The 1,082,706-nt window shown below is 42.8% G+C and overlaps 13 protein-coding genes across 24 annotated transcripts; 7 read left to right on the forward strand and 6 right to left on the reverse strand.

Annotated features, from left to right (window-relative positions):
• Positions 1-208: 208 nt before the first annotated feature.
• ERC1 (ELKS/RAB6-interacting/CAST family member 1) lies at positions 209-287,568 on the reverse strand (the record flags this gene model as incomplete). The annotated part of the gene is made up of 19 exons (XM_080356661.1): positions 287,483-287,568; positions 275,160-275,993; positions 221,180-221,596; positions 207,267-207,341; positions 206,233-206,388; positions 204,364-204,447; positions 201,537-201,704; positions 193,578-193,745; positions 175,542-175,679; positions 173,612-173,752; positions 172,370-172,510; positions 159,518-159,711; positions 128,333-128,468; positions 113,674-113,805; positions 96,368-96,528; positions 53,143-53,287; positions 29,215-29,316; positions 12,522-12,710; positions 209-346 (listed from the first exon to the last, which is right to left on the reverse strand). Exons 2-19 carry the CDS (start codon positions 275,826-275,828, stop codon positions 209-211), a joined length of 3,354 nt encoding a protein of 1,117 aa, XP_080212787.1. The 5' UTR covers positions 275,829-275,993; positions 287,483-287,568.
• A 30-nt stretch (positions 287,569-287,598) lies between these two features.
• RAD52 (RAD52 homolog, DNA repair protein) lies at positions 287,599-305,842 on the forward strand. Its single transcript, XM_080356672.1, has 12 exons — positions 287,599-287,625; positions 295,877-295,965; positions 297,396-297,497; positions 298,023-298,116; positions 299,762-299,829; positions 300,091-300,209; positions 300,299-300,374; positions 303,311-303,507; positions 303,721-303,857; positions 304,500-304,580; positions 305,093-305,335; positions 305,609-305,842. Exons 2-12 carry the CDS (start codon positions 295,879-295,881, stop codon positions 305,665-305,667), a joined length of 1,263 nt encoding a protein of 420 aa, XP_080212798.1. The 5' UTR covers positions 287,599-287,625; positions 295,877-295,878; the 3' UTR covers positions 305,668-305,842.
• Positions 305,843-307,887: 2,045 nt separating this feature from the next.
• WNK1 (WNK lysine deficient protein kinase 1) lies at positions 307,888-414,428 on the reverse strand. Of its 6 annotated transcripts, XM_080356612.1 has the most exons (32): positions 413,533-414,428; positions 379,429-379,601; positions 374,074-374,294; positions 371,899-372,056; positions 355,025-355,113; positions 353,703-353,922; positions 353,146-353,482; positions 351,857-352,044; positions 348,453-348,710; positions 346,245-346,673; positions 342,888-342,959; positions 342,134-342,283; positions 340,607-341,080; positions 339,196-339,477; positions 338,428-338,519; positions 337,706-337,868; positions 337,074-337,190; positions 335,160-335,333; positions 334,320-334,371; positions 334,008-334,148; positions 332,238-333,661; positions 329,626-329,709; positions 325,021-325,107; positions 324,299-324,368; positions 322,670-322,749; positions 321,447-322,105; positions 320,288-320,490; positions 318,951-319,145; positions 317,485-317,577; positions 315,039-315,080; positions 311,738-311,925; positions 309,902-311,064 (listed from the first exon to the last, which is right to left on the reverse strand). In XM_080356612.1, exons 1-32 carry the CDS (start codon positions 414,316-414,318, stop codon positions 310,750-310,752), a joined length of 8,016 nt encoding a protein of 2,671 aa, XP_080212738.1. In that variant the 5' UTR covers positions 414,319-414,428; the 3' UTR covers positions 309,902-310,749. The 6 variants fall into 6 exon arrangements, 5 of the variants coding, with proteins under 5 accessions (XP_080212738.1, XP_080212735.1, XP_080212734.1 ...); XR_013923068.1 differs by lacking the exons at positions 315,039-315,080; positions 317,485-317,577; positions 339,196-339,477; ... (1 more) ...; positions 346,245-346,673; positions 348,453-348,710 and adding an exon at positions 307,888-309,882 and having other exon boundaries at positions 310,473-311,064; XM_080356609.1 differs by lacking the exons at positions 315,039-315,080; positions 317,485-317,577; positions 339,196-339,477; ... (1 more) ...; positions 346,245-346,673; positions 348,453-348,710 and having other exon boundaries at positions 325,021-325,098.
• A 28,478-nt stretch (positions 414,429-442,906) lies between these two features.
• Positions 442,907-491,035, forward strand: NINJ2 (ninjurin 2; the record flags this gene model as incomplete). The annotated part of the gene is made up of 3 exons (XM_080361224.1): positions 442,907-442,939; positions 488,600-488,831; positions 490,872-491,035. The coding sequence occupies 3 exons, from the start codon at positions 442,907-442,909 to the stop codon at positions 491,033-491,035; spliced, it is 429 nt and encodes a 142-aa protein (XP_080217350.1).
• Positions 491,036-498,957: 7,922 nt separating this feature from the next.
• On the reverse strand, positions 498,958-565,212 carry B4GALNT3 (beta-1,4-N-acetyl-galactosaminyltransferase 3; the record flags this gene model as incomplete). Its single annotated transcript, XM_080353835.1, has 20 exons — positions 498,958-499,066; positions 499,877-500,003; positions 500,707-500,860; positions 501,302-501,374; positions 502,230-502,383; positions 502,766-503,064; positions 504,629-505,613; positions 506,446-506,522; positions 507,795-507,895; positions 508,800-508,909; positions 509,325-509,468; positions 511,219-511,285; positions 511,713-511,791; positions 512,158-512,225; positions 512,576-512,676; positions 513,563-513,653; positions 514,165-514,260; positions 523,009-523,086; positions 523,745-523,836; positions 565,068-565,212. 20 exons carry the CDS (start codon positions 565,210-565,212, stop codon positions 498,958-498,960), a joined length of 3,150 nt encoding a protein of 1,049 aa, XP_080209961.1.
• A 6,422-nt stretch (positions 565,213-571,634) lies between these two features.
• Positions 571,635-586,807, reverse strand: CCDC77 (coiled-coil domain containing 77). Its single transcript, XM_080350325.1, has 11 exons — positions 586,468-586,807; positions 584,846-585,062; positions 583,363-583,505; positions 582,161-582,257; positions 580,783-580,849; positions 579,910-580,004; positions 578,384-578,532; positions 577,799-578,042; positions 576,805-576,930; positions 576,567-576,719; positions 571,635-574,606 (listed from the first exon to the last, which is right to left on the reverse strand). Exons 1-11 carry the CDS (start codon positions 586,512-586,514, stop codon positions 574,460-574,462), a joined length of 1,485 nt encoding a protein of 494 aa, XP_080206451.1. The 5' UTR covers positions 586,515-586,807; the 3' UTR covers positions 571,635-574,459.
• A 3,626-nt stretch (positions 586,808-590,433) lies between these two features.
• On the forward strand, positions 590,434-640,832 carry KDM5A (lysine demethylase 5A). Of its 4 annotated transcripts, none has more exons than XM_080341506.1 (28): positions 590,434-590,888; positions 592,756-592,833; positions 593,855-593,977; positions 596,212-596,382; positions 596,880-597,014; positions 602,049-602,154; positions 602,709-602,797; positions 605,674-605,832; positions 609,500-609,619; positions 610,718-610,876; positions 612,450-612,631; positions 614,444-614,606; positions 615,440-615,559; positions 616,776-616,970; positions 617,079-617,260; positions 617,535-617,659; positions 617,907-618,057; positions 619,243-619,360; positions 622,693-623,048; positions 623,554-623,692; positions 624,713-624,892; positions 626,381-626,542; positions 627,525-628,076; positions 628,850-628,993; positions 631,926-632,085; positions 632,577-632,797; positions 634,928-635,338; positions 637,487-640,832. In XM_080341506.1, exons 1-28 carry the CDS (start codon positions 590,724-590,726, stop codon positions 637,697-637,699), a joined length of 5,079 nt encoding a protein of 1,692 aa, XP_080197632.1. In that variant the 5' UTR covers positions 590,434-590,723; the 3' UTR covers positions 637,700-640,832. The 4 variants fall into 4 exon arrangements, with proteins under 4 accessions (XP_080197632.1, XP_080197633.1, XP_080197635.1 ...); XM_080341507.1 differs by having other exon boundaries at positions 619,246-619,360; XM_080341509.1 differs by lacking the exons at positions 590,434-590,888; positions 592,756-592,833; positions 593,855-593,977; positions 596,212-596,382 and adding an exon at positions 597,760-597,786 and having other exon boundaries at positions 596,944-597,014.
• Positions 640,833-654,874: 14,042 nt separating this feature from the next.
• Positions 654,875-687,214, forward strand: LOC308050633 (sodium- and chloride-dependent GABA transporter 2-like). Its single transcript, XM_080360791.1, has 16 exons — positions 654,875-654,984; positions 655,087-655,152; positions 656,460-656,672; positions 661,110-661,244; positions 662,072-662,212; positions 662,814-662,898; positions 665,788-665,920; positions 669,935-670,069; positions 679,711-679,814; positions 682,596-682,720; positions 683,435-683,547; positions 683,675-683,812; positions 684,553-684,655; positions 685,289-685,389; positions 685,828-685,998; positions 687,049-687,214. Exons 1-16 carry the CDS (start codon positions 654,948-654,950, stop codon positions 687,166-687,168), a joined length of 1,920 nt encoding a protein of 639 aa, XP_080216917.1. The 5' UTR covers positions 654,875-654,947; the 3' UTR covers positions 687,169-687,214.
• Positions 687,215-704,914: 17,700 nt separating this feature from the next.
• On the forward strand, positions 704,915-735,760 carry LOC308050644 (sodium- and chloride-dependent betaine transporter-like; the record flags this gene model as incomplete). Its single annotated transcript, XM_080360801.1, has 14 exons — positions 704,915-705,107; positions 708,751-708,885; positions 709,976-710,116; positions 711,706-711,793; positions 713,371-713,503; positions 716,341-716,475; positions 718,650-718,753; positions 720,309-720,433; positions 720,751-720,863; positions 722,209-722,346; positions 723,767-723,869; positions 729,822-729,922; positions 731,827-731,997; positions 735,617-735,760. The coding sequence occupies 14 exons, from the start codon at positions 704,915-704,917 to the stop codon at positions 735,758-735,760; spliced, it is 1,824 nt and encodes a 607-aa protein (XP_080216927.1).
• A 24,046-nt stretch (positions 735,761-759,806) lies between these two features.
• LOC308046898 (sodium- and chloride-dependent GABA transporter 1-like) lies at positions 759,807-784,925 on the forward strand (the record flags this gene model as incomplete). Its single annotated transcript, XM_080354995.1, has 14 exons — positions 759,807-760,047; positions 765,604-765,735; positions 766,443-766,543; positions 769,130-769,239; positions 769,595-769,727; positions 770,886-771,020; positions 772,302-772,405; positions 772,720-772,844; positions 773,676-773,788; positions 779,733-779,864; positions 780,595-780,697; positions 781,110-781,210; positions 782,013-782,180; positions 784,821-784,925. 14 exons carry the CDS (start codon positions 759,807-759,809, stop codon positions 784,923-784,925), a joined length of 1,803 nt encoding a protein of 600 aa, XP_080211121.1.
• Positions 784,926-802,873: 17,948 nt separating this feature from the next.
• Positions 802,874-903,723, reverse strand: IQSEC3 (IQ motif and Sec7 domain ArfGEF 3; the record flags this gene model as incomplete). The annotated part of the gene is made up of 14 exons (XM_080363398.1): positions 802,874-803,697; positions 805,915-805,958; positions 806,615-806,707; positions 807,497-807,658; positions 809,715-809,814; positions 810,926-811,051; positions 811,910-812,049; positions 814,125-814,291; positions 814,911-815,033; positions 825,921-826,082; positions 832,106-833,199; positions 839,394-839,682; positions 858,126-858,206; positions 903,239-903,723. 14 exons carry the CDS (start codon positions 903,721-903,723, stop codon positions 803,260-803,262), a joined length of 3,504 nt encoding a protein of 1,167 aa, XP_080219524.1. The 3' UTR covers positions 802,874-803,259.
• A 22,164-nt stretch (positions 903,724-925,887) lies between these two features.
• On the forward strand, positions 925,888-973,458 carry WASHC1 (WASH complex subunit 1; the record flags this gene model as incomplete). 4 transcript variants are annotated; one of them, XM_080349219.1, is made up of 12 exons in its annotated part: positions 925,888-925,910; positions 935,969-936,052; positions 938,870-939,023; positions 960,819-960,930; positions 961,607-961,753; positions 966,736-966,872; positions 967,779-967,914; positions 969,186-969,390; positions 969,869-970,033; positions 970,561-970,719; positions 971,329-971,397; positions 971,973-973,458. In XM_080349219.1, the coding sequence occupies 10 exons, from the start codon at positions 938,875-938,877 to the stop codon at positions 972,122-972,124; spliced, it is 1,431 nt and encodes a 476-aa protein (XP_080205345.1). In that variant the 3' UTR covers positions 972,125-973,458. The 4 variants fall into 4 exon arrangements, with proteins under 4 accessions (XP_080205345.1, XP_080205347.1, XP_080205346.1 ...); XM_080349220.1 differs by lacking the exon at positions 925,888-925,910 and adding an exon at positions 931,553-931,621; XM_080349221.1 differs by lacking the exon at positions 935,969-936,052 and having other exon boundaries at positions 925,893-925,910.
• A 444-nt stretch (positions 973,459-973,902) lies between these two features.
• Positions 973,903-994,016, reverse strand: DDX11 (DEAD/H-box helicase 11; the record flags this gene model as incomplete). Its single annotated transcript, XM_080340608.1, has 26 exons — positions 993,936-994,016; positions 992,958-993,194; positions 992,267-992,353; positions 990,504-990,661; positions 989,390-989,438; positions 988,475-988,582; positions 987,854-987,941; positions 987,162-987,364; positions 986,442-986,594; positions 986,292-986,338; positions 985,411-985,490; positions 984,076-984,120; positions 983,887-983,954; positions 983,303-983,341; positions 982,708-982,831; positions 982,061-982,198; positions 981,019-981,131; positions 979,638-979,710; positions 979,228-979,331; positions 977,775-977,924; positions 975,786-975,854; positions 975,516-975,616; positions 975,054-975,138; positions 974,401-974,476; positions 974,065-974,219; positions 973,903-973,956 (listed from the first exon to the last, which is right to left on the reverse strand). Exons 1-26 carry the CDS (start codon positions 993,999-994,001, stop codon positions 973,903-973,905), a joined length of 2,670 nt encoding a protein of 889 aa, XP_080196734.1. The 5' UTR covers positions 994,002-994,016.
• Between the last annotated feature and the right edge of the window lie 88,690 nt (positions 994,017-1,082,706).

Below are 1,082,706 nucleotides of genomic sequence, written 5' to 3' on the forward strand. Positions count from 1 at the left end.
CGCAAACATGACTAATTAATCATAGACTGGAAGAGCCTAGAGAGCATGTAGTTTTTAGAGTTTTTTTGTTTTGTTTTCTTTGTAAAAGGTGCACCAGAAGTTTCTATTCCATTTTCTGTTTTTCACATTCCTCTCCACTCTCATGGCTCCTTGGACCGACTGGGCTTGGCCACTGGTGTGCTGCTCTGGTTGGGGCTAGTGGCCGAGGTCATGATGACTCCTCAAGTGCATTGACGACTTGCTCCAGGATGTCAGGGCAGTGATCCGCTATCTGCTGTAAGATGGCGTTGGCAAACTCCTGCAGCTCTGCGCTTTCCTTCTCGCCTTTTTCTAACTCTTCATGAAGCTGCAAGAAACACACACAGGCACAGTCATTCTCTGCTACTGAACATGTACAATGAGACCTGCTCAGCAGGCTCAGCTCTAAGCTAAACCACCTGTTTTAGAAAGGGAGCTACCAGAGGTATCATGTGCTGGGCATTTCAGGATCGGCATCTTCCCTTGACAAGTTCTTAACAAACCTGGATCATGTGCCCCCTCTGTATTTCATTTTTTCACTCTACCGGACCAGGCTTTTGAACATCCCAGTTAAGGCCATGTCCACATGGGAAAAATGGCTTAACTATTCCTGAATAAATTGTTTGACGAAAAACATTAGAAAAGCTTCCTCTGTAGAATGTTTTTCTAAAAGCAACTGTGTTCCAGAAGCAATACAGCATTTTGCTAACACATTATTTTAAATAGTTTGACTTCTATTTATGGACAACGTGATTTTTCATAGGACATCACTTCAAATTTGCTTCCTATATGAAATAAATAGAAATGTTGCATAATTATACATAATACACTCAGAATTAACCAGAATACTATTTTTTCTGTGGAATTAATAATTTTCAGAGACTGCGTTTCCTAACACAGTGGTAAGATGACTACACACAGTTGTGGTGGAGCGTACGTGGGTTTTGTTTATAAGTCTGCATTTCCTGCTGGATCATTCATTGTTCAGATTACTTTAACTGGCTCAGAGTGAGACACAAAACTTCAAAACTTTATCTTATTATCTCTGTCTACAGTCAATAAACTGGTTTTTTTTTTCCCAACAAGTGATGTTACAAACCACGCCATGCAACATGCTGGAGTATATGTGAACATCATTTTTAGCTCTAAGCCTAATGCCATTGCCAGAATTAGAGGCCCACAGATTCTTAATGAAGAGCAGGAAACATCTGCCTTCAGTAACCTGTTTATCTGTTCAGCAATTGATAAAGTCCATGCTAGCCTGTGAAATATGCAGGATCTCAAGTAAGGCTGTAATTTGTGCAAGCATTTTAGGGATTACTGTACTTATGATGGTCTAAGGATCCTACAGAACAGGGAGAAGTGGCATCTCTTACTACACTGGATGATTGATAGATTGGATAAGCTTTCAAGTAGATAGCTCTTTCATATACTATATATCAAAAAACCTCATATTTTTTCACTGATATAATTTTCTTCTAATAAAGTATATTCCCTACGAATACAAGACAAGCATATTTGTAGCAGGTACATACGCTTATATGGATTCGGAAGCTTATTGCAAGCTTTTGCATCCAAAGTTCCTTGTCATTTTCAGCAGCTGTGGCAAATAGCTTATCTATTTTTGAACCTTCTTTTATTTTTTTTCTAATACTATTTGTCATTCCTGTAACATTTATTATTCCAAAGTGATTAATATTTTTATTGGAACTATATTGCATTAATATGTGACATGGAAAGAATGTCAAACTGTAATTTTTGATCCCTGAAGGGATAACTAGTCATCTGTATACACATTTCTCGATCTATGTTTTGTACTTCTGTAACACTGCTTGTTGTAGGTTTCAAAAAGAGAGAGCTGCCAGACAGCAGAACAACAGAGATCATTTTACCATCCTAAGAGCACAATGCAGTGGGAAGGGTTATAGTTCTACAATTAAAATGCTCATCAGATACAACAGTATGTCTCTGTTTAGTGACGGTATCAAGCAAAGCACAGGAGATTGTTACTGCAAAAAACACTGCATAAAAACAAACAGCCAAAGAATGTCTACAGAACAAATATAAGTGCTTTGTAAGGAAGTTGTGGTATACACTTCTATAGACAAAAGTGAGAGAAAGGAAATTAAAAGGGTAAGCTTGCAGCAATTCCCTTTACTAGGCAGGGTAGCATATAGTAAATTATTTGGGCTTTGCGTGCTGAATGTTAGTTTAATGTGTTCTTATGAGCTTTGTTCCTACTGGCTGCCGTACTCACAGAACAGCTATACGACACTGAGAGGGGCTCATGCCAAGAATCACAACGCAAGAGCAACCTGATCCTGCTCCGCGGAGCGACATGAGCCGGGGAAGTGGGGAAAACGAGAGGGAGGGGAGCACTCCGGGCTCTCTAAGGGCTCTTGGGGGAGAAGGGGAGGACGGGGGGGTTGGAATTCAGCAGTGACCCATAATGGCTCAGAAATGGCACGCTGTGGATAGGCGATTAGCTTGGTTCCAACAGCCTGGCAGAGTTATTAGTTGGAAACTTGCAATGGATGGATAAGCCTAGGAGAGGTCCAGTCAGCAAGCAGGATTGAAAGAGTCAGCACAGCCAGCTAGGAGCAGTGCTGGATGTTATAATAAAAGCCAGGAGCCTGGGTTTCTGGGACTACCTCTGATTCTCAGATTGCTCAGCCTAGTAAAACCCCAGCGATTCAGGTGGCCCTAGTTAGAGCAGTCTGCAAACCTCCAAACCGCTGGTAAATTCACAGGACTGGTTTGAGCATTGAGCTCTGAGACAAGGCTTCCTTGGCTCCTCCAGCCAGCACCAAGATTTCACTGTGCCAGCCATCAGAAGGCTGGGAGGCTTTGTAGGTCAAGAGGGACAATAAGTAACAGGAGAAGAAGCCAACGACGTAATTCTCCTTTATCTGGCTCCTGCAAGGGGCCTCGGCTCTGGGTCCATGGGAGAACCAGGAGAGGGCAGTGTTAGCAGGGAAAGGAAGGACCGGCTCCCTGTGGGTCCTGCACCTCCACCTGCCCAGCCAGCATCCCTCCTCTAGGTCAGGCAGATCCTTCAGGGGGATCCAGGAAAGGTCAGAGCAATTAAATAATACAATATAAAAGCACCTCAAAGAGATTAACCTTCAAAACTGAAAGGAGGTGGGTGGACAAGAGAGAGTCCTGCAGGATGTTGTCTTCAGCAGGGCAGTACTGCAGAGTCAGTGATGTCTCAGTTTCTCGCTGTACTAGTCAGCATTTATGTATTTATACAATTCCTTATAAAATCAAGTTAAGCTCAACAAAATAAGCCCATGCCAAAGCTAAAATAAATCAAACGCAATCAAACAAAGGCAACCAACTTAACCAGATGAAGAAAATGTTTCCAAGAAGTAAGTTTTTGACCATCAAGAGCCCAAAAGGAGATGGCTCTGAATGCTGGAGGCCAGCAACAATACTTCACAAATTAGCGTAGACAGAAAGTCTACACAGCTGGCTGGCAGATGTCTGTGATGAAATGTCTTGTAAAAAGTAGCAATGATAGCCTTGTGTTCAGCTTGCTAGCTTCAGAACATGTAGGTTTAATAATGTGATTTCTACTTAAACAAAGACATCTCAATTGACTATGTGGCTGGTTGCAGCATTTCTATACCATGTATGTCATCTCTGTTTACATCATTCCTTTCAGAGACAGCTGCGAGCAGCACACGTCACTCCTCATTCACACAAGCTCCTTAATGGGGAACATTCAGCTCTCCATGGTTTATATAACTCGATTCACCTTGATGTCTGGCAGTCCAGACTTCAGGGAAGTTTCCCTGCAAGTATTACTACCGATTCTGCTCCTGGTTTAATAGATTTTATTCTTAAGAATGCAAATGGAAAGCGTGTTATCTTGCCCTTGCCATTTTCCTATGAAAATAAAGGGGTGTTAACAACAGGCCCTTTTTGTCGGCCTTTTCAGCCGAAGATACGAGGAGGTTCACTTGCCTCATCGAAATGACCAAAAAAGAGAAGGCAAGGCCAAATACGTTTGCCTAGTTGTTGACAAGTAAAAATAGACAGCTGAGAAAGAAAAGGAGAGCAAGGACCCCAGAAGTGCTTCGTAGTATTTATCTTTGGCTAGAAGAACAGAAAGGACCTTCAGTATCTCAGGGGAATGTAAGATTGCAGATAATCTGCAATAGGTTCAGACACTGCTTCCTCTGGTTAGAAGGAGTCATGACAGGAATACTTTTCCATTTATAGTTAAACTCCATCAGTGAAAAAAATCCCAAACAATACACCATGAATTTAGCTTGCATTGTTCTTCTCTGGTCCGAGATACTCCAGAATTAATTGAGGGAAGATAACTTCAGAGTTAAGAAATAGAATGCTATGGTTTTATATGCGCATTGGGTGAATTGTGGTGCAAACCCGCAGAACGTTTGTGGCCTTTGCTCTCCCACAACATAAACAAGGCAATACTAAGCTAAGATCCTTTAAAATTTATTTATATGGAGGAGGTTTGCTCTGCAAAGTGTTATTTTCCTCTTGTTCATAATTTCCCAAAAACACTCATGAAAAAAGGCAAAAACGATGATGAAAAAACAAGCTACGGACAGTAAAACTGAATACAGAGTATGAGGTGCTTGTACAGCAGCACAAAAAAGAAAGTTAACTGCAGGACTTCTATAGGGCTACAATAGCAGGATCTGGAATTGTGTTTCTCCAAAGTTTAGGTGTTTCTGGATCGGCCTGTAGTTAGTCTGAAAAATACGTTTAGAACCTAAAGTAACACAAATAAGCATCAAAAAGAAATTCAAGTGATTTAACTTTAGTTTTGTCTCAAAACAAGTTAAAATACACTGGGTTGAGAGCTTTTGCATCTCCCCAGACCCAGCAGTGTAAGTATGTATGTTTGAAGCAGTGAGAGCCAATTGCATACAAACTTTTATTTCTCAACTATAGAGCTATAAAAGGGCCAAAAGAAAGGGTTAGAAATATGGAAATCTCAGTCTGCCAAATTAAAACAAACAAACAAACAAATAAATAAATGAAAAAAATTATGTAGACTCTTAAATATTTTTGCTCTATCTGGAAATTTTGTTTTTATGTTAGCTTTTTCAAAATATTTAAAACATATGCATTTAAAAACAAAGTAAGATTTCAAATGAAATATTCTATCTTGTCTTTTTAAAAATCACATAAACTTTTAAAATGCATTTTAAATATATATAAATACACTCAAATAGATTTTACAATGAATTTTGAGAAAAAAACCTTGAAAAGTTTTTCTTGAGTGCTCTTGCATCATATATTTGAAATAACTTTGCACATGAGATTTATCCTGCATTCCTGAGCATCACTAAGCTTTGGGGATAGCAGGAATGCCATTATTTCCTTGATAATGAATGAATTTTAAAAATATATAAACTATATAAATGAGAAGAAGGAATGACATAAATGCCTGCAAGTCATATTTTGCATTTGACTGGAGAAGTTTTCCTGCAAATCCCGCACTTGCAGGTCATCTGTCCATCCTCAGCAACAGTAGCAATCCATTCACAGTCAGAGGACAATTTTCTGTTAATGGAAATCCTACGTTATAGCCTGAAAATTAACACTGCTATATCTGCTAGGGCCAGGCCCCACTGTTCTGGGCATGTGTAATGCAGGCAAAACCCACAGCCCCAATCCCCAACAGCTCGCAATTCTGCATGTTAAAGGGACTGTGACAAAGAGTTAGATGGTTCCCCTAGTTTCAGTTGCAATACCTTACCTTCAGGTTTATGTCAGAATTACCCTGTGCTGCAGCCTTCATGCTGGGCTTGTACCTTGTACTTTTGCTTCTCTGCTGATGATTTAGGCTTGGGTGTTCCCATAGGGACCCTGCCTGCTTAGTCAGGGCAGGACCTGATGATCATATTCCCAGGGAAAATTGCCCGTCTGCAAGGCAGACCTGAAAAACTTCTCTTGTATGTCCTAGGTGACGAGTTTTGGAAAAAACCCCTAATTTTTAGGACAGAGAGTTGGGAAGTCAGTTATGGTTTTGTACTTGCGCAGGGCAAAATAGAGAAGAAAGGACAAAGCGGGATGTGCTCTAATGAAATTATGAAGTTATATGCATCCAGTTATTTCAGGATAAGAACTGCAGCCCTTTCTACTCTTTTCACTTTAATTATTACTCTTTACCAAGTTCATTTTGTTGGTTACAAAGTGATGGAGAATCCTGTTGGCTCTGAAATTTCTGGCAGATATTCCAAGACAGGAACTTCCATGGAATGTTTTGGTTCATACAAGCCAACAAAGGACCCAACTCTCCTGCATGTGGTTCCTTTTATCCAGGTAGGACACCCACAGAGGCTGAGCAAGCACGGAGTAGCAGAACTTGTTACTAATAGCAAAACATACAGGAAGGTGAGATGCCCCAATAAGGTAATAGCTGAGGCTGGTTCACCATCTGCTTGTAGGAACTGCTTGAAATGAGACCACAGTACAGTAGACACATCACATGCACAGACACAAAACACTTGACCATGTCTTGAAAGCAATGTTTTTCCCTTTATATCTCTTTTCAAGTTAAGAATAGTTTATGCTACTGACTGATAGTATATATTTTAATTAAAATTAGCAATTCCATGCACAAATAAAAATGGATAATGTTATGGCATTATGCATATGGCCAACTTACAGGTAATGTTTGTGATTTTAGTTAGTATTTAAGAACTGTGACACTCATCCCAAGTCCTCATCCTCACTCAAAAAGTTTAAAATGCTATAAAAATTAACAATTTTAGAGAGTTCCTATATGCATTACTTTCTCCGCTAAACATTTGCACACAAAGAAGGATATAAATTGTTGCAATTAATACTTCTAATTTCTAACAGAGACCAGAAGTGGGCTGTTTAACTTTAAAATACATCATGCTTTCCCATAAGATTACAAATTAAAAATAAATTACATAAATCGGGTGAGGAAGATAACAAGCTAATGGGAGAGCAGTCAGAAAAGAAAGATGGGTAAACTCTGAAGTAACAGAGTAATTTAGAATGACTAAACACAAAGCATGGCAGAATAATTTCTTTACAGAAACTAATTAAGTTGAGTAGTTTCTCATAGATGGTACAGAAGTAAGAATGCAAGCACAATCTGAACAAAGAAGTACACAGGATGTTTATAAAAATAGCTATTTGTAATTTAGAGCTAAGTTTATCCCACTTACGATATCATTCATATAACAAAACAAAATATGTGTTTGAAGCTTTCAAAATTCAGCAAGCATATATGCAATTTTAAAATGAAATTTGAAAGCTACATACATGCGGTCTGGCGTCCTTTCGTCCGAAAAGCCTAACATTAACTTTGCTGAGAGTGAAATGTGAATTACGTGCAATGTAAATTATGCTCCTTGGAACCAAGCCACGACTATTTAGCTGATACAGCAGGTTGTGACTGATGCAGTGAAGAGACATTATCGTGTTTTTTCTTCCTCTGCTTTGAGCAGCTGAGCAGAAAAGACATTCCTGATTTCTTGGGAGAAGATTAGTAAGTAGGAATCCCTAGATGGTCTGTGCTTTGGCTGAAGCTGGCACACAGGGAGAGGGAAGACAGAATCACAAAATGACACAGAATCACAGAATGTTAGGGATTGGAAGGGACCTCAAAAGATCATCTAGTCCAATCCCCCCACTGGAGCAGGAACACCTACATGAGGTTACACAGCAATGTGTCCAGGCAGGTTTTGAATGTCTCCATAGAAGGAGACTCCACAAACCCCCTGGGCAGCTTGTTCAGTGCTCTGTCAACCTCACTGAGAAAAAGTTTCTTCTCATATGTAAGTGGAACCTCCTGTGTTCCAATTTATACCCACTGTCTCTTGTCTTACCATTGGTTGTCACCAAGAAGAGCCTGGCTCCCTCCTCGTGACACTCACCCTTTGCATATTTATAAGCATTAAGGAGGTTGCTCCTCAGTCTTTTCCAAGCTAGAGACCCAGCTCCCTCAGCCTTTTCCTCATAAGGGAGATGCTCTGCTCCCTTAATCGTCTTCATGGCTCTGCAGTGGACTCTCTCAAGCAGTTCCCTGTCCTTCTACAACCTTCCTTCACTACAAAGGTTCTTCTATGACCATAAAGATTTTTCAGAAGCACCTCTATATCTTCACACCCAAAGGAGTCATAAGGGCAACACCACATTAGTAGTGGGGTGAGAGTAGCTCCCATAGCAGGTGTCCCCTGAGACGGTATCTCAGGGAAATGCATCTGCGCAGGTCCTCGAGGCTGCTCTTGATGCCCAGGTCATAAAGCAAACGCTGCTGTCAACACCTCTGGGGCAAGAGGAGCAGGTTGATTGTGCAGGGAAAAAATGGTGCCTGGGGGCCAGCAGAAAAACACAGGACACCCAGCAGCCTGGAGGAAGCCAGGACATGTCGGACATAGCTGGAAAGAGCCACTGATGGCAGGGAGTAAAGAGCCTCCTGCTCTTAGGGTTAAGAAAATTATTTTGATCAGATAGGTCCTCTTCTGTGGGAAGAAATATTTTTTCAAAATGACTACAGGACTTACTGAAAAAAAAAAAAGCTTTCCATAATAGGAGGTTCTGCACATTCTAGAGCTGGATTTTAAGCGATAAGAGACATTTATAATACGGCTTAAGCCACTAATGCAACAAATACTGTTGCCTACTGCTAATATCTGGTTGCTCTCTTTGGTCATCCCTTTTTCACACCGTAGCCTTCCAACCACAGCACAGCACACCGCTAGCAACATATTTAAATGATGATTTTCAGGAGGTTCGCATTTCTACTCCATTCTTTCCTTTTGTAAAGATAAGCGAAACACAAAAATCCAACTATAAATAAAAATGTGGACCATATCACTATGTTCTTAATGTAATTTCCTTTCATATAGGAATAAAATCCCCCACTTAAAGGCAACCATTTGAAACATGAAATGTCGTAGTAGTTCCGCAAGGCCCAAGAATATTAACATAATGATATGTTTAGGACAAAGTGAAAGAAAACACTGTATTTAACAGAAATTGTTTGGATAATGCAATTATTTATAATGAATGAATGGAAAATTTATTTCTCAGTGTCAAGACTTAGAATATTTTTCCCTCCTTCTGTTAACTTGAATTTTTTAATAAGCAAAGCTGAACAGGACATGAATGGGTTGAAGGAGGGCAGTTCCAGAAAAAGTACTGGTTAACTTCTTTGGGGACGTTGGGTCAGAATTAACTCAAAGGAATGTTTTCCACCATGTAAATAATGTAATGACATGATTCCAAGCATCACAGATTCTTTATTGTCCACAACTTAGTCTAATATACTAGTTTAAGTTAGGTTTTGAGATATCATATACTCATAAAGTATATACTCATATACTTCAGGCCTTCATTACAAATGGACCGAAATTCTACTATAGTAAGTCAGCTTTACAAAGTGTCTTTAAGAAAAGGCCAACAAAGAATCATATAGCATCTTGGTCCCATATTTTGACTAAAATCAATTGAAGTCACAAGGAATATAGCTGAACTTAATGGTAGCATAAAGAAACTATTATACATGAGAGGTACTGATTATCAATCAAACTTTGAGGGTCCACAAAACTATTTATGTGGCACTAAATTCCCTTTAGAATGATGGCGTTGATGCTGGCAGATGCTTTTTTGACAATGGCTTGTACATTAGTTTCTATGGGTCACTGCAGATGTGCTGGAAGAGTGAAAAGCTTACATCTACTTCATGTACTAATTTCATTTACCAGAAGAAGACACAGAAAACTCCTACTATTTGTATCTGAGCCTCCTCAGCAGGTATGAGGTACCTACAGAGTATATGGGCTATGATGAAGGACAGCAGGACCAACCTTCGCCAATAATAGTTGCTGCAGTGGGAAATCACAGTTCCAAAAGCTGCAGTATGAAAATGAATTCTCAACTATTTATGAAAAAAAAAAACCCAAACCAAACTCAATAATCTCATTGGTGAGAAGGGGATTCATTGGCATCATTCTTAAATATTATTGGTGTTCAGTTAAATGTATCCTCCCTAATCATATTAGCACTTCTTAACATTCAGGAGGATTAATTTTTTCCCACTGAGGCTTGTGAAGCATTATCTACAGAAGATCATATTAGAAGGGACAGGAGTGAATTTAATGCACTGGATTTGAAGTAATTTACAAAACTCATTAAAATTCCAAAGATGCAAAATGGGTATTCTGTGATGCGCTTCTGCGAATCTGGAGAAGTGATTCCCATCCCCCCATGGGAATAAATGAAGCACAAATGAAATTCTGCAGTATGAAACAGAAAAGCTCCACAACTTAGATGACAAATGTCCTTTGTAAATTGAAATAAATCATCAGTTTGTATTTTTCAACTGAAGCTTGTAAAATACAGTTTAAGTGAGTATGGGAAAGCAGAAGAGACTGTTACATTTTATTTTAGCAGATGTTAGTTACTCATGGGAATCACAAATGGAGTAGTAACTTTAAACAACTGTGGTGATAGCAATGTAGAATTAAGAAAATAACGGAAGACGATAGAAAAATACATTTTTTCTCTTCTCTGGGGCAACTTAGATAAATATTTTCTCACAATTTATACTTAAATGCTTTCTTTACTGTGCAACTCATAAATGTTGCTAATGGACTAGCAAAGTTTGAATGAGAAATATTATCTTTTATTAAACCAGTATACAGAACTAGAAGAAGCCGATGCTGTTTCAGGATGTCTGTTCAGAAGAACTTGCAAAAGGAAGCCTTTTCTATTTTCTTTACCTACATTCTCTTGACTAAATAGAAGATATCACCTAACTCCACAGATACTGATCCTACTCAACGACCATCACAGCTATAACAGACTAGACCATTTATTTCAGGGATATCCAAAATTTGCCCACATCCAGCCTTTACTTTTGTTTTCAGAGATGCCTCCCATACGTGCTGCAGGTTTTGTCATCCAGTGCTTCATCCCAACCTGACAGACAAGGCACTTCAAAATGGTATGCCTTGTGCTTTGATCTATAACGTGGGAGTCGTGCCTCTTTAATATATGAGGGTGATATATATTATACTGAAAAACTTTGAATCCTGTATCAGGGATTACAAAACCCAATGGGTAAATAAAACTGGGTGTGGGGGGCTAGCAGGGAAAAGGAATGTGTCAGGCCTATAGCAGCAAATGCAGATACTGAGACCACATGCTGAATGAAATAGATGTATGAAGACAGGTACCAAGACAGAGATCAACTGTCCTGCACCATCTAGGTGCTGTTACAGGCAAATTTATCTCCAGAGGTCTGCTCTTCTTTCTGAAATGTTAAGACACACTTCTGTTGGCTTCCTCTAATCTGACTGCGGAGCTGCTCTCTCCAATTTTTGGATCAAAATCTAGCCTGGAGTTGAAAGTGCATGGAAATGAGCTTAAACATCATACAATAAGAAAACCAGGGCTGAATTGTTCAGGATAAGCTCAAGATAGTGTTCACTGACCCACAAATTCACTTTTAACTATATAAACCTCAAACGAGTTTGTGTGCATACTGGATAGAGTTTGGTATAGACAGATGAATGTGAATAATTTAGTGAAACAATTGGCATTATAATCCAAAGTCGGGGTCAAAAAGACAAAATTAGTCACATTTAGTTCCGACACAAGTTCCTTATATTAGTTTACCAAAAAAAAAAAAAAAGAGTCTCTAATATAGGAGTAAAATTAACAAGTTGAAAAGAGAAACAGGAAAGAATGAGAAAAAAGGGTTGTAGGGAATGATAAATTACAGTATGAAAACAAGAGATAAAAACTGCCAGTGAAGAGATTAAGGAAGGCAAGACAACACCAGAGCTGGCAGGAAGGGAGATTATTTCAGAAGTTGAATTATAGCTAGATTGACAGTCTCTGTAGAGACTTCATCAGACAAGCTGTTATTAAACCCTTTCAATTCTGTATTCCAGAGTTCCTGGAAATACACTGGTGGACTTTTGAAATCACTCTGCGCGTGTCTGCATAAGCACGAGTGTATTGCATCTAGCACAATGGGTCCAAATCTCAATTTAGGTATTCAGGTAATGTGGTAAGCAGAAAAAGATTATTGGCTGAACATACTGTAACAGAAGGTAAAGACATTGTGTACATTTACACAAAGTAACTAATAAAAATGTGCCAATTAAAATATAAATGATTAGCGTCATTAAAAAAAGATTTAAGATTCCTGTGACTACATTAAGTTATAAAGGGCAGCTAAAATTTGTTAATGGGTAAAACAAGGGAAAAGTGGTATCTTGCAGTTTGATTTCCCATGAGTGTGTAGATGCATGGCCTCAAATACTTGTAAAAGAACAGATAAAGTTCCATAATAAATATTGAATGGCGATAATTCCAGAAATTATTGAATCCCTCTGTCAGATGAAGAGCAGAACTTTGCTACCTGTTTTCACCACTTACAGAATAGTTTCCCAACATTTTGGTGTGGCACATCAGCAAGACTTACATCAACAGTTCAGGCCCTTGTTCAGAGCTTCAGACCACAAACTCACCTGCTCTAGGGTCATCTTCTGCAGCTCTTTCTCCCAAGCTGCCCGGTCATCATCCAGGTGGTAGGAAGCAGGCGGGGTGAGTCCACGCAGAATCAGGGGGTCACGGTCATGGCAGAGGGCTGTCAGATGTCCAATGTACAACTTCAACTTGCTGCGATTCTGATCAAGTTCTAGGAGGGGTTGAATTATCTGAAATAAGAGAACAGGGACAGTGAGGAACAGCCTGAGATCCAAGCAGTGGTGAAGGCAAAGATCAGCCTCTAAGCTACAATCTTGTTCAGCTTCATATTGGAAGAAATCTGAACACCTTCCCTCCCAGTACTCCTGTCCCATGACCCAGCAACCACCCAGCTGAAGCAGAAAGAAACCAAGTACATTAGGGGAAGGAGAGGTGGTGAATAGCTGTCTGATTAATATAGGAAATAATGATGATATGGGTGAAAAATGAAACTATTAAATTGAATGCATCAACTGTACTTATTATCCAGCAGTGCTTCAGTCAAGTATTTCAACTCCCTGCTTTAAGGAAAATTAATTTTTCTGATAAAAGGTGTCTGTTCACAACTAAGGCAGCGGCAATGTAAATTATAGCTCGTTTTGCCAACAAGCATTTAATTGTAACTGAAGTATGCGATAAACATGTTCTAAAGAGAATAGTTTCAAATGATGCCAAGATGTTTGTCTCTAAGATGAATGTATCTCTACTGTAGAAACTGGATACAGACATGCCTTAGCCAGCAAGTTAAGATACAGTTTTCTGTATTTTTTCTATAGTTAAGGTATAGTCTTCTGTAGTTTTGAAAAGGCAACGACTTCCATTTATTATGCAAGCCAGAGTCTATACAATAGACTAAAACATTAAAATTAAAGGACTTTAACAAGTACTACTTTATTTCATTATACTTCACCTAATCGGAACTTAATCCTTGTTCCTCATTGCCATCCAAACTGGAGTTATCCGGTTCCCATAGAAATTATTTGACATTTTTCTTATGTTTTACAAAAATACAGAGCTTAAATTCATAAATACATACCAGGAACCCCCCACTATGCCCTTCCACAAGAATACTGCTCCATATTGTTCTAGGTGTTTGTGGGCATATGTTCAAAACCACAGTCATAAAAAACCCTAAGGTCTGCAGCTTATAGAAAACTGAGGAAGAACGGAGCTTAGTGCCTTCACTCCATCAAACGAGGCACTGAAGCTACAGGCACTGAAGTGCACCAGCCAGGAAAGCTGGGAAGCCTTGTCATGATACCAGCAACTCATCTTCGTGTTCCCAGGCAGGGGCTGCACCTGCTGTTTGTTAGCAGGCCAGGGAGATCTTGTCAATAGGACACCCCTGGCCCTGCTAATGAATAAGGAGTGAGATAATCTCTGAGTCAACAGGAACAGGGTGCCAGCACTACTTTCAACAAAGACTCCTGGCTTCAACCCCTTTTAATAAGGCTGTCAGGGCTCACCGATTTTGCTTCTAACACTGTTCTACATGGATTAATTTCTGCAGCGTGAGAGGATCTGAGAGCCACGGCTTGTCCTGTAGAGCGTAGCTGCACGCAGCTACAAAAAGCCACAGTGACATGGCAGCTGTGGCAGAGGGGACAGACAAGAAACCTGCAGAGAGAGTGGGCTCATGTGCTTTATTAAAAACCCTACGGTTATGTGCAGCCTTGGGGCAAAGTCTGTTTGCAAGATATAAACACACTTGTAAAAATAATGGTATGATGTATCGAGAGTGCAAACTGCAGCAGGGCAGAATACTCTGCTCTCCTGTATACAGGGCAATAAGAGGGATATTTTAGTAGCATCGACACAGTTACATTTCACTTCCCTCACCAAGCACAACTGTACTTAGCCAATTATATCCATCAGCTTTGGTTGTTTGCTGAATTTGCGCTACTTACTCAAATTTCTTATAATTTGGGTTACCTGGATTATGATCTGAAAGCGTACTGCCTGTGCAGGTGAAAATAGGTGATGCTTTTAATTTAACTAATGTCTTTCCTATCTTTCTGACTATTCGGTTTGCCCACAGAGGGTAGAGTGATGGAATATCACACCTTAAAAAAATACCGTTTTATAAAAATGTGAAAATTGAGAAGTCAATGTCTAACAACTAGCTGTCCAATCAATGCAGTTGTTGCCTTATATTCTCTTTGGATACTGCAGTCTGATGAATATCCATCAGATGTGCAGGTTTCAGTCTGAAAAGAATGCGACTTATCTACCTTCCTGGCTATTCTTTGTGAATAGAAACCCTCCCCAATAAAGCAGAGCTGCCTAGCAAGTAACAATGAAAGATTTTCACAAACCAGTCAAATTCGATTGCTCGGGGACAGGTCCCCTTTCGAAGCACATTCCTCCTGTACCCTTCCCCCTTACCTCAAGCTGGAAACTGGCCAAATGAGGCGTGTGAAAGTTCTTAACTAGCAGCCCTCCCAAAGCTGTTCGCAAAGCAATCATTCCCCTCACTTGGGATCCATTAAATCCTGCCAGTCAAGTGGGAAATGCCCTTATATCTGCGTTCCTGCGGTATCTAATTTGAACTAGTCACTTAGCATGAGACGCTGAGCTTCCCACACAGCAGAGCTGCCACTGCCTTATCTCAAGAGGGTGTAAGAGCATTTGCTAAGTGGAAAGGCAAGGGCAGGGCTGGATTCATAAACCGCATCGTGTTCTCATGATCAGAGCTCTAGAGCTTTCTAGGAAAACAAGGGGTAACCAGATCAAGCCCGGGAATATCTGCTATAGCAGCCCTGATTTATTAATTGTCCCGAAAGGTTTGGGCCATCCTCATCAATGCCTGGAATGAAGTCTGCTTAATGTACCCTCAAGTTCAGAATATTGTTAATGGCCAGCTAAGTCCGACAACGTTTCACTAAAAAAGGCAATCACTACAACTCCGAGGCAGAAACACGAAATGACTGACAAATCCCTGATACAAACCCAAACCATCTCTATCAACTAGGACATTTGGGGACATATTCCAAAACGAATTCAACTCGGAAAGAACAGATGCAGATTTTTTGATATTTTGCAGATTCTTTTAACTTTGAGCACGACAAATGTGAATCTAATTGTAGTTTTGCAAGTTGTTGGGGCAAAAAAATGATTTAGAACAAAATTAATGCTGCTGCTTCAGTTGTAGTCCTGCTGTTGCCGTCAGCTGAGACATGACTAAATGTATTTAAAAGTTTTTTAATGATAATAATCTGCATTTAACTTTGTATATACACGCTGCATAGATAAGAAAAGGTACTTGTAACTGAATGTGGTTGGAGAGACCTATCTAAATGTACGGCCACTTTAACTGTGAAAGATGAATACACCTTCCATACAGAGACTGCGGTGTCTAAAAGTTTGTCTGAGCAGTGTCTAATGTAAATATGCACAAACACGTAGGTGGTTATGTGAAAAAGAAAACCAGTGAATGGGTGCTGTAAGTGCAGCAGTGTCGATCCAAGACAAATGCAATATTGACTATCCATAGACATCTGTGGAATGAAATATGGTTTTAATCAGTGTGTAACAGGACTCATTCACCACAACCACCAGCTTTAAATTACGAGTTCTCCAGGCAGAAGGGCTATTGACCTGGTCACCTTTCTCCCTGCAAATATTCCCTTCTTCTCTGAAGGAAGCAACTACTTTTCTTTTGCAGAACCAAGTAATTAACTTCACTTATTAATAGCTAATTTCACCTTCTAAATTTCTACTTAACAATTAATCTGCAGCTCCCATTTTGAAGAAAGTCTAATATGCACCCCTAAAAGCTTGCCTGTTTTTTTCCAGCTACATCAGTTGCTCTTGTAAAAGTTCTCTCCTTACACAACTTGCCTTCCTCATCAGAATCTTGCATTAACATGCATGTTGATCGTGGGTCAACAGCAGTAATATTTTTCTTACAGATAAATGCCTATGATTTCTCTGAGGAAGCAAATAAAAGGAGAAAACAGCATCTTCTTGACACAGCAATGCCAATACCAAGTGCCATAGATACACTTGGCACTGGCGTGACCACTGCCATACTCCACTATTAGCTTCACTACCTTGCTTGCACATATGCTGCATGTATATACTCACTATAGAACATGAAAAGGCAGAGTAATGCAGATAAGTGGTCTTCATTTTGCAATCAAATAATTCAGTAGATTTTTCTCAACTTACCCATAGCACTTTAAATATTTGAGAAAAATCCTTGGAAGAACAGCTACAAGAAGAATAAAATAAAATAGATTCGACAAGTAATCTTGGGGACAAAGTAAATAGCAGGAGGTCAACATTTCTTTTTTATTTACTTATTTTTAATATCAAAAGTGTTAAAAAGAAGTGCAGACTGAATGAATCTGAAAGTTTCCAAGGAATTAACTTATTTGAGAAATGGGCTAACTTGACAGCCTGCTCTAAGGACCTTGACTGTTCTTTGTAGATCCTGCAAAGGCACAAAAAAATAAGGAATTTTGAAAAAATAAAACCAAAACCCCAAACACCACCAAAGATCCACTCAAACCTTCAGACTTGGCATAGCAAATATGCTTGGAAAACCACTTAAATTGAGGTAGCCCTTTATCTCCTATCAATCACATTTTTCATGTGAGTGTAGGAAATTAGTTTCTAACTTTGTTACATACAGATGCAACCATGCTACCCAACCAAACCCACTTCCCAAACCGCCATTACACAGGAGAAGATGGGCTCAAAGTCTGGGTAAATATATATGTTAAAAAGACATTATTCCAAGGAGGACCTGACAAATCTAACACAAGATGGAATGGATCATATTGAGTCCTGCAATGTCTCCCTGTATCTGGGTTTTATTATAGATATTAACAGACAAGAAAATTTTGCCTACATAGCAAAATATCTTACACTGGAAGATATGGAAATAAACTAAGATACCAAATGATATAGGCTGGAAGTGTTTGCATGGCAAATTGAATTATGCCTTCTTGCTCAGACCATTTGTGTTTGTTTGGCAACAAACGCAAGGGTTCGACTATAATCATCTTGTAACCATTGAATGCAATGGAGTTTTATGAGGCATGAATTTGGCTCAGAAAGTGCAAAGCTTTCCCAGATTCAGAATAATTTATCACTGATGTCTTCCCTTCATTATTTTAAATGGAAACAGAAGAAAGTTCTCAAAAAGACGCAGCCTGACCTCAGTTCAGTTCAGCTCAGTTCACTGCTGCACAGAGATACTTGGTTTCTTCAGAGGACCACAACACAAAAGCTCAGGGACAGGCTTCATTTCTTTAAGATTTGTTTTAAAGAGAAAAAAATGGATTTAAATCTAACCTTCATAATTTTCTCCTCATAAACCAAACCAAACCAAACCAACACGTGTGAGGAGCTGAAAGAGATTCTGGCTATTTTGACAGAGCTGTCTTACTCAGTTCATTTCTGACAGAATCAATTAGGAAATAATTTTTATATGGCAAATTATTTTTGAAATTTTTATACACCACGAGCAAATCCCATGGATTAATGATTTCCAGAGCTCACTCTCTTCACCTTGGGAAAAATCCAGACCAGAAAAAAGCACTGAGAAGACACAAAACAGGGAAAGTAGTTTTGTCATTAGTTCCCTCTGTCTAAATAAAATCTTTTCCCCTTAATGTAGGTGAGGCGAATAATTGCAGTGGGTTGGTAGGATTCCTAAAGCATGGAAAATGAATGAGTAGTTAAAAATTATTTTTAAACATAACAGATCCAGAAGTGCTTTTTCATGAGACTGGCAAATTTTGCTTACATGGGCTGTGGAGCAAGAGCTTGTGGGGAACCATGTGCGGAATAGCGGGACTACTGTAGATCAGAAGTGGAATCCACTGGTGGGATGTGAGAAGGTCACAACTGGACCACAGGGCAACACGAACGTTCAGGAATGAGGCACCTTGGCACAACTGAAGGGGATGTCTACATATAGTTTGAATTTTACCTCTTATGTCAATCCTGGACCTTCAAAAGGAAAAGCATTTGCCCAAACTCTAACCCCTAAGTATAACCAATTGTACTATGAACATCTTGCATCTCTTCGTCTGTAACAGCCCATATGCCTCTTTCTTAGTCAAGGCAAAGGAAAGAAATCTGCAAGATGAGATCAGGACATACAAATTGAAATGCTGCTTTTTTTCTCTATGTTTTCTTTTTGTCCTGAAGTTTTTTTGGGAATTCAGAAACCTAGCAACTTAGTTCTGGAGCAGAACAAGATGGACAAAGTAGGGTGAGATCTACAGAGGACATAAAATCTTCCATTTCAGTATATTAAAATGTCCCTTGTTTGACAATTTTGTTCCTGTAAATGGTGTTAGTTATCAGGTTAAAACTTTGAATAATAAATTAAATTACAGAAAGCTGTGAAACTAGGTAGTCGGACTTTTGATATTGACAACTAGAATATCATGAAGAAAAAAAAGTATTCCCACAGCAAGTGAAAATAGTTTAACAACTGTTTGCAGCTTGTACGTGACACTGTGGATTTAAATAGCATCCTCCTGATCAAACTTTTGTAGGTGTAATTAGGCAAGTTTTGATTTCACAGAATCCATTAGGTTTTATGCTGATTCTTCCTCTACAACAACACAGCAGCTTGAGAATAAGTAACAACAACCTGTCCGCATTTTTAATCCACTCAAGCTTTCTAGCACTTGTTATCTATGTAACAGTGAACAAGAAAACACCCACATTTCTCGCTGTACTGTATTTTGTCTATTGCTTTTTCCTGTTACAAAGGATAAAAGAAAACAGTGGCAAATATGCTTTTGTTTGAAAGCGGAACACTGTAGCACATACACTGGGAGAGCGCATCCCTGGGAACGCTTTTGTATCAGTGGCTGCATTCTTCTGTCTCCCTGCTGTCTGTTCTATTGCTAATGGAAAACAGAAGGTATTCCTTAAGTAGTCTACCAGAGAACATAATCAGTGCTTTTCCTGTTCAGGTGAACTATAACCTCCCTGTCCACAGGTGATATGAATCTTTGTCTCGTCCTCCTCTAACACTGGGTCTTCATTCTGCTGTTCCAGCTCTCTACCTGCTGCACGACACTTTCAAAGTAAAGCCACATGAAGCCACCAAATGTCTGGCTTATGCATCATCAGGAATTCTTTTTAGGGGTGTTTGCTCTACATTCAAATGCAAAATTCCATTAATAAATACACCTATTTATACAAATATACCTACAGTAATTTTTATCTTTATGTTGCATTAAACAATCAGCCATAGTTGGATTGCCTGTGGTGAGCCTACTATGAGTTGGAACCGTAAATCCTGGCACCTCCATCAGTAATTATGAGCTTTACCAGCCAGGAAAATATAGCGTCTAGATTGGCTGCAAGCCCTTATCAGTTTTTATTTTAGTCATATTTCTCTTGAGCTTATTTTCATAGTTAATATGCTGGAAAGCAGGCTTGGGCTTGATTCTTTCTCTGATATTGTTCATCATTCCCCTATTTCAGTTTCTTTCCTCCTAACTGACTCCTACAAGGTGCTGGCAGCAACACCCCCAGCTTGGCTTCAGCTGTTCCTCTTGTGTCTCCATCCTGTCTATGAGCGCCAGGGCTCAGCTCCCCTCTCCTTTATGTCACCAACAGTGTATGCATAGTTTGCAGAAGCTTCTAGGGTGTGGAGGAGCGCTATAAGAAATACATATGGCAGAGTAACTGGGAGATATTACAGACTATAACACGTACTATAAGCAACAACACTCCTGGAAGTCGCCACAAACAAAAATGTTTGAGTACAGAATTCCTACTTGCTACAAAGACCAAGCCACTCATAGAAGATCATATTCAGCTGCAAATCAGAAAAGAAAATAAGACACAGACCTGGAATAATCTCATTTGATAGAAATGAATGATGGCCTTTTTGCAATTGTTTTGCTGAAAAGCACAAATTTCTACAAAAAGAAACCAGCCATCTGGTTTGAATGTTTTAGAATATAAGTATCTACTTGTGTTCTTCTTTGATCTGTAAGAATAATAGGAAGACAGTGATACAATCCAGTTACACCTCTGTTGTGAGTGCTTAATTCATCCCAGAGCTGCAGATTACAAAATTCCATCTGGAAATCTTAGTCTTATCACTCTGGGATCAGAAAGAAGATGAACAGTGTATCAAGATCAGTTCTTTTGTGCTCATAAATACAGCATTCTTGGTGAGAGAATCTATTACTCAAGTATAAAATAGTTATTAAAATAGCAAAATAACAGTTTTGTTTTGTCTTTTCTTAAAAGAAAAACCCAAAACACACAAACAAGCTAGCAAAAGAATTGTTCCCAGGAACAGGGAAAAGACCAGAAGCAGAAGTTGACATATTTCAAGGACAGCATTCTTCTCTAGGCTGGCCCATTCCAGCCTAGCAGTACCGACTGGGTAGGAGATTACATGCCAGTATGGGTATAGAATAAGAGAGAAAGTGGAAAGGCATGGTTTCCAAATGGGAATGGTAGAAGATTAATCATGAAACAAAATATTAAGCATTACTTAAGTTGTTCACTCCACCATAACAAGATAGTTACACTAAAGTGAGGTCACTACAAAATGCTCTCCATTTTTCAGAGTTATAACAGTCAAAGGACATTCTCTGAAAAAAGGCAAACCTTGAAGAAGCTTGGAAATAATAGATAATTGTATGAGAGCTAAACCAGGATTTGGAGCTGTACTTCCTCAGAGCAGCAGTTGTCAGTCCTTCAACTATTTGTGTCTCCTTGCCTGACTTGACAGCACAGGAAACTTCCAGTTTCACAATTAATGATGACGCCCACATAAGCAGGGCTCCAGAAAAGCAGGGATGGAAAGCAGGTCCTGTGATTAATCGGGAAAACTGTATTCAAAGTGCTGCCCTCGTAACAATTAATTAGTTACGTCACCGTATTTGAGTGCATCACGTTAAGGTTCTTACTAAAGGGTTGCCCATCTGGTAAGTGGGAGTGAGGAGCCCTGGCTGTCACCAGTATGACAAAACAAATCTGGCATCTTATCTCTCTGCCAGGCCAAGTGATAAAGTTTCAGTAAAGTGTGATTTTTTCATGTAGCTACCTTCAAATTTTGCACAGGATATGTCTCTAAGGCAAGCACAAGACACATTCTTTCTGAATGAAGAACTGTAATGGACATATTATAACAGATTATTATACACTACACAACTAGTTTGGAGATTTTTAGAGAGGGGAAGAAATGACCCTTCAGAGGACAAAAGATGACAATTAAGAAAAGGCAGTGGTCTACAGACCTTTGCTCAGCATGCTGGAATGGCAGCTCCTTGAAATGTTTAACATATGGGCTATTTTCCCTTTTTTTGGGAAGGAATAGGATCTTGGAAGGAAAAATAAGAAGTATTAATAAATTGAGTCGAATATAAATCTAACATAATTGTGGGAACAAATTCAAAATGTGGTATTAGAATCACCATCATATCACTGTAACAACACTACTTTAGAATATTGTGTAATAATATGATGTAGCATTTATATAGTTCTTTTCCCAAGTAGAAGTTTCCACTTTACAAAAACTTCAGCTCATTTTACAATTACAGAATTTGAGACAGGGAGAAAGAGAACAAGTGAGTGGCCAGAGATGATGCCAGGAAAGAATTTATTTTCTGAATCATGGTCCAGTCTGTGTCCAGTAAATTACACTGTAACACAAGTCAGACACAAAAACTCGGTGTTTTTGACCATTCTGTATGATTGAACAATTAAAAAAGATCACTTTAAAATGAAATTTATTTAAAAGGCTTGCGAGGTCACAGTGTAATAAGTGACAATACTGAAACCTAAAAGAAGAGTGGCAGTAGGATGAGCAGCTCTCTACATGCTGCAAGCATAAAATGTGTCTCGTGGAGAGAAAGATCATATTTATGCAGTGAATGAATGCCTGGGTAATCATTTGAAAATGGAACTTGCCATGAATAGAATATTTAGTTTGCTAAAAGAAATCAGTATATTAATCCAAGCACCAAATAATGTAGAAAAAAAATATTCTCAAACTTATCAAAGTATAGACATTTTAAGTTCTGTAGTGATCTCAATGAAAAGTTCATGGATTTGACAGCTGTGGCAAAGATTAAATAAAGTCCTGAGATGTCCTGCCCTCAATGTCATTGTTTCTATCCCTCTTACTCTACCATCATAGTAGTCACATTTCTTCAGTGTTGCGTCTTGCCCACTTCTGCAGCTTTCCTCTAAATCTGTTTGAACAGCTAAGTCTGCTGGCTGACAGGGTGTCCATTCGTCGTGCATGTCCCTTCAGCTGTAAAATGGAATAATAAATACCCCTTCCAAAACAAAAAAGAAATTGTGAACACTCATTCTGGGCCTTCCTAGGGGTGAGACAAAATTGCTCTGCAGATACAAGTTAGAAACACATGGCTTATAACCTTGAGCATTCAGTTGGCTTTTGCATACATCTACTAGTATCAAGTTCTCTGTGAGATTTAACTGTTACTATCGTTCCTACTGCAATTCTGTTTAATACCTTTGTCCTAATAAATGTAATACAGAAATGTCACTCAAGCTCCATTACACTTTAATAATAAAAAATGGCTAGTTTTGCAAACAATATCACAGAATCACAGAATGTTAGCGATTGGAAGGGACCTCAAAAGATCATCTAGTCCAATCCCCCTGCTGGAGCAGGAACACTTAGATGAGGTTACACAGGAAGGTGTCCAGGCAGGTTCTGAATGTCTCCAGAGAAGGAGACTCCACAACCCCCCTGGGCAGCCTGTTCCAGTGCTCTGGCACCCTCACTGAGAAGAAGTTTCTTCTCAAATTTAAGTGGAACCTCTTTTGTTCCAGTTTGAACCCATTACCCCTTGTCCTATCATTGGTTGTCACCGAGAAGAGCCTGGCTCCATCCTCGTGACACTCACCTTTTATATATCTGTAAACATGAATGAGGTTACCCCTCAGTCTCCTCTTCTCCAAGCTAAAGAGACCCAGCTCCCTCAGCCATTCCTCATAAGGGAGATGCTCCACTCCCTTAATCATCTTCGTTGCCCTGCACTGGACTCTCTCCAGCAGTTCTCTATCCTTCTTGAACTGAGGGGCCCATATATTCATTGAAGATGTCCTTTAGAATATCATGAGCTCTTGATTAAAAACTATAGTTAAAAAATCCAAACTGAATTCATTAAACAGCCTTCACATTGATGACTTCCCCTTTATTTCCGTTCTCAGGTTTAGAAGACCCTTGTCTGTAGAAAAACTATGGGCAAAGTCAAATTACAACATTAGAAGTGTTGCCTTTGGTACACAATGCATACTTGTAATCTGGTGATGTTGCAAATCATTATTTATCCTGGTCCTGATACAGAGTCTATGAAATTTCCTTGAAGTGACTGTTTTTCAGTTTTTAAAAATGATTCAAATATTTTCCTGTTATGACTTATCCACTCTTTCAATTACAGACATCACCTCTGAAATCTTAAGAGAGGTGTTAAATTATGCTAGTGTCTTCAGCATTAAACTCACAATACTTATTGCTTCTGCGTTAAAACATGTCAAGCTCAAGTATTAAAGAAAAATGTCGTGAATAAGAGGCTTTTACTCTTGCCATATTTTTACGGTAACAGGAATTTGCCAATGCTTTCATCATCTTGAAAGATCCCCATTTTTAGGCACTCCAGTTCAATGCTAGCTCTCTGACTGTTCCACTGTTACTCTAATAAGCATAAAATTAATTTTCAGGTTTTGTTCCTGGAACTCAAGCACAGCAAAACCAAATGTTTTGCTCCTTAGCAGGCATATCCTTGACATCAGGATTTGCTGGCAACCATTAACAGAAAATGCTTCCACAGAATGCATTCAAAGAGCTTGTATAGTGACAGCACCTACTAGGCTCCAAGTACTACTGCAAGCCAGAGCCATGGAAGATGGGAAGAAAAATGCTCTACAACAGCACACGTACTTAAAACCACACATATAGTATGCATAAATCATATAGAAGGATAAATCTCTGAGTTCTCAGAGTTTCAATTTGGCCCTTCCTCCATTCTTGCCCTTGGCACTTTTATTCTATTCTCGCTTTTCTGTGTGTCCTTTAATTTGATAGTCTCTAACTCTTCCAGCAGTTTTTTTGTGCTCCTGTGCCCACTACACCCATTCAACAAGAGCAGTCCTCCTCATTTCTGATGGGCAGAGGTGACACAAGCAGATTTCTGAACAATACACACCCTTTCTCACACCACAAGTAGCACTGCTGTTCTTCACAAGAAAACTAGATGAGCTGACCAGCTTGGGAAGTTTACATATGGAAGCTTTGCTTCTTCCTTCCCCCATAGAGCACATACATGGTATATATTTACAAGAATATGCAGACACGTCCACACATATCCTTTCATATGCATTAGATATCATAAAGTGTAAGTTCATACTATTTTTTATAAAAGTGAATTATGACTAATAAAGCCATTGGTCAGACCATTTTAGCATTTTAGAAAGACAAAGGGGCATCCTCTGAGAGAGCACATTGGGATACACTTGGATATAGTGGACGATGATAGAGCTCCATCTGGGGAATAAAGAGAATCACAGGAAATTCAGACTGCAAGGAAACGAGCCTAGAGAAAAAGGCTAGGAAAGGCTATTTCAGGATGAAAGACGGTATTTACATTGAACTGTAAGCTGTAATGTAAACTACTGTTCTCTGAAACTACAGGAAGGGCGCATATGTTTAGAAACGAGGCTCCATTTCAGGGGAGCTATATCTGATAATGCTGTTATGTACAGAACTGGTATAATTAAATATTAAATTCAGTCAGTTCCAGAATGCTGGAGGAGAAAAGCCTTAAATCCCAAAACATAAAAATAAAATAACGTAGTTTGCTGTTGTACATATCTTGATGGTCTCCATTTTATCGTCAGTATTGACCAGAGGTGACTACATCCTCAGACCTAAAGGAACTTTCAAAACCAAAGTTATCGCCAAGTCCTATGCTCTTAGCCACTTAATCATTGTAATACATACACTGAATTTAACCCATGCAGGTAAGGGACTCTGTGACTTACAGCATCTTCACCTTTAGAAAGAGGATAAGGACTTTTTCTTTGGAATGTATATGGAATATCATGGTAAAGACATGTATTTGTTGGGAATAACTGGCTTGGGAGGCATCAATCACCTTTTTATTTTCCCTGTTGATGTATGCAATCTTGAGGCTGTCATGTTTCTCAGATGAGATGCATGTAAGGCAAGGATGCTGGATGCCTCATTACTTTGACTAGGATGTTCTGTAACATGCTTTGCCGAGGTGAATGTGTCCATTACAAAGTGGAGAGATATGCTGTACTTAATGTGAACCACCCATTAATTCAGTAAACTAAGAGAGATCATGCTCTTAGCACGGTTGGGAAAGGGAAAGAGAAGTATCTTTCTGTAAGTGTTTTCTATGCAGCCTCCATGTTTGGTCCCGAACAAAAATCAGAATTATTCCTACCTTCATAGTGAGCATCTTCTTCCTTTTCATCATTTACTTACCTGGTCTTTCCTGTTTAATTGCTGTGCTTCAGCAGATCTTTACAAGCATTATCTCTAAAACTTTTAACATCATATACTAACACACAACCATTGCAAGAGCAGTGATTCAAAAAGAATGTGAAATCAGCAGTGAGTGTAAATGAATAAAGCACTTTAGCATTTTTTTCCACTAAAGAGATTTTCTCAGTTCAAACCCCAAGGCATGAAATTCAAGTTTGACACTGCCACAGTTGGATTAAATTTTTCAGATGGTTGACTTGAAAAGAGCGATCTGATCTATTCAGTCAGATGGACATGTAAGTCTGCAGTTAATTGAGCACATGCAAAGAGATGAGAGAGTAGCTTATTCTTTCATGAATGTTTTACAAATCTGATATAAAATAATAATTTTCAGAAAGGCAAGGGTCTAAAATTTCCATGGAAATTTTCAGAAGAGTTTTCTTTCAAATAACTGATATGGAAAACTGAAATTCTGAGAAAATCTGTGCAGAAACTCACATGAAATATTTTTTCTGAAAAGAGTAAGTGAAGAAAGAAAAAGTTTAATATAAGTTTTTAAAATATTGTCATTGCATCTCAATCCTTTAAAATAGTTTAAGTACTTCAAAGAAAATTATTCTGCTTTGAAACTGATACTAGAAGGCATAAATGAATCCTATGTACTGTATGTAGCCTAATAATTGATATTTGACTTTTGCAGCTCTATATCAAGGCTCCTGGTCAGTAAAGGATGTTTTCTTCTTTGCTAGAGAACAGGCATGAGGAGAAGGGCTCTGTCCTGTGTATTGCCTTCTCTTCTGGAAATGGGGGTTGTCATGGAGACAATTTGATGGCAGAAAATAGAATATTGTGGATTCAGACATAGAGAAACAAAATGTTCTTTAAGTGACAAATAGCTACCAATTTCTCTCCCATTGTTTCGAGAGAACAAGGGAGATGGGAGAGGGGAATGTTCAAGGGTACACTTCTCTTTGTCTTCAAATTGCCAGAAAATTTATATTCCTAGTCCATATCAAGAATCATCTGTTCTGAGCTGATAAATATCTGTGACTAGTTAGGTCAGCATCCATGGCAGCAATCTCAACAGCAGATCTCAACATGCTTAAAGCCTTCAGGAGGAACTTTATCTTCAGGAGGAACATTATCTCTGAGCGAATTCTTTACTAACCAGAATCGAAAAAGCATACATAGAGTTGGCTACAGTGCAAACTACTTTGAAAAAGAATCTGACTGAAAACATTTCCTCCATGAAGTCAATGATAAATGATACGAGAGACATTTCCTGCTCTCTCATACACATTAAGAGTTTGCTTTGCAGAGAAACTCAATTACATGCCCTGGAAAGTTCTCCCCACAACATCGTGAAACAATGACATGATGATTAGGAGAAGAAAATCACAAACTACACACAAAACACATGAGAAACACCCTCATGCAGAGACTACGCAAGCAAGGGGGAAGGAGCACAACCGGGTTTCACAAAGCACAAGGGAGCGAGACGTGAGAGTGACTGTTGGAAACTTTTCTATTGGCAAGAAAAGTTGATTCTCACCGTTCTGAACAAAATGGCTGAACTAAGAGCATCTGACTGGTTATGCCCAAATACCCTCCTCCTCATCCTAGCAGCGCAGAGGTGGCAATGGGAGAAAAGCCCCCGAGCAGCATGGGAATGAAATAAAGAGTTGGTTAGTATTTAAAGCAGGTATGCAAGTACAAATAGTAGTACAAAGTGTTTAATTCCGTATACAATACTCTCAGCCACTTTGATGTACAGCTTGCTTTGCTTTCTTGTAGGTTTTGTCGGTTTTTAAAACACCCCTATGTCAATGGAAAGTGCAATCAGACACCCCTCAGTCCCCAATGGCTCTCCCCTGCAAGGTCTTTGCAAGAATTTCCTTAAATGTTTAAATGCTATCATCTTTTCTTTACATCTTATCGCTTCATTTAATCCATGAATGCTATGCTGCATTCATTTGCAAGCATGTACTACAGTTACACTCTGGAAATGGCTTCATTTCATTATAGACTCACCGTGCAGAAACAACAGATATTCTAAGATTTCCTCAAAATTAAGGTTAGGCAAGACATTTAATTTGCAGTGTTTACACTCTCTGAAAGAAGGTAAGACCAACATTTTCCAAAAACATTGCAGAAAATTCAAGCCAGTCAATCTACAGTTCTTTATTTATCATCTGGAAGAGGTTATTACAACAAGAAGCAATAGGAAGTTGCTCTGATAATAGGAAATACTCTGCTTTGCAAATATGCCTCACTGCCTTCTGTTATAGACATGGAAAGAGATTTTCAAAGATGTATTTTTGCAAGGTGAATATGTAATTGTTTTTTTGCCCTTTTCCTCCTGTACCTTACTCATAATTTCTGCATGGCACTAGGTTGGCACTTAAAGGTCTAGATCAAGATGCCTTCCTTCAAATCTCAACAATTTCTAGATGAGCCAGAGGGCAAAGAGGAGTGCCAAACATTCCTTCACTTTGTCAAGGCTGTGATTAATGATTGCTAATATTTTAATTAAACTGGAATGGATGAGATTACAACATGGGATATGCAATTATGTTGGCATTTTCTGTGCTACCCATGGGATAGGCAATCTCCCTGATAGTTATCAAGCACACGGCTGTGCTTTGTAAATGACACAGGAGGCTCCTCACTGCCTTGGAGATGGTAAATTGATTTTCCTTCAGTTCACGGCCCATTGAGTTTGTGAGGGAGCAGTCTGTGCTCATTTGGCACAGAAGCCGGGGTTTCCTCATGGGAAACAAAGGGAACTGCTCATATGCAATCCATAGATCAGAAAGCTGATCCTGGCGCATGATTTCCTGCTACTGAAGACAAGAAACAGCCCTGGACGCTCCAAACACTCAAGCAGTAAGCCCGAGTTACTGGAGTCTGCATATGCCAGACAGGACTCCAGTCCTGCACTTTAAGAAACATTTCTTTTTTCTCTTTCATTGTCTGGCTCCTCTTCTCCACCCACTTAATAACAGCTTGGTACTGGGAACTGTTTGTTCGCATTTCAGGAGTTTTCAAGGAAGCCGACACAACAGCAACATCCATTTCTGGTTTATAACTGCACTCTGGAATGCTATTTTTGTTCCAAGGTACTGCAAGCATGTCAGGGAAAATTACATACTACTTAAAATAATCAGCCCCCATGGTAAAAATTACTTCAAAAGCAAAACAGAGAGACACATTACCTGGTCAGGGGAGGGCTTGTGGTTGGTTTGGTTGGAATGGGAAGAGGATTTGAGGTGGTCATCCTCATAGTTGTCAGCCATCAGCTTCATACGGTTCTGAGTCTATTAAAAAAAACCCCAAACAACAATCTCAGTCTACTTTCTAATGATTATAGGGACTAAAGGGAATAGGGTGCTTACACTATCCTGTATATCCAAAATTCATACATAGAAAAATTAAGACATGCATTAAACAATAGTAGGTATTACATTAGAAAACTGGTAAAAACTGGGAGACATCTTCCAACTACTTCACTTTGAAGCTAAATTAGTTTTGCAGTTAAGTGTGTCATCTGACTTGTACCTAACTCAACCTTGTGCTGTACACATGTGTACAGAGAAACTAATTTCTTCTTATAGAACCTTGGCATTAAGGTTGAAACACCAATTTGGAGAACAATTAAATGAAAACATCAGTTAGATGTGCTTAAGTCAGTTACAAACAAACAAGACGCCAAACCAACCAACCAAAGAAATCAATTTTTAACAAGAGCAAACAACCTGAAAATATGAATGTTGAACATAGCTTATTACTTAAGTCCACCCAGTTTCAATATGCAAATCAGTTTTCAGTTGAGGAGTAGGAAATTCAGAAGACTGGTTGGAAAAATGTAAATTATAGAAAAGCCTTCCTGTAAGAAAATGAAAAAGTTAATAAATAAGTTTTTGGGAAGAAAAGGTGACATAATAAAGATGTATAAAATTACAAATTGCATACAGTTGAGCAAAGTTGGACACGGCAGCCCTGGCTGTACATACAGACTGGGCAACAAGACGCTGGAAAGCAGCTCCGCTGAGAGGGATCTGGGGGTTCTGGACGACAGCAAGTTGAACGTGAGCCAATAGTGCCCCGGCAGCCAAGAGAGCAACCGTGTCCTGGGTGCATCCAGCACAGCATTGCCAGCCAGGCAATGACTGTGATTGTCCTGCTCTGCTCTGCACTGGTGCGGCCTCACCTGGGGCACGGGGTGCAGGTCTGGGTGCCACAGGACAAAAATGATATTCAGCTACTGGAGAGGTGCTTCACCCAGAGGGTGGTGGAGCACTGGAACAGGCTCGCCAGGGAGGTGCCATGGCCCCAAGCCTGACAGTGTTCAATAAGTGATTGGACAACGTCCTCAGACACATGGTGTGAATTTTGGGGCTGTCCTGTGCAGGTACAGGAGTTGGACTTGATGATTCTTGTGGGTCCCTTCCAACTCAGGACATTCTATGGTTCTATGAAAGAATTAACAAAATACAAAGCAAGTTTCCTAGCTTGTTCTTAGATTTTCTCCAACTTCTTAAGAAATTTCAAGATCCAGAGGATATATAATTTTTTACAACACAAAACATAAAATAAATTTTGTAAGAATAAATGGAATACCTTGCCTTACCATCACCATTGGAGGCAAGCAATTGTAATGAACATTAAAATATACTACATGACTCTTCTGCAAAGGACAGCATCAGTGAGATAAAGTCCTTTTAATATACTATCCTGAAATGAGGTCCCCAAGCACCTACAAACACCCATACCAAGCAAGGAAAGAAATCTGCCTGGGCAAAATGTCCCACCCACTCAGCAGGGCTTACAAGGACCATTCAAGCAGCAATGACACTCCAAGAGTAGCCTAGAGGGGACTATGAAAGAGAGCTGTGTCTAGCTGGTGGTGAAACACTGGCCCAGGTTGCCCAGAGAGGTGGTAGATGCCCCATCCCTGGAGACATTCAAGGCCAGGCTGGACTGGGCTCTGAGCAACCTGATCTAGTTGAAGATGTCCCTGCTCATGGCAGGGGAGTTCCACTAGATGACCTTGGAAAGTCCCTTCCAACCTAAACCATTTTATGGTTCTAGGGTCTTCCAAAGTGAGCAGTCATCCCTGCATTAGCTGCTTCACTTCAGGTCATCTGGGTGTCACTCATTGGGCACTCACGCCTGGAGCAGACCTAAAACGGAGCGACAGCATTTCTCCTCCCAGCATAAAAGGTTGACGAAGTCTCATATTGAGCTTTGTGGAGCCCTTGTATTCCAAAAAAATACAAAGGCTAGCAAGTTCTAAGTTAGATACGATACACAGTAAATTATGTACAGCTAGACATTAAATCATCAGAGATGCACTAAAATTAAATGTCTTAAATGAAAGCTCAAAGCTCACTGTAGAAATGCCAGCTGTTGATTCAATCCCTTCATAACTGCATGCTTTCTCTCTGAAAACTCTAATTTTAATCAGCATCTCGAGGCTAGAGAATGCAGATTCTACTTGACTGTCCTCAGATCATTACAGAGAAGGTCCAGAGTTTGAATTTGGATTTGATTTTATTTTGGATGAATTTAACAAAAGCTAATAGTAAATTGAGCTTAAGCAATAAGCAATTTAATAATGCAAACTCTTTATATTGTTTGCTCTGTTTTGTTAAGCAAGTTTTGCATTCCAAGTGTGACTCATCATTCATAAATCACTACTTGAAACACACTACATTAATTCTTAAGCAACCAGTTTATTGTCAAGGCGCTTTCTCCATATTTATTATGTTATTATATTTAAGGTTGGCTCTTTAACAATTTCTTCTTTGCAATGGGAGCTACTGATTTTAAATGATTTCACATTTCCTTGGCAATTTTTGGTTTTGATAATAAATAATAACTTCTTACATGGCTTTCAGCATGTATGTGGAAAAAAAAAATCTATTAAAAAGCAGAAGTTTAGCAAAGTGTTAGTACAGCACTTGAACTTTTCTGAGAGAAAATGTAGCTCTTCCCAGAGAGAGGGAGCACATTTTATAATATTTCATGGAAAAAAAGCACGTTAGCGATAATGCAGAAAAAGAATATGAAGATTTAAACATTTAAAGCACAGTATTCCTCGCAGAAAATTTGGAAGTGGAATTGAAGAGGTTCTGTACTTTTGTCACTTAGCTTCAAGCAGACTAACCTACTATTAATACTTGGCAGGAGGTATAAGAAGCAGTTGAGAGAATTGGGCTGGTTTAGCCTGAAAAACAGGAGTCTTCCTTAATTACTTGATAGGATGAAACAGAAGATGAAGCCGCACTCTTCCTGGAGGGGACAGGACAAGACACAACAAACTGGAACACAGAAAATTCCAGTTGGAGATCAGGAAAATTCTTTTTAGAAGGAGGCTGATCAACCACCAGAAGAGGCTGCCAAGAGGCTATGGCATCCTCATCCTTGCAGACAGTGAAAATGTGATGGGACAAGACTTGAGCAAGCTGCTCTAGTTAGTGATGCTCTCAGCAGGTGGTTGGACACAGAGGTCCACTCCAATCTAAAATATGTTGCAATTCTTATTATTTGGGCTTTTCTTCTTCGGATAATTTTATAGCTATCAAGCCTTGAGTTTTCAAAAGAAGAGGGAACTAGGTTCCAAAATTCCTTCTAGTTGCTAAATATGATTTAGCTGCTTAGCTCCATTATAACCCTTTGAACATTTTAACCCCGACCAATCTCTGCAGCATCCTGATGATAACAATCATATAGGATCAGTTCACCTAGCAGGACATTTTCTTTGTTCTCCCTTTCATCCATCCTGACCTTCCACTGCTCCTGCTGTTAATCTAAGACCGTGTGTTTGTGATACACAAGTCTTGGCAAGAAAACACCCAAATCAGTAGTCATTTCACTACCAGATCTAATTTACACAAGAAGAGTCTGGACAACACCCTCAGAAGCATGGTGTGAATTTTGGGGTTGTCCTATGCAGGGACAGGAATTGGACTCAATGATCCTTGTGGGTCCCTTCCAGCTCAGGATGAGCTATGATTATCGCTGGATTCAAGCAAAAATCAAGAGAGAGAAGAAAAGCAGTTTATTTCCTGATGGAAAAGCAGTTTATTTCCTGATGGATCCCACCAAAAATTATTTTGCTACATTAAAATTCCAAGCAGTGATGCAAACCAGAACAGAATAGATTTTTCTAATTCTCTCTATGTCAAACATGGAAATAAAAAGCTTCTACGGAGGACTGGATTTGTAACTGATGAACTTCTAATTGGAAATTTTTAAAATAACTGGAAATACATGAATTCAGCTTCTCTCCTATTGCTCCTCTCCAGAAAAGAATTTCAAAAGGATGGAAATTCCGAGAGCATATGGCTGTTGCAATGATTTAAAAACAAACCGTTTACTTTACTGTGGGGAACCACTCAAACATCCTGCAGTCCTGAACTGCTTTGTCATGTCGCTATTATACAATCCTCTCCCACCTTATGAGGTTATGGCTCAGATCCTAGGGCAAACATTTCTACATCACTGTAAAAAGTATGAACAACAAAGTGGTTTAACCACTGCGTCCTGTGAGAAAATAAATGAGCAGCGCAGTCAAATTGGTTGTGTCAGGAGTGCTTTTGTCTAAAACCTCCAGAGCTTGTAAGCAGAACTAGTGACGATAAGAACCGGATGTCAGATCCAAATTTTGCTTAAAAAATACTGTGTGCCATCACAGGTACCTTCTTCACGCATGTGCAGATAAAACGCTAGAATGAAATAAAAACCAGGACAAAACTCCACAACTCAATATGCTTCTTGATTTTTTTTTTTCAGAAGGTTAATTTTTCTGCTGAGAGCACAGATTTTGTAACCTCACTCCTTGCTCTCCTATAACACATTCCCCCCAAAACCCCACACCTTGTCAAAGCACCTAACAACTCTATGTAGTGTCCCAGTTATCACTGTGCAAAAGAATAGTCACAAACCCTTTAGTCTAGTGTCAATCCTCAGAGTTACTAAAGAGCCATCGCACACTCTCAAAGGCTGAAAGGCAGGAAGGACTGTGGAGAACTTGCCACAAGAGGTCTGCAGACCAGAGCCTGAAACACAGGTCAAAAGTATAACATTTGCAGGGGTATTGTATCTAAAAAAAACCCCCAACTTCTTCTGGTTATATATTAGACTATAATCTAGTACTATCAGATCTTGCCCACCCTTCCCTTTTTCACCCAGAACTTCCGCAGTTGTCCTTTTGCCTCTCTGATACACTTATTCTTAACGCCCATCTTGCTTCTCATCATTATTTAACCCTGGCCTCTGTCCTATCCCTTGCTACAGCAGGCAGTTATATTAAAATAAAAAAGCTCCAGGAGAAAATATGAGATAACCTTGTATTAACCATAAATGGGAATGGTCAGCATCAGCACTTTTTTTAAAGGTGCTCTCTTTTATTTTTTTCATGGTTCTGCAGAGATCTCACCCTATTTTCACCATGCTTTTTTCTGGTTATCATACAGTTTACTTCGGCCTGTATTCTATAATCACTAAATGTTTGGGTAAACAAGGACATTACCATGGAGTAGACTATTTCTAATGCAGCCAACACCTGAAAACATTCATTCCAAACAGCACATTTATAATATTTTAGCTGCCAAAACTGTAGCCATGGTGAATTTTGTTTAAGAATCACTAAGTTCCTCCTTCATGGATGTACTGCTTCAAAGTAGATTCTTACTGGTAGGTTCCTAAGAGTAAGTTATTTTATGTTCACTGCAGGCTCCACTGGTGGCTTGTTTGTGCACCTCCACCCTGAAGACCAAATGAATAGATTTTATCACTGTTAAATTATTACACGAGAAAAAACAGAACTGATGCTGATTCACAAAGAGAAAGTCAGAGAGATATTCTGGAAAATAGCTGGTAAAAGCTAGAGGAGTCCTGCCCAGGTCTGACAAACTCCTTATAGTGGAATTCCATGCATAAATTTGAAACCCACTGATTTAACTGCAGACATTGTTTACAATATATTTTAGAGAATGTTTTTATTTGAAAGCTTGCACTAAGCCGTATGTTACAATGAGAATACATACCTTTATTAAGCATTTCTGCATGATAGCTAAGGTTCTGCTAACCATTACCCTGGAAAGTTTTTGAAACCAAATTTCATTCATAGGAATCACACATTTCTGTATTTCTAGGCAAGTCCTCTAATAAACAGCACATACTAGCTATATAAACTGTGCATTCTCTATATTGATCTAGTCTGCTTCTTACTTGCACTGCAGTAACTTATTCAAAGACTTATTCAACACAGCAAAAACCATGACATCAGTGACTACTTTCTCATTTTTTTGTAAAATATTTGAGTTGGGTTATTTCTGGCTTTGCTAACCAGTCTAAACAAGCTTTATTAATCCTCAAATGTAGAGTTTAAAAAGACCCACATTAAGTAAATAATACAATGACTGTACTAGTGACAAATGTGTATGTGGTGCAGACAGCATGTCAGTGAGTTAAGGGAGTCATCCCATTTCAATCTGAGTTGAATGTTTCACTGGAAGCACACACATGCAAATGCAACAGTTCAGAAACCTTTTCACCACCAATGGCATAGAAACACAACAAAGAAAGTCAGGCATTTTTGTGTGTGTGTGCCTAATTATTCAGCACCTCTGCAAACGATGTTCTTGCAAAGACTTCCAGATAGACCTTTTCTGTTTGCTGAGAACATGTGGTGAGCCATACACCCTCTAAATATCTGCCATACTTCCTGTAAATATCTCCATGTCAGAAACATGGAGAGAATAATCTCTCCTCGCCTACTGTTAGGATGTGATGCCTTGTATAGCTACCCTGAGTATATCCATACCTACCTTGAGTGTCTACCTACCTTGAGCACGGGGTCTCTGAAAGATAGTGTCAAATATTTTATTCTCTGTTCACTTCCCATTCATGATATTTAATGATCTGGGGAACATTTTTCAAATTTGTAAAAAAGATGGCACATGCTGAGTTGTCATTTTTGTTTGTAAGATTTAAAAGATGCACCATCAAACTAGGTTTGGTTTTCCCTTTGGCTATGTTTAAGATTAGCAACTGTGACTCCTCTGTTAGCAGCAAACAAACACAATGTTCAGCTGCACACAAAGGAAAACCATTCCCGTTAACTCAGTTCTGTACATCCTGAGCCTGTGTTTTTGTGAGCCAAACAAAGAGCACGTGCAGCGCGCAGCTGCTGGGGTTTGTCAAAGCCTGCAGGATTTAACCCAGATTCTACCTGAGATAGAGCCTTCTGCATCCACTGTTGGCAATGCTACAACCATGTTACACTATAAAGTGAAAGACTTTATCAGTCTGGTTAATTTCTGTGCTTAACAATTGCATTTTTCTATTCATCTCCCCACATGCGATAATTACAGAGAAACTTCATTCTGGAGAATTCGTACTCAAAACCCTAAGAACTAAATTAAAGGAGGCAGATAATTTAGATACGAAGTTCTCTCGGAGGCTTGACACATGTAGATATAAGTACATGGATTTAAAAAATAAACTTGGAACTGAAATTTTGCCTGTACAGGAATGCACCTCTTGGAGCTTTATTCCTTAGGAGATTAACAAGTAACTAAGGGTTTACCGGATGCCAAAGCTTATTGAAATCTATTGCTCTGATTCCTATATAAAGAAAACCAGTGACACAAAAGACAATCCAAGTCAGATCTTGTGTTTGGGATTCCTTATTGTGTTATACCACGGGAACACTACAATATGTGTTCCTTTAGCTCTCTTGTACTCTCTTTAGAGATAACTCAGGCTGTGTTTAAGGTTGACTGATCACTGTTAATGGAACTGCCTTCCTCAATTATTTGTTTTGTTCACAAGAGCTGGAATCTGCCCAGTCCCAGGTTTAAAAGGAAACTAAGAACAAAATATAATAAATTCTCTCCTTCTCTCATGGTTAACTAGTCAGGAGCAAACCAAGTACGTTAATTCTTTGGCATCTTTCCACTGCATGCCAGGGTCTTCAGTGGAAAGCTCACTAAGGTGTATTTTCCTCCATCTCAAAGATGTCTGAGCAAGGGCTGCAGTCTGTGAACATTTACCACCATATTGTAAATTAAGCCTAATATATACCAACTGGGTGGCTTATGCATCAAAAAAACTTCCAGGCAGGATCAAAAGGACAAATGGTATCCTGTGACAACATCCTCAAAGAATCCTGGATCCCTCACGCTACACAAAACCAAAGAAATTATCTACTGAAATTGATCTGAAGATGGCAATAGCAAGCAAAATGAGCTGCTGTTCTAATTCTTAAGATGAAATCAAAGAAATGGTTACATTCACCTTCCAGTCATGAGCACATAAAACTTCTATACTTTAGGTTGAAAGTAAGCAGGTAAATATTTTTTGGATTACAACCCTGCCCTGTAGTGCAATTTGCTAGGGCAAGTCTGATGTTGGTTCCACGCCACAGCAGAGAAGGGCCCTACTGCAGAATTATCTGCCAGAGAATGTAAGATCCGTATCCTTTGCTGCCACATGCCCTGAAAGCAAAAAGCCTCATTTACTTAAATTAGCTTAACAGTAACTGGTTTTTGCTAGATCATGCTGCTACATCCATTCTCCATCTATTGTGCCGTCTTCATTACTTCTTTCATCGGTTAAGAATTGATTTCTTTTGCAGACAGCATGGCTACCCTTGAAGAGCATAAGAGTCCACTTTATTACCCATTTCATGCTGGCTAATGAAATCTGCGTGCTTTGGGTTTGTATCCTACATCTTCTAAGCATGGCCTTCAACCCTATAATAATCTCTCTCTCCAGTCTGCCTCCCCCATACTGTCTCCAGGCAAGAGTCAGCTGGGACCAGTGTGAAAGTATGTTTGTTCTGAATGGCCAGCCATATGCATGTGCTACAGCCAAACAAAATATATCACGGCTCAATTCTTCCTCACTTCCCTGTGTGGGAGCACTACTTGGGGCTTTTTCCTCCTCTACCCAGCTGTGGATGTTAATTAAGCTCCTATAAGTTACATGATCTTTGAGACTTCTTTCCCTCTGTCAAATTTGGTTGAAAATGGTCAATAAATTGAAAAGTTACTCAGTAGGAACTACAGCTCAGCTAAGCAGATGGATAGATCTGTCATTTAAACTCCTCTTTGGAGGACTTTAGGATGAAAGCCGGTCCAAACTAGCATGTTTTGTTCAAGTTGTAAGACTCTGGATGTAGTGTCTCAACATATCCTTTCATTAAACATTTCACAGTTTTCTGATACCACACTCCGTGCCTTTCTAGAAGATTCTGGGAGGCTGAATTGCTACAAATTCTCCAGCGAACAGCAGCAAGCGTCTCATGTTTAGTTCATGTGTCTGCCGAATGTTTAATATATACAGTTTATTCAGTCTCTTTAACCTACTTTGATACATACCACCAAGGACAACTCACTTGAACAAAAAAGTAAAATGCTACCTCTATAAGAGTGTGAAAGGAAATACCATTTTTTTTCATGGTCCTCATTACTCAAACTGTTGAAAAATCCTGACTGTACTTCTCCCCTTGCTCATTCTTCCCCTCTTGTGGTATGTTTGTGGGTCCAAGCTAAAGATTTCATCTTATGTTTCATTGATCAAGAGAAAAACAAAGACAAAAATGCAATCATAAAAACAAGCTGAAATGTATTTTGGAGCATAAACACTCATAAAAACTTCGATAGGTTGGTGATATATGTGTTTTATGAACCAAAATGTAGAAGATGTCTCAGGTTATGCTAAAGCTGGAAATGCATTCCAACAGTTTAAGAATCCTGTGATTACTTTAAACTTGTGCAATTTAAGAGCCAATGTTAAGCACCAGCAATAAGGTTAATCTTACAAAATTTAGAAACATCTGAAAGCAAGCCTTCTAAACTACCTACACAGTATCCCATAGAACAAGCAAGTATTTCTATCAAAAACAGAAAATGCTTTGTTTGACATAGTTGACTGACATAGTTCCCTTTTCACTTCAGTTTCACTCCACACCATGCTCATCTTTCTCTCTTCTACTTCACTTTATCTCTCTTTCCTCTGTTATTCTTTCTGTTTGGTTCTCCTTCTCCAAGTAAACCCACTTTTCCTCAGTTTAACAAAGCTGCTTGTATAATGCAACTGCCTTAGTCACTCTGCTTTTGTTTCACAGTTTTTCTCCTACTCTGAAATCAGAAAACTTCTCAGTCCAGCAATATCTATAAAAACTGATCGGCAAATTCTCATCTAACAGTTTACACACAATATGCATCCTACTGTAAAATCTTAAAACCTCATCATGATCCCCTTCTTTGAAAAAAACATAGTAGGCCATCTGCTCACTTAAATCTACATACTCCTTTCCTAGTTGATATCATTTGGAAGTTTTCAAATCTTTGTCTACTATGATGGTGTCTTTACAATAACTATAGTAGAAGTATTCCTTTATCAAGGTATTTTTATTTTTGTAAGGTATATATCACAGAATCACAGAATCACAGAAGGACCTCAAAAGATAATCTAATATCAGTGTTTTTACCTCTTCGAGGCTTATATATTTTTATTTTTATATGACTCACCGCTTCGACTGCATTTGTTTGCAGCCTCAAAGAATTGTGAATAGCAACCCCCATCTATACATGCCGTTCTTGGCAAAAAAAATAGTTATGTACAGATACAAATTCCTAGATGCTAAAGTGATGTGAGCTGCTCAGTATCATCTCAACACAGACTGTCTGTAACTGCCCAGAACCCAGCTCTGGGTGTATACATGAATGTGTCTGTGTCTACATGATATAAACAGTGTTGATAGCAACTTCTTAAAAAAACCACACCGAAACATCAAGACTATTTATGCTTGTTCTGAAATTAGTTTTAGAAGCTGTTGTGTATAGAAGAAAAAGAAAACCAATATTATTCTTTTTCTGCCTCGCTTTCATCTTTGAATCTACGCAAAATCCTCCATGGTAACTGCTGGAGGGAAGAGTTAAAAGGGCATTTCCTTTGACAACCAACAGAGCTTTGCTACCCCAATCGAAATTAAAGCTAAGAATTTTCTCTGTAAAGCCGATTATTGGGGTTGACACCGACGCAGAAGAGCTCTGCCTCCTAAGGCTCATACAAGCATACAGACATCACATTCCTGTCTGTCCACACCGTCTGTGCGTGTGGTCTGCAGACACAGGATTCCTGTCCATCCACACTGTCCCTGTGTTTGGTCCATGGAGGCCGGATTCCAGCCCAACACATGTGCAGCACAGAGCTGGACAGATGATTCCTGTCCATCTGCCCCGCTCTTACACAAGCAAGGGGAATCACAATAAACCAATACTTTTCTTTTTTTTCTTTCTGCAGAGGTTGATTTTTCTTATTTAGTCTGCATCAAAGCTTAGATAACAGCACTAGCTGGAAAGACTGAAAAATCATTCAGGTTTTCTACTGTATTAATGCCAAAATTGTTCTTACTAAGGAAACAAGTTGTCTTCCTCTCTACAAAATTCATGGCACACAATTCGTAGAGATGTGCCAGGTCTGGCCAGATGAATGACTGTAAGGTGTCTGCATTTCAGACAGTGTTCCCATCATTGCCTGTTCTATTCCTAATTTGTTGTCCTTCTGTGTTTTCCATTATATTATGCCATTACATGGGAGTAGAGGCCCACCCAATGGTCACCATAAAGCACACTGTAAAGCTTAGAAAATTACATCTCCCCAAAATAAAAAGGTTTGTGGAACAAGATGAAAAAACAGTCTGTTATACCGTCAGTGTTTTTTCCTTAATAATCCTAATCCTTTTACTGCGAAATCATTTAACTTAGATAGGGGATGCTGCATGTTAAAGAGCAGACAAAGCAGAGGAAGAAGTAGAGATGAATGAAGAGGAGGACAGGGCAACCTCAGCTGATTTATTTGCAACTAGAAGACCTAGGAGGAAACAAGGAAGCCTTTGTATTTTGTTAAGACCTCTGTGTATCATAAAAAAGGTTGCTTGCTGACAATGGAGAAGTACTAGCTGGTTTTGGTAATCATGAAAGGGGGGAAGAGAAGAGATATATCTAGAAATCTTTTCATCATCTGATAGTGATGCAAAGGATAGAGATGGACAATAAGGAACCAATCTTAGTCTGCACTTCCCAGCCTGTGGATCCTCCCCATCCAATCTGTGGATCCTTCTTTTTCCAGTCCAGAAGAACATATGGATACCTTGCCCATCTCTCTATGGTGCACAAAACAAAGATCCGTGTGTATAAATAAATATATTTCCCCTTAAAAGAAGAAAAAAACCCCTTGAATGAGAAGGTATTTTACTTATTACTTCCACAGAGCAAATAAACCTGTATGGTCTTCCAAGTTTTAAAGAACTTAGGCATGTGTGTGTTCTTAAGGATCACTATATTGCTTTTATTATTTTTCCAACACCATCAATGTCAGCAGTTGGCAGAAGTTTGGGTTGCTAGCTGTAATAAAAGAGGTTAAGCCAAGGATACATCTACCAGTGTTTTGGAGATGGAGTATACACTGGCTTGGTATCAGAAATTGTAGTTAAATTTCAGGTTGATGTGAAAAAAGTGAACAGAGTAATTTCATAAACTTTTAAAAGGATTAAGTCTGGTACAACAGTGAAGTTGAATGTTTAAAAAAAGTCATGTTTCCCCCCCAAATAAAGATCTACTGTAAAAACAAGAGGTACCTAGATTGTTCAGATCCTGAGAAGAACTTGGCTGGAGTCAGCTGTGAGGGTTCAATTTATTTTTTGTTTACTCAACTACAGGAAATATTTGCATTCACACTAAGACAGAGAGGAATTGGTGGTAAACAGAAAGAAGAGGACAAAAGACTAAGTTCTGTGACTGTAAAGTTGTGCTCAAAGGGAACAATACCCCTAATAAAACAGCTACCCCTTAACCAGGGCTGTATTCAAGATATTTTCAAAGACCATTGCTTTCCACAGGCACCTGTACTGCCATCAGTTTTTAATATATATTTGGAGACTAAAGCTGTATGGAATTTAAGACACTAATATTCACCTATACTATTTACTATCTAAAATTGTGCAACATGTTATTGCACAAATAAATTTACTCGTATTTGAAATCGAGGGTGCTTGATGCTGATTGCTTCATTGATCTCATACAGAAATGCTCGATTACGTCAAGTAAAATCAGGCAGCAAACTTTTGATAACTGAGTTTTAAACTTATTTTGTCTTTATGCATGATCTTGGACCAATCTCTATAAGTATTTCTTGGTGTGGAAAAGACTCAATCCTCTGGCACCACATTTAAAGTCAAAGAAGAGACAGAAACTGTTCCTTTATTTTGTGTTCCATACAGGTACACTCAGACAGAGCAGAACACAACAGCCCCAAAGATGATTTGTCAAAATCACTACCTTGTATTTGACAGCATCATCTGCAAACCCCCATTTAAAGGAGGGACTGGCAGCATGATCTCTATCAGTATCAACTTTCTCATCTTTATCTTTCAGAATTGGCAGCTGACGCCAGAATACTCACAGCTTCCCAAGTCAGCAGAAAAATCTCTGTCCTCTCCCTACACATATTCACAAATTTCAAGTGACAAAAACATTACCTCTAGGGAAAGACTACACACCTTTGCTTTGGTCATGAATATTTTTTCATCTTAGATGAGAGGTGTAGAGAACAAAATGTACTTATTAACAACTAAAATGCATCATTTATTCCGCATCAAAACGTGAATTAAGATTTGGATTCTTTAGAATATAATACCATCAATTTAACAGAACTGACGGGTGTGTGCAGCCATCAGCACCATCCATTTATAGAAGCTATCAAATAACTAATACCTAACTTCATAAATCTATGGCTCCTTTTGAGAAACCTGATATATTATTCTATCAATTTCCACAAATTATTATGTAAATTAGTGAAGGATTAGTATCAAGAAACTAGTAGTAATTGACAGCATATATCTTAGATTTTTAACTGCAACATGAAGCTTCTATTGTCCCCTGCACTACGTATTAGTTAGCCTGAGATACGGCATACCAGACCAGGCTCAGTCAGATTGATTCAAAAAGAGAAATTATTTTCAGAATTCTAAGGAGCTTAATACAGTGGATGAGAAAAAAACCTCAGTAGACTGAGAGGTATTTCAGTGCATAAGCTTAAAAATACCCAAGACTACTGTTCATCAACAGCTCACTATTTACCGAAGCTGAAGTTCATTCTGTACAGTTAAGCCTTAATTTTTCATTATAATGTTTTTAAGATGGAGGGGATTAAAATTCTTTATTGCAGACTATGTATTTTTCCCTACTCTGGCAAAAAAACCACTGATTATGTTACTCCCTTGATAACACAGTAAAATCCTAAACATGCAATAAATTGTACCTTGTAGATCATTAATTTTCATTACATATTTCTAGGTGCACAATTCTTTCCACGATTTCTCCTTCAAGTAAAGAACACATTACTGACATATTAAGTCATACAACTCTAATCAGTAACCTACTTGAAACCTTCTGCATATTTAGTTTATGAATCCACTCAGTCACCTGCTATCTCTGACTTTACCTTCTCCTTACATATTTTTGGAACACACCTTGCATCACCTATCACCTCACCACGTATAGATCTTACACAAATTAAAACCAATACTAAAGCTTGTATAATGCTTTTCAGCTGTCTGCCACTACCTTGCTACTAACTATCAGTATGTGAATTGCTTTTTATATAAGACAGTGTTTAAAGTCACAAGTTCATTAGGCTTTTTTATCCAAAGAGAAGTAACCACAAACCACGTCTTGCTTTATATCTTTAGCGTGAAACTGTTCAGTGTGTTGTGTGTTCCCAGTGGAATAATAGTAATAAATGTAGGAACAGATAAGCATAATATACCAAGTTACCTCATCTTCCATTCAAAATGTGCTAAAGAGATATGTGTCTCTTCTAGACAATTGCTAGTATCAGGTAAGACAGCCCAAATGAACAGGAATAATTTAACATAGAAAAAGCTGCATCTAATAAATGAAATATCAGGATGGTTACACACTCATCTTGGAAAATCCAAGTATTTTTACTGAGTTCAAACAAGTCATTCAAAATCTTCCAGTATCTGAAATTTTGTTGTGAAATTCACGTTTCTTCACAACAAATATATTAATGGGTTTATCTCATCAAGATTATTGACATGTTTAAGTGGAATACTCTCTGTCACCAAAACGTCAGAGTTCCCTGAACAATGTATCCAAATGACAAGATTGAAATGTAATCATAAACTCACTGTATTTTCTGGTCAGCCTTCAAACATCATCAATTCAAATACCACAAGAGTGATGCCAAGCCAACTCAGCCACAAGAACCGATTGTCGGAAAGTCTCAAATATTTTACCCCTGAGGCACATCCTGCTGCTGGACAACAAATAGGGAGTAGTTGTGTATGGATACTTTCCAACTACCCCACAAACTGTAGAAGTTCAGCAAAAGAAGATGCACCCATCATTTTGTTCCTTCAATGAACAACTATTGGCAATCTCAAGCTCTTCTAAACTGCTCCTTCTGAGCTTTTGCATCTATGTCACAAACTCATCAGCTGACACAAAGACTGTCAGAAGCTGAGGGAGGGTAACTGTTCTCAACATAAAATTCGGAGCACAGAAATCTCGTAGAAATAAATACATAAATGCTCTGTTGGATGTGTGGATTAAAAAGACCTGTTCTGATACATTCTCTTTGTTTAACTGAAAAATAGTGCCTATCAGATCAGTGGTTTGTGCCGTGATAACTATAGAAAACCATCATATGGTACAACTGTGATGTGAATTAACAGTGACTCTATAGACATTGTACTAATTCACAGACTAAGGAATTACTATTTTTTAGGCACAAGGTTAGGTTTCCTAGTGCAGCCTTTTGAAGAGAACAATCTCACTCAGTGTTCTTAACTCTATAATACCACTGACAAGCCTTGGTCCTCTCACCGTAGGCTTAACAATTTTAACTGATGTCAAACACTGGCAGGTTGGTTGTTGCTTACAGATATGGGATACGGAGTGTCTCAACTCTTGTCCTGCAATCCTGATCTTCTAGTCAGTGACAATGTTTCTTAAATAATTTAGCACAGGAGTTCATAACACTGTAAATGTCACAGTAAATGCTGTCAGCAACTATCCAATTAATTTACATATATTTGTGGAAATTTTTAGTGAATAAGAAAGCTGTAATACTATAATATGAAAATCTTAATAAAATCAATAAATGGAGGAATATATCCAATAGACTAAAACAGATTTTTGAAAACTGAGATTGAACTTGGGAAATATTAGTCCATAGAGTTTTTTTTAAACTGTTACGAATGTCTAGAAAGAAGGGGTAGCATGTACTGTGTTGTCATCTGAGTCCCAAAGTACTTTTATAAACCTTAAAGCTCAGTCTCTCAGTGAGGAAAAAAACCTTTCCCTTCAAGCAAACCTACAAAGCCACCATCGTGATGCCCTAGAAGTGAAGCCACAAACAGAAAGCAGGCATGGCCAACAGAGAGTTCCTTTCTCTGGCACCGTGAGGCCACTGACAGCAAGGAGCTCACTTTATTGTTTAGCAATTCAAGAGGCAGAGGGTAAAAGTAAAAGGAGGAGAGAGAGGGGAACGAGAGTCTAAGTAATACCACGGGAAGATGAAATGTTGCCCCAGAAAAGACTGCTGACGCTGCATGGAGTGCTGTTACTGTGGTAATTGATGATTAAAAGTGATGGGAAAAAAGTCTGGAGCACATGGCAGGGGGAAGGTGCTTTCTTTTAATCCGTGAGGGCTTCTTGCGCTGCGCTTCAGGCAGCGACGTTCAAGGACAAGACAAAGCTTTGCTTTCTGTGCCTGCTTGGCTGCTGTTGGGGCGCCGGGGTCTGCTCCTGGCAGGGATCCCCACTTGACAGAAACAATTACTGAGGACCAAAGCCTGGCAAAACCAGCAGCGGCGTGATTGATAATCTGGACGGATTACAGGTCTCTGACAAAAGCCACGGTGCTTAAATTTGATAGCTGGCAATGCTTGATGAGAGCCAATTAGTGGATATATATTCACTTCAGCCAGAAATTTCTTCTGTTTATAGTCCAATAGCTTCCTGAGCAGGAACAAAGTGATTTCCCCCACTTTTGCCTGCTCACATGTATACCAGCCACATTGTCAGTACAGCCATGAATATACTATAAAATCCACATTTTTTGGTATCTTTGTATATCAAAGCCAGTAGATTCAAATTCTGTAAAGCTGCATTTGACCCTACAGATAGTGATAGTACATGAACCTGAAAAAAGATGACTTTACACTCACTCTATATACCACACAGCGTGTAAACAAGTCTGCGACTGCACTATTTAGGCAACAAGTCTGCTACAAGTGACAATAGTTCTCAACATGTTTCATCATTCCTTGAAAATTTTCTGGCAAAGTACATTATCTGTCTGCTGCTGTTCTGAACAAGTTAGCCTGGCATTTGGAGAATGCCAGAATTCACAGAGTACCTTCTGTTCTGCCCAGTACATGTAGGAACCTCTGACATGCAACTCCTCTTCAAACTCATCTGTCCTTCACTTTCTTATCACATAGGTTTTCTTTCCACACTTTTGCATCTTTTTCCACTCTTGCTAGTGCAACTACGTGGGTACTGTGGTGAAGAGATCAATAAACAAAGATGGATCCAAGTGCCCTGAATCTCATCACTTGTTTCAAACATTAACTTTTACTTTGTTTTCTCTGCTATAAAGATGCCAACATCACCACACTTAGGCAACTTGAATACTTTCTAGACTTCCTAAGTCCCCTTCTGACAGAGGTTTGAGAGGTACCTCCACTCATTAAACTTCAGTGGGCACCATCACACCACTGGGACCTCTCAGATGTTTTCAGAGAACAATGGTAGTTCTGTCACTGAAACAGTACCATATTCAGTAATTATCTGCAGTGCTTGTACCCATGTCACCTGAAGAAGAAATTAATCTGCTAATAGGGTAATCATGCTCATCAGACACAGTTTCAAACCACAACAGCTAAGGCAAAGGAAAGACTAAGTGCATGCCTCACAGAATCTGTATTATTTCATCAGGCAGGGTGGTAATAAAAACTGCCAGAAGTGTGGCCATGCTGGTACAGCTCCACAGCAGTAAGAAGAAAACACTCGCCTGTCAGTCTCCTTTGACCTGTTTTACATTCTCCTGTTACAAAGAGAAATGACTTGAACCAGTGGAACTTCACTTCGGAAAAGTTCACAGCAGAGGAGTGTCAGGTGTCAGTGTGAGAGGTTTCCAGTGAAACAAGTAACAGTGGAAAAATAGCATCTTTGGGGTGAGAAGCTATTCTGGAATCTAAAATTCTTTCCTTTTCCTTGTGATCCCGTGAACCACATTTACTTGAGAAACAAATCTTTGCAGTACCTTGGCCTCATAAGGAAAGCCAGCCAAAATCTTTGCAGGACGAAGCACAAACTAGCACAGAGAAAACAGCTTTGGGACTTGCATGGCTAGATGAAATATACATTGAATATTGCATAAATGCTAACTATTAATACTACTAGTCATCGCCAAAGAGTTCCTCTCAATTTATGGGAATGGTAAAAGCCACTCAAATTCATGCTGGCCCACAGAGGAAAAATGATCACGATGAGGATAGAGAAGTAGAAGGGAACGACAGATATTAAAGATCCCTTTGAATGATAAGCAAGCTGACTACATAACCCATACTTCCAATAGTATGAGGTTTCTTATCTCCCTTCACTAAAACAGAAAGGAGCTTTTTTCACCAAGTATAAGCAAACAGCAAGAGTGTATATGGCAAGAGCAGGAAAGGAGAGGGACTGTATGAAATGGAAGTACTAAGGGAGGGAGAAAACGTAGACATTAGAGATATATATTAGAACGAAAAGGAAGCTGAAGACAAAGGTTGATCTGCTACTCAGTCAAAAGTGAAAGCCATCAAAAAATAAAGCCAAGAAGCTCGAAGTGGTCCTGCCTTTGCTGTGTCAGTCTTCACTAAAATCTGTACTCAGGTGAATAACAAAATTTATTTCAATACTCAGAGAATAACATTTTAGGGCAGGAAAGGAAAAGAACAGATGAGATGGTACTCAAAACCAAATCAGATATCTTTGAATTTTCTAGCTCTGACTATACTATACTAGGAAAGAGTTTATCTACTATAATGAAACCTACTAATGGTTGTTTTTGGGAACCGGTGAGGTTTTGGAAAACTCTATTAGCATTTCTGACACTGTCTCACATGACATGCACATGAACAAATTCAGCTATGGAGAAGCCTCATTTTGAGTTTTGTCCAGTTCGTCCACACTTGGAGAAAGAAAAAGACAAATAAGATCTAAGAAAGAACAACTGGAATGATCAGATACCTAGAAAACAAGAGACCTGAAAACTGGAACTGTCTTGTTTAGAGAGTAACACAAGAGGAGATAGCTCTGTGTAAACCAAACAGGCCGCTAAAAAGTGCAAAGAAATAGTATTTTTTTTTCTATGCCCATAACAGATAGAAAAAGTAGTAATGAGCTTTAATTGCAGTAAGGGTGATTACATATGTGCAATGACATTATAAAGATGGATGAGCCACAGAAAAGACTTCCCAAGACTGCAAGTCTCTTTCACTAATAGTCTTTAAGAAGAGATTACAGGTATAATTGATTCTGCTTTGAAGTGAGAGACATTTTCTGTGATTAAAATACAAAAATGTTGGTACAAAACTATTCAGGAAATTATGTTCTGTAGTAGTTATCAACTGTTCACTAACAAAATGGATGAATAAATCAAGTGGGTTACACAGAACTCTGTGTTGAGATCAGTACTAATCAGTATTTTTCATTAACAATCTGTGTGACAAAAGAAAATCTATGTTTACGAAATATATGGTGGGTGGTTCTGCAAGCATGCTAAAGCATACGATCAAAACTCAACATACTATTAAAAGACCAAGGAACTGATCTGAAAATTACTTTTATTTAGGAAAAGGCAGCATAATCAAATGTACCCAGCATTAACCTAACCTGGGGTCACACCATTTAAAATGAAAATGTTGAGATCCCATCATCAATAACACTGAATCAAGCTAGTTCCTGGTAACTTCTGCTACAGTGTATTTAAAAAGAATTGGGAATTATGAAACATCATATAATAATACGAGTGAATACAGTGATTTACAAACAATTCAACTGAATAATACTCCACGTTCTCAGAAAAAAAAAAATACACTGATACAGTTCAGAGCCTCCTAAAACTTTCATCACTATTACTTAGCATTTGTAGCATAGGAGCGCCTAGGCATGTTGGTCAAGTCGGGCCCCCACTGTGCTGGACACTGTATGAACACAGAAAATGACTGTCTTTGCTGCAAACAGCTCCTAGTAGAAAACACCAAGTGTTAAGACTCAAAGCCCACAGACAAGTAAACCTCAGCCTGTTCCAATATGCCTCCCCTTTACTACTCAAAACTGCAGAGTAGCACTTTGCCCTGTTGCAACAAAGGGAACACCTTATTGTGGCATTTCAGTACTTAAAAGGGGCCTAAAAGAAAGATGGAGACAAACTTTTTAGCAAGGCCTGTTGTGATATGACAAGGGGTAATGGTTTTAAATTAAAGCAGGGGAGATTCAGATTAGACGTGAGGAAGAAATTTTTTACAATGAGGGCGGTGAAACCCTGGCCCAGGTTGTTGAGAGGTGGTAGATGCCCCATCCTGGAGACATTCAAGGCCGGGCTGGACGGGGCTCTGAGCAACCTGATCTAGTTGAAGATGTCCCTGCTCATGGCAGGGGGTTGGACTAGATGGCCTTCAAAGGTCCGTTCCAACCCAAACCATTTTATGATTCTATGATATCCTGATCATTACAACAAATATATCCTGATCCTTATAACCATGCTTGACAAGGAAAGGAATAAATGGTGAACAGGCTACTTTCTAACAGACGAGTGGTGGATGTGATGCCACAAAGCAGGCCAAAGCCCCTTGGGTCTCCATCAGTTCCAGCAGGATGCACATCACGGGTGCTTCTGCATGGGTATGATCAGTGCAGGCTGGCTGGCGCTCATCAGGCTCCATCTGGACTTGGTTAGCCAACCTTCAGCTCTGTTTTCTTGCATCAGCCTCGGCCCCCTTTGGTGAAGCAGCCTCCCAACCACTGCTTCTCCATGAACTACTCACAGAAACAAAGTGCTCTGGGGGGAAGTAAATTGGGACCACATTAGCTGGTGACCCTCGCCCCACAACTGGCCTGCCTTTTCGATGATAGAGGAAATCCCTCATACAAACTGACAACCAATATGAAACAGGCAGCTCCATTTACTGGAAAGCCTGGTCAATGCCGAGTGCCTCATTAGGAAATGGTCTCTATATTGAGGCACATTCCTGCAATTCAGAGCCTAGAAACTCTAAATTAAAACAACATTGATGCCATATCCTCTTTCCGAAATGCCTCTCTTCATCCAAGCTTTAATATGCATACTTAAAGAAATTAAAGAACCAAAATGTCTTTGGCAGGACTCTTTCCCTTTCTCTCACACTAATACTCTCACCGTGCAAACAACCAAGAACGTGACACTGTGTCGGGAAGGGAGAAAGGAGAGTTAAAGCAAGGAATAACCACAGAGTCCTCCCGAATCTGTCCAAACTTTCCTTGATGAATCTATGTGTCTTCACCAATATTTTTTAAATAAATAGAAACCACCTGAAATGCAGGGCTGAATAAATCAGATTTTTTTTTTTTTGTCCAAGTAAATTGAGGCTCATCAGTAGAATGAGTTCTTGTTTTGGGAGAAAATTGTACCTTTCTCTACACTAAGAAAGGTCAATTAACAGTAAGTCAGTCTAATAATAGTGGTAGCTATTGTAGCAACTCAATGATAACCAGCACAAGCAATGAAAAGGCATAATCTGAATCCCATCATACATGGTTGGATCCATTCACACTCACTATTGCAGCGTAGTCGGAAAACTGCTCTTCCTGTCAGAGGCTTTTCCCAGTTTGCAGTGAGATTCAGAAATCAGGCCCAAGGTACCCACCACAGCTTGTGTAACTCTTCACACAAACCACCCCCTTCTGCTATTGCTCAGCATTTCTGTTTGCATCCTACGTACATGGAAACGGGAATCTTTTAGTCAGCCGTGCCTGACAGCCAACTGCAAGAGCTGTTCTCCCACCACAAAGCCTAAGCAATTCCTAGAAATGGGATGGATTGAGACACCAAATGCTTATCAGGGAGTTCAGCAGCTCTGAAACAATGTTAAAGGCAGAAGGAAGGAATTACTGAGGTCAGGATCCTAGCTCTGAATCTGAAGGGTTGAATAAACTTCTGAAACTCCAGAACTGTTTTTCAAAGACTTCCAGAAGATTGTGATTAACTGGCCTCACTTGCATTTCTTGAACAGCTGTGTTCAATACATCTGCAAGTCTGAAAGATTTTTCATTCACAATTTCTACTGTAAATTTAGGAATTACAGCTATACTTTTAGGAAGTTCCTGAAATGCTATATAGTCCTGTGGAGCTGGCAAACACAGATGGACCTTTGTTCTCAAAATGTAGAAAAGGGTCCATGTAGAGAAAGCTTAAATTGATGAAGCAGCACAGTTGTTTTGTTGGAAAATATGAGGCTGGTGACCTGTAATAACTGGAGGGGACCACAAGGGCCAAGTACACAGAATATTTGCAAAGCATGTGGAAAAATAAGATTCCCTTTAACTATATCAGTAATGAGGATCCTGTAAAATCTCCTAGCCTTCTCTTTTGACCCATCTCCTATTTCTGGAGCTGCCAAAGTTGCTATGATTTGAATTGATGCACAAAAAGTACCCAAAGTGCCAAAACTACTGGTAAAGAAAAAACTAAATGTGATTTCAGATCCTCTGCATCTTATAGAGGTGCTGAGTATTACTGTGCCACGATTAGTAACTTTGAGGAGCTTTTCTTTCTATGTGTTGAAAGTTGCACACAAAAAAGGATAAAAGGTGATACATCCTTAAGATGTAGGACAGAGTTTAGGGAGAAAGTGTCGTATCTCTATTAGGTCAAATAAATATTTCTCAGGCATAGTTTAAACATGAAACTAATTACAACTGTTGCTCAAAAGTAAATACTAGAAGACTGTAACCTATACTTCTTGCTCATGTTGAAGCTGGTATAACAAAATTACTGCTCTTAAATTAAACCTTAAATAATTATCTTAGAAATTCATGGCAAATAACCTACACGTGTTTCCTCAGGAAGATGCAAAGAAATCCCTTATCAGAAAGCAGATGTGGTTTTGTCTTACTGTCTTTGAGAACAACAGAAACTATATGGTTGACAGATGAAATGTTGCACATAAAACTTTATGAAGATGGGAACAGTGGCACTGAAGAGATTGATACTGGATTGGCAGTAGCATATGTGCTATTACAGGGACTGTGGCAAGGGAATACCTCAGAAAAACCCACCAGAAGTCCTGAAGTGAAAAATCTACACAGATTTTTTCATATCCTAAATCTCTTATTGCCAGGGACCCATTTTGGTTCCTCTGTGTTTATTTGCAATGTATTTTTCACATTGCATTCAATACAGAAACACAATGTTAAGTGCTTGAATAGAAACATACTTTTTTTTTCTGATTGTTATGCCAACACAAAAAAGGTCTTGGAAATGGGACAGGGACAGACACAGGAAAGGTCCAATCTACTCATTAGTACAAGACCTCCCAAATTCCACTCTGGTAGCTGGCATTCCCATATGGTGTTCCTGTCACAGTAGAGACTGTGTGGTGCAACACATTCACATTTGAGCTTTACAGCAAGGAGAATTCTCTTCCATGTACATTTCTTCTCTGACAAGGCAAATACAGAACACCAGAAGATATATCACTCCATTTCCCTGAACCTGCAGTTATTTGTGCCTGTAGAAGATAAGAATCAACGTCCTTTCCATTCAGTTTCCTACACGTTCTATCACACATTTACTGCTCGGGCAGTGGCACAAAGAAATTTCCCTCAACACTGACCTCTTTCCCCAACATGTTTTACAGGCTTCATGATCAGTAGCTAGTTTGAAATCATTATTTATGCACCTTCTATACCAGCATACTACAGGATTACACATTATTAGTTCCACAAATCAAGATCATAATCTCACACCAAACCACTAACCGGTTTCTTTCCTAGACCTCCTCTACTCACCTGCTGCTTGAGCTGTTGCACGAGACGGTCCTTCTCTCGTTTCAGCGCAGCGACTTCATCTTGGGTCTTCTTCTTAGAGGATGAAAGCTCTAGCAGAGCAATATTGGCATCTTTTTCACTAATGGCAGCAAGAAGGGCTTCTTGTCTGAAAAATACATATATATATATACATACATTATTACTCTGCAAAAGTTAGAGTAAGCCTCTACATAGAGTTGAACATACCATAAATGCTGTAGCAGTGCAACTCCGAAGAACAGTAACAACAGTAAGAACAGTAATGTTTGTCATGGTTATATGTCTGTTGGTGCAGCAGGAAGTCAAGATCTGCTTGCCTCCCCCCAAATGACTGTGTTGATACCAAATTATTGCTTATAGGATAAGAAAAACATATAATAATATGTTATTATTCTGCACTCCAATTCTCAGTTTTTAATAACTACCATTTATGATTACTTTGGCTGAACATTTTCATTTTTTATAAAGTTCTAAACATTTCCAGAAGAGATTTTGAGAATACATATGCAAAGACTGTACTAATCGTAAGACTTCTGTGTTAAATTATATTAGGTTAAACTGCATATGCATGCAGCTGTTTTAGAGGGAAGATGGCATATGACAAGTTTCACTTGTCACTTGTCACCAGAAGGAAACGACAACACAGACAGTTTTGTGCTGTATGACAGATGTTGAAATAGGTGCCTTCAAGGATGCTTGAGCTATTATTTCACTTTTCTTGTGAGGAACCAATATAATGAGCTTGTTGGATGCACATCCTGAGTTATTAAGACAAACGCAGGCCTGCCCTCATCACAAACCTTTTGTAGCCTTGCAGAAATGATGTAAGCAGGAACATTCTGTAGCAAGATCTTGAGGCTTAAGCACTATAACAACTAGATACAGAAACACTACCTTGCCATAGTCTTTCCCAATAGCTAAAAACTGTTATGAATGGAGTTCAGAAACATTTTATAGATACTGGGAAGAGAAGAGACAAAGCCAACAGCCCTGATCATAAATCAGCAGTTCTGTAATGAACTCAAAGGATTGTTCTATGTTAGGGAAAACAACTGTTTTTGTCCTTTGACCTTAATTCTCATCTGTAGCTGGTGCAGCTAAATCAGGATGTGCGACAGGGCATAAAAGAAAAACTTTGGCCTTATTGTCCAATAAGGGTGGCTTGTCCCACCTCTCATCACCTTGCAAAGATGGAATACAGTAAGGTCCTATCCATTTGTGGCTGTGTGAACGATGGCATCATGCAGGAGTGATGATGAAAACCAAACTTCAAATACTACAGATTTCCTATTACTTTTCATCTAAAAATTTAGTTACAAATGCAGTTAAGAATAGTAAAAATTCCAAATTCCCAAATAATCCAAATTTTCAGCTGTTCTACTTTATAAACAAAAGCATATTAATATCGCTAATTTCAGAGAATGATTTTAAAAAAATAATCCAATGTGCTAAAACTATTCTGCTTATCATGCCAATAATAGCATTGCTCTAATGCTTAGTCTTTTATTAAAGATGTAAGAAAAGTTATAGAAGCCTAATGTAAACTATTAAGATTGCTTTTAGTTATACCAATCTATCTTTCTGTTTGTTGTCAAGACCTTTTTTAATAAAGACCCATTACAATCTGGTGACTTGGGATCACACTGGCAAACTGCTGAGGGTAGCAGTGACACTAAATCCGCTTTTTGGAATTACCACTACTTGAGCAGTCTTTATGTGTACTAATGTAGCATCTTCCTAGACAATTTAATCTTAGTTAGGAATATGTAATTGTGGCTAAAACAAAAATACTCAAAAAAAGTATTCATTGAGCTCCATGTGAAAGAACACATGAACGAGAAAATTTGAGAAGAACAGGACAAATGGACAATGCTTTTATGTAATATTGATGTTTTGAACATATGTATTTAGCATAGTGAACTTTTAAACTGAGGGCTTGAAAAGGAAAAGGACTAACAGTACTGGAGTACAGATATTTTTACCTGTTAAAATGCTGAAAACTTACAAATTTCATTACCCTGGTGAACTTGAAAAGATGGATTTAATATTGCAGTGTTTCTGAGGACAGTGAGTGAAATAGTTCCATCAAGTACTTGAGTGTTTAAATCAAGTGTGCAGGGAGATGCACACTTAAACATGCAGGATGTAGTCAGACAGCTTGCACTGGCTGCAGTTCTACTGGATAAAGAACTTACTGTCCTGGATACTTACTTAGTAACCGCTTCTCCAACCTGTAAGAATAACTACATGTATACTTGCTTCTTGACCTTGTTCTCAAAAGTAAGAACAATACTGGTTTGCCTCTTAAAAGAAAACCCTCAACACCTTGTTTTTAATACAATGGGACCAAGAAGCGACTCCATGTGCAGTCCTGCTGCCAGATCTAAGAAGACGGTGGCCTCGGAGAAGCAGCTCAGGGCTCCAACCTTTTAACTCAGCTCAGCACTTTTGCCCGCAGAGTTATGTGAAAGACAGGCTGACTCCACAGCTCTGGAGCAGAAACTGCCAGGTTCTGAGGCTGTTTCTCTTCGAGAGTTGTATGGGTAGACACCACATTTAAAGAGCTCTTGTTATTTTTTACAGGTGGAAAAAATAGCACTGCTCGCACTTGCAAGGCGTGAAGTTTTGCTGAGACAATGGGTGAAAACTGACTTCCCGCTGAGAAAGTCCATGACTGCTTTCAGATGAGCGATAGCTGGGATGGAAGAACACCTTTTCTTATACATCACAGGTTTAGGTGAGAAGAGGGTGATGATGTATGGCCTGGCTTCCTTCTGATCTCAGTGACCAAGCTTTTGGAAATTTTTATGCCAGTGAAATCTTAAGATCTCTATCACTTCACAGGCAGAAGAAACGAGAGCATAAAAAAGAACACTGCTAAGATGTGATCTCTGTTCATCCCCGCAGTCACTGCAATGATTGCTAGAGCTTAGCTGAAGCTACCCATACACAGAAGTTTGCTGTTATCAGGATCTCAACTGAAAGCATATATCCTGTATCAAAAAAATTGAAAGAACCATGTATTTCAAGAGGAAAAGGTGTGTTTCAACAGACAAAATTGTTTGCCATCTGACAGCAGAAGGGACTTACACAATGGACTTTCAGTGGGTGGAATTTCTCTCTGGATTTATACAGGTGTTTCCTGTACACTCGAAGAGTAAGCTTTTTTTAAGTGGACTAACAGCATATCAAAAATCTGACAGATCCAGTCTGAGGAATGCCTGGATCCTGCCTAGATCATATATATTATAGAAAAACTAGGACCTTAAATTATTCCTTGTCTTTCAAGATGTGACACCACAAAGTTTGGCAATTATTTAGGCACTTTAGGATAATCTTAAGATACTCTAAATACATTTCTTCTATGAAGAAATACAAAGATTCTGATGACTAAATGGAGACAAAGCCTGGAAGAAAGGACAAGGTGCACATCAGATTCCCAGTTGTAGTGTCAGGATTGTAGGTGTGGGAACAACCGATAATGGGTGCATTATTATTTCCACTTTGCTTCTGTTGCTTTATGGAAAAGCATCCAATTTTGGATGTCTGCCTGAGACATGAAAAAATATCAATAGAGTGAAGTGACAGAACATGATCCATGACCTCTGCTTTTTTCTTGCTATCGGTATCCTGGGAAAGACGGGCTGGCTTGGAGCTCTGGTAATTTTCACTTTCTTTGAAGTAATCTGTTTTGATTCTAAAGAAACACTTATTCTTTTAATAGTAAACCCACAATCCTCACTGATGATTCAGGACCAGAGCCAAGAATATCTCTGTAACAATATCTATATAGCCATTACTCTGGTATGGAAATTTGAGGTGCCTCAAATAGCACGTAAAACATATCTTCTGCAATCAAATCCTTTGTTGCCCATCTTCTTAAGTGAAAACTCCAGGACTAGGAAAATGAGATATGGATAGCAGCCCATTACTTATTTTTTTGCTGAATAATCTTCACCACCATGCCTTAGAAAAAAAACCTCCCACTGGCCAAAATTTCAGTGCTATATCATGGGTGAGACTGGGGTGCTGGTCAAGAAGTGGGGTGAAAGGCATTGTGGTTTTCTAACTGTTTTCTGGAACTGAAATAAGATGAAGCTTGAATCAAGGTAAAAAAAATATCCTGTGACGTAATATGTGCACTATAGCCACATTTTTTGATTCTTTAAGGTCAACATATACTGTTTCACATGGGAGAAGTGCAGGTGTCGCTGTCAGCTCTGCTGAAAGGACACGTTTGTAACGGCACATAACTATTCTCAACGGAGCTTGTAATTGCTAAAATGGTTCTAAAAGACAACAAAAAGCAAATATCACCAAGCAAAAGACAAGGTTTGTGACTGAAGAGCACTACAACACTGACTTGGTTCCCTTCTTGACAGCTGTTATCCCCTGGGAGACCAGAAGAACCTGCTGTAAGACAGGTGAGGTGGCAAGAAGGAGGAAATGAGCTGATGTGCGAATGGTGCCAGGAGCGTATGAGCAAACCTATCTGTCAGTAGTGCTGCTGTCAGATGTAGATGCTCAACTTCAGTTTAGGTAACAGCCAGTGGTCCAGGCTTAGCTTCTTCAGCAAGTGGTGTGTCTTTGGTTCACAATGTCAAAGGTCCTGACACATTCTAATAAGCAGGCAAACAACATACTTGTCACACAACCCAAGTGATTGATCATTTAAAATACTAGCTAATGCCAATGTCATCACATAAACCTGGCTCACTTAAGTCAGTGCTGGTATTTCAGACAGTGGTAGTAGTGTAGCTGTGGCAACAGCAACTCAGGAGGGGGAAAACTGCTTGTTTACTTCTCCTTTTGGGCAGGTTCTGTAGCCTGAACTGAGCTGTACAGCAGCTCGCAAGAGGTAAGCAGACTTCAAAACAGACTGAATATTACCAAGGGAAAGCTGAGATGGCAATAGTGTAGAAAATATAGCGAAAAGACATTTAGGATTAACTCTGAATTGGACGAAAAGAGGAGGACTTTTTTTTTCTTCTATTTATGCTAGAAGCCTTTCATTGAATGTGGATCTTTATCACCACAGACTGGAGTGATTCCAAGACTAGTAGGTTCAATTCTTAAGAGAAAATGGTGCATATAATCTGAAGATGAATATCATCATTATTTACTCTGTTTGCAGTCTTAAGAAAAATAATGCAAAGAAAGATGAGTGTGCCTTTTTGAAAACAGCTACAGAATAGTTACATGGTGGTAGAACCGCCTCTGGAATACTCCTCACTAATCCAGTCTCCATTATGTTTGCAGTTCAGCTGGGACTGAGAATTCTTAGAGCTGATACCAAGGACACAGAGATAATTAATGACTCCAACTCTGAGACACTGACCGATCCAGAGGACCGAAATGTCTTATGGAAGGCAAGGATGACCACAGAGCCGAGACGCCACTAAAAATTGCCATGACTGAATTCCGATCTCAAATATCGTGAGCCTGGAAAGCATTCCCGACGAGTTGCACTTACTAGCATCTTAATACTTTTGTCAACACACAAAAAAGAATAGTGTGCGAAGGCACATATCTTTTAGACCTTCAACAGAAACGTCTGATTTTTGGGAAGATAACAGGGCAAGACTGTAACAGTTTAAACTGCAGCTCGGTTTTCAGTACAGGCCTTGAATCAAGGCAAAACTTTAAGAATGTCCCTCAACCACAGAAATGGTAAGTTTTTTTAAAGAAAGCTTAAAAATCAGAACACTGTACTACTAGACTACTACATATTACTCATACTACAAACAGCAGAAATAGAAGGCATCCAGCAAAGCAGTATTTTCTAAATCTTTCTGTAGCAGAGAAGAAAGGATTTAAAGAATTGTACAGCATTTAACTTCAGAAGCTGAACAATATTTTTCCTAGAGAATACTTCACCTGAAGTGGCTTCAGTAAAAATGGCAGGTGCTAGCATCTCATACACATGTTTACAGAGGTCCTAGAAAAAGATATACGCAGCACAGATGACACTTCTTTTGTTGGCTTGAGTGAGGATAAATAAGTGATATAGTCCTTTGAGTGACCAAGTGTTTAAATGAACCCAGAAAATAAGGAACTACATATTCATACATACTCATACATATTCAGTTATCAGGCCCCATTAGCACCAAAACACCCTCATGTGCAGTGGAATCAAAACCATAACATATCTCCCTAGAGCACTGCAGACACCAGTCTTGCTTCATTCCTCCTTCTCCTCTAAGGTGAACCACAGCATATTTTTGCAAATGGGGACATGAGACTTTCTAACTACACAGTGACTCTCAGCACTGCAGGACTAATATGCTGTACTCCTGAAAAATATGTTGTAGCAAAGTAAGTCCAATAAGTAATAAAAAAGGTTCATCCACAACAATAAAAATGTTTTAACTACCAGGGTAGCCAAGTTTGTCCTCTGGCTTATACATACTAATAGAATCAAGATGTCTTTAAATGGTTCTCCACAGCACTTGGTTTCAGTATACTATGTTACTCCTTCACAGCTCCTTCCTAGTAAAGGAGAGGAATCCTTTTGGTAAAACATAACGGAAAGTGAATTTTAAAAAGCAGTTTTGTATTTTGCAGCACAGTTGTCAGGGTCATAGGGCTGGAATATTTGTTGGCTGTATTATTAGAAAGAATAACCTCCTGCAAACAGTGCTGAATTAATGATGTTTCAAAACATAAAAACTATACATATTCACTAAAAGAATAGGCTTACATATATCAGAGAGAACACAAATTCCATATAGAAATGTTATAAATACATTTTTCTACACAATTTTATTTCAAATTATGAGATTTCTTCCTATGTGGATTATTTCTGAAAGTGCAGATGAGATAACATAAAAGCAATATTGAGATTAGCAGCAGGTTTGATTTTAATGTCACTGAGGCACTGGGATAATTCCATCAGGTCTAGTTTCATTATAGGGATCAAATCTGTTTTCTTTTTGTCAGGCATTGAACTACAGCATTTAAGGATCTGGCATAAATTTGGAGAGATCAGGTAGCTACAAGCTCATAGCAATCCAGTCAGTTCCTTCTGCGCTCTTCTGTGAGGGATGACTGACCTGCCAGAGTTTTCAACCTGGTGTATTAGGATAAAGTGCAATTATGGCTGTTATGTGTTTAATACAGAAGGCTTCAAACTGGAAAGGTTCTGCTGTTTCATAAACTGTTTAGTCACCCCAGCGGTAAGGGCATCAGTCACCACAGAAGGAAGGAGCTGCTACTTGGGCAGTACTTGCTTTGGTTGTCTGATTTTTGCCTGCTGCATTTACTCAAAGCCCACAGAAAATGCTGATCAAGCTTTTCATGCTTTTCTGTCACAGACTTACTATGGTGAATCTTCATTACAATAAAAACTGTATTATTTGCATATGAATAAAAAACCCCATGAAGTAACAACAGCATAAAGAACTAGTAGGCAGAGATTCGGATGAAGTATTGCAGTATTATGAGAACTAGATAGACTTTTAGGTAACAGCTCAGAATATAAAGGTGTTAGGACACAGTACGTAGCAACTTCATGAGTTTGGCAGAATTACTCTGTTTGGATGGATCACACTTGATAAACTCTTAAAAAGTAAACAGTAAACAACGCACTAAACAGTCGATCCAATGAGGTAGTTCTCCTGGCAATAACATCATGAACTGTGTCAACACATATACAACAGTAGTTCCAAACTTCACATTTTTTTCTACTTTTTTGCTGGTTACAGAGCATCTTCTGACTGCTCTTGAACTGTGTGGAGAGCTAATTCCAGTTTCTAACACCCTGAGACCCCAGCAATTAACAGTCACCATCCTGTCAGCGTGTTAGCTGAACCTGCAATACCTTTCATGGAGGAGGCTGTCCTCGCGGAGCTCTGGGTAGCAGAATCTGGCAGTCATACCAGATAACATCATTTCAAGATGCTAATGGACCAGTACCTTACTTAATACACAAATTGCAAAATTCTGCACCTGCTACAATTTCTGCAGTATTTAAGATACAGCTATATGAAACACACAAAGTATCCCAAATTGAACAAAACATCTGTCCAAAAGAAACTCCAGCAACCTCTTGCTGTAAGAAGGTGGGGAAAAAATGTAACTTGGCAGTGTGTATTACCTGCACTTTTAATTACACCTGGGAATAATCAAACCTCAGGCTGTGAAATTATTTCCCAAACACAGCCTTACACCTTAAATCAAAAGGGATAATACCATTCCTTCCATTCCTGTACTTGTTTCCTGAATCAGCCAGTTACCTTTGCCTTGTCTGGACAGCATATCAGCAGTCTTTCTCACCCCTGATCTGCACTCTCATAGCTACCAAAAAGGAATTGCAAATTTAAGCAAACCAAGTGAGAAGAAAATTAGCATGGCTTAAGCTGACACAAGCTAAGGTTCTTGCTGGAAGAGATGATTCTGCCCTCCCATTTTCAGCACCACTAACTGTGTATCCTTGCAGTCTGGTGAGCCAGTTAAACCTTAGCCCTGAATATAACAGGAGGAACCCAAATCTGACCACGCAAATCTGGTTCCTTATTCCTAGAGGAACTGCAGTTCTTCAAGGTGCTGTGACACTGTCAAATCCTTACCTGCCAAAGCCAGTGCTGCCAAAAGATGAGAACAGAAAGTGAATCATGGAATTCACATTGATCACAACATATCAAACAACCACAATTACCAGAATGAAAACAATTGTTTTTTAATTACGCCTTCGTGAATCAGACCCCAGGTGAAGGATGGTAGAAAGGAAATTTCAGCTGTATCAGTCAAGCGATGACAGCAATACTGCAAGCTTAGTTTGGTTTCCGATCATGTTAAAAAAACAACCCAAGTCATGATCTATAACACAGTTGTTTTAAGAAAACTATCCAACCTTTAGACTCGAATCAAATATACAAACTGATAGAGAATCCATCTCCCTGCTAAATGACTATCATGACTGTTACTTCTGGTTAGTATAATTCATCTCACTTTTTCTGTATCTGCCTTGTTTCCATGCTTGACATACTCATTCTGATAGGTCATCATACCTTCCTTTCTTCATATTTTATTTGTCCGCTCATTGGAAACCAAGGCAAAGGCATTCATTTAATTTTAGGACCATATGCATACTACTGCTAATTCTAACCCTGCCCTCAGTGCACTGTGGTTTCACTTCTCTTCCTGATAGAATGTTTCATTATTTGTTTTCATTTGTTTTAGACGGTCTAATTCAGCATGAGTTTTCACAATCTTCATTTTATTCCTGCAATTTCTGCCTCCCAGAAACATCTCTCTCTTGACCAGTTTTTAAGACTGCTGCTAATTTCCTTCTGGATGCACATACACAGCCAGTTAAGTGTGTAACTCTTCCTTACACCTTTTCTCCCTTTGTTTGGGATGCAAACACTGTGTCGTTTTTGGCTTTCGATTTAAATAAATCCCCTGCTTCCTGTACACTCAAATCTCTTGAGTCCTTCTGTTCAATTTACTTGCTACTCAATGTTCTTAATTTTTCAGTTTACTACTTTGAAATTGAAAGCTTGTTTAGTGTTTTTTACTCAAATATAAGTGTACTCAATTCATGCTCACTACAGCTGAAGTTGGTTTTGGTGATGATTTCTTTTCTAGTATCATCAACACTTATTACAATCCTGAAATCCTGAATCACTTCCTGGCGATCTAGCAAATACTGAGTTAAGAAGTCCAGCAGTTTCTCTGATTTGCATCCAATAAATAGATGTCTCCCATAAAAAGACATTTCTTGTTATTTACATCTACCACAACTCTACACCTAAAATCCACAGCAGGCTACCGTCCATTCTCTTTGTATAACTCCTTTTATGGTTCTTAAATTATTTGGATTCAAAGTAATGCTATTTCATTTATGTATTTATGCTATCTCTTTTTTACTTCCTCAGAATCTCCAGTATTATTAATATATGCCACCTGTACTTTCATTTCTAGCTTTCCTGAACAACTTGTACCCATACTCCAGCTGCGAATATGATTCTATTTCCCATTCATTGCTATTATCCCTGTGACATCTGGTTTCATGTTATATACCAGATGTGTTGAGCTACTCTGTTTTGTTGTTCTTTTATAAACATGTTAATTTTCCCCTGCATTTCAACAAATTTTCTTGCTAGAGTTACAGATTGCTTTCCTTATTTATTGTCTATCTGACTACAACCCGGATGTGTCTCACCTAACTTCCTCCTCCCTCTTCTCCCAGGGTTCTTTTGTACGATTGTGCAAGCCCTTCTTCCCTTCACCTTGTCTTCAACTTGTCTTACTTCTAAAATGATATATTTCCTATAAGGTCAGACACATTATGTGAGACTGTTTACATCAATTCTACAAAGAATGTCCTTCTCTTAGGTTTTGGTGGTAGAAACAGCAGCACTGATGTTGACATCTGTTCCATCCTAATCCTAACGCTTACTACCTGTCTTCCAGTCTTTTCTGGTTGCTGCTGCTGCTGCCCAGGACATGGATTGACAAGAGAGCAGAAGAAACACCAAGTGTCCAGATAAGGCCAGGAGTGGCAGCATCAGGGGAAAAAGAGGGTGGTAGCCGTTTCATTCAACTCTGAGGCATCACTTTACCTTCTGCTCCTTGTAGCTTCAATGACTGCTGCTTAAGTAATGCCAAAAAAGTGTTTCTAAGCAAACAGAAGTTGTTGAAAGGGTTGAGGACAGGAATGGAGCAGGTGTCAGGGGCTATGGATAAAATTTGGATATACTTAGTTCCATAATTGCAGCCGAAGGGGCCTGAGAGGTTTCATTTCATTTCCTTTTTCAGATCCGGGTCTGAAAGTAGGTGTAGCTACTTGCAGCCTCTTACTGCAGAAGATTTGTTTGAATTGGCACTACAGCATATTCTGATGAGCTCTAAAGATAAACAACTTTCCACATGCTTGAGGCAACTGGCATTCTACAGTAAGTAAGGAGCATCCTACTGTCTCTTTTCTGTTTTTATCTCTATCCAGTCCCTGCTCTTCATGGGAAGAATGAGACGAAACTGGAGCCGCACGCTGTAAAAACACTTTAGGGGAATGAGTATGCACACTCTGCTCCAGAACAAGCACTGCTAAGCCTGATCTAAACCATGGAAACAGACCCTTGACAACCCTTTATTAACAGATCCCTGCTAAAGATGATATATTCTGTTATACAAAGCTTTTTTTTTCATGTACAGATTTAAAGGAGTTATATAAAAAAAAATTAATGAAGCTAAACAATCTCTGAGTAAGCTGCTATTGTCTATGTTTTGTAATGAGACACGATTACATGAAACTTAACCAACATATTGAGAGAGCAATTTATTAATATGTGAGCAAATTGGAAAAATGTCATTTTTAGCACATTCCAGCTACCAACAACTTTTCAACTGAACAACTTTGAAGCTGTGTTTATCTAGCAGTTTAAACGAAACTCCCATGAAAACTGTCTTATTGAGGAAAACTTATCACATGCTAAGTTACAGATATAACTCCAGTATCTCAGAAAAAGTAAAAAAATTCCAATTTCAAGTATGTAAAATAGAATAAACAAACTTAAAACAGCTTGTATCAAATGAGAGACTGGCTCCCATGAAAACCTGTCTACACTAGAGACAAAGAGAAGTCCCATACCTTCTTGTAAGTAACCTTTTGCATATTTTGATATAGTTGCCCTTTAATTGGTTGTACCATTTGTAAGGAATATAATTTAGCATCTACATAGGTATTGAGACTTATGACTTGGCTAATTTTTTGAAACAAAATTTATTACTAAATTTCAACATGTTTATCTATCTTATGGAAAAACTGTATTTTCCAAGGCTGACTTCAGGATGAGAAGGTTAAGGCAGAAATTTGAGGACGTTGCAAGGAACAGGACTGCTTTACAGGTTAGAGCTTCTTAATTCTAACAGTATTATTTAAAAATTAATGGAGAAAAAATGGCTCTTTATGTAAGCGCCATATAATGTCCAAACTATTTTAAACAATTACATTAAAACAGACAAATTCCTGGCAAGAATATGTGGTGGAGATTTGCATTTAGATGTATGGAGATCCACAGTGGACAGGGGCAGAAAATAACTGAGAGACAGGGTAAACATGAGTGAATTGTACAACTTTTAATCCTGAAACTGTACTTAAGAAATGAGTATTTTGCACAACATCAGGGAAAAATTCAGAGCATTTTCTGTAGTGTAGGGACCAATGAATTTACAGGAAAATATAAGGATGCTTCACGCAGAGTAAGTCTTTTAAAAATCGAGATGGAAAGACCACCAACAAAGAGAGTGTTAAATTTTTAAAACTAACAACTGCTAACTGCAAAACACGTAAATGAACACAGTCAACTGAAATAGAAACATGTTTTAGTGGAGCTGGGAGTCAGGATCTATTCTTCATGCTTGTCACCTGTGGTTTGACCAAGAGTACATCATTTAACTACCTCTGTAAACGCAAATACTACTATTTACTCAAGAGAAGGATTGTACAAGTACATGTGGTAATGTCTGTAAAACAGTGACATCCTGAGCTGAGAAGAGTCAGGTCTCTCTATTTTTTTTATAATGTATTGTTAGTTTAAAGGAAAAAGGGGATTACCAAAATCTTGCACGCTTCAAGCTGCCTTATTTTTCCTAAGACTACCATGACTGCACTGAGATTTTCACTTCTTCACACAAAGAAACTTGAGGAGCTACAAGGCCACAAAACTATGAAGGAAACACCTGAGAAGCAAGAGGATTCCTCTACCACCAAATGCCAAGCAGACACAGAGCTCTTGGGCAAGACAAGTGAAACTGCCAGCTCTGAGCAAACAAGCATTTATGGATTTATGGCAGCCTCCCAGTTACAGGCCCATCTGGGTTGGAGGGTGGGGAGGCTGGGAAGACCATGCGCTGGGTACATTTTTACCATTCCTGCTGCGGTATGGCGTGAATAAATCACAGGGCTGAGGTCAGAACAGCCAGCCCATAAAGTGATTCATGGGCCCAGCAGCACATTCCCCCAGGACTATGTACTTTATTACAGTAAACCTCAGAACAAGATACAATTTCCTGTCTCAAGGAGCAGCCTTTAAATCAGGACACCTGGACAGCCCTGCAACCATTTACAGAAACAATATGGCGCTCAGCCCCACCGCTGCCTCTCCTCGCCGGCCCGTGCTGCCCGAGGCCTGCCACCTTCCACACAAAATGCCACCTTTAACACGAAATACCACCTTCAGAAATGACCTAAATCTACCACAGATTGCTGTGGTGACAAGACTGTGGAGTCAACGCATATTGACAGAATCCTATTCTTCAGTCATAGCTCCCCACCCAAGAAATAAATGCTCCTCATCTGTTGTTTTTCAGTCCACTTTAGCTTTTAGGTCTCTTCTGCACTGCTCAAATCTGACCCGAAGTGGTAAGGCAAAAATGGAACTGAAATTAATCGGTTTCTCTGTTAGCAAGCAGATCCTTCAACAAGAGGGCTTCTTTTCTTTATTTTTTTTTGCAAGCTGAAGCACCTGTCACACAATTTAAGTCATAACACGGATGTTCTCACTGTGATCAAGGACTCTGATCTGAGTTTTGGGTTTGGCATCTGGAAAGAAATTGAGGGGGTGACAGAGGCGATGGTATTGTTCGACTCCTGAAAACTCTCAGTCTCAGCTAAAAGTAATGTTGCTCTTAGACCAAAGGTTATGTTTTCAGTAGAAAGAACAAAAAAAATCATTTTAAGTCATGAAGCATTCTGCTCTAAATATTCTGGGGAGCCTTATCTCTAAGCACTTAAATCACATAGGCCTTCTGGGCTGCAGAGGAGCAACCTGCCATGACCGCCTCGTATTCTAGTTGTCCCTCAGATAAAGGTGAGGTATGTGCTGACTGCACTTCTGGGGTTCTCCTTGGAAGCAACAGGACACTCTTCAGCTGGAGGCTGTCCATGTTCACACAAGGCGGGACAGAAGAAAAACTTGCTTTGCTACCTTCAGATCCATAATGGATCACCGGAATGAGAGTTTCACGCAGGTATAATTTTTCAGTATGCATCATTTGACAATGAGGAGCATGAATAAGAAAAGTGAAGGAAGCTTCCCTTCAAGCATTTATTGGCAAAAGGCAAGACTTTCCTATGGCTTTGCTGACAGTAAGTCATTCTGTACAATCACTCTGAAAATAGTGGAAGACATTCTGATTATTTTCACTCTTCAAAGTTATTTCAAGACTTAAAGCTATAGACATAACAAGCTAACATGTCCCTGGGAAGCTGCTTCATGGAAACCACAGCTAGGAATAAGAAGCTAACATATACTGAGACAGACCTGAAAGACTGTAAGACTTTCAGAGGAAAAGAACATAAGAGAAGGTGATAGAGGAGGGGTAGTTTTGGGGAAATTTAGGGGAGAATTCATCAAACACTGAAAGTCAAGAATGCTATTGAACCAGTCAAGTAAAAAAAAAAAATCTAGATAAGGAGAGGGGAAAAGAGAAGCATTAATAATACAGATGTAAGTAGCACTAAACCCATCAGATTTGTCCAAGACTGAACCTTCCTGACACTGTTTCATGATTACTTTTCCTACAAGCAAAACAGTTGTGTGGAAAACGAGTACTTCCACCTGCTTATTTTGTTTTATTCTACTTAAAGGATGTCCTTCACTTTTGTGGAATGTTTCAGAGCTTACAGCAGGCAGAATCAAGGCTTATTCATTGATTTTATCCAGTCTGATTTCCTGTACAGAACAAATACTTACATTGTATACAGTTGCTCCCATTAAAGTCAATAATCTGGGGGGGCAGGAAAATGACATCCACTTGTGACTGAAAGTCACAAGGAACTGGCTGCTATCCTTGTGAGTTTGTCCCAGTGGGTAATAATTTTTGCTGTCAGAAATTCATATGCCTTTCTAATCCTAATTTTTCTGTCCTCAGATTCTAGATAATGATCCTTGTGTTGACTGTCTCTACTGGAATAAACAGTGTTTTAATATCACTACTATTTCATTTCCTATATATTAGAACTATACAGAGATTGTGACTATAAACTACTCTGTAAAACAGAAGTCAGATCTTAATTCTATTCATACTCATTAATCCTACTTTTACGTAGCCAAAGTCCTTCTGCTGCCAGTGTCACACTGCTTTTTTACATAACATTGCAACATCTTTTCCAAGTAATTCCTTTCAAAATAGTGTACAATAGTCTCCATATTGTTCTAATTTATATGCCTAATGTTCAGATGCATTTTGTGAAAACGATTTTACATCAAGAAGCAATTTAAATTGCCCTACATGTCTGTTCTCACCATTAGGTAACACTATGCCATTTTCTTTATCACCTGCAGGTTCCATTGACTGTCATTTTATACGCATGTTCCTAACAAATCAAGTTGACTGGTATTAATTAGAAGTCTACTCTTTAATTCTTTATATTATCAGAATCTTTAATTAGCTTATTCATTACTTTGCTCACAAATTCTAACAGTTAATCAATTCATAGCAAGTTAGTCATCCTGCCTGCTATTCTGCAACACTTCCAGAACTTTAGCATTTCCATAACTTCTACAATTTCACCAGAATTCCAATATTTATTAAACTTTTAAGGAGCCAAAATTCCCTTTGGCCAATTTTCTCTTAGTGTTCTCAGATACCAGAGTCTCAGAGTGTCAGCCCCAACACAAGTATAACATTTTCAGCAGTTTCTTATATCGAAAATAAAGAGATATTCAATGCCATGGTGCTTTTCTAGGAAGAGAGACAAAAACATTTCTGTTAAATTCCTGTGTGATCCAAATTAATAATAAAGATGTCACAAACCAGTAAAAAAAAAAAAAAAAATAAAAAATTAGGCATTTGCAAATACCTCAAATGGCTTAATGAACTGAAGAAAAAAAAAGGAATAGATATTCCTTCATTTTCTTTTTCCAGTAATTCTAATTATGCATTATGCTGTTTATTTCATTACCTAAAGAAAACACTAAATTTTTATAACTAAATAGATTTTTAGCAATTTGAATGCTGGCATTAAGAAAAAATAGTGGTCATTTCACCACCACAGCAAATATGAATGGTGTTCTCTCTGAAACCAAAGACAAAATTCCCCTTGACTTCATACAGTAAGAGCTGTATATTAAGGGACTGGATTCCCTGTGCCACACAAATGGTTTTAAATATTAATTAAATATTCCTGAAAAACCTTTGGCATTTCATCTATCTATTGAGAATTATACATAAAATCATACTTACTAAAAAAAATTCTAAGGTTGCAAAGTGTAATTTGCAGATGTTGAGAAATGTAATCATAACACTATCTACTTGTGGGGATGCTTTATGATGTTTTAGTCTTTTATTAAATGAAAATATCCAGGTTTGACCAAAGAACATATATGTCATTTTATCTTGAAAAGCTTATTTATCTATTATGGTAATATATTTTGGGACTATAGCAGGAGAGCACCTCAAGTTGCTTAGCAAAATCATCTTCAGATAAAATAGATATTAGCACCAGCAGATCCATAAGAATTTTCCAGCTAAATATTTGCAGCAAAGTGCGTAACTGTGACATACAGAATGGCTTCAAGGGTGAAGTAAAACAGCAAGTTTTGATTTTTAGGTTTTATTCAGAATGTGTAACCCCCAATCCTGTTTTCAAAAACTACAACAGGTAATGCTTTATTTTTAACATGATTTCAAAAGGAAACAAAGTAGAGAAGCAAAAGGACATAAAAGCTCTATTTTTGTTCCCCTCACACATCTTGCTTTCTTACTTACTGGTGTGACAGGGATGAAGGGAAGACACTGGTAACTAAGCAGAATAAATGGTAGAAATGAGAACGATCTCCTCTGTCCTCTCCACTTGATAGTGGTACTCTATATAATCATCTGTTCAAATGTAACCATATCACATCTGTGTCAATCAAGACATCCATTTGCGGTATTCAGATCTGAGTGCTCACTTGTGCAACAACAGCAAATGTGCCAGAGATGCCATGAAAAGCTCAGTAACGTGTCAAACTCTCTAGCTTTTCCAGGTGAATTTTTTTAGGTTATAGCAAATACCAAGGGAACTTTTTTTCCCCGGCAATAGATGAGCGTGTCCTATGAAAGAGTTACCTGTGGTATAGCATGGTAACCAAAGTCTACCACCAGGCATAGCGAGGGGATTAACACGGCTGGCTTTCATGTGGCTCCAGAGCCATTGCTGCACTCCTCGGAGAGATCAGCGCCTTTACGTCTGGCGGCAAAGGGAACAGTTGTGTTCAGAGAGGTACGAAAGCCCCTCTTCCCCATCACAACGCTGACAGAGGCCAGTGCATGTTCCTAGCAGAGGTCACTGCGAGGGGAGGAAAGCAATAACAACCTGGCTGGAACAGACACCTTCTTCACGGAAAAGTCAAGTCATTTACGTTTTCGGTCTTGTACACCTCACTGCAAAAGATTTTGAAGTAGTTCATTTAAAAATAGAGCAGGGAGTCTGCTCTCGAAGCAGAAGGAAAGTACACATGCTAAATATAACCTATTTCAGCTTACAAAAAATACTGTGGAGAGTAATAGCCCAGAAGACTCTCTGGGAAAAAGAATGTTTTAGAACAAGGAGGTTATCACACTGTAACAGCTTTACAACATTAAAGTTAATGGCAGCTTTTCATTAATATGGCTAGTCAGTATTATTTTGTTTAAATTAGCATTTTACCACCTTTTGATTTCTCCAGTTAGCTACCTAATTGTAGACATTTCCTTTTCCTCTAGTAGAGACTACTGAAGAGAGTGAAAGAACACTAGCTACAGGAGGATTTTTAGTTTCTATTAAACCCTTTCAGAGCAAGGAATGATGTAGGCATAAATGAAAGCATTCAAGAAAAAAATGGCAGCTGAGAAGAGATTCCAGGTTCTCCAAGACAGAATTGAATGTGTAGCAGAGGACTGTGTGACCGCAAACAGTGCACTGCATCCTCTCCAAAAGAAAAAAAAAAAAGAATCCGCAATTTATGACTGAAAGATCAGACAATTTGTCTCCCCAAGGGACACAGACTAAAGCTGCATTTATATTAATTAACATCTTCACCTTAATTTTCTATGCAGTTGAGTCACTCTAAGCCCTCACACATTCTGCAGAGTTCACACCATCTTGAAAAAACTCATTCAAATCCAACAGCGTCAAACAAGTGTGTATGACACCCACCCACACATATATGGGACTGCAAAGAAGCACATCTGAGTAAGACGGTAACTTGTTCCTAATTCTAAACAGCATCTAAATCTAAGAACTTTTTCAGATTCAGAATAGGTAAAGGAGGAATGTCCATGCTACTCAGTAATTTTGGAAGGGGAGGGTGTGGGTAGAGAAGAAGGGGGTTTTTCAGTGCAATTTCGTTACAAAGCTTGTTTGCACAGGGCTATGTTGGCCTCATGGTGACTATTCATAAGAGATCCCCAGAAGGGCTGTAAAGTCTGCCTATAGCCCAGGTGCTATAATTGCTGTCTGTCAAAACAGAGCTGTTTTCTCAGCAAACATTTCAGAATGCCCAATGCTAAGTTGATTAGTTTGGGGTTTTCTGGGGAGAAATATAAGGATGACGGCTGAGAGACAGAGTAAAATCGACGACTCGGAGACAAAACTTTGATTTCATTAAAACACTCCAGAGAGTGTTTAATTTCTAAGTCAAAGAGAATTCCTGTCCTTGGAAGGGAAGTAGGCAGCAGGAAGGAGTTGTTACCAAAAATGTCCAATTCCCACAGTGAGAAACATGAATCAGTTCACGAACCAAACAGTTCTTAGCACTGAAACTGTCTCAGCTGCCCCTTGAGTGTAGCTGTTTATACAGGGAAACGATTCCCACCTTGCAGAGGTGACTCCCTCTCACTACACCCTGCACCCAGCACCGAGAGGTGTCTCAGCGAGTTTCTGAGGCTCCTCCTGTGCACAAGAGCTTTGAGCACCTCCATCCTCACCACAAGGCTATTTCGAGTCCGGCCTGCTCTGTGTCAGTAACTTGGGAAGCCAGAGCCGGTTCCCTCGGGTGCTGGCAGGGGCGCTGACCACACAGAGCTGGTTCAAACCACATGGTGAGATCATCCCCTGGACTGGTACACAGGCTGAGCCTCTGCAGGTCCCGGACACCTGAGTATGTGAACTCTATTAAAAAAACCCCACACTTCTTGTGAGAAGCCTCACGCAGAAATGTCAGGGCTGGGAATGGGGGATGGCAGGCCGAGCTGGCACAAGGGAAAAAAAAAGGCAATTATGAGCATATAACAGAGTGAGGCTTCGGCCATCTTTTGCAATTAATTAACCTCGTCACAGACCCTTGAAGTGGCAGAAGGAATTAGTTGTGTGTTGTAGGCTGTGACTTACAACTTCCTACCTCTGTAGCATGGTTAAGAAAAGCAATGCAGTGTAAGTCATTAAGAGCTACAACAGCCCCTTACAAACCCCTTTAAGAAGGACCTGGTGAAGCAAATTCAAAATGGCTCTTCCCGTACATTATCTGCACTTCTGTATTTCCCATCAGTAAGCATTGCTCCCGAACATCTACATTATTAAAGCAACTTCATTTGTACTGCTCAGGTTACATCAATGTCAACGCTTACTTCAAGTCCCAGGGTTTTAGGGGTTTGGAATTTTGCCATCAAAATTCGGTCCAGGCTGAAACGTGGCAAAGTGGGGCTCTGCCCCTCCTCATTTCCCAGGCAATTTCATATAAGGATTTTTACAAAAAACTGTCTTCAAGTATTTAAAATATTTTTGTTTTTCTCAAACTGGAAATGTCTTCGATTATTACTATTACTATGATATTTGACAAACATTACTTGTGAAGTCTCAAGATGTACATTAAAAGTTGTAATTAAAACCAAACGTCTTGTTAAATCTAGTGCAGCATATGTTCCAACCAGAATGCATCTCCTTATTTTAGCCATAGTTGATACATCTAAAGACTATAAAGGGCATGACAATGGGTAATTACAAGGGTAGCTCAAATACTACAGGCAATCAGCAATAACATTTTATGATTATTTAGAAAAAAATACGAAGAGGAAACATTGCTTGTAGTACTGTAGTAATTTTAATAAAAATTCCAATAATGCTATGGACTGATACAACAATTTCTGAAATTTAACACTGTTAACTAATGTAATGATTTTTAACAACACCCTGAAAAATACTAAGCTAATATTATTACTGGATTTTTTTTTTTCATGCTAATGGTCATTATACAGCACTCTGAGAATACACCTGTGAAGCAGACATTATGACAAAGTCCTTCAGCAAGCTCTGTGGCCCACTTAAAAAAGGCATTAAAAAAGCACCTCTCTCAGCATTGCCTCAAACCAAGTACTTGCTCCCTAAGTAGAATTCACCACCCAGAATTACATCAACAGGTTCCCCTCACAGCTAATGAAGAAGGTCACACACTTCATAGTGGAATTAACATCGGGCAACGAAATGCAGGAACACTTTAATTAACAGGAGAGAGAGAGAGAACTTATTTTGTTCCTAGTTTTAGGAATTAAAACTATTCCCATGGGAGAATCTATTTGTAAAGGTGGGATCCACAGCTCACGAGTGCTCCTGAGGATACGTGTCTAAAACAGGCATTTGCTCACAACTGACTGCATCAACTTCTTTTACAGCATATAAGTGAGAACTGAAGGATGACAGAGGAAGGACACGGTAGTGACCACCTTAGCTACAGCAATCTGGTTTTAGAACACTTGAGGAACTGCGAAATTTTCAGCCTCAGAAAGTTTAAACCCACACTGAAGGACAGCTGCTGGAGGAACCAGGCTAGATAATGTATTCTAGGATGATCGTTCATTTGCTTTGTAGAAGGAATTACAAATCTGGAGATCTTTACCGGCAATACTCAACAAGATTCCTCACTTAGTATTGTTATTTTAATGGTATTTTTTTTTCTTTTGATGGTGCACTTATGATCTGTATGTTGTTAAACAAACTCATACCAGGTAAACAGAATGTCCTCTTTAAGAAAGTTTTGTATTTAAGAATTGTAGAAGCCCAGGTGGACTCTGCAAAATCTCCTTTGCACATTCAACCAAAAGTGAAGTTTGAGAGTCAGTTCTCTGCACTCTGTAAAGAAGTACATCAGATATAAGGAATTGCTACCGAAACTATTCTGTTCCTCGGCGTTATTTTCTAGATGAAACATTATTTTATTGACTGTTTCTTAAGGATTAAGCTTCCAAATTCTCCACTTTGCTCCAAACCATAGTGACCACAACGGCTTCAAGAAAGCTGTTCGACCCGGCTCCAGAGGGATCACAAATGGCCTCTGATATACCACAGAGATGAGTCCAAACTGCTGTGATGTAGCAAACCAAGCACTAACAAAAGCTGGAGCCAATGCCACGTAAAAGATGGAAGGTCTGAAGAGCAGTCAAGTTATCACCCAGTGTAGTGGAATTTCTAAATGCCAAAGAACATTTTTGCAACAGGAGAATCTACACTGCAAATGCAACTCAATAGATAAAATGGATCCAGTTATACATATGGAATTGTATTAGACAGATTCAAGCATTTTTGAAGAGTAATAGTATAACATGCTTATTTCCATTCTAGAATTTGTTTTTCCTCCAGCTAATTTGCACACAAACATTTCTCTTTTTGAATCAGGGAGCAACCACACCAATGAAAATATATTATCCTGTCTCCTTTTATATGAAGTTCCAAAATCAACCAAAGTTACCAGGGCAGCATCAGTTGCATAATCAATACATCTGAAATTGAAAGTCTACAACTGATTCCTGAACGGGCACAGGACCTGAAGACTGTACACAAATCTGTATTCCAGCAGACAAAATGTTAATGAGATCAAGACTTTATATTACATGCGAAGAAGCTACAGTATTAATGATTTTTGTGTGTCTCAAAAGAAACAAATAACAGACACTTCATGTGGCTCTCTATGGATATCCTTTGTCTAAATCACTGTTTAGTGCATAAAATGAAAGACGACATCAATGATTGAATTAATGTCTTATCATCTAAGTGGCTGTCACCCACATTGATTTTTCTGTCTATTTCTGTTTTAGTAAGTTCACCAAGTTCAATCCCTTGCCATCACAGACAACCATACCATATAATCACTTTTAAGTGCAGTACAATTTCCTCTTGTACCCACTATAGCTATCAGAAGACTTCCAGAAATGACACAGGCCTGCTGTCTAAGACAACCGAATTGTAACAAGAACCAGACTGGGGCCCACTGCTTGAATGGGAAAAGATTTTCTGAGGTTTGACGCACAAGATGGAGAGGTTTACCACTCAAAACTACTCCCTCCATTTTTAGGAAGGATATTTCTAGTCAGTCACATTATACTGAAAGTTGTGGTAACATCATACATAACAAGGAGAACAGCAGGTAGGAGAATTTAAGTTTCCTGAATAGTCTAGATTCATATGCTAGCGGGGAGGTAATACTTCCCAAACACTCCAGAACTCTTAACTGGAGTGCTAAAGGCAACTCTTCCATGTGTTTGATGACTTCCAGTGAAAATTACACAGCTCAAAATATTGTACACAAGAATCTGAAATACTGCCTATAGCACCACTAATTTTAAGTACTAAACCAGAATAAATCCAGGATTGGAGTCCAGTCCATTCTGTATCCCCTCTAGTATCACGCATATAAATTCTCACGTTCTTACACTTCAGCAGATGAAAGGACCTCTGTGATAACCTTTCCCACCATAAAGATGTTTCTTTAGATACAGCTCACACGACTTTTTGTATGCATATAAACAGTAGCAAATGGGATACGGTGGGGAAAGTTCACCCTGCAAAATCTGAGATGCCTCATTGCTGCAGCCACAAGACAATAAAAGAGATTGGTTGAGATTTTTACAAGTTCTGACGGCCAATTCCACTACTGCTGGCTGGCTCATAGGATTTAAATATCTGCATCTCAAGTTTTATGACTTGCCTCCCTAAGGATTTACTAAGCTTCTTTCCAGAGTCTGTTTAGAAGGGAAACCATTCACTGTGGAAAAGAAAGGACTAATGCCCTTACTCTGGGGGTTCTGGTTTTGCCTTAGTCCCCTCTGTTCCCTGTCAGACACAACAAGAGTGAACCTGATTGCTGTGAGTCAACAATTCTAATCCATAAAGTTCAAACATCAGGATGCCAAGGACCAGACTTCACTCACAGGCATTACCATGTCAGGCTCTTATTTCCTGAAATTAATGGAAAAAGCTGAGGTAAAGCAAGATAAAGTTACAATAAAGAGGAATGCAAACAGTGATTGCAATTGTAGCAAAAGGGAATCAGATATTTCCATGATAGGGAAACCTAAAGCAAACACCATTTTCAGGTTAAAAAGAATCACTGTGTGATCAAACTGCTTGAAAGCTATTTGTAGGCACTTCTGAAGAAACTCCAGATCTGCTTCCTCCAATCAAGTCTTGTTGTTTTTACTAACGATCAGGGTAATTGAAGTGATCTCAACTCCAACTAAACACTTTGATCTGATCCACTTCAACACTTGCTAATATAGGGAAGCATTGTAGAAAGAGGCATTCATAAGAGAAACAGGATTAAAGCCATGTGAACAAAAAGTTCTTCAGATTTTTAGTGTTATACCACACCCACCTACAGGAGAAACAGAATTCTGCCACTTTTCAGGCAAAACTCCATGATTTCCCCAGAATCTTCCTTGAATGATACCACTGATTCAAAATTCATCTGAGCTCAATGTTGTCTCCTTAATTTCAGTACCTGCGGGGATTTACTCCAGCTTTCCCATAAATTTGGTCTCTTTCTATTCGTTAACTTCATATTACATAACACGAATTTTTCTTTCACAGTCTAAAACTATTCTTCTAATATTCAGTCCCTGCTCCTTAAAACAGACTAATCTTCCCTCACTGCCTGTACCTCTGGTTTTCTTCCCATTTGCTATATCCTTCTTTAAATCTTTTTGGCTTTCTTTATATTTGCATTAGTTACTCTGGGTACCAAAAAGAGAAACACATACGATATCTTCTTTTTACACAACTTTTAAAAATCCCTCGGTGTTCTCCAGAATACTTTTTTGTAATTGTGACCTTTCATGCCTGTCATGTTTTCCTTTTCGTTGCACTTTTTCAGTTCTGATATAACCTATAATGCAGCCTATTGGTCTATTCACCTTATATTCTGCCAACACTGAGAATTATAGTAATAAGGATATTATAGAGCACATGCCTATCTAATCTCATTCTAATATCCACTTACAGACCTATTGTCCATGAATCTGTCTAAGCCACGTTTGATCCTGCTGACGTTGTCTCTGCAGGCCACAAAGCCTCACTATCTGCTGCATAAAGAAATGCTTTTACATGTTTTAAACCAATCTCTAGTTTCACTGAGTAAAACCCAAACCTATTGCAATGAAATGCAGCATCAGCCCATGAGACAGATCAGTTGAGCCTAACACAGAAAATGCTCACCTTCACTTCAGTCCTCTGCCTGGCAGAGCAGAACAGCCTCCCCACAGCAGCCCTGTACTCCAGTACAAGCAGCCTTGTCTACGTCCATGCAAGAGTTAAAGCCCAATGTAATAAATAAATTCTATCTTCCCATGAAGAAAATATTCATTTTCACTCAGCAAGTGGCACAGTACTGCATTAGTAAGCCTGTTACACCGTCATAACTTCCCTTATAAATAAAATTTTTAAAATTATTTGACACTCTACTGGGTGTCCATGGCGAGGTGTTGGCAGCAGGGGGATTGCAGAAGCCTCTGTGAGAAGAGACCGGGGTTGCCCTGTGCTGGCCACAGCCAGTGACTGATGGCTCCAATGGACCCACCGCAGGGCACAGCTGAGCTCCTCAGCTAAGCTGGTGGCACCTCTCGAAAAACATATTTTAGAAAGGGCAAAACCTGCCACGCAAGCAGAGGAAAGGAGTTGTGGGGGTGGGGAAAGAGTGAGAAACAGCAGCGGGAACACCAGGGTCAGAGAAGGAGGAGGGGGAAGAGATGCTCCAGGTGCCAAAGCACGTATCTGTTGCAGCCTGTGGATGGCCCACACTGGAGCAGATTTTGTCCTGATGGACTGTAGCCCCAAAGGGAGAGTCCACACCAGAGCAAGGGAAAGTGTGAGAGGGAAGAAGCAGCAGAGAGAAACCATGTCCTGAGCACAGGCAATGGGAGAGGAAAGGTGTTGTTTTATTGTTTGACTTCGTTTCTCATCACCAAAATCTATTTTAATTGGCAATAAATTAATTTTCCCCAAGTCAAGTTTGTTTTGTCCGTGACGGTAACCTGTAAGCAATCTCCCTGTCTCTATCATGACACATGAGCCCTCTCATCTTATCTTCTCCCCTGTTGTGTTGAAGAGGTAGAGTGAACAAGTGGCTGGGTGGGAGTTTGACCGATATATTTTTACGTTCAGACACTAACTTAGAAATATACTTTTAACACGAGAAGGTAAAGTCTCATTGGAAGTAAGCCTGCACATTCACATTCCAGAGGTGGCTTTTAAAACTGTAGGTAAAGTTCTAGTTTGAATTGGGGCTCAGAAGTGGACTTGCTTAACTTTACAGGTTGGAGGAGAAAAGATTAGCTTTTATAAAGGGAGGTTGATTGCAAGCATGGGTGTCATCGAATGTGAAGAAGTGAAAGAACTATTGCCAGGCACCCCAGCATGGAAAGAAAACTGCATTGGATCAAGTGACACGCAGCTGAGGCAGTAGGAAAGGTTGGGGGCATCTGCCCTCCAAAATGAAACTCCCAAGAAGCAATAAACCACAGCAGGGAACTGTACTCAGTCAGTTTACTTTTTACCCACTCTATGTATTCAGAAAGGAAATGTTATTCCCAGCACTTTTGCCATGAAACACACTAAAAATCATGGTGTTAAAAAATCAGCTTCATTTCTAATATGACACAAAGATACAATAATCAACAAGTACTCCTTACTTTTTTTCTCCAAAAATATTTTTGTGCTGTCTTGTTTCCTACACAGCCAAAAGCAACCGTGATTTTGGCTCTATGCCGTCACTATAAGCAGTGATACCAAGAAACCTAATTACAATGGCAGCAACATCAATAAAGCCATGGAAGAAGCCAAAGAAGTTTCTGTACGGCCTTATTCAAAAGGAAATGCTTCCTAGCCTAAAGTTCTTCTCTTTAGCTCTACACAATGTCATGAAACATGCTCTCACGCTATTCACGTACTTCCTGTGGACAAGCAGCCACCTTGCTTTCTGAGGATGATCTTCCAGAAGGAAACACCCATTAAACAGCAGTAAGAAACTAGAGCAGATTAGAATGGTTGTTGGGCAGAATCAGCAACTCTGACATACCCTGACTTGTGAGTATAGTCAACAAAAAAGAGAAAGGTAAAAAAGAAAAGGAAAAAAAGGAGTGAATGAAAAATGATTTTTGGGCAGATAATTACTTGGTATTTTCTAACCCATAATTGAGTTTAAAAACAGTGCACCCTGCTTTCCTTGAGAAAAAATACATTGGAAGCTAAATATGAGTGACCTGTGAAATTTTGGTGATATTCATCAATATAAGTTGCTACCTAGAGCACTAAGAAATACTTTTAATCAAGATACATCTGGTTTTCTACTTCATTTTTTGTTACAATATATAGCTCGCCTAAATATCGTGATAATTAGAAGACCTTACCTGGAGGGTAAAACCCCACACAATATTGAAAACAGAGAGATACATTAGATAGAAGATAAAGTGATTGCCTTTATGCCCAAGAATGAATGCAGACATTGTTATAGTCATACAGACATAGTTAAGCTGAGGCAGTTTGGGCCTATGGGTTTAGGAAAATAAGCTATATCAATTTAAGTCATATTTATAATGACAAAATTGCATTCGGTCTAAGGGTCGTACTAACGATTGTGCTGAGTTAGCCATTTCTGTTTGGACCAGAAGGGGGGTAGGGGAAGAAACACCTTTTACCAAAATAGTTAAAATGCTATAAAAAAAGTCTGTGTATGCAGCCCAGGTCTTATAAGGAAGTGTTCTTAAACATTTATTTCTTGAAGCACAAGGTTTCAATCAACAGCCACCGGAGACTCTGGGGTCATGATCTTCTCTGTACGCAGCCCTGTCAATGTTCTGCATAAAGGTCAGCTGGTTTACCCTCTACGAATGAAGTTGCCTTCCAAACACTTTGACTAAGGAATAAATAGTTTCTAACTCACTTTGCGAAACCCTGAGCATTGTTTTCTAAGAAAAAGACAAACTCTTACTAAGAGATTTCATACTCACACCCTCTGTAGACTCTTTACATATTAAAAGGCCTGTAAAATCTTGAACCTTTATTAAGTCTGTCAGCAGCAAGTAAGTTGAGAAGAACACCATATGTTAATTTAAGAAGCCCACTGAGTGCCTACATTGTACTCCTCAGCTATCCGACCAGCTTAAAGTGCTTCTTACACCTTAATATGTTAGTATATCCATGCTGTGTTAGCATATACATATAGTGAACACTCATGCTTGACATTAGCTGGACTTGTGTCAAAAGTAAAATATTGTGAGGTTACAGGGAATCTAGAATATGTTCTGATGAAAGACAGAGGTTTAAAGAAGAAGTAAGGAAAATAGTGATTTGTAGCACCTAAAGCAATGAGGGAAAACACAAAACAATACCTTTAGGATGTATCTGCAAATCCCCATTTGAATACTTTAAGGATTAATTGTTAGGGTCAAGAAATATTAATCATATCTCCTGGTGATAAGTTACATTACTGAAATTCATCCAGGAAAATATACCTGTTAATTTTGCTTGAGATGGATTCTATTAAAACGTGAAAATCTTGGCAAGAACAGGGGTGAGACTTGCCCACTGTCTGGGTCCCTTTCCCACCCAGCCAACAGGGCAGACTTTTGAGTTCATTATCACCTCATCAGCGCTCCTGTCAGCTGCCAGCAGTGAGAAAGGACTAAGCCACTCACTAATTCCTGGCCTTCCCGCCTCCACCAAAGCAGCAGTAAATCCGGAACAGATGGATGCTCTTTAACCCTCTCAATCCAGACACCTACTTTAATCAGTCTAATCAACCCACTCCACTCAGAACGAGGAATGACTGACAGACGCAGAATGACGGAGGGACCGAACTGTTGCAGCTCAGATCCTGAATAGAAAACACGGCTCCATCTCCAATTCTCTGCTGCTAAGGGAGGCCAAAGGCAGCAGGCCTGTCAGGTCAAGAGGACAGACCTTCTATCAAAGAGGAGAAAGCACTAGAGGAAGGGATTATGAAGCAGGAGAAGATTCTTAAACACAAACATCTCATCACAAGGATCTCACCACATTACACAAGCTATGAATGAAGACCCGGAGGCGTTTACTCCATGCAAAAGTGGCTTTTGGTTTCGCAACTGAAGGTGCAGTTCAAGCCAATCTAACAGCTTGCTGTCAGCCTTTTCCCTCCCAGGACACAAGACATTAAGTTTCAAACCTTCCCTTGTGTTGGCCGAGACTTATCTAACGATGGATTGCCATTTCAGTGCACTCAGCCAACAGAAAACTAACTTCAGAAAAATGTGAACATTTTATTACTAGGTTAGTGTGCTGAATTAGTTCAGTGGAGTTTTGTGAGTGCCTGGGAAGGGGGAGCAGGACCAGATGGGTCAGTACCTCAGGCTGCTGTGCAGTCGAAACACAACTCCTCATGTTCCCGAGAAGGTATTTCAGTCTTTGCCTGTACACCACAGAGCACAGCTTCATTCATACAATAAGGTAGATTCAGAAATTGCATGTAAGTAAGTTTAAAATGCTTCTTAAAAAGATTTTACTGAATCATAACATCAAGAGGAACTGTTGTTTTTTTTTTTTCATGTTCATATATTTCAACAAGGTTTGAACAACTGTGTGGAGAACTAGGAAAATTATAACACTCAGAGAAATAAATTTTTTTAAGATTCTCTCTGTGATGTTGTTTTCCTCTGCCTGCTGCAGGAGATGCTAATAAAGAAACAGTACTATAATGCTCCGGCATCTCAAACAGTTTTACATACTTAAAGGCTTAAAGAAATTCTTCACCGAGTTCATATGAGACAAAGTTGTAGTATATTCAATTTACAGCTTGGAAACTTTGCTAAGTGATTTGGCTAAAGCCAAATGATACACCTAGAAAAGTCAATAAATGCCATTTAGAAAGACTACATTTCAGTCTTGCCATTATGAAGTATCTTATTTATAGAAACAGAAAAGACAAACAGGAATAAGTTCAAAGAGTAGTAACAAAGTGATGGTGTATTTGAAAAGCCGAAGTCTGAGCCTGGGAAAAATCCCACAGTAAGTAAGTTTGGCCATGGACCAGGCCATACCCTCAAGGCTGACAGGTGCACAGCACAGACAAACACTAGGTCAGCTGCACTTGGCTCATGATCAGCACATGGCATGAAGTATTAGGAGCATCAATGCAGTTTCACCTTCTTTCTTTAGATCAGGTTGCTTTTTAACTTGGGAAGTCTTACCTATGTGATCGCAGCTACTTTCTCTTTCGCACCTTATCTACATGTATATGAAATCTTGATGTAAGGAACAAGATAATAAAGGAGAAGAGTCAGTTTGCATCTTACCCTGGATTACGTAAACCATACCTCCTGTTTACCTAAGGGCCTAACCTGAAACCACTGAAACCACTTTTCTGAACCCAGGAGAGGTTGATAGGCATGACATGGAAAAGGAAGCTTTCAAAACCAAAAAACTTCTAGAAATATTCTTGATTAAAGAATAAAAAGACTGTCCTGCCCCTGCATCTCTGATAAGGAAATTGTGCCCTTCTCTTTGAATTCTAATTTTTCAGTTATAAGCCATGCACATTCATAAATTTTAGGCTAAATCACTGTAAGTTTTTTAATCTACTTATATAATCACAACTTTTATAGCTGTTATATCAGGACTATAAATGCTAACAATCCATTTCTTTACTAACACAATGCATTTAGTGCACATCTTCATTCAAAAAACTGGTTTTCCACACATCATTTGATAAAATTCACAATTTTACTCCTTAGCTTTAAAAGCCTTGTGTCACACTGACCAAAATTTGCAGGGTTAGAAGGTTCTTCTGCAATAATGGAACAGTCAGCCTTGTGCAAGCAGAAGAAAGACTGTTTGGCAACTGGTCAATGAAACCAGAACGCTTGGAGTACATTTAAGGACAATTACAAAGCTCAGTAATGATAGAAAAACTCATTCAAAGCTAGCTTTTTCCTCAGTATGACTACATTAACAGTAAAAAAAAAGACAAAAAGCATACATGAGTTTATTGCAATCATGAAATAGAATAGGAAAATATTTGTGAATGTGCCTGTTATAATTCTGTGAATTTTTACTGAAAAGCCAATCGAAAACAGCAAAATTATCAAGCAAGACCAAAAAAAGGTTGGAATGACATTGAGAATCTACTGTTCTTTGTTAAATAATAATATATGCAGATTACAGAAGAACAATTTTTTTTTTTAAAGTAACATAGTTCAGCCATGGAAGGACCTATCAGATATGTTGTAGTATCCTCAAAGCAGAAAGTGAAAGTTAAGAGTCAGCTACTAGCAATGTTTTAGGAATAAAATATTCTTCCACAATATGAATAAGAAAATACTCCATTAAAAGACCCTGTCAGCCTCAGTGATTATGACTAACTTATGGTGTGGAAGTGGCCTGACTGAAAGTGTTTTGGAACTGACTATTCCAAAGCTTTTAAGGAAAGTATGTGATCTGAAATGTGATGAGAACAATGACTCCTAATCCCAGTGAGCCTTGGAAGCTTGTTTCTGAATAAGAAGTAAAGGACCTTGACCGAGAATGTGCCTCCTTGGAGGTGCCAAAAAGATGATGGAAGTTCAACGAAAACTATGAAGTCTTGCAGCACAGAATATGTTTATGATGTAAAATTTGGGGATATTAATACATTTGGCATCACTTCAATATGACTTTTTTTAGGGCTGAGACACTGTCTAACCAGACTGTAGTCTTGTCCCTGTAATTGATGTTGATGGGAACCATGATGATTCAGTTATTGTTGCATGTCCTGGGAGTCTGTTGCCCAAATAATGTTACCTAATGCCACATTAGCTGTCCTAGGATATGAAAGACTCACAAGAGGCCCCCAAGGGGAAAAAGAAAAAGAGGCACTTGGAGGACCAGGGAGATAGTTTAGTGCACATGACATGGCAATAGACTCCTAGGTTCAGACCACACAGTGCCATTCTCCTTAGAACTAACAACTGATCAATCAACAGGTGTCTCAAGAGCTAGAAATGAGTTCCTTTCTTATCCAATATATATCTTGTGTGTAGAATGGTGGGAGTTTTGAAAAATATATCTTGGAATCAAATGTAAGTCAGAAATTGTCAACAGTCGGTAGAGAACAAGATTGTAAAGTCCAACCAAAGAGGAGAAAGTAAAGACTTGAGTAACAGAGAAGATGGGAAAGAAGCTAGCTATGTATCTCTTGGTATCTGTCTTATTCAAACTATGGAATATAAACTGTATTTATGGCAAGAAAAATAGATCTCATTTCCTAGCAAATGAAATCTTATATTGGAGGGCAAGATACAGCTAAATGACTTGAGCGTGGTCTGGAGGTCACTCTGTTACAAGGAACCCAGATGATTTTTCATGCCATTTAAATTCTTCTGTGCTGAGTTTTCCTTCTCCCTAAGTAAGATAAATACTGATTTTTTTCAGAGGATTATTTTGAGAATTAACATGGCATTTTTAACTGCTTTAACATCCCCAGATGGAAAGTGCTAGATAACATGAAGTATCATAATCAAAACTGAATTCCACAGTACAAATTGAAATTATAGGAGGCTGCATAATTAAAAAAAATAATCTACTCCTAGAAGTATTTTAAGGTCATGTAGAGACAAGTTATTGTATCTCATTTTGGTCAGCAAACTCCTCTTGTTCATTAAAGGTGTAGATGTGTATTTTCAAGTCCCAGCGGACTGTCACCAAGTTCAGCTGGAAGAGCTGAGAAGTTTGGTAATAAAACACTTCCACTAGACTATCCTAACTCTTACCTCAAATCAAAACACATGGTTAAGACATAAACTAGAAAAATGTGCAAACACAGTACATGAATTGCAAAGAGGAATGTGGATTTTTTGGGGGGGGGTGGTTCCTTTAGTTCTGTAAGAAGAGTCGAGGGTTTTACTCCAAGCCTCATACTATAACCTGGCAGTTCTTAAACAAGTATTCGTACCTAGGAAATACATTAAATTATCCTTAAATCACCCATCTGCTAAGAAACTTACAGATCTTATTAAAATTTACAGAAAATTAAGTAGACTTATTTATAAAATAAAAATGATCCATACTCTAGACAAGTCAAACAAACTACAAGTGATGCATGGACATTGCACACAGGTGAGTTTCTGCACCAGGAAAATTGTAACAGCAATTTGGCTAAGGTAGGTGTACACTGAAAAGTGGGTATTTCATTATTAGGAATCACTGGTGTGAATAAAGCGTAACTTACTACACTATTTCCATATTAATTCCACATTGGTTTTTATCTGTTAGTAAAACAGGAAATGAAACCAGAACAGATATCTATGAAAAGATAATGCATCTCCCATATATGGGAATAAAGCTTTTATCTTATTCATATCACTGAGATGAAAACCAGATTTTTGCCCATTGTAATTTCTGTCCCTCTGAAACTATTTTAATTAAAGGTCTACAAGTTCTGTTTCAGAATCAGGTAAAAAAAGAAGAGTTTCTTACATTTAGTTGCATTTAGGTTGTATTGAGAGCATATTTGTCCATAAAACAGAACAAGAAATTTGGTATTTGTATAAATAATATACGTGAGAGGGTGGGGATGTACCCACACATATCACAAAGTCGATTGGAGCACTCTATTTCCCCAAAACGATGGCACAAAATGTATAAAGAAAGGTGTTGTCAGCTGGGGTGTCTCTAGGCACCCCTGACTGTACTTCTCAACTTCCCACAGGGAGGAAATGCTGCCCCCATGTTCCATGTTGTAAAGGAGGCAAAAGCTGCAGCAGCTGAGACCACTGGAGTGAAGCCTTGTGAGAGGTTGCTCAAAAGGCTTGTGCATGACCACAGTGTATGGGTCTGGTCCATAGGCTTCTTGTTTGGGCCAAATGCAAGGTTGACACCCTCTGTAGCTCAGCACCAAACACCCTTTCCATTCTCTAACAGTTCACTTATGTTTCTGCGTAAGTGCTGGTTTCTTTTGGCTCCGAAGACAGCTTCACCTGCAGGGTTTCATTTTGCTGTTTGACACCTTGCTGTTGATTTTCCCTTACTGTACAAAAAAATTTGCTCCAGTGCCTCTTTCACAACTGCTTCTTTGTAGTAAACGAAAGCCTCAATGATTATATTTTTATTGTAGACTTGATTAATTTTGACTTTGTTTAATTTGTGACCTTTGCTGAGATCTTTAGGGTTGGAAATTAGAGAGCACACTGAACTGCTGTACTCTGGACATTGTGGATTTGCGAATTTGTTTAATGCTTCATTTGTCACAAAACCTATGAAACTGTAGTCCAAAGCCAGCTTCATATTTCTCAAGGCCAGGCAAAAATGCCTTTTTTTTTTTTCTTTAAATTAACATCTCCTGGCTAAATTAATCTTATTTTTCAAAGTCGAAACCAAAGCCCTCACTAACAACGGGAAAGTAGCAAGCAAGACAAATCTGAAGAACAGCTTAGCAAAAGAGAACAGACCGCTTCTCTCCAGTTGAAGCACTAAAGTGGTAAGATAAGTATATTCAATTTTAGGTATAGACATATAATAAAGTAAAAATGAAGATGTAGAAACGATCTGTATGACAACATGCCAGAAGGGAGAAATAAATGAAGAAGTACGTATCTTATATGCAAAACGTTTCCTATTAAACATTTGTGTCTCAGACATTATGATATTTAAAAACCTACAAACTGCAGAGTACTAATACTAATAGTTACATTATTAATAGTTTTAAAGAAAATGTGGCTAGCTGAGGTCGTAAAGGCTTTATCCAAATATCAGAAGATATCCTTGGCATTCTTTATAACCTAACCAGACCTAAACCTTACAGATTCCTGCCTACTGAAGGTTTGAAAGGCAGTAAGAATTCTGCAGCTACTTGGAGCCAGCAAATTGAACGATGCTTACTTTCTTTCAATTAAAAAAAATATTTCTTTTGCATAAAGAACACTCAAAATGGATTACCTACAAGAGCAAAATCTCTCTTTAGAAATCGAATCTGCAAATCAAAGTCAGTATTAGCAGACAGATCTGAGTCCATATAATATATAAATGTAATATATCTGCTTTTACAGGATTTATTTTTGGTTCTGACGGACATTAAGGGAAGAAAATCGTGTTTGCTAGAGAACCACAAAATCTGCAAGATAATACCCTCTCTATCCTCAATTTCATCTAGCAAAGCAAGTTCAAGTATATTTAAGCTATTTGTGATATGCTGGTGTAATTTGTCCGTAAAAACTTGCAGGGAACAGTATTCTACAGCCTCCCTGGAACCTCTTTTCACTTTACCAAGACCATTTTGATTTGTCATCTTGTTCTCCGAAAGGCCTGAACATCCACCTTGGCATTTTGGCAATACATACCCTTCGGCTTGTCGGGCACTTCATTAATGGACATTTTGAACAGTAGAAGACTTGGGTGACACCTCTGTAATACAGGCTTCCATTTTGACAATGAACTACTAATTATTCTTTTCCAGCTACCTCCTGCTTCACTTCATAGTAGTTTAATCAGGAATACAATCCCTACTTTGTTATGAGACAGTTACATGAGACATCGACAGAAATCCTCCTGAGATCATAACATATCACATCTACTCTATTACCAAAACTATGACTTGGCGTATGGGGACACCTGGTTGGTTTGTCATGATTTAGTCTCAATAAATTCAGGCTGTTACTTAACACTTCACTATGTCCTAAGCATATACAATTAATATTTTTGATCATTTACTCCAATAACTTCCCCATAACAGAAGGCAGGTTGGTTACATCCTTGGCTGCTCATAGCTACTTGCAGTAGTCATCTTTCCACAACAGTATTGGTGGCCTTAAGTCTTTATTCATGAAATTAAAGCAAATGATCAAACAAGTTGACTCTTAGACTGTGTAGCAAATATCAGTTACATAACTTAGTTTACCCTCATATGCAAGGCTTGATTCTTAAGATTACATTGTGGAAATAAACTAGCATGATCCTTTATTTTTTGATGGGTTTTGACATAATTTTTAAAGCTGTCAAAGGCTAGTAGATTGAAAAAGAATTACAGGTTTACAGAAAGCCATAGCCATATCTACTTAGTGCTTGAGGAAGGCCTGTAAAAGGGGCTTTAGGGTACACCAAATATGACATTGTGTCAAATAATTTTTCAGTCTTCCCTACAAATCTACACTTAGTAGCTTCTACTACCAGGAAAGACACTTCTCTTCATCATGTAATCTGTATAAACTGTAACACTGGTTGGACTGGGGAGAAGTGACTCTATAGCAACAACAGCATTATACCTTAAAGACAGACACTTTTAGGGTGCTTAGTGTCATCTTTTGGAATTTCTAAACGAACAGTTCTGGTCAATTTTCTTGTTTTCTGGTCAATTTTCTTGTAACTCCTGTTACATTAGTCACTTGTGTCGCACACAAGATACCACCAGCAAATCAACAGCTCCCAAATCCTCTCCCTATGGAGTTTTCTCAGAAATTCCATAGATTTGCAGATATTGTTTTTTATTTTGCCTAAAAGAACCTGAAAGTATTATTTGGGGAAGAAGGAAAACAAAAAGATATACTGAATATTCGCATACAGTACAAAGACAAAGACTGTATAGACTGCCAACGACTTGATTCATTTCCCCAATTTTATATACACAACTCCCTCTTGTTATCCTCCAGGATTGCAGGGAAGCAATTACTTGCTTCAGAGGTTATTTCTGTAATTAAAGCAAATTGACCTGACTTTCAAAAAAGGAATTTCTGGTTAACTCCAGAAAATAGTATGAATTTGGACTGTGCCTTGCCTACACCCTGCAAAGCTACACTGTTATTTTAAAAACAATAAAAGAATGACTCGCATATGCACAGTGGCCCTATGAGCGCATGTAACGCTTGAGATTTCCCTCCTTGTGTCTTGAACTATGTTGACGATGTCCGGATGAGATTTACAATGGCTCAAAGCTACTATTGTTCACACTACATTAAATCTACAATATATGCAATGAGATACCATAATATTTTCACTTGGAACTTCTATTAACCCACAACTTGACTATATTTAATGAAATATGTAGTGCTCATAGAGTTGATTTATATGCATCACTATTTACAGTGCACGTTTATAGAAGAGGAAAAAGCACCCTAAGGAACTCACGGTTCTTTTGACTTTAACAGAAAGTAAAAAGTGCCTGATTTGGTTTAGCTCAGTAACACCCCTGGAAGCCCCGGAATCTTATAGCTGGCTTAGGGATGGCGACAGAAATCACTGACGCAGCTGAAACAGCCAGCATAAGAAATGTGCTATTGCTACCAGTCCTGAGCCAAAACACTGCTGTGTATTTTAAAACAAAACTCACAGCCACATTTATGTTTGTTGTGCATAGGAGTATATAGAAACAATAAAAAAGGGGAATGCTGAAGACCTGAAAATCTGCTTTTGCCGGTGGTGTTCTAGAAATAAGCGCAGTGAAAGATTCATAAACCCAAGGGAATATTACACAAATTCTCTTGAATAGATAAACATCTACTTCTCACAAGACTTCTGAATGTATTTAATTACACAAAGTGTATGTTAGAATACAGTACAAGAACAGTGTTTTGTACTGGAAAAGGCATACAGAATTAGCTAGCAGAAGGCTAGCCCTCAGATCTATCTTATGAGGAATATGTTTTATATACTAGTCAAAATAAAACCATCCCTCTCTCCATTCCTCTTCCACTTTAAAACTGGATTAGCTGAGTAATTATTTCTAGAAAGAAAAAAGAATCATTCTTGTTATTCTTTTAGATAAGATGATCTGTACAATATCTAGGTTATGGTAAAGACAGACTTTCTCCAAAACAACACACTTTAGGTAGTAAAGAACATGGGGCACTAATTATTTCCAAGAAATTACCTGATGCTGCACCTGCTCTAAGGTTGTTTGTAATAATGAACTTGCAAACTGAGAAAAGACGGGTATTCATTCACTAGTGCTAGGATTGTGTAAGCCTAAAAGGAATTATATGTTTCAGTACTCTGTATATGTACGCCAAGATCTCTACTGATGACAATTTCATGGCAATCTCTGTAAGAATGCTGTAATCTATTAATAGAAAAGAAAAACATAACAAAACCTGTGTGTTTTTAACACTAAGGCTATACGCTATGTTTTTCACATTTTTGCTTGAAAGAGGTTCTAATTTCCTTTCACCATCTAGAAAATCACATTCAAAGAACCACCCGAGGGATCGCTTACACTAAACACGGTCCCCGGAAAACATATCCAGAAGAAAAAAACCATCTCCTGTGAAAAGGCATGGAAACAAGAGCACAGTATAGCTAAATTCTCAGGAAGTGAATGATGGGACCTCCTTTTCCCAGCTCCTCCCTACAACATTAATACTCTCAGCAATTACTGAGTGGAACAAACCCCTTTAACACCACCTGGTGTATTTTTCAGCAGTTGGTCTTGCTTCCAGGCCTGTCATGGCTCATTAAGATAGTACAGTACTTTCTCTCTGCAAGACTGTTTTTGGGGACCATAGAATTCAAGATAAAATGAGATATGGAGGTTTTATCACAAAAGAGAAGAGGACTGTGACACATTGTGCCAAGATTTTAGTATCTGAAAAAGGCACAGAAGAAAAAGTTTTTCAAGGCAGGTGAAGAGTAAAAAGAAACCAGTGACAAAAGATAATCAAAACTTCACAATATTTAAAGAAACAGAGGAGACCACAACAATCTAATTTGGTCTATGCTCATATGGGGTACCTTATTTCTGTAGGCTTTGCTAAACGTTCACTTCTTTGCTTTGCAGTTTGTCTTTCTGTGAAACTTTGAGATTCCAGTTTAATAGCTGTCTCACCTGCGTGAACCATTTGACTGACCGGTTTCGTAGTGCTGCCCATAAAAGGGTTAAGCTTTTCTGCTTATTTCCGTGATTCATGACAACTAGTACCAGGTGCACTGAAGATGAAGAGGCAGCTGTCTCTGATGCTGCCACCACACTGAAGGTCTCAGAGCGCTAAAAGGCTCATTGACAACAGAGGAGGACAGAAAGGATAACAGGCTTCATTCCTTAGTTGTCAAGAGAGAGAAACTGCAAAAGAGATTGTTTCCTCTCAAGCTTTCACCTGAATTAAAACAGAAAAGCAGAAGACACCAAACTTGAAGGTAACTAAGATCTACAATTACAGTTACGAAAAAACCTAAAGTTTCATCACAGTGAGGAGAACTGTGGAGTTAAAGACAAAATAAATTTTCTGGCCTTTCAATAAACTTTAGTCTTAAAAGACACGCAATCTATCTACATGCTGTGTTTCAGCTTTCCTATCAGATTCTGTGTGATTCACTTGGAGATTAACAGCAGTTCCAAGCTCAGTTTATTTCCAATTTTTTAAATGTAATGTCTCATTGTCCGGTATTTAGAAACAGATAATTTTTTCACATTTCAGACTACTGCAACTGAACTTTTCACAACTTAAAGGTCAAAATCTTACTGGATGACCATATATAATTAAAGTAAACGTATATAATTATATATTTTATGCTTGAAAATTGAAAAGGACAACACAATGGTAATAGGGTATTTTTGCCTTTATTTTCACGGAAAAAGTCATTTTATAGGAAAAAAATTTAAGCTTGCAGAAGAAAAACAAGAGACTGATGCTGATGCACTTGCTCAGCTTTGCCCCAGAGAGTAAATCCCACGGACATGGAGTGCCCCCTGTGGGACTTTAGCTTATTTAGACTCACACAAAGTAATTACAGGGGGTGCTCTGGTACCATTGCTGAAGTCCCATGACGGACTGATTTACCAAGTGCCCCATAGACCTTCTAGACCAGTTCAATGTGATGAAGAGTTTGCTCTGAGCCTAGAAAGCCGTACCTTGCAGATGCAGGGTTAACACATTACTGTTCTGTAGCACTGACAACAACTGCGAAGTGACCTCAAAGTACAGACAGCTGATTATACACGTAGAACATACACATACTTCTGCAACTAGGAATCGCTCCTCCTATGGAGAACTGATGTTAAATCATAGGCATAAAACATAATTTCCCTAATGACCAAAAAAAAAAAATCTTTAATTTCCAAGAGGACAATTTCTGATGAGCAGACAAGTTATCATTGGATGGACAGTGATGATCCTTTTTTTTTGTTGTTACTCTGGTTCTGTTCACCATTGGTGCACATAACATGAAATATATTTGTCTGGTTAAACTGTTTGCTGTGTTTGAAATTACTTCACACCTCATTTAGGATCAACTGAAATTACATTTCTGGCAAATAAACTATGTGCCAATTAATCAGTTTCTTTTGGACTACTTTCAATTTCAACCTCAACCTCATACCTCTAGACAATACTGCCTTATTGCTGAGAGGATGAACTTTTCAGAAGATCAACAACCTCAGCTTCCACTGACTTAAATTTCAGTTGTGAGTGTTCATGTGCATGTGTTTGTATTTTCCTCATCTGACAGCCAGAAAATAAACATGTTGACTTATCAACCATTTAACAAATATTTTCAAGTGACTTGCAAATCATGCAGGAAAACTGTAGCAGAGATATGAACCATCTTCCTGCATAGCACTGTCTATGTTATTTTTAATAGTCACCATCATGTAGCAATCAGGAGGCCTTTCAGCTCTGAGATTAAATCATGAAGGAATACAATAAACAGCTTCATTAATCTACACAGGTCTGGCTCATCTCTGATCAATGGCTACACTCTTTTATCAAACAAAACACTACCTGTGGGCTGTATTCATGTAATTAGAGACTACTGTGATAAATATTCAAAAGACCACTCATGTAAAATCGCATAAGAAATCAAAAGACATTTTTGACAGCTTGATTTTGAAACATAATTTATGGTCTATTATAACAATTCATTCGTCTGTAATAACCTTGATTAGTATTAAAGGAAAAAGAGGATAGTAGATTATTCTTGGACAAGCAATAATCTTTCTGTTGTGTGCCAGCAGAATGAAGGATTCCACTCTGAAGCTCCAACTAACTTATGTAAGTCTGCATCCCTTGAATTATAGGGTTAGCGGCAATTGCAATTAGCAAGCGAAGGCATAATTCAGGAAAGGGCTGTTGGACAGTTTTCCACGTCTGAAAGAACAGACTGAGAAATGCTCCAACTGGGACTTTTCAGCCCTGAAGCAGATGATTAGGAAGAATCTTCTGGTCCTTCTGACCATAACTGCCTAGTCAAAAAAAATAAATAATCTCTTCTCTACATGCAGACGCTGTGTCTGTTCCCCTTCCCTGTAAGTGCAGTGTCCGCTGCTGCAGTTTTGGCAATTGCATGAGCTCGGCCCCAGATTAGACTGTTTGTGCTCAGTTATTTTCACACACTGCCAAAATTTGCTGACAACACCAGGAGAAAAAAAGGGAAAGGAAAACTGGTGATTTTCAACAGTTTATAACTCAGCTCAGCCTAAGCAGGTTTTTATGGGACAAAGAACAGAGATTTCTCTGTAGACAGCACTTTATTCCTGCCTAATTTAAAAGATTTGCTGTGAATGATGGAAACATTAGAACTTCTTAAAGAAAACATAACAAAACAAAAATCCTAGCAGTTCACTAGTATTTTTTTTACAGCAGATCAGGTTTGGTGATATAAATAGAGAGACCATTATCTACCTCTCTCATAATTACTTACAACAAAGTTTTTTTATAAAGAAAATGAAAATATTAAAGGAAGAGGGCTCCAAAATACATAGTATTTCTTTAAGAAGTGGAATTTCTTCCTTGGAATAATTCACACTTGAGCTATTCTAGTGCCACAGTATTCCCTATGGAGTGTGACATGATCTTCTCAGGGTTACAGAGTCAGTAGTAAACACAAGTTCTGCTCTAAGAAACAGTATTTTAAATAGATATTTTCACTAATATAATGTCTAACAACTTTCTATGAAAACCCAGAGGTAACTTTCATGAGTCCTCTTGTTGCTTTAATACTTTTTTTCAGTCCCTATCTGCAGTCTCCTAAAGCAGCATTTCCTCAGCTTCTTGTGTGCTCCCCTACTACAGTAGCTGACTGCATGGCCTTATACCTCGATCAAATCTCATATTTAATCAGTGCTGCTTTTGAGCAGCTCAAACTTTTCCTAATGGTGCATACCCTAAAACGCAGGAAACAATATTGCTTTACTGTATCTTTGCACAGTATAGTGTACAACAGCTATTGTTTTCATTAAGGATACCCAAACAAGCTACCTGCTTCACAAAACCAACCACTTGTTCTATTATTGTTCTTTTTTGAGTTGAAATAGTAGGAAACATGTTAACAACATTAGAAACTTTCTGCAAAACTAGAAAACAGAGATGACAAGAGGACTGTTTATAAAAGGCATAGGCTGGAAAAGTAGGGCAGTGAAGAATACACTGGAGTTTCTGTACATAAACATAAGATATTTAATTGACTGGGAGTCCTCAACGGAGACTTGTTTGCAACAAAGCCTCATGGTGAGGCTGAGTTTTTGAAGTTTGGATCAGCTTTGGCAGCTTTATAGAACTTTAACACAGACCAGCTATGACTAAAACATGCTCAGCTAGTTAGCTATACAAACGTAATGCTTTTTCCATCTTTCTCTCCATGTGCTGACAGCATTACCATTCTCTCCAGTGTTCTTCTTCCTTCTGAGGTACAATGGATCTACCAGTTTATGCAGTTCCTGATACTATATTTCAGTACAACAACTTTCCGACAATAACTTACTCAGCTAAGAAAGTTCACCATTTAGAAGAACTGAGTATTTATATTAAAGGCTCTAGAGCTACACGATTCAAAATACATTTCAGGATATACTGTACACTACGTGTATATTTTAATGAGAAGGTTTGGCAGAGCAGTTTGGCAGAAGAAAGTACTGCCAAGTGATTGGATATGGGATTTATCTCCAGTTGCTTTGGATTCCCACATCACCTTAAGAGCTATTCTTCCCATCCCCCAACACACCAGCTCTCAAGGCAGTCAAATTTATAGCTCAATAAAATTTTTTATTAAAATAAAAAGTGTGGCTTTTAAGTACTGAAATCTTCCAACTTCCTTATGCTAGGTCTAGATCAGACTGTTGTAGTTGAATATGAAGCTGGGGAGGCTTAGCCCTCTTTATACAGCACTCCTAAGTTAGAGTTTCAAGATCTAAGCCACCTCTCTTTCCATTTTATAACAGCTGTTTTTCTATCCTTTCATTAAAAAAAAAAAAAAAGAAAAGGAAAGAGACTAGCGTAGAAAAGTAAAATAAATAAATAATGGCTCACAAAACCACAGTGGAGGAACCACTGCTGGTCCTGCCAATAAAAATGTTCCTTCTCTTCAGGGCTGGCTAAACAACTGAAAGTGTTTCTAATGAACTGCTGGCAGCACTATCCATCACTGCGCTAAATGGATTCATGTCTCCCTAAACTAAGGATAACTATTTATCTATAATGCACAGTCAGAAATTAGGAAGTATTTAAGCCTTAGAAGTCTAATTCCTCGCTTCTCCCCACCTCCTCAAAGCCTGGTGTTATTCAGGCCTCCCCTTGTAAAGATGATGTGAGAAGTCTGACTGATAGAGAACTTCAAACTCAGTGCTAATGAATCATCCCCATGAGTTCGAAAAATACTTTAGCAGACCAGACATCTGCAGTCAGATTTTAGCATCACAGCCACCTGACATTATGTTCATCTCTTCCCTCTTCCTTTTTTGTCACTTGACACACTGACTTGCACCTTACCTTAAAGCAGATTTTATGCTACTCAAAGCAAGATGGCACATTCGTAAGACACACAAAATAATTGAGTCCCAATAGTTGTTTAGGATCATTGAAGATGCTACTGTGCTAATAATAGAAGTCTTCTGCAAACAATCAAAAGAAATGTTTTTAGCTCTAACAAAAGTGTGGAAATCATGTAGGCAATCGATTGTCGGAAGTCACTTCTGAAGGCTCGACTGATTACATAGATAGCTGCTGTCTTCAGAGACGTATTCATGCAGTGGTTGTTTTCAGAACAACAGGGATCAGAGAACAATTCAGAGATATCAATAAAACACACCTACAAATAATGAAAAGAAATACTTACTTCATTTCCAGGACTTCCTCCAAATGTTTCCTTCTCTCAGCTCGCAGGTTGGTCAAATGGGTTTCCTTCTCAGCCAAAGACTGTTGTGTAGAAGACAATTTAGCTTTCATTGACTCCAGTTCCTGCTTAACCTTCTCCATGGCCATCATCAGCTCTTCTACCTAAAGCATTTTTAGGGAAGACAGGAAGAGAGAAAAATAGTGTAATGCAATCAGCTGGAACTTATTAAATGTCACAACTAAATTGGAGCCCAAAGTTTATCAGTGCATGTACACTGCGTAACACTGCAGACTGGAAGAATGATCTAGTGCTGTTGACACTTGATTGAAGCAACATTACAGTCTGTGAATTAACGTAGTCTGGCCACTGGAATGTTACCATTACAATAACAAAGTACAAATCTTCAACTCTTCCATATCACTATTTTAGAAAATGTACCATAAGGATAAAAGGATGACCTGTATATATTAAAGCTGGCCCACAAAAATGCTAGCTATTAAATGGAATACACTGATAATACACCAAAAGGATAAAAAACTTTCTCTGTGAGCGATGCCCGAAAAGGAACTACATATACACTTTAAGAATCATGGTAATGTTTCCAAAACAAGGAGAGGACTGGGTTCCCACAAAGATGTAACACTACTTCCCTCACAATATCTGCTTAACAATTGCTTATAGGCATGTTCTGTGATTTAGCAACATAAAAAACATACAAAGAGTTGCTGATGGCAGGCAAGTACAGCAGAACAATGCTCACATCTTTGGCAAATGGGAAAGGTTCAGAATTAAAATGACTGTAAATTCTAGCATAGATATTACACAGATTAACATTGTAATATTTTATTTGGCATTTGGAGCAGGTTCTCAGTTAATATTTATCATTAATTAGCATGCAAAACCACAATAAATGTTCAACTGTATCTACAAGTAACATACAAAAATCTCTGCACAATCTTTTAATAATTTTATACTAACGCTCGATGGCACGCATTACTTTCATTGACTTCTTCCATATACATTTTCTCTTTCTATCACAACCAAGTGTTCATAAACAATGTTATAATGTGCCTCAAATGTGAGAAACTCAGATGCTACTATTGCACATAATCAAACATTTGTATAAATTTAGTATGACAATACACCAGTGCATTGCATTTATATTCCTGCATAACAATCAATTTGTGCTCCATCCTGGAAGTGAATTACTGGGATTATATTAAGCTCAGTTTCTACTGATGTTTTTACAAAGTGAGTTGGGCACATCACTTGCTACATAGGTGCTGGAGGATGGAATGTATGGAACATACCACCCCTTGCTTTAATAAATCCCATACTCCTAAAGACAGAGTTAATGACTCATGATAAACACAGATAACAAGATTGGTTTTCATCCTGCACCAGTGACAGAGCAAGAAGCATTGCAGTTCAGAATTAGCAGCTTTATAAAAATTTAGCATAGACATTATGTAGTGTTTACTGCAGAAAGCCTAAGTACTTCCACTCAAATGCACCTGACAAGAAGAAGCAACAAATTAAGAAAAATTTAAAATATACATTTATCAAAGACTATTCAAAATGTACAGCCAAGAATTAATCCAGTAATCAGCGAACCAAAGGAGAATTTCAGTGACATGTAGTCCAGACAGGCTAACATGCATATAATAACGAAAGTTTTCCTGTCTTATTAGTGTTTAGTGCGCAAAACAAGATGAGAAACTCTGACAATCCTTAAACAAAGAGAAAAGTCCATAAAATAAAACAGAGAAATATATCAGGAAAGAATGAAAAAAACCAACCCAGAAGAAATAATGAATAGCAAAAAATACTATTAGGATGAAAACTTATGCCTAGAAAGAGAAAAATAGCAACATGCTGGGGAAGTAAAGGTGTACTAGTGTATCGCCTTCAAGTATATTAACTTCTACTTCCCTTGCTTGGATCAGAATTACCCACACAAACATTTTCCTTTAAACTGAGAAGAAAATAGACATGCCAACTACAAAACCCTCTCCTTATAAGAGAAAACAACCACAAACAAAAGAGCCCCAGACCAACTACATCAATCAGCTTGTGTCAATCTGTCAGTTGCCAAGATAAAATGATCTTTGAAGCAACATCTTTTCCATAATCAGGTTTGAAAGATTTCTGACAGCTTTCATTCCATTCCCAGTCATCAAGGTTCGTGATGCTAACACTGAAGGACTGGTTTGGTTGACGCAGATCTGTAGCGTAACAACTCTGTGATGTTAAGATGACATGAGGAGGTTGGAGGCTGAGGCTCCTAGGGCTGAGTGGAAAGACCTAACTCTGCAGGGCTACTTTGTAGTAGTGGTTATTGCAAGTACTTAACCTTTTTCTCATTGCTCTGTTTGCTAATTCTTTTAATTCTAGAGTTATATTCTGTATTTTTGCAGGTTAACAGAAAACTGATCTATCCTGTATTAGGAATGGCTGGAATGCAAGTGGCTTTTAAACTGTGCCAACAACTCAGTTTACGAAACTGTCAGCACCTTCCTCCCTCTCCAGCAAGTACCATTTGTCATGCGATTTACTAAAGACAAAATTCACCAAAATAGTGATGACTGTATTCACAATAAAGACTTCATTGTTCGGATTCATCAAGTTATAGATATTCCATGAGACCATTTCAATTAAACTTCTACAAAACAAAATGTTTTATTTGGCAGCTTATGAATCTTATTGCAGACCTGTCTGTATACGTCCCAGTAAGCAGTCCTGTGAGAAACGATACGGGAATATTCACTGGAAGCAAACTGCTTGCAAAGCACATTTAATTTAGCCTATACAAAAAACTTCAGATCTACCCTTGATTTTTTTTTCCCCCTGAGAGCAGCTAATTATATAATAAAGAAAAAATACTTGCCAAGAACCAGAGTTCTTGGCATGCTGAGACTTTTTTAGAGACATGCTGTTGACATTTTCAATTTAACTGCAGGTAAGCTTGTGCCCTGTCAGAAAGTTTCCATTTCAGAAGGTGTAAAGAATACCTCTTGCTTCTCTTTTCTCTCTGCTCAAATGCTAGTATATAAAGCAGAGTGTATCTTTGACTATCTATGACTTATCCATGATTTGGTTCTCTGCAGACAGGCCTGAAAGACCTTCATGTATTCTGGGCAAGTTGGATCTGCAGAGAACTTAAATGGTGACTATTTTTTCCTTGTTTTTAGGCCTTAAATGACCTGACCAGGTGAGAGCTTATCTCTAAGGAAGAACATGAAGCTGAATAAAGTTTCCATTAGAGGAGAGAGTTCCAGAGATACTGAAAAAACTATGTGAAAGAAGGCAAACGATGTCAATCAGATCAGTAAGGGATTCCCAGCAGCAGAAAAGGGAAACATCAATATAGGACAAACTTTTTATGTAGAATTACATCTCCTTAGAAAGCATAAAAGCAAGGTGGAGAGAAAAGGAAATACCACGAGGGAAGTGTATCTACCATGTCAATGGCAACCTGTAAAGAAATAGAAGAAACAATGTAACACCAAAATAATGAAGCCCTTTTCAGAAGCATATCTACTGTCTTAACCTCCCTGCTCCTACAAACTCTGACTTCAGGCCCCCCTGATGAAACTGTACACCAGAAAACAGGCTGTTGCACAGACATACATTTACCACAGTATCTCCAAGTATGTTGTGTTTGCGTTAAGCTTTTCTGGCCATTGGGTAATGTGAAGCCAGGGACTCCAAAGAGCTTAGTCAAGTTCCCCAAAAGTCAATAAAAAGACAGTAAAATTGAGAAAGGGATTGGATATGCAAAATATTAACAAGGCTGGGGATCCTACCAACCCCTGTACTAGCTCCTGCAATGTTTAATGATGATCAGCATAGGCAAGCTCAAATTCCAACCTCTTACATGAGGAGAACTAATGCAATACTGAAAACTTTTGAGATACAGTTGTATTGCAGGCCAGGAAGAAGGCTACATCGACTGATGTGCTTGTTATTGGTTGCCTCTTAAAATCAGAGCCCAAGGACTTCAATACCTAAGGCAAATCCAGACAGGCAAGCTAACTAAAGCAGCCTCGGGGTTGCCAAATGCTTCAGAGTCTTTAAATTACAATGTAGTGGCAGATACCTTTTTCTTCCCATTGTGAACTTCTTCCTCAGTGATAAAGGTTCACCTGAAGAGAACTTTTCTACTGCACAGAAAATTGAAAAAGGCCTCCATAGCCCTCTCAGCAAGATAGTTTTGGAGCTTAATTTTCCACTTACGTCTTTTCAGAGAAGCAGAGCAATTTTGGATCATCATCCAAGCAACAAATGCATAATGAATGCTGGGAACATGATGTATTACAATTCACCACAGTAGTACTGTGCAAATACAAAGAAGCAACGGGCAAAGTCATCAATATGGAAAAAAAAAGAGCAAAATACCATGCAGTTGAAAAAACACTTGCAGGGGCAGAGGATCTATTCTGAGATGGTGATCTAAGCAATCTATATTTATATACTATGTGTATATAAAGAACGAGGAAAAGGCTAAAGGAGGCCCTCCACAGGCACTGCAAAGGAAAATTTCCTAGTCTTAAGTGACAGGATGTGAGTGCATCAATAGTTCAAATGTATATGCCTGCCTTAAGTAATATTATTAAGGACAGCATATCACTGGTACACTATAAAAAATGTTTTATATTGATGTTAGATAAGGATTTTTCCCATCTATAGATTAACAATCTTTGCAGAAGAGACTGCATTTCTCTCTCTTATTCATTGTTTCATAGAATGGTGTGGGTTGGAAAGGACCTTTAAATATCACCTAGCCCAACCCTCCCGCTATGGGCAGGGATGTCTTCCACTACACCTGGTGGCTCAAAGCTCCATCCAACCTGATCTTGAACATTTCCAATGAAGGGGCATCCACAGCTTCTCAGGGCAACTTGATCCTGTATCTCACCGTGCTCATTATAAAGAATTTCTTCCTTACGTCCAGTCTAAACTTAGACCTCTTTCAGTTTAAAATCATTGCTCCTTGTCCTGTCACTACAGACGTCAGTAAAAAGTCTCTCCGTCTTCCCTGTAAGTCCCTTTTATGTATTGAAAGGTTGCAATAAAGTCTTTTCAGACCCTTCTCTTCTCCAGGCTGAAATACTCAAATTCTCAGCCGTTTGTGGCACTTCTCTGAACCTGCTCTAAGAGGTCCATGTCCTTCTTATTCTGGGGGCTCCACAGTTGGATGCAGTACCTCAGGTGGGTTCCCACCAGAGCAGAGAGGGAGAATCATCTTGCTCTATCTGTGGCCATGTTTCTTTTTATGCAGCCAAAGATACGTCTGGCTTTCCGGGTTGCAAGGGCACATCGCCAGCCCACGTCTGATTTTTCATCCACAAGTATCCCCAAGTTCTTCTCCACAGGACTGTTCTCAATCTACTAATTCCCCAGTCTGTATTGATATTGGGTATTGCCTTGAACCAGGTGCAGGCCATTGCATTTGGGCTTGTTGAACTTTGTGAGGTTTTTTTCACTGATTCAGCTAAAGCTTCAACCATCCAGATGGTCCAAGGTATCTGTTAGTCTTGTTAGTTTTCCTTCCTCATTCTTTTTTTTTTCCTTTTGATAAAGTACAAAAGGCTGCATATTGGTCCACAACTGGAAGTCTCAAAGGGCATTACAAAGCGACTTGACTATTACACTAAGAACTCTGCTCCTAAGCTGAAGATACAGTACTTTAGGTGCAGCAATATGTGGGAAACTTTTAATTTAATGTTTAATTGCATGCCTGAAAACAGACACATTTTTATGTTTCTGATTGAAGGAAAGAAATAGTATTTCTTTCAATATACATCCAGACAGACTGGGCTATGGGATATGTGTTTATGTTCATTATTGTGTCTCAAAACTTCCAAGCAGAATACAAAATGATGACATTTTAGAGAATACAAATATCAACACAAACAAGACATTTTCAATAATCATCGTATAAATCAACTACTAGAGATCTTATTTTCAAAACCACCTCAGCAGGCAAACTTGTATATTTAAAATCAGTGGCTTTCTAAACACAGACCTTTCCTCTATAAACAAGAAAACAGCATTACATGACACAATGTACTAGAAATCTGTACTTTTGCTCAAAATAAATTAGGCCAGCAAAACAAAAGAACTTGCAATTACAAGTCAGTAGTAAAAACACTACAAGGACTGAAAAAAATAATGAACATTTCTCAAAGTGTCACTCACTCTCTCAGAGGACAGTCTCCTACTTTTCTACAGCTCTTGAATTTTTAAAGTACTTTTCATTTCACTGTGTACATTACTGAAATGATAAAGGGACTGCAAATTTCTGCATTATCTTTTACTTCGTTGAACTGATTAGGCTGCAGGACAGAGAGAAGGAAAAGAAATAGACATGAAAAGAAAGACAAAGACAAGCGTTCTGGCTCCATGCAAACGTGTTTGGATCCCAGAAAAATTTCCCAGAACAGATGTTAAGACATGGAAAAAGCACAGGCCAGACTTGGGACTTAAGTATGTAATTTAACTGCCTCAAGTAACATATTACAGGGGAAAAGCATTGAGTCTGACATAACTTGAATTGCCAGCAGGACCAGATGGTTTGCTTAAATCACAAGCTAATAAACCTTTACACAAAATAAGAGGGAAATGAATTATGGTTTCATCATAGCCCCATTTTCGTCAAAGCAGTAGGGTAGCTTTAGGTATGCTTAAATACTATATCCAAGATGCTTAACTAAACTCTTGGCTATTTTGAATTAAGGGAACAACTTTCATATCCTTATAGATATTAGGAAAGCTCCTAGGCATAGCTTTTTGAGAGCTAAAAATATCAGAGGAAAATAAGACAAACAAGTAAGCCTTAACAAGAAAAATCTTCCCCCCACCCCATCCTGATTAAAAATAAAATGTAATTTCTGGTTTGGAAGGACAGCCGTCCACTAAGAAAAGAGCTGAAAGCTCTGCCAAGCTGCCAGCAGAAGGGTATAAAGCAGACTGGCTCTGCCCCACCACACCGAGCGGAGCTCCAGCTCCGATTCAAGCCCCTCTTATTCACCATCAGTGCCTGAGGATCCATGTGCCTGTATGAAGCCAGAGGAATGCACCATGGCTGCTGGCTTCTCTAATGAGAGATCACTAATCCTGCTGAAGTAGATACATAAGGGGTTGAGATCCTTTACCTTCATTTTTATTCTGGCAGGCACTATAAAGATACAGTAGGGTGAACAGATGTTCACCTAAAGCAGGGCTGTCAAAATCATTTTCACCGGGGGCCACGCCAGCCTGGCGGTTACCTTCCAAGGGCCTAATGTAATTTTAGGATTGTATAAATGTAGCAGTAGACAGGTTGGTGTGGTCCCTGGTGAAAATGAGTTTGACACCCCTGACCTAAAGAGGGTGGTTTTCCCTACGCTATCCATATCACCCTATCTAACTGCTACATTTGTTCTGTTCGGTCACTGCTAATGAACATTGCCACAGGATCCTATGCAGACAAGTGAAAAACTCTCTTTTTTTTTTTTTCTTCACATGTTGGAATTCCTTATTTGCAGATCTTACCTAAATACACTCAGAAATAAACACAGCAGAATACTATGCAACAATTAAGATGTTTCTATACATCATGTTTACCTCCATCTCAAAGAAGACGCCAGATTTACAGCACACCTTTTGCCAGAGTTAGCTGTGTGTAACATTAGAGGACTGTGGCAGACTCTGCACAGGGAGGAGTATTTTGTTCACAATACAGAGGAGAGTTAGTGTCAAAGCTGTGAAAATGGCTGGTGGATTACCAGTTCTCCAGAGAAAAGGCAGGGTCTTCTGTTCTTCTTAATATACAGCAGTAATTTTAGGAATGAACGTTGTGTTACTTTACATTAGTGTGTGGCTTTCTTAAGTCTTTGTGCCTTTGGTTTTTAGGTTGTTAGGGTTTTGCACATTCAGCATCCCTGATAAAATCCAGTGTTTCTGTGCCTTAACAGCACTGGTGCCACCCTCCCATTCTTACATTATTAACTGGCAAAAAGGAGAGGAGAATGATAAAGAGAGGGAACAAAAGACCACGGTCTGAAAAGCTGCAGGAGAGCTGCACATTTTCTTATCACAGTGGAAGTGAGATACTTAGCTGATGTCTCTTGTTTCCACGAGTTGGTCTCGCAATGAAGACTTTCATTATAAAAAAAGCATCTGATAATGAAGAGGAGTTAATGTTCCGTGTTGCTCTTTACTGTCTCCACTGATGGTTGTAAGCCACAAAAACCACTAACATTTGACCAGATGATATCTGACATTGCAATGTTACTCCTGCAGAACCCGCAGAAACAGAAATACAGGATTGTTTGTCAAGGAGTATGTTACTTGAGCATCAGTCAAGAGTGCTTTTTGCTCATACTCTGAGAGCACCAAGCTCTTGTATGAAGGAGGGAGAATCCAAGTTCACAGGAAAAGGGAAAACTCCCGAGCCACCAGACTTCAGGACTGAACAAGTCACAGCTGTGTCCCGTTAGGATGTTTGGAGGTAGCTTTGACAGTTGTATCTCCTAAATGAGGGCCATAAGCCATATAAATAAGCAACAGCCTACTGCTGAGACAAGAGCTCTTGAGAAGGAAGCAATAACTGTCTCTGCTTAACACATACAAAATATTTGAGTTGGGCCTGGAAAAACTGAATTCTGATTTCTATTGAGGACAGACAGCTGTTGTAGTCTCTGGTATCTGAAAACTATAACAAGTTACAATTTTATTCCTGCATTTCCATTAACAAATGCAGTATTCTCATTATACTTTTTAACCCCTGCAACCATATAAAAGGAAGCTATCCTGTTTTATTTTACATGGCTGTGCAGTCTTAGGAAACCATCTTGTGTTTATCTTCTGTGGCTAGCAATTAATCTTTTCAGCTCCTTGGGAACACAGCAGCAATCATTACTTCAAGGGATAACAAACAATTCAAGGGACAACAATCTTGGAAAAAAAAACAGGATTTCAATCACCATTTAAAAATCTCTACTGAGGCAGAGAGTCCAGAATTTAGCACATTCTGCACAGTTTTGCACACACTCATTTATCACAATTTACTACATCCAAACAAAATCTCTGGAACTATGGTTAATTAATGATACTCCAGCCACAACTCTAAACACGGACCTCTTCAAAGTAACTTGACCTTTCTTAAGGTCCATTTACGCTGTGATTGCTGCTAAGGCAGCAGTAGCAATTGGGCCAAAGGAAGACTCGGCTCAGACTAATGGCCCAAGGATTTCAGCAGTTTTTCATGAGCTTTCTGTAGATCGTTCTGATTTCTATTTTGCTGCATTTTAGACAGTTTCAGGTTAACTAGGATATGTCACCATGGCAGACAGTTTAGACATAATTGAATAATATTCAAAGGAAATACTTAATGCTGTGCTACATGGCACAGCATAGATTGTCAGTATATATAGCACTGGTTGACTCTCCAAAGACAAAAAATTCTGAGATGATGTATTAACTCACTAGAAGCAGTGAAAAAATGGTAGGCTAATTCCACATACAACTTTAACACTCTTTTCCCAAAAGACATTAAGGGCCATGAACATAAATACATGAAAGTTATGATGTGAAAGCACACGCATTGCCATGAAAAAGTTGAACATGTGGCTAACTGAAGATGAACAGTGTCACTGGCAAACTCAGGAAAGTTTCCACCTCCACTAACTTGTGGAAGAAAATCTCTAGCATTGTAGTTAAAAGAAAGCAAGCAGCAGAACATAGAGACAATAACTAAAAAGTAATCCCGCCATACTGAGCCAGCTGAACTCAAGCTGAAACTCGGTGAAGGCTTTGAAGGAATGTGACGGTAAACAGCAGTACAGCAAAGTCTGGCAGCTTTTGTGTGAATAGGAAAGGTTTGAAAAAGAAGAGGCATACTCAATGTAATGAGCCTCAAGTGTGTCACTTTTCTTTGTTTCTCTGTATAGGATAATGGTCTGGAAAGGAAGACAATGTCTTTTCTTGCACTTCATGGATTTTGGGGAAAAATCGATTATGTCAGAAAAAGGAATTTATATGTTAATTTTATGGATCTAATGTACAAGTCTAATGAACTTTTCTAATGTTTTAACCTACATATTATTGTATCACACATCTAAGATCACACTTAAAGAACACAACTGGAAAAAGGGAAAGCAATTCAAAATGAAAAAAGCACAAGACTAGCTTTAAACAAATATTAACACAAGTATTTGGCTGGATCCGTACATTTCCAAGAAAGCATTCATGTAACCAAATCTGCATGACTTTCTCCTTCAAACCAGACTCAAAGGTAACTCAAGACTTTGATTTTTCTCTTGAGCCACAACAAATAAAATACCACCTAGAGGCAGATACTTGAGAAAATAATGTAACAGGTAGAGAGACTTTGTCTAGAATAATTTACTATAATAAAAGGCATAATGTGAAATCAATATTCATCTATTAAACAATAATCAGGGATAAAAATCCAGACAAAATGACCTTAAAACCAGCATTTCCACAACATTTCTATGTAATGGTTTCCATCAGTATTCCTTATTTCATTAAATCTAAAGGTGACTTATGTGGAGAAATGCTCAACGTATATTTTGAACAGAAGTTAATTATCCTTTCAGTGTCCCCAGTTCTCCTAAAAGTCATCAAATTTTGCCCACTTTGCAACCTTAAACAAGTGCAACAATTAAACAAAATATTTAGAATTTTTTTTCTCCTATAACGTTAGAAAAATATCTATTCTTAACTTTTTTTTCCTATTCATTCTTCTTTACTGGAGACAAAAAACCCTCAAACAACATAAGCCCCCATTCTAGGCACAGCTGAGCACATCTAAGACAGAAAAGAATAAAAATTCCACTCTGTTCTACCTCTTTAAAAATATGTTACTGAATACAGAAGGAACTACATGTTATAACTGACACCGCAATCACCCTTCCCATGTAAAGAGTGTGACTCAATACAAATCTGGGTTTTTCTAAAGGAAGGGGCTATGTAATCCATTTAAATATCTGGAGAGAAGTAGTAACTTTGGGGAGAAGCAGTGCTTCTAAAAATGACTGCAAACATATTCATTGACACACAGGGCACAGTCAACTCTACCTCGCCAAAGTGTTTTCTCTAACCAAAGGGAAAGAATCAGACAAAAGAATGAAAATTAAAAAATGGTAATGGTATCTTGAAAATCAATGGCAAGACTACACTTCACGCTGACAACTGAGTTAAAAAGCTCTAAAAACAATTTATATCAGTGAAAGAAATGAAAATGTAACCTTTTCAAAATTATTAAGACATACAGAAGAAGAAACAAAAAACATTTATTAAAAGCAAACTGTTTAGCATCTGTTACAGAGCAGTCAAGATCCTGACATTTCTACAGTGCTCAGAAAGCACCTATAGGTTAAGTGGTTCATGAGAAATTCCACTTTATATTTTCCATTTTCAGGGACCTGTAGGAAGTAACTGAATCTGTCAGAAATGGTGCTGTGAGATAATTCCAACACTCAACATATTTTAGAAAATATTTTAGATCTATTTCAGTAACAGAATGCTCAGCACAAAGGGTACGTGTTTTAATTTATTTTGCATTTTTAGAAGATACTTGACAAGATAGGGTCCAATATATAATAATTCTGTTTCCAGTGTAGTTTCTATTCTTACAAGAAAAGGCAGTCTAAGCAATAAATGTTAGAAAATTAAAACAGGACCAAAACAGTGGTATGATGGAAGTGCAAATGAGAGGTGCCATTCAAAACCTGGGTAGCATTACTGTATAGTAATCTACAGGTAAGAGAAAGGGCTCTTAGAGGCTGTACTCTATAGACAAACTGCTGTAAACCTTGTACTTACAATAGGTAAATCCTGTTGAACAGGAGATAGAGGAAAAGGAGAGAACTGTGGAACAGGTTCTGTTGAGTTATTAACCAATTTCATATTTATTTTTCCTTAACAAACAGATACAAATTTCCAACTAGGCACATACGATAGAGAATTTCAGGAGTCTTGTTATCAATATATTTTACATGTAATATGCACCTGTAAGAATATTAAATCCTGCTGAAACAACTTATAAAGATAGTGGCAGGAAGGAATTAACATAAGAAAATACATTTAAACAATACATTACTATTAGAATTTTCAATATTTTATTTTTTCTCAAAAGGCAAAGCAGAGGAATCTGTTATGTGTCGGATAAAAAGATACAGTGTATTAATATAGATACAGCTATTTATAGGTCTACATATTTCACCTCATTTAAGATTTCCTAATGAGAACCATAAGTTCAAAAAAAGCTGATGAGAGGTGTCAAGACCAGATGTCTAACTGAGAAATTTCAGTTTAAGTAACTACTTAAGGAAGGAGGAATGAACAGGTAATGGCAAGTGTTTAATGTGCTTATTTGCCATTTTAGGGTAAAGAGTTAGATGTCAGCTGATACTATATAGAGTGAGAGTATGTTTAAGCAGGGGTTGATATTGATGAGAGAACAGAGCTATACTGCTATCAATGGAAATACTATTTAAAATTCTAAACCCTACTGCTTTTCAGATTTGAAGGAAATGAGAATAAGATAAACATATGTGGCAGTTAGGCAGTGCACCATCTCACTCATTGAAATAGCAGGCTGTTGTAAAAGCCACAATAACAGCTTCTCATAAAAATATTTTTAGTAATAATATTATACTAAGCAAATCCTGCCTCCATTTGTCAGTCCTGCCCCCACAGTTGAATGCCACCTCAGATGTGCCTCAAGTTCTGCATGGGGATCCATGAACCATGATCCATGAAGTGAAAAAATTCCTTCAAAATAAGATAATTCTTATCATGAATTAGGTCACTGCTCCACTCCACAACATGGTCCCAGAAAGACCCAGGCTGGGAAAACTGAAGGGACATGCCCTGAAGTATGGGGATGAAAATGAGCGAAGAGAGGGAGGGTGTAAGTATTTCAGGTCAGTACACATTTGTGAACTATGCCCTTCAATAATGAAGGCTCAAAATGCAAGTTATTGTAGTATTGTGGTCCTTGAGCCAAGGACCTGACGCTGCTTATTATTGATTGACACTGAATCACAGAATCTGAACTTCTGTCTCACTTTGTTCCACAAAAAGGGCCTTATTCTTTCATGAAGATCAAAACACGTTTTCAGCATTGCTCTGCGAATAGTGCTGATTATGACTAAGTTGACATATAAGATAACACCCTGTCTCCTGCTACAGGAGAAGGGATGGTAAGATGCACCAGGACAGTGAAAGAAAGTTTGGGAGCAAGACAGGGCTTTTTGTCAAAGACAATCTCCAGCAGTTTCTCCTAGGAAGTAAAACAACCACTCTATTTTTGGGTAGGAAAAAACCTCTTCTTCCTCCTACCCCCAATCCCTGAGGAATGTAACGATAGTTTTACTAAAGTAAACTCAGATTTGGTTCATTCAGAAAAATTGCCTGGATCCACATTTGTTTTTGCCGTCTCTAATAGAAAGAACTTTATAATAGAAGTGTTTATTTGAGAAATCCTACCTTTAGCCTTCTGGAGAGTACTTAAAAAGAAGTCTCCATATACCTTCTGACCTTCAATCTAGAGGGCTGAACTAGTGGGATGAGCCACAGCTGTCCATAACCCCACAGCTGTAAGGCATTTACAGTAATATTTACATACAGGATTCAGCAGGTGCATCAACAAAACCAGGTGAATATGTTAGAAAGAACAAACTTGAAGAACTTTCCAGTCTTTATATGTATGCAAGACTCCCTCATCTGCTTTCTATGTGGCAGGTTTTCTGTTAGACAGAACAATAAGGTTAATAAAACTGTGTCCAAGTCAGTGGGTGCCCTGCTCCCAAGGGGAAATGCTCAACTTTATTTTTGTGACAGATGCCAAAAGAACAGGTCTAAGATCCTGAAATAAAGAGAAAGCTTCAGTCAGCAGGAGGCATCTTGCCATATATAGATTGTGTGTTAACACGGTTAACACACTGGTATCTTCAAACACTGGATTAAAGAGCGCAAGGTTTTAATCTGAAACAGTTATCTGAGAACCATGAAATCCTGAGTAGCTTCAGGGACACTGTAATTCAAATCCGAAGCCTGTAAAATACCTGGAAACCGTACATTGTGAGATGATGGAGGGTAGGATTGCACAACACAGGGCTACAAAACCAACATCAAACATCGGGGCAGAGGTACACACAAATGAGATGTCCTCATACCTTGAACCACTTAAAGCCAAAGTGGTTGACCTCATGCACTGATTCATTAAACAGCTTCAGACAGGCAGTGAAGTGGCAGAATGGTAAAAAACAAGATAAACAGAAGAGAGGAAAGAAAAAGCATGCAATTAAAAGCAAATTGTAACCAGTCTGGACAACATTAACATTTAAAAATCATACATATGATTCATACTTGGTCTAAGAATGATCCTAGCCTATTATTGTTTGTAAAAATAAAATGATATGTCATTAATACCATCTAGAAAACAGAGCCTTGCATTTTAAAACTCTAAAGCTATCTGAAGGTCTCTTTCATAATTCTACAAGGAACCTCCAGAGAACATAATAAAACAAAGGGGGCATTCTTTTAAAGTAATTGAAGGAAAGTCTCTTCCTCACCTTGGAAAAATAGCTGCTTGCCATCACTCGTGTTACTTGACTGTATTTAACTGATAGCAAGCCAAAATCCTATTGGACAAAATGAGGCACAGCAGCTCTCCCAGTGCTGTCTGGAACAAGATGCTGCCGTTATTTTCTTTCATGCCATCTTGCTGGTCATGTTTTAAAAACCATAATTGGTTAGAGCTAGTAGTTTAGTTCTTCTACTGGAATTAGACACTGCTGTCAATCATAGATGGTAGAGGTGCTAACCTTACCCTCTTTCGATCCTGCTGCTTCCAACCCACCCTTCTTTTCCTCCTCACTTCTGTACACATATTACATCCAAATTCATTTCTTTTTCACAATACTGTTGCCCACCATATTTCACCAATCTTTTCCTACAAATCTTAATCCTTGTGGCTCTCTTCCCCTCCTCTCAGTCTCTCTCTCTGAACCTTATGGCTTATTGATCCTCAGGCTGCACATTCCCTTGCTTTGCCTTATCTCTCAGATGGTACACTCAGTTTTGACTCTCTATTCACTAGCTATTCCTCTTTTTCACCAGGCTCTGAATGTCTGATCTCATTATGTGCCTCTCATTTGGCTTTGCTGGTGAATTCTTTTGAAAAGCCTCCTTACAGCAAAACCTGAAATTTGTGCATTTTTCCAAAGCACTACTTTCTTTCCCTATTCTTGTTTCAAGATGCCTTGTGTAAACAAAACTTCCCTATGACAACAGTTCCCTGTTTTACTAACCCAGACTTATTTCTTCTCCTCTCCAGAATAAACCTGCTGCTAAGACCTCACAGGGGACAGACATCTACAAGGAGCTCATGCTCGACAGTCTGAAAAGGTGGCTTCCTTTCCACCTTGTGACTGCAGTCTTCCTCGCTACTTAATTTCTTTTCATCTAGGACAGAACTTTCACATTTTCGTTAATCTTGATGGCATCTTTGACTCAAAATCTCCTTTAAAAGGTTATTTTAAAAAAATCTTGCAGAATGTATTCAATGGAATATCTCTGATATAAGACTTTTCTGATTGCTTCTATGTAACTGCAGTTCTTTGGTAGGATTTCTTAAGTGTCTTGATCTATGCAAAAACATTTCTTGTGTAGGTTGTGCCCATCTGTGTAGTAACCCCCTTGTCTGCAGTTTTGATCATGTTAATGCTACTAGCCTGCCTCTTTGTTAGTGCATCAAATGTAAGCTACACATCCTTTGCAAACTGTACTACAACCACCTTTCACTTCCAATACTGAGATGACCTGTGATCATCCTCTAACACAAGCTTCTTTAGGCATGCATAAAATCTGTAAATGTTCATCTTTGTGCTTACTTCCCACACTTCAGATTCTTTTAACCCCTACAAAATTAACACACTACCTTCTTCAAAACCTTCCCTCAAAAAATTCATCAAGCCTTATGCGTCTTGTTCTGTTTCGAGCACAGACATCACAAAAGGGTAAATTCTACAGGATGCTAGATGCTCAAAGAATATGAAAATGGTCACTTCGTCTTGTAACAAAGAAATATAAAAATTATGACATCCTAGGCATCAAATAATACACTATTTTGTTTACTTTTGCATCTCAGCATAGAACCCGCTCCTTTGTGAGATGTATTTTCCTTTCAAGGAGATCTAATCTTTGATGTGGTATTCACTACCTCATGAACATTGCTACTTCAGGCATTTTTTTGAAGGCTACAAGACGTTTCAAAAGAAGGCACTTTTGAAAGTGAATTTCATAACATTGTCTAGAATCTTAGAGTGCAGAAGCAAGAATTACCTTCAATATGTCTGTCAGCAAACAGCTGAGCTTGACTCTAGCCTAAAGAGAAACAGCTGCTTTCTTCCTGAAAACTTGGATTATTACTAAGGTATCTGTATCTTCCCTTTCGTTAAAGTATGCGACATAAGGACACATGTCAGAAAAAAACCCTTAAAACATTTTAAAGTGGACTTAGTTAGAACTTTTAAAATTTAAGTAACAAAAAGGAGATCACTCCATTACAATGCAACTGACCAGCTGCTCCTGTTTGCTAGTTATGGTCAAATAAGGAACAGTGAAGAACACCGAAGAGGCTCACAAAAAGCACAGTAAGCATGTCAGGTTTAGCTCCTGCTTAACAAAATCTCACGGAATTTTATTCTACTTTCAGTGTGTTTTCTTGGTGATTACTTACGTGAGTTAAAATCAGGTATGTACAGGATTCTTCTGAGCGTCTCATCAGTGGCATAAAATCAATTAATGCATAAATGTTTACACTTGTGGCTTCAGCACACAAGGGTGTATTTTCTGTGTGTATGCTTGGCTCAAGCCAAGGGATTTGGGTCTTTATCCAGTTGTTTTGCAAGTAAACCAGACTGTGGTCCATGAACACAACCATGCCAATAAATACATTCCATGAACAACACAGTGAACCTAAGTATGCTTACACATAGGAAGACAGCTTTGACAGGCAAGACAGATCAGAAGAGTTAGTACTTAAAATAATATTTTAAAGCTCAGGATACCTTATGGTTCTTTTTAATTTCAAGAAGATCTTACCTATGAAATACAACTTATCATGAAGGCTTTGCACACTTTATGAGTTCTGCTACTCAATGTTGGAGCAGATATACAGGATCATCAAACAAAACGAGCTGCGTTTCACAGCAAAGGAGGGAAAACAAGGCTTTACTGTCTGGTTACTTTCCTAAGAAGACTACCAGTGACTTGATAAGATTGCAGACCTGTTTCTCAGCATTCATCCTGGCTGACTCCTCTTGTGCTAGCACCATTTCCCGCTCTGCAGTTATCTGAACACTTTCTCTGAGTGCCTCTTCCAATTCTTCAATCCGATCATCCTTTTTACGTAGATTGTCCTGGAAAATGATGGGAGACCAGGTGAAGATGACTTGATTGGAACTACAGCCTTTTAATCAACCAAGTTTTACGCCAACCAAAACGTGTTTCTCCCTCCCAAGGTGCAACTGCAGGCAAATTATCTTCACACAAAGGAAAGATGAAGCGATGCAAGAGTAGGAGGAAGATTACAAGTAAAGAGAAGGAGAAAGCTAGCAAAGCAAGACCTCATAGCAAGAGTGCTTGCCCTCTGTGTTGGACGTACACGGTCCTGTCAGATTATACAGCACAGATAAGCAAGGGTTGTCGGTAAATAAAGATTAGTAAGCAGTTCCAAAGAAGCAGAGAAGCCAGAACTGGCGGGAAGGCAGCAGGCATTCAGCATTGCCCATTTGCTCACACATTCACCAGCAGATGAGGTAAGAAGGGAAACATAGCGCTGCAGTTTGGAATTTGCCATTTCCAGGTCAAAGGGGAGAAAAGCAAACATCAACCAAATAGAGTTTTCCATTGTTCAGATTAAGTCTTGAAGGAAATTTTTCATCAAAAACTCCTTAGAAATTACAAAGGGTTCATCTAGGCTGTCTGAACCTCAGACATGCAAGTATCAAGAACCCCCTTAAAATGTATTCTTTGATTAAGAGCATCTTCACAGTTGCAAGTTCTGATGTCCCACATATATTCAAAGACCATTGAAGAAAACCATATTACTCCTCAGAAAATATACTGTTTCACTGGTTTATACAAAGAGTGTAACTTAGAAAAATGATATACAAAACTGGTGTTGTTATTTGTAAATGAGACGCTCCTTACTTTAATACTGCTAGGAAAAGAAACATATATCTCTGGTTTCTGCTGTAGCAGCTTGGACAAAAGACTGCAAAGCAGGCTGTCCTGATTATGGCTGCTTAACAAATCCACCAAAAATGAGTAGCTTGATGGAAGATTTCTGCATTTCTTGTCTTGCAGATTGGTTTAGATCATAGGGTTCAGATGAGCTATTAATGCACATTTAAGTTATCATATGGGCTTTTTAGCCACCTCAGCAGCAGGGGAAGAATAAGAAACATTTCTGGTTTTTTATATTTTGCTTTTTGTCAGATTTACTCCTTTGTCTTCCATCCTTTTGTATTTAGGACTGAATTTTTCCACTGTTTCTTCAAGAGTGTTTCACACCATATAAAGAATAAGGAAAAAGATGACTGACTTGGAAAAAATTTGACCTCGCAACCTTCATAATGCAAAAATTAGTCATTGGAGTGTAAAGAATGAACCTGACTGATTCCTTAATTCCTGCTTTCTAGCATTTGAGATACATCACCAAGGATATTTGTTGTATGAACACCATTTCTGGCAGCCTCAAAACTGACACTTTCAATGAGATGTTCCAGCAGAGAGGCAAAGCTTTGTATCAGACCATTGCAAGACTTCTGGCACCACTGGCCTTGCATAGAGAACGGCTGACGTTCAGCCACTAGCACAGGCAATGGTATTTGTTAGGCTTTGCAGGCAGAGGAGCTTTCTGCTGATGGTTGCTTTCCAAAGAGGAATCAAAGGGCAAGGGGCAAGTAATTGCTGATTTCTAAAGAAACAAATAGATCTTCATTTTAAAAATAGGAGTTGCAGAACATGTGTTCATACTTTTTGAATCTCTCTGAAACACTGATAGTATCTTCCAAAACTACTTTATGGTTATGATCAGGCTAATTGAAGACTTGTTGAAAAGAATAGCAAAAAAACCCAAAAAACAACAACAACAAAAAACTCCCAACAGATAATATTAACCATTCCAGACATGAAAACTATTTACTTGCCCATCTGCATCACACAATAAATATTGACTGTAATTCTTGATATATTATTAACGGGTAGCCAAGGAAATGTGGAAGAGTAGCTCTCCATTTCAAACAACAGAAGTGTGAATGGTTCATTTGAACAGCCGCATGTAAAACGGAAACTGCTTCAAAATAATAATGCAGAATAAAACATTCTAACACATAAAGTTTATCCACTCTTCATCCCACGCAAACATTTAAGAGCTGAATTTGACAATGTATTAACCTTGACACCACAGAGTGCTCTATTCAGACAGGTAATCTCTTGAGGGACAGGAGAACAAGCAATTGATGGCACCAAAACCAATCAAGACAGTACCACATTACCTGCACTTGAAAAATCTGCATTAATATATAATTACTTTTCATAAAATAATATAGAAACTTTTACACATATACTAGAGCACTGCAAGTTAAAAACCAAGCAACCAACCAATCAGCCAACCAAATAAACAACCCTCACAAAAACCAAACAAGTGTTGACTTACAACCAACTGCCTAGAAATTACGATCTTTTAACTTTAGTCTAATACTAATAACCCATCCAGGAAGGAGAGATTAGTCTACATTTTTTCGCTTTCTGCCTCAGGCAAACCTAGTTAAAAGATGTCCAAGTTTACACTTGTAAAGGTGTCACAATGTGTGTAACCACCTTATGAAACCACACAAATGCCTGGCAGGAGTAGCAGGTTGTTGCTTCACAACACAGCACCTCCACTAGTGCAGAATAGTCTCAAGACACTTTAAAATAATTATTTTGTTTCTACCTCTTTGATTCATAAATCATTCATAAGCATTTGAATAATTATTTTTTTAAATACAAGCTGCTGTTTCAAACAAAACATACTAACAGAAAAAAGCAAACAAAAGCAAACCAGCATGTTTTTCCAATTGTTTGGTGCTAAACTCTGAAACATGAAAGGCTCATGATGACCTTCAACCTGTGCTGCTGCTGCTTTCCTCTTTTTAGTTACATGAAGTAGTATCTCTTTACTGTGATAAGCATTAAACTCTGGAGAAAAACTTCTGTTAACTACAGTTATAACATTTTTCCTGCAGTGACTGATCTCTGAAGCAGCAGACTAGAGTTGCTTCATATATACATTAGAACATGGCACTGAGGGCAAATTTTTCTTACTGTATTTTGATAAAATTGCAGAATGACAGTGGCAGTCTCCTTTCATGTAGCCTATACAGATGACTATTCAGAAAGGAAAAAAAATATATATTAACTTACTTGTATGGTAACTGGATTCTTCAAGATGTATTACCTACCCAAATATCTCCATAACCCTCCTCCCCTCTCCTCCTGAGTCCCATGTGCATGAAACTCCAGGGCAGAGATGGAATTAAACTGGGATAGAGGAGATAGCTCTGCCTTTATGCTCACTGGTGGCAGCACAAAGAAAATGAAAAACCCATTCCACATCACAGGAGTGCCAAGAGTTCAGGCACAATAAACATTTTTGCTACCCATACTATGATTCTGTGGCTGATTTGTATGCAAGACTCATTCCAATATATGTCTGTGTGAAAGCCTGAAAGGAAAGGGAGGTGTGACTGACACACATTTCTGGGCTTTTTCTTTGACTTCAGGAAGGAAGTGGTAGGATGTTCAAGTGATGCATGTTAAAAGGATCTATCGATTTTATCTATCCTGCATTCATGAGATGTGTAATCTGCCATGAAGTTTTATGAAAGTGCATGAAATAGGATATGTTTTCACTGAAAAATTTAGGTTCAGGGCTGGACAGGGCTCTGAGCAACCTGACCTAGTTACAGATGTCCCTGCTCATGGCAGGGGGTTGCACTGGATGACCTTCGAAGGTCCCCTCCAACCTGAACTATTCTACTTTTCTGTGACACTTATTCCCTGTTACTCTAAGCTTTGTGCTCCCAATACAGCAATTCCATAGGTACGTTGGTTTTGTACAGGCACTTCTCATTAGCAAAAACCTAGACAGACTGAAGTACCTTGCCAATACTAACAACCAGGTTTACTATTTAGAAGCTCATGCAGGGTGCCAACAGCTTTCACATTTTGCTTCAGCTGTTGCAAATCACCACATTTGTATTTTTAAAAACCTATAGGGACTGTGCTTCTATATAACCACAGTGGGTCACTGCATGGACTATAGGAATGAGACCCAAGGCTGACAATAGAGCTGTGAAAGGGTTCTGAATTGAGCAAAAGCAACAGATGTCTGTAATGGGTTTGGGGTTTTGTTTGGTGTTTTTGTGTGCCTGGTTTTGTTTGTTTGGTTGGTTGGTTTGCTTGGGGTTTTTTTTTGTTCTTTCATTTGCTTTCTCTGTTTGTTTTTTTTTGAGAGGCTAACTGGGAAAATGCTACTGTAAAAAGATTTCTTCTTCACACATAAATCAATGCTATGACTCAAGACTCCTAAATTGATATGGGAGTACAGCAAAGAACAGTGGCAGTTCTAACTAACTGCCCTATTAATACAAAGCTTGAACCCATTTGTTATTCCCCTGACACAGCCCTATTTGTCTGAACTCTACTTTCTGATGCCAGTCCTGTCACCATCACTGTACTAATACATCACAGTCGTTTTAAGACCTACCTCTCTTTTCTCATTTTTGATCATTAAGCAAAAAAGAGCCACAGAAGCAGCACGTATGGACAGCCAGCTATGAAAGTTCACTGCTCTTTTCTTCACTCTTTTTCATAGCTGAACATACAACAAAAATTGCCAGTGATATAACACTACTGAGGAAATGTTTACCCAGAAGTTGATTTCATTGAGTCTTGCCCGTTCTCTCATTTTCAAAGGGAATTCCTGCAATCACATCCAGTCTTACACGTTCATTCTAGTCTCTAACATCCCCTTCTAGATTTTCAAACTAGAGATTATCAAAATAATTTTACATGTCAAAATTAAATTATTAATGGGTCTCACATTGTCTAGAAACAGCCCAACACAGCCACAATCCCCGTGGAAGCCAGATGCACCAAACATATACATATAAATTTAGGAAAATGTTTTGCTTAAAACAGTAAAAACTGGTTTCTGTTCTCAATACCTTTACCAGTAAATGCAGAGATCAGTTTTACCACTGTATCTGAAAACATAAGGATACATTTGAAAACAGGAAATAAAGATGACTTGGATACAATAACAGCAACTTAAAAACAAATCAGCAAGAAAAGGGTCAGGAAGAATGGAATGACTCAGGTGTGTGGCAGCATCTCAATTCATGTGCACGTATGGAACACGAAACCAATTAGATACAACTGATAAGAACAGAATACTGAAAAGAAAAAGATAAAAACTGGAATTTTAGATACTAACATAATCAGAAAATCACGAGTTTAAAAATGAAATATCTGAAAAGATTCCTTGTCTGTTTTTACTCTTACACTGATAATATTTCAATAAGCAACATGGCACCACAGCTCTTGGAAAAAATACCATTTAAATGCATTGGCATAAATAACCAAAAGCATGAGAAAGTGGAAACTCTTCACAATCTGAGAAATTCTTGCTTCTTTGCATGAAATTCCAATTGTTTCTATAACAGCCTGAACTAGTCCAGAGGAAAGAGAAAAAGAGTTATTGTTTTTCTTTAGCTGTGACTATTCCAAAATGATCATCTATTGTTCTCAGCCTGCAAAGCTGGAAAAAATACTCCCCAGCTCCTGTCTTCACTCATTTCTGTTCCATGTTCAAGTGTTTAAATTTATGTAATGTCTGTTTAAACAGAAGCTCGTCCTTATGTTTACTACTTTCTTCCTTTTCTACTTTTGCCATATCCTTTCTGTGGTGGACAGCTCGCATCATTGCACATTATTCAAGAGGTGAATGCACTACTGATGTATACAATGGCATAGTGGTATTTTCTGCTTTGTCTTTTAATATTTTTTCAATTTTTTTTTAATAGTTCTGCTAACCAATGATATTTTCATGAAAATATTTATTCTAATTCAAAGATTGTTGTCATATGGTAATACAGCTAGATCAGATCCTGTTGTGTGTACGTACATTTAAGACTTTTTCCTGACATATACTAATATGTACTCATAATGAATTTAATCTGCTATTTTATCTATGAGTTAGTTATGAGATACTTGTGGAGCTATATAGGCTGTCTTTCATTTACATGTCCTGAATGAATCACAAAATATAATTCAGAAATTTAGTCCTATTTACAGAAAACACAAGATTTGCCATTTTTAACCAGACACAGTACCTCAGCAAAAAGCAATAATTGTTCCATAGCACTGGAACATAAATACATATGCACTTACAATATGAAAATCATTTACAGTTTAAGAATACTCAGCATTTCTTCAAAAGAAGGAAGAGAAAAGTACTTGCGTGGTGACTGGCATGGAGAAGAAAGCTGTGCACTACAAGGGCACGGGCAGCTGCTGTTGGGACCATCAATTCCTTTTGCTTTTATTTCCTTGCTTTTCATGCTCTGCTTTGGCAAAACATCTGAAGATACCAAGACTTGGGTAGAATTCAAACACCACCAACAAAACCACCACAATGTCCTAAACTGAATTTGTTGATGAATTTTAACTGACTATAGACATTTTGCAGAACGTTAAGGAGATCCTCCTCCTTTAAACCTCAGTCTGCTTAGTTTTTCCCACCACCTGCATTCAGATCTGACTCTACCTCAAACAAAACTGAACATAAGAAAGGACTGGTGCTGACTTTTAGTATTTTACAACCTTCTGTCATTACTGGATACATGATTTGCAGCCTACGCTTCAATTCCAGCTAATATTTGCATGTCTCAGAGTAGTTGTTCTGATATGCCTTAAAAGTGTGTAAATTTTACCCAAGGAGTAAAATTTAATAGGAAAAGTTTTAATTAAAAGCTGAAGAGCCTTGTTTCCTATAGAGAGGAGAAAAAAAAATAGTTTTAGGGTGATGGCAATTTGGGCAGCTTTGTAAGCAAGATTAAGGAATAACACTGAATGAGAATGAAGTATATTAGGTTTATTACGAAATCAATCAGAGGAAACTTTTTTCAGGAAATGCTGAAACATTTGCTACTACATTCAGAGAACTAATAAAAATCCACATGTATTGATTTTTTTTTTTTAAATAAATTCTTAATTCTGTCCATCTTTAGGTCCCTACCCTCACCCCATCCCCTTTCCTTTTCTATTGGGCGAAACATGAATAAGGCAGAATAGCAATTTTATTAAACAATGAGACTATGAAATGAACTGCAGCAACTGGGCATTTTTATTCTTGGGGAGAGATGAGTTAGAAACTATTTTCAACACAGCAAGTAACAAAAGAAAAAAAGCTTGAGGGAGAAGTAAAAAAAAAAACCCAAAAAAACAGAAGAGGGGAAAAAAGCAAAAATATTGCCATTTCTCAGGCTTATGAAATAAGACACTAAAATGAAAAGAAAGCTGTTCTTCCCCTTGAATGTACTGCTATTGTTTTGTTTAAATCTGGCCCTCAATGTTTTCTGCTCTCAGGAGAGATCTCCTCACAGGAACCACACCATGTTGTCAACAGTTCCATTAATCTCCCTGACAGCTTTTAGGAAAGGAGTTTGAACTCAGATACCAATCTTGGGGGGAGAAAAAGGAACTAAAAATCCTTGCAAAAAACATCTAGTGGTTAAGTTTGTTGGCACACGTTCAGCTGTCCAGTCTTCACTGTACTTAGTTTCTGGCATTCCACGAAGGTACCAAGGCCGCTCTCTGCCAAACAGGCAAGAGAGTACAAATAAGCAGGTTTCATCTTCCACCGACACCTCATGTTTCTGCAGTAAAGACTGGGTGAAAGTGTGTCTGGAGAATAATATTCCTGATGGATCACAGAGAAATGTTAGGATGTAGGGAGTCCTCTTTCCTCTATTAAACACTCTCAAGCCATATAATGGCTTTCTCTCACTACAAATCTCAATTTGCAGTTAAGGAAATACTGGGATAATTGGGAGACTGCCTAATGCTGGTTGTAAATAGCGACTTTCAGGAATTTTTTCCAGCTGTCTGTTCAAAACTGCAGAGCATTTTTACATTATATAAGAAGACACAGTCGAATAGTTCATCTTTTTTAAAGACGTGAAGGTAGTGAATATGTCTAACCTGGACATAATAAATGTATGCTAAACTAAACCGTAAAGTGAAAATAAATAGAACAGATGGCTAAGTGTCTATTAAGGGATATGCTTATCCATCCCAAATGTCCAAGTCTCTTCAAGCTTAGTTCCTGCAAATGTTATGGTAAGAAGTATTCTGTAAGGAGTGCTCTCTTCTGGTCAAACACAGAAATAGTAATTCCTTAACATTGTATCTAATATCATAAACATCCATTACCCAGAAAGCCGGATTCTGTCTCTATGAGAACTGCCATGTAAAATCTTAGAACAAGGTCACATAATTATTCTGGTATTCATAAATGTACATTATATTTTGGATGGAGGAAAAACCTGCATTTTCCTTCTTTAATAACACACCTGAACAATTCATACAGCAACAGAGATATCTGTTTCTGAGACAAATTGTTTTCATGTCAGAAAGTACATTATTTTTATTGTTGCTTCAACATGCCACACCGCACACCTAAGCAAAAATGAAGCTAGTGAGACCTTGTAAACACTTATCTGAAAAAATGGCTTTACTAAAACTAGAGGCAGTGCTGTCTCCAGTTGGCTCGTGGCTCACAGCTTACATTGTAAGAATGCTAAAACTCCAAAATCTCACAAATCCAAGAAAACTAAGAAATGGGAGAGGTAAATTTACACTTTTTAAATGGTCATCCATCTATTCATAATTCATACATTATTTAGGTCCTATAAGTAGATGTACCCAGGAATGCTTAATTATGAATTTTGAATTCCTGAAAAGAACGCTAAAATTCAAACCAAACCCCCTTCCCTGAGAAACTTCCCCTCACTTATAAGTCACAAAACCCTAGCTAAAAGGTCATTTTTGGAACTTCTCCCAGGTATCCAGGGAAGTTAGGAAAAGCTCTCTTGACAGAGAGAGTTATGACATGATAAGAACAAGAGCTGTTCTTTGTTGAAGCATCTGCCAGGGTTAAATATTTTCTTGTGTCTACAGTAACTGCACATACTGTGCTGAAAATCATCACTCCCCAAGTAAGCACAGAATGCAGCTTTTGTGGAACATGGTGTTTTCTGTAGCATACTGTAAAAGCTGATGGAAATTAAAATTGCTACTGGAATATTACATCGCTAACAAATCATGATGTACATTGAAGTATCTATTGTATATGTATATCCTGTTTTCTAATGCATAGCCAGCTGTCATAGAATCTCTCTGAGTAAGGGTTGGAAGGTCAGTTGATCCCAAAACTACCTCCTGGCTAGCATTGTGTCTAGTCCAAATCAAAAGGGAGGAAAAATTTGCATAAATTTATTCCACTGGGGTTTTCATGAAGTATGTTTGTTCTTTAAAGCCTGTATTTGTTCATATCTGCTCTATTTTAATTAACAAAAGTTCTGTGTAATACCGAGAGACAGATAGCAGAAATCTGATTCACATAATCTGTGAGTTTAGAATTACATTTTTGCTTAATTATCAAGAACATGTAACAATGTTAAGTTTTATCCTTTTTGTGTGAGCTAGGAATGATCTGGTGACTGACAAGAAAATATATATACACCCCTTCAAAATATGCCAACAAATTTCTTAAAAACTGAACTGCAAAGTGAATTCATATCCTCTCAGTGCTTTATGTCATGGGGTTCTGCCCTACAGGACAGGAGGAGGATGACCTTAGTCTGAATATACCATTTAGTGAGATTAAAGCCACCTGCACAGGTGCTAATGGCACCCAGTCAGGCCTAAGGAACCTGCAAGGTTGGGCAGCACAGAGACTTACCCAGGGACAGGAAGGCCAAACCTTCCTCCTGATGTAATCACTGTCTTAAAAGTACTGGGAGAGGAAGGGAGGCAGAAAGAACACTTTGATCCAAATAATTCTCAAAGATGGATCTGAGCTCAATGAGACAATACAGGGTGGACACATCAGACTGTTCTCTGGAATAAATTCTGCAGATATCAGATAGCATTAAAGAACAGATTTATACCAGGCTGAAATGGAGGAGCTGACAGTTCCATGGGCCTTAACATGTTGAGCTGCACTATCCAAGGGATAAAGTACCCGCTACTCAGCTGGCAGGCAAGGCTGGAACCTGACATGGCAGCGGCCTGTACGGAAGAGGAATCAGCCAGGAACTCAGCACTTGAAATTCACTTATCCCAGAAAAAACACATTAATACCATTTAACTAGCATAACCAATTTATTTCAAAGCTGACGATGCCTAGAAAGTTATGGAGGAAATCCTGAACTTTTCTTTAAATGTAAATGTTTCTTCAGGAGTTTTGTACACACTGCCCAAAAGCAAGTTCATAGATTAATTAGGGAAGCACAATCTGTATTTACTAACAGCCAAAATATGACAAACCATTATTTTCATTAGGGCATGGTATTACCATCAACAAATCAGATGAAAAAAATGTCAGCCACCCTATCCTCAAGGTCAAATAATAGAATGTCAAGAGGAAATTCTTCTGTAATTTAAGACCAGATGTACTGGCCTTCACTTGGGTTTTCAGATTTTTGAATGTTCATATTGGCTGTATGTGCACAGTATGGTGCCTCATAAAAAATAGATCCTGACCTTTAATGAATTTAGAAGGCTTATTTGATGAGAAAGTATTTGGCTACCTATTCATTTCATCGAGCTTTGTCTGGATCCCAGTAACTGCACTATTGAACAAAAAATTGCACTTCTTTTTAGACTGAAGATTCAATGCTTTCCACTAGAAAGCTATTTTTCCTATTTAATGCTCAATATGATAAAATGATTATAGAATCACAAGAAACAAACAACATATAATTGAGTAAATAATTCATGGATTAGGAACGATGTATTAAATTATCTAGACTTGGGTGTGAAAAAGAAGAAAAAAATTTACTTGGTTTTACAGTTGTTCATTAAAGCATTCAAATATATTTTATGCAGCTTCTGGACATATAGTTTGTCAGCAGCAATTAGAGACTGATAGATAGCTACTGAAATACAGAGCCAGTAGTACACAGCTCCATGTCATAAAATATTCTGAAAACTCCTCCTAAAAACTCTGGAATATGCTGGAGGGATAGGACAAGAAATTATGCATACTAGCTTAAAGATATAAGTTCTAAGTACCCATTCAAATATGTTGAAATTTCAGTAAATGTTACCTTTCTAGGACCAGACAGCATATCAACTCCTTTTCACAATAGCCAAGCTTTAGTTACTTGAAACACAAACTTTCTACTCCAGCCCAACAGCTTGTTTTTTTATTCTGCTTATAGACCAGACACTCGTTAACCTCTCAGATCTCTGGAGAGTTGTGGTTTAAAGGAACCCAGGAGGAAAAGACAAATTTGGAAAGCCATTTATCCATCTCAGTAGAATTGAGACATTATGGTTTTCATTCTTCCCTCACTCCCCGAAATACCAAACTTCCATCATCGGAGCTCTCTGAATAAACGAACATTTTGTTACTGGGCTCAGGAAGAAAGAAACCACATGCCTATTAGAGACACAGCGAGGAGGAGTGGAGTATGTGCTTGGGAGCGTGTTTATTTGACTGGATTGCAGACGGTCAACCGAAGAACATGCAGATCATATATTTTTAAGCATTTTATAATGTCTTATTATTAATTCCAGCCAAAACCACCAATACCAAAATTATCTGAAATTGGTGCTTGTGTGTCCTGACCCCAAAGCCAACAATGGTTGCATAAAAAAAAAGCTACGTTCCTCTCAAGTTTATTTTTATTTTTAATTGATTAGAAAGCAGTGTCCTTCAGAGTCAATGAAGAAGACAGGTCTCCATAACAAACTGAAACTGGTCCTGGGTAAATTTTACTTCCAGGAAACCAAAATGTTGCAGTCCTTGAGAGGGAGGCTATAAGTGGAAGGCTCTTCTAAAGGAAGGAGTTTTTATTGAACCTGTCCCTTGTCATTAAACACTCCATATTTTACCTCAGCCTGATATTTTCATTAGAGCATACAGACCTTTTTCATCTGTGAATGAAAGCATTCCCTTCAGCCCTGTGTCGAATATGGGAAAGACTCTCTAAAATCGAGCCCACCCAAACAGGACAATTAAGTTCACAAAAGCCGTAAAGGCACTAGGGAAAATCAAGTAATATAAATAGCGTGAAAACTTATACATTTCAATGTTGACTATCACATCCCACTTCAATCTGAATTTTTTACACGCATTTATTAGTAATTATATATATTTATAATCTCAGAAATTCTTGCATATAATTATACACTAAGCAACAGATACCAGTGCAGAATAAAACAAAACATAAGCAAAGTGGAAAGAAAGGTATGTACTGCTGTATAAACATCTTTAATTAGAAAACCTGAATGTAAAATGGTAAAGATAATAAAATCATACACTGTGACATCTTTGTTCCCAGTTTTAGCTACCATATTAGACCATCAACCTAGAACAAAGTAACAATGGAGAAGAAGAGAAAAATATCAAACAACTTGGCTTCCTCAAAAGAGAAAACTAGTTATTTGTATCTTGTTCCTAGTTGTAAGTTGGTTAACTTTGAAATTAAAAAAGGGAACTGTTTAGAGTACAATTATATTAACTATGCTATTCATAGTTTTACATCTATGATCTCTCTATTACTAAAATACTTTGTAAGTAAAGAATTGGATAATATATTGCAAGGACTTCCTGTGTTCCTGCTCCAGCGTGGGGATTGGACTAGATGATATTTTGAGGTCCCTTCCAATCTCTAACATTCTGTGATTCTGTGACAGCTACACAGCTACACATTCTTAAAGAACTCTGATACAATGTAGCTGTACAATCTCTTTGAAGTATCAGGAACTGTGGTTAAATAGTTTTAACAGGACTTGAAGTTATCAGTAACCAAAGTATCACAATTTATCCGTTGCTATCTGTAGTTGCACAAACACATTACATAATTTACTGTTTCTTTATTAAAAAAAAAAAGAGCAGTTTCAATATGCAAATAGGAGCTGAGAGAAAACAACTTTCAAACTTTTACCAAAGCATTCCGTTTGTGTAAAAGAAAGGAAAAATAAAAAGGGAAAGAATAATAGTGGGGGGAAAAGCCAGAAAAGAAAGCCATACCTTTTAAAATCTGAAAGCGCTACATAAAAACAAAGATGATCTTGTGGAATGGTGTCATTCAATAAATACACCATGCACACAATTGCAAGGCAAATATCAAGTACCACTTACCTTCTCAAACTTAAAATACAGATGTACTCAAATGCAGACTAGAACCCTAACCAAATATTGTATTAGTTTTAGGAATTTCTAAAGACATTTTATTAATACAAGGAGGATTGTGTTATTTAAACTTAAGCTGCCACAAAACGAGGGCCTTGTGGATTGCCATAGAATTGCCACAAAACCCATTAGCAGATGTAGAAATCCCATATCCCAGCCTTTTATAAAAGTCTGCAGTTATGACATAATTTTCATATAGTTGGAGCTTAACTATTTCAGTGCCCTACATATACAGGACTGGTATTGACGGGGAAAACCTCAGAATGGTTCATATGAGAGAATTCCACATGGACACATGTTTCTTTGGTTTCTTCAAAAGTTCTTAAAGGACTGAAACCATCTTCCTGGAATTCCACAGAACAAAGAAGTATCTGTTCACATTATGGAGGGGATTTATCTTTGCTAGTGAACTATTACAATTTATTCTGTGTCTTCATTGTAGATGTATTAAGATACGTAGCTGGTAACAAGAAATGGGATTTAACCTAAGATAACAAAGGAAAACGCCTATGAGAAGGCTTGCTCTCTAAAGATTTAAAAAATTATTTTAATAGACCTCAAGGCTAGAGTACCGTTTCCATGTTTATTTTCGCTGACCAAAAGGAAAGTCATTTTTGTAAATTAAATAAATCACAGCAAAATATCTATCATCTCCTCACTTATCATCATGGTATCTTTGCTTTATTTCATGGCAATACTTTAGCATTTTTATGACAGCACTTGAAAACTTACCATTTGATAAAACATCTACAGCTAATAACACATGGAGAAATATTTGACTTGCTTTCATACCAGTGACTTTTATATGCCTAGGTGGATTTGAGGTAACCAGATAAATCTGTGGGGCTGCAGCATGTTACAATTTAGAAAATAAAGCAAATGGACTAGTAAGCATACCAAGAATTCATAGGGTAGAGTAGGATTTTGCTGTCAAACAAGGATGAGTGAACACAGAAAACATGGTCCTCCAGTAATTCCACAATAATTTCAATTCACCGTAAGAATACTTACTTGGTTATCTCTCATTTACTGAAGGCACCAATATAAGGTAAAGCCAGCTGGGAAAATACACAAAACAGCTAAAGAAAAAAGCTGTTAGAAGAGCAGCGAAGAAAGAAACACTATACCAATCTCAATACCAAAATGATAAAATTATTCCAATGATGCACTTCATAATGGAGCTAACAGTTAAAACTAGTTTACCCTTTTATGAAAATGGAGTAGACTATGAAGGCAACTGAGAGAGGCTGCTTTCTTTGAAGCGCTCTGAGATAGACGTGTCCTTTTAAACAATCAGTAACAAATTTCTTAGGTAACAGCTATGAAAAGGGATCAGGAATTACAGCGGAGAGCGAGACAGCTGAGCCCGGCTGATGGGCCACACTGCTTTAATTGAATTCCCATGTTACCTGAAGCTGTTGGGAGCTGTCATTAAGGTTATCCTCTCGTCTCCTGGCCTCCTCCAGCATCTGTGCACTCTTCTTCTTCTCCACTTGCTCTTTGTGCTTCAGATTTGCTACTTTCTTATTTTGATCTTTAACTTGCCTGTAAAAGAGAAGAGGACTCAGCACATGGTCCAGAGCAGGCCTGCTGTCAGCCCCAGCGCTGGTGAGCAGGACCGGGGAACAGAGGAGCCCTCAAGTACCACCTTTTCATTTGCAGAAGATCATCAATGCCAAACTCATCCTCAAGCGTTACCCTCAACTGTTAATTCAGCCTCAAACCCCCACTTCATTTTCCGTATTATCATTAACCCAAATGTAGAAATTTCTGAAGGGAAAACCTTAATTTTTATTTGGCATAAGCTATTAATCAAAAGATGCACCTGCCCTCTTGTGACTAGAAATCTTTTCTCTGTTCATACACTCATGTACATATAAAATGCAGACATCTAACATCCTATTTTGCTTTGGGTACCACTATATCTAATGCAAGGAAAACAGGATGATCTGAAGGAAAAACTAATGAAACACGACTTGAATACAGGGGACTACCTACAAGATCTAAGCAATCTGTTTCCAGAAGTAAAACTATTTCTTTTCAACCTCAAGTTCTACTTGTTTACTAGATATTTTGAGGGATTTACTATCCTTTCTTTGTACAGAAACAAGACAGAACAAGGAAGAACAAACTATTTCAAAAAGTGCGTATAGTTTCCTTTTCACTTGCATCTATGAATTATTTTTGACGATCCTGGCAACTGCCGTTGCCTGCAGACAGGGTTTGGCCTTTCTGGGCATTAAGACACATGGAGCATTGAATCTAATTACAGACCCTTTAATCTCAGCCTCCCGACCACAGAGAACTGAAGTCTAAACTTTTAGTCCAATCAAAACAAAACAGGCTAGCTTTGCTTCCTCAGCCCTTTTCTCCGTAATTATATCTGGAGTTTGGATTTTGGAATAAAAGACAGATTCTCAGGTTGCAAGATTTCCCCAAAACATCATGCAAGTAGTAGAGATGGCTCTTTAATTTACTGTTTAGAAAGCAGAATCATATACTAGCTTCCTATATGGTATGTTATCCACATAGAGAGGGAAGCTGTTCCTTCTCTGTTTCAGAAGTAATTTTAGAAGAGATAACAAACAATTGCTTTAATACTTTCTTCAGAACACATGACAGAAGTACAATCAAGAACAAGAACGTATCTCTTTGCAACACGTATCTTCAAATTATGTGGCATATTGCTAATGAGTGCTTTGAGTTCTCCCAAAAAAATGTATGTTCAACGCTGAGCTCTGCTTTTGGCAATGTAAGTCAACTGGAGCTGGGAAAATTGCAAAGACAGCAAATTTTCCTTGGTGCTAAAGAAATTTCTATTAGTGTGAAAAAGTGCTGATGGGCCTCCAGAGACCAAGAAAAAAAAGCAAGTCCTTTTCTGATGATGTTAAAAAATTATTGGCATACTAACTACCTTGTCCAACAGTTGCAATTGTTGTGAGTCAGGATGCTTTTCAAACACAACCAGTATAATTGTTAAGTTATTCTAACCCAGTGCTGCACACTGGCAAAGGGCGCATTGCCCAGTCTGAAAGCAGACTTGTTCAGTGATTAAACAGCTTATTGGAAATATTATGTTGGCACTGACCCAGCTTGCACAATACACAGTTCTATCTGTCCAGTAAAATAAACATAGAAAGTACAGCTAAGTCAATGCAGAAAATGAAAATATGTAAGCCTAACACATTCAACTTCTAAATTAAAATTAGGGAAAATAATTCTTTTTTATTAACTTGCAAACGTATATTCACCTGTTGGGAAACTGATCTGCATTACTGTAATCTACTGGTTAGATAAGAGACAACAATACTAATAAAGCCACAATCCTCATCAAAATATGTCTGAAGTAGATAATCTCCTGCATGGTCCAAAACGTTTACAGACAAAAGATGTATTTCAAAGAAAGGAGTAATTATAAAGGTATATACTATTGACAACCACCTTCTCATGTCTGAACTGAAATTAACGTCTTTCTAATATGCTAGGTGGATATTTTGAGACAAACTCAAGCTTTCCTAAAGCAGTTTAAGAGGTGGACGTCTTGAAATCAGCTAGTGCTTGTAATACTCAGCTCAATCTTCATAACCATCATACTGTTTGGAAACTTGAATTCATCTGCACGATAGAACTAAAACTCCGCAACTCTAATGTCATAAAGCAACGAAAGTTGGGCAATAAACCTTTCAAATGATACAGGTATCTATGGCATTAGCCAAAATTTCCCCAACTGTTTAACTATATAAACTGAGAAGGTTCTGTCAAACTTGAAATCTATAAATCTAAAAGGCTTGCAGATATTCCATGCATGAAAACACATTTCATCTTAGCTCGATGCCCCAGTACCAAATGATGATTCTCACTGTTACAATACTTCATGCAGATAATTGTGCAAAATGTTTAGCATATGCAAGCCCAGAGCCCTTGAACATTTGCACCATGACAGAATCCATGGTGCAGTTCTGTAAAGAATCCTCTTCTCTGTCAGATAACTTTCAGTCTTCGAAGTCAGATAATAATGTTTTCATATATACAAACATTATTTTAAAAATATTTAAATGCACACATACATTTTTAATATCAACAGACCTCAAAAGCTTCATTAATAGGAATCATCAAATTCATGGCTCAATAAGACACTTCTGTTACTGTTTTGAACAATGAAATATAACATGGTTGTTATAGAACATCTTCATACCACCACTGAACAATGTGCAGAATTGGACCACATACTGAACTGGAACAATAAAATACAGAATGTATGTGCGTTAAGTGAGCACGCTGCAACTGGTACATCCTATGAGGAGTCAAGAGGAAAATAAAGATTTGCCATAATATGTGTGTACAAGGAAGCTAATAAGGACAACAGAAAGAAACAAAGCTCTGGAATTCCCTCAGTTTGAGAGCTTCATTTTGTGAACTTACTGTTCTTTTAACTCTTTTGAATGCAATTACATATACATACAGCACATAACCCTGTCAAAGGGACAGTGAAGTTTTAAAGAAATCCTTCATCTGAAAGAGAATTTTTATTAAAACTGAAAAAACTGCACATGATTAGAGATAGCACGAATTAATTGCAATGATGGTGCAGGTTAGCATGTACAGTAACTGAGTAAACACCAGTTCCTCATGTGAATGTGGAATTCTCATCATAAAGAGCACACGAATTTCTGAAACATGGGACTACAGAGACAGAAAAGAATGCTGGCGATTCTAATAAAAATCGGAGAGCCGGGTCACATTCAATGAGATAAAGCTTGAAAGAAGAATATCACTGGAACCAGCAGAAGCAATAACAAAACTAACCAAAGCAAAACTACCTCATCTCAGAAGAGGTTTGTTCTCAGAGCCATCCTCAAATCAAATAATAAAAACTTTTCTAGTCATATATAAAGCAAGAATCATCTAATGAGAACATTTATTATACTGATTTACAGTGAAGAATCCCACTCAGTTTGGAAATAATTTCTTTTACATTTTTTAATAGCAATTTTCAGATAATTACTTTTTTTGAGGTACAGATCCTAAAAAAATTAACACTCAGAAATGAAAAATCTTTTCCATTGCTTAGAATCTTTCTCCATTTCACAATATGTCACGTCAAGTACTGTTACAACGAATATATTAGAGAAAAGGAAGTGGAATCAAAACCAGGCTTCTAATTTAGAAAAATAAAACGTGAAGTCTTTCGACAAAAGACAGGCCAAAATTTTCAGAATCAGTCATTTCACATCCTTTGATTTTGGGTGACTAATTTAAGCACTACACCTGCTAAAAGAAACCCATAAAATTTCTCAATCTGGACACTGAAAAGAACTATTAATTTTCTATGATTTTACCCCTTTTTAATCACAGAGCTCCACCAATTAAAAAAGCCACACCTTTCCACTTCTCTATGAAACTCCTGAATTTCCAGTGATGAGGTATAGCTGAACACTATAGGAAATGAATGAAAACAATCAGAATAAGCAAGAGTTTTTCTCCCTAGTAAGATTAATTGCTTTATAGGCCTTATTATTTATTAAAGCTTTTATGAAATTATTTTTCTGTACTAACATGAATATGTTTTTGCATTTTAATACTAATCTCATTATCTTTTATTGTAATGTACATCAGCATATAAAGCTGTTAATTCTTTCTTCATATGGATTTTCATGCTACATGTTAATGTAACATAAACTATTATCCTCATCTGGTTATCTTTTCTGGCACAATTTCAAACGCTCTTCTTCTAAAATAAAAGGTGACAAAATGTTAACGGAAAATATGCGTAAGTTAATTTGAATTTTAAAATTATATTTTAATATATTTTTTCCTTTGCAGTTATGTTGCTAACACATAGCAGTGTTTTTATAATAATCCAAGTAAACATTTACAGGTCATTCAAACCATCAGAGAAGCTTACCTTCAAGACAAAATGTATATGCATATACTATATTTCACCTAATGAGTACACAGAATAGGAAAAAATATACAGATCTTGTGCACAGCTATAGGAACAGCCTGTTTCATTCATCTGACTTGGGTACTCAGAAAATATTTCTATGTGTCAGTCAGCCATGTCAGAAAGATTGTTTAGCTTGAGCCTTCATTGACGTAGCATTACCACCACCCACAGGACAGTCCACTGTTGCTGCAGCTACTAATCCTGATGGATAGATGAACTTCATTTGCTTTTAAGAACACTTTGTTCCTCAACATAAGTTAAACTGATACAATATTCAACATTACTGAAAAAAACTGCAAAGAAAACTGTATTCAACGAAGCAAGATATTATTTAGTTTAAAACTGCCAATTTGCCTTGTATTAGGACTTACCAGATTCTACAGTCTATAATACAGAATCATAGAATATCTCAGGTTGGAAGCGACTCATAAGGATCATTGGAGTCCAATCGTCTGCTCCCCACAGGACTATTTAAAACTAAACCATAAGACAAAGAGCATCGTCCAGACAGTGCCATGACCACTTCCATGGGGACCCTGTTCCAGAGACCGACCACCCTCTCAGTGAAGAACGTTTTCCTAATGCCCAACTTGAACCTCCCTTGATGCAGCTTCACTCCATTTCCTCGTGTTCTACCGCTGGTCACCAGAAAGAGGAGATCAGCACCTGCCCCTATGCTGCCCCCCTCGAGGAAGTTGATATCCTTGGAGAAGACCTAAAAGCACTTTGTAGTCCTAAGAGACACAGGAGTACCTTTATTCACTCCTGGAATGAAATGGAGCAGCCATCTGAAAGACTGTAATACTACAGCAATTCAGGTCAGAGTGCAAAACGCACTATAATGAGGAAAAATTCCAGAAGGAAATGCTGGAAGGCAGGAAACACTCAGCTAAGTTGCTCAGGACCTTACTAGCAGTTTTGTTGATTAATGATTACATGGGTGAGAAAAAAAATGAAATTATTACTGAAAACAAAAACCAAAACCATCAAAACAATGGGATGCTAGTGATCTGAGCTAGACTGATTTAAAACTCACAGGGAAGTGTCCAACTTAGTACATTACCCTCACCATCTCCTTCATCACTTCTTTGTTTTTAAGGTCTGCCTCACCAAATATTTCAGTTGGCCATATCCTTAACCTTAACTTATGAATTTAAAAGATCATAAACACACAGAGGGTTGTGGGTTTTTGTTTGTTTGGTTTGTTTGTTTGTGCGGTTTTGCTTGTTTGGTTGGTTTTTTAAGATTTGGTACAGAAAGTAAAACATTTACATTCTGGGAAGTATAACAGAAGGAAGCCAAGGAGAAACTCTTCCCAAAAATGCTACTTTGTTTTGAAAATAAGAAAAAACCCTGTACTGAAAGGTTTTGCTTTAGCTCTTAGTCACTCAAATCTCATTTTACCTTACTAGTGGTTGATCACCAGACCACAGAGAATAATGGCAGAGTCTGGAAAGCCTAATTGCTTAACCTCAAGAAAAAAATAAAAGTGATGAAAGGAAGTTACAGAAGTGATGAAGGAAACAGAATCAACCACATCACACAGTCCCATCACCGCAACTGAGTGTCTGATTGACAGTCAAAGGAGAATTGCCAAAGGCTGAACAAAGTTCCCTATCTTACGCATTGAAAAATTAGGCTCAGGGAAGTTACACACTGCTGAAGATCCACATGGAATTTAGCATGGCTGGATTTACTTTTTTTAAAACCAGTAAGTGTTAAGCGGGCCTCTTCCTTTGCTTCATTGGGCTGCACATAGCAATCCCAGCTTCCTAAGTAATTAGTTGCTATTCTTCAATGTTAGACTAGAGTCAAAAAATAGTGCATTAAGTTACTAAGTAAAAGAAACCATAAGTTCATTATGCTTTTCAAAAAGCTTGGTTCAATATTACCGCCTCCATTGTACAGAGCATCCCAGCTAAAATAAACCAAACAACATACTTCCAATGAGTTGCTCTTGTTCGGATGCACAGCTGGCAAACTCCACATTCAAGTTACTTCTGCTTGTGAGCGTCTCCTCCCACAATCTGTGATCATTTTGTTACACTGCTCCTCACTGTTCTGTGCCATTTATATGACAAGGTAACATAAGCCAATGAAAATATTAACAGTCCCTGAAAATTCAACTGGTCTGCTGTATGCGAGCAAGAAGTCCCACAGTGGCTTTAAGAGATGGGGAGGGTGGACTTCATTTCCTGAAGCTGGGAAACTTTGATTTTTAAAAACAAAGTGTGTGTTCAGATCAGCACTGGAGGGGGCAAGGGATGAAGACTAGACAGGCTATGGGAAACCAGCTTGCCCCAAATTTTAGGAACAGGAGCCTGATAGTGTATGAATCAAGAGGTGTGGAAGTCAAAGACTAGAAGCCGATCTCAACTCCACACTTCTTGCCTTCTTTCCTCCGGGTTAAGAATTACCTGTGTGAGCAACTACAGGCCTTCAAACTCAGGCTGAAGTTTCTCCGAGGTAAAATGGGCCAACTATCAAACACAACAACCTCTCACATTTGGCCACATAACATGCAATATAGGGTAATAAATTTTTTTTTCACTTCTGATTTCGTCTAGCAGAAGACAAAGAAATATAATCAAAACCATAAATGCTAAATCTGAATGCTACAGGTGCTTCCACTGTGAAATGTTATTTCTCAGCGACCAGTGGGGAACACTCATTTATGGAAACAATTTTCCTTACGATACAGTGAAATGGCACAGCATCCACAGTTAGTGAATTTAGAGAAAGGTATCTAATAAATGTGTTAATAGAAAGAGAAATCTAACCGAGGATGAGAAACACTTGTCTCAAATGCATGCTCTAAGCAATAATCTATTTCAGGGAAAATAGACTTATTCTTTCCTTCATTTGCTTGATCGAACAAAATCAGAATAAACCAGGCTACACTCCAGTCACGAGGCAGTAGCCCAATTACACACAAACAAAGGTGAAATCAAATGCTGTTGCCTTCACATTCTCAAGATAAATGGAAGAAAATACCAACTTAATGAACTGGCTAAAACTGAGAGATTACAAGCAGATATTAACAGAAGTGTCTTCATTTTAGTGCAACAAGTCCATATCAAATTAAGCAAACTAAAGGTCCACTTTCAGACAGGGCCAGATGCAAGATACTAAAACCAAGACACTGAAAACTTCAGATAAACATCTATAGCACACTCACATTTCCACCAATCCATAATTCTAGTTTTGTAGATACGATCCACTAGACCCATTCACCCCAGTAATGTGCAGATAAAAAAACCCTAATAAAAGTCATGCGCAGCTTCCCAAATATTTAAATTTCCAGTATCTATTTATTCGGAAGCAAGTTGTGTGATGAAAATGATGAATAATTACCCTAATTTCAGAACTGATGTCAAACTTGAAATCGGGCTTCTGAGATTAAATACCAAATGAATTATAGATCAAGTTTCATAATTATTTTTGAAAGTTGACAGCATTTGAACTAGAAAAGAAACTTTTAACCTTAAAGCCTTGCAAACTCTAGTTTTTATAGAAGCTAGGAGCATTAAAAAGAAAACTCAAGGTGAACTCTGAAATAAATCTGTAAGATAATGATACGGGTGTTCCTTTGTTAAGAAAAATACTAATGCTTTAAGGACCTTAATAAAAGCATTCAGTAGTTCAACAAATAAGTATGTTCTGTTGTATTTTTTCTTCTGCTTTTGTTAACTGAGCAAACAGATGCAAAGCCAAAAATGACATTTATAAAATGGTTGGTTAGGCCTCAATGTAGATTCCTTCTCCCTGCAACATGCTGGGTTAGTTGAATTTGGCCCTAGCAGTGTGGGAAGAAGTCCCAAAGGTGCTGTTCTTTTTACCTTTAACTCCAGTGCACGGGCCAACCGCCCAGTGAACAGATCACACACAGCCAGTCACTCTCTGGTCAAGAGACCTGCACCATTTGGCTGAAAAGAGTATTTTCTAAACAGCAATAAAATCTTCCTTATGAATGGCATTTTATTGAGGTTTCAGAGTGTGTTTTTGTGATCTAAGATCACACGTGTCTCTTTTAACTGCAGTCCCACTAGCCAGAAAAGAAAACAAATTACAATACAGCAGTTGTTTTCTTTCATATGGGTATGTGATCTTTCCAGTCCTTCTAGAATAACACCTGATGTAACCAATAATTAAAAGAAAAAAATCGAATGCAAAAATCAGTCATTGAAACAAAACCAAAAACTAAATATAATGTAAGGAGAACAAAATTGTAAAAGCAAAGAATTTAAGAAGTATGCTAGAGTAGCTTATGCTTGCCTTACAGCATATACTACACAAGTTATCAAAACTTCAAAAAAGTTATCAAATCTTTAAAAACTTGCAGAAATTTGGGATGAGAGTGGATATTATCCCATCGTTTTGAAATAGCGTATGTTAAAGAATCAAGATACATCTTACAAGCTGACAGCTCCTGAAAATCCAGTCTTCAGCAAAAGGTATTAAACTGAGCAGTTGCCAAGGACAAAAAAGAACGCACAGTGAATGTACCAACTCAGTGGAAGAGGATTTCTGATATAAAAGAAAAACATGCATGAGAACATTCAGTCTTGCTCTAAGAAAATGATGTGAGGTCAGTGATGCTAGCAGGACCATTCTGAAAAAAACATAAACTGGTCGATTTCAGGGCTAAAAGCCTGATGATTTTATGTTGCTGAGGCATCCAAATAAAAATCTTACACAATTTAGCTTATCTCTTTAAAAACAAAATTGTTTTCAAGCTGTACCCAACCTGATCCTAAGTTGGCCATTGCAATAGACAGTACTGGGAAATACATGCAAAAGGATGGGGTTGATTGAAAAGGAGTGTTATCACATTCATCAAACTGTACCTTGCTACAGCATCTTCATTGTCGTGAGAATCTGAGATGGGAAGTACACAGCTCTATTTTGGTATCCGCTGGGTGAGACCAATCTCTGGTAAGGAATGAAGACTGCAAAGACTCTCAGAATGACATGCTTGGCATATTTCTTTTGGGTGCTTAGCAAATTGATTTATTAAGAGGTATGTCCTCTTATGAAATACATTCTGTAGCCCTGGCTTTGACAACTCACATCAGGTTAATACAAATAGTGCCCACTGAGATGATTTGTTACAGACTTTTGACTGCCTGGAAAATGTGGGACAGCAGCATTATCTGTAATAAATATACCACATACAGGGCTGAATGGCCTATCTAAATAGTGCAGATGGCTTAGTTCCTCCTTCTCTGATATAGCTGTAATACTGTCTTCTCAGTCTGTCAGCTTCAGGACTCCAGAATACAACTAGGAATACTTTGCAAGCGAATGCCACTGGGTTTCTGAAGAACTCGGAGAGTGTTGCAAGCAACACATAAGACAATCATGTCTTCATCAGTTTCTGTAATAGCCTTGGTAATGTGCATGGACAAGGTGACTGGCTTATGCATTTGAGAAGGAATTTCTGCCACTACACAGTAAGTGGATCGGCTACAAAACTAGTAAGTATATCCACGAGCATTTTGAACGAACACATTAATTTTTTTAATACATTCTGAAGGATCACAGAATAAAAAAAACATTCAGTGACAAGATGCTCCATGCTTCAGACATCTGAAATATACTCTCACTGGTATCTCCAGTGATCATGAAGTTCGTTAATTAAATAATCTCTAGTTTGGAGTATCTGACGAGGAAGATAAATTCTTTATCTAGATAACTATACTACTCTAGGGAACTACTTTTTATGTAGTGACCTTGAGACAAAAGAGGCAAAACTAAGATTTTAATTGAGCTGATCCCCTTACCAGGACAACTGCCTTGATGTAGCCTGTCATTGAGATCTTTTCTGCTTCCCTTACATAAATTAATCTTCCAAGTAATTGGGAAACACTCATAATCATTAAAAAAGATCAACAAACAACTGCCTTTACCGTCGAGAAAAATATTCCTAACAGGAATCTCATATATTTACTGTAAATTATCTGTCGTTTTATAGGGAGACACATATCACAGGTTGAGAGACATAACCAGGCTTGAAAAATCTAATAAAGAATTACTGAGGCTGCAGTCAAAACAGGATGCAGTAAGACAAGAGTTCCAGTCCCTTTCTGCTTTGAAAGAAAATTTCTCTACCTATAATTCAAAAGCATCCTCCACTATTCCAATATGCAGAACAAAACACACTCCTTCTTCTTTGCAATTTTCAAGAAATCAGCTGAAATTCCTTTAAAGGTTTTGGTGGGTTTTTTTGTTGTTGATTGCTTTCTGCTTATGCAGACAGGTGTCAGGAAGAATGTAGCTGCATACAGACCCTTTAAACTATTTTAAAAAATTAAAAGCTGTGTTGTTTTAATCAAACTCACTATGTCTTGCTTTAGGATTACATTTTCCTTGAAGGTATTTGCAAATTAATAAGATGTATTTCTGTCAATTAATTAAAAAAAAAAAAGAGATACAAACGTATCTGTGGAAGATCACATCTGTAATGGAAAAGTACTAACAATTCATATGTGCTCCTGAAGCTCCTTCAGTCCCTCTGAAGGAGAGAAGACAATCAAACTGATCTGCCATGCAGGCTCTCCTACAGCAAACTGCACCTCGTAACTGGCCTTCCAGGTCTTCATGCACAACCCACCCTTCCTGAACCTTCAGAGCAACAAGATCTTTAAAATCTTTTAAATTCTTCTTTCACATGGAAGGACATTAACACAGAGCCACACACACTAGCAAAATACCCAGCTTAGGCAGGAATAAAGCCGTAAGCTTTGGAGAACTATGCAGAAGATGCATTACTGACACCAGCAAGAGGCAGGAATTGCTGTAGTTTTATAGGTTAAGCAGCGCTGATACCCACAGCTCCTCCTGCACTTGCCAAAACAAGGGCACAAGAACACCAAGAAACCTTCACTGGTGGTGCTAAGTTTCAGTTTTAGAGGCGCTGAGGAAATCTTTGGTTCTGATCTGGGTGCATGAGGAGCCTGAGGGAGGGCAGCACTCTGGTTTGGATGGGATCTGAACTGCAGCTAATAGAAGATAATTTGAGGACAGTAAAAAACTTGACAGTGAGAATGGTTCTGAGTTTGGGGAGTTGCTTTACAGACAGAGAAAGGGAGTAATTTTTAGGAAAGTGGAATGCATTCAACAAGAATGTGATGTACATTATAAGTAAGGGTGGGAAAACAGACGATGCTATCAGAAGATTCACAATATAATTTAGGAGAAAAAACCAGATTAAGTTGGGAATAGCGTGTACTCATCTGCTCTATATAACATTAACCAATACAGTAATACTTAAAAATTACCTTCCAAATGTTTGGGTTTTGTTCACACTATAAGGTTTTTGCCCATGTTACAATAATGTTCGAAGCTTTAAGAATTCTAAAATACAATGCAGACTCCTTCAGCTACATCTCAGCTATTATTTGTTCATATGATCCACGCATACTCAAAAAGAACATGGAAATAAACAGTCAAAGGAAACAAAGCGTCAAAAACTGTCTGCTGTGCCCCACCTCTTGGAGCATATACATCTGCGCATTCCATATTAAAATGTGAAATCTGTGCTGAAAGCAAGAGATACGAAAAAGGGAAGAAGGCATGTCATAAAATAAGTAAAAAGCAACAGTTATTTGCATCTCACTGCTAACCTTTATACAATGCCACCACACCATCTCTACAAAAACTATGCCTATTACTTATAAAGTAGTGGACAGGTAGACAGTCCCTTTGATTGGGAGACATGATCATGAAACATTTCCTTTAAGAAGAGATTACATTAAATGTTGCAGTTATTATGTAAGTGTTGTACTCTAAATGTGCCAGAAAAATCCTTTTTTTTCCTCACATTCCAAGTCAGTGGTCACTTTTGCAGTAGAATGTGTCATTTTGCAGTAGCCTAATCGAGTCTTTACTCGTTAATTTTACTTACTGATCTCTCTCAGGTTTTTATTCACACAGGATGGCCCAAAAGGAAATGATGAAAAACAGATTTTCTGTGCAAGGTGCCAAAGAAGGAGCAACCAAGCAATGCTAAAAGACACTTTATGTTGATTAATGGGACACCAATCCTTTAAAATATGTTGACACTTGAAATACTGAAAAAGTGTTTGCCCTTATACCCTTTATATATACTGCTAGGAGGAATTAGTAGTAAAAAACTACTAACTACTTCATCAAACACGGCATGAACAACTCAAGATAAAACGCAAAGGGAAGTTTGCAGACAATCTGAGTTTTGCTGGCATTCGGAAGGGAAACAATCTGGTCAGAGCTATTAGTGCCAGTGGGACTGATAAAGCTAAAAGCTGGACTGATGCTGAATGCTAAGGCAGACAACATATGCTTTTCAGAGCTACCATCTGGCGAGCTACAGTAAATCCCAGGCTTTGAGAAGTCACAAGTTTACATGGGAGGAGGGAGCTGAGCAACATGGGGGAGTAGGAACTAGGAGGAAAGCTGCCTCAGTTTTCTGTTGGAATGGCAGCTTTTACATCTTCTGTCAAGGGCGGCACTGAGCACGCCAGCTTGGCAACTGCCAGTTGTTGGCAGCTGTAATTTCTAGGACAAAATGAGGCTCTTCTGGTCTATCTACAGAGACTATTTTGCAACTCGAGTTTCTAATTATTCTCACCTTTGTTTTTTTTTTTTTTTTTAAAGGAGATAGGTTACTCATTCATTCAAGTTCATTTCAGAATGCCTGAAAGAAGGATGCTGGAACTGAATCACTCCAGCCCTACTATCACACCAAAACTACCATCATGCTTGCTCCCAATTTCTAGATAATCTGGTCAGTATTGTAAATAGATCCATAATAATGTTCCATGTAAAAACACTTTATGGCCAACTGAGTATGCTGAGTCACCAAAGGGACAGGTGGCACTTTACCCTTTAGAGCTAGGAGTTAATTAGTCATGAACAGAAAGTGACAACTGGAAATATTTTGTTCTCCAAGGAAGTAAAAAAACCATTTCCCTTAATTAAGAAGAATGGCCTGTATGCTGGATAAGAAGGAAATTAAGTAAGTTTCTGAGAGCATGATTAAATCTATCTGAATTACCTGAAGTACTTAAAGACTGGCTAGTTATGCTGACATATCCCAGCATGAAAGGGGCCTTCTACTGTTTGCAAATGAAGAACATGTTATGCAGAAGGAAGGAATAGTTGACTACACCACCCTGTCAGGACAACAAAAAGGAAGAGAGCCATAGAAGAGAAAGGAGAAGGGGAAAAAAAGAGCTTACCACTTTAATCTTAGCATAAGAATGTTAAGCATGTTTTTATTTTGCAGTATCTGTAATAGCCTACTTGGGATTTTATGGATAAGCAATTTTATTTTCATTTTACAGTAATGTGATTAAGAGCAATTTCAGATTGAGTGATAGCAATAGAAGTGTGCATTGAATCCATAAACTGTATGATGGTAATAAAAATCTATGCTTATCTAGCATATTTTTCATCCAAAAGATGAGAAATTATTTGCAGAGAAGATGCACAGGGCAATTAGGGAAGCTGGTTTCACAGGAATCAGGATGAAAAATATTAGCTAGTGACCAGTGGTAACAAGAAATACTCTCAATTGATGAATAAAGTACTGAAAGACACGTCTGAAACACAAGGGTTCCGATGGCCCCATCTGAAGCAGTGAAGCCACCTTGTGTGCAGGTCAAAAATGGAACTTGATCCTTACAAGTTACAGAAGAACAAAGGTAACGTTTCAGTTTAGTGACAGGCATAGACTAAACACAAGGAGTAACTTCCTAGCCAGCTGAAAACCTCACAGCAGAAAAATGTTGCCTCAACAGGACAGCTGAGAAGAAGATGCAAAGCCAACTGTGCTCTATTTTATTTGTCCACAACCTGTGCGAGAGAAAAGATGTGACAAATGGGGATGTGAATACTGCAAATGGAAACAAGTTCCTCCAACCCGAATGAGGAGGCACAACAGCATACCTGGTAACTACGGACTAGTAAACCCCCACGCTTTCACATCTAAGGTCACTGTCCCAGTCCAAAGCTCTCAGCCAGCAAGGGAAGCTTACAGAGAGCATATAAAAACCATGGGAAACAGAGACAATTTCCAATTTTATCTTCTCTGATACTATTAACAGCAATAAGGTTTGAAAGTATGTTTGTTTAGGGATGGGGAGGAAGGGGACAGAAGTAGGAAGAGCTAAATCAAATCTTGAATGAAAAACATCCGGGTAAACTATTATTTATGAAAGGACAAGCCTATTAATATCACATTGACACACATTTCACAGTGATGCAATAGAGGTGCACTGGTGCCCCTCCCCCCCATATCTTTCTTAATTATTTCTTTTCATACATTTGTAGTGCTATTAAACAAGACAATTATTGTTTATCCTGTTTTTTAAGGTCAATATTATGCAGCAAATTCCTACCAAAAGCACACAAAAATTGTCACGTTTGTCCTAGAACACAGATTAACTTACCATAGCAAGCTAGATTCATGGAGTAATTTTGGTTTGAGGGAACTCTGAAGGTTACCCAGTTCAATCCCCTCCTCAAAACAAGGCTTTGTTCAGATGAGTGTTGAATATTTCCAGTGAAGACTCCTCAGCCTCTCTGGGCACCTGTTTCAGTATCTGACTGCTACCACTATGTTTTTTTTCTGCCAGTTATCTAATTGGAACTTAGATCAGAACATGTTGCAATTTGTGCCTGCTGCCTCTCAAGCTTTTACTAAACACCTCTGAAAAGAGTCTGGCTGTGTCTTCTCTGGACCCTCCCATTAGATAGCTGAGAGACCACAGTATGTTCTCGCATGAGGCCCCTCTTCTTAGGCTTGAACACACTGAGTTGCCTCCACTCCTCCTGGTATATCACATGCTGTTAGCACCCAGTCATCTCACCGGCCTGCCTGCTGGATTCACTCCATTATCCCAACATCTTTCTGGTACCTGGAAGCCCAAGGCTTCACATAGCGTTCCAGATGCAGCCTCACAAGTGCCAAGTAGAGGGAACCAACCACTTTTCTTGACCTGCTAGCTGTGCATCTGCTAATAGAACCCAGTATGCATGTGGCTTTCTTCACAGTAGCGTGACATCGTTGATTCTACTTCACCTTGTCCTCAGCAACCCCTTGGTCCTTCTCTATGAACCAACCTCCTAAACAGTTGGCCCTCAGCTGGTATAGATGTGGGGGTTATTCAATCCCAAGTGCAAAGATTTCCACTCGCCTTTATTCAGCTTCAGGAGGTTTCTGCCAGTTCATTTCTCCACCCTGCCAAGGTCACCCTAAATAGGATCCCTCCCCTCAGTTTGCTACCATCCATGAAATTTTTGAAGGTGTATTGTGTCTCATCAGTGACATTATTAAAAAGACATTAAATCGTGCTGAGTCAGTCAGCTCATCACTGAACACAATCAGGTTGGTCAGGTTCCACCTGTAAATCCACACTGACTGTTCCCTATCACCTTCAGGTGCTTGGAAATGGCTTTCAGGAGGACCCACTCCAAAAACTTGCCAGCACCTGAAGTTAACTTGACTGGCCTGCAATTCCCTGGATCATCCTCCTCATCCTTCTTGAAGATGGAGGTGATATTTGCCAGTCATGAGGAGCTTTTCCTGACAGCCATAAGTTTTTGAAGATGATAGAAAGAGTCCTATGACATCGGCTGGCTCCCTCAGCAACCTTATATGTATCTGATCAGATTCCACCAACCTGCATGTTTCTGATTTGTTTAAATGATCTATAAGTTGGTCTTCCACTTCCACGGGTAATGCTTCACTCCTGCAGGCTCTCCCACTATGCTCAGGGATAGAAATGAGTCCTTATCAGTAGAAAAGGAAGAAAAGAAGCTTACTGAGCTCCTCATCCTTTTCAGCGACCTTTTAAAAAGGTCTCCTGTCCAACTGAGTTCTCCGTAAGTATTGTATTATTGCCAAGCCCAGGGTCTGTTAAGTCTTTTGGTACTGTCAGTTATGAAAATGTTTGCACGAAGACTATTTTACTATAGTCACATAAATTCACTGCCTGTCCCTACACCTGACTTTACCTGGTGTTTAGAGTTTTGATAGAAATAAAAATCTAGCCATTTGAGGGGATAAATTTTTGCACAGAAGTTAGACATTGAAGAAGAAAAATAACCTTTGGATTTTATTCCTTTGACTAAATTTGATATGACATATATGGGTTAGTCAAAATGTTTAATGTTGCATGAAATCTGAATGATAATTTCAGTGAATCTTCTGATGATGACATGTTAGGTAATTTCTTAACTTCAGGATATATAAACATAAAGACATGTTTTAAAATATCTTCTAAAAATAAGGTTGCATTTTGATGCTTCAGATAGTACGGTAAAAAGCCACATATTTGTTATGTCTGAAAAAAAAACAAATTGTGAGGGATTCTACTACTCTCTTAGAGCATTTGACTTGGGGCTCTTCAAAATTTACAGCATACTGTTGAGATACAAACATCCCCCCTAGTGCCACATCTAGTCATGTGTCTTTCTAATGCTACCTCAGTTCGAATCCCCCCAGGAAATCTGCACACATTGTAAATACACGGACGGGAAAAAAAGCAATAACACAAAAAGAAAACCAACTCATTGGTGTTCCATATAATTAAATTAATTTCAGCAGAGAATAGGAAAGAAATCAGATCATGTGAGACTGCAGGAAAGTGAGAATCCTGTGATGACGTACAGCTGTGAATAATTTTGCTTTGTTAAGACGCAGTGAAATGAGGCCAGAAAAGTGGACCTTTGACAGAAAAGCTACAGATGCCACTTCAAAAAGAGGAAGAAAGCTCTGGTAATCACTATACCTAAAGCAAATTCAAAAGACTAAGACAGTGATCTATTCTAAGGAAAATCAGAGTTCTGTTTTGTGCACTACTCCTTACCACCCAGCTTTCAGAGCCAACAAGTCTGATGTCTTCATTTCTTCCTTTCCCCACTATCATCTCTACTTGCTTGACTTACAAGGAACAGACAACTCTTACACACAGAGTACTTTTTAATGTGAAGAACTGCATAAAGACGTTTTTGCTTTAAGTAGCATCAAAGGAAACTTATATTAAATAGAAAACAACTATTAGAGGTTGTTAGTTTTTAGAGACAACCGCGGAAATTTAAATGGAAACTTCTTTTAACACAATGTATTGGCCTCTGCTGAGCTAAAACTAACCATTGCTGACTCAACATGCTTGACATTTTCATCATTTCCTGATGTGGTTAATGACCAGCATGGTGGCAGAATGAGAACCTGAGTCTTCTGAAGGTATGAAGAGCCTGCCACACTTCAGTGAAACTTCTCCTGACTGCCCAGGCACTTTCTCAGCACTCAAATACACACCTTCCTGGATATATGACACAGTTTTTAAAGGTATTTCCATAATGAGAAACCCACAGGTACTATAGGCTACATGTCTGTAACTAAGTACTCTGCCTTTTTTTTCATCTTTTTTTTTTTTTAACAATTATTGAATAGTATACTGAGGTTCCTGTATTTGCTTAGCTTTCTATGCAATAGTATCTTCCATTTTCTTGTAGAAGGATGATATATTTTAAATATTTCTTTGGTGGTTAGACATGTTCTCTTTAACATAAATCTAGCACTCTGGCAAAAAAAAAAGACTAAAATAATCCCCTCAGTTTTAGTACTTTGTTTTTACTTCAGTTTTATAAGGCTATAATGAGTTGTCACACTGACATTTTATTTTACATGGACAGTCACAGCGGACTTTTATCTGGATTCATGCCACCAGCCTATACTCATCTAATCACCAAACCACTTTGCTGTGCAGAAATAAGGTATGGTGGTAAAAATACCATGTATTTTTATTACTTCCTATTGCATCAAATTCTCTTTGGTTGAGCAAAAAATGCAGAAAACGTCTTTCTCTTAAGATCTGGATTACTTGTTTAAAAGATGACAGACAGTACAATTACCCACGTGGTGTCAACTATTAGAAAATCTGACAGCAGAAAGCAGGACACTAACAGACCAGCCTCCTGCGGGAGGCCCCCTGTCCTACTATTCCAGCTATTTTTCTATGCCAGTGCTATGCTACAAAGATAAATTGTTGAAAAATAGCATATTCAACATTATTCAGCAAACGAGATATAAATAACAGTGATAATAAAAGTAAATAAAAGCTAAATGCAAAAAAAAGAAAAAAAAAGGGAAGCAGTTAAACTGTTTGTTACCCAATTTGAAGCTAGAATTCTTGCTTTTGTTTTACCAATATAGCTAATTCTTTCATTGAAAAGTATTCAGTTGCTCACTATAGCACCTGATTTTGTCAGTCTTTTGCCATCTCAACTTTTGTGATGTGTATACCTAAGAACCACGTAAAAGAACTGTAGCATATGCCTTTATGGTATTTGTCTATTTTTTTTCACTGCAGCAAGTAATGACACCAGAAGAGTATTAATGGGTTTGTTACTCTGAAGCTCAGCATTGGAAAGTTCTTTACGTAGAGCTGTCATTAACAGAGATGCTTTGCAAAAACTCCTTATGGAAAACTGCTTTAATCCCCATGCCTTCCAAGACTATTTTATTTACTATGAACCAGTATGACATCCACTGTAGGCCCTTAGACTCCTGACAGTAGGTTCATGTCACAACAGCAACAGTGATGAAGATTACACTATTATGTTTTTATTCACTGGGTTTATCAACAGGAGGGGGATGGTGAAAGCTTAATAGATCAGAAAATTCAGGTTTTGCACTGATTACAGTAAGCAAAGATGTTTTTGATCAGAACAGATATAATTCGGAGTATTTCTTCCTGTTTCTAGAAGAAAGATATACCTAGCACATTTTTTCACATATCCAGTTCTTCTCCAGGAATACATGTTTGCTTTGATGTCTGAAAAAAGATAACTGCTTTACACCACTAAGAGAAAAATAAAGCTATGGCTCCCATAGTAGCTTCCAATGTAGAATGTAACTTCACAGAATGGCTATTCATTTGTATGTTGCAGTTAACAGTAATTAGGCTGCCTAAAACTCCCCCTCACCAGGGGAGGTTTAGCTTGGACTTTAGGAAAAGGTTCTTCCCCCAGAGGGTCCTGTAGTACTGGTACAGGCTCCCCAGGGAGGTGTCACGGCCCCAAGCCTGACAGTGTTCAAGAAGAGACTGGACAAGCCCTCAGACACATGGTGTGAACTGTGGGGTTGTCCTGTGCAGGGACGGGAGTTGGACTCGATGATCCTTGTCCCTTCCAACTCAGGACATTCTATGATTCACTGAAATGCACAAGAGAGAAAACGAGAGGTACTGCAACCCATATAATTTTCCTGCTTATCCTTAGGAGAATATTTTCGTTTTGCTTCTGGCCAGCAGGGATTTTGTAGTTCCAAGAGCAGTCATTCCACCTATTCCCTTACACTCTCGATTTGTTTTAACAAATATATGAAAATCTCAGCAACTAGCCAACATAACAATTAATTTAAGAAAAAATGGGGGGGGGGAGGGAAATCAATAAACCCAGTAAGAAACTATAAGGACAGAATGGACAATCTCTTTAACATCTTATCAGAAAACTCTTCAAAGAACCTAGCACTTGGCCACCTGAAACTGCAGTCATATCTTCTCTAGCCAAATTTTACAATACAGTCTAAATGAGAGAAATAAAAGTTATGGTTACACTGTTTAGAAAAAGAGAAATCATTCCGGGTCTCAGAAAAAACACATCCAAACCACACCCTAAAAATAGATTCTCCTATTGTTCATCATGAATTCCAGCACAGGTGCAGGTATTGATAAAAACCTGTATCCACATGAATTGAAGCAGAAATATCTTTGATGGACCGATTCTATAGCATTTAGGACTTTACCAGCTGGAAAAAGCACATCAAACTCCACCCATGGTGGCAACCAGCAAATACCGAATACCCAAATGAAGCTCTGTTCGTGCAAGAGAAAACACTCTGTGTGTTTCAGAGAAGGCTCATGGGGCAGAAGAGCTTCCTGGCAGTTCTGGTTTTGGGATCTTAAAAAACAGAGGGTCACTCAAGGACAGCCCTACTCTCCCCAGCAATTACAAGTATGCCAGCACGATGCACTGAATACGGAAGGTATTGATGGACAACAACATGATTAACTTCCAATCTTTTTCCAGCTTGTGGGAGGAAGGAAAACACGCAGCCAAGGCCACAAGCGTGATGTCTGTGCCAAACCAAGGTCAGAACGCTGACACATTTTAAAGGCGTCAGCAGCATCGCAGCATCGTGGGATTCCACTCACCGCTGCATTTTTCACAGTGTTAATCAGGAATAGAAAAGCCGGATGTTGGTTGATAACTCAGAACTTCAGTCATTAAGTAGTGGCTTTTTGGGCAAAGACACTGCCTGAAACAATTATGATCATTCCTTTGTCAGGAGTCACGGACGCTTTCTACCAAACAGACTTTATCAGCAAAAACTAGAATTCAAAATTCTTTCAGAGCCTTTTAAAGGGCAACTGGGGGTCATTAGATCAACTACTGTGACTTGTATTAAGTGGGCCATAGCGCTGACTCCTAGCTACCTTACTGAAATCACAAAATCTATGTTTAGCAACTGCTTGTAGAATATAAAAATAAATGAGCCATGGCTGAAAGATTTTGAAATATGTTGTCTCTTTGTAATGTTTTTTTCAGTAGTTTATCACTTTGTGCCTTCGACAAATTTACCCTCTTGCTAATTTAATCCTCAGCCCTTGGTTCCTTCCAGCAGCACAACACACTCAAACCGCACCAAAACTGGTTCTGCAACATCACCGCAACGTTTCAAACACAGATGCAATGATTAAAATCCAACAGCTAGAGTTTGGATGTCTAGTATTTTAAAGGAACTACTTTTGCACTCAACAGTGTGTATCAGAGAATATGGCTAATGTTCAACTTTTTCTTCTTTAAGTAACAGGTAAAAGCAATAATATTTAAACCGTCTTGCTTCAGCCTCCTGTTCCTGTAGTTTTCTTCCTTGAAAAGCATCATTGGCAAGTTTCCCCCTTTCTTTCCAGTGCACCACAACATTGATTTACAGTGGCTTGATATAAATTCTTTCTTTAAATACAAGTTTCTTCTAAATGTGTACCCTATTCAACCCATTCTCCTACACAGACTTAACCAAATCTCTGATCTTTTATTTTGTAGATCATGCAATTTGATGGGCAATCTTCTGTGAGATCTCAGTTTTAGCTGAACAGACAATAGTCTTACAAACACTCTTATTAAAAGTGAATACTGACCTTGAGGTGAGGCTGAAGGAAGCAGCAAATCCAGGAAGGAGATGTGAAAGAAAAAGAGTCAGAGTTTGTGAAAACAGTGTCCAGAGATAAGGCAGTTCAAGAATACAGGACAAAACAAGCAGATCTAAATCAGGTAATGATACACAGACACACAATCCTTCACAAACACAGAGCTGCATGTTTTATAGACATCTAATTAAAAAAAAGATTAAAAAAAAAAGGACCTTTACATTAGATTACACCACTTAATTTAGAGGCAACATTCTGTAGAGAAAATAGTCTCCAACACATAACAGTTCTTGGAAAAGGGAAACAAGCCAAGTGTAGAAAACTCAAGATTTACATCATACCGCTAGTGAGTATCATTCTTCCAGAATTCCAACAAACATTTTGAAAACGTGGAATTTGACTCTCTGAGATGAACCCTAATGTGCTTCTTTATGCCATCTTTTAGGGGCTTATGTTCTCTCCATGAGCAAGGTGCACTTTTTTTTCCACTTTTCCTGCAGATGACCCAAACCTTTCAAAAGGGAATAGAAGCAAGAAAACCCCCAAACATGGAGTAAAGTCTTCAAGTCCTGAAGACGCCTCAGAGCTAAAAGTTTGCCTTTCTTAATTTTGACATTGAAGTTACCCTTCCAAAACAAAAAAAGCATTTGCCTCTTCTTCCTGCACTGTTGCTGTCTCAATTCTCCCATATAAGGTGCAATCTAAAAACAATAATGACCAAACAGGCATTTTTTGACAGTTCTCTCCAACATTGTTCAACAGCAGGATTGACCAAGACAAAATGCTGGAGTTCCCTGTATACCATGAGGTCCCATAGGTTCATTATTGCTGTTTTTTGGGGTTTTTTTGTTCATTTGTTTATATTTCCCCCCAAATATCTCCAATATCTTTTCATAGGCATCTGCTGTCAATTTCACTGATAACAGTAAGGTATGTCAACAAGGAGCCACATATACAGATATTCTTCATCTGACCTTATACGTTATGTTTTTCAGTCAATAGAAGAGAGGAAAAGTAAATGTCCTGCTGTCCAAATAAACAATTTGGCTTCTACAACATACGTTGCACTTCTCCAGTGGCAAAATTTCGCTTTAAAAAGGCAGGATACGGTCTGGAGAAAGATATTTCTAAATAGGATAGGCTAACTGCTACATGTTTTATTAATCTTGGTATATGGAACCATGTAAATGAAATTTGAAGTCCTTATTTCTGGCCCAAATTTTACAAACAATAATGTGGGATACTGAGTTTGTTCAAGCAGTAACTTCAGAGTGAGGTACAGCTGAGAAGTGTATTGTTGGTCTGTAAAAGATAAACCAGCATAAAGACACTTTTCTTCTAAATTAAGGACAGCTATTGTAAAGGGTGTGTTACCTGGGGATTTGGGGAAAGACTTGCAAAATGCCAAATACCACATCTCACTGTTTGATCTTGAAGTTAATTAATATAGAGAAGTGTGTAATTAACAATTCTGACTGAAATCCAAGAGTACACTCTCTAAGTTGAGCTGCAGAGCTATGACTGGTCAAGCAAATTTAACAAAAGAGAACAAAAAAGTGAAAATAAATGCTTGGTTAGATATGGGAATAAGTAATGTGGGGGAAAAAAGCTTGTCTTTTTTAGAACTGTTATTGAACCCTGATTATGAAAGTTTAAGACTTTTAATTTTGTGTTTCAGAGTCCCTTAGTAGTTACTCCTTCTGTTGTAATATTGTTTCTTCAATTTAACAGTCAAAATGTACAGACTAGAAATCAGAATAGTCCTGTAGGATTTGAATGAACCCTACTGTTCTTTTAACTACTATAAAAGGTAGCATCTTTTGCCTGCACAAGATGAAGGCAAAACAGCACCTGAAACACTACGATGAGGTCACTTGCAATTTTTTGTATGCTACAGAAATGTGCTATTTAGCCAGCTGCACAGGATTTGAATGGAGAATAATTATTGCTACATCTTCATTTTGTTAAGGGATCAATTCTTTCCTCCAAAGAAAAATGCATTTTGTGTAACTGTTTATTTTTTTTACAGGGGTTCAAAATATTTTTCAAAAACGTGGATTTTTTAGTATCATCTTAAAATTTATCCAAACAAAAATGAGGAACGTGTCTGAAAGCCCATTAAAATTGGAAAAAATCTGGAACTGTGCTATCACTGAGACTAAAAACGAGGCAGGCACCTGACATTGCTGACTGTTAGGAAGTTGATGGAGATTTGCTACAGACTGGAGGTGAAGCCTCAGTGTGGGGGGCGACATCAGTGAAATTGAGCAGAGGAGCACAGCAAGCATCTGCCCCAGGAAGCAACCGCAAGCAAGCAGGATCAGACCCATACCAAGACATGCTCATGACAGAGCAAAATCATGAGTTTGAGTTTGCACTATTTCCCTTTGAGCAAGAACAGGCACTCGCAGCATTCCTTACAAGATCCAGCAGCCGCGCTTCTGCCCAGCCCCATTAACTGTGTACTCTGGTGCAACAGCCGCACAGGGAGACAAGAGGATTTAACACCAAACAGTCGTCTTGGAGAAATCCATTTTCTTTCAAAATATCATCTCATTAATTTCAAAGATATAGCCAACTTAAACCTAATAATTGGTGAGATGTGAACACTTTAGTATTTTAATGAAGAAATATATATATTTTAAAAGCTGTTGATTATTCTAGCTGCAACATTTTCCACATGTTTGTACACTATAGGGAGTGGAATGAGTCTGCAACATCAGTCCCAGGTGTAATTAGGGAGAAGTTTACATAGTGATTTCTAGTCTACCTTTGAATTCCCCTTGTCTGATAGTGAGTGATTGTATATATTTACCATTTTGTCCTTCCTTCAAAGTACTCTGAATAATAATACACACTCGATCCTCCTTGTGTCAGTCCAAGTAGAAAGGCTATTTATGTTTACCACTTTTGACAATTTCTTTGTAAAATGAATGATGACTGGTCTTTTCCTTTCTTTTTAGTTGGTATTTTGAGGGATGGAGTAGAGATGGAGAGTCAGTGAGAATGCTTGTGTGTGCATCCAGCACAAATGCATGCACCAGTATAGGAGCTCAGACATAAGCCATGATGGCCATGGAGCACTAATGTTATTATTTCATTGGCATACCAGTGATTACTGTATTTTCCTTTTGTTCTTACTGTACTCTAAGACAATGTAAGGATCTATCACTTTCTTTTTACTGTATCAGTTGTATAAAAGGGTGGTTTTGGTGTGTGTTTTTTTTTTTGTTTTGATTTCTCCTTCCATACTAGTTTGTGTGTATGGATACCCTCATATTGCTCAAAGATGTTGAATGAAACAAAGCTACAAAACAGCTTTTGAAGAGATGTTGTCAAGGCAAGTTAACAATGAAACCCTGATATGCAAACTAGACTCATTATTTACCTAATGTTCTTTCTCTACTGGTTTTATAATTATTTTAATTATATCATACACTCTACTGATCTAGCAGTTGGACCAGGAGATATTTGCTAAAGAAAACCCATGATTGCTACAATGCAGGTGGAGTATAAATCATCAGATGATAACTCCTGTATTCACTACAGATAAAAGCCTTAGGTGTGAGAGGGAATGCTTGATAACCATCTTGACTTAATGATAAAACCAAATAGGACTTTGAACACCACAGAAAACTTGGCACGAAAAGAACCCTTCAAAAAAGTTCACCATCGGTGTTTCTCATTAGTCAAGTATTTCTCTAGTGTAAGGTGGAGGATCCAAGATCAGATCCTTAGTCTTGCAACAGCAGATGAACCAACCTTTCAGCCCATTGCTGAATTCAACAAAGGAGATGGTCTCTACTCAGTTCCACAGAGATGAATCATGCTGCTTAATAAGGTCAGTCCTGCCTGCTTGACCATGGAAATGACACTAAGGCAAATACCCAGGCTTGGGTGGTTCAAGGATGGGGTAACACAGCAAGCTCATTCAGCCAAGCGTGTACCAGCCCTGACCTCTCCCCATGTCAAGGGTTGGACTCATTGGGGTTCTCTGACCTTGTTTTTCAGAAAAAAATGTTTCTGTAATACCAGGAAGCTTCATTTTCTCCCCCCCTTACATCCCCCTCAAAAAAAGAAAAGGGAGGGAACGGAAAATAAAGGACAGCTAAATAAAGAACAAATAGAAAAAGGATATCGCATTATATGAAAAAGGTGAGGATCGATTGAGAAGTCACCATAAAATCACTATGATGTTTTTTTTTTATCTGGGGCTCTCTACAGATGGATTTGCAATTACTGGCACTGTCTCTCTTTTCTTTTCTTAGATGTAGGTTTCAAAAGCGATTAGTAAGTTCGAGTTTTGATCTTCAGGCACTTTAACAAAGGTTGACTTTCAGAGGGCAGACAGTTGAAAATCAGCATATTTTCAAACATCTGAAGTTAAATACCTGTAAGTAAAGGTGTCTGCATCTTATATTCTTATCTGTTTAGAGCAGATGTATTATGTCTGTGAAACATGATGGGGGACTTCGGGTGTAATGCTCATTTTGTATGAAGATAAAGCAAGACTGAGAAGAAAGAAATTACTAGCTTGGAAGTGATGAAAATCTTAATATGCAATGGATCTGTGTTCTCAGAGGTGGAGCTGGACTATTTATGGGCCTGAACACTTCTTTCCATTACAAAACCTTGTTCTCAGTTGCTTGCCAAATATTGACAAGTTGTGCTGAAATTTTCCATGACAGGTGTCAGCCTCACCCAGGATTTTTTGAGGACAATTTCAGCTGCATTCTTCACACACTAAAGGCAGCATTCTTGTGAAAAAATGATGTTCATATGGTTAAAGACTGTATCACTTTACTGTGATACACAGGCTCACATAAGAGGTGAATTAAAACTGCATGGCAATCTTCATTTTGGAGTTTCCTAAGTTTTGAGTGATTAACCTTAGAATCCCAATATTCACTTAAGCTAGGAATTTTTGAGGGAAGTGCATGAGAAACACAACAACAACAACTTCTGCCTTGTAGTAATATAATGCAGTCATGAGATAAATGTATTCAATCTGCTTTTATGATTTATGGTACCAAAATGGATCAATGTGTTTTAAAGTCATATTTAATTATTTCAGTTTTTCCTTTATGCCTGAATCAGAATTCATTTTTGGAGGACTTTACTGAAATATGATAATATAGAATTACAGTCATGCCATCTCTCAAGGTTAACTTTAAAGGTGATGACAATGACTTTATAAACATCTTTTGTTCTTGAATTTGACCAGATCCCCTTTACTTTAAGTTAGCTATATGCCCTGATGTGATTCTTGTTTAGGAATTCTCTAAAAAAATTATCTAAAAATTCACAGAAACAACCAACTTGAAAACCAAAGAGAATTATTGCAAGACATGAGTAGTGGTTTGAAAATACATATTTCAACTTGAAATCATTGACTTAAGCTTAGGGCATAATTTACTAGTATAGTTTCCTTTACACTGTTCTAGGAAACCATAAAGTTGATGGAACATGCAGTTAATTTCTCTATCTATCCTTCATAGGCCACTATGCAAACACATCACTGTCTTAAAGACATACAGAGTAAGATACTTCTACTGTCCATATTTTTCAGCATTTCTTTGAGATCACTCTATGTTTTTTAACCTTTTATTTTTATTTACTTTTGAGAAGAAATATTTAAGATGAGGAGTACAGCTTTCAGGTGCTACTTATCAAAAATTTGAAGGTTTCTTCTTGAACATGGCATCCTTAAGTTCTTTTCATAAAAACTACTGAAAATCTCTTTCTTAAAATAGCCATCATTTCCAGCCGTCCTTTATGGGATTTCTGGTATTTCAAAGCTGAGCATTGTCTTCCTTTGTTCCCAAATCAAAGTCAAGTTTCCTTCAGGAAAAAAATGGTAGTGCCCTATATCTTTACAAGGACTACTTATACAAGCACACCAAATTAAAATCAATTTCAAGTTTGTAACTGGAACCAGGACTTCCATATATACTCAGTGCTTCCTTCTGAAGCAACACAGACATATATATTTACTGCTGCCTCTCCAGAACCAAGTCAGTTTTTATTTGCAGAATATGTGTGCACAAATAGCTGTGCGTGTAAACTACCCATCTGAAGGCTGTGATGGCTATGTTGCAGGTGACTAGCATTATTTTTCTTTCTTCTTTTTCTTTTTTTTTCCTTCTTATTACAGGGTAATAATCACGATAAAACTGAAGAATAAGGCAATACTGACCTCTATCAATGACACATTTTAGAACGCTTGAGTTTTAGCCAGTTCGGGAAGAACTGGTAGCAGAGATTAGAAGCAAAGCTAAAACACGGCAAGAGAATTAGAATAAAAAGCAACAGCTTCTGTTGAGTTTACATCAGGGAGAACAGCAGCAAACCTCCTTTGGACTGTGGAGAGAACCACTGTGACACGAGTTGGACGCAGAGCCTGTCAGAGCTTGTACTTGACAGAACTAGTTCCTGTTTGACCTAAGGAAAAGAAAGCGTAATTGCAGCAGATCCAAACAGCAGCGGCAGCAGTAGCCGGGCAGCCAGCGGTGACATTCCAGCCCGTAGGAAACAGAAGCCTTACAGAGCACTCACTTTCCCAGGAAGTCCCACACAAACCCCCCTACGTGTTGTGGTGCAGGGACCGACACCTGGTAGGGAGGGTGCAATTTGCGGGAGGCGTGCTTTCTGAGAAAAGGCACAGTCAAAAAACCAAACCAAAACCAAACCAAACCAAACCAAACCAAACCAAACCACAAACAAAACCCACACGTACAAAAAAAAACAACTCGTGGAACCAGGACGTGACAGTTTAAATGGAAAGAAAAAGCAAGGAAGGTAACAAAACACAAAATGAGAAGTTACAGAGAGACAGGAGATTATGGAATGGCAATACAAAAAGCAAACAGTTAGTTATAAAGAAAGTGAACAACCAGACAGCTACAAAACCCTTTACACCATCACAGTATGGGAACAGAAAGAAAAATTACAGGGCTGTTCACCCACAGAAGAAATGTGAACTTATGGCCCACCTTCCCATAAGAAAAATCAAAAGCCTGCCCACAGAGAAGATAAAATTAATGAGCTTGTGCTTTCAATCACATGTTGACTCTATAGAGTATTCTTCAAACTTTCGTATAGCATGCACCATATTTAATACATTATTTTTTGACATATTTCCTCCCATTCACAGCTGAAAAATCAAGTTCCACACCCAGCAACTGTAACAGTTACTGAAGAGTGGAAGCATTTTCTGCCTTAATTTGAGCTGAAGGCAACTTTGCCATCATTGAAAAGGCTTCTCTGCTTTTCATTTCATCTTCCTCTCCTCCTATCTTTTCTCCTTCTCTGTTCCCCTATACATACCTCCCTAATAAGCGACTCATTTCTTCTCTTCTATAGATGAAACCGTGTTACTATTTCTGTTCTCCTGACGATATACGGTCTAGTTGTCACACATAACTATCATAAGGGAAAGCTCCGGGGAGACCCTCTCTTTTGAAAAATCCCATTTTTGTTAGTACAGTTATTCTCTGAATGTGACTCATTTCTTCTCATCTTGCTCTAAACAGAATAATAACAGTTCCTGATAGGCACAGCAATATTCATGTTTTTGCTTCCTGACAAATGCTTCTGCAGCACTAAGGCTCTTCTTTGCACAGCAGAGTTTGAATAGCTGTAGAAGCATTAGAAGTCAAGATAATTTCCAGATCACTCTGCATGGACCACAGCTTAGGAAGGACTTTTACAAGGCAAAATTATCTATTATTTTCAGGAAACCAAAACTCTAGCTCTAGAACATCCATGTAACATGCTCGGATACATCTGTTTGGCCATGAAAGAATACTTTATAAACTAGCATAGTAAATAAAACCAGGACCGACCTACACATTTACTAGGCACATTAAAATCTCTGCTTTGTGTAAAAACTTGCAAGGAGAAAGAAAGCTTTCAGAGAAAAGGGGTTGTGGGGAGCAGCTGAAAACAACTAAGGCCAAATAAAAGTTTCAGCAATTATTCAGAAAAAGACAAATTACTACTCAAAACCTCACTACAAAGCATTTGAAACCCTGTATCTTTTTCTCCGGTGCCGTGATTATATTACAGTTCCACTTGAAAAATAACTTCAGGTGTTGATAGCTTGCTCCTTCTACTTTATCTCATTACTAGTAGAAAAGATAAGTTAAAAAGAGAAGAGGATCACTATTTTTTTTATGAGTGAAGATCAGGTGGTAAGAAGGAATGGATAGCACTGAATAGTCAAAATATGCACCAAACTGTTATTGAATGATGTCCAGTCATTTGGGGGATTTTGTGTTTTCACTGATACAATAAGACTTTGGTCTGTGACTGAAACAGCAAGAAACTACCACTGTGACATGAAAAAACGCAAGTGCTTTGGAGATCTCCAGAACTGCATCTTTTCAAATAAAAAGTTCCTTTCTAACTCTTTGAAGACTGTGTGTCAATCTAAAAGAGAAGTACTATCATCTTAATTTCTATTTTTTTGTTATTTTTGCTTCATAGTTTATGAACTCTTTTGATTATAGGCCAAAACCTGAAATATCCTCTACTCAGTTGCCCTAATCTTCCTGACACTAAATCCAGAGCAGTAAAATAGTAGATAAGATGCTAATTAGAAAGACTATTCCGGCATGAGGCAAATGGGAATAATCACATTTCCAGTTTGCTGTTTCAAATTAAAGATTCTTCATTGTGAATGGTAACCGAAAAGCCTTGAACAGGTATTACTGCCTAGAAACTCCCTCTTGGTCCCCTGTAAGGTTAGAACATGACAGAAAACAGAATCTGGTTCAAGTTTTTCCCAAGATTTACTATTTATAACTGTGACACAAATGTCATGGAATTATAATAAATTATAATTTTTGTTTGGGACATTAAAGTCTAGAAAAAATATCTGAGCACCCTGGCTCCCAACAGCAAGATGGAAAATGCTGAAAAGTGCTGAATCACACTCCATTTGGACAAAAGCGAATATCTTCATTTGGCCTCACAGGAGCCGAAGTTTACCAGTGTCCCTACCAGTAGCAGAGTTTCAATGCCACTTGTCAAAAGAACCTGAATAACTAGTATCACAAACTCTTACAAGTAATTTTTCTTATTTGTGGTGGTTTTTTTTTTTTTGGAGAACCATGCCTGAGGAATTTATTAAATCAAAAGAACAAATAGTTCTTCAAACACACCACAGTGTCAGCAGCTTTTCCTACCATCTCTATTCCCTTACATCTATATCTACCCTTCTAATTCTACCTATATCAGCCCTGGTTTTGAGCAGACGGGCAATGAAAGCACACAGTAAGATACCTTTTCACTTGCAACCTACCGAAATAAAGGACTGAAGGCAGAAAAACTCTAAAGAGGCTTTCCCAAAGTAGGCACTATAAGGTTTTTAAGACATGAAAAACTGACAGTTATCTCTAACTTTAATCAGCTCTTTTGCTCCTCTAGTAACTTTATACCATTCTCACCTCTCCAGTTCTGCTATTTTCTTATCCTTATCATTCTTCTCGTTTTCCATCTCTTTCAAGATCTCAAGAAGACGATCCACTTCAGCTTGAGCCTTGCTAGATTCTTCCCGATACCGTGTTACCTCCCTTTCCAGCTGCTGCATACGATCACTGAGCTCTGGGCTGGCCCTCGCCTCCAATGTGGCCTCATGAGCCTGTAAGAAAAAGGTTCCAGAAAAAACCAATTCATTCTCACATATATATTTTGCAGATATTGCAACAACTTCAAAAGGCTATCTAGATATCTATTTCAAAATGGCAAGATTAACTAATACACAGAAATGAACATACAGTGCATATGCTACTTTTAAGTACAGGGAAATATCTTCTAGGAAAAGAAAAATTCAGAAGCAAACTTAAATTTTTCAGTTTACTCTAAAAAAATAGAATTTTTCATCTGAAGCAGAATTGACAGAAGGAAAAAAAGTAAATATATGAAAAAAGTTAAACTTATTTGAAATGAAAGAAGAAGATAAGTAAGTGTGAGTGGGTATAAAAATTCCTAAAATACATTTCTAAAACCATGATATGACCACAGAATTAGTTACCTGAAGTATTTTTAACCTAGGTAACGCAGAAAAGCAAATCATAGGCTGTCTTCAATAACTACATCAGTATTCAAAGTGTGAGATAGATTTGCACAAACAGTGCTGATGTAGTGAAGTCCTTGCCAGTGTTCTGAGCTGTATAGACTAGTATTAATATGAGTATGGCTGCCTACTGAAATGACCTTTGCCTAGTTATGTAGGAAATCCAACATTTCAAAATCAGGCTATGAGGACAAAAAGCATCAGAGGAATCAGGATAAAATGATCAAAATGAAGAGGTTTTTTTTTTCTTGTTGGTTTGGTTTTGTTTGTTTTTAAAACTAATTTCTTAGTAAAATTAATTCATCAGTTCCCAAGCATATCAAAGACAAAGAAGAGGCAGTATTTAAGCTGGAGTTTAAACCAGTAGATCAAGGAATCTTTTCACTCTCCCCTTACCCCACTGCTCTTGGATCTTGAACTGCTCTTTGGTATTAATTAAAGCTATTTCAGAATCGCTCAAATTTGCTTCAGTAAATAGCTTTGGAGGAGCTATTCTGCTGACCAACACTGCCTGCAAACTCAAGGCCTTTCTCTTCTCTTCTCTGAAACAAACCTGCAACAGAAAATGAGACTACAGACTTTCCCCCCTCTCTGTGTGTAGCTGTGGAAAGTTGTTTTACAAGATGCCAGTGTTCTGCTCCAAAGCACAATAAGTCTAAATCCTATAGTATAGGACTCTGTTGCTTTTAAAGGTAATTGGACAGAACTGCAGCAGCATAAAACTCAGGGTTAGAAGCTACTGCTTCCAAAGGACCAAACAGCAAAAATACACTTGTCTGTTTAGTTATTCAATAAAATAAGACTGGAGGAAAATATCCATTCATTGACCACAACATTTTCACCTTGAAGTCTCTTGGTTTTAATTTGCTCCAAGATTCGCCAAGGCCATATTCTAGTGAAATCCAGGAGAATGTCAGAGGAGAATATTTTAGGACTGAAGAATGTCGTGATGCTTGTCTTTACTGGGACTATGATCTAGGACCTGGACCTGGGTTTCCCAAACACTCAAACACTTCATGTTCCAGGGCCTTGATTTTTCAGCTGCTTCCTGAGGGTCAGTGCTAAACTGTTTTGGTTTTCATTTTTTATTTTTAAATACTTTTAAGCAGGAATCGCAGAAAGCTGGATAACCTGAACACTATTTTATCCTAGAACAAAATGCCTGGCAATCCTCAGGTGACCTAGAGACATCTCAGCAGGAGTGCTGCATGTCTGCAGATACTGGAGGAGCAGAAACCTTTCCTAAGGTAATGCACTTAGGAAGACTTCAAAGGCTCCCTACTTCTGAGTGACTTTCAAGTCAAACCCCACCGCTCCTGTGTCACTGAGCTTGTAAGTCTGAAAATCCTGCTTCTGCGCTTCTGACTGAGACTCGGCTCCAAGTGCATCCCTGGTGAGCCTGGAAGCTTCAAAAAGCCTTTGGAGTCAGGGCTGACGATGCTTCCAGACTCCTCACTGCCCTACAAGCACTGTGAATTGTACACCCTGGGAAAGGCCTCTCTACAGCAAGAAGAATTCTAATTAATGTGTGGCCAAGATGATGAAGACTCCAGGAGGACACTGCAGCAAGGAGATGGACAAGTATGTTGTTTCCATGAACAGCCAGAAGCATCAGGGAACACACTTGGCTTTGGAAGGAGAATGGTGGTGGGTGTTCCTGAAATGCCTTGCTGGGATTTCCAGCCTGCGGGAAATTGGAAGTATTGGATTTCACTTCCTTTTCAACTATGCTTAAATTTCAAACAAGAACCCCATTCTTCCCTCCCAAATACTGTTGGGGGACATCTATAAACCTACTGGGGGGCATCTATGTTCTCCTAAGAGACACTATGTGTAGAGTTCAGTCTGATTTTCACCAGAGGCAGAGCCTGAATTCTTCTGTACTGGATTTAGGTATGTTTCCAACATCTCAAATTGTTTGTTTTAACAAGTACTCCTCCAGGCTCTTTAAAGTCATCCAAAATACATCGTCAGATAATCAAGAAACGCCTTTAGGAAAAAAAAAGCAAAGCTAGGCTGTTAGCCTGGATTACTAAACTCTCTAATTCAAAATAAGTTATAAGACCTAATGCAATTCTACTGTCAGGACAGTCCTGATTTATATTACTTTGTGCTAATAAAACCATCTCCACAATAACCCAAGAGACTCTACTGAGAAGAGGAAATCAATTTTCTTTTTTAGAAAATTAGGCAACAAGTCAGTGTGTCTGGTTCTTATAGAACGAAAGGGATATTTACACGACATAAATTATAAGTTAAGACATGTAACACATGTTATTTGTATATAATGCACATAAGTATAGATACTTTCACCTAACACAAAGAGAATGTTATGTGATATGGTGTAAAATGGAGACCACTTCCTGAGTTGTGAATTACTGACTGAGTGACTTTGGTCCATTTTGTGGGTTATGTACAAAATACGTGTTACATGACCATATCTAAAATCCTACTGGATTCATTTATTGTATAGGAGAGAAAACCAGTGCATTTAGAGGTTTCCCACAAACTCACATCAAGATCTGGAACAGATGAAATTGGCTACCTTCCCAATGCAACATTGTGTAAAATTATTCAGCGGGATTTTTTTTAACACAAAAAAACCTTAAACACAAATAATGAATTCTGATATTCACAGTAAAAAACCTCTAAATCAAAACAACCCACATACAACTCCCCCCGCCCACCAAAGGTGCACAAAAATTCCAAAATAAGGCAGTAATTTCATTTTTGAAACAGAATGGACATGTAAAGTGACAAATGCACTAAAATAGTTTCTGCTGTATGAAGAAACCATGAGAAGTGCATTTCGATAGGTTAAACTTTCAGCTCTGCCTTAGAGAGTATTCTTAAGTCTGCAACTTCTTAATATAGTTACAAACAAATACAAAAATGTGTAAAAGTATGACAGAAAATTAAATAAACTGAAAAAACCAGTTTGCTTAGGGTGAAGGAACATCGCACTTTCTCTTCTGACAAATGGAAATAAGAAAAGGTATGCCTCTAGAGGCCATTGAATTTACTTGATTACAGGCTATTTTAAACCTCTTAACTGCTACTACTGAGCCTGTCATTAGCTCTCCAGATCTGTTGCAGTGTGGAGTCAAACAGGTGAATTTAAACTGCTTTCAAGACCACAACCAAACTTGCACGTTTGATTCTGCATTGGTCTGCTTAAGAAACACAGCAACATTTTAGCTAGAAAGCAGCACCTTCTTAAGCTATGCTTTTATTAAGCAAAACTCATCTGATCAGCATTAATCTTTGCCCATGTGAATATAATTTCAAATGCTAAGTGTTTCAAGACTGAGAATAGTTTAAGCTTACTACTCTGGATACGATCTCAAAGTTCTTAAGAGGGACTATAAGAGGTGGGTTAACAGCTTTCTGCTTTTCTGCTCTTAGGCATCATTTCCCATCTGGAATGTGGTAAGTGATGGGGTGAGCACTTCAATACCTAAAGAATAAAAGAAAGAGTGCTTGTTCCTCAAATAAATGTACTGCAACTTCTATTGCTTCCACAGAAAATCAGCTGACGAAGCCAACTTCTACAACTAAAACAAAGATGACCACTGTTTCACACAAATAACCACTACTTACGTATGGAAAGGAGAAGATGACAAAACACATTTAAAAGAATTTTGAAGTTGGTATTTCTCATGCCAAAAAAGTCTTAACTAAGAGGAAAGGTGATCATACATAGCTTGAAGTGTGCCAGAGGCAGGAAAGAAAACAATAACACAGATCTAATTTAAAGGTTCTAAAATGTAAGTAAAAATTTCAAACATTATGACTAAGATTCCAAATCAATATTCCTAAGAGATTAACTAAATCAAACAGCAAATAATTCACAGCAAACACTTTCTACTTTTACCTACAAATTGAGACAGCAAATTCAGTTTAACATTTCATGTACAAACGTTGCCAAGAACTTTTGGCCACAAAGCAGAAGTTCCTAAGTATCTGAAATCCCATTTTAATCCACCCTCCTACCTCCAGGTGTGCCTCACATCTCCTAAAAATAGTAAGTGCACACACAAATTGAAAAATATATTATGACTATTTACTGCAAAAGACAAACAAATATAACCATTTTCTTTATTTCTCTTATTGCGAAGGCAGCAATTCAAGTGATGAAACGTGTGCACTGCCTTCTATCATGTCTTCATTGGTTTCAAAACAATTGTAAATTTGAAGAATGAGCAGTCTTGTTCCTCCTTTAGTTCTAATGCTCTGAACACCATGTGCTATAACAGCTTTTCAAAAAGGCTGTACTGGAAGTCAGAGGCTCAGAGAAATCTCTGATAGACTATGTGTCAGAAAAAATTGAGTCTGTCACGAAGACTTGCTTCTTACCTTATTATTGATAATATCTTTGAAATGGTTAGTCTGTGATAATGTGACTTTAAATTTTTGGCACTGAATAAGCAAATATTTGGTTGGAATCATTCAATAAAGAAGGCCAGAAGTCTGAATAAGAGCAAGACGCCTTGAGAAAACTCATTGCTGAAAGAAATGATGTCTTCAGAAAGCTATGAGCTCCCATGGCCGTTATTAAACACTAATGGTTTGCTCTCATTGAAATTTACAGCAACATAAAAAGTGCACAAAGGCGGGCAGCAAATGCCCAGGTGACAGCTGCCTTTGCGGGCCTGCTTCAGTCCCCTCACCCGTGTCTCCTCTGAACCAGGTTCTACTCATCTGACCAGAGGTTACTCTTTTAAAGAAACAGAGCTTCATTTAATGTGCTGAAGGGATTTACTTAAGTAACGATCAGATAGCCAGATAACCACCAGGGAGTGGTTAGTAGATCAAGAGAGGTCCTCCTTCCCCTCTACTCTGCCCTGGTGAGACCACATCTGGAATATTGTGTCCAGTTCTGGGCCCCTCAGTTCAAGAAGGACAGGGAACTGCTGGAGAGAGTCCAGCACAGGGCAACAAAGATGATTAAGGGAGTGGAGCATCTCCCTTAAGAGGAAAGGCTGAGGGAGCTGGGTCTCTTTAGTTTGGAGAAGAGGAGACTAAGGGGGGACCTTATTAATGTTTATAAATATATAAAGGGTGAGTGCCATGAGGATGGAGCCAGGCTCTTCTCGGTGGCAAACAATGATAGGACAAGGGGTAACAAGAGGTTCCACTAAAATTTGAGAAAAAACTTCTTCTCAGTGAGGGTGCCAGAGCACTGGAACAGGCTGCCCAGGGGGTTTGTGGAGTCGTCTTCTCTGCAGACATTCAAGACCCGCCTGGACACCTTCCTGTGTAACCTCACCTGGGCGTTCCTGCTCCAGCAAGGGGATTGGACTAGATGATCTTTTGAGGTCCCTTCCAATCCCAAACATACTGTGATACTGTATTTGGTTTTTGCTACTCAGTTTATGATTCTGTGCCTTACTTACACAAACAGCACTGAAAAAGAAATGGTTTCCCAATTTTCTTTCTGTCACGCTAATTGTGACTGTAGGCCATTTCTTGGCAAATGGTAACTAACCACTTCTAAATGCCACCAGTGGGAAATGAAGATGCGTTATTACACCTGCTGTGAGGTGAAAAATTGAGATGCAAAAGTATCCTGCCTTATTCACTTAATGTTTCCCTACTATTACAAAAAAATACTTCATCATCTAATTTCTCTAGATGATTATCATCTTCCTTATATATCTCTGGCAGTATTTTTCAGGCAGTGTGGAAGACTGCAAGACTCTGGCAGAAAATAATTTAGTTATAAAATGTTACAACAACTCCCTCATAATGAAAAATGAGAAAGGCCACACAATATTGCATTGACCTTTTCCTAACTTTAGGATCTTCAGTTTTTCAAGATTAATGTTAACTTAACTAGTTTTCTGGGAGGATTATAGAGTAGGTAAGCTTAATTTTTTAGGTATAAAAAATCAGGGGGAAAAAACCTTTCAACTTTCCACTGCAAAAGCTGATGCTGACATTGTCATGAGCCATCAACAGGACTGGAATTTCAAAAGCCACACACGGACCCTTGTACATTATCCTCTATGTTGGCTCTATCATATGGGGCAGTAAAACAGAGTTTGTTCCCACATTTCGTATTTTCTGACTTCAGAGTAATGGGGACTCTCAGAAATTTTGAATGCTATTACAGATTTCACAGTCAATATGCTCACTTGGGCACAAATTCTCCTGCCTATTTACACCAAGCACAATCCTTTTGTACTATATAGCTCATTTCCACAACCTTTCATCAACGTTATTTAAAACCAGGTTCAAATTCCACTCTTCTTATCTAGACAGATTCACTAATCTACCAGTTCTCCTCATCCTTTTCCTGTCATCTTTTCCCAGGTTTGGGGGAGTTCTTTTTAGAGTTATTTCTATCCAACAGTGTCTGTATTATATGTTCTATTCAAATAATTTCTAATAGGGGATGTCACAAAAACTGAAGCATTAAAAGCACCAGCAATCATCTGATCTCGTGACAATGACTGTCAGGATAAACAGCTACATTTACCCTGAACATTGTCAGGAATAACGCAGATATCAGCCTCCTGAAATTTTCGTAACACGATTTTTTTATGCACACAGTCACAAAAGAAATCTCTGATGTAAACCACCTTGGATTATGTAATTTATGGTGTCAAGATATTATTATACAAACACTCCTTAAAAGGAGTGCTCTTTGACATCAAACAGAAGGCTGGTAATAAGATCCAAAATTAAACTGACATAGTACCAGTGCGCCTAATGGTTACACAGATTTTTAAGCAATCTTTCACTTGGTGTAACTTCATTATTTCTAATGCACTGCTGGACATGGTGTTACAGAATACTTTCACGCAAGCAGTTTGATTTGCATGGAAATTCTAAATTCTTGCTGTGAAAATGCATGGACAATGGAGATGAAAGAAAAGCTACAGGACACTTCAAGCAACTGCAGCAAAAGAAAACAAAAAAAATGGTACACTATTAAGCTGTACAAACAAAAATGAAGCTAGATCAACACAGCCAAAAACTAAAAGCATCTTAGAAGGCTTTTTTGAGCATGACTGGTCAGACATATCACAGCATTTTGTTTGCATCCACACTGTCCATACCCACTACTAATGTAATCCACCAGCATACTCTGTGTTCGTTCAAATATGAAAGCACAAGTGAACAGACATGCAACACACAAAAATAAATGGGGTTGGCCTCTCAGTTTGCCAGGGAACTTACTGGCTTGGATGGATGACTCAATAAAACTTCAGGATGCTAAAGGGAGAAAGAAGATAGGAAAAGATGGGGAAAATTTGGAATAGGAACAGTGTGAGAAAAAGAAAAGATGTAACATGAAAATAATTTAAAATAATAGCTGCAACATTAATTTTCTAAGAAAGCAGAATCTTAATTTGTGGTTTTAGTATGCATTGGTAACCAGTTTTTGAAACATGAAAAACATGGAGAGTTACCGTCATGCAAGTTCCAAACTTAATATTGATTTCCAGTTTAACAGTTTTGTCCAGTCCTCAAATACTTAACATAGTCCTGTGTTCGGGTTTACAGATGATGGTTTTACAGGTTTACCAGGACTTTAATTTCTAGTGCTTCACTTATATCAATTACAAGACAGATAAATGGTTTAGAAAGCTAATGCAGTAGCTGACACTATGTGAACACTGGACACAATTGCTGCGTTTTTACTTCTATTTTTACAAGACATCCTGATTCCCCTGGTAGCCTTTTCTTTCTAGGTTGCTATGCTGAATACATTATTTATTGTCCTTTCTTTAAAAAAACCCAAACCATTAGCTGAGAACAAAAATCAGTATTTCCATCTCATCTACCAATATTATCAGTAATATTTTCAGTTCTGGCAGGAAACCCTTGTTCACAAAAGTAAAAAGCAACAGTGCCTGTGTTAGACTAGCCAAGCTGAACCTTGGGAAAGAGAATTTGGGTCAACACTTCATTCAGTCAATTTTTCATCTTTTCAAAGATACTGTCCTCCTGAACTCGAAGGAAGAACACCACAGCAGGAAGAAAACATCCTCTGAGTGAGCCTGTGGAATCTAAAGGTATTTTCCTGGCAGAGAACCACTGCTGACACTCTCTGATGAAAAGTTCCTAGAACTGCACCAAGGGGAAGGTGGTTAACATATGGTTTGGACTCTTTTTTCCTAACCTTGATCCATTTCAAATAAGGAAAATATTTTAAAGGAGAAAAATTATGCACTGGAAATGAAGACAGACAGAAATCTGCTTATCTTTGCTGGAACAAATTCCAACATTAGTTGGTCTCTCTGAGATTAGAAAAAGAAAATGAAAAAAGTATATTCACTGGGAAACACAAGGCAGAAAAAGCTAGGAAAAGAGCATTCTGAAGAAAAACAACTAGAAGAAAACCTTTTCACTATAAAACTGCTACATTAAAACAGAAGCTTGAAAAAATAGTTTCTTAAGTGGATAAAACCACTTGACAGAAAAAGAGCGAGAGAACCACTTGTGTGTGATTTCCCTCCAATGATTCCCTCTCAGAAAAAAAGGAGACTATTTAAGGCAGGACACCAGGCCATGTAAACTCAACAGGGATTTATGGCTTGCTTTCAGCAATCAGAATCTCCCTCCCATAGCATCTCCTGCTGGCAGCAGGCTGACAATTGAGCACAGAAGCAATGACAGCAGAATAACTAGAACATTGAGCACATAGATTTGCATGACCATAGCATCATTATTAAAAAAACGCCAACCAACCCCAAATACGAAAAACAATGAAGTTTTATTTGCTCTGTCAGGGATCAATATAAAATTAGTCATTAGTGAGAAAAGGAATAATAACAATGAGAATGGGACACCTAGTCAGACACTGCTGACTGCTTACATGGAAAGAAAAATAATATCGGGAACTTTTCAGCAACCCTGCACTCCACTCGGTTAATATTATTTCATTTTAGTGCAAAGTTAAATATCTTTTACAGAAAAAGTGGAAGCTTGCACTGTTTCTGATTTCTCAAAGGCCCACTGTTTGGAGATCAGCAAGACTTTTTTTCCAAAGACTGCCTAAGTATTTTTTATCTAACGGCTTAACAGTAGTACAATTCAGTCTATTCTGTCAGCTTCTTAACTTCTAAAGCTAATGGATTTAACTGAAAGTATTCAAACAGCTGAATGGAAGTAAGAGGCAAGGGAAACAACATTGATGTGAGACGCATTTCTGTTCCAACTGTAAGGGAAACAATCTAAAAGGAAAAGTTTTTTGCCATTTGGTTTTTAAGAGCTACACAAGAGTCCTTCCTGCATGTGTCTTATGCAAAACAGCGCTAAGATAATGTAATAAAACTCAGCAAGATAAACCTCTAATTCATTTTAAAATGGAATGCTCTTATGTAGCCATTAGTTTTGAGGTTAATTCTGACAGTTATTTGCAATGGTTAACAATGGAGACGTGTAAACTTGAGCTTTTAGATGCTTTAAATGGGAGCTAGAGTATCTATCATAATTATTTCAAGGATGAGAAGGAACCAATCTACCTTGAAAGTGTCAAATTGCCTGAATAAATACCTGCAATGCATTCAAAGAGAGAAAGCCTTTTAAAAATACATTTTTTTTCTACTTCTCCGAAAACTACAAAAACCCACTGGTGAATTAAAACAGCTGGATAAAAAAAGGTTATTAAAGAAATATCTAAACTTAGGCATAAGTATAGAACATGTTCAAGTGGTTGCTAACTATGTTTTCTTGAACAACTAAGAGTAACCATGACTTGGTTCTAGAAAGCTGGGAGGATCAGGGGTAGAAGTGTGCGCTTTTGTACAGCTTGAGGAAAGCAAATGCTCGGGTAATTACATGAAAGCATACCTGGGTCCTAAAGCTTTGATTCCTTTATAAAAAGCCATCGTGGACTGACTTCTTAACATCCCCAAAAAATTAAAAAATCCTTCCATTGAATGTGAATTTTCCTTTGACTAAGAAGAATGCAGTAATCCAACATGACAGTATTTCAAAAAGGAACAAGGGTGTTGATGATTTTGTCTCAGTAGGACTTGAGAGAGTACTTTAGGGTCTCCGCACTGGAAACAATTGTCCAAATGATCCAGTCTACTGGATCAGTAACTCTTCCAGTAACTCTTGAAGCTGAGGAGCAGATATCCAGAGAATGATGGAAGGGCTTTACACTGTACATAGGTAATAACGGCTATCAATTTTCTTTCTTTGTAGAACTGAAACCATCCTGACCAGATGAGGTTAGGCACATTATTTGGATGGGAAGATGCACATTTATTTGTGCTTACAATACAGTGAATTTATATTCATTATTTTTCTCTGAACCGAATTAAGAATACAGTTATTTGTCCCATAGCTATTCTGTACAACAATAGTGCTCTTAACATTTGAGTTATTTTCCCATTGTAACCCTCAGGAAAAGGATCACAGGAAAATAATTCACTCTCTTAATTATTGCCTGAAAAAGCAGATATTAGATTATAAAAAGATATGGTTTTATGAACTGGCTCAGTGTCCTTATGTAATGTTCCTGGATACCAGCTATTAAGTACAATCCTCAAAAATGGAATGAGCAGAGGTAGGCCTAAAGGAATTATAACGAAGAGCTGTCATCACTGTGCAAATTAACTGCATGTTCACCTTTGAGCTAGCACCACTTCACCAGATTTATTCAACCTCCATGTCCGCTTATACTACTGATATACTCACTGCTTGTAATGAGGAAAGCAATCGCAGGGGAAGCAGTGAAAAGCAGTACATTTACAAATGCTAAATATACAGGCACATTCCCTAAATAATTGAATTTCCGTAACTGGTTTTTCATAACCTATTTGTTACATGCTATCCCAGTTAGTACCTTTTTTTTTTTTTTAAGTAATTGTAACAACATTCTCCACTGCAGCTGTCTACCTAAAATTTTTATACTATCATCCAATTGCTATAACAATCTCTGGCAAATCCTAGTACAATATATTCCCCCAGCTCATTACCAGTAACACACCAAAACCTGCAATTCCTGAAAAAGAATTCAAAGGTCCTTCAGGCCTTCTGAAATACTCCCCCACTGTATGGTACACCAAAAACCAGCCTGTGAGACTGATTAAATGTGTACAACTGCATTTTCTTGCTATTGCACTTTGTTGCTGCCGAATAACAGAATTGTTCGTTTTGTGTAATAGAATTAAAAAGAATGGCAAACATGGGTCTAGATCTGCTTATATGGAGTTTCACTTACATAGCATTACCAGGTGCATTAACACCCACCTTGCACCCACACAACAGAAATCCTAAACAGGTCTTCAGTGATGACTCAAAATTTGATCTGGGACTCATCTGAGGAGCCAGGACAGAGTTCTGAACTACAGCACAGACACTCCTCCTTTTCCTGGGTAGATGTAGAGAATCAGCTAGAACTCCACAATCCAAGACTTAAATTTCTTTTAAATGTTGTGTTGCTTTTTGTTTTGTTCTAATTTTGTAAACAGAAGGGTTATCACAATTTCGGTTAGTGTGTTTTGTGCTTCTTCGTCACCTGCTCTTTTAAAATAAAAAAGTTAAAATCAAATCAATGTTCCTCTAGACAGTGCAGTATATACGCTACTCACAAGTAAAATAAAGAAGGCTTGCAATGCAAATGTAACCCAAAGATTCTGTTCAAACAAATTAGCTTTCTTGTAATAGAGTATTATTACTCTGAACAGGAAACTCTTGCCAATGTATCAGCTGTGACTGGCAATGAGATTAAAATAAAAGACCACTTATTTCACAGATGATATATTATTTTCATTTGTTTTTATGCATTCCTATGGGCCAGGCCAATCATGCACTTGAGTTTATTGCATTGACACCTATGTGCATTGATAATTGATACGTGAAATGTTTAGCTGTTAAATTTTTAGCTGTTACACCAGTTTAATGGCACAATTGCTGCTACAAACTGTACTAAAGGCTTTAATTCCTAGTATCTGTTAAAAAAAAACCAAAAAAACCAAAAAACCAAACCAAAAAAACCCACAACAAACCCACCAAAAACCAACAGTCAATAGCACCGTTATTGCATGTAGATGAAGCTCAAAATTAGCAGCAGTGTCTGAAAGTTACTTTCCGATGGTCCTAGTGTGTAATATGGTTTGCACGGACACAACTTCCCAGTACCCACTGAAAAGCAATTCACAGAACTACAAATTAAGATCCAAATTTTTCTCTGCAGACACGGACAATTCATCTAACACTGAATGTTTACACCACATACATAAATATGAAGTAAGATTACCTTCTTCAATTGAGTTTCCATCTTCAAGCATTCTTCCTTTTTCTGTTCCAATGCGATTTCCAGCGTCTTGAGTCTTGAATCTTTCTTCAGTCCTGATGAGGCTAAGGAGGAAGCATGTTCCTTCAGATCCAGTAAGGATGTCTAAGATAAAAGAAGTAAAATAACTATCAAATAAATACTCTTTATGTGCAATAGCTAGTTTCTTTTTGTCTTTATTTTCTTCCTGTGTTCAGGATCCAACTTAGAACAATATATTTTGTCAGGATGTTCATGTCACTGATTGAAGCCAGCTTGATTTAATTCAGGTTTTCAGGATCAAAATAAAACCCTAAATTAATTTTAAAATTATTTTTAAAGATGGAAGATTCTGTAAACTGGAATGAGTGCTTCAGTTTAAGAAAAATGTTTAATAAAAATTAGTTTTAAATAGAATTGTATTTGAAAATCACATATGCTTAGCAGATTTGGCCACAGTATCTAAACCTGAGAGTGTTCAAAGCTTTTCTGTGTACAGCTGCTATGGGGTGAAATTGATTCATACTACCTATCTCCAACAGACATCTCACCTTGTTTTCTGAACCATTTTGGGGTTGATTTTTTTTTTCTTGTCAAATGTTGACCTCCCCATAGACAAAATCTTAATACTTCTCGGGTGCCTATTCTTGGTACTGTTTTATTTTGACGGAGTATTGAAAAAAGACTGTAAGCACACTTGAATGTTACAATTCCAAGAGAGGAACAGAGAACTTTTATATTTCTCTAATATAATGAGGTTAATCTGTCTAGCCAATTCGCTCATTACCTACAACCAACTTAATTATTATAAAAAGACTCTTCAGAGTCAAAAGAACTAGCTGCATTGTTTGCATAAAGGAATAAATATTATTTGTGTTTTGGCACCCACAGCTTTGATCAATCTATGTCCTTTCCTTCCTGTATTTAGACAGGAACAAATTTATTCTCTGCCTTCAGTTGTCTATAAGCCCCAGTAAATGTAGCCATTGACCATCAGTCATTCACTACTAACATGATTAATGGCTGCAAATAAGTGACTGTGTGCCATCCATGCAAAGGTGGTTCTCAAATATTTATGCTTTGAAACATTCTCAAACCATATATTTTACTAGATAAACTTCTGTTGAAGGACCATTACTGTAAAGGAACAGTTTTCTTCATCTCAAATGTAACACACAGATATACAACAAACAATTCTAACAAAACAGATTCATTTGGCGGGTCAACCTCTTTCTCTGTGAGATCTCCTTGTAAAATGCTGACTTTCTCTTTCAGGTCCTTAATGTCTTTTTTGTAGTTGTCAATTTCTTCCTGTTTTTCTCGTTCATCTCTGTCACGTTGCTCCTTCAGGCGTTCAATGGTCCTTTCCTGGCAAAAGAAATCACTCTGTGAAGAAAATCTCTCTTAGTCAGTTCGGCTCCTGAGACTTCTTAACACAATACTTCTTACGCACTGTAGATGAGGAGGACAAGGTGTAGGATATTGTCATCTTCTTTACTGTTGTAAAACAGATCCTCAGGAAGGAGGAATCTTGAGTAATCTATGGATTCATTGCTAGGAAATACCAGGCTTTCTTTATCTCTAAAAGTTCACAGTACTGTTATAATGCAACACAATTTATCTGGTTCTGATAATCAAAATTAACTAAGACCAAGGTACCTTACATATTGCTTCCTCACTTATTTAGATCTCTTTTTTCAAAAATATGCAGTTAAGTCTGTGGGTGTAGTGCATATGTGACACCAGGGTTGATGTGCAGTAAGAAAAGGCAACTAAACAACTTTTTTGTACACTAGATATCAGTGGAGTTTTGGTTATTGTGCAAGCTTAAAAGGATGCAAGTGAATTCTCCAACCCCAGGGAAAGCTTTACCCTAACTTAAGGTTTATAGAATCTGACACACTAAAGGAGCTGTAACCTTGGTTCTCCAGGAATCAAGAAAAAAAATATATAGTAACTCCAAAAAGTTGCCCCACCAAAACAAAATAGACAAGGCTGTTCCCTCAGTCTGTTATCTATGGAGAACTGGGCAAGCATGAAAAAAGTACAATTAGAACAATAAAGCTGCAAATAAAGTGAGACTGAAACACAGCTACATCAGGATAACTATTTGCTTTAATTCAATATTGGGAACTAAACCTCAGTTTCCTGCAGCAAAACTTTAAAAATAAATTTCTTAATAAAATATCTGAGCAGAGAAGATAAAATACTAACCTGACTTAAAAAAAAAAACAAACAAACACAAAAGTAAAAAGCAGAAGAATCCACAGCTGAAATGCAAGGCATCCCATAATAGTACCAAAGATGCACCATGTAATGATACAACAATGTGAGAATATATTCCATGGGAAATGAAGGTAAGCAGCTAATGACAAGAGCAATAGCTTGTGGCTCAGCGCTACCCTCGAGCCTTCCTCATCGTGCAGAAGCCGTACCCCAGGCTGTGCTCACTGGGAACATCCCACAGTGGCCTCTAAGGAGGGACACATTCCACAGCCACCCTGTGTCCTCCTGGTCCGTCCTCAGCCGTCAGAGACAAAGGATGTCACTGTGGTGCTGCATTAGAGTTGTCTTGTACACACAGTCCAGGAAACACATGGAAAAGCCGACTCCAGAGAGGTTATATGAAGGAGGACCTTTTGAAGTGTTGCCATTCACTTAAAAGAATGAATCCTGTCAGCAATTGCTAACCTAAAGATATGTAAATCCTTCCAGTTTTAGGTCAGTCTGACAAAGACAAGAGTGACTAGCAAAACACCTAATCTCAAACTACAAAGAATACTGTCCTTGCAGTGCAGACTTTCTGGAACCTCACAATTAGCGGAATCTTGCTTTGTCACATATCTCGAGACTGTTAGGTAGAGTGTCCTTCAGCTGAGTGTTGCTCATTATATGCTAAAATGAATATGTAACCAATATGCAAATGTGTAATCAATTGGCTCTTTAGGACTGCCCTGAGTAGTGAGAAGATTTTGTACATAATGGCTGTTACTTGTTGGCGTGGTGGCTTTATTCCAGCACCCAGACTTGCACAACTCTGTAATAAACACAATATCTCATCTCTGTGTGCTAAATTTGTTTCATTTGTATGCACACCATGTAAAGAACCGTGGTTTGGGGACAACAGAAGGAAGGGTCTTAGCCTTTTGATACTTACTTTTTCTGCAAGTGCTTCTTCCAATGTGGTCAAGGCAGTGTCAGTATTTGTGGTGTCAGCCTGCAAGGATTTCACTCGATCCTTTAAGCTGCTCATTTGCTTCTCCTTGTCTCTTAACTGTTCTTGAAGATTTTCAATCTTAAAGAAAAGGAGTAAATTTTAAGAAAATAGCAAGTAAAACCATTCAAAATCATATTAGGAGTATATTAAAGTATTTAAAATATTATCAAAGCAACGGAAGTAGGCAAGGGCCAAGTTACTATAATCCTACATTAAAACATCAAGCGATGCAACCAAAACCATCCATTATTATCAAGGAATCAGCAACCTTTCCAATAATCAGGAAATAATTTGGAGGAAGAAAGTCTAAATAACATTTACAAGATCAACGAAAACAAAGAAATGGTATTATTCCTCATTTCTGAGATTGTTGGGCACTGTTGCTGAAGGACGATTAATGTATTAACAATATGAAAGGAAAAAAGCTGAGAAAAACATAATTGCATACACAAACCAAAAAAGGTACTGGATAATTAAGAAGTTGTGAGGAGGTATTATCTTAAGTATTTCCTTTGCACTCTCACATTCTTCACTGTACTGGTATGTTGCTTTTTCATCTTACACGGTGGTTTGCTCTATGGTGGACTAACACAAAGTGCCACTGTCGGGGCAGAAAATATATCAGCCTTGTTTTCTGCAGGTGTAGAATTCAATCAGTTTATGAGTTCTGAATATACATTTTGACAGACTGAGAAGACTCAATGCTAAATCCACTATGCATATACACACATGACAAGAAACAGACACATTATGATAACCTGTTGAAAACAAATTTTTGAGCAAAGGATTAAACTGGGTACAGTTTTCTAGTTGCTTCTTTTTTGTTGTTGCTGACAAGCTTTTCTTGCATCAGAAAACATATGTCATTAACATGTGGCATGGAAGGTACCTATCTCCAAAATACTTGTAGCAAGATACCATTTCAAAGACATTTTCAAGAAATAATGTAACCAGACAACCCCAAAGAATATCTAGTCCATTACTTAGCAAACTAAATGAAAGCATTTAGCTTGCCTTTTTGCTTCACCTGTTGAACAGCAGTTAGCAGCTCTTTGGTTAGTGGAAATGCAGCAACTATTCCCACGTTTTACTTTTCAACCCTGGAAGAACTGAGCTGCTGTGATTACAGGGCAAATGGCTGTTCATACACATTCACGACTACTTTGCTGTCTCTATTAAAATTACACCTGGAACACAGTTTTAGAAAATGGTCTAGAGCTGTAATGATAAAAGATTTCGCAGAAGGCTGAACTTCTAGTCACAAATAATGGTAAATGTGCTACAACTGGAAGCTAAGAGGAACAACAACCTAATTCAGGGAAACACTTGCTGATGTTCCTCCTTAACCCATGGCCAAGGAAGGAGTCTCCTCATATTAGATTCTTCATACCAGTTTGCTTTTTTTTCTCTTATGCAAGTGCACGTAAACTTAGAATCCAGCTTTGTACACAATCTCTATATTACTGATAGCAGAAGTACTATTTAAGTTATTTGTTGTTGGGTTCTTTTAAGGAATGGACCAAAAGTGGTTTTGGTTTATCATTGTCATTAGTTTCTATTAGAAAAAAGTATTAAGCCTCCAAGTTATATTTAAAATTTGGGCACAACAAAATGCTACCGAACAAATCTGAATGAGCCCTCCAAAACCATAACAGGTGACCTATCATGTGAGTCAGAAATAACTGTTAAGAATTGAAAATTCTTTCTTTATTCATTCACATCTATTAACGTCTCCATAGCCCATGGAGCTTCAGAAAGAACCCCACTAATTCTGACTGAAAAGTTCTTCTGGTGCCTACACATCCAGCTACTGAGGAGGTAACGTCCCCAAGAGCAGCCTACGTGGCTGCGTTTGACCTTAGGAGCTTTCAGTGTCCTCAGCTGTCTAGACTGGCTGGCTGTTGAGACAGCCAACCGTGAAAATAAATATACTACAAAGAAGGCTGAGCTATTCTTAGACCCATGTTTACTTCTGGAGGTGAAACACCCTCACAAAGGCTCCAAGTGGCTGAAGAGGGGATAGTGCAGGGTGACTGCTGTGAGCAAACCACACACAGAGACAGCTAAATAATTCAGCTTTGGCATCTATTAAGGTGCTTGCCAAGGCAGCACAAGCACTTGCACAAGCACAGAATGCATTTTTAGGTTTCAATAACATTGTTCAAAGTGATCAGAAATAAGATGACAGCTGTACAACAGTGGCATATATGATTGCTGCACCTTCCCATTGCAACTGCTCCCTCCTGTATCCTCCTGTAACCCGGAGAAAGTGTGAACCTGTGTATTCTTTCAGTATACATGCATACTTTTCAGTCTGGAGTAATGAATGACGTTTTTGTTATCAGTCAGGAAACAGCAGGTACACTGAAACATTCTAGGTCGCGCTAACAGTCAGGCACTACCCAAAAACCCCACCTACAAGTGCCCCTTTGGCAGCATCAGATAACTGATGTCCCCAACAAGGACATGGCCTTAAAACTACAGAAAACTAGAATTGGATCAATTGATATATCCAAAATGAAACACTCCTATAAGAATAGATGCAAAATTTCCTCTGTGAAATCACAATAAACAATAAAATAATTGCCTTCATTCCATTTTTCTCCCAAACCTGCACTACTGTAACACATAATGGCTGAACTATGGGTTCTTCAAAATGATAAATATGTTGAAAAAAGCAAAGAACAGTCTACACTTTGCCCATATAGTTAATGAAGAATTTTGCTATTGTGTCCTTGCAAGTACTTTGAGAATCTTTTTCAAAAAGAATATATATATTTGTTTTACCATCCTTTTTTCCTACCCCTCCTGCCCCCTAAAGAAAGTAATTCTGAACTAATTCTTAAATAACGGATAGAAATAAAACAGATAACCAAAACAAGATCTTTCTTTTCTCCCCTCTATAAAGATGAAATTTATTGCAATGGAATCTCCAAAACCTCTGGAAAACACAGAAGGACAAAGATTGAACCAGTGCTGTTTAGTCTTCAAATATTTGGAAGATGATAAATTTCCTCTGAAGTGTTCTACAAACCTAGGGAATATATATTACTGTACAAAATTTCTTAAATGGAAAAAACATATTATTATTAGATTATTTATCTTTTTTCTTGCTATATTTACTTGCTCTGCAGATTAAATATAGCAATCTATGGGTAATTTAGCAACACTAAGCTTACTGTAAAGGTATACATACATACACTGGAATAATCTTCTCTGCACACCAACTTCCTCATCAATAATGATCTACTGAAATATTTTTTTCCAACATTAGCAGTTGTCAGGCACTACCATGTTTCAATCTGGGTGATTTAATCCTAGTTGCGTGGAACTGATTAGTTTCCCTTCAAGCCCTGAAGCACAAGAGCAACGGCAAGCAAAGTTTCCTCTGCCGTTCTGTTCCAAAGGCAAGGAAGCATTCTCCTTTTCGCAAACACCAATTTCACTGAAAATCCCAAGCAAATGTAAATTAAAAACAGCACAAGGATTTAAATGATACGCATCTAGTTTAGGACCCATCAAGGCTACTATGTTCCCAAATTCCTCTAGTTAGAGGTTACTAGTAGATCCTTTGTATCTTGCTTCAACCAAGAAGTTCTTCTGCAGAACCATCATCAATCTTAGGGTATGTACCAGTGGCTTCCACATTAAAATATATTAAGTAGGTTTGTAAATTGGTCATTCAATTTCTTCACATCTGCCCTACTATTGGAAAAGAATCTTTTTCCTCCTTCAAAATATTTGTTTTTAATCAAAGATTGACGCTTTATGGTGATGACTTTTTCATGACAGAATTAACTGCATTTATGTTTCATTTTCCACTTCCAATTTTCTTCTGTCTATTCTGTTTGACTTCTAAAAGGAAGAAAAGTAGGGCAAGAAAAAGAAATTAAAAGTCGGAAAAACCTTTTAACTTGGTAAATTTTGAGACAGTAAGAAAAAAGTGAAATAATCTGCTTAGAAATATCATGCTTGGAAATATTCAAAAAATGCAAAATGTCTATTTTAAATTAAAAATCTTTTCCAACTTGAGAAAGTTCATTGCATACTCCACTGTTGGGGTATGTCTCCAATATGTCGTAACTGGCTATATTATCCACCTGCAGACAAACCTCCCACTGTACTGTTTTCTATAAGCAGGTGAAAATGACTTTGCTTATACTCTGCACTTGATTTCCCCAGTGCAGCTCCACAAAGACATTGCTTCGATTGCTCACATGACATCTCCATCATAACATACACTCTATATACAGAAGACAATCTATTTAACACTCAATATTCCTTGATCGTATTACGAGAGCAGATGTTCAAAAGAACATCTCAGGGTACTGCTAAGCATCCCCCTTCTTCCATCCTAGCTTTCATTAAGTGGAAGCAATACTGTAAAAAGGATCTAAATAATCAGGTGGACTGAGAGGTTTCCTGTTCTATTTCTGCGGCACAGCCATCCAAATAAAGAAAAACTTCACATAAGCCATGAGGTTTCCAAAGAGTTTATCCTGGGTTTTGTGAAGGCACCATTGGTCATATAAGCTCCGGGGTCAACGACTACAAGGAGGTGATGGATGCTCACCGATCATAGGCATAGGTGATTCTGATCACGTCAGGAATATTAACAGGAGGACAAAATACCTATTGCCAAAGAGAGAGTGGGCGAGTAAGCAGGTATGTAATGACAGACCAGTTACAATTCTGTCTAGTTGGAGACATGCCGCTCCCTTCCATGTAAGAATACTAGTCTCATGATAAAAAGTAGATAGGCTGCAGTCATACTTGATTCTGAGAGAATCCCACAGAATTTGAGAGGCTTAGAAAGGTGGGCTTGCATCAAAACCAGGATGAGAACATACCTGTTACGACAGACACAATCACATAGTTGCATCTGACAGAAAAAAATATGTTGCTTCAGAAGAAGGGGTAAGACATTTACCCTAAAAAATTGAAATGGGTCTGAATTCAAGAAATTTTGTTCCTAAAATGTGTTAATGAGAGGTCATCCTAAGTCCTAAGAGACTGTTCAAGAAAGTTATACTACTGGATTTATAAATATTACTGTGTTTCTGAAAGTCATATTCTGGAGACCATAATGAAAGCCTAGAAACAGCTATTACTGGTCAGTTTGATAAGATTAAGCTCCAGTTTTATAAATGTCACACTGAAAACCTCATCATTATAACAGATCTTGCAAAAGTACTGCTGCAACAGCCCTGCATGAATTGCAAAAATCTACACTTAGTTTAGTGTTAACAACTTCCAGGGAAGGGAGAGGGAGGGGGTGGTCAACAGAGCTCACCACTGTATGGATGCAAACAAAATTTGATCTTTTTGTACGTGTGTTGGCTCCACTTGAACCTCCAATATAAGGCGCTGCTTTTAAAGTCCCCAGTGAAATAAGGTCTGTCACATGAATGAATATAATTCCCATTACTGTATTGAATCAATGATACTGAAAATAATGTTCTTGCTATTGATTTTAAAGGTTATATTCCCAAGACTAGCAACAATGTGCTGAAGCTGCGTGAATGCTGAAGCTTTAAGCATACCATGTCTCATTGCAAGAGTGAGATTTTGAAATTCAGGATAGATCAAAACAATTTCACTTTTTTCAGTAACATTTTGGCAAACCCAAGTCAGAGTTTCTTCCAAAGTTCAGCTGCATTCAGTATGCTCTTTTTACTTTATGACCCAACCAAGTAATATAAATACAGTTAAACTGTTGTCAGGTTATATTCAGAGATTCTATTCTTGTTCTTGAATCATCATACTAAAAATCACCTTCAAGTAGTTTGCACATCAGTTAATTTTGTGAAGTTTGTTAAGCATAAAGTAAATTAAAGACACCGTGAAATGCAAGATACCAGTGGTGACGTCTGTTTCTCTTCTCACAGAACTTAAAATTCTGGAGTCCCAGTTAGTGCTTCAGTGTAGAGATGGTGAACTGTTCAGTTAAGTGGTAAACATTTGTTTAGTTTATGCTAATTTTGCTACCTAGTGAAGACAGGATTAATACTGCTGCTGTATTTCAATGTTTATGTGGAACATTATTGTCTTTGCAACATCACATTGGAATACCATCATGCACTTCGTAAACGCCCTGATGTTGCTGAACCTCACTTAGCGAGATTCTTGAACTGGTGTGGAGAACCTTATATCAGGAGACTCCTTCAGTGGCCATGGGCTATAGAGGAATACACAGCTGGTTTACAGAAGAGAACGAGTCTGGAGGTGGCGAGAGCATGGAGAAGGATGGGACAAAAAGGGAATTTGAGATGAGGAAACTCCAGCACGGTGGTACATCTTACACAGTCACGCTTCTCTACTGCTACTTAGATCCACTTAAAATCAGAATGGGTCCCATTAAATAATAATAATTAAAAAAAGTTGCTTTCTTTTTCAGAAGGTAGAATCTTTTTGTCATTTTTAATCTTATGATCTACAGTCTGCAAAAAGTCCATTGAAATTAGCATGAAGTTCTAGAGTGTTCAGTTTTACAAATAAAGCACTTTGTTGCTATGCAGCTTAGAAAGCTCAAAATTTATTATTGTTATTTCTACTTAGAATAAAACCTTAATTGTTAAATCAAGGTATGGGCCACAAACAGGGACATTGCTACTGCTTCAAAAGGAAGAAACTTGCACACAGCAAAAACAAAGCTTAAAAAAAAATCACAGGACACCTAATGCAATTAATGCTTTATTCTTGACCTAACTTTGCATATACTCTTATGCAATAAGGTTGACTTGAGAAAAGAAGGGTATGCAGGAACAAGTGCTGCTACAATGAAAATTGATTTAACCTGTATAGACAGTTAATTATTTTGTACCTTTGGAGAAGGAGCAACAAACAATCCTGACACTGATCCAAAAAACTATTCTTCTTTCAGTGCTTTTTCAAACAAAGGTGCCTCACAAGTAGATTTCTATCAGTCAGAAAAATAGTTCTGCTATGTTTACACAAATAATCTCTAAGGACATTTTTTCCATCCCTTTGTTTCCTTTTGTCCTCCTTTCCTTTCCATGCCTAATCATCCCCTGGTAGCACCAGTTTGCTGACAGATCAATGCAGTCACAATCACAGAACTATCACCATAAACTGAACTGTAATTATAGTTTCTACAGAATAGTAAAGATTTTTTTCTGTACTGTTATATTCCTTCTAACAAATCGTATTTAAATCAGATGTTTAAAAGAATATTACTGTCATGTTTGAAGTCCTTCTGTCCTGCTAGTTAATACCTTGAATTTCCTTCAATCCTTCTAACACAATGATATTGCTAAAGTTTGCTATTTCTCAAAACTGATACTGAGAGGCATTTTCTTTACAGCAGGGCTGTCAAACTCATATTCAGCCTCGTGGTTGCCTTCAAAAGGCAAAATGCAATTTTAGGACTGTATAAATGTAACTACTCCTACAGTTCTACAGTCTTAAAATCACATTTGGCCCCTTGAAGGCAACCGCGAGGCTGATGTGACCCCCGGTGAAAATGAGTTTGACAGCCCTGCTTTACAGGCTTCTAAGGAGACTTCAGCATAAATTGAAATCAGGGAAGAAAAAAAAAACAACAAAAATCTTAGTGCCTCAAGACTGAAGTCTGATTTTTGAGTTGGTGGATGACCTGAAATTCACATTTCAGGTGATCCAAAAAACTATTCTTCTTTCAGTGCTTTTTCAAACAAAGGTGCTTCACAAGTAGGTTTATATCAGTCAGAAAAATAGTTCTGCTATGTTTACACAAATAATCTCTAAGGACATTTTTTCCATCCTTTGTTTCCTTTTGTCCTCCTTTCCTTTCCATACCTAATCATCCCCTGGTAGCACCAGTTTGCTGACAGATCAATGCAGTCACAATCACAGAACTATCACCATAAACTGAACTGTAATTATAGTTTCTACAGAATATTTCTACAGAAAATTCACATTTCAGGTGAGCCAATGTGGATATTCTTAAATATTGTTTAGGTTCCAAAGCCTTTGCCCAGAAAAAATTACATATTAGTAACAACTCACATCCTTAGACAGCTGTAAAACAGCTAAATTCAGTTAAGAAATTGCTTCATTCTGAGGAGGTTCAATAATATCAATAGGGTAACATAGTCAAAAGAAGTCTTTGAATAGTAAAATCCTACCATGGGCTCTGGAGAAAACAATAGGGGGTTTTGAAGTGAGGGGTGCAGGGGGAGACACTCTTTCCAGCCCACTGATATTGGTTATTTTACTTTATGTAAAATGCAAATTACATAACAAAAGTATAAAAGCAGTTCAAAAGAGATCTGTTTCAGCAATGTGTGAGCCAGTAGGTTAAGTACATATGGTTAACTACATAATCCATTAAAAAATCTCTATCACTCGTTTATCTTAAAGCTTCACTGGGTGAGTACGTGTTTCTGCTGGTATTCATCAGGTAAGATAATGTATCCACCACCGCCAAGATTTCAACCTAAGTTGTTTGTTAAGACAATTTGCTGGTTCCAGCTTGAGTGTAATGCTTTCATTCACCCAAGTAATTCAAAACAGAATACCGCTATCATAAATAGCAAAACAAATTCATTTTGATTCTGCTTCTCCTCTTCAATGAAACACTAAGTTTATAAATTACTCATTTATTTCATATATGTTAAAATGTCACTTATCCTGAGAAGCATAATTGAAATAATCTGGTAATTATTTCACAATCGAATTATGGATAACATCCATTTTATTGAAATCCGGGTCTAATCATGCAGGATAACATCATGTTAATTCTGCTTTCAGCTGTGTCCTGACAAAATGAGGCAATCTCTGTGACTATGTTTTCTCCAGTTTCACTCCTAAGACCTACTGAATACAAATGGATTAAAAAACCCAATTATTTGGGGGACATTTTCTCACTCCTGTTCCAAGTCACAGGAACAACTTTGACAATAAAAGTGCACAGATTTGATTTAGGCAAGTTCATTACAGAAAAAAATGCAAAATACTATAATTTGGAATAATTTCATACTGATGGTTCCCAAATGTTCAAAATAAGGAAAACCAAAACTACTTAATTGTAGAAAGCTGATAAAACAAGGGGAAAAAATGGAACCAACAAATGTTAACTTAGATCTATATTCTGTTTTGCAAGAAGCAGAATAAAACTAGGAAGCTGTGACATTGCTTTCAGAATAGCTCAAGCTTCACGAATTTATATAACATTAAAAAAGTGTCGAGTGAAAAACTTACTATATTATGAATTAAACTTCTTTACTGGGATAAACCAAGCACAGTGTTTCATTGATTATTTTTGTGAAACAAACGCTCTTCATTCTATGACAACTTGATCTCATATACTCAGGAACAGTGATGCTATTTTCCTGACTTGCTTTATATTCTGATTTTTGTTCTCCAGAGTATGGATACTGTAACTACTGACATCCCTGCTTAGATACATAGTACAGTGCTATATATCACACTCTCGATACAGAAAAAAGGGTGGCAAAAACAGACATGAAAAAAGGAAAGGCTTAACTTATCACAGCACTGAGATACCCAAGAATGGAAATCAGGGAGTAGAAAAGACCAACACATAGGATGGGAACATAGGATTTAATTTTGACTATGAACAAAATCCTCACAGCAAATTAAACTCCATTTACATTATCATTTAGGATCACTCAAGCAGAAGGCTGTACAACTTGAACAAAGATTCTAAATGAGATTTGGATTCAGACACTGCACTACTTTGTCCAAAACCAGAGGGGAGAGCTCTGGAAAGGAGGGATGCCTCTAATTCCAGTGCAAAACATGCCCAGTCAATTGTGATTGTCCTGTTTCAATATCCTAGAAAGGATATGGAGAGAGGAATAGGAAGGGATTTGGAAGTCATATGGTAAATACTAAAAAACAAGAGAGAAAGAGAGAGTGTGTGTATTCTTGTGTGTGTATTCAATATTTAGCTACCACTGCTCTTACAGAATAGGTTGAGAACACTGAGAAGTGACAAAATATCAAACTCTCAGAACTCTTTCATGGCCTATAATAAAAAAAAAATATATGAACATAAGAACCCAATATATTGAATTAATACCATCATTTGGTTATATTCTTTCCCATTTTATAGCACAGACTGTTTGGGGCAGATCGACACTCCAGTCTCTACTGAAAATAAAGGTGGGAAGGGACAGGGAGTGGTTCCCTTTATCCAGAAGTTCTGTGTTTAAAACTGTGCTCTACCCATCTTTGCCAGAAGGCACATAAGCCCTTCATCATGCAGAGGAGCATCCTAATTACCAAATGCACAGTATTCTGGGACAAGGTGATCTCGGTTTCTCCTGGTGACCCTACTCCACACGGACGATTTTTCTTATCCTTTGGATAAGTGAAATCACAGAATCACAGAATGTTAGGGATTGGAAGGGACCTCAAAGATCATCTAGTCCAATTCCCCTGCCGGAGAGTTTTCACTGGTTTGAAAACTATTCATATACTTGTGGTTTACGACAGTCCTAATGACTGTAGAATATTGTGCAGAGACCCAGCTTAGAAGACTGTCTAGCCTAGTGGATTCAAAATTCACTCTTGAATCCAGGATATTATTGATTTAAACTGAAAAATTACCCCTTCCTTATTCTAGTGAAGATCCCTAAGTTGGCTAATGCGACTGCTAATGTCTGTTCCAGACACAGCTCAGACAATCCCCCCAGAGGACGCCTGGTGACCAAAGCGTTGGAAATTGTGAAGTCTTGCAACCCAGAGAGCAATGAAAAGCCATGTGAGGAAGACTGACGTAAGCGACCTCAAAAATGGCATACGCCCTTGCTTTTCCTGCCTCTTCAATCATAGGGAACTTTGTATTTCTCTAGTATGACAGTGAATAGACCAACAAAGCTTATTAGCTTTATCTTGCCAGAGGAACTACACGTTTAATTTATAACGAAGCCAAGAGGCCCCACAGTTGGCTGTTTTCCCAGATCCCTTCAAGAAACCAGAACTTGTCAGTCCCACTACCTATGAGTAATGTTCTGTCTTGCCAATTAAGAGGTTATCTCAAGGCACAAGAAGGACATAATATTAAAATGACTGCTCCTCTTTAAGGGATACTAAAAAAGAAAAGATTCCTTCTGTCCGTATATGACTCCGTATATGACAGCTTTGCTGAACTGTGGTTTCATTTTTTTTGGAACGCTGGAGCACAGATATTACCAGAAACTCCAATGGAGTTTTCTTGTAATGTTGCTATTGCTATCAATCTTACGTGACACTATTACAGCAATGTGTATCAGTTGAAAATCCTACATTAGCCAGCTACAATAGCTGAACTACAGAATGAATACTGTTAACCTCACAGTCCTGTTTTCTTTCTACATTTGAATCTACTTTTCTAAAAAGAGGAGTTGATATTCATAACTTCATAAGAAAAAAATAAAGTACTTTAGTTACTAAAGGCAACAGGCAAGATTCTTTAATAACATCAATATAAAGTGAATGTTCCTTGCATTATTAGATCTCAAAATAAGAAATTGGCTTGCTATCTTTTGCACACATCAGAACAATGTTTGATTTTTAAAAAATAATATTATCATACATCTGGGAATATAGGTACATATAATCCAGATGTTTTTGTTTTTATTGTGGTTTCACAAAATACTCCAAGGAAAAGAGGGGGTTATATAAAATAAAGCAGCATATTCTCCATTTATAAGTTCTGATTTATAATACAGACAGGCATAAAAAAAAAAATCTATGTTGAATCCAGTAGGTTCCTCTAACATAGCTGCTGCATTGGTAGCCATAACTATGCACTAAAAATTACTGTAATAGCATAACATTTGTTTGGTGTAAAATCAATTTTTCAAATTAAGCTTATGCCTCCTCCACTAATTTAGATGTACCACACAATTTACTAAACAATCATCAAGTCCATGTTAGGCACCTATAAGTAAATTCACTCATAGATTTCACTGCCCTGAAGTTTAACAGAGGTGGTTCTTCCGCAGCCCTATTCACAAGCTGGCTGGTCAGTGTCCTAGGCAACTGGCTGTAGGTGGCCCAGCTCAAGCAGAGTGCATGGACAAGGTGGTATCTTCCAACCTCAACCCTTGCATGACTCTGTGAAAACAGCTTGCCATAAAACTATAAAAGCATTGACCTTTAGGAATAGAAAGTCTCATGCTTTCTCTATTGATGTTCAGTGCAAAAACATCTTAGTGTTCTTCAGAAGTAGAAGTCTCTGCTTAAGACAACTGTACTAAATCTTGGATTTCTGGTTTTAAAAGCAATTACATTATATTATAAATTATATATATAATACAATATTATATATAATAATATATATTATTATAAAATAATATATCTATAATTATATTATAAAGCAATTCAAACTCTTCACTATAGTGTTACGAATGCCCAGGAGGTGACTTATTTACTTTTAATAACTAAGTATGAAGTATCTAACAGACAAAAGGGAATTTTACCAATTAATGCAAGAGGTCATGTACTGTTTACTATATGCTATGAACTCATTAGTGAAGGCTATAACGTCAGCCAACTTAGAGCTGTGACATGAGTACTCTTTTGGAAGCCGAAAGCCCTTACAAGCAGAATGCTGGAGTGCACTTCAAGCTATCTGCCGTGACTGATCTGGATCAGGCAAGAAGATGAAAAGGATAATCCTTGGGTCAGTCCCTGGAAAACACATCGTAACCTCTACCAGCACCTGTAAACTATGGCCTACCTGTCATTGAAAAGACTGTCCGAAGATAAGCTTGTGGACCTTTTAGGATCCATCTTCCAAATTAGAAAAATGTATGTTTGTGTACGGTTCAGAAAGAATCAAAAAAGACCAAATCCATGAGCTAAAACCTCTCCTGAGGAGGAAGGGAACTTGCTGACACTGAACCCAAAGTTGGTGTAATAAACTCCAAGCTCTGTATAGTGATCAGCACCTTTAAAACTAAACTCGCAAGGAGCTGAAAAGTGGTATGAAGAAACGGAAGTATATTCCCCTGCCCTAATAATGTCTTATTAGCTGTCCATTTATAAAAGAAAAACAAGATACACCATGCCATCTGAGCTGGGCTGCAATTGCTCTAAAAAGTCTCAATGGATTCTCAGTGAAGTGGAAAGTCAAAATGGAAGGGTTTTCAGAGTGGTCAAGGCTAACTGTAATATGAAAATAAATTCTATGTTGTGTTCTCATTTTCCTATGTGGAAATGTAAACAACTATTCTTGAATAGTAGAAATGAAAAAATCTCACAGGATAATTATGCTGAATTTGAACTCACACAACGAAGCCTCTCCAGTCTTCTTTGGCACTTTCATTTCTACCACAAGATTTTATCTAGTGGTATTTTCATAGAGATCAAGGATTAAAAGCTTATCTAATTTTTTCCTATTATTACTCTAACTGAACACAATGCCTGTATCTGACATGGGAAAGCAATTCTGAGAGGATACGCCTGAAAAGAGAAGGGACTCTAGCAACTTGGAGGCACAGGGTATCAAATGGGACAGAACAGCTTCCGGAAATTTCTAAAAGTTATAATCTTCAACTTTGTTGTTATGTTTAGTGGTAGTTATCAAGTCTATAACAGAAAGGCTTGAATTAAAGAAAAGGCAGTAGCACAAGAGGTCTAATAACCCTTCAGGGACACGGAGAGCCAAGCCCCCCATGACCTTCCAGGACACATCTTTGAGGTCACGTCTGTCAGGTTTAATAAAGACGATGGCAAAACCCCGTGGGGACTTTAGGTCTTTTTTTATGGTGTCTGAAATCTATGAACTGGGTTTGAGACCAGTTCAGTGGCATGCCTTGACATCTGGAGTAAAAGGAGCACAAATATGGCTTTTTATGACAGAGAGAGATATTTACAGAAATACTCTGGTATTTACACTGTGTGTTAAGCCATAGAGTTCCTGAAGAAAAGTAGCGACTTCATCTGTCCCAGCTGAGTAGAAAGCCCAGCATATCTTCCTCCTTCCTCCCTGCAGCGAGTTGGGCTGATGAGTAAAGTATATGATCCTGGAGCACTGTACAGTGCTCCTCCTTAAATGTTCATGAAAAAAGCATGTGCATGAAAAAAGCAGAGAACAAGCTCACTCACAGGTATATTACAGAGGCAAAAAATTATTCAGTCTTAAATAAGAAGGCATATGCTCACCCACTTTGTAAATGTACACGAGGACTATCTTTATTGGGACAGTCTTACTTTGCTCTTTTCTGTATAGTTCGCACAACCAGGAACTCGGAGACATGCTGCAGATTTGAATGGGCCATCACCTCCAGTGTTAATACTATAGGATTTTTAAGCACCAAATTTCATTGCAGAGAATCTCAAAGGGATATCTAAAAGTCCATCCTGCCTTGTATTAATTCTTAAGAAAATCATGTATTCATTCATTCAGCAGGAGAGTTCAAGGTCACACCAGGGAAGATGAAACTACTGTAAATTGAATTAAATGTTTGAAAATGTAGTTCCTTCTCTGTGCTCTCTCATCTCTTCAGGTTTGGAGCAGAAGAGCTGCCTGAGGAGGTGAATCTACTTCACAGATGAGGGAATGGAAAGAAAATAATCCTTAAAGTACAAACACTGCAATCTAAAAGTTACAAATACAAAATCAACACTGCTGTTGCAGTAAATACGATCACTACTGACTTTAAACTGAGTTATAAATTCCACTTGCAGTTCCTCTCTCCTGCCACACAGTATTTCTTATCATTAAGCATGAGATATTTGTTTTGATTTCTGAGCTTTCTGAAGTGCAGAGGGCATTTATTTCCTCTGGAGAAAAGCAACACTTCTTATTCAAAAGAGCAGGAAAATTGCATTTGAAGTCTTCCTAAATATGAGCTAAACAAGTAACATCAGCACAACCACAGGGGAAAAAAAAAACCTGTGTTCCTCCTTTACTTTATCATAGGTCAATTATCAGATAGTGCATGGGGAGCTGCCAAAAAACACTGCTATGTTCAGACACTAAAACTTGCATTTTATTTGCCTGCAGCTGCTCTGCACATTGAAGGGAGTGTTAACCTCCTCTCCCCAAGACAAAACACGACCTCCGTCCAAAGCAAGGGGTGATTGATTTACTGCCTTTTTTTGTCCCAACTTCTATTTCTCTAAAATGCTTTGATTGCAAAGTATTGAATTTTTGTCTATTCCTTTTTATCCTGGTATACCAGCACAGACAGACAGATGAGGCAAAGAGAATAATGAAGTAGGTTCAGTTTTCGAGTTTGCCCATCATGGTCCCTATTTAATTCTCTGACATTCACCCCTTGTCTGGAGTTCTAACAACTTAAAATGAGATTTTATGCAAGATTTATTTTCAATAAAATAAAATAAAAAAATCCTGAAGCTCTATAAAAGTAAACTTTTGCATCAAATTTTCAGACATAGAGCTAAAACTCATTTATGTAGGTTCCACGTTTCTAGCATTTGCCCTATTTCTATTGTCTCAAAAAAAGGTGCTACCAAAGCAGCATCACGGTAGGAGCTTAGAACTGGAAAGATTCCAGAATTTAAAATGTTGAACCATGTGGTTTCCTCCGTAACCTAGAATGTGTGTTTTGGTGCCAACTGGGCATCATTAGTGATGTCAATTGTAGTTTTAATTTTTCAGATTTTTGTTGCGCATAATCTTCTTCTGTGTCTTTAATTATTACTGCTTGGCCAGTAAATTTTCAATACTTTCTTCATCTGGATTTTAGAATGATTAGAAGGTATATTTTCTTGTTCACCACCTTTAGTCAATACAATGATCTTAATGGTTCATAAAATGAACTATGCAGTGGTCGGCGTCAGTGACTCCAAACAGAGACCCAATTGTAATGGGTGCATTTTAAATAATGTTTGTTTCAATTACAGAAATATCAGATAAAAATAAGAACTTCTGAATTTTCTCTAGCTCCTAAAACAGATTTTATGCAAGTTCTCCTAACTCCCACAGTATACCGAGAAAAATCAGGCCTGTCCTTCCTTAGGCATTTTCTCAAGGTTTGCTTTTCTGTGGAAAAATGCTACAAAGAACAAGAAAACACAAAGCCCTATCTATAGAAAATCCCAGACCTAGACTTCAATTCCAGAATCAACTAAAAAATTCAGTTGAAGACATGAATCCTAAAACTTTCAAGGACTGAATTTGTGCCCATTTAACCTAGGCCATACAAAAAATAAAAAGGAATTCCATATGACACCACAAACATCAGATAAAAGTATTGTCACCTGGATTCTCCATGAAAATATTCTAGGTTTGCTAGTTATAGAAACAGAAAAAATCATCTTTGAATTTAAAAACCTCACAATTTAACTGTTCATGCTAAAGAAAATGGTTTTAACAACTTAAAGACTGAAGCAAATTCAAATCTCTGCCTATGAGGAGAGAGATTTTTCTATAGATAGGTTATATGTTTCTTTGTTTAAGAAGCTCAGAGACAGGTTTACATAACAAGTCAAATCGCAGTTCATTACGGTACTGTTATCCTCTGTTGAGCTATTTAGGAGAATAAGACTTCAAAACCTTTACATCTAAAAGCCTGGGCCCTTACTTTCCAGTCTGAAAGAAAGAAACAAGCTGAAACTGTTCATTACAGTGTTCTCAAGAAAACACATATAAAAAATTAGTAAAGAGAGAATCTTTAGCACCTGCCCATAAATGAACCAATGAAAGATCGCCCTAAATAGTTAAGTAGAACAAATAAGAAAACGTGTTAAAATGGTGTAAGAATAAATGGAAGGAAAATGACCACAATGACATTGAACATTTACACAAATGTCAGATTCCCCATTTCTTGGTTAAACATTTAGCTGGGATCTCAATCGACACTTGGAGTGAGCATGACCAATTTTGAAAACAAAGAGAAAGCACAGCACAAAATTAGAAATCTGTAAGTGTTTCTAAAAAGATAAACGGACAAAAAATGAGACTATGAAGACTGGAAATTAGGGCTCTGTTGTAGAATTCTTAATGACTTATTTATGGCTAAACTCCGTGGCTGATCTTCCATTCCTGCACAAAGTTTGCTGTAATAGAACTGAACATGACCTAAACCCTCATGATTCCTAGCTGTATACTAGAAGAAAAGGCATTGGCCAGGCATCAGAAATTAATCAATATTCTGAACTATTAAAATTACAGGAATTCCATAGAAGTGCTTAAAGATCTAGAAAAAAAAAACCCACAATACATTCACAGCCTAATACACTGAATACAAGCTCCAAGAGCAGCTTCTCTAAAAATACAGAGAAAAAAAATTCTGTAAATTAAAATGTATTGTGATGCATGCATTTTTCCCTTATTACTGTTTGCAGCAGCCATGTGGGAAACACTGTGTGCTATTTGCAAATGATCATCCAGAATGACATTCACTGGACTCTATGCCCTTTGGGAAATCTCTCTGATTTCTCTGACAGGGTCTACTCTTTCTTATCCAGACCTCCCCGTTTCACTGACAAGGTCTACATTTTCTTATCCAGAAAGAGATGCAGGATAGCCTGAAACCTGGTTATCCCATTCTAGTAGTTCTCAAGAAATATTATGTATGATAAAACAGCATTTCTAATGAAAGTCATACAAAGTTCTTCCCAAACTTTTCTCAGTAAATGACAGAGGAATCATCCTAGTTACTGATACAACCCCTCATTCATGTAGTCACTTACTGAAGTCGTAGTTAACTAGTGCCCTGTGCTTCAGATCAGCGTGGCTTTGTTAAGGTGTGGGTATGAAAGGACTGATTTTTTGAATGTGCATTCCTACAAATGGTTCAGTCATTGTTAATAGTGAAGTGGAAGCAGAAGCAGCACACGCAACCATGGAAAGGGAACAACCTTTGTTTTGAATTCTTTCTGTTTTTTTCTTTAAAACTTCAAACTGAAATTCATCATTCACTACCTTGCTGTTACATGAAGGGACTCAATCATTAATCTCCAAAATGTAAACTGTAGTTCAGACTTTTTGACAGGTTTAGAAATTGAGATGTACCAGAGATATGTATCTGACTTAGACCTCTACAATCTTACCTTCTTCTGAAGAACATTAACTTTGCGTTCCTTCACCTCTAACATGTCCTTGAGGTCATGGATCTCTCCTGCTTGAGTTCCCTTCTCCTCTGCCATCTCCTGAATCTGCTTTGTCTTCTTATTTAGCATGGTCTCCTTCTCTTCCAGGCGTAACCGTAATGCATCCACCTATATTCAGACATGCAGAAACAGGGTTTGTTTAGTACCGGAGAGAAATTTTAGAAAAGTTAAACCACGCTTCCACAAGGGATTAAGTGCTGTCAGATTAAAAACAGACATTAAAAACAAACTAACATCTCTTACTTTAAGACTCGAAGATACCTAAGCTTGTGATAAAACACCTATCACAAGACACCTATCACAAGAGGTAGGAAACTAAGCACTAAAAACAATCAAATGTTTTATTCCCAAATTATACAAGACCAATGCTCCTTCTTGGAAAATCTCAAACCATACTTCTGACTTAACTCAGTCTTGTAAGATACAAGTCTGGAATTTTTTTCATCAAAGTAGAAGCCAATACAGTGTGTTGTTGACAAGTTCTCTCTTATGCAGGAAAACTAACCCCTTTATTTGAAACTTTGCTAAAGTTCAGAGATTCAAACATTGATTCATAGTACCAAACAGTCAACTTATATTCTAGGTTTCAGTGAGAATGTTACCTCAACACGGAGGTAATGAAAGCAGAGGTCTTTGCGGATACTCCAGATCAAAACATGGAAAGAGGGTTACCTTAGGATGGCTAAGAATATTTTGGCTTAAATAGCAACGTAAGAGTTTAAATGTGACATGCGTTTTCAGCAGGATGCAGTTTTATATTAAAATGGAACAACAGACACAATACAGGGTATTGTGGGTACAATTTGGACACATAAACATACTTAGAGCTCCAATGACCTCAGTAAGTTTAGAAACACACTTCGGGAATTCTATGGTATCCTCAGACTTCAAAACTGCATGAGGAAGAGCTTTTGCTTTTCCTTCTGTGTTTCTCTTACACAAATGAAACATGGAGCTCACAAGACAAAAGCAATGGGAGAAGGAACCAGAGCTATCTGAATATAAATTTGATGAGAAGAAAAAGGTCACCACAGAGCATGGGCTAATCTCAAAGATTATTGTGGAATACGAAATCCAACACCGCCAACCTGCTCAAGATACCAAAAGAAACCCACTGACCCCTATCTGCTCGCCATTCAGACAGAGCTCAAATCTGCCAGCTTGGCTGCTAATCTTATTTGGCAGTATCAGATTTGGTTCCTGTTAGCTGAATCCATTACAAGACACCAGTCACACAGAGGAAACAGGGTGATCAATGAATTTCTTGGTCCCTCTGCACAGCATAGGCTAGCAGAGACACAAAGTGAAAAGATGACTTGGACACTCCGGCTAGGGAAAGAATTTAGGTATTCACTATGCTTATGGTATTCTGAGCAGCATTTAATTTTAATTTGTTATTCTAACTCCATTTTATTTCGATTTGCTAACGGAAAAGTTGCCTCTAAGGCTCTACATTTACAGTACGTTACACCCACAATATCCTTTGCTGTTTTGTCTGCCTCCTTTTACACTGAGCAATAAGCACTTGCCAGTGAGGAAAAGAAATGCCTTGCTCTCCCCATCAGCACTGCAATCCCACTGCCACCTCTATGTCTGGAGCCTTCTCACTTACACATACGTTATTAAAATCACATTCCTGACCTCTCACCCAGCAAGTGGGGCACGGAGTATATTCTGAGGTGATATTAGAGTACCAGGTACTACCCAAGTATGATTTATAGGATTGCTAGTGTTTGTAATAAAAAGTTTAGCAGGTGGATCAGGTTTTGTCTTCTTTTTTTTTAAAAACACACAGATTTATAGATTGAGTATGTATGTTCTTCTCTGGATATTTCTAATATTAAAGCTAAGAGTCATTTTCGTTCATTCTTGAAGGGAAACTGAAAATCTCCCTCACCAGCAAACGCACATACTCTCAACAGTTGTGTTGCAAAATATTTGAGATAGTCCAGATGCCTACAGCACAGTATTAAGTGAAAAGAGAACATCTGCAAACAGAAATTTATCCGCAGAATGCTTTCCATTTTCTGATTGATTATTCTCTTTGAACTCTATATTAGCTTACGGTTTGGGGTAAATTGCATTCCTGGTTTTATTTGTGTGAGGTCCCTGCCTAGGAAACCACAGCAAACACATTCAAGAATATTTTCAAAGGCTGGCAGGACACACAATCATCACCTTAGCACTATTCCTGGCAGAACACTGCACTTGTTTATTCATGTCAGCTCAGCTTATGTATGGCATCCTCCCACACTGACAAGAATTGAGGGCTCTGGGAGTCAGGTGATGCCAACTTCAACAAAGTCAGTTCAAGATTTTCTCTGCACATGGAAACGACCAGGCAAACAGCTACTGTGGTGCTGACGCCCCTTCTGACTTCAGTGTCTTGGACAGTGTTGTCTTAACCCTGGGTTAACCTAACTGCTTTCACAGTAACAGACTGCCATGTCTTTAATTATGCATGGCAAGTAAAATCTTACTGTCCAGCTCAGGCAACTGCTGGCCCCTCGTATAACAATGGGCTTGCTAACTTGGCCTGCAGGTACCGTCCAATATCCCACGAAACTTTAGCAAAATAAGCTCGGTACAGGTACAACAGGTACCTCTTTTCAGCTGGGTACCATACATAACACATTTCTCCACTCTAAGAACCATATATGAAAAATTGTGTTGGGAATCACTGACTTGTCTTTGCAGAATTTTGCAGTAGCAGTAAATAATACTCCGTGACTCTGTTCTAATATGTGTAGCCCTACATTAAGCATGTAGAATTTCAAATTTCTAAGAAAAACTAGAACATTGGTAGCTCAAATGACTACTAGAACAAACACAATAAATGACATAATATTTAAATTTCTTCTTAAGCCTTTTTAAAAATGTTGGATTCTGTAATTAGATCAAAGTCTTAGCTTTAAGAATATTCTCAACTTACAGCTTAGAGAAATCACTGAAATTTTCAGAAGTCCACAATGCCAGTCAGAACTGACTCAGGAGCTTGAATCAACGGGACTTGGGTTGCACACACATTTTGTTCTCATTTTTATCATCATCTCCACTGTACAGTAGCAATCAGGGTATTATGACACTGGTGATTTTCACTCAGGTTTAGGAAGTGATGCCTAGAAGAAACAGTGCTCTACTCTCTTCCTGAGACTGAGTGATTCTTCCCACCTACCTGCCACCTGCTAAAACCATGGCTGAACTGTTGATTTAGATCAGTGAACCAAGCCATACTCCATTCAGTTAACACTCCATTCAGTTTGATCAGAAGGTACAATCTCCCCTGTGTTAAATCCAAGCCCTAATTTCTCTGAAATGGTAAAATTACAAACTTTTATTCTGTGTTGGTGTGACAACATTAACGGCAGCAAAAGGAATAGACACAATATCAGTCCTGAAATAGGTGTTTAGAGCTTGCTATGGTTTCTAACAAGAGCCAGCTACTTTTTAAAGATGATGTTGAAGTAATTCTATGTATGTCAGCACTCAAAATTTAAAGTTAATTGAGAAATGCAGACAAACTTATATCAGGAATGCAAAGTGAAATGTTGCTTTTATCATACCGTAGATGTGAAGTCTCCAAGTACCTGAAATGAATACATTTTAAAAAGGATCCGTTCTGTGACATTCTATTATGACCTTGCAAACACATCATGAAAACACAAATAAGAGTTAAGCTGTTTTCCTGATAGCATAGTCTGTAACTAAGACTTAAAAGCCATGTTTACTGACTGACTTTGACCGCAGTGGTTGTTCACAAGACTTAATTATCTATTTTTGACGTTTATCGTTGTTATTAACTATGTTAGAGTTGACTCTTCACCTTTGTATACAAATTGCAGTAATATCCTGTATGGTCTGTAGAAGACCTGAGAGTGAATTCTTTATGAACACAACAGCTCCCAGTAATCTGTACAACTTGGCCATATTACGTGACTACACCATGCAGCAGAGGTACACACACCTGGCTTTGCGCAGAGCCTCTTGGGCTCTCACTGGGGTTATAAACCCACTGCAGGACACGTGTCCTGCTTCCACGGCCTCCTCAGGTCAGGAATCAGTTCAACTGTTCTTCCATGACCTCTCACACTTAGTATTAAATGCATAAACACAGTGAACTCAGTTCTGTGAGCTGAGCTTAATGTTTGCAGGTGTCAGCACAGGTCGCAATGTAGCTGGTGTTAACAAGTCTTGTAGAGACAATCACCTCCCACTCGCACATTCCTCACTAAATCTGAGCCACCTCCTCACTGGCTTTTACCTGAGAGAGTCTAATCTAGTTTCAAAATGCCACTATAAGCCCTAAAAAAGACAGACCTTTAGAGAATTTTATGTTCTACTGAGACATTTGGAGAAAATAAAATATTTCCAGAGGACTGGATTCATTTTTCTACTGAAAATTAATCTGAATTTACCATATGGAACAGACCAATCACAGAACCATGGGCAGTATACAAAAATAAAGGTGAGTGTTCTCACTGAGTAATTTAACCTCTCATTGATGCCACATACCTCCTGGCACTGAGGCTAAAAGGCTCATTTGGCAAAACACAAACTTTATATGGATATAGTCTTAATAAAAAAAAAAAACACAACATTTTATTTTTGTTTTGTTTACAAAGAGATTGTACATTTTTTAGAGCTGTTTTTAAAGGTTCTTTCACAAACTGAAAAGTTAACCACAATATCCTCTCCACCCAACAGCCCTCAAGATAAACACCCCACAAACAGCTCACTGTTCTTCGTAGTTCTAGTGTGGCAGGTGGCTAATCCATTTTGAGATTTTATAAAAACATCTTTTCTCCACCTACCTGCAGTTTTCTGTAACAGAAGACTAAAAGACAGAAGCTTATAAAGGTACGCTCTTTTCTCTCAAAATGTTTATTCGAATATGACTTTAAAACATCAATCCCTTATGAAGATATCTGCCAATATATGACAGAAAATGCACATCTCTCCTTCCCCATAACTCTCTTGAGGTGCATGGAGGGAAGCTACTTACGCTTTAACACTGACTTGTACTGTCGACAGCGAGGCCAGGCTGGATCTCATGTTCCTACCCTATTCCTAGTGAAAACTCTTGTATGGAAACATACCTTTTCCTTAAAAAAAAAACCAAATGCATCATAGGATGCAATGACAAACATCCCAATGCTCTATTTTATCAATGTGTTCCAGTGTTACAGTTGAGAGGATCACTTGTGAAGACAGATGAAAGGTAATGGTGTATGCTGATTTCATTGTTGAGCTGTCTGTCAACATCATCAACAAGGATGAAAAAGATTTGACTATCTTTCAAAAGGTATAAATATCTTATTGGAATTACATAAAAATTCTTAGGGACATAAACAGATCGTTCTACATTTTACTTACTCAGATACAATGGAAGAGCCTGATAATCAACAGTGCTTCCTATATGTTAAATCCAGACACAATTGCTGCATCTTACTGTGGAGAACATGCTAGACTCTACTGAATCCATTAAATCTATCATAAAACCATCATTCTAAAACAGTATCATTAATGTTATAACTCCACAGCAACTCCTCACTGAAAGACAGAAAATAATCTTGCACCGTTACTGCAGTTACATTTTGCTTATAATATCTGGAAGCAAACTAAGTGAATAATCTAAAAGCAGCAATTACAAAATTTCTCTCTTTTACTAGTAAAAGAAGGGTGGGTAGAGAGAGACAGAGAGTTTACATGTGTTGGAGGAAGAATGCAATTTAGTTTTGTATTGTGGTACTACATAACAATCTCATTTGGAAGAACCCAGTGAAGAACAAATATTCTCAATGATTATTTAGTAATATTACAAGTTAGAGAATGGAATAATTTTCTGTATTAAAAAACTACTTTTTCTTCAGGTAAAATAAATCAAAATGTTTTGAATTACAATCAACAATATCTATCCATGCTGTATAAAAAGTCTTTTTCTTTTAAAATATCTTGTCTAAATTACATACATTTTATTTGAATAAGCATGTTTACTTACTGTAGCAGGCGAAATTATGACCATCTACTGAAGTCTCTTAAATTGTTAATTAAGTACATTATTTCAAAAACTTCATCTCATGGGCAGAAAAGAACTAATTTTTATTATTTAAAAGTAAGAATAGAAATGTATTTCTAGCTGTATGGGTTTGTCACAATGTTGCACAGTGATTTAATATTATTGGTTTCAATCACTGTAATGGATCAAACCCTGAAATTTACATTTTAAAATGTTTATTTACCTCGTATCTATTTCCAGTGATATTTTGAAATGTAAATATTTTTTAAATAAATATGTATGAATCTAGGGTATATTTCTGACTAGTAAAAAAGAATGAACACATTTACCCAGAAGTTTATGATTGTAACTAGCACACTTTGACAGTTATACTAATACAAATGAAAATTGTCTCAAGTGAATAATCCAAACAAATCAATGTAAAATAAAACTAAAAATTAAAGTTTCTAGCTTTTAGAATTAAGTCACAACTAAAATTGGTCACTTAAATTATTTTCTTTCTGTCCAATAGGAAACTAGGAAGGCAAGTTTTTAACTGCATTTATTAAAAAACAAAATAAAAACAAACAAACAAAACCCAAACACGACCTTTCTCTTTTTGTTCCAGAGAAACTTAACACCTCTACATCTGCTATCTCTTCCCTCTTCAATCACCTCAAATCATTCACTCATCTGAAATTATCTGTTAATAAAATCAAGTTTAACACAGAGCTATAAATTTCAATTTGTACTTAGAGTTTAAAATTTCCACCTTTATTTTGGACCTACGGATAAACTTGAGAGCCCTGTCTGAATTTCCTTCCATTTCCATGCCAGTTAAATCTAATAACTAAAGATATTTTCTCTTACTGCAAGACTTCTGTCACTCAGAGTTTTTCACTGTCATGTCTACAACTCTGCTCTTCTGATTCTGCAATATCAAGTTCTACACAAATCTGAGAAAAGCCATCTTAGAACATCAAAAATATTTACTATTTAACTTGATTTCTGAATGTGGACAAGGCCACGTGCACCCACAGATTCACTGGACGTGGCTACATGAGCATAAAAAATTCAAATAAATTCTCTTACACACTTGTAATATGGAATCCTTCTACCATTGTTATCCACACATTTTCTGCATTCCTATTTAATAGCTCCTTTGGAGCTATTTTTTGATGCATGACCGCCATCTTTTGGACTTCCACTAACACTACACTTTTCCAAGCCAGGGGACTGAAATGCTGTCTTCACACATTTCATTCTTGTTCTTGAAGAATGTCCAGAAGGAGTAAATTTATGCTATACTTATTATCCATTTGATGCTCAGATATACAGTTGTGTCTTACAGAAAATGGGAATTTATTAAGCATTCGTTATCTACACACAGTTTTGAGAATATTTTTCCTTTATCTTGGAATATGCATAATAAAACATGAAAGCCTGTATTTCAGGTGTAAGCACAGGTTTACATGCAAGAGTTCCCATACATGCTGACATTTGCAGTGAAGCCTCAGCAAGCTGTACACTACTGAATTCTCTGCCATTCTCTGCTCTCTTTTAGCTACAAGGTCACTGAAAATATATCCCCCCAGCTCAAGCATTGCAACTTCTGATTTAGCTGCGCCTCAGAAAAATAATATTAGTGACTGCATGTTAGTGGAACATGTTGTGCAAGTGCATATCCATCCACAGGAACATGTGTGCGCTTATACACAGATATTTGTCTTTACGATCAGTCCCCTGTCCTAGAGAATCAAACACACAATCAAAGATACAATGTGCCCAGAACAGGTAGGATCGAATAGTTATGGGATTGTATAACGTAAGCAGGAAGAAAATAAAGAATGCTTTTTATCTCTTTCTCTACGAAAAGCCAATAAGTACAGAATTGCCCATTTCACCTCTGTCTGCAGGATGGCAGCTCTTTGCTCTTTAGCTGTAAGAGACTCTTTCAGAACTTCAATATGCTGCTTGCTGTCGGAGAACTGATTTGTGAGGGTCTCCAGCTTTGTTTGCAAGGCCAGCAACTCGGTGTCTTTGCGTGACAGCTCCTGTTTCACCTGACCAATCTGAAAAAGAAAGAAAAGACGGGCAAAGGAAAAACATAATTTATACCTTCCTTACAAGAATAACTATAAATTCACATAACTACCAACAAACGGTATGATATTCTAAACTTATCCCATGGAACTGTGAAGCCTTCAGTTATCTTGAACGGAAGGTCAGTAAACACTTGGGTCATGAGCAAAAGATACAAAGAAAAAGAGAGAGGGAGCAATAGCATCAATTTTTCAAGAGATGTTCTTTCTAACAGAGTCAGTCTGTTCGTAGCCATCTTTCAAAGGACAGACCCAAACCAGTTACTTAGCAGGGATAAGTTTTTAATGAAGATGAAGCAGAAATGTAATGAGAAAGTATTCTCATCCTGTAGTATCAGAAAAGATGAGATGATATCTACAGGTGTCTCTCAGAAGCAAGACATTTACTTTGGAATGTCAAACCAAGGAGTTTCTGTCCATCTCTCCACCTGTCAATCCAGACTCATGTTTACAGAGTATGTAAATACACCTTTACTTTTCCCACTATTTACAAAACCAGCATTTCATTCTTCTAAGAAATGCATTTTAATTTATGGAAGCTTCTTAAAGCAGATGTAAATATACATCAAAACAACATGAAAACTTTGTGGAACTGCAGGTTGCTGAGAGCAATTTCCTAGGTTTAATTTAGAGAATTAAATCAGTACGGAAATGCCAATTTATTTTAACAAATGTAGATTGGATTATAATTTTAGAAGATAAAATTAAGAAATGTTAAAAGTAAAGCATTGAAATTAGGTGAAATCACATTCTAAGTGCGATCATCACCCAGGACAATTTTGATGTAAATCTGAAGAAAAATAATAATTATAATTAAAGATGACAGGGAAGTCTAAAAGTAGACTTATGTCCAAGTTTATAATCAACTTTCTAGTTTGTCTCCGATACATCTCACAGAATAAAACAGCAATATTTTACTTTTATATTATATACCAGAGGTGGACATATCTCTAAAAACTAAACAGGTTTTTATAACTTGCACAATTTTGCTTGTGACATTTAAAAAAAAATCTCAATCCTAAAAGTATGTTGCCCAGTGCTTCAAAACAGAAATTCAAGGACATCACAAACTAAAAAAAAAATTGTCCAGACCATCCTCCATTTTTGGGAATGTGTTGAAAAAAAATCAAACTGATTTAAGCTGTAAGGTGGGGGGGTTTAAATTTTTTATTTTTATTTATAATAAATGCATGTACTAGTAGAAATAACTGAGAGGAAAAGCTTGGGTAAACGTAGTTTTATCATGACAACACTGTTTCAGTAATGCGCAATTAAAGAAAGGAAGCTCTTTACTGAAGAGCATTAAAATCGCATCAACAGATGTCATCAAGGACTCCTGTGTTCTACTGTGAAACTGCATATATGAGGAGATAAGGAAGAAGGGGACTGGAGGAAGGAGGACGTGTATTTCAAAAAAACTCATTCATACAAATTTTTTAAAATGCAGTAATGGGAAGGAGGACAAGAAGAACGTAATTTATAGAACTGTTCATTAGTTTATTGTTTACTTAATTCAAACATACGATTTTTTTTTCATCTTTTTACTAAAAGCAAATATGTCCACGTAATGATTTCACCACCTATTTAAATTAGATACAGAAGTACTGATGTTAGCAGTACTATATGTGCTGGGGGCTACTGGCCAATACAACCAGTTGCACAACATTGCTCAGCACAGCAGAATGGCTGGGAAGATATGAACTATTTTCTGCTAGTTATGTTTGCTGGAGTATCCAAAAAAACCAAGCAAGCCTCCTTAAAAATTTCAGATGATAAACTTTTTCAACTAGTAGGTAGGTTGAATGATGGTAAAACTTTCTCAAATCAATTTGTTCTTTCTTTGAAAAGATAAATTCTTTTTGGGGTTATATCAGAAGAGATGTTTACCCTAAATACTTGTGTTCTGGTGAAATGCTGTCATCTAACACAACCACATTTCATTACATTAAAATTCCCCAGTTGCACCCCAAGATTGTTCTCTCTAGAATCCCAGTTTCAGAGCTGTAAGCCCACACTGCCAATGTGCTAAGGCTCTTTAGGAAGAATCCAGTGCAAACCATTCCAAGTAGCAAGAGAATTTTAAACAGCATTACATGCTCATGTCTCTCGTCTCGGTGAGACACTATGATTCCTCAGCAAATGCACTAATTTCACAGCAAAGCAATAACCTAAATCATGCTGCTAAAATTAAACAATCAGTTTTAAAAAGCGTTCAGCATCCAGTTTTTGTTATTTTTTGTGAAACAATGTTAAGAGGGTTCAGCAAGTGTTTTCAAATTATTTTTGTTCTACTTGTTTCAAATCTCTTTCAAAGTCTGGTCCCAAAATGGGTGCTGAATACTTCTGAAAATCTGCTTAAATAGAGAAGAATAAGCTATTGCTAAAACACCTGATACCATTAAAAAAACCCATAACAAAACAAATACAGATGTTTAGTTGAAGAGTGATGTTATGGACACCAAAACCATGAGAACAAAAAGGCAGCTACAAGGCTGAGCAGGCTGTTAGTTCTACTGTTATATTGAGTCGTGAAGAAGGTAAGAGAAGAAAAGCTACCCCGAAAGCCAGAGAGCTCGCAAGCCCCAGTGAATGGCCACTGCACACAAAAAATAAATCTTACTGCAGAGACCTCGGCCTGGAGACCAGCCACTCTTTTTTTCAGGTCCTCCCCTTGAGCCTCTTTGGCACTTAGCTCTTCCTTCAGTTGCTCTACCTGTCACGACATTGTTATGCTTTTAAATATTTATCATTTGTCAGCTTCTAGTTGGGCTGTTTCAATCCAAGTAACTAAAAGTGACAAAAGAACTCAACAGAAGGATCAACACTGGTCACTCATTTTCTCTTCCATTCTTCATTAAGTCTTCTCAAAAGTTTAATGTCTCTGTAATTTCATATAGGCTGCCAGACAAGAGTTTGATTATGAAACAAAGATGTACAGTCATGGTTATGTTTATACATGTCAAATATGGGGCACCTCACCCAACAGTTTTGCAACTGGAATTCATGGAGAAATTAGGACAGGAAAAGGGATGTTTATCAGTTTAAGAGAAATAAAGTTAACTGTCCAGATACAGCCACAGAGGATTATACGATACGATAGTGGAAAAAAAAAAAGTACAGTTACAAAACAAGGTAGGACAGCAAGATATAAAGATTGGAGCTGGCTATAAGTCATGAGTGAAGAATTATCAAAAAAAAAGCAAATTTTCAGCAGGAAAATAAATGAGCAGACACAATAGGTGGGAAATATCCAGAAGGTGAGAATCTGAATAGATCTACACAACCACAGAGGGAGAGGACAAGGGGAAATGGAAGAGTTGCTAACAAAGGAAGAAGGAAAGAAGAAAAGAAGAAGGAAAGGAGAAAAAAAAAAGAAGAAAGGATGGAAGGAAAAGGTGCTAAAACCTTCTATCTATTCCTAATTTGAAGGGGGTATATCCTTCAATTCCTAGAAGCAACTCAGCGGGATACAGGGCAAAAGTGTAAAATAAGAGATGTGGTTATCTTGAGGTAAATCAGTGAGCTGGCATGAGGGAAGTGAAAGAAACACATAGTTCTACATGTTTCTACTTCAGGACAAGTAATACTTCCCCAAGAAACATACTCCAGCATTCTTTTTTCAACAAATAATTTCAAGCAGGACAAATGCAGTAGGTTACAATTATTCTGGACCTAGTAAAGTAATTTTCAACCTCTGTTCCAGTGATTTGTACACTGCTCGCAGGGAGTATGCAAAAGCTAACTAAGAAAAGCAGGACTGCTCACACTACACTTAAATTTACTGTACAAAGTGGCCTGAATTTTCATGAGAAGATGTTAGGGCCCACTGAGGGACTGAGAAACTTTTCCTTGGGAGAAACAAAGAATGAATTGTCTTTCGGCTATAAACAATTCAGTAGTCAGTGTCCATCTTTACACCTGAGGATGAACACGTCTCAGTGTTCTATTTGTCCTGTATTCCCAATGGCATTAATTCATGTTGGTACCGCCACTGCTGTAGAATCTACTCTCATTCTGACTCCACTACTGGAAGGAGAGTGTAATTGAAAGCCATTATAGTGACAGTTCATGATCTTTACATAATCAAAAGGCCTACAAGTTATAGTACAACAGCTGCAAAAAGAAACAATATTTTTTTCAATAGATGACATTTGAAAAGACTCCAGACCAAGTAAAACAGATAACTATAATGGACTAGCAACAGTCTAAAGATAAACACAAAATCCTTCTGAAATAAAAGGAATGTGTGAAAGCAAAAGCAGAATTTGGGCCATTTACCTTACTGAACCTGTGTTATAATCTTGTCAAATTTGAATTTAAAATTCTCTGAAATGTTTTAAAATTATTTTAGTGGCTTCATGGCAGAATACAAATAAATTCTATTTCTGAGCACCTGAACGGGAACCCAAACTGTAACTTTTTACTGAAACACGAAAGCTTCTCTCATCTGTTTGCTAAGCTCAGTTCATCTTATTACTGTCATTTGTTTTCTCAATACCTTATTTTTCATGAATTTGGAATGACTACGGTACACCTCCATTTGCTTCATTTCCTCTTCACGTTCCTCTGTGCTCAGAGCTCCATTTGACTTCAACATCTGAATCTCTTCTTCCAAATCTCGGAGACCACGCTCCATGGAAGAAATTTTTGAATCCTGAAAACCATTAGAAGAAATAGTTAGATATTTAGATGATCTGTTAAAATACCATTGGAGTAAAAAAAAGAAAAAAAAATAAATCAATAAAGCAGACTTTTGCAACAAGAAATTAGAAAGGTGGTACAGTGAAATGCTATGTTGTAATTCACAACAGTATTTTGTTTCAGCACTCACACCATTTCCCAGAAATACTGGTGTTTCTCTTTTGATAGTAAAGATGGCTTATTGTTACCAGATGGTCAATTAGATTTCATTACTATGGACCACAAAGATTACTAATAAAAGGAAGACGGGTAAATGAAAGACTCCAGACTAGAAAGATGCGAAATGACTATAGAAAACATTGAGATGCAGTGGAAATAGTTAGAAGGGAAAAAAGGAAGGAAAATAAAAGGAAAAGGCACAGGTAAAGGAGGAAGGAGAAAGGGAAGATACAAAAATGTAACAGAACATTTGGCAAAGACAGTTTCCAATTTTTAAATTGTATTTGTCCAAACCCTGGCTGATGTACTTTATCGACCATACAATATGAAATACAATTGCATAAAGCTGTGTAAACCACACAGTCCACTTGTGGCTCCTGAGCTCTTGGCAAATTGCCACTGTTCCATTAGCTACTTGAGTTAATGGTTTAAGAATTCAATCACAATTTCATCCAGAAAAGTTAGCTTTATAATCATACACAGACATCTTTCAAGCTATATGACCCATTCTTTAAGAGGGTTTGGAGTCTGCAAATTGCTAATTTTGGTATAAAATAAATATACTTATTTTAAACTAGAAAACTGACAGAACTGTACAGTATTTGGCAGAGCTGCCTTTCATATGAAAACCCATTTTCCAAAGAACAAATGATACTACATGCAATCATTTACCTTCATCTCAATAACAGTTTGCAGAGCCTTTGTCTTGGCTGTGTCAGGAGCATTTTCAAATCGACGATGGATCTCCTGTACCAGCAGAAAAGAAAGAAAGAGTTGACTTAATTGCATTTTGTCTCACTTACCAAATACAAACAAAATTACTAGAAGCTTCTCTTCCTAATACAGAACACAATTCAATGCTACTTTCTGATGTTACCAATTCATATATTTCGTTTTATTATTTCTCATCTCAAAGGAAGGACAGGTGAAAGTTCATTCAACAGAGTCACACCCTCAGTTAAAAAGGCACAACAGAAACTGCATCTTTGGCTACCTACATATTAAAAATAAACTGTTGAAATGACAGCTTAGTCTACTAAAACTCCCCATGATCTGCTTGCTAAACTAATCTAAACTATTGCTAGCTTCTCATGGAAGATATACACATAACTTATTTGACTAGATGCTTACTGAAAACAATAATGCTGTGGTTTCTCTTTCAACAAGCTATAAGGTGCAGCTGGGTAGATAACTCTCTTTTCCCAATTTTTTTGCCCCAGATTAGCGACATTTAATTATGCATGATGAAAGCCTTCCTCCACAAGGCCTCAAACACGGCTGAAAGTACATGAGTGGACAGCACTTTGCTCGAGGAGCTCAGAGTGCAGAGACAGGAGGACACAAAAGTCCAGGTGATATTTCTGTTGATGTGAATTCAAAAAACTAGCATGCTTCAGACTGCTCACTGAGGAATCACAGAATGGTTGGGGTTGGAAGGGACCTATGGGGATCACCCAGTCCAACCCACCTGCTAAAGCAGGTTCATCCAGAGCAGATCACACAGGAATGTGTCCAGGTGGGTTTTGAATGTCTCCAGAGAAGGAGACTTCACAACCTCTCTGGGCAGCCTGTTCAGTGCTCTGGCACCCTCAAAGTAAAGAAGTTTCTCCTCATATTCAGATGGAACCTCCTGTGCTTCAGTCTGCGCCCGTTACCCCTCATCCTATCCTTGGGCACCACTGAGAAGAATTTAGTCCCATCCTCTTTACATCCACTCTTGAGATATTTATAAACATTGATAAGATCGCTTCTCAGCCTTCTCCAGGCTGAACAGACTCAGCTCTTTCAGTCTCTGCTCATAAGAAAGGTGCTCTAGGCCCCTCATCATCTTCGTAGGTCTCCACTGGACCAATAGAAAGCTGAAACAACTTGTTCAACCGTACAAAGTAGTTAGGAGTTTCAAACCAACAAGCGAGAAATACAGGAGAAACAATACAGTATCTATTCCACTTTTTCATTATTTGTCTTAAAACAGTATTGTCCTTACACCACATACTAACGCTAAATGTAGGAATGTGAATACTGTTAGAAAGTTAATATTATAGGACATAAAAATATCTTGGTGCCCATAGAGTATGAATTGTGATATAAGTTAACCTAACAACAAATTATATATGTGCACATACACACAGGCACAGTTTAGCCACCCGCTCCCTTCAAACTCCTAGAAGACAAATCCAAAAAGCTATCTAGAAACTGGTATTTTCAATAGACATGGTGAAAATATAAGATTTTGTATTGTAGTCATACTTGGTCCATATGACTAATTATTTGATGAGAAAAGTAGAGTTATATAGTGCGTTTCAAAATACTGAGAACACTACTTATCTTGTAAGACTGTTAAGTGTTCTTACACAGCTGTGAAGTGAGTAGAAATGTTTAGTGATGACAAGGGCCACAAGCAGGATTTTGCATAAATTTGGCACAAGGCCATTTGCATTATGTTGATGCCTGTGAGTGTTAATGACAAGAAAATTTAGTAGATTGTTTCTCTGTCTGTAAAGGCTATACTTGTGTATTTCCTGAGAAGGTACTTTTACAAGTATGTTTGCCATGTATGGTGTTATTTTTTCTGAAAAAAAACCCAAAACCAAACCAAAACAACAACCAAACAAAAAAAGCCCATCCAACAACAACAAAAAGGCAAACAAACAAACAAAAACAAACAAAACCCCCAAACAAACAAACAAAACACAAGCCAAAAAACCCACCACCAAACAAACACAAAACAAACAATCCCTCTTGAGAAAAAAAAAAAAGGTAATTGTTTCTCCCCTACTCGACAGAGAACTTGAGAGTCTCTGGTCATGTACCACTGACACCAAATAGACCAGAGTGGAGGAATATCATTAATACTCTTCTGCTTATCTGTACCTGCATTCACAAAAGGGATTTACTCAAATCTAAGTAGTCTAGCCAGACTTTTCATGGGGCTCAAGATGTTCTCTATCTGCCTGTAAGGTACATGTCCAAAGGAAGGGTAGTGTGCATTCTTCTCTGCTATTCTTCTCAAATGATGTCCGAAGCACAGCATAATTGGTAATTTCTCATCACCAGCCTTCTGTACTGCTGGTCTCTAGAACTCTTACACTTTTCCATCTGCTTACAGGATTAGGAGTATGTTTCCTCTTTGTTGACAGTTAAACAGATATGGCTTCTACCTATTCAACAGGTTTAAAATCAGGTGAGGCAGCCAGTTTATCTTGAACATACTGATGTTAAATCTAACGAGGGGAACATACTACACTGAGATGGTCTTTCCAGGATGCCGATCATAAGGCCATCTAAAGACTTCAGGCATTATCTCTGGCATCAACTCTGTAGCAGAGCTGTAAGCTTTTTCAAAGCAGACAGCAGGCAGCCCAGCCCACTGAACCTTCTTCCAATGTTTGCTGTGTCCATCCTCAGAAGAAGAAACAAGAAGCTGTTGGCACACAGGATAACCTTGGTACAAGCTGGACCAGCATCCTCATGCCGCTTTTATTACCTACTCCATCCTCAGCATTTTTCCTGAGACACATCAGTGAAACTACTTTTCTGGTCCATCTCTGCTACTTACTACTCAAGTTGCCACCTTCTTCAGAGGTAATCAAAGAATCACAGAATGTTAGGGATTGGGAGGGACCTCAAAAGGTCATCTAGTCCAATCCCCCTGCTGGAGCAGGAACACCTAGATGAGGCTACACAGGAATGTGTTTCAGGCGCGTTTTGAATGTCTCCAGAGAAGGAGACTCCACAAACCAATACTTTAGAGATTTATTCAGTTATGCTGCTATACATGTTAGAAAAGCAGCTCATCATAAGGTTGAATTTGCTTTAATTTTACCACATATTCTGCCCATAAGAAAATCAGAGCTTATCTTACTACCCTCAATCAAGGATCAGAGATAAAAATAATAGTGCTACATACCGCCTTAATAAGAATAAGCTATGATAAGCTTCTAAGACTCAAGACCAGTCTGAGCATTTACAAATATGACAGGGAGCAGATCCAACACCCTCCACCTGTCTCTCGGTGCTCTTACCAGTACCTGTCATAAAAAACAAGACTGTTCTTCAGTGTTCTTGATTTTCCTCCATAGGAAACAATCTCAGCTGCCTTATTTAAGGTAGCTGTGGTATATTTTTCCCTGTTTCCATTTCAGTCACCTTGAATGTGTTGATTCAAGAACTGCATCATAATTACAAGATATTGTGGCTGTCAGTCCTTCTCATGAGCTCTGGACAAAGCAAGTTTCTGTCTTGTCACCAGTGCAACATCGTTGCAGACACCCTTTCAGTATCTTAGAATGTACAACTCTACGGCTAGACTGACGCCTTCAAAAATTTTCAAAGGATGCTTTTGTACAATTTAAGTGATAGGAGCAGCTTCCTCCTGAAAAATCTCCATATCTGAAGTATGCAGAGTGGACACTGGGGACTCTGTTCATGCATTCACCAAACAGTATATGGCTGGAGAGGCATCCAGATACTTCACTACCCTGGAAGAGGAGGTCCGTATCTATTTGGCCAAAGTGAACTGCTTGGATTGAGCCATTGTACAAGTACACAAATATCTGAATAAGAACGAAACATGACTTCTGACTATACCTCTGGAGAGGTTCATAACATGTCCCACATCTTCCAAGCCCTTCTCAGAATTATCTTCTCCTGCAATTCCCAGGCTGAGCAGAACCAAGAGGGTAAGACACACACTGTCCTTCTTGTAAATTCACGTGTGGCACTTTAAGTGAGGTGGTATTTGAGAACACTTATTCTTGCACATATCCTATATTGCTGTAATACTGAATTATTCTGTAATCTCTGCTTGGCTATGAAAGTACCTACTAAGAACATATATAGAAAAAACACAACTCCAAAAGCATAATTTAACTTCTTTGAGAGGAAACTGGTAAAAACAGTCCACAGTTGAAGACACCCAGTCACATCTTGGCAGTGAGCTCAAATACATGTCCACTTGAAAAAAGTTACATGGGAGGGGAAGAAAAGAGGGTCTGAATCCCTCAGATTTCAGAATTAAAAAGTTCCTTTTCCTAACTTCAAAACTCATGTATGGAGAAAAGTGAATAAATCTGAAGATGATTCTTTAAGCTTAAAAAGGTGAAGAAAGATCTAAGAGTGAAAAGTATCCTGTTCTGAATTGCATGAGCTTTCACGACATGCAGAAAGTTATATCTCCAGCTGCTCCTGTCACATCAGTTGTACAACTATCCAAGGACCATTATTGTAGACTAAAAATTAAACAGCTGGATAAGAGAGATAAATTAAAATAAATTCTTGTGAAATTTTAGAAACTGAGACAACAAAAGATCAAAACATCAAAAAATAATATGCCAAACGTCTAAATATATATTACTTTTATTTTAGGAGTGCAATTACCTACTAGATAATTTCCAGTTGTGCGGAGACATGCTCTCTGACCTGAGAACATAAAAGCAACTACCACTATGGAAATGGAATAGATACAACACACAGCATGCGAACAGTGTGTCACTAAAGGGATGCTGACAAACAGCATCTGCTTTTCACATTGCATAGCATTTTCCCAAATAAAAAATTCTTCTAAATTCTTTCTTTAGAAATGCCTGTGCCTCCAGTGTCTGAAGTGATGCTTTCTTTGCACTTCAGCAAAGGAAATGTCCTACTTCTATCATCTTAGGTAATTCCACTGTGATTTGGATGACACACTCTGAAGAAAAACATCTCCCACCTCTGAACTGCATAGTAAGGACTTAATTTTGGCAACATGCCCACAGTTCCAAAGAGCCTGAAAAAAGGGCCACAGTCAGCCTGACCTCCCTAGAACACAGCTTTAAGTGCAGCTGCCGAAGGAAGGTTGTGCACAGATAACCTTCTTAATTGTGAAATACAGGTTGTGTACTTATCTTTCAGTGGCAGAATGGAGAAGTATTAATATATCTCATCTCTGATGTATTCAGATTCTATTGTGGCCACACACCACAGAGATGAATGCAAATTTTATTCTCATCTTCAGAACAGGACTTTGAACAATAATTAAAAGCACAGGACCACACAGAGATAGCAGGACTACAAAAATACAAAACTAATCCTTCATTCCTTGCAAGTGATCCATTCTGATAAAGCAATAGAGCATTTTTCCTTTCTTCTACTTTCACGTGTAACTGATACCGGTCCACAACAGACTAGTCAACTTCAACATCTTCTTACCTTCGAATGCAACTTAAATTATTATAGCAAAAGATGGCTTATATATATTTTATGTTTTAAGTGTTTTTATATGTTTCATGATTCCTCTATTTTAAAAAAAAAAGGAAAATAAAAGGGGAAAAAAGCTACTTGTTCCCAAGTTTTGTGCAACATGCATGCTTTCCACTGTTAATTATTATTACTATTAAAATATGCACCATATTTCTGTTACAGTTTAGCCAGTGGGAACTTCTAGCCACGAGATATCATCACAACATCGCCAAGAATATAGAAAAATGCTCTATCATCCAATTGCTTTTCCAAGTTTTATGTTTAATACTCCATTATTATAAGCTATAAGAGCATCCTCAATTCTTTAACATAAACAAGAAGAAGCTGAGGGACACCTTACCACCTGTTTCACAATAGTGTTATCTCTAAGGGTACACCGTGTCCACTTTGAATGTCTACAATTTAAAACCAATATTGATTTACTGAAGAGAGTTCAAAGTTCAAAGAAAGACTGCAGGAGCATAATTTGTCTTTAGAAAAAAATTATCAAAAGATATATTTTTTTAAAGGAAAATATCTGTTTTAAACAGTGTAGCTGCCTTAACCAGAGGTGGGGTTGGTACTTCATCGCTACCATTTTTTAATTGAGAATAGTTATTTTCCTTTAAAAAAAAAAATCTACTTCAAAATAGAAACTAAAGGTGTGCATCATATTACCTTATATCTGCCAATTAGGTCTGCAAGGTAGCACAGTACCCCTATGAGAAACAATACTGTAATTTTCTGGTCAACCTGATTACATGGAACAGCTCATCAAATATACTAAGAACATTGAATACATAAAAAACAGCTGTGATAAAATGATCTTTATGCATCATAAAGAATAACAAATTCTGTGGTTTCTTCCTTGAGCAAGAAGTGACAAAATAATTGAAAATTAGATAACAGAATTTAGAATTGAAGGAGTCCTCAATACTGAGCAGTACCAGCACTATGTCTTTAAAATATTAATAAATTATACATATGTGCACAATAGTGAAGGAAGGAATTTAATCAGATTATTTTCTTCCTTTACAAGTGGTCCATATCATTCATTGCTAATTCCTCAGTTAGTCCGGCTTCCAATTTTGCATGGGAATTGGAAGAAATGTGAAGGTGGACTTATAAGCAATGATGGTTTTATAGTAGAGTAAGCTGTATGCTTAAAAATACAGCATTTTATCTTTCAGTAGCACCACAAGATAAGGGCTCTCAAAGCAAAAAAGGACATGTTTTCCATTTCCTGCAGAACCTACATAATCAGATAGCATGTATCGCATAGAGAATAAGAAAAATACGCTTATTCATACATGAATTCCTTTTTAACAGAATTGACCAATAAACATGACATGCAGATAAAAATACAGCTGTAATTTTGACCTTTTTTATCTTAACTGGCATACCCATGTCTTTACATGATCAAATACGATATTCTGTGCAGGATCATTGCATCAGTAAGTGGAGTGGATAGTTTTAGTTAACTAAAAAATATTTGTTTTTATTCTCCATTATGTAGTCCAGGCCTTACTGTCATTCTTTTAAAAAGTGATACATAAGACATTCCAAACTACAATGGTATTATAAAAAGCAAAACGTATAAAGAATAAATAATACATTTTCTCAAGTCACAATAGCCCAATTTCTCAGACTTTGTTCTACAAAAATATTATTTGTTTTAACACCACTTCTAGACAAATCAAGTAATTTTAATAAAGACATAACTATCTAAGTTATCTTGATTTAAATCACTTCTCCTGCTACCCTCCTCTGAAGGGTGACAAGAATGAAGCAGCAGTAGAAAAAGCGGAAATTTTATCTTTTTAACTCATCAGAAAGATGTCCCCTAGTATGGCGGTAGTAAGAGTTACAGTTACTGAGTCAATCCAGCTACTCCAACAAACCAAAAAAATCTCTCCAAAACTGTCTTCTTTATGTTGCAAAATCTTGCAACAGGACAGAAATATTCTTGGGGATAACTCTAATTGTTTTAATTAAAACTTGTAAATCCTTCTCCGAGCCTGGAGTAGAAAACGGTAAGAATTTTAACACGTGCATGGGAAAGAATCTGTTCAGATAAGGCAAATAACCTTTCTCTTCATTGGGCATTATTCAGTACTGCTCCAATGGTAGGTCCATCCTTTCTCACTAAGCTCCTTGCTGCTGCTCTTTGACCATCACAGTATCAAGCTGGATAATCAAAATCTAAGGCAAGTATATATATGTTATAGCCCATGAACCTGCTCGCTGCTCTGACAGACACTTGCCCTAAGTGGAGACGTAACAAAGGGTACTCACAGAAACATAGTGTTACCTCCTAGAATAAAGTGAACCCTGTTAGATTCAATAGCTACAAACAGGGACCAGTTCTTGTAATAAGGCCATACCAGATAACTGCAGTACAGTTCACAAATGGGACTTTGTGTGGTTGCCATTTCAACAAACACTGAAGACGAAATGAAATAATAGCTTTTTCTGCCATAGCCTCTTTCCTTAAGTTCATTGTAAATGAGTGCTCTTATGAGTGACCCATTTCAGTGACTGCTTGACATACAAAAGCACCCTTTATTTGGTACGCACTACATCCCTAACTCCTCAATTGAGTTTTACACTTGGTTGTATTAAAAATCCATCTTGTTTGAAAAGGCCCAATTATTTAAAAAAATAAAAAATAAAACCTGTAATTTACTGCCGAACACAGTTTTTGTGACACAAAGTACAAAGCTACTTGGCTTCCTTGTTGCACACCCTTGTAACATGCAAACCTTGAACCTAGAACTGGCTCCTGAAGAAACCTTCTGGATGAAGAGCCTTTTTTTCTGATGAGGCCCCACCTTGAATCCTGTGTCCAGTTTCGGGCCCCTTACCACAGAAAAGACATTGAGGTGCTGGAGAGAGCTCAGAAAAGGGCAACAAGACTGGTGAGGGAGGGTCTAGAGCACAAATCTGATAAGGAGCAGCTGAGGGAACTGGGGCTGTTTAGCCTGGAGAAAAGGAGGCTGAGGGGAGACCCTATCGCTGTCTGCAACTACCTGAAAGGAGGTTGTAGCATGAAGGATGTTGGTTGTTTTTCCAAGATAACAAGTGATAGGACAAGAGGAAATGGCCTCAAGTTGTGCCAGGGAAGGTTTAGATTGGATATTAGGAAAAAATTCTTCACAGAAAGGGTTATCAGGCATTGGAACAGGCTGCCCAGGGAAGTGGTGGAGTCTCCATCCCTGGAGGTGTTTAAAAGGCACATAGACAAAGTTCTTAGGGACATGGTTTAGTGCTAGATTTAGCTTATGGTTGAAATCGGTCCTGAGGGTCTCTTCCAACTGAAATGATTCTATGTTTCTGTTTCCAAACAAAAGGCTGTATTCAGCTACCTGTCCCCGAGACCTGGATCCACAGTTCATGGAATAATTGTCTAATTTTTGTCTATCAAATCAAAAGGCCGTTTCTTTCTTTGTGCTGAAATATGCTGCCAGCCTGTTACACTGATATTTCAATGAATGCTTCACCTCACCTGCAATACCTGCTCAGCCTCACACCTTGAGCCAACAACTCCCTTCTCCCAGGAGAATGCTATAGCTACAAGATGACTGTTTGACTTAAAGGGAGACTCATTTTTGACCTCTTGCTGAAAGTATCAACAACAGCCACATACAGCCTGTCACGAGTCACTTGCAGGATATAACTTTGTTTTAAAAATGTGATATGCCTGTTATGAAGGAACAACTAGCACCATACACGACACCTACATCTTTTCAGGAAAAGGCAATGGTTAGGGCCATGTATATAATCAGGACTCTGAATATATGTTATAGAAGGCATGACAAGATTGGCAGCTTCATAAACACACTGGCCGTTGAAAATAATATAATACATTTAGGAACTTCGCCTCATACATTCTTCTTAGTCCATATGATTTGAGCCACCAAATATTCATCCCTACCTGAGCAGGAGAAATGAAGTGATACGTTATACTGACTAATGGTCAGGTTCCATTTAGTATATACCATAGCTCCACCGTGAACGAAGAGTATTTGGGTTACAGAGTATGTACGTACAGTAGCAACCCAGAGACAAACAATTCATCACATTAACTAGTGTAGTAAAGTCTGTGCTGATATCCCTTGTGAAGCAGTAAGAAAATGAGACAACATTGCCAAAGTTGTTTGGCAAATATCTGACAATAATACAGAGTGAGCAGCTTCTTTTTGTTCCCCCTGGGTAGAACCAACACAGATAGTTTTGTTTTTATCCTTTCTTCCAGACAGATGAGAAATCTGGCCTAAACTGTTTTCTCCAAAATCTCTCAAGACGTTACCTGTTTATCGACTGTGACACGAGAACTGTATGATCTCAGTTCTTCAGACATATATTTATAAAGACAGATAGTAACTGACAAATCAAAAAGAGAAAGATGTAACCAAGTTCCTGTAATAATGTTGCACTGTCCTTAGAAATCATAGTTTGCCCATGGTAGTCCAAGTGTCTGGAACACCAGGTGTGGATATAATGCCATCATATTCTGCCATAAGTTTGGTCTATCTAGTAGCCTGTGTAGCTGAGAAAAGCCTATTTTTACTCTGTGCTTCTAGCACTTTGTGGAGGAGGGGGAACAAGGAGGTTTTCAAAAAGAGCACAGCAAGCTTTGTCATCTTTAGAGCTATGAGCTGTCACTGCCATCACTGATAATTCTGCAACAGGTGAGTCTGGAACAATGAGGTGGCAGTTAATGCAACTTGGGAACTATTCTGGAAGCTGTAGTCCAGCTGCTGGATTTCATCAAGTATTTCTTGTTGGTATGATAGTAATTTTGTTTTTGAAAGTTAAGTCTAGAATACCAACAATAATATGAATAATTTTCAGTAAGACTTAAGAAGGGGTATTCAAAATAGCAGCCCGCTTTTTATAAGCTATGAAGTTTAGGCTTGTTTTCTATGGTAGAAGAATGTGATGCAGCCACACTGTCATCTGCTGAACTCAGGGCATCCAGGTCCATGTCTGTAATTCAGATGGTCAATGAGACATTCAATTTTTCATTATTTTGTGTTAATGACAGACTGTCCTCTGTATAACTGAGGTGCCAAATACAGCCTATGCCGGATACAGGTTTTTTGCTATGGACCTGTATGGAAAGATTGTTCCCTGGAATACAGGACATTTGGGAAAAGCCCCAGAGAGGCAAACTGCTTATGGAGATACCTCTCACTATCTGCAGAAGAATACATTTCATAATCTGGATATGGGAGACTGATAGAGTGCTCTGGGTGATGATCGAAGATATGCAACATCTTTTATATGAGGAACAATTAAGTAGTGTTAGACTTTTCAGCCTGGAAAAAGACAGAACTTGGAAGGGATATGACAACTCTAAAACTGTGAGTGGCAAAGAGTCTTGGGAGCAATCACCCCATCACTGTGTCTTCCAGTGCAAAAGGAAGAGGCTGTCAATGAAGGAGACAGGTTTAAACTCAAAAGAAATGAAGCAGGTTCTTCCTGCAACAGGTAGTAGGCTTGTAGAACTAATTACCAAATGACACTACAGCTGCCAAAGTTTACACGGGCTCAAGACATTGACCATGTACTCGGATGGCAGATCCATGTAGGATACTAAATGGACAAGTCACAAAAAGTTCAAGAAAACCCTCATCTGTAAATAGTTGGGAAGATGGGACAGCATTACAGAGAAGTATCATGTTTGCCTTGTTCCTACCCCTTCCCGGACTAAAAGGATCGTTGGCTGCACCAGCGCAGCCATTCCTTGGTAATGATCTTATCAGAAACACAGGTCTGGGCTGTCTTAAGAATTTCCTTTCCTTAGGAAATTAGTGCAGTCTTTGGTACAATCACAGTAATAGTGACAGGTGAAAAAAAAATGAATGAACTCACATTTAATTTTCAAGGTCAGGCTGCTGGCCAGCACATCTGCACTGTCTGTCTGAGAAACCATCTGATGACCTTGAGTCTCAAGATCACGCATTTGAATTACATGAAGGCTTCAAAGCTGAAAAATGCAGCAATACCTTTTTGCTTCAAGATGCAGATCTTTATTATTACTACCATCAAAGATTTTTAGCAGAAGTCTAATACACTTGTAAAATCAGGAACAGTACTAGTGGATTCTGACAACTCAGAATTTGCTTTAGCTAAGATGGTCAAAACTGCTATTGAAGTTTTTCTCAGCTTTTCTGATGTGTTAGAACATGAAGTATAAACACCGAGCTCCCAAGCACATGCAAATCCCTTCGAGATACTAATGCTTCTTTTAACAGCAGTATTTAAAGAAGAGTTTAGAATGCCTTTCCAGATACTGGGAATGCTAGATATAGAACCATTACAAAAGTAGATTTCTCCAAGGCAGCTCAAAAATTCCATAATTAGTACCTAGAGTAGCAAAGGGCTAAAATAACCTAAAACTATGGAAATACAGGTAAACACATAATGGAAGATTAGCTGAGGGGGGTGATGCAGACATATCTAAGAGATTCTGCACAGAGACAACTTCCAAGTGTGGAACAGTGACAGCAACGCTGTTTCATGCAGACAAGCCTGAGTTCACTTAGCTCAGAGCTCAAGGATAACACACGAGTACTAACAGAACCCTTCCTGATGTGACACAGTTCCACAAAGAGATAATCTGGCATCTCTTCACATGGCACCATGTTTCCAAGGCTACTAAGGGTGCTCAGCTTCAAGACTGGATCCCACACCTATCAATGGCTTGAGCTACAAATTACAGTATACCCAGCTCACCCTTCTCAATGCACTAGAGCTGGGTGAGCAGCAAGGAGTAATTAACTTTAAAATATTAGATAAACAGCATTTGCAGTTCCAAAGTTAGTAAGTCATCTCTACGCTCTCCAGGAAAACTTTTATTATAAAGGCTAGGACCTAAATGATTGATGATTTGCAGATACGTGTGAATGAAACAAGAATTCTTATCTCTCAATGGCTACTCATCAGCAGCAGAAACATATGTAACCACATTCCTAAAAAAATTACACAGCTCCTGCTAGCTTTATGTCACTGGACTTAAAGCAGAAACAAATGAGAGCCATTTGGGGCTCTTCCTGAAATAGATAGAAGAACTGGAACAGAATTATCATTGGTTGCTAAATAAAGGAAAAACTGTAGTGTAGAAACTCTGGAATCATATTATCTTCACTCCAGACACTCAAGAGATTACTGCTCTAAAAAAATAAATCTGGCCTAAATCTGGCTCAGAAATGCAATGGGCTCTAGCTTTCTTACATAAATGCTTGTAAAAGCACAAGTACAATGGGTCAGACCATGGAAAACATATGAATAAGGGGTATTAAGAAGCATTAATTTGCTGCAAGCACTCATCTCAAAAACCTCCGTGCCTTGCTTCCCTGGTTTCTTAGAAAGGGCGCTTAAATCTTGTGTATTCCATCAGGCTTTCAAAAAAAACTCTGAACCACAATACAGACATACAATGCCCAAACCAGTTCATTAGAATCATACACCCATATTACACGTACATGTATAGCTATCAGTTCAGGCATTCGAGCTAGAGATTTTAGTGAAATAATCTTTACAGAAAACCTTACAATTAGTGAATACACGCATATACATACCTATATGTATATGTGCACGACACGTGCTGAATTACTAGCCTTTTGGAAGTTAATATTAAAATAGGAGCTGGTTGATGAGAGGAAAATTCAATTAAAAGTATCAAGAAATTTAAAGACACTGGTTATATGACTACTCATTTATTTTCTTTATTTTTCTAAGATACTTCTATGTAGCCTATATTTTATTGTAACTAGTTTGGGATGATTAATAGTGAAGAATGCCTGCCATTGTACTCCTCTAAGGTGCAATACAGATACAATAATAGTTTGCCTTTCCTATTTTCAGAGGGATAGGGGGAAAGGGGTTACTATATGTGTAGCATGTCCCTTTAAGTAATCTTTTTTTTGGCTGTGCATTCAGGGCAGCTAATAGTTTTATCAAATACCCTTCATAGCAAGATGACTGTTTCCATGGAAACCGTGGAGCAATCATCCATTACTCCTGCAAAGATTTCTCTCTGCTCTCTCCTAAATACAGGTAGCTACTTTCTCTCAAACTAAAATAGAATGGAAGAATGATTTTTACAGTCTGTGTGACAATTCACCTCCAGAGCTTCATATGGAGCCTATGGGGGAAGCAGGGCCTAAAGCACCAAACCCCAGAAAGCACATGCAAGGAAGCCATAAAGAAGTTCTTAAATAGGGACAAATTCTGTCATATCTGCAATGTAAAATACAGCTCACAGAGAAGATGAAAGATTCTTTCCTTACAGTCGCAAAATGGAAAGGAAACAGAGAAGAACTTAAGATTGGAGATGAACTCAGAGCTTGGTCACTTACCTCTCTCAGCATGTTGTTTTCTTTCTCCTTCTGTTCGAGAAGGCTCTCCAAGTGGTGCATGTGCATCTCTGCCTCAGCCAACCGTCTTGTCCGCTCATGATCTTCCTCAGTGGCTTTTGCTGACAGACCTTTACTCTGCAGCATCTCCAGCAGCTTTTTGATGGACTCATCACGTGCATTTAAGGTCTGTTTCTGTGTCTCGATACGCAGTTCCATCTCTTCTAAGGTTTTACGTAGCAGGAAGAGTTCCTTGGCCTGGCGTTCGTGCTCTGCATGAAGCCGTTGGAAGTTTTCCTCTGTCAGCTCCGCCACAAATGGCTCGCTGGTTCTGGTGCTGCTGTCCTGCTGGAACAGCTGGTTCAGGTCTCGCTGGATCCGAAGCTCATCTTGGAGAGCCTGGATAGTCATCTGCATATGCTAAAAGAATAAATAAATAAAATCAGAGGATTCCCTCCACTGGAGATATAAAGAGAACAGTATGATCCACAACAGTCCTCCTGAACCATCAACCAAGAGGAAACTGCAACACTAACAGATCAACACTGTTTTTTGAAAGCAGAATTGCAGTGGAACCGGGTTATACTACAGAAATGTCAAGTCCCTCCTTCTACACCTGGTACAGGTTGTGTAACACTAGAAACCTCTTACTTGGGTGACTCTCCCACCAACTTGAGTCACTCTTTCAAATGGGAAAATGTCAGTAGGCATTTGTCAGTAATCTGAGAGCTTAAAATATTTTTTTTTCTCCAAATGTTTGCCTACCCTACAAAGAATTCTGCATAAGAAGTCCTAGACTAGAATTACTATTCTAACAAAGCAGAGGGACACGTGACTACTAGAATTTACATACCATCTAATAAAATGAAGTCAGCCGTGAAGGCTCCTAAGGTCTTCCATACTAACACTACATGAAGCACAGATTTCCCAGCTGACTTACAGAAGAAACTTCATCATGTCAGGAGTAAACACAACTATAGAAAACTGGATATATGCTGACTGGGGAGAAGGGTAACATCATAAAATTTTATGCAGGAGGATTTTAGTACAGAATGGAAATTACCACCTTATAAAGAGGGATGTGAGGTAAATCAAATGATCAGCAGTAATTTGTGGTTTTGCAAGACAATAAATCCTGTCTCAACAACTGAATACAGTGGGTTAATGTAGTGGGATAATATAGAAGCAGCATAGCTTGCCTAGAAAAAAGTCCTGACTTCATATTTAGATAAACATCCATTTTTTCCTCTGCAAGACAGAAGTATTAAGACAGTAATGCAGAAGTACTAACACATTGAACAAAAATCTGATTACCGGGGTGAGGTATGCACCGAATGATAAGACATGCTTACAATTTAGTCTGAATGTGAACAAGTTACATGAATTGATCCCAGGGGTCTACCTTCATATTACAAAAATCAGTGTCTGCAATACAGCTACTTCTAGTATTCAGTAGGACTAAAGTGCTAGTTAGATAGTATCAGTTCTAATCTATTATCAAGCCTGATGCAGGAGACACACTGTTAAGGTCTATAATGTAAAGATGGTGACAAATTAATGTTTGACAAATCCAAGTACTTCATTTCACTCAGATATTTGTGAAAAGAGGAGATGTAAAAAGATCTGGGTTTAAGTATTACTTCAAGAATATATTTAGATTATATTTATCACAATTGTTATGTAAAATTCCTCAGAGATATTAAAAAGCTGCCTGGAAATAGCCCTGGGCAACCGGCCGTAGGTAGCCCTGCTTCAGCAGGGAGGTTGGACCAGCCGACCTCCAGGGGTCTCTTCTAACCTCAAGCATTCTGTGATTCTATGAAAAGACAACAGAAGATTGTATTTGCAGCACAGTTACCTACCATTAACCTTGTTTAGAAACTTTAACGGTTAGTTTGGTTGTACAGAATGATGCATAACAGCAGTCCAATTCCATTTTCTTTACAAAAGTCAGTACTTTAGACCAAGAAGTTTTCCTTTTGTGTTCTGGCCTAAGAGGAACTTTACAAAACTAAAGGTGTTGTTTCACAATGAGCTCACCCAAGTCTACGTTGCCACTAAACGGAGCAGTCCAGATCTCTGTCCTTCCTCAGGTGGCTGCTGCTGACAACCAGATCAACTGTCTGAAAACCAGCCCCATCAAAACCAAACAAAAAGTCTTTCCCACCAGATCTCCCATCCAGCTACACCAGTGCTGATCCTGGTGCAAAGTAGGGCTGGGAACACATAGTTAAGGAACTGGTGGAGAACAAAATGGAACCATTCTTTATGGTACGAGTATAAACTGAAATCAGCTTAAATGCATAGCTTTGGAGTTGATTTACAATGCTGCAGTTGTCTTTTCTTCTATTTCAATAGCATAATATTTGGCATTTGTAATCTCAAACTACACTTTAGGTCAGGCCCCTGGTGAAAATGAGTTTCACACCCCTGCTTCAGGTTATAGAACCTGTGTGATAACATAGCACAGGTATATTAGGTGAGAGGATAATTAATCACTCTCTTCTAAAAGGTACATTGTATTTATATATTGGTGGACACTCAGATTTATTTTCAAGTCAGCACTTAGGAGTATACAAAAAGAAATATCTCAAGGGAATCAATATGGATTTTGAAAATGTTTTAGAAATCACATTTTTTCCCCTTTTTTTTTCTTCTTAAAGATTTCAATTTTCATGTATTGTAATTTTTCCGAACCATAGTCAAAATGAGAATGTCAGACAACATCCAAGCCTTAAAAATGAAGCACTAACACAAACCTGCCAGCATGCAGGTAGGCAATCAAAACTACTACATCAGTTCAATTAATGCATGTTTATCACGCTGTAAGAGAAAAAAGGCATTCATGAAAAGGTTTGCCTCATCTGTACCTAAACAGCAACAAAGTCAGCAGGACAACAGCAGTAGCAGGAGAATATCCTTAAGTTTCACTCAACTTAAACACCCTCACTAGATATAACTTTACAATTCCACACACACAAGATAATTCTGTCTGTATTTGAGAAGCCTTACTTATCCATAGCCCAGCTGTGTGTTGTTCCTCCAACTAACAAACAAATTCCAAATTTTCCACCTGCCTCTCTACATTCTGCCAGTTCAGCACTTCCTTTCTCTCGGGCGAGAAAAGAGCCGCTTCCGAACAACCTCATCATCTACTATCTGAAATTACTTCCTCTGCTCAGTGGTGCTCAGAATAAAACTTGGGTTATTTATAAACATCAATGGACTAAATCACCACAAGCAAACTCCTGCATTTTTACCATTTGATCTGCTGTGAAATCTTATTTTGGGTTACACATGCAAAAACTATGTCTCAGACCCACAGAAATTATTTCCCCCAAAGTTGGAAAAGCCTCCATGCAACTTTTAGGTCAAAGAATCAAAATCTATTATATGATTCAGAAATGTGACATGAAATAGAATTTTATAGCAGTGCAAACAGTATTTATTTGTATCCATCAGTTTGTTAAATAAAGACAAGAGGGTTTGGAACACCAACAAAAGTGGTCAACAGCTGCCTTGAATTCAGTTTCCCATGAAAAATGAAGAAGTGGGGCAAGAGGAAGGGTTAGCATGAAGGTTATGAATTACTCTCACTGTTCTCTGAACCGCTCAGCTGAGACCAAACTTCATTGTGTGCAAAGTAACTGGAAAATACACCACAGAAAATTATTCTATGCTTTTGACACCCACTCCTTTCCAACATGCAAGATGTATGCAAAATGGGTTCTTTTCTCTGCTTTCCAAAAATTTTTTAAGATTTTCAGAATGGAACAATACCCTTTATTGGCTGGCATCATAAATAAACTACTCTGAAGGAGCTGGCAAGTCTTACTAGCTCTAGCTTCTCATCCACTTCTTAGACGTCACTTCTAAATCAGTGACTACCCCAAAAAGGCAAAATACTTTCCAAGTTCATGCAATACTAGCCACTGATGCTCTCCAATCCTGTTTCTAGAACCTAATAAGAGACCTCAATTGAACTTGAAAAATACTGTTGAATTGTCTTGTCTAGAAATAAGTAAAAATACTTTTAATATCCCTGAGCTTGGCTATGTCATACTCTGCTGAGTAAGTACCAATCATGCTTTTCTTAAATAGTTTAATAAAGGTAACATAATTAAAGTCAAAACAATTACGTTGATCCTGTACTTTGCTTGAAGCTTACTGCTCTTATTTCACACCTTGAGGATTGCCTGTTTTTTTCAAGTAATGAAAATCGGTCTTTAAGCCTCACAACAAATTATAAATACACCTGCAAATTACAAAGCTATTTTTGTGAGCACAGTTCTCTAGTATGTCTCCTGCTGGTTATTCCCGACGTACTTTTCTCTTGACAGAGTTAAGCCCCTTCAGGCTCACCTCAAATGTAAATCCTAGAAGGCCAAGGTGCAAATGCAACCTCCTACCAGATGTTCCTCTGCCTGTACTACTTCCATGAGGCAACTTGAAGTTTGTTAACCGGGCTCTAGCAGGGACAAAGTTCACCTTTCATCTAGCAGCACAAAATGTACATCTGTAAGTAGCAGAACATGATTCAATCTTCGCCTCCACCCAAAAAGATTCAAACTCACATTTCCCACACCTTGGCAGGTTGTTTGGATGAGTTTCCAACTTACAGCATGACTACAAGCAATGATACAAAAGTTCCTTGTAGGTGGTTCACAAAGCAGTCCTGCTGTTGCAGTCTCAGGATAATGAAACGTACCTATCACCACACCAGTGAGTTTGGGAACCTTGCCGTAGGCAGCTTTGCCTGTTGAAGCTTTGCCATTTTGCATGAATTATTAAAAATTCAGCAGGACTGACAGAAAATACTAAAGAGAGCACAGCTTCTTATTCTAATTGGTAGAACACGTAAGAATAGAAAGACCTGAAGAGCAATCCTTCCAATTAACTTAAATGTTTATCATCTTAACATTCCATAGGAAGCAAGGGACGTGCATTTCAACATACTTGGACAGAAAAAGGAATTTAATTGATACTCTACAGCCAAGACCTGCATTCTAGCCCTACATTTTAGATCGGAAGGAGGCAGCCATTGCTACTAGCATGGTTTTGGAAGAAATTATTAAATTGTGACACGCTTTTTAAAGAAAGCATTTCCACACTCATCTTTGCAAGACAGAGCTTGACCTACCAAGCTATGGTGGTGTTTGAGATTCCAATATGCATTTGTCTGTCTGGTTTTGGTTGCCTGATTTAAGCTATTCACACAGCAGATAAAGCCTTCGTAACTACGGCAATCAGACACATAACTCATCCCATACTTTATTCAAGAAGGCTGAATGCCTAAATTAGAAGTGTGAGTTCTAAAAAAGAGGCAAGGCACCTGAGCACTGAACACTTGTGTAGTTCAGTTCTCCTTAATCTCCTGGATTTAAATTCTAAGTAGGTTAACCAGGGAAATTATTTTATTTTCTGGAAAATTTTTTCACCGAGAAAAAATTCAGTACATTCAAGACGTGCCTATCAACAATCAGCAAAAATGACTAGAAGAACCTATTCTTTCCCAGAAACAAAGGAAAACCTAACACACAATTATATGACCCCATGTTGCAGAAATGTGTCACAGTGAGGTGGAAAGCGTTGTTATATTCTGCAAAGCTCACTGACTTAAATTCTCATTTTACACTAGGAGAACATTGAAGACTCTAATATTCATGAACAAGAGAATATGGTTTGATGGAAACGACAGGGTGAAAAAGAGAGGTCCTACTGGAATAGTCAGTGGTGTGTTAGAAGAGCTTCAGTCTGGGAGATAAAGGTTCAAGCACTTACTCACCATCTTCACACATCCCAAATGAGGCTCTAGTCAGTAGACAACGAGCTATTCTTTGATGGATCTGGAAGAAGATAGTCTTACAGAAAGGACTGAGAGACATTCTGCTTTGTATAAACATCTGAATAATGACTGCTTTAGGAATTTAAACCTACCTCTCTCACATCTCAGTGCCATAAAAGGAAGATGAATCTCGGCTCAAGGTCTTTGAATTAGCTGAGAGGCCCTTTAGCATCTCCCAGTAAGCATCCTTGACCAAGTCTATTTTCTGCTCAGGGGTTCATCTCTTCTCACTCTTCGCTAATTTTTAACCAGAAATTCCACTCCAGAGGGAACAAATATTTTTCCTAACAGAAGTTTTACTGAAATGAGTAGATTCAATAACAGTTTATTTAAAAATATTATTTAGAAACTTAGCTGCTACAAATTTCCTGATTACTTCTGCTGTTAACCCACACCACCAGTACATTCTGTATTGAATGTCAGCTTTACGATGTACATGTATTTGGCAGGTTTTTTTGCAAATCTGCTCATTGATCAAGCTGTTTGTCATGTAGAAAACAGTAAATGCTTGGAAAGACATAAGACAGGTTTGTACTTTTTGGAAGCATATCACATATTTCTGTATTAAAAGAATTTTAAAAGACACAGATGTAATGTGTTAATTGACCAAAAACTAGGTTTCTGAAGATGCCAGTTTACAGCTAATTATTAATTATTCAGCTACCTATTTTTAAAGTTGGGAAAAAGAGACAATCTTTCAGCTACAAAAGCCCTCCCAGGTCTGAAATAGATGTATCAATACTTGTAGTAACTACAAACACTGCCTTATTTTTGTCTTCAGATCATCATTACTACGATGCTACCACCCTGGAAAGAAAAGGTACAATAATTACAATATATTTTATGTCAGAAGGACAATTTAGTAAGGTCTACCCTCAAATGTACAGCTTCAGAAAATAACAGAACTTAGAGGTGCTTTTCTTGCCAGCAAATCCACATGCACTGTTACAAACTTTTGCATTATGATGATCGCTCTCGTGTTCTTCACAACGAAAGCATTTCAAACATTTGTTAGAGGATGAGCCACACCAAGCTCAAAAAGGGATCGCATGCCAAATGCTAGAATAGGATTTGGTCGCTGTGGGAAATCATTCTCTCTCATTCTCAAAGAGTTAATGTTTTGGCAGCGTTTCTGGGAAATAGATTCTGCTGAATGCCCTGCAGACGCAAAGGCCTGGCTGGCCCAGGGAGTCCCTGCTGACATTCAGCTGCAGCCCACGCAAAGAAACTGAAAAAAGGGCTAATGTCAGGTGTCCAGCAGGGCTGTGATGAAACAGAACTTGCTGATTCCAGAAATGCTACATATTCCCTGTAAGAGGGATCACAGCCTTCAAAACCCTCATTTAAATTAGAACGAATGAGTGATTTTTTTTGTGCACAGGTATGATTTTAATAGGATTTAATTTGTGAGAGTCAAAGAAAGAGACTTGTATTTTAAAGACAACCATGCATGGCATTATCTCTGAGACAGCAGAAGAGCAAGATGGTAAAAAAGTGTTATAGATAAAGAGCTTAAGTTGCCAGTAATACATCTGTCAGCTGAACGAGACTCACACAAAATGACTCATTTTGTTTAATAGGGCACTGTGCAGCAGCCTGATTCCTTCGCCTCTGTCTGTACAAAAAAAACCCCAACACCCAAAACCCACAACAAAACAGAGGCAACCCAGCAGGAATGAATTTAAACTCCAAAAGTAAGAAGTTCAGAAAGAACGTAATAAACCTTTAGCCACAGAAGAATCAAAACTGCAATGAAATTACCTCATACTAAGTGTACAGGTGCATCCATATAAAAGGGTGCAAGGTAAAACACAATATTCAGTGGTAAATGTCCACATGGAAGATTTTAGCTACGGTAAACATGAAGCAGCTTATATTACAAGGCAAAATGTAAGTTATTTATATTTTCAAGGAACAAAGTATGTATACGGGCAGCTTCTATAGCACACCTTATGCACAGTAAAAATATAACTTATTCTGAAGACATTTGCCCACTTATCCATGTGATAAGAATAAACATTCTGATTGAGCATAGGGAAACCTAGTAAACTTATGAAAAACATCAGTTTATCAGGTTTTGAACTACGAATATAATTCTGACAGTTTTCTGGCTTCCTAAGGGATGAAGCAATTTGAGATCTGTGGCAGTTATCACAAATGGTCTAATAGCTAACAGAAAAATATTTCTGAAGTCATAACAGTTAGTCCCAGCTACCATGTGTCTCAATTTCCAAAAGTACATCTGCATTAGTGGCTTGGTGTGCTTCAAAAGCTTTTTCCTCATGCAAATCTTTGTAGCATCAACATTTCACATGCTTTGAGTATCAGCATGCTATGATCCTGGAGTACAGAAACCAGATTCTTTTAAGTGCCCCTCATCTTTCTTGAGAACAGACATTTGGGGATTAGAGCAAATGTTCAGAATTTCTCATTGGAATCGCTAATTTCCATACTGATTTTAATCCCTGTTTCCCACTAGGCTGTCCAAATTGGGTTAGCATCACACTACTTAAATATCATGTTTTATTTATATACAAATATGAGCTTTGATTATTTGCTCTTATGTTGCTAAAGAAACAAGCATCTTGGCATATATGCAGTTTCACACATAAGATAATTCCTTACAGTTTCTGTCTCCCCTGTCTAGCAAGCACAAACTTATTTTGTCACAAACTGTGTTGATTATAATGGATCCTGTGTTAGAGGTTTCTTTAAAGAAAAGCCAAGACAAACATCAGACTGATCCATATTCAGGCCAGCCATGACAGAACTTGTAGAATTCAATCTTATGCAGCTTTGCACGTGTATACAACCTACTTGGCCAATTTGATCCATGGCATAGATTACTTCTAAATGTTGCATCTGTGGAATAAGTGCTTAAGTGCCAAATTCAGCTTCCACGAACCTCTCGTCCCACAGAAGTAATTAGAAATTATTAGGGCACTTGTAGGAAGGAGAATTTTAATGTTTACATACATATGTCTAATATTTTCAAATTAATAGTATCTATATGAAACATGATTCATTTTATTAATAGATTAGGAGCTTTTCTGCAAAAACATATTCTTATTAGTCACCTCTATTAAGGAAACCTAGTAAGCTTATGAAAAACATCAGTTTATCTATCTGGTTTTGAACAACAAATGTATCTTTTCATTAGCTGATGCAAGAAATCAATCCAAGATAAAAGGTGCTCTGCTACACAGCCTTTAAACTTGTGTTCAGTATTTTCCAAGATATGAGCATACATCACCATTATGCTCTAAAAAGGAAAAATAGCTGGTGATTGATAATGAAAGAGTACTATATGAAAAATCAATGCACAAGAAAGCTGTTGACTACTTTATCTACAACACCCTCCCCTTGTGACACCCCCAAACACAAATATAAACCTTCTTCTATACTAATTGGTTTGGAGAGATTACAATACAAATCTCAAAGCACATGTGCACAGGTCCCACAAGAATACTTTCACCAAAACATTTTGAATTATTGCTCTGTATGCATAAACCCTGTACCCTACAAGGGTATAAAATATGAGTAGGCCTGATCTTTAAAGCTTTTTAGATACTTCAAGCTTATGACTGTTGAAGACAGTCTACTACAAGGTAGGCTATGATGCATCAATTGATAATACTTCAAATAATTTTTAAAATATAAACCAGCAAGCTTTGCAACTTCTGCTTGCCCACAGCAACACAATACTTTGGTTTTCCTGTCAACCTAGAAGGCAGCATAGTGGCATCCTTCGCCTGCAAGAAACAGCAGAAGATCTCATGAGTTACCTGATGCTCAGAGACTATGGATTGATGATGACAGCAGGAAGCGTTCTCTCCAAATCGGTGCCTCCACAAATCGAGTTACTGTCCAGAAAAGACATCAACAGCCCAATATTCAGCTGCTCAGCTGAAGACATCAAATATCGGCTATCTCCCTCAGACTGAACCATAAAACCTGGACAGTGGTTCACCAGCAATCTGAAAACACTGAAATTTATTGGTGTTTTGTTTGTTGGCTTTTAAAAAATATTTTCTTGAGGGAAAAAAAAGAGAGGCATCAGGTGACCAGATATGGCCATAAATGTGAGAAGATTGCACAACGGACTTGACCCTGTCAAATTATAGAACATGTGACATTCAGGATCTCATAAACAACATAAAGCTCTACTGGGACACACTGAAAGTTCTTGCCGGTGGTCTTTGCACAATGTTCAACCATGATAAGGAGATAATCCACAGCAAAATCTAGCTGCTGCCTCTCAGCTGCACAGAGAGGGTGTAGAATGAGACTTTGCCAGGCTGCTTATACTTTTCCTTGTGCTGTTTAGAGAGTAACCTTGCAAGGCAAAAGTCATCTTAGGCAGACGACTACAGACTGCAGAGGCCCTGTAGGCCCAACATCTCCTCCCACTGTTTCACAAGAAGATGGGACCAATTTAGCTATGTCATGGTAATACTTTCATTCTTGCTTTACTTGTTCATAGTCTTTCCAATCCACTTTCCTCACTGCTTTCTATCCCATAAATAATTGTAAGTGTTGCGTCTTCTCATATTGGCCATATCATCAGTTCTTCAGGGAAAGGAAAACAAGTTGCTTGCAAAAGCATTTGCATGTGGCTTTCTTGTATTAAGCCACAATAAGGAACAACTGCAGACTTTTATACTCAATTGGCCCAAAATCCAAAAGGCCTGAAATGATAGGTAAAACAAGAGCAGTACCCAGGTACACCATCAGCTACTGCAGAGGACTCATTTGTGCATAGCTATACACAGAAAAAAAAACCCTCATTCATTGTCTCTTCTTGAAATAAGAAATATGGGCTTTTTTAGAGTTATCCATGCACAGTAGTCAGCCACAACAGCAGCAATCATTTGAAGTCTATCTTACAAGATTAGGACTTGAAGTTCTCACAGGCAAGTTCTTGCCAAATGGAAGATATGCATCCCTTCCATCTCCATAACTTCTCTCATTTTCTTTGAAATGCAAGCAGGAAGAAAATAGCCATCAATTTTTAACAAAATTTACAACAGCAGCAACCATCAGTGAGACTCAACTAAGCCTTTTCAAACCTGTGGCTTTTTGAGATGATACATGTTATCTTCCCAGCTCTCTGCCACTCACAAAGGAACAGCCTTGAAAATGTTGGGTTTTTTTTCTGGATATGTTAAGTCTCTTAAGCTGAGTACAATTTTGGGAACACAGGCAGATCAAATCCGTTACTGGAATTTCAGGATAAATTTAGAATATGGTTGCAGTAATCACTGTCCCCGTGAAAGTACATATAAAAAACCTCTGGTCAAAATGTTCTGGCACTTACCCTTGTGTTGAAATGACAGCAGCGCCTTTGATGGCAAAGCAGAACACAGTACATTACACTACATCCTAAAGGAGCTTTCTGTGACCTTTAAGAGGCAACACAATCCTCCCTTAAGGGAGTTCAAGAGGTAAGTTACAGGAAAGCATGAAGAGGAACTTGGATGGCTCTGGAAATGAGGAAGCCTAGCACAACCTACCGGATTAGGAGGCATTCAAATTTCTTATAGATGTACCACGATAGTAGTGATGGATACTAGGCTCACATGCTACTTTGGAAGTTCAAAGTCAAGGATTTTCATTATAAAAATCTTTACTGGATCCTAGAATGTAACAACAATACCTAAATGGAAAAGTTCTTCCATGTAGAAGAGTGGCTCTTCCCCACAGACATTTTTCTGCTAGGTACGAGAGCTTTCAAAACAAGAGGCAATTCTCTCTGGCAGCAGCACTCAGTCACCCAACACTCAACCCAACAAGGGCAGTAAGTTGGGTTCTTACAGTGCATCTGATTAGAATATGAACCAGACAAGCTAAAATGGGACTGACAGCTAGAACGACTTTGTCAGTGAAAAGCTTTAATACTAATTTAACCTTGTGCATCACTCTAGGAATCAAGGGGAGGGAAGAACGTAAAGGAGATCTGAGTTCGTTGTAATAAATATAAAACCACCTAACACAGAATAGTCTTGCATGGAATAAAACAAGTAGTTGGTATAGACAGTGCTGGTAAAATCATTCAGGTTAAATCTCTCACTAAACGAATACTCTCTCTTAATATATCTTTTCAAGAGCTCTTACTCATGAACCATTACCACACAGTCATTCAAGCAGCATGTCATGCTGTTAGACTTCTGGCAGAGCAATGACTGAACTCCCTTGCTTCTTATATACCACATTGAGAACACGTAACTGTTCAAGATGTGCAAAAACAGAGATAAAACAGACAGAAATGCTGTACAATACAGTCTTATGGTTCTGGTTCAAGTGCATTTATGCAAATCACCTTGTAACGAAGTGCCCTGCATTTAAAAACTATTCAGAGAAGCATTCTAATCTGTTGATACATCTGTATGACCAAGTGTCAAGACAGAAAGGAGAATGGAATTCCCTGTTGTGAGTTTGAGGTCCAATTCACCAACTCTAGCAAGAGCTTAAGCTCGGCAGAAGTGTCTCAACGCAGATATTAATCTCGGAGCTACATATTTTATAAAAGTCTGTTTATTTAGAATCAAAAAAATAATTGAAAGGGCTTGTAGCATTTAAAATCTGGAAAGCTCATTTGTCTAATGTTACGCATTTTACTTCAGGAGAATGGAATAAGGTGGATTCTGAAGCCTTAAATTCTCCTTATCTGTTGGGTGTGTTCCGGAACCTAGAAAGAATTAGGAAAGGGACTGCCTATTTCTAGTCCATCTCAGTGCAAGGCATAAAGGCCAACAGTGAATAGTTATCTAAATGCAAAGTTTAAGGCATGCTTCAGAACAATTTGCTGTGACTTCCCTGAGAAATAAACCCATATGCTCGCCTCTCCTCACACCACTTTCTTCTAGCTTTTACAGACAGTACTAATTGGTCAGGAAATAGGCCAAAAGTTAAATAAAAGTCAAATGCAACAGAGTTCAACTCTTCTTTCACTCAGATAAATGGAAGCTCAGATGAGCTTTACTAGAGAGAAGATTTGTACACCTAATCAACACAGGAACCCTGAAACATATTACTAAGAACTCACCTCACAATCCTGAATTTCACAATCCCTTGCATTCCTCTTATATTTCACCTCATGTTAATGTTTTTTTAACTCATAATTAAAACACTCTGTTGGTAACACTGTCTTGAGATACTTTTGTTATGCAGGTTGTCATCGGACAGTTTACAAACTCAGGAGTAAAAGGAAGTGCCCTGAATTTTTGAAGATTCATACATGTTTCTCCCCACTGATCAGACTCCCAAGTCACCCAACCTAATCTACCAGGACAAACTCACCCTAAACTGGTACAACAAACCTCAGATTTCCTCATAGTCCCATCAGTGCAGCTGGAGTCCACATATAATAACTCATGAGCGCTGACCAGATATGTACCTAAGCTTTCAGAGCTGTTGGTATTGGTGTTGAGGGAAAAATGGTTTTTGCTTCATTCTTTATAGAAACTTCTCATTACAAACACACTCTTCTTAGAGGACAAGATATTAGAGAACCACCTTTGTTTGCTTCATGCGCTTTTCTACTGAAAGCAGACATCTATTTCTCACCTTGCTCTGCCACAGACTAACTGATTGCTGTCTACATGCACATCCCCAAACAAAAAAACTCAGAGTATCTTCTTAAACTGATAACTGCAGACATAACAGCTAGCATCAGTGACCAATGGGAAGGCAAAAAGCAAAATCTGTATCATTCCCTAGTTATTACATAGAGTTAGGCAGTAAAGCTGCATGGAAAATCCTTCCCCAGAAAGCAGTTTCTCTCAGCAGTTTCCAGAGTAGTAGGGGTAACGTTGTACAGGAGGCAGTGCTGAACCTGGAAAATTACACTTTGGTGTCTAGGATGAAATCCCCAGAATCTCATTCTCAGAAAAGCAGGAACTACACACCAGTCCAACATATGCAAAGCAGAAATCCATCATGCCCCAAAATATTTTTCTTTTTCTAGTTATGCACACAAACCATTTCTACAATTTTACCTTTTTCTAACTTTTATTTCAATTTATCTGATTTTCACAAAAAAACCAACTTCTATGTCTATAGTTTAAATTTCACAGATTACGTACCTTAGTCATGCAATTCTTTTTAACTCATCTGTGCCCTTACATCACAAAATAAAAGCCGCTTTTAAAGTGCAACATTCCATTGCAGGCATGGTTTTGGGGCTGGGTTTCTTCTGGTCGGGGTTAGTAATTTGTCCATATATTATTCTGATTTTGTTTTCTGAGAAAAGAACTCATTAAAAATCCTGATATACACTATTCAACAAATGTAAAAGAATAGCTGGTAACACAACACGCTACTTTAAAACTTAAACCTCATTATTTGATCACTTTTACAAGGAAAATATAGAGTACCTCCTCTTGATTAACCTATCACAAACAATTCAATTAAAAATTTAATTTAAGGGATAGCAGCTGAAAAAACAGCCAGTTAATAATGGCATCAAATGGTATGTTATGCAGAACAGGTGAAAAAAAAACTTAAAAAAAAAAAAAATCACTACTTGAACTAGCGAAGAGTGATTTATAAACTCAAACCACAGCTACTGTCAGAAGAATGGAATCTATAATAGGGGACTAACACCGTACAGATGTCACCTTTCCTTAGTCAAGATTAGGGGTAAAATAATAATTAAAAAAAACCTCTGCAGAACACCTAAGCAAACAAGGCAATCACAGCTCCATTAGCCAAAAATCACGATCATATCACTTGCCTACCATTGCTTTCCTCGAACCTACATTATCAATCCTTCAGGCAGCAACTGTCATTTTGATGTATGTGCTGGTATAACAGCCAGAATAATACAATGCAAACCCTTAAACACAACCACAGTATAAATGGTGAATCGAACTGTTAAAGCGGAAAAGGAATGAGAGCAATAAATAATGAATAAAGGCTTTCATGAAAGCATTACCGTTCTTATGGTTTAAAGGTCTAAGCACAAGATTTGCATGGAGAGGTGATAACTACCAGCTGCTAAACAAAAGACAGCTTTCAGTACTCGAGTCCTTCTTTAGGCTTTATTGTTTTTGCATTAAATCTTTGAAACTATACAGAAGTCAATAACAAATACGGTGAATTAGTCTTGATTGCACACTTTAAAAACAAAATTTTGTCTGGTTTATGACATTTAGAATTCAGTATTGGTTTACTGCGTATTTTATTTTTTTCCCATGTCATGGCCATAGCTATCTCCTCATTATCGCACAGACAATTCTGTCCTACAGGAGTTAGTTACTGTAATGAACTCCCTCCATAATATCCCCCTCCTTATATACAGCTACCAGCCAGAATTTCTTCTACTGAAACTGAGTAGGATTACTCAGCATAAAATTTCTCAATTTGCTCTCAACTTGAAAGTTGCTGCTTTTGTCCCGTTTCCTCCCATAAAAAAGAGGGTTTGAGTCCAAAAATTTGTTTGCTCTTTTCTTGGCTACATCCTTTAATCTAGCAACATGTTTTATTTCTCTTCAAGCCTTGCTGTGGTAATCAGCCTCTCCTTGGAGATGCTTTTTCCCCTCCAAAAAGAGAAAGGTATTGTCATACAGATAATCAGAATATCTTACTGTAAGCTGAAAAAGTTGCACTATCGTAACATAGACACGAGTAGCACAACTTTATTACAACTTCTAGCATCTGTTTTAAGTACAATAGTTCAAGGGCATTGTCTTCTGAAAAATGAAAATAAAATATAAAAATAAAAAATTTCACGGAAACAAATCTGTGTATTACTGATATAATAATGAAGTAACATCTAGACACTAAACACACCTTAATTTTTCCAAAACATTTGATAATTTGATAATTTATTGTGAGGAAGAATTTAACCCTCAAAAATCTATTTGCATCGTTCTCCCTGCAGCAGAAGCATCCGTGACTCGCTGTTGACACCAGGCAGTGGCAGGATCCAATAAACCTCTCTGTGCTCCTCTGCTGCTTGGACCAGGGGTGACTCACCAGCAGCTTCGCTCAGGCCGAGATCTCCCATGACGCAGGGTTCTGCGTCTTCAGCGGCCTCGCTCACGCTCTCAGGTTCACAAATCCAACACCCACAGCTAGATAGTGAAGATCATACCCCATATCTAATCTCTATTATGTGACAGCAACTGTATTCAACACAAAAAAAGCGCGCTGGCTACATCCTAACACAACTAAAATAAATGGAAATTGTGATTCAGATCTCCAGAAAGACTAAGACATCTATGGATTCTCTTATTTATTTCCTTCCACACAACAAAATCTATATTAGGGACCATAGGTCAAAAGATAAACACTTGTCTTACTTGTCTTAACCACTGCATTTAAGATCAAGAGGGGATCTTATAAATTCTTATAAATATCTCAAGGGTGAGTGTCAAGAGGATGGGACCAAACTCCTTTCAGTTGTGCCCAACGATAGGATGAGCGGTAACGTGCACAGACTGAAGCACAGGAGGTTTCATCTGAATATGAGGAGAAACTTCTTTACTTTGAGGGTGCCAGAGCACTGAACAGGCTGCTCAGAGAGGCTGTGGAGTCTCCTCTGGAGACATTCAAAACCCACCTGGACACCTTCCTGTGTGATCTACACTAGGTGAACCTGCTTTAGCAGGTGGATTGGACTGGATGATATCCAGATGTCCCTTCCAACCCCAACCATTCTCTGATTCTGTGATTTTTTTGACAAGTTTCAAGGAGTTTCAACTTTTCATTTGTTTGTCTGCTCCAAAGACATTTTCAGTGATGAGAATATATCATGAACAATAAGTCACTAAAAATAAACAACCATACTGCCACAATGTCTTAAATGAAAAGCAAGTATTCTTAGTAAGTGATTTTAGGAGAAAAACTAGTCTGACAGATAAATCCCCTTTATTTCTTACAAAAAAGAAACACAAGAACCTTGATTCCTTCATAACAAACAGATGGTTGATTTAATTATGCAAAATAAGTAGGTAACAGCTGAGTAACCAATGCAAAGCTGAACCAAGGACTCTATTAATCCACTGAACACATTTATCCACTTCCATAGGACAGTTCAGAAGGCAACACTAAAATATATGAAAGAAAGCATTTTCTTTCCCAAGCTACAAATAATAAAACCAGAAATAACTAAAAAATAAAGCTGTTTTCTATAAAGTAGTGTAGGAAAAACACACACTTCTAAATAATGGTTTGATTTTAAAAAAGTTAAAAAAATAAAAAAATTAAAATATGCGTTTGACAAAAATGTGAAAGTTTGGAAGCAGTCATCTTAAATGAGAAAAGGTAGTTCAATAACCTCAGTTCCTGCTTACCTAACAAACCTGAAGAAACAAAGTCCTACATACATACACTTCAGCCTCATCATATTTTTAGAAGCATTTGTAATATAAGCACATTGTCCATGTATAAGAAGTACACCTCAGTGGCAAAACTGGCAACAACTCAAAGGAATTTTAAAAGTACTGAAAAAACCCAAAGTTTTAGAAGCCAATTTCTTGATTTCAGTATCAAAACCAACTCTAGTAACCATAGATAAAGCTCCTTAAAAACCAAAAGGATTCTCTTATGGGAAGTACTGAAAGAAGTTCCTACGTAGGTCTAGAGAGGATGAAAATAGTGTTTCCAAGTTCCCTCATTTTTCAAGGATCTGGAAAATCGACAACAAACATTAGCTTCGCATTGGACTTCCCAATCCTGGCTAGTGTAGAAGCTTCCCCAATGAAATCTCCCCAGCCTTACTGCCTGCAAGTCTTGCAAGGGAGGCTTCAGTAATCCTTCTTTTCCTTACAGTGAGTCTAGTAACTACACAACGTGTTCAGTAAGACCAGAGACAGCCAGATCATGTGTTGCCATCTGTTTACAGGAAAATGATTCAAGAAAACTGCCTATAGGCAGTTTAAGAGAAGAAACATCATAAGTCTCAAAACGGAACCCCCACTTGACTGTCTAATGAGTACAAAGACACAATGAGCTCAAAATTCCTCTTCCTGATTCTGCTTTGCCAAAGAAGAGGTAAAAGCTAAAATACCCTGCTACTTCTTGCCAGGAAAACTGTATCAATACTATAATTTTTATTTAATACCTACGCCTTTTACTAGCGGGAACTTTCTTATGCTCCTTGCCAACACAGCTCTGCATGTAAAGTTTGAAATGACTAATCACTATTAGTAATTTTTTTGCACTGAAGCACTGTCTACAGCCCAAGGCAGAGACTGTTAACCCTAAGAGAACCTCCTAAAGTACATGCCCAACCCCTCCATTCCCACTACTTGTTTTGTGAAGGACCTCCACACTCCTCCCAGCCACCACTTCCTCCTCAAACACATGGATATTCTATTTTAAAGAGATATTGTAAAAATAATATAAGGGCTCTATATGAGTAGGTAAGACATACAGGAGATAAACATCAATACAGACTGAATATTTCAAATAATCTCCATTCATAATGTTCCCTTTTGCTTTAAATGACTGTCCATATGTATCATCACACTACAGGTAACCGCATGCAGTACCTGCATATTTAATGGATTATCAGAGAACTCAAAGACTGTGGATAGTTAAAGCTTTTCTCTTAGACACTTCAGTCAGTGTCATGTTTAACAAACAAATAAATGGAAGTCCACTTGCAGCTCTGTGGGTCTCCCAAAGGATAATTTATCTGAAATGCTACATAGAGAGTTTGTTTCCAAACTAGGAATTTCCCTCTCTACTCTTTCACAACACATCCTGGTGAGCCAGAAGAACATACTGAAGAGAAACTGTCAAACTCAGAATTAGAGAAAGAACCACCAAAAACCCAGCATGTTTTCAAGAAGGCCAAGTTACATACAAATAAGATGATGAAGCTAATTAGAAAGTGGCCTGTGTAATGCTGTCTCTGGTAAAGATGAACAGAATATTTTGAAAACAGTCCAAAGACAATCCACCACAAAAAAATGCAGCTAAAGTCGCATGGGCTACAGGCTTCGGGTATGTACAAAGTTCTACTGTATACTGAAGAGATGAGGCGGTGGGGAAAAGAGGATCAGTTCTCAAGTCCCTGAATTTCTACAGTCCTACCTGCTGAGACAAAAGCTACTAAGATATCCACTCCTGTAGACAGATAAAGATATCCATTGTGGGCTTGTGTCACTGACTTGTGGTATCTACAAATTAACAGAACATGACGACGACTTCTCCACAAGAAAAATACCAAAGGTTATTTATTTATTCCAAGCCTACTGGTATTTCACAGCTCAATTCCATCTGGATGGTAATCAGAGTCAGCAACCATCTACATTTATTTAGCACAATTCATATATTTGTATCAAGTACATATGCTAATGAATAGATGGAATAAAAAGGCATGCAGACATTTCCCAGGTGCTAAATCTAGGGAAGAGTATGTCTCACTGAGTCAACCAGTTTATCAACAGATCCAGAACAAAAGATGATGTCTGGTCTAAAAAGCAACACTTACATCCTCAGGAAAATGAATGGTGCTTATTTTAGTTAGAGCAGTATAACTTCTTGGAAGTTCTAAATAAATTTCTGAATGAAAGAATCAGACAAGGAATAATTTAAATCTGTCTGGACAGCACAGAAGACTTCAACAAGGCAATCAATTATAAAAATTAATGCTACACCAAGATGAATTTCTCCTGCAGAGACAAGCTACCCAATGAAGCACATCTCACCAAGAGGTGGGTCTTCAATGTACCAGCTGGATGTCTTGGCAAGGAGACATGGGGTAGAAGAGCTTTGAGATTTGCTTTTGGCATAAACAGATTAAGAAGGTTTCTCTTCTAATTCTGTGCATTGCTCTTTCATAAGCCATTTAAAATGGTGTTGTTTCATATTTATTCACAACATTTATTGGCTCTTAACAAAGCATTTTTGAAGTGTGTCTTAGAGGTAAGTCAGCTACAGATCATTCCTCACTTCAAGGCTGTAACAAATTGGTCATCAGGACACTTTTATGTAGGAACTGAAACTGTGTTCAGCCCTTAGCACACTGCTCTGAGCATCCAAATGACAACTACTCTCACAGAAAATGCACGGACAGGGTAGAGGGCTGGAAGAAAAATCCTACAATGAGCAGTGACAACAATGAAGGCTCTCCGGCATGCAACACAGTACTGAAGAAATCACCTTAAGAGACACTGAAATTTCCTGACGGCTAGTCAGAAACACTGTGAAAGAACACTGTTACAGAAGAATGAAAGAAAACTGAAGTCCTATAATCACTGTTAAAATAACCTGGATGGGCCTAACAGACTGATGTTGCTGAGATTGACTTTAAAATCATACAGAGAAGGACTTTCTGAATAACAACAGACCTGCCCAGAAACCCAAAGAAAACCTTACCACTTCATGTTACCACTAACATACAAATGCTTTCCTATCATTCACAGAAGAATGAAGGAGCCTCTCTGGAATTCTGGGACAATTCTACTACAATCTTGAGTAAACATACTATGAGATGCAGATATTCCACCTCTGGCCAGATTTCCTGCACTCCAAGTTCCTGAAAAGGAAAGCTGCTCATAAAAGCAACAGTCAAGAGATCTGCATGAAGGGATGAAGCTTCCAAACCCATGACTATCTCAGTCATGCCAATGCAGCTGAAATCTCATCAGACACAGCCTGTGTTACTTTCTGCAACACCCTAGGAGCCTGCAGAAGACACATGCATTAGCTGGTCAGCCCCACAGAGATATTCCAGACAGCCCCGCAAACAGGCTTGCTGTGAAACAGAAGAATCAACATTATTCTCTTGGATCTCAAACAGGCTGATTTCAGGTCCTTTCTAAATGTCAAACGGAAAAATAGAAAAAGCACCTGGTAATGGCATCCTTAATGCCTCAGTCGTGATGTACCACCTAAAATGTCTTATCGTACAGCTAGGATAGCCAGTGTTCCCTGCAAGCAGATTGCCAACCACTAGTTCCAATTATAGATATGTCAGGAACTAGCGAACCTCCAAGTGTTACAAGAGGGCGAATCTGAATTCTCTTTATTTACTGAAACCATTTTCATCATGTTAAGTCACCACCTGCATTTGATGCCTTATGTCAGAGAGAAACCATGGCCTGTTTTCCAAAATCCTTGTGTCTTAAGAACATTTATGCATGACAAGAAGAACATTTATGCAAGACAAGCATCTTCAGCAGACCAAAAGTCCCAAATAATATGACCTGACCTGGTAGGAGGTCAAATTGCCTGTTTCTTTGACACCAGTAAAAAACAGTATCCTTTTACAGAATGTACAATGTGATCCTAACTGTGTGGCATTTCTGTAGACTGATAGGAGTGGTCCCTTAAAAGGGAGGGCGAGAAAGAAGCAGGATGTTCTGTGCATGACTCTCAGTATCCAGCAGACAGGAAACCAAGATAAGGGCATTTCAGCCAGAAACATGACTAACCAAAAGTGACTACTGGAGAAGGACAGAGATTGAGGCAAAATGAGTCATATAGTTCTCAATGAACACTCAAAACATGTCAGAGAGAACACAAAGTGAGCAAGTGACTGAGTTGTAACTGGTAGCCTGCAATATAAAGATCATCAAAAGATGACATTCAGATAAACTGTCATGTCTGCCCAACATTTAAGAGGCTAAAGTAGGAGACAAGAGTGGCCTCTCTATAAGGTAGGCTGCATAGCAATATCTGTCTGCCACACTGCTTCACGAGAGGAAACCTTCAGCTTCGGCTTCTTTATGAGGCACTTTCTCAGCAGGGAAATCATGCAGGAGTGCTTTGAGATGATCCAACTAAAAGTAAGTATAAACAGGTCTGAAGAGCTTCATGTGTTTTACAGTCTTACACAGGAAAATGGTAGAAGAGAGGGTTCCCCCTCCACCCCTAACACATCACATCTGTTATGATCCATATGGTTAAGACTTGTAAACCTAGTGAACTCCCTCTAATTTCACCACCGCAAGAAAATAATACAAGCACAGCTGTGAAAAAGAAATTTGCTTCCATGTCAAGATTTGAAGACACTGATCCACTCAAGGCCATATGGAAGCAAGAATATTCCACAGGGAAAAAGCCAGTTTCAGCATCATCTGGTAAAGCACACAATTGAAAAAATATGTGCAGAATATGTCAGGGCACTATGGAGCGAGCAGAAGGCAGGCTTCCTCACAGATTTTGAGGTAACTAGAGTCCACCGACCACTTGCCACAACAGATCCATCAAGTACTCTAAACAGACATGATAAAGGATACAGGCATTCTCCAAGTCCAGGACACACAAGAAAAATTGTCTTTATCACATATTAAGGTCATCTACTCAGGCAGGAAAAGCTGACAAAGACATAGAGTAATATTCTCTGATCCACCTCTTGAGCTTGCTCATGTACAGGAAGAGACATGAAGGTTTTCAAAGACTGATGGCTGAAGCAACAAGCTCACTGCCCAAAGCATCAAGAACAGAATGGGAGAAGGTTCAGACATTTGTAGAGGCCTACAACTAGGAAGACATTTTCTACCTGCACAACACCTGTATCCCTTCATTCAAGATGACTGGAAGAAAATATGTAATAAAAGAATATGAGAAATGATTATGCCACTGTACTTGAGGCTGGTGAGGTCCCACCTTGAATCCTGTGTCCAGTTTTGGGCCCCTCATCATAAGAAGGACGTTGAAATACTAAAGAGAGTGCAGAGGAGGGTCACAAAGCTGCTGAGGGGTCTGGAGCACAAGTCTGATGAGGAGCGGCTGAGGGAACTGGGGCTGTTTAGCCTGGAGAAAAGGAGGCTGAGAGGAGACCTTATCACTGTCTGCAACTACCTGAAAGGAGGTTGTAGCATGGAGGGGGTTGGTCTCCTCTCCCAAGTAACAAGTGATAGGACAAGAGGAAATGGCCTCAAGTTGCACCAGGGGAGGTTTATATTCGATATTAGGAAAAAATTATTCACAGAAACAGTTGTCAGGATTAGAAAAGGCTGCCCAGGGAAGTGGTGGAGTCACCATCCCTGGAGGTGTTTAAAAGGCATTTAGATGAGGTACTTGGGGACATGGTTTAGCGTCAGAGTTAGGTTATGGTTGGACTCAATGATCCTGATGGTCTCTTCCAACTGAAATGATTCCATAGTTCTATGAGACTCGGGTGAAATATCTATGTCTTTTGTGAAAGGAAACCCCTAGTGCTCCAGAGCAGACTCTAGAAATAGAAGGCAGCTCACGTGCAATGGGAAGCCACTATTTGGCAAAAGCAGCAGCTTTGTACTTTTTATCATCCTTCATGTAGCACCTCTATAGCCACAATCTTTCAAGATGGAAGAGATCTTCTCTTGATGCCCTGGAAGCAAGCAAGTCTTGAGGATAAGACAATATGGAGAGACTATCAAAGCAGCAACTTCATACTAGACTTGTTTACAGGTTGGAGAAGAAGTCAGAGTTGAATGTTTATGTAGATCTCAAACATTCAAGATCATCCTGAATAAAGGCCAAAGTTGATGGATGTGTCCAGCAAATAATTAAGTAGTCACTCTTCCTTTCCTTGAAAGGCATTAGACTTGAAGCCTTTGTAAACCCGTACATTTCTTCAGGGATTTGATTCTCCAAGTATTTGGCACTCCTGCTGGGCAACAGCATAATGGTTGCCATTTAAAATATGTCAGCTTCAGGAAATGAGACAGACACATGGAAGGAAAGCAAATAGAAAGAATTACTTAAAACCAGCTAAAAGGTATAAAACCAAAGCCTATGCAATGTATGCTGTTGCTCAGCCCTGTACCACTTCAGATATCGTGTTGCCTGTGTGCTTGAGATACACACTCCTTCTTTCTTTTAAACTTTACAGATTCATAAAAGATTTGGTCAGAATCTAGTCCAACCTCCCACTTAAAAGCAGGGCTAGTAGCAACCCTAGTTCAGGTCAGCTCCTCTCAAATATTTATCCTTGTGCCATAACCTTAGAACTAGCAACTTCATACAGATTTCAAGCCTTGACATACACCAATAGAATTTTCCTTTTGGTTTGTTTAAAAAGAAAATAACTTGTATGGCATTTGTGAAAACATAGACAAGAATTTCAGTCCTGCTTATATACACATGCATTAATTCAAACTAGAATTCCACATTGTCTATGTACTACATATACGTAATAATATGAACAAAAAAAAAATTAAAACTAAACTAATGCAAGAAAACTAATCAAAGATACATGTAAAAATGTTCACAAAACCCTAGGAACAGCAGTATCCAAGTTAAAAAAAAAAAATAGAAAAAAAATCAGTTAATAAAGATTTATGCTTTCTAGACCACAACAATGCTGCACTTCTCACCAAAGATCAATAGTACCATATCTTTGAATGCACCATCTCCTGCTTTCGCAAAGGCCTCTGGACTCCCTCAGGCAACCTCATTTCCTTTTCTCTTTATCTGTTTGGAACACGGGCCAACTTCTATGCAATGGAAAACAGAAACCAGCCTAGCAAATGACAGGTTTAACCAACCTAACAGGCAAGAACTGAAAAAAACCCAAAAAAATCAGTAGTTTACTGCAATGATGATCAGCAATGTTGGAATTTGTAGGAATGTATGTGCTCATAAATAAAGCAGTGTAAAAGGAAAGTTATACAAGCTACAATACTGAGTCAAATAATTATAAAAGAAATGAGAAAATATCTTTGCTTTCCTTCAACTAACATTTTAGGCTTCTTGTTACAGATTAATGTGCCTGAGACTTTGCTGGTCACTCTCTCTCCTCCAAACTGCTCTTCAATAAATGTTTTCATATGGCAAGTTGAACCAACTGAGTTTGTACTGTGGCACAGCAGACTAACTTAAATGAAATCTAGCAGGCCAGGCTATACACAGCTATCTACAGAAGCCATGTGGACAGAAAACTTTTTAAAAAATCTGGCAGCCCAGACTAAGAATGCAAACAGAATGAAACCGGGCTCAAGGCTTACAAATCAAAGGTGAATATACTCTCTGTGCAAATCCCATCAAGAAGCAGCCAATTAGTAAGCAATAAGCAGTTAAAAATACAAAACAAAAATATTGTTCCATCCTGAGAAGGGTCTGCCTCCCACCATCACTGTGACCTTGAAGAAAAACACAGCTTTTCAAAAGTTCAGAACATTCCATCTGAGACACTTTGTACCCAAGGAAGCTGATCTATCCACTGAATGCACAGTAGTAAGGGCTATGAGCAATGTCGTGTAGATAAGGCATCTGTTACTGCTTCCTTAGTCTCTTTATACCATCTATTGCTTTTCCTATATATATCCTTTCTAGTTCTTTAACTGTTCACCTATTTCTCACATATATATAAGACCAAAATGCACATATATACCTAAATGAAAAATAATAAATATGCAGCTTAAAAATATTGTTTGAGAAATTTCATTCCTATGATGTTCCAATGCGTGTTAAATTTCCAGGGCTTCTATTAGGTAGGTATACCTCAGGCATTTTTCTCTACGCTGAGACAGAAATTGAAAAACCTAAATTTCTCCTAGCCTCATCCATGAGACATAAAGCTTTATTTCTTTCACAGCTCATGCAAAGGAAGTAGCAGTTCAAGAAATATCCCATGTTTTCCACCAACAGAAATAACAAGAGGACTTTGCTGAGACTCATTTGCTTACAAGCACTAACTTAGAATTACTGCCTGAATCAAGCTGATTCTGAGAGATTAAATACTTGGCTGACGGGATTTTTTTTTAGTATTATTTTTTATGTTTAAAAAAAAAGAAACCAACAACCCATAGCTTAAATTCTAACCCCAGCGAGCTACTGCTTGAATTTCAGCAGCTGCATACTCCCCACCTACAAACACAAAAAAGGATATTATAGGTTTCTTCGTATATAGATCTTCTGAAACGCACAGCTACTGAGGCTGCCTGGGATCGCAGGTGCCAGCTGAAAAGCCTACCACTCAGACTACCACTTAGTGGTAGGAAAGCTAGGAAAATGCCTGTACATTAATAAACAGAACAAGATTTAATCTGTTCATGAATTAAAAACGCCATGCACAGCCAAATCGCACAAATTCAGGAGAGACCACAGGCCCTAAAGACCTCATTCAAAAGCCACACAACTCAATATGCATCTCTATCTCTCTTCTGTTGGCTAACTGGGTTAGAAACAAACAAGTGAGGAAGGAAGAAAACCTTTTGATCACTTGCCCATCAGCAGCTAATCTGCAACATGTGGTCAATTAATCTCTAACTGAGCAGAGAAAGAGGGTAACAGCTGAAAAGTTTACACATTTTGTTTAACATTTAGTTCTGCAATAGGAATTGAAGTGTCATATCACTAATGAGATTATATACTTATTTAAAATCACGTGGATTTTCTGAAATCTGCGTAATTCATGAAGCCGTATCTAGCATGTGAAATCTAGACCTCAGTACGAACAGCCATAATTACCTACACATCTACTAACTTTTTGCAGATTTTTGTTAATTACTGCTATTCACAAGCAGGTTTCTTTTCTTTCCCTCATTGTCTTCCGGGTGAAGCAAGGGTGACACGAAAGAAACATTAACTACTTTTAGGTCACTCAGTCATATTTAGCAGTTAGAAGTAATGGTATGAACACTAAGATGTGAAAGTAACACAGGCCCCTGAAACACTAACTAGTAAGACATAATGGTGTGTATCAGGCCATTTTCAGTGGGCACTTGTATTTTTCAAGACCCGAAGAGCCCTCTGATCCATCCGTATCTGCAGAACACACTCTGATTACATGGTCACGAAAACCGCAATACCACCATGAGTTCTTCCCACAGAAAGATATTCATAAAGGTAAAAGGGTGTCTGCTAAAAATTCACAAAGAGCTTCAGGAATGAAATGTAATTACAGAGGTGATTGCTGAAAGAAGCACTCCTTTTCAATTAAATACCAGCATCAGGCTAACAGATCAATCCATTTTCTAGATGGTAGTGAACAAATATCCTTAGAAAAGACTCTGCTTTGACTAAGTAGTTATTGAAATTTTATTGTTGCTTTGTGCCTTAGCGGGTAAACAATGGCATTTGAAGATGACACATTTGTTTTTTCTGCCACTTTGAATATAAATTGCCGCAATATCTTGTCTCTTCAAGTTTGTCGTCCTTATACAATAAATTGAGACACATGGGTCAGGAATTTTTCAGTGCTGATAAACATAACATAGAGGATTTTTCAAAGTTTTGAAGAGCAAAACTCATACCTAGAGCTGAAGAAACAAAGAATAAGCCAGTGGGAGCTAGACAAAGTAAAACGTACATCTACAAAGCCTCCTCCAACTGACTTCCTTAGAGGTATCTGAATAATATTCCAAATATAGCAGAGAATACACTTTTAGCAATAAATTTTTAATCAGTATTTTGAATGCTGTGAAATCTTATGTAAATAAGGTATCACTGGGTTTTTTTAAGAGCTCATATATGCCTCTGAGGAGACCGAACAAGGAGCTAAGTTCTCTGTACATTTGAGACTTTAAATAATACCTGAAAATAATTTGCAATATAATTTTAAAGATCCAAAGCAATGTTCAGTAGTATGCTGTTTATTTTCAGCACAGTCAATTTCTATCAAAGATTCTTCTTTTCTTTTAGAATTTCAGACGTCTTTCTGAATTCAGATCACAAAGTTGCCCAGAAAAGCTAAACGTAACATATAGTAAGGTTTTATTTTTACTGATAAACTGCCAAAAATTAAAGTAACTACAATAAAGTCACTATTACTCTAGAACATAACATCTAGACACAAGATACTGGAGACTAATTTCTCAGAACAGATGTGCCATCCCTGACAAAATGCTTAATTCTTCTCAGTTACAGACTGGTCAATTAACTGCTCACAAAGCAAATGTTTTACTTGTGGTTACCACTAATTCATCAACAAGATTCTGCAAATGCTTCTCAAATATCTTTCTTTTTCTATATGGGCTCAACAAAATCACAAGAGGCATGGAGAAGATGAACAGAGAACAGCTAGTCATTGTTTTTTGTAATACAAGAATCAACAAGCGTCATCTAAAATTATTAGCCTACAAAAAAGTCCAAATCAGGTGAAATAAAAACTGGCACACATTGTCACAAGATAACACGAGAAATATACTCAAATTCTTCCATGGCAATCAGTAACACCAATATGTACCTAAACACAAAATACACAAAATGAAGATAAAATGGGTCAATGTTTTAAGATACATATAAACATTTCTATCTATTGCCAAGGTAACTCACAATGGAATTTTAATAAGCTACATAAGTAATCAGACAGCAAGAATTTCTAAGATAATGTAACTCCAGTAAACAGCCTGACTATCTAAGGCATTTTTTTATTTAAAGTTCAAAATGAATCAGCTAAATGTTTAACAGCATATTATTAAAAAAAGACTAATAATGACAGATAATGATCAGTTGTTGGGATATGTCAAATAAAGATGACATTAGCATAAAAAGAAGAATATTGTTTGTTAAATCAGAAACCAACTAATCAACTTCTTACGAAAGCATCAAAGGTTTCATTAAGCAGGAACACAAAAGGTACAAAGGAATCCAGAACAGGTCTAACATTATTTATTTCCATCTTATTTTAATGTATTTATTTTAAAAATGTTTCCACTGTATTCATTGATAACAATTAAATTAGTTACTAGCTTATTTTCCAGGGCAGGGAAGTACTTGGCTGCATTTCAGACTAACTCATTATTCTTTATGCAGTTCCAAATTCTACCTTTTCACATTTGCTTGATCATATCACTTTATTCCATGATTTCATCACAACATTATTGTTTGCCATGAAACCACTCCTATGTAGCCTGAGTCAGGCAGGCAAAAAGCATCAAAAGATACAGATCCTCTATGAGCTCAACCGCTAAGTGTTTCATCAAAAACACGCTGGATTGAGGAAGGAATCCAGTCTGACATGGAATCACAAGAAAGCAGAAGGCAACATTAGCTTCTAATAATACTCATCACCAGTTAGCAGTAATATTTAGCCCAGTGCTCCCTTTTCACATTTCCAGAATATTATTAACTAATGAGAGATGGATGAAGCTCCGGTTATAAGAGTACAGGGTGCAGGTGTCCAGGTGCTGGCAGTGGGGGGTTCAGGGGGTCTCTGTGGGAGGAAGCCATGGGCTGCCCCATGCTGGACACCCAGCTTCAGCAGCTGCCCAACAGATCCACCACAGGACAAGCTGAATCCCTACGCCACTTGTGGGGTACTTCAGTGAAAACATACTTAAGAAAGTGCAGAAAACACCAGAAGAGAAGGGAACAAGGGAATGAGAGAATAGCAAGGTCAGAGGAAGAAGAAGAGAATATCTAACATCCATATAGGTAAGCTCAGGAAGCGCGGTTTGGATTAGTATACACTGAGATGGATTGAGAACTTGCCACATGGCAGAGCTCAGAGGGTTGAGATTGGCAGCGCAGAGTCTAGTTGGAGGCCTGTAGCTAGTGATGCTTCCCACAGATCGGTACTGGGCCCAGTCCTGTTCAACCTGTTCATCAGTGACCTGGATGAAGGGACACCATGTACCCTCAGGCAAGTCTGCTGATGATCCCAAGCTGGGAGGAAGGGTTGATACACCAGAAGGCTGCACTGCCATTTGGAAAGATTTGGACAGGCTGGAGGACGGGGCAGGGAAGAACCTAATGAAATTCAACAAAGACAAGTGTAGGGTCCTGTACCTGGGGAGGAATAATCCCAGGCACCGGTACAGGTTATGGGCAGACCTGCTGGAAAGCAGCATTGCAGAGAAGGACCTGGAAGTCCTAGTGGACAAGTTAACCACAAGCCAGCAGTGTGCCCTTGTAGCTAAGAATGCCAATGGTATCCTAGGGTGTATTAGGAAGACTGTGGCCAGCAGGTAGGTTGTCCTCCTCCTCTACTCTGCCCTGCTGAGGCCACATCTGGAGTACTGCATCCAGTTCTGGGCTCTCCAGTTCAAGAAAGACAAGCAACTACCGGACAGAGTCCCGTGGCAGACTACAAAGATGATAAGAGAATGGGAGCATTTTTCTTGTGAGGAAAGAGTGAGAGAGCTGGGTCTGTTTAGCCCGGCGAAGAACAAGAAGGGATCTTATCAATGCTTATAAATATCTGAAGCGTGAGTGTCAAGAGGATGGGACCAGACTCTTTCCAGTGGTGCTCAACGGCAGGATAAAGGGCAACTGCCACAAACTGAAACACAGGAAGTGCCACCCAAACATGAGGAGACACTTCTCTACTCTGAGGGTGCCAGAGCACTGGAACAGGCTGCCCTGCGGAGTCTCCTTCTCTGGAGACATTCAAAACCTGCCTGGACACATTCCTGTGCCACCTGCTCTAGGTAAACCTGCTTTAGGAGCTGGGTTGGACTAGGTGATATCCAGAGGTCACTTCCAACCCCAGCCACTCTGTGAAGATGCTCCACATTGGACCAGGTACACCACCAAAGGGATAGAAGCCTGTGGATGATCCACACTGCAGCAAAGGAAAAGCAATAAGCAGCAGAAAAACTGCTATGCCCTGACTCCAATCCCCTGCACCCCACTGAAGGGACTGAGTGTACCCCATTGTGGTAACAAGCGGGGAGGAGAGGTGTCTGGAGTGAAGCTGAGCCTGGGAAAGGAGGAAGGATTATTTTCCCCAAGTGAATGTTTGCCTCTTTTTTGTTTCCCAGTAATTAAATATTTATGTTAATTTGCAATAAATTAAGTTAAGTTCCCCAAGTTGAGCCTGCTTTACCCATGGCAGTAATTGGTTAGTGATTTCCCTGTCTTTATTTCAACCCTGGGGCTTTCTCGCTCCTGCTCTCCCCATTTGTTCCCCATCCCGCTGGGGCAGTGAGCGAGGGAGCAGCTGTGTGGGTGTCTGGCAGCTGGCCAGGGCCAACCCACTACAGGGACTTTATAATGCTAAAATGTAACAGTAACATTGCTATATTTGACCCAATTTTCCCATGGGTGAAACTAACTATCCTTAAAATTGTATTAATTTATTACTGAAAGTACTGCTATTAAATATGAGCTATTCTTCAGTGACGAAACTAAATATCAGATAAGCAGGCATGCTTGTACTCAGTAAGAAATCTTTATTTCCCTGAGCCATTACTCCAAGGCCTTGAATATACAAATTCTAATTTCTTCATAGTACATGCAGAGCATAAGCTGCACAGAAGACAAGCATGTGGAAAATTGCCTATGACAAACATCTCCAAAAATCATTCAAGTCACCTGTCCACTAGTGAACTAAATCTGTTCACTAGTTTAAACTGACTAGTTAGTATAAATAATGAACAGTAATTGGGCAGGTTTACATTTCCACGAGTTTGGCACAGGCTTCTACCAGTGATATAAATATACAAGTATGTTGTTTGTAAATTTTCTTTAACAAGTTTATGGTTTGTGAAACAAAAAGCCTTAACAACATCAAAGCAAAATTCTATTAGGTTGGTGGAAAAGTAATTGCAGTTTCAGATTGTGAACTTCAAATCATCGTAACTAGGCTCAAACACATCTCTATTAATCAAAATAGGAACTGTTACAGTCAATACATTTTTGCCAGCAAGAAATAAGTTTGTTTATTCCTGTAGCGTAAAGATCCCTGCTTCGGGATTTGATGAACTCTTGGAAAGCATTTTCTGCATTCTACCGGTTGTGGAAGTGTTTTCCCAGCAAAAAGTTGTCGAGATGCTTGAAGAAGTAGAAGTCGGTTGGCAAGAGCTCAGGTGAATATGGGAGATGAGGCAAAACTTTGTAGCCCCATATGGTCACCTTTCAAAGCATTGGATGTGCAATGTATGGTCAGGCATTCTGGAGAAGAATGGGGCCCTTTCTGTTGACTCATGCCAGCTGCAGGTGTTGCAAATTTCAGTGCATCTCATCCATTTGCTGAGCAAACTTCTCAGATATAATGGTTGCGCTGTGATTCAGAAAGCTGTAGAGGATCAGACAGGCAGCAGACCACCAAAGAGTGACAGTGACCTATTTTTGGTGCAAGTTTGGCTTTGGGAAGTGCTTTGGAGGTTCTTGGTCCAATCACTGAGCTGGTCATTGCTGGCTGTCGTATAAAATGCACTTTTCATTGTATGTCACAATCTGGCAGAGAAATGGCTTGTTGTTGCTGTGGAGAGTAAGAGAAGACAACACTTCAAAACGACAATTTTTTTAATTTTCAGTCACCTCATGAGGCACAAACTTACCAAGCTTTTTCACCTTTTCAATTTGCTTCAAATGTCGAAAGACTGTAGAATGACTGACATTGAGCTCTTTGGCAACTTATTGTGTAGTTTTAAGAGGATCTGCTTTGATGATTTCTCACAGTTGGTCATTGTCAACTTCTGATGGCCGGTGGTTATGCTCCTCATCTTCAAGGCTCTCGTCTCCTTCGCGAAACTTCTTGAACCACCACAGCACTGCACGTTCATTAGCAGTTCTTAGGCCAAATGGGTTGCTGATGTTGCAAGTTGTCTCCACTGCTTTACACCCCATTTTGAACTCAAATAAGCAAATAGCTCAAATTTGCTTTTTGTCTAATGTCACTTCCATAGTCTGAAAGAACTATAAGGTAAACGGCAAGTAATAAGTCAGCAGGAAAAAAACCAAAATGAGAAAAGCACATTAAAATTATGTATTCCAGTATCAAATGCCAGATTTCAACAATGCAAAAACCACAATTACTTTTGCACCAACCTAATAACAAACTAAAGTGCCACTTATTTAACATCTACATGGAGTACTATGAACGTAAGGACAAATTCAACTTTTACATAAAGTCGAAGAAAAATACTATTTACCACTAGCTTCTTTTGAGAGAAGTAGTCTTTATGTCCAGGCACACTGTGGGTATGCATACATCACTAAAACTGGAAGTCAAGGTTTATCAGACTGTATCTGGAAAGCACATACACATTTTTTGCAAAAGTACAGATATAAAGAATCATAAAACAACATAGGCTTGGAAAGGACACCTGGCATTTATCTAATCCAATGTCCTGCTCAAAGTAGGGGCAACAAAATCAGTTTGCTCAGCAGCTTACACAATCAAGCTCTGAATATCTCCAGAACTGGAGATGCTGATAAACCTTAGAATGTTTAATTACTCTAATAACGAAAATGTTGTTCCTTGTGCTTAATGACAATGAACTTCCCTTACTGCAACTTGTGATCATTGCCCCTTCTCTTCTATTGCACACTTCTAAGAAGTCAGCCTCCACCTTCTTCACACCTTCCCATTAGGCAGCTGAGGACCACAATAAGATGCCCCGAGGCTTATTTTCTCCAGACTAAGCAAAACCAGTTCTTTCAGCTTCTCCTCATACGCCATTTGCTCCAGTCTCATAATCATTTTGGGTACCTACTGGACTCCAGAATATCAGTATCTATCTTATACTGCAAAGCCAAAAACTGGATATGGTACTCCAGATGTGGCCTCAAGTGCTGAACAGAAGGAATGATTGCTCCCCTTCATCAGCCGACTATACTCTTGCTAATACAGAATATTATACAGTTGGCCTTCTTCCCCACAAGGGCACGCTGCTGATCCATGTTCGCTTTTGTGTCCACTGGGACACCCAGGTCCCTTCCTGGAAAGCTGCTTTGTAGTCAGTCAACCCCAGCCTGAGTGGAGAGAGTTTTCCCATTCCACTTGCAGGACTTCATGAGGTTCCTGTCACCCCATTTTTCCAGCATGTGAAGGTCCCTGTCCTTTCCTTTGGCATATCAGCTGCTCCCCATAACGCGTTATCTGCAAACCTACTGGAAGTGCACTCCATCCTATCATCCACGTGATTAATACAGACATTGAACAAATACTGACCCAAGTATGGCCCACAAAGAACAACACTGCTAGTAACCAGACATCAGTCACATTTCATGCTACTGCTGGCTACCCTTTGAGTCTGGCAATCCAGCCATACAAGTGCACTTAGCAGGTGCATATTTTGCCAATTTGACAATAAGGATACCATGGGAGATAATGTCAAAGGCCTCATCACAGTCCAGGTAAACATCCACTGCACTCCTTTCATCCACTAGGCCAGTCATCTCATCACAGAAGGTCATAGGGTTGGCCAGGCATGATTTGCTCAAGGTGCTCCCAATCACCTTCTTGTCCTTCATATGCTCATATGTGGCTTCCACAAGCATCTGCTATATAACCTTTCCAGAGACCGAGATTATGCTGACCTATGGTTCCCTGTATCCTCTTTCTTGCCCACCTTGAAGATGGGCATGGTATTTGCCTTTTTCCATTTACCAGACACTTCCAGTTATCCCCCTCATTCATTTCAAAGTGTAAAAAAGGTGACAGCAAGATAGGACACAGTTGGATAGAATACAGATTTGCAAAGAAGATACACATTATTTAGAAAGTGGTACAGGATACACCATACCATATATCCCTCAATTCCAAATCTCAGCATTTAAAGGTCCCAAACTAAGATCAAAGGGAAGCTAATGCCTACATAAACATCACCTACTTACAGCAGAGTAAATCTCTCTTCTGCTTTGAATGATAGTTCACACATATTCACACTGATTAAATATGTATCAATGTCAAAATATCCACCAGCATCTTCCAAATGGCATTGACCCTTTCTTGTGTAACAATATACATCAGTTAAGACACTCAGAAGTCTTGACAGGTAGATGTTTGACTTTTAAATATAATGTCAGAAGCAATAGTTCCAATATTGATTCTCTCTCCACAGAGGAGATTGGGATTCTGCACTTTATTTGTTGACATAAAACAAGGTGGCAGTGATGTTTTATGTCTAACATCAGATAGGTCTACATACAGTAGTAGTCAAGCATAAATGATATGCAGAAGATTACTGATCCTATGTCACTGACTTCCAATTATGAGGCCCTGGAGATTAAAACAATAGCAAAGTAACACAAAAAGCAGAATAAAATCAGTAGTTTCCCTTTTAGGAATTCATCCCATTAAGGGCATCATCCCTTTCAAAGACAGGTTAGCAATTCAGCGACCTCAGTAAAGATATTTGTTGTGGCTGGAGAAAAATACTTTGAATTGGTAAGTGGTAATCCTTAACAATAAATAATTGCAGATACTGTCTTAGCATAACTTTGGTCATTATGCGGGAATAAACATCCTGCAAGCTGAGAGAGATGAACAAATTCTTAACGTTCAAGGGATTGTAATATCAGTGGCAGTATTATCATTATGAACTTGAAATGCAAGTGAGAGGTACTCAATCCTCTTAAAATGAAAACAAAAATCCATCTTGGATTTTCTTTCCAGTATTTGAAAACACCATAAATATCCCTTCCATTAGAGCAGTTGTGGAGGAAGAAGTTTTAATTTCTCAAGCAATGCCTGAGAAAAAAAAAAAAAATCTTTCAAATCCCATCTCATGTCTTGAGAAAGGTCCCCGGGGGTGGACAACTGAAGGGTCTGAAATGACATGGTAACTTCATATACTTACAAATGCACTCTCTCTGTTGACCAAAGTCTATACAAAAACAGTCTAATTTCTTGAAACAAAAACCTCTTTTCCAAACAGGGAATATAAATGGGGAAAAAAAAAAAGAAGAAAGGGGGAAGAGGAGGGGGAAGAGGAGGGGGAAGAGGAGGGGGAAGAGGAGGGGGAAGAGGAGGGGGAAGAGGAGGGGGAAGAGGAGGGGGAAGAGGAGGGGGAAGAGGAGGGGGAAGAGGAGGGGGAAGAGGAGGGGGAAGAGGAGGGGGAAGAGGAGGGGGAAGAGGAGGGGGAAGAGGAGGGGGAAGAGGAGGGGGAAGAGGAGGGGGGAAAAAAAGAAGGAATTGTATCTTTTGCATACATCAAACCTGCTACTTTAATGCAAAAGGCTTAGAAAGTCCAGCATTTCCACCATTAGAATCTCTGGCACTAAAAACTAAACTCCAGGCAGAAACAAGCACATTTTCTTAGTGTCAAAAGCCAGTATAATTTCAGTACTGAAAAGAAGGGAGAAAGTAGGCTCCTAGAACAGATTCACTATGCTGAACTGTTGAGAGAATTTCAGAGACATAACTATATAAGTAGGTGAATACAGGTATGGGTAATATACAGAACGGGGGGTGCGACTGCAGCACCATGTTTGTACCTAAGTGCCAATGGTACATCAGTATGAAGAAGACAGAAGTGAGCTATCACCTGAGCAAATTAATGACTATGAACACAAAGGGAATTCAGACATGCAAGAAAGAATAACAAAACTTGTATGAAGCAGCTGAGTAAAGGAACTGAAACTGCTTACCTACCTACAAACCAATTTTACCAGCATACAGTACTATGACAAGGAAAATCCAAAATGAGCAAGCCAGACAGTGACGAAAACATACAACTGATTTAATAGAGACAAGTTAAACAGATGTCTTTTCAATAAATGTATGTTTTTATATATATATATACATGTGCATATACACACACACACACATTTAATAGAAAATAAACAGAAAAGGAAGTCATGATGCACCCCAAAGTTTGAGAGTCAGACTCACAAAGAAAGTTAAAGGTAAGAGCAAATGCCTTTAAGCCTGAAAATAAGACAGGAGGAAAAAAAAAATGGTTTGGGAAGATGAAGATAGTCAAATAAATAAATGAAGGTTGAGTAACCTAATAAAGATCTTTCACAGCATAAAATCAGGAAAGGTGTAATACTTGCAAGATACTTGCAACTAACATTTTACAAGATTGTCATAAGGAAACTGAATCAATGGGGGCTCCAAACTAGTGGTGAAAGATGAAAAAACAAACAAACTACCACCACCAACAAAACAACCAGATTGCTTGTTGTATATTTACTTTACAAGCCACAAAGCATAGAACAGAATAAAATAGCTAACTATACTCTGAAAAATTCAGTTGTAACACTAGAGAAAGCCCTCAGGTAACTTGGATGGCAAGACTATTAAAAAAAACCAACATGAAGATGGTCTGACCTGAATTGAAATTGAACAGTGAGCCAAAGGCAGAGCAGCTACAGAAGTGTCATGCAGACTGAACACTCTTCTTGAAGTTAAAAAAAGATCAAGTGACAACATAAGGCTCACCACAAACTCTCATACAGATATGCCTATATGTTGATTAATATTTTAAATGGACCATCTGTAACATAGTAACTTCCTTCAGAGACGCATTTAAAAATAAATGATAGCCACGAACATTAGTTCAGTGCTTTGAAACACAAAAACTTTGTACATGTGTTAACACTAAAATTATAAAGAATTTGAGGAAAATGCATCTAGTAAATAAAACAACCAACATTTAAAAATAAATTTGCAGTAGAATCAAAGCTGGTGAAAAGGTGGAGACAAAACAAATCAAAGGTATCTGTGTCATGAACCTAGGATTTGGAAAGATAACACTTATGCTTTTATAAATAACCTTGGATTTATGGGAACCCTGTCAAACATAGGCCTTGAAGTCAACTTGGATCTAATGCATCTGGACTACGACTCCTTCCTGGAAAGCCTGCATGCTTGATGGAGAAAACTAACATACTGCCAGCAACTGACACACCTGACACTGTCGTTTCAGTTTTACCAGACAAGGTAAGTATTTGATGCCATTGACTGTCAAGTCAGAAGAGAACAGTCCAGTCACTGACATGCAGAGAACATAAGCCCATGCAGCTGATACTCTCTCGGCACTGGTACGTCCAACAAGAACACATCAGCAATACTGGAAACAAAAGCAGACAGGTTCCAGTTTCAGCACTGCCAATGTAGTCAATATAGTTTTGGTGTGCAATGCTTTGGTTGCCTGAAGGTCCACTCAGTACTACTATATTTTATTCAGTGTTTTTGCAGCTAAACATACATGGGAAGCCCAGTCACTATGGCAGAACCTGAGTTACTATCAGGGCTTAAACAACAGGAAACCTCACATCATGATTTAGGATGGAAATCTAAGCATACATAACACTTACGCCAATCAGTGTTTCAAAAAGAATTATGATAGAATAATTCAGGTTGAAAGGGAGAGCAGGAGGTCATCAAGTTTCATCTCCTACTCAAGGTATGGTCATCTATGAGATTAAATCAACTTGCTGAAGACTTTATCCACTTAGATCCTGAAAACCTCCAAAGCTCTTCTTACACTTGATCAGAACCTCTAATTTCTATTGATATCCATTATTTCTCAGCCTCCCACCATGCAGCATAAAAAGACCCTGGTTCCTTTTCTCAATAAGTGCCTCATAGTATGGTAACACTGCTATTAGGTCCCCCCAAAGCCTTTTCTTCTCCAAGCTAAACAAGGGCCATTCCTTCAGCCTGTTCTCACGGGATCTGTGCTTCAGTCCACTAATCACTTTGGTATCCCTCTGAGCAACTTGTCTATCTAATGTCTTTTTTTTGTACTGTGCAGCCAAAAGCTGGATGGAGAATGCTACATGTGATTTAACAAGTGCCAAGCTGAAGGAGATAATCACTTCACAATAAACCTCTACACTGCCAGGGTGCACCTCCAACTCATGTTCAACTTTGCTGTCTACCAGGTCCCCCAAATCCTTATCTGCAGAGCTGCTCCCCAACCAGTCAGAACCTCACCTGTCTTTCCAAGGAGCCCTTTATTCCCCTTTGTCCTTGTTGGATCTCACAAGCCTCCTGCCTGTCTGCCTGCTCACTCCTGCAGACTAGGTTCCACTGCATGGCAGCTCTGCCCTCGAGCATATCAGCTGCTTCACTTAGTTTGGTGTCATCTGCCATCTCAAAGAATGTGGACTGTGTTACCTCCATCAAGGTCATTGATAAAGATGTCAAACAGGACTCAACTCGTTACAGGCAATTAATCACTACTCTCTGAGCCTGATGGTGCAAACAGCTTTTTACCATCTTTTTACCCATTTAGACCACAGCATTCTAACTAAAAAGAGAATAATACTGTGGGAGGCAGCGATGAAAGCCATACTAAAGGCAAGTGATATTCGCCGCTCCTTCCTCATCCACATATCCAGACATTTCATCACAGAAGGCAATGAGGTCAGGTACGATTTATCCTTGATAAATCCATGCTGACTGTGCCCTGTCATCATCTTGCCATTGACATGCAGAGAAATGTGTTCCAAAAGGACTCACTCCACAACATTTCCAGGGACTGAAGCAAGGAGCACTAGCCTGTCATTCCAGGGCTCATCCTTTGGTCTGATTTGAAGATGTGGATCATTTGTCTTTCCACATTTTATCGGGTCCTCTCCCTAACTTCTTTAGTTTTTTAAAGATGGTAGAAGTCTTCGAGTGGCATCAAAGAGCAATCTCAGCACCCTCTGATTTATCTTGTGGTCTTTGATGGATCACGTTCTTTCAAGTAACCCCTTACTCAACTCTCATTGCATTTGTTACTGGTAGTTTTTCTCCTTGAACCCTGCCTCTGATTGCAGGGGCCTGGGAGACCTTGAGCACCTGATCAGATTGGCACAGCACAGAAAGATGCAACATTCTGTTCTGATGTGTTATCTCTCTCTTTGCATACTGTGGGAGAATGTAGGAAGCCAAGTGGGAAGGCTGAAGAAATTGAGTTATGCATTTAGGGGATCAATGCTAGTCTACATTTCACATTAAAAGTTCTTGAAGAACAATTCTATAAGCAGGAGTTGAAAAAAACCTTCTTTATTCCTTTCCTTAATATTTGCCCAAGAATGGGAATGAAGCATATGAAGCATATTTTTAGTGAGTTTATAAAACTGAAAGGAAAATTCAATCTTCGTTCACTACTTCTGTCCAAAATCTGTTCTGGAAATAGACATTTTAAGCAAGACATAAATTATACATGAGTGTCAGCATATGCAAGATGGATTTCATTCTAGAGTTCATTATAAAACATGTTTTACAGTAATAAAAATATATTTACAGTTCTAAGGTTATGTCTTTTAATCTTATTTCCCTCAGCACTGCTGTTTAAGGAACAAAGTCATGTGAAAATCAGCCTTTTTGCCAAGTGACTCTTTAACCAGAACAGTTCCCTGACACTCAGTTCACCCCGGGAATTCATTCAACTCAATAAAACTAGAACCAGTAAAAAGGGGACAACAATGACAAGTTACGTAAGATTAATGGTAGTGGAAACACAGCACTTTTAAAACAAATTCCATCCAAGAACTACATTAAAAATATGTGTAAAGTTCAGGACTTTCTAATATTGGTATGGATTCATACTGAACTGATTCTGCCTTATTTACTGTATGCTGAATATGTGCTCATATGATTACAATACGAATTTTGTCTCATTTGGTGCAGGAACTGACAGGTACTAGAGAAGAAAAAACCCCATAGTAATAGTTATTACTGATACTGCCCAATGGATCTGGAATTTTATTGCAGAAGTTAAAGATGCATCAAGAATGAGCAGAAAACTGAGATTAATGGAAAAAGACAGCTAAGACATGAGGTATTTGTATCTTTTTTCCAAAGAGTTTCTGTCAGGTGTTGATTGTCAGATTGGTTAAACATTTCCCTACAACTTATGATGTCCACACTCTGCCGTTGTTGACCTGACTGTTGGTCGTTCAGAAGATGCAGAACTCATTTGGAGCTATCAAGCCAACATAAACTGTACCTTGAACACGAAGTATTATAATAACTCCATGAAAAACAGAGCCCTTCTTGTTTCCATGTTAGTAATGTAAATGAGTAGCTTGGATACACATGTGTGCGTGCCTTGGGGCATAACCAGTTGCATGAAACTCAACTTGTGCAATTTAAATGATTCCAACATCGAAAGTGACATAAGAACAATTATGCTACTTATCTCCCAACAGCCAGCCCAGCCCTGAAAGGGGAAAATAAAGGAATTGTGCTTAATAAAGAAGAAACCCATCCAAAAGAACACAAATGAGATAAAAGACTGTGAAGAAAAAACATCTATTTTAGCTACCAACTTTAGTATTGTATATGAGGGTACTGTTAATAATTACCAATCACTTCTAATAACAATATATCTCTAATGCTTTATACTTCACACATTACCTAGGTCCCTAATCTCTTGATTTAATGTACTGTTCAACAGCACCTTTTAATGACAAAAAAAACTGGTGTGATAGATAAAAGTTCTGAAAACAGCTGAGATGTTAATTCCCAACGTGTTAAAACAAGTTAAAAGGGAAGGTTTCCTACTGAAAACTGAATCTGTTTATGACAGCAATAGCAGTTTTGTAACATGATGAAGTACTAACACGGTATCACTCTTTACTTGTAATTCAGGTTTATGAAGTACTGTACAAGGGATGCAAAGTATCAGTTATTCCTGGCAGAACCTCAAGCAGTTACTTTAAGATTCATAGAGATCATAAACCGCCGAATTCAAGTAGTCACGCTCTGCCTTTTTAACGACAAAATACCTTACTAGTTACTCTACTGTGTGCAAATCTGTTGCCCGATTCAGTCAAGAAAGTGACTTCCATAAATTAAAAGGTGGGATTTTTACCAGGTCTCCCATCACTCAAAAAATGTGAAGATGTATAAGAAACCATTTACACGGTAAAAAGTTTTGTAAGTTAATCACCACTTCTGTTTGCAACATGCATAAATATGAATAAAAAAGTAGAAAACAGTGATTTTCATAGCTCAATAGAACAACAAAAGAAGCCTAACAGAATGGAAGATTAGGGGCAGAAATATTGTCCAACCAGTGAGAACTTTAAAAATTTATTTTAAGAAAAATATAGTCTATTCTGTTGTAAAACAAAAAAGCAGTGACAATACAGAAATATTGAATTTAAATGACTCATGGAAAAAATATCATTTCGGCATTTTTGTAGTGATGTCTGCTATTCATAAAGTTCTACTTGAGCAGATTAGAAGTCCAGAAAGTTAAGTGCTCAGCAGCAAAAAAACCTCATCTCATTGTTTCAGTTGTATATAAGCCTCTATGACATATTGACCCCTCATGTGATTAACACACTACCAAAATTAGTACCTTCATTCATGAATGGTTAACAAAACTGACAGAGTTGTTTAATCACAGAGAAATAAAAGCCAACTGTGCAGGAGAGCTGAAGCTCAACACCCTTCAAGAAAAGGTGGTAAAACAAAAAATATTCTGCTTCAAGCCTAACCTAAGTATACTATAGAGCTCTTACGAACATGTCTGAAAAGCTCACAGAACTTAACACATCCAAATACTTTTTGAAGTAGGAGGTGATTTTTGTTTTCTAATGGTTAACACAGAGGACAAAAATTCTCCAGTATTTCAAACTACAGCAATAACTAACAGCACAATTTTGAATAATCACTTCATCTCTAACCCAGTTTACCGGTTTGGAAGCATTTTATAATATGCATTCATTGACGGAAATAACACATACCTTCCTGAGTGCTAAAATGTACTAATTCAACAGTATTTAAACTCCTTCAGAGGCTCAAGCATTAGAAGCCATACAAACATGACTAGATACCCAACAGCCTTTTAATTTGGAGCAGCAGCAGAGCTGTTTGGAAGATCCTCAGACAGTTCCTGCTTGTCATGTGTTGCTTGGTTTCACAAAAGAGTTTTGGTGTGTGTGAACTAGATAGAAATAAGGAAACAAAAGCAAAAGCTCTGCTCCAGGCACACACCAAATGCATACCAATCCTTAATGGAGAAATAAAGAAGCGAATCGAGTATCACTCCTTCAGACAGTATAAAACTTCATGTGCATGGGAATGTTTGGTTCAACAGATCAGAATAAATCCAAGTCAAGAGTTAAACAGTGAAATTACATACAGCATATCTGAAAGGGGTCCCAGCATCAACAACTGTCTGTCTATAATCAGATCTTACTGCACCAAATAACCCGCTACAAGTTCGACCTGTAAAGTACAGATCTACTTTTTCCAGATCAGTCTTCAAAGATTCTCTAGCATTCAGCAGTTCACAAAGAAACATTAACAACTGTATTAAGTATAAAAGAAAGTGAATTAATGATTTTTTTTCTGCAAGTTCCCAGTCTTTCAGATTAAAGAAGTCTGACATGAAACACTATGAACAGTTAATTAACAAAAAAAGTGATGCTAAATATGAATAACAATTCTCACACAGTCAAAAAAGAGACAGACCTCAGACCTCTTAAAGGCATACAGATTTGAGCTGATGCAGCCAAACGAAAAGAAGGACAGGAATAATTTCTGAATAAGTAAACACTAAAAAAAAAAACCACTAAAAAAAAACAAAGCAAGCTTTCCCTGGAGAGAAATGATAACTTGGTCCTTTCTTTAAATGGCAAACATTGGATTTTGAATCTTACTTCCAGGAGGATGGCGGGGAGAGAACTTAAGAACAGTATGACCAAATTTGTTATATGTAAAGCCCAATTTTAAAGTCAAATTATACACATACTTAGTGACTTAAACCAAAAAAAAAGCTCAAAAAAGATGGATTTTGTAATAGTAATTAGAAGGTATACTATTTTCAACTAAAATAGCCTATAAAGAATTTATTGTGGAACTACTAGTAGGATCTCGCTACTATGTTATACAACTATAAAATGTATTACAAATAATAAGCCAAAGACACACAGTAGTACTCACCCTTGCTTCCAATGTTTGGTCAAGTATGTGCAAAGAGCTTTTCATGAATTATGGCCAAAGCATACTTACTAAAACTTTCCTTGCTTTCAAAATTGTTAGTTCAAACCAAAATTAATTCAGTGTTGAGAAAAGTTTGGATGAACTTGTTTTATTGCAAGGTGTTTTTTTGGGTTCTCTCCCCAAAATGAACTACTACACATAATGCCATTATTTGGAACCTCCTGTACACAATGAAGTGATCAGAAGGTCCAATCACCCTCTGCAAAGAGGATCACAAAATGGTCCAGTTTTCCATTTTTCTTCACCCATAAAAAATGCTGTTGACTGCACATATATAGCACACTATTTACTTTCTCGTATGAAAGCTGACCTACACTTCCTTAGAAAGGTCCCCCTCTTTGAGTAACTAGGCTCACAGATCTATTAAAATGGTTACATATTAACAAGCTCACAACCATATGGCCAAACCTGACCCATCAGGTATTGGCTGAAGGAGAACGCCTTGAAGAACGTCCCCCAAACCAAAGCTTCCACAGACAGAAGAATTTTACTTTACTCAACTGATATACAGGCTGATGAAGACTGGGAAATTAGTCTGCCCTCAAAAAATAGCACATCTATGGTTGTACGCCTTCTGTACAATCACTCTGGATAAACACTGATCTCCACAAGCAACCATATCTGTTAATTTTAACATATGCACACACAAAAGGAAGATTTCAGAAAAGTACATATATTTGTTATGCTAATGTAAAACAAAGATTGCCATACTTGGTCAGATCGAAGAATTATCTAGATTTTTACCTTTGTCCTCTCCCAAAGCTGTTCTTGCTCATCAGGATTACTGAGCAACATAATCAGAAAAACACTGAAATGTTAGGGTTTAACTATGCTCTACCGAGTAAACACAACACTCTCATTTGTACTCCTAAACCAAATAGAGAAGAATAATGAGTCATTGAACAATTTGATTCTCCACATTTATCCAATCGAGGGAAATAAGGTGCTTACTTCCTAAGTCTCCAGCGCAAGGCACATAATTTCCTAACAACCTCATTAAAGCCTCTACTAATGCTGCTTCTTTCTGATAATTTCATTTTCCTAGGATTATTCTGGGATTCATTGTTTCACCTGTTAACACTAATCCTCAGCATAAAGCTTTTGTCATCCTCTCCATGGACGTCCTCCTCTCATCCAAAGAAATACTGAAACCTCTTGCCATAGAAGCCAAAACCTCTTTCAGGAACTTTGTAAGTACATTTTCAGCTGACACAAAATCCAAACCAATAATAATTAAGTCTTCATGTGAACTGAGGCATCTCTTGTGGATCAGATTAAAAAATTATGTCCCATAAGACTTCCATGAAACAAACTCTTAACTTCAACAGAGATAGAAGCAAATCTTATCCTGTACACCCCTTCACTCTTTTTGAGTCTACACTACAACTAAGATCACCTTTTTCTTATGTTGCCCTCCATCTGTATGCATGAGATGCACTTTCCAGCTCCTGAGAGCCAGAAAAAGTAATTTCATTTTGTAGCATTCAGGCAAGAAAGCATTTGGCATAGACATGATACAGAAACCATCAATCATTGTATCTTCAGCAATCAGATCTAGCCTAGGTTGTAGAAGTACAACCACTCTTTAAAGAAAATGTATTTCTCATCAATTTACAGCTTCTTTAGATGAGATCCAAGGCATAAATTGACTATGAAGGATTAGCATCTTCTGCAGTAAAGCTTTACTTTCCAAGTAGGTTGGTGTTTTTTAGCTGTGTTGCTTTTGATATTACACTATTTCTACTGAGAGTTTAAGAGCTTTAGTATGATGCCCTGAACCCTTTAGCAAATCAAATGTTTAAATGTTTCCATCTCTCAAAAGCAACGTAACCATAAGAATAACTCTAATGGAGGTTCACAGCTGTGAGATCGGGTGCTGGCATAGGCTGTGTGGGTATCTTGCCTCTCTAACAAAAGCTCTAATTAATTATCTCACATTAGTTTCATTGCTTCAGAGTTTGTGTCTGTTCATCTGAGAACCGATATCCACTTATAATGTGGAAACTCTAATCAATTATGCCAATAGTAAAAAACAAACAAACAAACAAACAAAAAACCCCAAACACTTCGTCTTCTCACAGCAAGACAGGTAGTCTACTATAGGACACAGCACTGTCTTCAGTGTCAGGGCTTCTTTCTAGTCCAGAATAACTCAGTCTAGCAAGAGGTTAAGCCTTAGATGAACGTTCTTGTACTTACAGGTCCTCAAAAGCAACATGCTACAACACAAACATATGCTCAGAAAGCTTTTCCTCCCCCAGTCAAAAATAAGTATTTGTCATCTGAGACACGATTCCATTAAAAAACAGACCATTACTCAGACAATTTCATGACTCTTGTAAGGGAAAAAGGTACCAAAGCCTCATCACACTGCATTAAAAAGGTAGGATTTGCATATATATACACATATATGTATTTGCATATATATTTAATGCCATGATCAATCAACAACTATGGAAGAACCAGATCCTGCACAAAGCTCCTGAATAAAAAAATATTTTAATCTCGGAATGGTGGTATTTTATGTGCTGACTTGTTTTAATCTCAGAAACAAGTGACAAAAAGTATCAGAAGAAATGTATGGCACTGTATTCTTTGGAATTCACATCAATATATAATTAGAAGACCATCTGTTCTCAAAATGTAGCAACCCAAGGTAGCTGGTACCTGATCATCTGACAAGAAGGATCAAAAACCCATAAGGTTAATGTCAAATATATTTTCTCATGTAGAAGGCCTGCATCTCTGAAAAGTACAGACAGCAAAAAAAGTATTTAGTGAAGTGCCTACTCCTTGATAGTGCTGCTCATTAGAACATGATGATGATGTAGTATGTACTGTCCAGGTAAAAATGCAACCATACTTCGCTTTGATACAGATAACCAGTGAGGCTTAGTTCATTTTAGACTACCATCTCTTCCTTGCTTGTGCTTCCCAGCCCAGGCTGTGTCCCTGCTTCTACCTACATACCGCCATACATACATAACTACATACCGCCCAGCCCACCAGAGCAGAGATGTAAAGGCGAAGGAAAAGAAGCTAAGAAGCAGGAAGGGCACCTCTGCAGAAACAGAAATGCATAGCAACATGCTACAGAACCCAACAACAACACAGGTATCATACAGCAACAGGCATTTTTTTAAAAAAAAAAGTAGAACCTCTCTGCTATATTTGCAGAGCATTGAAAAAGATATTTTTATTGGACAGCCAGTCTCTATCCTTTTCTCCATCCCTCAATAAAAAGTGTATTTCATTCTGTTATGAGATTAGAACAGCTATCACCCCTGTGACCTGGTCTTATTTTATGTGCTTGCAATGAACTGCCCAAGATCATTAGGGAACTACATACCGCCTTTAAATTCCATTTGATGTTGTGGAGTCAAATTCTGGAAGAATCTAAGTGCCTCCAAACAATTGCTCACCCTTGTTGGCTTAGTGAAAACAATCACTAGATTTAAAAAGCAATCCATATGCAGGCAGCATAGAGCAGCAAGGACTAAATTTTTCTCTGTGTTTAAAGGGGATCCTGGACCAGTGGCCCCTACTGAGGGAAGAGCAAAAGCAGCCCTCTGTGCACACACTTGAGTCATGTAAATAACAATAGGCAAAAGTAGCAGTACGTACATTTTTAAAAAAAAATTAAAAGCTTGTAGATAGATTAATAAACACTTTAAATGCAAGTCATCAAAATCTTAGGTTTACAGATGACAGCACATTACTTAGCATTCCAGTTTACAAATGAAGCTGCTAAAATTAAACTGAAGAAGCCAGTCACATGGTATTTATTCCTGTAACTGTTATACATAAGTTTAACTTCTCTGATTTCTAATGCAATGATCACCAGAAGCACTCTTAGTGCTGTTTTATGCCACTATTTTGGCATCTGGTCATGGCCATTTCAATGAGCACACATGCAATAAGACAACTCTTTTATGCTTTTGGGGTTTGTTTTGGTAGGTTGATTGCTTTTTGTGTGTAGTGTGTTTTTTTTGTGGGGAGGGATCTGCTGCGTTGTTTCGGGTTTTTTTGGGTGGTTTGTTTGGGTTTGTTTTTGTTTTCTTTAAATCCAGTCTCTTCCTAGGGTGAATCCATAAGACTTTCTTAATGGAGGTCAACTGACAACAATTCAAATTATCATGAGACATCCTCAAATACTGAGGACTTCCATGGATTCTTTCTTTTCTTGATGGTTTAAATACTGACTCTGCAATTGCAAAACATCATATTTACTGCTGTGCTCCAATTTCTCCCAATGCATACAGAAGCTTTTGGTGCTTTAGTTCCCTCAGGTTAAATAAAGGAAAACAGATCATTTCATATTCTTTGGAAGCAAAAGTGACTATACAAAACACCATACAACAACAGGGCATGACTGAGTTACAAAGCATTTCAACAGTAAAAAGAATGATCACTAAATCAAGGGGTGTTTTTTTTGTGATTTGCTACAATCTATAAGTTGTTAGAATGGAACTTTACAAAAAAACTCATCATTGCTACCTGCTTCTCAAGGCTGCTAATATAACCAAAAAACCCATTCCTGTTTCACAGTCCAAGGTACTGCTACTTAAAACCCTAAGTAAACCACTCAGATATAACAACTGGTATCAACACAGATGGAAACTAATTACACTTTGGCCTTCTGGTTTTTTTCCACTACAAAAGGTAAGCCCGGTCTTTTCGAGAGGACTCAATATAAATCTGCAAATACTACTGTGTGGATTATATGAAACTAAATTTTGCTGAAAAGACTTCTTTTTTTAAGATCTAGAAATTGTTATCTTCAGATGAAAAAAAAAATTACACAATTATAATCCGCTATCATTTTGCGCATGCAGTCATTTTTCCCTCTGTTCATCACATTATGCCAAAAAATATATAGAAAAACTAAAAAGCATTATATATGCAGGGAAAAAAAAGTGTAATCCCAAATAGCTACACTTACCTGCTGACAAACCATTGTAATCTGATTTCTGTTGAGGAGCTCTCATCATCACAAATCACTATTACAAAAAACACTGGTATTTTATTGTGTTCACTAAACACAAGTGTATATACAAAATGAATTGAACCGAGTTGTACACGATAGTATCTAATTCAGATAGCTGGGATGACTGCTCTTCATAAGTTATCCAACACTGGAATCACTTTCAGAGTACAGAAATGTCTCCTTTAACTCTTTTGGTCTCTAGCTCTTATCTCAGAAGATAGATAGATAGATAGATAGACAGACAGATAGATCCTAAATACAAAAGTTTCTTCATCTTACTGATGTCTTAAGCATTACATGGACTGTTAAAAGGATCATACATACCTACTTTCCTGAAAAAAATATTCTTTCCAACAATCAGTTTAGTCATAGTGGCCTACTCTGCTGTATCATCTTCAAGTTTGAGGCTTCCTCATATCATCAAATTGAAAAGAGTTTAAGAAACTCAGGTTTTGGGCTTGGAGGCATACACAAAGACTGGAATATGTATTACTACCACAACTTCAATCCTTTTTCCACGCTCTCTCCTTTCTACTTAAATCAATACCACAGAGCATAAGAAAGATACATGAAAATACTGGATTTGGGATTAAAAAGCTATAATATTGGCTAAAATGAACTATAATGTAAGGGTACCTCTGTGCTCCTGCTATCATCTATTATTTTTCAACTGCTTGCTGTGTGACTAAAAGACAGTTCCAAACCAGAGCCTCACGCTGTTCCAAGCTATCTCGTTCAAACTTTAGAAGGTAAGAACACTTAAGGGTAAAAGTAACTCAAACAGCAGAATTACAATAATCCTGAAAGAAACAATGGCTTCCAGGGAACTACAGTAACATAGACACGACTTTTCAGGAATATATGTAGTGAAAGGTGGAATAATACACGGCAACCCGAGGCAGGAGTGTCATGTCTGAATAGTCTCAATACATAGCTGGCAAAGAATTATAGCATAGAGTCTGCTATTTAAAGTTGTGCAGAATTTAAAGTAATCCCTCTCCCAGCTTAATAGCAAAAAGCACAGTTAAACTACAAAGTTCAACAGTACCACTGACATCATCCATTTTATTGCAAGCTGCTCTTAAATTGGTAGTATTGCCCTTGTATGTTTAATAGATCAAGTAGAGACCAGCTGTTTGGCCTATGCTATAGTTCAGAGCAACTGAAGGTATCAGATTCTACCTCAATAGGAAGCACGAGAGAAAACAATCATTGGGGAACCTAGATAAGCATAAAAAGTCTAATTTTATTGCCTTATAGAATTGCAAAAAGGCAGAACACAGAAGGCCCAACTCTTGGGCGATTACATGACAATTTCTGAAGTCACCACAAAGCGCTGCAACTAGATAAATGCCTCATATCAAGCACTCTTGAGGAGATGGTTTTGAGTTACTCTAAAAGAGAATTAAGTTATAATTTCATGCTGCAACCGGGTAATGACAGAGAGAACCTTAAAGCTGGCAGCATTCTAGAGAGCCGACAGACACCTACCACTGAAAGCACTATTTAACTGTAATGATGTGGGATACAGATAATGCCTTTAAGCAGTGACTATAGAACGGAATATTGCACAATCATGCATCCATAATGGGAGAAATTTCAGCTTTCCATCAACAAATAACCAATTCAGGTATGGTACTAATATACAAATGGCACAGTACTGAGACAAATCAAAACTTTTTTTTTAAAATATAATTACATACAAAAAAAATTAGAGCAATGGAGAAATGAGAATTGATCTGATATTCAGAGGAAGAATGTACTCATTAGAAGCTCAGCCAGTCTCAGAACAGCAGCACCCAACACATTTAAGAGGCTAACACATGGATGACGACATTTTTAAATGTGAGATGCTCATTCCATGTTACTATGAAACAGAGAGTACTTCTGACTCTGAAGAAAAACACTGATGAAAAGCTGGAGTACACCCATCACACTTCTCCATCACAATAAAGCAGAATTTTCTTCAAGTGCTTAGCCCAAACAAAGCGAAATTCCTTTCAGAAATATTTTCTTGGTTAAACTCTCTCACTCAGACATTCACGGCCTCTAACCACAAAAAGACCACAAAAATACATCAAAGAAAGAAGATGTTTTCAGCAGTACCACAGTATTTCAGGCTGTAACACAAATCAGATCTCAAACACAGATCAGTTAAATGTGGGAAATTTCAGTGTAGGGCGTTAAACATCAAGTTTGCATTGCACTACTTATTTTAAGAGACAATCAGCTTGCTATAAGCAAGCTTCATCTGAGAGGAGTTCCTTTGTTCTTGAGTTTCACATAGTCCACCATAGTCCAATCTTTAGAGAAATTATTTCTATTGAAGTGCAAAAAATACTCAAGTGTCTTTCCTTCCTTTTCCTGGCTTCTAATGAAGGGGTTTCAAGGGAAACTTCAAACCACACACACTAAAAAAAATTGGTTTTCAACTCAGAAAAATACAGGAAAGCATGCTGAGGAGAGTGATACCATGTCAAAAACGAGCTTCTGTTGATTGGCTCCACCAGTTCTTCCTTGAATTTGCATGGGTTTGTTAACCTTTGAGGAAATCATTTGCACTCTCCTTTTGGCTTCCTGCAAAGTGTAATTGGTTAACTAATTCACATTGCACTGAAAAAGTATTTTTCCAAGAACCTATGGTATCTACAGAGATACTTTCCATGTTTGGTTTTCAGCTCTTCAAAATGAGATGACAATTACATTCTCCATTTATGAAAAGAAAGGATTTTCTGGCTCTTCAAGTCAGAAACAAAGGATGAAAATAAAGTTCAGCATATGCTACACTCCACAGCTGTAGTATTTGCTCAGAGTGGCTGATGAGGCCAGCTGTGCTACACCATATATGATGAAAACACCACAACTGAGCAAGACTGAAGCACCCTCAACCGAAGCGAGATCTATATAGGTGTATCTGCATGACATTCTCAGTAGTATATCCAAGATATCCCTGCTACCTGTTGCCCTAAAAAGACAACCAGACAAAAAGAGATGTGACTGCCTCGGGACAGGGAGCATGCTATTTAATCTCCCTATTCATTCGCTGATCTTTATGGAATCCAGAAAATTTCTTGGGAGTCAGTAAGCAATACATCAATAACTTTGATTCACTTGCACATGTTCCCACGAAATGGGAAAGAAAATCCAAAGACACCAGTGCATTTTTCACAGGAGGTGGCAGTCAACCAGAGCTCACAGTTTCACGCATTTTTAACAACTGCCAAAACCAAGGGAAGATTCAATCAAAGTTGAGGTGACAAGAACAGCAATTAAAAAAATACAATCAGGGACAATCAAGTGTGGGTAAAGATGATTATCAGATAATGGCATGAGTCATCTTGGCTCCATGACTTGAGTCAATTTTTAATCAATGCATTCAGCCTCAACTAAATTTAATATAAAGTCAAGTTCTGCCCATGTGAGCAGTCTTTATTAAAAGTGGTGTGCTGAAATACTCATATTGAGTCTAAAACAACAGATCCTGCAATGATACTGGAACTCATTTTATAGGGAGGCTGGTGGGACAATGAAGAGATTTTTCTGGTCCCCCAACAGGTCAGAGAAATCCCTTGTTCACTGTCTAAACAGAGACGGCTGTTTAATTACAGTAAATCCTATTAAACTGATCTTCCTTATAAAGGGCTGAAATGACCAACCCCAGAAGGCTATAGAAGACATAATGAATTTGGAGTTTAATTAGGACACACTGTTAGCTAACTATAATCTATTAATTAGCATTCTTAGTTTTTACAGCTCATTGCAATAATATCCTTTTACTTTTAAATTGCACCCTTCTTTTTTTGGACCTAAGTTATACAATTCTACCAGTGTGGCAGTAATTATAGTGATTGCCTAGAGAACAGTGGCCTGGAAATATCTGTAAATGTTTTATTAGGGGATAAAGGAAAGAAAAACCAAAAAACAAACCACAAACTCAGAGGAATCACTGTTCTCCAGTCTATACACACTTAGTAACTGCTTAATCCATTCTAAACCATACATTCCTTGCATTTTTCTTGCAAGATTTCTACAGCATCCTCAAATGTCAGAACTGATTTCAGAAAGTGTTATTATATTCCAAAACATTATCTTCAGTATGAAAACAGAACCCAAAAATGAAAAGAATTTGAGAATGAAAATACTTACCTGCAGCTGAAATACAAAGATCATCAGAAAGTTGAATGAATGGTATTCCATGTATTCATTATACTGGTATCATACCACTATAACTAAAATTTTCACTGGATTACTCCTTCTAAGGAAATCCTCCTTTTGTAATAAAAATTACTTAACTTAGGTTTTCTTCTCTCCAACAAGACACATTAAAATGAATACGGAACGTCACACACATTAACAAATCTCATGTTGTGATACTTACCATTCAGTAAGAATACAGCTACAAAACAACATAATAAATCCCTTAAATTATTTCATGCAAACTCGGGAAAAACAACTTACTTTCTTCCACTCAGTTCTTTAAAAAGTAAAAAGAAAGTTTCACTGTAGCAGATTATCACAAACCAAAAGGAATCTACTATTTAAGACAGCTCACCTGAAAGTAGAATCTAACATGTCAAGTATTACCAGCACTAGTTTTTTCCTCCAGCAGTTTTCCTCTTCTCTCCACCTTCTAAAGCAAAACTTTAAAAAAGCACTGCCTAAAATAGCAAGTATACCTTAAGAATTCCAAGAACAAGATCATGCTTGAATTATGGAAACCATTTCATTAAACTTTCTTGGATATTTTAAAAATTCCACAGGGAAAGTAATTTTGTCGTGGTGAAAGCTGACTTGCATTTCAGGAAGCTTTTGTGGAGTTGGACACTGGGCCTGTTTTCCATAAGAGTGGTGAGGTTTCTTAACAGGGAGTCAAGAGAGATACCTAACTCACATTTGGCCAGAAGCAACTAAACAGGACACAGACTCAAAACCAAGTAATTACTTTAGGATTAAGCTAGCAAGAAGGTCTAGGTGGGAAAACTAAAGAAATAAGCTTTTAATAAGTAAAGCTGACTACAGAGAGACCTCAATTTTAATCAGCCCCTCAGTTTTATTCTAATCTAGGGACAAGACAAATGAACCAGACACCCAAGATTCTCTGTTCTTCTGTCTATTCTCAGACTAGCCAGACCACAACAAAAAAACTCTAGGGTGCTTTATGACAGTTGCATAACAAGATATGCCCGGCTAATGACAAAAGAACAGATGAGTGGGTATTAAGGTGTTGTTTAAATGTCACCAAGAAAACAATTTGTATCCCTTTGTGAATACTACAGGTCTAGATGTTTTAACTGGAGCTGTAAAATAAGACTAGTGTAACATGAACTTTGTTTTACTGGTAGTCTGTCAATATTCAGCAACAGTTCAGTTGTATTTGCGGTCAGCAGTTAGTACATTCTGCAACTCAGAGAATGCTTCAAGAGGTAAGGGCTATAGAAATACTAATTATGAACAGGGTAAAATACTTCCAAAAGGAAACCGAGTGGGTAAGGAGAAATGAACACTTAAGACGTGGCTTACAGGTCTGACCAGAAACATTTAAAAAGAGGCCTGCAAGTTAAAAACACATCTTATTCATACTACTTACATGGGAAAGCACCAATATAATTTACCTGCTTAAATGTGACATGCAAGTTCATTAGACTAATTTAATCACGCTACTGCACTAACACAACAGTGACATTAGATGACAAACCTGGTTTTCTTCTTGCAAAACTCTATATTGTTCCTTCCAAATGGTGATTTTTGAAGCTTCGTCTTTCCTCAGAGCTCTCTCCTTTTTTAGCTCAGGACTCCAGAAGGTCTTTATACTGTTCATGGAAGAACTCAGCTTGCTTTCTTTCACCTCCACATCCTTGCGAAGCAGATCATTTTCCCTCAACACTTCTTTGAGTTGTGTCTGCAGATCCATTATCGTGTTATCCCTGGCCTGGCGCAGCGAGTGAGGCACAGTGGATGCCATGCTCACCGGAGGGAGATGGTGCTCTCCAAATGCGATAGTATCACTGGCAACACCACTACTGGCGATGTTAGGGCTGCTCCCCATGGCAGTCATCCTAACACCGTAAGGCAGCCGCCCCCCGGATCGGCCCAAAGTCATGGTGCTTTTTGGGGTGTCTGCACCCACGTTCTCATGGTCACTTAGATACATAGGGCCAGACGTAGCATAGGCAGCGTTTAAGGACTGAATATTTTCCATAGAAAGGGTTTTCCCACTGCCACCCGCAGTACTACTCCCAGAACTGCCTCCTGTGCTGTTGGTTCGACGATGGCCCAAGCGTGGCGACCGTGGCAGCCTTGGTGAACGCCCGGGGCTCTGGTTGCTTGGCTCCACCTTACCAACTGACCGAGCACTTCCATACATGATTAAGCTGGTGGTGTGAGGCTATTAGATAGGCATAAATCAGGAATGAGAGAAATCCTGTTAAGTTCTTCAATGGTTTAAAGTCAGCTTAAGGCCAATCACAACTTGTAACAGATCCGGCTGTCCATCTTTGAAGTCAGGTGCTCACGATGTTCAGGACCATATCTGTATCAATAAAAATAACATATTAAAAACTGTATCAATAAAAATGATGTATTATATATCTAGTTTATCACAAAATATTTTGTACCACGTTAGAAAAAAGAGTATTCTACTGCCTTTACACTTCAGCACCTTTTCAATTCCCACTCACAAATAAGCAATCTTTTATTTAAACGCTAGTATTTTAACTCAAATATGGAACTTCTATTCTTGTTCCTCTCTTCTTACCGCAGTAAAGAGAGAGAGGAAAAAAAGAACCCATCCATTTTCAAGTCATAATTTGGTTGGTCGTGACCTGAATTCTACAAAAGTCATCTAACGTTTTTTTCCTGTTTCTGACAGGCTCTAATTCCTTACCTGTTACCCTTCTGAGTAAGAGAGACAATCAAAATTTAAAGCTCCTTCAGTAGTACTTTTTTTTTCCTTCAAGTACTGTTAGCTTTTGTAGGGGACAGTTTCTAAACCTTGTTTTTATGAAAATAATCCTGCAAATGGGAATGGCGGACAGACTGACAAGATTCCTATTACGATCTTGACCAGGAGGCCCCTTTCGCTTTGCTATCAGATCTCCTTTAAACTCAGAACCTAAACAAATAAGAATCCTGAAATCGTTAGTGAAAACAAAGCTTGGGCAAGTGTAGATACAACTCCAAAAGAACAGCAATCACAGAGCAATGTGGCCAGTGAGGTTAAGAGGAACAAGAGAATCACACTGGCACTGAAAACTGGTTCCAGTCTCATATTTTCTCTCGAACTGAGATTCAGTCCTAAACATGACTTAAACCTTTGTTCATGTTAAACAAAGATTTCAATCAAAATATCCTCATCAACCAGCTCAGATTAATTCCATTAAATAATATCATTCCAGCAGCAGGGACCTCTTAAAACACAGACCATGATGACACCATCATGCTGCAGTTCGTCCTCCCCCTCTGCTTTTTTCTTTGAACAAGAACTCTGGCAACATACGCAATAAAATTCCTTATTTTTGCACTATAACAGTATGCAATTGTACAAGGGTTAGAAGGTAACTCTTTAGTACAGGGGCACTGGGCTGAGGCCTCTGTTAGTAGTAACGACCTAGTAAAAGAGCAAGAAACAGGGATTAAATCTACTCTTGTGACTCAACTACTACAGTGTAGAACTACTCCCTCTACACAGCTCTCACTTTTTCTTATTTTTCCAGCGTAAACTATTTCAAGTCATTGTTGGGCTCAGCTGAAATAAACACTAGAACACTGAAACACTCGCGATCTGACCACTCTCCATTAGATGAAAGAATACCATATGGTGTCCAAAGAGCAGCAGCATATTATACATCCCAGCGTCTTTCCTTTCACACCAGCTTTCATCCAGCCTCACCTTCTGCTCAGAAGTTAGGTTTGGCAATATTAGGAATCAATTTTTTCAAACTCTATGCCATGTTTGCATGATAATAACTGGGCAAGCAGATGAAAGGTTAGGCTTAAAAGAGGAATACACTTACAAAAGAAATTGTAAAAGTAGTAAAAGAGGGTAGAAGAGATAAAAAAGATATTTAAAAAAATACTGGAAAAGAGTAGAAAGAAAAAAAACAAAAGCCTAAGGAAGATATATCATTTTTCCTTTCAGCAATAAGTTAGTATATGAAAATATATAACAAGAAATACTTTTTAAATGTTTAATTTAAGTTTTAAATGCTAAACAAGATCGGAGCAAGCCAGCATTTTTTCATTTTCACATTATTTCACAGAAGAAACAACAGCATCAGTAATTGTAAAAGCTCATGGAAGATTATAGTGTTTTGTGAGCAGTCCTCAAGAAGTTTGAGTGCTCACTCTATTTCACCTTCTTTTTCTAAAATGACAATCAAAGCTATCAACAATATTGCTATGGGATATTTTAAAACACATATCTAAAGGAAAATAGGCCAAGGAATGATACTAGCTGCATTAATAACTGAAGTTAGCTACCAAAACACCACCAGATTATTTATTTTAATACAAGTTACAAATAAGACATTTCTTCTCTTTTGCCTACATATCCTTATGCAAAACAGTAAAGAAATATAAACTATGTAACAAAGTCTACACTGTTCCACTGGAGTTGATTCAATAAGCAAGATACTGTGCCCCAGATCTGGAAGAAAAACACTTATTGCAAATAGAAGTTATTTCAGACTAATGTCACTGAGATATGAAAATGCTAAAAATGCTGCTGTGACACCACTTGAGTACTCAAAACAAGTCAGATATGATTTCTTAGACACTACATAAAGTTCATTCAGCTGAGAGCTAGCATTCACAAGGATTCGCTTGAAAATTAATCCAAATAACAGCACTTAATTCATTTACTAGAGATACACAGCAGTAAATCAATGCAAACACTAATGCACTTAACAGTTTTAAATTAGTTTAACTTGAAGCGAAAGATCAGACAAGTTTTACTCTATGCATTTTAGTTGAAGCACTTTCCCCAGAAAACATTAAGTTTAAATTTTGCTACAAGTACATTGCTGTTGCATGCTGAAGCATCACCTGGTAAAGTGCTTAACGACGTCTGAGAAGTATAGAAAAGATTTCTAATGAGTTAATCACCCCCAAAAACGGAAAACTGTAATTTAATCTCACGAAATTGCTTTCTCCTTGCTTTAGCTAACATTTCCTTGAACTATTAATAGCTTTTCGAAGAATGAAAGTGACTGGCGTCCTTGACAGCAAGACAGTTTCGCAGGCAGCTGAGAGGAGCTGGTACTGCAGCAGACGCTGTGCAGTCTCCGCCACCTTAAGTGGAAATACCAGCCCTGTGCCAACTCAGCTCTAAGACTGGGTTCACAGGTACGCACCATCCCCTCTGTTACTCCAGAAAAAAGTCAAATAATTCAAGCTATGAAAGCCACCTGCTAGAACTAACTGTCCATTAGGGTTACAGAAAGGATTCCCAGAGCAGACACAGACGTGAAACTCAGGGGGGAAAAAGACTCTGCCATCACCACCATGTGCTACACTGCACTTGCTTTTCAAAGGGAAAAAAACCCAAACTAAATCAGTAGATTAAAAAAATACAAAGTCTTTGGAAACAAGCAAACATAACATCTAGTGTTCCTCTTGAATTAAGAACTTCCATTACGCCACTGATAGACTTGAAATTTGCAAATATTCCAAAGACACCCTTCCAAACGTACAGCCACTTTCAGTATTTTCACTGACGCAGAGATAAGTCATGGTTCAACAGAAATTAAAAAACAATCAAAAAACTCCAACTAGTTTTTTTTACTAGTAGCATTTTTCACTGGCTATTTCACTTTTTTGCTATTAGGGATCTATAAGCAGAAGTAGACATTAAGACACACGATTCACACTAGGAAAAACGTATTTCATCCTGGAAACAGTGAAGGAAGTGACAGAAACACCTTTTCTTATTCACAATATCAAATAACCATGAAGAAGAAAGAGCTCTAGTTTCCTTTCAGGAGTCAAAGCAAAATTACATTAAAGATTTCTTTCAGATAGCAACATAACCAGAAAAGTTCAAGTTTTTCAATATTCTGACCCACACTAGCATTCTACTAGGATCTCGGAAGTATGGTCTCTCATAGAGTGATTTAGAAAAGACCTTTAAGATCATCACGTCTGACTGTAAACCTGAGACTGCCAAGTTCACCTCTGCTGGCTCATGTTCAGTTGGCTGTCAATCAGCATCCCCAGATCCCTCTCTGCCAGGCAGCTTTCCAGCCACTCTTCCCTGAGCTTCTAGCACTGCCTGGGGTTGTTGTGACCCAAGTGCAGGACCTGGCACTTGGCCTTCTGGAACCTCATACAATCAGTCTCAGCCCAAGGATCCAGCCAGTCCAGACGCCTCTGTATGGCCTTCCTACCCTCCAGCAGGTCAACACTCCCACCCAATTTGGTGACATCTGCAAACTTACTGAGGGTGTGCTTCATCCCATCATCCCAATCATTGATAAAGAAATTAAACAGAACTGGCCCCAGTACTGAGCCCTGGGGAACACCACTTGTGGCTGGCCGCCAACTGGATTTGATTATGTTTCCCACAACTCTTTGGACCTGGCCATCCAGCCAGTTCGTTATCCATCGCAGAGTATACCCATCCAGACCATGAGATGCCAGTTTCTCCAGGAGAATGCTGTGGGATACGGTGTCAAAGGCTTTACTAAAGTCTAGGTAGACAACATTCAGGTAGCCTTCACTTCATCCACTAAGTGTGTCATCTTGTCATAGAAGGAGATCAGGTTGGTCAAGCAGGACCTGCCTTTCGTAAACCCATGTGCTGACTGGGTCTGATGGCCTGGTTGTCCCGTATGTGCCACGTGATGGCATGTACAGGATGATCTGCTCCATAGTCTTCCCTGGCACCAAGGCCAGACTGACAGGTCTGTAGTTCCCCAGATCCTCCTTCTAGAGAACCTATCCTATTTTCCACAAGGGCAAAATGCAGTACTATTTCTTTTTTCCTCCTCTATTAAGACCCTAAATTTAGTCACAAATAAATAATCCCTTAACCTTATAGGATGGTGCCAACCACAAGGAAGGCTGTACTACTATGACATGAATGTATTGAGCATTTTTCCTGTGTGAACTCTGCTGTAGATTTCAAAAACCTTTGGTCCTTTCTACCAATACAGAAAGAGCCTATAAATGGCTATTCAAAGCAGCATGAAAGCTGCTAACTCCTGCATTAGAACCTAGGATGCCGAAAGAACAGTAAAATGCAACCTGCACAACTTCATGCAGATTTATTTATAAGGCAGTTATGTAGTGACAGAGGGCAGGAACAGGTACAATAGTCTTGTCAAATGACCTGGTGGGTTTCAATAGAAGAGTTGTATTGAGGCATAGTAGGAATGTAAGAAATTCTGGAGGGCTCAGATTAAGATCAACTTCAGGATAAAGAATCCAATAAAATGAGCTGTGTTTATCAATGCTGTCACTCTCACCCCCATATCTAGCATTTTATATGAACCAACGGCTCAGAAAGAAGACATTGCTGGCTACAGCTGAGAAAAAATAGAAGATTCATTAACACAAAGTTTTGTTAACATCTGGAAGATCTCTCTGTTGTATAAATATATGACGCCTTTCATATCCCCCTCTAGTCCAGCAAAACTACTGATACTACAGTAACTACTTCTAGGTTAAGTAAGCAAACCAAATGCAGAAAAACATACTGCAGAAATACAAGAAAAATCCTGCTTACATTTATTAAAACAAAAGAATTTGGAAATAACCTCTGCAGCCTTCAGCAAACAACATTTCCTCTGAATTTCTTGTTTGCAGTTTCTGTTCAGGACTGACACCAGTTGACAGACAGTAAGATTTACAGAGTCAAGTCCTTACTAGCGTCACTGCCAGATAGTCAGGAATGGGGCATTTTGATCACAATTTTGATGTGCAGACGAGCACATCTCACAGCACCGTGACCCCTCAGTGCCTCCCATCAGCACAATGGAAGCCACATACCCAGCTTCCAGAAGACTGAACTTTTTTGTAGCACAATTCCTGTCTGCACAGAGAAAGCTCTGAATGTCAGTTTTATAACAGCAACAGAGAAGTAGCCTTTACAAGAGACGTCTTCATCTGATAAAGCAGTGTAGCAGACACATTAGACTTCATTAACAGAGGTAGCAATTGTGCACATTTTCATAATTCACATTCACATAGTTAATCATGAATAAGTACAACTAGATTAAACAGTAGGACCTGGACTCCAGAACAGAGCAGGGAAGGGCGGGGGGGGTGGGTGAAAAAGATGGAATTGCAAACAGTAAGACCCTGCCAGATATCTTTACCCTGAAATTCAAATAGTGGATATGATGAGAGAGTAGACAAGATTCACAATAACTTAGAGATGTGTTTACCAAGAGCAAGAAAAACATTGAATTCCTGTTACTTTCTGGTGGGCATCACAATTACAAAAGTGATAGTTGCTCTGTTACTTTATACCCAAAATGTTAAGCATCTATCTTAGGACTATATTGTAGATTTTAGGTTTGACTAGATTTGGGAGGTAAGAAAGCTCCCCACTTTTCATGTTAAATTAATGACTTACACAAAAAAAGGACAGAAGAAAGTTTACTTTGGAAATTGTTCGCAAGCCAGCCAATGCTGGAAACAAGGCATTGAATGCAGGGAATTCAGAGTTGTTTATCCATATCAAAATATTCTTATCCTCATGGCCTTGACAGCAAGAAAGCAAATGGGAATGATGAAATTAAGATGGAAAGAAGAAAAAGAAAAAAAGTAACTGTTCACATTATGATTGATTCTTATTCCTAGATAGCACATGAACAGATGCCCAAGCACCAACATCTGTTTCTGTCCAATCCTTTTTAAAAGCTGTTTTTTTGTTGGTGGTGTTGGTGTTTGATTTTTTTTAAAGTAAGTTCACCTACTTGCACATCTGCCAAGTTCACTAAAAGTAACAGTGTTCCTACTCTGTCTCACTGAACATGAGAAGGGAACTGATTCATTCTCTGCCATATACACAGAGAAACCTTCGCAGAAAAAAACAACAAAAAACCCACAAAAACCCAAACAAACAAAAACAAAACAAAAAACCCACAAACAAAGAAACTCAAAAATCCCTGATAATCTTTATGTGACTAATATATTGAAAAAACATGTTTTGTAAAAGGTAGGCCATCAACCCTAACATTTTGAGGAAAAATCCAGTCATTTGTCAAAGGAGTGTTTTGTTTCTAAACAAAAATAGACACACTTGTTAGACACTTTTTAAATGGAAAGCTTAACGTAAATGGTACACATACACTTCAAATCACAGAAACAACCTGATTATCTGCCCTTTTTAGACACCATTCTGTTTCCTTTTCTTCTCTCCCATTCCTGCTAGATACGTCATCCAGAGTACACTATTTACAAGTCTCTAAACAAAACCCAGAAACGTTCATCAGCTTCCAAGTTAACTTGTATACTAGTGCAAGTATACATCTCCTTTCATGAGATCCACTTGCTCCACAAGGAGCACATGAATATGATGACAGAACACGCTCTACTCTATAACAGCTTCTTTGCAAAAGCAGTTTTAACTGATGTTTCTTATAATTCCCATAAGTATTGCTATCAGCATAAAGGGTACATTTGCACCACCACAGCTTCACTGGTTTATAACTTCTTTCCCAAAAGAAAACAAGACCACAAAAAGAAAAAGGTTGGCTATTATTATAAAAATGCATGCATTCCAGCTAAATCTTTATTTACTATAATTTACATACACTCTGTGATACACCACTTGCTTATAAGGATTTTTCCTAAAGCTCTGGAGGTTCGCATCAACTCGAGGCAGAACATGAGGTGCTACCGATATTTCTAAAGGCCTTACGCTTCATCTCACTTGTCAGACTAAAATGGTTCTACTCACAATATACTGAGTTAACCCGGTCACTATATTTGGGTGCATGGGCACCCTTTGTCAGGTTGCTGCGTACCCATAGAAATTTTCCTGTCTTCCTCCACATACTGGGGCACATATTTCTTAACACTATCTGGACATCACATTTAAAGGCTTCCCAGGTACAGCAGAAGTCTTGGACACTGTTCAAGCACCTGTTCTCTCTGTCAGCTTTAAGACCAGCAGCATTGAATTTGTTAAGGGATGATTAGCACATGGAGCAGATATGTTGCGGACCATTCTCAACTGCTGGTTTTTGCCTGGATTTACCAGGGATTGGACCCACATGGTCCCTTCCCTGTCCTACGGTCTTAACACTGACACATATAGGCAGGCTGGGTAGATGCTGCAGGATTTGTTTTGTGTAATGACTGGGAGATGATGATAATCTCTAAATTTAAAGCAGATATGAGATAACAAAAATCATCATGTGTCTTTTTTTCTTTATAAAAAAGTCCACAACACAAAAAGCAATGGGGGTCAGAAGATGACCATACACTTCCTAGCGATGAATAGATTAAAGTAACTCTCACTCTTCTAATTACCTGGAAAACTGAAGACATGTGGACATTAATTTTCTATCATTGTATCGCTATAGAGTTTATAGCCTGACTTTTCAGAGCATTCAGTCAGTAAATACTATGTGTTTGCACGCATGGTGGTTTCTCTGTTCACCTTAAGTGGCATGTGACCAACAACCAACTTCCCAATAGTGGAGTTAGTAAGAAACACAATCCCTAAAAGTGATAAGGATACTTCAAAAGCCCAGAAGCACTAATGAATCCATGCAGACAGCTAGCCCATACTCTCCACAGGTAACAAAGCAAAGCATGCTCCATCTACAGAATTTCCATCATAATCCTGCCCTGACAATAGAGTTGCGTTAATGATGTTGACATAACCCACGTACTAGAAAACATCACTTTTCTTAAATCAACACGGGATTTTCTAGGATCTTGTGCTCTGCCACTGCCATATGGCAGCCCACTGCACACAACAGAGTTAACTCTTGGCTTAAACAGGCACTAATTGATAGAATCCTCATCACCCAGAGTGCTCTTATGGCTGAGGAGCCAGCAAGGTTCAGGAACACATATTGTTGTTTCTTGATTCTAGAAATCAGTCTCATTATTTAAAAAGCTGCATGCATGCATCCATACACTTCTGAACATAACATATCTGGATAAAACAAACCAGACCTTCTAAACATACTACAAATTTCAAGAGGTTTAGCCAAGTAATTGTTGTAACAAACCTCTCATACAAGAAAGGCTTTTGGGGGAACAGGCTTGAAAATAAGGAGGGGTGAGGGGAGGAGGGGTAACAATGGGAGAGCATCTTGCTTCACAAAATAAGGAATAATAGCAAGGAACTCACGCACTGGTTACAATAGCATGGTGAAACATTTCTATTTATACAGCAACATAGATAACTGCTACCAGGAACTGAGAAAGTGGCAGATTTAGAAAAAAATTTAAAAAAAGAAAAAACAAACAAACTAGGTCTCTTTCACGATCAAGATTTGCAACTCATTAAAAAAGTACAAGACACATAAATACCAAACCTGCTTTTTTTGCCAGTCAGGCCATTAGCCAGATGTTAGAGATGAAAATTTATGTGAACTGAATCTCATAAAAGCTTGTGACAGGATCAAAGAAATAATGCTAAGACTTATAATGCTAAGACTTATGACATACAAGATGCTTTAATACAGCCCAGGTAACAGAAACCCAGACTGAAGAAAACCTGTAACATCCTTACAGTGATTTGATTACACCTATATTTGTTTCTCCGAAAACATCAAGAAAGTTCAAATTATATCAAACTTTATGATAAACTCATATTTTACCCAACAGATCTCAAACTTTTTTTTTCTAGTTGCAGCCCCTCTTACAGCTTGATAGCATCAGACAAATGCAAATTTCTAGATGACATAGAAAAGTCACATACTTGACTATTCAGGGAACTGCTGTTCTGTGATCAAGTTCTGAACTACGCTTTCAGAACTGAATTATGTTCAGTACAGCTGCCTCAATTATTTAGTAACTAGTGGTTTAGTCAAATACTTGATTACTGAAAAATTATTGTACTACCAACGCTGCTCATACCAGCATGGGCAAGGTAGTGATTTTTCTCTTTAAATCTTACTTCATATGGCTGTGAGGGTGCTGACTCATAAGTGACCCTGAATTGGGGCACACATCTGAGTTGCTGCAGTTTTCAGTACAAAATACAGTAATGTGTCAGGCTGTAGCTTGCAGTAGCTGAGGAGGAGACATATGTTCAACCACATACTGCTACAGATGCAGTAACCTCGAGGAGAAAAGGGGGGCAGGCAGCTGGTGAAGGTTACTGCTGTAGACATCCTAGCCGAATTGGCCATTGTTTAAGAATAACAACCCTGCAGTCAAACTAGACAACTTTTTTGTTGTTGTTGTTACAACCTGTTGGATTTGGCATAACGTATTATCCAGCTACAACCACCTTGCATGCATCAGTGTGTCCCCAAAACGAGTTTGGATAAAGTATTAAACATACACTGTTCTTTGGACCAATCCTATTTCTATCCATTTGCTTTCATTCTTTTGGCTTCTGTACTGCTTTCCCCCACCGCCACCTCCATAGGTGTTTCTTTATGTGTTTTCTTCAGCTCTCCTAATCTCTCCCATTTTCACTGGGGTTTGTTTCACTTTAAACCATTTCACACCATGTCGGCAAGAACCACAAGGTGAAATTCCAACGTGCATGCAACATTCCGTGTAAAATAAACTGTATACTTCATCACTAAGATTTAGAGCTAACAATACAAACGAGACAGATGTGGAAAGACGGTAATTCCTGACACATGCTTCAGGATGGCAGCAGATTCAGAAACAAAGCATCGTGTCAGCTGACGCTTACTTTGTAGCAGATGTAATAGAATAAGTGAAACGTGATCGTTCAGTGTTCACATGGAAAAAATTTTAGAAAAAGAAAAAAAAATCCAACACCACTACAAGGTCTAGGTAGAAAGACACCGGTCACCATTACCTCAGATGATGTGACTGAGACAACAAAAGCGAGCGCTTCCCAAGGACAGACTGAAGAAGTAGGGGCGGAAAAACCACAATACGGAACGCGAACGGCGAGAACACACGGAGCTCCTGGACCGGGCAAACCCGAACCCGCCCCGGCGCCCCGCAGCCCGCCCCGCCACGGCCGCCAACAGCGCCCGGCAGGACGCGGGCCCGCTCGCCTGCTGCCTCCGGGCAGGGTCATGTGGCCGTCCCCGCCGCTGTCCCCGCGGGCCGGCCAGCCGGACGGGGTCGGCCGGGGCCGGGCTGCCACCGCCCAGCCCCCGGGCGGTGACAGCGTGCGCGGGGCCCGGTAGGGGCGAGGCCCCGCACCCCTCCCCGGCCGCGCCCGGGCGCCCCCTCCCTCCGGCCGACAGGACACGCAGCCCCCGAGGGAGCCGCCGCCGGACCCGGACCCACCTGAGCGGCAGCTCCCCAGCGACAGGCCCCGCCGCCGCTCGCCCCCTGCCCCGCCGCCGCAGCCCCTGCCCAGCCCGGCGACTGCCCGCAGCTACCGGCTCCTGGAGGCCCCGCCCCGCCCCTGGCTCCCCCCAGCGGCCGGTAAGAAACCTGACCCCCCCCCAACGTCTCCGAGCCCCCGTACCGAGCGAGGCCCCTCACCTGCCTGTCAGCCCGCGGGGAAAGGGAGCAGGGAGCGGGGAGCGGGGAGCGGGGAGCGGGCGGCGGCGCCTCGGTCGGGTCGGGTCGTTTCGGGTTGGGTCCGGTCGGCTCCGCGCCCGCCGCCGCCTCCTTCGCCTCTCGCGCGCGAGCTCCACCGCTCCCTCCCGCGCCCCCGGCGCGAGACACACAAGCCCCGCCCCTGCCGCCGCCGAAGCGTGACGCCCGGCAGACCCGCCCTGGTACGGGCCGCGCGGCGTCCCGCCCACGGCGCGCGCTCACGAGCCGGGGTTCCCTCTCCCTTCCCCTCCCTTCCCTTCCACCCGGGGGGGGGGCTCCTCCGGGCACCGCTCCGCCTGCCCCTCCCCTCCGCCAAAGTGGGCGTGGCCTTCGGCAGCCAGGGCGCTACGTCACCTCCTAGCGCAACCTCAGGAAGTTTGACTCCTTTCCCGTGCCGTAGCTGCCGTTCCGAGCGCCCCTCCCGTCTTTCCCCTTCTCCTCCCCGGGCGGGAACTCCGAAGTGCCGCTGGAACACGGAGACGGGCCCCTCAGCCCAGGTACTGCGGCCGGCGGCCCACGGCCGCAGGGCCAGCTGGGCGGGAAGCGCCCCCTTCCCCTCTCCCGGTGGCGGCGGGGCTGCAGCCAGGAGCAGACCCGGCCCCTCCCGGTGGGCGCAGCGCGCGCGAGGGGCGGGGCCTTCCTTAGGGACCCGCGCGCCGGGGAAAACGGTCGGCGGCGCCGGGGTGGGGCCGGAGGCGTCGCGACTCTTGTGTGCCCCGGTACGGCGGCGGCTCTCCTGCCGCCTCCCCCGCTCCTCGGGGGGTGCCCCACAGCTGCCCCGGTGGCGAGGCGCCGGGTCCCCTGGCCGCGGAGCTGCGGCGTGTGGAGCCCCGGCCGAATGAGCGGCTGCGGCTGGGCCTGCGGGACGCGGCGCGGCTCGGCTCTCCTCGGGTAACAGAATCACAGAATGTCAGGGATTGGAAGGGACCTCGAAAGATCACCTAGTCCAATCCCCCTGCCGGAGCAGGAACACCTAGATGAGGTTACACAGGAAGGCGTCCAGTCGAGTTTTGAATGTCTCCAGAGAAGGAGTCTCCACAACCTCCCTGGGCAGCCCGTTCCAGTGTGTGTCACCCTCACCATGAAGAAGTTCCTTCTCATATTTAAGTGGAACCTCCTGTGTTCCAGTTTGTATCCATTGCCCCTTTTCCTATCATTAGTTGTCACCGAGAAGAGCCTGGCTCCATCCACGTGACACTCACCCTTTACATATTTATAAACATTAATGAGTAACACACCCCTCTGAGCCCACAGGGTTCCCACAAAGGCAGTGCTGGGGCTGGCACCCACACCAGGCAAACTTGGGTTTCCCTGGTAGATGCTCCTTCCAGCGTGCTGTGCCCGAACCTTCGCCCAGGCAGACAGAGCAAATTCTTATTCAGAAATCTTTCTAGTTTGATTTTTGGTGACTTCAGGGTGTAAGTAACCAAACCCAACACTGACTTCCTTAGCCATGTTCCCAGGCTCACTGAAGTGACAGGTTATACTAACTTGTATAGATCTGTAAGATTACTCAAGGATGATACAGTTACTGACATGTAACTCTTCTGTGAGGACAGAGGCTGAGAGAGCTGGAGTTGTTCTGCCTGGAGAAGAGAAGGCTCCAGGGAGACCTTATTGCGGCCTTTCAGTACTTAAAAGGGGCCGAGAAGAAAGATGGGGGCAGACTTTTTAGCAGGGCCTGTTACGACAGGACAAGGGGTGATGGTTTTAAACTAAAGGAGGGGAGATTCAGACTAGACATGAGGAAGAAATATTTTACTATGAGGGTGGTGAAACACGGGCCCAGGTTGCCCAGAGAGGTGGCAGATGCCCCATCCCTGGAGACATTCAAGGCCGGGCTGGATGGGGCTCTGAGCAACCTGATCTAGTGGAAGATGTCCCTGCTCATGGCAGGGGGTTGGACTAGATGACCTTGGAAGGTCCTTTCCAACCCAAACTATTCTATGATTCTATGTAAATTGTCACTATTTCAATTAATATCTTGTTGCAAAAAATACAATAATTCATACCTCTTACAATAGCTGACATACATAGAGGTCCCAATAGCCTGAACTTCCTTTTCATCCATAGAAGCACAGAATCCATTTTAAATTATTTTTCTGAAGAATAATATAGTGCAGGTAAATCTGTACTATTAAATCTACAAGCACTTCTGTGAAGCCTAAAGCATCCCAAAAAGGGATATTTTATATTACTGTCTAAGAAGGAAGAAGATGAAAATAGATACAGGCTTGCCCATACCTGAAGTTTTCTGTCAATTTCAAATATAAATGGTTTTCCATTTAAAAATAAATAGTGTCAACCTGGGGCAAAACAGAAAAACAGAGAGCTTTAGATTTTTCTGGTAATGTATAATAGTCAGTGTGTCAGGTTAATATGGCCTTGCTGCCAGAAGTGTCATCTGTGCCTGTAATCATAATGTTTTTTATGATATGCAGTTTGACAGATCTCCCACAGCTCCTACAAATTCAGGTGTTTTAGGTTCCAGCCTGGATTAATTTCTTGTCTAGTGACTGCGTTTGGCAAAACTACAGGCTTTCTACAGTTACAATTGGACAGGCGGCTTTTCCCTTTGAGTGCCAAACCATTACTCGAGTTAAAAAGCCTGCTCTTTTTTCCTTGCAATGACTAAAGTGGCTCATACATAAATGATGTGGTTATAAATCAGTCTGATAGGCTTTTAGAAACAAGTACCCACATAAGTATTTTACGATATTTGAGTAATATTTCTGCCAGTTCTGCTCTCCAGAACAAGCTCTTTTCCTTTTATTCTGTCTGCAAATGTGAAACTAGTTGTTCAAGGGTGCATTGTTCATTATTTTTTTTAAATCTGTGAGGTGTTGCTGTTTCACACCTAGGAAAGAGCTCGTTTGCCAGACAAGTTGTTTCTCATTTTTCTTCAGTTCTACCCCTTGGTGCAATAAAACAGAGCACCTCTTACTACAACCCTTGCTCATTTGTTGTTGTGGCGAGTTTTTTTATAACATCATTGAAAGATTATTTGTGAAGCAGTACCTGTTGATACCTTTAATGAAACATTTTCTATAGAAAATTGTGGATTAATGCAAAGAAATGAAGTAATCTGAGAAATTAAGTAGTAATTATATTCTTAAAAGCAAATTATTTCAAATTTAGCGTTGTTTGGAATGATCTGTTTCATGAGGTGTTATTGATGCATTTTTAACTAATGAGATTTTGTAGCCCCTTTGTAAGGCAAAAGTGACAATGGATGCTGAATTTTAAAACAGTGAACAAAATTGTGTACGAGATGTGTAATTTACACATAACTGCTATAAAGGAACATGTTTGGAGGAGTAACCAGCAAAATTGCAGCCTAAAACAGCAACACATGCATTAAACTATCCAATTTGGAATGGAGTTAGATGTGTAATTGCTGGGGAAGCAGGATCCTAAAACAACCTTCAATAGATATATTGATGTTTGGTGAATTTGTGACAACTATATAAAGGCTGTTATGACAGGAAATTCAGCATAATGAGTAAGGAGATGAGTTTCTCATCCTGTGTTCCAAAAATGCAGGAATTGACCAGGTAGGTTTGGTTTCAGGTGTTGGAGGTGTTCAAACATTCTTAAATAGAAACACTCCCCCACAAGTGCACTATGTTATTCTGCTACCCTTGTTTAAAGATAAGGAAAAATAGCTTTATACTGTGTTCAATTAAGTGTTAATTAGTAAAAAGTGTAACCATAATTAGTGGGGTTTGTTTTGTGCAGGAAGGGTATCATCATCCTAGACCAGGGGCATCAAACTCATTTTCACCAGAGGCCACGCCAGCCTTCAAAGGCCCGAATGTCATTTTAGGGCTGTGTAAATATAGAAGTATTTACATTTATACAATCCTAAAATGACATTTGGCCCTTTGAAGGCTGATGTGGCCCCCGGTGAAAATGAGTTGGACACCCCTGTCCTAGACATACCAAAAGCAAACATAGTACTGCCTGATAAATCTGAGGGGTAAGTTTTGCTGAAATAAGTGGCACTGTTTGAACATATGTCAAATCTGACACGTGCCATAACTGAGGAGAAATTGTAGTGCTGTTTGTATGCCTTGAAAGCAAATATATTTGAACTACTGCAGATAACACCAACTTTCTATATTACACCTTTTTATTCTCTTGCTACAGGAAGTGGCCTGGATCAATACCAGTAAGATGCATCAGTGTGGTATTGGCAAGCATCAGTGGCCACCTTTAGTCCATGGTAGTTACCCAGTTTCCTGACCTCCCCATGTATTTCATTGTTTAACCTATAAAACACTGAATATCTTTTTGTTTTGTTGAAGTTAACAGAACATTACCTCACTTTTCTCAAGTCATCAAGGTTGTTTGCCTAGAGATATTATCAGATGTCAAAACTGAAGGGTTATATTGTATGCCTTTTTCTCACATTGATTTCATAATTTTGTTTCCACTCTTTGAAAACTGTGGTACAGGACAGACCTGCCTTGATTAAGAATATCTGCCCCATTATGCTTAAAAAACGTACACCTCTGCTCAGTGTTAGGTAAAATAGCCTTTGCATAACAGGTTAATCAACTTATAAAATAGTTCAGAGTTCCCAGATGAGAGAATACGCCGCAGAAATATAAAACTTTTAAAGTTTTTTGTATGTTTTGTTAGAGCAATATGAACCTTAGGTTAAATATGTGGTATTATCTTTAGTGCTTACTAAATCACTTGTTGCTACATGCATAGCTGTTTGCTCTGGATGGGCTCAGTGGAATTGCATTTATTGAAAGAATGTTGAAGATTTTTACTCAGCAAACAAAAGCTTCACTATGAAAGAAACTTAAAATACAGAGAAGGATGAGGCTGAATGAAAAGCCCTCCAAAAGTTCACAGTCTATGTTAAATACATCTCTTATAGATGATGGTGTGATGCCACAATAATTTATTGAAACATCCATCTTCTAGCTGAGGGTTTCCCACATTGTGGTACTTACACAATTCATGGTATGCAAACTATTTTGAAGTGATGCAAAACCGCCTGCTTCTACCTTATATGTGAAAAGTACCAGGAATTGACACTCCTAGCACAGGATTAAGGCACAGTGCAGGGTTCAAAAACCTAGTTTGTCAAGACAGAGGGGAACTGATAGGAAAAGAGGTGATTTAGCACCAAAATCTCTTTTCTTGAGTAATGGACAATAGGGTAGAAAGGTGTGTGAGGTGGTGTTCATTTAGAAAATTACATGACAGTATGTGTATCTTCTAAGGTGAAGGTGTTGCTGCAGTAATTTGCAGTAGTAGTTGTACTTGAGCAGATGAAATTCAGGCTTATCTGTTCTAGAAGATTAGTTTATTTCCTACATGGGAACTTGTGTAAACACCCAGGTTTTTCTGTGTGTTTCTGCTCCCTTCACTACTGCCATACAAATAAATACCTATTTCTAGAGTGCTGTTGAAAATCAGTACTTCATATCCAGTTTCCGAAAAAAGCCATTTTTCTGATTGTGTACCTAATTTGTTTAAATTTTAAGCTTTCGCGTTAACAGCATTTGAAAGAAAACAAAACCCCAAACCAACAACAACAAAAAACACAAGATCAAAATATGGCAACAGTAAAAGCTGTTAAGATTCTTTTCCTGTTCTAGTCTATCAAGGTAATGTTTTAGAGCAAGTGCAACACCTGTACCCTTGTGTGCGTTTTTTTTTCCTCAATGATAAGAAAACTGTCTGAGAACATTACCAGCTAAACTGAAAAGAATTCCCTGGTGACAGGCACAGAGGTAATAACTTGTAACTCTTAGGTGTCTTTAAACTGATGATAAATTACTTTTATCATCCTGCATACAGAGCAAGCGCATTTGAACTTTAATTTTTTAGTATTTCAAGGTAGATTGAAAATGCAGCTTTTTTAACACCATTTTACGAGCCAGGCAGTCTCCTCGCACTGTCTTGGCCCTGGAGGGTGTTTGAGGCTCTTTTGTACTCTCATCAATAGCTTATTATCTACTTCAGTATTAATGTTTCATGCGAGTTAAAATGTTGTGGGGATGGGGGCAGTGAGGAACAATATTCTCCTGAGCAATGGAAGCTCTTTGCCTTCCCTAGCTCCTGGCTCTGGTGTTGAGATGGATTTATAACTCCATTTGCAGAATTAACTTTTCTCTCTTCCAAACTCCTCCTCTAATCATCTTGAAATTGAAGTTCAGACAACTGCTTTGAGACACAAGGGTTTTGCTGTGCTGCACTTCACGGGATTGAAGAAGAACCCACAAAAAACGCCATGTTGCTCTACTAGAAATTTTGGTTTAAACCAGGCTCATTACCAAAGCAAATTGTTCCTACAGGCAAAGCCTGAAACTAAACTGGCATCATCTGTCTCCTTCACATAAGCTGTAGAGTAACACATAATTTGAATACAAAGCACTGACATGTTTTAAAACTGTTTATTGCAAAGAAGCACAGTGCTAGTACTCTCTAGTGGCACCTGATCTGTTGGGTTAAAACCATATGATGTGAAGCTGTTTTCCTCATTCTCATTTAGAATAAAATACTTTATTTTCTTCAAAGCTTCATTAGCGGTGTATCTCTTTAGAGAATTTAGACTGACATGGTGCACGCCCTGTAAGAAAGGATTTAATACTGGTTTCAGTTGAAGCATTTTGTTTCCAAATGCCATCCACCTATGGTGCATAAAGATTTGTGGCAAACTGGCAATAGGGCTATGTAAGCAAAGACACACATTTCATGCATTGTTTTTCCCCAGGGGCTTTATAATAATTAAGATCTGATTGAGGCTGCTTAGAGTGGGGTGAAAAAGTCTAGTATTGTTCAGACTTTGATTCCTTCTGCCACTCATTGCAGATGCTATTTTTTCCTCTATAATTGTCTCCCTCAGGATGCTATGGACTCTGGTTAGCATGGGCAGCAGCTTGCTTAAATCACAAGTGTATGTCCTGGCAATATTAATTTCTACATGTGCTCTTCCAAAATGAAATGTATTTATCACAAGTTGCAGGAACCTTTTGGTACATTCAAATGGATAAACACTGTACAAGCATACAGCTTTTGGACTGGAGATGAATAATTATAGCCAACGAAAATTAAGGAGAATTTTAGCTATATTTTTATACAGCTAAAGAATAATAATACATAAATAAAAGTACATATATCGATATTTAATATTATATAATTTAGCATAATTACCAGTGCTCATATTTGTCCAGGAAACAGCTATTATCCTTTTTCTGAAAATTTTTTGCCAAGTTCTCAGGAAACTTTGGCTTCCTTGTTTAGGGACTAGAAAAACAACTTGTTTTAAAAAGTACTGAACCTGGAGTACAGTAGAAAAACATAATACTAGCCAAGTTCTAACCGACTGTCAAATAACACTATCTACTGCGAATTTTAGACTTTCTCAAGTTGTTTTGACATCTCCAGCTGGCTTGTATGCGTATTGACTTGAATTTATATTGCACACAAAAGTCTTAGTGATAGACGCCCAGTTGAACTCAGCATTTCTGCAAATACAATATCGCAGAGGTGTCCACCTCTAATATAGAAGATCGTCTCTGTGGGCTTAGATAGAAGTGCTGCTGCAACTCTTCGCACACAGGTCATAGAAGCTCTGGGGCAAGACCACTTCTGAGGTATTGGAGAGGTAACACAATATGGGGAGCTGTTGGATGCTGGCTTGGAATAGGGTGCCATCTACTGAATTATCAGTGCAACTTCTTAAAATTATTACAGGTTCTGTGTGCTTTTCAACTTTGCATAGTTTATATGATACCATCATAACACAAGACAGTATGATTACAGTCAAAACAGTAATCTAAAATAAAGTCTGACAAGTCAGGGTATAGACAAATGCAATTTTAGAAAGTTGCCTCTGCTTTTTATCAGTCAAAGTATTAATGCATCTTGAAAGTGATCTAGGAAGGCATCACTGAAGAATCTGAAAGAGAGAAGTATTTTGGTTTTCCTTACCTAGAATGGTATAACGCATTCACATTTAGAATAAAACAGAATCATAGAATCATTTTGCTTGGAAGAGACTCTTAAAATCATTGAGTCCAACCGTAACCTAACTCTAGCACTAAACCATGTCCCTAAATGCCACATCTATACATTCTTTTAAACACCTCCAGGGATGGTGAGTCCACCACTTACCTGGGTAACCTGTTCCAATGCTTGATAATCCTTTCTGTGAGGAGATTTTTCCTATTATCCAATCTGAACCTTCCCTGGCACAACTTGAGACCTATCCTTGTCCTATATGAAAAAAACCAAAACAAAACATATAATTTGTAACCAGTTTAGATTAAAGACTCAAAACATTAGTTTTTTGTTCTTTTCTCTGATCTTATGCTGGATCCAGAGGCTGTTGAATTATATTGGTTTACTTGCAAGGATAGTTTGCTTGTTCTTTAAATAAAAGAATTGTTTCACTAGTTTAATTTAATTTAGGCTCACTCTCCTTGGTTTTATGGATGGAAGACCAGAACAATGCCTCTGCTTCTAGGATGAAACCAGCCATTTCTGCCTAAATAGTGCAATGTATTTACGAAGAAAAGTTTTGAACATCAGAAAACAAATTTCCAGTTGGGGCTGCAGCAATTCCATGGAGTGGGAAGTATAATATTAATGTGATGTCCAACACATTTATTGCAGAATATTGGTGTTCTCACTGCAGAGTGGACTTCAGCAGATTTTTGGCTTGTCTTCATACAGACTGTTGATTCTTTTGTCTTCAGTGTTTGTATTTTCTCTTATCTTCAGGGATGCCTGAAAGTCAAGGGAAAGACAGCGAAAGCCACATCAGCAGCACCAGTTCCAGCACTAGCGGTTCTGCTGCTTGCTTCGGACAGGTCAGTTGCTTTTGCCCAAGAGGGAAATAGAAGTTTTATGCTTGTACTTCTGGAAATCTGCTCTGCATATTTACTCTTGTTAAAGTTGGATACAGTAAGGCTGGAGACACATCCATTACTCCAGCAATGCTATACCTAATTGTACATTACATTTTCCTCCATGAGATAGCCTGGGCATGCCTTGAGTTATAATAAATTGCTCTAGATTCTTCATAAAAGGTTTTATATTTTGTTCCTTAAACATGGGGTTCATTTAATTCTCTCATTCCCAGGTGGCCTGGATCACGCTTACACACATTCTCAGTACTGGTTCAGAAAAGTCAGCTACTCTCAGCTATTAAGGAATAATTAAAAAAATAAAATAAAATAATTGGGGAAAAAGAAAAAGTATTTGGCCTGGACAGACCTTTTGGTGGTGAATTTTCTCCTTAATAGACATTTATACATAGCTCCTGAATATGGCATAAGCACGTGCACTCTCCCTTTTTCCTTATGCCTTTTGGTTACAGGCTTGCATTTTTGTGTCAGAAAAAGACAAACTTATTCCTTGGTGTTTAAATAGAACCAAATACAAATTAGAGAGGTTTCACAGGCATTGGAACTTCCATGGTGCACACTCTGAATTCTGTGTTCTGCTGAATGATAGAAAAGCCAATGCATGCATACACCACACTTACGATTTAGGTGATAAAATCTTTGTTTGGTTCTTCATCAGAGCATAGCGACACAAGCTTTTTAGTGCTTGAACCCTTAGATAGGCATTTAGGCTTCTCTAACCTCTACAGATTTTGAATTCTATTTCTACTAAAACAAGGAGCAAAAGTTACAACAATTAGGTTTTCAGTGATGGTGGAGTTACCCAAAGGACCTTCCCTGCATTAGTGGAATTTGCTGAGCACTCCTCAAGAAATTCCTATTTTGACTGCTTCCCTGAGCTGCTGTCTTCTCTGTCCTGATGCCATATGGTAGTAGAGTAAGGTTGGGGTTTTTAAATACACTTCTCTTGTTGATCACAGAGATACTATATTTTATTTTTGAGGGGTAAAGTATGAGCTTGTTCCTGGCAGCTTTGACTAGGGTTATGACTGCATTAAGATTTCAGTAGGATACTAATAGTCCTGGCTCATCTTGGTTTTTCTAATGTAAGTGATGGTTAGGGGAAATGAAAAATAATTGCTACAGCTCAATAATTAATGCTTGTATACATATACCTCAAGAGTAAGAGAAAAAACGATTTAGTGCACAAATGTAATGTACACACACACCCCTGAGGTCTTTTCCTTGTCCGTTACATCCTGATTCTGAAAATGGATCATACGCCTCTTGGAAGGACTGTATGTGGAAAATGGGATAAAGAAGCAATATTAAGAGAATATGGGGAGCTAAAATAGGGAGTGTGAGAAGATTTATCTTACCTTGTTTTTGTCAAGTATCAATACACAGCAAGCGAATACCAAGCTATCCAGCATGCTCTTCGTCAGAGACTGGGTCCAGAATATATCAGCAGTCGGCAAGCTGGAGGAGGACAAAAGGTATGAGAAAACATGCACAGATGTTGCAACTCAGAGTTTTTTCTGAGATAAAAAAAGTTACAATAACACTCAGACACACGGTGTGAACTGTGGGGTTGTCATATGTAGGGACAAGAGCTGGACTCAATGATCCTTGTGGTTCCCTTCCAACTCAGGACATATTCTATGATTCAGTGCTTGGTCCTTTACAAGGGAACACTTATCTACTTGTGGAACATTGAGCTGTTTTTCTCATTTTTTCCCAGAACTGGAATATACGAAACATTATATAACATAGGCTGCATTTTACCCTCTTCAGGGCCCACTAGCTCTGCCTTCCCTCAATTAAATATTTTTTGTTGTTGGTCATATTAACACCCCATCACAGTTGCTGGAAGAGGGTCAACCTAAAGCTGCATCATCATCCTTTTAGTCACATTATCCGAACCTTGAACTTAGCTGGGCTTCCTCAGTGTAGGAAAAAGCATGTATAGATGTGTACACATGTATATATATATATTTATGTATCTATGCTTTTCTTTTCAGGTTTGTTACATTGAGGGTCACAAAGTGATCAGTCTGGCCAATGAGATGTTTGGCTTCAATGGCTGGGCTCATTCAGTCACTCAGCAGAATGTTGGTAAGTATCTCTTGAGGGTAAAGTCTTTCCTATTGTTTCACTGTGAGACCCTGAAGGAAAAGTCTCTCCGGTAAGGACTAGGGTATCAATCCTAGAGTTTGATCAAAGAACATGGGGAGAAGCATGTGGAATTTCCAGGTGTCTTAGCTTTTGATAAAAATCAGAGAAATTGAATTATGGAGGACTTTCTGTTTTCTGTTTAGATCTTGCACTGGAATATGTCATAGTCATTTTTCTAAGTGTGTTTGAGATTATTCTTGAGCTATTGTAATAAAAGTTTTCTGCTCTCTATGGGAACACTCAGTGACTACAGTCAAGAGTAATTACAATTAAACTATTTAGCACTTGGCAGCCCTGACACAACTTTCATACTCACCTCTAATTTTTATATTCTAATAAGTGAATATTCTCTATTAATATTCCCCTAATCTTTAGGGACCCATCTTTTCCTGCAGATTCTCCTTCTGGCCAATACTTAGTTCTGAGATTTTTTTTTTACGGTAGAAAGCTTTGGAAAAATTCTTCTTCAAGAAAATAGTATTCGAGTGATCTTAAAGCTTCCATATTGATAGCCGCAGATCTGCTATGCTTAGACTGAACATCAACAAAGCGGTGTAAAGGTACATCCTTCCTTCCCCCCTGCCTTCAGAAATCTTTTCTTGCCTCAGGCTAGTAGCATCTAGACATAAAGCAAGTTACTTCATCGATTTCCATTTATTCTGTACCACTTCTTTTTTTCCCCCATTTTCAGTTAAGAGAGGACTGACATCCTTCAAACATCTGTCTTTTTTCAAATCATGCCATAACAAGTCATTCCTCAGCAACTGGGAGACAAAGGATTCTGTTATGTTTGGTTTAAAATTCCTGGGTAGAAAAGGGGCTTGCACCTCCGGCAGGTTAACAAAACAATCAAACAAATAAACCAGATGAGAACAGAAGAACTTTTGGACCCCAGAGTACAGTTACTTGACCTTCAAAGCGTTTCATTTCAGATGTATGTCACGTCAGACTTGCAAGACTGGCAACTAGAGTGCCCTGTGTATATTACATAGCATTGCTTTTGCTGTAAAATAAGGTAGATTAGAGCTTCTGGATTGGGAGTTGTGTTGCAACTTGTTAAGCTTTAGGCAGTCTGTCCTCTATAAAACATTGTGCAAAATTTCACAAACCAGAGACTTCTAGTATATAATAGGAAAGAAATTACTTTAATAGAAAACAGCTTGCTTTTCCATTACTGGTTTTGTAAATTGATACTTCAAATCTTTCCTTCCCTCTGAAAAAAAATATTATGCTTTTAAAATTTAGCATATGTAGCTGAATGAGAAGTAACATTTACAACTCTTCCTTCTTTCATATGTTTACATTTATACATGTAGTAGCAGGGTGGGATTGTTTGGCAAGTCTAGCCACTAATAATCAGAAAGTATCACGTAACATGCCCAGAGCATATATGCAAGTCAGCATTCTCAAACTAGAGTTCATATTTTTTAAGTCATGCTCCATTTTATAGAAGATGATATGGCATCTTGGGCATATTCAGCAAGTATGGTCCACGTTTCTGAATATCCTCAAAGGACAAAACAAGATCTAAATGTGGCTCAGAAGTCTCTTGTATTATTTAGTATGTTACTTTTCCCTCCACCAGACTTTGTTGACCTCAACAACGGCAGGTTCTACGTGGGAGTCTGTGCATTTGTGAAAGTTCAGCTTAAGGTAAGTGGATTTTTGTGTTCTCTCTGTCTATAGCTGAGCAATTGCCCGAAGCTGTGAATAAAAGTTCATGCATAAGGTCAGACTGTGTTTCTCGAGCACTGTATTACACCAGAGAACCTAGTGATGTCCAGAACATTGACCTTGCTATAGAACAACCAGCTAAGAGCAAGTAATCAGGCTTAAGGGAGTACAGCATCTAGCAAGAAGTGCTGTATGTGCAGAAATTCCCTTAGGCTTACTATATTTAAAACTTTCCTGCAGGACGGCTCATACCATGAAGACGTGGGGTATGGAGTCAGTGAAGGCCTAAAGTCTAAGGCCTTGTCCCTAGAAAAGGCACGAAAGGAAGCAGTGACAGATGGTCTGAAGAGGGCACTCAAGTAAGTGAAGACCAGTACTTGTTTGTTTTCAGAAGTGAAGTGAGAATTAAGTGTTATTTTCAGTCACAGCCATCTCTCTTGTTTCTCAGGTGCTTTGGGAACGCTCTTGGGAACTGCATCTTGGACAAAGACTACCTACGAGCTGTGAATAAGCTTCCACGTCAGGTACAGCACATGGGCTGTTAGAGCGGGGCCTCCTAGATATGTCTGCTGCTCCTGGCCCTTCAGATTAAAAGGATTATAAATAATGATATCAGTGCATCTCACCCCTGAATGTTGCCAGCCATGAGACCAATAGCCTTTGCCAGCTAGTTTGTGTTAACTGTTTGTTACAGAGTTCTTCCCTGACATTTTACCACAACTACTCTAAATTTTGACTGTTTGCAGCAGGGTTACTATGGTGAAGAAATAGCACCCTGCTCAAGATCTCGCATGACATTTATGGCCATGTTGTCCATGTCTCTCTGTTCAGTGCCAGTAACATGTACACCTGTGTTCATAGCAAATTAAATGTTAGCACAGAAAGCACTAAACTGTTCAAAATGGCTTAGTCTAGGCACCATTTTCTCCATGTGCTGCAGTCTTAAGACTGTTTAGGCTTCGTCAGTCGTAGCAACTCAGTTCATCGCTCTCATCTGGCCATGTCTGCTTTAAATGTGCAGCAGCAATGGCACCAGTGTCAAGTCATATATTCATCACAGAGGTGAAATGGAAGTCCTTGGGAGAATAATCTGTCAAGGCTGCGTGCACATTCTTTCCCGTGTACTTTTGCCCTCTATAAGGCAAAAGCCAGAACAGAACTCTCAGTTTCTTCTCATTGTCAGTGGTAGCAAAATCCCATTTGCTACTACTAATTTTTTAAATCATACTTGACATATTCCTCTCATTACTGAACTTTTTCAGGAATTAAAAAAAGGATGAGAGAAAGCTGTATACAGTGAGACAATTGCCAATTGCTGTAACAGGTCATAAAACCAGAAGCTGTGGGGAGGGCCGAGGAAGAGGCGGACAGTACATCTATTATCTGTGTAACCTACCCTAAAGCAGGTACAGCTCCTCTGGGTGTTCCTGCAAAATCAGGACTATTTCATTTAGTCCTGAAGTCTCTCAAGCTGACAGCCTATATGTCAACCAGTGGGCAGCAGGAAGAAGGAGCTTTCTTTAGAGAGCTCTGGTAGAAAATAGGAAGTTCTTCCATGAGAAAGGCTGCCTCCTTCAAATGATTTTTTTAATATGCCTGGGCCAGGATATCATGGAAACAATACCAAGTCGGCGACACACCAAAGCTACTTGTTGTGATTGGACCTTTCACTTAATTTTAAGCCAAATCCATACAGTAGCGATGTCAGTGTATGCAGTGATAGTTACTTTGTCCTTCTACTAACCCGTATTCAAACTCTACCAGGCCCTAATACACATCACAGCTAGATGGAAAATTAACTCAGCATGGTCCCTGTAACAAAATTTACAGTCCTCCTGTATTTCACCCTGTCACCGTTTACTGCAGGTTGACAATAAACCATGGCAGATGCTCTCTGTTAACCCACTCCCCCCTGTCCCCAGCCCTCCCCACCAAGGAAAGGCAATAGGAAGAAAAGAGAGAGACAGACTTGCAAGTTGGAAAAAGTTAAAAATGCTTTACTAATGCTACTAATAAAATAGAGAAAATAATACAAAACCAATCTTGAATTTCCCAGCGCAGTGCAGCAAAGGAGCCAGCACCAGTGGCTGCAGGGCAGGCACCCGCAAGTCCTGGGCTAAACGCGTTGGTACCTGAATATTGCAACTGAATTATGACAGCAGGATGTACCTGACTTGGCTACTGGAGGATAAGGAATAACATTAGGATGATCTACACTCCAATTAATTTGTTCTAAATAGCTGACACAATACTACTGGCTCTTGAGTGTATGAAGTACAGCTGATCTGTACTTGAACACTTTCCTTCCCATAATATGGTTCTTATCCTTACTGAACAGCAAGAAACCACATTACGTCTTGCTTTGCTTTTCAGACTCCTTACCTCCTTAGCTTTCAGTGTACAAGGGAAGAGCTGCGGTTACTTTTACTCTGTGAAGCACTAGGTCAAACAGTGAACCTTCTGAGGTAACCAACACCATGGAGAAACGCCTCTTGAGGAGGTCTTTGGTCTAGACAGAGACAAGAAATTGTGATGTACATCTTCATCAGTGACAACGACACTTTAACCCCGTTCTTTTATAATTTATAAGTATGCTGTGATGTACCACAGCAGTTTTCATAGTATTGGAGTTGTCCTGGTTATTACTGAGGTTGCACCTCAGGAGCCAATATTAATCTTGTTAGCTCCTGAGGTGTACCAGCTGGGAGCAGGGGGCTCCTAGGCAGTCTCCTACCTTGCTCTTTGGGGAAAAAGTAAGCTTTGTACAACTGCTGAGCCATGGAGTTTCATAGTAAAGTTGCCTTCGTTATAACTAGGATTTACCAAACTCTGCTAGTCAGGCTAGAGCCGTGAGGCAGTTTTACCCGGCCAACTTAGCCTGTAGGAGCAGACCCAAGGTGACACCTTGCCAGGCAAAGGTGGCACGGATCTCTGCTTTGCAAGGGTGGTTGTCTATTAGTGGCATTGCCACTAAGTGGTAAAATCACAGAGCCAAACCATCCCATCTTTAATAAAAAGAGAATGGTGCACCTTCCTCGGTGACCTCATGATTGCAGAGCTGTGTGAAGGTCTGCCAGGCCTTTTTACACAAGCATGAAAATGGAACGGGCAAAACAGACTCAGCAACAGACTTGTGAGACTGTCTGAGCAGCTGCAGAATTCTGCATCGATCCTCTGCATCTGTGCTGGTCTGCGGGGAGCGCAGTACGGGGAGACACGGGCTGTCTGCCCTGCAGCACTGAACTATTGCACTAACACAAAGCTGCATGAATTCAGAGATTAACTAACTGAATGACTTTGTACTGAAAATGCATTTCCGTTTTCTAACTTACTATTCCACTTAGAGCAAACAAACTAGATTTTTTTCAACAATGCCATCTAGAAAAGGCCTGTGCATGTTTCATTAACTCAATGAAGGAAATTTCTGAATACATTTCCTTTTTTATTTCTCCTTTACTAGACACCCTCTGAGTTAGATTTGGTCAAAGCTAAAAGAGAGGACTATGAGCCTGAAATCGAGAAAGCAAGATACAATAGCTGCTTGGAAAGGCAGAATGCAGGAGGGAGACAACGCTGTGAGACGGCACCTACTTGTGAGCCTGGTCAGACAGAGGCTGCTGTAGTGACTGTGGATCAGAAGCAGCCAAATAGTTCCAGGTGAGACTGCTATTAGAAATTTATTTTATAACCCTTATTAGAAGTTACTGTACTTTTTAAAACACATGGACAGCCCAATTTGGAAGATTCCATAAAATGCAAGTCTAGTGGATTTTTCTTGATATAATTAATTATGCTGCTTTTTTTTTTTCTTCATAAAATGTCGTTGCTGAAATCCTATTTAACCTTGTTCTTACTTGGGGTGAGGGGCAGAAGTACAGACTCCTTAGCCATTGAGTGTGATGCCACTTACCAGCGGAAACTGCGACAGAAGCAGCTACAGCAACAGTTCCGGGAACAGATGGAGAAAAAGCATCAGGCTCCAGTAGTTACTCCTGGCAACAAACAGGGTAAGACTTCTTGGCATTAAAAATTACCAGTTTCAAGGACAGCTACTGGCAGGCGTGTGTTACCCTCCACACAAGAGCCCGGCCAGTTGTGTTTGTGTTTGTACTGTTCTCTCGGCACACATGTGAGACCAGAGCAAGGAGGATCACTGTACTTTTTCCTCCCAGTGTTCTTGAAGTGTCATGAACATCAGCTTTAAAACTGCATCATTAAAATCACCACATCCCAACGACCCCAAAGCTCCGTGCAGCACAGGGGCTGTTGTCAGTACCATTAACACGCTGCACCCGAGCTGAGGCCGCAGCACTTCCCTGAGGTGGCTGCAGGCACGTTGCATTAGCTACCGATACGTTGCTCTTTACTCATGGGGACGCTGGGACAGCTATATGGTAGGCAGGAACTTGGGGATGGGGTAAACACGCTAAAAACCAGTTTAAAGCAGTGTAGTTGCTCTTATTGGCCATCATCAGGTACAGAATCTCACCGTTCTACATGCTGCTACCAAAATATAACCAGCTCTTGGTAAAAAAGAAGGTACCTGGTGGCAGCTGCTGCTTATTTCAGACTCATGCTCTGTTAAAAAGGAGCAGAAGTGTTCTTCTGTATTTCCAATATTAATCTCGTCTTCTGTTACCTCCATCCAGCCACATCCAATCCTCCTGTAAAGCACAGCACTCCGACAGCAGAACAACAGCAGCTGGCAATAGAAGAGGAGTTCTTTGCAGGTCAGCCAAAAAGTGATAGTAGCCTGTTAAATCAGTAGCATTTAAATCAGCTCCTCAGAGCACAGCGTAAAGGTTCAAGTTTCGAAGAGCATGGAATAATGGAAGTGTGGGTATGAGTCTGATGTTCGCAATATGAACCTTGCTCAAGTGGCAGTGATGTTATGTCCATCACTAGGAAGGGTTGGACGCTGTGCTTTTTGGTAGAGTTGTCACATCTCTTCAGTAAACCCTTTTCCTCAAGTGATATTGCACAGAAACAGAACATGTGTAGGGGTCAGGGGTGTCTTAACATAACCGTGGCTGTTTGGGTCACACACCACAGTAGCTGGACATGGTTTAAGTCCAGAGGACAAGGGACAGTGCTGTTTCCCTGCTGTGCACTAACAGAAAAGATGCTTTACAGTTTCAGTTTTGTGATGGCCACCACTTGTAGGAAAAGAGCTGGCTCATCCTGGAGTTACCGTAGTACAATAGCGCCATCTTTGTTTTGCTCACCTTTGCGTTCATTCTAGATGATCCCGAACTTTGGGACATTTCCTTGGAGACCGTTGATCTTAAGATAATGGGTCACAAAGTGGCAGACCCAGCAGCTGGACACCGGACACCTGAAACACCCCGTGGATGTCATCAAATGACGACTCGTAACAGGACACCTCACAGAATGAATTACCACAAAGCTTCTGCTCGACTTGCACAACTGCAGCCGTCTCCTGCAATTGGCAGCAACAGCAGCTGTGCCAACCAGCATGGCCCAGGTATGTCCTACCAAAGAAAATGACCAAGTCCTGTCTTAACAGCTTTTGCCTTTGAAAGAAGTGCTGTTGGATTAGTAAATCAGAGTGGGAGAAACATTCCTCTTTCCTTGGACCTGGCTGCAGATGTTGTGATAGTGAGCTAGGAGAACTACCTGTTTTTTCCATCCAACTGTCCTATCAAGGAAGAGCTAGAAAAATAATTGAGGAGCACTTTTAGAAGCAGGAAAAAAGGTTTAAGAAACTTCCCTTTCTCCCTGTCTCCCTGTTTGGCAGAGTGCAGCCCCCACAGGAGAAGTCAAAGCTTGAAGAAAAGGAGGCTGGAACCTACGTAGGACACCTGGTGGTGTCATTACCTCCGGACTGGATTACATCAGCAGACTGGAGTTGGCTGTTCGAATTATGTGAGGAAGTCTAACACAATAATGGGTTTTCCTCAATGTTGAGGTGAAGCAACACAGAAGAGTGTAATACAGCCAACAAGAGCTTCATGTACTTCGAGGTTAGTAGATGTTTCAGATGAAAGAGCAATCATTTGTGCTTCTGCAGCACTAGACTTGTGGCTGTATTACAAACTGATGTTACACAAATGTTGCCTGAAGTGGCAATAGAATTAATATTTAAAATGAGATGCAATTTGTAGCATCTTTCTCCCTCAGTGTTGCATTTCAGCACACAGAGATTTTTCAGTAAAATGAGGAGGGGGGTGGGTAATGGTCAGATGACAGAGCCAAGGAGCTGTGGTCTTGTTCAGCGCGGCTGAGGGTGCAAAGCAGCGGCAGCCCCTGCTGCGCAACACGCCTGTTTGCTCTGTGGCTGCGCAAACGGGGTCAGAGCCCGTTGTTCCTCCTCAGCTTGTTCCACAGCTGTGGGGGATTCCCTGCAGCAGCAGCAGCAGCAGCAGCGACACACTCAGCGGTGCTTGTGCTGCAGGGTCAGGAGCGCGCTGCGGCTGCTGCCAGGGAGCTGCACCTCGGGCAGGGTTCGCTCAGACCCTTTGTAAAATGAGCGGGAGCCGCACGTTTGTTTTTAAACAAACTTTCAAGATAAAAATAAACATGAAATTTTGAAAAACTATCCACACTTGTAGCTGTTTGTGCCTCTGTACCCTTGAAACCTTTACAACTCGTTTCCTGTCTAACAAACTCAGAGAAGCAAACACATTCTGACCAGTTACGAAGAGGAAGCTCAAGAGGTTCCCACCACATCTGTACAGCTTTGCATTCACTTGAAGGTGGGCAACAGAAAACTTCAAGTGTGTTTTAAACATCAGAGCAAAGCAACAGCTGTTCTTTCCAGTAAGAACGTCAAATAAAGAGTTTTTAAGCAGTATTTTAACTGGACACAGTAGTATTTTTCAGAAGTGCAGTGCTTGAGACAAGAGGATGACACTGCAGGCCTAGAAGTTAGAGCTAGACCTGGAAAAATCACACAAACTCCTTGATTAATCCAACTCCAAAATCAGTGTCAGACTTGAAACAGGACCTTGTTCCCATGCTTTGCCATCACTGCTCGATCTGTTCAAGTCTCTTAAAGCAACCCCTGTGTAAATACATTTGAAGTATTCAGCATTTATTCCTGTTTCTCCTACTTTACCTTCACCACTTAATTGGTCCTTTTTGCTTAGAAGCTCCTCTGCTATCCAGTTCCTCAACAGGACAAAGAACAGGGACTGACTTCAGCATGAAAAGAAAGGACAGGTTTTAATTAACTGTAATAGATTACGTCTAGAAAATGGTTTCATATTTCACCGTACCTGCTGCCTTCAGGACAGCTCAGGGAAGGAACACATACCACATGTTTGAGTCATTGCACTCGCTGCTGCAATCAGATACCTGTTAGGAAGGGAATGTGCAGACATTCAGAATTACTGTATTCAAGGCTGCTCCAGACATCTCATACAAACACAACTGCATCAGCTTTTTTACAGAAACGGTGCAAAAGGGGCTGTGCCTCCTTTCCGAGGAGTCACCGCAATAAGTCTCCCAGGATTGGTCCCTTTTAAGGAGGCAGCAAAACTTATACTTGGAGCTTTTTTTTTTCCCTTTAAGGCCTTGCGCAGCATGACTCATAACAGAAGCTGTTCTTAAAATGGAAAGAAATGCAGCAGCAATTAGTGTTTAGAAATACCAAATAATTCCTGCAAGTCTACCGCTGTTTCGAGAATGACCCCGTAAAGTACTTCCACTCTTTACCAGGCACTGTCGGTAATTTGGGGATGGAATTGCTATTATAGAGTTTCTTAGCACTGCAGGCACAGCCCCCCCCATTAACACCCCAGAGAGGGGGGTACAGACCCAAGAGAAAAGGAGCAGGACTCTCCTGTGCCCAGGATGGGGCCTTCCCAACACCCCCCTCCCTTTCCCTCGGGCCCCTCCTCTCACAAAGATCCACTCTCTGAATCATTTGTACCTTGTTTCGGCGTGTTCTATTAAAAGGCCAAAGGCTGATTGCTGATAAACTGCTTTTGAGAAGAGTCTCATTAAATGGGTTTCTTGTACTTCCCCTGTGATAAACAAGTAACAGTTAAATCACTCTGGGAAGAGGATGGAGAAGTTGGAACCTGCTGTTCAACAAGAAAACCCAGAGCTCAACAAGAGCAGGTTTGGTTTATTGGAATGACTTCATTAAGTGTTTCTACAAAGGTAACAAATGGCAGCGCAAAGCGCAATCGTGCGGGAAGCGCGGTGCCTGGGTTTAGTGCAAAACATACAACTAACTACGGCCAGGGAAGCCCAAAGTTTCAATTCGGTTTATTTTTTTTTATTTTTATTTTTTACAGTGTACATTTGTTAAATAATGTAAAGAAAACGCTTGTAATTCAGAAACAGATTGTATGTGGAAAAAGATACTCAAAGTGTAATATTAAACAAAATAATTTAACAGTTCAGTAGCATTAGTTTATTCCTCTAGACTTCAGTTATTCATCCACAGGAGGAGAAGGGGGGGAAACAAAACAAACAAAAAAAAAATCAATGGTAAATAAAACCAGTTCTTGCATAACATTAAGTGAAAAAAACAACCTCAAACTCACTAGATCAAAATTAAATAACCATGTGCTGCGTCCAGCTGATCGGTTCCCCTGCCATGAATATTCCCCGTGTTCCATTACTGCCCCGGGTTTGTCGCTGCTCCCGTTTCCCAGCGCACGCCTCTCCCCTCGCACCGCTTCGGGAAACATCCCCGCGTCCCTGGGGAGGGACAGCGGGGGTTTGTCCGTCTCGCTCAGCCGCGGGCACCCCCACTTTCTACCCCGTAAGCCTCCTCTCTCACCCCACGGCTCTAATCTGCACCTCAGTTACAAAGAACAAACCTCCACATCTCAGGGACTTGCAGCCCAGCCACCTCGCCACTGGCCTTCGCCCTCAGCCCTTTGCTCCTCGCCAGCCTGTACCTGCCCCCGCTGCCAAAACTGCTGTTAAAAAGACAAAAGTGACAGGAAAGGAACAGATCTGATGCGTTTCTTTGTAAAAATAAGAGTGAGAACATCCGCAGACAGAAAAACTCCCTATTAAGGCTCCACGGGGGAGTAGCGCTCCCACAAAAAACCAAATTCAGGCAAGTAACATCTCTGTGATGCACCAGCTTCCAGGGCACCGCTGAGCTGCTCCCCAGCACCAGCACGCAGGACTCTCGTCCTTCGCAGCTTTCTGCAGCACTGCATAAATACTGGCTTGGTATTATTTTTACTTTGAAGAGGAAACCAGTATTTTTTTAAATATGAAAAGGGAGAATGACTAAAGCAGAAGGTACAGTACAGTTACTAAAGAGGTGACAAGATAGTTACAGTCCTGGTACCAGCTTGAAATTTGTTAGAGTGAACAAAATTGTAAATCCTCCAAATAAGACAGAGGAAACTTCTTGATGCCGGCTGTTTCAAGTACATCCATTGCCGGCAATGGACGTCACACCAGGACAGTCTATTCCTGGCTTAAATGGATTTTCACCAAAAAAAACCCAAAAACCAAAACAAAAATAAAATTAAAAAAAAAAAAAAAAGAAAAAAGAAAAAAAAGAAAGTAAGAAAAGCAATCCCAGCAGACAAGCCCATGCCAACAAGCAATGGCACCTCTCCCTCAAGTCACATCCTGACCAAACATCTTCACCACTTTGCAGGTGGAGTCACACTGCATCTTAAGTTGGGCCTTTCCCAAAGATACACATTCTCCCCATCTTCTCTCTGTTTCCAGTCCACACCTCCTGCCTCTGTAGACGATATTGGTTAGTCCCGGTTTAGCTTCACCCACAACCCTCCGTCCCGCCTCCACCTGGCCCCTGTCACACCAGCTACTTCAGATCTGCCCACCTGGACAAGTTTCCCCAACACACAGAACGCTGCTCCAACTCGCTGCCTCCGTGACTTCCCCCTCCACGCACCTACTCCAAGCGGTAACGGCGTCACTAAATCAACACGAGTGTCTCAGTCACGAGGCACAAACAATCCAGCCTCCTCTGAACTTGCCCTCTGTCCACCTGGGGGTCTGCTGGGAAGACGACATTAACTGCAGAAGCAAGAGAAGTCCAAGGCACTAAAATATCCAGCAAGCATACTGGGAGAACAGACAAGTATTCAAGTACATTAATTTATACAATTTTACATTCACATTTATTTATCTAATACAATGAAAATACAAAGGAAAAAGTTAAAGTGTCTCCAATAAGTATAAGGATATAGCTAGCTTTTTTTCCCATTTTTTTCTTTTTAACTTTTTTAACCCTCTATATTCCACTCATTTTTAAACTACTGTTGTCCAACAACATTTATATATCACAGTGTTTCCACATCAAAACTGATGGTAAGTACATGTCCGCAGGGAACTTTTTAAAATTTTTTAAACAATTTAAATTGCTCTAATGCTGCAGTCAAAGCTGTTAATATCTTACTTAAAGCAGTAATGACCTATCAAGCACGGGCTGCACTGCAAGTCCATTTGTGTGCCCCACCATTTCAGAGCCAGATACGACTGGGGAGAGGGAGAGGAGGGGGATTTGGACAGCTTTTCTCCCGGGCTTGGATCTTCAGGGAGGGACAAGAAGCGTGCTAAAGCCTCATGCTAGGAGCCCGCTCTCCCACCTCAACACATGTGGATTCAGCCTCAAACCACAGAAAAAATTTACAGCAAGACTGCATTTAACTGACCCAGTGACTCCTCTTCACAGCTCTTGTTCCAAACAAGAGCAGAACCCCTTGGTCAAAAGCACTGTCCCATCGTAAGGATGCTGATCATCCTCCTCCCCCTTCAGAGTGTGTGGGGAAACTCCCTTTACAGAGAGTTGACAGCAATGGTTGGAAAAGAGAAATTCATTCCCCGTCTGGCAAGCTACCAGTTCATTGCAGCACTAGTTGTTGATACAGGGCCCCATCTCCCTCCCCACGTCCTGTCCCGAGGTCTAGCCAGTGTGGTCTCCAAGCGTGGCTAAGTGGTCCGCAGGTTGGAGCCTGGAGGGTTGCTGATCGATTTTTGCAAATTGCTGATGTTGAAGCTTTGCAAAGACGCGGCACCTACGGGCTGGAACTGGCCGAGCGACGGCTGTGCCGGACCACCTGTCCCACTCCACGGAGCGGCGAACGACGCTGCCGGGTAACCGTACTGCTGCGGAGGGCACATGGCCTTTGTGAAGGGACCTAAAGAGGTAGCTGATGCTGCAGAGATGGGCGTAGCACCCAGGGAAGATGTCATAGAGATACAGAGCTGACTCGGTGCCGAGAATTTTCTTGCCATTCCAGGGCCCTGAAAGAAAACCCAACCCCCGGGAACAGTTACACAACTGTGCTTCAAAACCTCAGGTTCACCCCTCGGTCCACAAGCCGTTCCAAAGATACACGTCATGGCCCCCCCTCTTTAGTTATCGTTTTCCGTCCACAGCAGGTGATACAGTCCTGCACACTGAAGATACAGCCAACAGTTTTCTAGAGCAGTTGTCCAAGCTACAAGGAACTGCTGGGGTTGTTTAGCCTGAAGAAGGCTCCAGGGAGACCTTATTGCAGCCTTTCAGTGCACAAAAGGGTCTGAGAAGAAAGATGGGGACAGACTTTTTAGCAGGGCCTGTTAAGACAGGACAAGGGGTAATGGTTTTAAACTAAAGGAGGGGAGATTCAGGATAGACATGAGGAAGAAATATTTTACAATGAGGGTAGTGAAACCCTGGCCCAGGTTGCCCAGAGAGGTGGTAGATGCCCCATCCCTGGAGACATTCAAGGACGGGCTGGACGGGGCTCTGAGCAACCTGATCTAGTGGAAGATGTCCCTGCTCATGGCAGGGGGTTGGACTGGATGACCTTTGAAGGTCCCTTCCAACCCAAACTATTCTGTGATTCTATGAACTGTACTGTGCTGGACACCCTAATGAGATAGCAAGAGACAGACAGTTTCTTACCAGAAATGTTCACAGAATACATCTTACCTCATAGTTGCTATGCCCTTTGCCAACTTTCTTGCCAGAAAGGTTCATGGCATCTCGGGCCCAGTTATCTACCAGCTTGTGCAGGTCGTCTGTGAAAGTCCCTTTCCGGCTGGAGGCAATAGCAGTGGGCTGGGGCTGGGGTGCTTGGCTGTTCACTGCAGCCCCAACTGTGTTAGTGCTGCTGGTCCCTACAAATACAAAAAATGGGCATCACAACTTGGGTTAAAGATCATCTTTCTCTCATAAATGTAATAGTTGTGGTAATGGTACATCAACAGAGAGCCAGTTAAAATGCCATGCAGATTAATTTTAAGTTTCAATTCCAGGATGTACTGAAGTGGGAACTGCAAGGACTCCCGCAGGCATTTTCTCAGGTCAAAAGTATTTCATAGATATGTTTTACTTGTGAAGAAGTGCTGCTAGTAGTCATCTTAACAGGGGAATGGTAGCAGCCTGCAAGTCTTTGTAGAGGAAAAAGCAGTTTAGATGTCAGCACTGAATGATAGTACAGTCACGCCACTCTCTCATCCTACACCTTTTTATTAGCAGCAACCACTATTGGCACAGGTCAGTTCCACCTTGGAGGACAATGCTGGATGCTGAATAAGGAGCAGTACAATCAGCATCACCAGCTGCTCTGTAGCAAATTATCTCCACTTTGTAAAATGAAGAGAAAAGAATTCACTCAGATTACACAAAAAAGCCACAGTGAGAAACAGCAACTCTTGTTTCCAATAGCTGCCATACTTATGTTCTTGAAGATAACCAGATGGGACTGTCTTCATCCACTAAACAGCCAGGATCAGCAGGGGAAGGTCTGCACTGCATTAAATTTTGCTTTTTGCCTCTGAAAGCATTTTTTTGCCATTATGTTCAGTTTTCCTATGTCAGAAGAACAAGCATTTCAGATGCAAACAACTAATACAGCTTAAAGAAGGCAGAAATGAAATGAGAGTAGTTCCTCAGACATGCTTTGACGTGTTTTTCTATTCATTGGGCTGATTGCAAGAAGACAAAAAACCCTTCATGCATCAGTACCAGCCTTTGGTCTGCTAGAAAGTTTGCTGAACATTACCCTGTTAAAAAAAATCTAGAAGCTTTGTTTTAGGTAGCCTCACTGTGCCCTTGACAATATAAACACACAATTGCACTCAAATTTAAGCTTTTCAAAAGCAGACCTCCTAACAGGAATCAAAGAAATTGTATATTAAGTAATTCCCAGCTTCCTAAATTCCCAGCACTATTGCAAAGTCTCCTCAGGAAATGATCGTTAACCACAAGGGCAAGAGACTTTTTCTGAAGGATGTGGTAAAGGTGGAATAAATCTAGATTTGACAAACTCATTTATCAGAAAACCAATCAAATCCAACAAAATAAGTATCTAGCCACTGCAGTGCTAAACCCAGCACTCCTTGCAAGCACACATCAAAATTCCTCAAGTATTTCTACTTGCTCACTCTGAAGACTGCAACTGGGCAATCCAAGAAAACCTGAGTTTACGGCAGACATTTCTGAAGAAGACTGATTAAATACAGAGCAGCAAAAATGCCAGCTTAGTTAAAATCACCTCTCTGTTGCAAAGGCCAAATGACAGAGTCACTGTCTCTTGCCTGACAGCCACTTCCCTTGCCTATCAGCCACACTCCTTGCAAACTGCTGTGTCAAAGAAAGAACTGGCTCCAAACCCCTGCAGGAATGTTTCGTATTGAGGAGTGAATTAGGAAGGTGACATACTTACTATGCAGGACAAGTAAGCCAAGTGTTACTGCCTCTAGTAGTGCTGAGGAGGGAAGGACACGTATCCCTCCCACTAGTTCCAGCTCAAGCATGGAAGTGTGTCCCGGTCTGGGCGCCCACAGGTGGGGCTGTGGTTGTTACATGCAACAGTGACCAGGGAAAGGGAAGGACAAGGTTCCCTGACCAGGGTGTGCAGCTGCAGCTCAGATGAAGCGTGTTAATAACATGTTGTGTGGTGGCAAGGAAAATATACAGTGAAACAACAAGAACCTGAAGCATGCACCATGTGGAAAGGGCTCAGAACACGGTCATTTAATGAGAGCAATGATATGAAAGGTGAAATTAGGAATAAATGAGGCAGAAGCAAGGAGGAGGTACTTGGGGGGAGCTGTCAGAAATCAGTAATAAACACATTCCACGGTGAGGGTCCATGCAGGGATTGACACACTCGCTCTCATCCTCTTCATGATGGCCAGTATCTGATTCTGGTATTTCACATTTCCACTTTAGTCAGTAGGCACACTGGATCCTGGGCCTACACTGGAGAGCTTCCTCAGGCCATGGAAGGGAAAGGATTAATAAAGGTATATACCACAGTGCATTCAGCTGAAGATGTGAAAGATCATTTAATTAAAGCTGAAATGTTTTGAAAAGGACTGGATTCATTCAGGGTGGGAAAGGTGGGAGACAGAGCTTTATCTCCAAAAGTGATTTTGTCAGGGAGCTCCTACCTCAGGTCACAGACAGACCAGCCTACCTCATGATAGGTGACCTACAAAATTACTAAAGCTCCCATGCAATGTCTATTTTAAAAACAATTTCTCAGGAATTTCATATTGTAGCTCTGCTGTAGTCACCACCTTCAGAAACTGCCATCCAGAAGAGTCTGAAAACAAAGTGCTTCAACTTGCAGCGTTCAATGGAAACAACCCCCCACATTCCTGCTCGGTCACAGCAGCCGTCCCCAGTTCTGCTCTGACATGAAGGACCTGAAGTGAAACAGGCTTCTCTCTCTCCAGCCTGCTACCTATAATGCCTTAATTCTGCCCTTCTTTATTTCCCCTCTATAAGCCAGCAGTCAAAAGACACCTTTAAAACAGTTTTAGATGACATGAGCACACACAGGCTTTTCTAAACACCTCTTGCTTGGGGAGGCGTGGCTTACTCTTAATTCTTTTAAAATGCTGAAGGAGCGTCTGCAATGGGATCCATCACTGAGGTGGCGAACCCCATCAGATCTGAAAACAAACCAGCTGCTCAGAGGTGTGACCCCAGCACATTACAGCGAGCAACTGACCTCGACGACGCTCAATTTGCTCACTTGTTAGTGAGGAGCAAAGAGTTCCCCAGTGAAGGTGAGGTTCTGCCTGCCTCCACTTGTCTGCAAGAGTAACAGCCAGACTGTTCAACATACTAATGACGGAGTTCACAATAGAGGGCATAACACAGATAGACAGATGCTGTGCTGGAGACAGAGTCAGGGAGGTAAGGCTTCGGTGACCAGAAAAAGCTGATGAATAGCTTTACAATCAGGAATCGGAGATAACAGAAATAAGATAATTACTACAGAGCTGGTTGCAAGGACAGACTTTTTTCACCATCTTCCCTGAAGCACAAAGAGAGAGTAATTTGTTAAAGATAAGAGAAACAGTGAGAAACGTTTAGTATCAGCAAACAGTACAAAAAGCTGGGTGAGAAACAGAGGACACGGCACAGCAGGGCTCTTGTTGTCACTTTGTTGTCACTACTGGGACATTCTAGGAAAAAACCCCAAAGACTGGTGTGACAGTTGAATCAGCTGTACTTTCAGAAAGAGGCCCAGCCTCCTGCATTTATTCTTCAGAATTCCCAAACTGCAGTGAAGAATGCCAGGAGACATTACTGTCACAACTGGCTGTTATCATAAAACAAAAAGCAAGTATACCTTCCATGTTTGTCAGGAGGTAGGAAGCATTTTACAAAGTTCAACTGGTTTACAACATGAGAAATATTCATCTGATAGGTCAAAGTGCTTTTAGTTTGTCACCTTGTTTTCTCAGATCTGGGTAATAGAATCCAGACATTCCCTGCCAAGCTGTACCACTCTGTTTCTCCAGCTGCACAGTTAAAAGCATCAATCACTGCACTGTTTCCACAACACTGCTGATTCTAACCCAGCATCTTCTCCAGTCGTCACTCTCCACAACAGTCTGCGACAGCATTTCAAGGACAAGACTCCGGGAAGCAAGCAACCTGCAATAAGCCAAGTGCCAGGCCAAGCTGCGCCATGCCAAGTGTGACCGGCTTTTACAGGACAGCTACAACATGCTCTTCGAAAGAAATCCTTAGCACCAGTCCCATAAGCAAGAGATATACATGCCAAAGTATGCTTATAGGCAGCTGACGGTCAATCTGCAACCAGCCAAGGCCTTATAAGTAAATGATACTCGTGCATTCACTTCATTGTCAATTTGAGAAGGTGAATGGCTGTTCTTTGTATTCCCTATCCCAAAAAAGGACAGGCCAGCCTAAAGGTTATTTTAACGAGTTAGCTCCGGTAAGAATTTAACTTCTCCCAAGAAAGGAGCCATAAATCTTGAGACTGCAGATGTCAGTTACTGCACACCTGCACATTAATATACCTAGCAAAGCCATTTAAAGCTGTTCAGCTTGACAAATTAAATACCGCTAGTACTTACACCCCCACAAATCCAATTAAGTGGGCTAGAGTTACCATTGCAAAACTGAACAACCTGGTGAGGGGAAAAAAAGTTCCCTCCCTCTGACTCCTCCCCTTTTCCCAGGATGGAGCTGGTTGTGCTGCAGCTGTCTCTGCAGGTCAGGCCGAGCTCGTGCACACACCTCTGCTGCCTCTGCTGCTCGGCCGAGCTGCTGCCAGCTGTAGCGAGACAGACACTACGGACACGCGGTGCTGTCATGCAGAGCGGCGGCTGACGGGCTCTTGGCAGCACTTTAAGCTTTCCCACATCAAGTCATTCCAGAGGGTGGGAAACAAATGTCAGATGCTTAAGGGGTCCACCCTGCAGAAGGAGCGCGGGAGATGTTGCAGCACTCCCAATCAAAAGCGTCACATCAGCAGCCTCAGCTCAAGCGTATCATTACTTCCATCACATCAGAAGTTTGAGGCTCTCTTCTAAATCTGGCATAATGTAAGTACAAATGAAAGGATTTTGAAAAGGGCCACAAAGTAACTCATGAGGGTTGACAGGATGTCTGAAGATGTCTATTTACCCACCTTTACTGCTATCTGTTGAACATTTAGTGTACCACCAATTCACAGTAAAACCTTCTAAACCTGGGCCCATTAGTCGGTAAAGGATCTTTTGAGTTTGCCTGAAAACATTCCCTAAGTGTTTGTAAAACACTCAACACTTCAATCTTTAGCTATCCATCTGCTGATGAACATAAGATGTTGATATTAACTGCCTACAGGTGGCATCAATGCTCTGCACTGTAATTAGCACTAATGTTGAGAACATGGAAAAACACATCTGAGTTGCACAGTAAGCATTCTGCTCGAGGAAGTCAACATATTCCCCCCAGTTCCAGTAGTGTCCAACAAAGGAATAATTTGGAAAACAAATCTTTCTCGCTGTTCCACTAGAATGATACCTCCCCTCCAAGTGTCAGGTCAACTAACATATGCTGAAATGTAATTACTAAGGCAGGCCAGAAGGAAATGCCCGTGCACCCACAACCTGCTAACTCTCCCCAGTTTCTGTCATTACACTGAACTGTCCTGAAAAAGTTTCCACCAAAAGCTTAGAGAAAATGAGTGTCCATCATTATGAGTTTAACAACAGCAAATATCTAACACGAGAACCCAAACTTCTACAGGTGTGCGAAGAGAAGCTCAGCTGAGCCATGGGATGGGAGGGAATACGAGGTGGGAGACAAGAATGGGCTGCATGAAACAGATCCAAGCAGCAGAAAAAAAATAAAATAAAATAAAAATTAAAAAAAGAGACAAAACAAAAAACAGACAAGGAAGGAGTAAAGGTGTTACACACAAAGAGCCAAGCAGGGCGTACTCAGAAATCGGGTCCTCCTGCCACCAGGCTTGAACGTCACTCTGTCAGATGCACAGTTAAACTTCGCACAGCCTGTGAGAAAACAAAAACGGGAAGAACAGAGAAAGGAGAGGAGAAGAGACAGAACACCACTACAAGATGTTAGCAACTTGAGGTTGGAAGGGTGAAATGCATTAACATGACACACAAGAATAAGCCTCAAGGTGTGGACCAAAGAGCATGTAGACAATATACGGAGTGAAGACACTCCCTCCAATACCTCCAGACATTAGGCCAAGTTTCCAGTGTTACTCTCCAGTACACGACCCAACAATAGCATTGCAATCTATAGTAAAGCTAAATCCTGGCAAAAGTACCCAATTATAAAATGGTACTGCACAACTCTAGATACAGGGAAATAATTCAAGTAGCTACAAAATACTTGAAACAGCTCATTAAAAAAAACATTTATAGAAACAGATCTTTTGAAAGAATGTTCTATTTTCTGTTTGTACTTCTCCAGTTTCAGCAAAAACATGCATTAGAATTGATGTATTCAGCCTATGGCAAAGCTTTCCAAAAAGATGTTGAAGGGAAAAAAGTAACTGGAACAGCTAAGCTCAGAGAAGTAATCAAGCTATCACCTCCTTAATGACTGGCAAGCAAAAAGCCCTCCCTACCAAATAAATCAGAGCTGTGTCTGAGAAATTATTTGATAACATACTAACTAACAACAAGTAACCCACAACTTGAGTAAATGAAGAATTTATTATCCCTACCATTCCACCCTCCTACGCTAACTCTTCCTTGCAGGACAATTCTTTAACTCACAGATGCAGAACATGAGCATTTTTTACCCTTTATTGTTTAAAAATTCTGTTGAAGGAACAGCCAAAGTAGTTCATAAGTCTAGACACAGAGTGACAAACTCATTTTCAGCGAGAGCCACATCAGCCTCACGGATGCCTTCAAAGGGCCGAATGTGATTTTAGGACTGGATAAATGTAACTACTCCTATATTTATAAGTCCTAAAATCACATTCTGCCCTTTGAAGGCAACCGTGAGGCCGATGTGGCCCCTGGTGAAAATGAGTTTGACACCCCTGGTCTAGGAAGACTCTGAGTCTCATTCTCATCTGTCGTCTCATCCTTCCAGCAAATACCTCTCCCCAGGTCAGCAGAGCATTGCTTGCCACCACCATACTGCACTCTCTTGCATTCTCCTTGATGCCTCCCTTGCAGCAGACAGGGCCATGTGCTAACTATTCACTACTTCAACAACCTCACACTTCACCTATGTGAGAATGTAGAAATCTAGCTGCAAAAAAACACCCTTCTCAGCCTCCACACATTGGTTAGAGACTATCAATCTACTGCACGCTGTGTATTAAGTGTCATCAAGTCGGCTGCTTGCTCACCAGAAACAAAGGTGCAAGACTCGACACTAATTCCACTTAAAGTCTTACCTTGGCCCGGTGCCGAAAGGCTTGGTACCGACAGGGCACCATCACTGGTAAAGGCAGAGTAGAGATTTTCGCTAGAAGGTGAAGGTTTGAGGGGCTGTAACAAATGGTTCTGCCCAGTCTCTGGCACACTACCAGGAGGATGAAGAGTTTGCTGAGGGGGCAAGACTGATGGCGCACTCTGAGCTGACAGATTGCCTAGAGGAAGGAGGAAGATGAAAAGACTTTCAATGTTTCAGTTCCCCCACATCATTTTCAAAACTTCTGCCGTTGTTCCCAAGGGACAGGAGAAAAAACGGAGGAAATTTTGACTGGAATGTTTACTAGGGAGTGAAATCACTGCACCATGTAACTCAGATGATCAGCTGGGCTATTACACTAGTGATACAGGAAAAAAAATGATGTGGAGGAGGAAAAAAGGGATATTATCCTCTGGTCAGGCATGACAATCCAAGCAAGAGAGGGGAAGGCAGGAGGAGGGAACTACTCCAGATTCCAAGAAAGCAGTAAGACTAGAAAAATGCTTATTTACTTAAGTTTTAAGGCAACTCTATGCTAGCTCACTGTCACATGCTCAAACAGAGCTCCCTTATAACAAAACAGAAGTGAGCAGCCAGCGTGAATGGATACAGAAATTGCAGCGTAATGTGGAAATTACCAAAGTGAATGTGCAGGAAGCAGTTACAAATATTTCTGCTCACAGTGCTGGCCCTCCAATGTTGATTATTCAATGCTACAGGATTTGAAAGATATCTAAAATTACCCAGCAAGCATGTGACATCCATGTCATTCAACCAGTAAATAGAACTATTTTCTAAGTTCTGTTTATTATATAAAAGGCTCTAATAAGAAAAGGAAGCCTTGACAATTGAAACTGTTTCTTAACTTGCTAGTATAAAAAAATTGCAACTCCATTAAAAAAAAAATAAAATCACAATTTTAACATCCATCAACTGTGACTAAGTTACTGAAGTGTAAGGACACTGGTAATGCCATGCTTAAATACTGCTAAAGTAGAAAAAAACCTAAACAACTCTGAATATGACTGAATAGACCAGCCCTATTACGCAAAATCAGGAGGCAACAAGAGCAGTTTATCTTAAAAAAAAAAAAAAAAAAAATCAAAGTTTTCCCCCATACTGTATTTTTACACTTTCCTTCCTAGTCAGAGCTCTATGACTAATCTCTAAAAAATACAAATCACGACTTTAATTCAGGCAGTGGAGGAACTGGAACACACACAACCCCCTCTGAAAGACAGGACAGAGAGAGACAGATCTAAGAATAAGAGATGGGACCTTGTCTGTTTTATCTACTCAAAAAACTGAAGAAAGTCTTACCTGATAGCTGAGGGCTCTTATTTCCCTGGGAGCTGCTACGACTGGACTTGTTGCTTTTTCCTTTAGTAGGTCGTCTCCTCCTTCCTGAAAGAGGTGCAGCTGGGGGGATAATTACTGCAGGTGGGGCCTTTCCCAATTTCATGTACAGTGACTCAATCTCCTGCTTCTGTCGACTCTGCAGCTCCTGGATCTCTTTAAGGTGCCTGACAAGTTACAGAAGGGTATGACTTACAGAAATTATATGTATATACATGCATGCACACAAACCCTCCCCTCCAGTCAAGCTTGAGCAGCTTCTTTGGTCAAACTCCCATTAACATTTAAGAAAGGAGGAAATAAATCTATTCCACAAACAGCCACTGAACACACATGGCAGAACACTTGCCATTTTCCATTGTGCCCTAAGCCTGGCTAGAACTCCAGCACAAAGTTGCCAACATTGTAATCATAATACCAGGATAAATGGAAGTACAAACAAGAACATACACCTACTGTAGAAGACCAAATCATTCCGCATGAAAATACTACATTAATAGCTAGATTACTCATTTGCTGAGATACGTGGCCTTGGAGACTTACATTTGTATTTCCTCAGGGTTATTTTTCAGAGCAGTTGCATACACAAGGATTTAAAATTGCTAGCTGCCCTAAAAATGTCCAACTTGCAGTATAAATAAATTGGTAAGTCACATTGCTTGGCTTTATCTTTTTTTCTAAGCCAACAGGGATTCTTCAGGAACAGAAGAACCATTAGAAATTGCAGAAATGCATATCAAGAATGCAGAGAGCTGTATGTCATTTTCAAATGAGACACCATCTTCCTACTAACTACTAAACTTCAGTGAAAAGCAAAACTTCTATGCTTCTGCAGTCTTACCCACAATACAGCAATCAATCTACATATAAATACATACAACAAGGTCACAGGTTAGAGGATTAAGCACAAACATTTATATACCTTTTTTGTTATAATTATGTAGTACTTTCCCACTAAAGAATCTTACTTCCCACACATACAGTGACAATGGATCCTGACACTTAGCAAATGTTGAGTTTTTTAAAAAGTTTACTTTTGTTCTTTGTTCAAAGCACAGATGTATTTCATATTAATTCTGTTACATGTATTTCCTACGTGACCACAGAAGGAAAAAAGCCTTACTTCTCCCGTAACCGACGGAGTTCCAATTTCAAGTCTTCATCTTCAATATCCGACTCATTGTCGCTGCTCATGTAGGAAGAGTTGAACGAGTTGCTAAGGCTCTGAACGGGGAGGCTGATCTTTGACCCCAGGGGCTGGAGGGAGTCTGGGCTCCCCGAGCCATCATCCAAATCCTTGGCCATCCCACTTAAGAACGCGGCCTCTGGTTCAGAGGATGGACCGTTCATGTGCGGGGACTGCCTTGACTCCAACTCTTTCTTCGGAGCTGCAGCTGAAGAAGCAACTTGTTCCAAGTCCACAGAGAGAGGAAGAGTCAGTGGCTCTTTCTCTGCACAGCTGACCTCATCCTGAGTCTTGGACACTGAAAAGCGCCCTACTTGATCCGTTGTTGTTGTTACCTGAAAGCGCCCGACCTTAGTAGGCTGCCCAACATCTACTGGTAATTGCAGCACAGGAACTGTCTGAGGAATGCCATTTACCACATCCAAGGAAGAGTCGGTGACGGGCTCACTTTTCCGACTGCTAGTCTGCTTTACCAGCGTACTCTCTGGGCTACTGCCAGAAAGAGACGAAGAATCAGCAGAGGTGGTTTCAAATTGCACCGGCTTAATTTGAGGTTTGTCACCCTCTTTTAGCACATCATCCACTGCCACAGATACCTAGAATAGAAATGCAATCATGCAGACTTAGTTAGTTCTTCCTTAACATGATGCATTTAGTTATCTTAATAGTAAGATGCATCTGAGACGGGAAAATAACTCGTTTCCTTGGAATGCCACAAAGGAAGCTGCTGCTTCCCTCCAAGTACCACATTGCCACACAAAACACTCACGTACAAAAGTACTTCTGGCAATCTGGAGGTTTAGGTCCAAGAAACAGAGCAGACTCAGAGGGGACTTTCTTTACCACCAGGACATAATACAGTGAATATCTGATCACTGTTAGCCAAAAAGCAGCAAACGTTAAAGACCAGGGCAAACAGTTATGCAGCTAAGGCCTGACCTCATGAACTGCTGTATTCACAATTCTACACCTGCATAATCTAGTGCAATCTCTGCCCTGAACGAAAACAGCATCCGTGCAAATTCCTGCACTCAGAGGCTTAACATGGACATTTTCTCCTGACACAAAAGCCCAGCACGAGGCACACTGATCTGGCGCTATGCAAGAATAGCTCAGCAAAGATCCTGTATCAAAAACCAAAGCAGTTCAACATCTCCTACCTGAAACCGTCCCATCTGGAGAACACTGGCTCCTGCTGTGGAAGGCAAAGCACCGCTCTCTCCACCACATGATGCTGAAGCTAAGCAAAAGGAGAATGGGATTAAGAAGACAACGAGCTACAAATTATTTAAATTCTAATTATTTATTTTTATCTACTGCAAACTCAAATACCAGTTAACTCCTAACAGGCCTTTGGATTCACGAAACCTGATATATTTTTTCAGCTTTACCATACAGAATATCATACGGCAATGTCAACATTAAGTATTTTTCTATAAAGTTTCCCTTCACATATATATACACGTATGCTTGCTAAAGTGTATATATATGTATACTTGCTAAAAGTACACTTTTAGGTAGCAGTTAAAAATGCACACTGATTTCAAACAGGGATGTGAAATAGCCAAAGAACAAAAAAAATTGTACTGAAATTCATGTAAGAAAAAAGCTTATTTTAACTCTATACCCACACCGACTACCTAAATTTCATAAACACTGGGACAATTTATTAATAGAAAAGTAGTAAGCTGAAGATATGCTATAAACCACATTTACTTGAAGCAGTCAATCCGAAGCTTTCAGAGCTGGATTCTTAGGTGTGAGCTCCTAATTTTGTTGCTGGATGCACTGGCAGCATAAGGTTACAAAGCTGAGAAATAACATTCTATTTTTAAATCAGTTCTGTTGGACACCTTGCTGTGTTTATTAAGCAACTTTCTGGTTTGTTTACTTTTGCCTTCTAAACTTTAGCAGGCAAAAATCGACTCATTTTCTAGTGGACAAATGAGTTCTACAGTACAGTTCACTACTGACATACCAAAATGGGAATATTTTATTTTCCTACTGCTTTTATTAGCTTCTGAAGGTTTGCCATTGAACTTCAGAGGCACACACAAGTTAAATAATATTTACTGGATAGTTCAGAAATAATGTTAGTACCACATTAAAAATTTCTTTTAAAAAAGAAATTAAAACAATTAGGGGAATACTGACAGAAAAGTTCTCAGACTGTTTTCCAACTTGTTGGGTTACATCCCCCATTCCCCTGCAACGGTTGAATTGATTTAGATTTGAAAGTCATTGATCATTCAGATTTCAATTGCTGCTCATCTAGTCAGCCTTCAGTTGTTCCAAAGCATTCAGAAGGGAATCTGGTTTTCCTACTATATTTCTTATTTTTTCAGTAGTTTAAACATAATTTGTCTATTTAAATAGAAAGCAAACACTCTTAAGTTAGGAAGATGTATCCTACATACAGAATACAGCATGATGATGCAAAATGAGAAGGCTTACTGTTGCTGCCAAGAACACAAGACAGAAAACAGTTCCTCCAAATCCTGAAGCTGTACTTTAGCAGCATACTGGAGAGTCTTTGCAAGTCTTAATTTAGCATTTTGGACAGCTTTAAATCCTAAGTGAGTTATTATAATATGCACATATCATTCCCCTCTCCTGACCTAAAGTGGAAATTTTCAGTAGAGTTACTAAAAACTAATATGAACCCCTAAAAAAACTGCCATTGTACGACTTACTAAAAAAGACTATATCCTTTCAAATTGCTAGTCTGTTCAATTTTTTATTATATCTCTATGCTGAGAAGCCATCTACAATAATCAAGGCTGTCTTACCATCCTTCAGAGATTGTGTTGCTGTGGACACCAGCCCGGTAACCGTTGTAGATGCTGCTGAGGGCAGAGACTACAGGTTCAAGGGGATAAACAAAACAAAATAAAAACAATTATCAGTTTGATTGAATGCCAACAAATCCACCCTACTGCACATTACATAATCTTTTATTTCCACCAGAGTCAAAGTATGACCCACAACAAGACCAGTGCAACAGTTTTTAACCCCCAAAGCAACCAACATCAGCAAGAGATTCTGCCATGGGCAGAACAGCCCCTTTTGCTTTGCAGAACTAACGTATAAGTCAATGTCAATCATTACCTTCATTTTGCATCCAAGGTTGCTATTATAGTCTTCTGAAATTTCAGATCCACACTTTAAACATCCCTCCCAAATTAAGACTGACATACATTGTTTAGTGCTCGTTCTCCTTGTTATATAGTCACTCCCCTTCTAGTTTGGTGACATTAATGACATCACCAGAAAAGCTGGATTAAGAACCAATAGCAAAACCAGCCTCAGGAAACACGTAATCTATTGCAACATAGAGATTTTTCCTATTTTGGTTGACTCAGTCCCACAAACTGGAAGATGACTCTTCTTTTTTATTTTTAAAAGCCTAAATACTGGTGTAGTCACATTAAAAGCAGTGACCTCAGAGCATGACCTTGAGAAAACACTGAAGCTTTTCAAGACTACTAAACTGCCAACAATGCAAACGTACACAGGCAGGAGCAGATGTCACTGGAACAGTCTCTGGACTAAGGGTTCTTCTCAGCTTAGCATCCAGATCTTCCAGTGGCTGTTGGGACTGAGAAAGGAAAGAGTAAACAGCAGTCCCAGTCTGGGAAGAATACATCACATTTGAGAAACAGCCATATTTAATACTAAAATTTAAAGCGGTCTGTACTGCTTCCATATTTCCATCAGGTTCCTACATGTTTATATTTAACATGTATACCACAGTAAGACTGGAAGCAATTTAAGCAACACATGGGGGGGGGGGGGGGGGGGGGGGGGAGGGAACACGTGGGACAAAAAAACAAAACAAACAAAAAAACCCCACCAAACAACAAACAACAACAAAAAGGCATCAACTGAAACTCCTGTTTTTCCTGAAGTTAGCATGAGGCTTGCATTCCTGCTCTTAAGAACTGAGCAAAGATGGTGCGAGCCTCTGATTCTACATTTTTCGGTTGAAGGATAACCAAGGTAATTTGTATCAGGGATTATCTAAAATCTTGATGAAAGTAAGTCAATTAGAAAAAAGAAATCTCATAGAAAAATTTTAAAATATGCCCATAATTTCAAAAGTAAGCATGGATAAAGCAAGACTGAGGATAACACAAAATAAAATTAAAAAAACCTCACACATCACACTTACAAGTTCCCTCCAAGAAACTATCTGGATCTGGACTTGAAGAGAAGGACAGAAAGAGGCAGAATCTCTCTCAAGTATGCTTATTACTTAGATTTTAGCTGTTCAAGTTGGTATCCCAGGTCTTTTTCAAACTTGGCCATTGAATTGGGGAGGGGAAGAGAAGAAGAATCACCTAAAAGTTTGGATTCACTCAAAACTATTAATTAGGGCCATACCCATAAGACACCTATGGAGGAAGAAAATGTTGGCAAATATGACGAAGTTGCAACCACCCTATGGAGTAGAAACTTCCATTGAAACTTTAGCACCATTAATCTTTCCAAGTCTTTTATATTAAAAAAGCTAGATCTGTTTTTAGAACTGAAGCTGAAGTCACAGCAACATAAAAACATTACCTTCCACTTTCAAGAAACTTAAAGTTAGAGTTACACAAAAGCATAAAGATGCTTTCAGCAGGTTGCCAGGATGACATCCTTTCCAAATTGTGGATTTCAAAACACAACCAAAAAACTTAAGAACAATGAACCCTGTATGAAATCCACCCAAATAAAAAAAGGAGCACAAGAAGATGCAGACTTCTCCATTCAGAAATGCAATTGCTTAGCAGACAAGTGAGCTAATTTAATTCAATAGAACTGTAAAATAAAGAGGACGTTTCACCTGAAATACTGTGTAATTCTCATCACTTATGCTCACAAGAAGATATGTGCTTCAAGTAAACAAAGAGCTGAGTTACCAGAAAGATCAGGAAATAAAGATTTCCCTATGGAACAAGGGTACCAAAATGAAGCTTGAAATATTAATCTAAATACACTTCAAAAAGCAATCAAGGAATAAACAGAACAGGTATTTAAGATTAAGGAACAAGATGTCCAAAACCAGCCTTGAGATGATGAGTACTTTGTCTGCAAATTAGGAGTCTGGTACTAAGACAAAAAAAAACCAACCCAAAGTTGTGTAATGAGGTACTAACAGAAACAGTAAGGAAGGCAAGCCTATCTACTCTAAGAGAAGCCAGTAATTTTCCAGATAGTATTATGTGTTAGCAACAAAGGTTTTTAACAGTCAGTTAGATTTGATCCAGTTGGTCTCCTCCAATTTTGTCTCACTCCCAGACAGGCTTTAGAGTTAAAATGAGAAGTGAAATTAGGTAAGCTGTTTGCAGAGGATAAGAAGAAAGGGATCTATATTTGTGCCTCCTCCATACCACAAATCCTGCCAGGAACACCTACGACAAACAGGAAGAGCCTTTTGCACTGGTACAGTGGCTTGAGTCACATAAGTGGCTACAAGTGCTTCGAGTTTGGGGGAAAATATTACTAACATACCCAGTTTCAAGCAATGACAATAAAAAGGACTATTAACTTAGTATGACTGATTTTAACCAGCTGCCTCCAGATGCATTTGTTACCCTTGCTCATGGTAAGAACGCAGATAAGAATTATCACCAAATTCTTGTCATCTCCTCTTGAGCTAAACCATGCTTCAGAAAGAACTGGCTGAAAGACATAAACCAGCTTCTGCCTCCAGAAGAAGAAAAAAAAGCTGGAAGAAAAACTACAAAAGTCATTCAGCATCTTGCTCAGTTTGGATGCAGAAGATACCCACTTCCTGATTACTCAAAGCAGGAACATGCCCCATTCAGCCTGCCAGAGAGAACCTGCGTAAAACCAAATACAGCAGCACTCCTTTCCATTACAGGTTTCAAGAGCCATACATTCACCTTCTTAGTTTTCTTACATAAAGAGCACAAAATTCTGCCTTTTCACACCAAATAATACTTTCCAAATAGTGGACTGATTCTCATTAAAAAGAAGAGACAACCAAGAAGTAGTTCTGGACACAGAGGCCATCTATGAGGATCCTTTGATTAAGGTCACCGATTGTAATTCGCTCCATCTGATGAAGACCAAGAAGGTGGTAGAGCACGAGTAGACAGGATGAGATGTCAACTTCAAGCACATTGTAACTTCAGTCCACTAGACTGTTTCCTTTCTAACCTCCAGGAAAAACTCTATGCAAACTTCATCTAAGAGAGATTCTTGAGTGATCACAAAATAACATTTACTAGGAGAATCAGAGAAACTGCTGAATAAAGACAGAGATTCTGCACAGAGAGCACTGGAAGAAAAAGTCAAAGTTAAAAAGGGACTATTAACGTCATAACCTACATAAAACTAGACGAAAGCAGCTAACAGGCCCTGCTGCCCAATGCTACTCACGTCTTTAGAACCAGCTAATACCATGGTTCTTACATCTGAGAGACAGAAATGGAAATACCATTCCAATGGTATCTTTGAAGATCAGCACCCTAGTACATGTAATTCAGTTTCTACAGTTGTAGCTGTAGAACGTGAGCCATGACAACTCATTAACCAAAGTTGCCTTAACACAGTTTAAATTTTCTAACACTATTCCTTTGGCATGACAGTCAGCTTCAGTCCTTTTGGGTAGATGTTTTCTCATCAAGCTACCGTAAATCCCACAAAAGGAGGAGCTTGCAAAGAACTAAAATAGCCTTTGAAGTTGTTGGGGTTTTTTTAAATTCCCTTCCACAGGTGAAACTTGAATTCAAGAGCTCCATTGCAAGAGATGAGTGTAGGTTACCAGAGTGTTACGGAGAAGACTTTATCAAGGTTAGCTCAGTCTGCATTCAACTTCTCAGTGGTGAAGCAAACAAAAAAGAAACAGAGTCATAATGCCAATAAGTATGGTACAAATGTTCATACTATTTTATTGGAGTTACTTTATAGTTAAGACTTAAGTGAATAATTCCTTTCTATAAAAAAAGAACAGACTTCAATTCAAGTGTAGCTTTTGGACATGTTCTAAGACTATTCACTGTGGACTTAAGCCACAGGTGGATGAGGTTTATACTATAAGCAGCACATGTACCCTAGAAACAACTACATCTAACACAAAATTACTCTGAGCCTTAAGCAGGCACCACTAGGTACCCACTTGAATCACATCTTTACAGGTTTGAATATAAAATTGGGATGATAATGCTGTGCCACATATACTTCAATACAATTCTGTAGAAAGCCATCTTTGTGTTTATTCAACAAACTTGTTTCAAAAGTAGCACAGTTCTGTCTTATGGGTTTTGTTTGGTTATTTTTTCAGCTTTTCTTTGCATACTGAAGCCTTCCTGTGTTACATCTCATTGCACAATATTTAGTAGATGCAAAAAACAGTTTTGTCTTAATACAGTTCTTCCAATTAGAGGTTGGTTTTGGGTTGGGAGGGGGCATTTGTTTTGGTTTGGTTTGTTTTTATTCCTTTCTTTTTTTTTTTAATAGAAGTGAAGACAGATTTAATTTTGTGGTCTTGAGCTGATCACCTGTCCACCCTACCTACAAAATATCCATGCTAACTATTGCATACAAGGACAGAATATGAGCAAGGGAAGCCACTGTTCCATTTCGACTCAGGTTTATGATCATGAGATTCAAATACCTTTTTCAAATTTGAAAGCCTAGTGAAACCAAAGTGTAGTAATAACCACAAAACCAAACAAACCCAGGAATTCACAAAGCCAGCCATATTACATTTTCATTAACATTTAATTGCAGTATATACTGCTTCCCTAAAGAGCTATTATTTTGCTACTCTACCCTTTTCAAGAAGAAAACCAGTTCCAGTTTTATGTAGACCTGTGTTATGATTAAAAAAAACCACAACCCCTAAAGTTCAGGTTAACACACTAGAAAACCCCAAGCCTGATTAATTGTTCCTGCACATCAGACACCGGGTACAGCATCCCAAAGGGGAGGCTACATATCCAGTGCTGAAGTGACTCTGGCTACAGCTACAGTTACATAAAAGGGGTTACTCAGTCAAAAGAAAAGAAAACCAAAGACATTAATAACATGCAATGGAGAGTTTAAAACATGCTCTTTGAAAGGAAAAGCATCAGATAAAATCTGCCAAGCCATCGTGTAGCACCTGAGTTAGTGAAGGTCCTGGAAAAGGTGGCAGCGGCTCACTGGATGGAGTGCCAGCCGGAAGTTCAGAACCTACTGGTAGCACCTATGGATAATGAAGAGGAAACGCGAGTCCATCAGACACGGAACAACAGAAGGATCAGACACCAAGCTACAGGCAATCATGTCATACAAAAGAAGCCTCAACATTTTTTTTCTGTAGAGGCTTCCTTCCTGGGGAGTTAGCATAGAGTCTTAAGGGAATTTTGCAACAAAGTTGGGGTTTAATCTCTTTAATACAAATCATCTTTAGGCAACAAAATTTCCAGTTTAAACAAGCTGCTGTGTCCGGGAGCAAAGCATCTTGGGGATATTATTTTCAAGTCTGCAAGAAATGCTACAATAATTCTTCCAAAACACAATTAAGTTTCCAATAAGCCTAATTTATAAAAGGGTGCAAGAATGCACTCAGTCTCCTCACAACAGGTCTATGTTAACTGCCCATGAGCAACAGCTACCTCCCTGCTTCTGGCAAACTGTTCCAAGCAATGTGACTTGAGAACAGGAACTGTCATGCCTCAAGGATGTCTCCATTTGTTGGGAAGCAGACTGATAGACCTCTCACACCAGTCTCTTGACCCATCACCTTTTTTTGAACCTGAAGGGTATTGTTATTGATGACCCACAGAAGATGACTAGGCCATGCAACTGGGTAGGGGGAAGTCACCCAGGTTATGTGGAAGAGGTTAGAGAGACTGGAAAGGTTAGAAGGAGACATCAAAGCCTCCCCACCAGGTCAGATAGCACATTCCAGTTAGTTATTTCCATTGTTAGGGAAGTGGGAAGTTCTAGGAATTAAGTGATCCATTACACAATTTGGAATTCTTATTCTCAGCTGTAATCTTGAGGTTTGACCATGACTTTGAAGTTTGAAAAGCACATGACAGCCTTATGAGTTATAGCGTTGGGCAGCTGCCTTCCCTTGTACGACAGTGAGCACCGCGGAATCTTGGCCCAAAGTCTACCCTGGTCCTCAACAAGCAGAACCAGTTCTAGCTTGCAGTCATGTTACCACAGCTTAATTAATGGTTCAAATTGCAGTAATAACTCTGTGGTGAAGATGCACTCCATAGTCATCGATCCTCCCAAAAATGTTTCAGCAGGAACTACGCCAAGTTGCATTACCTCAGGTTTTTTGTGCACTAGGAACATACACCTGGACATTACCTGTTCTGAGGCATGATGAATTTTTAAGCTGGGGTAAGTTAATAATTTAGTTTATAAATAAGAGGCAAAACATACTTTAAATACATTCGTAAGAAAAGTCAAAACACATTGAACTGCCTTGGTTAACAGAATGGCCATAAAATAGAACACACACAAAGTTTAGTAAACCTGAGAAAACCAAAGCAATAAGCTTCTTAAAGCGAAAAAATACAGAAAGCGAATCTAAAATTAAGCTTTGAAAAAAAACCTAAGTGAAAACTTCGGAGAGCAGGTAGTTTTTCCACAACTGACAAAAGCCCCAAACATTGATTATATTTAAATCCAAACCTTTGTAATTGCAGGTTTGTAATTAGCAGGTTTCTAACTGTTCCAACAGTTGCTGAACTTACACCAGTTTCTATTATTTTCTAACCCTTCTTTTCTAATTCTCAACTTCATGCCAATTTAGAAGAATGCCTCTGTGTCTGGATTTCCCTCACGACTTCCTTGGCACGTATTCCTGCTCCTCCATGGCAGAAATTTTCTACTTTGGATACAAAGAGTGCAAGGGAAAATCTACTAATGAGTGGAGATGCCAGGAGCATTAGCTCACTTCACATGCCCTGAAACTGGTTAATAGCAAGGCTGGCTAAAGAAGACCAACACAAAGCATTGGTGAGTGGTAAAGTATATTACAGAAACAAAAAGGAATATTAAGGTTTTTTTGTTTCTTAAACACCTGAAAGTTTCTTCAATCTATTTCCATTTAACTTTGAAAAAGAAAAGGCTACCTACAGTTTAAAGCATTGAAATGCACTGTCTCCCAACACAGAGAATCATTTAAAAGAAAATATACCTGGATATCTGAAAACATATATGTATCTTTTAAACTTCCCAAAATCCTGGTTTCACAAATCTAACATGTGGAAAGAAGAGAATATCCAGGTACCACATAAGCAGGAAAGGACTTTTTAAAATAAACAACTTTAGTTGGGTTCACCCTTGCCTTCAAGGAACAGGCTAATGAGAAGCAGCAAAGCTAATCTTATCCTGAGTACTTTACAAAACATAAAACCACATCTCATTCTAGTGATCATGTACAAGATAAAAAGCTCCTTAAAGCAAGCCTTCAAAATTCTATTTGAAAAAAACAACAACAAAACAATCCACCAAAAGAACTCCACAGTTGTTTCACTCCTTGTAGTTTAGGAGTAGGAAAAATCAGTAGTGATGCTAGAGAGCTCTCTCAGAGGCACAATATACAATCTTTTTTTTTTCCCCAATATAGACAAAACATCTCTTGGGACACATAAAAACAACCTAAGGCAACCCTGCCTAAATAAATATTTTGCTTTAGAAAAGAGATTTTGCTCAAGAAGCCTGCTTCCTACAATACTTGAATATTCACCCAAACGTTGCATTTCTTACCGGTACCCTGCTAAGAGGGGGCTTTGAAGGAGAGGTCCCTGGTTTCACTACTGCTGTTGCAACGCTGTTCGATGCCGAAATATAGCTGACCGGGGTGATCACTTGCCCAGGAGTGGCAATCGGTGTCAGCACTGGCACGCCAGTTGGTCCAAGAGGCAAACTGCTGGGAGGTATACAAGTGCTAATGGATGTCAGGGGTTTCGTTGGTGCGACAGCAGTGGTTGGTATCCCAGGAATTACTGTAGTTTCCATCACCAAGGATGTCTCCAGAGATACTGATGGATGCACTGTTCCCACGTTACCATGTTCACTGAAGAGAGACCGTAGTTTTTCTTCCAGGGTCTTTATATCATCAATACCAGGAGCTTTAGACTGAGCATCAGCATCAGCCTCCAGACAGTGAATATGTGGCTGATTGGGTAATGGAGCAGGTTGAGGGTGGCTGTGTATCAAAGTTTGCTGTACTGCAGGCAAGTTAGTAACTGGCTGTGGTAATACACCAGGTAAGGGAACCTGGGGCAATATGGGTGTTCCACCTGGAATCTGGGGTAGGACAGGTGTCGATGTAATTCCTGATGGGACAAGTAAGGGATGTATCACTGGCTGAGTGGCTGAACCACATGCACTTGTTGCTACTGAAGATGATAAAGGTGCAGAGATCGGAAGAGATAAGCCAGCTGTGCTGCAGAGCTGTGACTGATCCATAGACTTCCCACTCTCAGGTACTGACTGTGGAGCACTTACAACTATTGTTTCTGCCAGATTGGAGACAGAGCTGCTGCTACTCAGCTGAGGAAGCTGCAAAGCCACATTCTGATCCAGAGACACAGCAACCGATGTCTGTGGTCCTGCCATACTACTTACAATCTGAGGAGTAGACTGAGATGTCACAGCTGGTGCAACGACACCAAGACCAGTGACACCAGAAACCTGGGTAGATGGCAGTGCCAAAGAAGAGGGTGTGCTGATACTGGGGGCAATGTCTCCAGTTACTGGTTGAGCAGGCTGGGACGTGGCAGATAAGGAGAAAGAAGGGGCGCTCGCACTGGAAGTGACACCAGTCGACTGCTGTCCAGATTGTGAGGCTGGAGGTGGAGAAATAGAGCTTGGCACACTTGCACTTGGTGCAACTCCAACAGCTGTGCTTTCTGAAGGCAAAGTAACAGATCCTGGAAGAGAAACACCTGTGCTGGAGGGAACAGATATTGAAGAAGCAGCCACAGATGCAGAAGGCGCACCACTGCCCGCCATGGTAGAAAGTGCCGGTGGAAATGGTGGTACTGTTTGATTGAACACTGGAGGAGCTGTATTAGGTCCTTCTGTCATCTGAGCATGCCCCATCTCAGAGAAAGCTTGCTGCAAGCTCAGTGATGATGCTGAGTGGGAGAGATTCATTCCAGGACCATGCAGTGGAGATGCAGAAACTGGAAGAACAGAATAATATCAGTCCACTTGGAAAGGTTCATTACAATATTATTGTCTATTGCTAGACTGAGATCACATTTACCTCTCAGCATAATAAAAGAAAATTATAAATCCAGGCTTACAGTAAAATACAGAGTTAAGTTTTCAGAGTCTTGCAGACAGACCATGAATATTTTTTCCTTGAGAATCCTGTGTGATATTACCCAACTTATCATCACTTCTTTACCAGCACAGATAGTTCCTTACTTCCCCAAGTACTTAAAAGAGGTGTTTAGGAACTGTTTGGTTAAATAACTTCATAGTTTTGATGAACATGGCTTGAATTTAGGAGTTCAGATTACTTACCCATATCTGAAGTTTCTTTACCTCCAGGAAGGGTGGATGTGAAAAGGCCCTGTTCTTTTAACCGACTCTCAGGGACAGGGCTGACAATAAACCGCCTTCCAGCAGAATGGACAACCTGGGTGAAGGAGCTAGGAGGAACCCCTAAACAGAAAGAAGTTACATATTTAGTGATACATGGTTGTAGCTAAACACATAACCTGCAACATGGAATGTGCACTCCATCATACAAAATAAAAACTTGGCTGCACCCATCTGCTGAAATAGAAAAAGGTAACTGTTGGGAAAAAAAAAAAAAAATCACAAAAGACTTACCTATTCTTTGTGGCATGGAAGATGTAGGATCTGGCTGTTTGAACTCTAATTTCTGTAAAGTAAGATAAAATTTAAAGTTCTATTCTGAAACAGAAACCCACAAGACAGTTCTTAAAATGCTAGCTTACTGAAATGTGGGCATTTAAGGTAAGTGGTACCTTGGGCCCAACCACCATTGCCAAACTAGTGGAATTCTGCCCAGGTAAATGTCAACTACTGTGCTTCTAGAGCACTTGGTGACTGTCAATATAAAAAAATTGATCTAAACACCTTTTTGTTAACAGGCAGTCCAACTGATTTCCTTAAATATTCTGCAGATAAATGGATGTTTCAAACTAGTTCTGGGTGGAAATAAGGCAGAGATTCAGGAGATGCCATGCCTTCTTATTCCCAGCAAGAAGTTTAAAAACCTGTGTTTTCTAACCAAGCCATCTGATCTGTTAGTAAGCAGACTGATGAGTAGAGGGCCCAAGTCCAGGCTCTCAGTGTTTAGTGAGCAGCACAAAGTTGTGGGTTTTAGTGTCCTGCCTCACAATAACCTCAAATCCAAGAAGCCTCAGCATTTAAGACTGTCTATTTATTGGACTCTTAAGAAATTCAGAAGCTTCAGAAGTGTTGGAACACATGAAAACCCAATTTATTTAGCATTATTTAGCTTTTTAAATTCCTTTAAGGCTCTCACCCTGATATGAAGCTTTCTATGTTTGTCTTTTCATTTAATTATTAAGCTTTGATACTTCTCATGAAAAAAAGTTCTAGTTTCTAACTAGCTCTAGTCACAAAACCATACCACCCAAAATGGAAAATAAAAATAGCTATGGCAATCTTTCCTTTACATACCTGTGACCCTGGAAAGAATCCATCCTCTTTCGTCTGCATACTCTCCAAACCCTGATCACCTTCTGCCTCCACACTGACATCCTCGCTTAGCATTTCATCTGCTTTCTCAATAATCTCTCGTACCTGTTCTACAAACGAGTCTCTCTCAGTTGCTAAAATAAACTCATTCTGCACCTGTAAAGAGAACAAAGCAACAATAATTTTCCACAAATTGTTTCAAAATTATATATCAAATAACCCTAATTTACTTGTGGTGTTACTGTTTGTCTTCCCTATTCTTAGGTACAAGATAGAGATACTGACACCTTAGAGAAAAACAATTGTTTCTAAAATTATTTCCAGCACAGAAGTATTTGCCCTGGTTTACTCTTTGCTCTGGAACTAAATTCAGTCTCACTTCTTCATCAAATTTGCACCTCACTCTTTGCTTAGCATAGTGACATCTAAAATTAACAGCCTTATCTTACTGCAGTTCCTCATATCCAATGTAATATACATTAAGAGCCACATTTAAAAGAAACTATAATATAAAAAAATTGTAAATTCTGTATTCCAAGATGTGGTCTGTGCTTCTTTCTTTCCATGCCATATAGAACTTCTTCTCTATCCAGGTTGTACATCACTAACTCACCGATACCTGGCTGCAGTACAAAAATGCAAGTATTAATTATGTTCCCTATATAGGGAGAGTAAGATCGTGCAGCTTATCTAGTTTCAATACACTGTATTGCTTTATAAAACTACATTCTGCTGCTTATGTTGGCAGAAACAAGCTTAAACAAGTATACTTGGCACTTAAGAAGACATTCCTAGTTTGGGCTGACCCATGAGAAAATTCTGTCTCCTGAAATAATGCACGGTAAAACTGTCAGAGACAGTCTATGAAAGAGAAGTAAAACTGTCAGTCACAGCACTTCTGCCTGGAAAGACAAGACAAAGTGCTTCAGAGGTAAAGCCTGAGACACTGTTTTTGCATCAAGTTTCCAGGATGCTGGTTTAGAAAAAGGAAAGACAAGCCTCTGCATTGCAGAATACTGACTAGCTCTAGAAACCATCAGAGCTTTAAGTGGAGCAATGAAAGATACCCATATGGGGTCTGCCTAATAATATTCTGATTAAAAGGAAACCAGAGAGTCTTATAATCAAAAGTTTCTTCAACATCCAGTAACAAGCAATGAGCGCAAAGTTCCAGATTCAATTGGTTAAGTGCACACTTTCAACTATGTGACTGCATTCTGGATGCACAGTTCACTTATTTTGCTTCTACTAATCTTTAAATATCTGCAGGTTTTGTTATTTAGGGCTTTTTTTGTTTTGAATTATTATTTTTTTTTTAATTAACTGTACTGATTCTCTATAGGATCACTTCAGGTATGAGGGAAAAACGTCTGTGTATTCTCTTCATAGGTCTTAGCATTTACCTTCATGCTATTGACTTGTTTACACTGCCAATACACATACACAGCCAAGCACCAATTTCTTCCTCTTTCTTGGAAAGCCATTAATGGTAAATAATTTTACCCATGTTACTGATTTGCTTCCTTTTAACAGGTATGAATCCAGCACACACCACTTATTATTCTCCCACCTCTCTAAGCTAAAAGATGAATACTGCACAGGTGCCTAAGCATCTGGCCAAAGATGCTGCTTTTTGTCACTCCCTCTCACTTCAGTGACACTAAAACAATCTCAGTTGCATTCAGATTGTACTAGTCCAGGAATAAAAGTTTAAATTAAAAAAAAAGGGAGGGAGTTCTATTCCATGCCACACAGTAATCTCATTTAAATGTATCTCTACAGAGCAAGTTCCACACAGAAGAGTAATTCTGAAACACAAATAAGAAAGTAAGACTGCTTATGTTACTACTGTGATTAAGACAGCATTCAAGTCTTCATCTCTAAAATATTTTTTACCATAATTGAAGCTATTTCCTCAGGGTTGTCGCCATCCAGGTCAAATTTGAAAGTAACCATTTTCCGATTGTGTGTCTCCAGCTGGCATTCCACTACCCGATCACCTTTATTTGAAACCTAAAGCAAAGAAAACGACAGTTTACACTAAAAGCATGAGAATATGTATGACCACAGAGACAAACCAGTAGTACCCTGATGCAAACACACTTTTTTCCAGTCTAATAAACGGTGCCATGTACAGCACCATTTTATCTGAGGATCTGCCAATTACTCAAACCCCCAAACTCACCTCACCCACACTTCTCCAAAACTCCTGATGTTCCTTTGTTGCTTTCTAGTTTACAGGTCAGGCCACTGGACTACCCTTACTAGTAAGATTAAATCAATTATTCCAGAATAGTCTATGGAATCACTCGTGGCTAAGCAAGCCAATTTTGCCATATCTAATGCTCCAAAAAGCTCTAAACAGATTATATTTGGAAGGCTGACTCCAGAAGCAGTGTAACTTGTGTGCTCAGAGCGGGGACAAGATCACACAAGACACACATTCCTCAAAAGCAAATGGAATTTTTACACTCAAAAAAAAAGACATAATCACTACCAAACTGTCACTAAAATATAAAAATACTTACATTCAGAATTCTCAGTTTTGGCCTAGCAGTCTTCTCGTGGCGAGAGCGACTGCGGACAGACCTCCGCATATGACGTTTAGTAGTCCTCCCTTCATGCCTTCCGCTAGAAGCTGGAACATTCTCGTTGCCGTCACTCAATCCTGAAGCAACATCAGAATGTGCACTAAAAAACGAACAAACTTTACATGAGTATCCATGCACTCCATAACTGCAACAATACACTTTACCATACCAGATGGTATTCTCTCCTGGATAGCAGTAGATACCTGTTAATCATGGAGTAGGGAAGAGACCTGTCAGCACTTAGGGTTTGCCTGAATAGTATTTATTTAGCTATGTATCTCTTACAAACTGAGTCATACAAATAAATCTTCTGAATGTGTTTCCAAGCTATTTGGAGTTTGAATTCTGTTTAAGTGCCAAAAGGACAGAAAAATATCCCATATGATCCATTTGACATGACAAATAAAAAAGCATTAGAAGTTAAATCACTATATACAATTCTGTTTACTCCGTCCATACCCTGCTGTAAACCAAAACTTACTCCAACTCTCATTAACCCATTTTTCCTCTAGGAAGCTTATTTTCTCACATCCTCAAGAACACTCTCAGTGAAAAAAAAATAGCCCTGGTGATGGAAAGATACCTAGATAGCACCCAAGAAAGAATAATCTAACACATGAAATTGAAATTCAGCTTGGTGAAAAGAAAACAATGCTTACCTATCCATAGAGGAAGCCAAAGGGGTAGACTGAGCAGGCTGCATTGCTGGAAGAGTCTCTGAAGGAGCAGTCTGTGAGACTCCCGGAGAACCCTATGGATAGAAACCTACATCAAGAACCACACCAAAGAATACCATTCCTATACAAGTAACCCAGTGGTCTTCAGTGTTTCCACCCAAATCAGTTGTAAAGCTGAAAGCACTACCTCTTTAGAACTTCAAACAGCTGGCATCTAGAGAGCTCTAATTTACAAAAAAATTCTTGAGCAAACTGCAGTGAAGCAAATCATCATCTGCAAAGGGGTGGGAAGAGGAAATCAGCCATCCTTTCTACTGCTACATGTCACTACAGTTTGCCATGCAACCAGTCTTACTAACAGAATGTGCAAACGACAAGCCAATGCAGAATACAAAGACAATTCGAATTCTCCCTAGCAAGAACAATGCTGCAGGGAATAGGCATGACAGATTCTCAGAGGCTATCAGTTGCAGTTTGTCTTTGATATGGCAAAAATGTTTTACAGTACTAGCAAGAAGTGAAGTGTTAACAGATTTTTGCCTGCAGGATGCACACTCACTTCCCAACAGAACAGCCAGTGGCAACAAGGTCCCCACATTGGCATGACATTCTGCTGTAAGAAAAAGGTCATTTAAAATATTAATTCCCAACTGAAGACAAGCACGGAAGGGACTAGTTCCACACACATACACATCACTGCATAATTCAAATGCCCTGAATGTATCACGGCATTATATTCAATATATTTACCTCCAAAACTGCCTGCTGCGAGGAGGCAGATGAGGCCTGTTGTGCTAAACTCACTGTAGGCTGGGGCCCTTGAACCTGTCCTCCTAGGCTGCCCATGGGAACTAAAACATTCTGCTCCACATACGGCTGCACAACAGGAGCAAGAAAGCCCGGCTGAGCCATTGCATCTGCAGGTAAGGGAGGGGACAGTATGGCAGAAGGAATACTAGCAGAGGCCACAGCAGAGGAAGGTGCAATATTCGAGTCACCCGGGTACTGAGGAGGCAGCCGAGATGGGAAGCCCTATAATAGAAACGAGGGAGTCAAGTTAGCAAGCATCAAAGCTAATTAGGAAACAAGATAAAAAAAGAAAAAGTATCGGTTTCAGGGGCATTTTCCAACCTTCCATACTTCAGGCACTCCCAAAGGCTATCTTCCCAGAGAAGCAGGGCAAACTGTTCACATAGCCAAAGCTCAGCTTGTGAGTCACCATGCTCGAACAAGCAACCTGCTACTCAAAGTCCCAAATCTTCGGCAAAACAATCCTCAGCTCCCAGCTCTTACAGTTGCCTATTTGGCTTAATATTTTAAGGCCTGAGACTTGAAATGAGTTCGAAGAATTTTCAGGCTGAACAACTACTGCTCAGAAGGTGTTATGCAACTGCTGCTGACTCTTGAGGCTAACAGCAAAAACTCTCTTGTGTTCTTCCTGTCCTCTCATGATGAGCTGACCCAGGAACCGTCCTACACACAGCTTCTGTACTACAGCACCCCTTAAAATCCCAGTGCAGATATTTCTATATCTATACAATTTTTGTTCCAGAAGAACAATCATGTGCTGAATCACTCATTTTGTCACTATTCAGACAGTCATTTTTACAGTGATCCCACAAAGTAGCTGATGCAGCCTGTGCCAAAAAGTCTAGCATTTCATGACTAGCATCAGGTACTTAGTTCACGTTCAAGATCCATGCTGTCTATTTATGTCTAGAACATCCATGTCCCCCTCCTCAGCCCCCTCCCCAGATTTGGAATAAAATGTTGACATTGCTGAATACATTGCCATTGAATTTCTTTCCAACACACATCCACCATTTTAAAAATAACTTTTTTTTCCAAGTTGACAAATCTCCTGGATGTGTAGCTGTCCTCTTTCACACAGTGGTTAACCAAGGTCTTGTACTATGATCTTGTCATTTTAAGCAAATTCAAGTGCCAAATATGAAAAACCCAAAGCACTGGGGTGTCCAGGGAGTTTTTCTTCCCCCCCCCCCGCCCCTTACTTAAATGGTCCTTTACCACATAACAGAATTCATCTTTGTGGCTTAATGGCTCTCTTATGAGAAGTGGGTTGGTCAGGGCACACAGTTCAGATCCAGTACTTCAGAGGAATAGGTAAAAAACGTGGAGCTCTGCTGGCTTGCAACAATACCTGGTAAAGAGCATCTCCAGCAGGAACTGAAGCTTCAGCAGCTTGTCCAATGCTGACTGGCAATCCCACGGACTGGACAGCCGGCTGCAGGAGCTGCGGGAGAACCTGGCTGGGCAACTGAGCCACAGGCTGCAGCAGCGTGGGAAGCTGGCTAGGGACAACGGTTGGTCCTACAGGGACAGTGGTTGCCGCAGCAGACGTTGCCAGTGTCAGCAATGGCTGATTCATGGCAGTCGCCATTGAAATGGGCAGTGACTGGAAACCTGGCTGAGCCACTGACACATGAGGAGCTGCTACGGGCAACTGTGAGACTGAGAACTGGGGAACCATGGAAGTTGTCAAGGGCTGTCCCATGGGTAGAAAATGAGAGCCAATGGGGACTGATGGGGCAACTGAAGGCTGAGGGACAGAAGGTGCTGCAACAGGTAATTGAGGCTCGCCTTGGATGATCGACACTGGTTGGGAAACAGGAAGCTGGGGAGGTAAAGAAAATACAGATAGATTTTTTTTGTTTAAAGCAAGGTTGCAGAAAGCAGAATTTTTACGCATTAGGCAAAGAAAGAATTATTCAAGTTATAGCACTCTGTTAAAATTGGTGGGGAGCTCAGTTGGCAGAGTGGCCGGGAAGTCGGCTGGCATTCCAAAAGGTCCTCACTTTGCAACACTTCCCCTGGAGAACTCAACAGGCTCTTGAAACAGACACCCACAGAAGGTGAAAGAGCAGCGTTCAAATACCCTGAAGCACTGACTTGTGCATAAACAGAACTGAGTTCCCTGCAACTCTGTCCCCAGAGCCAAGCTTGCCTTCTTACAGAAGAGAAGCGCAAATCTTTCAACAAATCTGTCAGCTTTGGGTACGGGGAGCAACAGAGAATGAGAAGCCACTGTGCCAGCACTCAGAGAATGGCAGGGGATATATGTCAATTAAAGCCAGCAAATGATGCAACTTGAAAGGCAGTTTAGATAAACAAGCAACAAAACAACAACTTTTAAAAACAAAATCAAGGCTCGCATGTTCAAGCTAGAGATATAAGCCAAAATGAAGTAACAGTCAGTAACAGAAGCTTCTTGACCAGGGAGCAAAGGAGAAGAGCTGAGTAAGAAAGATGAGAGTGGAGAAGGCAGTCCTAAACACTACTACTACCTAAATAAGTGAACATGTTTTACAGACAGAGTGGTGCCGAAGGTAGACATTGATGGGAAGCAGAGAAATGACCAGTTTCTGAAAATCTATTCATAAAATACCATTCATCAATACACCTCATGATATTTTTGACAATTTAAAGATCTTTGTGCATGGAAGTGCTATCCTTCCCTCAAATTACTCATGACTGCCATGTGTGAAAGAAAGGGTGTCCAACACATTTTCCAGCAAAACTGACAGTTGTAGCACACTAAGAACACCATTATTTGGATGAACGTTTTGGAACATTAGAAAAGATGACAAAAGTGAAAGTAGCAGCACGTTGAATTTACCAGCAGTGAAGAAGACAAAAATCTTCTGCTAGAAAGAAGAATTTTGTTTACCTGTGTCCCAGCTGCTGCCTGAGGCATTGGCATAATCTGTGAAGTTTGAGTTTGAGAGACAGTTTGTGTGGGAGTGGCACCAGCAGAAACTGATGGCTGCTGCAGCTGGTATTGTCCAGGCTGTTGGGAAGAGGCTGGCTGCTGTGCATTCTGTAGCAGGGAAATGAAGCAGAAGCTATTTTTTCCCCCCAAAGAAATTTTTAAAGCGTATCTTATTTAAATTCTACTTTTTACTCCCTCCTAAATGACATCAGTGGTTCTTCTGAATATGCTGAGTCTATTAAGCTTTAGCATTACTTATTAGCAATACTAATACAACCCCATTATTAGCACCAAAACTTGCAACAGAATTATTTCACCTGTGAAAAGGAAAGTGAAGATTCTATAGAGGACAAAAAGGCAGCTAAGAGAAGAGGATTTTGCAGAAGATACTATTTCCAGTTAGAAGAAATCATGAGAATGAAATCTAGATTGTTTAACTTGCAATTCCTGTTATGGCTTCCCTTGAATGGACCTCCACTGCAAGCTCAGGTGGAAGTTGGGAAAGACAGACACATGAAAACAAGCAATAACATGATTCGAAAAATAAATTTCAGAAGAACCAATGCAGATAATCTCATAGCATAGATTCCTTTGCTTTTGTCCAAAACTATAGGATGAAGAGGGGACCATAAGTAGACAATTGCCCTTAAAGAGTCATCAAGAACCTATACTAAAATTATTTTAGCCTTGGGTTTAGGTACTGTGATCCTACCTGCTGAGGATGCTGGGTAGGCTGGGATGGCACCGATGCACTGCTTGAGGCTGACTGGCCTTGTACCTGTGTCTAGAAGAGGAAAGAAAAAAGACAGCAAATCAGCTTAAAATCCCCTTTAGTTTCTGCAGCAGGCAATTAAAATCATTTCTGCTTGGAATGATCTGGTTGGAACAGGTTTCTAGCTGTCTTTTAGGACAACCAGTCCTTTTGGCCAAATACAACAACCAGAACAAAGCAGAACAATCTGGAAAATTACTGAACTCCTTTTTAAGTCTTCCAAAACAACCAATACAGGAAGTCTTTGCAACCCACATGCCCCTCAACATGAGACAGATCAGCCTACCAGCTGCTTCTTCCATTGATGATGCTTTAAGAGCGGGATGCCTGGGTATGATAACTGGAAATAGAGGCATTGAGTTTTACCTTTACATGTGTTCTAAACACAGTTAGGTGGGGGGTAGGAGGCAGCTAGAAGGCAATAAAGCTATCTGTTAAACAAACAAACAAAAAAAAGAAGATATACAGCATTCTAGACCAGTAACAAAGTACCCAGTACATGTACATGTCATGAGTTCCCTTTGAAAGGCATATCAAAATACAAGACAGAAATAATTTTCAGACTCACTACCATTGAATAATTGGACACTGAAGAATCTGAGGGTCAACATTCTAGCTATGACAGAATTTCTGAATGAATAAGCAACGAAAAAAATGGATGAGTGGCATACAAATGAATGTGGAAGATGTAGAAGAAAATGGAATGGATTTTCATTATTATTTTTGTGGCTGACTTTTTTTTAATCAGATCCCAGGATTTTCACTATCATTTTTGTGACAATTATATTTCTTTATCAGATCCTGGGAGACAAGTAGACAAAGAGCTCTAGATGAGTTCTCTGAACATGCACCACTTTGGTGAACTGCCTTTGTAAGAAAAATATCTGGTGCATATGTATCATATCAGAAATGTCTACTAGAATTCCTGAATGCTGTGATCATTTAGCTTGTAGAAGCTTATTAGGAACAAGCTTATTAAAATTACATACTACTGTAAATTATAGAAACTTTGGAGAAAGCAGACTGCCAATAAAAAGAACCATTTTTTTCTTTGCTGTTTTAGAAGCTCAAGGCCCTCATGGGCTAGGATCTAAACATGTGCTATATCCCACTGCTGTAACATCTGTTCACATTGACTCAGTTTGTGCTTCAAATTCTAATCTTTTAATGAATTAGATAAAAGATCCCAAAACTTATATTCTGTAAAATAATCATGATCCCTTATTGTGTTTTCCAGATGTAATTTACATCCATCAGAAGTCACCTCCTGAAGCTTAACACAGGTGGTTTATGGAGAAACAATCCCCAAGTAGTTTTCATACTTCTTGAGTAACAGCTTCACTCCACAAGTTCTCCTACAGCATAGAAATTACTGTCTATTAGACTAGTGATTAAAGCTGTTTCAGGTTCAATAAAACACCTTTGTATCCTATACAGAAATACTTAAATACTGAGTTCTTGATCTTACCACAAAAAGCAAAAAAATATTCTCCTTCAGTTCCTTCACACAAATCCAAAAGTTGCTAATACTCCAATAACTAAAATGTCAGAGAACCCCTAATTCCAAGAACAGAAAGAGTAAGGAGAAAAGTCTACTTAAAGTAAATCCTCTCTTTTCACAAACAAAATTCTTATGAAAAGTTTCAAACTAAAAGTGCAGACACAATCTATACACACATACACCTCACAGTCGCAGTGTACAAACGCGTTACTGACTATTGCAAGTTCGAATACCACATATGCTGATAAAACATGTACCTCCAAAGTAAGCTTTAGGCCTCAAATTTTGTTTTTTCAAAGGACACCATGTTCTAGGCTTATGAGGAACAATACCTATTATTAATAGTAACAGTTGTTTGTGCCACTAATTTACTACTCAGCTTTAGTTCTCTAACGATCCTGCAAATAGATTTCCAAAACTAAGTACAAGGACATAATACAGCTCCTTCAATTCCTCTCTTCCCACTTTCTTGCACCAAGGCCAGAAAAAACTCTTGTGTTTTGGACAGTCATCAAATTAACTTTGTTGTTATCTGATGAAACATTATTCATACAGAAGTTCAACTTCAAATAACACATTCTCATTAAATGGCTAAGGAGCAGGAACAAAAATACAAAGCAAGTTTTACTATCGCTGCTGGTTCAAACTGGAGAAGATATATGTCATTAAACCCACTGCTTAAAAGCTAGTTGGGTACTCCAGCTATTTCTTGCCAAAAAACAAACTGCTCCCAGGAGGAATACTGACCATTTGTTACCCTTAACACAAAAGCCTGGCCGGGATTTCAGCTGAAGCTGAACACAGACCAAGTGGTTGCTGATGTCTCATTATTTCATTGCAACCTGTTAAGTTAAAGAGATCCTAATGTACTACTGACTCGGTGGAAAGACATCCCCACGAATGCTAATACTTAGAACCACATGTAGCAAGTGTAAGAACAAGGGTCCCCTTTGCAAGGTATGACTCATAAAAAGCAGAGAAATTCTGGAAGGGTTTGCTCCTGTAACCTGAGGATAGAGTGCAGGTGGTCCTGATGGAAGCGAGGTGGACAAGGCCTGCTGAGTCGAGGCTCCCTGGGGGAAGCAGATGAAGAGCTGCGACTCTTGCAACACCTTCTGAGGCAGCTGAACAATGGGCAATGAGAAGTCTGAACCAAAAGCAGAAGATGACCCCCCTGTAGGGGGAGGAGACTGGAAATCGCCAGTGTCAGAGGAAGTCAGCTGTGAGGAATCACTGGAGTATTCTGGGCTTCCTTCCGGCCAGCTCCGCCTGGCAGAGCCCCTTCTGGGACCTGCTAACTCGGGACCAAGATAGTGACACTGCTCCTCTGTCACAGGCTGAAGCCGACCGTGCGACCCTACGCCTTGAGTGGATTCCTCTTGACTGGTCTCCATAGAGCCCCGGCGACTTCTGTAGACCCGCTGGGGTAAAACTGCCCCTTCTGCTGGAGCAGAAGTCGGTGTGTGGACATGGAACTCAAAGACACAGCTTGCTCTGCCATCACCACTGTGAGAGAGCACAGCTGGGGCAGAGTGCGGAACAAATACCTGGTGGAACGTCATCTGAGCAGGATCTGCACTCAAAGGAGCTGAAACACTGGCTAATGGAGAAAGGGGACCCATGCCAGAATCCAGCCTCAGGTTCTGAATATGTCTTGCCAGATATGTTTGCCCCGATTGAAAGTCGAACACAGAGCTTTGTGGAGGACCACCTTGCCCATGGTTTGACTCAGAGACCTGCTTCAAATGTTCAGTTGCATGAGAGTTATAAGCTACTTGATCATACTGCTCCGATACCTGTGATGGATAGTGCATGCCCACCAAATATACAGCTTCTGGATGCATTCTGTAGTGAGCATCCTCTGGAGGTGTTGGTCCAGATCTATAGTCACTGTGGACAGGAGCTGGCTCAAACACAGGATTAACTTGCACATGCAGAGGCTCTCCAGCGACTCTCTGAGCTGCTGTGCCCAGCATAACGAAGGCCTCTGGTGTCCAATTGGTGGGACTACCACCAGGTGGAACTAAATTCTGGCCAGTCTTCAGCAATGGCTGGAAGTGGCAAGTTTGGGCTTCCAAAAATGAAGTGCTCTTGCGCCGCTGAGCGACTGCCACCTTCGGCGGGCAGGCAGGTGGTGGTGAGAAAGACACCGGCCGTTCATGAACAGTTGGGAAAAATATCTGTGAATCTGGGAACGTTGGTGTTCCCCCACGCGGATGCTGAGGCTGTATCGACATGAACAAGACAAGTAATTCATACATTAAAAGTGAAAGCACATCAACATGCACAGTTCACTAGGCAGTTCTGTGAAGTAACTTTATAGAATGACTACTCAATTCATGGTAAAAAACACACAATAGTTAGGAAATTTAGGTGAGTTGTAAATATCCATTAAATACATCCATGGCGGGCAGAGCTACAAATGGAAACATTTGCTCGTGTTAGAGCTGCTTTTCCAGTCCAGTTCCAGTAGTTCACAAATATAAACCAGTTTTGCTCCTGACAGTGTAATGAGATTTATAGTCACAGGTTATCCATTGTGATCAGCCAATCAAACCCCTGCAGTTACTGCCATACGAGGAATATGAAAATTCAGAACTTGATAGCAGCAACAATGTAAAGCTTCTAGTTCGCATTTAAAAGCTAAAATGGCATTAAATCTTAATATTATTCAATACAAAAAACCCAGGGCTAGTGTCCTGTCAGGAGTGTGGTCTGTATGCAATCCAGGGAGCTACAGAGATATGTTGTACAAGACAAAACTGAACCATTCCAGCCCATGGATGGAAAAAATATATTACATTAACTGCAAAGTCTTTTGATTCTGCCCAATTTGATCATCTGTTTGGATCCCTTTGATCAGTTTTAATCATAACTCATCACTTAAGATATTACCACTCACTGAAACAAATCTAATTCTTGCCTGGACAATAAAACATTCACAGGTTTATTAACAGTGGAGTCCACAGGTAATTACACTCCATCTGATGTACTACTGCATATGAGGCTCATCTTATTTAAGATTTGTAGGGAGCTTTTCACTAAAGAGACTTCTATGTAAGCATACCAAGCAACTTTGTAACTCTGCATTTTTTAATCTCTTGCCTACAGTATGTTGAGAAACAACATATTACCAAACCCAGAGGGAAAAGAAAAAACCTGCCAGAGTCAGTAACAAATATACTGTCTTTAAGACAGATGGCAGATGACAGTTATGACTTTGAAAAGTTGTCAATTCCACATTGTTCTGTTTCTCCACGGACTCTTTTTTTCTGGAAAAGCAGCAGCAAATTTCCATATTGACCAACACTAACAAGAAGGTCATACAGGATGAAGAACTCTTCCTATTCTGAAAACTAGTTCCACGTACTTCACTTACAGGGAAGTATTTCTCAAAATTTATTTAATGCAAATCAAAGCTCAAAACTGAGAACAGACTACCTCCTGTCCAGAAAGCTACCTTGCATCTAATCTTCTGAAAAACATGAAACAATAGCTTTTTCCCCATCAAACAGCAGTTGAAGTGGCATTTCTGATAACAACTTAGAGAAAAATTCTCAAAAGTATTCATATTAATGCTATGAATTTCTATTATTACTGCCACAGCTAGCCAAAGCTTTTAGAATAATAAGCCACAGCAACCAAGCTTTAAGAGCTGGTTGTTTTATGCATGGTTTAATGAACATTCAATGTTTGCTTAGAATTTGGAAAGTAAGAAGCTGGTCTTCTGATTTAAGGGCATAAGAACTAGTCTTCCTTTTATGTTCTGTGGTACAACTGGCTAATTCACTTTTCTACTATTCTCAGATACAAGAAACAAACAGTTCGCAACTGTTTGATAGTGTTTAATGTACTGCTTCCCAAAAAAGATCAACGTTCCGGCAGCATAGTATAAGGAATGAGGAATCAGCTCTTCATTTTCTCATTTTAAAAATGCCCAAAGCCCAGGATGTATTTAATGATAACTTATCTTACTGTGCCAGGAGGCAAATGGTAACACATACAGGACTGACACAGAGGGAGGGCAGGCTGGAGCGTCGATGCTTGCGTGGAGAGGCTGAGTGCATGGGCAGGACACTTTCCAGGGCTTTAGAAAGCTTTTCTGCAAAGGTTTCTTCAGGGACAGTCCGAAGGTAGAAAGGAGAAAGAGGTGCAGACAGCGCTGGTGGTGGGGTGCAAGGAGCACTGAGAGGGATGCAGGACATAGAGGGAAGAGCAGGAAGGTGGGGGACACAAACTGACATGCTACGATCACGTTGAGGCTAAAGGAGGAAAACAAAAGTTAAGAATTGAACACTTCAAAACAAAATGAAAAACAAAACCAGCAAAAACTATAATGAGGTAGAGAAGAAATGCAGACACACAATGAGAGGCCCAATACTGACTACTATGTGTGCAAGAAGATACGAGAAATGCTGAATGAATGCCAACACACACTGGGAACAGGCTATGTGCACCTCTGAGGACCCAAGTTTGCTTAGGTCACTGAGTAGTGTGGGACATTCCCTAGCAGCCTTACAAGAAGCATGTGGAATGCAGAACAGAAAGGAGAAAATATTTTCTCTGGGACCACGGATGTGGCCTGTAGGGTATGTACTGACAGCACCTGGTAGTCTGATAAGAAAACCCAAACAGAAACTGATGAGCTTTCAAATATTCACCCTTGGTTTAGTGAGTGGATGTGTGTTTTCAGAGAACACCTCACAAATCCCTCTGCTTGGGCACCTCATTGCCTGAAGTGGACTAACTGTATGCAACCGGCTCTTTATTAACTAAAACATTACCATAAATATTTAACCATTACACATTCTACAACAGGAGTTGTGGAAAAGAATTTGGTTTAATGTGTGGCAAATTCAGAAAAATTAGTCTTCGATGAGCATTTTGCAAACACCGGGACAACAAAAGCATTTGGATTTTGTAATCTTGCCACAACCCAGAAGGCCATGGGTCAAAATCCAACAATCCAACCAAATATGAAGAATCAGAATTAGGTTTGGGGGTTTTTGTTGTGTTTCACTGGTTTACTTTTGGTTTGTGTTTTGTTTGTTTGGTTTGGTTGGGTTTTGGTTGTTTGTTTTTTTTGTGTGTGTTGTTTGGTTTGGTTTGTTTGTTTGTTTTTAGCTGAATGGAAAGATAATGTTTTAAAGAGGCAGTCTCCAACTGCAAGTTTTCCTTCTCTAATGGTATATGCCTCTTATGGATATAATCCACAATTTCTTAACGTAACTGAAATCAAATACAGACCTTCAGGGAAAAAATCCTCAAGATATCGACTAGAGATCCAATTTCTGATGTGAGCAATCTTGCTAGACTGCTCAAATATTAGGGAGAAAGGCATAATGGAACTCAAAGGGTTAAAGAGATACTTTACGCATAATTTTCACCTGTTCCAAGGCAGGACTAGTTATACATGTCACTCCTGACTCTAATTTATCCAAACTGTTCAGAAACATCTCCACTGATGGAGACTGCAATACTTAACTGTCCTTGTTGGTTAGAAAAAAACCCTTCCCAAATAATAATTCCATGCTGCAATTTAGGCTTATTATTTCTTACTCTACCTGACAACAATGTTGTGACCTGATTGGCCTCCTATTTTACAGCAGCCTTTACAGCTTTCTCTCTCCTGAAGCTCATCTTTCATAAGCTCAGCTTAACTATTTCCATCTTCCCACATAAACCACGTTTTCTGTATTTCCAGTGGGATTTTTTTGTCACTCTTCTCTGAATTCTCTCCCAATTCACCCTCAAATTCACTCAAGCAGGGTATCCAGAACAGACTTACAAATGGCCAAGAGCAGAACTACTTCATGTAACATGTTTGCCTTTTTCACAACAGCATGATGTTTTTGACCACATCCAGCTCACGGTCTGACTTTTTTGGGTCAGAATTGCTGCCTAATCAGTTGTTGCTCATCCTGTACTTGTGTAGCTGATTATTCCTGTTTAAGCATGAACCTTGTTCTTGTCCTGATTGAACTGCACTCTTTCTCTTTTTAAGGTCATTTTGCCAGTTGCCAGTATCATTTTGACTTGTCATCCTGTCTTCTCAACAAACTGTCAGTAGTTCCTGTAGTGTTCTACTCTGTTCTGCCAACATCCTGGTACCATTGTCATCATCACAGCGCATGAGCACATTTTAGCAGTGAACTGAGCAGCTTGACTGTACCTCTGCCATCTGCTTGTTCTCCCATGCACTCTCAAAAGACTGTGGTCTTTCAACTTGGGAGCTAGCCATCGCAAGACTGTCAAGTGGTTTCTGTGCTCCAATATATGCCCACACGTCAAAATATGGCTTACCCAGAGCCGGAGCTTATTTAACAGGGATTAAAAACTCATTTGATCAAGGACTAGCAGTATCACACACTTCAGGTTAAATGCCTTTGAAAAAAAAGATGGAGATGCTTTGCTTGTGAGTGAAACCAGCATGTTTTCCAAAAAGCTACTAACACCGATGATTCTGTAATGAAGCCTACAACCCCAAGTGGAAAAAAGTTAGCACCCTCAGTCTTAAGTGTCACATCTTCTCCCTGATGGTATTACTACATTATAACATAATGTCTCTGCTTCAGGCTTAGATTTTTATTTGTGTAAAGAACAAGTGACAATGGAACCACTGAAGACAATACAGCACTAGCAGAAGTTCCACTCCATAGTTAGAATAGATTTCTGCATACTCTTATACTCAGATCTAGAAACATACTAAGGAAAAAAAAAAAAAACAACAAACAAAATAAAAGGGCAACACAAATGAACATAGTAGGAAAAGTATTTGTGCCCAGTGCAGACTTTCCAGGGAAAAAGGAACACACATGGCAACTGATGAACAAATCAATAAAAGCTACAAACAAAATTGGGAACAAGGGTGTGGGTTTTTTTCAGTCTGGAGTTCTCACATGCAGCATTCTATAACAGTTAAAAAAATCTTACCTGAAGAATCTGTAATCAAAGCCTCACAGAACATATATAGCAATTTCATACTTATACAGTAGCTCAAACTATTCCAATCCCTTCTTCAAATCAAACCAACAGCCTGATTTCTGGTAACTTCATATACGCATGCACAGATCACCTTCCCATGTGAGATTAAATGCTTACTTTTATGAGATAGTCTTGTTCTGATGATGTTACTTTCATCCATAAAAAAACCTAGCCCATCATTCTGCTCAACTGCACCCAAATAAAAGCTTTAAAGGCAAATGTGCCCTTGCATTTCCCCCACCTCCCTAGACTCAGTCACCCTGCAAAAATAGCCCCTTAACTATTCCCATGCAGAATTTGTACCACATGCAAAACAACACATACATGGAAAAGTGCCTGCCAGACTTTCCTCTCATCCCTTCAAGAGAAATACAAAATAAAATTTTAATTCCATGCGTTTGCAATACTGTAAGTTCTGGCTTACCGCTGCAGGTGGCTGATATCCTCCATGCTGCTGTGACTGCACTTGGCCAACCGAAGCTGGATATCCCTGGACGGCAGCTGTTGAGATTGACTGGTCGTGCTGGGAACCATATGACACAGTCTGTTGACTGCTCACGCATGATTCCGTATAAACAGATGACCCTTGGCCACTGTCAACGGTCCCATCAGCTGCAGAAGTTAAAGATAAAAATCTGCATTTCAAGAACTGCAGTCAGGATTCACAACTTTAAAGATCTAGTTATAATCAATATTAGACTGATGTTTGTGCCATGTCACATGGACCTTGTCAGCATTTTACCTCTCGTAATATTTAAGCTCATTAAAAATGTCTTTTTCTTCCTCAATACAGTAATTCCTTATCAATATGCCTTCCCCCAAACTCTGAAAAAAATCAGCAATTCCAGGAGTTCTTTGGCAAGAAACTTAACTGTGCTTCTTATGAAAGGCTAGACTAGAAACAGAAACTTAAATTCCACATTGTTATGAGTGATCTTCCAGGATTTTTAAATACTTATTTTTATTTATTTAATTTTACACAGACATATAATACCGGTCTATTGTGCTGGCTGGGAGATGAACCTGATGTAGGCATAGTAGAGAATTTTAAAATCCTGTTACTAAAAAAGCAGATAGTAATTTGCTTTCTAACTTCACCATTCTAATACACAAGTTCTCATCTACCATCATTATTCAAATACTGATACATATGTTGGAATGGCAAAAGAGGAAAAGGTAAGAGTTTTAATTCATTTTTTCATGCACAGTATGTAAAACAGAAAATGAAACCTTTTTTCAGAAAGCAAATTATGAGCTGAAAGGCTTGCACATTAATCTCATTCCCACCTTACATGTAAATTTACAAGGATTTATGTCAGTGTTTCCAATAGCTCTAACTGCACTGGTGCAAGAGTATACAGCCTTCCACAGGGCTGGAACATACTGTCCCTATGGGAGGGCAGCAAAAACTAAAACTTGTGTTCACGCTTCAGGCACCCCAGTTAACTTAGTGAATTAATTTGTAACAAAGGAAAATGATTTTGTGCTAAGACACTGGACTGTGAATTGTGCCAAGATTTGGCTCAACTAAGGCACAAGAAAGCATCTTATTTTGCTGTGCTTTCTAGTGGTCTCATGTTCTTCGGCAGACAGCAATGGCAGACAGCAACATCTTAAAGAAATTTACTGCTATACCCACCAGAAGTTTAAGATTCTAAAGGGAGGAACTGTGTAAGTGCAAAAGTTCCTAAATAAACCAACTGACACACTTACAAAGAACAGATATACTGGGTTGCTGGAACTGGAGTTGTTGGTGTTGATCAGCCTCTGGTTCTTCAGGCTCCACTTGTGTAGAAACCGATGCTGAAGTAGTGGGGACAGGAGTAGTACCAGTGACAGATAGGGCATGCTTTGACCCTGCATGGGAAGCACTTGATGGTTGCTGTTGCTCCAGCTGCTGCTTCTGACTACCTTCTTCCTGAAGCTTCTTCTCCTGTTCTTCTCGCACCAACTGACGCTGCTCTCGCTTTCGCTTAATCAAAGATACCCTGTCCTTGATAGCTTTTGCCATCGTCTTGTGATCCCCTTCACAGACATAGCCAGATTCCACCTGAAGGAGGATACATTCACAGAATTCAGACTGTCACAGACAGCCACTGTTGCAGAGCTACAATATAAGCTACCGTTCTCTGGCACTAACTTCTCATTCACAGACTTCTGAAGCGGGTTTATTTCCAGATGGTAACAGCAAATGCAGAGACTCACAGACTACATTTTGCTGCCAGAGAATGCCAGTAATTCCGATGCTTTGTAAGACCACCAACACTTACCATTTCCTGTGCTACATCCTCTGGGACATCTCTCTCCAGGTCAAAGGAAAATTCTATTGCCTCATTATCTTTGTATTTGCCCTTGAGTTTTTTTATGTCTTCAATTCGCAGCCAGAGTTTAATGGCAATTTTTTCTCCATCATCTTCCTCTGCCAGTTCTACACGTACTCCGGTCTCTTCTTGGAAGAAGGCATGATTCAAAAGGTCCTTAATAGCATATCTAGCATATTGGGAAAGTATGTAGAAAGCACACACAGTTATTATGTTTTCATAAATTACTAAGAAACATTTTTGCCTGGTTATCCCCCCTTCTACATTTCACACTTCCCTCATGTATTTGACAGCCCATCATTCAAATTTCTCTTTAAAAGCACAATGAAAAACCAAAATGCAACAACAGTAAAGATATATTAAAAAAAATTAAAATAAAATAAATCACGTAATGGTTAGAAGATATGCCAACAGATTTAAGCCAGCTGAACAGGATATATTATTGACTAAAATAATAAGAAACCTTGAAGAATGGTTTTACCAAACACAACACAAAACCCTTAGTCTCCAAATCAGTACGATAATCCAAATATGTATTTCATTCTATTTCAAGATCTTATCAAAAGCTTCATCTAGTAAATTCAGCACTAGATAAGCACCACAATTCCATTCATCTTTTATACTCTTTTGAACCACTTCAACTTGCATTCTGTTTGGCACAATCAGAAGCTTTGTCCTGAAGGTACAAAAAAAGATCTATGTTCATATATGCACAGCATTAACAGTAGTAATCTAAAAGTTAACCACTTAAACTAAATGGCAAGAAATAAGTGATGTACAGCCACAAAATTAACATAAAATGGGAAAAAAATCAGAATTGTTTAAAACTAAGAAAAAGAACAAAAACTAAAAATACACAGCAATGCCATCAGACACTAAACTTCAAGAGTTAATCAAAAAGGACTGACAGAACTAACTCTGAACAGAATAGTGGGAAGCTAAAACCAACCAAACAGTCCAAATACCTGGGAAGCCAGAATTGTTCTTCACTATTTTGCCGACTCAGTCAAAGTTTTAATAAAAGTGGTACATTTTCTGAATAAACTGACATGGATGGTTACTACTGCATGTGTACTTTTGCTGAAACTGTTAACTCCCTAAAACAATCGTTGAATAAGAATCTATCAAGGAATAGAGGCTGCAGAAGTAACACTGACTTCCCAACTTTCAGCAGAAGACAGAACATCCCAGGAAGTAACTGGATCTGGTATCATCACAGGCAAAAGACTCAGACAGCAAGTAATATCTCTACCTGAAAAGAAAGCACTTACCTTTCGCCTTTGTTTTGCCGAATGCATCCCTCTATAATCTCCTTCACTTCAGGGATTGCTACTTTATCAAAGCTGGCTGGCTTGACACCCTGGAACATACAAGTAACAGAGAAACTGGAAGGCTCATTTGATTTAAGTTTTGATTGTGTTTACAGACAAACTATTTTTATTCAACAGATAACTGGCCTCAATTCCTTACTAGTGCAAATTATAGAAAAATCTGACCCAAATCTTACTGTTCATCTGTTCGTTAGTGAATTTTGCAAAAATGTTTCTTCCTTCCTGTTTCTCAGCTGCACTTCCACAACAGAAGGCTTTGGCAGGCAGGTTCTCAGTAATTATAGGAGAACCATTTAATTTCCATGGAAGTTACATTGGTTAGAGGTGAATGCACAGACAGGACTGAGAATTAAATGTTTCCTATGTAATACTAATGCATGAACCCACATGATTAACTTCACAGTCTTCAAAGGAATCTGCTGCTTCCCAGAATGCTTCCGACATGCCATTATACAAAGTAATTTTGGCATAGATTGATTTTATAGGAAAAACTTTAGCCCAGAACATCTGACTGGATCATTAAATAACTTGTATAGTGTTTAATTTATTTTTTTTTTTTTAAAAAAGCTTTCCTGTATCTTAGCTCTCCCGAGAAGACCTACTATGCTCAAACCACACTCCTGCATTACTGCTGTTGAGTTCAGGAAAATTAGCTTAGTGATATAGGTCTTTACAGTCCTCCAATGACACACAGCAATCCTTTCTCCAATACATGAGAAAGCCATTGGGGGAAAGCAAAATAAAATCTAAGTATGATCAGCTACTCATATCAGTAAAGCAAACAGGCCACGAGATATATCCATCTGGGAATTCTGCAAAACACTGCACGCAGAGAGCCAAATTTCATCACTTAATCATAGCCAGCAGCTCCAATTCAGGGGCAATTGTCCACAACAGCAAAATTCGGCACTTGATTTTATTTGATTCAGCCTTTAGCTTCAAACTCTGTATTTAAGACAGCAGAATGAGAGAGGATGAAGACATCCTGTTTAAATTCTGTCATCTGAAGAGCCCACATTTTCAAGTCAAACAATCCTTAAATCATATACTTGTCTCAAGCCTCTGAACCAGAACCTTTACAACTACGGACCTTCATCTAACTGAACATGGCGACTTAATACAATAATAAATTCCATCTACATTTAAATAGTTTTTTTCCCCTACTTGGCCAGGCATCACAGCATACTGACTTCATCTGTTCACTACCTAAAATATTCTCTACCACGCTCTTCCAGAAGAGGGCACTGCCAACATCAACTTTAAAAGATGCAAACGTAAGACTGGGAGAGGTACAAGAGTCCTGTCTTCCAGTGGACAACAATGTTATTTATCATTACATTTTACTAAGGTGTTGTAACTGGAATTTTTAAAAGGATAAGAAAAACCTCAAAGCTATAGAAAGACACAGTTTTTCACTTGATAACCAAAATGCTGTTTTAACAGGAAGGTTTTATCTACTTCTTTGCTCTAAAATTTGCTCTTATGAAATTCTGGCAATTGAAATTCACAGAAGAGTCTGTTATGACTACAGTAAGCTCTGAAACACAGCCTGTCAGTGAACGTTAACCTAATCCTTTTAAAAGCTTCACTGAACATTTAGACTTTTGGAGATCAATGCCTCAGCTGGTAAGACACCAGAACAACTTTTGGATGAGTAAGCTTAATACTGTAACCAGGTCATACTATAGATCTCCCGCTTCCTTGCAGGACACTGCAGAGCCCTGCACTATATAAGGATTTATAAAACTAGTTTTAGTGTTTACTACTGGCATCAAGTACCTGTTTGCATGCGTCTCTGCTCATATAGCAGACTAGTCAGACACCCCCACCTTTAATTATGACCAAGCTTAAAATAGTCCCAGGAGTTTAGGTTCATATATGTAGAGAGAGATGTTTCTATACATAATTAAACGCCCTCCTGTGTACACATACATAACCTATGCAATAATTGTGTAACTGCTTATCGTACATATTTTTACCTAAATGTGCCAAAGTTGGTTTATTTAACACGTCTAAGTTTCCTAAAATAGCTCAAGCCCCATAGAACAGCAGCCTGTGTGTATGTTCACTTACACTGTAACAGCAGAATGAAGATGTCAGATCTGTAACAATAATTTCAGAAAAACTAAAGCCCAAGATGAGTAAGACAACCGGTACAGCAAATATTAACGTAACAAAGCCAGAACATGAGTTTTCTTGTTAATTATTTTACCACGTGCTCTGCTCTTGCAAGAAGCCTGAAAAAGTAAAGCTAAGAACAAATCTTAAAAATCAGTGATTCAGTCTGCTACTCTGACTTTCTCTGTCCTAAAAGAAATTAAATACCCGTCCAAAATCTTCAGGCCCTTCCATGAGGACCACCTTACAATATCCCATTCTGTGAATTCCAAACCAAGAGCTCAGTTAGAAGGAGAATCTCCTCCCAGTTCCCTCCAGCATAGCTTCCCTGCTCCTAACTGCTCCTCAGAAAATCTAAGAGAATCTCACACTGAGGCCTGAAAACAACGGAGGATTGTCTGTTCAAGCAGCCACCTATTTCTCAGTTTGTTGCACTTCTTTGAGAAGGGTTACCTAAGCCTAATCTACAGCGCATCTAAATTACCTAATCTACAAGCACCCCTTATGCTCAAGTTTGGGACACTTAAGTACCATCAGCTTTTAAAAACTTTTTTTTCCTCCTCCAAACACTATATAACAAGACAGAGGATACTATGAATGATGAAAAAATTGATAAATCAGTAAACCTTTTTCTACCTAGAGCTGTATATACACCTTAATCTGCCATCACACAGAAACCAAAGGTGGTCAGGCCCTGCAATTCACATAACCTTGAGGAGTGTCCTTAAAAGCACAGAAGCTATGCGGCCAAGCATATGTTCATTACTTTCTGAATCCAAAGGCACTCAAGTACACACTAAGCCATTCAGTATTTCCTGGTTTTCACTACACTTACTGCAAGATGGTCACATTCCTATATGCCTCTCCTGGTTCCCAAACTCCTTAGAAGAATCCCAGGATAACTCAAATTTAGTCCTATTCCCCAGTGGCAGTCAAGGAGAACTAAACATCCAAGTCCCACCAGCATTTTTTCCAAGTTTGCTAAAGAAATAGGAAGAAGAGCTCTTGCGAGGTGGGGGGAAGAGGAGGAGAGGGAAGTATAGATAGGTATAACAGATACATATGAAAATCATCATTTTCTCAAGCTATCAAAAATAGCATGAACTGGCAGCACTGTCAAAAGCGACAATCTCCTGTTCTCCATCTCCCATTCCCACACCTCTGCCATTTCCTTCCTTTTACCGGCACATGCATTTATGCAGCTGCATAATGAACCAGATGATGGTGGAAACAAATCCAGACAAAAAAAGCCTGCAGCAGTTTCCAGTGAGATGAAGCTCCCCAGCCTGGTTCCCTACACTGTTGCACCAGCTTTCAGGCTTGCAAAAATGAAATGGCAAAGAAGGGCAGAACTGCTTCTTTTGAAATAAATGCCTACTTAAAATAAAACCCACTGAACACTTACATTTTGAGAGCACCTCTAAAATCTGGGCACGTATCTAGGTAGCACAAAGCCCAAGTGATACAGAACTAAATACTTATCTCACAATCTTCACGTTAAGCATAAGAAGAAATTCCATATTTCATTTCTTTTAGATGTGGTAAAGTTGTGATTTTATCAGATTTTAATCCAGTGAAAAAAGTGTGTTCCAAAATTCAACATCCACATTTATATGGTTATTTGATCCATTAAAGGCAAGTTAGGTACTGTTAGGCAAGTTAGTATTTTTAAAACACTAGATTTTCAAAATACTTTAAACACTGAAGTATATGCTACCCAGAACTTCTCTCCACAATTTTTGCCTAGAAACATGTTTCTGCATTAGTTAGATCACCAGATTACCAGGCCAGCTGTTTAGCATCTTGTGCTAATGCAAGAGATACTGAAAATATCATCTACTTCCTAAGAGAAGATACAATCAGCGCCATATAGCTTTGATACCAAACCAAAATGAAGACAAAGTGTTATATACCCTCACCAACCCCATATTTTAAAAAATAGTTAGATTTAGAATAACACCACAGACAGAAAACAGCAAAAGCAAGAAGTGTTCCAACATTGCTGTTCAGGATTTTAATCTACATTTAAATCATAGAGAATAAAGTCCAGTCAAGCTTAAAAGTCAAAGACAATCTATGCAAACATAAAACAGCTCAGCAAATTTATCAAGAATTCCGATTTATCCTCAAAATCCCTTCCTGTGCGTACACACACTTATTCTATAGAGCTGCAATTCTTACCTACCTCTTTACCGCAATTCTTGTGAGAGCAGCAGCAGCAGTGGGAATTAACAATTACAAATATGGGACAGATCTCTCTTTTTGTAAAATCCATCAGGAAAAAAAAAAAGAGATGCACACACTAAAGAGTTAGTTGGGTGCTAGTTTCCGATGAGAATCCACTAGGCTGTGGACTTAACGCACAGCGGAAGGAAAGCAGACATCAAAGTTAAAAGGGAGCATTGTTTTCTGTTTGACACCTCTTGTACTTTTCCAAGTCCAGTACATGAGGCTGCAGAGATTTGAGCTCAATATCTGCTTTTGCCACTCAACCACTGAATAGGAAGAATCAATACAAGCAAGAGGTAAGGGTATCCTTTTCTGCCTGCCCAGCTAAGCTGTAAGGAGGAGGAAGAAGAGGCAGCACAGGGATCCTTTACCTCCTGCATGTCTCCGCCCCCTGCCTGGACGCTCTGATTATTCTCCACCCAGGTTTTCTGCCATAGTTTAATGTTGCACATAGGGTCATCACCCTGTTCGCTCCCACCACTGCAGAAGTATGCTTTTAAACAGACAGAAACAGGTCAGCCAGCGTGTTGTTCCGACCCAAGGTTGCTGGCACTAGTTTTGTAAAGAGGGATAAAGGCAGCTGCTGTTTCTCTTCTTTCCACAGAGCTACAGTAGCATACATACAAATGACTACAATTTAACCCTAATAAAACACTAGTCAGCACTAGGATAACATAATTCACTCCACCACCCTCCTTCCTGACTATTGCATTCTACTACCATTGGCAACATCACCTGCTTTCCTTTTCCTGGGTACCTAATCTAAGGGAACAGAGATTTGAAGATGATTTTCAAACTGTTGGAAAAAGTTAGAAAGCCACATTGTTGTTTATTTTACATCACATGTGCATAAATAATCCACAGAGTTATATTGTCTAATGCCTCTTGCTAAATTCCAAACCTAAACCTAAAGTCTGACATCTTTTTTTTTTCCCCCTGGTATTTAGTTTCAAACAGCCACTGTAAAACTTGTTTACTAATAAAATGAGTTGTCCACAGCTTCAGGGCTTTTGGGGGTTTTTTCAGAAGGACATAAGGAGCAATGCTAAGAAAGGTAATGCACACCATTTTAAAGTGTGAATTAAGCAAATTAATTTTGACCAACTAGTGATGATAAACTGTGATAAAATTCAATCTTTTCATTATCAAGATCACTTTTCACCCCAAACCAGCTTACTTAATTCCTCAAGTATACCACAACCTATACCAGTGTTCTTGTTATACCACAGGACAGTGTTGCAAAAGCAACACTTTTTGACCCATTACTGGGCATTTTAGAAATTCTCTCCACTAGCTCCTGTGAAACTTCAGAGATGGCAAGGGAAAAGGGGTCATTAAAGATCCTGCTATGTTGAGTGTCCTTCCAACTGCTTAGCTAGACATTTTATTAAAAAAAAAAATCAACTGTTGATTACTATATCCATTTTAACAGTGCTTACTGGTATCACAAATAAAGCATATTAGATGTTTGACATTGCTTGTAAATTTTTTTGTTACAGTTGCACTCAAACGAAACAGACACTCTGCAGTTAAAGCAAATCTACTTCACTGGAATAAAAAGCTAACATTTTGCACACCTAATTAAGGCTAAACTTTTCTGGGGTACACTACATGACCTGCAAAGAACATTAAATGTTTCAGCATTTAACAAGCACAGAGTCTACCTGTCCCAGTCTAACCACAATTCTTGTGTGGCTCTTTTCAAAGGTGCTATAACTGCAGAGCTTGAAAGGAATTCTACCGTAACTGATTAATCTTCTCAAACAAAATGTTCTACGGTTGCAGTCCAGAGGCTAATAGAATCAGTTGCAAAGTCAAATCACACAAACAAAGTAATTAAAGTCTCTACATTTTCTTTTCGGTAAGTTGTTACCATTCTAGTTTGAGCCAGCCCCAGGCTGCCACAAACCATTAATTCCTGGAATTTAGACAGAGTGTACGATTCCAGTGGAAAACAAGCCAATGATCCAAACTCCTTCTCCATAGTCCCAAAGAAGCCCCCAGGCAATGATATACGTGGCAGTTAAACTGCTTTGCCCCATGATCTTCTAAATTCACCACCTGCTATTAGTTACTCACCCAGCCCTCAAAGCCTACAAGTTTAACCATTTCATCACCTTTTCCATCTCTAATCCTTCATGTTAATTCTGCTGTCTGTTCTACAGACAATCTTTGAGATTTAGTTCTTTCCTTTTTCACACAGGATACACCTATAACTATTGCATAATTCTCATCCCTGTCCAAATTGCAAAAAGGAAGACTTCATCTTAAGATTTACTCAGTTCAAAACAGATAAGGGTTGCCTCCAGAGGATGGATTTTATTCTTATTAAAAAGGAAGCTGGAGAAGTTGAAACTGCGGGGAAGGGGGTGGAGGAGAAGCAACACATTTAACAGAAGTGAAAATTTAGCTTCTCTGTTTTCAGTATTTTCATAGCAATTAATTCTGGACAATTGATAATCCTGCCAAGAATTAAATCAGTAAATCTTGCAGAATAAGCTCTGCACCAGATCAGTATGCTAACAGAGTAAAGAGTATTACTGCAATATAAGCAATAGTAGCAGATGAAAGCTTCCAATGAGCTAGAGTTAGCTCATGGGGCACTATTTAGACTAGGTCAGGCTTAGTTCTTTCCTGATCAAAAATCACAATTACACATTTTCAACCCAATACCTTTTGAACACAATCTACCATCATCTGGATCAAAATTCATACCTCAGCTATTTGAGAGTTCTTTGTCACTGAAATAGCTTAACAAGTCTGTCTCCACCCTCTCCAATGCAGGTATGTAAGTAATCTAAGTCCCATAACTCTAAAATTTCTCCAAATCAGCTGTCTTCATGACTTGCAATAGATAACCATGTATGCCCAGATTTCACAAGCACATCGTAAAGACAATAAAGGCAGTGTAGTATTGATACAGGCTTACCTGCTGCAACCTGACTGATCACAATTTAGAAACTCTCTTCCTCCTTGATTTACTACCTACTCTCAAACAATTTTTGAGGCATTAATAAAAAACGAGAGATCAGTCACAGCAGTAAGAAAAAAATATCCCAAACATACATGACTATTACACATACAAGGTATATTTCTATTTTGATTGCCACGCTCATACTAGCTGCTCATTCCTAAAGCTTGTGAGGTTGCTTCAAAGAAGCACCTAATCATTTGTATGAGATAATCTTTAGCAAAAAAAAGAAAACAAATTACTTGTTTGACTAGCCATCACTGCTCACTATCATCTCCACATCTGTATTCTACAACTGATCTCCAAGCCCAGGAGCTGCAGGACACTGACACTGCCTGCTTGACCAGCTTCTTTGCCAGTGTCTCAATATTGTATTTTCACTTAAGTACCAGAGAATTTACAGCGTTAAAAGCCTTACAAGACCAGTATAGTAGGCTACAGTTCTGTTGCTGTTTCCACACAGTTAAGTTTGAACAAGAACTAGTTATAACTCTTCCTAGAAATCGCTGGCTGTGATCCTTTCCAGCACTCTCATGCAAAAGGTGTAAAAGTAAAAATCCACTGTATTAGTGATACTACTGAAACTCAACTTATGCTACATACTGTTGCTGAATATACACCATGCGTTACAACTACCAATTGTCTAATTATCTAGCCCAGCACACAGGCCACTGTACTTCAGCACCTCCAGGTAAATAAAAATATCAACCTATTTCAAAAGTCCTCAGAATCTGTAGCCCTTATGACTAGCTAAGCAGATGGTTTTAGTTAAAAGTAGATTAATTAATCACAGCATCTATTGTAACTGCAGCAATTCTAATGAATAGAAGAAATGACTCAAGCTCTAGAACAGGAAGTTTTGTAACTACAAGGCAGGACACAGTTCCTCAGTGTACAGTGGCAAACAATTAGGATATTAGTACATGTAACAGTGAAAACAGCCTTGTTTAGAAACACACAGTAAAGTCAGATTGGATAAGTGGACTGGGCACTAACTCTTCCATTTTTATTCTTGCACGAGAATGTAAAGGTAAGATTAGTTTAACTACTGCACACAGTTCTTTAACCTCACACTTAGGAGCAAGGATGTTGCCTTTATCATCTGAACAATAATATGCAGTGGTGAACATCTTGATCTAGCTGAATGACCCTTTGCTTTGTTGGGACTTCAGCTTAAAAATGGCTTTCAAAAAAAAAAACCACAGACATGCCTAGACACACATTTCAGTTCTATAAATTCAGAAGTGCCACAGTCACACAATACTAAAAGTGTCTTTCTTCTATTTTCAGTATGGAAAATGCATTTTTGAAAAAACATATTAGTTGCCTTCTCTGCTTTAATCAGCTACCATTCTGATAGAAAAACATCATCTAGTACTCATTTTGAAATTCAATTACAGCAACCATAACACAAAAACCACAGATTAGGTTCAGTGGGCTTAGAACTGAATTAGAAAGAATGATCCAACATTAAGTCTTTCCATGGGACACAAAACACACACTAGACCTACTAAAAGGCCTAGGATAACGTTGCAAACACCAAAAATAGTGCACAATTCAGACAATGCCCCAAGAAGTCATAGTCCCTTTTATTTTATGACTTATTCTAATAGGAGTGAAGGACTTCTATTTGTGCACCAAAAAATTCAAGCATTTCAGATAGTGGTCCTAAGAAGTGTCCCTGCTACGCAGACATTTTTATGATGGTGGTAAAGAGTGGCAAGGTAGAAACGTCTCTGAAAGAAGTTTACCTTAAAGTCACAGGCTCATAGTGTAAGGAAACTTTTAAATACCCTTGCTGGACAGCGAAGCAAAGAGCTTTTTTTCTCCCCTTTAGTGTAAAAACATTATGCACAGTAAGTAATGCAGTTTCTTACATATACTTTTTAGCCCAGTTTTTCTCTCTAGTTTGGGGAACAAACTACCTGCAAAATCATATTCAACTTCCATAAATTTTGTTCTTCTCATACAGGAACAAACAAAAGCATTGAACTAGGCATAATACACACCCAGGTCACCGCCTGGTCTGGAAACAGCTCTGAGTAACCTGGAGGTAGCTATAATGGGCTTATGTAAAATTTTTGGTAGAGTTCTCGCCTATGAATCACACAGTAATCTCAAAATAACTTATTTTTACTCAACATCCCTGTGAGCTTCCTTAAGACTAAAACTTCCCTGGACTTATCCCATTCCTGCCCCTGTGCAAGTATAGCTCTACAGCTGGCAGGACAAGAAATAAGAGCCCATGCATTCTTAATGTCAGTATTTTTGACTAGTGGCACTATACTGACAACATCGAACTATCAGACTCCCCCACAGTAATGCCTTAGTGATTCAATAATGGTTCTCCTCATGCTAGAAAGCCAGGCATTTAAAAAACACTTATCACCTCCCTGTTCCTGAGAAAAGCCACCTGCCTATCTCTTGTTAAATTAAATTAACTCCAGTTAATGTAAGAGCTAACTAGATGTCAGCACAGGATAGAATATTAAATATTAGCATTACCATTTTAAGAGGCCTGATCCTTAACAGGTAATGAACTTTTAAAATTGTTAAACATACATTGTTCACTCAGTATTCTGTGAACTGATTTAGGTTTATAAAAACACATTTGGAAACTATGCATTAGAAGCAGATTTTAAAATTCCGAATTGAAAAAGTACAATAGATCTTGATTTTATGGAATTCAACTAAAGCTCATGCCCCAGCCCCACCCCATTTTAATTTCTGATCATTTTAAAATCATGTCCAATTAAAAATTGCTAAGAGACACATTCCAGACTCTGTAGTGAACAGTATAAATGTATCCTTTTGCCTCAAACCAAGTTTGTCTTGGAACATCAATACTGATAAAACAGTTTTAGTTGTAATCTAGAAGCTTTTCATGCTGAATAGTACAAATGCCTCTAAGATCAACTCATGAGTGAGCTACTTTTAGAAAGGAATTCAGTTGAATGAGCCTTTTTCCTTCCAATTTCAGATATCATCTGTTCTTGCTGTGCAACCCATATAGCATATTCTATCCAAGTGTTCAAGCTGGTCTCTGCTTTCCCTTCTTTAAGAAATTACAATGATTTAAATAGGACTTCTAATCTAACATGCAAACCTTCTTAAGATACCAATGCTTCAAAACCTTGAATTCCCATATCTCATTTTTAAGGCTATATATTCCTGAACTGATGAGTCAGTGACTGAACCTCCACTCAGGAAGATTCTTCACTCTCACAGATGTTCCAGCAAAATGCTTGCAACTGAGTTGACTAGCTACAAGAGGAAGGTGGTAGAAGCTTAAATATTCTTTCGTCCCTTCAGTGTGATGCAGATGAATTGCATCTGACATGCTTTTTTTTTTTTTTCCATCTGATACTTCAGTGCCTGAAGTATCCTCTTTTAATGAATACAATCACAAGAGTTTTCCCCTTCTCACAACTAATCTGCTTCCTGTGCTTGGTTGAAGTTTCATGGTCTTTTAGCATCTGCTTTTACAACAGACTACTTGCTGTTTAAAGGGTCCCTCCCTGTAATTTTCCATTGATTCTGCTGCAATGCTTCTTGCACTTGAAAGCTTGATAGGAAGGGTGTGTCTCTATCTTTCTGAACCAGGCCAAGAAATCAAGTTATTCAAGGTTTAAAAAAGAAAAAAAAAAAAAAAATCACATATTGCTTCCAGAAAGCAAAATAGGCCTTAATCAACTTTGGTTAAGCACTACAAGTAAAATCAATCATAAGCCTAAAGGTTAAGCACTTGTTGCCTAGGTCACCTCAGGAAGAAAAAGAGAAAGAAAGGTGGGATGCCTTGGTGTTGCACCTCTAGTGAAAATTAAGTAGTTGACTAGGCTAGACAATTGTGATGCTTAACTTTTAGGACACTAAAAAACAGACTAATTTCATCTACAACTGACCAAACTGCAGCATCTAGTAACAGCCTTGTTTCCAGCCAAGAGAATGACCTTCACTCTAACCAGTGAGCCTCAGTTCCCACCAGTTTGGGAAAACGGGTTTTTAAACTAGATAGATACTGCCTGGTCAGGTTACTCATTATGTACCTTGTTCCCTCAGGCCTTTTTTTAAGCTCTGTAGAACAGAGAAGAAAAATGTTGTGCCTGTTCTGTGGAACATTTTAGTACAGAACTTTTTTTTTCTTAAGTCAAAATGCCTTTTTTTTTCCTTCTCATCTGAAAGTCGGCTCAGAAGGCAGGCATTTATTTACAGAGAAGAGACTGGACTTTTGGGGAAAGCGCAAAACTTCACTTTGTCAAAGTAAGCGTGAAGAAAATTAAGTACAGAGCACAACTCCATCGGGGGAACTTAAAAGGTAAGTTTATATAAAGGGAGGGCATGAGAAAGAAAAGGGAGTTTTCTGCTTATACTCAAGATAGATCAGCCCATTTGAAACTGAGGATAGTCTTATTAACCTTTCTTGCAATGAACTGTTTAGGTTTTTATATTAGTGGTAGATATGCAAGAATGATACAAATCTGTATAAACCCTTTGTCTTTTTACTAGTCCTGGGACTAGTCAATTACATAGAAGATTTAAGATGCCGGACATCCGAGTATTAAAGGTTGAATAATCAGTACCTCTACATCCTTATAAAAATAACCTCTGTGCTACAAAAAGAAAGCTCAAAGGAAATACAGTGTAAAAAGTAATATATTACAAAAGGTCTGCACTACATCTGTAAATGGTGACTGCAATGTGAGCTAGGAAAAAACCTCACTAGCTTGTGAAGCAACTGTGCAGGTTACATCAGTCTCACTAGAGGGTGAGACAAAGCAGCTGAAGCTACTGCAGTTATGCCTTCATGGCACTGCTTCTCAAACAGACTAAATTAAGAAATCATACTTAAGATATCTGTTCTATAAATATCTCTGTTTTCATTTAGATGCACACGCAGCCCATTTCAAATATCTCGTGACAAACTGTTTAATTGAAATATGCATGGAACAGGTCAAAGAAAGAATACTAGTCTCCAGAAAAGAACCAAGTCAGACAGGGAAACCTTCCTGAATTATACCAAGATATTAAAATTCCCTTTTTTTTGTGCAAGTGAGTATGTAACAGAAGTAAGTATCTTGATTACATTCTGTACTGAAACTGCTTGTATTGTTTGATTTGGTGCAGAATTAACAAGGGAAAGAAAAAAAAAACACAAACACAAAAGAGGGAGGATAACCCATTACCTAATCTAGTAGTACATCATGAAGACAGTTGTGTCTGCACAAGAGGGCAGAGGAAGGAGATAGAAGAAACAAACAAACAAACAAATTCATCACAGTAGCAGGCAAGACTACCTTAGTAGTGCAGCTTATTTTCAATTCATTACAGGCTTAGATGGCTTTTTTTCTGATGCCAAATAGGCAGTAAAGTGCTCACTGTATGCATTCAGTCCAAGATGATGAAACATACTGCTTAAACCTCAAAAGATGTTTTGTTTCCTCCCTTGCCCAATAAGGTAAAAACCCCAGGAGTTGTTTTCTTTATTTATTTCTTTAAGTACTAACTACTACTTTATTTGGAATAATTTCCAAAGGACAGCAAAGGATAGCTTCACTGAAGAAAACAGTTTTTTGAGACAAAATTTCAACATTATGATTTAATTAAAACAAAGAAGGCGGCTCAGCTCCTTTATGCTTGAGTGACAAGACATGCAGATCTCATTTTTCATTCTAAAGAAACTGCTAGCAAAAGGGTCAGGACTGAGTATGCTACAGGGTACAAGCACAGTGGCCACAATTCCATGTCAAACTCCTGCTAACTTCCCTACCAGAACTGTAAAAGAAAGTACAGCATAACACCTTGAGCCCTACAAATTGTAGACAGTTGGGTTTTTTTAAGCTAGGCATTTACCCAGAATCTTCTACTGAAAGATGAATTCTTCTAGTTAAAGTGAGCCAGAAAACCAATTTAATTGCACTTCTGTTTCTTGGGCCAGGGAAGATAGGGGAACTTCACCCCAGCACTGCTTTAAGGAAAAACAGGAGCTTCCCAGTGAGACAATGTAGACCATGGGTGTCCAACTCATTTTTACTGAGGGGCCCACGTCAGCCTCGTTGTTGCCTTCAAAGGGTCAAATGTCATTTTATGTCTTAAAATGTCATTTTATGTCCTAAAATTACATTTTATGTCCTAAAAATGATATTCATCCCTTTGAAGGCAACTGTGAGGCTGACATGGGCCCCCCAGTGAAAATGAGTTGGACACCCCAATGTAGACCATACAGGCAAGCATCTTTTGAACAGCAGGCTCACACAGCAGTGCTGTTATCCAAGATACAAAGCAACAATAACTGCCAGAAAATGTCTCAAGTCTAGGAGGAACTTCAGCCTTTACATCTGATATCTAGATCTTTGCTTACACAACTGTATTTAATCAGAAAACTGCTTCCAGCCATGAGGGGAGACTGAACAGAAGAGGTAGAACTCATAACCAAGCACTCCAGGCAATCTCGGCAAACACCCCCACCCAACACGGCAGCATCTGGGCATCAGCTCCAGCGAATCTTATCACAAAAGGTGTAAGGTCAAAACGCAGTGCACCTGAAGACCATCCTCGAAAAGATACCAATGTACAGCTAAAATGAGATAAAAGAATGCATGCTGGTAGTAGCAAGTCCAGAACTGAGAGGACAACCTGGGCATTAAGGCACTTTTTACAAGTTTGTCCTAAGCGACAGCAAGGATTTAAGCTAACAGAGCAACTCTGCCTTTTAGTAAGCCTAATAGTTACTGCAAAGGTGGTAAGGGAAATCAATTAATTTAAATACATATCACCTGCACACTTTGATCTTATTGCCTTTGGGGTTTCAACAGTTTTAAAGTTCGCTCATGGCATGATCTTTCCTGACTGTCAATAGCAGACTATTATTATTGTCTTTCATTCTGATCTCTGTGTATGCATTTAGTTAAAATAATCCTTTCATTTAAGGCACAGCAGGACTACAGCTGCTGTTTCAAAATATTCCTAAACATGCCTAGGAAAGCAGCAAACTAAGAGGTTGAAATGAAAATGTTAAACATCTTCCACAGACTACACTCATCCTCCAACATACATTAGAAGTGTTGTTAAGTACTGTTGCATGCATCTGCACATGAAGTTTTCCAACTCCAATCTGTTTTTGATGGTTCACACACTGTTCTTTTAAGCACTAAATTTCTCAACTGGTTCACCCCTCACCCACCACTGCAGATATTGTCTAAACTTCTCAAGTCTCCTTTGAAATTAAAGAAAATCTTTTCTTTAAAAGGGATCAAAGGACAAATGCAGAAAAATAATATAGCTCTTTTTCATATTGGTTCACAGAGTGCTAAAAACAATACAAAAGGTAATTTATTTCACTTTCATAACAAGGTTCTGCTTTCCATAGGATAGAAGAAACACAGAATTCTCCATTATCAATAAAGACAGGTTTCGTGTTTTATTTCCAGATAATCTTCTTTTCATTGAAAGCCTTCTTCAAAAACTATTCAAGTTTTTGCTTGTGGTTGGTTTTGTTTTGTTTTTTGAATAAACTGCTTTGCAACTGCAATGAAATAAACCCAAATATACGAAAGCCTTTCATTCTCTGCCTAGAGGCAGATAGATGTACGTTTAATTTACCTTTCTGTCCTTTGCTCCTTCTGAAAGAAAAGTTTCCCTTGACTCCATATTGAAGTATATTTTGGAGCTCTTAAGCAGCAGAAAAAAAAATAAATCAACAATTAAATTCAATCTGTGAACCATTAGCAGCAGAGTAGAAGGAGGTATTGGACAGACTGGAAAATTAACAGTGTTTCTCATCCACTTAGAAACTGAACAGTTGAACAATGAGGAGAAAGAAGCATCAAGCACAAAAAAGAAGCGGTAAGCTGAACCCTGGTAAGCCTCTAGATAAGTTTGTCTGCTACAAGCCCCTACAAGGCTTTCCAATTGCTAAGTACTTCACAGACCAGGAAAAAGACATCTCTTTAAAACCTGGGGACTTCCAAGTCTGAGACTGACTCAAAAGACGATTCTCACCATGGCCCAGTTCCTAGCACTTTTTAAGGAATAAGCAAGGCAGCTACATCAGGTATCTGTTCTGAGAAAAAGTGCCCACCCAAATTATGCTGCTTTGGCTCTGGCCAAGACACACACCTAAGCACTGCAAAACACACCAAGACTGTTTTAGTAAGATACTTAGTTTTCTTTCGCTGATCCAAATAGCTTGCAGATCAGATTATGCTTTAAGCAGAATAAAGGCTACACTTTACCCTTGTTTCGCCTCTCTATTTAGAAAATTACAGATAAGTCCACCAACACACACAAAAAAAAGATGCTGTGTGTATATACATGTATATAAACTTACTCTAACACCTGCTCAAAAAACAAAATGGCAGTTGATCCCTTCTTCCTCCCTCCTTCTGCGCCTCTCCAATATACCCCTTCAAAAAAGGAATAGTAAGCATTTTATTTCACCAAGCCTTCCTTCAGAATTAAAGAATGTTCCTTTCACATCTTTAAGTCAGTAATTTTACCTGCCTTTTATAGTGTGTGAAGCATCAGGAATAACAGAGCATTTTTTTTTTCCAAAGCCAAGCAAGTTGTTTATTAAATCCTCAACATCTCCAAGATAATATACACAAAAAGATTAACAGGAATTCATTTGTCTACACTCACAGAAAGAGGTAAGATTTTTTTCCTCCCTTTGTACATCCGCACAGGCATTCTGAGAAATCCAATGCAAGTTTTTACTTCCCCAAGCAGCCACCTCACTATTCCTTCTGAATACTTAGATCAGAAGTCTGAATGCCTGCAGTCTGGTTAACTGCAGTCTTCATGACACTGTTTTAGAGATCACAAAGTAAATCTGGCTACAGCCATTCTGAACATTTGTAGCACTACAGTTCTGCTGTGTTCAAGGTCTGTATGTTTCACTTCCTGTAGTCAAATGGGTAAACTCTTCTCAGCCTTACTTGATTTCACTCGCAATGCTTCCACCACCACCATCACATTTACAAGCACTTTCCAGGTGGAATAGCTTCTTGCTATTTATCAATTATTTCCACTGCATCATTATAAGAAGAGCACCTGATGCACAGCAGCTAAGGCCCATTTGGAATTCAGGAAACTATTAACTGAGGTAACAATTTATGATCTGCCTTGGCAGACAGCTAAGCCAAAGTGCTCTGAGCTTGTGATCCACCTCTATTTCACAGAACAAAGTTACCAGCTCATCTTCCAAGACTGAAATACTTCCACCATCTCTCCAGTGGCTTAGAAAATAATCCGTTATTATTCTAATGTGTTTTGTTGTATGGGTTCAGTTTGTTTGTTTTTAAACTATGCAATACTTTCTACGTATGAACACATGCAAAATTTTATTTTCTTTCGCATGTACCTTTCCACCCACCGCCCCAAAACCTCTTGTCAGCTTCTCTTTTTCCCCACACACACTTGCACCATACCATGCTACCCAGCTGGATTCCTTTGCTGCTAGTAGTAGTAGCTTTAGACTCAGTAGCGGGGAAGGACTTACACTGGTCACTCGACGGTAGATCTGCGCAGCATTTTGGCACTCGGAATAAGGATACTCAGACGTGGCCATCTCTAGCATACACATCCCAAAAGCATACACATCAACGGATTCATCATATTTCTCCTCATACATCTCAGGGGCCATGAACTCTGGGGTACCTTAAATTAAAAGAACGATTCAGACTCTAAATGTCTCAAAGCGAGCAGAGGCTGCTGGCGTTACTCACCGCAGGAGGAAGCGGATGGGCAGACCTGTGAGACAAGAGAAAGTGGAGGCAAAAAGAAGAGGGAGGAAACCCTTAGTCACTCTGTTGCATCAACATACTTGTGAGTCTTCCATTGCAAGGCCTTTATGAAATAAGAACGGCATGAAAGGGCGGATGCAATTCCTGTTTTATGCGTGTTAGATAATATAAGTATCCAAACAGGCTGGATTGGGCTGGAGTCAAATGGAGGAGAGAGGATAAGACGATGGGAAAACTGTAGACTAGCCATAGGCTGCAAACCAAATACTAGGAGGAGTTAAGACACTTACCTTTTCTCCTGTAAGAAAGGAGGTACATTAAACCTTTTTTTCAAAAATTACCCGACTGCCCTCTGCTGCAAAAGAAGTAGTATTGGTAAGAGCCCACAGCTAGTCTCTGACCTGGTGCTCTCCATCGTTTTGAAGAGAATAGTTCAGGAAAGGCCTTGCAGTGAAAAACTCTCTTGTTACAAATGGCAATCTTTGTGAAAAAAAGGATAAAAAGTAATTTTCTGCAAAGGCCACTCACCAGAGCCCTTTTCTTCATATACTTACCTTCCCACCTGCAGTATATTTATAGGCCTACTGCAGATACAGGCATTAGTGAGGGACATCCTACAGTCAAAAATACTCAGAAATACAGAGAGATTGAGTTACAGGCATAGAGCGTGAGATTCAACAAGTCCCATTTAAATAGTGTGCAGAAAAATTGCCCAGTGAAGCATCACAGCATTCCCTCTGTAAGCAAAGGGATTGTCATTGTATGATCAGATTTACTTTAAGCCAGAGATGCAAGTTTGCTTTTGTAAATTTAAGCATAGAATTATTTCCTGCAGACACCAGATTCAAGTCAGTTTACAAATCATTCTATAGCCACATTGCTTGTTTTCACCATGCTTAACCAAAAAAGAGGATGTAATTGCAGCCATTTATCCAAAGGCTAACTGATAACAGATAGCTAGATATGAAGTAGTAATTTTCCAATTATAAATGTGAGGATAAGGCAAGTATGCTTAAGAAAATATATTTTTTGATACTGTAACTTTTTCTTTCCTATCAATACTTTGACCTGGTGAAGAAGCAGGAAATATTTCAGTGACAGCTTGCAAGACAATTTACAGGTATGAATTGATCTCATCTAGGAATCTAGTATAGGACTGTTGAGTAATACTGCATTTTAGCAAGCTCTAAATGCTGAGAGTGAGAGCAACTTCATTCCCCGCCTATTCACCCAACTATAAAAACAAAGCTGATAAAACCAATTCTTTAAAGAATTCACAAGAAAGACTACAGTACTTCTATCAAACCAATTTCTCAAAAGGGTTATTACTGGATACATAAGAATAGAGCAAGTATAAAGGCAATACTTCCCCAATGCATCCTCCTAACTTACATAAATCCACCTTCTACGGACTCCCTAAGTAAGGCATTATACCACAGTCTCACTGTGACATAAAATACACCTATCAACTTTGATATACCTTAGTTTCTGATTACTCAAAGAGATTTAATATTAAACCCTGGTGACAATTAAAAAAATTGGATGTATAAATTAATGTTAGACTGAATATCAAAATGTTGTTTGGTCACCAAAATGTATTTGTAGATTCCTTAAGGCATCATATTAAAGCTGAGATTTATATGTAGTCAAGAGTGGTTTTATCAACCATGTTGCACTAGATCATTGGGCAGGGCAATGAATCTATATTCCAGAATACTTGATATTAACATACAAATATAAAAAGCACAACCAAAATTTCAATATGTAATCTCATCAGGAACACAGAATGACCTCAAGAGCCAAGAAACAAAGCCCACGCATTTTTCAGGCTTTGAACCATGTACATCATATTTTTAAGGAAAGTTCTTACAAGACTCAAGTTTCCAAATAAGTAGACTGGTTCACCAGCCTCCAAAACAGGAGAGGCTTACCTATCACACTTTTGGCAAAAGAAGCTCGTTTCAGGGTTGCCAGCCCGAGGTCTCCAATCTTGACTGATCCAGTGGGGCCAGTAATAAAGATGTTGTCGCATTTTAAGTCTCTATGAATAATGGGAGGAGTGCGCGTGTGTAGAAATTGTAAGCCTTTCAGTATCTGACGGCACCAGCTTCGCAGTACTTTAATTTTCATCACTTTAAATCTTTTCAAATACCTAATGAAAAAAGTTACAGTAGGTTAAACAGATTCTGCTAACAAGTAGTAGATTATACTGTATCAGTTACTGCTCTGAAGTGTCGCGATTGGGACGGACAAACGACATAGACAAAGTTCTTCTTACATACAAGCAGCAGTCTCCATTTATTGCCGCAAACACTTTTTTATATAGTCTTTATCAGTTTGTGTGTCTTTTTGCTATTGGTTACAGGTTGGAATAGCAACATATCATTGACTAATTCTGCTAACGTCAATGTTACTCTTTTACTCCCTTCTTTCTCATGGGTACACCTTAATATATCCAGATACTCCTTTACTCCCGTCTTCCTCGCAGATAGGCCTTAATATCTTCAAGGCTAATTTCTCTTCCCATACCCTCTGTCAGGGAATTCATGGACCTGCCATAGTTTCCCACACTGAAGTAAGAAAGCAATAAAGAGATGCACAAATTTCAACTTCACTTTCTATTGAAAAATCTACACGGGCATTTCAAGACTTCAGAGGAGCTGAAGATGATTTCCCTTCCCAAAACTTAAGCTGCCCTACTCAGAATTTCTACCCCTTTTCTTCTAGCCAAGACACCATAGTGCTGGAAGATAAAAGTGAAATGCTTGACCTATAGCTAATTCATTTGTATACAAAGTCACTCTATGGTAATTAGGCGGTTGGCTTTCTTTCAAGGCACCACTTCCCTGAAAAAAAGAATTAAAAACTGATGTAATACAACTATTCTTTATCTATTCATTTAAGAGGGTTTTTTTCTTACCTAACTTTTATTCTGAAACTGCTTAAATAGTTATAACCTTTCCGCTGATTAAATATGACTGTGTAGGAAAGTGGGGCACCAATGCCCAAATGCTAATAACAATCAAATAGAGTTGTTGCAAACCATGCAAGAGCTCTGAAGTTGTTACACCATAGTTTATCAATATCCGTCCAAGCACTCTGGTCAAGGATTCCAGGTTACACTTTAAACCTGCTTCAAATTCACTTGTTGAGTTGCCAAGCAAATTAGAAATTCCTAGAGATCCCTTCCCTGGTGCCAGATGGGGTTCCATGACCTCAGTATGACTGGTTACTACTCACTACTTTGAAAGTATGGATAGATATGGATTGGACGTGGTAATCTTTAAAAAGGCTCTGTCAAATAATTGACATGGGAGAGTTGATACGTAAGGTCAGTATCCCTCTGCAGGTAGAATATGACCCAACCGCAATTGTTCTAACATTGCCTCTTTTTAAAAATCCCACGTCAGAAGAGTCAAATTTCATACCAAAAATATTTTCCAATGCTTATGACCTAAGACTACAATACTACAATCTTATTCTACTCCTTAACTTCAACAGATTAGAGATACCACAAGATGAATAACCTATGACAGTATTCTAGGGCTTTCTGGCAGTGTATTCTCACAATCCCTCTTTGGGTAAAACAATTTTAAGTGAAGAGCTGTTTTCTTCTTCCTTTTGAAAAAGTATAGGCTGGAATACATTTGGAGAAAAGAACTAGCATGTGTGTAGGGCAGGGACTTTATCCAATGTTACTCAAAGACCAGTTTCACGCTACTGCAAGACTGGTAGTAAATTCTGTGACCAGCATGGAGTCTAGCAACCACAGTCTTAAAATAAAACCAAGTCACGTTCAATTATTCTGTGGTAGTCTTCAGTCTCTTCTGCATATCCATTTAATCAGGACAAAAAGTCTTGACAAAATCACTTGAATGAACACCAAAATAAAAATGCAGTATATTAATCCCTTTTACTTTAATTTCTCTGGTTCGAAAGAAGATCTGGAAAAATCAAGCTGCTGACAATAATCCTGCTGTGAAAACAGATCTGTAAAGGCAATCAGGACCCAGCTCCAGAAGGAAATCCAGTCTCAAAACAGAATGTAAAGACAGGCATGGAAAAAGCCGAGGAAGGAGACAAACTGAAGGAGGTTCTGGATCACATCAGCTACCACTTGAATTCTTGCTATTGACACAACCCTCATTCATCTCTCTTGAGCCTGTTCCAAAGATCACATGGTAGGGGCACTTCAGTTCAGCATCTGGAATCCCTAATTACATTCTTGGTTTCAAATATGCTAGTCTACTGCCAGCTTCTCACTGTTAAAGGACCTGTGTCCAACTCTCATCCAGCATCCTGCAGTGTTGCTGTCATTTTTCCATAACACTGTCATGAACTAAGTCACATGTCACTTAAGGCAGAAAACACTTTAAAATGGAAACATATATAAATATATAAAAATATAAAAATACAGACAAGCCTACTAGCCAGTATGTTTTCAATATTCCTATTATTATATGATAACTCAGGCTTGAAGAGATGTCAGGATGGTTTCTAGTCTAAGCTTCTGCTCAAGGTAGGGTCAGCCATGGTTACTCTGGGATGTAGCCAACCAAGTTTCTAATATCTCCAAGGATGGAGCCTGCACGATGTCCTGAGAGAGCCCATTCCACTGCATGACTGTCACCACTGAAACAGCTTCTCTTTGTATCAGTCTGAATCTCCTATTTCAATTTATGCCTGTTGTTTCCAATCCTCCTACTATGCACCACTGTGAAGAGCCTGACTGAATCCCCCCTATGCTCTGCAAGGCTGCTATTCGGTCTGCCCCAAAGGATCCTCTTCTTCAGGATGACCAAGCCAAGCTCCCTCAGTTTTGCCTCACAGAACAGGTATGCCAGCCCCTCCCTGAACTTGCTCCTGCTCAATCACTGTCTTTCTTGCATATTTTATGGGGTAGTATTCAATTTAAAAAAAAAAAAAAAAAGCTATTTGACATTGCACAGAATAAAAGCAAAGATGAGAAGACAAAAGCTTTCTTAATAATCAGCTTCAATTAATAGAGAGAAACAGGAACTAGAGTTTGACTTTCTGTCTCAATGTTTGCTGGGTTTTTTTCAAGCAGAAGGCTGCTGACCTATAGCATCTCAGCTCAAGGAGCTACAGGAAACCCTCCTAAGTTGGTAGAGGTTGTTATGAAGCTACGTGCCCTACCAGACAGCTGACACATTAATTTAATGTGGATCAGAAACACACACTACAACAGCCTCAGACAAAAGTAGTGGCCAAGACCCAGATCAGATTAAAAATTGCTGTCTTCATAAACACTATAATTAAGACTTAAAATAGACAACTTTTTTTTTTCCTGAATATTTTAATTCCATAATAGCATAAAATATCACAAAGCAGTTTAAATATTTACAACAATTGAGTAGTAAAACCTTTCCACTGGTATGCAAAAGTTCAGGAACTTTTCTTCGTGCAAAATTAGAAATTTGCCCTGACAGCATTTGAAAAGAATGAGCCCACAATATTTTAATATTATTTGTATGTGTATCTAAATGTATAGAAATACTTTAAAAAAAAAAGGAACATTTTCTTTAAGATATCACCATGCTTTTCTTCTGTTCTTCTGTTCACTTTTTTACATCAAGTGACAACAATATCTGTGTCCCAAATCTCAAAATTAGGAATGTATCACTTATATTAAATGCAGGTAATGTAAGCATACTGAAAAAAGATATGGAAGCAACAGCCAAATATTATAAGCAAACTAGTGTGCAGTGTAAATCTAGGAATATGACACAGGTATGTTAAGTATTTAATTATATTAAATTTGGCACATCAGAAATTTCCCATGTAGTTTACCTAACAAACCTCAAGTGAAGTGCACAAGAATAAACTAAATCACAACACAAGCTATACAATGGTGGGGGGAAAAAACCACCCAGGAGTTCACTGCTAGAAAAAAAAAAAAAATCTTCTGTTAGTTCTCTCTAAACAAAAATACCTTCATACTTCACAGTACAAAATAATCCCACAGCCAGCAAACCTGAGGTATTTCTTCCTACCAACACCCTACTTCATGATTGCCTGTTATTTCTATATCATCTTGCTTATGCCTCCACCTAACAAGCAATCCAAATAGGGGAGAAAGGAGTAAGAAAGGCAGAAAAAAGTTAAACCTAACACTACATATTCTAGCATAAAATTAGGTAACTTTCTTTAAAGGCTTATATACAGAGCTATAAAACCTTTACTTTGCTACTGCTCTGAAAAAAGCACATGAAGCAACAGATCTATTATTTTCACTGAACTATCGACCTCAGAAAAGTCTTCCCTGAACACATGGCTAAAAAGAAAGTTGCAGCATCTTTAGTCCTCCAGCACTATTTCAAGAGACAAACACTTCCCTGTATATGCAGTCCAGACTCCCAAAGAGACATTTTTTCCTTCTTTAAGTATGTCCATTTGTGGCTATCAATAAGCATCATAAAAACGTAAGACATTCACAGGCTATTTTAACCAACTAGATTGCAAATTGTTTCCAGCTCCTACAGCCTGCTGACACATTTAAGATTTGAATGCCTCTCCAAGACTTAAATAGGCACTGAATTAAGACAACAACCCACAATCCCTGAATTTCAAATGCTGGCAGTTTTATTTTTGTAGATTAATGGTGACTGGATGCTCAAAAACCAGCTCACAGTTCTGCAAGTTTCTCCAGTGGAAGGCAAAGGCGTGATTTCACTGCAACTCCCCACAGCCTCCACATGCCACCAGGGGTCCCCCACAGCAGTTCAATTTCTTGGTGTCTACTTTTTAACTCTGGCTTAAAAACAGATCTAGTTTCACTCATCTACTTCACAGGTTGAAATAGCAGGCATCTGCATACTTTCAGATTTTTGTTAGATACTACTTCACAAAGGTTCAGTTAAATAGATAGGTGGTGGGCTTGGTTTTTTTTTTTAATTTTTACATACTATTTGTACTGTAGTAACACTCAAAACCTTCCCAGTAAGGTGAACTAATACATGCTTTGAACTTTACAAACAAACTCTTGGTAACTGGAAGGCAGCTGGAGAGGATAATGAAAGATTCTGAGAAGTTGAATTAAGCTTTGTCTTCCTGAGCTCTCAAAATCTGAAAGTTTTCTGCATATTCCTACTAGGACATCACAAGGAAAAATCTGACAAGCTTGCAAACTTAAAGGATGTTCCACCATACTCTGTAGTGCTAGTAAGACTCTTCTTAAACAGGAAGACTGAAATATCATCTATTTCGAGCGCTCTGATTTTGTGCTAATGATTCTTACACAATTTGACATGCCTAAATTTACTTACGTTTTCAATGTTCCAGATGTCATGAGTTCCGTCACAAGAACAATACATTTTTTTCCTTTGACTGTAGACTCCCAGGAATCATAGAACCTGACAATATTGGGATGCTGAAGCCCTTTCAGCATCCCAGCTTCCTCTTTAAATCTTTGTCGCTCTGACTTGGACAGCTTCCGATCCTAATGAAAAAGAAAAGGTACGTTAGAAAGCTTTGCTTAATTTCTTATTCAGAGAAGCAGCAACTTGAAAAACAGTTGGGTACAGTCAGTGAACAAGTAAATTAGCAGTTTTAAATGCCACTTTGTTTACAATTACCTTTAAATACTCTATTTAGAAGACATATTATCGTCTTTTTAATCCTGTTTTTTCCTTACAATCTGACTGCTCTAAGGGGTAAGAACTGAGAGTCTGTAGATTATCTCCTCTTCCTGTTTTCTCTTTCCCTACTCTAAAGTCACTGCCTGACTTGAGGTGCAAGGGGCACAATGTCCTCAAATATTGAAGTGTTCAAGAGCAGACAAAATTGGATCATTTAAAGCTTCTCAGGCTGTACAAAACAATAATCTTTAGTTATTCCTCGGTGTATAATATCCAGACTCCTGGTAATAGATTGGATTAGCCCTCCATATAGGGACCAGACCATCAAACCTCTCTAACATATAATATGTATGTACAACTACAGAAGAACAAGGGAACAAGTCAGATTTTTCTTTGATTAAAAGCATGACCTCATGATTGAGCAAGTTTCCTGTAATCTAGCATCAAGGAAAACAAAAACATAACTCACACTAGAGACAGAAAGCAATCTTTTGGCCAGGGACAGATCATGAAGAAGCATTCCTGGAAAATACTGCTGTATTACCTACCAAAAACTGGCTATCGAATATCATCAGGACTCTGAACAGCTATTACCAGAATAAGCTGCACATCTCAAGAGAAAACAGTCTCCTTGTGTCATTCAGTGCTGTAAACTTACCAATGCAGAAGCCATGTTAGACAGACTGATCAACTGAGATAAATACACATATACAGCTTGTATTAAAAATCACAATTCAGGATACACTTAAAGCCCAGAATTTTAAAATCATTGTTTCAGCCATTATTTAGGAATAACCAGTGCCCTCTTTGTCAAATCTGAGTAATAATTTTAAGTCACTCCATTCCATATTTCCTTTTCAATTAAAAGGAGGTAGTAAAAACATGTAGAGTTTACTTATACTGCTCACAATCTCCTATTAACCTCCAGGCAGTAATTCTTCCTCCTTTGTTTACAGGTAATGTGTTTTCTCAACACCCAACAGCATGCTAATATCTAAACCATCCTATATTCACTTAGACCATTAACTTTTTGTAAGACGGTCACACAGTATCTCTGGGCATGGAAAAACTTCATTTCCAGATGAAGCTCGAGTTTTCAGAAGTTTAAAAGTCTTCAAGGTGAAAGTTTGAAAACAGGTTTGAAATTACCTCAGAGCTCAGTAGCTCATCAGTGTCTATGAATGTCAACCACATACATACATTTACAGTTGCTTAGGAAGATGCTAAATTCTTAAGTCTCACAAATTTAGTCTATAGACATCAAAAGCATTCAATCCTGCAACTATTTCCCTCTGCAGAAATTAGTGCTACCACCTCTTCTCCTGCATAAGCAAACTTGCACAAATTTCAATATAACATGTTTGCAGAAATACTCTGCAAACATTTCAGTATTCACATCTGCTTAGGTGTTGGATTTTTTTTTTTAATATGGAATCAACACTTTATTTGACCTATCTCACACATCTAATAGCTTTCTTTTCATTACAATGAACAGGGCAGCACAAGTTTGTTCAAAACCAGTTAATCTTAACTGCTACTAACAGTTGATAGAGAAGAGCAGTGAGCTGCAATAGGTACATCAGTCAATAAGACCATCCACATATGCTTCCTAGAAACAGTGCTTCAAGCAATACAAAATTGCAATAAAAATAATTCTTACAGTAAAATAAAGCAGAGTCTTTTCAGCCTCCGCACTTGATGCATATAATTCACATTTTAAAGTTACTGTATAGCTGTAAATACAATTATTATATATGGTAATTATAAAAACAAGGCTGCAACAATTACTTGTATGTCACTTAAATTTAGCTATGTAATATGAACATCTGCATTTGGTTTTGTCCAAAACCTGGATTTCAGATATATATTTGGACTAAATTACCTTTATTTTGGGCATTCTAACAAGTTGTCTACCATGAACACTACTAACCAGTTTTAGACTGCACTTGACATTAAATTCTCATCTTAGTCTATGTAAACCTAATCTCCCTTAAGGGTCTTACTCAGTGGTAAGTCTTCCCTACTACTGTACTACTAGCCCCAAATAGAAACTTAGAAGTGGTAATCACTCTTATCAATGAACAGGCATGCATATTTTGACTCATTTCTCTTTCTGGTCACATCAATGGTAGCATCATGTTCCTGCAAACATATCTGTGACATTTAAAACAGACACTCAGCACTTCAGTGCTGGCATTAAAAAAATGCCACCAAGACAGTGACAATATACTAACTAAGTAATTCAACACTGCTTTGAAAGTCACAGTGCCCTAATGATCTGCAACAAGTCTGGGCACAAACACTAGCCAACAAATTTCAGCCAGGGAAGACAGCTATGTTTTTGCAACCAAGGAAACATCGCACCCTCCAGCAGCATACTGCAGCAGCAAAAGTGAACATTAAACAGAGCCATAAGAAAAAGACAGAGAGGCCACTTGTTTCATAAGACTAGCAATGCATACTACCTTTAACCGCCCTCATTTCCTTGGATACACAACCCATACACTCATCCATAACAGTTATTTATATTTCTTTCCTTAAAGGAACACTAACACTAGGAAACAGAAAAGGGTGAATATACTTCAAACAACCTTCATGTTCAAGAGAATACTGAGATCTCATGTACAATTACACCAACAAAATTAATCCGTATACCTAATGACTGGCTATACTCATACAAACTACAATCTAATGCAACCCACAAATAGCGTACAGGTCAACATGCAATTTAAAAATGATAAGTATACTTTCAAAACTCAAGTACTCCATACAACAGAACCTTAAAACATTGAGACAGTAAGATAACCCAGACAGAGATGTACTAGAATAAAGCTCATCCCAACTACCACATTTTGGCATCCTTTGAACTGTTAGTATGGACAAATGTGACTTCATGTTCTTTCTTGTACAAAGATGCAATTTAAGCAGCTGCAGATACTGAAACATTAAGATAAGAAGAAAAGAGAGCGCCATATGTAATTTGAGAGACTGAGAAATAGTGCTACCAGCCACATTATGTATGAATACTTGGGGAAGGGCAAGGGAATGAGAACATCTTGGTATCACATGAAATCCACACACAGCAGAGCTGTATCAGAGAGAAAGAAGCCATCATCACTTACTGAGAATTTAAAAGAGCATTTTCCAAGAATTTGGGAAGGGAACAGCTTTCACAATCCTCTGTTATAAGTATATACTCCAAGAGACTCAAAGATGTGTCTTTTCAACAAGGCAGCTACTTGGGGCAATACTTGGAACCCACTGTGGTCATTGAGCTGGACTCTGCAGGAATACAAGACCCTCAGCTCTACCTCCACCTCTAAAGAGGTTGCAAAAACATTTGTGGCATATCAACCAAAATAAGCACTTCATTTAATAAAGTTATCTTGAGGGTGAACCAAATAAGACTATCTTCTGAAGACTTTTTCCTGTAGCTCATAGTCTAAATAAGTATATAGTAGGATCATAGTATAGGTGGATCATTTCAGCATGTATTTGCTGGTTTCATCTGGAAGCAAAACAGAGGTTTCACAACTTAATGTTCCAGTATCACAAAGTATAAAATTAGTTAAACAAATGCAATATTTTATTTGATTTTTATTTTATTTTTACATCAAACAGCCAGAAACTAAACAAAATACAAAGACACGTAAGTTGCCTTTGCATAAGTCACGGAAACTTGAACAACTTTATAAAGAAACCACTACTTTAAGAACCATTAATAATACATGGGTTGATATCCTATCCTTCAAAGACCAATGTGTTTTGGAATTCCTACCAGCAAAATTTAAAAAACAGTCACCCTCCCTCCTTCCCTAGTCTCTTTTTCTTACCACAATGAAACAACCTTAGACAAAGTTCTAAGTCTAGAAGTTAGGAAATCACATTCTTGTATCTTGGGTTAGCACGTGCTGAGCAGATATAGCCCAAATATTTAAAAATACACAGAGCTGTCAAAGTGTAGGAGAGCTTGCATCCTAAAATGGATTTAACTATCCCATAAAATGGCCAGCATTGTTCTTCCTGAACTGATAGCTTCCCTGGAGGACTTGAGTGTCACATCCCAGTCACTGGGCTGCCCTTCCAACAAACTGAAACAGATGCATCAAGCCCACTCCGTTCATTTCATTCATGCCTTTCCACCTACATTAAATTGTTTTGACAAGCCAGGACAAACAGCAAGGCTTCGCAGCACGTGACCCACGGTTCTACAGTGCCAGGGGCCTGAACGGAGACAGGCAGCAAGTGAAGCAATTGTTTAGCTCAGAATGATTCAATAAGCTTTTCTTAGCTGTTTCCATTTATCCATTTACTTCTCTGATTTCTTTTGGTCATGAACGAGTGATCAGTGGTGTTTACATTATTCAATGTAAAACAGGGATCTTGGTCATCATGATAAACCAGGTATATAGGTTTACTCTTTCACTAATGTACTTAAATTTACAGGAGCATGAATTACACACAGACCTTTTACTCCCTTTTTCTATCCCTGTACCCAGGTGCCTTATACAAATGCGAAAAACCCAACCCAAAACAACCCCCCACTGCCAAGATTAAATATTGTATCAAGCCACAAAAACCAAAGCTCATCAGCAAAAATGCCTATGTTCCTTCGGTGATTTTTTTTTTTCAGCCAAGGTTTAATATCCACTCAACATCCTTAAAGGAGAAAAAAAAATACATTTCTAGTACCTAAATTAATCTTAAATTTCAACTGGGTTGCCGACATAGCCGTTGGGTCTGAGTAATTCCTCATACATTTTCCTTTCTAACTTTCCACATTCCTCCTGAGTTCTGTCCTATTAGTATCATGACAAGAAATCACACATCTGCAAAGCACATCACACTACTGCACAGGGCTGCACAGCCCAGCTCAGACACCTGAGGCAGCAGGAAAGCCACCTAAGCAAGGCATTGTTCTCTACTCAGGCCATGCAAGTCTACCCGTCATCCAGACGGAGCCTAACTAAGGGCCTTCTCAGCCCCACTGTCCATTTTTACTGACACCAAGTGGCCTGAGCTACATCCTAGGACAATTCAGCAGGCATAAGTGGACACGGTTGTGCAGAAGAGACACACTGTACTTCACTCTCAAACACATGCTACAGGATACCAAGCAAGTGGATAACAAGAGAAATTCTCTATGTGGAAGGAACTAGGTCTGCTAAATCACGCTCTACATCCTCAAAGGTGATTTTCTGTTTCTTAATATCAAGTACAATTAATATAGCAAAAGTTCCATGGAACCTTTTTGCACAACAGAGCAAACCTGACCCTGAAATCTTCCCATGGTCTCAATCTTCTACAAAGTAGTACACTCACAGGTGACACAGATCAACTTCAAAAAGTTTTAAAAATATAAAGAAAAAAAAAAAAGCACAGCTTGGAGAGCTGGTCCTTCTTCCACATTATTAGCAAGATAATAAAGAGGAAACAGAAAGACTGTACATTTTACATATTATGGACACGTTTTACTAGGTTTCTGCATATCCCACTGCTAGACCCAGAAATGCTACATAGCTGTAGTGCAGGGATAGTTAGTGGGTTGTCGGGTTTTTTTAATTAAATACACTAGAGCAACAATGTGTAGCTTTTATCCAAAGAGATGTGCTACAAAGCACAGTAGAAAAAATTAGTAGTAATGAACTGTCTTCAAGTGGTGTGATCTGACATCGTACAGCCATAAGAGACTTCAAAGCGCTGTTAAATTATACATTGTCTATAGGTAAATTATCTATCTCTGCTGAGATTACACCAAGCAGCATTTTATCAGGCTTTCCAAATCTCTGAAAATTTGAGGGGAAGATACTGCTGTTCGCAGCCTATTATTCAGAGGAAGAAGTAGCATACAGAAGAGACAAATGTTCTTCTGTGTGCATTTCTGCAGCATATGAGAAAGGCTTTGCAAGCCTTTTAGGCAAGGTTAATGAGGGGTCACCAGAGGAGAAGCTAGCAAGACTGTGTTCTGATATTCAGCACTGTTAATGGAATGAGGGCTTTGTGGGCTGCAGTGTTCTCATCCTGAAAACATCTAGCAGTTAAGAGGAGAAATGAGCACAGTGACCATTGAGCTAGATTAACAAAATATCAACAAAGAATCCACTGAGCTTAAAAATCATCCAGCACTGCACAATTAGTACCTAGAAACTGAAGTCTCAGGACATAAGAACTGCATCTACTTTTCTGTGTCAACACATACTACTTCAGACTTACCAGCATTAAAGACTAGGTAGACTGAAAAAATTAAGGTAGGGGAAGAGATTGTCCAAAATGCATCCCTGTAGAGCAAACTTGAAAACTGATCAAGGATCTGCACTGATCCTTCTACCAGTATACCTTTCTACAAACCACTGAACACAAGAAACTGATTAAATGGAGCTGAACAGCTGTTTTTCCAAAGCTTTCTTTCAATAAAGCTGCAGTGCCCAAAATCACACAGCTTGGGAGAAGAACACAACACACACTCTCTTCTATGCATTAGACTGCACACTACCAAATTAATGACTTGCAATGGAAGAAAAGCAAGTAATCATATCGATATCAAAGAAATAATACATGGATCTGAGGATCTCAGTATTCCTGCATTCCAGATGCTAATAACTGGTACTTCCAATCACAGAAGTGATTAGGCTGGAAACAAACTTTTAAGACCATCAAGTCCAACCATTAGCATAACACTGACAAGTCCACCTCTAAACCATTCCCCTAGGAACCTTGTCTAAACGCCTTTTAAACACCTCCAGGGATGGTGACTCCACCACTTCCCTGAGCAGCCTGTTCCAATGCTTGACAATCCTTTTGGTGAAGACATTTTTCCTAACATCCAACCTAACCCCCACCCCGCAGCGCAACTTGAGGCCATTTCCTCTTGTCCTATCACTTGCTGCTTGGGAGAAGAGACCAACACCCTCCATGCTACAACCTCCTTTCAGGTAGCTGTAGAGAGCAATAGGGTCTCCCCTTAGCCTCCTTTTCTCCAGGTTAAACAGCCCCAGTCCCCTCAGCTGCCCCTCATCAGACCCTTCATCAGCCTTGTCACCCTCCTCTGAACTCTCTCCAGCACCTCAAAGTCTTTCTTGTACTGAGGGGCCCAAAACCTTTCAGTCCCTTTCCTCCTCATCTTAGGTAGAAGAAGGAAGACAAAGTTCCTGAGGATGGGTAGTGGAACGAAATGCAATGCTAAGTTAACACTTACTGAAAGTGCAATTTCACATTGCTCTTTGGCAAGTCTCCACAAGAAGAATCAGTTTTATACAAGCTACAGACAGCCTTCATGAAGTCAGCAAATAACCTTGAGAAAGATAACACTGAAATATAATAGCTATATCTAACACAATGGAAAAGAATAGGCTTAAAACACTTACTATTATACCTTTTAAAGTTCCTGATTAAGGATAAATATTTTTTGTAGGCTTCCTCTTACCCAAGGTATTTAAAATGCTTTAAGTTTCAGTAAAGTACACAAGTAGTCAACCTAAGTGAAAGGTTGAGGGATTATTCACATTAGTTGTACAGTTTCCTGGTAAAAAGCATCTACCTGTACATGCTCTTCTCTATTTTCATTTCTAGCATTTCAATGCACAACAGCAGTACCACAGCAGAAAATTAATTAGAAGATGCAGTTCGTTTGTTAAAAACACAAAGAATAAAATTGCTTCTTGTCCTTTCTCTTACCATTTTAAGTGATACAGCAAACATATGCAAGTTTATTGCTGCTGCTGGAAGGTTAGAATTAAAGAAACAAATTACACATATCTTGACGGAGATGTTACTTGGGTAAACTAATGGCAGGGAGGAAGAAGAGGAGGGAAATGAAACTGTCCGTGATCAAACAGAAGGAGGACAAACAGAAACCTTCATCAGTTAGGACTTAGTCTTAAGAAGTCAATTGTACATATCTTGAAATAATCAATACTTGAATAAACTGCAGGAAAAAATAAACAGAACTTTGTCTTAAGGTTGAAGGAAGAGCATCTTCAACTATAGCCTACATACATGACTGAAAGATACCGGCACTGCTCCTGATTTTATCCTGTGACTATCTGTCAGTTTTCATGATTCTATGATTCATCACCACAGGGGAAGTGCAGAGAATACCAGCAATAATTTATATTCCTCTGACATGGTCACTTCCCACTTTTACATGTGCAGTAGCACCTGTGCCAGCAGCAGTAGTAGCAGCATCTAAGACACCTGGTGGCAGCAATGTCATAGGCTTAACATATGCAGTGAGAGTCTCCAGATAACAGAAAAAGAAAGCATCAGAACTGAAGTTTGTGCTTGCTGGCACCAAGCTCTAGTATCACTAAACACAACTGACTGGTAACTAGTCACAATTATACAGTAATTCCAGGTCTTAAACTAGAAAAAAAGATGTTGGCTACATCCTCAAGCCTCAAGGATCCCATAATTCATCAGAACATTCAGAACAAGTCTACTGATGGCATTGTGACTGCTCTACAGGAAGCAAGCAGCAAGGAGTAACTAGACCATGTGAAAACAAAGATACTTTAAAAAAAAAAAAAAGCTAGGAACACTGCAGATATGAGCCCACTAACTTGGTCAGACACAAAGCCATTCCACCTTTCTCACATAAAATAAATGGCAGAAGTGGGATTGGAAGTGTAAGGAGTATGCAAATAAAATGTGCATCAGGAACATAGCAGCAGAAAAACACTGTTTCTCTGCAGGACAACAGTGGATCACAATGTTTCCTCTTTATGTAAGGTCACAAGAAATCTTGAAGTACGACTCCCAACAACAAAGTTTATCTTTTGTTACAGTAGCATTGCGGGAATTTTTGTTTTCAGAAATGCCAAGATAACTACACTTGTGCACTTCAATACCACGCACAATACTAAATGGAAGGTTCATGCCTAACACTGACCACAGACAGATGCCAGTATGCTGCCTAGAGCCCGAGGCAGCCAGCTATACCTCAAGTCTCTCTTGAAAAAATAATACAGAAGAGAACCTGTACAACCCCAAAAGGGCTAGAATAGTCTGGGCTGGCTCACAGGCCAGAATTCGGACAGCGAAGTTTTTTCAGTTTTAACTTAAATCTTAAGAAGCATATGACACACCTGGCAATAAAGCACCTCACTTTTCCCAGGAAAATCAAACATCAGCAAAACAGTACCATGTGTGAATCTCTACTGGATTACTAGCTTGCTTTCCAGAGCTGTGTTAAGTGTGAATATATACATGAAAAGAAGTCTATGCTACTCCTCTCCCTACTCTCTCACATCAACACCAACAAAGGCAAAGCAAGGAAGGTCAAACTGAAGAACTGAACCAAATTCTACTTCCACGGGAAACAGTGACTAAGACTAATCAGTACATTACCTAATCCCATAATTTCCTTTTGGAAACTTGCACTCTCAGAATACAGCCATGAAAACTACATAGCAGCTTCAAGAGTACATTAAAAACTACACTAATATTTTATCAAATCAATTATTTATTTTCTTTTGCTTTCCACACAACCAGGAAGAGAAAAATTTTAAACGGCAGATATTAAACCTGTGGCTCAGGCATGACCTCTTCTGGAATCTCTCAGGTCCTCAGGAATCTGGTCTAAGAATGGCAGGCAACTGTTTAGGCTTCAGTCATTTCTATTCTAGGGTTGCTCTAGGCAACATTTGTGTTTCTTTACACAGAAGTCTGGAAAAAAAAAAAAAGATGGCTAAATGTTTTATTCAATTTATTCATCCTGAGAGTCTGAACATAAGAGACAGTAATCAAAACGCTGGGCTATAGAAAAATAACCAGTATTAGAACAGAGAGCTTATCTACTTATTTTCACTTTAAAATTGTTATTTGATCCATGGAAGATAAATAGATACGTTTGCTATCTGATACCAGTTCACAATAAGGCTTATGTTTATTACATATGGCTTATTAGAGAATTGAAGTGTTAGCTGAACTGAATTCTTGATAGCTATTAACCAGCTGGACCATCTTGTCACTTGGCTCAGATGCCTCATTAAAAGTTTTGAAGCTCACATCAATTATCATTTTGCACTGAATTGATTGCTTTGTCAGTGAAGGGGAAGGCACATCCTATCATCTCAGTTAAATTTTACTGTTAAAATCCAATTCTCCATTCAGGGGTGATGACAGCGCAGGAAAAAAACCCTCCACAATCCACTCTGGTTACCTTACAGATTTATTAATTTATTGTATCTAAAGAGCAACTGCATCTTTACTTGTTTCACGTATTTCTGTATGACCCTATGAGTCCTTTTATGAGTAGATACACATCTAGAACATTAGGGTGAACCCTTAACCAATTCTGATAAAGGCAAATCAATTTAGAGTATCAAAACCACACTATGATTCTTCATCCTTCATACTTTACAAAGCTACTGGTGAAGGGGAAGAGTCAGCAACATCCACTTTTCAGGACACTGAAAAGTTGCATCAATATGCTGGTTGAAAACCACACAGAAGTGTCAAGATGACTCCAAAGATTTACTAATAACAATCAAAGTAGGAGGTACACAAGAACAAGTAATGTTCCTGCACCTCCAACTTGTTCCCTTGCAAAAATTCCAGCAAAAAGCCTAGAGGCAATAAACTTCAATTACCTACACAAGTACACAAGTATTTAAGTAGTCACTGCAAGGCTGCCCCTGCACTCCTCCAGTTGTAAAATGAACTCGTATCAGCCTACAGCACACATTAGCTTCAAGTTTACATGGAACATCTGTACGTATATCACATATGCAGCCTGAGTATACTAGAGTTGTTATTCTTCTCAGCTTTGCCACTGCTTCTGCAAACACATCCAAAAAAAGTACTTCATTTAATGCACAAAAGTGGATTACTACCAGTTTTGACAGGACGACTTAAGAAGTGTAGGCCAAGTGCTGGCAGCCAACAGAAAATCCTTACAATAATCACTAGAGAACTTCACACCAGACATCTCTCGTTCAGAGACAGATCTCTCATTCAGTGATCCTTCAGGGATTCATCTTAAAGTCTCAAATAATTGCCAGGTGTTCTGCATGTTCTTGCAAGGTAGGCAAAATAAAAAAGTGATCTCATGTAGGGAAAGACTAAAGAGTTCCAGAAACACTGAGTTCTATGGGGTGACCAAAATTTGCATTCTAGATGAGGTCTCAGGAATACCGTGCATAAATATTGGTATTGGTATTAGCATTTCACAAATGTTAAAGTCCTAAAACACGTTGGAGGAGCACTTTTTGCATCTTTTTTAAGCCTCACTATATACATGATGCAGTCTTCCTGTGATCTACCAGTATGCTCATCTTCAGCTCAGGCTTCTCATAAAAGGAAGCAGTAATACCTGACAGGTTGACTTATGAAATCAGGTTCTTCCATCCCCTGCATGCTTACTGTAGTCCTTCACAATGATACCATATACATTAGAGACATCTATGTTTGCAATGCACTGTGTATGTCTTCCTTAGCAAACACCCTAAAAGATGTAGAACTAAAAAGTTACTCACGTAGTCAGAAATATTTCAGACAATATCAAATCTACCTCTAATATGCAAACTTAAAAATATGCACAGAGCAAGGAAACTGAGCATAGTTGAGTCAGAAGCCAGAAAACACTCAAACATTTAACAGTAGGCAAGTGGTAGGATGAACAACTATGAATACTGGCATGATGAAGTATACTCTGCATCCAGAGGCATAACTGGTTTTACAGTTTAACACTGAATAATTTTAAAAATAGTTAAAATATTAGAGAAAACAGTGTAATTGAAATGCAGATGGAGGGACCAATCAGGTCCTATTATATAAAGCAACACAAGATACAATACATAAAAACAGTGATTTTTTCGCCATACAGTAAATCAGGGTAATAATATGCACACCTTGGATATAAAACAACTATCATTACAAAAGTTGAACAACAAAATTTAAGTGTTGGATTGACCTGCAAGAAAGGGTTTTGACAGCTAAAATTTAGTGTTGTAAAACAGCTGAGATGAAAGAACATCAACAGAGTAATCTCCAAGGTGATCCAAAGCAGAGAGCTAAGGAAAAGTACTAGAGGAACTTTTTGATGAATATTCAGGATTTTTTCTTTGGAATTTGGAGGCTACATATGTTAATACTGCCATTGGCAAGGCTATTTGGTATTATACTAAGGGTTTTTTTCTGAATAATACTACTGGGAATATCCCGCACTGCCAGAAGACCAAACATGACCTAGAAGACCTTGGATACTCACTACAACCTATCTATGAATCAGCTATTCAAACTCTTACAGCTTATCCAAAAAGTGTGTTTCTCATTACATTGTGCTTTAGTCACATACTGTCTGTCCTTGGTCTGGTGCCACTTTATTTCAATTGTTTGAACAGGAACACTGCAGGAATTTCTTGAAGACATAATGTCTGAGGATGTCAATGGTCCAACAAACCTACCTTAAATGGGTCATCACAACCTATAACACATTTCCCTGTTTTCAGTTTACCTCCTGCTTTGTCACACTGAAGAACTCTACCTGCAGTTCAAATTTATTTTTAGTTGTGTAGAGTAACATACAAAAATAAAGTTTAAAAAAAAGTCAAATACTTTCTCCCTACAGTGAAACATCTGATGCTCTGTGCATCGTATACCAAAACTATTAATGACTAATCATGTTTAACACTGAAAAAGCTTCCTTAGCCAAAAAGTCATCCACTATTGCTCCATCTAAAAGATGCTCTTATGTGTTCAGCAAGTCTGCAAACACAAGAAGCCACAGAAGATGGAATTAAAAGCGGCTTGTCAGAAAGCCACACAAGTGTCCTGCTACTGCATCCCTTGCTTCAGCAGCAATAACTACATTTCTGTGAGGATAAGAGTGGGTGGGTTGATTTGAGACATTGCATATTAAGCTAAAGACAGTACCATAAAGATAACAGACACTCAGATCCAGTTTTAGTTTCAAATCCACTACTTACTACTTTAACAAGAACACAGACTAACTCTTGCTAGAAAGGTCAGTCAAGAAATTATCTTTCCCCACTCTTGAGACAACCAAGGCTACAAAAGACCCTTTTTTCACAGGCAGAGACAGGATCCAGACAGATCTCTGGACAGATACCTAATGGAGAAGACACGTTCATTTTGAAAATAAGAGCCTTCTGTCCAGCTACCAGGCAACAGGATGTGAGTGGAAGCAGGATGAAGTTTATATAAGCAGCAGTCTGGAAGCACCTGGGAACCGGTTCCTTTCCCCATCCTCTGTTGCCACTCCCACAGTTTCTTCAATTGACTCCAACCCAAGTGCCAAGACAAACTTTCCAATTAAAATTCTGATATTTGAGTGCTTAGTATCTAGAGATATTGATGAGAACCTCACCAATTCATTCTGAATAATTTCAGGTAGCTTTGCATTTTTTTCTCTTTAAAATCCTACCACTACAACATAAAATAATTTTTCCACAGGATGGCTACAGTCCAAATAGAGACTTCAGTACTTTCAATGGACAGCTGTGTGAAACAGTCTCTTGGGAGTCCAATTCTAAGAGAGCTTTTGCTAGGGCATCAAAAGGTGGAAGTGTCATTAAGACAAGAAAACTCTTAAGATTGTTTTCTTGTTACCACCACATGGGTTTGTGTTTACAGCTTCAAGTTTCTTATTTTGGGCCACAAAATTATTTTTTTATAAAAGAGGCAGAGAGGGAAGATAAGTACTTTATCTATTCCTAGTTTTCTATTTGTTTACCAAAAATGACAGCCAAGTGTTATCACCTGCTGCTACAGCACCTGGAGAATATTGGAAATAAGCTTCAGTAGCCAGCAATAATATTAAGACTACAGAGTAACAAGCTTTAAAACTCAAAATTTACGATCAACTGCACCAGTATCAATACTTAACAGCCTGGAATTGTGAAAGAGGAACAAGACTAACAGGCTGTCCAATAAGAAGGATCTAGACAGATGAATCACAGGCTCAGAGTTACAGTCCTATCTTCAAAGCTGTTAGCAGGCTGAAAAATTTACACACAGACTTCTTCAAAATGAGTTGCAACATATCTGCCCATCAAAAACAGACATTCCCCCTTGTGATTTCACTTTGCAAGTAATAAAATCCAGACTGCACTGCAAACAAAGAACTGCAGTTCCCCCCCCCCGACCAGCTTGCTCTTGCCCTGAGCACTTTGGCTACAGAGGCTGCTAGCTTTTTGATGCTATTTTAATCTCTCCTGTGCTTCCAACACATGTTGAATCTTACAGAAACTTTGTCATTTGCTATTTCAAAGTCTGCTTTCTCAGATAAACCTGATCCATACTTGGCCACCTTCTGTTGAGGGTTCACATAACCAATCGGTTTGACTTTCCACCTGCAGAGCAAATTAATGCTTAATACAACCCAAACCAAGATAGCCTGAGCACTTTCAACATACTGAACTGCTGACTCAGTTCAAATGGCTCCATTTCAGAATTAGTCACACATATAAGGTTTTAAGGGTGGAAACTGAAATCTGTGCCACTATGAACTCTTCTTATCTCAACTGACTTCAGTATGCTTGCATCTAAATAAGGACTTCACAAGAGATCTATTAGCAGTGATCAGCTTTGTAGAAATGGGATGCTTTTCTCCAAAATTCATGCTCTCCAAAGACAGACAGTGGAATGGGATGATATCATAAAAACATGGTAAAATCTTAGGAACACAGAAGAGACTACAGCTACTAGTACCCATAATTTCTTTTTAAAAAAATTGAGGGAACAATTTCTAGGTAATCCAAGGGACAACTGCCTTTTCCTATTAGAAACTCCTGTCAGCCCTTCCTTCCAAAGTACTTTCAAGTTTCCACTTTCCAGGAGGGGCAAACAACATTAGACATAGCACAGACCTGGCTCTGAGCTAATTAAAAAGGAATTCCCATACAATATACTAGATACTAACCACTAGAACTAAAAGCAGTCAAGTACTACTCTGATCACAGCTATGTTTATACTGTTTAGATTTTTGCACTTGTTTCATTTACATACATTTCTTTGGACTTTTATTTTTCCCCTCCCCCTGCACAATCATGACTACTATCCTAAAAACAACAACAAACACCACACACCCCACCACCACAGACATTTCTCTAACTTTGCAGTCTGTATAACAGCAGTGTTTGCTGGCAGCTCTGTGTCACTTAAACCCTGAACATCAGGAGTTCAGCTTTATGTGAAAAATCCAAAAGGTATTTAAGAGGCCAAATTGTAAAGTTACAAACTTCTGTATTTTAAAATACATTAGGCGGAAAATAAAGATAATTTCCAAATCCAGTAAATATATATATTCCATTCTATCCATATAATTTTTCCTTCAAGGCTTGTGGGAAAGGTGACAGGTTTTTGACAAAGGCAGTTGCTTTTAAAATTCTCTTTACAAGATCCAAATTTACTATAACTAAAGTCACTTAAGCAGTATATTTTTACAGAAGTTTGCATCAGACTAACTACAACATACCAGTACCAAAACTAATTCTCCATCATTTGAACACTGAGGTTAATAGCTGCAGTTTGCTGCTTCTGCAAAAATAGAGGCTGTTGTTCCACAAGAGATTTTCTACTTAAAAGCTTCAATTCCTAGTCCTCCAGAGTACCTTATGTTCTGATCAAGCAAGCCATTTCCGAGGATATTAAACTTGACTAGCTTGAATAGTTGCAACACAAACAAGGGAACAGAATTGCATTATACAGCTTTCTATCTTGCACTTCCCATCCTGAGAGTTTGACTTGCACATGCTATACAAAAAGTAATTGTACGTTTGTAAAACATAAAGCCAACATGCATTGCAAGTCCAACAAATTGCCTCCTATGGCATCATACGAATGCTAACACAGGCTACTGGCAAGGTAGAACTGATCAAGTCTTTAGAGTTTAAAAAAGATACAGTTTCCAAGTAAAAAATGTCACTTATTTAAAAGCTTTATTATCTGAACACTATTTACTTGACAAACCTCCTGTCTCAACACTGCTTTTAGGTCTTTGCTTCACAGCTCTGAGGTACAAAAGCTTAAGGCACCAACGGATGCAACAAAGCGAATTCTTTTCTGAGGCACCTCTACCACCTTTGCTGAAGTTTCTTAAACAATCAAGCACAAGACAGATACCTGACTTGACAAATTGCAGCCCAGGTGATTAAGGTGCACACCAGTCAGGCAATTGAAAGCAGGATCTTAAGACAGGAATGAAATTTAAGTGGTGGTACCTAATTTATTAGTTCCATGTGTCCTGCTGAAGAATTTAGAAGCAGATGACCACTATGTAAATATAGAGCATTACCAACACATCTTCCAAAGAGAGCTTGCAAAATTACAGACCATTGCAAACCCAGACTCCAGGAAAGTTATATACATATGCTATAGAGCTGACTTCTCAATCTGCTTGATTGACTGTGCAGTCCAAACACTGCAGTAACTGGGTTCAGTAAGCAGCTTCCTAACACTGACTGAGTGAACCACATTCACACTGTCAAGATGAAAAAACCACCTGATTGACATTCGAATTAAACACATGCATCATCTGCAATGGACTAATTCAGAGTACTACAACAATATACACAACTGATTTCTCAGTTCTGGGCTCTCAGACGGACTCTTTTCATTTCACTACAGTCCACGTTAGACAAAGTTTATTGCAAGAATACTTCCAGTGACTGACAAGGCTAGAGCTCATCTAGAAAGAGATACATGTTCGTTAGATTAAGGTCAGCAGTTCTACTGAAGGAATTCAGCCCATCATGAACATGAAAGACAAGTATGTGAATGTTCATGTTTTCAGAAGAAGCAAAATAGGAATCAACTTGCATATTATACCAACTGATTGGTGGTAACACAAAGAAATTCAGGCATATACAGGTTAATAATCCTTTTAACCATCGTTTTAGGAATTTTCACCAAGTCTTGCACTGAATATTCAAATACTAAATTGTTGTGGTAGGATTTTTGCCAGCAATGCCCCAAGGGCTGCAAAAGCAAGTAAGATGTCTCTTCATGCCACTTCACTCAAAGAACACCCCAAAATTAGTGCTCTTTTGCAACTTCATCTCACTGCTACTATACTTGGATTTAGTTAGTCAGTACAAGAGCATACTGAAAAGAGCTAACAGCAGCTATTGCTCCACTTGCAGATTCTTTTCTGAATAAAATCAGAAAACAATGCCCTATAGGTTGTATTTTCTAAAGCACAAAACTCCAAACATAAGACATGAAGCTCATAATTTGAACTACTGTTTACTAACTGCAGAATATGTTTTCTATCCAAAGGTTCACAGCTGCAATATCCAAATTAGAGCTGCAAGAAATCCAGTGGGTAAATTCACTTCCTAGGAGAAGAGGAAACAGCAAGATAGCCCAACTGCACTTGAAATCCACAACCTGTAAGGCACAATAAACTAATGTTGCTCCACATCAGTAACAAGGATGGAAAGTAATGCAGTGTCACTCAAATCTACCGGTAAGTCATCTCTCAAGTTTCCTCTGCACCACTTCTTTCAGGGAAAGTGGCATACTTGTCATGGAATAACCAGTTGGGTCCCCACAGTGAGCTTACACAATATCATAATGATGTGCTAGTCAGACACTGAGTTAGAAGCCAGGATAACAAGACAGATGAAACCAAGAATCCTCACCCAATCAAATTTTTTGTCCATAGATGCTACAGCAGGAATCACGTAGGAACACCAGAGAAAACAAAAATCACAGCAAGTACTTCAACAGGAAAAAGGGGGAGGGAGGAAAAAAAAAAAAATAATAATAAAAACACCACACACACAAAACCCTATTATATTATTTGCAGTCTCCAAGTTATACCATCACCAGTCACTAGTCCTATTAGATACTCTGGGGTTATGTGGGCACGTGGCTAGATGCAAATACCCTCTGCACTTCCACCACTTAGGAAGAACTAAAAACCAAACAACGCAATAGCCACAAATACTGACAAAAAAAGTGAAACTAAACTGATAAAAATGTAAATTAATTCAGCTCAGTTTCCCGAATAAGACAGTTGACCCCTCTTATCTTTGATGAACGTGTCCCAAGATGTGATAAAGTGCACAGCACCGCAACCCTTGATCTCTACTTGACAGAAGTCATCATTCAAGGCTCAAGATATTTTGTCACCCGACTATGTCTAAGACTGTTAAAAACCAAAAAAAGACAGTCAGGCAAACAGCTATACTTGCTGTTTCCAAGGGCACACATTGATGACTCCCAGACTCTCAAACTGTAAAACCTGACACTAAACTATAAAGAGGCCATTCAGATGAGGCTCCAGATGGAAGATTTCCTAGTGCTTTGACACCAAAACAAGATATCACATGCCAACATATGGCTCAAAAAAAAAAAAAAAAAAAAAAAATCAACATTTTTCAGAATGACCTATTCCAGACAACCTATTTTATAGAAAGTCAAAACAGGAAGAATTGAAGTCCACCATGATTCTGAAGCGAGGAAGATGCAGACTTTTTAACATTAACATATCTATTCATAAGCACTATTAATATGTCAATAAAAAGCACACTCTCAGTTCTCATCATCTAGACCAACCACATGGATTCAAACACAGTATTTTTCACTGAAGGCCATGTGTGATTCAAAGGACACAAAATCCATATTAAAGGACTCCACAACAGCTTCAGCCTCCCTAACTCCCACAAACTCCAGACCTCTGAAGCTGCAAATCACCTCTTTCATACCAGCTACAAGGGCTTCTATTGCACATGTACTGCGTTAGTGAATTCTACAATTCGAAGAAAACCATTTCTGAAACACAACATACCTGGAAGCAAAAGTGAGATCTATTCAGACAAAGCAACTCAACAGACAATGGTTTAAGGTTTTGGAGGGTACTTTTGGTTTGGCTTTTTTGAGTTTGCTGAGGCCCAAAGAGACTAGGACCTAACAGTGTGATCAATTGTATTTATTGTTCCATTGTATAAAAGTGTTAACTATAGACATGAAACATATCTTCAAGTACCTCTTTGAAATAGAAAGCTTTTTAAAGCAGTAAGAACAACTCCTCTCAAGGTTCAAGAAACAGGCAGTTCAACTAAAACATGGCCCATTTCCCTGGATTTTTTTTTTGTTTGGGTCTTTTAATTTTTACTCCTTTTTTTGATTGATTGGGTTTTTTTGTTAGCACAAGTCTAGTTATTGAAACTTTCTGTTTTATCTGTAATTCAGTTTCAGGCCTATACACTGCAGTGTTCACTACTAAAGAACTACAACCTTGCTTTACATTAGTTTTCTGCAGAGCAGCTATTTTAAGTTAATGACCATACCAATTCTCCCATTAAAGTGGGTTGTTTTTTTTTCTTCAGTCATGTACTTAGCACTCAGGTTTTTTTATGGCACTTTGTTTCACATTATGCTCAGTAGCCCATGCAACACATTGCCTTTTGCAACCATATAGCCAACGGTCACAGGCAGACTTCCACTCCCCCTTTCTCAATATTATTGGAATAAATCAAGGCTCATTTGCACATAGATGGCAGCAAAAACCCTCTGCAACCTGCTAAGTCAAGTTAACTCCCTTAATTATCAGTGTTAAGTAGATTTATTATGGATCTTATTACACTTGATTCATTGTTAGCTAGGATGACATCAGGTATCTCAGCTTTTTTGCTAGAAATCCATATTCAAACACAGACTGAGGATTATCAAATGGCCAAAAGACCACTGAGTAATAGTCTGGAGAAATGTTCTTACTTAATAAAACTACAAAAGGAAAGGATGTAATGAGAAGATTTCAGAGCAATGCTTTTAGTTACTTTAGGAATAGTAAAAATCCAGCATCAGTGGCTGAAACATTATATTAAGAGGACTTCTGTAATACTCCAGAAGAAGAATTATAACTCCAGCTTTAAAAGGAATTTGCATTTCAGTGGTTCAACTTCATTTTTTCTTCTTCTTTCAATGAGTCTAAAACTGCTTCTAATGGTTTCACATTACAGCTATATTTCAAGTCAGAGTAATGCTTACAGCCCTCTAAACTAACAATTTGGTCACCAACTTGTGATCCCAGTGACTCCTGATAAGACTCACAGCTGTTGGACTGAGTATTTATATATGAAACAACTGACGTCTTTCCATCTGGTCTTCACGACAAGAGGGTGACTGCATATAACGGCAAATCACTACTCCTTCCAAACAAAACTCAGGGAAGAGGAAAGGGAAACTGCTGAGTTGGACTGCCCTTGACCCATGACACAAACAGACAACTCAGCTGTCACTTATGTTTTGGTCATTTGAGAAGCAGCAGAAGGTATATCTGAAATGAGACACTCTATTCAGCTGAAGCTCCATCTAGTTCATGGATTTTTTTTTTTTCCACTTCCTGGAAAGAGATTTGGCTTGAGAAGGGGGGAGGGGGAAGGCAAATTCCCAAGAGAACTGTAAGCACATTTCCATGGATAAGATTGATTTACCAGCTGGAAAATCTAAGTTTGGAAGAAGGCAGCTCCAGGAGTCAAAATTTAGATTCAGGTTTTAATCATACTCTTTATTATTTTACACAGAGTAGCCAAAGACAGAGGTACAAAATCTGCTTCATTCCAGAGGGCAGGGGATGAGAAAAAAAATTTCCTCATTTTGCCTGATGGCTTATACAGGGAACACAGGAGGATTCAGGAAGGCCAAAGTTAAAAAATAAAGCAAAAAAGGAACATTGGCAATGACTGATACAGTATTTTGTCGGAGAGGGAGGAATGAGAATACTTCCTGAACAGGTAAGAAGCAAGAACAATTACCATTCCCATACAGGAACAAGAAAAACAAAAGATACCATTTCCCTGCATATTATTGCCAGAGAAGATAAGGACAGAAGTCAAAGGGAAAGTGGAAAATATTTTTCTACATCATCAACCAAGTCATTCTTTCCATTCTAATTCCAATGCCAACTTCCTCAGATTTCATACTCCTCTTAAAACATCATCATGCTTCCAGCCTGCTGCCTTTTATCTGCACTCATCCACACCAACCCAGTTAACATGCATATCAGTTGAGTCATTATCTGGTATTTATCAGTGATTTTAGATAGAGTAGGTGCATTCCATCAAATTTTATAAGTCTACCCAAACCATGTGGTTTGTCGCAAAAAGTTATCAAGATCAGAAGTTGAGAAACATATACTCTTGTATGTGATACAACAGTAAAAAAAAAAAAGAAAATCACACAAGCAGCATGCTTTAGAAATTCAGTATTATCTTATAAGCTGCTGCATTAGAAGCCACAACTGTTTTCTGACAGAGGTCAAACCACTAAAGAACTGTAGTGAAGCAAACCCTCAGTTAAGCAATTTGGAACACCAACCAGTAATTTGCAATAATAGTAAGTAACAGAGGCTACCACAAAAAGAATTTTGGGAATTATTTTACTGATGTTGAAAGTACAGCTAGCTGCTTTAGCACAGCTCATCCTGGCATACTTCCTTTGGTTAGTATGACCTAATGCAAAGCTACTTAAGCCTTCTTCACAAAAATGAACCACTTCTTCGCTTCACCATTTGAGAAAATCACTGTTTGCTGTTTGCACTAGTGTTTTCTTATGTGAAAAAGGACTACCTGCGTTCCTGCAGATTGTTCTGAATCAGTTTATCAGCAAGCTCAAATTCAAACCCTATCACTTGGATGGTTTAGAATCTAGGGATGCTTTCTCCCAGATGCCAAAGAATATTCAGATTTTAAAGTATATCTTAGAAAACAGATTCAGAAAGCTTTCTAGAATAGGTAACCATGTCCCACTAACTAGGCCACAGGTGCTGGTTTGGGATAGAACATAGAATCACAGACACATCTAGGCTGGAAGAGATCTTTAAAATCATTGAGTCCAATCTGTAAACCAAACATTGTCTCTCCAGTTCCAAAAAAAATCTCAAACACCTAAATTATGGTCAAATGTTTTACCTTTGATACTAAATGTGTAGGTTTATCATCTATCACAAAATACTAAAAACCCCACAACAAGTAGCAACAAAATGCTCATCATGACTGGCTGCTGCCCTTATAAATCTCAAAGTCTGAATACATGCATAAAATGACTTTTTCATGTTCATGTAAATTACACATACATTTAATCTGCATCTGTAAAAAACTGAGAAACTGAAGTATGCCAACAGGAGGTTAGTTATTTAATAAGATATTACTAAACTAAGAATACAGAGAGGTATTATGATACTTAATGAACTAGCCACTCATAGTAATGGAAATTTTCAGAATCAATTCATTGTTTAAATTTGCCTTGTCCCAAAACCTTAAAATTCATGTCATGTACATCCTAAGAAACAAGTCTTTTTTTGCTATTCCTCACCTTTATCTCGTAAATGCCTTTTCAACTTTTAAAGTTCCTTAGAATAAACCACTTAATTCCACAGATTACTGACAGATTTAAGAGTCTCCACCACCACCAAATTGAACTTCAATTCTGCTTAGTTTTCTGGGATTCACCCAATTTGAGATGCAAGATTTCATACTGGATGGGAGGAAGAAAATGAATTTTGAACCCTAGTTCCAAGACACAGACAACATAATTAAAATAGGAAAAACAGCCAGTTAAGTGCTCTTATATACATTTAGTCATGTTCAGTTGCATTGATGTGCCATAATTTGTGCTGTATTACTACCCTCTCCATACACACACAGTTCCACAACAAGCCCACTTGATGCACCTATGCAAACACCTTGGAAACTCTAGGGACAACAACTATAAGACCAGTCTGTCAAAAAGAAAAAAAAAGTGAACAATATATTAAGCTATATTAGTCTAACCTGACTGTTCCAAGTTTTGCTTTATATGCATGCTACCTGAATAAATCAAGAAACTTACTTGGACAAAATTGTTTCCATCACTAACACCCAGATAGAAGGGACAAGTTACAGACTATAGGACCATTCTCAAAAGGTTGCATTACAATCTAAAGCAACTGGAAATATTTGTTCTCCTACACAGACAGAAAAAAAAAAATGCAGTCCCTAAACAACAGGATGTTAGCTACTTACTTGTTCTGTATATAAAACTTACTTCAAGCAAAAATGGAACTCAAACCAGAATTTCCTGGGATCTTGTCACTTTCTGCAAATGCAAGATGACTACAACTTGAGGAGCCAAAATTCCTCGTTCTTCCTCCTCAGAATTCTCTTTTGTGGTTGGTTTTTTTGTTGTTGTTGTTTTTTGGGGTTTTTTGTTGTTTTGTTTGTTTGTTTGGGTTGTTTGTTTTTTTGTTTTTTGCCGCAACCACCAAAAAGCTCTGAACATTCAAGCAGGTAGTCTACAAAGTCAAATGGAACTCATAGGAAACACATGCATGTTTTCCTAGAGGAAACCTGAGGATTTTAAAAAGAGTTTTTAAATGGCAGATCTTCAGGTATAGATCATACACAATCTAGTAATGTACTACAGCATTTAAGTCTTCAGCAGCAACCCAGAGTCTCTTCACTATTGGGTTGTTGTTTGGGTTTGTGTTTTGGTTTGGGTTTGGTTTTTTTTGTTTATTTGGGGGGTTTTGTGTGTGATTTTTTGGGCTTTTTTGTTTGTTTGGGTTTTTTGAGATGTTCTGGGTTTTGTTTGTTGTTTTTTTTTTTCTGTTCCTGAGGGTAAATACTGAATGTCTCAGATATGTTCAGCCTTGTGTAACAAGATCAGCAAAAGGTATCATACCGTCACCTGAACTGGCTCACAGTTGCCATCAAGAGGCAAAAAAATTCAAATTTAAGTGTGTAATTTCCGCCACCCTCCCCCTCCCAGGTACAGACAACCTGAAATGCATTTAGCTTTTGAGCAGTTGCCTGCAGAAAAAAGCTCAAGCTGCATACAAAGGAAGCAGAGAAAAACCACAGAAAAAACATCCTAAAACTAAACTTAAAATCTTATTTTTGTATCAGACATTTCTGCAGTTTCACCATTTTTAGTACGCTGTTCCTGGAAAACCTAACAACTCACTAAGTCCCAAATCATGATAAATGCAAATAAAAAACATGCCCCCAAATGCCAGTCTACATACTGATAATATCTACTTGTCTACATCCAGAAAGGGCAACATTAAAAAAAAAAGAAAAAAAAAAATCACTTTTCAGACAGTATTTCTAACTGTATGATACTTGTCTGAATGGACTGCTTCTCAACAACTCTCCAAGCATAGTCTCACTTACTGTATTTTTTCTTTAGGGAAGACTCAAAGACTGAGTCCAAGCCAGCTATAGCAAAACAGTGCACATTAAGTTAGCATCTTGCACTTTTATATAGATACACAACTTACATTTCCTAAATGAAACGTATACTGTAAGCAGCTGAAGAAAGAGACAAACCAAAAATAGTTTTATGTTGGATAACATCAGTAGGAATAAAAGCCTTACTAAAAAGCAGCAGATTTGAAAACAGGCATGGCAACATTTTGTGACACTTCAGCAAAACCTGCTAATGCTTCAGAAATTGCCATTAACAGATGTATATTACATAAGCATAGACAGATTTGCAGATCCTTAAGATAATAAGCCTGGATTGCTGAAGCTTTTAATAGCAATACTTGTGGGTTATTGTTTGTATGTCATTAGTCTGTGCCAGGATAGAAGCAGTCAAAATACATTCAGATTGGGGTCATAAACTTGCCAGCAAGTCAGCCAAGCAGAAACAAGTCACAAAGTTACTCTAAAAGAAGAAAATGTCCAACGAAAACTAGGTAACACCATCACTTGGATACTCTTAAACTATGATGAGACTGTATTAACTGGCCAAAACAAGATAAAATGCACTTTATTGCTGGTATCAACTTAGTACTATCTTGTGTTTAGCTCATCATTCCTATATAGCTGACTCAGAGTTACTCCAATTACAAAGAGATCAGTATTCTTATTCTTCCCAAATTCCTCTACGAGGTGGTAATAAACTCTTAATCAGTTAATGATTTTTTTTTTTCCACTTGTAGCTTTTTGCTTTGTTGCCAGCCCCAAATCCGTTAACAGAACCCACTATCTTCAGCTACCGATATAATGAAATTCGGAATGTCTGAAAGATGATCCAAAATAGCTAAACAGGAACAAAGCTTCTCCCTCATATAAAGGGTCTAATAAAGCTTATTTTACACACCATCTGCTGTCCTAAAGCATAAAAATGTTCATTGTATAGTTATAGTTTCTATCAATAACTGTTTATTAGCACTCCTGAAATTTGCAAAATCTCCCTCTTTGATTTAATCTCACTGGTAACATGCTAAAAGGAGTCCTCATGAAATTAAAATACTTGAAAACCACCATAGTGATCTTGTCCTGAGAACACGTATTCCAGAGAATTGCTGCCCAGACTCACGCCAATAGATGAACCAGATGATTGCAGAATCAAATTCTTGGGCATACTGAGTGCAAAAACAAATGGCATCCCCTACTTTAAAACACACAGCCCTGGCTAAAGCATTAGTTCCAGTGTCATTGACAGATCATTTAAAAGCTCATATATATTTCAGTTACGAGACAGATGGTCATCATAAACATACTTCCTGCAGGATTTCTAAACGAAGAATGCAGGTAGCAGTCTCCAAAAAATCTGTTTATACCTAAAATGATAAATCCAAGCTTGGAAAGTTTGCCCCCTCAAGTGATTTAGAATGAGTTATCCTTGTAAAAACTGCTTACTGCTTTATGCAGTTATTACTATTTAGAACAACTTCTGGAAGACCAAAAAAAAAAAAACACTGACACAAGCCTATTTTCTAGCACATTGCAGTTTCCTTTGCTGAAAAATAAACTAAGAGCATGCCAATTTGCTTGTGAGCCACACAAAGTAACATACTGCTAGGAATTACCCAGGCAAATCCGGAAGTGCTTCAGAATAATCTGGGTATGTGCAATGCACCTGTCATCACCCGGTGAAAAGTTCAGAATATGTTTGAGAACCAAATCCTAATTCTTCTGGTCAATGTATTGCATCCCAGGGGGTTGTTGTTGTTCTTCTTGTTGTTTTTGGTTGGTTGGTTTTTTTTGGTGGTTGTTTTTTTTTCACTCTGGCTTACTAGAAAAAAAGATGACTTGGCAACACCTGTGATGATCTTGTTCCAAGTATCTCCTCTTGGGTTAAGAGGATAGCATCACATGGCACAGATCATTAACACAAAGTTTATCCTTTGCTGCATAGAGTTAAGGAATATTCTGCAGGTTGTGGCCATTAAACAAGGAGAAAGCTTCCTTTCTCAAGGATTACCTCAAGTGAGCCACAGACTCAATCCTAGTCACCTTTTCACTTCCTCTGGCTCTTCCAAGAGGAATAATGAAGGCAACAAAAACCACACATCGAGAAGTGCTGGTATGACAATTTCTAAATCTGTCAAGGAAGTTGGAAGTAAGGCAGAAAGAAGGATATCTGTAGTATCTTGACCAGAGACACTCAAACACTGTTTGACTTCCAGTACATAGCCTGAATCATTCTCAGAGTCAGCTAAAAGAAAGTCCTGGGGACCATAAGCACCTTCCTCAAAAATACTTATTAAGTCAGTATAAAAAGTTGAGTCTCATTTGTTAGGACAAGAATTTTAACATCATATTTCAAAAAATTCTCAGATGTCTCATGTTTGACAAAAGCCTCAGCTACTCTGAGAAACCAATTTTCAAGCAGCACTACAAATGCAGCTATTTAGAATAGGAAACATTGCAAGTATACTAGAAGAGCATTTTTCCAGACATAGAGGGAACACATTATGATCAAGTTAAAACCATGGAATCATTATCTCAAGTTTTAAGAGTTGAAAACAGTAACTTTCTACCATTTGCTATTAAAATAAACACACATGCTCTGCCAAGAGAAAGTGTTATGCCTAGCTGCAGAAGCACTGCAAACTTCCATGACATTTGTTCTTTTCCTTATAGCTCATATGTTACAGCCACTATGTCTGCATTTCCATTTTTCGTAAGTAATAACTCTCAAGACTAATACAAGCTTGCAGATGTGAACTTAAAGATTGAAACAGAAAAATACTCAACTTTTATTTCAACTCAACCATGATTTGGAAAAACCAATTAGTGACCTCAAAAAAAAAAAAAAAAAGGCTGCTAATCTTTACAGGAAACGAGAGTTTCTGAAGAGATGCATGACAGGAAGCATCAAGGCTGCCACTGCTTAGCACAAACTTTGCCACATGCAGTATGGAGAATGTGGGTGACAGAGCTGTGCTGAGCTGCTGGTATGAAACAAAGAAAAAAAAAAAAAAGAGAGAGAAAGAAAAACAATGACAACACGGCCCAGAGGGATGTTGCTAACCAAAAGGTACTGAATCTACACTGCACTGTGCACTGCATCCATGGAGACTACCACAGATCTATTACTGCTTGTTTAATTTATCACTCTGCTCAACAGTTCTCAAAGGACTCTATTCAGGATATCTCCAGGGAGTTTTATCAGGTGGGGGTTTTTTTTCCTCCCCTTTCAAAGAAAGATTATAGTCCTAGTACTATTTCTTAGACCTCAAAAGTTTACTTATGAAGTTAAGCCTTTTTATTTTAAACTACAACAGCTCAAAACAAATCTTACTTAAAAGATTTAATTCAGCAGCTCTCAAACCTACCTGAACCTGCAAAGAAGAAGCTGTTTATTTCCATAAGAAATGCTGCATTTTCTGAATGTACTTATTCGATTATTTTTTTTTTTGCCTCACAACCAGCCAGTTACAAATTGAACCCCAGCCACCTCCAAAACTGATATCCCTTTGAGGTAAGATTATTTTCCTAAGTAGAGGTCTCCTAACAGCTGCAACTCCAGAATGTACTTTAAAGCTCCCTTCTCTCTTTCAGGGTCACCTTTGTAAAGTCTGAGGGAGCCCTACCACTGTTTAAACTTCTGCAGGTAATTAGTCTGGCTCCTTTCCCATGTCATTTATCAAGCTGTCAATTGTATCAATTACAGCAGAAACACTCAAGAATACGGCTGGTTTTTGTTCTTTAGCCAAAGGAGAAGTTATCTCATCAGATATCTGAAGCCAGTAACTACCAGTAACTTGGTTCTGCTCTATGACATCAAAAAACCCACAAAAAATTTAGACTTTACTGTACAAAATTTCAAGCTCCCTATGCATCCACACTTGAAGACACTTGGAAATACAGCATAACCTGAAAGGGTTATAAAAAGATTATACACTTACAGTTTTACACATTTTTGTTTTCAATACTTTGGAATTTGTAGAGCTAATAAGGAAAGAATGATGTTCATAGAGATTGTCACATACCTGTATTAACCTATATTTGTGACAATTATGCATCTGACCCAGATGCAGTAATCGAGCGGATGAACATTGCTACTGTGACAGTAGTTGTAGCCACATACAGTTATTCTCAGACTAGCGGGATATCTTAAACACTGATGTGAAGTACAAGATAGGCAAGGGAGTCACCACACTGGATCAGACTTGAGCTTGATCCCTTTCAGCAGAAGTTTTATAAAATATTTTAAAATATTCAGAATAAAACCACAGTTAGAGCTTTCAAAGAACATATATTTGTTTCAGCATGCTCACTATTCTTCCAAAACTAGCAGAATGTAATAATTTTCCAGTAGCACTTAACAGAGATACAGTTCTAGATACACACTCTCCAGCTTTCCCTCACTGCACATATGTTTTGATCTGCTTTTCCACTTTGCTTTAATGCAGCCATATGATCATGCATCAGAGCTAGCATCTTTGCAGCCCGGCCTCCTAGTGAGCAATATGTAACCAGCTTTAAAAAAAAAAAACAACAACACTACAGGATGCCACAGTTATGTGATACAAGACCTTTTTTGGTTGTCAGACTTGAATGTGCAACTTCTCTAACATTCCTAGCTCAGTCTAAAAAGCAAAGAAGTTTTTAAGAATTATACTTCGACTTCAGTAAGTTGATATTTATCATGGTGAGCCTGCAGCAGAGTCTATACTCCAGAGCAGATAAACTACATTCCACTGTTGTCTGCTGACCTAAAAAAAAAAAAATCAGTATTAAATATAGCTTTAAGTCTAAGAGATAAAGATTGGTATAGTCAAACCTGAAATGTCACTAAAAGTGAAGATACACATAATATCCAAGCAACTTCCTGTACTGTCAGTTTCAAGTTAACTTTTACACATTGTTACACTCAGAAAAATTCTGACATATGGAAATATGATTTAGCACCTCACTACTTCCTGTAATAAAGTGATGACCACAGCTGCATTTTTACCAGAGCGCAATACAGAATCTCATGATTCACATTTGGTTATGGCATTATGTTTATTCTCAACTGTTTTTTCATTTCTACTGCCTATGTAAAGAAAAATCCATTTTTAAGTTGCAGTACCCGTACACTACACTTTGTCCATAGGTAACAGTCTGCAAAAGAATTGCATGTGTGTAACCTACACAAGTTTATTACTCGGAAGATTTATAACTAAAGGTAACCAAACTCACATTCAGTTTCCCCTCAAAGCAGTAACGAGTACAACATACTCTTCTTGCACCACTTCCAGCTCTCAAACTCATTTCTTACCCCCAGAAACTCTATCTCACTTAGGGACAGCCCTCAACCTCCTTCTCCCCTTCAGCAGCTCACATGAAGCCAGAGTAAGAATGGCAAAGTGACATACCAGCAAGAAGATGCATTTGTGAACTGTAACTGCTGACTGATCAACCTGCCCTTTCTGTCAAAGAAATGCAAAGGACAGGAGTGACATAGCACATCCCAGACAAACAGTGCTGTTCTCCAGTGCACACTGGAATGCATTTTCAACTAATGTAAATATCTTCTAATAAGTTTCTAAATCATGCCTCCTCTAAAAGAAGACAATGTCCAAATGAAAGAAGATACATCTTCAAATGCCTGACAAATACACAGTTCAAAAGATAATCCAATTTACCTTCCATATCATCAAGCACACTTGAATATTTGAAAAGTTACTAATTTGCATAACAGAATCCAGAGCAACAATTGTAGATGTAAGATTCTGCAGTCCAGCAAGTGACTGCACCACCCTGCATTGTTATGTAAACCAAAAATTAAATGACTGCCTTGCATTAAAACCAACTCAAACAGGGCCTCAGAGGATGACACATTACCCCTAAGATTTGGCTTTTATGGTCAACTATGTGACTCTTGCTACCTTTGACATAGTATTATTTTGCATAGATAAACTTTATGCAACAGGAAAAGGCATCATATTTTAGCCACAGTCTTACCTAAACTGTACAGAGGTGACAAGAGACTCACTGCTCAGAAATGTAATTTAAAAGACTAACCAGTAACAACTGTACAGGAAGAGTTATTTTAAATTACAGTAGAGAACAGTGGTAATAACCAGTTTTGTCAACTTCTACCTACTTAAAGACCATTAAAGCAGCAACCTTAACTACTGCTTCACACAATTTAGGAGATGTGCTAATGACAACAGTAGGAGGCACACTTGACTCAGAAGAACCAGAGTTGAGATGAATATAGACAATGGGAACAAAAGTGTTTGAAAGCTAACACTACACTAACAATTTCCTTGCAGTAACTGAAGCTGAGTACTGGCCCTATGCAGTTGCTGTTGAGCTCACAGGTCTACTAAGCTCACAGCACGGCAGGTATTTCACATTTAAATACCTGCACCCAATATTCAAGCTAGCTTCAGTTACAATTTGCTTCATACGGACAGGCCACAAAGTAAACTAGGATAGTCCATCCGTCTCATCTTTGTTAGTATTCTGTTACACATCTATAAGTAACCTTGAAACACTTAATTCCTTAAAATCTCCCTATCTTCCACAAATCAAGAAAAACTAGAGTCTTGGCCAGGACCTTCCTTGCAGAAGATACTAAGAACATCATCAGGTCACCCACAGAACTTCAGATCTTTCTCCTTCTACTTCCTCCACAGTTCAGTCCATAAGTGTAAGGGGCATCACAATATTCTCCAGAGTATCAGCAGCACCTTGGAAACCCAAGCTGCATTTGGTAAACAGCACCCAGACTCCCTTTGAAAGAAAGCATATTGATCTTCTCAGATTCTACACTTTATCACTACAGAGCACATACATAAAAATTAGGTATAGTTGCATTATTCAGCATTAAAAAGTCATTCTGCCAGGGACTATCACAAAGCCTTCTGTGCTGTCCTCAACCCACAAGATTTCTACTACAGAACTTAGTCCAATAGTGCAGTTTTACTGAGCTGAAAGCAGCTGGCACCTTACCTTGCTTCCTTCCAAACAGCAGAGATTTTAAAGAAACCAAAGCATTTGAAGTATGCTAGAAAAGGCTTAAAAGAACATACACCCAAAACCTCTGCAAAAGCATGAACTGTTCTCACCCCATTCTGCTATATATCTTGCAATCAAGAACTGTGATACACCTTTATCAACTTTGGACAAGCCATGAGAGGAACATGTTACTCTGCATAATCATGCTAAGCAGCCTCATTCCAGCAGCATTACAGTAGCACTGTTTAGGAGACTCTAGAGAAGTGGGACACCCAGGACGCCTATGTTTGCTATCATGAATACAGAGAAGAAAAGCTCTGCTATTGCTAAAGAACACTATTCCAAGACAAATAAAAGTAACCATCAGTTAGTTACGGTTAGCGCAATAGAGCATGAAGAAAATAATTCATATTTCCGTGATAAAATAATTATGCTTTGAAGGTTCACCAATCCTCAAACCATGGCATTCCGGAAAATCAAAAACTCTGTTTCAGTCCATCTTTGGGAATCCAGATTGTATTTTGATACAAATCACACATAACAAATATCACTAGCCTGACAACAACTATATTTTCCTAGATAAAGAAGAGGAAGTACCCATCATGCCAATAAATACCAAGTTTCTCCTTGTATTTCTAGATACAAACAGGACTTAAGCTTAAAATACTGTACTGGCTGTAGAGTCTAGCTCCCTTAGCAAATACTATTAACAACTATAAAATTTCTATTGTCATTTCAAACTTGTCATTTTGTATGCAGTCTCCTTAGGAGAGGAAAAGTACAGCCTTCAAAATAATTTAACCCACAAGGCACTCTTGTAGTGTAGTTAAACTCCAAGCAAAACATCAAATATTTCCCTCTTAAAAATATTTTCATTCATGCTTTTTATAATGTCATTTTAAATACTACTCATTAAATTCTTCAATCAACTGAAAGCTTAGCAACATGTCCTTTATAAATAAGCTTCTTTATTAAATTACTTAAAAGAAGGTGCCCTTTTAACCAGTTTGTCCACATGGTACTGATGATGTTTAAGACACTTCAACAGAGTAAATGTTAGCAGAAAATAACAGATGCCAAACTGACATTAGTTTCTGATCAGTAAGTAAAGTGTGCAGATTAAAACAGATCTCAGGGGTTAAAGTCAAGGTACTCCAAAATTGTAAACATGAAAATTTCAAATAGAAGTCATATCATTTTGGAGGATTACTAATCTCTCAGTTCAAACTGCACATAAAAAGCTTAAGTGTAGCCCAACACCGGACCATTTCACTTTAATTTTAAAATCAATCCTCAAAAGACCACAACAGCAAGTACATAGCTAGCACAAAAGAGCAGAGAATGCTTAAGGGTCACAAAGAAAACTGGAAGCTTACTCCCACAGTCAGTAAGCATAGAATAATGGCAATAACATAATGAACCAAGACACTGGTAGAATGTTTGAGCAATGACTCAAAAGCAAATATGAATACAAATTGAGAAATTCCTAAATAAATTATCTCAGTTTGACTGGAATAGATACAAAATTGCTTTTGAGAAGAAAAAAGTTTTGGTGTAGTTACTACCATCAGTCACCTGTGACTAACTTAACTGCTTAAAAACCCCACAAAGACTTCTGGGATTTTGACCCCATGTTCTTTTGTCTGCCCTAAATTGGATGGGAATACACACAATAATAAAGCTATCCTACATAAACCCCTCTATGGATTGCACTGAAACACAACACTTTAAAACAAGCACTATCCTTTTAATTTAATGCTGAAGCTTTTTAAACAAACAAGTACACCAGGTTCCTGGTACTCCAGGCTCTTCCCACTTCTTTTAAGGTTGTTGCACAGCAACCTGCATCCCGGTTATACAAGCTCTGACTCTATGGTACAGAGGGTGTTCCTGTCATTGTTAGACAGGGCTTCTACAGAACTCTGGCTTTGCTCAGGCTAGGAACTTCATAGAAGAGTAGTGTCTTATGCCCGTTTAATCCACCAGTCATTTGGAAAGACTAAATTTCAGGGCTTGTTTCTACTTTTTTTTTTTTTTTAAAGCTTGGAAAAGGAAACAATTACTTTCTTCCTTTCCTTGTGCCTGTATCTAATGTAGATCTCTAGAACTTAAAATGAAAAAAAACAGCTTTGCAAAACTAAACGATGTTATGAGCTACGTGACTCTGGCTATATTCTAGGGTTACCTCCTACAAGAATCCACTGCTACAAACACGTGAAATGTCTATGAAATTAACACTTTAGTGTTTTGTTTTTTTTTTAAGAAAAACATCTAAGCAAACTTTGGAAAAATTAAGGCTAGCTCAAAGCTGACAATCACACATTTTCCCTCAGCATCCCTGAAGCTGCGTACAAGTGTTTTAACAATCCTCCAAGCAACCTTTTGGAGGCACAAAATGCAAGACATTGTAAGAAACAGAACTTTATTACATTTTCTGATTATAAAACTAAAAAACTCTTAAGAGCACAGTATATTCAAAAGAATTAAAAGGCAAACTGACTCCAAGGAAAGGCTGCATTTTTCTTCCAAAGGAGTGCCTCAGGTAAGGTCTGCAGTTCCCTGTCTGAATAAAGCAGGCCTCCAGTTGATGGAGCACACAGCCTAGCACCTGGGAGAGTGACTGTGCTTTGGTAATTCAAATTTTCATTTATTTTACCTGCAGCTCGCACCAGGCAACTTCCACAGTGGTTTCCGTATCCAGTCCTTTATACACAGTTTTGAAAGAGCCTCTTCCAATCTCGATGTCAAACTTCAGGAAGCGGCCATCTGGGGAGAAGCCCACCGCCTTGGTCTCAAGCTCTTCGATGTCTTCCTGCTGTGTTCTCCGCTCCTCAAATTCCCGGCTGGCAGCTGACGCGCTTCCAGCAGCACTGGTGGGAGGTAGCGCGGTTGTCTCATCCTCCTCCTCCTTGGGTAGCAGTGGGGCAGCATCCTTCGCGGCAGCAGGCTCCTGAGCAGACTGTCCTTCGAGGGGAAGCGGGGCAGGCGGCGGCGGCTGCTGCAGCAGCGAGGGGGCCTGGGCGGCACTGACAGTGATGCAAGAGATCCGGCTGGCACACTCGGGAGGAGAGACCAACGGAGCGGCACTGCCTCCCGAGACAGGTGCCGAGGGCGCTGCGGGCTGCAAGCTGGGTAGCTCCAAGGCCGTAGCGTTGGAGTCGCAGATCACGCTACGGCGGAAGAAGCGGTGCTCGGTGGCTGCCGCCCCTCGGCTGTCCTTGTCCATGGTGTGGCGGCGGCGCCGGTACTCCTCACTACGGCCCCCGTTCCCTACTCCGCCGCCTGCTCCACCGGCCCCGGAGGCTCCGTGGTCGGAAGCGGCGGTTCCCAGCTTTTCCCCGATGGAGCTGTCCGAGCTGGAACCGTTCTTAGGCAGCGGCGGCGGTGGAGCCAAGAAGCGAGGGGCCGGGGTGCCGCTGTCTGCGGCGCCCCCCGACATCATGCCCCGGGGGAGCGCTGCTAGGGCGAGGCGGCGGCGGCGGGGAGGCGAGGGAAGGGGCCGGTCACTGAGCGGGGAGCGCGCCTGTCCGCGGCTGCCGTTGCAGCTGCAACAGAGGAGGGTCCCAAGGGCTCCTTACGGCGGAGCTGGGAGGCGGCTGCTGGGGAGGCTGGGCCGGCGGGGTGGGTCCCCGGTCAGTGTCTGCATCCATCCTGCAGCGGGGAGCCGGGCAGCGGGGCCGACATGGAGCACCGGGAGCGGAGACGGGGCGAGGGGATGTGAGCAGCGAGGGGAGAAAAAGCCCAAGCGCCGGGCCCGGGCGGGGCGGGAGGCGCCCTGAGGCGGGCCCCCGACCGGCAAGAAGCCGGTGCCTCACCCGGCTGCTTGAAGGCGAGGCGCTACAATTATTCCCGGGCGATGAGGAGAAAGCGGAGTGGGTCCAGGCGCCCCCGGAGCCCTGTGAGGAGAGGAGGGGAAGGTGCCGGGAGGCGAGGCAGGGAGAGGGGGGCAGGCCCCGCACGCCGGCCGCGAAGGAAGCTGCCGCGCTCAGTCACTCGCACCGGGCGGGGGGAGGCCTGGGCAGGCCCAGCGCCCTCACCCCGGCGAGGGGGCAGGGAAAGAGGACCCCGGGGCTCAGCCCCGCCTCACAGGGGCGCCCATGGCGGCCGCGGCCTTCACCTCCCGGCAGGCAGCCACCGCCCGCGCGCGACCGGGCCGCGCTCCCTCCAACAGCAGCGGACGCCGCCGCCGCTGCCGCCGCCTCGCACGGAGCCGGAAACCCTCCTCCTGCCCCCCGCCCGCGGCTCGCAGCCTCGCCTCACCGGGGGCCGCCCGCCGCCACCGCCGCTGCCACAGGTAAGACAAGTCCGGGTGGCGCCCCAGCGCCGCGGCGGGGAGGAGGGAGCCGGAGCCGCCGCGGCCGCCCCAGGGACGTCTCGGCGCTAAATGGCGACGAGAGCCCGAAACCGACACACAGGAGAGGGGGGGATGGGCCAGCGCCGCCGGCCACGCCCCCTTCCGCGCCCGCCCTGCGCACGCGCGCCCGCCCGCTCTGGGCGAGCGGCTCGCCCCCCTCACCCCGCAGCCTCGGGGAGGCGGTGGCTCCCGTCGTGCACCGCGCTGCGCGCGCAGGCTCACGGGAGTTGTATTTTCCGATGGCGGACGGCTCTGTGGGCCGGGCTGGGGGAGGCCCCCCGGTTTCCCCTCGGGGAAGGGAAGGAAGATGCGCCTCGCCCTCCGCGGCTAGGGGATCAATATGGGGCCGCGGAGCGCGGCTGCCCCCCAACTCCTGCTTTTCCCGAAGCAGGGCGGCGGCGGGGAGCGCAGCCGCCCCCTCCTGCCCCCGCCCGGCCCTCAGGAGGTTGCAAAGGCGCTGGGGCTGCTCCCATTGCTTGTTTCTTCAAGTCCTGTGTTACACCTACTTAATATATTAAATGTTTAGCTTTGTTTTTTCAAACAGCCGTTAAAATTCTTTACCATTGTGGGCAACGATAACTCCACGAACATGAGAAGCATATGAACGAATGAGGGTTTGGTTTTTCCCTTGATTTAGGTCATCCGAAGAGGCACTAATTGGTCAGGCAACCCAAAAAATGCAAATAACTGCCATGTAAATGCAATCTCCTTCGTTTAAAATAAACCGAAATTGCAACCTTTGCCCTGAAAACGATGGTTATTCTCCAGTGATTTCAGTCATGGCTGCTGCCCCTGAGCCAAGACTGTTCAGCAAGAACCCACATGGATGCTGACACAAATCGGGAACTTTCAGGTTAACAAAGCGCTGGCACACACAAGTCATCTACTTTATTTATACCATGTTCCTCTTTTATATTAATAAACCTAAACCAAGCACTTTCCTTCTTACACGAGCAGTCTTTAGAAGTCAACAGGAATGTACTGAAGGTGGAGCAAATGATTTGGTACCAAGTCTTTCGGGCAACTACAAATCAAAAAATATCTTAAAGAAAAAAAAAATTAGGCTATTTCCTTATGTAAATAATATGTTTTCAACAAACACACTGGCATTTCAAATGCTTTTTAAAAACATACTTTTAAACCAGTAAATCAGAGGAAGTTGTGTGTTGCTGATGTAAGGCCTCAACTCCTTCTGCGCAATGTAACACAAATGGCCTTTCAGAGCCCCACAGCTCCCGGTCACAAAATACCAATGCAAGCAATTCTCACACACTTGTATTCCTCACATAAAAAATTTAATACCACACAGTAGTCAGAACACCACTGTTTTCTGTACACCTTTCTGTACTACTTACCTTCATAACAACAAAGAAAATAACTATACATCTTCACAAAAGGTAAAAAATATGCCTTGTTGTACAACTCATCAATGAAGTCTTCTGCATGGCTTAAGCCTTCTAGAGATTGCCTTCACTGCAAGAGTTTAGTTAGTATATTCATTAGTGTGCCACTCAAACTGCATTGGCACAAGAGTAGACACTCTCCAAAACAATGCTGAGCTAAACAGAGGGATTTCATCAGCAGCAAAGAGCAACTGAGTCAAAATCAGTTAATTCATAATTCAATCTGCCATGTCCCTGCTGCACTTCCAGGACCAATGGCACCAGCAATTGACCACCAACCTCTCCTCAAGATCCTCATCTCCCAAGCAGAGTTCAGCTTCACTCAACACTTGGCTACAGGTATTCGTGCATCTCTAGACACCAGAATGAAAATTCATTTGTAGTATCCACAGGTATATCCGTACTAGGTGTATCCATACTTTATACTGTTAGTAGGACGCTGTAGCAGAGCTCCAGCAAGGGCTGGCAACCAAGGCCCCATTACCTACCCTGGTCTGTGCCACTCCATCGTCACCACTGTTGTTGCCTTCTGGAGCTACCTTAAAGCAGAAGTCTGCTTTCCTCCACTGCCAGCTGCATTTTTAGTAACTCTTTCGATGGGATAAGTAGTAGTAGATAGCAAACCTTTCACCAGCTTGGTGCCTGATGTAGCTCCATGAGCCTATACCTGAAATAATACAGTGATAAATCATTCCTTGTAGTGTAAGCCTACAAAGCTGTTAGGTGAATTCCACTTGCATCATCAGGAGTTTTTGGCAGGCAGCTCCCAGGTCTGTGCTCAGCCACGTACCATATGATCTACTACAAAAGGTAGATGGGCTGCAGCTGGGAAACCACCACCCTGTGGTCTACACATGTGGTTTAAATGAGACCTTGTGTGTAGCCCTTCTCTTACTCAAGTGCCTTTCACCCATTGTTCTTAAATATATTTTCCCTTAATTAAGGAAAAGCTTTGCAAAAGAGACTTGCAGCCTGGCGGTGCATAGCCACAGAGGGCCTGAGGCAGTCTTCTACTAAAAAATTGTGGTAATTATGTAAAAAGGCACCTCCCCGGTATCTGATCCAGCACATTCCTTAGTATAATACTCCTGAAATTCAAGAAGGTTATACCTCTGAGCCCAGGGTGTTCAGTGCAAGGTCCTTAACATCAAGCTTTTCTCACTGGCTCCTCTTCTGGGCAGAGACAGGTATAGCAGTCATCTCGGTGGAAAAAAAAAAAAAAATTATAAAAAAAAAAATTAAAAAAATATATATATTAAAAAAAAAAAAATATATATATATATATATAATCTGAGCAGCTGACCTGGAGGTGGGAATGATGGATTTTGTCTTCTTTGGCTCTGAAAAATGAAGTGGAATTATATTGGCAATTATATTTCATGTGGGTGTTGTTTTAATTTTGTCATTCTAAAAAAAGACAAGTGTAATAAAGGCTGTGGGCTTGCTTTCCCTTCAATTTTATTTCTTTTAATCTGTAAAACTGTATTTAAGCTAAATGGAAAATTTCAGTATTGCAGCAAGATTTAATAAAGCATTAAAGTAAATTCTATATGTATTCTGTGTTTAGAAACAAGTAATCAAAAATAGTTTCGGTGCCAGAGTTCCTCAGCCCATTTTCTTTTGCCCATTGCTGTAAGAAACAGAAATAAGGAGCCTGACTGTACTTGAGAAATTACAGGCAAAGAGACTTAAACGATCTTTTGATTAAATCCAAAGGGCTGACACTTAACATACTAAAAATATCCTCCTTCTCTCAAGCCTCTTTTAGTTGCAGTCATCTTGTTTGGAAAAATAATAGTTTTTAAAGAATTACACTGAATGAAGTGTGATTTTGAAGTTGACTGAATCAGAAACTTTTTTCCTGTTTTGCTTTCTCCAGTGAAATTTCATTCACTGTTGGCATTCATGACCTGCCCATGTGACAAAGTATTAATGTGAAACAGCTATCCTCTATTTTCTCTTATGCAATACCTTATGCAATACAGAAGGCTATGCCATAATTTTGATGCATGTGATTTTATTCCATAACCTAAGTGCTTTTCAAAGCAAACTGTTCATCTCAGTTTTATTGCACATTACCAGGTTGCAGCTACAGTGCCATGTAATAACAGCAACAATCCACATTTTTTTACAACAAATTCTTTTTCCGTGACATTTCTCGAATCTAGGCTTCTGCCACAGTCTTCATTTTTGTTTCTTAACATTGTAAGTTAGTGAAACAAATTGTTTCAAGACCACATGCTTGAGAAATGAGAGTATTTAACTTTCCAGATATCCTGTTTTGCTTTGTTTTTCCACCCAGAAAATAAAGTTTAATTGGAAACTTCTTCTTAAAGTCTTACATTTATTTTATTCTTTTCTCTTTAGTGAGGCTTTGTACTTGCAAGTAGCTCTGGAAGACCCATCATTTATGAAATCATTGTAGCCATCTCTAGGATCTATGGGCAGGTTGAGTCTTCTGACTCTGTAGTAGGTGATCCATCACATGGTGTTGGGTGGTGAGTCCTGCCAAAACCTCTGAACATGAGTAGTCTCTCCACAAGCAGGGACCATGGGCATTGAGAAAGAGCAAGAACTACAGGTCTTACAGGGCTCAAAACTAAACATCCCTCTTTGTGCTCTCTGGGCTTAAAGAGTCTGCTAGTTCTGCAGGAAGACAGGTCCACACTGTGGTCAAGACACCTGAGCAAAGTATGAGTTCTAACTAAGGGACAAGTGAAAGAGTCAGCCAGATTGTACAAGAAAAACTAAATCCCAGAGATGATTAATTTATGTGACATTTTTAATTTATTGCTTGAGAAAATGTCAACAACCCTGCACCATAAAACCAGAATGTAGCATGTGCTTCTTCATCAGATTGGAACCTACATTTCCCTTTCACCAACCCGTCCACCCCCATCCTAGCTACTAGAATAGAAAGCATAACTCTTTTTCTTCCCCTTCTTTCACCATTCTCTTGAGCTACATTAACAAATATATTCTAGCCATGGCAAAGTAAAGCAGTGAGAGAACCGGGAAAAGGATATATTGCTGGTTTGTTACTTGTGGGGTTTTTTGTGACCAAAGTACAATTTTCAGTTATATTAATAATGATCTTTAGTCTAGAGCTCAGTGTAGGCTGCACTGCTGGCTCCCTGTTTTTTGTATCTAATCAACTGTTGTATTTATTAGTAGCATATCTATTTACCTATGTACATATTCTCCAATCATAATCCATTCAAATAAAGTCAAACAACAGGAACATCATGAAAGGACATTCAAAATGACTCAAAAAACACTGAATTTTATCAGAGATGAGACTCAGTTATTGTTCATGCACTATTTCAAACTGTAGCAATGACAGCATGACAGGTGCTGTGGCCAAATTTAATGTCATACCTATTGGGGGCAGAGGAAAATAATTGCTTACTTCATTCTTTATGTTATCTTCGTGGCTGTTCTTGCAATGTTTCTTTACACAACAAGTTTTTGAAGTATTCTAACAGTGAGTAAGTGTTGTGGGAGCACAGTTATTTGCTGAAATCAGCATTGTGTTCTTCCTTTTTCTGTGTCTTTATTCATTGCTCAGGATGCCTCATTTATCTTTTTTCTCTCTAAGGCTTTAGGGAATTCTGCGCTTCACAGCAGTGTCATAACACTTCTAAAGCAGGCACAGAAGCAGGGGCACTGCTTTAATAAAGAGGAGCTGTTTGATGAAGGTGGGTGGAGGGAAGTGTGAAAAAGATGGTGATGCTGCATTTGCAACTGAATCTGTTAGTGATGCTGTGCAGCAGTCAGCCTGCCCTGCTTGCTGTTCACCACTCATAAGCTGATGAAAATCAATCACTCTCACAGCAGGTCTAGTCCTGCTCCACTCTACATCAAAGTACAAAAATAAAATACTACTCACTTCAGTCAAACCAGAAGCAGGCTTATAGCCCAGCATAAAGAACTTCCTTATGTCCTTCAAAAGAACAGTCTGGTCCAAATGCAAAGCATTAGTCTGTTCCTATGTTGTTTCTCCCAGCTGTGGTACTGGAAGGTGCTCATCATTTCTGAAATGTGTTGAGCATTCCAGAAGGGTAATGGGTGCTCTTCACAGCCACTGACAGCCAGGAAGACGAGAGCACTCAGGGCTCAACACCTTGCAGAACCAAGCCCTTGATAAGGCAGGAGCCCTAAAGAAAAAGGGAACATGTGATCATTGGGCTGAAAGGAGCAGTATAAATCTCGAGTAACTTCCTCAGATCACTTCTCTCCTTGCAAAATACTTCAGGCAAGGGGTGATCAGCATGTTGTGCATGTTACAGAGCTGTATGCTTGTGGACTCAGTCAGCTGGCCCCTCTTGCAGTCTGTGGGGATCAGGAGCAAAAGCACAAAGTTGAAACGTAACATAATCTGGCAATCTGTGGCTCGTGCATGGCTACCATAGTGGTTTGTCAGTAGCAAAAGTGTTTATTGATGATATAAGCACGCTGGTATTAAAAGTGACTTACATCAACGCTTGTTACCTGAATGACCTCTGCTGCACATGTGCAAAATTTTCACACTCATGTAGTTTCAGTGGTGTAATTACAGTCTAATGAAAAAATATCCAGTGTAAACAAGCTCTTGGGGACCACTGCCAGATGACACAGGTCAGAGAAGCTCTCATGTTGCTCAAATCAGTGTCCAAGGCTGGGCAGCGAATCAGGAAGCTGTGGCGGCCTCAAAGACAGCAGTAGTTCTTGTGCTGCACATGATCTAAAGTGAAGCACTCCAGGGGATCTACTTCATGTTTATCAGAGATCTCATGAGGCTGATGAGTGTCTTAAAGCTCCAGGTGAGAAGGGAGAGAAGATCTGGGTGGATTTAAAAACTAAGAAAAACTAGAAAAGGTTTCAGTTTCCTTTTCATCCGTGTGATACTGCCTAAATTCAGACAACAGTGATAGGACTGTCATAAATTGTTGATGACTAAGTCCATCACAAAACATCAGCCTCTCCAAACTAATGAGGTATGCAAGAACTCACTGAGTAGCCTCAAATAAAGCAGAATGGAAGTTCATAGCTCAACTGTCTTTGAGATGTGACACAAATGGTTTTAGAAGCATCTCATGTATATATATGACACTTCGATTTTAATATCTTTCTGTGAGAAACAGCTTGTCCAGTTCATCCACCTTTGATACCAACCCAGTGGTTCTGCAGTTTCAGTCCCAAAACATCAGTCTTTTAAAATATTTCTGTTTCATATTCTTGTTCTCTGAAAACAACTTCCACTTCTTACATATCCCTTCACAAACTATTATCTGCCACCAATAGCTAGAAAGCAAAGATGTTGCCTGGTGGGAACACAAACATCACATAAAAGTCCAGACTATGAAGTGATGTCTTTCTGCTCAGACAACTGCTCAGCTGCCTTAGGTAGATAGGACAAAGCCTCAGTAAACAGATATGTTTAATACAGCCATGGTTTCAAAACTTTCAGCTACCCACAGATGAACTAGAGAGACTCTCTACAGCAACACCAGTACAAAGGGCAAATTATTAAAACTTTCTGATGAGTCACTCATTTCCTGTAGTTCGCTCCACCCTCTTTGGGATGCAGTGCTGAACTTCTCCTGGTGCCTGCAACCCGAGCCATCAGCTCTTTGCTGGCAGCACCTTGTATCCTCATCAGTAGCCTCTCCACTGTGGCTGGAGGTGGGCACACAAATGTGCATTGTCAGCACCCAAATCTGCAAGCGCTTCAGCCAGGAAACAGTACTTAGTCCTATGAACAGTCCCATTGACATTTTACATTGCACACAGCAGTAAGTGTGTAAAAGATCAGGTTCTTAGTGATTGTGTGATTACAGGTGCAGCAGTTAAGATTCAAAACAATGCAGACCCTGGAAATGCAAATCATTCTGGTCTCTCCTAAAGCACTAAAAATCTCCAAATCAAACATCAGTACCTAAAATTAGATCCACAGTCAAGTGACAGAGATTACACAACATTCATTACAGGGTTTGCCAGGATTTTCAAGCAGAAAAGACCCAGAAGGAAATATAGATCCAATCATTAGGACTTCTAATATCACAGTGAGTAAATTACTTTTTAAAAACATCTTGCATTACAGGGAATATATAATCTCAGGGGAACCAGACAGTCTCTGAGCAGCTTACACATTTGGCAGCAGCCCAAGATACCATGAGGCACAAATCACGCAAATGTCTGAGTTTGTGTAAATTCTGTGCTCAACATCTGCATGAGCTTTCTTCCTAACTGTAAAAAAACCCTAGCTGATTCTTTGTTTCTTTTCCCAAAATGCAAACATCATATATGTTATCAGACAAAGTGTGGTTGTTCCTTGAATCTGAGTCTTTCATATCCCCTCGTTCTACCAGATATGTAACATCACATGTTAGATGCTGGATTGACAGCCAGTTACAACATAAAACCAACAAAAAGGAGGACAATTAAAATGCTGAGATGATTTCTTCTTTATGAAGCCATTATTTACCTCCTTAAAGGGCCTGAAGTTCTGTTGAAATGCAGCTGTTATTACCATGCCGTTATCAAGGACTAGTAATGTGATTATTTGGGCATTACAACAGTCTATGAATATTTAAAACATTAAACCCCAGAGATGGTTAATGTAATAGAGGAAAGTAAAATTAGAACTACTAGGCTGACTTGTAGAATGAAAAAATGGACAAGTTTTAATACGCTTGAATGTGGAACAATCTCTCAGTAAGACACAGCTGATACTGTATTACTTGACATGGTTTCATTGATGATCTGAAAACAGCATTCAAAAAGCAGAGTTAAAACATGTAAGATGAGAGCCAAATTAGAACATGAAACTGATTCCTAGCGCAAACTGCTGTAAAGAGAGTCCATCAACCTGATACTAAGAGTAATGAGTTAGTCGTTGCCAATAAATGGTATAGTTGGAAATATTTGGTTGAGGAAAGAAAAAACAAACCAAACCAAACACATTGGTTTACATCTCTTAATTTTCACACTCTGACTCTGGACACTTTCTTGGTCATCCACCCCTCCTGTTTCAAAACAAAGACATACACCCTGTTTAGTGCTTGTTAAACTGGTAATGCCTGTACACCATGCCAGCATATTAAGCTGTTCGTATCATTTTATCAATGCTGTTGAGATCTTTTTACAGGAGAGAGAAGTAGCCACCACTGTGGTGTGGTTTCTGACCTGCTTGTTAGCAACTCAGCTAACTCAGCTGGCTGGTTCAGAGTTTTTAAAAATGCAAGCTGACAACAACATGCTCTAAATGTTGGACTAAGCAACTTCAGAGTGCATATTTAGCTTACTGTCTTGATTCCCTTTTAAGTTTGCTTGGTAAGAATGAATAATTTTGCTTTTAAAAAGCTGATCATAGACAATATCTATCAAAATCTGTAGTATGCAATGCAGTCTCTACTTGTGCAGAGGACACTTTTAGTCTGGACGCATGGTATTGGAATGCTAGAATCTGAAAATAATCTTAACTACTTTTTGTTTGAGGCTCATTAAGCCCTCCCAAAGTAAGTCCAAACATATATATGGTAACTTTCCGTGTTACATTTTCTGTTACCACTCAGAAATTTACTCTATGGATTTTGAGAACGTTATATTTAAGATCCGTAGATATCCCATCTCCCCACTTGCTTCCCTCCAAAGGGACTTCTGTACAGTTGGGATTTTGAGAGGACCAACAAAAAGCCCTTCAGAGAGAGGTATGGTGTTCCAGCTGCTATAGCAAGAGGTGAGTAGGAAGTTCACATGTGTCTGCCCAGGAGAAAAGTAGGAGAAAGGCAGCCCTCAAATTTCTGGGGCATTGAGAATTCAGAAGGAGGATGAAACAATGAGGCAGCAGGTGAAAAAAACAAACAGACAAAAAAAACAAACAAACACCCCGCCCAAAAAAACCCAACCAACCAAACAAACAAAACCAACAACAACAACAAAAAAAACCCAACAACTTATTGAAACCCTTACAAAAGGTTTTGTATTTTTTCTATTTAGAGAATGTGGTTTTCATAGTATGGATAAACATCACCACTAACACTACATGGTGGATGAGATCTCTGTCAGAAGGACAGAAGATTGCTGAAGGCAGACCACTGCACGTTTTCACGATATCATGAGAAGAGTTTAACTGAGTTCAAGTAACCCACATTTCCTTCAGTGATGTCAGTTTTTATCTTCCAAGCTAAAAAACTGTGTCTTGTTGTTCTTCACACTTACCATTGCAAACTTGTCCACCTAACCCAATCAGCCCTGTCCCTTCTCTGTGGTCCTCAAGCAGTTCACACCCGCTACCTCTCTCTTAGCCATCTATGGATTGTTTTCCTGCTTGAATCCCAGATTGCACAATGGGTATGATTTCCCCTTACCTAATGTTTATTATAAAACCTGTGACAGCATTTTTCCTCAGCTGCTCTACAAGAGGAAATAACATTTTATTTGAAATGCTGTGCTGATTGTCAACATGAGAGGTGTTTTAAAAGAGCTGAGAAGTGTGCTGTCAGGAAAATGTTTCCAGGCCTACCTTCCCTCCCACATCCAACTGTGTTGAAATAATCAAATGCTATACCACTGGCACTTGGCAAGAGGGTGACTAACAGCAGCTAATTACTGCTCAATCTGTTGCCCTCAGCAGCTATTGGCCTGAATCACACCTGCTGGCATGGAGGGTCACAAGTTTGCAGGGCGGTCCTCTGGAGGCAACTTAATTTTCAGAGTCTTTCTTGGGAGGCGGCAACTGGGACAAGGACTCCGTATATTAAGGTCCTATCACAGAAGCTGCTGTCACCATATCTGGCTCAGCAGATGGCCAGAACACGCTGGCTCTGAGCCTCTTTGGGTCAGCCCTGTCCTACTGAGGGCCCTGGACCAGCCCATGTCATACTGCATGGTAAGGAGAAGGCAGCTCCTAATTCCTTCCTGCCCCATCCCTCTGCGGCAGACTGAAGCTAGCTCAGTGGTACTGGATATTAGTTTCAGCTTTCCTCCCAGCTCACTGCTGCAGTAGCAAAGAGTTGGCAGAGGGCCTTCTGTATCATATTTGATCTGTTGACACTTGCAGCAGTGCTGGACTCTGACACCGTAGGAGTTTCCGTCTGGAGAAATATGGTAGCCCTTCCTGCCTCCTTGTTCCACTCCCTACGGAAAACCTCCCTCTTGTTTTCCCAAATTCTGGGCCAAATAAAATATACCAAAATAACATTGGAGACAGAGAAGGAATCTCTTGCCTCAAACTTGGCCTCAGAGCAATACATGCAACCATTACTCGTCTCACAAGCGAAGTCAAGTGGGTGGACTCTAGGCAGGGTTTCATCAGCAGGGACTGGAGGTTCACTGTGGCTGCTATGCAAACAGATATCTCCCCTGCTTGTGGTGGCCAGAATGACCACTTTTATCTGTTTTCATGCTAGGTTGAGTTCACAAGAGTCCAGGCATTATACTCTTCAGCTGGCTAACTTAAAACTTTCCAGGAAACCAGAAGTCTTGAAGCGTGTTGGTGTAGCTGCCTGCTGGCCAACGTGCTGTGACATTTCACCATTGCATGGAGAAAAGGCAGGAAAGCAATACTTTGTTATCATAGTTGTTAGACATCCTGCCTCACTCTTAAAGCTTTTTATTACTTCAGAGATGTTCTCCTGCGTAATCGCATCATTCTGCTGCACTCGTATAACGTATTCAACACCTAACATGTGAGCCAGAGGGTGGTTTTCTACAGTATAACCCACCTCCTGTAAAGCAACCATTACTATCCCATATATGCAGATTATAGCTCTTTTATAAGAAGACTCTTGCATGTGGGGCAGCAAGAACCTGCACAGAGATACTGCAGAGCATCCTTTCTCACTTCTAGTTCCTTAGAGTCATTCCAGAATTGAGCCATTGCATCTTCTCATCATCAAAGAAACTCGGATTTGGCCCAGAGCTGATGATGTAGTATGGTACTGTTCTTTACTTAGAAGTAAGACAAGTGTTATTATCAAGATTCTGTCATCATTGTCTCACCTGGGGCACCTTTAGTGCCTCATAGTCCTGCGCAGTTAGTGATACAGTCCCTTTAAGACAGACAGAGGAAATGTCTCTGAAATGCAGCTTCTCTGTTTCTGCTAAGATGTGTTTTTGAAAAGCATATTACTAAGTAAAACTCCATTTGATTTACCCTATCTTATATGTCTAGTGCTAATGAGTAGCCATGTGTTGTGTGCTGTAACTTCAGGGGTTTTTTTTGATTTTTAATCTCTTCCTGATTTCCACCTGCCCCCTGTTCTAAAAAAGGCCATACGGCTCTTCAGAGCCACCCATGCACTGCTTAGCTGGGATGTGAGTGTTTGAAGCAGCGCTGTTCTTCTGAGGAAATTTCCATTTCAAGTACAGGGTGAGAATGGGGTTACTGGCTGGTTGTGGGCACTTCTAGGATACATGAGCTTAAAGGCCGAAACAGATCATCACCACAGTCTGACTGGATGCTCTATTTAACCAGAGTTGTAGAATGACACCTCTTTTTTCACTCCCATATGATAAACCTAGCTGATTGAACCATATTAGAATTGTAGAGGTGATCAGTATCTAAACAAGTGCTAGTCTACCTTTTCTTCTACACAAGCCCTCCTTCTCTTAACTAACTTTCTTCTGTGTGACCTCCAGGTTTCCTCAGCTAGATTCTGACAAAGAGGCTTGCTCTGGCTTTTGTACCCTATGCTCCACATTCTTGTGATTTTTCCTGTAGATGTTACGGCTGAGATTTTTCACTTTTTTTGTTCTTTTTATCACATTCCCTTGCTCTTGCACCCAGCTCCTTGCGGTTAACTGGTTCTCCACCTCGGTCTGCCTTTCCAACCTGCCATCCCACCTTGGGTGTCATCACCACCTGCCCTCTCCTCTGAGCCTGCAAAGCCTTCATCAGTGGAGACCTTTAAGAATAGGTTAGACACACACACCAGAAATAGCATAAGTACAGTTCATTCTGCCTTCGGGCACGAAACCAATTAAAGGATTTACTGAGGCCCCTTCCAGACCAGCATCTTTCTGATTCTATTATCCTTTGCATTAGTGGGAGAGCAGTAATGGAGCCACACTTCTTGGCACAAATGTTTCCAAGAGATTGTTATCTTGGACTTTTGGGCTTACAGCTGGAGCTCCCCTTTTGGCTGTCTGCAGGGCAGCACAGGCTGCAGCTGGTGGAGGGCTCAGCCTTGCCATTTCAGCTTCAGTGGTGACTTAAACATCTCAGCTTCTTCTCTCCATAAAGTTATCAAATTACTTTTGGTTTTTTGGTTCTATGTTTTCCAAGTACAACAACCTTAGATATTTCTTATTATAATAGGGGTCTTTGCCTTGAACTTCTCTGTTAGTCATCAGCTATTCCCTCCCACTTTTATTTTAGATCTTTTGAGGCAAACATCACTCGTGTGCACTAAAACTGTGAAGCCCACACACAGGTCAATTGGACTGCAGATGTTTAGTTGATAATAGTTTCATTCTTTTTGTTGTGTTGTGTCATTTTTTGTTTGTTTTTCTCATTGTCATGCCATTCATTATATCTGTATTTGTCTTTTCTGGTAATTTTGACGGTAACATAGGCAGCGTACAAAACTCTACAGTACATCCTGCAACAGTTTTACGTATAACTGCTCTTCCAATCAGCAGACGAATTTGCTGTCAGGTGTGCAGATAGGATATCCCAGTTAAGGAATCCAGCCTTTCCAAAATTATACATTTTCTCTTGTATTAAATTCCTTGGTAAACAGATTTACAAACAGTAAAAAGAATTGCTTTACAGCATGCAGAAACATTCTAGAATGAATACCCCGTGATACCCATCCAGCTGCAAATGGCTGCTATCTGGTCAGCCTATTATACATCCTCTTTAAACCTGATACCAGCCCATCATCTTGGAACCTGAAGTATAAAGCCATCCATTAACTTCCTTATACTTAGGATCAGCCCACAAAACTAGCTTAGTGTCCCAACATCCTTTGCAAGAGCGTTGCTCATTATCAGCTCTAAGCTTTTGTGCTAACAGTTCCACACTGAGCACAAAAAGAGAAGCCAAAGGGTTTGCCTGCAGTTTTCTATTATTTTAAGCACTCTGGACTGGACTTACATCAATATTGTTATTGGTGTACTGAAAATAATAGTCAAAAGAATAGATGACTGGAAAAAGGTGAAGTGGTTTGGGGAGGAGGAGGAAATGCCGATGCTGCTGGAAGAACAATCGGAAAAAAAAACCCAAACAGTGTTTCAGAGAGGCAGGTTTTATATCAAGCACCACCGACTTCTGTGGAGTTGGTCCCAAATTGTACTAAAAGAACTGAGAAGAGAGTAGAAATTTTATAGAGGTAGAAAACAGTTAAGAGATATTTAAAAAATCAAACAAAATGGATCTTTGAAACAATCAGGGGAAGTTTTCAGGACTCTGGTACAGACAGTGTAAAGCTGAAGAAGCTTTCAGGCTCGTGTCATCCTCTGGAGTAAACCCACAGAGCTCACTGGGCAGAGAGCTCACAAAAGGCATTTTCAAAACAAAAAATCTGACTGCTGTACAATTTACCTAGAAAATTAGGTTGTCCCTGTGCTGTTGGCCAGTCTTTATTTGCTTTTAAAACATAATATGTGTACTTGTGGGTCATAGCAATTAATGTCTTTTTGTTTTGCCCATTCCTTGAAAGTACTTCTTGTTAGCCTTTAGTCTGAGAGGGAATTTGTAAGTGTAAAGTATGAGGGTTGTTTATTTATTTTTTCAGTTGTCCTCTATTTTGTTTCCTTCCATTCCTTTTCTGTGGTCCAGTTTTCTAATTGTTTTTATTGTATTATCCATTGGATCTCTGTGATGCTAGAATACAGGAGCACCTCAGATAGACAGACACAGGCAGAGACAAAAAAAACCTGAGAATAAAATCTTATGGTGTGAATGGAATTCCTCTTTTTCTCCCCATCTCTTTCAAAGAAAAGCTAATTGCTGTCACACTCTGCTCCACACATGAGACGACAGCACACAGCAGGCTGCTGGTACCATTGAAGACGATCCTCTGTCTCCCAGTGCTGCTGGTAGCATGATGCCTCTCTGGGTACAAAGTGTCCCTTTGTGTCTACTTTAGGGCTATCGAAAAGTAAATTGTAAGTTTATTTTTTAGGTAGGGGCTGGCAGAAGGGCACAGTGTCCTTCTTCTCCTGCTACTGCTCATAGCAGGGCATGCTGGCCCCTCTAAGAAGCCGGCAGAAGCAGCTGGTCCAGCTCTGTCATAAAAAATGCAGAGGTGCTGGGAATTTGCCCGAGGGCTTGGGTCCCAGATGAGAGATGCAAATAGGGAGGAGCAGATGCAATGCTTCCGTAGGGGATGGACAGACAGACCCGTCCAACAGTCCGACACAAAGGCAGCCCTTCCCCTAGGGTATCCATCAGGCGCTTCTGCCTGGGCAGAAGCACACAGAGATTTTTCCTATTTGATGGGTTGAATTGTTCCTTTCCTCTGATTCATTATGGGGAAAAAAGCTTAAACTGAGATGCTTTCGGGCAAGTGCCAGTGGTGTTCATTATCATAAGCTGGCAGGAGGCAAGGCTGTCCTGTGATGCTTAAGAGAAGGAACTTTCCTCTATCAGTATCACTTCATCCAAGCTCCTTGTAAAGCTGTTCTTCTTTCTTTGCTCCCCTTTCTCCTTTGTGACTGAGGGATGCACATTGCCAGCAGCCCTCAGCGATGAGGGCAAACATCTGTTTGTGATGCTTCAAATCAGGGAACAGGTAGTGAAGGCCTGGAGCCTCTGTCTGCAGGTGCCCAGGATAAAAGAACAGTTCCAAGGATGATGTTTACATTCAGCTGGCTGATGTTGCCTGACAGGGCAAATTTCTAAACTAGTTTTCAAGGAAGGAGAATTAGAAAAAAAAAATTCAGGATTAAGTTTGGTAGTTGCAAATAGTGGATACTGGAAGTCCTGTTTCAGGCATCTATAAGCAAGAGGGTTACCTTATCACACTAACTCATAATTGCCCATGAAAAGACTGTGATTCTCCTTTGCCTGTTTAAGTCACCATGACCTTGTAACTCCTACACAATGGGCAGTCACAGATGCCTGATATAATCAGGTATCATGGTCAGCGTTTCCACGAGACTGGTGATGTTTGTGAGAAATGCTTTTGTTATCATATTTCTTGGCATCTACAGTCCAGACTTTTTTTTCTTGCACAAAACCAAAACAAACTACCCTTCATATTACTTAATGGGCATATGTTAAAAACAAAAACAAAACAAAAAACAACACTATTTTCCTTTGGGAGCTATTTATTTTATTTTTCTTTTCTGGCATAATGATACATTTCACTAGGAATAATTCTGTTTATTCCAAATAGACTTTTAGCATTCTAAGCCATTTCTGTGGGTTTCTATCTATTATAATCTAATCATAACTATTTTTAGAACACCAGTGAATAATAATATTAGGCAGCACTGATCTCCGAGACAATTTGAAACTCCCAGTTGAGTTTCTGCTAGAGAAGCGTATCATAAAAAGCACCATCACAAATTTGCCCCTTTGTTGCAGAGGCTGCCAGACAGATCAAGGACTTAGAGGGCCTGCCATTTGAAGTCTCTTCAGTATGAAGATGTACTGTCAGGGATCAGTCTGGAGAGGGCTTTTGTTCTGCTGCTGGAGTAAGTGTTTGTAGATGAAAGGAGAACGCCTGCACCCTGACACTTTTCGAAACATGAAATTCACTTTGAACTAGGTATGGTATGGTGGACTGAAAAATAACATATATTTGTTTTCCCTTTGCTTACTAACCTTGATGAGCACCACAATCACTTTGTAAAGGAATATTGATACGTAATTATCCTGTTGGAATAGATTCACAGCACAAAGAGCAAATATTTGAAATTGCTCAAGCATGGTAGCAGAATTTAAAGTTCTGGAGCTACATTATAGTCACTTGGGATGTTTCCATTACCTCCAGTGCATTTTGATCAAGTCCTTAAAACTTCTGGGGCACAGGTATTTGATCACCTGTCACTAAGATCCATGTCACAGAATCATCACCCTAGTAGGCACTTTTAAACATGAACATAGGTATGATGTTGTCTCTTATTCCTTGAGCAACCCCTTCAGATCCCAGATGAAATACACTGGATAAGACAGCAGAAGGGGGAAGTTTTTTTAAAGCTACAGAGATTTATTTTTTCAATATCTTTGACACCCTTTACTTATATAATAGTAAGTCCTTTTCAGATGTACTTTTTGTAACAGTGAAAAATAAAAAGGGTACGAAAAGAGGAAAATGGATGGCTCAATGTAAGCCTTCAGCTTACATTGTTAGAGTCTCAACACTCCTGGGCATTTTGACTTTACCCATCATCCAGAGCCCACTTATACTCCTTACAAGGAGTGACTGACATTTATGCTATATCTTCTGTCCAAGGAGCTCCAAGCATCTAATTTAGTTCACCACTTGATTATTTACTGTATACAGAAAGAGCATCTTGCTCACCATTGCAATTCAGCCACCTCTGGGATGAAAGACAGTGTTTTGGGCAGAGAGCATGTATTACTTGAGAGATCTAAGCATAAACTACTGAATATCATGTTCTTAATAAAACTAAGAGGGAATTTTAGACAGAAATCAATTAATTACCCATCGAGGAAGTTATCTGCGTAGGAGACATTTACAAAGAAAGTGATACAGGATTTTAATTGGCAAAATTAGTTAAGTCCCTGATTTTACTTCTGAGCTGAAAGCCACCACCATATAAAACACCCTGCCTGCTAAATAACATGCCTGAGATTGGCTCAGAGGAAAGTATAGCAATATCATTTTCTAATATTTTTTAGGAGAAGAGGGACTAACCTTGTCTGCGTTTTGAGTACCTTATAAGAAGAATTTGTGCCTGGAGAACCAGACATAATAAATGACCATACTGATGTAATCCCTCTGGTAGGTGTCTGCCACAAGGTCTCTGCTTTCTGCCAGAGAATCTGAGTCAGTTACAAATCCTGGGGAAGCAAAGTTGGTATCAAGGGTAGCACTTTTTTATCCTCTCTTCTATCTTTGCTTCATGGCTAAACCAGGATGGACAGTGTCACTTGGAACAACCAAAACTTTTATTCATGCACATGCAAAGGAGGGTTGAATCTCACTCCCATTGCATCATTTGAATGCAATTTAGTGGGTGCAGTAGAAAGTGGATAGTCACTGGACTAGATTCTCACATCATCTGTACTGGTGTTATTTTGGGTTAAATTTCTGACATCAAGTGACTGACTCCAAATATACTGTGGTATAAATGAGAGCAAAACATGACTCTAAAGTACTAAATTTACTGTTACTGCCTGCATGAATGTTAATGCTTTAAGAAATGTTTCAAAACATTTGTCATCCCAAAAGACTAATTAAAGATACACAATACTTCAGCAACAGCTCACCCTAGCAAACTAAAAGCTACTTTCTGATGGGATACACAGTAGAATGCTGTTGATGCTCTCTGTTTGGCTTTTGTTTGGCTGGTTTGGTTTCTTTGTTTTCCCCCCTTCATTCATTTCCCTTACCTGCAGCCTGGTCTTCACTGGCAATAGTGAACAAACAACTACAAGATGGGAGAAGACAATTGACCAGGACCTGTCCTGTATCAAAAATAGCGTGGTCAGCAGGACATGGGAAATGATCCTTCCCCTGTACTCTGCATTGGTGAGGCCACACCTGGAGTACTGTGTTCAGTTCTGGGCCCCTCAGTTCAGGAAAGACATTGAAGTGCTGGAGCGGGTCCAGAGAAGAGCAACACGACTGATGAAGGGACTTGAGCACAAGACCTATGGGGAGAGGTTGAGGGCGCTGGGCTTGTTTAGTCTAGAGAAGAGGAGGCTTAGAGGTGACCTCATCACTCTCTATAACTACCTGAAGGGAAGTTATAGCCAGGTGGGGATTGGTCTCTTCTCCCAGGCAGTCAGCAATAGGACAAGGGGGCATGGGCTTAAACTCTGCCAGGGGAAATTTAGGCTGGATATTAGGAAGAAATTCTTTACAGAGAGAGTGGTCAGGCATTGGAATGGCCTGCCCATGGAGGTGGTGGACTCGCCATCCCTGGAGGTTTTTAAAGTGAGGTTGGACATGGCACTTAGTGCCATGATCTAGTAAATAGACTAGAGTTGGACCAAGGGTTGGACTCGATGATCTCTGAGGTCTTTTCCAACCCAGTCGATTCTGTGATTCTGTGATTCTGTGAATTCCCTGTAACTTCCATAATCAGTGAAGATGCCTCAGACATTTAAACCGATGCCTTTGTGAATATCTCACTATAGCTTGGCTATAGTAGCCAGGTCTCAGGTTCAAGCACAAAATAATGTAGGTGATCACGTGCAGCCTTGGCTTCCCTGTTGGCACAGGGCTGGGCTGTGCAGGTTGAAGAGCAGACAGGTCATTTGGTCGCATTACTCATTGAACTAAAGCTCAGCACTTATTATAGCTTAGTGCTTTGCTTTTTAAGATTGGAGTGGCCAGCACCCTGCAGATTTGAACCTGTTCTTCTTACCACATCAAAGGACTCTGGATACTGGGGCAGATTTGAATCTCCCGTCAGTTTTAACTGGTATAAACGATGTGATAACTGGTATGAACTGTGTGTAATAACTGTGTTACTTAAGATCTCCAAGCACCCAATGTGAGCACTGAGTGAGATCCCTGTAGTGAAAGAGCAACAAAACCGATAATACTTTGAAAGCAGTAAGCGACATATTATAAAACATTATAAAAGTGATTGGAAACCCAGCATTTGTACAGAATTTGTGGCTAATGTTGTATATTAAACATCAGTCATTATACAAGCTAATACTGTGCATAGCACAATGATCCTGTTAAGGAGCTACTGTAACAAAAGTACTTCTGCTAGGAAGGATTTATAACTTCATTTCCCAACGGTAATCAGAAACAGACCTGTAGAAATAAATGCAGTTATACTGGTGTAAAAGCCCGGAATTTAGACTACAGGGCAAAAGAAGATCATGTGTTGTTCAGTGAATCCCTGCAATCTATTTTTTTTTTGCCATATTCCCTCATCTCCCAAGCACATCTGGTGTTTTAGGAACATTGTATTCAACAGTGGTAAAAGGACACTAAGGCCAAGAATAACAAATGAAAAAAGAAAACACTGGGGCCTAATGCTGATCTCATATGGGTGTAAATCAGAGGGATTCCAGCAAAGCCTTTGGAACCACACCAGTGAAATCCTTGTGTCTGATTCAGAATCAAAACTGTAGAGACCAGTGATTTTCATCAACTGTCAGGCCTGAAATTCTCCCATTCCACTGGGAAATTTTACTACAAAAGTTCTCTAAAAGTGCTTCTCACAAATATCGCAAATGCTGAAGAAGTGACAGAGTTAAAGCAAAAATGCTTTAGTACCTCTTGTGTCTGCACCAGACAATGTTAAATACAAATCAAACCAGATTAAGGGCACGTTTTTGATTTGCAATTTTCAGTACAAAAAGAAACTTTGACAGCAAATAAATATATATATTGCACATAGTTACTGGATTAGTACACGGTCGCTCTTAAGCCCTTTAAAGACAGAGAAAATCTTTCCACTGACTACAGGGTGGGTTGTCCTCAGTAGCATGACCTTCTGAATAATATACATTATTGCACTTTGTATTTCTGGTCTTGACCTGAGGCATTGCTGTAGCCACAGCACTTATAATGCTTGGCAATTTAACTAAATAGACTGTCTTTAAAATATAAACAGAAAGCAGCTGCTTGTTGACAAAATTGTTTCAAGACACCAGACACTAAAACCTCTTAGTCCCCATTTGTTGTAGGGAGATCCTAGCAGGGAGGAACAATGTATCCATAAACGTCTGTACAGAAACCACGTTTGAGCCTGATAATTCTGTTTTCTCCTGTAATCCTGCAGCAAGAAAGCAAAAGTACATTCAAGACACAGATCCAATAACTGCATTATGTTTCCTAATCCCACCTTCCATCATAAAAATCAATTATTTTGTCTTGTACACTTCTCAGGGATAAATCACATCAAATTAGAACCACCATAAAAACATGGGGTTTACTCTTCCTGAAGACATGGTGCCAAAATCTTGTATAATTGTCAGGTGCTGCTGTTTTAATTTCATTCCATTGTACTTGTATTTTTACCTCCTTAAATAACTTCCCTCCTCCCTTTTGTTTCAAATACTGGTGGAATCTCCCCCTCCCCTGCTGTCTCCCTTCAGGGCTGCTGTAAAGCTAGCTGTAGATAAGAGGACTTTCTGTGGATTTAAAGGGGCTTTTTAGGATGTACAGACTTCAGCTATCCTCCACTTCCTTTGCTTTTAAAACAGTTCCTTACAAATTACGTCTTTTACTGTCCTGCACTCTTTGCTTCTTGAGTTGTTTGCAGTTCATCAATACTTGGGGGCAAAGCAGCCCACTGAGAATGATACTCCAGGTCCTGCCATACCAAATTTCTCCACGTTTTTCCCCACTGTCCTCCAGGTGAGGATGCCCTTTAATGTCCACTTTGCCAGAAGTCAATATGCTGCTTGCTTTGTAAACAGAAGAATAACCTGCTCAGACTTGCCCCTTGTTTGACTTTGTATTCAATGAGCATCAAGTCAAACAGGGGCTAGAATGCCTGACCTTAAAGGCTGAAGTTCAGTAAGAAACACTAAGATCTTGAGGTGAAGGGTTTCATATTACTGGCTCCTGTGTCTTTCATTGATTAGAGGCTTTACAACTGATAGTGGGTTTCAAGGTTTATTTGGAAACTTTGTCAGGAGGGCAGAGGTGGGGGAAGGGAGAGAGTAAGCAAAGCTGAGGGTTTCTTTTCTATTCAGTGTGTGGCATTAAGATGGGAATAAACAAAAGTGGCAGAAGGAAATGCCATTAACATACCATTTCCAGATCCATTCCTCGGCTTATCGTTGGGTCAGTTCTCTGCAGCAGTAGGTGGGGAGATAGGGGTGCACACTGGAAGGAGGGAGGGTACGAGAGAGGGAATCTGGGAGGTGTTCATTTCAGATGATTTGTTTGCTTTCTGCAAAATGTATTCAGCTCCAGCTGAAGCAAATGGGGGTGATCCAAATATTCTGAATTAGATGGTGTGAATAACTCAAGGCTGTGTTCGAGCTTCAAGTTCTAGGTCCTTGCAAAAATGTCATACAGGTGAAATGCCACATAGGGAGCTTTGCAGCATTTGCTCACAGCATGCAAAATGTGCTCATGGCAAAATCTGATGCCAGGATCAGATTCGGGAAAGACTCAGTCCAAGTGGGGAGGAACACCAGGAAAAGTACCAATCCAGAAAGTGGCGAGAAGGGGAGATCCTAATTTCGCCCAGTTCCCAAGGGCCAGATTGAGAGGAGACTTCCAGAAGAAACGCAAAGGAGTCTTAATTAGATGAGCTTTCCAAGCTTTACCCTGGAAAATGGCTTTCAGAGCTTCCAGGCACAGCAACACTGGGAAACAGTGCTGGGGCCAAAGTCAGATATGGACCAAGGCCATAAGCACCGAAGTCAGTAGAAATATCCACAAGGAAATTCAGATAGTGGCAAATTTTAGTTTCAGAAGTATCATGCAAGATGTTTCGGTAATCACTGGAGGACTCAGAATAAAAGAATGTATTATGATTCTCTAAAAGACCGTGCAATGTTAACAAGCATGTAATGGGGGTGTGCCTGTGCGTGTGTGCATGTGTGTGTGCACACGTGCGTGCCTCCTGACCCACTGGTGTTGAAAAAGCTTCAAGTATCCATCTATCTTGAAGTAATAGATGAAAAGAGAGCATGAAGCAACCTGTAATTTCCATAGGCTGTGGCTGGGGTGTTAAAGAGAGGGGGTGTATACTGGAATGCACATAACTCTTTTCTAACCTCTCACGCCTTGCCCTGTGGAAGATAAGGATTGACATTGGAGTTATTTGTCCACTTGAGCTCTCAGAGAGCTCAAGGAAGTGACAGTCAGGCTGTAGTCCAGCTGAGCTCCCTGTTTCTTGAGCCATAGCTTCTCCTGCCAGGCCTGTGGCTAATTAATGTTCTTAATCTACCTTTCCAGTGCAGATGTTTGACTAAGAAAGAAAAAAAAAAATCCAACAGTCTAGCACCCAGAAAAGAGCATTCAGGCTTCAGAAACCATTCTCCAAATGGGACGTGGTTTCATCGCTCCAAGTCCTTCCTTCGAGAACCAAAACAAACTGGGGCTGCTAGGATTTCTGGGAGTTATTGGTAGCTGGTTACATGAGCTTTGGCTGTTGCTGAGGAGCTCACCCAGAACCCCCTACAGCCTGATCCACCTTTACTCTGTCTCACTCTGACTGTGGCTTCCCACAACATTTTTAAAAGTTGAAGAATGATAAAAGAATCTTTCTTGTCTAGCATCTGTCCTGGCCTTCCAGTGGGAAGCAGTGATTTTCTCTCAAGGACAGACAGAGGGCTCACACTTAGTCAGACTCCAAAAAAATTACAGTCTATGCTCCAGACTCCCATTATCAGTCCAAATACACAGAAGATTATTTCTCTCTTATTTCTTTCACTTGCACCCCCGTGTCCATTTTTCACCTGTGCTAAGGCAGACTGCCAACAGTTCAAAACTCTCCAACAATTCGACAGGAAAGAGTTCAGAGAGCAACAAGAGCACTCAGAGATCTATGAAATATAACCTATGAGGAAACTGCAAAGGAATTTTTGTTTTCTTAAATATGGAGAAGACTGAACAGAGACATGATAACAGTCCTCAAAAATGTAAACGACTGCAACAAAAAGGAAGGAAATAATCTCTTCTCTCCCACGTGGAAAGGATAAGAATAACAGGCTAAAATCACAGCAGGCATGTTTCTTTATTAGATATTAGCAAAAAACCCCATTTCTCGCTGTTAGGATAGTGTTACTGAAGCACTGGAATAGGCTGCCATTTAAATCTCTGCATTTGGAACCCTTTTCAAGCAGGCTGGAGCAATATCTGTGCTGACCGGACAGGTACCAATGACCCACTGTGCTCTTGGAGCTGGAGAAAGAGTTGGTGACTCCTTAAAAACCCTTCTGGCCTGATTTTGAATAATTTAATGATGCATTGGATAAGTACATGTTCATTTATCACCATCTTGGAGAATTTTAGAAGTATTACTTGCATTTTTGTGTTCTTTGTCTCCAGGGCTTTCTTAAGATTATTGCCCTTCCAAACACTGGGCTATGCTCAGTGGTTCTCTGCTATAAAAGATGAAGCTAGTCCTACCAACCAGGAGCTATAACCCTACCATTAATTGAAATACGGTGGGATTAAAGCTCCTAAAGAAAGTTTTAAAAATGAGCCCTTGGCTACCTAGTCACTTGCCTTCACTTTTGCAGCAGCATGCACTACAGCATTCCTGAGTTTTGCTCTTCAAAGGCAACCACCAGTGAAACAGAGAAAATAGGACCCAGGACAAGAATGATTAGCAGGGTCAGTCTTTGGCTGTCCCAGGCAGCTGTATCAGGTAATCCTTTTGGTAAACTCAGCAAACTGCATCTCCAGTCCGGTTTGGTTTCTTGTCCTTGCTACTCTCACTGGCTGGCTTCTCCAGAACATCAGCACTTAGGCAGCCAAGAACCTTCCTCTGATGTCTAACCTAGCATTTTTTTCTTGGCCAGTTTATTAACTAGTTCCTATGCTAATGCTGCATTTCCACCTCCCTAGAGTTTTCCAGTTTAGTGGATTTGTTGTTGGCATCAGTATCTCTCTTGGTTTTCATTGTGTAAAGCTAGACAAGTCAAACTCTTTTCATATCCTCTCAGGCAACCAGGTGAATGCACCCATAATAGATCAACAGCACACTTCTTTCCTGATCTAATGAAGAGGTGACCCAAAATTACAGAATGGAGAAAGTGTGTCCCAAAACCCAAACCAAACCACTTCTGTAACACAAAATGGAGGCCTGGGAAGGGTTAAGAAGTGAAGTTGCCCTGTTATTTGCTCTGTTAGAAGCGTAGTTGTCCTACAGAAACTCTTGCAGTCTTGGTTATGGTTCTTTCGGGTATCACAAGTAATCTGAGAGTGGTGAGGAGAAGCAGTTCTTGCATCAGTCTTCACACAGCATGGCCTCCTTTGTGCTGCCAGTGGTCCCTACTGGCTAGTTCTGAAGCCCAAGAACTGCAGCTCTTCTTCTCATGTCACTTTTGCAGAGGCCAGCCCCAGTGGTGGCACCAGCACTGCAAGGTTGTGGTTACACATTCAGCAGCAATGCTGCTTGAACTGGCTTGTCCCCACCCTTCTCCACTCCCAGCTGCTTTTTCCATTTCCCGCCAGGCGCCCTCCCTGTTGCCAGCATGAGTGTTTGTGCAGATATGTGCAGAACCAGGTCAGGGATCTCATCCCAGCCAAAAAAATAGCCTGCGAATTTATTTTTTATTTTCCAGCTGGAAGAAGCTCTTCTGTCTGCTTTATTGGGTGGCTGCACAAGCACTTTGGCTGGCACAAGTGGATGGGGGTGGAAATAAGCAACTTTGCTGTGCATGCTCCTCCCAGGTGAATGTGGCCGATCCACAAAGCCTCCACTTTCAGCTAGCGTGGGTTGATCCCACAATGGCAATCACATACTTGTTCTTCGTCATGCCCCAGATGCTCCCCACCCTCCTTTCAAGGAATGTTGCTCTTGCCCCATCCGTCTCTTGTATGCATATACCAGAAGGACTCTCTAATCAATCAACATCCATTGGAACAGCCAAGTCTTGGATGTCTCCCATTTGTCTTTATCAAAATAGACTGGAACAGAGTTTGGGGGCTGCTGAGTGCTGCCACTCCTGCTACACAATCCCTTTTACAAGTTCGGCTACATTTTCTATGCCTTAATCTTTGGACAGTTACAGTGGTGCATTCTTATATCATAATAAACAGCTACTAGAAAGATTGTTTGAAAAATGTAGTTCTTCTTAATTGCATTCAGTAACAAGTAAATCTTAGTTATAACTGTGTTCATAGGGGCATTTGTTTTTTCTCAGGCAGCTTTTTACATTCAAGTTAGAATAAACCCACTGCTCCATTTTCTCAGGTTTTTTGGCTCTGAGCATTGCTATTAAGGATATAGACAAATAATTTCCAAGAGAAATTTTACTGTTTCAAGTTTTCTCACTGTAATGTGTTTTGCTCAAGACACTTCAAGGGAGGCTGATACAACCATTATTACCAATAGGCTCTGCGGGAAGACTCACATTATCTTGGGAGAGGGGATTGGAAACCTGGTTTGGCTGAAGTATCCACAAGAACACAAGGCTTACTGTACTTTCTGACTGATTTCTGTAGATATTCTGAGGACATAGCGCAAGATTATTACTCTCTGGAGAGTGGAAAAATTAAAAAAACCCCACACAACACCACCAAAAAAGCCCTTAGCATAGCATTTAGATAGATTACTAAGAAAAAAAATAGTTTTAAAAAGGCACACTGTTATATATGATGCAGTCTTGTCTGAAATTTGTACACTGGTGATATTTATCTATGAAATAAAATTACAGATAGTTCATTCCTGTCTGACCACTAGAAGATATTTTAGACTTGTTTTTATGCTTATGGCACATATAGGTACCCAAAAAACTTCAGCCAGGCTTCATGGGTTGTTTGCTGGAAGCCTGTCCACAAAGGACCTGCACAACACGAAGTCGTTTTAACTCCTCAATAGACACAGCAGACACCCACCCAGCATGAATTATCCATTAATAAAGAATATTTATTTATAAACTGATCAACCATAGCATCTTTTTATAGCCTACACTAAAACCAGTAAATTAAAAGAGGTAGTTACCTATATTAACATCTATGCAATAGTATACTTACAGAGAGATTTTAGTTAATTTACAGATTCCCATCAGGAGAGCAAGTCAGCAGCAGATGGCTGCATTTGGGGTTAAAAAGAAGCCAACAGGTGCTGAAGAGTAGCAATGAGTGGCCTCTTTCCCCTCACCTCCATTTCCCTGCAGGATTCAATCACTTCAGTGGTAACAAGATACAGGGATCTTAGTTTTCGTTCAAAAGTAGGAGCCATGAGGGTGGATTTTGATTATAGAATCAGCCTCATGGTTCCTGATGGGCTTTTAGCCTTAGGCCAGCCCTTACGAATGAAATGAGCTGTATCCTAGCCCTGCTTTCCTGTGACACGTTAGCCTGGTGCCTAAACACATCTCACTGCTTCATCACACGTCTGTAAGCTAAAAGAAAAAGAAAAAGCAAGAAAAGCAAACAAACAAAAAAGCTGTTTGAGAGGAATGCAGGGAGGCTAAATTCATCAGCACTTTGAAATGAACTTGCAGAACTAAGCACTGGTATTTTCATTGCAAAACAAGGCCTTTTGCTGGGGAGCATCAATGCAACAGGGTCTACTGACAGACTTGTCAGCACTTTTAGTCAGGCTGGAGCACTAGAACAGGCATTTGGCTAAACTGTTTGACCAGAATATATTACTTACCATAAATTTTCTATGCTACTGTAAATATAGAAATTATCCTTCAAAAGCCAAACACGCCTACTTGATCTGCAGGTACTATGGAACAGCTCTGCTCTCTGTTTCTCTAAAATCTAGAGAAGTACACTCATTTTTCTGCCTGAGGATTCCATCTAATAATAACAACATATTTTTCTACACTGTGACTTGATTCTGGCTGCATATGTTTCCATTTCAGTGTTATTCATAGTTGCTTTTAACTTAAGCAAAAAGCAAGATTTGATTTCAGCTGAGACCAGACATATCAAATTCAATGAAAAAAAAAGTGTTGGGGAGGGGAAGGACATTGTAGCTGGAGAGAAAAACAAGAAGAAGTGACTATAAACAGAGCAAAGTGGAAATTTTATTTGAGCCGTAACAATATCTTCGCAGCAGCAGCACAGCAGGCACAAATTTTGGGACCGAATCTCTCTAACTGTTGGTTCTTCACCCATAGGCTCTGCTGTGCGCTGGCGAGAGAGGGAGTGATGGAGATCGCTGCTGCGGCTGCACAGCCCATGCCAGGAACCTCTTGGTACACTGGCTGCATCACCGCATCCCAGCCCCAGTGAGCTCATGGGGCTCAGCTGGACTCGGAGAGGTAGCACAGGCACGTCATGAACGCTACTGTCACGGAAAGTCTGTGAGAGGGACGCTTGTTCCACGGACTGCCCGGACAATGAAGAATTGGCGTGCCGCCCCCTCCGTCGCCCCCCCAAGCTGATGCCAAGGCAGGCGGCCGGCCGCCGGCACATGAATAGCAGGTCTGTTCCAGCAGCTGCGTGTCCTGGGCCAGAGAAGAGAGAGTCTCCAGCAGCGTGGAGTGCCCCACTCCGTGCGCTGTCTGCAAAGGAAGAAGCCTTGGGGGTGAAAGGATGGCCTCAGAAGGGGAGAACATCAATCTCCAAGTGAGTTCATCATGGGGAAATACCCATGGGAGGGAGAAGTGGGAGGGAAGATCACCGGTTTAGGGGGGAAATATCTGTTTGCTCCTCAGCTTTGGCAGCCAATTTCTCTTGAAAACTCAGTGCTGCTTTTTTCCTCTGTCCTCCTTTCAAGAAAAGCTAGCGGCGAGATCTCTGCCCTGTTTTGCCAGGAGCTGCTATGAGCCTTTTTCCAAAAGAGCGAGGGTAAGAAGAGGGGTATTACTGAATGGAGCTGTTTTTTGGGGGAAAGGGAAACAGCAGGGACAGAAGTTAAGCTTCAGCTCTCAGAAGGAGGCAACGCATACTATATAAGCTGCAAAAACCTGAGCTGTTCCTCATCTCACAAAGCATTTCTCTGTTTGGCAGAAAATGCTCCCAATCTGCAGAGGAGGAAAAGAAATAAATACAGCAAATGCTGAGGCAGTGCAGAGGCCAGGGTTTCCTATGTGGAGTTTATAGAGAAACAAAACCTCTTGGTGAAGCTCTTTCAGTTCTCTGTGTTCCTCTTCTGAGTGTTTGTGTTTTTTAAGAAGGGTGTTTCTTGTGCTCAGCGTGTGTTCTAGGATAGGGCAACTACTCAAGGGTTTGGAAAAAGGAACTATAAGAGATTAAACACCCGTCAAATGTCAGAAGTTCAAGTCCACATCCACACTTCAGACAACTCTGGAGAAGGAGAGAATATGAAGCATTGTCCCAGGGTGCAGCTTCCAGCCCTGGGTAGGCTGGCAGCAGGGTCCAAATTTCGCAGCTGTTTTTTCTGTCTATAATGGTCTTAACCATCCTGAGACCTGAAAGTGGGGAAGTCTATCTGTAGTCTCGATTTTTATTTCTTTGGCCCAAATGAAAGAAACTACAAAGGCAAGATTTGTGCTCTTGGAAATAACTAGAACAATTACTCTTAACTAGAAAGACCGAGACTCCCTGATCCTGCAGAACGTATCTCCACTGAGATACAAGGTGCAGAACAGTTTTTTTAAGATCTGGAAACAGTTATGCTCAGATAAGAGACACAATAACTGAGGAAGATACACATGTAGCTATGAAAGTGTGTGAAAATATACTTTGTTTAGGACTGAGGAAGAGCAAGGTTATGCTTTCCTAGAACTAGATAATAAGGGGGAAAATGCAGAAATCAGTAAGCCAGGAACTGGGGGCAAAGGGCAGAGAGGAGAAGGAAATTATGCTAAATAAAAATTTAAATTAACTCTCTGTATGTTAAATCATTCCACCCAATAGAAAGTTTCAGGTCTATCATGGAATTGAAGCCCAAGTTTCATAGATGAAAAAATCAGCTTCACCAATTAAAATGCTTATAAACTTCTGAAAAATCTGAGGTTTAGATTTTTCTCTCTCAACCCATCTTGAGGTTAAGCAAAGAGCCAAAAGGGATCCTCAGCGTCTTCAGCCTTCACAATAGTTAAATAAATAAGCCCAGAAGGTCAAAGGTTCATTGAATTACAAAACTAAAAAGAGCATACCTATCTGTTCTAGAGCAGGAAGGTGTGGAGCATTTCTATCCACCTCCACACAGGTTGCCACAAGAAGAATCATGCTACTGAGATTTACTTTGCAACACCTTACAGGCCTTTCATGAAGCCACCAGATGGTACAATATATAGGTGAATGCAAACAGGTTCCTGCATGCTTATGACCAGGAGATATACAGTGCAAGGAGGGGAGTGAAAGAGCGTTACATACGTCCACATAGCTGAGACAGGCAGTAGGTCCTGGCAATGACATGACTTGACAAGTGTGAGGTGAGAGAAGGAGTATAGTCTTTCAGTTGAAAGTACATTTTAAAGCCTCTTTTGAGTCCCTGCTGTGAGCACTGAGTGCAGAGCAGGTGTCTTCTTGGAAGTTTCCAGCTGTGGGTTTCCAAAGAGCTTGTGGGAATGCGCACTGCCCGCTCTGGGGTGGCAAGGCATGACTCACTCCTCCTCAAAGAGCTCCTGGACGGAGTAGAAGGAACAGTCATTAAAGTTAACTGTGATACAATAGAGAAACAGGATTTTTTTATTATTATTTGTAGGGAGAGGGTCCTGTGCACAAAGCAGTTGCACAGTACCTACTAGCATTTCTTATACAACATTTGCATGGCCAGCCTAGACAGGGAACAAGAGATTGAAAACAATATGAGCCTCTGGCCTAGCATAGGAGGGAGCTAGAAGAGGCCATTAAGATTTAAGAAGGCTCTAAGGAGAACTGATTGGTCCCCAACCTTTTTGCTCATCCCGAAGCATGAGAAAAGGAGCTCACTCAGCAAAATTAAAAGTGTCCATAACAGGAGACTCTCCTTCACCCAGCATGTCATCAGCCTGTGGAATTTGCCATCTCCTGGAGCAAGTCAGAAGGTCAAATATTGGAGCAAGCATTGAGATGAGGTCGAGAGGTCCAATAACAATATTTACAGTTATGCAAGCTAAAAAAGGTACTTTCAAATCCCATAAGCCAATAGCAGGATAAAAATAAATACCCGTTTCAGTTCCCTACAGGCAATGGCACAACTGCTGACCAGATTGCAAGTTGTATCTTGCATTAGAGAAGTTACCCCAACTGTCCATAAACGAGACCTCAGACTGCTTTTTAACAGCAAGAAGTATCTCCCATTAACCCACTTTCTCCCTTACAAAAATTCCCATGTTCTGTGTGTTTCAAAGGAGTCTCTTTTCCAGTTCAGATTTCTAGGAAGACCAACAAAACCTCAAACTGTGCACAGAGAGATGCTAAAAGGAAATGGTGCTAAAGTGGAAAAAAAAAGCCACAAGGCCGCAGAACAGCCTCACCAGATCTGTGCCAGCCAGCCAAGTGCTAAGACATAGGATAAAACTTGAATTAAAATATTTTAATTAAAAATATTAATTTACCTGTTAAAAGATAAAACTTTAACATGAATTAATTTGAATGATGCACTTTTCTTCCCAGACATCACTGCTTGTGGCTTCCAAGTGAAACTTTCACTTTTCCCTATTAAGTATCTACCAGGCAGGCAGAACAGTAACCTGATGAGACAGAACATAGTACATCCTGAGATAGCTGGGATCAGAAAAACACATTTGGGATAGAAACAAATAAAACAACCCAAGAAGATCCCATTGCCAATTTATTTTTACTTCAGGAAACAAAGGTTTATAAATTAGAAGTATAGCTTTGATAGTCACACTCTGGCTGATTTATCTGCACTTCTTTATGCTATTATTCCCCCTGACTCTCGCCTTCAACCCTCCCATAGAAATTTTTGGGGGGAGAAAGAAGGAGGGAGCCATAGAGGACTGTTCTTTTCAGCAGCGAAAGACCCATTAAATCTGTTTAGCTGTGTGCCTCAGCTGCTGCAGTTCACGATCTGGCATCTTAACACAACCCTGTTTCATCGGTGATTTAAGCTAATGTACCAGATTTTGAATGGGAGCGACTGAGACAACATCCGTTCCACCACTCCCACCACAGCAGCAGTAACCAAGGGAAAGTCTGTGGACAGCTGAGATCAGTAACACTCATACATTATCGCCATGGCTCAGTCTGTCAGAGCCACAGATGAATATTGCAGAACAGAGCAAAGAATGGGGCTGATACTAAATGGCTCCGGAGTTCTATTAGGTTTGTATTTTTATATTTTCTTATTCATGAATGGATGTTGTGTTCTATATAAATGGGTGTTTAAGGTATGTGTGCCAGATGAGTGTTATCCATATTTGTATTGCTAAAGAGACTATATATTGTGTTGCATCTTTCTTTTTATAGTTTCTTACTCTTTGGATAAAAAAAAGTTTACAGTCCTCTGGGATGAGAAGCAGAAATAATACCTCACCATTTAGGGAATCATTCATACATCAAAGTAAAAAAAAGTAAACAGATAAAATAATCACTCTGGAAAACAGACCCTACACTGAAATTTTTTGGCAGAAGCTGCTTGGCAAGTACTTTGAATGCAAAATACATCTGTGGAAATAAAGACAGGTTTACAAGCAACTTGTAAGGAAAAAATATTTTAAATAATTGGATAATTTACTTCCACTGCTCATTTTTTTTTGACCAGACCTACAGCAGGAAGATTTTATACAGGCAAATAAATAGAGTTAGCTAGAGACATCACAGAGCGAACTTTTCCAAAATGCCCATGAAACAAGTGGAAAGTCCCACTTACTGCTGTAAATCCCATCTCCCACATTCCACTTTCAGTCTAGGCCTGATGAGGGGATGCAGGCAGTGTGTTCGTAACTAGGTTAGACTGTTGGTTTTGTGGGGGTTTTTGTGGCTTTAACATGTGCCTCAAGGTTGTGATGTGCTTACAAGTTCTTGGCTTGGACGTGTAATTTCCTGCTTCTGCAGCAACAGCCAGCTTGGGCTTTCTGGTGCTATAGGACCTTTACTCTTCCTCTGTGAGTTCCTAGAACAGTGGCAGTCTAACATTGCCAATAGAGCAGTGTCCCGGCCCCCGTGGGCTTCAGAAAATTATTTGGGTTCTGTTATTTGGGCCTGGATAATGACAGTCTGCATTAAGAGAGTGAAAGAGCCTTTCAGAAAGAACATCTCAGGTGCTTCAGAGCCATTCCTGTGACATCCCTGTATGGTGTGTATAACTCAGCCATCAACAGTTCAAGGAACTTATGTCACTGTGTTTTTAACTAAACCAACCCAATTACTACAGCCCTTCAAACAGGATCCCACTCCTGGGGGTTCACTTCACTGCCTGTGCTATTCGTTTGGCCCTGGTAAAGCTGGCTCAGAAACCTAAACTTGCAGAAAAACAACCACTTTCTGGCAGGGTAGTGTTCTAGTTTGTTGTCCTGCAGTGGTTTCTGGGAGGATCAGACAATCACCAATGACTAGGACTGCGTGGCCATGGGACCATGTAGAGGCAGCAGGTTCTCTCCTTTCAGTGGCAGTGACCCCTCACATAAGATCAGTTAGCTGAAGGTCTGAGTCTGGGTGTAGTCAGTGGAAGAAGCAGGGAAGGCCCATACAGTAGCAATGATTGCTCTCACTGGTGGATGTCACTCAGACTGCAAGACTTCAGACCACTAATGAGAGTAAAGCCTTTACAGCACTAGCTAGAGGCTTAGACAGAGATTCACCATGCCCTAGTTGGTCAAAAGGCAGGTGTGATGTAGCATATCAAACTTAGGACCAAGAATGATCCTATGCTTTTCTCCCCCAGCTGCAGGGACCTGCAAGTCTCTGTAGAATTACCCATGCTGGTTCCAGAAACCAGTAACACTAGAAGACGGCGCCATCACAACACACTGAGAATCAGGGGAATTTTTCTTACAGCCAGTACTAATTGGTCATTTGTTCTACAGTCAGATGTGGCATTTCTCCTCTTCTCTATACATTCCTCCTGCCTCCTCTATCTCTATACGGCCAGCCTTTGCACTTAAGGTAAAGGTTCACCTATGCCCTTCCGACACATGGGGATGGTATTTTGTCATCTTGGTAAACTGGACTCTAGGTTTTAGGGTATCTGGGTAAATGAGGCACATATGGGGTCAAATATACCCTTTGGAGTTATCCCATGGGAATCAGTGGTCTTACACCAGAGGCTGATCTAGTCCTTCACACTCCACCTTGTTGAGAGGTGGTGAAAGAAAAGTATCAACTTCCTTCTGAAATAGGGAGCCTGGTCCCATGCTGCACACGGGGTAGACTGTGTCCATCGTGAAGCCCTGCATGTGAAGGCAGAGAAGGGAAATGGGGCAGAAAGGCTGTAGACAGAGAGCATATCAAACAGTGAATTAGCCTGACTGACCCACTGGTCAGTAAATCTTCTCTCACTGAAACAATAGGCATGCAGAGGCCATGCACAGAAGAGTACAAGGGACTGTTGTTAAATAGGATTCTTCCACTGCGATTAGGGTTAGGGTAGGATTAAGATAACCCTGCTACAGGAATAAAAAGGCAATGACATGCCATTAGAACAGTCATTTTCTGTGATGTATCTAAAAAGTTGCCTGCTAGTGCTGTAAACTATAGAAAGGAGTCTGTGCTGCCAGAGGACACTGACAGCAGAGCGCTCAGTCCCTGGGCTTGTTGTGGCAGAGGGCAAAGACGCTGTATGAGTGGTGCTGCTTCCTTATCCTCGCAGGGATGAGGGACACCCAGACCTCCCCAGGCTCCATCAGAGGCTCTGCCTGCAGTTGCACACAGGTCCACAGCAACAAGGCATGCTGTTGTACAACATGTGGCCCTAGGCATACCAGTTTCACTCAGAGCTAGGGCTGCCGTAACAGTAAACTATGGGACAGTTTCCCCCATTGACTTGTAGGGCTGGTTCACGGCAGACTGGAGCACATCACACCTCACCTACACGTCTGATAACCACAGCAGAGGTCACAGCTAGAAATGGTCAAAGTTGCGAGGGAGTGGAAATGGTCTCTATAAAAGTAACCTGAGGAAGCCCAGACATTTCTTAGGAGGAGGATGAGAGGGAAGGAGGGAGGGGTGACTTGGGTCAAGGGGTGCTGCCACCTCCCCTGAGGTAAGGGCAAAGGACCACAGATGCTGGTAGCTACAAAAGCTTCTTCATAATGGCAGATTTCTGTGCCTACTTCATAAAGTTCCTAAAACTGCAGCAGGGGCAGCAGAAAGGGAACAAAACTCAGGAAGCATGGGCTCTTCCTGCAGGAATGGGAAGGGGATGAAGTGGCACAGGACTTGGGGTGACAAGGTGCCTGCACAGCACCAGGGGCTGAGGGGACACTCAGGACTTTACGTTCTGGGGGCCCCACACCTAATCGAGAGTGTGTCAGCATGACCGCACCCTGTCCAGAGGACGAGGTCAGCCAGCAGCTACACCAAAACAGCCAAGGAGAACCCTCCTACTGCCCCTGTGCCACATCACCACCCCAGCTGGGCCTGCTCGCAGCATCCATGCACCAGCTGCCAGCAGGACCCCTTTGCCCTTTTGCCACTATCTCCTCTTCAGCCACAACCTTTAGGGGATCTATCTCTTGCCATGTATCTGTTCACAGGTTGAGATACAGATACATTTCACCCACACTTGCACCTTGCAGATTTGAGTACACAAGGAGTGGGCTTTATTTAGTGAATAGTCATAAACCTGGTTATGGTGGTGGTAACACACGGTTCTCCTGGCTGCCCAATGGCAAAACCTCCCACTGAGACATCTTTGTGAGTAGGAGTCCTCTGCAATGTGAAGTACCTGCTAAACCATGGCTCAATCCATTTTTATGTCTTTTGTCAAAAAGTTGCCTCCCTCAGCTTCATTCTAGCCCATGTCTGAGAGCTGAAATATGTGCTTGATTCTCTGTTTGCCCCCAGCTGACAAACAGGTACAGCACCTCCGCTCACTTAGCCGCTAAAAACGGAAACCTTCAGCCCAAGTTATAATTTCTCAGCCTTTCCTGAAAAATATGTATTCATTTGTTATGTTTCTCTTCTGAGAACCAAGAACGGGCAATGCTGCCTGTGTAAAATAACCACACAGAGAAATGTGAGCTTCTCCAAATACAACAGGGCTCACAGGCATTTTCACTGCTGTTGCCCCATCCCTGGCTTGTGAGTCTAATGTTTCTAAAATTCTCTCTGAGAAAGGGCAATACAAGAATATTGTAACCTAGACTGCCCCAGATATGTAAACGTGTAACAGAAATATTTGAATTGGACACCAGAATGATGGAAAAGCCCATGTGCAGATGCTGCAGGATTCACATCACCGGTTACCATACACCTTGACACACTTCTTTGAACCTGGCAAGTTATAATTCCTTGTCAAATTACATGAATCAGATGTGTGACTCTATAATTACAGCTGTGAAAACCATTATACTCAGGATCTTAGAACTTTCTATCCAAAATAACCCTTGGGGAAGAAATTTCACATGAAGCTGCTTAGGTCAAGGTTCAGTGAGTGCTGGAAATTCTGGGGGAATCCTGTCAGCAGGTTTAGAGAAATGAGAACAAGAAAATGAGATGATGCACTGGTTTGTGGATTGTTTGGGCTATTTTCTTTTCTCTACGTTTTTAAATTTTGCAAATATTTATGCAAATTTGCAGGAGTTTTCTCTCTGCACTCACACAACTCCAAATGATATTTTGGGGAATTTAAAAAAAAAGCCCCAAATCCACCACAGACCTTAGTCATGTGAGAAAAATAGCTGCTCCTACCAATCTAACAAGAGCCAAAGGGCAACAAACCATTCTTCTGTAGCCTATGTTTTACTGAAGCAACATTTCTGCAGAAAATAACAACACAGCAGTAGTTTGTACTCTCACAGGACTTGTGTGAGAACTAGTTCTGCTGCCCCTAGTCCTCCAAGCGTTTTGTAAATATCAATGAATTCAATTTCACAACCCCCACATGGAGTAAGAGGTTTTCCTGCTGGTTTTACAGACATTAGGTCAAGGCAGAGAGGGTTAAATGACCACTACTGTACCCAAGGACCCATAGGTAGAAAGTGACAGAAGCAGGAAGGCAAGACTGAGCATCTCTGGGTGGGTGGGTGGATGGCCATGCAGAAGTAGTGTGTTCTGTGGTTTCACCTCTACTTCTAGCTGACTAAGTTCTTAACTTCAATTTTTAAAAAGAAATTGTTCAAGACTGTTTCATTTAGTCGTCAGAGACCACTCAGTTACTTCACACAATGTAAAGAAGAACATTAACTGAAGCTGTCAATAAGAGAACAAACACAATTCCTTCCTTGCTGAATGGAACTTCAACATCAAATGGAAACAAATTTCAAGATACTTTCAAAAGTTCAGGCACACAGCTGTGTTTGCACCTCTTTCTTAGTGGAGCTACAGTCATGCTGAACCATGTTGGTGTAGGAAGCAAACCCCAAAGCCAAAGTGAAACAAGCTAAATGATATTAAACATAAATGCTGACTCAGAATGACCATACAGGTTCTTGATGCAACTATTCTACTTCAAATTTGCACCTTTTTTTTAGCTGATTGAGGAAGAAATATTCCTGCATGTCCCTGTGTGATTTCAGGCTGTGGCCACACATTTTTTGCTGACTGAAGCTGAAGCACGGAAAGGGGGAGGTTCATCCTCATCACCACCATCAATTATTCTTGCTGCCTCAATGCAACTGCTCAAAGTAATCACTGTATTAAGACTGTCTGGGCTAGGAAACATCCAATACTGAGTGTTCAAGCTAACCCAGGTCATTGTGAAATAACTTGTTTAGGGAATATGCAATTATGGCTTCTAAGGAAGAAATAAGTCCCCTGTTTTCACAAGTCTGGACAGAGATAGAAATAGCAGCTCCTTTAGATAGGTTTCACTCATGTTATTGAAATAAGATGATTGTTTGCATTCGTGGATATTTCTTGGCTGAAGATCTAGTTCTTCTGGGATGACCATGAGATGTACAATCCAATCTGTGTTCTTCTTAACTTAAAGAATAAGGAAAACAGATACAAACACAAATACAATCAAAATATTCCTGCATAACATAAGCACCTGGAGGTTTTTTTGTCTTTTGCAATTGATGATACCTTGACGGGCAATCCACACTGATCAGAGAGACATCCAGCAAAGGATTAATATGCTACAAGAAAATATAATATGCTGCTGTTTTCTTTTAAAATAAATAGATTTGAACTCCATCTTCATCTTCATGTGCTAGATTTTTGGGAGCTGATTCTGGACCAACTCCTTAGCCAGGCCCCATTTTTGGCATGTGGGTGTTAAAAAGTTGCCGAAAGGAGCTGGGTCAAAGGGCTTTTACTTTGCTCTTAATGGCTCCACGTACAGTCTGAAGGAATCTGAAGTGCTCACAAAATGTGGTTTCGCCTCTGGTGTTTGCTGTTCAGCTGGCTCAGCTGCTCAACCATTTAAAACCATTGTGAGGGGATTTAGCACTTGTGAAATAGTGCTGGCCTATTCAGATCTGTAGAGGGATGGACAAAGTCCACCAGCACAAGAAGAGCCCAACTCCCCTCTTTCTCAGATGAGGAGCCACTGTGCAATCGAGTTTGAGGGAGAAAACTACTCTTTTCCAGGTGCAGCTACACAAATATTGGGGGAAAGAGATACAGGCCTACCAAAATAAAGAAGCTAACACATGGTCAGAGGGGGCACGAACTTCAGTATCCCAGAAAAACAAAACCAAACCACCCTGAAACAAACACACCAAAACCCAACTACTTAAGTACAGGAAGCAAATTGTGAAGGTGGGGAAAAGAAAGAAGGAGTGCAGCCCCAGAAGAGAGCTCCAGTGGGGTGTAGTCCACAAAATGACAGATTATGACTGCTGGTAAGTCAGATGGGGGGAACGGATACAGAGAACTGAGAGTCCTGGAGATCTCTGTCCCCAGAAACTAGAGAAAATGGAGCTCCCCACTTCGTCCTAGCCTGAGCTACTAAGTATAGCAAGAGGTGTGTTTCATCTCTGAGCTGATCTAATGCTCAATTATTCTGCTGAGACCATGAAAAAAAAGAGATAACTAAAGGCATCTCTGATGTGGACAGAGTTGCAGGCATGCTGTAGATCTGTATCTTTGTGCAGAGATTTGAACTCAGGACCAGGCTCAGACAGGCAACTCAAGTGCAGATGGCAACAGGTCTTGGTGGCTACTAATTAGATTAGCTTTTGGTTAGTGATGTGGAGCTGAGTAGCCCTCTGATTTATCTCCAGCCCCCTCTCTGTGCTACCTTTAGCCACAAACCTCCAGGCATCACCTTGAATTACTCAACTAGGTCAGCTTTAAAATGTACACTTTTCCCAGCTATAGCAAAATGGCAGTTCTCTTAGGGATCCCCAGGTGGGGGAACAGGCTCAGGGTTCCGATGGGGGCCATGTGGTGAACTCAGATGTTTACATCCAGGGTGGGGCAGGGTTGTTTTAAAGTGCTTCCTCTTGCCTCACTCACACGACATACAAACAGGGACATTATCTCTCCGGTGGGAGCAACTGACTCAGATGCTTGGCCAGCTGCAGGGAAAGGTGTCCCCATAGCTGCCAGCAGCAAAAAAACCAGCTAAGAGATAAAGAGATGCATTGCTCTGTGGCTGAAAATGATAACAATACATTCCTCTTTGTTCTGATCCAAAAGCAATTTTTTTCTTCCTTTGTTCCCCTCCCTGTTTTTTCCTATCTGATGAGAACTTGTTTCTCAGCTAGGAGCCTGATCTGTCTGTTATTGATGTGCCTAACATAACTTTCAAAATTCCTCCTTTTTTTAAAAAGATATATTTTACATATTATCAAATGACTTATGGAAAGTAAAGTTCAGCCAACTAAACCTCAAAAGAGTTACGCAAGAGCAAGTTGCACTGAGCTTTACCATGAGCCCTGTACGATTAACCATGTATGTCCAAGGACTTGATAAATCTGTTGATGGAGTACATTGTGGGTATATACTGTTGCAGATCTGTCTGGAGCAATCTGAAAGGATACTGTTCCCAGTGGTGATCCTTTAATCGGAAGGCACTGTCTCTACACTATCCTTGACCTCCCTGAGAAATAAGGGACGGTATCTAGCTGAGTATCTCCTCTAGCTATATCAGCCATTTCCATATACATGATTTATGTGTACCCTGCACACCATGAAGTACTTCTTCATTTCTTATCATCGGCTCAGTGGGTGTAATTGCAAGGCTGATTTGGCAGAAATGAGAGCAACACTTGTGGGAAATTTGTCTTAGGACCAGCAAACTACACGGGCTAAGCGAAGGCTGTGATTTACTGATCACAATCTTTGCATGGAAAGATCTATGTCCTTTGCAGGCCCTCTCCTCCTCCTGGTCCATTGTGAAGGGCAGGTATGACTCTGTGACTCCTCGTGGTTGTGCTTTAGATAATACTCTGTGGGTCTAAAACTGTGGGAATATTGTGTCTCTTACCACGCAGCGTTCAGTCTGCTTTTCGCCCAAGGCACCTTTATTACGTACACGATCAAGGCTAACATGTTGATACCTGTGAGCAGAGGGAAATTCATGTTCTGTACTGAAATGCTGCAGGAGCTGAGGTGTTAGGAGGATGTATGAAACTAAGGTAGGGAGGGCAGGGAAGCAGAGGAAAGTCTTCGCAGCTACATTCAAATATAAGAGGTGTAGCTAAGCAAAAGCTTTCCAGGTGAAAGATCGAAGAGGTATCCTTTGAGGCAGTATTTCTTCAGAAGATGGATTACAAGGTAAAACATCATCAAAAGGCCCAACAAAACCAACACAACTTGGTGCCAGGGTCAAGAACTGAGGAGAACAATTTTGAGGATTTCACTAAATATTTATGTTCCTGTCACGTAGGGGTAAATATAGATTAAGAGTCACCAGTCATGCTAATCACATTAATAGGTGGAAAGAAGTTTCTTTTGACTACCTTCTCTGGTCATGTCAGCAGCAGCATCAAGAGTATCTGAGCACCCAAACAGGATATAAGAAAATGTGAATAAAAAAAAAAAGGGTCAGATTGGCTTTTTGTTTTGTTTTTCCAGGAAAAAAAAGATTGTAGTGAGTGCACAGAAAGGCACCACAAAACCCCTTCACAAGGCTGCTGCACAACATAATGACAACAAACCTGAGCTGCTCCAACAACAGTGAGTTCTGTTAGAGGAGGCAGAAACCAGAAAAGGGAGAGCGTGATCAAAAGTGAATAAAGTATAGGGATAAACTCCTCCATCACTTTGTGCTAGGTATGTGTAAATGTTTCAATGCACAACTGAAACTGGGAACTAATATGAGCTACTTCTCTGAGCCCCTGCCAATTAATGACCATCAAAACCACCATGGTGCTCCAAACACAGACATGCAGTGCCTAGTCTGCCCCACATGGTCCAGGTTTTTGTTTGTTTGTTTGTTTTTCCTTCTCCCTATCTCTTCCAACCCTCCTCAAACATTCTGGAACTCATTTGGACACAGCTTGTTGCCTACCCCCTTATAAGAATCCAGCTCTGGTACAAAGTGCTCACTGAGCAAACCCTACTTGAAATCCAGGGCATTTGTTCTGCATCAGTGGTTCCCGTTTCTTTTGCCTCTTGGACATCTTGAAGTGAGAAGCTACAGGATAAATACCAGGTACAGTGACAAAGGAATCATAAGAAACGTCAGTTCCTGCAAAATTTTGTTTCCCACTCCAGAACTTACATGTTTGCTGGCTGAATGTGAATGCATTTCAGAAGACTGTATTTGCAGAATTTGGGCATTCAGTTGTCAGAGAATTGGTTTTCTGCTTTAATCTCCTCCCATTCCTATTCTAACCCAGAGGCATTTGCTTCCCCAATACAGTCTCCTAGCAAGGCCTCATTTGCTACAGCCCTTCCCAAAGGTCTCTCAAAGCAACATCTACCCAGGAGATCTCTGAAAAACACAATTGTCACTAAAGGGATTTGGGCCTCCCTTTAATTTCTGCCATGCTGCACTATAGCTCCTCATTATAAAGCTAGCTCTTAAAGGTTCTTTGTCTCTGCAGGGTTGAAAGTTGCTGACTGAATGTCTGGGTCCAATTTTCCACCAGTCTTCCTTTAACTGGCCATTCTCAGCTATGCAAAGTGTTTGCATAATGCTACAAGATCATTCGCATCAATCTTATTTAACATTTTGAACCTGTTTTGCAAAGGAGTTAATGAGAAAACAAAACACAACCTGAATATAAGTCACCAGAAAAAAAGTACTAGCCTAATCTTTTAAAATAGAGCCTGAACAGCAGTTCTTTTCACCAAGGGAAGAGGACTGACATTTTTTCTGATCAGAGAATGTAATTCCCAGGGACAGTGTATGAGAAAACAGCAGTGATCTACAGAACACCCAGGAACAGTTGTTGAAAGATTCCCAGGGTGTTACTTTTGGCAGGACATCAGGTTCCAATAAAACCCACTGAAAACACTAGCCTAACAATAAAAATAATATATTACACAGATGAAGTGTCTTTCATCTAAGGGTCGCAAAATGCTTCTGCAAATGATGAATGAGCTTCTTGAGGAGGGGTAAATGAAATTGATGCTCCGTAGATGTTACCACTGATTCACTGATTCGGAAGATAGGTTATTGTGTGCATAGTATTAGAGGGTACAGAAAGAAAAGAGTTAACATGTATAGGCAAGCTTGGGAGCATTCTTTGTAGTGAACTTGCATAAACACAGTAACCTATTTTTTAATGTTTTCCATAAATCAACTACTGACATTCCACATACACAATTTGAGCACCTGTACACAAATCAGGTAACCAAAGATTACATTGTGCAAATATAAAAAGTACTAGGTGAGTTCATGTGCAGCTACTGGACTCTAGTGTGAAATTCTGTATGCTATGCTTGCGATTCCTGCTTGGCACGCTTTTGTGTATTTTCTGAGACCAGTCTGGGACTTTAAAAATATACATAATCATACATAAGTATGTGAAAAGTTAGGGACTAGAAATAAGAGACTGTTGTACGCCAGCTGTGAACTGCTAAAAGTTTTGGATCCAGACCCACACTTTGCACTGCTATCTCACCTCTGCAGGGCAACCATTCCACAGCATGGCTGTCTTTCACAAAACCCAAGCTGCTGCATCACTCTGGGCCATGTACTATACTTCATATAACATACTGTGAAGATGTTGCTGGCAGTGTTATAGCGGCAAAACTCCCAGTGGAAATACAGCTTATACTGCATCATTAATAGTTTTTAAAGCTTAATTGGATTGCTTACAACTTTTTGGTACAAGTATATCATCAGATGTTGCTGCACTGACCTTACCTAAGTGACCTTAAGAAGACAACACATATTGAGCTAATTGGTTCCTTTCCTTGGGGTCTCTCCGTGTGTGTCTCAAATGGGGATTACATCTTGCTCTTTGTAGCCATTTCCAGAGTCAACATCACCCTTATTTTCCAGCCCAGCACTCTCATCAGACAGCAGAAACTGTTGAGAAGTCATTGTCTGTGCCTGAACACACAGACACACGACATGACTACTCACTGTTTACATGAAAGAAATTATGGAAAACAAGTCATGTTTCCTCTGTGTCATAAGGGTAAAAACAATAGCAACGGAGGTTTTGTCATGGCACCTCCAGTCTAAGGCAATGACTAACAACCAGAAAGATTAGATATCAGGATGATCTAATAGCCTTCTGCTCCCCAAAAGGGGAGGCCCTGCTCCTCTTCAGCCAATGACCCTTTGCTCCTTTCCTTATCTCCTGCTCCCAGAGACACATCCCACCTTGCCCTTGTGCTGGTGTTTGCCAAACCCTTCTCACAAACAATTCAGCTCGTTAAAGCTGAAGAAAATAGTGCATTTTTTTTCTTAATTTAGCCTGGCTTAATGAGCTGAATTGGCTCAGAACAGGGTCTTACGAAAGTGAGAGTGCAAGAGAGCACAAATCTCATAGCAGGAGCATTTGCTCTGGACTCTTAGATCACAATAGCTATAAGGTGTAACCCTTAGAGTTATGCAGAAGGTACTCTCTTACTGGTAGTTTAACTTTTTTGATATAGATGACCACAGCTACTTCTGAGATCATTTGATCAAGACAGGAAAGGGATTAGCAGAATAACTGGTGCAATTGAGAAGTTGTATTCACTACAAATGCAAAAGAGAGAATAATTCTGGCCTCTTAAAGCTGTACTATACAATACCACAAAGAAAGAAGAGGGGCAATTGGAACTGATGACACACAACTGGAATAGCTTTCCTGGGTTGAACGTACTGTGATGGCAAGGCATCACAGCCTCTAAGAGCTGTGTAACTCTTTACTCACTATCAAATATACTTGCATGTCTTCCCTGTGGCTTGAAACAGCATCTGTCACTAGGATAAAACATACAGAAGCACAATAAGTGTCACAAGTCACTGCAGAATTCAAGTCCATTTTCTCTGTTCAGTTTTGCTTGCCCTGGACTGAAAGTGTCCCTTGCCAGAATCCTTAAAGAAGCTTCAGTGTCACCCCCACTTAAGTGTTTTTGTGCATGCACATTTGTTCCTTTCAGCACTCAGTTTCTGCACAGAGATGGCAGATGTATATGTGTAGCTGCTATGATGGGACATAGGTTAAAAGTTTACAAGTTGGTCTTCGCAGCTGTATTTGGAAGCTAAGTTCTGAGAAACAGAATTGTTCTCATCCTTCCAGATCTTGGTTTTGAACAACCCCATAGTTATGGTCAGAGATTAGAGAGATTTTTGTGGTGTTGAAAGAATGGTTTGGAATTTCTTGTCCAGTCATCTGCCCTCAAAACTTAGCAGATGACTCACTAACACTCACCTCCATTTGTTACTGAGCTGAAGCTTTTCTCTCCTCAGTTTCTTGAGAAGTTTCACTCTATCTTTTCAGAAGCAGAGCCTGTTCTAATACAAAAGAACAAACATGGGAAGTGCAATTCAGTTTTCAAAAGTGCTCATGTTAAATTCCGGCTGAGCTAATATGCACATATGCACAGAGGCATTTGCACGCATAAATCACGGCTTGCTTACATCTGGCACCCGCAAAGAGCACACTGCTTGGCACACTGTTTAAATGTGCTTCAATTACTAGACTGCATTCAGGTCTGCAGACAATTTTGAAAAATGTTCTTTGTAGTCAGGAGATGCAAAACCTTACTGAGTATTTTGCAGATATTCTTATGTGTCAAAGACACTCACTGTAGCCTGCCATTTCCTAATGAAGTTTCTGCAGCCCTGCATCTGCGGGATTATCCAGATAGGTGCTTTTCACTCTTGGGAAGTACAAAAAGTTATCTCCATGTCCCAGATGTTATTTGTTTACCTTGCACAAGTTCAAAGAAGTACTAATAAGCAATCACAGTTCCTAAGCTAGCTACATAGCTTGACCGAGCCTCAATTTCAAGTAAAGCAGCTATCTAAAGCAGTAAGTAGTTACACTTACCCAAACTGAATGGATTATTGCAGTCTCCCAGACATTGCTCACCATTTTTCTTGCATATTCAGCCCCAAATATAGAAGGTAAGGCCAGAGAAGTCCAAGCTGAAAAAATGTCAAACTGGTGCCACACCTAGATTGCTCTTACCACCTTGTACCTGATTAAGTGCACATCAAGTGCATTTTCTAGAGTGGTTTATAGAAACCCATTAATCAGTACAACATTGATCACAGCTCTTTAAAGTGTGCTTGTTTTCCCCTGCAACTGGGTCAGATTTCTTCTGGGTCCAAAATTATAGCTTTTGAGAAAGGAATATTTCTTTTATTCTTAACCTGGAAATTTACAATCTGCTCTGAACTGCTTTCGAGTTATGCAAGTCCAGATCTGTACTTCTTTCGTAACTGGTAACAGATAGAGCAGCACCATGTCTGGTCCCTCAAGCTCTGTACTTGTGCCAAAGATAACGAGTTATACTGGCATAATTAATTTTGATTAATAACACAACAGCTTTTTGTCTTTACCAGCCAGCATATTTGCCAATAAGATCTGGCAAACATAATTTATCAAAGTCCTTTCTTCTGCTAAGAGGAAGAACAATCTCTCAGTTTAAAGGAGAGCAGAGGAATCCTCATTTAGGGATTAATCATCACTTTACAATTGTAGAATTCACACTCCAGGCTGTGATTTAGCTATGAACAATAACTATGGCTTGCTACTTAAGAACAGCATGGGTATTAGCCGTTCTTTCTTTCTTTTAGTTTCTTAAACTGTTGATTTAAAACTTCTGTCAGTGTGAGAAGCATTTCTAAATATCTGAAGTGTGAAATAGCAAGGGCATTTGCATCTCCAGCCAAACCCACATAGGTTGGAAAGAAAGGTGTGATTTACGTTCAATACCTCAACCCATAACACACAGGACATCTGGAACTCTTCAACACCAGCCTCTGCTCTATGAAAGGGGGACTCCTCTCCCATGGCTACAAAGAAGATTCACCTTTCGACTCGATTTGTTGTCACTGAGGGGGCTTTAGCTTGAAATTATCCATTCCCTCCTATGACTTGTATATGAGACAAAGCCAGAAGTACTCCAGAGACACATGGCACTGACACTTATAAAAGTTTTCTGAACTAATTTGAAATCTTGTCTCGGTCTTTCACTGGAGTATCCAACAGGTACTCTGCTTTTCAGCTCATGCAGGTTTTTCCAAAGATCCTGATATACTCTTTATTTATTGCAAACTTAAGAAAAAAAAAATATTACTTCACTTTTTAATTCTAAAGTAGATTTTGATGAGTCCTACTTCTTCATCAGTCTTAATGAAGCTGCTCTTATAGTAGAAAGATTATTTACAAGGTTCAGTCCAACATATCTGCTGGATGTTAGTCTAGACCCTTACAAGTAGAGTTTGATGGATTTTAATAGTGCTTCTGAATAGCTGGGGTCATGGGATGATAGCTCAGCTTGATTAAGACAACATTTCTTCTGATCACACATTATTAAGAAAGATGTGATTAACCTTGACTTCAATATTCTGTAGAATTTTTTTATTTTCCCGATTCCTTTGAGCCTGAACTGAGTTTGATAGCAGTTCTGAATTATGAAGCTTGATGCCAGCTTTGATTTGGTTGCATCAATAGCCTTAACTTTTTTTTTTTTTCCCAAAAAACTTTCACTGTGTTTACTCCTTTATGGTACCAAGACTTGGCCATCCCTTTGTAGTTGCAGAATTTCTTTCTAAAAAAAGGGGAGGGGGGGAGCTTAAAAGCACACAAGCTCACTTGCTGTAGCAAATGCAATAGCATGTTGACTGAAAACTCATTCTAAAGATGATTGTGATATGTAGGGACGATGAGGGAAAAAATGGTGGTGAGGCAGCATCTACTTTATTACTCAGGGACTTTCAAACACAAGACGTGCACATTGCATAGCCCCATGCTGCAGACAGGGCAGCAGAAACAGTTTTGGGGAGGGGCTCTGAAATGGAGAGAAGTTAATACAACGAAAACCATTTGTACTGGACACTACTATTACTTTTCATAATAGTCTTTCTTTCTATGGAATCCTGGATTCCCAAAGGAAAAGAATGGCCGGGAAGGTCCTTTCTGTGCATTTTCCAGGTAGTTGCAATAAATTCTTTCATATGTAGATGCCATTTCCACAATGCAGTGATTTCTCAGTCTGGTCAAGGATATATTCCAGAGAGTACAGACTTGCAAGCTGTCCAGAAACACCAGGTAGTCCAAATGGGGTTGCTTGTTCATTTAACTGTCAAATATATAGCTGATGTAAGAAGTGCTTTCTCTGTTTTCCTCTCCATTTCTAGATGTTCTCCAAGGGATTAAATGCTGTTTTAAAAGCACTTATGATCTGCTTGCAGCAGTAGCCATCTCTTACCCTTGCTGTAACTGGAAAAGCTCAGACCCACTGCAGTGATTTTGCTAACATTCCAGTGATCTGACTATTCACAGGGACAGGGTATTTTTGATAACAAGCCCTTAATTCTTCATCCTGTAGACCCAGCTGGTCCACAGAGGCTGACATCATTTGACCACAAAATATAAGATACTAACCACTTGAGCTTTTGCCAGAGTAGAATTTGATAGCTGAGCACAGATTAAAATGTCTTTTGGAATCAGTGTCCACTATATATGCTGTTATTCACCAGTGACACACATTCAATATCTCTATGCAACTGGCCAGTGTTTTTTTTTCTATGGATATATTTGCCAAGATGAAAAACCAGAAAAAATTTAAACCATTTGCAATGCGTTTCCAACTGCTGAACTATTTTTTTCTGAACCACGTTGTGAGTCGTGATCTAAACTTACTGAATATTCTCCCAGGCAGCTGCTATTCAAACAGCGATTCTCCGTTTTCTTTTTCAATTATGATCTATAAATCACTGAACATTATCAAGTGGGGCTACACATATGCACAATCTGGGTTCATTACAAAGCAAGTCATAATGGGCAGTTATATTTTCCTCTCTCTAGGTTTAAAAATCTAGTCCGCAATGGTTTTATAATCTTCTTTGGAATGAAGAATACTCTCTGAACAAAAAAATGTCCATCTTTCCAAATATATGCTGGTGTTGCTATTGCCAGTTTGACAACTGTGACATACGCATATTTCACAGGGAAGTTTTGGTTATGGTACCATGAGGGTTTTTTGTTTGGTTCTTCTCCCTGCTCCCATCCAGGCAGCTCAGTGTTCTGAAAGAGCTGATGATGAAATACTGAACAAGCATTGATAACATTTACTTGGAGCAATATAAGAGCTTAGCCATAAGTTTTAGTTTGAAAAAAATCTTGATATGGAATTATTTTTCATTGGAAAAAAGGCAGTCCTAATAAATCTTTTCAAAACTGTGCTGATTAAATTAAAATTTGTGAAAGTCTTCTACCTGAATGTTTCAGAATGAATCATTTTATCTTCTCACTTTGAAAGTGCTCTTTATTTTGGATTTTATTTTCCTGAAATTTTTTGTTACAAAACATTTAAAATATCATTGGCTTAGTTAAAATATTTTATCTCAATATTATATATATATATATATATGTAATTTTTTTTCCCCTTTGACTTTTCTTTCCCAGGCAATTTTGAAACACTTAGCACCATCCTTCCAGATCAAAACAAAATAAACTGAATGTAACCAAGTAATCAGTGCATATTACGCACTCTCCTCTGGATCCGAGCCACGCAAGATCTGGATCAGCTACAGCTTTCTGCTGAAAAGCTTGGCTCCTCACCTCAGGCTGCAGGGACTCGCCTGCTCAGCCTCGGACATTCTCTGCTTAAGACCTCAGTGTCAAAGCACTGGCTATCACAGCAGTATCTATACTCACTGGGTTCTGTGATCCCAGTGCTGCGAAACCCACTGAATGGGTGGTCTTAGTAAACACAGAGCAAATTCCCAACTCTATCCGGAAGGAACACATTGCACTTATAATACACCAAATAATAAAACGGCAGAGTTCAGGGTTTATCACAGAATCACAGAATGTTAGGGATTGGAAGGGACCTCGAAAGATCATCTAGTCCAATCCCCCTGCCGGAGCAGGAACATCTAGATGAGGTTACACAGGAATGTGTCCCGGCGGGATTTGAATGTCTCCAGAGTAGGAGACTCCACAACCTCCCTGGGCAGCCTGTTCTAGTGCTCTGTTACCCCCACTGTGAATAAGTTTCCTCTCATATTTAAGTGGAACCTCTTGTGTTCCAGTTTGAACCCATTACCCCTTGTCTTACCATTGGTTGTCACCGAGAAGAGCCTGGCTCCATCCTCATGACACTCACCCTTTATATATTTGTAAACATTAATAAGGTCACCCCTCAGTCTCCTCTTCTCCACACTAAAGAGACACAGCTCCCTCAGCCTTTCCTCATAAGGGAGATGCTCCTCTTCCTTAGAAATTTATGAGATTGTTGTGTGGAGAACTGAGAAGTTCTGCATAAAATTTTTCCCTCTCTTGATCTTGGAAACAGGAAGAGCAGAAAGCAATCAGTTATCTGCTATGTATTTATTGATGATATATAACTATTGGTTGACATGCAAGTTTTCTGCAGCTGAATACAACAATCTTTGCTACACTGCAAGAAATTCAGTGATGGTTGCTAGTCCGTGTTACTGAGGTTGTTACTTGGCAATGGTTTCAAATTTACCAGCCAAAACCAGCCACTGCTCACGTTGTTCCAGCACACACCAAGAATCAACCCCTTCCTAATCTGTTCTCAAAAGGTTAACCTTGTCATGCATTGCTTCAGATGGCTTTAGTGTAGAAGAGTGAAGCAGAAGATTGTTTTGGTTCAGGATTTGACTCAGATGGTGGCCTTGTCTCCAGCTTCTGTCTTTTCACATTACTTTCAGATACGCAGATATCTCTGGAGATGTTTGTCATCTACAGTTTGTCAGAGCAGGCTTAGCTGCAGAACAGCAGCCAGATGGTTTTGTATGCTAAAGCCCGCCCTCCAAAGGAAGATGTCACGTGCATTGGTACGCCATGGGCTCTTCAGTATTTACAGAGATCTCAAAAATTCATCAGTATCTTCAATTTATGAATAAATTGTTGCTCCTGCTCCTCTTGGTTATTTGTGTACTTTAAAGATCCTTCAGAAGGTCAGGCAATACTGAGGCCAAGAGCTGGATGCAACAACTTTAGGTGCTGTTCCATAGTTGTGTTCTGTCCAAGTAACCATCACAGGGAAAGACAAAACAGGAAGATCCTTCAGGTGGTTGGATCCCAGCCAGCTTGTCATGCAACTGCAATAGTGTTAGTACAGCTCCACAGCCTTTTCAAGGGACATAAATCTATTTAAGCCTTGCATAATCCGATTGACAAGCCATGTACTTCTTTTGGATTTCATTAAAGCTAGGTGAATCAATTCAATAAAATAAACCTTTGATGTCAGGACAGGACCAGAACTGCATGATACACTGCCTTCACTGTCTATTTAACTTTGCAATATTGTCTACTTAAGTCATGCTAGATTATTTATAGAGACAAAAATAATAAGAGATACAGATAGATGAGAGAGATTTCAGAAGGTGCGTGCCACTCTCCAGCAGGAAGCCAGGCAAAACCAGAGGATAAGTCATGTTAACCAAAAACAAACAAACAAACAAGCAAGCAAACAAACAAACCAACACCAAACCACAAACAAAAAACCCCACCACACCAAACTTTACCATCTCTTAAACTCAAATTTTCTTGCATCAACATCCAGATCCCACAGATCTGTTTGAACAAAGGTGTTACAGAGATTACTAGATTAAACTAAAGAATTGACTAAGTCTAACTTTACCCCCAATGTTAATAGATTGACAGAAAAACTCTATATCAGCACCAAAGCTGGCGCAAGCTCACCAGTGTACAGCAATACATTTCAAAAGTTTAGGAAAAGTAACAGATACTCAGAGCCCTTAGGGATCACTGAATTATTCAGAGTCACCTTCTGTGTAATGCTGATGCTGTATCACTTTGCTTTTTCTGTACCGAGTCCAGTAAGTGGTATTTGACAAGAGCATATAAGGTGTCACATCTTGATTTGAAGGGCTGGAGAGCTGGAGAATTTCCCCCCTCTTTTTGGCAAGAGATCTTGCTGTCTTCATTTCTAATTTAAACTTACCTCAGATTCAGCTTCCCGTCATAGGGTTTTTCATATGCTTTCTCCAGCAGTAAAACAAAGTTAGTTTAGTACCAGCTGGACTCTGTGCTCCTTATTAAGCCTGGATCAAGTCTTCTTTTAAGCAGGACAGCTGGATCTCTTCCAGTTTCCCATTGGAAGGCATTTTTTAGTACTTTCATAGTTTGTACAGCTCTTTTCCTACGCACTCTTCAGATTTCATGGGCTCTCAGCTGCGAGAGAGTTTCTCATGTTATTCTGATATTAAACTAATGAATCTTATGAACACAGCCCTGCTCCTGTCATCACTGCAGAACTGCCATGTCCCACAGCAAGCTCATGTTCAGCTCTATTTCCATTGGGACCCTTAAATTAATTTCCAAACCACTGCCTTTGAGTTGTATGGTTCTTAATGCTCATAAGCTGTACTTCACTTCTATTGTACCTAGCGAATAAAAAAAATAGATATGAAGCTGATTACAGTTACCTTTATCTATTATTTCATGCCAAATCAATGCAAAGTGGTCTGACAAAACTACGTGGCATATGACCATGTTGATTACAATCAAGTCACCCATATTGGTTCAACCAAGACAAGTTTCACTTTGTGACACATGAAGTTAAATGATCTTCTCTTGCCTTCCCTCTCTCCAAAAATAAAAATTAATATATTTTTCTTAAAAAATATTCATCTTATATGCTCCCTTAGCCATATTTGTAGCCTCATTGCCCACATGCTTTCCATCACAGGCTATCTTTCACAAGTTCTATTCTACAGGCTTGCAAAGATCTTTTATAACATTTATTTTAAGCCAGCTTCGGGCTCAAGAAATTACACAGATAAAAACACTGAACTGTCTTCAGCAACTCAACACGTTGATCCTAGTTTGGATGGTTCCAGCTCTAGCACTCGACATCTGTGCCAAATCCAGCTATAGCACCAACTAATTCTGGACACCAAAGCATGTCACTGGGGCTGATAAAGGGCTGTAAAGGGACAATATATCTGGCAGGGTATCATATAACACAATGGATATTTTCAAATAATATTTTCTGAAATAAAAAATAGTGCCAAAAATTCCAAACCTCACTTGATACTGGGCATAATATGGTATATTCCCTTTTCTCCTCAACTAGCTGAATTCGATATCAAGCTTTCTCATTATTTGCCCTCTAATATCAAACAAGCTGGGCTAGGATTATTCAGATCTTGATTTACTTTTTGAGTTAATTCTTCTCTAGACTCCAAAGTTTCCTTATTGCTCAAAGATGTATTACAAGTTAGCAAGAGAAGGCTATGCATTTCACACAAGTCTTTTGCTTATCTGGTGCTACCTAGGCATGCTGGGGTTTATTTTTTAATTTTTTTATGGTTGCTGTTTATCATCTTAGTTACTTTGGAGGGTTGGAAGGTAATGCTGCATTCCCATGATGCATGGTTACATCATCTTGTTTCTTTCTAAACACAAAAGAGAACTATTGAGTGGTTTTGCCTTTCCCGAATCATTAAGACTTTCACCATCTTCTGGTAGCAAGCAAGCTATACTACTGGTTTAGGAACTATTTTATCGCTGTTATCATTTAAAATGCCTTACTGTACTTAGGGCCACGAGGCAGAGGTTTCTTTTGCTCCCTATCAAGTCTTTCCCCTCTTTATATTTCCACAGTCTCTACACAACTGCTGCCTGCTTCCTCTCTTCTCATCTTCCCTGTTTATCTGATATATTTTCAGTAGCTACCTTCACTTCCTCACTTATCAAGGAGGTGCCACTAACCAAAGATGTCCCTATTCACAATTATTAAATAGTGGTTTTTAGTCATCTAGTAAACTTTCCTAGAATAATTTCCAGTTTTCATTCACATTTTCCTGTCCAAATCTTACTACTTCTGTCCAGGTTTCTCTTCCCAACCACTTTCATTCATCGTTTTCCTGGTTGCTTTGAGAAACAAGCTATTTGAGAGCAGCAAATACATGACAAAACAGATATATAGTAAACAGAATAGAAAGTCAATCTTGCATCTTTGTTTGGACAGGTTAGAAGCATGACTGAAAACTCTTGGTTTAACATCCTAGCAGGAAAAAAGGAGATTATTTTCAGTGTCACTTCAGAATATGCTGGGATTACAGTTCAGGTCCTATTCTCATTTAGTCAAATTACTTAGTCATTAGTGGGAGTTACTGGGCTCACCCTAGCAGTCTCTTTTCTAGGAATTAACCAGCTCTACTCAGCTTGAAAATTATTGGAAATCTGTTAGGCACTATTACCAAAGAAATGAGATGCTATTGGGAAAATTAAATTAAAAAGACTAGATGTTCAAAGAAGCATTAAAATACTCAGTATTTACTCTACTCCTATTAAACCTTTCACAAGCTTGTGCTTTATTAACAGAAATGGTGATTAGATGTGGTGTTGGTGAGTTGTGTTGGACTGGCGAGTCCTGGGAGAAAACAGCAAGCCATAGCATCAACTTGTCAGAGTTTTTGGTATGCTTTAGTGAAGGATGCAAAACGTGTGAGGTATAGCCAAAAAACTAAGAATAGATGAATGAAGTTGTCTAGACGATGCTTTTCCTTCCTGTTAAATGCTGATGTTTGAGAAGTATGGGGAAGCAAAAATTCTCGATGATACAGTTTACCAGAACTGAAAGGGCTAATTATTATTAGACTTTTGATTACAAGATGTGCCATGAATATAAAGCTATTTCTTGGTAGACGTTTTTTTTGTTTGAGGGTGGGATAAAACACAACAAGAGGAGCATCTAACTATGAATAAACACAACTCCTAAATAGCATTTCTGCTTTTGTTCGTGGTTTTTTTTTTTTGTTGCCTCCCCCCCTCCACTTCTTCAATCAGATCTAGTGCAATAGCTAGAGGGAAGGAGAAACAGTCTTCCTAATAAGCATTATGCAACCTTTGCTACAATATTATGGCTACTTACTTGATTTTAGTACTTTTATTTGTGAGGCAAATAAAATTGTTATAGCAGACAACAGGTGAAAATGATTGGTAGCAGTGAAAAATAAAAAATAGCAGGGGGAAATCAGGGCTTTGGGGTGTGCAGAAGTCAGGGGTCTGTCAGAAAGTAAATGAGTACTGTTAACCTTAAGAAAAGACTGATTGATCTGAGGCATGTCTGCAGTTATACTGTTACTTTAGGCAATAACTAACGCAAGGGCTGAGTTTTAAGTTTTATGTATAGTATTACAGGGCAAGTAATTCCAGTAAAGGAATTTAAAAAGTGGATTTTTTTTTTTCCCCCACTTAATCAGCCTCCTCATATTAGCTCCTTTTTAAGTTTAAAATCTTGCATAAGAAGAGGTTCAGAAATTTCTGACTTTAGTGGCTTCCTTAGCTGGCAAAAATTAACAGATTAAAATGGAACCCACAGTGTCCTATCTCCACTGGAGTTCAGTTTAGTTATCTTGAAAACATGATGATGAAATAATACTGCAACTATTTCTCAGTTATGCTGAGACCAAGAAAGTTGTATTTTTTTAAAAAAAAATCATTTAACTGGGGCAGAGGACTAGTTATTAAATATTTTACTACAGAAAAAGATCTGGAACATGAACAATTTGGTGCAGCAGGTTTGCTTTTCTGTGCTATTGGCAGTTTTTAAAAATGAGGTCATTTATTTTCCTTTTTCTTCTTTTTTTTAAGAAACATTAGTAAGCATATGTGGAAATCACACACTGCAGCTTGAAAGCAATGTGCTTTCTAAGGGTGCTTTTCACATCCTACATACATTGTTTTTCAACATACAACAGAAGATTTGTCAAATTGGAGTGGCCATATTTAGTCTTCGGTTTACATTTCTCCATAGTTGCATGCTAAATTAGACCCATCAAATTGTCATCATTCTCTAAGACACTGTTGCTTGGCTTTCTTTTCCTCCATTGTTGCTTTACACACTCCTTCAAATCATGGGGAAATTTACACTGAACATAATAATTTTATTTATTCCTTTTACTGAGAAAGTCTCTTTTCTACTTCAGAAACAGGTCTTACATGCCAAAATACCCAAAACAGGTACTGTAGATGAAAAAAACCCAAAACAGGTACTGTAGATGACTACACAACACTTGTGTTCTCTACCTAGACTAATATAGATTTGCTTAGCCTTTGATATCCATCTTTAAAACACACCGTTGAGATGTCCAATTAAAAAAAAAAATCTCTGTGATGATGGTCAAACATGGCAACAGGCTGCTCAGAGCGGTTTTGGACACTCCATCCATTTAACACTTTAGTGATATGATCCTGTCTGAGCAACCTCAGGTATCTTCACAATTGACCCGGCTTAGGGAAGAGGTTGGACCAGATCACCTCCAAAGGTTCTTTCCAACTTAAGTTACTATCTCTTACACACAAAAATAAGAAAATACATGTTAAAGTATTATCTTCATCCCTCTTCATTAGGAAAAAAAAGACATTTACAGTCTCCTATTTAACATACATATCTACACATCTGTACTCTCTGGAATACATCCTTGAACAGACTGAGAAATCACTGCATTGTGGAAATGGCATCTACATATGAAAGAATTTATTGCAACTACCTGGAAAATGCACAGAAAGGAATTTCCTGGCAATTCTTTTCCTTTGGGTATCCAGGATCCAACAGAAAGAAAAACCATTATGAAAACTAATAGTAGTGTCCAGTATAACTGGACCATTGTATTTGCTTCTCCAATAGTGCCAGTGGCTTTACCACCAGGAGCAACAGCAGATCACATCTTGATTTGAGTCCCAAAGGCAAATGTGAAGCAGCACTCTCTCATGTCAGGATCCAGCCCTCCGGATCCACTGGTGGTGACATCTGGAGTGTCTGTGAGGCTTGGCAAGGCCAGGACTCGGAGCAGAAGTTCAATGAGAGCTCATGTGGAAGGCAATGCTGCTGGGCGCTTATGCTGAAAGTGTCAAATATGCATGCTGCTGCTTTGAGTGGAGGATTGTTCTTCCATAAGACTGGCCACAGAGGCGTCTTCCCCTTGACAGAAATGCTGTTCTTCAGTACGTGAAATAATTATGAGATGAATATGAATTGAAAGTGCACTTCCTCTTGACCTACTTCCCAGGCAGGGAAGCACAGCTTGATGCCCTCCTGTTTGGAAAGGTAAAATTATCTCTCCACATTCCCTCGGCTCCACATAAACCTCTATTGTTTGGTACCAACCACATGGCTAATTATCATACCTGCCATGCAGTCTCTTCTAATGATTTCCTTCCATCTCTTGTCAACACCCAGGCTGACTAACCAAACTGGTTTCTTTGGAGAGAAGTGTACCTGTTTACCCCGTCAATAAATACACCTCTTTTTTGTTTGTACTGTGAAGGTAAACATTCAGAATGATAGCATAAACTGGACTGCGTGCAATTGAAAAGACCTTTCTTTATGCACAAGGTTGCAGGATGCATCTTTTTTACTTCACCACAAAATCAATTACATGTTCCATTAATGCTGGGAGAGCCTGGCTGTGGCCCTGAGCCTTCATGTACAAGTCCCACAGCAGCTCAAGTCTTGGAACAGGACAGTAATGCCACCTCCATGGCAATCTCCTTGCAAAAAGAACACAAGCTTCAGTGCTTTCATACTTGGACCTTCCCATCCCCTTCAGAGACGTCTGTGGCTCTCATTCTGGCATCTATCAGAAAATACAGAGGATGCCCCAGCATAGCTCTTGCTGGCGTTTCAAATCCACCAACTGTGGTGGCACTGAGAGAACTGCTCAGAGGATTTGTTAGATTTGGTCTTGGCAGTCCTTGCATTGACAGGCCAGTTCCTCCTCCTGTGGAATCACTCCACAGTTCTGGCCACCAAAAGTAACTGTTTGAAAAGAGAGGAGCTGCTGGGATTTTCTGACCTGGATAGGATTATCACAGGAGAGGGGGAAAAAAAGAAAAAGGAGATATATATATATATATATTAAAAAAAAAAATATATATATATATATTTATTTATTTATATATGTAAATATATAAGAAAAAAAAAATATATATAAAATCTGTTTGCTGATGTGTTCAGTTCATGATTTTCTAGGTAACTATTATAACTGATGTTTTGCTGTGGTAGGATATTACTGTGTCCAGGCTGCAAAAGCAAGCACCAAAAGTATAAAGGAGAAAAGAAAGCTCAGCAATACGACAGACAGCAGGCTGTGGAGATCCCTAAATTAGCATTGAGCCAAGTCAGTAAATCTGTGCAGCCCCACATTGTATGGCTGCACGATGCTGAGTTGGACTGGAAGCAGCAGAGAGCGGGGTGTTGCTAAATGATTGCTCAGTTAATCCATAACCTGAATAAACCACCCAGAGATAAGTGGGAGATGATAGTGTATAAATCACCAGAACAAAATCTTGATTCCAACTTCATAGGCAGAATTCTCTAGGTCACAGTGAAGAAAATTTATGCTAGGGAAGAATCTGATCATGAGTTGTATTTTTTGCCCATGTCTATGACACCAAAGATAATACCTTTAGCTGTAAACTTCACTCAGGATGAATTGTGAATCAGTGTACATGAATCACCTGCCAAACCCTTAAGTGCGTCAGTGATAAGAGAAAACAAATCCAAAAGTGCAGGTGCCGTATCAGCAGCTGGAGTGGAGCTGACAGTACAGCTAGAGACAATGACCATTCCTGAATTTCTTCCTGGCCATGGTTTGCATTTTTCATCTCACTTTCCACAAAGAAGATACAGCGCATCTGAGCAATGCAACCTCTATGACAGATCTGGATGTCCATCTGAGTCCTCTTGGCTTGTCAGCAATGCTAATTTCATTCAGTTTGAGCATCCATAGTTGCTGCTGTAATCTTAGACACCACCAACTAAACTTCCTGTAACCACTAGGTGTGTCTAGTGATCAAGCTACAGTTCTAGGTTTGTCTAATCTAATTTTTTTTCCCCTCTCTCTTCCTCCCCTCATGTACTGATGTAACAGTCTTCCCCCAGATGACAGTTTTGCCATCTGCAAGGACACTTAACAGAGAAACTCCTTGGTGAGATTAATTCAGAGGAAACTGTTTCAAAGGCAGTATTTTGGTTGTCAAAGCAAGCACAGCATCCATTGAACTGGGCTCCGATTTTCTTTATTTCTGCAGCTGAATTAAATACATCTTAATTAATTAATTACACTAGAGATTATTGCCTCCAATGCACATAAACCCAATCTGACTTGCAGAAACGCTGAGAGCCAGCAAAGTCCACCAAAGCCAATAGGAGTTATGAATCAGTGCCCTTGGGCAGAAACCCACACCCTGGCACTACCCACCGAATGCCTGCTTCCATTTCCCCCAGGAGGTCAGTGGAAGTTTTCTTCCCCACAGCTTTCAATAGAAACACATCTGGCCATTGAGTCAGGTGTACGTCAAACAGGTCCCTGGCTGAAGGTGGTTGCAGCTGAAAGGCCATTCGACAGCCATTTGCTTAAATGTTACTTTGGTTTCTCCAATGCAGAGCGTTTCCTGCAGCACTGCAGATATATCAACATAATGAGGTTCAGAGTTGATTTCTATCCGCTGCCTTTCAGGTGACTAAAAAGACCTCAGACAGTATAATTTTCAGAGGGCAGTATTTTGCTGCACTGTTGCCTGCAATGGCTGCCTAGGCAAAAAAAAATTGTGGCTGAGAAGTTCCTACTGGTTGTACTAGAAGTTCCAGCCCTGTTAGGCTCATTAAAAGGAACAGCACTTAGCTGAATGGTTAGGAGGGACCACTGTTAACTTTGAAGCAAAGGATTTATAAATCAGTTATTGCTTCCAGGAGGCTGAGACAGAATGCTGAGCTTGATGGGTAAGAACAACAAGGTCCAGTGTGCTCTATTGCTGTGTGATCAGTGACAAACCCATACAGGACACCTTATCTCCACCAGCCAAGCAGGAATCACCAATCTGATCTTCCTCCCCACACACGTCTGCTGTTTGCAGAGCCCTCTCACAAGCACAACTTCAGCCACATGAACTTTCTTGGTAGCTCATGAATGCTTACTGACTTCACTCTATCATCTAGAAAGCCTTCAATGCTTTCAGAAGATGAAACCAAATTATCCAGGATGCCTAAATAGTCTGTTTTTGAGATAGAGAATCACAGAATGGTTGGGGTTGGAAGGGACCTCTGGAGATCATCCAGTCCAACCCACCTGCTAAAGCAGGTTCACCTAGAGTAGATTACACAGGAATGTGTCCAGGCAGGTTTTGAATGTCTCCAGAGGAGACTCCACAACCTCTCTGGGCAGCCTGTTCCAGTGCTCCGGCACCCTCAAAATAAAGAAGTTTCTTCTCATATTCAGATGGAACCTCCTGTGCTTCAGTCTGTGCCTGTTGCCCCTCATCCTGTCATTGGGGACCACTGAAAAGAGTCAAGTCCCATTCTTTTGACATCCACAATACTGTTCCCTAAGCTTTGTTGTCTGTACCTTGGGGTAGAAAGTAATGGTGTATGTTACTTTCGCTGCCAGATTTGAGACAGGTAGACCTTCACCATTTAAGGATCTACAGGAATACTCCATTCCAAGCATGGTTGCTCTACATCATTGTTTTAAAAACTGAAAAAGGAGAATGAACTCTATGCTTGTTTGCATTCTGTGCACTATCAGTAAGCGGGGTTACATGGGATGGAGGTCAAGGCCAGTTTTATTTCTAAAACCACTATCTAATCAGACCTTTAGTATTGCTTTTACATAAAACTGAAGAACCGCAGCAACAACTATATGAGGAATCGAGCTCAAAACATAGTACTTCTCCAAGCCTCACTGCAGGGTCCTTCCTACAGTGCAAAGAATAGAAATTTAAGACTTCAGGAGGCCACTGTTGACATTCAGGGTAGGTAGTGTTCAAGCATAAGAGACAGTTTTAACTGAAGATAAATTTTATTGGAAGAATGTGTGTCAGGTGGTTGGTATTTACCATTCAAAAGAATACAAGCTAGGGCTATAACAACCATGTGAATATATATATATTAAATGTAATAAGATCCAGTTTTACATGCATGACCAACTCCTAAAGTAGCTCTTTTTACAGAGGTCTCCTCCTGAGCTTTGTTGTAAACATTACTCACTACAGTCTTCCAGTCACAACTCAGTCCAGAGTCTTATATATTATTTTAACACAACATAAAAGCACAAAATTAACTCTATAATAGATGATTAATGGAGGGAAGAGGAGGGAGACAGTGCTCTCCACTTGATGCATATTTCTTTTACTGTGCGGATTCCTACAACACTGTGTCTTAAATAAGTTATATCAGACATCTTTAAAGCCCAAACTATTATGCTTTCTGAATTCTGCCCTTAGGCTTCAATCTCTATTTGCAGCTGGTCAGAGAAGTTTCCAAATTATACAACACACTTTTGCAACACTTCATACCATAGGTCTCTATCTAGGTACCATATAACTCCTTTTAGTCATTATTAAATCTAAATTCACGATCCACCGGAAAAAAATGCTAGCGTAATACCAGAGGCAAAAATTCTTGCTACCATCTTAACGATGGAGCAACTTTTTGCATTTACGACTGAGCACCACCTGCTGGTTACCTCATCTAATTTGGCTATTTCTCCTGCCACCCTCCTCCCAGTAAATCCTGAGAGCAGATCCTAGATTTTAGGAAGACATAGCAATGTAAATGTTACAGCTGGGTGCTGTAACATAGGACCTGAGATTTCAAAGCTGAACTTCTGAACTCCCCAAGAAACAAAGATAGGTGCAGCTGTGATGCCACAGCTGGAACATCCACCAGAGGGGAACAAAACTTTGCAGCCCCCAAACATGGAAAGCAGTGGGGCAGAAGTCCTCCCCACTGCATCCACTCCCTATTTGGTCTCAGAGGCCGTCAAAAAGCCAGCAACTCACAAATTAGAAGCAACAGACGTCCCTTAGTTTTCTGCTGAGTTCCTGTGTGCCTCATTCTCCTCATTTTAATTCCTTTCTCCTGAAACACAGGATTTTCCTTTAATCTTTCCAGTATCCCTTAGTTGAAAGGCAGGTTGCTGATTTTCTCACATGGTTCTGCTGTTGTGTCAGATCTCAGTTAATATTAAGTGCTTAAGCCAGTTTGCCAAGAGGAACAGGCATGTTACATACTAACATGAACAAATTTTGATCCTGGCACTTCAGTGCTGCCACTTCAATCTTATATGGAGATCTTAATGGAGATGCTTTCAGAGGCACACTGTTGGAGAATAATCTAATTTAACATTGTTAACTTAAGCTGAGAAGGCCAAAGATAAGTGTTTTAATTGTTTAACTTCCATTGAACTCAGTGGAACTTGGACACTGAGGTCCAGGTACCGTTTTTCAGAAATGGGAGAGCTTACTGCTTCATTTCTGATCTCTGCCCAATGGTAGTTCACAATTTATGTGTAATATTACTGATATACCAATGGCCATTTTTATAGCACACTATATCACTGGCCTCAATTTGGTATAGCTTGCTGTTGCAGCACCATCATGCTGCACTGAAAAAATGGAAAGAAAAAGGAAAAACAACATCATCCTACGAATCCCGTGTCAACACAGCAAGCTATAAACTCAAACAACAGGATGACCCCACCCTTGAAATTCCTCCAGGAAGACAAGAGAAAGCCAAACTTAATATTTCTAATTATCAAGGAAAACCTTCCACTCTATAAGCACCTTAAACCTCCTCCCTGAGCTTTACGGTACATCCTAAGGCAGGGCTTTGGCCCAGCTTTCAACTGAATTATTAATAGGAACAATAGAATCAAAGTTTCCCAACTCAGATACCTCAGGTTGTTAAAACCCACATAAAGCAACATGACACCAGATATGCTGATTTCAGATTTTCCTCCTCTACCCAGGGTTTCGTAAAGATGTTGTGCTGGATCTTCCCTTTGTTCCTAATGTATGAAGAGCTCCCTTGGTGACCCAGTTAGCTGTGTCCCTTGGCCACAGTGCTCCCTAGTGAAAACACCTTGCCTGGGAATGCTGGGTCCCCTACAAGACCTGAGCCTCTGCAGGGGCTTAATTACAAAGCTTGGACTCTGTGTGACATTGTTTGAGCTCTCATTGGGTCGGTGCCATTTGGAAAAATCTGCACCAGGGAAAGAAAAAAAAAAAAGAAAAAAAACCATGAAGAATTGCTTTCTTGCAATCTTTTTCCTGTCCTAAACTTCTTCACTCTCTCCAGGGACTTGCGTGGGATGTGAGAATATCCCACAGAGCCAGTGCTGCTGCCTTTCTGCAAGCAGACTCTGCATCTGGCCTGGTACGCGAGCTTGGGTGGGGAAGCTGGGTCTTGCACAGGGCTAGTTTCTTCCAGAATACACTTCCACAAACACTAATTGCAGCACAGGGCACAAACGCTTATCTTGGTGGCTTCCAATTTACTGTATAGGGAGTGTAAGTTGCAGACTCCAGTGAAAAGGCTGTGGCTGGAACACACTTCCCCACTTGGGGATGGTGTGGGAGGATGGCTGTCCCACTTTCCCTGTACCAGCTGTCGTTCCCTTGGCTGTCAGAAGGTTCTAGAAGCTGGGGAAAAGCACCCAGAGCACATGCCATAGGGCTATGCATTGGAAAGAGGGCAAGTAACTTGGCAAGCAGCAGGGAGAAAGCTCTCCCGGGGTCTTTAAAGAGACAAGCAGGTTTCTGCACACTGAGTAGTTCGTGGAAGCTGCTGGGAGGGAAAATGACACTGAAGGAACACAATCACCATGCAAGGATACTTTGTTTGAAAAGTTAACGTCTCACCCAACAATTTCTCTCTGATTCTTTAGAATGAGCCTTTTTTAAGCTTAATAGAATGTTCTCCTAACTCCAGTTTTACAGACTAGAGGTGTATTTGGTTTTTTGGGTTTTTTTTGCCTTTTGATGTGAGGTGATTCTACCTCAAGATTCTGGCAGCTTCAGGTTTTTGTCACATATGGCCAGAAAAAAAAAAAGCGTTTCTTGCACATGCACACAAAAATAAATGATAATTTTAAAAAAAATTACCCTGGCCCCATCTGGGTTTTCCTTTTAGTTCAGGTTCATGTAACTCCAGCTAACAGCAGCAAGACTGCAAAGAAGCCTGAGCATTTCCTTTGCAATATCGTCCTCAGAACAACATTTACATCTCCAAACAAAAGACACTATATGTGCCAATGAAAGAGCTGGATTGTTTGGTTCCAACAGTGGGCAAGGACTCAGCAAACTGCAATCTGAAGGGAGGTAACACTGCTTCTGTCAGAAAACTAGACCAAATTCTGTGTTACTTCTGTCACAGGCTGCTTGTGAGCTCCTAAGAAAGTTTATTTGTGCCTGTCATATCAGGACACCCACATGTGATGTGGTGTCTCTGTGCCACTTGATTCAGAAAATAATAGCATCTCCTCCTTGTGGGACACAGCTTCTGCAGACGAGGTATCTCCTTCCTGACTTGAACTACAGTGACAATTTTTTCCAGAAGATGACCAGAGCAAAGAGCTATTGTATTCAACATCTTACCTGCTCACAGGCTTTAGAGCAGCAAAAGACTAACCTTAACTCCTCAGAAGGAAACACCTTTAAGAATCTCTAAAGCATTTCATTGAGTGTTTTCCACTGCTTTAAAACACTGAACTTGTAAATGTTTCCCAGCAGAATGGCAGACTGTTTCAGAGATAGTGCTTATATATGTAAGACATCACTTGAACATAGGAGCTCACTTTTCTCAGCTGCCTTTTGAGGATGCCTAAGAAGTAGACATCTCTAATGGTCCATAGGATACAGGTGAAAAAAAAGCTGCCTTCCATAGTGGGAATTTTTTCCAAGTATTTTCTTGAGCCAGTCTTGTTGCATATGGACCCTTTTTGGTGCAACACTTGCCTAATAAATTGCTTAATGTTTTGCCCTTCAAAGGAGAAATGAAATTTGATCCATTGAATCCATACTCAATTAAGAAGCTTGAACATACACCTTGAAGGGCTAATGTAGCAAGGGTAGGAGAAAGAAATGCCCCATATTGGGTACTTCAGAAATCAGCTATGTTCATATCTTGTCATGAAAAAATAGTGCTGCTAGTTGCTGGCAGCCAGGCATAACTGCTGTCAGGTAGGTGAACTTTTGTAGTGAACACAAGAGACTCAAAGGCAGGACACTGGTCTTGTTCTGCACTCTGCCATCCTTCACTGATTTGTGATCATGCCCCTAGGCTCCTCAGCTGGTTCACTTGTCAAAACATGGGTAATAGTTACACGTGTAAATGCTCTGCACAAGCTAACAATCAATCATATCAAAATTCAGTTAAACTTTGAGGCACTTCCGCTCTTCTTTCTCTAACAGAGTTCGGAGAAGAGGCCCTGACTGAATCCCAAACTCCATTGTGCCAGTTACTGTACACACAAAAAAGAGTGAGGCATTTTCTTGTGCTGGAAAGCTTTTAACATATGAGAATTCAAACAGTTTTATCCCTATTTTTACCAAGAATCCGAGACAGAAGTTACATAACAACTCAGAGCCAAGTTCAGACCTCTCCAACTCCTAGAACTGCCTTTACTCACACAGTCCCATTCTTGTCCATTTTAGCCACAGCAGTAGTGAAACCCTCTAAAGTGTAGCTAAATAACTTGCCAAAAAAAAATAATCAATCTAATAACGGGAGCAAAAGCCTTAGTCAAACAATAACCAAACCACAAGCAGAAATGCTAATGCATTCACCCCACATAAAGCAATGCTAAACCTACAGCAAACAAACGAGACAGCTCTTTAGCCAGGCTTGGAAAGATGCCAGGGATGTGCTCAGTAGTACTCAGAGGTGCTTCCACGCATGCTGCCGAGAACACAGCCATGCTACTTTCGAGCATGGCAACTCGTGTCCTCTCCAGGCTCCCCATCTCCCCAGCCCTGGTGGGGCAGTAGCCACCTTCCTCGGCACAGCAGGCACCCAAGCAAGACACGGCCCTGCAAGCCAGAGCTTAATGGAAGGGTGTTAACACTAATTGAATCTGAACAGCCATAGCCATGCATCACTTTGCATTTTCTCATGTTAAAATGCAACAGCCATTTGTTAGAGCACTCCTAATGTGTTTCCAGAAACAGCTGATGTTGTTCCTGAGCATGACATTCCCAAGCAGCCTAGTACAGACCTGAGATGCTGCCCCACAGACTTCCCAACCCTGAAGTCCCTTGCTAAGTGCAAATATCTGCCCCTGTAACTCCAGTTACTATGTGGCTAGATTCTGTATTTAATACCTAGTTTGGCTAGCCTTGGGAAAAAGAAAAAATATACAAACAATTGGAATTAAGGACTTATGAAAGTCCTTAACAGCACCTTTTTTTCTTTTACCTCTCCTGATGGCATGTGGCCAGATGCTCAGCTGCAAACTGACAGAACTCAGAGTGTGCCAGTTCTCAACAAAAATGAGCAGATCCAGCCTTTTTAGATCCAGAGATTGTCTCAATTTCCTGGCACAGAAGGAAGCTAAACCTGGAAGGTTTTGAAGAAAGAATACCATGCACTCAGGTGAGACTAAGACCCTGCTTATTTAGCAGGGTCTGTTTGAAGATGCTGGTGAGCACTGCAATAGGAGACAGACACTGACCCACAGGACAAAGATGTTGTGTTGGCACACACGTAACTAGAAAAAATGCTTTGTGGATGAAAGACCTTATAAATAATAGAGGGACCAAAACCCATGAGTTTCAGTGTTTATGGATGTGATTTCATTCAGCTCTGCCTCTGTTGAAACCCTCGGTCATGTTGTCCCCCCTTTCCACCCAAATTCTCACAGCTTCTTTTCTCTGGGGAGCCCTGAGCACTCAGAGGGTGACCAGGGGCAGACACATGTCAAAATCATCAAGTGAAGCTGAGCTCCAGTGCTTTTGAGTGTGGTTTACCTGGCAAACACTGCAAGATGGAAGGCCCACAGGGAATAGGAAAAATCACCTACCTAATTTCATCATTTTCAGTGACTTACCTGCACGATGAATTCAGTCCATGTTTATTCTGTACACAACACAGGCACATATCACAGCTCTGCAGTAGATCTTAGCCATCTCTCTGCCTAGATATCACCTACATGAGCATTCTCATTATTTTACAGAAGCAGAAACTAAGAAGAAGAGCAAGTAGGATCCTCCAAGCCACCCAGCAAATGACAAATTAACCTTGGAATTCCTCTCATTAATATCAGCAGATGAGGGCTGGGATGGTTCTGTATACAGAGTTACAGGTCACTGAGTGAAAAGAGCACAAGGGACCATTGCTAGGTACTTGTCCCATACTATTTTATTTTTTTTTAACCCTAAACATCTGCTACAAACTACAATCGGGGCGAGTGGATCTTTGGTTTGATCCAGTACAGCTGTTACTATGTTCCTTCAGTTTTAGAAATCAACCTGACACCTCAGCATTGGATGCAAACACCCTTAGACTGGAAGAAGTTCAAATTTAGGACCTTGGTTTATGAATGTTTTGTATTAAAATGATTTATATGGACACATTTGCTCCTTGGATCTGGCAGCAGCCTGCGATCAGGCCCAGCTTTTCTTAATATTTTGGGCCACAAGCCATCCAGCTTGGGGATTTATTCATCTTAACGTGTTTAGCTTTGTAAGCACAATGCAGTAGTCACTGTTGTGCCTCCCGGCTGCTCTTCTATTTTTTATAAACTCATTTTTTCTCTGCTAACCTACTTTTAATTTTTTCATATAAAGCTGTTTTTATTCTTCCCTTACTTCCCCCCCCCCCCCCACAAACAAAGCAAACAAAAAAAACCCAACCAACCAACAACAATGACCACAAAAAACAAACAAACAACCCAACAAAACAAAACACAAAACCCAACCACCACCGGGTTAAAACTACTCTGGGTATTAAACACTAGTGACTTGAATAGGCTCCAGCTTCTATATCCTGGCTTTGGAAATAATTGTTCCCACTAATCCTTTTGAGTGCATTCCCAATTCCATACATTCAAAGAGCTGTCCCCCCACCACACATACACATCAAATTGCTTCTGTTCAACAATCAGAGATCATGCATCAGCACATTGTAACTGCTGGTGCCAAGCAGTTCTTAAGCCCCCAAACCCACTAGCAGCTTCTGACCTATGGATAGAGGCTCCTCTGCCAGTATCACTGCCCTTCCCACCTTGTTCTCATGCCAGCTACCTGGAAAAGAAAAAATATCTTCTATTCCAGCTCAGCTCTGCAGCCTGCCAGTCGATTCCTGGATCCCTTCAATTCAGTATCATAAATAAACTTAACGATGGAGTTTAATATAGATTTGGCAAGACAGTTATTTGAGTGATAAATAATTTATGTTGCCCTGTAGCATAGGAAGCCGTGAGTGGTGTCTGAGAGTGAACGGATACAAGAAATTCACCATACAGCAGAATGACAAAGGGAGAAAAGAGTTGGGGAGACAGTAACCCAAGGAAGGGGGTGCATGGAGGAAGAGAAGAGCTTAATAGCAGGAAAAAGTGTGAAAGAAAGACAAGGTAAAAGGCACAGGGTAAGAATGGAGGAGATAACAGAATAAGAGGATGAAAGGAGAGAGAGGGAGCTGAACAGACAGGGCCTGCAGAAGGAATGAGAGACCAGCAGCAGTGTGGAAAGGGAGGAATGGAGAGCGGAGCACACACACTCAATGCGACAAGCAGTTCTCTGCAGGCTGCAAGTGCTGCAGCCAGCCGGAAAGGAGAAGCCGACGGCCGTGTCAGCTGGAGGGCAAGGAGAAGCACCCCAGCTCCCATGGGGCTCTGCCACCTCCTGACTCGCCCCGCTCCTCTCTTCTGCTCCCCCCATCAAACACAGCGAGAGCGCTGCCTGGCCTCCCTACCCATTTTCACCCCTCAACTGTACATAGCGTTCAGATTTGCTGTTCGCCTCCCGCTCCTGCATGGCCTCATTTCAGGGAGCTGCAGTGAGAATACGAGGCTGGCCTTCCAGCTGGGTAAATCAGAGAGGCGGTGCTGGCAGTCTCACCCAACTACACTTTCATCCCTTTGTCAAGAGGGGTGTCCTACTTAGGCACCCCTCAGCTGAAGGATGAGAGTCCTGAGTGCTGCACCACAGTGACATCTCTAGCCGAGAGAGCTCACCAAGTTTGCCTGTGGGTGTGAGATGAGACACAGGAGGCGGATAAAGCAAATGGAGAGTGGGAGTTTGGTGACACCGGGGAACGCGAGCAGTGCTTAGCAAGCACATGGGATCAGTGCCTGCCATTTGCCTAGGCTTCTAGTTCTGAATAGGTGCTGGCCCTCAGCTCCTGGAAGTTACTTTTTGGTTGGAGAGTTCTCATTCAAACAGTTGGCATCAGCGAGCCCTCTGTTACACTGAGCAGTGACCTGTCACAGAAGTGGAGGAACACCTCAGAGAAAGATCTCCATCAGGGCTAGGCCCATACATGGGAAGAGCCTGGGATAACCAGGAAAGCATCCTTGATTTATTTTCTGGGAATTATCCAATATGAATTGAATGCAACACAATCATTTGGCTCTGAGCAGGACCCCTAGTGAGCAGAACAGATGGCTATATTAAAAGGGAAATACCCTAAGCACAACCGGAGTAGCTGACAGCCTCCAGAGGCCAAAGAAGGGGACTGGCCCTGAACACTCTGTTTTCCTTTTTCCTACAGCATCCATGACAAGGTTTACTATTACTTTTGTTCGTGGAATGCAGCCAAGATGCTTGCTGTTGTGCCAAACTGGAGAAAAACAGCCTTTGCCTTCCAGAGTCCACAATATAGCTGGTATTGCCCAGAGCGTTCCCTGCATGTCCCTTCCCTTGCACACACGTGGCTGTGCACAAACCTGTGTCCTGTCCCTGTGTCCCAGACACAGGGAAGTCTAACCTGCTTCTAATTGCTGCTGCCACCAGCTCTGTCTGCGCATAAGCATGGCATATAGATCAAAACTATTAAAACTAGCTCCTTTCATCCCAAGCTACGCAGTCAGGAGGTGCAGGGAGTGCGTTTCTGTGGAAAAGCACAGTAGCTAATAACTGTGCACTTAAAAGTAGAACTATCGATTGAGAGCAAGGCCTCCTGCCCAAAGGGAACCATGCTCCTCTCTTACCTTACAACATGGTGACTCTGCGTGTGCTTTAACCTTCATCAACTAATGTTTACAAAGTACTTCTGTAGCTGCCAACTGGCAAATACTGTGGAAAAACACCTCAGATTTTCCCTGATGCTGTGTGTGTGTGTGTGCCTGTGTGCAGCTGGCTGTTTATCAGCCGGGATCCCCATGGCGGGCGTCTCTGCACCTACCCCTCCGAGTGCACGGCCTGCATTCATGTCTCTGTTTTCTTTGGCATCCCCCAGCATTTTCCTTGGAACTAATGGCCAATAATATAGTTTCTCCTCAGACATCCCCCTCTTCCAGAGTGCTCCCATGAAGAGGATTACCATTCTCATACTTGCGAGCCTCATGCCGTCCCTCTGTCTCTTTCAGGCTGTTCTCCCCTGGGGATAGGGTCACAAAACCCACAGAGCACACAGATTTGCAATTAGATCTGCTCCTTTTTTTTTCCCCTGCCCTGAAAATACAACAAGAGAAACTGCAGTTTTTGTAGAAATTGTCCAAGTAGCTTTAAGAAAGCTCTGTGCTCTCCTCAGCCCAAAATCTACAAGCTTTGGAAAGAAATACTTAGATGAACCTCCTCCAAAAGTTTTCAGAAGAAAGTAGCTATTTCTTGTAAAAATAAGTGCGTAATAAAAAGCAAAGAATTTCCCTTGAAATCTAACTTCAGTGGAAATTTTTCAGGTAGCTTCAGTGAACTTTGGATCTCAGCATGCCCTCTGGTGCCAGAGTCAAGTTTCACAGGCCTTGGGACCTGCCAGGTCCCTACAGCAAAACCAGAGAGAGAGTTTAAAAAAAGATAAATCCCATGCTTGTGGTGATATTAATCCTTCTAATTGTAAGAACTCCTAAAAAACCAAACAAACAAACACAAAAAATCACACATTCTCCGCCCCCCCCCCCAAACAAAACAAAAACCAAACCCCAACACACCCAGAAAGACCCAATCAAACAAACAAAAACACAAAAAAACCCCCTCATTATAGATGTGGAAGTTACATATTTTTCGTGTGTGCTTTGAGTAAGAATAAAGCCTCTGAGTTATAAAACATTGATGGGTGCCTCACTCAGCCCCTGTAGTGATCTGTATTGCTGCACCACATTTACGCAAAAGGAAGCAGAAAGGGGATTTGCCTGAGGTCAGACTGAAGCCAGCAGACTCTTTGCAGGGAAAGAGGCTGTCTCGCATGGAAAGCCAAAACATCTAGAAATCGAACCTGGCAGCCAAGCTCCAGCACCAGTTCAGCCAGCACTATTATGTGACTGGGCTGGAGTTCTCCAAATCTGAATTTCCCTGCCCTTAAAAAGTGAGAAATAATGATACATGCCCCCTAAGAAACTGCTGCATACGGTTAGGTGCTGTTTTCCAGCAGACATGCTGGCTCTGCAACAATGCTTGTGAGATGAACTTGGTGTCTGATGGCCAGATCCAAGTCTCGTCTCTTTGACACAATACAGAGAAGAACAGGCACTGGTCCCCACTTTTCAGAAGGGTAACACTTTCAAAGTTACCAGAAAGACACCAGCTCTAGTCTAATGACATAAATCACTTTGATGAGCCTTAAGCTATGTCCTGTGACTTGACTTAGGAATCAGTTTGCCAAAAGAGAATCATTTAATCTTCCCAGTGATCCCATGTAACCCCCCACAGCTGTCTGGGCAACCCTGCTGCAGAGAAACTCGAGTTGCTTGTGACTCAGCTCCTGAGCAGCAGCAGTTTACAGGACTGAACTTTAAGACAAAGCAAAAGCAGCAATGGTCCCAACTTTGAAGACCTGTGCATGCATTGTGGCAGCTCAAAGAGTCACAGCCACGTGTGCACACCCACAGAGGAAGGGGGTAGCTAGTGACAGCTATGGCACCGGGCATCCAAAGCAAAGCCAACCTCCTGCATTAATCAAAATGCCAGGTCTCTGAAGACTTCTGGTTTCTTTAAGCCTCTTGTTCTTTGAGGCCCAAGACTTGCATTCACAGCTGCTGGACTGAAAGTGAATAAATACCCTGTAAAGGCAAATCCATAGAGGAGACAGATTTCTTTAACTTTCGCCTACATCGTAAGGACTCCTGCATTGTAAGGATGCCTACATCAAACTGGTTGATTGGTTAGTTGCCTAAATGAAAGCTTTGTATCCAGCTTTCATCACTCAGTAACCTCTTGGCCACCTTTCTGAATCTACTAAGCCTGGGCTGACAGAACTTTGAAACATGAATCACAGTTCTGCACTGTTCAGTGCAAGGGTTTCCCAGATCCAGTGACTCCACATCAGAGAGTGGTGCCCATCCCTGCCTGTGGTATCGTGTCCAAACAGGGGAGCATGCCATTGTGCTCATTCACATAAGAAAAGCCCTTGTGAAAGCTGTCCATTTTTATTGCCTTATCATCTGAGACACGGAGCTCAGTGCATTGCAACTCTGCCCCATTTCACAACCCAGGTATAGGAGTGTGGGGGCAGCTGAAAAGGAGGATGTGTTTTCATTCAACAAGGGCTCCTGACTTGCTTTATTTATCTCCACATAAGCAAGTGGGAACAGATGTCTCAGCCTCCTTGTACCAGTCACTCTGCTAACAAAAGCGCTGTCTTTTTTGTACAGTGCTCTTGTTCTCGCACCCTTAACTCATCATTACACAGAGATAAACTATCAATGCCCAGCCTTATGACGCTGCAGGGAGGAGGGCTGACTCTGCAGAAAGAAGGAAGAAAACACACGGAAGGGGCCAAATCTCAAACCTTGCACCACTTGGTACAGGCACCACTCTGCTGTGACAGGATCACATGCTTTTAACTCAGCTAAGAGGGGGAAGCAACTAAATTCAGGTTTTAAGACACATTTCAAGGATTGGAGCTTTCACTGGCCTCCTTTCTCCGAGATGAGAGATACCTCTCTTCCAGCCCAGACACCAGACAGCAACGTTTAAGAAGTCTGGAACACCTATGCACCACCTTAGAGTCCTTACCAGCTCTCTAAACTTCTACTTTTAACTCCTTCCAGTATCTTTAAACTTCTCCCTTTGACAGCAAGAAACACAAGCTTTGCAGAGGAGCCTCTTAACCACAGTAACTTCACTGTTAGAAACCACAAGAATTGCATGCTTTAAGCGAGGGGTGTCAAACTCATTTTCACTGGGGGCCACATCAGCCTCACGGTTGCCTTCAAAGGGCCAAATGTAATTTTAGGACTGTATAAATGTAGGAGTAATGCTTTAAGCTATCCTCCTCCTCCCCCAAAAAAAATTCCCCAAAAGCACTTTTCTACCCCAATCCAGCCCCTTCTTAGGGATCATAAGTCACCAGTAGTTCAAACTGGACACAGTCCTTCCCACCTGCTTTTTACTACACACCTTTCCCACATGAGGGTGATCGCCAGCACAGGCCACAACCCGCTCCTGAAATCAAGCCCCAGTTTCAGGATCAGGCACAGAACCACACACAGCTGCCTCCCAGGGTCACTGGCCTTGCTCACACTCCCACCCTTGCCCCAGGATGCACAAGGAAGCCAGAGACAGCAGCATGAAGCACAAGCCATAACCTTTTCCAAGTGTCATGCCCAGAACATAACAAGATTACATTTTCTACTGCACCTGGTACAAAATGACTAAAATAGGACTTACCATTTGATGTAGGCATAGTTCTACTTCCAGTGTGTACCTGGAGACTCTTCTACCACTCTCAACAAAAGAGGTCACCTTGGGCCCATACCTGGCCCTTATCTCCAGATTTAAAGGATCATCTATCAGACAGCACTAAGAGCAAGGCTGCTGGTATTTACTACAGCTGTCAGGAGGCTGATTACCCAGAGCTGAAGCCTGTCTGCTACATGGAAATGTTCTTTTGGTTTTTTTAAGAAAGAAGTTCATAGCTTGCTGCAGATATCTTCAAATCTTTTGTAATTGTTGCCTTTGCGGGTGGTTTATTACCAGCTAATGGCACTCTGGGTGAATCGAAAACTATAATCCCCTTTCCCATCTTTTGTTTGTTCGTTTGTTTTCAGCATACGAGTCAAGACAGGTAACAGAGGAACTGAGAAACTCAGCAAGAAAAATAGAGAAAAAGTGGATGGCTAAAAGCAGCCAAATGACCCACAGCTTGTAATTGGGTTAAGGGCAACCAGGTGATTTACCCCTTGTAAATACCTGTTTCTTTCCACTGACAAAAAAATGTGCCTGAGTGATTAAAGTTAGGTGTGATGGATCCCACCCCTTGTCTCAGTGCATTTCAGTGCTTGATGTTTTGATAAAATTGTGTCCCTGGTTTCAGAAACAAAAATGTGGATTGTCCCATCTGCTCTAGCATCTTGTTTAAGACAGTAGCCAGCAAAAAGCGCTCAGAGGAGACACAAAGCTCAGCCACTGATGGTTCCTTGAACACTTGACCCAAAGAGAAGATCTCTCTCTAATCCCCTGCAAGTTTAAGGCTTGTCTGTGCCCTGAAGAAAGAGAATTTAATATTCCTTGCAAAATCCCTGGCTCTGGGTAATCTACATTATTGTAACCCTAGACAATCTTGTTTTCCACAAAAATACCCAGTATTTTTCTAACCTTACAGAGCTCTTGATCACCACAAGTATCTTGTGGCTATTAACATCATGAGGTGACCGTGAGGGGCAACCGAGTGCCCTCAACATGTTTAAAACACACAATTTGACTCCTTCCCAGGCTTTCCAAACAAACCCTGGGAGGAGGCAGCATCCTGTCCAAGATGGCAGGCCTGTTAGCTTAGCAATTGCACTGGTTCATGCGGTTTCTCCCATCTCCCCAGGGTGTGAATCCTCGGCTCCGGCTTAACGGGCCGATGAACATCAACCACTACGCGACGAAGAAGAGCGTGGCAGAGAGCATGCTGGATGTGGCGCTCTTCATGGCCAATGTCACGCAGCTCAAGGCGGTGCTGGAGCAGGGGTCTTCCTTCCAGTACTACGTCACCCTCATCGTGCTTATCAGCATCTCCCTCTTCTTCCAGGTGGTGATTGGGATTCTCCTCATCATCACTGGTAAGGCGGCTGCAGAGGCATGTGCACCCTTGTAGGGTGCTGCTGTGGTGGGGAGCCCCATGGCTTGGACAGCACAGGGGTGGGAGGGAGAAGCCTCTTCCCCAAAACTGTTTCCTTTGGCTGCAACAAGGGCTGCAGGATGGTTGAAGACAGCTTGATGCGGCTGGTGGGGAGGTCTGTGTAACTGCTTTTTAAAGCGGGGAGTGGGTTGGTATTTTCTCCTGCACAGCAGCTCTGAGCACTACTCTTCGTTCACTTCCCCACTGCCGAATCCCTGTTGCAGGGAGAGATGGGTTTTGGGCCTTTTGTTGCCCATCCTGTAGTCTGTCCCATCATGCAGCTCCTGCAGACACATTTTAGCTGCATCTTTTGCCTCACTCAAGCCAGGGTCTAACAGAATAACTTAGACAGAGGTATTTGAGCCAGCACTGTGCCCTTGTGGCCAGGAAGGCCAATGGCATCCTGGGATGTATTAGAAGGGGAGTCGTCAGTAGGTCCAGAGAGGTTCTCCTCCCCCTCTACTCTGCCCTGGTGAGACCACACCTGGAATATTGTGTCCAGTTCTGGGCCCCTCAGTTCCAGAAGGACAGGGAACTGCTGGAGAGAGTCCAGCGCAGGGCAACAAAGATGATGAAGGGAGTGGAGCATCTCCCTTATGAGGAAAGGCTGAGGGAGCTGGGTCTCTTTAGTTTGGAGAAGACTGAGGGGTGACCTCATTAATGTTTACAAAAATATAAAGGGTGAGTGTGACGAGGATGGAGCCAGGCTCTTCTCGGTGACAACCAATGGTAAGACAAGGAGCAATGGGTTCAAACTGGAACACAAGAGGTTCCCCTTAAATATGAGAAGAAACTTCACAGTGAGGGTAAGAAAGCACTAGAACAGGCTGCCCAGGGAGGTTGTGGAGTCTCCTTCTCTGGAGACATTTAAAACCCGCCTGGACACCTTCCTCTGTAACCTCATCTAGATGTTCCTGCTACAGCAGGCGGATTGGACTAGATGATCTTTTGAGGTCCCTTCCAATTCCTAACATTCTGTGACTCTGTGATTCCCTACATTACCCTCACATTTAACCAAACCCACAGTTCTTCTTGTGCCATACAGACAATATGTTAACAGCAGCATTTCAGACAGGATTGCCCCGTGCTCCATCTGATACAAGAGTTGCTACGTTTCAGTCTCCAACACGTTTGGTATTAAAAGTCTGCAGAACTCTGCCTTTTCCTGTATATCCTCTGTAGGTTTTTGGGTTTTGTTTTGTTTTGTTTTTTTTTTGTGTGTGTGGGACACAGGATTGGAGGCTACAGGAAATCCTGTGACCAGTTCCTTCCCCTGCCCCACATGGCACAGCCTATTTTGGTGGCAGCCATGGTGGCTGGAGCCAGCTGTGAAGAGAAGGGGCACAGGGGACCACAGCTGAGGGCAGGGAGCCACAAGGCTGATGTTCACATGGCTTGTCAGCCAGACAGCCCCGGTGACCAGGGCATTCCCGTGGCTGAACTGATCAATGCCCATCAACTAGGGCTGATCTCCTTCATGTACCCAGGTGTCTCTTGGTTTGAGGGTGAGGAGGGGATTGATAGCAGTGTCAGTACATATGTGAGATCGTGGTGTCAAGGAAGAACTGGTGTCCCAACCCAAGTACAATGTCGCTGACCTTGTTCTCCAAGTCACCCAGCCCTCCCTTGCCATGTCCCATAGCCATGCAGTGGCGGGGAGGGGGGGGCACATAGCACATGCCTGGCTGGCATGCAGCAGTAATTTGGCTATTTAGGGTTGGCCCATTGGAGGGCAATGGCATCTCTGTGGTAAAACAAAGATATGACCAAAAAAAAGGATGTTTTTCCTCTGCTCTGTCCTCTTATGTCATCCTAGAGCAAGCTGTGTCCTCTGTAAAGTTCCTGGGACTATTCCCTTATCTCTGTGGTCACAGTACCCAGGGGCACCATGGACATTTGCCAGGTAGGGAAGGCTTGCAAGGACTGGAGGACTTGGAGTCAAGCTACAAATCTCCCTTTCTTTTTGCTTTGTATTGCACAGCTCGATTGAACCTGAATGATGTTGCAAAGCAACCCCGTCTGAATATACTCAACAACACTGCCACAGCTCTCATCTTCATCACGGTCATCCTCAACATCTTCATCACAGCCTTTGGGGTGCAGAAGACTGGCCTCTACCCTACCAGGAATTTTCGACCTTATTAAGTCATGAGGCAATGGAGTCAGGTAAGAAAGGGGTGAGTTCCCATTATTGCCAGCCCCTGGAAGGGCTCTCAGTCTCAGAAAACATCATTGCAAGGTGGAGAAGAAGGCAAAGCTGCACAAGTTAACAAAGCCTTTCCAGAGGCATGTGGTTATCCCACAAGCATCTGGGGCCATTGAACAAATCCCCTCAGAAGATGAGGATTTCTCATTGCTTGGTCTTTAAAGCAAGAACACCAAACATCCCAACTGCTGGGATTTATCAGCAGCAAGTGGTTTTCAGAAGGCTGCAGACCTCAGGCTAGATATGGATACCAGGTGGGGATGTGAGCTAAATTTGGGAAAGAAAACTAGGTGCCTTCTGGGAGGTATCCCAAGATGGCAGCGTTATGTGAGAAGAAGAAAAAGAAGGTGCTGGCAAGGTGGGGGTGAAAGAGCTCTTCACAAGAGTCAGTGTGGTTTGGCAGGGGCTGTTTTAAGAATCTACCTCTCATTTTCAAGAGACTTGAGAATAAGAGTCCAACCAAATGCTTGAGTTCCCATGTCAGGTCAATGAGGAAGTGACATGTTCTTAGGTCAAAAGTGCTTTAGGTCAAGAAGCAAAGTTCACATCTCTTGTTTCTATGTAAACACATCTCTATGTAAACATAGTTTAAATGCAATATACTGAGGCACCAGCCAGCAAGAAAACTCTATAGTCGCATGATAACGATGATGGAGGATGCAAAGGCCAAAAACCTCTACAAAAACACTGCTGCCATGGGATCCAGAAGGGTGGGAGCACTGAAGAGCAGCAGCCCACACCCGTAGGGGTGGCTCTGGTGCCGAGCGAGCCGATGTGTTGTGACTGCTCCTCTCTGCCCATGCAGCACCAAGGAGCCTGCTGAGACCTTACTGGTGTTTCTTGTCTTCCCTGCAGGACCTGGGCAGTGTGGCTGGTGGGAAAGCTCTCCTCTGTTTTCACTGACCTCAGCAGGAGCCCATCGATGAATCCAGAGAACTGGGTTAAATTTTCAAAACTGTGTACATGTCATGGTATACCAGCCCCTTATTGTAATGCTTTTGTAGTTCTGAAGGGGTGAAAGCATTGCCTTTCAAAGCTAGAGCAAACTTTGCTAGATAAACCTACAGGAACAGCAGCAGGTACACAATTTCAAAGCAGAGTTCTGTAAATCTCATCTCTTCTTTTAGTTGCCTGCTTCACATAATCAATATTGGCTCATTTGGTAGAGAAGACTGAACGGTTTACTTTGTAGGCTAAATAAATTATAAAAGTCCAGCTTTTTTTGTCTCAAGCGTAATTTGCTATACTTAAAGCAATTCTATCTAATAGTTTACTTCCCAAATGTTGGACTGGTTTTCTCAAATTAAAAAAAAAAAAAAAAAGAAGTTCTCATGGGAGGATAAAGTGTTTGTATATCAGCGTAGCTAAAACCAGTTAAAATGTTTTCCTATTTGTTTAAAAATAAACACGACACAGTTAGGAAAACAATCAGATGTTTCCAGCATTGGAAAATTAACCATGACAGAAGATAAATATTATAGCCTGACGTCTTTGCCAGGGACCTATCAGGAATTATGTTAGAAGAACCTGACAATACTTAGTAGAAAATGAAGAAACATTATACATAAGGAGGTACTCTAGGCTTATTGCCACAATGAGAAATGAAAGATGCATATTGTATTACTTTATTAAAAAATTACCATTATAATTTAAGGTCTTATCACTAACATAAATATTTTAAAACATATCACTGTTATATTGACAATGCCGGGAATTCTCTTGTATTAGAACAATTTGTTTCCTTAAAAGAGGTCTTCGAATTAATGATTTTTCAGATTTTATTTGAAAGAGTAAAAATATTTGATCTTAAATTTTGTAGCTCTGTAGTCATGCTAAAAAATGGTATTTTAATGGCGTGGTATAAGCCTATTTAAATAATGACATGCTTTTATGATTATTAAATGATTTTTTCATTGTACGGCAGAATCAGAGATCAGTGTGGATTTTTCATTTTGCGTACTCTTGCCATCACTGAGAAAGAAATCTCATGCAAATGTCCACATATTGGTCTTCAGGAGTCATTGGGAATGTCTGACGCTAAAAATAACTGATACGGGCAAATTTCATTTGTGCTTTACATCTGACTTTGCAGAACTAAATTTTTGCTTAAGTCACAGGTGGTGCTTTTTTTTCTGGAGAGGATATGAAAGGTCTTGCCTAGGAAAGCTAGGTAAGGCTATGGGCCAGCACCAGCTCGTACCTACAAAAGGACAGTGGTTTTTTTGCAGCTGAAGGCAAGTTGCATATAAAGAGTAGGGTGGAAAACACCAACTACGTATTTACCGGAATTTAAATTATCAGAGCTGAGCAGAGTCTGGGATCTGTTCGCTGAAACAGGTAAAGACTTGTCCTCCACTTTCTGTGGGGGATGGCAGATCTGGGGCGACACTGAGTTTGCTGCTTATCCTGATCCTCAGTCTCTGCTGAGGCTGACGGCAAATGGGGGTGAAGCCTCTGTTATCCTGCTCTCCTCTGGAAAAGGCTTCACTGTAGAGGCAGCAAAACTAGTTCTAGTCAATGCAAAACCACCAGCAAAGGGTTTTCAGCTGGCTGCGTTCATGAAAAAGTAAAAAATTATGCATACCCTGTGCAGATCTCAAATCCTGTGACTCACCGCTTCACAGAGCGGGAGGCAAAGCAATTAACATTGATGACTGAAGGTAAAGAGAGGTAAAAAAAAAAAAAAAAAAGGTTCAGCTGAGAGAGAAGCAGTGAGAGGAATTTCATTGCCAAATTTTAACTTCAGCATCATCACCTCAGAGACCTGCCAGGTCGGGTATGGTGGTGCATGAGGCCTGCCCAAGCAGAGAGGGCTTCCCGTCACCCAGCCCAGGCAAGCAGAAGACCAGCAGTGCACTGGAATGCTTTTCCCCTGTCACCTTTAATAATCATTTCTCATTATAATGGAACCAGACTCATTAGCAACCTTGGCTGCCTTTTTCCCTCTCCATGTCTGACTCCCGTTCTTGCCAAGCTTTTTATACTCAGAGGAGGCAGAGTTGAAGGGAAAAAGGGCCAAGTTTGAATTTAATTAAGCAGTTGCTGTGAAAGAGCTGACCTCCCATTTGTGTAGGCTGTACCAAGCACTGAGTTCAGGTCTAGGCTCTCACCTGCAGTCTTCTCCAGAAATTGTTCCATGCTTGTGAGAGGGACCACTTCATTCTCCACATTCTCTCTCCATGACCACATAGCACTTCTGCTTTGCTGAGACATACATTTATCCAATGGTTCTACCTTGTTTCACATGATAAACCCAGGAAGACAGGAGAAAAACTGTTTTGTTGCCATCCCCCTTACTCCAGCCCTAGAGGGGACCGAAAGAGATCTCACTCTTGGTTAACCCTGCTCGTTGCATCTCCCACCCACCTCTCATGGGCCTGGGCAGAGTGTGACCTGTCTCTCTGGTATTGTCTAAGCTCTTCATTATATGAGGCCATAGGGGCAACATATGGTTTCTAATCCCTGCTGTGTGGCGATGTAGGTATAAGTAACACAAGGACAGAACTGAGCTCTTGTAGGAAGATGATGTATTTATAAAACATGGGAGAGAATCAGTATATCCCCCAAGCTCTAACAGAGAGGTGGCCCAGGAGTCGTCTTGAAGGCACAGAGCCACATTAAGGCAGATAATTCAAAGGTACAATTCAGATTTTTAACACAAGGCATCAGTATCTAAAAAACAATCAACTTTAGACATTTGTAGGCAATGAAAAGAGGTGCGATGTTCATACTGGGCGAACATTAAAGACAATGACAAAACAAGTCACATTGTAATTTTCACACAATACATTTCTCTCAGAATAAAAGCCAGCCTTTCTTTGTTCCCTTCACTGGCCGGCAAAACATGCCTCAGCCCTACAATTCACAGTCCTCAAGATGGAGCTGGCATTTGTGGGCAGAGCCCCCTTGCCATGTACCCCACGCTTGGGGGCCCAGGTTCCCCAGCCTGGCCACATCCTGCCCCAGAGAAGGTCTCTTCTGCAGCATGGCCCATCATCTCCCCAGCTGTCCCCAGCCAGAGAGCTGCCAGAGCAGTTCCCTCCTGCTCACCTGCCTGACGCACGGGAAATCCGGTGCAACCAATTTCCTTCTGCTGTCGAGGCAGGACACAGCCAGGATGCAAGTGAAGGCCAGAAACGTAGGGTGAACTTCACCGCAAACCCAGACACAGCTTCCTAAAAAATTTCCTGTGATAGAAATGAGATTGACTGTCAGGGGTGTCAGATTCCAAGCTGTGGTGAAGCCAGGTTCTCTCTTGGTCTCCAGCAGCTGTGCCAGATCCAGAGATGAACCATCCTTACAGCTGTAGTGCACATTGTGTAACACTATGCTGATCAGGGACCATGGTGACCTGGGCACCACCCTGGATGGCCACGTCCTTTCACTGCATGGCTGCCATACTACCTAATCCTGATGTGCTGCCTGCTCTCCCTTCTTCATAGAGTCATCACAGAATCATAGAATGTCCTGAGTTGGAAGGGACCCACAAGGATCATTGAGTCCAACTTCTGTCCCTTCACAGGACAACCCAACAGTTCAAACCGTGTGTCTGAGGGCTTGTCCAGTCTCTTCTTGAACACTCAGGCTTGGGGCCGTGACACCTCCCTGGGGAGCCTGCTCCAGTGCTCCACCACCCTCTGGGGGAAGAACCTTTTCCTAATGTCCAACCTAAACCTCCCCTGGCACATCTCCCTGCCATTCCTTTGGATTCTGTCACTAGTTGTCATGACTCCGGGGAGAAAGACTGCACGTTGTTTTGGAAGAGGGGCAGCATCCTCAGAGCAAAGCCTGGTACCACTCCTGCAAGATTTGCTGCTGGCCAGTGATCCAGGAAGCATGTAGCCCCTTCTCTCCCTACAACCTGCAGTGGTCTCTGAGCATGCAGGCTGGAAGACAGCTTTTGTCCTCATGGACTCTCTTCAAGCTCCTCCACAGAGGCTGCCAACTAGTGCCAATTAGTACTAATCATGTTTACTAACACAATGCTTAAATACCAACTAAAAATACACACTGTGCTAGAAAGCGGAGAACATTTGTGATGGTAATTTTGACAGTGGGGATACTGGCCATCAGTAAACTGGACTGATACCCACTAACTCCTTACATCTCAACCAAGGAGTCCTCATGAGGTAAACAGTTCTGCTTGCCACTGGCTTGGGTTACAAGGTGTGAAGGAAGGAGCACAGTCATAGCTAATGTACAGGGGAGAAATCCTAAAATTCTGCTGGCAGTGCTGGAGAGAGGGCTGCACCGTACTTCCCAGGCCACTCTTTGCTGGATTATTTAGAATCATTTAAGCCAAGTGAGTTATCTTCTGCATGCCCCTAATTCTTGACAGTGTTTGCAGATGAATGTTCACTGCTAACTTCAGGTGCTGCAGACCACATGTAAGCCAGACATGAAAGCACACAGTACAAATAACCTTTCCTCCCTGTGCATGGTATAGGGGTTGCCACCAAATCCACCAGCTTTCCATCTACAAAATGGGCGTTGTGCCATTCTCCGCTCAATGGGGCCAAACGGCTGGGTCCTCCTAATGCCTCGTCGCGTCCCAGCACTCACCCTCCCCACCAGCCTCTCCCCATTCCACAGGGATTGCGTGACAGAGCCAGCCTGGACAGGCTGCAGAGGCACAGTCCTGGAGCCTCGGGAGCAGCTCACCTGCACACTCGTGGGGCTATGCCTGCGTTTGAGTGAAGCACAGGCTGCGACACGCACCGAGAGCGTGACTGACACTGCACATTCCAGGCAGAAACAGAGCTTATTGCAAGATTGCACCACATGGCTCTGGCCTCCTAAACTCCCATAAAACATTAAAAAAAATAATAATAATAAGTGTTGACTGTTGTCAGCCTCTTCCCTCTTGTTCCAATTACAGTGTTTCATTTCTTAAGTCTCTACATGGGGAAAATACTTTCCCTCAATAAAAGAACTACTCTGGCTTGAGCAGAAGGCTATCTGAATATCTTCTGAGATATTCAGTGTATCTGTTCTGGCAAAGGTTCTGTGAACTCAGAGACACAGCCGTTTCTCATCTGCTTCTCACCAGAACTGCACACTGCACAGCAAAACTTTCTCAAATCTGCTTGACTTTTTCTGACTCCATCACCCGCAAGACACGGATAGAGGCAAGCAGATGATTTGACAAGATTTCTATCTCACATGCCGGAACTTGCATGTTCTGTTTTCTACTGTAACAGTGGAACTTGATGGACTTGTCAAGCACCAGGGAATTAATAATAAATGAATGCCTATTCTGAATTGGCATCCACTCCACCAGTGTAAAAAGCAAACAACTCTAGCACCATGTCAGCATTGCTTGTCTCCTGCATACCTGCATTACTCACTTCTCAACAGCTCCCCACAGAGCTGGGTGCTGTGTGTAGCATCCTACATCAAGCTCTCCTCTGAAGCTTGAGAGCAGTAGCAGCCCTTTCAGCAGGGTACAGGGACAACAATTCTCCAGCGCAGAGCGCCAAGTGTGCTGGGATTTCTGGGTTTCTATAGTCCTGTAAAACGGTTACAGGAGTAAAAATATGTTGCCTTGCATTAATGGGAGTTTTCAGGGCTAAGAATTCCCTGTAGTGTCACGCTGGCTGCGGACAGGGACTCTTTCCACAGTTACTCCATCAACACCAGCATGAGTCTGCCCATCCTTTTATTCACTTAACTCTCTTCTGTCCTCACTGTTCTTTGCACCCAGTGCAAGTGCCATGACCAGAGGCCACCTCTTCTGTACCGGGCCAGAGCATCCAGGGATGTTTCAGAGATGAAGTACCAACAACTGTGCTGGTTCTTCAGCCAAGAAACGTGGTCTCTACATAAAAGTTAAACTATGACAAGACATAACCATGAGGCCATAACTTATTAAACGATGCTGCATAACTGTACAGGATTTAGAGAGCAGAATACTCTGTCTCCTCTTTTTCAGACAAAATCACAATATTTCAACTAATAAAATATTGCCACTTCTTCCCTGTTAGGGTTTCCCTGATATTGTTAGGACAAACACACGTCTGTCAGATAAGGCTGCAAAGTTCCTCCTGAGATGCCCTGCTAGTTTCTCTGTGTAACCCCTCCACTACCCTCAGGCAGTGGATCAATAATTTAGGTGGAGTTTGAACATCAACCCCTGCCACCTTGCCCAGCTGCAGGCAAACGTGGCTTTCATATGGGAGGTGTACTTGCATCTCCATCCATGGCCCATAATTTGCTGAATATGAGCACAAGTTTTCATAATTACTAAAATGAAAAGCACAGAGAAACGTCTAAGCACCAGCAGCCTAAAGTGCTTATCAGCTCCTCCACCTCCAGATTGCCTTGGGTCAGCACATGGGCACGTGGACACAAAACAGTTCAGAGAACTTACTTTGGTTCTCTGTCCAAAGGCATGGATGCTGAAGACATGGGGAAGGAGGGGAGATGAGGAGGGTTGTTGTTTTTTTTTCCTCTTTTTTTTTCCTTCAAGTATTGAAAGAGAAGCTGTGTCACTATAAATAAACAATTATAGGCTTAGCTGGGATTGGTGTTTGTTTTGCATCACGCCAAGACTCAACAGGAAATATGGCACCTCTCCCACTGCACCATCCGCCTGACTGCACAGCAGGACATACAAGTCTTTCCCTCAGTGACATCTCCCCCGCACGCCTTCTTAAGACACAGATCCCACATCTTGGATGCAATGGCTCACAGGAGAAGCTCCCGCTTCCCCAACCTGACCATCCCTTCCTCAGCTGTGCCATCCCATCAGAGGGCTCTGGAGGCAGAGGAAGAGTTTGTGCGCTCGGCTGTGTGGCCTCGATGAAGTGCATGTCGAGACAAGAAGGTGGATGGCGCTTCCAGGCGGCTTTGGGGTTGAAGGCTACAGTGTCTTCAGCTGGCGCCGGTTCCACATGCCTCGCTTTGAATGAAACCAGTGGAAAAAGTTTCTCAGAGAGAGACGCTCCACTTCCAGCCCGGCCTGCAAGATCCTGGCAGAAAGGAGAAGGGCAGGTTTAGGTAAAACTTGATCACAAAGATTCCGAGGGGCCCAGCCCCAGGAAATCTCTTTTCAGTTGTTCTATTGTCAAGAGACTGCAATCAGATTGAAGAGCCCAGAACAGCTCAGAGGCATCTCATATCCATAAGCAGACATCTAATGACACCTGCTGAGTGTTCATAGACCCTTGAGAGAAGGACTGGTCAGGAGCAGGCTGCACAAGCCAGGCTAGGAGGAAAGACAGCTGGCAACATGGGATTGCTGGTGATGTTATTCTTTTCTGCTGATATCTGACAGAAAAGACAGGACAGGTCCCAAAACCTAGAACTACAAACCAAGAGGCCTAGGATTCGTCCAGCAGATATCCCTCATCATAAACTTCTCAGAAGTTGTAAATGTACCTCATGATCTTTACATGTCTCTCTGACAGACTCTCTTCTGGGCAATTGCTATATGTAGTATGGGAAGCCTGAGGGAGCCAAACTAGACCCCAGTGTGCTACACTGCTTGAAGAAGACAATATCTTCAAGATCACCAGTGCCTGATCTGCGCATAGCCAACCAGCAATGTAGCTGGAAGGCACCAGGAAACTCCTCTCAGTGGCTGTAGTAGTGTATTTTGGGTCCACTTGCCTACTAGACTTGAGGTCAGGACATGCTCAAAGACACTCCTTCACTGACTAAGCTTATGGTGGCATTAGTCACCTCAGTCTCCTCAGATCACCCCTCCCCTGGTCCTTGGTCCTCCAGGATCTAATGCGTCTCCCCCCGCAAACGCATGAATGTTGACAATGGATGCCTACCTGTCCAGGAGTTCCCAGTCCTCTCCTCCCCAGCGGTCCCGAAACTCTTTTGTGTTCATGCCTCCAATCTTGTCCAGGTCAGACTTGTATATGCCCAGGAGACCAAACCCATTCACCTCCCAGTAGCCTGAAGACAACACAAAAGAGGCATAGGTACGTTGGTGCTTCGAACCACTGATGACTCCAGCATGGCTACTGGAGTGAGACTCAAGCTTCTTTTAGCCTCAACGCAGAGCCAACTATATTAAAGCTTTGGCAAGTGAGAAAGGCTTGCAGACAGACAGCAAGGGCTGCCCTATGGACTTGATAGCAGAGCCTCTCACATCTCCTGTCTGGCAGCATAGTTCCTAATATACTCAGACTGTCCCAGCTTCAAAGGGTTGTCCTTATGATGGGATGGCTCAAGATGGTCACTACTATCTAAAGGAAATCCTACACCCAGATGATGTATGCTACTTTCTTCCCCCTGACTTGGGTTGGTTTCCCCTACTCCCAGGCTACCAGTTCTCCTCAGGACAGGCTGCGCCCACTAAGAAAAGAGAGAAATGGAGGAGGGGTTTTCCAGGGTCCTCAAATCCACAGAAAGCCCTAGGAGGTGACCAGGAGGAACATCTCATAAAGGGCTCTACAGGCTCTTCAACCTCAAATTCCAGGTACTTGACACTGTTAAACCCCATCCTTTATCTAATACACTCTCATCTAGTGGCCCTGGAACTACCTTAAGCTCCAGATCATGACAGCACCAGAGGAAAAAACCCAGAGGTTACATGCACCGTCCTTCTCCCGCTATTCCCCAAGGTTTGAGCTGAAGCGGCTCGACTCTCTCTCACCGTCAGGCCACTGTGGGGACATGCCGCAGTGCAGCCTCATGACCATGGGCGCGAAGGCCATCTTGCCTTCCACACAGTGCTTCCGTATCGAATCAATGACTCCAGCTGGGAAGTGGATGTGGAGGTCGCAAAGGAAGATGATGCTATGTGGGTCCTAGAACCAACCACACCAGTTGGGAAAAAAAAGAGGTTGACTTTGAGTAAATTTTTCTTGAAGGGCGGGAAGACAGAGATATGGGAGTGAATTAAATAGCCATTTGTTTCTTGATCAGAAATTGAGATCCTAGGGGCTGGCGAAATGGCCATGGAGTGGATATTCAATGACAGGTATGGAATATTATGACCATCATCTGGCAGAGGCAGTATCACAAAACTGCTGTTACTGATAGTCCCAGCAGGTGGGCCAAGAACTGAACGGACCACAAGTTTCTTGGAGTAAGGGGTAAGGCTCTTACTCTAGAGGGACAGGAAACACATCTACTGATCTGACAGGCTATTCCCTTCCCTAAGAAAGTGTGTTCAGTAAGAAAGGCAAGAGGTAGCGCCAGAGACATACTAGAAACCCTCCTGTCCACCTCAAGTTCCCCAGGCTTACCGTCACAAGGTCTATCCCTGCCTGTAGCCCAGCAGAACGCTCAAAATTCCCCGTCAGCTTCAAGTACTGATAGCTGTGGGTCAGACAGGAAAGAAAAGTTCAGTGCATGCAGGCTGGCAAGTGGTACAGGGCAGGCATCACACTGCGCAGCTGCCCCTCACCACCACGCGCCCTCGCAAGGAGGAAGAAAAGCCTTTGCTGTGCAAGTATGCAAGTTCAAGGCTGCTGAACTTCCCAGTGTATTCCAAGGGTCTTCCCACTCTTGCATTAAGGAGATGGTTAGTTCCTAGCAAAAGTCTTTTCAGCTCTAGTCCGACTCTATCCTAGATCTGTTACAGGGAACCCTTGGCACATAAATGGAAGGACCAGCCAAGGCTGCTTCAGGTCAGAGTAGAGTGAGACAGACAGCTATTCCAGCAAGTGGAGTCCCCAGAGGTCTCTCTGCTCTCTGTCCCATTTCTCACAGCTTTCCTGTCTTTTCTGTCCTCCCTCTGCCCCATCACTGCAAGACTTGCTTCCTGTCCTCTCTTGCAAACTTGAACCAAAGCCAAGAGAAAAGGGATGCATCTGGATGGATGACTGCAATAGGTATTGCCTTGCATTTTTATAACACTATTATATGCGGTATACATGTATGTACATTAGAACACTGACCAGATAACACTCTCAGATGCATGGTGTGAACTGTGGGGTTGTCCTGTGCAGGGACAGGAATAGGACTTGGTGATTCTTGTGGGTGTCTTCCAACTCAGGACATTCCATGATTATCTATGATTATCTATGATTCTATGATATGCACATATAAGTGCAAGGTGTGGTTTCCAGCTGCACGAGGCTGTGGCTGGTCAGTACACAGAGGCTGGCAGACGTGCTGTGTGTGCAGGCATATGCCCATGAGTGGCTTTGTGTGACCAGGCAGTCCTCTCACCTGTGCAAGGTAGACCTTTTCAGAGCCTTCCCTACATCCATGTCGTCGCTGCTGTAGTCCGTCATGATGATGTTGAAGTACGGATCCTTAGTGACTCGGAACAGCTCTTCCATGTCAGAGATGAACTGCAGCACCCAGCGTGCCTGGTTTTTCACTGGTTATATTGCAAGAGGGAGAGAACCAAAGCAAAACTGATTTCAAAGATAGAATGGCTTCTCAACAGGCAAGGCTCCCTGCCTCCCCTAAGCCCTGCTAACCTTGCAGGGATGCTGAAATAGGGCCAGACTGAAAACCTGGACCAAAGAGCCCACGAGTCGGCGTGGGTTCTTTCCCAGAGTGTGACGGGAGTTTTCTTTGAACTTACATTCTATAAGAGTCATATTTCTGAGGGGATTTAACTTGGAGAGAACAGAAATGGGAAGTGACCCAAACGAGACAGTTGAGGCTGGCCCAGACCCACTGTTCAGCACTACCCCCATGGGAAGCGCCCATCGTGCCACACCCCTGGATGTCCCAGGAAGGCAGGTCCCCCTTACCTGGCACCACGAAGTGAACCACAGCACGATGGTTCCAGGAAAAGCCCTGGGGCCAGCACAGCTCTGGCTCATTCACCACAGACATCAGGTGCCGCTGGCGACCCCACGCCAGGTTCCTCATCTTCCTCTCCTCCTCCTCATCCCTGCCAACGCCCTGCCAGCCCTGTGCAAAGATGTATTCGGAGAAGCGGACGAGCCGCTCTCCCTGCTCCAGCAGCTCCAGCTCCAGCAGGTAGCGGCTGCCTCGCATGCGGTCCTGGCGTTTCTCCACATTCACGATACGCTGCAGCTGGAACCGCCTGCAGGAGATACAGTTGGGGTGGGCACGTCCCCCATACACCAGCCATATCTCTCCCACCTCCAGCCTGTTCAGTTCTGCCAGGCTCTTTCCTCTTGGCTAACACAAACCTTTTTGTCCCCAGCTTCCCCGTTGCTTTGCTGCACCACTTCCAAAATCCCCCGGGAAGGTTTAGCACCTGTTTCCTAAATCCACAAGCATGTGGGATTAGATCTGGGATTCCAGCCAAGAGAAAATAGTTGGCAAGGGAAATGAAATAAAGGTGACACAGAAAATAACAAATGTGTCTGAATGATTGTAGGGTTGGTAATAGTGAGTGTATTCAACACCTCCTACAACAATCTTGGCACAAGGAGCATGTTTGGGCTAGTGAAGTTGGTTGATGACAGCTCACCAGCCAATACTATGGAGTAGGACTGAGCAATCATACAGTAAAAACTGGAGTGACCTGTAGGTTCAGAATGGCCAAAACAGGATGAAATCCCAGGTCATGCCCTTCTGGATCATAACATGAGTTTCTGCTATAAAATGGATACTCATCAGTTAAAAATGCAGAGAAAAGGTTGTGTGCACTGATCAGTTACCCCATGACTGTGATGGATTTGACCCTGAAAAAATAAATGCAATCTTAAGATGTGGCTTTAGAGCTACTTCCAGTAGGGACTGGGAACTACTAACACCCATTCTGCCAAACATCCAGGATACCGGTCACTTATGTACAGGAAATTAACCCAAACTGAAACCTGCACAGAGAAGGACAGATAAAATCATGGAAATAGAGGCTCACTCAACAGAAGGGTCAGGAGTTGGATTGTTTGGCTTATAGAGGCTCAGAGAAGGTACGTCTGTTTGCCAGAAAGGCAATCAAGATGGTAAGTCTTAAGAAGAAAAAGAACCGCATCAAGACCATACAAAAACAGAGTACCAGATCTCCAGTAGGTCACCAGAGAAATGAGGAGCTCAGACATCTTGCCAAATCAGTACTAGGATCTAGAAATCCAGCTAGTTTTAAGACAGAGGTGCACACATTCAGGTAACAGTGTAGGGTACTTGGTTGTCTCTGAGATCAGTGTACCGATCCACATTATGTGATAGGTCCCTTCTGGTCCTCTGTCCTAAATGATTCTCAAATTGAGATGTGGCAGCTATCAAACCACAAGCACAAGGAGCTCCAGTCCTACTTCATATCAGCAGGGTTTCTTAGCCTTCAGCTGGTAAAATGCTCCTTTGTGCTCTCAATACCTACACTGCGCAAGGAGGAAGCCAGCAAAAGGTCAGTGAAGCCAGCTGGATGGAAACTTCCAGTCTTTCATGTTTACTGCCACTAGCTATTTGAGGGCAATATTCAGCCTCCAGACATGCTTTGGTGGCCAACAATTCCCATTCCTCAACCAAAAGAGGTATTTAAACCTGGGTTTTTACACAGATTCCTTACCTGAAGTCTTATTTCCTACACCCAGTTTAGCCTCTGATTCCCACTAGCTCCTAACATGACAGGTATTCCCTGTGCAGCATGGTACACCACCTCCAGGACACCGTCCCTTCATTTTTACACCATGTCTTACCCTTTACTTCTCTGGTTGAGTTTCTTCAGGAAGACCCGTGTGACTTCTAGGGCCTCACTTTCTCTTAGCAGCAAGTTCCCTGACGTGTTGCATTTCAGGTCAATCCAGTCTGTGCGCAGCATATGGAAGTCCAGGTTGCTCATGCTGAAGGTCTGCTCCCAGTTCACTGCCTGGTCAAACACTGGTACATAATCAAAATCTTCCTCATCTTCCTCCTCTAGCTCCCCATCTACCTCTTCCTCTTCCTCTTCTGCTGCCATAGGTCCAGACTTGCCCTTCACAGGAGATGCCACCTGTGCCTCTTCCTCGCCCATGACCCCATCATTGGCCACGTTTTGCTCAGCAATGTTGGACTCCGCTTGGTTCAGCCACTGAGGCAGCCCAGCGCTCACAGCATGTCTGCCAGCTCTGCCAGAGACTGGTCCTCCTCTCCTGGCTGCCACGGTGACTGCTGGCTTCAGCCCACCCTTAGCAGTGCTGAGGTCTCCTCGAGGTCTCACCCCTTTGGGAATTGTCACCCCTGAGTCCCTGAGGTGACCAAGAGGCTGCTTCTGCTTTTGAGACATGGTCCTGAAAGGAGGGTTTGCCGTTTTGACTGGTGCTCTTCCTTGGACAGCCCTGGTGTGCTGCGGAGGACTCCTGGAGTTGTCTTTGACACCAGCTTTTAAACGGGGTCTCTTCATTATTGGGTTCCCCTCTAGGCCAGCCTGGCTTTGGTTGGCAGGGGCCGCTGTGGCTGATTTAACACCAGACCTCTTGGTCCTCCTCCTCTGTGGCCCCATTCCTACGTCATCACCCATCACCGAGAGGAGCCGACGATGCTCCCGGAGGGAATAGTCCTCAGGGACATTATCGCTGCCGACCATGCTGCTGGGAGTGTTGCCTGCCAGCTCTGCCCTCCCCATGCTGGGGTGTTCAGGGGGGCTAGTACTCTCCAGATCCTGCTCCACGTACTGCAGGTCATCCAGATTCCCCTCCTGGGAGCCTGCAGGAATAATCACAATTATATCTCTGGCACCCTCCTGCTGCCTTCCCTGTCCTATCCCAGGCACCCGCCTTGCCAGTGGCAGCTATTTCTCACCTCAGGTTGTACCAGGGGGAGGTTTAGATTGGACACTGAGAAAAAATTCTTCACATAAAGGATTGTCGGGCATTGGAACAGGCTGCCCAGGGAAGTGGTTCAGTCACCATCCCTGGAGATATATAAAATACATTTAGATGAGGTTCTTAGGCATATTGTTTAGTGCCAGATTTAGGTTATGGTTGGACTCGATGATCTTAAGGGTCTCTTCCAATCAAAATGATTTTATTATTCTGTAGTTCATCTCAGTGTTGTGCCTCCTGCTCAGACGGACAGGGATGCTCTCACATACAGGAGCTGTGCTCTTGTTGGTACCAGCCTCCTCTGTACCTCTTAGCCAGCTTTCCCAAAGGCTGTTGAAGGGTCTGGCGTTGCCTTTGGCTGTTGGTCTGGCCATAGCTTTGCAGGGCAGGTGTGAGCATAGGGTGCCACACTGCAGACCTTTGGCTCTGTCACTTCTGCGCACATTTTTGCTGGAATTGCACCTCAGCTAAGCTGTGGGCCTGAGAGGTGCTTGACATGTTGTCCACTACAGCCCATTGTTTGGTGACCTCTCAACCTGCCCTTAACAGAAGGGAAAGTGGCAGCAAAACTCTCCTCCCAGCCACAGCAATATGGCAGGGAAGGGCTGTGACTTGCTTGGTTCAGAAAGTCAACAGCTTCTTTCAGCTGATCCTGGAAGATCACACACAAAAGTGATAAAGGATCCTCTGGGCTCTGACATTAGGGACCCTACCTGGTTGCTCTGTCTTTTCTCCAGAGTCCAAGCTCTTCTCTGGCCGATCCATTTTCATGTACTTGTAGAATCCAAATCTGCAGAGGGAAGGGTAAAATTCAAGTTTGATGAAAATCACTTTACCCTCTCAAATTAATTATGGCCACTGCCATAGAAGTAACGGACCATTACTCTGATTACATCTGCCCAGTATCTCTAGATCCCCCTTTCTCAGCAAGTCATAGACCACCATCATCCCTATCTTTCAAATCTTTGGGCAATCAAATCTTACTCTGCACTGTCAAAGACATCAGCTTTCCTTGCTTATCATCCTAGTCTCTCAGACATTTTCTCATAAGCACAAGAGGAAATCCCAATATAATACCCTGAAACATTCCTTTAGCCTCCCTTAAACTGCCCCTAAAAGCTCACTTGTGATGTAGTGCTCACAAACGCAAGTCATCATGCTGCAAAAGCAGCTCAGGCAGGTAATTGCAATGATCTTCCTCTCTCCTCTCTCGCACCACGCTATGTGCTGTGTGCTGTCCTCATATGTCTGTGCTTCAAGCTTTCAGAAGGGATTTCCAGGACTGTTTCCCTCCATGTGTGCTTGATGCCAAGCAAAAATGGGCTCCCAGTTCCCAAATGTTGTCACAATACAAATGAATTGTCAAAGCAATAAACCTGGGTGGCACCTTCACTATGAACCCCAGTCCCAGGAGTCCTCTCCCAAACCTACAGTACGATCTGTTGTTCCAGCCCTCACAATAGTCTTGTAGGGAGGAAGAAGATCTTGAGCACAGGGAGGCCACCATCAGTTATCTCACCAGAAAACTGACTCTCCTTATCCTGCAAAAAAAGCCCTCCCGAATGGAGGAAGGTCCTCACACAAGGTGTCTGCCTGTGACAGGGGAACCTTGGAAGTGGCGGCTCCCTCACAGGGCCACGGCTGGGAGCCAGACCCCGGTGAAGACAAATGACATGCATTTATTCCCCTGGAGAGATGCCTGGTGGTGAGCATGGTTTGGCTTTCACAGCGACAGCCATCAGGAGGCTCCAGCTGCTGGCAGGCTAAGTTTGCTGGAAATGCATTCCCTGATGTAGTGGAACAAACATGCTCTGACCCAGCTTCTGGGTTAATAGAGCAAGAAAAGCAGCAGCAGTTTTCCCTTGAGACCTAAACGTATTTTCACTTAAAGGCAGCATAGGTTATTGAAAGGAACTACAAATGCTTTCATATTTTATAAGACTTAGGGGATCTTTAAGAATTAAGAGAGTCCTACAGAAATGAATATGAAATTCCACCCCAATTCCAACCTTCAAACCATCTCCTTCCTCCCTGCTAGTAATCTGCATCTGCAGCATCCTACCTTTCCAAGTAATGAGGGTTCTCCTGATAGAAACATTTGTTGTCTTTCTCCATGTGGCTCAGGCGGCTGTAATCATTTGGGTAAACAAAGGATAAATGAACCTGGAAAAAAAGGATCAAAATAAAGTAAAACCCTCATAAATGCCAGATATCAGTCATCAGGTGACCCAGATATGGATGTAGGGTGGCCAGCCCTTTAGAGAGGGAGCAGGGGTTGCTCACTAACTATTTGCATCTCCAAGGCACCCGGTATCAGGTTGTGTGCACAAAAACCAGAAGGAAACGTGCTGGGATGTGTGTAGGGGTATGCTTTTTTCTCTCTCTTAGCATCTGTCCCTCCATCTCTGTGCATTTAAGTCCTATAACAGAGTGGGAACTAGCTGTGAGAGAGGTGGGCAAGTCCTCCTGAAGAGATGCAGGGGATCAGAAACTGTGTGGGGAGACCTCCAGGCAAGGCTGAAGGAGCTGGGACTGCCCAGGATTCAAGTGCCCCAGAGAGTGTAGGCTTGTCCTGGCATCCAGGGAGGGCAAACTGTGCTGGTGACCTGTCCCCAGCAGATCTCAGAGTCTACTCTGCTATGCAGGGGATTAATCCCTGCTATACTGCATGCCCCACAAACGTGAGATCCCCTTGAAGACCAGTTTTAAACTTGTCAGGGGATTTAGTAGTCCACACGGAATACAGTTCACCCCATGGAGAAAAAAATCTTCAGCCATTGTGAGGGTCTGTGTGAGGGCAAGCTCAGCTCTTTGGTTTGAGGTCCGAGGGGCTCTGTAAGACACACACACTTGTGCCACAATGAGACCTGTGAGCAGTGCGTAGTGCCCATCTCCCTTTTCTTGTTGTAGCCCTTTCGCATGTATTAGGATGCACAGACCTGATCAGCAGATGGTCAAATCTGCCAAGGAGCTTCATATCAATGAAGAGGCCCCACTGTTAATGGGGTCTCCCTCATTCCTCCTTGCATTCCCCTGGGCAAGTATTTGCTCAAGGAGTAAAACTTACAAACTGGAGTCCCTGGTAGCGCTGCAGAGGGAATCCATTCACCAGGTAGCTGGGCTTGTACTGGCAATCTGGTAAGGCTCGGCGCACACGAGACTTGCTGAGCAGAGGCACTGAGAAGAAGAAACACATAGGCAAGTGTTGCCGGAGAAGCTCTGCTGTAATCCATGCACCAGCTTACCTACTTCTGTGCCTGGTTTCTATTTATCCATGTAAAATACTAACAGACACACAAAGCAAACTACCTTGTGCAGCTCATCTCTTTACATTGCTCTACAGAACTTACACTAAAATATTATGCCCGTGGATGTCATCTGAGTTGGATGACAAGAAGGACAAGCTGGGTTTAGTCCGTGCTTTGTGTCCTGCAGTGACCGATATTGTTTGCTGCCCTTCTCCTCTGCACTGAGGACAAAAAAGCATGGCTCTTGCTAACAGTGGCATAGGAGGACAATCTTTCTCAGCTGTGCTATCTCACGTGCTGTGACAGGCTGCAGCAACATCCTTCAATGGCTTTGCAAGTCTTACCTTTGTAAAGAGTGTCCCGGGGATCAGGCTTGAGCATGTCAGCGGGGTGTGCCCTGCTGCCTGCATTGTCAGCAGGCCGGCTCGGGTGGCTGGCCAACGTCTGTGGGATGTGCCCAACCTCATCCATCTTTAACAGCGTCTCATCTAGAAACCAGAGAGAGAACAGAAGCAGGAGGAAGGGCTAGTTCATTCCTTGTCCCAAAAAAATGCCCTTTCTCAGTGTCAGTCATTTCTAAATAGCATTGAATCCATGACAGCTATGCTGTCTCTCTCGTAGCAATGCCTAAATGGTGCTGATCAGGAGCTTCACTGCAAAGACACCGTGGGAAGGAAAGGCTTTGACTCAGAAAGCTGGAAATAGAGACACTGTGGGGTAGGAACGTGGCTATCAGTGAAAGCAAACAAACACAGTGATGAGTAATGGATAAAAATGACCTCCTGCCTTGCACACACTAGCAGTGGTGTGCTGAAGAAGCCCCATGCTGGCAGGAATTACTGGACATATCTGAATTATTAGCATTAAATTTATTTTAAAAGGAGATAAAAAAGATGAAAGGGAGGAGAAACTTGAGGAGCAGAACTTTCTCCTATGCTGGAAAAGGAGCAGGACCCTGGGGTCAGGCCTTCAGTGGCTGAGGAGGATGATGCTCCAGCAAGGGAATGGAGACCTACAGTAAGCCAGGAGCAAAGGGAAGCTTAAATTTAAGACTGGATATTGGTTCTGTTTTGTCTTGGGTGCTGAATGTCCCTATATATCTTACTCTGGGATGAGGGGAATTGAATAAATACCCAGGAGGGAAAGGCAACATGCTGACAAGGGCACTGGAGTTGCTGTTAGCTACTTCTGCATCCTGAACATGGGAACCCTGAAGGAATGGGATTACGTGATACAGTCAAAGGCTGATATGGAATAAGGAAACACTGTATGGGCAGAAGGTGCCAGATAAATATGAGACTGCAGAACTGTGCACAACCATGAAGGGATCTTCTGGGATGTGAGTCTTCCCTTCTACGGGGAATTAATACGAAGAAAACAGAAGGAAAAAAGATGGGGATAGAAGACTTAATGGAAAGCCTAGTCCTGGACAAATGGCAGGTTCCAGAAAATACAGCAGCAGGTTACGATCCAAGACACAGCCAACAGATAACTCAATTATACCAGGGAGTCCTCCGTGGGCAAAAGTGTTTACATGGAAAAAAGCCCAGAGATGTTGGAAGGTAACGGTGGAAGATATGGAAAGGGAGAACGCTGGCAGAGGGAAGTGATGCTGACAAAGCCTGGTAAGGGTAAACAGGACTAAGGAGCTCCTTAATTGATAAAGGTATCACTCAATGGGCTAAGAAGGGTTTACAAAATAGGAGGGACTGGGCTGATGAGCTTGCTGCAACCCAGCAGCAACTTGAAGAGACTTGAGGCTGATATAGAAGGAAGCAGCATCCTCCAATGTCATTGGTGTTTCCCATTGTGTCCAGCAGCCAGAGTGAAATCCCCTGGAAGTGCTGCAGTGGCCCCTTCTCCCTGGTCACGTCCAGCTGCCAGCGAACCCTCATGTCCCCACTAGATCTCTGCAGGCAACCTCGGTCCTGTGTTACTCTCACCTCTGGAATAGTTCTCACCCTTGTAGACTCTCCTTTCCGCCTTTCCTCACTGCCCCTATATTTCCCTGAAATAATGTTCCAGTCCTACTTCCAATTCACTTATATTTAATAATGACCTGTTATTTAATAATGGACCTCTTGTCCTAAGGTCCCTCTCCCGCCCTGCCTCCACTTCTTTCGTGTAATAATCTGTATGCATGGAATTTGCCTAGACTATGATTCATGATGAAACACCCCTGATACATTTTGGAAGAATGAGGAGGTGCTTGGGGAAACCTGTGGTGAAGATACTTACTAGCAAAAAGGGAGAGGTGTTGGGAATCAATGACTTTGAACTTCGTTTCTGGGTCATTCAGTCTCCACTGGAACAGAGAAACACATGAAAATGAAGTGCTTATGGAGTTAACCAAGCCTGAACAGAAAGAACAGGCACAAGATGTTTTTTTCACCAGATGGGCTCACAGCTTCCTCTTTCTCCTTGCTATGATGGAGTTTACCTAGCAGCAGAAGACTGGGAATAAGCTGAGATCCCAGGGAACACATCCAAAGCAGGAAAAGACAAAGAGCTGCACAAGAGATCAGAGAGGGCAGAACAATCCCAAGCAAGCAAAGACTCCTGACATGTAGCCAGGACTATCCCACATAGAAGTAGGTAAGGGCTCTGGGAGGGATTAGATATTTCTCATGCAAAGAGGAGCTGGAGCCTGGGAAAGGAGGTCAATTATTACAAATGCCATTCCTGAGCTCTGTGGGGACACATACACAGCATGGCCGTTTGCACGGACTCACCGCTACTTCCACGTGGTCTGTCCCTCTGTCATCCTGCTTGTGCAGCACCTCAAAATAGTACCTGCCTGCAGCTGACAACCTGTGAAGAAAAATGTACCTGTCACCAAGAGCATTAAGGAATATGTCTTAGTTTGTCAGCAGACGACGAATGGAAGGCAACCACACCCATGAAACAACCTGATTCTCAGGGTAAGCAGGGTTAGGACTGCCAAGAAAATCCAGATGCTGACAGTGAGATAGGTAGCTTCACTTGTGCACCTGGAGCACACCATACCCTTCTCAGTGAATTTTGAATAAATCCCTTTCTGTATTGCCTGCTGGGTTTTGGCATCTGGGAAACCTGGCCAGTTCCAGGGCAGTAAGGTAGGGAGGAGTAGTTCCTTGTCCTTGTAATTTCCTGGCCATGTGCAGAGGTGACTGGGAGCGAGGGGCTCTGCTCACTCACCTCACCATCTTTGACTGCTGGCTGTAAAATTTCCCAAACTCCCCTGGCGCGGTCCACTCCTTCCCTGTCTGTGAAGAGACAGAAAACACTCTAGTTAATATGAGTTTCTTCCCTGGTTACTGCACTTGAAGTGATAAAGAGGGAAAATTGAGCTACTCCTCCTGGTAAGTTGTTTGTGAGATCCACAACCTGTGGACAGATTTAAGTCCCTCAGTCATGAACATGGGGCTCCCAACAGCACTGCAAATATGTAACTGGCTTAAGGTATGTCATGTCATACCCGTCTCTGTTAGTGGTGTCTGTAGCTGGGCATGAAAAGAGACTTGGGAGTCCAAGGAAGTGTGTAAGACAGGAAGGTCTCCATCCCCACAGAAACATCAAAGCCTTGATGGAAGAAGCCATGCAGCAAGCACTGTACCTTGCCTACACTGGCCAGCAGCTGGAGACCAGAGGTCTTTTCATCTGGACTCAGCCAGAACTCAGCATTGTCATCCGCAGAAATGGCAAACTGAAACTCCCCTGTCGAGAGATGGAGGGAGTAAGTAGGGCTCTGGGGTAAGGGCTTGTGCACAGAATGGACTCTGCTACTCTAAAATGCTGTCTTTATGCTTTCTCCTGGTGACACTATGTCTTTCTTTTTGATATTACCACCCCCATCCCTTTGAACCTCTGTGAATTCTAACTGCTGTAATTGAAACCAAAATTTTACAGATGCAACTGGTTCACTATCCATCCTGCACTGCCTTCACCTGACACCTAACCTGGAAAGCTAAGAAGTCCATGCAAAGCCTCCCTGCCTCCCATTTTGTTTCCAGAGCAAATTTTTGTGTGAGAAGCTGCATTTGGATGGAGGAACGTCCACATGGAGCCACAAAGGGAGACAGAGGTGTCTGAGTCTCACTGTTCTATCTGGGGTTACAGGGATGGTGGCTGAGGGCCAGGGGACCAGGAGACATGGGTGAGTGCCAGCAGGCTGCTCTGGGCAGAAGCATGCAGCTGGGTGATACAGATGTCAGCTGCTGTCAGATGGTACTCATGCACCCAGGGAGCAGCGGGAACACAAATGATGTCACGTACAGTCTTGTGTATGCCAGGGAGGGAGGAAAAGCTCAGGGATTGTTCGTGCCCACGTACATGCCACGAGGCTGTGCATTCATAACAGCATTGTTTTTAATCTAGCATCTGCCTTCTTCTGTGCTTTTCCTTTCCACCCTACAGGGGAAGCAGATGTGTTTCACCCATGCCAAGGCCACGGCCGGTCACACACAGATAGCTGGGCTGCCCATGTGAGTGACCTGGTGCTGGGCTTCATGGGGTGAGGGCACCAGTGGTTCAGCAGAAGGGGTGAGGGAGGGGCAGGTGAGAAGCGACAGGAGCAGCAGCACAGCAGCATCAGAGCCCTCACCATCAGTGAAAGGATGGAGGTAGCCAAATATCCGGAGACCATAGTTGGTCCATTTTGGGGACACAGCCAGCTTCTTCAGTGTAGTTCGCGTCTGAAGTGGAAGAAGAAAATAATAATAAAAATAATTAGATGTGACGGGATGCAGGAAGGATGCAGAAATCCTGGGACAGGTGGGCAGAGGGAAACACGAGGCTTGTTCTGGAAGGAGGATGGAGCACAGTGTGTGATGGAAGCAACAGGAAAGAGCAGCCCAGATGAGAGATGAACTGGAGCAAGTGCTGCTGTGGGGAGGAGAGCCACATGGGTGAGATGGTGGGAACGGAATGTGACATTCACCAGCCACTTGGATGGAGAGCACCAAATACAGGGTTCCTTCAGCCTGTGTCTGAGGCCTCACAGGGCAGAGCAGGTAAAATGAGCCTCCCTCATGCAGCAGAAGAGCTGCCACCATTGAACCTTTGTGAAAGCTTCCTGCTCCCTCAGCAGGGAGACAGAGGAGGTGATGGAGAGGGACAAGGACAGGAGGTGAAGGGAGCAGGGGTGATCCAGCTGGGAAGCAGAACTGGGAAGTGTGGGACAGAGGGTGTCCCAGTTTTACTCACGTGGGGGAAGAGGGGGAAGTGGAGGTTTTTCCGGAGCTGATCAGTGGAGCTGCCGCACCAGTCCTCAAACACATGCAGATTGGCCTGGCCCTGGAACTGGGGGGCAGAAGTGGGGCACAATGAATTGTTGCATCCCTCTCCTGTTGCATCCCTCAACCTCAGCCTGCCCCCCCAGTACTGGAGTGCTTGTGAGAGAAGAGGAAGATGCTGCTGCTGCAACAGGCTGCTTTACAGGAGATATGGGTCCAGACCCCCATTTCTCATCCGCTGAGGGTTTGGGGTTGGCACAGGTGACAGTCTGAATGGCACCAGGGAACTGCAATAATTCCCAGGACATCTTAGTTAAGTGGCTGGGGTTCACTCTATGTTGCTCCATCAAGGAGGTGTTTAACCAGAGGGCTGTGCTCTGCGCTCTAGGGTGGCAATAGCCCCCTATCATCCAGGAAAGAGAATGTAGGGTCTTCTGTCCTCCAAGAAGGTGGTTTTGGCTCCCTCACCATTTTAGGGCTATTTTCCTGACCCAAGGAAAAGGGGACACCCTAGGGACAGGAGATGGCAGATCCCCTTCTCAAAGCATGTTTGTGAGGTAAGTCTCACAGAGGACAGGGAGACGGAGGCTCAGAAGGATGGGGAGCACCAGCACAGAGCGGTCAGTGGGCAGCATGGCCTCTGTGTGCCCCCAGAGACACAGAATCATAGAATCATAGAATGTCCTGAGCTGGAAGGGACCCAAAAGGATCATGGAGTCCAACTCCTGTCCCTGCACAGGACAACCCCACAGTTCACACCATGTGTCTGAGGGCTTGTTCAGTCTCTTCTTGAACACTGTCAGGCTTGGGGCTGTGACACCTCCCTGGGGAGCCTGTTCCAGTGCTCCAGCATCCTCTGGGGGAAGAACCTTTTCCTAATGTCCAACCTAAACCTTCCCTGGCACATCTTCCTGACATTCCCTCAGGTTCTGTCACCAGAGAGAGAAGATCAGTGCTTGCCCCTCCTCCTCCCCTTGTGAGGAAGCTGTAGCCCCATGAGATCTCCCCTCAGTCTCCTCCAGGCTGAACAAACTCAGTGATTTTAGCCACTCCTCATATGGCTTCCTCTCCAAAACCTTCACCAACTTCACAGCCCTCCTCTGGACACTCTCCAGTAGCTTACTATCCTTTTTATCCTGTGGCACCCAGACCTGCACCCCATGCTCCAGGTGAGGCCACACCAGTGCAGAGCAGAGCAGGACAGTCACCTCCCTGCCCGGCTGGCAATGCTGTGCTGGGTGCACCCAGGACACGGGTGGCCCTCTTGGCTGCTGGGGCACACTGAAGGGAGCCAGGGTCTCCTCTTGGGTGTGCAGTGTGGGTCTGGGTTGCTGTCCCTGCTACCCAGCCAGCCCCGCCAGGACAGGCTGTTGGTGCCCAACAGGGACCTTCACCACAGCTTTGCTGGGAAAAGCTTGCTGGGTGCTGTGGGATTTCAACGATATGTTCCTTGAGGGACAGACTCTTTCTGCCAGAGCCGTTCAGAAAGGAGGAGCTGGCTGTCCCCCACAAAGTCCAAGCTCTCTGCCTGCAACCGGTGGAGCTGGATGCTGAAACCCTCCTCGCAGCACCAGCATCCAACAGCTGAGAATAAATAAGCTGGAGACTGCAGAAGTTACCTTAGATAGGGAAATGCTGGACAAAGGAATAGGTTGCCTTGGGACTGGGAAGGCTTTGCCGCAGCTGTCTTGCCTATATAAGGACTGAGGAAATTGCCTGAGCAGCACCCCCATGTCTACAGATGGCAGCAAATTCCTAGTTTTCACCAGGGAGTCTCCAGCAGAGCTGAAGCAGCACGGTGGAGGAGTGCCTAACCCCTCCATGCACTCCTGGCAGAGAAACCGCTTCTCCACGTTATTTTTCCCAGGACAGCAGGTTGGGGGTTTTGTTTTGTAATGAACCGTGGCTTGAAGGAAAGACTTGGAAAAGACTTGGCCTAGCACCAGCTTATGCAGCAATGCTCCTTGCAAGCTGTGGGCTTTAGTCATACACGTGAAAACCATCTCTGTGTGCCAGGCAAAACACATTCACAACCACTGCTGTTCTTGAGCAGTCTCTTACCAGCCCGCTCTCACTGGTCTCTGCACTGCCAGGGCTTGACTGATGTCTGCAAGCCCATATCGTCTCCCACCACTATCTCCTCTCCTTTCCTCCTCTGCTGACACCCCCCCAGCCTGGAATCTGCCCATCAGGCAAGAGGAAAATCAGTGAGAAAAAGTGGATGCAATTTCCCAGAGTAATGCTGCACAAAATCAGAGAGGAGCTACACAGAGGGCTTGGGACGATGGATGCAGAAAAGAGAAATGTGTGACTCTGCAAGGACTTGTGATACAAATAAATCACTGCAAGCATGACAAAAACTGCATTGGAATTTCTGGGCAATTCCATGCCCCTTGGCCAAATCCAGGTTCACACCCAAGGGTCTTACACTACTTTTCTCAGCCAAATCAAGTAATGTCAGTTGCTGTTGCTTGTGGAACATGAAATGAGGTGAACAGGCTGGGCTCTCACAGCGAGTCACTGCCAGAAACTGAGTCTTAGGGCAGTTCGCTGCTGTCCAGAAGTGATGCTGATTTTTCTTCTTAGAGAATTGTTTGCACACTGCAGACAGTAGGCTAAGATCTCTGTCAAATATAGCACAACACTCCCACACTGTGGACAGGCTGGTGTTGCAGTCCCCTCCTGACAAAGACCCAGGAGATGCTCCTGAGACTCAGGACTGCAATAGAGCTGGGCAGGCTTTGGCATGGGGTAGCCCAAATGCCAAAACAGCTCTTCGGAGGGACATTCCAAAAGAGTGGCTAGACTTGCTTAAATGTTTGCAGAGGAAACTCAGACCTGTCCCGTTCTAATCAAATACTTTACTGCAGAGTTTGGCAGTATTAGAGAGAAGGCAGCCCGCTAAAAAAATAAGGCAGACACCACCCCACTAGGTGTTCCATCAGTGCTGTAAGAGATGGTGCCTGAGATTTCTAGCCTGACACCTCTGTCTCCAAAGTCTTTACAAAGCCACCTGAGAGCAGCTTCTGGCAGGAGCTAATGAGATTGCTTCTCTTTCACACACTCACAGCTATTAGAAATAATTAATTGGTAAATAATAAGCATTTCTTGCATGTGGCTTCAAGAGCCTTTTCTAAAGCAACACACTTTCTCCTCAGATACAGCAGCTTAACTTACTCTCTGCTTCCTCTGAAAGGGAAAAGAAGAACATTATTGACAGATAAGTGCTGGCTGCCCAAAGTGCTGGTCTGGGACTGAAAACTGAGCTAGGCTTTAATTTTAGGCCCCCATGAGCCATCAGCACAGCAGCTGTTTTGAAACCCTATCACCTCTGTCGCTCCAGCTCAACTCATGGCTGCCCATTGCAGGCAGCTGAGAAATTCCTCCATTTACTATTTGGGTCTCCTCTGGAAAATGTAGTAAAAATCTCCTCCTTGGGGCTTTTGGAGATTGCAGCAATAGATAAACAGCACCATCATTCCCAACTCACGCACACAGCTCCTGAGGAATGTCCGTAGACTTTATAAAACATGGCTACTGAGTTTGCCTTCCCAGCTTGGAACTATCTGGTCCCGGTTGTCAAAGGACTGGAAACATAAGAGTTGGTAAGCAACGAGGTGAATTCCTCTTCTCTCCTTAAAAACATCTGCTTTGAAAATTTTGGATAGACTGATTTGGCCAGAACCAGGAATAGAAACCAAGAGCCTAGGCTTTCAATGGGAGCTGGTATTAAGCAGTCTTGTGCCTTCCCATTTAGAGGGCACCTCCAGCCCCTCAGCTTCCTCCTCGTGTCCCAGCCTCACCTCCCAGTTGCTTATCTCCACCCTGCTGAAAGAGTAGCATTGCAAGAACCCAGCTCAGAGCCAAAATGGGCATGCGTCGTGAACCAAGGGCACCGTCAGCATGGCACGAGGATGCACAGGAGCACTAGGAGCTGGTCTGGGCAGGCTGATACCCTCCTGAGCACAAGGTCACTGCCCAAGGGAAGGGAGAACTGAACCTCAACAACCCAAGTAGCAAGTGATAGGACAAAAGGAAATGGCCGCAAGCTGCACCAGGGGAGGCTTAGCTTGGACATTAGGAAAAATTTCTTCACATAAAGGGTTGTCAGGCATTGGAACAGGCTGCCAAGGGAAGTGGTGGAGTCACCATCCCTGGAGGAGTTTAAAAGACATATAGATGAGGTTCCTAGGGACATGGTTTAGTGCCAGAGTTAGGCACTAAATGGTTGGACTCTATGATCTTGAGGGTCTCTTCCAACCAAAATGATTCTATGATTCTAACTGCAGGAAGGCCAGGGCTGGGACAGGCCCCTGCTTCGGTGCTGACACAGCAGCCTCCAAGGTTTCGGGAGTGCGCCTGGGCTCAGAGCCCCAGCGCCGACCTTTTCCTCTGAGCGTGCTGAATTAACACCCACCCGCAGCCCTGGCTGCATATTAAGAGACTCTGGTATTTCCGCTTCATTCTAGTGAGGAATTTTAGATTACCAGCCCCTCCAATGAAAACAGACCATAAAGGAGGATCAGGCACACAGAGAGCATGGACCTGTCTTCCTAACCCAAGCTCTATCATGCCAAAATTGCCCAGGGGGCTGGCACTACACACCCAGCAGCTCCTGATGAGCAAGGAGCCCTAGAGAAGAAAGGCGAAGCAGCAGCAGAGGCTGGGGCAAGCGGGAAAGCTGGGAGGATTGCAGCACTGGAGACATGACCTACTGCATAACCGGAGCAGGATGGAGAAAAGAGGTCTTTCCTAATTTAATCCCAGGCGGTTTTGGCAGCACGGAGGCAAATCAGCTGCGTGCAGCCCAGGGAATGCACAGTGTCGGGGATGATAAACAGGGCACAGAGAGGGCCTGAGTCAGGGAAGAAAAGCGACATTGTGCTGCCAACTGGAAACTCCTGAGTTTATAAGACGCTTCTGTCTCCGCGGAGTGGCTGCAGCCCCTCCTCCTGCCTGGCCCGGCTCCCCTGACTGGGTGACATTCAGCAGTCAGCAGCTGGGCTTCGCTGCAGGCTCTGCTGCGCCGTGCACTTGCTGGTATCCCATCAGGACAAGTCAGCAACAAAGACCACCTGTCCCACGGAGCCTTGAGACCTGACGGCATGAGCAGGCATGGAGGCGACGTGGGCAGGGACAAAGTGAGCAGCAATAGCTTTGTCTTTTGGTCCTCTAAGGATGCTTCCTCTTAGGGCAGGTTTGGTAGCAGAAGGATGCCCTAGCACAATGCTCTGGCTTCGTGCAGCACCTATACAGGTGCTGCCTGCAAGGGGCTGTGCTCCTGGATGACCCTCACACCTCCTTCCAAGGAGAAGTCCTCAGGCTGCACATACATGAAGTGTGGGGGAGCATTTTAAATGCTGCCCCCGTCCAGTGCTGCCCTAACCTCTCTCCTCTCAGAGCTGAACAGAGGCTTTTGTAGAGGTAAATGAGAATGATCAGGCTAACCAAGCACATTTCTGAAAATCCTCCCCCTATGCTTAGAGGAGTGCTAAACTGGTGACACTCACGGTCCCACAGCGCAGGTTCGCCCTGACGACAGCCAGGCACCTTTCTGAATTAGTGAAACAAAACGCCCCACATGTCTCCAGCCTGAGGAGGCAGTGGGTGATGCTGGGGTCTGGAAGACTTTGTTCCAGTGTCTGGAAAGGACAGTGAAGGTAGGGATCATGTGCATGGGCACCCTGAAGAACTCAAGAGTGAGGCTGAACTCTGCTTTCCCCCAAATGCAGGGAATAACTTTATTAGGGATTTCCAACGTGCACACTTTACCATCACATTATCTGAGGCTGAAGACTTAAGCTGCTGGTTTCATCTCCTGAAACTGAAAGAGGAAAACTGAAACCTCTCCTTTTTTGGCCAGTCTTGGCTGCCAGCTCACTCTGCAACCCTGTTAATAATTTATGTTTGTCAGGAATATACCTCTCCATTCAAACAAAGTGCAGCTCCCTGACCTGTAAGAGGCAACCTGCCACCTCTCGCCCCAGCAGTCAGGCTGCAATTAAGTTCTTAGAGATGCTGTGGGAAGGGAACAATGGGATCATAGACCCTGGGTAATTAATTTGGGTAAAGTTACAGAAAATCTTAATCCCCAGGCCAGGGGAAATTTCAGTCAGTGGTTAAGAGGACAGCAAGCAGCTCTATACAGAGCTGTGCCTGCAGATCCTTATCCATCTCCTGCAGCTGGTACAGGTGAACTGCTGGCCTCTGCAGTCAGAGCGGCTCTGCTGACCCTCTGGGTACAGACACTGATGCAGCAAGGGGCAGGAAATTTTGCCTTATAGAGACAAAGAGAAAACTGGTGAAGGAGGCGAGTGCTTCGCAGGAGCAGCGTTAGAGAGCAGGGCTGGCAGGGGAGAACAGCAGGGCACGTGAGTGGGCCAAGGCCACCCAAACCAGCTCCCTAGACTGGTATCTGTATGCCCTGGGAGTCACAGTCTTCTTGTGGTTCATCTGCTCCACACCACCTGGCAGAGGGCATGGCTGGAGACTCAGACACCCACAAATTCCCAAAAGCAGCAGGTCTGAGGCAACAGCCCTGCTACCTGGCAGAGCTCTCCTCCCCAACAGGGAGCAGTGCAAGACAAGGCAGGAGGCAGAAGGCACCTTTCCAGGCATGGGGCCATCCTGCATAGGACACCTCAAGCTCTACCCCTTCCCCTTGGCCAGAACAACTTTCCCCTCACTCTCTTCTTGGCAGGATCACACAAGGGCAGCAGGTTTGCAGGCTGGTGCCCTGACCAAAGCAATGGCATGCAAGGATGTGAAATGAACCCACCAGCAAAGCAGCGGGCTTTGTAGATCAGCCCTGTGCTAAACACAAACTGTGTGGCAGTTGCACTCACCTAGTTGAGGTCTGGAGCTTTCAATAGGGTAGTCGATGGCTCTTTGGTACCTTTTGTGCCCCAGTGTGCCTGTCTTCACTTACACAACTTTGTGGCACCTTGGTCCGTGCCAAAGTTCCAGCAAGTCACATCCCCCCACCCCAGGAATGGTGACTCCTCACATTCACCTCTCCCGCTCCATCAATAGACAGGGACCCTCCGTCAACAGACAGGGTCCTCATCCAAGAAGGTGACCAGGCCCAGAGAGTCTGAGCAGCTCTGGGACCATGCTTGTAATGACCACAGCTCAGATTCAACTAGGGTATAAATGGAGACTGCTGGAGACCCTCATTGAGTTGTTCTTCCTTGGAGAAGAGGGTCTGCAGTTGAAGACTTTCCTCCTTAGACTGGCCATCTAAGGAACATTGAGACACTTTGCTGATCTGGTAAGCAATCTTCTGGGCACCCTTGAGAGTCCTCATTTTGTAAGAGGTGGGAAGATGCACATTTTGAATCATCACTCTAGAGTTTTGGGATCTGATCCCCTTGGGTTTGAATTTGCCATGTAGTAACCGAACTCCTAACCGGTATCTGAAACTGTGTTTTATAATGTTGTAATTTTGGATAAACCCCATTTCTACTTAGTTTTCTGCTAAACAGTTCTGGTTAGAATAAAGTCTGCTTGGAGCTTATTGCCTCTCTCAATCGACTTTTGAGGTACCTCTGTGACACATACCTTCACCCAAGCCACAGCGCATACCCCACGAGCTGCATTTCTGATGCAGTAAAGGCTCATTGCATGCTACAGCAGGGGAGTTTCAAGACCAACATGCTTTTGAGAAAACATCAAGAAGGGGACCAGAGACATTGGGCAAAGCCTCAGAGAAACTGGGGGATGTCACGCAGAGCCTGTGCCACCTGGTGCCATGGAGAGGGGAGCAGTAAATGCTCCGTGTCATTCCTGTGCTCGGCAGCAGTCCTGGCCCTGACATCCCACTGGGTCTTGGCCAGCAGCTGCCCATCTGGGAGGCAGCCCTGCCTGCATGCTGCCTGCAAGGCCCTATGGCCAGAGGAGCCCCCAGGCTCCAGCTGGGACCAGCACTTTGAAAGCCCATGCGGCAGACCAGATCAATGATCTCAGTCTGATTCTGGGCACTGGAGGGTGACTGGTGCTGCTTCCAGAAAAGCTTTTAGTTCATATTGCAGGGACCTGAACTGCTCAGTGCAATGGCTGGAGGGAGGTTGGTGATCATCTCCTGCCCCAAGCACAGGGATGGCAGCCTGCTCCCTCCCCAGGGGAGTCCCAGAGGCCCTTCTAATTTGTGCAGGTCTCTAATCACCTCGAGGAATTTAGGGAGCAGATTCCATTAGTTAAATGCCCCCTAGCTGGTGTCCCTCTCATTATCAGCAGGCTGCACTGCTCCCTTATCTTGAAGAGGAATGCTGAGATAAGGGAATAGGGGAGGAAAGAATAAACGAGGCATGAAGGAAACAAAGGGAATGTTTACCCCAGTCTTCAAGTGTTACCAGAGAATGTATCTGTTCATCAGAAGTGTCACTGAAGTGGAAAAGTCTCTATGTATAACACACAGGGGTTGGATAGCAAGCAAACGCCAGGGCAAGAGCAGAGTGTGACACTGCGCACCAGGTCATGTATTCACTTGTTGAATGGTTGGCCCTACTCGCTCCCCACCCTGAATAAACTTCACCTTTCAGGAAGGGAGGAGGCTGCCTGCTCTCAGGGAATCGCAGGTGGGTGCTTGGTGCCTTGATGGCTGGTGAGGATGCCAAATTATCAGGTATCTGGACACTCCTGTCCTTCCAGGTGATTACTCAGGTCTGTAAGTGCCATTAAGCCAGGAGGGGGTGATAGGGAAGGGACTTCTAGTGAAGCAAATGAATTTCCAGGCAGAGGTCCATGCCTTTCATTCCTGTTGCACAGGTCTCTAGCTACAGTTCCCTCACACAAAATGATGGAGAAGGGCACCCACCTCTGGCATCCACGGAACAGGGTTGTCCACAGCTGCATAATTCAATTTATTCCTCCCACCTCTTCGCAGCTCTTGGTTCTGAAATACAAGTAGAGGAAAGTCAAAGCCACCTGATAAATGACCCAGTACTGACACCTACACAAGAGGGCTCAAACCTGGTCACAAGAATATGTGAGAAAAAGCAAGTTCCCAAGCTGCCTCTCCAAAGGACAGGTCAATTATCAAGGCCATAGTGTGGTGAAAATGCTCCCTGGCTTTTTTGACAGCAAATTTCCATGGTGAGCTACTGAGGGTAAGGATACCAGCACTTTATAATTATTTGCTGGCACAGTTAAAACTTAGGTAGTTTCCCTTCTTTCTTTTTCCCCATCCTTGTTTCACAAAAGGTCCAAGCAACAGTTCTTCCAGCACTTCCTTCTGGCAAGAGTACTAAGATGTCCTTCACTAGGGAGCTACGAACTCTCTCCTGACCTTTCATTTCTGCTTTCATCTTGCTTAATGCTACCTTGCTGTGCCACACACCCAGCCAGCTTCAGCCCACCACTGCAGCTTAGTACATCTAAAATAACTCAACTGACTACAGTGGAGTCATTGTACATCCACATTGCCGTGAGTCAGCTCGGATGTTGCCCTGTGGCATGCTCTCTTTCCTGTGTGAAGAGAGAGCTGTCTCTTGGGGACAGCATCAGAAAGGAAGGTCTGCCTTAACTTTCAGAAGACATCCAAGCCTCCTCACCTGGTGTCCCACCTTCTGCAGGTGGCTTGGGTCCCCACCTGGGACATTAATGTCTGCCAGAGCCTTTGCCAGCTCCCTCCAGCTTTCGTACCCTGTGCAGAGGAAACAGAAAGAGATCGTCAGAGTACAGGCTAAAAAAAGAAGCCACAGCAGTTACCAGAATAAACTGGTACTTTACAAGGCTGAAAGACCTTTAACACTCTGGAATGGTCCAGCAGAGACCAGGAGTTGTTTACATTACTCAGAGCTGGCAGACTGACAGAGAGAGAGAAATTGCCTTTGTCTTCCTTAAAAGCTCTTCCCTCCTTCTTATTAACTTGTTATATTACAGATTCATCATAGTTCTAAAATGCCATAGATCTCATTAATCACCACAGGACTGGGAACCTCTTTGTAGATCCCTCAGATCTACATTGGTCAAACTAAACAACATCACTTTCTTTTAACTACCAATCCCAAAGCAAAATAAGTGAGACAATAACCAGGTTACTAATCAGCTTAACCATCAAAAGAATGTTATTCTGAATATGCACCTATTTCCATAACAAAAGCTTTCCATCTTATTTTCTTGAAGGAAATGCCAGCAAAGATTGCACCTGATGGAACATTCAGATGTAATGCTTAAAGTATTAGCAGTGATGTGGTTAAGGATGTCATTATTTAAGTGAAGTCAGCTTCTAGGTTCAAAGCAACTTCAACACCCCTCTTCTCCCAGTCTGCTTGATACAGGAGCCAGGATCAATTCTGGTTTCCTTCTACAACTCGGCTGGCCTTCTGGGTTTAGGAGGTACAAAGACGAGCAGATACAACATAACCCTGTAGCTCTCCATAATGTCAGTCCGTATTGCTAATGAGACAAGCGATGGTCAGCAGAGCTCATGCCTCCCACCAGTGTTACAAGGGCTCACACCATGTGTTTTTCAGATCTACTAAACATTTTGGCGTAGAGACAGCAACTATTCAACCTGCCAGCAGCTAAGCATGGTGCCCACCCTGCATGATAGCTTAATTGTGAAGAGCGCAAGTGCCAAAACCTCCATAAGTGCTTGCTTCTCCCAGGCTGGTGGCGGACCCGCTCAATATCCATGTACCAGGGAGAAGAGCCAGGCTCTCTGCCCATTATCTTTAAAAATGGAAGTCATTCCCAAAGCTCTAGGAGTTCCAGAAAAGTCTGAGCCTTGAGACGAATTGTCTGAGACCTCTGCACTGCTCCTGCAGCCAGAAGTGGCGTGGACCTGCTCTGAGGGGGCAGCACAGCCCACTGCTGGGGAAACCACTACTCTTTTGGGGCCACCATACCCATCTTTGCCCTGCCCACCCAACCCAGCAGCACGGGAAACCCCACTGTGACTCAAGTAGGAGCATGCTCCATCAGTTTGCTTCAGAGGGGGCATTTACAAGCCACACAACTTAGATCAACTCCAAAACATCTCTGAGCTATGTAGAAGCCAAGACAAACCCAAAGCAACCCCAAGAACTAGAATTCACCAATGACCCTTCGACAGATCTCCCTCCCTGGATGTTGTAAGCTCTCGGCCTGTTATTGCACCTACAAACAGAGTTGCAAATTCTGTCTCTGCTTGCTCCTGAACCAGGATGCTGTAGGATCTGGCAGAGGTGAGCAGAAAGTGAAGACGTTGAAGTTGCCTCCTATGATGTGGTGGAAAAAAGGAGACAATTAATGAAAAGAAAGTGCAAGAAATGTGGAAAATGTGAAAGTAAGTAGTCAGAGATGCAACTGAGAGACAAGACTTGGAGGCAACTAGGGTGTCCTGCTTCCCTGACATGAGTGTTAGCTTAGACATGTGGGCTTCATTCAGGCGCTGTGAGATCCTGAACAGCCACAAATTTCTGATCTAGGTCTTCCCACCCCCAGATTCTGATCTGAAGCTACGGGTTTAAGTCTATGACTAAAAATATCAGCATCGATATTTTTCTTCTGCAGAAGATTTTTCAGACACTCTGGGTAAGTAATTACTGATTAATGCAGCTAAGCGCACCTTGTGCTTCAGGGACCGACTGTAATGGGAAAGAAGGAGAAATTCTGGTGTCTTCACATAAAATAACGTATAACCAGTGAGCTTCCACCTCCTTCAGAGTAACAAGACAGGAACCACTGTTTCTGAGAGCCCTGCAGCTGGACACATGGCCCCACTTGCAATGGGGCTGAAACCGACTTTGTAGTTTGCATGAAATTCAGCATCCACTGCTTCGAGGGCTCATTGTACCAGTGGGAGAGAGGACCACGTTGTTTTTTTTTTTTCAGAGGAGAGACCCAGAAGAGTGGGACTGGCTAAATTATAAAGGAACCAAAGAAACCAGGAATAAAATAGAAAAATGGCAACAAAAGTCAGTTCAGTCCTGGAGGTTCACTGAGAGAGGACATCAAGAGAAGCAGGGTTTTTTTAATTCTGTGCAGAGGGGAGGAGATTATTTGGTTTAATTGTTAAACTGAGGACTTCACGGCTCTCTGGAATAAGCTCAGGACAAAGTGTCAGGAGCCCTCCTCTCCTGGGAAGAGGATGCTGGCCATCACAGCCAGCCATGCCATTCGTCCCACCACAGTGACTCCTGGTCTCATCTGCACTTTGGCTCCTGCTCATGGCTGGCATGGAACCCGCCCCATGGCAAACACAGGAGCCCGGCTACACACAGGTGGCAACAGCTGACATTCTTCTTGACCCTTGGAAAAAGGAAAGGGAGGCAATTTTCATTGTTGTACAAATATTTACCTAACACTTACATCAGTCAAACATAGAAAAGACAAAACATCTAGGAATTCACCTGGAGGTAGTGATTTCCTTGCTGGGTAATTTGTACTTTGGCAGGCTAATTCCCTGGCATGGTAGGAAATGATTTTCAGAAAATAAGGGGATAAACACCCCCCTCAGAGAAAGTTCTTGGTGCTCCAATTCCTTCTCAAAAGACAGGCTTCCACCTGAGGATCTCCATAAGGGGACCCCTGTAGAAGGACCCAACTTTGTCCATGCTTTCCTCACTAGGAGGAGGGAGTGAGCTATAGAAAAGAGACATAGTTCCTCCAGTTTCCTGCAGTCAAAGACCTGTTGAGGCCAACTGTTGACCAAGGTTTTCTCCCCAGCACAGGCCACAGGAACCCAGGACATCGCCTTGCAGGTATCCCCTCCCGGATGACAGCTGGAGAGCAGAGCCCTGTTGCTAGGTCCACTGCTCTGTCTCAAGAGCACCAGAGTGAGGGGGTCTACCATAGGTTCAGCCCGTCCTTGAGCACTGCTCGGCAGCCCAGCTGGCAGGAGCACTATCTTGATAGCTACTTAAAGTCAACAAGAATACACCTGGAAAAAAAGCAGTAGGGCAGGAACTAAAGTACCTCAGCAAACACTTCAGTATTACTAAGAGGGAATGTCAGAACTGTTAGCTTTGATGGTTTTGTTCTAGCCCCTCTACAAAACCGGTTCTGGTTAGGATGGGAAAAGGCAAAAAGCTGTAAAGGCAGAAATCAAAGGCTTGGGAAGAACCTGTCCCAGAGCCAGGTAAATAGCTGAAGATGTTGGGCCAGGCTTTGTTGCCATTAGCCTGTTAGACAGACACACCAGCTAGCTCCTGGCTTTTCTCTCTTCTGAGCATCACTTCCCACCATTTCCTGAAGCACACTGGTTGTTTTCCAAGGCTGCCTTTTCACCTCAAACACCTCCAACCCTGATGCAGGCCCAGCTTGCCAGAAGCAACCACCAGCCTTGCTGCTGCATACTCCACCTCCTTGGCATCAGTCCCCACAGCCACAAGGGATGGTTCAGGGCAGTGATGCATCCAAAACCCAGCCCAAAGAAAGGCACAGGGCTTTCTGCTGAGCTAGCTTGCTCGACCAAGCTGGCTGGTGGTTACACTAGGACCACAGCAGACTCCATGGAGGGGATGCTGCTGTAGCCAGGGCAGAGCAGCATCCACACTTCCAGTGGCCTGCAGTTACACCACATGTAGTGTCAAATCAGATCTGCCCCTTCACCACCTCTGCCCGCAATGGCACACCTGGCACCAGAGGATGGTGGACAGGGAGATTTGTATGATTTTGTGCCGAGAGGGACTTGATGAGAAAGGATATGTTCTTAAAGGCACTGTAGATGGGCAGAAGGGCAGACAGATTCACAGCAACAACAGGGGTTTTGCCCAGAGTGCATCCAAACTGTATTTTTTATCCTCACTCCAACCTCCAGGACATTTTCCCTATGTGTATAAGCAGATACTTGGTTGACCTCTTTTCTACAAGAAGAGATCCACCTTTTTTTCTACTTTTGTACAGCAGTGGTCCAAGGTTCAAGCCTTACAGGGATCAGCAACTGCCCAGAAATGTGAAGGTGATTCTTCTCTGGAGACAAGGGTTCCTTTTTCTCCCTGTTCCCATCAGACAGGCTGGCAGCTGCCTGTTGATGACCAAAATGCCAACTGGGGCTGTGCCTCAGCTGCCCCTCTGGATTTGGGATAGGAAGCCCTCAGGGACTTGAGCTTGCTTCTAGAAATAGAGACAGGTGGACACAAAGAAAAGAGGCTGAAGAGGAAGCTGAGACAGATGCTGCATCCTATAGTAGAAACTGGCACAAGAGGCAGCCGGTCTGGAGCCAGTTGCCTGTAGAGCCAGTGGACCAACAGTTAAGGGACAGAAAAGATGTAATAAGAGGAAATAAGATGAAGATATTTCTTGCCTTGCGTCCAGTCAGGGCACTATCTGCCTTATCTCAGCTATGCTTTTTACTGCTCTCAGGTTAAAAGTCGGGGAAGGGAACTGCAGGAACAGCACGTGGAGATGGGGAGATCTCATCCAGCAGTCATAACTCTGCCAGAGCAATGCACTTGAAGCCTGGCTCAAGAGAAAAAAACCAATAATAATAAAAATGTAAAAAGCAGAAAGGTGCAGGCAGAGATAATAGCAATACCCAGGGAGCTATTAAGGCCTTGGGGCAGGTGTGTGACCAGAGCTGCTCTGTTTGCAGATTAGATCCATTAAGCTACTGTCGTGCCCCTGGCCCCAGCCAGCACTCCATGTTTCAATTAGCCTGTGAAGGTACCTGGCAATTGTGCAAAGGGGAAATCCCAGACCCACTCAGGTGATCAGCTTCCTCTCTGAAGGAGGAGATTTGATTACTCTGCTGTTGTTACTGCTGCTTACATAGCTGCAAATGCTATTAACGCCCACATGCTGCCCAGCCTTTTTGTAACCCTGCTAAATAATTTCACTCGGCAGCCTCAGGAAACAGCAGGTCCACAGGCTGGTTTGCATAAAAAGCATTTTCCTTCTGATCCACGACCATTTCCCTCCTCTTTTGTTGCAGGGACAGGGCAATAAAAAACTGGCAGGTATGAAGCAGGGTTTTGTTCTTCACTACCCACAGACCCTCAGTATGGTATGATGTTTTTTAATCCTTTCTTGGATTATTCTATTTTTCCTCTTATCCTGGTTTAATTTTTTCAACTTGCTGTTATCCCACAGGACTTCAATGTGATTTGAAATCTCTCCCAGTATAATTCCTGGCTGAACAGGTATGCAATACCCCCAAGTATTACCATCAGGTACCTTGCAAACGTACTAGTCCAAAAGATGCTGCGGAAGGTTGCTTGAAACTCAACATGACCACGTGAGCTCAACTCAGGGAGCTATTTGCAGTCTCTCACAAACATGCATCAAGCCTCCTGTGCTGAGCATGAGCTTCAACTCTACCTCCTGCCCCGGTTATCATTTAGATTATATCCCACTCACATGGCAGTGCACTGGGAGTTCCTTCACCCTGCCACATGAGCTGGACAAACTCAAGAAGTGGGCCCATGCAAATCTCATGAGGTCCAATATGGCCAAGTGCAAGGTCCTGCACCTGGGTTGGGGCAACCCCTGGTGTTGATACAGGCTGGGGGATGAAGGGATTGAGAGCAGTCCTGCAGAGAAGGACTGAGGGGTACTGGTGGATCAAAGACTGGACATGAGCCGGCAACATTCACTTGCAGCACAGAAAGCAAATCGTATCTTGGGCTGCATTAAAGGAGCATTGCTAGCAGGTCGAGGGAGGTGATTGTGCTCCTCTGCTCTGGTGAGACCCCACCTGGAGTTCTGCATCCAGCTCTGGAGCCCTCAGTACAGGGAAGACATGGAGCTGTTGGAGAGGGGCCAGAGGAAGCCACCCAGATGATGAGAGAGCTGGAACAGCTCTGCTGTGAGGACAGTCTGAGAGAGTTGGAGTTGTTCAGCCTGGAGAAGAGAAGGCTCCAGGGAGACCTTACTGTGGCCTTTCAGTACTTAAAAGGGGCCTATAAGAAAGATGGGGACAGACTTTTCAGCAGGGCCTGTTACAATAGAACAAGGGATAATGGTTTTAAACTAAAGGAGGGAAGATTCAGGCTAGACACGAGGAAGAAATTTTTTACAATGATGTTGGTGAAACATTGGCCCAGGTTGCCCAGAGAGGTGGTAGATGCCCCATCCCTGGAGACATTCAAGGCCGGGCTGGATGGGGCTCTGAGCAACCTGATCTAGTTGAAGTTGTCTCTGCCATTGGCAGGGGGTTGGACTAGATGACCTTTGAAGATCCCTTCCAACCCAAACTATTCTATGATGCTGGGTGTCACGGGCAATGAGCTTGTGAACCAGCAACCAAATACTTCTGGACAGTGAGAGCATGGGGACAAGCTGCCATGCTGTGCTGTGCACCCTGGGCAGCTTGTTTTCCTGGCTGCAGCCTGATCGTGGCCATCTCCTTGTCACTTGGCCAAGGCAGTGCTGCATCACACTCTGAGGAATAGGGTATTTAGAGAGTTTGACATGCCTTTCGTACACCCTGACCAGGGCAAACCCCTACTGATAGTGCCCCACGGCAGGGGAAGCAACACCCACCTCTTGGTCCACCACGCACACCTGTGCACAGCCATACAACACTAAGTGTACAAAGCATAAAGATGAGGTGTAAACTGACCTCCTAAAAACAGAGATGGGAGGGAAGGATAAAGTGAAAAGGAACAAACAGCCAATGGTTTCTGGCCATAGGGGTAAGTGAAGGTTAGGTCAAATCATGAATCACAGACAGGGGTTCAGAGAAACTATCAAAAAAATCATTCAAGGGTAGAGCCAGGCCAAGAGAATCTCTCTGGTTACTTATTTATGTCATTAAAAGGCATAGGCAGAAAAGACTGAATGCCCTGCCCTCAGATCAAGATCAGAACTATACTTTCAGAGCTAAAAGGATTCAAGAAGTTATGAAACTTGGTGTTACAGAGGGAGGCCTGCAAACATTTCCATTTCTGGTTAGGGTAGGACTCTACAAATAAGATTTCTGACCTCCTCCAGGGATAAATCACAAGTTAGAGACTGTGTGTGCAAACATAAATTCCTCTATTCCTCCTCCAGTTACAACTCTGCTTTGTGAAAACTGCATGGCTTTGCTGACTGTGAGTTTGCAAACTCTGACAATAAGCCGCAGAACATTAAAACTACATGAAGTATGACAGAGGAAAAGGCAGAGCACTGCATTTGGGAACAAGAGGAAAACGAGCAGAAGTAAGTACCCTGAGCACTCATGCAGTACAACTTCTAGGCTTCAGCCACCAAATAATAACTTGCTGCTGTTGCCCTCTAGGTATAGGAAACGTATTTCATACAGGAAGGGAGGAACTGATAAGCAATGGCTGTGGCACTAACCTGTTTTGTGGAAGATAAAATTCAAATCTTGCTGCTGCTGCTAAAATTTTCCATTGCTCTAGCTGAATCATGAAATCCATCTATGCCACAAGATTATCTGGCAAATACTGCCTGTGTCCTGAAAGCTCAGTGAGGATATGTGCTGCTGGATTTGAGTAAGAAAGCCCATGATGCTGCTATCCGCCAAAATTACAGGGCTGAGCTCATAAAATCAGTTCCAGAAATGTCTCTGTTTCAACCTAGAGTAAAACAATTGCAAACTCTTGCCTATCTGCACTTAACCAGCTGAAGGCAGAAGAGGTTCAGGAGCCAATGCCAGTGTGGAAGGGCAACTATGACCTGCTAAGGTGCCCAGCCACAGAGGCCCAGCTTTGGTTGCCTAATCCACAGGCCCCAAGCAATGGAGACATGTCCTCTCCCCTCCAACCATTTAACTTAACTCCTCCTCACCTTCCTCTCTTCTGCCTCTGCAAAGTTGCTCTAAGGAGCCCTGAGGGATTAGACTGGGGAAGGGGAAAGAGCTGGATGCTTTGTTTTCCAGGCAAAAGTTGACTTAAATGAAGCCTGAGAAGAAAAGCACTTACTGTAGCTTCTAGGAATGTAAGACAAAGACCATGATTTTGACACTGCTAATTTCCACAGCAAAGCAGGGGGAAATACCTTCTATTTTGCTATTCTTCCGCAGTAATCCACAGGTCATCTTAACCACACAAAACATACGTAGAAGTTTTTAAACAATAAAATATGTTTTTAACATTATAGCCATAAGAGCTGTGCCATTAAAATCATTAACGGCTGGCAAGCTCAACTCTTCAATTTACGGAACGTGTGGCAGTTGTCCTGCAATTGCTGTGTGCTTGTCCCCAAGATGTTGTGCTGACTCGATCTGCCTCCTTGCAAGTTACTGCCATCAAAGGCAAACCGTCTCTCACTTCTTACATTCTTCATGCACAGCAACAGATTTCTCAAAACTGCCACAGCCAGTGTTACAAAGAGCTGCTTCCAGTCATACCAAGATTAAGGGTATCTGAGTAGCTCACTTCACAGTAATGCATTTCCCGAGACAGGCTTTTGCCAATCATTGTCTTTAAAACATGGGATTTGCCTCAAATCACTTACTGATGAGAGATCAAGATGTTTGGCTTGCTTGAACTACAATACCTGCAGTGCTTGGAAAAACTGGCAGGTTGACAGAAGAGCACAGAATCAGATGTTTTGATACAAGTCTAAGATTTTATTCTTGCTTTTAAGATCAAAATAACTAGCTACTTTGTGGACCCCGGTTTCGTACTTTTCTTCCCCTCACCTTTTGTTTATTTTTCGGTAAATGGTAATATCTGACATAATTTTTTAACAAAAATACCATTAATCCTGGAACATCTACATGGGTTTCCACCAACTCACTCCCAGTGACCACATCCTCAACTGCTGACTCACACTCTGCAGCTCTGCACAGAGTCTGCCGCCCTTTTTTTTTGTTAAATAAAAGTAATAATAATTTAAAAAATTCCTCTCTGGCCCTCAAGGTGACTAGCATGAAAAGCAGATGTTCCACCTGGTTATGATCACTGAAAGTGGTATTCCTGGCACTCTCCCCTTTGTCTGGAGGCACCAGTGATGCCGTGCCCTTAGGGACACGACAAGCAATAAAGGCCTGTTCTACTGCGGTAACAAGTTAATTAAAGCTAACGTTTGCCTCCATATATCACCAGCTCAGTGCAGCAAATCGGGTGCACTGTACTTGGAGAAAGACCTGGGAGGCTTCTTGCCCACTTTTAATCATATGTACAGCATCGTCATTAACAGCAGTAAGGACTTCTGGCAAAAAAAAGCATGTTTCTAAATGCTTTCAACCATGAATTGTTGCTTTGATGTCCAAGGTACCTGAATAAATGCAGTGAACAAAAAGCAACATATGTATGCAGCTTCCTTCCCCTGAGCACAGGGAGGTACCTGCACAAAGAAAGAAAGAAAATGGAAATTCCACACTCCGCGGTCTTTGCCATCTGTTTTTCTTTTTGTAACAAGACTGCACCCAAGAAAGTTCAACAAGGTCATCCATGCAGCTTTCAGAAAGCTTTGGTAAGTGCATTTTTCTCAACCGTTCCAAACACTGCAGCACACAGACTGCTCAGAGAGCTTTCCAAGAGATTTTTGGTTTTAAACAGGAGCTGTCTAGGATGTGAAGCTGAACATCAACTGTGCACTAGAACTTCGAGTCAGCATTTGTTATTGCTTTACCAAACACAGCTAATGCATTATTTCTTTTATCTTGGATAGGCATTTTCCTAAAGACTCAACAGCTTGCCACTTCCATGTAGATGCAGCATTCCCAAAATATCTATCTGCAGCCTGACTTTCAGTCAAGTTCGGCCGAACTTTGGGCTATAGAATCTTATCTTATTTACCTTATTTATTTTTGTACTCGGTATTTCTATTTGTAATTTTGCTCAAAGCTGCTGTAGCCATTTCCTTCCCCTGAAATCACCTTGAAGGCAGTAATATGCTCCTGCTGAAATGTATTGTTTCCATGGTCTCCGTGAGCATTGTGACAAAATTACCCTGTGCTATCAGTTTTGGTGGTGACTGGAGGCAGTCTAGAGACAAGACTGAAGGAAGAATTAAGATGAAGAACAGGCTGGACAAACATCCACCAGAAATAGCGCAGGTAGGGTTGACCTCAGGTTCCTACTGACCTCTAGGCAAGGAAGCAAGTTAAACTGACACTCTTGAAGGTAATTCCAGAAATACCTTATGATTTGTTTAAATCATTTTTGTTTGCCTGTGTTCTTCAGGGTAGCAGAACAGCTGGTCTTCCCAGGGCTCTGCATGGGATGCCCTGCTCTGACACTGAATAAAGCCCTGAAGACACAGACACCCCTAGATGTGAGACAACACAAGAGTTATCTGACAGCTATGCTGAGGAGGAAACAAAAGCAGGCATACCGATGAATATCAAAACCAGGAAAATAAAACGAGTCTTCTAAATAATAACGAGGAACTGACAGTGCAGTGGTGAGGCATTGCTTTGGTATTGCTTTCTAGGTACGCCATGTTAGAAACAATCTGATGATTGAATTTTGAGTCATATGAAGTCCTTCTATTAATCGGTTTTGGATGAGGCTCTAAAACTACACCAAGAATTTCAGGAACTTGGACACAATCCCTGTGTACAAGTTTACTTCCATGATTCTGATTCAAAATTCAAAACTACAGATTCTGGTTTACACATGATGAAATGTTGATTAAAATGGCAGCAAAAAGCAACCAGAATTTCAGGATATTCTTCAAGAATGTTTGAAATTTCTCATCAGATGCTGACAACACCAAATCTAAGCCCAAAGCTTCATTTGGCCTCTGACCCCAAATGCCAGCCTTCATCTCTCTTTGTGGAGGAACTGTGCATGTGCCTTTCAACGCCACACCACCACCTCTGTTTAGCAAATCTGTGATTTGTAACACTGTTTTCCCCTGAATCACCATCAAATATGGACTGCTAGTCATGGCAGACAAGCATGCAAGATGGCTTAATGGTTTTATACGTTACAGAAAATCCTATGTACCTATGTTTATAGGTATCAAGCCTCAGAGTACTAAGGGGGCAAGGGCATGCTCGAGCTTCTCCACAACACAGGCTCCAAATTAATGTGCACAAAACAAGCCACCAGCCCTCCCTTTGGGCATCCTGCCTCCAAGCAAATGTACACCATGCAATGTGAATGGCTGCAAAGCACAGACACTTGCTTCTGGGCTGGCTTTATTTACACAACACGGGTTGCTATGGGGAAGAATCACAGTTGTGTAAACTCTCTTTATAGAGCTCTTACCCAATGACATAATGCCAGAACGCCAGCTCCTGAAATATTGTTTCTCCTCTTTCTTGACTAAATCCCATGTCAGTGTCCTGCTTTGGGTCCCAAACTGCCTGTGCAATACACTTGGCAAAAATTACTAAGGGTGTGGGAGCCGGGAGGCGCTCACAGAACCCCCTCTTTGTCCCTGACAGAACAAACCTGGAGCCGCTCACAAGCCGAGAGGTAGCTGAACTTTTCAGAGCCGAGACCGCAGGGGCCAGCCAAATGCTGCTGAGGGGCCCCCGTCTTCTGCAAGCAATCCTTGCCACCCGCAGGCATTCCTGAGGGCTTCCAGGAGGTGATCCTTCACCCAGAAGGAGACGGACGGGTTAGTCGCCTTGGAGCTGGGCCAGCCTGCCTTACAGGGCTATCTTGTTTCAGTGGAATATTTACCCATGCTACAGCTTTCTTACCAGAGCATTAAAACCACTCTGCCAACTGCTTACCCTGGGGCTTGCAAGGACTGATGGCAAAATTATTGTTTTCTTTCCAATGCATTGGAAATTTCCGTAAGTCAAGAAGAGGGATTCCTACTGCCCGGCACTCATAGAGCACCAAATGAACTTAGGGACAAATGAAACCATAACAACTGTCCAATCTGCCTCTTCTGTAATTCAGTACAGGAAACTCACACAGTAATTCCTTCACCAGCTCCAGAATAAATATCCAACAAAAATGCCATCTGACATTGGTTATTTACATGCTGATTAGAGATTTCACCCAAACTCTGTTCTCAGCCTCTTTGCTAAGTTTTACTGACCTTTTCCACATGCTCCTGGTATGATTCTTACTGAGCTTCACTGACCGTTCAATTTCTTTCCCTTTCCATGACAGCATGAGTGTACCGCATTCTACAACTTAACCACATATGTCAAAATACCCATTTCTAGCATATTCTGCCAAAACTGAAGGCGAGTGAAAGCAGCTGGCCTCTTTACTGAATTTTGCCAAAGGATTAGTTGTTCATCATCTGTCCTTTGTGTGCCTCTGACCCCAATACCTCACAAAGCTCCAGGTTTTACATAGCTAGGAGAACATCAGACCTCAGCTCTGGTGCCTTGAAATACTACAATACAGTTTATATGCTACACACTGTTTTATGGGAAAAGTTCCTAACATGGTGTCTCCTGGGATGGAGATGAAGACTATGTGTGCCTGTGACTTCCCAGGCTCCACATATAGCCCAGGGCAGTCCGTTCTTAGTTACTCTCTTAAGCTACTGTTTCTGCATGCTAATACAAAGCCACAGAATTGCTGAGGTTGGAAAGCAACTCTGGAAATCATCTAGTCCTAACCCCTGCTCAGAGCAGGGTCACCATCACCTAGAGTAGGTTGGACAGGGCCACGTCCAGTCAGGTGTTGAATACTTCCAAGGACAGCGACTCCATAACTTCTTTGGGCAACCTGTTCCAATGTCTTACCATTTTAACAGTAAAAAAGTTTTTCTTACCTTTAAACAGAATTTCCTATGGTTTCGTTTGTGCCCATTGCCTCCTGTCCTTTCCCTAGATGTCACTGAGAAGAGTCTGTCTCCTTATGCCTTACGCCCTCCCTCAGGTATTTATACATATGGATAAGATCTCCCTGAGCCTTGTCTCCAGCCTGCACAGCCCCAGCTCTCTCAGCCTCTCCTTGTACATCGGATGTTCCAGTCCTGTATTCATCTCCATGGCCTTTGGCAGGACTCAATCCAGCGTATCTGTGTCTCTCATGTGAGGAGCCCAGAACTGGACAGGGCACTACAGATGTCTCACATGGGCTGAGCAGAGTGGAAGGACCATCTCCCTCAATGTGACCTAATGCAGCCCAGGAGGTCTTTGCTGCAAGGGCACATTGCTGGCTCATGTTCAACTTGTCTATCAGGATCCCAAAGTCCTTTCCTGCAAAGCTGCTTGCGCCAGGGCATGGGGTTATTCTTCCGCTCCTTAAAACGGTCTCCCATGGGATTTTTTGAAGCGAGTCCCTGAGCAAGGCAAAGTCTGCTCTCCTGAAGTCCAGGGCTGCTATTTGCCTTGTTCCAAGTTAACACCAGTCTGTTCAGCACATGAGGCAAAAATCATTTTTGAAAGCAGTTTTAAACCAGCTAGTCACCTAAATACATTGATAACTCTGAACCCCAAAAGTTTACAGCTTCACTGCTTTTGAAAATCTGCCTGTAAGTGCCTTGAAAGCAGAAGTCCCAAGGGAAAGTGCTGGGATTTGAGCCAAGCCACACATGTGCCTTTTTAGAGCCCAACCTAAAATAGCAATACAGTTAACTACTTCAGAGTTCACAAAATCGCCGTGAGCCTTCCTCCGTCTTTCTGTGCTCTCCACCTCCCCATTAGAAACCCACCTTCTCCACAGAGAGTTTCAAGACTGTGATCAAAAATGGTGATCCTGAAAAATGAGAATGGAGGGACAAAAGAGAAGGGATTGAATGCTAGAAGGAATAATGAGAAGTCTTGTAAGCTAAGTTTATTATTCATGTCCCTACTATATTAAAGAGATACCAATTTTTTTTCATTCAAATAAAGTAACCACAGAATATTCAGGCTGCCACATCAGCATTTCACAGGATTTAGAAAAGTTGGAGCAGAACGGAAATCCTGTTTGCTACCGAATGTTAAGCCTTTGTCTCTTCTATTTTGGCATACACATAACTGCTACTGCTTGACACACTCTTCTACTTGAAGAATTGATGCCGAAATGATGCAATGGGATTGTCAGCAGCCCACTGTCTTGGAGCTTATCCATCACAAAAAGTCCTGCTGTTATGTAAGATGTCAACAGGTAAACAAACAAAACTGCTCACCTCTGCCAGGTTCATTTATTTGTTGTTCTGCCCTAGATCTCAGTGACAGTTAAGCCAGGAGGAAGACTTGGGGTAGTGCACAAAACGGAGACAGAATCATTTTATTTTAGCTGACACCAAGAATGACACTTAACACACATCACACACTTGATTTTTACCTGCTTTTAAGGATCTGGGCCGCTTGACTGAATCTTATCATGCCTTTTTTTTTTTTTTCCCAATACTGACCGAAATACTAGGTGTTTTTTCAGCACTGGTTTTGACACCTCAGCACTGCAAAGACGAGGCTTTCACCCTGTCTGAAAAGCAGCTGTGTTGATGTTTGAGAGTTCAGTAATCCTAATGGCAGCATCCATGAAGTGACAGGATAAACATCGTGTAAAGTAAACATGGAATAAGTACAAGCCATTATGGCAACAGTGTCAATGGGGATGAGTTAGCACATGAATGTGACTGCGTTCACATAGCTTGTGACATTTGGGCACATCCTGGATGCCGGCGTGCTCTCCTTGACTGTTTTTCAGTCACCATTTGATGGTGAGAATAACACAAATCTGTTTGCTTCCCTGAAGTATCGAGGGGCTTGATTACCTCGCTTTCTAAAAGACCAAAAATGACAAGGATAGAGAGTCTGATTCACAGGGTCTGTGCACTCAGGCTCACGCAGACTTGTTACAGAACTGATGCCAGTCCTATCAGAAAAATCAGGCCCCTGGGCACTCTGAACCTCATTAGAAATAAGAAAAAATGCTTTCTAGTGAATAAAAAAAAAATCTCATATAGGAATCTCTACATCTCTCCAGCTCTGAAGTTGGCAAAGTAAGCCTCAGTGGATTTAACTTCAAATGCTTATAACTTTGCATAATTGGGAAATGTCAGAATAACATTTTTTATGCATCTTTGCATATGATCAAAAGCATGATTGTCACAAAACCAGATGAGGCACACAGCATGTCCCAGACCCTTGGTGAAATCTGGTTGCTAAAGCATCCAGCTGCTTTAAGTGAGCCTTACAGAGGGTTGTCCTTGTTGAACATCTCTAACTGTTATACGTTGGGGCATCTCATATGAAAGAAGAGCTTCATTAGCAACTTTATCCTTGGTACAGACTGTTAAAGAAAATTACCAAAAAAAAAAAAACCCAACATATAATTTTCCATTAAACTCTACAGAATTTTTAGGATGTTTCTAAATTTATAGTCCCATATCTACCCCTAGAAACTCCTGCAGGTCTTCTTCATAAAACCTGAGTCCACTTATGCTACCAACGTGGTAGGGTCTCTGTACAGATAAGCTCAAATGACGAGAAAGACACCACAGGCATAACACTATCTTAAAATTATCAGGAAACAGGAAACATCACACAACAAAACAAAACAAATATTTTTCTACCAACTCTGCAATAACAAGATGACTGTCCAGTTTCTCCCACCCCTTCTCAGATGGTCTCCCCATGCTTTTTATTTAATTTGTTTTCCCTTGTCATGCCCTTGCGCTTTTAGACTCTTCCAGCCTTTGACAGTTTTTGGGGACCACCCAGACCTTGCCAGCTCCCAGTGACCCCCCTGAGACCCCTCCTTCAAGTCTTCCTGCATTTCCTAGTGAACTCTGCCTTCTCTTTCATCAGCTGCCTCTAAGTCCTGCCCCAGTCCTACAGTGCTGGAAAGAAACGCAACCCGATAGCTCTAATAAATGATAGCTAGTTCCTTCTTTCTCTTTCATCTCCTCTTCTCCGGCTGTAAGTGATCTGCCTGCTGCCGAGGCAATGGGCAAGCAACCACCTGGGGCAGGCTGCTATGTCAGGCCCTGAGCCTTACTCCAGGCCAGGTCACCACCTGAGCAGGTTGGCAAGCAAGATGTACTCTCCTAGGTTGCCCAAGCCTCCTGCTGGCACCACCAGTGGAGAAGACCTGATGGAACCTTGGATTACGGGACAACAAGGGTTTTCACCCAATAGAGCACCCACATCTCCCCGCCCTGCACACCCGGAGAGGACACATCCACCAAGAGGGTTTCCCTGGCAGCCTCTCATGCTATCAGAGCTCAAGGCATCGCCACATTTGCTCTGGAGGCCGTGGACAGCCCATGGCTCCCTGACAGCCCAGGAGAAATCAGCCACCACGCCCTGGTCCTTCCCTGCTGGGTGCCCAAGGCTCTTTGCCTGAAAACCCATCAGATTTTGTGACTCATACCTCATCTCATGGTAAAGCTAAGAAAACAGGTACTGACTAGACAGAGAAAAGAATAATTAGCTGTCATACAAGAAGAATTTGCAATCTATCCTTCTTTCACAGGACTTCCCCATCCCTGACGTGAAAAAAAGCACCAATTAAACCATTCCAGCAGACTTCTCATGCCCCAGCAAGGGCTGGGTGTGACAGACACTGAAGGGCTCCATTGAGTCCTGACCTGCTACAGGGACCGGGTGAGCCCTCAGTGGTAACGTCCTTATGGTATAGGGTCACACTTCTTACAGCAAAGGAAGTCCTTCCCCCTTCCAGGTGTGACAAAACATAGCACTGAACTCAAATGGATTGGTGGGAGAAGGATTTGGGGAGACAAAGGTACTTGTGAACCTAGGATGGAGGGCTAAACCCTTAGCGAAATCCAACTGTTTCAACACCATGAGCAAGGCAGGAACCACCGTGGAACACACTTGCTCAGCAACTCAATGTGCAGGCTTTAATCAGGCCTCATGAGACATCAAAATGCAATTACAGTCAAAGAAGCAATATAGGACAGTATCCTGTATTTTCTCTCTTTTAGTAGCTTGCTCCAGTTCGCTCACTTTTTAAATCAAAAGGATGTATTCTAACTGATGGTGTTGCAAACCACAAGCTTAAAAAACAAACCAGGTTATTTTTGTGCTCTTTAAAAAAAATGCAACCACCCACCAGGGATCTTGCCCAATGGTCAAAACTGCCCAGCTGCTCATTTGTGTGCACAGCTGAATACAATCTGCACAGAGCTGCACAGCTATAGGAATGGAAGGAACAGAAAAAAATAAAACAAGTTGCCACAACCAGCAACATTAAAAAGATTATTTTTACCACTCAGTTTCCCAGTAATTAAGGTAGCTTTCTCCCAGTTTTCTGGGCAGTTGAACCACCCTGGAAGCATCAACCCCAACATATTTTAAACCCATGTTTTTGTTTACTCAGAGAGGGCCAATTTTTCATTCACTTCTTACAAGCACTTGCAACACGCCTGGATTATCAAAGAGCTAAGCCTTAGTCAAATTAGGAGAGGGAAAAAAAAAAAGCAATGCTCATGTAATTAACTGTTGCTAAACAACATCAAATACATGTGAGGAGATTTTGATCTGCTCCTGGAAGTTCCACGAGCAAACACATAAAGTGAAATTAATATGGTAAGTTATTTATTGCAATTTCTTCACTCAACTCTGAGAGCTTCTGCCAGAAATACAGTTCCTGTGCATGGAGCAGAAACCACAGAGGCCCGCCTAGGGCTACTCAGTACGCAGATATGGTCCAAACTTATTGAATGCTGCTGGTTTCAATTAGGGACCAGAGCTGGTGCTTCAACTCAGTCTTACAAAAAACCAAAAAAAGGTACAGCACATGCACTGTACCTCCCTGTGCAGGAAATAAAAGCCTTACATAGGAATTTAGTAATGAGCAGATTAGACCATTGGTTCATCCCATCAGATAGTCTACTTTTGACCAGTGGCCAACTTCTGATGTTTAAAAGGCAGAAAAAAACAACCTTCAAAAGTACTTTTAGACATATCACTTTACAAAGGAGGAAAAAAAATGTCCTCGTGACCTATGCAAACAGGCAGCTTATGCCCTGCAGCACAAATTGTGATTACTCGTCTCTTACCATACCACACATAGTTGCAAGTGTTATTATTAGTCATGAAATTATCCAGCCCTTGGAAAAAAAAAAATCCAGCCACACTACTTGCATCATTGGTTCCTGCAGCACTGAATTAACTAGGCTGAAATTACCCTGCACACACATGATACCTATTTTACAAATAATGCTTTTTAATTTAATGGTGTAACTCCTTTATGCTATGGGGCAGAAGGAAACCAAGAAACTTAATTCATTTCTAGAGCCACTTTGAATTCTGCTGTAGGATCAGCTTTAACCCTTCTCTTTTCATGGCAAAAATCCTCCCCAGAAATATATGTATATATAGATACCTTACACAAGTAAATCCTGCCACAAGTAAATCTCCTCTGCCTCAGCCACCTTTGCCGTTCCTTCCCTTGGTTCTTCTCGGATCTCATGTCATCCCTGAGCACTGAAGTACACTGAGCTTCTGCTCCAGACAAAAGTGTCTGGGTTCAAAGGAACGTTGGAGCTCAGTTGTGCCTGTTTATGTTCTCTTCAATTTTTAAAACAAAGTTGCTCTGGACCACGTTGGCTTCGACCCAACAGGAGCCCTTCCACTGACTTCTGTGGGCTCAGATCCAGCCCTTGGTCCTCACTCACGTTTTGATTAGCTGCAGCAAGCAAGGCAGACAGCTTTGTTGCTTAGCCAATTTTTACTATGCAGCCCAGCGAGTAACTCCTGGGTTGCTCACCCTCCTGAGTAGCCCCCTGCGTGACAAGTTTTGAAAGCAGCTCGCTTGGATTTTTCAGTTTCAGGTAGACGGTGTTTGGTTTCACTGTGCCCTTTCCAGACAACTCTGGTAACTCAGAGGGATCCAGTTATGCAGATGAAGAATGTATTGGTTTGACCATATCAGATCTCATACTAGCCTGAATTTAATTAGCTCCTTATGGCCTGGTTTTGATCTCAGAAACACTGTGGTAAATCTGGAGTAACTCCTCTGAGGAGCAGAGTTTTGAGAACAGTGTTTGGCCCCTTAAGTAAAGTTCTGACCTTCTTTATGCTCCTGTGAGGGCTGATCAGTAAGTAGCCATGAGAGCAGCTCCAGGCAAAACCAGACTTCCAGAGCCCAGCTTTCAAACCCAGGTCTGAAAAATCCAGGTGTCCCAAAACCAGCAAGTTTGTCCATGTCAAGTGGGGCACTCCTTGCAGTCAGGACCTTGCCACACCATCATACGCTCCCCTCCCATAGGAACTCTTGGGGGAAATCCAGGCATTTCAGTCTGGCTTGACAACAGCACAAAGGACAGGGGGATAAAGGGTGTCCTGCTGTGGAGTAGCTGAAGTTAGGTGCAGCCAAGGGGTGTCACTCCTCATAGGTTCAACTCATTGCTAGCACATATGTGAGGACCTCAGCAGAGGTTCAGCTGCTTAAATCAGAGCTGTGCTTGCCTCACAGCATCCATGAACAGCTCCCTGCACCTTCTCATCCTTACAGCTCACGAGACTGCCAAATGCTGCTGCAATGTAGACATCTTCCTGCCACTCCAGTGCTGTCTTCACACAGACACCCAAAAAGAGTGGGCTGCTTGACTGTTACCAACATCCTTGTGCACCACAAATAGCCTGGCTGAGGTCTGGGCCTGCTGAAGATCTGGAAACTACATTAGGTTCTTGGAAGCAACTGATGGCATTTGGCTGCTCATATAGGAAATACACTTGTACAAACACGCTTGCAGACAGTTCCTCACCAGCTCCCCATCCCAAAAGGGGTGCCAGGGGTTAGTTCATCCACCTTGGGGACAGCGCTGACCTGCTGCCTCTATCCCCAGTCCTAGCCTTTTCCATTACCCACTAATCCTGACTGCTCTGCTGTTGTTTCCTTGGATGTTTATCCGTAATCCTAATCCTCATGCTCCAGCTATTTCCAGATCTCTGGTCCTCCTGTGTCTTGCTCCTTTTGCAGCTCTTCCAGGAGACACAGTTCCAGCATGGCAGCCTTCTCCTCAGTGACTTTCCTCTCAACACTGTGAGCAATTTCACTTAAGACTTGTATCACCTATAGCTATTTCCCCCAAACCATGAAACCCAGAACCCGAGGGAATGGCAGGGAGATGTGCCAAGGGAGGTTCAGGTTGGACATTAGGAAAAGGTTCTTCACCCAGAGGGTGGTGGAGCACTGGAACAGGCTCCCCAGGGAGGTGTCACAGCCCCAAGCCTGACAGTGTTTAAGAAGAGGCTTAGACACATGGTGTGAACTGTGGGGTTGTCATATGCAGGGGCAGGAGTTGCACTTGATGATCCTTTTGGGTCCTTTCCAGCTCAGGACATTCTATGATTCTATGCAACTCCAACAGCACCAGACTGAAACATCTGAATACAGGTCTCATTCAAATTAACCAGCACTGAAATACTCTTACTAGGCCTGCATAGTGTACAGGCATGATTTAGCAGGTCTCGTGGTCTGTGCTAGCAGCAGTCAAATGTACCCCAGGGGAAGGAAAGAGCTCCATTCTGCTTTACCAGCCACCTTCCCTTCACACAAGACTCTGAAGAATCAGCTGCAGTAAGCTGCATCTTGCACCACATGAGGTCAATAGATTTTTGCCATTGATCTCCAGGAGAAAAGCATTTGGTTCACATCTTTTTGCTGAAGAATAAGCATAGGTGCCTGGAAATTCATAAATATGATGGTTTATGCTGGCACCCTGTCCAGTTGCAACCCTTTCTCACATCAGTCCTTCTTGATTACCCAGTTTCTTCCTCCACCATTGCCAGATCCCCAATTAAAGCACTCAGGATTGTTACCGAGTCCCTGTAGACCTTTGCCCAGCTGCATTGTGGCACACGTAATGAGTTGCTCAGGTGAGGTATATGGCAATGTACCTCTGAGATCCTGCTGCTTACTGCCACCAGCAGCCCATAGCTGCTCAGAGAGGTTTCTAGGAGCTGCTCCCACAACAAAGAAGCCCAGATGACCTGACAGAGCCAGCACTTGCCCTCCGACTGAAGAGATGGATAAAAGCAACCACACACATATGGCCAGGACTAAATGTCCTAAATTGTGGCACTGCCCATGTGATTGTTATGTGTGACAGGAGCAGCTCAATTCCATGTGCAACTGACCTGGGAGCCAGTTCCATCCAAGACAAGTTGAGCAGTGGCAAACCAAACTGGGGACTGGATAAGAGCAGATGACAGTGGTCTTGTGGAATCAAAGTTTACTATTGACTGCAGTTCTCTCTGGGTCTTTAGGAGACCTAGGTAAGTCCCCAGAGACCAGCAGCAACCCACTCTGAGGCAGGGGGGTGTCTGGGGTCTGGATTCATCCTCCTTATTTCCCTATATCTACCCAACCTCAGCCAGCATCACTCTTTTCACATCCAGTTCCCTTGGCCATGATCTCTCAGCAGCACCTCCGGTCAATGGCAGAGGGGTTTTGACATCGTCCATTTTGATAGATTCACAAGCATCCTTGTTTCTTTTTGTCCTCAATTCCTAAAGCTAAATTTCTGAGGCAAGGCAGAAAAAGTCCATGAGCTGGAGCTAGGAGAAGGCAGAAAGGCTCCCTGTGACACCGTGCTCTTGGGAGCCAGCACAGTCTTCCCTGGCAAGCAGAGAGGCACTACACAGTAATTGGTGCCAATTCCCCACACTGACCTTCTCATCAAAGCCTTCCTGCAGGAGAGCCACTGAGCCAGGCACCGATGGGCTGTGCTGGGATGCGAAACCTGGCAAATGCCACCAAGCACGTGGGTTGTCACGGAGACCCCTTGCACAAGCTGCCTTCAGATGCTGACAAGGCAGACCTGGCCCTCTCACGTGCATCGGTGAGGCAGAAGGACACAATTCGATTATGAAGTTTGATGTAGAAGAACAGGGAAAATTTGTTACAGGGTTGAAATTTCAAAATCCGTACCAGCTGCCTTGGTGCTGCTTGTGTGCTGCTGTGTTAACCGCTACGAAGGTCCTGCAGTGATAGGACAACTAGTAATAACATCTGTTATCTTGGCTAATGGGAGCATAAACAAGACTCTCAGAATTTAAGAATGATTTCTCAGAATTTTAAGCTTTTATTTTTTTCCCCAGAAAAAAATATTATTTTCATCTTAGTGAGTTACAAGTGACAACTCTTTGCTCTAGGATCTCTGCCTGATGAGATGTAATAGTTTCTTTGCGTTTTCTTTATGAAGGTGCCCAACACCTTCAGGTACTTGCATACCTGCCAGCATTTGAACGCTAAAGAAACATCCGGGGAGAGAAACAGAAAGATCTTGCAGCTCTGATTAAACAAAGCGAAATTAAGAAAGCCTCTGTAAAACAACTGAAGAATGAACAGGACACTGAAAAAGAATATGGGTACACTCCCATGGGTACAAGCTCTAAATATACACGTCTCCAGGTACTTTTCTGGTCTGCAGAGGCACATATGTGGGGCAGAAAGACCCAAGGTGGGAAGACCAAGGAATGCTGCAGGCCAAGGAGAGTAAAAGCCATGAGTGAGCTGCACCGAGTAGCTGAGGGGGCCACACAAAAAAAAAAAACAATAAGCAAATGACACTATATTGCAAATACTTTGCTTGCATTGTGCTGTGCTCTCCTAGGGGCACACAGCTCGCTCTCTCTTCTAGCTCTGCTACTTTAGCCAAGTTAGTTCACTGCAGCTGAAACACGTCATGGTGCAAACAAGCACATGCCTTGGTAGCCACGTGTAGATGAGGTTCTTAGGAACGTGGTTTAGAGGTGGACTTGGCAGCACTAGGTTAATGCTTGGACTCGTCGATCTTAAAGGTCTTTTCCAACCAAAACAATTGTATTATTCTGTGACTAGAGAGAGGCACCTGTGAAGAGAAGGAGGTGTGCGACAGCAGAGGGGACCGCTGGTCTGTGTTCAGATGTGCTGGCAGAGCAGTGCTGGAGGAGGCTGCGATTCCCCTCAACAGCATAAGGACCAAGTCGGTGAGGAGTCAGCACGGGATACTGTCAGAATTTGAAATGGAAATGCACGGTTGCAACCCTAGAAAGGAAACTTGCAAGGGCCATGGCCATTTCATGTCTTATTTATCCCAGGATCTAACCTACCACATTAGTGAACATTGCTCTGCACCTTAAAGGACAGAAGGAAAAAACATGGTAATATAGAGCAAGTTGTGGAGTCCCAGGAGCTTGGCAGAAGAGAGCAATGCTTTCAAATTTATGAAAACACGCAGGGTAACACTATGAAAGAACACTAAGTAGGCGAGGTGAGCAACATGCAGGTACTTGCATGCTGGGGTGGACAGGTATGTAGGAAGACGAGTGAATACATGGGGAGCACATCTACATGCCCAGAGAGGAGCGTGAAGCTGTGAGATGAGGTGGGTGGACAGTCTCAGAGATGCAGCCAGAGATGGAGCCTTTTGGCAGGAGGAGAGATGTTTTGCGGGGAGCGGCAGAGCGATGCGGGGATCTGGGTGTGCCTCCATGACAGTGTGGGTGGGGAAGCCAAGGAGTGAGGAAAACTAGTGCCGCAGCATATAGGAGTATGTGCTGCAGACATCGATGTACACACTGGGGTCATCCAGGTGCAGCTGGCTTCCCCAGGCAGGGAGCAGGTACAGAAATGGCAGCACACATCTGTGATGTGCCTGCATATGGACGATGATTCCTTAGGGCACTTTTACGTGGGAGATGGCAGCATCTGTTTTATTAGACAAATACTATTTATTGAAGTCTCTTGCTTCTGGCACTTTCACTGCAAGAGTATCTACAAAGAGAGGATCCTGGGCATAAGGAAAGACAACAAGAGAGACGCTGTGTCAACAAGTGACCAACACTGGCAAGAGCTCATTTAACAGTGCCCGAAACCACTTGCTCCTCTGGTTGACAGCAAGTGCAGAATGCAGCCTGTGTCACTACAGCATCCAAGCCTGTGATCCCAAGAATCCCAACCTGGGTCTTAACATTAACCCTCATGTTAAATCATTACAGTAGAGTGTAATTAAGTGTCCCGCACCCTGGTTCTTTACAAAGGAAACCACTGCAGCCTGCAAGGCTTTTATGTAGAATAATAAAGCTGGCATAGAAGACATGCCGCCAGTCTACAAAACACTGCACTGGGCTTTGTCAGCAGGTTGTTTAAGAGCAGCAGCATGCTGCATAGCTGCTGAAACCCTCACCTCCACCTCACACCACAGTTCTCTCAAGCCTGGAGGGAGGAAAGAGCAGCTGCAACCAGGTATTCACTACAGACCAGCTCCATGAAGGCGACCTTGGGTCAATGAAGTGCATGTAAAATTGCCCCAGCACTAGTCCAGCTGTCTGACATGCAAAGGAACTCAGCATCAAATTCCTTGGCCACCTGAAGCAACACAAAGTGCAGGTGCTGCAATTCTTCTGCTGGGAAATAATCGTTCTTACTCCACAGCAAACAGGTTTGGTTAGATGTGCTCAACAAACATGAAGAGCAAAGGTGCCTTCAGAGTATAGGACACTTAAAAGGCACTATCGTGAGACTATCTTAGTATACGATGCAGAATTAGGTTAGACCTTTGTTTTCTTGGGAGATTCAATTGCCAGCTTCTGAACTCTGGGTTGATTTGGTAGTACTTGGAGCACACACAGACTCTCTATCTGTGGAAAATGCTGCACGTGAAAATGCCTTTAAACCTGAGATACACACACCTGCAGAGAGTAAAGTTACAGCATTTCTTTACAAAGCTACAGATCCAGACAGTACTATCACACATATTTCAAATAATAATTTTTAAAATTGGGATTATTTAGAGAAGAAGGGAAAGATATGCACACAGGGATTTGTACGTTTCATTTAAGCCATATAGCGAGATCACAAATCTCAACAGACATAACTGGTAAAATCCAAAAGCATGGAAGAAAACCCCTAACCTACATGCCTGTAACTGTACAGATGTACCTACTACAATGGTAAGAAAAAGCACCAATGCCATGACTCATCCTTGGAGTAGAGCAGCTCTGCTGGAACTGCCAAAGTGGCCAGGCCTGAGCCTCTGCTGCCAGCACAAGAGGTGGCTCAAATACTTTTATATCACCATCACCACTTCCTTTTTCTTTTACCTGAACATGCCTGCTCTGGGAGACCCCCCATGCCCTGCCCAGTTTGAGGACCAGCCCAGTATCACTCGCCAAAGCTGTTCTCCCTCCGGGGGCCTCTGCCCTCAGCCAAGCAATGTAGGAAGTCCCACCCTCCTGAAAAAAGCTTTCCAGTAACTTAAACCTTAATCTGTCTTTGCACCATATTACTCAGCAACAGAGAAATACACCTAGATCTATCACCATGGGATATGGGTCACAGCTGCAGAAGGCATGTTTCCCCATATAACTTATATTTTTGCCTTTGTTTACCCATGTGAAAAATACCTTGATGTCCTTCACATAAGTACACTCTTCATTCTACCTCTGGCATGGAAAAGGAAATGGAAGCCGGGGACAAAGTTGAAAGTTTGTTTTTTCCTTTATTCCAGTGGAATGAAACCACAGAGCGGTGCTGGCAGGAGGGAGGCACCTGTGTCTGGAGCTGGGATGGGAGCCAGGACAGACCCTACCAGTACCTCACCTGCTCCAGTTCCTGGGGCTCTCTCCTTTCTGTATGCCTAATGTGATGGAGACCTGGCAGACGGTGAGGACATATCTGCTGTACGCACCTCCAGACACAAACAGAGAGGCCACTTGCCAAGTATAGTTGATCGAATCTATAAGACACAGCTGATGCAGCCATGCTAGCTGCCCTTGTTTCTCTGCTGTTCGTAGGAAAAGGGGAATTCCACCTCCTTTTCAGCAGGAACAGTTGTCAGGCTGATCATGAACACCTTCTCTGCTTTTTTGTTCTTCTTCCTGCAGCTGGCCCAGCTTTCCCCACAAGCAGTGCCCACCAACTCTTGCTGAAAAAAGCCCAGAAATGTCAATGCAAACCAAGTTTGCGTTTACTCTGACCTTTATTAGGCCATCAAGGGGTATGCATTTTGCTCCACCACCCCACGGTGCCCCTCAGGCTGCCTCCTCCTGAGCTATCAGGACCAATAGCGTGCAAAACCCCCGGCAGTTCTCTCGGCAATGGTTGCAGTTTGCCCTTGTGCTGCTCTTGCACGTACTGCAGATAGGTCTTTCCAAAGGCCATAGATAAAAGGAACAGGGTTTAGGGACCGTGTCCCCACATCAGCTGCATCCTACCATCCATCTCTTGCCTTGGGCTGTGCAATTCAGACAAGTGCAATGAATAGGAAAGGTCAGAGGTGAGACTTGTATTCTGGGGGCCCAGATGAGTTCCTGCCACTGCATTACACGCACTAGCAAAGTTGTTTCTCAGAAGACAGGGTAGCAGCACGCCTGGGGCAGCCAAACCAGCAGGACTGTACCAGCAGGACAGGCTGAGTCCATCAGAATAGTCAATAATGAAATAACATGCCTTCCTGTTGCACTGAAGTCATTTCGAGCCAAATTAATGCTTTTCCATTCACAGCCATCAAGTATTTCAAAAGGATAAATAACAAATATTATATCATCAATATCTTTGCTACAGAGGCTAATTAATTGTGGCACAGGCTGCTGAAGCAGCTTGTTCTGAAGCCTCGGTTGCTCCAAGGCAGAGAAAGGGATGGCATGCATCCCCATTTGTACAAATTTGTGCTGTAACCACAGCCTCTTCAGGAGCCCGCCCTATAATAGAGAGTGAACAAGTGCTCATTTAGGGTGGGCAGCTACTGGGGGCAGCGAAATCTTCAGCAGCTTGTTCTGGCGGGGTGGGAGTGGTGAATACACACGAGTTTTCTTACAGCAGCCAAACCGCACATCTGCCCAGAAAACCTCTCCCTAAGCAGGGAGATGCCTGCAGCTTTGAAGACATTCACGGAGAATCAGGATTTCCTACCATGTCCCAAGACGATCCTGGCAATGCTTTACTCTCCCCACTGCTTCAGCATCCCCCAAGCACCCTCCATCAGGGCAACCCCACCCCTTGCAATGAGACCCTCAAGAACGCAGCAGGCACACTGGGTGCTCTGCAGAGGGAGATTTAAGACCATTTTCCTCTCCCCTTCCCCAGGCTCAGCTTGGGTCAGATGCAGCATTTGGCAAGAGAAGAGCTCCCTGTAAATTTTAGTCTCCAGCTCTCCACCCAGGCAGTGGCAGCAGCTCAACTGCTATGGAAAGCTGGGCAGCAGGGAGGTGAGGGCTGGGAGACGCTGCCTTCAAACGGCCCATGTGCTGACAGCTAAATATAAACCAGTGGCAGGCAGGGGCCAGATGTGCTGGCTTGGGCTGAAGCAAATCCTTCACCCATTGCCCAGAGACAGAGCAAAGAAATTGCAGGTCCCCAGGGGATCTGCTCCAAGACCCAGGCAGCGCTTGCAGGACTCGCTTTGTGCCCAGAGGGATAATTAAGGCTGCAAACTTGCAATAGGATCCTACTTGTTTTACATATTTTTGGACAGATCTGGAGTTGGTGAGAGCTTAGGTCAAGAGAGGTTCTCCTTCCCTTCTACTCTGCCCTGGTGAGACCACACCTGGAATATTGTGTCCAGTTTTCGGCCTCTCAGTTCAAGAAGGACAGGGAACTGCTGGAGAGAGTCCAGTGCAGAGCAACAAAGGTGATGGAGTGGAGCATCTCTCTTATGAGGAAAGGCTGAGGGAGCTGAGGCTCTTTAGCCTGGAGAAGAGGAGACTGAGGGGTGATCTCATTAATGTTTATAAATATATCAAGGATGAGTGTCATGAGGATGGAGCCAGCCTCTTTTCAGTGACAACCAATGATAGGACAAGGGGCAATGAGTATAAACTGGAACATGGGAGGTTCCAGTTAAATACGAGAAGAAACTTCTCAGTGAGGGTAACAGAGCACTGGAACAGGCTGCCCATGGGGGTTGTGGAGTCTCCTTCTCTGGAGACATTCAAAACCCACCTGGACACCTTCCTGTGTAACCTCATCTAGGTGTTCCTGCTCCGGCAGGGGGACTGGACTAGGTGATCTTTTGAGGTCCCTTCCAATCCCTGACATTCTGTGATTCTGTGGTGCACCTTGGAGACCAGTGTGCCATCCCGAGCAAGCACCACCACTTGTACAAGAGCCTGGTCTGGCTCCTTCCCATAATGGCCCCTTCTCCACCATACTGCCTACTACAAAATGGTTACTTGGGATGAGATGCCCTCGCTGCTGGGCTGATAGCTGCAAAATCGCAGTCTCTGCTGTGACAGTCGGTGCTTGGAGTGGGAGTCAAGTGGGGTGAGTTTTCCCTGCACCTCCACGCAAACTTGCCCTGGTTCCATCAAGCAAAGCCTGTTCCACCATCCAAGACAAATACCCCAAAAGGGTATGGAAAAGAAGAGAGAAAGGGAGCCCCGGGGGTTATGAAAAGAGCAGAGGTAGCATGAACCTCAGCAAATACAGAGAGTTTCCAGATTAAATGCTACCCAACTGTGGACCATAGGACTATGCACAAACCAAGCATCTTTTCTTTGATTTTCACTGTACCTAAAGGGACTTTACACACTTCGTAAATAAAAAGGGACATGTGAAAAATTCCTGACTGCATAAGCAAAACCTTCTTCTACAGAAACAACTGGCAAAGTACTGAGCGTTTGCTAGACACCCAGGACAAAACAGGTAACCACACTCTGCAAATCAAGCAGAGCAGCTGCAGGACTGAGCACAATGCTCTACACAGGCAAACCAGATGTCTTGGCAGACACCAACTACAGTAAAAAGCTACCGTGGTACTAATTTTCAAGGCAACAAACACCCTTATGACACCAAATACGTTCTTAACCATTTCAGTAGAGCTGCTTATGGTCCCCACCAGCTTCTATAATTATCCCTGCATTTTCCTTCACCCCTTTTAGGAGTCTGAGTGGTTTATTCTGTGCTCTGACATCTTTCTACATCTCCTCTCTTTTTGATCTCTACACCTGAGACTGTCGGTTCCAGTCTCTCTGCTCCATTGAAATTTCAATTATTTGCTTCTAATTTAGCTTTCAGTGCCTTCCCCCTTACGACTTTTTAATGGTCATTGGCATTTTCCAATCACTCTGCTTCAACACTCCTCTTCCTATGCCCCATTTTTGGCTGCTTCTTACTTTTGTAAAATAATCCATGTGGTCTGTATGCACAAATGCTGCCTTTTCTGCTTGTCTTGTCTTTAATTTTTATTTATTTCTCTGTTTCTCCATGAGCTGGAAGACTTACTGAAATATTTCTTTCCATCCCTTGATGTGCCTATGTCAAATATCTAATTCAAACACAGAGTTACAAGAAAAATGTGAAAACAGAATTTACAAAGGATCTAAGTTTAGGAAAAGACCCAACTAAACATGCCATTTGAGAAACACAGGGCTTTTGGACAAAGCCCTCAAGAGAGAGTACTGGAAGACCCAGAGTTAACTGGCAAAGCAATTACAGTTTGCGAAGCAAAGGAAGTCAGCCGCATGGCTGGAGCTGATGGAATGCAGACAGCGATCAGACAGTGCAGACACACTGAAATAATACCGGCCAGACTGAGGCAGGGGGACAGTGGGAGTTCAAAGAGGCAGTGAATCCTCCCTTACCCCACCAGCACACACAAGAGACCCTCTTCCCCACTGCAGCAAGCGGTGCAAGTCAGTTGGACACACCTGGAAACACCCTGCAAGGAACGGTGGCACGTTCAGAGGAATCAGAAGTGCAGAGCATGACCACAGGGCAGCAGTGGCGTTAGCATCGTCAGGAGTTCTTCAGAGGAACAGCAGGAGCATAGAGGAGAGCTCAGCGAGGCGGAGGCATTTATTAGCCGCAGACTAGATGCAGGTGAGACCACCATGCCAGCAACAGAGAAACTGCCAATGGTTGAAAAAGCACTGGCAGGAAAATCAAACTAAATTCAGGCTGAATGCTGGTGATCTTAGCTCTGCTACTGGAGCAGGTGAACTACATGGATAAGAAAATACACATGATCGGCTACAGCCAGTAACTATGGAGGAAGGAAAACACCCATTAGCAAGGTTAAAGTCTGTCAAACCCTGGTCTCACAAAGCGTGTCAAATTCCCTGAAGAGGCAGGAGACCAAAACAGCAGAGACAGAATTAGAATGCAACTATCCAAGGATAAATAAACTCCCAAGATAGCACAAGCCGGAGCAGTACAACTGTCCTTCAACTCACACACCTGAAAAAGCTCTTCCTGCCCTGAGGAAGCGGCTGCATAAGAGCTACACTGAGAATGGCCCTGGGAACTGGTGACAGAGCTGGAGCAGTCCAGGCACCTGGGCAGAAAGAGGTGATGAAGCTGCCCCTGCCATGCTCCTCCTCCCACAAAACCTGATTGCTTAGGCCCTGAAGAATTAATCACCTTTATAAAGAGGGTTATGCCTCTGCCGGGAGAGAAGAATGATGGCCAATACCAAACCACTTCTGGTGCTTTAAGTGCTCACAGCTGGTGATCTGGCCAACACATGGAGACAAACCAAGTGTCAATTTGGCAAAACTCTTTTTCCACAGACCACCATTTGGGCCGTGGTTAGCATTGATGCTCTTTCTAGGACCCACGTGAACTTTGATCCATGCAGACATTTTACTCGGGGCAGGGGAACAACCCTAGAGGATCATCACCTGAGGCTTGGGAAAAGCTAGACCTGCTGGGTTTAAGTAAAAGGATCTACATAACCTACATAGCAAAAAGAAAAAAAAGAATTGAAAGGTGAAATGGTTGGCAACAGTAATGCTGACACTGCTGTGAAGGTGCCTATCTCAAATTCAGTGAGAAGGGACACAACAATTCTTGGAATAGAGAATTATATCAGGCAAATTAAAAATGCTTGAGAAAATGTCCTTTAGAGCTAAAGCATCCTACAGGCACAGGGCTTGAGTTTCAACTGAGAAACTGGAAAAGAAATTACACAGACCACCACAAAAATGCAAGGGAACCAAGTGCAGCAGCACATTACACCATTACCCGTCTCACAGACTCAGAGTGGTTTTGTGGGAAGGAACATTTAAAGATCACCTACTCCAACCCCCCCACTAGATCAGGTTGCTCAGAGCCCCATCCAGCCTGGCCTTGAATGTCTCCAGGGATGGGACATCTACTGCCTCTCTGAACAACCTGTGCCAGGGTTTCACCACCCAGGTGACCAGAGACAGTTCCCTCAGCCTGCCCTCATGTGTCCTGGCCCCTCACCATCTGGACATCCCTGGGCTGGGCCCACACACCAGTGTCCTGCCTGAACTGGAGAGACCAGGAGGGGACACAGGAATCCAGATGCAGTCACCAAAGTACCAAATAACAGAGGAAAGCATTTTTACTGTTCTTTTTCTTGTTTTATCGTTGGCAATTAAAAACAATTGAAAAAACAATATTGAAAAGAACTCCTAATGAAGCAGCTAGAAGGGACATTAACACCGAAGACCAGCACTTCTTCCAGGCAGAACTGCAGGCTCCTTCTGCTCCACAGGAACAGCTGTCCCTCTGACTTCTTTGCTTCATCTGTTGCTATTCTTTGGGCATTGCCACAGAGGGTCTGCCTTCATCTTCAACCACCCATCAGGCAGCCTTCTCATCCTCAGACTGGAGAAAGCCCACCTCCAGGCCCCAGGGATCTTGGAGGTCCTCTGAGGGACAACAACTCTCACACAGATGCCAGGTTGTTGGGATGGCCAGGCATGGAGGCTGGGCCTTCCTGTGATACCACTGCTATGGTGTAATGGAGGGGAGCCCTGGCACCATGTAGTGGTACCAGGTGAGATGTGCTGGAGGTGAATCCACTTCCAGCAGTTCTTCTTGGTCTTTGGGTGGATTGATTTCCACACCATCAACCACATCAGCAATGGCCATCACCACAATGCAGCTAATGGTGTCCCCACTCTGATGTTGTCTCCTCTTCCTCCACATCTCCTGCAACCACTTATCTGCTTTCCCATGCAAATGCAGGCAGCCACTAGCCTTGCAGCTGTGTGATCTCTTTCTTCCTGTCATCCTAGGAATCTGAGGACCTCTAAGCTCAGTGAATTGTGGGCCAGCTGCCAGGGTGCCTGTGTTTATAGTGCCCAGAACAGAAGGCAGTGAGGTGGCTCATGACACCAGGAGGCTACTGTGCTGGCAATGCATGTGGCCAAAGATGGCTGTTCTGGGAGCTGGTGGTCATGTAGCCTGAAAGATGCCCTACCGTGTGAAAAGAAAGAGGGTCGGGGGCCTAAGGGCCCCTTCCCTGGGGATTGGTCTCCTGCACCATTCTGCTGCCCCTTGGGCACAGTGACTGCCATCCACTTCTCCTCACATGCCCAAGACTACAGCTTCCTCCTCATCCCACACCCAGGGTCCTCTGGATGAGATGGTAGCCACAGCATTCCAGAAGAGTTGAGGGTCCTCAGTGATCACCTGCTGACCTGGCTCCCTGCAAGTGACTCAGCCCCCCACGCTCAATAGTGGCTGCGAGGGGGTGAAGCATCCAGACATCCCACCAGCAGGACAGGGAGGCTCAGCCAGCCTGGACAAAGTGTCCCACCACTCCATGAAGTTGTTGATGGCCAAGTGCAGCGTGGGTCCTTCATTCCTGCCCCCTGGCCCTGCCCCTGGAACATGGAGAGGTGCCATCTCCTTGGCATGGAGCCCCAAAGGGAGGACAGAGCCCAGTGCCCCTCAGACTGCTGTGCTGGCACAACACAAGTTGTCTGTTAGAGACCACCGGGGGAGGTCCACGGGGCCTTGAGGTGGCAGGGTTTCTTTCCACACCAAGGTTCACCTTTGCTCTATTCTCTAGTTTTAAGGACAAACCTTTTCAATACACGCTTTTTTTCCCCCTCTAATAAGAAAAGGGCAACATATGACCTGGGAAAGAGGAAAGACTTTAATAATGCATTCATTCTCAACACCTTGGCTCGGGTGTTATTTTGAATTTCTGAGCAGATGAAACTACTCCCTCCTATTGGTATGAGAGTACAGACTACGGGTTAGAATTGCTGTTCACAAAATTTCCTCTGAAATAGGCATGCATTGGTGTTTCAAGACACAGCAATTGCAAAATGAGACTTCTTATATTTACTCCTTATGTTAGGCAGACAATTTAGTTTCAAGGTACACCTCTGGAAATTATAGTTGAGTCAGGTTTGATAGGAAAACTTGGTACATGGTTGATTTATTTTGCATTTTTTGATTGAAAACAAAGCCCTCCCAACTGGCCTACTTACAACAAAAGATGGACCTGTGGCCGCTAATGCCAAGTGAGCTGCCACAGCAGGTAATTGAGGCCATTAATACAAGGTGGTCTGGACAGCGTATTCTCAGCCCATTATAAATCTTGTTCTGCACCTTATATGGAGTTAATAGCACCCAGACATGACTACTGCAATTTTACAGAAAATAACATTACATAACATAAATAAAACTAATTTAGGAAGTAAAGTATTTACAAGAAGGGTTGGAGATATCTTAACTAGGCTCAAATGAACGGCAGCACTGAGGAAGCTGTCAGAGTTGCCAACGCCAAATATACCGGCCAAGTCAAACAGCCCACGCTAATGACATGGAAATAAGTGGCCTCTTGAAGGAAGGAAGAAACAGATTTCTTTAGAATGGCAGGAAAAAATACACATATCATTAATGTAGATTATCCTCACTTCAAGAGAGCTCCACCAGGCAGTTCTTCAGCCTAACAGGCAATGATGCAGATAAAACATTTTTACTGGTAAATAGGATATAACAGTATCTGAAAATGAACTACGCTGTAGTGTGTGTGAATTTACACAATTTCAGTGAAACACAGGCTTCCAGATAAGCCTACTAGTTCCTAATACTCACAGTCCAGAGGGCTAGTGGAAAATAAAAAGATAAAACACGGCTGTTATGGAAGGCCACACAGACAAGTCTCTGGTCTGTATTTAGTGTTCTAACATGACTGAGTAGCAGTGGCTGTCAGTTACTCATATTTGGCTCAACTGGGAAAAACAAAAAACAAAAAAACACAAACAAACAAAACGAAAAACTACAAACCAAGACTATTTAGACTGTCTGAAATCAACATTAAGGTCACTGAGATGGAAACCGGGACATGAGTGATGCAAAGACCTCGGACTTACCGTTTGATTCTCTGATGGAAAATAGTGACACAGAAAAGCGAGAATAGCACAAGATGTAATACTTCTGCTATGTAAAGGTATCAGAAAAACCTATAATGTAAAGTAATAGGTGACAGCTTTTTTACCTCCTAAGAATAAGGGGATAAAAAGCCACATTGACCTCTTTTCCTCTCAAAAAAAATCTCAAATAGGAAATAGTCACAGAATGCTGAAATAACTGAGCCTTAGGAAATGGTAAAATCAGAATTAGTGACCTTTTGAGAAGGGCACTAATGCTTCAGGGGGACTCCCAGCTCCATCCAACCATCTTTAGATTGTCTGAAGTGATTCAACATCTCAGAGTCTAATTGAATCTCATTATTCAGTGTAGTTGATTTAAAATCTTCATTATGCTGGCTTGAATTATTGTTCTAAGGTGTCTCTGGAGAAGGTTGATTTACTTAACAGCAATGTTGCCCCAGACCATCTTAACATCTCAAAACACAGGGGACTCTCTCCAGACCAGGAATATCAAAGCCTTTGCGTTTTGGCATGGGAAATTCTTCTCAGGAAAACAGAATTACAGAGGAGCTCTGGTCAAGATCCCAGTGTATTTTGGTTTGGCTGATTGCACACATAGACTGTGAATTTCTAACATCATAAAAAAGCCTAAGGACCTGGTTCACATCTGTTTCCACCCAAGGCATTACATGGATCTTTCTTAAATCTCACACCACATCTAAATAAGACAGCTTATTTCCTTTTCCGGAAAGCCCTTCCCAGCTATTACCGCAAGCCTGAAAAAAGCAATTGGATTGGGAAGGGACTGGAAAAGGGAACGTCAATAAACAGCAAGAACAGATAGGATGGGGAAACTCAAAGTACAAGAAAATATATAACGCCATCAGTTGTTGAGGCTATTGTTGTAAGCGCTGGAGCAAGAACCCCATCATCACTCTGTTCCACACTGCCATGACCGACAAGGCAACCTCTGTCTTCAGGAAAACATCCTGCCTTTTACCATATTGCAGATGTTGGTAATTCCAAACTGCTAGATGAAAGATGATGTCCATCACCTCTCCCAGCGCCACTCTTCCCTCACATCTGCCTGAACTTGCAGACGAGAGAAGTCAGAGCCTTCACACTACTATACCACACGTAGAAACGCCTCTCCAGAAGACAACAGCATTCCTCTGCCAGCCCCACGGTGCAGAGGAGACGTGCAGGAGGGCACCGCTCCCTGAGATCCGAGTCATCCTAAACCAGTCTGATTTAAGACAGGAGGGTGTGGTGCAGGAATACACATTGTGTTGGCACACCACTACACAAATCTGTCACAGGTAACATGTATACATAAAGGGATGGCGCAAGGGTTTATTTATAATGATAATATGTAATCTCTGCAAATGGTTTGTGGATCTTCTGGGGCCAGACAAACTGCAGGCCAGGATCCAAGAAAACACTCACAGTTCTCAGTGAGCAGGTACCCAGGCTCTCGGTGTTGCTCTGCAAAAAGGCTATTTAAGAGTCAAACCTGACTTAAAGAGGTGAAGGGAGCCAAGGTTCACAAGTTACCTGTAGTACATGCCCCAGCAGCAGCGAAAGGATATGCTGGCCCAGGACGTGTATGGCATAGCGAGCATGAGGTCCAGACATCCCCTGGCTGCTGTGTCAATGAACCACACAACCAAGCTAGAGTATGATGCAAATTGCTCTCAGTGGCCCTGGCTTCTCTGCCGAGTCTGTGATAGCGACCTATGCTGTGAATATGGGCCTGGGGATGTCGGCTCACTTAACATACACCAACATAGAGCAAGTTGTGACAGCACTTCTGATCACCCTCTAAGGAGACTAAGCTGACCACATGGAAGTGAAAAAATCCTGTCCCACCTGCAGTGCCCATCCTTCTCCCACAGCTATGGCTGCCCACAATTGTCCTCCAGGGAATGATGTTGCTTGGCACAGGTCCCTGTGAAAGAAGGTCTCACTGGTGTCTTCAAAAGCACAGAAATATCATATGCAAATTTCATGGTCTAGATGTTCCCCTGCTGTCAACACTTTTCTTGAAGTCAGGATGAGGTGCTTTGGGAGTGATACCTAATTTAACTTTTCCACTGGCTTAACAGTTTCCACAAGGATGAAATAGATACTTCAGCCAGCACTGGAGAGCTACAGGGTCCAATCTCTCCCCATGGGCACTCAGTAACCTTCAGTGCAATTAGCTATGCAGAAGAGCAATACCGTGCATGTACAGGCAAGTAACCTTGCGTGTGAGCGATTGCAAAAGTCAGCCCGTGTGCGTGTAAATGAATCTGCATATGTAGGTGTGCTCACCCTTACGCACAGACACTTCCAAGGGTGCCTGGAGAGGGAAGTTGGTGCATTACATTGAATGAGCAACTTCAGCTTTCTGCCAGCTACATTTCTCATACAAACACAGGCATCTGCCTATTCACACCAACACTTGGCCCAGCTTTTAAGCAACTCACGCTGCTTTGTAGTACCCTGGATTCTTGCAGATTGGAGAGCTCACTAAGGTGGGAGGGTAAGAAACTAATTTTCTGAGGAAGGAAAGGGACTCTAATGATGTAAATACTGGGGTGGTGGAAGTCTTGCCAGAAAGACTTTTTTTATTCACACATCTCCATAGTTTCTCCTGAGTCTCTCCTATTTCTCACTTCAGAGAGGGGGACTGCATGCTATCGAGTTAAGAAAGCAGCAGTCTGAGACACTACAAGTGAGACAGAAACCACTTGTCACAATCCAAGACAGGAAGACACTCCCAGTGTTATTTACATGCAACAATAAAATGTGGTGGAACAGGGGTAGGTTGAAGCAGCTGGGACAGGCATATTAAAGGAGTGTCCCCCAACCCCTTGTTCCTGCTAACTGTACCTCCAAGCAATCTAATCTAAGCACACCCTGCTTGTGCCTGGATCAGTGTGATGCTCACACCTGCCATTAAGGCAATTAGTGCAAGTGATTTATAGTCTCCCGAGATACCATGGTATTTGCAGCAGAAAAAAAAAAAAAGAGAGTGTGGAGAGCAATGGCTGGGAATGACCTCACCTCCAAGTTTCTTCAGGGATTGGGATTCGCTTTTACTATGTTGACACAAGGTTTTAAAGCAAAGGGGGATCATCGCACATCATTCCTTGCCTGCAAGCACAGCTTCCTAACACCAGCCTTGCTCCCTCAGAGTCACACCTTTCTGCACCGTGGGGTGAGATGAGGCATTGCTGGGCACAGAAGAGAAAACCAGAGGCAGCAGGAGGAGGTACTTGACCGAGCAGCCTTTCCATCCAAAGAGAGCATCGCAGCAGCTCTGGGAAGAGGCAGCATCTTAGGGTGGGGGTCTTCCATGAGGAAGACCTGCCCCTGCCCTTGCCCCTTCCAGCCGTGCTGCCAAGCCAAGGGCATTACAGCACCCAAGGTGGGGTGCAGGACTCGCTCTCCAGACCTGGCCACTCAGTGCTTTACTGGTATTTTCTCCCTCCTCAACACCCTGTTAACCCTTGAAATAAGAAAATTTCCCATCTCCAGCATTCACTTCCAGCAGCAAAGTGTGCTGTGTAGCAGCTAGCAAAGATGAGACAAATATTTCTGCTGGAGAGCCCGCTCCACAGAGGTTAGTGCCTGTCAGCAGCAGGAGTGAACAGACCATCTCCAACTCCTCAGGTTTCTTGGCAGGTTGGCAGTGTCCTGCCTGTTACTACTTGTTTTGGATGACAACAGGCCACATTTCATGTGAGGAGAGTTGTGCCCATCTTCAACTCACATCAGCTTGTTTTTCTTCACTCAGCTGTAAACATGTTCAAGATTCCTATAAATACCTATTGGGCAGCAGACCAGCAAAATATGCTCAAAAGGAAAAAGGCAAGCCCTACAATAACGACAGGAACAGCAACACAGAAACACACAACAGGTCTGCCAGTAAGGCTCCCTGGGAAGAACAGGCAGGAATATCTTGATGTAGTCACATCACAATCATATTTTTTTTTTTACATGACCAACTGCCCATTTCAGCATCATCTTCAAAGAAAAGCTATAACTCATATCACTCACGAGAGCCCATACTGTCATCTGTTCCTGTCCAGCTGAAAATGTCTGTCCCTGACAGCTAGAAAATGGCCCAGATCAACTTACGCACACATGAATCCCAACCCATGGGGTATACTGAGCATGAATTCTGCACCTCAGGCTGGTCCCTCAACCTTTGACTTTAACATTACAACAAAATGAACCTCATAGCCAGAGACTCTCCCAGCCATACTGTGACGCAGAGCCATGGAAGCCAATGGGTATCGATGATTCCAGCATATTCTCCTAAGCCCTTTATTCTCCTTCATCCAAACTTAGTTATATGCTTAAGTTTGTTGAGTAGCAGAGCTGCACAGACAGCAAGGGAGGATAGTCAGGGCCTCAATTTTTAAGCATCACTTACTCACCCACACCCAGGCCATCTGACATTTGCTTTCTCCACTACCCACTGATCTGGTGAGGGAAGAGAAGGAGAGGAGCATAAAGCTGGGGAGGAACCCATTGTGTCTGAAGACTTGCTCTAAGGTGTTGACCCAGGAGCAGATGTGGAAGAGGCACATCACAGTGGCTTGTGCTCCATCCCATGCATGGCCGAGAGAAAAGGGAATATTTTCTATGATTCCTTACGGCCTTGCAGGAGGAGAACTCACCTCTCTGGAAAGAGAAAACATACTTGGCTTTCCATACACAGTCTGTTCCGCAATGCCTTTTAGGGAGGTAAGAAGAAAGCTCTGTTACAGACATAGGAGATGGAAACAGCAATCTCCTGCAGGTCTCCTTCCAAGCCCAGCAGCTCTTTAGCTTTCTGGCTCCAATGGAAGAAGCCTCTTAGCTTTTTGCCCAGAAAAATTACCCAATAAACAGCCTTTGCATTTTATCATGAATAACTGGCAAGGCTGTTGCATCAGAAAAGTTGAGGTGGTAGCTCTTGGTTGGTCCCAGGTGTGACTTACGTACCGTAGGATTCCCACTTGGGATATGCGATGGAAAACAATGCAGAAATGAGAGGGGGAAAGTATTAATTGCTCTGAGAGTCACTCCTTCCTACACCAGCTCCCTGGAGTTTCTGGGAAGAGTCACCATGAGGAGTCACAAACACAGGCGTCCCAGTCCCCAGAGGAGAAAACATGACTTACTTCTAACAGCCAAAAGAAAACAAATACTACTTGTCTTTCATTCCGACTCCTGATTTCTCTTAAAACAAAACAGGCTTTTAGAGGTACTGGGGCAAGAGGAAGGGTGGGGAGGGTCACAGATTAACCTTCCTCCGGTTAGCAGGTTCCAGGATCCTGGCTGCAAGACCAGGAAAACACAACGCCAAGTGCTCGGCACACCCACAGCGCCTCGGCTCTCTGGGCACAGCGACTCCCCCTCCGAGATGCTGCAGAGCCATGGGGAGCTGCCTGGCAGAAGGTTTCACCCTTCCACCCTTTCCAGCAGCATTTAAATGCCTTTCACATGCACTGAGCAGCAGTATCTCTGATGGTGGATTTGGGAGAGCCTGGACTTTTATATAACTGAACTTTAATATAATTATTTTCCTCATCTTCTCTTTTAGTTGGTAGTGGCCGTAGTCATGTCACTGTTTCCAGTTTCAGTCTTAAAACAGAATTACTTCTGTGACAGAGATGTAAAAATAACCCTGTCTAAAAGCAAAGAGGAAAACCCCCATTCATAAGAAAAGTTGTTTGCTCCAGCACATCCCTTCTGTCCTCATGTTCTCTGCCCCTTTCTCTCATCCTCCCGCTCTGCGTTGCTGGCAGCAAAAGGACTGTCAGCTGCATGGCTCTGAACACCTGACTCAGCCCTTTCTCCTTATAACCACTATTTTAAATATCTCTGAGTGGTTTGTTTTCTTCCTTGTTGCACTTGCACAAGTCGTCTACATGCCTCTACAGTCTTCTCTAAGGATCTTTGGGGGGTATTGGCAGAGCGGCAATACAGTAAGAGGCTTGGCTAGCTTGCATGAGAGGTGTAACATAAAGTAGATCTGTAGTGCAACCCATCTTCTCATGTCCCAGCTAATTCCACCAGGCATAAAAAGCAGATTATAACTAGAGGATTTATCCTAGCCAGAGAAATCAGATCTCTTACACTGTTGCAACAATAAATATGCATTTTTAACCTTGGCATCCCATATAGTACAGAACCAATGGACAAGCTGAAGTCCTGTAATGGACTTTGTGGGAGCAGGCATTCATAGAGCTCCTTGCACAGTTTGTGCACAGCTTTAAGGCTGAAACCAAGCTCACTCCTGGGAGCAAAAATCAGAGGATTTATAATGTGAAGTGAAGGGACTAAGACGCTGAAAAGCATTAATAGTTAAATGCTTATATGTATTTGAGAAACTACTACCAAATTAGACCAGCACCAAGCACTGATGTTATTTTTAAAACAGCAGCAACACCACTGTAGGTTTTTCTTAAAAAGATTTGGGCTGTTTAAAACTTTCTTGTAACTGTGAAAGAGAAGAGAAGCATAAAACCCCACATGACACTGATGGAAATAAATGCTCCTCTACTTTGTAAGAAAAGAAGCTAACCGCACTTTGTACATGCCCTGATGTACTCCTAAAAGTTTGCACAAAATGAACCCGTTACTAGGCGGGTGTTGTGCATCTCCAGGGTATGCATTCCCTCCTCCTTTGCATACACTTCTCTCATCAAAGCGATATTCAAAGCATCTTCGCTTCCTTCCAGGTTAGCACCAGAGCACCAAGAATACGAGTCGGCTCAAAGCCCTGACTCCGGGCTCTGCAATTCCAGCAAGGTCACGTTTTGATAGGTCTCCTGACAGAAATGAGGGCGAGAGTCGAGAACCTAAGGCAGAACAACAAAACCCCTCAACACATACCTCCTTCCCGCGGAACAGAGCCCACCTCCGACCCCGAGAGCTCCGCAGGGAGGGGGGTCCCCGCTCGCCGGCAGCGCTCCGCCGCTGCAGCGGGCCGCGCTCGCCCCCTCTTCCCGGCCAGCCTGGAAACCGCAGCGCTGCACCGGACTAGCGAGCGGGACGGAGCGCCTAGGAGAGCCTGGCACCGCGATGGGCTGCGAGGGACGGGACGGGACGGGACGGGACCCCCCCCATCCTCCCCACCTTCCTCTTCCCTTTCCCCTCCCCTGGCGCCCCGCGGGATAACTCACTGCGTTCCGGAGGAGCCCCGCCGCCGTCCACCGCCACCAGCTCCAGGTAGGCGGCCCAAAGCCCCAGGGCCAGCGCGCCCAGGGCCAGCAGCAGCCGCCGCAGCAGCCGCCGCCGCCGCAGCCGCGCCAACAGCCGGCCTCGCATGGCGCCGCTCAGGGCGCCCAGCCACCGCCGCTACCCCGGGGCATGTTCCCGCCGCACCGGCACGGCTCGGCACAGCACGGCCGCCTCCGACCCCCCCCCCCCTCCTTTGCGGGGCGGGCCCAGGTGCGGGGCGGTGCCGCGCCCCCGCTGGGGCAGCTCCCGGGCGGGCTCTGCCACCGCCCCCCGCACCTGCCTCCGCCCCGCGGGGGGCCGGGCCGGGGGCTCCGCGGCGGGGCTGCCCCCGTCACCCTCCCCCTGGCCGATCTAGGGGCTGGCGGCAGCGGGACCGGGGACCGGGGACCGGGGACCGGAGCCGTCCCGGTCCGGGCCCGTGAATCCCTCCGGGGAGACGACGGGAGATGGTGACTCCACTGCACGGAGGGAAGCAGGACGAGAGTGGGGCGATTCGCATCTGCAGTTACACACAGCTGAATCCATTTTTAAGTGGCTTTTGCATGGTGCAACAAGTGTGTTTACCTCAAAGTGCTTTGTTCAATCGGGGGGAAGCAGGACTCATGAGGTGTACACATCTGCTTTCTGAAGCAGCTGACTGGATGTGATGTTATGCTGTTTGGACCCAACAGAGGGAGGATGTTGGAGACCCCCATGAAGACCAGGGCCTTCCTTGGGTGGACTCAATGTTTCATTTCACATCTCAAGCACACTTTTGAATTACTCTCCCAGCCATCCCTCCCATGCTGTTGGTTTGGTTTACATTGGCAAACAGTCTTGGAGGATGCAAACCAGATACTTCCTGGGTGAAACTAAACTGGCAGATGCTCCCTGGGATGCATGTAATGTACCCAGCTGGGGAGCTACTCCAGAATAACACTTTCCAAAAGTGTACAGTGTGGGTGTTGGGCCATTTACATCAGTCATTTCCCTCCACAGCCCTGCTCTTGCACAGATGCATGCATGCAACCATGAAGAGAAACCCTCAGGCTGATGTTCATTTTTAAAATGCATGCAACAAGGACCTTTTTTCAAGGGTCCAGCTTCCTTTCACAGCAGCCTTCTGAAGTGGGAGGCTGTGCAAAAGGATGCTGGTCATTATTTAGCCTTAGAAAATGTGCCAAAGGCCTTTTAAATGGAGGGCCACAGAAGAGCAGTGTGAGTCCCAGCAAGGACACAATGACATTGGCAGGGTGCTGACACCCCAAGTGTTGCACAGCTTGGAAGCAGGAGCAGAAGCAGCATCTGTAGTCAGTCAAGTGCTGAACACTATGTTCTCAATATCCAGGCAGCATCTAGAGACCCTGCTATTACCTGTCACATACTGGGATGGATAGAGAGATAAGTTTCCTTTTTTTTAATGTCTCACAAAGGTTTCAGAGCCATCTCCCTTCTGCTCTGTGTTGGAGACATTTCTCTTGTTTTAGGAAAGTGCATCCAGAGAGTTTTACACCTCATTGTGGAGGCAGAAAGACATAACACTTCTCAAGATGGAAACAACTCCTGCAGTGGCGAGCAGCTCTGCCCTTGGGCTCCCCTGGGACAAAGTCCATTCTGCAGCTTTCAAGGAAGCAAAACTTGCATTCCGCCTTCCTACCTTGCTAGAGGCTGTGGATGCATGTGGCACCGATCCAGGCTTGAGCCATGGTGATGCTTCCACCGTTGCACACAGAAAGGGCTGACAATACCCAGCCACCACCAGGGTCCATATGACTAAAGAACTTGAAGAGGTACACCAGTTAAATCACTGCAAGGCAGAAGTCTTGTATAAGGGTACAACACCATTGAAGTTTTTTGGTGGTGTGTTGATTTGTCTGTTTACGAGTGTGAGAGAAATAAACCAAGTTTCTCATATTTGTTAAAAAAAAATACTATTAATAGGAAAATATTGTAATAAATGTATATCTAAATTAAACTTTATTTACCATTTAGAATTGAGTTAGGTATTCTTAGCAGGATGTTGTCTGCATTTCGCAGATGAACAACCTTAAGTTTCAAAAACATCAACTGTACTTTGTTGCATATTAAAATATTAAAATAAGTAAGAACATCTTTCTCTTGTGAACATGGTGCTAAAACGGAGGGGAGGGGAAAGTGAAACTATAGGCTAACAGTAGCATTGTTGACTTGCAAAGCAATAAATCTTTTGTCACAGTAGAACTATGCTATAATGAAGATACAGAAAAGCTCTTGTCTCTATATAAAAGGCTTAAGGACTGTGGGACGTTGATGTATACTGTTGCAATATAGTTACAACGGAACTATATTAAGGAACAAAATTAATCTGAATGTGTAATAAATAGCAAAGAGGTATTTGAATAGCCCTACACTGTACTTAAAGTATTATAACTTATTTTGCACCACTTATTCATTGCAGAAAGTGCTGATACTCAGGAGTAAGATTAATGCTTGCAGGAATGTTTTAAAAACACCTCACATAAATGTGTTTATCCTTTGTCTACCAGCAGCCCTGTATTGCCAATTCCTCAAGCGTTCCAAGTCACACAAGTACACACCCAGACCCCCTCATCTCTCATCTTCACTGGGTGCAATACCCCCTCATCTCTCATCTTCACTGGGTGCAATACTGTAGCTTGTAATAATCCCATACGCCATGCTCAGCCCTGTTAGGGAAAGAATCTGCAAGTGAGCTGGCAGCAGGTGATGCAGCAGTAGCGTCTGTGTCATATTTGGATGACTCAGACAAGGAGCTGACACTGCTGATTGCCCTGACGGACCATCCTTGAGCACCAGACAGATTGCTGCTCGCTTCAGGATACACCTCTCCTTGCCTACTCTGAATACCCACTTCAAAGAAACTGTTTGCCAGGGTGAGCCAACTGGAATACTTCTCTGCTTTGTTTGGGCTTTTGTTTGTTTTCTATCTTGGCTATGTTTCCTCATGATAAAAGCAGCCTTTGAGATGGGCGCAGCACTTAACAACGTGCATCTCCTATTCCTGCCGGCTCTCCTCTCTAGCTGTCTCAGTGCATCCCTGCCTCTTCTCTTTATGGTTTTGCTTCTAGTTGTCTAACAACTGTTTCTCTGTTCTGTAAATTACTTCTAGCTCTGTGCCAACATCTTCCTCTGTAGTCTCCCCAAAGGTTCAATTATCTGCCACTCGCTCCTTCCCTTCTTTCTTCTTGTGCAATTTTCAGTTTAACACTAATTACCAGCTCTACATCAAAGATACTCGACTGTCCCCAGCTTTCACCACCCTGGTGGCTCCACACCCCTCTCCCTGACCTCAGCCATGCTCTGAAGCACAAACAATGACTTCATCTCAACATTCATAACCGGAATGGCTCAAAGGCAGAAATGTTTCTAAGAGGAAAAGGCAGCCTCCAAAGATACAGTTCCTCATTATTTCCCTTTTTGGCTCCTCAGGAATGGACTGGGCTCTAAAAGGCATCACTGGGTGGAGCTATCCCAGTAAAATCCCTGTCAATGCTGCAGTTTAACATCACAGCAAGAAAATCAGTGTGGTCCCACAATTAAACTCTTGGCAAACATGACCTTCTTGCCAAGTTAAGTTGTGCTGATATGGTGGGGTTTGCTAACACAGTTACATTAATCAGCAATGTCATTTTTACCAATCCAGTGACACTGTCAACATTTGTACAAACTGGCCTGAGCCAGGGTTTGAGCCTTGTCCCGCTTTTGCTGTTCACATGGCTGTGCTCTCTCAGTTCTGGCTCTGACAGCAGCATCACAGTCACATCACTGCTCTCCTACAATTTACCTGTCTGGGTAGAAAGCCTCATTCATGCTTCTTTCTCCTTACCACATCACTCTTCTTAGGTCTCAAGCCTGAGTTGTTCAGAGAAAGTTGCACAGAAATGGCCTGCCCTTCATCTTCAGCGTAAATAGGACACATTTTTACTTCACACAGGACCTCGAGGAGCACCTCCTTGTTGTAGGTCCTGCCCCATGAATCAGACTGAATTGCTTTCTGCACATCAGAACAGTCTCTCAATACCTAGAGCACGTTTGCACTTCCAGAAAAAAGCTTTTACATATTTTAAGCTGAAAACTTTCAAAAGACTTTTCAGGGTTTAGACATTTACCATAATGAAAGTTTTATCTACATCTGTGATCATTTTGGAAACCTATGTTTTCAAATCTGACTAAAGTCTTGCCTAAATTTCCTCCTTCCATTGTCTTAAAACTACAAGTTTTATGATTTAAGTGACTGTGCTCATCAAGAAGTTCCAAAAATGTGCTATGGTCATTTTATTAGGGACACTACAGAGAACACAAAGCTGAGCAGCTCTCCCTGCAATGGCACTGAGTACACTTCTACCCACCCAAGGCAGCACTGAAGAGGAAAAATTGTGTTACTGGATGCTTAGGAATGACTCACCACAGAGATAAATGTTTACAGCGAAAGAAAGGCAGTTTGATCTCTGAATCAATACAGGAGAATCCAGCACATCCTGGACATGCTTCTTCAGGATAAACCCAGATCTTTTCATTCAAGTCAAACCCATTTCTACAATTAAACCCTTCATGCCTGTGTAGTTAATCATTGTCTTTTACATTCAAAGTTGAAAGATGCTCTGGGTTTTCTGAACAAAACCAAATAATCCATGTTTACACATCTGTAATCTGTCCACAACCCAACATCATCGCAACTCTTAAAACAAACAACTTAGGCAGTATAAGTGAATCGTCAACCCCATGGAGGGCTGTTTATAAAGCCATAGTTTTGGTGCTTACTTGAAGAGCAGCCACTATCACTCATAATCAAAGATGTCCTTTCTCCAAACAGCTAATTTGGTGCTAAATGGGAAATACCAAAGTCCACTCCACTCTTCTCAAATACGTCAGTCATAGCAGAAATGTTTCCTGCTAGTGGGTTAAATCCCAGTTACTTCCAATGGCCTGTTTCAGAAAAAGTCCTAAACTTCTTGATGCAACATAAGAACTCAAACTTTGTTCTTTGTGCCCAAACCCTATGAATACAGCAGCCAAAAGGAATCATCACAGCTTTCACCTCTCACACCTTCTGTGCTGCATCCAAGTATGTTTTGGTACATAATCCCAGTCCACGTGCTAAAAAATGTGTACACTTCTATAGATCACAGAATGGTTGGGGTTGGAAGGGACCTCTGGAGATCATCTAGTTCAACCCACCTGCTAAAGTAGGTTCACCTAGAGTAGACAGACTTGCAAATTTAAGAATAACTGTTTAGGAGGTAAAAGGACTATTTTTTACAATTCAAAGCAACTTGAGAATATAAAAGCAAAATGGTGCAGAAATATTAGAATGAAAAATCTTAAAGTGTTCCTTATATACAAGTCAGCTATGATGTCACTTTGAGTGGGGACAAATGAGACATCTTTATTTGGATTTTGGCCGAGCAAGTACAAACACACTCAAGTGTAGCAGAATTAAATGTGTTGCTGAACTGTAATTGAAAATCAGAACAACATAGCTGTTCACAAATATTAACATATCTACCAGAACAAAGTACACAGATATGTTGCTCCTGGCTGGTCTCAACAAAGTATCTGATCACTGAAGAATTCCTTCCCAGCATTACAATTCCAGAATATTAGGCTGCCCAGAGTCCATCCATACTGGTCAAATGTGCTTGTTTCTGAATTGATGCTACTACTTACATAAGCAATTTAAGTACAGCTATGCATACAAGCACATATTAAACTGTTATTTAGATTTATTCTGATGGCTATCAGAACAGTGGCTACTGCTAACCGGCCTTTCCAAGCACAGTCACAGCATCAACTAATTTGGGAATTACTGCAAGTTGTGATATAGGAAGGTCACGAGGGACTTTTTTTTAGCCTTGTGTAACCTTGCTGTCTAGGGTGAGTTGACAGCATATATTCCTTTAATTAAGGCAACAGCATGGATGCTGGAAAACTCCTATAAATATTACATATAAAGAAATCATGCTTTTAAAGCCAGAATGGACCATTAAATCATATCCTGTTAGTTAACATCACTACATTTCATTAAGTTCTAATGTGTCAAACCCAGTAACTTATTAAACTGAGCTACCTTCTCCAGAGGTGCAACCATGTTTTGATTTGAAGATAGAGATGGAGAATTTGTTACGTCCACATACAGTTTGTTATAATGAGAGAAAAAGAGCAATTTTCCTGTTAAAAATGTATGTTTGTTTGTTTGTTTTAAATTCCAGTTCAGGCTACTGGTTCTTTCTCAGCCTTCCTCTGCTGGGATAGAGGCCTTTGGTAGTTTTTCATCTTCAAGATAAATGTATATTAATCAGTCTTGTTAATGTAATGCAATATGAGCTCTTGCACAACTCTTTCTCCTCTGCTGAATCATCTGCGGTTCTGTGCCTTACCCAGTATTTCGACATCCTTTCTGAAATGCAGGCACTCCTCCTTACCTAAATAAGGCTACACAACAATGAATTTTTTCCCTACTGTTCACTTTTCTCCTATTTATGCAAGAAACATTTTAGTATCTTGGCTCACTAGAGGAACATTCGCCCGGTTCTAACCTTTAATCCTATGTAGAACACTCTCCATATTCATAGAATTAGCCATTTTAGAGGTCTTTCAAGTTCTGTGCTCCCACATACACAACCTGGCATTTAGTTGTATTGAAATGATACAAATCACTCATTACCAAATTAAAATAGCAAAAAAAGCTAATCAGTCTTTGGAGTAAATGCCATTTTTTGTTTTGTACCCAAAAAACTGTAGAAGAAAAATGACTAATATGGGTCTCAGAACCTTCTTCAGGAAACTCTCTTGTAAATGCTGAAAATTCTTTACCGACATCTTAAAGGGTAGTTCTTAGCGGCAGAACACTCTTGGCTTTTTAAAGCAATTCTTAGCTTGAAGGTTCACATTTGTTTTGGCAACATAAAGCAACATTACACCTGATAAGATGACATCACACAGAAAAAAAACAGGTACAATACTTTGCAGTTCCTGTCTTTGGACAAATATTCAAGCTTCCAAATACAATGGACCTACAGATCAGCAGTACTGTAATTGCCCCCCACCTCATAAATAGGAAAGTTTGTAGCCTAGTGACAAATTAAGAATAAAGCTCAAGCTGCACTTTGATATTGACACACTGGCAGGTATATCAGGAATGTTGCCATTTTATTCTGTTCAGTCTTTCAAGTAGTAAGGAATATTGTTAAGGAAGACAAGGAATCAAACATTTACATCCTTCTTACACCAGTATTTCCTCCCAGTCTTACAAACCTGACTGTCAAAGCCCACCGGCTTTATCCAGACACACTTCACAGCCTTCAAGTTAGGAAAATGTAATTTCATAGGCAATTCTTTAGCTTGGAAGAGTTGAAAATAAACAGAAACTCATTTATTTCTATAGGTTCAAGAGACCTTTTAGCTAGCTTCTCATAGCTGAATTTAAGTAGGCAGATTCTGCTGAATAAGTGGCTAATACTTCATTACGTAGCAATTTTCAGAAGCAGCCTTCCAGAACCTGTGATAACTTCAATATCTTATCTTCAAACCAGTAGCATGTTACTTCACATACCAACTCCCTTTAATTAGCTAGGCTTGTCCAAAAAAGTACTAGTCAACTAACAAAGCGTGACGCTAAATGATAGATAGCATTATTTAATAACCTTCCTCAACCCTCCAAATAGCATTGGCACTCAAGTTGTTCAGGAATCAGTCTCTGAATTAGTTCAGCATTTTCAGCTAAACTAATTAGTGCAACATACTTTAAAACAGCCTCTTTTAAGTTGTAGTAGTAGTTGAGCATCTAGGTACAGACTGTCAGCCACCCACACTAAAGTCTGTGATGAATTTGAGCTCAAAAATGCATATATAAAAAAAGCCACGCTACAGGACCATAAGGGTCAGTAAGACTGTCACAAAAAGGATCTGCAATTGACTTAAGGGAATTTATCCTCCCACATTGCTTTAGTTGGTGCTATAAAACCAATTCTTTCTCCAAACCTTGACAGTGCAAAACCATCTTTTACGTATCTCCCTCTGCCAAACACTGAACAAGTATCTCCATGGCCACTACCACATCTAAAAGAAACTGTCTGCTTTCACACACTAAATTATTTTCAATGGGGAAGGAAGTGCTGGTAGCCTTTAGGCATATACGTCAGAAAGATATTCTGCTTCTGCCACATTTAACAAGGTCAGAAAGGTACAGTAGGAAACAGAGGCACTGAAATCCCTTTTCCAACACCAATCTGCTCTCAGTCTACAAGGTGGACAAGATTTGCTGATGCTGCAGTAAAAGCATGAACATCCCACAATTACAAACTGGGCTGAAGCCATGTCGTAATCCTTTTCATGATTTCATCTGTTTTCTAGAATTGCAATGTCCTCATGTCTGGTATAAAGATAATCATCATATAGCCAGAGTTATATTTACCATGTAGCAACTAGGCACCTGTTCTTCCAATCCAATTTCAGTTACAGTACAGCAGCAACAACTGCTGTAGCAAAAGTTGACACTGATTTGTTGGTACACAACCATGATATTGTTTAAAGCTGCAGAGGCACAGATTAAGGAAGATACTAGATGCCTTTTACTATGGGTTTCCTCTGTATGTTCATATAAACTGGGAGGAAGGCAACAAGAAGATGACACTTGATAGTTTAGTATTTCCCTCCTGCCCAAACATTCAAAATAAGTGTAGATGTTGCTGATTCTTGCAGATGACTTCTTAACAGGTTACTTTTTCCCACCATATTAAATCAGGCAGGTTTGTCCCAAGTGGGTTAGAATCAAGCAAAGGAAAGCCCTTTTCAAGTAGTTATTTGGTCAAGGGGACAGTCACTTTAATACATACTTTCTATACATGGTCTTTTTCAAAGAAAATTTCCAGTTACATCCTGAAGTGCCTAAGCACCAAAACAGTAATAATTTAAACCATTTTTAAAAGCTGCTTCTCACATATGAGAAGGTCAGTCAAGCAATTCAGATCTTGAGCTAGATCCTTCCATAATCATTAATTTCATATGTGGTTTATAATATGCTCCAAAGAAAGCTGAAGACTAGTATACACTGACTCGGATGTGAAGGTAAGATGAAGTCATAAGCATATTCCTGATATATTAGTCATCATGTACTTTTTATGTCAGTCTTATCAAGAGCCATCTCTCAACTGAAACAGCAATGTAATTTGGCATGTTAGGAATGGCTCATGTACAATGTTATGACATTAACTGCTGATTTTCTCAAGCCTTCTGTCACTGGATGCCAGAAAACAGCCAGGAGCTGCTCTCCCAGATGACTGTTCCAGCCTAGCAATGTCCCATTCCTAAAACTAGAATGCCAGCTAATACCTCAACTTCAGCAGACCCGTAGTTCATTCTCTAAGCCATAGATTTTTGCTTTTAAGTTTTTTAGTTCTCCTTGAATTTTACGGGTTAGTCTGTTTCCTTGGCGGACCTCATGAAGGATTGCAAGATCCTGGTCTGGTCCAATAGTCAGAGTCACCTAAAAAGGAAGAGAAAAACAGATCAAGGAAAACAGATTTGTATAAAGTACAATTTAGAGAATATTATGATGAGAATATGAGCGAGAGATCTCTGAAGGAGACCCTTTGTAGCTAGCAAGGAGGATGCTTAAGCTAATGTCACTAGACTAATGCATATCACCAGTAGAAAGGCGCTCCAGAACCAAAAATTAAAGAACAAACTTCCATACATTATGGTGTTACATTACTGATGGGGAAGAAATGTGGACAGAATACAGTTAAGTCTAACATAACCTGTTGACTGCATTCTACTACCTGTATTATTTTGAAATGCACAAAAAGAGGCAAGATAAAATATTAATCAACTAACTTTTATCTAGTTCTAAGTACTTCTCCTGATATGATGACATTTTGTCATCTTTTGCTACTAGAACTAGAGGAGGTCTAACTGCTGTGGCCAACCTGCTGCCTTCTGAACTGTGTATGATTGAAGAGCAGTTCAAGTACAACGCCTTGTGTCAGGCCACACCACGTGGTCCATGCTGAGCTGAACAAAGGCTGCTAGACAATCAGAACTCCTGATGGCAAGCTAGCCAAGGCTGCCATTTCCTGTCACCCTAGAACTGGAAAGCATGCCAGCCCAGCCACTTCAATGGCAGAACAGCACAGCCTTGGCGGCCCTCTTTTCTCTCAACCCTTTAAGGCAGGAGTGTCAAACTCATTTTCTTTGGAGGCAACATCAGCCTCACAGTTGCCTTCAAAGGGCCGAATGCCAATTTAGGACTGTATAGATGTAACTAGTCCTGCATTTATACAGTCTTAAAATGACATTTGGCCATTTGAAGGCAACCGTGAGGCTGATGAGGTCCCCAGTGAAAATGAGTTTGACACTCCTGCTTTAGGGTGTTGCATTGTCCTCATGTAGTTTTTGGTCAAATATTTTCATATGCAAATTTGGAAATTTAGTCATATGCAGTCATTTTGGTCTGAAGTGATGAGAATGATTTAAAGATCACTGCAGACTTCTAGCAAGTATTTTGTTCCTCTGCCCTCTTGTGGTTAAAAGTATGAAGAAATTAGGAATACAATTAAGAGGACAACCACAGTTACAAAGCATACACATCTACACTGAAGGTATCATAGGTATTTTTTCCCCAATTCACATATGCTGTTTAATCCTTAAAGTTTAAAAACCCACAGCCAATCAAACAAAATCCCAGAAGACATCAAAGCCTTTAGTGAAGGCAAATGCATTAGTAAACCAAACTGTGTGCCCAAAGTACAAAAACCAAGTGAATCGGTGGCTCCCGAGAATCAGCTGGGTAAAAGCTATACCTAGATGATCCTCTCTAGCATATCTTAGATAAATATCCTAAACTCCAGGCAACATCAAGGCTATGGCTTCCATTCTAAGTTGTTCTGATGTTCATCTACATATGTAGAAGCTACATCTTACTATAGAGTACACAGTTTCAGCATCCAGCCACTGTTTCCACAGTGATTTTTGCAGAGTTACAAACAAAAAATTCACAAAGGAATAAATAACATTCACAATACTTAAGTCAACAATCTACCTCTTACTAGAACAAAACCAAACACTATTGTCCCCAGAAAGAAAAACAATCATCATTTTCTTTGTGGAATATACTTTTAAACATACTGCTGTCTTGCAATTTTGAGACAGCTAAGTGAGCTACGGGTATCATGTAAGAACTTTCAGAGCTGCAACAAAAAGATACAGTTAATGTATAATTGGGACAGTTCCTGGCAAGCTTGATGCCTGACTGATTAACTAAGAGAAATCTTTTTTGCTTGATAATAAACAGAAGAAATCAAATTTATTAAATATTAGTATCTAAAGGAGCACTTAAGAAATAAATTATTTTGTTAACTCTAGGGAAATAGTGCATTTAAATACTGAGAATACACCTCTATAGGGTAAGCCTATAACAGTGTGCCTCAGAAATGCTTAGCTATTACCTTAAAAAGCTGCACCTCTACATCTTTCAACTTCTGTCGAAGATCTTTAATGTCATTCTTGAATCCTTCTACTTCCATATTACGACGTTTTTGCAAGGCCTCATATCGCTGAGTCATCAGCTTCAGGCGCTTCCCCGTCTTTTCTGCGCGTTCCTATAGAGATGAAGACTCAATAGGGTACACAAAATAAGGGCTGCAAGATCACTGCCTAGCTAGCAGATGATTACATACTAATTACCTTAAAGAGTTCTTTGCCGACATCTCCCTCCTCACGAACCTTAGCCAACTCGCATTCCAAGGTGACACACTGCTCTCTATACATGTTGGATAGGCGCTTTTCCTGCATTAGCTGTTCTTGCAATGACTAGGACATAGAAGGAACAGATCAACTCAAAAGTCAGTTCTCACAAAATCTCCCTGGTCTGGTCTGGAAAAGCAAGTGCGATAGACTGACAATATGACAGGCAAATAAAAATTAACAACTGGAGCTACAGCTAATGAAATAACTAGGTAAAGACAAAATTTTAACACCACTTCCATTACCAAAACCTTTTAATTAGCTTATAAACTCTGCATGACAGCTCATCATCACTTAAAGAACTCTCTCATCTTCCCCTTAAAAATAGTATTCAACTAATGTTGAAATTTCCCTTATCCACAGCAGCTTGTCCAGTACTGCATTTCAGAAGCACCTACATCCAGTGGTAGATGAAAACAATTCCCTATTGCCTGCTTACTTCCTAGTTCCTTGTTACCTGTTAACCCATTTCAGAAAAATCCTGACTGCTGTAGAAGAGCACAGGACACCAACTGAAAAGACTTTGTTCTCCCCTGTCAGCAGCAAGGCAGGTATAGACACTGCTTGCTAAGTGCATTAGTTGCGAGCAGTTACGCTAAAAGGAAGGCATGTGCAACAAGCAGGTTAAGAACTGTTGGTCCATACCTCACACAGCTTGCAGAAGTAAGGATTTGTTATGGGTATAAAAGAAACAGACAGTGAAATGCTCTCATAAGTCCTAACTATACCTTTCATCTGAAATTTGCAAGCAATGCTGATTTTGAGGCAGGAGAGCTTTCTTACATCAGTAAGAAATCTTACGACAATACAACTTATGGCAAGCCAGTACAGCTCTGAAACAGCTGCTACCTACTGCCTGTCTTGGCAAAATCCAGATTGCAATTTTCTAGTCAAAGACTGTTAAAGAGCATCTACCTAGGACAAAAAAAATTACCTTTATTTCTCTGCTGTGGGGTTTCCAAACTCCATCATCTGCTCGAAGCATCTTCTTGGTATCTCTCTGCTTCTTCTCTCTTCCTGACTCCCTGCTGATAATAAGTTGATCTGGATCTTTGTCAAGTCTCCTCAGCAGGCTGTCCTTTTCTGCCATCCATGCTTTCTCCTTGGCTCGGACATCAAACTTCAGATGGAGAAAGTCACGGGTACTCTCATATAAGAGATTTTGGGTCTTATGGAGTCTGTAAAAAGGAATGCCAGTGGAGTTAACTGACTTCTTTCCTAGTGCCTAACTTAATTTCCTCAGTCATCACTGCTAGTTGGAAGAAACATAGAAGAAAAAGGTGCTTTCCTAACAATCTAGCTCTTCCCATCTAATGAATGAGGTGATATTCTTCCAATGTGAAACAGGTTTTATATGTAGATTACTCCTTTCATTTCCTTTCACATACAACCAAACAGATGGCTGCATAATTTGTTTTTCTGCCTGCTGCAGCAAGCAACATATTAAAAGCCAAAATATTTCTATTTTCCCCTCTCTTCTCATCTCATGACTACACCATTGCCATTCTCTCACACTCACTTATCCATTATAGTTTTGATCTTGTCTTGGTCCCTCTGATGCTGGACCTGGGCTTCCTCCATGTGAATCCGTCTATCCTCTAGTAGCGCCTCAACCTGTTCTTTGGATAATCGTGTCTGTTCTTCTAGCTGAGCTTGCAGGGCCTCCACCTGAATAGGCATACAAAGGTGTTACTGAATAAGACCTCAGAGCAGCTCTGCTCCTGTCCTTGCAAGTTCCTTTTAAACTCCAGGATTCAGATCAAAGAATCTACTCAAGAATACCTTTGAGAGTTCTAAGTTCTTAAATTTTTATTTTTGTTGTAAGTATTTCAAATTACTACATTTTAAGAAGAAATCATGCTATAAGCAAGACCAACGTATTATATGCAGCAAGAAAAGCCAGAAGATATTGGAAAGATTTAAACTGCACAAAGGATCTGACAGATCCTGTGGAATATACAGAGACATTTCTGTATCTACGTTACCGTCTTTCAATAAAATGGTGATACAAAAATACCCAAATTCAAGGAAGGCAGCAAGTTCACATACCTTGAACAAAAGAAATTATTCAACCAGAATAAATCATTACATGTAAACAAGATGATGAATGAAAGAGAGGAATGCAAAGAATTTTGATCTAGGGCACACAGTCAGGGAGATATAAATTGAAACAGTTTATTGAAAACTATGCATCTGGCCTATGTGTAAGAAACTATCTGAAAAAACTTGGCATGAATTTAGATTACTTATTTTTATGACAGTGTTTTATGATATTTTTGCTCCAGAACAAACGTTGTTAGACAGCTAACTGGCCACTATGTCAGTCACCACTTAAACAAATAAATAAAATGAAATAAAATATAATAATAAAAAAATCCATCTCCTTTACAAGTTCGCTCTTTAATTTGCTTTTCTTGACTCATGCTTCTTCATGCTTTACATACAGCTTCTCCTATCTTTCCCAGTTCATGATTCTGCACAATATCTTTCAATGCTTCCTCATGCTTTAACAAAGCTTCTTGTATCGTCCCAAATTCACAATTCTGCATATTATCTTTCATTCTGTCACGCTCTCTACACCCCATCTTTCACTGAAGTTTAGCAAAAGGAACATTTTATTGTACTAGTGCATCTTATCGGGGCTGCCTAATTCTGTCTCAGATGCATTGCTTTGTTAGACTTCTATAAAATACCCAGTCCCACAGATCTTCGGTAGGTTTTATGTAAATTGGTAGCCACAATCAAATTATGGTTGATACCACCCATTACACAATCTATATTTAATGACAACACATTGAAGTTGACATTACTGGAATATCTGCTTATGTAAAGCTTCCAGAATCAGACTGAAATTCTTAAATGTAAGCCTACATTCAACACAAAAATACCAGCTAAGTAAGCTGAAAGAAAGTGGAAATCCATGGTAAGATGTGGGAACTTATACCATTGATATGACTACATCTTATGTAAGCAGGCAGCATGTTTGTCTATCATAATTTCCTGCACAGCCAGGAATTATGTCCATCACTTCGCAAATGTTTTTACCTGAAGTAGAAGTGCTTGATTATCTCTCTGGTATCTCTCAGGACATTCTGGTTTCTCTCCTTTTGCTGCTGATTTTGAAGTTCTCCTCTTGGTGCCTATTGCAGAAATTTAACAGAAAGAGAAAAAGGTCTTCCAGTCCATCTGCAGTACCTTTCCAAGCATGAAATATCCTATATTTTAGCAGGCCTACAAGAAAGGGAAAAAGCTTGCCACGGCTACAGTCACAAGGACTTCTAGGAGGGCTAGCTAGAAGAAAAGAATTTCAGATCTTATTGTGATTACAGACCTTTATCCCACAGTAAGACATCACAATATTTAAGCAACCTACTTATTTTCTTGGCATGTACAGAAAGCAAACTTAACAAATTTTCTTAAATAAATGATGAATAGGCAAATGATACAGCTGCAAAAGCATCAAGCCTTGAATGAGTTTTGAGCTTGTTATCTAATTTCAGTCAATTTGGAAAAGGCAGTTCTTTGTCAAAAGAGAAGATCAGTAAGCAAGAGTGCAGACTCACACTAGTCTCTGCGCTAAAGGCAGACAGAACCCCCCACCTGGGACTGGCTGTGTCTCAGGCTGCCTGTCCAGCAGGTACCAGCACAGTTCCAGAGCAGCCATTTCACGGTCATACCAGCCTCTTCCTTAGCTGAACAGATCTCAGACATGAGACCCAGCCCACATTATATTAAAATATTTTTAATTAAGCCAAGAGTACTACATGTATATGTATGTACACATGGATACATTTAGAGTACTTTTAATGGAAGTATATCAAAGTATTCACAGTAAGGAATTATTTTGGTATACCAGACACAAACACAGAGAAGGAAGTATCAGTAGCTGAGCTGCTGTTAATCAGTTTGGTGTAGTACCTGTTCCAGCAGTATCATTCTGTTCATGTGGATCTCCAGATTTAGTTGGCCTTTGCAGAACAGTAACCTATAGAAACAAGATTAGATAGCTCAGCTGAACATCTGACTTCTCCAAAGGTGTAAGAGTCAAGAAAAAATTTTAAAGAGTGAAATGAGATATCCAGAAGAACAGCATTACCTTACTTCTACCCCAAGACAAGGAAGACATTCACAAGTGTAATGTCCACGTGGAAAAGTTTCCTTTATCATGGCTGAGTTTTACCACTTCTGCCTCTATATTTTGTTCACTGAAACAACTGGAAAGTAATCCTGCCTTTGCTGGCTTCTTTAGGATGAAAATCGGCACTCTCAGCAGAAAAAGGAGCATTTTAGGGACAGAGAGGAAAAGAGGGAAGGTGAAGATGAAGAGTATGTTATTTCCTTCCTTCCAAGCATGAAGCTTGATTTATCAGCACATTCACTCAAGCTACTGAACAAGCATGGGACAAAAGCTAACTGATACAACAATTGAAACAACTCAACAGTTGAACCCACTTAATAACAAAAACTGGAGGCCATGAGGGAGCGGGTTATAACCCCAGTGCTTATCTTGAGGTAGATACTATATAATAGGCCTAACTTTAGAGCTACTCTATGTAAGGCAATTTTAAAGCTTCTGTGAAATTTTTCCACTGCTTGAGCAGCGCAGAGCGACCACAAACAATGCAGCAGATTTCAGCCTTTTTCTGCACCTTATTCCAAGATAAATCCTATACCCCATCATAGTCCCTGTATATCCAAATAATTCATGATTTTAAGTTGGTTCAACTACACTGCCCTTCTTATGTGCTGCCAATTGATCAATTTGACTTGATGTCTGAAGTATGTGATACAATATTGCCTAGAGGGCATGGCTCTTCTACAGTCTCCTGCCCAGGAAACCGCTGCAGCAATCTCAACACTGCTTTACTGCTCACCAAGGCCCTAATTAGGACTTTACCTAAGCACTCTGAGATAGCTGATCTTCAAACACAAACACCACACCTGCTGATTTTCTGCACTTCCTTTTTTTCTTCTTCTCTTTGCAGTCTCTCCAGCTTCTCAATGACCATTTCTCAGATAGCTTCAGACTCCTATCTGACATTTAGGAGGCTGATCTGGAGGTATGATTTGAAGGTAGAAGGGGACTGATGCTAAGAGGACCTACTTCCAGTGTGCTTCTTCCTATTTATCTGTCAGCAGCCACACTAAAGCCTGATGTTGCTACACAGATAAAGACCTCTCCTTCTTTGGGCTCATTTTTAGCAACTTTTGACAGATTTGGTCTGTGGTCAGCCTCTGGGGTACAGCTCTTCATGTTACAATCAAAAGCAGAGTTCTACAGAAAAATGGAACTTGCCTTATGTGGAGGCTCCTTGTGAAAATACGTAACTTCTCCTGTGTCTGTTCCCACTAAAGCCAGGAGGTGTTGAATTTTTTTTCTATCTTCCAGTTCCCTGGAATTCAAAGGAAAGTGGTCAGCACATTGCTATTTTTAAGTACCTCAAGACATTGTGATACATTATCCTTCTAGTTTACTTGCTAATGCTTACAAGTTTTCCAAACTGTTGCCGTTATTGAGAATGCTGCTTTAAAAACAAAGTCTCAGAGACATTACTGATGTTGCCGAAGTCATAAGACCACCAGTTCCACGGGCATGAGGGAGCATTCCTTTTTTCAAATACAACAATGCTTCATTCAACAGATTTTTAAAGCAAACTACATTAAAGGGTGTACCAGACTTTTCACCACACTCCTGAGAAGTGCCTAAGCACACCAACACATGTTTTGACTTAAGTTCTTAAAATTTTAAAAGACATCTTGAAATTATCACACACAAAATGTTCTAAAGAAGGTTGGGAACTCCATTGCTCCTGGTAGCTGCTCTGGTACAACAGGTTATATACCAGTTCACTAATCAAATGGCATTAAAAAGGAGTTGCTGTCAACATGATCCCATAGAGTCAGGGGAAATTACAGGGTGTTTCAAAAAGATGGATCCAATTTGAAATCCTTTATCTCTGCAACCACAAACCACCTATGAATGAAACTCAACCACTTGAAAGGGTGGGGCATAGTTTCAAACGATTACCACTAGATGCCTCTCCAAGCACACAAACAGCCCCCAGCCTCAGCCATTTGCAAGATGGCGACCCTGCAACTGCTTTGGAATTGGGTCCATCTTTTTGAAACACTGCGATTTACTTTGGTCTGTATTTTCTATTTGAGCTTAGGTATTTTTAGGGCTGTAGGAGGAAGTTTTGCTAGGTAGGTACAAGGTCTGGTTAAATGAGAACCTCCACATTCAAATTGGCAATTCACAATTCAGATCTAAATGTATTTTCAACTTCTGCTCTTTCTTCTACTACTAGAATAGGAGGAATAATAAGTGGAAATATATTTAGCAGCCCAACAGATTGTACTGGTATGATTTCATAAGAGCCCTCCCTGGGAAGCGTGACATAATTGCTTCTCTGAAGACTCCAGATCTGGATGAGAATCAGAAGATAATGCATGCAAGCGCTATTGCCAGTGACCCAGCCCACCAACTAGACAGCACACCTGATTTTCAGCCGGTCATTCTCAGAGTAAAGACGAAGAACATGTTCCCTCTCCTGGAAGAGGTAGACTTGCATATCACTCAAAGCCTTTTGCAACTCTGCAATCTCCTCTTCTCGCTGACGTACTTCCCACTGCAATTTGTGCTAGGTAGAGAGAATGAGGTACTTGAAATGATACAGAGCACTGGGCAACACTTACAAACTTCAAACTGCTTGTGCCATGAGCCTGTAACTGGTATAGAACTGCCAGTTCAAGCAAATCATTATATTTTAGTCTCTCACAAAATTTGACCAGATGAGGGCAGTATTGGAGAAAATATTTAAAAATGTTTCAACAGGGAGTTCAGAGCCCTGAGAATCATTGTCACTACACAACAGTCAAATAAGGCCTAAGCTGGGGTCTCCTGTTTCCAGTGGTTGTACTTCTGCACTGGCCGTCAGACTGGCACAGGTATGGGGAGACTGACATCAACAAAAACCCAGCAAAGTCTCTGTCATAGCACTTACCCTTGAAATAAATTACTGAAGAATAAACATTAAAATATTTGTACAGTTTAGTAGTGAGAAATTTGGCTAGTTACTAAGTTTCATCAATGACTTTCTGCCTGGTGTGGAAAGCAAACAAACTCTGCATAAAACCACTCCTGTAAGAGAGAAGGTACTATTTTGGAACGTTCCCCCTCTTCTTCTCCTTATAATGAAAGTAACTTTTATGCCACAAATTTCCTGAGAGCTTTCAGGCTGCTTCAAGCACAGCCAGTACTTAAAGAGGCCCGCCCAATCACCTCAGAGGTGATGATCCTGTTCCCAGAGGGTCATTCCCAATTGCAAAGATGACTGCTAGACAGGTGGATGCTGTAATGCATATCAGCACTGAAGTTACAGATATTTGGTAAGATTTTTTTTTTTCCTCTTTAAAGGCAAAAATGGGTTTTGAAGTTTCTTTTAAAAGCATATTTATTTGTTGTGTATGACCATTGCTTAATAGCCTCTGGCTAAGCTTATGAATTCCACTGCAGTTAATACAAATTAAACCCCTATCTCAAAGCTCATTACACTTGGACAAACGAGCGCTCATTCTTCACTATGAGAAACAAGGGAAAGAAGTTAGACAACATGAGACTTGAACATCTAAACTCACACTTTCATTTAAAAAAAACAAAGAACCCCCCCCTCCCAAATAAAACCAAGCCAGAACAAACAAACAACACAAACAACTCACTGTGAAAATATAACCAAACTACAGTAACTTAAGAAGAGAAGAATGTCCTACAAGCCTGTTTCCCTTCGCTTTGACAGAGAACAGACAGCTAGATTTTATAATAAAACCCTGAAATCTACCTATTTCTTTTTAGCTCAGTTCTACCAAATCACCATTAAATCCTAAGACCATCTGTACTCAGTTTTGAACTGAAGAAAAATATTAAAATAAAGTTTGTGTAAGGATATGTAGCCTGTCATAATGCAAAAGCTCTTTTCCTAACCTGCTCATCATAAGTTTCTTTGTATCTCTCCAGCCTTTTCATCAAATCTTCATGTTCCGCATCAAACTCAGCAATCTTCTTGCGGTAGTATTCCAGCAGCTCCCGGGAGGGACGCAGAACGGCCAAGCGCTCATTGATTGAAGGGAGAGGAGTAAAGTCCTCCTGACTTGGAGAATGAGAACTAGTATATGTGGATGAGACACGGGGAGTTGCCAGCCTGGACAGAAACATTTCTAATGACATGTAAGCTTCAGGCAGTAAAATGAAAAAACTTCTAAAATACTTTAAAATAAATTTTCAATTTTAACAGCTTCATTTTTAAACACAGATTAGCTTGTCTGTGCTCTGGGTGTTAATAGATCACAGTATTTAGAAGGATCAAAAGCTTTGATGTAGAACAGCTTACAAATTTAGTATACTGCGGAGATAGGGCTAACCGACAGAAAAGGAATAAAGAAAAATGTTGTGGAAAGAAAGTCTCATAGGTTATTTGGGGAGGGTGCATGTGAAAGGAAGAGGAGGAAAGAAAAGAAGAATAGAAGAAAGAGGACAAATAGTCTATTGTTGTACAATTAGAAGCAGCAGCCATTGCAGGAAGACATCATCTGCAACAGAATCGCTATCTGATATCCAGAAAGAAAAACACTATCTAAAAAAAGACTGTTGAATAAAGACAGTAATTCAGGTTAGCTGATGCACCAGCAACCATAGTTTGAAGTGTAGCTCTAGCAACTGACATGCTTCCTTCTCTTCTGATCTACTTAATGTTCTTATCCCCAAAGCTTGTCCACCCTTGATAGTGAAACGGATGCTTTGAAGTTCTTGAATTTCACATTAAAGCACTAGATGGAAAGTATGTCACTATTACATAAATCAAAACAAGGACACGTATATGTAATCACATATCTGATTTTTAAGCAATGTTTACTGTGTTTAAACATTAGTCTGCTCAAGGAAATAGCAAATTTGCAAATAGAGCTGGCCACAGAATTCAAAATTATCTTGGAAAGCGTTTGTTACTTATGTTGACCTGATGAACTTTTTTTTTTTTTTAATTATACAGAATTAAAGCTAAGAAGCCTCTTCACTAAAGATCTGCTTAACTTAACAGAAGCACAGTCTAGAATCTGATTCTGGAGCCAGTGCCAGAACTTTAATGATGAAGTGATTCCACAGGTGACACTGAGGAAGCGGAGACTTTTATGGACCAGCTCACCAAAGTTGCTTAGATCAGAAACCCAATGTGATACATCTGTGAAAGCATGCCAAGCTCCTCAACCCCGGCACTGTAGGAAAGTATTAAATATGCAATAATATGATGATTTATGTAGGAACTTTCCCACCAGCAGTGCCCAGGAATGCCTTAAACACCACCCTTGGAAGAAATGAGTAACAGCAAGAGAGGAAAACAGGTAACAGGCACAATGTGAATACTTTATTACTGGACTAAAAAACAGTAGAAATGGAAAGGCATAAGGAGAAGGAAGCACAGCAGCTACACGAGCGAACAAAGCGGTGCCTCACGTCAAGCCTGGCTACCGGACAGAAAGGGAAGAGCGCCGGGGCCAGGGCCCGAGGAGCAGTGTCGGCCGGGGTGACCACGGCAGCAGCCCCCACACTACCTTCTGGAGCGCGGGGAGGAGCCCGCGGCGCAGTCCGTCACGCTCATGGCCGCCCCTACGGAAGGGCCGGGGACAGAAGCTTCGAGCCGGGGCTCAGCCGGGCCACTGCGGGCCGGGGCACCCCGGGCGGCGTTGGGGGTGCCCGGTGGAAAAGCGAGCTAGGGCGCCTTACAGGCCCGGCTGGGAACAGCCCCTGCCAAATAAGCCGGGGACAAGCTCCCAAGATAGCGCGGGAGGAGGCCGGCACCACCCGCACACAGCCACCGCCGCCCCACGGCCCCCTAACGCGGGTAAGCCCCCAACGGCAAAACAACCGCCGCAACCGACCCTCCACAACTTGAACGCCGAGACAACCTGACGCCTCCGCCAATCACGGGCGGCCTTCCACGCGGCGCTCACCGTCTCTACCAATCAGCGCTCGCGACACGGACGCCAGGGACTCCGCGCCTGCGCGTCTGGGAGTTGTAGTCCTCCGGTGGTCGGCGGGGGGCGGGTGTTGCGCACCTGGGGGGCGGGGCGGCACATGCGCCGGTGGTGGCGCTGCGCGTCGGGCTACCGGCCATGGCGGTGGGGGTTGGGGAGGTATTTTGGGGAGGAAACGTGGGGCCTTGCGTAGTCACCCTGTTTTTATGATGGCAGCGCTTAAAACTCCGGGCATGATAAATGCAGTGCGCAGTGGGAACTCATTTCATCAACAGTGGCAAAAAACCCTCCACAACAACATTGCGTTTGCCTTTAAAAATGAAGTGAGCGGTTCCTGGTGGCGGTGCAGCAGCCACAGGTTCACGGGCTGGGTGGACATCCATCCACATGCGTGTTATAGATCATCCACGTCCTTTTTACCCTCTTCATCCCCCCTATATCTTCCCAAACCTAGCAGTGCTTAGTGTTCTCACAATTTATGCAATAGAATATTTCCTGATTTAGTTGCTAAGTGCGATGGAGGATTAAAAAAACCCCCTTGCATGCTAACAAGGAATCTTTTTTCCTAACCTTTTCTTTAAAGAAACAGACTTTCTGTGTTACAAAACCAAATCTAGACTTGCCCACAAAACTCTGAAGTTATTCTTCACATCAATTTCCTCAATAAACAGAGAAAAGAGGAGGGTATCTCATTTTCTGGGCAAAGTCCAGCACAAAGGCTGCTATTATCCTCGGTTAGACGAGCTGCTCTCTCCTCATAAAGCGGTTGAATATATTGTACAAGGGGCTGAAGTCTCAGGGAAGCGATAAACACTTCCAGATGACCAAGAAGAATAAGGATTGAGACAGGGTCCACAGGTTGCAGCGTGGCCCAGTGTTCCAGAGCTCAAAAGCCCCCAAACCAGAGGAGGCAATGGAGAAAAGCATAAAATTCTGTTGCAAAAAGGGTATCTTGCAGAACTGATAAAATGAAAAAATGCCCCCTCACAGGTTATTTGTGATTTTCAGCTTTTTTACTCTTGTTGGGAAAACCTTCACCCCTCCCAGCAGCACCTTCCAGAGCCCTTCACTGCACAAACATCAACATAAAACTGAAACATCCTTGAACAGTCTGGAAGGAAATCAGCAAAAGACTGGTTTTAAAAACAACACCTTTGCATGGATTAGGTGCTTTCTAGCACAGATTTTTCCCCCTCTTGTATTCCTGGCTAAATCACAGTTTATCTTGGTAACTAAGTTATGTTGGTGTTTCTGCTGTTGGGAATAGAATACATATAGATATATATTTCCTCAAAAGAATGCAGTACAGTTCATCAGAAGAGAGACACAACCAAATAATAAAAGAAAATAAAAGGCAGGCGTATGTAGAAATAAAATTGCTAGATACTAGTAAGGAAACATCTGCACTCCACATGCTTTTACCGTCATAAAAGTATCAGGCACCCATGACAGGAACCCCCTGCAAAATACAAAACATTGCAATGGCACAATAACCATTGGTAATTTCACTAAAATAAGATCAGTTTGCTCTTAGCTGTAACTTTTGTCAAAATTAACCGTTTGCATTGGAGCCATTTGTTTCCCATTTGTGAAATGTGGGTGACATCTCTTCAATCTGGCAGGGAAACAGTGCAGTCCGATGTATTAGTCTCTCTGAAGCAAATCTTGTAAGCCTCATGGTAACAGGAGGAGGAAATTAACTTTTTCTGAGACTGAAATAGTACACCAGGACCAAAGCTGGAATAAACAGCAAGAATAAAGTGAGATGTGGAGTATGGTGAACGCTAAAGGCAGAGATACGGTTAAAAAAAAGACCAAATCAAATGCAGAATCACAGAATGGCTGGGGTTGGAAGGGACCTCTGGAGATCATCCAGTCCAACCCACCTGCTAAAGCAGGTTCACCCAGAGCAGATGACACAGGAATGTGTCCAGGTGGGTTTTGAATGTCTCCAGAGAAGGAGACTCCACAGCCTCTCTGAGCAGCCTGTTCCAGTGCTCTGACACTCTCAAAGTTTCTCCTCATGTTCATATGGAACCTCCCGTGCTTCAGTCTGTGCCCATTGCCCCTCATCCTATTGTTGGGCACCACTGAAAAGAGTCAAGTCCCATCCTCTTGACACCCAGCCTTGAGATATTTATAAGCATTGATAAGATCCCCTCTCAAAATCATGCAATTCTCTTTTGAAGAGTGTGTCATAACGGTAAAAGAGGTACCGAGTACTTGACTTTGCAAATAAAACATTCCACACAGGGAGGAGGAGATCAGCAGAGTATCTACATGCAACACAGAGGTTGAGGGTTGCTTGTGGAGTACTTCACACTGAAATGGAGAAATAAACAGCAGAGTTAATTATACTGTTAAGCGTTATTCCTTATTGACAGCGCTGGGGAGCTCTGGGGATCATCCTCCATAAGTACTCCCAAGACTGGATGCTCTTGCATTGCTTATATTCACATAATAATTACATATGCATTACAGTTTTTGAAAATTTTGGCATACAATACATCTATACTAAGAAATAATTGATGATGTTATAATTGTTTAGTTTCTTACTTAGATCTATTATTAGTTAATTATAAGCTAAGCACTCTGCTTCTAAACAATGTATTACTTAATCTTCTGTCTCCCTCTTGCCATGCAGGAGGATCTAAAACTTGAAAAACATCCCCTTGTTTCGCAGGTGGTCAGAAAGCATTTATCTCATGTCAATTGGTTAATGATGGGTACGTCTTTTGTAACTTAATCACAGCATACATTAATTTGGCAGCTTCTCTTCAATACAACCTCGTGGTTAATTACTAACCCGACTTCTGAGGCCTCAAGGGAGAAGCAGTGAGCGAGAGGGATGCTCTGGGCAGGAGACTGCGGAACTGCCAACACAAATGTCACGTTGACTGGCGTTAGCACCGGTTAATTCAGATCGATCTCAAAGAGCGGCCAGAGCAGCCGCCTGGCAGGCCCGCTAATGCCGACGGCGCCTTTTCTGCAAAAGCTCAAAGCAATAAAGAGAAGAAGCCGCGTAAGACGCCGGGAGACGAGTCCCGAGGGCCCGGGCGGCCCCTCCCGGGCTCCGCGGGGCGGGGCTTGCGGGAGGGGGCGGAGTCTGAGGGATGGGAGGGGCCGGAGAGGGGGCGGGGTCTGGGTGGAGGGGGCGGGGCTCCCAGCCTTCCTCCTGACGTCCGGCTCAGACAATGGGCGAAAAGGCCCTTCAGAACCGGAAGTGAATGCGCCGAGTTTCGTCGCACATTCCTCCGCGGCGGAAGTGGAGGCGGCCCCGCCCTCCTCGGCCTCCCCCCCCACCCCCTTCCGACCCCGTCCTGCCCCGGCCGCGCCGTAGGGTGTGCTGAGGTGTGGTGGTCGGAGTGGTGTCGCTATCGGAGGAGTGCTGCAGGGAGCGGCGGGCCCGGGAGGCGGCCGGTTCCTCAGCGCTGGGAGCCTCCTCGCCAGGAGAGTAGCGGAGGGACTATTTTTTGGATCGGAAGGCAACAGCGGTTTCTGTTTCCGGGGGAGGGCTCAAATCCAGACGCGTAACTTCCGGCGAGCTGGAACGCGAGCGAGAGGGGCGAGCGAGAGGGGGGAGGCAGCCCCGGGGGACGGGACAACAACACTCGGTAGCAGCCGCTCCGCTGCCCCGCACGGCCGCCCCGCGCCCCCTCCCCGCCTTCCCGGTGGCCGTGCAGCCCGGCAGCCGCCGCCGGAGGATGCGCCTCGGCCACCGGCCCAGCCCTGCCGGCCGCCCCTGAGGGTCCCCCCCGGCCGCACCTCCCCGCCCTGCCCCGCCGCGGCACTCGGTGCTCTCCCCGCGTCGGCGGCGCCGTCCAGCTGTGGCCATGTCGGGGGGCGGTGGGTCGTGCTACGCGGCCGAGTTCGTGCCCCCCCCCGAGTGCCCCGTGTTCGAGCCCAGCTGGGAGGAGTTCAGCGACCCGCTCGGCTTCATCGGCCGCATCCGTGGCCTGGCCGAGAAAACCGGCATCTGCAAGATCCGGCCCCCCAAGGTACCACCCGCCTGGGGTGGGGGCAGGGCGTGGGCCCGGGCCGGGCCCAGGGTGGCCGGGAGGGGTTCGCCTGGAGGTCTGAGCGGGCCTGGGGTCTCGGTGGCCGAGCGGTGGACGTGGGGACCCGGGGAGCCCCTTCCCCCACTCCTGAGGTTTCGTGTGTCGCCTTCCATAGGCCTCGGTCTCTCTGCCAGGGACACCGAAGAACCTCTATAGGCTTTGACCTCAAATCTGGGTTTTGTAAAGGTCGTTTTGGAGCGGGTGAGCAGCCAGCAGTGCATGGCGGTGTCCAGGACTTCACGCTCTTTTTACTTTAAAAAAAAAAAAAACAATCCAACAGTCTACTTGTGAAAAATGCAAAGGCATTGTAGATGAAATCAGGCGTGTGCTCCACAAGAGAGAGGAGGAAGGGTATTTCTTTTTAATGGATTATTGTTTATAGACAGAATATTTAAACTGTTAATAAAAGTGCAAAATCAACCTATTTATGTAGGGGAGTTATGTTTATGCATAACAGCTTAGAAGCAGAAGTGTAATCTCTCCAGTGGCTTGATCATTATTTTATGATTGCTTGCACTGTGACCCAGTAAGCCATCTAGATGAGAACATCAGGCAATTTAGCAAAAGGAGGTTGGATCACCTAATAATTAAAGTACAAATAAACTTTAACTGTAGTTGTAAAATAAAAGAGTAGAAGGTATTGATAGAAGAAAAAACCTGAAAAGAAGGCATGTAACTGAGAACAACTTGGATACGGGGGTTGCCGATTAGATTTCATGATCCTTCCTCTCCTTCTGACTTGCCTGGTTTGCTGGGATCTGTTTAGTTGATTTAATGACATGCTGAAAACTTGACCTCCAAGGGGCTGCCCTTTCTAAAATAAGCAGAATGGCTTAGGTTGAGAGGCCACAAGAAACTGATCCAGATCCTGTTCATTGAGAATAACTAGAACTTTCCTGGCCGTTGAACGCATTTGTATTTCTCCATGATTGCTTGGCTGTTTGCATTGCAGGGTTTTGCAGGATGCATGCGTCAGGTTGATTTGCAACCCGCAATAAGGACTCAATTGGAGACCTTATACCAACCTTACTGATTTATTATTCTTTTCTGTTAGTAGAAGCTGTAAATATTTTACGATCGGGCTTGAGGCCTTTATATGCTGCAGCAGTGCACATAATAAATACTTAGCGTGGGGTGTCCTTACTCTGTTGTATTTACTGCCAGGTAGACAATCCACTGTAACTTAAGCTTTCTTAAAAAGTATTAAAAAGCTGAATTATGTTTTGACATTGTAGCATGGCTTTGAGAAATGGGGCGAAGAGGCACTCTGGGTTGAACTGACTGGTGACTGTGTTGAGAAAGTCCTTATTTAAGGCTATATTTATGTTAAAGAGTTGGACTCCTGACTGGTGGTCTTATCTTTATGGAAATGACTGTAGCCAAACAGGAAAAAAGCTACATGCATAATAATGTGCTTTATTTAGTGTTTGCCTCTGTTGATGGTGAGAATTTTGCAACATGCAGGATATATGGGACTTTTTTAAAAGTAAATAAATAACAAGGTACAGTCTATCTCTCATGTTTAAACTCAGTGTAAGATAATGCATACTGAAATGCTTTGAATCTTATTTTCTTTTATATCTTTAATTCTGTGAGGATCTCTTTTATCAAACTAAAATATAGTGGGAAGAACATTATTTTAAATGGAGAAGAATGTATTAAAATTGGAAAATTATATAACCAGTTGTACTGAGAAACTCTTCTACTATTGGGAGCTTGTTTACTCAGACTTTGTTAGGGTCTTCTGTTTTGCCCAGTGTTTGAGAAGTTTCTTGAATCCATAAAATGTCTTTCTGTCTCTGTTTAGGACTGGCAGCCTCCATTTGCATGTGAAGTACAAAGTTTTCGTTTCACTCCACGAATTCAGCGCCTGAATGAACTGGAGGTGAGCTTTTCCACTGTTGATATAATTTTGTGTTTGCACTGAAAGAGTAGGTTTCCTTGCTTGGGATTTGTATCTTGGCAGGTTTCTGAATGGGGTAGACTTTAGAAACCCGTAGACCACATCAGTGTTTATACTTGGCAGTGGCAGAGTTCATATAAAATAACTCTCCACGACTTTGAGAAAAGTCTGGGGTTTATTTTATTACCCAAAATAACCACAGCAGTTTTTCGTATTCAACTGGAAATGCCTAAAATGAATGCCAAATACCATGTTGTATAAGTAAGAGCTGCCAGTGTCTAGCCTTCAGAGCTCTACAGCAATGAATTCTTTTTTCTTAAAACATTTACTGCTGTTCTGAAGCTTCTGGTTACCTTATACTGTCTTGGTAATGCCTTTTAAGCCTTAAAATGAACCGTTTTTTTTAATAGGCTTATTATACTCGTTTAATTTTATGATTCAAAAATGTGCGGGAGCTTTCTTGAAAGCAGTAAGAGTTCCATTCTGTCCTGGTTTTTCCTTTTCTATACAACATTTCTCAAGGCCTTTCTCTGTACATAAAACAAAAAGTCATGTATCATTTGGCTTGTAAATGGGTCTCCTTAAGGAAAGTGATTTGAGTACTCCAAAAATATGCAAGGGAGGAGGCCCTTCTGCATGGTTAAGGTATATATAAAATCTCTTAGTAACTCTCCTTCTCCCCTCCAATATATATTTTAATAATTGCTCTTGTGTTTCTCCCTGGAATGCTGATTTTTTCCATAAGTATGCATTTTGGTTTCAAACCAAGAAATTGTTAGGTAAGAGTTTGGTGAGAAAAGCATATACAAATTTCTATTTGTAAAGATACTTGTTTTTATCAATATTTATATTTTTGTTGTTTTGTTTTGTTTTGGTTTTTTTACATGAATAAGAAATACTTTGCTTGCCGAGTTGCACTTTGAAAATGTAAACACTATAAAAACTTTTCATGTTTTTTTCATGCTCATTTTGGGACATACACATTTGTCTTTGTTGATTGCAGGCAATGACAAGAGTGAAGCTGGACTTCTTGGATCAGTTAGCAAAATTTTGGGAACTCCAAGGATCCAATTTAAAAATCCCTGTAGTAGAAAGAAAAATACTGGATCTCTACGGTCTGAGCAAGGTGAGTAAGCAATTGTAGATCTTGGTCTGACTCAGACCTTGTTTTTCGTTCAAGTTCAAGAAGCCAAACAACAGGGAAGGCTTGTTTTACAACATTAATCTCATTAACACACAGATTAAATGAAAGTGTAGAAAAAAAATACAGTGAAAGAGAATTTTTAAGTTGAATGGTTATGGCAGACATGTCAAGCACAGTTAAATCCGTTGACTTTGATTGGATTCTATACAGCATTTATTCATTACTTTGTACACAGCTTGGACATCCTGATGTCAGGTGACCACTTCTTAGTTCTCCTTTTTTACATGTGGTAGAGCCACAGGATTTTGAGGTGGTTTTTGAGCAGGCAGCGGTACACTTGCATGCAGTTCAGCTCCTGACCTCGCAATTCTGTAATGAATTGCTGTTGTAATTGGTCCCTCCTCTTTTCCTATAGAGGTTTGCTGCATGACATAAACGTGCATCTTTGAGAGTTTACAACGTGAACTTCTGGAATAATTATTTTAATTAAATTCCAAAACAGGCTAGGCTTAAGGCTGGCTAGGAATTTATACTACTATAGTTATGTTTGGTGTGGTGGGTTTTTTTTCCGAAGTTTGCACATATTTAAAATTCTTGTTGGAATTTACCTTTGCATTGCTAAAATATATGTGCTGTTACAAACTCACCTGTTAAGGATGGATTATTGATATAAATAGGCAGATTTTTTTTCTTGCAAGGTAAAGAATTAAGGTAAGGTAGTTCTAGTGCTTCTAGGTTAGAGCATCGGTTTCCATTCTGAGTCAAGATTTCTTTCTCATAGGTAAGTAGATGTGTAAAGATCTGAGTATATTTTATTTTTAAGGAAAGAAGTTAGTCTTTTGAATAGTCTAGAATGATTGATAAAATGCAGAGAAAGATTGATGAAATGCCTTTCAGGTTTTTTTTTCTCTTTTCCTGTCCATGGTGATTTGCTGGGAAATGCAGAATATAATAGTGGTACTGGGAAATATGTAGGTCGCTGTTATGAACTGGAACATTTTGGTTTATTGCAGATATTTAGGTCTAATCTTATTTAATTACTTGGTGGCTTCTCTAGCCATTGTTCATGTATAGGTAATTCTAGAAATCAAATTTGCATGGGTATTTTGAAGATAAGTTGAAGTTTAGAAATAGTTTCATTTAAAATGGCTTTTCTAGTACTTAGATGTAAATATGAGGAAAAATAATGATTATTAATATTATCTGTTTTTTCTAAGTTTAGCTACTTCTGGTTATAAGAGGAACCAGCATTAACTAATTTATTTGTCGCTGTCACAATTAGATTTTTGAATTTACTTCAGCCTCAAAAGTAAACCGTAAATTTCACTCCAGTAACAAAATGTTTTTGCGTCGACATTTCTAACAGTCTGTGAAACATCAAGCATGAAATTTGGTCCTCATGTGTAAAGAAACCTAATGCAAAACTACACTGTTGCAGAAATGCTATTAATCTTACAAACAAAATTATAATTTGTTTGAGTTTTAAGCTTCTTGGCAGTGAAAATGTGAAGGGAATGGAGGCAGTGGAAATGTGGCCAGTGTTTCTGAGGAAGCAACTCATATGCTGTTATGATCATTGCTTAGAGTCAAGCAATGTGTTGTTTTTCATTCTGTGTACGTATTTGTTACATGTAAGCAGTGATAGCTCTGTATGGTAATTACTAGACCCAGGCCAATTGAAGTCAGTTGTAAAAGCTAGATTGAGTTAATTGGAAGGTAAATTCAGTTTCTCTTCGTTTTACAGTAGTCTCTTTTCCATTTGGGGTTTTGCGAGAGTTTCTGTAAGTCTGAAGTTATGAGCTCCAACATTCCCTTCTACCTGGGGTCTGTTAGAGTGGCCTTCACTCCTGGCCAGACTTGTGTTTTGCATCAGAAAACAGGTCTGGTGAGAGAGTTAACTTTCCAGCTTCTTCTGACGGTGGGGTTTGTGTTCTTTCCAACATGTCATAAATCTTCACTGTTGGACTCCTCCTATCTAGAACAGTATGCAATGTACATTCACTAGGAAAATTGTCATGTTAAGTCTATTAAGTAATGAGGCAAAGTAAGCGCTTAGTTATTGAAGTACTAGTCCTTCAGGAAGCAAAAACTAAATTTGGGATTCTGTTACTTTTCAATAGAACTTTTTAACATTTCGTTGGTTTAATTGATTCTTGGTTTATGCAAGGTGATGAGAGCAGCTCAAAACCCCTAACTTTTTTATTTATGTGTTTCAGATTGTTGCCAGCAAAGGCGGCTTTGAAGTAGTCACTAAAGAGAAGAAATGGTCTAAAGTGGCAAGTCGGCTTGGCTACCTGCCAGGAAAAGGCACAGGGTCATTACTCAAGTCTCATTATGAACGGCTCTTATACCCCTATGAGCTCTTCCAGTCTGGGGTCAGCCTCATGGTGAGATGCTTTTCTTTCAGTGTATGAAGAGGGGATCTGAGCTGCACGTAGCATGCTACTTGTTATTGCGTACGAAAGTAGGACATAGGGTCTATGCTTTTAGAAGCTTTAGGTATGTAAATGAACCTAGAATTGCCCTCAAGCCTACCTGTCACAGAATAGTGCTAGAAATTGTAATGTGACTTTGTGTAGTTATTTTCTGTTAGCCATTTCTTTATAGGACTGAGATGAACCCTATTGGGAAAGAAAATGGGGGGGGGAAAAAAAAAAGAAGATTAATTGGAAAGATGTCTCTGTCTCTTGATAAGCTGGCAGTTGAGATTCAGTTTCCTTATTTGAAGAGTGCATGGATTCATTGGTCTCTTGTCCAAGTGGCATGTGTAGCACTGTGTGATTTCACTCGTCCTCTTTCTTAGCAAACAAAATGATTCACAGACCATGGAATGATCAGCACCACTTGATCAATCAACCTGGTGTCCTGTGCTCTGATCCTCTAGGGCATCCAAAAGCCAAACTTGGACCTTAAGGAAAAAGTGGAGGCTGAGGATCTCAGCTCAGATGCCCAGGCTTCCCCAAAGCAGGCTTCAAGGATGAACGTCGTGCTCAAGAGAACCAGGCGCGTCAAATCCCAGGTACCCTGTTAATTGTCTCCTAAGTAGGACAGAGAATGCTTATTCCTTCCACCAGCACAGCAGCGTTGGCAGTGCAACAACAGCCGTTGTCTGGCTGTGGGAGCCTGCTGAAAAGCGCCAGCAGGAAGCAGTCTTCATTTAAATCAAATCCAGAGAAGGATGTCTCTTTGAGGCCTGGTTTGCTTCTGGTAGATGCTCTGTTTATCTCAAATCTTTAAAAAGCTACTTATTGACAAGTGGTCTAGGTACCTCTGCAGTGAACATATCTGTGAAAACTAAGCAGTTAAAAAGCCATTTGTGAAATAATGTTAAAGCTTCTAATGGTGCAAAGTTTGGAAAGCATTTTTAATTTTTGCCATTTAATTATATGAATGCAAATATGTTTCTATAAGTCTTTATTAATTGTGGAAGTTGCACTTGGCACTAATTATCTCAAGCTGGACAAGACTGTTCTTGTGAAGAAATGAAACACATTGAGGGCAGGTGTTCAGGGATGGCTGGAACTATATGGGATTTCCACAGTTTTTCTACTGGAAAGCGGTTCATTTTCTTCTGGATTAGCGGTGTTCTAGAAATATCTGATATTCTACTAGGTGATATAAAATCCTGGGAGTAGCTCACAAGAAGTCTCAATTCAAACTGAATCACCGCCATTTTAAATGCTATACCAGTAGAAATAATCTTGGAGACTTGTCCTGGTGGCTCCATTGCTTCTGTTGCGCTGCTTTTGACAAATCTGTTTCAGGTGTCATCCTAAGGCTCTGCCCAACAAGTTGAGTGGCTCCCTGCTGGCCGGTCACCAGAACATGGGTGAAAGCTAGTTTTGTACACAACAAACTTGCTTAATGCCATTCTGGACGTGTTTTAAGCACGACAAAGTTGTGTTGTTTTTTTTTTTCCAAATGCTTTTAAACTGCTTTTGTTCTTGTCACTGAGATATTTGAGTATCCTTTATAAGCTTCTGTCTTTTTCTCTGATGTCATGATTGACTTAGACTACATTGTCTTTTTAGTCTGTTTTCTCAATTTACTGAAGCTGCCTTGATATTTATTTTTCATAACCATATAACTATGCATCCCAGCCTGTGATCTTACCAGTTCTCTCAAACCATGTATTGTTAGTGACCTATCCAGAAAAACAGAGTGCTGCAGGAACTGCAGCAGTTATTTGTTCTGTGGAATTCTGCTTTGGATTTGGATGAATCTTGTGAGATAATGCCAGTATGACTTTTCTCATACATGGTTTAGAAGCACCACTGCGTTATTAAGATCCTGTAGGTTCTTCCCTCCTACTGATTTCAGTAGAATAATGGTACTTCTCATTTCCTCTTATTGAAAAACAAAATTCTGTGGTGATCCTGGCACAGTATATCTGTTTTGTTTCATTTAAATGGGCTGCACTTCAGAAATGAGAGAGGTGATTTTACTTGGATCAGCTGCAAAAAATAAATACATATATTTAAATGCCTTTTATTAGGCCTCTAGCCACACTATCTTTTAGGCATTACATTTATTAAAATGGCTGAAATGAGTTCTTTCAGGCAGGAAAAACCTACTTGCATAGCCAGGAGAAATACTTTTTGGCTGTGTTGAAAGCTATGTGTAACTCTTAAGTCAACTTTGGAACTGTATTTAGAAACGGAGATTTGTCTGCAGTAGCCCCAAATGGTAGAAGTGTAAATATCTGGGGAACGCTGAGAAATTGTTCCAGATTTCAGTACACCTCCTTATTGTAGACAGGGCTCTGTTTATTGTTTGAGTGCATACTTGAAATTGTACCAGAGATTGTCTAGATAGTCTTCAGAGCACAGGCAATGTGCAAATAATGTAAAAACCTAAATAAATGTCATTCTGCTCCAGCTGAAACATCTGAATGATTTGTGTGTAGTGTGCGGAGTAGTCCAGTGCCTCGGTAGTGAGCATGGATAACTGCACTGACCTCTGCATCTCGGTAGATTTCTTCCAAATACTGAAAGTACTCTCCAAAAATCCTCTGCGTTTTCTTCTTGCAGATAGCTTACTGAAGAATGGGTAATGAATAAAAGACCGTAAAGATAATAGTCATAAATTACAGCAATGAACTAAGATCCTCATCAGTAGAAGGGGGTGACAGACTTTCGAAAAGCAAACTTTTGAATTTTTAGAGAGAGTGAAAAATGAAAGAAAATATGGAATGACAATTCTCCTTTGTGAAAGATGGGTTGGGAGGCTTTGGATGCTACAATCAAATGTCAGTTGAATACATTGGCTCTGAATAGGAAGAAGATAGTTTGGTGATGAGAGATTCTGCGCAAAAAGAAAGTTAATGCTTCATTCTCTTTCCTTTTTCTTTGAAGAAGGCTGTCACAAATGAAAACTGGAGAAGGGCAACTGAATTACTAAAGGCTTGTAAAGAAAAGGAAAACAAAAAGTAGAATGAATTCAGATTAGGAAAAGACAATATCGTTAAGGAAAGGTTAAATTTAGGAGAATACTTTTTTCTTAGGAAAGAGTACTATATCTTCATAGATCAGCTGTTAAGGGTGTACTTTAACTGGCAAGGGATTTGTCTAATGGGATTACATCATCATGATTTCTGGTAGAGAAATGCAGTACTGAAACAAAATAATGAAGCATTGTCTTTCTCAATGATATTAACTCAACATGCAGAGAAATTTCTGAAAAACTAAAGTGAATTCAAAGTAATGTATCCTCTTTCAGGTTTCTTCTACAAATTTGTGTGGTTTCAGAATAACTGAATTTATAAAATGAGCTTCATTTTTTTTTTAATTTGAAAGGTTTATTTCCATGGGAACAATTGTGTGAAACAAAAGAGCTCTCGGAGATGCTGATAAATGACCCAAACACATATATTTTTTGATTATTGTTTGTAACTGCTCTGTTTTTTGTATTGGGGTGAAGGGGTGGAGATTCAAATGTTTCAAAGTTGATGAGAGTAGAACAATAGAAAAAAGATAGTTTGTAAATCCAGTGTAACTGGATCATGCTATTACAATTTGGCCATATACAAGCCTTTAGGTTGTTCTTCCATTTGGGAAGGTAAAAAAAACAAAGATATCAGCCTGCATCCTTCAGGAAGAAGAGGAGCTGAGAATAGAACTGCAGTTTAATCAAGTTCATTTTGCTTTTTGTTATATGGATAAAATATAATGCGAAAGTTTAAAGGAGTTTGTGCTGTTACCGATGAGAAAATGGCAAGGAATGCAAGATTTCTGCCTCCATGTGCTCACAGTTTTGAATTCGATGTTTTTAAGCAGTCTTAAAGGATACCACAGAAAGACTACTTATTGAGGCTTCTGAACGCTTTTGGCATTCACAACTTAAACTAGCAATATCCTGGCAGTGTTCATAAGGTTATGTAAGAATCTGATTTAAAAACCAAACATTTCAATTTCAATATTCAACCTGTTCTTTTTGAAAACTGTATAGCCTTTTCCACCTGATAATGAATGGATTGAATACACTTAGGTTTAGTGGAATCCAGGTAAAGCTGTAAAACTGTAGAGTGGTTGCGGCACATTAATCTTTTACTATCATATTTACTAGAAGTAAATCTATTTTTCAGGTATTGGGAAGATTGTCTTGGGTCACAATAGCAGGAGAGAGAAATTGTGTAGATAATTCAAAAATCTTGCTGAAATTATGGAAAATTGTGCTGTGCTGAGAAATGTAATGTGGGTTGATTCTGTCAGGTTCAATTAGTCGAGAGAATGGATGAGCTGTTAATGAATTTCAAATGGGAACTGAGGGACTATGAAGTCTCCAAGTAGCAGGCTTTCCTGTACAGAGGAAAACTCTGTTTCCTTAAGGCTTGTTAGCCAAAAAGTGAGGAATTTATGAGAAAAGATTGCCAGGTAGTGTGCAATTTCAGAGTGGACTTACAAAGTTAGCAACACACATCTAAAGTGAAAATAATATAATAACAACATAGAATTCATGAATGTTCAAAATTAGAATATGAGCAATAATCAGTTTGGAAAGATGCTGGTTAGCATACTACGTACACAGTTCAGTGGGAACAGGGATTCTAGATATTGCTAAAAATTCCTTAGAGTAATAATGTCTAGGAAATGATATCTCTTTTAATGTGTTCCGGAAGCAAGAATAAATTGAAATAATCTTCTCTTTAAGTTTTACTGAGAGTGCATTTGAATGTATTTTAAATATTTTTTGGGAAGGTTTTTTTTGTTGTTGTTTATTGATTAAAAACTGAATGCTTGTTGCCCTAGGGGAGCTTATTTCATGCATGATACATCAGGCCATAACTCTGTAGAAAATAACAGATGAGATATCTTCAAGTTACTTGAAGATACCCTCGTTGGAATTAGATGGGTTTGCCAAGATCTTAAAGATGAGTAAATCTCAGGAGAAAGATTGCAAATGATGATAATTTAGTGGCCTTCTATATCAGTTTATAAAGGGTTTTCAAAGTATAAGGAGGCAACAGAAAGAAAAATACTAAGGTAATTGCATTGCAGATAAAAACAGAATACGGAGCTTCTTTTTTGTGGTTAGGTTAGTGCCGATGATGTGGGAAAATGAGGTAGGTGAGAAATGGGAAACGAGAATAAGTTCAGTTGAGCAGGACACCTTCAGAAACGGCACTGGCAGCGGCCATGGAGTTATGTCCTAATGGGTCTTTTCATCTCTGTTTTTGTGATTTCAAGATTTGTACTCATAACATTTCATCACAAATAAACCGAGGAGCAGCCAAGCCGAAGGAAGTAGGTTGGAACTCATTAGTGTCATGTGTATGTGTCTACCCAAGGAAGCAGATTAAAAAATCCTGTTGAAAGAGTGTATCTGTGAACTAAATGGGAAATAATTGGGAAAGCTGGGACAAAAATGCTGTCTTTTATTTTGTATGCATTTGTTCATTGGCTTTAGCAACAGAAAATCCTACCTTTTCATGCCTCTGTTTTCTTTCTTTTGATGATCTGATGTTGTGCGATAATGCAATATAATCAAATTACGAAGAGACTTGAAGGGGAAATATTGGTGGTTTATGCTGATGTGGTCTTGTTTTTATTTTTAGTCGGAGGCAGGAGAAATGAGTAGAAATACTGAACTGAAGAAGCTGCAGATCTTTGGAGCTGGACCTAAGATGATGGGACTGGCTTTGGGAGCAAAGGATAAAGAGGGTAATTAAAGCTTGGGATTATTGCTGTGTAAAGTAACAAGGCTGTTAAATCTTTTCTGTGTGTCTGTAGAGACAACATTAAGAAGTGAGCAAATCATTATAACTGGGAAAAGAAAGCTAAGTATTCTAGGGTTTTGTTCATGAGAGAGATTTACAGGGTGCTTCATGTAACTTGGCATGGTTTCAGCTCTTTATGTATTATATAGTAACAATAACAATTAAGCAGCTGTTGTATGAAATGAGTGGCTGGAAGGGAAAACAGGGTTTGACAATGCTGGAACTGATCCTACCAGCTAAGTCCACAAATTCTTGGTGTAACTCGCTCTGTTTCCTGAGGCAATTGGCATCACCTGTGAGGATAAGCAAAATACATATTCCTAATCCTTGTTTATTTTAACTTGGCCAGGTATAAGAAGGCATTTTTATTTGCTTTGGACTGTCAGGTAGTTTCTGATATAAAAAGGCAGGGTACCAGGTTGGACATCTGTGTTGGTTTTGCAAGTTAAGTCTATCTTGTTGTGATATTAATGACATCTAACTTTATTTTATTTCAAGATGAGGTGACACGAAGACGCAAGGGAACCAGATCAGAAGCATTTGGAATGCAGATGAGGCAACGCAAAGGAACTCTTTCTGTCAACTTTGTAAGTTTGATTCCTTTGTTGCAATTTCTGATAATAAGAAATTGATTGATTTTTAACATTTTTCGCTACTAAAACATCCCCCTGTGCCCCCAAAGTAGACAAATGGAGGAACACTGCAGCAGATGATACTGTTGTGGGAAGAATGAACAGTATTTTGAAAAATAATTTATGCTCTAGGTTTTTGTTTTAATCTTTCAGACAGGAAGAAAGTTGCAATGTGAAGGTACTTGCTGATCATGGGTTTGGTAGAACAAATATAATACTACTTCTCTTCCTTAAAAGATATTTTAAAGTGCTCCATTACTTCAGGAGGTTATTTTTTAGCAATTCCAGCTTTCATGTCTTTTCTGTTCTGAGTTTAAACTAGTCATTATGCAAGTTCATGCAAGAGGAACCCATAAGGGGAAAAATGAATTGTTTAGCACTGTGGTGTTTGATCATGGAACAGCAGTGTATAGTTGTTCTTAATGTCTTTCATAGCACATCACATTTTACTTTTAAAGTGTCATAATTTAGCATGTGTATGCAACCATGAATGAAAATCCATGCTTTTCTTGGACCCTTTACTAATAATTTAGCTGTCATTTTTTTTCTTAGCCTGAGAAAACTTATAAAAGCTCATTTTAAATTTCAACCATAGAATGCCAAGGCAGTCAAAAATCTCTAGTAATCACATTTTTATGTGTAGAAATGCCTTCTGGGGAAAAATGTGGAAGAAGTTGTGTATTTAAAAACAGATCATTGTGCCATTGCAGCTAAGTTAGAATTTGTGTGACTTGATTTTTTTTAATCGTACTATTATGTCTGAGTATATAGTGTTCCTAGACTGTGTAAGTGTTGTGATTGTTTTAGGTATGCTTTAATTGAAAAAATCTTTTATCTAGTCTCTGTTTCTTTATGGAAAACTTTGTTTACTCTTTCCATTTACTCTTATTTATAAGATAAAACTAAAATACTGTAGAAACAGAACTGCTATTTTGGAACTGAATTGCTGTAACTATAATCTTGTGAAATTCTGTAATTTAGTACTATTTGGTTCCACACTTCTTTTTCACTTGGATGAGAGATCTTCAAGGAAAGCAGTCTTTGAAGTGTGCAGGTCATACATTAGCCTTATATAACTTTTACCTGAAAAATGCTGTTCTGCAGTTTTGTTTATACTCTCATCTTTTTGCTAACTGAAATAAAATACACCTTTTTATCCTCTCTTCCCTTCCCCCCTCCCCCAATGTAATTATGTGTCATAATAGTCTTACTGTGTTTTGTTATGTGGTTAGGAGGCTTATTTGTGCTTATTGTCTAATCACAGATTGTTGTGAATATGTATTTCAGTGCAAGTTTTTGTAATTTACAAATCATCCCTTGGGGTGACATAAAAAAGATTGCATATGGTAATATGAATTTGGAGAGAAAAAGGTATTATCAGTAATAGGTAACTAGTTAGTATCATAGAACAGCCTCCTCTTATGATTGCCATTTTAATGCATTTTTAGTTTTAGGAAGAGAATCTGGAAGTGTCTGCTAAGGGTACCCTCTCCATTTCATATACTTGAAACAAAAGCAACTCGTTCAGTGTTTTAGACAGACATGATATTCCAGGAGGCTGAGTGTATGGATTTTTTTTTTAAAGTGAAAAACGTGTGTATTAATAGAACTGCATTATTTAAAAAAATTGTTTCTTACGAAACCTGAGCAGTCTTTTTAAGAAGTATAGTATTGCATAGCTAGGAAGCTGCATAATTAACTAGGTTGGTGTAACCAAGATGGGATTGACATCAAGTATTTATCACAACTGTGTAAGCCTAATCAGCTGAAAAGCATGCATTTTTGTGACATCTTGATGAAACTAACAGACCCCCAAAAACCAAGCACACCACTTGTGGTGTTATTTTGAGCTGCATAAAGGCAATACGCGTAGCCTGAGTTGCCTACTGACTGACAGGAGTAGCAGCAGGGTTTGGAGCAAGGGTTATTCACGAATTTCATGTTGTTATTAAAAATTTATGCATAAGATAAATTTTTTAGCTGTGCTAAAGTAATGAAGTTTCTTCATATAGATTATGTTACAGATCTTCAGTACTATATTAAATGTTTATATTAAATTAAAGGTCCTTTGAACGTTACAGGAAGCAACGGCAAAGAAAATTTGAAACCTGTTGATATGGTTTTATCTTTGGTCCTGGAGAACATCTCCCAGTCAGTGTTGTTCTTGTTGAGTGATTATCTTGGACAGACAGCTGCGAAAATTGTTTGCTATTGTATTCAGTTTAATACTTCTCACTTATCATTTGGAGTTTTATCCTTTATTTTGGAGAAAATGAGAAAGAAGTTGGTACCTTTACATGCAGTTTCCTTCCCTTCCCCTTGGATTTTTAGATTGAAATCTGTAGGTTTGTGGGTTTTGTTATCTCTTCTTTTCAATTGCAGAGATAATCACTGTACTGTTTTAAGTATATGTTTCTGAAATAGTTTTTGGAGATATTCCTCAGCTTTGTGCTCTTTGTATGGGTTTAGTTTGACTTGTTTTCCATGATAGAGACCCAAAGAGAAGGGAGAGCATGAAATTTGAAAAAATGTTACATACTCTTCTGCCTTAGAATAATCTAAATGAAGTGCTGCTTCAAGTTATGTAGAAAATAATTGTCCAACTGAACTGGATAGTTATTTTGCAGCACCCGAAGTCTCCCTGCCCATCATGTATTACTGCTTTAGGAAAATGAAGCATAGTTTTTCATTATCAGCTTTTTTTAAAAACCAGAGGAGACTCTGTTGATGTTCATATATCAGACTTCACAATTTCATCCTTTGTTCCTTAGTTTAAAGAAGGCAGTTTCTAGGTGGGAAAAGATTTTTCTGAACTTTTTTTCTCTCCACAGGTTGATCTGTATGTTTGCTTATTCTGTGGCAGAGGAAATAATGAGGACAAACTGCTACTGTGTGATGGATGTGATGACAGCTATCACACCTTTTGCTTAATTCCTCCTTTACCTGATGTACCCAAGGGTGACTGGAGGTGTCCGAAGTGCGTTGCTGAGGTACAGTTCAATAACTACTCAATCTTTGTATGTATACTTGTGTTCCTGGAAAGATCAGACAGAGGAAGAGCAGTTCGGCTCAATGCCGTTCTATCCGGGTTGAAGCTGTAGTTTTGCCTGGAATATTGTCAAAATGATCTGTGAAACTCCAGCTATTCTTGGTTGTTACACTTCGGCATAACTACTGTTTGTTATATTGCTACATGGCAGCTAAACCTTTGGCCTTTGTATGCTAAGAGCTGAAACTCAATCTGATAAACTGATAGTGACATTAGGGTGAGAAGTAGGGTTGTGATAGGTGTTTCAGCATAACAGTGAGACATTTTGTAAACTAGGAAGTAATAAAAGTATGTGACTTGAGTGTAAGAGGGAGCTTTGGTTATTGGGAAGTCATTATGGCATTGTTCAGAATAGCTGGCAGCAGAAAGTGAAAGAACTAATTTAAAAATCTGTAGCTGTTTTAGATTTGGTCTAGTCTAAGAAAAGAACCATTTGGGCTCTGAAAGTGGAAGCTAGTGGAATTTCATTGTTCACGAAAGAAGAGCTACCAAGTTCCAAGAGATGACTGATCAACAGCCTAAAGGCAGCAAAAATCACTTGATTAGCTTGGTATTTGTCTTAAGAAAACAAGTTTTGCAAGCTCAGGAAATTGGTAGTTCTAGAATTCAGAGGAAAAAACATAACTCTTTTAAAGCTGTAATTTTGTGACTAACTATTAAATTTTAGACCGTGTTTTTTCCAAAAGAGGCAGTTGCACACATGCTTATATTTGTCTATTTCCCCTCACCTTCCCCACACCCTTCCCAGCTGTGGGCTTCTGCTCTTTCTTTTATGGTGGTGTATGAGTAGTTGTGCAGTCACATGATGAAGTGGATCAGCTCACTGCTCTCTGACCCTCCACCAAGAGAGATTAGGTTGTCAGATGAACTCAGGCAGATGCTGTTGTGAGAGAGGTGGAAATTCATAGTTACAGGCAAGGGAAAAGCTGCAACTAACTCTTAGGGCTGCCACTCACAAAGTGGATTAAGCTGCTTGTTTCTTGTTCCCTTAAGAGAGAGTGATGAAGGAGTATTAGCAAACTTCAGCTAGTAGTAAGTAGAGTGACTGCAGTGATTTAAGAATGCGGAAACTCATGAGAAACTTCAGTACTACTATGAGCAGTAAAAGCAGTGATAGGTTATTCTCAATGAAAAAATACACATGTAGGGATAAAATCGGGCAAATTAAGGTGCCAAGTGAGTTGCTAATGATACAGAAAGTACTTGAAAAATTCTGGAAATACATTGGAAGTAAGAGGAAAAAGGGAAAAAATGTAGCTATATTTTGTAATGGAAAGTAAACAAATAGCAGGAGAAGTTTGAAATGCTCAGTAGTGCTTTTTGCCTCAGTTTTTACTTTAAATGTTAATTGTGCACAGATGCTTAATGTAATGTTAACCGCAGGGTGCTGGTACAGGAGCTGGGAAGAACAGGGTAGGGGCTCTTTATGTGTATTCAGGTCAACATTGTTTGACAGTGTTTACAGATGTTATAGATTCTACATTGCAGGCTCCATTTAAGAACTACTTTGGTAAGTGCTGGGCATAGGCTAAGGATATTACCTCTTGAAGAACAAGAAACTGTTGATCTTCTGAATTCCTTTCCAGTCCTGTTTGTTTATGACTGAACAGCTGACTGTCAGATAGTTTTGTATCACTGTGGTGGGCTGACCCTGGCTGGACTCCAGGTGCCCACCAAAGCTGCTCTATCACTTCCCTCCTCAGGTGGACAGGGGAGAGAAAAGGTAACAAAAGGCCTGTGGGTCAAGATAAGGACAGGGAAGAGATCACTCACCAGTTGCCATCATGGGCAAAACAGACTTGAATTGGGGAGAATTGATTTCATTTATCACAGAACCACAGAATGTTAGGGATTGGAAGGGACCTCAAAAGATCATCTGGTCCAATCCCCCTGCCGGAGCAGGAATACCTAGATGAGGTTACACAGGAATGTGTCCAGGTGAGTTTTGAACGTCTCCAGAGAAGGAGACTCCACAACCCCCCTGGGCAGGCTGTTCCAGTGAAATTATTATTACCAGTGAAATCAGAGTAAGATAATGAGATAAAACTAATTCTTAAAACCCTTTCCTGCCACCCCTTTTTTCTTCCTGAGTTCAGCTTCACTCCGGATTTCTCTACCTCCACACTGCCAGTGGTTCAGGTGGATGGGGAATGGGGGTTGTGGTCAGTTCATTGCATATTGTCCTTGCTGCTTCTTCCTTGTCAAGGGGAGGACTCCTTACACCCTTCCTCTGCTCCAGTGTGGGGTCCCTCCCACTGGAGACAGTTCCTCATGAACATGACTTCTTCCCATGGGCTACAATTCTTCACAAACTGCTCTAGTGTGGGTCCCTTCCATGGGCTGCAGTCCCTCAGGAACAGACTGCTCTGGGCTGGGTCCCCTGTGGGGTCACAAGTCCTGCCAGCAAACCTGCTCCAGCCTGGGCTCCTCTGTCCACCGGGCCACAGGTTCTCTCGGGAGCCTGCTCCAGTGTAGGATGGAGGTCACAGCCTCCTTCGGGCATCCACCTGCTCTGGTGAGGGGTCCTCCCCAGGCTGCATGTGGAGGTCTGCTCCACCATGGACCTCCACAGGCTGCAGAGGGACAGCTGGTCCACACCATGGGCTGCAGGGGAATCTCTGCTCGGCAGCTGGAGCAGCTCCTGCCCCTCCTTCACTGACCTTGGGTGTCTGCAGAGTTGTTTCCCTCACATATTCTCACTTTTTTCTCTGGCTGCAATGGCTGTTGTGCAGCAACTTTTCCCCTTCTTAGCTCTGTTATCCCAGGGACGCTACCACTGTCACTGGTGGGCTCAGCGTTGGCCAGCAGTGGGTCCCTCTTGGAGCTGGCTGGCATCGGCTCTGTTGGATGTGGGGGAAGCTTCTAGCAGCTTCTGACAGAAGCCACCTCTATAGCCCCCCTCAGTACCAAAACCTGCAAACCCAGTACAGTCATGTTTGTATTCAAATATGTCTTGTATCCATAAACATTGTTTCAGACACAAAGGGTCTGACAAGGACCTTGTAGAAAAGGGTGGGGACAAGAGGTGAAAAGTGAACTGGTATTTTTTTGCAGTCTTGGGATGAATTTGGGCTAGAACGGTAGGAGACTTGTAGATTTTTTTGTCAGATGGACCATGTCCATTGTTAGTTACGCGACATTGTTTTGATTTCCTTCTTTCTCTTCTACATACTTTTGTAGAACCAAATCATTTGGTGGTTGCTGACTTGATAAGGCAGCAGCACTTGCAGAGTTTGTTCCTGTGCAGTTGTTTTGCAGGTGCTCAAAACCAGCCTGTCTAAGAAATGTCTTAACAGCTGTCTAAGCTGGTTTCATTTGCATTGTATTAGTCTGTGACTGGCAGCAGTGGATGGTGAACCTTAGTTTTGGACAGGAAAGCGGAAGTGTGTAGTGTTGGGGTTTACTGCGTTAGATTCACTTCTGTACAATACTATTGTGTTTCCGTTGTGGTCAGACTTCCTCATCTGAGAAAAGCACTCAAAACTGATAGCTTATTGACTTTGGGAAGGCCTTGGATGGACACTAGGGTTTGTTTTTTTTTTTTGCTAAAAATGTAACTGTGTCATAATGTGCTGCAGGGAGAAATATTTTTATGTTCTGTCTCCTAGGAATGCAACAAACCCCGTGAGGCCTTTGGATTTGAACAAGCTGTCAGGGAATATACTCTCCAGAGCTTTGGTGAAATGGCTGATAACTTCAAGTCTGATTACTTCAACATGCCAGTCCATGTGAGTTTCAACTTCTGTTGCGATTCCTTGTAGGGGAAAAAGAGAAGGCTTCAGCTGATCCTGAATTTTTGCAGACCTTTGCATTGTTTAAAGAGACACCATAAGGTTCAAACATGTGAAGAAATGATTTAGCTTTCTGGCATCCAGTCTCATTTCATCTTCATTTCACCCTTTTCCTGTGATGGATAAATGGCTTTATTGCTTGTTAGGATATACATTATTGGCCATACTCTAGTGAAGTTCTTGCCCTTTTTGATTAATTGAACCAAGTATCTTGTTCTTGTTTGGCAAAAGATTTTTTTCTCCTGCCTTTCCTCTGGCTTTTGTCTTGGTTTACTTTGTTTAGAGGATAAATCATTGTCTTCCTGCCTGTTACAATCTCTTCTTGTAGACATATCAATAGGCTGAGTCTGTCTGATAATTGGGCTGTTTTTCTGTTTTACATCTCAGCAACGTTTTTAAAACTGGCATTTCTGCTTTGGCATGCTTCCACGAGTCCACTGTCCTGTAGGGTGCATGCAGCACCAAGCTCCTTTTCCTCTTGGGGTTCTTTGGTAACTTGTGGGTGTTCTTGCTAAAGCTTCTGCTTTTTAAGGATTCTGATTTATGATACAACTTTAGGACATGGAGCAAAGCTTATTTTACAATAAGCTTCATAAATAAATGCATATAAATAGGAGTTTTAATGAGCTATATGAAGACAGCACTTTTGAATACAGTGCTTTATCTGAATTTCCTTGCTGTTACTCAGAAGTTCTGGTTGTTATCTTCTGAAATAGTTTGGCATTGGCATGATATGTCATTCTGTTTGCTACTTGGCTTCTGTCTCCTTTCCCACTTACTTTTAGCAGTACTTCTGGTAACCCTGTATTTTTTCTTCATTCCCTCACTTATGACATGGAATCCTATATCTGTTACATTGCAGACACTATTAAGGAATACAGACCAAATTATATTACTTTGAAGAGATGGAGAAGAGAAAGGTAGTGGCCTTAGTATTTGAAAATTCATGGGGGATTAGTAACAATTTATTGCTTAAATGATAACTTTTATGTTGAGTCTTATCTGCACACACCCTAACATCTTTTCCACTTTCAGATGGTTCCCACTGAGCTTGTAGAAAAAGAATTCTGGCGATTGGTGAGCAGCATAGAAGAAGATGTCATTGTGGAATATGGGGCTGATATCTCATCCAAGGACTTTGGAAGTGGCTTTCCAGTGAAGGACGGCCGACGAAAGCTGATGCCAGAGGAGGAGGTGAGGAACAGGATATGCAAACTGAGCCCATTCTTTACTCTGTGTAAGATTTCACATTAGGAATTTAGGTCAGAAATCAGCGTGGGTTTTTTTCATGGAGAAATGGCTTAATGGTTTTGTGTGCATTTAACATTCCTTTTGAGCAGGGCATTAATCTGATACTTTAGGTTCTTTTACAGATCTGGTTGATGATAGCTAAGCTGCTTTTTATGATTTAAGTCATACCTGGTTTATATCACTTAATCTTAGCAGGCAAAGATGTGCCAATTGTTACGGTATGCCCAAGTGTGAGGAGACTGATAAGATTTAGGAGGTTAATAATAGGTAATACGAACTAATTTGATTTAGCTTGTTTCTCTGAGTGTGCATACTGTAAGAATGAAAAGATTTAGATACAGCATCCTGTTACAGAAAATTTTATAAAGATCATTTGGTAAGTATGTTACCTATTTTTCCTAAGACCTTACTGTGGCATATTGATTTTCTGTCTACTTTTATGTTTAAGTTCAGAGGAAATCAGAATAAAGGTATGGTTTTGTGATTACACAGCCCGAAATCAATTTATGCTGCTCACTGGAAGAGGTAATCCTGCCCACTAGTGTCTTCCACCCATACCTGCACCTTCCTACCTGTGCCTTTGTTAGCCATGCAGTGATTGTGTAGTTACGTAGTGAGTCAGAACTACTTGTTGATTTATTCATATGAAAGTAGTAATTTAAAAAAAATATTTTCTAGCCAGATCACTTAAGTCATTTGACTCACTGTATTGTCTTTATAGTGTCAGAGCAAAGGAAACAGTGGAACATGTGGCTGATGTGAGGGTATGATGAGTCCTCTCAGCAGGCGTGGGGTATGCCTAAAATGAGTGAATCTGTGCTAACAGCATTCTTTAAGGTGGAAAGTAGACTAATGTTGAAGCACAGTAGTGAGCTTTTAAGGCAGTCTATTTGGATTTTCATTTTTTGTACAACTTGTGTATTTGAAAGTAAAGATGGGATTGCTTAACTGGTGATGCTGTCATCTTAGAAATGAGTCTGTAGGAATTTTTTCTCTTGAGAAAATTTTCTAAAGTAATGTATGAAGATGATCAAGAGAAACTGCAATGCAGTAAAGCAAGTCTTAAAAAAGCTGAAATAATAAGGTAAGATTCACTGAATTATTTACAATCTTAAGTTGAATTGTTTACAATCTTAAGTTATCCTATTTTATTGAAGACTTCTATCTTTTGTTCTTTTACTAGTGTTGCTGGTATTTTGTTTTACTACAAAAGCATGAAACCTATGAACTGGGGGAAAAAAATCAAAGCCTAAGTATATAAGCCTTGATCTAAAGAAAGTGGGCTGTGTATGTTGAAATACTAGGACTGGCTTTAAATCTTAGTCTGGTTAATTGCTGACTAAGGTATTTAAGGAATTATTTCATAGTTTTGATGCTTCATTGTTGCAGAATATTACCCTGCTGTCTACTGCAGAAATGGATAGGCTGATCTCTTCCTTCATGCTTTCCTTTTCTGCAGTTGGTGTCCTTTTGTTCTTCTGACTTGTTCATAATTTTCTCCTTTTTTTTTTGGCAGGACTATGCGCTTTCTGGTTGGAACTTGAATAACATGCCAATTCTAGAACAGTCAGTCCTTGCTCACATCAATGCAGATATCTCTGGCATGAAGGTACCTTGGCTGTATGTAGGGATGTGCTTTTCCTCATTTTGCTGGCATATTGAAGATCACTGGAGCTATTCCATCAACTACCTGCATTGGTACGGGCTCTCCTTTGTGCTGATGTGTTTGCCTTTAGGAAATTCAAAATTCCGCTTGAAAATGCCTATGCACACTGATGACATTTTCCCCAAAAAGCTAAATGTGATGAGTGTTCCGTATTCTTAGCTGGGACTGATTAAAAGCAAATACAGATACTGTTTTAAGTGCTTTAGTGTTTTTCATTAACTGATGAAATATTCTTGTTTTGCCAAAAATCCAGTGTCATTGTAAAATCATGCTTTACAGGCTCACATATTTTCTAAGAAAGCTTTTGGTTTTGAACTGAGTTACAGTTCACTGCTTTATGATTTAAAGTTGATATCCCCCTATGCTGAAAATGGAGGCTGCTGCCTTGTGGCTTCCTCAGGCATCAGAGCTGACAGTTCAGCAAGCAGCTCTATGGATACACAGAAATAGTCCTGTTCAGGAGGAGAAGAGAAATTTGAAAGTAATTCTGACTTTCAGCACAATCCTCTAAATGTTCTGGTGTTTGGCTTTTGTGTTTGAGAAGAATCATCACAGCAGATTAACTATTTGCATTGCAGTCTTGCCACTTCGTCAGGGTCAGCCACAGTGGATGGAGCAGGGGGACTGTGGGGGAAGCTGTGGCAATCACCCCTTCCAAATAGAAAGCTTGTTGTACCTTTGGTAAGGATGGGTTGATAGCCTTTTGGCTGGGATTGCGCATTTCTGCAGGAGCGTGTAGCCTTTTGACTGGGATTGCGCATTTCTGCAGGAGCGTGTTTGCTGGTAAGATCTGATCCATGGGCTCAGGAAGGAGATTAATGTTGTTCCCAGTTCAGATATTGTCCTCAGCATGGTATCAACTAGATCACTATGTGAGGGGTTTGTGTGGGCTGGTGAATTCCCACAGCCCAGATGCAGAGAGCGCAGTTATTTACTGAGGTTTACTAATACGTCCTACCAGCAGGTGTCACTGAAGCCTGTACGAACCACAGAAAATGCAGCACTTTGCCTCATCTAACTTTTGGGATGGTTGGCAGCAAGGTTATTAATACAGTTAAATAGTGCTATGTAAGCAGTTTCCGATATTTCAGCAGACTACTGTTTGTACTACTTAGTAAAGTAAAATGAAAGAATAAACCTCAACACTATAGGTTCATTACAGTTCGTTTTGGTTAAGACAGGACTGGAATAATATCTTCTCAAGTAATTTTCTGTCTAGTTTTGATCTTGTTAGTCTCTTTCTTCTCTCATACTTAAATAATTCATGTTATTAATCAGTTTTTATCTTAAGAGTCCAGTGGACTACTGTTTTTCACTAATTGGTTATGTATATTGGAAGGATTGCTTATATTTCATTGCACTGTCTGATGTTTTATTCTTTCCACTTCTGCTTAGCTGGTAGACTATTTCATTCGTTTCAGGAATAGGACTGCTCCAAGCCTAACTGAGTGTAGGGCGTACTGTGATCTCTTCTATCCTAAACGTTAGCTGTGATGGACAAGGTTTTATTTGTTCAACTCACTTTCTTCCTCCTAAAGGAAAATAATTGCCTGTTTTATCCCCATGCTTAGAGAATGATAAATGACAATTATCTTCCATATTAGGCTTGTCCTGGCAAATCTCTTGTCAGGTACATTGATAATTGTGTTTTAGTGTAATTGATTTTTCAGATTAGAACGATATATCCTGAAGAAGATGGTTGTTGATTAAAGACATTTTCATGTCTATAAGTAAAATAATTTGGATCGTGTGGACAGCAGTGCTAGATTTGAGGTGTAATTTGCAGTTGGGCAGCACCATTACTTTTAAGTAATGTGTTTATTACTGTGGTTGTGTTTTGTTAGGGGGGAGCCCAAGACATGGTATGGCGTGCCCTCTCATGCCGCAGAGCAGCTGGAGGATGTGATGAAGGAATTGGCTCCTGAGCTGTTTGAATCCCAGCCTGATCTCCTGCATCAGCTGGTGACTATTATGAACCCCAATGTGCTGATGGAACACGGTGTACCAGTGAGTATGGCACATGAGCATTTTTTTACATACGTACTCTCTTTTTTCCCCTCTGTGCCAGATTTGCGTAATAGTGGTTTAGCATAGCTCTGAAGAATTTATGTGGTGGATATTTACATATTCAATTCATTAGTTTTGGGATGTTTTTTAAAAGCTATTTTTCTAGAATGTTCTCTAGATTCACCATGAAATTTAAATTATCTTCTATCAGATGTGAATGTGCCAGGCTTTTTACATAAAATACCTTATAGAACAAGTGTCCATTGTGTTTTACCTTTAATTTTTAATTAAGAAAACCTCCACCCTGCCATAGCAGCAAGCTTGTCTGTGAAATGCTTTTAATGTCTTTTTACAGTAAAATACTTGTCTTTTGTTCAGTAGAAATCTCAGCATTATAAAATGCGTTTTTGACCAAACATAATTGACTGCAGACCTTTAAGCAGCAGTCGCTATAATTTGCTTTTGTTTTAGGATAAATTACTTCCCTGGCAGATACCCCAACAAAGCAAACCATAAAGTGCTTCCACAAGCTTTTGTGCTTTGTGATGCAAGGGATTAAATGATGATAGAAAAATATTCCTTTTGAGATTCATAAAGAGAATTTTCAACTCTTGGCTTACATATTCAGCTTTTTGACTAAGGCTGTGAATTGAGGATTCACTTTAAGAAGACAGAACCAATCCTTACCACTTTTGGGGTAGCTACATTGCCTGTGGTGTTCTATAGGTAAAGAAGGTGGTGTTCAAATGCCTTGTAATTATGTGTCTTAAACTTTGTTGCAAGTTTAATATTTTTTTCCTTTTTTTTTTTTTCTTTTTCCTCATGTGTATTAGGTATACAGGACCAATCAGTGTGCTGGCGAGTTTGTCGTGACCTTTCCTCGTGCCTATCACTCTGGATTTAACCAGGGATACAACTTTGCTGAAGCTGTGAACTTCTGCACTGCTGACTGGGTCTGTTCTTTTGTATATGTTTGCTGTGTCTGTGCTGGGTCATCTTTGCAAAGAGAATGTTAGTGACTTTGTTATCTGAAGAGTAGTCTTCTGTGTTACATAGTCCCTGGTACAACAGCTAAGGACTAATATGAGTTTCCATTACACAAAATAATTTTGATGAGCACATAATTTTAAGCAGCTTCAAACTGAAACTCTGGTGTGTGGTCTTCCTTTTAAAGTATTGATCTAACCATAAAGTGACGTGTCATAGTACCTTTAATTAGTATTTCTGTGATTCCACTTTCTGAATTTGATACAGATTAATGTACTGTCTTGGATAGCTGTTGTCACTTGGATGTTGGAGGCAGGCATGTAACAGTCTCTTGTTCTGCATTTGTGCCAAGTCATTGCACCTTTTAATTATATTAGTCCTTGTTCTAATAGCCATGCCACGCCAGAGCATAGCTTATGTGGATTCTTCAGTGAGTTGTCAAAACTGTGTCCTATCACTATCCATGGTTTAGAGTTCAAAGTTACAATCTCATCTGTAGCTTATATATCTCTAACTTCTTTTATGTTACCTTCAAATAGGAATTTTAGTCCTTTATCAGAGAATTTTCTTAATTCATTCATCAGAAAAATTGTTTGCAGGGTTGACAGTGTGTCAGTGGTTTTCTTTTTTCCTGTGCTCATGATGCAATCTGTATAGCCTCTGTGAAAAACTGCTAAATTGACACCAGCCACATGAAATTTCCTTTGCTTATACAAAATGTAACCAGAAATTTGTGTAGCAAATTTGGCTAGCATTTTATATTTTTTGCTTTAAAAGGCACAAAATGAGTGATACCAGTTTTGGTTAACTCTAGGCATCTTGTGTTAAATGCCTGTGTCCAAGCACAGTAACATCCAGAGGGCAATGTATTCACTGTAGCATAGGCTAGATGACTTCTTTTTGGTGCCAGTTGCTTTCCACTGAAAAGAAAAAGAGCTTGGGTGAACTCTTAAACTTGTGTCTGAAAGTTTGGCACATAAGGTTATGGGAGATGTGTCCCCCCCATAGATATCCTCTGTGTCTTCATCTGTGACTTGATTTATTTATAATTGCCTCTGTCCCATAAGATACAGCTCTCTCAGTCTCGGTCTTTTCCTGGGTTTTATCAAAGGAAGGAAAGTGGGAGCTGAGAGATGATATTGAAACATCTTTTCCCAGAATGATAGATGTTGTCTTTTGTAGCTTCCCATTGGGCGTCAGTGTGTGAGTCATTACCGAAGACTGGGACGTCATTGTGTTTTCTCCCACGAAGAGCTGCTCTTCAAGATGGCTGCAGATCCAGAGTGCTTGGATGTTGGGCTGGCTGCCATGGTCTGCAAGGAGATGACCCTAATGATAGAGGAAGAGACACGGTTAAGGGAGTCTGTTGTACAGATGGTGAGTAGTAAGACAACACTCTTACTTTGCCTACAAAAGAACTTTTGCTTCCCTCTCCCCCTGCCTGGATCAGAGTTTTTAGCAAGTGTTTAATTTTTTTCTTGTTAGGGAGTGTTGATGTCTGAAGAAGAGGTGTTTGAACTGGTTCCAGATGATGAGCGTCAGTGCACAGCTTGCAGAACCACGTGCTTCTTGTCAGCTCTTACATGTTCCTGTAATCCTGAGCGTCTGGTATGCTTATACCATCCGTCTGATTTATGTCCATGCCCCATGCAGAAGAAGTGTCTAAGGTACACTTGATTTCTCCCCCGCACCACTTTTCTTCTATATCAAATAGTTTGCTGTAGGCCAGTGACCGAATACAATATTTGGCCATGCTTCTCTCTTCCTTTCTTTAAGGAGTGTTTTTAGCCTCTTTGCTTGTTTCTTGTTTCTAAAGCAGCAGGTATTATCCATGTTCTGTCTTTCTGGCCTTGTTAAAGCTGGAAAAACTCAATGTAAGTAATATCTTGCCTTTTCTATGGCCATTAATACCCTTTCTGTATTTTCCTTCCGTATTTCCAGGTACCGATACCCACTAGAAGACCTTCCTTCTTTGCTGTATGGAGTGAAAGTCAGAGCACAGTCTTATGACACTTGGGTCAGTAGAGTTACAGAGGCTCTGTCTGCCAATCTCAACCACAAGAAAGGTCAGATTTCTATCATTCATAGTGGGATGTCCTGAAACTCCTGCATGTGTTTTGTGTTCTCATTTAATGAGAGAAACACTGTCTATTGTTTAGTGGAAAAAAGAAATGAGCTAATAGGAGAGCGTAATGCGACTCATTGTGTATTTGAAACTGAATTAGACTGTTGGAACCTTGATTGAAAGCCTTTGAAGCAGTCTAAAATCTCTTTTGGTTTTGCATACAAATAATTTATGTACTGTTATTACAGATGTGATTGAGCTGAGAGTAATGTTGGAGGATGCTGAAGACAGGAAATATCCAGAGAATGATCTTTTCCGCAGGCTCAGAGATGCTGTGAAAGAAGCAGAGACCTGTGCTTCAGTAGCACAGCTGCTTCTCAGTAAAAAGCAAAAACACAGGTAGGACAGGCATTTTTTTCAGCAGTTTCCATCTGTCTGTTTTATTACTTGATTGGACCTGGAGATGTAAGAACCCTGAGGTGTCACTGCCTACTAATGTCTTTTGGTGTTTGCTGCCTTCCGTGCTGTGACTCAAGAGACAGATACAGTGACACAAAGGGTCAAAAAAGTGCACTTGGTTGGAATGGGTTAAATATACTGTTCTCAGCTGACTTGTGTACTGAAATGTGAAATCCTTTGGAGAAGTTGTGTGTTTAATCATTGATTGGGTATTTGTCTGAATGGGTGGGAGAGTTGTACGGAAAGAGAACTAGAGGAAGAAATGTAATGGAAGTCTTGACTTGAGTGTTTATAGCTAGTCAAAGCCTGCAGTGCTCTTTTTTCCTCCTGTGAGTTTTACAGAAGTGTGTCATTATATGTGATCATTCATCTAAATTTTACATTTACAATTGTATTTAAGTCCATAGGTTGAAGAATTGAATTTTGGTTTTCTTTAATGTTTCTGTAGTGATAAGATGTAGATTCATTAGCAGGGAACAACTCTTCAGTGTTTAGAATCTGATTCTGCTTGTGAAATTGTTGTGCCTGTCAGTTATATGTATACCAAGTCTTTAATTTGTGCAGTGTGTTACTTTTAAGTATTTTACTGCATTCAGCAGGCTTGTGATACTTGCTGCAAGTAGCATTTAATGGAAATGTATTTGCAGAGCATGTCCTACTTAGTAGCAGTCTTTTCCAGTTGCAAGGCCAGTTTCAATAGTTCTGTGGCTACAAGAGAGCGAGCTCTCTAGAAAATAACACTTCTTTTCAGAGCTTGTTGCTGTTATATAACTGAGACTTCTTGTCAGTGCCTGTCATGGCAATCAAATTCTTGAGCTGCCTAAAGCAAACTTTTTAGGGCTCTGTTCTTTACCTGTTTGAAACAAACCCAACTTGAAAGTCATCTAGACTTCCCTACCTGTGAAGAGCAGATTAAATTCTTTTGAAGATGCTTAGAGGAATTACCTTAAATTTAGTTTTCAAGATCTTGTAATTCTTGTGGAGTTTGTTTTTTGAGCTCTCAAGTGATGGAAATTATTTTGTAAATTCTCGGTAATATTGATAGCCTTCTGTCTCTGGGAGTACATCCAGGGATCATCACTTTCTCTCTCACTTAATATCGTTTGATTATGTCGATGATTACAGTAGACAGAGCCAAGATAGTGGAAGGACACGGACCAAACTGACTATGGAAGAGCTGAAGGCATTTGTACAGCAGTTGTTTAGTCTGCCCTGTGTTATCAGCCAGGCCCGACAAGTAAAGGTAAGTTCGCATCTGTTCTGTGGATATAGTTTAAGTGTTGTGCCTTTTCAAAAAAAAAAATCCAAAGAAGAAAGAAACCCTGAACAAACAATAACAAAAAAACCCCCAAACAAACAAAAACCACAAACCAGCCAAACCAAATCAAACAAACAAAAAACAAAACGAAGACAAACAAACCAAAAGATAATACTGCCTGATGTAAAGAATGAAAGGCTTTTTTTTTTTATTTTCCTTAAGAATCAGTCCTGCAGTGGCAGAGATTGATTGGAGTGTTACATTTCTAGCTTCTAATATAGAGCAAGTAGCTGCTTTGCAGTGATATCTGTGGCCTCAAGAAAGGCAGTAAAATACTCTTGATATATGTAGCTCAGTGTTTCCTGCTTTACTGGGTAATCTTGCTGTTTGTCACTGAAATTGTACTGATGACATGTTGCTGTCTGTCAGTAATGGAATAGTAACATGTATTTCCTGCTCATTTGCAAGTACGTCTCTAAGTGGGCAACGATGGTGTTTGTACTTTCATGCTAGTGTAGTCATAGCAGCAGGATATGTACAGCTCAGTTTGGTAGCCTAAGCATGGCTATCCAGCGACCTGTGAGGTGCTCTGGAGTATTTCACCTGGAAGAATACTGTAGCTCTCTTGTGCGGCAGTGCCAGACAGTGTGGGCTGTTACACCTGACAGTCACTGTTTAGGCCACTGAACAGAACATTTCACTTGACTGTGCATACGCTTTTTAAGGGTACCTGTTGAAGTGGCCATGGTCAGATGTGGTGGTCTCACTGTAGCTAAATCAAGATAAAAGATCCTCCCCACCCGGCACTGTCCAGATGGCCCAGATTTGTCTCTCTGAACCAGTTACTCTTATATGGCATCTTTAATGCTATCTGTTGTGGTGGGATTTCCAGTTAAATCCTACCCTTTGTATGTTTTGATAGAAACCTCTGAGGGTTATATTGGTGTGCTACTTCAGGGGAGAGGGAAAGCAGTACCACATTGACAATTGTTGACTAAATATTCAGCCTTTTTTTTCCAGGTTACAGCCCCCTTGATCTGTATGCATGGCCTGCATTTCTTGTCCTTCATGTATATCTTTGCACCCGTCTTTGAATGAACCTAGCCTAACAAGTAATCCAGATCATACTGATTCCCCTGGCTGCTATTATCGTTTATCACTCTGACAGTCTGTATCATAGCAGGTGTTTTCAGCAGTAATCTTAATCTGTTTCTGTGTCATCGATGATGAAATGTTAAATAGTGTTTTGCCTACTAACCAACTTCTGGAAAACTCCTTCAAGAGAGATCTTTAATAAACAAAGATTTTTCACCTTGAGGAGTGGTTTGAGATGCACGTTAACCATTGATTAGCCCATGTATTCTCTTTTGATGCAGTTTAAAGAAGAATGTTCTATAGTGCTAGATTGAGTTCCTAAAATTCTAAACATTGCCTAAACATGCAGCTACCCCTACATAACCAAACATATAATAGTCTTGTTTGAAAAGGCCTCTTTTCAGTTAATGTTTCCTAGTGTTGGTTATGTCTTCCTCCATTCATGAGCTCTGTATTAACTTTTCCACGGTAATTCATTGTTGAAATAATGTAAACAGTCATTCTGTTGGACTTCACTCTTGAACTGGCACATTTTTGCTGAAAACAGGTACCTTTAGAAAACTATAGAACTCCAGGATACAGATTTTCCAGGCCCGTTGACTCCAATCTTTAACCTTCAAAGATGTTGTTTAATGTGTTTCTCAGAAGCTAATAGAATGGAAAAATATATTATCCTCATATGATAGGAACATTTTACTCTACCACTTCTTTTGAAATACAAACCATAAATATTTACTATTTATTAATGAAATTTTATTGTCACCTATAGATGATGACCTAAAAGGTTGTTCTCAAAGGATTTCTTTGTTTCTAGTGTATTTAAAACCTACTTCTAATTAAGACATAATTTGTAGATTACAGAGCTGAGTGCATACAATAAACTCTTAACAGTTTTAATTTGTATTTTTAGCTAAACATTTTCACACAGCTAGTCTTGCTGTTCCCCTTCCTAAGCCTTAGGAAGCCTGTTCTGTTAAAGTACTCTGTGCATGTGTATGTTCTTGAAGCCTCAACATAATCACTAACCAATAAAATAAGTGTTATCATTTTACTGGTTATGAACCATAGTCTCTTAGTTTCTGAATGAAGTCAGATAACGATCATTTATGCCGAAGCGATCACTAACTTTCAGCATGGCATTTGAATGCAATTATCCATTGTAATAAAATGCAAAATAATTGTCATGTTGGATGATGAGTATTTGCTAACACAAAAGGCATTATAATTATTAAACTGTAATAATTTGCTGTTGTCACTATTAAACGTTCAGCATACGTTCCCTAAATCAAAATCCTTATAATGTGGATCTTGTTTTTTGTGAATGCCTTCTCATTTCCAGACAGTCATGAAAAGCAGCGTCAGACAAGACGGGCAGTAAGCTAAGGGTTAGGAAAAGCTGGTTTTGCTCCTCATTGGGCCATCAACTTGCTATCAGAAATACTTGTCTTTTTGTAAGAGGCTCAGGAGTGAATCGAGTATAGTGGTTGAATGTCCTTGGGTGAATCTCCTGCAGACTTTCTTTCCTGTCTCTTTGCTTTCTTTGATTTTTTTCATTGCAGTGCCAAAGCATGAGGATGAGGACAACTGCAGCTGTGCAGTTGGATTTCTGTGAAATTGTCTTCTTTCTTTAGAGAGTTTTGCATTTTAATTTTTTTCCTTTTTGAGATAAAAGCCAGGTATGTTTAAGTAGTGGGCCTGCTTTAGGAAATAGAAATTTAAAAACCGGCCATTGTTATTTTAGTGATCTTTTGCTATTCATGTCCTCCTATAACTATGGCTTGTACTTTTTCCTCAGCATATTGTGTTCCCTTGTGTATTGCCACCACTTCTGTAATGGCCCTGACACTAGATTGAACAGACAATCTGTTTGCAGAAGTCTCCTTCCCCCACTATTTTAAAATTAATGTTGACTGGGCAGTGCTTAATATTCTGTTTCATCGGGAGCTGTAGTTAGTTGCAGTTGTACTATTTAAGGTTCAGAGTTTCATTCATCTAATATGCAGTGTATGAAACATTAGGCCAAATGAATTTAGACAGTCTGTTACTTAATATGTGTCAGACTTGATGTCTTGTGACAAACTAGCTGGCAGTGTGTGTAGAAGCTATGACTGATTATGTGGTGATCACATCCAAATTCACAGCCGACTGATCCCTCAGTCAGCTTTCCCTTTTGATTCTATGGGTGTTTGTTCCAAATTGATTTGTACTGTATGTGACTTCAGAATCTGCTTGATGACGTGGAAGAATTTCATGAGCGTGCTCAAGAAGCTATGATGGATGAGGTCCCAGACTCTTCCAAGCTGCAGGAGTTGATAGACATGGGCTCTGGCCTCTATGTAGAACTTCCTGAACTGCCAAGGCTGAAGCAAGAACTGCAGCAGGCGCGATGGCTGGATGAGGTGAGGTCCACCCTCTTGGATCCCCAGAGGGTCACCCTGGATGTGATGAAGAAGCTGATTGACTCAGGTGTGGGCTTGGCACCACACCATGCTGTAGAGAAAGCCATGGCTGAGCTGCAGGAGCTGCTTACAGTTTCAGAGAGGTGGGAAGAGAAGGCCAAGGTCTGCCTGCAGGCCAGGTGAGTGTTCCTTTGCAATGTTCTTATAGGTCACACAGTTCAGGGTTCCTCAGTCTGTCTTGAGGAGTGTGATGATAAATAGAGGTTTTGAAGCTGCAGGGTTTTTTTTTTACCTCCCAGCAGTTTGATTGCTCATGAGTTGGATTTGAGGTTATTACTTGCAGAAGAGTTGATTACCTGTCACGTTGCACAGGGACAGGAGGCTTTGATTGTTGCTGTCTTTGCTCTTCATCCCCCTCAACAAAAAACACCGAGTATGCTATGCAAGACAGCTTCCTCAATGTTAGAGTTCTGACACACTGCCTTCTTGAACTTGATTGTGCCAAGTCCATCAGCTTTCTCATCTCTCCTGTTACTGGCTAGCATGTAGCGCTCTCCAAGAATAGAGCCATGATATCCTCCACTGCAGTGCAGTGAAGAAGTTGCATCACCAGCTTATCAAATTTATGTCTTTAGTTGACTGGCATTTTGAGAGGAGGCTGGAATTTGTTTTTTCTTACTCTAGACCGCGCCAAAGTATGATGGCCCTGGAGGGTATCGTGAATGAAGCAAAGAACATCCCCGCTTACCTGCCCAATGTGCTGGCACTGAAAGAAGCTCTGCAACGGGCTAGAGACTGGACAGCCAAAGTGGAGGCCATTCAGGTAGACGTTACAGCAGGGACTTGGAATTTTCTGCTTGCATCCTTCTATTTATGCATGTTCTTTACTCCTAGCCCCTTTACCCACAAAGGTGGCCTGAAGGGAAACCTTGCTATAGCTGTCAAATGTGTTTACTGTAGCTCTGTGCTTGAGTTTCTTTTTGTGCTGCTGTTTCCCCATTGGCTATCCAGTTTGTTTCCCTTCCTTTTATGCATTTCATGGGGGATGTAAAAGCCTGCAAATTCATTATGATACAAATGTGACTCTCAAAGGACCTTACTTGGTATTGAAACTGCTCTGCGCACTGTCACTGGAAATACTTAGCTGCAGCAGAAAATGTTCTGCTTGCAGGTCTTCAGATTTGGAGCTGGCTATGGAAATGTGTGGGTGGTTTTTTTGGTCTGGTTTTTTTGTTTGGTTGGTTTTGTTTCTGTCTTTTTTTTGTGTGTGTTTTGTTTGTTTGTGTTTTTGTTTTTCCTCACAAATGGTATAAGATTTAATGGCACTGATGGCTGAAATTTTGTCTGAAGTAGATGAAGTTATCACAGTTCAGTAGTCCTTCCTTCTGTTGTGCTGCCCACATAACTTGATCCAAAAGGGGCATGGCTTCTGTGATATTTCTAGGTGCTGATTTCTGGACTACAAATGCTGCTCTTTTATCAGGTATTTCTTGGGAACTGAAGTGAGAATCCTAATTGGTTTCACATCAGCCTCTGTACAACTCTTGGATATTGTAGCTTCCTGTTAAGCAGACAGCATTTAAGATAACCATCTAGAAATCGAATGTTGTCTTACTCCATAAGCCAGCTAGCCATGTCAGAATGGCTGTTAAAATAAAAACTGTATTAGGTTTAAAAATATCAGTAAGGTTTAAAAATATTGGGAAGTTTTAAACCCTGCCTTCCTTTCCTTTCCTATGGAATTCTATTTTAGTCAGTGGCAAAATAGTGTATGGCTTGAAATGAAGCTGGCCATTGAATAAATGGTGGGATTGTTGGCTTAGAAATGTTTCTTTTACCCCAGAATGGGAACAACTATGCCTACCTGGAGCAACTGGAGAACTTGTCTGCCAAAGGCCGCCCAATACCGGTGCGTCTGGATGCTCTGCCACAGCTGGAATCACAGGTGGCTGCAGCACGGGCCTGGAGGGAGCGCACAGGGAGGACCTTCCTGAAGAAGAACTCAAGCTACAGTCTGTTACAGGTGAGTGACAGACACTTGTGCGTCAGCTGTCAAAAAACGGGGCTTGAGGGCCCTCTGTGGTCTGGAGGGAAAAGCTGGTTCAGTTAAAGTAGATCAAAGCTCCTTTTGAGAATAGAATATTGTAAAAAAACCTCAGCTGTTCTCAGGTGAGAAGAATGAAAAAGGCAAAATGTCCATGTTTGGCTAATCTTGTTTAATGTATAGAAAACCTCAACTGTTTCTTTTGAAGAAACAGATGAAAACTCTCTTTCATAGGGAAAGAAAAGGAGTTATCTTTTTGTCTAGTTGTAGAAATGTAGGCCTAAAAGGGACATGGAAAAGCTGTCTTTAATCGGTGAATGTTTCAGCTTGTTCCACTGCTTAAATTCTAAGAAAATAGATTAGATATTTTATAAGCTGTTTAAGAAAAATTAAGTCAGCTGCTGTTTATTTCATTTCAATGAATGTAGTCACTGTCTTTCTTTTAATAAAAGTCATTCATTTGTTTGAAGATTGATCATATCTACTTGACAGGCTTCCCTTTACTAGGGAAAACAATTCCAGTTCTTTCAATGCTTTCTTGTAGGCTGTGTTTTTCATAATCTTATCTTGTTGCTATTCTCTGCAGTTTGTCTTTGCTTTTAGTGTGATGTCTAAAAGCAGACAGAATCCTCTCACTGTGACTTCCCTAGTGCCTCATGAAGTACAATAATTACATCTTGTGTCTCAAAGGGGATACTGGTTTCTAATTTTTCCCAGTGGGATCTACCCCAGTTGCAACATCATCACAATGATTTCCGTTCAGTTTATGATGCACTCTAGGTCAAATTTTTTTTTCTCTATTCTTCTGCCTGACTAGTGATTTAATATGTTCTGGTTTTGTATTTGACTGTTTTCTTAAATGTGTCAATCTGAACTTGCCTATATTGAATTTAATTTGCTAGATTTGCCTTCCAACTAAACAAGATTACTTAAAACTTAATTCTTGTCCTTGAAACTGCTTTGCAGCCTCTCATGTTTGTTACTGAAAGGTTGATAGCATATATTTTTGTTTCAGCTACCAAATTGCTGATGTAAATGTGAAATAATGGCAGGTTTTTAAGACTTGAAGTGAAGGTGCTTGAAGTGAACGTTAAACTACTGATATCGAACTGCATACAGTATTTCAGTTAGCTATATGTACGATACCTTAATCTGACTAGATTTTGTAACTTAATAATGAGAACACAGTGGCTTTCAAATTTGACCTCCCATATCGTTGTGGTGCTAATTACATGCACATTCCCTATGGGTGACATCCTTTTCTGTTTATTTCTCTTAATTCCAGCATTAGTTGAGAGATACCAAAGCTGCTAGATTGCTGAGGTTTTTTTGTTCTCTAGTGACTCTGTTGTAATTCCTTTATTAGATGTTTCCATATATGTGCCTGAAATCATAACATTATAGATTAGAACTTTTTTTTATGTTCTTGGTATCCTTGGCTCTGTGTAAATTTCTTGGTGGTTACAGGTTCTGAGCCCTCGGACTGATATTGGTGTTTATGGGAGCAGTAAGAACAGGCGGAAGAGGACAAAGGAGTTGATGGAGAAGGAAAAGGAGAAAGATCTTGACTTGGAATCCCTGAGTGAACTGGAGGATGGGCTGGAGGAGGCCAGGGACACTGCAGCTGTGGTAAGGAGCATTGAAAGGTAGTGCCTACTGATACATGGGTTTAGTTTGTCTGTAATCTGTGTAGAAATCTTATGGAAAAACTAATAAAGGAATCTCATCAAAACAAATATCTCATGATGTTTGACACAAGAATATAGTTCAGATTTAATTGCAGTGAAAATAGAAGGAAGCACAGTTCAGAGTATAAGTGCTGGTATTTAATATGTATTGGGTTGCGGGTAAGATTTAAATGCTCTTGGCTTAATATCTGTGACTGCTTATCTAATGTTATTAACATTTATTGAAACCCCATGATAATAATGTGGAATGAGGTACAGCTCTACCTAAACCAGTACTAAGACGTATTTGGGTAGGTCGATTTTTGAAGGCAGTCTGTAAGTGCTTGGTCACAGAAACTGGCCTGGGGGAATGTTGTATTTGATTCTTCCTTGTTGGGAGGATATTGGTGCAGCTTATCGGAAGAATTTGCTGTAATATGGCCATGCTTTCTCCAGGAACAAAGGAAATATATACAGGCTCATTAATGTGTCTTATACACAGTCTGTTTTACCTTAATATGCTTTGTTATAGTTACTTGAATGGAGACACAGAGGAAGTTGCTTCAAAAAGTTATGTGGAAACTTGGATGCTTCTGGTGCTGATTCAACATTGAAACAATGCTCAACTGCATTGTCTTGGTAGACAGATGGGTGGTCTGATTCTGACTTTGTCCTGGTATATATGTAGAAGGTTATCTAATATTTACATAGATTCTCTGTCAGGAGGACTCAGGGGATTAATGAGTAAGCAAGGAGATATTCTAGCTAAAGTTTTAATTAGATCACATGATTCCTAAATTTTTGACTAGTTTAACTAGGAAGATGTCTTGATATCTGTTTGTGTTTTGGTTATGGGTTTTTTGTTTGTTTTCCTATGTTGCTAATAAAACGCAATCTGTCTCAGCTGTGAAGGTCATGAACTGTTTTTTGTCTTTGCTGGGTAGGTGGCTATATTCAAGGAGCGGGAACAGAAGGAGATTGAAGCCATGCATGCTCTCAGGGCAGCTAACTTGGCCAAGATGACTATGGTGGATCGGATTGAAGAAGTCAAATTCTGTATCTGCCGCAAAACAGCTAGTGGATTCATGTTACAGTGTGAGCTGTGCAAAGACTGGTTTCATAGTGGCTGCGTGCCTCTTCCCAAAACAAGTTCTCAGAAGAAGGGCTCTAGTTGGCAGGCCAAAGAAGTGAAGTTTCTGTGTCCGCTTTGCATGCGTTCTCGAAGGCCACGTCTTGAGACGATACTGTCTCTGCTGGTGTCCCTGCAGAAGCTGCCTGTACGGCTGCCGGAAGGGGAGGCGTTGCAGTGCTTGACAGAACGTGCCATGAGCTGGCAGGACCGAGCACGGCAGGCTTTGGCCACCGACGAGTTGTCCTCCGCGTTGGCTAAGCTTTCTGTGCTCAGCCAGCGAATGGTGGAGCAGGCAGCACGGGAGAAAACAGAGAAAATAATCAGTGCAGAGCTACAGAAAGCAGCAGCCAACCCAGACCTGCAGGTAGGAATGCGAGTATCTTGCTTTTTAATGTGCTTGTCCTTCATCAGTCTGTCGAAATGCCTTGTCTTTCTTGGAGGAGCTTGTGGGGGTGGAGGGGAGGACAGTTAAAAGCTGAGGATTAGTCGTATCAAAATGACTTAGTTCAGTGCTCCTCAGGCTGTGGCTGGCTTCAGTCAGTTACATGCTGCTCCAGGAACAGCTCGGTTGCTTTGTACTCATTGTCTGTAGCAACTGCTGAAGGTGCTTAAAGTAAACTCTGGTTCAGATCTAGCAGCTGGCTGAGGGCCTGAAGATGCGTAAAGCATTAACTACTTCAGTGTCCAAATTCCATTTCCCTCTTGACAGAATCAGTGATCTCAATATTTACAATTTCTCATGAATTATCATTCTTGGGCATTTAGTGTCTTGTTAGTAAGTTTTGGTGAGGACGATAGGCAAACTCTGATACTGCTGCAGCGGACCTCTTCATCTTGAGGTTGAGATCAGATGAGGCTGTGGTGAAGAAATTTGTACAACCACAGGCTATAATTTGGTAGCACTGAACAGCAGTATTTAAATATTTCTAGTCACTATTATTCAAAACCATGTAAATAAAATGTAACAAACTTTTGCTTGGATATTTACCTATCCTTCTTCACATTTTGATGTAGCTAGGTTTTTCTGTGACTGTCCAGGCCAAAAGAACCAGCATTGTCCTTGTCAGTAACTAGGTTTTTTTATAGGTTTTTCTGGAAATTGTATTATTTCCTTCCTGTATTCCATTTTTCTTCTAGGGACACTTGACTAGTTTCCAGCAGTCAGCCTTTAACAGAGTGATAGGGAGCGTGTCCTCATCGCCACGGCAGACTGTGGATTACGATGATGAAGAGACAGACTCTGATGAAGACATTAGGGAGACATATGGCTATGACATAAAGGTAAGTAATTCATTGTGGCTTGCCAGCATGAAATTAATCCAGAACACCTGTTTTTCATTAATGCAATTTATTTCAGAAACTTTTTTGTATCTTAAGCTATGGACATTCTACCCTGGTTCCTGTTGCAGAAGAGATGCTTTTTGATTTTTATCTGAATGTCTCAGTCCTGGACTGCTGGGAAGTTTTGTAATGCTTGTATTCAAATTTTCCAAATGTCTCCATTTCAAAAGGTGCTTTTTAGTGCTAAGGAAAAAGATACACTTCTCATTTATAATACCATGGAGGATGAACATTGTCTTTATGCCCCGTTCAGAGATATCATGAATCATAAATATGAGTAAGTCTCTATGCCCTTCAACAGTTTTTGCTACAGCAAAAAATTAGTCTTTGAAAACTGCATGCCCTATAAGACGTTCCCTGATGACAGAGCTTTCATGTTTTCATACCTTTCTCTTCATTCAACCCTCACATAAAGGCTGTATGTGTGTTGAATTTTGGATCTGTGGAAATATTCAGGGCTACATATCTGAATCATGTTGTAAAACTAGTGTCTGGATTCAGTTCAGAAATTGTAAATGCAGTTAAGTTTTAAAAATATTTTAACTAAAGAAGAACTGTCATGAGAATAGGCAATTGTAGAGATAGCTGAGTGTGTTCAATGTGATGTATTTCACTTCAGAACTTCTGAAATGTCCTTTTCATATATATAGAAACAAAAGCAATGACACTGTTTCTTCCTGTGCAGTGGTGGTTTTTTTTAGCAATAGTGTCATATCTACCTTAAAAGATGGTAACTTAAAAGCCAGTGTGGTCATGTAAATTCTTCTAAGGCAGATTTTGTGGTTTATAAAGGGACAGCAAATAGTCTAGGTATGATTTACCTCAATCTCCTGTCCTTAATATTTGTTTCTGAGCAGCTTTATGCAAATACACATATTTGTCTTAGGGCCCCATGTGAAATGCCAACAAGAGTTTGTTGCAATTTATATTAAAGAAAATTCCAAACTATTCTTTGAATCAGGAGTCATAAGGTAGCATTTCTGAAAAATGTGGCATTTTCTAAGGATGTCATAAAGCATACATCAAGAAAGATGACATATACCTGTAGGATCTGAGGGTTTTGTGGGAGTTTTATTTCATTTGTTTAATGATTCTTCTGACAGGATTTCAAAATCTGTTACTTAATCCTTTTTATTTGGGTGTCCATCACTATATGTAATTATAAAAATCTGTTGAAGCAGAGCTGATAGAGACCAGAAATGTCTTTTGATAGGTCAACTAACATGGTTGGAGTAGAAGACAAATGTTCAGCCAACCAAATTCTTCAGGTCTAAACTAGGAAGAAATAGTCAGGTTGCTCAGAGTTTGGTTTTATGCTGTTGGCTTTCAAGGGCTGGGTTTTTTTCCAGTTTATGACCTATAAATGTTTTTCTAGTGGAAGATTTTTTTTAAGTATATAGCTCATGATGCATCAGTTATGAATTTGTTCTTAATAACTTCTTGTGGACCCTGTAGAAGTAACCCTTGGATCCCTAAGGGTCCATAGGCTGTATTTTGAATACCAAAGTCTTGGACATCTCAAGCACAACAGTGGTTACAAAAACAGATGTGAAAAGGCCTGCTTGATTATATTGTGCTTCATCTAATTAAAACATGTTTCTTGCCAGCAAATGCTTAATTATGAGTGCGATAGCTAGACTTGTGAGAGTTGTTCCAGGCAGACTGATTCACTGGTCTAATGTACTCTAAATTTTCTTCCCCTTTAATTGTTTTCATTTTTGTCTCATGTATTTTTTTCTCATTCCTTTGTACCTGTGTTGCTTGTGGCCACCAAATGATGATACCTTTTTATTAATTTCCCTATTGGTGATGAACTTTCTTTAATGTAGTGTATTATGATATCCGGAACAAGATACTGTAAGAGAGATGACGTTTATTATGTAGGGAGAAATATCTTCATCTTTCTGGATATATTTATTCTACCTCTTCATCTGGGCAATCTGAATTTCCCACTTCTAGTTCCTACTGGAATCATTACTGTGCACTTCACTTCCTTTTAAACATGTAACTGAAGGCCAGAGAGAGATTACCATTCTTAAACTCCCTTTTTATGTCATGAAGTGACAGTGTCTGGGTGGTACAATTTCCTGAGTTGGCCATTTTGGGACCCACACAGCTAATCTTCAGGTAGATATTGTCAGTAACTGCTCTACAGCCTTTTTCTTCTTTTAAGCCAGCTACTTGGCTTTTATTGTTTTCTGAGGAGCACAATGTGTTGAGCATCTTATTCAATGCATTGAGCTGAACGCAACCCAATGCCATCATTATTCTGTTTGTTGAAATATTGACAACAGTCTCAAATGTTGCAGCCCTCTTCTTTTCATTGTTTGGTCTTATCTTAAAATGATTCAAGATGGCTGTAAAAAGTCCTTATACCAGGGCAACATTTGATTGTTTTGCTGATAACTCTTGCTGTGCTAAAACCTCCTGGTTTTACTCACCTATTAGATCTTTAATAATTTCTTTCTATAGTAACCATTATGTACCCAGCATACTCCTGTTTTACTGAAGATGCCAGTCTTTATGGTCAAATTATTCAAGCAAAAAAAAATTATATATGCTAAGAATAAGCCTCTTTTCATTATGTTGACCTCTGAAGACCGTACTTGAGGGACTGCTGAGTGAAGAAACTTGTCAAGTATTTTTCATACACTAGCTGTAAATCTGTTCACCTATCTCCATTGTTGCTATGTTAATCTACTGTGTAAGTAGGGGTGTAACTTGTACCTTTTGCACATGGTCTTGGTGTCTCTGATGTGGTGCTTCAAAGTTGGGGTTTAAGAACAGCAGACTGGTCAGTCTTAGTAGAATTTACTTTGAAGAAGGTATTTTCTGGATCCAGGTGTTGCATGTTTTCTGTGGTCTTTTTCAGGACAATGCCAGTGTAAAATCTTCTAGCAGCTTGGAGCCTAATCTGTTCTGTGATGAGGAAATCCCTGTTAAATCAGAGGAGGTGGTAACACACATGTGGACTGCTCCCTCATTCTGTGCCGAGCATGCATATTCATCTGCTTCTAAAAGCTGCTCTCAAGGTATTTGCTTTTATATACATTGAGATAAAGTCGAACAGATAGCTGGCATGAGCAGTAAGTAAGGAGGTCGAGTGCTCTGTTACCTGTGCTAGTTGTAGAGCATATGTTGTCTGTAAGGCATAGTACAGGGGTGTCAAACTTATTTTCACCGGGGGCCAGATCAGCCTCGCAGTTGCTTTCAAGGGGCCAAATGTAATTTTAGGACTGTATAACTGTAGGAGTAGTTACATCTATACAGTCCTGAAATTACATTTGGCCCTTACCAGGCAACTGTGAGGCTGATGTGGCCCCTGGTGAAAATGAGTTTGACACTCCTGGTACAGTAGAATTACGTTGTACTTAGTTTCCTAATGTCTGAAATATAAACGTGTGTCCATGTTTTTTGCTTGCGATTGTCTCCCTCCTTAGATTGCTCTTGTAAAAAGTATGTAATTTCCTTTGGTTTTGATCTCTTCCTTTTGTCCTTATACAACTTACCTCCTGTCTGAAAGGTTCTAGCACTCCAAGGAAACAGCCTCGGAAGAGTCCACTGGTACCTCGCAGTTTGGAGCCGCCTGTATTGGAGCTGTCACCTGGAGCGAAAGCTCAGTTAGAAGATCTAATGATGATAGGAGATCTACTAGAGGTATCACTGGATGAGACCCAGCACATCTGGCGGATTTTACAGGCTACTCATCCACCCTCTGAGGACAGGTTCCTTCACGTCATGGAGGTATGGAACTTGAAGAAGTATTCTGATATGGAAAAAAAACCCCACCATTTTACTTCGGTGTTGTTTTTAAAAATATAATCTGGAGTAGTTGAGTGTTTAGTTACTTTTTTGGATTTCAACCAGGGAGTAGTAGATTCCAGAAAATAACAGAATAAGAAAACCAAAAATTCAGTTCTTGATTACTCATGCCATAGCACGGTCCTCCACAATTAACCATATTTAGAACAGTTTTCTAAGGCAGTGCCATATGCAAAGCTTATTTTAGAAAATATAAGGTTAGGGAAGGAAACACTGTTCTTGATTATGCTTGGAATCAGAACTGATCTGCAAAAGAATTACAAGAAACATTTCAGAAGATGGAAAGTCTACACTTGTGTAACTTGTATGTTGTGAACTTTTGTTGTTACTGAGGAAAGAACTGTTTGTTTTCAGAAAACATGGTTTGGTAATACAGGTAATAAGATTCCTGTTCTTCCTCAGAATAACACAGACATAGCAATTTTTTTATTCGTACATTCAAAGAGGTTGTGCTGATCATTTTGCTTGGCTGGCAATGAATGAGGCAGGTTTATCTGCTGATTCTGAGGTCTAGTCCAAATCACTTATCCTCATTCATGCAGAGGGTTAGGGACATGTGCTGGAAGAGGAGGTGAACTCTTGTGTTGGAGAGCTGTACTGGAACCCATCCTTCATCATCTGTCAGCTGAAGCTAAGGGTCAGTTTGACCATGTGTAGTTATGATTGCTTCTTGGGTTCTTGAACTGCACAGGAAATATCTTGAAAATGGCTCTTCCTTGACTTTTTGGTAGTGTGCAGTAATATAAGATGGAAGGTTACATGCTGTGAACAGTGAGGTTAAATGAGCATATTAATCACTTGTCTCATTTTCTGAGTGCCATCCACATACCATGTCTAAGTCAAAGAGCAGCCAAACTGCTGTCAGCTAGGACAGCAGTATAAAGCAGACCTTGCCTCCAAAAAAGTCCTGCTTTACCATGTTTTGACCCAAGTACTTCACTGCATAAACTTAATGTACTTTTAATCTAATGATTTTGGCATGGAATTGATTGAAGAACAATTTGAATGCCAGCAAATAGTAATTTATAAATCATATGCCAGACTGTTATATTAATAGTTAAGCACAGCTTTTTTCTTTATGTTGGGGTTAAGAGGGCGTGTGTGTGTGTTGCAACACTTTCTGGCTAACCCTTGTGAATACTTGTCTGACCAGAACTACTAATTTTGAATTGAGTGCCTTTCTATGTCTATATAATGCGAAGTAGTTAGACTTTTGCAAAATAGTCTTCAGAGGATTTGCCCTTGGGTGGAGCAGCTATATTAAATAATATACAGTAAACAGTCTTTTCATGGCTTGTGGTATGTCCTTAATCTATTAATAATTATTAAGGTTAAAACATGTAGCTGGATTAACTAAAACTGATTCAGTCTTGTTTGTACTAAGGAGCTACAGATGTGACTGTCTCAGCTCTAAATAGGACTTGTCACTGTGGATGCTACCTGCAGTGACAATTTGCCAATTTTAAGCCTCACTTCTGATCTGAATCTGCTATTTAAGATTTGTTAATGATGTCAGGATATTTGCAATGTGTGCCAGTTTGGAAGCTATTCACATAATGGATCCGTTACTTCTCTTGCTTGAGTTATTGATACATTTTAAGAATTCATCAACTGCTCTTTCTTAATCTCCAGAATAGCAATTGCTTTTTCTCAAAAATAATTACAGGCAAGACTGACCTAGGATGAAAAATAGGCAAGAGCATCTAAAAAATTATTAATCTTCTCAACTTTTGTTAAAAAGCAATGTGAGAAGGGATTTGTATTTATTGCTCTTCTGCCTCCTTACCCTTGCTGATGATATACTTTTTCCACTGGACAGTTTTGATTCATTGTACTTTGACACAGTTGATACCACTTATTATTTTTTTTCTAGTATGGCGAAAATAAAATTGAGCCTCTTTTTGTTTAGAATTTGTAACATTATGTTGTTGAATGGGTTCCTTCATACCATGTCAGGGCACCGGTAGAGGTAAGTACACCTCTCAAACCACAGCTTTGCATTATATGGAGATTCGCATTTGAAAAAAATCTCTTTTTCCCCTTTCTGTGAAGGATGACAGCATGGATGAGAAACCACTGAAAATGAGAGGGAGAGACTCTTCAGAGAGGAAGCGGAAACGAAAGCTGGAGAGAGCAGAGCAGTTCTTCGGAGATATGAAGCAAAAATCTAAAGATCTGAAAAAACTGGAAAAACCCAAGAAGAAGAAGCTAAAACTCACCATGGATAAAACAAAGGAGCTAAACAAGCTGGCAAAGAAACTGGCTAAGGAAGAAGAGCGGAAGAAGAAGCGAGAGAAAGCAATTGTCACAAAGGTGGAACTAGCAAAGGAGAGTGCAGAGAAAAAAAGAGAGAAGAAGGTTCTAGATATTCCTTCTAAGTACGACTGGTCAGGAGCGGAGGAGTCGGATGATGAGAACGCTGTATGTGCTGCACAAAACTGCCAGAGGCCCTGCAAGGACAAAGTGAGTTTTTGCTTAGTTCTGTTACATCATAAGCAATTCTGTGCAAAGTCAAAAAACCCCAGTGCAGTTTGATAGTTAGATTGAAGAGCATGAGCAACAAAAGTGGTATGATTGGAAATGAAAGAGGATTGAGGAGTACTTGGGTAGGTACGCAGAAGTATTAGATAAAACTGTAAAACTTCCTTATTCTCTTAGCTACTTTAAAACAGAAGAAGAAGATGGAAGATTAGAATCTAGGGAGAAGTACTCAGTCTTGGTTGGAAAGTTTAACCTCTTCAGGCTGTGTAATTTTTTGCTGGCTATGTGAAACACAGATTGTCTGATTCAAAGGATTAATTCTTTGACTCAGCAAGAAACATTTCTGAGTTCAACGTTTTTCTGAGCAAAAGTGGGATGTGTGATGTTCCTAAATGAAGTGAATTTTCTGTATTTCTTGCATACAGTCTGTGGACAGTGGTGCTGCAGGCTGAGCGATCTGCAAACTGCAGTGTTCCACTTGTTGGAGATGAATAATCAGTAATTTTGGACCTGACTGGATTATTACAAAACAAACTTGATCTGCCTCTCTTTATAGTACTGCCTGTCCTGATCATCAGCCTTTAACACCGACTGATGATCAAAAGATGGTGGTGTGGGGTTTTTTTTCAGATTTTTTTTCCCTGTTTTTGAGAAAGAAATAAAAAAAAGCTCCAGTAATAACTGGGATTGACACTATACTGCACTGGCTTGCACAAGAGAGTAGGAATAAATACAAATGCCAAGAACTTATTTTGCAGAATTGAAACATGGAATTCAAGTGTTCATTTGAACACTTTAAAAGACCAGTTGAGACTATTTTTGAAGCCTTAAACTTATGCCAAGGTTAGAAGTCACTCAGTCACTCAAAAGAAGATACAGTCTTTGTACCACCGTTCTCTTTACTTCCCAGATGATATTTAGTTTATATTAGTACATTTTTACAGGCATTGAGATTGCAAGAGGGAGGAGAATGCCTGAAAGTTTGTATTATAAAGAAGGTTGTACTAAATTTGTCAAACTTCCATAAATTAAACTGAGTAAAATTCCTTGTTGTATAATCAAAGCTTTTGATGTAATGACTGTCTCTCTGTAAGGTTGGACATGGTTTTGTACATTCAAAAGGTAAATACCATATAAGCGAAAACTAGCAGATATGGGAATGTAATGACTGCAGCTGTTGGTGTCCATTCCTAGTCACTTATAAAAATTTGTTCAGGAAGAGTTTTCCTAGAAACTGAAGTAAAATCTTGAGCTGATAATGTTTCTTCATTTTAGATAGGTTGCCACTACTGTTATTTTCTGATATATCTTCATCTTCACATACACCTCTAAGGTGAAAGCAGAACTACAGCAGTAATGATTTTTATACCTGTACCAGTATGTGCCATTAAAATTAAGAATATGTGTTCCTTATCCTGCAGATCTCAGTTTCTGCCCACTGACTCAAATTAATGTGTACATTTACTCAAGGAATTATGGAAATCTAATAATTCCTAGTTTTTTCCTTCCTAAATTTTAATTTACTTTGTATGCCTTTTCCAAATTGTTCTTACAGTGAGTTCAGCTCAAAGTTTGAAATATTGTAGCTTAAATGTTCTGGCACTTTGGAGTTAAAGTTTGTGTGAATCTTTTGGTGTTTGGTGGCCAGCTCTGTACCCAGTATCTAGCTGACAGAAAAGTAAAGCTGCTGAAGTCCTCCTGCTTTCTGTAATTTGTAAGTTGCAAAAGCAACTATTTGATAAAGCATTCTAAGCGGATATATATAATTAGGAATTGTATTTGTAGACTCTCATCTCTGCTGAAGTAACTGACCCTGAGCAGGCTCCTGTTTTAAATGTGCTCTAGCATGCTTGTCCTTCGTTTGGGGAGAGCAGAGTGTCACCTTCCTCAGTAGTAGCAGTGTGTGTTTGTGATGGCTGGATGCAAGAGGGTCAAGGTTTGTTGGAACAGTGTTATTTTTTTAATAAACTTGAAGCAGCTTGTTAAAATGAAGTCTGTATGGTACTAATTTATGCTGAAAAACTTTTGTGTTCTAGGTATATCAAGTGGGCTTAATAGAAGGTATTTTCTTCATAGATGCCATGCCTGTCTTGGTAATGTGTGATGTGTTGCTGCTCTCATCTCTTGCAGGTCGACTGGGTGCAGTGTGATGGTGGCTGTGATGAGTGGTTTCATCAAATCTGTGTTGGTGTCTCTCCGGAAATGGCTGAGAATGAGGATTACATCTGTATAAACTGCGCAAAGAAGCCAATGCAGGGACCAAGTAGTCCTGCTCACGCACCACCACCACCTTTCTTATTGAGCTACAAACTACCAATGGAAGATCTCAAGGAGACGAGTTAGCAACTACTCGATGCCTGGAACTTGTTGGGAAATGGACCACTGAAACCCTACAGAAAGAGAGGGTTTGGAGCTAATGTAGCCGCTGAGCTTCACTTCCAAGGATGTACAGACCTGCAGCAGAGTTGGTCCCTTCCTTACAGCTGGCTTCCTTCACACAACGGGGACGTCAAGGCACAGTGGTACCGACTCATCTATGCAGACACCGCCTGATTAGGAGCTCCAGCCAGTGTTTCTTGACTTGAGTATTTCCATCTTTGAGTGTGGCTGTTGCTCTTAAGAGACTGAGCAAACCCGAGGCTGTTAGATTAGACACTTCAGGGTGTTAGAAGTACACATTGACAGTGGAGCTGGCCTGGAATTGGTGGGCGTAGGCTGGAGCTTTTAGACCTACCATGTTGCCCTAAGGAGGTGACTTTGGAAGCTTGTCTTTTGCCTCCCCATGCCAACCCAGGGAGTAGAGCAATGTCTTGGGAGAGTTCAGTTGCCGCCACGTCCAGGCAGCTAACACTACACTAAAAGGATGGGAGCAAGTGGTTGAATTTCTTTTAATTTCTCTATTGTAGCTAAAGGGCAGAGGAGCTCACGATCTCAGAAATTGGCAAAGGTTCTGTTCACCAAAAAGGAAACCCAACTCTACTCCACTAGGCAAAATTTTTTCCTTAGTCGAGAACAGCTAATCTTCCTGTCCTGAGGCGGGCCAGAAAACGTTGATGAAGATGTCTAGCTAGACCAGAGCTTGGGAAAAGTAGAGTGCTTCCCTTTCCACAGGGGTGCCCTCTCCTGTTCTAGGCTTTGCGTAGGATTCTGCACTCCTGCACATTAAAGTTGTCTCACGCAGGGTGGAGCTGGCAAAGGAGGTACAGCAGCCAGGGCACCAGCTTCTGTGATCTGTACCCAGGGATGGGAAGGAAAGAAGACAGCCCACTTACCTCAGAGGTTACACTGACATGTGCTTCTGTGAAAAGTTTCACTCACAACTATTCCCAGTATCACCAGGCTACGGGCATGGCCTCAAGCGATACCAGCAAGCAGTGTGCAGATACTGTTCGCAGCGCAAATCCCCCTCCCTGCTGGCTTTGCTGGATGTGTACCAGTGTACAATCAGCAACAGTTCTTGTCTGAAGTTGCCCCTGGCTTTGCCAGAGGACCAGAGGGCTTGGGGTCATCCTGGGTGACAGTTGTTTTAGTAAATCCATTTTTAAAGAAGGACTTGTTTTTACTTTTTTCTAAATGTCTCAGACTACTGACTTGTTCTATAAATAGATTATTTTTCTTTGATTTTTTTATACTTACCACTGTTAACCAGCAGCACAGACAGAGGTTCACAAAGCAAAAACCTGCCCGTGGGCTTGGGTTTTTTTACTCCATTCCTTCCTTGTAGTACAAGGAATTAGCAGTTACCTTCCCCATTCTAGCCTGACCAGCTGCCTGTGTTTAAATAGGTAAATACATTTCATGTGCTACCTTTGTGTTTGGGTTTGTTCCTATTAGTGGGGCATCTGGGCCTTAATGACTCCAGTGGATGCTGGCTTTGTGTATGTGAATGTCTGAAGCCAGCCCCTGGGCTGTCTTGTCCCCCTCTCCACTCGCTCCCTATTGTGTTTCCATTCTTCTGCAGTTCTAGGAGTGTTGTAAGTAGTGTCCAGTCTTACTAGGAGCTGGATTGGGATTTAAAGAAATATTGACAAAAACAAAAGTGTTCTGTCTTGACTGTTCTGTGTCCCTTCTCTTGTTCTCTAATATTTGGAAGTTTATTTGTCTGGCAGAGTTATCCATCCAAAAAAAGAGTCAGCTCAGGTAAACGGACTTTATCAGTTTGTTTTATTTGTGCCCGCTAGCTGGGAAGAGGAAGATGTGTGAAAGAAAAAGAACTAAGATGGAGGTCAGAAGATACAGGGTCTTGGGGAGATTTTGAGTGCAAATTGGGCACAGACTTCTAGTTCTGCTCCTTAAAGACTAATATGGTATTAAAAGCAAAAGCAAGCTGTGGTTAATCATGTGGCTGAATGGGGCACCCCAGCAAACTTAAGAGTATTTTTTGTTTACTTATTTATGAAGGAGTCTATGCTATAGCTAGACATACCCTCTTTTTGCCTCCAGTTATGTTTTTTTCTAGTCATTGTACCCTTAGTTTTGATAAACTGGTTTAAACAGATGTTACTTTCCTTTAAGCTTTAACTGAGGATACTACATAAATGTTTCCCTAAATGGAGTGGATAGACTTTATCTGTCACAGATGTTTAATCGTTCCAGAAGTAGACTAGTACAAGACTTCTTAAAGAATCCCAGTGTTCTGTATTTTCATGACTCCTAGAATCCATGACAAAGGAGGGAAAATATGGTTGGCATATCCTGTTAGCCACTGAGCATATCCTCTTAACCATTCCTACATTCTCTGTTGCGATAAAATCATTGTTGTATGTAATTACCATCAACTGGAAAAGAGATCTTTTAGTAAATCTGCTGCATTGAATGTTCCTGTTTCTCTGAGTAGAAGGTGTGGTGGAGATTGTTCACCGTAGCACTAGTTACCGCAAGATGGAAACAAACAGCTATATGATGCCGTGGTCAATCATTCTGCTTGTAGCAGACATAGGAGAGAGAACAGAAAGAAATGTGCAAATTATGTGCAAAAGGTCACACTTCTAGTAGCTGTTTTTCATGTTATCACATGGAGAGGCTCTTGATTAACACTGTCGAAAAGAGATTGCCACAGTTTTTCTAGTTATGGATGTCTCATCTGCTTTCGGTAAGGTGTTCATAAACTGAAGACCATTATTAGCTTCACCTCTTATTGTTTAAGCTTATTTTTAAGAGCATAATTCCTCTTAAAAGATTGCTGATAGTATGAACTTATGAATAAATGTTAACTTTTTGAAAAATCTGTAGATAATGTAGTTAGTGGTTGAAAAACCTAAACAGCTGTGATACTGTCTCTAGACCTTGAGGGTTTGAATTTTTATGAAAACATATGTGAAGAAGCAAGCCAAAGTTAAACTAAGGAAATAATTTTCTTACATGTCTGCTACAGCTGTAGGAAAATATCTCTTGTGCTGTGGGGACAAAAATCTCAGTACAGACAAAATCTTAGCTCATGTATCTGGAAAGGTTTGTGTCTTGATGCTATATTCTACAAAGCATACTGCCCACTGCTCATGTTTCTCTTCATGTGTCTGATACAAAAGGTCAACAAAATGCTGTTGTGAGGAACCAAAAATGGCCAGGACTTGAGTTGTGTATCTTTTCCAAACCTTGTGGTTTCAAGCTTTTTCTTCAGAAACAGGGCCTGGACTTGGGTGGTTTTACTTCCATAGAGACAAACGTCACTCCTGAACTCCAGTACCATTACTTTTAGGATTTATGCCACGAGTGTCAAACACACGGCCCAGCACCTTGTTTCTACCTGGTGGCAGTGCTGAGCTCCTTGTCTCCAAGCTGCTGCCAGCGCTGGTCACACATGCATCATGTGCAACACGTGTTGTGCTGCAGGAGCAGGAAATGGCTGGAGCTGCGGCTGTAGCTACAGGAGAGCAGTGAGCCTGTGTGAGAAGAGTAATAGGTGACACCGATGGGGACACCAGTAACTGCCCTGGGCATTGAAAGACCAGACAGACAAGGATTACCCGGGCCGGGGGGGGGATGGTGGAATAAGGAGAATACTCTTAATGGGGGGTGATACAAGGAGAATATCAGTAGGCATGTCCACACCCAAAGGAACATTCTCCTTATTCCACCATGGAAGAATTAAGAGAAAGCTCATGCCTGGGAACAGCGTTAAGGAAAATGTTGCTGTACAAGGAACTGGCAATGGGGGAGTAAGGAGAATGTTACTGGGATAGATGGAGGAGAATTGAAGGAGAAAGAGGACTGTTTATGGGTAAGGGAGTTCAAAGGAAAGGTGAGCCCGTATGAGAGGGCCTGACTAACATTTAACCTGGTCCTAAAGGATATCTTGGTCTTTTACTTACGTGGCACACCATACTATCTTTGATGGAACAATTCGAATCCCAAAATGTCCGGTAAGAGAAAGATTGATGCAGAAGGAACACAATTTAATGATACAGGGGAAAGCGAATACATGTTTACGTTTCAAGGAGAAAACCAGTATGTCCTTTGTGTTACAAGACAGTGTCAATGATAAAGGAGTACAATGTACATGGCAAACACAAGGCCCACAGCCAAATCTTAAAATTACATTCATCCCTTTGAAGGCAACTGTGAGGTTGATGTGGGCACTGGTGAAAATGAGTTTGACACCCCTGGTTTATGCTTTTGACAGATGATCTGCACCTGAACACTTGTGCAGCCTGGACTATTTGATAATGAGGGCTGAAGGTAAAAGTGACGCAGACGCCTGTGTGTTAGCCACACTGTGAAGCTTGCATTGTTAATTTCAGTTTTAGAATCATAGAGTAATTTAGGTCAAGAGGACTTCTGGAGGTCATCTGAGTCAACCTCATGGCCAAAGAAGGTCTGACTTTGAAAGCAGGTCAAGCTTTTTTCTTGGTGGTTCTCTGCTGGACTTGCTTCAGGTTTGTCAACTTGTGTTTTTGTACCAAGGAGCCCAAAGCTGGACGTGTTACTCCAGATGTGGCCTACGAGTGTTTCATACAGGAGGAAAATCACTTCCCTAAACCTGCTGGCCGTGCTCTTGCTATGCAGCCTGATATGGGCTTGGGCTTCCTAGCTACAAGGGGACACAGTGCTGACTCCTATTCTGTTTGTCCTCTGTTAGCCCCAGGTCCCTTGGTTTTTATTTCTCAAGTGCAGGACTGATGAACTTAACAAATTTTCAATCAGTGCATCACTCCAGCCAGTCAATATTCCACTGAATGGGAGTTCTCTCCTCCCCTGTTTTGGGTTGTCCCACTTCTGTTGTCCACCATCACTCAGTTTGGTGTCATCTGCAAACTTGGCTGCTTTCTGTCCTACCAGCCAGGTGGGTTAGCCATAAAACTAAGTCTCCAATACTAGCCCCTGAGGTACTCCACTTGCAGATGGCTACCTGCTAGATTTCAAACTGTTGACTACTAAAGTCTGAGCACAGCAGTCCACCCTGTTTTTCACCCACATTGTAGGTTGTCCATCCACTCCACGTGTGGTTTTGCTTTGGATCAGTGTAAACATCCACTGCTGTCTCCTTATCCACAGAGCACATCGTAGAAGGTGACCAGATGGGGCTGATGATGTAGTGGTGGCTGTTACGGTCCCCTTATCCCTCATGGGCCTGGATGTGGCTTTGAGGAGGATTTGTTCTGTAATCTTCCCAGCGATGGGTGAAGCTACCTGCCCTGTACTTGCCTGCATCCTCCTTGTTTTCTGCTCCTCATTGAATAGGCCTGGTGTGCAGGAGGGTTCATCACAATCCATCAGGAGAATGATCTTCTCTGCAGGTATTTTCCTAGTCTTCATCATTGTGGTATACAAGATTCAAATAAAACAAACAAAACCAAACATCCATCAAACCAAACCAACAATAAAAAAGGACAATCTATCTGAATTGCTGTTTGTAAGATACATGGAAAACTGAATAGCAGAACCAAGGTTCTCCGAGCGCTGCTTACACCTAATGTCCTTGTGGGCTAACAAGCACCTGTATCAGTCCCATACATTTAGATACAAGTCCAAGCTGCTCTGGTTGAAGTCAATGTTGTGGATGCACGATCCTTCCGTGTGCAGTTCTTCACAGAATGTTAGGAATTGGAAGGGACCTCGAAAGATCTTCTAGTCCAATTCACCTGCTGGAGCAGGAACATCTAGATGAGATTACATGGGAATGTGTCCAGGAGGGTTTTGAATGTCTCCAGAGTAGGAGACTCCACAGCCTCCCTGGTCAGCCTGTTCCTGTGTTCCACCCTTAACTGAGAAGAAGTTTCTTCTCATATTTAAGTGGAACCTCTTGTGTTCCTGTTTGAACCCATTACCCCTTATCCTATCATTGGTTGTCACCAACAAGAGCCTGGCTCCATCCTCGTGACACTCACCTTTTATATATCTGTAAACATGAGGTCACCCCTCAGTCTCCTCCAAGCTAAAGAGCCCCAGCTCCCTCAGCCTTTCGTCATACGGGAGATGCTCCACACCCTTCATCATCGCTGGAAGAAAGGCAGAATACAAATGAGCATGAGCTGCGGCATCTGATGTTCCAGGAGAAATGAAACAATCTACAACCTTGTTCATTCACCAGTGGGCTCTTTACTAGACAGCGCTCCAAGGGCAGCTGTCACCTTTATTTTGTGGTGTTCTAATAACAGTCATTAGAATAAGCGTAACACAGAATTGTAGCAAAGCAAAAACTGTTCAAATATTCATCAATTGCTTATCAGACATGCCTTGCTTTCATTCTAGGTACGTGTTGCATACCTTTAAAAAACAGTGACTGATAGAAAGAACTGCTGTATGTTAGCAGTCATTTTTTGTGCTGGAAATGAAAGATTTTAAAAGGGTAAAAACTGTTTCTTAAAATCCTTGGCTTTCAAATCACTGTTAATGCCCCTGTAAGAAGTTGAGAGCTGTGGTTTGCTAAAAGCATAAGTTGAGGCTTCCTCGAGTTAGATGAGAAGTAGGGACCTCCTTCAAATTCTCTCCAGCTGTGATCCCTAAGAATGTGTTAGGTCAGCCTGGCTGAACCAAACAGGAACTCTGCATGGAGCACCGAGTCAGCGGGGAGATGCAATAAATCCAGCACTTATCGGAATTCTAGCCACGCTGGCTTTGGGAGGGTGATAAATGCGTAGGACAGCTGGAAACGGCACAGCAGGAGACTGAGAGCACCGAGCCTCACGTCATAGAACCGTTTTGGTTGGCAAAGACTGTTAAGATCAATGAGATGTCTTGGTAGAAATGCATGTTAAGTTGCAAGGTAAAGATAGGGAAAGTAGCAAAAAGATTTACTGAAAAACAAATATTTGTAAGGAGACACATTCTGAATGCCTTTGAAACAGAAGCCCTGCTGCAGTGAAGAGTTTTAATGCTATGTATGTTGTACCCCACCCTCCCCCCCAAAAAAACCAGAAAAAAAAATTAAAGCCAAATGCCTGAGGTAAGTGCTATAGGTATTAATATCTAAGGAGACCAGCCATCTCTGAAGATGTGGGTCCCCAGACAGCTGATGCCACTGGCCAGCTGGCATCTGCTTTTGATGGGCAGGTGACATGCCAGGTGGAACTGCTGCATCTGTTTCCAGGTTGATGCAGTCTTTGCTCAGTCTGAGAGTGACCCGAGTCCCCTTGTGGGCACTGGGCACACAGTGGCTTTCCTCTTCCGAAAAATAAGATGTTTGCCATTGTATTATAATAGCAGTGGGCCCTACATTAGTCCAAATTACGGATTTGAGAAGCAGCTCATGTTTTAGTGGAATGCGAGATGAGTAGCACATTCTGTTTACTTCTGTCGCCTGAGGGTTTAACTTTTCCCTTTATACAGCTGGAACTTTAGTTAGCCAGGCCTATGTGTGTCCCTGCAATGACGTTATCAGAGAAAAATACTGTAAAGATCAAAATCTAGACATTATCAGTGTATTGTTAGCATTGCATCCCATTATTTCTTTGCCAGCTTTCCTGATAGTCTCTCTTGGGAGGAGAGGCAGGAGATAGATGCCTTAGCTTTGCCTGCAAGAACTCTTGGGAAATAAACTTGCTGCACCCCAGTGCATGAGAATACCCGGTAAAGAAGCAGTGGAATAATCTGGTAGCAACTCTGTGTACTGCTGCTGAACCCCCAGGTGAGTGTGTGTGTGATACCATGGGGCTTCTGCTCTTCACCTGTTGCTAGAAGGTGACAATCTGCTGGTGCAGCTGCAAATTATCCAGGTTTGTATCCATACTGGCAAGGTTTAAAGACAGCTGGGTTGTTTGTCTTCTGGGTGTTGCCTCACACCATGACTTTTTCTATGGTTTTTAACCAATACTGGCATATTGTCAGTCGTGACTGCTCTTTTTCATAATTACTGTTGTATGAAAGGAGACTGTGGAGTAGCTTGCCAAGAGGGAAACCACAGTCTTTGCCCTGAAGGGTGGACCGACTTCCCTGGTAATCAATGTGTATTTGGAGCTGACACAGTCCAGCACCGATGCTCTAATCCCTGGACTATCACTCTGTCTGCAGGGAATGTTGGTGCAAAAGAAGTGGATTTTTAAGTGTTTTTCAGAAGAACTGAGGTTACGAGAGCGCTTCCCACAATGTTTGTGATGCTTTAGTGGCCTTCCATATATCCAGTATTTGTGCAAGCTGCATTTATTAGAAGGGGATGGATGGCAGGTTGTGAATTAGGTAGTAAAGAGGCAAAACACTGCTCTGAAAGGATCCTGCCCTGTTCTGAGCATGCGTGTGTGCACAGGGAGTTGAAGGCTGGAATACTGAATTCCCCTGGCTCCTGGTAGGAATATGCTTGGAATGGTTACACCCCACGATTTTAGGGATATTAGTAAATTAGAGAATGTGCAACACTGAACAAATGACGGAAGAGAGTACAGAGCAACAGGAAAGCTGTTCACAGCTTAAAAGGTTGGGTATTCTCCCTTCTTCTCCCTTCTTCTCCCTTCTTCTCCCTTCTTCTCCCTTCTTCTCCCTTCTTCTCCCTTCTTCTCCCTTCTTCTTCTCCCTTCTTTCCTTTTCCTTTTCTTTCTCCTTTTTTTTTTTTTTCTGACTAAGGCAACTCTAGGAAGCTGATGGCTCAGATTCCTGTATGGAGCAGAAAGTAGGCACTTATTTTTCTTCCACCTCCTGTTTACAGAGCATGCAGAGAGTGCTGCTGCACAAGCAACACCTGAGTTTTCTGTAAGAAGAAACCTGCCTTGCTGTGTCCTAAGAAACTGTTCTGAGTCCCTTTCCCTCTCTCAGGTCTAATGATCTCAAAGAAACACAGTTGCTACATGTATTTTTTTGCTTTCTTCTCTTCCCATTTCACCGTGGGAAATCCCTGAGGGAAGTGAGCCCAAAGGAAATTAGGACAAACTGCCTTTGCAGGCTCTTTTTGCTCCTCCCCAGCTACTTTCCCTTCCCAGCAGGGGAGATCTCACCTCCCACCCTTCTAAGGCTGCCTGTCTACTCTCAGAGAAGCTGTGAGACTGCAAACTGCCTCTCCGGAGCTTTTCCAACCTTGCAGCTCAGTGTTTCCTCATCCCGCTGCGGGGAAGCGTGGAGCTGCTGTTCCCCACCTCCCAGCCGGAGCATCCTCCATGCAGGTGAGCACTTTGCTGCTGTCCCGTCAGCCCTGGCTGATCCTCCAGCTTCTCCACCAGCTGGTTGTGGAGAGCGGAGATGTTCTGTGGCTCGGCCTTCCAGGCAGCCCCGGGCTGAGCTTGGGAACAGCACGGGGGCATGTACATCTTCAGGCTGCTTTTTGACAGTGGCTGTGAGTTGTTACCTGTGCTGTCACAGTCAGTGGGCTGTGTGGGGCATCGCTTGGTTCCTCACTGCAGATGTACCGGCAAAGCTTGGTTTTATCTCTCCAGTTTCTCCCTCCTGATGTCCCTGTCTTTCCTCCTTAGTGAGCCAAGTGCTGCATCCATGTCCATTAGCATCGTCAGGACCAGATTTGGATTGCAATAAAAAAGGGCTGTTTTCTGGTTTGCTCTAGTGTAAAGCCACAGCTGCTGTTCTAGCAATAGGGTGTATGCTGGTACTGCTATGCAGTTCAAGCATTGCTGTAGGAAAATTGTAGGGTAACCAGTATTGAAGACCAGTCTCATTTTCCCCTTAGATAACAGTTATGGTGAATACCAAGAGTGAAGGTTTAATTGGCTCCATATTTTTAATTATTTCCCCTATCTGGACACATCACTATGGATTCTTGCATTTGTTTCTTTGATTGCTATGAAAACTTCACATCTGGGCTGTGACTGACTTAGTGAAACTAAATTTCCAGCACTTGTCAGAGGATTGGCAAGCAGCACCTGACCCTCTGCCTTAGCTTGCAGTGGCCAGGAATCAAATGTCTTCTATCAAAAAGAGCAGGGATGCTCTGAGCCTTTCTGGCTGAAGGAAAGTAATTAATTAATGTTCATGATGGAAATACCTTGTTTGTGTGTGTTTCTCTCTCTGACCTCTTGGTCAGGTCAGCCCCCCTGTGTTTTATCTTAGATGGGCATCAGTATTTGAATTCATGGTGTCAAGAGAGCAACATGGCTTGGAATTTAGTATTCAGAAGTGACAAAGGGTAAAACATGTGAGCAGCAGCATCTTTTCTGTTCCCTCTGGAGAAGGCTGCTCTCAAGCAATGCCAAGAAGCTACCTATTCCTTGTAGCACTTGGCTTTGCTAATATCTGTTTGCCTAGTGCCTGGGCACAAGCCCCTGCTCCACTGTCATTCCTTCTCTTTACCAGAAGCGTCACCTTTCTTCAGACATCAGCTGGGTCTAATATGAGGCTTAGCCTTTTCATCTCTGGCACTCATCATAGAAAAATAAAATTGCCTTAAATTATCAAAACTCACAAATGGCTCTTTGCCTGAATTTTTGAGAAAAAAAAAGTCTAAGCCTGAAAGAGACTCAGTGCCATGATATGTTCCAACTGACCACCAGAACAGGAATGACTTGTAGACAGATCAGTCTCAGTGCGAAGCTCACTTCAGGCAGAATCCCATCCATTTGCGAGGATGTCTAAAAGCTCTGGGTTTTGGTCGTGTTACATCTCAAATCCTCACCACACAATGAACCAGTTCAGCAATTGAGTGGTCAGGAGCAGATTTCCAGTACATAAACTCCTTTTTAATTTGTCTGCAGGGGTAACTCAGCACTTTGAGCATCTATAATACCTGCGCTACCTTATGGGGACCTCAGCAGTGCAGCCAAGGGGAAGGTTAGAGAAGATGGGGCCAGCACATGTCCCTCTGCTCCCTCCTGCCCTGTCTCAGGCCGGCAGGGACCACAAAAGCAAAACAAGGGACAACATGAGCCACTTGTGACCAGCAGCAGCTGAGAGTGGATGTGCTCCGTGGTGATCGCAGCAAAGCTCTGCAGAGCCTTGTAGGGTCTCCTGGGACAAGTGGCATTTTGGGGATGGGGTGTGGACTCCCACAGGGGGTGCTTCTCCAAACACAGCATCCCTGTGCACTGTGCCGGCCCAGGAGCTCAACTGGGGCACCCGTCATGCCAAGACAAAGGTTGCCTGTGATGTTCTGAAGAGGTAACGCCTCCTTACAATGCAGGGGCTTTTAAAAACCTGCTTTATTGCTGATTTTGGGAGGCTGGAGAAACTGAACCCATGTTTTATTTCTTGTTGACCTTTTTTGAAATGCCAAAGTTATTCCCTTTGTCATCTCCTACTTTGAAAACTTATTTCTGACAAACTTTTAAAAACTTTCTCTCATTCTGTCTACCAATGACTATTTGTTGGGTTTTCTCCCAGAATGGAAACTTTGTATTCTGAGTAGTTTCCAGCCCAGTAGGTCTCTTGAATTTAAAAATATCCTTTCACTTCCCCCCCAGCCCCAGAGGAAGGAAATAAGCATGAATAGATGCTCTGAGAACACTGTCCAGTCCTTGCCTGTGTAAAACCAGGTCATGGGATTTCTGTGCAAGAATCAGTTAAGATGGTGCAACCCTATCTCACCTCCGAGCTTTGCTTTTTTTTTCCTGCCAGAATGTCCAGGCAGACAGGGCACAGGGGCAGTTAAAATCCCAGCCCTATCAATGCCTTTGACTTCATTCCTAGTGCAGACAGTCTCTTTCAGATTTATCATCTTTACCTCAGAGGAGTAAGACATGCAGAGCACAAGGAAAGACCATCATCCCCATGGTCCCAAGGTACAGCTCCCAATATACCCTCCAATCTACTCTGTACCTAGTCAATCTGCTGATCTCATACTTCTTGTATTTGGGCCACTTAAGCAATACTGCTATTAATAATTGCTTGAAATGATGATTTCTTTTTGCATATGGCTCTTGATATGAAAATGCCATCTAATTAGCTCCCTGTCTGCAAGAACAAACTGATGAGTTTTGTTTTCTTGATGCGAACTATCAATTTTCACATCTGGAGGTTGGTGACTAGCCTTCAGAAAGGTAATGATTCTTGTCCTCTCCCTAAAATGTGCTCAGGCTCTATTTCCACAGTTATTCTGCAAGGATTTGTTCTGCCTGCCCAGCTGCTGTGAAGTGGGACTAGGGAAGAGCCCTGAGGTGGTACCTGATGGAGCTGGAAGGAAAGCAGAAGGAGGTGCTAAAAAGATTGAAGATTCCGGACTCAGGAGTCTTTGCTCGCTAATCATAATAAATATATTTATTATATATTATATTGTAAGCATATATATAGATATCTATACATAAGTGCTTATAACTGCATAACTTTGCAGTGATTTTGTTTTTGTCCATAAACAAAATGGAGACACTTTTGAAGTCTGAACACAAACTCCCCTGTTTCTTACTCATCTGTGCAAAAGGCCAGAGTGTTTAGCAGAGACAAGATGCTAAGCAGAAGTCAAAGTAGAGGTAAGATGTTTAGCACTGCAGACCTGCCTGCCTGGGCACTCCTGCTACACTTGTGCTTGTGTGTGCAATACAAATTCCTGACATAGTCTTGGGTTTGCTGTCCCAGATGGGCAAGTGTACACCTGTGAAGCGCTGCTGTTTCCATTGTGTTCTGGGGGAGAGACCACCAGCACTGGACATAGCTGAGATAGTGGTGATGGGAACTGGCAGCTCTGTTGCTACCATTCCCTTATGCAGCTGGAAATTCACATTACAGCCAAAGCAGGTCTGGGGGTCTTTTTGGTCTCAGCTTATCTCTCCCTAAGCTCTACTGCTTTTGGCCTTTGACCAGAGGTGCACAGAAGGGGACTCTGTGGCTCGCTGTCAGCCCATGCACCAAACGTGATGAGAGCATCGCCCTTACCTTCTGTCTGCAGAGGAGCCGGGGTATGGCAGCGATGTCTGCAAGAACAGGTTCTCCAGCACTGCACTTGCTGCGAGCGTGCCATCCCACGTTCAAGCTGGTCCCTGAGCTCTGGTTAATGCAGGAGTGTCATCTGTTTATCTCCTGTGTGCAGAACATCGTGTCCACAGACAGTCGTATCTTGCCCTGGGCACAAATGAGGCCTCCACCCCTCTGCGGGCAGGGTTTTTCTTGCTTCAGGATTCTGGTCATTTGGGTTGTTATTGGGAAGGTGGTATTCACTAGGGAGGCCGTGTTTGAATGCTGGGGCTGTCCAAGTGGCTGCAGTAGGATCTTCTGTCACTGCAGGAAATGCAGGTCCTTGCAATGGGTTTTGGCTCCTGCCTTTGTGGTTTCAAAATACATGTGCCTTTCTGGGACAGGCCTTAGTAGCTCAAGCAGAAGTTGATCCTTTGTGCTCACTTTGGCTTCTTTCTCTGCTGAGCATTCCTCGGGTTCCTTCAAAGTGCCAGCCAGTATCAGCCTCTATTTATCTCCTTTCTGTGCATAATTGTGACAATTTTGCTTGCTACACCTATGGTCACTTAAGCTGAATAATGTTTTCAGGCTGAAAAGGCCAGTAGCAGGGTGGTTATCAGATAGAGGAAATTCATTTTATTTGTTCTGGCCTTTGGTTCCCAGATAATACAACTGCAAATTGTGTTCCTGGAAGCTGGGAGGTGGTTTTCAAGATTACACAGCCCCAAACCACATGCAGGCAGTTTGTCACGTGTCAGAGGAACGTAGGGGGAGGTCAAAGTGGGGAGCGTAAGAGGTTGTGTATGTCTCCCAGTAGCCATTTCCATCTCCTCTTTTCCCCTCATCATCCCACTAAGCCAGTGCCTTTGCATCCTTCCTTCTTCTAGGTTTGAGCCACCCCTGCAGATGGCTGGGTGCTTTGGAGGGAAAATATCTAATGAGTGCTCCTTCCCTGCTCAGCTGGAAGTGAAGCGGGATGTGAAGGGAGAGACCAAACCTTGGAGTATGTTCTGTGGTTCCTACTAGAGCATGCACGGTCAGCACTTGTGTGTGTCGGCTGTGCAGGATGGAGTGGGCTGGGGCCAGTTCTTTTGCACATCTGACACAGAAAATGTCAAAGTACCTCATTGTCTTCAGAGGAACCTTGTTCCAGGCTTGCTTGGTTCAGGCTATGGGCGCTTCCCCAGGAGCGCAGCCTCAGCTGCTTGTAGACAGCTGTGACCAAACTGAAGACAGAAATCTTGGCAAAGGTCGTAGGGCAAAGAGAAAGATGAGGAAAATGCAACATAAATTTCAGGAGAGGAATAAACAGCCATTAGGATCAGGATTTTCCAGCCCTTGTCCTGGCTGAGGTGTGAGGTACATTGACAGAGAACCCCCTGGTCCAGCACTCTTGCTCTTCTCTAAAACGGAGGTTAGTGGGGAAGTGGCTAAGCCAGCTGTGCACCCCTTGTGCCCCAGAAAAGGCAGCTTGGCAGCTTGCCTGGACCTGGCAGCCGCTTCAGGGACCTGCTCAGAGGGGCATCGCTCCAGCTGTCCTGGTAAATGGTGTGTTCTGACCCGGCCAGGTGGGTCGAGGCTGGGAGGAGCATGGCTGGCACCGTCCTCAGCCCTGTGCTCTGGTGCATTGCTAAACAGGCAGCCTCCCATTTTGTACCTTTGGCAGGGGAGACAACACACCAAATTAACCCCCTTGTGCCATCCTGGGGGGTGGCAAAAGAGCGACACACTCAGGACCGGCACCAGCATCAGTGCTGCCATTTGCCAGCACATGCAGCACTGGAGGAAGATGCTCTGGAGCTGCCTGGTGAGGTTCAGCTTCTGTGACTCTGGGTGGCAAATTCTGCTGCAAAAGTACTTCCCTGGTGTTCTCCTTTTTCATACAAATAAAATATATATGTGTGTATCTGCCCAAATATTTTTAAATGGCATTGTCGTCTTAGATCTCAGGGTGAAATTGTTTTCCTGTTTCTTACTACAGTCAGTGTGCATCTTATCTAGGCTTGTTCTTTTTTTTTTTTTTTAAATTCACATTCTTCTCTCTCTTACTCGTTTCTTGTAAATTCGTTTCCTAAAGATTTGTTTCCAACTGTCCCCTTTCTCCTGCTTGACGTAAATGTGGTTACAGACTCAAAATCTTAAGCATTGAAACTTCATCCTTTGCGTTTTTCCCTTTAGATTTTCTTTGCCTCTGATGGGCCCATTAAAGTGCTTCCCAGTCTCTTTGCCTTCTGTAATTTCAAAAATGTGTATTGAAACCATCTTTTTCTGTAGTCTTAATAGATACTTTGTGATACTTGTTGGTTCTTTTCTCTTCCTATCTTCAGTAAAAGGATTCACTCATTTATTATTTTTAATCTCTTAAGTAACATGTCCCAAAACCATATGGACTTTTTCTTGTTTCACCCCAGAAGATGTGTAAAGTGATGTTTTACTTTAAATATGCTTTGCTCAGCATTTTCCAGCTTGCTTTTGCACTTGTAGATTTAATATTTCCCCTTGATGGCTTATGTTTACACTGAACATTTGTTTTCATTTTCAAGCCATTGTTGTGTTCAGCGCAGTCTTATCTCGCTGGGTGGAAGTCAAATAGTTTGTTATTGATTACACGTTTCCTATCCTACTCTATTAGTTCCTGCCAATTAACTTGTTGTCTTGTTGATAAGATTATTGCCATTGGTGCACTGTAGTGATCGTGGTTATCCAGGGATATTCGAGCAGCAATACTGATGCACACAATTGTTTTGAGACTCTCAAGAAATATTTCCCTATTCAGTCTTCTCCTTACAAAAACCTATTGCACAAGGCCAGGTGTTATTTGATTTTGCTGGTGTTTTTTTTAATCCCTATATCCTTACCCTAACTATTTAACAGCTACACTATCCACTGTGAAGTGGTTTCTGCACAGGGATGTTCTCCATTTCTCACCATCTTACATAATTCCTCCTCTAGAACACCTTCCCTGGTTTCCAGCAATCACAGATTTGGGGACTGGGGCTGACTGTTTTATTTGGACCATCGTGTTTAATCGCTACTGTGGAGGAGCAGCCCTTTGTGGATTTGCCCGGTTCCTTTCCAAATGATGTTCTGCGGCATCGGCTGTGGGTACCATGTTTGATTAATTATGCAGAGTTGGAGGAAAAAATATTTCCTTTTGTTTTAAATCTTAATATTTCATCAGATGGCATTAGTTGTTACACTATGAGATGTCAGGAGAAATATATTAATTTCTCTGTCTTTTCCTTGTTTTCTAGATCTGTTGTAAGCTTATTTTTATCATAGGCATCTCTTTCTGAGCTGAACAGTCAACTTTTATTTGATCACTCCTTGGTTGTATTTGTTCCTTACTCCTGCCCGTCCTTCTTCCCTTTCCCTGTTTCTCCTGTAGCAAGCCCGGTCCTGTGTGATTACACCATGGATTAACGTGGTGATACCACAGTGTTTGCTGCTTTGTTCCTGCTGTTCTCCTAATACCTTCTCAAACTGCCTGTACACAGCTCAGGTTTTGCTGCCACCTTGCACAAGGACACTGAACCCAAAAGCATGATTTTTTCTTCTTCTTCTTCTCCTCTCTTGCCCCAGATATTCATTAACAGATGTAATAAAAATACTTAAAAACCTTGCCTCACACCCTTGGACCATCGCAGCTGTAACACATCTACCATGAGCAATACCCCGTTCTGTTTGCCTTTTTTATGGCCTCAAAGCGCAGAGGTAACTACCTGCAGTAATCCCAAGACCTGCTTCCCAAGCAACCACAGCTAATTCTGCACCATGGTGTTGGGTATGCAGAACCAGGGCTCTCTTAATTCCTGCTGCGTCATTTTTCATCTGTTGCTTGATTGCCCGCTCCCACTGTGGCTTCTGGAGTGATGTCCTGGGATGGATGGGGCAGTGCTGCTTCTGGGAAAGACCAGAGGAAAAGTTCCCTGTGTGGGAGGGAAGAGAGTTTGCCACCTGTTGAATTTCTGAATGAGGCTGTTTTGAGCCCTCAGTAAGAAGCAGCAGAGAGTTGAGCAGAGTTTATTTCCAGCTCAGAGCTCTGCTGCTTGCTGCTGCTCCCAGCTGTGGCACAGCCTGGCTGCCCCCTGGGCACCGTGGGTTGTGCTGCGGTGCAGGATCATGCCCTGTGCCTGTGTCCTCCCTGCCCAAGAGAGACCCCAGGATGGGAACTCACCATAAATTTGTGCTTTGGCTCTTACCTCTTTCCCAGCAGGTCTTGAGGCTTTGGGTCCCTTGGGCAGGGCTGCAGGGGCACCTGTGTGTGGTGGTCTCCCCTTTCTCCAGAGACAATGTGTGGCGGAGGGATGATGGAGAGTGGGATCCAAGCAGTCCCTGCCCCGGGAGGGAGAGCACTGGTGGAGGCAGCGTGACCCCTTCTCGCAGGCAGGGGGGAATGAGCCCCTTTGCACTGATCATGAAATCAGTCATGTGTAGGTTTTTGTCCAGCCCTGGGGGGTGAGGGAAGGAATGTGGGTTGGGCAAAGTCTAGGATTACACCACGGGCTGAATTTTTCTTTCCACACTTTAAATAGCCAGCACCTTTTGGTCCTGCCTTCGCGTCTCCCGTCGGCTCGCGCCCCGACAGCGCCGTCCGCAAGGTAATAATACCTCAGCCCCTGTTTTCTTCTGCCCTGCTCCCCCTGTGCCCCACACCGTTTCGGGTCTGCTGTGGATGAGAGGTCATGCTGCGTTTTCTGCCTGTTTAATCATTTTCTAGCATGGAGGGGTCCTCCCAGTCCTTCATGCAGCCGCTGTCAAACGCCTGACAGTGTTTCTTGCTCTTCTTCAAGTCCCAGAGTATTTTATAGGGGACTATGTAGGGGGAGGGGAGAGGCTCAAAGTGCTACTTTGCCTTTTTTGTTTTGTTTTGTTTTTCCTCCCTGAATCAGGGACAGTGTCATTTGCTGCCAGTACATTTTCCTCCTCTCCTGGCAATGGAGTCACCAGCGGGAATGAATGGCGGAGTTAGGCTGGGGCTGGGGCAGCCGCTTTGGTGGGGAAAGAGCAGGCTCGAGGGCTGGCACTGTGCGGAGGAAAGTGCTCTTCTTGGCACACGGTCCTCAGCAATCCCAGCTTTGGCACCAGGTGTTGGTGGGAACTGCAGTCCTCACCCTTTGCCCTGTGGGGCTTTGCAGCCAGGAGGGCATCCTGCCCGTGAGTAACAGGCTGGAACATCCTTTGAACCTTCCAAATGGCTGCAGCAGAGCTGGTGCCACCTGTGCCTGTCTCCTTGCTATGCCCTGGGGCACCAGCTGTGCACCAGCAGTCACGCTGTGTCCTGGCTTTCCTGGGAGGAAAGGAGTCATCTCAGAGGTTTTTGGGGGACGGGTAGATTGCCACCAACAGTTGCCGTCACTGAAAGCAGAAATGTGTTTCCCCTCTTATTTCAGTTTGTCCTCTTCCCACATCTAAGGCTTCTGTGTGTTTTGTGGCTTTCATTGCATGGTCTGTAAAACCAGACTCCAGTAATCAGCAAGAGGAGAGAAGAGAAACCCTTGTAAAATAGCTTGTCAATTACTTGATCCTGCTCTCGCCCCTAAGTCTGTTCCCTGTACCTGCTGTGGTGGGAGCTCCAGCCTGGCTGAGCTGCTGGGTCTTCTGTGTAACACTGTGCTTAGAGGATGGGCTTCCAGAAGGAAGAGTGTGTTGAAATGAGTCAGTTAAAAATAATGAAACTGGTAGAGGCTTTTAAGGACTGTTTTTGGACTCAGCAGAGAAAGCACATGCATGGTCTTAGCACCTTCTTGCTAGCAGGAATTGGTACAGGAATCAGCATAAGAGGCAAGAGAGGAAGGGTTCAGCATGTGTGTGCACATGTCCTCTCCCCTCTCTTGCCTCCTGTATCCCAAATTTCTGCTTGTTGCATGGCTTGTGCTGAACATAATGAAGGAAACTCCTTCTGAAGGTGGGATGGATTACAGAGTCCCTGGTGCTGTCAGCAATGATGAAACAGTGTCCTCACACCCCATCATGGAAAAGGAGGAGGAGGAGAAGGACCAGACCTTGGAGCGAGGGCAGTGGAACAACAAGCTGGAATACTTCCTGTCTGTGGCTGGGGAGATTATCGGCTTGGGAAATGTCTGGCGCTTCCCCTACCTTTGCTACAAGAATGGTGGAGGTAAGTGCAACCCTGTCCCTGGCCACCCCTGGGGATTCCCGCTCACCCGTGTCCCTCTGTGGTTCCTCCTGCCTCTGCCACATCCACATCTGGCCCTGCTCACCCCTGGCAGCAGTCTCTCAGTAATGCCTGAACCACGAGTCTGAAGAGAGGATGCCAACCTGCCAGCACAGTGTCACCATCTGGGCTATGTGCAGGGGCTATTTTGACCTGCTGGGATGTGGGTGACCAAACGGTGATGTCCCAGGGTTTCTGGTCACTCTGTTTCCCTGTGGTGTGTGGAATCCTGGTCCTGCTGGCGAGGTGGGCAGCCATCAGCAGGGGGAGGCAGGAGGGCCCTGGTGGGGGGCTTGGCTCTTGGAGCAGCATGATTCACCTCAGGCAACATATCCTTGAGGAACACCAGGAGCCCTGTGCAAACAAGGTGGCAGGTCCTGGTGATGCAGCAGGGAGCAGTGCAGGAGGCTGCTGGCACCGTAGTCCTCACACGTGCTGCCAGGAGCTGTAGAATTTCCTGAAGGCTCAGGAAGCCTCCAAGGGACTCTTGACCACGGGTCCTAGTCTGTTATCTGGTCATGGAGGGATGTCCCTCAGGGACTGGTGCCGAAGCTGGGAGGCAGGAATCGGGCAGAGCAAGAGGGCGCAGCTGCCCTCCTGCAGTGCCCTCACAGCATCTGCTGCAGCTGTGAGTGCAGGCGAGAGGGAACACACACCCCTGAGATATGCAGTGGGGATGTGAGGTGTGCAGACAGACAGACGTGTTTGAGGGAGAGAGAATGGGGTGTTGCTGTCACCCCTGAGGTGCCATCACACTGGTGCTGCTCTGACTCTGCTGGGCAGTGACCAGTGGCTGATCCCCTGTGAGTCTGGGCTGCACTGTGGCTTGGCAGCAGAGCTGGGCTTGCTTTTGCAGGTGGAGAGTTGCCACAGGCTTGTACAGGTGTTTGTGCCTGCTTTTACTTTATGCTTGCCTTTTAAAGGAGAAAACTATTTAAAAACCAGAAGCCCAAAGGCCTTCTCATATTTGGCTTGGTGGCACATGGAGAAGGAGTTGCTCTCCCAGTCTGCTGATTAATTGCTAATTGGGCTCTCCGGAAGGGCAGGGGAGAGGGGAAACAGTGCTTGGCTGGGAGCTGGCAGGGAGCAAGTGCTGGGGACCCGGGGCTGAAATCCCCTGGCTTGAGCTTGGCGTAGTCTCATGGGCCTCACTAAACTGCTTTCATCCCAGTGGCATAAAAGAGGATTAACCGCTGTTTAGCTACTTTCACACCATGCTTTGCTTAGCGTTTGTTTCTTTTCACCAGCTGGCTGGGCATTTTCTTTCCCTGTTGAAAAAGGAGGATTTTTCATGTTTTCTTTTTCCACGGAGAATGTTTCTTGGCTGCTTGCTAAGCTGTGTCTGCTCCCACTGCTGCACCCTCCTGGGTGCCAGCCCATCATGGGGAGCAGGACCATGGACCCTGACCTGGCATCCCTTGGCTTGGGTGCCAGGGGAGACCTCAAGGAAGGCTCTGGAGGAAGTGGAGATGTTGTATGTGGTTGGACAGCAGAAGCAAGACACAAAGCGAATTCTCAGCCATTTTTCCCCTTAGAAGAGGGCATGAAGCAAAACCTCAAGAAGCAGCAGAGGCTGCGAGGAGTTGGAAATCTCAGGCAAATTTCTGATCTCCAGCCCCTTTCCCATGAGGTTAGAGCAAGGATGGGGCATGAAACTCTCATGCAGAGAGGAAAGTGGTTCCTGTATGGCTTTTCCTGGGGCAAGGCAGTGCGACAAGGCTGTGCAGGACTTGGGGCTCCCTCCTGCCTCGTGGAACTCAGCCTGCCCTGGCTGGTGCTCTATCACATCCCTTGTAATGCCTTGAGATTACCTTTAAAAGCTACCAGAGGTTTTTTCCTGTACTGCTTTGGGAAGGCTGGTCCATAGAGTTGCTTCTCTGGTTATTAAATAAAGGTGAGAGACCTTTATTTAATATTTAGCTTCTGGTCAACCATGGCCAGCCTACAACCATTTGCTTTCATGCCACTATTACTGCCCAGTTGAAATGGCCCTGTCCCACCAGCTGACTTCTTCTTACCATCATGAATTGTGTGTAGGCAGCGGTGATAGCTGCTCTCACATCTTCCTTTGCTGCTCTAAATAAGTCAGGCTTTTCACAAAAAAAAGATATCTGCAAAATCTGAGCTATGCAAAGAGGAGCAGCTATTACTTCTCCTTTCTATAGGGATATTACACATAACAAAGAGTAGTCCCTTACATATTTGGTGCTTGGTGTTTGATACCAAGGTCCTATATAGTAAGGGAAAAAAAGAAGAGCAAAAAATGTTGTTTTTTTCCTCTTGTTCACTCTTGCTCTCACCTCCAGTGGCAGGGTCAGGCCCTCCCTGGCAGGCTGGCCCCATGGATTGGGAAATACTGGGGAAGCCTGTCTGGTGGTGTGGCTGCACTCCCCAAACTGGCTGGTCCCAAGGGCCGACTGCCACCCCTGCACATGCGGAGGGGAAGGTGCTGCAGTGGAGGGGGCATGTGTGGCTCTGCTGGGCCCCTCTCCTGGGCTTTTCCTCCTCGCAGTCCCTGCCTGAGGGCCATCCTGCCCGCTGCTCTTGCCTGGCTATGCGGGCAAGCAGCAGCCCTCTGCCAGCTGAATGAAAAGAGATGGGGAGCGGTGGTGGGGCTGGCATCAGGGTTGTCCCACCCTGTCTGTCCCCCCAACCTGGGGAGCAAGGGGAGCAGGGCAGATCATAGTCCCTGGCCCAAACATGTCTCTGCAAATCTCTCCTTTACCCCACCATAATTTTGTATTATGTAACAGTTTGCATGCCAAGACCCTGCGGTTAGACCTCCAAAGCATGAAACCTGCCTGAAACCTGGGATAACCAGAGGTTCTAAGGAAGGTAACAGGCCAGACCCAATCTGCAAGTAGGGGAAATCCAGGCTGGAAAGCTTGACCTGCCATCTCAGAGACATCTCCGGGGAACCCCTGGCTACAGTTTGGTTAAATACAAACTTTTATATGAGAATAATCTCTCTTGGAAATAGGTTCCAGTTTTATGATCACAGGATTACACACAAGTTGGGAGTTGAGGGGATGGCGTTGATACAACCATTTCCCCTGCCCTTTGCCCTCACCAACTTCTATTTGCTGGTGGAGGGACAGCACATGGACAGATGCTTGTTGTTCCCACGGGGCTGCCAGGTATCAGCATCCCTTCAGCTGCTGTTTGTCCGCAGGGAGCTGCTGAGATGCTATCCCTATCTATTATGTTGATTCCATTCTTCTTGCAAGAAAGGGAGGGCTGTGGCTCTGTACCCTGCTGGGATGAGTGTGAGGTGGGACTTCTGGCCAGTTCCCGGAGCCCCCGTTTCCTCTCTGTAGGCTAGCTAAGCTTCTTAATGAAATCTCTTGGGGTTTGAGTTTATTTGTGCACCGGCGTTGTTATTTATTTCCCATACACCCCCACCGACCAGACTGCAGAGCCAGTCAGCGTCTCACTGGCACAGAAAAGGCTGCCACTCTCCGCTTGGCACTGCTCCTTTCCACAGCAGCTCTTCATCCTGCCCCATGTCCCTGGCTTTGCAGGAGGTCTTGAGCAGCTCTGGTGGCACACGAGTGCAGCAGGGAGCGTGGACCATCTTGCAGGGCTGTCTCTGTCCTCTGCAGGATAAAAGCCATTAAAGCATTTAACATTAGCCTGGGGTAATTAAAAAACGTGATGGATTTTATCTCTCCATGCCTGGTTTCATGACAGGGCTTCACCAGGAGGGCAGCCCTGGCCACTGATGTGAGGTACATACTTTCCTGTACCACTTGCTTTTTGCTTGCATATCTGCTGCTTTTTTGGTGAGCAAATGACCGAGTAAACCCACAGACTAGGTAAAGGTGTCAGTCTCTACATGCTCCTCAGTGCCTTGGTGTTGTCACCTGTGAGCCTGTCAGCTTATTCTGTCAGAATAATTAACGTGAAAGGAGCCACCAATTTGATTGAAAGTCACAATGGTTATAAACCAGGATGTTCCCCTTATTTCTGTACAGCTATTGAGAACTTATTTCACTCTTCTGCACAAAAATCAGGCCTAGAAACTTCCCTTCCCCTTTCTCTTCAACCTTTCCTCGTCCCTCTTTTCCCTTTCCCTTTCCCTTTCCTTTTCCCTTTCCCTTTCCTTCCTTTTTTTTTTTTTTTCTTTTGTTTTTCCTTTCCTTTTTATCTTTTCTAAACGTTGAGTTTGTCATGCACTTGCCTCACTCTAGGAGATGAAACATGAGAAAAATCCCTTTTTTTCTGGCACCTGTGTCCATGGCCTTCCCGCCCCACAGCCCCCAACCCCTCCAAGGCTGTCACCCCTCAAGGAGGGACCTGCTCAGTGCCAGACTGGAGATGGCCTGACCCAAGTCACCCTAAAGGGGCTTATTTCTCCTATCTGCTGCTTGAATCTGTCAGGTGCCTTCTTCATCCCCTACCTCATCTTCCTCTTCACTTGTGGGATCCCTGTCTTCTTCCTGGAGACGGCACTGGGGCAGTACACCAGCCAGGGAGGGGTGACAGCCTGGCGCAGGATCTGCCCCCTCTTTGAAGGTGAGTGGGGTGAAGCTGGGAGGGCACGGCAAGGTGGGGCGACCGTGGGACCCCAGGGGGGTTGAGTGGCGATGCATCTCCCCACAGTTAAGCTCATCATGTACCTCCACACATCTTCTGCCTACAACGGAGGATCCCAGACCAGGGATGCTGGAAAAATTGATGGCCTTTCTCACCAAACAGTTCTCATCATTACGCTGCATGCCAGCTTCCTTCTTCATGGCTGCAGCTCTGGCCAGGAGCTTTGTACCCAACTGAGGTTGTCTTCCAAGAGCTAAATGATGAAAATGCCTCTAGAGGTTATAAGGAACCTAAAATATGGTACTATTTTTTAAAGTCAATATTATGTCATTTTCCTGATTTTGTAGATCACTTAAAATCTTCGTGGTAAAAGGTGTCGACTGTCTTAATAAGTTGTTAGCTGTCAGATCTACTTCTAGCACTGTTTCAGCACAGTCATCCAGCCTCAAGCTACTTTCTTTGATGTGTCTGAAGAAGGGTTTTTTCAGCAGTTAGAGCACTGTCATATTTTTCTGTCCCTTTGGGTGGCTTTCCAACCATAATTTGCCAGTCCCCAAGGAAGCCTGTGGTGGGGTGTTAGAAAGAGTGGGTGCCTGAGGTCTCTGCTCAAGCCCCTGCTGATACAGCATGGTGAGCTTCAGAGAGGGGATGGTGGCTCTGGTGGCCACCCCACTGGCATTCATCCAGCAGCAGGGTCAAAATGTGGAGCAGCAGATGAAAACTTTGGGTGAGCACCTCCCAAAGGGGAGTCCTCTTACTGTCTACCAGTGTGTGGGTGACCTGCCTTCGGGGCTCCCTTTCTGCAGGAATTGGCTACGCCTCACAGGTCATCGTTGTACTTCTGAGCTTCTACTACATCGTTGTCCTGGCCTGGGCCTTGTTTTATCTCTTCAGTTCATTCACCATTGACCTCCCTTGGGGCAGCTGTGACCATGAGTGGAACACAGGTGGGTGCGGAGCCCTCTCCCAATCCTCCACCAGCTCCTGGCTGAGGGAAACCTGCTGCTGACCAGGGCCAAACCTCAAGAAGCGTGGCTTGCCACTGCTTGGGTGGGACTGCTGGTCATAGGGGTTGGGAGTCTTGGGTCACTGCAGTGATCCTGGTGCTTTTGGGGAAGCAGCTTAGTTGATCTGGGTCTTTGCTAGAGAGCACCAGTGCTGGCACTGCCCAGCCACTTGCAGCACCCAGCTAGGACCGTGCAGTGGCGGCCTCCCTGGTGGCTCCTGCTCTGGGCTTCAGCCACCATGGGCATTTTTCCTCTTGGCATCTTCCAGTCATCCTGGGCTGTGTGTCAGCCATAGACCCAGTGCTGGTCCATGCTCACCATGCCCACTGGAAGGAAAAAATTAAATGCCATCATCTTAATCGTCACAGGTTTCTTGCCAGTTTTACCCTAGAGGGGACTGCTTTTGTGCACTTTTGGGTCTATATGAAATCAATGTCAATGAGAGTTGACACTGTGGATAGAAAGGGAGGAATTTTTTGGATCCTCCAGTATTCCATTTGCTGCTGCTTATGCTCCCTCTCTCCCTGGGCCTCTCCCACAGGGAACTGCATGGAACTCCAGAAGGCAAACTCGACGTTCAATGTGACCAATGAAAATGCCACCTCCCCTGTCATCGAGTTCTGGGAGTAAGTAAAGGCCAGGCCTATACCTTACTTTCCTCTGGGACATAACTTCCCTGGGCAAGGAACAAACCGTGCAGCATCACTTCCTATTAACCCATGCTTGCCAGAAGAGGACACAAGAGAGGAAGCTGGGCGAGTTGGGGTGAAGGCTCTCAGGAATGGCACTGTCAGCCAGGGTAATTTCGCTGGGCTTGTGGTATTTGTCTGGAGCTGTACTGGTGTGCCTTGGAGACATCTGTCTTTGTCCTTCTCTGATGTTGCGTTCCTGTTCCTCTGGAACTTCTGGGTGTCTGTCTCACTGACCTCAGTGATGGCTAGCTGACTGTGGAAGACCTTACCTCACCAATGCTTTGCCTCCTCTGGTCCTTGATGTTTCATTTATTGTCATTTTCTCCCTTATTCCATTCTTCTGTTGAACTCTCCTTTTCTCCATTTGTGCTGCTTCCTCACTTGCTCTTCACTGCCAGCTGAGAACTTCCTTACACAGTTGTTTCCTCCTGCAATGGAGGTGAATTGGCTGTGTGTTCCCCATCCTGAAGCTTTGGTTCAGACTTACCCAGGGTGCAAATCTCAATAAAATTGCTAGCACTCCCTCAGGGTATAGTGTCCATCACTCAATGGTTTGGACTACAGTTTATATATCTGCTGGATTATTCATCACTCATGTTCTGTTTGGAGAAGTCTGACCCGTGCAGTCATTGACCTGACTGGTGGCTGCAGCCCGTGTAACTCTGCCCAGGACATGGGTGCCAAGACTATAAGTGGGCATGGGGTAAAAGCCACAGCTCTATGATGGGTTTTTGTCTGTGTGTTTTGTGAGCTGTGTGTGTTTAGCTGTTGAAGAAGAGGCCTTGAAGCCCTGTGGTGTACCGTAAGAGTTCATGGTGGTAATGCAGTAGATGATCTTTCCTTTGAATCCATGCTACTGTGTGATACCAGCATGTTCCTGGAAGGCTCTGGCATGGTGGATGAGGACTTCTGTACGTGTGCTAGTCTTTAACTTAAAAGTAGAAAAATAAGGGATGTTTTTTACTTTAAAGTAGCTAATATGCAAGCTATTTTGAGGGGAGAAGTTCACCAAAATTGAAATGAAGTGCTGGGATCAGCTTACTTCAGAGTGAAATCAGTGTCCTCACTTTCATTGTTTTCTCCCCTTGTGTGAATTACCCTGAGGAACAGAATAGCTGTATTTCTGACTTGAAGGCATAGGCCTGTTGTCTTGGGATCTCTGATGATCTTCAGCACCTCCTGGGAGAAAAGGCACAATGAAGTACTGAGCCCTGTCCAACAGGCTGTGCAAATGGCCCCTCTGCTGACACTGTATTCTCCTTGTGCATGTGGATGGATGGAGGGCTCTGCCCTTGCTGCCAGGTGCTGTCAGCGTGTGGAGCACACAGCACCTCTGGACTATCCCTGGCTCAGCATAGGGATGCTAGTTTAAAATTTCAAAGTTTTTTATGCTTTTTCTGTCTTCTGTGTGCTCCCTGAGCCTGCATTCTCCCTCTGCCTGCTGCTCATGTGTGATTAGATGGTGACCTGCTGGTCTTAGGCTGCTTTTCATGAGGCTGACTGCTGGAAATGCTGTGACCATTCCTAGTGTTACGGGTGAAACGGCACCTGGAACTGGAAATTTCCACTGTCCATTGCTTCCAATAAAGCATCTGTTCCTGCCCTCCCTGGGCGGGGAGGTAGGAGGCCACTATTTCCTGCAGAAGTGCTGACCTGCCAGAGGGCTGATGGCACCCTTCCGAGGCCTCTTCTGGATACAGTGCAGCACCCAGGCAGTTGTGCTCTGCTGGCACCCTATCCCCACTGGTTACAGAGTCCACATCCTTAGAAGCAGGAAAGGAACAACATGATGAAACCTACCTGGTGGAGCAGAGTAATTTTTCTGACCCTCCCTCTCATCTCTCTTCATCTGGCACAAGGCTGTGGGGCAGGAAAGGAGGCAGTGTGTCTTAGACTGCTGTTCTCCAGGAGCATAACATTTATTTGGGGATAACTGCTGTCTTTTGCAGCAGAGTGGGCATTGCTGCTAGGCTCCAGTGTAGTGCATGTCCATCTCTGCCTGTCTTAGGCTTGGGATTTTGCGACTGCACCATGGTGTTTCACGCTCAGATCCATCTGTGTGGTATAGGAGATGGAGGAGGGTGAGTCCATACTTCTGGAAGTGATGAGGAAGATTTGACATACCCACAACATGGAAAGCTGCTATATGGCCAAGGTGATACTGTAAGACCTTAGCTGAACCAAAGTCCATCTAGCCCAGGATCCTATTCTCCATACTGGCTGAAAGAGGATGCCCAAGGTGGCCTCTTCTGACTGTGCAATGGGAATTATTGTGGTCTTGGTTGAGTCTTAGTCATGGTATGAGATGCTATGCTGCTCTGAGTCCAGAGGTGAAATCTGTAGCTGCTCCTAAAGGCAGAAGTAGTGTGCTATGGAGAAAGGGCTGGACAGCATTGCTTCTTGGGTGATCCTCATGAATTCTGCATGGTAAGTGCAAGGTATTGTTCACTTCGAGGTTTGAAGCATGTCAGAAATGTAGGTGAACCTTGTGTACAGGAAAAAGGTCTAGGCAGAGCTTGTGTGTACAAAGTGCTGCATGTTCTTGCAGAGACAGACCTCTTACCCTAGAGGACAAGACAGATGAAGGGTGGGAGGAGGACAGGAGAAGAAATGTCTTGGTCCAACATGCATGGATCTGCCAGACTGGTAGTACTTTTAAAAGGGGAGCACTGCTTGATTCCCCTGAGGTTTGATTCCTCTTGAGCTCTTCTCTCCAGAGCCACCAGGTGCCATGGAGATGTGGCAGGATCCAGTGTGGTGTTTGGAATGTTAGTGGTCAACAGCAGTAACGCCTGGATGTTCCTTTGCTTCCCCCCAACACAGGAGGAGAGTTCTAAAGATTTCTGATGGCATCCAGCACCTGGGCAGCCTGCGGTGGGAGCTGGTTCTGTGTCTCTTGCTGGCCTGGATCATCTGTTACTTCTGCATTTGGAAAGGGGTCAAGTCTACAGGCAAGGTGAGTCCTTGGTTCAGATCGAGCCTCCTCCCTTGATCACAGCTGGAATGCTTGATCTACTCACCTTTTGTATGTTTAGAAAGGTCCTAGGAATACCCTGGGAACCACTCCCTGAATAAGCTGGCAGGAGCTTGTGGGGCTCAACTTGCAGCAGGAGTGTGAGCCAGGCTCTGTGTTTTGGGTAGGAAAGGATGGGAGCACTGAGATGTCTCAGAGCATCAACTTTCAAGTTGTATATCCCCATCTGGTCCCTCTGCATCCACAGGCCCAGGAGACCCTGCAGTCTTCTTATTTATGGGATGGTTGCATGCTCCCTTCCCTCCCACCACAGTGTGAGCAAGCAGCCTGTTTTTGCCTCTGCTGGCAAGTGCAGCTAGAAAATCTTCAAATTCATTAGATAGCAAGGAAGATAACTGTGATGGCCTCAATGCTCTCTGCCTCATTGCCATGGGGATCTATTTTTTTTCTTTTTGTTCATCTTAACTCTTCCTACAGTTGTGCTTATTCTCCAGCAGTAAAGGTGTTTGTTCATTTGTTTGTTTTCCCCACACTGGTCACCACAGAGGTATTTCTTTGAATGCTTCTGGGAAAGGTTGATGTGACCATCCAGCTCCATCTCATGCTCGCTCTTTGCAGAGTGTGCCACTGTCATTTGCACTGACCCCTTAACTTAGTTTCTGCTACTGCCTCCTAACCCATTCCCAGCCAGCTTTGTCTGGAGCCAGCAAGAACAGATGGAAATGAAAAGGTTTTGTATGTTATCGAAATGGTGTCTTCTCAGCATGCTTTGAAAGAGACATCGTGTGTGATGAGGTGTAAACTTCAGCTGCATTCATTTCCATTGAGTTGATGGTATGGATGTTAGCAGTTTCTCCTGCTTCCAGAACGGTCTGGGATTATGAAACATGATGGGGAAATCAAGCAGCTTGAAGAGATGATGTTTTCTGGTTTCTATGGAGTAAAATTAGAAGAAAAGAGCAACTGCTTGCTGTAGTGGTCTGGTTAAAGTAAGCAGAGGCAACATAATAACAGTGAGTATGATACTAAGATACAGCAAACATAGCGTAGGAAGTGCTGAGAACAAATCCAGTCTATTTTAGATACAAGTTCTAAGTTAAATGCAAGTGCTTTTCAGCAAAAAGGACTAGTGATGATGAGGTCTTCCTGAAAACAGAAACCTTCTTTCAGCAAAGCAACAGTGTCCATAGGTTTATCAAGCCTCCACATGTTGAATAAACCAACTGAACTGATGGCTGTGGGAATACAGTCCCGTTGGGGAAGAGATATGCCTTAGTCCTGGGGATTTGCCTCTGAAGGGACAAACACCATGAGCTGAAATCACCTGGTTCAGAATAGCAAGAACAGTTTGCATCCTGCGACATGAGGACTGCTCATCCGTGAGGATCGCTCACAGATGCAGGAGGTTGTCACAGATGGAACCACTTTACCGAGGCATGTGGATCAGATTCAAAAGTAAAAGCCTGGATGTTGTTGACCAGCATGTGACAGAACGATCACACTGATCCCGGCAAGGTTCCTAGTGATGTAGTTAGTGCTAACAATGCCCGAGAAATAAAAAGATTGGGTCTCAGCCAAGCATTGAGTAATATCTCATTGGATCCAGATGTTCCTGTTGCTAGATAGAAGTTTGGCACACTTAATCCAGCAAACATTCTCCAAACTCAGGCCTCTGCTCTCAGTGCAGATGTGAGTGTCTGCTGAGTGAAAAGCTTAACATGCTAGTTCATGCACACTGTAAAGCACATAGAACACTAACAAAATGTGAATCCAAATAATATGCCAGGCAACCAGCACCAGTTCATGTTTTGAGCTCCTAAAACTGCTGTTATTTAGAGATCCAGCTGAGAATGTGCAACCTGGCATCCTGGAAGAACGTGCAGTAAGGTTCAGAGGCAATGGGTTGTTTTTGTGATTTTTGTTTTTAATCTTGCTTTCATGAGCTGAGAAATATTAGACTTGCTTCCTGTCATTTTATGAAAAAAGAATTTGGCTGTGTGGTAAATACAGGGATGATTGTTCAACTCGTAGGACCTGCAGATTTGATTAACTGTCACTGAAATGCTCTAAATCAGAGACTCCTTGAAAATTTGAGCATTAAATGAATGATGGTGTTTGCCTGTCCTAAAGGATGCTGGCCCTGGGTTTCTTCAGTGTTCAGGATGCAGATTCAGAGGGACAGGTATGGATCTGCTCATACAGATGTCTCAGTCAATCATGAGCCCCAGCAAGAAGGTGTTTTTCACCAGCCTCTGTGGCATTACCTCAAGACTGCTGTGATATATAGAACAGGGCACATGAAATGCATAGAAAACCTGGAGCAGTGGGCAGAGATGATCACCTAGTAGTGCATTTTTTCACAGGTGGAATATCACTCAAAGACTTCTGTTCTTCTGCATTACAAAACTGAATCACCAAAGAGTGTATATATTGACTCAAAGGAGGACTTGCAGTGCCAGGTGCTTTGGATGTTGCTTTATTCAGATGGAGTATATCAAGGTGGATCCAGAGGAAATCTTTTTGAATCATTACTCAGATCATAAGGATTATCCAGGGGCAGAGCGAAAGTGATCATGCTGTACAGGGAAATTGTATGCTTGTTCTTAGTAGGATCTCCTCTAAGGCAGAAATTGCTATAGCTGTGGCAGAGCCTGTGACCCTGCTCAGGGATGGTGGGCTTTAGGTGGATTTTGCATCAATTCATTTTGCATGGATGGGCAGGCATGAGAAGTAGATAATTTCACATCATTACATATTGCGGTTCCTCCAGAGATGAGCTTTAGTTCTCTGGTGCGTAACTGCCCAAGCTGAGAAGAGAGCCGTAGGGCAGCGCTCAGGTGAAGTGTGTTGATGTGAATCCTCACTCAGGACATCCACACAGGAAAAACTCCAAGAAGCAACATTCCTTTTTTGGCCTAGCATGATAGAACAGACTGAACAACTTTTTTCAAGGTGGTCAGTAAGTCTTGAAGGCGTTGCAGCAATACGAAGGGATTAATGACACTGCTTGGAATTGCTGGGAAGGCTGCATCAGCCCTTGATATTGGGTTGCTTGTGTGGAAAACACAGACCCCAGCGTGTTATTGCTACAGCAATTAGCCTGAACAGTGCTGAAAGTACCCCAGTAATCCCCAAACTGAATGTTATATTTACCAGACATGGAGTCCCTGAAAGGATTTGCAGATACTGGCTTGCAGTGTTCCCTCAAGGGACATGGTTCCTTTGGTAGGAGAAGGGATTTCAACCCTACCTGAGTAACTCTGTGTTGCTCATGGCACTAGGGGTGTAAAAAGCAAGAGTTTAAAAGTCCTGTTTGGGTCTGAGTCCTTGGTGGCAAGTCTGAGACATGCTGCCCTGCTCTGCCTGAAATCCCATCCATGTTGGGTATCTGGACAAGGGTCAGCCAGGGGCAGCAGCTGCAAGTTGCTGCAGTGGGGAGTGGTGGGCACAAGCCCTTTGTAAGTGTCTGCCCTGAAAGGCGGAGCCCCAGTGTTGTCCCTGCTGGACCTGTGGCAGCAATCACATTTCAGGGTGTATCTATCTCTTATCTGCACACCTCTTCACCTTTGCCACTAAATGTTGAAGAGAAGAGACTTTCTGTGTGCAACTCGGGCCTCTGCTGAGGATAGGGTTGTGCAGATGGGTACTGGGGGCAGCTCCTTCACTGTTGCATGTGGATATTGCACTGCTGGCTTCAGTAGGGTTACTCTGACTCCAACCTGGTGACAGCCTGGCTTGGGGTCTTGATCACTTCTAGGACCAGAAAGGTTTGTCTGGCTCCAGACATGCTGTGGCATGTCACGAGTTTCCTGAGCACACATTAAAATTCATTTCTTTCTGCTGCAGGTGACAGCAAGGTGCTTGGGGAGGCCACCTGACCCATCTGCTGCCACTGCCCCCGTCCCTCAGCCCAGGGGTCGGTGCTGTGCTGCTGGCCAGTGCTGCACGCTCTGGCCCCTACTGCTCGCTCATGCTTGAACTTCATCCTCCTCACAGGTGGTGTATTTCACAGCCACGTTCCCATACCTCATGCTGGTTGTTCTGCTGATCAGGGGAGTCTCGCTGCCTGGAGCATCCCAGGGAATCCTGTTTTACCTTTATCCAGACCTCAGTCGCCTTGGGGACCCCCAGGTAAGGTGGAGGGGGGACTGAATGGCTGAGCTGTGCTTGCATGGATGCCTGTGGCTGTCCTCTCTCCCTCCTTTCCCTTTTTTCACTCTCTTTCTTCCAGTTTCTTCTTTCTCTCTCCTCTTTTTTCCTTTGTGGTCATAAGTCAGGGCTGTGATATTGATGTATACTCTAACAGTCCCCACACTGTCTTGTTGTCAGCTTTTACCTGTCCTGTTACTGTATTTTCTATTCTGAGTTTGGTCTGAATTGCCCAGGGATATGGGCAGTGGGATTTAACCCTTCATCACGAGTGGTGCCAGCTGGACCCCCCCATTTCTCAGGGAGACTCCTCTGCTGTGGAGGCAGCCAGTGCATGGGGTGCTGCTCTGCACCATGTTGGCAGCTCGCAGGGACGAGCCAAGCTCCTGGCATGCTTGCTCCAGCTTCTCTGGGAAGCATGTTGGGAGCATGGATGGTGGGAGCCATGGCACGCTGCAGCATTTCCCCAGGACCCAGCTGCCCTCCTCGCCTTCCCGTCCCCAGTGAGAAATTCCTGCCTGTCTGACAGGAGGGTCAGCGCCCAACTGTTACTTTTAATCTCTTTGGGACAAGTTCTTCCATGTTAAATCCTGGCTCCAGCTGAGCTGCTGTACCAGCCTTTGTGTGAAGGTATTTCCAAAGTAGATTAAAGGGTCCCTGCCTGGAAAATAGGCCAACAAAACCCTTCGTAACCCCATTAACTCTTCCTGCTCTAGGCCCAGTGCTGCCTTGGTTATTAATTTTGCAAATGGGGGCATAATTGCTGGGGGAGGAATGGCTCCAGCTGATCCTGTTCTCCCTGACGGAGGAGAGAGGACCTTATGGGAGGGGGGTAGCAGTGTGTTCAGGGCTGCTAGGTGGCATCCCCAGGTACCACCTATGCCACTGGTGCTGTGTGGCTCTGTGCAAGTCAGTTTGACTTATGGCTTCTGAGCTGGGGAGCTAAACACGAACATTCAGTTTCCAGCTTCAGACAGTCTAGTTTTTATTATGGGAAGGACTCTAAGTTCCTGCTCAGCTTTCTCAGACTTGCTCTCTGGTCAAGGCTGTGCCTGGGCAAGGAGTGAAAAGCCCCATTTACAGTGCTGGCTGCTTTCCTGCACTCTTGGTTTGCCTGTGGACAGGAGGTGGATAGGGCAGCTGCTCCTTGGTGTGGAAGTGCAGCAAGGCTTGGAAGGGGGTGAGGACAGGCCTGTGTTTGCAGTGTTTGTGGCTCCATTTGTGCCAATGATCTGTGAGAGACCTCTGAAGAGAAATAACACATTCGAAGGGTGCTCACTCACTTACAAGAAGTCCTGTTGCTACTGTGGCTGTGTCGCCCAGGGGACTGAATTAAACCACTTCAGGCGTAGCATGGTTTTGCTGGTACTAGCTGTGTCCTCATTAGGTCGGTCCTGGCAAACTTTTCCAATTACAGCCTGAGCTTTAGAAGCACAGCTTCCTCCCAGTCTGGAAAATACTAATGCGCTGGTGGAAAGGCAGAGTAACCCTTCAGAGTAAGGGGATGGCTTATCCTCCATGGTGGGAGGAAAACTCGCTCCTACCTTCCCGGCTCCATCATTCACTGATGAACGCTTCAAGTCTGTGGGAGAAAAGCAGCAGCTGGTAGCAGCAGCTGCCTTCCTCCAGCATACTTTAGCCATCCTACCAAACCAAGCAGCAGGGATCCAGGTTTCTGTTGTACTTACCCATCAGAGAGGGAAGGAAAGGGTTAGTGCCCTGAGCCCCAACACTTGCTAGCTGTGCCCCCCCTCTCTCTGTGCAGGGACAGCATGAGTCCTGCCAGCCCATCGAGGCCAAGTCGATTACAATTGATTTGCACTCAGAGGATGGTGAGCTGTGATTGTTTACCTGCAATCCTGCACTGCCCGGAAAAAATGGAAGATTCTTTAGTGCCTGGGAAGGGATTCTGGAAATTAAAAAAAAAAAAAAAAGAATTAAAAATACCTGCTGCAATCTGAGCCTTATGATAAGACATCTCAAAGGGAGGTATAAGCAAAGGGCAAACAACATACAAGGGGACAAAATCAAAACTCATTTGAAGTATATGAAAAACTAGGTGAAAAGAGGGGATGAATTATTTAGCAGATTCTACCAGGGGAGCAGCAGCAGCTGAGATGTGATTAGGTGTCAGAATATCAGACTGGTGTGCGGAAATCATTGCTTTTCACCTGCCAGATGACCTTGGACAGAACTGGGAAACCCTGCCTACGAGAGCTCGGGCTAGCTGATTGATTATGGTCTCTTCTGGCTGTGATGTCTGCAGTGCCCTAAATCTTCCTGCACCTTCATTTTCCAAATCTATGAAATGTTTATAATTAAAGTGTTAAATAAAATGCATTTGATAGCTAGGGCAGACTATACAGAGAAACTGCCAAACAAAAGTTTAGAATAATGAAGTCTGGTTCTTCTCATACACAAGCAGATAACACCCAAGAGATAATCCATTTTATACTGTATGCCCTCAAACTAAAAAATCCAAAAAGCAATCCCATAGTTTGTTTTTTATTTGGATAATATTTAGTGTTATAATATCAGCATTTCTAGGCCATTTTTTTCCCCTTCTCCTTGACTACGTTTTCTGTGCTTCATGAGGATCCTACTTATTTCATAGTGCAGATTGTGTTTTAACTGAAAGGGGGTCTCGGGGTTGTTCACCATTTCCACTTTCGATCACTCTGACCTTTACAATTACTTTTGTGGCAATTTTATCAATTGTTTATTCCACTAGATAATGCTGGGAATTTATGGATATGGTTAGGAGAGGGATGCACAGTGTGACCAGGAGCGGGAAGCTGAAATGAGAGAAATTCAGAGCAGAAATAAGGTTTGAGTGTGGGGAACTTGTCACTAGAAGAACTTTTCTCAGGCCCTGGCAGGCTCTTCATCGCTTGATGCTTTTCTACTATGACCAGGGACCATTTTAGTAGACAGATTCAAAGAGAGTTCTGATGAGCCTGGTGCAGAAAGTGCCGGCTGTGTATTTGGGTTTGCTTTAAAAAGAAGAAACATAATGGTTTCCTTCCACTCTGGTATCAAGTCTCAATCAATTTTAGCTAAATTTTGCTAGATTTAATGAGTGAAAGTGGAGGAGGAGTTAAATGCAGCAGCCTCTGCGCATATCTCCCTCTGGAAAAGCAGCAAATGTTTCTGCAAACCTCTCTCCCTTGCTTTCCTCTTTAAATTTCCAGAAAACCCACCACCTTGCTGTATGTGTTTGTACTTCATCCAGTCTTTATGTAAAGGCAGAATTTTCTTCGATGGGCCCAGCCTTGCTGAAGGCCCTGGTGGGTTCTGTGGCCCTGGTCTTAGGGCAGGGAAGCACCATCAGTGTCCCAGACACCTGACCCTGCACAGCACCATGCTGAGGTGCCCTGACTTGCTCTGCACAGCTAAATTCAGAGCATTTACCTTCATCCCACCCCTGCTTCTCATTGTCTCCCTCTCTCATTGGCATGGCTTTTCAAATAACTTTGCCTACATCCCTCTCATTTTCTTTTACCCATTTCCCCGGTGGTTGCTTTTTGGAGCAACATTTGTCCTTGCAGAGCCTGCACAGGTTCCTGCTTTCCGATGGGTGGATGTGGCAGGAAGGGGAGGCAAGAGATACAGATGTCCCCAGCTCTTTGGGGGACTGCCTGCTGTGGCTGTGACTGGAGACGGAGGCTGCTGAGGTCCAGCTCATGGTTTGTGCCAGAGCAACTCCTACTGCCAAGGCTGTGCTGAGGATAAGCCCTTTGGGCCACCTCAGGGAGGATGGGAGATGTGTGCATCTTGCAGGGCTGTGACCTGTTGGGTTAACCATGGGCCTCAATAGCTGTGCTGGGGAAGAGCCCCTGGACCCTCTCCAAATTCAAGCCCCTCCTGCTGCTCCTCCATGGCCAGCGAGAGCTGCTGCTTCCCAGCAAGAGGGGAGGGCAACTGTGGGCCTGCTAAATATTATTTGTTCCCCTTATTTATTTTTTTACCAGCAAGCCTTTAGCTTGACCCTGTGCGCTCAGTTTGTGCTGTTGCTGGCCCCCCACTTTCCCTTTCTGAAGTCAAGCATGTTTGTTTTCATGATGGAGGGCGACCCGCTGGGTTTGTGCGTGGCTGTGTGCACTGGTGGAGCTGCAGCCATCACCCTGTGCTTGCTCCCCCATCGCAGCCTCACACCCTGGCCCAGGACCTTGTGTCCCCCAGTCCTGACAGAGGATCTGTGGAGGGTCTGCAAGCTCAGGCACCACTGCTGGCCTTGCCTCAGGGGCAGAGGGGAGGTACTGGGCAGGATGGAGGGAGTGCTGGCAGCTCCTGCACATGTTGGAGGATCTCGGGGCTGCTGTCCTCTCCTCCACCTTGCCAGAGTAGTTGCATCCGCATGGGGTGAACCACAGCTGTATTTAACTTGGGGGGCTTCCTCCTCCTCCTCCTCCTCCCTTGACTCTCACCAGTCCTGCTGGTGTGGGATGCAGGTGGCTGGCCAGCTACAGCCACACAGCCCTGCTGAGTGTGATCTCAGTGCTGACATAGCAAGAAGGAAAAAAGCTGTTTTTCTGTCCACTTGCAAGCAGCTGGGCAAGGAGGACCATAAAGCCCAGCTTCCTGGGCAGCAAGGACTATCCCTCAGAGCATCCTTCACCCCTCCATACCACCCTGGGGTGGGCAGCTGTGCTCTTTGGGATGAACCAGAAACTTGTTTGCTTTCTTGTGGTGTTTAAAGAAACCCCAGCATGGGGCAGGCCCCCCTGGGTGTAAAACATCCCTGTAGGTTTGAAGGTGCACTGAGGTGTGTGGGTTACATGAGGTCAGTGCTCACTGGTGGGGCATCGTGGGGGCCTTCAGTGCAGTTACAAGGAGAATAACTGTGGAACAAAGACCCAATCTTTGATTCCTAAGGAGCTCAATCACAGAATCACAGAATGGTTGGGGTTGGAAGGGACTTCTGAGATCATCCAGTCCAACCCACCTGCTAAAGCAGGTTCACCCAGAGCAGATCACACAGGAATATATCCAGGTGGGTTTTGAATGTCTCCACAGAAGGAGACTCCACAGCCTCTCTGGGCAGCCTGTTCCAGTCACCCTCAAAGTAAATAAATTTCTCCTCATATTCAGATGGAACCTCCTGTGCTTCAGTCTGTGCCCATTGCCCCTCATCCTATTGTTGGGCACCACTGAGAAGAGTCTGGTCCCATCCTCTTGACACTCACCTTAGAGATATTTATAAACATTGATGAGATCCCCTCTCAGCCTTCTCTTCTCCAGGCTGAACAGCCCCAGATCTTGCAGTCTCTCCTCATAAGAAAGATGCTCCAGACCCCTAATCATCTTCATAGCCCTTTGCTGGACTCCCTCCAGTTATTCCTTCTCCTTCTTAAACTGAAGAGCAGCACTACAGATGTGGCCCTACCAGGGCAGAGTAGAAGGGGAGGACAACCTCTCTCGACCTGCTGGTCATGCTTTTCCTAATACACCAAGGATGTATTTTCCAAGCTGCTGGGGCTTGGAGCTGGGAGCATGATGCTTGGCTGTGCATAGGGCAGGCAGAAGGAACAAGGAATGCTTTATGGAAACATCAGTGGCTCATTCCCACCCTCTTGGGGTGAATGGGGATGAAGGAAAGCATTGGCCTGGGCTGTGCAGCACGGTGGTGGGCTCTTTGCACCCAGGCCCCAGGGCTGCACAGCCCTGTGCTGTTGCAGTGCTGCAGGACACGGACTGGGTATTTGGGCTGGGGTCTGTTGGCTGGTCCTGAATGAAGGGGGCGGGCAATAATTTGTAAATGGTGCCCTAGGTGTCTTGAGGTAAAGTCTTAGGAATCAGAATCTTTGCTTTTCAGGCTGGGCTGAAGTGATGTGTTTGCATGGTGCAGCGGGTGGCTGGTGGGTAGTGCCGGTGCCGTGGGCTGAGCCGTGATGCCAGATGTGAAAGAAATGCTGGTTCAAATGCAGCTGAAGACTTGGGTGGTTTTTGCTCTCCGCTCTGCATTATGCCAAGAGTGACCCTCCACGCAGCATGTACTCACTCCGTGCTATATCATCTCTGCTTGCTGATGGGGACCGTTCAGCAATTCTCAGCATGGCACCTGTATTTGATGTATGAGATGCACTGGGGTTCGATAACATTTTGCTCAAAAACAGTCTTTACTGTTATTTGTAAGTGCTTTTAGAACTTCCTAAGGAAGGATCAGTTTTAGTACAGGGAGATATTAAATGCCAATACACGTAATAAAGTGAATATTGCTGAGAAAATTAAGGGGTGAAGGAATACCTCCTCTTGCAGGTTATAACCATCTTGGATAACTGCAGCTCAGGTGTGAAGACTTTCCTAAAAACAGAGAGTAGGTGTTTATTACAAACTGGAGTAAACAACATGTTCAAGGAAATTGAATTATGAATTAAATAAAGCAGATGGTTTATTTAAACTGCAGACAGTAATTGAATCAGAATACCCATGCTGCCTATGTGCCAGTGAAATCTGAACAGGATCAGCTTTACAACCCTCTTTAGGAGCTGGGGCCAGAGAACAGCAATGTGCTCCTACCTGCAGGGGAAAGAGAGCCCTGCCTGACCCCAGAGAGCACCTTTAGTCAAAGTGGAAGTATTAAAATAATGAGGGGCTGTTGATCAGCAGCACAGGAGGGAAAGAGGGATCCTGGTAGAGGTGAAAAAAACCACTTCTCTGAGTCACTGCAGCGAGAGAAATGAGCACAGGCAGCGGGTTGGGAAGAGAAGCTGTGGGTTGCTATTTTCTGAAGAGCGTGGTCTGTGCAGCCCCCATGAGCCCATGGCACTGTGTGGGCAGTGGTGCTTCTCATTAGGGGCTTGAGGAGGAGGCTGGAACAGAGGTGGGCTGAGGTCCCTTCTGACCCCAGTGATCCTGCAGCCCTGGGACTTGCTGCCGCTGCTTGGCTCCATCACTAGCGGGTCAGGACTGCCCATGGCACCAGTCTTGTTGCAGTCCCTCCTCATTTGGGAACTGCCAGAGGGCTGGGCAGGACACAAAGGTGGTTTGGTCTTTGCCCTAAGAGCAGCAGTAACCTTTCAAAGTGGGAAATAAAAGTGCATGCAGCCTGAACTGGTGCTCACAATCATGCTGACTGAACAGGATCATAAACTCTGCAAGCTAGGTTTAGCTTCATTTACACTGCTTCAGCTACAGGCTGCCTTGCTTCAAATGGGAGCATATGTAAAGGCCAGTCCTATAGTCCCTAAAGACATCCCTTTGGGGCTGGGCTCCCATAGCCTGCACCCCATGGGTGTTGTGTTGGGCAGAGAGGGAGCCTGTGTGCCCCATGCTCATCTCTGCTGCACAGTCAAGGGTATCGCTGAATTTTAGAAATGAGCCAGTTCATGAACCACAGAGCTAATGAAGCTTGGTGTCTCGATACTTGGCTTCTACCATGGCTGGTAAAGCATCAGTTCTTTTCCTACCCTTGGGATATTTCCCATGCCTCTCGCCTCCTCCCATGCCTCCTGTGATTTATCTGATATTTAACACTGGTTGACTCCTCCTCCCTGTAGCTTTCTGCGCAGTAGTGACGCTGAGTTCCTGTCTTTTTCCTGTTCCCTGGCTGATGTGAAGTTCATAGGTAGTTGATATCTTTGAAGTTTCTATGAACTGTTAAATCTGGTTGAAACTTGTCAGCTGGATCCAAAGTTATGGCAAGTGTGGGGTAGGCAGTTTGAAGACTTGTGATTTTGACAAACTGAACTACAAGGGCTCCAAAAGCCTCAGAGGGTGGGTTTCTAGCAATGAACAGTAAAACAAAAAGCAAGCCTACTAAAGTTTCCACCTGGATCTGTGCAAAGGTGTTTTAATTATGGATGCAGAGATGTTGGTTGGTCCAGCTCACCTCAGTGTCTGGCTGTGCCAAAAGAACAATTGAAAAGTGGAGGCTGTGCCCTGACTGCCCACAAGCACAGTGAGGCTTTTAGAATCAATTATAAAAATGGCTTTGATTTCCTCCAGTCTTTTTGAAATACAAAACTGAACTCTTGCTCTCTAAACCTGCCTACCCACTCCACTCCTCTAAAAAGAGTAAAATAAACCCAGGTTAATTACTTTTTCAGTTTCCCAGTGCCCAGAGCTAGCTACCCCAGTCCTACCTCATTGTCTGTCCCTTTCCATGCTACAAATCAGATCTTTGATCTGACTCCCTGGCAAGATAGTGAGGGAGAGCAGTTTCACCAAATCTAGCTCTAACAGGGCTTTGCTTTCTCTCCCCGTGGACCGTGCTGCTGGGTCTTGCAGCAGTGGGCAGAGAGAGCATTTGTTCTGTGCAGCTGTCCCTTAATCTGAAACAGAGTTTTTTCCAGAAAATCGGAGCTAATGGGTTCATAACATCCCTTCATAAGTCACATCAGCCTGGGAAGGAGAAGAAGTAAAGACTAAAGAAAACCTTTCACCACACAGTTGCTTTTTGGCCAGTATGGAAGAGGAAAGGCAGAAATGTGCATTGGTGTGGATGGCGTGAGGAACAGGGGTAGTTGGGTGGGTGCTGCCCAGCTGACCATTGGCTCAGGACATGAGGTCTTGCCTGACAGGTACAGGTGTGATTCAGAGTCATCAGAACTACTGTGGTACTTTCCATTGAATTCTATTCTTTTCAGAGGGGATCCTGGGGCAAGGCTGGTGTTTGAGGGCTTACCAGCACTACTACTCTGGGAAAGGAGAGTATAGCCAAATGAAGACTTCTCTCATTAAAGTTGTCCCAGTAGTGCTTTTCTTCTGCTTTTCTTTCCTGACTAGCTTCTCTTTTGTCTCTAGAATGTGGCTGCCCTTCAGCATTGGTTGAATGACTGTGCTATCTCTGTTTTGTAGACCCCTTACGAGGAAGATCTTAGAATACAGCGGGTTTAATTAATAATCTTTGTCATTGCTTCATTCCTTACTGTTGGTTCCTGCTTTTGCTGTTCTCTGCAAAAGGTGGTGGTTGCATTGGTGACTGAACACAGCTAGGCTTTCAGATAAAATTTGGCATTGACAGATGTCAGCCTCGGAGCACTGGTTCATGTTATTGACAGTGAGAGGGAAGCGGAGTTCAAAGGCGTCTCATGGGACTAACAGCCTCCTTGTATTTTCTTTTAAGAGCTGTCTTTTGGAAACAACTCTGTTTATTTCTAGTACTCCTCTCCTCCTCAGTTAATATTATTTTAAGTTTTGGAGACTCTAAACTAGGTCTTGGAGAGAAGGGCCACCATCAGAAGCTGTGTGTACCCATGCTATCCAGTGGGAGACCAGCCTTGCCTGAATCAAGTCCCCCTTCTCTGCTGGCAGAGGGCTCCTTCAGCTCTTGTGGAAAGTGTTCATCTGATCTCTTGTGGCCAGGAGGCTCTGGAGAGTCACAGGGATCTGCAGATTTGTCCAGGGAAGAAAGAGATGATGATGATCAGCTATACATGCTGTGGGTTTGCAAGGGTCCTGGTGCATCCCTTCCCCCTGCATGCCTCACTGAGCACTATAATTCCTGATGTTGTATAACCTGCCCCTAGAAAAGGCTTGTCTAAATCCTGGATTTTGCTGACCTCCTGATTCCTGGCCTTCTGCTCGTTACAGAAGGGATCTGTGGGATCTCTGCTTCTTTGCACCTGTGCAGTGTCTGTGCTGGTCTTGTCTTCTCACCTGTGTTTACATCTCCCTTGCAGGTCTGGATGGATGCAGGCACTCAAATCTTCTTTTCGTATGCAATTTGTCTGGGATGCCTGACAGCTCTGGGCAGCTATAACAAATACCATAACAACTGCTACAGGTAACTGGAGCACGGGGCTGCTCCCTAGAGCCTTTCCCCTCCCTGGACATCAGTGCACATAAGCTGGTGAACTCCTGGAGGCTACTGGCCTTTTAAAGTGTCAGGTTTTCTGTTTCTATTCAAGGTGTAAGAAAACTCTTTGAGGTATTTTCTCCCCAAATCCAGCTCTCTGTGCTTTCTACCCAAGGGAACTTTCTCTCCATGCCATGGGTGATAAATCCCTCTTCCCCACCAGCTGAGACCCAGTGAAATCTGATCCTCTTCACTAGCTTCGTGTCCCCAGCCCACACCACAACCTCCCCTACTACATGAGTGCATGAGTAACCACAGGGGAAGCAGAGCGGTGAGATCTAATGGCTCTAGACTGGAGTCCTTTCACCTTGTGATTTATCCTTCTTAGGTTCTTTTGGACCTAGTGTCTTGCACAGTTGTCAGTGCTCTGGGTTCCTGTGTGCTGTCTGTGGTCTACACATAAGCCTGCAGATAGAACTTCTGTTTCTTGCACGGTCTCCCCATCCTGGACTGCCTTTGAACAGAAATGAGCCAAGTTGCCATATAGAATCAGGCTACCAAGTTGAAGTGGTCAGGTGAAAATAAACTCATTGTGCTGTAGATGTATCCATGATCTGGAGCTGCATCCCCAGGGGTAAAAGGCTAGTGCGAGTGGAAGAGACCACCTCTAGGTAAAACTACGCACCACTCTTCCCACCCTTTCTCTACTGACTGTGTTGCTCCTGGTGCTGGGTTCACCTCCCTTCTTCTAAATTCAAAACTGTGGTTGTTGACATGGAAGGTCTAGGCTTCTGTAGCTGCCCCTGAGAGTGCTACAGAAAGCAGAAAGACATCTGTTCGTACATGGACCCTTTATGCTATTTGGAATTGCTAGGGAAATAGTTCTTAGATTTGATGTCAAACCTTCAACTAGTTTGTTCCCAGGCATGGACCCAGTTTTAAGGGGTGGTAAAACACTGGCCTAGGTTGCCTAGAAAGGTGGTAGATGTCCCATCCCTGGAGACATTCAAGGCCGGGCTGGATGGGACTCTGAGCAACCTGATCTAGTTGAAGATGGCCCTGCTCATAGCAGGGCGTTGGACTACACGACCTTTGAATGCAGGTTCCAACCCAGACCATTAAAGGATTCTATAATTAATGAGTTGGTCCTGCGCTCTGCAACCTTGATTTGTGTTAGGAAGACAGGACCAGGCTTAATAGGCGAGAGGACCACAAGCATGGTGCCCCACTCAGTTATCCCAGGCCAGGTGTAACCTTTGGTGACCTGCGAGAGGAAAGAACGCAGGCAGGAGGGACCATTGTTCATGTGGCAGCGGCCCAAGATGGCACCAAATGGCGCAGAGCATTTCTTGTTTTCTGGGAGAGTAAGGGCTCCTTTTCATGTGAAAATATGAAGAGACCTCTTTGCTCTGGCCACTCTGCAGTTGTTACCATCCACCATGACACCCCTTCCCACCTGCCAGGTAGGACTGGGGAGCACCTCCCAGCCCAAGCCTTTCCGGGGAGGGTTTGACCTGTCGTGCATACATCCAAGGGAAAGAGGGAGAAACACCAGGAAGGAAGAGGAGCTATTTCAAATAAATGAGAATTTGTATAAAATGACTGCGAACATAATTTGAATGGAGAGCAGGCAGTTTATAGCAATCAGAAAAACTAGGTTCTGGCTTGGGCTTACCACTGGGTTAGCTGAACTTGGTGGAGTGTGACCCTCCTTACTAGCCAGGAGTTTCATGGGGACTCACCCCATGGGCCTCTTTCAGTCTCTACTGCCTCAGAAACCAGGTGAAAGGGCAGGATAGTGGTGCTAGGTGCTGTGCAGTCCTTGACAATGTCAAGAGCTGTGCTTTGGAAGGAATAATCTGAATTTGTACAGCACAGGGCCTCTCCATGTACTGTTCTCTCTCTCTCTCTCTAGAAGAGGTTGCAGGCCATGAACAGACTTAGTTAATGTATAGGGAGGAGCATGAAGCCCCTAAAATGTGAGATACCTAAAGACTGATACAGAAAATCACACTGGATTTGCAGAGTAGGATTTAATAAAGTCAGAATGGGCAATGAAATGCCAGAAGGGCTGTATTCAGTTTGGTTCAGAATATCCTGGAAAGATGCTGCAAATGTTATTGTTGTCCCCAGGGCTGCATTCAGAAGAGGACTGGGGAGACTGGAGCGTGAAAAGGAATTGGATAGATAAGAGATGCTTAGTTTAAAGCATAGATGGATGAGAATGAGATGAAACAAAGACAAAAGGGAGTCGATCAGAGAAAATAAATTGGATGGTGCTGTTCATCTTTTTCTCATAATGTGAGGACCAGGAGATATCTGGGAACCAAGGAGATTGTCACTGGTCTGAGAAATCTATTAAGGAAAAAAAAAAAAACCAACAACCTGCCCCCTTCTCAGCCAAAAATAATCTCCTGTACTCTCTGCTACAGGAGGGACCAGGGGAGAGAGAGAGGAAACAAGATAAAAACCAGGCATTTAGATGTTTAGTCAGACTACCTCATGAACAAGGAGCTTAGGTGAGGAATGCATCTTTATGCTGTCCTTGGAGAAGGCTTTCCCTGGGGGGGCTCCTGCTGTGTTGCCCACCCTGGGATATCCTCCTGCAGATCCTGGTGCTGAGCTGAGCTGTGGGGTGCTGAGAGAGAGGCCCTGCTGTGGGCAGAGTAGCTGGGGTTGAAGAGTGCATGTTGCCTTGGGGGGGGCTGTCCTGGGGTGTGGGTCATACCTGGACCTCCACCTGGCTGATGCTGTGCCTCTTCCTCTCAGGGACTGCATGGCCCTCTGCTTCCTCAACAGCGGCACCAGTTTCGTGGCCGGCTTTGCCATCTTTTCCATCTTGGGCTTCATGGCAGAGGAGCAGGGTGTACCCATCGCTGAGGTGGCTGAGTCAGGTGAGTGGGGACCATGGTGGGATGGGGCTGCAGGGGAGCTGCTGCTTAACCTCTGCAGCAACAGGGGCATGCCTGGAGGGTACCCACCTTGTGCCAAGCAGTGTTGCAGCTGCAGGTTTCCATCTTGGTGGGCAGCTCTGCTCTCTGCCTCCAAAAACCTGGGAGAATTGAATGCACACACACTAAATATTAAGATGTAATGGCCACGTCTTGAGGTCACTCTAAGTTTCCTCTGAGGGCAAGTGTTAGGCAGTTGCTGTCAGTGGCGGGGGTGAGGTGCCTGCATTACGTACACCCAGGCTAGTGCCATGCTCCTTGGGGCTCAGAGGCTTCCCCAGCTCCCAGCTGTCATGACAGCAATCCGGCCAGAGCTTTCTGCATCCCTCTTCTCTCCCTGTTGAGCTCCTCCACCCCGCCAGGAACCTGGGTTTCAGGCACAGCACTGGTATAACTGGAACGAGAGGCTGCATGGCTGCAGGCTGTGCTTTGGCTGGGTGGCTGCCCCAGGCAGCTCTGCACCAGCTGTGCCACTGCCATGTATCCCTGCAAACATCAAAGGCAGGGCTGGACGGGCCTCTGAGCAACCTGATCCAGTTGAAGGTGTGCTTTCTCATGGTGGGGGGTTGGACTAGATAACCTCAGAAGGTCCCCTCCAACCCAGACTATTCTATGATTTTATGCTGTTGCCCACTCTGAAAGCCCCTCTCCCCGCAGGGCCTGGCCTGGCATTCATCGCCTACCCTCGGGCTGTGGTCATGCTGCCTTTCTCCCCACTCTGGGCGTGCTTCTTCTTCCTGATGGTGATTTTGCTGGGACTGGACAGCCAGGTAAGGGTGGAGGTGCAGGGTAATCCCCTGCCAGACAAAAGCCACTGTCTCTTCGGGACAGGCTTGAACTTGGGCTGGGGAACCGGTCAGGGTGGGTTGACAGAGATGGGATCTCTGCTCTTTGCAGTTTGTCTGCGTGGAGAGCCTCGTCACAGCTATTGTGGACATGTACCCCACCATCTTCCGCAAGAAGAATCGCCGGGAAACCCTCATCCTGCTGGTCTCCATCCTCTCCTTTCTGGTCGGGTTGGTGATGCTCACAGAGGTATTTTGGGCTCAGACCCCTTGCATGGTGCTTGCTGGGTCTGAGTGCTCCCCTGGCAGAGGTGGGGGTCTGGTGGGTGGTGGGGTCTGTGCTGGGGCTGTGGGCTTGCTGGTGAGCCCCATCCTACTGCACAGTGCCTGGGGAAAGCTGCCCTTCCATCCCCATGGCGTTTGTATTTTCCCTTCCAGCCCTCACCCTCTGTGCCAGTCACAGTCCTGATGCTTCTCCTGCCAAGACTGATAATTTGAGCTCTGGACAGCCCATATTTTGGCAGTGAAACACCCAGGCTGCCTGCCTCAGGGCCCACAGTGACAGGTGCTTGCAAAACTGCATACACAGCTTCTTCCCTCTGTAAATTAGCGGGCTGAAGTAAATCAGATGCATTGGTCTCTTAAGGGGGTTTCCACCCTCGCTTACAGCTACAAGAGTTGCTTTGGTTTTGTTTTTCTTCTAAAATATCCCCATGATCCCTGGCACTCACTGCCCTGCCCCGGAATGAAGGGTTGTAGAGACTCCTGAGAGCAGGGTGGCTGCATGTCTCCATCAGGCCTCGAGCACAAGGGACGTGGCCTTTGCTGTTGGCTAAATCCCTGCCCTGGAGAGAGAGAGGAAGATGCCTGCAGCTCTAGGGTAGATGTGGAGATTGTTTCCTGCTATGGCTGGAGCTCTTTGCCTGTGCCTGATTCCTTTCCCCTCTCTCCCTCCCCATCTCGCCTTGCTGCCCGCTTGGCCCTTCCCAGGGTGGGATGTATGTCTTCCAGCTCTTTGATTACTATGCTGCCAGTGGCATGTGCCTGCTCTTTGTGGCCATCTTCGAGACCCTCTGCATTGGCTGGGTCTATGGTGAGTATAAACTGGGGAGGGGGTCCCCAGCTCTGGTCTCTCAGACTCTCGCTTAGTCAAAATGCTGGTCTGTGGCTCATCTTGGCAATTGCTTCACAGTGCAAAGCAGACCTTTAAACCCTTGCTTTGGAGCCTCTGGACAGAGCTGATGGGGGCTTTCTCACAGCAACTCCCTGGGGGATCTGCTTGGCAGACATCCCCAGTATGTTCCTATGTGCCCCCGCTTTTCAGTCCCTCCTTCCTTGCAGACTTGGAGCTGGCTGGGAAATCTTTGCCCAACCTGTGTATAGAGGAGTCTGAGACCCTCAAGCATTCTTGAGGGCCATCTCTCAACCTTGACATTCACAAGGGACAGGGAAAACCTGGGTTCAGGTCCCAGCCTGGGAGATGCTGAGGGCCTGGCCCTGCTTGACCCACTGGGCTGTTCTGGGATGGAGGGGATGTTAGTCCAGGACAAAGACTAAAGCTGGTCACACTCCTGGTGGGCTCCCAAACAGGGCTGTCAGCTGTGCTGAGGTTACTGCCTCACCTTCTGGGAACCACTCAAACAGTGGTGATGCAGGACTCTGGACTTGCTGACTCTGCTGCCCTCCTTCCCTGGTAGCAGCAAGGCATCCTTCCTCTTTTCTGTAGGTGCTGAGCGTTTCTATGATAACATTGAAGATATGATTGGCTATCGGCCGTGGTCCATCATCAAATACTGTTGGCTTTTCATCACCCCAGCGGTTTGCATGGTGAGGGCTCCCAGGAAGAGGGGCTGTGAGGAGGAAGATGAGCGGAGCTGGGCACCTCTGAGATATAGATACCTGCGTTATATACAGAGGGATGTGCATTTGTATGGGGTTTTTGTGGCCTGTACCATGGGAGCCTGTTGTTCTCTGTGTTTGTGGCTTTGGAGGCCAGGCGTGGGGATAAACAATGGGGAGAGGGACCCTGCCCAGCAGTGACAGAGGCATCTGCTGGTGGGGTGAGCTCCTTGCTGCCTTGTCCAGTGCTGCATGTGGGGGCTGCCCCAGCAAAGCTGGCTTGACTGGTGCCTCCTCAGTTGCTGTTCTGAGAGCTCTTTGTTACCATGAGACTCTGTGCAGGTGTGGACTCACCAGGAACAACTATTTTGACTAACGGTGTTGATTTTCTTGCTCTTTTTCTCTTGGTCTCTTCCGCCTTTCCAGGCAACCTTCCTGTTTTCTCTGACTAAATACACCCCACTGACCTACAACAAGAAGTATGTGTACCCGTGGTGGGGAGACACCCTGGGCTGGCTGCTGGCCCTCTCCTCCATGGTGTGCATCCCTCTCTGCATCGTCTACAAACTCTCCAGCATCAAAGGTTCCCTCAGAGAGGTGAGGCTGGTGCTCTGGGACTGGGGCATGGGCTGTGTTGCCATGTTGAAGTCCAGCCTTGCAAGGGGATCATTTGTGTGTTGCAGGTTAATTAGCAGGGAGCCTAGAATAAATCAATTTAATGAGTCCATTGCTATAACAGGCTTGGTTTTTTTAAAGTTCTGCCTGCTTGAAAGGCTGCTTCAAGCTGGCTGTGGCCTCTTGTTGCCCTTTGCTTATTGCTTCTGTCTCTTTGCAAGCACCATTAGGAATAAGTTCATTAGGTGGAGAGGATAAAGATGATCTCCAGTGCCTCAAGTCAGTTTGAGGGCTGGGGTACTTGCTCCAAGAGAGCTCCAGATCCCATAAGTGTTGTGGACAGCTCTGTGTCAGTGCCCTGGGCCTGTCCAGCTCCTGGAGTTGCTGCGACCCATTGCTTGCTGCCCCGAACATGCCTTGGGACTGCCAGGGAGCCGACAAAGAAGACCTAGATACAGACAGACAGCCCATCCCTGCCATGGCTCACTGGAGGTTTCACAGGTGTTCTGGTACCCCAGGATCCCATCCATTCTCTGCCTCCTGCAAGTGCTCAAGAATGGGTTGTGGCAGCAATGGGCCTCGAGCCCTGTGTCCAGCACAGGCAGAGGGGAGCGGGCACAGCTGCAGGTGTGTGGCAAGGGCCATGATGGATGACATAGAAAGTAGGCCCTTACACACCTGCTTTCCCAGTTAAACCCAAGCCTGTGGAGGGGATCACCTAGAGGTACTTGGGAACTGTCCTTTCTTTGGACTGCTTTCTAGCCCTGGCCTGCAGCAAATGGAGGATGGAGTTTTCCTACTGTGTCTCATGTCTCTCATGTGCTCATTGCTTGTCTTGAGACAGGTTATTCAAATATGAGTTTGTCCCCTCAGTTTCTGCAGTGCCGACTGTCCTTATCTGGCAACATGCCTGGCATTTAGGGACCAGACCTGCAGCCCTGGCTGGCTGAATGATATCCATGTCTGGAAGGGGAGGGCACAGGTCACCTTTTGTCTTTGCAGCTGTGTTCAATGCCTGCCTTTGCTTTCCAGAGGCTCCGCCAACTCACCTGCCCACTTGAGGACTTGCCTTCCAGGCCAGGCACAGGACAGCCCCTTCCTTCCACCAGAGCTGGCCTCTTGATGATGACAGAGCTCGAATCTCATTGCTAGGAGCAGTGTGGCTCTCCCTCCCCACAGAACGGTTTCTATACAGCCTCTACCACCTGTTGGATAATGCAAGGATTCTTCGTTTGCCAAGGAGAGAGGGATTTCTGGGCTGAGCTCCCTTCTCTGGAAGATTTGAGGGGCTGAGGAAGAGGCTGCCATGGAGATGGTCTGCATGGAGTTAACGATGCACCTTAATCCTCTCCCTGGAGAGGGCTCTTAAGGGGCAGATCAAGCACCCGTGTTCCTGAGCATCCCAGCCTTCTGCTGGGCAGAAAGGAAGGACTGATCCTGGAGTGGAGAGTGTCAGAGAGTCTCAGAGATGTGGCTCCAGTGTGGACTTTGGGAGCTTCTCCATTCCATTAAATCTTTGGTTTTGCCCACTAGATCCGCTCTGTCTCAGTTTTGTCTCACCAGGACCCCTTGCTCACAGCATGTTAGGCTGGATGTGTGCTGGGCATCCAGGTCTGGATCTCTGTTGCATGGGCACATCCATGTGGGAGGGTGGCCAGAGGAGAAGAAGCTTGGCCTGGGTAGGAAGGAAAAAAGGGAACACCGTTTTGGGGCCCCCCATAAGGACTGTGGCACCTGGTTGAAGCGGAGGGTGCAATGCCATCTTCTGCTGGAGCCATTGCCAGCTCCCAGCCAAAATAGTCATCTGGCTGATGAGTCACTGGGCTATTCCCTGGGCCTGAGAGAAGCATGTAGGTTTGTGTTTTCTTTGTCCAAGGGAAGGATCAGGGATAATTCTCCCTCGTCTCTGCTGGTCTGTCTTTTTTGTGCTGCCTTCCAGGTGCTCTAGAGCCACTCATTTTGGTTTTCTGCCTAGGGATGAAGGGCTATGTGAAGTGGGATCTGCATGTTACGTCAACAAGCAGGACCCCTCGTTTCCAGGCTGTTTGGGTAAAAAAAAAAAAAATCAAAAGGCTTGTGTTTTTTGTGTTTTAAGAGCTGTAGCCCCAGCATCTGAGGAGGGCAGCCAAAGGACACGTAACCCCGGGAAGCTGGACGGCTCCCAGAAAACCCTGAAGGAAAACGCAGCCTGGGCAGAACTGAGCGAGCAACCGGAGGCGCTCGGCTTCCTGAAGTGCACATGGACACGGGTGGGCACCACGCTACGGCCAAGGCTTGCGGTGGAAGAGGCACATGAAAGCAATCCGCGCCACTAGCCACGAGGTGGCTCCAGGACCTCACCGACGGCCGCAACGCGGGGCCGGCTCCCGGCGGGCGGGCTGGGGGTGGCGGGGTCCCCCCTCTCTCTGCTTGGGGAGAGCCTCTGGGCTGGGTGGCTGTTTTCTCCTAGGGTCGGTGGCTGCCTGTTCACCGGCCGTAGGGCTGGGGAGGGATTTTCTCTGGGGTCACGATGACCTGGGCATTTTCCCCCACCGTTTCCTGTTGAGGTTTTCTCCACAGTTGCCTCTTGTAGGGAACAGTGACCTCCGTTGTGGCAAACACCGATTTAGGTCCCCGAGGACCTATAGGCAATGGCAAGTTATTTGGCTTTTCTTGGGCTTAGTTTTCCCCAGTTTAGTGTTGTTGCAGCCTGGTGACCTGAGATGGGAGGCAGGTCGATGCTGGAAAGGGGTCATGAGCTTTCACTCACAGAGGCTGTGAGTGAAACAGTATTTGAGCACCAAATACTGGGGGGATTGCTGTTGTGAGGGTTTCTGGCGGTACAGATTTAACATCCAGCAGGGAGAGCCCACTGATTTGTGGTCCTCCGAGGCTTCATTGGCTCAGTTCCAGAGCGGCTGTTGAAACCTCACCTCATTTCCAGCCCATTTTCCCTTTTCCCAGCCTATTTCCCACAGGAACTCTGAATGTGCGGGTTCTTTTGCTAGGCTGCATGTGCAACCATGGGTGAACCCCTACCATGTTGTCAGCCCTGCACCTCCCATGTTGAAATCTCTGCCACTGAGTTTCTGCATGCCTCCCTCCCTGCCTCTGGGGATGCTGAAAGTGGAGGACCGAGGAGCAGGTCAGGGCTGAATGGCTGTCACTGTTTTCCTGGGCAGCCTCAAAGTCTCAGAGCTCCAGATTCCTCAGCTGCCACAGCGCTTCATGGTGCTCTTGTCTGAGCTGAGGGCAGGAAAGAGTGTAGAAACCTGGGGAAAGTCACTTTTGAAAGAGATCCACACTGTGATGAAGGATGGAGTCACCCAGCTGCTCTGCCACTTGGATTTGGTACTGGTTGGTAGAAATTACAGAAATAAGTGAACAGAGTTCAGTACAGAAGGTTTTGTTTTGCTTTTTTTTCTTCTGTTGGCCTTTTTGTGCGAATCATATTAGAAGTTCCAGCAACAGATATTTTCATTAATGTCATTTTAATCTTAAACAAAATTAAGCTTCCATTCTCCAGTAATATCTGTAGGAGGTTTGGTCCACTGGGTAGGTATTTTAAACCTAATAGAAAACAGTAATTGTCCACAGCTGTCTCCAAAGTATGGTTGATGTAGAAAGTCTGCTCAGCTACATGTGGGCAAAGTGGGAATCCGCTGCAAGGCTTGTGACTGGCTTTGTTTCAAAATAGTCTGGTGTCCAGTAAATTGGGCATGTGGTTTATTGATCTGGTTACATATAAGCCAGGAAACCTCCCAAGCCTGTGCTCTTACATGACCCAATTGCTGTAAAGCTTTGGATGAGCTAAGCAGGTCAGATAAGCAAGAAAACCAAAGGTTTTGTTGGACATTCTTAAATAAAATGTCTTATTTCTGACACCAGTTAGGAACCTATGACTCCTTGCTTGAAATATGAATCAAGTACATTCTGTATTGCTCATTGAGAAGGCTGATGGGCTAAACCTCAAATTAATATGTTTGAAACTTCCAGACATGACATTTTTCACAGCACATTTAAAACCCCATGGTTAGAGGGAATTTTGATGAAATTTGGAATATGGTGATTCTGGCATATGGTGATTGTTCATGATTTGGAACATGATGAAAGGGATTTTCATTGCATTCAATAATTCAATGCAATTCAAGAACTCTTCTTGCAGTCTGTGGAGTTTGCCCCTAGTTATACTTTCTCCAGCTGGGGACATGCTGATGTCCCTCCAGATAGGAGGTGTGTTATTGGAAATTTCCCACCTTGAGAATCCAAAATCTACAACTTAGCCTGAAAATTCAAGCCATGAATTTCAGGAAAAAGGGGATGAGATTAAAGTTTTTGTTTTGTTTTGTTTTGTTTTTCTGAAGTAGTTTCAAATGAGAAGTTCTCATAAGAAGATTCTGAGATTCTGCCCCAGGTTGTTAGTACTTGGAAAAGATGACTGATGTTTCTATCCACCTGTCTGCGAAAACCAGGTTCTGCTTTTTCCATACTGCGATGCTTGTGTCAGTGGTGCCTCAGGCCCCTGATCAGGAGATGCTATTGATGCTGCTATCCTCCTCCACCGATGAAGATGCCCATGTAGGGCAGGGGAGATACTTCAGGTCTTGGGGACAGACCCATGGACCTGTGGAGGAGGATGCCTCTGCTCCTGTGGAGACCATCCCGGACCCTGAGGCTCCCAGCATGTTCAAACAGGTGCCTTGAGATGTCCTTCTCCTTTTGCCACTAGTGATATGCAAGACAGTTTCCCATGGTTGTCGAAGAATCATGTAGTGTGAATTGTGTTGCCTATTTCGGTGACAAGGAAGGTGCATGTTTTGGGAGAAGACAGGCTATGGTGCATAAATTGAGAGAACAGAATAAGATTGACATTTTAACATAATCCTGTGAAGCAGACATCCCCAAATAATCTGTTAAGTGTGCCCTACAGGCCAGTGCAAATGAGCATATCCCTCAGAGCAGAGTGTTTGGCTGAGCCCTTGTCTGCTAATGTGGTTAGCAGCCTGCAGGATGGAGATCTGCATGGCACAGATAAGGGAAGTGAGCATGGGGGAGCACAAAGACGGATTTGGGAAGTCACTGTTTCTGAGATGTTACAAGTGACTTGGTTACCCCCTTCTCCATCTGACCTGTCCAGAGTCGAATCACTTTCAGCAGCAATATGTTCTTCACTGTCCCTGCAGACTGACCACGTCTTTTACGACCTTGTGCAGTGGAGGCATTTGCTGTCACAATACACATCCCACAGCAACAGGCTGAGCTGCCCTGAGGATGCAAGGAGGGGAAGCAGGAGCAAAAAGACATGTACCCATGTGTCTTTTGTCTGTCTTTTTTCTGTGGTCCTCCATGGGCTCTGATCAACAGCAAGAATTGTGGTTAGACAGGCAGTTCAACAACGGATATCTCCTCGGCATTGCTAGTCCTCCCTCCTGACCACTTTTATTGCTGACACTGTGCTCCTGAGCCATTTGCCCTTGCCTCATCCTCTCCCACTCTGGGGATGCTGTGAAACAGGGGATGTCTCACCCTGCCCTTATTTCCAAAGGTAGAGGTTCCTGACAGCCTCTTCTTCTCTGGGAGGCCAGTGCAGGAGTGGTGCAGTGGCTGCTGGAGCACATCATGGTTCTGTGGGTACTTGTTAGTGCTTGTTACTTTGGTTAGGTTCAGTTGTGATTAGATGTGGTGTAGGAAGTCACAGGTTTGCTTAATCAGAAATTAGCCATAAGCCTAAAAAAATAAATTATACCAATGCCTAGGGGAAACTCCTCTGCAAACGTAGCATTCAGTCAGTTAGGCAAGTTCCTGTCTACAGTTATCTGAAATAAGGTTGTAGTGAAGAGGGTGCTGGTCTCTTCTCCCAAGTAACAAGTGATAGGATGAGAGGAAATGGCCTCAAGTTGTGCCAGGGGAGGCTTAGATTGGATATTACGGAAAATTCCTTCACAGAAAGGGTTGTCAGGCATTGGAACAGGCTGCCCAGGGAAGTGGTGGAGTCACCATCCCTGGAGGTGTTTAATAAGATGTAGAAAAGAGGCTTTAGGGACATGGTTTAGTGCCAGATTTAGGTTATGGTTGGGCTTGATGACCTTAAGAGTCTCTTCCAACCAAAATGATTCTATGATTCTGTGTGGTGAGTGCATTGACTCTAAGGCATGGGAGTATACTACAGCTCAGGGCTGCGTGCAGGACCTACCAGTGAGAAGGCTCCTGCTCCTTAGGCACAGCAACGGGGCTTCCTCTTGCCTTGGTTTTCTTGCCTACAAAGTTAGATGTCACCATCCCTCCCTTTGCAAAGCGCCTTGGCATGCATCATGGGGAAGAGGGCTCTGTCGGTGTCAAGCTGCACGTGACAGGCCCTTCTTGGAGTTGGCATTTATCGCCCTACCAGACTCTCTTCAGGCTCATACAGCCACAAAAATGTTGAGAGCGCTAGAACAGCTCTGCTGTGAGGACAGGCTGGGAGTTGGGGTTGTTCAGCCTGGAGAAGGCTCCAGGGAGACCTTATTGTGGCCTTTCAGTACTTAAAAGGGGCCTGCAAGAAAGATGGCAACAGACTTTTCAGCAGGGCCTGTTATGATGGGACAAGGGGTGATGGTTTTAAACAAAAGGAGGGAAGATTCAGGCTGGACATGAGGAAGAGATTTTTTACAATGAGGGTAGTGAAACCCTGGCCCAGGTTGCCCAGAGAGGTGGTAGATGCCCCATCCCTGGAGACGTTCAAGGCCGGGCTGGACAGGGCTCTGAGCAACCTGATCTAGTGGAAGATGTCCCTGCTCATGGCAGGGGGTTGGACTGGATGACCTTTGAAGGTCCCTTCCAACCCAAACTATTCTATGATTCCTGATGGTGCCTAACCCCTGTGTCAGCCTTGGCTGTGGCTCTTCTCCTTGGGCTTGCTGTGAATTCATGTTTACCTATGTAATCCCTCTGCTAGCCCCTGTGTGAAGCTACCTCTGCCCTTGGCAGTGGCACAGGAGGAACCCGTGCTGCAGGGAGGCCCTCAGTCAGATTGCAGTGTCCTTTAGCAGCCCTGTCCTACCTGTGCAGCTACACAGCCCAGGGTACCTGCCCAAAGGCTGTCTCTGCCAGTAAACGTGGCAATTAGTGGTCAGGGAGTGTGTCACCTCTTCCTTTGCCTTCTCCTGGGACTGGGGATCAGCACAGCCCATACCCCCACAGCTGAGCTGGTCAGAAGGCGATTTCTGGTTTTTGGTCTGGGCCAGGGCACTAGTGTATTCCCTCATGTGGAGGCTGCTGCGGTGTGATAAATGTGCCCTGTGCATGTAGCAGGATTTAAACCCACAGTGACTTTTGCCTGGTGGGAAACTCTGAAGCCTGAGTGTTACTTCTAGTACCTTCTGGGCTGGAAAGCAAAAGTAGCAGCCTTTTTTTCCTCTGGAGAATGATTTTCACACATTGCTGGATAAATTTTTCATTTAGATTTACTTTTTTCTTGTTTTACCTGAATGTCACAGGTCATTTCCCATCTACAGCTTTGCAAAAAACCTGTGACGTTCCTGCGAAACACTTCAGTGTGGATAAATCAAGTTTTTAGGTCAGCTCTGCTTACCTAGGCTTATCTCTAAATCCCCCTTTCATGTCTGGATAACCTCTATTGCACCTTTTCCTGAGTTGTGCTGGGTCACACCAGTCCTCTATGGAAGGACAGGCAGTGGCACTGTCCTTCATCAGTAGGGACAGAGGCAGTATGTCATCACCTCACGGTCTTCCAAGACTTCAGATACAGCCCCAAAAGGCAGAAGATGGAGCCCAGTCCTTCTGACATTGACCCCAGCCTGTGCAAGGGAAGAATCAGCCTGAATTTCTTCGGGTGTAGGACCAATCCACTCAACCAACCCAAATGGCAGGTGAAAGCTAGGGCTTTGAAAAGTAACACGCTTACAAAGTTTAATTCTGGAAACAGGGTACTGCACATTGTATTTGACTGCCTATGAAGAGGCAGCATCTGATCCAGCTGCCACCCCATCCCTCTGCCTTCGTGGCCCTGTTAGGACCCTGGGATGGGGCTGGGTTGACTCAGAGCTCCCCATCCCTGGGGACATCCCCTAGCAGCTGCCCCAATCTGTCCTGATTCCTCTTTGTGCCCAGCAGTGTGGGCACAGACCGGCTGCCCCCAGCGTTAGCTGACATAGTAAATGAACGCCCCCAAAGCAGAAGGAGACATTTTCCCCTCCTGCCTTCTGTGGTTTGCCCTGAGGATCCCGCCAGGCAGGAGGGTGACTCCCTTTACGCACGTCTCTGGCATCGCTTGTCCCCAGGGCAATCTGGCACCCTCTAATGCGATCTGATTCACTGGCTGCTGGCACCCATAGAGGGATTTTTTTGAGATGACGTTACAAAAGACCCTCTACACAGCCTGCAGGCAAGTAAACCTACCACTATGCCTTCTGCAGTGGTGATGGCTTTTGTCAGCTCCCAGGTTTCCCACTAAGGGGGTCAGGGGATGCTCATCTGGTGAGCCCTGACACAGGTGGGCAGATCAGAGCATGTGTTGGATGTGTCCTAGCTTCCAGCCTGCATGCTGCTGTGATTTGACCACATGGATACATGAAAAGGTCAATAGGAATTTAGCAGGCACATTAAGAGACAAAGCAAAAGACAAAACAGCAATAGAATTAAACATAACATTAAAAAGAAATCTAAGCTGAATTATCTTGAGAAAAATGGCATAACTGGAATGCCTGCTGCTGGTGTCGATCCTGGGAAGCCCTGGAAAAGTGCATCAGGGCTGAGATGGATACAAAGTAAGCTGCCAAAGGAAAGGCACAGAGGGATTGCTCAGTTCTAGCAAGCACACAAGCAATATAAAAATAAAGACTCCGGCAGTATCTCACCCTGCTGACAGAGCTCTCTCCTATGAGTTGTGTTTGAACTTGCAGCATGTTTGCACAGACATGGAGGGATTTGTGTAATCCCAGGACGAACATCCCCCTTCCACCTACTCTCTACCTTTTGCTTCATCTGCCTTGTGGTGTTGGTGAGCCTTGAGCTTGGCTGCTGAACCAGGTTTAGTGTAGTGGCTCCTGGAGATGGTTTGCTCTATACAGCTGCAGAATGATTTTAAAGGATGCCACTATTCCATTAAAGTGCTGGAGCCCAGAGCAGCAGGGACACGTGGCAGTCAGCCTGGGACACGCTATGGGGTCTGCAAGGGGATACCTCCCTCCTGCTGAGGTCAAGAGGACCTGGAGTTGCTCCACTGACTGCTCTGGTTGATCCTTGCAAACTTTGAGCCTTTACCTTGCTTGACCATGGCCGCTTTCTTCTCCTGTTTTCCTGTCAGGGCCACAGTTCAAGGTCTTGGAGAGGTGTATGTTGTAAGGGAGCTGGGGAGAAAGTTCTCCCACCCCACCACACCTCCTTTCCTACTAACCCGCCACCCACATGAGATCTGGGTGATAATTTGGTGGGGAGGGCTGGTGGAAGGGGAGGGACAGGAGGAGGAGAGAAAGGAGTCTTTGCCTTAACTCTTACTGTATCTCTTTGGCACTTAGTGGATTCACTGCCTGGACTCTGGTGGGACGGGACAGGGTTGCCTGGGTGAGACCAGCGCTGGGTTCAGGTGAGCTGGCTGTTTGCTTGTTGAGAAGATCTGTCTAGATGTGCTTGTCATGCCAGGAGTGCCGGTGTCTCCCGTCCTCCCTCTGCCAGCTGCCGTGTACCAGCTGCCTGCCCTACTGTGGGGAGTGGGCCAGCAATTCTGCTAGGGGAAAAGCTTGCCAATGTCAGGGAAAAAAAAGAGCTGGAGGATGGGGAGCAAATGATCAGTTTGGATCAACCCAGGGAAGAGATTTTTCTTGCAATGGTTCCTGTAAGAAGGGACAGGCAGTGATGTTGCCAGAGGTCTGCCAGGAAGCTGCAGAGCAAAGGGATGGCTGAAGGATGGGCAATTGGTACTGAAGGTTGCAGCAGCAGAGAGAGAGAAAGAAAAAGACTCAGACAGCAGAAAGATTGAGAAGAGAGGTGAGAGGGGGCCAGACAGGGACAGGAATGAAGGACAGCAACGGCTAGGTGATAATAGGTACAGGAGGAAAGGTGCTAAGAGTGAGGTAGGCTGTAGGCATTTTGGCTTCTGCAAACCTGAGGCAGTGACTCCCTCTGCTCCCGTGCTGCCCTGCAGAGGTGCTGGCCCTGGTGCATTGACTGCGGGGGCTGCAGCTCTAAAAGGTGTGCCTGGGAGTGTGGTTCTTGTTTTTCTTGCCTCAGAGGCTTCATCAAGTTTGTTCCCATGTAGCGGTGAGGAAGGAGACAGCACAGTTTTTGCATGTGCTAAACTCTGGGGATTTGCAGGCATATTTGTGAACAAATCCAGGCAGAATACACGGGGATTTCATAACACCTGATCCATGTCTCCTTAAATCAATAGTGCTTTAAAAGTAACCACTGCTAATCAGGACTTTCATCCAATGCCGTTGGAAATGGTATTGCCCCAGTTTTTCCTCTTTGACAGCCGCTGATATGAGAGGCTGAACCTTGGACCTGACCTTTGCAGTTCTGCAACATCTCAGCTTTGCTGAATTGACAGCTGCAGATGTGGTCCTTGCAGAGGGCAGGTTAAGGAGTCCTGCACCATCTCTCTACCTGCCCCTGCACCCAGGCAGGGCTCTAGGAAAGTTTTGGTGCCCCAAGTTGGAGAGCAGATACCTCTCCTCTCAGAGGGTGCAGGTAGGACACAGTCCCTTTTATGCCAGGTAAAGAAGACTGTGTGTGCATTGCAGCTGGTACTGCCAGGAAGGGGTTACAGTTACAGGAAGGGGTTGGAGTGATCGTCCACACCTGCCTCTGCCTGTCCCAGTGTGCCTTGTCCTGTGCACCAGCTGGAGGTGGCTGAGCCTCCCCGGGGCCAGCCAGGTTGATCCTGAGCCAGCTCCTGAGTGGAATGTGGGGTTTGGGGTCCCTGTGCAGGGCCAAAAAGGGAGCTGGGTGTGGGCTGTGGGGATGATGGCAGCAGGGACCCCGCAGTGGCATGACCCTGTTGCTCTGTGGTGGCTGCACACCCATCTGTGCCAAGGCACTCTGCTCTGCCAGAGAAGCTGATGGCTCCCCTTGTCCTCTGCGCTGAGAGGTGTAAGGTAACATCATGCCACAGCCTCACCTGCCATTCAGAAGAGTGTTGCTTGAGTACTTTTCTCTTGTGCTCCCCATCTCTTACCACTCTGACAGTGGCTGTCCCCCGGCTGTGCTTTTGGGAGGTTACACAGTGCGTGCCTGCCTGAGGGCATTTAGCTAGAAGTGCCTAGAACAGCATGATGCCAAATCTCCTGTGCTGCTCTTCTGCCTCCGAATTTGAGACTTTTGGAGATGTTTGCTCTCAGTGGTGCCGGCTCCTCTGCTCTCCTGCCCCAAAGCAGCATCCCCAGGGAAGTGATTGCAAGGTTCATATTTTAGGCTCTGCAGGGGTTAAGATTTTTATGTGGGCCCACATGCAGCTTATGGCAGATGCACTTGACCCCCCCACCCAGCCAAACCAGCAACGCTTTGGTACAGACTCAAAAGGAGGGTAGTTGCTTTGCTGCCCACTCTTCCTCAACCCCTCATCCTCCATCCTCAGGCTGACCTGGGTCAGCAGCACTGTGGGCTGACAGCCTCCATCCCTTCACCTAATGTGCCTGAGACTGCCTGGTGGCATGCCTGGCTCCATGAATTTGCTGCCCTGGTAGGGTGGTGGCCCTGCAGCCACTGTGTCCCCTCCTGCGGACTCTGTCCTGTCCCTGTGGGCCACCTCCAGGCTGCACCACAGGTTGCTGCCCCGTAATGTCCCTGCTGCCGCTGTTTGCAGGGCAGGTGCTGGAGCAATGAGGCTTTCACCCACTGTGCTGTTCACCTGCTCCACTCCTCCAGCCAGCGAGGGGAGCCATGCTGTCCCCACACTTTGTCTGTGCACAAGAACTTCTTCTGAGCCAGCCTGTGGAGCTTCGGCCAGACATCTCTGGCCACCAGGCAGGTGGCTGCCAGGGATCCAGTAGGGCCAGGCTGGAACCAGGCTGTCTCTGTGTCTGTAGGAGACTTGTCACTGTGGTGTTCTGCAAGAAAGATGGATCCTGCCATGGTTGCACGCTACTGGGCCTCCTGCAATGTGGTAGCAGATGCAACCAAGCTATGGTCTGAGTTAAGATCTTGAGCATATTTGGTTTGATGCAAAGGCAGAGGCTGGTTTCTGATCATATATATGCACCATTTACAGACCTCATCAGTTATGCTTGATTTTTCTTCTAGGCTGAAGTAAGAAACCACCTCTGTGTCTCTGTAGCCCAGAGCAGGGATGCTGAGCCACAGATACCAGCAGAGACTGAACTGGCACCGAGAACAACAACCTATACTGCTTTTAGCAAGGGAATTGCTACTGGCCCTCAGTAAAGTCCAGCCACCATTAGGTACTGGAGAGGCTCTCCGGCCCTGGAAGCAGCCATTTGGTCCCCTCCTGAGATGGGGGAACGTGTTCTGAAGGATGATGCTCTATATATTCCTTGCAGCTTGTATCACAGATGTATGTGTCATTAGTAAACTCACAGTTGCTTCCTATCTCACTCTTGCTGCTCTCAGTAAGCAACAAACTCACTGATGCAGAACCATTGCTTTTATTTTATGTTGGAGAAAACGTAAGCAGGATCTGATCTTTTTACCAACCTCCTGTGCCTCATGAACCTTGCTGAACAGATGCTTTAGGAATACCCTGCAGCCCACAGAACCTGGAAGTTATTTAGAAGGTGTAAAGAAGCCAGCTAGCTTTCAACAGCTTGAAAGGAGATGCATTTTAATTTCAGCTGCTGTCCTGGAGTTTTTCCGTTTTTCTCTTGCTACATCTTTCCTTGCCTTTCTCCTTTTTGCAGCTGGAGTGAGCTGTTCCCCAGCAGCATTTGTGTTTGGAAGCAGCTGTGGTTGAAGCAGCCGTCCCCGCTCATGTAGCTGCTCATAGATCGCTGGAAAGGACTTTTGCTGCTGATATTTTCCTGTCCATTTTTCGTATATGACTTATTCCAATAGCAGCACCCACACACCAATCTAACTGGGTTTGTTCCTTAAGCTTTACTTTGGCACTGCAGTTCCTCACTGAGCCCTGATTTTCTGCCTCTGCTCCCACAGCCACCCCCGCCTCCTGCCATCAAAATGCAACGCAGGATTTCAGCTGCTGACCAATTGCTGGCTCATATCATGCGACCAGATAATTTTCTGTGTCCTCCTGCTCCTTCTTTTGTAACACAGCCCGACCTGCTTGCTTTCTGAGTCCTCCCTCCCTCCCTATCTTAAATTGCAGTTTACATCCTTGGTTGCTGTTTGTTTCAAAATGAAACCAAGAAATATAAATGCAGTGCAGCTGTCTGCAGCCTCACCTCTGATTCTGCCCCCTGCAAAGCAGGCAGCACCTATGAGTGTCCAAAAGTGCTTTAAATGGTGCTTCCTCTCACTAGCAGTATTGTATCCTTTAATGACATCCATGTTTGCTCTCTTTCACTTTTTGCTCTTGAGATTGTCCTTCTCTCATTTGCCTTAAGATGAAACAAGAGAAGAGATAAAACAGAGGATGTTGACTGCCCAGCAGTAGGACCTGTTGTGTGATGGCAGTCAGGAACAGGCAATAAGTTTGTGGGAGGAAAAGCTTTAGGAGAATCTCTAACAGCTTCTTCCTCTGGTGCCAAAACCCCAGGCGGCTTCTTTCTTGTCTCTTTGTTGTTCCTTGTCTCACCTGAGCAGCACTGAATAAGCCTTTTTTGCCCTGGTAGGGGCTGAGGATACCACCATGTTTTGCTTTCAAAGGACACTTCAGCTCTCCTATTTTTCTGATTCCTGCCTCCCTCCTTTAGTAACAGTTTGTACCCAAATGAAGCAAATAATGCTGGTCTCCTGTATCTCTGCATCATGCATTTGGCACATTGGACCCAACTGGTGAGTGTTCACAGCACTTCAGAGGTGTCCTGGGCTTATCCTTGCCTTTTGTGGCCATACCTGCCTTTTGTGGCCATCCTTGAAGCATCTCATGGTGGTAGGTGTGGGACAAACACAGCCCCAAATTTGTGACTGAGAGGAGGCTGTGCTACCTCATTCAAATATTGAAGGAAAGAACTTGTTGGTGTGGTCTGTGTTTATTGCTGCCTGTATGTTCCCTGTTCTCTTTTCAGTGCCTGGGGGAATTCAGGTGTATTCTGATTTTTCTCACCAATAAATCTTGTGGGGAAAAATGTGGCTGCTTTCATGCAGCGAGCCCAGTACCAAGCTAAAGATTTCGTACAGAGCTGCCTGTTGGATCTGGCACAGATCCGTGGGATCTATTCTCCATGGGAAGATGACAGGCTGGGAGTAATGTCTGCAAAGGGTACTTCAGCCCTTGAAAAATGCATCTCCTCAAAGCCCCTGAGGGCTGGAAATACAGCAGAGAACCTCTGAAAGAGACTGGCAAGGTCTCAGGGAGCTGAGGAGGGAAGGTGGTGTTGGTGGTGCCTGAGTGAGTCCAGGAGAAGGGGCAGAGTGTGGACTGTGTCAGGTGGCATCTTAGCAGTGGGAAGAACTTTACAGCGGAGATAAAAGAAGTGGCTGAGAATGAAGGAGTCAGAGGATTTTTCTCCACACTTCAGTGAGGGAACAGCAGAAAAGGTGCAGGCAGGCAACGAGGGGCAAAGTCTTCTCTCCAAGCTCATGGATTAAGGAGAGCGGCATCCAAAGGGAGAAGAAATAGTTTCTGCCTGTCGGGGAGGATGTAACACAGCGGGTGGCTGTGGCTGCTGTGGGAGAGCCAAATTGTTCCTAGCTGGAAACAAGAAGGTATTTGAGTCCCCATCTGGCCTGAGAATGTATAGGGCAGGGGCACAGTAGGATTAGATGTTCAGGAAAAGAGCCAGGAGTTGTGTGAATAGGCTTTCTCATAGAAACAGCAGGCAAAGCAGAGAGGGAAGGAGCAGGGACGTGTAATGCCGTGTATCACTTTGTCTGGGAAGGGAGAAGCTGAAGCTCGTATCATGAAGGGCCAAAACTTCGAGAACTGGTTTAATATACCAGCTCTTCCCAGCTGAAAAGGTTTGATTCCATAACCAGGGTGTGTTCCCCCTTTCAAAAACAGGAAAATGAGGCACCAAGCACTGCATCTCCCCTGCTGGTCTGTGTTTGTCCCAGCCCTGTTCCCCACTGCAGTGTCCCAGCTTCTGTCCTTCATGTTGGCCTGTCAGAGAGTCAGAGAACAGCTGCAGAGTCAAAGCCCTGATCCAGGTACCCCTGAGGTGGATTTGGTGGGAGGGCTGAGTCTGTAGGCTGGTGCTGAGGGTGATCCATCCTTGGGGTCAGGTGAGAGGACCTGACTCCAGGATTGTGGCATTACCCTGGCCCCATGTAAAACAGGTCTGACACAAAACCAGGTGAAACACAAATGTTAGCAGGAATAGGTTGGTGCTTGGATAAACCTTGCATTAAGAGACTAAAAGCAAAGAATTAGCTAAGTCCTCTCCTGTCACCTTCTTGTGTCATCCTCAATAAGCCCAGACTTAACTATCATTGTACTTGATAATGTGCCCTGGACTGCAGCAAATTGGAACGTGCCAAGGACTGTGGCAGATCAAACACGTTTCATTAAGTGTGTGTTATTTTTTTCTCTTGCATTTGACAGTGTGCGGAGCTCTGCTCCTCTCAGAGATGAGGGGGCTGTGCTGCAGCATCTGAATGAACTGATTAGCCAGCTGGCAGGCCTTGCCGCAGGCAGGCAGCGGGGAAAGGGGCTTGCCTGGACTTTGGAAACTGAGAAAAGACTGGCGGGAGGACCTGATGTTTCCACCTCCCGATCCAATCCAGTGGCCAAATTAAGTGAAGGGGGCGAAGTTTGGACTGGGAGGACCTCTGTGCTGATGAGCTGTTGGTGAGCTGCAGAGCTGCCAGCTCTGCACCAGCCAGCACTTAGGATGCCTGCTGTGATTTCTAGGTTGCACCAGAGGTTTTTCTGAGCCTGTTAGAAGACTGATTCACACTCAAGTGTAGATTGACAGGTGCTGTAGTACTCAGTGGGTTTGAGGCAACACAAGGCATACGAGTAAATAGGTGCTTTCTGGCTTATGGACCACAAAGGGCAAGGGCTGAGGAAAAATGGGAGGTTGTTTCCTCAGTGCCCTGGTGCATCTGCATTTGACACTGAAACTGCTTGTGCCCACAGCAGTACTGCCCATGTGTAAGGGCTTATTGGAAATAAATCTAAAAAACCCTCTCAGATTTAATAGGGGACCAGAATCTTTCTCCGATGTTTTTGAAGAGGCAGCTATATAGCCTGGAGAATGGTTTTTGCTGACCCCTGACTGCTCTCCTCTGTGGTTTATGCTTCCCTGGTCTTGCTGCAGTCCCTGTTACTAGAGGCAGTGTTAATGCTTTGCACGGGATTCAGCCATTCTGCATTCAGAGTCAGTGGAAATCCACTGCTGATTTCAAAGAGAATAGAATGAGCCCTTCAGTGCAAAGGCAGATGGGGGAACAAAGTGTGTTGTTGCTTTGGGAATTTAGAGAGTAATTGGTGTATTACACTGGGAGATCTGGTCTCCTTTCTTCACTTGAATGACAGAGGGAGGAAACATGCCTTGTGCCAAAAACTGCTCACTTTGCTATGAACATTCAGTAAAGTTGTTTTTTCATATTCAGTCATCTTTCTTTGCCTTGGGGCCTGATATATCCAGAAGGTTAGCATTTAGGAAATAATTTCATTTGCACTGGGCAACTGACAGAATCAAATGAGACACAATGGTAACGATGATATCTTGTATAGAGTAAGTGCAAGCATGGCAAACCAGTTCCTGCTCCTGCTTCTCCCTTATCTCATTGAAAACCACATCAAAACAGGTGCCATGGTGTTTCTAGGCTACTGGTCCAGTTTGATGGTAGAACCATGTTTCCTCTTATTCCCAGTAAGCTCAGATTCCCTGGTAGTCCCTGCTCCCCATGAGAAGTCTTGTACTCTGACGCTAGCCCAGAGGGACATGACTGGAGAGGGACTAGGCAGAAGGAGGGGGGGAATGGTTTGACATCCTGCTCCTGGTGCACCATCCTGATGCAAAAAGTTGATGGATAGATTTGGTGGTCCTATCAGGTAGAGGGCATCAAGAGTGGTGAGGTCTTGCTCATTCTGTTGACTGGGAGAGATCACCGGACTGAACCACCTCCAGAGCCATCCTTGGACTTTGGCTGGGAGACAGCAAGCTGATGTGGTCCAGAGCAGCTCCAGGGGCAGAGGAAGAGTTAAGTAGTGTGGATGATGCAAACTGCTGTCCCTTTTGCTCCCTGGAGATGGAGATGTCCCCTCAGGAGGCACAGGGGGAATGATAGAAACCTCTCAAACCACCAGCAAACCAAATCTGTAAATTAATGTGAAGGGACAAAGCCCTGATTTAGCACATGCAGCTGGTCAGAATGGAAGCCTTTTGCAGAGAAGCTGCTGCTTTGGACAGGCTTGTTTCCAGTGTAGTTTATTAATCCCACCATAGGAATGTGTATCCCTTGCTGATACCAATCACTTCTTCAAAGGCCAACTTCTGCTCAGTAATGCCACCAGTGAGATGTAGCTACAGTTAGGACTTCTCCAGCACAGTTCATCAGCCACTCTGCTCGTGTTAGGTCTGTGCTTTCTGGCTGGACTCATGTGTGTACCTACCTCAGCTAACTCATTGGAGTAATCTTTTGAGGATAATGTTTTTTAGCTAAGCCAAAGGGAGGTTTCTCACTTCACGCTTTACTTTATTTTCATAATCAAATGCCTGTAAACAATACAAGAATGTTGTCAACAAGATGATTCAGTCTGGTCTGTATGAATTTTGGCTAGATTCAAGTTTACTAGCCAATTAAAGGACTCTGTGTATGATAGAAAATTGTATCTTGTAACAAGAAGCCACTGACTTTGCTTAATTAAGATGATGCTAAACATAATTCAGGATGTAGTATAGACCAGAGAATGTCTTCCTCGTACCACCCTACAGGCTCAGCCACATTTAATGTGCCTCCTCCAACAGTGACTTCGCTCTGTGTTTCCATGGCTGGGCTTTTTCCACCTAACATTTTCACTGCGATAAGAGAGCTTGTCTAATCTCAGTAGTCTCTTGCCCAGACTTGAAACACCTCACAAGTATGAAGTCCTTTTGCTCATCTGAAGGGCTTCGTTTCCTTGCTCTGTATTCTTTGCAAGGTTGGGCATGAAGGTGGAGGTTTGGTACTCGTGCCTGTTTGCTATTTAAGGGATCCAAGGCCAAATCAGCACGTGTGCACTTTCCTTGGGTAGCAGATTGTATGGTAGTGTAACATGGTGTCCAGGGGGTCCCAGACAGCACTCCTGGCAATGCCTTGAAGTGAGATGGTCGGCCGTCTGTTCTTGTTCAGACTATTAGTCCATAACATTTCTATCCTGCTCTCTGAAACCACTCCAGAAGGAGACAGTTGCTGTATAAAGCACACAGGGAAGGAAAACTCCTCCTGCTCCCATGTCTTGCTCGAGCTCCTTGTCTCTTCCTCTGCACTGCTGTTTCTGAAGTCCTGGCCATATTTCCAGAAACAAAGGAGATGCAGAGCATCTAGGCAGTGTGCAGAGGGGCAGATGAAGATACACCAAAGCTGGTGGTCTGTGAAGGATGAAGTGGACTGTGGTGTGGGAAAGGTGAATTCAGGGGTGAGTTAAGTGAAGTGGTGATGCAGGTGGGCCCATCTCACCTGACCAATGACCTACCTCTGTCCCTTCAGCACAGCCTTTCTGCCCCACAGACATGACTTGGGGAAAATGCTTCGTGCTGATGCTAAATAAGTAATTTCCCAGGGAAAGAGGGGAACCTCATGGTGATACTAGGACTACATCTCTTGTGGTGACTGTGTTTCTCCCCACTCTTCCCACCAGCATGTCCCACAGCAAATCCCGATGTCCCATTGCTCTCTTTCTCCTCTGTTCCACAGAGCCATGACAAGAGCTGCGGCTAAGGAAGGAGAGTCCAATGGGGCCATGGCAGCTCCCAAAGAGATAAAAGAGGACGAGATGGAAGAGAGAGGCCAGTGGAGCAGCAAAATGGAGTTTTTGCTCTCTGTGGCTGGGGAGATTATCGGTCTGGGTAACGTGTGGAGGTTCCCATACCTCTGCTACAAGAACGGTGGTGGTAAGTTCACAGCATGCATAAGTTGTCCTGCGTCTGTAGGCATGAAAGATACACACATTCCTGGATCCATTTCTCCTACACCTCAGGTGCTCCCACATATACTCCCTTATTTTCTCCTCCAGCAATTCAGCCCCTGACTTCCCAAAACTAGGAAGAATAGCAGTGTGGTGCGAATCTGCCTCCCCAGTGGGTACTGTTTCTCAAAGCAGCTCTCCCAAGTTTGGCTGCTGAATTGAACTTTAGTAGCTCTTTAAGGCTCTTGGGTGTCTAGAGACGTGTTCTTCCAAAACCATCAGAAAGCTGTGAGTGGCCAGAAAGCCACCAGCATCTTCCTTCTACATAATTCCCTTTTCCCACCCTCTGTGTGACCCTCTCTACCTCTCTCAGGTGCTTGTTACAGAGAAGGAAAGGTTTTGATGGTGTTGGTATCCAAGGCCTGGTACCTGTAGAAGGACATTGCTACCTCTTCCCCAGTAATGCTTCTCCCAGTAGCCAACCCATTGCTAGAGAAATCCGTCCCCAGAACGAGTCTGTTGCCCTTGCCTTTGTTTCTTGTGTGACTCTGCTTCTTCCAATAACACTGCAATAAGATCATTACATGGTTAAAAGATAAACTTTCTCATAACAATAAAATTAAACTGGGAAAGAGGAAAGGAATAATTGACTGTCACTAACTTTTCTTGGTGAATCAAAATCTAACTTTATAAAAGAAAAGGAGGAATAATAAATTACATGTCAAATACAGCATAACTTCTCTCTTGTTCTATAGAGATAATTGAAGGAATGTTTTGGGACTTGCATGTTTCCCCCCATCTTAAACATCCTTTTTCTGCAGGCCATGCCATGAAAGCCTTTCTTACCCAACGTGCTGTGGGCTTTCACCAATGGGTCAATGATTCAGCTGCAGTTCAACCCAGGACTACCAAATTCATGTCCCCTGTGCTGTTACTGGAATTTATCCAAATCAAACAGGAGTCACTACAATGTCTCCTCTGAACCAAATGGGTGTTGAATAAGAGAACGGTTAAAGAAAATGGAATTGAGTTTTTCTTGAACCTGGGATGGCTTTTAGCAGATCTTCCAGTCTCCTTCTCTGTGGTTTTGATGGTAGGCACTGAAGGCACAAAAAGCAAGTCGGACCCACAAGGGTTAGTGAACACTAGTGGTGCATCTGACTGAACAGCTCATTCTGCAGTGATGCTTTGAGAGACAAGTCATGAGTTTTGCATGGAAAATTCCTTCCTGAGCTCAGATGATATCTTTGCATCATTTATGCCTGTGGTATCCGGTTCAGTAATCCTTGCAATTTGTATGCTAATTAGTTTAAGTGAAAAGGCTACTTTTGTTCTTTTTATGTATTGATTGAATAGCTTTTTTGCTTTTTTTTTTTTTTTTTTTTTTTTTTTTTTTTTTTTTTAATTAGACTATTCTGGAATATCTAAGGCTGTGATTCAGAGTCCAACAAGGCTAGGCTTGGGAAAGATTAGGATGGCAGAGTTCTTCCCTCACAACTCGCACACTGCCTTTGCAGGAAGTAGGAAGTATGCTACTACTATAGAAGGCACATTTCTCTCTCTAGTGATCTATGGAACCAGAGGGCCAATAAACTAGTATGGGACAAGGCACTGTCTTTCCCATGACATTCAGATGTATTCACACTATCGGAAAAGTCTTCTAAATTGGAAAAAAAAAGACTTTTTCCACCTATAAATGCCATGTCCAGTTCCCCACAACCCAATCTGGAGACTTCTATCCTGTCACCTTTCTCCACCTTTGGATGTACTGAGATGGTTATAAAGCTGTAAAGATAGATGCCATAAGAACTACTGTGTTAACTTGCTGTAAAGCAACCAAGTGTAAATTTACCTATGGTTGCACTTCCAAATTTGATCTAATTGCTCAGCATCCTGAACCTGTTCTTGGTTTGCTTCTGGAAGTCTTTCTCAGGGCTGAGTCTCCTCCAGTGGAGCAGTAAACTGGAAAGGAGATCACAACTGGAGTTTCAGCTTGTAACTGCTCTGGGAAAGTTAAGAGAGGCAAGACAATAGAGGGGTAAGAAAACCCTCATTACTCAGAGACCAAAATGGATCAACCTCTGAGATAAAGAATATCAGAGGAGAGGGTCTGGGACCTCCTGAAAAGCTCATCCGTGTACAGGATAATAAAGCTGTCTTGCAGGTTGGACATACAGATAGATGTCTTGCAAATCTGAAAGCAGCAGCTGCCTCTAGTTTAGGACATTCAGTTCCCATCCCTTACTCTGCAAACCTGGACCTATGCTGTGAACCAGCCTTCTGCCCTCTGGCCCCAGGTTCCCCGCAGCTACAGCACAGCTGTGTTTAGGGGAAATTTGGATCTTGGTTGTTATTGTAAAATTGTTGGCTTGAAAAGAAGGGGAAGTGTTCCCAGCTGCTAGTTGTCCTGGGAAGGAATTTCATTGCAAATGCCTGTGCTGGTAGGGGAGGAGAGGTCCTGGGGGACAAGGTCCAGCTCAGCTGAGAAAGAGGCCCTCATCTTGGTTGCAAGCAGCTGAGATGCTCTCCAGGCACTGGCAATGGGAGGTGCTCATGGCCAGAGCACTATATGGAATGACAGGACCTCGACAGTTTTTCCAGAGGGGAAGGCAGTCCCCTTGGGCTCTTTGGAGAGGAGTAGAAGTGTGAAAACCTACAGTAATGATGGAGAGAAAGACTGTGGGGCGATAGAAGGGAGGTCAGCAGTGAAGCAGAGGTCTCAGGAGCAGTTTTGAGCAGAATAACAAAAATATTTGGTGTATTGGTTTGGCAGCAGAACTGAAAAGAAGGGGGAAAAAGCTGAACAGGGTGTAATCACTGGTTTGTTTGTTTGTCTTTCCCAATGCATTGTTTTTGTTGGTCAGTGTTTATGGGAAAAAAAACCTGCTTTCTCTCCCCTTCCTCTTCCATTTCATCAAGGGTTAATCTGAGAGCTATTTCAGGCTGATTTCTCTTAAGATATTTCTCTATATTTTAATAAAAAATTGAATTTGAAGAGAGAAGTTAAACTTTTTCATTTTGAAAATGCGGGAAAGATACTCTTGCTCTTCCCCTAGTTCCATTCTTTTTGTGCAAATTGCTTTTCAAATTTGACATGAAATACATCTCAAGAAAATTTATATCCTGGCAAATTTGTTACTTACTGAGAAATGCCACCAGCCTCCAGGTTTGTATCCTCTGGGCAAGTGGGAGTTTTGCTGTGACTCCTGAGATAGGCAGAACAAATGTGGTTATGTGAAACAAGGACTCCTTTTGCTTTGCCTGACTCCTGCTGAAAGCTCGAATGAGGTCAGGAGAGTGAAGCAGGGAGAACTTCTCCAGTGCTGTCTCTTTTTTTTTCACCTCACCCTGCTACTCCTTACCTCTAGGTTTTGGCCAAGATCAAGCTCAGAAGTAGTGCAGTAGCACAAGACAGACCACACTTTTATTTTTTTAGACAAAATGATGGCATTGGAGACCTTGGTTTTGGTTTTTTTTTTTTTTTTTTCAGCAGAGGTTGCACAATTAATTCAGAGAAATATTTGTATTTATTTAGCCAAGTCCAGTTGTGGCCTCAGGTACCTGGCAAGAGCTGATAGGGACAAGGTTTTAAAGAAGTTCCTGAGGCAGCATCTTGCCCTTCTGTGCAGGAGCCTTCCTCATCCCTTATCTCATCTTCCTCTTCACCTGTGGGATCCCCCTGTTCTTCCTGGAGACAGCACTGGGGCAGTACACCAGCCAAGGAGGCGTCACTGCCTGGAGGAAGATCTGTCCCATCTTTGAAGGTGAGTCAAGTTACGGGGAATCGCTGGCAGTGCTTTCTGACAGTCAGTGACTCATTTTTTGGAAATGTTATTCTGTTTTGTTTTGTTTTCTTTTCTTTCTCCTTTATTGTCCCTCCCTTCTACTTTCTCCCAGCCTCGCTATCTCTCCTGGTGACTGCTGTGTGTGCAGAGGCAGTGTCCTGACCCCCTGTAGGTGACTGGGGGCATGTGGTGCTGGCTGGGGGCTGTGCAGGTCCAGCAAAGCCATGATCTCTGCTTTGAGATGCTCAGAGCCCAGGAGAGAGGAGAAGCAGGATGGCCAGCAAGCAGCAGGAAGAGGAGGATGGAAGTGTCGCTGCACTAATCTCTGCATGTAGCCCAGGACAAATACTGAAGGGAGAAGAGGATGGGAAAGACTGACTGGCTTGTGATGCTTTCCCTGCCCGTCGCTGTGCCCAGGGCTGCTGTGGGAGTGTTTGCAGGCTGGTGTCCTGCAAACTGGGGGAACCACACTGCATGGACTGGTCTGACAGCCTGGACATGGGCTGGGGCAGTGGTTAAGGCACAGCTATAAGAACCTGGACTACTGGAGCCCTGGGGAACAATGTTCAATGGCATTAATAGGTTAATGAGTCTAATGTCCGCCATTCTCCTGTGCAGAGGAGAGCTTATTATCCCTGTGTTGCAGACAGGGAAACCTGTGCTCAGGCAGATTAAAGGCCTGGTTAGTTTGCTCAAGCACAGGCATGCTATTTGAAACTTCCTGGGGAGCCCAGAACCTCCTGTGTTGGAGACCCCTGCTCTCTAGCATGGGCCCTGGAGGAGGACAGCAGTGGCATTTCTTTCTAGGCCAGAGCTGGCTTTTCTGCAGGAGAGGAAGGTTTTCTCTCTCTTTTCCACCACATGCCTGTCTAGAGATACCAACAATGTTTCCTGTCTGCATGCACAGTCACAAAATCCTTTCTCTTTCCTTGAGGTAAGTCTTGCCCTATTCTCCACTGAGACCTGTGGTTGGTGTTACCATGGCATGGTCTTTGTCTCTGAGGTTAAGCCCAACATGTTGGGAGTTGGTTGACATTCCCATTCTCACTTCCTTTGCTTTCCTTCACAGGAATTGGATATGCCTCACAAGTTATTGAGGGCTATCTGAATATCTACTACATCATCATCTTGTCCTGGGCGCTCTTTTACCTGTTCAGTTCCTTCACTGCAGTGTTACCATGGGCCAGCTGCAATAACCCTTGGAACTCAGGTACACCTTCCCTTGGTTGGCTCCTAACTCCTTCCCAATTGCCAGAAATTATTTGGGTTTTGTAGGAAATATTTTTTATTCAGATAAAAAGCTCTCATGAGCTGCAGAGTGGCTAGGGACTCCTGCAAAGACAACTGTCTTTATTCACCATGGGCAAATACCAGGAAGGGTGAGCGGTATGGCCTAGCAGCAGGGGACAGTAAAACTGTTTCCACATAGAGATGTTTTGGGTGTTGAGGTTTCACCGAAAAATCTGCATTTTCTGGCAAGTGGGAATGGTAGGTGGGTTGAAAGAGTTTTCAAGACAATCTGGAGGCCTCCTTATGTGGCAGGAGCTTTTACTTAGCTCTAGTACAACAAATTATCTTGTAGTTCCCATACTCTACCTTGGTCCTTAGGAGTTACTGAGACAGTTGCTGCCACATACTGAACAGTTTCCTTTGCCCACTCAGCTTTTGGCTAAATCAGGCCAAGCCTGCAATGGAGGATTTGCCAGTACATGTCTCCCAGTGTAGGAACCAGTAACACAAAACTCTAAAGGCACAGTTTTTCTGGTTTAATTGTATTCATACAAACCATTACACTGGCCAGGGGTCTCATCTCATGCCTGCAATTCACATAACTGTGCCCAGCAGAGAAGACCTGGCTTTGGTTTCATTCAAGGCACTTGGTCTTTGCCTGGGAAGATGGGGTAGATGTGAAATAATCCTCATGGATCTAATGTCCTTGACAGGCCTTTTTTACCATGTTGAACAGGTTGTTTTGCTTTCATTGGAAAGCCAGGCTGCAAAGACCTCTGGCAGCAGCTCACTCCCCTCCCTTTTTCTCTTGGGACAGATGATTCATTTCTATGATATGCTAAAATTCTCCACCCTATAGGCCATTCACTCACAGCTTCCTCTGCCCCTTCACCCCAGCAGAGGTAACCAGGCTTTTAAAGAATGGATCTGATCCCTTCAGCTCCCCCAGCATGGGTTTGTTTGTGAGGCAAGTCACATAGGTTCATTCTCTGAACAGGCAGAAGTTTCCCAGCCAAAGCTGGGATTCTCATTTTTCCACTGGATTGTCTTTTGCTTGCCAAATGCAAGATGAGGTGTGTTTCTTGGATGCACAGCATCTCCTCTGTTTTTAGCAATTTCATGCTATATGACAGGGTCAGGGACGGCGGAGTGGAACATGGAGGCACCTATGGCATGTGTGAACATATGTGTACATGTATGGACAGGGATGGTGTGTAGTGTGGGAGGAGAATGGGATTTTCTACCCTGACTACTCATAGTGGCTGTCCCTCAAGAATCCATATTTTGCAGCCATCTGGTTTCCATTTGGCAGGGAATTGCTCTCTCCCTCCACTCTCCCCCTCCCAAAGCCCTCTGGCTACTGCTGGATTGGGATATGTAGCTAGGGAGACCCAGAGTCTAATAAGATACTTAATGAGATGCAAGAGTTTAATGAGATGCGCTGTAGCAGGGGGTGAAGGGTCTGTGTGCTGCCAGAGTGAGGTTTAGGGTAGAGAGGGGAAGGAGCATCCCTCATGGAGAGGCCTTGGAGAATTTCTCTGTCTCATAAGCTTCCTTTTCTTTTGGTAGATCTCTGTGTGGACATTCTGAATAGCTCCATCTTGGACAACAGGACCATGCCTGCGAACTCCACTTCCCCAATGCTTGAGTTTTGGGAGTATGTGACCGCTTTCCCTCTGTTCAGGCTCCTCTCTTATCCAAAGGCTGCAGCTGTAGGAGTATCCAGGCAGAGGGCTATGCATTCCTGTAGGACCAAGTGAGGTGCCACGTCAGACCCGAACATGGGGAGCACAATGCACCAAGCTGCTGAAGAGATGGGCATAGAGCCCAGGGGCATGAGGACTAGGTATACCCCAGAGGCTGCTGGCAGGGTGCCTGTCAAGGGGTGCTGGGCACAGGCATGTTCCCTTTCTGTCACTGAGGTTCCTGGGTGAGTGTGGCCACAGAAAGAGTCATCAAAAGAAGATGAGGACTTGCTGCAAGCAAGGGGTACTTGTGTTGGGTGTTGCAGGCTACTGTTGGCAGGCAAGCATGGGAGGTCAAGGCAGATTGAGCAGTCCTCTACAGTGAAACAGAAAGGGCAAAACTTTCTTTTCCCTTCTTCTGACTATGTCTTGCTTGGTGCTTAAGGCAAGCGGTTCATCAGGCTGCTCAGGCTCATCCCTGGAGAACAGGGTTCTGAGGTGCATGTGTGAGATGCCAGTGGGAGGCTTGAGGAGCTTTGATCATGGGGCTAGAGCCAATAGAACACCTCTGAGGGAAGGGTCTTGCAGCAGACCAGACAGTGTCCCAGAGAGGGTCATCACTGCAGCCTGGACAGGCTGAAATATCTTCCAGGGGCACACTACATGTCCACATTCACCTGAGGAAGGTCTCATAAAGAAGAGGGATGCCAGGGGCTCAGCTTCAATGTTTTTGTTTTTTTTTTTTCCATTTATAGTTCCTAAAGTTCCCCTAAGAAGGTTGAGTGTCCTTTATCCCTTGCAGCCACCACAGGCCACATAGAAGATGATATGTGCCCATGGGTGCAGAAAGAGTCTGCACAGTGCTGGATAGCCTTTCCTGCCCTATTCTTTGCATGTACTGTTTAGTGAGAGCTGTCACTCCTCTGAAATTATTGCTCAGGTATTCTGCAGAAGTTGCAAGGGCACCCTGAGGGGACTGCTTCAAAGAAGGGTGCAAAGAGGTATCAATAGTGTGGGGTTGGGCTTCTGGGGACTGCACAAGTTGCAGTGCTGAGCTCTTGTGTGGCCCATCTTCCTGATGGTGAACCTTCGAGGAATGAGGCTGAAGGAATGGCATGGGAATCATAAAGGCAATTTTTGCTTATATATAGGGTGTCCATATTATATGAGGAGGCCAGAGGAAGAATGGTGGTCATGGGGTGACAACGATGGCAGTGGTGGCCTTCTTTGGATTGGGTAGTGTCTGCTGGGCAGCTACCAGAGTGGAGGAGCAGTGTGGGGCAGGTGGTGATTTTGTATTGCATGGGTCTGATGGGTATGGCACCGAGGGCTTGGGCCAGTTACAGGGCATGTCGAAGCAGCATCAGCAGGAGAGACAGAGAGGGGAACCCTAGGCAGGGCTGGGGTGATTCACATGGCTAGGAGCCCTTGGCAGATGTGTTGTGGATAGTCAGTTAAGTCTTGGGATGGGGTAACATGGGGAAGGTCTGTATGGATATGTGGGGCTTGGGGTGTTAATACTTCTCTCCCTGTCCCTTGACACCGGCAGGAAGCGAGTTCTGGGACTCACGGATGGTATTCATGAACTGGGCACTGTGCGCTGGGAGCTGGCTCTGTGTCTCCTGCTGACGTGGATCGTCTGCTACTTCTGCATCTGGAAAGGGGTCAAGTCCACAGGCAAAGTAGGAATGGAGATTGTTCTCCTGGTCCATAAGCCTCCTTGTACCCTTCTAACATTTCTTTCCTCATCTCTTTTCCCTCTTCATGAAGTCGAGGCAGGAGACACACAGCACCAAAGTCAAACCTAAAACCTGGTGGGGCCATACTGATTTACACCAGTTGTGTTTGACCTGTAAGAAGAAGAAAAAAGAGTAGGTCAAACAGGGAGGAGAGGACAGGGAAAGAGCTGGGAACCAAGGGCAGTCTTGGGTCACCTTTTCCCTTGCAGATACTCACAGTGGCTGATGGATATTTTCAAAGTGCCCTTGGGAACCATCTACTCACTAGGATGTTGTCCTGGTCTGACTTGCTGGTGTTTTTAACAAGATTCCCTGCAGTGGCAAACTTACTATCCCTGGCAATAATTGAACACTTGAGCAAAATAGACAAGCTACTGCCTGTAACCAGATCAGTGAATAGATAATGAATCTCCCCTGCTTCTTTATCCTGCAAAACTCTTGGGCTAGGAGAGGTGTCTTTGCTCTCTACTTTGCACTCTCCCTGGCTCTGTGGCTTTTGGCTCAGTGGGTCACTTTCTGCATTCTCCTAGTGAGGCTGGAGCCAATGCTCCCTGCTTACATTGATCCCTTAGATCAGGGGGACTGGTTATCCTTCTGGAGTGAATGAGAGTATGATGCCTTGAGGTGGCTATTAGGGACACTGCTATGGCCTTGAATTGTTCAGGACTTCCTCCTTCCCTGGGGCTGCAATGAGATGGGTGGTTCATTAAAGATGGTTGGGTCCTGTGGGTGTCCAGGGAATGTCCCAATAGCAAAAGCAGGAGAATCCATTTCTGCAACAGACTTTCTTCAAATCACTATTTCTAGTATTGGCAGATGTTACCTGTAGTACATTTCAGTGCCAAATCCCCTTTTTCAGCTTGGCACCCATTTTAACAGAGCAAGACAAAACATCCCACTCTGCTCACTAAGTTTCTCCCAGTTTTTGCTAATGGCTCTGGCTCTTGCTGGTGCTGACCTGTTGTCCACCATTTCTCAAGGAGGAAGAGCCAGACTCCACATCCAAAGGGAGAGGGGATGCTTCACATCTTAAATCTTAAATCTCTGATGCTCCCTGGTTTGAATACCACAGTGCCATCTTCACAAAAGGTATCATTCTGATCCTGGGAGACTGGGTCTGAGAGGCTGTTTGATCCACATGGAAGTGAAATTCAGTCATTCCAGGTTCCCTTCAGCTCTCAGCCCTCTCCACCGAGTTTCCCATTTGTTTGGTGCTGACCCAGTGTGCAGAGCTTGCCTGCACAAGGAGAAAGCTAAAGAAATTCAGTCAGGATGATTGAGCTGATGGGGTTTGACAAAGTCAGACCAGAAAGTGAGAGGAGACAGTGATTGCAGGTAGTAGCTGGAACAGTTTTCCTGGGACCACAGAAGAACTTTCCATTACACGTTTTAGGATACAGGGCTTACTTTTTATCAGCCAGATGTTGTGGACATAGTGGGGCAACACAGGGTGGGTTTTTTCTGTCCCGAGACATACCACAGCTCAGGCAGGCCAGTTGTCTTCTCTGCAGGTAGCCATTTTGAGTTTTACAGGAGCACTATCAAAAAAGTCAGCTCCTTCCTCCTTCTCCTTGCTGACTATGTATTAGGATAAGCAGTAGGGAGGTCTCAGGTGCATAATTTCATTTAATGGAGTAAACAGGATGTTGTGCTTGACTGAGAGGCTGCTCTGATTGGATAATGCTGCCAGACTCCTGTGTTTACGCTTCTGTGATTTAAGGAGTCCAAACTTAAAGAAACAATAGTGACCTCAGGAAAATAATTTCAAATAACTCCATGAAGACTCATTTTCTTTAAAAGCCTTTTTCTTTTATTAATTTTGCCTGCTCTTGTGTTCTTTTCATGTTTCCTTTCCTAATGCATTCAGCTGATGTGTATAAATGTTTCCCAGAAGTGATTTCTGAAGGTAGATTTTAGTACTTGTGCCAAAAGTGCTCGTGTTCTCATTCAATTGGGCAGCACAAAAGTGCCACGTTCTGTGACTTATTTGACCAATTATCACAAAGCAGAAAAAACCATCATTTTAGGCCCCCTACTATGAATCCATAGAGTAAACAAGCTTTCACATTACTTGCATGAATTTTAATAATGAATAAATGTTAGGAAGTTTCAACTTGCTCACGGATATTTTGCAAACAGAAAAAAATATGTTACATTAGGAAATGGATTAGAGATAATTAATTCTACTGTAGTTTTTATTTACATCACACACAAGGATAAGTGAAAATAAGGTTTTACATAAAAAATGGTTTACATTTTCTTAAAGGCTTTGAGATGCCTCTGTTTTTTGCCTGTGAGCTCAGTGGCACTGAAGCTGCATGAGCACCCCTGGAACTTAGACCCCTCAGAGATGTCTCAAATTGGGCAGCAAAAACCACTATTTAATTTTAAAAACTCTTGCTGGGAATAAAACCATTTTAATAACTCCTCATTAAAACTCAGTGACAAGATGAGACCCGGGTTTCTTCTGCAGCTCTAGAAAGATGAAGAGAACAGCTTGAGAGCAGGGAGATTACACTGACCGGAAAGAGAAAACAAAGCAAAGCAACCAGTGGCAGAATCTTGGGTGAGAAGACAAATGTAGATTAACAAAATTGCCTGTGAGACATAACCTTGATTAATTTATTTTCCACCCCTCTTCTATGCTAGCATTAGCAGCTATAGCCAACAGCAGAGTCCAGGGATGTTTTCAGCGGTGGGGGCCTGCAGATGAGATGGGACGATGCCTGCAGCCCCCTCCCTGCTGACCCTCTCTCCTCTCACTGCCCTGCTCCCCCCAGGTTGTTTATTTCACTGCCACCTTCCCCTACGTGATGCTGATCATCCTGCTGGTGCGAGGAGTTACTCTGCCAGGTGCTGCTGAGGGGATCATCTTCTACCTGAAACCAGACATCTCCAGGCTCTCAGACCCGCAGGTAGGTGGAGGTCAGGCAGGTGCTGGCCATGGGAAGGTTTCCAGTACCCTGGCCCTTGGATCTGCTGCTAGCTGAGGATCTAGCTGTGTTCTCTGAAGGGAGACTGGCGAACGAGTGAGACCTTCTTAAGACAGCTGAGAAGGGGTCCAATCCTGTGCAGCACAGCCTTTTTGCTCATGTGTCTGCAGCATATTGGCATATTAGGTCATTTCCACTCATGGGCTCAGTAACAAGAGAATAGTGTATGAAATATTCAGCATGTAACAGATGGTTTTGCTGGGTCTTAAATGCAAAGAATTAAGGAAGGTGGGGTGGAATAATCTACCAATTTTCATTTTTTCTGGCCTGGTTAGCACTTTGGCTCCAACAAGGCCCCCACAGTGTGCTGGGGGGGCCCTATGCTTGCAGAGACCAAATGCGGGCAGGTAACATGGGCTCTGTAGCAGATTCACTTCCCCCATCCTGGGGGCTGGTCCCACTTGCCCGGGTCAGGGTCTGGCCAAAATGAGCACATCAGCCTCTGCCAACACTCGCTGGAGCTCATGGAAACTGCTTCTGACAGGGGAGATGCTGCGTACCCAGTGAGGGCAAGTCCAGATTAGGGCACGAGGTGCAGCCAAACCCAGGACCCACAGGGCAGCTCAAGTTGGCAGGAGGTTGGCAGCACCTTCAGGGTCTGCACAGATCCTCCTTGGAGGATCCCCCCTGAGGCGTCTGCTCAGACACCTTTGGGTAGCAGCAGGTTGCATCCCTTCCCTACGTGGGCTCAGCAACACTGTGCAGGCTGCCTTCCCTGTCCCAAGGAGGGGCTAATGCAGACACTCCCCCAGAAGAGCATTTAAATGACACTGCTGCTAATTATTCCATGGCTGAATCTCTTCCTGGAGGCAGTCAAGCAATATGCTTAGCCCACAGTCTCAGATTACCTCCTGCATCTTCCCAGATGGCCAAAGCCCCAACTGCTCCCAAACCAGCTGCCAAACACACTGTCTTCCCCCTAATGGCTTTCAGATGCAATTATGTGTTGTCAATAAAAAATCTGTGGTGCGCTGAAAGCAAAGAGCCAGCTGAACGTAAATGGCATTTTAATATCAAAATAAATAACAAGGGGGTGACTGGGGCTGAGTGTGTTTTATTCAGGGTCAGAGCTTGCTCTCTGAAAACCTTCCTGTCTTTCACAGCCTAACTAAAGCTGACATGGTCTTTGCAGGCTGCTGGAACACAGCATAGCAGGAGTGAGAGATCCTGCTACTGAGTTTAAGCAGAATGTGGGGCTTTGGTGTGAAGCATGATGTGTGCCCATGTCTGTAGGGCTCCCATGTAGGTTCCTATCTGTGAGAGATCCATATGAATTTAAGCAGCAATGCCTGGACTGGGATTTTTTGAAGGCTGCCAAATTGGAGCTGCCTGGATATTTGCAGCTGGGGGCTGCTTAGAGGAAAAAGAGAGTGAGGGGGAAGACATGGACAACAGAAATGTGGGCTGTTTTCCTGCCTGCAGCTCAGGGCTTTCCCTGGGAGGGAGTAAGAGTGAAGCTGCAGTTCAACCCACAATACATGGAGTGAAGGGAGTCTTCCACAGAGGAGAGGTCTGGAGCACAGGCAAACAAGCTCACTCAGCTTTTCCCATGAAATGCCCAGGGCAAAGGGGTACCTTGGTGCACAACACCCCACCGGCCTGAAATCTCTCAGCTTGGCAATTTCCTGCCCTTCACCCTTCATCACGGCCTCAGAGATGTGGGAAATCAGACCAGGGAGCAGGTAGGGGAGCATATTGATCATGCAAAGGACTTGCTTGCCCTTATTTGGGATGACTCACCAGTGGCTCTGAGACCACTGAGCCACGTAGAGACCACGGACATCTGCAATGTCAACTTCAGCTGGAGCCATGCTATCAGGGATGCCATCTCTGCCCAGCAAGCAAAGGCATGAATTGAAGTCATGTCACCTTGAGTGGAATTTGAAAATACAGTCCCCTCAGGAGACTTCTCCTAGTGGACTTTCAGTCCCCTAGCTCCATTTTTCAGAGAGGTCTCCTTGTTCCTACCTCCACTGAGCCTCTCTCTGTCTCATGGAGTTTGCTCTGCACGGGTGAAGAGGTTGTTGCTAGACAGGGCACAGCAATTTGTTTATTTTGTTGCCAGGTCAGGAGACCACTGACCTTCTCTGTTCCAGGTCTGGATGGATGCAGGCACTCAGATCCTCTTCTCTTATGCCATTTGCCAGGGGTGCCTGACAGCTCTGGGCAGCTACAACAAATATACCAACAACTGTTACAGGTAAGAGGAGCCTCGGCTCCTCATTTCCTTCTGGAAATTTGCTAAAGCAGCACAGAGCTGCATCTGAGGCAGGTACTGTCCCCAGCGGAGACCTTGGATTATGCTGCTTTGACTAACAAGCTGCTCAGGGTGTGGAAGCTGCAAAGGGCTCAGCATAGGAATGGAAAGTGGCTTGGGGAACACAGGAGCTCCAGAAAACAGGTTTGGTAGTGCCCTTCCACCAGTCAGCTTGGAAATGGGAGGAGATTAGAGAAGGGAGAGGAATCAAACAGGAGAGTGTCTCCAGCCACTGTGGAGACATCATGGGCTATTTTGACAAGGATGAGTGAGCAGGGCTGGCACACTCAGCTCTGTTGACACTTGGTAGGCAGGCGAGATGGTACAAAGATGATGGCTGGGTCCTTTGTCTCCAGTACTTTAATACCATCAGGGTAATGTACTGCTAGTGGCATTTTGATCCTATCAAGAAGATTAATCGAGTCTGTCTGACCTCCTCCTTGCCCTTGGATTACAGATCCATTTTATCCATGGCCTGACACACAGCTCAGTGAAGACATCAGGACCATTTCTGACACCTTTCACAGAGCCCTGAGGAGACGGGGCTTTGTTATTCCTTTGTGTATTGCTCTGGCATGGATGGGAAAATGTAATGGTACTCTGGAGACATCAATCATCTCTCCTCTTTTGTTCTCCAGAAGGTGCTGCCGCAGCTATTGGTCAGGCAATTAATACTTTCTCCTAGCTCTCCTAACTTTCCTGAAATGTATCTGTCACCAATAAAGCAGTGCACTGGCACTTTTGTCTGGTGCCTTATGTGCCTTGGACCAGCAGTATAGTTCTGGGTGTCTCTCCAGCCCAAATGTGCTGGGTGTCCACACTGCCACATAGCAGCTGATTCTATGGGTCAGCTCTGGTGGAGCTCTGGTGGAGCAGCTCTGTGGGGTTTCCAGCCCAGCCAGCTCAGACTGGTGCCCTGTTTTCACAGAGAGCAAGTGCACAAACATTTCAGGACAAGTGGCATAGCACTTTCCACCTGACCATAGTTAATTAAGACAGTGTAGACACAACCCTTGTCAGGTGAGGATTTTTGTTAACCCATTAGTCCATGTTTTACCAGACCTGCTGAACCTGTATGTGTTCATGCTTCCAGATGCTCCTTTTTCTTGGCCATGTTAACTTTTGCAACCTCTTCCTTTTCTAATTGATCTTCTTCATTTTCTCTGTTGTTTTTCTTATTCTTTTGACTTCTACCAACTTTTTTGTTGCCATGTCCCTACATGTATCATTGTGGCACCCTATTCAAAAGCCACTGCTGGTGCCCTACATCTCTCTTTGTGCCATGTATAGTCCTATAACTCATGAACAGTGAGGTACAAGGTAAGTAGGCTGATTTTTTGCTTTGTTCTGAGCTTTTCACTTCTGAGGAAGTTCAAGAGCAGCATTGTTGTTCCTTGGTCCATACTGTCTGACTTGGAAAGCTGAGTACAGATGTGATCCCAAGAGGACTCATTCTGCAGTGGGAAACACTGATTTCTCTCTGATCTCCCCTCTGCAGGGACTGCATCATGCTCTGCTTCCTGAACAGTGCCACCAGCTTCATTGCTGGCTTTGCCATTTTCTCGGTGCTGGGCTTCATGTCTCAAGAGCAGGGCGTACCCATTGCAGAAGTGGCTGAATCAGGTAGGTTTGTTGGTTTGTTTTTGTTTTTGTTTTTTTCCCAGGAGACTTCAGAGCCAAGGCAGAACAGAAAGGCTGAAGGGCAAGGGGACTTTTCTGAAGTGAAGCCTGGGATGTTACCTACATTCTACATCACTGTGGGTGTCTGCAGTGAAGTTTGCAGGACTGTGCTTCCTGATGTGGCTTTCAGTTTTGTGTGGGCAGGGAGCCGTGGTGGAGCAAGCACTGAAGCAGTACCCGAGCTCACTCTGTGCTGCAGGGGCATGGTGGCAGGCTGCAGTGTGGGGGGCATTCCTGCTCATCTTGTGGTCTGTTGGCAGGTCCCGGACTGGCTTTCATAGCATATCCAACAGCGGTAACGATGATGCCTGTGTCTCAGCTCTGGTCTTGTCTCTTCTTTCTCATGCTGATCTTCTTGGGACTGGACAGCCAGGTACAGCAAACACACCCTCCTCCTCGTCTACTGCTCTGGTGCTTGTCCCCACCTTGAGCACTCCCAAAGGCCATGGGAAAGGGTAAAGTGGTTATGTGCTTTGCTGGTATCTCACATACATTCTCCACATTGTCTGCAGAACTTTCACAGTGTGGGAGCTCAGAACCAAGGCTGATGGAAGGCCAGTGATTATGCATGCTGGCATCTCTGTTTGGCATCCTTCTCCCTGTGTGTATGTGAGGGTGTTCCAGCTACACCTCATCCCAGCTACATCCCCTCCCACCTCTGTGCCAGCACCGAAACCTCACACACTGTGGAGTGAGCACTGGCACAGAGCAGGGCAGTCTGGAAAGGGGAATAGGGCCATTTTTTTCCCAACTGCATCTCACCAGAGCAATCCCTGTGTGTTCTTGCTGGTATGCCTATCTCTTACTCTCCCATACCCATTATACCAGGAGTAAAACTCAGCAGAGTACCCTGGGGAGCACAGTGTGCATCCCTGGCAAGCCAGCATGAGGGGGATCAGGTGGTGTCCCAAAATGCCTGCCAGACAGGGTGCTCTGCTCACGCTCTTTGCAGCATTTCAGCCCCCACACCTGGAGAATGAGGCCTGTTTCCTCTGTTTGTCTGGGTCGAGGTCCCCTCCTGCCTGATCTCACAGCTCTGCTTCATGCTGTCCCAGCAGTGGCTCATGTTCTCTTACACATTCCATGAGTGATGTACACTGCAGAACCAAGAGCCATGTGGCAATGGGCAGGTGTCCTGTCCCACGGTCAGCCCCAAAAGCCAGAAATAAACCTGTGGGACTCCCGGCTGCATACTCCATTGGTTGTCCCAAGCAGTCGTGATGTATTTTGTAGCCTGTCCTGCTGTAGGAGGGGTGTGCTTGATGTTAGGGCTGAGCTGTGCCCCCACAGACGTTTGGCTTCCCTTAGCTTCACAGTGGCAGGGGGAGCTCCTCTCTGTTCATAAGGGCTCCTTGTGCCATCTCGGGTGCTTCCTCACTCTGCTCGAGGGGTGCAGTCTGCCCTCTGCCTCCCCATCCCTTGGTTGTTCCCGCTATGCAGGAACGTGCCCTGTTGACTTTGAGGCAATTCATCACACATCTCACAGTTCAACCTCCTGACATGGGCTGTGCTTTTAACCCCTTTGGTCTGCAGCTCCAGAGGAGCTGTGTTTGGGTCCCTAGCAATTGCAGCTGGCCTTTGGTGGAAGCAAGACAGACTAAAAGAGAAAACAAACAAACAAAAGAATTTGGGTGGCTAGAGGAAGAAAGGACAGTGAGAGGGAATGCATGCTTCGGGAAGTGGAGACACTGTTTTTTCTGACCTGTCTTCTTCTGTAGTTTGTCTGTGTAGAAAGCATGGTGACAGCTATTATTGACATGTTCCCGGGAGTGTTTCGGAAGAAGGGGCGTCGGGAGCTTCTGATCCTGACCATCGCAGTCATATGCTACCTCCTGGGCTTGTTGCTGGTCACTGAGGTAAGAAAGTAGCAGCTGGGGTATACAGCTGAAAACCCACTAGACTGCTCTGGAAGAGTGGATAGATACAGCAATGATGCTGTTAATTATCCTTCATTTCTAATGCATTAGCTGGTGCCTCTCACAGCCAGTGCTGCTTTTACCCTGCATGATGCTAGTGTATTCGCTGCATAACTGAGCCTTCCAAAGAAACGGTCCCACAGCCCTGAGAGGCTGCCTGACACACAGCTTTGTGCAAATACCAGGCCTGGTGGTTAGAACAAACTGATCTGTACAAGTAGAAGTTCTTTTAAGGGCAGTGAGTGCTTGCTGTCTGCTTTCCACAAGCAGCAGAGCAGCAGGAGAGGAGGCTGGGGGTAATAGATGCACCGTAACCCTGCCTGAGCCAGTGGTGAGCCTGTGACCCCCAAGACCAGAAGCAGAAGAACTGGGTTGGTGCAAGGCTATGTGCATGGTGTTTGCCCTGCTCTGCAGCTGATAGCCAAGCACCTCTGCCTGCATGGTGATGTGCTGCACTGTGTGTGCACTCTTGGGTGGAGGTCTGAGAGATCCTCTGTGTTGTCTCCATGTGCTGTGTAGTGAAAGCTAACTCCTGCTGAACTTCTTAGGCACTGCAGAATGATCCTCCAACAGGATCCTGGCTAAGGATTTGGTGAAGGTAGCTGCTACTGTGATCAAGATTGCTTCGAGCGAAACTGCGTTAAGGGTTCCCCTGGCTTTTTCATGCTTCCTTGCATGGACACATATACTCCCATCCTTGCAGCATGTCGCCTCATGCATGGTGGGGTGAAAGTGTAACAGCTCTACTACTCTGGCAGTGTAAGGGCCCTTTGGCACTGTTAGAAAGCATCTACTTGACTTGTATTGGAGGGGCTTTCTTTTTGAGAAAACGCATGAAAGTATGAGAGAGGAGTCATCCACTGACTTGTGCAGGTAGATGATGGCAACTATGCAGGGCTGAGCTCAAAAGTAGAGGCGACAGGGTAGCCACATGCCTCTGTCATCATAGGGCTTGGACCCTGAGCAATATGTAAAGATGGATGCAGCTAAAATGAGGTATGTGAATGTCCAGATCCTCAGGATACCAGTTTCTTGGGTACAAAGTTCTGCATTGCTACACGGTATTTTCAAATGATGCTGGAAACTTGCTGACTGATTTAAAACAAGCAAACAAACTGGCTTCTGCTCCTATGGACACATAAATCAGCCTAGCCCAGCAGCGTCAGAAAATGGACATGAAATACTTTTCTGCCACGAGGCCTGACTATCTTTTTGGGGCACATTGGGGGAAGCCCCAAGAGGACTCTTCTCTACTCCCACCTGCTCTAGGTGCAGTGTTTCTGCCGATATTCTGCTAGCCTCAGTCATTCTTCCCTCACATGGAATAGTCCTGCCATGACTCTCTCTACCTCTTCAACAGGGTGGAATGTACATCTTCCAGCTCTTTGACTACTATGCTGCCAGTGGCACATGCCTGCTCTTCGTTGCCATTTTTGAAGTCATCTCTATAGGATGGGTGTATGGTAAGTGGAGGACAAAAACCTGTGTTGCTCTTTCTCAAGGCAAGGATGGGGGGGTTGAGAAGTGGGAATGGATAAAAAAGATCCTTAGGGGCAAATAAATGCTGCAATTACCCTCTCTTTTGTCTCTGGTTTCCATTGTATTTCCTCACAATGTTTCTTAATTGCTCCACATTTAGAGTAAGTACATTTTTTCCTTTCTGAAAGTTCCTCGTGTTGAACTATCTTGCTGCTCTTCCCATCTGTGCTTTGAATTAGAAAATCAGCTATAGAGGAGTGACTGCTGCTCTCTGGTCTCTGTTGTAGTCTGCTTACATTGTGCCTTTAGTTTAGTCTTGTCAGGTAATTTAACACAAAATGCTGGGATGCAGACTTGCTCTGTGTTTCTTCTGTGATGATACACGCTTCCTGTTGGCATGGGCTGTGATGGCACTCCTAAAATAAACAGGAGGGACTGCTTTGGCTCTCAGTGAAGTCTGTAGCTAAACTACTCAGGTATAGGATTAAACTGAGCTTTGTGAACTATCAGAAGGAAACCGACTGTTTGATAGCTTGTGCAGTAAGAAGAGTATTCCATGATATCCTACCAGAGATCTCTTCCCTGCCAAATGGTGCCCGAGCACACAGGTTGCTGTTCATCTCCCTGAAGCTCACATCGAGGCTAGTGGTTTTTAGGGAAAGGCTCTAGTTGCGTATGATACAGAGCAGCCACTCTCCCTCTTTACCTTCACAGAGGTACAAGAGCTCAGTACCTGTAAGGATTGTGCAAAGCTATGGTAGATGCCAGATTAGACCAGGTCTTCAACATCTCACAAACAAGCACCTTCTGGCTCCTATGCTGACCAGTGTGCATGTACTAACCTAAGGAAAAGATTGCAAGCCTTAACATCATGTTGTGTCTCTTTCAAGAGCAGGAGTGGGTGCTCAGGGAAGAGTATAGTAGCAGAAAAGTTAGCAATGGTACTTTCTGTGAATATTCTTCCAGCTTCTAACAACTTATTGTAAAATCATAGAATGATTTGGGCAGGAAGGAACCTTTAAAGATCATCTAGTTTGCCCCACCACCATGGGCAGGGGCATCTTTCATTACATCAGGTTGCCTCGTTCAGCCTGACCTTGAACACTTCTAATGATAGTTAGTGCATCCATAACTTCCCTGGGCAACCTGTTCCAGTCTCTCATCATCCTCATAGTAAAGAATGTCTTCCTTATATCCAATCTACAATAAATCTACTCTCACTTTAAAACTGTTACTCCTTCTCCTGTCCCTACAAGCCCTGGTAAAACGTGTCTATCTTTCTTACAAGCCCCCTTTACATATTGAAAGAACTCAACAAGGTATCCCCAGAGCCTCCTCTTCCCCAGGCTGAACAACCCCAACTCTCTCAGCTTTTCATCATATGAGAAGAGTTTCAACCCTCTGATCATTTTCATGGCCCTTCTCTGGACACTCTGTAACAGGTCCATGTCTGTCTTGTGTTGGGGGTCCTGGAGCCAGATGCAATACTCAGCTTGTTGCCCAGGGATTTCCAGAGACAGATGTAAAATCTATTTCTCTGTTGTTATTTTTTCCAGTTGACTCAGGTAAGCATTTATCATCCACAAAATCCTGCAGCAAGGAGCTCCATGGCTTGGTCAGGTGTTGTGTAAGGAGTCACTCTCTTTTCCGTGTTTTGAATCTGCCACCTGCTAATTTCTTTTGGTGTCGACTATATCTTGTTTTGGAAAAGCCAGTGAGCAGTTGGTCCCTGTGTACTCTCTTTGGTGCTTACTGTTTTACAGAAGCTGGGTTGGCTGTAGTGACATTGCTGATGAAGGGGTTATCGGTTTCTCCAAATGCTGTACATGTACAGCAGGAGCCAGTTTCTAGTCTGGATGGACTCCTCTCTTGCTGAAATGGGAGCAGGTGCAGCTGTTTGGGCTTGACCTCCAGGGAATGCAAGAGAAGCAGATCTATAGGACGGATTTATCTAGAGAGATGTCCTGCAAAGGAAGCTCACCCGAGAGCTTGCAATACCAGATCCAGCCAGATTTAAATTTAGAGTTGCCTTCTACCCAGTCCCTGTGGGATTTCTAGGGAGATCACAGTGCTCATTCATCTGTTACAGAGCCTCATCGCCATGCTCAGTTACATTAAACTGAATTATGCTTTAATGTATAGAACCTCCCTGCCATTTTAGAGTCACACAAGCCACGTGCCTTTTCACACAACCCATGGAGAGGAGCAATGGCATACAATGAGCAGCAGGAGAGGTGATACTGTCCCAGCAACCTGGAAGAGGAACAGAGCAGCTGGGGATTGAGAAATGGCCCTTTCCGTCACCACCATGGGTTCATTTGTCACACTCCACACAACCAGATTTTATCCTCTTGATGCTCTGCTTTGCATCCATTGGACTGACTCTGGTCCAAAATGTAGTCAGAGGGCCAAGGTGGAGCATCTTGGTGGAAAAAAAAAAAAAGTGAGTGGTGCCAATTAATGCCTTTTTTTTTTTTTCCCCTGCAGCCTTAGAACTGGCAGGGCTGAGCCTCTTGCTTACACTGTGAAGAATTACAGCATTTTTGCTAACACAAATATGCGTTCTGAGCTTCCCCTCTCCCAGCACATACACCAACCACCCACCACTTGGCAGCTTCTCTCTGCTGCCAGGCAGCTGCTCTTGCAAAGATCTGAGGATTTCCTCCCGTACTGCTCTCTGCCTGTGAAAGGATTGCCCAGCATCAGACCTGCCAATCATGTTCCCTGGAGGGGAGCACTGGAGGATTTTGTTGTTGTTGTTTTGGGGTTTTTTCCTCCCCTTTTTCCTCTCTCCCACTTTGGGACAGGCAGCCTTCATATAAGTGGACATGGGTTTTGAACACTGGGATTTACAACATGATGCCACCAAAGTGTGCTGCAGGGAGGATATTTTCCAGGCAGTCACAGCATGCACATTAGGATTAGCTGTTCCAGGAGAAAGCAAAAGCCTCCATCGCTGCAGGAGAGCCAGGGCTTGAAATCATTAGTACTGTTTACAAAGCTAAAGCAAGCTGATGACAGCAGGTACCTGTGGGTGGCCCTAGGGTGAATCTGTGTTGTGCTGGCATAAATCTCTCTCTTGCTCTCATGCAGCATGGCTAACAGAAGCAGCAGCCTCCTTCTGCCTGGATCCTGCCCGTCAGGCTTGTGCTGGCTACATCTGCTTTATCCTCTTGGATGCACCAGCAATCTTACCATCTTATTTAGGAACCATAAGGGTCCTGCTCAGTGCACCTGGTACCCAAAGGATGTGCTGTTGTCACAGCGCCACAACACCTCTGCTGCTGGTATTTTTCATGGATTTGGCGCAGGTGTTGATGCTGCAGGTCTGAGACAGAGAGGGAGCACCGAAGAATTTATGTACCAAAATAAAACAATTTGTCAGAAAAGCATGCAAGAGCTTTGAAGGTATATGGGACGGGTCGGCATCAGAGAAGTGGTACCAGCGTACATGGATAACTGCCCTGTGCCTGCATACCGTCTTCCTTGGCTTGGGATACAGGGGATAACAGCAACATCATTGTTCATTCCAACAAAAATCTCTTTGGGGAAATCTTTATGGCTTTCTCTGCAGGAGCTTTATCTAATCCTTCTAATGTGCTGAGAAGGAAGGGGGACTGCACACATCCTCCAGCTTCTAATTTGCTCAAAAAGCCAATGCCAAGTGATTGAACTGATGACTTCTTAAGCTTGATTACTTTTTCATCTGCCTATGAAAGGCAGAACATGTAAAACCTCCTGTTCATATTCTCTCTAAGGACATTCATGTCAGGTCCCATTGTGTTTCATCACTTCACCTACGGACTGCTACAGTGGCCATGGAAATACAGGACCTGATATTTGCACTACAGAGAACAGGAATAAGAACAGGTGGAGGCACACTGTAACTAACAACTTAAGTTTTGGGTTGTTTTCTCAGTGAAGGGTGGATGTCTGCTCTGTCTTTCTTTTTGTTTAGCACCTTTGTATTTCTTAAATTGCTATGTCTCTTCCCCTAGATGCTAGACTCAAATTTGTGGTGAAATTGCGGCTTCCACAAAGTTGCATTATGAATTAATCTATCTGTCATATGTTTGACATCATGGGGTGTTTCTGTAGAAACACTGTATGGTATAAGAGACCATGATATATTCATATTCTAAATGCCGAGTCGCGTCTCTGCTTTTTTTCACCCTGCAGGAGATTTTGGCATTTTGGCAAGAGAATTTCTTTATACCATCTCTCTTTTATTCCCTGTATATTTTTCAGAAATGCTGTCAGAAGCCTCATGATATTTACAGCTTGGAAGTTTTAGGGCTCTCTTCTCTGGTGTAGGTTGGGCTCCCACACAAAGCTGCGTGTCCCTTGATATGCCACAGCTTGTTGTCTCTGCTTGAGGCTACTTGTTAACTTCACAACTCAAGATGGGAATCATGAGGTGTTCAAAGAACCTGCTCACCCCGCCTCCCCAGACTAAATACTTCAAAAAGCTGGGTTTAAAAGAGCTTTCCTGCAAACATTAGTCATGGGCTATATAAAATATTGCAAAGAGCTATGAAAAAGAAAAGCATACATAAAATAGTTTTGTAGAATTCATATATTTAAAGGAAACATAATATGGGAAATTAATTCTAAGACATAAAAAACATAAACCAAAATAAAAGTCACCAAATCCCAAACACTTCTAAGGGCAGCCAGTCCTCTAGGCTTATATTTTGCCCAGCCCAGCCTTCTGGTGTTAAGATGCAAAAAGCAAAGTCTCATCAGACTCGCAGGTGGGACCTGTGGCACAACCTTGAGTTCACAGTGGGATGAACACTCCTAAAGGCAGACTCCTTTATCAGCTAAGCACTGTGATTAAACATCAATAAGATAAACTTGGCATTATTTCATCCCAGAGGTGCTTAACTGGTAACCCTTTCTATGGACAAGCTAGCTACATTTTTTGTTTCATATAGCAGCTCTATTTCACCTGAGGCAGTCTGATATATTACCTCTGGCTGGCTCTAGTTAGGAAGAAGTTAGGGCATCTTATGAATGACTTTTTGGTTATTCTTCTTTTAACATCTCTTTTTGTCCAACGTTAGGCTCTTGCACCTTTAAGACATCCTAGAGGTTACTGCAAGGTCTGCTGAAGTCCATCTGCATTATGCCCTCTCCTCTATATAACATTGCATACATTTCCTCTTTGTGCTTTGGGTTGGGAAGAGTCAATGGATAGGGTCTGGCCAGTGGTAGGACTTTTAGGTGCTCTTCAGGTGGGCAGCATTTACTGGGAACAACATAATCTATTAAGTGAAATGAATGAGAGGAGATGGAGATCAGGTACCCACAGGACACCTCCCGTTGGGCAGTACAGCAATGCTTGCAGATGGAAGATTTGGTTTCCAGCAGAGTGTGGGTTAACAGATCTTCTGGGTGTAGGCCAAAAATAACGTATTCTGTGGAAAGCAGGCTCTTGATGACATTGGAAATGGCTAATTCAATAGGGATTCTTGACATGACTTCTCTGGTGTGCCAATCTGGTTACAAAGAGAGGGGTTTGTTTGGTGTCCCCCACTCTCTTTCTTCCAACACTCTGGGCTCACACAGTCCCATGTGCTCGACCTGCAAGAGCTTTCCCTTGCTGACCTGTAAACCAGGCACCCCTCCTTGCCTTGTGCCATTCCTCGCCAGCTCTTACTGGCTGCTCTCTGAGGGACAGGGCATGTCTTCTACATTAACCTTTCTGATAACTTAGGGCTGAAGTTAAAAACCTCCATCTGTATTTAGCCACAGATCAGTCTTTTCAATGACAGAAAAGCCTGTTACCTGGTGCTATATTATTGAAATAACGGTGTTTTTGCCAGGAGTAAATACTGAGGATAAAGAAAGTGGGGATCTTATGTGAGTAGTGGTTGAAGGAAACAACAATGATCTGACCTCTGACTTTGTCTCTGTACTGGCTGGTGACCAAGGTGCCAACCGCTTCTATGACAACATTGAGGACATGATTGGTTTTCGACCATGGCCCTTGATCAAGATATGCTGGCTGGTGATAACCCCGGGTATGTGCTTGGTAAGTGCAATTATGGCAATATGCCATATTATTCTGAGTCCATGGGTTCTCAGTAGAAAAGGCTGATTTGTCTTCAAGGTGCTGCTGTAAGTTTTGCAAACTGCTATGGAAAAGCAGAAGCTTGTCCATAGCTGAGGTGGCAATTTATTTCCTTTGTAAAACCTTATATTTTGTCTAAAAATTAATTGAGCCTGAAAAGCCATTTGTTTACCATGAAGGCAAAGGGAAATGTATCCTCAAAGTCTGGAGAGGTTTGATCAAATTACTTTTGAGTAGAAGACCAATAAGAATTATGCTGTTCTGAAAGGCTTGCTTCAGCCTGTGTTCCTGTGATCTCCCGTGGCTCAGAAATATCTTCCCATGGCCATTTGCTTCCTGTGTTATTAAATATCTTTTAGAACTCCTGTGACAACTGTATTTAAAGAAAATGTACCCTAAGTCAGGCAAGTTCTTGCCTGTTTTGAATCTATGTCCAGTCTTGCTTGACTGACTTCTACATGCTTTCTGAGCCAAATTCTGCTCCTTCATTTGATGTTTAGAGTTGTTTTCTTCGATCTCAGTCGAGACACAGATGGGATCTATAGCTACAGCTTACAAAAGATTTCTAGTCCTTTGTCTTCAGGTTCCAGCAGGAGTTGAATATCAGTGAAATTTTCAAGCCAGGCTTGATGAAGCCCAAATCATCAGCTAGAGAGCCCCAAGAGGGGTAAAGCTGTGCCTGTGTGGTACTTCTGGAGGGCTTCTGCTAGGGACAGCACTAACTCCTGACTTTGATATGAATAAATTGCAGTCTCAGTGTCGCTAGACCCTCAAAGCTGCTGCTGGCTTTGCTTAGGTTGAACCCTTAGGAAGCCCAAAGGCTTTACACTGTGGAGAAACCTGGCCCTCTCTCTGAGATAACTCCTTGTCCAGTTGGCATGTGTCATGGAGGCACCCCAAAGTTAGTTTTAGGTGGACAACAGGGTTCAAACCAAACTTTTATTCTGGTCAAAATGGTGTGGCAGATTAACCAGTAAAGAAAGTGGTTTTAGCTCTCCAGTAATGTAAATACAGGTTCGAGTATCAGCTGAGGAAGTTATTGGGGTGCAGCAAATAATAACAATGGAGGTCCACAGTGTGCATACATGTGGCTCACCAAAAACGGCCAGAGCTGTCCCTGACTCCAGGAAACAAATACACGTGCTCATATTTAGGCATGGAATATCCTCACTTTGCCTAAGTGAGGAAAAACAACACCCTCAATCCTGCGAGGAAATATTGAGAAGTTTATCACTCACCCACACAGCTCGGTGAAGCAATCCCAGTCACAGGAGGTTACCTTAGGCAGTGATCCTGCCTAAGCGGTGGGCTCTCGGCGGCAGCATTTGGCCCGTGCTCCAAGAGGACAGGCCAAGCACATGCCTCGGCAGTGAGGGTCCTGTTTATATACCCAAGTCAGATCTGACTGTGGGCATTCCAGAAGCTTCTCTGCACCCCCACTCTGGCTGTGGGGTGCCCTGAAACTTCTCAGCACCCCCCCGACTCTGGCTGTGGGCGCCCAGCGGTTCCTTGATGCCTCTGCGCCCCCTCCTCCTCTCTTTTAACATCCCTGGCAAATGGGCTCTGGGGTCAAACAAAAGAAGCTGTTACTCCCATTGCAGGAGAGGTGGGGGAGAGAGGAAGTGTTGAGGGAGAGGGAGATGTGCCTGCGCCTTCCATATCCAAGGAAGGGGCGGGGAGGGAGAGGGGGGTGTTCATCTGCCACAGCATGTACCAAGCTCACCTCACTGCAACAAGCAAGGTCCATGCTAGCTCATGTGAGACAGCACGCTCATTGCCACCCAGCTGGTGCCTACAGAGTGGCCAGGTGTCCCTGCTTGGCTGCTCCCTTTGCTCTGGCTATGTCTCCATTTTCTGCTCCTCAGGCCGTCTTCCTGTTCTCCCTGATCAAGTACACACCTTTGAAATACAACAATACCTACGTGTACCCACCCTGGGGCTACGTGATTGGCTGGCTGATGGCACTCTCCTCCATGGTCTGCATTCCTCTCTACGCCATCTTCATCCTCCTGAAAACCAAAGGACCCCTGAAGCAGGTATGGCGATTGTGGTCACTGGGCAAGTTGCTGCTGCTTCGCCCAGATGTCTCGTGGGAAAGGTCCCCAGGGAAGACATACATGCCACATTTCTTCTCTAATGCAAGGGAGGGTGATGGTGGCCCTTCCCCAGAATTCCCTGTAGGTCTTGTTGGCAATTTGGAGGGATTGAAGAATCTCAGTATGGCTCCCAAGGTAATCATCAAATGTTCAGAGTCTTCCATGAGATGTTGCACCACCATGCCCAGTGCACATGTGGGCATATGCAAGAGCATCTCTAACACTGGCTCCACTGGGTGGCAGAGGACCCTCTCAGTATGGGCTACCTGAGGCCACAGGCTGATTGATTTGGTTTATGGTTCAGGTTGTCCCACTTGTCATGTAAGTAAAGATGGCATGCCACCACCTTTGCTTCCTCTTCTGTTACTGACTGAAGCCAGAGCAAACCAGGGGCAAAACCAGGATCTGTTTTTCCTTCTTGTCCCTGTTCCTCTTTTAGTCCTGGATCAGGACTATGTTATTTTCTTTGAAGAGATTACCCATGGTTATTGAAGAGGACATGCTCACAGAGCTGTAAAGGTTTACCCAGTGCCATGCCCAAGCCTGTCCTCTTTCACTTGTACACATCTTGTCCTAGGAAGAACTGTGTCTAGGAAGGTGGTGTCATGGGGATGATACCCCACCTGACCCGTGGAGAAAGAACTGAGTGATGTACAGTGCATATAAATTTCTGCACAATTTCCCTTCTGGTCCTTCCCCATCCCCACTGACTGTAGGCTCATCTGTGACTGGTTGTGGCAAGGGGAGCAGGTGAACAAGAGCATCCCTGTGGCTGTGGTGTAGGTATGACCACCATGTTGTAGGGTCATGGGGAGAGAGACCCTGCAGGGCCAACACAGCCAGGGATGGGCTGGGTGTAAGATGTTCTTGTTGGCTCCATTGCCTCAGGGAAGGTGAATTTGTGCCCACGGGGGCTCTTATTTGCTGACTGGGAGATGGGACTTAGTAGGGAGTTGTGGCAGAGCTGGCTAATACCCATCTCAGGCTCGAGGAGAAGATAAGTGTAATGCCCAGACAGGAATGGTAGCGATGAAAGCCTTCAGTGACACAGTGAGAGGGGCATAAGACATGCAGGCAGGTAGCTGGAGAAGTATGATGCTATGAAATAATTCCCATTTAGCTGCCTTTGGCCTTTGGGCCTCCTGGCTGTCATTGGTGACCATAAAGAGATGACAAGGTTGGAAGGGAGCTGGGAGCTCTACACCTCCCAGTATGAGGAACTCCAGGTGAATCTTGCGCCAAGGTGCTCTGATATGATTTGCTACAAGTTCAGATCTTGAGTCCTGACTCTTAAAGCCCTCTCCTGTCCTCCAGGCCATGTAGTGGTAATGCATCTATCCTTTCCCATGGGCAGTTTGAAGACTTTGACTGGGTGGCTGACAATGTGTCTGACTGCCCACAGCTCAGAGGTTTCAGATGTCTAAATGAGAACCTGGAGCTGTCAGTGAAGTAATTTCCTGAATGTCCTGCCTGCTAAACAAGAACTATTGCTCACTTGTTGCAAAGCGCTTTGAGCCCTTGGACTGAAATGCTACTCTGAGTAGTGTTAATGACAATTTAAGATTGAGGGTTTTCCTATTTGATATTCATTGTAATTTCCAGGGACTTTTCATTCATATCAGTATGAAGAAACTTTCAAGGTTGTGGTTTAGTCATGTAGGAAGGAATCACTGCTAAGCCTGGACTGATTCAGGAGACAGGAGTTATCATGTGGTTAACTTGAACTGTAATATTTGCTCCTGTTTCGAAAACAGGTTTTCTCAAAATATACCTGTTCCTATTTTCCAGTCACACCTCAGAAATGTGGTGAATTAATTTCCTGACACGGTTGCTTCCAGGAACAGTGCCTTTCAACTGAATATTGCAAACCATTCACTGAAAGCAAGTTTCTAATTGGCAATCATGAGCAGTCACTGCAACAAACTGTTTCCTCTCATTACACTTGACTGACCAAGAAACACAAATGTTGTTTCCTAATGTGTCTGATTAAGACAACTCAAGCTCCAAAGACTGAAAACTTGCCATGAACTGCTCACAGAGCAGCTGCAGGCTAAGGCAAATTTCAGAAATCATGGCGCCATTAGTTTTGAATAAATGAGCAAAATCGAAAATTCTGGCAGGCACTTCACAAGGAGTGGAAACACTGAAATTGATCCAACGAGTCATGGATGAATTGCCTGCTCTGCTTGTGCTGCACTCTGCAAGGAAGGAGCATGTGCTGGCCCAAACAGCTTGTAATGGAAAAAGTAACTGTGAAAGTCAGTTTTCAGCAGGGAAATTATAGGCTGGCCTATAGAGCTGGGCAGGTGGCTGCAGGACATCATAGAATAGTTTGTGTTGGAAGGGACCTTCAAAGCTCATCTAGTCCAGCCCCCTGCCATGAGCAGGGACATCTTCAACTAGATCAGGTTGCTCAGAGCCCCATCCTTGAAAGTCTCCAGGGATGGGACATCTACCACCTCTCTGGGCAACCTGGGCCAGGGTTTCACCACCCTCATTGTAAAAAAATTCTTCCTCATGTCTAACCCAAATCTCGTCTCTTTTAGTTTAAAACCATTACCCCTTGTCCTATTGCAACAGGCCCTTCTAAAAAGTCTGTCCCCATCTTACAAGCCTCTTTTAAGTACTGAAAGGCCACAATGAGGTCTCCCCAGACACTTCTCCAGGCTGAACAATCCCAACTCTCTCAGCCTGTCGCCATAGGACATCATGTGTTACTTGGCTTTGGGCGTAGACTGAACACTCAGGAAGGTGTGTGGCATTAGAGCGGCTTCAAAAACGGGATGAGAAAGACCAGGAATTCACAGCAGGTGTCTCTGAGGGTCAGCACCTTTTGCCCAAAGAGCTCCAAGTTCTTTGCTTTTTTCAAGAACAAATTCCCCGAAACTGACACATAACACAAGGTATGTGTGTGTGGAACAGCCTGCAACACCACTGCATTGCAGAAGGTGGGGGAGCTAAGGGCAGGCAGCTGCCCCACATCCCCTGCCTGCACTGTCACAGTTTATCTGGGTGGAAGAGGGGAGCTGGAATGGCTTGGGGGCAGGAACCAGTCTACTGGGGGATGGCTTTACCAGGGAAGTGCCACTGAGGTAGGTGTCAACTGCCATCCTACTTTGGACCATAGCAGGAGATGCCCAGCACTTTCTCATGGTCAGACCATTTGGAAAGCTCCACAGCTCCCACCAAAGTCAGCAGGAACCATGGCTACTTGGCATAGGGAGGAAAAAGGGCTTTATGGTGCTTTTCCATAGCTACAGAAAATAACTGTGGGCCAATCTCTAGCATTCTTCCTCCCAGAAACATGTCTATGAGGAGCCCTGTATGTCAGGTGGTCAGTCCATGGCCTGGGTTTGAGCCCAGAGGTGGACTAGTTGTCACTGAGAGCAGTTCATGTGAGCCTGCTCTCTTTTCTCTCCCTTTCACAGCCCTTTGGCAAGAGAGGAACGGGGAGCTGGGAGCACCAGCTCTCTAAGATGCCTTTGCCCTCAGCAATGGTTGTGGCTTACTATTGGGTGTCTGTTTCTCAGCTTAATTAACGGAGACTTCATCTCTGCAGCGGCTGACACAGCTGATTTCCCCAGCGGAGGATCTGCCGCAGCCAAAAAAGCACATGGTTGGCCTGTCTGAACTGAAGAGCAAGGGATGGTCCCCTCCGGTCCAGGAGGTGATCAGCATCACAGAGAGAGAAACTCACTTCTAAAGCACTGGAGATGTCTCCTCCATACCCCAGACTGATTTGCTCTCTCGTCCCTAAAGTGATTTCTTTTCTCTCCTGGGTTCTTCCCTTCTCTCCTTCGCATCTGAGACAGAAGCATCTGGGACACCCTCTCCTTTCAGCCAGCTGGTTGCACACACCAGGGACAGCGTTTCTGTCAATATCCTGGGGATAACATTCCCTGTTAGCAGCTGAGGAGAGAGCAAGACACTTTTGTCGGAAGTGTCCTCCAGTGCTGACACTGGTGGGGAAGAGACAAACAATGTATTAACAAAAAACAAAAAAAAAAAAAAAAAAGAAAAGAAAGGAAAAAAAAGCGCGGTCATGTGGGGAGGAGGAAAGGAAAACACAGTGGTGAGAGAGGGCAGAGAATAAAGGTGTGTACAGTAGCAAAGTTCGGGATGCAAAGGCACAAAACAATGGGGTGTTAGCACAGGGAATAAGTAAGGTGGTTCAGAAGTACATAAGAAGCTAGAGGATGACAAAGGCAAGTGCATTGCTAGGTCACCTCTGTACAAGGGAGATGGAGCCAGGAACATATCACAGGCAATGATAAAAGAAGGCTGCAGTGTTAGTACTTACAGCTTCAGTTGTCACTGAAAAGGAAGAGAGTGACAGGCTACTCAATGCAATCATGGTTTTTGATGATGGATCTCAAGGCAGATCTCAGGATGGAAAGGGAATAACTATCTAGTGGACTCACTCTTGGTCAAAACTACATGGCCCATGCATCTGAGAGTGAAACAGCTGAATATTTGACAATTCTTTCAGAAAATTCATGGAGCGCAGGAAAAGTCACAGAGCAGCTGGTAAAAAAATGAGCTGCAGCACAGCAGGAAGAAATGAGACCCTGGGGACTGCACGCCTACGAATTTAACTGCACTGCTGGGGCATTTTGTAGAGGAATTAATGAAGGAGTTGATGGTCCTGATTCTGTGGTGGAGAGTAGCTTTGGGGTGAGGGTGGGGGAAGGATTGTGTTCCCTCAGCTTTGCTGCAGATGACTGCTCAGGGGATGAGGAAGACATAATTGGGCATAATAATCATAAGCTCAGGCAAGATAAAGTGATAATTAATAGGTAAGATGGGATCACTGGAAGCAGATTATGTCGATTTAAAGGTCTCTTTTTGCCAGCGTAGTCATGAACGTGAGGCGATGTCTGGGAGGAATTGCGCTCGGATGTGGCGTTTGGTGAGATGCCACACAACTCTGTCCTGTGGAGGCTGGGGCTGTAAAACTCTCTGCCAAAACCTGCTTGAGTGCCTATCAGAATTTCACATTTAAGATCACAGGAAAAACCAGTGGCAGGATCCTCCCCAGGAGCTTTGCTGTGGTTGGGGGTACACGCTCTGGTGCATGTCTGTGTTGCAATAGTGGTGCATCAAACCACACCAGAGAATGGCCATTAAAAAGAATCAGAGATGTCACAAGCTTCTTTCCCTTGTTCCAAGTAATTGCTTTTCCCTGTGTTTTGTGGAGATAAACCAGAAGCACTGAAAGTAAGCAGGAAAATCGGGCCTCATCTGTGCAATGCGGTACCTATTCCAATTGCTATGGGAACCTTATCTGTTGCAGTTTCCTGTGAGTTTAACTGGTGAATTAGCATAGGGCAATCTTTCCCCCTTTAATTTCCTTTTCCTTTAAAAACTAAAAACTGTTGGCGAAATGAACACTGAAAGTCAAGTATCAAAATTTGTGCCTCTCTGGGATGTTATTGTTTGATTGGAGATTATTTACTGCAAAAGGTAGAGATAGCTGGCAAACCTCAGTCTCGTTCCCTGCAAAGGACTGCAGCACCACACAAGATGCCAGTTATTTTATTTTTATATCTTTAAAGAGCTAAATGTCACCTTGCGGTAATAGTCGTGTGCAGAGCTTAACATCCAGAGGCTTGCAGCCAGGCCTCATGGTAAGTATTTTGGTGTTTCTTCCTCTCCCTCTCAGCAGAGCTGCTCACGATTTGGCGGGGGGAGCAGCTCCCTGCAGCAGGTCTCCACATGCAGCCGGACCAAAATCCAGTGGCTGCCACCAAGGAGCAGCTGCGCCACGGTGGCACAGCCTGATCAGCTGGAGAAATCACCATCCCTGGGGGGTGCTGGGTGTCCCCCAGGTGCTTGCTCTGCAGCTGCCTCTGGGCACAAGAGGTTTGATTTCAGGCATGGGCTGCAGCTGCCTTGACAGTACCTGTGGTCAAAATGGTGGTATTGGTTTTGAGAAGAAAAGCTGCCATCTCTTCTTCAAGCAACAAAAAAGAAAGTTGAAGGACTGGGACTTGCCATCCAGATTCAGTCTCAGGCATTACCACAGATTTCTTGTATGGCCCTTTGGTAGGACATTTAACCCCTTTTCTCCTGCTGCCACGCCTTTAGGATGTAAGGTGGTGTTGTACTGCCAGAGAAGCCGTGGAGGTGTGTTTACTCCTACTCCGAGAACACTGCAAAAATCCTAGGTAGAAATAAATCGCTTTTTGAACACAAATATGAGGCTGTGTTATTGAAAATAAATACTGCACAAACCGATTCTTCTGTTGCTTATGTATAATCTAATAGTAGTGTCTCACCTGTGCCAGGAAGCTGCATATTTAAATGAAGCCAGAGGAGGTATTGCTGTCCCCATTGAAAGCACTTAGAAAATTCCCAGGATCAGGAAATTTCATCCAAGCACTTTGGCTGGGATTAGCAATGTCTCAGGAAGTTTAAGGGGAAGCTCAGTGACCCAGGTACATCCAGCTGGGGTAAACGAGGAAGAATGCCACCAAGTCTTTTGCTATGAGACCCCCAGCATGCAGGCGTGGTGAGAGACCAGGTCATGGTTTGCTGACCTGATAGAAACGTCTCATGTGCTGCTGAATGAATACAACAGATCTGACAGGTTTCCATCAGCCTCTGGAAGCAAGCACTTTGGGAAACTTGTGAGTCTATCTGATGGGAAGCTGTTCCCTTTCCATGTACCACCAGTGGGTAATATACTACTGAAGGGATGGTATGGAAATGAGGGAGAGATATTTTTCTCCTTGCAATTGTTGATAGAGGCCAAGACGTAATGTATTTGAAGCTGAAGTCCAAGAGAGGTTATAAGGTGGCTATACTGTGCTGCTCCTCCTGGTTGGAGGAAAAACAGTATATATAGAAGTGAGAACAGACATCTGTCAAGCATCTAATTACCGCTTCTGGGTTTTCAGGTTTTTTTTTTTTTTCATTAAAAAGGCCATTTTCACCCTCCTCTCCAGAAAGGAAAGCCAAGAAAAATAGTTACAAAAGAAATCAAGTCAAAAGGTCTTGTATTTTCCTTCTCCTTTCTTCATTCTCTGCTTCTTCCCTTCCCATTTCTCCTGTTCCCTCTGTTTCAGCCTTCCCTCCCTTCTTCCTTCAACAGCGCCAAATGAAAAAAAAAGGAGAAGGAAACAATAGCTTAAAACTTGTACCAGACAAAATTTGAAGCAAGCAAGAAAGATAAAACAAATGGCAAACAAGTCAAACAAGTTATTAAGAGTTATTAGCTTGCCACGCTCTCCCCACCCCTCATCCACCCTCACAGCCAGAGAGGTTGTATCCATCCCTGTATGCACCAAACAAGCCCTTTGGCAAGTTTATTTTTCCCCAAAAGAAATGTGTCATTCTTGAGCTTCTTCCCTTAGATCTTCACGTGAATGAAGGTGATCCCTGGTCTGGCTGGGCTGCTTCAGCCTGTGTAGGTTAGGCAGGGAGACACTGGGTTGTCCTTGGCACAGCCCTGGGCCTGCAGCTGGCTGAGGAGCTCTTTCCATCCTGGCCCTGGAGGGTGCATCCAGGCTCTGGAAGACTCTTTATAGAAATTCTTGCACTTCTACCTTTGTCAAGCGTGAAGTAATATGTATTTCTTTTCATTATCAGGAGATCTTCAGTTTTCACGACTCCATAGTTTTCTGAGGGGAGGAGAATTGCAGTGGCATTTCATCTTGGGAGGAGCTCAGCTCTCCAACCTGCCTCTGCCCCCAGTGACCATGGTAGCAGTCAGGCAAAGGACAGTGACCTACTGTAGCTTTCAATGAGCTGGAGATGCTGCTGTGCCCTCCCTCCAGTCTTCACCTTAGATTTTTTGGATGGAGAGAAGCTATGCCCATGATAGCCCTAGCACAGGGGTTAGCTACCAAGGATTGGGGCCACAGCTCTGTCCTGAGCAAAGCTCTTGATTTTCCCTTGATCATGTGCATTTATCGCACCTTGCCAAGGGTCAGGAGAGAACAAAGGACATTAGGGACTGAGCTGGAGGAAATGGGGTATTTTTGTTTGTGAAAACCTTTAGAAGAGGAGGGGAGGCTAGTTTCTCAGATCTTGGGTCACATTTGCCTTGTGTGAGTCGTGGGTGATCTGCAGGGGTTTTGTGGTTTGTGCTTGCATTTGGGGACTTTCCAGAGCTTTATCTTCCCTTGTGTTTGGCAGGAGGAGCTTGGTGAGGTGCTTTCCTGGTCTTGAAGGGAGATGGGGCTTGCCCAGGTAGAAATATGAGATGGTAGGCAAGTGACTTGGGTGCCCAGAAAACAAGGACCAGGAAAAAGGGAGCAGTCTGCAGTCATGAGTATCAGGTTATCTTGCTGTTCTCTCCTTTATTAGGTTACTCACTCTTTTGTATGGTCACCCGTTGCTAATTAGCTAATCAGGGCTTGAACAGGGTAAGAGGGCAGTAATGTTCATCAAAGGAGAAGATAATATAAGCTTTCAAAAAGTCAGGAATAAAATTTGAGACCTGAGGGGCCGAGGAGATGTGTATATGCTGCCAACCAGCTCCCTCTGCAAGGCTGCAGGGAGGGGCTGGGGCATCGAAGATTTTATTCCTGAATCTCTTGCTGGAGCCCAGAGAAGAGAAAAAATGTGTCTAACAGCACTTGTGGAGGCAGTGGGGAGTTTGTTTTGCTTTGTTTGGTTTTGAAACCCACAATAAGTTCCACCCCCTTGACTGCTCTTGGAGCATAATCCTGGCTCTGTTTTGAGTCCATGACTGTCTCTGCAAAGGAGGACATTTATTTTCAGAGCTGTCTGTTCTGGTTTGTCAAGCCTGTGCTTGGAAAGCTATGTGGAAAGGAAAGGGATTCCCAGAGAGAAATGTTTGCAATGGCTGTGCAAAGCCAATCGCGGGCGACCTGGTCCTGTCTTGCTTTTGGTGAAATGCCAAGACCATGTTGTGAAATGCAACCTCTTTATTTATTTTATTTTTTTTTTTTAATTTTATATTTTTTTTTTCCAGGCTGTAGCATAATTTCTTGCCCAGCCTGGGTTACAGCCAGGACGGGGAGCTTTACCACACTGGCTGTCTAGGCTGGATGCTCTGGACTAAAAGCATGCTCACTCTGGTTTGTTATTTGCCAGTGGCCACCAGACTTTTCCAAAATATGGTCTATCAAGTGTGAGGCTTTTGTTGTGCTATGGTGGAGACAGCAGTCACTGAAGGAGGATAAGTGATTATAGGCAGTCTGGTGCCTTTATTGACCTCGTATTTCAGCAGGAGATGTAACAAGCTTCTTTTTCTCATGGAGGAATAAACCCACCCCCAAAGAAAAAAGCAAACTGTTGCTTTCCCACATCCTGGAGAAAGGCCATGGTGGTATCGTGCAACATGAGCCTTCCTCATCTCTAGCTTTGAAGTAGGGGTGGCCTGAGCGCTGGAGCCTGGTATTTCTCAACCAGGCTATCTGGAAGCAGGGAGCTTTGAACAAAAATCCCATTTGTGGCAAGGCACAGAGGTGTAAACCAGAAACCCTGGGTTAGTCTCTTCAGGGTGGTGGGGGGCATCCTGGCAATGGGAACTGGCCCAGTTCTGGGGTTTAATCTCATAACTTTGGGGAAAATGTGCCTAGGCAGTGTTAGTTTTCTGTGTCATGCTTTTGGACGAGGTATGAATTCTCCAGGCAGGCCAGGGGACTTTGGCTCCCGTTGGCACTGGTGTGACATGTACATCAGTCATGTTACAGGGGGATGGCGGTGGAATCCTCTCTCCCATGACCCCTGCCATCCTGCCCCATGGATGTCTGTCCTGTTGACAGCACCGAGCTCTCCCAATCCCAACTGCTTTTGTAAGACTCAGCTTTAAACCTACTGCTTAGGTAAAGAGTAAAGTACTGGCCAAGTAGAACCAGAGCCTGGGCCAAGCACCAGTGGTCCTGTCCCATAACCTCCTTGTCCAGGAGCCCAAGTGCGGGAGCATGTCTCCACATGGGCAAGCAGTGCTGTTCAGGCACAGGTAGTTTTTTCATAGCCTGTGTGTGTGGAGGATATTTGAGCACTTTAAGAACATATTGATTTTACAGTGAGAAGATTGGAAAATTCCAAGAATTAATTAATGAGCTACCTGCCTTAGCCAGCAGCTAAAAGATACAGCTTTTTAAAGTTATTTGGTGTCTAAAATTGCCTAACATTTTACATAATGTAGTTTTCAATATGAACCCCAACCCAGCCTCTTTTGCAGTTCAAGACAGCGGTGGCATTTCTGCTGTATTTGGGGGTAGTCAAGCTCAGTCCCACTTTCCTGCTTCCCTGGTCTCCAGGCAGCTGGAGTTGGGCTTTATTAAAGAAGGGTAGGGGAGCACTGACCTGTGTGGGTACTTCTGGGAGGGTCTCTCCAGGCAGCTGTCACAGCCCATGGCCAGAGGGATGGCAGCAAAACCTTTGCTCTTTGGCCCTTGGGCTCCCATGGGTCTTCATGTGAAGAGGAGAAGGACAAAAGGGAGTCAGTCACCTTCAGAAGGTTGGACATGCTTATCTGAGATGTTGTGCATCTCCATGTGGGTGCACGTGTGCCAGGTCATCTGAGGGACAATTATGCTTTAGTATTTTTTTGTAGCTTAATCACACCACCAAAGTCCACGTTGTGACAGAGACCAGTGAGTAAATACATTGCTGCCAGTATTTCCAGTTTGTGAGTCTCCAGTCCTTGACTATGAGTAGGGGTAATTTGTAATCTTGGTAAAACTTCCCAAATTTTCTTCGTGCTCTGGAAGGAAGGGAAGGGTGTTGTATTGACCCTGGGCAGTGGTGTCAGCAGCACCTTCGGGTTGTTCTGGCCAAAGTCCCTCAGATGTTCTGACATAAGGCCCATCGAACGACAGCAAAGCAATTTCCCACCATCCAATTCTATCAATAGAAGCAAATCCCCTGGGGGGTGAAATGCGCTTGCTGCAAACAAGGGCTCATTTTGGTTGTGAGCATCATCACATGGGCAAGCAGCAGCAAGGCTGCAGGCTGGAAACATTTTCTCTCACCCAGGCTGGCTCTGCCCTGTCCATCCTGCTTGCACTCGTGTGGGCACAGCACTGCACACAAGGCAGGCACCATCCCTTTCCATGGCGTATAAATGAGATTGCACCTGCCTGGCACCTCACAGAGGGGCCGAGTCTTTGCTCTTCCTCCTCCTCTTTCATATTTCCATGATGAGGTACCTGTACTGGGCAGTGGTTATTCTGCTTCTCTTGTTAGTTTTGCCTGGCTTGCACCTCGTATCAACATCTGTCCTCTTTTTCCTCCACACGTATCACTTTTTTCTTCACACCCCTGTGCTTTTGAGGTCAAACACAGCAGTGCAATAAGGCCTCTTCTCCCTGTAGGAGAGCATTGCCATACAGTGGTACTTGGAAGTGGCATAAGCTCCATCAGTATAACTGTACTTATGCTGATTTAAAGCACCTACCTCAAGCTTTTATCAGCATAAGCCTCAATAAGAAGGGAAAAATCATCCACTTTCCTGGCAGAGTTATATTAATGATGTAACTAGACCTAAGGGCACATTTACTTTAAAGTTAGGGTAGTTTAACACAGTATGTGATTTCAGTTAAATCTTCCAAAGTATGTGAGGACACTTCTATTTATGTTCCATTCACACTAATTTAAATTTATATTAAGTCCATCAGGATCGAGTTTGAGCTAACTTGAACACAGCTTTCCTTTTTGCACTGCTTTGGATGGATTAGAAGCAACAGAGCTAAATCATCACAGTCCCCTGTGAGAGCAGTTTCACTGATAGAAAGATTCAGGTTTTTTAATCGCATTTATCAAAACAACCAGGAGACACAGGCACAGTTTAATAAATGTGACTATGTCCACCTATCACCCAAAAGGTCTTTAAACTGCAATAACTATATTTGCAAAGTGGGTGCTCTGGTTTTATTTAGCCTAACTGGTTTTGAGTCAGATGGGCAACACTGGTTGCTTATGGGTAGAGAAGACCTAAGAGAGCTCCCTACAGTGGGTAGGTACTGCAACCCTGCTGTCAGACAAGTCCTACCAGAAGCCCTTCTCCATGCAGAAAGCCCATGGCTGGTGTTTGTGACAGCTCTTGCTTCTGGTTCCTGGGGCCTCAAGACCCTTGTTTGATGTGCTGGCCAGGAGGTGCACATCACAGAGACATTGGACACCCAGGTCTCTCCAGTTTCACTCAGATACCCATATGGCAGGGGAGATGGCTGGAAAGGTGGGGGAAAGAGGAGACTCTGCTGTGCTAAGAGTTCACTCTCAAATCCCACCATGGACACCACTAGTGCATGGCCTCCTGGGCCTTCTCAGGACCCCTGGGAACACCACTGTCCCTGTGTCACTCAGACCCCAGGCATGCTTGCAGTGTGGGGACTCCTGCATTTGGAGCATCTTTGGAGAATGCCAAAAGCTCATAGGCAGGTGCCATACCTTTGCCAGTGCTTTAATCTAACCAGCAATCAGCTCGAGAGCTTTCAGGCAGCTCCTGGGAGGCAGGTACTAGTAATTAAACCTCACACTTTTTGAAAGGGCAAAGCAGGTCTGGCTTTGCCCAGCAACAAACTGCATCTGTGTCGCAGTGACGTGCCATAGCCCAGAATGGGCTGGGCTACCCATGGGTATGGGACATCCTCAAGTGCCAGCACGAGCTTTGACATGGCTGAGGAAGGAGATACTATGACATTGCAGAGGTCTGAGCTTTCACTGTGCTTTAGCTGTTAACAAAAGCATAGGTGGGCTATCCTGTGTGTTCTTGTCCTCTCAGAAACTTCCATATATACAATCCTATTTATTTAAATTAAATGGAAAAATTGTTCATACACCTAGAAATACTCTACTGAAGGAAACAGGAGGTGAAGGCCCTTCGTTCAAAGAAAGAGTAGGGAAAATGCCATTGAGACTTCTGTGAATTTCATGGATTTTCTTTTAGTGGCCTTTTATTTCTCTTCTACCTAATATTCCCCCTCCCCCTATAAGGCATCTCAGGACTTGTCAGACTGATCTTCTTCATTTTGTGCTGAAGGACTTTTGGTCCTTCAGGTCTCACCTGCTGACTGTAAGTTCAGTGCTGATAAATCTTTAGCTAAGGAAGCTTTTCTCCCAGGTGTTTCTCAGCCACATGAGTTCAGGTGAAGTGCACAGGGCAAACAATGGAAAAAACACTGAGCTTAACAGAACTTGGCTGTTTCACAGCTGATGAAGTCTTACTGCTGGTATCGCCAGTGACATTATCTCACTAGCTGTCCCTGTCTCCAGAGTATTCGAGGGATAAAAAAATGAGTAGGCAAGTCTTGAACAAGAGTCCTCCAACCTGATCTATTTTCCTTTTGCAGGTCACCTTTAATCTCCACCAGGGTGGAAATTCCTTTTCTCGTACTTATTTTCAGTTTTGTTCTTACTATATTTCCTTTACATTTTTTGTTCCTCTACCATGTTCTGCTTTGTTTGTGCTGCTGGCAGTGGAAGTGATTTAAAAATTCCCAGTCTGTGAAACAAGTGATCTCAAGATGAAACTGCTCCCAAGGGCTCCTAGCAGCTGCAGGGGCAATTGGCATAAACGTAGATTTAAGACCCGTGGGTGAAGGCAACTGTAAATAAAAGTGCTAGCTGTGGAAACTATTGGGCATGTTTCTGGGGGAAGGATATTTCAAATACACTGTGTGTCCCAGGTGTGTGGCTGGCAGCCTGTGAAGAAGTAGAAATGTGTGGGGCAAGACCTCTCCCTGTGCCGTAGTGCTGGCTCATCCCACCTTGGCTGGGAGGAACCACATAAGGTACCAAGGAGCAGGAGGACCTCAGGTTCTGGTAGCTTCCCTGGAGAGAAGAGGCCAGCGAGGGTAGGAGCTGATTATGTTACTGGGTATTAACAGCCCAGCCACTGCTGATGAAGTGACCCTGGACCCCACCAAGGGAGATTTCAACAGGTCTTCTGGGCTGGGAGTCTCATCTAGCACCTGTGGTTGGAAGCTGGGAGGACTGAGCATGGGAATTGTCATGCTTTACCCACCCTGGTCTTATACATTATCTCTATCTAGGGAAGGCTTCCCTACACTGTGTTATGGAGGACGGTTAGGGTGGCAGGAGGTGGACTGGAGCAGAGGCTTGAGCCTGCTCAGGGTGGAAGGAGGCAAGCCATCTTGGACCCCACCGCAGGCTGGCAGGATCGCTGAGGTTGTGGAGGAAAAGGCCAAGCCTTAGACTGGGCTCAAAAAAGCAATGTCTGCCAGACCTGCTGTGCTGGCCAGCTTCGCTTCCCTTTGGATGTGGTGGACTTGGTGGGCTTAGCCAGAGCCAGGCAGCCTCGCAGCTACCAGTAGCTTTTTTCAGTGAGTGCAGCCCTCTTCCTCTCTTCAAATTATCCTCAAGTGATTATATTTCTGCTTATTTTACAATGATTGTGCTAATGATTTTTGCAAATGAATTTTAAACCGAGAGATGGCTAGCCTGATTGTTTGGCAGCTTTTACTGCTATCATCGCATCCAATAGCTGTTATTCAGAAAACACTCTCTGCACTTGTGTTTACTCACCCAGATTATATGGTGGGGTTGGGCTCTTTTGCTGGATACTTTCCAAGCCGCCAAGAGCTTTGGAGGTGGCAGCCCAAATGCTTCAAACGCAAATACTCAAGCCAGAGAGTATTTGTCTGAGTATCTGCCAAGCTCTCATTTTCTGGGAACACACTGGTGAATAAAAATTTAGTCTCATGAATGTTTATGGACAACAACCAAGAGAACAGCTCCAAATCCCACCCTTCCAAAGAAATTCTTTTTCTCTTCGAACGCATAGTCCCAAATTCATTTGTGCTTACCAGTTCATGTCTAGTCCTAGCCAAAGATGAAATATCCATATCATCTCTTTTCTTGGTTCTACTTTCCTTTTTTTTCTGGGAAAGGAAGGGGTTGCTCAGACTGATGCTGAGATAAATTCTTGCTTCTCAGTGCCTTTGATACCCACTTCTGCCTCTAACTCACCCAACAAATGTTGTACAGGAAACACTTGTTGCTTCCAAATTCGTTTTTATCCCTTCGATGGAAATTGCTGTTTTCTGGCCAGTGTTCTGTCCAGGCCAGCAGTGCATGAAGCAGGGAGATTGTTTTCTGTGCTTTCAGTAAAAGGAGTTAATGTCTTTGCCTATGGCACCTGGTGTTTCCAGCCGATCCACTGTGCTTCTCAGGTGTTCCTCAGCCAGAACTGCGTGGGGAACTGTGAAAATGCATATAGCAGGCTGATTCCCTCAGGCCTGAGATCTGCACCCGTCCTGCAAGCAAACTCCTGCTGTCTTTCCCTGTCTTTTTATTTTAGGAAGTGTCACATCAGCAATGGGGCTTGAGGAGAGATTGAAGGCCAAGAGAGAACAGTGATGGACAGGCTAATGCCAGGCACAGCGTGCTCAGGAAGGAGTGAGTTATGATATCTCTGTAGCTGGATTTTCATTCCTTTTGACAAAAGGAGGCCAGGGGCTTTGCTGCTGCTTCTCCTCTGAAACTACCATCTGCAGGTATCTGCTCTAATTTGGTTTGTTTGTCCAAAGCAAATCTGACCTGGTAACATGGCATTACATTCAAAAAGCCCTTTCCTGGCTTGGAATCTGTGGTGGCTGCAAAGCAAGTCTGTCAGACAAGACAGAGCTGAGCCTCCTACACAGTCCAGCACATCCAGGATTGTGTCTGCACATTCCCCAGGAGACAGGAGAATCTCACCTCCATGTTGTGATGGGCAATAATATCTCCCTCTTCTGTACTACGTGCTCCCTGTCCTTGCAGGTCTGGCCAGTGCAGACTGTGCTCGCATAAATGCAGGATGTGTGTGCTAGGGATTGAGGGCAGCACAACATTTCCAATGTTTTTTTAATCCCAGACAAGAGTTGAAGGGAAAGATTTCTGAGACAGATAAAGCTTACTTCTCTTTCAACTTTACTAGCTGCTACATAAGAGGTACTGAAGCTCACAAGGTGGCGTGGGGGACACAGGTTCACTGGTAGAGAGGTATCATGGAGCTCCCTCAGCCCCATAGCTCATTTTTAGAAGGGATTCCAGCTCACAGAATTTGCTCCAGCTCAGAGAGGAAGCTTTTTTGTTCAGGATATCTTCAGCCTGTGTGCAACCGTCCTGCTCAGCTTTCAAACCTTCCTGGTTTTACCCAGGAAAAATAATATTCTCTCTCCACTCTTTCTCTCACCAACCTTCCTGGCACCATCATCTTTCTCCTTTACCTGAAGGCCAAAATAACCAAAATAGCAGTCTTACTGTTTCCTTCATGTTGCTCTACTGCCCGCTTAGCCTGAAATGCAATCTTTAAACAGGAAGGATATTAGCACAGAGGGAACCACAAGAAGCAACCTCAGCAAAGATGTAAGGCAGCACTTTTTCCCTCCCATCAGTGTGGGTTAAGGGCTTTGTCAGGTGAGCTGCATTAAGTTTAGCTGTGATAGGTTATTGGTGCAATTACCTGCTCTAAGGAGACATGGGGGACCTTTAAAGTAGGTGAGTTTTGCTAATAAGGAATAAAATAAGTGGGATTACCAGGGATTACCAGGATTACCCTTCAGCCCACCTGAGCACCTGGGGAACAGGTGTGGGGTCATGGCTGGGGTGAAGCAAGCCCTTGTGTATGGGCTGGGGTACAGGGGGAATTGGGGTCATGGGCTGCATTGTCTTCGCAGCACTGAAAGCCGCTAAGTGTACTTTTGTCACTAATTTAAGCATAACTAGCTCTGCTTTCACACAGAGAGAGGAGCTTGTAAGTGAGAAGGTGTCATTTTTGCTGGCCATCTCTGGGCAGAATCATACTTTAATTTACTTGGGCTGCTGCCCCTGCACCTCTGAAAATGCTGCCACTAATTAGGTGGTGCTCAAAGAGCTGGCAGCTCCCTCACCTTGCCTTTGAGAGAGACTTCTCTGTGCTCCCAGTGGATGAAAATTGTCTTGGGACCCAGAAAGATAAAGAAAAGGGAAACCGTTTTTAGAGCCAATGACAGGATTTACATGCTAAGCAACTGGTCATTCGCATGGGACTCCTTTGCTTGGTTGGTACCTGACATTTCAAACCAGAAGTATCCCTCTTCCACTGCCTTCCGCCTCCTCTCCAAAAGCCTGACCCACAGCCAGTAGTGCACCTGACTGGTGACACTGTGGTGGTCCTTTGGAACGATTCCTCCTGAGCCCTGCCTGCCCTGTTCCCCCTTCGCACGGCTGTGCTGTTGCAGGCCTGGCATTGTGCGAGGGCTGCATCAGGCAGCGTTCTGTGAAAGCAGGAGAGGCTCACAGACAAAGACCCAACCTCCCCACCGTGCCAGATTTCTGCATCCTCTACATGGCTGCAGCCAGGCCTGCTCGCAAAGCTGGAGACCACTCCAACTGCAAACAATTTGGGCACAGTGCCGAGCTCTTCTCTTTAGTGACCAATGACAGAACCCAAGGGAATGGCAGGAAGATGTGCCAGGGGAGGTTTAGGTTGGACATTAGGAAAAGGTTCTTCCCCTAGAGGGTGGTGGAGCACTGGAACAGGCTCCCCAGGGAGGTGTCATGGCCCCAAGTCTGACAGTGTTCAAGAAGAGACTGGACAAGCCCTCAGACACATGGTGTGAACTGTGGGGTTGTCCTGTGCAGGGACAGGAGTTGGACTCCATGATCCTCGTGGGTCCTTTCCAAAATGGGACATTCTGTGATTCTATAGCCTCTGATGTACTGCTGCAGCCATCCTCACAGGAACTGCTGTGGCAACATGGGTGCAACCAACCCCATGCAACCCACTCACCTGCTGCCTCCCTCATTTTTCAGCTCCAGGCCCTTTGCCCGTTTTCATGCCCTCCCTCCTGCCCATGCCCTTGGAGCCTCTTCTCTCCCAGCAACGTGTGTTTTTCCAGTGGCTCTGGGTACCCAGCTCCCCCACCCCCCGCGACATGCAGGGTGTTGATTTGACTGGACGTGAGCTCAAAGCTCATTAAAGACTCATCAATAAGGGCAATGAGGAGCTGCGTGGGGTGAGACGGGGGAGAGGGGGCCTGTGGCAGGAGGGGCTCATAGCTCCCCGATGTGTATGGGAGCAGGTTACTATGTGCCTTCCCGGGCTGGTGTCTCCGTGAGTGGCTCTGTGCAACCCAAGGACCCACAACTGGCCGGCATTGTGAGGTAGGTGCATCTACTGGGACAGTGGTGTCTGGTATTGGGGGTTGGAGAAGGGAGCATTGCAGTGGTGGTGGGGAAGAGCTGCCTGCCTACACAAGCATCCCTGGGCAAGGGGTGCTGCAGGTGCTGAGCTCTCCTCCATCCACTCTGGCTTGGATGTGAGGCTGAGAGGGTCAGCAGTACAAGGACAAGACAGGATGAAAAACAGTTTCTGCCTCCCAAAGGTGCTGGAGTGGTGAGAAAATGGGGGCAGACCCACCTGCCTGATGCTCTATTTGGGCAGGGTGAAGCAGACACGCTGCCCAAAGCAAGAGCAGATTTTGTTTATGCTTTACCCTCAGCTGCACCACTGCTATCCCTAATTTTCTTTTTGCCATTTGCCACTGCCATTGCAATGTCCTCTTGATCAAGAAAGATGCCAGTTGCTGGGAAAGCAGTGTCCTTCCCAGCTGCCACCAGCACATAGAGCCAACTGGATTCCACCTCTTGTTAATGGGCAGCTGCAGCAACCAGTGTCCACTTCAAAACCCCCTCACCCCAAGCAAAAGCCTGGACTAGGCAGAGTGTTGCTGCTGTGATGGAGAAGCAAGGCATGAGTCCCCTGTTTCCATCCAGGGAACCAGTGCTGCCAGGCAGGGTGATTGGGAGGATGGTGGCCCAAGAGCAGCACCCAGAAATGGTATCGGGGGCCTGAAAAGTGGAAAGCTTTTCACAGTGCCTTTGGGCTGGAGGGAGATATAGTGAGCTTAAAGGATGTCTCTGTAAAGACACTGTAACAACACTTAGGTGAAAACCTGGGCAGGTTTCCTTGGGCAAGGGTATCCAGTGAGGAGAACTCTGGGAACAGGGTAGGTGACATCCATAAGAGGAATCAGTACAGCTGCCTCTGCCTGGAGCTGTGCCTGCCCTTCCCAGCCTTGAGCACTGCAGTCCCAAGGATCAGCCAAAACCACAGCATTTCAGGTTCTTGGCACCCCTTTGCAGAGGTCCTGCAAACTCTGGCAGACTCTGACAGTGGAGTTGAGCTTCCCAGCCTGTAAAGCTGCTGCAGAGTTTCAGGGCGGCATGTCTGTGCCTTTCATTCCTACCTATCCCAAAGAGACGCTGACCCTGAAGGAGGTCCCTCTCCATCACTCCTCTGTCTCCATGGCACTGGAGAACTAGCCAAACTCCTCTGCTTCCTCCCTTTCTACCTTCTCCCTGCTCCTCAGCTTCCATGAGTACTGCTTGGAGGAAGAGACAGTCACAGCCTGGCTACCAAAGGCTCCCCAGTTTGCTGATGACCTTACTATGGTTCTTCCAGCATGTGGTAGAGACCTCCAGCACATTTATTTTTCTCTCTCCTCCCTTCAAGAGAAGCTTTACCACAGTTTGGAGTTTTGTACTGAGGAGAATAAAAATCAGGCTGAAGACACGCAGCTGCAACTGCGTTTTCTTCTGGAGAAATGTAATGGGCACATGGAACAAACAACTAATGTCCTTATGCTGGAGGTGGACTGCCCCATGAAGCTGGGTCCTTTATGCCAGGGATAAAGCAAGTGAGAGCCGTGTCTGGCCCCTGAGGAGATGCTCATTGCAGTAAAGGCTGTGCCTGGCCCTGGTGGTTCAGGCTCCACACCCTAGTACAGGCTGGCCATGTGAGCTGTGACACAGGGACAACAACCTTTCCTTCACCTGCCTTATCTCCTGATATCACAAGCCCCAGGAGGAAGAGCTGCTCATTCTACACCACTGTATAGCGCTTAGCATAAGAAGTAGGGAGAGGAGAAGCAAGCTCCAAATGTTTAAGTAGTAGAGATAATAATGCCCAGCTAGTTGCAGGCTGATCCTAGGTGGCAGGAGCTCATGGCCTTACTGAGTAATGAGCACATTTTCTGGGCTATTTCAAGGAAAAACTCTGCTGATGGGTGGCTGGCTAACAATGCTTGTGTGTGGCTCCCGTTAGAGGGAGATGGATCTGCTTTTCTCTGCTTTCCACCCCAAAAAATCGTATGAACAAGTTGGAGCCTCGCAGCAGCCTGAGGGCTCTGGGGCATGATTATCTCTCCATTTTCATGGAGAAGGAGAACAAAGAGTTTGGCATCTGAAAGTGGGACACAGATTTTCTCTCCAGCTTGGCTGTGCTGCAGCAGTAAAACTATGTTGTCCCCTGCGTGGTGAGGCTCTGGTCTTTCTCAGAGCTGAGTATGTGTGTTGGAGTGGTGCCGGGCAGTTTCACAGGTGCCGTATTTTGACTAAGTTCTTGGTGACCTGAAGCAGCATTTGGTTGCTGCTGTGACCCTGATGGTCTGTGTTTGGGGGAAGGACTGTGTTTGGCCTCCTCCATCTCCCACCTATGTTTCCCTCTGTGCTTTCAGATGAATGCAGTAGCAGAGATTTTTGAGGCAGTGCAGGGTTTTTACCTGCCTGTCTTACTCCAAGAACAGCAGGTGCTGGCTGGCATGGAGCAAGCTGGACTGGATGCCCTGTGGATGCGCTGTGTCCCTGGCTGTGAGCTTTCCAGCTCCTCTGCCATGCAAGATGAGGAGAGATCACTCCCCTGTTATGCTGGACACCTCATGGCAGTCTCTGGATCATTCTCTTCCTTTTTTTTTTTTTTTACTTTATTAAATTGTGGCAACAAAGCCCAAGGTGACTTTCTTGGGTGGAGGTTATCACTTCCCATTGCAAAACCAATTGTGCCCAATTTGATCTATTCTATGACATCATAAAAAAACCAAACCACCAACAACAAAACACCTAAAAAACAACCCAAAACACAGCAAGCCCAACACAGCAAATAACCAGTGACGTTACTTGCAATGTCTCTGGAGGTGCATCAAATCCAGTTCTATGTTTATGGAGTTATTATTTCCTCCCTTCACACATAGCACAGCTATGCCTTTTGCACAGTACTTGTGACTCCCAGAGAGGCTGGGAAATTTACCTTTGTGAAGGTCGTGGTCCAACTGAGGATGCTGTTGCAGCTCAGAGTTTGAGCTAAAATCTTGGCTCAGAGGTGCGGTTTGGGCAAGGTAGTGGCTGGAGGGAGCAGTAACTCACTCTGAATTGGCTGAGCTGTGACACTGGAGCCTCTCCAGGGGAAAGAGTGACGGGGCGAGTGCGGATGCCTGCCCAGACTGTGGTGGCAGTGCCTGGAGACCAAGCTGGGCTGTAATGAAAGGGAACAAGATGTACAAGGCAAATGAGAAATTCCACCTGAAATTGCCATCTCTGTTCATTTTTAGGCACTTCTGCCCCAGCGATGTTCTCGTTGAAGTCAGGGGAAGGTTTTTTTCCATTAGCCTCCCTGGGATGGGATTGTCCCTTAGCAAGGAACAAGGCAAACAGGGGAGGCCAATAGATTTTGTTCCTGGGTTGTGCATAGAAAAAAAAAAGGTGGAGAATGTGCAGTTTCTGTCCTAGTGGAGGAATAGTGAGTTGGAGGTTTGTTTTTTCTCAGCAGAACTAACAATATCTGCTTTTCTCTTAATAATGTCCTTTGTCCCTCCACCTCTCATGACAGTTCCCTCCTGGCAGTGTTTGCTGACTCCCTAGTCCTCCACACCACCCCATCCTCAGTGCTCCTGCCTGTCCCTCATGTCTCTAGGCTGCCCTCCTGGGAGCTGCCTCCCTCCTCCTTGGCCCCATCCACACTGGCTGTCGTACGATGCCCAACAGGGCACTGCCAGGTACACCACACAGCCCTTCCTTGGGAGAAGCACTAGCTGGACTCTCTTCTCTCTCTATTCCATTCTTCTCAAGGAACTGGATGTCTTTGAGGGCTGTGCTCCTTTTTCAAGTATGAGTAAAACTCGCCAGGGAGCTCAAAAAGTAACTGAGGTTGGTTACAGACAGGTGGGTCTTTCTAGGAGAAAGCTGGGCTAAAAATGTCCACGTTGCTTCAGGCAGGACAAAAGAATGATGTAGCAAAACTATATATGCTACTAGTATTGTGAAACTGGCATCCCACTGTGCCAGCTTGCACTATACAAGAAAAGGAAAACAGTTCTTAATTTATCAGCACATTTTAAATGGGCAGAAATAGGCCTTTAATCTTTTTAATGCAGCAGTTTTGCTGCGGAGGATGGAGACAGGGATGCCTTCAAGCCACTTGTCTGTCTTCTCCGATCTGGAAGCCGGTGGGGGCTCAGGGAGCTGCCTGCGGGCTGCTGGGAGGCTGCTGCGATGGGAGCACAGCACGGCTCAGCTCCCATCCTCACGCTGCTGCAGTCGCTCGGCCTGGGTCTGGATGGTCTGCGGGAGCTGAGGAATAGCCCTGCTGGCTCTCTGCTCCCTGGAGAAGCTCCTCAGGTGCCAGGATGAGCTTTAAATGAGAGTGCAAAAGCAGCTCAAAGGCTGCATCATTTGCGTCATTCAAAAAAGGCACAAAACCCTCACTTTCCTTTGAGGCAACATGAGGCAGCCCCAGCCATGGAGGTGAGAGCAGTGGTGGTGGGTGAAGTGCAGTCTGCAGCTGGGAGCAGTATCTGACCCCACTTCACCCTGTGGAATGAGGAGCCAGAGGAGATTCAAGCGGGCAACCAGAGGCAGGGAGAGGGTTGCAATGGCTGACCTGATTCCTCCTGCTTTCATAATGCAAAAAATCAAGGTGCTGTAGTTCTTTCCCTGTTTTTTTCAAGGCCATGAGGGACTGCCACAGCCCCCCCAGGATTGTGTCTGCTGGCTGCGAGATGTGTTCTGGCCTCATGTGAATGTCCCGTCCATTTAATGCTTCACAAAATATGTCCCATGCCTGCCTTCCCTCGTCTGCTCATCTGGATAGGGTTGTGGAGTGGTGCCAACACTGCCTGACACGTTACTGGGAGCAATGCAGCTTGCCAGGGGCTGCTGGTTGAGGAAGGAGATTTTCCAAGAACCACATGTCAGACCTGGACACCAACAACCCAAATCTCACGTAGAAAGGTGGAAAAGGTGGGGGTGGAGGACACCCAGCAGCTCCATCACCCAGGAACACTTGATTTATTTTCTTTTCGTGTCCTCTGTGAGCACTGATTTCTCCTGTAGCCAAGTAATCTCATCTCTTCAGGGCAAGGGAGATGAAAGGTTGGGTGGCTGCAGTGGCAGCAAGGGGAGAGGGCTGAAAAACACAAATCCTGTCTGCCTGACCCAGCTGGGCAGGACAGCGATGCTCCAGACCTGAGTGGACCTCACGTAGGGCCAGCACCTCACTAGCATCCTCAGGCTCCCATGGGGGGCTCTTCCCCAGACTCTCTGGCTCTTGTAGCTGTGGGAAGCTACAGCAGAGGCTGCTGCTGCAGCAAGCAGAAAACTGGCTGCGAGTCTGCTGTGCCCTGATCAACTGGTCATGGCTCTAAACAAGACGCAAGAGCCTTGGGGCTACTTGGCTGTCATTAAAATGGTGTGGATGGAAGGAAAAGTCTAATTGACTGAACAACAGCCTGCACTGTGTAATTAAACTAATTGTGGCTCTACCTGCATGGGTCAGAAGTGATTTGTGTGGCTGTTAAAGCACTGACAAGTAAGAGGTGGGGAGGTGTGAAAGTATTTCTTACATGTGTTGCCACAGGTAATTTTGCTGTTTCATTTCAAGCAATTTTATGCCCTTGAAATTTTTTGTTTCTGTCAAATTTGAGGAGACTGTTAATATTTCACACTGAAGAAGGGGAAAGCAAAAAGGTCACTGTTGTTAGCAGTTTCAGGCAGCAGTATTTCAAGTGGAGGTAGTATATTTTCAGGACTATTTTCTTATTTGAAGTGAAATTCCTCAAAAAATAAAGAAGAGAAGAGAAGGACTGTTTTCCAGAATGCATTTCAGCTCAACTCTGCACCCGCTAGGGACCACACGATTGTTTTTATTGACTGGAGCAGCAGAAGACCAGGCCTTCTGCACGGCTCAGTGAAACTCGGGTTGCTACTTTACTGCTAGGGATTTATGACCTGAGCTTTTAGTGACTGTTTTGAAAGTCTTGGCTTCAGAATACGGTGTATTTAGAAGAAGCTGAATGAGAAACCTGCTATAATGTCATGTTTAAACTCTTTGACCTTGTTTTCAAGTCCTTGCGAAGCAGCACCCACCTCCAGCTTGTAGCTCTGTTCTTATTGATTATCATTTTGAGTCCTTCAGGCGTTTTACTGTGCCCAAAGCGCCGTGTGCTTTTCAGAACAAATAATGTGACATGACAGAGAGCTGCTGAACTGGCTCTGCTCTCTCTAGGCTGTCAGCACAGGGCAGAGCCCTATGCTCACTCTGGAGGAGACCCACATGTAGAAGTGGAAGGGTTGGTGCATTTTTGTCCCAGTGTGACCACTGGTCCAGCGTGTGAGCTGATGCCTAAACGTAGAAGTCAAACACCCAGCCTGGAGCAACCGATGCCTGTATTTTTCCTGGTCAGAGCTGTGTGTCTGGGGAAGGACATGGTGCAGCTGCGCTGCAGGACATGCATGAGCCCTTCTGCTCTAATCATCCATCACTGTAGGAGACAGGACAGTAGGCAGGATGAACCTTCAGTGGGTCCTCTTGATTGTTTTTCTGTTTCTTGACTGTGGAGAAACCCCTATAAATCTAGTTGATTCTTTCTGAGCTGGAGATGAAGGACCTCACTTCTCAGGTAAGAAGAACCTGACAGTATGATCTGCTGCTCCTCTATCATCCTACACCAAGTATAAGAAATACAAGCTGTGATGATCTAGCTGCAGTATCGCTCCAGAACTGTGGCAGCAAGAAGAGGGGAAAAAGCACAGGGAGAACAAGATATATAGATACTTTTTAAAGACAGCAGCTTACCTCCTGTTTTCTGTCTCAGAAAAAAAAAAAGTAAGTCAAAATGGCTTCTACTGAGCCTAAGTTATTATGTCTCCAGGCATAGCTAATTATCCTGATTTAGCCCAGCTCTGAATTCTTCCCAGGGGTTTTGATGCTATTTCTTCTGGTTTGATTTATAAATTGTCTTTATTTTACTTTCCTCCTACGTGTTCTGTATAATCTTTTTGCTCTCCCTGCCTTACTGAGGACCCAGGAGCTGGTAGGACACTGCTATCACAAGGTGTAGGACAGAAACGGGACCTGGTAACCAAAGGCTTTGCTTCAGGTGTTCAGCAATACTTTCTTCTGGCATCAGCCTCATGGGCTATGTGAAACAGGACATTTTAGAAACACTAATTAATGAGTCCCCCAAGCATCGCATATGATTGCTTAGGAGACAAGACTGCCAAGAGTAAGCAGCTCAAGCAAGACCAGCTTTAACTGCTAGGACATGCCACCTCTTCATAGCATTGCTTTGTTTTCTGATATACCCACTTGTTGTGTGGGGGGTTTTTTTTGTTTTTTTTTGTTTTTTTTTTTTCTTAATATGTGCATCTGGGAATGTTTTTGTCAATCAATGGACTTTCCTGGGAGATTGTAGCACTGGTCACCCTTACAGCCCCTGGTGGAGCTCTGTGTAAAATGGGCTGAACTGGGTGAGAACCAATGCTACGCCAGTCCCAGACCCCGTCTTCTGCACTGGCTGAGGGAAGATGCTGAGAGGAGAGGATAAAACCAGGAAAAGTAGGGAGCATTACTTTATTGGAAGAGTCCTTTAACCTCCAACAACTTGCAGTTCAGGGATGTCCTGAACCACAGCAGTAGCTCCTGGTGGATTTTCCTTCCATTATTTTTCCTCTTAATTTCCTGTTTGGAGTCATGTAAACTCTTAGCATCCAGCATGTTCTGGGGTAGGCAGTCTTACTCCATAGCTCTGCATTTTGTGGAGCATCACCTTTTGCTCCTTTTGAACCTAGCACTTGCTGTCGTGATTTAATCCCCCATAGTTCTTGTATCAAAAATGATGAATACTCGTATTCTATGACACCGATACGTTTATAGACCCCTGTCAGTCACTGCTTCCACAGGATGGTGGTTTCTAGTTCATTTAGCCTTTCCTCACATGGAAGATGTTCCACACTTTTGAGCAACCTTTTGGTTCTCCTCCATGCCTTTTTCTGACTCTGCAATAGCTTCTGTAAGGGGAAGAGAGAACTGCACTGAGTTTTCAAGACATGAATGCAATATTGTTTTAGACACTGGTGTAATGATGTAGCCTGTTCTCGCTTTCTTTCTGAATTGTTTTGGTGTGCCGGTTACACACTTCTTAGGGCCTAAAATCAATGGAAATCATAGAATCATAGAATGTCCCAAGCTGGAAGGGATCCAAAAGGATCATCGAGTCCAACTCCTGTCCCTGCACAAGACAACCCCACAGTTGACACCATGTGTCTGAGGGCTTGTCCAGTCTCTTCTTGAACACTGTCAGGCCTGGGGCCGTGACATCTCCCTGGGGAGCCTGTTCCAGTGCTGCACCACCCTCTGGGGGAAGAACCTTTTCCTCATGTCCAACCTAAACCTCCCCTGGCACATCCTCCTGACATTCCCTCGGGTTCTGTCACTGGTCACCAGAGAGAAGAGATCAGTGCCTGCCCCTCCTCCTCTCCTTGTGAAGAAGCTGTAGCCACCATGAGGTCTCCTCTCAGTCCCTCTTTATTCCAATTCACTCCATTGTCATCCCACCACTTCACTGTCAGCCACCACCTCATGCCACCTTCCTGCCACCGCATGGGGACCCATGGTCTTCAGCGAGCTGAAGCACCATGTGCTGCACAAGGATGTCTGGTTTTCACTGTGGTCCCACTAAAGGTTTGCTGCCATGGCTGTCCCTACAGCCTGTTTCTGGGACACACACCTGCTGCGTCCAGTTCAGGTGTCCCCATGGGGAAAGCCATGCTCTTGGCCACCTACCCAGCCTTCACAATAGAGATGAATAATCTGCTTATGCATTAAATTTTTAGTGAGACTTATTCAATTAATCCTCAGGACTTTGTAGTCCTGACTTAGTGTGACTCCAGTGGTTCACAGGCTGGCTATGGTCACTAGCAAGCATCATCTGAATACACCTGATGATTACAGTGTCCCATGTGACATGGTGTTCAAGGAGATGCTGAGCAGATCAGCAATTTCCTTGCCAGGCACTGCAGGTGCACAGACGTGATCTGTGTCACTGCCGTGACAGGGGATTAGGGCATGGGCTTGCAGTGTGGGGCATTTCCATAGTGGACATGTCACAGTCACGCATGGCTGGCTGGGCCACACAATCTCTCAGATAGCTCTGTGGCTGATGCACTCAGTTTTGGGCCGCAGACGTGGAGCACGTGGCACCTCCATCACATCCTCCTCCATCATCACTCAGACATGCTAGATCCGTTTCTCTACCTGGATGCTCTGTGGTGGGTCAACCACAGGCTGTGGCTTCCCTGCATGCATACTTGTTCTGGAGCTTTTCTTGCAGAGCAGGTGTTGGGATGAAGAAGAGATGAGAGTTGATGGGTTTGTTATATGCTGGTAACAACCAGGTTTGAGCCTGTTGTTAGCAGTCTACATGACCATGGCTCCTCAGAAGGACATCTGTGGAGCAAGGCAAAATTATCTTCCTTTTTCTCCCTGGGGAAAGCAGAGAGGCATGGATAGGCTGCCCTGATGTGCACCAGTCTATCCAGTGAGTCCACCTCAGAGCCAGTAAGACCCTCCCATAAGCCCACTACACTAACACAGAATACCTTCTTCTCTCTGTTTTCTCATCAGGAGCTTTGCCCATCACTTCCCATTTCATCCAAGCTCAGCCAGTGTGGAGGCTGCCCTTCCCACCTCTCCAGCCCCTGAGCAAGAGCAGCCATACAACTGAGCCACGATGGGTAAGATGGACAACACATCCGTGGAGCTGAGCTCCCCCTCCGAGGTGAAGCAGGCAGCCTTGGAGGAGACAGAGACCATCGCCCCAGAGGCTGTGAGCACAAAGAAGAAGAAGAAGGAGATCCCAGACAGAGGCTCCTGGAAAGGCAGATTTGACTTCTTGCTGTCCTGCGTGGGCTATGCTATTGGGCTGGGCAACGTCTGGCGCTTCCCGTATCTCTGTGGCAAGAACGGAGGAGGTGAGAGAAACACACAATGCCTGTGGTCATCCCTGAGCAGCTTTGTCTCCTGAGCTGGTGTTGGTTTGGTGTGGGTCTGGGCAAGTGCCTGGCCCCTTGGTTGAGAGCTCTGCCTCATTACGTTTATAAGCTGTCAGGAGACTAGTTCCCATGGTCTGTGGGCTTTACCAGTAAGTGCAGGTTGGAGAGATGCAGCCCAAAGAAATATAACAAGAAGTGTGAGTTTTGTCAGGCATCTGCAGTCCAAATTTTCAGGGCCACAGACAAGAGTGTCTAGGATCTCATTTATTTACATGGAGGGTTATGCACACTGGCACCCAAGTGGATACTGGGGCATTCCCAGGGAAATCAGTTTATATCTGCTAATGGTGGGTTTCTCCTCAGTCTAGTGCATTCTCAAGGTGTAACAGTTTTGCACCTGAGTTTGAGTCATATGTGTGAGGACTTTTGATTAGAAGCTTTGCATGGACCATAGCAGGGCTGTATAGACATATATACAAGAATCCATATGTATGACCATGTACATACGCATGCAAAAGTGTGTCATCATCTATGAAAGGAAATGAGCTTTACTACAGTGCTGTGAGAAGGGTTACAATTATCATCTCCATCCTAATGTCTGGAAAACAGAGGGCATGAGAGGAGGTGGCAGCGGGTGGAGGACTTACAGTAACTGTGATGCAGCTGGTAGTAGTGCCCTCCTCTGCAGACAGGTTTTAAAATTATTTTTATTATTGTGCCACTACATTGTTTCCTCACCAGTCCTCAGCTGAGATTTTGCCAAACCATTGCAATGCTAGAGAAAGGCAGACAGTGTTGGGCTGATCTGGGAGATCAGCTCCCTGCTCAGCTACAGACTTTCTGCATGTCTTGGATCAAGTCAAGAAATATACCCTTGTGCCTCAGCTCCCTTCTAATGGTGTTATTTCTTCAGCCTTGGCAGGGAGACCTTTTTGTGGAGGGGAGTATGGGCTGCTTTGGCATCAGTAGAGCAGACATTTTTTCTTTCCCTCCCCATGCACAGTTCCCCCATTGTTTGTACTTGCTACGAAAATAACCTTCCCTCCCCCCATCTCCCCCCTTGAAGAGCTGCTCACCTTCTTAAACCATTTCTCAGACTTCCCACACAAGTCCAAACCACTTTGCCTCACCTTTAAGGCTGTATATATAATTTTAGTACCACTCACTAGTTGCTCTTTGCTTCCCTCTTAGCTTATCACTGCCCAGAGTCCCTGTCCCTAGTGCCACTTTCATACATGCTGCTCTGAGCGTCTCTTCTTGCACTCCTTCTCCACATCTTTTTTCTTTTCCTTTTACCTTGAATTCCGTTTTCAAAACCCTCTTTGTCTTTGGCTCTCATGACTTCCCATATTATCAGCCTACTTCTGCTGTTCATGCCGTAGATGGTGTAGGATGGTCTTCTTGTCCCACCCTGGGAAATAGGAGAGAGGTCCAGCTCCCTGCAGCTGTTTGTTCATTTGCTCCATGGCATTTAGGGGGATCTTGGCCCTTTCTCTGAAGCATGTGGAATGAGTCCCGGGAGAGACTGGACAGTTATCAATTTTGACAAAAAGATTTCTAGATCAGTATGTTGTTTTGTGCAGAGGCACAATCGTGTAGTTGCACTGGGTGAGGTTTAGGGGAATCAGCCAGGTCTACCTAGGGGAGTCTGTGTCACTATCTCTAGGGCCGCGGTGTGGGTCTGATATTTTTATCTAGCCACACTCTGGCACTTGACTGCGATAGCCCTCCTCACACAACAGCAGCCCTGTGGCTACGTCCCAGCACTGTTTTTTAGCCCAGTCTCTGCCCTGCGATTGCTGCACCATTGCAAAAACACTGGATCCATGCTGCCCGTGGCTCTGTGTCCTCATGCATAAAGGTGGGGATGACAACATCGATAATTAGATGAGAGGTGTTTTGAAGATAAAGTCAGTCCTATTTACAAAGTCAGCTGAGATCCTTGGACGGAGGCTGCTGTGGAGGTGTGCAGCACTATTATTAGCAAGAGCAATGGCACACGGGGCGATCTCTGCCTCAGCAGCTGCAGGCATGCAGGGGGACCAGCCTGCTGCGAGCAAAAACACTGGACAGACAAAAAGCAGGAATAGGTGCCTTCCCCCTCTCAGATCCCCTGCCTCGCCTGCCCATTCGTGCCGCTCGCTCATGGCACCCTGCACCGCTCATCCCTCTCACCCCTACCCAGCCTGGCTGCTCCCGCAGCCGGCAATAATGAGCAGCAAGTGGAGGCTGCTGCTGCTGGAGACGGGCAGGAGAGCTGACGCACGATAGCGTCACCGGGGGCCGATGCGGAGTGGCGAGGAAGGGTCGCACGGCATCTGATTCGCAAATCGGGTGGGCACCGTCTTGGCTCTGGCCCGACGGAGGTGCCTCCGGAGCAAAGCAGACTGTGGGAGGGACTCTAATTTTAGAGTCCTGCATGTGTGCTGCTCAGAGCAGGGTCGTGTGGGCTGCTTCCATTACGCACAGGCAAATTGAACTGAATGGAAATATTGTCGTCTCACTTACCGCTGTCACATTGTATCAGCTCACGGCTGATTTGCTCGGCATTGTAATCGGGCACATGATTAGGAGATATCCAGCCAGGGTACAGCAGCCTAGCGCAAGGGCCATCGGCTGTGAGGAGCAGGCTTTACCCAAAGTGATGCTTGTTCTCCCCACTGGCTCTGCACACAATTGAATGTGCCTGGCTATGACTAACACTCCAGCCTCTACACCGATTTCTAACCTCATGCAGTCCTTCTGATGTCAACAGGATTCTACCGAACTCTAAATTGGCCCTAAACTCAGCTCAGTAGGTGCTAAAAATTGTCTGTGAGATCCTGAGCTTGAATAACTTGAGAGAAGAACATTTCTGTAAATAAGCATCACGCATTTCTCATTTACACGTCGAGAATCCAAGCAACGGCATGTAACAGCTTATAATGCTCAACTTTTGATTTGTGGGCAATGTTCACCATTTTAAGGATGAATTATTGTTTCCTGGCATTAGGAGCTGGAGGCTGCAGGCAGATTTGGGGCTGCACAGTGAGTGCCAAGCGCTGTGTGATCCTTCCCTCCCTCCAAGAGCTGGTGCCCTCAGCAAGCAGAGCAGGACCAGCATCATCACCCCTTTGACCCATGGACTTTGGAGATAAGTTTGGACTTTTCCAAGGTCACACACAATCATTTGTAGCAGGTCAGGAACTGAACCAGGCCTTTCAGCAGTCCATCCAGGACAAGAGATTAAAGATCATGCTTTTCCCTCTGTGCCAAGGATTTAGGCATAGGCATGCAAATTCTAGGTACAGATTTCAGAACTGATTTCCCCTCTGGCTGTACAGCACCTGGGGATGTTATCTGTGCCTGCTCGTGGCATTGACCCTCCAGAGTGACAGTGTCACTGACAACAGCCCTCAGTTCAAGGCTGTGGGCTGGTTTGAAGATTTTCCCCTATTTGAGAGGATTTTTGTTAAGCCAGGGTAAATTAACTGGGTCCGAAAGTTTTTCTGGTTTTGTTTTTCCCAATAATCCAATAAAATCTTTCACCTACAAGCCTTCTTGGCCTGCTGCAAATGAAAAATGCAGGATCATGGGGGCTGTGGCCACATTTCATTAGCTGTTTGCACAGAAGCATACCAGGTACTGTGACTGCTGATAAGCTCAGTCTCCAAAATCTACGAGGCACAATAGGAGTGAGGCAGCATCCATGTCCCTGGAGTGTACCCTGGCTTCCCACAGGGTTCCTCATAGAATCATAGAATAGTTTGGGTTGGAAGGGACCTTCAAAAGTCATCTCATCCAACCCCCTGCCATGAGCAGGGACATCTTCAGCTAGATCAGGTTGCTCAGAGCCCCGTCCAGCCCGGCCTTGAATGTCTCCAGGGATGGGGCATCTACCACCTCTCTGGGCAACCTGGGCCAGGGTTTCACCACCCTCATTGTAAAAAATTTCTTTCTCATGTCTGGCCTGAATCTCCCCTCTTTTAGTTTATAACCATTACCCCTTGTTCCATTGCAACAAATCCTGCTAAAAAGTCTGTCCCCATCTTTCTCATAGGCCCCTTTTAAGTACTGAAAGGCTGCAATAAGGTCTCTCTGGAGCCTTCTCTAGTCCAGGCTGAACAATCTTTGCGAGGCTTGACCTCTCCCAGCCCTGCAGGCTGCAGTGGCCAGAGAGAGGACAGAAGAGGACACCGAGCAGGCAGCGCTCCTTCTGCAGCAATGCTCAAAGCTGTTGGTTCCTCCACACCAGGCTGCCAGTGAAGCCAAGAGCTTGCTTTTCCATGCCAGCTTGTGATTCAGGCTGATGGTCATCAAGCTGCTGGCCCACAGCATGTTTTCTCCCTGCCACCTGCTGCCCCCTCCTCTTGCACGCTGCCTCCCACAGACACCCAGCCTGGGTGCTGGCGCCTGCCTCTCCCAGCTGGGCTCAGCTCCCTGCTTGGCAGGCAGGAGTGCCCAGCTGGGTGCCTCTGAGCCAGCATCCCTGGCTGTGCCTCACCGCTTCCCTGCCCTTGGAGAGCAGCTGCTGCAGCCCAGCTCTGCCAGGAGCAAGCTGGGCTGCTTGTCTCCAGAGTGGCTTTGCTTGCTGGCCCTGTGTTTGCTTTTCCACCAATATCTGGAGACAAAGACTCAGACTGACTGCTCAGACCTCTGGCTAGTGTAGAAACCAGCACCCTTCTGGACACGGCCAGCCGCTTCTGAGTAAATTCAGTGTCCCCTCTCTCTACCTAGCCATCATCTTCTGCAGCAGCTTGCTCTCCTCAGGAATGATGGCATGTGCATGAGGAGTCAGGAAAATGAACTTCGCCCCAAGTCCTAGAAGTCAAGATGACCTGAACATGTACAGCCTTCAAATCACATGATGAGGCTCTCCTAATCTATTTGTTCTTCTAATAGCAAGGTGCAAGTAACATCTCTAGTGAACGGCTGCACTACCCCATTTCTGGTGAGGACATGATTTCCGAATCATCTGTAGAGAAGAATAATATTTTCACCCAGAATTTTAAGGGTGAAACCTAGGGGAAGAGTGGGGATGTGTACAGGGCTGTTACAAGAGCAAATACAGTCTTAGCCAGGGTTTCCTTAAGAAACTGAAATTGCTATGAACAGAGTAAGTAGTGGCCAGTGCCAGATATTCCTGTGCCCTTTTCCCTCAAAGTGAAGAACAGGGAGCTGCTGCAGGTAAGATAGAAAACATCAACAAGAACAAGTTACAAAATGTCTGTGTCTGTACTTTTGGGTTCATTGTCAGATTTGGCTTAGCATTGCCTAAATATTTAAGAACTGAGACTGGCTTCCCATAGCTAGTGATGCCAGTAGATACGTATATACGATACATATATATCCATAGTGACAGGAGCAGATAAGGGTGAAGTCAGTGGTGGTCTCAATGAGAGACCTACTAAACACATCAAATCCAGTTGCAAAGTGTTGCCTCCAAGCAAGTCTGCTCCTCATCACCCAGGTGGTGTGGAGCAAGAAACAGCAGTTGGAGGCATTTACTTCTTGGTAAAAGGGGGAGCCATCTGATAACATTCCTCCTTCTTTCAGGGGCTTTCCTCATCCCCTATTTCTTGACACTGGTGTTTGCTGGGATTCCTCTCTTCCTGCTGGAAACTGCCCTGGGCCAGTATACCTCTGTCGGTGGACTGGGAGTCTGGAAATTAGCACCCATGTTTAAAGGTACTGTACTGTTGAGTTTGTGAAGATGATGGCACATAAGCACAGAAAAACTAAAACAAAAATCCAACACTTTTTAATGCTTTAGGAAGCAAATCAGCAAATCCCTGGAGACTGAAATGAGGTGATGGGTGAGGGGAGCTTTTTCCCCTCTATCAAGTTGTCCATGACCTGATGTCTCCAATCACTAATACCACTGTGTTCTGTTCAAGCAGTCTTCTGTGGTGACAAGGCACTTTATGAGCAGCAGGGACTGTGATGGAGTGGCTCTGGTTGCAGAAGGCCTGCCTCAAGCCTCCCTACGTAGGCTTATTTAACTGTATGGGAAAGCTGTAGACAGAGGATGTGAACATGTTGATGTGTCTGCAGTAACTTCATTCTGGAAACCAGTGGTGGTTTAGAAATGCCTTGGATGTGGAAAAGAGCAGTTCTGCTGGGGAAGTGATCAGATCCTGATTTCATGGAGCTCTGTCCCTAAAGTACCTGTAGCATATTGAAAGGTAGCACTGCTCACCCAGTGGAAAAGGGTGGCTGAGAGATGTGAGGGAGTAAGGCTCCCTTGCTGACCAGTTCAGTGTAGCTGTATCTGGTGCTGTGCTGATGAGCTGGTTTGCTTTTTCTGGCTCTGCCACAAAACTTGTTGTGATGCCCATGAGCGCAGCTGGGCACTGGAGACCTGGATTGATGCTGCTCTCTGCCTTCATTCGCAGGAGTGGGGCTGGCAGCTGTGGTTCTTTCCTTCTGGCTGAACATCTACTACATTGTCATCATCGCCTGGGCTCTCTACTATCTCTTCAACTCCTTCACCGCGGTGAGTCACAGACATGTCTACAGCATGGCATCAGCTGTGTTCTGGGTGCTCACTCTCTGCTTTATGGGGATGAGTTGTTTATTCCACGAAACATAATTAGTGTGGGCACTAATTGCCCACAGTTAGTGCAAAGAACCTTTGCCAGAACCCTGCAGGACCATTCCCAAAGAGGTTCATCAGCCCTGGAGACAGTTGTGCAGTGCTGATGGGTACTGATGCTTGTCCTCTGGAGAGGGTGGTTCTCTAGAGGGGATGGTCCCATCCCCTCTCTGTGAGCTGTTGCCAATTACATCAGTCTTTAAAAGCCACCCTTGTGTCTCTGCCATATTTCTAGAGCTGTGTGAATCCAAGAGATGCACATTTCCACAACTGGTTTTGTCACAACTTGTTCTTATTACCCAAGACTTAGTCCTGGCCCCAATTGGTCCTCACTGATGCTTCCCTTTGATAAATGAAATCTCAGGGATTTTTTTTCTGCTGGAAAAATGAGTCAGAAAGAACTTAGTCAGCTGATTGTGACTGTCCCTTAGCATGTATTTTGGCATTGTGGTTTATAGTAGATTTCTCTTTCATAGCAGGGTCTTCTACTGTACAAGGTCAGAATCCAATCCCACTTTAACTTCTTAGTAGCTGAATGGTTTATTTCAGCCCAGCAACTGCAAAGAGCTCCCTTAACTCTCTGAGCAACACACAGCCTTAAAGACATCAACTCTGTGGTTCAAATAAGATCTTTTTTATTTAAGTATAACCCTGAAATTCTGTTATGAATATTGTACATCCAGTTTCACTTTTTGCTTGATTAAAAATTTGAAGTATCTACCAAGAGTTTTACTACAATATTTTGTTTGGCATTCCTGGCTGTGCTTCTACCACCAATACCAACTGTAGGCTCCTGGGTCCAGAACAAAACTGTTAGTTGTGGATTGTTAGATGCACTCCCAGGGGATTCCCAGATGAACAAAAGTCTGCTCCAAAGGAACTTAGCCTAGTTACAGCTTGGGCAGAATGCGTCTTAGGATGAGGCGTTGGTACATTCAGGTGTTACAGACTCGACTGGTGACAGTGCTTGTATCTATACCAGCAGCTCCAGGTATTTGGCTTAAGACCTTTTCTTTTACCAGAAATACTTCCAGATTCCCCAAAGGAGTCGAGGTGCAAATCAAAAAGCTAGGCTGATGCCTGTTCCCCCTAAATTTGACTAGGAGTATTTTGAACCTGAACAGGAACCCAGCTTGCCTTCTGGAGTTTCTGTCCGCTGAAATTCAGAGGAAATGGAGCCACAACAAACTGTCCTGTCTGCCCCTCCTTATAAGAGTTGTGCAGCAACTATGATGTGCAAACCACTCGGCTGAAGGGCTGCTGTGCAGTGCTGCTTGAGCCATTGCATTTGTTTCAGTGCAATTAGCAAGTCCACAATGAAATCACTGTGTGGGTGCAAACAGCCTGGGTTACCACTGAGATGTCCTTGCCCACCTCTCCATAGCTCTTCTTCTGCCAAGCCAGCGTGCACCTTAGGAAGGATCATCCGCTGGAGTGAGCTGATTTAGATGGGGGGTGAAGGCAGGGCTTAAATGCACTGATGCCACAATGCACCTAAACACAGATAATATTTCTAAAGGGCTCTGTGTTCGCGGATGAATAGGAATGGATACAAACATCTTCTTAAAGCTTTATTGAGCTGGAGCCTGAGGTCTTATCTGCAGAGGGAAATCATCTAGAATAGCTATGCTTCATCCTTTTATGTGCATCGCACTTGGGAAATGAGGTTACTGCACATGGAGGTGTCTCTGAGCTGCTCTCGCTGGGCTACCTCGGCCATGGCACTACATGGCATGGGCGAGTTGCCCTGTGTGCTCACACAGCCCCTGATGCTGTGGTTTGATCACTTGCAGAGACAGAGCTGATTGCATTAAAACTGTAGTGGTGTGCCCCTGCCGCATTGCACTGCCCATGGTGTAAACATATCTCAGGAATCCCTTCGTGCTGCTTGTTAAAGGGCATAGGACTGTATGAAATAACTACTACACTTTAAATTTACTCCTGAGATTATGTTACAATAGTTTGTTCATAACAACAAACTGCTAACCCCCATTCTCAATGCCAAATTGCTTTTCAAGCATTGAAGCCTGGTATAAATGAGAGATAAGAAACAAATCAGAGTTTATTCTTCATGGAGTAAATTCAAACCACTTGTTGAGTGAAGCTAGCCAAAAGCTGTAACAATTATAAACACAATATCCCCCGGTAGCTATTTTAATTAGTAGCTATTAATTACCAACAGCTAATTGGAAATGGCTTTCTATCTGGGGAATTGCTAACATTTTATTACAGCTACGGTATTGCCCTAATCACATAGTGATATTGTTTCCTGGAAAATCCATGTCCCAGTTTATCATTATGTTGGAAAATTGTTTCATGCTTTTGGCTGCAAGGTTCCTGCCCATCCAGAGGAGCCACCCATCCTCTTTGGAAAAAAAAAAAAAAAAGGTTGGGGGGGTTCAGTTTAAAAGAAGACAAATTTTGCTCACCACTGCCCATCAGAGAGGGCACATTAATGATAACCCTGCTGTCCTTGTACCGGCACAGGACTTGCCATGGCAGAGCTGTGGGAACGCCTGGAACACCGATCGCTGCTTCTCCAACTACTCCCTGGATGACACCACCAACCTCACCAGCGCCGTCACCGAGTTCTGGGAGTATGTCCGCAGCCTGCCTACACCAGGTTTCTCCCCCTCACCATGGCTGCTCGCTGGGGCTGTGGCCATGCCCACCGGCACCTTTCCTTGGACAGCCTTGGCAAGAGGGATCGGAGCTGGGGTGGGCAGGGGCATGGGGTGAGCTGTGCAGCTGCAGGTCAGATGGATGGAGGGGATAACAGCCTTTCCACCTCTCCTCTTCCTTTATCATATCATGATGAGCCTCAGGTCCCTTTAGGGTTTTGCAGGCTCTTGTTGGCACCTGGTCCTTCACCCTGCAACCACCTCCAGGATCTCCAGTTCCTCTGTCCCTAAGACATAGATTTCCCCTTAACACAACCTCTCCCACTCCTAGGAGGAACATGCACCAGATGTCCGGGGGCCTGGGAGAGCCTGGCACCGTCCGCTGGCCCCTGGCTGGCACGCTGGCCCTGGCCTGGTTACTGGTCTACTTCTCCATCTGGAAGGGTGTGGAGTGGACAGGCAAGGTACGGCGTGAGGACTGGGTGTTTGGGTGCTGCCTCTCATTGCTGTGCTCAGGTCTTGGCTGTTGAAATGTCCTCCAGGCTCAATTTTATTTGAGTGCCTATAACTAAGGTTATGATGTTTCAAGGCAGAATTGCAGTGGATGCTATTAAATTTCTGACATTTACCTTTCATGGTTGTAAAAATTTCTACCGTGTTTATGGTAATTTTCATTCTAAGCATAGAGGATAACTCTTGCCTGTAAAGTCATGGATCTGAGTCCTCAGTCTCTCTGAAGGACCTGGGAAGAAAGGCCTCTTCTGGGCTCCCCCTTTTGAGAATCACGGTCTCTTAAAATGCTGCTGGTGGGGAAAAAAAACTCACCACCTCCTTTGAAAATTTTCTTGCTGCCCTTTAGGTATTGGTGGGAGACCTTCAGATCAGAAACACGTTGTTATTCACTGTGTAGCATTTCAGGCTAGCACAGCGGAAAGGTAATTGCTTAGTTTAGTGAAACAGCGATGCTGAGATACTGAGATGTGTTATTTAGAGCACAGCATGGTGTAGTGGGACAATATTATGAAAGGAATAATCTAGAGGAGAGATCAAAAAGAAGCACTTCAGGCGTAGGTCACCTAAGCTGTTAACTTCCCTGGGCGTTCTCAAACAGGTTTTAGCTATGCAGCCGCAGCAAAGCTCCAGTGATTGCTGGTACGGGCCCCATGATGAGGGATGGCAGGTACCTGTGAGTCCCTGAAAGGATGCTGAAAAGAAAGCGGTGAAGTCAAGGCAACTCACGTTACTTGATACATTGGGCTAGAGAAACAACAGCTTTAGCTCTGCAAAATAAGGAAGTGATGACTTGAAGGGATTATGTCTGTGGACTAAATTTATCCCTGTGCAATTCCCTTGTCTTTGGGCAATTCATCCAGACTTTAGCCTGCTACTTTTGCGATTAGTGCGTCCTTGCATGTCATTGCCAGTGGGAAACCTCAAACAGCCTGAATCATTACTAGCATGGGAATGGGAAAGAGAAAATGGAAATGCTGGCAAAAGTGACAGTGTGTGAGAAGCCCGTCCCCCCCCTACAGGGACACACACCATACCTAACACCACTGGGAGCAGGAAAGCTCCTGGGCACTGCTGGGCTGATGGCTTCTCTCCCATGGTGTCTTTCTCAGGTGGTGTATTTCTCGGCCACTTACCCCTACTTCATGCTGTTCATCCTCTTCTTCCGGGGAGTCACGCTGCCGGGAGCCAAGGAGGGGATCCTCTTCTACCTCACGCCTGACTTCAGAAAGCTCTCTGACTCCGAGGTTCGTAGACTAGTGAAGAAAGCTCTTATGTCCCAGTTGTTTCCACATTACTCTTCCTTGAGCACTTCCCTTGAGTATTTTAAGTGTCAAAAATAAACTGGAATAGTTCCCCGTCCAAGCAGTCATGACCCTCACAGGTTGAGACAAAGCTGAAGGGCAGGTCCTTCTTGGGTGGAAATCCATGCAGCAGCTCTGTTGTACTCAAGCAGTGTTATCCATAAGGCAGGAGGCAATCAGAAATCACCCCAATGAAGGAACCTTCTCTCCAGGTTGGGAATACCTCATTTCACTGACTATCCCAGGGCTGGTGATTTGGCCTTTATTTGGTGATCCTGAAGAAAGAATGATGTGATAGCACCAGCATGGAGAGCTCTGAATCAGCACAAGCACAACAGTACATATGGCAGCAATTTTTGGAAGTGCTTAAATGATGAGGAATGGCAAGCAAGGTTGTTTTGTTCTGTGGAAACAGAGGGGACAAAATTTTTCAGGCATTACATGCTCTGACTTTTGCAGCAGAGATGTTTCTGTGTCTCCAGTTACCAGTCATATGTAGGTGGGGACAACTGGACACCCCCCATTTCCTAAGGGGTCCCAATGATCCCTCTTGCAGGACACTCACTGCAACTAGTACTGTACTGCTAGCTGCAGTAGCTCTAAGGCTGCAAACAGGTCTCTCAAGACCAGAAGAGTTGTTTAAATACTGTATAATTAAGAAATAAATAGTCTGCCCCCTTTTAATATGCCTCATAGGCATATTAAAAGCCCTCGCCCTTAAGGCACTAGGACCAGTTTGCAAGCTCTCCTCTGCAGTTGTTTGCATAAGAAACTTTATGCTGGATAACCAAAGGCATGCTAGTGGAAGAGAAATGGACCGGGTGAGTGTGGGACGTGGAGCTTCTCCTCTGCACTTGCCCCACATCTCTGAGCCCTACCTCACCCTGGAGATAGGTGTTCAGAAAGGCACGGGAAGAAGTCTGTTCTTTAGATGTATTCAGCCCAGTTGGCAATGACACAACTACAGGTTTCAAGGTGGCTCCTGTGGCATTTCCAGATGTTGGCCCAAACATTTCCTTGTATCTTGGGCCAGCAGCCAGTATCGTAGGTGCCTGTAGCTCTAGTGACAGGATGCCCTTGGGTTCTGACCACCCCAGTGGGCTGTACGGCCAAGCCCAGAGCCCCATCCAGACCCCTCACCACCTCTGCACTGAGATGCTGCTGGTGTGACTGCAGCCCAGAGTCCCCCCCCACTGCACTGCTCTCCTGGCTCCTTCTCTGCAGGTCTGGATGGACGCAGCCACACAGATCTTCTTCTCTTACGGCCTGGGCCTGGGGTCCTTGATTGCTCTGGGGAGCTACAACACCTTCCACAACAATGTCTACAGGTCTGTTGGTTCTTTTTCCAGTCTTCTGCATGGTGGGGAGTGCTCATGGGCGAGGGAGGGACTCACTGGGAGTCTGGGGTGTCTGGTCTCCAATTTACCCTCACTGGCAACATGGAGCCCAGGGGCACACTATAATCATTTTAGCAGGGTTCCCTTGCCTGCAGGACACTTAACTCATCACCTGCGCTACCTCTCCAAGGCACAGGAGTTGCACTCAGCAGGGACTGGTCTTTTGTTTACCCCACTCTTCACTCCCAGCCTCTTGGTAGGGACCTGCAGGTGGTTTCTTTTCTTGCTTTCTTTCTCCCTTCCAGAGACTCCATTATTGTCTGCTGTATAAACTCCACCACAAGCATATTTGCCGGATTTGTCATTTTCTCTATTGTTGGCTTCATGTCGCACATCACGAAGAAGTCTATCTCGGAGCTGGCCTCCTCAGGTAAGCAGAAACCCAGGTTCAAATGAAACAGCAACCTTTGAGGGCAATTTGTCAGCAGGGATGGGTTGCTCCCAGGCCCTTCCTGACTCACGACCCAAGTATGCAACCCTTTTGTCACACTCTCCCACCAAGATGGGACTCAGGCACCTGTAGCTGATGTTCATCACACTTTGGCTGCAAGTGGCATCTCCACCTGCTTTTAATGTTCACCTTCTTTCAGTGCTGAAGTTTTATGTGCTTTTGCTGCAGTGAAATATTCCAGCCATTTGCTTTCTGAAACCTTCATATTGAGAACAGATACTGCCTATGTTTCCAGTAGATGTCATCAAAATTTGGAGTCCCTTTTCAAGGCAAAATTTTGAAATTGTAATCTCAGAATAATTTTTTAACTAAGATGGAACCATGTCTTTTTGTACAAAGACACATTTTGAAATTGCTGTTTTCCCAGAGGAAGCTTTTATCTCAAGAAACAGACTTTTGTGATGGAAAAAAAAGATATCAGGAAAGTTATAACCAGCTCTGAATATCAGTTTATTTTTCTAGCAAAGTGCCCCAGCTCCATTTGGTAGCAGTAATTTGATGACTTCCTTGCTTGCAGGAAGAGAAAAGGCAAAGAGTTTCTCCAGTCATTCCTGCCTCCTCATCCTACCCCTATGCACTCCACTGGGTTGGTGCATCATGGGTGAAGGGACATGTTTTTCTACCTCCTATATTAAATACCTGCAGTTCTTGACTGTGATCATGGTCTCTCTATTCAACTGTTGCCCTCAGCTCAGACTTCTCATAAAACGCTTTATAAACATGGCTGCATCCCTCTTTTCATTACCACAGGCCCCGGACTGGCTTTCCTCGCCTACCCGCAGGTTGTCACCCAGCTGCCCTTGTCCCCACTCTGGTCAATCCTCTTCTTCTCCATGCTGATGATGTTGGGTCTGGATAGTCAGGTGAGATGATCCAGGGACAAAATGGAGTAAAACATGAAGTTATCTTCAGATACGATGGTGGTGTCCCCTTCTGCACCTTGGGCCAGTGCTAAACAGGGTCTTGTCTTACTCTTAACGGTGAGATGCAGCTGCATGAAACAAAGTCCCTTGTGTGGCCATTGCCTCTGTGCTCTTCCCTAAGGTGGGCATATAGAATCATAGAATCATTTTGGTTGGAAGAGACCCTCAAGATTATTGAGTCCAACCATAATCTAACACTGGCACTAAACCATGTCCCTAAGAAACCTATCTACACAGCTTTTAAACACTTCTAGAGACGGTGACTCCACCGCTTCCCTGGGCAGCCTGTTCCAATGCCTGACAACCCTTTCCCTTGTCATATACTGCAAGTGTGATGGTATCTAACCACTACCCAGCACACCAATCTTTGTTCTGCTGCTGATTAAAATGAGAGTAATGACCCACTTCCAGCAGCCCTTCAGAACCAGTCAGCCTTACAAGATGGTTACCACTTCCCTGTAAGAGGGTCCCTGGGAAGGCTTTTCTCTGTCCAGATCAGTTTCTGGCCCCAGTGCAGTGCTGGTGCTGCTGCATGGGCACAGCATGTCCCCATTTTGCCAGATGACCCTCGCAGCTGAGCTCCCAGGTTCTAAGTAGACCTAATGGGAAGTTATCCCTGCCAAAATATTTTGGGACAAGGGAGAAAGAAAAAATATTTATTTCAAGTAATAACTGCTTTGTTCTTGTAAAATGTGTTGGGTTTTTTTAACTCCCAAAATAGGTACTTGAAATACAGGAAATCAGTATTAACTGTTTCATTTTGTGTCTGCATGATACTAGGTGTGGTCATCACAGCTCTCTTGGTTTTTTTTGTAAGAAGCTCAGTTTGGATGCTTTGGATTTCTTTACTGTGTTACAGAGCACCTTAACCAACCTTACTGTGAGGCACTATCAAGAAAGTGTCATTACTTTGGTTTACTTTTGTAGGCTAGGGTAGAAAGTCTCCATCTTCTCTATTCCCAGGAGCTGGGAGGAGAATCTCTGCACCAGGTACTAGTCTCCAGCCAAGCCACAGCGCTGTGACATGGTATCAACAGGTTGCACTGGGGGAAGCAGTGATGCTGTGTTTGAATTTGGGCTCTGCCATGTTGTGGGGATGGTGGTTTGATGCAGTGTTTCAGCACTGTTGTTCAGAACAACAGTGGCCCTGAGCAGAGCTGAAGCACCCTGGCCTGGTTCATAGGTGGGCAGGGGTAGCTCCTGGCAGAAGGAAGGACCCATGCCTTGTGACAGGATGGTGCCTGAGTACCCTGACTGCTTTACCATCAGATAAATCATATAAGATATTTGAGGGGGAAGCAGCTGTATGTAGCAAAAATTCTCTACCCTACCCCCTCAGAGCCCTCACAAAAAAAAAAAAATCGTGTGCTCTGTAATTTTATAAATGATGCTACTTTTTTTTTTTTTTTTCTGATAATTCAGCATAAAAGTTGCTACCAGCTGAAGCAGTTAATTGCAGTGTGCCTCCCTTTTGAGTGCATAAAAATCAAAGGTTCCTTCAAAAGCCTGTGTTTGGTCTGTCACGTCCTCTCCTGTGCCTGTGTGCTCTTTACTTGCAGTGCAAACCACCGGTACAAAATGGATGCTCTCTTGGATTACAAGCAGCATTCATAAACCCAGGTCTACTTCATAATCAAAATCAGACCTGTTCTTGAAATGTCACACATGGTTTCCAGGAAGATCTAATCAACCAAATCTGGTTTTCAATTATGACACGCTCCTATAAACACATCATAGAGCTCATGTCTGCATTACCACAGACATTGTTTGGCAAATAATTTCAAATATTGACTAAATGTTCCAAAAGAGGCCACATTTACAGAAAAGAAAATTATCCTCCATGGATTGTTCACTCAGCACTGGTAAATAGTTCAAGACATGACAATAAGCCCTTTAAGCACTGTGTAGAATTTATTTCCTGCATTTGCTACTAAAACACTTCTTGACATTCTCCAAGTCCCTTCTGACAGCTAGTCTCGGAGGGCGGGCAGTCCATGGGGGGCTATCATTGCCTGGAGGAGGAGGATGAAGGGAGAGGGAATGAAGCATCAGAAGGAAAACAAGCTTTTAAAAAAGCACAGATAAACACATGTGAAGAAGCTTTCTGTCTGCATGCTGGAGCTCTGATTCAAACACATCATTAACAGCATGGTAGGTTATGTGTATAAAACAAACGGCACAGGCTGCAGTAATGGCTGCACTTGCACATACATTTTGAAGTGTCCAGGTAAAATTTTTTTAAAAGGTGGTTCTGCTGTGTGCTGATAAATATAATTTGTGGTATTTGCAGACAGGAAGCAGCCATTTTCCCTTTGGGTCAGCAGCCCAGTCCATGAGCCACGGCAGGGCCATAGGGGCATTTCTTGCACCCTGCAGCCTCAGGGCTGTTGGGCTGGGGCTGCCACTTGTCACCAGCCAGGTACGGGGTTGTAGGCACAGCTGAGAAGCTTGGAAGCTCATCTGGCAGAGGAAGGTAGGGCTGAGATCTGCCTCTGCAATGCAGCGAACAAGCCCTCATCCCTTCAGGATGGTGGGAGTGGGTCCACCTGTGTCCATCAGCTTTGGCAGTGAGCCTCGTGCGGATGCAGCACAGCTCCATCTGCCTCTTTCTGCCAGGGTGCTCGTCTTGTCTGCAGTTACTTCAATTGGATGAGTGACCTATATTGATAGACACGCGCCTCCCTCCTGTGCCCCCACTTGCTGCTTGTGTGCCTGAATGTTCACACTGCTTCTGATCCACCCGGGCTTTAGCTCTCTTGCGTCTAGACCCTCTTGCGTAATATGCTAATGCTTTCTTTTAACCTACCCATTTCCAGGTCAGGCGTTTTCTCCCCAGGGAAGTTAGCAAGCCTTGTGACTGCAAGCCTGTGTCTGTCCCATGTGAGGCTGCCTCTCACAGGTTATTCATGAGGAATTCCAGCTGCAAGTAGTGAGACCCACTCTTGTGGCTCTCTGCTGCACATCTGGCAGCTGTGGTTGAACCCCCCCTATGGGCCCCAGTCAGGGTGCTCTGTGTGGCCAAGGACAGCAAGCCCCTGACAGTGGGAGCGGGTGGCAGACAGGCTTTCATTCAGACTGAGGTTGACTACCAAGCCCAGATTATCAGACCCAGCAGCATGTGTAATGATTAAGCCCCTGAAGGGGAAAAAGAGCAAAAGAGAAAATGCAAATGGAAATAAAATCTTTAGGAGAGAAACAATATCACGGGGTGAGGCATGGGGAAGAACAGAATACGTGCTAAAAGATGTGGCTGGAGATGGCTGGTGAGAAAATTGGAACTTTTTGGAGAGCAGACTGAAGTGTGAATGCATGGGGGAGAGGGGTAATGGCATTGGGGTGTGTTGTGGAATATATATGATTGTGTGTGTATCTACCCTCATGCACAAGTGCTCACATCGGGCAAGGGCAAGACAAAGAGATATGACAATGACCAGATTCTCATCACCCCTGCAAGCAGCATGCTTTCACTCAGCTGCCTACTCATCCTTTGTGAGTTTCTGAGGTTGGGTATGGGGCTGGGAAATTCAGATCCCAGGCCAGCCAGGGAGCCACAGTCCCCAGGGTGGGAAGGGTGACCGTCCTGCAGGCTGCATCACCTCCTAAGCCTGTGGCTGACATAAGGCAATTTTCAGTAAATTATGTGAAAGCCATTACCTGTTTTATGGCTAGAAAAAGCAGAGCTCCACCATCTGATTCTTCACTTTATCCATTACGCACCAGCTTAATTTTGATAGTAGGCAAAGAGATTTCAACTTACTTTGTAGCTCTGTTCCCCATCACCCATCTCGCTGTCTCTCCTTCTGTGCTTTCTCTGACTTCAATCCCTTCTCCTGCACCAAAGGGCTGTTGGTTTTACTCCCTGTCATTATTTGAGGTGTCTTTTTCTTCACTTCTTCTCTGCTGGACACCCCTCACATCTACCCTCTGCCCCCAAACCCTTCTCCCTCTTTGTCTTGCCCCGTGCCATACTGCTCAACCCTGCCCATGGCTCTGGCAGTGCCTGGCCATGCATCCACATGAAAGGAATAACTTTCAACAGTGTTGGTTTGGGGTTTTGTTGCTTGTTTTTTTTGTGTGTGTGTTGTTGTTGTTGTTGTTTTTTAACAATGAGCTGGGTGGGATGGGGTGAAGAGCTCTTTGTCAATGAGTATAAAGGCAGCTTAACCCATGCCTGAATGGCAAAAGATGCTTTAATAGTTCTTGTGCCAAACATAAAAGGCTTAGCTCATTAAAAATCAGAGTTGAAGCCATTGAGCTTTGGCACTCTGGGAATACTGGCTTTCCGCACTGCACTATGCAGATATGAGACCCTGGGCAGAAACAGAATCATAGAATAGTTTGGGTTGGAAGGGACCTTCCGAGGTCATCTAGTCCAACCCCCTGCCATGAGCAGGGGCATCTTAAACTAGATCAGGTTGCTCAGAGCCCTGTCCAACCCAGCCTTGAATGTCTCCAGGGATGCGGCATCTACCACCTCTCTGGGCAACCTGGGCCAGTGTTTCACCACCCTGACTGTAAAGAATTTATTACTCATCTCTAGCCTGAATTTCCCCCTCTTTAGTTTAAAACCATTACCCCTTGTCCTATCCTATAACATATCCCGTTGACTTGCTCTGTGCCCCAGTGGAAGCCAGCCCCAGCAGTCTGCAGTGTGCCAGCTCTTCTGCTGTCCCTGCTCAGCTATAGGCATGGTTCAGACTCCCCACTTTTCTTCCATACATCTTTCCAGTGCTGTATAGTTAATTTTAATCTGTGTACCTCTACCTCCACTGATGATATTTTCTTGTTCTGTTTCCATATTCAATGCTGAATCTAAAACCACTAGCACTTTGTACAGCGCTCCCCAAAGAAAGGAAGATCCCTGACAACCACGAGCAATGAAACCTCTTTCTTTTTCATTGTACTGGCTTTTACATTTACTGAGGGTGACCAGGGAAACTAGGAGCTTGCTGCCCTCATAAACTTCCCAGTATTTTTGCTAGAGGCATGATGTGCTCTCTGAGAGCTGTATGTTACCAGTGGTTTCTGGGAATGAGACATAAAAGCAAATCTCACAATTTAACAAGAAATAGGAGGGAGGGATGCACTTCACATATATACAGTCAAACTGTCTTCATGCCATAGGGCAGAACTGGTAGGGAAACTGATTTGATAGTAACACCCATGGGGACTTCTTAATGTTCTATGGTGCAGACGGCGTTAATACACTGTGCCTGACATAGCACTGCACAAGCCAGCGGGTGTTTTCAGCTCTAGAAAGACCATGTGCTGTGAGGATGGGCTTCTAATGTGCTACATGTACTTAATGTACCGTGCTTGAAAAACTGAAATAAAGTCGAAGACTGCAGAGTCAGAGATGCTGTTGTTACACATATGCATGTGAGAGGGGGTGGTGGGTGAGGCAGCTCCTTAATGAGTGTTTTAGATCACTGAAGAGCAAAGCGCTGTTGCAATAGGCTGAGAGGACCACACATAGGAAAGGGAGAGTAAGCGAGGTCCTGCACGTGTCCCCGCAGCAGACAGACACACGGCTGTGACAGAGCACCTGGCAGCATGTGGGAGTGGGGCAGTGGTGGGGAGGCCCTAGAGAGTTCTGGGGAAGAAAGAGGAGGTTTAGCATGGGACACAAAAGGCAGAGCTTTATCTTGGCTAATCTTAGGTATTTAACCCCGGTGCTTTTAGCTCTCTCTGTATTCAGTGGAGGGAGAGAGGCATTTCAAGAAGATAGTTCAGGCCAGCTTTGTGCAGAGGTGCCTCCTTTTGTAGTGTCTTCAGAGAGCACTTAAAGCAATAAGGTTCTCAACATTGGAGTTAAATGTAGGTGAGGGTGATATCAGGCTAAGATACTTATATGTATGTCCTTGATGTATAACTTTTTCCATAGTTCTGCACCGTGGAAGGGTTTATTACAGCCCTGATGGATGAGTATCCTCATCTCCTGAGAGCCAGGAAGAAGGTCTTCATCGCAGTAGTCTGCTTCATCTCTTATCTCATTGGATTCTCCAACATCACCCAGGTACAGATAGCCATGCTTGTACCTCCATTCGTAGCACCTTTCTAGTCACTTTGGCAGAGAACACCAGCACTGAAAGCTTTGGAGAAGTGACAGCATCCCTAGGAGCCATCCTAATGCTATATAAATGGTCTTGCTCACCACTGCTATGTCTCAAGTGACTTAGGGTGCCTCCATATTTTTAACACGATCCTGTTGTCAGTCTGGCTCGGGTTTTTTTTTTTTATATTTGCAATAAGGGCTCAAGCTAACAGAGCCCAGGCTGAAGAAACACTTGGTGCAAGGGTTGAGATAATATAAAGACCAATCTGTCGGGGCACCTGAATCTCCGGGGCTGAAGCTAAGGTGCATGTGTGGAGGTTAGGTCTGAGTGGTCTGGAGACTTTTGGGGAGCAGTGTAGACTGATGAGGAGGCAAAGCAGCAAAACTGGCAGGGGCACAGCAGACTAAATTAAGTGACTCTATCTAAAATAGAGTAAGAAATCCTAGTGGATCTCTGCTTTTCTCCTCACTCTTGGCCATACCTGAATAGGCTGGCTAATTGTCTGCAAGAGCACACCAGTTTTGCTGCTGGGAACCAGATTCCAGTGGAAAAGTTGCATCACCAGCTCCAATACCCAAAAAAATAAGCATTAAACCCAGCAGATACAGATAGTAACAATCCAAGCAGCCAACTGATATTGTTGACCATAATCTATAACTAAATTCTTTGACCCTGGTTTTGTCTCCTCAGGGTGGCATTTATGTCTTCAAGCTGTTTGATTACTACTCAGCCAGTGGCATGTGCCTTCTCTTTCTTGTCTTCTTTGAGACTATCTCCATTTCTTGGTGTTATGGTAAGCACAAAATACCTTGTTCCTTTGTTTTCTCCATGGGCACAGAGAGTTATTTCAGAAGCCTCCCACAGTGAAGCGAATGAGAACTTCGCAACTGAAAATAGCTTGGGCTTGTAACTCCAGAAACTCAGGAGTGAAAGGTTGTCATCTCACTTCTTCAGGCCACCACAAAGATGTCTGCAGAAACTGGCATATGCCTAGGGTCCTGCCCTCTGGTCCTTCAAGAGGACACCAGGAAGATGGATGTTGCTAGCACAAATTTGCTTTTGTGTCCCCGTAGCCCATTCCCTCTAGATAGTGCTTCTCATGTCATGGCATTGTCACCCCCTCACTGTGTGCTGTGTCATGAGAAGAGGTGATGACCATGGTGCCGAGGTGGGATTTTTTTTTCAACGCTCCTTTCCTCTTGTAGGTGTGAACAGGTTCTACAGGAACATTGAAGAAATGATTGGCTACAAACCTTGCATCTGGTGGAAGATCTGCTGGGCTTTCTTCACTCCTCTTGTCTGCCTGGTAAGACCTGGGACATCCTATCTGCAGGAGAGGATACAGAAGGGCCTCTTAGTTTGGATGAGCTGCAGGGGAAACATTATGTTCTTGATCCAGTATAGGTGTGGTGCAAGGTGATCCTAGGTGGACTTGAGATGGGTAAAGCAATATAGGAGCTTCTGTCACTCTGCCTACTGCAAATCACCTGTAAGAAAAGCTCTAGCCTGTTTTCAATCTAAATGAGGTCATCTGTTCTTCATTCTTGTTTCTGAGATGCCAGGAGACAAGCAAATAATTTACTCCTTTAAAAAGCTGTTATTGATTCTGGTGAAGGCTCTCGGCTGCTCCATTTCCAGCCTCAGCCCCTGATAGGCTTGTCAGAGCAATAGCTATCAGCAAATGTAATATTACTGACTGCAGAGCGATTTTGACTTTGCTGCTTCTTGTGCTTCCAGAAGGAGTAGCACAGGGAATGGTGTGAGGAGGCCAATGGTAGGATGATGAAGGCTCCTGAGGCCAGCTGTGAGGATGCTGCCGGCTTGCTTAGAGACTGGCGTGGGGGCACGACTTGTCTGAGTAGTTTAGTGAAGAAGGCAATCAGGGGCATGCCAGTTCCAGCTTTTTACACAGGATAATAAGAAATTATATGAAATTACCAGTTGGTGGTCTGAGAGCATTTAACTAGTTTTAAGGAGCTATTGGGTTTTCTGCAAGGCTGTTGATTTGCTGTAAGAGTGTTGGGAGCTAAGAAGATAGTGAAGGAAAGAGTTGATGAACCCTGATTTTTGCACAGCTTCACCTGCAATGGCTGGTCCTCTTTTCCCAGGGCGTGTTCTTTTTCAGCGTGGTGGAAATGACCCCTCTGACACTGGGAAAATACGTCTATCCTGCGTGGGGACAAGGCATTGGTTGGCTTATGGCTCTGTCCTCCATGGTTCTGATTCCGGGATACATGCTATACTGTTTCTTCACCTCAACGGGGACCTTCCGGCAGGTATGAACAGCTTCACCACTCTTCTGCTCCCTGCTTAGACTGAGCTCCCCTTGATCTAAGTCTAAGGAGAATCAAGCACACTCTGCTCTGACACAGCTATCAGAGTGCTTCAGGTTGGTGCTGCAGGAGCTCTGCCCACCTTCTCCTCCAGGAGGGCTCACTGGAGAGGACTTACCAGCAAAACTGACCACCAACATGTCTAGATGTCTGGGAGTGCTGTCAGGCAGCACATGAGAGACCTTCAGGTAGTGTCTCCTTAGGTCAGTCTGCTGTCCCTCATTGAACTGTGTGTTGTCACCATCGCAAAAAAGGAGCCCTCTTCCACTGGATATCTCTTTGGTACAGGAGGCTGGAGCCCAGAAAGAGATTGGGAAGAAACCCTTGAGGTTTCTTAACCCAGAGAAATCCCAGTTCCTGGCAGTTCTTGGCTATGAGCATGGTTATCTGGCACTTCTCAGCAGAGAGATCAGCTTCCTCTGAGCATGAAGATTGACATATCTGAGGGCTAAGACCTGCTAGTGACAGAGACATGCACAGTGGCAGTTTGTCATGTACTTTGCAAAGGGCACTCAGTGAATGTGGGGTTAAGAAGCAAGGAAGACTTTTATGTAGGACCCACAACTATTGTTTAAAACTTCTTTTTTTTTAGTTTGAGTAGGGTTTCATGTAGCAGTGAATCATGAGCCTCTGTATGTCATAACTAAAAAGACCTGTAAAGATTTTATTTATAGTACTGATATTCAGCCTTGAGAGCACTGTGCACAAAGTCCCTGGCCCAGTGCTGTCTGCTGCAAGCTACAGGTGTAAATCACCACAGGAGTGCTGATTGATAGCTCTCCCAGCCCAGCTGCAACAGCCACCACAAACCATCTACATCCTATGAGTTTACTTCATGGATGCTGTATTTTAAATAATGTTTAATTCAGAAATGTTTTGGCTGGAATTGCTGGGGTGAGGTCAACTTCATGCTCTCCAACTCTGAGGTCAAGCTGCAGTTGAATTTGACTTGCCTTTCATCAGACTCTCCATTTGGATGGGCTCCGATGTGGGAACCAGGTGGGTTTGGTGTGTCAGATATGCTTTCAGTTTCTCATCTGAGGCTGAGTTTTGCTTCTTGCCATTGCTGTGCAGGTTCACATAGAGGTTCCTGCAGGACTCAAGCCAGGGTCTTATGGCAAGCCGCTTTGGTGATTTTGGTTTGAAAGCCAGTGGCAATTCCAATAGTATGTCCTTCCTCAGATGTTTTGAGGGCTCCTTACTCTCTCATAATAAGAGCTGGAAAAGGGAAAACTGTAAATACAGACAATGGTTCAACCCCTTGCTTAGTCTCAATCCTGATTCCACTAGGAATGGTGAAAGCACATCTTGGCATCTAAGGGCAGCTCATGAGCATGTTGCCACCCATCCCCTCAGCATCTCGTGCCAACCACCGTGCCAGTCAGTAGTGTGAGTGGCTGGTGTGCACCCTACTTGTCCCACTGTCCCTCTGGCAGCAGCCACATACATCAGGAGACCCAGACATCCTCCCCATGGTTTGTAGACCCAGGAGTGAGCAGGAGATGGCAGCAGGAAGAAAGCAGGCTTCTGTGTGCGTGTGCGCATTGGTATCAGATGGACAGCGAGAAATTTTGGCCTCTTATGTGCACAGATCCTGGATTAGTTTGTAATAGAGCTGAAGCTGGAGGGAAATTAGATGTCAATGCTGAATAAAATGGTTTTGACAGACAGGAAAGATTACGAGTCATTTTGATCCTACTGAGCATGAATGTGAGGGGGGAAAAAAAAAAAAGACCATGAATGGCAGAAGCAGCTCAGAGAACATTTCAGGGACTTCACCTAGCAACAGCCCACTTCAGTGGTATAGGAGAGTAGGAGCTGGTTTCCCTTTGTTGGAAAGAGCTTTTTCCTGACTTAGCCATGTCTATTCAGGTCAGGCTCCATCCTCCTCTGCCTTCTCTTCTGCAAGTTGCAGCCTCAGTCCCTCCCTGACAGGCAAAAGTGATTCATTCTTCTTTATCACTCCTGATGCTCAGTACACACGCCTCCAGTAATGACTTGCCCCTCCATATTTTCCCAAGTTCTTGCTTCACTTTACTGGGCTCTGCAGTTTTCATTTGGTCTGCTCAGGGTGACAAGAATCACTGCCAGTGCAAAAGTTTATGCAGGTGAACTGGTCTGATCTGCATCAGCAGCACAGACCGTAACCTTGCCAGCATGCTGTAGCTAGTTAGTAATGCTTTGTAATAAATCCTAGTTGAAAAATTTCAGAAACAGGAAAAATGGGCCTGCTCTGAAGCCTGTGACATTGCAGCCCTCATTCCTACTTGCAGCTGGTATTGCCTGGTAACAGTTTGCCTGTGTTTCAAGGGTGATCCCTGTATTTCAGATAAACGGAGGAGCTGCTGTGCTGTGCGCAGCACCAAAGCAAAAGTGACTCAGAGGGGCTTCCAGTAGGTTGCTCAATGGTGCCAGAGAAGTAACTCCTGCTGCATGCACCATCCCCTTGCACAATAACTAGGGCCACCTCTGAGGCTTGAGACAAGGGGTCCCAACCTTCAGCCACTGCCATGCACCAGCTGCACCACTGCTGTTGCCCCTGGTCCTCCAGCTGACTCCCTCTTTCCCTTCTTTCCTGGGCAGCGTTTGCAGCAGATGACACAGCCCAAGCCAGAGGTGCACACTCAGAACAATGGCCTCCAGCCGAAGACATCCTTGAACGGGAGGGTTTCAGATGCTGCCGTGTAGGAGGACAGCCTGGACCTCCTCATCCTGCCCTGTAGCTGCTCGTGCCGCGTTGTCCCTTGTGCTCCTCCAGCACGGCTCACTGTCCCCAGCTCTGTGGTGGCTTTTGCTTGTTGAAGAGAAGACCTGATGGAGGAACCCTCTCATGTCTCTTCCTCCCAGCACAGCTTCCCAAAGCTCTGCCTGAGCTGCCACCACGACATTGTGCGCTGACCATCTTCATCACGCAACATCCTGGTTCAGGCTCTCAGAGATGAGTGGACAGTGCCCAGGTCTTCCTCCTCCTGACAAGAGGTGGTGTTTCTAGAGAGCTTAGACTGCTGACCACTTCGCTCTTCTTGCCTTTTCACATGCACCTCCACAGAGATGCACACAGCTGTGCTGTCACCCCAGAGATCCGGATGCCACCCGGTTTGAATCCCAGATGGTTGTGGATTGATCTACCATAAACCAGAACCAGCAAACGCATAACTGAAGGGCATGTGGCAGAAAGAGGGCATCCAGTGAGGAGTCCAGCGCGCTGGTAGCTGTAGGACATGACCCTGAAACTGGAGAAGTGCATCAGGACAGTGTGGGCTGCTCACAGGTGCCATGTTTCAGGCCTCTGCAGTCTCCGGCCAATTCCACTGTGTCCATCGGGGCTGGCACTGTGAGCCAGAGCTTGGCAGACCAGGCAGCCTTTTTCTTCTGGAGCGTCCCACCCTCTGCAGCTGTGTGCAGTAACCTCCCCCTGACCCTAAAACGCAATTGAGAGAGTAAGTAAGTGGAAGGCTCTTTGCTAGGGGCTGTCCCAGTTTCCTGCACTGACCGTGCTCTGCTGCAATCAGCTTTGTGCAGAGGTGTGTTAAGTGATGGGGAGACTTTCCAGCACAGTAGAAATCTTCCCCCCAGCTGGAACAGGGCAGTTCCTGCCAAATACCCTCCCTGGCTGCATCCCTGGGTGAGAGGCAGTATGATGTGTCCATGGGTGGTTTAGCTTTACCTTGTTTGGGAAGTGGCAACACCTAAATCCCAGCCAGTGGGAGGCAGAAGCTCCTGGGGCAGCTGGTAGGACATAGCCACCATGCTTAAACCCACCTCCATGAACCAGTGCTGACTTCCCTTGGGAATTGTCTGTATCACTAGCCACTGGGACTGGCACATCCCAACTCGAAGCACACACAGCATAGAGGCCATGAGCTGTTGTAGATGATGCTGGAGGAGTGTATAACACCTTGGAGAAAGCTGGGAAATATTTCAGAGCTGTCCTAAAACAGCAGCGTATTTCTGGTTTATAAAGCCTTGAGAAAGGAGGTAGCTCATCGTAGCACCACGTGTAGGTGTGACAGTGATGCTCCCATTTGTGACAGCCTCCCAATGACCCCACGCAGAGATACCCATGTACTCGGAGCATTTGATGAGCACCCATTGTACGTGTGCGCACACAGTGTGGCTCAGTGCAAATTAGTCTCTCCCCTCTCTTGGCACCCAACAGTGTCGCCAGGTCTGCTGGCCTGCGTTCCCACAGGCTTGCACTCCTTAGCTCAGCTCAGAGTCCGTGAATTCATAAATGAATGTCTGAGTCCATGAATTCATAAATGAATGTCTGAGTGGGATGTACCTATCCCACTCACGCTGTGAAGCTGTTACATGATGCAGGTCAGCACTGTGCTGTCCATGCCCGGGACCAGCTGGTGCACAGAGCCAACCAGCTCTTCTGCTGGTCTCCCAGCCTGAGGATCAGTAGTATAAGGAGGAAAGAAGTCTTAGGGCCACATAAATGATCACCTGGAACACTTGTCTTGTAAGGACAGGCTGAGAGAGTTGGGGTTGTTCAGCCTGGAGAAGAGAAGGCTCCAGGGAGACCTTATTGTGGCCTCTCAGTACTTAAAAAGGGCCCATAAGAAAGATGGGGACAGACTTTTTAGCAGGGCCTGTTGCAATAGGACAAGGGGTGATGGTTTTAAACTAAAGGAGGGGAGATTCAGGCTAGACATGGGGAAGAAATTTTTTACAAAGAAGGTGGTGAAACCCTGGCCCAGGTTGCCCAGAGAGGTGGCAGATGCCCCATCCCTGGAGACATTCAAGGCCGGGCTGGACGGGGCTCTGAGCAACTAGATCTAGTTGAAGATGTCCCTGCTCATGGCAGGGGGTTGGACTAGATGACCTTTGAAGGTCCCTTCCAACCCAAACTGTTCTCTGATTCTATGATTCTATAGTGATTAAATCTCAAGTTGTCCACCTTGAGGGTTGGGTCTCCTACCAGCTCACCAGTGCACCTTGGTTTACGTCGCTTTAGATGTGTAACCAATGTGTGCTTGTACACATGGCATGCGCTGTGTCCTGGATTTTAGCAGTTCTGCCTGCCAGGACTCGAGCGCGTGTTTTGCAGTCTCCAACACCACCAGCTGAGATCATGCCCTGTCCCGCTACTACTTGTTAGGGTGTTTACATCAAAAAAATCACAGCTGTTAAATCAACATGAGGAAACGCTGAATTTACAGGCTTGATCTTGTAAAGCTGAAAGCCAAACACTGAAAGTTGCAATCATAGTTCATCACAATTAATCTCAGCCAGTCACAGACGTGTCATCTTTCCTTGTCCTGTAATTGCAAGCACTAGTATGGCTGAAATTTTCTATTCCACTTTCACCTATATTTATAAACCAGGAGATAAAGGAGACCACTCCTTATATACATATATGTCCTTTGAGAGCGACATCTGTGTTGAAAGCAGATGTTAACTTCTGATCTTTGTGGCAATGACTTTACCGAAAACCTGCTTTTGCCTGTGCAGTCAAGTCACGTAACCTCTCTCCCTTTAAACACAGACTCAGAGTTGTGCAGGTGGGTGATGTGCAAAGGAGCCAGTTCTTGAGCGAGGCCTTAAAACCATGGGACACACCAATCTTTTCAGCTTTATTGGGGCAGCTCAGATCTGAGGTAGAGCAAATCAGCGTAGGGCAACAAAGACAATTAAGGGAGTGGAGCATCTCCCTTATGAGGAAAGGCTGAGGGAGCTGGGGCTCTTTGGCTTGGAGGAAACTGAGGGGTGACCTCATTCATGTTTACAGATATATAAAAGGTGAGTGTCATGAGGATGGAGCCAGGCTCTTCTCGGTGACAACCAATGGTAGGACAAGGGGTAATGGGTACAAACTGGAACACAAAAGGTTCCACTTAAATTTGAGAAGAAACTTCTTCTCAGTGAGGGTGCCAGAGCACTGGAACAGGCTGCCCAGGGGGGTTGTGGTGTCTCCTACTCTGGAGGCATTCAAGACCTGCCTGGACACCTTCCTGTGTAGCCTCATCTAGGCATTCCTGCTCCAACAGGGGGATTTGACTAGATGACCTTTCGAGGTCCCTTCCAATCCCTGACATTCTGTGATTCTGTGAAATCAGTGTCAGAAGTCATTTTTTTAAACTCTCAGCCAAAATGCTCAGTTGCTGGGAGAGCTGTTCAAAGGGTTGTACTGTCCAGGTCATTCCTCCAGAGGAGTGGAAAAGGAAGGGTCCAGAAAATGAAGTCCCTTCCCTGGTGGCTGAGGAAATCCCTTCATCTCCAATTCTTTTTTGCTGGGTTTTTAGTCGCAGCATATCTCTGACTTTCGGCTTTGTCTGTGGCAGGTGCAGAACATCACTCCAGGTGTTGCAGCAGGGGCTACCCACACATGGGCTGCGCATAATAATATTTGATGAGATTTAACCATTTGCTCAGTTTTCTGCCAGTGACCTTCTCCTTAGCTTTCCTTCCTGCCCTGCTTCTTTCTGTTCTCTTACCTCACTGCTTCCCCACTACTATCTGTCCAGTGGAAATTATCTACCTCAGCTTGCTTCTTCCTGCTTTCTTTGTTTTCACTACTGTCAAATTACAGCTCTCTCCCCACCTTCTCTTCTCCTTTTTATTCTTTCCTCATTTCTCCCTCTCTGTATTATTACCAGCCTCACTTCCCTGCTTCTCTCATGCATTCTACTTCCAGCCTTATTATTTACTCCTGTATGCCCATGGCTCAGATTCTTGCTGGGCGCACTCTCAACCCTCTGCCTGCTGAAAGCTGAAGCTCAGGACCCCATGGAGGAGCTCAGGTTTTTGCAGGATCTGGTCCCTAAAAACTAACTTCTGTCACAATATCAAAATTATAATGATGTTCCAGCTATCTTCTCTTCTTTGCACCAGAAAGCACTGTGCCAAGCAATGCTCTCTCTTAGTATTACTAGAAGAGGCATTTCAAGCCATATTCCACCAGTCTCTGCAGAGCTGTGCCTGTTCTGAAAGATTTTATGGCCTTTCCTAGTTTTGCATTGTTTTATTTCTGCCGTGAATGTTCGGTTCTGCAAAGCCTGGCATTCATAGCCTTGCAGGGGAGAATTTGCCCTTAGTCAAGCTCTCTCTGTTTGACTGATCCCCTTCTCCAGCATTTAAAACTTGTTCTATCCATAGCGCTAGAAAAACCTTCCCACCTCCATCGCATGCTGGATTCTCATCTAGTGAGAAGGGGAGGATGGGGATGGCCCCTTGAGCTCATCCCACACCTCAGCAATGCCACCACGGGCAGGTCCAGTGATGCAGCCATATCCATGTGTTTACTTTGTGACTTGGGGCCTTGGCCACCAGCTGAAAGGCATGTGCTGTGCTCAGTACCCGCGACTCCTGTGTAAGAGCTGCTTTTGTTCTGCTCCTGTGGTGTGTCACTTCTGGTGACCACCCCTCCGCTTCCCCACTCCTTTTGGCTCCCCCAGCAGAGAGGATATGTGCATGGCCAGGGACTGGCATGGCCCCTCTCCCCCGTGCTGTGGTTCAGAAGGAGATCACATTCCCCTGTGCTCACCTACAGGGCTTCTGCCTTTTTTTCTGCCTCCTTGCCCCCCCAGTACCTGCCAGCATCTCCCTCCCACCACAGGCAGCCGCTTGAAATAATCCTCTGTGAAACCTCTTAATTCTAAGGAGCTATTTAGGGAGCTGTGCTCAAATCCCTCTGAAATCCTCTTTTTCCTGAGGGCTGCGAAAAATAAAATAAATGCCACTGCCCCCACCCTCTGCTGCAGCAGGGATGCAAAGGGAAAGGCAGAATTGCCACTGCTGCTCAAGTGCTGCTTCCCCTGGAGATGCGGATGCCATCCTCTCCTGTGGGAGACGGGAGCTTTTTCTGCTGCTGTTCTCCCAGATGTGCTCCAACAGCTGGCAGCTGGTCATACAAACACATGTGCAACGTCCACAACACGATTCCGATGCTGTGCAGCACTGTAAGGCTTCAGCTAGCCCATCACTGCTTGTAGTCTCTCCAAAACTCTATTAAATGATGTGTTGGGTTCATTTGTGCTGTGTCTTGGGGAGTGTACTTAAAGTCAGCATGATCCTGGGTGAGCAACTTGTCCTTATTCCTCTCCTATCCCAGGTGGATTCTCTCTGGATTGAGGGGCCCTCGTTGCACATGGTGGTGATGGCAAAATGGGGGGGGGGGGGGGGTGGGGTGCGCTGTGCCACTAAGAGGCATGTCCACAGTGGTTTGGCTTGTGTTGAGGGCTACCAGCCCACTCATGGTGATGGGGCTGGCACCAAGCACACTGCCAGCTTTCCTCAGGAGCTGAGCACACCGAACGTGGTGCTCAGCTTTGGGTGCCAATAGTGGCACTGGAGGCCACACAGTGTGCCCATACAGCATGGTTTTCCTCTCCTGATGTCTGATCCTGTCTCTGTACAACTCCTGCTACTGGTCAGAGTCCACCTGAGCAACACAGGGGCAGGAAGAAAAAGCCTGGAAACTCTGAAGCCTACCGATGACACCTGGGAGCTAGCTCTTAAAAATGAGTGCAAAGACCATTCGGATCACTGACATCTAAGGGAGGTGTCAGATGTTTTCCTCTCCCACTGACAGTCCTCCACTGCCTCGATGGAGGGGAACAAGGGCACTGTGAAAGCAAAAGCCACAGCACTATACACCTCGTGCATTTTAATAGCTTTCTGCCACTTTCTGCATCTTTAATAGTATGTTAAAGTGGTGCTTGTGGTCAGAGGTCCAGACAGGTGTTGGACCTGCTCAGAGCTGCATGGCAGCAGGGACATTACCACCCTGGCCCTCAGGGTTTGTTCACCCCATCAGGAGGACTCCCTGGGTTTGGTGTCCCCCTCCGCAGCAAGCCAGGTGCCCTTCCCAGTGTAGGTCCTCATGTGTCCCCTCCTGTGCCCCAGTGGCGAGTATTTGGAGGGGTGCCTGAGGGACCATTTCAGACTTTCCCACAGCTTTAGTACTTGCCCTGGCACATCCCAAGGGGGCTGGGACCCATGTGCAGCTGTTAACCACTGGATAAAAGTTTTTGAGTCCCAGGGCTGTGCCCATTGGGGAGCCCAGATGATGGCCACTGGGACAGAAGCCCAGGGAGTAGCAGGGGACAGGGATGGCACCCAGTGTCACCACAGCAGCGCTGGTTGAGGTAGCACTGCCAAGGGCAGTGTGGGGCTCCTGCCAAGGATGCGTCCATCATCCCCAGGGTGCTGTCAGCCAGGAAGCGTCCATGTCTGGAGACGCTCAAGAGAGGTTAGTGCTGATACCTGACGGCCGTGACGCTGATGGAGATGCCTCCTGACAGCCTGGCATGATGCTGCTGTGCTGCCAAGAAAGCGGTGCCAAACTTCATCGGTGCCCCAGGGACCAGCCACAGCCCCTCAGCTCACTGCAGCCTGGCCACGGGGACAAAGCCATGGCCCCTCGCAGGGTGGCACCTGTCCCCACTGCAGCCCATGGGGACCAGCATCCCTCATTCCCGTGGCTACAGCCCTGTGTGGAGCAGATGTGCAGAGGTTCATGCTGGCCGCATTCATGCACCACAGGAGATTCTTCCAGGGCACCCTGGGGTGGGTCTGGGTGTTTCTGCTTCCACATGAGGAAACTCAGCCCAGCAGAAGGGGTACGTCCATGTCACTGCTGTAATGACAGCAGAAGGGGGACCAGCCTCAGAGGGCCCCATGGCCACAGTGCAGGGCAGGCAATCTGCCTGGGGGCACTCCTGCCCAGATGGCACATCTCTTGTGAGCGCAGGGAATGCCAGCAGAGAGGGCATGTCTACCCTGCTGGATGTTTTTCTCCCTCTGAAGGCTGCGTGGCTCAGAGAAGGTCCTTGGCTGGTTTGTGTTGGATCGTGCTATTCAGGAAAATACAAATAACCCCTCAAGGACCCCATAAAGAAAAGCACCCGTGAGTTTTGGGCTGACGCTGCTGACCTGGCTTCAGACAAAACCTCAAAAGTCCAGATATGAGGTTCTTCAGTGTAAACCCAGCCCTTGCTGTCAGCCTGGAGCATGCTGCCTCCCGTCTGCTCAATAGCTCCAAGGCTGTGTGTGCTGTCTTGGAGGCACATCAGCCCCTGGGCTGGCCCTGGGGGACAAGGAGCAGGACGCAGGAGCACCCGTGCCTTGTGCCTCAGCACTCAGGCAATGCTGGACCCTGCCATCCTCCCTGCCCATCCCCAAAAAGCCCGTGTGCCTTTTGGCCATAGCTCACCCTTGTCTGCGGGCTGAACCCAGCTGCCTGCCACCCCCTTGTCTGCCTATCCCTCTCACACCAGAGCTGACTGACATGTCTGTAAAATAACTCCTTGGTGGGAATGGAGAGAAGACACAGAGAGGGACCAGCGCTCTTGGTGGGAGGGTGACAACATCCCGCTCTGCCTCTCCCTGCCCTCCTGATGGTGCTCTGATGTCCCGGCCAGCAGAAGCTCTGGGTTGCCGCCTGCCCGGCCCATGGCATGAACGCTTTGATCTGTTTCTGAAGCACATTTGGTCCTGCAAGAAGGAGTCTAAGAGCACTGGCATATCTGTCCCCTCTCTGCACTTGCTGCAGGAGAAGGGATTAGGAATTATGATCTAAGATTCTTATTTTAAAGCAGCTTTTCAGCTCTGCGAGGGGAACCTCAGCGTGATGCTCCGAGGGGAGCTGGGTGACAGAGTCACAGCCCCAGCCACTGTAGGCACTTGGGCAGCAGCAGCCAAGGCTCAGCAATGCCCTCTGGACTCCAGCAGCAGTTGCATGAGGTGACACTTTGGCAGGGAGGAGGGTGGGAGGTCGTGGGGGGCTCTGCAGCCCGGGGTCTTGTCCCATGGCTGGACACCTGCCTTGGCACCGCAGCGCGTGTCTGAGCGCTGGGTAGGTGCTGCTGTTGGGCTGAGCCAATGGATTTTTTGGGGTTTCTGGATGCTTTGAGAAGGAAGAGCGGTCTCTTTCTTTGGGGATGAAGGGTGAGTCTGTATTAGCCAGGAGTGAGCTGGGTGAGTGTCACAGCCACAGTGGGAAATGTGCAGCAGCACAGTCCCTTGGCAATGTCCCAGTCACTGCCTGGAGGGGTATCACATGCATCCAGCCCCACAGGGGCTGCCCCCATCCCTGGCAGCACCACGACCCCCAGGACAGCCCCCTAGCTCTGGGGACTCCTCTGCAGAGCCCTGGCATCTGAGAGACATCAGCTGCCAGTCCCCCATGGCAGCATCTGCTCCTGGGATGCCATGCGCCAAATTGCACCAGCTCAAAGTGTCCTGTGGCCCCTCACTGCCAGCAGCATCTGCTCTGGTGAGGCAACGTGATGTTTCTTACTTTGAACCCTTTCCCCCTGCTCCTTCTTCCCACTGCATTCATGGCAGACCCGTGTGAAATGTTAGCAAACTACTGTTTGGTTTTTTTTTTCTCCCTGGCATCTCTGGCACCTTTCCCTCTGTTAATTATTATAGCAGTGCCTCTTCTAGGGCAAGTAGACAGATGGCCGGGGTTTCATCTTTGAACAAGCTATTTAATAAAGGCTCCTGTTTTTCCTGTGCACATTATTTTCCTGGCTGCTTGTTCTGAGCTGCTGGATGGGTTGTCCTTTTCACGGGAGATGCCAGAAGATGTGAGCTGAGGCTGAAGGCTGAGGTCACATCCCAGGGGATGGGTATTTTTCTTTCACTGTAGAAACGGAAAATTATTCTGCCCAGGTTCATATGTCCCTAACTGAGCAATGCTCTCCCTCCCTTCAAAAAGACATGATGGGGAACTGGTCCCCACAGAGAAGTGAGAAGGGCTGAGTCCGATGCTGGCTCCTATGAGGCAGATCCTAAGTGCACAGAAAGCCGATCTAAGTGCTGAAACCAGCATGCTGCCCACTCTCTGGCTCACGCTGCCATGGGCTGCATGGCTTTGCTGTGATTCACTGGGTGCAAAGCAGGTAATTCCTTCTGCAGGCGGAGCGTCACAGGCTGTGGTTGGGAAGATGAGGGAGAACTAAGGTGGCAGGGATCAACCAGCCAGTAAGTGGGGCTGAAAGCTCAGATTTAGAAAGCTCAGTCTGGGATTTCTCCCCCACTGTTGCTGACTCCTGGGCCCTGATGGGGATGTACAAGGATCTAAACCCTTTCGGACCATGCTCCAGGAGCAAGGAGAAAGCTTCCATTTGCATGAAAGCAAAGACCAGGGAAATGAAAGGAGGCTTTGGGCACCAGTAGCTTTATGGCAATGCATCAGTGGACACACAAGCACCAGGCAGCTGGTATGGCCAGGCTCACTGCGGTGACTATTTTCCCTGTTTTTAGCAGGCTTTCTCTGTACTTGGTATTCCTAAAGAGTTTTCAAAGCCAAGTGTCCTGGGGACTCGGTAACATTAGCGCTGATCTGTTTGGCAACGCCTGCTCCATCAAGAGGGTTCGCGTGTGTCTGGGCTCCCTGCACGGCAGGGCTGCGGCATCACTCCTTTATTTCACCCTGCCTAGGAAGCTGAAGAGGGTTTTGGCGGCTTTTCTTGCCTTTTGCTTGGATAGTTACAGCAGTTGTAACATCAGCTATCACAGGTCACTCCTATTTCTGCCAGGGTTGCTTGTCCTGGCAGTGAAAAAGCCCCGCTCGAAGCATCACAGGAGGGCTGGCGTCCAACTAGCTGCTGTCAGAGCCCGGCTGGCAGCCCCCTGCACTACACTCTCTTGTTGGCATGGTCTGCCTGCATGGGGCTCAGCTGTTTCAGGCTGATCCAGAGCCAGCACAGAGATATCTACTGAGAATATATGGATTTGTGTTTTCCTACAGGGAACATTTTGTCCTCCTTCTCCTGTGCTGCCCAAATGCTTTGCTCCAAGTTTTTTTTTTTAGGAAATACAATGAACAACTCTTTTCAAAAAGGGAGGATGGGGGAAGTGTCACAGGCAGTGGTGGGATGCAGGAAGGTGCAGAGGCAGCTGTGGCAGGGGAAAGTAGTGGCAGCGAGAGATGACCATTGCAGGGATGAGCATCCCTGTAGGGGTGAGCATCCCTCTAGGAGCAAGCACCCTCGCACTGTGGGGCTGCACATCATGCACAGGAGCGTCAGGGCACCTCAGGCTGCTGCTGGTGCAGAGCCCTGCAAAAACACTGCCTTTCAGTGCACATCACCCTGGAGTAACACAGCTCTTTCCCAGCCAGCTGTGGAAATGGCACGGGGTGGCAATGGAAGGACACGGACGGCTTTAGTGCCTTGTGGGTAGACACCAGTTTGCAGCCGTGTGTGGGAGCAGGCTGCACTGCTATCTCTCATTTTGCAATGGGAAATTCATGAGAGTAGCAAAGAGGGGCTGCCAGCACAGGGAAGTCCTGAGCGTGCAGCTGGGTGAGGGGAGGACGGCAGTTGCTCCTGTTGCTGGCACTTTTTGAGTTCTGTTTGATCAACAAGTCTATGAGGTCTTGATGGGGACAGATTTTTCAGCAGGGCCTGTTGCGATAGGACAACGAGTAATGGTTTTAAACTAAAGGAGAGGAGATTCAGGATAGACATGAGGAAGAGATTTTTTACAATGAGGGTGGTGAAACCCTGGCCCAGGTTGCCCAGAGAGGTGGTAGATGCCCCATCCCTGGAGACATTCAAGGCCGGGTTGGACGGGGCTCTCAGCAACCTGATCTAGTTGATGTCCCTGCTCATGGCAGGGGGTTGGACTAGATGAGTTTTGAAGGTCCCTTCCAACCCAAATTATTCTATGGTTCTATGAGTAGTCAGCATGAGGCTTCTGCACATTTGAGATAAAGAACTGAAATGTTTTTGCCTTCCCTAATGGGAGGCAATAGGAAGGTATACGTGGAATATAATGACGGGCACATTTGACTTACAGTGTCTTTTGGTGCTACAGCATGGACCCTACAGCCCTATGGAGGAAGATCATTCCTTCTACCCTTCATTCCCTGCTTTTTTTTTTAAATGAACTTGATGCTGTTTGGGAGACCCTATTCTTCATGAGGAGGGAGGCTTAGGAAGACAGGACTCTTGTTTTCAAGAATTCACTGATGACTGTGCCGCACTATCAGACCACAAGGCTGGAGCATGGGGGTTAAAAAAAAAGATCTTACCCTACATGCTTGAGAACAATCCCAGTTCATGGATTGTATGGATCAAAGCAGAAAACACAGCTCCTCAGACAGCTTTTAACCTCAGTTGCACTTATTAGCTGCAGGAGAGATGCTCCAAGACCGGCCAGGTGTGACAGAGCTCCTAAACTGGTTAAATCCCACAGCCCTGCTCACTCATCATCCTCATCCTTGTGACACTTGCTTATTTCCAGCCACCTTTCTCAGGTGCACTATGTGCACAACTCCAGGTTGCCAGACTCAGGGTCTGGGCAGTGTCTTGCAGAGGGACACCTCTCCTCAAGCAGCTGATGATAGGAAAGCTGAACCTGTAGGGGACAGTGGAGCCCATTTCTGTGATCAGCTGTGCCCCAGGCACCCCCAAGGCACCAATACAATCTTTCCAGAGTCCCCGAGTTGATGTGGAAAGGGGTCCATCACACCTCGCACACAACAGTGACATTGCAGGTACTGCCCCCTTGCTGTCCCCCATCAGGGACAGTGACATGGCAGCTTCAGGTTTGCAGTAACCTTGCTGCCACCACACTGCTCCTCAGGAACTCTACTCTTTGTTTTGGTTTTGGGATGGGTATCTGACCCCAAGGACAAGGCCCGTGAAGCAGGAGACATCAGGAGCTGTAGTGCTGAGTTCTGCAGCAAGTCTTCTGCATCATGCTTGACAGGGGAAGGGTGGAACCCACTTACAACAAAGTACTTGAGGGATGAGCTTAATCTAAAGTCCATCTTAAAAGTTTCAGAGAAAAACTGCATCTCAAAAATTCTCTGGGGAAAAGAGCAGCATATTTTGATCAACTCTGAATGCACTATATATATGTTGTTGCACATTATGCATACTGTATAGATATAACAGTGTACAAATGCAAGATGACAGTGGTGGCATATGCTTTTTGGATTATCATCTCTTTGTACCAGCATTAGCTTTATGTGTCTACATAGTATTCATCCCGAAGGGACCTGCCATCTTCCAATTAACAGTAGTATCTGCACATCGGAGCAAGTTAGGAGTATTTCACATGTAGACAATCTGTTTTTATTGCTTTCATCTTTACAGCCATGTGTGTGATCTAAACATCAGGCAGAAACTTCTCCAATAATAACCTCCTATTTCAAAACATCTTAGAAAATGACTGTCTAGGATGGGCTGATTTATAATATATCCATGGCACACAAAAACATGAACTTAAGCCTCTGATTCCCTGGGAAATTTCCTGTCTGTGTCTCAGAGGGATTTCTGTCCTCCTGAGTATTTCAGCATGGGCCTGGGGACCTAAGGGGTTCTTTGAAGCCAGCAAAGAATTTGCAACCTATAGACAGGGCTTTTTAGCAGGTGCAATCTGAACACAGCATCTGTTTGACGCAGCTGCAAAGATGTAGGTTGCCTTCACCCACCCATCCCAGGGCTGAGCTGCTCTGTGTGCACGTGTGTCTCTGATCATCTTTCTCATCCCTGTGCAGAATTTCGCAAAGGTCAGTTTCATTAACCTTAGGGTTATGGTTTGTGTAAATATGTGTGTGTATCTGATTTGCATGGGAAATGTCTTTTTCCTTAAGTGTCTCCTGTCCAAATTTAACCAAGCCTGAGCCTATGTTGTTTGCAAGATGTGCTGCAATAGCAAGGGCAGCCGGCACAGCTGTGCTGCTCGGGCAGCACGTGGCTGCATAGGCCTTTTTGCACAGCATGCTCAGCTGCGTGGACAGTCGAGGTGCCTACATGTTATCTGCCGTATAGCCCTACACGTTGGCAGATGGTGTGTGCATTAACACACGGTATGTGCTGATGTCTCTGGGTGCATGAGTTTCTCCCTGGCCAGCTGGCGCCCAACACACGCGTTGGCACACGCGGCTTGCGGAGCTGCTCTCCTTGCCACAGCGCGGCAGCGAGCACTTTGCGTGGATGTGTGACCTCCTTCCCCAGGGGCGCACAGATACACGGACATGAGCAGAGGGCTCGGGGCTGGCTCTGCTGTGTGCCAGAAAGATGTAAAGCAAAGAGCTGCAGCGCAGAAGGGCTTTACCTCCCCCACCCGCTCCATCCCCCTTTTCCTCTCTGCCTCACTGCAGGGGTGAATTTCACATTGAGTTGCCATCTCTTGGACAAGATTATTTCTTCCTGGTTTCCTCTGGATTTGTCCTCAGACAGCCTGAGCGCTGAGCTGCCTCCTGCTGCATCCGATGAAGAACCAGCAGCAGCGGCGGGGGCAGCTGTCCCCGAGGCCAGCGGGAAGCCAGGATGCTCCGCGGTCCCTGGGAGCCGCCCCTTGGTGTGTGTCCCTGTGTCTGCACACACCAATGGCGCCCAGGGGACACGGGGATGAGGGGGAGGCTGAGGCAAAGACGACATTAGCGCACAAGTGACATATCTCAATATAATTTCTAAAACTCTATTAATCGAACAGATAAAATACCTCTGGTCTATTTTTTGTTATTTTGTTACAAAATATTAGCCATTTGGACTCTTCGCTAGGTGTGATCACACCGCTTTTCCCCACTGAAGCTTTTCTTGGTGATATTTACAGCAGGAAAACAAGTACAGACAGACAGGTGCTTTCAAAAGCCTACACACAGGTAATATTTCTGTTGTTAGGTTGGTTGTTTGTTTGCTTGTTTGCAAAAGACACATTCAGATGGGGTTGTGAGTAGTGTTGAAGATCTGGGTGACTTCAAAGCTGCTGTCCCAGGCGTGGCTGGGAAAGAGCGGGCAGGACAAGGACAGCTCTAGCTCACGAAACACGGCCGGCAATCCCTGGAGCCTACACTAGCACAGTGAGGCGGCTGGTGGGGCGGGAGACGGGGGAGCTTGCTCAGCAACTCGCATTTCAAAGCAGAGACTGTGCCAAGCAGCAGCTTCCTGGATTTAGGGCTCGGATTCGTTTTGGAAACCTCACAAACACATGCAGATAGTTGCAGGTTGAGCCTTCTGAAAAACATGTAACAAAACTCAAACTCTTACAGCTCAGAGGCCCTCAAATACTTCCAAATCTGGTGGTATATTCTTCTTGAAGAAGTCTGAGTATTTATGAAATTCTGGTTGTGGACCATACTCACACCTTTCAGCTACAGGGAGGAAAGGAAACATGAACAGTTGGATGATTTTAAGAACTAAGTGTTGCCACCACAGTGGCCCGGATTATGGCATTAAAAGTACTACAGCAGCAAACAGACACTGCATTAAACCCAAATTGTTTGCCCAAAGCTTGATTCTCCTGTCACATTTTTCCATCCCTTTGCTATGGGTATAAACAGATTAATCTCACTGGACCTGCACCAGAATGAGCGAGAGAATCGGGCCAGAGCCTGACAGTTTGTGTGGGGCAGCTCTCAGAACACCTTGCTCTCTGCCACCTTCCAGCAGAGCCACCTTTTGGTTGGCCACTGAGTACCTAACACTCACTGCAGAATGCTCTTTACTGGCTTTCTCTTTTCTCTCTCCCCCTTATCCTTTTTTAATATAGAAAGATATGAATTTGACAGCGAAAAGTCACTGGTTTATTTGGGTCAGTCTAATCTCTGCAGCAGCTTCCTGCCTGATCCCACCACCTGGAAAATTGTGCTAGGCTCACGATCAGAATCACCATTGCAAGAGCTGGTGATTTTTCTTTGGGCTGGTCCCTCTGCGCCAGTTGTGGTACAAATTTTATCCTTCATTACAGTTGTCGCTGACACACTCCTTCTAGCCTGCACCCTGTCAGCCGTCAGTCTGTGTGCAAGGGTGTCTGTTCACAGTACTACTGCTACACTGAGTCTGTGTGTCTTGCTTGCATGAGGGAGGGCTGCAGGAGCAGACAACACAATAGATCAGGTGAGGTGTAGACATGCTTTAAAGTGCTTGTCATCCTTCGAGACCAACCTTCAAAGGAAAAAAAAACAAAACAAAACCAACATATTTTGAAGTAATGTCCGAAGGGCTCAGCTACACAGTAGAATTTAGAGCAACTTGTTCCACGACAACCTGGAATAGAGTGTTTAGGTGTCTCTCCAGCTAAACCTGACAGAAGATGTTGCAGCCAGCAGGCTAGAAGACAGCAAGGGTTGTCTATGTTTGCTTCTCTGTCCAAAGCTCAAGGCCAGCAGTAGCCTTTGCAATGTCAGGTAAAAGGAGCCAGCTCGTCCTGAGAGACTGGTGTGTCACAGGTACCCCGGCACTTCGGATAACGCGCTTCCATCCCTCACCCAGCAAGAAGAAGGAAGCTTCCTTATTTCTTCTTTACATTCTTGTAAATCTCCCAATCAATTATTAAAGCAGCAAACCTCTCTTGTAGGAACTTCATAGACACTGTTATAAATATTTTATCTAAAAAAATTATTTCATCAAGTACCTTAAGGTTTTTGTTGTTGTCACTTTGTGTTAAATGTCAAGTAAAATCTAATTTATTTATTTTAACACACACAGAGAGACCTTCAGCAGCTCACTGCACTCTGGGAAAAAAACAAACAAGGACTGCCATTCCTCTCAGACACCCAAGTAACAGCTGAGACGGGAGAGCAGTGCCAGTGCCTTCTGGATACCACCACTCTCACTGCAGCAGTGAGTGCAAATAAAATGGCAGCCACTTGCTACATTGGCCAGACAATGGCAGATGCCACACAAATGCCATCCCAGGAAGCTGTGGGCAGGTTGGATGAGAGCCCAGCTGCTGTGAGCCAGCAGGGTGTCACCTTGGAGGGAGATAGCAACAGATCAGGCCAGCTGTGCCTCACAGCTGGCTGGAGGGTGAGCCCTGGCTGGCGGTGAGGACCTCTCCCTAGGCCCAGCTTTGAGATGTGCAGCATCCTCACTGCCCCGGGGGGCTGGCTAGAAGAAAGCTTCTCTGGTCTGGAGGGAGTCTGGGCTTCCCTTGAGGGCTTTCTAGCAATCCTTTCTGTCTTCTACTTCCACAGTACTCCCTGAGGCTGCGCCTGTTGGCTCCTGGTCAGTACATCTCCTATTGTGTATAAAAGTGGCAGCCTAGTGCCCTGCTCCAGAGAGATAAGCGAACAACTTAGACCTGTTGGCACACCTGGGTACTTGGGTCAGGCTCAGAAATAAGGGGACCTGAAAGTGAGCAGGCTCTGGCCCTGGAGGGTTTGACCCCAGCTCCTGTCCGGTTCCCTAACCCCAGCTGGGCTTATGCCCAGGGCAAATCTGTGAACTCTTTCATCTGAACACTTCAGCAGAGCCAGTAGACATCCCAAAAGCACTGAGGGGAGCCATTCTCTGATGCACTGTGGGTTTTGTCACTGGCAATAGCCTCCAGAGATGAGCATACTAGCATAATCTCTAAGGAAATTGCTCTGTGGCTTTTACCCCCCAAGGTAAAAGTGAGTTTCCTGCATCTGCCTTCACTGCCTCTCTTTCCCTGACATTTTGCACATCCCCACCACTGCCAACAGCTTCTGCCACTCCTCATCCAACAGCTGTGTCATCGGCACCCAGTGCTCATGTCTCACTCTTGTACGGGAAGAGAATTTCTTTCCCTCTTAAAATAAAATAAAATAAAAATAAAGACCCTAAAAGGCATTCTGTCCTATTTTAAAACCCTAAAGTTGATCTTCTTAAGCCTCGAAGAGAGATAGAGCGAGACCAAAGCCTTTAAGCTAATTAATACCTTCCCCTCCCTACTGCTCAAAGAGATTTTTTTTTCTAAAAATACATCCATAGTCCATTTTTAATGCTGTCTTCCTTCAAATCAATGTCCCCAATAAAGCAGAGGAGCTGAGCTGCCTTCTCTATCTCAGGATCTTCCCCTCCCCTCACTTTGAAGCTGGGATAGGGAGGGAGAGAAGAGGCCCTGGAGTCTGGTATCTGGGCAGCTATTCTATAGGAAGGGCTGATGGAGGTGACAGTATAGCAAGGCAAGAGATACAGATGGGATACAGACCTCACACGGGTGGTCTCCAAAAAGCTCCTTCTAACACAGGAGGAAGAGCCCAAGTGAAGGGATCATCCACGCCAGAAGGTGAACATAACACTTGGCTTTGCTTTCAGAATATAAAAAACAGGTGGGTGGGAAACACAAAACCAGCTTGAAGGAGGACAGCAGAGGTGCGTTTGTTTTATGCTAGACAAGACAATCTTTGTGTGTGTGTGTGTGTGTGTGTGCATGTTGAGGTGGGAGGGCACTTCTTGGTGCCATCTCTTTGGAAAAGTACTTATTCCAGGAAGATTCCTGGGCTCAATCCTTCCCTTCTGCTCCCTCAGAACTGCTTGGTGTTTCCATTAGTAAGCATGCGCCGTACATACGCTACCATACAGGTGTATTTACATGTGATGAGGTCTGCCAGGTCTCAGCAGAGGTCTCTGGTACAATGCTCCAATATAACAACAGAAAGAGTTTTGGTGTTCAGAGTGAGGCCATCTTTGCGTTGCACTGCAGCTCAGGACAGTCTCTCCTTCTCTTGAGATCTCTTCCACTCATGCACTCCTTCGCCTGGAACCGGCTGCTGCAAGGAGATAGTATCTGAAGAGCGATGAGGAGAAAGCATGGCCAGCAGCACAAGTTCTCAGCTCTAGCTTAGCAGGCAGCAGCAGCGGTGGGAGGGAGAACTCCACCCCCGGGAGTGCCCCAAGGTCGGTCCTTGGCACGGGTGAGTCTGTTTCTCTCCGAGGCTGGCAAAGTTTTGAGGTGGGTACAAACTTATGGCCAGGTAAATGCAAGGCAGGGAAGGAGGCTGAGGAGTAGCAAACGGAAGACACGGTGCCTATAAAGCAGCAGGTCATCAAGCCTCTCAGGAACAGGGCAGCAAAGTGCTACACGGGGACGGCACGAGCAAGGGAGGCCAGCAGGGCTGGCAGGGTGTGAGGATGTGTGAGCATGTAGGCTGGCGGATTCTACAGATGGCTCCTCACGATTAGCATCATCTTGAGGGGAGACAGGGTAAGAGTTAGGTCTGTCAGCTTTTTTTTTTTTCTTTTCTTCTTCTTTTACTAAAAAATAATTCACAAACTAGATCTCTGTAGGCAGAAAGGGTCCCCGGGAGGTCGTGGGGAAGGGAAGCAGGGAAGTCTGTGCTGTTTTGGTGCTGGTGGTGTGGCTACACAAGGCTGCGTGAGCCACTGGAGTACCTGCGCCTCTGAAGCAGGGAGCTGGGGGGACAATACTGGTGGGGGTGGTTGTAGGGGGGTGGTGGAGGTGGGAGGGGAGGCTGATGGACCAGCTTCATGGGGGTCCCGGAGAGCCCACTGCCCACACCGCGCCAGGGGGTGGAGGTGCAGGAATCGGAGGTGACGTAGCGTGTCAGAGTCTGGTTGAGGGCCGGCTCCATTCGAGCGAGGCACGGCTTGTCCAAGACAATGACTTTGACAATCTGCTGGCACTGTACAAGTGTCCCCGCCGAGGCGGGGTGCGAGGGCACCAGTGCTGTCTCCAGCCGCTCCCGTGGCATGTTAAGACGCATGCTGGGCTGCATTCCACTCTCGGGCCCCAGGGCGGAGTTGTGCTGGTACGTTTGAAGCCTGTTGTGAATTGACACCTAGTTTAGAAACAGCCAAAGAAGCATTAAATGTTACAAGACTTTTCCCATCTGCTGCTACTGGCTGCCCTGAACCCGCGCCACCAGCCGGCCTCATGTGCATTAAACCCGCCCCCCCCCCCAAAAAAAAAAAACCCAGAACGGGAACAACCCCTGGCTGCACAGTCCCCCCTAATGGTCCCATCATCCCCATCTAGGCCTAAGTGCCCCTGTCCTTTCCACCATGTAAAAGGTAACAGGGCCGGCGTTCCCAAATGCAGAGCAACTTTGATTATCCAAATGGCACAGGGAACGCAAGTCAACTCTACAAGTGGAGGCATCCGTAATGAACAGACCTGGGAGGTCATGCCCTTGTCCCCACCAGCAAAAAGGAGAGGGGAACCAGACAGCAAGGTTTCAGATAATCGAGGTTGTGTATTTCAGCAAAATGACAGTAGCTGAATCTGAGATAGAGAGACAGAGAGACTCAAGCCTTTCCCAGCTCCCTGCCTCTCTGAGTTGGAAGGTACACCACATGACTGGCTAGTCTGTTTACAAAGGAAAAAGCAGAAATCTGATACACTCTAGCAAAAGGCAGCTCCCTCTGATCCATTTGATGGTTTGTCAGTGAAAGGCAATGATTAAAAAAAAAAATAGAAAGAAAAAATGCTTGTCTAGCTCATATAATGATAAAAGAAATTCATGATGAAATGGCAGCAGATTAGATAATCTCAAAGAAATGGAAATGCTCCTCTGCTGGCTGAGTATTACTTGGGCAGCTGAAAGGGGGAAGGGAAGCAGGAGGTCATCAGGGTCCCCACAGAGAGATGCTGATAGTGGAGTCAAATAAGGGAGCTCTCTGAGTCCAGTTTGAAAAAGAGGAGCTGGCCTGGACTGGGTGTCCGTAGCAGGGAAGCACAGCAGGAAAATGGTGCTTCCCAAATGGTGGATGAAGTTACAGCTCCTCCCAGCATGGACATGAGCTGATGGAGACCCCAAAGTTGCCAGCTCAAAACAGAATGTCGGTCAAGTGATGAACCCTGGGTAGGAAACAAATGCTTGCGGACTGGTATGGTGCTTTCAGCTAAGCAGGGGTATAGATGGGCAGATGGGACAGTGGGGGTGCCCTGATGGTCTGGCATGTTGGGCAGCAGTGCCAGCAAGTGGGAAGGAGGAGCAGTGGAGTGGTCAAGCTTCCCACCATGCTGGAACAAGGATGAGCTGTCTGTCCCTGCTCAAGCATGGAGGTTGCTCAGGCTCACTGCACAGCAGGACGTAATATTGTGTCAATATTTATTCAGGCAGTGGGACATCCCATAGGAAAAACTGGTTGCTGGGCCTCAAAATGCTAATGGTGTTAGGATACATGGAAGTCATTCTCTGCAAGGAAATTCTCCTCTCAACAAGAACAGCAAATTGGCTGGGAGAGGCACCTTCCCCAGGAAAGGGGTGTCTGTAGGGAAATGGGGTGCTCTTCCGGGAAAAGAAGCAGTACCCACTCCCCACAGAGAAGCTGAACTCTTCAAAGTAAATATACTATGACAAGAGGGGAAGGAACTATCCTGAAAAAGGGCAAATTCAGGGCAATTGAGATATTCCAGACAGGGAGAGAGTAGGAAGTAGTAGATAAGATTTTCAGTGTGAAGATCACATTTTCCTGTTTCCCCACAGGCAGTGGGAGTATGGGTGTCTGTGAAGAAACAGGCAACCCACTGGATGCTAGACATCCCTGCAAAGATAGACGTATATAGGACAGCCAAGCTCCCTACCTAGGAAGGTGAAGCTCTAGGGAAAGTCTCTGGTATACAAAGGCCATGCTCAATCCCCTTCAAGGGGAGATGGAGAGACAGAGCTGCAGAGATTTTGCAGGAAAGCTGGGCTGCGGGGAACTTGCATGTGATGCTGCATGGAGTTAGCATGTCAGGGAAGTCTATAGTGGGGTTCTCAGTCTCCCCGTAAGCAGTGGCGTGGGTTAGTCTACAGCGTTTGGGAGCTTGGTCCATGAGGGATGTTACAGTTATAAAAACGGATTGAAAATGCTTTGAAGTTTAGTTTGGATTTGAAAGTTGTATTACCCGTCCTAGCAGTAACTTTTAATTGTATCTCTGGAAATTGGTAAAATTGTCAGTCTGGCTGGGGAGGCATTGATTAAAACCTGAGAAAAGAAACAACAGAGAATGTGAGAAGAGCTGAAGTGAGAGAAAATTACTTACCTCAGCTGCTCTGCACTCTACTTACCTCCACTGTGCTGTCCGAGACTTTCTCTCCCAAATCCTTCTTGCCTTTGAAACAAAACAAAAGATCTCATTTAGGAGGTCTGTACCTCTAGTCAAGAGCTGGCCCTTATATTGTGGACTGGAAAGCTAAAGGGAGAGGCACAGGGCCAAACAAGACTCTTGACTGCAAGAAATTCGGGCCCTCTTGAAACCTGATAGCTGCTTAGCAGGATAGAGGGAGGCCCCTTTGAGGTACTATCCTTAGGTCCTGATATCAGTGCCATTCTAGTGAGTTGGTAGTCACTCACCTCTGCACTTGATTTTTGCTGGCATGCAAGCCAAGGCATGAATGGACACAAAGCCCTTCATGCAAAGAGGCTGGTCCAAAGTGTTGGTGAAGAGGCTGGAGGAAGGTGATAGTGCAGTTACTCTTTTGTGCCAGTTCAGGGAAGAAAAACTGGGACAGGTTCTCTATCAGCTACCTGTGCTCCACCAGTAATGTCTCTTTGCTAGACGTTACAGCTACAGACTGGGTAATGAGATTTTAATGGCTCTTCTAGGGTATTTGAAGAGTGCATATGTTCTCATATTTCCACTATTTGCCCAAGGCTAAAGGATACAAAACTGATCATTTCTTTTTGCAGATATTCTCACATGAATCAGTGAGAACACATTTGAAAAGGCAGCACTCCTTAAACAAGAGAGGTTGGGTGTCCTCTTACCTGTTGGAGAGCCTTGCTTAGACTGCAGTTCCATCTGGGCTCCGTTGGTCCTTAATGAGAGAGTCTTTGCCCCTTGCTGTTTCTCCAGCTCCCCTGCAAGACAGACATACGGAAGTGAATGAGGGATGGAGGGAAGGACACCAGTGTATTGAAGTAGCAACATGGGAAGTCAGCGCAGAGAATTAATGCAAGAAAATTAAAAGAGAGTGACAAGAAGGGGAGAGGAACAGCCAAGAAAAAAAGAACTAAAAAACAACAACAAAAACAGAAAATGGAGAGGACTTGACATGTGGAAAAGCTTTGTGTATCTCCATACAACCTTCTGTGTATGACCTGCATACAGAATAAGTTATTGCTGCACAAGAGGGGACCACTGATGCTGAGCTACTTTGGCTCATCAGTTTATAAATAAAAGGTCACCAAAGGCTACATGGACATCTAATCTGTGTAAGATAGGCCACAGAGGGACACAGTACAGCCTTCTTGTTCCCTAGACATTCCTGGTGTGAAGGACAACTCTGCTAAAGCTACCAGACCTGTACTGTACCTCCCAGATATCTACAGATCATACCTGCATAGTTAAAAGAGTATAAGATGGAGAAGAGTCTTCTGGCTTCACTATTCCAGGCCACTGTATAATACATCCTGTTTCATAAGCATCATAAGTAGTTAAGTTCTTACATTTTTCCTGCTAGCAGGTGGTGACAGAGCCTGACTGCTTTTTCCACTCTATCAATGAACACAAGAACAATTCTGTGCAGACTTGTGCTACTCATTCTCTTTACCGCTGTTCCTGAAGAACCCATTTCTTTTACTCTTTCTCCCTTGCAGACAAAAGCAGTGTGATGGTATCGGAGTGTGAATTGTATTAGAGGCCCTTACATTCAATTCGTATCTGCTCCAGCTCTGTCACTTCTGCTATTGATTCTTTCAGATCTTCCACAAACTTCTGCATTTCCTCAGCACCGAGAGCACAGAAGTGTAGTACCTGTTTCTTCTCTGAGCCTGAAACTGGAGTCACCAGTGTGATACCATGGGGGTAATCTGTAAAGAAGATGTGTCAACAAAATAAAGAGGCGTTAGGCATTCTTGCTGGAGTAGTTGGCTGCTTTGGTACCTCTGCAGGACAGAGAGTTTCCAACATGAGTCTGAAGAAACGGCACGCCTGGAGTTTGTCACACTGCAAACTGTGGGAACCTGCAGCCTTGCAGCCCTCCAAGGCCACAGAAGACAGACCAAGCTGCAGCAGCAAGGCAAGTGCCACGAGCACCACAGCACTGCCAAAACCAGAAAACTCCAGCTCAGGTATACTTAGTGCAACATTGGTTCTGGGAACCTGAGAACAGAGGTAAGACTGTAAAGCTCTTCTGAATAGTATATATGAGGCCAAAACCAGTTCTCCTGTGGGAGATACAGCAGAAGAGGCTCCTGGAGTCAAAGCCAGAACAACCAATAAAATCCACAGTGGCACGACTTCTCCCCAGTCTCTACTTTCATCAGCAGAGAACATGGCAGGGGTGTTAGCACAGCATGGGTGGGGAGATGTGCTGTGCAGAGAGAATGGCAAAGAGAAAGATGTGGGTTGGACTCCATAATCCTTGTGGGTCCCTTTCAATCCAGGACATTCTATGATTCTATGGTTTGTAGATCTCCACTTAGTACTGCCCAACTGGCAAAACACATGGGGATATAAATAAAAAGGACATTTCCAGAGAGTGGAAATATCACAACAAAAGGCCTTATGTTTTAAAGGTCAAGTTGAGTGCAGAGAGGTGGTGGCTGGAGATTCAGCCAACAGAAGCAGGAGAACAAGGGTGTGCAGAAAACTTGCTATGCTTGTGACTGGACTTTCTCTACCTTTTGCTCAATGGCCAGTGGTTTCAATCCCTTTTCTTTTTCCCTCTCACCTTTACCTGCATTTAATGTCTCCCTCTGTCCTGCTTTTTCCTTCACTGCTCCTGCATCTGCCTGCCTTCCCCACCATCTTCCTTTATCAATCTTTACTGCTATTTGCTGCCAGCCCTCAGCTCACCCTGTTTGTGCCCCAGTCCCCTTTTCCCACCCTGTGTCTGTCTCATCTGTTCAGATCACAAGCTCTTTAGGACATCTGCTTTTCTGTTTTTGCAACAGGATGCCTTTGCCAGAAGATCTTTGGGCACTCCCAGGATAGTCACGATATCCCTGAAAGCTGATCCCAGCTCTGATGGTGCCTCCTGGAGATGCTCGGTTATGAATGACTTTTGTACATACAGGAATGTGAAAGCCTCTGCCTGCTGCAGAGGGTAAGGTGTTTAGAGAGTGACTCATCCTGCCCATAGGGCAGAGGGAGGATGTCAGAAACTTAATATAGCCACAGTACTGCTATAGTCTTCCTTCCTTGCAGCATGTTGTGCAGGTGCTGACAAAAACCCCAGTGGGCATCAGTCATGCTTGCCTAGGACTGCTGTGCAGCCCCTCTCCCTGTGCCAGCAGGAAGCCTGCCTGTTTCTGGAACTTCTCCACCACACAACCAGCCTCAATCATGACACATCATGGCTCTATTCCCAGACCATCAAGGTCAGGCTGACTAGGGCTGGCCTCTCGCCATGCTTTGGTGGGTGCTGTTCCAAGGGCTCTGCTTCTGTCTTGGGAAGCATTCAGCACAGCCTGGCACAGTGCAGGGAGGCAGCAGCAGCACCTGAGCCTTTATCAATGTCAAAGGTAGAGGTGGGAGTTGTGACTCTGCATGAGGGAAGAAGGGCTAAAGCTGGCAGCAGCAGCTCTGTCACGGAGCTTCTCCACATGCAGTTGGTTCCTGAGAGCTCAGTGAGATTTATCAACCCTCCTCACTAGTGCTCTCTCTGCCATCATGACAAGCCAGATCCTTCAATGAGCTTAAATGGGAGCTCAGACTTAGCGAGAGGTACTGGGGACCTCTTCTCAACACACTGTACCTGCACAGTGATGTCCTCAGCACCAAGCCTCAGTTTTCTCCCCTCCACTTTTAACCCTGATGGAATTCTCTTCTGATACACACTCACACTGGGTGACATGGCCACCTCCCTTCTTCTCTTTTTTTCCTGCCAAACCCCTCCAGGCAATCAAGGAGCAATGGACTTACATTCATTCTCAAAGAGATGGAACTGCATCCCTAGCAGGCCGACTGACTTGCAAAATGTGTACGTTGAGGAGCTTTTCTTCTTGGGGCAAAGCTTGAGGATCTGTTGGAAGGAGAGAGGAATCATTGGGCAGGGTGCTGGGGAACAGTAAGGAAAGAAAAATGCGAACTACTCAAAGCAAAAAAAGTTTTGGAAGCTCTGTTACTTGTACATGGGAGTAACACTTGATGACTGACAGGCTCTTCTACCAGAAAGCAGCCTGGCATGCTGCACTTGTGAAATTCTCTATGCATAGCCCTGGGGCCCACTCAGCTCTCTGTCCCCTAGAGGTGCTGGTTTTTTGATGCCCACATGTCTGACTTTGCAATGGTGATTCTGTTCACCAACAGCCAGATCAAAAGGCAAAGGGAAGCCTGTCAGAAATACCTTAGAGCTGGGAACAAGAGCATATATGAATGCTATGCTGCCCTTGCTCCCTCAGCACTGGTTCTCATGGACTTGATTTATCCCATGGAGGAGAGGGATAGCAAGGACTAGAACCTTTCCCCAGGTTCACAATTGTACAAATGGCTACAGAGGAATGGGTGGGGAAAGCTTTCTTGTCCTCTGCTCTTACAAAAGGGTTTGGTTTTAGACTTACATTTTCAACATCCACAGTTTCATTTTGCTATTAAATTCAGTAGAACTTCCATCCTGTTTGGCATCCTTGCAGTCTCAGCATACCTTTGCTCACTCTGGTACCTGTCTGAACTCAGTTGTAAGTTTCCTGGGGCAGTGCACTTTTAAAAGTACTATGTACATTCAGGGCTCCAGTAATACCTACTCTCCTACAGCCATTACAATGTTAGAAGGCAGTGGTTTAAAAGTGTCTGGCAGGAAAGATTTAAAGTGCATGGGAGGGTTCTGTCTACTATAGTACAAACAGACAAAGAAATGAACCTCCCTGCTGGCAAAGGCATGAGAGAGAGCAGTGACACTGCTTGGATGGCTGTGCAATGTGACAGCTTGTTTTTTCAAGGGTTAGAGGAGTTTTAGATTTGGTAGGTTTTTAACAGTGAAGGATCCAGAGATCTGTCTTACAATATTGATGGACCAGGAGACGGCCTGTCCTTAGCACAGTGGGGAAATGGATGTTGTGGACTGTTTTAGATTTCTTCATAGAAATCAGGGCAAGTTTTATCACTGCAGTGCCTAATTACCAGAACACACTCACCACCAGCAGGTCATTGAAGAGAAAAACTTCCCTCTGATGAGCTGCCTGCTTCTGCACTTTGTTCACATCAGTCACTTCGTACAAGCGGCTGCAGCAGACCAGTCGGCGATGTGGCACAGACAGAACCTGCAGAAGACGCACAAGAGCATGCAGGGGCTGAGGGAGGTGCCCATGTGGGTCTCCCCCACCCTCAGCCAGCACAACCCTGCCTGGTGACAGTAGCACAAGTCAATTCTGCCCACTCAAATCATCTTCTCACCAGCAGTCCCCAGCGTCACTTTTCCTGTTGGTGCAATAGCAGAGAGAGCTACGCCTTTGTGATCTGGATGAATCAGAGGAGTGTGACAGGCTGTAGGCAACCCTTTTGCTCACACATCCTCTCTTCATATACCTCTGGCTTCCAGTCACTGGGTGACTTCTCATCTTCTCTCACCCTGCTGGATATCTGCAGGTATCCTGGGCCTTGAGAAATTATTCTGCTCATTTTGGGTAAACAGTATGTATGTTTTTGCATTACAGATTGGTTACTGCTAAAGAAGCTGTCTCTGCATTTGAGGGTCTCTTAACCACAGCAGTCCTCAGGGAACTCACTAGAGATAGATGGGTTAAACTGTCTTCTATCAGTTTGCCTTCTGATTCCTACACCCTTACAAGGCCTGAAAGTTTGAAACACTGCAGGGCTATTGCTGGAGCATTTGCAGGCAGGACCTGCATGGTAGGCAGGACCTGCAATGAGATTCTAGGGCAAACAATTACCACGCCAGATACTGTAAACTCTGGCCAAGGATACCACCCAAAATTAGGAAAGAATGAGACAGCAAGGAAAAAGGTGTTTGGAGAAAAAGGAGTGAATTCATCAAGACAAGCAAGGAAAGTATTACAGAAGAGGAGTAGGTGCACAGAGGAGGAAGGCAGAAAAGAGGGCCAGTGAGGGAGGTGGGGGTGAGAGGGGTGAGTGTGTACCAGCAGGTTATGGGTGCTCACCGTTTTCATTCCAACTATGGACTTCTCCACTTTAGTGACATAAGTCACGTGGTCCTCATTGGATTTTAGCTCTTTCTGCTGGATCCTCTCGTAGATCCCCACCACCAGCTCCCGTGGGATGTCAGCACCGTCGTCCACCCCTGACAAACACAGAAAATGTTGGGCAGGCTGGGCAGGGAGAAAAGGAAAGTGAAGAACTGGTGGTCCCTGACAGGCAACTACTGCCTCCGCATAATGCAGTGCTGGGAAGACTGAAGGGAAAGAGCAAGTTTGCTTTAGGCTGTTTCCTTTCTTGCTCTAAAACACCTAATGCACCAGTGGGAGAGACTGACATCTCTAAAGCCAATGCAGAAGATTTCATTATTCCTTTGCTCTGCATGGTGGCTCCTTTCCATGTGTTCCTTAAGGTTTTATAGCCACAATTTCACACTCATATATCTTGGGCCACTTAGCAGCAACCCCTGCATTGATTTCATATCATCAAAAGTGCTAGATGTGGAAGAGATCTATGGTGAGATCCAGCTGCTCCTCCTGCCAATGCAAGCATCAGCTGTCCTGTTTGCTTGGTGGCCTCCATAATTTTCCTTCTGTCAGGTCTCCTAGGAGTAATACTTTCCTGTTACTCTGTCTGTGATATCTCTGTCTTGGCCCCGTCCCTTTCGTCTTTTACATCGCCTTAGATAACTCTCCAAATTTTGCTTTGTGACCCTTGCAGAGCCTGACAGAAAAGTTTTCTTTCACCCTTCCCTGAGCCAAACACCACAAATTAAACTGACAGTCTTTCCTCTGAACTGAATTCCTTCAGTCATTTTATCTTCTCTGTTTCCCTCCAGCTCCCTAGTCTGAGATGTACTATCCCGAGTGATGCAGGTGAGGAACTGCTGAGGAATGGGGAGGCATTGTTATCTCCTGGCTCCCTCACCCATGTCCTTGCAAATGTAGCCTGAATGCTCCATCTTTTTTCAAACAAGGGTTGGTGAAGCTGCTGACACGGGCATTGTCCTGCAGGTGAATCTGGAATTAACTCCCTCCCCTTGTCTGTAGTGTCATGACATTCACTTGCTCTAGTGAATTGTGGTGTGTTACACACTGTAGGTGAGTGATCCTTGTGTTGGCTGAATTCATTGTGATGTGAACTGGCAGATTTTCAGGTACCCCTAAGTGTAAGTTAACATAAAAAAGCCTTTTGAGTTAGCGCTATCAGCTGTGATACCAAAGGGGATCATGGCAGTTATCAGCCCCATTCAGTATCCCAGGAAGTAACTTGAAAGAGGGTCTCAGTGTCACATCATACCAGTCTGAAGTGGATGACAAATTGGGGAAGGTGTGGGAGGCCGAGACAACACTTTCTGAACAGTAGTCAGGACAAAGAAACCAGTCAAAAGAACTCACAGAAGTTCAAAATCTAGACAGGCAAAAATTGAGGGAGATCCACTTGAACAGCAGATCTGCAGTAAGAGACACTTGGGAGATGGCTGACTTAGGATGACCTAGGAGCGAACATGGCTGGGAAATTAGAAAAGAATTTGTCTAGACATGATGTCAAAAAGGCCAAACAATACTAAGCTGCATTAACAGATCTGAAAATAAGGAGGAGGCAGTGGCTCTATATATGAGTATGTTGTGATCACATTTGAAAAAGTGCTTTTAGCAACCTGTTACCAAGATGGGAAGGACTGACCTTGATAAACACAAGAAAATGGATTTGGGGAACTGATGTATCAGAAATTGTGAAGAGGTAATGTATGCATGAACTCTGTCAGGCTTACAGTCACTATAAGTAATTGCAAGCAATTAAGAAGAGGAAGATTTAGCCTGAGTAGAAGGAAAATGTGTTCATATATTCAAAGCAGCAAGGAGGGGAAGGGCTTGTTTAGCACAATCCAGCAGGGTCAAAGAAGGATGGAGCTGAACAATAGGAAAATGTAATATAATGGACTGCTTCCAAGCAGTGAGATCTATTAAAAGATGAAACCATCTCTCAAGGAAAATGGCTGGTTTCTGAGAAGGCTGGACAGCTTTCTGCAGAAGACAAAGCTTAGATTTTCCCCTTCCCCAGTATCCTAGAAGACAGCTCAAAGGACCATCCATGTCTGGCTCATAGGGAGCAGCAGCAGCCCTGGAAAAAAAGCAGCTCCACTAGATTTTTGCTGCCTTCACTTAGGCAGAATTTAGAGCAGCAAGAGGGCAAAAAAAATCAAAGCAGGACCCTCACCTCTCAGATTGCGAATGAAGTCCTCCAGCATCATCTTCCTGTCAGGCTTGATGTTGGGGCTGTACATGTCCGTGTTGAGGAGGATGATTGCAAAGGCCAAGATGAAGATGGTGTCTGGATTGTGAAACTGCTGGACCACATCTGGATTACACATGCAGTACCTCTGGCTGCAGCAGAAGGGATGCACACACTTAACATGGAACATGGGAGTCCTCTGCTCCAGGGGGGCAATGGCTTCATCACAAGTGGATCTAATTCCTCCTTTCCCTCCACCTCTCACACAAAAGAGAAGGAACTGACTGCTCTCTAAAGGCAAATTTCCCCACCAATGGCTGAAGCAGGCCACTGAAACTTCAGCCTTCTTGTCTGACTAGAGACGACTACTTAGGCTGGTAATGCAGGAGGTGCCTACTCCAGCCTGCCTTGTGAAGGGCAAAGCACTCCTCTGGATGCAACAAGGGAGCAACCCAGCACACCTGCAAGCCCCAGTGCTGCTCTTCCTGTGAGTCACTAATGAACAGGGAGTTCCTTACTGGCAGACATGTCAGGACTGGCCTCAGTCTGTCCCTTTGTGCCCTTCATGCCACTGAACATCTGACAAGGCCATGGCTCTGCTGTAGCAGTGGCACAGAGGACTCCATGCTTCAGTAGCCACTCCATGATCACCTTCTTTGGAAGGGAGGTCCCTGGCCATTTAATTCATGGCTGCTGCATCTTTTCTGCCTTGGGCGTGCTCTCTGCTTCCACCTGTTTCCAGTAGTGGGGCTGCAGTGGTTATTGTCTTACCTGAAAGCCTCAATTAGCCGCTCCACCTTCTGCGCCTCCCCCTGCACGCGGATGTGAGCCTGGAATTTCCGCAGGGCTTCGTCCAGCTCCATGCCTGAGAAGTCCATCTCGTCTACCACGCAGCTGTGGGAGGGGACAGAGCCTTCATAAGCACCTTCTCCCACAGATGACACCAGGCAGGCTCCTTCGCTGTGGTGTCAAGGCTCTGTCCCCATGGGAAATACCATGGGAGAGCCCCTGAGACACCACTACAGCTGCCCAGATTGTATTTAAAATTTCAGACAAGTGATTCCTGCATTCTACAGCAGGTGAGCAATTCTTGTGCCTAGCCATATATATATATATATTTATATATCTATACACACATAAATGCGTGCATATGTGTATATACACCACAATATATGTATCATATAATATCATATCCATAAAATATCATACCATATACAGCATATATATTTACATATACACGTACAGAGAAAGTATATGTATGTATTGATATTTATCTGTATCTATATAGATAAAGATATCTAGACATCTGTATTGATATAGATATTTAGACACCTATATCAATACCAATATTGATATAGATCCATCTATTTCTGCCTTTCCTATCATGCGGTAATCCTTCACACATCATTCATTCCTCCCCCTCAGCACATGCACTTGCTCACTACCCACTTGTCCATCCTTCTCTTATCTCTGTTCACTTGGCTGTTCCTGCACTTGTCCTCTCCTCACCTTCCATTCTGTCCAGTTTACATCCTCATTTGCAACCCATGCCTTCTTCACCACTCTTCATTCCTACTCAACCACAACATTCATTATGTCTTTAAAGACCAGGGGCAGCTCAGAGAAAATAGGAAATGGAAGCTGTTGTACAGAAATAACATTGCAACATCAGCTGGCTTGTAACATCACAGCTGGGTAAAACTGCCCATGTAATCAAACACCACAAGTCCCCACCAATTAATTCTGCCCAAAACTCTATTCATTGAGTACATTTCTACCCATTCCACGCAATATTTTCCATTTGCACCATACTTCAGTGACATGCTTCACTGCTATCTGCTGGAAATCCTTTACCTCCTACATCTGGTTTCACTTTTCCTTTCACAGTGATGCATTGCACACTAGTAATTCCTAGCTGATTGAAATACCCAAAGAAGGGATGCCACCTCTCTTGTTTCCCAGTTTATGAAAGTCTGACCATTAGTCTCAAAAACCTATGACTGCAGTTCTTGCTGTCTGTATTGTCAAATAATCTAGTTGCTTTTAGTTTTGCTGCATTACATTTTGGTCATTTGAAATCACATCATCTTCTTCATGTGGCCTCACCATATTTGATTAGCATATTCCTACCTTTTGTGTCCAGGTCATTACTGCAAGCATTAATCAAAAGACTAGACTCAGAAAACTCTGCTCATAACCTCCCTTGGACCAAACTTCCTACTTCAGCAGAGTATGTAGGAACTAATGTCTGCATCAGCCAACTGTCTCCACCGTTTATGATTCCTCTGCTAATTATCTCTCTTCCACTCTCAACTAATAATTTCTCATGTCAAATGCTTTGTTGAAGTCTAGAATTATCTTCTGTATGTCCCTTGTCTAGAAAACCAGTTATTTTAACAAAGAAAGGCATTGAATTAATCTGCTCTCCACTGGCTTTGGTATGTACCATTTACCTTCCTATCTGTCATTCTTTCCCATAAATAAATTCTCAAAGTTGACATTCTATCTGACAGACCGAGAAATTTACGAGTGCCAAAATCCCACTTTCTTTAAGCCTTCCTTAAATACAAAGTTACTAATTTGATAATCTTTAGTCATATGGTACCAACTTTACATTACAAGTGTATTAAGAATGCAAAGACTTCATATTTTCCGCTTCTATATACCTTGGATGCTAATTCTATCGCCCCGTCCTCTCCCATCCTCCCCCTTTGTTTGACCCTCTGTATTGTGTTTGGTTTGCTTTTTCATATTGTAAAGTATAAACTGACCCCAAATTTAAGGTTAGGAGGAAATTTTCCCCAAGACAGGCTGTTTTGGTACTGTTTAAGCAGTGGTACAGGGAAAATAGGGGCGGGCAGGGGGATTAGCTCTCTTCTGAATCCTTCAGTTTCCTAGGATTATCTGGAAATTTTAGCTCTGCTAATAAAGGGATGTACTGTCATCAGTTTCTTCTTCTTCCTTTCTATGATAAACTGGAGATGTGTCTGTAGGTCACATCTATAGTGCTGCAGTTTGCTGTAGGCTATTGAGAAGTGTTTTGTGAGCCATGCTGTTGCATGCCATGTGCAGCATTCCTGGAGTAAAAGTCTACTGCAAATGGGTGAGGGACAGGGTTCAAATGCTCAGCCATGTCTCTCCATTCCTCCATTCCCCTGTTGACTCAAGAGTTGAGATACCATTGTTTAATTGGAGCAACACCCACAGAAGAGCTTACCAAGAGCCTTGGCTGAACACAGAGTGTTCAGTATCTTCTAAGGCTGGAGTCATTATGACCTCAACTAGGAAATGTGGGCTCTTTCCCTGCACAAACTCCATATAATCAATATGTAGGAACAACTGGTGAGGAGCAAGGCCGGAGGATCAATGGGGCTGCTCTCACAGGAAATCTCACATGAAATCTATTTTTCCTCTCCAAGAGGCAGGCTGCAGAAACACATATTGTTTCTGGCAACAGCAAAAACTTCCTCCACTGCTTCTTTCCTTTGTTATTTTTATTTTTCTCACACTTACACTCGCATGTCCCTTGGGTTGACATGAAGGCACTCTGCTCCTTGGAATTTATCTTTGATAGAAATAAAAGTTTTTCTCTGGTTAGTCATTATTGTGTTCACAGCTGCAACCACCTCTGCAGTTGAACTTCTGCTGTTATTTTTTTAATCCTTTCCAATGCGTGATGTTTCTCAGTATTGACCCCAATGATTTTGCTGTTATTGTCTGCTTCCAGACGTGTGAAAGCAGAATCCTTACACACATCAGTGAGACCTGCTAAGGTCACCCTAGTAACCCCAATCCACCAGCATTAAATCCTGTATCTTTCACTCCCTCCCTTGCTGATCAATCCTTCCCTCGCACACAGGCTGCTCTAACATGTCCTCCCCTTTGTGTACAAATCACAAATAATAAAGTCAATTCCCTTGATACAGAAATCATCAAGCCTTTACTAGGACGAGTAGGACAAGGCAGCTGTTTATAGTTCTTTTCAAACTCAAACAGGGATTGCTACATCAGTTATGCTCAGCATCTCCTTTGAGAGTTGCTTTCACAGACTGACAGATGCAGGTTTACTTTGTAAATTCTAAGATGAACTCCTGGGAGTCCCTTCCATTTGTCTCTCAGCCCAAAGAAGGGTATCCCCATCCTGCTTCCTGAGAAAAGTTGACCAGGCAGAAAGGACAGGTTAGGAAGAAAGTTTGACTCAAGCAAAGTCAGCCTGAGCTGGCATTTGATTTATCTGACAAACCCTGTGCCAAAGGCTTGAGGAACAGCTCCTAGAGGAGCCATCAGGAAAGGCTGCTACTTTTTGCTGCTAGACATACAGAAAGAATAGTGGATCACAGTTGTCTTATTTTTTTGGTGAGCAAATGCAATAGAGAAAAATCAATTCAAAGAGCCTTGTGCCATAGAGCTGCCATACTCCTCCTCCTTTTCTAGGTGACTACAAGTTTTGCTGCCTCACCTGACCTCAGACTCCTGTACAGACTCTGGTTAGCTTTCCAAATGCACTGTGGTCCCATGAAACGCAATGCAACTTTTCTTTGTGAAACCAGAGCAAGGAGGTATTTTCTTTTCAAGGTAGAGACCCTGGAAGATGACAGGATATTTTGGCAACCGTACTGTGAGAAGTACGTTGATCTTGTCATCCTCCAGAGCTGCAAAGTAAAAGGCAGTATAACCACACACGAGAGGGAGTCTCTTCCCAGAACTGGATTTGCCAGTGGAAGAGACAAAGGTTGAGCTGAGGGCAGATAACTCTCTGCATCCAAGCAATAAACCAACAGTTTGTGTGCATGTGCCAAAACCAGTGCTGAGTTCATTTTCCCACAAACAGCAGAATGCCTATGAGGTGCCTATTCCTGGACCACCAGGAGACCTGACGGATAATGAAGCAGAAGCAGAGTAATCACCTTATAAAATCTCCTCCTGTTTCAATTCCTTCCTCCCCATGGATTTGCAGCAAGCCACGCTCACAGTGCATTTAGATATGCCCAGTACCCGCAGAGATAGGACTTCAGATGTTTGGATCATGTTGCTGAAGTGAGTAGGGAAAGTGCTGACACCATGTCTCACAAATGAGGTGGTGGAGTTTGAGGGCTCTTGTGCCACCTGTACACACAAGGAGCTTGGTCTGTCCTGAGGCACTTGGCAGACAGGCGAGGGGACCAAGGAGTGGGCTCCTAGTTGGATCGTTCTGCTCATCTCTTACCTCTGTGGAAGCCATGCTGCCTCCTAGGCTGCAGGGCATAGATTCCCCCAAAATGGGGTGGACATAGTGGCATCAGAGCTGCAAGGATTTAGCACAGGGCTAAGCATGGCAAAAAAAGCCTTGTGGTGAAAGGGTTGAGTGAAGGCAGGAAGCAGCTGTATCGTGTGGGGCTGGCATCTGCTCGCCCAAGCGTAATGACCTATTTTCCAGCTTTTCCGCTCAGGTGACAATGCAGCAGAAGCTAGGCTGCAACTAAAAGCGTCTGTAATGAACCTGCAGCCCACGCTCAGGAGGGTGCAAGGGGGAAGGCAGCCAGGTGGAAAGTTTAAAACCACAAGGCACAATGATACTAATAAATAACATCCCTATTCTCAGCTTTCCTAACCCTACAAGCTTTCTGAAGATGAACCACGCTTAGGGTGGACTGCAGAGGAAGAGCTCAGCTCCTTGGGAGGAGGCTGCCCTGCATGTGTTAACTGAGGCTCACAGAAAGAAAAGTGAGTAGGACTCACTGATTCCTTGCACTAATGGGTATGGGTGTGTGTCCCAATGCTGCCCTCCATGCCCTCCTTGTGTGAGGGTGGTCCTTACAAAAGAGACCATAGCCCATACCAGTCTTCCCTTTCTGGGGGATGATGCCTTACATGTATTACCTGTATTTTTTTCTGGGGCTGAGTTGCTCCTACCTGCCCTCCCAGGGCTGTTGGCAGCTCACATGGCTACTCATTTGGGCATCCATTTCTTACTAAGCAAGAAACTGCCTAGTATACCATACCTTGCACCAGAGCTGCTGTACAACGGGCAGAGCTGTTCCCACTCCAGGTGCGTTGGCCGTGCCGGGGAGGGTTCTGCCCAGCCTTCATCTTCCCCTCCAAGGAGCATTGGGAATGCTTGCCCCAGAAGGGAATATGGAAACCGCTGTTTCCCTGGGTATCTAGGCAGGTTCAAGCTTCAGCTTTTGCAAGCCTAGCATGGGAGAACTGCTCTTGTTCACAAGTTTGGTCTGTGCCACAGCTCTGCTTGCAGCAGGAGGTCAGAACTGCCTAATACTTTCTTCCCTCTGTCCTGTTTCCATAAAATCATTATCTATTTCTCCACAGCACAAGCTGCAGCACTGTGCTGCTCAAACTCTCCTGTAACACAAATCCCTTATTGACCCTCCGTAATGTCCTCAGTGAGCAGAGGAAAGGAGGCTAGTTTGGGATAACCTGTCAAGTTTGTTCTGCCAGTCCAAGAGGAATCTAACACTTCTTTGAAAGACAGTCTGTTTGCTGGGCTCTCAGCTCTGCGCTTGCACTCCTAAGAGCAGTTCTTCTCTCCTTGACTTCCCACAAGAGAAAGAGAAGACAATACATGCTTGACAGACAGGAGAGCTGCTCACCCACAGGGAGAGCGTGTCTAACGGCAACTTACAGCCTAACACTAACCAGCCCCTTATGCAGTACAATGTCTCCTCTGCATTAATCCCTGCCCCTTTCTCCTCCAACAGCATGTGCACCAGGACAGCCACTTCTGCACCTCCAAATCCCATGACCTGAACACAAACCATCCAGTATCAGCAGCACAGCTGGCTCCATTCATTGCATCGCTCACATTATCCTGTTCATGAATGAACTATTAATGGAAGTAATTCCTGAGTCAGAAACAGGTGGAGGGGAAGAATGAACTAAAGTGAAGGGAGGTATGAATGAAGGAGAACAAAAGCAACAAATAAACACAGCATGAAGAGTGCACAAAAACAAATAAACAATTAATCTGAGCATGTAATACAAAAGAAAGGAATGAAGAAAGGATGCAAGAATGATGATGTGTCTCATATTAAAAATATGCGCTAATGCCTTGGGCCTGACTTTTTCAAAGTAACAAAATTATTTTCCTGCAGTACTTGCCAAGAATATTTGATAAAAACTATCCAGTACCAGACCAGCACTTTAATGGCCCAGGCTTCCTTTTTACAGCTGTATTCCCTGGGAACACAGGAGGTTCCACTTAAACATGAGAAGAAACTTCTTCACAGTGCTTCACAGTATCAGAACACTGGAACAGGCTGCCCAGGGAGGTTGTGGAGTCTCCTTCTCTGGAGACATTCAAAACCCACCTGGATGCCTTCCTATGTAACCTCATCTAGGTGTTCATGCTCCAGCAGGGAGATTGGACTAAATGATCTTTTGAGGTCCTTTCCAACCCCTAACATTCTGTGGTTCTGTGACTTGTAGACTTTGAAATCCTGGGGTAGGTCCCCAGTGACTCCTCCCAGCTGGCTGCAGGGCAGGTTGTGGAAACAGATTCCCAGGAGAAGAGGCTGGATCTTGCTGTGGGATGCTGAATCACAGTGAGTGGTTGTTACTGTGGTATGCTCAAAATTGATTACAGATGGGATTTATCCCCTGTAACATAAAATACCTGAAAGCTAGATGTCCAGCCTAAACTAGCACATTTAGTAAAACAACACTCTTGAGGGACCTATGTCTCTCCATTGACTAAAGAATTCATAAATTGATAGAAGACACTAAACTCAGTGGTGGCTAACAATAGATGAGATAAATCCTACTTTTAAAGATTGAAGCCTTTTCTGCTAGAGAAAATGACATACTGCATCTGCCTAAACAGACAGGCTTGAGCAGTTTAGTGTTATCAAAGGATGTGTGCCAATTATAGCCAGATAGTGTTGAAAATCCCCTGCTCCCTCCCGTGTTCCTCTGGCTAGTGTGTATTATATAATTACTTGTGAGTTATCCAGAAACCTTTTCTGGGTTCCAAGAAAATCAGTTAAAGGTTGAAAGACGGGGTAGAAAGATGGAAGGGAGAATCCAATTTCAAGGAGTTTAGGTGCTGGGCATGCAGGTGTGGGAAGGCAAAATAGCATCCCAAACTGCTCAAGCCTCATACTGTGCCTACCCACGCTCAACCCCCTGCCCATGTACATAAGAGGCTTTGCAGCCAGAGTGGCACTTCTCTGGAGTTTTGCATTTACTAGGTGGGCAGTAAAGAGAGATCATCTTCCAGCACCAAATACCACTGTGCACTCCTGAGAGCTGTTGCCTGACTCCAGGAACAGGCAGTGGTTGGCTTGTCAGCCAGCACAGCTCTAATACCTGTGGAAGCCAAGAGAAGTTTGTGGAGTATAGACTTAGTGCTGGACTTATAGCTGAGTCTGGAGTTTGTGACCTCGGCAGCTCTGCCCTGCCTCCAAGTGCACAAGGGAGGCTGACACTTTTGCAGATGTTTTAAAAGCTGTCCTATTATTTATTCATGCAGTTGGGTTAATTCAGCCTGGCTGCAATAGAAACAATGCTTACAATACACTATTCTAACACAAGTTTTCACATCAAGCAAAAGCTAAACTAACACAGCAAGTGGCATCAATAATTAAAATGGCTGTTGGGAGGGAGAGGATGGGCCCAGAAAGCTGCAGGGCCAGGTCTGCGATGTGAAAGAGCAGACATATCTCTCCCTGCATGCAAGCTTGCTCACTACAGGTGGTCAGAGCCTGTCCAACAACTACTGCCTGCTCACAGCCACCCTGCCTGGGCATTTGAGCTTGTCAAAACTAGCAGTGCTTGTTCTTCTGCCCACTTGGGCCATAAAAATGGCTGTGACATTAGGCAAATTGTGCAGAAACTACTGTAGGAGCCATCCTGTCTGTCTTGTGCTCTCCAGGGAATATCACATACACTAAAACTGGCTTGCTAAGTGTGGGTAGATGTGGGGACTGCGAGACAGCCCTTGCAAAGTCCATTCTTCCAACCTGTGCCAGTGTTCCTGAGCTAGCTTCATTGGAGTTGGATGAGGAATGAGAACCAGATGAGGTCTTAGTTCTGAAACACCAAAAGGTCTTTTTGAGCTGCCTCTTGCTCCCACTCAAACAGCTAAGAAGTTGTGACTAGCCCTTGGGCTATACTCAACTGGAAATGCCGCACACTACATTGCACTGCCAGCCCTCTTCTTCCTGCAGCATGGACAGGGAAAATGTCCAGGATTATAATCCTGGGCCAGAATTTCTACAGGAAATCCCTCATTTCCATGCATGGCACACCGCTGGGTGTGCAGCCATTGCAGAGCCAGCTCTCACAAGCAGTTGATTAAAATTTACTTCCAAAAAACACCAACTATTACTATCCCCAAGATCAGAACTGACACAGAAAGAAAGTGAAAGTACCTGCAGACAGTACAGTTACAACCAGTTGAACACGTGTGGTTTTTTCCTTCTTGTTCTAGAACATTTTGTGTATATTTTATGTCTACTTTTATCTTTGTCTTTAAGGATGACAAATCAGCAATATATTGTGAAGAGCATGAATTGTTAGTGCAAGAACATAATCTCTTGCCTGGAGAGATCAGACATAGGTTTGAACCCTGAAGACTCAATTGCTTGATATATGTCCATGTACACACAGTCCATGCCCAAGATATGCCTATATACACACAGCCTCAACAGCTCAATTCCCATTTTTGAGCCTTGGCTTCTGCATCTGTAAACAGGATGGCAGGATCACTCTTTCATCAGACATTTGGAGTGTTCCATTGACAGGTGCAGTGGAAATTGAGAGTAGTGAGCATGCTGGAGTAGGGCCACCTGCTTTTATGGCACTCCTGCAACATGCAGAGACAAAAACAGGCAACCATAACATAGCAACTCCTGGGCATTGAAGCTTGGAGAAAGACACCAAGCTTTGCAATAGGAACTGTTCCCAGGAGCGGCTGACACAGTTTGTAGTCACATGTGAGGCAAAAGAACACGGTCATTTGCAGGGATGATGCCAAATTTAGGACGACAAGAAATTGCCAGCCTATTGCTATTGCAATATTTCCCTGTCTGAGCAGAGGCTATGTTTGGACTTCAGCAGAGTATCTGTCAGGGGAAGCAGTCCACACATTGCTTGCTGGAGAAAGAGGCAATTACTTTTAATTGCAGCTCTCAGCATGAAGAGACTGGAGAGAACATATGTCTTGTTGCTGGCCAAATCAATATCCATACAGTATATTAAAAAAAAGAGCTGGAACAAAGGTCAGATACCAGCAACAATAAGCAGCAGCAATTGCAGCAGGAAAGAATTTTGAAATTTGTGCCCAGATTTGGCTCTTGAACTGGCATACTCCAGTCTTTCCCTGGACTAGAAGTGGTGTGTATATTGGATTTAGGGTTTCCGTTTGGCTTGGTTCAAGAGAAACCACTGCAAAATTCAAGAGAGGTAGAGAACATTTTGGAGAGAATATAATAAAGGATACAGTGCAAAGGACTTTTTGCCTAATAGAAAGACAGCTCTCACTAAGGACTGTGCTGCTGCCCAGTAAAAGAAAGACACAGTTAAGTGCTGGTCATCCCTTGATACAGTTATCTGAATGAGCTTGTTGCCCCCTGACTGCACAGGCCACATCACCCTGCAGGGCAGCCCTCGCTTTCACACTGGTGCAAAACCACTCTGCCCTCTCTGTAGCAGTTCTCACAGTGAGAGAGGTGCTGTCCTTTGGTCCTGCTGTCCCCTGTTCATCATACAGAGAGCTGTGTCTTCTCCTTTTCTCTCATCTGAAGTACATGAGGACCAAGTAGGAAACAAAGGCTCATCTCAGTTCCTAAGGCTTATATTTGCAGAAAGCCTGCCATCTTGGACAATGCTCAAAACAACAATGAGATGCTTTTCTTTCCCAGCACTTCATACCGTGCTCCTCTGACACTGGGGGCTGACAAGTTACCAATGGTTACAACGTGGAAGGCACAGCAACAAGCACGTGTTGAGGTACTATAGATCTCACATATCCACAGGATACTGCAGCCCAAATTGAAAGACTTGAAAGAGGAGAGAGGTATAGGCTGAGAGATGCATGGCTTGTGTGACCAGGAGAGGGTCATGGTGAGACAACTGAAGGGAACAACCCAGCAAAAGCAGCCACTGAACGGAAGCAGGGAAGAAACCTGAGATCTTGTTCAGAAAAGGGACAGCTCAGCTCACTGGAGTTTTTTATAGTGAGGATGTTCCTCAGTGCTCTGTGACTGCAGTGGTAATGAGAAACCCTTACTTAGTGTGCTTCCTCACACAGGCCTCTTCATTACCACAAACAGGACCAGTTCCCCTCTCACTATCCCCATAGTCCAGCTGGACAATCTGAAAAGGTCACCCATCTCAAAACTGGACAAAAAGAGAAGCAGGTATGGAGTCAGCATTCACTGCTCCCTGCTGGTCTCACAGCAAGGAGTAGATTTTTTTCCTCCTCTGACTCTCTGTACTTCCCAGAAAGCATCAGAGGTGCTTTATCTGGATGGGTGAGACCCCAGTCACAGAGTTTCCCAGCCACAGAACATCCTAGCATCACTAATTTTATCACCCAATGGTGCTGAGGTCCTGCTAGATGATTGCAGGCCCTCTAAAGAGAGACTGAAGTGAAAGGGCTGCTGATATTAAGGGCAAAGCACACTGCTGGGAAATGCATTGAGAGGTGACAGATAGGGAGTGGGAATGGTGAAGTTCCTGCAGAGTGGGGGTGGAGGGGCATGGAGGATGAGGTACATGCTGGTGCAGACTGGGATGGAGTGGGCTGGCAATGCAAGGAGGAGGAGAAGAGGTTTCCACACTTACTCCAGGACGTCCCTGTTGAACTGCTTCTTGCTATTGCCCAGGAACTCCCCAATCATTTGGCGGCTGAGGCCTTTCCGCTGGAGCAAGAAGTGTGCCACTCCAATGGGGGTGTCCGGTATGAAGCCTCGGGAGATCAGGAACTGGATCCCTTTGTCTGGGTTTCTGAAAGGGAAGGACAGAGACATGGTGAGTTTGCATGTGATGTCTTTGAGGCCTTATTGCCTCTGGGTCACCTCATAGTTTGCAGCAATGCAGTTCTCAGTATGTGCATGGGCTCCTAGGAGTTCATGTGTTCGGCAGGGATGGGACTTGGTGAGGGCAGGGAAACGTGACTTGGGGGAGTCCCCCCAGTTGCCGCTGAGGACAAAAGGATGCCATGGGACCTGCTGTGTCATTTGAACAGCACCTGCTGTTACCTGGCAATCACAAGTGCCATCCCACTGCCATGAGGGATCCTGCTGTACAGTACCAGTCTCATCAGTGACTCTCTTCTGGTATCCATCTCCTCCAGAGTCAAACACTCTTGTATCCTCCCTGTCCCAGCTTGGTTTGCTTAGGGGCCCTATGAGGACACGATTGGACTGTGTATGTCCCATGCAGATAGCACAGGAAATATAAGTAGGTTCAGCTGCTCCAAATGCAACCCACAGAAAGCTGTCCCCAAAGACCAAGGGTGAGGGCTGGGTACATGACTCTTTGCTTTAGGAAAGCTGGGGTTGCAGCTCCTATAGAGAAGAACAAAGATAAAAACATGACCGTGACAAGACTTTGCTGCCACAGCCCATGGGCAAATGAGGTTCAAGACAGAAAGGGGATAAACAAAGGTGGGCACTTTTTCGGTAAAAAACAACAACAACAACAAAACAAAACACAAACAAAACCAGAAACAAACAAATAAAACCCCCAACAAAACAAAAAAAATTCTCTTGTTCATACATTTTTAGTGCTCAGTGTTGAGTGACACTTTCTACCTTCCTCACCTGAGCCTGGTGCTGGCTGCCTGAACAGAAATCCCATGTTCAGATTTGCTTATCTCTTCCTCCAGTTCCCCCACTTCCCCCACCCTTAACTGTGTTGTTCTTCCTTTCTCTATTGATTTACCTCCTCAGGCAGAAGTCTCTGTGTGTGGGTGGATGAGAGCACGCACCTGGAGAATGCCTTGTCAGAGCTGGGAAAGAGCTGCGTGCTGCTCCCAGACAGAGGGTTTTCCTCCCTCTGTGGCTCTGAGTCCTCTCTGAGAACAGGCATGATGCTGAGTGGGCCTGACTGCATGGTTGTGGGAGTGATTTTCTGCAGTGTCTGTGCCTGCATATGCAGCTCTTTGAGGGGTAGTGCACGTGTCTCAACAAGCACACATTTGTGTTTGTCTATATCCTGTACATGTAGATTTCTCTCGTGCCATATGTGTTCATCAGAGCCCATGTGTCTGCATATGTTTTTAGCAGGACCTGTTGTGATAGGACAAGGAGTTTTAAACTAAGGGAGGGCAGATTCAGGCTAGACACGAGGAAGAGATTTTTTTACAATGAGGGTGGTAAAACACTGGCCCAGGTTGCCCAGAGAGGTGGTAGATGCCCCATCCCTGGAGACATTCAAGGCCGGGTTGGACGGGGCTCTGAGCAACCTGATCTAGTTGAAGATGTCCCTGCTCATGGCAGGGGGTTGGACTAGATGACCTCAGAAGGTCCCTTCCAGCCCAAACTATCCTATGATTCTAAATATTTTGGCTTTCTCCTTATGTCTCACATAAGCACACATGCTTCTATGCATCCTGGGAGTAGCTGTGAGCTTGTGTAGTGCCTGCCCCATCATACAGACAGGAATGTGTGTGCACGTGTGTGCCATGCATGAGGTTTTCTTCCTATATTTCAGTCTGCACCACTGAACGGGGTCTGTCATGATGCGCTGCTGCTGAGCAAATTCGTGCAATGCCAGGAAGATTTTCACATTCCTTTGGTTCTCTGAACTGGTGAGTTGGGAGAGGTAAGAGGATAGCTTCTTCATGACAGAATGCCATACTCCCATCATTAATCCAAATTCAAGGATCTTTGTCAAGGCTTAAGGAGTTAGCTTGCTGAGGCAGTTTCCTGGGGTGAGGAAAGGATAGGATGAAATCTCAGAGCACGTGAATGCATGATATGCACAGGCACAGACTGTGACACTGTCAGGTGGTGAAGGATGTGGGTGAGCAACATATGTCTAGCTATAAGGGGATCAGCATTCAGGAGAATGGCCCGCTCCTTACAGGGGCCTCATGCGTATACAAAAAGTAGATAGGCTTGAAATAGTTCTGCATACTCTGCAATGTCACAAAGAAAATATACCAGGCAGTGTGGCATCCCTGGGGACAGTGGCTGGGAGAAAAAGTCAGCCCATTAAATTCATGACCAGGAGAGCTTCAAGATCTGATATTGAAAAACCCATGCCTTCTTTGGGGAAAAGCAACAATGCACCTTCTGGTATTATCACACAGATCTCTTGGTTCACCTTTAAAGAGCACAAGCAAAGTGCTCTGCTAAGTAAAAGGTCATATGGTCAGGGCCAAAGTCAAGCTAAGTAACAGAGATTCACAAAATGCGCCTCCATCTGTATACTTTGGTATTTGGCAAGGGACAGTATGGTGTTTACAGCACAAGGATGATCTCAGCTACACTTGTGTGACCCCAAAGCCACTGTACGGACTTTAGATTCCAGAGGACCTGGAAGCTGAATATGGCCAGAACAATGCAGCTCATGCAGTGGCGTGGATGTGCAGATTTAAATAGAGGTGGAACATACAATGCAAGAGGATGTAAGATAAAACAGTCCAGCTGTGACAGTCCTTCTGCACTGCATAGACTGCAATTCAAACATCATTGCACATACTGCTCTTCCAATAACAGCAGTCTTTCCTGATTTTTTCCCAGGATTGAATTTGCTCCCCACAAAATCCTGATAGCAATACAGCATCTCTGCCACTGAACACCTGCAGATGTACCCCACGTACTGCAGCATGTGTCTTTTACCCAGATGTGCAGCAGACAACTCCACTTCCATCTCTCCTGAGCCTGGTCCCTCCTATTTTCTTTAGTTGCAGCGGTGTTAAACACAGCCAGCAAATGCTGTGGGATTCCTCACGTCCTGCTGGCTTTCCCTCTGCCCACGCAGCCAGCTGCCCACACACATGGAGTTATTACAGCAGCGCTGCATAATGATGCACTCTCCGTTCCAAGGATGCCACCCCCTCACCATGGAGCGGGGATGAGGAAAGTGCCACAGCAGCACAGCATCGACATGTTCCCAGGGGCCTGCTCAGAGCTGGAGCGCTGCTTTCTGAAAAGGCAACGCGAGGCCAACTAGACTATGGCAGATGCTGCTGGCAACTGGAGGCTTTCAGCTCTTGGTCCAGGGAAGTGATCAGCAAAAGAAATGTGCACCCACGCATGCACGGCCTCAGCTCTGTGCCCTGTGGGTTGGTGCCCACACCACAAACCCCACAATGGTAAACTGGCTCCTTCTTAGAAATTGACAGGGAAACCACCAAGCAAGCAACTGCAGAAAGCTGAAGGGCCTTCCCAGCCCCTTGGATGGAAATGCACTGCAGTGTCACAAGGGGAGCCATGTGTCCCTTAGATCCCACTTAGAGAATAAAACAAAGACTTCGCTCCTCAGAGCTAACAGGTCAGTTCCCTCCCTCCCTGTCCTCCAACATTTTGTCAAAAAAACAGCCTTGCAGGCTACCACACATATTTCAGCAGGTAGTTTCAAGGGAGCAGGGAAGGCCTGGCTAGGAAGTTGTGTTTCAGAGCTCCACAGTAAATCTATTCCACAGAGACCTGCAAGATGCAGTGAACTCAGGTCACTGAATGAAGGAGAATGGCAGAGCTGCTTCCTCAAAATGGACCTGGTGCTGCTAATCTGTCACATGAATGTGTGCCAGGCAGATCGGGGGAAGAGGAGAGGCTGGGAAAAAGCATTTTCACTCCTGCTTTATCTCCGCATCAGTGCTCATGTCAACTGTGCAGGAACCAAAGGAAAACACACGTGGTGGAGGGACTCCTGCTGAGCACAGCTGAGAATACTGAAACACAGAGCAGCAGAGACATGAGCCCCACATCCTCCTCCAGAAGTACACCTGTCCCAACACAAACACCAGAACGTCTGTGTGGACCTGGAACTATATCACAATCAACCTCCTCTGTGTCTGGTGCCTACCTTTGCCTGCTTGTGTTCACTAGGCAAATCAGAGTGCACCCGGAGCCTGACTTTGATATATATACATGGACCCACCTGTTCACAACGTGATCTCAGAGCTTGTAAAATGTGCTCCTCAGTTCTGTAAGAGTCTCAAATTTATCTGCTCTAACATCACTTCTGTTCTGGATGTGCTCTGAGCCCAGCTCTAAGAACCTCTCTTCCAGGTTCCTGCCTCTTACAGTCCACATCCTCCACGTACATAAATCCTGTGCATTGTCTTGTCTGTGCAAAACTTCTGCCTAGGACTATGTAACCTTTAGTCCTTACTCTCATCAAAAGGTCCATGCTAATGTGTGACAAAACATACTTCTAGTATGGGTGTGTTAAATCCCCAGCATCTTCATCAGGGGACTCAAATGGAAACCAAGACAGCATAAGATTGGGAGTGTGATGATGGAGCAAAACCCAATTCTTATGGCTTGCTTTGATGAGAAAATTCTCATCAAAAGGCAATGAGAAAATCTAAAGCTCCTTATAGGAGCTCAGCTGCTTTCTGTCAATCCAAAATAGACTATACATGACCCCTCGAGTTAACCTCTTCTGACGGTAATCTCTGGACTGCCCTGCTTTTGCTTTCACACCTGCAAACTTTTCATAGAATATCAGACTCAGATGTATGAGAGACTAAACCTGGTCTGTCAAGTGAAAATCTACCCAAATATCAGAAGGAAAGTGACAGCCAGAGCAGTCGTATCAGGCTAGCTAAGCTCAGCTCTACCCTTGTCTCTCTCTCTTTACTTGGAAATGCTCCACATTAAGTAACCAGGGCTGGGCTGTCACAGTTTAGCCCCAGCTAGCAATCAAGACCACAATAGGAGTTTGCTCACTCCCAAATGGGGGACAGAATTGAAAGGGAAGGGAGAAACTTATGGACTGAGATAAACACAGCTTAATAAAATAACGAAATAATATTAAAAAGCCGCTTCTACTACTAATATATATAAAATGGAAAATAGAATATAAAATGAAAGATACTCAATGCAATTCCTCACAAACTCTGTCCGGACCAAGCAGACAGACCCAGGGAGAGAGCACCCTGGTCCCAAACAGCTGATCCCAGGGGAAGAGAGAAAAAGCTAAAAAGGCAGAAAGGCCTAGAGACTCACTGCAAAACAGCAGAACAGCAAAAGGCCAAACTAAGGAATTCCAGAACCAGACTCAACTGAAACGGAGCAGAATTTAAATGGATCTCCATCTCCCTAGCTGGAAAACCCTACTCTCCTTAAATGTGAAGCATAATGTTAATGGCATGGAATATTCTCACTGATCAGTCTGGATGTCAGTCAAGGTCTGTCCCGTTCATGTCCCCCTTCCCAGCTGCCTCACACCTGCAGACAGAGCATTGAAAAAGACCTTGGCCCCCAGACAACAATTAACAATAACAGTACGTTCTTACATTCTCTTTGTTCCAATTCCAAAACAGGGGAAAGTTACTTGAAGAAAAATATTAATTCTGTGCCAGGGTGTTATCTTCTTGTTCTCAAACTGCATCCAAACAACGACTGTGCTAGCTATGCAAAGAAAAGTTTCTAACTGCCTGAAGAAAATTACCTTGCTTTCAATCAAACCAGCACATGTGTTTACATCCCCAGCTACACTTGTTCCTTTACAACAAAGTGGAGCAGGAGCCCAGATCCTAGGCTAGGCTGGTGGATGCCAAATGGACAGCAACTGAGATTGAAGGTTTAGAATTCAGGAGACCACGGGCACTACTCATGGGGCACTTGGCTTGTTCCTCTTTTGGGCAAAAGATCAGGCCAGCACTTGGGGAACTTTAAGGAAAAGCTTCTGGGCAACCAGCCTGTGGTCTGCATTGCATACCCAGATAGTCATGCCCTTGACTATGAAAGAACTTCCCTGGAGATGGATCCAGATCAAGATCCTACCATCACCTGTTCCTGTGAGGTATGAAATAAGCCGGGAAACACAAAAGAGGAAGAATCACTTACATATTAAAGAGGTTCAGCCCAATGCGGTAAAGACGCTTCCTCATGGTGTCCGTGGAAAGTGTGGGGGACTTGCAGCTAGCTGGGTTCTCGCAGTGGTACCTTGGGAGGCTGAGGATCATGGCCTGCAGTGCTTCTTTTGAGGACACCTCAGAGGCTGACTTGGCTGAAGTAGAAGTGCTGCTGCTGCTCAGCTGCTCTGAGTTGTCTGCATTCTCAGACTCAGAGCCTTTGCTTTGCCCTGTCTCGTTGCTGGCATCAAACTGGAGCTTCTGCACTGCCATCTGCCCAGGCTCAGCACTGCTCTCTCCTGTGCCATTAGTACTGACATTCACCTCGGTGAAAGTGTGGCTGTTCTGGAGAGCGCTGGACTCAGGTAGGCTCTCTGGGGCAGCTGGTTGTTCACTGGCTTCTCCCTCCCCTTCTCCTGGGCTTTCTTCAGCCTTGCTAGCTTGAGAGAGCTCAGCCTGGGCATTGCTGCTGAGGCAGTTTGCCATGGACACCGAGGTAGACGATGAGACAGAGATGTTCTGGTTGTCAATCTGGACTGTGACATCTCGAAAAGCCATCATGAGAGTGCTGCTGCTCTTGGGTAGGGTATCTGGCAGGAGCCCTTCCTCCTTCTCCTTGTCCTGCAGCTCAGCTTCTAAGTCTTGGTTTGGCTGCATTGAGCTGGCACTGAAGGTCTCCCTTATCTGGTACGAGCCCCCATCTTGCAGGGAGCACATGGTCTTCAGGCTCCAGGTGCTGAGGGCATCATCAATAGACTTGGCCAGGGACTGAACTTGTTCCGTGAAGGAGTCCTCCAGCTCAGTCAGCGCCCCACTGATGGTGGCTGGCAAAGATGGGGACCTTACCAATGGGATGCCCACAAAGTTGTACCCCTCCACCAGGGCTTTCTCAGTGGAGAAGCTCTCTGAGTTCTGGACCCGAACTTTCCTCAGCGAGATGCGGCGTGGCATGCGGCTCTCCAGCAGTGAGTTGCGGATCTTCTCAAAGTTCTTGCTGAGCTGGTACTGCCGGAAAGCAGTCTGGATGGTGCAGGCTGCCCTGCGAGATACCAGGTGACCTCCATATTTGTGCTCTAGCATTTCGATCTGAAAGACAGACAGGAGAGGTTCTTTTTTGTTAATTGACTTCTGATGGCTTTCTGTTACATCGGATTAGTTTGCAATCATTGTCAGAAGAACTTTTAACACTGAATAAGCTTTTGCCTGCACTGATGTGCCCTTGGTTTCAACAGCTGGCCCCAATTTGGGCATGGCTAGCTAAAGCAACAGCACTGTGAGCTTCCTCATAGCTGTAAGATGACCATGCCCCTTCCTAGAGCAGCAGCCATACAAGCTGGAGCCTGGAGGTGCCCTTCCCTTGCAGAATCACTTCTGATGGCCTTTGGGGCAAGCTCATCACTGCAAATACAGTGTTCCTGCTTGGCATTGTTCTAGAAATGTCAAGCATCATCCCTCGTCTCAAAGTGTTATTAATGTTCCTCCCCTCCTTCGTCACCTTAGGAAAAACTTTCAGGAAAAGGAGAAACCAGTCAGAAAAAGGAAAGAAAAGTTAAATTTTAAATGCATGAAATGTTGGCTTGATCATAGGAGCTAGTGATACATATCAGCTTCCATAGAAGTTAGTGGAGGCTGGGTTTGTTCAGTATCTTCTAAAGAGAACTCTGAATTCCAAAGTGTCTTCCTTCCTGATATCTGAGTTTTTCAGGTGTCAGCCAGCAGTGAAATGAAAACTACCCAAGAAAAGAAAGACTCTCATTCTTGAAAGGTAAAAAATTCAGATTTTAAACATTGAGATAAGATATTAAGAACAAGTAGAAGGAGGATTTACTTCTTCCTGAGCTGCTAACAACAAACACACATGTAAATACATACACACACAGCTAGGTTGTATCTCAACACGCTCCAACAAAACAAATATGTACGGCAATTTCTCTTCCATAGTCTAGTATTTATACTTCCTGGTAATCCCCTCACCCTTCCTCTGCAACTGGACCTTCACTAACATGCTACAAAAGAATGTTAGATGACTTGGTTCCAGTGAGTAACTGATGGAGGACAAGGGGGACAGTGCAAAGTTGATGGTGGATGATGTGATTGAAGAAAAATGAAGGTTGAACTCGAATTACCTTCACTGAGATTTGGGCTGAACTATGAGCTAAACTCTACATTGTCAGCATTTCACAGGACAGACTGCAAGTGCAGACTGAAGTGTTTATATGCATGTGTGCACACATGCAAAAGCCAAAAAAAAGATGAAGTGCAGGACTGGGAGGGTGGGTAAAATCAGTCCTGAATTAACAGAGAATTCACTACATCATTCATGTGGTATGAGCTCATTAGCAGATCCAAAGGATGAGTTTTACTGACTGCATCCTTATCTCCAGACAGATACCACCTGCCCCTCAACCTGCCTTCCTGGCCCAGTACTCACAGGATGAAGGACTGAGTTCACAGAAGATCTGAGTTTAAGTGCAAACTGCTTTTTGTAGTCAAACTGAGAGCAAGGCATGAGCCTCAGCTTGCAGAGTCATGTCATGTCATGCACTTACTTCTTTTCCTTTTTTGTAACACTACGCAAGTTGCAGATAAAACTATCAGTAAGTGATCTAGGTATAAGTGAAAGCCTGGAATGACAGCTGTGAGAGGTGTAAATCATCTCTGGCATCTTTCCAATACTAACTTCCCTGGAAGTGGGGGAAGATGCTATGACCTTGGGAGATGACAGAAAAAGAGGAACAACATGACCTCAGCAGCCAGTCCCTGCACTGGTCTCCTGGCTGCGGAAGTGAATACTGAAGGCCTTGCCCACTGGCACCCCGCCACGTCAGGGAGCAAGAGGTCTGGGGATCCTGCTGCCTTGGGTGGGAGGCTGCCATTTCTGGAAGGGGGACACATCCTTTCATATTTCCATTGCTGGAAAAGAAGCAAGGACCCTTTGCCTTTTGCTAAAACATAAGGTAGGCTTCTGTTTTCTGTCTGCCTAATTTAAAAAAAACATTGGCTTAATTCTTGCTCTGCTGCCCTCCCAGAAAGGGTCTGCAGAACTGGTGCTGAAAGTCACCCACACAATTATAATGGATTCAGGCTCATTTACCACACAACCTGCCAGTAGGCTTTTGGATAAAAAAGGTGTCTGCTTATCCCCAGAGTTTGATGTGTCAGGAAAGAGGAATACAGGGACAAAAAGAGATGCTGAGTAGCAAGCAGAAGGGTTTTGCTGGGGTTCTTTGTCCTTTCTGAAATTACCATCTGAAATACCACCATAAAATCAGCACTCCTGCCACATCTCTTCAAAGTTGGCCTCCCTGGAAAGAGACTGAGTTATCCCTTGGCCCTTCCCTTCAGAAGAAAGGTTCATACAAATAAATGAAAATTAAACAAATAACCTGCAAAAGTCCCACTCAGGCAGTTACTATCGACAACTGACCGTGAGCACTTAATATAATGGTCTGGTTAATCAAAGTGTGGAGCTGATTGTGTTGGGAGGGAAAGAGGAACAAATGGGAGGGTCAGACACAGCTATCTGAGGGACATGATAATAGCAAAATGCAAAATAAAGCAGAAGCAAGAGCCTTATAATTATCTGAGGTTTCCAAGGAGGTGACAGCCATTCTGAAAACATGAAATTCTTAAGCTCTGATCTTATTAGAGGCCAAGACAAGATGTCATTGCTGATCTGAAGTAAAAGGCCAGTTATCTCACGCAAGGACAGTTCCCAAAGAGGCAGACTTTAATAACTACTAAGAGGAGAGATCCTTCTAAAAGTCTAAAGGAAAGATGCAAGCTGCCAGTACCTTGCAAAATCATCACCAGCTTTTTGCGGGCCATTATCTCAGTCCTCCCAAAGGGCTAAAGCATTAAGGAGCAGAACAAGATAGGAAGTGAGAGTAGTCCCAACCCAGTCTGTGCTCCAGCTCATACCAGGTGTGCAGGGAGGGGTTCTGCATGTGGTCCAGGGCCACCCAGCCCTGTCCAAAGCAAGGGGGGTCCTACAGTGTCTTGTGGCTGGGGTAATAAGGACCAAGGACTCGTCCAAAGGATGCCTGAGAAGGCTAGCAAAGGCAGAAGCAGCATTCCCATAGAGAAGTGCCCTTCCCCACCCTTGCTTGGTAGCACATGGTCTCTGTCTCTCTCTCCTTGATGTACCCCAGCCATTTAGTGTTTGCTGATGTCTGAGACATTCACATTTGCTATCAGGTCAAGCTAACTGACACTCCAGAGGAATTAAGGATTTCACACAGCTGTTGACCTGTTTTCTTCCCCTCGAGAAGAGGAAAGGGCATCCATTAGCACCACAGCAGCCACAGGTAATGGAGATGTATGTCTGGCTTGCTGGAGGAAACTTCTCTTCCCATTTGAGAGGCAAGAAAGGCCAGACATGGTTGGCCTTCTCTCACTCCTAATAAACCCTATGAATCACAAGTAATTGCCTACTTAAAGCTGCACTTCTCTGGGGAATGATCTGAAGGCTGGTGCCAAAGGAAGGGAAAAGCAGGAGGGGGTTGGGGGGATTTCAAAGAATAATTAGCTTAATACATTTCTGGGCCTCAATATGAACACTCAATTTGAGCAATTCAGGCCTTGTGGCTGAATTAGAAATGGCTGGGAAATATCCATTGCCATGAGGGATTGCATATGAAGGGAGCTTTAACAAGGTCAGCCTAAGGCAAGCCAAAGTGCCAGGCCTGGATATGGCCAAACATTTGAGGTGCACACCTCATGGCTTTGTTGCCCATAGGCATAAATTCATAAATCTGCCGGGAGAGAATGGGCCTGATCTTATTCTCAGTTAGTACTGTTTTTTCCCCCAGGTTGCCACTGAGCATGGCAACATGCCACCATGTTAGCAAGAAAAGAACCAGGCTCAGTGACAGAATCTGAGTCACTCAAGTCAATGCATGCGTTGTAAATAAAAAAAAATTAAAAAAACATACAGAACATACATGTTCTGTGTCACTCATTCTTAATGCCTCTCCCTCCCACCAACCTCTCACAATGGAAGGACATTGCTATAGGGGTCATGTGTTAATAGGACATTTTCCTTCACACATGGGACATCTGTTGCTCTTCAGTACAGCAGAAGAGTACATATGCCTGAAAGCATGCTCCTCTCTTCTGTGATCTGCTCTATTTTCCCAACATTATCATAGAGCCTAAACATAGGGGAACTTTGGCACTTGAGTTTCCTTTCCACCCTTCCAGCACAGTGTACTTCTGCTCTGTGCACTGTCATCATGCTGTGTTTCATGGGACAGAGAGCAAGGTGAGACATGACTCCCCCCACCAACCCTCTATTATGACACTGAGCGGCAATGACTGGTGGATGACCTGCACCTCCAAACCCTGCATCGGAGGCTGTATGATACCCTCCTTCATTACCAGCACTCAGTCCTCTCCCAAAAGCTAAATGTGACTTCACTGTGAGACTAAAAATGTCTCCTTCCACCTGTTTTTTCTTACTGTAAGTTCTATCAATGTATTATAGTTTGTGCTGTGACAAGGGAACCACTGGGAAAGTCTTGTGAGGGTTCCATCACCCTTATTCCTGTTTCAAGAGAACTACCTGACAAGCAAGTTGACAGGAATACCTATGAAAACACATACTAGAGGACAAGACTGGAAGAATTAATACTCTTCACTCCCTGAAAATCTCCCCTTCCAGAGCTGGAGGCAATCCACTGAGGACATCCATTGGGCCGGAGGAGCACACATACTTTAAGTCCCCTTTGCTGTGAGAGAAGTGGTTTCACCTATGAGATAGGCTAGGTCCCTGCAAGGTCAGTACCGCAAGGTATCAGAATTTAATGAATGAGCAGCTAACATGTCCCTCTGTCTCGCATCCAGGGCAGGTCTGACCTCTCCTGCAAGAACAGTGATAGGACAACATGACCTTAAAGCTTAAATAACACAGGACAGACACTCCCCTGGACAAATCAGAGCAGCTCTAGGACATTGAGGAGGCTAAACCCATATATAGCAGCAAGATCTGTCCCACCCTGAGGATATGCCACATTAGTTTGTGAAGCCAGTTAATTAGTATCTCTTGGTTTTTTTCCTGGTGTGAAGCAAGAATTCTGTCTGAGTTGTGTATGTAGTATTTTGAGAAAGACGGAGCTAAAGAGTCAAGGTCTCTTTTCTGCTCAGGAATTTAGTGGGCCATTGATCTGACATGTATGTTTAGGGACAGCAGCGATGCCTTGAGGGAAGTGGTAGAGAGGTGTCCCAGAAGCAGCAGCTTCTTCTGTGGGAACCTCATTAGCTAAGACCTTTCATCTGCAATAGCACAGCTCTCACTGAATTCTCCCACTGAAAGTAATCTGGATGCTTGTGCTCCTCATCTCACATACTGCAGGGTCTGCATATCAAACAGCCTCTGGTTGAGCTGCCATCCCAGGGAAAAGTCAGAAACGATTCTTTAGGTTTTGCTTTGCACAACAGCTCTCCTGGTCTGTAATCTGCAGAGATGCAGGGTTGGGGTGGGGGCACATTCCACCTCATTGCCCTTGAGTGAGGAGGCCAGCTGCTATTAGTCCCTGTCCCGCTATTTCCTGCTGGGAGCCCATCAGGAGGTGCAGCTAGAGGTGGGTATGCTTCTGCTCTGGTGCTAGCCTGTAGCCTCAGGCACAGGAGGCAAGGCTTGCAAATTCAAGAACTGAATAATTTTCTCTCAGCCTGGTAAACCTGCCTGTCTCTTCAGCATCCATCACTGGGTTGAAGGCAGTGATAGTAGCAATACACAAACATCACTGCAGACACCAGGCAGGACACTCACTGAACAAACCTCACTTCCCCTGAAAGCTCATGCTTTGAAGTGGCTAATGTGGAAGTGGGCTGGAGGACTTCCCCAGTGCCATCCAAGAAAGCAAGATGGCTCTTGGAGACTTCTCCCATGAGGGAGATCTTTTGGGACAATCAGATGCTGGGAGTCCTTCAGGCACTGTACATTTGTCAGCAAGACAGCACCTCTGGATGTTACAGCTCTTGGCTGTCCACAACCCATCTCTAAGCCTACAGTCACAACTAAGTATCTGGGTCCATTTTGGACCACAGAACCCAGGCAATGAGGAGCTGAGCCCAGCAGGTTTGAGTGAAAGGGTGTAGCAGTCAGAGGTGGGGAAGCTACTTCCTCCATCAGCCCCATATAGCCTGTTCAGGCAGGGCAAAAGCTCAGGGTGCACAAAAGGCTAAAGTACTTGCTGAAAGATGTCCCACCGCAGTGCAAATGCAGTCCCACCCACCCCGTCCCCTTCTCCCACAGCCTGAGGAGGAAGCCTCTGTACCTGTTTATTCTTTAGGTCAAGGGAGAGCTCATAATCGGAGGCAGCTGCATGGGAACACGAGGCCGTCCCTTTGCTGCGCTGCACTCTCACTGGGGAGCCCGTGTGGTGGAGGCTCGCCTTCTGCACCAGAGGGGAACACCCCGCTGCCTGCTCTTCTTGGAGCTCCGCATGCTGGGCTTTTAGCGTCTGGGTGTCGGACCTGCCTTCCTGGCCACTCTGTCTGCCGGCCTCCTTCGGATCCTCCGTTTCACACCCGGCTTTCTTGCTTGTGGAACCGCTGGGATCGTCACTGTGAACAAAACGCAACGTTTCGCTTTTTTTATTTGTTTTTTTTAATTATATTTTATTTACGATTATGTTTATTGTTGTTCACTATACTCATTCACTGAGCTGCATTTTAAATGTTTAGGGAGCCTGTGCTATGAGGGGTGGGTCTCTCTCAGTGATGGATCAGGACTTCAGGTCGATGCAGCCAAAGCTCTGATCCCTCCCTCCCTGAGATCAGGCACCTGAGCTGCACGCACTGTATGAACCAGTCCTGTGACTGCTGGAGCTGCCCAGCTGCCTCTGCTCGTGGTGCTGCAGCTGGACATGAAGGGCCAAAGAAGATGTCAAGGCCCACAGACACCTCTCCTGCTCCCTGGAGCAGCTAGCAGCAGGCAGTCACCCATGTGCCCTTGCTGCCTATTGCTCAGCATCTCCCTGTGTACCCCAGAGTCCCGTCTGGCAGGATCCAGTTTTCCCCTGGAGTTTCCATCAGTCACAGCAGTAAGCGTGTGAAACCAGGACCTGACAACAGTGCACTCTAAAAGAGGTGACATGTTGCTCTGGACGGGATGGTATTAGCATGTGTCTGATCCACTGAAGTGCTGAGGAAGTCTGTCATTAACCTCTCTTGTCAAATATTTTCAAAACCCATCTAATTTCAAACAAGATTTTGGTATTCTGGGGACTGTTGGAATCATGAGAGTGTTTGTTTGTTGTTACATTAGTCTCCTTCCTGTTGCTACAGGGGAATAACTTATGATTTCCAATAGCGTACAGGCCAGTCCTCATGGACCCTGGGTTCTACTGCACCATGTACATCAGATACAGCTTCACTGGTTTCCAGGGAATGAGTATTTAGCTGAGAGCAACATCTAGTTTAGAAATAATTACTACAGAACCGGTGCACTTAATTCCATTGAAGCCACGGGTGTGTACTGCCTCCCACATTTAAACACCATTAAATTATTTAATTCACTTCTGAATCATATTTCTTTCTCTTGGATTTGCTCCACATACAACCAGTTCTGCTGTCATCTAGATAACAAACCGTTTTATGATTGGTGTTCATGTCAGAGCAAAATCAGGGAAATTAGATATGATTTTGTGTAGTGCCCAAATTACTTTGAAGCATTTAAGTCTCATTTTCAAAAGTGCTGTAAGCACTTAAGAGCCCAAGTCTTCTAACTGTAAATAGACTTTGCCTCCTAAGCCTCAGAGTACTTTTGCATACTTACTAGTACTTTAAAAGGAAGTTTATTCTCTCCAATGGCAGCTTGTCTGTTCAGTAGATTTAACAATCAAATTTAGAAATATTCTCACAGTTTCTAAAAGGGCTCCACATTTGGTGAGCCAAAGACAGTACCACAACTGCAGAACTAAGAAAGACGAAGGATTTAAAGGAAGAAAGCTGCTTCTTTTATACACATGCATGTAGTCACCAGTTAGACTTAAAAAATAAATTCACAGAAGAAACCAGTCTCTTACATAAACACTATATCACCAATTTTGTCAAAGCATTTTAAAATGACATATCTGTATCCTCACCAATCAGGAAATGCCACCATTAAAATTAGGCATAAAACTGTCACTATCCTTTTAGGTTGTACACCTTATAAAATTTTTCTGTGCTCTTTCCCTGTTACTATATAATTGAACACTCCTTTTTCTACACCTGAAGATGTACATGTAAAGTATGTATGCATTTTTAACTCCTTCTATTCTACGTCCATACATATTTAACAAAGTATTAATAAAAGACTTTCGCCTTACAGCTCTCGCTGTAGCATTTTTATTGGCAGCCTCTGTTCTACCCATTCTCATTTTAACCAGCAGAGCAGTAATTTCTATCCTCGGCTCAAGGGATGACCTTGAACATAGATTTGATCATGTTTTCTTTGGAGTGCGTTCCGAAACCCTCACAAGTATTTCAGTGGGAACCAGACTGTGCCCTACAAAGCAATTTCAGCTAGATGCATAAGCTCTGATTCAGCACACCACATATCCCACATTGCTCTGCTGAGTCAAGGCCACAGTGCAGTGTGCTACACAGACTTTCTTTAGGGCAGATCAGGGCCTGAGGCAGTAGACTAGGGAGCCAGTTGACTTCCCTTGGAGCATGAATGGACTCTAAATGCCAGCACATATTCCCTGACGTGATGCTCTTGCACATAAGCATAACTCTTTGTTTTTCTGAGGGCCTCCACTGACTGCTTATGATAGAACGTGAAGTGTGTGCATAAGAGTTTGCAGCACTGGGGCCTGTTGTCCTGCAAGGCTGTACACCACCTCCAGTGTATGCTACCTATTTGGTTTTTTATAGCACACAGTTTAGAGTCTGAGTTGGAAATATTCATAGTGACAGGATATCCTGCATGCACTGCTCATACAGAAGAAAAAAACGCAGGCTTTGTAGAATCACAGAATAACCTAGGCTTGGAGGGAAGGTTGGAGTTCTCTATTCCAAGTCCCTGCTCAAAGCAGAGCCATTTTCAAAGACTGGTAAGTTTGATCTGGGCTTCCTCCGATCTGCTCTTGAACACCTCCAGACATGAAGATTTCTCATTCTCTCTGGAAAGTCTTGTCAGGGTCCTTAGTGCACTAATAGACCTTAATGGCCTAAGCAGTCTCACCTAGGCCTCCCTCCAAACACCCTGCATGGTTCTCCCTTTTCAGTCCAGCCTGGAGCAGTCACTCCCTGCCCCAAGGAGACTGTAAGAGTGCTGGTCTCCAGCTCTGCCACAGCCTTTCCCTGTCCATGGCCAAGGACCCACTTGATCTGGACTCTGACCTGCAGACTGACTCCTCACCTTGACCTTGGACCTACCCACTGATGACTGGGCTGTGTCTGACCCTAGGTGCTCTCAGTGGACGTGATTCTTACCCTGGCCGATGAAGCACAGGGTGTTGAACCAACCCAAAATTATCAGAAGCTCCATATAACCTCATCAGTCATCTAGGATATTCCTCAAGACACGGGAAAGCCCCAAGACTGCAAGCACTAGGTGCACACATTCAGTCATAGACGTGTGAGAAGCACCACCAAGCTGAGTGCTCCCACTCACAGTGCGTAACTGAAGCCCCTAAAGACATTGTGCTAGGACAAGGATGCAAGCTAACCTCACATACACGTATAACCTTGCCTTCCTCCTCCATGCATGCTCTTAGCCCAGTGGATACATCCATTCAGAATGTACTGTGCTGATGCGTGAGATTTTCTGAGGGTCAAAACTCAGTCAAATTGAAATCAGATTCCACTGAAGCACTCAGAAGCATTTTTTAGCTAGATGTTTTTATGCCAAATACAAACTTTTTAACCCCCTGCTGGTTTGGCTGTTGTGCTGTTCAGAAAGCAATAGCAAATACTCTTGCTGAAGTGGGAATAGTTTCCACATTCTCTTTTGTAAATAAATAAATAAACAAAAATAAGGCTGAACCACTTTTACTTAGTGGGAAAAAAAATCTCTCTCAAAAAAAGAGACAAACCTACTTCACTCTTGGGCAAAAGATCAAACCTGGGAAATTTCAGTGTCAGCTGGTAAAATTCAGTGAGTACAAGCAATGGAAAAAAGGGGTAAAGACACAGTTTGCTTAACAGTCTGAGTGTTAACATTGCAGCCCTATGGTTCCATTTACCACCCTGTATTCACCCAGGTTTACTCCCATGTTGAACCTGTTTCTGAGGAAATGTCATGAAGAGGTCTATTCTCTGTTGTCCAACAGCAGCAATGGATTAAGGGTCCATATGAGAGACACAACACACTGTTAAAGATCAAAACTGATGCTCCAGTGAACTATTGGCTAAAGCCTTAACAACCCTGAATTTTTCACTCTGTCCTGAGTGATACAGTTGATTGGCACAGGTTTTGCTACTAAGTGAGAGCTCAGGAGCTACTGTAATCATAGCAACAAAAAACCCAACAGTAAGAAAAGTAAGTAGGGCAAGCATAGACACTACAGCATGGAAGATCTCTGGAAAAAAAGCGTTATGAAGTAAATAGTCGGGATTCACTTGGTTTCCCTTGGCCTGTGAGCAATCAACCTCCCTGGCTATGGGATGAAGGAAGGGAATGGAATGTATGTTCTGTTTCTTGGATGAGAACATTTTTCTAACCACTTGTAATAATTAAAAGTCCCATGCAGAGTCTAAGGTGTGAATCCCAATGTCCTGGCCAAACTCCAAGTAGGTTAATTTAATTCTGTATGCCAGCATCAGCCCTCCAGTTTCAACTGTAATCAGTGTTCTTTACTTGCTGTCCTAAAGTATCATATACCACCATCTTTCACAGTCTTTACAGCTACTCTCGCATGATAAATGAAGCAATTTTCTGCTCATCATGCAATCAGGTAGGGAAGGTTTGTAATGTCTTTGAATTCTGTTTGATTGAAAGTTGTAATATTAATGTAAATCGCTTGCAATCAGATAAAAAAGAAAGACTACAAATTCAGCTGTTCTGCTCTTTCTAGATGTCCCTATATGACTTTTATGACCCATAGCAAGTAGCTTAGTCATTATTACAAATAGATTCCATCTGCTGTAGAAAACATCTCTCATGCTTCAGGTGTCTCCTGTTACTTTTGCACAGCTGACTTGTACATGCCTGCTGCAGACAGAGACTGGTTTTGTTAGCAAAGATGATGACTACAGACAATCTGACTCAGGGCTTATATGAAATACTATAGCTTGTCTAGCATTTCAAGCCAGAAATAACAGGGTTCTGGGCTGAATCCTAGTGTTTGTTTCAAGAAAGCATGATGGTGAAAAAGCCCTTGCTGAGACAATTCAGCTGGACAGTCTTAAATATGCTTGTCTAGCACAGGTAAAAGAGGTTTCTGATATTTAGCTTCTGTGTACAGATTTCTCATTAAGGTTTTCTATAAGGAGTACTCTGAGGGAACGATGTAGGAAGATGACAAAGGAAAAGTGGTATTAGATAGAGGGCTTTTTATTACTTCCTTTTTTCTCCCTTCCTGGTATTTTGGAAACCTAAAGCCCAAATCAGTGATAATAAATTGGCAAACCAGAGAATTCCATCCACCCATTCCTAGCAGTACCAACTCCCCACGTCTGTACAGAGCTGTTGTACCATACTCTGTCCTGGGAGAGATTTGACAGCTTTTCATTTCCTACAGCATCAGGATAGTGCCCTTCCTTGCATAAGCCTCACCAGCCTCCTTGCTGATGGAAACATAATGTTTCCAGCTTGGCAAGGATCTGCAATTCGAACTGCCAGCTGTGGAGCTGAATCACGGTCATCTGTTGAACCTTGACTGTCAGGCTTAAACATTCCCATAACTGATCACTTAAGAAAGAACATGCAGCCTCTTCCCCCCAGATATTTCAAGACAGTTTCAAGTTAGACACAAGACCGGACTTGGATGCTCCAGACATTACCTTCCATTGCCTCACCATCAAATACCAGAATCAGTTCACAGTCTGAGAGTAATATTAAGAGCTCTCAGAAAGATGTTTACAGGGTGGCTGAATGACTAAATAGGGCTCTAGGACCCAGAGAGCTACTCTTCTCAAGGACAGTAATGTTAGTCCTGCAAGAAATTAGAACTGAGCTTTCTCACTGACCACTCCACAGCTACACAGCTCCCATGAGGTCAAGACACAAAACTCATCTCTTTGTTCCTTCTCTCCTACAAGAAGAAAAATTATTGCAGATAAATAAGAGCAATAACAGAGTAGCAAAAATAGCAATGGCTCTTCTGGACTTAGCAGTGTAAGAAACCAGTCACTCAAGCAGAAGAAGATGCTCAGATGCCCTGTTGACAGGTATAGTGGTTATTCAAAAAGATCTGGCTAATTGAACAGGAGGAAGCTACGTGTTACAAAACTAGCACAGGGACAGATCTCACCTCCTGTTTGTGTCCCCGTGTCACTCCAGAAGAAGAGCACATTGCTGTTTCCCATGTACAACTTACCAAATGCCTTCTTCATGGTACTCAAGGTCAGCGTGCAGGATTGCGACCTGTAACTGAGGTAAAGACTACAGGGACTAGTTATGAAGGACCACAAAAATTTATTAATCCATTTCACAGAGATCCTTGTGAGGATCAGTTGGTTATTGTATATATGCTGCTTTAAAGTACTGTAAGTGATTAGCATTATCATTATCATGGCCTGAGAGCCATATGAGACTTCAAAGCTTCAAAGATGTCAGAATAGAAAACCCTTTGAAAGTGGCATATGGAGAATCAGAAGAAGAGGTCACTGGCTAATGCCAAGAGAATGGAACCCAGATCCCAAGTCTGCAAGAAGCTGTATTCCCTTTGTCTTAAGACATTTCAGGATTTTTGCTGTCCTCACTCATCTCCCTGCTCAGAAAAAAAAATAAAAATCAATTGCTGAGTTAGCGGGGTCCAAAGTTCCTTTTCAGTTTATTTCATTTCAGTGTTCCCTGAGGACACCCGAAACATATGGTGAACGGGTTGATCAGAATTCAATGAAAAAAAAATGGCTGAGAGAAGCTTGGTAATATGGGATCTTTTCAAAGTTCAAAGATCTCCGACATACTCGGGGTCTGAGTGCAGAAGAATTGCTTCTGATTTGCTTTTGAGTTCAGGTTTTAGGGTGGCTTGGAGGCAATGCTCTCTGGGAGCATGCTGAAAATGATGGAAGGCAAAAGTCTCTCCTGCCAGAGAGGCAGGAAACTTGGAACTTGATCTTGGCAAATCATCCTCTGCCAGCCGAGCTGCAGCTTTCACAGACAGTCTCCCCCAACACAGACAAATATAGGAACAAGATTCTGATTTTCTCTACATTCACGTAACACCTTGCAAAGCAGTGGCATCAAGCCATCTTCTCACACTAGTTTTACCCAAGAGGAATTAATGATAATTAGGCAAGCTCATTACCCATCCCAGAATATATTACTTATTTCATAAAAAGGCTGGCACACACACCTGTAAAATAGGTTTGACAGTACAGGATGGTAAATATATTGGAAATCAATTAAATTTAACATCCTTTAGCACAAACTGAAACAGGTAACATCTTTCCAACATTGCTTAAAGTGGTTTCAGTGAGTATTATTACAGAAAATATAATAATACTAGCAAATGCCTCATGTCCCACAGGGTCCAGCATGCTAAAGTCAGGGCCTTCATTTTGGAGTTGGTATTTAAACACGATCCCTGCATGCTGTGCAATTTCCATATTGTTGTGTTCTTGTGCCTTTTGCTGTAGAACAGGAGCTAAACTTTTCTGACGGGCCTCATGCCTTCCTAGTGCAAAAATGATTGTCCAGGTGTCAGTCTGGGCTGGCTGCCTGTCTGACAGCCAGGCTCTCCATGACTAACTTTAGCCACTTGAGGACTAGGACCTCTGCCTTTCTCATGGAAACAAACAGGCTCCTTTGGAGGGTGACTTGGAACAGCAAAGGCAGCTCCCACTGAATGAGAAGTGTTCCTGGTGCAAGGCTGGCTGTGCTGGGTCATGTGCTTGTCACATAGGGGTTTTTTTCTTATAGTTCCTGAGTGACACGTCAGAATGACACTTGGGCCACCTCCCCAGCCATGCCTCCTATTTCACCAGCTGCAGGAGCACAAGGCTCAGCTTAGGAAGGACAGCCCCTTTCTCAGCTGCCCCTCACACCTTGGTGCTCGATGCCCCAGGCTGGTTGCTGTGCTGTCTCTGCTGGTTAGACTAGGAGGAGGTCCCACAGCCTGTCACTGCAGAGGGGGTTACTTGCATCTGTGTCAAACAGGGCACCTGTGCCTATCACTGAGGTGTGAAAAGCACCAACTGGACAGTGAAGGCACAGGGGGGTCCTACTCTGCAGGGTTTAATTACTTTTACTTTAACCCCAGACCTCTCTTGCCTCTGCAATGTTTAGTAAACACGACCTTTTAGAGCAGGAAAAAACAGATGGCATCCTGCATTAGTGTAACTGCCCGCTCAGCACCCCAGGAAAGAGAAACTTGGCTTCTCAGCAGCAGTCTTTCTGCCACTTCGACTCAAATCTCTTGGCTCCTCATCCCTGAGGCAGGTTTGAGCATCACCAAATTCGCTGACAAAAGCCTGCCGGTGCAATCATGCAGAAGATAGAATTTCACTGCTAAAACGAGATGAATTCTGGGCTGGGAGGCAGCAGAGCCTCTGAAAGGCAAGGAAACCTTGCATATCCCCTCAGCCCATTGCTCTTCCATTCCAGCTGCCTGTTAGCTGAGTGAGGGACACAACTCCTGGCATTTATAGACCTAGGCAAGGGCTTCTGTAGTCTTCTTTTTCCACCTGTTGTGACAGACCCTGGGTTGGACTGCACCTCTGGGTTCCTTCCTAAGGGATCAGTGTAATTGACTACTGAAGGCAGTGAGTGAGCAGCTTCACAGGAAGATCTTCTTGTAACCCAGACAAATTTCTCAATGGTCTCAAGTGTCTCAGCTATTTCATCTCTTGTGACCCCTGCAGCCCAGTAGAAGGCCACTACTTGTGTCAAATCAAGGAGAAGGAAGCACTGTCCTCTTCAGCATAAAGAGTAACACAGCCTCACACTACCACCCTCAATACAGACAGTCCTAATACCTTTCATCAGCTTTAGGAAAGCAGATATGATCCAGATTTTAACTTTGCCATTATGTTCAGATCTAGAGTTTTGGGGTGGCCTATGGCTGAAGACCAAGACAGAAACAGCATGGTTTGCATTCCTTCCTCCTTTCTCCAATTCAGTGAACATCCCCACAGCCTTGTGCAGCAAGCACAAAGCTCTACTTTTCCAAGTTCTAACCTATTTTTTCACTGCTGCTTCACTCACACTCTGATCCAATTCATGTCACTTCTCTTCCCTGAGGCCTTATTCCCTTTTCTATCTTTCTTCATTCCCATGTGGAAAACAGGATGACTTAGCAGCTTACGCATTTGGTTGTACAAGCTGAGATTACTCTAGGGCCACTTAAAATTTCTTCCCTATGAGGAATGAAAATTATTCCCATCCCTATACTTTGTACTCAGACATGGAACTTCTGAGGCAAGATCATTAAGAAAAGTAGGAGTTTGCCTTGACACAACTAACCCTATTGCATTGTTGAGCAGAACAATGGCTGGTGCTAAATGGCATTATGCCATTGAACTGCACCAAAGTCAGTGGAGGATCTAGCCCAATATGCTGCATTTTAAGACAACCTGTAATATGCTTACCAGATCCAGCTGTTTTGTAACAGCACAGCATTACTTTTCACAATACAACCTGCACTATCTATTTTTGTGCCTCTTGATCTATCACTCTCGCATTAAGTGTATTCCAGGAAATTACAAGCATTTGTTATATTTTATCAGTCACTCCAGCAGATGTGCAAAAGAGTACCAGCAATGTGTACATAGGGTAGCCTATCCCCACCTTCCCTCTTTCCCCAAAGGATGGAGTGAGAGAGACTGCAGTCAATCCAGATACACAGGCAATAACAACAGCATGACAATCTGTTCACAGGAGAGCAGCAACCTACCAGTATGGGACATGACAAAGTTGACACATGACTCTAGTCACTAGGCAAATACAGTTCCCCATGTGATGATGGTACAATCTATGTATGGAAAAGAACCAAGGTGCTAACCAGAGATGGTTAAAAGTTACTAGAACACACTTCCAAATGGTGTGGCCAGAGTTAGGTTCCTCAGTCTCAAAAGAAAAACCACATGGAACTCAGCTCCTGTCTATGTCTTGATGTTCTTCTTCAGGATGATGTTTCCTCACAGAAGATGGTGTGGCCTCCAGCTCTTCTGCAGTTTTTGAACAGTCCAAAAAACTCCCAACTTTGTAACACTTCCCGCCCCCCTCAGCTATCTCACTGTTTGCAGAGCCCAAATATAACAGCCTGAGCTGCTGTACAGCGTGCTTCAGCCTCTCAGATTCTTCAGTTCTTCCTGAAGAATATGAAAGCCTGGCAGGGATACATGCAGAAGAATTAACTCTGGAGCACAGACATGTCTTTCCAAGGGAGAGCTTATTCTATTTGAACACAGAGCCTGCCCCATGGGGATGATCAGAAGATGAAACTACATACAAGTGAGTTAGTGTCGCAGAGAACAGAAAAGACAAAAGGCCTTTGGACTGACATCACACTGCAAGAAAATTTGTAATAAAAGGCCACAGCCTCATTGTGGTCACTGCCAAAGAATGCTGGCATGAACAGGAATATTCCAGCCAAGGGACCTGCTCATTTGTTTCCTGTTCATATATTCTTGCTCCCTCCAGTTTCTTCTTTCGTTTACACTATTTTTTACTTCCTGAATTTCCTGCTCCTTCTCTCATGTCATTCTCCTTCTCTGTACAGCATGTTTGCCATCCGTTTTCCTTACAGTACAACTGTTACATTTGTGGGGGTGAGTCTGTCTGCCTTTCTTTCTCCTTGTCTCTTTTTCCATCTCTTTGCCTTATCTCTCTCTGCCTTGTAAGCCACGAACAAATGAGTGGACAGAGGCTCCACAGAAACCACCTGTCAAGTTCAACAGAACACACCGTAGCATATTAAAGATCTGGAATGGCCCAATTTTGAGGGTGGGTGCATCTTGACTGATGCAGATCTGGTCAGATTATATCAGTAGAGTATAAAAATGAATGGCATGAGCTCCACCACAGTCCATCTGCTATTACTTCATCAACCGTCTGTGCCCATTTTCCAGTGCTAGACATAGGCCTCTTTCCAAAGCTGTCATAACCTCTTCTTATGCATCTCTGTGGTGTTATCAGACAGAAAACACAGGATACACCAGGTGTTTATGTTTCATTCCACTGGTAACAAGAAGCTGCCATACTAGAGGCAGGGAATTCTTCACGATGCAGGAGAGAGAACATGAGGATCATCTGCAAGCCATGAGTGAATCACCTAGTGTTAAAGCAACCAGCTTATCTCAACAGCTGTTGAAAGTGGCTCCCACAAATGTAAGGTTGTCTATGATCAATTCTCTTTCACTGACATTACCACTCCTGTGGCCCAAGAAATGGCAAGTGTTGTCACATGTGGGAGAAGAGTACCCGAATCCAAGGCTGAACTCCCCACATAAGCAAGAGAAGCAACAGAGGAATAGGAAGGACTAGAAGAACACGTGGCGAGGCAATGGCTGGATACAGCTTCAGGTTCTCAAAAAACATTTGTCTGATGGGTATCTTTGCAGTTTCAAAAGAGGATACTACAGATGGGTTTTCTTTGGCCTCTGCCTCCTGCCATCTTCCTCCTTCCTGAAGAAAGGTGTTGATAGAGGCAAATACAGCAACCCATGTGATAGGGAGACTCCAGTTTCCGTCAGAGATTTTTTTGCTGTTAAATAGCCCACCTACTCCTCACTTTAATTTCCCACCCTCATGTTCTCCAGACTTGCCTGGAAGTGGCTGCACCAGCCATTAGAGAGAAGGAGCAGAGAAATGCCTGTGTGGGAGATCGTGCCAACATGTCCTGGTGGATCTTCTTTACAGGACTGGGACGCTGCATCTGAAACTCACCTCCTGTTTCTTTGGATGCTTCTAGAAAGAGCCATTCCTCCCAGGTCATAGTACTAGAAGAACTGCCAACTATACCTCCCTGCAAGAGATTCCCAAGATTGTTGGTAACTATGATATTAAGAACGTTCTCTAAAGCATTTTTTTTTATATAGTTGTGTTTCCACATTTCCCCTAAATCTACATGCACTGAATACCTTTGTGGTTCTCGGCCCAGGCTCCTGCAAAGCAATTAAAGCTGCTAGTCCTGACTGTACAAAACAACCACAAATAGCAAGGAATCTAGTCACTCCCAAGTTTAGGAAGAGCTCAAATCTGGGTCTAGACATTACTCCTTGCCCACATCTCTGTGTCAGACTGAAATCAAAACTCTGACAACTGTGAGCCTGAGGAATATTTATGTGAACTTTGCTGACCCATCCCTGCCTGTTTGCTGCATCCCCACAACCTCCAATTGTAATATCTTGAATGGGATTATTAAGTCTACAGGGAGAAAAGAATAAGAAGTAGATGAGCTGTTAAGAAGCAGAAAATATCCTCTCTTCATGCCTGTGACCTCAATAAGAAATAAGAAAATAAGCACAAACAGTATATGCTAACAGAGCAGAAAAGTTGCTCAAACTTCTCCCATGTGTTCTCAAAAACAGTGCTGTGGAAGACTTTAATACGAATGGAAGAAGTAAGATTGGAGAGCTTTGTATAAGAAGTCATTTATCCTCAGAGCACACAGGGCACAGACCATGGGCACAGAGGCTTGCTTTGCACTGGCATGTCCAGGTACTGAAAGCCTGACCTGAAGTGTTCTCCATTAAGAATCAGAGGAGAATTCAGCCTCCATGGTCCACTAAATGTAGGAGCTTGCACTTGGCACTGCCAGCTGGGGGCCAATTAGTTAGAGTTATTATGCTGTTTTGCGTGGTAAGTTATAGATCTGATTTGATACAGACTAGAATCATTATCATGTTTCACACCTGAGCCAGAGCCACTTAATACCTCTGAGCTGAAAGGAAGCACTGACCTCCAGATTATATATCCAACATCCCCCCAGTGATTCTAAGACAGAAAAGCTAATTTCCCATTTCATGAACAGGATTTGCATTCTTTCTGTCAGGCAAGGTCAATCTTTTACAAGTTCAGACATAACATCAGGTAGCTCAGTTGTTTTTCTGTAATGCTTAAAGAGTGGTGGATACTGATGGAAAATCATCATTCCTCACCTGTTTTTTACTAAGATGCTTCAGTGGTATCTAAAAGGAGAATCGACTTGTAGAGTGGTTCCATTCTTATCAACTTCATGGGCCTCAACCATAAGAGGTATTGTACTCACAATTCAAACAAAGTCTTGTGGATTGCTCAGGAGGATCTAACTGTTAGAGGACATAGAGTGACCCAAGGGCAAAGTGAGAGCTGTACTGGGAGGAGAGATGTTCCCAGGCTACAGCAGTGGGCAGCCAAAGAGGGACATGATGTTGTGTGCAGTGGATAATATTCACGGCTCTTTTGTGCCAATGTCTTCCAACATGATTTCATGGGGCAAAGAATAAAAGCATGTTCAATGGAAACAGAGAGTTCAGGTAATGAGACATGAAGAATCAGAGACATGAGACCTCCAGAAGTAAATTACATCAGATTTTGGTTTTTTAATCATGTGCTGCCTAGGGTGTAGCATATTCTTATGCAGCTTAGAGAGCTGAGCAAAGATCTTTGAAGGTTTGATTTCAAAGAATTGTCCAAAATCTGTCCAACCACTTTTCACCCTCCCACATACAAAAACGGAGCAGTAACTACAAAGGACCTCTTCCACCAAGAACGCATCTTTCTGTTTGAGTACTTGGTAAGTCAGAAGTGGGTCAAGAGTTCTTTCACCAGAACTGCAAGGATGTCTGGCTTGGTGATGTAGCCAATGGCTTACATGTCTTCTTACCACTAACTGGTGCTGTGATGCCAGGCAGTAACCAATCTGCAACAGTGACTAATCCAGTAGGCACATTAGAAACAAGCACACAGCTGTTTGAATCTAAATTATATTGAGTTACAATTTAATCGGTCTGTAATAATGAAGTAAACACTTGCCAGTTGCACCAATCATGTTTTAACCCTGATCTAAGCAGCAGTCTCCCTACTGGAAAGTGAGGAAATATTATGGGAGAATATGAGCAGAACTTGTCCAACTTTTCCATAGATGTTTCTGTAGATGTTTCAGACCCTAGCCCTTCTGCTCAGTACACATCCAAGCCCATTCAGAAGACTCTATTCAGATCCCCAACCTTTCCTCTTCCTGGGAGGACTCTGTTGCCTTTGCCTTAAAAGCAGGTCAGGTCTCATCTGCACCTCTTCCAGGTGGGAAGGACCTTCTCTCTCCCACAAATGCAGATGGAACATCCTCCCTTCCCAAAGAGCTATCTGGAATCTGATCCTGCCCTTCACACAAAAGTACCCACATGCCATTCAGTCTCCTTTGTGACATGATCCTTCAGCGTTCCAGTGCTACCCCCATGTTCATTGCCAAAGTGGACCTGCCCCAAGCGCTTAAAGTTTTATGTAAAACTTTTCCCATCACTGGACCAGAGGTGATTTTCTACTGATTTCCTATTCAGCACCGCAGGCGAGCCAGAGGCAGGCTCTGAAAAGCCTGTGAAAGGCAACTGAATGAATATACTGTTCCCTCCAATTGTGACTCCATCATTTCCTCTCATTACTCTAATAGAAACAAATCTTTCTCATCTCAGCCCTATTACCTCACACAAAGGAAAATGGTATGTAATCCTGTTAGAGCTGGGCTGCTGCTGGACACATTTTAAGGTCATTGTTCTGGGATGCCAGTCTCCACTATGTGAGACTGGAAGAAGTGGAAAATGCAATTACTAGGCTATTCAAATCCCTAGAATGAAACCCTGCCGTTAACAGGCAGAAGCCAGCAAGAAAAAGAGCAGTTGCTTTATGAAATTATAGGGTTTGGTTAAATCAGAGTCTAATCAGCACTTCAGTAAAGGGGCATGGTTAGCTCCTACTGCCATCCACAGAGTCTCCTCATTCCCCTCAACCTGACCTTTGGCATTCTCAGTGGAAGCCCAACCTCCAGGATGGGTTATGGTCAGGAAGTCAGTGGTGTGCAAGTCCAATGGAGACAACAGTGGTCCACACCCAAGGTTTACACTGTACTTTGAAATGGGGAAGCCCTAAGAGTTCAGCAACAGGAATCTGCCTGCTGCTGGCATCACCTCATACTGTAATTTGGCTCTGAGCTTCTTGGACACAGATTCTGGGATCAAATTTGTCTCCTAATGTTCATGGCCTACAACACCAGTCTTGCTGATTGCTAGTGCAATGCAGCTAAGCTTGGTGGGAAGTTTGCATTGCTAAACTCACAGAGCTGTATCCCCCCACAATGAATTCACATGCTGGAGGGGAGAAGGGGCTAGCACTGCTTGCTGGCAGGCAGTGAAGCAAAGCAGAACAATACAAGTGGGAAAGATTGCAACTGCCTCATTGAGTTGGCTTCTATTGAGTGGTTAGATGCTGACATCTTCCTAATCATTCCCACCCAGGTGCAGCCAAGGCATTTTTAGCTGGATGAGTAGCAAAGAAAGAGTCAGAAATCTTGCAGGACAAACATTAGGGAAGAGCACACAAGAACAACAATGACCATCACAAAGCACGAGTAGAGACAAACTTTCATCCCAGACTGTTCCTGACAGCCAAGCTCCTACTGTTATGCCCTGTGTTTTCTTCTCCTCCTGCTCCACACCTGAGCTGGTCTCTCCTGCTCATGCTGGTCTCTCCTGCAGTCAGGCAATCACTCTTATTCCTGCCTTGATGCTCCTCTTTATCTGCACCTTACCTGCTGTTTTACGCTCCTGCTGCCTATGTTCCTTCAGTCTCCCAAAGGATTTCTGTCCCACAAGATAAGGCTGGGTTCCTGCTGAAAGTGGAACCATTCTTGCAGGTCCCAGAAGGCAGTGATGTGGGCTCAGGTAAGGTTCCTGGTAGGGGAGGAGAAAGCAGGCAATCTTCACTGGAGTCTCCAAGTCCCTTGAAGAGACAAGAGTCGCTTCTCTGTTTATGCTCTTTATTAGTCCCTATTCTCTTTAATCGGCTTAGACTGATGAGCCAAGGCAGCGGTAGGGATCAGCCGGGCTGTTTAATTAAAGGATTGCAGCTCAGCCCTGCAGTTTGGGGGTTTGTATAAATGAGCTGCAAGTACATTATTTAATCTGCTGCACAGAGAGGAGTTGAGGCATTAATGAAGCAAACTCTAATTAAAACTAGACGGCTGATGGTTATTAGTGGCATCAGTTCTGACAGGATTTATCTCATTTAGGGAAACGCCTGATCATGGAGGGGGAAAAGAAAGAATAAACCCAAGCTGGTTTATCAAATTCACCACAGCACCACTTGTGACTGTCTGTCCATTCAGCAAGGCTCAGGAGAGCTGCACAGGGAGCTCCCATATCCCAGGGTTTCCCATCAGGAGCCCTGATGAGCTTATTTAGGCATATGCCTGGCTCACCCAGAAACTGATTGCCTATTCAGGGTGTCTGACCCACATATTTTAGACTTGATTGACTTTAGCTCTGCCCTGGTTCAATGGGGAGCCTGTTCATGATTTGAGCAGGGTGACAGGCTCTGTAATTGATATGATGAGCTTCTCCCAGCAGCGTACTGAGCCACTCCAGAGCAGCATAGCTATCAGCTACAGGCATCGGCTCCACAGTGACTCCGTGTTTTTCCCACTCTGCCATTTTTTTTCTCATCTCACTGCATTGTACATGTAACTTCAGATATGAAGAAAGCCCATGGCTGACTGCAGGACCTGTCAGAGGTTAGGAGGTGTTTTCTGGCCAGCATAAAGCTGACCGGTAAGTTTAATAGTCGTCCACGTGCTCTGTCTTTCCTCTGGCACAGTGGAAGTAGGGACATTCTTCTCTCCTGAGACAATCATGTAGAAAGATTGCATTAAAAAGCTGCTCTGTTTCAGAAAGCAGAAATTCTGTATGCCTGTTTCTCACCTTCAAACAGCCATGGTGGCTTCAGCCATCTCTATCTCTACATAGAATATTGTGTCACACACAGATTCAGGACTGATACTGGGACAAGTGGAGAGGACAAGAGAAAGCCTTGAGAAAAAACAGTAAGCAAAGAAAGCAGAAGGTCTGCAGAGTGGAACAAGCTACAAAATACATAAAATCAACAGGCATAGATGAGTGTAAGAAGCCCTTTAACTGGAGGCCCAGGTGCAACATGCTGCAGAGCTCACTGACATTCAGCCCCGCTTCTGAATTTCATGGCTCAGACTCTTCTTTGGATGCAACTTGCCAAAGTTGTCAAATTACTGAAACAAATGATTGGTTCCTCTTCAAGTTACCTGTCAAACCCCAGATAAGAGATTTCGTGGTTCCCACCACAAGGAGGGCAGGCAAGCTCAGGCTCAAAGGATGGGTAGGGCCTTTGGGAGTCACTGGGACAAAATGAAGCATGAACATGACAAAAAAGACCCTAGAGCTTAAGATGCTGTAGGAGTGACAGCTTTGTAGGATCAAGAAAATACTAGAAACTAAGGGAACTATGGCAAAATTAAGCCTTGGTTCAGACAAAATACAGTACATACATAACCAAACTTTCTCTCTCCAGAAATGCAAGGGAGAGGTGCCTGTCCCTACCACAGAAACCTCTGCTGTCTCCTTGCTAGCATCTCCCCATCTGCCACAGAGGTGCAGCTGCAGATGTCCCAAAGGGCTGTCATGAAAACGACCGATCTTTGAAAGACCTCAGCACAACTATCATGAGGGTCAACCCTTGTATCTTCATATACAAATAGGCAGGAGGGGTCCTGCTTCTTTATCCTGTCTTCAAGTGTGGCTGAATCCTACTTTTGAACATAGGCACACACACAGACAAACACACAGACACAGGCACAGACATGCAGATACACACACACACACACACACCCCCCCATCATTCTCTTCACCATTGTCCAGCACTCACACTTTTCCTTGGAAGGAAATCAGAAACCATAGTCTGCTCCAGTGAGCAGAACAGACAAGAGAAATACCATTTAAAAATGCTGTAGCCTCACTATTGCAATTCAGCTGCCCAGTTCTGTCCAGAGCCCTCCCTAGTAACTCAGGCTTCTTACACAGATGCCAAGTTCAGATGTAAAAGTCTGGCAGTGTGATGAGGGAAATCTTTAGAAAGAAACCTGTTTGCTGTTGACAGAAGGGTGATGAGGCATGAGAAAAAGGAGTAGGTCTGTGAGATGGAGGTGTAAGAAGTTGTGAGAGGAGTAGGACGTGGCAAGGATAGAGGGACAAGGCCAAGCATGGAAGCTTTATGCAGTATGTGCAACTCAGGTATTTTTGAAGCTCCTTGGACCTTGGCATTGATGTCGTTCACTGATAAGGGAGACCTATGGCAACTGCAGGTGTACTCACACCTGGCCACACTGGATACAAGTTGGTTAGAGTTAATCGTAGCTGCCTATAACTGTCCTTCACTGGCAAGCTCAAATCATTTCAACACATGTCAAACTGTGCCCCCACCTTGTCTCAGGGTATGAGACAGAACCCTGAGTCTGTTTGGTGACTTTTGGTGTAGCTTAAAGGTTGTGGGTTTATACTGGTGTGTGTCCAGGCACCTTATAATGTGGGATAACTAATTCAAAGAAAAGTGAAGTATGTGTACGTGGGTGCCAAAGTGATGCAGAAGGATAAGAAAAGGTACAAGTGTGGATGTGTATTGATAGAAGTAGATGTTTGAAGAGAGGCTGAAAGTATGTTTTCGGAGGTGCACGGGTGTGTGTGAAGGGAGAACAGAGCGGGTTTGTGAGCAATTACACAAAATTACGAACAGTAATCTCTGAGAGGGAAAAGAGAGGGAGAGCAGTGCTGCAGACATGGGACACAGGGAAGGATGGAGGAGGATGGGCATGTATAATATGTGAGTTTTGTCTGGGACAGGAAGATTAGTGATGGATGATAAGGAAGTAGGGGATGGAAAAGAAAAGATCTTGCTGGCAGCAATTTCCCACCTTGGTGAGGAGTCCGGAGATGAAGGCTTCTGCTCTGCATCAGCTGCTGGGCAACAGAACTGATGTAAAACAGTTTCATTCCTGTAAGAAAAAAACAAACAGTCAGCATTCGGCTCACTCAGCAGAAAACTCAAGGGACAATGCCTTTCCTGGGGCTGTTCCAAGGGGACAGTAACTCGCAGTGATGCTGAAAGAGAAATCTGATTATTACATTAATGTTTTGCAGTTCAAGGTGGTGGGGAGCAGGAGAGAAGGGGGCTGACAATTCTGTTCCCCTACATTATCTGTCCTGCTGCTGATGTCAAGCTGTAGAGAATGGGGCAAAAACACTCTAATAAAAAGTTTTCCTTTTATCAGTATCTGTCTCATGATCCCATATATCTCATGAAGAACAGTTTTGCCTGTTTCTAACTTTTATTTCTTTTGAGACAGAAACATCTCTTTAGGTGTGTTTCCTTAGATATGTTTCATATATATTAAAACACAAAGAAGTTGGTCTTTGGTTGAGAGTGGCTAAACTATGTCTGCAAACATTTTTTTCCTGAAACCTCTCTAGATCACAGAAATGGCCTCAGCACATCGGCACTTGGCATTACCAGAAACACTGGTGGAAAACTGACAGGACAAGCACAAAAGGCTGAGATAATGAGAAAAGGAAGACATTGCAGAAAAGAAAAGCAAACCGTAAGTAGTAATAATCTTAGCAAAACAGGAAAATAAGAGGCTAAAAATGTGTTTATTAGATAAGACAGGCAAAAAAATTAATCCAAAGGAAGAAATACTAGACAAAACTTCCAAAACTGCTCACTAATCTTGAGTGACTTGTTCTTGGGTCCCTTGCCTGGAAATATGTGTAAGGAGCCTGGTTTTCAGGGGTGTTGGGCACTTATCACAGCATTGGAACCCAGTAAGAGCTGCTCAGCACCTCTGAAAATGAGATCCTTTTAAGATACCTTCAGGAAGGTTCTCGAGGTGTCATAGGCAGCACAAATCAACAGCCAATTTTGAACACACTGACCTTCACAATGAAAAGGAGTCACTAAAACCAGACAGTGTCAAAGGGGGAAAGTACTATAGGAATGAAAAAGAAAATGAAGAGAAGAAAATCAGGGGAAATAAAGCAGGCTGAATCCTCAGATGGCACAAAATCACCCTGTCTCTGAGTCAGTGGAACAGCACTTAAAGCACAGGGCTCAAATGGGGTCATCTCCTTTTAAAAATATTTTTGCAGCTTCTAACCCAGATACAAGCAGTAAAGCTTAGTCTCCTGGCTTGTCATGGGGTCTCACATTCTTCCAAAGGCCCTGCCACACTTTCCATCACTCTGAAGTGTGAAGCTTATCACCTTTGTCTTTCTCAAAATCTGACAGATATGGCCACAAAGATACCTAAATTACAGTTATTATACTGTTACCGGCCACCTCCTCCTGGCCTCCCAGCTAGCTTAATATAACAAACTGCTTAGTTCTTCTGCGTCCTTGGCTTCCAATGCATTCTCAAAAGGAATATTTCCTTAGAAACAACAGTATTGGCAAGGAGCAACACAGCAGGGGGAAAATGAAAGTGTTAGCTTTACCTTACTGATCTCTGACCATGCCCTCAGTCCCTGCCAGCAACACGCAACCTGCTGCAAAAGAGAGGACATGCTTGTGTGACATACCAATTCCATTTCTGTCACCACCCAGCTCACTTCCCTTCTCTCCTGCTAGCCTGGTTATTGCTAGTTCTCGCTATGTTGTTTCTAATTTAAACTTCTCAGGTGGCAAATATGTACCTGACTGGTGTGTCCATTACTTGTGTTATCTTTTTACTGAAGCAAGTGGTGAGATCACATTTAGGCCTACGTTCAAGCAGGCTCACACAAATACTCCAGCTCCTACATCTTGTCATTTTGCTTCCAGCTAGAATACATCAGGAATTTTCTGATAAAATTTTGGTTTTGCATAGAAACACTGATTCATCAAATTTAAACTATTTGGTGAAAACATCTTGGGATTCTTCAAATTACAAGGCTTTACTGAAATTTCCTGGCAGGCTGCTGGAGGGCCATGCCTCCATGTCTCACATCTCTGGTACAGCCGTGCCATACAGGTAGCCCATCGGAAAGAGGTCATCAGGTTTTCAGACCAACCCTTTGTTCTGCCCATCTCCCAGAGCAGCAATGCTGGGAGCTGGCTAGCACAAGAGGTGAGGAGCATCTGCGCCCAGGCAGTCGGCTCTGGAGAGCAGCCCTGGAGTCACAGACACCATCAGCTGCAGTGTGGAAATGCACAAGGCTCTCAGCTGATTCAGCGACAGCCGGCAATTCATTCTGAGGAACATGTTTGGTTTCAGGAATATTACATATTGGCATTTCCTACTGAATTTCATCTCTACAGAAACCCCTGGGGGGAAAAAATAAAGTGTATTTTCAGATGAAAGTAACAATACATTTTGAAATCATAGAATCATTTTTGGTTGGAAAAGACCTTTACGATCATTGAGTCCAACCATAAACCTAACACTGCCAAGTCCATCTCTAAACCATGTCCCTAAGCACCACATCTAGAATCATAGAATCATTTCAGTTGGAAGAGACCCTCACGGTCATCAAGTCCAACCATAACGTAACTCTAGCACTAAACCGTGTCCCTAAGAACCTCATCTAAACACAGGGATGGTGACTCTACCACTTCCCTGGGCAACCTGTTCCAATGCCTGACAACTCTTTCCATGAAGAACTTTTTCCTAATGTCCAACCTGAACCTTTCCTGGCCCAACTTGAAGCCATTTCCTCTTGTCCTATCACTTGCTACCCGGGAGCACAGACCAACAACCTCCATGCTACAACCTCCTTTCAGGTAGTTGTAGACAGTGATCAGGTCTCCCCTCAGCCTCCTTTTTTCCAGGCTAAACAGCCCCGATTCCCTCAGCCGCTCCTCATCAGACGTGTTCTCTAGACCCTTCACCAGCTCATAAATGCAATCTTCCAAAAAACCTGATGCCCCAAATTTCAGCCATTTCTAATTTCAACACTTCCCTAAATGAACTACACTGTTCTCTGCTTTTATTCGAACAGCAGACACACAACTCCAGTTCCTAATTACACATGAAGAAGGCAAGTAACAGGGAGGGAAAACATGGGGAAAAAGAGGAAGGAACAAGGACAGAGAAAAATGAGAAACAGGAACCTATCTATAGATGAAATACCTTGCTAGCTAATTATCAGCATAGAAACACAGGGAAAAGTAAAGGGGAAACAGGGAAAGGAAGAGTGTTGTGAAGTTACAGGACTTCAGGCTCAATTTACTGTGGGTGTTTTAAGAAAAAGCATCTCACAGGTAGTCTTCAGAGAATCGGTATGCTCTGAGCACTGCAGCAGCACAATCAGCTGTTGACTCCCGTTCTCATGATTTCTCATGTGTTTAACACTAACCTTGGGTATTTTCTGCCCAAACTGGAGTCCTCTTGAGCCTCTGAGATCCCAGGATCTCTGGAGTAGTTGTTCACCTTGCATACCACTATCAGATGCTGATCATGCCCACTGGCAGAAATATGCCTCCAGGCCATTTGGGATCTTTAAGTGCCCTTCCAGGGGCCAGGGCTCCTTTGCAGAAGCTACCAGGGAGGTGGTGAAGAGCAGGCACTGCCTGATAGAGGTAAATATATGAGGTATAAATTGGTATTCCAAGACTGTGCAGAAAGCTCTTGCCCTGATTGGGGTCGGGGACGGCTATCTTATCACTCCTATTAAATCTGAGTTCCCCAAATGTCCAAGAACAGTTTGAGCTCTGAGTCTATTTAAATAATTTTTCCTTTTACAGCTTGCTTCTCTTTCTCTTTCATGCTACCCAGGCATACATCATGGGGACTGGGTTCCACCTTGTAGACTATCCCTGTTCATCATCCTCTTTCTTTCCACCTCTTGATCCTCCATAGATCTGATATTTTGCAAACCCATGCCCTCACCTTTGCAGCACAGCATGTATAGCCCAGACAGGAGCTGGGAGATGAAGGTTTAACCTGATATGGAAGAAGTGGACCTGTTCCCACCCTGAAGAGGCTGTATTAATTGTTACCTGGACAAAGCAGCTCTCATCTGGGTGTAAGAGGCAAGTAACCCAGGGCCTTACTATCACTTCTAAGCCTAAAATAAGTATCCTAGTAAAGTAGCTATCTTCTTAACTGTGTAAGTCTTCAGGTAAGATGTTATTTTTGCTGCTGCAATTCAAGAAGGCCTGGCAGGCTTGTAATGGCAGGTGGCTACCTGGATTTCATTCCTTTGTGGTGGTGTCAACCTTTGCACTTTTAAAGTAAGTCTTAAGATATTTAGTATCTGTCTTAAGTCATATGTGTAAGACTTTTGGTGGTGTTTTGTTTTGTTTTGTTTTCTGTGCTTTCTTTTTATTTTGTTTTTAAACACATCTTACTTCATAAGTCAGAAAGGCTACATGAAACTTGAATGTGCAGTCTCTGAAGAATTAAACACCAAAAAGCATAAGGTTTGTTTTGCCTTTGAAAAACAGGGAGGAAGGCAACGTGTCTTCAATCCAGTGACAGTGGATTCAGACTCATTACTTTGGGGTGCTGATCTGTAATTTTATTTTTCTTTTTAAATACTTCAGGTAGGTGGCAGTGGTCTACCCATTAAAAGGGTAGGTCCAGGGCTTGCTTTTTTGCCTTTCTGTCTCTTCCTCTATGTCCTCTGCCTTGCCTTCCTCAGACCTGTAAACCATCACAGAGACGGCAGTTAAACACACGCTGTTGTGGGCAGGTCGGGCAGGTGATTGGAAAGACAAATTATTTCTCCCATCTGTCAGGATACTGTTGAACTGTTTGTTGCTTTAAAATCAAACAAATTATTATCTCTTGGGCTGCATCCCAATGAAAGCTTGGAAAGGAGAAGCCAGCAAGAGGAAAAGGTGTTCTGGGTCAGTGGAGTTGGGTGGTACAAAAGAGGAAGAGGCTAACAGGAATGGGAGCAACACCAAAGGGCCTATTGAGGTAAATCTTGCCAGCACTATGTGAGTTGTGTGTCAAGAAGCAACAGAGGACAAAGGCAAGCACAGATGCAAAAGGAGGACTGGAAACAGCCTGAGCCTGTCAGTGCCTTGCTCTATCTAGCTGGCATGCATGCTCCAGAGGCAAGGATTTGACAGTCCAGACCTATCTTAAATGCAGAGAAAGCCATGCTTGGCCCAGTAGTAACGCGTGCTGTCAATTGAAACGTTAGCCTCCTCTCCTTCTAGAGAAAACAACTGTCTGTATTTTATTCAGTTGTCTTTGGCATTGCTCCTGACAAGAGGTATCCTCCAGACAGCTGCCTGCAGCCTCAGTCGGGGTATCTGTGAATGAACTGTCTGGCCACAGCAATTCCCGCTCTGTGATGAACTTTAGAGAGGCCTGTGCCAAACCTCCTGGCTAGCACAAGCTGTCTAGTCAGCTCAGGAGCTAGCTCTACCTTTCTGGTTTCTTAGAAAGTTAGACTGTGCTGCAAAGGGACTCTCGGAGTCATGGTGCCTTGGTCTTTACAGCTATGGATCCCAAAGAGCCAAGCATCTTTCCTCTTAAAAATGGGTACAAGAGTTGAGCTCCAAAAACTGCAAGTCTCTGTGGCTATCTAGATCGCATATCACAGGGGCAAGAGAGTGCAAACTCCCCTAAAATTGCCTTAATGCTCTTTCTTTCCTTAAGACAAGTGTCTGGGTCTTTATGTTCATTTAGTGTTGTTGCCCATCCTAAGTACCATTGCTTACTAATTTGGCACTGATGACAGGTGTCCTGAAACAGAGATGCCTGTGTGCTGAGAGCTGTATTACTGTAAACAAGTCTAACCACTTTTTCTTCTTCTCCTGCCCCACGCAAAAGCAAACCCCCCACCCAGACAGCATATGGAAAACGGTGGTGCTCCCTGCTCTTCATCAGTCAGCTTTAATTAAACAAATATCCAGGGTGGCCTGCTCCCATAGATAAAGAGCAGCCCTGTGGTTTTCTGCATTAATGATTTTAGACTACAATAAATGCCAAAGCAAGAAAGAATGAAAATTCCTCTCACTACAAGTACACAGAGCTCGCTTCTCTCTAACACGCTTGCACCCCATCATGACTGCTGCCTTGGCCTTGGCCGGTTATGTAGGACGGCTGGCATGGCCTCAACTGCAAGAACAATGAAGACCAGTGTGTTCTCCAGTTGCCCATACTTGCCTAACCTCTGTAGCCTGGCCCTTGGGCCCTACTGACCTGCAGATTCAATAGCCTTGCCCATGGCCCAAGCGCACATCAGTTCTTAGAAATCCGACAATGCTGAAAGGCAAATGGTGCTCCCTCAAGAAATGTTCTATCAGAAAATAATGAGTCCAACTCACGTAGCCTTTCTGGTTTCTCTCTAAAACTCCACGTTTTGAAGAAATGCTAGAGGCTTTGACCAGAAGTCATTGTTTGTAGTGCTAGATATCTCAGCTTTCCTGGAGTCTTTTGCTACTTGTCTCTTCTCTGGCATTTTTTCAGATAGCTGCCAAGAGAACAGATGGACTCACAGAAAATCATGGCCTAGAACAGGAAGATTAAAGGCAGAAAGAGTCAAAGGAGAACCGAATATCTCAAATGAAGTTTTACTGGCTGTTATGAGGACTGGAGAATCACAAACAGGAAATATTTAGCAATGCTAAGTTTATGAAAGGCCTGTTGCATGATCTCCCTCAAAATGTATAGCTCAAGGCTACCCCTACATAATGACAGAGCTGTGACACAACGTAGCTAAGATTAGCTGCAGGCCTTACTCCTTCTATCATTTCCCTCCTGTGCTAGGTCTATTTCTGACTCCAGTCAACCTGGAGCTAGGAGTTGAAGTGAGACCTGAAAGAGGCAGTGTTTCCAAAAGAGTACATTTTAGCAGCTAGCTGTTTCTACCCTGGTTCTTCACTTTTCACTCCAAAATGCCTTCACTAAAACTTCCTATCTGTCTTAATTACCTGTCTCTATTGTAGGTCATCAGACTGGTATTTAGGAGGGAGCTGAGTAGAAGCAGAGTTTACGTTGTAGGGAAACCATACACAATTTAGAATAAATTCAAGATGATTTCTGGAACTGAAGTTCTTTAACTCCCTGTATGTCTGATGACCTCCTCATCATTATGGGATACTGTTGATGGCAAGAATTTGACAAGATTCAGAGAGGAACTGGACATTTTAAAGAATATTCGATGAGAATACTTGATGCAGATTCTTCCCAAGGCCAATGTGTAGGACTCAAACATTTCAGCATTAAAAGAAAGCTTTTATGGGTTTCCCATGGCTCTCCACTATCTCTGAAAAACAGCTACATAAACCAGATTCACAAATCTGACTGTCTGAGAAATCCTGTGTTAAAAGGTAAAGGGCTTAGAAGCCAAGATATTGAAATGTCAGAGCACAACAAGACCGAAACTGTCATTTTATTTTACATTCCCAGTAACCTCAACAATCCCAATCTAAGTGTCCCTGGGGTGCATTTTAGGAATGGACTGATTTGGTAATCTTCTCTAAATTCTCAAAGACTTCTGGATTAAGGAAAAAAATGCCCCAGTACTAATCCCTAAAGAGGAGAACGAGACTGAAGTAGTCTGGAGTCCATTTGCATGGTAGCTTGCTGAGGATGAAACTACAACAAACGAATCAGGAGGAAGAATTAAGCAAATTATAATAGGAAGATGATTTGGAATTTGTGTGTGCTGACCCAGCAAGCTCTTAGGGACACCCTTAGAGTCCTTTGGTTTTATTTCCCCTTCCCTAACTTCTTAGACTGTGCCTCTCCCTACACTCCACAACTTTTGGGTTTATGGCTATAGCTTTACTTTGCTCTGCAAGTCATCACTGCCTTAACTCCTCCATGAGAACCAGCCTCTCAAGTGGCAGTGACTGTTCTTAGTCATTTAACTATCTGGAAGGTCAGTGCCATATTTGTAAAGGGCTGGCATATGCCAGTGTAGTCTATGCAGAACCACTTTATATCTGTTCCATGTCCTCATCATTGACTCTCTGGTCAAGGGATAGATGTTTATAATGTTTCTCTGTGCAGAGTGCCAGTTACATCATCCAGATTTAGGATTTTCTTAATTTATTTCAGATCAAGGATTGTCTAACTCTGTCTGTAACCCTTCACAGGCTTAAATATCTAATTAATTGTATGAAAAAAATGAAGATGTGTGTAGATGATGTCTAGATGCCAGCACATAACTACTACCTACAAAAACAAATTGCTGAAGAAACCACCTGGCAGTGTCAGCATGATCAACAAAAGTATAGCATAGATGTCCAACCTTGCCAGGATGCATGGTAGCCCGTCTTTCAGTTCACTTGAGTGCCTAGCATTCCACAGCTCTTTCTTTAGCCTTCTTAAAGCTGTTCTTCCTTCTTCCCTCCTCCATCCCCCAAAGTTGTGCTGGGAGGGGTGAAGAGGGAGGAACTTAACTGGAGCATCTATTCTCTCAACTTGGTTGCCAAAAATGAAAAATCACATAGGCTTCGTAGTCTGGAAATTGGCCTGCCTTGAACACCTCATGAGTGTTGGAGTGAATGTTTTCTTCCATGATGTTTCTCTAGCAATTCAATGATCAAAAGATCAGAGCTCATCTTCTAAAACCTACTTAGCACCTGCTTAATCACCATATTGTTTCTCGGTACAGATTTGTTTTAAGTCATACATCCTTTGTATAGCATTACTATAAATTTGGTTTTTTAATGCTAAGGGATGGGATGAAGACAGGATTCCAACTGACAGACTGTTCCCAGTTTCTCACTAGAATATGTTGATTTTAGAGACCCTATAAAATATCTTAAGCCAAATTCACCTCTGTAGTATAAAATACCATATGCATACACTACTGTTTGGAAAGTGAAAATTCAATGTGACATGCTGACGCAAATGTGTGTCTTTGAGCTATTGTTGGTTCTTCAGAACAGCACAGCTTGGAAGGATAAGCACAAGGCACTGCACTGAGGAAACGGAATTTCCTGTGCTGGAGGAAGAAAATCTGAGCCAATGCTGCTGTGATCTGATCTTTTTTTGGTTAACTAGCTGGGTTACTATAACAGATATGTCAAATATGCCATTCATTTATCACCATCTGCTTCTAGGAATAGAGATATTAATGCCATATCTTCCTGAACAGTTGGTTTCTCAGCTTACTTTAGTCCATATATGTGCCAGGCATTTCTCCTGTATCTACTCACTCTTAACTTAAAGAAATTCTTAGGAAAAAATGTGAGCATGACTGGCAGATGAGTGCATGGATTTCAGAAAGACTTCAGGGCGTTTTGCACCATCTCCAGTGTGAAGAACACGACCGGTGGACAAATGTGTGTGGATGTGTATTAAAGAGAGTCTGAGCATGTAGTGTAGAGTTCATGGGTTTGGGGTCAGAGTCAGACATGCGTCTGGAAGATGGTGAAAATGAGCTGTGGCCTCTTGTGTGCAGGCTCGGTGGGGTCTGCTCTTCTGCCATAGGCCTAGACACTCCCTTTTCTCTTGTTGGTGAGAGGCTACTTGGCAGAAAATTCCTTACTCAAGGATCTAGGCTCCAGATGTCACTAGCAAGACAGAGGAAGATTAGAAAGATGTCACCTGTGGATTCACTGTATTCAGTGAAAATTGTTGCTGACAACTCCATTTTGTTACCCAGAAACACTTGAAGGAAATCTAATCCATTTGTTAAGCCCACAAGGAATGGTTGGGCTAACTGCCAAATTTTTCCTACGTGCTAGAAATGGGTGAGAGCAGAAAAAGGAACGGAAGGAGCAGCTGGTATTCACACATACCCCAGGAATCAACTGGAGAGGGAGAGTCTACACTGCCTACTGGGTCCAGTCTGCCAGATAATCTCCTTGTGACAGCCAGAAGCAAAGTCTGGGGGCGGCTTTTGGACCCACTTTTCATGCTACATGGTGCATTACTCTGTGCAGTTCTGTGGCTCTTGATGCCTCAGCTGCAGTGGGATGAAATAACTTACTTAAGGTGAACTAAGTATGATACACTCACTCTCAGTCATCTGTGGACTGAAGTCATTATAACCAGGGTCAGTCTAGGTGACAGAAATTGTCCACAGGAGGAAACTTAAGGTCAAGTATCTACTGTACAAAGTCTGATCCTTAAAGAAGTAAACATAATGTATTGCATACATATGCAGTGCCTTAATAAAAGGCAGCAGCTTGAAGAGATTTGGAAACAATACTCAGCTTGGACAGAACAAAACATTCAGATTTGGGAAACGTGTCTTGCCTGGGAAAAGCTAGCATTGCTGAAAGCTTTCTGCAGAGGGGTACTTGTATCTGTGATGTAGCTGCATTGGTCTCCCTTATAAAACTACAAGTTGAGGAAATACTCATTAGGTTTATGGAGGATAGTTCTCATGCTCTCCTATTTGTTCAGTGGAAGTGATTCACTCAGAAGCTTCTCTCCTTACTATTACTTTCTTTCCTAAGGCACAGTAGGAACAGGGATGAGGGAAATGATTGTACTTGCTAAGTAATTCCCAGGAAGAAACTTCCTGGGTGGAAGAGGGTTTGTCATCAGCTGCTAGAGCGGTTGGGGGGTTGTGCCTCTCCTGAAATGTCTTTGAATCACATGTCAGTGCTCCCCATTCACTCCATTTAAATTGGATTTTTCTCTTCCAAAGGAACATCAGCCACACAGAGCATGGCTGTCTGCTAATTGGATTGGCCCTTTGTGAGCATAAGAGGAAGAAGGCAAAGAGGCCATGATGGGAGGAACTGCTGTATGTTGGACTATGCAACAGCCCAGTATGCACCATCAGTCTTGTTTAGTTCATCTTTCAATGGTGGAAACAATTGATGACTTACTGTGATAGACAAGTTACAACAACATTTGCTCTAACTTGCTAGCAGGGTGGATAGTGGTACTTAGGAAAAACAGCTACTCAAAAAGAGCAATCTGATATTCTAAGTGTATGTGCACAGCTAATCATGTGGAGGAGATCCTCTAGTGACACATACAACACTCACTTGGAGTGAGCAAAGGCTTAATAAGTTGTAGCAAAACCCATACTTCAGATATCACAACTAGGAGGCTGCTATGTAAATCTGAAGCATTTGTGAGGGGGAGTTTGTGTATGTGCCTGAAATAATTTCAATTAAATAATTACCATAAACAGAACTTCTATTGATTAATTTCTTAATGGAAATATGGTATATTCATACAAAACTACTTTTCCAAGACAACATGTGCCTTTTTCCAAGACAACATCCCTTATTTCCAACTGTCTTCGATATGATCACTTCTTTTAAAGGTTATATATGTAACGGAATAATTACATGTCTGCAAATGCATGCTGATAGCAACCTCCTGTAGCTTTGAAACATCTTTTCATACCTCTTCTGTTTTGTAGTATACAAAGGCCCTTTCTTCTTTGTTCAAATAATAGATTTATAATTACATAAAATGGAAATAGCTGGCAAAAGCTCACTCTTAATTATACCGATGAGCATTCTCCATATCCCCTCCAGTTCTTCATATAATAATTATGGTTTGTCAGCCTAATACCAATGAGTACATTGTCCTCCTAAAGAGATCCAAAACTAGCACTCTGCCCAAATGCCCTGCAAGCAGAATAAACACCTTTTTTCTCATCTCCTATTTTGGGCTGATATGTATGAACACTATAAAAAAAACCTAAGGCTTCTGTTAGTCGAGCTGGCAACCCTTTTCATAATTACCAGGACTGTGAGATATAAATGGAATTTAGGTCTCTCCCTCAGTTAGAAGAAATTATTTTTACTTCTTGAATAGGTGTCAGAATTGGACTCAGTTAAAGGATTTTTGTTATGACTGAGTATTATATCTGTTTTTAATCGGGCTTAGACTTCTTACTGGCTTTACACTCATGTGGCTCATGTTTAACCCCTTAGCACAGGAAGAAAGCCTTGGAATTTTCCAGAGGCTAAAATCAAACTGTCCCTCAGAACTGGAGAATGACACAAAGCTGTATGAAGGAGTGCTGTTCGATAATTCGAAAACCCATAAACATGCAAATTAGCTGCATACACAGAAATGGCTCACCACTGAGCTCTTCATGCACCTTAGCAACACTGTCTTCTGTAGACTTGCTCCTGCATGGACATGCATGGCAAAATTTGCAGCCTGTATCAAGGCAGTTCTGTGTCCTTGCACGCAGCTCTGTATTCAGTGCAGGATACCAGAGTAGCATGACAGTGAATCGCACCAGCTGTAAAAGACAAGCTTAAAAGCTTGTTACTACCACATCGGGCTGATGCACTAAATTTAAGTAGTGGTTTTATTCTGTGTACTCACCAAAGATTACCAAGATTGCTCTGTGGGGTAAGTTCTGGGTACCTAGGACTGAACTGCTCAGACTCTCCTGCATGTTGAGGTTTGCCACAAAACATTATAACAAGGCGAATGCAGTGAGAAACATCACGGCTTGGTTTGACTTCGCTCAGCTTCTCTTGTCTTGCAGCAGGATGCTTCAGGTCCTTGGTTTGGGGCCTTGGCTATGGAAACCCAGTTAACTACCAGACTTGCAGGTATCTGGGTCTGTTGCATCAATGGCACCTACAATTGAAAGTGGAGTGGGAAGGACAACAAGTAGTACTAGAAATGTAAAACTGGACATTGGCTGCTTGGTGACATACACAAGCCTAAATTTTGCTGTTCTCTGATCCCTCAGAGCTGAGGTGCTTCTGCTGTGAAAGGATGAAGAGCAGAGGAAAAGTGCAAGACCAGTTGCAGAGCTGACTCCAATGCCTTAGATAACAGACAGGAATAGTTACCATTGATTCTGGGGAAATTAAATTTCCTCATTTCCCTTTCACACATACTCATGGGCTTCCACCAGAGCCTTGACATATGGAAAGTAGAAAGTGTTCAAGGCTGCTTGTGGACACAGCAGCTGTTTGACACCAAGGACAGCTGAATTTGCATATGTAATTGCCCTGGAAGGAAAATATCATTTGGCACTAATGCAAGTGGGGAGAGAATGCAACTTTTCTGCTCAGCACTTGACCCTCACTTGTACTTGGTTTTGGGTTAGGAGGAGATTTCACAGTTTCTTGAGGCTTCATAAACTCCTGACCTTGCTAAGGTAGCAGAAGAGCAGGTGGAATTAATGAAGTATCCTAAGATTTGGAAAAGCTATGAAAGTTGTTACCTTTCCCCATCTTAACTGCCCAGTTCCTGGGATTTAAAACCAGTAGGACATACAACATGCTGTCAAGTCAATTTATCAAGATGATGATAGTTTAGGTTAGTCTTAGTCCCAGGAGATGGATTATTTTATACTCCTTCTCTGATGCAGCAGCACTGGGAAAAAAACACCACAAAAATGGAGAAGGCATCACTTTTTAACCTGATGCCTTGTATACACTAATTGTTCATCAGAATAGAGAAACAAAAGTTAGCTTACACTCATATATCTGGCCAAAAGAGCAGTGCTACAGTCAGTGACGACTATAGGAGCCTATATAGCCTGTATCTGCAACCAAATGTACATCTCATCTTGAATTAAATGAATACCACAGGATCTCTCTGCAGTGCCTTATTGCAGCTAGCTTGTGCCTTCTGGAAAGTCTTACCTTGCTAAAGCATCTGAATTACAAATCCATTACTGTTCTCTATTTAATAAAGCTTTGAGCTTCCCACCAAGTGCTGGAGTCCTTTGTTTCCTTTATTTGGAAAAAAATATATATACATAAGGCATGGTTCTGGAAACATAAACACAAGAGATTTTCTTGTACTACAGGAGCCTGATTTCTGCAGAGATATTTCAGGAAAGTTGCAGAAAACAATTACTAGAAATCAGAGTGAGGAGCTGTGGGAACAATTATGGGTCTGCTCCTGAAACAAGCTGGCTTATGCAGACTTTCTGACCCTTGTGGTACTTACAGCTAGGCAATCTCCTCCAACAACTGAGACTTAACAAGTTTGCTTCAGTCCCCTGGTGCCAACAGGGCTGTAGCATAAGCTGACACCATGTGGCTCAGCATAAGCTGGCAGTGCTATTTGTGTTTTCACACTTCAGCTGTGAAGCTACATCAGTGATGGTTCCAGACCCTAGATGCTGGGATGTGACAATACTTCCCATCTTGGGAAGAGGTGACAGCAGTGGCAGTATCTGCATCTGGGGTTACTTTAGCACTAGAAGCTGTTGAAGTCTTGATTCCTGTGATGGATGGATTCTGCCTAGACTCTAGTTTAGCCATGGAAGGCGTGTGGTGGGGGAAATTCCACTTTTGGCAGCTGCTGTTTGGTATAAAAAGTCTGTAGCACATGAAGAGATCCCAAAGCTGTAGAAAAGGTGTTGGGAAGACACAAGGAAGCCTCTCACAGAAAAAACAACCTAGTAAAAATAGGATTTTAATCAAAGAAGTGTCAAACAGTGGGAAGCAGAGGTGAAACTCTGGATTAGAAAGAAAAGCTGTCTTCCTTCCTGTTCTCTAAGCATAGGTATGAATTGGTGAGAGGAATTATGACATTCCTAGGCTAGGAGGGCCAGCCTTGCTTGTAGCTGAAACACAGCCCCCTGCATCCAGGGAGTAGCTACACATAGTTGCTCTCAGGGTGACTCCAGAGCAAACAAATTGTGACAGAGATTCATTAGTCACTGGATTTCTTTCATGGCAATGAAACAGAGCTTACTCAGTGTGCCATGGAGACTAAATACTCTCCCTCCTGTGCTAGGAGGGGTACTCTGTCTCCAGGGTCACCTAGTTCTATGCTGTTTACATGCGGTTCTGCTGCACCATCCCAGTCCTACCCTACAGGGAGATACAATTCTTCATGCCTTGTGTCTTGATTCTGGATTGTCAGAATTCCAGTCCTCCCACAGCTGCTATTTGCTCTTCTAAAGGATTAGTACATGATTGCCTACACAGTTAGCAGAGACCAGCATATTAGCACAGCAGAAATGCTCTTGAAATGTAGGAAGAAGCCGGAATGCTGTCCTGGCCTCCTACTTGTGTGCTCTTGAGAAAGGCAGAATTTGAGTTGCAGCTGCAGACCACTAATTAGTCTTTACAGGCCAAGGCCTCCAAGGTCATTTTGGACAGTGGTCTGGAGACCATCTGTAAAGTGAAATTCTTGCTAGACAGTGAGCAGTCACCTGATTAGCGACAAGAAAAAAAAATCAAAAGTGATTAATAGCGGAGGGCAAGTAATACTGAATAATATCCAACCTTGCAGCAAACTGACATAAAACATCTAAATGGGGTGAGAAAGGGGCATCCTCCTTAATTTTTAAATAAAAATTGTTCTGCCTTGCTTGCAAAACCAACAAGTAAATAACATTGAGGGGCAAATCTACCTTTTATACACTTGCCTTCTATTTTAACTACAAAGACATCTCCTCAGGAATTTCCTTATCCCTGCCTCCTCCCTGATCATGAGTACTTCAATACAATGGCCAACATTATATCTGGACTAGATGAAAATAGTTGTATTGATAGCTCCATGTTCCTAAGCTGACCTCTCCATCAAGTAGCAGATCTCCCAGATCAGACTAAACGTAACTCTCATTGCATTTTATTCCCCTTCTCTTTGTACCTCTCCCTAACAGTTGTTTCTCAACTGAATACTGATTGCTTTCACCATCACACTAGTCAGTGCTTACTCAAACCATACAAATTCATACTTCATTGATGTGTTTGTTTCTCCTGCAACTCACCATATTTCAAATTAAGCTTGATGCTAACAGATAATCTCACAGGTCTGCATGGCAGCAGTTATGTCCCCAGTACAGCTCGGATGAAGCTCGGTACAGTAGCCCTTACTGTGATCTGAATCATCATAAGCAAGAGATACTCTGGCAAGAGGACAATAACAGTGGTCACTAGAGATTATGTGGTAAGGTGCTCTGATAGGCAGTTTCTATCAGGAGGAATTTGGCTTTTGCAAGCAAGGATGGATTATGTGACATCTACAAAATGACCAAAGAGATGTCATTAAAAGTACTGGTGTATGTCTATATGTGGTAGAAAGAAGCACTATATTGCAGTCCTGAGATACGGGCCTTTTGTATAAAGCTGAATACCAAAAAAACCCAAAAAACAAAAAGGCTAAGCTGATTCTTGCAAGTCAGCATTTTCTCTCTTTGTTTGCATTTTTTAATTGTGCTGGTGTGGAATTCTCTCTGCTCATGCCAGGCTCCCTCCTTTAAGGAAGCATGGCAGAGTGTAAGGGCTTGGGGCAGCAGGTACATAAAAAGATTAAGGTTTGTCTCTTTAAATGGCAGATTCTATAGCCTTTTCTCTTCCTCCTGCAAAATTATCCTCCTCTGGTTAACTGTGGTATCGACTGCTTTGCTACTTCACTTCATGACTCTATGTCTGTAAAGGGCAATGTCATACTTGGCTGTGTTTTATTTATTCTCTTTCTGCTTTACTCCATTATTTGAAGCATATCTTCCAAATTCCCAAGCTTGAGGTAATTGATGCCACTGTGAGTTTCAGGGCATTTGCTTGGGTTTTGCACCTTTATGCAGAACAATTGAATTCTTTCACTCTTTTAGGCATGTTGAAGACCATCATTTCTTTTTCCCAAACTGAATTAATGGAATAACTAGAATACATAAGACATTTCAGACCCTGTTTCTATATCCTGAGTTACTAGGCGCTTTAATTCCTGTATCTCTAGGAACAACCACTGCCTTAACAATTTTCTTGTAGTGTACCATTTTTCTCTGCACTATATAGTACTAAGACAGTAAAGATCATATTGCCGGCGTTTTGACTCAGCACAGACAAGGTTTACTGGAAGAGTATGTTGGGATGTTCCAGAGAGATGTTATTTAGGAACCTGAAAGGTCTTAGAATAGCAAAAATTCTTCTTTTCTTGCCAAGGTAATGCTCGTTGAACAACTTCAGTGGAAGAGACTTTCTCTTTAGTTCTTATGATGATACGACTTGGAACCTATTCCCACATTCACTTTCAAACAGTGACCCATTCTTTGTTGGACGGGGTCAGAATTTCTCATGTTGAAACCAGGTTGCATTACAGATTGGAGTCTCATGGTTAGGCTGCATTTGGAATGGACCACACTTTGCTAGCATTTATTGAGATTTCACAGTGATGACTGTCATAGGACAGCTTGAGCCTCTTTGCAAAACAGTGCTGAATTGTATAAAAGGCAACAATAGAGAAAAAAATAGGGGGGTTTTGCTGCTTCAGTCATGGAGTGTAAACATATACCATGATTCAATTGCATGTTTAAGGTACCATTGTTAAGAAGCTGTCTGGAGTAGTCAGCTTTCACTGCTTACATGGCTGAAAATGACTAGTTGGTTTGTGTGTTTCAAGATAGGAGGCTATTTAAGAAAAAATCAATAGTCAAACCCACAGTGAATTTGTGTTACAGTGAAACTAAAGTACCAGTGGGAGACTGGATTTTGTGGAAAAGAATCATCTAAAATGACACTTAAAGCAGAATACAACCATACCATAAATTTATTGGCATCAATGGCATTGACATAGTCTCTGCACAGATGTATCTGGTTTTGAGACCTGTAGCTCCAATCTAATTAACAAGTTTAATGGGAATGTCAGCCTTTGATATCAGGAGAAGCAGGATTCTTCTCTTATACAGTAGTTAGGCAAATAGCATTAATTGAGTCATTTTATTTTTTTTTTTTATTTATTTGGCAGCTGCATGCATAAAGTGAAAATCATTGAATAATATATTTAGTGAACTTTGTGATATTTCTTACTCTAGGATCAGTTTGTCCATCTCTATTGGAGAATTTCACAGGTGCCATGTAATGTTTCCATGTAAGCCACTTATCAACAGTTCTAAGACATGACCAGAGATTCTGGTAAGGTTAACCATATTCAAAGATATCCCATTAAAAACAAAATAAAACAAAACAAACAAACAAACAAACAAAAAACAAAAACACCAAAACAACACGTAAGCAAAACATAAATGTATTAGGAGATTCCCCATAAGCAAAAAGACTGGAAGGATTCCAGAAGACCAAAAGATTTCCAATGATGCACAGGGAGACCTCTATATAGATTCTGAAGTACAAAACATAAGGGAGGAGTTTGGAGGCCTCCACACAATTCTTACTCTTTTCAGAGAAAACATTTAATGCTATCAATATACTATCCAGAAAAAAAGATAAATAAAGCTTGCAATGTCTTGGGCCACCTATTTGCTTGTATGGGCATCAGTTCTACACCTAATCATCCTTTGTCCTTGAAGTTTTCTCCAGGCAGAATGGGTTTGGTGGAAAAACAATGTACCCTGGCAGGCTATATGCAGTCCTTTAATATCACACTCTTAAACTGCAGTCCTGGTCTTATTAAACTGTTAGCACTTCTGGTACAGTGAGAGAGACAGATAAAGCCCTAGAATTGTGATAAGTCGACACATGAATACTGTTTCCAAACTTTTTAATCTTTCCCAGCACATACAAAAGAAGCAGCTGGCCAAGAGTAAGGGCTGAAATGGAATCTGATTGTTATTCATCTGGGATCTCCTCCAACTCCCACTAAAACAGTATTTCCACTGAGTTTGTATATGATCTGATTTCAATTCCCATGCAGTGAATCTCAGCCAATTCAGCTCTTAAGGGTTGTCCTGACTCAAATGCTAACTATCTGCATTCAAATCAAAGCTCTTCCTACTTACGAACAGATCTCATTCTTGTGTCTGTTGCATGAGAAATGTCATTTATTGCCATTTCAAGCAGTGGAATAAGTAAACAATATGGCTTCTCACTCAGCAGCCTCCTCTAGCAATGCCTATGTTGTCTTCTCTGTCTTCAATCTTTTTACATTTGTAACACTTTCAAATGGGAATATTTTTCTAAGGGTAGCAGAATCAATAACCTGATCTTAAGAGCCCCTAATGATTCCATGCTGGATACTTTTTGAACATGGCCTTAGAGATGGATTATGTGTGCAGGCATGCAGTTTTGAAAAACCTCTGGCTCATGTATAATCCACAACGTATGATCCAGCACGAGCCACAAAAAAGACTGAAACAACAGCAAGAGAGGTGTGAACTGTCCCACTTATCTGTACAGAGTCTGTGTGCCAGTATTACAAAGTTCTACATGACTTACTGTGTCCCACTAAGCTGCTGCTGAGAGCAGGCACAGCTTGCAGTAGAAGCCAGTATGTGCTTCACTTTCAGGAGAAAGAAGCAGTAGTTCTTAGCTGCCTCATCTCCTCACTGAGATCAGTGACCTCTTGTGGGTGCTAGGAACATCATTTAGGAATGTCTGCAAAGACCTTTGATCCTTGGACTGAAGACACTTTGAAAGAGTGAAGTGGTGGTGGTAGCTGCAAGAATACTTACCCCTGCGCTCCTCTGGCATGTCCCTTTGGGTGAGGGGTGATGATGATTTGTCGAGGCACTCCATGGAAACCTGAGCTACCACAGCCTGTGCTGTGCTTGTTTTCTTAGGTAAACAGGAAATTTCAGACCTTACTAACGTCAATTCTGAACTTCTCAGCAGGGCTAAATTCCATTTGAAGGGAAAGGAGCAGGAGGAATGATCTCTATGTTTAGTTATCTCATATCTTGTCTAACATCATCCTCTCATGAGTGTGCCAGAAGGCCAAAAGAAGACCTCCAATTGTCATGTCCGACCTGCATAACAGGATTTTCTGGTTGTTGATATGGCATGTGGAAGACTCAGTGAACTGTGTTCCTTTTCTACCTAATTCAGAGCGACTGGAGAGACAAACCTTTGCCCTGAATCTGCAGGTCTGTGAACCTATCCCTTTCTCCCTTCCCAAATGAGCTCTGAATCCAGAAAACTTACCTGCAAAAATGCTAAGCTGGATCTGCATTTCAGCCTCCACATTTTTTTCTTAGTCTTCTCACTGGCAAATTTTACCAATACATTTGGAATGCCATACCCATCTACAGATTTTATAGTCAAAACATATTTAAATACCAAAATCTATATTAATCTCTGCTGGAGACTAACAGAACACTTTCACTGTTTTTTGTTTCCTTGAGCTTTCCCAGGCAGCTCTTGCTGCCTTTTCAGGGTCCATCTTCCACCTACTGGGACAGGAAATTGTGTTGTCACCCATATGTCTTAATCACTATCCTTGCTTTGAGGTGCTAGAAAAATAAGAATGTGGGTAAACAATTTAAAACTGCCATCCTGAGAACTCTCTCACCAGACAGTGTTTGTACCCCAAACTGCTCCACCTAACCTGACTCAAAGAGAAAATGGAGTTGTTAAGCATAGCATGGGACTCTCTCCAGCAGAGGCTCTCAAGACCCAAAGTTTAGTGCTGGCTCCGGGGCAACACTAGGAATGTTTCAGTATGGCTGCCTGATTCATCCTCTATTCTCATTTTTGAAGTTGTGGTGCCTTGTATTTTGTCTAAATTAAAATATATTATTGAATTAAGATGATATCTAGAACTCAACTTCAAAAGCTGTCTCAGAAACTGTCTCCCCTTTGTGACAACAATGCAGTCCCACTCATTTCTTTGTTCCACAAAGTGCTGTCAAACATGTCCAGTCATCCAGGGCTCACTGCAACAAAACTGTTCATCTTTCAAAGGCAGCCTTCTCAAAGCTCTTCACAAACCCCACTGGCAGACACCTCGTGCTACCCCCTGCAAGGGAAATGAGTAACAGTCCTCTAGTCACACTGAGGGATGCTAAAGTAAAACGAGGCAATACAATTTGCCCACTGTCACATAGCAAGCTTGTCTGAAGCTCCTACCTTTCTAACACCTTAGTCCTGGTTTCTAAGCAATAGCCCAAGCTTCCTCTCTATTCGGCAGCTGAAACTACTGCAAAAGATTAAGTGGGTACTTGACACCATACTGAACATGAGCCAAAATAATTAATTTCAAAGGAAAGGAAGAAACCAGCACAAAGAATTCAACAAGTTGAGGAGTGAAGAATGTGTGTACTGATTAAGAGACAGAAACAACCTACACTTAACTGCTAAAGCTTGTAGTTGTTGAATCTAGCCTTCCCATACTGCTTCTCCCTGCCTTGATTTGTGATAATTTGCAGAGCAAGAGGTCTCCTTAAATGAGGGAGAAACTTTCTAAAGAACAGAGTGCAAGTCACTTCTACCCAACAGCTCGCCTGACCAGGTGTTCCGCTAAGGGTCACTGTAAGTTCCTTTACTGGATAGTGGCCCCAAGGAACAAAACTGGGCACCTCTCTTTGAAAAGAATGGCATCTGCATCCTAGTACTCTTCTACATAGCCTAAACTGTGGTCCCGAAAGAGTATGTCTGTCTCAGAAGCACTATGCTGTGCCTACCTGAATTAAGTATTATCCTTGCTCTGATAGGACTGCAGATGCTATGGAACCTGTCACTGGAACAGCAAATGAGCTCACATAACCAGAAAAAGACCTTGAACCTGAGTGGTATCAACCTGGTCCCTCCAGGCTGAGGAAACCAATCCATTCAGTACAAGTAGAGAAGGCAACACAAAATGAACTGGAATTAAATGGTTCAGATCACTAATAAACCACAGGAACAGGAATGAAGCTGACCTGTACTGCTCAACTGTTACTAATAGGTTAGCTTTATAGCTATTTCAACCAGTCTCCTCCCCTCCAGAAGAGAACATATAGCCTCAATAACACAGGGAGAACCTCCAGTTATTTGTCAGCACATGAAGTAAGCAACACATTTCTGTTGAAATCACCACCAAAGCTCATAAAAGTCTTGCAGCAGCATACAAATGGGCACAGCAGCATCTGGCTAAACATCTGCTTGTACGTTCAGAGTAGAAAAATGGAGCCCTGATGTCTTCTTACGGAGAAAGAACACTTTCCTGCTTGAGCTAAAAGAGCATCTCTGTGAGAATGCATAGGTGTCATTGGGATTATTTTCTCCAGTCTCCACGCTTACTGAAAGCACACATTCTCCATCTCTCCTAGTACACCACAAAAAGCAGATGCACATATGCACAAAGAAAACCAGAGATAAGGATATATCTAGAAATTGGGCCTATTTCCTGGGATCATTAAAAATGTCAACCTTCTCCAAGGCACACATTAACAATCTACTTGACTCCTCATCCCTTTCCTGCTTCCATTCAGGCAGAAGGTATATCAGGAGGTGGGAAGTACAGCGTAAACAAGATACTTAATTTGGGTTGATACAATAAAATAACCTGCCTGAAAAATTGCAACATTCCCTAACAGGCAACAATAAATATATTTTACTAACTGATTGTCACTAATAGCTACTACAAGCAAAGGAAAAAATAAAATGGAGAGCTGGTAAAATGGAAGCCTCAGCCAGCCAAGAGGAACAAACAGCAACAAACTTTCATATAAGCATGAGACATTCTGTCCTCACCAAACAATGTAGACAAAAAAAATGCAGCCCCTCATGTAATGAGGTTTTTTCCCTTCTGTGCTTGATCCCAGCGCATATTCCTTTATGTGGGATTTCCAGTATGATGGAAGAACATGAAAGCAATGGGCCATACAGTGCACGCAGAATGCAAAGTAGCCTTTTCCCCCGCTTCCATGTTGTCTTAGCATTGTGCCTTGTCTTTGGTTTTAGGTTCGAGAAGGTTGTTAACCTTTGCAGATTCCCACAGGTGTGAGTTCTTCTGCTGAGCCTGCCAGAAGGAAGCCCATCTTGCTGTAACTGTGCTTAGTCATACGGAATAGCCAGGAGTTTTCATCACATTGCAACTCATGTCATCGAGCCTGAACACCACACCACTGCTGTGCAGGCTCCCCCCTCCCGCAGACTAATCTTGCTGTTTGGCATCAGTGGAAGAGCTTTCAGAGTTGAGAAGTACTGGCACACTTGAAATTTCAGCTAATCCCCTTTCAAATGGCATTGTTGCTATTCTGGGAATAATGAGTAGGAAGTTTCCTTGCTCTGTTAATGGGTACAATTAAAGGCAAAATTGTTGAGTTGTTTTCTGATAGCTCACTCCAAAGATGTCATGACCCATACCACTTCTGGTTGAAACAAAAGACGTCAAGGCATTGAAGTTTTTGTCGGGATGACGATTCATTAAACAACAACTGGTCAAAAATTGCTAGAGTCCAAACATTTTCCTGACAAGAAGTGCTTTTTTGGCCCAGAAGGAACACTTAAGCATTTTTAAATGTTAGTTAACTTCTTCTAATGACCTTCCAGTGGAAAATTTAGGAACAAAAAACAGTTTGCTGATTCTTAAGTGTCATATTTTATTCAAAGATACAGGTTCTCATGAGACCTTATCATACACTGAAAATGTGTGGGTGGTTTCTTAGCCAGTTTTAGTGTGCATAAATATTCTCAAATGGTGCCAGAGAGAGATTACAAGAACTCCTTATGCTTGTGCTCAATGGAAAGAGCTTCTGAATTCCAACAAATCTGTGTTACTCCTTAACACGGAGAACCTATCCTCTTGGAGACTAGCCACTAGATGCTGTTATTCTATTAGCACAATTCCATCATCATGGACTAAGTGCAGTGTTTTCTCACTCAGTTGGTAGCTTGATCCATCTCAGCTTAGGGTGGTTGAACTTCACCTGAGAAGTGAAGTTTACCTCCTTGTAAAATGGTGTCAGAACAGTTCCAAACTACCTTGAAGACATGCCAGCCTCCTCTCCCTCACCTACCCCATCTACTAGCACTAGGATGTCTGTTTTCACGCTGCGGCTGTGAGAAGGACATTGCAATGTGATTCATTGATCTGGGACATATCGTGTGCTCCTTCCCATGCAGTAGTGGTGCTCATGGATACATATGTGAATGCATTCGAATTGGGGAAGGGAAGATGTTAGAAGCCTGATTGCTGGAGAAGATGTGAAAGAGGTAAAAATTAATGCCTTGATGCTAATCCGAAGTGTCTTGAGTCCTCAACCTGTGTGAGGGGATAGCTGGGAAAAGAAAACAGCGAAGATACTCTGCCCTCTGTGGCACTAATAATATCTTTTGTAAAATTACGGTAGGGCATCCGTTTTGAATAAAAACAGTAAGTGACTTTTTAAATACTTCTGTTAATCCCCTAAATGTTTTATAAGGGTGGCAGGAGGCACACAGAAACAGAGAGAGTGCCATTGATGTCTAGCCATCTCTAGGTGAGATTTGGCAGTCAACATGCTGCACAGATGTGTTAAGGAGGAGCTTTGAGCCAGGGATATCTAAATAAAACATTTCTCTTGCAAAATATACTGGAGGATCATTTAGCAATTCAAGTCGGTCTAGGAGGATCTAACTGCTCTTTTTCCATGAGTGTTAATTAAAACTAAACACCTGAAATCTCTTGGTGACTTTGGAAGGCTCAGCCTTTTTTAACTCTTTCACAGCAGACAGAAATGCCGCCATTCAGATTTCAAATCTGAGATTTGCTGCTCCACTGTGAGCTCCTGAGAAACCAGTTTCTTTGCCATTGAACGGAATCTCATTTGAAAACAAATGCTCAGATCACTAGGCCATTTTGGGTAGGAACTAAGAGCTGTCCTGCTTGACTACAGATTGCAGGTAAGCTGAAAATCCTACATACGGCTGCAGCATCTCCTCAGAAATCAACGTTCATCAGCAAACAGATAACTAGTTTCCTTAAGCTTATTCTGCTGTCCTAGAGCAAGTGTACAGGCTGGATTACACGAGTTCCCACAAGAGTATGTCATTCTACTGTTTTCAGACCCTTTGTAAGCTTCTGTGTGATTCTTCATCACTTTGCACTAGTCTTTCTGCACTTCTGACTGAACTGTTGCAGTTGATTGGATTACAAAGAGGGAAATTACCCTTACACTTGTGTTTGATACCTTTGTTCCCTCTTACCAGTAGAAAAAGCAGCATGAGGAACCTTTATGTAAGAAAAAATGTGAAAATACTGAGAACATGCACAAATTGAGGCTCATCTTGCTCAAGACTGGCAGTTAGAAATGTTTTAGGAATAAGACCGGCTGTTGCTTGTGTCATATTCTTGCCACCTGCAAAGGTATGCTTCTCTCCTTTAAAAAGAACTGGAGTGAGATCCTTGTGTTTAGAATGACAAAATCCACAGCAAAGTCAGATTCAGAACGACTCCAAAGCAGACAGACTGTGACAAGTTTTCACTGCAGTTGCTAGACCTCCTTCACCGAGTTGAAAAAGTCTGTTAGCAACCCTCAGTGGCCTAGAGCCACACTTCCTCAGGCTGTGCTCCTGTCAGCTCTTATAAGCTGACTCAGTCTAGGTGTGCAGTCGGATTTAAGACTTCCAATAAAAACACAAAGGAGGAGCTGCAGGAAGCGGTTGTCTTCCTCCTGACTCACCACTGCACCAGTGCCATGGCACGGTGCTATGTTGCTCAGTGTCTCTAGCAAGATGTAATGCTGAAGTCACCCAAACTCCTAGTAAGACCAAATGGATTTGTTGTTGTTCCATGCTTGCACATCTGAAGTTGGAGTCTTCTGTCAAACTTCCTTCGGTTAACAAAAATCACTGGGGTTATGGTTATATGCACCAACTAACAGCCTGGTCTTGGTTAGCCTAGCATCTTGCACAACAGATTTTGTGGAAGAAATGACAATTCTGATCGCAAGCGACCGCTGCCTTCTGTTTCAGAGGCAGCTTTTTCTCAGCGGCAGGTAGTGGTCAGTTTGAGTGCTCAGAAAGGTTTCTGTCAATGGAAATTAATATTCTTCTGGCTTGGAAACAAAGTACAATGTCCCTAGGGGCAAGAAGGGAATTCCAGTCTACAGCCATTATTTGATGGAATTGTTTCCAATTACATATCCTCTGAACTCCTTAATTCACAAACTCTTTTTCTAAGGGGAATAATGCTTCTGAGAAGCCTCGTTAAGGCTGCTTATGGAGGGAGAGAATTTCTTAACTGCTTTAGCTAGTGCTTCAGTGCAGGGTATGAATGCCAAAAACCCCTCTAAAGTTCATGCATCTATGAGAAACTAATAGAAATTTAATTGCACTGCTGTGTAAGAGCTCCTGTGAAGTGCACAACAAAGCCTCTAGCAGACCATAGAACTGGGATCATAGAGCAGAAGTGGAATCCATTGGAATGCTCATGGGCACCTTGAGAGCGTGCTTGGAAGAGAAAGTATAGCATGGTTGTGTCAAAGGGATGCTCTGTGGATGATTTGTGGGGCTGGGCACTGCTAAGGACCATACACAGAAAGGAAGCGCATGCCAGACTTTCCTTGGGAAAACTACATAGCAAAGAGACTAAGGGCAAAGCTGCACTTTCACATGTGTACAGTTCTGCATTACACTGATTCTGGAAAACTAACAGTGGCTAGCTGGAATGGATTACATATTAGAGTTTAGCAGGGTACTCCTCAATATCCTTTACTCAACAGTTCAGTGTCATAGCCTTACATTTTCCTTCATGATCCTTAAAATGGGAAACACAATTCTTTGTTTCCTTCCCTATCACCTTCTTCTCTACAACCCAGAGCTGAACTCTTAAACCTCTGAAATGCCTGTAGCTAGACTGACTCCTCAGCTTTTAGAAGCTAAAACACAGCTGAGGGCAGGAGGTGCTAAGGAGATGCTAGCAAGTAGAGGAGTGGTGGTGTTTTGAATCTCTACAAGGTTGTGGTTTTTCTCCTTTATAAAGTACCCAAAGTTTTGTAGTCTCTATGTAGACATGAAAGATGAAAGACACCTTAGTCCAACACAAGAGATTGGTCTTTTCATGTGCTAAGTGCTCTGAACAAAATTCTATAAATGCCTGGAAACAGACTTAGGTTCTTCAATCATGGGCTCCTGAGGTATTATGGATGGGGAGGGAGGAGTTTGATTCTGTGTATGTAAGTCTGTGACTTTTTTTTTTTTTTTCTGGGAGATATAAACCCAAAGTATTTGTCATATTATTTCATGCCATTTCTCTGCCTATCTTATTTTCTAATCAACCATCTCTCTTTCTGAGGTCATTGAGTTTGACTAGCCACACCTTACTTCTACAGTAATGAAGACACTTGTGCAGTATTCTTTATTTCTTTTGCTCCTTTTCAGGGACATTTTCTGCTTCTGGCTTTTGTCCTTTTGCTCTTTTGACAGAGGCTGCAAGTTTGTTGGAAAGTGTTTTTCTGCCTGCAGTGCACGTAGAATAAAAGTGCTGTGGATTTTTGTTACTAGGTCTCTACTGCATGGCTGCTTTTGTCTCCAAGGAACTAGAATTTCTAACAGCTGGTACTGAGAGCTCCAAGTGTCAGGATGAAATTAGGAGATGCCTGCACTTCATTCCCCTTTCTGAGCCTTTCTCTTGCTCATAATGGCTCAGAAAGACTGTGGCAGCCTCAGCATCTTAAAAAGATCCAGGCAAAGGCACTTAGATTTATTGTTAGACCTCAGATAAAATAAAAATCTTCTGTCATTCTGATTATGTTATGTTTCTGACCAATGGGAGATTCTTGGGAAGAAAAACCTACAAGGTACAAGATAAAAAAAAGGAAAGGAACAGAGCATGATGGAAGTACAAGAGGTAGATGTGGAGTGTAATCATGGAGTTTGGGCATCCTAATTCTGCCTTGGCAATTAATTAAACTAGGGATTTTACATCAGCCCAAGGAGTGCTCCAATGAAAGATGAGGAATTGTTAATAATGGAAGGAGATGGACAAGACAATCAGGAAGAAAGAAAAAGGGAATTGTACAACCTTATAGAATTTAAATTCATATGCATCTGGAGGTTGGTCTTCAAAGAAGAATTTGCAGGCTCATCCACTGATGAGCTCCATATGAAATAAAGCTGTGAAGTGATTGTGAATCTCCAGGATCAAGCATTCTAGCACATTTGAGAATGGGAAACTTGCCACATGACCCTTAGTTTTCTGCGAAGTAACAATGCTGGCATCTGAGAATGGACTTCTCAACATCCAACAGTAATAAGGCCATCTGGCCCAAGAGAAGAAACTTTTGATGACAAAATGCCATCTTGCAGAATGTGCTGAGGCTTTGTGACTCCTGGTTGGCATGCACCTCTGAAATGTAGCAGGTCTTATCAGTTGATAGCATTAGCTATTAAGTCATCTTCTCCTTACAACTGTTTGTTGTTTTGCTTTGTTTTGTTTAATCAACCCAGCCTTCTGAAGGAGAGGACTATGCAGAAGTCACTCCTGTGTTTAACTTCCTTCATAAAAACAGCTGTTGTCAGACAGTGTTGGGGCTGGAATGATTACAAGATCCTTTACATAAATTACTCTCCTAAAACTCATTGGTATTAACAAGTTCTTGTATCCATGTTCTCTTTATTATCTCTCCTTCAGAAGGCTTGCAGTCTGTTTCAAGACCCTCAGTCTGTTAAAGGATGAGGCAAAATGAAGGCATCTGAGTAAGTATGCTAAAAACTATGCATGTGTTACAACAAACTGACTGTTGAATTTGTGTGCCCCTGTAAATGTTTTCTAGGGAAATGCAAGGCAAAATAAAGTGTTTTGCTTTTTGTTCCTTTAGCATTTATAAAGGCTGCCTTCATATGACACTGTATTTTGAATTTCATACCTCCTTTCCTCTCACAGTTGTTATTCAAACTATATTTTCTTTTGTGTCACATCCTTACTGAAAGGAATATGGACTTTTTGGTCTTCACAGTGCATGTCAGGGAAGAAATAGGGGATGAGAGATAAGGGTAACTTTTATTCCATTTTGGGAAGGTTTTGATGATGATAATTTTATTTGAACGCTTTTGTGCTTGAATACTGGAGTGTGGAAGGAAAGTAGTGTTCATGTGGCACTCGATTTGTGATACTCCAGCATCCCTGACTGAATCCAACAAAAAGGAGGAAATAGGGGAATGAAGACTTCATGTTTTGAGTGTCTGGAAAACAAAAATCTGTTGGGACTAAAAGGGGCAAGTTAAAGGATAAATATGTTTCTTAATGCACCTTTGTTTCACTCATCATACAACTAAGATGGGCATGAACTTTGAGATATGCAGCACTGCATGGAACTGCTGCTGTGGCATTGAGACCTGTGCTATGTTCACTACTATAGCCAGTTGTCCTCTTACAGGCAACAGCCACCGTTTACTGCCAGCACTACTCTTCTTCTTGTTTGCTTATTCAAGACATTTTTTTTAGTAAGCAATGCAGCCTGTATTTCTACCAAGGCTGAAATGGCCTGTTCAATCCAGCTACTAAAAGTTTAATTAAATCTGCATCTGTTGCCTGTGGGCCCATTAGAGCTCCAAGGGCCTTTGCTCTCTCCTCCCTTATGTCTGTGGCTTTCACTGAATTGGTTTCATTGCCTTCGATGGTTACTCTCCACTTGTGCCAAGGTAAACAAAACAGGAATTATACGCTAAGCATCTAGAAGACATTGAGAACAGACAAAATATGTGAGTAATTTTCTTGTTTAGATCTATAGTTCATTCTGTAGAAAATCTGTTTTGGAGACTGGTTCGAATGCTGTTTGGGAGATAGGTTTTCAAGAAAAGATAGATCAAGCTATTTTTATATAATTAATAATTAAAACAACAACATCAAAAGCCTGATTGAGAAAAATGGTTCAGATTCTTCATTGTCAAATCCCCAAACAGCTAGTGAACACATACCCAGAAATCCTGTGCCATGGAAATTCAGCCAGTCTTCCTACCCAGGAGATTTTCAGCTACCTATGGAATTGTTATGCTCTCTCCACTGTCATAGTTATGGTTTGGTGAGTGACATGGGGCATAAGACTGTGTGTAATAACGCAGCTACATAAATAGGTGCAAGTATTCCCACTTGTGTGCCAGTGTTGTGCCATTAAGACAATATTCCTGTCTTGCAAAGCAGGCCAGAAATATCCTCAGTGGATGGATTTGCTATTATTAACTAGAATACCTATTAGCAAATGAGGTGATTTCTGGCTTGGTGCTACTGGAAATCACAAGGCTGAAAGGACAAAGAACAGCCTGAACTACTCAGTGAGAAGGAGTTCCCTGAGAAACAGAACTTTACAAAGGACGAGGTGAAAGGAGGGGTCAGTAGCAGGTAATCAGCTCGCACTCATCAGCATGATGGACAGGATAAAATTGAGATGTCACTTTTCTAGATTCATATCTAGTTCTCTTTTATCTAAGTTCATAAATATGAAGCTAAAGAGCCTTTCCTCCTGCATTTGAGGAACTTTTTTTTCTTCATAATTTGTATGAATATCAATGCTTGGGGAAGTGAAAGATTAATAGCAGCTGCTTGGTGCCAAGAGGAGCGCAGGCAGGCTTCCTTTGTGCAGCTCTGCAGCTTCTCCTCACCTGCAGCACCTCCACTCAATTCTGAGCACGCATGCAGCTGCCAGTACACCCAAACTCTGCTAGCCCAGACCCGTTCATCCACGCAGCTCTGCTGCTGATGCAGAAAGCTGCCTACGTTATCACTTGTTCTCCCAGTGTGGACTGTCCATGCAGCTCTGCTGATGCATTAGAATCCTGTCTTACTCTTTCTCATGCTATTCCAGTCTTGCTTCGTCACCCATCTCACCATGTGCAGCATTTGTTAATCCTCTGCACAAGACTCAGACTTTGTCTCACACCTGCAGCATTGATTCCTCCAGTTCTCCATGTCTCTTCCTCAAGTTGCAGACCTCTTGCATTCATCTTAATTCTGCCCAGCAACCTTAAAAATGCAGTTCTGGACTTGCACAGCACCTCTGCTGAGCCAACCTGGGTCTCCCACCTGGGGAAATACTCACATAAAGGGTACACAAATGTCACTACTCTCATTCTAGTTTATCTTAAGGTAGAACCATGGTGGCCTACTGGCATGACAGACACTCCATGGACTTCTTGCCATCAGAGCTCTCCCCATCTAGCAGAGGGCACGGGTTGTAGACAAAATGTACTGTTTCAGTTTAAATAGGAGCATCCCATATTATGGTGTTAGTAGCAATAAGCACACCTCCAAAGGTTGTGTCAAAACAAAGCCATGACTGCTGATGATCTTACAGCACCTGCCACACTGTCTGCTACAACAGCTGAGAAATGGAGTGGCAAGAAAGGTTGATACATCTTTTATTAATAGCTCCATTGTGGGTCTGATGGTTGATACTGACAAAGGCTACACTTGATTTAAGTAGTACAGGTAACTAGGGCTCTTTGTTTCAGTGTGTAGCAGGAACTGGGTAACAGGTAGACAGTCAGCATTTTCCTTGCCTCAGTCAGCATTTTCCTTGCCTTCTGAGCACTCTCACCTGTGTTTTTTTGTGCACTATCAGAAGTTTCCCAAGCTCAACTTCGTTTTGCTTAGAAGCCTCTACTTAGTTTTTTCTTCTTAGAGCATGGTTCTTTTTTGCTTACTCAGAGCTTCTAAGCTGTCTCTGGAGCCTTCTTAGTCCTAGGGTCAGAATGTGGTCACATTCTTTGAAGCACAAAACACAGAAGCTGATTTTTTTGATGTGGTCATCACCACACCACTAAACAAAACAATTAAATGTAAGTTATTTTAAAAAAACATAGCCCAAATCTTCTCTTCCATCTTTCCTATTGATCCTTTTGTTAATTCAGTGTGTTTCTGAAACACATATAAGTCACTAGATGTAAAAACTGGATATATGTGACATAAAGCACATCTCAATTGGACTGTTCACCCAGCCAGTTTTGAGTGAGTGTATATGTTTGTATACTTTCGAATCCTTCATTACTTCACTTCTTCACAGAGATGTATATCTAGAGGGAAAGGAAGACATATTCTCATGGGGATACAGGTGTAGAATTCACATGCCACTTCACCGTATCTATTCACTGTTCTGTACATGCAAACATGCCATGTTCCTCATCGTTCAAACAACTCCCTGGGAATCTAGCAGCAGAAATCTTCATCACGGCCTTGTTCTCAGTAGTCCTGTATTCATATGCTGCCATTATGGTGTAGCTGCTACCTACACTATGCTCGCAGCAGAGATGTAGAATGGAGGTTTTGAGGAGAAGAGAGGATGTAATTCAATAAGAAAGAGGAACAAGGGTGAGCTAAATAAGGATGAACAGGAGGTGCTGTCTGGAAGGAGCCAGTGAAGTTTGGAGAAGGGCTCCAAGCTCTTTTCCTGAAGGCCAGTTTCATTCTTGCTAACATCTTCACAAAGTCCGCTGTGCTACCAGGAACCACTCGGGTCCTAACTTTTCTTCATGACTTCAATAAAAGGAGTAGTAATAGAGAGATGTCATCAAATCAGTCATATTTTAGCTATTTTTTGTGACAGATCTCCAACTAGTGCCATACTGGATCCCAAGGGAATAGTTACTAATTGTGCCTCTGGTTAGTGTTCATCTCAGGGAATTCAAAACAGCAGCAAATAAAACCAGAATGGAGAAATTAAAAATAGAGCTGGAAGATAAAGGAGAGAGAATGAGGTCCTGATCCTCTGAGGTGCTGAGTCCTTTCAAATTGAGGAAATCAGTATACTCCTACAGTATAAGCTGAGAGGAAAAAGTAACCAACATGAATAACTTCTTGCTGGTAAGAGAAGGGAATTCCAGGAATATCCAAGGCACACTCATGTCCTGAAGGCATTCCTGCCCTTGTTCTAGATCTTCCCTGCCATCTCTGCCATAACCAGATGCAGCGTAGGTCTACACTGAATGCACCCCTTGACTATGGAAAATGCCTAAGAATTCCCAGAGTGTGTCCCCCTCTCATACCTGCATGGGAGTGTGCCAGAGAGCACCCTTTGTGTCTGGAAAACACTGGAGCCTGCTCCATTACTAAATGAAAAACCAGGCAGGATGCAGGAACCCTATCAAAGTGATTTCCCCAGGTACAGCTAATCAGACCGAGCTAATGAAACATTGCTAACACCAATCTCAGTACCACAAGCAAGAGGGATGGGGGAATGCAAATGCTCCTCTTATTGAAAATTAAAACCTCAGCCCAGAATCCACTAAGCCACACATATCAGTCATGCAAGAGTTCTCCTTGGGTGAGGCAAGAAAAATCTGACAGAGTAAGACTTTGAGACTGTCTGCATGACTTGGTGATTGCATGTACTGCTGTGATTGTGTCAGGAGAGGAGGGGATGGAAGCAGCACACCCCAGTATGACTCTGTATTTAATAGAAAAACAGGGGAGAGAAAAATATAGCTGTGAGAAGAAGAAACTGTGTCTTGCTAGGCAGTGGTTTTTGAAGAAGGTATACTGTCAACTTATTCACATGCACAGATGTGATAATTACTTTCCGCTTCCCTAGCTCACATGCAGTGCCTACCTCTGTGGGAGGCTTTTCCTTTTGCTCCCACGAAAGGAATATTTTTGGTGTCTTCCGTGTGCTTGCTGAGCTTTCTTCCATCAAACCAGACTGAAACAGCAGAGACTACAGACTCTTAACCTACCCTCTCCCACTACCCCCTCCCTTCATCATTCTGTGCAACTCGTAACTGGTTCATTGTTGCGAGAAACAAAACATGCTCCAGCATGTGTGTGTGGTTTCTCGCACTTTTTTTACTCTCCCACATTTACACCACTTTTTTACTCCGACACATCTTCTTGCTGAAACAGCTGCTTCTGTAAACCTTGCTGGAATTGCATGCAATACACATTCATAGCCCTGCCAACCTGAAAACACGTGTCTCAGTTCCTTCTCAAATTCAGTATTACCTCCAGCCTCCATTACTGTTTCTTTCTAGTGTGCACAACATAACATCGTGAATGGCCTTTAAGGATTTTTGGCCAAGTTATAGATCTTCAATTGGCCAAAACTCTTCCTGATATCAAGCTGTCCAGGGAGTGAATCAGATTTCAGGATTTAGAACAATGTTATTTATGCCACAGAAGTGAGCTCATAACATTTAACACTTCTTGTCCTGTTCATCTCCCTCTTTCAAGGCACTGTAACCTACTTGACAGATCAGAGCCCTGGGACACAACAGGTTTTACTCTCAGCTTTGACCAGCTAAGTGAACTCAAGCAAAACATTTTCCATGTGTTCATCCCCTTCTGTAAAATTAAGACAACCTTTGTCAGAACTGAAGTGTCTACTGGTTAAGAGTCATGTAGAAGAGATAGTATTATTGTTGTTGTTGTTATTATTATTATTATTATTACCTGGTTTTGCATGGTATTACTATCATTCATCCTGCAGCAAGATCTTGCTATGGTTAGAAGTGTACTAGGCGAAAAGCTTGCATACTTGCTACTTGCTGCACTTTTAGATATTGGTAGGGACATCCACTAACAATGTTCCACCTGTGAATAAGTACATTACTTCCCGAAGCACTTTAGAAGATGTAACATTACTGTCTATATGTGCTCATCTCTGAAATGCAGCTGTTTCTGGTGTGAGATATGAGAGTTGGCCACAGCAGCCTGCAATGAAGCCTTGTAAAAAACGACAGCAGAAGAATGGCCATGATTCTTTATGCTTTATAAGTCATATTATCATTTGTGCTTGAGGTAGTGGGATATAAATTGCCCAGTGAGGATGTTATAGCATCTCAAACCCAGGTCACACAAGAGAAAATAACTTCACAAGGAAGACAATGGAGAATGTGGCCTGTTGTCAATTAAGCAAAATAGTGAGAGGAACATGATGACAAATTTACACTAGCACATGAACTGGGATAACACCTTTGCTCTCTGTGTACGTATATCCTGTGAAAGGACATAGGTGGTCAAGGTGCCCAATATCTAATCTGAAAAAAGAGGTGCTAATGCCAGGCAGAGACATCCTGAATATAATGCTATCTGCGGTCACACTCCACTGTCTTCTCCTAGCACTCTGGATATTTATTGGAGATCTCCCAGATACTGCCTGACCAGGTTAAACTGCATTGCTTTATGAGATCTGACAAACCTTCCAACCCACAGTGATGAGAACTAGTCACACACACTCTGGGCATACAGTAGTGGGCTCTTTCCTTAAGCCCAGGAGTTGCCGACTGGGGAGGTGCTTTCAACCTGTCAGTATCTGTTAAGGTTAAAGTTCAGTGTGTGCTGTTTATTATTAATTTGTACCAAGTAAGAGGCTTCATAAAAATGGAACTCAAAACCCAGTCATTCCTTCCCTCCCCCCTGCTACACCAAAGCATCATTACAGTCGCACATGTAAATGAACTGGGCATTCAAAAACTTCACAGACTCTGCAGGATAAGATCATGGGGCTCTTGGCCCTCCTGCACTCTACAGTTTCCACTGGGGCCTTTCCCCTTCCCCTTGTAACTCCTCCCTACTGCTGTCCACTCTTCCACCAACTTGTATGTCCCTGCACAGATAACCTCTGCAGAACCCAGAAGTGTAGTATATCCTATCTTATGACTGCTGCAGAGGCTTTGGAGAGCATGCAGATGTGCACACCGCTGGGAGGTAGTCCTGAGGCAATGTTCCAGCCATGCTTTCAGGCTTGGCATTTGAAGAGTAGGTTAATACAAACTTAAAACCAGCCTGAAGGTTTGCCCTTAGCAGACAGTAGAGACACACTGTAGATGTCTCTCATACTCTTCTTCTCCTCTTCCCCTGTCACCAGTCTGATCTCTCCCTTGAAAATGAGTAGATTCTTTCTTCCACCTTTGGGAGGCTGAATACCTTTAAATGTCTGAGACTGAAACTCTTTGCCAACGCTTTTCATCCATCAAGAATACAATTCTGGTATTCCCTATCTGCTTGGCTGTGTAAGAGCTACCGTAATTGAGGTGATGAAGGTGGTATAATAGTTCCAGTCAGAGCATGTCTAGTGAAGTCAATATTTATGTATTCATCACGACAAAGATGAGAAACTCACTCGTTTCTTGGCAGAAACAAGGGACCAGCAGCGGATGTTGCTGCAGCTAACATGGAGATCAGTATTTTCCCAAATGAGTAATAAAGAATTATTGGGGGAAATATTACAGCAGTTGGCTGTGTCATCCCAAATGATTGCCATGGCAAGTGTGCACAAAATCTAATAGGCTAATAGCTAATTCAAACTAACGAGCTCCAGTGCTGGGATAGAAGTCAGTTCAAGAAGATCTGTCACATGAGAAGTTATGTATGAGTGTTATCTCACATCTCTTCACATTTGAAGTCACTTAGTTCAGAGTTAAGTGGTAACAGAATCTGGCTCATAGACTTACCTAGATGGTAAAATAGTGAAAATTGCTGATCAGAGCCATGTAGTCTACCTACATCAGGAGTTTAACTGGATATAGATTTATTGGCACAAGACATTATAAAAGAAAACTGCTTGAGGAGAGGTCTGTGGCATGAGAACCAAGGAGAAAAAAGAAGGGATTCCTCAGATTCTTCGCTATTTCAGATGAAGGTGGGTGGTCCAGTGTGCATGGACATCAGCATGGGCCCTCAGGACAAATCTGGATACTCGGTTACTATGGTGAAGTGTGAGTACCTAAACAGAGACAGACAATTTACTGGTGTCCTACTGGGAATGGATTTGCAAATTAAAAACCTACAAATGAAAGACAAGGACATTTGTGAGAATTTTGAACTGACTGCAGAGCCAGAACTTTTCCTGGAACAGCCCAAGGGAGGCAGAAAAAGTATCCCTCACAGACAAGCAAAAGCAACGAAAGACAGGTCTGAGCTTGGTTTCATAACTGAAGTTGAAAGGTAATGCCTATAAAACTGGAGAAATATCCTCTCGGTTGGTAAATGCTATCATGTATATAGTCCATTAAGAATCTCAGAGGCAAAACCACACAGTTCTGGGAGGCAGATCCAAGGATGTTCCATGGTGGCAGTGCCCACCCAGACACAGCAACACCAAGGTGCTGGACACGGAGGCTGAAGGATGTGCTGTCAGAGCAATTCTCCCACTGGAGCAGGATACTGTGAACCACTTTGGAGGACTGCCTGGAAACTGACATCACAAAGAGATTGACAGCAAGCTTCTGAATTTTAATAGAAAGGTCAGAATTTGAACAAACATCCGAAGTGCAGCAAAAACTGGAGAAAATCACAAGCCTCCTTAATTTCAGTATCAATTTTCTACTGCTCTTGAGAATGACATAGATGCTTTAGTGTGTTTCAGCAAATATAAATGAACCTCTCTAGTAGTAATTGTCTCAGCAGCAGCCCATGCCCACACAAATGTTGGCAGGTGGATTAAGATGATCCACCAACTTCATACGCAAAGCCGGGAGGAGCAACAGACTCAATTTCCCAGTGGTAAATCTCCACCTAGGTAGCCCCTAAATTCCTATAGTAATTTCCCAATTCTCTATAACTTAAATATTCCAAGACTTTTAGGAGGCTGTTGCACACAGAACACCAGTTCCAAGAAAGGGTCACAGATTTGGAGTGGACTGTTCAGCCAGTGAGCTAAAGCAAAAAACTGTCTATGACTTGGCCTTTATTACCTGGGTTCCTAAGCAAAATATGTTTTCTGTGGCCATATCATCTTTTCATTTTACCTTCTATGCATATATGTCTCTCTCTTTCCTTGTGTGGGTTTGTGTTTCTGTGTTGGTTCCTACTTTCTAAACGCAGATCCCACTGTGAGCTTCAACCAGGTCTGAGTAAGTAACAGTGATCTCAGGGATATTAACCTCTTAACAGTTCCATGAAACTAGCTGGTGGGGTATAACAGAGAGAACTTTGTAGGTTCTCCAGTGAGGGAAAGGCTGGCAAGTGAACTGAGGCCAGTACTTCACACCGAAGTCTACATGTTGGAGAGAAATGTTATGAAAGCCTCAACACCAAGAGAAGCTTAGAGCTTCATCTTGTTAGGCATCAGAAAATGTAACTGTGACACCAGTCTTCTAGAAGATGAGTTTCATTAGCTCTGCAGTTCACAGACCCCCTTGTTTTCAGCTAGAAGAGAGCAGGAAGGATAAGGTTTGTCATTGTTAACTTCTTTTTCAAAATCACTTCAATTTGACCAAAATGTCCCCTCTTAGATGTGACTAATTATGGAAAATATTTATTCCCTTCTACCTTTCTCAGGAAGTGCAGCTTCAGAGCACATGAAAATAACAGCTGATCAATGAGCATAATCTTAGCAAAAGCAATAAAAATAATACCTGTGAGAAGCAGACTGAGGGTGCATGCACAGGGTAGAGAAAAAACATTATCAGAGTAAATATATCTTTATAAGTCTGCAGCAACAAAACTCCTACCACCTTATATTAAAATACCATAAGAAAACATTACAAACCTATTATACAAAGAATCAGAATGTTGCTTAATGGTTTTCTCATTGTTCACTTATTTCTGTGATGAGTTCCTATCCCCTGCTATTGTCAACACTCATTTACAGTAGTGGATGTATGTGTATTTGTGTGTGAAGACAGATCCACAAAATCTGGTACAGATCCTCAGGTGATGTAAATTGTCGTGGCTGTATTGACGTCAGTAAAGATACACTGATTTCCTCCAGCAGATGATTTGCTTTTCTGTATGTAAAAAACACAGAAACTAGGTGCTGTTTCAACTTTGCTGTCAGACACTTACTGTAGACAAATGGTCATGCAAATAAATTCATTCCTCTACATGCAAATACACATATTGCCTTGCAGTATACATTGCAAGTAATGACAAGAGTTTTATGCTGCTTCCTATGCTGAAATTTATAAAAAGGACCATTCCTGGTCTACCTGCCCACTCTTATCTGTAACAATATATCTCAAACTGCCTCGCTACAGATATTAAGATACACAGAGATGAAAGACTGTCCAGCATCACAAGTCTGTTAAAAACACATTTAGGAGGAATTAAACTTTGATCTTAAGACTTTCAGTTGAATGCTCTAAGCGATCATAAACAGAGCACTGGGCAGAACAAACCCAATAGTCAAGACTCTCATTTTATCACCTACAGCTGGCTAAATGAAATTACAGACTCCAGAACAGATTAATACAAGAATATCATCAGTTTGTTTCAAGACACACCTATTTGAGGGGAAAAAGTATATATAATTAAAAAAAAAAAAGTATGAAAAGGAAAAGAAAAATGGTCACATTTCAGGCTCTGTCTTCATAAATGACTCTTTTCTTTCTTCCTCATTTGCTTTCATATGGTTCCATGAAATGTGGACCAAGTAATGATCACAGGCTACAGGTAATTTTATAAAAAATGAAATATTTTCCATCCGTTAAACAGAGGAATATTTCTGGCTTTCGATAATGTTTTCCTAGGGGAGAAACAACAAAAGATTTCATAACCAAGAATGGAAAAAGATAAATAAACCACTGCTGAACTAGGAAAGAAAGGAGAAAACAAGCAACCTATCAAGCCCTTTATAGGGAAAATAACAGGAAAGCAGAAGATGAATAAACTCTATGTACAGCAAGATTAAGGTAGAGAGACAGTAGCTGTTTTTTAATGTTTCTACTTGGATTCCAAGGCAGAAGAAAAAAAAAAAAAACAAACTGGGAAATTTCTACAATCTAATATATCTGTTTGTCTAGAGGTATTTTTGTTTGCAGAAGTGTACTTCATTTTATCACACAAACACTTTTTTTGAAAGAGTAGGTAGAAGCAATAATTAATAGAGGACCAGACTTCTACATGACAGGCTCTGGTCTGGTACCATCTAAGGACTGGAAAAGCATCTCTAAGCTAGATTTCTCTCTCTTACTCTGTGTAAAAGTGCAGATAACTTCAAGTACAGTGTAGGTGGGTATGTGTACAGTCTATGCCTTATTTAAGTAGCCAATTGCTGCATAAACTGTATGAACCATGCCTAAATTATATATTCCTGTGTGTACATCATTTTATGAAGGACATGGAAGTATCAGTTGCTTGTTGCAATCTCAGAACAACAGGTGTCCTTCCACACCATATGTGCTGCAAAAAATGGGACAGCCAGCCCAGGAGTCACCTGGGACTGAGTCCCTGGCAGGAATTCTCAAGGGCATGGTTAATACCCGTTCATTTGGACATTTTCCCATGTGTACCTCTTCCAAATAGCCATGTGTGAATCCTTCGAAATGCTCTCAGTGTTGCCATGTGAACCCACTGCTCCCAAAGTCCTCTCATAGAGCCTTACCTTGGATCTGCCTGGGAAGTGACACCAAATGGGCTAATACAAAGCGTATGGAAGAAAGGTACCCTTGCCACCAGAGAGGAGCAGCCTGGCTGCAACAGAACATAGCTGGGTGATATAAAAATATTGCGAACTTACCAGAAAAACAAAATAATGCATTTGCATCCCTCCTCATTTAAGCATTAAAGAATTCACCTTTTCTGCTGTTGCTTTCAGCCCTTGATTTCTCTTGTTAAATGATTAGTAAGAGTCTTTGCTCCTTCAGGTACTGCTCTAACTGGCTCAGGACACAGATATATGGGTAGTATCTGTCCAAAGCACCGCTGCGCAGTATTTCACATAGTTTCCTTCCTTGTTATTACTTCCTGAAGCTCCCATCCCACCAGTGAGCTTTCCCGCAATAGTATTTTCAGCCTTGATGCTGTGTTGCTCTGGTTGGGACTTTATACAGCATCATACTGAGGTGCTATCGCTGCAGCTGAAATTCCTCATGCTGCCTTTACTCGGCAATTTTCTGCCTAAAACTTCATTCTGAACCCTTCCTAAGATGAGACTTTTTCTTTCCCTCACTTCATCTGTTATTTCTTAAATATTAATTCTGTATTCCTCCAGCTGGGATTATATGGGGCCTAATGTAGGTATAATGTAGGTGTGTTCATGCCATAAAGTATGTCTCAGGATGTCGACCATGTGAATGCAACCAGTACAGATATATCTTTAAATGGGACATAGTTAGAGAGAGCCTACTTTCTCTTTTCCTCTCATTATGCTCCTTATTTGAAAGTCATCTAAGCAGGGCTTTAGCATCACTATAGCTGTGCCAAAGTAGACCTCTATAATTTGAAACTAGCTTACAGCACTCTACTCCAAACAACTTTTGACGCTGAAATGAAATATTCCTGGCAGGGATCTGCAGAACCCAGGGTAGCACCAACGCAACTCCTTCTGCTGCGTGGAAGCTCAAGGGAGTTAAATCCTGAAATAGGTTGGGGTAAATTTCAAAGAATAAACGTGGAGTGCAAAAATAGCATTTCTTGTACACTCAGAGTGAAAGAAATGGGTATCTGGGGTACACAAGCCATCTAGAGTTGTTCTGGTCTTCTTTTTCCTTTTTTATTTTTTTTTTTTGTGCTGGTGCAATGCGCAAATATAGCAAAATATGTTAATAGTAAGCCATAATATTTACAGTTATTGTTAGTATCCATTGAAATCAGTGGGATTTTGTGTAATGCCTTTACCCTGGAGATAATCCATAGAATAGAACATTAATGCATAGTTAAAAAGAAAATTATGGAAAACAGCACCTCTGCATATGCAATATCTTCATTTTAAAGTTACATAATTAGGCTTTCAAATTAAACAAAAAAATAGCAAATAGCCTCAGACCACAACAGCAACTAAGTGACTCTAAAATTGTCTTTTTAAACTTGCCTCTTTATTAAGATAAAAAATACTAAGATTAAAAAAAAAATAGTTTTCAGTCCAATGCAAAGTCAAATGAGCTTTAAGACCTCTGGGAAAATGTGATTTTAGGAAATTTCTTCCAAGAGTTCTAAGAGTTTGTTTTGCGTGAGGAGGTATCTTGTAGAGCAAATACGGGCTAAAGATTTAAAAGCAGTGCTTGGATTCTCTATGTCATGCTATGCAAATACTATTTCTATGTCTTGTTTTCACTGTTGATGACATGGTTAAGATGGCTTTAATGCCACTTCAATGCAGAATGTTTGTAAATTGCACCCATGTCTCTTGATGGAAGGAACTATAATTGATTATTAGCTATTATTCTAATTGTATTTATCGAAGTGAGTTTTCCAGATAATGCATAGGCTCAAAATCTGAAGTCCTTCCATAGGCAGTGCTCCTACTGAGAGTTTCACTGATAAAAACCAGCAGGATTAGGGCCATTTAGATGTAATCTGCTAAATTCAACTCGGTGGCATTTCCCTGATACTCAATGAAAGTACTAGGGATAAAGAAGTAAAGGAAAATTTATACTCACAGAATTTGACAATACTTTGGGATGGTCCCTTAAGACAAGAGGCTGCCTAGTAAGGGTGATCTAAGCTATGCTAATTTGGCAACCTGTATTTTTGAAGCAAAACATTCCATGACGAATGACCTTATTTTTTGTTTTTAAAGCTGTGAGGCGCTTATGCAATAGAGTCCTAAGGTAGAAAGAGACAGATGCCGCGGAATAATAATCAGCCTAATTCTTGCTAAGAATCTCTGCAAAAATATTTTTCCTTGCATCTCCTTTCATAGGTAAGCTCAGTGCTACCTTTCTTACACAATGACATGCAGCAACAATTAGTGGGCCTCTGCATAACTCAGGAATTCTTCCCTTTCTAGACGTGTTCTTTCAAAATCTGGGGGAAGAAGTGGGGGGTGGGGGGGAGCTGTAAGAAAAAGAAAACTTACTAGGTGCTTTTAAAGTGACAAAAATAAGACTGAACTTTTCTTTAAAATAATCGAGATGCTTCACGCTTTTCTCTTCTGAGCCCCTTAAATAAGCCTGCTCCAGCTGATACGAATAGTCACACGCGTCCAAAAGCTCAGGTCTTCACTTCTATCCAGAGCTTGAGGTGAGCTGGGCTGCAAAAACCCCTCAGTTGTGACTCAAAATGAGCAAAATCCCTGGGCTGTTTCTGAGGTGAGAAGGGCCAGCACAAGTACACTTAAACATGCTGCCAGAACCTCCTGTTTTGTGAGAGGCAGAGGAAATTCCATTACTGGGCAGTGACAGCCGGGCACTGCCTGAGCGCTGCTTTAACCCTTGCTTTCAGCCACCGCATCCTGACATGCTAAAATGTAATTTCTGTTCTGTTTAGAGTGGCCATTTTCTGTAGTGAAAACAGTCAGTTCCTATGCTCTTGACTAAGAGAAAAACATGTAGATAACATTAAATTTCAGGGTTTATAATAGACGGGAAGAGATGTTTGGATGTGGGGAGGAAGGAAGAGAGTACAGATACTTAATCTTTGTGGGTGTCAAAGTTTCTGTTCCTTGCTGTCGCACAAAAGCAAAAACACAACTCTCAGGCTGGCCAGCTGGATCACAACAGATATTGGGCATGCTTTCAATAGGTGGTGAAAGATTCCCCCCCACTCCATCCAAGTTGCCTTTAAGTTATATTTTGCGGTCTTTGATTTCCTTCTAACAGTCAGAGATGAGAGAGGATGACATCCGGTGCATACAATGAATGGGGGAAAAAAAGAACCTGCAGGAGTGAGAAATGTAGACTGTTTTGCATCTCTCATATTTCCTTTTCTATACAAAGATTTTGGTTTGCCTAAGCTATAGAAGGAAACAGAAGCAGTCTATTTTAATCTTCCTGAGGGAAGAGCGCTGCAGGGATTGCTCTGTTATCCCCAGCAGCAGCCCTGACTTCCCACAAAAAGGCTACATCCATCCCTCCATCCACTTATCTATCTGTCTGAAATATCAAGATTATCATATGATATACCAGCAATCAGCTGTGTTCTTAGTGCACTTTTCTTTGTGTATTTTCATGTAAAGAAAAAAACCTACAATTCTTCCCCCAATCAAACCCCATTGCAAAAAAAACACTCAGATAAGAAGGAGGTAGTTAGACTTATGCTTAGAAATTGATTCTTCAATCTGTGTAATAACACATATTAAAAACTCTGTTCAGAAGAAAGGAAAGCCTTTGCCAATACAATATTTCTAACAGAGCCCTCACTGCAGGAATTCACTATTGAAAAAGCAATGAGGTTTCTTAGTGTTTTGACTTCAGTGATTTAAACTATGCTATTCTGGATTTACATCAACCAGCGTGAGTTGAGGATCTGGCCCTACGTATTTTTAAAACTCCATCTATTGCAAGATGAATAAAGGCCAGATTCTGCAAATGCTTACTACATGTATTAATACTCTGAGTAGCCCACTCACTTCCTTTAAGTTGTGATTACAAAATTGAGTCTTACAGCACACTATTTTAGAAGTATGGATCTGCCTTCTGGGATTGAAGCATGCCTTGACTGTACATATTCCTTTAATAGTATTTCTTTCAATAGTAATTTCTCTACTGATTTTCATAGAATCACATAATGGATGCTTAGCTGTTATGAAGTGGTATAACTCTACCTACACCAGCTGAAAATCCAGCTCCATGTTGTAGCTATACTTGTGTATTCAAAACAAAATTGAGAGAGAAGGGTGCCTTTTATTTAAAGTGTCAAAAGAGACAAGGAAGACGTTTTGGGCTATACAGTGTGCTGTGTACTACATTTGTTTTGACATTATTATAGCCAAAACAAGAGTTTGTTCTGGGAAAGAAATTCCAATCTAGTTTTACTACTTACATTAGCATCTTTCTTACATAAAAGAAGCCACATCAGAAACTATGCTCCTTCTCTTCCTAACTTCACTAACTCTGGCTTTCAACCAGAAAACATTCCCCTGCTTTCAGAGTGCCTCAACAAAGCAAATTACAATACTGAGTGCAGTTGTAATTACCAGCTGGTGAACTGATGGCATATACTGGATACATAATCAAAGAAAATGTGGCTTTTCAACAGTAGCCTCTTCCACCACCTATAGTGCTGGAATGCTCATCCTTGTTTACTATGCATGCACATAGATCATTATTAGTATTCAGTACTAGTAGTCATGCTTTTTTCACTGAAGAGGAAAGATCAGCAGAAAATACTCTGTCCTTTTGAAGATCTGGATCAGTGTCAGGTGCCACTCACCAAAAAGGAAAAAAAAAAAAAAAAAAAAAGACAACCCACACACAAGTGTGATAAGCATCCTAAATGTCAAACATATGTACAGCATCTGAACATATATGCATCATGTGCAATATAGCGTATATCCTAGACCCCTTACACCAGTTAGGGCAGGAAAATCCCAGCTCATCCCAGGGATGATGGGGGTTTTTTGACAGATACCAGGGACTTAAGGCAAACAGAAGCTGCCACAGTACTGCTGTCCTTTGCAAAGCTTACCCCTGTCCGGGCTAAACCGCACTCATCTTTGATCAAAGACTTCTTTATTTGTGACAGACGAGGAGGGCACGGTGCTGTGTCAGCAGCCCGAGTGGGTTCAAACGGGCCACGGCCACTTGCACGTAAAAATAGAAGCGGTGAACTAGGAGGCAAACGCCTCTTGGAAGCAGCAGCATCCTGGCTCCTCGTTGCACTCTGCCTGCTCTCCCCGGGAACGCAGCGAGGGAGGGATTCCCCACCCACCCACACACTGCCTCTCTCCGTGCAAGGCTGCAGGGGGGGTAACCCAGTTCCCTCTTGGAGCCGGGCCCGGAAAGAGCCCGTTACGCTCCCGGTCCCCAATCACCACCCCTGCCCGCCCCCTTCTCCCGCTCCTCACTCACTCCGGTCTCCTGCTCAGGACGCCTTTGCCGATGGCCTGGGGGGTCTTGTGCTGGAGCAAAGCGGGGCAGCAGCCCTTCTCCCTGCCGTCCTTGTCCGCGGGGTGCTGGTGGGGCTGGAGCGGGGGGTGCTGGTGGCCGGGAGCCCGGCCGCTGCCGCCGGGCCCCGCCGGTGCCTGCTTGCCCGGCGGCGGCTGCGGCGCCGGGAGCTGTTGGTGGTGCTGGAGCGAGTCGGGCTGGCCCGGCGGCGGCGGGGGCTGCTCGGGCGGGGGCCCCTGGGGCGGCGCGGGGGCGGCCGGCGGCTCGGCGGGGGCCGGCTGCTGCCCACGGAGGTTGCGGTTCTCGGTGCTCAGCTCGTCCAGCCGCCGCTCCAGCTCGTCGATGCGCTGGCGCTGGGTGTGGATGAGGCTCTGCTGGTTCTGCACGATGGCGGTGAGCTCCTTCAGGTAGAGCACAGCGCGCACCGGGTTCTCCAGCAGGCTCTCCATGCCCCGGCCGCCGGCCCGGGCCCCACTGCCCGGCCGCCGGCGCTCCGGCGAGAGCGGCGCGGGCTGCGGGGAGGCGCCTCGCCGCCCCACGCGCACACACACACACACGCGCGCGCGCGCGCACGCAGCCGCGCGACCGACGGCCGCTCGCTCGCTCACTCGCTCGCTCACATGCCGCGCGCGCGCGCGGGAGGGGAGGAGAGGAGAGGCGGCCCGCGCGCCTGCCCCCACGCGCCCCGCGCGCCACGCACGGCGAGGCGGTGGGCACGGGAGCGGGCAGGGGCGGGACCCGCCGTACAGACCCCGCCCCCCCACCGGCCGGGCCGCGCAGGCGCGGGAGGGGCCGGGGCAGAGGGTCGAGGGGTGCTGTCCCGGTGCCGCTGTCGCCGAGAGGACTCCGAGCGCGGCGGAGCCCCCGCCGCCGACACAGCCCCCACAGCTCCCGCCGGCCCTCAGCGGGGCGGCACTTCGGCCATGTCTGGGTGGCGCTGACACGCTCCGCTGCGGAGCGGACCCGCGGCGGGAGCGGGCAGCGCCTGCGGGGCCGGCCGTGCCCCTCCGCCCAGCCCTTGCAGCCGCGCCTGCAGCCGCGTTTCGCTCCTCCCTCGATGGCATCTCTGAAGTGCTCCTAGGCCTTTCTTTTTTTTTTAATTCCAGGATGACTTAGTGATTTTTTTTTTTCTCCCCAAAGTGACTCGAATTAATGTGGCTGGAATAATTGTGCATCTGGAATATTGTGTCCAGTTTTGCGCCCCTCAGTTCAAGGACAGGGAACTGCTTGAGAGAGTCCAGCGCAGGGCAACAAAGATGACGAATGGAGTGAAACATCTCCCTTATGAGGGAGCTGGGTCTCTTTAGCTTGGAGGAGACTGAGGGGTGACCTCATTAATGTTTATAAATACATAAAGGGTGAGTGTGACGAGGATGGAGCCAAGCTCTTCTCGGTGATAACCAATGATAGGAGAAAGGGCAATGGGTATAAACTGGAACACAAGAGGTTCCATTTAAATATGAGAAGAAACTTCTCAGTGAGAGTAAGAGAGCACTGGAACAGGCTGCCCATGGGGGTTGTGGAGTCTCCTTTGGAGACATTCAAAACCCACCTGGACACATTCCTGTGTAACCTCATCTAGGTGTTCCTGCTGCGTCAGGGGGATTAGACTAGATCATCTTTTGAGGTCCCTAACATTCTGTGATTCTGTGTTTTTGGCTGCCCTGTGGATAGCAGTTGCATTTTTCACTTACCTTGTTAGCACACAGAAGGCAGGGCTGAATCTGAACCTGAGGGAAGGAGTCACAGAGGAAAATGGATGTTAGAGGAATCTGCTGCTGTCCTGCAAGTTTGTCACCCCTTTGAGTCTTTGGTGTCCTTTAGATTCTTGGCAATAAACTAAGACTTACTGTTGAGTTTTACTGGGAGGTGTGGGGGCTGTGGGTGTTAATACCAGAGAAGTGACAGGCAAGGCCTTTGCTGTTAGACTCTGTGCAGGTTTCATTTGTTTCTCAGGAAATACCTTCCCTTGCCCTTTCTCATCTACAGCCTTACAAGTCTTCAAACTTAGAACTATGGTTCTCTGAAACTATCTGTGCACTTCCTATTATATTAATCAATAAGTAACCTGGCTAAGGCTAATAAACTTACTTTGCAGGAACTCCTTTATAAATCTATGGACAATTTTTGTTGATTTCTGTAAAGGGCAAAAAAGTGTCGTCCTTTCCAATCACTGTGGGTGCTGAAGGTACAGGACGTGTAATGAACAGTCAGACCTGGTTTTACACAAGCATGTCAGTAGATTAGACTGAGCATACGAAAGGCACAGAACAAAAAGCAACCCTTTTTTAAGTAATTGATTGTAAGTGTAGAACTACTCTGGTTTTGCCATTTCAGATCAGCAAAACCTGCACTGTAGCAAGGACTTCCTGAAGTGAGAAACCGAGCAATGTAAAGGAGAATGTCTGTTTCAGATGAGCTGAAAGGTGTTTTGCCAGTCTCTTCTGTTCACAGATAGCCCTGGGAATGTAAACTGATGCAAACAGGTTCACCAAGATTAGAAACTGTTCACAGACTCCTCCTAAAAAAGAACTGCTATTCACAGTTCCCTTGCAAGCACTTAGAGGTGGCTTTGGGGATGATGAAACATCACCGTATGCCCCTGTGTGTTGGAGGAAGACCCTGGAGTGAACTCTGAGGAGTAAGAGCATTCAAATCTCACACACTTATGATTTTACTGGAAAGTTTTAGGGCAGACCTTCCTCCATCTCATTGCTTAGTGTGTCATTAGTGTCTCATGACAGGTGATTGACTGAGCAGGAACTGGCATTGTTTAGCAATGGGAAAGATGGTTATAGGCGAATGTGAAAAAAGGCACACAGAGAAAGATAGGGGAGGTGAAAACACCTAAGCTATATTTGGGGAAGAGTGAAAGTGATCGTTTGGGAAATTGTACTGTTGTGCTGTCTCCTTTCAGCACCATTTCAGTCTTGCCTCACAGGGACGGAGTCCAGGGACGCCAAGGGGAATAACATGTTTTTGGCATTAGTATGTTCTGGGAAACAACCAGGGATGGCTATAGTTACGTTCACATATGTACGTACACACACTCACAGAGCTATTTTGTCCTGGTCAGGAGGGGCTTCAGGCAAAGATTGTTTATCCTGCAGAATAGAGACGGCTGTTTTAACTCCTCAGGCAAGTCCTGTGCAGAGTTCTGTCTTCACAGTGGACATCATGTTCCTTTGCACCTCAGCTGGATAAAAGCGATGAAGAAATAAGGGTCATTGACGTCATACTGGCCTACCTAGATACAGTCAGCCAAGTTGTAGCATGCATTCTTAAGGGAATATGAATTAAAAATAAAACATCTTCCTCGTTTGGATGATTGAGGATGGGGCAGAACAGCTTGGATGTCTTTTGTCATGGTACTTGAATGCCTATCAGAAGATATGACTTCTACTGCATTCCGTGGACCCAATGTATTTGTTCACTTTTTCTGCACCTTTCATTTGCTTGACCAGCCTCATTAGCCTAGTTTCTACTAATAAATCTTGGTCATAAATTAAACAGAGACCTACAGCCATGGAGTAGTAAGCTAAAAACAAGCAGGCTGGGAGAATCTGAAAGAAACCTGTATTCTGTGTGGGTGTGATGACAGAGGACAAAACCAGTTTAAGACCAGTCTTGACCTTCCAGGTTTCTACAGACAGCACGTGCCGAAGTAAAATGCAGCAGAATGCTTTTGTGCCTACCGTGAAAGACTATGCAGGGATCTCCTTACAAAACCTGAAGAGGTAACAGAGTTGCATAATCCTCCGTAATAAGAAAATTCAATGAAGACAGGGTATTCATTCAGGAGGAATCTGCAAGGGTATCAGAAGAAGCTGAATGTCTTCTTTTACTTGGTAAGCAAGAATCCTGCATAGCGAGGGAACGCCTCCTCTTTTATCCAGCCATCATTGTGTCCCTTTGATTCCGCTGCCACAATACCTAGCATACATCATTTGCAAAGCTCTGCACATTACTGAAGTAAGCTTTACTGTGCCGCAGAAGGTGAATGGTAGGATTGTAGCCATCAGAAATAGGGAAATAAGGACATGGAGTGGTTAAATGATTTGTCCAAGGCCATGCAGAAAGCTGGGGGGACAGATCTCTGATTTCAAACATCTTTGGCATTATAGCCCAATCTTTAGGTCATTAAGTGCTGCCACTTCTCTCCTTAGGAGAGATGATAGCTAGAGGAAAACAATGGTGAAGATAAGGAAAGTATGAATTCTGTTAAAATTATTTTTGCCATAGATAATTTGTTGCTATTGTGTTTTTCAAAGTCCTGATTCTTTTCAGCCCAGAAAAAATAATAATGAATAATAATGGATTAATTATGTTATTATGGAATAAAGTGCTTCCCTTATCCACTTAGCAAGGTATTTGGGCATTGCACAGACAATTACAAATAAAGTGCAGCAGTAGTAATTAAAATAAGCATGCATTATAAAAACAAAACAAAATGCAAATGAGTCAAGCCCCAGGATTCAATGGAAAGGCCTTATATGATTTAATTTTATATTTATTAAGCTATTTAATTCAGTCAGAGGAGAGTTAATCCATAAATAAGGGTATACTAATAAGCATACATGATAAGGAAGGTAGTAATATCTTCAGGTGTTTTATCTGCAGAAAAATTTTTACTCCAGAGGATTCTTGGAACATTTTCTGAGAGGTCCTAATCCCACTTTAATTTGCAACAGCTCACTGAAACTTGATGCGCACAAATCGCTCCAGACTTTTGACAGGTAGAGACTTCTTGTGTTTTTCTGTTTGAAATTCTGTTCAAGGTATTTTCCTTCTCTCAAAATCAGGAGCTCCTCACACAAATCCAGGCAGTCTTCTCCCCATTTCTTGCATTTGACCCCGTTCCCCTCCATCTTCCATGCCTAGGCCTTGCAAGGTAACAACTTTCTCCTGGTAATTCAGTATCCAAAGTGCTACCAGTTTGTGATGGAGGACATATAGCTCAGGTTTCCAGCTATGATTTTACGGCCTTATTCTCATAAGCTCATGAGCTTATGGTAAGGTTCTTTGTATTTCTATAAGACATATATTTCTGTTGTTTTTCTTTAAGGAGAATTATGTACAAGTGCACCGGAATGCAACAAAGGTTATTGGTGTTCAAGGTCAAATCCTTAGTCTTCAACGAAAGGCAGATGTACTGTTGGCCAACCCACCTTACTTAACCGAATGTTTTCTCCCCCTCCTCCTGACTTTCTCAAAACCGTGGCATAAGCTTGAGTGAAATACCCACAGCCAGTGTCTTCCAGCAAACCCCTTCTCATCCAGTTCTTAAGAAGTACACACAAGGTAGGAGGGAAGAGACTCAAGATTATCATCGTCTTGTGTTGCCACCTTCCATTCTGATTTCTGGGGGAAGATGGGGTGTTTTCAGCCCCACCTGGAAGTTAGCAGCTGCTTGTGTAGAGGTTCTCAGAACTGCTTGCAAAGAGCCTGCAGACAAAAAAAAAATTCTGCAGGAATTAGATGAATAACTTCAAAATAGAAGATAGAATCAAGACAATCACAATGTACTCATGTATAATTCATGGTAGGGAAAAAAAAAAAATCTGTGTCTCCTGAATGCTTCTTTCATGCAGGCTTCTTTCACTTGAGTCCTTATCTGAAACTATTCAGATCGATGAGAGATGTTTCACCATACTGAGTCTAAGCCAAGTCACTGTCTGCTTACACCTGTTAAGCAGATGGGAAAAATGAAGCTTAAGACCGAGTAAAGTGGGTTGGCCCCAATCACATAGGATGCCACGGAGGGTATGTAATTAGAAAGCATTGAAGCCAACAGCAGTTCTTCCTCTGCTTCTGATGAGGACTTAGTCAAGGCAGGAGGAGTCCTCTGGCATCTTCTGCCTCAGTCTAGCACTTAAAAGGCAGGTGGCACAGTCTGCAGTCCTACGTACGTTCTTTAAACTGAAATCTGCAGCAAGGTAGACTGTCTCTCTCACGTTGGAGCTGTTCAATTGTTAATTCATGCTGATATCACAAAATCAGAAGCAAAGGGAAACTATCTTGTTCTATAAATCAAACATAAAGAGCTGAGATGTGGTAAGGACAAATACTTCAGATTCTTTCAATGTTGGTTTGTTGGTTTTTTGGTTTTGTTGTTGTTTTGAGGTTTTTTTTCTCTCTTCAGTGGAGTACAGCTAAGCTGACATATAAATATTTTAAACAACTGCTCATCAGGAAAAAGGTACAAATTCTGTATTGTAGCCTTAACTGAGATGTGTAGTTTTGACACATTTAAAAATCTTTACTGTATTTGAACTGTGCTATTGCAGCTTTGTATTATTTACTGCAAATTAAAAAGCATCAAGGTCCCTCTTCAGAATGCCCTTTCTCTTTTAATCATAGAATCATTTTGGTTGAAAGAGACTCTTAAGATTGTCGAGTCCAACCATAACCTAAATCTAGCACTAAACAATTTCCCTAAGAGCCTCATCTGTACATCTTTTAAACACCTCCAGGGATGTTGCTAAATGTTACATTATCTCCTGTCTTTTTCATGAAATTAAGCTTTGACCACTTAATTGATTAATTCTAGAGAGCAAAAGCTATTCAGAGACATTTTCTTCAGAGTCAGTCAGGTTTTTGTTTGAACTGACAGTTGTTCAGTCTATTGTAAATACTGCAGTAAAATGAAAAATAGAATATGAGCTTGATTCTCCAAATCTTATCTGACTAGTCTCACTGAATTACATGGAGATTTTCAGATGGGACAAGTTTGTCTGATCTGACCTTGCGTAAGACACACAGAAAAGAAGAAAAAGAAAAGAAAAGAAAAAAAGAGAAGAGGAAATGGAAAAATGTTAAGTCTAAGCTCGTACTCCAACTAGAAGCTTCTTCTGCAGTGGCAGAGATCAAATACTGTCAGGAAAACAAAAACCAGGCACGAACAGTATATATTTCAGATAAGGCTACAATATACCATTTTCCTGATGAGCGGCTGTTTAAAATATTTACATGTCAGCTTAGCTGTACTCCACCGAAGAAGGAAAAAAAAACCTGAAAGAGTCTGAAGTATTTGTCCTTACCACATCTCAGCTCTTTATGTTTGATTTATAGAACAAGATGTTCTCCCTTTTTTTTTTTCTGATTTTGTGGTATCAGTATGAATTAACAATTCAACAGCCCCAACATGAGAGAGAGAGTTCACCTTGCTGCAGATTTCAGTTTAAAGAACAGAGGTAGGACTGCAGACTGTGCCACCTGCCTTTTAGGTGCTGGACTGAGGTAGAAGATACCTGAGGACTCCTCCTGCCTTGACTTGATGCTCATCTGAAGCAGAGGGAGCACTTTCTGATTGCAGACCTTCCACGGTGTCCTGAGTTTCACCTTGAAAGCCATGGTTTGTTTGGTCTGTGCTCCTGTTCTGTAACAGGGGTGAGCAGGTGCTGACTTCTGAGGGAAATTAAGGCCAGGACAAATCAATAACATCTGGCCTGATGTGCTACACACCATATGATCTCATGCAGCTACTGAACATGAGTTTAAGAAAAATGTATCTCCAGAAATGTCTCTGGTAGCACTGTGAAGGTAGCACAAGGTAGAGCATTTCTCTCATTCCTTGATATTTTGTCACTATAGTCCTCTGTCCTTATTGACAAGCTGTAATATTTTTTCATTCAAATTTATCCTTTCTACTTTCCAGCCGTGAGTATTTATGCCATTCTCCACTAGGGTAAAGAGCTCTTTAGTCCTAAAGCTTTTCTCTCCTTGAAGGTGACTGATCAGATCAACTGATGATATTATTTTTAGCAAGCTAAACGGACTGAATTCTTTAAACGATGCAGAGGTTTTTTTAAATTGAGTCTTTTTTTTTGGCTTTTGAGGTAATCATTCAGACTTGCTGATACACAGTGCAGTCCAAATAGAGGCAGGCCAAATACTTGCTGAAGAGGTCGCTGCTCAGACGTGTCCCTGTCTCTTGTTGCTCATTATTTATGGGGTCAGGCTTCTGCTCAGGTTAAGCTTCGCCTTCAAATCTGCTAACAGACAGGATCCCTTGTGCTCAGACGTGCTGACTTTTGATAAATATTTCTGTGTTCTGTTTTGATTTCTGAAAGAATTTCGAGGAGCAAATGAAGAGACAAAAAGGATCCTGTGACTCAAAAGCAACAGAACTTGCTCCAGGCTCTTCTTTGAGGAAGGTAGCAGAGTTGCTTCAGCCAGCTACCACCATCCACATTCCTGCAACTGACTCCATATGGTAGGACCCCTGTCTACCCAGCTTCTGCAAAGGACACAAATGATCACTCTGGTTTGGGAGGCCCAGGTGTATAGAGACAGAGATAGGTCAAGCGGTGGCAGATCACAAGTCTCATTTTTGTGTTGCATACAGTAGCCTAACATAAGGTTAAGCTCTAGGTGCAAGCCATGCTGTCTTGCAGATTTCTTCACAACTGATGGGATTTTGGCAATGGTTGAAGCCAATCTAGTGACAAGGCTGAAACCTTACAACATTTAACTTGGCCAGAGAGAAATTCCCTACCGATTTTCTTGCTACTATATTTGCCCATCTCTCAGGTAAAAGTAGCCTAGCACACTCTTTCAGATAGCGAACAGAAGTATCTTCTTAACACTACACTCATTTTAAAGGAAGGAAAATAGAAAAAAAAAAAAAATCCCCAAAGCTCACAGCACCACTTTTTCTTCTTTCCACCCCATGCACAGATGACAGTTCAGCTACTCCTTCCCTCTGCAGCACTCTCTGCAGTGCTCATCTTGGGAAGGGGGAGAGAGAAATGCCAAAGGCTAATGGGTCTTGTCCCTGGAGGGACTTAGGAGCCAGAAGCAGTAAGAGTGGCTGGATGGTTGGGAGAGAAAAGTCACGTGTGAATTGGGAAGCGTGATACATAGGGAGACCGTTAAGAATAGTCAGGGGACTGAGGATGCAGAGGGTGTCAGATGTTGGGGTGGGCAGAACTAGGGTAGGAGGAAGGCCGATGTTTGGTCTGAAGGCCAGGCTGACATGGGAGTTGTGGAAGAGAAATGAATGTGCAGCAGGAGGCAGAAAGGTGTGAGGGCAGGAGATATCTGAAGTGCCTTTCAGTAAACTGAAGAGAATGGCTGAATATTTGTTATAAAGACATGCTGAGACTCAAAACTTGAAAGTTAGGTTAAAGACTTTAAGAGAATAGTAATAATAATAATAATAATAATAATAATAATAATAATAATAATAATATCAGATGTCTAGGAAAGACAATTACAGTGGGAGCAGCACAAAGTGATTCTTTTCCAAAATATGCTTCCAACCAGACTTCCTGAGCAGAGGTGATACCCTTGCATTAAAAAAGAAAGCCTCAGTAGTTTTCTTTCAGTTTGGCTGGTCTCACCTGGAATCTGTCTGAATTTTTAGCATTCACACCATCCTGTAGCAGGGAGCATCAGATCTTTCCTCTAGCTGTGTTTACCTGACACTCTTCCTACGCGCTACTGAGGAACAAGGACACCATCACATACCTGAATGAGGGATCAAGGCCACATGAGCAAACAGAAGCCTCTCTCCAAAGACGTCACCATGCAGGAGCATGTAGGTACCTGGAGCCTGGTCAAAAGACAACACCAGTCTTTCTGTTGACTGTCTCCTAGTTTCAGGTCTGGATCCTAAAGCAGACAGTTATTTGCTGATGTCTTAAGTTATTATTTGTTTAAAAGCTTCCCATCTGGTCAGGTTCGTACTCTGTTTCATACACGTTTGAATTACTGCTGGATGGATGTGGTAGAGTGATGATTTTGGAAACATTCTCATTGTTTTTTTAATTTCTTATGTGCTGTGATTTTTTACAGAGATCAGCACAAAAAGGCAAAACACAACCAACTGTGACAGAATATATAAAACAGCATGAGCTGCCTACGGATAAATGAAAACAGTCCAAAATAATAGAGACCGATGTGAATCATGACCAATAAGCATATTTGTAATAATAAACATGTCATCCGTGTCAGATAAACAATTTACAAATATTTATTAAGACATCAAACATTATTAATAGAGAGACATCCCAAATTCAGATCATGTCTTTCAGTCCTCAGAGATATGAATTAGCAGCCAAATCTGACAAAATAAATCTGGCGCTCTCACAGAGGTCATCATACCTAACAAATTATTAAAAAAAAAAAGGAGAGTACAAAGAAGGAGAGAGCAGACAAGTTTTTTTTTCCTTCTACTAGTATAACATAGAGAGATCAGGCTGCATTAGTGCTACTAAAGATGATATAAGCATGATGATGATAAGAAAAAACTGGTAGCTTCCCCTGGTAGCTGCAGTTCTGACCCCAGTCCTATAAGCTGCTCCAGGCAAGCAGTTGCATGAGGCCTCATTTTGAAATCAGTGGGTTCAAGCCAAGCACAAAAATCTGTCCCACCAGAGCATCAGCCTGCAGTTACCATTTACTTCCTTTTGCCAGTCTTTCAGATGCAGATACCACTTTGCTGATATGGCATGAGTTCTGAAGTCATGAAATGATGTGACAGAGTATTTATTCTTTGACTCTGGTGGTTGCGAAATGACACCAGTCAGTTTAAAAAGTGAACCAAATTTAATTATCTTTTGGGAAGGGGCTAAATAAAAACAGCTGTTTCTTAATGCAAACCTGGCACTAGTGCATCACACAGGTGATGGGTGTACAGTCTTGAATTTCTGGAAGTGTAGAGGCTGAGGTTGTAGCAGCATTCAGAATTCTTCCATAATATACGCTGTGTATGTTTCACAGCATAAACTTCAGGACATAAACAGTATTATACCAAACTGAACAAAACAGGCTTATAAAATACCAAATGTGACTGAGACAATATTGGTGTTTGACGTTACTTTTTATTTTAATTTCCTTCTCTCCTACCAAGGTAATGGTGCATACTCAAGGCGAAACTCCTGCTGCTTCCACACAGATATATTCAAAGACAGAAAGGAGTAACTCCTAACATGACAATCTGCCTGTCCTGGCTGGGTCTCCAAAGAGGAGCAGGAGCAAAAACTACGTCACTGGTAGTACTGGTTCAGATAAACCCAGGGAGTTACTGTGATGGGAGCCCAAGTAGAGATGACGATTTGCCAACTTTTTACCATACACCATGCTAATTGACCCTCTTCATCCTTGCTGGCACTTCCAGCAGTGTCACCGCTGCTTCAGCTGAACTGATAGGAAGCCCTGATTGGAACTCATCCTGCTTAAACAGCTATGCTGTAGCCAGCAGACTGTTTGTTCATTGGGCTTCTGGAAAATTAAAACCTCTCCTATGAGTAAGAGTTGAGCTATCTAGAGCTGAGAACAAGGGTTCACTACATGCTTTCAAAGTCAGGGAGTAAAACCCCCGTTGACTTCATCAGCATCCAAGATTTCACCCTGTGTGACATCTGCATTGCTTTCCTAGTGGTTCTGGGGTAGTGGTGAACATGAAGTATTTTGTACTGGCAGAGACAAGGTAGAGAATTGTGCCACAGTTTGCATGACCATAGGGAATAAAGCCTAAAATTAGGAGCTCTCAGCTGTAAATACCAGTCAGCACAATAAGAGGTAGGTGCTGCCCCTACTCCCCACTGCAATTAGTGCCATCACTGCCAGGCCAGTCTGAATTTTAAAGAATATTCCTGTAGTTGGTTTATATTTTCATTTGCCTTCTGATAAGTCCTACTTAATCATTTTGAGGTACCCAAAAAACTTTCTGCTCTTCCTTTATGTTTACATATTTGGATCTTCTCAGATACTCTTTCCCACCCACAGCAGCTGTTTCGTAAAGGTCCCCAGGTCCTTTGACTCTTCCTTACAAAACAGCTTCTTGCTCCTAATGCTGTTTGACTTACCTGTCCTGGCCATCTCTGTGCTTATCCTACTTCTCCGCATGGCAGAAAGGTCAAGTCTATAAGTCACCCGCGCCATACAAGAGCATGTCCACAACCACTCGCTTCCAAAGCAGGTGCACCCCAAGGCTTTGCAGGCAGAGCAGACCTGGGCTGTCTCACTGCTGAGAGCAGGAGGCAGCTTGTCTTTGGCCATCCAGCTCAGCACCTCTGCCTGGCAGCAAAATTCTTAGACAAAAATAGATAGAGGCCCCCTTGAACAAACTCACGGATTGAATTCTCTGCATTCGACAGGAAATTCGAGAACGTATTCATGATCCGTACAGATAGAAGAACATGTCTTTTGTTGTTGACTGAAGCTCAGCCTGAACTGAGAGGTTAGGAGCTTGACTGTGGTCCTGTCTTCCTTCCTGCTGAAAATTCGTGGTTCCTGGTTCATGTAAGCAGATGTGCTCACCTTCTATTGAAGGCCATGTTAAAACAGATGTAGTGAATTGTTTGTCAGAAATTATTTGCCAAAATAATTTCTGCCCATGCAAAATTATTTTTGAATCTGAGATGCACTCACTGAACATTTTCAACATTTAAAACAATGGAGACAAAACTATAGGAATGACAAAATGCTTCTTTTTGCTCTGTTTTTAAACAAATTGTTTGGATGTCCTAGATGAAGTCACAAGGTGGTAGGGACAGTGGGGAATCCTACACCATCACCCAGCCACTGTCCTGTTCAGCAGCTTCTGGTCAGGATATTCACATGGACCACAACAGAGTTATGTCCCACACCATGGGATACATAAATGCAGCCTATTTCTCAGGGATGAGGCTTTAACATTGGAGCATAAGGTGCCTCCCCTTCCTGCTCCCCTCTCCAGTTCATATGAAACTCCCCAGATTTGTGACTTTTAGGGGTGTTTTATTGTGGTTTTTTTTGTTTGGTTGTTTTTTCAAAGCCTTTTGTCTTCTCCCAAGAACAGGGCAAAAAATAAAACATGAAGTAGTTATTTACTGATGCTTAACTTTATTATTTTTTTAAGATTGAGCTATGCAGTTTAGCTAGCACATAGAAGTGCTGTTAGAAATATGTATTAAATAAATGCACTGGTTTTATTATGAAACAATGACAAAGATACTGTTAAAATGGATGTTGTGTTGCACACAATATTATTTTTGCCTATTCACATCTCTCTAAAATAGAGGGGGGAATTAGAGGCTGAAGTGGGAGATACATCCTACTGCTTTGTAAAATGAAAAGGAAGATTACATCTGTAGGTCTTAGAAACAGAACTAAATAGGGACCTGATCCTCTAATACAGATGCAAAGTAAATTCATGTTTCTAGAGAACAATCTTGTGAAATTAACATGGCACCTTGCTATACAGTTATTACAAGGCAGTTAATATGGCATAATTTTAAGGACCACCAGGAAATTTGGCCTGCAGCACAGAGGAATTATAATAGGCTGTTATGGTAAGCTTTGAAATGAAATAACTTCATGTGAATACTTAACAGCAATAGAAAGCATTAGAAAGATTGAAATGCAAGAATAATAACGTCACTGGAAATGTTTAACATGTATTTCACTGCCCATTCAGAAAGTATTTCACATAAGAATTTCAAGTTTCCACTAGATTTCCAGTTGAGTAAAAACTGGATAAACAACTCTGAAGGTGATGTCTAGGCTCTTCTATGAATCTAGTCCTTTGCTTTTTTTGCATATACCTGGAAAAAATGGCAGAACAGAAGTTGGTCTCAACCAAACGAATAGCAAATAATTTACCCTAAAACTATGGAGTTTTTATTATTAACCAAATACACTGAAAACAGTTTGGTTTGGGTTTGACTTTGGAAATAAAAGCAGAGTTTAATTTTTTGGTTCAACAACTGAATCAAATAATCAATTATTCACACAACCCAGCCATTTGAACACCCACTTAAATCCTAAAATAGGAGCTTGCCATTGACAGCAAAGAGTTTGGATGAACTTCTCACTGGGGTGAGTCTCATTCCCAGGGATATTGTTTTCTTTTGTTTAGTTTTTATATTTGAAAAAATAAAAAAATTGTTTCCAGCTTGAAACAAACTCTGCAGGAACAAACTTTTATTAAACTATTTTTTTCAGTACACATTTTTCTTTATTAGTTAATTTTCTGAAATATGCTTCTAGGACGCAATGTCAAAAGTACAATTAAATGGTGCAGGACTGAGTCCTAACTGATGGTGACAATAATTAAAATACATTATTTAATGAAAAATTCTTTTATTTTTTTCCCCTCTTTCATCCCTCATTATTCTGTTTGGAAACAGACTGTCCTAAAAGGCATTGAGTGTCCTGCTGTCACTATTTAGACAAGCATTTATCAGTAGGTTCTTAATATACACTAATATTTTCAGTAGGCTTTTATTAGAACATCTGTCTCTCTCTCCAGTTATATTTAAAACTAGTCTTTAATGTAGGGCCTTGTATCTCTTTTAATGCTTCTCTTTTTATTAACTTTTCAGATATATTCAGAAATCCCCTAATTTGCATTCAGCAATAACTTATGTCTTGAAGCATTAAAATGTACATTTAAAAACATAGAAGTTAATGGAGGAAACAGATAAAATACTATTAAAAGTTCCTGGTTTAAATATATGTGATTTGAAAAATATGAATTTTTAAAAGAGCTATTTTTAAAAAAGGAAGAATTGTTCTTGAAAATTCCATCCTTTTTTTTTTTTTTTTTTCTTTCCTTTAGGAATTAAAAGTCCAGAAGATTAAAAAAATAAAAGGCATGTCCAAAGCTGGGTAGGGAGTGCAGTGAATTTTCATCAGAATGATGGCATTTATTTGAGCCTTTCAGAATGGGGAAAAAAAAAAACCCACTTCAAATATTTTTTACTACAAAGTCTAATATTTAGCACCCACATTTTTCTAAAGGAACTTAGCAGAGGTGATCAGGATCAAAAGAAGGGTGATGTTCACGATGACTTGCTAACACGGTAGCTGGTAGTTGTAACCAGCTCCTTCATCCTTGGGTTAATGTCATCTTCATGTGGCAGAGGGGGATTAGTCAGTTCGTGACAACTCCTAACTTGATTACAGCAATGGAAGATTGGCCCAGCAACAGGACTCGTGTCTGAAACAAAGTGGAGAAGGTTTGGATAGCTGGGTTGTGGGTTGAATATGCAATGGTACCTGGGATTGCGTGCCCAATAGCTGCATGTCTGAGAGTGTTGCAGATTCCCTGAGTCTTGTATGTGTTGACTTCAAAATTAAACAAGAAATTTGTGCCTGTTAGGAGCACAGAATACACCTTAGAATACTTGTTGCTTTTCAGTTGCGGCTATGGCCGTTCTTAATATTTCTCCCTCCCCCCTTTTTTTTTAAGGCCTAGTATGGGCTATTTGATCTCTTGCCAGGTAGCCTAGCGGGAATACTCTGTTCAGTTACGCAAGAAGCATGGATTTGATCCCTAACTCCTGTTACCATGCTCTCAGGAACGTGTGGTTACAAAAATAAAAGCATTAGCCTGCAGCCATACTGCTGTGCGCTGTGCTCTCGTCAGATCTCACGTGTTCAGCAAGGTCAGCCCTGCCCAGGACTCACAGAGCTGGGGGTGCTGTGGGGATGTGGGAAGGAGATGCAGAATCAAAGGATGTGCATGAAACACTGTCCTCATCTGTGCTTCACTCCAGGGAGTTTCTACTCTCTTGTCTATTTCTTGTGTTTTGGTTTGGTTTGGTTTGTTTTCCCCCTCCTGTGTACCATTATTTCATAAATGTGGGGGTTTTTTTGCTAGTTTGTTTGTTTGATTGCTTATTTGTTTGTTTAAGTCAACAGAGGCAATTACTGTGAGCATGCAGAACTGTGTGTATGCAATGCTGAGAATGGCAGTTTGGAATTCATAGCTAGGATTCTTCCCAGCAACACTTAGGACAGAGAGTGTTGCGATCCAGCCTTCCCTTACACACCAGTTCAAGGTGCATCAATATAAGACACTAGTTCAGTGTAGCTGTACAAAAAGGCACCATTTTAACCTATGATAGCAATACGCTGGTCATTTGATACTCATGTGTGAAGAAGTTGCATTAATATTGTTAATCATGTTGTTTGTTTGTTTGTTTGCTTTTCCAGCACTGCCTGAGAACCAGCCACAGCCTGAGCTCTACACAAAACACTGCAGCAAATTGTGCCCTGGAGAACTTACAGTCTGGTGGGCAGCGCAGGCAGGGGATGTCAGAAGGGCTCTGGCACTCAAGAAGAATAAATAATGTGATGCTGGTGAGTGATATTTAAAGCTGTGAGTCCAGGGCTGAGGAGGAGGTTTGGATGACAGGGAAGAAAGTGTAGAAGCAGAAGGGGTTGAGGAAGGGACTTCAACAAGAGTGGCAGAGAAGAAAGCGAAGGGGGACAGATATGGTGCTTCTGTCAACTTCAGGCTCTAATTTGTTCCACTCTGCTGCATCTTACCCCAAAGCCCCATTGCTAGGAGGGAAGAGGAAGGCCACATGTTTGAAGGGAAATTTGTGTGTGGGAAAAGGGTCTCCACAAATCTGAGTCAGAAGAAACCTTGCACAGAAGGAGAGGTGGCTGTAATTGGCCCCTATTTTATCCCCCTGCAACAAGAACACCTCAGAGGTAATACATATATTGTTACACTTAGAGCATCTATAACTCTAGGCAGTAGAAACCGAGAAGTACTTAGCATATGTCTTTTGTCCTCAAATGACAGAATATCGTTTAGTTCTCTCTGGTTTCAACATCCTGTGAGCATATACTGATCATTAGCACACACTCAGAGGAGCTGCTAATTGTCACCAGATTCAGAACAAGGGACAGTTGTTCAAGGAGAACCCTGCCTGTTCTTCTAAGGCAACACTACAAGCAAAACACGAGAGTCAGACCTGAAGAAAAACCCAAGGTCCAAACACTTCTAAATGTTAGGCGAGCTCAACCCTATGTCCAACTGCAATAGTAAAACATTCCTCAGATCCGAAAAACTGTAAAATGAGAGGAAAGTCTGGAGTAAGATCTGATCTGTTTTCTGGCCCTCTCCTGACCTTGTCCAAAAGCGGCTCAGCCAGCTCTGCCTGAATGTTTGACAAACACTACTCAACAGACTACAAGAGATTTCCAGCATCTTCAAAACACACAACCACAGCAGCATTCTGTATTCTCCTCACCTTTGCTTTTTACATTTTCCTTTCACGTCCTGAGTTTTGTGTTATTAAATTTTGGTGTAAAACATTATAATAAATAATAAGTAGCAACATTTTCCATCCTGAAGATATCAAAGATGGAGAAATATTATTGTTTCCATTTTCCTAGTGAGGAAAGTGAGGCACTAATTACTTGCCCAAGGTGACTTTGCTCTGTAAAAGATACTGCAGCAAGAGACAGAGCAAATTAATGTAATGTTTTGAAGGTTGGGTTTGTTGGTTTGCAGGGTTTTTTTGTTGTTTTGGTTTGGGGTGTTTTTTTTTTTTGTTTTTGGGTTTTTTTTTTTTTACTTGAGAAAAAAGCAATCTGGTGGGAAAATGCAGTTTCAGAAAAGTGAAAATGAGTTCAAATATAATGTGAATCTGAAAGAGTTGCCTCTTGCACATGAATTTGTGGCTGTGACACAACAGATGAGTGATCAGTTTGTGTACAGATAATTGCAATGAGTCTAGCCTACAGGAAAAAAAAGTCTTTCTGCAAGAGCTCTGGACACGGTGGAAGCGCTTGAATATTGCGGTGACAGAAAAGCTAAAAGACAGAATAAGCACTCTAGACAGCCAGGGAGAGGCATGCAGAAGCACAGAAAACCTGACATGCCCTGAGCTGCTCTGGATCAGCCAGTGGCTCACAGTGAGGATTGTGCCGGCAACTCACAGCAAAGCAGAGCGTGCAAAGCCTCCACGCAGCCTGCAGGAAGACCTGTGGAAACATCTGGCTTCATTTATTCACCTGGCAGAGGGCAAAAGCAGGTTCTGACTGAGGGGGGCTCCAGGTCACTCTCTTGCCACTGCAGAACAAGGTGACTGAAAGTGGCAGTGCCCCCCCTAACTCATGTTTCCTGTTGGTATTGACTTGGGCAACGGCTCTAAGAAAGCCAGAAGGCATTTTCCAAACCAGCAATGAGTGCATTTCCCGACTGTATAACCTCTGCCACACTGTTACGTGTGACTTGGCACAACCACAAGGCGCTGCCTTTTGCACCCCATGAAAAATCCCATCTTACTGACTGATGGGAAGAAAGACCTCTGTCTAAATCTTCCCGTACCCGGGCAAAAGTGGGTAGTAGTGCTCCTTTTGTTAGGGGAGAAAAACACTGTGCCTGATTTTGTTGGCTGGAACTTGCCAATGCAAAGCAGCGGCAGAGCGAGCTTGGTGGCCACAGGTGGCAGTCAGGTCCTTGAGAACAGACTTTGCTAAAGTAAGAGGATCCTGTCCTCAGGACCACTGAAAATGAGCCACCAAAAGGTTATGAAATGCAGCCAGTAAACATTGCTCTGGAGAGAGAAGAAATTGCGTCCATTATTCTGCTAGCTGGGAATGGTGTCAGTCTCCACCAGCCAGCTGTGTGGGTTGAGATGTGCTGGAGATCAGTGCCTCTGCAGTTGAATTAAAGACTGTATTAAGCAGCTGCTCTCGGCACAAGTCTGATGAGGAGCAGCTGAGGGAACTGGGGCTGTTTAGCCTGGAGAAAAGGAGGCTGAGGGGAGACCTTATCGCTGTCTACAGCTACCTGAAAGGAGGTTGTAGCATAGAGGGTGTTGGTCTCTTTTCCCAAGCAGCAAGTGATAGGACAAGAGGAAATGGCCTCAAGTTGCACCAGGGGAGGTTCAGATTGGATATTAGGAAAAAGTTCTTCATAGAAAGGGTTGTCAGGCATTGAAACAGGCTGCCCAGGAAAGTGGTTGAGTCACCATCCCTGAAGCCATTTAAAAGGTGTTTAGAATGAGGTTCTTAGGGACATGGTTTAGTTCTAGAATTCGGTTATGGTTGGACTTGGTGATCCTGAGGGTCTCTTCCAACCAAAACAATTCTATGATTCTGTGATTTGCCTCCAAACTCTTTCTGTGCTGTACTAACACTTCCTTCTGCTAGGTTAGATAGGTCTTGTCTGCACAGGTTGATGTATGACAAGGTTACACAGGAGTTCACTACAGTTTACATCCTCTCACCTGCTACCAGGGTCTTCCTGGTGCTTTGTCCAGACCACAGCTATTGTTTCTCACCTGGGCCTCGCTGCATCCCTGCTGCTCCATCACCTCTCTGCCCAGCCAACCTAATAGAATCATAAAATCATTTCAGTTGGAAGAGACCCTCAAGATCATCGAGTCCAACCGTAACCTAACTCTGGCAGTAAGTGATGTCCCTAAGATCCTCATCTATACGTATTTTAAACACCTCCAGGGATGGTGACTCAATCACTTCCCTGGGCAGCCTGTTCCAACCCCTGTAACCCTTTCTGTGAAGAATTTTTTCCTAATATCCAATCTGAACCTCCCCTGGTGCAACTTGAGGCCGTTTCCTCTTGTCCTATCACTTGCTGCTTGGGAGAAGAGACCAACCCCCTCCATGCTACAACCTCCTTTCAGGTAGTTGCAGACAGCGATAGGGTCTCCCCTCAGCCTCCTTTTCTCCAGGCTAAACAGCCCCAGTTCCTTCAGCTGCTCCTCATCACACTTGTGCTCCAGACCCCTCACCAGCCTTGTCATCCTTCTCTGAATGCTCTCTAGTACCTCAATGTCTTTCTTAAGATTCACTGTCTTCCCTTTCTCTCTCTGTGTAAGCTCTCTTTTTGCCTTGTACTGATGTTTTTTTGCAAACCTGCTGGCTTCTCTCCCTCAGGGTGGCTGGAAGGAGGACATGGGAAGGGGCTGCGTCAGTCTGCCGTCACCTCTTGCTTCCTCTTGAATTTTATAAATGCATCGAATTGGATTTTTATCTGAGCAGCAAAAAGCATTTGGAGGGCTTTCCGTCAGCAGTATATAAATAAATATGGATCAGAATAGATTGGATTGTTGCCTCTTACATCCACATCCGCTTCCCTATTTTGTTTTTGACAGGTCCTGACACCCACACACAGGCTCCTTGCTCAGACTCTGCTAGATCTGCTTTTTTGTCTGCTTTGAGTTTTTGGCAGGATTTTCCATTCCTTATAATCTTCCTCCCTCACAGAGAGTTTCAGCAGCTCTTACTCTGGTCCTTAGCTCTTCGGCCTTGCACCCTTACACTCTCCATGCTGATGGGCCCATCATTAAGACATCACAGGGGCAGCTCTGCACCCTCCTACAGGCTCTGAAATGGGGAAGCCACTGCTGGGGGCTCCTGGTCTGCTCTACCAGCTCTAACACTGCTCCCCTGCTTCAGCCCGTGCTTCCCACTGCTAAGGAGTGGAACCCAGCAAAGAATCCACAACAAGTAATTTCTATAACAGATTTACCCTTTATCCTCCTCAGAGCTGAATACACATGAGCACGTCCTGATGTCTTCAAGCACATTCACTTTTGGAAGAGGCTTGCCTTGTTTTTTTCCCTTGTGCGCTGCTTTAATGCTACGTGTCAATCACAAATGTTTCCTGTGCACACTCAAAAACTGCTATTTGCCAATCAAATGTTGAGTTGTAACTGCTGAAGTAAGTCTTGAAGAATGGTTTCTGGGGCTGAAGTTGATGAGCACGCAAGCACCTCTGTCACATGTAGCTCATACCCCTTTAAAATGTGGGTTTAATATTTGCGTATTCAGTTTCCATGAACATTTGTTCTGGAGTAACTTGGTTGCTTGAAAATGTGCACATAAAGAGGAGTATAAATCACAGAATCACAGAATATCAGGGATTGGAAGGGACCTCAAAAGATCATCTAGTCCAATCCTCCTGCCGCAGCAGGAACACCTAGATGAGGTTACACAGGAAGGTGTCCAGGTGGGTTTTGAATGTCTCCAGAGAAGGAGACTCCACAACCCCCCTGGGCAGCCTGTTCCAGTGCTCTGCCACCCTCACTGAGAACAAGTTTCTTCTCAAATTTAAGTGGAACCTTTTGTGTTTCAGTTTGTACCCGTTACCCCTTGTCCTACCATTGGTTGACACCGAGAAGAGCCTGGCTCCATCCTTGTGACACTCATCCTTTATATATCTGTAAACATGAATGAGGTCACCCCTCAGTCTCCTCTTCTCCAAGCTAAAGAGCCCCAGCTCCCTCAGCCTTTCCTCATAAGGGAGATGCTCCACTCCCTTCATCATCTTTGTTGCCCTACACTGGACTCTCTCCAGCAGTTCCCTGTCCTTGGGACCCAAAAACAAACTAGGAGAATGTACTTAAAAAAAAAAATTTAAAATCACTATTTCATAAAGCAGATTTTTAAATTGCCGAACTCTAAACATGAGCACTGGAGAGAAAACAAGCAAGTGTATGAGTCACAGATTCCCCCTTTTGCGTGCCACGCTTGGTGCCAGATATGTGGAAGCAGAAAAGCAGCCAGGCACAGAAGCAGGGCTGAACATGACCATGAAGAAACCCCCTTCTGTGGGGTTTTCTCTCAAACCATGAATCTGCAACGTGTGGGCAGGGACCAGGCCAATATCTCTGCCAACACGCTCTTCTCTTCACGGTGGGGTCCTGCTCACAGAACCGCCGTGCTCCTGACAAGAGGAAAAAAATCTTTTAGAAACCCCTAGGCATAATGTAGCAAGACTAAGCCTAATGTAGCAAGACTAGGCCCAATGTGATAGAAACTTGATAGAGGAACGATAGCTCTGTAGAGACTGGGCATGAGGAAAAGCGGGACGCTCTTGGCTTGCAAGCTGGGAAAGCAGAATGTTCCACTAAATTAAGAAAGAGCTACATGACTTTTGCTGAGTAGTAGTGTAAGGAGCCATTGAAGGAGGAATGTTGTTTTTACGAAACTGGGGACATAGTGGCTGACGCCAGCTGTGGGGGGAAGTACTGAAAGACATCAGACTATGAATCCTTAATGTAAAACAAAGTCTCTTCAGACTAATCCTGGAATGCCAACTGATTACTGTATTTAAAAAGTTAATCTACGGGGAAGGGTAACCAAAGAGCTAGGAATCCATATTTTAAATAAATCAATAAGGGGTGAAGGGTGTTGTTCGAATGAGATGAATGACATAGGTAAACTGAGGCAGGCATCGGGTAGTCTGTAAACCCTGCAGTACCCAACCAGTGGGGAACCAGGGATGGAATTTGTGTCCAGGATTCAGGGGGATATAAGCAGGGGCTTTTTGCCCTGTTCCATGTGCCTGCCTTTAGGTAGAACACCTGGTCTTACAAAACCATTACTACAATATGCTTTGCTAAGAGATTCTGCCTGAGCCTATTATATTGGCAAGGCAGCACAAAATTACAATATGCATGAACAAGAAATCAGGCCAAGAAGCCGACACCGGGGGGCAAAGCCCCCAGGGACCACTACAGACCCCTTGATGAAGGCTCTCAAATACTAAAGATGGACATCCGGGAAAGGGCGGGACTATGTACATAATTTATGTTTAATGAATTAACTAAGTGGTGGAAACAAATGTATATGCAATAGGCATATGTAATAGAACCGCCTGCTTTTCAACACTTTCAAAACAGTGTTAAGGACTCTTTTTTGCCGACTTTCCGGTACCACAGCAGCCGGGGGCAGGGATAAAGGGCAGGTGGCTGCCGCCCCACAAAATGGCGGCCACGCCCCCTCCTCGGTCGGAGAGCGCCTCACGCCCCGCCCTCCGCAGCGCGCATGCGCACCTCCGCTCCCTAACCGGGCGGAAGTGACGAGCAACTAGGGGCGGAAGAGGCGCAGGGCGTCGCTTCCTGCTGGGTGCCGGGGCGTGGCCGGTTCGCGGCAGGTGAGAGGGGCGCGGGTTCGACGAGGAGCGCGCGCTGGGCTGGGCGCGGCTGCAGCGGGCGGGGTCGGGCCCTCCCCGTCTCCACCGCCCTCCCGGTGCTGGTCTCGGTGCGGCTTGGCCGGGGGCACCGGGGGTCGGTGGTGCTGGGGGAGGGCCGGGTGTGGGGAGTTCCCCGCGGCGCAGCGTGGAGAGCGACCGGCTCCGGTTGGGCTCAGCGGCGAAGAGCCGGGGCTCGGGAGGGGGCGGTCCCGCCTGTTGGGCCTGAGCGGGGCAGCAGGGCCTGTCAGCGCCTGTGAGGGGCTGCCGTGAGGCCCGTGGCCTGACAGCCGGCGGGGAGACGCTTCTGATGGCCACAGGCTCCGGTCCTCGGGGACCCCGCGAGGGCCTTGGGGGAGGAGCTCGGTAACGTGAAACGAGCCGTACAGAGCCTGTTGTGGTGCGATAACGGGTCTAAAAAGCCTTCGGTTACACGTCTTACGAGGTGCTTCATTGCTAAGCACTGTGCCCTTGTGGCCAGGAAGGCCAGTGGCATCCTGGGGTGGATTAAAAGGGGAGTCGTCAGTAGCTTGAGAGAGGTTCTCCTTCCCCTCTACTCTGCCCTGGTGAGACCACACCTGGAATGTTGTGTCCAGTTCTGGGCCCCTCAGTTCCAGAAGGACAGGGAACTGCTGGAGAGAGTCCAGCACAGGGCAACAAAGATGATGGAGTGGAGCATCTCCTTATGAGGCACGGCTAAGGGAGCTGGGGCTCTTTAGCTTGGAGAAGAGGAGACTGAGGGGTGACCTCACTAAAGTTTATAAATATATAAAGGGTGAGTGTCACGAGGATGGAGCCAGGCTCTTCTCGGTGACAAGCAATATAAGACAAGGGGTAATGGGTACAAACTGGAACACAAGAGGTTCCACTTAAATATGAGAAGAAACTTCTACACAGTGAGGGTGGCAGAGCACTGGAACAGGCTGCCCAGGTGGGTTGTGGAGTCTCCTTCTCTGGAGACATTCAAAACCCGCCTGGACACATTCCTGTGTAACCTCATCTAGGTGTTCCTGCTCCAGCAGGGGGATTGGACTAGATGATCTTTCAAGGTCCCTTCCAATCCCTAACATTCTGTGATTCTGTAAAATAGACTGGAGGTCCTGTCAGGAGCCTGTGGATCTCAAGTTGGCTATGACATATGAGACACTTAGACTCAACATTGCACTTCAGGGATTGTGGAGGGCAATGTCATCCTTCCACGTAGCTTGGGTACCCTGTAGAGACATGCAGCTAGATGCTGCAGCCTGAAGGGAGTCATGAAAAAGAGTAAAAGATGACCAAGATAGTGGGTCAGAGGGCTCTGACATGAAGGTTAAGCAATTTTGCCTCAGAAAGTTAGCTAATGGCTTGTGGTAGAGTTGTAATGGTTTTGTACTATTCCAAGTACCAATTGGTTAGCACCCTGTTTCCCTAAAAATAAGTCAGGGTTGGTATTCATTTTTGCTCCAAAAGGTGCTTACTTTTTTTTATGTATAGCTGCCTGGACATTATTTAAATTAACCTTTTAAATTAACTGTAACTAGGGCTTATTTTTGGAGTAGGGCTTATTTTTCGAGCATCCTCAAAGATCCTGAAAAATCATGCTAGGGCTTGTTTTCAGGGTCAGTTTTATTTTTGGGGAAACAGGGTATTAGTGATCAACTAATTCAAAGAACACCACAGATGTAGAAGATGGAACTTCTAGTCCATTAGTGCATCAACCCAGTTTGCTACCTGGAGTACTGGCTAATCAGTTTTAATATTGGTTACCTTTGAGTTGCACAAGGTAATGTTCCTCACTCCCAAGCTGGCAGCTGTGACGTTGTAACTATTTGTCAAATAAAAACATGTTGTCAGTGTTTGCAAGTGAACCCAAATGCTGTTGTGACAAATGCATTTGTTGTATTAGTTTTTTTTTTCTATGTTCAAAATAAAGAATGAGTCAGCCAACAGTAAAAAGACCAGAGGGCTACTAGACCTAGCTGTACACATGAAGAAAGGCTGCTGATGGACATAGCGAACATTGTGAATCCACATCCAGCAGTGATAATCATTGTTAGTATTTATATTAGTAATCAACAGAAGTCCTGTTGTGGTGAGATTGTCCTCCTCCTTTTTTTTTTTTTTTTTTAAAGTGGTGTGGTTCAAATACTGAGTGGTTGAACAGCACCTGGATGTTCCCAAAGGCCTCTTTCAAAAGAGAGGGCTTTTCATCCCTGAGGAGTATGCTGATTCTTGATTCTACTCGATTCTACAGTGCAAATGCCAACAAATAATGTGGAATCATGCTGGCTGTGGTTGTGGTATTCCACGTGATTCAGGCAAATGTCAGCTAGGGTTTTGCTTGAGATGACCTATTTATTTCATTTAGGTGGTGCAGCGGGTGTTACTGGCAGTGACTTGCAGGCTGGATTGACCTGTCGTGAAGTAGATGAGGTAGAAGCTAAAACTGCCCCTATTTCTTGCCAGTTCACTGAATTACTGAGCCTTCCTTGAGCAGTGAAAGGAAGCGGAGGGGATAGTGCTGCTCTTGCCAGAGGCAAGGGCTGGAAGCAACCTGGCTTTGGCATGTCCTTGTAGAAGCTTTCTGCATTTCAGCTGTCGGGAGAATCAGAGGTGTTCCAGTCAACTGTCCCTTGCTTAGACTTTTTTTTAGGAAGGTTAACTAGGGGCTGATAAATTCTCATGATTTTTTATTACATTTGTCTTGTCGGAGTAGTAAAGCTGGGATGTAAAAGCTGCCCAATATACCTCTATTCCTGGGGTGCTTTGGTTGTGCGGAAATAGCTACAGCTCCAAAGAGCCCTCAGGCAGAAAGATGCCTGAGGCACTCTCAGAGCAGCACAGGCTGCTAGTCTTAGCATCTGCTGTCCTCTTTCACTCTGGATATTTAAAGTGAGTTTTTAAATCTTCATTACTTCACATAAAAAGTGCTGTTCTCTTCTCTCAACTCAGGAGTTCGTTGGCAAGAAAACTGAAAGCAGATAATCCCTGGGAACAACTCTGCAGTCTGGGTTCTGGTTATACCAGGTAACTGCAGTCACTTGTGCTCAGCCTGAGCAGTAAAAGAGAAGGGCAGAAATTGAGGGCTGGAGAAGAATAGTACTGAGATAAGCCTGAAAGCAAGGCAGATTCTTTATATATATATATATATATATATATATAGTTTAAAGATAGCGTGCAGAGTAAGAAGAGGATTATGTTTGAAATTGTGATGTTTCCCATGGCTGTGGTATATAAGGTTGAAGGGAATAATTTTTATCACTCAAAAAGCAATTTCTATAGCTAATCAGCTCTGCTTAGACCCCTTCACAAGATAACCTTTGCCAGAAAATAGTCCATCCACCAGCTTGTTTAGCGGGTTATTGATTCCCCAGGTGTCATTCTTTTGACCCAATTTTTTGTCAGCTCCTGTTATCCAGGCCACCCTGTAGGGGTATTCCTTCTAGCAAATGTGAGCAGGCTTAAAGACACTTCCTTACAGTGAGTTTCCCTCCTGTCACCTTACAGAAATGCAAGCATTCCCTTTGCTTTTAAATATATCAAATGGACAAGAACTGGTTTGGTTGCCAGTTTGATTTGGTTGTTGTCTTCATTACGTATCTCAGGATCTGTCGTAACACAGTAAAAAATTCCTGAACCTTGGAGCAGAGGGTACTGAATGTGGAAGTGAAAAATAAGACATTGCTGGTTAGGATTTGTGGCAGTGTGATGTGGCAATGGTTAGATCTGCAGATATCTTCACTCTGCAGGAGACTGAAGCTGATTTTTCATCAGAAAATTAGACTGAAAAATTAACTGTTTGGGGTTTTTTGTTTGTTTTGTTTTTAGGAAAGTGTGGTGGGTTTGAAAGTTATGTATTTGTTGCTGTGGTCTGATAGCAGGATTGAGCAGCTCCTCATTTTTCTGAACCAAATGTTCTGAAGGAAGCTCTACATCAGCGTTTCACCTAACTTGCTTTTGAAACACTCCAACATCTAAGAGAACTTATGGAAGGGAAGTGACCTTCCAAGGGACTTTGTGCATAGCCTTCTGTTTATTTCAGGCATACAAAACTGGAGTGCCCCCATTTAGGAAATCAAATGAAGAGTTGTGCCTGGATGTTTTGCGCTGGGATTCTCAGCATTACTTCTTATGTCTGTATTGTAGGTGTAGCTAAGCTGTTTCTTAGGCTTTTTTATAATAAATAGTGGGAGGAAGGGAAGGCAGACAATTAGCACACTGCTTTGGGTCAGTTTTACATAGCTACCTTAGAATCAGATCAGTTGTTCATTAGAGTGCCTGATGGTCTTTATTAATGATGAAAGCCAAAGGTGACAGTTCCAGAGTGCGTTCTTTGATTAACTTTAGATGTCAACATCTGTCTGTCAAAATGAGCTTTATGCATCTGGCTGAAGGAAATCAATTTCAGGCTGCACGTAGAGGACAGGGCTTTCTCAGGAAGGTGCTGCAGCCCACAGCTCCATGCCTCGTGGCAGCGAGGGCTGATGTCTGTGCTTCACAAAGTAGAGCTAGATGTTGAGAGGGAAAGGTTGTCCTGAAGACAGAAGTGACTTGGAGGCCACCTTAGCTTGTGGAGCTGAGAGTATTGACATGCACCTCTAAATTCTTTTAAGTCTCTATCTTTCAGATTATCTTTAAAACATAACTTAAAGTAATAGCATTCTGTCTTCTGGAGAGACAATGCTGCTGGTGGGAAACCACATCCTCCAGTTCATGTGCATTTAGTTACCTGTCAATAATGTCTTTGCCTTAATGTCATATTGCTCATAGATTTCATCTGTCTTTAGTAGCCTCAATACCTACTGTTTCTTTCAAAGCAATGTGTCTGAGCCAAAGCTCTGACTTCTTGAGAGAAGCTGCCTTAAATACTGGGCTCACACTTTCAGAAGTAGGTTTTTGACAGGTCAGTGACTTTCCTTTGGAAGCTCTGACTGTTCGGGAAGGATCAGGTACAGATACAGGTACAGCCTTTATTCTGGAGACAGCAGGATAAGACAAGCATGTAAGTAGCAAGGGGTGTTTGTCGGTCTCTGACAGCCTGCGGTCCAGAGAGACAGATTGCTATCAGGTACCCAGTTTACAGCCTGTTACAGCCTATTTATTGTGTTCCCTCTGCAATGTAGGGAATTAACTGGGGAAAAAAAAAAAAAAAAAGAGATTTTGGATGCAAGCTTCATACCAGAGTCTCACTGTTTCCGAAAGTGAATATCTTCATAGCATTACCTTAATACCTTTTTCTAGTGCAATACTGGTAGTCAGTAGGTAGAGTGAAGTATCAGTTTCAAATTGAATGGATCTGAGGTGCCTTTCAAGCAGATCCCAAGGTTGAACTAAACAGCCATCAGCAGTACATAGATTCAGCTAACAAAAAGGCACCTAGCACCGTAGCTGACATTGTGGTGCAACATGATGTTCTTGGAGGGCAATGCATATGTCGTAACTGCCAATAATTCCACGCCATTTGGATATGGAACACTGAGTGGTGTTATATCACTGGGTAGTTAGTGGCTGCCTACCAGTGCAGCAGAAAAAGCTTTTCCTTTTCCTGCAGCTGCTGCTAGGACAGATGAGGTGAGACGACATCAGTGATGGAATCTGTTCCTGCCATGGCCAAGCAGCATATTGTCCCACAAGGCCAGGATGTGCAGTGCGTGAGATGCAGCATGAGCCCTCAAGTCCTTCCTGAGCATCAGGTCAGGCTCCCCAGTGTTCTGATGTTTCTTCAGGGCTGTGGTGTGATGTGAGAGGCTGACTCCTCTTGAAAAGATCTTGGCTATTTGGGCAGTCCTGTATCAATGGGCGACTTTTGGAAATATCAGGATATAGTGGGAGATGCATTGTGGGATTCATTTTTTATACAGACTTTTTTTTGTTTTCTTGAGGTAATGCTATACTGTAATGACAGGCTGAAAGTGTGACATTGATGAGGCTGAGTGAGTAACTCTCTTTCTAAAGCTGGAGCAGAGGACCAGAAATGGCTTTTACAGGTGTGACTAGGTTAACTTGGTGATGTAGATGTGGCCATGATGTGCTCCTGCTGCTCTGAGAGGGAGGGAGACCAATAGCTTCTAAAGCTTCTCACTTTCCTGCACTCCTTTTTAGTTTTTGTGCCTGGGGAGCTCCAGCTGCCCAATTTAATTCACTTGATGAGAGTGGGCAGGATGGAACAGCTGGAATGGAGAGCTCTCTTGCTCCAGAAATGGTACTGGGAAGTCAAATCCTAACCAACACCAGGCCCTCCAAATGTGAAGAAACCCTCTTCTTCATAGCTCTGTCTAAAATAGCTACTAGAGTTTTGGAGACCCAAAGCAGTAATGTCTACAACAGAGTTTGAGGATGCTACTATAAGAGATGTCTAGTAACATGAGCACCCTGGTGGAATACAGGCTGCTACAGGGCCTAATTATGGTCTTATTAATGCTTTCTTTCATCACTGCCTTCCAGACTTCAGATGGTGATTAGACCTATTTATAGGGGCAGAGTTCCTTAATATTCAGCACAATGCACCTCTTGCCAATCAAATCAGTACCATCTGCATCTTGGATTGCTGCTTAATAACACTGTAGAACATGGTTAATTAAAAAATATAAATAGACTTTTCATCCTCTTAACTTCTCGAAGTGCTTCTCTTCTCCTCCCTTCCCTTCCCCTCCCTGCCCCCCTCACCCCAAAAGGTAAAGTTGGCTTAGCACAGGGACTGTGGTAAACCTCTTGTCTCACTGCTGGAAATACATCCTGCTCTCCTACCCAGGATAGTTACCTCTTGTGTGCTCTGCTGGAGGGCTAAATTTCAACCCCTCCAGTGAATGTCACCACGGAGCAGAACGGTCATTTGCTGCACAGTGAAATACCCTGTTTCCCTGAAAATAAGGCAGAGTCTTATATTAGTTTTTGCTCCAAAACTTATTACTTTTTTACATGTATAGCTGCCTGGACACTATTTAAATTGATTTTTTTTTTTTTAAATTAACTGTAACTAGGGCTTATTTTTTTAATAGGGTTTATATTTCGAGCATTCTCAAAACCCCAGAAAAATCGTGCCAGGCCTTATTTTTGAGGTAGGTCTTATTTTTGGGGAAACAGGGTAGGACTTGCATCTGGGCTCCTGTGCTGCATTAAGTCTCTCTTTTAAATACAGTAGACTCACAGTAGTATGATTTATCTATGGAGGGCAAGGTGATAAACTAACTTTTTTTAATTAGTAGTATTTTGTCCTTGGAGGAACTCATTCTGATATTTTTTTGAATGGCCTCTGGGAAGTGTCTAGTACAACCAATGTATAACTTGAATATGACAGCAGATTTGATCATGATTTTAAATTCTGTGGGAATCCTGTGTGGAAAGTAGAGAACGAAGATGATGTAGTAGTATATTAAGTACAATACTACAGAGTACTATAGGTGAGTGTACTGTAGAAGTTTGTGGTGAGACGCACAACAGACATTTTAACGGCTGGAAGCTTTGAGCTCTAAAAGCTGCATTTAGGTGTTACGAGCCATGTACTGATGTAGTGTGCTAGACCGAAGCAGAGGAAAATGAGAATAACTGAGGTCTCTTATTGTCAGCCAGGATGGGACAACATTTGTCCAGGTGAACATGACAGAAAGTAAGAAGATGTGTAAGAAGATACTGTCAGCGAGGGATTTAGGTTGACTTCTCACTGTGAACCAAGTTATGCATGAGACTCTCCTCTCGGAGGAGACAGCACCTCTCTCTACTCCATCTTTTCAATGTGTTCAGTCTTAGCCTGTAGTTCATTTGTGACTTGGTCTGTTGCCGCTGTGGAACCATCTTGGTGGTAGCAGTGCAGTGGTGTGTGGTGCAGGATGTGCAAACTTGTGTTTCGTTGCATCGTGCTGGTTTCTGCATCCTTGCAGGTGGCTATGAGGCATTGATCTTTTATTAGGGTCCTACAAAGGAGAGACATAGGGCTAGAGACAGCCTGTCACCACTTCTTGGAGATGTCACAGCATGTGGGAATTAAGGGGCTTTAGTTCATGCTGCCTTTCCAGGGCAATGACAGAAACAGCAGCACAGTAATTGCTGAAGCAGCCCTTGTATCTTTGAAGAATACGCACTGATTTATTTTTTTTTTTTCCCGAAGTATTTAACCCCTCTTCTTCCCTCAACTCCCTTTTTTTAATACCATGAAGTTTGTTAAGGAAACAAGTGGTAGTGGTGGTAGCTTGCTTTATCCTACCTTTATTTTCACAGCTAAGTATGCATCTGGTAAGTTCTTGTTTTATATAGAGCTTTACATTCTCTGCCTGTGTTGAGGGCAGCTAAATTGTTTTCTTAATGTTGCCTTTGTTTATGTTTCCTTGAAAAATCAAGATATTTTAAGGTTGTAGGGGGTTTTTGTTTGTAGATAATAATCTCAGTGATTGGTCCTCCTTAGAGCAATAGTTTCTAAAGAACTTAGAGCAGTGCTGCTTCTTTTACAGACTTCATTTGCTCTCTAACAAGTTCTCTTAGGATTAGCCTTGACATAAGGAGTTTTATTCTTGGGTTCAGGGAGAAGTAACCCAAGAGGTGAGCAAAGTAGGTGGAACATTTTTCTACCTACCCAGAGCAGTGAGTTGCATACTTCCTTCTCTGGGTTCGGAGCTGCAAATCACTACATAACCATCCGAATATTAGATTTGTCTGTGATAATTTAACAGTATGACCAGTTGCTCATTCCAGATACTTGAAAACCCTGGCGTGCTCAGCCTGTATGTGTCCTGGTGTAAGTCTTTTGGAAAGGTGGGACAGCCTGGTGGAGGCTGATGTTGCAGTTCCCACTGCTGTTGTTTCTCTCAGCTTTTGCTAGTGTGAATGTTGGAACTGAGAGGTCGAGAGCAGCATTGGTTGCAGAGGGGTAGCCACTAGCCCTGATGAGCTTTGTACCAGTTTGCTTAAGGTTAAAGGTATAGGCAGCTTAAGGCAAATCTGAGCAGTTGCTAGCTCCAGTCAGAACTTCTAAATCAGGATACAGCACTCACAAGCAGGTGGTACAGTGAGAGAACAACCTTTTTCTTTTTGTTTGCAATTTAATAAGGCAAATTAGGTTATTATATAACACCGGAGCACATTTGTCTTGATCATGAAAGTTGACATAGAAAAAATAATTGAATAGAGTGGCTGGAGCTCCCAGGTGCTGCAACTCTTTTTCCAGAGCCTCTTTGATCACAAAAAAGAGCCACGTTGCTGTTTCTTCTGCCTTGTGTGACCCACAGGTGGTCACACCACTAATGATTAAATCTCTTGGGTGATCTGACATGTGCTTTTCTGAATCGTACTTGCTTTGGGGTTTCACGTGTCCGTTTCTCACTGCAGCATCTGAGTATTTCATGTCAGATGTCATAATTCCAGCATACTGTTCTTTCTGCTGAAACACAGCAGCTTTCTCTTGAAGATTCTGGAGTGATACTGGAAGCAGTTTGTTGCTTTGTGGAAGTCACTTCCATGTGTAAGATACGAACAGTATATTTGCACCTTTGATGCATATGTTACGTGAAGGCTTGGCATCCATTGGACAGAGTGAGAGAGCTGCAATCTTTCTAATCTTCAGCGCTTTGTTTTTATGTGATGCCTAATTCTGATAGTGGAGCATGGCAAGGAAATGTGTTTCTTCCTTTTCAGTGCACTGAAGGTTGAGATAAGAGTTGGTCTTGCTGAGTGACATTCAGTCTTTGCTTTCCTTCCCGACTTTTGTTTGGAATATTTTGGGTTTTCCCTATTAAAATCTTTGTTGTTCCTGCAGTCCCTGTCATGGGAAGCATTTCTGCATTTATTCAAAGCATATGGTCAGGTCTTTACTCAAAGTGTTTGTAAAAATGGCTTATTTCTAGTCAGTTTGGTCACCACAAGTGATAAATAGCAGTTATAGCATGGGATTTCGCCTGAGTCTTGCCATTCAGAAGGGTGTTGCTGTTTTTCCTCTTTCTTGCTATAAATCTCTAATTTATTACCTTGCACAGAAGGGACTTCTGTTGTATCTGTCTCTGATAGCAGTTTCCACAGTGTCTTCCACATTTCTCTAATGTGTTTATTTTTAGGAAGGGTGAGAATCCAGAGCTCGTGTGAGAGGCTGCATTGAGAACCTGTGAAACTGAAGTTACTGACAGCTGAACTGTGAGACTGTAAGCAGGAGCACCCGGGGCTTCCTCTGCTTTACCCCACTCCTGTGTGCTTCTCTTTCTGCAAGGGAGCAGCAGGTCCTGAAGGATGTTCTGCAGCTTCTGAGTGTGACAAAAGAAATGGTTTGGGAATAGCTGGTGGAGTGCTGAAAGTGCAAAGGCTTCAGGGAGTGCTTCTGAGTGTGAGCATCTGTCAGTCAGCAGCTGAACTGAGCTTGGCTTTAGAAAAGTCATTAAGAGAATTAGGATTGGCGAGTGCCTGGGAAATCATACTGGGGCTCTATAATCTCATCTGGCTTCAGGAGGTGAAAAGCTTGGCCTTCTCATCCTGTGGGGCAGGATTACCATTACACAGTAATGGTTTTGATAGTGGAGCAAGTTTAAGAAGTCCCCTTCTTGCCCCTGCTTCCCACTCTGTTCCATGACTGGGCAATTACAGCTGTTTCTCTGGCTGTGGTAAATCAGGTCATTGAACTGATCTGAGTTAAAAATAGGCATCCCAAACATCAGCAGCATTGATGCAACAGAAGAGTTGTGACCAGGGGCAGGGAGGATCGTAAACTTGTTTTGCTGCCAGAGCCAAAGCATCTTGTAACTGCGCACTCACCGTGTTATACGGTCGCTTTGTTCTGCATTGTCGGTCAAATAGTAGATTTGAAAGCACAAAGAGTTCAGGCTTGGCTGTGGTCAGCAGATCAAAAATTGCCATCTCAAAATTAGCTGTACTCCTCTCAGATTGACTTGTATGTTTTACAACTCTAAATAATAATTTCCTGCCTGCTGAATAGGCCCAGTCAAGAAGACTAATCAGTGTGCAAACATTGCCGCTAAAGAGTGTGGATACAGAGTCTGGCTGCCAGTGATGCATGAAGTGAAACAGAATGAGTCTGGGCTTCCTGCAGCAGAGCCAGGTCTTCTGATGGCTGGGCTTGATTTTGCACATTTGTTATCTGCAGAAAGGCTCATAGGTGTCCTCCTTCCTTTACCTGTCATGATTAATTGTTAAGCATCCTCCCCCTTCCCCTCAGAAGACATCTCAACCAACCCCCTCCACCTCGCTGCAAAATCAAACCAATACCCCACCCCCAAAATAACAAAAATCACCAACAAAACCACACGAAAAACCACCCCCACAAAACCAACAAAACAAAAAACAAGCCAAACAACAACAAAACAAAACCAAAAAAACCCAAACAAACGAAAAACCCCACAAAAACAACACAAACCCAGCCACATCACTTCTACAGAAAGTCTTTCCTAACCTGCTGTGGTAGTATCAGAAAGGACGAATTCGGAGAGGGTCTGTGGGATGGTGTTTCGTAAATATACAGGAAAGGCTGCAAGCAAGTCTGATCTCATATTTTCAGTTTGTGAAGCAAGACAGGGAGTTTAAGAATGTGCAAAGGCCCCTCTAATTTTCACCTATGAAACTATTGATCTATGCCGTAACTGTCTCTTCAGGCTCTTGTTTTGTGATTTCTGCAGCACAGCTGTGTTTCTGTGTTATCCTCAGCCTGCTCTGCCGTACGGACTGGAATACAGTTTGCACACAGCAGTGCTCCCTGGACCAGCCCCTGCAGACCTCCAAGTACCATAGAAGGAATGTGTGGAGTCCTGAAACATCTCTGTCTGTTTCTGATACCTTATTTTTTGATACTCCTTTGTTTTGCTTCTCTTCAGCTTAATGAAGATTTATATAGATGCACAACACTGTGCATGGTGAAGCTCTGTAATGATCAGCTTTAGACTGTGTTTTGTTACAGTCTGAATGAGCAGGACACACACAGATAACAAGTTTGAAGGGAGGTGTATAGGCCTAGCAGCAGAATTTGGGTTAGAAAATTGTATGGATGCTCTAATCTGCTCATCGATGAGGCTGTCCAAACAGTAACCTATTTATGAGTTTACAAATGGGTTTCTTCTCTGCATCCTCCTTCATGTCCCGGGAACTTTTTTGTTATTTTTATGAGTAAAAATGTTTTGGGAATTGCTGAGGGACAGGGTGAGGAAGGCTGTCAGGATGGAGCCATGGGTAATGCACAACCTTCTCCTGGCTGAGCTACAGAGCAGTGGTGTTGGCCCAGCTGCATCCAGGAGCAGGAGTACTGCTCTGGTGTATGTGTTGAACACAACTGAAAGACTTCAGTGACTGTTCTGGTTTTATATGTGAAAGGATCCTAAAATAAGGAGACTTCTTTCAAGATAGTTACTAAGGAAAAACCCAGTCGCCAGAAGCAACAAGCAGCTCTTGGGAGTCTCAGGATGGAAGAACTCTCATTAACAGACTGGGAGCAAGGGCGTGTGTGCACATGCATGCCTTGTAATTTCATAGCTGCTGTTCTTGGAAGGGAGGGTGGTTGTGTGTCTTGGAGCAGAAGTGTAAGATGAAATACTGCATTTTGCTAATAGGGTTGAATGACCTGAAATAGATCCATCTGGAATATGAGGATGAGAGGAGGGGACAGGGTGATTTCTGATTAGTCTTGTCGCCACCTTGAACCGACTTTGCTCCAAAGCGTGGTCTGTGTTTTCAGCCCAGTACTGAGCAGAGATTTGTCAGGTATCATGCTAAAAATAAAATTATGGTTCCCAAGAGCATCCAGATAAGCAAGAGACTCCCACCTCACTGTAGCTGCCTTGGATTTATTAAAAATCCAATATGTCAACCTTACTACTTGTGCCTTTCTCCTCAGCTCACTGATTTCTTTGCAAAAGCTTTCCTAAAATATTTAGGGGAGCAGAAACTGGAAGTTCTTGAATAAAGGCTGTGATAAAATGGAAGTGTGTTTACTGTAATGACTTATTTGCTCTTTCCTTTAGGCACAATGACTACTGTAGCCCAGAAGCATTTTTTGGAAGGTCAGACGTACTCAGTCCCCCTGATCCAACCGGACTTACGCAGGGAGGAGGCAGTTCAGCAGGTGGCAGATGCACTTCAGTATCTGCAAAAGGTGTCGGGCGATATCTTCAACAGGTACGGCGCTGTAACGTGGGGGCTGGAGACGCAGCATTCAGCAATAGGCAACGGAATGCTGTGATAAGGTTGCAGCAGTGAAAGGGCACAGTATGGGCAAGTAATGGAAGTTCACAGAAGAGATAAAGAAGGACCAGATGCACTTCAATAAAAGTTTATTGGATTCGGGTCTGTCAAAGTTAAGCATAATGAAATGGCTGCAGTTAGCCAGACGTTGTTATTAATTTTTTATTCAGTGGCAGACTCCCACAAATTGCATTACTGCTTCTACTGTAGTTATCCTTTATTCCTTCTTGCTTGTGTTCTAAATGGTAGACTTTCTTATTTAGAGTATGTTGATGATAGATCTGAGTTGTACGTGGAGCAGTGGAGTAGAAAATGTCTCTTTGTTCTGATCTCTGGGACTTACAGACTGTTCTCATTGGGCTTCTGGTGTTTTGCACTTCTCTTTTTGTATGTTGGGAAGGCTGAGCACACAAGACTGCATTCGCTACAGTCTCATAATCCATGTAAACTGTTCTCTTCAAGGATTTGGCCCAAACTTGCCATCTCTGCCATGGTCATCTTTAGGATTGAATCTTTAAGACTACCTATATGGCAGATCAGAGAGATTCTTGTGTTTGCCTGCAAATGATGACAGACTATGTGGTGCATTTTTTCATCCAGTCCCATATTTGATATCTCAGTGCTCTGAGATGGTGTATTCTATCATTGGTAACAACATAGATCAGCATTTGTATTCTCATAGCCTGATCAGCAAAAGCATTTGCTTTGGTTTTACTAGGGATCCTGACTACCTAGTTTGATTTATTATATTCTGAGCAGGAGCATGGCATTCTTTCAAGTATTTTTGGGAAGTTTTTTGATTCTTGATAGTGACACTTTGAAGCACAGCCTCTGGGGAAAGGATGGTCACTATGGCTGAACTGAGGTCATTGAGGGAAAAATGGGCTTTTCATTTGGGCAAGAACTCCTGGGAAAGGGCTGCGTATAGGCTGGATTAGGTTGACCACAAGGTCTCATTCTTGTGTGCACTTCTCAGTATGGGAACCCTTAATGGTGGAAGGCTGGGAGAAGCCTTTCCAGAGCTGCCAGAAACGTGTGGAAGACACCTTTCAAACTTGGGACTGGTTGGCAGTGCTGTCTATTTCTGTGGGGCAAATAAAGCTATTGATACAACAGGAGTAGTTCTTTCTGTCTCTTTTTTTTTTTTCCTTTTTTTTTTTCCCTCCTACTCACTGTTTTGTAATGCAGTACTCTGTAATTTCCCTGGGGAGACAAACCTGCTGTTTTGTATGCAAGTCATTCCTGAGTCCTGAACAGTGGCTGTGATGCTGTTCCCTCCCTCTTTGGTGCACTCATGACTTTTAATTACCAATTTTTTCCAACAACAGAGGAGGCTTCATTGGGTTCTTTGTTTGCTTTGCCTTTCCTCTGAGGTCTTGGCGCTCTGATATAATTAATAATGATTCAGTAATTATGCAGGCTTCTGATTAGAAGTTCCGTGACCTTGGTTATTCCATGCCAATCAAGGGCAAAGCTTTCAAGGTGAGAACTTTGCCACTTACTGAAGAGTGACCTTTTATCCTCCCTTTCCTGAGATAAAGCAGCTCTATCTTCCATTTCCAGGAAGGAGCTGCCTTATCTGGGGAAGCTGACTGTTCTGAACTGCAAAACAGCAGCTTGCAGTGTTGATGGAGAGGAAACTTGTTCAGTGTGGCAGACTCAGCTGAGTGTGTCAAACTCATTACTTCAGTACTACAAAGATGCAGATGTTCTGAGGTTGTGTTGTGGGAACAGTTGGATTGGTACGGTGCTTTCGAGAGTGGCAAGCCGATTTGTAATTTGTTGAAGGTGGAGTGAAAAAGTCTCTCTTACTCTCTATGGAAAGAGGAATCTTTCCGTAAACAAACTTTTTTTTTTCTATGTTAGCTGATCAAAACTTCTGCTCGGAGATGTTGCTGACGTGACAATTGAGTATAAATTCTTAAATGAACAGGTCCCTCCATTGTGAAAGGAAGGTGCAAGGAGCTTTTTCTCTCTTTATTTGGAAACTGGCAGAAGGCAACTGTGGTGCTGTTGTGGTTGAAGAAGAAATATTCCCTGGGCCAGTTAGTGGCTGTGCAGAAGCAGCCTTTGTGAAAAGTTCCTATGGATTCGGTCTTCTCAAGGGGATACAAGAAAGACACCTTTGCATGTGGAGAACTGGGAGAAAGAAGACAAGCAGCTTTCTTCCCTTTCTCCCTGTTTTGGGGATTCTGTGAAATAACCCCTGAGACAAGTCTCTGCCAAACTGTCTTCTTTCCAAATGCTCTCAAACCAGCTGACTTGCTGTGAGGTTTGACTGTGACAAGATACGTGGTGAATGAGGCACTTCACCAAGTTCATTAGTTTGTAGAGAATCAAGCTGCCCCCCTCAAAGAAAAAAAATCCCAAACAAACAAAAAACCACAGCAACAAAAAAACCCCAGTTAAACTGTGGCTGAATTTCAGAACAGACTCACTGGAAACAGCCTTGGAGAGCAGGTCTAGCAACCCCTAGCAGCTAAATCTGCTGTGTACCTTGCTAACAGTGCACTTGGACTGCAAGGTGGAATCAAAAAGAGAGAGCGGGGGTAGCTCAGCATCCCTCTCTGCCTTATTCCTCACCCCTGGGAGCAGGGACCCATTTGGCCTCTTCCACACGGAGAACAGCCAAGTGCCACATCCTGCAGAGGGAGAGCGCAGACCTGTGCAGTGCAGGTTGATGCCTGAGGTCAGTACAGTCAACAGTCCCATCCTCTTAGGAAGTCCTCGTAGTGCTGATATCAGTACTGTGAGAAGATCAAGAGGTTGCACATACTTTCCAGCGTTGTGTTTTGGCATAATGGAAGTTTTAACCTTGTGTGTGTTAACTGAATTCATGTAATTAATCTGCTGTGGAAGCTGCAGTAAAGATCAGATTCATCGCCTGTAGCTACTGAGATTTTAATACATATCATTACTGCTTAAAACATAAATATTCTAACATAGCCTAACTGACATAATATCTATATGAGTTTAACTCCTGGACTTTTAAAGAGGGCTTTTGATATAGGTCACAGGAGGCAGAATGACCAATTTAAACACTCAATTAACCATTAGTCTTTCATCTATTTGTTTTCATCATTACCAGCATTTTCTGTGTGACAGTTTATGTTGGAATCCTGTGCTGTGAATTTTTTTACAGAAATGTTGTTGTTCTAAGTACTTCAGGTAGGTGGTGGGTTTAGCTTTCCTGAGATGCCCCCCTGGTTAGCTAGGCTTGCTCTTTGTGATTTCTAAATTTCTGAGGACACTTTTCGTTGCCAGGAGATGTTAATAACCTCTAATATGTCACTTCATTATTCAGAGCGTACACTTCTGTATAACAGGTTTGTGGAAAATTGCCTATGCAAGTTATCTCATGGAGTGCTATAGCAGTAGAAAGAAAACAAGTACTTGGGATTGGAACTGTATTATCAAGGTCCCCGTCGTCTTTGTCTGTGATCCAACCACAAGTTGTCCAGTATACAAAAATTTCTCAACCTGGTGCTTTATTTTTTAGTTTAAGGAAGAATTTATGTGTTGATCTTTTTAAACATCCTTATTCAGTGTCTTTTGCCTGTCTGAAATAGTATTTTGCTAAACAGGCATATCCTTCCTGTTCTTTCCCAGTTGGTTTCAAATTCATTTCATATTAAATATTTGAAAAGTGGTTTAATATTAAACAAAGCTTTAACTGAGAGCCACACTTCTGAAAGCAGGAGTTGGAAAACAAAAGCACTGTGGAAATGCTGTAAGCATGTGATTAAGGAAGGTAAGGAGTGGCAGACTGGGCAGCAGAGCCTTAAGGGATGCTTGGGATGGGAGCAGGACTGAGATGCAAGTAGTCCTTAAATTGAAATTACAAAGAAAGCCTTAATCATGAGGTTCAGTTGGGTGTTCTCCCCTTGCTTTAAACTTATTGCTGTGATTAGTTGTGATGATCAATGATGGAAATTTGTGACTGAACATATGATAAGGATGTACATGATTTAGGAGGTCTGTGAAATGTATTGTTAAATGTTCATGAAAACTTGTGAAGAAGGATCCTGCTGCAAGCTGTACCGTGTTGCTTGTTGTGCACAGTGGCTCTGGGATGCAGCTTGGAGCTTTAACACTGCATTGCAGCTGTTCCTCTGCTGTTTGTAAGGGTTTGATCTTACTAGGAGAGCTGTCAAGAGAGCTCCATTGTGATGGGTCACCATTCAGGTGAGTTTACACCAGGAGGGTGGCTGTAGCATAGCCTCATGGTACTTTGAAGTTGTCCCAGGGGCCATCTGAGAGAGAATGCTAGGTCTAGTTTAGCATCAGATACCTCTCCTGAGAAGCTGTAGGAGCAGTCATTTGCTGCCAGGAAGATTAAGCAGAAACAGTGAGGTAAGGGAGTGAGTGGATGGTCCTGCAGACATGAGGACACAGCATGGGGAAGACGGGGAGGAATTTTGCTTGCGGGTATTGCTTATTCTTGTAGAGGCACGTCCAAGTAATGTGGATTTTTTTTTTCAAGAGTAGCACACACTTTGTAAGAAACTGCTCATTTGTTTAGCTCTCATGATTCTCTGGAAGCTAAATTTGAAAGCTTGTAAAGATGTAGTTTGAATGAGGTTCCCAAACTCTTGGAAAAACTTTAGGAGGTGACACATGTGGGTCAGATCAGCATGCGTGGAAGGTTGGTGGCAGCTGACAGTAACAAGCATACTGTGCCCTCAAAAAGAGGCAAAGGGACAGTGACTGTTCTGCAAGAGTCCAGATTACAACTCTTTCTAGGTGCTGCGAAATCCCTAAGCTTAAAATCTTGTGAGATCTGAGGCTCAGGCTCAATTCAGATGCCTTGACAGCCCATGCAGTGGGGCAGCAAGTGGGAAGGAGCACAAATAGAGCTATCACAGCTTGAAATGAAATGGGAATAGCAGGAAAGAGGAGACTAAATGGTGTTAAGTCATTAAAAGATTATTCCTTCAAAATGAAACAAACACAGAGAATTAGCAAGGCAGGATTTTTGCTCATCTCAGAAAGTGCTGAAGAAATCTGTGTTTTTTGGACTTGCAGATATTAAATGTGTCTTTTGAAGGAGAGGAACAGAATGCTAAATTTGATTCTGCAAGCAAAATGCTTTTTATGGCATTGGCATTGTAATGTTTTGATGGTTACTTAAGCCCTTGCTCTAAGTCTACTAACAACAGCTCTTCCACATCAGTTTATTTCACTAGCAGTCTGTTTATCTTTGAATCCCATTCCCTCAAAAGGAGAGTGATCAATCTGTTCTGCCTTAAGTGATTGAAAGGCAGCCTTGAACTTGATAAGAGAGCTGTAGCCTTCTGTACACTAACAAGGCCTTCAGCATAATTTAAAACAAGCAATTTAAAGAAATGACTGAAGTGCTTCACGTTCAATATCCTTCTCCAAGCAGACTTAAACTTTTTGCGCCTAATAGCACGTCTGCAAATAGTGGTGCATTTTAATGAATCACTAAAAGGCTCAGTGCTGGCATTAATGCAAAATATTCTCAAAGCATGAGATGAGTTTGTGTTAACTACAGAAAACATCCTCTGAGGAGGAAGGGCTCTTAATGCTTGAGTCTAATTCTGAAAAGAAAATGATGGAATATTGTGTCCAGGGTGCTGAAATGGCCATCCAGGAGCACAAAGGAAATACAAGCCGTACCCATATCCTCAGTTACTAAAAATAAAATGAGTGGTTTAGGTGCAATCATGCTAAACTGCTGATGTAGCAATTTGCTGTTAAGTAGTAAAAAACTGAAGCAAAATGCAAAAGTTGCAGGAGAGTTGTTGTCCCACTTCTGACATTGGTCTCAAAGCTGCTTAGCAAAAGGAGGCAGGCAACAATTTCAGCCTTAATAGAGTTCTTGAAAGGATTCTCTGTACTTTCACAGGGCCTTTCAGGGTAGTGGAATATCTAGTGGAGATGTGAGACAGTTTGATCAAAACAGATGGCATGTGCAGCAGGAAAGGGAAACAGTAGGGAGAAACTTTGCTACCTGTACCAAAGTTACCTGTTTTAGTTTAGTTTAGTTTAGTGTAGTTTGTGGGTTTTTTGACCCTGACAGGGTAGTATCTTGTTTGTACAGTGTGCCTTGTTAGAGAAAACTCAGTATTGAGCAACAGTTTTCAAATTCTTGTGAGCTAATTCTTTCCCTGGTCCTTAAAAACAGGACAAGACAGACTCCCTGAGAAGACGTGTAAGAAATGCAAGAGTAGGAAGAAGTGTAAGATGAAGATAAGTGCAACTTGGTAGCTGGAAGAATACCCAGTAGACTATGTATTGTGGCTTGAGCATCCTGGAGCCTCAATCTCTTCCTTCCTCTCTGGACAACTTTAATTCTCCTTTTGCAACTCTGGAGAGACCAGGTTGATTCTCAGAAGGAGGATTTGTTGTTCCTCAGAGGGTGGAGTGATAACTGAAGGAGAACAGATGGAGACAAGGTCACTGTTTCAGTAAAGGAGTGCTTTGCTTTGAAGGTGTTTGGTTTATTTTCTTTGGTCATGAGCAAGGGAAATCCCACCTTCACTTCTAGAGAATTGATTATGGCAATTCAAATTATCATTTGTAAGAAGGGATGTTTCTGTCTACAGCTGCATGGGTTGGATTTCCTGAAGAGAGGTGGCCTAGAAGAGTCTCTGATAAATCTTAGCACGCTTTATAAAAATAAGTTCTTGATAGCTTAGGAACTTCTTGCCGTGCAGACTCTATTCATCCAGTAATCTTTGCATCTTGAAGTCATTAATAAAAAAACCCCATATTTTGTCCAATCATATGCAGTTCATGGTGGCTTTCTGACTTAATTTTCTTTGCTTTTTGTTCATATTTTTATGGTTCTGTAGACTGAAATCAATTTACTACCATCTCTAGACTGCCTATAGCTCAGCAAAAGTTTTCTAAAGTGTTTAAAGAGCTATGATTTTAACACAAGAGTTGCCATCTGTAGTAGCTATAATGGTTCATTATTCAAAGGCCATGTTCCAAAGCAGATAAAGCCAGTTTCAAAGCTATCTATAGAAATAAACCCTGTAGCAGCAAGAGGCAAAAGAAACAAATGTTAGACCCACTTGTGGAGGTGAGAAGTAATTATCTTGATAAACAGTGCCTTCTCTCACCAATGATTATTTTAAAACACAGTCGATTTGAAGACAGAGCTGTGAATAAGCTGAAGGATGGATCGCTTTGTATACTCCCAACTGCTATAAATTGGTTGCAACTTTTATGAACTATATCTTGTAACAAAAAGTACAGAGGTGTAATTACCCTTGTTTCTTCTGCTTTAAGAAGTGGAAGCGCAAGAGGACCTCTCTGCTATTGACAAGAAGTAACTTTTTGCTTACTGAACTGTTTCTGCATTGAAAAGGTGGTGTGTGAATAGCCTGTAGCCCAAGCACTGTGTAGTTTCAGTGAAATAACCTTCTTCGAAGCTGAGTGCATCAGTGTCTGAACCAGCTGATGCTTGTGGAGGTTTATGGACTTCAGGAGTACTGTCTGACGCCTTAGTGCAGAGAGGTCTTAAATGGCTGAAAGTTGTAATATTCTAGAGCATGGGAGTAACATATCCAGAAATAATAACAGTGATGTTGTATCCATAATGGTCTAAAGATAGGTGAGAAGAGAATCGCAGAATCATAGAATGGTTGGGGTTGGAAGGGACCTCTGGAGATCATCTAGTCCAACCCACCCACTAAAGGAGGTTCACCCAGAGCAGACCACACAGGAATGTGTTCACAGGGGTCTTGAATGTCTCCAGAGAAGGAGACTCCACAACCTCTCTGGGCAGCCTGTCCCAGTGCTCTGGTACCCTCAAAGTAAACAAGTTTCTCCTCATATTCAGATGGAACCTCCTATGCTTCAGTCTGTGCCCGTTACCCCTCATCCTATCGTTGGGCATCACTGAAAGGAGTCTAGTCCCATCCTCTTGACATCCACACTGAACCCTAAAGTATGCTTTTCTGCGTAGCAAGACCACTGAGAGCCCTTTGAGAAAGAAGTAAAAAAATTTGGCAGGGGATGGAAGTGGTGGTGATCTGTCTTCCTTACTACATGCCAAAAAGACTTGTTCCAGTGAGCAATGCAGGTCTTTACAATGGCACCAAGGGTCTACCTTTGCATACTTATTTTCAGTTAATTCTGAAGCCAGAGCTGCATGGGCATGTTGACACCTTTTCTAGTCTCATCTCTTGAGTGTTGTGTCAGAGTTTCTACCTGATTCAGACAGATGCTGACATGTGAATCACTTGTGTGCAGTGCTTGTATGTGTTTGGGGATGCCTTAAAGGCAGCATTGGGTTGGAGCATGGTGGGAAGGTGTGACAGGGAAAGGACTTTCAGAGGGTAAAGAGTGGGCGAGTTGGGCTACAGTGCTTCTTTAGCTGTGTGTTGACAGCCATGGTGCCAATCCCTCAGTCGGTTAGTGGGATGTCAGTGTCAGTCCAGGGTCCAGGCAGTGACCTGGGCCTTGAGGGCTGCCCAGAGAGCAGGGATGGGACTGGCTAATCTGAAGAAGTTTCATGGCTGCAGTCCTTTAACATGGGAACGTTAAGTGTGCATCCCTAATGTCTTCCCACAGGTGTGGTGCCGGGAGAAAGCTCTCCAGGAGAACTCTGAAACTCTGCTCATTTTGCAGCTGAGTAAGCTTCTTTTCCATGAAGTACTCCAGATGGCTGTGGTTTGGAAGGATCCCGATCCACTTGATGGGAGATGCAGTGGCTGAGATTTTGTCCAGCAATAGGTCCTGTCTATAAACTACAAGGACAAGAGGTGGCTGTTAAGTAAAGGAGATCTGGAAAAGTTATTATGAACTTCCCTATCCAGAGAGGCATTCCTTTCCCTCCAGCCACTTACCCCAAATGGCTGTAGCTGTTATTCTCAGGAAATATCTAAGAAGCAGCAGATCATAACAAGTAGTCAGTGTGTGCCTCACAACAAAAGAAAGGTTCCCTTTTTTCTCGTTTCTTAGCCCACGAATTTACCAGTATTTTCAGATATTCCCACTCTTCTTTGATGTTCTTAGGGATGTGGTTTAGTGCCAGAGTTAGGTTATGGTTGAACTCAATGATATTAAGGTTATCTTCCAACCAATATGATTCTATGAGTCTTGAAGCAATTGCCTTGTTGTTCTTGTCTTATACAAAGTGATAGCTTTACCTGCTCAACCAGCTTCAGATGCTGGACTCTAACATGTGTTAGAGTAATTTTTCTCTTCCTATGAGTGAGTTTTGTCTACTCGGTCAGCCCTAGAGGAAGAAATTCAAGTAAGTCACTTTGTTTTATAGGCGTGACTTCTATCAGGGATCTAGTGTGGAGAAAACTGTCTGGAAAATAACATTGAGTGGCTTGAAATGTGTATTACAGGCTCTCTCCTATGTAAGCGGGAGTGTGCATGCTGGGGGGAGAGTTGCAGGAGAAAACACGAGTGCCAAAGGTCTGTTCTTCACACTTGACTGGTGGATTAAATTCTCTTTCCCTGGTCCTTTTTTCTGACTAGCTGTGGTGCAGTCACTGGGCCTTTCCAAATGGGGTAGGTTAGAGTTTGGATGTAAATGCAACTGACAGTTAAAACAGAGCATCACTTTTGGAGACATCAGATCCGTTTGCAGATGCTAATGAAGGAATTCTTGTTTTTCTCCCATCTACATCCTTCAGACACCATGCTATGCCATTAGGGAGAGGGGGCTATAAAAATTATTTTTGTAATGTGGGATGAAGGATTTGGATGGTAAAGTATGTTAAAGAGAAACCCCAGGTGGGTAGTTTAGTATCTTCTGAGTTGGATTCCATTGTTAATTAATCCAACAATGTGATCCTTATTCTGGTTTAATATACACTTTAAAATGCAAATATCTAGTTTTACTTTACTTCCAGGACTTTCATTTTAGATCTAGTATGAAAGCCAAACAAGAAGACATGCTTGATGAGCTCAAGCAGCATAACAGGACATTCCTTTTAGAAGAGAAGGTAAAGCTGTTGCACTTCTGCTCTGTGGTAGGGCAGCAGGAATAGCCTTTCTGATTATGTCTGAAATAACACACCAGTCATTCCAGTAGCTTAACACCAAGAAACTACAAAGTTCATGATCTCTACAGTTCAGTTCTCTCTGTAACTTTGGCCCAATGCATGGGTCTATTTGTTTTTGCTTCAACAACAATACTTTTGACAGTGGCATCTTGGATTTTGTTGATTCCAGAACAAATTCATACTTTGTGTGACTATTTTAAGGAAAGGAAGGTGAAAAGCTCCCAACTGCTATTGAGTTACTGAGCACTGGCCAACATTTTCTTTGTTCTTTCTAGCACATGAGTGATTTTGGAGGGAAAAAAACAAACAAACAAACAATGTCACAGACAAATCTGTGCCCTTCATTATGCTTTGTGCTTACTTTTAGCTGGCATGAGGGGATTAGCTGCCACTAAAGGCATTGGTCCATGAGAACATTTATTGTGTATGTCACAGAGTGAGCGGTTAGGCTATTAAAATTTATGAATTTACGGTCCTGGCAGTTTTGGGGTGGGGAGGGAGGTTTGAAAAATATACTGGACAAATTTGTTTTGGTATTATTCTGAAGGGAGTGTTTCCATTCTTAATGACTATTTGAGTTGGTATGTGCGTAAGATGAGTTTTAAAAGGATAGTGAGGAAAATGAAAACGTGTGTCTAGAACTGCTTTAAAGGTGATGTCTGATCACTGATGCACCACGGACTGTTTCATTGAAATGACAGAGCAGCTGTCAGTCCAAGCAGAGAGACATCTGCTCTTCGATGCTGTGGAAAAAATCTCTGCCTGGGCCCCAAAGTTCTTTGGCGAAAAGTAACTAGAAATACATCAAGAAAGCAAGAAAGCGCTGTAATGACTCAAGAAAGGTGTTAGATGGATAACATGTCATAAAGATTATTTTCATTTGTTGAAGAAGCACTTATGCTCAAATTAGCTTGTTGATGGGCGTATCATAGAAGGTGCCTTCTGAGATTTGAGTGTGACTGCAATTGATTGTAGGAAAATGAAGAAGTAACACTAAATAACCTCTGTTTCTGAAGAGCAAATATTTTGAAATAAAAAGCTTAATTTACAAAAAATATGGAAAGAATTTTTTCCTTTAAAAGAAGGAGAACAATTGTGAAAGAAAAGGATCTGTTATTAGAAGTTCAAATTGGAACCATAAGTGAGCAAAGGAGAAAGTGGAGTTAATGATGAGGTTTCTTAACTAGCAAAGGGCTGATACACTTTCTCAGAAATAGTTCTCTTATGTGGTGGGGCTTGTTTTCATTGTAGCAACATTTTGGGGGAATCTTAGGCATTGGCACTGGTCCTCACAAGCTGCTGAGGAGGCTCATGGACTGCTGAACGGAGGCAGCAGTTGGCAATGCTTGCATGGGCAGAAGTATCTAATTGAAGGAAGCGTGGAAGGGAATAGAAGAAATTTGATTGAGTTGTAAGCTGTGGAAAATACAGTGATGGCTGCAGTAAATATGATGAGCAGCAACAGAGTATTGAGAACAAAATAAAATGACCTGGATACTCCAACTCATCCTTCAAAAGCTAGTTACGTCATTTACCTAGTATCTGATGACAACCTCAATAGATCAGGACAAAGTGAAGAAGTATCACAGAGACAGATCCTTATTACATGGTGGAAGTCAGAAAGGAACTGAGAGTTACAGGAAGAAAAGGTGAAGTACAGATGCCTTTCAGGGCTTCACAGCTGATGAAACACACTGCTTTATGGTAGCAAGTCCTTTTTCTTGGGTAGGCTTTCATTCTTATGTGTGCAGGACAGTGATTTTTATAGCAACAGATTTTAGTTGGTGACCATTGTGTGGTTACTAGCTTGTAAATACGGCTCTTAAGTATCTGTTATTGAAAAGGGGACCAAAGGGTTCAACTTGTGACATGCAAGTCAAATTCCATGTGCTTGCCATCAGCTGCTGGGAAGTGGGGAAAAGCCAATACAAAAACCTTTACCTTCAAACTTGTGTCTTAAATGTGGGGAAAGTGTATATTTTGGATCCAGAGTAAGAAGTGGTGATGGAGAGAATGGTCAGTGTTTTGTATCAGTGCTTGGTGGCTGTAGTTTATTCTAGAGAGCAGCAGTGTTACTGACTTGGCAATGGGGAGGCACTGAAGAGGGTAGAAGTATTTGCACAGGTGGTCTTAAACTCAGTAAACCTGAAAATTATACAACTGTGGAAATGTATATGTCAGCTCCTGTGAATTAAAGCAAAAATTGTTCAAATTAGTAAATGACGAACTGAAAATCTGGTCTGCTGGGACTGCACTATGAATTTCCCCAGATTTCCTTTGTCACAGGGGACAAACAATTCCATTCTTGGTGTCACAAGCAGCTGAGACTTAATTAACGCTCGGAAATTACTTGGAGATCTTTGGGTGAAAAACTATGAAGTTCTAATGATACTAGATTAAATACAAAGGAAAGCAATGCTTTTCTCAGAGATTGATTAGATTTGAACGTGTATCACAAGGAATAATTTTCCGCTCTGGAGGCATGTTTTGATCAGCATTCTTATTCTTAGTGACAATGACTGTTTTGGCAGTGGAGATAAACAGACTAGGAGCAGCATTTGTGCTATGTGCCATATTGATATAAAAAGCCTCCATCCCAATGATTGAGTGGGAGCTTAGCTTATGCCGTACGTTCAGGATTACATTAGGGCAAGCCCTGTAGTAGAACCTTTAGAGATGTTCACTAAATCAGTTCTCGTCACACAAACACAATGGGGTGCTACTTACCTTGGTCAAGAAAACTGCTTTAAAACCACTTGGAAGGTAAGGGAGAAAGCTGGGAATAAAGAGGAGCTTCCTGATCTTCTCATATAAACCAGGCTGTCCTCTTGTTCTTCAGCATGGACATGAGCTGGCGATGTGCGCTTGCAGCCCAGAAGGCCCATCATATCTTGGGCTGCAACACAAGCAGCGTGGCCAGCAGGAGGTGATTCCACCCCTTTGCTTCACTCTGGTGAGACCCCCTGTGGAGTCCTGCATCCAGATCCGGAGCCCTCAGCACAAGAAAGGCATGGACCTCCAGACGAGGCCACAAAAATGATCAGAGGGATGGAACAGCTCTCCTGTGAGAGCAGACTGAGGGAGTTGGGGTTGTTCGGTCTGGAGAAGAAAAGGCTCCAGGGAGACCTTATTGCGGCCTATCAGTACTTGAAAAGGGCCTGTAAGAAAGATGGGGACAGACTTTTTAGCAGGGCCTGTTGTGACAGGACAAGGGGTGATGGTTTTAAACTAAAGGAGGGGAGATTCAGGATAGACTTGAGGAAGAAATTCTTTACATTGAGTGGTGAAACCCTGGCCCAGGTTGCCCAGAGAGGTGGTAGATGCCCCATCCCTGGAGACATTCAAGACCAGGCTGGATGGGGCTCTGAGCAACCTGATCTAGTTGAAGATGTCCCTGCCCATGGCAGGGGGTTGGACTGGGTGAGCTTTGAAGGTCCCTTCCAACCCAAACTATTCTACAATGCTATGATTCTATGATGTGGACTGCCTTACCAGTGGGGAGGAAGGCTCTGCAAATGTCACTCTTCCTTCCTGTATTATCAAGGCATCTTTGTCTCAAGTGAGCCAAAGGCTGAAAGGGCTGGGGAGGCTGCTGTGGACTTGTCGGTGTTGGTCTCCTGCTGTTCCTACCTTCAGGTGAAGCTAAGCAGAAGTGTTCGTTTTGGCTGGTGCCTCATGCTCTTTTCTCTTGCAACCCCACCTGGGAGACCTTTAAATCCAGGCTGATCTGTCTCCTGTGACTCCTGCTGACAGGAAATGTGAAGCGTGATGTTGGTTAAGAGTAAATTGCATAACAGTTTGTTTTTTTTTTTTTAGAATCAGACATAGTGCCTAAATGAGAAGGAGTTTCTTCTACACTCAGGGATCCAGAGGAATCTGAGACCTTTTAAAGATTTTAGTTGTCCCTATCCCCAGATATCATTCACTGCAGGGTCACCTGGGCATTTCTCCATTACTTAGGTTTCCTGTGACTCTGTGTGGTGATATACATTTTCCCTTCTATGGGGACAGGGAGGAATATCTTTGGCTATTCTAAGAAACGGGCTTTGGATGAGAGAAAGAGAAACTTAATGTTTGTGTGTACACAGTTGATTAATTTGATGTTACAAGGTGCCAAAACACCTTCTGAGGCTATCTGCCAGATATGATCCACAACTTCAAGCAACATGGAAACAAATTTTACTTCTGACAGCCTCATAAAATTCTGCCCAAACAGGATTAGCCTTCCTTTCAATAGTGACTAAAAAAAAAAGGGGCAGGGGGGTGGAACACTTAAAGCTCCTACTAGAATATTGCACTTCAGTGAGTAATATTTGCCAAAATTTTACAAGGATGACTGAAAACTATATAGATAACAAACCAGCTACTAGTACTTACAGCATCTGCTGCCTAATATCTCAAGACTATTCCTGTGACCGCTGCTCTGGGAAGCAGCTCCTTAGTTTTCTTCAGTATCTGCCCCTACACTGCCAGGGGAGGAACTCAAAAGGCCACCTCTGAAACTCCCACAGTACTGGTAGAAGAACCACTTTTTTCCCATTACTTCTTTCAGGGATCCTTCCCAAAAGTTACTGTGATGGTAGAACCTGTTGTGTTTATATATCTTAACACTATTAATGGAGAAGTAGTTTGACCAAAAGTAACCTGTATAGATTAAATAGAATATCTCTTTGTGTAATTTATTTGCAAACACAGACTTTCTACTTAGTATATATTTCTTCTAAAAAAATGAAAGCCTGGCCCCTTTCAGATCAGTCAGTGGTGGAAGGCAAGTAAAAAGGCTGGAAGGTTAAAGAACTTGTTTGTGACTTCAGGAAAAAAAAAAGGGAGCAAAGAAAAATAAGTTGCTTTTCTGGGGAGAAAAGGCTTCAGGGAAAGGAGGAGGAGGGTGCCGTGTCGATAGGTCAAAATTCTAAGTTTCCAGTTTTACATAAACTTAATTCACAGTAGCAGGAGCACCTTGTGAAATGAGAGATTAAAAATCAAAATGAAATTATTTGTGTGGGAGAACATGACCTGTGGAGATTGATGTATGCCAGATCCTGCTGAGGATAACCTGGCAACCTTGATCACCCTCCAATCTGAAAAGCCGTTTGGCATCACAGGAGCAAGGCAATATGCGAATGCTGAAACATCTGCAAATCAGGCTCAAGGAGCAATCAAAGTGCGATAAACATTAATTAGTATAATACCCAAACCCTTAATGGAGGAAGGAACGTTGATTACACCGCCTCACTTGGGATTTCTTTCTGTCAGAGATGGTGTGTGATGACAGTTTCTGATTACACTTACTCAGACATGAAGGAAGACTTTAAAAACTGCTTAAATATGAAGGAGAGAGAAGAGCAGAAAGCAAACAAGTTGATCTTTATTTGAGTGGCTGAGTGTATTTGGCTTTTCATAAAAGCATGTGTTTTGGCATTTTGCCTTTCAAACTTTTGAGGGGATTTGGCATCGTGAACTGGCTTTTAATGCTTCCCTGGGTCGCAGTAAACCATAAATGTCTCAGCAGCCTTTCCTCCATCTCGGTCCTGTGGTGTTGCTGGGGCAGAGGTGCTGTGTGGGAGTGGGGAGGGTAGGGCTCAGGTTTCTCACAGTCCATTTCTGACTGTTGCTGGTCATGTCATTGCTGCTGAACTCCGAGCTGGCCCACCACAGTGTGCAGGAACATCCATGTGCTGTGGGGCTGTTGTAAAGCATGCTCTGGTGCCTCATAACACACTATCCTTTGTTAGCCAGCCAGAACACGCTCAGAAATTTGAGCCTGGCTTTCTAGCCATGCTTCAGTCTAGTGGATTGTGCATCAAAGCCCTGAATTATGGGTTAGCATCGATGTTTCCCCATCACTTCAGCAGCCTGAGGAGCCATAAAAGCCCATGGCCTTTTTTTCAAGAAGATTCTTAGGCAAATTAAAACTTTTTCAAGTTTGAGATTTTCTTATTCTCTGCAGCATACTAGTAAGAAGAGAGCATGTGCCTGTAGCGCTCATGAAAGAAGTAGGTGAGGAAGGAGTTCAGTAGCCTGAGAAAAAAGGTGGACATTTCATTCCCTCAGCACCACCTTCTTCTGCCTTCATCATAGGATGATGTCTCCCCTGGGAAGTAGTCTGTCCTCACCTCACCAGTGGTTCCCTCACTTCTAGAAACCTACTGAAACTTGTCCTAGAGGTCTAGTGGTATGTCATTCATCAGTAGTGGTATCTCGCCAGTTTTGGCACTGGTGCTGTGGAAGGATGAATGGCAGCCAGCACTGTTATCTTTCCTTGCTACCCTGCGTCAGCATCAGCCACTTGGAGAGTCCAGGGATGTAATAAAATACAAGAACCATAAACTACATCCCTTCTAATTCATTCCTCCTGCAGTAAGGGAGAAATTTAATAAAAGCATGCATTGTCAGGAAAAAAAAAAAAATGGGCAGCTTGACTTTTAGGCAAAAAGCCCAGGTTTTATAGAAAAACTTTATGATGTGTACACTGAATTTTAGAACAGCAATGTCAAGCATCCCTGTGCTATCTCTCAGGGCTGGAGCCTGGGCTGGGAGGAGACAAGAAGCCTGTCTTGCTGTGATGTGTGCAGTCCTCATTTAAGGAAAAAAATCATTTAATACTTTGTCTGCCTTATCCTCCTGTGCAACTTCATTTCTCATTCTGCTCCGTAATGTTCTTTCTCCTTGGTTGATCGCTTAACTTTTGTACTTCAGATATGAAATTGAAGTTCTTTGGTATTCTGGAGAGGTTTGTTCCCAGCCTCTGCTGCCTCGCTTTTCTCATTCACCTTGGTGTGGAGCTCGCCTCTTCTCTCTCCCACTTCCCCAGTTTTGTCATCTCTGTCACTTTTTGGGTGATGTGTACATGGACAGCAAAGGGTCTCCTGCTTCTGCGATGCTTCCTTCCAGCTGAATTCTGTCTTGCTCAACTGCCTTTTTGCGAATCTGCCAGCCTGTCTTTAAGTCTGCTCCGATTTTAAACTTTTTTTCTGATGCTATCTGATCCCTAGCAAATATAGATGATAAAAATCACAGTTCTTTTCTGGCATTGTGGTGTGCTTGGAGACCCTCATAGAAATTTAGTATTATTGCCAGTGCTGACAACTGACAGGCATCATCCAATGTCCTGCATGCTAGATTCCAAATGCCTCAAATCCTTTTCCTGTGGGAGTAAGAGAACAGTAATTTTTCCCCCATGAGCAGACACAGATGCAGCAGAGGAGATCTTTGAGTAGCCGCCCGAATGTGAGATTTATCAAAGGAGTTATAAGGAAATAATGGGAAGTGATGCCTCCATGGCTGCAGATGGGACAGAGGATATGGGGCCAGTGAGGCTGGTGGTGAGGTGGAAGGCAGTATTCCTGGGACCTGCGGTGGGTATTGGGGAGAAATGCCTGTAAATTGGAGAGGAGCTCAAGGCAGCAGGATGAGGGCTTTAGGAGAAAGGAGATCTAAGCTGGGAGTGAGGTGCAGAGGGCTTGACTGCAAAAAGATTTCAGAGGGACCAGAGAATGTGAAAGCTTGAATCAAAGCAGCTGAAAGATTGGCTTTAATATCTGCTTAGATCAAAAATAAAAGCCTGTATGGATTAAGAGATAATCCACTAGATAGATTTAATCTACCACATGTATTACTTCCCCAAAGAAAAGCCTTGGGAGGGGAACGCTGGTTTGGCTCAGTGCCCGGGGTTTGAAGGCAGGTGATATACTCTCCTTTCTTCTGCAGGCCCCTTTTAGCTTGTCCCCAAGCATGGATCCTGCCCAAAGGGAGGGGCTGCTGCACTGTGCCTCCTGCTTCTTTGCAACTCCAGAGTCACATTGAATCTAAGTAAAGGGGTTTCTCAAGCAGAAAAGAGCACTGAGAGCAAAACAACACAGCAATGACTAATAGGGTAAGCGCAGGGTAGGTTCAGATGCTGATAGTGTTTTTGGCTGGATGAGCAAAAGGTTCTGAGGGGCAGTAAAGGGCCATTTTATTATTAACACTTACCCTTCCTGTCCTGATTGCAATTGCCTTTCAAACAAATGCCCTTCAGTAACACAGTCCTTCTTAAGTGGAGGTTAAGGTCTGAATGCCAGCTTGCTTCAAACAGTTTGCCCCTGAAATCCTTGGCAACAGCCCTCTCCATCCCTTTGTGTTTCCCTTTCTTTACAAACATCAGGTTGACTTCTTGGAGTAAGTTCAGTTTCCACAGCAGTAGAAATACTAGTGTTGATGGAGGGCACTTGAACTTGAGGGGCTTTTTCCATGTATTATTTATGTATCAATATGGTATATTGTCCCTTTCAGCTAACACATGCAGCTATATCTTGAATTATACGTGCATAACAGTCATGTACTTTTAGGAGCCTGTACATGTGATGGAATTTGGATCAGTTGGATTGAGGGGGCTTAATAATTTTTTTCATAGTTATTTTGCTCAGCAAGAAATAAATTAATTCTGCAGACTGATGTGTATTCCTTCTGTGTTGTGGGCCTGCATCTGTGCCATCTCAGGTGAAGGTTTTTGGCAGATCTCCTAAGGTCAGTGGGATGTGGCCTATCAAAGCCTAGAGGAGGAGATCACAGGAGAAAGCACAGGGTGCCTCAGAGAAGAGCCATCGTGGTTTCAAACACCTGAGCTGGCACTGGACAACTTCCCCAGCTTGTGCTGGGAGCCAGCCATCCGCCTGCTACTGTCCTTCTGTGGGTGAAGGTAATCGCTCTTGGTTTTATTTGGTAGGCAGTAGGGATGGATGAAGCTATAAATGTAGCATGGAGTGTGTTGGTCTCTTCTCCCAAGTAACAAGTGATAGGACAAGAAGAAATAGCCTCAAGTTGCGCCAGGGGAGGTTTAGATTGGATATTAGGGAAAAATTCTTCATGGAAAGTGTTGTCAGGCATTGGAACAGGCTGCCCAGGGAAGTGGTGGAGTCACCATCCCTGGAAAGTGTTTAAAAGAGGGATAGATGAGGTTCTAAGGGACATGGTTTAGAGTTGGACTTGCCAGTGCTAGGTTAATGGTTGGACTCAATGATCTTAAAGGTCTTTTCCAACCAAAATGATTCTACATATTCCCTCCTTCTCTTCTGGATGCACCACTGCTGTTGGAGCTAGGGCACAGTATTTGCTGGTCATGCTCTGTTTCTAGGGATGCCTCGTTTTTCAGAGGGGATCCATCAAACTTTAAATGAGAAAGATGCATGCAGCGCTGTGAGCTGAAGGATGCTTTGCTTTCTGTTCTTGCCCTGATGCTGTCCATGCACTACAGGAGGCGTTAGTACCGTAGCACCAAGAAGCACTTTGTAACAGCCAGTTCACTGCCTGTGTTTGGTGGGGACGTAAAGGGAGTTGTGGCACTGTTCCTCTTCTGAACTGGGTGTCATAGAAGATTAATGTTAAAATTGAAGTGATTAAGGGTGAAAAGCAAGGATGGGTTTCTTCCAACCCAAACTCCTCTATGATTCTGTAACTGGCATTCCTCAGATCCTCCTTTGCTTCTTCACAGCCAGCAAAAGAGCAAGGGTGGGAAGGGAGAGGATCAGGGGATACTTGGTGAAGCAGTGGGGATGATATGGGGCAAGAAAAGGAGTGAGGGTAGCACTTGCCCACTGACATTCGTGGAGTTGAAATGAGGAGAAAGGTTACAGGTTTCCAGGCCTGAGCTTGCATAACCATTTGCTTAACATTTCCTTCTGGAAGAGGATCATGTGCCTGGTCAGCCCCTGAGAGTTGTGTCTGGAAGTCAGCAGGGTACTGGCTAAAAGGCAGTTGATACCTTGCTTTTATTTGGAGCTTCAGGAAGGCTTTGTTGAGCTCTTCTAGGAGAGGGGTCTTCTCATAAGTGAGAGGGAAAATTGCATCATTGATTTGAGGGAGAGAGGCAAAGCAGAAATAAATGACCACTTTTTTCAGCTTTGAAAGAAGTAAAAATAGTCAGATTGCCTCCAGGAGCAGTGCTGGAAATAGTGTCAATCAATACAATTATGAAACATCTAGAAAAGAGGTGAACTGTGAGGTGGGAAGACTTTCAGGGAAGAGCAGTTAGGGAAGACTTAGGTCCTTCAGAGGCATCTCACACTTTAAGAAAACGAGGCAGCCCTGTGACACATGAAATTTGTTGCAGACAGGTGCTAGGAAATGCACACTGAAAGTAACAACAGAAACTACTCTGAGAATCTATCAAGTGTGTAGGTTATGTGGACTTACTCCACTGAGACGGAGGGAGGATATGGGAAGGAAATCATGGACAGATTTGTACTTAGTGTTGGTACGAAATACAAGCTGTTAGGCTGTATTTAAAATAAAAGGATGGGGAAATGGAGAATAATTCTGAGAGGGAGAATCTCACAAGGTTCAGTTTTGCTCATCTCCCACTCCAAAAGAATAAAGTAGAAGCAGGATGTGTCCTCTCCTACTGTATGTATAAGGAAGGATTTTCATCTCTCCAGAAAGAGGGGTGCATGGCTATAAAGAAATAGAAACACTTAAGGCTGTTTGGAGACGGAAGTAGGGGTCTTTCAGAATGATACAAGGTGACTAGGCTGCTGGTACTTGCTGGTTTTTTACTACCCACAGTGGGGGGCTTTAGTGGAGTCTGTTTCTCTACTGTAATAGGGAGTGTGCTGCACAGAGTGAAAATACTTGAGAAGACAGTTTTGGTACAGTTTGAAAATGGAATCATGGATCACTGCTGATGTCAAATTTGTTACTAAAAGGAATTATACAGAGTGGAAAGAAAAAAAAAAGCATGGGAGCACTCAAAAGCAAAGAGGGATTTTTGGTGAAATTTAAGGACAATACTTGAGATTGATTTTTACAGGCATAAAATGATCCGATGGAACTCATTGCTACAAAACATTGCTGAAGTGGAGTGCTAGCTATCCTAATGGATTGCATAGCCATAACAAATAATCTTTGCTGGTTTCTTTAGAGGGGTGAAGATTCAGAACAATTTTCAGCTTTTTGAGCTTGAAGCTCGGGAGATCCTGCACGGGGAGGGAAGGTCCCTTCCAAGAAGGTGACTCCATAGATACCTGTAGGTGACGCCTGGTTCCGATGTCCCTCCTAGCTTCTGGCTGAACCTGTGTGAGTCGTGCCCCTGGCTGTAAGGCATCTGCAGTAAGCTTTGTTGGAAAGGAATAAGTCCACATGATGACCCCAAGAGGTGCTTAACCAGTGACTGCTATCCCCTGCTGCCACAGAGTGCTTTTCAGCTCTGTTGCAAACCATTTGGTGCTGATGTGGTTATGCAAAGATTACACAAGTCAGCCTCCTTTATTGCTCCAAATGAGGACTCAGTGTTGTTCAACTGATGTGCAAACCAAATCGCAAAGCTGCGAAGGAACGTGGAAGAAGTCGTTCAACAAACTGTTGGTATAGTAGAGGACAGGATAAGCCTTGTGAGTCCTGAAGTCTGCTCCCTCCCATGTGTTACCTTTAATTTTTAACAGGTCACTTTTATTAAAAATATGTTGGCAGTTGATAACTGGTGTTGCAAAAAAGCCACAGTTCTCCATCTTTCTGTGCTGTGCCTCAAACAGCTGCAGGAACGTTGTGCTGTGGGTCATCAACTAGACTTACCTTCATATCAGAGTACATAACGCTCTCAATAGGACTGAGACAAGCATATCTCAGCACTGTTTTACTGTATGAAACAGTCCAGTCCACTGAGGTTCACGCCCTTCCCTGAGGACCTGGGCACTGGCTGTTGCTAAAAAAAATCTCTGCCTCTGGATTCTTCACCTTAAGAAAAGTTCTTGCCTCCTAGGATCTCTCAGCGGGTGGAGGCCAGCCGGGCACAGCTTCAGGCAATTGGTGAGAGAGTCACGCTTGCCCAAGCAAAGATTGAGAAGATAAAGGGCAGCAAGAAGGCTATTAAGGTAAGACTTCACTGAAGGCTGCATGGCCTCCCTTCTCCCTTCCACCTTCTCACTTTACTCTTTATGTAAGCTCTGGAGAAGAAGAGGTGCTCGACTGCCGCAGCTGCTGCCTGCTCACCTCTCCGTGCCTTGCTGCTGAGCAGGGTTGTGATGAGAAGCTGCTTCCTGACTTGGACAGTTAATGATTTTTAGACCAGTTAGCCCCACAGCTCCTGGCCTTATGAGACATTTATAAATTGCTGCTCTACCTTCCCCATGAGAAAGAGAAAAGGCATGTGCTGAGCAGAGTCCAACATCCTCTATTTCAGGTTCACAAGCTCTTTTAAGAGAGCCTCCCCTTACTACATTTTAATCTTGTTGGGCCATGTAAAACTGGTGAAAACTCTTCTTTCCTTGTTCTTCCTCTGTTTAATACAGTGTTTCAAATTCTTCTCCAGCCAGTGGAAGCCTATAATATCCTCATACTTATATACAGAGAGAAGTTCTGGCACTTTTACTTTCTGAAGTGACAGCCCATGTGTGACTGAATCTGTGCAGGTAGCCCTGAGGAACCTGTTGACTCCAAGCTGTCCATTCCCCACAGCAACACAGATTGCGTGTATACTCCACTCCATGTGTTTCTGTAGTGTAGGATTACTTACTTGGTTTTTTTCAGTCCCTCCCTGTCTCTCCACAGGTATTTTCCAGTGCCAAGTATCCAGCCCCTGAACGACTGCAGGAGTACAGTTCAATTTTTGCTGGTGCGGAAGACCCAGCTAAACAGAAATGGCCAAGACACAAGATTCAAAGCAAACACCGAGTGCTGGATGAGAAAGCTCTGCAGGTAAGGAGGAGGAGAACACACCTTGAGATGAACAAGCCAAGAAAAGCTGTGAGGTTGTTAGTCTCTTTGATGAGGAAGACGAGGGCTTAAGTATATAGGCAGGGAGCAGAGCATCTTTCCAGCTTGGCCTGTTGGTGGGGCATGTGAGATCAGGCTGGGAAGCTTGCGGAGCTGCCCGTTTGAGGGGGCAGTATCAGTACCAGACTTTGGCATGGTGGTTGGGTGCCCTGGGTGGCTCAGCTGCCTACTCTCCCCAGCGGTTCCATGTCCTGATACGCCACTGCTTCCTGCAGCGGTGTGGGTGGGTGCTGCAAGCCGGGCTTAAGGCTTTGGCTGTGCACAGCAAGACAGCTGGGAACGGGATCATAGTGGTTTGAAAAATAGTTTCTGAAGGCTCTAATGTAGGCAGTGGTGAGAATGGAAAAGTAAAAGTGCTTGTGAATGTGTCAGGAGAAAAAGAAGTCATTAGAGCATTTTTCTGTCCCAGGAAGGCATTGCACTTGGGTATTGTCCCTCCCTCATTCCCAGCTAAGTTTTGAGGGGAAGGGAGAAATAATTTTGCTTCCTTACATTTTTTTTTTTGGTGTGTGCTTTGTTTTTCCTTTGCCTTGTGAGCTATTGTAGGTTGCAAGCTCCTTAGAGAGAGGCTGAATCTATCAGTATCCTGCACAGCTGGGACTTCCAACTGTGCCCATAGCACAGATGCCTGCAGCTGGTGGTGTTGAAGGACATCCTGAAGTATTGAGTTCCCTTTTAGCCTGTGGATTGAGTGGCAGAGAGGAGTTTCTTAGGGAGGTCTGAGAAGTGGTGGGTTTGGCAGGAAATGCTACCAAAGGAGTCACCAACAATTTCAGTCAACACCCCTGGGTTGGGAGGAGAGGAGGAAGAGTTGCTGTGTTTAAGGTTTAAAAGTTGCTGTGTGTATGCTGTGCCAGGAGTAGCAGATGTGCTTTTCCTAGTGGGTTAAGGATGAACCTGACAACTTCCCTGCTCTCCACCCCTAAAGAGACTTCATTCCTCATCCTTGCATGCCTTGGCCCAAAAATAAAGCTGGCACTGAATAATTTATCACGCTAAACTTTCCTGAGTTTTAATGGAGTTAAGACCTCACACAGTGAGGTAGCTATGAATATTTCAGCCAGGCCAGGGAAGCGGGGTTGCTGGCCAAAGGGGCAACTGGCAAGCTCGAGAAGGGTTTGTGCTTTTTTTGAGCCTTGGTAGTAGCTCAGGGCAGAGCCATGTAGGACCTGCTGCTGGCTGGCCAGGTGAGGTCAATGATGGCCATGGTGTCTGGCTGGTGGCCCCAGCCTGTGAGGGTGTGTTTTGGGAGCAGAGGTAGGTGGTGAGTGGGCAGGGGAGTTGCTCTCCCACCCTGAATGGCTGGTGCCCTCTCACACAGGGAGGAGATTGAGAAGAGGTAAAATAGTGGTGTCCTGCAAAGAGCCAACAATGTGTCCATCCGACTGGCCCGCTGGCTCCAGCAGGCTCTACATGTCCTTCCCTGCTGCCCTGGCCATCTGCCCGCAGTGCAACCTCTTCTCTGTCCCAAGTAGTCTCAGTACCATTGCCATGTTCTGCTCTTCGTGCCAAGGCTGCTGCCATCACAGGGATTTTGTTGCAGGCCCCGAGGGATGTTTGCATTTGTTCTTTACCTCCTGTGACCCATCTTTTGATCCTCCCTTGGGGTTGTTGGTCTTTCTCTGGCGTTGCCCACCCTACTTCATGTGTCAGTCTTGTTACCCCTGCCAAGCTCACGCATGCCCTGGCTCCTGCAGCTCTTCTGGGGGCCATGGGGATGCGACTGTGCTGGCAAGTGGCTGCCAGCCGATGGACGATGGAGGGGCCTGCGCCAGGAGCAGCTGCCATGCAGAGCGGGACTCGCTGTGGCCGAGATATGACCATGTTCCAGGGGGACAGAACCTTCTTGGCCATAGCTGAGCACAGACCCTGACACGCCTTGCAGTAATGAGATGTGACAGAGGGAAGTCTGATGTTTGCATTTGTGCCCTCCTCAATTATTCAGGGCTTTCAGCAGAGGCTCGCTGCCTGTTTTCACTTCTAATGAGAGCCTCTTTGCTGCGAGCGGTCGCAGTGGCCTTTGCTAACTTCACTCGTGCATGCACACACACACTGCCCACCAGGAAAGCAAGCTCTGCTTGTGTCAGTTTGAGGGTAAGTGGTGGCAGCCTGTGCTCGGTGTTTAGGTTTTGTGCTCTGGGGGAAAGCAGATGAGTTGGAAATGTGCGAGATTCTGAAGTTTATTTTAAAAAGCTTCCCTCCTGGGAAATTCTCCTTTCCCTCTCCATACCTGAAGCAAGTGAAAGCTCAGCTGTTGAGAGGACACTGTTTAGGTTGGTAAGGTAAGCACGGATGGATAGGAGTGCCAGAAACAAGGTCTCTGTGATAAGCCTGGGAAGCCACTTGCTTTGCACGTTGCTGTGGTAGCAGCTAGATGGGGTTCAGCAGTGAGCTGGCTGCAGCCCTGGGGGCTTCTCAGGCACTGGGCACTGCCCTTGTGGTGGGAGCAGTGTCTGGGTGCTGCAAGTGCTCCTCAGGAGGCTGGAAAATAGGATGGGAGACATGATCTGCCTGGGAAGATGGGCTTGGGAAGACGTCCAAGCAAAAGTTACAGTCCACTGCTGGAGTAAGCTTGATAGGCTTCAAAAATGTCAGTAACTTGGCATGTCCTTGTGAATTCTGCCTTTCTCGGAGCCCACCCTGGGCATGGGGAGGTTAAACAAAGTTTTTGGCACTTGCTCATCTTCAAGTGTTTTTTGAGGTAGCCTCAGCACTCCATTGGCATGGAGAAAATGGGGTTTCTGGTGTATCATGCCAATTCCCTTTGCAACACTGTGTGCTTAATTAAACTTAAGAACCAAAGTGACTATGTATTTTTAACTGTAGGCTCTTAGAAAGAGAAATGCCCAGAAATGCAGCATCCTTAGGGGTGTGATCCTGCTAGGTGCCAAACCCCAGGTTGGGATGTTTGAGCATTCAAGTACCCCCCATGACTTCAATAAATTGAGGTTGCTGAACCTTTGGCTTAAGGCCTTAATGTCCCTATAAGAAAACTAATTATTAAATGGCATGTTAACTTGTGGAATTCACAGTTGCAGGATATTATTGATGGTATGTAGCTGTTCTAAATTTCCAAACAGATCTGGGTACTTAAGTAAGACTAGCACTTTGGTGGCATTTAAATTAAAAGGATTATGTAGAGCCTCACATACTCATGCTCAGTGCTTTTGTAACTGCCTTAGATGAGACTGATAAGTAAATGTATGTAATGGTTGGTTTCTCACTACACCCTTAAAGTGACGCAGAGTCTTCCAGTGCTAATTGAAATCTACAAAGAGAGAATTAAAAAAATATATATATGACTTGAGGGCTAAGTGTGTGTGAACAGTTCTAGCACAAACGTCAGTACTCCCTCATGCTTAAAAAATTAAACATTGGGAAATGAATATTAATGATCAAAAGAACCTTTATTTTTGAATCTGCTTCCACAGTCTCTAAATAACAATTTATGTATTTTTGCCTACTTGCTTCTGTAAAAATTCAAGATGTTTATTTCAGTGTACTTTTCACAACTTGGAACGAGTTATTTGGGGGGAAAAAAATGAAATCAAAACCTCCCATGTCTTTTCTTGTAGCATTTTATAGACTCAGATCATCATACAAACTCTCAGTGGATTAACTGAGCTGTGACTAAGCCATTTCCCAGGATTTCTGGCTACCGAATTCAAGCCTGAAATTTCGATCACAGAAACTGCTTATGTCACTGAGATGTGGTCTTAGAACTGATACAACAGTGGTTTCCATGCCCCCCATACAGGTACAGAGAGAGAAAGAGGGCTCAGAGAATGGGATGGAGCAGGGATGCTGGAAGTAGAGAGGCAGTAGGAAGCTGTGGACAGGATCATCTTCTGGTCACAGAAGCAAACCACAAGAGCGTGGCCGGTTATTTAACATGACAAACTGTCCTGGTTAGTGCTCTGGTTTCTTGTGTTGCCGCCACTTACCACTTTGGAGCTGCCAGGCTGCTTGTCCTCGTTTGTGAAGGAAGAACAGGAGACGTGAAGGGGCTGAAGAAAGGTATGGGGAGGGGTCTGGAGTGGAGATTTGTCCATCCCAGGCTGTCTCTGGGTTCAGGAACTGAAGCTTTTCATCCCTTGACAGCCAAGCTTGCTGCAGGCACTGAGCTTCATCCCTCTGAGCATCTGGCAGTGGGCACTGTCACGCTAGCTGGAACACTGGTCTGATCTGGGATGGCAATTCCTCTGTTCTATAAAAGTTAAGCAGTTCAGATGTAATAAGTCCTTTTCTAAAGGGAGCTCTATATATTATGCATGAAGTTTTAGAACTGAGAGAGAGGAGATTTCACTTCATTAGAGTTGAAAACTCCTGCAAATCCCTCAGGCTTTGCAAAACCATCTGGCACACGTTCCACTCCGCGCACTCCCTTCTGCCCGATCTCTTGCCTGGCGCAGGCGCTCTGTTTTCTCCTAACCTCTTTTTCCTTGCCTTCCCTGCATACCCCACCAGTGGGATCGCATCTCTTAAAACACCAACAGAAGGCAGAATAGCAGAGGTAATAGAGACGTTTGGGGGACTCTGCTTGCATGAAAATGTCTAGTATTTGGAGACACCGTAACAAATGCCTTTTAGATTGCGGTGCTTGATCCCTACCTCTGGCTATAGAGCCTGAGTGGTTTTATTTTGGTTGATCCTTGCCACAGCAACACCTGTTCAATATGACCCATCCATGGCACCAAAACCACGTGCTGTGAGTCTGAACTGCTGAAGTTTGTCCGGAGTGTGGGGTTGCAATGTTGTCCATGTGCTTCCTTGCTCAGAGGGAGGTGGAAAGAAAGCAGCAAGGTTCCCAGACCTTGCAGTGCATCCAGCGTTGCGGTGGCTGGGGAGAGCTCTCAGCAGCTGTGGGTGTAGTGTCTTACCACCTGTCATCTGTCTTCTTGCAGGAGAAGCTCAAGTACTTCCCTGTGTGTGTGAGCACCAAAATTCACCAGGAGGATGATGCAGAAGAAGGCCTTGGCAGCCTCCCCAGGAACATCAGCTCCCTCAGCTCCCTGCTGCTCTTCAACACCACCGAGAACCTGTGAGAGCTGGAGCAGGGCTGTGCTGCTCACCTGCCCCTGCTTGTCCTCAGAGGGGCTTCTCCTGCCCCGGGGGCAGCAGTAACTGCGTGCTTTCCTGGGGGTCTGACGTATCAGGCTCCAGATAGGACAGGGTTGGGTGCCTCCTTGCTGGCTTCCAGCTAGCAACCCTTCCCCACTCTTTCTGTTGGATGGAAGAAGTTGTTCTGCCTGCGCCTGATCTTCTGCTCAGCTGTTTTCAACCCCGTTTTGTACTTCTCTTTCCAGACTTAGTTTTTTTCCTGTCGTTTCTCTCCAGCCTTGAGCTACTGTCACTCTTGCCCTTCTCTGCCCCATGTGCCAGCTTGGGTACTGCTCCTTCTCCTGATGATTCCTCACAGCAATGCTTTACTGCTCTTGCTGCTGTAATGTCTCCACTGCCTCCCTCACCGCAGTTCCCTTTCCCATTGGGCTTTGCTCATATTGCAGAGCTTCTTTAAGCCCTTCCTGAGCTTTCAGCTGCTGGACATCTTCTTTCTTCTTCTGAGCCATGGATTATTTCCCCTCTTTGTCTTTCCCCCTGGACCTTGAGTGACAAGTCACCAGGAGAGACTAGTGTCCTGCTGCAGGATGGTTTCAGGCCAGGTGGTAGGAAGGGGAGAGCTTGGTAATGATGCCAGTGCAGTGGGGCTTTGCTTTAGAATGAATATGGAGGCTGCAATGGTAGGGTGAGGAGCTGGTCGCCTCCTGGTGTTGGAGGGATGAGACAGGAAAATGGGACTAAAAGAAGGAAACAGGAAGGCCCAACATGTTCCACCTTCATCAGTGAGTCAGGAGGTCTCCACCTCCAAGGCCTTCTTGGGTACCCTGTTTCTTCTGGCCTTGGCTCTTGAGGCAGCATCACTGAGGTATTTGTCTTCTACCCTTAGGTACAAGAAGTATGTTTTCCTGGATCCTCTGGCTGGAGCAGTGACCAAGACCCATGTGGCTCTGGAAACAGAGACAGAAGAGAAGCTCTTTGATGCTCCTCTCTCCATCACGGAAAGGGGACAGCTGGACCGACAGGTGAGATGCTGCTGTGGGGATGCAGCTGCTTCCCCTTCAGAGGATTGCACTCAGTTCTCTGAGAGAAGAGGGCTTCTGTAGGGTGCAGAGCAGGTAGGAAAATAGCCCCTCATGGGACTGCAGAGTATCTCACTTTTCAGAAGTCCATTGCATGTTTTTGTGCTTGAAGCCCTGATGAGAGCTTGATGGGTGAGACAAAACCCTCAAACTTGGCAGGTGTTTCTCTCTGCTCAAGCCTCTGCTGAGTGGTGTGAGAAATGTGATATCAATTCACCTTGGCGCTAGAGTGGGGGTGTCAAACTCATTTTCACCAGCGGCCACATCAGCCTAGTGGTTGCCTTCAAAGGGCTGAATGTAATTTTAGGACTGTATAAATGTAACTACTCCTACATGAAAATGAGTTTGACACCTCTGTGCTAGACCTCAGGGCTGTAGCGGAGTTTGAAGGCTCCATCGCTTGATCATCCCAGTTGTGCCAACTGCTAAGCTTCATGACAAGTCTGAGGGTGAGGTGCCACTGCTAGAAGGTGCCTGGGAAGAGGTCTAATCCCCATCATTCCTGCTGGTGCAAACAGACAGGCCAGACTGAGCAAAGGGTTTGTGCTTGATGTGGACATGGGGCAGGCAGTGCACCAATCCATCTGCCCCAACATGTGACTGACCTTGTACCTGACACCTGGAGATGGCTCTACCTGGAGCTTTGCTGGTGCGTGGTTGAGCATGTGGTTTGGGGCTGGGGAAATGGGGGGCCATTTGCTCATTGTGTTGAACTGGGAGAGATGGCAGTGTGTATAGTAAACAAGGCCCCCTTTTCTGAGTACACCTTTCATAGTTTTGCCTTTGTGTTAAACACAAAAGCAAACCTCTGCAGCTACTTGTTCGTGCTTCTCTGTGTCTTAATCTCAGCAGTGGTTCAGGCACCATTCTCTTTTGGAGGAGAAGGGGCTGACTTATGTAGGCTGCAAAAGTTAGTGCATAAAACCTTCAGAGGAGGAGACAGTCCACTTGCAAGAAACTGGGAAGAGCCCTGCACCTCTCCCTCCTCCTGCAGACTGCCTTTTCCCAGCCTGGTCTGCAGGGGGTGGCCTCTGAGCACCAGGAGCTGCCAGAGGACAGGAGCGCAGAGCTGTAGGGGTAGCTAATGAGCAGCCACTGCACTAAGGCACACAAGCCCAGCTCTGACTGCTGTTCCCTGCAGTGCCCCTGTTTGCTATAAGGGAAAGCAAGTGTGTAGTCACTGCCTTATCTTTTCTGTTTTGCATTTCTTTTAGGTAGCTGAAAATTACTTCTATGTGCCAGATCTGGGCCAGGTCCCCGAGATCGATGTGCCATCCTACCTGCCAGACCTGCCCGGCATTGCTGCAGATCTCATGTACAGTGCTGACCTGGGCCCCGGCATCGCACCATCCGCCCCTAGCAGTGCTATTCCAGAGCTGCCCACATTCAACACAGAATCGGTGGAGCCTTTGCAACCAGGTACATCTAATCCCTGATCCCAAGATGCTGTGAAAGTGGAAGGCAGGGATTGCTAGAGATGGAGACAAGGCAGAAAATCCCTTGGTAGAGATTTCAAGATGGATATTTGAGATATCTATGGCTTGTGCTTGGGCCTGAGTCAAAGCTGAAACCTGCTCAAGTGCTGGCCAGACTTTGGGGCCCTCAGCTGCCTCACCCCCTGCATGGCTGGGGAGTGGGGAGTGTGGTGTGCAGGAACTGGCCTGCTGGTAACCTGTGTAGTGCCCTGGGGCAAGCTGGGCAGGCCCACTGGGATGAGCTGAGGGGGCAGAGTAGGGTATCTCAAGCTCTGCCTTGGCCCTGCTGCTGTTAAGAGATGCTGCACGGTGCCTGCTGAGGACTCTGAGCGGCTGCCACTGAGGCATGTGAAGCTCTGAGCTGAAGCCTTCAGTGTGCTGTCCTCTGGAATGCCTCGGATACAACTTTTTTCATCTTTCAGACCTTCAAGATGCTGTGCTATTGCCACCTCCTCCACCACCGCCTCCCCCACCACCTCCTGTGATGCCAACTACTGTGCCTCCTCCACCGCCCCTGCCCCAGCCCACAGCCCCCTCTGAGCCAGCCCGGACAGCGAGCGAGGAGAACAGCAGTGCAGTGCCTGCAGGTAAGGGCCGGGCATCTCCACCGTTTCCCCAGCAGAATCTGACTCCTTGGCTTCAGCCCGTGTCTTTAGAATCATAGAATGTGCTGAGCTGAAGGGACCCACAAGTATTATCGAGTCCAACTCCTGTCCCTGCACAGGACAATGCCACAGTTCACACCATGTGTCTGAGGGCTTGTCCAGTCTCTTCTTGAACACTGTCAGACTTGGGGCCATGACACCTCCCTGGGGAGCTTGTTCCAGTGCTCTACCACCCTCTGGGGGAATAACCTTTTCCTAATGTGCAACCAATGTCCTTAGTTGGTTCCCTGTGGCTTCCCAGCCTTCCAGCAGAGGAGGGAAGCTGTGGTGGGAGATGAAGCTGCTCCTGGCTGCCTGGGAGCTGCAAACCTTCAGTTCCCCCTTGGCAGAGCTGCTGCTGGCTGGGCACCAGGCAGAAGCTGGTGGTGTATTGGAGCAGCCCTTTCTGTGGGGAACCTGTAGCTGGTGCACTGACCCACCACTGCTGCTTGTCCTTCCTGTCCTTGCAGCTTTGGTCCAGGGAGCCCCGAAGGAGGTGGTGAACCCCTCTACTGGGCGTGCCAGTCTCCTGGAGTCCATCCGCCAGGCCGGTGGCATTGGGAAGGCCAACCTCCGCAGCGTCAAGGAGAGGAAGCTGGAGAAGAAGAAGCAGAAGGAGCAAGAACAAGGTGCTGAGACCTTCCTTTCTCTCTGCTCCAGGCTGGGGAGCTGTAGGTGGTGGAGGAAATGTGCAAGCCAGGAGCAGAGGCTGAACATACAGAGAGGAAAGGTGTTGTCTCTTCTCACAGGCCGGTGTAGATTTCAAGTGTTTCCCATTCAGCCAAAGCTCTGTGAACTTGCTAAACCCCATATGCCAGGAAGGGCATTCATGTTCTTGATGGAGACCCACTCTGCCTCAGGGCAGGTGTAGAAGTTTCATGTGTACTGCATGGGGTCAGGAGGGGCAGGGCCAAGCTCTGGTTTGGGCAGCTGGGGAGGGTACTGATGGAGCTGGTTTGGCAGAATGAGACTGCAAATACCCAGCCACTCTTGCCCCTCAAGGAATTCCACTCTTGGATTTCTGCAGAAGATGCTGCTGTTACCCTGCAGTGCCTAGTGTTTTCCTGACCTGAAACTGGACTGCAGTGGGAGAGATTAAGGGTGGGACACAGGATTAGAGATTATGTGGTGTTTTTTTTCTTTTAGTCTGAAGGCAGTACTCCAAGAGAATACTTTTGCTGTAGTGCTTGGTTCAGACTGATGCTGCTTCTTGTCTGACTTGCTTTGCTCTGTTTCAGTGAGAGCTACAGGACAAGGTGGAGATCTGATGTCAGACCTCTTCAACAAGCTGGTGCTGAGGCGCAAAGGTACTGTCCTGCAGGGTGGGCTGCTCCTTCCCCCCTAGGAAACAGGGAGAAAGCCCTAGAAACAGAGACACTTTCCCCATTGAGTGTGCCACAGCATGGCTGGGAGTGTCTTTCCAGAGGGTGAACAGGGGGATCTCCACCTCAAGTCCAGCTGGAAGGGGTTGTGTCGGAGGCAGAGGATGGACTCTGCAAGCTGCCTATGAGGGAGGGACAAAGCTTTTTTTGATTCAGTGCTGGGGCAGCTGGGTCCCTTGCCCATGGGTGCACGCAAGTGGCTCCAGAGCCTTGGCAGGTACCCAGGGCATTTAGTGGCAGTGTCCACCCTCAGCAGCTGACATGGGGCAGAGGAGGGCAGGGACTTGTTGAGGTGCAGCTTTAGTTAAATGAGCCCTTGTGCAGGGCCATGGGGAGGTTTAAGTGTGTGGGAGTGCTGGACGTTCTGCTTGCTTGGGCTACCTGGCTTCTGGGAACAGTGGTATGAGATGTGTTTCCCGCCCCCCCCCCCCCCCGCTTTGCTGAGCCCGTGTTCCCCAGTCCTCAGGTGTCACTCACTGGTGCTTTTCTATCCCTCACAGGTATTTCAGGGAAAGGGCCAGGAGCCTCCGGAAATCCCGATGCTCCTGGAAGTCCTGCTGGTGCCTTTGCTCGTATGTCAGACTCAATACCACCTCTCCCACCCCCCCAGCAGCCTGGGGGTGAAGAGGATGAGGATGATTGGGAGTCATAGATAGTTGAGTGTCAGTGTGAATCCCAGGACTCTTAAACTAAGCACCTTTGAGAGACCTCAGCCTGTGGAACTACATCCTGGAGGGTGGGCCCTGGCATGGCAGGGAGACCCTGTCATTTCTCTTCGAAGAAGAGCAGGAGCAACAGGAGCTAACCGCTGCTGAGGTTACAGTTAGCAATAACGGTTTTTCTTCTGCTGTCTGCTATTCTCCACCCCAAACCCTACATTCCATCTCAAATGCTGCTGCTGCTCGCCCTGCCACAATAAATCCTGCCTTAGCTGGCAGGCAGTGGTGGGGGCCTGTGCTCAGAGGATCAGAACTAGCATTGCTCCTGATTTAAAGGGCCCTCAGTCTTTCATAATGTGACCAGTGACGACTGCAAAAGCAGCTCTTGCAGGCAAACAGCTCTTGCCTCATTTCTCTCCTTGCTTGCTGAAGCTCCTGTTTGTTTGTTGCCAGAAGAGAGGAGAATGTGTGTACTTTCACAGAGGTCTAATTCCTAGTGCCTCTGCACTTGATGGTTTTCTTTCTGTACCTGGCTTATGGTAATTCTTTGCCTGTTCCCATCTGAAAATTTCAATAAAGTTGAAGGCAGCAGGTCATTACAGCCTTCGCTTTGGTAAAAGGGGGATGTGTGCTCAATTAAGAGTGTCTCCAGGGAAAGCCCAGCTGTCCAATCTCATCTCAGGTGGGGACTGTGCTGCTGCTGTAGTCACTGGGGTTAAGGCAGAGCTTGTGCCACATGGCAGCTTTGCACCCACTGAAGGGGCAGGAGACTCACAATGGACGTTTCTCAGAAGCAGCTACTGCTTTCCCTGTGGGGCTAATTAACAGGTAGGGACTAATTTTAAGTGCATTTTTTCATTGAAAAAGAGTCCTGAGAAGTGTCCAGCTGCTGAAACTGGAAAGGAGGCAAAACAGCTCCTGGGAAAACTTGCTCAGGATGACAGAAAGAGCTGGGGATGACTGTGGGGTGACAGAGCTGTCCCTATTGTTATTGCTGCCTTCCAGCATGGATCCATGACCTAGGAAAGAACCCTAGGACTGTTGCACTTAAAAAAACAAACAAACAAACCAAAACACCAACAACCAAAAAACCAACCACCAAAAAAACCATCAACTTACTTACTTACCATTTTCCACAGAAAATTACTTTGAATTCAGAAACCTAGGCAGTAAAAAGAGCAATCCTGTGCTAATGCATGGTCAAAGGAGAAGCACTGTGCTGTATTATGGCTTTATCTTTATTCCACTTGAAAGAATGAACTGCTCCTTGAATCTATTGCCTGCTTGAAGCAAGGTAGAAAGAAGGGGATAATAAATGTTACCCATGGCTGCCCTGTGTCTTACCAGTCTGACTGCAATTCCAATAGGACACAAGCTAAAAGCCTGATAATTTACAATTCCTGTGAAAAGCTCTATGTGTTCATTGGTCATCAGGCCTCCTACATTTGGTGGTTGATAGGAAAAGGCAGATGTATACATTCAAAATAATTATACTCTCCATGCTTAAGTGTTTGGTTTGAAAATATTTAATCAATTTAAATAAAATCTTAACAGCTGTAAATAAATAGGAGCGTCCTGCTACTGCCTTCACCTACCTCCAACCAGTTTCCCTCCTGGTTATAAAGGCTCTCACCATCATAGCACTCAGATACTGAACAGCAAACATCCACAAAGGAGGCAGAAGGCAGAGATTCACAAACTTCTTGGTACAGAAAAGTGGGAACTCATGATACTTTGAGTGTGCTTCAGAGGTGCAGCTCACAGAGCTGACCTACAGCCTGTTCTCTGGCGCGCACAATGAAGCATCCGACTTCCCTCGATGGAACTAGGAACACACAAAACCAGACAGTTTGTTCCTGGCCTTAAGTGAAGATTTGAGTAGAGTACAGCGGGAAACAGTTTTGGTAGCTGTACATAAGATACAAGTTCTGACCTTTCTTAATTCTGCAAACGCTGACCCGAACGCCGGTTTCACTTGGGTCCTCTCCCTGATCCACTGCGGCAGTTTGTTAAAGATGGCAGGGCGGGCGTACCTGTGGTCCAGGAGCAGGATGCTTGCAAAGTCCTTCTGGTGGCGAATGGCCCTCCCTGTATAGAGAGTACAACCACCTTAAACCAGCCCGCTCAAGTGTTTGTTCTCAGGCAGGGAAGCTCATGTTCCCGTCATCTGTACTTAGACTGAATGGTACTGCGTCCCTTTTCCCTACCCTCCTATTTCAGCGCAGTCATGTTTCGTATCCCCCAGCCTGTCCAAGGAAGGATGAATTACCTATCGACTGGTTTACTGCCTTCATGCACAGGTTTTCAATCAGCACTCTGCTAGGGGCCTGGCCAGCAGCTCTTGGCTGGAAAGAAGAAACAGGTAAGACTGAACGTGAGGCAGATGTAAATCAAACTAGGGACTCTTATGGACAAAGTGAGACAAATGCTTTTACCCCTGCAGATCCCACGCTGAGAGTAAGGAAGGGGAGAAGAAAGGTTGCGGTCAGAAAACCATGTCGAGCATCCACAAAGAGCCAGCCCAAGAGCCCCTTGAAAGCAGAACACTTGTCCCCAGCTGCCCAGGAACAGCATCCCCAGTTGGGCAGTGAGAAAGAACAAGTGAGCCAAAGGGAGAAGTGATCCTGGCAAGCAGCTTCTACCACCCTGCCACCTCCTCTGGGGCAAAGGGACCTTGTTCCCCTTAGTTCAGCAAGCCCTGGTGATGGTTCCCTCCACTGAGCTTCTTCCCTGTGTTTACAGCTACATGTACACGTGCAGTGTGGAGAAGGCTGTGCCGTCAGTACCACACAGTCTGGGAAATGAGGGAAAGCTCAGAGACGAAAAAAATATCTTCAAACGAAGCCCTGGGACTCATGTACTGTGAGGAAAGTTAATACTAAAAAGCAGAAGTGAAAACAGGCGGAGGTGTGTCTGTGTTACCATTGTTTTGTCAAGCCAAGTCATTTTTTCCTGGAGCTCTGGAGATTTAATGTTGGGGTAAGGCATTCCCACCATAATCACACACCTGCAAGGGGCAAGGGAGGACTGCATTATTCTTAATGTCTCATCCTAGAGCACTTTGCCAATAGACTGATAAATTAGAGGTCACTGCACCCCTGAAAGACAGCCAGCCCTGAAAACCAAAGGCGGCAATAAAGCACAGCAGTCTGACAAGCACATTCTGAGCCAAGAGTTGCAAAGGGATTCAGGGTGCCAGAACAAGGGATTATCTAGCACAGCAAGCCACACTGCATTACTCACATGAAAAGTAGTGGGTTTTACAACACGTAACATCAGCCCAAGCCCCACGCTCCCCAGGATTTTCTATCATGCAAGTCCATCCTGCTTGGAGTCACAGCATCACAAGCCCAGCAGTCACATTCCAGGGAGCAGCCACCTTACCTGCCCAGGTCATCTGAGAAGTTGATCCCTTCACTCATTTTGCCTCCGACTACTGAAAGGAGCAGGGCCCCTGTCATCTGCCCTCCTGCCTGGCTGCAGCGCTGCAGGAGAGAGAGACCAGCAACTTAAACCAGAGTTGGGAGGACTTCTGTGCTTCAGAAATGCTCCCCACACTAGAACTAGAGCCCCTCTTGTCAGATGCTGCAGTGCCCACTTTAGCAGCATCCCCTCACGCAGTTGGGATGCTACCTTCCTGCCAGCTCAGCTCACCTGTATGCACTTGGCGTATTCAACCAGCACCTGCTCCACCTGGTTGGCTTTCTTAGGCTCCTGAAAGATCTGTCACAGGCACAGTGCATTAGTTGCAGCAACAGGAAGCAAACAGTTTGAAGAAAGCAAATCATTTTACTCCCAGCACATGGAGCTAAGATCAGGAAAGGGCAAATTGCCTGTAAAAAAACAACCAGCACCTTTCCCTTCCATCCTGAAAAAGCACTGCTTGCTCACTATGGCACTTTTCAACTGGGCTCTGAAGGGAGCAGCAGCTGCTCCTGCCCCTCCAACATTCCCTTTTCAGCTTTGCAGGCTTGGGTAATTCTGCAAGAAGTTAAAAGTCACCCAAGAGCTGAAAGGCAATGAGCACCTCTTCCACCTATGAAGAAAGATACAATGAGGTGGAGAGACCCTCCAGCTGCAAGATCTTGAAAGACAGTGACAGGACCAATCAATTAGAATCACCAATTAATTCCAAGCAATAGCTCCCCTTCCCCAGTGAATAAATAAGTTTTGTATGCAAAGCATACAAAAAGTAATATTTCTTTATGTTATTCTAGCATGCCTAATTAGTTACTGAAAGCCCCTGAAGTTAATTGAGCTGCATTTTGATAGATGCTGCACCTTGGCCTAAATCACAAGTTGTTTTCCTAGTAAACAAGAGATGCAACATCTGTCTTCCGTATGACAGTAAAGAACCTAAAGGATGTATTTTCTCATGGCTAGCAAGTACGATCAAATTTTACCAACCAGAGTGAGTCTTTCAGTAGAAAAATAATTGGCAATTACATATACAAATCAAGACTATTTAACTTATTAAACAACAGCTATTTAATCCTCTGATTTAAATTAATTTTCCCTGTGTAATTTATATATAATCTCAGTGTGATCTCACCACAGCTACCCAAAGACAGACTTTAACCTTCCTCTGCTATGATATGATCTTGTGTGTGGGCAGCTGAAAGTCACACTTGCTGCAGTTCTACTAAATTGTTTTGCTAACGCATATCCAATTTGCTGGAGACTGCAAAGGCCAAACAAGAACAAATCAGAGTTGAAAGGCAGAGCAAACTGCGTGATTGTGGCACAAAGCCTTGGAGGCACCAGGCAGACCATGGGACCCTGACAGAACACACCTAAAAGGCACTATGAGTGACAGCTGTACCAACACACAGAGAAGCTTCCACCACAGAAACCTACAGGCAGATCCATGTGCCAGAATGCCCACACCAAGGCTATGAAATACCTGGGAATGTGCTCTCCTAATCCATATGGTAACTCGTTTAGTGTTTGGTAAAACAAAAGTCACAGCCAGTCTACATATAATTCCTTTTTATCCGCCCCTGGCACATGATCCAAGATCCCTGCCCCACACTCTGAGAGAGCTGGACTGCCTGATCTTCAATGCTCAAGCTTCAAATACTTGGGAGACTCATTGCAAAGATTTTATGTTTGCAGTGATCTTCCCATTTAATATTTCTCCTCACTTCTCCAACAGGAGTCACCACTGCTAGTCTTTCAATCCTCCATTCTGTACTTCTACCAGAAGAACACCATTTGTCCTACAAAATGCAGTCTGGTCCCATTCTGCCTACCCTTTAGTTGTACTGGTCCATGTTCAAGGGACACACAGCTGAGCCTGGGAAAAAAAATTCCCTATAAGAGCTCAACATGAACAGGCCCCCAGCCACACGGGAACAAGCTTGCTGGTTATGAAAAGCAAGGATTGTCTCCCCCCATGGCCACTACACAGGCTGCACTTAAAGAATCTATAGCTAGATTTAATCTAATTTAGATCCCAGCTCAGTGATCAGCCACCCAGGAAGCATCATTTATTCATTACTGGAGGGGCTGGCTAGATAAATATCCACTCTGCTGTGCAGAGTATGAGAACAACTCAGCAAGAGAGGCCCATAATGCATAGATAATTGTTTGAGTTTTGAAACCTCCATTTAAAGTACCAGCTGCTTCTGCCTGCACAATTACCTTCTTCTTAGTTGCCAGGCGGGTGAGCAGCCCTGTTTTCTCCCAGTGTGCATAGACCTGCTTCTCATATTCGTAGGAGGGGAAGAAGCACACCACACCCCCTGGCACCACGTTGCACAGGTTGCAAAGGATTCGGCCTGTCTCATCCATCTGCAAGGGAGACAAGAGCATATTGCAGCTGACATAAACTCCAGCTAATGCCACTCCAATTCTGTGCTCAACGCCAGGATCACACCTCCCCTGTGACATGCCTTGGGGGAAGGAAAAATGTGGGAAAATACGCCAGGTCGAAGAGTGCTCTCTATGGGAGTTGGGAATTACCAAAAAGCTCTTCACTGCTTGGCTTTTCCTCTGAATCCAGGGTTTCTGTTACTGTTGTGGTGCAGTGATTATTCAGGAAAGAAGGGTTTATGTCTGTTGTCACAGTATCACAGTATGTTTGGGATTGGAAGGGACCTCAAAAGATCATCTAGTCCAGTCCCCCTGCTGGAGCAGGAACGCCTAAATGAGGTCGCACAGGAACATGTCCAGGCGGGTTTTGAATGTCTCCAAGAGAAGGAGACTCCACAACCCACCTGGGCAGCCTGTTCCAGTGCTCTGGCACCCTTACTGAGTCTTTTCTCAAATTTAAGTGGAACCTCTTGTGTTCCAGCTTGATCCCATTACCCCTTGTCCTATCATTGTTTGCCACCGAGAAGAGCCTGGCTCCATCCTCATGGCACCCTTTATATATTTATAAACATTAATAAGGTCCCCCCCTTAGTCTTCTCTTCTCCAAACTAAAGAGCCCCAGCTCCCTCAGCCTTTCCTCATAAGGGAGATGCTCCACTCCCTTAATCATCTTTGTTGCCCTGTGCTGGACTCTCTCCAGCAATTCCCTGTCCTTCTGGAACTGAGGGGCCCAGAACTGGACACAATATTCCAGATGTGGTCACAGTGGATGGGACCTGTCACACTAGAACAGATGTGGAGAGCTAGCTAGCACATCTGGTGAAGATCCAGCAAGGGCAGAGCAGATCTAGTGTCTGGCGTTGGGTGCTTACTGGCCCACCAAAGGATGGTAAAATTGCAGAAGCATCTGCTGCCACCCCTATAGTTTGGGCTCCACGCTGCAGGGCTGCCAGACTCCACTGTCACTGAGCCCTACAAACTGTGAAGCACAGTCAGAAATCTCCTTCTGATGTCCAGCACGCAAACACAGGGTCAGTACAGCCAAACGAGCTGCTAGTACTCCTCATCTCCAATAGCTACCTCTGAACAGGCAGATCAAAACCCCTTTTGCTGCTCCTCTCTCCCAATTATGTGGCAACACACCTGCCTCAAATCCCATGGATTTCCCCTGGCACAGCTTTTGATCAGCTCACCTTTCCAGCAGAGAGCATGCTGTCCTATGAAACATAAGCATGCGAAGCGAAAAAGAGATACCAAGAAAGGGAACAACGGGAAGACTGACCATCTGGGGCAGGTCTCTCGTCTGGTAGGTGAACTCCAGCTGCTGGTTGGAAGGACCACTGCAGAGGATTATGGGCAAAATGTTTTCTGGAGGAATCACGTGTCCTGGAGACAAAAACAAGTAGTGAGAGTCAACATCACTGCTGTGTGCACAGACCCTACCAGCTGAACAGCTTTACCTGTGTGCAGTGAGCCACACATTTGCCTAAGTCACTCATCTGTTCTGACTTCCACTCCCTGAGCCCCTGGGAAGATGGCACACTGCCTGCTGACACTGGGCCTGCTCAGAGTGGCCCACGAAAGATGCCACGTTGCTTTGAGTGCTGACAAAACCGCACTAAAGGCCACCTGCAGCACTCAAATCCCGCAGACATGGATTACAACACCTCCCTGCCACGCCGGCACACTCACCGCAGGAGAACTCCACGACACGTGCAGGGTCCACACCAGCACAGGACAGCAGCTGCTCTCGGAAATCAGCCACCTATGAATCACAAGCCAAAGAGAGGTAAAGCACCAGCATCCCAAAAGACATTACATCAGCAACGCTGCTTCTTGAGCACCAGTGTCGAGGGAGAGCTGGTGGGGTGCTGGGGAGATATGCTACCTCCATCATGAGCAAACCAAAGGCACGGGAATGCTGAGAGCACAAGCCAGGGCTGGGAGGCGAGTTGGAGCCCAAGAGCACATGGAGGGAAAAGGGGCTGCATCAACCCTGCAAAATCAGCCACTGCCCAGCTGAGACCTCCAGTACTGGCACAGCTGCCTGGCCTTGAGCACCGTGACCCTTCTGTCACAGCCACCAGTGCCCATGGCCTCCTCCACTGGGACAGGAGCGGCAGCGGCCTCTGCCAGAGCCCGGTCCCAAGGCCCTGCTCCCTGCCAACGCCTGGCCAAGCTCCTGACTCAGACCTTCAAGCTGGCCCAAGCAGAACAGGGTGAAGGGAAGGGAGTGTCCCCTTTCAATGCCTGTGGTCCTGAGCCTTGTCAGGGCCCCCCTTGCCTGGAACCACCCAGCCTCTTGGCCCAACACACTGCAATTTCAGACTTCCCCAGGTGCAAAAACCCCATTAGCAGGACTCCTAAGCACAGCACAGACCATAGCTTGAGCCTGCAACTGTGTGCTCTCCCAAAGTTGCAGTGTGAAAGGTTCAAAGTTGGAATGGTGGCCTTCCAAAAAGGAGGTCCTGCACTTTACACCCTCCTCCCATCTTGTGTCACAAGTGCAAAGAGGAAATTTCAGGACATTTGTCTCCAGGAACAGGATAAACATAAATAATTGGGATATCTGACACATCCCACTGCATCTGTACAACATGAGCACAGTCTCTTACACACTAAAGCAACGGGAGAAGGATGATAAGCTGCCTGCCACCATGCCAAGACTGAGGCTCTGATTTTCCTGAAAGGTTCCCTACGGGATGGTCCCTGTGGGATGTCTGTCCCTTGAGAAGGTCAGATGGTTTTACAAGGTCCTCAGACTGCTACCCATGCTAGTTTCAGCCCACCACAAGCTCAGCCTCAGCTAGCATTGTCTTGAAGACAAGAAAGACTGACAAGGGCAATCCTGCCCTACACCTACAGCTTTCCGCATGAACAGGCAATGTGATGCCTCATGCAGGGAAGCTGCACCAGGGAGACAAAAGGGCAGGTAGGAGAGGCCTTTTCCCACACATGCCAGGGGAAACTAGAAGAAGAGCACACCCCAGGGAGGCCAAGCTGCCCTCTTCCCATGCCTGCTTGCAAATAGCACCAGAGACCTCCCGAGAGCACAGCATCCTTATCCCCTCACCGGCTGCATGGTGCCCCCAGCAATAATTACAGCACGGCATTCTTCCACCACCTTGGCAAAGTGGACAGCTGGATTCAGCAAGAGGAATTTGAGGCTGCTCTGGCCAACTGTGCCTGGGAAAAGGAGAGACACAGCATCAGGAACTAGCTGTGACACACACTCAGGGATATGAGAGATTCTTCCTCCTGCCCTGGGCACCCTGCCTGGTCCCCACCTCTCAAAACAAGGGCTTACTATTGAATGCTGCCAGGGACAGCAGCAGATAACGCCAGCCTGGAAGTTACCTGCTGCTTCCTAATCTTCCTGGAGCTGTGGAAGAGGTGCAATAAATCACAAGACAAAAATCAACATCCAAAGTGGCAGCAGGGCTCTGCAAACCCTGGCCCCAATGCCCTTGGCTAAGAATTCCTTTGGGTTCATAAGAGTTCTCACACAGAACAAGCCTGTTAGTCTGCATCAGGAATCATAGAATAGTTTTGGTTGGAAAGAACCTTTAAAGGTCATCTAGTCCAACCCCCTGCCATGAGCAGGGACATCTTCAACTAGATCAGGTTGCTCAGAGCCCCATCCAGCCCAGCCTTGAATGTCTCCAGGGATGGGGCATCTACCACCTCTCTGGGCAACCTGGGCCAGTGTTTCACTACCCTCATTGTAAAAGATTTCTTCCCTGTGTCTATCCTGAATCTCCCCTCCTTTAGTTTAAAACCATCACCGCTTGTCCTGTTGCAACAGGCCCTGCTAAAAAAGTCTGTCCCCATCTTTCTTACAGGCCCCTTTTCAAGTACTGAAAAGCTACAATAAGATCTCCCTGGAGCGTTCTCTTCTCCAAGCTGAACAACCCCCACTCTCCCAGCCTGTCCTCAAAGCAGAGCTGTTCCAGCCCTCTGATCATTTTTCTGGCCTCCTATAGATCCTCTCAAGCACAGAGATGTTCCAGCAAGGCTGGAGGTTCCCCCCAGGCCCAGGATCTCCTTCCTCGCTGCTGGTGATGTGCTCTGCAGGCAACTCTCGCCACCTCTCCCCAGCCAACCCCTTCTGGTACCTTGCCTGTTGAGAATGACTCGGCCATCTTGGTTTGCATTCGTGAGGGCTGCGAGAAATCCTTCAATCTGCATCAGTGGAGAGGCAGCTCGGAGCTGGTCATTCTCAGCCTCCACGGGAGGGCTCTGGAGAGTCCCGGCTGGCCAGAAGAGACAAGAAGCAGGCAACTTAGGCCACATTTCTGAAGACAGGGACTAAGCACAAAATACAGAAGGGTCCTTTCTACAGGAAACCGATAACTGGTCTGCATACACAGGCAGAGAACAAAGACCCAATAGAGAAGAAAACACAAATTTTGTCTCATTGCTAGGAAAAAATAATGTGGCTTTTGTAGCTGGCACCACTAAACAGAGCCACCCATGGTAGCTCAGGTCCCAGAGCCAACAGGTCACAGCAGGGCAAAGCTTGAGTGCATGCAGCGTAAACATGGAATCACATCCTTCAGCTTGAAAGGGACCTCAGGAGATCTTCTAATCATATGTATGGTTGCCTAGGTCATCTAGTCAGATACATTAGAACACCTGCACAGGACAGCTTCTGCAGTCTGTTGCTCTTCAAATCTGCCTCCCCTTTCCTCAGGCAGACAGATGCAGGTTCCACATCCTCACTTCGTCTGCAGATGCACAAGTGGAGGATGTCTGAACTCACCCTCTTTATCAGATCCCTGCTGGAGTGTCAGAAGAAAGTTCTGCAAACCACCCAACTTCTGGTTCTCCTTGTTGGTCTTCACAGCTGTGGCAGGGCCTCCATATCGCTCCACAAACCCAAAAAGCTGCCAAGCAAAAGCCAGTAGGATTAAGACTACCAACAGCAGGAATCAGACAAGATAAAACCAGGTTTCTGGCCTGCCACAGATAAAGGTCTTTAGTAGGTGTTCACAAACCAGCCCAATCAGTATCTGTCAGCCTAGAGCAACCATTATGTTCCTTCACTCATTGAATCAAAATCAAAACACGTCTCTGATGCTTTTTTCCCCAGTACAGCCTACCAGGCTGGCGAGTTTGAAGCCAAGCAGCACAGAACTAGCACCCACTGGAATACTGTGGTACACCATGTTGTATGCTTCTTTGCTATATAAGCTAAAGGCAACCTGTCCATACAGTGCTTTTTGCAGGAACCATTTTTTTTGCAGAGCAGAGTGGAGAAGACAGGCTCCCACCCCAGTTGCTGCGTCTTCCACTTCAAACTTAATGTGTGAAACAGCATTTGAACACTGTTGATCACAAAGTCTCAGGAGCAGTACCTTCCTACTGATGAGGCTCTTCTCGCAATAACGCTGAACCTGTTGGAGGAAGAGAGGTAAAAAAAATGAACTGGCATTCAGCATCCCTTCTCCCATCCCATTGCCCTGGATCCCTGTCCAGCTGGGATATCACTTGCTGCTCTTGCTGTGCTCTTGGGGAGGAGCGCACAGTTCTTCATGAGTGTTGCCTCCCAGACAACAGTTTATTACAAAGGCATTGCTGCCAGAGAGGAAACGCCCTGTGTTAAGGTGCTGCGTTTGGTGGTTCAAGGGGTGGGTCAGGTTATTGGAGCAGTGTAGTTTCTTCACCCTCAGCCCTTACAGTTTAGCTTTGCCTACAGGCAGCCTCTGCACTCATACATGTTTAATTGCTTGCTCCCCTCTACCCCAGGACCATCTATCCAGATTTAATGCACTGTCATCCAGACAGCAGCAGAGAGATCTATACACTGGGGAGAATCTACTAGAAAGCAGATCCCACCATGTGGACCTTGGCTCTACTTCCAGCTCTTACACACGCATTCTGATAACCTTGAAAAAGTCACCATCACCAGTGACCTAGCAGATGACAACATTTGCATTACCTTGAAGAGATTGATATTGTCAATCTGGCTCTGAAACAGAAAGTCATTGATGGATTTCAGCAGTGTCCCTGAAAGAAAGTGTGGCAAGGAGAATAAAAATTATTAGCTGCTGGGCCTGCAGCCCCTTACTGCCCATCTCTGTGTCCTTGTCTGATGGCTGCATAACCCAGATGTTCACCTCAGTCTTACCTGTTTGGGAAACTGCCTGACAGCTAGGATTTTGGTTCACATTACCTGGAAAACATGAAACCGATTCAAGGAATGGGTCTGTCTTAAAAACGAAGTGAGAGATTAACAACTGAGCTGAAGGGGACACCACATCAGGACAAAAACCAAGAAATAACTATATCTTTGCAAAATGTAGCTACACAGACACAATATCAGCTCCTGCACAGTTTTCATTTCCCCTGTAAAGCAGCCCTACACTGCAGGACAAGCATGCTGTTGCATCCTAAGAAACACCACCTACATTCCTTCTATAGCAGGAGGCAGCAGGTAGGGAGGGCGCATACAAATCCTCACACACGACGTAGTCATCACACTGCACAGACGAAGGGACAGGGACAATGCATCCCTTATTCCTCCTCAGTGCAGCAGCGGGGAGCTGGGAGACATGTAGGCTGCCAGACAATTGGGAAGAGGGGAAAACCTGAGGACAGCTCCACGCCCAGACCCCGACAGCCAGAACAGGATTACTTGCTGCCACTCACTGTGTTCTGTGTCCTGGTGTTTAACACCCACCTCACATCTCACTCATGCAGCCTCAATCATGAAGCTGTACACAGGCTGCATCTTTCTGATGAAAGGACTTAACTGAGTGTGGGGAAGAGAGGACTAGCAGGAACAGGGTGGGAAGAGAAGTAAACATCACAACACCTCTGCCCCCCAAGTGCTGCATTTCCCTTGGCCAAGGAGGAAGCTCCTTATGAACTTATGACAGGCTCTTCTCCAGGCACACTGTGTTCTCACAAAGAGAGCATTAGAGGAAAGGAGCCCTGCAAATGCCAGTGGATTTAAAAATCACAGCAAAATAGGATTTTTTTTTCACAAAGGAAAGGTGCCTCAACAAAGCTCAACAAAGACTCACTCTGCAGAGGCATACCTGACACAGCTAGAGGCCATGCCACCTGTTGACCCAGGAGAAGATTTATTCTGTGCAGCTCTTGTGCTGTCCTGATCACTGTCACACATCTGTTGTATTCCTCACTTAACACCCTACCTTGTCACCAACTATAATCACATCAGAACACCCCACAGAAACAGAGGGAAACTGCCTCTACCAACTTATGATGTCATCTACTGCTCCACAGCTAATGAAACAAAGAGAGGGGTTCAGGAAGATACCAGTCAACATCCCCATGTTACAAAACAGCCTGAGAAATAAAATTACTGGCATCTGAACCTATACATGAGCAACATCTCCCCACAGATTCTGCAGAGGGGGAAGTGGGACAGTGCCCTGAGGAAGTACCAACTAGCTCAGAGTCTAACCAGCATCCCTGGAGATGGAATAGGTTTGCTTACCTCCCAGCATGGCCACAAACCGCTCCAACAAATACAGAATCTGCTTAATGTACATCAGGTTCTTTGCCTTCAAACGTTTCCTATCAAAAATGAGACAGGTATTAGGCCCCAAAACATCTTCAGAGAGTAACTCACAGCAGCTGAGCTGCAGAGACAAGAACCTGAATTCTCATTCATTTTGAGGAGATGGGAACCAAGAATGATTTCTCTCAGGCTCACTCTCCCTGTTGGTGACAGAGCACAGATCCCTGGATGTCCTGCCCAAGGTCACGCCAAAGCACTCATCTCTGCACACCACACTGTTTCTACCATCTCTTTTCTCCTCACACATTAATTACAGTTTGTTTATTACAATGGCAGTGACGTCTCAAGTCCCTGTTGCAATAATGCTCCACAAATTCAAAGTTATTAGCATTGATCACAATAATCAATCCCTGCAGGGATGAAAAGATGCAAGATTTGGCCTGAGCCAAAAATCACACATAGCTTCCTCTGCATAGCTTCCTTACTGCCTCTGCTATAATGCCAGTCAACGCATGAAAGACTAAGGTTCAGGAGAGACAGAAAAGACTGAATCTTTCGAAACTCTGCATCACAAAGCAGGAGTGATTAGAGTGAGATATTGGGAAAAGAACGGAGAGTATAAGGGAAAGCCAGAATCCTCAGGGTATCCCCCTTCTCACTGCTTAATACTAGTCCCAAGAGCCTGACTTAGATGGATCTAAACAGAGATAATGAAGCAATTGGCTTTTCATCTGCAGAAGTATTAATGCAAATAACATTCCACCAGGGAAAAGCAATAAATACTCCGCAGGCATGAGACAAGCCCGGGCATCCACACTGCCGGCCGCTGTTGTGCTATTTTCCTCCGAGATCCTCACCTGTATCGCTCCATGTACTGCAACAACTGGGAGTGGGCACAGCACAGCTACATGAAGGAAAAAAGGAGCTATTACTAGGTAGGAGTCAAGAAAGGGCAGCCTGTTGGACGCAGAGCTTGCTCATGATTATCAGGCCAGGCTATGACCCACCTGAGAGCCGCTGACCTCTGCGCTGTGGATACAGGTGATGGTGTCTATGAGGTTGTGGGCCTCATCGATGATTACAACCTGGTCCTTCAGCTTGATCCCAGCAGCGCTCCTGGTAGGTTCATGCAAGAGCATCTGATAGGGCAGCACCACCAGCTACAGAGGAAGCACACACTGCCCTGATTCTGGCTCTCATCATTACAAACTGAGGGCGCTCCCCAACAACTCCTTAAACGCCCGTGTCAGATGACCTCACAGAGTTCAATCAAGTTACCTACTCTTATTATGGGAAAAGGGACAGGACCATGTGCTTGAGAGGGGCACTGGGATGCAAGCTAAAGACAAATGTTTATGCTACAAATGCATAGTGGCTCAGGTTACCCTCCGGATCCCCTCGGAGGCACTGAAAGTGTGTCTTCTGACAGAGAACCAAGCAAGGAAGAGCAGTGGCAAGAGCAAAGATTATGCCCACATGTCAGTATTGCCTCACAGTTACTGAGCCTTTCAAGTGTTTCAGAATGCTGAGACATACTTAGAGCCTCCCTATTAATTTCAAATTGGTATTCTTATTTTCCTTTGCTTTCTCAGCAAAACTACAGCTGACAGAAACACAGGCTGTTTACAAACTCCCACAATATTGAGTAACAGCACCGGGGCGAGCAGGCAATTGGTTTATTCTTAGAGGCCCTGTCATTAATTCCACTAAAAGCGTGTACACCTTACCTGAGCAGCAGGAATGGCGTATCGACTCCCATAATATGGGCAGGCTTTGGTCTCCCTTCCCAAAGCCACCAACTGCTCAATATCCTTCACTTCCACTAGAACTTCATCGCGGAGAAACTGCATTTGCTCATAGGAATAAAAGGGGCATACAGTGCGACTCACACGCCTCTTCTTCCCTTCCGTCTCTTCATCGCTCTTCTTTTCTAACAGCAGAAATCAAAAGCAAGCTATGAGGAACAACACAATAGCCTAAAACAACTCCTTTGCAGAACCTCTTGGATTTCAAGGCCGGCTTTGTCATGTGTATTTTTGACCTACCATCTATTTAAAGATTATTCAGCAGTAACAATTCCATCTCCACAATGTATGCTACTCTTGCCAGTTAGATTTAGCCACGTGGCATTTTCCAACATTTCTAGTACTGAGCTAAAGACAAGCATTCTTCTGTTGAAGAAGTCCCAACCAACTTAGGGCACTCATACATATACATAGAGATCTCAGCATCCTATCCTGGAGGACAAGAAAAGTCAAAGCACTAAGGATCTCTAGCTCTGCTTCTCCAAACTGCCATTTTCCAAGCTCCTACCAAGACAGTCTTGCCAGAGAGAGAACTGACTGGCAGATCACATTGTCTCCAGAGTCTCAGATCAGCATTTTCAGCGACTGCTTCCCCAGGCTGCAAGTGTTCCTACCGTGTTTGTTCTTTTGCATCTCCATGCAGCGGTCATTGATGAGCTGGAGAGCCCCCAAGCGTCGCACCTCCTCATTCACACACAGGTTCTTGGACATGCAAAAGAGGAAGCGTTAGGGGGTCATTAAGCACCTAGTGCCCCCTGTGCACCCTTTGCTGTAAAATGAAAGGTTTCTTTAAAGCAGGCCTGATTCCAAAATGAAAAAAGGAAAAGGAAAAGTCTATCAGTCAGACACTGCACATACTAACTGCTATAAACATGCTCAAAACCCATAAAAATCTAGCAAGGAGAAAAAAATGAGGTGTTCTAAAAAATGCTTCCAGAAGTAATACTAAGAGGACCACCTTCCCAGTGACTCAGACATCTGTAATATTCCACATCAGGAAAGGTAAAACAGATTTTTGCATATACATCAAAGGGTAAATGGCCAAAGCACGGCTCACAGAAAAACGTGCATCACTCAGATCTGTGTCACAGCCCTTGACAGCTTTAGTTTTTCAATGGGAGATTCAGTCAATTCCTGAGATGCCTTCTGTGGCGTCACATCCACACGCCTCCTTGGAAAGTATCTCACACTAAGTTAACGTGCACTCTGGGTCACTTGCGAAAAATTCCACTTACCTGCCTGGATCCCAAGGAGACCAGACGGGTGTCTTTGCCAAAAGGACTTTTTTGCACTTCACGCACAAACTGAGACAGCTGGGAGTGAGTGCGGCTGCAGTAGTAAATCTGCAATGAGGAAGCACAAAGGGAAGACAGGGAGAATCACAGAATCACAGAATCGACTGGGTTGGAAAAGACCTCAGAGATCATTGAGTCCAACCCTTGGTCCAACTCTAGTCTGTTTACTAGATCATGGCACTAAGTGCCATGTCCAACCTCACTTTAAAAACCTCCAGGGACGGCGAGTCCACCACCTCCCTGGCCAGGCCGTTCCAATGCCTGACCAATGCTCTCTGTAAAGAATTTCTTCCTAATATCCAGTCTAATTTTCCCCTGGCAGAGTTTAAGCCCATGCCCCCTTGTCCTATTGCTGAAGCAAATCCCCTACTTAAAACCAAACCCGCAAGCACACGGCCAAGCACCTCAACAAGGTACATCTTGCTCAAACCTTCAAAAACACAAGGGAATGCACATGGTTGAACGTCAGCTTATAACCATTGAGGTCAACAGCCTTATCTTTCTTTCTCCTATGCATTTGGCCATGTTTCCATTTAATTTTCCATGGTCCCTATAAAAACAGGGACTTGCCATTGGAGAGTAATAAAAAGCTGTTTATTGCAGCGTGCTTTTACAGCAAGTCACAGCAAAAATTCAGCAGTGATTGCAGAGCAAGCTGCCTAAGCAGCCAGTGTGGTCCAGAAGGAGATGAGCACAGCAAAACTGGCCACTATCATCAACAAACTTGGCAGTTCTTGGCTGCTAGCTCCTAAATCCTTCTGTATCGATGACCCTGGGAAGGGTGCAAAGAAGCCATAATTCTGCGCACTCCTATGTTGTTCTAAGTGTTGGCACTATTTACTTTCCTCATCTCACCTTAGTCACGTGCTCCTCTTCCAAATCATCATCGTCATCTTCTTCCAGCCTAAGAAAAGAGAAAGCTCAAACCTTTTCCTTTCAGCAGATCATTGACAGTTAGAATCAAATGATGCTCCACTACAAGAGACAGGTCTCAGGAGAGATGGTTATGTCATCTCAAGAAAAGCCTCACATCTTAACTCAGGAGGTTAAAGAAAAATCAACTTTTTAAAAATAGTGTATATATGCACAATCGGCTCAAGCCTTGCTCTTTAAAAGAAAAATGTCCATAAGGCTGTGTCTTTAGCAATGTCAAGCATATTTTTTTCTTTCAAATCTGGGGCTTGTAAGCCCTAGGCATAAGCTACTCAGTTCTATATTATTCTTCGGTGAGCTTATTTATTTTTGTAAAACTTTCCCTTTAGAGACAATCTACTCCCCTCAAGCTATTGCATAAAGAGACGCTTCAGGAAGATATTTAGCTGCCATAGAGTTCCTCAAAGGCAACAGCAGTTTAATGTTTGATAAACTACATAAAATGAAGTAGTTAACGTGTTTTGCAGTTTTTAAGGCAGGAGGATCTGTCTAAATACTCATTAGTAAATTTGTATTTAAAATGTATTTGACTTTTCATGCTTCTGGCTTTCTGCATAAAGCAAATGTATGAGAGTGAAAAGTGAGCACGGGGTTTTCATGTGGAAGCTCGGTCATTAGAAATCTGAACATCTCTCCTGTTAGCGTACCAAGAGATGCCAGTGTTAGTCTGCACGACTGATAATTTCCTCCAATGCCCTGGGTTCCATTTTGGTTTTCGAATGCAAGGAACTTGATGCCAAGTCATTCACTCAGCATCCAGAGGTGTTCTTTGGGAAACTGAGCATGGATAAAGGCAAGACATTGCCACACATTTTAAGAAAAATGCACTTTGTCAGAAAAGACTTCAGGTCAACTCTGATCAGTCGAATAAAAGCTTAAAAAAACAAAACAAATCCCCAGAACAACCACTACCTTACACAGTCTGAATAGGGGAGAAACTTCAGATCTACATAACGACACATAAAATCCCTTTAATTAATGCAAGTCAAAAATTACACAGAAAACATTTTCTTGGCATGGAACTCCCTGTCCTTACCCAGATACCGTTTTCTTTTCTTCATCACTCTCATATTCAGCAAGAATCAGCTCCTCCTCGTCGTGATCCAGCTGCTCTAGACCATCCACTCCAGCTCCCTCTGAAAGAACCTCCTTGCTGAGCTGAAGAAGGCGCTTTGTCTCATCCTCCTCAGACCTCTGGAAGGAACACATGATCACGTAGTTTCTCTTATAGAAAGAGAGGTAGCACACAGACAGATGGGAAGACAGCACAGACCCTCCCCAGTAACACAGGGAATGGTGTGTGGGGTAAACCCCCAGCAGGACAAGCAAATGCACCAAGGTGTCTGAAGCTGTTCAGCCCCACAGCTGCTACCAACAACCAAAGACTTGCTGACACACACTTGTGAAGAGAAAAACATGAAAAAATCTTCTATGCAAAAAGTCTCCTGAACTCCTAGATCCTGAAATTACAATATCAATGTAATCCAGTGTTAGTTGCTTCAAGTGGCCCACAAAAGACGACTGAGAAAAACACCAGCGTGTGTGAAAAAACCCAACCAAGCAAACATATAAGGACATAATCAAATACTCCATCCACACTTAACTCAAGGCTAGGATCAACTCAGCACCTGTTCCAGAATGCAGAGCACAAGATTTCTCTTGCCCTTTTTTCTCCAGTTATGTGGTTCTTATTCTAACATAGGTCTACCTCTCTGAAAATACGTCATTAAACTTTGAAGAACAGTGTTCTGACTAATTTTGCGTTCTGTTAAAGAACAGCTTGTTTTTTCCCATCTGAAAACAGTATCTTTCAACTTCAATAAGCATTCTTTCACCATGGGATTATGAAGAAAAGCAGTTAGCAAGCACTACGGAGGAGATGAAATCAGTTGCTTTTTCAAATCTCTGTAACACTTCTCTCATTAGCTTTCTTGTTTGTTTTTTCTTTTTTTTTATCATGCTTCTCACATCATGCTCTTCAACCTCTCTTAAGAGACAAAAGTTCTTTGTTCTACTTGTTTTGGATTTGCTATTCACCTCTGAACCTTCACTATTTTTGCCATATTCTTTTGACAGGAGTTGACTAAAACACGACACTGCACACTAAAAACCAATAGCCTGGCAGCACAGCCAATCTGTCTGTTTGGGGACCTGAGGTGGGTATTTCTGGGAAGTTTGGCTCATACCATCGAAAAGCTCTTAGAGTCAGGAGTACTGAAGCCAGTTTACCCATCTAAATGGCAGGAATATCTGTGAACTTTTTATATGTGGAAAAGAGACATTTCTGAACAACAGAATCATGTTTGCTATGAAAGTAAACAACTACAATCATTCCCTAGTGGTGGGCAAAGTACAACCAAAGCCTGACCTGGCTTTTTTTGAGGGGTCTTCTGTTCCCATGATCTTAAATTTAATCACAGTTCTATAGGTTTTAGTCCAGAAGTACAGAGTGTTCATAAATGCTCATTAAACAGAGAGCTTTAAAATAAAAATAATCAAAGTATTAAACTTTTTAAAACAAAAGCAGAGGGACAGAAGGTCATTAGAACACCTGCCTCTTCTATCCACACACAAGCAGTGTCACAGGAAATTGTCTATGCACAAATTGTTTTTCACACCTGTACTTTAAAAAGAAAAACTAACAAAAAATTTTGGATGGCCCATTTCAGCAACCTAATACAAAGAACTCCCCAAACAGATGGATTGGAAAATTCCAAGTGAAGTCGCAAATATAAACAAGTATGAACACCACTAAAGATAACCAAAACAGAAAGTTCTAAACTCTGGGGAATAACTCACCTTTCTCTTTGCTGCATATTTTAACTGCACATTATGGCGAATTTTCTCAAGACGATCTTCTCGCTTTTTTCTCTTGATCTGCTCTTCCTAAAATAAATGGAAAGCGAAGAAAGGATGAAGTGTATTTAGTCCTTCAACCTTGGGTATAATTACTTTCCCAATTCCTGGGTATAGAAAAAAATTAACTCTGAAACCAAATCATTTGTACACGATCCCTTTCCCCCGGAGTGCACACCTATTGTATGTTACCACGTTCAGAGCAGTATAGTTTCTTATCTTATGCAAGCTGCACAGCAATGCCTCATCCCTCGTAACTGAAAAAGTCCTGCAGAAGACGAAGACCTCCATCATAGTGCACCTCACTTTTTTTTCCAGCCAGCACCCAGGCTATCAGCCTTTCTTATCCTCACGCCTCGTTGCTTTACCCATCCTCTGCATATGAGGCTGTTTATGCTAGGCATGAGGAAGAAATTTTTTTACAATGAGGATGGTGAAACCCTGGCCCAGGTTGCCCAGAGAGGTGGTAGATGCCCCATCCCTGGAGACATTCAAAGCTGGGCCGGACAGGGCTCTGAGCAACCTGATCTAGTTGAAGATGTCCCTGCTCATGACAGGGGGTTAGACTGGATGAGCTTTGAAGGTCCCTTCCAACCCAAACTATTCTATGATTCTACAATCAGCATTTCTCAACCTTTAGCCTCTCCACCATGTCTCGCTCTTCTTTCTTCTGCACAAAGGCCGTCACCCAGTCAGGTTCCCCGGCAGTGTCCCTGCTGTCTGGGCACCCTGGCTCATCTGGCATCAGCCGCTTCGTCCCCTCCTGCCCACTCTCCTCGGGTGCCAAGAGTCGCGCCTCCTCCTGCTGCTTCTTCTCCTCGAAGTCTCGGAGCCAGGACAGGGCCCCACAGATGAGGCTCAGTGACTTCCCCTGACATAGAAAACAGAGAGATGAGGCTCCCGTGGCGGAGCAATGATGTCACCCACACGCACACCAGGCTGCCTTGGGGACTCGGTGACAGCCCCTTCTGAGCGGCACCAGCCCCAGGCCCGGCCCCTCTCCCCAGGTACCATCTTGGTAAGAGGTACAGAAATAATTTAGAAACCCCTAGGCATAATGTAACAGAAACACAATGGAGAAACAATAGCTCTATAGAGACTGGACATGAGGCAAAGTGGGGACGCCCTTGGCTTGCAAGCTGGGAAAGCAGAATGTTCCACTAAATGAAGAGCAAGCTACGTGACTTTTGCTGAGTAGCAGCACAAAATGACAATGTGTACGATCAATAAATGAGCTCAAGAAGCCGACACCAGGGGGGCACCAGGCTGCCAACACACCAGGGACCACTAGAGACCCCTGAGGAAGACTCGAATACCAAAGATGGACATCCAGTATAGGGCGGGGTTATGTAAATAATTTGTGTTTAATGTATTAACTAAGCGGTAGAAACACATGAATATGCAATAGGTATATGCAATAAATACCAAGAAATGCGAATCATGCGCACTCTCGATTTGAGGAACGATCCTCCGAGCGCCCGGCAGTAAAAGTGCTGCTTCTTAACACTTTCAAAACAGCGCTAAGGAGTCTTTTTGCCGACTTTTCGGTGTCACCGTCCCTCTCCACCCTCCTCCCCCCGGGTGGCGGCTCCTGCCCGCCGCCCCGCCTCACCGTGCCCGTGGGGCTCTCGAAGATCCCGACCCGTCCGGCCTCCAGCGCGCCGTACAGCGCCGCCATGAACCGCTCCTGGATCGGGTACGGCGTGTAGGGGAACGGGAACCGGCGGCCCCCGCCCGGGCCCGGCGCTGCGCCGCCCGCCACCTGCGGGCACATGGCCGGTGCCGCCGCCACCGCCGCGCTGTCCATCCCGCCCGCCGCCGCCCCGCTTCGAACCGGAGACGCACCGCCCCCTTCCCGTGACGCTCCGGAAGGCCCGGCCTGATAAAACCCCGGTTCCGCCAGCCGCTCATTGCTATAGGTGCTGCTGCGCCCGCTGGTAGCGCCCCTCCCTATACATTTCGTAGAATTATGGAATCAGTTTGGCTGACCCCCAAAATCACCAAGTCCAACCACTAACCCAAGCCCGGCACTAAACCGTGTCCCTAAGAACCTCATCTACACACCTCTTAAACACCTCCACGGATGCTGGCTCCACCACATCCCTGGGCAGCCTGTTCCAACACCTGACAACCCGTTCCGTGAAGACATTTTTCCTAATACCCCACTCTTGCTGCTGCCAGTAAAGCACCAGAGCCGCAGAGTTGGGTGCAGGTACTCTGGAGGGTCCCCAAGCCCTGTGATTGACACCTGCTCATCAGACCCAGGCTCAGAGAAAAGAAAATGATCTCAGAGAACAATGTAGGAGTGAGCTCTGGTCCTCCCCTTTCTGGTCAGATTGCCCTTCACAAGCTCTTCACCGCACCAAACTCGGCACGGGCCAACCCCCGTTTACAATTTCCCTCCCATCATACACAAGGACAGAAAAGTGCGTTATACAGAGCAAAAAAATGGGTTTATTTAAGATGGAAACACAGAACCAGTAATAAAACATAGCAATATAGAGGAGGTTTATGTACTATACAGTCATTAGCGTAGTAATAAATGCAAATATAATAACGCCTAACTGCTAAGGTTGAGTTTTATATGTTAATACTTTACAAACAATACTGAGCTAAAGAAGACTACTCTGTCATAAAAAGGACTACAAAATTGCAAACAGTCTGTGGACTACCAGTAGGAAATCACCGTGTACCAGTTCTGAGTAGGACATCTGGTGGGGGAACATTTTTTTGGTTAAATAAGGTAAGGCCACATTTTTTGCCCATGTTGGTGACCCGGGTTGGAAAGTGTATCAAACCAGCAAGGACAAAGTTGGGAGAAGCTGCCACAGACTAGTAATGGGCAGAGTTCCAACTGGAAACGCTTCCACATCCGTATTTTCTGGGAACTGCTGCGACAGTTTTGCGTTATTCAGCTGTCGTATCAACCAGGCTTTGTGTGTGGAGGTAGGAATTCATTGCCCCGTGTGAGATTTGGAAAAGAGGAAGAAAAGACAAATAGATTCAGGTTCATCTCCAGAGTCTCAGGCTCAAAAGATCTGGAAGCACCTTGTCAAATACTGAGTAAACTTGTTATGTTCATGAAAAAACATATAATAGTTTGGGTTAGAAAGGACCTTCAAAGGTCATCTAGTCCAACCCTCTGCCATGAGCAGGGACATCTTCAACTAGATCAGGTTGCTCAGAGCCCCGTCCAGCCCGGCCTTGAACGTCTCCAGGGATGGGGCATCTACCACCTCTCTGGGCAACCTGGGCCAGGGTTTCACCAACATCATTTTGTAAAAAATGTCTTCTCTGTGTCTAGACTGAATCTTCCCTCCTTTAGTTTAGAACTGTTACCCTTTGGCCTATCAGGACAAGGGAATAAAAATTTTAAAAAGGGAAGGTAGCAAAAAGAGAGTTTCTAAGACACAACTACAGTGTCTAACAAGCCAGACTTCAGACTTGGAACCAACCCGGCACTTTTTATTTTGATCTTTACTTCAGCTGGAAAGTTATTTTGCAACCCTGATTCTCCTAGTTGTTATTCTACCACATATTCACAGTCCTCGATTTAGCCAGAAGCTCAATGAAGTCACACAAGTGTAGGTCATTCTTTTCAGTTGCCAATTTGCACAGCTCTAGCAGTGACTGGCTCACATTCTTCTCCAGATGCAGGGCACACTCCATTGCAGTCAGGCCATTCTCCTGTTCCTCAGGCTGCCAGCACACTTCCTAAACTACCAGCACTCGGCTCCAAGGACTAACTCCCTGCTTCCAGACCTCCTAAAGGTTTTTGTGCCCCTGGGGTCAGGCAACCATCCCTAACACCATTCACCACACCTCCAGTCAGTCTCTTCCCACCATGGTTCTCGTCACCCACCTTCTTCACGTGATCCCCCCAAACACCGCTTTTGTTTCCTGCTCTGATCACCCACTCCAGCCCTATGGCAGAAGTGAGTGTGAAGTGAGTGTTCTCCTACCCACCGTACATTTATAAGGTTTCTCAGCCAGGTGGATTTTCAAATGCACTTGAAGTGTCGAGCTTTTCCGGAAGCTTCTCCCACACTCCCCGCACTCGTAGGGCTTGGCTCCTGCATGGATCCTCAGGTGGGCACCAAGGGCCGAGCTGTGCCTGAATGTTTTGCCACACTCCTCACACTTGTAGGGTCTCTCCCCACGGTGGATCCTCAGGTGCACGTTGAGAGCCGAGCTCCGACGGAAGCTGTCCCCGCACTCCACGCAGATGTGGGGCCGCTCCTTGGCGTGCGTGGTCTGGTGCTTGGCCAGTGTGGAGTGGTCGCTGCACCTCCGGCCACACTCGGCGCACTGGTAAGGGTTGGGCAGGAGGTCACCGTGGTACACAGGCAAGGCTTTTCCTCCGTGGACCCGGCGGTGCGTGGTGAGCGCTGAGCTCTGGCTAAAGCCTTTCCCGCACACGGGGCACTTGTAGGGCTTCTCACCTGTGTGTGTTCGCATGTGGGTCACCAGAGAGGAGCTCTGCCGGAAGGTTTTCCTGCACTCGGCGCACTCGTATGGTTTCTCTCCCGTGTGGATCCTCTGATGCCGAATGATGGCTGAGCTGTCTCGGAAACACTTCCCGCACTCCTGGCACACGTGGGGCTTCTCTCCTGTGTGGACTCTCCGGTGTATGATCAGGGAGGAGCGGTCGCTGAAGCTTTTCTCACACCGGGGGCAATGGAAGGGTTTCTCACCCTTGTGGCTTCGCTGGTGGACGATGAGATGCGAGTTCTGGCTGAAGCTCTTCCCACATTCATTGCACTGGTAGTGTCTCTCTCCCGTGTGGGTCCGCTGGTGCCTGATCACATTGGACCTCTGGCTAAAAGTCTTCTCGCACTCAGTGCACTGGTAGGGCTTCTCACCAGTGTGGATCCGCTGGTGTTTGATCAGGTCTGAGTTGCGAGTGAAACTCTTCCCACATTCAGAGCAGCTGAAGGGTTTCTCTGCCAGGTGGATCCTCTGGTGCTGGCTCAGGTATGAGCTCCGGCTGAAGTTCTTCCCACACTCAGGACACTCGTAGGTTTTTTCTCCCATCTGCTGAATCCAAATGGTGCTGTTCCCACACAAGGCTGGGTCTGGCTTGTCCCCAGAAAGGATCACCTTGCTAATGTGGGCTCTGTCACTGACCTCACACTCCCAGACTTCCATCCCATGGGGAGTTATCGTTCCCTGTCTCTTTCCAAAAGATGTCTCCACCTCATTTTCTGTCTCCAGCTCCTGTTTGCGGTCCTGTCTTTGATCAGCATCCCGGAGGACATCTCCTGTGAGCTTTCTGGAGGGGAACAGATGCAGTTCAGCTCTCACATGACTTGCCTGATGAAGCTTTCCCTTCTGTGTGTCGCTCATGGTCCTGTCACCTGCTGGAGTGAACAAAGGAACTAGCAATGAATAAGCACCCCTCTGCTCCTCTGAGGGAGAAGCCCAAACAGGGCAACCACAGAGACCTGCTGCACGTCCGCCACCATTAGCTAACAGTACAGAAGACAGCCCTTTGGTATCTTCTCTGGGCAGAATGAGGGCACAGAGACTGAGGAGCGCAAGAAGGGAGCGGGACCCAAGGATGGGCAGCCATAGTGGCACAGATTGCAAAGAGGGTCTTCTGTCACACAGTTACAGCCCTAAAGGACAAAACCTGTCACTTGCTTCTCCTCAAAGTTCCCACACCTAGCGAGGTCAGGGGAACATCATCACTGCTCTCCTCAACAACCCCCACCGTAGCTACGTCTCCTCCCATTGCCCATGAATCACTGCTCTTCTCCCAGTATTCCTATGCTTAATCAAAGAAGTAAGCAGCCAACACCACGGGAACATCCACCCTGCCAAGCAGACTATTTTCTTTCTTCTTTCCAGTCATAGCCCTTTTCCTTAGAAAGAAAGCCCTACATATTCTGCAGCAACTGTATCTAGATTTTGTCTACAGAACAGATAGGCAAGTGAGTGGAATGACAAACTGTTTTATTAATCAAGCATGGAAATGAACATGTAGACTGAAACATATAGAGGCTCCTGGTTTTTTATTATTTATAGTCATATGGAAAACACACCTCGGAAATGGATCCTGGCAGGTGAGGTAAGCCGATTACCTGGATGGCACTGCTCACAAAGTTAACATCATCCTCTTACATGTGGGAGGTCCAAATATGAGATGAATGCAGTGGGATAAACCCCTCAGGTTTTGTTTCGGGTGATCTGCTGATTTTGGAAGACAACACCACACAGGTTATACTGATTTCCAAAGTTTTACAATACTCAGGGTTGAGAAACATTTGTAATACAAATAAAGGTATAGCGCCGGCCCAAGGCATTCACCCAAGGCAGCAAAATGACCAATAAAACATTAAAAATACCATCAGCGTGAAAGGAAGAAAAAGCCACACTTTGGTTAGTTATGTCTTCTAACATTCCGAGTATAGTCTTTGCTGAAAAATACACAGGATTTGATTTCATTTTAGATAGGCTCTTTCTGAAAGGGTATTAGAATCCCCAGGAGTATGTTTCATCTTTATTGCACCCTGCCTACGAAATCTTCCTGAAAGCAGAATCTATATAGTATGGGAGCAGAAGAGGCGGGATGAGTGCAGAGCATGGAGCATGGTACATGCCAAATTTTCAGCATTCAGCTCTTCCTTTCCCAGACGTGCTCTATTCAATTTCTCACCTTGTGAGCAATCTCTCTGCCGTCTCAGTGTTTAGCTGCTTCTGGCCACAAAGCTGTTCCTCTTCACTTCATCCGGCAGGTTAAAGCCAAGTCAAGGACTGCAGATCCTGATCAGAGCAAAGAAAACAAATGTAATAAATACCCATCATAGCAGAGTGAGATTACAGGAGAATAAGTATTTAAGGGATGAAAGCAACCTGAGGAAAATGACACCTAGAAACATGAGTCAGGGTCACCGCTTGTTCTGTCACGTACAACACAACACCACCGTTCGGGTCCAATAACCAGAACCAGCTCACGTAGCGATGACAGCATCAACAACACATGCTGGGGAGAGCTGCCTGCCAGCGTGCTGCCTACTCACGAGTCCCTGGATGCTCCTCCTGCTGCACTTCCACACCAAAAACGCCGCCTACTGAGTTTTGTACAAGAAAATATCCATTCCTCAAACCATTCTCTCTCCATCACCTTTCTCCCTAGTGAACTAAATCAGAACATAATGTGGTTAATGCAGTTCTGTTCTGCAGGCAGAGGAAGAACGCCACCTTCACAACCAGGCTGCTTTTTGCGTCTGTCTGAAGTCCCGTTTATTGCCTTTACCAAAGGAATATTTTGCTCGATTGCTGTTAGTGGCCCAGTCAGGCATGAGCAGGTCTGAAAGAGAGGAGAGATTTTGGTCTGCTCACACATTATCGACTGGAGCAGTCCAAAGGCAGAATTTCCTGTCCTGTTCTCCAGAAAAAATGGCAATTTGGCTGCCTCATTCCAGATGGAGTTTAGAGGGCTGGCAGCAAATAGATAAAAAAACGAGTCACACACACCTGTTTGTGCATGAACACCACAATGATTTAGTCAGCCAACATGCAATTCCACTTCTCAAGGATCTGTCTTCAGAGCAGAAGTAGGCTGCACGAGAGTGGGGTTTGTGGGATAGAAAATTAGGTCACTCATTTAGCTTTAGCACTACATTTGTGCAGTGGTGTTTGTACAGAGGCATTTTAAGATGCCAAGGACTCAGCGACATCCTAGAAATATACAGGCTATGGAGAGGAAACGCTTAAAAACTGTGTATGTGAATGCCAGCTCTGCAATGCCATTGCACCATTTTGGTCACATGGATTCCCACCACGCCACCAGGAACAAGTGTATATAATTACTCATGACTGGGTATTCATAAGAAAAATAAATGTCCTTTCAAATGAGATATTGTGATAGATGTCGGTTGCCAGTCTCTCCCAAGGACACAAGGAAGACCTCCCCACCTGCATAAAGCCACCGTGATAAAAGAAGGCCCCTGGCAAAATGGAGAGGTGACATTTTGTTGGCTGTGCCTCAGCCTGGAGTCACATCCTTCCTGCTCCCCACTATCCTCTCCACAGTAGATTTGGTGGGCATCAGCCCTTGGGGAGAGGTTATTTCCAGTCCTCCCAGCAGCAGGCAGCAGCTGCAGGCTCCGATCCCAGCTAAGAGACAGGGAAGCTGAGGTCTCCCTCCCCATCCACCCCCCATCCTGCGAGCATATTGGTCCACATGCATCCTGAAATGGCGGGTGAGCACCTACAGAAGGCAGAAAGCAGATGCAGGAAACATCAGATGCTGTGCAGAGCCAGACAGGTTGTGGGATACAGCAGAAAAGTATGTTGTGTGATGCGTAGTAAAGATCTGGTCCCCTAAACAGACAGGAAACCCGAAATGCCACTGAGCACCAGGCAGGGATGAGGTTCCAGTCTCCAGAGTGGCCACATTTGGACAAAGATGAATCCCCAAGCAGTGTCTTGGCTGATGAGGTACCCTGGTCCTTACAAGGCCAATCGAGGAATGAGAGAAGTGACCTGTAGTGTGGGGAGGCCATGGGCCGCACCAAACTCCTGTGACAAGGGACAGACAGAGGCTCCAAAAGGACTGCACCATGAAGGACGTGGCTGGGCAGGGGTGGGCAAGCCACTACTGAGATCACCTCAGAGAGGCATGGAGAACAGAACGCTGCCGTGGATGTCAGCCCAGGGAGACCAAACATCCTCCTTGGGGGCTTTCTCTGAGTTTGGACCCAGCGGCATGGCAAGGAGGGCAGACCCCACTGCCACAAGAGGTGGGCTGTGTCCAAACTGAGCCTCAGGCTGGTGGCCTCCACTGCTGTCCCCAATATAAATCCAGCGGTGGGCAGCACGCTGGCTCAGCAGCAGGGCAGGAAGGAGAGAAGATGGAGGGAGGCGTGGGCAGGAGGCAACGGAAGATAGAACAGTGGGAACAGAGGTGTCTGTGACACCACCAGCCATGCTCTCCTGGGGGAACCTGGCAGGTCAGGACAAGCACACAGGCGGGAAGGAGGGCAAAGCGGCGGAGGTGACACCTCTGGCAGTGCAGGGGGACCCAGGCTGTTACAGGGCCCCCCTCACAGCGTGATGTCGGCCATGTGGGCTTGTCTGGTTTTGTCCGGTGAGTAGGAAACATCTCTCCTTCAAGCCAGGTTGTGAGGAAGGGTGTCCAACACAGCTGCTCTTTACCCCTTCCCGTCACTCCTCAGCTTTGGCAATTTGGAGGTGAGAGGAAGAGACGTGACCATCCTTGAATGCCTCAGGTGCAAAGACCTTGGGTGCTTAAAATTTAGCTGGTAATTTATTCATTAAGGAGGGCCAGAGAGAAACCAAGTTGCTGGGGAGGAGGACTTGGAGGGGAGCTGGTATTTTGTTCATCAAGGAGGGCTGGAGAGGACTTGGAGCTGCACGCAGAGGGCAGAGGCTGGAGCAGTGGCAGAGACTGGAGACACAATGACAGGGACAGCGGGTCACATAAACCAGACACAGGTGCAAAGGCAGAGATCTAGCCTTGACCTGCAAGGCCAGAAGGGAAGAGCTGGCCAGGTGAAGTGACAGGGGAGGCAAAGAGGCCTGAGAGAGGACCTTGGTTAAAGACAAATAGAGAAGGATGTAGCTGGAGCAAATCGAGAGAAAGGCCAGGCTGCTCTGGCCACATCCTAGTGGGAGACCATGGAGGGGTGCTATATTCCCCTCACTCCCTTGCTTTCTGCAAACAGGGTCACTTGGCAAAGTGTGGTGCTCTACTCTCCTACTGCCGCACCAAGTGCTCATTAACCCCCGCTGTTCTCTTAGGGGGAAAGTTTCATGCTTTTGTTTGATCCTGCTACAGATACATAGGTGTTAATCAGACGGAGGCCATGAGGAAGTTTTTAATTTGTTTTTACTAAAAGAAAAAAAGACATCATAAGTTAAGAGACTATTACAGAGGTTGCAAAGTCGAACTTGGAGCCCACCTGAATCACAGTTATTTTGCAACCTTAGATTTGTTCCCCCTGTGCATGGACTTAGCAACCCAGCTCTTTAATTACCTGGCTTCGCTTTTTTCACATGGATTTTGGCTTCTTCAGTCCATGGATGGACACTGCCTTTCTATGCTATTCAGCATGCTATGTCACCCTTACTGTTCAGTGTTTGACACTCTGATTTATTTACGGATCCCATTTGTATGCTCTGGTTTAGACAGAATGACTCATTTTGTCATGAACTTTCACATACTCTATGTTTCAGTGCTTCACAGCTATTAATTGGTTTATAGTGATTTTGCAAGTGGCAAAATGAGGGCAGAGAGGTATTAAAGTCAAAAACATCAACTACTTTTAGAACCTCGGTTTGAGATATCTCAGCCCTGTCTTCTCAGAGTACATATGCTAATGTAGTACTTATTTGCCATTCAAAATGCACCACATGTAAACCCCAAAACTGCAAAATAGCTCAGCCTTCCTATAAATAGCAACCCACAAGGTATGGAAAATGCCATTTATGACACACCAAGAAAGCTGGTACTTGCCTAGCATCACACAAGAGCCTCTGTGGTGTAGCCAGGAATAAAACCTACTTATTGGAAGAGTATCTGCAAAACTACCATTGCCCTTCCAGCATCTTCCTGACTCATTCTTCCGTACACCTTCCAACCTGTGGGAAATAGGCAGATGTCCTGAATATAGTAAGTGCCTATGCCCAGCAACTGATTCCCTGCCAGAGCAAGTTCAGTCTCTACATTGAAGGAGCTGCAAGTCTTAAGCAAAGAAGAGTAGGTTGCTCTGTACTTAAAGAATGTATAAAAAGCATATGCAAGAGGAGATTAAATTAAGATTGCATACAAAGCGTTTATTTGGGCACATCTAACCCCCAAGTGTTTGATTTCACAAGCTTTCATAAAGTTCTTTATAATGAAGAACTAGCTTTAAGTCTTGCGTATGTGTTCAGTGAATGCTTGGACCACTGTAAGAGTATACACACATCCACTGGGGCATGCCATGTTAACTCAAGGAGTCTGGACCCATTTAACCAGAGGAAAAGAATTTGCAGAGGCTAAACATTTTGAAAACAATCCACGTCCTTGCACCAACCTCAACAGCAAAGCTGCATTCCCAGTTTCAGCCAGGACTTCCAAGATGTTTCTTTCAGTTCAAGACTTGAATCTCCAGAGCTTTGGTTAAGGTTCCTCAGCTACGCACTGTCCCCAAAATACTACACCCCTTTCCATATGGGTGGGGCAGGTTCTCCTCAGGTCTAGACCCACATGTTAAGCATGTTACTGCATTTCCAGTCATCTTCTTGCATTTCCATAACGGACTCTGAATCCAGAGAAGGCAGCAGAGACCTGAGTTCAGCCCTCCAGCTCTTTTGAGTGCACCATGGTTAGCATTTCCTCCCCTCTGACCTCCTGCTTATTCTATTTTTCACCAGTGCTCTTGGGCTGGGGCTGCATAGCCGGCGGGAAGGCGCAGCAGCTGGGAACACCCCTCTCCGACCAGGAGTACCGCCAGTTCTTCATGTCCCTCCGGGCCGCTGGCCGTGCCAGGACTGCCTGCCTCCTTCGCATGTTGTACGGCTGCCAGAACCCCGTGGTGCAGAGACTGGACAAGTATGAAAACCATGGAGCCATCCCTGAGGGTAAAGCTGACCACGACTCCCAATGGCAGGCAGATAGATGGGGGTCCTGCATGGCCAGCAACTGGATCTGATCACTGGGAGGGGATGTAGACTCATGAAGTGATGGGGGAGAGGGGAGGGTAATGATCCTGCAGTGAAGAGAAAACAACTGCTTGTGAGCATTCTCTCTCGCACTCAATCGCATCCATGTGTGCCCCTAAGGCACGCCCTGGGTCATGGAGATGACCAAGAAGTGGTCAGGTTTCTCACTGAATTTCAGGGAGACACCCAAATGGCATGGGGGTTTTCATGGAGGGATGTCACTCCACAGTGAGGTTATTGCTGAGGACTGGTGGTACCACAGCATTGGAGTTTATCACTGAGTCTGTGTCTTTATTTGTGTCTTTCTAGGGCCCATATGCTCCGAACTGCCAGGAAATCCTTTCTTCCCCAACTTCTGCACCTTTTCTCTTTATCGCTGTACTAGCAAATGGTATTTCACTAAGGTGAGTTATTTAGCTATTTCCTGAAGACCACGGTGTGCCGAGCCCACCTTCCAGGGGCACTCACACCTAGCTGACTAGCTTACACAGATGGCACCTGCAGCCGCTTGCCAAAAAGGAGACTTTGCAGAAGGTATTATTGAAGATAATAATCTTTGAGGACCACGTCAGCTCTTATCTCCAGCTGTTATTCCCAGCCAAGCTGAGATAGTCTAGGTTACTGCAGGAGAAAGGGTGATTGATTCAGGGTAGAAGGAAAGGAAAGCAAAGAGAAATACAACCGAGAGTCAAAAGAAGAGACTTATGGGGAGACTTGACAAGGAAGGAAGGTTTCTCTCCTTTCTTGGGCTCATCTTTGTAGGGAGAGGGAAAGATGGGACTGTGCAGTGAGTGCTAACCCCACAGAACAGGGGAGTGGCTAGGTCTCTGATCCTGAAGTCCACTGCCTCTACAGAGGTGTATTTTCTCCTCCACAGAGGACTGCATGCCCAGGAGAGATGGGCAGAACACAAGCCTCCAATGACATGGCTATGAGCAGTGATGCCATGTCTTCCAGCACCTTCAGGCCCGAGATCCTTTTTCCCATGTCTCCAGCAACTGCCCAGCCAGGTCACTCCATCACCGACACAAAAATAGGTGTGATCCCCGCCTCTTCACCTGAGTCAAAGAACACGCAACCAAATCCTTCTGATCCACATGCCACAGAGGTGATGGCCAGAGGCCAGCAGCAAGGACGGCTGCCCACCAGTGACATCCAGGATCTCCTCCTAAGGCTACAAGACACCTACGTGCAGAGTTCGGCACAGACACTTCAGTGGCTGTTGACCATGGGGAACACAGCGAAGGAGACAGACGTGCAGGCTGCCGCCCTGAGGCTGCTGGCGGACCTGAACAACGCCAGAGTGTCTGAGCGGCCAGCCAGCGCTGACACATGGCACAGAAGAAAGAAGTGAGCAGCAAAGGAGGAGGAGCAGCTGCTGTGGCTCTTCTACAGGGCGCAGATTCAGATATGCTGTCTCAGAGGAGATGTGTGGGAAAAGGGAAACATGAGGAGGAGTCCTCCTTCCTAGGCCTGAGGCATCCTCAAGACTGACAGTGCTTCCCCAGGCCAACAGTGGGGGAAAAAAGGTGCAAAGCCATCTTTTCTGAGTGCATGGGAGAACCCAGGCATGCGAAATGGTATTGCTCAGGATTCAAAGAGAAAGATGTCATCCTCTTGGAAATAACTGTATTGAAGAGATACTGCCCTCTGCCACAAAACCACTTCACTTGCTGTTTTTCAGTTTGAGAGATGGCTATTCTTGAACAAGGCAAGATGGGAAAACAATCCATTTTTCCTGCTTGGGGTTGTCCCACTATGACTAGCTCTTTGTCCTGGGCATTGCATTGTGTCATTCAATTAACATCATGGGAGAATGCTGGCCTTTCTCCATCAAATATAGGTGTTTCTGCTGAAAAGCATTAAGGGAAGAATCTTCTTTGGAAGTAGGTGTGTGAATATACACATATATATATACACACAAGTGCAGGAAGGCCTTACCCTGCAACAGAACTGCTGGTCTAGCATTCTCCTTCTATTGGTGTTTGCATGTGGTTGTCATCTACTTGTGAAATAGATGCTAGGAAACACACAGGATAAATACTCATTTTAAGAAGCTCCTCTTGTCTCTCTCAGAAAATCAGAGAGTGATTTACAGGAACTTCATCTGAAGTGCTGTTCCTTTTATAAACACTGGATATACCTGTAAGTAAAACTGTGTGAAGCCATCTGGAGCCAGCACTTACTGCTAGAAGCAGAATAGGAACTCTTCAGAAACCAGCGCTGGTTTTCTGAACCTCCACTCAGAATGAGCTTAGAGCTACCTCAAACCTACTCTAAACTCCAGAGGTTGGTTTTGGCTTTCAGGAAACCACCGTTACAGTGAGAATGCCCTACTTTACCTTTCCTCCCACAGGCCTTCTTGTAATCTATTCCACCAAGAGCTGTGAGGAGAAAGGGCAGCTCTCCCTGTAGATGCAGCACACTAAGTGTATCCCTGTGGAGAGGGTCAAGAATATCTGTTCCCCTTAATCTGCGTGACACAAACATAGCTGAGTGAAATATAGGCTCTGTCTACATCCATTGAAGAGAGTTTTTAGGAGAAGAAGAAGATCCTTAGAAGAAGATCTCAAAATTACAGGTCCTCTGTTTGTCTTGGGAAGCATAATCTTTCCCACAGCTGAAGGTAAGTCGTACACAGGAGGAAAAACTTGTTCACAGAAAGGGCTGTCAGGCATTGGAACAGGCTGCCCAGGGAAGTGGTGGAGTCACCATCCCTGGAGGTCTTTAAAGGACACGCAGTTGAGGTTCTTAAGGCCATGGTTTACAGGTGGACTTAGCAGTGTTAGGTTAATGGTTGGACTCCATGATCTTAAAGGTCCCTTCCAACCAAAACAATTCAATGATTCTAAGAGTGCTTGCTTTCATGCACAGTCCTTACTGGGTGGGATCCGTAACAAAACACAGCCTGCCCTGGCCTTGTCCTTGGCACACCAGCTCATTCTCTTCTCCCTAGAAAGAGCCCAAAGCTGATGGATCCCTGCCCAGGCTGCCTGGGCAGTGGCAGCCCCTGCAGCCCCACAGCAGGGCACCCCCGGGGCAGTTCTCGCAACACCTCCACTTACCATCATCACCCTCGGCTCCTGTTTGGCAGCCCTCGCGTGGACCGGTGCACACGTGGGGTCGCCAGATTTGCCCTCAGCGACCCGAACCCTAAAGGTTTCCTAATCAGATGGCTCCGGCCTGGCCCTCTACGATGCCACAGCCCCGGGGCCGCCCTCCGGCAGCCGCTCGTCCCCCGCAGGGACCGCCCGCTCCTCACGGGCCGTGCCCGGGCGCGGTCCCCCGACACCTGCTCCGACCCAGCGCCGCGGCCCCGCGGGGTCCCCGCCCGCTCCGCTTCCCCGCGCCCGCCTCCACAATGTCTCGTCGCTTCCCAGCGCCCCGGGAAGCCCCGCGCGCTGCCGGCCCGTTACTTGGCAGGGCTCCGCTCGCCCGGCCCGGCCCCCTCCGCCCCGGCGCCGCCCCGTTTTTGTCGCGGCGGGCGCGGAGGAGCCGCGCTTCCCCCGGTGCACTTACCGGAGCCGGAGCCATGTGAGCGGCGGCGGGCTGAAGCCAGGGCGGCGGAGCCGAGGGGAGGCGGGGGGGGGGCGGCGGAGCCGAGGGGAGGCGGGGGGGGGGGCGGCGGGGCCGGGCGGCGGCGCTGCGGGGCCGCTGTGCGAGGGGCGGCGCGGCGCGGCGCGCTCCGTTCGGCTCCGCTCGCCGGTGTTAACCCTTGTCTGCGCCAGGAGCGGCCCCACCGCCTCCCCCGCGGCTGGGGGGGGTGTCCCGGTGCGGCGGGGGTGGCGCGGAGCTGCCCCTTGCTGCGGGCAGAGCCGCCTCCGAGAGGGAGGGTTCCTCCCGCCGCGATGCGGGAGGGCGGCGGGGGAGCGGAGATCCGCCTCCGGGAGCTGCGGGGCCGGGCCGGTCAGCGGGGTCAGCGTCACCCTCGGTCCCCGGGCGTCCTCCCGGGAGGAGCAGGGCAGGGCCGGCGGAGGGAGGCGGCTGTGCGTGGGCTTTCATCCTGTTCGGCGCAAGGGTCTCTCCAGGGCATTGTCAACTCCCGTGCTGGAAATGCTCGGGTCACGTCTCATACCTGTCCAGACATAGGGCAGTCAGCAGCACACAAGTCCTAGGGCACCGTGCCCCGCGGATTTACCTCCTTGTGCATGTTTCCCAGCGCTGGCTGTGTTTTACCGTGCTTGCAAGCCCTGGCAGGTAGGGAAGCACCAAGGTGAAGCAAATGCCCAGAGCTGCTTTCTGTCACAACCTCTCGGTTGACAGGGCAGTATTTTCTTCCTTGGGGACATTTCAGGTAAGGAGAGGCTTCACTCTGCTGCTGTGCCTAAAGCTTTTCTGAGATGCTGGTCACCCCAGCATCTTTGGCTATTTGGGTACAGGGTAATATATCCCAGAGAATACAGGTGTACACCTCATGCCACAGGAAGGGATCCATCCGCCCTGTGACAATCTTGAAGCGCTCCCCCCATCCTTAGCAGAACAAAGGCCTATGTTATGCCTTAAACATCTGGTTTTTGTTACTTTGGGAGGAAAAGATAAATGATTGTGGAGGCAGGCATCTCATCTTTCCCAAGATTTTGTGACTGATACTTTGAGCCAAAAAGATAGATGGCCATGGAGGCAGAAGATAAAGTCAATTAACAGTGTTGCTGTGAAAGGCCTAATTGGGATTATAAAGATGGACAAACAGCTGCCAGAAGAAACCACAAACCAACAGCTACCCCTGACAGGCAAAACAACTCACTTCTGGTCAGTACCATGAACTTTCCCTTAGTCTGAAGACCCCAGACCCATTTCCAGAAGAGTCTTCCTAATTAGCATGAAGAGCGAACAGAGGGAGGAGACGAACCACCCTCTCCTATCTTGCATATAAATGAACTGGGTTATAAAATGACCTCACACATGATATGAGGTGGTGGCATGTAAATCCTCCATGCGTCCCCCAATTCCAGAGGTCATCGTGGGACCTGTGGAGCGGTGATATCTTACTCTCCCTGATATATTAGCTTTCCTTGTCTCTCTCTCTTTTCTCTTCTCCTGAATGTATAAAAGTAATATCATTGTAAGTTCTCCTGCTAAAGTCTTGTTAAGTTTTGCATTATAGTTACTAATTGTTGTCAATCCACTGTTTTTTAGAAGGGCTTTTGCCGTCAATGATAATTTTTTGTTATTATAGCATACTTTTGCCAAGTCACTGATCACTGTAATTTGTATTCCACCATGTGCTTTTAGTAAATTCATAACTGAACCCCCGGAGTGATTGTGTCATTCACTTCACTTTTCCACGCAGAATTACCCGGAGTCAATTCACACCTGATCTCTTCTGTTGAGTCAGGGTGCATGTCATGTTCAGAGTTAACTTATCCCTCATGCCATCTGTTGGGACGGGACACACTCCAGGCAAAATCTACCTGTTACTGTACATCTTGCAAGTGCTACTGATGCACAGGCATTTAGCCAGTTATTTTTTTCCCCAGAGGAATGCAGGAATGACTGTTCCCTTTGAGCTATGGCGGTTAAGTAAGGGGCTGATGTATGTGGCCATGAGGTTCTAGAAATGACTGAACTATTTTCTATGGGCTTTTAAGAAGAATGGTAGGAAAGTCTTTACCCAGCCCTCCATACATGCAGCTGAAGAAGTTTATGATTTTTCAGGGAGCTACTGACTTCTCAGTGTCCCAGGGATGGTTTGCCAACTCCTGGAGAAGTCTCCTGATCTTGTAAGGCAGAAAAGCACTGATCACACAAGCAGAGATGAACAATGTCATGCCTCATAGGTGATTTCAAGAAAATTAACTTAATGATTCGCGGACTTGGTAACTACTGGGCCATTTCCTTATTTCTAATTGCCTGCAGCAACACCAAAGAGGATTCTCACCTCCACCTTAACAACAAGGACCCAACTGTCTTCCCTTGCTGCCTGTGGATAGCAGCTTTTCCAAAGATGGAGAGCAGTGTTATTCCCAAACACAAACTCTGGCTTGAGCAAAGCATTTGTTGACTCCAAAGCTATTAGACACAGAGCTTGAGCAAATGGAGACTTTGCAGAGGTAAGAACTTTGCACAGATTGCACGTTCTTTCTCATGAGACCTGCCCCAGCTTCCTCCACCTTTCTTTTGAAGAAGACACTCTCCCTTGCAGATAGAGAAAACCAAACCAGTTGTACAAAAAGTCCTGCTACCAGAGCATAGTGAGGGGTAAAGGAGAGAAGGGGAGGCATTTCTGATGGATAGGCAGAGCGAGAATTCCTCTGCCTGTTATTCTAGAAAGAGCTGCAAAAAGCCACATGCAGCACAGCTCTGATAACAAGCTTGAAGGAACATGTGGAAAACCTGTTTCAGCAACAGTTTTTATCAAAAGCAAATTCTGACAGAGCTAAATTGTCACTTATTAATTTGTGGTAATCAGTGTTCCACAGTAAGAGCACTGGTATTATCAGAGCTTGTCATGTGATTTATGAGACCAAGCCCATTTATCACCTCTGGCTTGTGATATGATCTTCCACCCTGTCTATGTTTTTGCCTTTTGCTGGCATGTGAGGATGCTGTACCTGACTGTCCTGCGTCTTAAGTAGAACTGTTGCTGAATTTTTCATAGTACCAGTACCGTTAGCTAGATGTCCCTGAATAGTTTAAGCACCACTCAGAAACCTACATTTTTAAACTCAAAATAAGGACCTGAAGGTCCTGCCTCTTACTGTTCACCTATTGCCCTTGTGTGCCCTGTACACTTGGTTTCCTAGTAAATCAGGTGTACTATTTTTTTTTGGCAGTTGTATCTTCAGCAGCCCAGCGTAGTGAGTCCCTTCCCCAGATGTTATCCATGCGACATGAACGACACTGCAGGCATATTGTGAAAATACGAGTCATCCCACTCAGCAGCCCCATGAAAACCCACCTCTTTCCCCACAGATGCTGCGGTCTGCAGACGCATGTAAGACCCACTGAACTCACACCATAATAAATAAATGTTGCCACCTGTTTGGGCAGAGGATGCCTCCACATCTTTTCAACCCGTTTCTGACAGCAGTCCCACTGAGGTCACATAACCACAGGTCCCACCAGAGTGCAGCCCAACAGAGCAGGTTTAATGACAGCTGTATCAATCTTCTGCTGTTCCATGCCCTGCACAGATAACAGCTGGTTGTACCAGGCAGAGATTTCCTTCACTGGGGTTTGAAGAGCAGCTACCATTGCACTCTTTTTCACTGCCATTTATGGAACAATAAGCTTTTGTGGGGGCTTAATTACCTCTGTTTTCTCTAAGTCCTTCCTCTGCACTGTGAGACACCTGTGGTCAAAAAAAGTAGTTTGCCATCAGACAAATGGCTTTTCTGAGCCACATTACCTCTCATTCCTGCTACCTTTATCACAAATTAAGTCTTACAATATTTTCTTTGAAACTGAGGGCGAGGGCTATTCATTCTAGATAAAAGTGTATCATACATCAACCTTCTGATTTTCTGTCTGCCTGAAGGTTAACAATAACAGCAACTATATTACACTATATACTAATGGGGAAAAAAAAGAAAAAGAAAGAGAAAAGAGAACAAGAAAAAAGAAAGAAACATTACACATTCAAATTTAAATGTAAAGGAAACTGGTATCAATGAAAAAGGTTAATAAGCCTTTTTTTCTTTGTGACTATGAAAAATGTTCAGATCAGCCTCTTCAAATTGTATTTCACAGTTTCACAAGTCCTCACCCTCATTTTCTTTTTAATCTCAGTGATAATAGGGTTACTATTTTCTACTTTCTTTGATGGTTATGGTCTTCGGCAGTCTCACACATCTTAAGAGTATATTCCTTCAGTTAAGGACTCAAGTCCTTAAAAAAATCTTGGTTAATTGAGAGGTGAAAAAGCCCAGCCCACTATGTATTAGAAAGGAATACCTTAAATAGCACTGAAATCTCAAACGTGAAACCAGAAACAACAATTCTCAATTCAGTGAGTTCTATTTATTTTTTTTTCTCCAATATTCTGAAACAACAGTTTAAGTTTTTCAAAGCAAAGCTCCCCCTGAAACGAACAGTTTTGTGGCTCAAGTTGTCTACAGCTGGCTGGAAATCTTAATTACTTTTTTGCCCATTAGGCACAGCCTCTCAAAGCAAACGAGATCTGACTTTGTAATTACAGGTATGTTACTTCGGAGATTTTCAGAAAAGCAAGAGATGTGTGGAAGGAACAACAAGAAACTAGTTTCCTTGCAGATAACTTTCAAAGAAAACAAAGCATTAAAATATTCTGAAATACACAGTAAAAAGTCTTACTCTGCTCCCATAGCAATACTTTGAGGACTGGGAGGAAGTCAGATTTATTTTTCCCTCACCTTCAAATAAAAAAGCTTGTCTTTCCTAACTTCCATTGGTGTACCTGAGGAGCCTCATTACTTTCACAAGTAAAGCTCTGTCTTGCCTATGAGACATTTATGTTCTGCTGCTATGTGACCATGGATCCCTGAGTGTACCGGTGTCAGCAGCCAACGAGGCAGCAGTTCCTCCTGGAGACCACCCACAAACCTGGCTCTGAAGTCATATAAGTGGGAGAAAATGAGGTTGAAAAGCAGCCTGTTGACAGGAAATCAGTAAACTCAAGGACTTGTGATTTTTATTCGGGTATAACTGTAACCTGCAAAATTATTTTTGTCTCCTTTAATTTTAAGATAAGGGTGAGAAGGCGTGAGTCCAAGTCTCAAACACAAAGGTCCGGCTGGTCAAGCATGTTGTCTCTAGTGAAGGTCAGTAAGTGGTAGGAGGGATATGAGGGATATGACACACAAACTTACATGCTGTAAGTCTCCTAAGGGCTTTGCAGAAGGACATTGGAAGAGAACGGCAGGGAAGAGGGAAAAGAGTAGAGTCTTACATCTGGGCAGGAACCACCGCAGCATCCAATATAAGTTGAGGAGTGACCTATTAGAGAGCAGTGTAGGGGAAAGGGACCTGGGGGTCCTGGTGGACAGCAGGATGACCATGAGCCAGCACTGTGCCCTTGTGGCCAGGAAGGCCAATGGCATCCTGGGGTGTATTAGAAGGAGGGTGGTTAGTAGGTCCAGAGAGGTTCCCCTCCCCCTCTACTCTGCCCTGGTGACACCACACCTGGAATATTGTGTCCAGTTCTGGGCCTCTCAGTTCAAGAAAGACAGGGAACTGCTGGAGAGGGTCCAGCGCAGGGCAACAAAGATGATGGAGTGGAACATCTCTCTTATGAGGAAAGGCTGAGGGAGCTGGGTCTCTTTAGCTTGGGGAAGAGGAGACTGAGGGGTGACCTTATTAATGTTTATAAATATGCAAAGGATGAGTGTCACGAAGATGGAGCCAGGCTCTTCTCAGTGACAACCAATGATAGGACAAGGAGCAATGGGTACAAACTGGAACACAAGAGGTTCCACTTAAATATGAGAGGAAATGTCTTCACGGTGAGGGTGACAGTGAGCACTGGAACAGGCTGCCCAGGGGGGTTGTGGAGTCTCCTTCTCTGGAGACATTCAAATCCCGCCTGGACACATTCCTGTGTAACCTCATCTAGGCGTTCCTGCTATGGCAGGGGAATTGGACTAGATGATCTTTTGAGGTCCCTTCCAATCCCTAATGTTCTGTGATTCTGTGAAAAGAGTTTTTGTGGTTTTGGGGGTTTTTTTTTGGAGTATTCACATCCATGAGGTACAGCTGTCCTAAAAAAGCTGACGAACAACAGACAAGCATGCAGGGCAGAGATCCTGAGGCCCCAAAGGGAGGTGCAATGAGCACCTCAGCATTGCAACATAACCACTCCAAAGCTGAGGAAGAGAAGCTGCAAGACAGAAGAGGGACTTGCACACTCTGCTGGAGTTTCACATCTAACATGGCAAAAACCCCATTTATCCCCATGTGGCTCCAATACAACACAATGACCATGGAGTTAATCTCTCAGCACTGTCAAACATAAGTGTATTGAACATATTGCCTTTAAATACACAGTCTGGTACAAATGGACATGGTTTCTTTTCTCTGTAGAGGTTCTCCAAAATGAAATAAGATTAGAGATGCTGCTGAAGTCTCACCAGGTTCCACAAACACTTAGCAGTTTTCTGACAATGAGAATCCTCATCAAATTCCTTCTGTCCCCCATCCAGAAAGACTCACTCTCTCTTGCCTGAACATCACATGAGCAGCTTTACTGGAACATGGAAACAGGTGCTACAAACAAATTCATCATTCAGTCACAGCCAAAGATGAAGCAGCAAAATCGGACTAAATTTAAATGTATTCCCAGCATTACGATAAGCAGACTGTTTACTAATATTTTTGTACCGTGATGCCCTGCCACAGAATCCTAAACATTGGTCCTTTTATTTTACCAAGATGACACACCTGCGCTGTACAGAACCCAACTCAACTCCTACCTGCTCCTTCCAGATCCTGCCTACCCACCATGTCTGCTTGCTCCGGCACCGCCAGCAGTGCCTCGTCTTCCCAGGAGAGATGGGTCAGTCCTTTGAGCTGCACAGGCTGGGAGTCCTGGAGGTGGGAAAGGCCAGGGAAGGAAAGGGGGTGATACGAGTGATGGCTAGAGGTGGTGTGTGGTTGGGGGTCAGTTGAAGGGTTTGCTAAGCAAACACCACCCTCTCCTGGGCAGAGGAGATCAATATGGTGGGGGCTTTCCATACAGCAGACAGTAGGAGCAGCAGAGGGTAGCCAGAGATCCTAAAATGGTGGCTGCTAAAGGTCTGGGGTATTTGTTCATGAGTGCATGTGAGCTCAGGAGCGTGGAGAAGCTCCAGCTGGAGAAACGTGGCTTATAGTCAGTAACGCATCTGCTGGGAGAGACACTTGGGAGCTGTTGGTAGGGCAGGGGCTCTGGTGAGACAGTGGTTGTGCCAACTGAAGAACACACCATGGCTAGAGATGCATTAGTGACATTAACATGTGCTGAAAGATACAGGCAGAACACTTGCAAAGTTACTTTTAGCTGCTATTTAAACCCCTGAACCACAGCTTAGAATAAACAACAACAAACAAACCTAGAGAATCCAACCATACAAGTCCAAAATGCTGTTTCTGTGGTTTTTGTGTTCCTTAGCCAGCAGACCTTAAGTAGGGTTTATGGCAGGGAAAATTAATACAAGTGTATAGTGCAGTAGGCAAGTGCAGGTACCAGAATGGGCTTCTCTGCCCCAGTTTCTCTCAGGTCTGATCTTCATCTTCTCAGGACAGTTATCACTGATCTTCTTAATAATAGCATATATTACACCTCCATCTTCCTTTTTTTTTTTCTTTTGGTTCTTACAAAGAATAAAAAATAAAATGGCAGTAGCTGCTCTAACAGCATGCAAAATGTCTTTCAGGAGCTCCTCCTGATCTCTGCCTGATCTCAGTAGAGTCTTTTCAGATGGTGCTTCCCCAGGCTTCATCTCCATATTCTTATTATCTCCCAAAAGCCTGTCCTTCAGGCATGTGTTCTCTGAAGGAGAAAGAAGCAATCTCCTTGGCAGGCAGAGCTCTGTGAGTCTGCAAAGTCTTATTTCCATATGCATTCTGCATCTACTTGCACTTTGTTATCCTTGTTCCCCATGAAATAGTATGGCTCTTGCATATCTTCACCCATATTTATAAGCACCCAGATTAGTCCTGTACCAGTAAGTTTAGTTCTCGGCTGCCTCTTAAAATATTTTAAAGGCAGTCTCTCAAGCTTAGCAGCAGAAGAATCTCTTTTGGATCTGGTAGCTTTTTAAAGAAATCTCAAGTGTCTTAATTCAATTTTTCAGTAGACCTTTCAATGCAGGATATCTGGGACTAGATGTTACACTGTGGAATCTCCTCTGTCAGCACTTGAAAATAGTTGAAAATTCTTTTCTTTGAATGACTACTCAGCCTCCTTCTGTGGTCCTCTGCTGGGCAAATGCAGATATGATGGGCATTATGAGATGCTCTAATGATACGTTCCCTATAGCACAACCACAGGAGAATGCAAATAATGATCCAACACTGCCATGTAGTCTCCACCAGAAAAGCAAATTATAAATATACCTACACTTACTTCAAACCATGGCTGTAATGTGTCCTGATCTATCAGCATGAGTTCTATTCTTTTCTAGGTTGATATTTTGAACAAATGGCTCATTTTTGCAATTTTCTTTATCTCTGAGTTTTTATGAAACTGCTACATGTAGATGGCTTATGCTTTCCATTTACATTTTTCTATACCCATATGAGCCTGCTGAATTCTCCACAGAATATCGGATTTCAATGCACTTTGCACTGCTATTCTGTTACCTCTAAAGACCAGGCCATTCTCTACAGCAAACTCCAGTTTGAATTGGTAATGTGAGCTTGCTGTGTAATTCCCTGAGTCCTTTACAGTGACAGCCATAATGCCTTTTTATAATCTCTCATATTTTACTGTGCGTCTGCAAATTTATTCCATATTTCTAAGAGCAAGCAATTCCATTTTCTCATATTTATGTACACTGTATTACTGGGTTCCTTTGTCTTATATAAGTCATGTTTTCAAACCTTATGTTGCCTCTTTGTCTCCAGCAGCTATAATAAACTAAATATATAACAAAGAGCATAAGACAAGCATATATTTCTGTACCTAGCTTGCTTAGACCTGCTCTCACTGGTCCTCTGAAGGAGGCCATGCCTCTACAGACATTTTAGTCTGCTCATCCCCAGCACCAGCAGGAAACTAAGGCACTTCAAAACTCCCTCCTCAGCCCCTCTGTATGCATATACGTTGGATAAAAACGTAATTTTCCCCTTTCTAAAGATGGAGATTCATGTGTAAAGTCACAGGATTTCAGACACAGCGGACTGGAGGAAAACTGAAGGTCTCAAAAGAAAAAAGAACTCCAAAAGACAGAAGCACTGCTTCTCCATCCCACCCCACCAGCTGCTTGTAATGCCATCCTTTCCTTCAGTCAGATCCCCCTGCAGCACATTATATAGGGAAAAGCTGGTCCCCTCACAGAATTACTGTATCTCCATGGACTGAAGAAGACCAACATGGGAACATACAAAACAGAGAAGATGCAAAAGCTGGATCCAGCTGTGAGCCAGATTGCCTTTTTGAGACAAACAACAGCTATGAATATAGGTTTATAATGGCACATTCTGATGCTGGTTGCTCAGTTATTACAAGACACATGGCAGGTACCTGTGGGACACTTTTGTAAAGCAGCAGCGTGGATGCTATGGACATCACCAATGAGAAGTTCAGTCCTTGACTTGTGCAGAGGGAGAATGCACTTTTCTTAAGATAGGTTTCACAGGTTTACACAGTCTTACACGCTCTCATTTGGACCACTTACAACACCTAAGGAGTCACACCACAGTGTCACAGGTAGGTCTGTTTAAGGACCTTGTAAAAAGCCTGGACTGTCAGACAGTAGGTCCTGCCTCTTGGGTCGCTGTCTGACCAGCCAGAGTCCAGACTAACGCTGAGCTTTATCTCAAACCAGTCATTCTATAGGGCATTGCAGGTCTCGTATGTAATTTACCTATGCAATAGCTGACATTAATGCAATTATTTGAAATATACATCTTATTACAGATGGGTGCGAGATTAAACCTATTGTCCTGGTTGTCATAAGGACTATGCTAAAAGCACTTCCCATCAAGAATTTTGTGGATGATATTTAAGATTGCACGTGATATTCTAAACCTGAATTCTTATTAAGTTGAATGGTTAAAGTAGCAGTTAGGCTCTTACTCTTAAGATATTTAATTAAGTCTCATATATAGTTTGGTGAGACATTCATTATTTCGGTCTTGGAACTAATCCATGAGTCTAAGAGTTCACAGGTATATTTGGTAATACAACCTCTATAACTTCCCAAGGACAAAGTGGAATGAATAGTTTTATTTTCTCATCAACATGTTAGATATGCCTTACATAAAGTATCAAATCTGGGCTGAAGAGAGAACTACAAGTAGAAATGCCCAGAACACATCACTAAAGGTTCAAAGACCACTGTACGGTTGTAAAAATGTAGTAAAAATTTGTACAGTAACTTGATATCTGTGTTATGGCCACTCATTGGGAATCTCTCTACAATCTCCAAACTGATATATTCAGGAAGTCCCATCTATGTAATTAAAACCACTGCCACAGTTTCATGTTACAGGTATTCCAAGTTTACAGTCTGATTTTCTTTTTCCACACCAGCATCAAGTATGAAATCCAAATTTTTCCTTCAGTTTGGTATCTCTGATGTAAAGTCACACACAAATCCTGCTTGCACTCACTCCCAGAATGCCTCCTCACTCCTGCCTTTCTAGGGTGAACTTTGGTATAAATCCTTCTGATTGTTACCAATCCCGATCCAGAGTTCTTTCCAAGTTACAGGGTGTAAGTCTAGTCTTATAACCTTAAACTACAAAAGAGTGACATATGGACCAAACCGAAAAATACCATTGCAGGAGTGCAGTGTTGTGATTCTTGTGTATATACCAGAGCATTGTCATTTTCTTTTCATGGCTATTCAATGGCCTATCTTCAGCGCTTTACTGCCTGCTGGGTAATGGCTCCTTTCTAATCAATTTTAGATTATATTTCTCCATATTTACTCGTATCTTCTTTTACAGCCCTTTTAAACCAAAATCAATTTCACTTTTTCCTCAAATAGCCATCCTGGCTGTGCAAAGATTGATTCTTGAAATTCGTTCCTAGAATCTAAATTAGACTCTGCACCATATTAATCCTGGTCTTAAGCAGAGAATCACATAGACATTCAGCTCTTCTAAGATCCTGGCCAAGGCACGATGTAACCATCCACAATTTAGTCCACAATGGTTATGTCTGCACAGAGATACCAAACAGCTCTAGAGCTCAGCTTTATGTTTCGAGCATCCTGTATCTGCATTCACACCCAACATGATAAGCCCATCCCCAGGTGCTCTTTCAGCACTAACAGCAGCTCTGTACTCAGGTAGCACATGCAGTGCCACGTAAAGCACTGCTAGAACCGTAGAATCACAGAATGTCTTGAGTTGGAAGCGACCCACAAGGATCATCGAGTCCAACTCCTGTCCCTGCACAGGACACCCCACAGTTCACACCATGTGTCTGAGGGCTTGTCCAGTCTCTTCTTGAACACTGTCAGACTTGGGGCCGTGACACCTCCCTGGGGAGCCTGTTCCAGTGCTCCAGCACCCCATGGGGGAAGAACCTTTTCCTAAAGTCCAACCTAAACCTCCCCTGGCACATCTTCCTGCCATTCCCTCAGGTCCTATATGTTGTATAGCAATATGGCCAAAACACACTTATTCCTACCCTGCCTTTGCATTGCACCAAACAAGAGCTACATACAGCTTTGTGGTGGCTGGCACTTACTCTGCAGAAAGCAGGCAGTGAAAGAACAATGTCCTTTACTGCTGCGCATCCTTAATTAAGGTCTTGATTGCAGTCACCTCACATGAGCTGGCTGACTATCCTCTGCACTCTGCTACAATAGGGCAGACTGGATCTCTCTCAGTATACAGATGCCTTTGGCTTGTGACTGAGTAGGATTGGTGGCAGGACCCACCTACTGCCCCTTCATGCCCAAAGCGATATGATTCACCTGCAGTACAGCAAAAAAGAGTGAGTCCCATGAGAGAGGAGAGGGCACCTGGCCTGTGGGGGAACAGAGAAAGAGAAATAGCAGTGAATACACACATATGGTGCTGAATAGAAGAGGAACTTACATTGAAAGACAGGAGCAATCCCGAGCCTGTCCTGTCATACTCTGTTGCCTGGCGCCCTATGGTGATACTGCGGAGCCACAAGCTTTCCCAGGAGATGTCTCTTGCATGTGCAACCATCACTGTGTTGCAGAGAGGCTCCTCTGTTATTCACTGCCAGGGCCGGTTCCTCCTTCTGCAGGTATCATGAGAGAAGGGGCTGTGGGTATCCCATGCTCCTGCAAAGTGCGCAGATTTTTGTGTTAACAAGAAAAGTCACACTTATCCCTAAAAAACACAACAGAAACATTATTGAAGACTAGTTCACACTCAAGGCAGCCCTTCCAAAACATAATCTGCTTCAACTATTATCTTTCATATTTATAGCACTCTCAGTGCAAGGCAGTAGATATACACTAATGCCGTATCTAACTTACCTATGGACTGTTGGTGGTGGGGCGTGGTGATGTATGACATTTGGGTGAGTTGCATTCCCATACAGCAGCAGAACTATTTTGGAGGGTGCAAGTCTTTAGATGAAGCGGGAGAAAAATCTAAAAACCTGGGTTGTATGTCCTAATGATTAGGAGCTCCTGGATGTCTCAGTGCTGGAGTTCCTTCTAAATGAAAGCCACTTTCTTCTCTGCAGTAGGGGAAGTTAAAATAAATAACCAGCAGGTGAGAGGAAAAAAAAACACTCTTGTAATGAAAAATGAATGAAAGAATCTAAACACCAAAGCCAATGCAGAGAGAAATAAGGCAGATTTCAGATAAAGGAAAGAGAGGGAGAGGGAAGAAAGCCAAATCTTCAGAGGTCTGAAAAAGTCAGTAGCAGAAATATTCTTTACATGTAAATCCTGTTTTCTTCCTCCATCAGCAATTTAATTCAATAAATTAGGGGAAATAGCTGATAACTTTTAAAAGTGCAGATACATGATATCCACCATTCTTTTTCCTGGCTAGCCATAAAGCTGTCTGCATCTTGAGATAATGCAGAGGTGAACTGTTTTAAAGGTGAGAAAAGATGTAATGCTGACTTTCCATCTAAGCACCTTACCTACCATCAGGTCAGCCTGACAGCCCATAAAACCCAAAAGCTCCTTTTGGGACTCTGATTTCTCCCGTTGGGGTGGAGGAGCAGAAGAAACTCAAAAGCATCCTTAGAGGTTGCAGTGCATTAACATGTGTGGAGGATGATGCTACAAGAATACTCTGTGTGTGTGTGTATCCCCAAAACCTACCTCGAGAGCAGCCAGTCTTAAGGAAAACCCTGTCATCCAGTCAAAGCAGAGACAATGTGAGAACCCCCAGCTGACTGAGCTGATGTCTCCCTGAGATGGTGTTTCACAAGTCTTTAAAATGCACCTCTCCACTCACTTTTGTTGTTGTTGTTGCTCCATCTGTCTTTCAGTGATTTCCTTAAGTGTTCACACCAACAGCAGCTTCCATGTAGTTTGAATATGCCCCCTAACATGAATAAATCAGGATAATTTCATTCTGTTACTTAAGTTTCAAAGATTTTTTTTTTTAATGGATGTTTTAAAAAATCTGTGGGAAGAGTGCTTTGCAGAAGAGAAAAGCATAAGGAAACACTCTTTTCTTAGAAGTATGATGCAGTAATAAATTTGTGTGTATAAAAGTGGAGAGATCATCTCTCTAAGGAGCTGTTCTGTGCTTGTTTAGACAATATCTTTTGAAGCAGCCAGCAGGTTTTCATTAAAAAATAAGTATGATGTGGGGAGATAAGCCAAGGTTAGTGGTGCTCAGGTGGGTGCTGGTTTGTTCAAGCATCTTTTTATGTTACAGCTCCTCGGAGAGAAAGAGGGGTCATATTTAAAAACAACTATTTGAGTGTAGTGCCCAGTATGAGGAAAAAAAAACCTGTATGATAGCTTTAAATCTGACTTCTCTGTAGAAGTTCTTTTTTGCATGGCTGGATGTCATCCTACACCTGAGGAAAGGACAAAGAAAATCAAAAAGAAAAAAAAGAGAGAGAGAGAAAATGATAGAGAGGGAAATTGTGTAGATGGAGGAAAACAAAACAATAAACAAGCAGGATTTAAAAAAAAAAAAAAAGGTTTTTTTTTTTTAAATAGGAAAACAACAAAAAATTGAGGCAGAAAATGGGTAAAAGAAGAGACAAGGAAAATTACCTTCTCAGTTTGAGGAGGCTGGTGGCCAACATCTTTATGAGGCCGTTCTATCATCTCGTTTACAGGTCACATTTGTCCCCATTAACATCCCCCCTACCAGAGTCGGATCATACAGACACCATCCAGTACCTGGCTCTCCTCTTTTGTACCTTAAAGTTAACAATCTTTAAAATGTCTTGCCTCTTGCTTTCTTAGGAAGACCTAGGTTTCTGTCCCTGTGCCCAGCAGATTTTTGGCCTCTGAGTTGCTGAGAGCTGAGTGCTGACCCTCACGCCTCCAAGTGCATCATGTGCAGCCTGGTGCTGTTCTTAGAATCATAGAATCATTTTTGTTGGAAGAGACCCTTAAGATCATCAAGTCCAACCATAACTTAAATCTGGCACTAAACCATGTCCCTAAGAACCTCATCTAAACATCTTTTAAACATCTCCAGGGATGGTGACTCAACCACCTCCCTGGGCAGCCTGTTCCAGTGTTTCTTGCCCAGATGAGAAGAGTTCTGGATAGCTAGAGAGTAAAATACTATTACAAAATATCAGGCCTCCACACATCATTAATAAATCATGTTTTATAGGGTGATTTTTACTGTATGTTTGAAAAGCAACATATATTTATAATAGCAATGGGTTTGAGAAAGGTTAAATATGTCACTGCTAAAGAAAATGTATTACAAACCTCATATTGCCAGAGGAGCAAGTGCTTTTTTTCCAGGAAACCAAAAACAAACTAAGGTCTTGAAAAATGACAGACAGGAGCAGGGCTCTCACAGCTTTGTCCCTAGATGGCACAAATAAAACAAAAACCAGAATTACTGTTTCAGATGGGGATGCACAACGGCAGGTTGGGCTGGTCAGTTCTCAGACCATCACAGCAGCGGTAGCAGCTTTGTCTAAATATGCCTAAGCTGAGCTCTTCAGCTAAATGAGAAGGTGGAAGACTGAGTTGTCACTACTTAGGCAGGCCCCATTTTTGCATGTCTAACAATTAGGGTTCCATTAGGATTAAAGAGTTCTAGGCAAGTCTTTGAACAAAATGCTCAAACACCTCATTCACCACTTTGCTACCAATAATGAAGTCAAAGCTGATGCTGTAAAGCAATTACCAGCACTTTAAAATCTAGGATGCAGCTGTATTTTACAGCCCACAATACTTCTTGCTACATGGATGTGTTAGCAGTGTTTATGTATCAGAGCTAACTGCAGCTCCCACAGAAATGTATACAGCAGCCTTGAGGGTGCAACTACCTTGTACTCCCAGAAGGCTTGGGGAAATATTTATAGAAAGTTTGTTTGTTTGTTTGTTTTGCAAATAAAAAAAAAAAAAAGGTGCTCTGTCTTTTTAAGGAAAAGAACCATTTGAAAGCATCTAAACCCAAAGCAACCATCAAGTAAGTTTATAGACAGTTGTTCACTAATGACATTTTCACAGCGACAGAAAGCATGAACCTGTCACAGAGAATCACGTATCAAACACAAGACCGAAAAGGTGGGGTGATTCATAGTTATTTTTTACCCTGAAGAAGTACAAAGCACTCATGCCAAAGAGCAGGATGTTTGCTGGACTGAAAGAGTTGAACCTCTAGAAAAAGAAAAGGGAGATGGAAGTGCTTATTGCTGAGTTGATTGGGATGGCTTCTTAAATCCCACATGTGGGAAGGTATTTCCCATATCTGCAACACTCAGCTGTGATGCTTTCCAGAATGAACATTTAGCAGGGATGTTCCCATCACTTTTTCCAGCAAAGTCAGCACCTGGGTATTCCAACAGAATGCCAAATCTGCTTTTCCAGTCCAGTTAGTTACACCCTTGGATCTCTTGGGAAGCAAATGTAATGGAAACACACCAGCCCTATGACTGGAAAACAGTTTTTCAAAATCTCTTACATGGGTAAGAAATAGTCACAGCTTTTGTTTAGTCCTCCAGGGATTACTTCTCCAGTGTTTAACATGGCAGTCCATAACTTCTAAGCTAGTCCTGATGGATGATGTGCTTGGAGAGAAAATAACCCGAAAGATTTGGATACCACAAGGGTATTTTTCATCACATATCATCCAATGGACACCACTGCATCATAAAATCCTTTATATCCTTTTTCTGCAGATGTTTCCAAAGGATTTAGCGTTTTGGAGCTGTAAACAGGCACTGCAAATACCAGTGTTTGAGGGGCCATCTACATCACTGTTGTGTTGCATACGTATCCAAGATAAGAAAGCCAACAAGTTTGTTACTGCTGCTTATGACTATCCACATGTGAGTAAACATCCTACTGGCACCACTTCACTGCAATAATTTCAGATCAGAACTGAAATATTTAATTTTCATCTTGGCAAGGTGGTGATTGAACTGTGTCCCCACAAACCTCTGCAGAAATTAAAAACAAACAAACAAAAACCGATCAGACCAACAACTGTTGTGATAGTGAAACTTACAACAACCCATAACAACTGTGTAGCTTCTTCCTTAGTATATGGGATTTGCTGTGATCTGTGGCAGTAGGGCAATTGCCCTTTGAAAAGCTGCCATCTGGGGACAAGAAGAGGTAAACACTATTAAGTGCTATAGTAAAATAGCCATATAAATAAATCATTGTCAAAATTGTTGTAGGTTAACATCTTCAAAACTGTTTCCAATAAGGGGGTGAACCTGCTGTGTGGAGGATTTTGAGAAGTCTTCTAAGAAATGCTTCTTACCACAATGCACAGTCTCTCAGCAGAAAAGCTGTGAAATATCTGATCTGCCATAGGTTAAAAACTTAGAAGAAGCTGAGAAGAAAGACAAAGAGCTCTCCTGAGGGTGAAAGAAGTGGTTAAAGATGGCTTTTCTCACTCTCAGTCTAAAAAGTGTACTAAATCTAAAGCAGATCTGTTCCAAATGACTCGCATACAGACCATGAGAGAGAAAAAAACCTATGCACTGAGGTGCTCGTAATCAAAACTACAGCAAAATGTAACTTTAGTTCAGTATACCTCCCATTATTGCACTGGCTATTTTAAGAGAATACCTTTATTAATCATGGGTCTTTATGAGAGTTTCTTTTTTTTTTTTTTTAGCAGCCTTGTCAAAAGCATATTTTCTTTTAAGATGCTGAAGTCAGTTTTCGAAATGGCTGCTACTAAATTGTCTATGTCAGAACAGAATATAGCTTTCTTCTGTCGGAGGGGTTAGCAGATTTAAAAGGGTCATATTTTTCTTAACGCAGCTAGACAGACTTTCTTTCAACAGAAGCAGACCTTAAAAAGTGTTTCTTACTATATCATCTTATTTTATACTTAGAGATTGCTTTTCAGAAGTTATAAACCAGCAGGCAATATAGAAGGAGAAAACTCTGGGGTGTAAAAGCATTTAACACAAATAATGGATATTTGCAAAGTTTGTTTTTAGCAATGTCAAAAGCTTCTGTAAGGAACAGAATGTCACAGGTTGTATTCCCTTTGAACAGTGACTCTTCTAGTCCAAAAAATCAAGGGAACAGGTATGATACAGGTTGCAGAAGTTGTCACATATAGTAAAGGCTGTGGCATGTTTCCAAGCAATGTTATCAATGTGTTGCATAGTAAGATCTCAAGATCTGAGGAGGACAGCTAGTGAAAGAGTTCATCAGGATCTCCCACACCAGCTGGGTTGGAAGGTTTATCATTAGGGCAAATTTTTCCTCCAGCTGGGAAGCAATGGAGCTGCTTGTCCCTCAGCAGGCTCCACCTCTGTCTTGCAGCTCCATAAATGCACCTCATGTCACATAGGGAAACCAACAGCAAACTCGTTTTCTTGTCCTTGATCCATGCACTACATGGAACAACACAGAGCTTCTAGAAGAGAAGTTTTTTTCTTTTTCTAGTCCATCTAGAGGTTAGTTCCTAGCAGCATACACAAGGGGTTGCAAGTAAAACCAATGCTGTTTAACATTCCTATTGAATGACCTGGATGAGGGGGAAAAGTGCACCCTCGGCTGATCCAATGTAATTGGATCTGATACGCCAGAGGGTCGTGCTGCCATCAAGAGGGACCTCAACAGGCTGGAGAAATGGGCTGACAGGAGCACTGTGAAGTTCAACAAGGAGAAGTGCAAAGTCCTGCACCTGGAGAGGAACAACCTCCCCCAGTGCAGCCTGAAGACAAGAAGGCCCAGCGGGATCTTATCCATGTGTATAAATACCTGATAGGAAGGGGCAAATAAGACAGGGCCAGGCACTTCTCGGTGGTGCCCAGTGAAAGGTTGAGAAGCAGTGGGTGTAAGCAGAGATACAGGAAATTCCAATTAAACATAAGAAAAAGCTTTTTTGACTGTGAGGATGGTCAGACACTGAAAGAGGCTGCCCAGAGGAGCTGTGGGGTCCCCATCCTTGGAAATATTCAAAACGTGACGAGTCACAACCCTTGGCAACCTGTCCTGAGTGACTCTGCTCTGAGCAGAGGTTGGACTGGAGACCTCCAGAGGTGCCTTCATACCTCAAAGATGCTGGGATGATAATGGTCAGCCTCACCCCAGGCAACTAGATGCACCAGGCTCACTCATGGAGCATTTTCTGTCTAAGGCAGTTGTGGACATTGGCTTTTTTAGAGCATTGCTGTGACGGATGCTAGCCCACGGCTGAAACCAAGGTTAGCCCCAGAACAGCATGGAAACTTCGGGTAGGCCTTTGATGTACCTGCTTTTGCTCAGATGAGTCAGAGCTGGAAGTTTTACTGAATTCTAGACTCAGATGTCTCTGAAGACCAAAAGAAAACTCTAAATGCTTTATGATTTTATTCTGTCCACCAGTAGAGGGAGGAAAGAGAGAGAAAATGGAAAGAGAGTCATTCTTGATTCTCCGAGGCTGAATAGCGATTCTCTTTCATATTGGCACCAGGACTTCACAGCCCTGAAGCCAAACTTGCTCTGTCAGAGCTATTGTAATGGATAAAACCACATGAGATTTAGTTATTCTTTTAGATACTGCAGCCACACTGAATATCCTGCTATGTGGCTGCCATCAAGGACTAAATCCAGCTGTGATCTGTCCTGACAGCTGTGGGTAACTGGACTCAGCACAGCTTTCCAGACACCTAGAACTGCATTTGGTGTATTAAAGTCTGTCTCATTTAAACTTTTTCTCCCCAAACAAAGCTGCAAATGACACCACTCCAGCCATTCAGACGGATGTTCTCTGATACAAACTGAGGTCAAAGCCCTCTCAGGTGTTGGCTTCCAGGAACTACCCCTGAACTGCATCCTGGACTGACAGGGGAGATCAGACCCCTGACTCCAAACTACCTGCTGCTTTCAACATTTCCTTGCTGAGGGAAAGGGTAATGTTCTTTTCCCTTCTGATACTCTGTCACTAGGCAAAGTAAGGACTTGCTGAGTCTTTTGCTCAGGTGTAATACTGAAATAAGTTAACCCCACAAAAGCTAAGGTTGCAGGACCTGCCTCAGCATAATGCCGCTACTTCTAATAGAACTGAATTTATATGCTGCTTTTTTATACAGCAGCAGATTATAAACAATTATTGGAATGCTGAAGGTTACTAATGGAGACATATACAAAGATAAGTTACATATCCTTATCTCTGTCCAACTTCAAATACAATTATTCACTTGGCTCCGGCCTGCGTAAGCCCCAAGGTGAACAGGATCCAGGCTGCACGGCTGCACCGATGCTGTTCTGTCATTAAACTGTATGAGCTGCACCAGACATCTTCATTAGTCACCCTTCTTCTCCAGAACTCCCTGCTGGCAGTTTTAGTAGAGTTCTGCTCTCAAAATAGTATTTCCAGGAGTGTATAAATGGTGTCAAGTCCCAAGTGCAATTTTTGGAGCTGAATGTATGGCATGTAAAAGCCAGTCAATCAACCCTCGTGACACAGATTCTTCTGTATATAATTGCCTCATAAGCAGCCCTTTGGAAAAATTTTGCTCAGGCTTGAGCCTGGCTTTTGATTGAGATGTCTGTGAAACTTCTGTCTGAGATTTGTAACTTGCTATGAACACTCAGTTACTCTGCATAACCTTTTCTGGAGTGTGAAAAATGTACACCCTCTGGAAGTCCTTCAAAAGAAAAATGGGAAAGAAAACCATGATGGAGATTTTCATTCCCTGTTTTGTTATTTTAACACGCCAAATTCCCCCCAGACAAATTTGACAGCAAATGAAGAAACATGTTACATACAGTTAAAAACTGCAATACAATCAAGGATGGAGCATGTTCTTTTCAAAGATTAATACAAACCTTAGATGAACACAGAGATGTTGCCCACGTGGTGGCAGCAGAGGAGGAAAGTGATGAAATATCTACAGGAAGCTCGAAGCATTAGTTACCTGAGCTGGAGCATTTCTTGGTTAAGCACACACTTTGCTACCTGCATCTTCAAAATTAGGAGTGTGACCTAATGTGGTGAGCAACTGTGACTACCCAAATCCAGATGGAAGACCAAAGTCTATATACCATCACAATGACAAGTATGTTGTCATCTGGCACTATTTGGGAGTGAAGCTGCTTTAAAGAGAGAAAGCAGATGTCTAAGCTTACCACCTTACGCCTTGCCACCAGCCAACGAGACACATTTTCTTTCCTGTGCTCCACATATTCTCTCAACACCCAGCAGCACCTAGAAGCGAGGAGCAGATTTCATCAGCTGGAAATGGAGCAGCAAGAGCAGGCAAAAGGCAGCAAGAACTGAGAGGTTTTCCCTCTGCACCCCAGAAGCACAGGCACATTGTGGTGTGCAGCCTGCCATGTACATTAGCAATGTGGCAGCCAGGAGTCTCTCACTGCTGTTCGTAGCTCTGAGAAATAAAAATCTCAGCTTTAAGGAAACCTGCAGTTCACTTTCCTTTGGTTGAGCAGGATGGAAGAGCTGAGGAAAAAGAAAAAAAATGTGGAGACTTGCTTGGACTCCCAGCCTTGTGTAGGAACCACAGGACAAGCGTGGTCCGTGTCGAACACAAACTGTACAGCATCCTTCACACAACAAGCTGGCTCAAGAGCTATTCCCCAGCTCCTTGCCATGTACATGCACACACTCATCTTCTCTCTCACAGGAAGACTCTCTCAGCTGTCACAGGTCAAGAATAAAGAAAAAGGAGCTTAATAAAAAGAGGCAGATAAGAAAAACCCTCAAGCAACTACGTCATGGTTTTCTACTCTGAGAAATATGTGGTATAATTGAGTCTGTTGCACCTTTTAGAAAGCTAGCTTTGCTTCTTGCAAGGCAGGTGGCTGTATTCTTTTTCTTCTACCTCACCATCTGAAAGGCTCCGATATAGCTGAAAAAGGCACCCAAGACTCCTAACTGGTACTGAACCGTGTTGGTATTTCCAGACATGTCACCTCTGAGAAAATCTCCCAGGGAGTTATAAGGCAGGAGTAGGCTACAGTACATGCTTTTGCTAAATTTAGTACTTTTACTTTGGTGGAAAAAATAAACTGAATTCCATCTGAGCTAGAGGAGGGAGTGGTAGAGTAAGGTGCTCCTCTGGCTTTTTACAGGAACTGTATCTTTTCCAAAGCTGCTGGAAGAGAAGAGGGACAATTACTAAAGAATTCAACTCACATTGCCCCATTGTAATGTTTTAATTTCCTGATCAGAAAGTGCGAATAGCTCCCTCCCATCTGATTTCATTACGAGATATCCCAAGCAGTGCTGTGCTCATGGCAGCTAAGCTCCTTTTCCAACTGGTGCAATGCCAACCGTAAACCAACAACAATGAAAAATCCCCAGCAACAGTTTCCTGAGCAATACCAGTCTTTCAGGAGGTGATGTCTGTGGGTGGTACCTTCAGGTATGATGGGGAATGTGTCCCTGGGACACAGGACATCAGAAATATAGTTCTCCATAAGGAATGGGGATGAGCACTGACATCAGTGTTTGGAGTAGCTCTGTATCATGAAGACCTGAAATCCTGTCTGAGCACGATCTGCAGTTGCCATTAATTAGGATTCCTCTCCGACGTCAGGGCAAGGAAGAGAGGAAATAGCAGTGGTTAGGGACCCTGGGACACATGTCATTGACTGTCTTTACTGATGATCAACTGCAAGCCTTCAGGACCTAGTTCTACTCTCCAACCCAGTGCTAGGGCTAAAGAGCATTCACCCCCAAATAAAACTTGTGTGCCCTCCCCTTCTGAGACCTGCTGTCTTGCTTGCAAGTCTAAACATGGAGACTGTCATGGTTTTAGAGCATGTTGTGCGCCTGCTGTCATGCCCACACATACAAGCCCCCATTCTCTGCCTGTGGCACACACTCCTTGTGCCTCTGCTTTGGGATTATTCACTGTATCTTGTGGTGTCCCAGGTTTCCTGTCCCACTCTAAGTACTAAATCTCATATACAAATGCAAGTGAAATATAGTCTAGGGCTCATGCTGGAAACATTTATCTGAAAACAGTGGAGAGCAGCACATAATTTGCCAGGAGTCTGCCGTTAAAACTTGCCGTAGTGAGCAGACACCTGTCTGTAACATGCTGACTTCCAGAAGGAAATTCAAAGTGCATAAATTTGGCACAACTCCACCTTGCTGGTCAGAGGCAGCAGCAAAGTCCCATCTAAACTGCCACAGACCGAATCTCCCTTGTACATCAATGGGGGTCATACAGGGTGACAGCACTTCTACAAGATGCCTTAGACAAGGGACAGGAAGAACCTGGGGCTTCAGACCATGCTTTGGAACCACGTAGGAGAAGGACAACAAGGCTGGACATAGCTTAGTAGAGGACAAGTCTATTAACAACCATATCACTAAGTGCTGTCAATTTTAAAAGGCATTTTGAACAGAAGACAAGCCAGTTCCTCCCAGCTCTGCTGAGGCCTCGGCTGACTTACTACCTTATATAATCACCTTTTTCAATAGACTGGATAGAAGTTAGTATTTACTAAGCCAGAGACCAGTATTCTCTCAAAAATCACACACTGAAACTATTTATGCTACCCTTGGTACATATTCATTTCAGAACCTGCTAGTCAGCAATAGATACTTGCTGCTTTTTTTACAGAAGTATGGCATTTAATAGGTCCATTCAGGACTAGCAGCCAAGCAGATGTAGGTTGTTCTGGAGCACAAAGACCCAGCTAATTTCAAAATGGATTGCTCTGTGAAGGAAGGATAGCACTTCCCAGATCTCAGAAACGGTTTACTGGCCCAAGTCTCACATAAAATAGTCTCTTGGTGAAGAGCTAAAGAGTTTTAAAAGGTGTCAGAGAAACCATTAGGTGATAAAAATTCACAGAGCAATTCTGCCAGAGAAAAAACATAAATAAGAAGTGTATCATTTGTCTCCCAGATTTTCTTGCAAGTCAGCTGCATTCAAAGAGATGTGCCACAGCTAGAGTCGCGCTAAAGGCAATTAAAAAGCATTGGCTGTCTTGTGTCAAAATTTCAGCTTGTACTCATGCACTTTAATCAGAATAGCAGCAATTATATAAACGGTGCCACTAAACGAAGGGAAAGCAGAGAGTACAGCAAGCATAGATCAAATTGTGTATGTATTTTGAAAAGAAAAATACCAACTGATCCTTATTTGTGTGTGGGTGCATTCATTCTGTATCAAAGAAAACATGCACACAAAGGACTGGCTCTTGCGAGGAAATGTGGATGCTAAAACACAGCTTCCAGCCAGTTCAGGCTATTTTGCTTCAAGGATATACTGATCTGCTTTTTAGCTTATAAGTTTTAGTTACATCAAATATTACAGATTCTTCTTGGAGGCCTTTCAGCCCATATGCAAATATGACAGGCTACTTAGAACATTAAAAGGAAGCAATCTGAGCCCCAACATTAAGCATGAGCTATTCTGGGAATAGCTCATTTGTTTGTGGTTTTTGCTCGTTTGTTTTTAACAACATGCACAAACAAATCATCTCACCACTCATCTTAAATCAGCACTTGCTAAAATTAAAAGAAAATAATTGCTTGTACAACCAGCAGCTTATGGCTTCTTGCTAAACTACTTTTAAGCAAAGAGAAAAAAATCCACAAAGCAAGAAGGGTGAAGCAGGATAACATCTCCATCGCAATTAAGCAGAACATGCCGCTCTGATAGGACAATCAGCTTCGTGCAGTAACTGCTAATGGAAGGACATTTCTAGAAGCATCAGGATGTGCTGTGTTCCCAGCTACTTGAAAAATTTTAATGAGAAGCCTATTTGAGATTTCACAGTCCCATTTCTTGTGCCATATAAAACTCGCGCACACAGCATCCAAGCATATGCAGCCAGTGCCAGGCAGGAGCCCTCCCTCGCCACCCAAACCTTCACACACAGACCCCAGAGCCCATGGAACGAGGAAGCCAAGTCAATCAGAACTGCAGCTTGGGCTGATGTTCAGGAGAACTTCCTCTTGATTTTGAATACCTGTGTTGGCAGTATCACTGCAAATGTAATCTACACTGCCGTCCTGGAGAGAATAGCTGTTCATCCCAAGAAGCAGTCCTGTGTAGATTAATTTATGATTTGCTTTTGCTTCAAACAAGTCTAGAAATAAAGAGAACTCATTAGCGTCCATGTTTTCAGGAATTACTTGTAACACTGTAATCGTGCAATTCTACTTTCCCCCACCATTCATGCCTCCTCCTTCAGTATCTCACTGCCTCTGCCTTCAAAAAGTACAAATCCCTCTTGGTTCTGCTGTTCCCTTCCCCCCAGGGAATACATTTATATTATAAGAGCCAGACTTGCTTGTAAAAAGGTGGAGAGGGAAAACTCCTTTGTACAAAGTGCTGCGCCTCACCCTGGACCAGGGCTCTGTCTTCTCTTACTAACTGTCTCTGCATCAAACAGATGGTCCAAAAGGAGAACGTGCAGCAGATCTTGAGGGACAACATAAACAGCAGATACCCTCTACACATTCATTTAAATTCTAGCTCTGTCATGGAAGTCCAAGTTATTTTATAGAGTGACACTTCCCTTACCCAGTTAGTAGTTACCCCTCTTAATATCTGTCCGCCCATTTCTAGGTCAATAAAGAAAAAAAATTATCAGATGAACATTAACTGCTTCTCTTCAGCTTTACCAAAAGCTTTCCTAATACTCTTCTCCTATTGAAATCTAAGGTGTGAAATCCTGCATGGCAGGCCAGGGGTTTCTGGTGCCACCACAAAGGTGCCCCAGAGCCTGATTTCACTTTGCAGCTCTACCAGTCTGCCCAGGCATGGGCAGGACTTTCCCTGCAGTGAGGCTGTCACTTCACCAAGCAGCATGTCCCCTTTTTTGGATGCAAGAAGTGGTTACTGGCAGCTCAGGAGTCCTGGGAACAGGTTTCCTTCTCCCTAGCTCCCTGCCACCAAGAGCAGGCCTGGTGACCCATCCCACCCCCATGTCTTTAAAGGTTTCAGTGAGCATGTTATTCACCTAATGCCTTGGATATTTTCACAACAGGGAGCCTCCCTGGTCTGTGATACGGCACTGAATTACAAACCCTAAGCTGCTCTATTTGCACAGCTGAAGACACACTGCGGAAATCACATCTTCGAGCCAAAACCCACAAGATTTTTGCTGTTATGATGGCAGAGCAGTTTTTTTAAGTCAGTTATAACACGACAAGTCAGTCATCAGCAACAGCAGCCTGACAAAATACTGCAATTTACAGCTCTGCTAGTTCAGGGGAACTATTATTTTTGTAAAGATTGACTGATGTTTTCTGAATTGTGCTAGAATACGCGGTTTTCTTTCCCAAAGCAGCATGGGGTGGAAATAGGAGAGAGAAGGGTTTCTTTTAAGCAACAGAGAGACTAGTATTTGGTTAGTCAACAGATCATGTGTTTAACTTTTGATTTATTAAACTATTGTACCTGAATGACCTGGTGTAAGGGCAGGCTGTAGTTCTTCAGCCATTGTGGCTGTCAAGGTCACTTGGCCAGATAACAGCCATGTAGTTGTCTCATTGCAAACACTCTTGTGTTTGTATTTCCATGTTTAAGTGGACTGCTATGTACAGCACAGAGATGGAAAAGAGACTGCTGTCTTCAGTTTAAAGGACAGATACATCTGTAGCGCACAATAGTGCTGAAACCAGAGGAGACAGGTGGAGGCAGAAGTTTACTGGCTTGTAATTCACTGATACATGCTGACGGGGCTGAGCACTAAAATCCTTCTTCACAAATACACTTTGCTCCCAAGTCTAGTTTTTAGCTACCAGCTCATAGGAAGCTTTAGATAAGTCAGACATGACCTTTCCCTCCTGCAAGAAAATACATATAAACCCTTCCCTTTCAAACAAAAAAGCAAGCTTCTGGCAAATGGAATCACATCAGTGTGGCCTTTCTAAGAGGAGAAACAAGGCTAAAAGCTTGGCATAGATAAATCTCTCTGAAACCTAAACATACATTTAGAATGGGTGAGCCATCACACTAAATTCCAGATCACTTCCTTTTCAGTGAAATAATACTGCTGCTGTCCATCTTAGCTATCCCTGCTGCTGGAGCAGCTACTTGCCTTGGTAAATCAGGTTATCTGAGAGGAACAGGGAGTACCAATTTTATTTTGACAGATGAGTACTAGCTGTGTAAAGGACTTGACACTAAACATGCACCCAAATACCAAAGGATAGTATTTCCTAGGCACCTTTCAGGAATTTAATACATAGCAATGCTATAGCACCACAAGCTTTGTTGCAGTAAAAAGAGGGTTTCTGAAACTGAGTTTTCAAGTTTGAACTTCCAAAGAGGAAGGGTCTACAGGAAGGTGACCTGAATCACATTTACCCAGTACACACCACAATCTTTTAAATTAGGAAAAATACACAGAAACCTGAAAAGCTCCTCTTCAAGTAAAGCAAACCTTTTGTTTTGGTACTGATGAAATCTGGTGTCTGTGGGCAGAAACCCTGGTGCAGACTCTTGGTGACTCAGGATGGCACCTACTGCTGCCCCAGTTTGCAATGCCAACCTGCTTATAACACCTGCCAATCCCACAAATCAGTGGCCACCTAGAGTCACTCTGAGAGAACGAAAAGAGGAAGGGGAAAAAAGGACAAAGCAAAGAGTTATCACCTGCCAGCAGTATCAACAGCACTCACATGCTGGAAGCCAGGGGAGGGCACGGATTTGGGTCCTGGTTGTGTGCAGCGCAGCATTCCTGCCCCATCAGTTAGCTGCCGTGCCAAAGGCTGCCCTCGCAGCTCTCCCACAGATGTTGGTCTCTTCAATATTTTGTCTCCTGTAGTTTGCATAGGCCTTGTGGGAGAGGAGAGACATCTCTGCTTGTTGGAGTTTGGCAGCCACTTCTTCCTCTGCGAAACGCAACAGAATCAGGGAGGCTGCAGATGTAGGAATCATAGCCCAGTCACTGCTCCTTGTAGTTATTCAATGCACTTCTGAGGTCAGACCCCAGACTGGGGATTAATTCCCTTTGCATGTATGTTATCCAATATTACATAAAACAGTATTGCATATGCTTCAAGAGAAGGAGTCTCTCTCCAGACAGCTGTATGGAGCCACTTTGGCTTTTCCAGTCAGCACAGCTCGGAGCACAGCTTTCTGAAGCTGAGAGGCATGCAGCTGGCAGGGGGAACCAAACCCATCAGCCAAGAGCGGAAATAGGGTGGCAGTCACCAGTGGGAAGTGTGCGTGATATATTAACCCCTATAGTCCTCATACCCCTCCCTCATCTCTCACAGGGGTCACCAAAAGACCCAAGAGGGGTTGGGCAAGCCCCAAAGAGAGTGCAAAGGTAGCACATCAGGGACAAAAACCTCCCGCTGGGCACAGATGAGCACTCACAAACTTTCTGGCAGTATCCCCAAGTCAGTCATTACCCCAGCAGCTTTCTCAGATTAACCTCTAGACAGCTGGTAGGGTGCTTCCTTGCTGCTATCTGTGCCAGATCTGGTGAGATGGGGCACAGACAAGCTCTGCACCAGCTGCATTCAGGCACACATACCCTGTGTGTCTTGGCAGAGGGGTCCACGGCTGTTTTGAATGAGGAGGTGGTAGAGCTCTCTTCAATTTGAAGTTGAGAGAAGCTTCTCCTCCCCAGACACCAAGCTGTCCCAAGGAGACAGGCACCAGGAGGTATCTGACCGCTATGCTGGGCAGTGGGGGTGACAGGTGCCAGTGGCCCCAGGCATTGAAGGACCATGAGGGTGATCTCATCTCCCTTGAGTTTGTTTCCTCTCATTTATCATCCACCTTGGCTTTGTCTTTCCAGATGTGGCAGCTTTCTGACAGAAGAGGCAACCTGGCTTCTATCTAGAAAGCATTTCACATGCTGCAGGTGACATTTGGGGGTGGTTGGGGGCAAGGTCTCTCCTGGCAATGCTTCCAGTCTGAGTTGTCACTGCCTTCAATAGGTCATAGATGTTCTTTTATGTCAGAGTGACCTGTACTTACTGCCAGCTCCCATCTCTCCCCATCCCACTGTTAAGCACCTTGCGGCAGTGCTTCCTTCCTCCCGCTGCCTGGTGAGCAGAGGTTTTGCTGCAGGACTACCTGTGTCGGAAAGCAAATTCCCATCAACACCAGGTGCAGCTTCCTTGCTCTTACTTCTGTTCAGACCCCTGCTTTTCTTGCCTCTTAACTCACTGCTTCATTTCCCTTCCCCCCCCACTCCAAATAACCCATAACGAGACGGCAAAACAGATGAGACAGAGCTTTAATGATGTACATGTTCCCTCGCTGTACTTGCTGGATGCCCGAGAGCGCTGTTTTAATGAATCAAGTCTAGCTTTCTCCTAATACCACTGCGAGGCTACAGCATAGTCAAACTGAACATCTTTTGAAGGCTGTTTGTGAGAAGAGGAGAGAAGAGACACTCCAAGGAGGCACAGAGCCATGGAGTTGGGGGAAGACACTGCCCTCAGGCTAGTTTGCCCCAGGTTACCTCACTGCTTGAGTGCAGAAACCTCCTGTCATCAGTGCACATAGTTAAGCAGTTCTTGGAAGGACTGTGGCATTTTCTTTGTGGATCATATTAACAGGAGATGGCAATATCCATATGCTTATATAGCTGCCCTGTTTACATGCTTTGTTTTTGTGCATCAGCTCTCTTTAGATCACCTTTTCCCATTGCTTAACATTTGTCTTCAGTTCTTCCCCTTTCCTTCCCAAGTCCTGCCCCATGCTGTACAAAAACTGGAAGGAGTAACTTCTCTCAGCTCTATCCAAGCACTGCACTTTATTGCATAAAATCTAAATTATATACTGCAGCAAATTATTTGTCTAACAAGAATATTCTGTAGTTTAGACAAAAGGTACAGGCAACCTAGAAGCTTTTTCTCCTAATTTCAGCCCCTGCTATCCCAGACACATTACTTTGCTACCAGCAGAGGTGCAGAACATATTAGTGCTGTGCATACCAATTTTTATGGAGAAAAAATAACAGTTCCCTTGGGATATGCATGCTTATTTTTGGCTCATTAACTTTAACGGTCATAGTACAGATGTGACAGGTTGGGAAGACAGGTGGAATAGATGATCTTTACTATTCTCTAGATCATGCCTAGCCTACACTTGCACCTTAAAGGCACAGTGAGTTTGCTCAGAGGAGCCTGGTTCAAAGCCTGTTGAAGAGAGCAGAATCTTTCCTAATCCTTTTGCTGTATCTACACAGGATGATAGGAAGCAAGCCTGTCCAAAGGCTTGCACTGTTGATTTTACTCTTAGCATCCCTTAGTGCGTAAAACAGACAAATTCCCTTCCACCCCCCTCCCCACATGCATACTGAACACTGTGCCCTGTGTCAAAGTCTTACTATAATCATTAACCCCAGTACAGCTGAATACAATGGGGCTCCAGGCAGTATCTGGCTTGATGGGTTTCTGCAGCTCCAGGAGTGCCAAAACATGTTTGGAAGGAAACCTACCAAAGTTACAGTGTGTATGGCTTCCCTAAGCATGGGGTTGTCATCCTTCATCTTTGGAAACAAGTATTTTCTCCCCAGAACTATTCTGTCTGTCTAAGCACTGGGCAAGGAAGAAGGAAAACAAATACATTTTCAGTCTAAAAAAATGCTAGTTCAGACAACAGGAAGAGTCCAAAGTTCACTTGTAACATTTGCTGCCAAGCAAAACTAACGCTTCAAGACTCAAAACTTTACATCACAGGGACACTTTTGGGAATCCCAGCTGAAGTACCAGCGCTTTTTGTGCTGTGCTGAGAGAAAACTATGATTTCTACCTCCAGAGGTTTGCCGCTCTTACAACTAACACAGGGAGTCCAGAGGTCAGTCAGTCACTTGCCTTCTCAGGAACCAGACCCCAACATGGATGTAGCTTACATTGAAGCTACAGGTCTGGTCTGTATAACTAGGTTTGACAAACCATTCAAGACCTATGGTACCACCATGGGTGTCTACACACAACAAAGATGAAGATTCAACAGTAGCATGTTGTACCTCAGCCTAGTTGAGGCCAATAGGTACATAATTGGAGGCTGGAGACATAATACAGGTATCAGCAGTTTTTTGGGGAGCAGAAGACAAGCTCTTCTTGTACTGCATGCACACATTAGTTACCAGGTACACATGAAAGCCCACACTCCATCTCTACTGCTACCACTGCTAGCAGCATGGAAAGCTACAATGTGAGGTTTAAGCTGCTGGAGGGCAGCTCTGTATGTGTGTAGACATGTAGGAAGCAATAAACTGATCTATATTTGCCAGGATGGACAAGATGATTTAGAAATTGTCCTGCCTGGATGCCTGCAAGCCCTCACCTCAGCATACTGGGGTGAGAAGACATTGCCTACCTGGGGTTGCAGGGAACAGCTGTCAGGACCCATTTGTCATCAATTAGAAAGCCTCAACAGAAGTGTGACTCCCAGACTACAGGCTGGCCAGCCAGGACCAGGACATGAGGGTTGACCAGCCACTTTCATCCATCCTGGGCTTCCCACATGGAGATTCTGTATGTGTCGTCAGACACCAGCACAAGTTGTGGATCCACCACTGGAATTCTGTATTTCTCTGGAATTATTTTGTCACAGCTATGTGGACTAACACACCAAACAAGCACCAGACTCGTTCTGGACAGCTGTGTCCACCAAAGGTTCCACAATAGCCCACTGGTGGGATTGAAGCATCTGTATTGTAGAGACTTGGGAACACTTTACTCTAATTCTCTCTTCAAAATAACAGAAGTTTTCCACACATGCTATACCAAAAAATAGAGACCACAACTAATACCAGCTGAGGAAGGACCTGAACTTTGTTGTTCCAGATGTGTAAAGGCTGGCAACATCCTGGCTAAGCACATCTCCACAGATTTTTCAGAAAGTCACATTCTGCAGGTGAAAAGCATTTCCTGACCCTTTTTTTAGTCAAAACTGATGTTTATGAAATGTTTCCATTACAGTAAATCTCCATTTTCCAGAATTAGTTCACTAAAGTGTTTCAAGCTGTCTCCAGTAATAGCAAATTGAACAGTGTGTAAGTAACCTGTATCCCACCACCAGCAGCTTTCACCGATCACAAGGGGTGTTAACACGAGAAAGGAAAAAAATGAAACCAGAAGCGAACAGTACTTACTTTCCTCAGAAATTAGTGATACAGAGGATGAGTCTAGGGAGGAAAAAAAAGATTTAACAGAAATTAAGTCCATTAAAAGCTTGTCATTGGTAGAGCTAGTCCAGAGAAACTGATTGATAATTTTAAGGGATGAGGTACAACACATCCCGTATTTCCCCCTTTTGGTTGCACTCTGGATCGCACCATGGGAACTAGCCTTTTTGTAATAGGCTCCCTTTATCCCTTTTGTGTGCCCCAGGAAAAGGCATGGCCCTTCAGTAAGAGCAGCCAAGCTTTCAAGAGAAAGTTAGCACAGATGGGTTAAACTGTTTGGTATTCTGCATCCTGTTTATGTGGTGTCAGGTTCCAGACAGTGGTTATTAATTAATCTGAGGTCACTTACATGCTGAGACCAATTGTTCCTCCCAATGAGCATCTGTTTTAAGTAAGAACAAGCCAACCCAAAAATTAGTTTAAACAAACAGTCATTCCTCAGGCACGTTTCTGGTTTTGGCTTGGTGACAGTGAAAACTGCAGAGACACAAGGACGACCACCTAGTGTGAAGTGCCTGGGGTGAGCACCGAATTAACTTGCTGCAGTTTTGGGTGCATCAGAGCATGGAAGTATATCTTGAAATTATCTCAGACAATAGCTTTAGGGGAAGCACATTCAGCAAATAAATGTCACAAATGTCCTCGTCTGTAACTTTCAATGCTATTTTAACAACAGGCTTGCTTCATGGCACAGGCAGGGGAAGACCCAAAGCCTTACTTACATAGGCTGCTGCCTTCCAGTTCATTTTGTGTTGGCTGCTGATACAACTCTTCAAGAAGGATTTTGAAGCCTCTGTATCCCACAGATTCATCAGTTTTAAAAGGCAGGGTCAGGAAGCTGCTGCTGGAGAACATGCTAAGAGATGTTTTCTGGCCACATAAGATTGCTGGTGGGGGGAAGAAGAAGGTACTGCAGTTGTAGTCATTGCCAAGCAGCATGAGACACAGCCCCTACACTTTTTTTCCAGGGACAGACTTTTTAATCCAAGCTTTTTGGTACTCAGAGGTATTAGTGGATGCCAGAATTTCTCTGAGGTCTTTCAGGAGGTACATCTCTAGTGGCCTTTACAGTATCATTCCCTATCCAGGCTGAAGAGGTGATGCCTAGTGCAATGGCCAAATTATTCTTATACTCTATATGAGTGCATCTCTCATACTTTATTGGGATTACTTCAATAACCAATTCTCTACATGTCTACGTACATAGACAAGAAAGGGGGGAGACAATGGAAGAACAAGTAATGCACGAAGCCATTCCTGGCTACAGAAACATTCGCTAAGACCCTGATGTCTATATGGCCCAAGGCAGCTTTAGTATTCACAGCAGCATCTGCTCAAACTATTTCAGACCCAGAGTGAGACCAGTACCAAGATACAAAGAGTTAAGGAAAAAAGGGGTTTTCAAAGCAGGATTGATACAAGTATCCTCCCAGATACAGCCATGATGCTGGAAGTCAAGAGCTGATGAGCCCAGGCCACTTCCACCAAAGAAACCCTGGGCGACAAGAGCTGCTCTCAATGGCTCTCAGGAAGCTTGCTGTCTCTTGGCCCTGCCTTACAGGCACTAATCAGATGGTGTTGTCCTCCTCCTTGCCTCCCACATGCCACGACGGAAGGGAATTTGGTCACCCTCATTCAATAAAAAGGGTCAGAAAAGGAAGACAGTAGATGAACATGTAGTTCGGCCTCCCAGAGGCCTTGAAGAGAGATGTGGTCCACCATAAACACTCGGATGATCCCAAATGCAAACCCTTGCATCCTCAGTTACAAAATCTTTAAGCATGGCCTTCAGCTTATTTCCTGAAGTAGAATAAATTGTCCCAGTGCGGTTCAGCATTTCAGGGTAAATGCCAGGGGGATGTTATTTCAGTGGCTCCAACTGGGATTAGATCAAAGCCTGGGCACTCTTAAAAGAGAAAACAAGCATATCACAAAGAAAAACCTGTTACCGCATCAATTTGTTTAAGCAGGCCTATTAATATTGAAGAAAGAACTTTTCAACCAGGAAAAGGGCTATAGACTTTGGAAACAACTTGAACTCTGAAGAATGATCTACAGGTTGGGCATTGAGACCCTACGTACAGCATCACTTGGAGTAACCTTTCCTAAAGGGCCAAATTCAAACCTAAAAATCGATTAACTGCTCCTAAAATATTTACATAGATATTCCTTTCACCTTGCATTTATAGTAACCATAAAGCTGATCGAAATGCAGAATACCAGGTTGTAGGCATATTAACACTTTAATTACATGTTTTTCTGGAATACTTTGCATTGTTTTCAGGAATTCTGTAAATAAAATGCTACATAGCCAATGCCTATCTAATATCAATCCCCAGTTTACCAGGGTGAAAAGGCAGCAGTGCTTACAACACACTTCCTGGGGTGATGAGAGAGAGGAAAACAAACCTGCTGGAAACACGAATGGTGTAGAAACTTAATGAGTCTTTTAAACTTCCACCTTGAGGGTCTCTGTGGCTGAGCAGCTGCGAACGTGCTTTAGGCAGGCTGATCAACCTGGGTTAAGGTCGAGTCCTTATACAAAAAGCAGAGACAGGTTCGAGGATCTCACATCCAATGTATTTGACATTGTTGGAATTCACTAAGGTTTGGGTTTGTTGGTAGAGTGTTGTTTTATTTTCCCCTTCAAGTAGCTATTCATTTCTCCAAGCATACATAGCAGCTCTGGCAGCAGGAACCGAAAGTAAACACGGCAAAATAGGGATGTGGTGAATGAAGAAAGTACATTTAGTACTCACGTGGCTAATGTTGCTGGTGACAGTCTCGTGCCCAAGTGCTCACACTTAACTATGACAGAGGTTAATTCCCAAGCCATAAATACAAAATGTGCATAAAAGGAGGAGGGGTACTTTATTTTTTTATTATTATCATTTTTTAAATCAGGCTTTTTACTCCTTTCCTCTCACTAGTTTTGTGCAAAGTTAAAACCAGTCTTTTCTTTGTCAGCAGCCTTCATATTTCCAGGTTCCAGACCTGAAAGGAAAGCACTGCCTTACCCGAGGCACACAAACACAGAAGAGGTTACAGGGCTGTTCTGGGGAGGAGAGCCAGGTGTTTAGAGCCAGTCTGTGGGTGAATGGAAAAGAACACCTCCTGGTTTTCAGAGCTAGGGCTTCAAGTGCAACTTGGAAATGTGTGCATGCATGAAAAAGCAGACAGATCTCTGTTGGTGGTGCTATAAAGTCTGAATCTGAATTTTAATATGAGAAATTTCATTGCTACGATTTACCTCTGAAGCCCAACATACTTGCCTGAAACATAGAGAAGCAGATGTGCTCTTTCACCCAGCAGTGATGAGCACAGGTAAGACAAGAGAAAGGCGGATGGGAGAAGGAGATTAGATGTGGTTCAAGTCGCTAGAAATGCAAAATGGTTTGCTTCCATAAAAACAGAGGAGTCAGACTGGATGCATCTCTCCAGCTCCAAGTTTCTTTGATCTGAGGCTTCAAAGTATCAGTCTGCTTAATGGTGCCAGGTCAGTGCTATTCACGGAGAAAACCGTGCACCCATGTCACCAGCTGTACCCTGGCGTGGAAAGCAAGAAAGCGAGAGATGTTTCCTTTGGTTTTTAAACTTAAAGTCCAATTAACTGTGTAGCTCCCTGGGCATGTGGTGGAGATGAGGTTTGGGGAAGAGCAGTGGTAACGGTAGCAGCCCACAGCAGTATTGCCTACTAGGTGAAGAAGCAGAAAAGAGATGGTAGAAATAATAACAGATTGACCATGGAGACAGGGGATTCTACTTATGCTCAACAGAATAGAAAGGGGCATATTGTTTAGCCCGGAGAAGACTAAGGAGGAGATTAAGAGGCACTAATTTAGCAACAGCTACATTAGTATCACTTTTTAAAAGGTTTATAATGGGAATGAACACAGTAACTGGATCACTACTTATGCATTTAATCATCAGCACTCAACATCACTAATAGATTTCCTAATAACCATTTATTTTCAGAACAGATAGTTTCATGTTTGGGTTGGGTTGGGTTTTGTTTTGTTTGCTTGCTTGTTTCATATAACAGTCATACTTTAGGCTCTTCTTCTCTAACCCCACTCCAAAATCATAATAGACTTACCAGACACTGTTTCCTGAGTAGCATAAGTCAAGAGAGAGCCTTTCATGGCTACTTCAGCCCTGGAAAGGAAGGTCACTGTCACCGCTGAACCTCGAGATTTTATGGGATAGATGGAAGCATCATCGCAGAAGTTGCCTGGAAAGTAGACCAGGGTAGGAGATAAGCCTTCCACTTTCCCCTTTTTCTCTTGAGGGTTGTAAGGCACAGTCTTCCAAAATGCAATGTCAGAAAGGATTTCCCTTTCTAAAAGCCTCTTAACACAAAATCCTGATGTCATTCAGCTTTGAATTCATACATTAGACCACAGACATGGCCAGAAGATAGCTTGCTATAATTGTAACCAGAATCAGGACCTTCTTCAAACAGACATATAGTTACAGACACCCATTATAACCGCTATAAATCTCTAGCAGAAAGTTCCCACTGTCTGGACTACTCTGGTCAGAAGAAATTCCTTCTCTGACAGGCAGCCCCCACCTCAGGCTCCTTTGTGCAAGACACTATGCAATGCTCACAAGACTGTGGGACATCCATATTCCCCCGGGAATAAGTCACCTTGAGAGTCTCACATAGCTAAGACATGGATACAAGGTCCTTCGATGCCACAAGTGTTTTAGCAGTTCAAGTTTCCAGTCTATGCTTTCTCCTTCACGCACAGAACATACTTGTGTGGTTTAATTTCCCCACCAATATCCTACCGAACCAAGCCAATGCTTGTTAGTCAGGGTGGGGAGGATCATAGACACATAAAATGTCCTGAGTTGGAAGGGACCCACAGGGATCTTTGAGTCCATCTCCTGTCCCTGCACAGGACAACCCCACAGTTCACACCATGTGCCTGAGGGCTTGTCCAGTCTCTTCTTGAACACTGTCAGGCTTGGGGCTGTGACACCTCCCTGGGGAGCCTGTTCCAGTGCTCCACCACCCTCTGGGGGAAGAACCTTTTCCTCATGTCCAACCTAAACCTCCCCTGGCACATCTTCCTGACATTCCCTCAGGTTCTGTCGTTGGTCACCAGAGAGAAGAGATCGGTGCCTGCCCCTCCTCCTCCCCTTGTGAGGAAGCTGTAGCCCCATGAGGTCTCCCCTCAGTCTCCTCCAGGCTGAACAAACTGAGTGACTTCAGCTGCTCCTCATACGGCTTCCCCTCCAAAACCTTCACCAGCTTCATGGCCCTCGTCTGGACACTCTCCAGTAGCTTTATATCCTTCTTATACTGTAGATACCTCCCGTTGCTCAGCAGGGTGGTAAGAAAAGCTTCGCTTCCCTTGCCCCCATCATTTTGACCTTCTGCCTTGTCTTTGGCACATGGCTGCAGACACACACAGTGAGGTGTCACATTGCAAGTTTAAGCCTGGGAAAGAAGGACCCAGACAGACTCACGTTTTTTCCAAGGCACAGCTATGCCATTATTAGGACCTCACATCCAATACATGCACTTGGAACAATATTTCTAGGAAGGGAAAGATACTGAGCTGGCCCAAGTAGCTCCAACTATTATCAGAAATCCCTTCTGGAGTGTGGAAGTGTGCCATGTAAAACTCCCTGTCTGTCTGCAAAAGAAACTTAGTTCAGCTCCTCTGTTTCTCTCACCCCAGCATTAAGGTGAGCTCTTTCTCACCTATCAGCTCTTTGGTTAGTCCAAATCCTTCATACTCCATCAACTGGCCATGAAAATTTGACAGATTTCTTTCAGTCCAGACGTCCAGGACTTCAAGACGAATAATGGATTTTAATGGGGCTACAATTCTCCAATGGTGGCTGCAGCACAAAGCAAAGAACAAAGTCACAGTGCCAGCACATTCTACAATTGGCTCTTATTTTCTAGAGATAGCTATCAAAATGTGAACAAAGGCAAAAGAGATTCTAATGCCCATTAAAAAGAGGAAAATAAAAAAATCAAAGAGGGTATACTGGTCCAAATCTATTTCAGTCATATTATTCATTACTTCTGAAGTTAAGCCTTCAAACAGTTTAGAAGTCTATGCTAGTGCCATGTGAATGGAAAGTTATCTCTTATCCTAACTAAGCATGATAAAGGAGGAAGAAAAGGAAAGAGATGAAAGCGCCAGCAGATTTTTAGTGACGTAGTTTATCATTGCCATTGTTAACCCCTCAGCTACACCATATTCAGGCCTCTGACATGCTTTATGATGAGAGCTTTGCCCAGAGATGTCAGATTTGTCTACTGTTTGCTGGAAAGAACATACTGGTGTCCCCCAACTTTCCTAACTCTCTTTGGGGAACTTGCCCAATTTTCTAAAATGCACTGAAGTACCATCTATGGATTTATTGAAAACCACATCACAGATGTTTGCAGATTTTCATGTGAGTTTCAAAAGCCAGAATAACTTGGGTGCTCACCTGGCAGCATTTGCACATCTCATGGGGTTTCCTGGTGACCGGATGTTCGCTTCCCAGTTTGTAAGGATGACATCCGTGCATTGTGACAACTCTGAGCTCATCTCCTTGGGATTTTTTAAGGCACTGCCAAGTTTTTGTCCTAGGAAGAGTAAGAATATAGAGCATAAAAATCAGCTTTATTATTAACTTTTATATGGTATTTCAGTGGGTACTAGGACAATTCCTAGATAACATATGACTCCCATTGAAAAGCATGTATCATGAATGAGAGCCAATTTGGAGTGCAAGAACCTTGAAATGCACATTTTAAAAGATCATCTGGAAAAAGGTGTGTTCAATTAGAGGACAAACCAATTAGGAAAGCTACTACATTCTTATTCTACCAGGCTAGACCTCGTTCATCATAATCCTACAAAACTCAAACTCACTTTAGGCTTGTTTCAAGCTTCAGAATTTACATAACAGCCAGTTTTATCCAGGCTACAGCTTAAGACAGTTCTGTTTTCACTTATGTTTGGAGAACTTCTGTATGGAACAACTCCAGAAAGCCCATAAAGGCATCTTGAAAACTAGTACATTCTTGAAGCTTGGGTCAAGCAGGTAATTTTAGAGAGAAGTGGTTGTACAGCTTGACTGTACCTTGGACGCTGAGCATCAGGTATTCAACCCTGCCATTACTCAGTCTCCACTGATAGGTACTTTCAGTTGTTGAGCATGCTAAATTGTTTTCAGGTTACTTTCTAGCTGTCTGAGTTTTCCAGCCTCTTTCTCCCTTGTCACACGATCGTCCTAAAGTTCTTGCTCATGCTGACATTAAAGCCCCAATCCATGTTTTAGGTTCCTCAACAGAAGTAATTTTGTTGAGAGACAGGCATCCAACTGGCTTCTGTTGCTCATGGGCTCTACAGCAGGAGAGGGAAGGAAAAGACAAAAAAAAAGAAAGAAAGAAAAAAGAAAACAGGCTTTTTCAGTACGTTAGCAAACAAATAGACATAGGAATCTAGTTTAATATACCCAGCCTTGAAAAACTGCCAGCCATTACAAATGCTGTTACTTAGCAAGTCCATGTGCTGGAGAATGCTCCAGAGAGCTATTAGACTCCTCTCAGGGAAAAGTTTGACTGATGATCCCATTTCTGATAGAATTTTCCTCTGTCTTGGATAGAAATAGTTGTGCTAGTTAAACTGTTATTCTCAGCTGTAATAGACATACTTTTAGAATTTTTTTGTGTGCTCTTATTTATAAGTTATTGGGGGAAGATAGCTGCAGAGTTCTCTAAGAGCTCCTTAGCACATCCTCTGTCTTTCTCCTCTCCTGTCCTTTCACTCCTAACTCAGAGTTAACTGGCATGTTAAGCTTTAGATTTGGTGGTGGGTTTTTGTTTGTCTACTTGTTTCTGTTGTTTGGGTTTTTTTCTTAATGAAAAAAAAATATTCTCGTTCCATTATTCTAAAGGTCTTCATCTGAAAGCATCCGGTAACAAAAGGGTGTTCTTGTTCAAGTGTCAGGAAAAAACAGCTTATTTCCCTTATGTGAGAGTTATGATGATCATACACATAGCTCTCATCTACACCCAGAGAAAAGTTCAATAGGGCCTCTTCCCAAGTGCATTAGCCACCACCACCAGTGTGATGTGGGAGGATGAAAGTCTACACAGACTACCTGTTATCCCAAAACTTTCTCCAAAGGCATCACTTCATTTTGAAAATATTTGGAGAACACATACGTTAGAATTCACCCACAAGACTCCCAAAGGCTGATGGTGGATTTCTCCACCACACTTTGTCTACCAGGATGTCAGTGTGGATACCTACCCAGGAAAAATGTTTCTGTATACCTGGTTTATAACACCTGTAATCACTATAAACTAAACCTATACAGAGAATTTTACTTAATTGGATGTTGTGCAGTATGTGAGCAAGCCACACATGTGGACCTATAGGCCTCCAGAAACCTAAATTTTGGGGTAAAGAAAATTAGAGCTCTCAGTTTCATGTTATTTTAGCTTTTTTTTAATGCTGTGGATTGTGCTCATTGAGATGTTGTCTCAGTGATGGGATTGCACCTCAGCAGGCTTGGGGTGAAGAATACCATAGGTTTTGCCGAGGAGATGATTTTTTTTTTCAATACAGAGACACACTCTTGTTTCCCAGAGACTAATGCTTCAGTGTCATCTATTCCAGCTCCAAGAGGCAAATAATACCTACATCTCACTTCGATGTCTCAGAGTGTATGGAGGAAGGGAGGTTGACTTTGAACAAGAAGCTGCCTGTACAGGAGGTCACAAGGCACAGAATCACAGAATGTCAGGGATTGGAAGGGACCTCAAAAGATCATCTAGTCCAATTCCCCTGCCGGAGCAGGAACACCTAGATGAGGTTACACAGGAAGGTGTCCAGGCGGGTTTTGAATGTCTCCAGAGTAGGAGACTCCACAACCTCCCTGGGCAGCCTGTTCCAGTGCTCTGTTACCCTCACTGAGAAGAAGTTTCTTCTCAAATTTAAGTTGTCCATAAGGATTTTCCCAATTACCACAGCTTATTTCTTCGTATATTGAGAGGACTGTTCTCTTACTGAGTCAACGCAACACACTGACACAGGGATTACGATCTTCAGCCAAGTTTACGGCCTGGGCTCTAAATCTTAACTGAAGGTTGCCACACATCGGATCCATGCATCTGGTGCTGGAAACCCTTTCTGAAGCTGGCCCAGGTGAAAGTGAGAAATTTCTAATACTGAGTGTCCTCAGCTGGACCATTTGTTGCTACCTAGCACTAATCTTCCTTGCTGGCTCTCTCCATAAATCCCAAGAAACTCTTCTTGGCAGTTCAGTGATGATGTTATTGACAGATGCTTTACTATAATATTTGCCATGCCCTTCACAGTATCCAAGAGCACTCTGTGCTTCCCACCTATGCTGATGAGGAAGGAATGGAGATAAACCCCCGGGGCTCTTCTAACTCCACACCTGATGCACATTCTGTGGATAAATGTGCACTTGAGTGATAAAAGTGTTAAGAAAAGACAGTAAGAGCTTTTTACAAAAACTGCCAGTTCTGCCTGTGATTAAAGATAGTCTAGCAGGTCAATAAGGTTAGTGCAAAATGGCTTTGCAATATCTAGAGGTTTTTTCGTCGTTGTTGTGATGAGTTTTTTGTTTGGTTGGTTTTGAAGCCTATTTTCCCCTTTCCCCAGTATTACCGAACGTGCTGGAAGTCTGAATATCCTGATTTCATTGGCAAGAGCACAGCTACAGCAGGTCCACTGGAAAGGTCAAAATGAATGCATCTGATAAAAAGCTTAATCCAACATTGGGTATGAATATATATATATATATATTTATATATATACATATATATATATCTTTAAAGCCCATTTCCGTCAGCTGAATAATTTCTTAGGGTCCAGCATGCAGGCTGGTACAAGCTTGCAGTTCTCAATGTGCAGGACCACAAGGCAGTCCTGTCGCCTTTGCCTTGGAGAGCCAGGCAGCAGACACAAGCCAGGCAGCAAAAACGAGTGAGCTGCCAGGCCTTAAAGGAGAGCAGACCTGCTTGCAAATTTGCTCTGAGCTGTGCTTTGAATTAATGCCTGAAAAACAGATAAATACCAGGCTGGTCAAGTACCCAATCTAACATGCCTACCAACCTCAGATGCTCACTCATTACTAAGGAATAAATGCAATTATATATATTTATATATATATATATATATATATATATATTTTTAATTGATCTGGTGACCAGCCCTTGACAAGAGTTTTGCTTTTATCTATGCACTTTCTTGTTCTCCAGAAACACAGGAGGAGAGCAGGCTTAGCCTGTAGCTGTATGCACATACAGGGCAGTCAGATTCGACACTTGTTAAATAAGAGGCCAAATCAACAGGGAAATATTCGGAAGCATCTAAGTGGTTATAACTGAGCAGGGGGAGTGAAAACAAGATCACTAATGAGAATTGCATGTCCCTTTAGTACCAACCATAATAGGGTTGTCTGCCTCCCAGGGCAGCAATTTTTAAAGTTGTACCCTCTGTAGAGCAGCTTAAATTCTGTTTAAGTGTGCTTCCACCCACACCAACACTTATGAGCTTTCTGCACAGATTGGATGCTGACACCACACAGTGTCTCTGCCTACCTGCATGGGATGCTGAGATGACAAACGAGGAAAGCTGAGCCCTTCAGCTGGGTAGAAATTTTCCAAATCCAGAAGGGAGATGAGGAATATTTGCCTCCTGGGGAAGGTGTGGTGGTGTGAATGGCATTGCACAGCAGCAGCAACTGTCTGAGGGCACACACAGGGAAGCATGATGAAGCTTACCCCACCATGGAGCAGAGTTTGGCCAGGTTGAGTTATGGGGAAAGTACCCTTCCTCCAGGAGAATGACCTTTAAAATAGATAGATAGATAAATAGATAGGTAAATAAATAAATAAGGTTTTTTATAAAGCAAAAACCAACCCAAAAAACTGAAACCTCTTCCACTAGTTTAGGTTTAAAAAAAATCATGAGTTAATCCCACAGCTTTGCACAAAGACAAAGCAAGGGTCCTGCAGGTATTCAGCACTGCTGGAGGATGGGGACCCTGTGCTGGCATGGGGGGACAGCACGAAAGGGCATTGCAGGTGTGGGTAGAATGGTCTGGAAGTGGGTAAAGCCCAGCAGGCTGAACCACAAGAGCTTGTCTCTAGGTTCATTTTAAAAACTGTTTAATGCATTCAGGATGACACCCCAGTTCAGGTCATTACAGCACCATGCACTTGCCATGACTTGGAGCTCATCCAGCGATGAGTGGCTCAGCTGCGATAAGCCCTCTCCAGTGCAGGCAAGAGCCTCACATGTATTTCCAGCCCCCTACAAACCATCCCTGGAGCTGCTGTGTTAATGAAGCCCTCACAGTTGCTGGCTGTGCTGCACTTGCCTGAGGAGAAAAAGCATTCCCACCTCCTGTTGCTTATTACTTCAGGGGACCTATTTTTATTTCAGTGGCGTGATGTCTTGGAGCACCAGCAAGGATGCCAGTGGGAAGAGGAGGAAAGCACACGCTGCATGCCAACAGCCCAGCTGCAGCACAAGTCTGCAAGCAGAGCCAGTAGCACATCCCCTCCTGAGCAGGTTGCTTGTTAAAGCTGTGAGCAACAGCATTCATTCTGCAATTAGTTGCCAAAGCGAGTGTCACCAGTAATTCAGGGGTGCTTCAGCCTTTTCATCAGTCTTCCTCCAATACTGTCACAATATTAGATGTGGAGAAACATTTGAATGTTTAATAAGCAGGAGGAGGCATGACAGCAGGACAGGGCTGTTTGCTGTGCTTTAAAAACAGCAGCAAGCTGACAAAGCACCTCACCCGAAATCACAGCTCTGGTTATGCTAAGTACATGTGTAAGAGATTAAGTAACTGTCCCTGCCCTGGGAAACATAGCCTAAAACATGGATGACTGAAAACAAAACAAAAAACCAGCAACAACAGAAAACCACACACACAAAAGCCCAAATACCTCATTCCAAGAATAGTAAGGGAGAGAAAGAGCAGATGAAGCAATATTCCTACATGCACCCAAACCTGCAGCATCAGGATTAATGGACCACTGGCTTCCCCACAGGAGGAGGCCATTGCTTCTCGCTGCAACAGTCTTTCTTCTCTTAGGTCTGCTCACCAGCCTCCCTCCCTCCCTCTCCCTGTGTACACACACACACATGCTCTTCCCAGGACAAAATCCAGAGAGCTGTGTCCACTTACATCAAGATGTTAGGAGGCTCAAACTTGTTACTAGGCTCTACCTACAGCTGCTTCTGAACTGAACAAGCTCCACCACCTTCTGCAAACCGAGCGCTGCAGCCTCTGGCACACATCAGCTCCACACACACAGTTCTACAGTCACCCTGCGTGCACATCTACCACAACAGCTTTGTGAGCACCTTCTCTGGCTGCTCCTGTGCTGAGGTCTCCAGTTTACTTCCCAGCAGCATGCTCTATTTAGCATCTGAGCAGAGACACAGAGTGCTTGGAGACAATTCAATATTATACAAAACTCAGGAAGAGTCAGCACAGCCAAGCACTTCCCTCAATAAGAAGGCAATCATATGACAGACAGATAAAGGAGTCAATGGTCAGTATCTGGCCCAAAGAACCCTCAGGGCTCTGAACCTTTTGTATGGTGCCATATGTAAAAGCTGTATGCAATTCTACAGCCTCCACCTCTGAGAAAGATTTACAGTTACAGAGCTGAGCAATTCCCTGCATAAACTGCCTGACCTACAGTAAATCCATGAAAGCCATTACAGCCTTCAGAGAATCAGTGGTCGGCAGCCAGTTGTGTCAGATCCAAGGGTATGGAAGATCTCCAGCCAGGTCTCAGCTTATCTGTGGGGATGGCTTGGCTACCATACAAGTGATTACTTGTTTTGTTCACTGGTTTTAGTTTAGAAGAAAGTTCTCCCTTAGTCAGCACCTGTACTAACATTTCTGTTAGGTCAATGTGGGACTATGAATGGTGCCACAAGGGAGAGAGACTGGCAGCTGCAGCACAACGCAGCAGAGTCCAAGTGCTCATCTGACCCAAGAGTGAAGGATTATCCACAACGTGCTCTTTTCTTTAATATATACTTTAATTTCCTGCTCATAACTGCAGCACACTTTATTCAGAATACAGGGAAAAAAAAAAAAAAAAGAGAGGAAAAAAAATATTCCTCTTAGCCAAATCACAGAATCACAGAATGTCAGGGATTGGAAGGGACCTCAAAACATCATCTAGTCCAATCCCCCTGCCGGAGCAGGAACACTTAGATGAGGTTACACAGGAAGATGTCCAGCCGGGTTCCCAATGTCTCCAGAGAAGGAGACTCCACAACCCCCCTGGGCAGCCTGTTCCAGTGCTCTGTCACCCTCACTGAGAAGAAGTTCCTTCTCAAATTTAAATGGAATGTCTTGTGTTCCAGCTTTAACCCATTACCCCTTGTCCTATCATTGGTTGACACCGAGAAGAGCCTGGCTCCATCCTCATGACACTCACCCTTTATATATTCATAAAAATTAATGAGCTCACCCCTCAGTCTCCTCCAAACTAGAGAGACCCAGCTCCCTCAGCCTTTCCTCATAAGAGAGATGCTCCACTCCCTTAATCATCTTTGTTGCCCTGCACTGGACTCTCTCCAGCAGTTCCCTGTCCTTCTTGAACTGAGGGGCCCAGAACTGGACACAATATTCCAGGTGTGGTCTCACCAGGGCAGAGTAGAGGGGAAGGAGGACCTCTCTGGATCTACTAACCACCCTCCTTCTAATACACCCCAGGATGCCATTGGCCTTCCTGGCCACAAGGGCACAGTGCTGGCTCATGGTCATCCTGTTGTCCACCAGGACCCCCAGGTCCCTTTCCCCTGCACTGCTCTCTAATAGGTCATTCCCCAACTTATACTGGAAGTCCTCCATTTTCTGCTGGCAGCAACAGGATAAAATATAGGATGTGCAGAAACATGAAAACTCGGTCCAAGATTAGCTTTTTCCTCTTTCTTAGGAAATGCTGTAGTACAATCACAGCTGTTCACTAAACAATTATATACTTGGCTGTACATGTGCACATGCAGGGAAGGAGGAGGGATAAAGCTCTGGAAGACAAAGGTTTTACATCAGCAGCTTCCCAATGCAACTACTTTGAGCCAAAGTGAAATATTTCTCTAGAATTAGATTCAGTTTATTTAACATGGAAAAGGAGACTTGAAGCTATCTAGTGTCTCTTTGAAATCTCTCAAATCCCATCAGATTAAATGAGCTGATGCAGTGGATTTCTTCATTTGCCAATGAAACCATAAAGCCAAAATCACCTTGTCCTGAGTAACCTCAGCAGGAGAGGAACTTCTGGGAAAGAAGAAGAGAGAGAACTGGTGCGGGGAAGCAGTATGGCAATGCTGGGTTCACATGGAGCACCTCAAACAGGTTTGCTCCCCTCATTTCTCTGCGTGAGAAAACCCCTAGTTTAAGAATAGGGGCCTCTTCCTTTTGTAAGATACCATCACTTTCATGTAATCCGTCATTATGCACTAGCATATGCTATCCTTTCTTTAGCATTTCTCTGGCAAAGTATATCCTGCAGACTTATGAATGTGGTGCTAATTATATCTAGGTATACATGGACACACAACTTCAGTTTACAGCATTGTCCCAAGCTATTCTGCCCAAAAGCATGGGGCTGGTAGGCATTTTCAGAAGCAGCCACGTTTTACTGAGAAAAGTACCTGCTCAAAGATTATATTCTATTTGAGAAGCGGAAATGTTAAATACAAGACTTATGCTTCTGAAACTCCCGTTCTAATTGATAGTAAGCATTGTTTGGGGTGAAGGCATGAGGAAGAAGAGGAAGCAGAGACTTTCTGCAGGACATCACCTGGATTTTTAGTTCTTCCTGTTACAATGCCTCAAAAAGTCTGCCAGACAAAACCTCAGTGCACTTGGGGTATTTTGTACAAAGGGGTTATATTCAGGGCTCATCTCACTTAGACAGAGAAAACTCACCTTTTATCATCGGTCTTATCCAGCCTAGGAAAATCTTCACCCTTGAACAGACCACTGGTTTCTTCGGGCTGAAAAGCATGAACGGTTCATTTTCCTTGCTGCAAACCAAAGGGCAACCAGAACCACCCCAGGAACCAAAAGACAAAGGATTCACAGTTATCTCATTTAGCCCCCACACTGCTGCAGCTAAGAAGAGAGCTGTCACAGGTCAGATTTGCCCAAGAAAAATCCTCTGTGCAGGAACAGGGCTGCTGCTGATGCAACTCAGCCCTAGCCTGCAATTAAGAGACAGATTTAAATGCTTGCTTATCAACATGGAGTGAGGACTGAGAAAAGGCTGCAGACAGTGAATGACTGAATAGTGCTCTTTAATCTTACACACAATTTATGAGTCTGCCATAAGGTTATGATATTAAGCAGAACCTACTTTCTAACTTGACAGTGCCTCAGTCAGAATTATTTGCCTTTTATTTACTCAGTTGTTCTTACTCACTTGCCTTGTGATTTCAAGGAAGTTAGTTCTTGAACAGTGCTCTGAATACAAGAGTTCTACAAAACAAATAGAAGTCTTCATAGTTTATCTTGACAAAAGAGTACTATGAAAGGATTGCCAAGATACAATGGGAAGTGTCTTCACTAGAGTAAGAGATGGGACTCGAGAAGTGCCAGGGAAGAACAACCTCTCCTCCACAGGTCTCATTAAAATTACAGTCCAGAGAAATATTACTAATCTCTGTGGTTCCATTTCCAAGCAATACTGCACATCACCTATATCTCCCATACTGATTGACTCCATCTATTGCTCTTAGAAGCACTATCCACTCAGGAGACAGCAAGGTGTAGGAACTTTTAACCGTCTCTTGCTATGTACGGCTCTGCCCTCTGTCCTTCTCAGTCCCTTCCCTCAGAAAGTCCACCAAGATTCATATGTAGACACCTTCAAGAGTGCTCACCTTTAGTTTTACCTCACATGACAGGAGTCCTGGCCTCCCACAGAAACAAAGCCAGCACAGAACAGGCTGGCTGTGATCCTTCCAGGTAAATTAAATAGTAATTTCTCTCACAGATTTCATTCTCAAGTACAGGCACTTGTCTGCTGCAACTGCCTAGCTGGGCTCCCATCTGTTTGGGAAATAAATTCAAGGTTTGGTCTGGTCACAAGAGTAAAAGATGAGATGAAAGTATTTGTTTTGCTCATAATAGGCAAACTGGCAAAATCAGAAGAGCCACTTTCTTTGATGATCCACCATTTAGACACAGTGAAGAGGAAGATAATGTGTTTGCGCTGTTGGGCAGACACACTGGGCTCGGTAGTGTTGTACTCTAGAGGGGTGTCTCAGTGCACAAGGGCAATGTCAGAGTCATAGCTCAGCATGGAGGCTGAGGGGAGACCTTATGGCTCTCTACAACTACCTGAAAGGAGGCTGTAGGGAGGTGGGTGGTGGTCGCTTATCTGAAGTAGCAAGGGATAGGATGAGAGGAAATGGCCTCAGGTTACACCAGGGGAGGTTTAGATTGGACACTTGAAAAAATTTCTTCACAGAAAGGGTTGCCAGGCATTGGAACAGGCTGCCCAGGGACATGGTGGAGTCACCATCCCTGGAGGTGTTTAAGAGACATGTAGATGAAGTTCTTAGGGACATGGTTTAGTGCCAGTGTTAGGTTAGTGGTTGGACTAAATTATCTTGAGGGTCTTTTCCAATCAAAATGATTCTATGATTCCATGGAGTGGTGATTTATCGTGGTGGTTTTCACCTGTGACCAGGGCAGAAAAGGAACAAACAGCCCTCTAAAGTGCATTCTGAAAGCATACTTGTAAAGGAAGAGGGTAAAAATCCCACAAGCAATGACCAAGCTCAAAATAAGCCATAAAAAGAAACAAACAAGGTGCAAGAACTTTTAAGACAAACCCCCCACTTCTCAATTTTTCAGTTGAGAATATTGCTAGGATGGATTATGTAGACCTCCTGAGCTTAGAGTGAAGGCTGACTGCTTGATTGTGCAAATACAAGTCACTAAGCTTTTGCAGAAGACTAGTGTGAGTCATTTGTGCTTCTTTTCCACATGTTATTTCTTCCATCTCCTCATTAGGAAGAAAGAATCATCAGGCTTTTTATAGACGGATATATTGCTCAGCACCAAGAGAGTAAGTTGCTGTGGACACTCAGTCATGTCTGTTAGATTTTAAGACTTTTTACTGCTAGGAGTAAGAACCAGATATAAAACATAATTCTATAAACTGCAAGTTAGCTGAATGAGACCAGAGTCACTAGATTTCCTTTCTCATTCCTCAACCTGTGCTTCATATCAGTCATTTTGCCTTGCTGTCAACACTGTTTTATCTGTGCATATAGATGTATTTTGAGAAATAGTGTAGGGGCAAATACACACAAGTCAAAATTTTTAATGGTATTGTGTGGTTTTTACCTGTTCTGTTGACTCTCTCAGGGCTCTGTCATGTTCTTCTGCTGTCACAGTCCAGTGCAAGAGTTTATTGGATCTGTATAATTAAAGCAAACATATTGGAGCTACTTAGAGTCAGCCATACAGCTTCCTTATTCAGCAGTCGTACATCCCTTCTGGCTCTTCTTTAATTAGTCAGTTATTCCCAGGACTGCTGAGCAAGACCTGCTCACCACAACAAATATGTTGCGTCAGTTCTGGTTTTGCTACAGCTCTGATAGTAGATAGTCCAATTAACTTTAATGGATCTCCTACAAGCAAGATCGACCTGCTGCCTTGTCTAAAATCAGTGATTGCGGATAAAGGGCAGAAGGAAGGTTTTGTAGAGGACATGAAGGTGTGAATGTAATTTATAGCTCTCCAGCTGTTTGCACCCATGCCTGGAGGAGCAGGGGGGTGCATAGCATGGGGAAAGGAGCTGAGGTGGCCTTGGGATGCTTTGGTCACACTCACAGCTACACAGAGCATGTGGCTTTCAGCAGCTATATAGAGTGGTGACACTGGTGGTCTCCAAGGAGCTTCAGGGCAGCATGCCATGGCCAACAGTGAGGACAGGCTTTCTCAGTCCCACTAACACGCTTGAACAACCACTGGAAAGTAAATGGGGGAAGGCCACAGGTGTCTGCAAGAGAGCACTTCAGAAAGCAAATGAGGCTCAGGCACTGAAAGCAGGTCTCTCCCATCCTCTGCCCTGTGTCCCCACTCCCAATAGGAAGTGCATGCAACCAGAACAGAGAGGACATACCATGCATATGGAGAATGAGAGATGGGACACTTGCCTATCACTTTTCATCCATGCAAGAAGTGTGCAAAGATGGACCTGAGGTCAGAAATTATCTGCCTTGCTGTATAATCCTCTTATATGTCAGAAGAAAGCTCCTCAGCCTAGATCAGCTGAGTAGAATTTTATTTCTTTGCCTAAGGGGACATCTTTCAGAGGCAACATCAGTGTAGTAGTTAATCCTGAATCTTCTCTTCCTGCCTCCATCACAAGAGAGGAAATAAGAGCTAGCTCTGACTTGGGTCAATTGCTCTAGCTTGCCCCTCAAAAGAAGTCCCCACTCTGGAACGGAAACATTATTCATCACCTCCAGCAGCAGCTGGCACATATTAATAAAAGTGGAAAGCAACGATAGCAAACTAGCCTCCAGCATCAAGAATCTATGATGAGATTTCAAGGGGAATATCAGACTGACAGGATTAGCAAGGTTGCTTGTTTCAGATGACAGAAGTTAGTCATCCCATTTCTCAGTGAGAAAAAAAAATCATCTCCCTTACTCAGGGAATGGAGCTTTGCCACAAGCAGCTATTCTGTTTTAAAGTTACTTTGACAGAATGCAGCAGGATTAGCCTAAAAAATAAGATCATGTGTCTAAGAATAGCTGCAGATGATGCAGACATTGTTAGACACAGCAAGCATCTCTCTGCTAACCTGAATGAACAAAAGTAAGCCAGGCTCTGAACCTTCTGAAGCTGTTCTCACTATCATTCTCAAAATGTACCAGCATGGTGTTCCCTGGACTCAGCAATGGTTTGGGAGTTGAGAATCCACAGAGATTATCTGAGGGAATGAACAAGAAGCTGTATTTCTAAGGTGAGAAGTGTCATCCTGTGAGCACTCATGGCTTTAGCTAATCTAGGTTTCTAAAAAAACCCACAGCCCTAGAGTCTTGGTGACTTTCTGATTGGAATGAGAACTTTTGCAGAAGAGGCACCTGCAAAGCGATGTTAATCAGTGACATGAGCCGGCAATGCGCGCTTGCAGCCCAGAAGGCCAATAGTATCTTGGGCTGCATTAAAGGAGCATGGCCAGCAGGAGGTGATTGTGCTCCTCTGCTCTGGTGAGACCCCACCTGGAGTCCTGTGTCCAGCTCTGGAGCCCTCAGTACAGGAAAGACATGGACCTGTTGGAGAGGGGCCAAAGAAGGCCACCAAGATGATGAGAGAGCTGGAATGGCTCTGCTGTGAGGACAGGCTGAGAGAGTTGGGGTTGTTCAGCCTGGAGAAGAAAAGACTCCAGGAAGACCTTATTGCAACCTTTCAGTATGTAAAAGGGGCCTATAAGAAAGATGGGGACAGACTTTTTAGCAGGGACTGCTACAACAGGACAAGGGGTGATGTTTTTAAACTAAAGGAGGGGAGATTCAGGCTAGACATGAGGAAGAATTTTTTTACAATGAGGGTGGTGAAACCCTGACCCAGGTTGCCCAGAGAGGTGGTAGATGCCCCATCCCTGGACACATTCAAGGCCAAGCTGGACGGAGCTCTGAGCAACCTGATCTGGTTGAAGATGGCCCTGCTCATGGCAGGGGGTTGGATGAGCCGACTTTTGAAGGTCCCTTCCAGTTCAAACTATCCTATAATTAGTAAGCAATAACAGCCAGAGTTAATCTACTACAGTTATGCTACAGGTACACAAAAGCAATCCTAATTTTCTCATTGTGGAATTACAAGTAATCTTCAACAGTGTGAATGGCATTCATTGCACAAAACCCCGACACTTGAGAATTGTGTTTGCCAGCGTTGAGGGGTTCAAGCAAAGTCTTTCTTGAATGGTTTACATGTACAGGTTGAAGACCTATAGAGCATCTGCTAGACTTTTCTTCCTATTGAGAGTATTCAGTTTGCACAACATCTGGAAGTCCCATAACTGCAGCTAGATAGAAAGCTTGTGCTTTATTCCAGAGGAACTTTCCTGTAAGAATCTGAATTTCTGATGGCAAAGCTGTGCTGGAAAGCATCAAGTGAAACATTCTGGGATGCTGAAAGCTCTCCCCTGAAAGATTCCAGATCCAAATTTGTTAGCCTTCTTCCCCCCACTTAAATATTCATTTCCAATGCAAACCAGATTCCTTTTCAACGGAAATGTAGTGTTAATACTTATGCAGCATTTGGCAAACACATGCAACTAAATTACCACCACAAAATAGATGGTGAAAAAATAGAAGCAGTTTGGCAAAGATGACTTGTCAATGGTGAACCCAGGACAGTTCAAGCCTCTTTCCCAGCTTATTTGCTGTGAAGAAAAGAGCACCAGACCCTCATCACTCTGTCTTTTCGTTGACATACAGGCCTGTAAAGAGGTAGCCAGAATACAATTCAAATATCTTCAATTCTGAGCACTAGTTTGCTGTTCACCTTAAGAACAGATACCAAGCTCTGCTGAAGTGAGTGTGTTGCCTGGCAGCTCTTTATTTCAAAAAAAAAAACTGGTGCATTACAACATGCTTTCGTTTTGTCCAGGTAGGACGAACATCTGGAAATATAGATGTTAAAAAAAAATTACATTGATAAAGCTGAAGCAGATTTAAAATGCCAAATTAAAAATATTTCCTTTTGAAGGTGTGGGGAAGCAATGCCTCAGGTTAGGACTTTTTTGATAATGATATTCCAGCAGAATTACTTCAATTCATAAAGAATTCATATCCATTCCAGTGGTACTAGACACCTATCAACAACCGCTCTTTTGCTCTGCCTTACTTTGAACATTTGTTTTATTTAGTAACACTTAGATCAAAGTTGCTCTTGCTCTCTCCTTTGATAGATAGATGCAGAGTGGAGACCTGATCCAGCAGCACACACTTGTGTGCCCTGCAGCAGAACATGAGACCATGGCCCGATATCCAGCCCCTCAGCACCAGCCAGCTCTCCATGAGGAAGCACAGCCTTGGACTGGAATGTGGCATCTCCTGTGCCAGTTGCCCATTTGGCCACATCACGTGAGGCAAGATAGATGGGCAAGCCTCAAGGCTACTGCAGAAGCCCTTTCAGTAGTACCAAGTACCACATTACCAGACAGAGAGGGTATTTTGGTGATAAAACATGCCTGTTCCCACACAGACTTCTAATTTGAGACTGAAACAATTAGCACTCACCCAGATGGTTTTCTTCTTCATCACCGTGAAGAATAACTGCAGCTTGGACTAAGTTACACAGTGTCTTCAAACTTCAGCTGCAAAGAGGACAAGCAAGAAGGAATCATCAAGACTGAGACACTCTTCTTAACCATATGCTGCAGAAAATCTAGATTTCAGAGGAATTTGAGCATGGCTTCCCTTGGTGAGTGTGTCACATTTTGCATCAAAACAGCCTGTTGGCAATCTTGGCCTGATTGCTCCCTCATGTGCAGGGCTACAGACAGGTCTGCAGAGAATGAGGCTGGCCTAAGCTTTGCCTTAAGGGATTTCAACTGTGATCTTTACTGTAACACTCAGTGCCTTGTACTTCTGAAGGGTCAGTGTCCCATATGGAGTGCCCTTCCAAGAGCTTTTCCTGCCATCATGGAGAACAGGCAATTTTTCCTTTGTTTGTTTTGTTTTTAATCCCAACTAAAAGTTCTCACAGCAACAGAGCAGCAGCAACCCAACCAGTAGCTCTTGCATACCCTCGAGCATCCTTAGGTTTAACACTGTTTTTCAAGCCCTCAGCCAAGGCAGTGGGGGAGGAGAGATGTTGCTGCTTTGAACAGAGTCAGATGTTGATGTGGTTCATCAGGGGCTGGGATGAGCTTGGTGGCATGTTTGGTGCACACAAGTAACAACAGGCAATAAAAATAAAGAGATATGCCAGTACTATGAGCAGGAACTAATGTCAAACCACCCTTGCACACTGAGGAACAAACACTTTGGTATGGGGCTAAGGAGTAGCATGGGGTTTTGACACTGTCTTCAGGAAAAGACTGACTATATTTTTTGCAACATGATCTCTAACTTCCCTTTACCATTAAGTATCTGTGCTGAACTTCAAGATAAAGGCGTCTTGAGATGAGATTGGTGCCTACAGACTTCAAGCACTTACAACAGTCAGAGACTCTCCATACATGAGTTCAGAGGTGATGTCTAATTGACAAAATACACACTGCAAAGAATCAGTGACCTGGAAACCTTACAGTTTACAATCTTGCATGTCACAGATGTTTCTGGCAGGATTTTATTGAATTATTCCCCTGAACAGTTCTTTGTGCAGAGGTTTAAGTGCAGTTTCTCTTTTTATTACCTATACAACATACTCTGCTGGAGCCTCAATGAGCCAGTGGCACTTTGTGTTCCTGGGATACAAGCCAGGGTAATTAGCAGTATCAATCTTCCCCTCTTCCACTAGCATTGCAACACTCCCACAGCCCCAACCTGCAATACACAGATGAGAAACATGACAATTGAACAGTTGGGATTACACAGTACTTTTAATAAACCCAAATCAAACAACTTCAGTTTTAAGGAAGCCCAGGCACACTAAGGATAGTTATTATATTTTAAGGGAGTCAGGAAGGGAAAGGAGTTTCTACAGCATAGGTGAGGTCACCTGCTTCAGAGTCCTTATGGGTGGCCATGGAAGTGAGCTTGAAGCCACAGCTGGTGTTGCTCCCATCAGAAACAAAAATAATGGTGACCTGGTCCAACTCTGCCAGCAGAGGGGCTGGGAACACATTCCTGCAGAATTTACCTCATGGAGACAAGGAGTGGGCTGAACATACATTCATTCAGACAAATCTCACTGTGGTTTATTAGGCTAGGTCCCATCAGGAAGGTCTCTTCTTACACTGAGTGGAAGACTGTTTGGCTTTCATTACCTATAAAATATTTAGAGGCAGCAGAAAAAAACTGAGGAAGTGAGACCATCCAAAACAACCATATATTCCTAGAGGATGAATTGCATGGACTTCAGATTAACATTATTATCAACACATTGCCAGTAATACTAAGAGGGGAGAGCCAGCCAGTATTTGCAGGAAATATTTATTCTCTGATGGTTCCATATTAAGCATACCTTACAGAGGGACAACAGGCCACATTTCTTTTAAGTCTCATCTGTACAGTTACGCAGTAATCTGCATGCTTGTTGGACCATATAACCAATTTTGAACCAAGGAAGACCAGGCCTCTGGAGATGTGTCTCCAATGCACATGACATTTGCTGGCTCTGCTGACACATCAGAAGCTTGTCTGGACACACACCAGCTGAGAAAGGCTAAGCGCTCTGTCTCTTCTGATACCCAGGGTCCATAAAATATGTAATATTGGAGACGAGGCAGAGAGGGCACAGAATTATATATGGCTGAAAGACATTTTTGAGACACCCACCATGCCAGCACAAACAGGAACACATCCCTCAGTCCCACCTGCCCTGCCCCGTTTGGGTGTTGTCTCTAGCTCTTTAGATTCATAGTGCAAAATATAAAAGGCTTCTCAGAAGCCAGCTAGATTTGTTGGGGTTTTTTGTGACAATGAGTTACAAGAAGCTACACCCAGTAGCCCTCGCTCCAGGGCACACAGACTTACTGATCAGCTTTCTTCTGTTTGAATAGAGAGACACAGTCACATCCAACAGGGTACTCCACATCTAATTTGGTGAAGTGTATCAGGATGATTTTGTCCTCTGGAACTGTTGTATTCGAGGTGCACAGGCTAGAAGCAAGCAATAGTAAAGGCATGTATCTGCATGGCTGAGCTTAGCCCTTGTCAGTCCCACCATGGGCTGGGAGGCTTCAGTGACTGCTTTCCTACAAGCACACAGCAGGAGCTGTCAACTGATGTCACCAGCTCCACCTGGTAAATTTTATTATCTTCCCCCTTAGCATAAGCCATCTGGGAAGAGTTACCAAAAGCAGAGGACTGTTGTGAATTTGCTCAGCACTAGGTGGGGACTGATGCTACCTTACAGCAGCGACAGCTTTGTGCTGTGTGACTAACACTGCCGGCTCAGTCCATCACATTCCCCTGCCTCTCTCAGGGGCTGAAAGCTTCTTTGTGCCAGGTGACACTGATACGGCCAGACAAAAGGATAAAGGGTAGAACAGATCTCTAGACAGCTACAGCCATTTTAGGAATGTGGCTCATGCAGAATCTGTATCACAAATAGACTGTCTTCCTTCCCCCACAGCATTATCCTGCCCAGCAAGTGTAGCTGGGGATTTTCATTGCAGAAAACACATAACCCCCATCATACTGACACTGCTGGGAGCAGCACAGGCTGGATCCCTGGGAAACACTTGGGTGGGTGCCTCAAGGAATACCCACCAATTTGGCTACTACATCAGTTACCTGTTGTCAGGGTAGTTATCCCCCAAAGCCTGCGTATACTGAATATGGCCACTTTCTCCAAAGAGCAAGGACACATTGGGAACTGCACTCCGCTGGCACAGGAAGAGGACTTGGTACAGCAGCTTGGGAGAGGACAGAGCTGTACGGGATACCTCAGAACAAGCACTGCCAGTCAAGGCATGGGCTACAGCATGGCAGTTGTTTCAAACACTAAGTACTTGATATGTGGCTGAGAGAAGCCTTAGTTGAGAGCACATTATTTCTTTCCCAAAGTCCTACTTAAAAAATCCCCAAACTTTTGGAACCTATCCCACCAACACAGGGGCTTGCACTCATTCAGCCTGCTAAGAGCTGACATGTCTACTCCAAGCTCCGTTTTAATGAAGCACCACTTTTACATCTGCCTTTCCTTCATCTGCTATGGGCATTTGGTCTGCTCGAATCCCAATAGCTCTGCTTTGCAAAGGGTAATGCACCCACTTTGTAGCCATGTGGCTTCTGCTCCTTGCAGTTACTTTTCCCAATTAAGAGGCATCTTAACTGCAGACAGTTCCCCTTTGAAAGCACGATCATTAAGGATCCCTAGCGAAGCCATAATAGGTTGGGTATTAGTTAATACAAATGCTTCAACTTTGATGGCTATGACAGAAATAACACTATCTCTTTAATAACTTGTATTAGCCCTGTAATCATCTGTAGAGAAAAATACAAGTGGGAAGCAGGGAGTCACTAGACCTGTGCCTACCTATAAAAGGCACTTCTGATAAGCCACTAAAACCACAGCACTTAATATAGTGCCCCTCTTCCCATTCAAAGTTGTATTTGATGAGGAGATAACCCCTGATCAATCCCACATGCTGTTTCAGGAGCACAACAGCCATTGCAAGCTGGCAAGTGCTCAAAGCAAGCTTTTATTAGAGCAGGACTGCTATGCAGCACTCAAGGGACACCTCACCAAGCTGGAAGGGCTGCATTCAGCCAGAGAGAGGGCAGCTTGAGTAGCCTTCTGCTTTTCCTTCAGAGGAGAAAGGTGCCATTTGTTCCTGTACCAGCAGCACCAACCTTTGGCAGTGTTGCATGACTTACCAGCTTTAACACAGAAGCCAACACAACCTTGCCTGCTTCTCCCCAGTCACGGAGACCTGGCACTGTCCCTGCTCATTCAGCTGTGCTTCTTTAATCTAAAATGCACCAATCCAAGCTCTGATATGCCTTGCAGTTTGGCACCTTGCCCTTCCCCATACACAAACCCCCCTTTTCCATAAAAAATGTAAAAATTAAAGCTCTTTCACTAACAGGTGCAGAACTGCTTTGAAAATATTCACACAAGGTATGACAAAGGGCAAGGAACTTCCCAAGCTACAGTTTGGCTAAAAAATATTCCTGTAAGTACACCCCAAGGGGACTAGTGACAGCCTGGTCAGCAGCTTTCCCTAGGGCAGGGCAAGAGTGGCCCCACTCACAGAATCACAGAATGGTTGGAGATGGAAGGGACCTCTGGAGATCATCTGGTCCAACCCACCTGCTAAAGCAGGTTCACCCAGAGCGGGTGGCACAGGAACAAGTCCAGGAAAGTTTTGAATGTCTCCGGAGAAGGAGACTCCACAACCTCTCAGGGCAGCCTGTTCAGTGCTCTGACACCCTCAAAGAAAAAAAGTTTCTCCAAATATTCAGAAGGAACTTCCTGCATTTCAGTTTGTGCCCATTGCCCCTTAACCTGTTGTTTGGCACCACTGAAATAGTCTGGTCCCATCCTCTTGACACCCACCCTTAAAATACTTGTAAGAATTTATAAGATCTCTTCTCAATCTTCTGTTCTCCAGGCTATACAGACCCAGCACTTTCAGCCTTTCCTTGTAAAAAAAGATGCTCCAGTCCCCTAATCATCTTTGTAACCCTCTGCTGGACTAACTCACATTGTTAAGACCAGCACAGGAGGGTTTGGCACTGACCAATCTCCTCTATTGCAGCCCATTGCCCAGTGGAGCTGAGTAAAGCTATATCAGAAAGCTTGAATGTGTGTAAGGGGACACTGATAGAGAGGTGAGAACTGCCTTCTTTCCAGCCTCCTGGCAGCCTTTCCCATGCCAGGCTCCCTTGCTCATTGCCTGAATCCCCACCACTCAAAGTCTCTCCTGGTTTCAGCAAAGGTGGTGGCACTTGCATGCAGAGATGGAGGTCCTGCTGTTAGCAACGACCAGGACAGGTCTAGACAAAGAGGCAGTCACGCTCCAGTCTCCTACCCACATCCAAAGACTTCTCCTTGCCTTTGTTATCCTGAAACTCCTTGTAAAGCCCTTGCTCAGTGAAGTGCTGACAGCACTGTCAGCGCTGCTGCTTCCTTTTCTCCCCAGGAGAGGAGAAGGTTTGCAGGTGGACATGACTAGCCTACTGCCCAGTGGGAGCCAGGGCAGACAAGCTGTTACCACACATGTCCCTCCCACCATCAGGAAAGCCAGCATGAAGCCCCACACCAGCAGCAGGTTGATGCCTCTCAGTAGCACACTGAAGGTCTGACTGTGGGTAAGGGGCAACTCCAGCTCCTACACACAGGACCCAGTGCCCCAGTTGCTGTGGGGGCAGTCAGGCCACATCCAGCACCTGCAAGACAGCTCACCCCTCTGACCAAATGACAGCCAGCAGCTCTGACTCCTGGAAGCCACATCCACACCTTCCCCAACACCCCAGCACAAGTCACTGGGGTGGGTCCCACACCATTTGCCCACCTGGTTTTGAGGCAGTTTGGGATCACCAAGCACAGCCACCCAGCTAGTCAGGTAATGCATTGGTTTACCCTCTGCCAGTGCAGAGAGAAGTGCCACTAAACAAGGTCAAAGCATGTCAGTCCTCTGCTGGTTGGACAATGGAGATCACTTTCTTCTCTCAAGCATCCTCCTGCTACAGGGCTGGAGATTTTCAGGGGCCAGGACAAGGCCTTCAGCAAGCTGCTAGCATGAGAGATCAGCCCTGGTTGGGAGACAGGTATGCTCTCTCCTGGGAGGGCTGCTGGAGAGTGGAGGACAGGCAAGTCTCCTCTGTTTCTTCTGCTGTGGATGAGCCCCAAACCACTGGGAACATGAAAATAAAAAGCGACATTCACAGACATTCCCATCTCCTCCAAAATCCACCAAACCCAAGCAAGTGCAATTCCTCTGAGGGAACAAATTCCTGATATCTAGAGGAGTATAAAAAAATAATATACATTTTTACATGCAAGAGAACTATTGTCACTTTTGTAAAATCTTGTAAGGACAGCTCTGCTTCTGAGCGGCTCTGATATGCATGCATGAATATGCACAGCAGTTCTGCAAAGTGCAACCTTCCCTAATGTTCTCCAAGGTCCCACAGTGCAGGAAAATGCTGATCTGCACGTCCGTATAGGGGCCGGCGCTCTGACAGGCAGAGGAGACCTGATGAGCAAAGGGGTACCTGAATTTTCCATCTGGCAGAAGTCACCTTCTCTTGCATTTCTATTTCTGAAAATAAAGTGTCTCCTTTCCCTTATCTGTTACTCTCTATTCCTGCAACTGTGACCAGAAGACCCTACCATTTGGCTCACCCTCAGATACCTTGCCCCAGCCACACACAGTGTCCCAGCCTGGAAGTCTTCATCCTTGTGGATGAGGCAGGTGGGCCAAACCTTGTCCCCTGCAGAGGAAAGGGTGTATAAATGGACACCTGAACCCTGTCCTTCCAGGAGCATATCTAATTTACAGGCACAAACAGCATCCTTCAAGTCACACTGTTCCACTTCTCCCCTTCCCAAAATACCACGGTCATATGTAGGTATCTACAAAATGGGAACACACATTGAAGTTAGTGACATGTAATTGAATTTACAGGAGGCAAATTCAGAGAGAGAGCACATGAAGGTTGTTAACTTTGTTAACTTAAGCAGAAGGATACTTGGAAAGGGGACAAAAGAAGAGGGAACAGCATGACAGGGACCACAAAAGGAAAGCAAGTTGCCTTTGTATCAATTTCATACAGCATGGAAACTGGACAGTGCTTGGGAAACTCTTTACACCATTGTCCCCAAAGAACAGCACTAATCAGATCAGAGGATTTATGCAGGGCACGGAAAACTCAGCACAGTTCAATTCAGACTCTTATTGCTTGGGTTTTTTCTTGGTATTGGGAGAAAAATGGATGACATTTCTCCTTGTCTGCCCTGATGGGGCATTGGCAGGTCTGAACCTTCAGAAGGGCTGGTCAGGGAGCCATGTAGTTTCCTCAAGGGTTGTCCATATGGCTCAGATGCTGTCAAGCCTAGTTAATGCCTAGAGGTATGTCTGTTTAGCCACAGAGTACAGCACACAGGCAACCCTCAAGCAGCTTTCCTCACACTGCCTGGCAGGATGTTTGAGTCCCAAAAGGAACATTTCTTGGGTCTTATTTCCTTTATTCCTGCCATCATGGGCAAACAGTAAGGCTATCAAAATCTGAGCCAGTGATGAGAGACATGACAGCGACAGAAGGTTGTTTTATGTTGGCTGATCTGCCATCTGATGGTCGCAGCCAGTCATGGCCAGTTGGCTGTAACCCATCAGAGCTCAATATAACTCAGAGAATTGCCTTTGAAAAGCCAAAAAAATTAGAGACTTGTGCCACTTCCTTACCTCTGACACCCTAAAATTGCCTCCAGAGGCTTTGCCTTTGCCCACAGAAGTGCTTGGAGTGAGCAGGTTTTAATCCAGCCTGCTCCTCAGTGGGCAGGACCCTTGCAGCCACAGCTAGCTAATGGTCCAGGGCTGCAGCCAAGGGGAAGCCCATGGCTTTCCAGCAGCTAGCTGAAGCTCGTGTTAGCACAGCAGGGCCAAAGGGAACTGTGCTGGTACAGTTTGTGTGAGGGGAACACAAAGCACACAGGAATCTGATACACAAAGAAAATATTCATCCAGCACTGTGCCCTTGCGGCCAGGAAGGCCAATGGCATCCTGGGGTGTATTAGAAGGGGGGAGGTTAGTTGGTCCAGAGAGGTTCTCCTCCCCCTCTACTCTGCCCTGGTGAGACCACATCTGGAATATTGTGTCCAGTTCTGGGCCCCTCAGTTCAAGAAGGACAGGGAACTGCTGGAGAGGGTCCAGCGTAGGGCAACAAAGATGATGAAGGGAGTGGAGCATCTCTCTTATGAAGAAAGGCTGAGGGAGCTGGGTCTCTTTAGTTTGGAGAAGAGGAGACTGAGGGGTGACCTCATTAATGTTTACAGATATATAAAAGGTGAGTGTCATGAGGATGGAGCCAGCCTCTTCTCAGTGACAACCACTGGTAAGACAAGGGGTAATGAGTTAAAACTGGAACACAAGAGGTTCCATTTAAATTTGAGAAGAAACTTCATGGTGAGGGTGACGGAGCACTGAACAGGCTGCCCAGGGGGGCTGTGAAGTCTCCTTCTCTGGAAACATTGAAAACCCGCCTGGACACATTCCTGTGTAGCCTCATCTAGATGTTCCTGCTCCAGTGGGGGCACTGTACTAGATGATCTTTCAAGGTCCCTTCCAATCCCTAACATTCTGTGATGGGCTTACCCAGGACACAGACCCTGACCGAGGGATAAACTTCTGAGACAACTAATCAAAGCCTAGGACAAGAATTAACCCAATTGTGTTACATCAGTGAGAATTAAAGGTATAACTGAGGGAATATTTCTCTAACATAGAGAGCACAGGGAAGGAAAGAAGAGGGGTGTTTTTTCCAGACCAGTGAATCAGATGAGGACTTTGCCTGCATAAAGCACCCTCCCACAGCGGCAGCTCACTTCCAGCCCTTGCGTTCCCACTTACCATAGCGGACTGGGTGCTGCAGGGCCATGTCACAGACCATGTAGTGCAGCTGGTTGAATGTGGGCTGGGTAATGACACACAAGATAGGGATGTTCTGCTCCTGCCTGCCATCCCGCTGGAGGTGACACTCCTCTTCTGTCACCACCAGGCTCTTCAGGAGTTTCCTGGTGGAAAAACCAACGCCAGGGTGATGAGGGAAGAGGCTTCCACCACAAAGCAAACTCTGATACTGAGCCTGAAAACTTGCAACGTGCTCCTGCACTGGGGCTAGCTTTTGGTAACAGGACTTATAGCATGGCTGATTCCACATTATCAGCATCACAGAGGATTCCCTGACCTCCATCTGGAAAAGCTGGACTTACTTTTAAATTGATAAATAGGTTTCTTGTTTCATCTGCTATCCATCAAGCCACAGTCCATACCTGGGCAGCAGCGAGCTGCCAGGAGGCCAGGAGACGTGCCAGCAGATTTCTTTGCTGCCAGCTCTGTGGAGGGAAAAGGATAGTTTATCTTTTTGTCTTGGGACTCACGGAACCTCTGTGCTGGTTTTGGCCTTGAAACATCAAGTTCAGCCCCTGTTACCTGCAATCTAGGATTCTAAAAGGCACATGAAAAGCCTTAAAAGCAATTGCCAAGTCATTTTGGCCCCATAAATCTTCCTAATTTTGTTATCAGCACATTTAGGAGATGAGCAGAATCCTATGTCTGAGAGCTTTATGGTAATTGTACGCAGTTACACGTATTTTAAATTAACACTAGATGAGGGTATGCCCATTATGGTTTTTCTGCATATTTTATAAGCAATATAATGCTACAGTCGAATTTACAGCAATTTGGTCCAGCAGAGTCTAAACACCATTCAGTATTTCTTTTACCATTGGGTAGATAGCTATGCTATGAGAATAGAGGTTACCCAATAAATAGATTGGCAGTAGATCCCAGCTTTGCTAAATATCTGGTTGGCTAAAGGAGTTTAATCTCCTCTGGGGACTCAGCAATTACGTTGGGTGCAGGGTGGGACAGTTTTGCACTCAATGGGAGGCATGAACAGGGTTCATCAATCTGCTCAGTACCAGGCACTGCAAGAGACACCCATAGGAGCCACACAACTCACCTGTTTTGGCTGTCAGTATTTGCCCTTACCAACTCTCACAGCACAGGGCACAACACAGCAGCGACCTTGTTTCGAGACCTTTACAATTAGGCCTGATTCAAGGTCTGCCTGAGCTAATGCCAAACAGGACAAAACCCAGACCTGAAGCAACTGCCTTTTCTCTCCAAACTATGTTCACCTGAGAGCCCAAGAAATCCCAGTGCTCAGACAAGAGCTTGGAAGCCTGTTTATCACTGATTTCTAGTAGTTCCATAGATTTCTTTTTAATTAATTTTTTTTTAATCCCTGTCCTCAAACCCTCCTAACCCCCCCTGGGATTGTACCCCTTCATGAAAATCTGACTGCTGTGAATCACCACACTATATCACCCATGAAGACTTCAGAGGTGACAAGTGCTGACAGCCTCGTTTGAGGGGGCTGTTAGGCACACAGCTTATTACAGCTGCCTGCCCTGAAGTGTGGCCTTGCATGTTTTGATTCAAGATATGGGGGGGTTCAACTTGAGTCTTTGCTTCAACGCTTTCTAGTAAATTAACATATATCCCCCCACACACACACATACACACACACTTTCAGGAAGACCATTCCTCTCATTTTCTAATCACTTCCAGCCACAGGTAACAGACCCACTAATAGCACAGCTCAGCATTAAACCCAGGAGGCTGTTTATTAGAGCTGCAAAGTTCCCATACTTCCCAGCAACATCTAACACTGGGATCACCAGGTAACGCAAATGCTGCAGCAATGGGAACACAGGAACAGCACTGGCAGCATAACACTGGAGAGCAACAGCACTGGCTAGTTTTGCATTGAACAGAGAAACAAGGAGGTGCCTCGTTATCAAGGTTATTCTTGCACATTGAAATTTTTGTACCATAGCGACTTCATCATTATTCAACATCAGCCCTCAAAAATGATGCTCAAGTTGAGCAAGAAACAGATGTGAAGCTGACTGGTCTGCAATTACATTATAATGGATTATAAAAGGGCTGGCAAAGGGGCCACTTATATCATTGTCCCTGCCCATTAAGAGGTCTGTAGCATGACCTGTAAAGCTGGTCTTGCATTAAAAGTGCAGAAGCCAATGTGACTGCCAGGAGTAATGGGACATTAGCCAGGGCTGCTTTTACTAGGAAGCTGCAGTACTGCTCCTTCTGCCTCAGAAATGCTTTTCTGGCCTGGGCAGAAAAGCCCTCTCCCCAGAGACCCCTCTCCCCAGGCTTTGGGGAGAACCATGCAGACACCCAGCAGGAGCAAGCAGGCTGCTGGGGGGTGCACCAGTTGCTCAAGGACATCTGGCAAATCTGACAGTGGCAGAGCACTGAGTCCCAGAGAGAGCATTTCCCTCCCTGACTGAGGAACACATACCTGGGCTCAGGAGCTCCCCACATCCTACAAAGAACTTCTGCTTCAAGAGGCATCAAGAACAAGTGAGGAGGTCAGGCTGACTTAGTGCTGCAGGCTGACCACACAGTGAGTGGTGGTAATAATCACATCTTCTCGGATCAAACTACCACTACAGAAATGGAAACGGCCCAGTCTGAGGGACACCTTTGAAGAAAGGTTTGGTTGTGTTTTGAGATGAGGAGAGTCCTATTGCCTCCCCAAAATGTGAAATAAAAAAGATCACCCCAGCCTGGAAAACAACTTTTTCCTCCCAGTGTTTGCATGGGATGCCCAGCTACCTGGAGCCCAGAGGAGTCATTTCCAAGCCATTGCTGAGCCTTGGCAACCACCTTCAGCTGCAGTGCAGCACGAGAGGATTGAGACTCTGGAGCATCCCAAAACGGAGGGAAATGGACAGACTTCTCACTCCTCTTCCTTGTGGTCCTGAGCTTCAAGGCTTGATGCCATCCAGAGCATCCACCTCATGACCCCAGCACCCTACCCTCCTCCTACACCACCCCCTTCCTTTTCCTTCCTGCCCTTCAAACTACTATCTGCATACATTTTCATTTGTGTGTGCAGAGACTGGGTTTTGGGGAGAGGGAGGTGGCAAATACTGTTTGCCACACATGCAAACAAGTAGCACTTTTCTAAATAAAACCAGGTCCTGCTCAGATACTTGTCTAATTTCCTCCCACAGTCATTGCTCTGTGCTTTTCTTATGTGAACACAAACCACCAGGCAAGGCAACTTTCCTCTGCAGCCTCTTGCTATACCATAAAACCCAGCAAATCGTCAGCTGGTGAACACCACAAAAACTCTGCAGCTGTATTAGCTCACGGCAGCCAGAGATCTCGTCTGCACTATTAAATCAGCTCATTCCCTCCTACTTTGGGAGGAGAGTCAGCCTGGGAAGCTGGGCAAGAAAGACTTCTAGTCCAACTTGATTGAGCAGCATTCAATGATTTCTTAGGGACATGGTTTAGTGCCAGTGTTAGGTCATTGGACTCAATGATCTTGAGGGTCTCTTCCAACCCAAATGATTCTACAGTTCTACGGCTTGAGGAGGAAAGAGAGATGCTGCTGTTTCTCCTCCACCTTTTCCAAGAGGAAGGCAGCACACTGCAACACAGACCTGCCAGGGCTGCCCTCCAGGCACCGACTCTCTCCCACCAAAGATTTGAGAGAAGAATCCCGGTGGCAGAGCATCATCTGCGCTCTTCAGGTTGATGGGATGAACTCTATGTTTCAGGTCTACACAGAAAACAAACAGGAGAGTTTTGCAGTGAGACAACCCCCACTAGGCTCAAGTACATCACTTCAGGCTCTTCTAACACAAAGGGAATTTATGGGACAAACTCCTGGTGTCACAGCTTTCCTAGCTCCAGCCTGAACTCCAAGCTGAAGGCAATTATATGGAAATAAATGAAAATGCATAGAAACTGCATCTCTTGATAAGAAGCTCATGTATGCAAAGCTGAGGTCTCCTGTGAGGTACTTTCATGGTGTGTATGCACAATCATAAAAAAAAACAAATGCAGATTTCATCCAGTAGCCTAACTATTCTTCATGAAATGCAACTAGGACTTACAAAATTAGGTAACAAATGCAACAAGTTACAATGATGCCACCCCACTTCATTCAAAGTTTATTATTTCAAAGCTTCTATACCTTAAGTTTCCCAGGAAAACAGACAGAGCTTTCTCACATTGCTTTTGGCACCAATTGTGCCTTTAAAAAGTGGACAATAAGCACAGGGTCTTTTGACTTAGATTAGGGTCCAGCCAGGAGTGACTAGATCTGATTAAGTTTTAGATGCTTCATTGAATTGTGCAGTTTCAGACAAACCTGTAGCCATCACATTTATGTTCTCTGGGAAAACCCCCCTCAGCCCTCACCCAGCAGGGAGTGATGCACACACTGACAGACCTGCCGGACCACATGTTGGGGAGGGGGGAACAGAAGGGGTGTGCTGCTCCCCTGGTCAGCTCCAAAATGTGATCATCACAGCAAAGATCGCACAAGAGGTATGATCTCAAATATTTGGGACGCAAGGAAAGGGAACCGATTGCAACGGCTCATACCAGAGGTCTGCTTCTCCAGGCTGGGTTGTTTCAGGAAAGGGTTAGCATCAAGCTTCTGTCTCCTCTGCTGGGAAGAGGACAGCAGCTCTTCCTCCACACCCTTCAGCTGGCCTGTGTCTGCACCAGCTAAAATCACTTTGTTAATCACTCCTGCCCACTGTGTTTCCATGCCAATAGGAGGGGTCCTCTGCCTCTCTCAGGCAGAGGCTGGGATAAGAGTTCAGTTCCCAGCCATGCAAATGTAAGCAATATAATGCTCACGATTCAGGAGGTCCTCACACTGTATTTGTCCAGGCAAGAGCCTGGAATAACTCAATGGAGTCACCAGGAGACTGAATCTGGATCAAAAAAGTTACCAGCTATCACAATGACGCCCCTCCAGACCTCTCCTTAACTTTGGGTCCTATATCCTATATCCAATGCTACTTGCTTAACCTCCCCATCAGATTGTCAAGCACTAGAAAGCCCGCCAACCTCTCACGCCATACTACTCAAGTGCCAGTGAACTGAGGAGCCCATGTCTTTCTCCTCTACCTGGATGGCCAACCACCCCAAGACCTCAGCAGCACCAAATGGGCCTCGCCCCACAAGTTGTGGGGTCCTTGCACAACTCCTGAAGCACTCTCGGCTGTAGAGAGGCTGAGCTCTTTGCTGTCCCATTCAGGCCAGCCTCTCTCTCCCTCCCTTTTTTAACAGCATTTCATCATATTCCCAGGACACTCTCTGGCCTCAAAACATCTGACTACTGCAGAAAGCTCAATTGTGAAATCAGGCACAATTTTCTAAGCCACTGACCTGGACCAAGCTCTCCTTAGCCCTTCCTGCTGAATAGCTTTTCCAAGAAGACACTGTGGTGATTATTGCTATAGCAGCAAGTCTACTAGTGAAGTAGAAAATAAATAGACTTTATCAGGGAAGTAAATGATGGAGAAAACATCATTCCCTTGGGTGGGGAGAGGAATAGCACTAGCAACAGCAGGATGAGCACCATATTGAAGCAGGATGGGAAGAATGGCAGTTAGGTGGTTATCCTTTCTCTTGCCCCAGGTGGGCAGATCTTTTTAGCACTAGTTACATTACTATTCCCTTCTCTTATCTATAAGCATCCCTAGGAAATAAATTTTTACATGGATGTGGTAGCAGGCCAGAATGGGAGCTACAAATATGTTCACCACTGCAGGAGGAAACACAAGAAAGATTTTTGAGAACATGCTGCCATTCATTGCTCTCCTAGACACTTTTCTGACCTGACTGACCTAGGGTCACCAGTCAGCAGCTCAACAGGACCAAGCCATTGCTCTTTCTTGCACATCCAAGGGACCACACAGCAGCAGAGCGGGCTACATGGGCAACTGCTCTCTTGCCACAGCAGCCAGGAGAGAACTGTGGGAAAACAGCACCCAGATAGAAGAGGGTAAGACAAGCTTTCAGTAGGGGCAGCCCAAAAATCACTCACCAGGAATAAACATACCAAGCACCAGTATAATTTTTGAAAACCGGCTGTTTATATTCACCTGTTTGGTACCCTAAAAAGAGCAGAAAAAGCTAGTGCTCACTGCTGTAACCCCCACACTGGGACACACCACCCCACAGCCCTTACCCCACAATCCACACACAGGACTCACCACATAGAACAAGAAGGGGCACCAGCAGCACAAGGAGCCCTACTCCCACCATAGTCCAGGGAAAGTGCTCAAACCAAGCCTGAGCTGGACTACACACAAGAGAAACAAACCTCACCCACCTGACCTAACAAGCCCCTTTTAAGAGATGAGGGAGCCAATCAGTTTTGGCAGGTGAGGCTGCAGGGCTGCAAATCAGGTGTGTATGGAGGCTCTCCAGCCATGTCTTGCTGGGGATCATCAGCTCCCTGGGCTCTCCTATTTGTAGTTTTCTGCCTGCTTTGCACAGGGACAGCAGCAGGAGCTGGCACTCCCCCTCACCATTGCCACCAGTCCTGAGTTGCCTCAACCTCTGTGGTCTGAAACAAATCTTTTGAAAGAAATCATAGAATCATTTTGGTTGGAAGAAGACCCTCAAGATCATCGAATCCAACCATTAACCTAACACTGGCACTAAACAATGTCCCTAAGAACCTCATCTACATGTTTTTTTTTTAAACACCTCCAGGGATGGTGACTCAACCACTGTTCCAGTGCTTCACAAGCCTTTCCATGACGAAATTTTCCCTAATATCCAAACTAAACTTCCCCTGGTGCAACTTGAGGCCATTTCCTCTTGTCCCATCTCTTGCCACTTGGGAGAAGAGACCAACCCCCTCCATGCTACAACCTCCTTTCAGGTAGTTGTAGACAGTGATAAGGTCTCCCCTCAGCCTCCTTTTCTCCAGGCTAAACAGCCCCAGTTCCCTCAGCTGCTTCTCATCAGACTTGTGCTCCAGGCCCCTCACCAGCTTCATTGCCCTTCTCTGAACTCTCCCCAGCACCTCAATGTCTTTCTTGAAGTGAGGGGCCCAAAACTGAACACAGGTTTTGAGGTGAGGCCTCACCAGCTCAGAGTACAGGGGGATCACCTTATTGCAGCAGAAGGTTAGCACAGGCAGGGGCGAGTCCCGCCGAGTTCCTTTCTCTGTGGTCTGTCCTCACTCAGGCCAGCCAGGAGGAACGTGTTTATGAGGCATGTGGTGTGTTTGCCTTTTCCTTCCCAGAGGACACCAAGAGAATTGGACACCTCTAGGAGCTCTTCATCTGTGAAACAATTCATGAGGTTTACAGAGAGGCTTAAGTAGCTGCCATAAGGATGAGAATTAACCATTTTTACAGGGAAAGCTGCTATATCCATTACTGAAAGAGCAAGCAAAGCATGAAACTGCCTTTTCTTTAGGACCAGGAACTACAGATCCCTCCTGAGTGCTGCACTGCTTCCAGGAACATGGGTCCCTGGTGTCACCCACAGCAGAGCAGACATCTCCACCTCACCTGGGGGCTGCTGGGTCTGGAGGAAGCAAGTGTTTCCCAGCCTGTCCCCACTTGTCACTTGTCACGCCATGGCCCTGTTGGCCAGCTGGCAGTGGGAAGGCCCCTCTCCTGTCATAACACCACCAAAGGCCAACTACATCTGCAGGCAATGGCAGGAGGCAAGCCCAGCATGCTGTATTCCTTGTTCTGCTGGAAGGGCAAAACCTGCACACTGCTCCACAGGGTAGGATCCACGCTACGACCTGGCTATACATCTTATTTCTCCATCAGGGTAAACGTGGACCTGGGCAGGGGGGTGTTGGGTAGCAAGCTCCATAAATAAACCCTGTGCTGTTGGGATCTGCAGAAGTTCAGAATGTACAGGCTGACTTCAAAGTGAGAGTGCAATTCCACTTCATGCTACAGATGGCTCTGCACACACCAATGGTAGGAAATACTACGGCTTGTGTTCAGGGCTTTTGATACTCTTTAAGGTCCGCTTTCAGTGGAGGTTTTATCACCATCATGATGCCCCAAGTGACCCCAAGCCCTGGGAGCACACAGAAGCATCTGGGAATGCCTGTCAGGAAGAAGGGAGTTAGAAGAAAATGAGTTTAATTTCTGTTCTGTTTTTCTCTTTGCACGCTGTAGACTTGACACGCCCAACAGATGTATAAAGGTGACACTAAGAGCTTATGTCAGTATAACATATCCAATCATCAAGGCCATGTAAGCACCAGGCCCTGTCCTTTCTCACGCTCAGGCTCCAAAAATGCCTGCTCCAGTATTTTTATATGGCCAGACTCAAATATGTGTGCTGCATTTTTTTTTTCCTACATGACCAATAACTGGGACTCCTTGGGCAGTGAAATGTAATGCAAGTCGAATAAGAAACTATGGCCCTTCCACCTCCAGAAGAACTTGTTCATGGTTGGTCCTAAGGAGCAGACTGACCCCGCAGCCAAGAGAACAAAACCAGACATGGCACTTACTTTTCTTACGTTTTATATAAAATAGACATTTACATACATTTTCTTTTGCAAAGACTTCGAGCATAATTCCTTTATGTGAAATCTAGCCATAAATCCCACAGTGAAAAAAAGCAAAGACTTTGCAAATTCCTGTACCACTGACGAACACCCAGTTGCTGCTAAGTCTGAGTTTATTTTCAAATCCAAAGGCTGCTTTCTTGTTGTTCTTGTTCTTGTTTTTTGGTGTTGTGGTTTGGTTTTGTTTTTAAAGATATGCACAACTGGTTAAAAAAACAGGTACAGAAATAAGAACCATATGAACAACAGGCAATGCAAACAACTCCCACATGAGAGGAACACGCAGCGTGACATCCACTTCAGGCAGAGATTTCTACATTAATACGGTTGTAGAAGCCATAACTTTTACAGAGGATACCACTGGGTGTATTTTCCAGAGGAAAAAAATTTCAGCAAGTCAGTACAAACATGGCAATGAACTTTTGCACAAAGTTATAAAGATTACCTGAAGCAACTTTGCCACATTGAAACATTAGTGCACTAGTGAATGCCAAGCGCCTTTTTTTTTTTGTCTTTTCTTCTTTTTTTTTTGCTGCTGGGTTTAAATGTACATGAAAGCAAAATGGTGCATTTTGAAACTGCTGCAAGAGAACGAAGGTTGGGGAAAAAAACCCTCTAACGGCTATTTTTTTCCAAAGATTGTGCATAATTGCATATATCAAAGGTAGAAATTGAGCACTTCATCAACTTAATCACACACAGATTGAGGAGAGTTAAGCATATACCATTTTACCAAACTGGAGGACAAGTGGGGCAAAAGATCGTACAACTATATGCTAAATTGCCAAATTATTAAAATTAGAATGACAATTCTCTTCTTTCATCAAATATTGTGCAGCATATCTGGCCTGGTTCCTATAACTGGTGAGAAGCTTTCATGGTTTTTAGATAATTTCAGGGGTGTCCAGCCTCCCCTGCAAGTTAGGCTCTTTATTTTTGATATTTTTGATTTAGACTTCTTGCACCCATGTGCATGCAGGCACACACTCCCCTCCTTGTCCAGATCTCTGGAATGAAGGCCGTTTGCACCGCTGCATTCACTTACTCTCTGGCCAAAACAAGTTGCCTGCACATTTGTAGGAAAATCTAGTCTAAGGAGTCTAAGAGAGAGAAAATGCCCCCCACTGCATCATTTATCCCAGGGGATGGAAAAGGAATGGAAGCAAAGAATGCTAGACTTTAAATAAGCAATAAAACAAAACAAAATCCATCCACTGAAAATATTATTCATGGGAAAGGAAAAAGCAACGCAGTTATTATGTTTTTCATTTAGGATTAAAATGCACAGTGCGTATAGGGATAGTCCTGTCTAACCAACTTTCCATTAATTCTCCACTTCCGTATCGGTGAGTGCTGAGGTTTAGGGAACGCAGCTTTGCAGACAGTGAACTCTCCCTCACCAGGTAGAGCTTCACCCATTTACTAATTTATAATCTCTCCTAACCATGCTGAGCGCTGGAGTCGTCAGAAAACAATGTATTTATAACTCATTATTTTAGAAGCAGTGCAATGCTAGAGGAAGAGGACATTTCCTATGATTAATTAAGATAATATCCAGTTTATCACAAGGTACGTCGCTTGATTTATCTTCCACAATAGCATTCCATTTTGGTGGAGGCAACCCATTTCATGCCACACTCCATTCTTCTTCTTTGCCTGCAACAAACCTTTCACAAGATTAATGTCCTGAAAAAACACAGCGTTTCAGCACGGACGCCAATGAGACACGGAGTCAGCTCAAAAGTTCACAAGGGTTAAACTGCTTTGGTAGCTCATGGTCTGAATCGTTCTCCAAATACGCTGCCAGTTTGCAGACCGTCATCCTGCATAGATGGGGTATAAAGTGCCGGTTCAGGAAAGCGGGGTTCACTACCAAGCCCCCTTCTCTGCATAACCACCATAAACCCAGCTCCAAAATGTGGAGAGTTGGCCTTTTGGCATATAAACGTTATCCAGTCAACTGGGATTAAACTCCATGGATATGTTACCTGTTTAACTGAGGTGAGTGGATGCACATATACCAAGCCTTCCAACCAAACCACTTCCCTCATAGGAAGGTTGGTCTCATCTTTCTACATTATTCTGGAAGTAAGACAGTGTTGCAAAAATGGTAATCCTTCTCCAGGATCTGGGAGGGGGGCACCCAAAGCTATAGAATACTTTCACATGTGCACCAGTTTTAGAAGGTCAAGATGGCTTGGATCAAGTTCTAGGACAAGAATGAGACAATCATTTCTACCAGGTCTCTCAGGAAAGACAAACTAAGACTTAAGCCGAAGTTAAAAACACAGAACTAAGTCTTCCTCTCACAAAGCATTGCTATAAAAAATACAACTTTTTCTATATTTGAAAAAATATGTTTCATTGGCCACAATCTAAAGCCACACTGCTGTGGGGCTTGTAGAATATATAGTATTTATTTAATATATCTTTACGAGGCAAAGTTTATAGCTGATACATGTTTTTAAATGAGTCGTGTCTCCCCCCAGCCCTATCCCCCACACTTCAGCTGGCTGTCAGAGCACTCTGCAGATGCCTTATCCACAGGGGTTTTTGCACAGCACCTCTCTCAGGGGCTGCACCAAACACTTCTCTGTCAGCCCCAAAATTCACTGCCAACAGTGGTACCCCAGGCAGCCGGCTCAGGCCCACAGGGCTTTGGTGAAGCTGTCTCAAAGCTTTGATTTCTCCATCCCATGGGTCTCTGCTGGTGTGACCCCATCTCTTCTGGCCACCCCAGCAATGCCAGGGCTGTGCAAAGGTACTCCATGCAAGGCAGGCAGCAGTGTGCCCAGACTGGGGACCTGCAGAAATGTCAGGTCAGCAAGTCCACGGCCATAGAAGTCATGTCAAAAGACAAGGGTTGCTGACACAGCTCCACGACCTCAAAATTGGCCTTGGCCCCCAAAAGCAAAGTAGGCTGCTTGGGCTGAGGAGGGTGGAGAAGGGAAAATGCACCAGCATGAGACTTGCTTGTTTGGTCCCAGCTGCTCCCTTGGGAAGCTCATTCGAAGGGAGGGAGCCCCTAAATGTGTGTCACTACTTCTACCGCAGATGGTCTCTGCCTCCCACCTCTGCCCAGCTGTAGGCACTGGCCAGCCTCCTTGGTCAGCGGGGACCAGAACCTCCCAAGTCCAGCCTCATCTTGCTGGTGCACAGCCATGGTTCTAGCAGGTCTACAAGCCCTGACAGGGCAGATCTCTGCACCAGTCTGCACTCCCTCTGAGCTCCAAATGCAGTTGGCGTCACGTTAATAATTTGTCAGTCATTTGACCACCAGTAGCAGGCAGACACCGGAACCTTTTAAATGAAGCCTGCGGAGCCACCAGCACATGGCTGTCCCATCACGCTGAGCTTGCTGAGATGCCATGGCCAGCACCAGCTAAACTCGGATGCCACGTGGGTCACTGTCCCTCAGGCTTTTCCTCACAGATGCGTATCAAGGCATTGCCTACCTAATCAGAACTGTCCTTTATTAATAATGCCAAACCCTGGGCTGCTCTGCTGCAGGGAGTGGCCACAATCAAGCTCAAATATAACAACTTTTACAGCAGCTCCCTCCTGCTAGAGGAACAAACTGATGACCTACCCTGATGTCCCAACCCAAAGGCAGTGGGACCAAGCACACAATCCCACTAGCACTCTCTGTGAACTGGTACAAACCCTGGTGGACACAACAGAAGTGCTGTTCTTACAGCGACAGTATGGTCCGATGCGCTCTGCAGCCATTTGCTTTAGAAACATCATCAAGGGGACTTATTCAAGCACGTCTCGGTGGTCCTGCATTTTTCTAACTTCAGACAATACGAGTTACAATGCCCAGCCACATGGCCGGCTGTGAAGGATACTGCCCAATTTGTATAAAACAGAGAAAATATATTAATTATTTGATTATTATAAGTTAAATAAATAAAGCTCAAAAATAAAAGCCTCAATTCTGAAGAGAATTTGTTTTCCCACTTCAGTATTTAAAAATATAGATTTATGACTGATCAGTTATAGGCCATTCTCTGTATCTTTTGGGGGAGGGAGTGAGAACATTTTGACAAAGCGTTTTGTCAGTGTTATCACCATGATAAATAGGCGCTGCCCCTGCACACCCATTAAAAAGCCTCCTTTAGTACCTTTCAAGGCTAGGAAATCTCCCCTAATCTCTCTGTGGCCTTATTTTACTCCTATATTGATTAGGTCAGTTGGTTGGTTGGTTGGATGATTTTTTACTGGGGACTGGACAGGAGGACAAGTACTTCTAGAGCTTCCCATTGCCTTTGGATACTTCCATTTTTTTCAGAGTAATAATTATTTGGCCTGGAAGAAGAGGGCAAAGGGTAAAGCCATGTGATATTTGACAATACTGACATCATGAACCTGAATTACTACAAAATGACTATCTTATGAGTAAAACATTCAGGTGAGGTCTTCCCTCAAAGGATCTTTTATCCTACTTGTAGAATCATCCTTCTAGGATGATATTCCAACACCACTTTCTCTTTCTTTAGAATAACTTTCCAGTCACATTTAGAGCTGCAAAAGTGGCCACCATTTCCTCAGCATTAACCCCTTGAAACCCTTTTATGTGACCATTATGACCATCTTTCCTGGCTCAGAAGGACCTGGTAGCATTTGCAACAAAGCACATCGGTGGTAC

Source organism: Nesoenas mayeri, assembly GCF_963082525.1.
Source record: "Nesoenas mayeri genome assembly, chromosome: 1".
Lineage (NCBI taxonomy): Eukaryota > Metazoa > Chordata > Aves > Columbiformes > Columbidae > Nesoenas > Nesoenas mayeri.

Excerpts from the sequence above, each read along its gene's own strand:
- RAD52 (XM_080356672.1), top strand. The coding sequence starts at position 295,879 with ATGCCTGAAAGTCAAGGGAAAGACAGCGAAAGCCACATCAGCAGCACC. Across the intron at positions 297,498-298,022 it reads AAGCTGGAGGAGGACAAAAG|GTTTGTTACATTGAGGGTCA; the intron begins GTATGAGAAAAC and ends TTTTCTTTTCAG. Across the intron at positions 300,210-300,298 it reads GGTCTGAAGAGGGCACTCAA|GTGCTTTGGGAACGCTCTTG; the intron begins GTAAGTGAAGAC and ends CTTGTTTCTCAG.
- WNK1 (XM_080356612.1), bottom strand. The coding sequence starts at position 414,318 with ATGATGTCGGGGGGCGCCGCAGACAGCGGCACCCCGGCCCCTCGCTTC. Across the intron at positions 346,674-348,452 it reads CCTCCCTCTGTGTCAGTCCT|CCTCAGCATCCGCGTGGGGG; the intron begins GTATGTGTTACC and ends ATGTCGATACAG. Across the intron at positions 329,710-332,237 it reads CCCCTCTTAGCAGGGTACCG|GTGCTACCAGTAGGTTCTGA; the intron begins GTAAGAAATGCA and ends CATTATCCATAG.
- CCDC77 (XM_080350325.1), bottom strand. The coding sequence starts at position 586,514 with ATGAGCGTGACGGACTGCGCCGCGGGCTCCTCCCCGCGCTCCAGAAG. Across the intron at positions 582,258-583,362 it reads AATGACCGGCTGAAAATCAG|GGAACTGGAAGATAGAAAAA; the intron begins GTGTGCTGTCTA and ends TTTGAATTCCAG. Across the intron at positions 580,005-580,782 it reads GAATGATACTGCTGGAACAG|GCACCAAGAGGAGAACTTCA; the intron begins GTACTACACCAA and ends TTTCTGCAATAG.
- KDM5A (XM_080341506.1), top strand. The coding sequence starts at position 590,724 with ATGTCGGGGGGCGGTGGGTCGTGCTACGCGGCCGAGTTCGTGCCCCCC. Across the intron at positions 596,383-596,879 it reads AGTCTGGGGTCAGCCTCATG|GGCATCCAAAAGCCAAACTT; the intron begins GTGAGATGCTTT and ends CTGATCCTCTAG. Across the intron at positions 614,607-615,439 it reads TGATGGAACACGGTGTACCA|GTATACAGGACCAATCAGTG; the intron begins GTGAGTATGGCA and ends CATGTGTATTAG.
- LOC308050633 (XM_080360791.1), top strand. The coding sequence starts at position 654,948 with ATGAGCCCCTTTGCACTGATCATGAAATCAGTCATGT. Across the intron at positions 654,985-655,086 it reads GATCATGAAATCAGTCATGT|CCAGCACCTTTTGGTCCTGC; the intron begins GTAGGTTTTTGT and ends CACTTTAAATAG. Across the intron at positions 656,673-661,109 it reads TTGCTACAAGAATGGTGGAG|GTGCCTTCTTCATCCCCTAC; the intron begins GTAAGTGCAACC and ends TGAATCTGTCAG.